Below are 1031425 nucleotides of genomic sequence, written 5' to 3'. Positions count from 1 at the left end.
CATGCCTATAATCCAGCACTTTGGGAGGCCAAGGCAGGCAGATCACTTGAGGCCAGGAGTTTGAGACCAGCCTGGCCAACATGGCGAAACCCCGTCTCTACTAAAAATACAAAAAAATTAGCCAAGCGTGGTTGTGGGTGCCTGTAATCCCAGCTACTCAGGAGGCTGAGGCAAGAGAATTGCTTGAGTCGGGAGGTGGAGGCTGCAGTGAGCCGAGATTGTGCCACTGCACTCCAGCCTGGGCAACAAGAAACAAGAGCAAAACTCCGTCTTAAAAGAAAAAAAAAACAAAAAGAATAATTAAAACTTCTTTTAGGGCCTGGCACGGTGGCTCATGCCCGTAATCCCAGCACTTTGGGAGGTGAGGCAAGCAGATCACCTGAGGTTGGGGGTTCAAGACCAACCTGACCAAAGATGAAGAAACACCGTCTCTACTAAAAATACAAAATTAGCCGGGTCTGCTCACGCATGCCTATAATCCCAGCTACTCAGGAGGCTGAGGCAGGAGAATCGCTTGAACCCAGGAGGGAGAGGTTGCGGTGAGCTGAGATCGCACCATTTAGATCAGCTTGTTGCTTGGGCATGGGCAGCTTAGGCAATGAGAGCGAAACTCCGTCTCAAAAAAAAAAAAACAACTTCTTTTAAATTATTTCGGTCTCTTTGTTAAATTTATCTGATAGAATTCTGAATTCCTTCTCTGTGTTATCTTAAATTTTGTTGAGTTTCCTCAAAACAGCTATTTTGAATTCTCTGTCTGAAAGGTCACATATCTCTGTTTCTCCAGGATTGGTCCCTGGTGCCTTAAGGTTTGTTTGATGAGGTCATGTTTTCTTGGATGGTCTTGATGCTTATGGATATTTGTCAGTGTTTGGGCATTGAAGGGTTAGGTATTTACTGTAGTGTTTGCAGTCTGGGGTTGTTTGAACCCGTTCTTCTTGGGAAGGCTTTCCAAGTATTTGAAAGGACTTGGGTGTTGTGATCTAAGCCACATCTGCATTAGGGTGCACCCTACGCCCAGTAATGCTGCTCATAGAAATACCACCTTAGTGGTCCTGGATAAGATCTAAAAGAATTCTCTGGATTACTAGGCAGGGGCTCTTGTTCTCTTCCCTTACCTTCCCCCAAACATATGGAGTCTCTCTCTGTGTGTTGAGCCGCCTGGAGCTGGGGTGGAGTGACACAAGCATCTCTGTGGCCACCATCACTGGAAGTGCTCTGGGTCAACCTGAAGCCAGCACAGCCCTGGGGCTTACCCAAGGCCCTCTGTAACCACTACCAAGCTACTGCCTTATGTTCAAGGCCCTAGGGCTCTTCAATCAGCAGGTTGTAAAGCCAGTCAGGCTTCTGTCCTTCCCTTCAGGGCAGCGAGTTCCCCCAGGCCCTGGGTAGATCCAGAGAGGTGTCCTATTGCACTGCTGCTGAGCCGTCACACAGTTCTTCCCACTCTTCCCTCCCCTTTCCATAAGCAGAGGAGCCTCAACCCATAGCCACCACCACAAGCCCACAGGAAGTACTGCCAGGCTACTACTGATGTTCAGGTAAGACCCAAGTGCTTTTTTTTTATTTATTTACTTATTTTTTGAGACAGAGTCTGTCTCTTTTCCTCAGGCTGGAGTGATCTCAGCTCACTGCAACCCCTGCCTCCCGCGTTCAAGCGACTCTCTTGCCTAAGCCTCCGGAGTAGCTGGGATTACAGGCACATGCCACCACACACAGTTAATTTTTGTATTTTCAGTAGAGACAGGGTTTCATGATGTTGCCCAGGCTCGTCTTGAACTTCTGACCTCAAGTGATCCACCCACCTCGGACTCCCAAACTGCTGGTATTACAGGCGTGAGCCACTGCACCTGGGCCCAAGTGCTCTTCAGTCAGCTGTGGTGAATGCTGCCAGGCCTGGCCTGGACTCACCCTTCAGGGCAGTGGGCTTCCCTCTGGCCCAGTGTAGGTTCAGAAATGACATTTAAGAGCCAAGGCTTGGAATTGGGGAACCTAAGAGCCTGCTTGGTGCTCTACCCCACTGTGGCCAAGCTGGTACCTAAGGTGCAAAACAAAGTCCCCTTTACTTTTCCTTCTGCTTTTCTCAAGCAGTAGGAATCTCTCCCTGAGGTCACCACAGCTGGGAATGTGCTGGGTCTCACCTGGAGCCAGTACGTCTCTGAGTCTCACCCTAGGCTCACAGCTTACTACCTGGGTATCGCTGCTGGTTTTTCAGGGCCCAAGGGCTCTTTAATCAGCAGGTGATGAATCCTGCCTGGATTGGATTCTTCCTTTCAAGGCAGCAGGTTCCCTTCTGGCCCAGGGTGTGTCTAGAAATGTGTAGGGACTAGGGCCTGGAATAGAGGCTTTCTGACTCTGACTAGTGCCCTATCCTACTGTGGCTGAGCTGATATCCAAGATGCAAGACAGAGTCCCCTTTAGTTTTCCCTCCTGTCCCCAAGCAGAAGGAAGAGGTTTCTTTTGTAGCTGTGAGCTGTCCTGCCTGTGGTTGTAGAAGGGGTGATGCAAGCACTCCCTTAGCCAGCTGGCTGGTATCTCAGTAGGTTGCATGCCCCCCAAGTCCAATGTCTCTGAGCCCAGTTCAGCACCAGGACTTGCCTAGGAATTGTAATCCTTGTGGCCTTCAAGTTCACTCAGGGCCCCGTCTCTACTTAAATACAAAAATTAGCTGGGCGTGATGGCGCATGCCTGTAATCCCAGCTATTGGGGAGGCTGAGGCAGGAGAATGACTTGAACCCAGGAGGTGGAGGTTGCAGTGAGCTGATTGTGCCACTGCACTCCAGCCTGGGTGACAGAGCAAGACTCTGTCTCAAAAAAAAAAAAAAAAAAGAAATTAACCATCACAAAAATGATTCCATTTTAGACCATTTGAATGCATAGTGAGCTCCGCCAACAGTTCTGAGACTCTGAGAACAGAAAAAGTCCAAGCGGTGAAGGTCTGGGATTGGAAAGGAGCCTAGCCAGGACTTCCAGGACAGTAGAGGCCAAGGGAGAGAACAGTGTGAGGCGAGCCCCTGGCCTGGGTGGGGTGACAGGGATGGGGAGAGCACTTGACAGCCTATTAGGAAAGAGCCCTGGATTCTCGGGGAGACAGAGATTAACCTGTGTAGAATTCCTCCTCAGCACTCTCCCAGGGCAGATCAAGGGCCACACAATTATTTCTGAAGGGTACTGGGTGAGAGAGAGTAAGACAGAGTTCCCACCTTTTAAAGTAACAAATGCTGGGCACAGTGACTCACGCCTGTAATCCCAGCACTTTGGGAGACCGAGGTGGGAGGATTGCTTGAGCCCTGGAGTTCAAGACCAGCCTGGGAAACAAAGTGAGACCACATCACTACAAAAAATTTAAAAACAACAACAACAAAAAAAAAACTACCCAGGTGTGGTGGCAAGCACCTGTAGTCCCAGCTACTCAGTAGGCCGAGGCGGGAGGATCCCTTGAGCCCAGGAGTTTGAGGTTGCAGTGAGCTATGATTGCACCACTGCAGTCCAGCCTGGATGACAAAGTGAGATCCCATCTCAACAACAACATCAAAAGAGCAAAAATTGATCTTAGCTAGGAGAAAGGCAAGAATAAATCCTTATAAATTACTATATGATAGATGCTGGCGGTGATAGGGGATAGGGAGGTGGCCAGGGCAGCAGAGGGCAAGCACTGAAAAGATAGAAGGGACGCTAGTCATATGTGGTTGGGAAGCCCCAGAAAAGTGATTTTTGTTGGGACCCTAAAGGGCTACACACTAAGAATAAAGGTGGAAATAGTCTAAAGCCTAAATTTGAATCATATAATGCCTTGATTGAATTAAAGCGATCCAGGCTTTCTAGCACCCTTAGTCTAGCTGCTTGCCAAATGCAAAAGTAGATTCTGTTTTTTTTTTTTTTTGAGACGGAGTGTCACTCTTGTCGCCCAGACTGGAGTGCAGTGGCGTTATCTCGGCTCACTGCAAGCTCTGCCTCCCAAGTTCAAGAGATTTTCCTGCCTCAGCCTCCCGAGTAGCTGGGATTACAGGCATGTGCCACCACGCCTCGCTAATTTTGTATTTTTAGTAGAGACAGGGTTTCACCATGTTGGTCAGGCTGGCTGGTCTCAAACTCCTGACCTCGGGTGATCCACCTGCCTTGGCCTCCCAAAGTGCTGGGATTACAGGCGTGAGCAACCACCCCCGGCCTTATTATTTTTTTTTATACTAGAAACGGGATCTCACTTTATTGCTTAGGCTGGTCTCAAACTCCTGGGCTCAGGTGATCCTTCTGCCTCAGCCTTCCGAAGTGTTGGGATTACAGGCATGGGCCACTGTGCCCGACCAGGATATGTTTCTTTCTTTTCCCTTTACTGGCCTCTCTTTTATCCCCAGTCCCTCAGACTCATATTCCTGGAGAAAGTTCTCAATGTACTTGGCTTAGTAGAAACAATTGTAAGGAACCTCCAGCTTTCCCACAAATGAGACACAAACTACCGTAGCTGCATGGGCAAATACAGAAGCTAAGTAACCTTGCCTCCCCTGTTCCTTCTGCCTTCTTTTCTGAGTCTTACCCAGGTCACCTTCTCCTTCCTGGCCATGAGATTCCTCTCTCAGACCTGGGACGGGTCCTCCCCTGCTTTTGTGAAAGACCGGAGGGAAGCAGGTGCTGGAGGAGCTTGATGCTTCACAGCTCTGAGTGGATGTTTACCTGCCAATCTAGCAGATGCCTGAGAGGTGATCACAGGGGTACAGAATAGGGGACAGACATCGCCTTGGCCAGTGCCTGGGAGGGGCCTCAATTCCACCCACCAGGGGTTCCTTTCCAGGCCCTGTTGGATACCTCCAATGACATAGTGGCCCTGAGTTTCCACCCACTGGGAGCAGCCCTCCCCTAGGATCTCCACCTTCAGGGCCAAGCATGGACTGGAACACTAAGAAGGAAACAACAGGCCATCTTCCTCTCTTTCTCTCATTAAATCGTGAATAATAATGCATTTACTTATTCTCCCACTTAAAATGTTTAAATCCTTTGAAGAATCTTGCAAGGTAGCTTGGCTAGACAGCAGGCAGGACAGTCCAGTGCCTCTGGTGGAGGAGCCAGGGTCTTCCACTTGCCTGTCTTTTGGTCCAGCAAGAAGGCATTTGGATTGATGGTGTAGTCCTTTGTCTGGACATCGCTGGCAGTGGTGACACCCCCACATACAAACACCTTGCTGTCTCCAATGGAGCATATAGCATGGGACACATCCAAGGGGCAGCTGTTGGGCAAGACAGGCACTGAGGTGGTCGTCTTGCTTGCCTTCACCTTCTGCAGATTGATTTCCACACTCTGCCGGTGGCTGTGCACGCAGAGGATGTTGTCCTGTTGGAAAGAGAGCAGGGGCCGATGGTTGAACTCAATGGGGAAGGTGATACACTGGACCACGTCCCCAGTGCTGGTGTCAAAGCAGTCCACTACCCCGACCCGGGAGATATAACCTTTCACCAAGCACCGTCCAGTGACAATGTACAGATGCCTGTCTCCTTTAGTGATCACGGCGGTGCCATCCATGGGGATGCTCATCTTTCCTGCCAGGCACCAGACTTCCTTCCGCTCATCATAGCGATAGATGTTGGAGACATACCGCCTTGGGGCAATGCTCCCGCCCACTGAGTACACTGTCCCCCCACAGGTCACCATGGTGTGGAAGACAAGCCCGATGGGCAGGTCAGGCAACTTGGTCCAGGAGTTGTCATCCATGTCATACCGCCAGGCTGTCTTCAGCCCTGAAATCTGCTCAGTGGTGCCACCAGAGATGTAGATGTAGCGACCAGCAGAGGTGGCACTAAGTGCTGCTGCCCGATAGGGCATGTCTGAGAGCTTCATCCACAGGTTCTCCTGGATGATATAAGCAAACACTCCATCATTGAACTGGCCGTGGGCCTTCTGGCCACCGAGGATGACCACGGAATCAAGCAGGGCCCCTTTCCGCTGGTAGACCAGCAGGCTGCATGGCCGCTCCTGCTTGCGGTCCATCAGGACACTCTCAATCAGGGTTGTATGGGATGAGGTGTTCTCCATGCCCACCAGCTTGTTGCTGGCAAACACCAGCGTCTTATTGGAGACAGCATTGAGATTGATGTAATTGAAGAACTTCTTGAAATACTTCTCCCGATCCTCCTTCCGGAAGTACACCCAATTGATGAGTGCGCTGAGCGCCTGGTCTTCATTGAGCACGTGAAGGTTTTCATCACGGAGCAGGCGGCCAAAGATAACAGGTGGACAGCGCATGAAGTGCATGGAGCCCTCAGGACTGGCCCAGTAGTGGAAGTTGTCCCGAATGCCAGAGTAAGCTACGTCTGATACCTCTTTGAGCTCAAACAGCTCAGCCAAGAAGAGGTAGCGCAAGCAGTTGGCACGGCAGATGGACTTAATAAGGAAGTCGTTACAGTGAACTCGAAGGCGTGGTGTGTTGAAATACTGAGCCCCACGAAGCAGCTCCTCCACATTTTGCTCGGAGATCACCACCTTGCCGCTATAGAAGTAGTCCAGAAGCTGGTCCACTGTGACCGGGCTCAGGTAACTGGTGTCAATGGTGATGAAAAGCTCATCAGCGGTCTTCATGTCATTGCTGGAGATGAGGCTCCTCACCAGTGGGGAGACAGCAGCCAGCACATTGCGATGTGCAAAGAAGACGTGGTTGTCCACACTCAGGGCCATGTCCCAGTACTCTTTGCGTTTCCTCTGTCTGTTCAGGTTCTGCAGCACGAAGCTATTGTAGTTTTTCTCCGTGAATTCCAATTTCATGGTGCCTCTTGTCGGCTGAAACAGATCAGCAGCAGGTACTGGAGAGCAGACTTTCTCAGGCCTGTGGGATCAGATTGATGGTTGTTTGCAGAGCGGTTGACCAGGGAGAAGAGAGGGTGGAAGAGAGGATGATGTCATAGAGTGGATCAGGTCATCACAATGCAGGCCTCCCTGAGGCCTGTCTCAGAGGCACTGGGCCTTCCTCCCCTCTGATCTCTCCAACCTGCCAAGGCCACATACCCTAGCAGGACCTAAAGCCCTGGGCCCAGAGCTCAGGAGGAACCTCAGGGATGGGCGGCAACTTCCACCTGGGACTTTCAAACCGTAGTTAAAGGCTTCTGGAATATCAGAGCCAGTCTGGGTGGGGCAGTGGGGAGCAGTTTGTGTAGGAGAGATAAGGGGAGGTGGGGAAAGGGAAGAGATTATTAGACCTAGAAGAATCCTCCCATTTTGAGGGAAACTGAGGCCCAGAGAAGAGAAGGCACTTGCCCAAAATCACATAGCCAGTTGGAAGCCGAGCAGGGCCCAGAACCTGGGGAACCTCGCATTCTTCCTACCCTTCTGGAAGCTCCTGACTACCCAGCTTTCCCCAGTCTCTGACTCTCAACTCTCCAAGCACTCTTCCTGCCAAGGCTCCTGGGCATCAGAGAAAAGCTCTGTCCTTTGGCTTCTGACCTTGGTGGCCACAGACATCATTCTCCTTCAAAATGGAGAGGTGGAGGCCACTCCCTGGAGCAGGGATGAAGGAGTTAACCACAAACGGGGGCATGGGAGGGTCTTTAAAGACCGGATGATTTCAGCTCCTTGGCAAACTAGAATGTTCCCCCAACATTTCCAAGTGTCCAGTTGGAAAATGTTGGGGGCTTCAGTGGGTCAGCTTTCTCCATCAAAGGTGGACTTGGGCGAGTTGATCAGACTTTCTAAACCTCAGTTTCCTCCTCTGTGAGATGGAACTAATATTTGATAGTAGTACCCACTTCAAAGATTATTATGAGTTTATTTTTATTTTTATTTTTATTTTTTTGAGACAGAGTCTCGCTCTGTCACCCAGGTTGGAGTGCAGTGGTGCGATCTCAGCTTGAAACAGCCTTTGCAAAATTATGACTGAGACAGTGAAAGAGATCAACTTAACTGACTCCATCTTGCTTCTAACCTCCAAGCTGTCCTTGCTCATTCCTTGGCAAAGGCTGAACTAACTTTGGGAGAAACCTATATGTATAGTTTACGGTTTAAACAAAGACAGCCCTTTCCCAAAGCAGACCTCCTTCTTGCCTGGGGACTAGATTGCCTTTGTAGGACTAACATTAGCCACAAGATTAGAAATTATGGTTTAGGAGTCATGTAGCTGGAGGCTACAAGATTCTAACCCTCCCTAAACTGCTCCTAAGACCAGTGCTTGAGATTTCTCTTTTTTTTTTTTTTTAGACAGTTTCGCTCTTCTTGCCCAGGCCGGAGTGCAATGGTGCGTTCTCGGCTCACCACAACCTCCAACTCCCGGGTTCAAGCGTTTCTCCTGCCTCAGCCTCCTGAGTAGCTGGGATTACAGGCATGCACCACCACACCCGGCTAATTCTGTATTTTTAGTAGAGATGGGGTTTCTCTATGTTGGTCAGGCTGGTCTCAAACTCCCGACCTCAGGTGATCCACCTGCCTCAGCCTTCCAAAGTGCTGGGATTACAGGCGTGAGCCCCCGTGCCCGGCCGGTGCTTGAGATATTTTGCAGAACCTGCACTTGATGGATCAGCTGGCACCACTCAGATCAATAAACTGGCTCATCTGATCTTGTGGCCCCCAGACCCAAGAACTGACTCAGCCCAAGAAGACAGCTCCAACTCCCATGATTTCATCTCTGACCAATCAGCAGCACTCCTGGCTCACTGGCTTCCCCCTACCCACCAAGTTATCTTTAAAAACTCTGCTCCCCCAATGCTCCGGGAGACTGATTTGAGTAATAATAAAACTCCAGGCCGGGCGCGGTGCCTCATGCTTGTAATCCTAGCACTTTGGGATGCCAAGGTGGGCGGATCACCTGAGGTCATGGTTTCGAGACCAGCCTGGCCAACATGGCAAAACCCTGTCTCTACTAAAAATACAAAAATTAGTTGGGAGTGGTGGTGCATGCCTGTAATGCCTGTAATCCCAGCTACTGGGGAGACTGAGGCAGCAGAATCGCTCGAACCCGGGAGGCGGAGGTTGCAGCGTGCCCAGATCGCACCATTGCACTCCAGCCTGGGCGACAGAGTGAGACTCCGTCTCAAAAAAAAAAACCCCAAAAAACAAAAACAAAACCCTCCAGTCTCCCGCACGGCTGGCTCTGTGTGAATTACTCTTTCTCTGTTGCAATTCCCCTGTCTTTTATTACCCAACCCCCCAACCCCCCTCACCCCCCACCCCCAGTAGCTGGGATTACAGGCGCCTGTCAACATGCCCGGCAAAGTTTTGTATTTTTAGTAGAGACGAGGTTTCACCATGTTGGCCAAGCTGGTCTCGAACCCCTGACCTCAGGTGATCCGCCCGCCTCGGCCTCTCAAAGGGTTGGGATTATAGGCGTGAACCACCGTGCCCGGCCTATTATTAGAGTTTAAATGAGAAAAGGACTGGAGAGTAGTGGGCTTGTCATAAAGCTCAATCAATGCTAGCTGCCGTTTTCTTACTCATATTACACCAGTTCGCCCAGCGCCGGCGTTCGTGGCTGCTCCCTTCATAAAAACTTGTGGTCATCGTGGTTCTGGTTTCGCGGTAGCTGAGGAGGCTGTGGCTACCTCGCGTCTCTTCTGGGCCCGCCGCCCGAACCCAGTCCAGCCACGCGGTGGCGCTGGAGGGTCGTCCCCGCCCCCGAGCGCACCGCCTCTGCGCCGGGCACCACCCCAACCCCTCTCCAGGATGGAAAAGAGGCGCGGGGCGTCCCCTTTTTCGCTTTGCCTCCACGCGCCACCGTGCAAAGGCGGCAGCGCCGTGCCGTCCGCCGCGACCCTGGAATTCAAACGGCAGGATCGGGGGCTCTCAGCCTTGCAGGACTCCTTAGATTTCCCCAGACACACACCTGTCCCCACTTTACAGATGGGGACGCTGAGCCCCCAACGGAGGCGCGCCCTCCAGAGGCCAGAAGACTGTCTCCGACTCCCAGTAACAGCTGGGGGGGTTTCCTGACCCCTGCGAGTCCTTTGCGGGGAGAGAGGAGGGTGCCCGCAGACTCGGACAGATTCCTGGCTGGCGTGGGGCTCCCGGAGTCCTGTGGGGCGTCTGTGGAACTGCTGTTCGTGCAAGAAGGGGATAAGCGCCAGCTGGAGCGCCGCGGGCGGGAGGGAGGGGGAGGCAAAAGAGCCCAGTAGCCCCACCCGGACCAGCCTTTGGGAAGAGACCCCAGAGAAGGGCCTGGACTTGCATCTCGCCCAGGCATTCGCGAGAAGGTACAGAAAGGACTTACCTCTCTGATCTCCTCCAATCTGGGCCCAAGCCCCACTCTAGACCCTCGGGCCGTCCTCAGTGCCCCTCCCGGGAAATTTCAGTATCAGCCTCGGGAATCTGAGCCGTTCCAGCTCTTTCCCTCCCTGGCTTAGTCATATTCTCATTCTCATTGTCTCCCTCCCTCGTCCGTTCATTCCAGACTAGTCTTTTCCTTATTTTTAGATTTGGTAACTTGAAAATTATTTGAAAATACGCCCCTTCCCTTTTTTTTTTTTTTTTTTCTGAGATGGAGTCTCACTCTGTCCCCCAGGCTGGAGTGCAGTGGCCCGATCTCGGCTCACTGCAACCTCCGCCTCCCGGGTTCAAGTAATTTCTTGCCTCAGCCTCCCAAGTAGCTGGGATTACAGGCGCGCGCAGCCACGCCCGGCTAACTTTTGTATTTTTAGTAGAGACGGGGTTTCACCGTCTTGGCCAGGCTGGTCTTGAACTCCTGACCTCGTGATCCACCCACCTTGGCCTCCTAATGTATGGGATTACAGGCGTTAGCCACCGCACCTGGCCAAAAATACCCTTTTAAACTGAATTTGTCCACCTTCCCGCCCGAATGCGATAGAGAGACTCGGTCTCTTGGGATATGATACGTGCACAAAGTGAAGAACTTCTGTTTTCCCCATTGGAAGTAGACTTCAATTTCAGCCTCCTCCTCCGGAGACCAGTCTCCCTGGGAGAATAATTAAGCCCTTAATGCCTCTTCAGCCCTTACCTTCTGCAAAGCAGCAGCAGCAACTTGGGTGAATGATGAGGCCTCTTGGTGCTGATGCCAGACACCTTCTGGCTCCCATGGACATGCAGGCTGGCAGATCTCGCCTCCTGGGACATCTTCACCCGGGAGCAGGGGGTGGGTGGGTCAGGCCCTGCTGCTTCACACCTCCTTTGTCCTCTCCCCTGCCCTCCCACCTGCAAGCTTCAGCCTTGGGAGCATTTCAGTGGAGGAGGTGGCCATGCCTGTTTGTTTTTGTTTCAGCTCCCAGAGCACCAAGGCAGGAATGAGCTCTCTCATCAGACACTTCCAGCATTAAGTTGGGTCTGGAGGTGTCATGGGGACCTGAGAGAACTGATAGACCTAACTCCATGTGACAGACCTCGTACAGGTGGATAAATTGAAGCCCAGGGAGAGGAAGAGGCTTGCACCAGAGAGCTGTCTTCTTCCTCTGCCCTCTGGCTACAAAGGAGAGCCGCGGTTTGGTTTGTCCTTGTTCTTTTTGGATTGTGAGGCTTGCCATCTTCAAGAAATCCTTAAAAGTGAGATTAGTGCCCACCTGCTCAGCCAGCTTTGCTGTCTGGCATTTCTTTAGCCCAGGAAAGCTCCCCGGTCCAGCTTTTTCCTCAATCCAGCCAACTGTGGAAACAAACTCCAGCCCATAGAGGCTGGCTGCATGCTGGCTTCCACCACCTGGTTGTGTGTGTGTGTGTGTGTGTGTGTATGGGGGTGGGGGGGGTGACCCGAGGAGCCACCAAGAAGTTCATTGGCTGGCAGCTTGCCAGGTGGGGCCAGAAAAGGATCTCAGCAGGGTCTTTTCACCCACCGTCAGCTTCCTACCAGGCGCCACATTTTCTGTTCATGGTGTCTCCCGTTAGGAAGAGATGGTATGATTCTAATCTTTGGGGACTATCGGCTGGTATATCAGTTTGTTTGGAAGCCCTGAGGAAAATGAGGGGCATATTTTAAAGATATACAGATTTGGGCTGGAGCTAGAAAACTCAGGAACATTCAAGAATATTCTCAGCATCTCCTCCTCTTTTGTACCTCCAATAACTGGCTTCTTCGCTTCTGTGTATTTCCTATTCATAACTTGGCTTGCAAGTAGCTTTGGTTTGCCATGGCCCTAATTCCAATTTATGGCATCCTTATTTTTTTCAGTTCCACTGGTAAATTCTCTCCATAATTCTTAGCTGAAATTCCCAGTCCATGGCCAGCCTGGTGATTGGCTGCCGTTGGATCCAGTGTCCACTCTAGTCCAATCAGCTCTGTGCTGGTGGGTCAGATGGCTTAAAACTTGGCCACTTAAGCAACACAGTCCACGGGGAATGGGTTGCAGGTATTCTGGGGTTAATCGAGAGAGGGATTCAGAGTCACGGATTGTCTCAGCCATGGAGAATGAAGTATGAATCACATTGGAGGAGGTTATTACACAAAGAAAAAGATTTTATTGTCTTCTTAGTCAATATCCCTGGTGAAATTAGAGGCATAGCTTGAGACTGGTGACAGTGCAACACAGACCTTCAGGAGCTGCTTTGAGGACTGGCCTGCCCAGATGCCTGCTGTTAAGCCAGCAGCCCCCTCACTCCGGCCCCTGCCATCTTGACAGATGGAGCTGCCATGGTTTCAGGGACACTCAGCAGGGCATCTGGGTTGGTCCCTCCCACATGGACCTTGTAAAGTTGCTATTCAGGGGAACCTGGTATCGTTTCAGGCAAAACACAGAACCATATTAGCACTTCTAAGCCCCCTGCCCCGGCCGCCTCCCCGGAACATTTGGGCTTGTCGCACATTCCAGGAGGGAGCAGGAGCACAGCTGCAGCCACAGCTGCCAGGAACAGGCCTGGGCTCCCGCCCTGTGTGGGGGGAGGGCAGAGGCTGAGGGCTTCCTCTGGGGGCCCTGAGTAAGCTCACCCTCACCCCACCTCTCTGACTTCATCCATCCAAGGCCGCTTGGCCAAGAGCCCAGGCAGGGTGAGGGGCTGTCTCCCAGACCAGGCCTGGGCTGCCTAGCAGAGGTGGGGGAGGGGGAGCTTCAGGCCTAGCCCAACTCTCCAGAAACCAGGGGTAGCCTGCTGAGCTCTGAAATGCCAGAAGTTTAAGAAAAGAGGGAAGGGGGCAAGAGGTGGTGGTGGTAGTGGTACTTTGCTATTTAAAGGTAGAAGAATGCAAGGAAGTAAAACTTTTTTTCTCCATTTGTTGTTTGGCGACCCCATTGGAGAATTCCAGGAGGCATGCAGGATGACATCATGTTTTACAACTGAGAAATCTCAGTAATTCTGTAAAATGGAGTCCCTGCCTGCTCCATGTTCCTGATGGAAGCTGCTTTGTATTTATGTGCTTAAAGCTGTATTTTATGTCACATTTAAATGAGGGTTTAATAATCTTAATTATCTACCAAAAGTAGATTACGACGCATGAAGATCACATAAAATGAACTTCACTTCTCAGCATCACAAACATTTGGAATACAAAAAGTCCAGGGATGGATATTAGAAGTAAGAAAAGTACAAAAGAGGTTTGCTTAGAAATAACAAAAAATTAAAAAAAAAAAACGGATCCCCCCTCCCCCCAATCCAAATAATCGTGGTCTAGGTAACCATCGGGGTAAATGCTTCCTTTGCTCACTCCTGTAATAAGAATGAGCGCACACAGAACTGTATGTCCAAGTGTGTGTGCCAGAGACGCTCACATGCATCACACACACAAGCACATACACCCACAGGGACAGACGCACAGCCAGGTTGTGGTGGTTCTAGGCACTTCATATCCACGTTCTTAAGTCTGCCACCTTCCCATTACATTTAACAAGTTACTTCTTCGGCGGCAGGACGTTTTCTTCGAAGAAGCCCTCATTGACAACATTCCCCGCTGGGAAGTATCTGGCCACCACAAAGGAGGACCCGTCACTTGCGGACGCCTTCCCCACGCCCATCTTCTTGGTGTTCTTCCATACCATGGCCGTGAAGTGTCCTGTAGGGGAACGGGCAGAGGGAGAGGGACACGGCTGAATTAGCAGAGCCTGAAGAAGGATGTGGCAGGGGATTGTTGAACCCCTGTACCATCTTGCCAGGCTCAGGTCAGCATGGTCTTCACAGACCCCCTGCAGGGGAAGGAGAGAGAAAACACTCTGACTGCCTGACTTCTTTTTTTTTCCCCCAAGATGGAGTCTCGCTCTGTAACCCAGGCTGGAGTGCAGTGGCATGATCTTGGCTCACTGCAACCTCCACCTCCTGGGTTCGAGTGATTCTCCTGCCTCAGCCTCCCAAGTAGCTGGGACTACAGGTGCATGCCACCACGCCCAGCTAATTTTTTTGTATTTTTAGTAGAGATGAGGTTTCACCATGGTCTCGAACTCCTGACCTCAGGCGATCCACCTGCCTCAGTCTCCCAGTGCTGGGATTACAGGTGTGAGCCACTGTGCCTGGCCAGACTGCCTGAATTCTAAAGCAGGTCCTTTCTATCAGCCACACAGACCTTACCCACCTCACCACCTTCCAACAGTCTCCCAGAGATCACGACAAAGCCCAGTGGCCCCAACAATTAGGATGCCACTCTACTGCCTACTGCCTGTGTCTAACCCTGTCCCCAAGCTGTAATCTTGAAGCTCTCCAGTGATCCCCTTTTGTCTTCATCTTACTTGACACCTGAGGAACACTTCCTACTCTTCTCCTTTTCAAGGCACCCCTCCCCCTTTTGGTTTCTAGGATGCCACAGTCTCTTGCCATTCCTCCTGTCTCACTGCCTCCTCTTCCGCCTCCTCGCCCTCACTTATAGATATTGAAGGACCCACACTTCCCAGGGCTCAATCCTGGGCCCTTTTTTTTTTTTCCTCTAAGCTCTCTTTAGGGAATTTCATCTTTCCCTGGCTCCCAAATTTATTTCTCCAGCTCAAATCACTGCTCTGTGTTCCAGACATAACTAATTACTGGACATTTCCACATGGATGACTCACAGGCATCTCAGATTTAACCTTTCCAAACCTCACTCCCAGTTTTTGTCCCCCTAGATTTATTCCTCTCCCAGTCCTCCCATCTCCATCAATGGTACCTCCATGTGCACACTGCCAGGGGGAGTCTGCATCCCTCCTCTTCTTCCTTTTCCCCACAACAACCTAGTATTCAGTCTTGAAGAATCCAACTCTAAAATGCATCTCAGGTCCACCCACTCCCAAACCCTTGGTCCCAATTGCAAACTTTTCTCACATGGACCATTGCAATAGCCTCCTGACTGGTTCTATGGCATCCACCTTGGCCCCTCAAAATCATTTTCTTTTTCTTTTCTTTTTTTTTTGAGACGAGTCTCACCCTGTCACCCAGGCTGGAGTGCAGTGTCATGATCTCAGCTCACTGCAACCTCCACCTCCTTGGTTTAAGTGATCCTCCCACCTCAGCCTCCCAAGTAGCTGGGACTACAGGTGTGTGCCACCATGCCCAGCTATTTTTTTGTATTTTTAGTAGAGACAAGGTTTCACCATGTTGTCCAGGCTGGTGTTGAACTCCTGACCTCAGGTGCTCTGCCCACCTCGGCCTCCCAAACTGCTGAGATTACAGGCGTGAGCCTCATTTTCTACTTAGTATTCAGAGTGACCATTCTGAGATATAAATCATATCTATTTACTTCCCTGCTTAACAATCCTTCACTCGCTCCCCAATGCACTTAGAATGAAAGTGAATCCTTTGGTGCAGTGGCCTCCTCTCCATTCCTTGAACACACCAGAGTATGTCCCACCTCAGAACCCTTGCACATTTTTTTTCTTCTGTTTTCCTTCTTTCTTCTTCTCTTTTTTCTTCTCTCCCTCCTTCCCTTCCTCTTCTCTTTTTCTCTTCTCTTCCCTTCTTTCTGACAGGATCTCTGTCACCTAGGCTGGATGGAGTTCAGTGGCATGATCATAGCTTACTTCAGCTTCCACCTCCAGGGCTCAGGAGACCCTCCCACCTCAGCTTCCTGAGTAGCTGGGACCACAGGCACATGCCGCCACTGCCGAATCATTTTTCAAAAAGTATTTGTAAGGCCGGGCGCCGTGACTCACGCCTGCAATGCCAGCACTTCGAGAGGCCGAGGTGGGCGGATCATCTTAGGTTGGGAGTTGGAGACCAGCCTGACCAACATGGAGAAACCCCATCTCTACTAAAAATACAAAATTAGCCGGGCATGGTGGTGCATGCCTGTAATCCCAGCTAATCGGGAAGGCTGAGGCAGGAGAATTGCCTCGGTTTCCCAAAGTGCTGAGATTACAGGTATGATCCACCATGCCTGGCCAAGACACCCTTCTGATGACCAACAGCTTCTTGTCCCTTGGTCTTAGCCTAAATATCATTTGTTCAAAGAAGTCGTTTGCAAACACCCTTTTATTTATTTATTTATTTTTGAGACGGAGTCTCACCGTTGCCCAGACTGGAGTACAGTAGCGTGATCTCGGCTCACTGCAGCCTCCACCTCCCATGTTCAAGCAATTCTCCTGCCTCAGCCTTCCAAGTAGCTGGGATTACAGGTGCACGCCACTATGCCCGGCTAATTGTTGTATTTTTAGTAGAGATGGGTTTCACCATACTGGTCAGGCTGGTCTTGAACTCCTGACCTCAGGTGATTCACTCGCCTTGGCCCAGCCAAGTATTGGGATTACAGGTGTGAGCCACCATGCCCAGCCTGTAAACACCCTTTTATTTACCGACCATCTCCCTCCCAAGATATTCTTACCACACCATTTTTTCCCCTATGTACCATTCTTCCCATTTGTGTGATGCATTTGCTTGATTACTTGGTTACTGTTTGGCTCCTTCACCAGGCTATGTGTCCATATGGGCAGAGGCCAAGTTTGTTTTAATCACCAAAATGCACCCAGTACCTTGGCATAGCCTGGCACATGAAAAGTGTAAAATAAATGTTTGAAAGAATGAGTGGAACTGATGAATAAAAGTAATATAGAAGATCCATCTTGGACTCCAGTTCTGCCTTCACTAGAAGTGCAGCATTCTATGTTTTGAGCTTTTTGAGACTTCGACACATTACAGCCTCGTTCAAATCCTTCTGCTCTGAGCCAAACATCTCAGTTCCTTTTCAAGCTACTGCTCCACCCTCCAGACACCACTAGGTCTTGCTGAGGCCTCTTAGCATCAGTCTCCCATTTCTCAGGCTTCCTGTCCTTCACTCGCTTGTCCTTTCAAGCTACGAATATAGCTTAGCTTCCAAATCTCCTCCCATTTGGGAGTCAAAGAGTTGATGCTGTAATGCATTCTTTGCTCAACGATCATAAATTCTTTTTTTTTTGAGACAGAGTCTCTCTCTGTTGTCTAGGCTGGAGTGCAGTGGCGCGATCGTAGCTCACTGCAACCTCTGCCTCCTGTGTTCAAGTGATTCTCATGCCTCAGCCTCCTGAGTAGCTGGGACTACAGGTGAGCACCATCACGCCCAGCTAATTTTTGTATCTTTAGTAGAGATGGGGTTTCACCATGTTGGCCAGGCTGGTCTCAAACTCCTGACCTCAAGTGATCTGCCTGCCTCAGCCTCCCAAAGTGTTGGGATTACGGGCGTGAGCCACCATGCCTGGCCTAAATTCTTATTTCTTGGGGAGTAGAGGCAGATGTTCATCCCTTCCATCTTTATGGTTTAGCATTTACAGAGATCAATGAGACATTTATTTTCTGTGTCACAGGATGGCATTCATTTGCTAAAGCAACACTGAAGAGATTGTTCCCTCCTAAATATCTGGCTTATGATTGGGCAAGCTATGTGAGGGCACGTGCCACATCTGTTTTATTGATCACCATATACCTAGTGTTTAGCACTGGGCCTGGCACATAGTAGATGCTCAATAAACATTTGATGAGGAAAGGAAGAAACGGAGGGAGGGAGGAGGAAAGTCATGATCAGAGTATCTAAGATTCCCATAGGGTGGTTAAGAAAGAAAAAAGGGCAACCACTTCACACTCAGCAGGATGGTTACTATGAAAAACAGAAACAAAAATAATAGAACATAACAAGTTTTGGCAAGGAAGTGGAGAAATTGGAACTTCTGTGCACTGCTGATGGGAATGTAAAATGGCACAGCTGCTCTGGAAGACAGTATGGCAGTTCCTCAAAAAATTAAACAGAATTGCAATGACTCAGCAATTCCACTTCTAGGTATATACCCAAAAGTACTGAAAGCAGGGATTCAGATATTTATACGCCCATGCTCCTAGCAGAGAGGTTGAAAGATTGGCCCAAAGTCACATAGCCCGGTCGGGCGCAGTGGCTCACGCCTGTAATCCCAGCACTTTGGGAGGTTGAGGTGGGCGGATCACTTGAGGTCAGGAGTTCAAGACCACCCTGGCCAATGTGATGAAACCCCGTCTCTACTAAAAATAGAAAAATTAGCCAGGTGTGGTGGCACACGCCTGTAATCCTAGCTACTGGGGAGGCTGAGGAAAGAGAATTGCTTGAACCTGGGAGGCAGAGGTTGCAATGAGCCGAGACTGTGCCATTGCACTCCAGCCTGGGTAACAGAGTGAGACTCCATCTCGAAAAAACAAAAAACAAAAAAAAAACCCACAAAGACACACAGCCCAAGTGTCCATCAACAAGTGAAAGGATAAGCAAAATGTGGGAGATATATATGTATATATGTGTATATATATATGTGTGTGTGTGTGTGTGTGTGTGTGTGTGTTTAACAGATATTATTCAGCTTTAAAAAGAAATTCTGAGGCCGGGCGTAGTGGCTCATGCCTGTAATCCTAGCACTTTGGGAAGCTAAGGCGGGTGGATCACCTGGGGTCAGGAGTTTGAGACTAGCCGGGCCAATGTGGTGAAACCCCGTCTCTACTAAAAATATAAAAATTAGCTGGTCATGGTGGTGGGTGCCTGTAACCCCAGCTACTTGGGAGGCTGAGGCAGGAGAGTCGCTTGAACCTGGGAGGCAGAGGTTGCAGTGAGCCAAGACTACACCACTGCACTCCAGCCTGGGCGACAGAATGAGACTCCATCTCAAAAAAATAAAAAATAAAAAAATAAAAATAAAAAAGAGACTGGGTGTGGTGGATCATGCCTGTATTCTCAGCACTTTGAGAGGCCAAGGTGGGCAGATCAAGAGGTCAGGAGTTCGAGACCAGCCTGGCCAACATAGTGAAACCCCATCTCTACTAAAAATACAAAAAAAAAAAAAAAAAATTAGCTGGGCATGATGGCGGGTGCCTATAATCCCAGCTACTCAGGAGGCTGAGGCAGGAGAATCGCTTGAACTCGGGAGGCAGAGGTTACAGTGAGCCAAGATCACGCCATTGCACTCCAGCCCGGGCAACAGTGTGAGACTCCGTCTCAAATAAAATATAATAAAATAAAATAAATTAAAATAAAAAGGAATTCTGACACGTGCTCTAATAAGGGTAAACCTTGAAAACATGATGCTAAGTGAAATAAGCCAGACACAAATGGGCAAATATTGTATGATTCCATTTATATGAGGTAGCTAGAATAGTTAAAACCAAAAGTAGAACAATGGTTGGGGTGGGGTGGAGATGGTTTCAGGATGAAACTGTTCCACCTCAGATCATCAGGCATTAGATTTTCATAAGGAGCATGCAACCTAGATCCCTTGCGTGAGGAATTCATAATAGGGTTCATGCTCCTATGAGAATCTAACGCCACTGCTGATCTGACAGGAGGCGGAGCTCAGGCAGTAATCTTACTCACCCAGGCTCACCTCCTGCTGTGCGGCCCAGTTCTTAACAGGCCATGGGCCCATACAGGTCCACTGCCCAGGAGTTGGGGTCCCCTGGTCTAAGGGGTACTGAGTTTTAATCTGTGAAGATGAAAAGAATTCTAGAGATGGATGGTGGCGATGATTGCATAACAGTGTAAATGTGTTTAATCCCACTGAACTGTATACCTAAAATGGTTAAAATGGTAAATTTTCAGTTATATGTGCTTTACTACAATTTCTTTTTTTTTTTTTTTTTTTTTTTTTTTAGACATGGCTTCACTCTGTTGTCCAGGCTGGAGTGCCGTGGTGCAATCATGGTTCACTGCAACCTCCAACTCCTTGACTCAAGCAATCCTCCCACGTCAGCCTCCTGTAACCAGGACCACAGGCACGTGCCACTACACCCAGCTAGTTTTTTAATTTTTTAATTTTTTAATTTTTTGAGATGGAGTCTTGCTCTGTCACCCAGGCTGGAGTGCAGTGGTGCAATCTTGGCTTACTGAAACCTTCGCCTCCCAGATTCAAGCGATTGTTGTGCCTCAGCCTCCCAAGTAGCTGGGATTACAGGCGTGCGCCACCATGCCTGGCTAATTTTTGTATTTTTAGTAGAGATAAGGTTTCACCATGTTGGCCAGGCTGGTCTCGAACTCCCAACCTCAGGTGATCCGCCCACCTCAGCCTCCCAAAGTGCTGGGATTACAGGTGTGAGCTGCCGTGCCCAGCCTAGTTTTTAATTGTTTTTGTAGAGATGGGGTCTTGCCATGTTGTCCAGGCTGGTCTGGAGCTCCTGGATGAAGGGATCCTCTTGCCTTGGCCTCCCAAAGTACTGGAGTTACAGGAATAAGCCACCACACCCAGCCTATTTTACTAAAAAATTAAAAAAAGAAAGTAGGAGAGAGAGGAAGAGACTGGTGTACACACTCTTCTAGTTCTTTAGGGAAGAGACAAAGTCGGTCCTTCCCATTGCATCCTGTGTATGGTAAGGACTGAAATAAATGTTTGTAGATTAAATTCTATTTTTTCTCCTGTAGTTAAACTCCATTTAAAACTTTTTTTTTTTGAGACAGTCTCACTCTGTTGCCCAGCCTGGAGTGCAGTGGCACGATCTCATGTCACTGCAACCTCCGCCTCCTGGGTTCAAGTGATTCTCCTGCCTCAGCCTCCTGAGTAGCTGGGATTACAGATGCACGCCACCACATCCGGCTAATTTTTGTATTTTTGGTAAAGACAGGATTCACCATATTGGCCAGGGTGGTCTCGAACTCCTGACCTCAAGTGATCCACCCGCCTTGGCCTCCCAAAGTGCTGGGATTACAGGCATGAGCCACCACGCCCAGCCATTTAAAACATTTTAAAACTTAGCTATAATTTATTTCTTTGTCTACATTGACAGAGGACTGAAAGTTACTAAATTGTTTATGAAAATAATCAAATATAAAAACGAATCCATATAGTTGACATGATACAATTGAAGCAAGAATGAAAAGAAAACAAACCCTAAGTACAATTATGCATATTTGCCACTAACTTTAAACTTGTATTAACTGCTGTTTAATAAACTCTGGTTTCCACCCAGAATAGAGGATAAAGACTGTTTGCCTATTTGCCCTTGGTTCTTAATACGTTTGGGTCACAGCTCCAGGCTCTCGGCAGCCTGGTGTCCCTACTTCTACAGGCCGTTTCCAAAGGCTCAAGTCCTTTCTCACACTAGCCTGCTCTCACAGGAGACCACATGCTTGGGCCATCGACCCTCCCACTCTCTGTCTCCCAGAAAAGGAAGAAGCTGCCATTTATCCACTGGTTGCCAAGAAAATAATTAGACACAAAGTGCACATGAGCAGCACGAGTGCCTGTGGCAGCCTTTTCCAAGCTGATGAGGCTGAGCAATCTTTCTTCTCGCGGGGGAGGTTTCTGTCTGCACAGAGGGAATTAAGCTATGGGTATTCAGAGATGAATTAAATGACACAACTTCCTTAGCAACCATCAAATACACACTGGTTTCTAACTCTAGTCCACTAACGAAGGTTCCTTTTTCTTTTTCCTAAAGGGATGACATCCTCTTTCCTGCTGTGAATCAAACTCCCTAGAATATATCTTTGAAAAACACACCAAATATGTCACAGTATATCCTCGCAAGGGAATAATGTGCAGAGGTAAGAAAGAATGAGCGAGCACTATTTGTATGCTGTGGCACAATCTCTGACAAGCATAAAACAGGTCATACGCTCTGACACCAGCGTGCGGAAAAGGGAAAAGAGAACATTTATACACACATGCTGGTGTAAGCACAGGACACCTCCGGAATGATTCACAGGAAATTGGTATCTCTCGTTGTCTCTTGGGCAGGAAAGTGCTAGGGGTCAGGGCTGGAAAGAAAACTTTTCACCTTCGATAGCTCTCAGTGTTCATATCATATAAAAATATTATTCATCAGGAGGCTAAGGTGGGAGAATCGCGTGAACCTGGAAGGTGGAGGTTGCAGTGAGCCGAGATTGTGCCACTGCACTCAGCCGGGGCAACGGAGTGAGACTCGGTCTCAAAGGGGGGGGGAAAAGATATATATATATAATATATAATATATAATATATAATATATAATATGATAAGACATTGTTTCTCTTCACTCAGCACACAGCGGTGACTGACCAGCATCCTTCATCACAAGATGCTGGCCTGGCCTGGGTGGGGCTGGGGGTGGGGATGGATTACAGGGTATTTCTTCCTATTTTGTTTTTGTTTTTGTTTTTTTTGGAGACAGTCTCACTCCTCTGTCACCCAGGCTGGAGTGCAGTGGCGAGATCTTGGCTCACCACAACCTCCGCCTCCAGGGTTCAAGCAGTTCTTGTGTCTTAGCATCCCGAGCAGCTGAGATTACAGGCACGCATCACCACACCCGGCTAATTTTTGTATTTTTAGTAGAGACGGGGTTTCACCATGTTGGCCAGGCTGATCTTGAACTCCTGACCTCAAGTGATCTGCCTGCCTCGGCTTCACAAAGTACAGGGATTACAGGTGTGAGCCACCGCACCTGGCCAAAGGGTATTTCAAAGGCTCTTTCACCTACAACAAGGACTCAGGTCAGGGAATCCATGAACAGAGATGCAGCAAGGAGGAGTTGCAGACAGGGTCTGGGGGAGGCTGAGGCAGGATGGGCATGAAGATCTTTAAGGGTCCTGCAAGCCCCCATTATGACACCACCCAAAATCTCACTCCTGTCTTAGGATCAGGCTCTGGCTGCCCCCAGGCACTGCCTGTTGGTATCTGGAATAGCACAAGGGCTGGCCGCTCTGGGATTTTCCTCTTTAGGGGTGGGGACAGTAGGGCAATGAGTGAAACGAGTAGTCAGTGATCATGGAAAGTTGGGCTCTGACTCTTGTGAGATTCCTGTTTTGGAGTGGGAGTGCTGGAAAAAGCATCAGATCAGGGACGGAAGGCATGAGAAAGGCTGCTTCCCTTTTCTAGGCCTCAGTTTCTTCCTCTTCAAAATGGGTAGAATAAAGCCCTACTTTCTTTTTTTTTTTTTTTTTTTTGAGACAGAGTCTCGCCCTTGTTGCCCAGGCTGGAGTGGGCGATCTCCGCTCACGGCAACCTCTGCCTCCCAGATTCAAGTGATTCTCCTGCTTCAGCCTCCTGAGTAGCTGGGATTACAGACACCTGTCACCACACCTGGCTTTTTTTTTTTTTTTTTTTTTTTTTTTTTGCACTTTCAGTAGAGACAGGATTTCACCATGTTGGCCAGGCCTGTCTTGCTCTTGACCTCAAGTGATTCGCCTGCCTTGGCCTCCCAAAGTTTTGGGATGACAGGCATGAGCTACTGCGCCTGGCCAAACCCTACTTTCAAATGGTATCCTGATGCTTACGTGGCAGTGGAGGCACCTTTTTTTTTTTTTTTTTTTTTTTTTGAGACAGAGTTTTGCTCTTATTGCCCAGGCTGGAGTGCAAAGGCATGATCTCGGCTCACTGCAACCTCCACCTCCCGGGTTCAAGTGATTCTCCTGCCTCAGCCTCCCGAGTAGCTGGGATTACAGGCATGCACCATCATGCCCAGCTAATTTTTGTATTTTTAGTAGAGACGGGGTTTCACCATGTTGGCCGGGCTAATCTTGAACTCCTGACCTCAGGTGATCCACCCACCTCGGCCTCCCAAAGTGCTAGGATTACAGGTGTGAGCCACCGCACCCAGCCCATGGAGGCACTTTCTAATTACCACGTGGTGCGCACACACACACGCAGAGTGCTAGTTAATAACTTGCTCGGACACATGTCCGATTGCTGAAGAATCTTGCTCATGGGAAAAGCAAATCCAGAAGCTATGAAATAAGAAGTCTTCTGGACACCATCTCTATTAAAAGAAGACAAGGTCCTGCCTACACATCCTTAATCAATAGCAGGAGCTTGTTACTGCTCCCTCCCCACACCCTTAGGTATCCTTGCCCCAGAATCACCTATTCACACTCAAAGCCCTGCCAGCCCAGCCTGGAGTCCTGCAGGGGTTAATGGAGAGGAGGAATGCCTCAGCAGATGCTTCTGCCTCTGCCCCAGAGTCCCAGGAACAATGCAATGCAACATGGTTGCAGAAACCCCCACCCAGAAGGGCGGGCAGCAAACCACAGGAAACGGTGACTGGCGCTGAGAACGTGTCACTTCCTGCTTCTGGAGCACCCCTCTAGAGGGTGGAAGGCCGCAAGGCTCTACTTGTGGGTGGAACAGGTGGGGTAGGAGGAACGAGGTGGGCAGAGAGTCCCTTTTTCTGTTTTCCTGGCACCTTCTGGTCAGAGAAACTCCCACCCACTTCTAACACCATCCTGGGCCCCAGACGCCTGAGTCGGTTTTGAGGAAAGACAAGGAGCCTGGTGAGCCCAGCAAAAGGCAGGGGGAGCCCAGGGCACAGGGCGGCTGCCCAGAGGGACCCCGGGGCACAGGGTGGCCACCCGGAGCTTTCGTCAAGGGAAGCCTTTGAGAAGGGAACATGGACCCACAGAAGGTTCCTCCCTGCACTTGAGTCACCGGCTCTCAGGATATCCCTTAGAAGCCACCTTCTCCCTCTCCCCTGGGAAGAGGGGACAGGAATTGACTCAAGTCCACACAGCAAAGGGTGCCAGAGCTAAGACTAGATCCAGGTTCTCTGCACCCCAAGCTCCTGAACTGCAAACTAGTGCAGAAAGGGGAAGGGAGAAAGCCAGGGAGGCCGCAAGGGTGGGGAAGGGTGTGGGGTGTGGAAGGAGGAGTGCCAGCAGCTTGAGCCTTCTCCTGATGGCCCCAGGGAGCCATGGCAGTTGGATCAGGAGAGCACCAGGGGCAGGGACAATTTTAGAAGTATTGAGGCTGCTGGAGAGCAGGATGGATTGCAGAAAACAAGACTAGACACAGGGTGACCAGTTCAGGAATGAAGCTCCATGCAGCTTTGGAAATCCAGTCTCCTATGACACACTCCATGAATGGGAAGAGCTCTGAGCTGGTGGGGCAGGATTCACCAGCTGGTGGCCCTCAGAGGGAGCAGAGCATGTAGCATGGGGAAGCTGGGGATGTAATGCGGAAAGGAGAGCTTTGGTCTGTGGTCAAGGTCAAGCCAGAGAAATATGGAAGAGATTAAACAGGAAGGAAAGGATTGATTTTTTTAGAGGGCTGGTTCCTCCCTGAAGTCAGACACCCAACCTGCATTGCTGCCCAGGGCCAGGCCACTGGTGAGACCCTGCCACTCACCAGTCCCCGAGGTGAAGCCAGGCTGCTGGAAGTTATAGTTCTTGATTTCACTGTACCATCTATCAGCCACCTCCTTTCCTGTGTGGAAATGACATTGTTCTAAAACTCAGCCACAAAATCCACCCACTCCCTATTCCCTGCATTTTCTCCCATCAGCCCCAAGCCACCAATGCGGCAATTAGACATCTGAGAAAGCCCCAGTCAGCTGACACATCCTGGACGCTGCTTTGCAGACTCAGGGACTCCTGCCCATGAGCATGGCCAGGCTGAAGAGTGGGCCTTCTGGGGGGCTGGGAAGAGCACTGGCCTGGGGTCAGGGAATCTGCACCTATCCCCCACAACCCATACACACTGACTTGCTGTGTAATCCTGGGCAAAGCCTTCCCTCTCTGGGCCTCTGTACAATGAAAAGGTTGAATGCAATGTACTGCAAGGGCCTTCTGATGATGCTCCGAGTTTCTAGGAGACTATACTGTCATCTCACCCCATTTGCAGCTCTTGAAACATCCATATTTGGAAAGACAATCAGGCTGGTAAGCCACGGATCTCCACTGTGGGCAGGAGGGACCTCACCTGGGGCATCCACTGTCCCCACACGTGTTGATATGGGCAGGCGTTTCCCTGGGAGCTGCTGCTCTCCGGGCCAGAGCCAGGAGCGGGGACCTCAGAGCAGTCAGTCTCAAATGTGTGCAAGAATCTTGTTAATGGGCAGATTCTGATTCAGTAGGTCTACAGAGGGACCTAGGATTCTGCATTTCTGCTTCCAGATGCTACTGCTGATCCATGTTCCACACATCAGCCTCACCTGGAGAGCATTTAACAAATACTAATGCCTGGGTCCTTCCTCAGACCAACTGTGTCTGTCTCTGGAGGAGAGACTCAGGCATTTTTTGTTTGTTTGTTTGGTTTGTTTTGTTTTCTGAGACGGAGTTTCGCTCTTGTTGCCCAAGCTGCAGTGCAATGGCGCGATCTCAGCTCACGGCAACCTCCACCTCCCAGGTTCAAGCGATTCTCCTGCCTCAGCCTCCCGAGTAGCTGGGATCACAGGCATGTGCCACCACGCCTGGCTAATTTTTCTATTTTTAGTACAGATGGGGTTTCTCCATGTTGGTCATTCTGGTCTCAAACTCCTGACCTCAGGTGATCCACCCACCTCGGCCTCCCAAAGTGCTGGGATTGCAGGCGTGAGCTACTGTGCCCAGCCTGGTATTTTTTTAAAGCTCCACAAAAGATTCCAATGTGCGACCAGAGTAGGGAAGCACTGTCTCAGAGACCACCTACCCAACCCCCTCTCTGTAGAGATGGGAAACTGGGGGCAGAGGAGGGAGGGACCTGCTCAAGGCTCCCGAGGGAGGCTGTGCGAGGCTGGAATGGACCATGTCTCCTGAACCTATGCCCTTCTCCCGGGGCCCATCGAGGGCCACAGCCTGGACTTGGGAAGGAGCCTGCAGGGTGAGGGCAAGGCCTTGGAGGGAGGGGTGGGTAGGGGGTTCCCCAGGAGTTCACACATGCCTCCCAGTGGGGGTGCCAAGGACCACGTTGCACAGGAGCCCTGGCTTAGGCTGTGCTGGGGAAACCAAGAGGACTTGGGGGATCTCCCAGGAATGTGAGGCTGGGGAGGGAGTGAGTCATTCTCCCACTGGTGTTTGGAGAAAGCTTCAGAGATCCAGACAGCTCTCCAATATTCTTCCTAAAAAGCCACATCAGGGCTGTCAGGGCCAGAGGGCCAGGAAGCTCAAGAATGTCTGGGCAGCATGGTGGGATCATTCCAGATCGAGACCTTGCATGGAGACATTGTCTTTTCCATTATTATTTTTTTTTCCAAAATGGAAAAAGCTCTATTGCTTTTCTCCTATTATAAAAGTAATACACCAGCACTACTGGTAGTGTATCACCAGTACGGTAAGAAAGTAAAATTTCTCGGGAAGAAAATAACATTTCTCAGTAGCTGGGGATGCTCTGGTGGACACAGAATCAGGCTGAGATTCTGTACAAAAGCGGTCTGTCTCCCCAACCCCCACTCCTCGGCCTGGGAGCTTCTCCGAAAGTGGGGGCCTGGTCAGTCTGACTCATCTCTGTGTCCCTGGCACCCAGCACAGGCCTGGCACTGAGCCAGCCATCAGAGACCTTGTGGTGAACTGAAGTCAGCCTGGGAGCAGATTCAGAGAGCTCTGGTTTTTCTTTCCTTTCCTGGGCCTGTGGCTACACCACGAGGGTGCTGGGGCCAGGAGGCATTTCAGGAGGACTTGTCCTTCTTCCAGCTCCCGCAGAGAGGAGAGGAGCTGAAAATGCGACCCACCTGTCTGATCATAGGATGCCCATGCAAGGTTCTCCCCACACTGGCCACGGCTGGACTCCGGGCTGTGCTTGAGGATCCTCGTGCTGGCCAGGGCCTCAGAATACCTGCAGAGTTCACAGCGCCTCCTCAGAGCAGGTGCAGTTCAGGGAACCCCCAAAGTATGTGCCCCAAGCTAGTGTGGCTGAGCTTCCTTCCCTGCCCCGGGCTCACAGAGGAGCACCACTCTTGCATGATTTCTGAGCCTCCCAGCAGTCCCATTCCACAGAGGAACAAGTCGAGGCTCAGGGGAACTAAAAGGACCTGCCCAGGTGAGTGAGAGAGTGGTTATTCAAGTGTGGTTATATCTGATCCCAAAACCCGGTCCCCAAAACCATGCAGGGCCCCCCAACGTTTTTTTTTTTTTGAGATGTTGTCTCACTCTGTCACCCAGGCTGGAGTGCAGTGGCGCAATCTTGGTTCACTGCAACCTCCACCTCCCGGGTTCAAGCAATTCTCCTGCCTCAGCCTCTCGAGTAGCTGGGACTACAGGCCCATGCCACCACACATGGCTAATTTTTGTATTTTTAGTGGAGACAAGGTTTCACCATATTGGCCAGGCCAGTCTTGAACTCCTGACCTCAGGTGATCCGCCCGCCTTGGCCTCTGAAAGTGCTGAAATTACAGGTGTGAGCCATCGTGCCTGGCCACAGGGCCCCTTTGTGACTGCAGTAGCAGCACATGAAGGGCCAAGTTACCCGGATGTGCTAGGGGACTCACTGTTGAGCCTCCCGGTTGAGGTTCTTGCAGAGCTTCAGTGGGGGGACGCCGTGCTTCTGCCGGTACTCATTGTGGGCCTTCAGGACCTCATTATGAAACTGTTTGGAAGCTGGAATGATTGCAAAATGGAGAATGGCTCAGTGCAGAGAAAACACTCATCAAAAGTATAATGGCATGCTGAAAGCAACACCCAGCTCAAACCTTAGGCCATGTGGACAGGCTGCTGCTCCCCTCCAACACCTGGCACCCCAGCCAAGTGGCCCTGCTCCACGCCACTGCTCACCCTACCTGGCATCGCGCTCCACATCTCTGCACATCTAAAGCCCGTGGATCATGTGGGGCCTTATGGGCCCTGTTAGGCATTTGGGTCTTTATCCAAGGCAATGGGAAGCCACTGAAAGGGAGCAGGGCAGTGAGCTCCATGTGTTTCTCAAAGACCTTGCTGGCTGCTGAGTGGAGGATGCACAGAAACACAGAGCAGATTTGGGGACCTGGACAGTCAGCAATAGGACTTTGGAAGTAAAATATCTGAAGGAGACCGGGTATCTCAGGCTGGACCTAGGGAGAGCAGAGGGGACTGGAATGGGCCAGAGCTGGGAGTCCAGAAAGAGGCCTCCTGGCTGGGGAGGAGGGCACCTATGCTGGGTGGGTGAAGCCAAGGAGACAGAGAGACAGACAAAGAGACGAGGGAAGGACAGCCCTGGGGAAGCAGAGTGTGAGGGCGAGTTTTAGGTGCTGACTTGACTGAATTAAGAAATACCTCGAGAATTGGTAAAGCATTATTTTGGGGTGTGTCTGTGAGAGTGTTTCCAGAGGAGACTGGTGTGTGAGTCTGAGTGGGGAAGATCTACTCTCAACGTGGGTGGGTGCCATCTAATCAGACAACCTGGGGACCCACACAGAAACCTACTGCAGGGGCAGAGCCACCGCAGAGTCCCCACTAGGACGGTGCCTAATGGAGCTGTAGAAGTGCAGCCGCCCCAAGACCCCAGAACTGTGGAGCTACCGGCATGTAACGCCCGCCTGGGAAGGCTGCAAGCACGAGGCTTCCACCCGAGAGCTGAAGCCGGACAGCCCTAAGCCATGGGGGTGGGGCTGCCTGAGGCCCTGGGGTCCAACTCCCACTCAGCATGCCCAGGAGGCAGGAGAGGGAATCAAAGAGGATTATTCTCCAGCCTTAAGATTGAATGTTTTCCCTACTGGGTTGTGCACTTACTTGGGACTGGTTACTTTCTTTCCTATTTCTCCCTTTTGGAATGAGAGTATCTATCCTATGCCTGTCCCACCAATGTATTTTGGAATAGATAACTTCTTTTGATTTCACAGGCTCACAGCTGGAAGGAATATGTCTCTGGGGGAATTGTGCCTTGACTCTCACCTGTATCTAATTTAGATGAGACTTTGGACTTTGAGTTGGTGCTGGAACAAGTTAAGACTTGGGGCTATTGGGATGGAGTGAATATATTTTGTAAGTGGGGAAGACATGAGTTTTGGGGAGCCAGGGGCAGAATGCTTTGGTTTGAACGTCCCCTCCAAAACTCATGCTAAAATTTAATTGTCAATGTAACCATGCGGAGGAGTGAGATCTTTAAGAGGTGATTAGAGGGCATTATCACAGGACTGGGCTCCTGGTAAAAGTATGAGTTTGGGCTGATCTTCTCCCCGTCTTGAGTGCTTACTTGCCCTTCTGCTCTTCCATGGGATAATGCAGCATGAGGGCCTCGCCAGATGCCAATGCCATGCTCTTGGACTTCCCAGCCTCCAGAACCGTGAGCCAAATAAACTGTTTTTTAATAAATTACCCAGTGTAATTTATAGCAGCAGAAAATGGACTAAGATGCAGAATAGGAGAAGAGTGTAGCAAAGAAAGTGGAGTTGGTGGGAGGGTGAGTGGTATGATCAGCAGGCCCAGGGCTGCAGTGGGGGAAAAGGTGAAGCCCATGCCCAATTAGGTCATGATCTCAGAAAGGGCAAAGTCAAGGAGGCTGTGGTTAGGGAGAGAATAAGTAGGTGAAGCCAAAAGCAAGCAAGATCAATAGTGAACAGAAGCCATACCAATTTGGATCTGAAATGATCCCCATCCATCCATCCATCCAACATCCTCGAACCATCCATCCATCCAACATCTTCCATTCATCTGTCCATCCACCATTCATCCAACATCATCTATACATCCATCCAACATCCTCCATCCATCCATCCAACATCCTCCCTCCATCTACCCACCCATCCACCTAATATCTTCCATACATCTATCCATGCAACATTGTCATCCATCTAACATTACTCATCCATCCAGCATCATTCATCCATACATCTACCATTCATCCAAGGTCCATCCATCTATCCTCCATTTAACTGTTCATCTGCTCTCTGAGTGCTTCCCCTGTGCCATGTCCCATATTGTGTGCTAAGGGTCCAGAGACAAGTCAGCCATGTGTTGCTCTCAAAGAGCTCCCATACGGAAGGGAGGCAGCCTTGTAAACAGACACTAGCCATGTGATAGGTGCCAAGATGCAGGTAAGCACAGGTGCAAAAGGAACTTGGAGATTAACCTAACATGGGATCAGGAAGGAGGCAACTCCCAATATGAGGCCCCAGAAATATCTGAACAGGGGCTAGCCAGCCAGGCTATGATGAAGACACTGAGCACCATACTCAGGAATCTGGGAGTTCCTTTCTCTGGAAATGGGGGTGAGTTGGATGAGTTCTGAGTGAGGGCCACAGAGGGCCCTTATGCTGAATTGGTCCCATCAGGCCACAGGCTTGTCCCTCAAAGACTGGCTGTGGGTAGTGGCAGGAAGGGTGTGAACCATAAAGGAAGTGCCACTCTCTTCCTCTGCCCCAGCTCACCTTCACTGGTGCCTTTCTTCTACTCTGCTGCCTTTCACCCGAGACTGAGGAGATGATGCAACAGGGAGTCCTAGTCCCTTTTCTCATAGCCAGATCTCCCATGTCTCCTGGGCCAAGTCAAATCCCATGGAATTTCTGAGGAGACGTGAGGGAAAGAAGACCCAGGGCTTGCCTTTGCGGGGTTTGGGGGCTGCAGACCCGGGAGCTACAGACCCAGAAGGTGAAGGTAACTGCAGGTCACACCTGCATGGTGGAGCTGTCCGTGGGCCTTCTGAGAAGGAGGAAGTAGACGCTTAGACAAAGAGTACGCGGCGCAAGCTCTAGAACTTGGGCTCAGTGAGGCTGTCCAGTGAGGTCCAGTCAGAGTAATGTGGGCAGGGCAGGGATATGGGGGCTCTGAACCCCAGGATTTGTGAGGTTTTGGTTGACAGGCAGAGGTGGGGAGACATGGAGGTGGAAACTGATCATGGGGACAGGCATTAAGGCAGAGGGCGGAGCTACAACCTGAAGTATCGGGACTTCCTGGCCAACAGACGGACCAAGCCCTTGTCAATAGGAAAAACAAAGATTTCAGGTCTACAGTGGAGAGGAGAAAAGGCAGAGGTGTTGTTTAACATGTATAGAGTTTCAGTTTTGCAACATGAAAAAGTTGTGGAGCTCTGTTGCATAGCAATGTAAATATACTTAACACTACAGAACTGTACACTTAAAAATGGTTAAGATAATACATTTTATGCTATGCATTTTTACCATGATAAACAAAAAGATTTCAGGGTTAGCATGGTAATGTGGTATTTGGGATAAGGAGTCAGAGAGGCTTTTAAAGAATATCTCACAGGGAAATGCCAGGGGCCATAGCAACTCATGGGACCCAGATGGGGGTCTCGTTGACCAGTTTAAGAAGGGTCAGCTGGGTAGCATGGCCTCCAGGAACCCATGGGTTCTTGGGCCACGGGCTGCTTCCCCAGCCTGGTCCCTGTTTTGTGCAAGAGGCAGTGGTGATTTGAGGTGTGTTGAGGCTGGAAGAGGGGTCTGATGAGGAATTGGTACAAGGATGGGGGATGTTCAGCCTGGAGAGGATCAGCCTCTGGAAGACACGGTGGAGGCCTCTGATGAATTCTGGGGCCCCAGAGGGGAAAGCTGGGGCCAGTGGGTAGAAAGGCAGGATGACAGATTTCAGCTCAGCCTAAGAAAGATCTTTCCTAGTCAAAGCTTTCTGGCGACCAAAAGGAGCTACCTCACAAGGTAGTGAGCTCTCTACCACTGAAGGAATTCAGGCAGGTGAGTCCCTCTTGGAGGGACTCAGGCCTGAGAGTCAGAGGACCTTCAAGTCCCTTCCAATCCTGAGATCCCATAAGGTCCTGCTGGGGTAGGAGTGAGAGGAGACAAGATGAACAACTGACCCAAGACGTGCAGGAGTTTCCCAAACAAGCTTCTCTCAGGAGACGCTGATCAGAACGAGTGTGAGTGTGCGGGAAAGGGCCCGTATAGGTGACACCGCAAAGGTGACGGGGGTCCCCATCTGAGTGGCAGGGTTGTCCAGGCCCATCCTAAAGTCCCTTCTAGCTCCCATGTCCCAGACAGGCCACGGTGGGTCTCGTGGGACACCACGGGAGATGCATGAGGCTGAGTGGCACGTGCAGTGGTGACCACAAATGCGTCAGGAAAGGAGGACTCCCTGGAGGAGGTGTTCCTGGCTCAGGAAGCATGAATGGAGGAGGCAACAGCACAGAAAGAGCCAGGATGAAGGGACCACGTGTATCCTGGGGCTCTGAAGAGGAGGGGGAGACAGAGGAGTAGGTGGCTTGCTAAGGGGAAGCCAGTTTAAAGGCAGCCTGAGTGCTGGAGTCAGTTTGCACTGGATCCCATAGTGCTGGAGGCCCTCAAGTCTCCTCGGCAGAGAGGGACATATAAGGCCGCTAAAAACTAGGTCACTGCACTCCCAGAATATGGGAAGTAAAAAGAAACAAAAGTGAAAGTTCCTGTGTCCAAGCAAAGCTCAATGCCCAGAAGCTGCAGCTAGGCACTGTGTCCGCCAACGCCAGGCTCCTGAGCCAGGGTTCTCTGGAAGGGGCCAGGAGGTCTTTCTGGTAATCGGTGGTGGGGGAGTCCTCTCTCCCCACTCCTGGCTGGGAGGCATAAGGGCCCCACAACCACACCTTGGGCAGCCCCAGGAGTCCCCTCCCACCAGGCAGCCAGTCCTAGCCCAGGTGGCTCCTCTGAGAGGGCCTGCCCCAGGGAGGCAAAGTTATCAGTAGCTGCCACACCTAGCAAGAAGCACACCCTACCCCCACCGAGAAAAACCCAAGAATACAGATAAAGAGGAGGAAGAAAAAGTCAAAGAAAAGTCGTCCATCTCCCAGTTAGGCAGGGAGAGCCCTCCCAGCCACCCTACGATGGGGGAAGGGCAGGGATGACGTCCTTATTTTGTAGGAGGGTAAACTGAGGCTGGAAAGTCCACACGGCCTCAGAGTGCCAACCCTGAGGAATGAGGAAGACGCAGGCTCACCCATCCCGGGCCTGCTTTCTCCTGCTCTGGCCATGTGCTGGGCCTACGCATGATCTTATTTCTCGCCATCTTCTGTGGGAGCTGCCATGACCTTACCCATGTTTTTTCTTTTCGAATTAGGAAACTGAGGCTTGAGAAGGGAAGTTACCTGCCCAAATTCCCACAACTAGTCCAGATCCTATGCAAAGCCCTGTCCTAAGCCCCCACCCCTCCTCAGGGTCACAGGCGACAAAGGGAATGATGGAAAGAGGCAGCGGGTGACTGAGGAGGCCTGGGAGGGGGATCAGGCTCAAGGACAGCTGAGGAAAGCAGTAGAAGAAAATAGACAGGGGTGGCAGCTGACTTCAGATCTCTGAAGTGAACAAAGGAGAGGAAGGAAGAGAAGAGAAGAACGAAGGCTTCTCAAGAGCCTCCTCTGTGCCAAGCGCTTTTCCAGCATACCTGGCTGAGGGACCCCAGGGGGATATCAGGGACTGCAGAGTGCAGGTTACCAGGGGGCCAGACTTGGGACTTAAAATAAAGGTCAGAGCTGCTAAAAGCCCTGGGCCTGGCTCCCCAGGGCTGAGGGAAGGGGCTGGGCTGTCTCTGCTGGGGTGGAGGGTATAGGTGTCCTAGGTGGGGCTGCACTGGGTTCTCGAAGTTCCTTCTGGAGGCCAGGCCTCTACCGCTGGAGGCTCTGTAGAGATTCTGAGGAGGACAAAAAAAAAAAAAATTAGCCATGCGTGGTGACCCACGCCTGTGGTCCCAGCTACTCGGGAGACTGAGATGGGAGGATCGCTTGAGCCCAGGAGATCGAGGCTGCAGTGAGCCATGATCGCACCACTGCACTCCAGCCTGCGTGACAGAGCAAGACCTTGACTCAAAAGAAAAAGAAAAAAAAGATTCTGAGGAGGTCTATGCCCCTCCTCTACCATTTAAACTTTTGGCTGAGACAGGCTCTTCCCTCAGCATCTTCCTCCTCTCCTGAGGCCTCCCTGAGCCCAGCCTGACTCACTCTGCCCTCTCCAGGCTCCTCATGAAAGAGCCAGTGACTGTCAGGGCCCAGGGCAGGAATTGTGAACAGGCCCCCTGCCCCCTTGGCAAAAGGCTGGAAAGCAGCCCGGTTCTGCCTTCGGGGCAAAGCTGGTTTTGCTTGTTTATCAGGAAGAAAGAATAAAAAGTTGGCAGTTTAAGGAAAAAAAAAAAAAGAATGAATTTCAGCTGGGTAACTCCTGCTCTTTAAGCCGGATCCGGGAATTTCAACAGCCAAATCCCCGCACTGCCTTTTACTGGCCATGCGATCTTGGACACGTTGCTTCAACACTCTGTGCCTCCTTTCCCCATACATAAAATGAGAACAGCAGTATCTACCTCACAAGGCTGCAGTGAGAGTTAAATGAATTAATCTATGTAAATGCTTTCGAACTGTTCTGGAATATAATGAACAGGTATTAAATGCCAACTGTAATGATTATTATTACCATCGGACAGGGACAGAAACCTTTTGGGCTTTGGCTTTAGAAGAACCTGTTCCTGCTCCTTCCGGGTCAGGTCCCCTCCTGCCCTGCCTTTACATTGACGTTTGATGGCCTTTTTCAGTCCCTCTGAGCTTGGATATTTGCTAAGTGAATGAGTGAGTGAACAAATGAATGAGGTTCTCACTCCAGCACAGCGAAGGCGGGACAGGATTCCTCTCTTCATTACAGATGAGGAAACTGGGGTGTTTGGATGGTGGGGGGCATGCGCATTGTCCAAGACCACACAGAGCCCACATTAGAGCCGGGTGTAAGAATGCCCCTCCCTTTACCCCCTCCCCTGCTCCAAATCTCCCACACTTTCCACTTTACGAATTGCTTCCTCTTTTCCAAATGGCAAGAATGATGTCTATGACGAGTTGCTCAATTGCTTACGGGAACAAGGCACCCCCTTCCCCCAAGCATCAGCCTCCCCTAGGCTGTCCCTCTCCATAGACAGTGGTTGTAATTGAAGGGGAGGCAGCCATTTTCCAGCCCTGCCTGCCTACTGTCACTCAGGCACATCCCTACCCCTCTGGGCCCCAGGTTTCCCATCTGTGTGTGAAGGAAGGATGACATCTGTGGTTTTCATAATATCTTCAAAGCAGGGAAACCCTTCCTTTGAAGGAAACCTTCAATAAAAGCAACAGATGAAAATGAAACTGCTGGGGTTGGCCTGGCCCACACAGCTTCTCCCTGCAGAGGCCTGAGGGTCCCACTCAGTAGAAAACTCCTGGGCTCGTTGGTCCCTAAAGGCCTCTCTGCTCTGATTTCCTCTGGTGCTAGGTGGATGGAGGGACACTAATATTCTTAGAGCTGATGAGAGGGTGTGTGGAAGTCCCCAGTGGCCTAGAGTTCAGGCTGGCAGGGAGCAGGGTGTCAGGGCAAGTGGTCAGTGTGGGAGAGAGGACAGGACACAGTAGGGGAGTCAGAGAGCTGAGTTCAAATTCACTGGCTTGCTTACCTGTCAGTGTGTGAGCTTGGGCAAGGTACTCAACCTCTGTAAATCTATAGAATGAGTTGATAATAACTGCCTGGCAGTGCTGTCACTAATATGGTAACATAGAAAATACTGAGCTCTTTGCCTGGCATGCAGTTGAAGATTAATCATTGGTGTCACCAGTATTAGGGACAGGAGGCTTCCACTGAGCCCAAGGTCATTGCCTTTCTCTTCCCCACCACACTTGCTGCACACCAAGTCCCAGCAGAGAAACCACAGCTGGGAGCAGGATCTGGGAGTCTTCGATCACTAGGCCAAGCGTCTTCTGGAATTTCAACTGTGCCAGCTGTGTGATGATTTTACAATAACGCCTGTTATGCCAAGCAGCTCTGGGGTGTATCTGAGGTTAAAGATGAAAAAGAGACTGGCTCCTGTGCAGTGAGGAGGAAACTGAGGCCCAGAAGGGGCAGGGACAGATTCCTTATGATGGTCTTTACAGAAGCACACAGAGCCCCTGTGAGTGCCACCTGCCCTATAGACACAGACAGCAGCCCTGGGCTGACGGCCTGGAACTTCAAGGTTGAGCTTGAGTTGAAGGACCACTGGGCACGGGGTCACCCAGAAAAGTCATTTTCTTTTAGGGACCCTAGGAGAGCCAGATATTAATACTATTCTGGGGGCTCTCGGTTTTCCGGTTGGGGTGGGGGAGTTAAATTAAATGCACGTGACTATGAGGGAGAAAGGCCTGGGTCAGAATTCTGCAAGGTCCCTGGGTGTGTGTGTGTGTGTTAGGGGTGGAGGTGGCCTCTGACTCAACCAGTTCTAACCTGCTTTCTGCCACTGGCCCCCTCCTCTCCTGAGTGAGAAGTAATCTTCCTCTGAAACCTGCCCAACCCTGCATCTCCAGGCATGGAAGCCATCATCCCATCGTGCAGGCCTCTGACCCTTCCCTCTGCTTCACAATAAGTTGTCACCAAGTCTGCCCAAGGCCACCATCTCACAAATCCATCCCATCCTCCTCTCCAGCCTCCACCCTGCCCTGGATGCCTCTGTCATCTCCTGTTTGTGACTGCGGCAGTCTCCCCTATCCTCCCTCCACCTTCTCTCCATCCATCCGATCTACCCTACACCCTGGCAACGCTCTAGTTACGCTGCTTTCAGATCAGTGCCTTTCCATGGCACCCCAGGTTCCATAAGATGAAGTCTAAATTCCCAAGACCCTCTGGGATTTGACCATCTCCTCCAGGAACCCTCGTCGGCTCCCACGCGGAGCAGTCTCCTCACCTTGAGCTCCCACCACCCTTCACCAGCACCTGTCTTGTGGTTTGGATCATTTTCCACCTCTTACTCGAGCCAGATAGTGCCTGTCTATCCCCTACATAGCTTTATGTATTCCTTTCACAATCCAAGTGGATGCACGCCCCGGCACTGGGTCCACAGCTTGATACAGAGCTGCTAGACAGTGCAAGGGAGGGAAGGAGGAAGGGGCGAACAGACAGAAGAATGGGCACACAGCTGAATATGAGCAGTTCTGGAAAACCGTGCCTTACATAAGATGCCAGAAACAACTGATTAAGGTGTAGCCTAGGCTGGGCGCACCTGTAATCCTAGCACTTTGGGAGGCTGAGGCAGGCAGATCATGAGGTCAGGAGTTCAAGACCAGCCTGACCAACACGGTGAAACCCTGTCTCTACTAAAAATACAAAAGTTAGCTGGGCGTGGTGGCGCACACCTGTAATCCCAGCTACTCAGGAGGCTGAGGCAGGAGAATGACTTGAACCTGGGAGGCGGAGGTTGCAGTGAGCCGAGATCGCACCACTGCACTCCAGCCTGGGCAACAGAAGGAGACCACGTCTCAGAAAGAAAGAAAAAAAAAAAGTAGCCTAAGGGAATTTGTGGATTTTCTCCACAAATTTCTACAGAGAAAGGAGTTGATTTCCCAAGCAGATATCTCGAAAGACTCGCTCTCATCTGCCATACTTTTGCTCCATCACCATCTGTCATCCTGTTAACTAAATGGCAACCCATTATATCACCTTTCCATACTGTGAAGAACCCCAGGGCTCATACGGCCACCCTCATTGTACAGACAGGGAGGAACAGAGGGAAGGAGGCTTGCTCAGTATCACACAGCCAGTGATTGGCTGGGCCAGGGCTGAAAGCCAGACCTGCCTCTACAGCCTAGGAAGGCTGGTTAGGACCAAGGCCAGGGAAAGCCACTTGCGCCCAGCGCTGGCATCTCCTGAGTCCAGATCTTGGAGGACAGATCCTAGAAGGGACCTAGCCTTACTCATCTGAAGTGGACAATCCGGATGAAGCAGGACTTCTGAATCCTGTTCAACAGCTGTTCTCTAAGAGCCTCCTGTGAGGCAGAAGCAATGCTGAGATAAACACGGCCCCTGGCAGCCAGGGGTGAGGACCCGGTGGGAAACAGGTCTATGGCTGAACTCTTGTCCCCGGCCCACTACAGGAAGGGCTGCAGCGAGGAAAACACCAGGTTGGGCGCTCCCTCCCGGGGGGAATCACAGATGGGCTCCAGCCCAGGAGCTGAGCCTAGAGGGATGGGATTTTCAGGCTGAGAGTTGGGGTGGTGAAGGCCCGGCAAGGAAACCTAGGGGAAGGGACCTGTGCACCAGCTTCTGGACAGCTCTAGTGTAGGGCGGAGGTAAGGGCTAGGGACCCACTCCCAGGGGCCCGAAGGCAGGACTGGAGTGTGTCCTTTCACTCTGAGGACAATGGTGAGGAAGGTGTTAGGGAGCGACAGGAGGAGAGCTGCGCTGCAGAAAGTTCATCCCGACAGCCACAGTAGAGAGGATGGGGTGCCCCAGGAGAAAGGGAGCCAGACCGAGCCTAGCACAGGGGGAGCCCGGCACGGCGCGGGCGCTCAGGAGAGAAGGAACAACAAATGGATGAGGGGGATGCTCAGGGCTGTCCTCGGGACAGCCGAGCGGGGCAAACTGCTTCGCAGCGAGAGCTGTTGTCACACTTTGGTGACTTTTCCAACTCTAAGTCTGGCCTCCTGAAACAAAGCAGAAGCCACGCCTTGGCGGGCCGCGGCGCGCAGCCCCTCAGGGTCGGGAAGCCCAACTTGGCGCGATCCCCGGCTCTCCGGCGGGGGCCTCCCTCGGGCTCGCCTTCCCCCCGGGTTCCCCGGAAACCGCGCCGGGGCGCTCCGCCCGCGCGCCCTCCACCCGCACCCCGGGCTCCCGCACTCCCCAGGACCTGGCTTGCGGCGGACGAGGGAGACGGCGAGGTCCGGGAGCGCGGGGTTCCGAACCATTCCGCAGCGGGCGAGCCCGCGGGCTCACCTGACTTGCCCATGGCCGGCTCCGCGCGCTCCTCGCTCCCCGCGGCTGCGCTGCACTGCGCTCGCCCGGCCCAGCGCCGCCCCAGAGCCCAGGACCGGGCTGATGCCGCGGCCCCTCCTCCGGCGCCGCCCGGCCCCCGCCTTATAAGGAGCGACAGCTGAGGGCGGAGGCGCCCGGGGCCACCCCGTGGGCCTCCCGGAGAGCTCACCCCTGGGAAGCAGCTCCGCGACTGCCGAGGGCTCCCCGGATGCGGCCGCGGGGCTCAAGCCTCCCGGACCCCACACCGAGCTGTCCCTTCCCGGGGCGCGTGGGGAAGCCCGCGCCTGCTGGGCCCCGGGTGGCTGCTCTGCGCCGACGCGCGGCGAGGACAGAGGGGCGCGCGGTCGCGGCACGAGGGGCGTTCCGGCCGGCGCCACCAGGGGACGGCCTCTCCCTGCCGCGGCCTGACACGACACACGCAGCCCCGGGGTGTGCCCCCATCTCCGGTGACTCTGGGCTCCGGAGGGCGGCTGGTCCGGGGAGGGGGATGCTCCTCTCCTAGGACACGCCCTCTAATGCCAGTCGGGGTGGAAGCGCCGCCGCCTCTGACCCGTCCACTCGCCCCTCATTGCCTCCCAGACCAAGCCAATTCCCACCCCTGCAGTCTGGCCCCAGACCTGTCTCCCCAACGCCCCACCTTTTCCCCATACTCCAGTCAAACTAGATGTCTTGTCATTCCCCAAACATGTTCTGGGATTTCCCACCTCCCTGCCTTTCCTCAGGCGGTCCCTCCTCCGGGAGTGCTGGCCCTGGAGCCACCATTCCAGTGCTGCCCATCCCTCGGGGTCGGCCGGTCTTTCCAACTGCCAGGTGCCCTGACCCTGGGAGCAGCACACACCAGGTACTGGGGAGATGTGGTCCCACCCATGGCCCCTGCCCCGTGGGAGAAGTGCACTTACTTGACCGCACAGCCCTAGTCACCTGTGCCAGACTTCCCGCAAGCGCTCCTTTCTGGGGAAGGGGCTCAGTACACCCCAAATGAAGGAAGCGAATTTTAAGGCTTTTCAATGAATGGGCACTGAAGTGAGCTGACCCACTGATGATAAGGCTAGAATTTGTAATACCAACGGCTTACGAATGTCCCGCAGGGCGATGGCTGGGCACTGTGCTCTCTATTCCTTTCCCCATGTCAGGCAAATACACCTACTGTATTTTAGTACCGTCATGAGTAATGACATTTCAGTCAATGCCAGACCACATATACTGTGGTAGTCCCAAGAGATTATGATACCATATTTTTACTATGTTTCTATGTTTACATCTGTTTATATATGCAAATTTTTACCATTGTGTTACAGTCACCTAAAGTATTCAGTATGGGTCAAATTGGTGCCCAACCCTGATTCAAAAGGGACTCCTGGGGCTGGGTGCGGTGGCTCACGCCTGTAATCCCAGCACTTCAGGAGGCGGAGGTGGGAGGATTCTTGAGCCCAGGAGTTCAAGACCAGCCTGAGGCAATATAGTGAGACCCCCCCTCCCATCTCTATAAACAAACAAAAGGGACTCCTGGTGCTAGGTGGGGATCTAACCCCCTCTATTCAATTCCCTCTCCCATTTTGTCAACAAATGCCTATTGAAATAATCAAATAAACACAGTAGGAAGAATTCCATGTTGCCCCTAGAATCTCTAGAAGGCTGTATTTCACATAACAAAAACTTTAAGGCCGTGGGTGGAGACAGTGAGGCTCAGCGGGCTGCTCACTGCACGCAGAGGGAAGCCCATCTGGGACCACCATGTTTCACTGACACCTTGAGGTCTGAGGACTGGAGGTGAGAGGGGCTGAGAGTGGATGCATTTCCTAACTTAGAAATTCATAACCTTAGCAGCAGGCACATGAAGGAACAGGGTGCTGAATGGAGGGTGTTAGGGCAGTGCCAAAGTCAACCCCGACCAAGGGCCGTGGGCTAGTTGGAGAGGGAGTCGCTGTCCAGGCATCAGACACAAGAGACAAATGGCCACAAAGGTCAGACACAAAGAAGAGTGATTGACCCAATGTATTGTCTTTGTGTGTGTGTGTGTGTGTGTGTGTGTGTGTGTTTTGAGACAGTCTCGCTCTGTCTCATAGGCTGGGGTGCAGTGGTGCGATCTCGGATCACTGCAACCTCCACCTCCTGGGTTCAAGCAATTCTCCTGCCTCAGCCTCCCAAGTAGCTGGGATTACAGGCATGTGCCGCCATGCCCAGCTAATTTTTTGTATTTTTAGTAGAGACGGGGTTTCACCATATTGGCCAGGCTGGCCTTGAACTCAAGTGATCTACCCACGTTGGCCTCCCAAAGTGTTGGGATTAGAGGCGTGAGCCACCCCGCCCAGCCACCACTACTCCATCTTTTAACTTTTAACCGTTTCTTTATATTTAAAATAGACATCTTATAGTTGACAAGATGCAGTTAGGTCTTTTTTTTAAATCCTGTCTGACAATATCTGCCTTTTAATTTGTATTAATACCATTCATACTTGATAACATTATTTTCTTTTTTCTTTTTGAGATGCAGTCTCCCTCTGTTGCCCAGGCTGGAGTACAGTGTCTTGATCTTGGCTCACTGCAACCTCCACCTCCCAGGTTCAAGCAATTCTGCTGCCTCAGTGCCCTCCCCTTGACCCCAGTAGCTGGGATTACAGGCATGTGCCACCACATCCAGCTAATTTTTGTGTTTTTAGTAGAAACGGGATTTCTCCATGTTGGCCAGGCTGGTCTCAAACTCCCGATCTCAGGTGATCCACCCGCCTCGGCCTCCCAAAATGCTGGGTTTACAGGCGTGAGCCAACACTCCCGGCCCGATAACATTATTTTCAAATTTGTATGGAATAAATACAAAAATTGACCAAATGTTAGGTCTTAAACTAAGCTGTAATAAATTCCTGAAAGTAGAAAAAATTCAGTCACATTTTCTGAGCACAATGTAATAAAACTAAAACTAAATAACAAAAGATTGGCTAAAAATTTTTGAATCATCTAGAAAATAAAAAAAATCCCTCTTACAGCACTGAAAGGCAAAATCAAAACACGTTCAGATATAAATGACAATCTGAATACTCTGCAGGCTGGGCGTGGTGGCTCACACCTGTAATCCTAGCACTTTGGGAAGCCAGGGCAGGTGAATCGCTTGAGAACAGGAGTTTGAGACGAGCCTGGACAATATAGAGGGACCCTGTGTCTCACAAAATTAAAAAAAAAAAATTACAAAAATTAGCCAGGTGTGGTGGCACATGCCTGTGGTCCCAGCTCCTCAGGAGGCTGAGATGGAGAATCATTTGATCCTGGGAGGTCGAGGCTGTAGTGAGCTATGATTGTGCCACTGTACTTTAGCCTGGGCAACAGAGCAAGCCCCTGTCTAAAAAAAAAAACAAAAAACAACAACAACAAAAACTTGGTAATTGTTAAGAGTGTGGAACATGGGTTTGAAGTCCTGTGGCCCAAGTTCAGTTTCTAGCTCTGCTGCCCACAGAGACTGTGGCTCTGGTTTGGGTGCTCGGGTTTCTCCATGTCTGTTTTCTCATCTGTAAAATGAAGATAATAATACTTATCTTAGATAATTTTTTTAGCGATGGTGTCTTGCTATGGTGCCCAGGCTGGAGTACAGTAGCTCACTGCAGCCTTGAATTCCTGGGTCAGATGATTGTCCTGCCTCTGCCTCCCAAGTAGCTGGGACTACAGGTGAGTGCCACTGCACCTGGCTTAGAGGATTTTTTTTTTTTTTTAAGATTGAGATCACACTCAAGGAAACTCACATCTACTTCAGTTTCTTTGGGATAAATTCCTAATCTTTCTGGGCTCCTCTCCACACCTTTGAGTTGCCTCCTCTAGACTCGGGTGCTTGGACAGGTGCATCCATCTGGCCGCGCCTGAGTCACAAGCCTTCACACAAGCACCCAGAAAGAGAACACAGTGCTAGGCGCGGTGGCTCACGCCTGTAATCCCAACACTTTGGGAAGCTGAGGTGGGCAGATCACCTGAGGTAAGGAGTTCGAGACAAACCTGACCAATGTGGTGAAACCCCGTCACTACTAAAAATACAAAAAATTAGCCTGGCATGGTGGCGCGAGACTGTAGTCTCAGCTACTCAGGAGGCTGAGGCACGAGAATCGCTTGAACCCAGGAGGTGGAGGTTGCAGTGAGCCGAGATTGTGCCACCGCACTCCAGCCTGGGCAACAGAGCGAGACTCTGTCTCAAAAAAATTAATAAAATAAATAAACAAAGAGAACCAAGGAAATTTCCCACCCCCTCTCCAAACCCCACAAGCTGCCAGAGTTAGAAAGGGTCTTTTACATTCAAATAGAGACTCTACCACATGCTGAAAAGCCAAAAACCAGCGAATGTCAATCGTATCTCCATTCTTAAAAGGAGAAATTTTGTTTCTGTCCTAAATCTGTTTTCCCAGAACATGCTGCACCCCATGACTCAGCCCCTTCTCAGTGTCTAAGCTCTTACATCATTATGAATTATTCCCCAAACTGGTTTATGAAACAAACTATGCTTTAAGCCCTCCAGTCTTTGGCTCTTGATTGGCAGAGGTTTTCGGAATAAAAAATTCACTGTAATAGCCAGTGGGTGAAAGGCCATGACAACTAGAAAAGTGGGGGAAAGAAAACTGGCAGAAAGTCTCCTTATTTTATCCTGTTATGCTTTCTTTATTATTGTGGTTAGAAAATACATGGGATGCAGCCAAAGATGTACTTAGAGGAAAGTATACAGCATGAGAAATATGAACATCGGTTGTGAGTTAGACCTGGGCTCAAAATATCTTGCTCTGCTTTTCTTTTTCTTTTTTTGAGATGGAGTCTTGCTCTGTTGCCCAGGCTGAACTGCAGTGGTATGATCTCGGCTCACTGCAGCCTCTGCCTCCTGGGTTCAAGAAATTCTCCTGGCTCAGCCTCCTGAGTAGCTGGAATTACAGGCGTGCGCCACCATGCCCGGCTGATTTTTGTATTTTTAGTAGAGACAGAGTTTCACCATGTTGGCCAGGCTGGTCTCAAACTCCTGACCTCATGATCTGCCCTCCTCGGCCTCCCAAAGTGCTGGGATTATAGGCATAAGCCACTGCACCCGGCCTTGTATACCCTTCCTAAGAGGGGAATATTTGACTCTGTGCCCAGAGGGTTGAAACCTGTAAGGAAAGAAGATTCACCATCAAAGGACTGAGAAAAAAAGTACAGACAGTAACTTCTTATAACTTAATACTTCCTTGACTTGAAAATAAAGGGATTTTAATGAAAAACTCCCTCTTATTGGCCAGGCAGGATGGCTCATGCCTGTAATCCCAGTGCCATAGGAGTCCAAGGTGGGAGGATAGCTTGGGGCCAGGAATTCAAGAGCAGCCTGGACAACATGGCAAGACCCTATCTCTACAAAAAATTAAAAATAAATAGCTGGGTGTGGCGCACACACCTGTAGTCCCTGCTACTCAGGAGGCTGAAGTGGGAGGATGGCTTGAGCCCAGGAGCTCAAGGCTGCAGTGAATTCTGATCATGCTACTGTACTCCAGCCTGGGTAATGGAGTGAGACCCTGTCTTTAAAAAAAAAAAAAAAAATTAAGTCTCTCTCTTTTTTTTTTTTTTAATTTGAGATGGAGTCTTGCTTTGTTACCCAGGCTGGAGTGTGATGGCATGATTTTGGTTCACTGCAACCTCCGCCTACCTGGTTCAAGCTATTCTCCTGTCTCAGCCTCCTAGGTAGCTGGGATTACAGGTGCTTGCCACCATCCCAGGCTAATTTTTGTATTTTTCGTAGAGACAGGGTTTCATCATATTAGTCAAGCTGGTCTCAAATTCCTGACCTCAGGTGATCTACCTGTCTCGGCCTCCCAAAGTGCTGGGATTACAAGCATGAACCACTGGGCCCAGCCAAAAAGTCTTTTCTTATTGACATCTTTTTCTTAGAATTCTGAATCTTACATGCATTGACTTATAAAAATAGTCTATTACCTAATTTGGGGTCTGGAGGGAGAAGATTCTCCCCTGATGTCTGATTTAAAAATTTCCCTAAACTGTCCTGAAACATGAGAGTTAATTTTTTTAGTTAATTTTTTTTTTTTTTTTTTTTGAGATGGAGTCTTTCTCTGTCACCCAGGCTGGAGTGCAGTGGCACAGTCTCGACTCACTACAACCTCCGCCTCCCAGGTTCAAGTGATTCTCCTGCCTCAGTCTCTCGAGTAGCTGGGATTACAGACCTTACAGGCATGTGCCACCATGCTTGGCTAGTTTTTGTATATTTAGTAGAGACGGGGTTTCACCATGTTGGCCAGGCTGGTCTCAAACTCCTGACCTCAGGTGATCCACCTGCCTCAGCCTCCCAAAATGCTGGGATTACAGGTGTGAGCCGCTGTGCCCAGCCAGTTAGTAAATCTTAAATATTATTATATTACTTATTTAAAAAGAAAAGTAAAGCACTGAACTAAAGGAGCTAGACAACAAAAAATAAGTGAAAGGAAAGAAACATAAAGAAATAGTGAATGAATGCGGAAGTGTTTCAGGGTAAAATGTATTGATGTTTTCAACTTACTTCGGAATCCATAAAAAATTAAATGGATTCAACTTTGAAACACATAAAAGGTAAGATGGATGGACAGAAGAATACATGGATAAATATAAGCAAATACAGGAAAATGTTTCTATAATAAGATTGCTATAAGATGTTTAAAATTGACTAAAGCAGTTAATGTAGATAAAAACAAAAAATTATATAGTAGAAAACAGATAAAGAGCAAGATTGAAAAATATAACCTAGAGCTGGAAGACATATCAAATAGATATATCACTACAAAATCAAATGAATAAAGAAGTCTAAAAGAAGAGAAAACTCAAATGTACCACATTAGTAATAAAAAGGGGATGTAATCTTTTTTTAGAAGTGTTCAGAAAAAACATATAGACAACTGCTCACTAATAATTTTCCTTAATTGGGCAATTTTCTAAGAAAATACAAATTATTAATATTTAAGAAGAGGAACCAGGCTGGCCAATATGGGGAAACCCCGCCTCTACTAAAAATGCAAAAAATAGCTGGGCATGGTGGCATGCGCCTGCAAGTCCCAGCTACTCGGGAGGCTGAGTCAGAAGAATCGCTTGAACCCAGGAGGCGGAGCTTGCAGTGAGCCGAGATCGCGCCATTGCACCCAGCCTGGACAACAAGAGTAAAGCTCTGTCTCAAAAACACAACACAACAAAACAAAACAAAACACCCGCAAAAACAAAAATACAAAAAATTAGCCGGGCGTGGTAGCAAGCCCCTGTAGTCCCAGCTATTCGGGAGCCTGAGGCAGGAGAATCACTTGAACCCGGAAGGCGGAAGGTTACAGTGAGCCGAGATCACGGCCACTGCACTCCAGCCTGGGCGGCAGAGAGAGAAGACGTCTCAAAAATAAATGAAATAAAATAAAAACTAGCTGGGCATAGTGGCATGTGCTGATAGTCCCAGCTATTTGGAAGGCTGAAGCAGGAGGATTGCTTAAGCCCGGGAGTTGGAGGTTGCAGTAAGCCGTGATTGCACCACTGCACTCCAGTCGGGATGACAGAGTAAGACTGTCTCGGGGAGAAGAAAAAAAAAGAAATATATTCACAATATTAATAAGTCAAAGAAAAATATACTGTAAATGGATGCTGGAATATATTTGATACAATTGAGTATTTATTACTGAGTTTAAAAAAACTCTTACTTTTCCATAGCAGAATAAAAAGAAGTCCCTTGAAACTAACAGTAAAACATGTTACGCTTAAAGCAAACATGTCATGCTTCACAATAAAACAATGGAGACATCCCCATTAAAATCCAAAACACAACAAGGTTTCTTGCAGTCCCCACTGCTATTCAATATTGTTCTGGGAGTTCTAGCCAATACTAGAGCAACAAGAAGAAATAAGAGGTATCTTATCTCTTTGAAAAAGAAAGAGCAAAGTTTTCATTATGGCTTCTCCCTGGAAAAACCTCAGAAAATCCAATAAATATAAAGTAATATGAAATTTAAAATGACAGCCAGGGGGTCCAAAAAATTTTAAAAAATCAATTGCTTTATTACATAGTATCAATAACCAGTTGGACTATGTCATGGGGGAAACATTTACAATAGCAACCACAACAACGAGTTTCAAAATCACCCAATATGGGCTTATTTCACAAACACACGACCAAATCCGTTTTATCATGAGGACTCTCTGCTCTGCTCACACGTGGCCAGACTGGGCCATTGTAGGAAGAACATGAATACTCGCCATGAGGATGCGTGCCTGCTGTGGGGCAGCTTCCTGATGATGAAGAAGGTGAGCTGGATCCAGGCGTCCACCTTCCCCCTACTCCCCTCCTTTTGGGGCCAGAGCCCAGCCCTCCACTTCAGAGCCAGCAAATCCCGGGCAGAAGGAAGTTTCTGCAATAGCCTGCACTAGTGCACTGCAGTTCTGCTCTAGGCTTTTGGTCAGAAGAGTGCCAGCAAGAAGGGGGACAAGAAGGGGCATGGGGCCTGGACTGCTTTCTTGGGTTGCAGAGGGCTGACGAATTCTTAGGGAGCTGGGTGGAGGCACTGGCAAATGTGGGCTTGATAAAGGGCTGTGAGAGGAAGACAGAGAGGAATTGAGGAGGCTGAGCAAGGTCAGGAAGGAGCATTCAGCAGAACATGGTCCAAAGGGTTAAGCCGAGAGCCCTTTCTCCAAAATGAGTGGTGCAACCGACTGAGTGCTCTTCTTGGTGTCACCCTGGCCTGCTGTGCTGGGTATCTTCTTTTTGCTCCACTTCCTTCCTTATTTCCACTCTCTGCCCTGATCTCTGCCCCAGAAGGCTGACCTGTATGACTACCAGCACAGGCTGCCTGGTCCTTGGGTTTTCAACTGGGTTCCCAGTGGGAGCTGTGAGAGGAGACCCAAGGGAGAGAAGCAATGGCTTCTCCGTTAGGCTTAGGGGTTAGAGGTGCTAACAGCTCCACTTTGAGGCCTGGCGTGTTGTACTATGCCTTGTGGTTTCCCTACATCCTGCCCACACCTTTATAAATAGCCCCTTTATTAAACTTTCCTCCAATTAATCCTAATTTGGGTGGACCATTCGTTTTCCTGCTAGGACCCTGACCAACATAAATGGTTAGCCTTCTTCTTCTTCTTTTTTTTTTTTTTTTTTTTGGATGAGACAGGGTCTCACTCAGTTGCCCAGGCGGGAGTGCAGTGGCATGATCTTGGCTCACTGCAGCCTCAACCACCCTGGCTCAAACCATTCTCCCACCTCGGCCTCCCAAGTAGCTAGGACCACAGGGACATGCCACCATGCCTTTGTATTTTTTGTAGAGATGGGGTTTCGCCATGGTGCCTAGGCTTGTCTCGAACCCCTGAGCTCAAGTGATCTGCCTGCCTCAGCCTCCCAAAGTGCTGGGATTACAGGCATGAGCCATCGCGCCCTGCCTAAGTGGTTACACTTCTGTTTGGCAAAGCAACTGGTTGCATTTGCAGTAGAGTTCAGTGGGAGATTGGTCTGGAGAAGACAGAGGAGGTGGTCTTTAGGAAAAGACCCACCCCCTGATTACCTGGTGGGTGTTGGCCAAGATAGGGCTTCCACCTATGAACCTTTAGGCAAGGATGTACCGCCCAGTAGACAACATCCCAAATATGAAACCGTTTCCCTCAATTTCCCCGCACAGGGCAGTGAGGTAACCACCTCCTCCCCATTGCAGACAGAGGAGGTACCTTGCCCTGATTACAGAGAGAGATAGATATGTACAGAGAAGGCTCTAGAAGGATTCTGCACTTATTTGTAGAGGCAGGGAGAGGAAGGTATGGGATTTTTTTTCCTTTATTTATATTTCCAAGTACTTGGGGGAAGGTGCACACGTAACTTTTACAAGGAAAAAACAATACAGTGAACTTCATTTTGGAATAATGGAAAAGTGGGTGGAGCCAGGGGACAGAGTGTTCACCCTGTGAGGCTTCCTTCCCTACCCTCTCCACCATCAGCCTAATGCCCTGAGGCTGGGCTCTAGAATGAAACTCAACCTTAGACTTGGCATTTGCTCTCTGTGTGAGGCGTTTTGCTTTGGGCCGGGAGACAACATGGTGAAAAGCACTCCCTAAACTGCCCTAGAAAGTGAGCTGGCGAACTGTGTCAGTTACTTTTTATGATTCCTGATGCTCCTTGAACCTGTTTGCTCAGACCCACCCAGGCTCACCTGGCCTTGGAACTGTTTCACTCTGCTCACCTTCTGGCATCTACCTTCATGGCAACCTCCTTTATGGCCAGTTCCATTTCTGAGAAGTACAAATCCTGCCTGGCTGCCTTGTGCCAGGGAAAGCCTGGACCTGGCCTCTGGCCGTGGCTTCACCCTGACTCCCTGTGTAACCACAGCTTGGTCCCTGTACTCTTGGTTTCTCTCTGTGTGCACCGTGGAAATCTGCCCTCCAGCCCCAAGATTGCTGGACTGCTGGAAGGACTGGCTCATCCCTGGGAATGACGCCTCTGCCTTCACTTTCTCTCAGCTTGCAAAGTGCACAACTCAAGCCTCTTCTGCAGCTGGGAGGCAGGGAAGGAAAGGCCCCTGCAGCGGGGCCTCCTGTCCCTCTGAGAATTAGAGCACCCTCTGTGGGAGTGTGTGGGCCTGACTCCCATCAGCCCAAGGCTGAAAGAGAAGCATTGAATCAAACGAAGGAAAGTGCAGTTTCTTCAGTGACGATCAGTGTTCCTGGTGGGTTTAAGTTTCCTCCCACAGTGGAGCTGAAAGAGACCCTGGCTGAACTCTAAGGGTGGGGACCAGGCCTAAGGGAACCCTGGCCCCCAGCCTGCTCAGTTATTATTTCCTCAGGAGAGTCCAGGGTGCTCACAGGACAGAGGGAAGCACTGCCTAGTAACAAGATCAGTGGATGGTCTTGAAGGTCTCGTGGCACTGAAGTTTGGGGCACACAATCCTTTGCAGGCTAGAGCTATCCAGGCTGGTCAGTGTAGCTGGAAGGGCAAGGGCAGAGGCTTAGGATGCCACTGTGGCCTGGCATTCAAGCTGGGCACATCGGATCTGCCTTATACTTCCCCACACCACGCCCCTCACAACATGTCAGCCCTGCTGTTCTACCCCTGGAACGGACCTGGACTCTGTCGTTTCTGCACCTTTGCTCAAGCTGTACCTCCTACTTAGAATGCCTTTCTCAAAGCCATCTGGCAAAGTCTCCTGGTTTCTTCCAGGCCTGGTGCAAACCAACCCTCTTTTCGAGGGCTTGCGTCTTCCCCCTTGTTAGATGCTCCCTCCCCCAACTCACACCTCCCATGGCAGGTTGCCTGTACCATTTGATCACCTTCTCCAACCTGTCCTATTAAACGCCTTGCATTTTCTTTGAGATGGGTTCTTGCTATGTTGACCAGGCTGGAAACATCTACTTCTCTAATAAAAAATCTTGTCAGTCCTGGCTATTGTCCTAGCCTGATGAGAAAAGATGTCTATGGTAGACAGTGTTATTCAAAATACTTACTGTCCCTCCCCCAACACACACAAAACACCGTGGGAGGACTGTATGTCCCCACCCTTTGAACTCTGGAGTGGCCATGTGACTTGCTTTGGTTAGTAAAACGTAGAAAGAAATGACAGCATCACTTCCAAGCAGAGAATTCAGGGCCAGCTTGTGGTCCTCTATGTCTCTTTTCTGCCCTTTGTGAGGACGCTGGAATGGGTCTGGAGTGAAGATAGTATCAGGTGTGGCAGCTGACCCACAATGGACATGTGAAGGGAACAAAATAGAAGCCTCTGTTGTAAGCCACTGAAGTTTTGGGGACTTAGCCTAAGCTGATTGGTACCACTTCTCTGGTCCCATCAGCAGCCCTCCATCTCCATATTCCCATGGTCTCCCTGCCCCAGGTGTACCCTGGAACTGGAACATCAGGACCAGCACAGTGGGGAGAACTGCCTAGTATGCAGTCTTGGAAGGCCTGAAGCTCTCTCTGTCCTTAAGGCTGAAAGCTGGGGTCTTTGTATTTGACTCTCTGTCACTGCCTGCCCTCTGGTCTGACCAACTGTGTCCTAGCTGGCCTGTTCTCCCAGGGCCCTTGGCTTGGGATAATAGCACTCCATGACTTCTTTTTTTTTTTTTTGAGACAGGGTCTCACTCTGTCTCAGGTATGAGACAGGTTGGGGTACAGTGGTGTGATCTCAGCTCACTGTAACCTCCACCTCCCAGGTTCAAGCGATTCTCCAGCCTCAGCCTCCCAAGTAGATGGGACCACAGACATGTGCCACCATACCCGGCTAATTTCCATGACTTCTTATCCCCGAGCAAAGGACACAGCTCACCTAAGGGTGATCAGTGGTTTCCTTTTTGAATGTCAACATTGCTTAGAAGCATGCATGATCATATAAAAATTATTTTTATTAAAATAGAAAAGCTTTCCAGTATATTGCATTAAAGACATTTATACAGAAAAAAGGCAATTGCAACAAGCATGCTACATCAGCACTGACATATTCTGAAAGCTTTAAGTGCCCATTTTTCAGCAACATTTTGGTATAATACGCATATCCCTATGTATTTCAGAGGGTACATATAATACTGAAAAAATACTTCATGTAAAATCTAAGTTCATGTGCATACACACAAGAAGTATTACATCAAATAGCTTATTTCAAACTGTGAAACACATTCAAAGTATTCAATTTCTTAGACAACATGCATACATTTTAATACTCAGCTTGACACTTTTAAATATATAAACCACAATTCTTTATACTTCTATATCAAAAAAGAAAGTCAGACAGAACACTTATCTACATTGTGCATATCACAAAAAGCAAATGTGTTTTCACGAATGGAAAGCACTGGGTTAACACACATGATTGTCATTTTACAAATATGGCTATTCACCTTCTTCATAATAAAATAGAAATATAATGTATTATTTACATGAACTACACATTATTTCACTTTTTGGCAATTATATAAGTAGCAGCAATTGGTTTAAAGATTGATGTTTAAAAACTCTACATTTAACTTGGATGAATACCGATGAATATATATCTGGTTAATATAAAAATTGCATAATGCAAGATGCTTTGATGCAATGTCACTTCTCCCTTTCACAAAAGTCACAGACACAAATCCGTGACCAGTGAGCCTGTTGCTTACAACATATAATTATATGAGTGTCATTTAATCAGCTTGCTTTTGCATAACACAGTAGTTGGGGTTCTGAATTAAATTTCTGTAATTTAATGCAAATTTGCCTGATAATTTACATAATTTACATAATTTCAAAGATGTTTTATCTATGTTTCATATTCTTTAATGGCAGTGGCTCTTCACTGGGACCCCTAGCTTCTAGCCAGAGTAGGTAATTATCTGTAAACAAAACAAATGCAACGGGAACCTTAAATACTTCAAAAAGAACTCTGAAATGAAGTTTGTGAACCTGATAGTACAGTGAATTATCTTTCTAAAAAGTGGTCATCTCATTTCCCAGCGATAAATTTGCTTTAGAGTGGGGGACCCTTATGGTGAGGAAATGTAAATCATATGGCAGTGGTCTACCAGGAAGAGACATTCTGTTTTCATTAGTATTTGGAACAACACATTTTAACATTTGTAAAAACAAAACAAAAATCCTACTAATATTGGCGGATTAAAAAAAAAAATACTGTGTGGCGAATAGAGGTGACATGTGCCTTTCCTTGGCCAATATTCAACTACAAACCAGCAGTCCTGAATGTCTTTTTCAAGGCAGGAGAGTGAGGTGGAGGAGCATTCTGCACTTTCCGTGGGCAGTCAGTTATATGTCCAGAGCAAGTGCAAGGCAAGGCCCAAGCTGAGGGGAAGGAGGAGGGAGTGGCAAGAAGGCCTGGCCCTGACACCGGCCGATGGCACACTGCTGGAGACCTGTACCTGGGAAATGATGAGGGCAGAGAGAGGGACATGGGACGCCAAAGTCGGGCTGTCAGAGTTGATAAGGGACTCAATCTTCTCTGCTTCTTTATTGCAGGCTTCAATCTGTGAGGAGAAACAAGGTTCCCTTAATATAAAACCACAGAACGTTTTCAACATCAAGCCAGACAAATTCCACGTATATCCTAAAAGTAGCGTGGCCTCAGAGGGCATTTACTTTCTCTTTGTCCTTCTGTTCTTATCCAAAGTAACATTTTATTATAGTTTTAGTTTATTACATAAATATAGCAGCATTAATGGAAATCAAACCAGAAAAGAAATAATTGGCCATGTGTTGTGGCTCATGCCTGTAATCCTAGCACTCTGGGAGGCCAAGGTGGGAGGGTAGCTTGAGCCCAGGAGTTCGAGACCAGCCTGGGCAATGTAGCAAGATCCCATCTCAAAGAAAAGAAAAGAAGAAAAAAGAAAAGAGAAAGACAAGAAATAATCCACAATGCCACTGCCCTAATCAATCAACTGTTTTCATTTTTCCACACCTGTTACCCACACCTCTTACCCACATTTAGACTTTATCCTTACATGGTTAGTTAGGGTCACACAGAATACAATTTTAATGTCCATTGAAACATGAAAAGGAAAACAACGACGAGATGAACTTCCTAGTGATTCACAGACTGCTTGCCTTCGTTCCCTTCCCTTGAGCCCTCACTGCCTTTGATGTTGAAACTTGGGTCTACGTGAGTGGGGTTCTACATGTCTCCAGACTGACAAAGAAACACTAGAGCCCACATGACCAGCTCTGATGGGATCTTCCTCCACAGTGGGCACACAGCTCTCAGGAGACTGGAGTCTTTTCTGGCTTTATCACTGCATGACCTGCACCAGTTCCTTCCCCGGCTTGGGCATCAGCTGCCTCGTCTGTACAATGGGTGGATTAGAGACAGTGATTTCTCGGACCCCTTCCAGCTGTGCACACTCCCAGTCACAGTATCTTAATCCCTCCCCTGCCCTGGTGCCTCTGCATCCCACTGTCAAATGTGCACCAGGTCTCAGCCACTGGCAAAGTGCTCAGTCCTTTAGAGATTGCCTTGCTTTTCTCCCTCCTGTCCCGCTGAACTTCCCAAATGCCTCCACTCCCTCACCCACGGATCCTTCCTCGGTCCTAGTTTGTGCCCACTCCCTCCTAGGTGCACCAAACTTGAAAGTGACAAGATGGCTTCACAACATGTGCTGAACTCACCTGCAGAGCTTTTGGATAGTGATCGACGGGAATGATCAGGATCACAATTTCTGATTCAATGCTGAAGTATCCAAACACATCACACTGTGGGACAGACACGTGCATGCGGATTTTCTGAAGTATTTCCAGAACTGTTATTGGCTTTTTATTTGTTACCTGGAAAGAGAAAACATGTATTACCTGAAAAAAAGAAGAATTCCTATGACTGCCTAAGCTCCCTTGCTTTGGGCTGCCAGCTGAGGAGGCTCTTTTGACCGCACAGCCCTCAGCGGAAGGCCCAACCGCAGCTTTGCTAGGCCAAATTCTGAATCTCCAGTCCATCACAATGGGGTTTTGCCTGACTGAGAAACTCTGTAGTGAAGATACATACTTTCACCAGAACCACTTTTGCAAAAAGTGACTGTTCTGAGGTAGAGGTCACAGGGTTTTTAAAAATACAGGTGTTTGTAATCAAAATGGGGCTAAATCTCTAGGTTGTGGCAAGTGTTGGGTGCAACATTTCTGGAGCCCTGTGATGGTGCAGAAAAGAGAGAGGGCAGAACTATGCAGGGAACGGGCAGGGCTCCAGAAGATCCCCTCAGGAGGCACGGGGACTGGTGTGAGGGGAGGCGACCTCAAAAGCACCTGGGCACCCACCAGTCTCTGGCTACCTGGCTCTGCCTGCAGCCCCACCTATGCTTACTGTGCCAGCAGGGGCCTTTTCTAAGAAAGGCTCACGCTGACTGTGATGTGCACAGCCAGGGTGTAGGGGGGAGGAACATGGGCTTGGGAGTCAGCCAGCCTGGGTGCAAACCCTCGTCCTACTGATTAAGGGCTATATGGCCCTGGGAAAGTTGCTTTTCTGAAGATTAGTTTCTTTATCTATGAATGAGGACAACACATTCTACTCTCTAGGATTACTGAGAGGCTTAGCAATAAGATTTCAATAGCATCTGAATATAAAGCAATTTACCTTAGCAATAGTATCCAGTTTTTCTTTGTCAAATAAAACTCTTAACATCCCAGCACATAATGGGCAACAAGCACCTGTATAACAGAAACCATTTTATGTGCGTTCAGAATTAGAAACAAAGAGAATTTAAAATCCTTAGTGAAATGTCCAGCCCTTCATTTTGGGCAGGAGAGTTACAGTGTCCTTCCCAAAGACTGTACCTTCATATAAGCTCCTTGACCAACCTGGAGTCCTCTCATCTCTACATTTACCAAAATCCTTTCTCTACCCCTGCTTTTCATCCTTCACCACTCCTTGGAGTGAGAAGGCTGTGGTGCAGATAGCATAGAGACAGCTGGCTTTTCAAGAGACCTGGGGCCTGATCCTGCTCTGCCTCAAAACTCACTGTGTGATTCTGGGCAAATGCTTCTGCCAGGCCTTGTTTCCCTGTCTGCAAAATAAGGGAGTTGGTGTTTCAGGGGTTCCATGAGTGTTTGATTCAAATTTAATTTTTTTTTTTTTTGAGACAGAGTCTCGCTCTGTTGCCCAGGCTAGAGTGCAGTGGCGCGATCTCGGCTCACTGCAAGCTCCGCCTCCCGGGTTCATGCCATTCTCCTGCCTCAGCCTCCAGAGTAGCTGGGACTACAGGTGCCCGCCACCATGCCCGGCTAATTTTTTTGTATTTTTAGTAGAGACAGGGTTTCACCGTGTTAGTCAGGATGGTTTCGATCTCCTGATCTCGTGATCCGCCTGCCTCGGCCTCCCAAAGTGCTGGGATTACAGGCGTGAGCCACCACGCCCGACCGATTCAAATTTAATTTTAAAAATTATTTTAAACTGCTAAAACCCATAACAGAATATGGCATAATCAAATATAATATTATGCCGTATTTTCACACGACAGAGATTTAACCAATCCATTAGCAGCCTCTCTGCCCTGGGCCCCTCCGATTCCCCTTCATTTCGTGTCATCGTACTTGCTGCCATCTGGTTTAGTGCAGATTTGCATGGCAACTTATGTTTGGTCTGTCACCTCCCTCAGAACATGGTCTCCAGAAGGAAAAGGGCTTTGTTTTTCTCACTGCTGTGTCCCCAGTGCTTAGAGGAGCGTCTGGCACATAGTGAAAGCTAAATAAACATTTGATGAATTAACGGATGGAGGAATGAACCTGTTAGATCCAGATTAACCTGTTCTGTGCAGACTTGGAATAAAGTCTCTTCTGCTACTTCTGTTTGACTAAGAGTGTGAGATTGTAAGGTAAGCTGTTTTAAAAAACTGTTATTGCTAAAAACAGTCTGTATGAAACAAAACTTTTCTGATTATATGCAACTAAAACAATTAAATTAGATGTTAAGGCCAATCTAAGACAACAACTATCTTCTATTTCTCTCAATTTCAAAAGTTTGTGTTCATCAAAACTACTTTAATTATTCATTAATTAGTAATTCGTTATTTGTTAACTTTGTAATAAGTAAACATTATGCATTTAATAACCCTAATTTTCATAATTGAATACTGCTTTATCTGTTTATATATTGGTGTCTGGTGTAAGATTTAGCTTGAGAAAAGGCTGCTGTATTGTTTTAAAATAGCAGGACACCAGATGATATCGAAGGCAAGCCCTAGTTTTTTAAGGTCAACCCAAAGTAGTGAGTATGATCAGCATAAGAATCTCTTCAAGACTTTCTGAAAAACGTAAATGAGCTCTCTTCTCAATGACTCACTCTCTGGAGGTGGATAAGCAAATCTTCTCAGTCCTCCCCTGTCCACCCCGATACTGCCAGCCTACCCGGTGGGATGATGGGTTTGCATCCAGCTGCCAAGAGCGAAGGACACTTGACAGAAGCACACTCGGCGACGGAGCTGTGCTCTGAGAGGACTCCGACGGCCTGGCAGTCCCCATAGTAATCGACTGCCACGCGATCCGAGTAGGCAGCACACACACTGCTGTAGGTCTCACCATTGTGCCCACATACGGGCTCGGTTGCTCTGCAAAAGGGCTGAGGGCAAACAAATCACATTTAGCCTGGAAATGTCTATGTTGTACCTTTCCCAACCAAGAGTACACAGCATGCCTCCCTATTTTCAGGAAGGAAAAAAGACACAGGTATAAATTATGAGGACCTCTTAAGTTCCTGAGGTGGGCTAAATGCTGGGGGTGGTGGTGGCGTGGGCAGCAATATGGGTGTCTCCAGATGAGCTGAAAGATTACTTTTCTCAGCCTCTCTGGGATCTGGGTGCTTATTCCATGTGAACTGATAAGAGATAAAAATCTTCTTTCCTGCTACCTCTCTCTGCTCTGCTCAGACTTCTGTTAGTATCCCAGAAGCGCCTCTTTAAGATGACCAGATCAATCTTCATGCAAATGCAGAGGTCTTATCATTTCATGCTGGGTATGGGATAAGGAGAGGGAGGAGTTGGGGGAGCAGTGGGGTAGACAGACTCTGGAGCCAACAGGTAGGTCAGGAATAGATCAGAGAAAAATCACAGCCAGGAGAAGGGAACAAGTAGGGGAAGACAGAATTCAGGGTAGATGGGATCAATGCAAATGGCACAGGGGCTCTGAGAGAAAACAAGCATGTTTCAGGGAGACATCATGATGGAATTTTTCTAACCATGAAGACCAGAGAATGTGAAGCAATCATTTTAAGTGTTAGCTGGTTGTGGGCAGCGGATGCTAGGCCCAAAGCACGGCCCCAGGGAGAGGGGCAAGCATAAAATCAGTGGTGCATGTGAGAAGCCTCAAAAGGAATTGTCCTTGGTTTTTTCTTTTTTTTTAGATGGAGTCTTGCTCTGTCACCCAGGCTGGAGTGCAATGGCATGATCTCGGCTCACTGCAACTTCCGCCTCCCGGGTTCAAGCGATTCTCCTGCCTCAGCCTCCTGAGTAGCTGGGATTACAGGCATGTGCCACCATGCCCAGCTAATTTTTGTATTTTTAGTAGAGATGGGGTTTCACCATGTTGGTCAAGCTGATCTTGAACTCCTGACCTTGTGATCCACCTCTTCTGCCTCCCAAAGTGCTGGGATTACAGGCGTGAGCCACCGCGCCCGGCCCAGTTTTTTTCCTTAAAACATAAATGCAGATTCCATAAACCTACAAAACTGAGAGATAAGCTGATGTAAAAAGACATTAAGTCTTAAAGAAAATTTCAATGACTTTTCAGTACCTTGGGAGGTGGGACTGATGTGGGAAGAGTGGGAAAACTTTTCTTGGTTTTGACTCACATTCTTCCTGCTTTGTTTCTTAGTGAGGGCCCAGAGAACTATGAGAAGTAAGAATGATGTTGACCATGCCAGGGTTGTGAAACTTTTAAGTTCTTTTCCTAGGAGTGGACTGCAAGAAGCCACTCTCTGTTCTTGCTTGTACACCAGATGTGCAAAGGTACACACACTAGCAAGATAGCTTCCAGAGTTAGGAGAAGGAGCCAGTCTTCCTTTTTAGTGGAGGACTGGGTGCTATAGATTTGACAGGATTCACAGAAGACCCTCGGCTGGTCTTACTGTTGATTCATCTGTAAAATATCATAAACCAATTTTATCCGTAGTGTACTTTGTTTTGTCAGCCAAAGCACTGTACCTGGCAGGGACCTTTGTAAGAGAGGCTTTTTCCTCTTTGGTATAAAGTGCAGAGATTGTTGTGCTCCATGTGGTCTGTGTCACAAACAGGATCTTGGACCTGGTCACACGCGAGCTGTCTTGGTACACACTCATACTGGCTACATCCAAATTTATCAAAAGTCGTCAGGCAGACCTGTGGTTTGGGTATGCACCTGAAAAAGACGAATGCAGCACCATGAGCCAATGTAGGGAGGGACTGTGGTGGGGCTAGCAAAGCACTAGATGAGGGATAGGAGGCTGAAGAGAGAGCAAGAGATGAATCAGGACAGTCCTGTCTCCAAAGAGCTTATGTAGAGTGGGAGAGTCAAGCCTGTATATACAGTAGGCTAAAAAGTAGAAAAGATGTGCACAAAGCTTGCGGGGATGAGTCATTCTCGTCTGGGGAGCCTGAAGAAAGCATGGGGAGGAGGCAGTGTTCTAGCTGGAGGCTGGGGGGGCAAAGGGGGCAGCATGGGCTTGCCAGGCTGAGAGAGCAGCCATGAACACAGGTGTGATGCTCAAGGAATGTGGTGCTGGGGAAATGGCAGGTGATCCAGAGGGCAGGAGCCAAGCAGGCACAGACAGACCTATAGCAGAAGGGCCATGATATGAGGCCAAGAGATAGGCTGGAGCCTGAGGCTGGAGGCCCTTGCATTCAGTAACAAATGAAACACTTCCACGGGCTTAACTTTCAGCTTGGCTAATATGAGTCTACCTTAAGAAAAGGCCTCAGCTGGGCACGGTGCCTCACGCCTGTAATGCTAGCACTTTGGAAGGCCGAGGCGGGTGGATCACCTGAGGTCGGGAGTCGAGACCAGCCTGACCAACATGGAGAAACCCCATCTCTACTAAAAATACAAAATTAGCCAGGCATGGTGGCGCATGCCTGTAATCCCAGCTACTCAGGAGGCTGAGGCAGGATAATCGCTTGAACCCAGGAGGCGAAGGTTGCGGTGAGCTGATATCGCGCCATTGCACCCCAGCCTGGGCAACAAGAGCAAAACTCTGTCTAAAAAAAAAAAAAAAAAAAAAGGCCTCACTCTTTGTCCTAAAATAATTCAGGTTTTTGTGCCTACAAGACCGAGGATCTGATACCAGCTGGTTGCAAATGACTGAGAGAATGCCACCATGAAGCTGGTCTTTCCTAGTAAGATGAGGACCTTGCTTCATTCTCAATTCCTGAGCTCCTTCAGAGGGGCTAGGGATGATGATTCTTTTCTTCTTTAGGCTTTTTTCTGCTTTCCTAATTTTTATAAAGGGTTTACATAACTTTCTATAAGAAGATAAGACCCATGAAAATGTTTAGCTTTCACTGGGTATTTTAAGTACTAAGGTATATAAATTTTAGTTTATAAAATAAAAGAGGAAGCATATAGTAGCTAGTGTTATTTTAATTTCAAAGGAAATGATTTATACTCTTTTTAGGGCTAACCTGCACCAAAATCACTACCACCGTCACTATGCATGAAATGGTTTGAAATTACAATGCACTTAGTTATGGTTTTATGGAAATTTAAAATATTTGAAGAGAAATAATGGAAAATAATATTTAGAACTTCATTACTTACTAACATGCCAGGGATGAGAAACAGGAATATCAGGAGAAATTTGGTAACTTTGAGAGAAAAAGCTTGATCAATTTGAGTATATGGAAATAAGAGGATCATAAAAAAAAGGTTGAGAATCTGGGGGCAAATAAAAGTAAACGTGAGCAGGGCAGAGACTTGATCTGTCTTGTTTGTTGTTATGTCCTAATGTTTAGAAAAATGCCTGGAACATCAGTAGATACTTGATGGATGAATACAATTCTTAACAATTATTATTATTATTATTATTATTATTTGAGACAGAGTCTTGCTCTGTCACCCAGGCTGGAGGGCAGTGGCGTGATCTCAGCTTACTGCAACCTCTGCTTCCCGGGTTCAAGAGAGTCTGCTGCCTCAGCCTCCTGAGTAGCTGGAATTACAGGCGTGTGCCACCACGCCCAGCTAATTTTTATATTTTTAGTAGAGATGGGATTTCACCATGTTGGCCAGGCTGGTCTTGAACTTCTGGCCTCAAGTGATTCACCCACCTCTGCCTCCCAAAGTGCTGGGATTACAGGTATGAGCCACCGTGCCCGGCCACAATTAATTATTTTTTGAACACATAATACAAGCCCATGGTGAAACTGAAAAAGTACAACATGGTATACAGTGAAAAATAGGCCTCCCTTCTACTCTTGTGTCCTAGACACCTAGTTCCCTTCCCTAGAGGCACCACTATTACCAATTTCTTTCTTTTAGTGTTTTTTGTTTTGTTTTGTTTTGTTTTTAGATGGAGTCTTGTTCTGTCCCCCAGGCTGGAGTGCAGTGGCACCATCTCGGCTTACTGCAGCCTCTGTCTCCCGGGTTCAAGCAATTCTCCTGCCTCAGCCTCCCGAGTAGCTGGGACTACAGGTGGAAGCCACCATGTCTGGCTAATTTTTGGTAGAGAAAGGGTTTCACCATGTTGCCCAGGCTAGTCTCGAACTCCTGAGCTCAAGCGATCTGCCTGCCTCGGCTTCCCAAGGTGCTGGGAATACACGTGTGAGCTACCACTTTCTTATTTATCCCTACAGATATATTTTATGTAAGGATAAGCATTTATATGTGCTAATCCAAAGGGTATGTGCATTTAAAACTGCAAATTTGGCCAAACTGCCCTCCATAGAGAATGTACCAATCCTCCTCCAGCTCCCTCTTGTATGAAAGCAGCTATTTCCCTATACCATGTTATCAAACTTTAGCTTTGCCAGTCTGATAGATGGAAAGTGGTACACAATTGTAGTTTTAATTTAATTTACATTTCTCTTAACATGAAGAAGGTTAAGCATTGTGGCAGATTGGCTAGATGTTTATCAAATTCACTTCACTTTCTTCCTGGGTATGTATATAAATTATATCTCCCAGTCTCCCTGGAATTCATTATGGCCAACGGACTGAGTTCTAGACAATGGAATGTGCCTGGAAGTAGTGATGAATGTTACTTTTAGATGTGGCCTATTAAAGCTTCTTAAGAGCAATCCCCACTATCTCCCTTCTTTTATCTGCTGTCCAGATGCAGAAGACACAGAAGAGGACTATGAGGCTGTAGGAGAAGACTGGGTCACTATATGGAAGGATCCCACGTCTCTGAATGACCACATGGAAAGCCGCCTGCTGAAGAAACAAATGGGCTCTATGTAATTATCTACTCTGTGAAATTATTGATATTTTGGAATTTGTATACAGTAGCTGGAATTACTTACCCTAACAAATAAAAGTACCTTTTCAAATGTTTAAGAACCATTTGGATTTCTTTTTTTATGTTTATGTCCTTGGTCCATTTTTCTATTAGGTTATTGATCTCTGTCCATTTTGATATTAGGTTGATCTTTCTCAGATGGATTTGCAGGGGCTCTTTATATTACAAGGACATCAGCGCTTTCTCTGTGATATTCCTTCCAGTGTGTCATTTGTCTGTTACCATGCAGAAAATTTTGAGGTTCATGTAGCTGAATTTTTCAATCTTGTATATACTCAAGAAGGCCTTCCCACTTTGACATTTATTTTTATTGTTTTATTATAAAAGCAAGACAACCTCATTCAGAAAGGCTAGCCAATGGATAAAACAAATGAAAAAATATTAAGACAATCCTCAATTCTACCTCCCAACACAACCTGTATTATTCTTTCAGCTTATTTCTTATGCATTGCGTCCTGTCTTCTTTCCATAGAAACTTTCTTGGATTAGTTTCATTGTATAAAATTTGGCAGATGGATGACTAATTCTTTGCCATTTATTTTAACACATGAGAGAGTCTCCCCCTCCCTCCATATTACACCAGGGTTTTCAGGATGGAGAAGCAGCAATTGCTTAGGAAAGCACTGTGGCATTGGAATGTGTATTGTTCAGGTCATTCAGGCAATCCAATAAACACTCTGCTTCCAGAAGGCTGTAACCTAAGGGTCAGCAAGATGCCTGCCGTGGTGGCTGCCCCATACAGAAATCCATCATTAAGGCTGGGGCAACTGTCTTCTGAGCTCAAGTGAGGAAACAGCAGAGAAAGGAGCTCAAAACAAGTAATTTCAAATAGTAGTGAAGTTGCATTTCCAGAGATTTCTCATGTCCAATTTCTAAAACAGTTGCATATAACTAGAAGAAAATTTCCCCTGACTATCAGGTGACAGCTACTAATAAGAATACACCCTTTTCTCTTGTCTCTTCTGCTACCTCTCCTTATGTTACCTTTTCTGTTTCAGTCTTACAGAACTGCTTTAGTGCCCAACAGACACCATGTTATGGAGATAACAATGTTACGGAGATAACATTTCCAGCAGCCATGACTCTTGTTAGTCTGCCTTCACTACCACTTCTTTTTCTCTACTGCAAACCTTGCCTGCAATCTCTTACTCATCTTTCTAGATTCAGCTAGGTATCACAATCTCTAGAGGCTCCCCCAGGGCCTTCCCCAGGCTGCATTAACTGCCCTACTTCTGGGCTCCCAATCGCAGCACCTTATCAAGCAGCTTTACATGGCTCTCTTTCCCTCCAGACTCCAAACTCTTCAGGGCAGCAGCGATTTCTTAATTTACCTTTCTGTTTTCACTGTCTGGTATATGGTAGATGCTTTGTAAGTACTAGTCTTCAGTTGAATAAAATAAGAAGCCATTTGACTTACCTTTGGTTTTTTTGGCAGGGATTAGGATTACATGGATCCTTTGACATGCATGATCCAAACTCAAACTGATGGTCTTGGAGGCCCACACAGCGAGCAATGCAGGCACTGGGGTAAGTGCGCCCATTCTGCCCACATACAGGGACAAACTGATCTGCACAGTTACAGGGCAGACCTGAGGAGAGGAAACAGCCTCAAAAATATGTATGTGTATATTCCCCCTCCCCTTATATTTCCTTGTTAAGGCAAACCATGAGCAATCATGTGAAGGTCTCACGTTAAAATAGAATTGTAAATTAAGTCAGGAAAAACCTTCTCTCCGATCTCTGACAGGGTTTTTTTTTTTTTTTTTTTTTTGAGATGGAGTCTCGCTGTGTCGCCCAGGCTGGAGTGCAGTGGCGCAATCTTGGCTCACTGCAAGCTCTGCCTCCCAGGTTCACGCCATTCTCCTGCCTCAGCCTCCGGAGTAGCTGGGACTACAGGCGCATGCCACCACGCCCAGCTAATTTTTTTTTTTTTTTGTATTCTGACAGGGTTTTTAAAGGCAGCAATGCTCTGAATAGCTCATCTGCAAGATGGCTTTCCTTTGTCCTTTTTATTGCCAACTAGTTGAGGGCCCCCTAGACTTTGATCCCAGGTAGAGACCCCTATTAACAAGGCTATAGGTAGGGAAAGTAAAGACTGTTTCTCCTGATTTGGCATATAAAATCTAGAATTTAGATGTTTGAAGTCTGGTGTGGGGATTTCTTGAATGTTAAAGGCTAATACCAAGCATAAGAAAGAGTGGGCTGGGCACAGTGGCTCACGCCTGTAATCCCAGCACTTTGAGAGGCTGAGGTGGGCGGATCACCTGAGGTCGGGAGTTCGAGACCAGCCTGACCAACATGGAGAAACCCCATCTCTACTAAAAATACAAAATTAGAATGGCATGGTGGCGCATGCCTGTCGTTCCTAGCTACTTGGGAGGCTGAGGCAGGAGAATTGCTTGATCCCAGGAGGCGGAGTTTGTGGTGAGCCGAGATCACGCCATTGCACTCCAGCCTGGGCAACAAAAGCAAAGCTCCTTCTCAGAAAAAACAAAAAGAAAGAGTGAAGGTTGTAGGTTCCTTCCACTCTCATGTCTAAGACAGTAACTTAGAAAATTACTGTAATTTTGAGACTTACAAATTGTTATGAACTTCTTTCTCTGAGTCACATTTGGAGTGGGACACTGGGTCCCAAGAAATGTGGCACAGTTTTGGGTCAGTAAAATTTCCTTAGTCTGCTAGATCAACAGTCATTGACTTAATTTATCCCAGGACACCAGGGGCCACACACTATAGGAAACAGGGGTCTTGCTAGTTGTAAAGCTCAACTTCTAAAAACATTTAGACATTAACAAAAAAATTTTAAAAAGTCTTCCTTGTAAATCCTTTGCTTATTCTTTATCCCCATATCCCTCTATGGTTTCTCTAAGCAGAATGAATAGTCCTTGCTTGAGCAGGGCAAAGGATAATAATAAAGGATGATGATAATAAAGCAGTGAAGGCTGGGGTAGTGTTCGTCCTACCTCTACTTCCTTACCAGTGTGCCATTCACTTCTTATTTCTGATCCCCTTTTTATTTCCAATGGGCTGGAGGTACAAGGTTGGTAAATCCTTACTCTCCTCTCCTCCACTTCTCCTCCACCCGGCCCCCACCCCTCTCCACATGTAATACTAATTCTGGGGAAAGAAGAATCAAGTTGCCACTGCAGCAGTGTGAAATGGGGGCAAGGGCAGCTACCTAGTAACTTTTTACCCACAACCAAAGGTATTTTAGATCTAGGAAAAAGCAGATACCAAGATATACCAGCAGACTGTGCTGTTGCTATTGGCAATAATAGCTTCACGAGAGGAAAGCATCCCATCTCACTAGCCTTTTCACTTATTTATGTTGGTGTAAGAATAATAAGAGCAGCAAAGCATAGGAAAGTCAAGAAAGTAATATTCTGGGATATTATTGTTTGTGGGAGTCTAGATGAAGAAGTAAGCTAAGGTAGGCTGAGGAAGAAGGTGCTGAGAAACAAACTGAGAACATGCATGGACATTTTAGATCATAGCAGTAGGGGTAAATGGGGTATTCTACCAGGTAGAAAAGTTCAATTTAATTAAACCCATTCCAATCACTGGCTCTGTTCTTTTTGACTCATGAAATTCCAGAATATTAGTGCTAAGGGCCCTAAGACACCATTTAGTATAATACCTTCAATTCATAGAGGAAGAAACTGAGATCCAGGGAGGAAAAGCATCTTGCCCTTAGATTCTGTATTGATTTTATTGTGTACATTTGCAGTTAAGACTGGAGAAGCTGCCTTGAAGGGAAAAATGTGTGCAAAGAAATGATGGCCCCTGAGGACAGACTCTGGGCGATCACAGTCACCTGTGAAGGTACGACGGTCATCTTCTGAACTGTGCTCACTGAGGCAAAGGCGGGTAGAGCACACCAAATTGCCAGCAAAACAAGAACAGACATTGCAGTCAATACTAAAGGATGTTCCATGACCTGACAGAAACAGAAAGAAAATGTTGATCTATATCATGCATTGAGAAATAGAGCACGTATTACAATTTTAATAGTTCAACAAGTTTTAAAATGGAAATTCCTTTTTTTTTTTTTGAGAAGGGTCTCATTCTATCGCCCAGGCTGGAGTGCACTGGCGTGATCCCAGCTCACTGCAACCTCCGCTTCCCGGGCTCAGGTGATCCTCCCACCTCAGCTTCCCAAGTAACTGGGACTATAGGTGTACACCACCACATCTGGATATTTTTTGTATTTTTTGTAGAGACAGGGTTTCACCATGTTGTCCAGGCTGGTCTTGAATGCCTAGGCTCATGCCATCTGCCTGCCTCGGCCTACCAAAGTTCTGGGATAACAAGCATGAGCCACTGTGCCCAGCCAGAAATTCTTGAAAGATGACTTCTGAATATACCAACTAGAGTAAAATCTGTGGGATTTATATTTTCATATTTGCCTCCTATCGTATTCCTCCAAGCCCCTGAAGTGCTGGTCTTACCAGGGTGCTCCCTATCCTCTAAGAATGTTTCTGGCTGCCCCTTCTGCTTTGAAAGCTCATCTGTCCAGGGCCAGACCTGATGCCATCTTTGGATCAAAGACTCTTCTGATGCCCTGGCAGGAATGCCCAGCTCCCAGAAGAGCACTTGGTCTGCAACTTTTTTTGGCTCAAATTCTCTTATCTTAACACATAAAGCATGATCTCATCCCCCGTCCCGGTTTCAGCTCCATAAGGCACTAGTATGCTCTTTTGTACAGAATAGGCATTTAGTCAGTGAAATGTTACAGAAGGAATGAATCTGTCCTGATATTTTCTGTGATACAAAGTACCTACCTTCATAGTTTAGTCAAGCAGAATATGGATTGAGAGATAAATACCTGACTTGCTCTAAGGCAGAAATTTGAGAGCTAATTTTAGCCAAGAGCACTCTTCTTTCTAATCAAATCTCACACAGAAGAGTAAACCAAAAAGCATATAAAAGCTGAACTACTATGGTTGAAGGGGTAGGGGATGGGAGTAGAAATGGGGTAGCAGAGTGAGCTTGTGGGGAGGGAACAGATCCTAAAAAGTGGTGTTTTTTCACAATTGTTTGAAATCATATATTGACATGAATAGTTGTTGGGGCTACAAGCAAAAGATGGTTAAGGAAGCAGTGGAGTCTAAGATTTTTAGGGAAGGTGGTCAAAGTACTTTTTAATGTACTTTTTTTCCAAACTCCTAACAGTGTAGTTCCTACACCCACTTGCTTTCCATGATGTCAAAATCTGAGTTTCACTTCTGGTGAAGTGAGGGTGGGGTGGGGTATGCCTGAAGAAAGGGTCGGGGGAAGATTACCTGTGTCCTTGGCCTGTGAAGCGTAAGGGATTTGGAGTCAACTAGACCTGGAGCAGAATCCAGCTTTGGTCATTTACTAGCTGGGTGAACTCTTTAAGCATCAGCTTCCTCATCTATGCAGTAAGGGTAATACAGGTATTATTATTACCTATATCAAAGTGTAACTTGGAGGATTTAATGAGATAATGTAAGGCAAGACTTAGCTTTGTGTTTAGCACATGATTAGAATTCAATAAATATTAATTATTATTAGCCATTAGCCCCTTATTGAGGGGACTTCTAAAGACTTCCTTAGAAGTCCTAGTGCTCTGTATAGTTTGAAAAATACTGCCCTGGAGTATCTGATATGCAGACCTTACTCTGTGGTCAGAATCTATCCAGTATTCTTCCTACAAAGTAAAAATAACTAATCTCATATTAAAAACAAAATCAGAGCTTAAGACTCACTTTTTCTTTTTCCTCCAACAATACAAGACTTCTGGAGGTCTATACAGTGCATTTCCATACAGTTTTCTAAGAGTCCACTTTGTCCACATGAACAGATTTTATAACAACCAACTTCCCCTGCAGATGATGGCACCTGGATTAGTGTCCCTTGACGGACAATGAAATCAGAAGCTTCTCCCAGTTTGCAACCTGTACAAGCAAAAATTAGCTGAGAGAGATGGTACTGTTCTATGACATTGTTTTATAACATTAGATATACACTTGATAAAAGTCTTATAGGTACTAAATCACTATTAAAGATTATGTAATAGAACTTTCACCAAATTAAGGAATTGCTTTGGTTCATTGGCCAAAAACATACCTCTCAAATTAAAATTCCACATTCTGGAGGATGGTGGTGATTACAGATCTGTACCCCAAAGTGACCTATCATTCAGTATAACAGTGCTGTAAGATATGTAACTTTTTATTTGTAGGGGCTAGTAAAAAATATTTTAAAATCACAGATATTTTAAAAAATAGAATAGGGAAACTAACAGTATTTTTTTTTTTTTTTTTTTGAGACGGAGTCTTGCTCTGTTGCCCAGGCTGGAGTGTAGTGGCACGATCTTGGCTCAGTGCAACTTCTGCCTCTCGGGTTCAAGTGATTCTTCTGCCTCAGCCTTCCAAGTAGCTGGGACTACAGGCGTGTGCCACCACACCCAGCTAATTTTTGTACCCGGCTAATTTTTGTATTTTTAGTAGAGATGGGGTTACACCATATTGGCCAGGCTGGTCTCAAACTCCTGACCTCGTGATCCACTTACCTCAGCCTCCCAAAGTGCTGGGATTACAGGCGTGAGCTACCGCGCCTGGCCAGTATTTTTAGAATAATATTGTTCAGAAAAACTTTTAGTGATGGAAAACAAGTATACCTTAAATTCAAGGAAAAACTGAATATTTGGGTGGGCTTATGGAAAACCCATTTTCCATTTTCTATCTTATTATATGATGGGTTTTCTGAGTTTAATGAAACAAGAGGATTCTGAATTGAATTCCTTTTTTTTTTTTTTTTTTTTTGAGACGGAGTCTCGCTCTGTCGCCCAGGCTGGAGTGCAGTGGCACGATCTCGGCTCACTGCAAGCTCCACCTCCCAGGTTCACGCCATTCTCCTGCCTCAGTCTCCTGAGTATCTGGGACTACAGGTGCCCACCACCATGCCCGGCTAATTTTTTTTGTATTATTAGTAGAGATGGAGTTTCACCGCGTTAGTCAGGATGGTCTTGATCTCCTGACCTCGTGATCTGCCTGTCTCAGCCTCCCAAAGTGCTGGGATTACAGGTGTGAGCCACTGCGCCCGGCCCCTGAATTGAATTATATATTTAAATAATATGAAATACAGATGTCACCATTTTAAGTAACTATATCTTATTTTCTTGCCAAAGAAAATACTGACCAACTTATAATGTAAGGGTAAATGGACAGAAAATACTATCTTGAAATTTAAAACAGTCCGACATTTCCAATTTTGACAAGATTATGACTCTATAGCCGATATATTACAGTATTACACATATATTATAGATGATCCTTTGAGACATCATGCTTATTTCATCTTTTGCTTTATTTTACTTTAAAAATATTTTAAGGCCGGGCGCAGTGGCTCACACCTGTAATCCCAGCACTCTGAGAGGCTGAGGTAGGTAGATCACCTGAGGTCAGGAGTTCAAAACCAGCCTGGACAACATGGTGAAACCCTGCTGTCTCTACTAAAAATGCAAAAATTAGCTGGGCATGGTGGTGGGTGCCTGTAATCCCAGCTATTTGGGAGGCTGAGGCAGGAGAATTGCTTGAGCCCAGGAGGTAGAGGTTGCAGTGAGCCAAGATAGTGCCATTACACTCTAGCCTGGGTAACAAGAGTGAAACCCCGTCTCAAAAAAAAAAACGTTTTTTTTTAATCTTTTTTTTTTTTTTTTGAGACGGAGTCTGGCTCTGTCCGGCAGGCTGGAGTGCAGTGGCGCGATCTTGGCTCACTGCAAGCTCCGCCTCCCGGGTTCACGCCATTCTCCTGCCTCAGCCTCCCGAGTAGCTGGGACTACAGGCGCCCACCGTGCCCGGCTAATATTTTGTATTTTCAGTAGAGACAAGGTTTCACCATGTTAGCCAGGATGGTTTCGATCTCCTGACCTCGTGATCCGCCCGCCTTGGCCTCCCAAAGTGCTGCGATTACAGGCGTGAGCCACTGCGCCTGGCCTTTTTTAAAATCTTGATTCTAACATGATAAAGAAACATTCTCAATTGGGAAATAGATAAAAAGAAGCAAAATGTTGCAACAACTATATTCTAAAGGGATTGACAGAAAGATAAAGACTATCATAATTCTATGGGATAAAAATCCTTCACCCTTAAAGTTATATATATTTCAACATAACATTAATCTTTATGGAGATAGCTATACATTCTATTGAATATGCTATTTCTCTATATACTAAAGGAAAGGAAAGAAAAAACATGAACAATGTAGAGTATTTTTTTTCAAACATTACAACATAGAAGAGAAAGTACAAAAAGCTGGTCTGAGCTTCTTTTCTTTCATAGTCTAGAACCCTGCAACTCACGAGAGTCAAGTTTTAGACTGTTATTATTAGTTTACAATTTAAATAACAATGGAGGATTACAAGTGTCTGTCTTTTCCTGCTTACATCAATAATACATGTTTAATGAGAAAATCTCAAAACATTATAGAAAAACATAATATAGAACATGAAGTCCCTCATAATCTCACTCCGAAGATAACCCCTATATTACAGAAGGAGCAGGATTGAAAAAAAGAAAGATAGCTCCTATAAAGAAACACTAGCAGCACCTATCCATCCTCTTCTCACACCCACCTACCTCTTACCTTGAACACAAAAGTATGGAAGACAGGGATCTCCAGATGGACATCCTTTTCGGTTTACTTCACAGAGCTCATTGGCAGGGCAAGGATTTGGGTTACAGGGATGAGTCACTTCTTCTACAATGTTACCTAAAGTACTTGGCCCTGAAAAAACCAAAACAGATTAGTTTAACCAACCTAAAAGAGTAAGAGAAAACTGTAAATTATCTGAATTAATTATGGCTGGAATAAATGAAGAGCTCATGAGTGTAAAGTAAGGCCTGATTCTACCAAGCTATTAAAACACCGAGATTCTTTCATTTGTGAAATGATGAATTTCACATAAACATACATTCATTCTTTTTTTAAATTTATTGGGATCTACAATATTCCAGGCAAGGTTCTAGGTGCTGGAGATACAGTGATGAACAAAATAGACAAGTCTCTAACATAGAGTTTACATCTAGTAGAGAAACAGACAATAAATACACTATGTATGAGCTGGGCACAGTGGCTTACGCCTGTAATCCCAGCACTTTGGGAGGCTGAGGCGGGCGGATCACCGGAGGCCAGGAGTTTGAGACCAGCCTGGCCAACATGGTGAAACCCTGTTTCTACTAAAATATAAAAATTAGCTGGGCATGGTGGCAGGTGCCTGTAATCCTAGCTACTCAGGAGGCTGAGGCAGGAGAATTGCTTGAACCCGGGAGGCAGATGTTGCAGTGGGCCGAGATCACATCACTGCACTCCAGCTTGGGAGACAGAGTGCAACTCTTTCTCAAAAAAAAAAGCCCCCCCTCAAATTTAGCTGGGCGTGGTGGCATGTGCCAGCTACTCGGGAGGCTGAGGCAGGAGAATGGCCTGAACCTGGGAAGCAGAGGCTGCAATGAGCCGAGATTGCACTACTGCACTCCAGCCTGGGCAACAGAGTAAGATTCCATCTCAAAAAAAAAAAAAAAAAAAAAAAAAAAAAAAAAAAAATATATATATATATATATATATATATATATATATACACACACACACACACATGCTATGTATGTATATGTGTATCTATAAATAAATAATTAAGTCAGAAAATTGTAAGTAATAAGTAGTGTCAGGGGATAAAAAATGACAGGTATATTTTGGATAGGGTGGTCAAATAAGATGTCTAAGAAGGATAATTTAGCGTGTTTTATCATAAATGAGAATTTATTATGGTAATATGTATGGACTCCAAACCATGATTATATTTAACTTCGGAAATCATGGCCAAGGAAGAGTCTCACTTGATAGAAACCATGTGTGATATTTAAAGAGATATTTAATTTTCCTCCCATTGATATAGTTTCCTTCTACACAAATATTTGCCTGCTGTAATAGAATCTAGAATTATAAATACAATAAGTGTTGCTTACTTGATTTTAGGCCAGACTCATACTCTAAGACTAACAGAGGTATAAGGGCCCTTGGAGTTCATCTCATTTTGCCTAATTATTTCATAAATAGGGAAGCCGAGGCTCAAAGAAGTGATCTGCTCAAAGACACAAAGGTCTAAATTCCAGTCTAATGCTCTCTTTTTTGCTATATTGGTCACAAAGGTTAAGGGACACAGTTTGTTGGCCTTGAGAAAATATGGCGAATACTACCAGCTACAAATCTACCAGCTACAAATCTACCAGCTACAAATCCAGCACATACTTTTCTCTCCCTGATTACTAAAAGATCTCCAATTTTACTTAGGGCCGCAATGGGCCCAGAGCTTAAAAAATAACCTTTCTCAGTTTTCCTTACAACTAGGGATGGACAGTGTGACTAGGGAGAAGTTGTTTGCTCTGTCCCTTCCTTTTTACCTTCTGGAACTAGATTATGGTGGTTAGAACTCCAATAGCCATGTTGTGATGACAAAGTACATTAAGTAATCTTGATGACTGAAGCTAAATGCTAAGGATGGTGGGGAAAGATAAAAGGAGCCTGGATTCCTGATGATGAAGCCCTAGACTATTTGTTTCTGGGCTTTCTTTACTTCTATTTGTTCTGTTTTTTGTTAATCCTACCTAACACAGGAAAACAAAGGCTGACTTCACTGTCTACCTTTGTAGCCAGATCATGGCACAGATGCCCCCTGGTGGCAGCCTGAACACTTCCCTTAACTACTGGGTGTGTAGGAGTTCTACTTGTCATCCCCTGGTTTCCACCATGTATGGGTCTCACTGCCAAGAAGCTGAGCTCCAGCTCCAGGATCCCTCAATGAGATAGCAACACGCTCTTCTAGCTTTTGGCGGGAGTATTTGGCAGAGAAAAACTGAAGCAGTGAGATAAGTTCCATTTTTACATATTAAGCTAGACTATAATTTTTTTTTTTTTTTTTAGACAGAGTCTTGCTCTGTTGCCCAGCCTGGAGTACATTGGTGTAATCTTGGCTCACTGCAAGCTCTGCCTCCCAGGTTCACGCCATTCTCCTGCCTCGGCCTCCGGAGTAGCTGGGACTACAGGCGCCCGCCACCACGCCTGGCTGATTTTTTTGTATTTTTAGTAGAGACGGGGTCTCACCATGTCAGCCAGGATGGTCTCGATCCCCTGACCTCGTGATCCGCCTGCCTCAGCTTCTCAGAGTGCTGGGATTACAGGCTTGAGTCACCACGCCTGGCCTAGACTATCATTTTTTTATACCCTGTTGGGTGAGTAAGTCCAAGCCAATTCCTGGCTCTCATCCACTGACACTCTGATGACAAAAGGCTGATAGTCTCTGGGGGTAAATTCCACTTTCTAGTCATTATTATGGTAAGAAGACAGCAATGATATGGAGCTGGTTATCTGAGAATGCTGGCCCCCTGAGTCACTGCTTAGAATTCCTGACTGACCACAGTTGGTACCTCCTCAGACTGATAGAATCACTTCTGCTTACATATTTTAAAACAACAATTCTTTCCTGGGCCAAAAAGGCCAAGCAAACAAGAGTCTGTGATTGAGATGGTATCATTGAATCCCATGTTCTCAACAGATAAATGCTCATCCAAAACAAATAGTAAAACAAATAGTTGGAAGAGAGAAGTATTTGAAATCTAAAAACACACATACAAAAAAGTACTTACTGAGGTATGTATCCAAAGGTATACAATTCTTCAGATCATCTGTAGGTGACAGAAGCTCACAAATACTTTCAGCTGTGTGGTCTTCAGGGAATTTGTTCTGGTCTCCACATTTTTTAAGAATCTCCACACAATCTGATCTTGAAAAAAAAATGCACGTAAGTTTAGAGCTTGAGGAACCTCCTCATGTTGTCCAGTCAACATCACTTGTTTCTGAAGCTTTCCAGAAAGTAAGCTTTCATAACTTAACATGTTTCAAAAGAGAACAAGAGTCACAGGAGAGCTCAGGTTGAATAATAAATTGAAAGCACCCCTAACTTTCTGTTGTCTGAGACCAAAGCCCTTACTCAAATTGTACACTTCTTCGTACTGTTACTACCAGCAATGTGGCTTTTCAGTATCTTTGAAAGGAAATTAAATGAAGCTAGTCTGATTTACTCTCTGCAAAAATCATATATCCTCACTTCTAGGACCTTATGCTGGCTTGTTTGCTTGCTTGCCTCTTTTGCCTTCCCTTCCTTATCTAAGTCTCTTTTTAGTTATCAACATTAGCATCTGGCCTATAACAACTAGAAAGTCCACTACTTTAAAATGTTCTTGGTCTTCAATAGGGATTTGACTCCTACAAGTTTTCTGTGCTAAGAGTCTACATATTCCCCTCTTGTTGCCTCTTGCTTGTCACCTAATTGTTATACCTCAGTATTTCCCCATCAGGTTATCCCGAAGCCATGTCAGAGAATAGACTGGACTCTGTTTAAGGTTGAAATTATTAAGGTATCCAGCAGCACTGAGCCACATACCAACAGCTTAGGGGCTGGATATTAACTTGGTTTTGGAAAACTTTTGGAAAAAAAGATATGTGAAGAACAATGGGCAGATTACTATGTGTTAAATGCTTTTGGTTTCACCCACTATAGCAGCTCCTATCTTTACTTGATCCTTGATTTCCTAAGCAAAATAAGCTCCTTAAGAAGAGCAAAGTCGGCTGGGCGCAGTGGCTCAGGCCTGTAATCCCAGCACTTAGGGAGGCCGAGGCGGGTGGATCACCAGGTCAAGAGATTGAGGCCATCCTGGCCAACATGGTAAAACCCCATCTCTACTAAGAATACAAACATTAGCTGGGCGTGTAGTCCCAGCTACTCGGGAGGCTGAGGCAGGAGAATTGCTTGAACCTGGGAGGTGGAGGTTGCAGTGAGCTGAGGTCATGCCACTGCACTCCAGCCTGGCGACAGAGTGAGACTCCATCTCAAAAAAAAAACACAAAACAAAACAAAAAAAGAAGAAGAAGAGCAAAGTCTAACAGAATATAAGACAAGTCCATAAATTAACATATAAAAATAGAATTGTGCATCAGAGGTATTTAATAAATGTTTCATGAACTAAGTTCCATAAGAGAAGTACAAATAAAGGTCTATAGGAATCTGTAGTAAGGATAAATTACTTTCAGCTGGAGAAATCTGGGAAGACTACAGGAATGTCTGGTATTTCAGAGGAGACAAGGACAGCCAGTAGGTGGTGATGAGGGGAGCAGTATTTCAACTAGAGGAGGAAAAAGTGGGAAAGCATTTGACATACGGGGGTGATAGGCAAAGGAAGTGGTAAGAGAGAAAATTCTATGGAGAGGCTCTGGCTAGAGATCACGGAGGGTCTGAACTAAAGCTGGAGAATCGTTAGGATGAAAGAAACTTACTTGCAAATAATACTTCCCCGAGATTTACTATGACAAGGTTTAATCTGCAGTGAACAAGCTATTGCTTTCCACATCTCTGGCTGGCACTTTTTAATATCAAGAACAGGTATATTGATAAATGGCATCTTTATGCTTCCTTTCTCCCACAACTTCATGTCATTCATGGCTCCTTGATCTGACTGTGCATTACAACTCCTGAAAAGTTCTGTTGGCCTAAAGAGAAAAAAGGCCAGAAAGAATCAAGAGGCAATTATTTTCTAGAGAGAAGCAACAAGTAAAATCCTGACATACTAATGCATCAGAAAAATCTGGTTTTCTTAAGAAAGCACATACAACCCATGAAAGGATATCAGCTTCGATTGTATGAAGATTCAGTGTAGACACTAGCATTAAACTCTGATTGCATGTTTTCTTTTTAACAGATTCTTGTGGGGCAGTTTAAAACTTCACAATTCTCCAAACAGGACTATTATCCCCAGACTATCCCATTTCATTTCATAAAATAAATATTATGAGGCCAACTTTTTAAAATGGCAACATAATTTACAAAAGCAAAATGCACCAATTTTATGGGTACAGCTTGGTGTGCTTTGACAAATATGTACATCCATAAGCACATCTAAATCAATTAAGGAACCCATCCAACATTTCAGCCAGTTCCCTTGTGCCACTGTTGAGTTAATGCCTCCCTACTGACTGCAACTCAGAGGCCATAACTATTTATACTTATATCACCATAGATTAATTTCGCCTGTTCTAGGCTGGGTGCAGTGGCTCACACCTGCAATCCTAGCACTTTGGGAGGCCAAGGCAGGAAGATAGCTTGAGCTCAGGAGTTTGAGACCAGTCTGGGCAACATAGCAAGATTTCATCTCTACTAAAAAAAAACAAAAACAAACAAACAAAAAAATTGTGGCACGCCTCTAGTTCCAGCTACTCAGGAGGTGTGGCAGGAGGATTGCTTAAGCCCAGGAGTTCGAGGCCAGCCTGGGCAATAAAGGAATACCCCATGTTGAAAAAAATTTAAGCAAAATTTAAAGTAGTTATCAAGTTATTTAAAATTATAATAAACCCACTACATGTTAATATAAGTATTTTTATGAAAAATAACTATTTTCCAAAGTAAACATTAGCGAGAAGGATAGGACTGTTTTACAGTTTTGCAAATCTCTGTAATGTCTGGCTTAATAGAACTCAGGTGGATTTTCATATCTGCTTCTGCATTCAATCTGTTGTTGTATCACATGTTTTATAGCCACTGGAAAGCTCCACTGTTGTTGTTGTTGTTGTTGTTGTTGTTGTTGTTGTTGTTGTTGTTGAGACAGGTTCTCACTCTGTCACCCAGGCTGGAGTGCAGTGGCATGATCACAGCTCACTGCAGCCTCGACCTTGTGGGCTCAGGTGATCCTCCCACCTCAGCCTCCCAAGTAGCTGGGACTACAGGCACCCACCACCACACCTGGTTAATTTTTGTATTTTCTTTAGAGACAAGGTTTTGCCATGTTGCCCAGGCTGGTCTCAAACTCCTGGGCCCAAGCGATCTGCTCACCTTGGCCTCTCAAAGTGTTGGGATTATAGGTGTGAGCCATCATGCCTGGGCTAGAACATTTTCATCACCCTATAAAGTACCCTTGTGCCCCCTCTAGTCAATCCCTGATTCCAGCAGAGGAAAGGATATTCTGATCTTTATCACCATAGATTACATTTGCCTATTCTTGGATCTCATGTGTCAAGAATGTATTTTGTGTTGGGCTTTTTTTCTCAATGTAAGATTCATCCATTGCTATCCCATTGTTTGGATGCACCACAATGTTATATTCTTTCATTCTCCTGATAGATGTTTTGGTTCCTCTCCCCCATTTTTTGGGCTATTACGAATAAGGGTACTAGACAGGTCTTTATTTGGACATATGTTTTCATGTCTCTTGGGTAAATGCTTCAGGATAAAATTGTTAGGTCATAGATTTAACTTTTGAAGAAACTGAAAAAAAGCTCCAAATCCTCAAACTATCTTCTACTCCCAGTAGTAACATACTACAAGAATTCCACTTGCTTCATATGCTTACCAGTCTTTTAATTTCAGGCATTCTTGTGAGGGTGAGGAGGCACTGAATTGCTATTTTAATTTGTATTTTGCCATGACTGATAATAATGAAGCCTTTAATGAACTAGATGGCTATTTCTTTTAAATTTTTTAAATGGACAAAAATTATATATTTATTGTGTGCAACGTAATATATTTAAACATGACACATGTGGAATGGCTAAATTAAGCTAATTAAAATATGCATTACCTCACATACTTATAATTTTTTTGTGGTAAGAACATTTAACATCTACTCTCTTGGCAACTTTCAAGTATACAACTCACTGTTAACTATAGTTACCACATTGTATAACAGATCTCTTGAACTTACTCCTTTTGTCTAAATAAAATTTTGTGTCCTTTGACCAACATTTTCCCAATCCTCTCCCCTCTCTCCTCCCTCTTCTCTCTCCTCCTCCTGCACCACCTTTTCCAGCCACCCTCTGGTAACCACTATTCTATTCTCTGCTTCCATGAGTTTGATTTTTTTAGATTCCACATATAAGTGAGATTGTGCAGTATTTGTCTTTCTGTGCCTGGCTTATTTTATTTAGTGTCCTCCAGGTTCATTCATATTGTTGCAAACGACAGGATTTCCTTCTTTATAAAGGCTGAATAGGATTCCACAGTGTATATATACCACATATTCTTTATCCATTCATTCATTCATTGATGAATACAGGTTGATTCTACATCTTGGCTATTGTAAATAATGCTGCAGTGAATGTGGGAGTGAAATATCTCTTCAACACGCTGATTTCCTTTCCTTTAGATATGTACCTAGTAGTGGAATTGCTGGATCATATGGTACCTTCTATCTTTAATTTTTTGAGGACCCCCCATACTGTTTCCCATAATGGCTGTACTAACTCACATTTCCATCAACAGTGTACAAGACTTCCCTTTTCTCCACATCCTTGCTAACAATTGTTATCTTCCATCTTTTTGATAATAGCCATTTTAACACGTGAAGGGATAGTTCATTGTGGTTTTAATTTGTATTTCACTGATAATTAGTGATGTTGAACATTTTTTCATATACTTGATTAAATGGCCATTGTGATGTCCTTCTTCGGTAAAGGGTCTTTGAAAGTTTCTTGCACAATTTTTTTCTTTTTTTTTTTTTTTTTGAGATGGAGTCTTGGTCTGTCGCCCAGGCTGGAGTGCAGTGGCGCGATCTCAGCTCACTGCAACTTTCACCTCCTAGGTTCAAGCCATTCTCCTGTCTCAGCCTCCCAAGTAGCTGAGACTACAGGTGCCTGCCACCACGCCCAGCTAATTTTTAAAAATATTTTTAGTAGAGACGGGGTTTCACCATGTTGGCCAGGCTGGCCTTGAACTCTTGACCTCAAGTGATCCACCTGCCTCGGCCTCCCAAAGTGTTGAGATTACAGGTGTGAGCCACCACACCTGGCCTTTTTTGCATAATTTTAAAATTGAGTTGTTTTACTTTTTATCATGATGTTGTAGGAGTTATTTATGTAGTCTGGATACACAAGCTCTTTGACAAATATGTGTGTGTGTGTGTGTGTGTATGCACACACCTGTGCATGATATGTTGAACATTCCCTCTCAAGTCTATGACTTGACCCTTCAAGTTTTAAATGATGTCTTTTGGCAAACAAAAGATTTTACGGTTGAAGTCTAATTCATTTTTTTCTTTTAAAATTGTATATTTTGTGTCCTGTCTACAAAATCTTTGCCCACACAAAGTTTGTGAAGATGTTCTCCTATTAGCTTTAAATTTTTAGTTTTTATGTTTAGTTCTATGATCCATCTGGAAGCAGTTTTTTGTGTAGGGTGTGAAACACAGGTTGAGGTTCATTTTTTCCCCCTCCATAAAGATATTCAATTATTCTAGTATTATTTGTTGAAAAGATGTTTCTATTTATTTTATTTTATTTTATTTTTTCTTTTTTTGAGACAGAGTTTTTGCTGTGTTGCCCAGGCTGGAGTGCAGTGGCACAATCTCAGCTCACTGCAACCTCCACCTCCCGGGTTCAAGCGATTCTCCTGCCTCAGCCTCCTGAGTAGCTGGGATTACAGGTGCCCGACACCATGTCCGGCTAGTTTTTGTATTTTTAGTAGAGACGAGGTTTCACCATGTTGGCCAGGCTGGTCTTGAACTCTTGACGTCAGGTAATCCACCCACCTCGGCCTCCCAAAGTGCTAGGATTACAGGCGTGAGCCACCATGCCCAGCCTTTTAAAATTTTTTTTTTGAGATAGGGTCTCACTCTGTCACCCAGGTTGGAGTGCAATGGCATGATCTTGGCTCACTGCAACCTCCACCTCCCAGGCTCAAGCCATCCTCCCACCTCAGCCTCCTGAGCAGCCGGGACTACAGATGCACACCACTACACCCAGCAAATTTTTTTTTTTTTTTTTTTGAGATGGAGTTTCATTCTTGTTGCCCAGGCTGGAGTGCAATGATGTGATCTCAGCTCGCTGCAACCTCCGCCTCCCAGGTTCAAGAGATTCTCCTGCCTCAGCCTCCCAAGTTTACAGGTGCCCGCCACCATGCCTGGCTAATTTTTTTTTTGTATTTTTAGTAAAGACGGGGTTTCACCATGTTGGCCAGGCTGGTCTCGAACTCCTGACCTCAGGTGATCCACCCACCTCAGCCTCCCAAAGTGCTAGGATTACAGGCGTGAGCCACCGTGCCTGGCCAATATTTTGTATTTTTGATTGATGGTGTTTCACCATGTTGCCCAGGCTGGTCTCAAACTCCTGAGCTCAGGCATTCCAACTGCCTCAGCCTCCCAAACTGCTGGGATTATAGGGGTGAACCACCATGCCTGGCTGAAAAGATGTTTATTTTTGTATTGAATTGCCTTGCTGCTCTTGTTGAAAATCAGTTTCCTATACTTGAATTGAATTTCCTAATCTTTTATTGAGGATTTTGGCATCTCTGAGTGACACAGGACAATAGTTACCTTGTTTTTAATGTCCATGTCGGTTTTGGTATCAAGGTAATGCTAGCCTCATAAGAGGAGTTGGGATATGTTATCTGCTTCCTGAAAAATTCTGTGTAATAATTGCATAATTTTTTCCTTATGTGTTTGGTAAGCATTACCAGTAAAGCCAGAAGTTTTCCTTGTGTGAAGATTTATAATTACAAATTCAATTTCTCTAATAGTTATAAGAATAATCCTAACTTGTACTTCTTCTTGTGTTAGTTTTGGTTTTTAAGGAATGCATCCATTTCATCTAAATTGCAGGATTTACTGGCATAAAGTTGTTCATAGTATTCCATTTATTTTTTGAGAGAGTCTTGCTCTGTTGCCCAGGCTGAAGTGTGGTGGTGCAATCTTGGCTTACTGCAACCTCTGCCTCCCAGGTTCAAGCATTTCCTTTGTGATTTCTTCTTTGTTGCATAAATTATTTAGAAGCGTTTGTTTAATTACCAAATATTTGGGAATATTTCAATATAGTTTATTTTTATTGATTTCCAATTTGATTCTGTTGTGTTCAGAAAATATACTTTTTATGATTTTCATCTTCTGACAGCGGTTGAGACTTGCTTTTTAACCCAGCATATGTTGTTCAAATCCTCTATATCCTCACTGATTTTTTTCCATTTGTTCTATTAGTGAGGGAGAGGTGTTAACATTTCTGAATATGATTGAATATTTCTCTCTCTTTAGGGTTTACTTCTGTTTTTAAGTATTTTGAGTATATGCATCTATCTGACATTAGGTGCATATATATCTAGGTTAATTGTATCTTCATGATAAATTGAACTTTGATCATTATAAGGTGATACTCTTTATCTCCAATAATAGTCTTTGTCTTTCTAACAACCTCTGCCTTTCAATCGATGTTTTTAGTTCATTTACGTTTATGTAATTATTGATACAGTTGGGTTTAAGTCTCTATCATTTTGCTGTGGTTTTCAATTTGTCTCCTTTTTCTTTCTGTCTTCTTTTGGATGGATCAAGTATTATTTTAGTTTTCCATTTTATATTTCCTATTAGCTTCTTAGCTATACCTCTTTGTGTTGTGTTTTAAATTAGTGGTTGCTCTAGGCATAATATATGTCCATTATTTATTATAGTTTTCCTTGAATTAATACTATACAATGTCACAAATAATGTAAGAAACTTATAACGGTATAATTATTTACCTCTCTCTTATCCTTTTTGCTACTGTCATATATCATATATTTTACTTCTATGTATAAATTCCACAATACATTGTTATTATTTTTGCTTTAACCAATTACTTTTGAAAAATAAAATACAAAAGAAAAAAAAGAAAAAGAAAATAAAGAAAAAATATTTTTCATGTTTACCAACATTTACCAATCCCAGTGCTCTATAGGTCTGAGTTTTCATGTGGCATTTTCCTTCAGACTGAAGAATTTCTTGTAGTGAGAGATTGCTGGCAGAAAATTCTGAGGTTGTTTTTTTTTGTAATATCTAGAAATACCTTTATTTTTGAAGAATATTTTCATTGAATATAAGATTTTTTTTTCTCTGAGTACTTTAAGGATACTACTTGGGATACTACTTGATGGTCTTTGGTTCTCCATTGTTTCTGAAAGGAAGTCACTTGTCATTTTTATTGTTATTCCATCATATGTAAAGTGTCTTTTTTTCTCCCTTTGGTTGTTTTAACTATTTCTCTTTGCCTCTGGTTTTCAACAGTTTGACTATAATGTGCTAGGTGTGTCTCTCTTTGTATTTATCTGACTTAGCGTTTACTAAGGTTTCCCAAAAAATGGGTTAATGTATTTGATCACATTTGGAAAAATTTCAGCCAAGGTTTAATCAAATATTTTTCTGCTCCTTTCTTTCCTTTCCTTCTGGGTTACTACCACAGATGTTGTATCACTTATTCTCTGTGCTTTGGTTTAGATAGTTTCTATTGAGCAATCTCCGAGGTCACTGACCTTTTTCTTCTGCTGTGTCTATTTTCCATTCCCTACAATAAATTTATTTTAGATATTGCATTTCTCAGTTTTAGAGTTTCCATGTGGTTTTTTTTAGAGCTTCCATATCTCACCTATATCTATCTTTACCTGTAGATCTTTCAATATATTTATCATAATTAGATTCTTTATCTGCTAATTCCAATAGTTGGGTCACCAATGGGTATGATTGTTTTTTCTCTTAACTATGGGTCATATTTCCTATTTTTCTCATTTCTAGTAATTTTTGATTGTATAATGGACATTATGCATGATACTTTGTGGGATTTAGGATTTTGTTACCTTCTTTGGAGGAATGTTGTTTTCACACCAGCAGGCAGTTAAATTACTGACAAATACCTCCTTCCTCTGGAGGCAGTTTCAGGTTTTGTTAAGGTTTTTCAGCTTTACTCTTAGCTCTTGGATGTCGTATGTACTCCCAAGGTTTGGCCCTTATGGGGTTTACTAGGCCCTTCTAACTTGGCATAATCTGAATTCTAAATCGTCTGCCCAGCAAATGCTAACTGCTATAGTCTATGTTCACCTTCCCCTGGGTTCCTTGTAGTCTCATCCTGCAAAAGTACAATTTAGGAGTCAGCCAAGGACTTAAAAGGAGTCTGTTTATGGATTTTGGGACATTTCTTTTTGTGGTTCCCTCCCTTGTGGGATTTTTTTTTTCCTTCAATATCTAGCTTCTCTGGCAGGACCAAACTCTGATGTCTCACTCCTTAGGCCAAGACTGCTGCTTTCTGCTTGAACTCTACTCCCCATGAAAAGAAACTGAAAGTGCCTATGAGGAAGAAGTGCACAAATGTGGCTTTCGCTCAGTGTGGTTTCTATCTTTCAAGAGACGTTGGCCACTCGTGGTGGCTCACGCCTGTAATCCTAGCACTTTGGGAGGCTGAGGCAGGCAGATCACTTGAGATCAGGGGTTCGAAACCAGCCTGGCCAAGATGGTGAAGCCCCGTCTCTACTAAAAATACAAAAAAAAAAAAAAAAAAAAATTAGCTGGGTGTGGTGGCAGGCGCCTGTAATCCCAGCTACTTGGGAGGCTGAGGCAGGAGAATTAATTGCTTGAATCCAGGAGGCGGAGGTTGCAGTGAGCCGAGATCATGCCACTATACTCCAGCCTGGGTGACAGAGTGAGATTCTGTCTCAAAAATAATAAAAAAAAAAGATGTAGACCCTCCTGCTTTTGATCAGTCTCCAATACCTTCAAAACAATTGTTCTTTTATATTTTGTGCGGAGTTCATAATTGGTATTGGTAGGACTGTTATTCTCATACAAGCTACTCCACAATTACCAGAAGCCAGACCAGAACTATGTGCCAAAGTCTAACTTTCAAACATTTCAGATGTACTCAATCTCTAAATCAGGTCTTTACTGGCTAATACTCTATCACCAGTTTTAAAGATATCTCAATTTTCTCACTCTTAAGTAATACTCTGAGTACTTTAAAAAAAATAAGATGTGTGTTAGCTTGAAGTAAACACCATCTGACAAAAATATCTAGAACTTCCTTCTGGCCCAATTGAATGATTCTCTTCCCTTTTGCCCTCTTTATTTCTGGGTTGTAACTTATAAATCAGCCACCTCTTCTTTAGTAACTCTCTCTCTCTTGCTTCTGTATGGAGTTCTCTCATTTCGTGCTTCCGGTGCCCTCTTCTGTTTTCTTTGGTTTCTTCAACCATTAACTGTTGATATGCTCCAAGGCTCAGTTCTTGCCTCCTTATTTTTCTAATGATACTTGATACCCTGGGAAAACATCTATTTGAATTGCTTTTGTAAAGAAATATTTTTGTATGAAACAGGGGACTCACAGAGAAGAAACCTCAACCAGTCTCAAGGTCCTTTAAAGTAAACTGTTTAAAAGTGGACATTTGGATGACCAAATAGTTCACAATAATTTATTCTACAATGAATTACTTCCACTGGTGGTACAGTAGAAGGGAGAGGGGACTGACGGCAGAAGAGATTCTTTGAATTCCAGAAGCTTGAGGTATCTCTAGATTGGAAGGGACTTTGTAATAGTGTTTCCTTTCCCAGAGGTGGCTTACCAGATGGAATACTGCATTTAAAGATTAAATCATAAAGAAGACTTTCTTTTAACCCAACAGGAATAAAATCAGAATAAAGTGGTATTTCACTTATTTATAATTAATGATAAAATATTTCCATTCCATGTATAATAATTTGTCTTACCTGTTGTTAAAATTAGTACAGTAAGTAAGGTTTCTACAGCCCAACTGGCAAGGTTCCCGGACATCCGCTAAACAGGTCAACATGGACACTTCCACTGGATTATATTCACAAAAGCGATCAAACTCTTGCCAACTCTGTGTATTGCCCCAGCTCATGCTGTAAAGTTTAGTGCAGAGTTCCCTGAAACAAGAGCACAAATGCAGAAGCCGACATGAGCCAACCAAGTAAATATTTGATTTGCATAAAACTAAAACTCTATGAACTATATACTTTGGAACGTATGTGAGAAAAAAAGTAAAAAAACCAAATGACTATTTCCTAGAAACTAGAGCCAGAAAAAGTTGATTGTTTTCCATGGAAAACAGGCTTCTTTTATCACCTACCTTTTCTCTTTTTGTCAAGGTTGCTAGAAATCTCAGTGCCAAATTTAATGTTCAATTACAGTATTTGTGCATCCTTAGTTCCTGGCACAATTATTTCCCCCTATATCTTTCTGATTTCTTTTTTACTTTTACTTAAAGTACATGGTTTTGCCTCTGCAAAGATATATTCCCTTATATTTATGTTCAGTCACAGACGGTAAAACTAGGACATGGTCCTCTGACTTCTTTTAAGAAGCATGATAGACTTAGGGTACATTAGTTTCTCCCTGAAAAACTATACTAAAGCCATTTCTATTCCCTAAGATATTCCAAAGCCTCTATGTACTATTGTAATACACAATCTTCTTATTTTTAGTACTCAATGATTACAAAGCAACTTAAGTATGTGTATATAGCTAAAACATTTATACCATTTCTAAAGTGCTCTCACACATGATATTCATTTTATTTATAAAATACATGTTTACAATAAAATTTTCATATTATTGAAATATACAAAATTATAAGTAAAAATTTTCATTCACCTTATATTTTGACTGTCATATTTACCCCTATGACAAAGATATCTTTACTTTTACATTTGTTCATTCACCCCACCAATGTTTATTGAGTGTCTATTTTGTGTGAGGGCCTGTTGAAAGCACTGGAAATACAATGGTGAATAAAACAGACAAGGTCCCTGCTATCAGTGAGGCTTACACATTATGGGAATAAGGAAGCTGTGATCAAGTTACATCAGGTACCTCGATCTGGAAGCTTTCTTTTTTCTAGTCCTTAACTTTCTTTCTTTTTTGTTTTGTTTTTAGAGACAGAGTCTCACTCTGTCACCCAGTCTGGAGTGCAGTGGCGTGATCTCGGCTGACTGCAGCCTCTGCCTCCTGGGTTCAAGTGATTCTAGTGCCTCAGCCTCCCAAGCAGCTGAGATTATAGGCATCTGCCACCACACCTGGCTAATTTGTGTGTGTGTGTGTGTGTGTGTGTGTGTGTGTGTGTATTTTTAGTAGAGATGGGGTTTTGCCATGTTGACCAGGCTGGTCTGGAACTCTTGACCTCAGGCGATCCATCTGCCTCACCCTGGAATTACAGGCTTGAGTCACTGCATCTGGCTAGTCCTTAACTTTCTATAGGTTGGGTATCCCTCATCTGAAATGCTTGGGACCCAAATTTTGGATTTTTTTTGGATTTTAGAATACTTGTATATACCTAATGAGATATTTTGGGGCTAGGACCCAAGTCTAAACACGACATTCATTTATGTTCATATATACCTTATACACATAGCCTGAAGGTAATCTTATACAGTATTTTAAATAATTTTGTGCATGATACAAAGTTTTGACTGCATTTTGACTGTGACCCATCACATGAGGTCAGGTGTGGAATTTTCCACTTGTGGTGTCATGTCAGCACTCAAAACGTTTCTGATTTTGGAGCATTTTGGATTTCAGATTTTTGGATTAAGGGTGGTCAATCTGTATTTGCCTTGGACAGGTTATTTAACATCTCATAGTTAGTTTATTAAGTGTAAAAGAAAAATTACATAAATTTCTCCAATTATCTCCTAAGGTTTTATGAAGATGAAATCTGATGAAAATGCAAGCCTTCAGCAAACCATAAAACCCTGTATCAAGGTTAGAGAGAAGGAAAAGCCTTCCTTACTGAAGCTCTTTTGGGACAACACGGCCATTCCAACCTCTAGTGACTCTACGTAGGTGTAAACTTTTTTGTGGGCATTCAAAGAAACACTCAGCATCCTTCCCATAAATATATTTATTAACTTCTACAAGCAATCTAATTTCCTTAATTACAAGCCTAATTTAATTTCCCTTTAAGCCTTTTTGTTAATTTTCTTTGGAGATTTTTCACGTCTTTCATTTATTTATTTGGAGACAGAGTCTCGCTCTTTTTCATGTCTTTAATTAATTAATTAATTTATTTTGAGACGGAGTCTTCACTGTGTCACTCAGGCTGGAGTGCAGTGGCGCAATCTCGGCTCACTGCAACCTCTGCCTCCCAGGTCCAAGTGATTCTTCTGCCTCAGCCTCTCAAGTAGCTGGAATTACAGGCATGTGCCACCACGCCCCGCTAAATTTTGTATATTTTTTAGTAGAGACAGGGTTTCACCATATTGGCCAGGCTGGTCTCAAACTCCTGATCTCAGGTGATCCCCTGCCTCAGCCTCCTGAAGTGTTGGGATTACAGGCATGAGCCACCGCGCCCGACCTTCATGTCTTTTAAAAAATTTGCCAAAGTTTGATTGACAATTACCAAAGTCTGATGAGCTATTCTAGGCAAAATTTTTTGCTAAAGGTCCATCCAATTTAGAAACCACAGGAAAGATTGTTTTACGCCTGGTATCTTATATTCATTTCAGGATATCCGAGTAACATGGGGTCCCTTTTTACCCCAAATATCTCTAATAAAGCACATTTCTATTGTACCTGTGTTCTACCATGATCTTAGGTATCTCCATTTGTTTTTGTCTCTAGACTGCAATTCCTACATCCTATATTTGTATTGTTAATTTTTCATCTCTAAGTGTATCACCAAGATGAATGCCAATATGCTACCACCTAACTCTGGTTATAAGTGCTAACCCAGGTTATCCACCAATATAATAAAAAGTTCAAAGTTTCATAATTTAATAAAGAGAATGTCCCTTAGATGTCAGATCAAAACATCTTCTAAACTGTAAGCTTACTTAATGATCTCTATAAGGATAGAATTCATCTATTGCATCATCTTAAATATTTACTACCCTGCCAATGCTAATCCTCCACACCCCAAAACACAGAGCTTTTAGCACTCAATATACAGAACAATGTTTTGTATACGGTACACAATGCTCAATACACATTTGTTGGATGAAATAATATTTTATATTTTCTAAATGCTAAACCTATACCACGTAAGAATATAACACACGTTTGCTAGGCTTAAAATCATTAATTAAAATGCCATTTTCTACTGATTTTGGTAAAGGAAAATGAAATACTAACCTACATGTTGAAGTGTTTGCTTTAGAACAACAATGCAATTTAGCCCCATCGAGGCCTGTAGAGGGAGGAGGGTGTACAGTGACTCCAGGGTGAACAGATTGTGAGCTTTCAAGAAAACATTGCCAAAGAGGATCTTGAGGCAAGGGCTGGGTCTTACAACCCTCGATGAGACCATCAACAATCTCCATTTCCGTTTTCTTGGACATCAGGATTCTCTTGCAGGCATTTTGGCAAGCATGGTCTTCAGCTCTGTCACAGCAATATAAACCTACATTTTCAGAATATAAGTGGCTTAATTAGCTGTTTTTTTTGTTTGTTTTTATTGTACTTTAAGTTCTGGGATACATGTGCAGAATGTGCAGATTTGTTACATAGGTATACACATGCCATGGTGGTTTGCTGAACCCATCAACCTGTCATCTACATTAGGTATTTCTCCTAATGCTATCCCTCCCCTAGCCCCCAACTCCCTGACAGGCCCTGGTGTGTGATGTTCCCCTCCCTGTGTCCATGTGTTCTCATAGTTCAACTCCCACTTATGAGTGAGAACATGCAGTATTTTGTTTTCTGTTCTTGTGTTAGTTTGCTGAGAATGATGGTTTCCAGCTTCATCCATGTCCCTGCAAAGGACATGAACTCATCCTTTTTTATGGCTGCATAGTATTCCATGGTGTAGATGTGCCACATTTTCTTTATTCAGTCTGTCACTGATGGGCATTTGGGTTGGTTCTAAGTCTTTGCTACTGTGAATAGTGCTGCAATAAACATATGTGTGCATGTTTTTTTTTTCTTTTTTTGTCATGCTCTGCTTAGCACAGAACATGGCAGTGTAGTGGAAGCCATTACTACTCTTAGTTATATGTCAGTATTTGCAGAATACAGGCCCTACCAAATTCTCTATTACTTTGCAGTGTAGCAAAAAGGTGAGGAGCTTTAGGTGGACAAGGTATCTATTACCAGAATTCACCACTGTCTCCAATCATGGGATCTTTAGCACCATCCTTACAAAAATGAAAGGCCATCCTACACCTAAGAAGTCCTCACAGGAGAGGTATTTGATATTCCTAGAAAAGGTATTGTAGATGAAACTGGAATTATTTCCTGCTAGAAACAATTACCTAAAAGGGATTATGTTCTTGACATGAGAGAAATGACTAATTTTTATAGCAACAAACACAAACACCATATTGAGAGGTGAAGCCGGCTGGGCCTCTGGGTCAGGTGGGGACTTGGAGAACTTTTCTGGCTAGCTAAAGGTTTGTAAAGGTAGCAATCAGCACTCTGTAAAAATAGACCAATCAGCACTCTGTAAAACGGACCAATCAGCAGATGTGGGCGGGGCCAAATAAGGGAATAAAAGCTGGCCACCCGAGCCAGCAGTGGCAACCTGCTCCAGTCCCTTTCCATGCTGTGGAAGTTTTGTTCTTTCACTCTTCACAATAAATCTTGTTGCTGCTCACTCTTTGGGTCGGCACTACCTTCATGAGCTGTAACACTCACTGCGAAGGTCTGCGGCTTCACTCCTGAAGTCAGCGAGACCACGAACCCACTGGGAGGAACAAACAACTCTGGATGCCACCTTTAAGAGCTGTAACACTCACGCGAAGGTCTGTGGCTTCACTCTTGAAGTCAGCGAGACCAAGAACCCACCGGAAGGAACCAATTCCAGACACAATATTTCATTACATTCCAGGACCACATAAAGCTTTTATATATCTTATGCTAATTAATCTAAGTTGTAACATAAATAGTACAGTAGCGAACTCTGACAAGATATCAGTTTGGCTCTGCCTTTAATTTTCTCAAAGAATCAGAAATAAAAAAACACTTTCAACCATATTACAGAATTCAGAAGGGCTTCTTTGAAGTAGTTTTCTCTGACTTTGGAAGAAATCTGTGCATATCTGTTTGGCGCCTTCTTTTCCAGATTCCTCTGTATTGGCAAAGATGGAGACGGTTGTTCTACCCTTAAAACCTCTTTCTGCTTTTTTATTGAGCTGCCATCTCCTTAGCTCCAGCAGTATCTCGTATAGACTAAATGTCAGAGAGCACAGATCTGCCTTTAAAACAAATGAAGGTTATTGGGGCAATGCTTCATCCTCTGATTTTGACCACACAGCTACACCAAAGGATGTCAAAAGCCATTAGAGTTCTGATTTAGATGGTGGCCAAACAAGGCACACAGTACTGCTACTGAGTTACAAAAAACAAGTCTTTCTTTCTTTTCATCTTTTTTTTTCCCCCCGAGGCAGGGTCTTGCTTTGTTGCCCTGGCTGGAGTGCAGTGAAGTGATGATGGCTCACTGCAACCTTGAACTCTTGGGCTCAAGCGATCCTCCAGCATCAGCCTCCTGAGGAGCTGGGTGTGTCACCACACCCAGCTAATTATTATTATTATTTTTTTGTAGAGCTGGGTTCTCACTTTGTTACCCAGGCTGGTCTCAAACTCTTGGCCTCAAGCAATTCTCCTGCCTCAGCATCACAAAGCGCTGAGATTACAGACATAAGCCACAGAGCCTCTTTCAATATCACAGTGTAAATCAAAACATTGACATCTTATAAATCAGTCTTTGGTCAGTTTGGTCAATCAGTCAGTTTTTATAAATCTGGTCACCTCTAGGTGAAGAAAATGGATTCCAGGATGTACAAAGCGGAGACTCTGAAGAGCCATTTCAGGTGCAGCTTCATCAGGAGGCCCTAATTTTTAAAAGATATCAGGCTCTCTTCTCATTGTTATGACTTTTTAATTACAAAAGTAATAATTGCTCATTGGCAAAAAATTCAAACACTGTGGAAAATATATAAAGTGAAACAATTAGGTATAAACTAAAAATATATCACACTATATTTTTAGTTCTGTGATTTACTTTTTTTTTGCTTAATACATCTTGGACTTCACTATTTTTTAGAGACAGGGTTTTGCTCTGTCACCCAGGCTGGAGTGCAGTGGCACAATAATAATTCACTGCAGCCTTGACCTCCTGGGCTCAAGCCATCTTCCTGTCTCTACCTCTCCAGTAGCTAGGACTACAGCTATGTGCCACCATGCCCAGTTAATTTTTTAATTTTTTGGAGACATAGGGTCTCACTATGTTGTCCAGGCTGGTCTTGAACTTTTGACCTCAGGCAATCCTCCCATCTAGGCCTCCCACAGTGCTAAGGTTACAGGTGTGAGTCACTATGCTGGCCAACTCGGACGGGCCTACCTTCCTTCCTTCCTCCCTCCCTCCCTCCCTTCCTCCCTTCATCCCTTCCTTCCTTCTTCCTTCCTGACGATGTCTGGTCTGTTGCCCAGGCTAGAGTGCTGTGGCACAATCTCGGCTCAATGCAACCTCCACCTCCAAGTTTCAATCAATTCTCCTGCCTCAGCCTCCCGAGTAGCTGGGATTACAGGCATGTGCCACCACACCTGGCTGATTTTTGTATTTTTAGTAGAGACAGGGTTTCAACATGTTGGTCAGGTTGTTCTTGAACTCCTGACCTCAGGTGATCTGCCCACCTCAGCCTCCCAAAGTGCTGGGATTACAGGCGTGAGCCACCGTGCCTGGCCTTTTTGTTTTGTTTTGTTTTTTTAGACAGGCTCTCTCTCTGTCATCCAGACTGGAGTGCAGTGGTAGGATCTTGGCTCACTGCAACCTCAGCCTCCCAGGTTCATGTGATTCTCCAGCCTCAGCCTCCCAAGAAGCTGGGATCACAAGCGTGTGAACCTGGCTAATTTCTGTATTTTTTGTAGAGATGGGGTTTCACCATGTTGCCCAGGCTGGTCTCAAACTCCTGAGCGCAAAACGATCTGCCTGTCTTGGCTTCTCAAAGTGCTGGGATTACAGGCATGAGCGACCACACTCAGCCTTGGACTTCTACGTAAGAAGTCCTTTTTTTTTGTTGGTTGCCAAGTGTTATTATTCTATAGGTATGCCGTAATTTACTTAATCAATTTTAATCAATGCTGTATTGATGGATGTTTGGGTTGTTTGTCATTTTTCTCTATTATACCAGCATTGTAGTGAACATTGTTTATATGCATATATATTTATTTTTGCAAATTTATATAAGTTTTCTTATGAGATAAATTCTGAGAAATGGAACTGCTAGATCAGAAGCTTATGATAATTTGAAATCCTAATGGTCATTACCCAACTTCCCTCTAAAAAATCCATATCAGTGAACTCTCCCACCCTCAGAATTGAGAATTCCTGTTTCCTCATACCCTCTACAGTTTCATCTTTCTTGGCCCCTTTTGGCTGTGACAATATTATTCAATCTGCCAAATCTAAATACCAAAGGAAGTCTGATATTTCTCAAATGACCCAGACTGCAGATATCTACAAGAACGTATCACTTCTTTTTACAAACGATTTTACCAAAGATTGAAATGAGAAGAATATGTCCCTTTTACTTACTATCCGTTGGGTTCCTCATTGGATAAGATTGAGTATAATTGTTCACACAATGTATTAATTGTGGACTAATAGAGGCGCAATAATTTTCCACTGCTTTTATCTGAGATGGACCAGGAGAAGAGTCTGTTCGAAAAATGGCTTGACAGTATTCTCGGCAGTTTGTGTGATGACCTGCATAACTGCAACAAACCGAGCCCACTATGGAGAAAAAAAGAGAAGGCACTGACATGGAAACAGCTTTTTGTTAACATTAAATCATCATCATAATGATGGAACAATATGTCTTTCTAAATTTGAGAAATAAAACCATGCCACAGACGATGAACACTTAAAATCGGCACTTCTGTAGGTATACTCACGGGGACATTCAAGTGCTCACTAGTGTAATAAAGTCATTAATCATCAACTTACAGTCTATAGTCCAGTGGTTCTCCACAGGAACAGTATCACACCCCACAAGGAGTTGGACTACGACTGGCATTTAGTACATGAGGGTTAGGGCTGCTAAACGTCTTGCAATGCATAGGACAGTCTCAGACAACAAACACTGTCTCTCAAAATGCCAAGAGTGCCCATGTTGAAAACCAGTGAAGCAGTGTCTTTCTGTGTTAGATTTGTAGAGGTTTATAAACACAAAGCAAAGCAAAACCAAACCAAACCAAAATAAAACAAAACCCCAAATCCCTCACATTTATAAAACAGGGCCAGTAAAAACTAAGTGATGTAAGGATCATTTAATAAATTTGACATTTATATAACTGTATATCTTGAAACAAAATCCCAAAAGTTCTGTACAGTTTGAACATCTATCTGTAAGAGTTTGCCTAAATTGAGATAGACTTCATCTCACAATTGATATGTCCTGCTTCAACACTGAAAAGAAAACTCATTTGAAATAAATATTACTCTGGATTTATTTATTTAAAAAATCAATGGGCTGTCATTTAAGGTATTTTGGGAGAGCTAGATGAGTAGCTGGGGGTGCAGATGTGGGATCTGTAAAGGAGAAGAACAAGAACCCCTCACAGGAATCTAAGGGAGTCTGTGGGAGGCTGAAGGGAGAGGTAGAGGTATGGGAGGAAGAGGTTAAGAGAAAGCAGGGGGGTCGGGTGCTGTGGCTCACATCTATAATCCCAGTACTTTGGAAGTCCAGGAGTTTGAGACCAGCCTGGGCAAAATGTTGAAACCCCATCTATACCTAAAATACAAAAATTAGCTGGGTGCAGTGGCATGTGCCTGTGGTCCCAACTACTAGGGAGGTTGAGGTAGAAGGATGGTTTGAGCCCAGGAGGCGGAGGTTGCAGTAAGCCAAGATCTCGCCACCACACTCTAGCCTCAGCAACACAGCCAAATCTTGTCTCAAAAAGAAAAAAGGAGAGAGAGAGAGAGAGAGAGAGAGAGAGAGAGAGAAAGCAGGGAGGAAATTCTTGATAATTATTAGGGATAGATATGGAGGAACCAGAATCAGGTTTCTGGTGAATTCCAAAGACCCATGAGCAGGGATTCTGGTGACTTCCAGAAATAATGATAATGATAATAATAAAGTCATAACCAAAGAAACTGAACTAGGACTGAACTGATATAGGACAAGTCTCAGTTTCCCAGACCAGGAAACTATTCCATACCTACTGTACCGCCTCTTTTAAACTTGCAACTACTACCAAACTTATTGTGTTTATTGCCAAAGAGTTCATTTTCTTCACAAAGAACAAATTTTTTTTTTTTTTTTTGAGACACAGTCTCACTCTGTCCCCTGGCTGGAGTGCAGTGGCGCGATCTTGGCTTACTGCAACCTCTGCCTCCTGGGTTCAAGCGATTCTCCTGCCTCAGCCTCTCTAGTAGCTGGGATTACAGGCACGTGCCACCATGCCCAGCTAATTTTTGTATTTTTAGTAGAGATGGGTTTTCACCATATTGGCCAGGCTGGTCTCAAACTCCTGACCTCAAGTGATCCACCTGTCTCTGCCTCGCAAAGTGCTGGGGTTACAGGCATGAGCCACAGCGCCTGGCCAAAGAACAATGATTAATGGCTGCATTTATCACTGTAAACCTCAGTGAGGATACATTGGGGGTGGTGGTGGGGAATGGTGAGGACATATAAGAACAGACACATAGGAACAGGACAAGATGCCTATCTTCTGATTCCTCCATTCAGCTGGCTTTTTCACCAGTGTGGGAGGACATAAGATTACATGCCTGAGACTACCTGGAAAATCTTGAACTAAGCCTCAGTTAGAAAGGATAGAAGATAAATTACAGACAGCAAATGTTTCTTATTATCCTTCAATATACTTTCCTGCTGAGCTAAAGAACTCTTTGTTCCTTACATGTGTTTTCCCATGTCTGTCTGCTCTCACTGTTCCCTTCACCTGTAAGCCCTTCCTCCAATCTCCATTTCCTTCATTCTCCACTGTTCACATCTTACCCATCCTTCATGCCCGGGATCAGCTACCAACTCCATGAAGCCACCTCTAAGTACCCCTGCAGAATATGATCCCTTCTTTCTCTGAACTCCTGGAGCACTTTATCCAGTGACACTATCTCATATCCTACCATATCCCAGCATTCTTTGTGTACAGGTCGTGTCCTCCACAGATGTGTGTCTGCCCCACACTGACCAAGTACTCAATCAACGTCTGTTGAATGAACTGAGACGTAGCACTCGGCAAGTGCTACATTATATAGCATGGGTGTACTTAACTTCTGAAAATGGGCCTATTTATTGGGTTGTGATCATCCTCTAGCACACTGAGCTTTAGTATCTGCATTGTAGATCTACAGTTAAGACATGGGAATTGTTATAATACATGAATGACCTAAATACACCATGGGAAAGAGCCTATCGGAATCCTGCTGTGCACATTGCTTCAGATGGCTAATTATATCTTTGGACTGTTTGTACAACCATTGACAAATATACTTACTTTCATTTCTGCTAATGCAACTGAAAAGAGCATTCTGTAAATTGAAGAAAAACAAATAAACAGAAATTAACAACCAGAGAGAATTTGTAATTTAATTCCACTTTATGGTTACATGGAAATCATGATATTAAAACTATTTAATTCTTCCCTAAATCCAAGACTGAAAACACAGAAGTTATGAAATGATATTCTGGTAAAAAGGGAAACCATCTTCCAACATATATCAGGATCAAGATGACTACTTGGAGCCATAAGCTGACCAGTTATAGCAAACCAAGTTTATGTAAAGCTGTAAGTGTGTGGGAGGGGCTACAATGTATTAATCTTAATTATTCCTTGCAGGATATAAAAACTTTCCAGAAAATAATCTAATAAATGACATCTAGGGAAATATATATTTCATGTAACCACTGCATTTTAGATTTGAAAGGATTTTAGACATTATCTCTACTTGTTCTCAAACATGGCTGTACACTGGAATCATCTGAGTTTCCTAGACCTTACCCTAGACTACAGATTCAGAATCTAGGGGTGAGGCACAGAAATCTAAATTTTAAACAAGACTTGAAATACAGTTTTTTTATAGCCATCCTGGGACCAGAGTTTGGGAATCTATCATTTTACAGATGAAGAAACTGTTTCCTCAGCAGGGTAAAAGAGACCCGCCCCAGGTAATAGAAAAAGTCAAAAGCGAGTTTGAGACTATAATTAGTGTCTCTAGAGTGCTTAGATTATTGTTCAGAAAACACCACCCTGTATTAAAGTCAATGTAAAGAAAATAAAACCCAAAACAAGACAAAAATGAAAAACTTATACAAAGCCATTTGGATATTTAGGGCTTGTCAGCTATGAATAATAATCAATCACAATGGGAGGATAATTACTTCCTAAAAGAAATAATATGGGCATAAATTACAGGCAGAAGGAAATCAAGCACACCCTTATTGTTGAAACGAGACGATTTTGGCTTTTAATTGCAGCCATATTGCAAGCTGGCTAGGTGATGGGGATTTGTTAAAGGATCAGCTATTGGCATTTAAAACCTAGCTTCAAAGATCCCTCTATGTAGCTGTGTGAAGCTGTATTCATTCATTTTCTCTGCTAAATAATATTCCATTGTAGGAATATGCCACACTTGATTTAACAATTTAAAGCAAAATAAAACAGAAAACCCTGGGCCTCATAGATAAGGGTTCCTCAATTCACCCAGTATGAATTCTTTCTGCTAGAGACTCCATCAAGCAATATAACAGGAGTGAAAAAGTAAATATTCTTAGTGTTCATTAACAATGATCTTGTTTATATCTCTCTTCATTCATGTTTCCTTCTTTTAGTGTGACTTTTCAGTTATGCATTATAGATAACTCTCTATTTAAATGGATTCACTGGACTCAGGAACACTTTTAAAATGATCTAAATCAATATTAAAAAGTAGTCAGCTACCAGCTGGGCGAGGTGGCTCACACCTGTAATCCCAGCACTTTGGGAGGCCGAGGTGGGAGGATCACCTGAGGTCGGGAGTTCGAGACCAGCCTGAAAAACATGGAGAAACCCTGTCTCTACTGAAAATACAAAATTAGCCGGGCGTGGTGGTGCATGCCTGTAATCCTAGCTACTCAGGAGGCTGAGGCAAGAGAATCACTTGAACCTGGGAGGCGGAGGTTGCAGTGAGCCGAGATCATGCCACTACACTCCAGCCTGGGAAACAAGAGCGAAACTCTGTCTCAAAATAAATAAATAAATAAACAAATAAACAAACAAACAAATAATAAAATAAAATAAAATAAAGGTAGTCGGCTACCAACTTTCTAGCCCTCTTTGACTGGATGAATGCAATTCTCATTGCTCTTTTCCTTCTAATAAGATCTTTGTTCCCTTTGGTTTGGCTTTTTTTGACCTTGTACCTGAATAAATATGTTTGATAACTTGGTGGCTATCTTGGGTTGCATGGCCTGATTTTCTAGTATTTGATATTTTTCTAGTTATTTTTGAACTTTCCACAGAAGTGGTTTTCAACTAGGGGTGATTTTGCTTCCCATGGTACATTTGGCAGCGCCTGGAGACATTTTTGGTTATCACAACTGAGGGGTGGGGAGTGCTACTGGCATCTGGTGAGTAGAGGCCAGGCACACTGCTAAGCATCCTACACTGCACAGGACAGTCTCCCTCCCGCAAAAGATTATCCAGACCAAAATGCCAGTGGTGCCAAGACTGATAAACTCTGCTCTAGAGACTTATACATTTGTTCAACCTGGATGTTTAAAAAACTGACTTTACAAATAAATGTCACTGTGGTTCAGCCTGTGGATCACTTAGCTTCAGGGAGAGGTACTACTAAAGGAGATAAAACCTGCGAAATGTGAGAAATCATCTAGTCCAACTTCCTTATTTAATAGAAGTCAGAGGCCAAGGCCTAGAAAGGGGAAATACTTATGGACAATAGCTTTTACTCACAACAGGGGCTGGCAAACTATGGCACACAAGCCAAATCTTGCCTGCCACCTGTTTTTGGAAATAAAGTTTTTATTGGAAGACAGACATGCCCATTCAGTTACATACTTTTAAAATTTTAATTATTTTTTTCATTTACCTACTTTTTTAAATTAAAAAATTTTTTTTAAGACACAGGGTTTTGCTATGTTGCCCAGGTTGGCCTCCACTCTGCTGCCTCCCAAGTACCTGCGACTATGGGTGCATGCCGGCTTATTTAGATATTTTATATGGCTACCTCACGCTAAGCACACTTCTATGGCAAAGTTGAATAAACAGAGAGTGAATGATCTCCAAGCCTAAAATATTTGCTGTCTGGCCCCTTACAGAAAAAGTCTCCCAATACCTGAAGAAAAAGGAAAACGGCACAGTTGCTTCCCTTGATGTCACATCCAGAGTTCAGAGATGTTCTTCAAGCATCTCTTATTTCTCTTGATGTTCATTAATAGACCTTTTGTGCCTAAGTTTACCTGAATTTGTTGAACTAATCTTTTCTATTTTCACATGGCAGCATCATGTGAAAATTACCATTAACCACTAACACTTTAGTGTTAATACCATCTTGCCTCTTTACCCATTTTAAGGTTCAAAAGAATGTTCCTTCATTCCAGTATACCAGCATTTGATGAATAAATTCTGTTACACCTATCATGATTTAATAGACTGATCATATCTCCCTCTTTGATGAATGACTCCTAAATTTACTATATGTAACTCTATCTTTTTACCACTTTAATACTGCTGATTAGTCTGAGAGGGCTTAGGACATACACATAATGAGTTATAGGATTAACTTAATAGTTTCTTCATTTCTTACGTCAGCCTGTCTTGAAGTCTTAGCTAGTCAATTTTTAAGTCTTTCAAAAGTCTGCCATCTGACTTTTGAAAGGTAACTTTCTGACTTTTGGAGGTAACTGAGGGTTCGTATTCACTCCTATGGAGCCTCTTTTGACCTGCTTACCAATACCACACCCAATGTGCCCCCATATAACTGCTCCCTCTCCCTCCCCTACTCATGTTAGTCAAGAATAGGTCAAAACTATAGGGGTGCTGAGGTGAGGATCTACCATAACCTCAAAGATGCAAAGAACATGTCAGCATACTGGAGTTGACAGGGTCTCAAGAGAACTTCAAATCCAAAAGCTGTCACTATCTAGTTGGAGAGCCAGATATGTATAAGCAAGCAAAGGGCAGAGCCAGGGCTGGAACCCAGACTGCCCTGCCAGTGCTCTTCCATGACACTGCACTGAGAATAGTCTGGGTTGTTTTTCTCAATGCAGCCAATGCAAGGTTGAATGTTTGTTCACAGAGTAATCTATTTAACCAGTCCCCTATTTTTAAAATCAGCTCCTTAAATTGTAACCAAAAAAGGTCACCATTTTCTTGAGGTTAATATTATTTTCCTTAAAAATATTTTGATCCTAAAAAAATTATTTTTGATCCTAAAATCTTTCCTCTGGTAGCTGCTCTCAATAACTAGTTCCCTGCCCTACTCTCGCGATTAAATTCCTGAATATTTGACAATTAGTACTCCCAAGCTGGTAGATGTCAGCTCCAATATATTACTAGGTGGGGGTGTGTTAGGATGGATTCAGGAAGAGGGAATTCCAGGTAGTACAAGCCCTTTGATCCACTGTTGGGAGCATATGAACTGTGGGCAAACCTGGCACAAAAACAGAGTAAATCAAAGTTGAGGGAACCCTATGTGATCCTTCATGCCACACTGGTTTTCCTTTTGGTGGGGAAGACCCTTTGGGTGCACCTGGGAAGTAGACTCTGCTGGTCCAACCTCTAGCCCAGAAGTTCGCTCTGCAATTTATTTTCTGCCACTTCAGTGACCCTTTTCTATTGATTTTTAAAATAGGAAACTGGTTAAATAGATTAATCTATGAACAAACATTCAACCTTGCTTTGGGTGCATTCAGAAGAGAGAAATCCAAATAGTCCATTGCAATACAGTGAGACCAGACTATTCTCACAACGCAGTGTCATGGAAGAGCACTGGTAGGGCAGTCCGGGTTCTAGCCCTGGCTCTGCCCTTTGCTTGCTACGTATATCTGGCTGTCCAATTTGATTTGGCTTTTGGATTTGAAAAAAATGGTTCATTCCTCCATTTGTCCACTTGTTTCAATCCTTTCTCTGTCCACTGCCCTTTTACTACTGACTACTCCAGCTCTCTCTCATTTTCATCAATGATAAAGATGATGACAACAAAACACTGATCATATGAATCTTGTAAAAAAAAATTACAGGTTTGAATTTTGGATGATTTAGTTACTTTTGGACAAAGACCCAAAAGAGCACATTTTATTAACTGTTATGTTAATGTTTTATATGCCCAGTACTTTCTACTTAACTATGCTATTACTTAAAAGTAAAGGGGCTACTTTGTTTCTAAGGCCTCAATAAATAAAAATCTGTTTCCTTTTCACAGATGGGTTGAAATTTCTTCCAGTTTAAAGTTTCACATTTCATAGAAGAAATCCAGCTTATGAAATGCTAAGTAGGAGAGGTTAAATATAACTGTTCTTTAAAAACATAAATGTTTTTAAACCTCTACAAGGTGTTTTTTCCTTGTGGATACCATGAATGTCAAAAAGTATAGATGACTAGAATATGTAAGGAGTTTAATGTCATGACTTGGAAATATCACTAAACAAGTGATTATTAAATTTCTTCAGCCTTCCAAATAATGTGTCATTTCAACAGATATGCAAATAAAAATGAACACTCAAAACAGAAATGAGCTTTATAGGTCTAGACTGCTCAGAAAAATTTGCTCATTATCACCACAGGGCACCCAACCAGCTGGAAGCAAATTCACTGGCAAGTAACATCTGCAGAGAAACACAAGGTCTAGAAGACAGCCTAGCACAGAGTATGTGCTTGTGGTGAACTGACTACAGTAATGGCCCCAATTTTTCACATTTCCTTATATCTATTTATTGTACAGTAACTCTGGCCTTAGCCATGTGACTTGCCTTGCTTTGGCCTAGTGGACACTAGCAAGCTTGGAGTAAGCAGTTGCCCGAACTACACTTGCATGTTTCCACTTTCTCTCTTGGACTCCTGCCACCACCACGTGAACATGCCTGAGCTAGTCTGCTAAAGGGAGGGGAAAACATGGAGAAGATCTGAGCTGACTTAGCCAAGGGCTTCCTAAAGCAGGCAGCCCCAGGCTGACCTGCCATCTGATTGTAGACAGATGAGTGTGCCCAGCTGGAATCAGCTAAGCCTGGCCAGAGCAGAACTGCCTAGTAAGCCCTTAGATTTGTGAGAAATAATAAATTGTTACTGTTTTAAGCTATGGAGTTTTGGGATGGTTTACTATACAACATTATTGGGATAATAGATAGTACTCAGAATGAAAACATTCTCCACAGTACAGTAGAAAATGAGCACTTTCTCCATGCATTCCAAGAGTGTAAGACATTTACACAGAGTTTCCACGTAAAGCTGATATACTGTGTTACAAAGAACCTTGAATAATTCTGTTCTCCAGAGTGGGAAAAAGTCTATAAAATTTTTCTATCTATAAAAGTACTGACTGTAGCACTTTGTTACAGGCAACAGCTTTCTGCTCATCCTTTAAGTCTTACCTGCTCTGTGAAAGACTTCCCCATTTCCCTAGGCAGGGTTTTTTCCTCCAGGCTCCAATACATTCTAGCAATGTACTTGTCTCACTGTATTGTAATGGACTATTTGGATTTCTCTCTTCCCATGGACTATGAGCTTCTTGCAGACTAAATCCTTTCATTTTTGTACCCTGAGAACAATGCCTGATACATATTAAATATATTGGTTCAGTGTGTATCAGTTCAATGAATGTTAAGTGAATGAATGACAGAGACAAAGATAATTATATGAACTCTGTCCCAGGAACTCAGGGATTAGTTTAAAAAGAGACATGTAAACATAGTTATGCTATAGAGCGACAAATGCTATAATAAAGCATGCAAAGGGCTTGGAAGTAGTGATCAATTTTATGTGTGTGGAGAGAAGATGAATGGGCAGGAAAGGCTTTAAAGTGGTACCATTTAAACCAGGATTTAAGGCAAAGGTTACTCTAGTTCAATAGAGGTAATGATGTTCTGGAACCAGCTTTTTTTGTGGGGGGTGGTTGTGGAGAAAATCTGGATTTGCAGTATTTGCTGATGTTCACGCTGCAAATACCTCCACCCATGGCTGATTTTAAGTTACAAGCTGGCTTGCAAAATCCCTGAATATTTAACAAGCAGTACTCCCTAGCTGGTAGGGAGCTGGTATTGCCAGCTCCAATATACTATACTTTTTGTTCCAAGATTCAGAAGAAGGAATTCCAGGTGGAACAAACAATTTGTACAACTACAACTAACAAATAAAACAACAGGGTCAATCTGGGAAACTATAAGTAGCATGCTGCTTAAATGTAACAGAGAGAAGAACCAGGAGCTAGACTGAGAAAAGCTTGGGATACTGGGCTGAGGAGCATGAGCTGTGTTCTACAGGGAAGCAACTGAAGGGTTTAAGGAAGGTAGTGACATGGATCAAATTTGGTCTTTAAAGAGATTAATCTAGAAGTGGATATAGTAGATAAGAGGAGAAATTAGACACAGGAAAACTAGTTTGGCAGCTATTATAGGTATCCAGAAAAGTGGCAGAAAGACCTAAGCTAAGGCAATACCTGAGGATCTGAAAGGGAGACTGATTTAAGGTACATTTAGAAGGCAACTCTTTAGGCTTGAGAGACAGTAATTTGCAGGAGGTGATGAGAAAGAGGAAAGAGTAGACAATACCTCTCAGGCATTTAAGTTGATGTGCCTGGAAGGATCATATTGGTACAACCAAACAAGAAATGCAAGAAAAATCATAAGTTTTGTTTTGGGATGGATGTGTGTGTGTGTGTGTGTGTGTGTGTGTGTGTGTGTCTGTGTGTGTCTGTGTGTGTCTGTGTGTTGCTGTTTAGGGGTGGAAGGGAGGGAAGGGGAGGCAGAAAAGGTAGAGAAAGTAATAATCAATTTGGTTGATTTAAAATCAATCAATTTTGGTTTGATTGTTTGTTGTTCCAAGGGAACATCAAAAGTACATGTATCCAATAGTGTTCAGGAGCTCAAAAAAAAAAAGGTTAGCAATGAAGATTCTGAAGTTGTCAGCATATAAGAACAATTAAATCTATGGGAGATGAGATTGCTTAAGGGGAAAACCTTGGCCACTTAAGATGAGACCAGGTCGCAATCTAATCTGATTTGATCAAATTCCCTTTTGGAATCATCTCGTTCAGGTGACTTCTGAGAAGAATGAACTGGAAAAGGAAATACACTAGCAGCAAGGAGACTAAATAGGAGTTACTCCCTTCCCCCAACTACAAAACAAATACGACAAACCAAAACAACATACAAAGTTTAATACTATCTTAAGCCAGTACTGCAGGACCTAATAGGTTTCGCTCTTTTTGGAGCTCATCAGCTGCAGGTAACGGCTCAAATCTACTGTGATACAGTATACCGGTACAGCATTTTACCATTTATAAAGCCTCTCATTCATAGTCTTCTATTTACTATATCCTGGCAATTCTTGAAGTTGCCTCAGCATAAACTAAAAGATGCTTTACTTTTAGGTCCTGAGGGCTTTGCTGGGGCAAAGTATCACACGATTCCTTTTGTTAAAATCCCTAAAAGCTGACTGGGCAAGGAACAAAACTGTCCATAGCCTAGGCTGTGATCTGCCACAACTAGATGGTCTCCTCTATTCTTAGAACCACTGCAGTACAGATCCAATCACACTGAAGCTTAGGAGGCTTCTAGCTGTCCAGAGAATCCTGTTGGTCCTGATATCCCTGCTCCTCTTATCTCTAAATTGGGCTAATTTTTCATCCCTTTTCCTTTATGCTTCTGGTAGTAAATCTAGAACCAAAGTTAATTTGAAAGAAAAAGAAACAAAATAAAATTAATAGATACACAGAAATCTTTAAGCAGAACATTTTATTGTGACATTTCCTGAGGAAACAGTATACAGTCTGGGTAGACATACATAAATATACACCAAACACTGGCATCCAGGGGCAGAACAAAGGGTATAGTAAACTACCATTTGTGGTAAAGGAGGGTAGAGGAGGACTATACATATATATATTTACTTTTATATGCAGAAAATATCTCAAATATCTCTAGTAACTTTAGGAACTGGATGGCTGTGGGAAACATAATTCATTGTATACCATTTTGAATTTTGAACAATGTGAAAATCCCAAAATTAAAATTTAACACATACCTGCACCATTCTATACATTTAGCTGTGTACTGATAGGTGGGACTAACAGAAGACAGAATCCTCAACAGTCTTAATTTTAGCATTCTCACAGAACCAGAGCCCCATGGCAGAACAATATTTTAGTTGTATTGGCAACTGTTTAGTTTAAAACTTAACTGCCTTAAGACTAAAAAAAAGTTAGTCCTCACAAAAATACCCCCTACTAACTTTCCTTCATAGTTTCTCACCTTCCTTAATGATATAACATCAAAAAAGTGTATTGAAGAAAGCTAGCAAAGAAAGGAGAGACATGAAAATGACATTTCTGAAAATATAAAGAAAAGCTTAGAGAAGAATCTGTGAAAGAAGGAAGAAACAAGTAAAAAAATATAAAACGTATGATGGCAAATTTGTAGCATTGTACTTCAGTGGCTCACACAGCAAATGTAAAGGCATTTATATTTATGGCCATTATGTTAAGAGAATGGCAGGTAAGGTCTGCCATTAAAAGTATAAAATGGATTTACAAACTTCAAACTAAAATTTATCTCATCACTTTATAGCCATTGCCAGTCTCTGGGAATTCATCAGCCTCATATTACCTTAATGAAGCTTATTGTGACATTCAAGAAAGAAAATTAACCATCAACAACCAAAAAATTTTTTAAATCATAATTTTGGTGGCTAGAAGAAAATGTTCACAGCCAACCTGTGAACGAAGACTATGCAAAAAGAATCTACACTGTATTTCACACCCCCTGGAAAACATGAACTCATTTTTCCTTTAGTTCTAATCAGCCAATGTGCACAAGTATGGCTATTCCTATGGTTTACAGCCAGCATCTGTTCTGACTGTTGGTGCCTATGTAACTACAGCTGCTGAATACTTTGAATATCATCTCTGGTTGTAGCTTCACAACACATTCATGAACCCCATGTGGCCTAACCAATACTTTTAGGTAGGCCAAAGGACAAAGCCTGTGAAAAGGCAGAGAACCTAGAACTGAGCAAGTCCATGATACTTGAACATGCCCATAAAGGAGTTATCAAGCTAATGGTTGATTTGGATAGCTCCTACAGGCCAGGGTCTGGTGACCCCACAATCAAAACAAGTGTGATTCTCAAAAGAAGTACTCTTAAGTAGTGAAGGATATATTATTTCTTAGGTATTCATCAGAATAAGAGAGCTACAGAGTTGGAAGAGAGATCATCAAATCTCCTGTCTGTTGCAAAAATCCCCTTCACATGATGAATCCAGTAAGTCTTTACTTGAACATTTCCAGTGATAGGAAGTTATCTGTTTTTGGAATATCTCATTCCATTTTGATCAATTTCAGATCAGTATCTGGCTCCTTCTTTTCTAGTTCCCTAAAGAAACTCAGCTCTCTACTCTCTATTTTTTTTTTTTCAAAAGAATGGATTATTTTAGATTCTATTAGATTCTAAAAGATTCTATTCTCTTTCAAAACCCAGCTCTCTATTCTTTTTACACTTTCTCTTCTATGGAGCTTTCATTCACTCCAAGGTTCAAGGGTTACTTCAAGGTTGACTGTGGGCATGATAATTCTCCTCATCTTTAGTCTGGATTCCTAATCACCTCTGAGATATGGGTCTTTTAGTGTAAAGACCCTAACACATCATATGCTTCAATTTCTTCAAATTCCTTTCCCAACATAAATGCTACTGTTACTATGTTTTAATTATTTTTTTAAAATCCAGTAATACATTACTATTGTTTTAAAAATCTGTGTCCTAATTTACCCACTTTCTATTTTCACATTCTCTTTTGCATCTCAAATAATTTTCTGTCTGAAGTAGATATTTTAGAACTTCCTTTACAGAGAACTTCTAGAAAGGCTCCACTAATGCAATTTTGTTTTAGCTGTTTAGAACTAGCTTAATTTTGCCTTTCTTGAAATACCTTTTTGCTGGATATAGAATGCTAGATTGATAGTTACTTTCTTTCGGAACCATTTAGGAATCATTCTACTGTCTTCTGGCTTCCTCTGTTGCTACTGGGAAATCAGTCGTTGGTCTTCTTTGAAGGCAATGCCTTTTTTTCTGACTACTTTTAAGATCTTTGGCTATGATGTCTGTCTATAATATGTGGATTTTTTTCCCTTTGATCCTGCTGGGTATTTGTAGGGCTTCTTTAAACACTGCTCCTGCCCATCCTATTTATTTTTCTTCTAGTACTCCAGTTAGAGAGGATTTTCTCACTCTATCCTTCCTGTGTCCTAAACTATTTTTCAGCCCCATGCCCCTCTGTGTTTCTTTTCCATATAATTTCTTTAGTTCTATCTTCCAATTTACTTTCTTTGCTGTACCTAAACTATTATAACACCCATCCATTGTGTTTGTATTTCAATTATACTGTTCTGGAAATTCTCTTTGATTCTTTTTAAAGTATGCTTGCTCTTCTTTTTTTTTTTTTTTTTTTGCAACCTCCACCTCCAGGTTCAAGTGATTCTCCTACTTCAGCCTCCCGAGTAGCTGGGATTTACAGGTGTGCACCACCACACCCAGCTAATTTTTGTATTTTTAGTAGAGACAGGGTTTCATCATGTTAGCCAAGCTGGTCTCAAACTCCTGACGTCAGGTGATCCACCCGCCTCAGCCTCCCGAAGTGCTGGGATTACAGGTGTGAGCCACCGCACCCGGCCTGCTCTTCATATTTGTAAGCCTATTTTATTTCTTAAACATATTAAACATTTTAGTCTGCATCTGATCATTTCTATATCTGAAGTATCTTTAGGTCTGATTCTATTCACCATTGTTCCTGTTGGCTTTTATTTAACAAATCATGTTTTCTGGTGAGTTCTGTGACTTTTTTTTATTATGAACTGCTTATTTTTCCTTAGGACTTTATCCGTGGAAATCCCAAGAGGTCTGAAATACAAGATCAATTCCTCCAGAGAGGATCTGTGTTACCTTTTCTCAAGCATCTGAGGGCCACTACCATTTCAGAACCACTTGAAATAAATTCTCAGCTTGAGGTTTTACAAACACTCACTTGATACAAATTTGGGCTGCAAACTCATGGGAAGACCAGCTTAGGGTTATGAATTTTCAATGGAATAAGACTAATGTTGGAGAGAAGCAGTTTTCCTTGCAGATCCCCCTGGAAAGGGAGATGAGCATATTTCCTGGTCACCCTAATACTAAGTGTATAGTCCCTTTGGAATCCCAAATTTATTGGTGGGAAGGGAAGGGGATTTCACTTAGATTTTCCACCTTCAATCAGAACCCAGGATTTGTCTCCTGACTTCTGAGCCTCGTGAAGCTACAAAGCTATAAAAATTGATTCAGCAAATGCCCTCAAAGCTAATGCCTTCTTTACTGTTCTTACTTCTCTGGATTCCTGCCTTCATTTAGTTTTTGGCTTGAGCATTCCGTATTTTCTTTCCAGCAAATTCATCTAGCATTTTAAGTTATTTTCACCTGGAGGACTGGTCCAGGTAGCAAGCCTGCCCTATTGCCAGAAAGAGAAGTTTTAACTAGTACCTTTAAGTATAGAAGAATAGTAAATGAATGCCAGGAAACTAGGCTTAAAAGATTAGATTATCTCCCTGAATACCATCTATATTCAATCCATCATAACGAATCTTGCTGATGGATTCTGCCTTTGAATCTCTGATTTATTCTTGAATATTTGACTCTATTACTATTATCCTAGTCTGGGATTTATTAGCTAAGCTATTACCTCTTTTTAGCTAAGCTAGAGGGGTTTGTGGGATCTAAAACTTAGCCTGCACAGGATTATGAATTTAAGTTTCTAAAATATTGGTTTTGTTATTTGTTATATATTGGTCTCCTTTTACAGAATCTTCATCATCACCCTCTCATTAATAATGAGTTGAGCCTCAAAATGCTATCTTTTTAGGATTTGGTCCCACTTTACCTATCTGAGCATAGACTTGCAGCCCAAAATAGGTCTGTCTTCTCTTTTCCTCCTGCATAAGCCATGTGCATTTTTGATAACATACCTTTGATCCACAGTCTTAGGTCTTTAGGTCTTTACCCAAATTATACCAATCCTTTCAGGCCTCTCTCATTTGCAACGTTTTTCCTGATAACTCCAAACATTCTTGCTCTGCTTTCTTATTTCCCTGAGCCCTTATGTGTGCAGTATATATTTTAATTAGCCTGACTCAATTAAATATAATTCTTTAGTATTTGGAGTTATGCTAAAAGTTGCTTAATCAGAATTCTAAACTAAGTCTGCTTCCAGTTAATGCTGTTTCTAATATATAAAACTCTAAGTATTCAACAGGTACTTGTTAATTTGCATAAGAAAAAAACCAGACTCTATAAAATCTGATGTAACAATGCTTTATATTAAACTGGTTTATCTTAGGTTGGCTAGAACAAGACAAAATCTTAAATGGCATTAAAATTTTAAAACTTTAAGTAAATTTCTTAGCAAATCCCTTCAAAAGGAACTCTACAACAGCTTACCAAAAAAGAAAAACATTAGCTCCTCCAAATGTAATTACTCATTCTCTGAAACTCAAATCAAACTATACATAAAACTACTCTCCAGGGTAAATGCTACCCTTAAAATTGCAAGCCTATAGAAATGGCTCATACATCTACAAGTTCATCCCAGGGATCATTCCAGTATTAAGGAAAAGATACTAAAAGCCTGGTTCATAAATTATTCTGATGTTGATAAACAACCAGTCCACTTAAAATAGGCTATATTACACCAAATTTACCCAATTCACTTTATAACAAATAGCTTTTATGTCTAGACTAGACTTCAACAATCATGACAGTGACTGTTATGTGAGGTTTATAATGCAGAACCCTTCCTGCATTAAAGTACTCTTATCTCTATTTTCGTTTCTAAATAACATGTAAGAAATCAAATTGAGTCTTATATTGAAGAATTTGTGGGATCAACTTTTAATATAAAAACAAAAGGATCCTTTTGCCATACAGATTTTTGGAAAATGGTTGCTTAATTCTAGGCCAAATTAGGGAAGATAGACTGGGAAAAGTAAACTATTCTTAGTATTTCTATCATAGGACAGTTTGTCTCTCTTACCTTTCCTGTCTTGTCCTTCATCAACACATACTGGCAGACTTCCTAGGGCAATGCAGAAATCCAGACAAGAGAAGGAAGCACACTAAAATAACGGAGGACAGGCTATGGAAGATGGACAGTGTCAGACATCATGTAGGAGAAAAGAAGGAATTATCACAGTTAGCCACTTTGTTCAAGAGAAACTAAAACTGGTTATTTCAAAGATAGAGAGATAAGAAAATAAAGATCTTTTACTTCTCTGTAGCAGGGCTCCTTTCAATAAGAACGGAGGAGAGCTATAATTTGGAAATTTGTCTTCAGAGGAATAGATACAACTTAGCAAACAGTACAAAGGAACAAAAGATAAATAAGACTGTCAAGTTTAAAAATAAGAGATACAGGCTTTGAGAAAAGAAAAAAAATAAAAACTATAACCTAGAAGTAGTTAAGAGAGTTATTCTACCTTCTCCAAGAAAACACAGCAATAGGAATCCCAATGTTTGTATATAAAAATGGTGCATGAGATATATGCACTTAAGTATCCTTAATTACATAGCCTTACACTACAAAAACTGTAATATTGTCACATTTAAGAACAGAGTTCTAGAAAATGAACAAAGTAGCCCCAATGAGGAGGTTTTTTCATATCAGGCACAATCTTCTGCACATATTTGTATGGTGTAAAATACTTCCGCTATACCCCTGCCTTAATATCTACCCCATCTAGATACCAGTGTTAGAAATCCCACTATTGAGATGAGAGTCCTTCAGATTTAATATAGCTTTTGTAACTTAGTATTTTTTCCCCCAAATGCAAGATTCTAGGAAAGTCTGAGCTATTCACACTAGCCCTGTGATTTTCTTTCTTTTATTACTTTTCTTTATGATTAGAGGTAGTTTATAGAAATGAATACCACCTGGATGGGTCAAGAGATAGGAGATGAGACAAAAGAGAACATGAAACACGAGAAAAACTATTTCACAACCTTGGGTACAACTAGTTGCTTTGTTATAAAAATATTATAGGTTAAATCCTTTGTATGTGAGATTTAGGCATTTCTTTAAAATTAATACTTCATTTCAACAAAAATCAACTAAAATCATAACATTTCCGAACACAGTAAATGACATTTTTGTCAATGCAAAATTTTCTGTAAGGTAAAAGGGAAGTTGTATAAAAATAAATTCATTTTAAAAATTTAAGTAATTTTGTTAATTCTGATAACATCTGAATAGGCTATCCACATTTGTTAAATAAAATGCATACCTCATATTCTTTTCTGCAAACTTTGGAAATATCATTCTTTGAAGATGCCTAAAAACCAACAAATTTCTCCATTAATTTATTATACATGCTATTCAGCACAGGGCAAAAAGAACATAAATTAGCATTTGTTAATTACTGATATAGTATCCTTTATTTCATCAAGGAAAACCTTATGTTCAAATATTTTAAATTTCCTAAAATACAACAAACAAATTTCATGCAATTTCTTTAAAACAAACATAATCTGTAGGGCTACTCAATATTCTAGAGCTTTGCTCTAACTTTTATGGCTTTAATTTCACATAACAACACAGTCCTTTTGTTATTTCAGAAACTAGATGTCTTTGAAGGAAATTGTAAATCAGAGGATTTTTTTTTTTTTTTTTTTTTTTTTTTAGCTGAATTCCACTCTGTAGCAAATTTTCTTGTGAAGCTCTGCCAGGGCATTTACATTTTGCTTTTTCTTTAACTCTTCACATTCTAAACTTTCATTCTGAACTTGCTGAGTATATAACGGAGGGGGCAACTAAATAGGGAAGAGGTACTATGCCAGGCATTTAACAAGTTATTTTTGTGTAAGTCTCTTAACAAGTTTATAAAGAAGATACTAACCCCTCTACAGATGAGGAAACTGGTGCTTAGAGAAGTAGCAAGCTATTTGCCATATTTAAGTATATACTTTCTATATAAAAGAAGCCAAAAAAAATCTGCTGAGGGGTGGCTGTTTTTCCACATGAGTCAGTTTCCATTCCAGAGCTGTGAGCTCTGGTTCCTTGCTCCATTCTTCCTGTTCTATCACCTAGGCCAGTGCAATTTAGAACAGGCCAGCTGATGAGGACAGGGAGAACAAGAAGAAGAATGGGCCAGCAACTGTTTTACAACTCACTAAATTCATTATACTTCAAATCCTCTGCAACTCAGCTTCACCTCAATGCCTGGAGGACAGCAGCAGACAGCTAGGTCATGTGCTGCCCAGACTGTTGCTCAGGCTATAGGATAGTCGTCTCTGTGAAAGTGAAGGTGATACCATATCTCATATACTCTTATCTGAGATAAGTCCCTAGAAGAAGAAAATAAGAGAAGGCTTTCCAACTGTGGTTTCAGGTCCATCTAACCACTTCTAGTTTCCCAGTTAAGTCTATTTCTGCCACTTGCAGTAGAGGAACCAAGAGGCTAGTTTTTCCTCTCTGAGAAACCACTACTAAAACATACAAAGTGAGGACAAACTCAGGCACCTAAGCTGAATTGGGGCAGAACTATATCAAATCAAAGATAAGTAATAACTCAGTGTATGAGTCAGATTCATCTTAGGAGCAGAGAAGGGATATAAGAACACACTCAGGGTAAAGCCATGATGAAACAGAGAAAAGGAGATGAAAAAATGAGCCAACTGTGTCAAATGTTCTCATCCAAGCATAGCCTACATTTACCCAGCCATCATCAGCATTGATTCAGCATGATTGCAGGCAAAGTATGGATGACCTAAATTCCTATAATATTCTTTTTTGCATGGCAGAGACAAGGAATGATAAGAAAGAATAAAAGCAGGCTGAGGCCATATGCAGCAGCCATAAATAAAAAAACAGCAAGTCTAAAAGGAAATGGTCTATACAAAAAATGCTAAATTTGCAGTTTTTACGGGTTACCTCTGCAAAGCTAGGAGGTGGGCAAGGCCCAAGACATGTGCACAGCTAAAACCAAACTGCACTCCATGATGTTTGAGAGCCTGACTACCCAGTGTTACCTGCTTGCATGCCTGTCGACACTCCAAGGCAATAGCCAGTTCACAGCAGCCTAAGCCAACCCAGCCATCAGACTTCTTAAACACACCTTAAAAACAAAATGTTTAAATGTTTTGGTCATAAGTAGCAATAAAAAGAGATAGCATGCCAGATGTTTCAAGGCTACTACTAAAAGTCAAAGCAGCTGTCCATAAGAAAACTGGTTCAGACAGCAGGGCCTCAAAATTATTAAGGACCTCCCTTTACCCTTACTTCCACTGCTATCAGTCTCTTTCAAAGTCCCTCACAGCATAATTATCAGGTCTTTTGTTTTTTCTCTTTTCCCTCCCACCCTAAATGCTCTTTAAGTCATTCTCACTCTTGGGTAGGTAACATCTTTACCAGAGGACGTACAAGGGAAGGAAAGCAAGGAAGAGAGCTTTCTTACTGTTAGACTGTTAATCAGAGGCAAAGATTTTAATTTAACATAAGCAGACTAACAAGAAAGGGCACAAGTATTACTGTATTCAAAACAGTAAATACCTAGAATAGCATAAAATTCATGATCCTGTTTAAAAACTGATACTTAGTAAATAGGGGCAATTTTTGTGAGTCAGGTATATCTGGCTTTGATGGGCACATTTAATCATGGGGCAAAATGACCATGTATTATTCTGGTTCAATTGATGTTCAGCAGTGACTCTTCCAACCAAATGATTGTGAAACTGAAAGATGATAAAATTATAAAAAGTGTTCTAATTTTTTTTTTGAGATGGAGTCTTGCTCTGTTGCCCAGGCTGGAGTGCAGTGGCGCGATCTTGGCTCACTGCAACCTCCGCCTCCCAGGTCCAAGCAATTCTCCTGCCTCAGCCTCCTGAGTAGCTGGGACTACAGGCGTCTGCCACCATGCCCGGCTAATTTTTGTATTTTTAGTAGAGATGGGATTTCACCATGTTGACCAGGCTGGTCTTGAACTCCTGACCTCAGGTAATGTGCTTGCCTTGACCTCCCAAACTGCTGGGATTACAGGTGTAAGCGACCACGCCCGGGCTTCCAATTTGCTTTTAAACTCCTTTTGCAATCATAAATGTCAGTGAATGAATCCTAAGGCAAAAGTAGGAGATAGGGCCAGGCTCAGTGGCTCCCACCTGTAATCCCAGCACTTTGGGAGGCCAAAGCGGGCAGATCACTTGAGGTCATGAGATCAAGACCAGTCTGGCCAACATGGTGAACCCCCATCTCTACTAAAAATTCAAAAATTAGCTGGGCATGGTGGCACACACCTGTAGTCCAAACTACTCGGGAGGGTGAGGTGGGAGAACTGCTTGAACCCAGGAGGTGGAGGCTGCAGTGGGCCGAGACTGCACCACTGCACTCCAGCCTGGGCAACAGCAAGACTCTGTCTCAAAAAAACAAAAAACCAAAACAACAACAACAACAAAAGACTGGGTGTGGTGGCTTACACCTGTAATCCCAGCACTTTGTGAGGCCGAGGTGGGTGGATCACTTGAAGTCAGGAGTTCAAGATCAGGCTGACCAACATAGTGAAACCTCGTCTCCACTAAAAATACAAAATTAGCCAGGTGTGGTGGTGCATGCCTGTAATCCCAGCTACTTGGAAGGCTGAGGCAGGAGAATTGCTTGAAACTGGGAAGCAGAGGTTGCAGTGAGCTGAGATTGTGCCATTGCACTCCAGCCTGGGCAAGAAGAGTGAAACTCCATCTCAAAAAAAAAAAAAAAAAAGTAGGAGATGCAAGAAATAATTATGAAAAGAGAAAAGCCTTATGCTTGCAGGAATGCTGCAAATTCCTCCTTATCTCCTTTAAAATTGCCTTATGCTGCTTCTATGTAAAACATAAATTTGAGTATCTATATCTGAAGTAAGTTGGATTATTATTTATATTTGAAAAAAAATGTCAGGGATTCAAGGCAGTAAGTAACATAGTTCCCCAAATGAAACTAGGACTTCACACAACAAATAGAAGCATTCTGCTAAAAAGTAAAACAAGGCAAATAAATGGTTCACAGATAGACAAAGCTCTCAAAATATAATAAACTACCCCAATTATAAAAATTGACCAAAAATACTGCATATTATAAGCTTATCACTATGTGTCTTAAGGGTACAAAGGGTAACAAATTCACATCTAGCCTCATTGCCTAGTATAGTTTCTTCTAAATCTTTGCTGCTTGCTATTCAGGTTCCTCACATGTTGGAAAGAATTTTAAATGGAATCAACATAGGTCATAAACTCTGTGACTTGTTATATCATAATGAAGTATGCTGCTGTTTCCAGGTATCCAGTGGCCTCTTAGAACATACTAAATTATCCAAAAAGCATTTATATTTACTAAGGTCCTACTATGTACAAGGCACTCTGTTAGGTGTTATGTGGGCTATGAAATTATGGAATAAATAAAATATATGATTTATCCTATTTGGGAGATTACAGTTTGTTAGCAACTGTGTGTGTGTGTGTGTGTGTGTGTGTGTGTGTGTGTGTGTGTGTAGAAAATTACAGGATACTAAGGATGCTGGGTACAAGCATAACTAGGAGACAGGCAAGGAGGTGGGCAATTTCAGAAAGGCAACCAGTTTGAAATACAAACTTTAAACAGTGCGATAGCCTCTAGAATTCAGAGATACATAAGGTATACTCTTTTTTTTTTAAGAAATTAGCTCTATCCAGGGCTGGCAAATAGGCTGTAATCCTGGGAGATCATGAGTGTCAGGCTAGAGAGTTTGGGTTTTATTCTGATGGGAGTGAATATCCCCTGATAAATTATTTTTGAAGAGGATAGGAAAGAAAGATATAATGTGTTGAAACATCAGTTATAAGGTTATTATAATATTCTATCCCACGAGTGTAAGAATAAAGACTTGAACTAGAAATAGACAGGACAGGTGTAATTTTGCAAGGGGAGAGTCAATGGAACTAGAAAGAACAAGGAGTAAAATATAACTTGGGGGTTTCCAGTCTAGTATCATTCACAAGAGGTGCAGTTATGAGTTTGATTTTGGATTTGTGCTTCAGATGGCACCTGGATGCAGAGATCCAGGTAGAGATGTCTACAAAGATATCTAGAAGTTACAAACAATGATTTAGATTTGAGAGTCACCTTCTCAGAGCTGATTAGTTAACAGTTCTGGGAAGGAATGAGATTACTAAGGTGAATGTGAAGACAGAAGGGAAGAAGACCACACACAGAAATAACCATAGTCCTTACGGCTCCATCTGCAAAAAAAAAAGGCAAGGCAGAATAGGTTCTGAGGCCAAGGTGGAGTCATAAGGAGGTAGTAATCAATAATATCAAGTGTTTCAAGAAAGTCAAAGAGAGTAGTACTGAGAAAGAGCCCGAAGATCTAGGAACCAAGAGATCCTGGTAATCTTTCAAAGACTAGTTTCAGTAGAATGGCAGAAGTGGAGACAAGAGAACAAAGTTAAGGACTGAGTGAATGAGAATAAATTATGTATTTGAAAATTTGGGCTGGACATGGTGGGTCATGCCTGTAATCTCAGCATTTTGGGAGGCCAAGGCAGGATGATCACTTGAGGCCAGGAGTTCAAGACCAGCCTGGGCAACACAGTAAGACTGTGTCTTAGAAAAAAAAAATTTAGGTGTTGAAGGGAAGGAGAGGATAGAAACTCCAGAGTATAAATTAGGTTCCAGGACAATGACACCAATTTTACATTCACACAGTAAGTTTTTAAAATTAAGTGCTAAATGTTACACTTTTATTGCTTACCTGGCAAAGATGAATTCATACAATTCCAAATTTCAACCTAAAAGTGTACCCAACAAAAGGCTTTTATGTAGATAACCAGTTCCTAAATATGACAATTAATTTCTACAGAAATTATGAACAGCTAATTTGATTATGGCTATGTCTACACAGTCAATGTTCTAGAACTACAGGCACATCAATCAGCTATTCGGGGGGAACAAAGCTGAGATACAGAAATATTCCTTGTTCTTTTCCCATCTGAGAGCATTAACGATGAGTCTAGTTACTCAGGATACTTACTGGAATCACTGTTTCCAAGCCTATAGACAAAACTGAAGACTAAAGGGAATGTGTCAGTCAGAACTATTTAATCATCAACTTATTTTCCCCTTCACATAATATAAGCCACCATATCTAAAGAGGCTCTTGCAAACAAACTCACACTTTCTTGGTCTGGCACATGAGCATCCCAAACACTGAGGACAGCCCAAGTATTAGAGACCTTTAAAAGGTCTTAAAGTTACATGATTCAGATAGGTAAGCAATATATCTACAGTATGTCAGAAAATTGGAAGATAATAAGTCATATATTTTCCCTTATCCCAAATTCAATTTTCCAAAATCAAAATAAACAGATTTAGTTATTATAGTTTTCATAAAATTAGTCAAACTATAATAATAAATAAAATTCTAAGTTCCAGATAATTTTTTTTTTTTTTTTGAGACGGAGTCTTACTCTGCTGCCCAGACTGGAGTGCAGTGATGCTATCTCAGCTCACTGCAACCTCCGCCTCCTGGGTTCAAGCAATTCTCCTGCCTCAGCCTCTGGAGTAGCTGGGACTACAGGCGTGTGCCACCATGTCTGGCTAATTTTTGTATTTTTAGTAGAGACGGGTTTCACTATGCTGGCCAGGCTGGTCTCGAAATCCTGACCTCAGGTAATCCACCCGCCTCAGACTCCCAAAGTGCTGGGATTACAGGCATCAGCCACCACGCCCGACCCCAGATAAAATACTATAATGAAATTTAAAGATAGGAACACATTTATATTTAAGATTGTTTTTAGATTTATATCATAGGATAATAAAAGAAGAAAAACAATATTCTATCTAGCAATTTATATGAAGATTTTTTTTAAGTATTTAAGTTAAACTTAACATTTTATTTTGACCACAAATTCCAATCACATTTAAAAATTTGCTAACTCTGAAAGTAATTCATTGGATAGTTTCATTTAGACAGAAGCTTCTACAGTTAAGTTACAATAAGACTTACCATTGTCTCTGGGCAATAATCTGGGGCTCGCTGCAACAGATGTTTTAGTCGGGATTCACTTTTTGAGGAGAAAATCTATTTGACAAAAAAAAAAAAGTTTTTGTGGCATTTTTCTATAAGAAATAAGAAGAGGTAAAACTTATTATCCTCTAGATTTATCAGTTGTCTAGAATATTTTCCAACTTCCTTTTTATTTTATTTATTTATTTTTAAATTTTTATTTATTTATTTATTTATTTATTAATTATTATTATACTTTAAGTTTTAGGGTACATGTGCACAATGTGCAGGTTAGTTACATATGTATACATGTGCCATGCTGGTGCGCTGCACCCACTAACTCGTCATCTAGCATTAGGTATATCTCCCAGTGCTATCCCTCCCCCCTCCCCCCACCCCACAACAGTCCCCAGAGTGTGATGTTCCCCTTCCTGTGTCCATGTGTTCTCATTGTTCAATTCCCACCTATGAGTGAGAATATGCGGTGTTTGGTTTTTTGTTCTTGCGATAGTTTACTGAGAATGATGATTTCCAATTTCATCCATGTCCCTACAAAGGACATGAACTCATCATTTTTTATGGCTGCATAGTATTCCATGGTGTATATGTGCCACATTTTCTTAATCCAGTCTGTCATTGTTGGACATCTGGGTTGGTTCCAAGTCTTTGCTATTGTGAATAATGCCGCAAAAAACATAGTGTGCATGTATCTTTATAGCAGCATGATTTATAGTCCTTTGGGTATATACCCAGTAATGGGATGGCTGGGTCAAATGGTATTTCTAGTTCTAGATCCCTGAGGAATCGCCACACTGACTTCCACAATGGTTGAACTAGTTTACAGTCCCACCAACAGTGTAAAAGTGTTCCTATTTCTCCACATCCTCTCCAGCACCTGTTGTTTCCTGACTTTTTAATGATTGCCATTCTAACTGGTGTGAAATGGTATCTCATTGTGGTTTTGATTTGCATTTCTCTGATGGCCAGTGATGGTGAGCATTTTTTCATGTGTTTTTTGGCTGCATAAATGTCTTCTTTTGAGAAGTGTCTGTTCATGTTCTTTTATTTTATTTATTTTTTTAAGACAGAGTCCCATTCTATCACCCAGGCTGGGGTGTAGTGGTGTGATCTCAGCTCACTGTAACCTCCACTTCCCAGGCTGAAGCAATTCTCCAGCCTCAGCATCCCAAGTAGCTGGGACCTTGGGCATGAGCCACAAATGCCAGGCTAATTTCTGTATTTTTTTGTAGAGACAGGGTTTCACCATGTTGCCATGGCTGGTCTTGAACTCCTAAGCTCAAAGCGATCCGCCCGCCTCAGCCTCCCAAAGTGCTGGGACCACACGCATGAGCCTCCGTGCCTGGCTCCTTTTATAAGTGGAAAACCTTCAGAATGATCTAAGTTAAGCTGAGGTAACATTTCTTAAAAAGCATTGATTAGTTTCGCAAATAAGCAAGAAAAGTCCAAATACAGCAAGTCTAGACCCTTTTCTATTGACCAAAAAAAGTGGAGAAACCCAGGCTACCAACCTGTTTAGAGGCTGGGGGTTAGAGAGCGAGAGAAGGAAGAAAAAAAAGATAAGTTTATTCTAAACTGTTCTTAATTACTTTTAGTCAACTGGTAACAATGAAAAATAGACTGTCATCAAACCCGTGATACTGGTGAAGATCAAATTCATAAACAGCATTATGGCACATAAATTCTCCATAAAATGCTGTAAGATAGAAACAAAGCTTTTTTTTTTTTTTTTAATTGATGCTGATGAGCTGACAAAGGTTCACTCACCAAGCCAAATGGCTCACTTCCAAATAGGACGTTATGCAATTACAATTTGGTGTTTCAGTAAATAATAAATCATTACACATATCAGACAGACCTTCATGATTACCTGCAAATAGCTGAGACGGTAAAATCCATGAATGCTATGGACAGTGAAAAAGGATTTATCTCCAGTTAGCTTATTTATTAGCCATTTTCCTCCAAAACTACCAACTACAATTAAGAAGTGAAAAGAGATAGAATATCACTATTTTGCAACGCCTAGTGAATTAATGCATTTAGACAATTATCACAATGACTGTTAACATCACAAAAAGAGACATTTTTGGGGGAAGACTTAAACAAAACTAAGTCTCTGGATCTGGCTAAGGTAGCTGTTAGCCATGTGTGGGTATTTAAACTTAAATCAAGTAAAATTAAATAAAATTAAAAATTAAAGTTCCTCAGTCTCTTTAAGCACATTTCAAGTGTTCACCTGGCACATGTGGCTAGTGGCTACCATATAGGTCTAGAATATTTTCATCATTGTAGAAAGTGTCATTGGATAGCTCTGCTCTAAATCTAACTGCCAATTACTAAGAAACACAGAGGAAAAAGGAAAATGTTAAACGACACCAGGGGGATGTGAATAGCAAAGTTTGGACTATGGGAAACTCTATAGGACAAATGATCAAATTAATTCATCAAATAAATTGCAAGGAGAAACCTACAGATCAAAAGATATTTAAAAAACATATAACCAACTGCAATACATATATATCACTTGAATTCTGATCCAAACTAAAAAAACCTTTTAAATAATTAAGAAATCTGAATAACTAGATTTTTGAATATTACATTTTCAAAGAAGTAATAACAGTATTGTGGTTATTTTTTTTTTAAATGACATATCATTTGTAGCTCCAAACTGAAGCTATGGATCAAATAATATGACAATTGAGATTTTGCTGCTACATAAATTTGCCTCAGTATAGTGGGGAAAGTAAAAGGAGATTTAAATGAAACACAACTGGTCATGACTTAATAATATTGAAGCTGAATATGGGGGTTTATTACACTTTTCTCTCTACCTTTGTATATACTTAAAATTTTCTATTATAAAAAGACAAAAGGAAGAGTGAAAGAAAAGAAAAATCGATTGAAAAAGACAATAATGAAAGATAAGAAAGAATGGAAAAGAGAAAGAGGAAGAAAAAACGAAAGATATGACATTGGTAGCAGACTAGGAAAAAGCACAGGGAAGGCTATGCTCTCTCACTCATTTCTTCTTCCTGCAATTCCATCTCCCCTCAACAACAACAAAAACAAACAAAAAAGGCAAAAAACCTACAAGTACTTGAAACAGGTTAGAACAATGGAAAGAATATAGAACTGAGAGTTGGAAATACACTCTGAATACCACTGGGCAAACTACTTGGCCTCATAGGAGGTAGTTATATCCTGGTGGCTAAGGGTATGGACTTCGTAATCAGACACATTTGAGTTTGAGTCCCTGTTCCTCAACTAATTGGCTTGGGACCTTGGTAAGTTATTTAAGTCTTCTATATTTCAATTTCTTTACCTATAATATACAAATAATGACAATACCTTTTTCAAGGGCTGGGTGTAAGAATTAAATGAAATAATGCATGTAAAGGGGTATAGTAAAGGGCATGGCACTTAGGGAAAAGTGTAAAATAAAATTTAGGTCCCAGTTTCTGGTTTCCTGAATAGCTAATAAGCAAAATTAAAAAGTTAGATAATCTATTGGGTCCCTTCTGTCTCTAAAATTATGATCCCATAAAGTAGAATGAATTAAACTGATAAACACATACTTATTAGAAATACATTTAGCTTAAATAAACCAGCAGGTACTATGTAAACTTTCAGATAATAAGGTAGACTTGAATATAAAGTCACTTTTCTTGCTAAACAACTAGTAATCACACTTAAAAAGAAAGATGAATGCTTATTCAGAATACATACTAGAATATATACTATAATTATACAAATCATCTCAGAGCAAAAAATTTAATAACCAAACTTGTATGCCACTCAAGGCAGAAATTATCAGACCATAGGGTTTACAGTCTTGAATTCTGAGAAGTTTTTTACCCATACTTATCTCCTTCCTCTGTTATAACTCATTTTTCCTTTGTCTTTAAACAAGTAAAAACCTTCCATCTTGAAACTAATCTTTACTTCCTGCACTTACTAACTTTTCCAGCTTTTTCCTTTCATTGTACCCATTTCTTCACCAATCAACTCAAAAATATTAACTAATTAGTTTGCATGAGCAGGGACATGAATACAACATAGGCAAATGAGACACAATCCCTATATTCAAGGAATTCATAATATATACAGGTAAGACATATACAAAAACTGAATACATTTTTGTAAGTCCAAAAAATTACATAACTGTAAATATTTTTATTAAAAAATTTTTAATGCCTGCAGTGTGACTTTTAGCTCCCTTGCTCCAGTTGATCTACAAATATTTATTGAGAGTTTTGAGTGTTAGATACTGTTTTAACTGTTCTAGGCACCACGGAATTCATCATAAACAAAGCAAACAAAAATCCCTGCTGCAGGGAGATGTTTTTAAAATCTCCACTAATTGGCTTTTTTTTTTTTTTTTTTTAAACTAAGGGCCTTTTCTCAGATCTCAAACTCCTTGACTTTTCTTTGGCATCTGACACTGCTGACAGTTTCACTGTAAACCATCACACATATTTTGCTGAATATGATAAGCTACCAGCCCTGACTTCTTATCTAAATTCTAATTCCAAAAGTTTTAATTCCAAATCCCTATCTTCACATAGTGGTTTTCACTGATAATTCAACAGCTCACCTTCTCCTCAAACCATATCTTTTCCCTAACCTCCTAGAGTCATCAAGAATGCTGTTTACTCAGTTCAAAATCTAAATGTCATCAAGACTCCATCCTGTCTGCATTCCCTACTGGTTGAAGAAATAATGATTCCTCACTCACAGCATTTCCTTCTCTTTGAAGTGAGCTCTACGAGTTTTAACAGCCCTGGTCTCTCTCCACACCCCTGATACACTTCTCCCATGATCAGGATGGCGACTTAGCCGACCATTGAGTTTAGTAGGGGAAAGTAAACATATGTAACACAGCCCTTACCTCTCCTCCTCTGGGAGTAAGTCTAATTCTGTCACTTAGTGTGTGCCTAGAGATAAAAGTCACATTCGACATCTGTGTAACCAGTAATAGGAGTAATATTTTTGGACCTATCTGCCTTATTTCTCAATTAGTTAAGAACTTGGTTGGGGAAGAATGTTCTTTATTAGGGTGACTATAGTATTCAATTAATTTGCTAAGTTATATAATTTCTAGCATTCCAGATTTTAAGAAATTAGACCTTGCCTGCTGCTGGTGCCTCATTACAAGATACCTCCTAAAAATCATTCACCCTATAGAACATCAGTAGAAAAAGCAAGAAACAAAGTGAAAAGTCAGGTAAGTCATGTTTCCCAAAGTAGCAGAACTACTTTAAAAGCTTCCTTATGATATCATCAAGGGGCCATTTTTGCTTTAAAAAGCTATTCTTCTGGCAGTAAATGTGCAGCAAACTTAATTTGCAATAGTGATTTGACATGTCACTGAATTCTCCGGTAGCCATTTAGATGAGCTGAATCAGTGTCATGTCTTATAATCAGACCGTATCTTGCAAAATCTTTCTACGTCTACATTATTATTGCTTATGAGAAGTTATAGTCCCAGTTAAGTAGTTCTCTCAGTTTTAAAAATAACAAGATCCAGGTTATTACTTGAAGACTCCTCTAAAAGATGATTGAGACTATTGTTTCTCGAGTGCTAAGGCTAGACATACATGACCAAGCCTGAAAGAAAGGTAGGGCTTTATGAATGGGTAGTGCTTCAGTGGAACTTTCATAAACAGGTTCAACCAGAAAAATTCAAACCTACAGACAACTTTTAAGAATAGCACAGTGAATACCTACATGGTCTTCATCAAGATGCACCCATCCTAAACACTTTGCAACATTTGCTTTAATTCTCTGTATATATACACAAACTATTATTACATACTATTATTTTGAAGGACTATGTTAGCATTTGTTATAGACATTATGTTCATTCATTCCTAAATCCTAGTATGTATCTCCTAAGAACAAGGACACCATCACACCCAACCACAATATAATCACCAAATTCAGGATCACAGTATTGGTATAATACTACTATTTAATATCCAGTCTATATTCAAATTTTACCAATTTATCCTGATAATGTCCTTTATAGCAATTTTCTTTCATTCCAGGATCCAATCCAGGATCACAAATTGCATTTTGTTGTCACATCTCTTTAGTTTCCTTTAATCTGTAACAGTTTCTTAGCCTTTCTTTGTTTTTATAACACTGACATTTTTAAAGAGTACAGGCGCTGATGTTTTGAGGAATATTCCTCAAACTGGGTTTGCCCGACTACTTCTTCATAATTCAAATTATGCAATTATAATATTTTCCTTCTCAGTGTATCATGTCAGCAGACAGTCACTTTGCCCCATTATTGGTGATGTGAACCCTGGACAATTAGTTAAGGTACTATCCAACAGACTTCTCCAAAAACAATTATACTTAATAAATAGTTGTATAACTAGTAGCCTCTATAATTTTATTTTTATTTTTTAGAGACAGGGGTCTTGCTATGTTGTCCTGGCTGGTCCTGAACCCCTGGCCTTAAGCAATCCTCCCACCCTGGCCTCCCAAAGTGCTGGGATTACAGGCATGAACCACTGTGTCTGGCTGCCTCTGTAATTATTATGTAATCTTACCTGTTCACATACATCACGGCACATTTGGTTATCCTTTGAATGATTACAACACAATGCACCTAGGGAGAAAAAATAAACATCAAATGTTGTTCCACTGTTAAACAAGATGACTAAGCTAATTCAGATGGTTACACAAACCATTTATTCAGTAGATGATGATTATTATTATTATTAATTTTAACTCAACAAACCTTTACTGAGCACCTATTACAAGTCAAGGACAGTGTTAGGTTTGAGGACATGGTCCCTGTCCTCAAGAAGCTTGCAGTCTAATAGGGGAGACTGTCATGTAATAATAATAGCTACTATTTAGTGTGTGCTTTCTATGTCCCAGAATTTGACTAAGTTTGTTGTATGCATTTTCTTATCTAATCCTTACAATTACCATATGGACTAGAGCTATTTTTAAACCAATAATAAAAAGTCAACTGATAAAAAGATAGTGAATTTTGTTTTGAGCATGTGAATCTGAGGTTCCTATAGAATATCCTGATGGAAATTCCAGTAAACTCAGAAATTCAGGCCTGGAGTGCAGGTAAAGCCAAGCCTAAAGATCCAAATTTGGAACTCATCAGCATAAAGGAGTATATGGAAATGAATGATATTGTCTAGGGAGAGTTTCTAGTGAGAAGAGAACATAGCATCAGATTCTAAAGAAGAGTAACATCTGAGATATGGAAAGAAAGGAAAGAGACTGAGATGGAATAGTCAGAAAGGCAGGTTAACCGTGAGAGTGGCATCACAGGAGGAGTAGTGTCATGCACCACAAGAGTCAAGTTAGACTGAAGAATGAAAAAAGGAAATGGGTTTACTAATTAGCCACTTGGTGAGCTTCACAGGTTCTTTCTGTGGAACTGGTAGAAGTGAATGATATTAAGGAGTAAACCACAGGTGAGTAAGTACAGACATCAAAAATAGAGTCATAAGAAGTCTAGCAACGATGGGAAGGAAACAAAGTAGTAATTATACAAAGATGCAAGGTTCCAAGATTTTTTCTCCCTTTTTCAGAGTGGAAAAGACTTGACCTTCTTTACAGACAGAAAAGAGCAGTAGAGAGCTAATGTTCCTCTGACAGAACAAGTCTCAAGAGGACTCCAAAGGGGATAAAACCAAGTGTTTATGAGAAGGCACTATCCCTGGAAAGAAACAGGGAATACTTCTTCTTCCAAGATATTTATCAACTTAAAAAAATTTTATGAGCAGCTTAAGTACTAGGCACTGATCATTCATTCAAAAAAACATAAGTCTGTTCTCTTGAAACTTAAAGAGCAGATATTAAACTATATATGTATATATACACATACATATATATATATGGAGACAGAGAGAGAGAATACGAATGTGAAATGGTGGTAAATGTTATGGCAATAATAAAACAAGTTAAAGAGTAAGGAGGATGTGTGTGTGGAAGTGAGTGGGTATTTTATAGGGCAGGCTAGGAAGGCTTCACTGAAAAGGTGTCACTCAAGCAGATACCATAAAGTAAGGGAACGAGCCACAATGAATTTTCCAAAAGGCAGAAACAGCAAGTGCAAAGTTTCTGGTGTGTTCAAAGAAGAGCAAAGAGTGTGGCTAGAAAAGAATGACTGAAGGGTAGAGTAGGACATAATGCGATCAGAGAGGGGGACCAGATCATACAGGTCTCTATAGGCCATGGTAAGAACTTTGGCTTTTACTCTGAGAAGGATGGAAAACCACCCACGGGTTTTGAGCAGCATGTCATAATCAGAATAACATTTTAAAAAGACCACTCTGGTTCCTGTGTTAAAAATATAATACACAGGAGTAAGGGAGGAAACACTAATAGGCTATTGAAGTAGTCTTGATAAGAGACTGTAGTGTCTTCAACTAGGGTGGCAGCAGTGGAGATGGTATTAAGTAGTCCGAATCTGGATATATTATGAATATAAAGCTGACAGGATATGCTAATGGATTGGAAGTGAAATATGGAAGAAAAAGAATTAAGAATGACTGTAAGGTTTTTGGTCCAAGAAAGTGGGAAAACAGAAATATCTAGAAATACCATTAACTGAAATGGAAAAGACTAAGGGAGGAGATCTCAGAGAGAGAGAGATGATCAGAAATTCAGTTTTAGATATAATTTTGAGATGCCTATTATATATCTAAAATAATATACTGAGTAGGGAGTTGAATATATGAGTTCGGGAAGACTCCAAACTGGAGATGGGAATTTGGGAGACACACTATGTAGATGATATTTAAAGCCATGATGGCATCTGGGGAAGGACAAGATCTGAGAACTGAGCAATGCATTCCCTCCTTCAGAGACAGGTGAGAACGGTCAATGTATGGGAAGATAATTAAGAGAAAGAATGGTGTCCAAAAAGCCAAATAAAATGTTTCAAGAAGATGTTAACCATGTTAGATACTGCTATCAAGTAATAAGGATTTCAAACTGATCACAGTACTTGGCAATGTGGAAGATATTGATGATGACCTTAAATAAATGTTATCAATGTGAAATAAAGGGCAAAAGCCTGACTGCAGTGAGTTCAAGAGACAATTCAAGAAAATACAGACAATTCTTTTGAGGAAGTCTACTTTTGAGCAGTTGTAGAACACTGTATAATAAATAATTTGACTGGCCTTTCTCCCTGGTTCCTGGGAGGGAGACTCTAAATCACCGGAATTTCCCGAGTAATAGGAGTGTCTTTGTTATGCTAACAAGGTGACCCATGGTCTCACCTATCAAGCTTGCCCAAACGGTGGCCCATGGGCTGCATGTGGCCCAGGCCCAGCTTTGAATGTGGTTCAACACAAGTTGGTAAACTTTCTTAAAACATTACGAGATTTTTTTTTTTTTGCATTAGTGTTAGTGTATTTTACATGTGGCATAAGACAATTCTTCCAGTGTGGCCCAGGGAAGCCAAAAGATTAGACACCCCTGACCTAGATAGTTTCAGGATGGAGGCTGGCAACACCAGAAAGAACAGCCATGTGTTTAAAGAGCTGGGGCTTTTAGCCACATGGTATCAACCTGATCTCCCAACTTCCAGGGATTGAAGGGGGATTGCAGATTGATCTCAACCATATGACCAATAATTCAATCAAGTATGCCTATGTAATGAAACCCCAATCAATACTCTGGACATAGAAGCTCAGTGGAGCTTTCCTGGTTGAACACATTGATGTACTGGGAAGATGATGCACCTGATTCCATAAGAGGACATAGAAGCTCTGCATTCCCTCCTAGATCTCACCCTATGAGGCTCTTTATTTGACTGGTCCTCCTGAATTGTACCCCTTATATTAAAACCATTATTTAAAGTATAGTGCTTCCCAGAGTTCTGTGAGTTGGTCTAGCAAATTATTGAACCTGAGGGGGTCATGGGAACCGTGGATTTATAGCCAGTTGGTCAAAAGTGTGGGTGGCCTGGGGACCCTTGAACTAAAGCTAGTGTCTGGATTAAGGGCAATCTTGTTGGGGACCATGCCCTTTAACTTGCGGGGTAGATGCTGATTCTGGGTGGCAGAACTGAATTACATTATATCCAGTTGGAAGTAAAACAGAATATAGAGAAATGAGGTGGTTCCTGGAAGGGCATGTGGGTTTTAAAAGAGGCACTGTGTTTAGGAATAGGGATACAATAGTGAACAAAAGTTATGCTCTCTAACTTCACCCAGGTTACCACCTGGTAGTAGGACAAAATCTAGACAAGAGTAAAGAATTCAAGGACACCGATAAATTAACAGGGAAATTGACAGCACCTCATTTTCTCAGTGAAATAGTGATTAGATCTGAAAATAGATAGGGCTGAGATAGGGTTGGGGGCTTGAGTTGAAATTATAGAGGCCTGAAACAGCCACTTTGGAAAATAGAGAAAGGAAACAACTATAAATATGTTTCTCAAACCTGTGTTCAAAACAACACTGCTTCATCAACTTAGAGAAAGAAATGTCAAATTAGAGAAAAGGAAAAAGGTTGCCAAGCAGCATTATGGCTCCAGAGGAATTCATAAATTGGCTATAGCGATAATCATCAGAGGCATGTAACTGTTGTAGAGCGCAGAAGACTGAAAAGAGGATAGAGTTGGCATTGTCAGCAGCTGTCTAGAATTGGCAAGTCAAAAGACACAGGAGGGAAAAATACTACATTTCAGGCAGGTAGATCTGGTACAATGGTTTAAAACACCTGTTTTTACATATATATATATATATATATATATATATATATATTCAACCTGTGTGTCTGTGCGTGTGTATGCAACATAATCCTCTCTTCAAATGAAATCTGTACAACTTCAGTATACATATTAGATAAAAGTAGAACTTTTTTTATTGAAAAGTAGGATTGGTATTGAGGAGAAATGAATGAGTAAACAAATGAATAAAAGAAGTCCTCTTCAGATCTTACCAACCAAGTTTCTAAGTTTTAAACTGGAAATCACTTTTCCATAAAACAACGACAGGGTCTAGGATGTTACTGCCATATTACTATAGATCAGTTTCATAAAAGACTTGTGGGGTTAGCTAGCCTTTTTTTTTTTTTTTTTGAGACTGGCTTTCTAATACTATTTCTATGTCAAAACATGTCTTGAAGTTCTAAACATTTGGTTTACAAAATTCTGAAGGACACATAAAAATTTCACTACATTTCAGAAGAAAAAAAAGGTGCCTTGATTGTAGTAAGGCTGTAGTTACTTTCTATGAAGGGCTAACACAAGGGAGGACCGAAGCACTCATAAGGGTTTTTGTTTTTTTTGAGAGTCTTGCGCTGTCACCCAGGCTGGAGTGGAGTGGTGCAGTCTTGGCTCACTACAACCTCCACCTTCAAGTGATTCTTGTGCTTCAGCCTCCCAAGTATTAATAGCTGGGATTACAGGCATGCACCACCATGCCCGGCTAATTGTATTTTTAGTAGAGATGGGGTTTTGCCATATTGTCTAGGCTGGTCTTGAACTCCTGGCCTCAAGTGATCCGCCCACCCTGGCCTCCCAAAGTGCTGGGATTACAGGTATGAGCCACCACACCTGGCCGACGCTTTCTTATAACAACTCCTCTGCAATGCCACACGAAACTACATCCATCTCCTAAGACTCTGCTATGTCCCTACCCTCATTAGACTGGGAGGATAGTCAGGAAAAAAGGCTCTCCTGAGTGACACTGATGTGCTCTTTTGAAGAGCTCTAGAAGTTGGCACTTTCTACTACTAGCCTCTAACACAAAGTTCATGTGAGGGCAGAAAATCCTGCTGGTCGTAAGCAAAGGTAATTCAAGATAACATATGGTCCCAATAAACAGAAAAAGGCTCAGCAAAAAGTAAACAATCAGGCAGACAGGAGTCTGATTTGGACCTAGGGATTTTTGAAAAACAATTTCTTGGAGCAAAGGTCTATTTCAAACAGAAACACAAAATGTGTTATAATTAAAACTCCACTAACAGAGGTCTTACTAAAAATATAACTATAAAAGCCTTTTTTTCCAATTAAATGGTGAAGGTCAAATCTATAGGGGAGTATCCCTCAAAGTTAAATTTTTAAAATAATTCTTTTTTTCATTTAAAAAACCTCAAAAATTTGGAAAACAAGAAGAAAAAGAAAAATTATATTTCCACTGTCCTGCCACAACATCTGTTGACATTTTGGCATATATTCCTTCTAGTCTTTCCAAAAGACTTTTTGATACTTCTGACAAAATGGGATGAAAGAGGGAAGCCTAAAGTCTTCTGGTAATAACTTCTTTCCTCCTCCCAACCAAATGTTCTTCTGTAACAGCATATGTCTTCTCTTGAGGGCATTGCCACTCTCCACGAACAGGACAGGGGACCTCTGCTCCGTCACATTTTCTACACTCTCTTCTTACCCTTAGCCATTATTGTATCTGCACACATTTTTCTTCCTTTGAAATAGCTAAAGCTTATTAGAATCTTTAACGTTGCATATTTTTCAAGAAATAAATGTCTACAAATAGACATCCATTCATATGACTTCGTTATCAATGGGAGAAGAATTCAAATGCAATTAATGTGGCATTTAAGGGTCTTTATCTTTTTCAGAGCAACTAAAAGGGATTAATTGGGTCATTCAACTATTACAATACAACAAAACAAAACAAAACTCTCCCAGGCCTAATGCTTTCTATAAGAGAAGATAATGAATTCTAGACATATTCTGGGTTTATAATTTGATCCTAACATATTCTTCAAGAATAATAGTTTAAAACTCTGCTTATTTTCATAAAATGGAATTGAACAGATAAAGATGGAATGATTCAAAATAAAATTTGACACTGCTATGATGAAAATAAAAAACACAGGTGTTATCTTCATTAAAGACATCAGTATGAGTGTCGTATCTTGCATTCTTATTCCAATAGTCTGTGATTATAAAATAAAAATTAAAAATTGATTACTAAAGGCCACATTTTTTGGGCTTAAGAAGGTATTAGTGTAGCCTGAAAATATGCAAGCAGAATTATCCAATAATTAGAAACATCGAGTTTCAGCTGCTGGTTTTGGCCATGTGTATACTAAAGACAGGCAAGTAAGCAGGAAGCACATGCTCCAGCCACATGCAGAAAAACGCAGCTTCTAAAGCCAACTAGCTTTAAAAAAACAAATACACACCCTAATCCAAAACTAAGAAATATCCATAGAATTATAGGATTTTTGAAGTTAAAAGGGATTTTTGCCACAGATGTCTCACAAAAGCTATAATTCAGTTGGTTAATGAAAAGCAATTCTTGTTTCCTAAAAAAAAAAAAAAAAGATTCCCTCTAATTAATGTCTCCCTAAAGAACAACTAAAACAGTGTGTATGTGTATAAATATATATATACACACACATATACATACATAGATGTGTGTGTGTGCACGTGCATTGAGTGTGTATTACACACTTCAGGAGAAAAAAACTAAATCTGAGTTGATACTGGAAAAAGATCATTCAAATTTAAAAAATTAATTTAAAAATCTGTTTTTTAATGTAAAATCTTATTTTTAATCAAATTTTAATTTTCAAAACAACTTGGAAAATGACAATCACTTAAAAAACATTTAAATGAGAACTGCAACTTTAACTTATAAATACATTCATGAAATTGTCACATTTAACCCTTTAAAAATATACACGTGGGTATATCTGCATAAAGTATACAGTCAGCCAAGGAAGCGCCAAATAGTGAGAGGATTACCCACATACTCACCACCTCAATTCAACACTGCTAACATCTTGTCATACTGCCATATCTATCTGTATGTATGTATGGATAGATACATATTTTGTTTTTTTCCCGAATCATTTGCAAGTTACATACATCCTTCTCCACTGCTTGCCTCATATTGCACTGCTGCAGCAGCCAATTATATTAAGTCAATTGTAGTACCAATATGACTGCCAGATTACTTTTTTTAACAGACCTTTCATGACATCCCTCTTCTAATCAAGGTCCTACAATGGCTTCCTGCTATTCCAATTCTAAAATTTCAAAGTCTTTCTCTAGCCTTCCCTTCCCTAAACTTCTATTACTTTTAGCAAAGAAAATCTACACTTACCTAGAATGCAGTCCTCTGCCTGAAATGCTTGATGCCCACTTCCTGCTGACTCCAAACATATTGCAAGGCTTAACTATCATCTTAATTCTTAGTAAGCCTTTCTTCTCCAACAACTCTAGGCCATGTTGATGTTTTTGTTATTTAAGACCCTACTATTCTAGTGAGAGTAGGAAACTTTAACACTTAACTCTTCTCTAATCATTTCATGTGGGTTCTCTTGGTATCCCCAGATTGATTGTAAGCTTCTTGGTACAATTAGCACAGTGCTCAGCTCAAAAATTAGATTCACTGACTAATAAAGAATAATGGAAGTCCTAGCCAGAGCAAATAGACAAGAGAAAGAAATCAAGGGCATCCAAATTGGTAAAGAGGAAGTCAAACTGTTGCTGTTTGCCGATCATATGATCGTATACCTAGAAAACCCTAAAGACTCATCCAAAAAGCTCCCAGATCTGATAAACGAATTCAATAAAGTTTTAGGATACAAAATCAAGGTATAAAATCAGTAGCACTGCTATACACCAACAGTGACCACTCTAAGAATCAAATCAAGAACTCAACCTCTTTTATAATAGCTGCAAAAAAAAAAAATAAAATAAAATACTTAGGAATATACCTAACCAAGGAGGTGAAAGAATTCTACAAGGAAAACTACAAAACACTGCTGAAGGAAATTACAGACAACAGAAACAAATGGAAACATATCCCATGCTCACGGATGGGTAGAATCAATATTGTCAAAATGACCATACTGCCAAAAGCAATAGACAAATTCAATGCAATTCCCATCAAAATACCATCATCATTCTTCACAGAACTAGAAAAAACAATTCTAGTTCCTAAAATTTGAATTTCAATCCTAAAATTCAAATGGAAGCTTCAAATTATACTATAAGGCTATAGTCACCAAAACAGCATGGTACTTGTATAAAAATAGGCACATAGGAACAGAATAGAGAACCCAGAAATAAAGCAAAATACTTACAGCCAACTGATCTTCGACAAAACAAATGAAAACGTAAAGTGGGGAAAGGGCATCCTACTCAACAAATGGTGCTGGGATAATTGGCAAACTGTATGTAGAAGAATGAAACTGGATTCTCATCTCTCACGTCATACAAAAATCAACTCAAGATTGATCAAGACTTAATTCTAAGACCTGAAACTGTAAAAATTCTAGAAGATAACATCGGAAAAACCCACCTAGACATTGAATTAGGCAAAGACTTTATGACCGAGAACCCTAAAGCAAAAGCAACAAAATCAAAGATAAATACATGGGACTTAATTAAACTAAAAAGCTTCTGCACAGCAAAAGAAATAATCAGCAGAGTAAACAGATAACCCACAGAGTGGGAGAAAATCTTTGCAAACTATGCATCTGACAAAGGACTAATATCCAGAATCTACAAGGAACTCAGACAAATCAGCAAGAGAAAAACAAACAGTCCATTAAAAAGTGGGCTAAGGAGCCGGACTCGGTGGCTCACGCCTGTAATCCCAGCACTTTGGGAGGCCGAGGCGGGTGGATCAGGAGGTCAGGAGATTGAGACCATCCTGGTTAACATGGTGAAACCCCGTCTCTACTAAAAACGCAAAAAAAAAAAAAAAAAAAAAAAATTAGCCAGGCGTGGTGGCAGGCGCCTGTAGTCCCAGCTACTCGGGAGGCTGAGGCAGGAGAATGGCGTGAACCCGGGAGGCGGAGCTTGCAGTGAGCCGAGATCACGAGATGCACTCCAGCCTAGGCAACAGAGCGAGACTCCGTCTCAACAAAAAAAAAAAAAAAAAAAAAAAAAAAAAAGTGGGCTAAGGACATGAATAGACAGTTCTCAAAACAAGATATACAAATGGCCAACAAACATATGAAAAAATGCTCAACATCACTAATTACCAGGGAAATGCAAATCAAAACCACAATGCAATACCACCTTACTCATGCAAGAATAGCCATAATTAGAAAATAAAAAAATAACAGATGTGGGAGTGGATGTGGTGAAAAGGGAACACTTTTACATTGCTGGTAGGAATGTAAATGAGTATAACCACCATGGAAAACAGTAGGGAGATTCCTTAAAGAACTAAAAGTAGATCTACCATTTGATCCAGTAATCCCACTACTAGATATTTATCCAGAGGAAAAGAAGTCATATGAAAAAGACACTTGCACACGCATGCTTATAGCAGCACAATTAGCAACTGCAAAAATATGGAAGCAGCCCAAATGCCCATCAATCAACAAGTGGATAAAGAAAATGTGGTAGATGTGTGTAGCAGCACAATTAGCAATTGCAAAAATATGGAATCAGCCCAAATGCCCATTGGATAAAGAAAATGTGGTATATGTGTACACACACACACACACACACACACACACACACACACACACACTATGGAATACTACTCAGCCATAAAAAGGAATGAAATAATGGCATTTGCAGCAACCTGTATGAAGTTGGAGACCATTATTCTAAGTGAAGTAACCCAGGAATGAAAAACCAAACATTGTATGTTCTCATTTATCAAGTGGCAGCTAAGCTATGAGGACACAAAGGCATAAGAACAATACAACGGACTTTGGGGACTCGGTGGCAGCAGGGGAAGAGTGAGCGGGGGATGAGGGATAAAAGACTGCACATTGGGTACACTGTAGTGATGGGTGCACCAAAATCTCAGAAATCACCACTAAAGAACTTATTCATGTAACCAAATACCACCTGTTCCCCTAAAACCTACTAAAAAAAAAAGTAGTAATATCCTATAGTTATACAATGTCTTTTTAACAGGAAAAAAGTACAAAAAAATTTCTCTCACTATATTAATACTATTTCAGTACCATATTTCATATGGTAACTCACCTATAATTTAGAAAACATCATATGATTTTTAAATCAAAAGATAAATTGGACTAAATCATACTCAGGTAAGAGGCAGGCAGCCAGTTGGTGGTGGGCTCTGCAGCTATAAGGTCAAGAAGAGCTGAGGCTGGGAAGCTGACATTTTATGAGGGTGTGGAAACTATGTGCAAAAAAAAAAAAAAAAAGGAAGCTGATTGAGGGAGAGAGGAAACTGGAAGAGATGCACAGAGAGAAGCCATGTGAGATAAAGACTGTCTCTAAAAGAACACACGGGAAGTCTAATTTCCTGTCAGTCTTGGTTCCTGTCAACTTTCTAGTTCCTGTAGCAGTCCCTGAGGTAGAGATGTGCTGAATTTCCTACCCTTGGCTTTCCATGTGATTTCCTGTTAAATGCTATATAACCAGCCCCCTAATCCTGACTTATTTTGGGTTTTGTTCCTTAGAGTCAAAAGAGCTGTAACCTAGACATTGATCATTATGAAACAACTAAAGCAAATGACTCTTCTGAAGTCCTCTTCAACAGTCAGTATTTTTAGATAATTCCCTTCCCCACTGCAGCAGGGCTCCCATCTCTAAACAAAGGATCTAAAAGTATAGCTCCCAATTATCTCATGGTCAGAACACATCTCTTAATACTCCACTTATAGTCTTGTTCAAGTTACCTATGTGCTTTACAGCATCCATCATACTATGTGCTATATACCTGATGAAACCATATGCTTTTTCCTCAAATATATTCTTCAGATTTAGGATATAAATAGGTATGTACTAATATAACCACATAATATTAGCCATGTAGGTATTATACATTTTGGGGTGAATTTCCTGTCTGAATTTCCCACTAAACTTAAGCCCCTATTTTTGCTTACCACTTTATACCTCTGCCTATCACAGTGTCTGTCAGTATTAATAGTTTAATAAATATTTGCTAAATGGATTACTCACAAGTATGGAATTTGGCTTAATAAGCAATGGCCCTAGTGCAATTATTACTAATATTCATCCTAAACATGTACAAAAATAGAACTTTTTATTCTCTCCTTTCCTTACCTTACAACCCTCCTCCAAAATGCTCTTCCTCCATCTTCCCTACTTCAGTAAATGGCATCAACTTTTATTAAATTGCTCATGATTAAAAAAAAAACCTATGAGTAATCCTTAATTCCTTCTTCCCTCACTTCCCACATCTAATCCATCAGCAACATATTTTAAATATCCCCTCTCCTATCTCCACACCACTCTACTCTTGAGTCAACCCTTATCTCCTGCTTGAACTACTGCAATGGCCTTCTAGTCATCCTGCTTATACTCTTACCCCACTACAATAATTTTTTTCATTCAGCAGCAATACTGATCTAAAATAGAAATAAAATCATACCACTCTTACTTAAAACTCTATTGGTTTCTATCTGTGCACAGAATAAAATCCATAATCCTTATGTGGTTTTTTGCAATGCTCTGCACCATCTAGCCCTAGCATACTCTGTTGGTCACTACATTCCAACCATATAACCTTTTGTTCCTTATGCCTTAAGGCTTCTGCACTTCCTGGACCTCACCCCTGTCTTTCATAAGACTACCCACCACCTTCTCAGCCTTCGGATCTCAGTTCTAAACTTTACCTTCTCAAAGAGGCAGCTCTTATAAACTCTTTTGAAGTTCTTTTACACAAAGAACTACTCACACAATTCTCTGTGTTAGCCATTTGGTTTAGTTCCTTCATGGCATCCTTATCATACCTAGAAATCATTTTGTTACATATTTATCTATTTATTGTCTATCACCTCTCAGAATGTAAGCTCCTTGGAGCAGCAGCTCTGCACCTAGAACAGTGCCTGACGTATAATAAGTACTCATATAGTATTTTTTGGATAAACAAACCTCATAATATCTCTTTTGTTCTTTTAAAAACCACATTTATAATATATAAAAATAACCTCCTTGACCTCTTCCCATTTTCTTCTACAAGTGGCACACAGTGAAAAGTATTATTAATGAAAGATTGCTTAAATTTATGGATGCCAGACAGAAACTTTCAGCTGCATACCAGAATAAACTGTCATATCTGGTCTATCACCAATCCTAGCTCTTTCTACAGTGTGGGCCAAGATACTTCTTTGGTAAGAGAATCTGCTTCTTATTACTTTGCTCCAGATAGGCGTTTGCTTTTTCTAACTTAAAATTCATTACTTTCTTCTTCTGGATTCTAGGTTTACTATTACCTAATTCCTTAAATGTCAACTTACTGAAACCTGGCCCTTAAGGTTATATCCTTCCCTCTTTTGTACTATTACAAAGCAACTTAAATAAAAACGGAGCCATTATCAGGTGCCATGACACACGATGCTGATACTGCAGGATAGGGTCCCTTCTCATCCTCCAAAGAGAAAACCATTGAGCAAGTCATTTCACTTTCACACCTCCATCCCCCAGGAATAGGAATAATCAAGGTAATAAGATTTGCAAAGTTGTATAATAGAGGGGGTCAATAACCTGCAAAGCCTTATACCAGAGCAGACAGAAGTACCCAATCTTGGATGCGGTTAAGAAGGGAAGGAAGACTGAGCAGGAATACAAGCAAAGCCTTCACTGAAATACAATTTTATATTGTGTTCTTAATTCTGTTTAGGATTGAAAAGCATTTTCTATACTTTCTACAATTCACAGTGGAAGCCTTTGTCCATTATATTACTCAATGTCCTTTAGTAAGGAACCAGGCAATACATGCTTCCTAGAATTTAGTATAAGGAACATGTCTCACTTTTAGATCAAACTTGGAATTTTTTTTTTTTATCAAACAATGCAAACTATATGTTGTCATGAACTTTTAGAGCTTAGAAGGGCCTTTAGAAATCAACTAACCCAGCATTTTCTGAAGTGCGCTTTAGGTGTTATGAAGAAAAAAAGAATTTTATGAGCAAACAAGTTTCTTTCTTTAACAACTTTATTGAGCTACAATTTGTATACCATGAAATTAACCCTTTTAATATGTACAATTCAGTTGTTTTTAGTATATTCACAGAGTTGTGTAGCCATCACCACTATCTAATTTTAGAACATTTTCATTACTCCCAAAAGAAACTTCATACTCATTAGCAATCACTGCCATTCCCCCAGCAAAAAAGTTTCTTGTTTTTTTTTTTGTTGTTTGTTTGTTTGTTTTACCACAGGAATCCTTGGACCCTTTATTGTGAATCTAATGTGTTTTGTGAATTTATAAGACAGGGTACCATCTGCAGTATTTCCCGAACATACTTAATAGCTAATATTTCACTGCTTACTACGCTAAATGCTGGACATGTATTACCTCGATTCTCATAATAAAATCTGTGAGGTACCATTTATAATAAATGTGGCTATTTGAGCACAAAAAGATTAAAGCTAAGTAATTTGCTCAATGTTCTTAACCACTCCACTGTACTACCTCCTGCAGAACTGACTGGTTGTGGGAGGAGAATGGACAACTAGTATTTCATAATTTTGTAAGTGTTTCAGTTCAATCTCTTTTAATTTAACAGGGAGAAAAATGGGGCCCAGGAAAGTAATCTGATTTAGCCAAGAATACACAGCATTTTCTCTTTTATTCTTTGGGATAGTTTACAGCTAAATTTGAAACCTAGCTATAGTTAATACCCCTGTTGGAACTGACTTTGATTTTTTTTTGAGACAGGGTCTCACTTCCGAGGGCAGTGGCATATCACTGCAGCCTCAACTTCCCGGGGCTCGAGCAATCCTCGTATCTCAGCCTCGCGGGTAGCTGGAACAACAGGCATACACCACCATGCCCGGCTAATTTTTGTATTTTTAGTAGAAACGGGGTTTCACTATGTTAAGCAGGATGGCCTCGAACTCCTGGGCTCAAGGGATCCGCCCGCCTCCACCTCCCAAAGTGCTGGGATTACAGGGGAGAGCCTACCGCACCCGGCTGACTTTGCTTTTTTTTTTTTTTTTTTTAAGGTGTCTCTGCCTGTCTCCCTGTAAGCAATGCACTTCACCACTTTTGCATGCACACGTCCTAGCCATCTTTCAATGTCTAGTACAGCTAGGGGGAATCACTCCACTTTCCACTCATCCTAGGTCGATGTCCTCTCTCCCTCTGTGCACTCATACATGGCCCTTCATTTCCTCTGGACATTTCTGCCTTGAATTCGAGTTACTTCAATCTCCTGCTGTACCCCATCTCCTACCGAGAGAGCTTTTGGACGGAAGGAGTCGGCGTGCACTCAAAAGGCCAGCAAGCGGGAAGCAATCAATAAGCACTTAACAGTTTCCTATCCATCCTTGGTTTAGTTCTTGTAGAGCAAGAATTTCTCTCCTCAAGCCTGCCAGCCCCCGGGGGACAGGGTTTACTGATTTTTAATGTCTCCTGCCCGAGTCCAGGACCCACCACGCGGGCTGTGGGGACCGTCAGTGCTCACCGCCACCAAGGTCGTTATGAACCAAGTGCGGGTCAAGTAACAAGTAACAATAACTAACTAGGGCCGCGGTAGGGCGGCTGCGTATCCGAAATCCCATCTAAACCTCGCGACGATCCTGGGCGGGGGCATCGCACCCTTTTCTGACAAGCAGCAGAGGCAAGCGAAGGGGTCAGTGCCGAAGAGGGGGCCCGTGTCGGTGGGTGACAGACCAAGGCCTCAAACCCGAGTCACCGCCCAGAAGATCTTGGGGCGGAGAGAGTTCCTCACTCGCCCCGCCTCGGCACCAGCCTCTGGAGCGCTGAGACCTGGGGTCCCGGGGTCGCCGGACGTGGGCAGGGTCTGGGGGTCGCGCGCACCCCCGCCCCCTGCCCCGCGCCATCTTGGAGCGCTGTGGCGGCCGCTCCCGACAGCTTCGAACCGTTGCTCTGGAGGTTACTCACCCGCACTGCCCGGAGCCAGGCCCCCTGCCACCTCCGCGACCCCCGCCACGGCCAGCAGAAGGAGCAGCGCACCTCGCAGAGAGGCCCGGACGGTCGCCATGTCCGGGCCGGGCGGCTCCAGAGCCGCGGGATGCTCGGACCCAGCTTGGCCGCAGCCGCTGCCGCCGCTACCGCCGCCGCTCGCGCGAGGCCCCGCCCCCAGCGCCCGGCCCTTTGGTGACTGGCTGCGGCCCGCTCAAGCCCCGCCCCCTGCCTCACAGTGTTTCCAAAACCTCCCGGGGGCGGGAACGTGCCCCGTACCAGGGCTCTTTGTTATGGCCCAACTGTGTGTCGGCTTCTGCCAGGAGTCCACCAGCCCACGTTCTCCCAGAGTGAAGTCAGAGGATGTCAGAGCTGGGAGAGTCATTAGAAAACCTCTGCCACCTCCTGAGGTTTCGGGCCACTGAGGTGAGAGAGGAGACTGACCTTACTCAAGATCACACTGCAAGTTCACCTGAGAACAAGGGCTTAGTCCAAGGCCGAACCAAAGGGGCTTCTCTCCTTCATGTACCCTCAGTAATACTCGCAATATTCTTTCTGCCGAGACGCTGCCTCGCACCCAAAGAAAGCATGTCACCCGGGATCCTTCGGCCTCCCGCAGACACGGCCCCCTGACAAGGGTTCATCACTAGAGCTCTTTGGCACTATAGCCTCAATGTGTCTTTGTTGTACTTTAAAAATTATTTATTTATTTATTTAGGCAAGAGTCGCTCTGTCGCCCAAGCTGGGGTGCAGTGGCGCGATCTCGGCTCACTGCAACCTCCGCCTCCCGGGCTCAAGCGATCCTCCCACCTCAGCCTCCTGAATAGCTGGGACCACGGGCGCAGGTGACCACGCCTGGCTAATTTTTATATTTTTTTTGCAGAGAAGGGGTTTCACCATATTTCTCAAGCTGGTCTCGAACTCCTCGCCTCAAGCAATCCCCCAGCCTCCTCCTCCCAAAGTACGGGGATTGCAGGCGTGAGCCACTGTGCCTGGCCTTGATGTTACTATTAAGCACCTATTCCTGATAGGAAAAGAGGATAGGAGAACGCTTGTATACCTAGATGTGGAAAGCCTTGAATATCCGGCTGAGAAGTATAGACTTTGTCCAAGAGACAAGTTGGAAGTGGGTCCCACCCCACCCATCAGCCCAGCAGCTACGTGGAGAATGTTTAAGCCACTGGCTAGCAAAGCTAATTCATTGTCTCTTTTTTTCTCTGTGTGTTCCTGAATTAAACCCTTTTTCCTCCTTTTTTGAAAAAGCATGACCACCGTTTTAAATTCTCATGAAGACACCTGGGGCTAAATTACTTAAAACATTTTTAAAATTCCTTAATATTATTAAATATCCAGTCATTATTTACATTTTTCTTATTGTCTCATGATTTCTTTTTACAATTTTTCAAGTTCTAAACAAAATCCATATATTAAAGTTGGTTTTTATGTTTTTGGGCTCTTACATTTATCCTCTCTTTCGAGTTTACAAAAGGAAAACATGAATAAGTTAAAATATCTAAAACATCTCCTCTGATGACTCTGTTGCTTCTGTGTACAAGGTAAACTGAGGCACAATAAAATTTTAAAGTTTACTTCAGCACGCGGTGATTCATGAATTGAGAAGCTGCAAACCAGAAGTGGTTCTGGGGCTCAGCTCTGTCGAAGAAGCAGATTTTTACAGAGTGAATGGGAAAGTAATAAAAAGAAAATATTTGATTGGTTACAGTTATAAAGTTGCCTTATTTGGTCTATCCCACTAAAAAGCCTCTAGTTATACAAGTTTGTGGACTACTTCTGATTGGTTGAGCTTGTTCTGTTTTTCTTTAATATATGCATTTACAAGAAATAGCTCAGATTAACTCAAGTAAGTTTAAGGTCACTTATGAGGACTAAATTGACTATCTGCTCAGGAATTCTGCAGACCTGGTCTTCATTTTAATTTATTTTAACAATTCCCCTCTGAGAGTAATAGTACCACTATTGACACAGTCACTGGGCCAAAGAGTCATGATGCTATCATTATTAACAGTTGCGGCTGGGCGCAGTTGCTCATGCCTGTAATTCCAGCACTTTGGGAGGCCAAGGTGGGAGGATAACTTCAGCCCAGGAGTTTGAGGCCAGCCCAGGCAACGTTGTCAGACCCCCATCTCAATTAAAAGAAAAAAAAAAATAAGTAGTTACATTGGGATGTAGAATCACATGTAGGCTTTGGCAGTTGGGGTAAGTTCTTCAAGTTGTCTAATCCTGATGGCAATCATTTGATGTGTGGCTGCTGGAAAGCATTAAAACTCTTGACAGGGGCTGGGCGCGGTGGCTCATGCCTGTAATCCCAGCACTTTGGAAGGCCAAGGTGGGTGGATCATGAGGTCAGGAGTTCAAGACTAGCCTGGCCAACATGGTGAAACCCTGTATCTACTAAAAATACAAAAATTAGCCAGGTGTGGTGGCGCGTGCCTATAGTCCCAGCTACTCAGGAGGTTGAGGCAGGAGGTTGAGGCAAAGTAGACCTTATTTTTTAGAGCCGTTTTAAGTTGACAGCAAAACTGAGTGGAAAGTACAGAAGGTAGACAGTCCCTGCCCCCACATATGTAAACCTCCCCCCACTGTCAGCATCCTGCACCAGAATGGTACATTTGTTACAATTGATGAGCCTACATTGACACATCATCAACCAAAGTCCATAGTTCACATTAGGATTCACTCTTGGTGTTGTACATTCTGTGGGTTTAGACGAAGGTGTAATAACATGTATCTACTCTTATTTTTTTTATTTTTTAAGATGTAGCTATCAGAAAACTTAAAATTACACGTGTGAGCCCAAAGTGAACCACAAATGTAATTATGTTTTTCCTGAGACAGGGTGTCCTTCTGTTGCCCAGGATGGAGAGCAGTGGCACAGTCCTGGGGCACTGCAGCCTTGAACTCCTGGCCTGCAGTGATCCTCCCACCTCAGCTGCCTGAATAGCTGGAACTACAGGTGCATGCCATCATGCCCAGCTAATTATTTTATTTTATTTTTTGTAGAGATGTGGTCTTGCTATGTTTCCCATTCTGTTCTCAAACTCCTGGACTCAAGCAATGCTCCCGCCTCGGCCTCTCAAGCTGTTGAGACTACAGGCATGAGCCACCATGCCCAGCCCCAATATGCAATTTTAAGCACTGTAAGAGTAGTGTAATTATCTTTCATTCTAAAAAAAGGTTAATGCTTAGAGATGAGTACGATATTTTAAAGAATGTTACTCACCAATGATTTTGTTTTGAGCCAAAAAACCATGGTTCTCAAGGTCTTGCACCTTTCCTCCTCTTCTTCTATCTCTGACTTCAGTTCCTACTGTTTCTGTCGTGTCCAGCCATCACCTCCAGCCAATCTTGCTCAGGGCCTTTCCCTAACTGCTCCATGTAACTCCTGCCTCAGGACCTCTGTGCTTGGAGTTCTTTCTGCTTGGAATTAATTTCTCCCAGATAGTTGTACACTCTCCCTTTTCTTTTTTAGGTCTTAACTCAAACGGCCTTCCTTAATTGCCCTTCTTAAAATTAAAACTCAACCCCACCTCTGAACTTCTTCTCCCCTTTCACACTTTATATTTTCAAAAGCCATGATTACCTTCTACCATATTAATAGGTTCTAATATATAATATTATAAAATATACTACTTACTTTCCCAAAGTGTTGCTTGTTTATTATTTGTTTCCTTACTTCATGAGGGCAGATATTTTTGTCTGAGACTACAGACTATCCTTATTTCTTTTATACATACACACACACACACACACACAAACTTTTTTTTTTTTTTAAATGAGACAGGGTCTTGCTCTGTCACCCAGGCTGGAGTGCAGTGGCATGATCACAGTTCACTGAAGCCTCAACCTCCCAGGTTTAAGTGATCCTCTCGCCTCAGCCTCTTGAGTAGCTGGGACAACAGGTGTGTGCCACCATGCCCAGCTAATTTTTTTGATTTTTTGTAGAGACGAGGTCTCACTATGTTGCCCAGGCTGGTCTCGAACTCCTGGGCTCAAGTGATCTTTCTGTCTCGGCCTTCCAAAGTGCTGGGATTGTAGCTGTGAGCCACCATTCCTGGCCAAATATCCTCATTTCTTAATTGCTTCCTGCAGCAGAGCCTGAATCTGTTTCAGAAAGAGAAACTTTTAAAATTAAGAATATGGCAGATGTTTAAGTAGTTTTAATTAAATAGGAGTATTGTTTTTTAGAACTTTTGCATAGTAAATTTCTAAAGCCAATCTTTAATGGAAATACTTTTTCTGACTTTGTTTAGCCTGAACATATTTGATCATGATTAATTGACCTAGCTTAATAAGGAAGAGGTCCATTTTGAGTTAGTTAACTAAGACTTTATGGCATCTGATTTCATATGTGTACAGTAGGACAATTTTGTGAAATATTAATGTATTTTCTGTTCCCAGTAATTCCTTCATTAGAACTAAAACATGAGGGCAAGGCATTCACATCTTCAGAGATGATCATTAGAGTAGAAAAATAGTCAAAGAGGACAACTCCTAGCTTTTGGTTTTAAAAAACATACACTTAAAATTTCAGGCAGAGACAATGGCTTTAAAGAGAAAAAGCCTTTGAAATATCAGAACGTGGTCTATTTTATAGCTGAGAGCATAAAATATTTGTATGAAGAACAGACATGGAAGAATACTATGATTAGTCAGACACAGTCCCTCCTACCCCCTCAGTCCCCAGCAATTTGATTCACTCTGATGTGGAAGGAGGAGAGCCACTGGAGGAAAAGAAGGCGTCTCTGGTCTCCTTCTTCTGATGCAGTGGGGTGGGACATAGAATCCCCAGAAAGGCTTGAGACTACGAGATAAGAGGGGATCTGATTCTCCTTGCTGTGTGGAGCTCAGGAAATGACAGACCTCATAAAATTCATCTGCACTTAACACGATGTAGGTATAGAGTAGAAATGGCTGCAAATGTGTCCTGTTTCATGCTCCACACAGAAGAGCAGCCAAATGTTTTTTTGCCCCTCAAGAGATGCAAGGTAGGAGACAGCTGAGAGCCTGAAGCGACCTCAAGATTGGAATGAGGAGGCTGTATCTGTTATTTGAATCATCTGTACAAATGGATACCAGATGAGAATGCAGATGTCAACAGGGATTGATGATGATGACTGAGGACCACATGTCCTGTCTTCTTCTCCAGTCCCAGTTGCTGGCTTTGGCTCTATATAGACCTCTCAAAGCTGGGGAGGGGTTTGTGAGAGGCCTTGACTAAACTGAGATCCCACTGAACTTACTGAGATTTAGTTTTAGTCATTCGGCAGGAAGGGGATATGCAGAGTCAACTAACTGTCCATTGAAGATTTGATCACCCCTTCTAGAAGTGGTTGCTTGAAAGCAACTACCAGCCAGAGACATTTTCCAATTGCTAGTGTGTCATGTTCACTGTTAATTTAATAACTGGGAGTAAGGCCTTGGAGAACGAAGGGTCCCTGTGCCTCGGAGCAGAATTGGCATATCTAACATCCACACTGATGCCTACAGTAAGATCTAAGAGGAGGAAGAAAAGCCCTACTCCTAGGCATCCAACACCCACGTTATGAAATTCAGCATTGAGACCTCAGCCTATGATGCTGGTACAATATCCTGCCAGCCTCCAATAAGCCCTCTAAAGACGTAAGCCTGTGAATATAAAATTTCCACCCCCCCATTCTTTACTCTCTTTGGCAGTTTATTTTAGTAATTTTTGAACTTAAAACTATTATTTTTTATTTTTTAACTATAGAATCATTCCTTTCCCAAAAAAATCTTAGAGTTCTGCTATATAAACAAGAAAAAAGTTGTGTTGTATTGCTACACTTATTTTATAAGTTCAAATTTATAGCAATTATGTAGTTCAAAGTCAGTGAATGAGAGTTCAAAGACAGTGAATGAGAATTCAAAGACAGTGAGTAAGATTTTGATAAATATAAAAACTTGAATTCTGGAATTATGGATGACTGTTGCAGTCACACATGTTCCAGCTTCCGATTTATTTAACGCATTTTCTTTTTGTTGCCTGCTATAGAGAAAATCCTGATTCATAGAGATGAGTACCTTGCCAAGGGTCACCGTTTTTGAAATAACTTAACTTGCAATCCCACACAACTCTTTATTTAAATTAAGATGGTATCCTGAAAATGAAGCACTGAGAAATTTCTGTTTAAATATTGGTTCATGAAAACTTATGTCCACATAAAAACTTGCACATGGATATTTATAGCAGCTTTAGTCCTAATTGCCAAAACTTGGAAGCAACCAAGATGTCCTTTAGTAGGTGAATGGAGGAAAAAAAGACAACAACTTTGGTGCATCCAGACTGTGGAATATTATTCAGTGCTAAAAAGAAATGAGCTATTAAGTCATGAAAAGACATGAAGGAACTTTAAATGCATACTACTATGTGAAAGAAGCCAATCTGAAAAGGCTCCATACTTTATGATTACAAATATATGACATTCTGGAAAAGGTAAAACAATAAAGACGGTAAAATGATTAGTGTTTGCCTGGGGTTGGGGGAAGGGAAGGATGAAAGGCAGAGCACAGAGGATTTTTTAGGGCAGTGAAACTAATCTGCATGATACTGCAATGGTAGATACATGTCATTATACACTTGTCAAAACCCATAGAATGTATTCTATGGGTACACCATAGAGTAATGTATACACCAAGAGTAAACCCCAATGCAAATGACGGATTTTGGGTGATGATGTGTTGATGTAGGTTAACCAATTGAGACAAATGTACTACTCTGGTTGATAGTGGGGGAGGTTGTGCATATGTGAGGACAGAGGATGTGTGGGAGCCCACTGTACTTTCCACTCAAGTGTGAACCAGAGTGTGCTAAAAAAGTTTATTAATTTAAAAAATGTTAGATGTTAAAAATCTGAAAAAACTGATTCACTAATATGACAGCTGCTCAAATTTCTTATCACACATTGAAAAGAACCAAAGATGTAGCAACCAAGACTTATGTTTAATCTCGATGCTATTTATAAGGTAGTAGCAACCAAAATTTGTGGTTAATCCTCATACTATTTATAATGCACATTATTTTTGTGTGACATGTTCTCTTGTTATTGTGCAATTGGCTATGATGCCATAAAAAGAACATGCACCAAGCAGATGATTCATAGCCTTGCCCAACACTTAATTGAGAACAGCACATATTTGTACTTCTTTGTATAATTTTACATGAGCTATGTGCATAGGCTTGGATTAAAGAAAGATCATTCCACATCTGAATCTATTCTAGTAATAAACAGAGAAAAGAGAAAAGATAAGTGCAGAGCCACACTTTTTTCGAATCAAGGACATTTAAAGAAGATTGCACAGAGATGGCAGGAAAATAATTATTCCAAGTTCTAATCAAAAGTGAGTCAATTCGACAGGACACATGTTAATGTGGTAGTAGCTTCTAGCATGTCAAAAATTGAAAAACAGAACACATTCGTGTATGTCCACTGTCTTGCATATTAAAAGTTATTTAGAATAGCTATATTTTTAAAGAAACTCAAATTAACTACTTGTGGGATGTGACGGACCTCCACTGGGGAAAAATTAGATTCTTGTTTAATCAGGTTATATTATTCCAGAGTTTTGTATAATGTATGTTTCAACATATCTATTTTAATTCTGATACCTTCTTTCTCTCCCAGAATAATGAATCACACTCTCTTCTACAGCTGGTATAAATATGTCATTGTGTTCTTTTTTAGCTTTTTGTAATCATAACAGCATTTGTTGTTTAATCCAGCTGAAGTTTATGGAAGTATATGGTGTGATTTATGGATCAAAGGCAACCTTCATTCAATTGAATGTTGTTGCTGTTCCACTATTTATTAAAACATGATTCCTTCTTTAAGCTATTAATTTTGGTCTGATGTATATGGATTAAATTCTTACAGTTTGGATTCATTTTTCTGGTATCATGAATATGAATGATTTGCAAAACAAAAATCCAATGGTGTATAGTTCAATAATTGTTACCCCGCATATAAGTTCAAATCTGGTAGGAAGAATCTGACATTGTGATCTTCAAAAGATCCTTGTATTGTTCCATTATTCTTCACTAGCAATTTACAGTGTTCAGCAGAGTCTTTTGGATAATTTAAAACACCAAATAACTGTGTTTATAAGGCCAGATTTCCTATCAGCCCTACTTCAAACATAGTGGAATTTGAATCTTTGGGGACAAAGCCCAGCAATATGTATATTAAATAAGTTTTTTTTGTTTTTGTTTTTGTTTTTGTTTTTGAGACAGAGTCTTGCTCTGTCACCCAGGCTGGAGTGCAGTGGTGTGATCTCTGCTCACTACAACCTCTGCCTCTTGGGTTCAAGCGATTTTTCTGCTTCAGCCTCCTGAGTAGCCGGGATTACAGGCATACACCATCACATTTGGCTAATTTTTTTTTTTTTTTTTTTTTTTTTTTTTAGTAGAAATGAGGTTTCACCATGTTGGGCAGGCTGGTCTCGAACTCCTGACCTTAAGTGATCTGCCCACCTTGGCCTCCCAAAGTGCTAGGATTACAGGTGTGAGTCACCACACCCGGCCATATTAAAGAAGTTCTTTTGTTTGTTACAATTTGAGAGCTTCTACTTTAGGAATAAAGGTCACTTTTATTGTATTTCTTTCCCCAAATCCCTAGCCAATCCCCCTGCTTTCCTTTATACTCTTATACTAGTCTTGATTGGATGCAGTGGCTCACACCTGTAATCCATACTTGGGAAGGTCCATGCGGGAGGATTGCTTGAGGTCAGGAGTTTGAGACCAGCCTGGGCAATATAGCAAGACCCCTAACTCTACCAAATATATATATATATATATATATATATATATGCCTAACTCTACCAAATCTATCTATCTATCTATCTATCTATCTATCTATCTATCTATCTATCATCTATCTATCTATCTATCTATCTATCTATCTATCTATCTATCCCAGGCATGGTGGTGTGTGTGCCTGTGGTCTTAGCTGAGGGAGGCTGAGGCCAGAGGATAGCTTGAGCCTCAGGAGTTCAAGGTTGCAGTGAGCTGTGATGGTACCACTGTACTCCATCCAGGCTGGGCAACGCAACAAGATTCTGTCTCTAAAAAAAAAATAAATGAAAACAAAAAGAAAACAGTCTTATACTTTTATTCTTGACTTGATCTGTCATGTCTGGAATTATGATTATTCTCAATTATTTGATATTTGTAATTATTATGAATACAATAGTATTCCTTGTTTTTTTTTTTGTTCTTAGTTTGTGTTGTTGCTTGTTGAACACAGGAATGTATATGTAGGTATGTGGGAATACAATCGATTTTGGGGAACTTATTTCTATTTTCTAACTTTTCTGAACTCATATTACTGCTAACAGTTTTCTGGTTAATTTTTAGAAATACTGTAATGGGTTTTCTGCAAAAATTGACCCATATTTCTTTCTCTGCTATATTTACGTCTCTTATTTTGCACTTGACCACATTTTTATATCTATTTGCACTTGGCTACATTTTAGAACTATTTGAAATGAGAATTAGGGTGGGGACAGTGTATAAACTAAAGAAAATTACTAGTTCAGTCAGCTAAAAAATTACACATAACAATTCAGATAAGAATGAGAACTGAAGAAAGAAGTTGCTTCTTTTTTAAAAAAATTGACTTTACTGAGGTATAATTTGCACACAATAAAATGTACCCATTCTAGGCCGGGCACGGTGGCTCACGCCTGTAATCCCGCACTTTGGGAGGCCGAGCGGGGAGGATCATGACGTCAGGAGTTGGAGACCATCCTGGCTAACGCGGTAAAACCCCGTCTCTACTAAAAGATACAAAAAATTAGCCGGGCGTGGTGGCGGGCGCCTGTAGTCCCAGCTACTCAGGAGGCTGAGGCAGGAAAATGGAACCAGGAGGCGGAGCTTGCAGTGAGCTGAGATCACGCCACTGCACTCCAGCCTGGGTGACAGAGCTAGACTCCATTTCAAAAAACAAAAAAAGGTACCCATTCTAAGATTCAGTTCCATGAGTCTTAAGAAATGTATGCTCTTGTGTAACTACCATCACAAAATCAAGATATAAAATATTCCCACCACTCCCCAAAGCTTCTTCATGCCCTTGCAATCAACCCCGCACCTCACCAGGCTCCAGGCAACAACTGGTATGATTTTTGTCACCATATATTAGCTATGACTTTTCTAGAATTCCAATCATACACCATGTACTCTTTTGTGTCTGGCCTCTTTCACTTAGTATAATGTTTCTGAGATAATCCTATGTCTTAGCATTTTTTGGGTATTTTGTTCCTTTTTACTGCTGGGTAGTATTTCATTGTATGGATGTACCTCAATTTGTTTATCTTTTGACTTATTGATGAATATTTGGGTTATTTTCAATGTGGGGCTATTATGAATAAAGATTCTATGAGCATTTGTGTACATGTCTTTGTATGGATGTATATTTTTATTTCTTTTATGTAAACACTCATGTCTCAAGATGTATTCGAGTCATCTTAATTTATGTAGATGACCGAGTGAAAATACATAGAGGCCAATGCCTTTGAAAGAAGATTTTTATTATTTACATTTCCCAAGAGGAGAGGTCACACCATTCCATGCTGGGGTCATGTGGGGAAGCACCAAGGTTTTTTCAGGAGGCAGAAGCAAGAGTGAGGGGAGAGCCTAGGCCAGAGACTCTATTACAGTTTCCTTGGGAAAGGCAGGGCAGGGGTGGGTAGACAGCATAGGATTGAAAAATATGTGGGCTCTGGGCTATGAGGGTGGTCTCTGGTTGTCCGATACATGGCCCTGGGTGGTTTAGGGCAGGGAAATATTGGTTGGTATGTGAGTTAGATAAGGAGGTGGTTCAGAGTATAGGCTCTGGATCTCAGAGGAGATGTAAACAACTTTGGTTGTTAGTTTGGCCCTGAAATTAACGGATGTCAAATAGACAAATGCAGAATCTAAGAAAATACAAAACTCAAGACTTGAACTATTGTCACAAGGAAGTGTATGTTTAACTTTATAAGAAACCAGTAGCTGTTTTCCAAAGGATTGTACCATATTACATTCTCATCAGCAATGTATGTGAGTTCTAGTTGCTACATGTCTTCCATAACACTTGGTATTGTCAGTCTTTAAAATTTTAGACATTCCAATGAGTGTAGGGTGAAATCTCATTGTGGTTTTAATTTGATTTTCCATAGTGACTAATGACGTTGAACAATTTTCATGTGCTTCTTGGACATCTATAAATCTTTTGTGAAACTCCTTTGTGAAGCATCTGTTCAAATCTTTCCCACATTTTCGGGGACTGCCTTCTTATTGCATTGTGAGAGTTCTTTACATATTATGGATACAAGTCCTTTATCAGATATATGCATTGCAACTATTGTCTGTCAATCTGTTGCTTACCCATTCATTTTCTTAATGGTATTGTCCGAAGAGCATAAGTTTTAAACTTTGGTGAAGTCCAATTTGGCACTTATTTCCTTTAGGGTTCATGCTTTTTTGCATCTTAAGAAACTTTTGCCTATTCTGAGGTCACAAAGATTTTCTCCTGTGTTTTCTTCTAGACTTTCCGTAGTTCTAGCTTAAGCATTTATGTCTATGATTGATTTCAAATGAAGTTTTGTGAATGGTGTGAAGTAAAGGTCAAGGTTCATTTCTTCCCCCGTATGACTATCCAGTTGCTCCAGAAACATCAACGCCCAACTGGCTTGGGCCTGCTTTGACACTGCTGATACAATGGACCCCTGAAGATGTGGCTAATATTCCCATTTGTTCTAAATCTTTCCATTCAATGGCCTTGACCCATTAAATGGAAAGATTTAGTAATGGGGTCACTTCATCACTCACCATGGTGATCCTGCTGACAACATGATCAGATAATATGTCCAACCACCCCTGTATCCTTCTAATGGGGACAGGAATTCTGGACCCCTTTCATGTGCCATCGGGGCTGAGAGTGTCTTGGAATTGGTGGTCTGTTGCAGGCCCAGTCCTTCTGGGCTTGTAGCATCCATAAGATGTTGGTCATTCTGGAGAAGTAAAGAACCATAAATATTCATGGATTCGCCCTTAACAAATATGGACTTTCTATCAGAGGTTTTATTTTCTCAACATCACCCACAACCTCTAGCTTGGGCACCAGCCCAGGATGGAGAAGGTGTTAAATTCCTCCCTATCCAATCAATAGAATCTTACACTAGTTCTATCTTTTCTGATTATCCTCTTCAATCTGACCAAGCTTCTAGCTAAGAAAGCACTCCATTTCTCCCTAAGGACATTGGAAACCTTAATTATTATATCGTGAATTCTCTTGCCTATACCTTTTAGTAAAGATAAAGGTAAACCCAAACTGCTGATAACCCCCAATTTTGCTCTTAATCTATAAAAGAGAAATTCTGGATTTTTAAAAACTCTCTTTTCTCTCAGAAAGCCTAATTTTTTTGAGATGAGGTCTCACTCTGTTGCCCAGGCTGGAGTGCAGTGGTGCAATCAAGGCTCACTCTGTGCAGCTTTGAACTCCTGGGCTCAAGTGGTCCTGCCCCAGCCTTCCAAGTAGCTGGGACCACAGGTGTGTGCTGTCACACCCAGCTAGTTTTAAATTTTTTTGTAGAGATGGGGTCTCACCATGTTTCCCAGGCTGGTCTGAAACTCTTGGCCTCAGGTGATCCTCCTGCCTTGGCCTCCCAAAATGCTGGGATTACAGGTGTGAGCCACCATGCCTGGCCAGAAAGCCTAATTTTTAAGATTATTGTCTAATTTGACACTCTAAGAGAAAAACAAACGTTTCATTCTAGGGAGTCTTTGTTCATCTCCATGAATTAATGAAACTATTGATTGAATAGGGGGAGCAAATGGGCAACTTGATTTTGGGAATATAAAACCACACTGGTCAAGGGTATCTCTTCTGGCAGCATGAACAATTAGATTCTCTGAGTATTCTCGTCTTGCTGAGTGTGAAACACAACTGAGCATGCTGAATAAAATGTAAAAACATTTTTTTAAAAGGTACTGATGAGCTTTCCAGAAACTAAGGGATACTCAAAGGCCAAAAATTAAGTGAAATCTGCAACCCAGAGACTTAAAAGCATTGACATTTTAGGCTTTTGCTATGAGGGAATTTGCCGGGCTGATGAACACCTCACAGGCTTGCTGATGCCCAAGGGCTTGGCTCACAGTAGGAGACTTGCGCGAGGACGTCTTCCTACCCTGCCTCTTCCTTCAGCCCTCCTGCCCTGGTCCCACATCTTCTAGGGCTTTGCTCCTCAAAGCGTGGCCTGCAGAGTTCAGCAGCATAGACATTACCTGGAAATCTGTTAGAGATGTAGAATGTCAGACCCTACCTCAGACTCACCGAATCCTTATCCACATTCTCAGATAACTCATGAAAACATTCAAGTTTGAGAAGCACCTATCTCAGGAGCTTGCAGAAATTTCAATTGTCAGCTTCAGCAATGTCCACCAGGTGGCAGGTTTGCAGCAGGCACAGGTAGCTAGAGCTGCAACCAGCCACCCAATTCTGTAAGTGGCACTGGAAGTTAGGAACAATTGCTCACGAACTGTGGAGGGAATGAATGGAGGGGCGACCCCAGAGGAGACCCCTAATCAAAGAGTGGCGGGTGGTGGGGTGCGAGCCATGAGTTCCCCCTCTCTGGCAGTCCCCAGTTGTATTGGCTAGTGACAGGGACGGGCTATACGCTCTCATTTTACAGACAAAGAAATCAAGGCCCAGAGAAGGAAGGAGACTTAGCCAAGTGCTCAGCAGCGGGAAATAGTGTTAGGGCTGGACTTGGAAGGCAGGTGTCAGGCTGCCTGGCCTGGGCTGAAAGCACTCTGTGGTCTATGCTGACCTGAGCGGCTGCCTCTCCACTCCCTCCCCTCAGATGCTCTTTGAACAGCTATCTTGTTTTCTCTGGAAGTGCTAGAAGCTGCTGTTATAATAATTCAATTCGGATGGCCAGTGGTATTTCCACATGATATAGTTTGGATACTTTCCTCACCCAAAACTCATATTGAATTGTAATCCCCAGTGCTGGAGCTGGGGCCTGGTGGGAGGTGTTTGGATCACGGGCAGATTCCTCATGGCTTGGTGCTGTCTTTGTGATAGTGAGTTCTCCCAAGATTCAGTTGTTGTAAAGTGTGGCACCTCCTGCCTGCTCTCTCTCTCTTTCTCTCTCTTTATCTTTCTCTCTCTTTCACTCACTCCTGCTTTGGCCATGTGAAGTGCCTGCTCCCACTTCACCTTCTGCCATGAGTAAAAGATCCCTGAGGCCTCCCCAGAAGTTAAGCAGATGCTGGAGCCATGTTTGTATAGTCTGCAGAACCATGAGCCAGTTAAACTTCTTTTCTTTATAAATTACCCAGTCTCAGGTATTTCTTTATAGCAGTACAAGAATGGCCTAATACACCACAATACTCAAGGTCCTGTGGCTAGAATCACTGCCTTGGAAGGTCAACTTTGAAAGGACCTCAAAGCCATGCAGTCTAAAACTAGCTTCTAGCAGGGGAGAGAAACAGCTAAGGTCCACGGAGGGGCTCCGACGGCCAGCCCCCACCCCAACCCCCACTGCCATGTCTTGTCATTAGTTCATTTGGGTTTTTTGTTTGCTTTTTTGTTGCTTTGTTTCTTTGGTTGCAATTATGCCTACTCTCATGTCAGAAAGGATTTGTGGTAACCCAAAAATGTATTCAAGGCCAAAAAATTAAAAATAGATAGGTAAGGAAATGGGGCAATGGGAAATTAAAAGTAGAAATGTGGGGGCACTTTCCCTCTAGGTCCTTTGATAGAAGCTTCCATTACTTGTGACACAACAGGGGACACTCAGTTTACTTGTTCGTCCTAGTCCCATGGTTCATGGCCTGGACCTTGGGAAAGTCCCTTCTTTCCTCTGAGTTATCATTTCCCCATGAGCACAGTGAGGTGCTTAGAGATCATATGTTCTGGCCACCTGGGATTCTGACAGTCTGTCATTCAGTTAGGGGTTTCTGAAATACCAGGTTCTTCACAGCAGCCTTCACACCCTTTTTCCTCAGGCTGTAGATGATGGTGTTCAGCATGGGGGTGACCACTCCATAGGAGAGGGAGATGAGTTTGTCTGCAAAATCCTGCTTGTCTGCCCCCAGTGGGTCCTTCGACTTGGGCTTCCCATGCGTGAAGAGGATGGTCCTGTAGAAGATGACCACAACTGTGAGGTGGGCAGAGCAGGTGGAGAAGGCCTTTTGCCTGATCATGTTGATAGAGATGTCAGCACAGGCCAACTTCAGGACAGCCAGGACCTCACAGGTCAAGTGGTTGATGATGTCCCCATAGAAGGGCAGGTGACTGATGACATTTAGTCTCTTCCCTTCCCTTAGGGCAGATGGGCCAAGAACTCCTCTGCTCTGGTGATATCAGCCAGGAGTCAGTCCCAGGTACCCTGTAACTCCAGTGCCAAGACTTTAAACTTTTACTGACCTTTAAGTAAATTTCACTTCACCAGTGAGCCTCTATGACTGGATAGCAAGGGGCCTCCTGCACGTTTTGGCCAAGTTGAAGTTCAGTTATCTCTGAACTTCCCTCCTCCTCATTCCCCATCAGCTCTCACGAAAGACACTGACTTGCTTCTGAGGCTGGTCCTGAGATTTCCCTTGCTTTTTTCAGGGAACTAAAAATCTCTCTTTCGGATTTCTAGGTGCTCACATGTGATTTATCCTGGGTCATCATAAGCTTGTTGACAATCCAGAGGTTTTGCAGTTGGCTTTATTTTACCCTGTGCTTGAAAACCATACAAACTCTGTAGAAATCCATCTCCTCCGAGCTCTGCTTTGTGATCTGACCCCTTCCCAGGTTGCTACAGGAGCACTTCCAGCAAGGAGCTGTGAGACTGTCCTGTACCTGTGCAAGCACACAGTGTCTGTGCCGTGGCCGTTTGGCTCAAGTCAAGAGATGGCTACTGAGCACACCTTCTGTGCCAGGCCTGATTCTCAGTGCTGGGTACTCAGAGATGAAAATCAAAGTTTCTACTTTAAAGAGCTCAATATTTAGGAGAAGACAGACATGCTAAAAAATCAGTGCAAGGGCTATAACAGCAACAGCAGCTGTAGAAGCAGTGGTAGGAGCTATTATCAATTGAATATAAATTTTGTACTAGGAGGCCAGATGCGGTGACTCCCCTTTGTAATCCCAGCACTTTGGGAGGCTGAGGCAGGCGGATTGCTTGAGCTCAGGAGTTCAAAACCAGCTTGGGCAACACAATGAGACCCCATCTCTACAAAATTTTTTTTTTTAGAAAATAGCTGGGTTTGGGGGCATGCACCAGTAGTCCCAGCTATAATCAAGCAGCTTAGCAGCTAAGCCTCAAAATGCATTTTATAACTCTTTTTCCTTTCCCCTTTCTTCCTCCTCCCACCCCCAGTCTCAAGATATAACTTTGAGACAGACTGCTTATGTGTTACCTTTCATCTTGAAATACAGCCTCAGAATGGGCTGTGAACCTCCACTCCCTTTCTTTTCCCATTCTGTGCTCCCATGCCTTATGCACATTTATTTACCTAGATGCTTGTTAAGCACACACCATGCTCACTTATCTGGTCATATGCTTCCTTTGATGCTTCAGAGGTCAGATCCTGATAGGGACCAGACACCTCCAGAATTCTCTGTCCAACAAAAGGTTACCTCAGGGCTGGAACCCACTCTCAGCTGAAGAGTGAACACAAGGTTGACTGTGATTAATTTATAACCTGGTAGGATCCACAATGGCACCAGCCCCTTCACCAAATGGAACAATAATTCAAGATGAGCCATCGGACTGTCATAGCACCTGGCATCTCCTAGCCCCACTTGCCTTTTCCACATTCCAAAATGCCTTCTTTAAAAACCCTTGCATTCCCAGCCAGGCACGGTGGCTCACGCCTGTAATCCCAGCACTTCGGGAGGCCGAGGCAGGCAGATCACGAGGTCAGGAGATTGAGACCATCCTGGCTAACACAGTGAAACCCCGTTTATACTAAAAATACAAAAAAATTAGGCAGGTGCAGTGGCAGGTGCCTGTATCCCACCTACTTGGGAGACTGAGGCAGGAGAATGGCGTGAACCCAGGAGGTGGAGCTTGTAGTGAGCGAGATCGTGCCACCGCACTCCAGCCTGGGTGACAGAGTGAGACTGTCTCAAAAAAAAAAAAAAAAAAAAAAAAAAAACCACCACCACCACCACCACCACCAAAAACCCCTGCATTCCCTCCACAAATTGAAGACTGGAATTTGCTGTCTACTCTTCCCCTTGCTGGCATGTATAATAAAGGAATATGGCTCTTCCGTATCATAACTCGTTATTATTTTGACTTCATTCCACAAGCAGTGAGCAACTAGATCCTTTTGCCAGTTCCACAGCTACTCGGGAGGCTGAGGTGGGAGGACTGCTTGAGCCCAGGATGTTGAGGATGCAGTGAGGCATGATCATACCACTGCACTCCAGAATGGGTGAGACAGCAAGACCTTGTTTCAAAAAAATTAAAAAAATGAAAAATTATGTACTAGGCACCTTATGTACTGTCATTCTCACAACATCCTCAGAAGGAAAGAGCTATCACATCTGTCCTCAGATGAAGAGAGAAAGTGCAATAAAATCCAAAACATATGTCTAAGGAACGGGGGCAGATGTTCTTATTCCACTGGTAAGCCTTTAAGTTGGATCTGAGGCCCAGCCCTATAACTAGGGCTGTTTTCCTCTTTGCTTTTAAATGTAAAGGTCAGACTAAAAGACTGAATGAATATCCATCTGCCCCTGACGTCTTCCATACACAGGTCAGGTCAGGATCTGTAGGGACTCTGTCTGGGCCCCATGTCTCCAAGGTCAGATTCCTCTCTGACCCAGGGCTGGATGTTTTGATTCCCCTTGAGCAGCTCCTCTTCCGTCCTGGGAAGGAAGCCATATGGTTTATTCCACAAATTGAATCATGGTTCAAACCTTCATTCTCTTGTAAGAAGAAAGATGAGGGATGTTTCTATTTTGGGATCACTTAAGCCTAATTAATTTGATTTGGAAGTATTCATGTTTGGAGTGTTTGCCAGTGTTTTTCTTTCAGTGGTCATGCAAAATAGTCAGAAACAGTCACAGGATGGATGCTCTCTGCTTAATCAGGGTTTCCTAAAACACACCACCGTACAGGCCATTCTTCAATTCTGGCTTTTGTTCCGCTCATAGACAATGGTAGGCCCAAGCTTGGAAGGAGCCTTAGGGACTAATCAGGCCAATTCCTGTGCAAAGCATACCAGCCTTACTACTTCCTTGATCACGGTCCTCCAGGCTCAGCTGGAATACAAATGCCCCTCAACTTACAATGGCGCAACGTCATGATAAACCCATCATAAATGGAAAATATTGTAAGTTGAAAATGCATTTAATACCCTTAACTTGCTGAACATCATAGCTTAGCCTAGCCTACCTTAAATGTGCTCAAAACACTTACAGCAGTCTACAGTTGGGCAAAATCATCTAGCACAAAGTAATTTTATAAGAAAGTGTTGAATATCTCATGTAATTTATTGACTACTATATTGAAGGTGAAAAAAATGGTTGTATGGGTACTTGAAGTACAGTTTCTACTGAATGTGTATCACTTTTTCACCATTGTAAAGTTGAAAACTTGTAAGCCAGCTTTCTTCCAGCACCCTGTGCTAAGAAGAGCCCTATGTACGTAGGATATATTTGTTTAGAATTTATGTATACTTGGGTAATCCTAACCATTAATTTTTCCAGAAGTGAATACCTTGGGGATGAGGAGAGCCATGAAACCTCCATTTTCTTTCTGGGGTCTGGCTTTGTCACCCAGGCTGGAATGCAGTGGCACAATCAGCTTACCACAGCCTTGAACTTCTGGGCTCAAGCGATCCCTCTGCCTCAGTCCCGAGTATCTGGGACTACATGTGTGCACCACTACACCTGGTTAACTTTTAAAAATGTTTTTGTAGAGATGGAGTGGGGGGTCTCACTCTGTTGCCCATGCTGGTCTCAAACTCTTGGCCTGAAGAGAACCTCCTGCCTCACCCTCCCAAAGTGCTGGGATTACAGGCATGAGCACCACGCCCAGCAAGAACTCCATTTTTCTTTTTTCTCTTTTGAGACAGAGTCTCATACTGTCACGTGGGCTGGCGTGCAATGGCATGATCTCTGCTCACTGCAACCTCCGCCTCCTGGGTTCAAGTGATTCTCCTGCCTCAGCCTCCCAAGTAGCTGGGATTACAGGTGCCCGCCGCCACACCCAACTAATTTTTTGTATTTTTAGTAGAGACGGTGTTTCACTATGTTGGCCAGGCGGGTCTCGAACTCCCAACCTCAGGTGATCTGCCCGCCTTGGCCTCCCAAAGTGCGGGGATTACAAGCATGAACCACCGTGCCCGGCCTTTAGAACTCCATTTTTCTACTGACACCTCCCCTGGTTCCTGTCTTGACCCATGCCAATTGCTTCCAATTATATTCAATTGCTCAGATGGTCAGTTGCTCCATTTATATCATCATTGGCTGCCTTTATTCCCTTCTGTCTTCAAACATGCCAGTCATTTCAGACCGATAATGATGCATAAAAGGTGCCGACTCACTTTTGTACAAACAACATTGGCATTATTTCCTTCTGAATATGCCTGGAACTAGAGTTTATGTTATCTGGTATCAGAGTCACAGAAATGCCTCATGTCTTGTGAAATAAGGCTTCTCTATTTTTTGGGCCTAAATTCATATTAAACCTATGCTATTTCTAAGGAGTTGAGAGTGGGTGTATGCCAGGAATCACAATTTTTTCAAATTGCTCATTGAAAGGGACTTCTTTAAAAGTCATCAGGCCATCACAGCCCCCACAGAGGAACAGGCTGCTGTTCTGCTGGCTGCTGTTTTAGAGAGGGTGTCTGGCAACCAAGAGATCCTTCAGGACGGTTGGGGTGGCTCCTGGAAACATCAAACTGCCTTGGCAGAGTGTAGAGGAAGGAGCCAAAAGGTTCAAAGAATTTGGTATGCTCAATGGACTTCCAAATTAGACCTACCAGATGGCTATGTTCCCTAGGAAGGCTAGAGGACACTCTCTTCACTAAGTTAATAAGAAAATGCACTAGTGAGGTGCATTATTGAGAACCTCAGCAGTGTTTATCCTCTGTCAGCTGAGGCTGACTGTAGGAGGTGCTGTTTTGGAAGTGGGGTCCCTAGTGTTAATGGAGATGATAATTTTCCAGAATAGTAGAGGCCTGATGGCAGCACTTAACTATTAGGGGCAAGAAGATTAATTACTGTAATAGACAGCAAGGTCAGAATAGCAACCAGAGGGCCTGACCCACAGGAATGTACGGTAATGAGTATGAAACTGTGATGTTCCTGGGAGCAAGACAGGTAGGCAATTTAGAAGGTTGTAAATGTAGGTAATTAAAAAAAAAATCAAGCATGGATGAGCAGAAGCCTGATAACAGCTTCCCTGTTGAAAAATTATGATCATTCACTCAATTCCAGACCTAAATTAATTCTCAGATCCAAAATACCTCAATTGAAGGAGAGGCTGTTCTTTGAGGAAGAATGCCTCAAGGGCATTCCCTTGCATGTATGTAGTGGTGATTTTCTCTATATTTCCCTCCAGGAACTTGTGACTATTTCCCTGAGTAGCTGTACACTGGGGAAAATGGAATACCCCAATATTTTGAGGGCTGTTGGTTATAGAATCTTAACTGACACCAATACCAAGGAACCCAAAGGAGCATCTACTGTAGGAGTATATGGAAATCAGGTGATAAATGGGGTCTAGGTCCAAGTTTGTTTCCTGATAGGACAAATGGATTTTTATGGAACTAACCACTGGTACTCATTCTCCAGGTTTCCAAATGCATAACTGGCACAGACATACATAATAGCTGGTTCTCACATTTGCAGTAGGGGTGAGTCCTGCCTAGAGTGGGATCTGTGACCTCCACCTCTCTCCGGCCTCTGGAAGGAATCTCTCCTCCTTCCTGTTTTCACGTCTGCCCTTTCTTCTTCCCCTTCTGGACATCTGAATGTGTCTCTTTAATGGGCTTAGGCTTTTTAAAAAGTGATGGGAACTGGTGAATTCCAGCTGTTTTAATTCTCTAGGCCACCCTCTCTATGTCCTCATTACACTCCCACCAATAAAAATGCATTTAGGGCAAAGACCTGAGTCTTATTTCACATGGGGATGAGGAAGAAAAAAAGAGAAAAGAAAAGGAGAAAACAACCTAGTATGTCTTGGCATGGCTAAAGGACCAAAATTTGATAATAACTGACTGCCATGGTCTGAATGGTTCCCCTAAATTCATATGTTGAAACTTAATTATCAATGTGATAGTATTAAAAGGTACAACCCCATGAATGGGATTAGTAACCTTATAAAAAGGCTGGAGGGAACTAGCTAGCCCCTTTTTTGCTTTTTCATCCCTTCTGCCATGTGAGGACATAGTGTTCAAGGTATCATCTTGGAAGCAGAGACTGGACTGTCACCAGACATTGAACATGTTGGTGCCTTGATCTTGGGCTTCCCAGCCTCTAGAACTGTGAGAAATAAATTTGTGCTATTTATACATTACCTAGTCTCAGGTATATTGTTATAGCAGCAAAAATGGATGAAGACACTGACATTTACAAATATAAAGTGGACTGAAAATAGTCACTATAACACATTAAGTTTCACTCCTATCTCAGTCTGTTCCTTGAGTGTAGAAGGAAGTCATGGACTTAGAGCTCTTTGAGATGCAAAGGACACACAGCCAATCTCACTGGCGTCAGAGATGGTCGGGGATGACTGTTATTATTGGCCTGTTATTAGTTGTAGGATTGAGAATTACTTTTGCATTTGCTTCCTCACAGTCTTTTTGGTGTTCCAGAACAATGTGGACATACTCATGGAATATGTGCTGTGTGTAACTGCTATGCATTATGTTGGTTGCATGGACAAAAGTTTGGAAGCTACTGGCACCCAGTCATACAGTACTTAGTTACTGCTTCAGTGGGGTGGCAAGTTTGCCTCTGAATTCTCCTGTGGTGACAATAAATAGATGAATGTTGTGAATGACAAGATTCTTAGTGCCCATGAGGTCAAAACAAAGCAGCTGCTCAGGTCTCACTATTTCTAGTGCTAAGATGTGAGAAGAATTCCTGCCATAGTGCTAATGCTCACCATTATATGTTGGGGCAGATGACATTTTCCAATTTATCCCTACATGAGAAACAGCAAAGGTCTCTGGGGTAACACAAAATCAGAGTAGAGTAAGTAGCAGTTTTACACAGGACAAAACAACATTGTATTAGTCCATTCTTGCAATGATATAAAGAAATACCTGAAACTGGGTAATTTACAAAGAAAAGAGGTTTAATTGGCTCGCTGTTCCACATGCTGTACAGGAAGCATGGCTGGGGAGGCCTCAGGAAACTTACAATCATGGCGGAAGGCAAAGGGGAAGCAATCATGTCCTACATGGCTGGAGTAGGAGGAAGAGGGTGAAACAGGAGGTGCTACACACTTTTAAACATCTAGATCTCATGGGAACTGACTCACTATCATGAGAACAGCAAGGGGGAAATCTGCCCCCATGATCCAATCACCTCTTACCAGGCCCCTCCTCCAACACTGGGGATTACAATTCGACAGGAGATTTGGGCAGGGACACAGAGCCCAACCATATCCTGTATCCTCCAAGATCCCAGTACCACTAAAATTTTTGTTTGTTTGTCTCTTTTGACCACCTCTATAACTCTTATGGATATTCATCAAATTCTGTATCAAAGAATTTAAGATTTAGTCAGTAAAATATAGCTATGATATGACACAGCACGATTCTGTGTAAAGCCAGCAAACTAACCAGCAGCCTCAGAAATTTTATGGTTCTTTCTATTGACAGTCTAAGGTCCTCCCTGGTTACCATTTCCCCAAAAGAACAATGAGGAATTTGGAGGTTATGCATTCTCGCAGTCTGGGGATCTGTGATAGTCACTCTGTTAGGTGTTTTTGAGCCACCAGGTTCCTCATAGCAGCTTTCAAATCTTTGTTCCTCGGGCTGTAGATGATGGGGTTGAGAATGGGGGTCACCACTCCATAGAAAATGGAGATGAGTTTGTCTGCAAGGTCCTGTTTGTCTGCTCCCATTGGGTCCTTAGACTTGGGCTTCCCATACATGAAGAGGATCATCCCATAGAAGACGATCACGACAGTGAGGTGGGCAGAGCAGGTGGAGAAGGCCTTTTTCCTCCCCTCAGCTGAGGGGATTCTCAGGATGGTGGCAATGATGAAGACATATGAGACAAAAATAAACAGGACTGGGAGTGCAAGGAAGATCATGTTGGTCACAACCATGCTGATCACGTTGATGCAGATGTCAGCACAGGCCAACTTTAGAACTGCCAGGATCTCACAGGTGAAGTGATTGATGACATTGTCCCCACAGAAGGGCAGTCACATTGCTAGGGATATCTGTACTACAGAGTTGGTGATACCAGCTGCCCAGGAGCCAACAGCCATGGGCATGTAGGCAGCCTTGCTCATGACCACAGGGTACCTAAGGGGGTTGCACATGTCCAGGTAGTGATCAAAAGCCATCATGCTCAGGAGAACACACTCTGTGGCTCCCATGGCAAAGGAGAGGAACATCTGTACTGCACAGGCTGAGAAGGAGATGGTTTTCCTGGGGGTCAGGAAGCTGTCAAGGATGAGGAGGTTGTATAGCAGATGTCCAGGAAGGAGAGGTTCCCCAGGAAGAAGTACATGGGTGTGTGCAGGCGGGAGTCAAGGATGGTCACCAGGATGAGGACCCCGTTGCCCAGCAGGATCACCAGGTACACCAGCAGGATGAACACAAAGAATGTCTTCTCCAGCTATGGGTGGGCAGAGAGGCCCAGGAGAACGAACCCCAACACAGGGGAGGCCTCATTGGACCTGTTCATGGTGCATCTGCTCTGTCACCTGGAGGAACTCAGAGGTCAACCTCAGCATCCTCTTACTCCAAAAGTACCTGGAAGGCCAGGCACAAATCCTTGCCCTGCTGAGCAACTGGAGAATAGCGCTGATGATTTGTTCATCTCTATGGGGTTCTAGGAACAATGTAGTACAGGTCAATATTTAACTTCTGCTTCTGGTAAGAACAAACAGGCTAATTTGGACTAACTGTCTTGCAGATGACCATTAGACAAACTGGAAAAAATACATAAAACATTGGAGAAGTAATAAGACAATGAGGAACATAGGGTTATGACTCTGGGGAAAAACAAGGACCTAGAGATGTAAGTCTAGCACTTGTGGCTGTGATTCAACTCGAGCATTTGCAGCTTCTGGAGGGAGCCAGGGAGAGGCTGGGAAGCATTACTGACAGCCTCATGGAGATGGGGAGTAAGTTTTGTTGTGAAAGACTCACCTTGAAAGGCCCCTCACTAAATGTTCTCCTTTTGGGATGGACTCTCAAAGGGCAGCACCATAGGAATAAGGGCAAATCAGAAGGAAACAGACATTTACAGATGCTGTAGTTCAGCTTCAAATCTTCCCAAGCCCTGAAATCGAATTGAGGTGATACCAAGTTTTGATGCTCCCAAATGCCTCACAGAAGCCAACATAGATCCACTTTGGAGGAAGATAACATCACCCTAGTCTCTAAATCATTTCCACAAATAATTTTGCAAACACAACATCTGGCACACACTAAAAAAGAATAAGGCACACAAGGAGACAAGAAAACAAATCAAAACTAACAGAAAAAAAGCAACAACAGAAAATAAAGCGTCTCCTGGGGCATGTAGCAGCCAAGAGGACAGCTCTAGTGGCACCTGCCTAGACAGCAAGCCCCGGGCACCCCGACACATCCGGTGCCAAGGTCTCAACATTTGGTTGATCCTTTTGTACATCTGTGGCAGCAAGTAGGCCCCTGTGCCCCATGGCCAAGTTGAATGACAGTTCCAACTGAACCTCCCGTCTTCTCTTCATTCTCCATTGCCTGCGGCAAAGGCATTAACTTGTTCCTGAGACTGTTCACAGAACCCTGGGTCCTGCTCTGTTACTTTTTTATTTAATGGAAAGGTTAAATCTCTCTTGACAAAGATTCTCAGATTTTCCAAACTTTGGCCAGGCATCTGAACCTTCTTCTAGGTACATCTGTGTCCTTGCTTATAAAATTCAGTTTCAGCAAAAAGCCCTGCTAAGTCAGTTCAGCAAGAACCCCCCTCCTCAATATCTGGTCATCTTCAATGTTTGATGAGGTTCCTCATCCTCCACCATCCCCAGGTGATGTCTGATTACCCTGTCCTCTCTTCAGCAAGAATTCTGTTAGGTCCATTTAGCCAGAATCCCCGTTACCCCCGATGCTTCTTCTTAGTAATTTTCTATCTACCTACCTCCAGCCCCCTCCTTGGCTAAAAATTCCCACTTGTGCCTGCTGTATTTGGAGTTGAGCCCAATTTCTCTCCCTCACTGCAAAATCCCATGGCAGTGGTCCCTATACATGTTGAGATAGTCCTGAATAAAGTCTGCTTTGCCGTGCTTTAACAAGTACTGATGAATCATTGTTTCCTCAACACTCCTCAGACTTCGAAGTGCTTCTCAAACTATGATTTGTTCTGGACCAGTAAAAAACTTGTAGGCAACTGAGCACTACAGTTTTATTAGAACTGTATCTAAAATACTTACAAACTTCCCAGATATCTATCTTTCCAAGAGCTCTCAGTAATCCAACCCCCTCCTCTGTTGTTGCAGCGATGCTTCCTGCCTCACGAGCTCCGAGATACTCCTATGTTGGTGGTTAGCACATTATAGCTGTGACCAAGTCAGTGCCATAATAATTCAGGTCAGGTTAACAGATATTTGTTGAGCGTCTACTCTGGGCCAGGCATAATTCTAGGTGCTGGGAACAAAGAGCTCAAAATCTAGTGGGGAAATAGTCATGCAAACAAATGCTTTCATCATCATCATCATCATCAACCATAACAATTACTTGAATGCTAAGGACAACAGGTCTTAGGGTCTATTTAGTAATTGCCCCCTTTCTAATGCAGAAAGCCCCTTACCACATTCCTGATAGTCCTAGAACCTAGATTTGACTATCTGAGTGATGTGAGGTTCTTTATCTCCTGGTAAGGCTCACTTCATTTTGAAGTAGTTACCCTGTGATATTGAGCTGAAATCTGTCTCCTTGCAACTTCTACCTGGCCTTGTCTTCTGGAGCCCCTAAAGGCAGTTAATCTCTCTTACACACAACTGCCTAAATATCTAGAAATAGTATGGTTTCAGCACGAAGATAAATAAGAATAAATCTCCCTTTTTCTCTTAAGGTCTTAAAAAAGTAGATATATCTCTTAGAGGCAAATGTATCAACCAGGAGCTCGCTACAAAGGCTGACACTAAGAATGGTCCCCAAGCTTGAGGATGGCTGAGGTGCCCGAGACACGCTGCTGCTGGGATGTGTGTGTTGGGCAGTGTATCAGTCCCCAGCTGGGTTTCTCACTGTAGGCTGGCCAGCCAACTCTCAAGAACCTGCAGATCATATGAAGAAAATATTCCCTCTATGTCATCATTATCAGATTCAGAAACATGCTTATTATTATTGCCAGACTTTGTATCTAACTATGAAGTGAGAAAGAGCCCAACAGTTTTTATCAAGAAAGGACAACCAATCGTGAGAAGGACTACCAGCTGTATGGTCCCTGGCAAGCCCCCATTTCCTCAGCATGATGGCAGGGTGAGGCCAGATGATCTCAGACATTCTTGCAGGTTGAGGAGGTCTATTTGATTTTGTGAGAATAATATCATACCAATGAAACAGCTTCACATCTGCCCTCCTCAAGCCCCCATTCCATTACAATCAAGTCTGATGATAGAAATGTAACCATGCTGTTGATTAATGGGTGAAAATATATGGTTTGATCGAAGGAATAAGACCTAGTGTTCAATAGGTCAGGAGGGTGACTATAGTTTACAATAAGCTACTATACCTTTCAAGATGGCTAGAAGAGAATAATTCAAATATTTCTAGCATAAAGACAAATGTTTAAAGTCATGGATATCCCAACTACACTGACTTGATCCTTGCAGATTATATGAATGTATTAAATTATCACATGTACCTTAAAACCATGTATATCTATTATGTATCAATAATAGATATTATGTATCTATTATGTATATCTATTATGTATCAATTTATTTAAAAAATAAATATAGCCAATGCTAATGAAAATTGTGGAATTCCTTTCACCAAAACTTGCCCTTACTTTTATAAAAAAACATCATGAGCAAGAATGATCGATTTTCCAAGGTTTGGAAAGAGGCTACATGTCAGAAACAGTGACACTGGGTCTGAACGCCAGGGTGAGGGCTCAGGACATGTGACAGGTGAAGGGTCCTTTCTGCTTCTCCTGCCTCATGTGCTTGGGGCACAATCTCCAAAGGACTGGCCATCACCCTTAGAAGATAATTTAAATTGCAGTTTATTCTTTGGGACCATTGTAGACCCTGAAGTCATTTAAGGTTTGGAAAGTGAGTTGTACTCAGTTTAGAAACTTTCTATCCTTCTGGGATAACATCCCCAAGAACAAATTATGTTGGCAGCACTGGAGGAAGTCAGCTGTCTGCTTCTTCTCCCCCTTCTTCTCTCCCTTCCTCTTTCCCTTCCTTCTTTCCTTGTCCCCTTTCTTTCTTTCTGAACATCATAATCTCATTAACAGGGTCCAACAATCTGTGGGTTAGTGATTCCAGGATTCATTCAAAGCCCAGGTGCTTTCTCCTGTGCTGCAGCCGAGCCCCGTCACCCCCAGTCTGTGCTTACGCAGTGGCTTGGGGCATCTGACTGAAAGACCTTTACTCTCCCTCTAAATGTTCATCTCATTGGATTAAACACCTTGAAGCAACCTGCTGTGTTCTGCCTCAATCCTCACTGGGCACCCAAGTCACTGTCCTTTCAGCTTCCTGTCATCTGTGCACGTGCTCCCAGACCTCTTACGAGTCATGGACAGAATGTGACCCAGGACAGGGATGAGTCTAGAGAATGGGGACATTCCTTTATTCAGCAAACAATTATTGAGCGTATGCTCCATAAAAGGCAGAAATGTGTAGAGTAACCCAGGGTCCATGCCCTCTGGGAGTGCATCCTCTAGCGGCAAAAGGCAGAAATGTGCAGAGTAACCCAGGGTCCCTGCCTTCTGGGAGTGCACCCTCTAGTGGCGAGAAAGAGGCACATGAAAAAAATACAGTTGACCCTCGAACAGCGCGGGGATTAGGGCGCCGATCCCCATTGCAGTTGAAAATCCCCAAAACAACTACTAATAGCCTATTGTTAGACTGAATGCCTAATCGATAACATAAACAGTAGATAAACACATATTTTGTATGTTAAATGTATTATTATACTGTATTCTCATAATAAAGTAAGCTAGAGAAAAGAAAATATTAAGAAAATCATGCTGGGTGCAGTGGCTCATGCCTGTAATCCAGAACTCTAGGAAGCCGAGGTGGGTGGATCGCCTGAGTTCAGGAGTTGGAGACTAGCCTGGACAACAAAGTGAGACCCTGTCTCTACCAAAAATACAAAAATTATCCGGGTGTGGTGGCATGTGCCTGTGTCCCAGCTACTCCAGAGGCTGAGGAGGGAGGATGGCTTGAGCCTGGGAGGCAGAGGTTGCAGTGAAACAAGTTGGTGCCACTGCACTCCAGCCTGGATGACAGAGCTAGACCCTGTCTCTCTCTCTCTCTCTCTCTCTCTCTCTCTCTCTCTCTCACACACACACACACACACACACAAATCACAAGAAAGACAAAACATGTTTACTGTTCGTTAAGTGGAATGGGTCATCATAAAGGTCTTCATCCTCCTTGTCTTCACATTGAATAGGCTGAGGAGGAGAAGGAGAAGGAGGAGGGGTTGGTCTTGCTGTCTGAGGGTGGCAAAGGAGGAAGAGGTGGAGGAGGTAAAAGGGAGGCAGGACAGGCAAGCACATTCGGTGTAACTTTATAGAAATACATGGTAATTTCTGTCTGACTTTTTAGCTTTGGGAATTGATTAGCCTTTGGCTACATGGGACATAATCACTTCCTCTTTCATGACAGACAGTCTACAAGTACACAAGGGTAAAGAATATTTCCCAAAGCATGTTTGGCCATTGGGATGTCCTTTAGCGGTGATGTGGCAGAACTTGGAAGACTCTTCATGCTCCCTAGTGTACACCAGGCAGATGGCAAAGATTGAATTCAGGAGGGAAGTCAATGAACCTGATGCCCTGAAGGAAATGTTTCAGAGTTGGTAGAGTGTTCTAAGATTTCTGAGGCCAAATACAAAAGTAAAGATGTAAAACTTCTTTGTATAAAAGATAAGCAGAACTCCAGCTAATATGTCAATATCTGACATATCTGTCCTAATTGGAACAAGCTTTTTACCAACTCAGGAAGCTTGCAGAGAACAATGATTCCCATCACTGTGGCTCCTAAGTGGAGAGAGAGAACATAAGGATGTTTCTCAAAGCTCCAATATTCTGCAGGGATCATCTAAGACATTAGAATTTACTGTGGACCCAAGGGGTATGATTCTAGAGACCTGTGAGTAGTCACAGAATGAAAAAAGGAAGTGAGGAAGAAGCTAACCATGACAACAAAGTGTTTTCAGTTCAAGAATGAGATACAGAGTAAGTTCAGGAAACCGAGCTCACTAGTCATCATTTTGATTCCTGCTCTTTGCCACTATGATCATAAAGGCTAACTCTACTATGGAAAAATGAGGGACATAGTTGAAAGAACTATTGACAAATAATGTTACCACTGAGTTTCCATCCAGAATGAAAATAATGAATGCAGATGAGTTCTGGAACATGAATTAGACAAACTAAGGGGGATTCAAACATCAAGATTCAAGTTCACGATTCACCAGGAAGCCTATTAGCATTTCATCTCGTAAATGGATACCACCAGATCCTTGAGGCTGAAGAGAAAAAGAGTTACAAAACCACTTATAAGTGCACACACACATTATGCATATGGATATGTGAATAGAGCTATGCACATGGACACACCCAGAGAAAATAAATGACACAAGTTAATTTCCAGAGTTCAGAACAAAACTGGACATCCCAGGGAAGGAAGCTTTTAAAGTTTAGAGGAGAGAGAGTTCTATGGGCAGAAATTGCCATGGGAAATTTCCTGGAGGAGATGATTCTTTGCCAGGTAAGCCAAAGGGATCTCTGACACATTGACAGACACACAGTGTTCACAGCAGGTAGTAGAAGGAGTAATGTGCCCAGTTCAGAGCCGTATCTTCAGTGTAGCTGCACTTATCTACAGTGATTTATTGTCCTTCTGTCTCTGAAGGGCTGATACTCAAAAGAGGAAGTGATTATGTCCCATGTAGCCAAAGGCTAAGCTAACACCCAGGCTATAAGTGCAGGGAGATAAGCAGACTTTGACCCAGGATGAGAAAATACTTGTTGAACACTAATGTCCTCTGGCAATAGGAAAGACTTTTGAGGAAGTAGAGGGCTCCCTTTCACTGAACCATTGTTTTCTAGATATTTTACCTCTTTCTTTCCTTGGCTTCTTCCTCATACTTCATAACCGTCCTCTACATATTAGTTATTTATTGTTGTATAACAAACTTCTTCAAAACTAAGTGGCTTAAAACAACACACATGTTGTCTCACAATTTCTGTGGGTCAAGATCTGATTATAGATTAACTGGATCCTTTGCTTCAGGGTCTTTCACAAGGCTATAACTAAGGTTTTGACTAGGGGTGGGATCTCATCTGAAGGTTCAACTGGGGAAAGGTTTACTTCCAAGCTCACTTAGGTAGTTGGCAAGATTCAGTGCCTTGAGAGTTGTTGGGCTGAGGTCCTGAGTAAGTTGGCCAGAGACCTCTCTCTGTTCCTTGCCACATTTGTCTCTCCAATCTGGAAGTTTGTTTCACTAAAGCCAGCAAGTGAGTGTATTCTTTTGGTTAAATGCAAGTTACTCAAGGGGAGAGGATGACACAAAGCCATGAATACCAGGAGGCAAGAATCACTAAAGCCATCTTAGACGCTGCCTGTCATACTCCAGATTCCACCAACATAGAATGTCTTCCCTGGACTCTGTGCTATCCCTCCTGTTCCATGAAGCTGTTCAAACAAATGCTTTGTTGAGGTTGTGGAAGAAACAAGCAAGCCAAGGGCTGTGCCAAGCTCTGTCCCCAAGATAGTCTTCTCCTTCCTCCCATCCCTTGCTTGTCTCTTCATGTGTAAATTCTCCCCCATTGTTCAAGGACTTGTCAGAGACTGACTCCCCATTAAGGTCTCCCCAGGGCTTTATATAGAAGTTCCCCCAAAATGTCCACAGCCATGCCCCTGAGCACTTGATTTGGAATCACTGTGCCCACAGCTGCTGGTCCCATAGTGCATGGACAGAGGGCATTCCTAAATAACATTTAGCTCTCCAGCTTCTTTTCAAGAATTTTTAGCATTTTGAAGTTTGCAGAAATTCAAAAAGGACATGAAAATGCTTTCTCTAACATCCCTCAATAGTCTAAGTGTGGAAAGTTCCAACAGGAAGAAAGGAAGGAGGAAAAGAAGTCTTTCTGGAGTGCTTTTGGCATAATTGGATCTTGGGGACATTGTCTCAGAAGTATAAAAACTTTCCTGACTGTGTGCAATTCTACTTCCAAACTTTTAATCACTTCAGGGAGCATAATGGTCCCAATCGCAGCACTGATTTCAAATTGCCTTTTTCATGTTCTGGTTATTCATTTGGAAATTTTGCTTAAAACATAAAACCAAGACTGAGTAGGAAGAACTAGCTTTCACTCTTTTCTTCAAATCAGAGGTGGCCATCTCAACCTGAGTCTTTCAAGCTAGTGCTGCTATTTCTTGCCCACACACTGTTCCTACGCCATGGCCACATCTTCTCAGTAGGTTCCTGACAAAGGTAAGTGAGGGCTCTTATAAGAGTAATACTTAACCTTTTTATTAGCACAATAACATTCCTAACTTCTGACTTGATTTTCTAAAGGGATTGGGACTTGAGAAGGGAAGGAATGAAGCAATTTCAGCGCTATCACAAAGATTGAGGCCCATGCAAAACTCTTTCTTCTTAGGTCAGAAAATCTAGATGGCAAGAAGCCTATGAATCTTTTCAGTCTTAGGTCATGGACTTACCTAACTTTATAGACTCCCCCAGAAATAAGATGGTCGTATGGTTTCAGAGCCTCTTCTGTTGACCTTTCACAAACTCAGGCAATTCCAGAAGGAGGTGAAACACCATCACATGAATGAGAGAAACTCAGAAGGCTGCTGGCTTGGTTTAGAATAAAGAATGTTCTGACACTTCAGAGCTCTGTAAATAGGAAGCAGGCTGTTTGGGAATGTAGTGAGCTCTTCATCACTAGAAGAGAACAAGCTGAAAACCCATGCATCAGTGTTCTGCAGAGGAAGATCTAGAATGGGACAGAGGGTGGGACTAGATTTATTTGGGGGGCATAATCACTGTCAGGATCTACATCTGGGTGACATACTTAGGTTCAAGAACTCTTGATTCCTGTGTAGACACTCACCCCGACTGCCTTAGTTACCAAAGAAAACTATAGAGTTCCAGAAATTGTGAGCCACTGTGGGTTTCTGGGGCCAGCCTCCTATTTATCTTCATGAAACATCAGATTCAAATATTAGAGACATATTGAAATTTCCAGAGCATGAAGTTACCTTGGAACCCTCTCCCCTTTCCCTTGCATCTCTCCATGTCCAGTCTCCTCTTTTCCTGAAAGACCCAGCTGGGGCTGGTGTTGCCCATGAGAAAGATCTTGGGCAACAACTGGAGTTTGTTTTATATAAAAATTGTCTAATGAGAAGAAATAGTTATAAGGTGAGGATTCACAATTAATCAAGTCACTAGTATTTGGCACAAAGTTGGGGGAACATGGAGCAAACTTTAAGTCACCTTTCTGATCAAAGTTTAACGAGATAAATTGCCTTGTAGGATATAGCATCCCTAAATGAATGTGTTATGTGTTTTCGTCACTGATCACATGTGTTACATTATCATAGTCATCATTTTAAACCTTGTGCATTCGGTGTCCTGTGGCCCCAAAATAATTTTTTATTTTGTTGTCTCTTTTTTCTTGGAAATAAATATTGTGGACTTTCAAAACTGTTTTCTAATGTCTTAGCCAGACTGGAACCCCAGACCAGATGCACTGGTCCTATGCAAGGCAAAGAATGTTGAGTTTGGACCTCTTAAGTATTTCCTTCAGTTGACAGAGGAGATACACTATGGTAAGTGCCAATCAGACAGCCTCTGTGACCGAGTTTATTCTCCTGGGCCTCTCTGCCCACCCAAAGCTGGAGAAAACGTTCTTTGTGCTCATCCTGCTGATGTACCTGGTGATCCTACTGGGCAATGGGGTCCTCATCCTGATGACTGTGTCCAACTCCCACCTGCACATGCCCATGTACTTCTTCCTGGGGAACCTCTCCTTCCTGGACATCTGCTATACAACATCCTCAGTCCCCCTCATCCTTGACAGCTTCTTGACCCCCAGGAAAACCATCTCCTTCTCAGCCTGTGCAGTGCAGATGTTCCTCTCCTTTGCCATGGGAGCCACAGAGTGTGTTCTCCTGAGCATGATGGCGTTTGATCGCTACGTGGCCATCTGCAACCCCCTTAGGTACCCTGTGGTCATGAGCAAGGCTGCCTACATGCCCATAAGGCTGCCGGCTCCTGGGTAGCTGGAAGCACTGCTTCCATGGTGCAGACATCCCTTGCAATGAGGCTGCCCTTCTGTGGAGACAACATCATCAACCACTTCACCTGTGAGATTCTGGCTGTCCTGAAGTTGGCCTGTGCTGATATCTCTGTCAATGTGATCAGTATGGGAGTGACCAATGTGATCTTCCTGGGGGTCCCGGTTCTGTTCATCTCTTTCTCCTATGTCTTCATCATTGCCACCATCCTGAGGATCCCCTCAGCTGAGGGGAGGAAAAAGGCCTTCTCCACCTGCTCTGCCCACCTCACAGTCGTGGTCATCTTCTATGGGACCATCCTCTTCATGTATGGGAAGCCCAAGTCTAAGGACCCGCTGGGGGCAGACAAGCAAGACCTTGCAGACAAACTCATTTCCCTTTTCTATGGGGTGGTGACCCCCATGCTCAACCCCATCATCTACAGCCTGAGGAACAAGGATGTAAAGGCTGCTGTGAGGGACTTGATATTTCAGAAATGCTTTGCCTAGTGATGTTTGGGGGAACAGATGTCCTCATAGCTCTTTGCCTCTTGGTTGCTTTCACCCACAAATCTCAGAAGAGCATGCTCCCTAAAGAAGATACATGTGAAGAATGACTACCAGAAAATTGAAATACTCATGTAATAGAGCACTTTAGCTGTGATTGGACCCAATTAAAATGTTGAAACCTAGAACCCAGGGGGAGTGTGTCTTGAGGGGATGGAAGCAGAATGCTGCTGGATACACAAGGAATGACTTTTCTGTTTCTCCACTGTTCAAGTCTGAATTCACCTTTGTGAGCAGATGGTTCCTCTGTTTCGGGAAAAACACCCTCGGGTACCTTTCTGTTACAAAAATGTAAAGCCAAGATTCTACTCTTGAAAGGAGGCACTGAAGACACCATGGGACAGAACTTCATGACCCTGCCCACCTCCCTAGCACAGTGCTTCCCAACCTGTGTCTTGCCATGGAGCACGTAGAAAACCATGGGATGTGTAGGCACCCTGGGGTGAGTGGATGAGTCTTTTCATGGCTGAAGGCAATTCACCTGGGGGCTTAGGTCACTACAGGTTCTGCTTAGTAATCCCAGGAGGACTCTGAGCTTGGTACATCTGTACCCTGTGGCACATTAGCTGAAATGTTCTGCCTGAAGCAGAATGTGTCTTCCCTTAGCCCCTGCTGAAAGGACAGTCATGCTCTCTCCTTTGGCTATAGATAATTGGCGAGTTGACCCAAACTGGGCAAACCATATTTTCTGTCCAAGGAATTTGGAATTTGGACGTAGAGACACCTCATAGTTGGCACAAAGCTCTTGAACTCATAGACCACGTAAAGGGGGCACAAATGTGGCCCTGTGTCTAGCAAGGAAGAGAAAGCTGGTCTGCAGAGAGAAAGGATAAAGCAAATGCAGAAAGAAGACCAGACCTACATGAAACAGAAATAAAGCCTGCAATATTTAGGCTAGGTATTGGAGAAGGTTTTTTCTTTTATTTTATGGGAAAATTTAATCTTGTAGAAAGAATAATAGGTATTCATCTTCCAGATCCAAAGATGATCTGCTCATGGCTGGTGTGTGTGTGTGTGTGTGTGTGTGTGTGTGTGTGTGTGTAATTTTTAATTTTTTAAATTTTCCTGGGTACATAGTAGCTATATATATTTATGGAGTATATGGGATATTTAAATACAGGCATGCAACGTGTAATAATCACATCAGGGTAAATGGGGTATCCATCACCTCAAGCATTTATCCTTTGTGTTACAAACAATCCAATTATACTCTTTTAATTATTTTAAAATGTACAATTAAATTATTTTTGACTATAATCATCCTGCTGTGCTATCAAATACTAGTTCTTATTTATTCTATTTTTTGTACCCATAAGCCATCTCCATTTCCCCTCTACCCTCTCATCACTGTTCCCAGCCTCTGATAACCATCATTCTACTCTCCATCTCCATGGGTTCAATTGTTTTAACTTTTAGCTTCCACAAATAAGTGAGAACATGCAAAGTTTGTCTTTCTGTGCTGCTTATGGCCAATCTTGTTCTTCCATAGCCCTGTGGATTATTTCTCCTTCTCCTTAATTATTCTAAAGCAAATCCCAGATGGTAATAACATTCCATCTTGAAATATTTTAGTATTTATATCCAAAAAAGATTAGTACTCTTGGAAAAATATAAAGTACCATTTAACATTTAACATATAAATCACCTAAAACTAATTCCTTGATATAATCAATTATCCAGCATTTATATTTCCAGAAATGTCTTATACATTATTTATTTCAATTTTTAAATTGAACCAGGATCCAAATAACGGCATACATTGTGATTTGTCTCTGATATGGTTTGGCTGTGTCCCCACCCAAATCTCACCTTGAACTGTAGTTCCCATAATCTCCACGTGTTGTGGGATGTCATGGGAGGGACCTGGTGGGAGGTAATTTAATCATGGAGGTGGTTACCCTCATGCTGTTCTGATGATAGTGAATGAGTTCTCATGAGATCTGATGGTTTTTTAAGGGCCTTTTCCCCCTTTTTCTTGGCACTTCTCCTTGTTGCTGCCATGTGAAGAAGAGTATGTTTGCTTCCCCTTCTGCCATGATTGTAAGTTTCCTGAAGCCTCCCCAGCCATGCTGAACTGTGAGTCAATTAAACCTCTTTCCTTTATAAATCACCCAGTCTCAGGTATGTCTTTATTAGCAGTGTGAGAATGGACCAGTACAGTCTCTTTCAATCTACATTTCCCCCTCCCTTTTTCTATCTTTCCCTCTACCTCTGTTCCTGCCGCCACCACCCTGCTTTTAGGCTAGATTTTTTTTTTGGAAGGAATAGTTTCTCAATATGGAAAACTATAAAGTTTACCACAGTCTGATTTTGCTGATTGCAATTCTGTGGTGTCTGTCTTTGTGTTTCCCATACATTGATGCCTAGATCTAGTTACTTAATTTTTTTTTTTTTACTGGAGTTATGAGCTCATGGCTCCTGAGACCTTTTGCATGACGCTAGTATCTTTGATGACTTCCTGCTATCTGATATGTCAAGATATTACAAGCTCAATATTCACTCTTCCTTCCCAGACCTGAAACAACTATTTTGTCTAACGAGCTCTTTTTTCGTTTAATGGGGAATGGTATTTAGAAGTCATAATCTGGGTGCTAGGTTTACTATTGAGTTTCCCATGGTTTCTAAATGTTTCAGTGGAAAGAGCTATGAAAAAATATATATAATTGAATTATATGTATGTATGATATATAAATATATATTTAGATTTAGATCAAATATATAAATCATACATACAGACAGACAATTCAAATTAAGAGCTATGGATTTTTTACCTAATCTCATTGATTTTATACCTGTATCTCCTTCTTCTATGTACTGTCTCCTCATTCCAGAAATGTTTGGAGATGGCTTGAAGTTATACACACATAATGATGTCAGGAGTTAACATTGAGCACACCTTCTGTAAAGAGCAGAATTCAATCAAGTCATCCAGTGGTGTGTGTCTGGGAGTACTGGGGCTGACCATAACAGTTGAGGTGATGATGTGGGCTGTAGGCCCTTTTCTCTCGCTTGTTCCTGAGCTTCCTGCAGGAGATCTGAGTCTGGGAGTGAGGCATTGGGTGGCAGTGGGCTAGGAAAGAGTTGCAAGATAAATTCAAGCCTGGAAAGAAAGATTCCAGACTGGAACCTCAGGGCATCTTGCAGCTTGGGAATGATTTTCCTAAATCTTGATGAGGGCAGTCACAAGCCCCTGCTCACCAGGGCACTTTGGCAAAGAAGGGGACATGATGCAGACAAGAAGGAAGCTGGCAGATCACCTCTAAATGGCGTCCAAATTCCTGAATTCTGCATGCCTGCTCTGTTCAAAATAGATGTTTCCAATATGTAAGAGCCACTTAGAAAAAAGAGGTTTGTTAAATATTTGGAAGGATGGAGTCACAGTCAAAAACTACATATCTGGGGTCCATGGTTGCCAACATTTTAATATCATGCTTCCTTACAATTTAAACTGTATTTGTTTATTGATTTATAATATATACCTATATACTTATAGGTATATATTATATACTTATAGGTATATATTATAATACCTATATACTTATATTATAATAATATATTATATATATAATATATATTATATAAATATATATATATAATATATATAATAGGTATATATTATAATACCTATATATTTATAGGTATTCTACTGTACCAATATGTTATGGACATTTACAATGTTTACAAAAATAGAAGTTCAAAAAGATAGGACAAAGATAAAATTTTTTTTAAAAAAAGAGCAAACATGGGACAAAATCAGAAGAAAATGAGGGTAGGCCACAGATTCATTCATTCATTTATTCAGCATCTATGTATTGAGAGTCAGTTGTGAGTGAAGCCCTATTTTTATACTAAGGAAACATCTGTGAACAATACAGAAAAAAACTTACCTCTGTGAAACTTGTATTCTAACAGGAGAGAAATAAGCAATAAACAATTACAAAAATAAATAGGATGTTAGAAATTTTATGGAATCAAGACTGCATAAAGGATAACTGAACACATGCATCTAATTTCATTCCTCCTAAAACCCATGAAAACTATAGTCTTTCTTTCTTTCCAATAAAATCTACAAGGTTAAGCAGAAGAAGTAAGATATCAACAGCAAGAACATTGTGAAAGTTAGGAAGCAGATGAACTAGTGCTAATTGCCATAGCAGATCTGACAGAGCCAAATCCCAAGCCAGAAACTTGGAAAAGTAAGTGTCTTACTCCATTTTCTGCTGCTTTAACAGAATATTTGAGACTGGGTAATTTATAAATAATAGACATTTATTTGGCTCACAGTTCTGGAGGCTGTGAAGTCCAAGAGCATGACACTGGCATCTAGTGAAGGCCTTCGTGTTGCATCATCCATGGCAGAAGGTGAAAGAGCAAGCAAGTACATGAAACAAGGAGAGAAAGGAGGCCAAACTCCTGCAATAACTCACTCCTGCAATAATGGCATTAACCCCTTCATGAAGGCTGAGCCCTCTTGGCTTAATCACCTCTTAAAGGTCCCATCTCTCAGCACTGTTACCATGGCAGTTAAATTTCACCATGAGTTTTTGAGGGGATATTCAAACCACAGTAATTGATAACAACTAGATTTGTAGCACAGAGAAACTCACTGTACCAAGTACCTCTAGGACCGGGGTGAAGGAAGTACTACTAAAAAAGGAAGACTAGGTGACAAATGTATAAGAAACAGAGTCCCTACACCCCTTCATTCATTCCATGACATTAGTCAACTATCTCTTGCCTACCCCAACAAAACTTTTATTCTCTGGAGGGTAAAATCATGGCTCTCTGGACTGGCAGACAACAGCCACAGTTGAGAGTATGGGTACTTTACTCTTTCATGGAGTAAAAAAACAATTAGCATAAAAGATCAGGAATCAAAATGGCTTCTGATTGCACCAGAATTACCTTCAAATTCAGAGGGAAGATGATTTCCAATAAGTTCCTAGAATTCCACACACTACTGTGTTGATTAACTTTATGTGTCAACTTGACTGGGTCATGGGGTGCCCAGATATTGGGTCAAATATTATTCTGGATATGTCTGTGAGGGAGAACCTGGATGAGATTAATATTTGAATGCATAGATGGAGTAAAGCAGATTATCCTCCCTAATGTACTAAGCCTCATTCAATCAGTGAAAGTCTTGAATAGAACAAAAAGGATGAGTAAGAGGGAACTTCTCCTGCCTTTGAGCTGGGACATTAGTTTTTTCATCAGCTCTCCTGGGCCACCAGCCTGCTGACTGCAAATCTTGGGACTTGTCAGCCTCCATAATCAGATAAGCCAGTTCCTTATAACACGTACACACACACACACACACACACACACACACACACACACTATTAGTACTGTTTCTCTCAAGAACCCTGGCTAATACACCCACCAAATTATCACTCAGGAGGTTAAATAAAAATATGTTCAGACACATAAGATCTCAAAAATGTGTATATAATACACTTTTTCTCAAGAAGTTATTCAAGGCTGAGTGAATGGCTTATGCCTGTAATCCCAGCACTTTGGGAAGCTGAGGTGGGTGGATCATCTGAGGTCAGGAGTTCAGGACCAGCCTGGTGCCCATGGCAAAACCCCACCTCTACTAAAAATACAAAAGTTAGCTGGGTGTGGTGGCATGCGCCTGTAATCCCAGCTGCTCAGAAGGCTGAGGCAGGAGAATCACTTGAACCATGGAGGCGGAGGTTGCAGTGAGCCAAGATTGCGCCATTGCACTCCAGCCTGGGTGACGGAATGAGATTCCATCTCAAAAAAAAAAAAGAAGTTATTCAAGAAAGTGCTCTATCAAAATAAGAGAATAAACCAAGAAATAGAAAGAAACTGACAAAAGAAACAGAAGTTCCAACCCATAAGAGAGGTGTAAGGAGTCCCCAGGACAGTAAAAGGAGATCCTGGCATGACAGTTGTACACCCTGCAGAGAAGACAGCCAGCCCAGAGGGCAGCCCTATGACTCCAGAGACAGGCATGTCAAGGGCTCTTATTCATAGACCCCTGCTGCCTATGGTGATTAACTTGAGGACAGAATGCCCCAGACAGCCTGGCCCACATTCTTTCCTGCACTGGCCTTATCTTGGCCATGCATGTATAAAATGCCCTCTTCTCTCTCCATGTCTTGCTGACTGGGTTAGTAGAGGACACTCATTCCACTCCAGAGAGTATTCTGCTTTGATCTATTCCCAAGAGTGGGAAGAGGGCCATACTCAGAGCTTAGAAGCAGAAAACATAAAACAATCCACTCTCTCTGATGATATTTCTGCCAGATGTCTGGTACCTGGCCACACTGCAGCACTGTCTGACTTACCCGGAAGGGACTATTGAAACTGAGAGCTTAGATTCTCAGGAGAGTCTTCCCCAAAACAGTGACAATATTTTTTTTTCATCAAAAAGCTAGATTTGCCAGTCAGAATGACTATTATTAAAAAGTCAAAAAATAACAGATGTTAGTGAGGGTGAGAAAAAAGGGAAACATTTGTACATTGTTGGTGGGAAGGCAAGTCAGTGCAACCTCAATGGAAAACAGGATTGAGATTTCTCAAAGAACTAAAAATAGAACTACCACTCAATCTACTTTTTTACAGAATTAATTCTTTTTTTTTTTTCTGAGACAGAATTTTGCTTGTATTGCCCAGGCTGGAGTGCAATGGCGCAATCTCTACTCACTGCAACCTCCACCTCCTGGGTTCAAGTGATTCTCCTGTCTTAGCCTCCCGAGTAGCTGGGATTACAGGCATGCGCCACCACGCTTGGCTAATTTTTGTGTTTTTAGTAGAGATGGGGTTTCACCATTACATAATTAATTCTTTTCCTTTATGTAGATACCACTACTGGGTATCTACATAAAGGAAAAGAATTAATTACGTAAAAAAAGATACCCACACTGGTACATTTATTGCAGCATTATTCACAACAGCAAAGATGGAATAAATCTAAGCATCTATAGATAGATGATTGGATAAAGAAAATGTCATCTACGTACACAATGGAGTACTCTTTGGACATAGAAACGAAGGCAACCATGTATTTTGCAGCAACATGGATGGAACTGGCCATGTTGGATGTCCAGTCTCTTAAGTTATGCAGCCCGGAAACAGAAAGTCAAATACCAGTGTGTCCACATGGACATAAAGTGTGGAATAATTGACATTGGATACTAGGAAGTGTGGGATGGTGAGGGGGGCTGAGGGAGGAGAAGTTACTTAATTGGCATAATGTACATTATTTTGGGTGATGGTTGCACTAAAAACCCAGACTTCACCACAACTCAGTATATCTGTGTAACAAAACTTCACTTGTACCCCTTAAATGTATTGTTTTAAAAAGCTAGGTTTGTAATTGTCACTCCATTTTTCAAAATGGAACAATTCATTGTACACCAATACATTGTAGAAGGTAAAACTGTGAAGGAAATAAAGGGAATATATATTAGCTTTCTCTTGTTGCATAATAAACCACCCCAATATCAGCAGCTTAAAACACCTAATTATTAGCTCACAGTTCTGGAAGTGAGAAGGTTGGGTGAGTTAGGCTGGGCTCTGAGAAAAAGTCAAGTTCATTGGTATTGGTGGCAGAATTCAATTCCTTGTGTTTTTTAGACTATGGTCCCAGTTTCCTTGCTGGCTGTCACCAGGGCTCATGCTTAGCTCCTTGTGGCAGCTCTCTGGTTCTTGTTTGCGGCTCCCTCCATCTTATAATCAAGAAACAGCATGTGGAATTCTTCCCACACTTTGAATCTGGCTTCTCCTTCTGCTACTAACCAGAGAAAACTGTTTTTAAAGGGCTCACTTGATTAGTTAGGTCAGACCTCGCTGGATAATCTTCTAATCTTAAAGACAACTGATTTGGAGCTTTAGTTACATTGACAAAATCCCTTCACAGCAGTACCTAGGTTAATGTTTGATCACCACACGAAGGGAATTATGTGATCATATGGGGATCATGAAGATTCTGCCTACCACAAAATGATTTCCATAGAAGTCAAAATAGTGGTCACTTCTGGAAGGGAGGGAATAAGGAAATTTAATTGGATAGGGAAATAAGAGGGGCTTCTAAGGTTCTGGAACATCCTAATTTTAACCTGGGTTGGGGGGGGGGACATGGTAGTATACTTTCTTATTTTTCCTTAAATGGTATACATATGCTTTTTACATTCTTTTGTGTGTGTAATATATCTCACAAAAAGAAAAAAATTCAATGCAAGACAAAATGGCTTATGACTACGAATGTGGCATGTATTTGATTCTAGGATTTTTAGAGCTAGTGTATGTATAAGGCAGGCATGTTCCTTTGTGAAAGAGGTGGTTAGGATTGCCCAAGTGTTTTTGCTAACACTGGGCAGGCTCTTCTTGCACACCAAGAACATCTGTGGAATGAGAGCTCATCATATGTGCCACCTACCATCTCCGGTATTCAAATTAAATGGGAAAGGGAAAACTGGAATGTGATTAAGAAACTATAGTGTATCAGAAAACAGTGGTCCACATTGAAGATGCTTCTGGCTGCTGCTTGGGCAGTCACAGCTCTCAGCTTTGGATCTTAGAAGTGGAGGTTACCAGATCCCAGTGGTAAATCAGCGATGCTCTCACAAATGCACAGATATAGTATACTCATGCACACACACACAGGAAAAGACTGAGCTGTTCGCAACAGGACACCACTTCCGTGATCAACTGTTCTTTTTTAAGTCCACAGCTGCCTTGCCTCTGAAACTCTCTGGTAGAAGCCATGACCAGATTCACTTATGACCCTTTAAAGGTCTGGTCTGGGTAGGGTATGCCTAGCAGAACCTATTTGGTGGGATGCAGACAAGAGATCTTCTGGGTCACTGGCTTTCATACAAACCTGAGATCCTGAACCCTTTGAATTTGTAAATGGCCAAGGGGACTAACCCACAAGGATTCGTCCTGTGTGGTTTCCTATTCCCCCAGATCTATCATGGACTCTGGTGACAGTTCTCATGGACTGGGGGTTCTTGTTAATTTGGGGAGGGCCAGGATGATCCTTCCGCTCTAATACTTTCCAATAGCCCAGCAAAATGGGTAGGAAGAGAGGGAAGGAGAGAAGAAAGTATTTCTGGAGAGACTTCAGAGTAATTGGATCATGGGGACACAATCCCAGATGTATAAGAAGTTTCTTGACTTGGTAACTTGAATTTCCAAACTTTAAATGACTTTGGGGACTAGAATACTCCAAATAGCAGGATGGGATTTAAGTGGCTTTGTATGAGCAATGATTAGTCTTTTGTGGATTTTACCAAAACACAGAACAAAGACAAGAAAACGTCCACCCATTTCAGGCACTAACTCATCTGGCTGCTGCTTTCTGACCAGATTGGCTATTTTTGGCTTCTGGACTACTCCCAGATCCCAGAGAAGTAATTTGAATCAACACATTTGTTGAAAAGGTAAGCGAGCACTTTTAAAAGAATATAGAAACTCTTGTGGGCCCAGCTCCATCCCCGGTAGCATACCTGGTGACTAAGTGGCATGGGGGAATTTTGAAGGAAATAGAAAAGGATGTCTCCATGGTGCAACAGTCCAAGAATGAGAAATTCATGAGATCATTTAGTCCCTGGGATGGAATATCTCTGATAATAATCTATTCCAAAGTAAGCATCCAGGAAATGAAGTTCAGAGAAGAAAAAGGACTTCACGATGCCCATGCATTGATTGGTTGGCAAATGCCAGTCCTGTAAATATGTGCTCCAGAAGAGTCTGGCAAGTGAGTGAGTGAATGAATGGGTGGACAAATAGCCCAGGGTTCTGTAGATCTTGGAAGTGCTAGTAAAGAGGAGGCAGAGAGCATCTGAAATTGCTCACAGGCCGGGTGCCATGGCTCACGCCTGTAATCCCAGCATTTTGGGAGGCCAGGGTGGTAGGATTGCTTGAGCCCAGGAATTTAAGCCCAGCCTGGGCAACAAAGTGAGACCTCGTCTCCAGAAAAAATTAAAAATTAGCCAGGTGTAGTGGCATACGCATGTGGTCCCAGCTACCTGGGAGACTGAGGCAGGAGGATTGCTTGAGCCTGGAGTTTGAGTCTGCAACGAGCTGTATTTGCCCTACTGCACTCCAGCCTAGGTAATGGAGTAAGACTCTGTCTCAAATAATAATAATAATAATTTTTAAAAGTGCTCACAGAGCAGAATGGTCAGGGATTGAGGATGAGGAGTACCAGTTTTTTCTACCAGTCCTAGGTCCCAAGGGGAAAAAACATACAAATGGAATATAACATTTCTTGCCAAAATTGAACCAAATGAATCATCCACACATGTAACTTGAAGTAAATGTGTGATGCCTGTCTTAAATGTGATGAGGAAAATTAAATCTAATCAGGTGACATTTGAAACCTCTCTATGGGGTGGCCAAATACCACCAAGTAGATTTTGATCAAATTTCCTGCATTTTACTTAAAGCAATATCGAGAAACCTTTGAATTGTCAGAGCTGTTCTCCAATTGCTCAGCAAGTCTGGGCTTCCTCACTGGCTGTCTGGGCACTTTAGGCATCAGAGAATCATGGAGCTGGCCCTCTGAGTTTGTACAAGTGACATAGAAACACCATGGTCAGTTCCAATCAGACCTCCCCTGTGCTGGGGTTCCTTCTCCTGGGGCTCTCTGCCCATCCAAAGCTGGAGAAGACATTCTTCGTGCTCATCCTGCTGATGTACCTGGTGATCCTACTGGGCAATGGGGTCCTCATCCTGGTGACCATCCTTGACTCCCGCCTGGACACACCCATGTACTTCTTCCTGGGGAACCTCTCCTTCCTGGACATCTGCTATACAACCTCCTCATCCTTGACAGCTTCCTGACCCCCAGGAAAACCATCTCCTTCTCAGCCTGTGCAGTACAGATGTTCCTCTCCCTTGCCATGGGAGCCACAGAGTGTGTTCTCCTGAGCATGATGGCGTTTGATCGCTACGTGGCCATCTGCAACCCCCTTTGGTACCCTGAAGTCATGAACAAAGCTACTTATGTGCCCATGGCTGCTGGCTCCTGGGTAGCTGGAAGCCTCACTGCCATGGTGCAGACACCCCTTGCATTGAGGCTGCCCTTCTGTGGAGACAACATCATCAATCACTTCACCTGTGAGATTCTGGCTGTCCTGAAGTTGGCCTGTGCTGATATCTCTGTCAATGTGATCAGTATGGGAGTGGCCAATGTGATCTTCCTGGGGGTCCCTGTTCTGTTCATCTCTTTCTCCTATGTCTTCATCATTGCCACCATCCTGAGGATCCCCTCAGCTGAGGGGAGGAAAAAGGCCTTCTCCACCTGCTCTGCCCACCTCACTGTCGTGATCGTCTTCTACGGGACCATCCTCTTCATGTACGGGAAGCCCAAGTCTAAGGACCCACTGGGAGCAGACAAACAGGACCTTGCAGACAAACTCATTTCCCTTTTCTATGGGGTGGTGACCCCCATGCTCAACCCCATCATCTACAGCCTGAGGAACAAGGAAGTGAAGGCTGCTGTGAGGAACCTGGTATTTCAGAAACGCTTCCTGCAGTGATGGTGGAGGGGTCCTGATGGCTCTGTGCTTCCTGACTGCTCCCACCTGAGAGTCCCAGAGGACAAGATGAAAGACCAAGTTGATCAAAGGTTACATGGGTAAATCTCATTACACAGAATCTCATTACATAGAAGGGCTCTGTAGGAACAGGACACATTTAATGCAACTCCACCAAAGTATGTTCTTGTTTGTCTAGCCTCGTAGTTCTCATTCTCCATGATGGATACTGAATGAATTGATGTCAAGGAAAAGTAACTCTTCACATTTTTATTGTTGGATGAATGAAAAGCTCTAGTCTGTAGGTCTTTGATTCAATTGCTCCACGGCTTCTTTCTTTGAACATATTTGGCTGCTGCTTTCTGACCAGATTGGCTATTTTTGGCTTCTGGACTACTCCCAGATCCCAGAGAAGTAATTTGAATCAACACATTTGTTGAAAAGGTAAGCGAGCACTTTTAAAAGAATATAGAAACTCTTGTGGGTCCTTACTTTTATGTTACCTTTCAAGATCTTCCTACTCCATATTACATAATAGTTAGTTTTATTTTTCTCCTCATTGTTTTTTTTCTGGTTGTCATATAAATTCTTAAAACTGTTTGCTGAATTTTTCTGTCTCTGTATCTTCATAAATTAACCTGTAGCTTTGTCTCTCTCTTGTCCTTACTCAGAGTCCTCACCAGAAAATCATTAATGCTCTTGGAGAAGAGAGGGGAGTAAGGAAGGTGTGACAAAACTGATGCAAGGGTCAAGGGCACAATCCTCTTTTCTTTTTCTTTTGGAAGATATTGTTCATTCCTGGGCTCTGTCCTAGATACCAGTGGCCTCTCATGAGCCATCAGAGTAATGCGAAAACTGAGATAAGTCCAGGAGGATCAAATAAATTGTATTAATCACCTGACCTGGTTTAACCAAGCATGCAGCCAAGTGGCAGCCATCACTTGTTTTCCACTAAAGAATCCCTGAGGCCACGTAATAGTCAGAGGAAGACAGAAATAATGCCCATCAGGGGACATCTAAGAATCACCCACATGATTGTGAGGAATTCCAAGTCGGCTCCAAATAGTGATCAGTCTAGAAGTCCAGTTAAAAGGATCAGCAGAATAGAAAATTTCTGACATAAACTTTTAACCCCATAGAAACAAACTAACAATTAAAATAAGATCCTAGCACTTTGGGAGGCCAAGGCGGGTGGATCCACTGAGGTCAGGAGTTCGAGACCAGCCTGGCCAACATGGTGAAACCCCCATCTCTACTAAAAATACAAAAATTAGCCGGGCGTGGTGGTGCGTGCCTGTGCTCTCAGCTACCCGTGAGGCTGAGTCAGGAGAATCGCTGGAACCCAGGAGGTGGAGACTGCAGTGAGCTGAGATCGTGCCACTGCACTCCAGCCTGGGCGGCAGAGTGAGACTCCATCTCAAAAACTTAAAAAATAAACAGCCTTTGCTGAAAATCAGTTAACGTGGGAAGATGGTGAAAATGTTAAAGAAAATTCTCAGTAGTTTTGTCAATGGAATTAAAGAGACTTTTGAATCAATAAAACAAGAGTTGCCTATAAAAAGAGGCTAGGAGAAAAGATATCTGAGAGATAAGAACATTTTCTTGGAAAAAAGTTAACAATTATTGAACAAATACAATTCAATAGACAGCATTTAAGACAAACATTAAAAGGAATTTTTAAATTAAAAATAACTTTTTTTAAACTTTTATTTTAAGTTCAGGGGTACGTGTGCAGGATGTGCAAGTTTGTTACATAGGTTGCTCTCCTAGACTTAAGGGGGAAAGAAAAAGACAAGGAGGTTTAAATTGTTTGAGAAAAGATGAGAGGCATGGAAGACAGACCAGGGGAACCCATTATGAAATTCATAAGGAGAAAATAGAGCAGATGAAAACAAATAATGTTTAAAACCAAAAAAGAAACATTTCCCCAAACAGAAGTTTTAGGTCAAAGATACTTGCACACACATGATTATAGCAGCACAATTCGCAACTGCAAAATTGTGGAACCAACCCAAATGCCCATCAATCAACGAGTGGATACAGAAACTGATATATATACAATGGAATACTACTCAGTCATAAAAAGGAATGAATTAACAACATTCACAGCTGCCTGGATGAGATTGGAGACTATTATTCTAAGTGAAGTAACTCAGGAATGGAAAACCAAACATCGTATGTTCTCACTGATCTGTGGGAGCTAAGCTATGAGGATACAAAGGTATAAGAATTATACAATGAACTTTGGGGACGTGGGCGGATGTGTGGGAGGCGGGTGAGGGATAAAAGACCACAAATAGCATGCAGTGTCTACTGCTCTGGTGATGGATGCACCAAAATCTCACAAATCACCACTAAAGAACTTACTCATGTAACCAAACACCACCTGTACCCCAATAACCTATGGAAAAATTAAAGAAAAAAAAAGAGGTTTTAGGTCTTTTGTTCATAAATGTTTCGCCACCAGGTAAGAGCTGTGGCAAAATAGATACCTTATCTAGATCCAAGGATATGTTTTGATTTCCATATGTAGCAGGATATTTCTAGACTTTTCCACAGAATAAAACAGATTACCTAACAAGGAATAAGGATCTGAATGCCACTGGCCTTCTGCTCTGCAGTCCTATATGTAGAAGTCAGTAGAACAATGTTCACAGAGCTCTGAGGGAAACGGGTTAAGGGTCAGAAGTTCCACACACAGATGACCATTGCACAGGCATGAAGGTTAAAAAGATATTTGCCATTATGTGAAAACAAAGAAAGTACACATCTCCCTAATTTCTTTTTGAACGAGAAATTTGATTTAAGAAATTCTCTCAACAAAGAGTTAAAAATAAATGATTGCAAGACATAGTGTATACAATACAGTGAAAAACAATGAACGGCAAAGACCCATTAAGTCTAATTAATTCTTGATGCTGAATGTGCTGATTCCATTACCCATGGAAAGTTGAAAAAATGGTCAAAAACATGATGCCAAACTTTAAAAGAATGGATAATTTCTGTGTTATCTGTGGTTTTCATAGGATAAAAAAATAGGGAGACCTTGCCAAATCGTTTTATGCATGACAGTTAGCTCCTTGAGGACGGTAATTGCATCTGTCTTATTTATTTTTCTACTCTTCATAGCAATTACAGTGCTTGGTACACACTAAATACTCAATAGGTATTTGCTGAGTATGGAATGAGTATTCTGACACCAAAGTTTAACAAAGACAATGCAAAAAAAAAATGGATATAAATGAAACTATTTTTATTGTCTATTAGCTGATGAAAGCCAATGTGTATTAAACAAATAACACACATTATCCACTGGCATATTCTTAGGAATAGCAACATGGCACAACATTAGAAGAAGTCTTATTTTTAATGCTTTCATAATGGAGAAGTTCAAACCCCTATACGAAAATTAGAAAAAATAGAACCATTAACTTCAGGTATTTTTATCCAGATTCAATAATCACCTCGTGGTATATCTTGTTCAGCCATGCACCTCCTCACTTCTCCCACTTTTGAATTATGTTGAAGCAAATCCCAGATCATCATAGCATTTCATTCTTTTTTTTTTTTGAGATGGAGTCTCACCCTGTTGCCCAGGCTGGAGGGCAATGGCGTGATCTTGGCTCACGGCAACCTCCACCTCCTGGGTTCAAACGATTCTCCTGTCTCAGCATCCCAAGTAGCTGGGATTACAGGCGCACGCCACCACGCCCAGCCGGGTTTCACCATGTTGGCCAGGCTGGTCTCAAACCCCTGACCTCGTGATCCGCCCACCTCTGCCTCCCAAAGTGTTGTGATTACAGGCGTGAGCCACCGTGCCCAGCAGCATTTCATTTTTAAATAATTTAGTGTGTATCTATAATAAATGACAGACACTCTTTTTTTTTTCTTTTTTTTCTTTTTTTTCAAGACAAGGTCTCACTCTGTCGCCCAGGCTGAAGCTCGGTGGCACGATCACAGCTAACTGCAGCCTCAAACTCCTTGGGCTCAGGTGATCCTCCCACCTCCGCCTCCCAAGCAGCTGGGACTACAGGTGTGCACTATCACACCCGGCAAATTTTAAAATTTTTTATAGAGACCAGATTTCGCTGTGGTGCCCAGGCTGGTCTCGAACTCCTGGACTCAAATGATCTGCCCACCTCAGCCTCCCACAGTGCTGGGACTACAGGCATGATCTTTTCAGCATAATTAAATTACCAGTATCACACCTTTTAAAATATTATATGTTAATATCACCAACTCTTCACTCACTATTCACATTTATCCAAATGTCTTTTTTTTTTTGAGATAGAATTTTGCTCTGTTTGCCCAGGCTGGAGTGCAGTGGCGCAATCTCGGCTCACTGCATCCTCTGCCTCCCGGGTTCAAGTGATTCTCCTGCCTCAGCCTCCCAAGTAGCTGGGACTACAGGCAGGCACCGCCACACCAGGCTAATTTTGTATTTTTAGGAGAGATGGGGTTTCACCATGTTGGCCAGGCTGGTCTCGAACTCCTGACCTCAGGTGATCCACCCGCCATGGCCTCCCAAAGTGCTGGGATTACAGGCGAGAGCCTCTGCGCCTGGCCCCAAATGTCTTTTTGTCTTTTTTTTTTTTTTTTTTTTTGAGACGGAGTTTTCGCTCTTGTTGCCCAGGCTGGAGTGCAATGGCACGATCTCGGCTCACCGCAACCTCTGCTTCCCAGGTTCAAGCAATTCTCCTGCCTCGGCCTCCCGAGTAGCTGGGGTTACAGGCATGCGCCACCACACCTAGCTAATTTTTTGTATTTTTAGTAGAGACAGGGTTTCAACATGTTGGTCAGGTTGGTCTCGAACTCCCAACCAGGTGATCCACCCATCTCGGCCTCCCAAAGTGCTGGGATTACAGGCATGAGTCACTGCACCCGGCCCCCAAATGTCTTTTAAATATATTTCTTTCTCAATTTGTTTATCTTAATCAAGATCTTTAAAAGGTCCATTATAATTAGTGGATAAATCTCTTTTAATCTATAGTTTTCCCTTTATCGCCTTTGTTTACTTACTGTGTGTGTCTATGTAAGAAACTGAGTTGTCTGTGTTGGAGAATTTCCCATGGTCTGCATTTTACTGATTGCTTTCCTGTGATATGTGTCTGCTTTTCCTGCATACCAGAGGTTAGATGGAGAAACTTAACAGTTTTTTTTTTGTTTTTTGTTTTGTTTTGTTTTGAGACAGAGTCTCACTCTGTGACCCAGGCTGGAATGCAGTGCCGCAATCTCAGCTCACTGCAACCTCCACCTCCTGGGTTCAAGTGATTCTCCTGCCTCAGGCTCCCGAGTAGCTGGAATTACAGGCGTGCACCACCACACCTGGCTAATTTTTGTATTTTTAGTAGAGATGGGGTTTCACCATGTTGGCCAGGCTGGTCTCGAACTCCTGGTCTCAAATGATCCACCCGCCTTGGCCTCTCAAAGTGCTGGGATTACAAGTGTTAGCCACCACACCAGCCAGATGTTTTCTTTTAGCTGTAGTTAATGACTCAGTATTCCTAAGTCCTTTTCACATGCCCCTAATAGTCTTTGATGGCTTCCTTGCTTTCTGGGATGAGAAAACGATTCAGGTTCAACTTTCCTATTTCCTGTGCCAGCCTGGGAATCAGCTATTTCTCCAAGAGCTCTGGTTCTTTTTATTGGAAAATGATGTTTGGATACCATAATCTGAGTGCTAAAGGTGTTCCTTGCTACTGAATTTGTCATCATATCTAATCCCTTTTTATGGAAAGCGTTAGAAAATACAGTTTTGTTCTTTTTTTTTTTTTTAAGGTAAACTATGACAATTTCACACTGATACTTCCACCTTATATTCAGGTCTATAGTTTCCAAGTAACCTCAATAATTTTACATTTGTAGCTTCTCAATATGTCAAAAATCTTGATACTCAGTGACACTAACATAATTGATCATTTGATTTACTCCGCAAATATACACACAAAATAATTTTGGAATAACAATACTAATACTACCTTCATCAATAGGAATACTAAAAAAAAAAAAGCTTAAGATTCTAGAGAACTTTTCTTCTTATTCTTGTTTTTTATTCTTTGTTTTGTTTGATATTCCTTTTCTCCTTAGGGTAATTCCTGCTAGATATGTACAAATTATTGATTTTTAAAGTTAGTCGGGATAATTCCTCTCTTATAGTTATTTGGTTTATATACTTCATTTGCTTTTGAATTTTGCTTTTTTCCATCTTCTAATTATAAAAATGCATGGCTCTAAACTCAAATCTAGCCAAGTGAGGAGGCTCATGCCAGTAATCCCACCACTTTGGGAGGCTGAGGTGGGAGGATCACTTGAGCCCAGAAGTTCAAAATCAGCCTGGGAAATACAGTGAGACTTTATCTGTATACAAATTTAAAACTTAGAAAAAAAAATTCATCAAGAATGATGGCACATGCCTGTAGTCCCAGCTACTTGGGAGGCTGAGGTGGTAGGATTGCTTGAGTCCAGGAAGTGGAGGTTGCAGTGAGCCAAGATTGTACCACTGCACTCCAGCCTAGGCAACAGAGTAAAATTCTGTTTCCAAAAAAAGAAAAGAAAAGAAATATATAAAAAGAAAAATAATTTTAAAAAAACAAAGTCAAATCTACAAGGGAAGGTATATTTAATGAAATCTAACTTTTATCCTTGTCCCCTTCATCCTGTTACCTTCCTCACTTACAGATAACCACTTCTCAAATTTAGTGGTTTATCTTTCCATTAAAAAATATAATATATGGATATATTCATATTCTCCCACCTAAAAGATAGCACACAATACACACTTTTTCCACACTACCTTCTTCACTCAATGATAGTTCCTAATGATTACTCCATAGTTGTACATAGAGATGCAGAAAAAACATTTGAGTAAGTTTGGGGAATGTAATTACTACAATATATTATTCACCAACTCACTTTCTCTGCCCCAGCCCTTTTTACTTCAGTAGATTTACTCCCAATTTCTAACATTAATAAATTGTGAATATGTCCAGGATTTTATGAGAGGCAATATCAGAATAATTACATTAGAAGTTAAGTTTGGATGCTGAGCCTGGCTCTTCCTCATATAGGCTGCATTCTCCAGGGCAAGACCCTTCCTGCCTGACTCACAGTCTCCACAATTGTACAATGAGCTCAGATTATTCTCAGCTCTTAAATTATCTGATTCTCATACAACATCAATATCCTCTTCAACCATGGGAGAATCACCAAGCAGCAAGGGGTGGGGGGTGGGGCTAAAGGAAATTGAGCCAAGCAATGTCTCCCCGTAAAATTGTAGCACAGACCACACCTTCCTCCTCAACAGTCTGTGGGGCACTCTTATTTGCACCCTGCACACTTTCCAGCAAGCCTGAGGTGTATCTGTGCCAACACTATGGCCACCATGGTGCTTACTTAGGCACAGACAAAACTGGCTTCTGATGGGCTCATTATCCTTGAAAAAGACAAAAGATGTCACTTCTGTCATCCAAAGTAGTCACCCTTAGGGCCTCTGGAGGGAAACCTAGAGTCTTTAGTTGAACTTTTAAGATCTTCCAAAATCTTCATAGACCACTAAATTCTTCTTACATCCTGTCCTCTAATGATATACTACCCCAGCCCTTATTATCTACATCAATGACCAACTGTACATTTTCAAACACCTTGCCTTTGAGCTGTTTTCTTGAGTTTAGAATGCCCTCTCCTTCTCCATTTATTACCAGTGAAAATGCTACTATTTGGAGATCAGCTTAAATATCACTTTTTCTGAGAAGACTTCCTTGACTCTAAGTGAGGGTTAATGACTCCTTCCTTTGCCTGCCTGTAACATGTTGCTTCTAACACAAATGTAGCACTGAACTTACTCAGCCTTATTTGAATTATGGACATACCAATCTCCTCCTCTAAACTATGAGCTCCTTAAAGACAGGCTACATGTCTGGTATACATCTACACAATTGCCCCAATTGCCCGCCACAGAGCTTGGCACACTGTAAGAGCTCAACAAATGCTTATTAAAATGAAAGAAATGTATCTCAGAAATCCCAGTTCTATTGCTATATAAGCAAGAGACATAAGGGTAAATTTCTACCAAAAAACACATACGAGAATGTTTATAACAGCTTTATTAATAATAGCCAGAAACTGGAAATAACACAAAAGTCTATCAACAGTAGAATGAATACTTAAATTATATTATACTTATTTAATGGGATGCTGCACTACAATTAAAAAAAAGCTACTGATTTCTGCAGCAAAACTTGCAGTACATATGAAAACGTGATACATGCAAAAATGTGAATGTATCTCACATGTTATGCTGTATAAAAAGATACACACAAGGGATTGTATACTGTATAATTCCATTCATATAAAGTTTTTAAAAAGCAAAACTAATAGATGTTAACAGAAGTCAGAATAGTGGTCTCCTCTAGGAGAGAGGGAAGAGAGAGGAATGTAATTGAGGAGGGAAATAAGAGGGGTTTCTAAGGTACTGGGACATACTAATTTTTAACCTGGGTAAGGGGTGCATGGTGTGTATTTTCTTATTTTTCCTTGAATGGTATGTATATCCTTTTTTTTTTTTTTTTTTTTTTTTTTTTTTTTTTTGACAGAGTCTTGCTCTCTCACCTGGTTGGAATGCAGTGGTGCGATCTTGGCTCACTGCAACCTCTGCCTCCCAAGTTCAAGCAATTCTCCTGCCTCAGCCTCCTGAGTAGCTAGGATTACAGGCGTGCACCACCACGCCCAGCTAATTTTTGTATTTTTACAAAATACAAACCATCCTGTTGGTCAGGATGGTCTCTATCTCTTGACCTCATGATCCGCCCGCCTTGGCCTCCCAAAGTGCTGGGATTACAGGCGTGAGCCATCATGCCTGGCCTGCATATGCTTTTCATACTCTTTTGTATATATAATATATCTTACAGAAAGAAAAAATCCAATGCAAGGCATAACGGCTTATGACTATGAATGTGGCATGTATTTGATTCTAGGACTTTTAGAGCTGGTGGACAAGGCAGGTGTATTCATTTGTGGAAGAGGTGGTCAGGATTGCCCGAGTCTTATTTCTTGCTGACGCTGGGCAGGCTCCTCTTGCACACCAAGAACATCTGTGGAATGAGAGCTCATCACACCACCCCCAGTATTAGAATTAAATGGGAAAGGGAAAACTGGAATGTGATTAAGAAACTATAGTGTATCAGAAAACAGTGGTCCACATTGAAGATGCTTCTGGCTGCTACCTGGGCAGTCACAGCTCTCAGCTTTGGATCTTAGAAGTGGAGGTTACCAGATCCCAGCGGTAAATCAGCAATGCTCTCACAAATGCACAGATATAGGATACTCATGCACACACACACAGGAAAAGACTCAGCTGTGCACAACAGGATGCCACTTCTGTGATTGACTGCTCTTTTTGAAGTCCACAGCTGCTGTGCCTCTGAAACTCTCTGGTAGGAGCCACAACCAGGTTTATTTATGACCCTTTAAAAGGCTGGCCTGGGTAACAGCTGCCTAATAGAACCTATTTGGTGGGATACAGACAAGAGATCTTCGAGGTTGCTGGCTTTCTTCCAACCCTGGGATCCTGAATTTGGAAATGGTCAAAGGGACATTGACCACACAATGATTTTTCCTGTGTGGTGGGTTTCACAGTCTATCATGAACTCTGGTGAGAGTTCTCATTGACGGGGTTTCATGTTAATTTGGGCAAGGTCAGGATGATCCTTCCTCTCTAATGTTTTCCAACAGCACCGCAGAATTGGTAGGAAGAGAGGGAAGGAGGGAAGAAACTATTTCTGGAGAGACTTCAGAATAATTGGATCATGGGGACATGACCCCAGATGTACAAGAAGTTTCTTAACTTTGTGACTTGTATTTATAAGCTTTAAATCACTTCAGAGACTAGAAAAGACCCCAATACAGAGTGGAATTTAAATTGCTTCATATATGCAATGCGTGGTCCTTTGTGGCTTTTACCCAAACACAGAACAAAGACAAGAAATGTAACTTTCACCCACTTCAGGTGCTAACTCACCTGGCTGCTGCTTTCAGACAAGATTGGATATTTATAGCCCCTTATTAACATATTTTATGATAAAAACAAAGAGGGCAACTTTTTAAAGATTTGTAACTCTTCTTTGCTCACAACTCACTCTTCTTGACTCAGCCCCATCCGTGGCCTCAGATCTAGTGGCACAGGAGAAAGGACAAGAAAAATAAAAGACTTCTCCGTGTTGTAAAAGGAAGTCCAAGAGAGAAATGTATGAGGCCGTTTAGTCCCTGGGATGGAATATTCTGTAAAATAATCTATCCCAAAGTGAGCAGTGTGGAAATTGGGGCTCAGAGAGGAAAAGGGACTTAACAATTTCCATCCATTGAGTGATTGGCGAATGCCAGTTTCCCCAGTGCCTAAGTCTGATATCTTCCTATTAACTCACAATCCTTGAGTGAAGCTGAACCATCATCACATTTATAGGGGCAAATCTTGAGATTTCACTGCCTGTGTCAATATGAGCAAACACTTTTTGGCAGTCAGAACTGTGCAAAGAGAAAAGATGAACCTGGGCAGGCAATGAGATGCCTTCCCAGAAAGAGATCAAACAGATAATGGGGAGGCAAGTGGTGGCAAGCTGGGATGTAGTCAGAGAGTCAGAATAAATGACGGGAGGTGCCTTCCCTGCAGATAAGACATGAGAAATAACTAGAAATAAATGAAAAGACACAAAGACAGATAAGTCCTCCTGGGAAAGAGCCAGCTCCAGGATCAGGTGACCAACCTACTGGACTCACCCTGGATGAGAGGTGAGAAAAAGCACTGCTCCAGGCACACAGAGGGCCACATTCTCCCAAGCTGGGCTTTGCAGTGTTCTCTCAGGTGAGGCTACACACCATTATTACCCAGGCAGACCAACTCCAAACAGACAGGAATGGTACCTGTGGTTCCAGGAGATGAGGGCAGCTTCCCATTCTTGTTTCCTCCCATATAGCCCTTCCTGTCCTTCAAGTCATTCCCTGAAAAGCCTTCCTGATCCCGTTCACCACCCAAGCCACTGCCTATAATCTTTTGGGTCACCCATCTCCCTCCCCAAGCACCTAGGAACCTCCCACACTCTGGCCGGGTTGAAGCCATCTCAGTCCCTTACAAACACTGTTAGGGCTCCACACACTGAGTGCTTCAGAAGAGTTGGCTGGTCATGGACAAATGATTAAATACCACTGAGTTCTGCCTAGATTGTGAGAGAGAACTGAGGAAGAAGAATAGTCCAGTATCTAAAAGTGACTGGAGCCAGGCGCAGTGGCTCATGTCTGTAATCCCAGCACTTTGGAAGACCAAGGCAGGAGGATTGCTTGAGGACAGGAGCTTGAGACCAGCCTGGGCAACATTGTGAGACACCATCTCTACAAAAAATAAAAAATTAACTAGGCACAGTGGCATGTGCCTGTAGTCCCAGATACTCTGGAAGCTGAGGTGGGAGGATCACTTGAGCCCAGGAGGCCAAGGCTGCAGTGAGCTATGGTCTTACCACTCTACTCCATCCTGGGTGACAGAGTGAGACCCTGTCTATAAAAAATAAATAAATGAATAAATAAATAAGAAAAAAAGAAAATCTCAAATCGAATGATAAAAGACAATTGATAGATGCTATTACTTAGAATTATCTGAAAATGATTTTTAAAGGAGTGTAATAAAAATTCCTCAACAAACAATTACAAACATGTTTGGGACAAAAGGAAAAAAGAGAAAGTCTCAGCAAATAAATAGAAGATATAAAGAAAAAAACAAATGGACATTTTAGAATTGAAAAAAATGCAATAACTTATTTTAAAAACTCGATAGATAGGCTCAACAACAGAATAGAGGGAAAGGATTAAAGAATCAGTGAACTTGATTGGAAATTACCCCGATCCCAACAACACTGAAAAAATCCACTGATAAAAAAATGAAAGGAGCCATGAGACCTGTAGGATTACAACAAAAGATCTAATACATGTGTCATCATAATATGGAAAGGAGATGAGAAAGATGGAGCTAAAACGGTATTTGAAAAAAAATGGCTGAAAAATTTTACCAAATTTTTCAAAATACATAAACCTCCCAGTCCAAAAAGCTGAGCAAACTCCAAATTGGATAAACCCAAAAAAATCCATATCAAGATACATCACAGTCAAACTTTTGAAAACTAAAAGACAAAGAAAAAATATTGAAGCAGTGGAAGAGCAAGAACACTTCACCCACAGGGAAAAAACAATTTGAAGAACAACGAATTTCTCACAAGAAACAAAACAGGCCCAAAAGGAGTGGTGCAACATTTTTCACGTACCGAAAATAAAGAACTGTCAAACCATAATTCTATATCTAGTGACGTAAGAATTCAATCCTTCAGGAATGAAAATGTAATGAAGACGTTCTGTGATGAGGGAAAGGTAGGAGAATTTGTAATCAGCAACTCTACCCTAAAATAATGACTAAATAAGTTCTCTAACAGAAAAAAATTATAAAATAAAGTAACCTGAAGCACAAGAAAGAACGAACAATGGAAAGAATAAAATATGAGTAAATATAATAGACTTTCCATCTTCCCTTGAGTTTTCAAACTTAGATTTGATCGTTGAAGCAAAATTATAACACTGCCTAATGTAGTTCTCAATGCATTTAGAGGAATTATTTAACACACTTATCACTGAGGGATAGTAAAGGCATATACAGGGAGGTATGATTTTCACACTTCACTTGAACAGGTGAAATGTGGCTACTACTAGAACACATTAAGTATGCATGTATAACATAATACCTAGATTAACCACTAAAAAAATCTTTACACAGTGGTGCATTCAAATGCACTGTATATAAATCAAAATGGAACTCTAAAGTATATATAAGTGACCCACAGAAAGGCAGGCAGGAAAAGGAAACAGGGTAACAAAAACCAGAAGTGTCTTAATCTGTTCAGTCTGCTATAACAAAATACCATAAACTGAGTAATTCTCACAGATCTGGAGGCTGGGAAGTCCAAGATCAAAGCATTGGCAGATTTAATGTCTGATGAGAGCTCACTTCCTCATACACAGGTACATTTTCATTGTGTCCTCACATGGAGTAAGGCGGAAGGGGTCCCTCTAGGGCCTCGTTTATAAGGGTGCTTGTCCCATTAATGAGAGCATGCCCTTTATGCCCTGATCATCTCCCAAATGTTTCACCTCATTATGCCACCATATTGAGTATTAGTTTTAAACAAATTAATTTGGGGTGACATATATATTTAGTCATTTCAAGAGGGAACAAACAAAAAACAAAAATAAAATAGTAGACTCAAGCACTAAAATATCAATAATTATATTAAATATAAATCATCTAAATATGCCTATTAAGAGACAGATATTGAAAGAGTGGATTAAAAATTGACCCAACTACATAGAGTTTACAAGAAACTTGTTTCAAATATAAAACTACAGGTAAATTGAGAGTAAAAGGATGGAAATCGTATCAATTAAAGCAGAAAAAAAGCACTTTTAAAAAATAACACCTATTAATGACAAAAAGCTTTCAGAAAACTAGAAATAGATGGGAAACTTCTTCAATTTGATAAAGAATATCTACTGAAAAAGCATAGTTAACATCATATTTAGTGATGAAAGACTGTGTTCCCCCAAAGAAAAAAATACTGAGGTATAAATCTAACAAAACATGTATAGAACATGTATGCTGAAAACTAAAAAATGCTGAACTCAAGGCTCTAAATAAATGGAGAGACATACTGTGTTCATGGGTTGGAACACTCACTGTAGCAAAGATATCAACTCTATTCAAATTGATGTGCAAACTTAACACAATTTCTATCAAAATCCCAGCAAGACTTTTTGTATGTATAGATAAAATTATTCTAAAATGTACATAGAAAGGCAAAGGAACTCATACAGCTAAAATAATTTTATACAAGTAAAAATAAAGTGGAAGGAATCACTATTGCTGGCTTTAAGATTTTTTACATAGCTACAATAATCTTGTGAAGGGTACACAAGACCATGTAGTATTGGTAGAGGAACAGACACGTAGATCAATGAAACAGAATAGAGAGTCAGGAAATAACCCCACATAAGTATGTCCAATGATTTTTGACAAAAGTGCAAAAGCTATTCAATGACATAAGAATAGCCTTTGCAATAAACGGTACTGGAGCAATTGAATATCCATAGGAAAAAAACAAAAACAAAAACTTTAACCAAAGTCTCATACATTGTGCAAAAATTAACTCACAAGAAAACCAGATCAAGATGGCTGACTAGGGATGCCAAACACTCATCTCCTGCACAAAGAAGAAGAAAACAACAAATAACTGTACTGTGAGTAGAGCAACTAAAGGAGAACACGGAAATACAGCAAGAAAGTGACAAAAACCCTCTGAGGCATGGATGTGATGGCAGCATAGACAGGGAAGTGAAACATTCAGCTGGGGTCAGCTCAGAGTCAAAAGGGACTTCTCATTGTGGGGAAAAGGTAAGCAGGAGCTCCTCAGCAGTCCCCATTTCAACTGAGGACATCTGCAATCTTAGCTGCTGGCATGCCTCACAAGTCTCACAAGCCTTGAATCCATAATAGGGAGCTGCCTGGAGTCTGCATAACCTCATTGCTCTAAAGAAGGAACACACACCAAGTGCCCCCTTACTCCCAGGACCAAAGCTGCTACAGCATGGTGGCCATTTGGGGAATGAGGTTGCTGTTGGTGTGCATCTTGACCTGGGATCCTATAGCCACTACATGTCTACATTTTTGGAGACCAGCCATCATCCCCTGATACCCATATGGAAAACTGCACCACCACCCCAGCTAGACCCAGCAGTACAGCCTTAACCCCAGCACCTGAGTCTATGCATTGCCCTACACTCCAGGGAGCAGGCAGTTCAGGACAGCATGGAGGCCACCCTCAGGACTGGAGGAACAGACATACACATTCCTTAGAGCCATAAAACAAGCTGCCTGATACCCACCACCACCAATGACTCTGTCCCCTCCAATGGCAGAACTGTCACGCATTGCAAACATATTCCAGGAACCCAGAACTGGTCCAACTGGTACCCACCACTGCCAGTCACCCTGCCCCCTCCAATCGTCTCATATTATATATGCCCCCTAGGGACGAAGAACCTGCCTGTGTGGTGCCCACTGCCACCAGCAACCCCATCTCCTTCAACTGCAAAGTAGCCATGCACCATGTATACCCCCCAGGAACCAAGGACCAGCTCGTCCAGTGCCCACTGCAGCTGGCAACACCATCCTGACAACTGGTGGAGACACTATGCTCAGTGCACACCCCCACCGCAAGAACTTAAGAACCAACCCATCTAGTAGCCCCTGCCTCTAGCAAAGCCACACAACAGCCTCCACAAACACCTTCAGTCTAGGCCACTGAGGCACTCACAGACACCACCACTGACATTGATTAGAGCTAAAGAAATCACATGGAGACTGCATTACTGCACTCACAGAACAAAATTCAAAGCACCCTACCAAACCAACAATACAGGACACATCTACAGGAAAAAGGCTTTCCCTATGGAAGCTACTCCATAAATTTGGAAGGGCTGACTGCTCCATTAGATGCACAAATATCAGTGTAGGAACACAAGAAACATGAAAAACAAGGAAACATGACACCTTCAAAGGAACACAATAATTCTCTAATAACAAAACCAAAGGAAAGGAAATCTATGACGTGTCTGAAAAGGAATTCAAAATAATGATCCTAGGAATCTCAGTGAGATACAAAAGAATATCGATAGATAATTCAATGAAATCAGAAAAACAATTCATGATCACAATGAGAAATTCAACAAAGAGAAAGAGTTCATAAAAAAGAACTAAACAAACCTTGGAGCGGAATAACTCAAAGAATAAAAATACAATTGAGAGCTTCAACAACAGAGAAATAATTTTTCAACTTAAAGACAGATCTTTTGAAAAAATAACCCAGTGGAACCAAAAAAAAAAAAAGAAAAGACAAAATAATTTAAAAGAATGAAGAAAACCTACATGATTTATGGGATACCATTAAGCAAACAAATATTGCTATTATGGGAATTCCAGAAGGAATAGAGATTAGAAAGGCATAAAAAACCTACTTACTGAAATATTAACTGAAAACTTCCCAAGTCTTTGTAAAGATACAGACATCCAGATCCAGGAAGTTCAAAGATCCCCACACAAAGTCAACTCAAAAAGGTCCTTTCCAAGGCACATTATAGTTAAATTGTCAAAAGCCAAAAACAAAGAGAAAAATTTAAAGACAGCAGGAGAAAAGAATCAAGGCATATACAAGGGAATACCTATTAGACTAATAGTGGATTTCTCAGCAAAAACCTTATGGCCAGGGAGAACGATATATTCAAAGTACTGAAAGGAAAAACTGGCAGCCAAGATTACTATACCTAGCAAAGCTATCCTTCAGAAATGAAGGGGAAATAGAGTCTTTTCAAGACAAGCAAAACAAGAAAATGCATGACTAGACCAGCCTTACAAGAAATGCTCAAGGGAGTCTTACATCTGAAGTGAAAGGATAATAACTACCATCATGAAAACATGTGAAAGTATAAAACTCTCTGCTAGAGCAGATAAACAAATGAGAAAAAGAAAAGGATCAAACCTTATCAACTACACAGAATCACCAAACCACAAAGATAAGCAATAAAAGAAGAATAAAGAAACAAAGGATATATAAAACAACCAGAAAACAAATAACAAAATGACAGGAGTAAGTATTCACCTATCAATAATAACCTTGAACGTAAACAAATTAAATTATCCATTTAAAAGATATAGACTGGCTGAATGAATAAAAAGAACAAGACTCAACTATATTCTGCCTACAAGAAACTAATTTTACCTGTAAAGACAAACACAGACAGAAAGTGAAGGGATAGAAAAAGATATTCTACACAAATGGAAACCAAAAATGAGCAGGAATAGCTATATTTATACTAGATAAAATAGACTTTAAATTAAAAATTGTAAAAAGAGACAAAAGGGTCACCCTCCAATGATAAAGGGATTAATTCCACAGGAGGATTATATGACAATTGTAAATATTTATAAACCTAACACTGGAGAACCCAGATATATAAAGCAATCGTTAGATCTAAAGAGGGAGAGAGACCATAATACAATAATGGTTAAGGACTTTACCACCCCATTGTCAGGATTGGGCAGATCATCTAGACAGAAAACCAAAAAAGAAACATTGGATTTAAACTGCGCTATGAACCAAACAAATCTTACAGACATTTGCAGAATATTTCATCCACCAGCTGCGGCATACACATTCTTCACCTCAGTATATGCAACATTCTCCAGGATAGACTGTATGTTAAGCCAAAAAATAAATCTCAACAAATTTTTAAAAGTTGAAATAATATCAAATATATTTTTTGACCACAATGGAATAAAAATATAAATGAATAACAAGAGGAACTTTAGAAATGTAATGAATAGATGGAAATTAGAAAACATGTTTCTGAATGACCAGTGAGTCAGTGAAGAAATTAACAAGGAAATTTAAAATCTTCCTGAAATAAATGAAAATAGAAACACAACATGCCAAAATGGGACATAGCAAAAGCAGTATTATGAGGGAAGTTTACAGCAATAAACATCTACATTAAAAAAGTAAAAAGAATACAAATAAACAACCTATTGGGGTACCTCAAGTAAATAGAAAAGGAAGAACAAACCAAACCCCAAATCAGTAGGAGGAAAGAAATGATAAAGATTAGAGCATAAATAAATGAAAGAGTATTTAAAAAGTATATAAAAGATCAAGGAAACAAAAATTTGGTCTTTTGAAAAGATAAATAAAATTGGCAAACCATCAGATAGACGGAGAAAAAAAAGAAAAGGCCCAAGTAAATAAAATCATAAATAAAAAAAGGAGACATTACAACCGATACAACAAAAATGCAAAGAATCATTAGAAACTATTATAAATAACTACACATCAACATACTGGAAAACCTAGATGAAATGGGTAAATTCCTGGACACATACAACCTACTAAGGTAGAACCAGAAATAAACAGAAAACCTGCACTGACTAATAATGAGTAACAAGATTGAAGTAGTAAAAAAGTCTTCCAACAAAGAAAAGCTCAAGTCCAGTGGCTTTACTGTTGAATTCTACTTCAGATTTAAAGAAGAGTTAACACCAATTCTTCACAAACCATTCCAAAAAATTGAAGGGGAGGAAATTTTTCCAAACTTACTCTATGAGGTCAGCATTACCCTGATACCAGAAGCAGAAAGGGACACAACAAAAAAAGAAATGCAGGCCAATATTCCTGATGAACATAGATGCAAAGTCTTCAACAAAATACCAGCAAATCAAACCTGACAGCACATCAAAAAATGTATACACCATGATCAAGTAGGATTTATGTCAGGGATGCTTGCAAGGATGGTTCAACATACGCAAATTAATAAATGTGATTATCACATCAACAGAATGAAGGAAAAATACCATAGGATCCTCTCAATAGATGCAGAAAAATGATTTGATAAAATTTAACATTCTTTCATGATAAAAATTCTCAACAAAACAGGTATAGAAGAAATGTACCTCAACACAATAAAGGCCACATATGACAAACCCACAGCTAACATCATATTAAGTGAGAAAAAGTTGAATGCTTTTTCTCAAAGAACTGGAACAAGACAAGGATGCCACTTAGAACCAAAAAATGAAATCAGTAAAGTAGCAGGACACAAAAATTAATACACAAAATAAGTAGTGTTTCTATAAACCAATAACAAACTAGCTGAAAAAGAAATCAAGAATGCAATTTTATTTACAATAGTCACGCCAAAAATACCTAGAAATAAATTTAACTGAGGATGTAAAAGACCTCTACAAGGAGAGTTCAATCGGTAGCGGGAGCGGAGAGCTGACCCCAGAGAGCCCTGGGCAGCCCCACCTCCGCCGCCGGCCTAGTTACCATCACACCCCGGGAGAAGCCGCAGCTGCCGCAGCCGGCCCCAGTCACCATCACCGCAACTATGAGCAGCGAGGCCGAGACCCAGCAGCCGCCCGCCGCTCCCCCACGCCGCCCCCGCCCTCAGCGCCGCCGACACCCACCCCAGCACTGCAGGCAGCGGCGCAGGAAGCGGTGGCCCGGGCGGCCTCACATCGGCGGCGCCTGCCGGCGGGGACAAGAAGGTCATCGCAACGAAGGTTTTGGGAACAGTAAAATGGTTCAGTGTAAGGAACGGATATGGTTTCATCAACAGGAATGACACCAAGGAAGATGTATTTGTACACCAGACTGCCAGAAAGAAGAATAACCCCAGGAAGTACCTTCGCAGTGTAGGAGATGGAGAGACTGTGGAGTTTGATGTTGTTGAAGGAGAAAAGGGTGCGGAGGCAGCAAATGTTACAGGGCCTGGTGGTGTTCCAGTTCAAGGCAGTACATATGCAGCAGACCGTAACCATTATAGACGCTATCCACGTCGTAGGGTCCTCCACGCAATTACCAGCAAAATTACCAGAATAGTGAGAGTGGGGAAAAGAACGAGGGATCGGAGAGTGCTCCCGCAGGCCAAGCCCAACAACGCCGGCCCTACCGCAGGCGAAGGTTCCCACCTTACTACATGCGGAGACCCTATGGGCGTCGACCACAGTATTCCAACCCTCCTGTGCAGGGTGAAGTGATGGAGGGTGCTGACAACCAGGGTGCAGGAGAACAAGGTAGACCAGTGAGGCAGAATACGTATCGGGGATATAGACCACGATTCCGCAGGGGCCCTCCACGCCAAAGACAGCCTAGAGAGGACGGCAATGATGAAGATAAAGAAAATCAAGGAGATGAGACCCAAGGTCAGCAGCCACCTCAACGTCGGTACCGCCGCAACTTCAATTGCCGACGCAGACACCCAGAAAACCCTAAACCACAAGATGGCAAAGAGACAAAAGCAGCCGATCCACCAGCTGAGAATTCGTCCACTCCTGAGGCTGAGCGGGGCAGGACTGAGTAAATGCCAGCTTACCATCTCTACCATCATCCGGTTTAGTCATCCAACAGGAAGAAATATGAAATTCCAGCTATAAGAAATGAACAAAAGATTGGAGCTGAAGACCTTAAGTGCTTGCTTTTTGCCCGTTGACCAGATAAATAGAACTATCTGCATTATCTATGCAGCATGGGATTTTTATTATTTTTACCTAAAGACGTCTCTTTTTGGTAATAACAAACGTGTTTTTTAAAAAAGCCTGGTTTTTTTCAATACGCCTTTAAAGGTTTTTAAATTGTTTCATATCTGGTCAAGTTGAGATTTTTAAGAACTTCATTTTTAATTTGTAATAAAAGTTTACAACTTGATTTTTTCAAAAAAGTCAACAAACTGCAAGCACCTGTTAATAAAGGTCTTAAATAATTGTCAAAAAAAAAAAACCTCTACAAGGAAAATTATAAAATCCTTTTACCACACTTACTCAACATTGTACTGAAAGTCCTACCCAGAGCAAGCAGGTAAGAGAAAGAAATAAAGGACATTCAGGTTAGACAGGAGGAAGTAAAATTATTCTTGTTTATAGAAGAAGACATGACCTTATACAGAGAGAAACCCAAAAACTCCACCAGAAAAAAAAGCCACTTAGAACCAAAAAATGAAATCAGTAAAGTAGCAGGATACAAAAATTAATACACAAAAATCAGTTGTGTTTCTATACACCAATAACAAACTAGCTGAAAAAGAAATCAAGAATGCAATTTTACTTACAATAGTCACACCAAAAATACCTAGAAATAAATTTAACTGAAGATGTAAAAGACCTCTACAAGGAAAATTATAAAATTCTGATGAAAGAAATTAAAGTGGATGCAAAATGATACAAAGACATCCCATGTTTATGGATTGGAAGAATTCATACTGTTAAAATGAATGATCATACTGCCAAAAGCAAACTACAGCTTCAATGAAATTCCTATCAAAATATCAATGACATTCTTCACAGAAATTTTTAAAAGTCCTAAAATTCTTGTGGAACTACAAAAGGCCCTGAGTAGCCAAAGTAATCCTGAACAAAAAAACAAAGTTGGAGATATCATACTATGTGACCTCCTACTGCAGCTATTGTAGCCAAAATAGCATGGCACTGGCATAAAAAGAAATATATAGAACAATGAAACTGGCTGGGTGGGGTGGCTCACGCCTATAATCCCAGCACTTTGGGAGGCCGAGGTGGGAGGATCACCTGAGGTCAGGAGTTTGAGACCGGACTGGCCAATATGATAAAAACCTGTCTCTACTAAAAATACAATAATTAGCCAGGTATGGTGGTGGGTGCCTGTAATCCCAGCTTCTCAGGAGGCTAAGGTAGGAGAATCGCTTCAATCCAGGAGGCGGAGGTTGCAGTGAGCCGAGATCGCTCCATTGCACTCCCGGCTGGGTGACACAGTGAGACTCCATCTCATTAAAAAAAAAAGGGGGGGGGGCCAGGTGCGGTGGCTCACGCCTGTAATCCCAGCACCTTGGGAGGCCAAGGTGGGTGGATCACAAGGTCAAGAGATGGAGACCATCCTGGCCAACATGGTGAAACCCCATCTCTACTAAAAATACAAAAATTAGCTGAGCGTGGTGGTACATGCCTGTAGTCACAGCTACTTGGGAGGCTAAGGCAGGAGAATTGCTTGAATCTGGGAGGCGCAGGTTGCAGTGAGTCGAGATTGCACCACTGCACTCCAGCCTGGTGACAGAGCAAGATTCTGTCTAAAAAAAAAAACAAACAAAAAAAAACACAATGAAACAGAATACAGAACTCAGAAATAAATTCACATATTTACAGCCAACTGATTTTTGACAGAGGTGCCAGAAACATTCATTGGGGAAAGGACGGTCTCTTCAAAAAATGATGTTGGTAAAACTGGATACCTATATGCAGAATAATGAAACTAAGATACCCATCTCTTACCGTATACAAAAATAAACTAAAGATGAATTAAAGACCCAAAGCTATAAAACTACTAGAAAAAAACATAGGAAAAACACTTTTGGACACTGGTCTGGGCAAAGATTTTTATGAAGAATGCAGAGGCAACAAAACCAAATGCACAGGCAACAAAACCAAAAATAAACAAAGAGGATTATATCAAACTAAAAATCTTCTGCACAGCAAAGGAACTGATCAACACAGTGAAGAGACAATCTGCAGAATGGGAGAAAATATTTATCTGAGAAGGGATTAATATCCAGAATATACAAATAACTCAGTGGCCAAAACCAACAACAACAAAAATACAGTTGGCCCTTGAACAGCGGTTTGAACTGTACAGGTTCACCTATACATAATCTTTCTTCTACCTCTGCCACCTCTGAGACAGCAAGACCAACCCTCCCTTCTCTACTTCCCCCTCCGCCTACTCAACATGAAGACAATAAGGATGAAAACCTTTATGATGATCCACTTCTACTTAATGAATAACAAATATATTTTCTCTTCCTTATGATTCTCTTAATAGCATTTTCTTTTTCTAACTTAATTTATTGTAAGAATAAAGTATATAATACATATAACATACAAAATAAGTGTTAACTGAATGCTTATGACATTGGTAAAGCTTCCAGTCAAGAGTAGGCGATTAAGTTTTTGAGGAGTCAAAAGTTGTATATGGATTTTCAATTGTGCTGGGGGTTGAAGTCACTAACCCTCACACTGTTCAAAGGTCAACTATAATATGATTTAAAAATTGGCAAATGTTCTGAATAGACATTTCTCAAAAGAAGACATGCAAATGACCAATGGGTATATGAAAAATGCTCAATATCAGTAATCATCAGGGAAATGCAAATCAAAATTGCAGTGAGACATCATCTCACCCCAGTTAAAATGACTATTATCAAAAGAGAAAAATAACAAATGTTAGCAAGGATGCAGAAAAAAAGAGAATGCACACATTGTTGTTGAGAATATAAATTACTATAGCTATTATGGAAAAGAGTATGAAGGTTCCTGAAAAAACTAAAAAGTCTTACCACGTGATTCAGCAATCCCACTACTGGGTATATATCCAAAGGAAAGGAAATCAGCATGTTGAGGAGCTATCTGCACGCCCGTGTTTATTGCAGCACTATTGACAATAGCAAAGATATGGAGTCAACCTAAGTGTCCATCAAGAGATGAATGAACGAAAAAAATGTGGTTTTTATACAAAATAGAATACTATTTGGCCATAAAAAAGAATAAAACCTGTTATTTGCAGCAACGTGGATGAGCCTGGAGGACATGTTAAGTGAAATAAGCCAGGCACAGAAAGATGGATACCACATGTTTTCACTAATATGTGGAAGTGAAGTAAGTTGATCTCATAGAAGTAGAAAATAGAGTGGTGATAACTAGAGGCTGGGAAGTGGGGGTGGTGGAGGAGGGAGAATTTGACTAATGCATGCAAAATTATAGCTAGAGAGAAGGAATAAGTTCTAGTGTTCTTTAGCCCTGTAAGGTAACTGTAGTTAATAATAATTTATGCTATATTTTCAAATAACCAAAAGAGGGTATTTTGAATGTTTCCAACACAAAGAAATGCTAAATGTTCAAGGTGATGGATATGCTAAAAAAAAAAAAACCTTGGTTTTATCATTGTACATTGTATACAGATATTGAAATGTCACCTTGTACCCCAGGTAACAAATAAAAATTAACTCACAATGGATCGCAGATTTAAATTTAAAGGGTAAAACTATAACTCTTCTAGCAAAAAATATAGGAGAGAAACCTTGAAACATACAGCATAGTGGAGAGTTCTTAGGCATAACAACAAAAAGCAAAATTCATGAAAAAAAGATAAATTTGGATGTCACCAAAACAACTTTCAAAATCTGACAGTATAAAACAACAATAACAATAATTCAATTAGAAAATGGGCAAAATACATGAAGAGACATCTTGTCCAAACAGGATATACAGTGGCAAATAGCAATGAAAAGATGTTCAACATCACTAACTTTTATGCAAACGCAAATTAAGACCATAAGGTATCACTTCACACCTATTGAAACAGGTAGAATAAAACATGTTCACAGCACTGAAGTTGGCAAGGATTCAGAGAAACTAGATCTCTCACACGTTATTAGTGGGAGGTGTATATTGACACACCTACTCTGGAAAACAGGCAGTTCCTAAAAAACTAAATATATGCTTACCATATAACTCAGCAATTACACTAAACTAAATAACACTCTGGCATTTATCCCAGGAAATCAACATTTATGTCTGCACAAAAAAAGCTACTATACAATTGTTCACAGTAGCTTTATTTGCAATAACCAAAAATTGGGACAACAAAAATGTCCTAAAATGGGTGAATGAATAAACAAACTTTGGTACATCCATGCCATAGAATACTACTCAGCAATAAACAGAAATTAACTACTGATACATGCAGCAACATGAATAGACCTCACAGCATTACACTGAGTGAGAAAAAGTCAGTATCAAAAGATTACAAACTATATGATTCCATTTCTATAACATTCTCAAATGACCAAATTGTGGGGATAGAAAACAAATTAGTGGCTGCCAGGGGTTACAGATGGGGAAGGGAGGGGAGTAGGGATGACTAGAAAGGGATAGCATGGGGGAGACCTTTGTGGTGATAGAATAGTACCATGTCTTGATTGCGCTAGTGGTCGTATGAATCCACACATGTGATAAAATGAAATAGAACTATACACATACACATTGCACCAATGTCAATTTCCTGGTATGCTATTGCGTATTGAATATTGTGTATTTAGGTAAGGTGTAACAAGCAGGTGAAACTAGCAGAAGGATACAAGAGACATCTTCGTACTATCTTTGCCACTTTCTATGGATCTATAATTATTTCAAAGTTTAGAGGTTTTTAAAACAGGTAACAATAATTCAATGCCTTCTCATAATAAATATTCTTAGCCAACCAGGAACAAAAGGGAACATTCTTTTGAATGTTATCTATGAAAATCTATGGCAAATATCATACTAAATGGTGAAAATAGTGAAAGTATTCTCTGTGAGATGGGAATGAGGTAAGGATGTTTGCTATTGCCACTTTTCATTCGGCATTGAACTGAAGGAACCAGCTTGTGCAGCAAAGCAAGAAAAAGAGACAAGAAGTCTAAAATTTTTGAAGCAAGAAAAACAACCATCATTATTCACAGATGATATTACTTGTGACCTATGAGAAAATCTAAAATAATTTACAGACATATTATAAGAATTGAAAACAGTTTATGAGAATAGATTGTGGGGACAGATTTTTAAAAAATGAAAATAAATTTTAAAAGAAATAGAAAATAAAAATTTTATTTAAAAAAAAAAAAAAAGAAAAGAGAGTTTAGCCAGGTCACTAGACACTAAATTAACAGCAAAAAGAAATCTACTGCATTTCTACATTCCAGCAAGAGAAAATGAAATTTTTTTAAAGATACCAAGAAATATACATTAACTAGGGGTAAACCTGGCAAAGAGCTCCAAGATCTTTAGGCATGGAAGTATAAATTATAAAAAATTTTGAATAATATTAAAATAAAGAGAGAACAGTCTATCAATCACAGGTGGGAAAACTCAATGTTATAAAGATGTTAGTTCTCTTCAATTTGATCTATAGAGTCAATGCTATCCCAATTTTATTTATTTATTTATTTATTTATTTATTTATTTAAAGACAGAGTCTCACTCTGTTGCCCAGGTTGGAGTGCAGTGGCGTGATCTCAGCTCACTGCAGCCTCCACCTCCTGGGTTCAAGCGATTCTCCTGACTCAGCCACCCGAGTAGCTGGGATTACAGGCATACGCCACCATGCCTGGCTAATTTTTGTATTTTTAGTAGAGATGGGGGTTCACCATGTTGGCCAGGCTGGTCTCGAACTCCTGACATCAAGTGATCCACCCACCTTGGCCTCCCAAACTGCTGAGATTACAGGCGTGAGCCACCGCAGTCAGCCCTATCCCAATTTTTAAACCACAGAAAGAAATATTGTAGAATTTAATAAGCTGGTTGTATAGTTTATATAGAAGAACAAAAGGACTAACAACAGCTATGACATATTTGAAGAAGTATTGGGTGGAGATGAAGGGAGGTACCCTACGAGAAATGAACACATACTATAAAGCAATCAATGAGGGCAGTGTAGTGATGACACAGGAATAGACAAGTAAACCAATGGAAACGATTAGAAACGCCACACACAGATCCATTCCTGTTAGGAGACCTGATGCATGGCAGAGATGGTATTGCAGATCGGTGGAGAAAGGATGGGTTGTAAATTCAATTAGGAAAATCGGGAATATGTATGTATACCAGGAGAAATGTACAAAATATTCATAGCAGCATTCACTGGGAAGCAACCCAATTATTCATCAAAGTAGAATGTATACATAAGCTATGCTACATTCATTTAATGGATTTTAACAATGTAAATTAACAAACTTAGCTACGCTCATAAACATAGACGAATCTCACAAACATAATAATATTGAGTGAAGAAACAAGTCAAAAAGAATACCTACGACTGATACCATTTATCCAGAGTTTAGAAAGAGGCAAGCCTAAATGATACTGTTTAAGGATGCATACATAGATGATAAAGTTTAAGAAAAGCAAGGAAATGGTTATAACTAAAATCAGGAGTGTAGTTATCTCTGGAAGGAGGGAAAGAGGACTAGGATCAGAAAGGGATACTGAGGGAGCCTCAAAGGTACTGGCAATGTCTGTCTCTTAAGTTAGGTGGTAATTGCTAATATTCTCTAGATTAAAAATATGTTTTATATACTCTTATATTAATGTGTACATGTGTGCTATATTTCACATTTTAAATTATTACACATACCAAAAATTTTAAGTACCAAGTTTTAGATACTATAATGCCATATAACTTCTCACCTATCAAATTGGCTAAGCCCCAAAGGCCAACATACTATGTTGGCAGAGTGTGGAAAAACAGACATTCTCATTCACTGATGAGAGGAACGTGTGAATTTGACAATCTCTATCAAAATTACAAGTGAGCATAAAACAGATATATTTTCACCACATGTGCTAAATTATGACTATGCAATGGTATTTGTTGTAGCATTGATAGTAATAGCCCAAGGTTGGAAAATCAATGGCCATCAGTGGCTGGGTGCAGTGGCTCAGCCTGTAATACCAGCACTTTGGGAGGCCGAGGTGGGCGGATCACTTGAGGTCAGGGGTTCAAGACCAGCCTGGCCCACATGGTGAAACCCCATCTCTACTAAAAAATAAAAAAAATTAGCCATGTGTGGTGGCACACGCCTGTAATCCCAGCTACTCGGGAGGCTGAGGTGGGAGACTTGCTGGAACCCAGGAGGCGGAGGTTGCAGTGAGCCAAGATTGTGCCACTGCACTCCAGCCTGGGCAATAGAGTGAGACTCCATCTCAAAAAATAAAAATAAAATAAAATTAGCCGGCGTGGTGGTGCACATCAGTAATCCCAGCTACTCGTAGGCTGGGGCATGAGAAACGCTTGAATCCAGAAGGCAGCAGTTGCTGTGAGCCAAGATCTGCACTCCAACCCGAGTGACAGACCAAGACTCCATCTAAAACCAAAAAAAGACCACCGGTAGCCGACTGGCTAATTAAAGGATGGCACACCCATTCTTTAACATACACAATGGAGTGTATGTAGCCATTTAAAAGAATGAGGCAGCAATTTTTTTTTTCAGGAAAACTCTCCAATGTATATTTTTAAATGAGAAAAGGAAGATAGTAAAACAATGTATATTTCTGCTTAGCTTGTCTCAAAAATATTTATTAGTATAGAATATCTCTAGGGAAAAAAATCACACAAGAAATTGCTAATATTGCTTGCCGCAAGAGAGAATGACTGAGTAATTGGAGAGTGAGGCTTAATTTTTAATATATACACTTCTGCATCTTAATTTTGTTCCAAGTCAAGTAATACCTACTAATAATTATGACAGTCGTGGTGATGATGATGATGATGACTACAAGTGATGAAAAAGAGAATCAGGTGTATTGAGACTGAAATCCCAGCTCTGCCACTCACTAGTGATCATTGGTAAATTGCTTAACTTTTTGAAGGCTGTCCCTCAAATGAAAACATCGGGGGATCATACGAATCTCCTGGGCCGACTGAAAGTAGGTGCTCAACACACATGCGTCACATGCATACCGTATATGTACGGTGTTTGTCAGTGTGCCCGGCACATGGTAGCGCTCCATAGATGGAGCTTGTGCTGCTGCTGCTGCTGCTGTTGGAAGACATCTGTCTTGTCAACCATTCTGGATCTCTAGGACTTCAACCTGGGGACAAGGTGCTCTTCCCTGAAGCGAGCACCATCTTTGTTTCTCTGACACCTGAGGGAAAGCTCAGGGGGGAGCCAGCATTTTTGAGGTCTCCTCTCCATGTCCAGTGGCTGGGCCCCTGTCACCACCTCTAATTGGGATGGGGTGTGGTCCCTGGAGCTCCCAGGTATGCATCGACCTGTGCCCTGTGCACATGTGGCACTCCAAACTTTAAATTACTTGTGGGATTAGCAGGGCCCTGGAGTAACTAATGTGTCAGGGGCCCCATAGAGTACACGGTGCGGCTCGAGGATTCCTTCGGCTGCTGGGGAAAACCTACCTTCGGGATTTCTGGGCCTCAGGCCAGGAAGCCAGATCCTCTTCATGAAGAGTCTGGAGCTGGGACAGCAGCATTTAGCCAGCACAGCTGAAAGGAATGAAGTGAGAGAAACACCACCAAAGGCTAAAGTGCCCACACGATTTAAGAGGAAAAAGAAGAAAGAGGGTCTCCCAGGTAAGGCAGGGGCATGTCGGGGGTCTTTCTCTGGCACAGTGTCTAGCCAGGGATCCAGGGAGGAACTGAGAATTGCGTGTGGAATCAGGAGACTCAGAAGCGGCCATCGCGCAAGAAGCAGATGGGGAGAGCTGGGCTGGGGCGGGGGCAGGGATGGGGCGGGGCAGGGATGGGGACATGCCTCTTGCAGGACGTTTGCCTCAGATGCGCTTTCCTCCTCGCCCCGCCTCTGCTTCCAGAAACCTCCCAGCTGCCACTGGTCCTAAGCAGCAGCTGCTGCTGGGGCAGAGAGGAGCTGCTGGGCTCCCAGTGCCCGCCGGGGACCCCATGAACCAAGTCCCCTCCCTGTCCTTGCTGCTCTGTCCCTACGCAAGCCCCGAGGGGGCCTGGCAGGGCTTCCATCCCACTCCACAGGCGAGGAAGGGAGGCTCAGAGGAAAAGCGGACTCCCTCAGGGTCAGGGGGCGAGAGGCAGGTGGGCCTGTACCCAGCCCTGTCTCTAAGCCCACTCTGCGGCTAGCGCTTTCCGTTTCTCTCACCCGCCTCTGAGAAATGCTGAGATTTTTTCTGAATACAAAATAACTCGTATCCATGGTATTCAGAGAAAATTTGGGAAACACTGAAGAGGTACCGAGAGGAATGCTCTGCCCCTATGGATTTTGCTATCTTTTCTTTCCAGTCGCTTTTTTTTTTTTTTTTTTTTTTTTTTGAGATGGAGTCTCTGTCATCCAAGCTGGAGTGCGATGGCGTGATCTCGGCTCACTGCAACCTCCGCCTCCCGGGTTCAAATGATTCTCCCACCTCAGCCCCCGAAGTAGCTGGGATTACAGGCACATGCCACTATGCCCTGCTAACGTTTTTTGTATTTTTAGTAGAGTCGGGGTTTCACCATGTTAACCAGGCTGGTCTTGAAATCCAGACATCAAGCGATCTGCCTGTCTCGGCCTCCCAAAGTGCTGGGATTATAGGCGTGAGCCACTGCGCCCGGCCTCCAGTCACTTTCTATCCACATGATTGCTTACCTAATTGAGATCATAATAGTGTGTGCAAGTTTGACCTTGCCCTTTTAATTTATCATTATGCTATAGTAATATTAGCATGGAGAAAATTACCAATAGGACTATGAGGTCTGTCTAATATTCCATTATGTGAAAAGCATGATTTACTTAGGCACTTATTGGTGGAGAGCTGTATTGTTTTCTATTTTCATTCACAAATACTGCTGTGATAAATACCTTTATTGAGAGATCTTGGCCTCCATGCTCACTGATTCTTTAACACATTTCCTGAAGGGAGAACAGCTGAGGTGAGGGGCAGGCAGGTTTTTTGAATTTTTCCTTTTCCTAGGCAAATTTCCCTCCAGAAAGGCTGCATGAGAGTGTATGGCGCTCTTTTTACAGCACCACGTTGCCTCCTACTTCTCATCTGCCTGCTGGCTCCAGAACAGGTAGAGACAAGACCATGAGCCAAGCCAGGTCCCTGGGACAAACCAAGGCTCCATGCCTGCAGGAAGCGGCCACTGAGCCCAAAGCTTCCCCTCTTCCCCTTGCTCTCCCTAGCTGCCTCCCACCTCCCCGCTTCTCTCCCTCCTCTTATGGGGCTGCAGGTGCCAGACCTCTTTGTTTGCTTTCATTCTGAATCCCTTCCAAAACCTGACATAGCTCTACTAACTGTTGAATGTTTCTTGATGGACAACCAGGAATTCAGATCTCCCCTTCACACAGACACACACACACACACACACACACACACACCCCTCACATTCATCAGTGTGGGCAGCCACCTTCATCAAGGACCGCTCCCTGCTTGCAGAGGTCAGCACTGGAGGGTCCACGACAACCCTCAGAGCTGGGATGCCCTGGGAAGCAATTATTCAGCCTTCTCATGGAGCACATGGGGAAACTGAGGCCTAGGGGGGAGAAGAGACTTACTCCAGCTTGATGGAATATCCATCACCCAGGCAGGGGTAGTTCCACTAGCTCTGATCTCAGAGTGCAGAGTCTTCCCAGCTGTACAGTTCATTTCAATTAAACAAATGTACTCAGCAACTTTTCATAACAGACAGAGGCTTCCACAGAGGCAGCTCTCAAGGAGGCCAAATCCCACGCATCATTCATGCCCACAGGATGTTATTCATGGATAGAAACTTCTGTGTGCATAGATTTATCTTGTGGGAATGCGCAGTGTGGCTTCCCTAACAGAAATCACTTTCCTTGGCCTCTGCAACCACAGCATCTGCTTGAATCTGGTTTGTGGCACTGAATATAATGTTTGCTTTTCTTCATTTTCTGGAGTGGGTGAGAGGTGCACTAGGAGGAACAGGAGATAAGCTGGGGTGGAAGTTCAGGGTGGGGCACTCAGAGGGGGTCAGCTTGCACTGAGCAACCAGGAACACCCTTCTGTGCTGTATGAAGGGATGGGAAGAGGGGAATAGGATTGCACAGGAAATACCTTGAGACCCATGGTTGTGTAATGGGGGAAGCTTCTCCTGGGTTAGACCAATCGTTCTCTTCTGGGTATAATTTTGCACCGTCCCCCCCGCCAACCCCCCCCCCCCCGCCCCAACACACACACCTTTCCCCTGGAAGCATGTGGCAGCGTCTGGAAACATTTTGATTGTTACAACTCAGGGTAGAAGGTGCTATTGGCAACTGATTGGTGGAGGTCAGAGACTCTGCTAAACATCCTACAATGCACAGGACAGCCCTCACACCAAAGGGTTATCCAGCACAAAATGTCAATCGTAAAGAATTTGAGAAACCCTGAGTTCCATTTAGGGTGGGAGGTGCACTGCCTGACAACACATCTGACATAAACCCTCCCCCATGACTGAAGAGAGAGTGTTGGACAGACAGTGAGACTGGCCAGAGAATACACAGAGCTAATTGAGATCATAACAGTGTGTACAAGTTTGACTTTGTCCTTTTAATTTATCATTATGCTATAGCAATATTAGCACAGAGAAAATTATAAATAGGACTATAAGATCTGTCTAATATTGGAGGGACAGAATCTTTTGCAAAGCTGTGCACCAAAAGAGAAAAGCAGCTGTTTCGTGAAAGAACTCAGGACTAGGTCTTGGAATCCAACTCCAGCTCTGCCATTCAACCCCAAGGAGCAAATTTATCTTCTGAGCTCCAGTTACTTCACCTGTAAAACCTGAATGATAATATCTTCTCCATGAGCTGTTTCAAGAAATATGGCACAGCTTATATTCCTTAATATTAGTGAGAATCCCTAATATTCTCACTAATATTAATATTAACCACTCATCTTCCATCATCCACCCACTCTTATACACACTCATAGAGCCACTGTCATTAAGAAGGAGCTATCAAAATATTATCTATGAGTACTTTGAATTTAGAGTCAGGGAAATTGCAAGTAAGAGACTAGATATCCTCTATACAAAGGCATATAAGTCTTCCTATAAGCCAGCTGCTTGCATAGAACTCAAGAATGGAGTCAGAGAGTCAGAAGATAATGCAAGAATAAAATGCAAACATAAAAGGACAAAGAAAAAACATTCTTAGTCATTCACGGTTAGGAATTTCACAGACATCCTAATGAGATGGGATCAGAAGTTAATGCCATATACTCTACTATCGATAACTATAGTTAGAGTGTGGTTATTAATATTGCATTAACTAACTGGTAAGCTACACAGTGTTGTCTCATGGTGTGAGTTCAGTCACTCCAACAAATCCATTTGTTGGCTTCATAAATTTCCCAGCTATAGGACCTCCCCATATATTGCAATAAATCCATATTTCAAATAGGCAGATCTATTCCTGTCAATGCTCAAGCCTGTGTCACTAGACTGAAGAAGTAATGCTCTTTATGGCTGAATATTAACTAGGCTTGTTTCTGTGTGAATATGGTTGAACAATTTTGCGCAATTTCCTCCCCACGTGTAATCAAAGTTTAAAGAAACTTAATCACTTGCTAGGTCCAAGAATTGCATCTTCTTGGGAATTTTCCTCTCTGAGAATCTAAGAAAGCCCAGATCAAATGAAATTGCTGTGGATTTGCATTAAAGAGAAATAATTCATAGCATTTCCTAGCACTTAATCACAATGAAGAGGAAAAGCCCTCCTTGGGCCAGGGATATGCTCTGCTGGGTTCAAGTCTTGTCTCTGTCACCAACTTGCTCAGAAGATTTGGACAGGTCACTTCTCCTCCCCAGGCCTCTATCACCTTTGTGGACACTGAGAGGGTGCAGCAACTTCAGAAAAATCCCTCATGCACAACCGGACATTTGAGGCCCTCACCCACTACCTGTCCAGCTCTGACCTTCTGTCTTCTAAGACACCCCCTACTGTCTCTTTCCGTCATTTTTCTCTTGCACAGATATGTTCTTCTATTATGCAATGGGAACTTGACCACATATTAGATGCCTAGGACTCTTCCCAAAAAGCCTGATGCGCTGCTCAGTACTTTGCTGATGGCAGAGGGGATATCACATGGAAAAAGCCAATGAGACCTCCCCTGTGATGGGGTTCGTTCTCCTGAGGCTCTCTGCCCACCCAGAGCTGGAAAAGACATTCTTCGTGCTCATCCTGCTGATGTACCTCGTGATCCTGCTGGGCAATGGGGTCCTCATCCTGGTGACCATCCTTGACTCCCGCCTGCACACGCCCATGTACTTCTTCCTAGGGAACCTCTCCTTCCTGGACATCTGCTTCACTACCTCCTCAGTCCCACTGGTCCTGGACAGCTTTTTGACTCCCCAGGAAACCATCTCCTTCTCAGCCTGTGCTGTGCAGATGGCACTCTCCTTTGCCATGGCAGGAACAGAGTGCTTGCTCCTGAGCATGATGGCATTTGATCGCTATGTGGCCATCTGCAACCCCCTTAGGTACTCCGTGATCATGAGCAAGGCTGCCTACATGCCCATGGCTGCCAGCTCCTGGGCTATTGGTGGTGCTGCTTCCGTGGTACACACATCCTTGGCAATTCAGCTGCCCTTCTGTGGAGACAATGTCATCAACCACTTCACCTGTGAGATTCTGGCTGTTCTAAAGTTGGCCTGTGCTGACATTTCCATCAATGTGATCAGCATGGAGGTGACGAATGTGATCTTCCTAGGAGTCCCGGTTCTGTTCATCTCTTTCTCCTATGTCTTCATCATCACCACCATCCTGAGGATCCCCTCAGCTGAGGGGAGGAAAAAGGTCTTCTCCACCTGCTCTGCCCACCTCACCGTGGTGATCGTCTTCTACGGGACCTTATTCTTCATGTATGGGAAGCCTAAGTCTAAGGACTCCATGGGAGCAGACAAAGAGGATCTTTCAGACAAACTCATCCCCCTTTTCTATGGGGTGGTGACCCCGATGCTCAACCCCATCATCTATAGCCTGAGGAACAAGGATGTGAAGGCTGCTGTGAGGAGACTGCTGAGACCAAAAGGCTTCACTCAGTGATGGTGGAAGGGTCCTCTGTGATTGTCACCCACATGGAAGTAAGGAATCACAATCACATCAGCTGCCATTCAAAAGCCAAGTCATGTGACCTATAATGGTTTCTCACTCTAAGTCCATTTGCAGGAGATATTAAACTTTTCAGACGATATCTCCTGAGTTTTAGTCCTATGTCTGACAGCTTCAACAGACACCAGACTCAATAAATAATCAACTGTGATGAAGGCATTCTGAACATACGGTAAAACCACACGAGACAGCAGCCATGAAAGCATGACGCATGGCCCTTAGAGTGTCTCAGCTCTAGAGTTAGAACAGGGACGTGAGAATGTTCTCACAGCAACTTACCAGCCCTACTGGATTCACCAGGGAAATCAGAGAAATAAGGAGGGAGTGGAAACTTTTACTGAGGCTTCAGTTTATTACACTCAGTTTGCCTGAATGGCTAAGAAAAGGTAAGTTCTTCACTTAGGGAGCTTTTAGTTGTGAATAATCTATTTTGATGACTGAATATCTTTTTAGCTATGAGAAAATTTAGGCTATTTTTTCCTGATGCACTGCAGATCATTGAACACCACCTAGTAAATTAAATAAAATTCAAGGAGTAATGAGTTCAAATTTGACGTTCTTACAGAATTTCACAACAGCAAAGCTTGTATTCTGATAGATGCCAAATCATGTTCTAGAAAAAAGATGATGGTAGATAGATATAGATAGAAGTAGACAGATGGTGGCTACACATGTTTGAAGACTTTGGGTCTAATTTCTTTTTTTTTTTTTTTTTTGAGACAGAGTCTCGCTGTGTCACCCAGACGAGAGTACAGTGGTGCAGTCTCGGCTCACTGCAACCTCTGCCTCCCAGGTTTAAGCAAGCCTCATCCCTCAGCCTCCTGAGTAGCTGGGACTACAGGCATACACCACCATGCCCGGCTAATTCTTGTATTTTTAGTAAAGACAGGGTTTCACCATTTTGGCCAGGCTGGTCTCAAACTGCTGGCCTCAAGTGATCCGCCCGACTCAGCCTCCCAAAGTGCTGGGATTACAAGCGTGAGCCACAGTGTCCTAGCCTATGGGGCTAAATTTTCATAGGTTTCTTTGTTCCAAGACTTCTCAGAGCCTTTATTATGCAAAGGTCCACTGTGAATGTTCAATAGGGTATAAAGTTGTAGCATTTCCTGAGCCTCCAAAGTTCAGCACAATAAAAATTGGGAAGCTTTTTTTTTTTTTTTTTTTTTTTGAGACAGAGTCTTGCTCTGTCATCCAGGCTGGAGTGCAATAGTAAGACCTCGGCTCACTGCAACCTCCGCCTCCCAGGTTCAAGCGATTCTCCCACCTCAGCCTCCAGAGCAGCTGGGATTACAGGCACCTGGCATCATGCCCAGCTAATTTTTGTATTTTTGTAGAGATGGGTTTCACCATGTTGGCCAGGCTGGTCTTGAACACCTGACCAAGTCCAAGGTGAACTCCTGACCAGGCCAAGGTGATCCGCCCACCTCAGCCTCCCAAAATGCTGGGATTACAGGCCTGAGCCACTGCGCCAGGCCAATGTTTTTTTACCTAAGGGTTTGGGCAGATTCCTTAACCTCTTTTGCCTATCTATTCATAGACACAGAAGACATACAAGAGGTTCAGAAATTGCTGTGGATGAAAAGCAGCAGTTTTATGGCAAGTTATATCAAAGTCTGAGAATATCAAAAGACTTATTTAAAAGGAAACTTTAGAAAGTGAATCTGTTTTTAAGAATAGTTCTTGGAATATTTTTGCTTCAAGTGATATATTTAAGTTTTCTTATATTTGTCAAGAATGAATTGGATCACTCGAGCTCAGGAGTTCAAGACCAGCCCGCGCAACATAGTGAGACCTTATCTCTATTAAAAAAACATTGAATTGCATAAGATAAGGATGTATATGTTGCTAATAAAATTTCACTATATTGTGTTAGTCTAAGGTTCTGATTTCTACTTGCCCTAGAAGAGAAACGATCTTGCTACTGCAGATACACAAGAGTGACATCTAGTGGCCATGCAAGCCAACTTCAGACATTTACAGAGCCATGTCGTGTTTTTAGAGGCAGCTGCACAGGTCTCTTTCTTCACCGCTAACTGCATAGTTCATGGAGTTTCTCTCCAATATCCCTGACCCCACTCATCCAGCATCTGCTTGGATACCTCCAGTGATAGAGAATTAACACTTCCAGGTTCTAGCTGTTTCATTCAGCCCTACTAGCAAATTCTTCCTTGAATTGTGCTAACATATACGTGTCTCCATTAACATCTGTCTCCGATAGCATCTTCCAGTCCTAATTCAGCTTCGTGCCTTTACATGAAATACACCTTATCTCTTCTTTCTTCCGATATATAAAGATTGTTCTCCTGGTTCCTGGGTCTTTTTCCCTCCAGCATAAATAGCCCGCATACTTCCACCTGTGCCAAAATCACCCAGTTTACCCAACTGACAGGTACTAAATTGTGTCCACAGTATCATCTAATTCCAGTGTGATATTTCTGAAAATACCTTGGGAATAATAATGATGGTGCTAAGCTAACTCTGTTTCCCCAGGGCAGTGGAGATCTGTCTGGCAGAGAGAGATACTTGAACAAGCCTGCCTTCTTGTGAGGCTGTCCTCCACTCACTTTCTCTTCCTTGAGGAATGGCAGTCATATCCATTTATATTATAAATTACATTATTATAGTGTAACTGTTGAGTCAGAAATTACATTGCTTCCTCTAGGAACAGTGGCACCTTTCACTCCCACTCTCTTTTGGGTGTCAAGGGGAGGCAAAACTATTATATTATTATACTTAATCATACAGACAAATGTATTATTTTAAAAATCACAGTTCTGGGTTAGTGGGTGCTTTAGGCTTTTACTCTAGTGACCAAATGCCCTACGAAATCTTTAAGTTAAAACTCCAAATATAAAGTATATCTGCTTTGGCTGAAATGGAGGTGGGGGGCAGAATAGATGTGGGGGCCAGGGGAGGGAGTTGGGCTCCATCTGCTCAGCCCACCCTTCATCCCCATCCCCAGGGTCCCCAGTCCACAGACACCACCAAACACTAATCTGATCCAAACCACTGGTGCCAAGAAAAGTAGACATTTTGTAAGGATATTTTGTTCCACTCCCAGAAATAAATGTGAAAATTTGGGGGGGAAATTTATATTCTAAGAAAAAACAGATTACCCAGTTAACCATTAAAAAGATAGACAACTTAAAATACCAATTACCTAAGGAGAAGTTGACAACTTGTCAGTTACCACCTTAAGATGTTCCAGGCCATCTGTTTCCACAGATGAGTGGTAATAAACATTCAAGGAACAAAAGGTTTTTAATACTGTTTAAACAATTTCAGAGAATAAAGTGAGAAAGATATCTTCCAAATTGCTTTAACCAAGCCAGCATAACATTGATGCCATACCATTAAAAACATAACAAGGAAGTACAGGAAATGAAAACACCACCTTTTCCTTTCCTATCTCATCTATTTACCTACGTGTGTATGTATGTAGATGCACGCATACATATAAAATAGAATTCAGCAGCACATAGAAAGAATACTAAACCATAGCCTAATGGACTTATTTTTAAAAAATAAAGCTAGAATAATTTAAGGATATGTCTTGGTATAATTCTCTACGTTTATAGGTTAAATAGATCCTCAAAACTATTGAAAAAGTTGAACATGAATTTCTTAGTTTTAAATTCCTTCTAATAAAATAGGAATGGATGTGTTCTTTAATAAAATTAAATTTATATCTCTAGTGAAAAGTATGTGTCATGCGTAATGGTGCATCAAATCAAATCTGTTACACTTTAACCCTTTTCTGGATATACCAACCATTGAATTAGAGAGTAGAGATAAATAAATAAAAGGTGAAACTAGAAGAAAGGTAAAGAATAATTTTATTATTATTGTTAGCTGATACACTCATAATTTTATACCTGGATAAAACAGTAAAATCAATCAAAAGGCAATTTTGAAAAACAGTAGGAGAATTCAATAACGAAGCTGCATAAAAAATTAATATGCAAAAATCCAGGTTCTAGAGGGGAAAGGGGGAAAACGGAAGGGGGAAAGAGGGGAGGAGAGAGAGGGGAAGAGAAAAAAGAGGAAGAGAGGGTGAGAAGGAGAAAGGGGAGGAGATTTGGGGGAAGAAAAAGGAGGAAAGAGAGAGGGAAAGATGAGGAAAGAGAGAGGGAGAGACAAGGAAAGAGGAGGAGAGGGAGAGACAAGGAAAGAAGAAGAGAAGAAGAGACAAGGAAAGAGGAAGAGAGGGAGAGGGAGAGAGAAGGAGAGAGATAGAGAGAAACCGGTTGTCTTGGACTCTTGAGTCTTCAGCAGCAGTCATCACCGTCCTCCCTACCAGCTAAACAGGGCCTTTTCTCATCTTCTAGCTTGAGGCAAAATCTGCCTTTTTCTCCACAGTGATGTCATAAGAAAAGATCACAGTCGCATAACTTGTCCCCTTTCTAGCAATAAGAACCCGCATATTTCTTTCAGGGGGAAAGATATGGAAGAATTTTTATAGGGACTATGCAGCAAGATTTTGAAATAGAGATTTCAAGTGGTTTATCATAGAAGGTATCTAGAACACAATCCTATAGGGATTTCATGGATCATTATCAATTCTCTGTCTGTCCCTAATCAGATTAAACTGTGTTGTTGAGAGAAGGGGTGTATGGGTTATGCCATAGTATTTAGACAAAAGAAAATAAACAGGTGCAAAGTTATACTATTCCAAGTAATTCAACTGGAATGGGAATAAGTAGAAAAGAAATGAAACAGGAGCTCAAGGTTGGTTGATAACACTGATTGCTCTTGGTATAACTGAGATGGAGTAGAGACTCCTCCTAGGGACTTGCGGGCACCAAAGCATAGAAATAAAGTAAAATCTTGAGTTCCTTTGAAGGAAATTCCGGGGACCTAGCTAGCCTTAAGAAGTGAATGAGCAACTCGATAAGCTAGAAGGTAATAGTAGCTTAAAACAATAGCCAAGGAAGTTAGAGTCAGGAGAACGTTTGGTTCCCTATAGAAACTAGAGATAACATCTTAACATATGTCCCTGAGTTGTTTTCTAGAAACCCAGATTCTTACCAAAGGAATCCCCTGGCACACAGACCTCAGATAAGGGGGAACTGAGGGCTGAACTCTAATGGCTGTCCTTTGTTCTAGATTTCTTCCTGAGAGGCCTGGAAGAGGTCACACCCACGAGCCAGGGCTAACATTCTTTTCTGATGATAACAAATTTTCAGACAAAGCCTCACTTCCTTAACCAAGTCAGAAAATCTTCGAATCGGCAGGATGCAGTGGCTCACGCCTATAATCCCAGCACTTTGGGAGGCCAAGGCTGCAGGCAGAGTCACCTGAGGTCAGGAGTTCAAGACCAGCCTGGCCAACATGGCGAAGCCCTGTCTCTACTAAAAATACAAAAATTAGCTGGCCATGTTGGCGCGCACCTGTAATCCCAGCCACTTGGGAGGCTGAGACAGGAGAATCAATTGAACTCAGGAGGTAGAGGTTGCAGTGAGCAGAGATCATGCCACTGCACTCCAGCCTGGGTGACAGAGGGAGACTCCGTCTCAAAAAGCACAAACAAATTTTCGCAACCTACTCATCTGACAAAGGGCTAATATCCAGAATCTACAATGAACTCAAACAAATTTACAAGAAAAAAAACAAACAACCCCATCAAAAAGTGGGCAAAGGATATGAACAGACACTTCTCAAAAGAAGACATTTATGCAGCCAAAAGACACATGAAAAAATGCTCATCATCACTGGCCATCAGAGAAATGCAAATCAAAACCACAATGAGATACCATCTCACACCAGTTAGAATGGCGATCATTAAAAAGTCAGGAAACAACAGGTGCTGGAGAGGATGTGGAGAAATAGGAACACTTTTACACTGTTGGTGGGACTGTAAACTAGTTCAACCATTGTGGAAGTCAGTGTGGCGATTCCTCAGGGATCTAGAACCAGAAATACCATTTGACGCAGCCATCCCATTACTGGGTATATACCCAAAAGACAATAAATCATGCTGCTATAAAGACACATGCACACGTATGTTTATTGTGGCACTATTCACAATAGCAAAGACTTAAAACCAACCCAAATGTCCAACAATGATAGACTGGATTAAGAAAATGTGGCACATATACATCATGGAATACTATGCAGCCATAAAAAATGATGAGTTCATGTCCTTTGTAGGGACATGGATGAAATTGGAAATCATCATTCTCAGTAAACTATCACAAGGACAAAAAACCAAACACTGCATGTTCTCACTCATAGATGGGAATTGAACAATGAGAACACACGGACACAGGAAGGGGAACATCACACTCTGGGGACTGTTGTGGGGTGGGGGGAGGGGGGAGGGATAGCATTGGGAGATATACCTAATGCTAGATGACAAGTTAATGGGTGCAGTACACCAGCATGGCACATGTATACATATGTAACTAACCTGCACATTGTGCACATGTACCCTAAAACTTAAAGGAGAATAATAATAAAAAATAAAAAAATAAAAATAAAAAAAGAAATTTAATTTTTTTTCTTGAAACTATAATAAAATTAAGATAAAATAGCAAAAAAAAAAAAAAGCACAAACAAAAAAGAAAATCTTCGACTCTTCCTATGACCTGTGGGCCCCTCCTAATCACCACCCCCAACACACATACACGTGCTTTGAGATGTCCTGCCTTTTTAGGTTAAACCTAATAATAATGATTTATGACTTTGCCTGTAACCTCTGCCTCCTCACCTTTATTTTTTATTTTTTTGAGATGTAGTTTCACTCTTGTTGCTCAGGCTGGAGTGCAGTGGCATGATCTTGGCTCACTGCAACCTCCGCCTCCTGGGTTCAAGCGATTCTCCTGCCTCAGCCTCCCTAGTAGCCGGGATTACAGATGCATGCCACCACACCTGGCTAATTTTTGTATTTTTAGTAGAGACAGGGTTTCACCATGTTGGCCAGGCTGGTTTTGAACTCCTGAGCTCAAGTAATCCACCCACCTTGGCCTCCCAAAGTGCTGAGATTACAGGTGTGAGCCACCATGCTCAGCCAGAAAATTTTTTTATTATTACAGTTTGGATGGTGCACATTTGAAAATGATCAATTTCTCTGCTTTCTTAAGCGGAGCTTATTGGTTATAATGTTACATTGTGAGTGAGTCACAGTCATCATTTATGACTATTGTAAGGTAATTGCGCAGGATAAAAGTGGCATCTCCTAAGGGGCATACTCAGGGTCCAAAAGAGGCTACTTGGAATTGGCAACACCGGGGGTCAGGATGGCTAAGACAGAACCCGTCTCAGTTCAGGTGGTGGCTCTAGTGATACCAGCCCAGAACAGGATGGAGGAGAGGCTCCTCAGTGCCATCCTGTTGAAAAACAGAGTCCAAGAGTAAGCTCCCCTTCTCTGGGACAAGATAGTGTTTTGTCCTAAATAATAATAATAATTGCTTTGGAGAGATGTGCTTGCTCACAGATAACTTGCACAGTTATGATTCTTGCTGGTGGAATTAGGATCTATTCCTCCCACTTCAGAGTTGACAGACTTGGGCAGAGGGGAGTCTCCATTAACTTTTGTGCAAAGCCTGAGCTCTGGAGTTTTCCACTGAGAGGCAGAAAGGATAGAGTTCCCAAAGGAAGGGATGTGTGGCTTCTGGGCATGTGACCTGCAGAGGAGTTGTTAGGAGCAGAAAGGGTGTGAGGAGGAGATAGAAAGAGGTCAGGAGAGAGGGAGCCTCCAAAGGTCTCAGCCTGGAGTTTCCTCTCCTTAGCTGCAAAGACCAAGGCTCTCATCCTTCTGCTGCTGTGCTCTGAGACACTCACCTGGCCCTTCAGTAATTTGGCTGGTCTAGGGAGGCTGGGAAGCTAGAGACAGGAAGGTATTTGCTTCCTGATTGCCACAGGCTGAAATGCAGTTCAGCGTCAACCACCTTCTCTCCCCTCCTCCACTCACATTTTTAAAATATCTGTGGCAGTGCCACCCCTGAGCACTAGTGGCCATTGACAGGTGACATTCCAGGCCTATAAGACTGAGTGGCTTGTTCCTGATGGTCCTCAACCTCCCTGCCCTACACACTCACCCCATGACCTAGTAAAGATCACTTCCCAGGTCTGCAAGGGAGGGACTCACCTCCACACCCACACTAGAGTCTATCTGTTTTCCGTTTCTAGTTTCCTCCCTCATTGTCAAGCTGTCAGCAGTAAATTCCAACTTGTTTTTATTAAAAAGGAATGGGGACACTTATGTGGTTATTTTAGCCAAGATGCATATTCTAAATCTAATCATGATGAGACATTGCACAAACCCCAATTTTATAAAACACCTGGCCTGTATTCCTCAAAAACATCAATATTATGAAAGACAAAGTATGGCTGAGGAACTATTCCAGATGAAAGGAATCAAAGAGAAGTGATGAAAACACGGAACGTATGATCCTGGGCTGGATACTATACTGGAAAGTGTTGCTATAACTGTATTGGCTATAACTGTGGCAACCATTGACATTTGAATGTGAACTGTAGATAAGACAATCATATTGTAGCAATGCTGAATTTCCTGAGTTTGATCATTGTAGTGGAATACAGTGAAAGAATATATGTGTTTTTATGGAATACACATGACATACACAACCTACCTTGAAATCATTCAGGAAAACTATGTATACACACACACACACACACACACACACACACACACACACAGAATGATAAAGCAAAGCAAATGTAGTAAAATGTTAACAAGTTGATAGACTGCATATGGGTTTTTTTTAATATGATTATTGCAACTTTTCTTTAAGTTTGAAATTCTTTCAAAGAAAATAAATGTCGAAAAGAAAGTGATGAGGAACTCCAAAAAAAATCATGGAAGGACTATTTAAATATCAGCAATTCAAATAAACATGAAAAAGTTCAACATCACTAACAACCCAAGTGGTGCAAAATGGTACGTTAAAAATCGAATCCCATTAACCTACTACAGAAAAGGATAATATAATATCCATTTTTGGTCATGGATCAGTGACACAGGAGCCCTTGTCCCTGCTAGTAATTGGACACTGTTTTTGAAAAACAATTTCAGACTTTAAAATGCTCTTATAAGGCCAAGTATGGTGGCTCACACCTGTAATCCCAATGCTTTATAAGGAGATCAAGGTGGGAGGATCATTTGAAGCCAGTAGTTGGAGACCAGCCTGGGCAATATAGCAAGATGCCATCTCTTTACAAAAAAAATTTTTTTTAGGGCCAGGTGCAGTGGTTCATGCCTGTAATCCCAGCACTTTGGGAGGCTGAGGCAGGCAGGTCACTGGAGCCCAGGAGTTTGAGACAGTCTGGACAACATGGAGAAACCCTGTCTCTACAAAAAAAAAAAAAAATTAGCCAGATGTGATGGCAAGCACCTTTAGTCCCAGCTATTCAAGGACCTGAAGTGGGAGGATCACTTGAGCTCAGGAGTTTGAGGCTGCAGTGAGCCATGATCATGTCACTGCATTCCAGCCTGGGTGACAGAGCGAGACTCTGTCTCATGAATAAACAAATAAAATATTCTTTTCCTTCTTCTTTTTGAGACAGGGTCTTGCTCTGTTGCCCAGGCTGGAGTCCAGTGGTATGTTAATGGCCCACGGCAGCTTTGACCTCCTGTGCTCAAGCAATCCTCCCACCTCAGCCTTTGGAGTAGCTGTGACTACAGGTGCACACCGCCACGCCTGGCTAATAAAATGCTCTTATACTTAGACCTCATAATGGAATTCTTAAAAATTTATCCTAAAGAAAAAAAAAATCAGAGATAGAGATAGAGATTTTATGGCTGGGTGCGGTGGCCCACGCCTCTAATCCCAGCACTTTGGGAGGTTGAGGCGGGCGGATCACGAGGTCAGGAGATTGAGACCATCCTGGCTAACACGGTGAAACCCCGTCTTTACTAAAAAATACAAAAAAAATAGCTAGGCATGGTGGCAGGCGCCTGTAGTCTCAGTTACTCGGGAGGCTGAGGCAGGAGAATGGCGTGAACCCGGGAGGTGGAGCTTGCTGTGAGCCGAGATCGCATCACTGCACTCCAGCCTGGGCGACAGGGCGAGACTCCGTCTCAAAAAAAAAAAAAAAAAAAGAAAAAGAAAAGAAAAATCTCTATGATGTAATTTACCAAGGAGAAAAACAGCATCATCTAAATGTCCCAAAATAGCATAATGGTTAAGTAGATGATAGTATACTTATACATGAAAAAAGCCAGTTTTTCATACAGACCCTCACCAAGAAGAAAATATAATAAGGAAAAAAATGTTCCTCTATATTAGCAACAAAATGGAGGGAAAATGCCCTAGAATAAAGTTAAGAATCCACGGTATGTACATAAATAAGAACATAATACTCTATTGGAATAACTCAAAGAAATATTTTAATAAATTTAAAGATAAATTTGGATAAGAAATCTCAAGGCTGGGTGTGGTGGCTCATACCTGTAATCCCAGCACTTCGGGAGGCTAAGGTGCACAGATCACTTGAGGCCAGGAGTTTGAGACCAGCCTGGACAAGATGATGAAACCCTGTCTCTACCAAAATTACAAAAATTAGCCAGGTGTGGTGGCACGTGCTCATAATCCCAGCTACTCGGGAGGCTGAGGCAGGAGAATTGCTTGGACCTGGGAGGCGGAAGTTGCAGTGAGCTGAGATCACCATCTGGGCAACAGAGCAAGACTCTGTCTCCAGAAAGACAAAACAAAACAAAACAAAACAAAAGAAAAAGAAAGAAAGCAAGAAAAGAAATCTCAAAAATGTAAACTTTTCAAGCCTTCTAAATTAATAAATTCAATGCAACCTCAATCACTAACAAGCTAATTCCAATTCACATAAACAATTATATATAAATTAATTCATATAGAAAACTTGTCTTGGAAAATGATCAGGAGGGGAAAACTAGTCCCACTAGATATCAACATGTATAAAAGTTACAGTGATAAAAAGTTTGGTACTGGTAAAGAATAAATAGATCAATCGTTGGTACAGAATAAAGTCTAGAACTAGACCCAAGGATATATGGCCATTTAATTTGTGATAAAGTTAATATGCTAATCGTTAATCTATTGTCCCCCCCGCTTCTGAAGTATGCCTCTATACTCAATTTGTGACATGGCTGAAACTCAAAACCCATTTCTACTTTGGCAGGTGACTCCCTGTAGACCGACCCACAGAGGGCGCAAGAGGGAGCGTGGAGGACCAGACGAGGGAAAAGATTCTTTTTTTCTCTCTCTCTTGGGAAAAGAGGGAAGAGCTTCTTGCTCCTTCCGGTTTGCTTCCTGTTCCTGTCCGCTTAGCCCCGCAGTGTTCATTGGGTGGTCCTATATCCTGGTTTCTCAACACTTTCAGAACTAGGCTCATTGTTTAGGATCTCAGTTCCAGAATGCCCTTTCTCAGACACCAAAATGAATTCCAAAGAGACCAAAGATTAAAATATAAAAAATAAAATATTATGGATTCTAGATGACAGGGGTAAGGAGGAATCTGGGAAAATGGCAGTTTGTTCTGTAACATCCATGATGCATCCCGACCCAGCCGCAGCCCAGCTGCTGTTCTCCTAAGCTAGGGAGCTGCTGAGGCTGAAAGGTGTGGGCAGTGCCAGTGGCTCGGGTGGGCACATACCAGACAGGAGTGGAACAGGAATTTTCACCTCTGTGCCAGAGGAGATCCTGGAAACAAGCCTCAAAAAGTCTTGAGGCAAGAAAAAGGAGGAATACTGTGGTATCTGGGAGTCAGTTTGAACAGGCCATGGCTACAGGGGGGCAGGGCTGTGGCTTCCATGTCAGTGTTGCCAAAAGAGCTAGAGGTCTGGGAGGAGTCTCCCTGTCCTCAAGGAGGAGCTGAGTTCTCTCTCCCCCAGCAGGGGATGTCCCAGGTGTTACCAGCCCTTCCAACTTGGGGCCTATTAAAGGATTGATAACTGGCCAGTGGCTCACACCCCTATCCCCATGGGCAGACTATGGTGTCTGCCCCTCTCTCAGGATAGCCGCTCCCTAAAGACCTCTAGCAGCTGGGAACCCAGCAGCCAGACACAAGAGCAAACAGAACCAGAGAAACATGTCTCCTAGTGTAATTGAACTGCTGGAGGAATCAGAACATGCCAAGGGCACTCAAGGAGCTCTAAGTCCAGTATACAAAAAAAAAAAAAAAAAAAAAAAGTCTCTCTGATAAGACAGCAGATTGAACACTTGCATATAGTGAAGTTAGCTAAGAAGAGAAGACACTATGCAATGCAGTTCAAGGGGAATTCGAGGGCAGACGAGGACTTTCTTTGGGGGGTGGGGGTGCAGATAAGAAAGGTTTAAAAGTGTTCAGAGAAGGAAACGCAGGGATTTGAATCCAACTCTAACTCCAAAGCCCACGCCCTTTTCTCTGGCAGCACTTTGCTAGGATCTGGTAGGGCCCAGAGACAAGTGAGAATAGAGCTTGCTCTCCTCGTATTTTAGAACAGAGACAGAGCAAGCAGGTGAAGGTCAGTTATCCCATTCTTCTCCCAGAAGGGCTTTCACTGCCCAACACAGCTCAGGTCCTCCTTTCACAAAACAAACTCTCAGATGGACTCTGGCTGGCAGAGGTATATCTCAGTCCTGTTCTTTAAGTCACTGAGTAAACAGCATTTTGGTAATTCCTACAGCAGCTTCGTAGAAGTACTAAAACTCTTCCCTACCCACACCCCATGTCCCTCAAGTCTGGCTGAAAGAAAACAGGAAAGATTTGAGGCCCTGGGGCCCTTGGCAAAAAGCCTATGTGTGGCAGAGGTTTGTCTGCAGCCTCCCTGACTTTCGCCACACCTACCTCGTAAGGACTTAACTGACTGTCTCAGGGTAAGACCCTGAAAAGAGAATTTGAGGTGTTGACTCTTTCTGACCCCCATCATCCCAATTACATACTTATCCACATAATAACAGCTCAGTGACAACTTCTTGTCATTATGGCTTTGAAAGCTTCTACTACGTCCCAGACAAGGACTCCTTTTTCTCCCCCCAGTACAACAATGTTTTTATCCAATGACATATGCTACAAGAATATTCTGACTTTCTGATTTCAGGCAAAGACACACTCACCAACTTATTACTTGACACAGCAAGTCCCAGTCAGAGAATACCATATGAAACAAATAGGAATTTGCAAGAATCCAAAACATAGGCTGCATCCCCAGCCCACCGCCATGGTCACCTACAAGCTAGTACTGATCAGATGTGGTGAGAGCACGTGGAACCTGGAGAATCACTTCAGCAGCTGGTACAATGCCAATCTAATCCTGGTAGGCCACAAGGAGGCAAAGCGCGGCAGGCAGGCTCTGCGAGATGCTGGCTATGAGTTTGACACCTGCTTCCTCTCAGTGCAGAAGAGAGCGATCGGATCCTCTGGACAGTGCTAGATGCCATTGATCAGATGCGGCTGCCAGTAGTGAGGACTTGGTGCCTCAAGGAGTGGCATTACGGGAGTCTGGCTGGCCTCAATAAAGCAGAAACTTCTGCGAAGCATGGTGAGGCCCAGGTGAAGATCTGGAGGCACTCCTGTGATGTGCCACCACCTCCGATGGAGCCCGACCATCATTTGTAGAGCAACATCAGTAAGGGTTGCAGGTATGCAGACCTCACTGAAGATCAGCTATCCTCCGGTGAGAGTCTGAAGGAAATAGTTCCTCAGATCAAGGAGGGGAAATGGGTACTGACTGCAGCCCATGGCAACAGCCTTCGGGGCATTGTCAAGCATCTGGAGGGTCTCTCTGAAGAGGCTATCATGGAGCTGAACCTGCCGACTGGTATTCCCATCGTCTATGAATTGGACAAGAACTTGAAGCCCATCAAGCCCATGCAGTTCCTGGGGGATGAAGTGACTCTGTGTAAAGCCATGGAAGCTGTGGCTGCCCAGAGCAAGGCTAAGAAGCGAAGGCCAGCAGGCATGCTACTGTCCCCCGGAACACCCTCCCTGGCCATCCCTTCCTCTGCCCCTGCCCCCTGCACATGTCACACTGACCACATCTGTAGGCATCTTATGTTGTAGCTGCAGATGGGGACCAGTGGCTCACATTTTCGTTTTAGCCATTTGTCTCCTGCACCCACTCCCTTCATACAGTCTAGTCAGAATAGCAGTTCTAGGTCACAGGTTCTCAGTCCAAGCTGAGGAAAAGATTCCCTTGTCCAAGAGAGTTGAAAGGTAGTGACTTGGGTTTTTGCCAGTGTTTTCTTTACTAAGGATTTGTGGAGAGGAACCATGCTAAGCCATGACCAATGAGGAGAAGCAAGAGCACCTATCTGGCCCCAGGAGCCAGTTCTCTGCTCTTCTGCAGTCAGGCCACTGCCTGGGGGCTCTAGTCATTCCAGTGGAAGATGAATGTAACCTGCATGATGATGTGACAAACAACATTTCCTCCCCAACCCCAGAAGAGCTGGCTCTAGAAGGTTGGGATCAATCCTGAATTTAGTTTATGTGTTACATTTACTTTTACCGAAAAAAAAAGTATAGTATATGTAAATAATACTAAACAGTAACCTTTCTGGTGTTTCTTGTAGTGATTGAAATAGTCCCACATGTGGTCATCAGAATATAAGCCATTCCTCATACCAAGATGAGATAAGCTCTGAGGGGTAGGAGTGCCTCCTGCTGTGTGTTTTAGAATCCTTCACCTGCCTTGTTTCATGGTGGTGAAATGCCTCTTCGTCCTGTCCAAGTATGTCTTTCACGGATTGATTTCTGAATCATGTTCTAGTTGCTTGGCCCTGCCACAAGGGCCTAGTGTTCATTTAAGCATAACTGTACTAAATCCTTTTTCTGCGCATGCCTGTAATCCCAGCTACTGGGGAGGCCGAGGCAGGAGAATCGTTTGAACCCAGGAGGCGGAGGTTGCAGTGAGCCAAGATTGCGCCATTGCCCTCCAGCTTGGGCAACAGGAGCGAAACTCCATCTTCCAAAAAAATAAAAAATAAAGGAGTGATGTGCAATACAATTTTTTAAAAAAGAATCCCAAACATATTGGCATGCAAGGGGGATGAAGAGATAGGTAGCATCTTCTGTGATATGTCAGTGGGCTGTGCACGTGCACTATTTTTTACATTATTTGAAGCACTCACGTACTTAGTTTTTATTTTGCCCTAAAAGTATTTTTTGTGCTATGATTTTATTTGTGGTGCCCTTTGAGTGCAAGATGATTATGAAGCCTCAAAATGTTGAAAAATTGTTGAAGAAAATAGTACAGAAAGAAGACTGCACCTGCCAAAGAATGACCTCTCCGATCTCTTCTCTACCAGCCCACTCACATCTTTCTTCCTCCCTTGAGAGTAAAATATGCTCCACTATAGTATCTTTCACATATAAATGCCTTCTACCTATGTACTTCTACCTAATAACTTTCTAATTATTGTTTCTTACATAAACTTGCTTTCATTGTTCAGTCAATAGATTTTTCTATGTGTGAATATTGAGGATATCATTGGTCAGAATGAAATGCATCATAGGTTTCCCATTAAAATAAATGGAAATATTTTTCCATCTAATGATTTATTTTCCCCTGAGCAGCAAGGTTTTTCAGGAAAGAATTGACATCTTTAAGCAAAGGATAGGTGTTTTATATGTTTTGTATATGCGATGCTCCCTACAGAGTAAAAGTGAAGTCACATTGCCCCCATGGAGCTCATGGCTACTATTTCAGGAATGAATTGAAGTGCCTGGAAAACTTAAGTCCCTGGGATGACTAGACATGTCCCTATTCCTTGCTGCAGGTAGGAAGACAGCATTCTCAACATGTTGTATTTGTGATCAGAGGGACCAAGATTTGGCCTCTCACCACTAAGAGGAAATGACCTAGAGACCTATGGACTATGCCCCATGAAGTCAAGTTAACATAAGGGAAAAGGTGTGTATCAGCAAGGATTAGGCTTAACTGCAAATAATAGAGTCTCACAGAAGCACTGTTTAAACCAGATGGCAGTTTATTTCTCTGTCCTGTGTAGAGACTGAAGCATAGGCAATCTGGGACTGTGGTAGGAGCTCTATTCCTTCAAGTCCTCAGGGTCTCAAACTCCTTCTAGCTTACTTCTTAATCATCCCTACAGTGTGGTCCGTATTACCTCACAGTCTAAGAAGGCAGCAAGAGCTCCAGCTCCACAGCACATTCCAAGCAGTAGGATAGAAAGAGTGACAAGGAGGAAGGGATGCAAAGGCCATATACCAGCTGTCCTCTAAGAAAGGTTTCTAGAAGCTACCATACTTTAATTCTGCTTGTAACTTATTAGCCTGAACTTATTCATGTGGCCACAGAAGATGCAGTTCACTGCAGAAGATGCTGAAAAATAAAGCCTTAATTCTGGGCGGCCATGTTTCTTAGTCAGCTTGGGCTGACTATAGGCTTAAACAACAGACACTTATTTCTCACCGTTCTGGAGGCCTGGGAAGTCCAAGATCAAAGTGCCAGCTGTTTCCGTTTCTGGTGAGGGCTCTCTTCCTGGCTTGTAGATTTTGAGCTTCTTGCTGCATGCCTTTCCTGGGTGTGCAGGTGTGGGAGGAGAAAGGGAAAGCATGATCTTGATCAGAGAGAAAGAGCGCGATCAGCTCATTCTTTGCCCTTAAGTCTCACTCAGGTTCTGATGAAGTGGACAATATAATTGTAATTGGGATTATGGGTACTATTTCCTTATGCGCATCTGAAATAATAAATTATGCATTTATATGTGGACTTAGATTCTTTGGCTGTTTCCAGACAACAAGAACGTTTCATCTTTTGTGACATACTCCCAAAAGGTATGACAATAAAATCTTCACTTTTATATCTCTGAGAAGATGAGATGTTTTTACAATTGTTATCACAATTCTCTATCCTAGGAAATGGGCTTTCTAAGATCTCACTGTGTGTTGTGCTTTATCCAACATGCAGCCAGATGACCCATGGCCTTAGAGATATGGCAGTATGCTGGTTTCATCCCCTGTTCTGCAAGCTAAGCATCAACAGCTATGACATATATTTGCACATTCGTGTTTCAACTCAGGCCCCAAAGCATCATTGCAGAATTCACACATTATTAATTTCCTAAAGTCTAAACATGTAACAAATTCCAATGAGAGAAATAGTGCAGGTACCCATGGAAAGATACAGGCCGTCATGACGCAGACAGGGATGCACGACCAACACTCAATAGCTAAAGTAGCCAGAATTCTCAGAAAACCTGCATACAACTAAGAACTGCCTTTCCTCATAACTCTGTCAGCCCTTTGAGAGACAAACTGCCTCTTTGCAGCTGATCAGTGCACCCAAGGACAAACAGAGACCATCTGGAGGTTTTTTTTGTTTTGTTTTGTTTTGTTTTTTGAGATGGAGTTTCACTCTTGTTGCCCAGGCCAGAGTGCAACGGCGTGATCTCAGCTCACCGCAACCTCTATCTCCTGGGTTCGAGAGATTCTCCTGCCTCAGCCTCCCTAGCAGCTGCGATTACAGGCGCATGCCACCACACCCAGCTAATTTTGTATTTTTAGTAAAAACAGGGTTTCTCCTTGTTGGTCAGGCTGGTCTGGAACTCCTGACCTCAGGTGATCTACCCGCCTCGGCCTCCCAAAGTGCTGGGATTACAGGCATCAGCCACTGTGCCCGGCCAGGTTTTGTTTTTGTATACTCTGCCTTTACCTTTGTCCAAGGAGACGATCTATGCAATCCTTGTCTTCTCCATACACAAGTAAATCTTCAGCTGTACTCTAAATATCTGAGTTACTGTCCTCCTCATAATGTTGCTATTGTAATAGCATAAAAAACACTTTGGAACAGAATCGATTTCACCACTAGTAAAACACTTGCATTCCTTTACTTCAGCAACCTTCACAAATAGTCTTCAAAGTGCACATTATGGCTCAACTGAATCTTCTGGTAGAAAATCCCGTTATAAGAGACAGCTGGGCCTGAGGCTTCAATTAACCCCATTTCACCAAACTCACTGGGTAAGGGAGCTATAGGAACTACCAAGTGGTGGTTTTTGCTTGGATCACACAACTATCATCTGCATGAACCACTCTCATATTTTTTTTATTGCTGTGACAGTTAACCTGAACGATACAACTCCAGCAAAAACCCTGCAACACTGGGCCAGACAGCCACAGGCCCACATAATACACACGGTGGTACAAATCAACACCATCCATTTCAAAATACTGAGGATTGAGAAGAGGTTGACTCATCCCACAGGTGTTGAATGTCTGTCGTTATGGTCCACCAGCCTTACTAAGGGCTCCTATTCTATCTAGATTTACCATCCAGATTTAGTTTTAAAAGTCCCTAACCCTAAAGTACCTCATTGATCTCTCCCAAATCCTCACCGCTAAGGGAACACAAAGTTCTCACCAAAAGTTTCCAGTGACTTCACCTTCCTGGACTGTAACAGGGATACTTGGGGGGCCAACCTCTGTTTCTCTTGGATGATCGCAGGTTTTAATGTCCAAGTGACAGGCCCTGGAAAGTGCTGGGCCCTCCAAAATTCTTCTGTGGGCTGACCACACCTCGGGATTTGACCTGTGGGGCAGGGAGACACTATGTTGCAACTGTAGGTGCGAGACAACGGCCCTGGGCCTATGTGCATCTGGGCTGGGGGACCCTGGCACATGAGCACTGACAGCAACCTGCTGCTGCTTTTTACCAGAGCAGTTGACACACCTTGCTTGTGTGTTCTGTTTTTAACCATTCTGAACTGAATGAAATTTAAGAATTTTTTAATAGCCACCGTCATCCTTGTTTAAATTAGTTTTAGGAAGTAGCTTTATAGTTTTACAGGATTTTTTTTTTAGACTCAGAGGAAGTCAAGCATCAAAGCATTTTTTTTTTTTAAGACTAACAGGATTTCAGATACATAATGAGAAAGTCACTTTATTTTCTGGCTAAAATTTTCAGACAGTTTAAAGGAAAACTTTTCATTTTGTGGGTTAGTTACATTGGAAACTGAGGCTTGGGAGGTTATCAGGTCTCCAGGGTCTTTTATTTTATTTGTTTGCTTCTACACAGAGATTAGTCATAGGAAGAAACTTAATTATTATTATTTTTTTTTTTTTGAGATGGAGTCTTGCTCTGTCGCCCAGGCTGGAGTGCAGTGGTGCAATCTCGGCTCACTGCAAGCTCCGCCTCCTTGGGTTCATGCCATTCTCCTTCCTCAGCCTCCCGAGTAGCTGGGATTACAGGCATCTGCCACCATACCCAGCTAATTTTTTGTATTTTTAGTAGAGACGGGGTTTCACCGTGTTAGTCAGGATGGTCTCGATCTCCTGGCCTCGTGATCCACCCACCTCGGCCTCCCAAAGTGGAAACTTAATTTTTTAAACAATTTTTCATCTTGCTAAGATGCGTAGTCTTGTTACATTACATCTGGGGCCAAAGTAGACAGTCCAAGGCATGTAGGCTGCACTGCTCCCCAAGAAGACTTGGGTGCCCCATTCTTTCTTCCTGCTCCACCTTACCCTATAGTGTTGTCCTCATGCAAATGATTAAATCCGGCTCACCACTTCCCTTCAAACCGTCCAGCCCAAAGAAAGGGGGACAGAGAAAGAATGGATAGTTTTTCCTAAGGACTTGACTTGGAAGTTGAACGCATTGTTTTTGCAAACATCTCATTACCCAGAAGTTAGTCATATGGCCTTACCCAGATGCAAAGGATTGCAGGAGATATCATATCTGTCTGTGAGGTCATGTGCTCAGCTAAAATGTAGAGGGTTTTATTGGTGAAATGAGGAAGTGAAAAATGGATATTGAAAGATTAGTGGTCTCTGCCACAATGACATTTGTTTCATGGATGATTGGTGGATCATGGCTAGTGGTTAACTTGGTGATTGGGAGTGCTTAGGGGAAGGGGTATGATTAGTTTTGGGGGAATTGATTACTTTGGAGGATGTAATGGTTTCTAGGGGTTTAATTAGGTTTAGGGCTGTGTGTTAGTCCATTTTGCATTGCCATAAAGGAATATCTGAGACTGGGTAATCTATTTTCAAAAAGAGATTTATTTGCCTTGTGGTTCTACAGGCTGTACAAGTTTGGTACCAGCATCTGCTCAGCTTCTGGTGAGGCCTCAGGAAGTTTCCACTCATGGCAGAAGACAAAGGGGGACAGGCGTGTCACCTGGCAGGACAGGGAGTGAGAGAGAGGGGATGGAGGTGTCAGGCTCTTTAAACCAGCTCTCACGTGAACTGACACAGTGAGAACTCACTCATTACCATGGGGATGGCATGAAGCCGTTCATAAGGGATCTGCCCCTATGACCCAAACACCTCCCACTAGGCCCCACCTCCAACATTGGTGATCACATTTCAACCTGGGATTTGGAAAGGACAAAACATCCAAACCATATCAGGCTGATTAGGCTTGAGGAAGGGAAAACTGTTGAGTCTGGATTGAAAGTCATTGTATTAATAGGTAGTGAGGCTGATTACATGATTATATGAGGATTTTAATAATATATATAACTCCTGGATTAATACCAAAATACAACAGAAAGGGTTCAGATATAGTAAGTTTGGTGATTCTGAGATATGACTTTTTGCTTTGCCAAATACTAAAACTTCTATGTAGAAATTAGTTAAGTATAACCAATGAGTTTTGTTTTTTTTTTAATAAAAGTGTCCAATTCTCCTCCTTCTCCTTGTGCACTGTACTGCAGGGCCAATATTCATTCCATTTAAGGCCCATTTGGTCTCCTGGAAAGCTGGCCACAAATAGCTTTCAATAACACCTCTGGGCATACACCAAAGAAGTAAATCTGACTCTAAGTAAAATCTTGTAGCTTGCCAATATTTTCACCAGTTAGGAATTATAGGAATTCAGCCATAGAATTTGAACATAAATTGAAGTCTCCTTTTAGCCATTTTTTGTTTTTAGTAGAGACCAAGATCCCATTCATTGCCAAACGTTTTCATAGGCATGAATGCTTGTGTTTGATCCAGGAATAATAAATGATTGACTGTTACCCAGCAGCAGGGTGGGGTGGGATTCCTGGCACTTTTTTTTTTTTTAAGCAAAGGAAAAACAACTGAGCAGACATTTGCTCTTTCAACAGCGTTTTGTGAAAATGTAAATTAAAGAGACTAGTCTTTTTAAAATTATTTCCATAATCACAAATACGACTGTGGAAAGTCAAGACAATGCTGTTTTAAGTCAATATAAGTTATCTGACCTAGACGTCGCCATTAGGACTGTCAACTAACAAGGCATCTGTAGTTTGCTAACTTTTTTATCTTAATGAATTCTGAATTCAAATGTTTTCTTTTTAAATATAAATATTTGCTTTCGCTAAAGGTAAGTTGAAATTCTTGAGTGTTGACTTGAGTACGTACAGAAAAGATCAGTTTCACTGCCAGTAGCTGGGAAATCCATGGTTGGAATTCAAAAACAGCCAATGTATTATACATCATTACATTTCATTGTACACATTCCTATAATATAGAATAAAATTTAAAATTATTTTTGAATAAAACCTTGATTATAGGAATCACAAGAGAAAAGTTTGCCTCATTTAAGAAGTGCTCTAAACTAATAGCTCTCAAACATTTTGCCCTGCAGGTTAGCAAAAATGAAAAGACTAATCAGACCTAATATTGCTAAGTGTAGAAGAAAATAAGTAGAGTCATGCGTTGTTTAGACTGAGATGCATTCTGAGAAATGCGTCATTAGACGATTTCATCATTGTGGGAACATCACAGACTGGACTTGCACGAACCTAGCCTAATATATACCTAAGCTATATGGCATGGCCTATGGCTGCTAAGCTAGAAACCTGTCCAGTGTGTTACTGTACTGGACACTGTAGGCAATTGTAACACAATGGTAAGTATTTGTGTATCTAAACATAGAAAAGGTACAGTAAAAATATGGAATCATAAACTATGGACCATTGTCATATATGCAGACCACACATCATTGACCAAAACATACATACTGACCAAAATATCATTGTGCAGTGCATGACTATACACTTATACTTGGTGCTAATGTAAACTGGGCCAATTTTTAAAATATAATGCTATAATGTTAGATAGATATATAAGAAAAGTAGACTGAATAAGGAAAACTCAATCATATCCCAAGAAAGAAAACTAAGAGCCTAAAGGCCAAATAGTCCTCGGTTTTACAAGTTGAATCACCATGCATTTAATATTTTTTTAAATTTTTTATTATTTATTTATGTATTTATTTGTTTGTTTGTTTGTTTGTTTTCAGATAGAGTCTCACTCTGTCTCTCAAGCTGGAGTGCAATGGCGCGATCTCAGCTCACTGCAACCTCTGCCACGCAGGTTCAAGTGATTCTCCTGCCTCAGCCTCCCAGGTGGCTGGGATTACAGGCACTCGCCATCACGCCTGGCTAATTTTTTGTATTTTTGTAGAGATGAGGTTTCACCATGTTGGTCAGGCTGGTCTTGAACTCCTGACTTCAGGTGATCTGCCTGCCTCGGCCTCCCAAAGTGCTGGGATTACAGGCATAAGTCACCGTGCCTGGCTACCATGCATTTAATATGAACTTGCCAGATTCAGCAAATAAGAATACAGGTTGCTCAAATTTAATTTCAATTTCAGATAAACAATACTTTTTTTTTTGAGGCGGAATCTCGCTCTGTCACCCAGGCTGGAGTGCGGTGGCACGATCTTGGCTCACTGCAACCTCTGCTTCCCAGGTTCAAGTGATTCTCCTGCCTCAGCCTCCCGAGTACCTGGGACTACAGGCGCCCACCACCATGCCCAGCTAATTTTTGTAATTTTAGTAGAGACGGGGTTTCACCATATTGGCCAGGCTGATCTCAAATTCCTGACCTTGTAATCCACCCACCTCGGCCTCCCAAAGTGCTAGGATTACAAGAGTGAGCCACCGCTCCCGGCCAAACAATACTTTTTTTAGTATAAGCATGTCTATATACTTTGTGTCATAGCTATAGTTTAAAAAGTATTCATTGTTTATCTGAAATTCAGATTTTACTAAGCATCCTGTGTTTTATCTGGCAACTCTAATTTAACATAAAACAATAATGATTACAAGATAGGAAAGTTTTATCTTAGATTGTTGGTAAAATTCCTGCCCCAAATCTCTTCTTTCACATCCTTTACCCAGGGTATGATTTTCCAACTGTTGTCCTAGAAATTCCCTGGCTAATCTTGTTATTTTATCCTTATCCTTAGATCCATCTTACAATGTCCTCCAGTATCTCTTACTCATTTTTTTTCTTTCTTTTTCAGTCATAATTCTTTTCATTTTCAAGTTGCTGTTAATAGTTCCACGTACATTCAAGAGACAATCCTCTTACCCATCTCAAAACTAGGCATTACTCAATTTTCCTGGAGGAGGGTAAGAAGAAGCCAAATCCAGAACAGAGAGTACAAATAATTAACAGGCTTAATCTTTGGAGTGTCTCAACTGCAAAGGAGTAATTGTTTTCCTACCTACTCTTGTTGCTTTTACAGGTGAGCAGACAGGCTGGAACAGACAGGCAAGGAAAAGACTGTTGAAAAGATTGTTCCAAGAACATGAAATTTAACTGCAGTCCGATTTGTACAAATTCCATTTATCTTGGTTTCGAACTACCCCTCTCTACCACTCGGATCTTTGGAAGCTTAAATGGCTAGTTACAATTAAAAAAAAAATACAATCAAATGAAAAAACTCTACAGGAATTTAGACACTGACTTGAGAGTTAATTACACTACAGACTTATTGTGAAATGTTTGGGGGCCTAAGAATGGTATTGTGGTTATGTTTTTAATAAGAGCCTTTATCTTTTAGATACATCCTGAAATATTTGCAAATTAAACAATACTCCTGGAATTAGCTTGATAAGGTAGGGGATGAGTGGATGGAAGTACAGATAAAGCGAGTTTGTTGAAGCTGGAGAACAGGTACCCGGGAGCCCATTATACTATTCTCTGTGTTTTTATGTGTCTTTGAGATTTTAAGAATTTTACTTTAAGAATAATAAGAATTCTTAAAGTAAAAATTATTATATGCATACGATGCAATGTTATTCAGCCTTGAAAGGTAGAAAATTCTGACACATGCTACAACATGGACGAACCTTGAGGACTTTATGCTAAGCGAAATAAGCCAGTCACAAAACAGCAAATACTGTATGATTCCACTTATATGAGGTACCTAGAGTTTTCAAACTCATAGAAACAGAAAGTAGAATGGTGGTTACCAGGGGCTAGGGGGAGGGGGAAGTGGGGAAGTATTACAGTATTTGGTTGGTACAGAGTTTCACTTTGGAAAGATGAAAAAAGCCCTGGAGATAGGTAGTGGTGATGGCTGCACAACAGCGTGAATGGACTTAATGCCACTGAACTATACACTGAAAGATGGTTAAGATGGTAAATGCTGCATTATGTATATTTTACCATGGTAAAAAAAGAAATGAATTTCATTTTATAAATAAAAAGTACTACTTTTATTACGGATAGCACAAATGAAAATGAAAAATAGCAATAAAATCTGAATACAGAGGATTAGAAACTAACTTTTACTCTTGAAGAAAAAGTACATATTCTTTTCAAAAATTAAAAAAAAAAGTCTATCCTCTTAGTCTTCCCCAATGGCAATTTTTTTTTATTATTTTTTATTTTTTATTTTTATACTTTAAGTTTTAGGGTACATGTGCACATTAATGGCAATTTTAAGCTTTCTATTTTTTTTCTTTTTTAAGACGTAGTCTTACTCTGTCACCCAGGCTGGAAGTACTGGCATGATCATGGATCATTACAGCCTCCACCTCCTGGGCTCAAGTGATCCTCCCACCTTAGCCTCCCACATAGCTAGGACTACAGGCGTACACCACCAAACCCAGCTGATTTTTTTTTTTTTTTTTTTTTTTTTTTTTTTGCTAGAGACAAGGTCTTCCTATGTTGCCCAGGCTGGTTTTGAACTCCAGGCCTCAAGCAATCCTCCTGCCTTGGCCTCCCAAAGTGCTGGGATTATAGGCATGAGCCACTGCATCCCATCTTTGTTTCCTTTTAAATGTGTTTTATCTTTGATTTTACATAATAAAAAGAAAATAGAAAAATGAATAAATATTTTCATACAAAATACAGCAAGCACTACCATCAGTAGTGCTTGAACAGTTCAAGTATGACAATTTCTGTAAGCCCACATGTCCCCCTGTCCCTAAGAACCAGATCACAAAATCCCGGGCTGTGATTTCAGCAGGGCACCCTCCGCAGCACATCCCAGCTGGTTTTCTACACTCATCTGGCATCCTAGGGACCACTGCATGTAATTCCAGCCCCTTTGGCCAAATCCCAGGAGCTTTCCCACAGAAAACAAAAACGCACATAAATTGACAAAGCAGCCACCCTTTAGCAATTCTAAGACAATCTAGGCTCAAAGTGCCCTAGGTGGGTTCATAAAGATTAGATATGTCATGTTTGCGTTCACTGTTTTTTCTTTTCTATTGCCTTGAAAAATAACAGGCAATACTCGGTTACTTCTAAAATGTCAAACCCCACGGAAGTAATCTAATTCTTGCACTGTTTCCCATGCACCCACCCACCACATAGATCTCTAACCCAAAGCAAGCACCATGAGCAAAGAACTGAGGATTCTGTGGGTCCTCTGACCTGGGCCTCCCAGGATACCAATCTTCCAGGGAACTCACCCGTATATAGTGACCTGGCCATACTGAGAGCCAACCCCTTCTGCGTTCATATATCTAAGGCAAATTATCTGGTCAATGAGCTACACACAGCAGTAAATGTAGCCGGTAAGACCCTGACTCGATGGGGTTGTAGCCAAGAGGAGAAGGTGACACTGAATAGGTAACTAACTGTCAGTGTGATGAGTCCCATGAAGGAGTGTATAGATCACTTTAGAAGCTTAGCATAGGCTACGTACTCTAGCCTGGGGTGGCAGTGGTCAGGGAAGCCTTCTCCGACAAGAAGCAGAATAAGGGGATCAAAGTTACAGCTCATTGTGGAGAGGAATCTTCCAGTGAAATGGCCTGACTCAGAAGGTGTCTAGACAGAAGACAGAGCACATGTGGGGGATGCTAGGGAGGACATTTCCTGCCCTAGGTGGGTTGGAAGGATGTAGAGGAGCAAAGTCATCAAGAGCACAGGTTCAGGGAACAAACAGCCCTTAGGTCCCTTTCACCTTCGTCACTTACTAGCCACAGAAACAGACAAGTTGCTAGACCTCAACATTATGCACAGTTTTAAACATACACAAAAATAGAATAATTTTACTAACAACCATGTTCTATTCATCACTCAGCCTCAGCAATGACCAACCCATAGCCAACCTTCTTCCATTTATAACCTTATCCAACTTCTCCAACTCCATCATTAATCTGAGGCAAATGGCAGACACTGCATCATTATACCCATAAATATTTTATTATACCCATTAAAAAGGTATCTCTAGAAGATGACTTCTTTTAACATATTGCACAATACTATTATCATGTGTAAAATGTTAGTAGTGTCTTATTATCATCAAATATCTAGTCATTTCTAAATTTGAAAATTATAATTGTCTCATAATGTCCTAATGTTTTTCTCTCTCTCTCTCTTAATGGTATCTTTGTTTGAATTAAGATCTAAATAAGGTCCTCTCATTGCATTTGGTGCTTTGCCTCTTTAAGCCTTAATTTCCTCATCTAACTGAAACCCCTTACCATATCCTTAATTTCAGAAGGGCAAAGCTTTAACCATAACTGGAGAAGAGTGTCTGTCTGAGGATTAGCCAGGTAGTCACTTGCAAGAAATTCAAGGATTCTTTCCTTGGGTTCCAGTTGCCTGTTGCAATGTCCATAGCATCCACCATAGAGGAAGGATTAGGGGTGGGTCCTGTGCCCTATTCAGGTTGCCCCTCATGTTCCTCAAAGGTCTTGGCAACCTTTGTTCTCAACCCTGGCTGCTGCCCAAGCAGTTGCCCCTCTTTCAGTCTACCTGGGATCCTCTTTAGTCTTCTTCCTTCACTACCAAGCTCCAGCCCTAAGCCTCGTGGGCTCTTTAAACTCTCCCTCCGACTCACCTTTTCCTACTGGGGACTTCTCCTTCTCCCTTGCATGTGTCCATGGTGGCCAGTCACTGGGTTCCATCTTGTTTTCTCCTGAATGGAGATGATTTCAAATGGGTGAACACAAAGGAGGAGATGAAAGAAAACAACCTAAGCCTCAAGCACCCAGAGACAGTCAGACTTTTAGCACAGCTCCAGTGATTGCCTCGTAGTACATCACTTAGATTTACGTTATTATGCCCCCAGCATCTCTGTCTCTCTCTGAGCTTTGAGTTGTCTTACAGAAGGCAAACTTTTGTTATCCCAGCTTCGTGTGAATCTCACTCATCCCAAAAGCAGGAGTTGGTGTGCGTCAGGCCTTACGAAAGGGAAATTCTGCCATATAACAATGAATTTAATAACTCCAACTACACAGGTAGATATTGGGTGGAATTCATGAACAAAATGGTGAACAAAATGAGTAAAAGGCATCAATCCTGACACTTGTGAATTTTCACTAAATATAACTATAAAACAAGTATTATTATCAGGTGATCGCTGAGGTCTCTCCCATCTAACTACCAACCCTAAGGCACGAAGGAGTCGGGACTGGGCTCACATGTCGTGGACGCTGGAAGACCCACCTCCTAGGGGACCCTGGACACGATGCCCAAAGGGGCTGTGAACTTTGCTCCCCTTCAGTTTCTTTCCTGGACTAACTGTGCTCTTCAGGAAGCAGGACATCCTGGAACTTTGGGGCGGACACTTCACATTCCAAACTTTGAACTGTGTCTGTGATCAGCCCTTTGGCTGGCATAACCACTGAATCTTTTCACCAGCCCCAAGCGGGAGACAGGGCAGGATGCTTGTCCACATTTTGCAGGTGAGAAATCTTGGGCTTAGAGAAAGCATGGCATTCCCTCTGCTCAAAGTGGGAGGGAAGGCAAACCAGGACCACAGTCCCAAATCCCAGGCCAAATCTAGTTCTATTTTCCTGTTTCTTTTTCATTGCCTTCAATCCAAATGCTGGATTTTTTTCAGAATACTAAATAATACATGCCCATGATAGGAAGATTGGACAAAAATATAAGAAGGAATTCCATCCCCTGTGGTTAATAGCTCTAAACATTTTGAAGTCATTTCCTTCTGTCTGGTCATTTTTTATACATGCATATTTTTATGTAATTGAGATCATATTGTATGTGCACATTTATATCTTATGATTCACTTAATTTCATATCATAACTATACCTACTATGTTACAAAAAACTTGTTGACATCATTTTAATGTGTGAATAATTTTCCATTTTATCAATATGCCATAATTTTTTTTGTTTGTTTTTTCTGAGATGAGTCTTGCTCTGTCGCCCAGGCTGGAGTACAGTGGTGCAATCTCGGCTCACTGAAACCTCTGCTTCCTGGGTTAAAGCAATTCTCCTGCCTCAGCCTCCCGAGTAGCTGAGACTACAGGCGCACTCTGCCATGCCTGGCTAATTTTTTTGTATTTTAGCAGAGATGGGGTTTCACCGTGTTGCCCAGGCTGGTTGCGAACTCCTGAGCTCAGGCAATCCGCCCCCCTCGGCCTCCCAAAGTGCTGGGATTACAGGCGTGAGCCACTGTGCCTGTCCTATGCTATAATTATTGAATCTACTATTTATTGGTGGTTACTTTGTTTCCAATGTTTGTTTTACAAATAATGACGAGATGAACATCTTTGTTGAGAAAATGATCCAGTCTTTGATTATTTCCTTAGGATTGAATTCTAGAAAGAGACTGCTGGCTCAACAGGTATCTGCACCACAAAGCTCTTACCTGTGGATCCTCAAGGAAAGTGCTGTCATGTTGATACAGCTGTCATTCAGAAACAAAGTGACTTCTAAATAAGCTAAGTAAATTCAATAGAAAATCATATTCTTTAACTTTTCAAATTATACTTTCTGTATTTTGAAATGTATTGGTCTAATGTCTGATAGTTTCAGTAGATGTAGAATGTAGTAAATATTCCAGATGAAATGTAGTGAAGATATTAGGAGATCATGCTAAATTTCTAGGTGCCATTAGAATAAGTTAAATGGCTTCTACTGTATCTAAGCTGACCAGGCAGCAGAGATCCACAAGGATGGATCTCATAGCAACTTTGCCAGCCCTAACCCATCCTTCTTAAGTTCAGACTTGAATAACCACCTGCCTATCTGACATCTGAACTTCGATGTGTCATAGACTTTTCCAATTTAATTAATACTAATCCAAAACATTTACTCTTGGTTTCTCAAGTCTCCTCTTCTAACGTATTCCTTCCCAATTCTTCTCATGTAAGTAAATAAAAGCATCGCCACTCACCTGGCTGCTCAGGACAAAACTCTGTGGAGCATTCTACATTCCCCCATCTTCTACATTTAACGCATCAGGTAGTCCTTTAAAATATATCCAAATTGGGCCGGGCACGGTGGCTCACACCTGTAATCCCAGCGCTTTGGGAGGCCGAGGTGGGCGGATCACCTGAGGTTGGGAGTTCGAGACCAGCCTGACCAACATGAAGAAACCCCATCTCTACTAAAAAAATACAAAATTAGCCGAGCGTAGTGGCACACACCTGTAATCCCAGCTACTCGGGAGGCTGAGGCAGGAGAATTGCTTGAATCCAGGAGGCGGAGGTTGCGGTGAGCTGAGATCGTGCCATTGCACTCCAGCCTGGGCAACAAGAGCAAAACTCCATCTCAAATATATATATCTCCAAATTGAACTCATTCAGTTGGTGTACCTGCTTCCCTGCAGGCCAGACTTCACATTTCATGGCATGTCTCTCCCCAGCTCAAAACCCTCCAATAGTGTCCCATCACACTTGAGAATCAAATCCAAACTCCCATATAATCTGCATCCTGTCCACCTCTGGAAATTATCTCCCACCCACTCGTCCCACCTTCCCTTCCCTCCAGCCACACTGATATCACTGCTGATTCTCAAACAGCCAAGCTCCTTTCTGCCACAAGACTTGGAACGTGCTTCCTCCAGTTGGTCACACAGTGGCGATCCTTCACGTTGCCCAAGTCTCTGCATGAGGGTGCCTTCTCATGTCCCTAAGATTGACATCCTCCCATTGCTTCCCAGCTCCCACTGCTTTATTCTTCCCCATAACACTCATTACCCCCTGACAATCTATTTATTTATTTGTTTATTGACTAACGCCCCATTAGAATGTTCATTTCATGGGGGAAGGGGCTCCATCTGCCGTGTTTGTACCTAACACACAGTGCCCAGCAGCACAGAGCACAGTTCAGTGCTTAACACATAATCATGCTCAATAAATATTTTGTGAATAAATGAATGAGGTAGAAAGCCTTCACTATGAAGAATGTACATTACATTCACTTTGGCTTATCACAGAGAAGGACAATGAAAAGGTCATTCTCTGCTACTTGAACTACCATTAAGGGGAAGTAAACTATAAGGGCCTTGTAAAGCATAAGTCTCTAGACAAATGGAAATTATTATCATTACATTAATGTGGTGGCATGCTAGATGCTCTCTGCTCTGTAAAAATGGACAGGACCAGGCCAGGCGTGGTGGCTCACACCTGTAATTCAGCACTTTGGGAGGCCGAGGCAGGAGGATCATGAGGTCAAGAGATCGAGACCATCCTGGCCAACATGGTGAAACCCTGTCTCTACTAAAAATACAAAAATTAGCCAGGCGTGGTGGCGCATACTTGTAGTCCCAGCTACTTTGGGAGGCTGAGGCAGGAGAATCACTTGAACCCTGGAGGTGGAGGTTGCAGTGAGCCAAAATCATGCCACTGCACTCCAGCTTGGCAACAGAGGGAGACTCCATCTCAAACAAAAAAAAAAAAGAAAAAGGACAGGACCCAGTCCCTGCTCACACGGATAAAGACATCAGACAGTTAAGTTGCTCACAGAAGGCTTTTACTAAGAGAAATAGTTTGCTGTAGGTACACTAAATTTCTGAGAATATTGGAGGATTATTTAAAGAGAGCATTTAGAAAGGTCATCATTGCCATTTTGAGAATAGAACTTTGAAAATTAGTTTTGTTTTTAAATGCAAATAGAAAATTCATGTCTATCAAAAAGTAGCTATATGTGTCAAAAATGAATAGTCAATAAAGTTTAAGTTACCATAAGCACGTGGATCACATTACTGGTTTCTCTGATTTGAACCATGAAATTATCTAGTTGCTGTAAATACACAAAAATGGCATCTAGTAGACACTCGAATGAACTACTAATCCTTGGAAGGTCAATTCAGACAACCAGGTGTCATCTCATCCATATTACCAGACTTCTAGATCTTATAGCCAGTGTAAATTTTAATGGAATTATATAGGATTGCCAAGATTTTATGTTGTCTAATTAGGGTGTTAAACAACAATAGCTAATACCACCTACTACTAAAAAAAGACATTATAACACCTCCTGAAATAGAAAGAACATAATCTTGGAATAAAGAGAATGTACTTCAAATTGCAAATATTTAGTTTTATTTTTAAAATGTACTACATTGCCTTTTTTTCTCTCTCTCTCTCTTTTTTTTTTTTTTTTTTTTTTTGAGACAGGGTCTTGCTTTGTTACCCAGGCTGGAGTGCAGTAGCACAATCACAGCTCACTGCAGCCTCGACCTCCTGGGCTCAATTGATTCTCCTCCTCAGCCTTCCAAGTAGCTGGGACCACACACGTGTGCACCATCATGCCTGGCTAATTTTTAAATTATTTGTAGAGACAGGGTCTCCCTGTGTCGCCCGGGCTGGTAACTCCCGGGCTCAAGAGATCCTTCCACCTCAGCCTCCCAAAGTGCTGGGATTACAAGCATGAGCCACCGTGCCTGGCTGAGACCTGGAAAATGTTATAGACAGGTAGGTACCAATACATAGGCTGGTATATGGGAACTGCTGCTCAGTTAATGACTCCTTCTGCATCCTTTGATTAAATATTCCCAGCAGTGGAGAGTTGCTATCAAAAAGCTACCTCCATCCAGTTCTGATGGGTAGGAGGTTTCTCTTTAATTTAGGGTAAAGTTGGCAGCCTCCACCTTTGGGTTCTGGTTTTGGCCTAGAGCCCTCTGTGAGGAAGGCTAAATCTTTTTTACTTAGATGTGTGAAAGCAGCTCTCAAACCCAATCCCAACTCCTGTAAGTTCTTCCTAGACTGAATCCCCAGCTCCTTCAGCCAGTTCCTAAACCATTCACTGGCAGAGCAATAAGGTACGTTCCAGCCTTTGAGTGGTCTGGTTCCTACAAACTAAAGACCACAGGCATAGAGGCCAGGCGCAGTGGCTCCGACCTGTAATCCCAGCACTTCAGGAGGCCAAGGCAGGTGGATCACTTGAGCTCAGGAGTTCCAGAGCAGCCTAGGCAACACGGCAAAATTCCGTCTCTAGAAAAAATACAAAACTTAGCTGGGCGCAGTGCTGCATGCCTGTAGTCCCAGCTACTCAGGAGGCTGAGGCGAGAGGATCATTTGAGCCCAGGAGGCAGAGGTTGCAGTGAGCCGAGATTTCACCACTGCATTCCAGCCTGGGCGACGGGAGTGAAACCCTGTCTCGAAAAGAAAAGAAAAGGTCATAGTCATTTGTGAAAAGACCTTTGAGTATTAAAAATCTGAAAACTTCTTTTACCAACTTAGAGGAGTATAAAAGCTTATTCATCAGCCTTCTTGGCAGATGGGAAGACAGGCATGCATGAAACCACAGCCTCTTCTATTCCAAATGTATCATCCATTATCACTAGATGCAGCTGCCTCCCCCACACTCTCTGAGTCACTGGGTAATGCTACAGTCTTTCATTTTCACCTCCATTACAAACCTTTCAAGGATTCTTGCTAGTAGCTTTTGCTTTCACTAGGAACTTCCCAAAGGCAAAATTACAACAAATTATTTGTAATGATCAAATTGGCTTTTATTTGTGATTCTAGAATCAGGCAACACCTCATTCTACGAAATAGAATGAGTATTCCAGTGAAGTGGGCAGAGAAGTTTGGCTTTATGGATAAAAGAGGGCTGAAGAAAGCAGAAACAGGGAACAAAAAGCAGATTGGTCATTTCAAAGTTGCTTTCCTTATAGGGTTAAAGCAGAGGGCACTTTTTATTGTGCTGATTCAGGGTGACTGGAAGCTCCTGCGTTTTTGGAAAACTGCCTCATTTCAAAGTCCGGTTTGATGACTTGGCAGTTAGCACAGGTGACTCTGCTCTGGTTTGATCTGCTCTGCTAGGGCCAGTGTAGGAGGCTAGTCCAAAACAATGGCCTCCCATAAACTATGTAACAGAATACAATGCACTGGTGTGCTGTTTAATTTGTTTCAGTTATGAGTGATAGAAAACCACATATCAATAGTGGTTTAAATAAGACTGTTTTGCTTTGGTATAAAAGCCTGGAAGAAGGCAGTATAGGACTGATATGGGCTCCCACAGTATCAGGAACCCAGGCCCCTTTTATCTTATTGTTCCCCCAAATGGGGCTTCTACTCCCAAGGCCACTCTGGTCCAATCTGACTTCTGTAGCTCCAGCCATTATATCTACATTCTGGCCAGATAAAGGAGAAAAAACAAAGAAGAGTATTCCGCCTCTATTTAAGGACATTTCCCAGAAGTCACACACCACTTCTACTGGCCATTCCTAGTTCCAAGAGGGACTGTGTTGATGTTATTGTTGTTTTTCTAATAAGGAAAAAGAGGAAAACTGAGGTTAGGAGACAAGTAGACCCCTGTGCACAGGGTCAGACATAAAGTCAAATGATCACCGATGCAGCTCTGGTGCGGCCTCTCTGAAAAATCACCAAACTTAACACCAAATCCTAAGGACTCCATACCTCAAACCCCTTAAAATGAGATCAATGAAAATGAGCGGTGGCCAAAATTGGGACCCAGGAGAATGTATCCAGTAGGATCACGATCAGTCAAGCAAATAGGTTTTACTTGGGTTTCCTGGATTTGTGTTGTGTTTTGTTTTGCTTTGTTTGAGATGGAGTCTCCCTCTGTTGCCCAGGCTGGAGTGCAGTGGCACAATCTCGGCTCACTGCAACCTCCATCTCCCGGGTTCAAGTGATTCTCCTGCCTCAGCCTCCCGAGTAGCTGGGACTACAGGCGCGCACCACCACGCCCAGCTAATTTTTATATTTTTAGTACAGATGGGGTTTCACCATGCTGGCCAGGATGGTCTTGATCTCTTGACCTCATGATCCACCTGCCTCAGCCTCCCAAAGTGCTGGGAATACAGGCACGAGCCACCGTGCCCGGCCAGATTTGTGTTTTTATGCAGGAATTCCTTCCCAGCATTTCTCGGAAATACTGTTTTTCCAAATGCCAATTCCTGAGAAAAAGAAGTTAAGACATCTAGGAACCTGGTAAGAGTGTTTTTGTGTGAGAATTAAAGCTTAGCAATCAACATGTTGAACTAGATGTGACTAGTTCAAAGGAATCCACTGACACCAAATCAAAAGCGAGAGTAGAAAATACTGAGGCACCCATAGGAAAGTTAAGTTCTGAATGGAACTGGGGAGTAGAGGAGAGAAAAGGCCATCATCTAATCAGTCTTCCGACTGCTGTTGCCAGGGTAGAGGTGGTGGTGGGCTAGCGCTGGCTCAAGAAGAGCCAGTTGTATGCTGCTCTTCCCAGCTCTCAGTGACATCCCCTCGGTAGCTGGGCATTGACCATTGTGGGAACATTTATGCCTCCCCTCAGAATTTGGCAAACCCTACATATAAGGGTTTTTTTTTTTTTCTCCAGGAGAGTCAGTTTACCAGCACACACTGGTTATAAGTGTGTGTTTGTGACCTGGTCTGCTTCTAATGGTAAGTCATTTTTGCAAATAAAACAAATATTGGTAAGTTTGTACACATAGGATACTTATACAAGTCCTATGAGCAGTGTCGGAAAAAAATAACAAATTTTGAAAGCAAAATAAGTCTTGAAACTGGCAATTCCAACAAGTGATTCTATGAACCTTGTTAGTGAGTCTGAATGTTAGTTATTTGAACACTTCCCAGTAATGATTGCTGGCATTTCCACGTGTTGAATATTCATTATAGGCTACAGTTCTTTGTAAATACTTTAACAGAAGAGATGCAAAAAGAAGACGTGATTGCTGTTATAGAACACTCCAGAAGGAAATCAGAAATTGCTCTAAAATCTGAATTAGCAAGAGCAATATTGATCTCAATGGCAAAATCAAGACCAGAGTAAGCAGACCAAAAAGTAAAAATAAAAATAAAGCATCATTTAAAAAGGAAATGAGCTTCTATAAAACAACATGTACCCTAATGGCTAACCTGAAGATGTTAGGGGCACACTCAACCAACATCAATGAAAAATGAAAAAACAAAAAAGTTTCCTACATCTAGAATATTTGTCACAAAACAAAGATCAAAACTATCAGATAGAGCAATTAAAGCTTTGTGTTTTAAAAGTTCATTTTAAAAATAACTTTTAAAATTAAATGTTTGTGCTATTATTTTTCCATTTTTAAGTGATTTTTATCTGGCATTTATTTTGCAATAATGTTCCCTCCTTTTTAATGTTTTCTATATCCAGTGCCTATATCAGGTGGAGATAATTTTTATGTTATTGAAATAATCTTGTCACAACATATTGGTTCATAATAATAATAAACCTTAAGGAAAAAGTCTGGAACTTTTAGCATCAATTTGTCACTGACAATTATTAACTGTTTATTATTCTGGTCATTCATTATTATTTAAAAGTATGTGAATATAATGTTATAGAAAATATGAGCCAGGCGCAGTGACTCACACCTGTCATCCCAACACTTTGAAAGGCTGAAGCAGGAAGATAGCTTGAGGCCAGGAGTTCAAAACCAGCCTGGTCACATAGTAAGACTCTGTCTCTAGAAAAGAAGAAAACAAAATAGCCAGGAGCACCCTAATGGCTAACATGAAGATGTTAGGGGCACACTCTATAGGCATGTACCTATAGTCTCAGCTACTCGGGAGGCTGAGGAAGGAGGGTCACTTGAGCTCAGGAGTTCGAGGCTGCAGTGAGCTATGATCGTACCACTGTACTCCAGCCTGGGTGACAGAGTAAGATCCTGTCTCCAAAAAAAAAAAAATTTAATGTATAATTTCAGGAATGCTCATGAATTCCCAGAAATTTCAATTTCTCATTCCTGAATACTGAACAGAAGTATTCGCGGGGAATTTGGAAACATTATTCTGGAGCTTTCAAACCTTTTAAAGCAGCAGACCCCTTTTTATCAAGCAAAATCTACCTGGGAAACAGAAGATATAAAAGAGGCAAAAATGAGGCTCTGGCTGAAGGAGAGGGGATAATATGGTCCTGTGCTGAACTTTGTGACCAATTTGTTGAGTGACTTGGAGTGGGGCCTGTCACTTTTGTGTCTCTAAGTCTTGGTTCCCTCATCCGTAAACTGCGGTTAATACAGCCTGCTTTACTGGGCCCCAAGGCTTGTTATGGGAGACAACTGAGAGATGCCTGGGAAAGAGCTTTGTAAACTTAGGACACCTTGAAGGCCATTATGTGCCAGACAGATGTCAATGTCGCTATTCCGAGGCTCTGCACTGACCTCAGAGGGTTTCCAGCCTGAGGAGAGGGGACGTCCACACACTGGATACAACCCTCGTCATAGGAGCCAGATGAGCAGAGCTGGGACTGGAGCCCTGAACTCCAGTGCCTCCTCCCGGCTGCTCTCCTGGGACCATCTCTCTGCCAGTGTTTGTCTCTTTTATGGGCTGGGGCTACAGGGTGCAAAGAACACCTTGGGTTTAAAGTGCAGCCATTCTGTAAGTAGCCAGGATCAGGCTGTAAAACAGAAAATTTTATCCCTCACATAAAAATTATGGATTACGAAAAGGGGAGTGTGAGTTTTGAGGAAGTTCAAAGTTCACTGAAATGGAGGCCAGAAAGTTATATTTTAGTCTGGAAGTGCCATAAAATGTAGAGGAATATGTCAGTTCCCCTTTCAGAACTTCAGCTCTCACCTCTGTAGAAGCCAGGAGGGCTTGAATGACTCCACTTTTCCACTCAGAAGATCCACAGTGTCTCATTCCCCAGATGAGCTCACACAGAAAAAGAACTCAAGTTGGTCCATCTGTTTCCTGAGTGGCCTTGCTAAGTGGAGCTCTGGTCTCCCTCAACCCAGGGAGTCCTTTTTGCAAATAACAGCTGTTTGTCACAGAACAGGACAGTCAAGTTTGCTTTCTTAACCTGTGTTATCTTAACATTAAAAAAGTTATTATGTGTTAAAATAGGAGGCCATTGATTTGAATTAGTGTCCTTTACTGAGCCTAGCAGACCAAACCAATATGAAGCCATCACGCTTAATGAAACTAATTACTTTAGGAATATATTCTTGCAAATGGTTGAGGTTCAGTGAGTCACACAGCTGAACTTAATGAACTACAGTAGGTCAGCTGAGTTGAATAAGGTAAGACGTTTAGGTAGAACTAATCAACCAATTAAGCTGTAACCAATTAAGTTGTCTCTGTATCTCACTTCTGTTCTCTCTCTATCTACAAATGTTGCCTGATCATGGTGTTGGCCTGAGTTCTCTGAAAGTTCTCTGAACCTGTTTTGGTTCTGGGGGGCTGCCTGATTCCCAAATTGTTTTTTGTTTCTCTTTGTTTTGAATCATTTTAATTGGTCAAGTAAACTGTTGAACTTAGTTAGTCTAAGGATTTTTCCTTTTAACATTGTAATAAAAAGCAACACATGCTTGTTCAAATAAGGTGGAACAGGACAGAAGGATATGAAGTAAAACATAAGCTTCCTTCTTCCTCCAAGCCTGTCCCCCAGAGGCCATCACATCCTTCCTGACATTTTCCTAGGTTCATACAAACACATACGCATATGTGTAATTTAGGAGGTTTTTTTGTTCTTATTTTTGTTTTCTTGAGGAGGAAAAGTGTTTTTTGGTTTGTTTGTTTTTGTTTTTGTTTTATGAGACCATTCTGTAACTTGCTGTTTTTTCTCTATGTATAGAGGGCAGTTTCCAAGTCAGTACATTTTTGTAATGGCTGCCTATTATTCCATTTTTTGTGGCTGTATCATAATCTTTATGTATTTCCCAATTGATGGGTACTTGGATTTTTATAATGTTTTGCTAATAGAAACAATACTGTAAGAACAACCTTGGACGTACATGCTTGCACACTTGCGTGGGTGTTTCTGTAGGGTAAGGATAAGGATGACTGGGTTTGCACATTGCCCAACACCTGGTGCAGGGCCTGACAATTGTCACATTATCACTCTCATCCTACTTACTAGGAAATGTAATTTCTGACTCCCTTCCCTATCTCTAAGTGGTCAGCCCACCCATACTCCAGACCCAACAGCCTTCTTCAGCTGTAAGACCTGACCCCCTCAGAGGCCACCTTTCTCTGTCTCTTGGCGGCCAGGAATAGATTTAACTAGAGGAGCTAATTCAAGGCTAAGTCTTTGTGAGCACTAATGGTTGAGCTAAGAATACTTTGTTGCTATAACAACTTAGCATAAATATAGTGGCTTAAAACAACACAAATGTATTATCTTATAGTTCTGGAGATCAGAGACCAAAATAGGACTCACTAGGCTAAAATCAAAATGTTGGCAGGGCAGGCCGGGCGCGGTGGCTCACGCCTGTAATCCCAGCACTTTGGGAGGCTGAGACGGGCGGATCACAAGGTCAGGAGATCGAGACTATCCTGGCTAACACAGTGAAACCCCATCTCTACTAAAAATACAAAAAACTAGCCGGGCGGGGAGGTTGAGGCAGGAGAATGGCGTGAACCTGGGAGGCGGAGCTTGCAGTGAGCCGAGATCGCACCACTGCACTCCAGCCCGGGCGACAGAGCGAGACTCAGTCTCAAAAAAAAAAAAAAAAAAAGATGTTGGCAGGGCTATGTTCCCATCTGGAGGCAACTGGGGAGAATGCTTTTCCTTGTCTTTTCCTTTCTGGTTTCTAGAGACTCTCACACTCCTTGGCTGGTGGCCTGCTTCTGTCTTCAGGTCTTTCTTACATCACCTGCCCTGACTCCTCTGCCCTCCTCCTCCACAGTGAAGGGACATTTCTTACTGCATTGGGCCTGCCCAGATAATCTGGGATAATCTTATTTAAGGTCTACCGATTAGCAACTGTGATTTCATCTGCAATCTTAATTCCCCTTGGTGAACATAACATTTTCTCAGCTTCTAGGGATTAGGACATGGACATCTTTGAGGGATGATTATTATGCCTACCACAGATAGCGAACTCTGAAGGTGGGAACAGAGACCCACCCAATAGCCCTCTAAGGAGTTAGGTCTGTGTCCAAGAAAGAGCTCTCTGGCGGCCGGGTGGGCAGGGGTGAGGTGAGGCCAGGGAGGCCCATAAGGAGATGACATGGTGAGGTCTGCGCAAGCACAGTGACAGTGGGGATGATGGAGGACATGCATCCACCCCTTGCCTCAGGCCAGGCCCCACACCAGGGCTGTGGCTGTGCCTGTATCTCAGGAGGACAAGGACAGAGGGTCCCTGTATGAGCCACCACAGCCCTGGCTTCCTAAGTGGGGTCCGTAGGCAGCTGACAAGGCCTCAGCCTGGAAGTCGTAGGTGGTTGCCAGGAAGCTCCTCCCCAGCTGTGGACCCTGCTGTCTCCCTCCACTGCTGGGATGGGGAAGAGTTGCTTTGGCAGGCTCCTCAGTCTTGCCTGAACTGGGGAGCTGGGATTAGGAGCCTTACCCTGTCCCAGGAGGTGCAGGCTGGGTGTCGTACAGCCAGGCCTCTCACTCAGGCTAGTGAGCCCCAGGCTGCTCCCTGTACTCTCCTCAGCCCACCCAACCTGCCCAGAAGCTCCAGCAGCCACCCCAACACCCAGACTCCGGTGTTCCTGGAAACTTGGCAAACCCCTACCGCTTGCAACTCCCCAGCCTTGCCTACCTCAGCCATGTGAATTAGGCAGAAGAGAGGTGTGTGTCTGTGTGTATGTGTGTGTGTGTCCTTATCATTGTATCTGTTCTGAGAAATTCATCTGCCCCCATTTTTGTGTCTATGCCTGACTGTGTTTTTGTATCTCTTAGATTGGAGTTGGTTTGTTTTATAATTTTTAAAATAACTTTTGTTCCTTTGTTAGGTTCTTGCTCTTTCTTATTCAAGAGCAAATCATTCATTATGAGAAATTCAGATAAACACAAAGGGAAAACATTTAAAATGCACAAATAGGCAAGGCGCAGTGGCTCACGCCTGTAATCTCAGCACTTTGGGAGGCCGAGGTGGGCAGATCACCTGAGGTCAGGAGTTCAAGACCAGCCTGGCCAACATGGTTAAACCCTGTCTCTACTAAAAATACAAAATTAGCCAAGTGTGGTAGCGCCTGCCTGTAGTCCCAGCTACTTGGGAGGCTGAGGCAGGAGAATCACTTGAACCCAGGAGGCAGAGGATGCAGTGAGCCGAGATCGTGCCACTGCACTCCAGCCTGGGCAAAGAGAGCAAAGTTCTATCTCAAAAAAAAAAAAAAGTAAGTAAATAAAAAATAAAATGCACAAACAGTCCCACCCACCCAGAGACAATGGCCTATCAACACCTCGGCATACAGCTCTCCACATCGTCTTCTATGCGTCTAAGGGTGCAGCTACATTTATAGTCCTCTAATTCCCTTTTAATTTACCAACACATGATAAATGCCCTTTCAGGTTAATGAGTTTAAATTTACCTCATTGTCGTTAACACCTGCCTAGCATTTGATTCTGTGGCTGTGTTGCAATTTGCCAGCCCAGCCCCCTCCTGCTGGTGTCGAGGTGGTTTCTAACTTTTCACTATTACGAATATGCTGGATGGAGGCACAGGGCAGGGGGTGCAGGTCTCTGTCTCCAACTGAGTCTGCCTTTTCAAATGTCATGTCCTCAGGGGAATGGGGACCTGGCAAGGTACAATGATCCTTTTCTACTCCCTGGAACAAGCAGTTTCCTTTAAGGAAGGTACTTTTCCGGAAAACATGTTATTTCAAGGCCTCCTAGATTCCAGAATCCAGCCTGTCCCAGCGAGAAACGCCACCCTGGTTTCAGGTCCAGGAATGCGGAGAAAGAGCAGGGCGAGGGTTGGAGGTGGTGGGGAGGAGGGCAGGCAGAGCGGGGCGGGCCTCTTTCCCTTGACCGTTCCTGACAGCTGGGTTCCCAGGATCTTCACTCTAACACGTCCTCTAGACAAGCCGGGATGGGATTCTTACCTTCTCCGTACAGCCAGGGAAACTGAGGCCCAGCAACTGAGTGGCAGAAGTGGGGCTCGGATTAGCCTTTCCACGTCCCAGTCGGGCTAGACAGAACTGAGCAGGGTTCTCCCTGCTCTTTGCCCCATGTGGAGCTGAGAGAAGCCCCAGGAAGTGAAGGAGAAGCAAGACTCATTGCTCAGAGAGGCACGGCCTGTATCTCTGCAGGTGCAAAGCCTTAGGAAGGCCTTAAGCAGGCTGGGTCAGGACTGATGTCTGTTAACCCTTAATTCCAGCCGTCCACAGAAGTTTACTCTATGAGGGAGGCTTCCTGGACTGTCAATTAAAACTGTACAGGGCAAAGACCTGCTTCTTCTTCAAGTCAAAGATGCAGATGGGGCCGGGAGTGGTGGCTCACACCTGTAATCCCAGCATTTTGGGAGGCCGAGGCCAGTGGATCACTTCAGGCCAGGAGTTTGACACCAGCCTGGCCAACGTGGTGAAACCCCATCTCTGCAAAAACTACAAAAATTAGCCAGGGGTGGTCGTGTGCACCTTTAATCCCAGCTACTCGGGAGGCTGAGGCATGAGAATTGCTTGAACCCAGGAGGCGGACGTTGCAGTGAGATGAGATCGTGCCATTGCATTCCAGCCTGGGCGACAGATCCAGACTCTGCCTCAAAAAAAAAAAAAAAAAAAAAAGGTGCAGATGGGTAGGTGCCAGCAAGGCTTTTGCTCAGGTGAACCTGGAGCAAATCAGATCCCCTGGCTCCCTTCCTCCTGAAGATATGAACTGTGTCCCTGAGAATTGGCTGGATGCAGATATCACTTATGGAGGAAAATGACTACTTAGCACTGTTCTGCAGATTTGGTATTTGCCCAAAGTGGCTCAAAGCATGGGGGCTCGGTTCCCTCATCTGTAAAATGGAGGTGATGGAGTTGCTGTATACACTCATGAGAGGACACAGAGGAAGCACAATGTGCCTGGTGTGTCATAAAAGTCCAGTAAATGGGCTGGGCGCGGTAGCTCACGCCTGTAATCCCAGCACTTTGGGAGGCTGAAGCAGGCGATCACGAGGTCAGGAGATGGAGACCATCCCGGCTAACACGGTGAAACCCCGTCTCTACTAAAAATACAAAAAAATTAGCAGGGCATGGTGGCGGGCTCCTGTGGAGCTGAGGCAGGAGAATGGCATGAACCCCAGGGGCAGAGCTTGTAGTGAGCCAAGATCATGCCACTGCACTCTAGCCTGGACGACAGAGCAAGACTCCGTCTCCAAAAAAAAAAAAGGCAAGTAAATGGAACCAGCAAGAGAAGTAGAATTGAGAATGCTCGGTTTGGAAGCTGGGAGGCCTGAGTGTGGCTCCACCCCAGATTCCAGGGTGACCTTGCACAGCCGCTTCCCTCACTACCACCAGATAAGCACTCCCGGCTTTGCTGCATGTTGGCGCCAGCCTCAGTCTTGTCCCTGCACAGCCACCTCCTGCCCTTGGGGACAATAGGAAGAGGCCACCGTCATAGCAAGAGGCTTCCGCTGCCCTGTTGCTGGGCCCCTCCTGCTTCTTATACAGCAGGCTACACTGCGGAGAATGGCAGGGGTACCTGGGGCCAACACACACTACAGCATACAAAAACACACACACTCACTACACACATACAACTTACACACACACCACAGCATACAAAAACACACACACTCACTACACACATACAGCTTACACACACATCACAGAATACAAAAACACACACTACACACATACAACTTACACACACACCACAGCATACAAAAACACACACACTCACCACACACATACAACTTACACACACACCACAGCAAACAAAAACACACACACTCACTACACACATACAGCTTACACACACACTACAGCATACAAAAACACACACACTCACTACACACATACAGCTTACACACACACTACAGCATACAAAAACACACACTCACTACACACATACAACTTACACACACACCACAGCAAACAAAAACACACACACTCACTACACACATACAACTTACACACACACTACAGCATACAAAAACACACACACTACACACATACAGCTTACACACACACCACAGCATACAAAAACACACACACTACACACATACAGCTTACACACACACCACAGCATACAAAAACACACACACTACACACATACAACTTACACACACACTACAGCATACAAAAACACACACACTACACACATACAGCTTACACACACACCACAGCATACAAAAACACACACACTACACACATACAGCTTACACACACACCACAGCAAACAAAAACACACACACTCACTACACACATACAACTTACACACACACTACAGCATACAAAAACACACACACTACACACATACAGCTTACACACACACCACAGCATAAAAAAATACACACTACACACATACAGCTTACACACACACCACAGCAAACAAAAACACACACACTCACTACACACATACAGCTTACACACACACCACAGCAAACAAAAACACACACACTCACTACACACATACAGCTTACACACACATCACAGCAAACAAAAACACACACACTCACTACACACATACAGCTTACACACACACCACAGCAAACAAAAACACACACACTCACTACACACATACAGCTTACACACACATCACAGAATACAAAAACACACACCACACACACTCACTACACATATACAGCTTACACACACACCACATACTCATCATACCCACATAAAACACACCACACACATACAGCCTTATCTAGGAGTCCACGGGATCCAAATGTCCAGTTGACCCCCACGTTCCCTTGGCCGGGCTGGGTACACAGTCAGTGCCCAGTCAGTGTTTACTGAACGGAGGAGTGAATGAATAAGTGAATGAATGCATGGGTAAGTGAGGCGGCATCTACTCCAGGAGTAGATGGATGGGTGGGTGGATGGATGGGCAGATGGGCAGGTGAACAAATGAAGAGCGTGCCGGGCTTGGCAGACAGCCTGTCTCCTGCAGAGGGAGGCCAGGCTCCCTCCCCATGCCCGCTTCACCAGCACTTTGTTTTCACGGCCCTGTGATTCCAGCCTGCAGACCCTCCCGGACTGACCTAGTGAGTGCTGTGACCACACAGTACAAGAGCAGAGCCCTGGGCCTGGCTCCTGGTGAAGGGTGCCTGAGCTGGAGCAGAGCTGACTCTGGCTGAGGAGAGAGGGAGACTGAGGCCCACTCTTCTCCCTTCCAGATCCTGCACGGCCGTCTCTCCTCTCATAGATCTCCTGTGCCCAGGTTTTTCTTTGTGTCTGGACATATTCACCCACCTCTGACCAGTCTAGGCTCTTCCAAGAACAGGACCCTACAGAGTTTCTGTGGAGATGTGCTGCCCAGGTCCCCTTCAAAGGAAGGACTTCAGCCAAATGCAATGGCTCACACCTGTAATCCCAACATTTTGGGAGGCCAAGGTGGGAGGATCACTTGAGGCCAGGAGAGTTCAAGACCAGGTTTGGAAACATAGTGAAATCCCATCTCTACAAGAAAAGGATTTTTTAATTAGCTAGGCACGGTGGCATGCACCTATAGTCCCAGCCACTCAGGAGGCGGAGGTGGGAGGATTGACTGAGCCCTGGAATTTGAGGCTGCAGTGACCTATGATCACACGACTGCACTCTGGCCCAGGTGGCAGAGTGAGATCCCATCTCCTAAAATAAAATAAAATAAAATAAAATAAAATAAAAATAATAAAATAGGAAGGGCTTCAAGACCTGCCTCAGCTGCAGAGAGCTGCCCTGGCTGAGGTCAGACCCTGGGAGAGGGGAGAGGGACTCAGAGACGGAGCAAAGGTGGGGATATGAAGGACCTGCATCACGGTTTGACTTCTTCCTCTGCCCAATCCTGCTTCTTCCTTCTCCCCTTTGTAGGTGTTGATCCCTGACAAATATCTTGCACCCGAACTTTGTCTCACTGTTCGCTTTTAGAGAACACAGCCCTCAAAAGTTCTCTTCCCTCCGTCTCCAGGGCCTCCCCACATGTGCCGTTCCCTTCTCTGTGCATCTCTGAAGGCCCTGCGTCGAGGGCTGGTGTCAGGAGTGTCCAGGACATGGTCCCAGGAGCTCCTGGACCTGGGCTGAGCCTCGCCCACCATGCTCCTCCCCATCCCTCTCCGTCAGCCTCACTCTCCCCACCACTTCCCCCTCCCCGCGTGCACCTCTCCAGCTCCAAGCCACTCTGAAAGCCCTTCCCATGGCAGCCACATGGCAAGGGCAGCCTGTCTGGACACCCTTAGAGGCCAGAGCCCCCCTAAAGCTCAGTCCTGCCCCCCTCAACAAACAGGTCCTGGGAGAGCCATCTATTCAGGGCTGGATACAGACATAAGAGCCAGGAGGCTCACAATTTTGCACCCTTCAAACCAAACTCCTTAAATATAGCATGGCATTTATTCCATGGCCATGGGAGAATGGGTTTTCTGTTAATAAAAACTGAATATCCCCTTATTTGTGATGAAAACAAGAGCTTTGAATGTAACATAACATTTTAACTTGTCTGGAATTATCTTTCAGTTCCTGATTTTTCTGTCACTCCGAAGTGACACAAGTCATTCACATTCTCTAAGAATAGGAGTGACCTGTTGGAATATAGCAATAAAGTCTCATTAAAAATATGTTTAAAATATCTTATTTCTGGCTTTCCTGTTAATAAAACATATTGTACTTTCTGTGGCTCTTATTTTCTCTTCTGTTTCCTTTTGTGGTTTTTCTAATCAGATTTGGAAAGGCCCATAAAAGGATATACATTTTCAATTCTAAGGTAAATAACTTGTTCTCAGGAAGCAGCTCTTTGGTTTCAGAATTTCAGGGCTGATTTCAGGCAACTGGCAGGGAGCAGGCCTCGAGGTTGGGTTCTGTGCAATGTGCAAAAGTAATCAATTAGGAGCAAGTAAGAAGCGGTTTCTAGAAATGTCCACTTGAGGGTGCTGCGTGCCCAGGTGGCAACAGAACCAGCATCATAGGCACACCGTTTACAATAAATTCCAGTGATATTTCAGTTCCTGGTGTAGATCAGCAGAGCCGGCCCACCGTGCACTCCGGCGCTGTCTGTTCACTCACTCCTCAGAGCTCTCCTAAGCCCCATCCTGTGGGTCAACCCCAGCTGGGCTGTCCCAATAACAAGGATCCCTGAGGCTGGAGGGCACAGAAGGCTGGAATGGGAGGAGACGGGAAGTTCACAGGTTACTGGAGGGGAAGGACAGGGAGAAGGCCCTGGGAGGAGGGGAAGGCCAGGGAAGGCTTGCTGAGGAGCGGGTGAGTCTGACCCATCAGCACAGCAAATCCTGGGGACTCGGGCGTCACATGAAGGTCCAGAAGTCCTGGGCACTTGGCACTGGCTGGGCATGGCGAACAGGCCCCGTGAAGAGAGAAGCTTCCTGGCGAAACGTGGCCACCGTGAAGCTGCGGCCAGGACCCCCCTGAGGATCCTGGGCCCTTGAGTCACAGCTGAAGCAGCAGAGGACGCAGGTGATGGCCACAGTCACCACGAACAGCACCACCACCACCCCAATCACTGCCGTTTCCATGGCCCACTGAGCAACCTTAGGTCCTCTCGGAGCCTTCGCTCCCATCCAGAACAGGAGGCTCTTCGCGATCGCAGGTGCCCCGTGCTCCTCCGGCGGCTCTCCTTCCGTCTCCTAAGAAGATGCTGCTCTGAGTCCCTGGGTCGCTCCTGCTCCAGGCCTTCGGGCGCTGCCACGTGGCCCCACTGCTGAAATCTCAGATGATCTCTGTCTATTTTCTAAGCCTCAGGCCATGCCTCCAAGAGCTGTGGTCAGCTCCATGTCAGCTTCTAGAAGAAGCACTGTCCTGGAAGACGTGAGCACAGATTCCCTGGACACAGAGAAGGTGGAGAGGAGGGGTCAGAAGACGTTGCACAGAGACAGCCTAGCCAGCGCTGGCCCTCCGGTGACGCCTACAGATTTCAAGAGCAAGTTACGCCCAGACCAAAGACAAAATACTCCCCCTACTATGGATGCAGGAGGAGCCCGGCTCCTCCCCAGGAGGGACCTTGGGCCAGTCCTTCAATTGGCCTATCTGCTGCCTCCCCAGCCCCTGGCCCTGTGCTGGGGGCAGGGACATGAGGAGGGAGGAAGGCATGCGCCAGCTCTGGGCAAGGCAGGGGACACTCACGGGTCACCCCAGGTGCCAGGGCCTTTAGTGGGGGCTGGAGGCAGGGGCAGGTTGCATTTGGCGTCCTTTTCTGCATGGCGCTGGGATCATGCAGTTTAGATAGAGTATCAGGTGCTTCCCCGGGAATCCCTGCCCTGTCCATGACCGTGGGGCTCTTTACCCGGAGGTCCCGGAAGAGCCTTCTTAGATGCCGGCCTCACCCACCCTCTTTGCTGCCTGCTTAGCCCGTTGCTCACATTCTTGAACTATTAAGATTTACCCTGGGCTCCCCAAAGGCCAGCCCTGGCTGTACCTGGTGCTGCAGCCTCCTGGCCTGGTGGCCGTCCCAGGGACCACGGCGTTCCTCCCTGGGTGCTGCAGCCTCTGTCCTGGTTGGAACTTGGCTCCGAGATGTCTGAGCAGCTGTGAGCACTTCCTGAATTCTTTCCTCCAATTGTGAGCGAGGGCCCAGGACCCACACTGCAGCCCTCCAACCCCCGCTCAGCAGTTATCCCGTCCCGCCATGCGCACCCCAGGCCTTTTCCACCCTCCTCCCTGCCAGGAGGTCAGGGGAATAAGCTAGGCCCAGGCAACTGAGTTAGTCTGCCAGGTGAGAGCCCTTTCACACCCAGCACCTCCTGAGACCCCCACCACTTCCAGAAAGGAGACTGGGCTATTAGCCCCACTTTGTCCATATTCTGGGAAACAGAGTAGTGAGAACAATAACTCCAGGCATGGGACCTCACCAGACATGATCTCATATAACCTCCCCAGCAACCCTGCATAGCGATATAGCCTCCATTTTATAGAAAAAGATCCTATGGTCATAGAAGTTAAATGACCTGCCCCCCATTCTGAATTAGCCATGTTAACAGGCACGAGCAATGGCCGAGGAGGGACCGCCCTCCCTCCACTCCTAGCTCAGTGCACTTTCCAGTTACCATGGGACCACAGAGCGACCATCTGATTCTGCGGTTTTAATGATCTGGGTGCAAAGTGCCAGAAAGGGCAGAGGGCTGGCCCAAGTTCACATAGCCTGGGTCCTTTTCAGTTTCTCCAAGGCCCAAGGGAACTTTCTTTAGTATCAGCATTAGGAAACTGGCACTTTGCACAGAATGGGAGAGCAACTTTTCAGAGCAAACGATAGCCTGTCATATTCTCAATCTGTCCCTTTTCTGAGATGATGAGACCATCTGGGCCCTGGGCTCCTCCTCCACATGGAGCAGGCTGTGGGCCATGACAGGAAGCCAATTCCTTGGATTGTTTGTATTAACTGGGATGACCAGGAGGAAGGAGACGACGGGCTGATCTGCAGGGCCTGTGGTTTCAGGTTGAGTTACCAACATCACCTCCTTAACTGGGGTGATAGAGGGCACCAGGAGACTATGCCTCAAGCTTTAACATTTGTTCCTTTGATTTCTCATCGCCTATTCTTCCTGTGTACACGCAGCCATAGGCCGCCTGCAGATTGTCTGAGTGGTTCCGCATTTTTGAACTGGAATAAAGGGCAATTGCTCAGCGGGTTCTCTCCTGCCCTGCATAGGCTTCCTTTTCCGTTTCCTGCTTTCGGGGAACCTCCTCCCCATCTTTGATTCATCTGTGAAATCAGCCTGGAGATGCCTGGGAAAGGGGCAGGGCTGCAGGGAGCAGGCTGGCAGGAATCCAGGAGGGGGATGGAGGGGGCTGGGCTAGGCAGGGCATGGGAATGGAGAAGGGGGTGGATTTGAAGGACACTGCAGAGAAAATCGACACTGCACGGCAGCCTAGGGTCAACTTTCCCAACCCAGAAACCTCAGGTGGGAGAAATCAGTGTGAATTTGCCTCCCTCTCTCTCTCACTCCCTCCTCCTGCAGCCCTCACAGAGAATCCACTGGGAAATAGAAAGGAAAGAGGACATTCTATTCCAGTGAGTCACCAGGTCCCTGAGTCTCTGGCCTGCTCTCCAGCCCCTCCCCACTGCCTCTCCTGGCCCCCAGTCCTTGTCTTCCCCCAATTCCCACCTCAGCTCACAGGCACAGGCTGAAGGCCTCAGAGCCAGGCTTCCTTCCTCGCTGTGGATCCCACTAGCTGTTCACAGAGCATATTCCAACGAGCCTCCAGGCTTCGGCACGTGGGCATCTCTGTTATCCACCCCATTGCAGAGAAGAGGAAAGTGAGACCCCAGCATTCTCCCAAGGCCATCCAACACCCTGCACCCCAGCACCACAGCCTCCACTTTAAAGAACTCCACTCGCTGCCTCCCAGCCCTCCCACCACACACAGGCACCAGCTGGGGCAGGATGGCTGAAAACGCAAGGCTTGGAGAAGAAACCCTGATCCAATTACCAAGGAAACTGGATTCAAGGCAGCCTGTGGATGGGGCTTCCTCGAGTTTCAGAGCTCAGTCTGCCCTGGACATGGGCTGAAAAAAGTACAGGGGCAGAGCCCTGGGGAGCCAGGCTCGCAGCGGCTCCAACCTTCCTCTCCCCGAGGACTGTCCCGCGGAAGGCCAGAGCCCTGCTGGTGCACACAGGACCTGCTGTGGGCAGGGTTTTGTGCAAACCCTGAATCCTCCCTCAGAGCTCAGACAGAGCCCACCCAATTCTTCCCACTCCACAACCAGCCCCTAAGAACCAGACAGAAGCCGCCTGCTCCAGCCACACGCTTCCCATCAGAGAGGGAGGTCCCAGGGCAATGAGGACACAGGCCAGGCAGCTCCCTCCCTCCCACTATGCTGCAATCAAGAGCCTCTTCACAAAAGCTTCTTAGTGGTTTTTATTTTCTTGGACTAAGGCACCGATGAATTGACTGTGCAGCCTCACACTGCCTTCTCCAAACCAAAAGGACATTCTCAGGGCCTCTCCCAGTGCCCTGCCCGCCAGAGGCCTGCAGCAGCCTGATGAGGAGGTCAAGACGGGCACTTCACATCCACTTGTGTGCTGGCTCTGCCAAGACACGCTTGTCATTTCTGGGGCTCACTGGGAGTCACTGTCACAAGACGGGCTGTCCAGCCCCGAAAGAGCACCCTTGCTCTCCACTCCCCAAACCCTTCAGCACTGCAGACCCAGTGTTCCTCCATTCTCTGCTGCCATAGTACACTGGGGCATGCCATGCAAATGCAGCTGGAGCAAGCCCCAGTCTATTGTTCCCCTCGTTCACCCCAGAGATGCATCCTTCCACATGGAAACATGGGGTCCACTTGTCCTGGGAACAGATGGGAGGGCAGGGGCAGCTGCTGTCCACAGGCACCGGCGACAGCAGCCTCAGCGAGCGTGGCGGGGATGGTGGCGGTGGGGGTGGTGGTGGTGGTGGAGGTGGTGAGGGGTGTGGCGGGGGTGGTGGTGGTGGTGGAGGCCCACATTCGGCACATGAGATACGTGGCCAGGATGACGGTGATGGTGAAAGATTCCCAGGTGGCCCCGCCGCCGGAAGGGCCAAGGCTGGGCCCGGCGGACTCGGTTTCCCCCTGCAGCTGTACGGTTCCTCTCCACGTCACAGTCCTGCCGTCCGTGGAAAAGGCAGGTGGCCAGCAGCAGCAGCAGCAGCAGGACCGCCACAGCAGCACCTGTGATCCATCCCACGAGGGCTGTGCTCCCCAGGAGGCCCAGCATCTGGGAGCCGGACAGTCCCTCTCTGCCCAGCAGCTCCTCACTCCTTTCTCCCCTTCAGCAGCCTCCGCTCAGCCCTCTCAGTCACTGAACTTTGTTGTCTCTGCTGCGGGCTGGAGAGCAGCCAGGGAATGTGGGCGAAGCCTGTTTGGACTTGCAACTGCTGGCCAAGGGTGAGGCCAGGCCGCTGTTAACTCTGAGGAGGCCTGGCAGGGAGGCCAGGTGGAGACAGAGGAGCTGTCAGGCTGGATCTGGTTGAGGGAGGAGCCCTGAGTCTAGAGGAAAGAAACCCTCCTGCTGCCTGGCTCAGTGACCTTCCCTCTCCGCACTTCAGTCTCCTCTCGTAGAGACTGTGTAGAACAGAGATGAACAACACGGGCTTTGGAGCCACGCCACTCACTTGCTCTGAGATTGTGCACAAGTTACTTAACCTCTCTGTCCTGTTTCCTCTTCTGTAAAATGGCTGATAACGGTTCCTTCCTCAGTAGGGTGTTCCGAGGACTAAAGGAGTTGAGATGCGTAAAGCAGCAACACCAGCTCCCGTCATGTTTGCAACTGATATTACTGCAATGGACTCCATGGCTCAGGAGACACTGACATCTGAGAGTCTGTGATTCCCTGTCCTGCAGCCTGCAGAGCCCTCCGGGGCTGAGTCAGGCTCTGTCAGATGAGCCATCCCGAGCTCAATGAGCTTGAGAAGCTCAGGGAGGCACCACAGGCAGATTTTGCCATCCAGGGAGGTCCTCCATCCGGCCTGTTCTGGGAGGCAGGAGGGTCTGGGTGTCCTCCCAAGCTTGCTGGGAGGCAAGAAGGAGGCCACTGAGCTCAGAGAGGGCAGGCACAGCCCAGCCTCCTGGTTCCCAGTTCAACAGTCTCAACTGGCCATAAATGGCATGCTCCTTGCTCTGTCACACCCTCCCTGCCCAGCAGTGATGAGTGCCATTCCTGCCTAGTGGAGCATTTACAGAGCGGCAGGATCTGAGCAGTACTGACTGTCCCTCCAAGCCCACCCGCCAGGCCCAAATCCCCTCTGTTCCTCCTGGGAGGCACCGTCCCATCCTGCTGACAGACCTCAGCAACAGGTGCTCACTCTCTCTCTGGGCAACCCTTTCTGCTGTGGGCATGCTGGGCTGTTCTCCAAGCTCTTCCTCACATGCAGTGGGGCTCCCCAAAGCCCCAGCTCTGTGTCTGGCTCTGCAGGGTCCCTCCAGGCTGAGTCCCCAGCCCCTCCCTCCAGGCTCATCTCCCTACCGCCTGGAGGAATGTCTGCAGACACCGCAAGGCTGGTTCTCTGAGTTCTGGCAGCACCTCCACCCTGTGATGTTGGGCAAACCCCTTGCCCTGATCCAGCCTGTCTCCTCTGCAGAACTCCCGGAGCAAGAGGTGACCTCCAGGGACCCTTCCCCCTCTGACCTCAGTCTGAGGTGAGTTCTCTTAGGGAGGCCTCAAACCCTTAATGAAAACCCTCACCAGATGAAAAGGCTAAACATTCCCTTCAACCAAACTGGGCTCAGGGGGCAGCAGGTCTAATGAATCCTGGCACTTCTTTGGCCCTTGGGGGAGCTACTTGAACTTTTAATGATGCTGGAGTAAGAACTCCTCCTGCAGACTCCTGGGGCCCTGGGAGCCCGGCTGCCTTCCCTAGGGAAGTTAAGGAGGGAAGTCTGTTGTGAGGAGGAGGAGGAGGAAGGCAAACAGGGGATTTTCGTCCTCAGAACTTCTCCAGGAAGACTCCCACCCCACACCAGCCGCTGGCGGCGGGGCAGGACCTTACAACTATGAACTTGAAGAACTTCAGTCAGCTCAAACGGCCCCTTGGAATCACCCAGACTCAGCCTTCACTGACAGATGGAGAAACTGAAGCCAGAGAAGGGAAACACTTGCCTAAGTTCTCCCAGCCTCGTGCGCTAATCTATACAGCAGGTACTCAACAGAGCACCATCCCTGCAGTGAGGGAGCCGTCCAGAGTGACAGCCTGAGATCAGCAGGGCCTTCCACAGAGACAGCGGGAAGATGAGGTGGAGATGTGAATAAACCTGGAGGGCGCAGGGGTTGGGAGTGCCCCCTCACACATACACATACACACGACATCTGTTTCCTTAGGTGCAGGTTCACTCTCCATCTGGGTAGTAGGATCCCAAAGTGAACATTTGTTTAGATGCTTTGGGCACTCCTGGGGGCAGTGAGGGACAGCCATTGAGAATACAGTCCTCCATGACTTAACCCATTTATGCCTAAGGTTGCAATTTTTTGAATTTTTGCAATCAGACCTTGGCAATGACCTTGATCAGTATGATAAAAATAACTCCCACATGCTTAGTGTTCCAATAATGGAACACTAGGCATAAATGTTAAGAAGTGACACAGCCAGGTGCAGTAGCCTGTAATCACAGCATTTTGGGAGGCTAAGAGGGGTGGATCATTTGAGCCCAGGAGTTCAAAACCAGCCTGGGCAACATGGCGAAACCCTGCCTCTATAAAAAATACAAAAGATTAGCTGAGCATGGTGGCACATGTCTATAATCCCAGCTATTCAGGAGGCTGAGGCAGGAGGGTTGCTTGAGCCTGGGAAGTTGAGACTGCAGTGGACTGAGATCACACCATTGTGCTCCAGCCTGGGCAACACAGCAAGACCCAGTCTCAAAAAAAAAAAAAAAAAAAAAGAAGTGACAGAGACCTTCTTGGAGGCTTGACTGTATACTGTACATGAGGGTTTGCAAGACTGATAACTTTAAGGACACTGTGGCTGTGTTTCCGGATCCCCCGCTTCAGAAAAGCTTGTCATTGTATTTCTTCCTCAGGGTTGGGACTTCCTAGCCAAGGAATGGGAGTTCTAGACCACACAGCTGATGGGTAAGCTTTTTGAAACTCATATTATTTAGCTTCGTGCCCATACTTTCCAGGGTACACAGACTCATGCACATGCTTGTAAATCAACATTGCTCTGTGGGAAAACTTATACACCAATAACTGTGTGTGCACACGCTCATGCAAATATGCACAGGTGAATACAAGTTCCAGACAACTCACAAATATGTGCTTGTAGTAGCTGCAGGTGGTTCTTGGAAGTCCAGCCATAGCAACCACATTGTTTTCACTAATTGGTGGCACCACCTAGTGGTGACACTGTAAATAAATCAGTTTTGTATTCTGACCTGTCAAAAGTTACAGTATCTGATGGTTGTTTACAGATCATAATTTGGACCCGTGCATTTAAATCCTCCCTATTCCAAATTCCTATTGAAACAGACAAAGAGATAAAAATCCTATTCCACTCTAGAAATCAGTAAAAAAAATCACATTACTGGCCCATAAACTTCAAGGAATTTCAACAAGATACAGTGCAAATAGAACCAGGCTGATGAGTATATTGACTAAAGAAGGACATTCCTGGGAAATAATGGAGGATACGCCCCAGGAGAGTCTCCCTAAAGCCCCGTAATAGACAGCCAGGACTAGGAAAAAGGCTGAGATGGGGATAAGCGGGAAAAAAACTGAGCAACCTTGGGAATTGCGAGTGCCTGCTCGCAGAGAAGGTGGCCAAGGCTCAGCTCCTCTTTTGGTTTGCACAGAAAAGCAAGGACATTGGCCAGCAGGTTTCTAACCCAGGTGCTCATGCCAGTTAGAGAAGGGGGGACATTCTTCCAGCCGACCTTGAACTGCCTCAACAAACAGTGAGAAGAAGTTGCGCAGCAGAACAGCAAACTTCTCTCCTCTTCTCAGAAGCTCTTCCTGCCCTAATCATGGTCGATTGGATCTCCCAATCTAGAAAACTAAACTATAAATATTCCATGTTTCTTCTTTTCCCATTGCCTGGAACCAACACGTTTGAAAATGATCTACATATCTTTTAGAATACCCATTTCAAATCTCAATTCCAAACAAATGTAGATCTAGGTCCCTCCATAAAGTGAGCAAATATATGATAATTTCTAGACATACGAAAAAAGATGTAAGTTATTATATCTTTATCATTAGGGTTACTAGAATCTAAGAAACAAAAACAGTAAAATTCTGTAATTTATACTGTAAATAGAATTCCAAAAGTCAACCCATATATGAATATGGAAAATATGCAAAAACAGGAAATTTATTTTCCAATTAAAAACCAAATCTGGAAAGATTGCTTTGAGAACTTTCCCTATAACTCAGAAATAAATAAATAAATAAAGAGGCTAAAAGAGAGAGAAAGAAAAGAAAGATCCAGAAATCAAATATACCTATATAATAGGCATTCCAGAAATAGAGAATAGAGCCCGTGGAGAAACAATCATTAAAGAAATATAAAGAAAATTTCCTGACTTGAAGAATTAACTCTTTAGATCAAAAAGTGACTTAGTACTCAGCAAACTATCTATCTATCTGTCTATCTATCTATCTATCCATCTATCTATTTAGAGACGGGGTCTCATTCTGTCAACCAGGCTACAGTGCAGTGGCACAATCACAGTTGGCTCACTGCAGCCTCGACCTCCTGAGCTCAAGTGATCCTCCAACCTCAGCCTCTCAAGTAGCTGAGACTACAGGCGGATCCCATCATGCCGGCTAATTTTTTAAAAATTTTTTGTGGAGACAGGGTTTTGCCATGTTGTCCAGGCTGGTCTTGAACTCCTGGGTTCAAGCAATCCTCCCAACTTGGCCTCCAAAGTGCTGTGATTATAGGCGTGAGCCACCACGCCCCGCTAAAGAAACTATTTAAAGAGGCCAGATCATCTAGTTATATCCAGGTGAAATTTTAACTTTAAAACAATAAAGAGAAACCAAATGGTACAACCATCATGGAAAACACTTTGAATTTTCATATAAAACTAAACACACTCTACCAGCTGTTTACTGATTCCGACTGTTTACCAGCAATCACACTCCTTGGAATTTACCCAAATTAGCTGAAAACTTGTGTTCACACAAAAATCTGCATGCTTATAGCATGTTTATAGCAACTTTATTCATAATTGACAAAACTTGGAAGCAACTGAAATGCCCTTCAGCAGGTGAATGGATAAATAAACTGTGGTACACCAGACAATGGAACATCATTTAGCACTAAAAAGAAATGAACTCTCAAGCCATGAAAGAACATGGAGGAAACTTAAATGCATATTGCTAAGTGAAAGAAGCCAATCTGAAAAGGCTACATATGTGTGATTCCGACTATTTAACATTCTGGAAAAGGCAAAACTATGGAGATAGTAGAAAGATCAGTGGTTGCCAGGGGCTGGAAGGAGGCAGGAGGTAGAGCACAGGGAATTTTTTAGGGCAGTGAAACTATTCTATAAAACACTATGATGGTGGATACGTGTTATTTCAAAATTTGTCAAAATCCATAGAATGTACAACACCAAGAGTGAACCCTAACGTGAACGATGGCCCTTGGGTGATGATGTGTCAACATAGAGTAGATTACAACAAATGTACCTCTGTGTTGTGGAACGCTGATAATAGCGAAGGGGGGATTCATATGGGAAATCTCTGTAGCCTCCACTCAAATTTCCTGTGAACCTAAAACTGCTCTAAAAAATAAAGTCTACTTTTTTAAAAAACAAAAGGGGTAAATAAAATAATCCTACAAACCACAACAGGAGCTGTTTGAACTGTTTCAAAAAATAAAGAGACCTTTTTTTATTTTTTAAATTCATATAACTTACTTTATAAAACTAGCATAACCCTGATACCAAACCTAACAATCATAGCACAAAAACACTACAAATCTCAGAATTCTTTTTTTTTTTTTTTTGAGATGGAGTCTCGCTGTGTCGCCCAGGTTGGAGTGCAGTGACGCAATCTCGGCTCACTGCAACCTCCACCTCCCGGGTTCAAGCGATTCTCCTGCCTCAGCATCCTGAGTAGCTGGGACTACAGGCGTGTGCCACCACACCTGGCTAACTTTTTGTATTTTTAGTAGAGACGGGGTTTCACTGTGTTAGCCAAGACGGTCTCGATCTCTTGACCTCGTGATCCGCCTGCCTTGGCCTCCCAAAGTGCTGGGATTACAGGCGTGAGCCACCGCGCCCGTCCCAAATATCAGAATTCTAACAAATTAATATTATATCCCAGAACATTGGGAGACGAATACTCCATAAAATAAATTTATTCTAGGAATGTGAGGGTGGTTTCATGTTTTAAAAATATGTTGTAATTAATTACATTAATATGTTAAAAAAGTAAAACCATATAATCATCTCAACAAATGTCAAAAAGTATTTAATAAAATTCACTATGCATTCCTGATAAATACAGGGATACCTCATTTTTATTGTGCTTCACAGATATTGCTTTTTTTTTTTTCTTTTTACATATTGAAGGTTTGGGCTGGGCTCAGTGACTCATGCTTGTAATCCCAGCATTTTGGGAGGCTGAGGCAAGTGGATCACTTGAGGACAGGAGTTTGAGACCAGCCTGTCCAACATGGTGAGGCCAACCCCATCTCTACTAAAAATACAAAAATTAGCCAGGCATGGTGGCTTGCACCTGTAATCCCAGCTACTCAGGAAGCTGAGGCACAAGAATTACTTGAACCCGGGAGGTAGAGGTAGCAGTGAGCTGAGATTGCACCACTGCACTCCAGCCTGGGTGACAAGAGTGAGACTCTGTCTCAAAAATAAACAAAAACAAATTGAAGGTTTGTGGCAACCCACTTTGAGCAAGTCTGTCGACACTATTTTCCAACAGCATGTGCTCACTTCATGTCCCTGTGTCAAACATTTTAGTAATTCTCACAATATTTCAAATGTTTTCATTATTATTACATCTGTTATGGTGACCTGTGATCAGTGATCTTTGATGTTACTACTGTAATTGTTTCGGGGCACCATGAACTGCGCCCATATAATATTATTCAATAAATGTTGTGTGTGTTCTGGCTGCTTCACTGACTAGCCTTTCCTCCATCTCTCTTCCTCTCCTAGGGTTTTCCTATTCCCTAAGACACAACAATATCAAAACAAAGCCAATTAATAATCCTACAATGGCCTCTAAATGCTCAGTGAAAGGAAGAGTCACATCTCTCACTTTAAATCAAAAGCTAGAAATTATTAACCTTAGTGAGGAAGGCATATCGAAGGCCAAGACAGGCTGAAAGCAAAGCCTCTTGCACCAAGCAGTTAGCCAACTTGTGATTGCAAAGGAAAAGTTCCTGAAGGAAATTAAAAGTCCTACTCCAGTGAACACATGAGTGACAAGAAAGCGAAACAGCCTTATTGCTGATATGGAGAAAGTTTGAGTGGTCTGGATAAAAGATCAACCAGCCACAACATTCCCTGAAACCAAAGCCTAATCCAGAGCAATACCCTAACCCTCTTTAATTCTATGGAGGCTGAGAGAGGCGAGGAAGCTGCAGAAGAAAAGTTGGATGCTAGCAGAGGCTTAAGGAAAGAAGCCAAATTCATAACATAAAAGTACAAGGAGAGGCAGCACTTGGACTTTTGTGACGTTGAAGCTACAGCAAGTTATCTAGAAGGTCCACCTAAAATACCTGATGAAGGTGGCTACACTAAATAACTGATTTTTAGTGTAGATGAAGTAGTCTTCTATTGGAAGAAGATGCCATCTAGGACTTTCATAGCTAGAGAGAAGTCAATGTCTGGCTTCAGAGCTTCAAAGGACAGGCTGACTCTCTTGTTAGGGGCTATTGCAGCTGATGACTTTATGTTGAAGCCAATGCTAATTTACCATTCCCAAAATCCTAGGGCCCTTAAGAATTATGCTAAATCTACTCTGTAGATTTATAGATGCCTGTGCTCTATAAAAGAACAAACAAAGCCCAGATGACAGCACATCTGTTTACAGCATGGTTTATGGCATATTTTAAGCCCACTGTTGACACCTCCTACTCAGAAAAGAAGATTCTTTTCCAAATATTACTGCTCATTGACAATGGACCTGGTCATTTAAGAGCTCTGATGGAGATGTATAAGGAGATAAATGTTGTTTCCATGCCTGCTAACACAACTTCCATAATGCAGCTTATGAATCAAGGAGTAATTTCAATTTTCAAGTCATCTTATTTAAGAAATGCATTTTGTAAGGCTATAGCTGCTATACATAGTGATTCCTTTGATGAATCTGGGCAAAGTAATCTTTTGTGAAAGGAAGGCTTGATCAACATGGCAAAATTTATTAACAACTTATTTTAAGAAATTGCCACAGCCACCTCAACCTTCAGCAACCACCACCTTGGTCAGTCAGCAGCCATCCACGTCAAGGCAAAGTCCTCTACCAGCGAAAATATTACAAATCACTGAAAGCTCAGGTGATCATTAGCATTTTTTAGCAATAAGGTATTTGTTTTTTTGAGATGGAGTCTCCCTTTGTTGCCCAGGCTGGAGTGCAATGGCGTGGTCTCGGCTCACTGCAACCTCTGCCTCCCAGGTTCAAACGATTCTCCTGCCTCAGCCTGTGGAGTAGCTGGGACTACAGGTGCGTGCCACCACATCCGGCTAATTTTTTGTTGTTGTTGTATTTTTAGTAGAGATGGGGTTTCACTATGTTGGCCAGGCTGGTCTCAAACTCCTTACCTCATGATCTGCCCACCTCAGCCTCTCAAAGTGCTGGGATTACAGGCATGAGCCACTGCACCCAGCCAATAATGTATTTTTAAATTAAGATATGTACTTTTTAGACATAATGCTAATGCACACATAATAGACTATAGGATAGTGTAAGCATAATTTTTTATGCACTGAGAAACCAAAAAATTGGTATGACTCACTTTATTGCAGTGATTTGGAACTGAACCTGCAGTACCTCCAAGGTACTCCTGTGTTGCAAATGAGTAAAACAAAAAAAGTGTACTATTAGGAGGATACTCTTTTAACATTATTAAAAGGAAAAATATCTCAAACCAGTAGTCAACATCATGATTAATGGTGAAAAAAAATAGGCCTGTAATCCCAGCACTTTGAGATTCCTGTTGAAACCAGGAACAAGCTAGAATGCTTACTTCCACCATTTTTAGTTAGCTTAATACAATAACAATGTATAATAAAAGGTAGAAATATTAGAGATGATGTGACTACATATCTGGAAAACTTGAAAGAATATACTGGAGAACTATTAACACTAATAAGAGTTAATTTAAAAATTCAAATTTTTAAATAAAACTTAATTTAAATTTTTGACCAGGAGCAGTGGCTCATGCCCATAATCCCAGCACTTTGGGAGGCTAAGGCAGGCAGATCATTTGACTCCAGGAGTTCAAGACCACCCTGGCCAACATGGTGAAATCCCATCTCTAAATAATAATAATAATAATAATAATAATAATAATAAATTTAGATTCTAAAATTTAAAAATAAAAATACAAAATCGGTGATTTTCCTACATAACAGTAATTACTAATTCAAAGACAGAATGAAGGCATTATTGAAACTTAAAACAAAAATTATAAAACTTCTAAGAACAAACAAGAATAAACTTAACAAGAGATGTGGAAGACCAATGAACAAAAGAAAAAGCAAGTCTTCACTGACAGCTGTGAAAGAAGACCTGACTAACCGAAGCACCACACCATGTGTCTGAAAGGGAGGAGCCCGCATTATAGTCCAGGCTGCACTTCAGGGGATATGGATCCTGTGAGACTTGCAAACAACCTGCCACAAGCATCTGTTAAATAAATTCTTATATGCTATAGAGGTAATATTTTTGAAAAGTAGTAATATACTTTTTTTGAGATAGGATCTTGCTCTGTTGCCCAGGCTAGAGTGCAGTGGCATGATCAGAGCTCACTGCAGCCTCTACCTCCTCCCAAACAATCCTCCCGCCTCAGCCTCCCAAGTAGCTGGGACTCCAGGTGTGTGCCACCACGTCTGGCTAACTTTTTTATTCTTTGTAGAGACGTGGTCTCGCTATGTTGCCTAGACTGATAACCTGCTCTTTAAAGTTACTTTTCCAAATATGTAAGTTTCTTCCTAGTTGTTCCAGAGCATTTGTCTGGAGAGAGAGTTGAATTATTACAAAAAGAATGCAAGGAGAAGGACTTTAATATGCATGCAGTCTTTGACCTTCAAAATTGGACTTTGCCCTGTAAGTCAAGCCAGTTTCCTAAGAGGATTTTCCAAATTCTTTTTTCTCTCCCTTTCAACACACTGAATCAAGGACCAAACGAGGACCCAGCCCATGCAGATCTCCTATAACGTAGAAAGCTCCTCCATTCCACATGCGACAGCCATGTAGCCGAAGTTTGAAGCTCTAAGGTAGATGGAGGCCATGATATCCAGGCCTGGGAGAAGCCTGGTTCCTTCTGGCCCCAAAGGATGATGGGAAGGAGAGAGAAGAAAGGCATGAAGTGCAAAATGTGTGCAGCAGCTGCTAGGGAGCTTCAAAAACAAATGGGGAAGGCTACAGGAAGACAGGGCTAGAGGTGAATACACTGAGGCACTGATGTTATTTGGATGGGGAGTGTGGTCTGCAAAATCTAGGAATTCATGAAAATGTGACCTCATTTGTACATGCAGGGTGGTTAGTGCTGGCAATGTTTGTGTTACACCTATAAACACGCACAGACAGAAGTCTGAAGAGCTACAAGATGCAATCTTTATAGGGCTTCCTCTGAGCAGTGAGTTTGCAGGTGACTGCTTTTTATTTGGCATTTCTACATTTCTAAAACTTGCAACAATAAACATTTTACTTGTATAATAATGAAAGCAACAAAAGTTACAGCACCTTTAGAAAAATATTCAGAAGCATGCCCACCAAGTAGAACAGGTCTGCAAAGTGATCCACCTATTCACCAACGAAGAGAGCAGCTAGACCCCAGAATCATAAGCTTCATTGGTGTCATTTTAAAGATGCCAGCCAGGCGCGGTGGCTCATGCCTGCAATCCTAGCACTTTCGCAGGCCAAGGGCGGCGGATTGCCTGAGCTCAGGAGTTCGCAACCAGCCTGGGCGACACAATGAAACCCCATCTCTACTAAAATACAAAAAAATTAGCCAGGTGTGGCGGCGTGCGCCTGTAGTCTCAGCTACTCAGGAGGCCAAGGCAGGAGAATCGCTTGAACCCGGGAGGCAGAGGTTGCAGTGAGCCGAGATCGCGCCACTGTGCTCCAGCCTGGGTGACAGAGCGAGACTCTGTCTCAAAAAAAAAAAAAAAAGATGCCAACAGGTGGAAGAGGTCTCCTAGATTCACTGTCCTTGGGGATGTGTGGGAGCTGATTAATCCAAGGGGACTGCTTCTCCTGCCTTCCCTGGGCAGCATGTCCATGGGCTTTGAGACATGTATATGCAGTAAACATAGTGAACTTTCTTGAGCCTAAGTTTGCCCTCATGCACAACGAGGGAAGAACTGGAGACAGATTGAATCTGTGCAGTCTAAGATTTATTGCTCTCTGGATTTTCAAGTCTCTGTAATTTTCTGAAATCATTATCTAAAGATAATTGTGACACTTAGAATTATATTCATTGATATAACTAACATCTGTTGAACTAGACTCTGTGCCTGGTGCTGAGGCTGGGTAGAAAAAAGACAATCCATGCCTTCCAAGAGCTTTTTACCTAGGACAGGAGACAGAAATATAAATTATTACAACACACTGGGTAAATTCTGGGACCTAAATATTCACAAGGAAAGCACAAAAGGAGTCATTCATAAGCAATAATCTCCTTTCCTTTTCCTCCCCAACTATTTTAATAATTGCTAGAATAATTACACTTTACAAATGTATCTTTAGATCTCACAACAAACCTATTGTCCTCACATTACATAGGAGGCTTAGAGAGTTAAAGCTCTCACTGTTGCCCGGCATGGTGGCTCACCCCTGTAATCCCAGCACTTTGGGAGGCCAAGGTGGGTGGATCACCTAAGATCAGGAATTCGAGACCAGCCTGACCAACATGGTGAAACCCCATATCTACTAAAAATACAAAAAAATAGCTGGGTGTGTAATCCCAACTACTCAGGAGGCTGAGGCAGGAGAATCGCTTGAACCTGGGAGCAGAGGTTGCAGTGAGCCGAGATCGTGACACTGCACTCCAGCCTGGAGGATACAGTGAGACTCTGTCCCCCAAAATAACAAATAAATAAATAAAGCACCCATTCTGGGTCACGCAGTAGTAAATGACAGAGCCAGAATCAAGTGCAGACCTGTCTGACCCCAAAGCCTACCTCTAACCCAGAACAATATTGTGCTAGGCTGAGAGATGTAACCGAGTATGATGCTTCACTCAGAAAGCTTGCTCTCTGATGGGAAAGAGAAGTCATGTCTCCGAGAATCCACAGGAGAGGAAAATCAGGACACAGGCATAAGAGGATAATAAAGAGGAAAAGGAGAGAAGCTTTCAAGTTCTTTTGCCCTGAAATTTGAAAAAGCTCCTGATTAAGCTTTTGTAGAACAATGTTCAAAGAGATAATAATTTCCTGAGTGGGTTTTCAACCTGTCCTACACACATATAAAAAGAAACACTTCTAAAAAGTAGACAATAATCAAAAAATGTTATGGAGAGATGGTTGGATAGACAAATTGATATCTGATAACTGTAGCAAGTAGTTAATTATAGAGACTAGTGTTAGGTATATTCAACTGTACAATTATTTCAACCTTTCTGTGTGTTTGAAATATGTTTGAACTTTTCTCTATGTTTCAACGTTTCTATATGTTTGAAATAGAAGAAAACACACAAAAAATGTTGGGAGAAAAAAGTAGGCAATAGCTGTGGGAGAAAGTAAGTGAATAGAGCTTTCTAGTGCTGTGCAATATGGTACCTACTAGCCACTGGGCACTTGAAATGTGGCTAGTCTGAGTTCAGATTTCTGTAAGTATAATATACACTCCAGGTTTCAAAGACTTAGTACACAAAAGAATGTAAAATATGTCATCAGTAACTTTTAAATCTTGTCTACATGTTAAAATAATCGTATTTTTTATATAGTGAGTGAAATAAAATGTTATTGAAATTCATTTCAACTGTTTTGTTTTACTTTTCTAGTGTGGCTACTAGAAAATTTTAAGTTCTGTTGCTTGCGTTGTATTTCTACTGAATAGTGGCACACCTCACACCTAGATGAATCAAACGTAGTCACTGATCTCAGAGAGTAGAAGGTCTAGGTCCTGTGGACAAAACAAGCCTAAAAATCATCAGATGATTTCAGCACACTGTAATCTCAGTGACTTTCTTGCTTGTGCATGTCCACTAGGTGCATTTGGATTAGGCTTGGGGCATAACTACCTTCCTAGAGAATACTTGGAAATATGTGGGGGTATTTGGCGTTATCAGGATGACTGTGTAAGTATTTAGTGTGCAGGATCCAAGCATGACAAATATCCTTCAATGAGTGTGATGGTCCCATCGGAGGAAGACTTGTCCTGCCCAAAACATCAGTAGTGCATCTGCTGAGAAACCCAAAAGTAGAGGAAAAGTAACACTCCCCTTTCTTTCCTCTGGTTGAGGACTCTGAGGTCTGTTCTCCATCCCACATTAGGGCAATATTATTATTTCTTTTTTTTTTTTTTTAGATGGAGTCTCACTCTGTCCTCCAGGCTGGAGTGCAGTGGCGCGATCTTGGCTCACTGCAACCTCTGCCTCCCGGGTTCAAGTGATTTTCGTGCCTCAGCCTCCCAAGTAGCTGGGATTACAGGCACCTGCCACCACACCTGGCTGACTTTTTTTGTATTTTTAGTAGAGATGGGGTTTCACTATGGTTGGCCCGGCTGGTCTCGGTCTCCTGACTCAGGTGAATCACCCACCTTGGCCTCCCAAAGTGCTAGTATTAAAGGCATGAGCCACCCACATGGCCAGCAATATCATTATTTCTATGGAGTCAAGAACAAGGAACTTCTTGGGATACTGAGTCACATAATCCAATTCCATGCCTCCTTAAGGGTAGGAAAAACACCTGGGACAGTCAGGGACACCCAAGGGATTGCCTCCCAGCAGGAAACCTGTCTGATTATGGAGACTGCCAATAGCAAGTTTCAGTTAACCCAGACTAATTGGGCTGCTGGGAGGCTGTCCCCAGAGCTCAGCATGCCAGCCTCCAGCATCAGACCCTAAAGTGCCATGGTGGCAGAGCATTTCTGGGGACAGTACCCAGTGAAAATGAGTCACTTCTCTGGCCTAATCTCAGGAGCTGGAGCTATGGGAGTTGGAGAGTGTGTGGGTGTCCCGTGTAACTCAAATTGAAGGACTTGGAGTTCCCAAACCTCAGCAAATCCCAGAAAGCTTTGGTTGGGGAACAGGTAAGGGTGGGAGGACTCCAAGAGGAGAAGAGGATCACTGTCAGCTTGTGAAAAGATCAGAAATCCATTCCCAGGAGGAGGTTCAGAGGTCCGGGCAAGAGATGATGGGTACCCATGTCACAGCAGTGGCAGAGACAGCAGCAGGTGGAACAGATTTCAAATCCATATCTATTTTTGAGAGGGAATTAAAAAGACTTTCTGAGTCATTTGATGAGGAGAACTGAGGGGAAGCAGGAGCCAAGCATAATTCCTATGTATCTGGATTGGGCAACCGTGTGGTAAAACAGGCAGGAGTAACTTTTTGAGGAACTTGCCAGTGCAGGCGAAGAGAGAGATGAGGCAGCAGCTGAAGGAGAGAATTATGCCAAAGAAGATTTTTACTTTAAAGGTGCAAGAAGATTGAGCTTTATATTCTCAGTAGAGTCACCAGAGGAGAGGGTCAGGACTCACAGAATGAGGTCCCCAGAGAAGAGAGAGGAATTAGAGTCAGGGAGAGGTGGAGTAGGATGTTTTGAGGTTGATGTTTTGTCTCAGTACCCAATGTCATGAGTCTCCCGGTTTCTAGAAGCTTGACATGACCCTCCTTGGGCCTCACTTCTCTCTCTCTTTATACCCATATTAAAAAAATTTTTTTTTCTTGAGACAGGGTCTTGCTGTGTCACCCAGGCTAAGTGCAGGGGCACAATCACAGCTCACTGCAGCCTTGACCTCCCAGGCTCAAGCAATCCTCCCACCTCAGTCCCCCAAATAGCTGGGACTGCAGGTGTGTGCCACCGTGCCTGGATGTGTGTGTGTGTGTGTGTGTGTGTGTGTGTGTGTGTGTGTGTGTGTGTAGATAGGGTTTCACCATGTTGTCCAGGCTGGTCTCGAACTCCTGGGCTCAAGCGATCTGCCTGCCTCAACCTCCCAAAGTGCTGGGATTACAGGCGTGAGCCACTGCACCTGGCCAAAAAAAAAATTTTAAGCCTATGTGCTATGTACTAGAAAAGTCTGAAACACAAGACTAGTTAAAGAAAAGTGGAAAGCAAAAGGATACAAAAGATATATAATGTAGGCTGAGTGCAGTGGCTCGTGCCTGTAATCCTAGCACTTTGGGAATCTGAGACAGGAAGATCACTTGAGGCCAGGAGTTTGAGACCAGCAGTTTGAGACCAGACTGGGCAACATGCCAAGACCCTGTCTCTACAAAAAAAATTTTTTTTAATTAGCCAGGCATAATGGCATATGCCATTCAGAGTCCCAGCTACTCAGGAGGCTGAGGTGGGAAGGTTGCTTGAACCCAGGCGGTCAAGGCTGCAGTGAGCCATCTTCCTGCCACTGTACTCCAGTCTGGATGACAGAGCAAGACTCTGTCTCAAAAGGAAGAAAAAAGAAAAGAAAAGAAAGAAAGAAAAAGAAAAAAGAAATATAAGGCAAATACTAATGAAAAGAAAACTAGTATAATTATATTAATAATAAACCAAGTAAATTTTAAGGCCAAATGAGATAAAGAGAGTCTGTATGTAAATATAAAAGATAATTTCCACCAGGAAGATATACCAATTCTAGTCTCATATGCACCTAAAACATAGTCTCAAAATATGTAAAGCAAACACTTCTAGAACTATCAGGAGAATTTGACAAATTCACAATGAATAAAAAAATTCTAGCACATATCTTTAAGTAATTCAGAGCCAAAAAGTCAGCAGATATTTAGATTTAAACAAATTAATTATAAAGTTTGATAAAATGAACATATACAGGAACATTACTCTCAACAAACAAGACACACGATCGATTTTCAAGCACACAGAATATGTTTATGAAAAATGACCAGAGAGCAAGTCGTAAAGCAAGAATAAAAATGTTTTTTCCTGTTGCTGCTGTAACCAATAACAAAAAGAAAAAACTTTTTAAGGATGGATATCATACAAACCACATTCTCTGACCACAAGGAAATTACATTAGAAATTCAGCTAAAATCAATTTTAAAAATTAAAAGGTTTACACAAAAATATTATTCATTGAGAAATTAAGAAAAATACTTCTGAAATAATTAAAAGAAGTAATAATGGAAATTAGAAATTACTTGGAACCTGACAGAAACAAAATACTATATGTCAAAGCTCATAAAATTAAAATTAAATGAAATGACCATTTATATTAGGAAAAAAGAAAGTCTAGGATTTAATGAGTTTAAAAATTGAAAAAAGACCAACAGAATAAATACAGGAAAATAAAAGAAAGGAAATAATTAAAATAAGGGTAGTTAACAGAACCAAAAATTGATTCTTTGAAAAGCCTAATAGAATTAAGAAAGTTTGGGAAATATTTATTAAGAAACAAAAAGAAACCAGGCACAGTGGCTCACACTGATAATACCAGCATCTTGGGAGATAGAGGTGGGAGAATCACCTGAGCCCAATAGTTCAAGACCAGCCTAGGCAACATAGTGAAACCCCATCTTCACAAAAAATTTAAAAAAAAATTTTTTTTAATTAGCCAGGCATGGTGGCACCTGCCTGCTGTCTCAACTACTAGGGAGGCAGGGGCAGGAGGATCATTTAAGCCCAGGAGTTTGAGTTTGCAGTGAACTGTGATCATGCCACTGCACTACAGCCTGGGTGAGAGAGCAAGACCCTGTCTCAAAAGGAAGAAAATAAATAAAATAAAATAAAAAAGGAAAGGAAAGAAACAAAAACAGTGAAAGCACAAATAAAAATTTTTAAAAAGGATATCACAGATACTTCATATATTTTAAAACAAATGAAAAGATACAGCAAGAGGAAGTAAGGAAATAACAAACATTGGAGTAGAAACTAATGAAATAGAGAATAGAAAAACTAGAGAAAATTAACAAAACCACAAGTTGGATTTTTTTTCTTTTCTTTCTTTTTTTTTTTTTTTTTTTGAGACAGGGTCTCACTCTGTCACCCAGGCTGGAGCACAGTGGCACAATCTCGGTTTACTGTAACCTCCACCTCCCAGGCTCAAGTAATCCTCCCACCTCAGCCTCCTGAGGAGCTGGGACTATAGGCCTACACGACCATGCCCAGCTAATTTTTGTATTATTAGTAGAGACGGGGTTTTGCCATATTGGCCAGGCTGGTCTCAAACTCCTGACCTCAGCCTCCCAAAGTGCTGGGGTTACAGGCGTGAGTCACCGTGCCCCGCCAAGTTGGATATTTTAAAAAGTCAACTAAATTTCAAATCTTTAGCTAGATTAACCAAGAAAAAAAAGAGAAAAGACTCAAATTACTAGAACCAGAAATGAGAGACATCACTACCAATCTTACACATATAAAAAAAAAATTATAAAAAACACTATAACAAATGTGTGCCAAAAAAATAGATAACTTAGATGAAATGGACAACTTTCTAGGAAGGCAGAAATTACCAAAACTGACTCAAGAATAAATTAAAAATCTAAATAGACCTATAAAGAGATTAGATTAGTAATTTTAAAAACTACCCTACAAAGAAAAGCACAGGCCCACATAGCTTCACTGGTGAATTTTACCAAACATTTAAAGCATTAATATGAATGTTTCACAAACTCTGCAAAAAATTAGAAGCAGATACCAAGAACATTTAATGGAAAAAGAATAGTGTTTTCAACAAATGGTGCTTGGACACCTGGATATCCAAATGCAAAGAATAAAGTTGGACACTTACCATACGCCAAATACAAAAATAGATCGAAGATCTAAATGTAATAGCTAAAACTATAAAATTCTGGGAATAAAACATAAGCATACATCTTTATGCTCTTGACTTTGGCAATGGAATCTTAAATATGATAGCAAATACACAAGCAATAAAAGAAAAACTAGATAAATTGGACTTCATTAAAAATAAAGTTTTGGCCGGGCGCTGTGGCTCACGCCTGTAATCCCAGCACTTTCGGAGGCCGAGGCAGGCAGATCACGAGGTCAGGAGGTCGAGACCATCCTGGCTAACACGGTGAAACCCCGTCTCTACTAAAAATACAAAAAATTAGCCGGGCGCGGTGGCGTGGGCCTGTAGTCCCAGCTACTCGGGAGGCTGAGGCAGAGGAATGGCATGAACCCGGGAGGCGGAGCTTGCAGTGAGCCGAGATAGTGCCACTGCACTCCGGCCTGGGCGAAAGAGCGAGACTCTGTCTCAAAAAATAAATAAATAAATAAAAATAAAAATAAAATAAAGTTTTGTGCTCCAAATACACCATTAAGAAGTGAGAAGAGGCCGGGCATGGTGGCTCACGTCTGTAATCCCAGGAAGGGATATTCTGGGAGGCTGAAGGTCAGGAATTCAAGACCAGCCTGGGCAACATGGTGAAATCCCATCTCTACTAAAAATACAAAAATTAGCCAGGCGAGGTGGCATGTGCCTGTAATCCCAGCTACTTGGGAGGCTGAGGCACAAGAATCGCTTGAACCCGGCAGGTGGAGATTGCAGTCAGCCAAGATTGTGCCACTGCACTCCAGCCTGGGCAACAGAGTGAGACTCTGTCTCAAAAAAAAAAAAAAAAAAAAAGTGAGAAGAGAATTCAAAGAATGGAAGAAAATATTTGCAAATAATATATCTGATAAGGGGCTTATATGTAGAATATATAACTCTTACAACTCATTAATAAGAAGACAAACAACCCAACTTAAAAATAGGCAAAGAACTTGAATAGACATTTCTTCAAAGAAGATATAAAAATGACCAATAAGCACATGATAAGATGTTCAACGTCATTAAGCATCTGGTTGCAAATCAAAGCCACAATGAGATACCACTTCACACCCATTAGGATGACTAAAATCAAAAAGTCAGGTAGTAGTAAGTATTCACAAGGATGTGGACAAGTCAGAAACCTCATACTCTCCTGGTGGGAATGTAAAATTGTGCAGCTGCTTTGGAAAACAGCCTGGCAGTTCCTCAAAAGGTTAAACATAGAGTTACCACATGGCCCAACAATTCCACTCCTAGATATACACCAAGAGAAATGAAAAATGAAAATCTATGTTCACACAAAGACTTGTACACAAATATTTATAGCAGCACTATTTGTAATTGCTAAAAGGTGGAGACAACCCAGATATCTATCAACTGATAAATAGATAAATAAAATGTAGTATAGCCGGACAATGAAACATTATTCAGCCATAAAAGGAATGAAGTATTGATACATGCTAGAACATAGATGAACCTTAAAAACAGCATGCTAAGTAGAAAATCAGTTACAAAAAATCATATATTATATGATTACATTTATATGAAACGTGAAGAATAGGCAAATTTGTAGGATCAGAAAGTAGGTTAGTGGTTGCTTAGGGATTGGAGGATGGGGGCACAGGAGGATAGCTACAGGGTACCAGATTTCTTTTTGAGGTGATGAAAATGTTCTAAAATTGCTTGTGGTGATGGCAGTTCGACTCTGTGTATATGCTAAAAGCCTATGAATTACACTCTTTATTTATTTGTTTGTTTGTTTGTTTGTTTTTGAGACAGGGTCTCACTCTGTTGCCCAGGTTGGAGTGCAATGGCGCAGTCTTGGCTCACTGCAACCTCCGCCTGCCCGATTCATGTGATTTTTCCCCCCTCAGCCTCCTGAGCTGGGATTACAGACCACCATGCCTGGCTAATTTTTGTGTTTTTCATAGAGACAGGGTTTCACCATGTTGGCCAGGCTGGTCTCGAACTCCTGATCTCAGGTGATCTGCCCACCTCAGCCTTCCAAAGTGCTGGGATTACAGGTGTGACCCACTGCGACCAGCCCTGAATTGTACACTTAAAATGGCTGAATTGTATGGTATATCTAATAAAGCTGTTCCCAAAAAAAACAAAAAAGAAAATATAACAAATTAACTTGAAAACCTAGATGAAGTAGAAAAAGTCCTAAAAATACGTAATTTGCCTAAACTGATTTGTGATATGATAGAAAACTTATAACCATTTAAAAAATTGTCAGTAGTTAAAATCCTCCCACAAGGTGAAGACTAGTTGCAAATAGGTCCAACTTGCACAAACTATCCCAGTATAGAAAAATATTATAAGCTAGCATAACCTTGAAACCAAAACCTGACCAGACCCTATAGAAAAGGAAAATTATGACACAACATCCTTTATGAATATATATGTAAATCCTGAAAACATATTAACAAATTAAATCCAGGCGTGTATGGAAAACCTTCTAAATCATGACAAAGCCAGATTTCTTCTGGTAATACAAGGGTGATTTACCATTAGAAAATCAATTGACATAATTCATCATATTAAAACAATAAAGAAGAAAGACTATATTATCATCCCAATAGATGTGAAGACTATTGGACAAAATTTAACATTCATTTTTGATTTTAAAACTCTTAGAGAAAAAAAACCAAATGAAGAACAGTAATATATTATGTCTTCATTTGGGTGAAAAATAAAGGGGGAATGTGTGTGTGTGTGTGTGTGTGTGTGTGTGTGTGTGAGATGACCCTCGTTACAGTGTCCAGAGCAGAGAACTAGGTTATGAGGTGACATGAGTGGAAGGGAGAGTTTGTCTACATATCCTTTTCTGCCTTTTGAATATTGTGCCGCAAAAATGAACAGACTATTAAAAATAAATTTTAACTTAACAATTAAATTACATTTGTAAAAAATGCTTAGCAAATTAGGAATAGAAAGAAACTTTCTTAATCCAATAAAGAATATCTAAAATCAAACATCATTCTTAATATTGATATTTGCAGCTGGGCATGCTGGCTCATGCCTGTAATCCCAGCACTTTGGGAGGCTAAGATGGAAGAATCCCTTGAGCCCAGGAGTTCAAGACCAGCCTGAACAACATGATGAGACCCTGTCTCTACCAAAAACATTTTTTTTTTAATTATTGGGGCTTGATAGTGTGTGTCTGTAGTCCCTGCTGCTACTCAGGAAGCTGAGACAGGAGGATCACTTGAGCCCGGGAAATCAAAGCTACAATGAACCATGATCATGCCACTGTACTCCAGCCTGGGTGAAAGAGCAAGACCCTGTGTCAAATAAATAAATAAATAAATAAATAAATAAATAAATAAATAAATAAATAAAAGATACTTGAAAGCATTAAAGATCAAGAGCAAGACAAACCTGTAATCCCAGCACTTTGGGAGGCTGAGGCAGGTGGATCACCTGAGGTCAAGAGTTTGAGACCACCCTGGCCAACATGGTGAAACCCGGCTCTACTAAAAATACAAAAATTAGCCATGTATGATGGCACGTGCCTGCAGTCCCAGCTACTCAGGAGGCTGGGGCAGAAGAATCACTTGAACACGGGAGGCAGAGGTTGCATTGAGCCGAGATCACACCATTGCACTCCAGCCTGGGTGACAGAGACTCCGTCACAAAAAAAAAAAAAAGCAAGACAAAGATGGCTGCTTTTACTACTTCTTTTCAACATTATTCTCAAAGATCTTAGCCAGCACAGAGGCATAATAAAATATGTAAAAAGGAATAAGGATTGAAAAAGAAGAAACAAAACTGTCATTATTTGCAGATGATGTTTGTCTACAAGAATATCCAAAATAAACTATAGATAAATTACTACAATTAATGTGACAGTGGAGCAATATTCCAGGCCTTAAAATCAGTAAACGAAAATAACAAAAATTAATTGCATTCCAATGTAACAACAATAAACACTGAAAATGTTATTTCTAAAACTGATCCCATTTACAATAACATTAAAATATATAAAACAGCAGTTCCAAAAATAACAAATGTGTAGAACCTTTAATGAGAAAATTTTTTTAATTTAATGATATACATTTAAAGAAAATGAAAGTAAATGGAGCAATATACCATGTTTATAGACTGGAAGACTCAATATAATAAAGATATAAGTTATCTCAAAATTGCTTTATAGATTCAAAGAAATTCCAATCAAATTTCTGAAAAGTTTTTTTAGAATTTGTCAAGCTAATTTTAAAATTTGTATGAAATCATCAAAGCGTTCATGTAAAGAGAATACCAAAGTGGGCATACTTGCTTTACCAGATAACAAGAATTATTCTAAAGCTCTTGTAATCAAGACAGTACAGTATTGCTGCAGTGATAGACAAATCTCCCACAATAAAGAACTCAAGAGCCAGGCTCTATTCTTTCCATTCTATCCACCTGAAATTTCTATTATCTGGATTGAAATGATGAATATATCTTTCACATTATCTAATATTTCTTTCCATATATTTGCCCTTTTATATCACATTTGGGAGTATTCTTCAACTTGACCTTCTGGCTTGATAATCTGCTCCTCAAATAAACACATTTGTCATATATACATATATATATATATGTATATATATATGTGTATATATATATAAATGAACACATTTGAGGGGCATATTATCATTAGAGGAACTAATTCACTGAGGTTTTTTGTTTGTTTGTTTTTGTCTTTATTTCAACAATCAACAGAATCTCTAATTGGTTTTTGTTTTCATATAAACTTGTTATTGTTCCATGGATGAAAAATCCTTTCTTGTCCTTCCAATGGTATAAATCACACTTCTTTCAAAGTCTCATTTACTTTATTCATGGTTTTCTTCAATGTTAGTTTCTCTTTGTTGGGTTTGGTTTCTCACTTTTATGATGTTAGTTTTCCTTCAGCGTGTGCTTATTCTTATTGTCAGGCTTATCTTTTTATTTAAGATTCCATATTGGCCTGTCTGTGGATGTGGTTTTCATTGACTATCTCCAGAAATTATAATGGGAGGATATTGTCTGTGCTCCTCATTCCTTCAGAGATTTCTCTGAGTTTCAAGTTCAAGCATTGGCAATGACTGACTCCGCTTAAGGGCCAATATCTCTGATGCTCACTGCTTCAACCTGCCCACTTGCTGCCAGTTAGAGCCCCTAACCAGTCATCGAGATGGTTGCCTCCTTCTTTTCCTTGTAACTGTTGCCTCTGAACTAAGAACGCCTCCAGAACCACTCCCCTTATTGCAGTAATCCCTTCCTTACTTTGTTTGGCTGTGGTTTCTTCCAACAATTCAACCTCATCTGCTTACCATTTTTCAGGAATTCCTGAACATTTCTTGTTGGCTGATAGCACTTTTTCTTGCTTTTCAGTACTGTTAAGAATTTATTTTCTAAAATACCTAGGAATAAATTTAGCCAAGAAGATGAAAGATCTCTGCAAGGAAAACTATTAAACTATTGAAGAAATAAATTGAAGAGGACACACAAAAAATAGAAAAAAAACTCATGCTCGTGGATGGAAAGAATATTGTGAAAATGACCATACTACCAAAGCGACTTACATATTAAATGCAATCCCTGTCAAAATACCAGAGATGCAAGATTTTACTTTCTGGACCAAATTTGGGACATAATTTCTGATTTATAAGTTTACTGATATGAAAAGCCATCCAGATTCGTAAAAGTGAAACTATATTTGAGGGTTTCCCTTCATTGAAAATGACATAAAGGTAATTATAAAGCTTAGAGAAAGGGACAGGTCAGTGAATGGACTGTTGGATTCTGAGAGGGTAGATTCTTTTAACACAGATATGATCTCTTTCCTCAGGGTCTCCTAGCAAAGAGAAACTAACAGAACCCAAGGAGGCAAAACAGATGGTTACATAACTCGGGCACGCAGATTTTATGTCTACCAGATTCCTAGATCTGTGATCCTGCTGCCTGAGCCCTGGAGTCCAGGATTTCACAGCTATTTCAAACCCCATCCCCAAAGGTCACAGAGAAGGGCCTGATGGCCACCAGGGGGAGCCCAGGAGCTGAAGCAGATCAGCTCACCTGAAATCAATCCAGCATCCATGCATGACAAGAATAAAAAACATAAGGAAGAAGAACGGTTTATCCCAGAAATACAAAGATAATTCAACATTAGGAAAAAAAACACATTAATATAAATCACTTTATTAACATATTAAAAGGAGAGGAGCCATATGGTTATGACAAAGTAAAGACCCGAATTGATGGAAAGACAAAAAACAATGTTCTTGGATGAGAAAACTTGATTTTGTAGGGATGTCAATTCCATCCCAAATTAGCCAATAAATTACAAGCAAAATCCCAGGAGAATTTTTGTGAAATGTGACAAGCTGATTGCAAAATTTATCTGGAAAAGAAAATGTGCAAGAATAGCCAAAAAATGATTGAAAAAGGCTGGTAAGAGAGGATTTCGCCTAGCAGATATCAACATAAAGCTACAAATCACTATAAAGCCATAGTAATTAAAACAGTGTGACATGAGGACAGAAAGACAATAAAATTTCTTTAGAACATAACACTAGGTCCAGAAAGAGACTAATAAATTTGTGAGAAATTCGTATATGAGAAAGGTGGCATTTTTTAAATCAATGAGAAAAGAATGACCTCCATAATAAATTTTATTGTGGCAAGTAAATAAGTTTACTTATCCTACCTCACTCACTCAATAAGTAAATTCCAGATAAAATAAAAGTTAAATTGAAAAGTAAAACTTTTAAATCATTAGAAGAAAATACAGAAAGGCGAATGTACTTAAAACCTTGGGGATATTACACAAGAGACAACGAAAAAGAAATTTGCTACCCCAAATAATTAAACTTCTATGTAACAAAAGATATCATACACAAATAAAAAAGGTAACTGACATAAAATGTTTGCCACATATATAATACACAAAGAAATACTATAGAGACTATATAAAGAATTTCTAGAAATCATTATTTTCAAAATTAGAAAAATGAGCATAAAATATGAAGAGATAATCAACAGAAAAAAATTTTAATGGCAAAAAATGACAAATAGAATTATTATTAACATTTTTAGTGATCAGGGAAATGTAAAATAAAACAGCAAGATATCCTTTTTCACCCATTGTAATACAAAATTTAAAAGACTGAGGCCAGGTGAGGTGGCTCAAGCCTGTAATCCCTGAACTTTGGGAGGCTGAAGGGGGAGGATCACTTGAGATCAGGCATTCAAGACCAGCCTAGGCAAATAACAAGACTCCATCTCTAAAAAAAAATTAAAATAATCATCAGGGTGCGCTGGCATGCTCCTGTAGTCCTGCTTACTCGGGAAGCTGAGACATGCGGATCACTCACGCCCAAGAGTTCAAGGTTACAGTGAGCTATGATTGCACCACTGCGCTACAGCCTGGGCAACAAAGCAAAATTCCATCTCTTTAAAAGTTTAATTTAATTTAATTTTAACTTAAAAATAAAAAATAAAAGACTGATAACACCCAGTATCAGTCAGGATATGGAGAAATGGGTACTGTTATATTCTTGGTGGAGATTTAAATTAAGACAACATTTCTGAGGGCAATTTAGGGCATCTTTCAACAATTTAAATAAACATACCTTCAATCCAATAACTTCCTGTCAAAATATCTATCCTAGAGAAGTATCTGTACATGTGCCAAAGAGTCATGTAAAATGATATGATTTGCAGCATTGTTTGCATGGCCAAAGAAAACATGAGATACAACCTAAATGTCTAACAACAGGAAATACTCAAATAAGCTATAATATATTCACACAATAGAATATTACATATAACTTACAAAGAAACAATTATATAAAAATATCTACGGTCGGGCGCGGTGACCCACACCTGTAATCCCAGCACTTTGGGAGGCCGAGGCAGGTGGATCACCTGAGGTCAGGAGTTTGAGACCAGCCTGACCAGCATGGTGAAACCCCGTCTCTACTAAAAATACAAAAATTAGCTCGGTGTGGTGGTGCATGCCTGTGGTTCCAGTTACTTGGGAGGCTGAGGAGAATCGCTTGAACCTGGGAGCCGGAGGTTGCAGTGAGTCGAGATCACGCCACTGCACTCCAGCCTGGGCACCAAGAGTGAAACTCCATTCTCTCTCTCTCAATCTCTCTCTCTCTCTCTCTCTCTATGTATATATATATATGTGTATGTGTGTGTGTGTGTGTGTGTGTATATATATGTATATATGTGTGTATATATATGTATACATATATTATATATGTGCATATACATATGTGTATATATGTATACACATATGTATATATGTGTACATACACATTTACATATATATACACAAGACATGGTATATTGTTAAAAGCAAGCCTCACATATTAAAGAAAGACACAGAAGATTTTTAAAGACCCAAATAAAACTTTTAAAAATAAAAAAATACAATTTTTGAGATTAAAAAAAAATCAAATGGATGAATGCAACATGATATCCTGGATTGGATCCAGGAACAGAAAAAGGATATTTGTGGGAAAACTGGGAAAATTTGAATAAAGCCTGTAGTTTAATTAATAGTGCCAATTATGTTTAGTTAATAGTGCCAATTATGTTTAGTTGTGTCACTGCTAATTTCTGAGTTTTGATGAACATTTCATGGCTATATAAGATGTTCACATTAGGAGAAGTTGGTTGAAAGTTATTCAGGAAATCTACATCCTATCTTTAGAACTCTTCTGCCAATCTAAGATTATTTCAAAATTTAAAACAAATTTCAAATATATTAGATGGAATTAATAGCAGACTAGAACCTACAGCAGAAAATATTAGTAAACTTGATACCATAGCAATATACATTAACCAAAATAAAATACACAAAAATATAAATAAATAAAATATCAGTGAGCTTTGGGACTTCAAGTAGCCTAATATAGGTACAACTAGAATCTCAGGAAAAGAAGCAATGGACAGAAAAAAAATGATCAAAATTTTTCTACACTTAAAAAAACCTACAAAATCATAGATCCAAAAACCTCAACAAAGCCCAAGCAGAAGAACAAGAAGACAGCTACAAAATCATAGATCCAAGAATCTCAACAAAGCCCAAGCAGAAGAACATGAAGACAGCTACACCAAGGCATATTATAATACTATTGCTTTAATCAGCGGTAAAGAGAACATCTTAAAAGCAATCATAGAAAAAGACACGTTATATACAGAGGAACAAACAAGAATGACAGCAGTCATTGTCAGAAACAATGCAAGCCAGAAGACAGTAGCGCAATATCTTCAAAATGGTAAAAGGAAAATTAAACTGTCAGAATTCTATACTAAGCAAAATACCTCTCAATACTGAAGTTAAATAAAAATATTTTCAGACATACAAAATTTGAAAGATTTTATTACCAACAGTCCAGATCTATAAGAATGTTAAAAGAAGTCCTTCAGGTGGAAGAAAAATGTTATCAGAAGAAAATACCTATCTATACCAGGCAATAAAGAGCCCTAGAAATGGTGAATATGTGAATAAATATAAAATATTTTTACTCTAATTTTTAAACCTTTTAAAACATAGCTTGGATGTGGCCAATAGGAAGCTAATAATTTTTTTAAAGGAAGGAATATATGGCATAGTTGACTATTGGAAGCAAAAGTAATAAGGTATTATAGAATTTTAACAGATGTGGAATTACAATATATAACAACAATAGCTCAAAACCCAGATGAGGGGAAGTGAAAGGGCATTGTTGCGACATTTATATACTATAGGTGAGGTGGTATTACATTAATTAAAGGTAGATTAAAAGAGGAACAAATAACAGATGGAACAATAGAAAACAAACAGCCAGATGAAATATTTAAATCCAACTATGTCCCTGGTCATTTTTAATGCAATTGGTCTAAGCATCTAAATTAAAGGGCAGAGATTGTCTGATTAAATTTTTAAAGATCCGGCCGGGCACAGTGGCTCACGCCTGTAATCCCAGCACTTTGGGAGGCCGAGGCAGGCAGATCACGAGGTCAGGAGATTGAGACCATCCTGGCCAACATGGTGAAACCCCGTCTTTACCAAAAATACAAAAATTAGCTGGGCCTGGTGGCACGTGCCTGTAATCCCAGCTACTCAAAGGAGGCTGAGGCGGGAGAATGGTGTGAACCCAGGAGGCAGAGCTTGCAGTGAGCCGAGATCACACCACTGCACTCCAGCCTGGCGACATAGCAAGGCTCCATCTCAAAAAAAAAAAAAAAAAAAATTAAAGCTCCAATTCTATATTAATAGCAGACAAAGTAGATATTAGAGCAAAAACATTAACAGGGATAAAGAGGGTCATTTGAAAATGACAAAGATGTCAGTTCATCAAGATAACATAACAGTCCTAAAAGCTTATATATCTAATGACAGAGCCTCAAAATACATAAAGCAAGACCTGATAGAACTGAAAGGAGGAATAGACAAATCTGTAATTGCAGCCAAAGATTTCAACATCCCTGTCTCAGTAGTTGAAAAATAAGTAGACAGAAAATTAGTAAGAATATAGGAGACTTGGACAATACTTTCATCCAACTTAATTGATATTTATAAAACCCTTCACCCAATAACAGCAGAATACCGTGGAAAAAGACAGCTAAGGAAAATCCTCCTGGGGTCAAAACAAACCTCAAAGACTGGCCTCAAAAATACTCCTGCCCAAATTTAATTGGATCAGACTGTGGCACAATGTATTCCCCATCACATGATCAAAAACAATAAAGCAATCAGATGACAATTTGTGGAGCCTAACACTGGCTGTGATACCAGCAGAAGTAGATACTTTTACAAATAGATCAGGAAAAGCAACAGTCAAATGGCTCTGCTAAAACCACTGTTATCCCAGGGTGTGAATGTGCACATATCCAAGGCTACATACAGCCTCTGAGGAAAGACAGAGGCTTCGTGCTGTGGGATAATAGACTAAATTAAATAGTCTAGCCAAGTCAGGAATAAAGAAGTAAAAAATAACAAAAGCAAGCTACAAAGACGGGTGGAAGATCGGTATCTAGAGTGGCTACCATATATTACCAAAAATATACAGTTTCAACAAAAAATTATGAATCATGCAAAGGAACAAGAAAGTATGCATACATGAAGGGGGAACACAGGCAAGAGAAACTGCCTGCAAAAGGCCTCAAGTCATATTTAGCCAATGAAGATTTCAAGCATCCACTGTAACTATATTCAAAGAATTAAAGGAATTCATGCTTAAAGAATTAAAGGATCTACATATTTGGTGCAATCCCTATCAAAATCCCAATGATGTTTTTGCAGAAATAGAAACATCATCCTAAGATTCATATGGAATCTCAAGGGACCTTGAGTAGTCAAAACAACTTTGAATAATAACAAAGCTGAAGGACTCACACTTCCTGATTTCAAAACTTACTACAAAGCTACAGTAATCAAAACAGTATGGTACTGGCATAAAGACAGACACACAGACCAATGGAACAGAATGAAAAGCCCAGAAATAAACCCTCATATCAAGTGATTTTTGTCAAGAGCAATGAGACTATCTATTTAGGAAGGGACAGTTTTTTTCAATAAATTGTGCTGGGAAAATTAGATGTCCACATGCAAAAGAGACTCTTACGTAGTGCCAAATACCAAAACAAAAATTCAAAATGGACCAAAGACCTACCAAAAACTATCAAACTTTTAGAAGAAATCACAGGGCAAAAGCTTCATGAATTTGAATTTGGCAATAATTTCTTGGATATGACTCCAAAGGCAGAGGCAAAAAAAAGAAAACAATCAACAAATTAGACTTCATGAAAATATTAAAATTTTGTGCATCACAAGACTATGTCAACAGAGTAAGAAGGCAACCCACAGAATGGGAGAAAATATTTATAAATTATGTATCTGATGAGGGATTAACATCCATAATATAGAGAGAACTCCTAAAACCCAAAACAAAAAAACCACAGTGCTATTAATAAAAGGGCAAATAACTTAAAGAGACATTTCTCCAAAAATCTATACAAATGGACAATAGGCACATGAACAAATGTTTACCACTAAATCATTAAGGTAATACAATCAAAACTACAATAAGATAGTCCATCTCACCCATTAGAATGGCTGCTATTTAAAAAAAAAAACAGAAAATAACAAGTGTTGGTGAGACTATGAAGCAATTGGAACCCTTGTGCACTGTTGGTGGAAATATAAAATGGAAAACAGTATGGTAGTTTCTCAAAAAAGTTAAAAATAAAATAACCATATGATTCAGCAATTCTACCTCTGGTGAGGGGTGGGGGAGTAAAGGAAGCTATGATGACAATTTCTCATCAAATAGAGATATTAATGAAGAGAAACTATTTTGAATGGAAATTCCAAAATTAAATATACAATAACCAAAATGAAAAATTCACTTAGAGGTGTTCAACAGTAGATTTGAACTGGCAAAAGAATCATCAGACTTGAAGAAAGATCGATAGAGATTATAGAATCTGAAGAACAGAAAGAAAAAGGGATAAAGAAAAATGAACATAGCCTCAGGGAAATGTGAAACACCCTTAAGTGTACTAACATATGAGTGAGATAGGATTACCAGGAGAGGAGAGAAAGAAATGAACAGAAAAAGTATTAGAAGACATAATGATAGAAAACTTCCCAAATTTGTTGAAAAACATTACACATCCAAGAAGCTCAACAAACTCAAAGAAATCCACCCCAGACATATAATAGTAAAAGTGCTTGAAAGACAAAGAGAAAACATTGACAGCAGTGAGAGACAAATAACTCATCACATACAAGGGAATGATAATAAGATTAGCAGCTGATTTCCTATCGGAAACAGTGGAAGCCAAAAGGCAGCAGGCTGACATATTCAAAATACTGAAAGAAAAGCCTGCCAACCAAAAATATTAAAAACAGAAAAACTGTCTTTCAAAAACCAAGGCAAAATAAAGACATACCTACATAAACAAAAACTAAGAGAATTCATTGCTAGCAGACCCACTTTACAAGAAATACTAAAAGAAATCCTCTAGGCTGAAAGCAAGCAAATACAGACGGAAATTCAAATCCACATGATAGAACAAAGAGCACTGATAAAGGTAATTATATAATTATAAAAGGCAGTTTTAAGTGCATATTTCTTATTTCTTCTCCTATTTTTCAAAGAAATCATATAAAACAATATGTATATAATTATATTCTTGGAAAAAATGTATACTCTAAAAATTACAAAATATTGTTGAAAGAAATTAAAGAAGATCCGACTGGCTCATTGGCGCTGTCATGGCAGGTGTGCTGAAGAAGACCACTGGCCTCATGGGATTGGCTGTATGCAAGAGTCCACACAAGACAAGCAACTAAAATCAGTCTGCTAAAATGTAAGAGGCTAAGAATATTGTACACAAAGATCCTTGATGTTCTTAAGCAAACCCCTTAAAAAGCAGCACATAGAAAGTATACAGAACAGATTGCAGATGAGAAATTGGCTATGGTTAAAGCAGAACCAGATGTTAAAAAATTAGAAGACCAACTTCAAGGTGTTCAAATAAAAGAGGTGATTCTTCAGGCTGAAAATGAACTAAGTCTGGCAAGAAAAATGATACAGTGGAAATGATAGGAGATGTTCATGGAAGAGCCTCCTGCCAATCAATGGAAATGGCCAATGTAATTAATAAATGACTGGTGGGTTGATGGGAAAAATAATATAATTAAATATTCTGTTATATTAAGAGCATGCCCATATTATTGACATTTTATAATCAAGAAAAGTAATATAGAAAATGTTTAAGAGACTTAAAATTAGTGATTATGGTAGTACAGTATTGTGAATCAATTTTTGATTTGTAAAGTATTCACACAAATTATTACAAAGATGATATTTCTTAGAACAGAGAGGTCATGGAAAGACTTGAAAATTAATTTTAAAAAATCCTACAGATCTTCAATGCAGAGGCCATACTCCAAAAGTAAAGTTTCTTTAGTAGTATCTTCAATACATCATTAATTTTTTTATCATTCTGAAGAAGAAAAGGTCCTTAATTATTATTGTCTAAACAAATTTATAGATCACTGTTTAAAGTAAATATAGTAAGAGTGAATATTTTCAAATGTGATAAAATAGCACAAGTGGCTGGTAATAAAATTTGAAATTATAGTTAACCTCCTTGGCTGTGATCTTACGTATGTAAAGTAAAATGTAAATACATAATTAGGCCAGGTGCAGTGGCTCACACCTGTAATCCTAGCACTTTGGGAGGCCGAGGCAGTTGGATCATTTGAGATCAGAAGTTTGAGACCAGCCTAGCCAACATGGTGAAACCCCATCTCTACCAAAAATACACAAAAATTACCTGGGTATGATGGTGTGTGCTTGTGATCCCAGCTACTCGGGAGGCTGAGGTGGGAGGATCACTTGAGCCCAAAAGGCAGAAGTTGCAGTGAGCCCAGGTCACACTACTGCACCCCAGCCTGGGTATCAGAGCGAAACCCCATCTCAAAGAAAAAAAATTAAAATTAAAATAGGCTAAAGAGCCTATTTTTTTCTCCAAAGAAGATATACAAATACCCAATGAGCACTTGAAAATATGTTCAATGTCATTAGCCATTAGAGAAATGCAAATCAAAATCACAATTAGATACCACTTCACTCTTACTATGATGGTTATATATAAATATAAATTTTTTTTTTGAGACAGGGTCTCACTCTGTCACCCAGGCTGGAGTAGGGTGGTATGAACATGGCTCACAGCAGCCCTCAACCTTCTGGGCTCAAGCTATTCTCCTGCCTCAATCTCCCAAGTAGCGGAGACTACAGGCACATGCCACCATGCCCGGCTAATTTTTGTATTTTTTGTAGAGACGAGGTTTCACCATGTTGCCCGGGCTGGTCTCGAACTCCTGGTCTCAAGTGATCTGCCCACCTCGGCCTCCCAAAGTGCTGGGATTACAGGCGTGAGCCACCACACCCAACCAAGATGGCTATAATTTAAAAAGCAGATAATAACAATTGTTGGTGAGGATGTGGAGAAATTGAAACCCTCACATATTGGGGAAATGTAAAATGGGAAAGTAAAATGATACTTTCCATTTTGGAAACTGGCAGTTCCCCAAAAATATACACATAGAGTTTCTATATGACCTAGAAACTCCACTCCTAAGAAAATATCCAAGAAAAATGAAAATATACATCCACACAAAAACTTGTATGCAAATGTTCATAGCAGCACTATTCGTAACAGTCAAAAAGTGGAATCAACCCAAATGTCTATCAACTGATGAATGGGCACATAAAATGTGGTATATCCATACAACTGAATATTAATTAGCAATAAAAAGAAAGTAAGTCCTGATACATGCTACAATATAGATGAACCTTGAAAACATTAAGCTAAGTAAGAGAAACCAGTCACAAAGGGAAACATATTTTATAATTTCATTTATGTAAAATGTCCAGAATAGGCAGCTCAAAAGAGACAAAAAGTAGATTAATGGTTTCCTAAGACTGGAGGAGGTTGAGGGGAAAAGGGGAGTGATGGCTAAAGGGTATGGGCTTCCTTTGGAAGTGATAAACATGTTCTAAAATCAACTGTGGTGATACTCAAAACTATTGCATTGTACACTTTAAATTCACCCGTTGTACACTTTAAACTCACCCATTTAAAGTGTACAATGCAATAGTTTTGTATTTGAATTGTACATTTTAAATGGGTGAATTTAAATGGGCGGCTGCATGGTGTTTGAATTATAGCTCAATAAAGATGCTATTTTTAAAAAGAACTAACCATTGATTCACACAACATGGATGACTCTCAAAATAATCACGCTGAGTGAAAGAAGCCAGATTTTAAAAAGAGTACATTCTGCATAATTCCCTTTATGTAAAATGCTAGAAAATGAAAGTAATCTACAGTTACAGAGAGCAAATCAGTGGCTGCCTGGTTGGGGAAGAAAGGAATGGATTACCAAGGGGCATGAGAAAAATTGTGGGTATATTAGATAAGTTCATTATCTTGATTGTGGTCATGGTTTCATGACTGTATACATTAAAACTAATCAAATTATATGATTTAAATATAGTTGTACATCAACCATCCTTCAATAAAGCTGCAACAAAAAAGCATACTAAAAAGTCACAAGACCTATTTCCATGTATAGATATACATATGCAAATGGCCAGAAAAGTATCTGGATAGATATACACAAAACTAATAACAATAGTTACTTTTGGAAAAGTGGGAGAGTGGGAAGGGTGGGTGAGGCTGGGTATGGAAGAGTGAGGGAAGGGTGAGGCTGGGTATGGGAGAGTGGGAAGGGTGGGTGAGGCTGGGTATGGGAGAGTGGGGGGAGGGTGAGTCTGGGTATGGGAGAGTGGGAAGGGTGGGTGAGGCTGGGTATGGAAGAGTCAGGGGAGGGGGAGGCTGGGTATGGGAGGGTGGGGGAGGACAAGGATGGGTATGGGAGAGTGGGAGGGGTGGGTGAGGCTGGGTACGGAAGAGTGGGGGGACGGTGAGGCTGGGTATGGAAGACTTGGGGGTCCTCTCTGCCTAGGAAGGGTTTGCACTCAGCAGCCTGGGAGCACACCTGTCATCAGTGCTCCCTCACATCTGGCACCACCTGACATGTAGCAGGTCCTCAGTTACTTCTAGGTTCTGGGATGAGTAAGTGAGGGTGGAATAAAAGACGGAAATGGTCTCCTGCAAGGAAGGCACTGAGAGGAACTGTGCTCCACCCAGGCCCAGGATTTGGCATCGTGTCCCATGGGATTAATGACACCGTGCCAGATACCCTGGAACACTAAGGAGAGGTGACTCATGCTCTTTTGCTGGTGAGAGGATTGTGGCAGCACCTGGGGCACTGATATCCATCTAGAATGGTAAAAGAACAAGCATTGTTTGAAACCTAATAGAAGCATACACCTGCTCTGAGCATGGTATAGGGGTCACACTGTTGGGAGGGCTGGATTCTAGCTTCACCTCACCAGAGACCTGTTGTGTGACCTCAGCATCCCCATCTATACAATGGGAGATCCAACAAGTTGGCCTCTGGTCATGTTCCATGCTAATACCCTAGGAGTTCATGAAGTCAAAGCAGCCCTCGCTCTGGCCCACAGAACATAGGGGTTTGGAGCTGGGCCAAAAGCTCCATCAGATTTTAGCTGGGAAACCCACAGGAAGGCAGATTGTGAAGGTCCAATCCACACAGGGTAGCTAATGAAACAGGCCCTGGGCAGGGGACAGGGGAACATGCCCAGCGATAGGCTTCAAGGTCAGCAGCCCTCCAACACACAGCACGGTGTATGCTTTGTTCATGGATACTAGAGTAGGCCTGAAGAGACAGGTCAGACCACTGCAGGCCGAGGACATTCCAGACAGAAGGAATAGCAAATGCGATGGCTCAGAGGCTTCCTTAAAGCCAGGAGAATCTCCACCTGCTCAGAGACCACCTAGCCCACTAGTTCCTCAAAGTGTGGTACCTACATCAGCAGCAGAAGCATCGCCCAGACGCACCGAGTCAGAAACTGGGTTTGGGGCCCAACAATCTGTTTTAACAAACTTTCCAGGTGATTCTGGTGCATGTTAAAGTTTGAGAACTGTTGATCTAGCCTACTGTTTCCCAGACTATGCTCATAGAACACTTATCTGCAGTAGGTTAATGGGTTTTCTGTAAAAGGGGATCCATGATCAAATAAGTTTGGGGTACAGATGTTCTACATTGCTTTGCAGGAGTCATAGATCACATTAGCGTAGTAAACGCTCTGAGAAGTCCTGCAGTAAAGAGCTTTATTTTTTATTAATCCAATGTTGTCTCAAATTGATTTTTCAGATTGCTTACTAATGTTCTCATTAACATTCTCTCAGGGAATGCTGATCTAAATCAATGCTCATTTTTCACATGGATAAACTGAGGCCTAGAGAGGATAAAGGGATTGCCCGACGTCACAGACAGTGAGTGTGGCAGTGCTGGAAAAGATCCTGACAGTCCACCTCGTCCCAGAAAGGGCTCTGTGAGCTTCCCCGCACCCTGTACCCTCTCTCCTTCCATCCCAGCTGTGGACCATCTCTTCAGAACTCTGCAGCATGGAGCCGCTCAACAGAACAGAGGTGTCCGAGTTCTTTCTGAAAGGATTTTCTGGCTACCCAGCCCTGGAGCATCTGCTCTTCCCTCTGTGCTCAGCCATGTACCTGGTGACCCTCCTGGGGAACACAGCCATCATGGCGGTGAGCGTGCTAGATATCCACCTGCACACGCCCGTGTACTTCTTCCTGGGCAACCTCTCTACCCTGGACATCTGCTACACGCCCACCTTTGTGCCTCTGATGCTGGTCCACCTCCTGTCATCCCGGAAGACCATCTCCTTTGCTGTCTGTGCCATCCAGATGTGTCTGAGCCTGTCCACGGGCTCCACGGAGTGCCTGCTACTGGCCATCACGGCCTATGACCGCTACCTGGCCATCTGCCAGCCACTCAGGTACCACGTGCTCATGAGCCACCGGCTCTGCGTGCTGCTGATGGGAGCTGCCTGGGTCCTCTGCCTCCTCAAGTCGGTGACTGAGATGGTCATCTCCATGAGGCTGCCCTTCTGTGGCCACCACGTGGTCAGTCACTTCACCTGCAAGATCCTGGCAGTGCTGAAGCTGGCATGCGGCAACACGTCGGTCAGCGAAGACTTCCTGCTGGCGGGCTCCATCCTGCTGCTGCCTGTACCCCTGGCATTCATCTGCCTGTCCTACTTGCTCATCCTGGCCACCATCCTGAGGGTGCCCTCGGCCGCCAGGTGCTGCAAAGCCTTCTCCACCTGCTTGGCACACCTGGCTGTAGTGCTGCTTTTCTACGGCACCATCATCTTCATGTACTTGAAGCCCAAGAGTAAGGAAGCCCACATCTCTGATGAGGTCTTCACAGTCCTCTATGCCATGGTCACGACCATGCTGAACCCCACCATCTACAGCCTGAGGAACAAGGAGGTGAAGGAGGCCGCCAGGAAGGTGTGGGGCAGGAGTCGGGCCTCCAGGTGAGGGAGGGCGGGGCTCTGTACAGACGCAGGTCTCAGGTTAGTAGCTGAGGCCATCGTATGCCAATGCCAGTGAAGACATGGCAGGGCTGGGGCTACAGGTCTGGTATCTTCATCCCAGCAAGGCAGCACCAAGTCCCGCTGATCCTGCCACAGAACAGCCCCCAAATCACCCTCTGCTCTCAGCATCACCCTGGCCTTCACACCAGCCTCCTGGCTGGTCCCAAGACTTCAGTCCTGTTCCTCCCTCCAATCTCTCCTTCATGGGGCATCTTTTTGAAATGCACATGTGATTGCATCACTCTTCTCACTGAAATCCCTAGGTGGCTCCCCACTGTTCTCAGAACAAAGTGGAAGCTTTTCAGTGGGGCATTTGAGGCCCTCACAAGCTGGCCCTGCCTGACTGGCTCCCCAGCCTTCCTCCCCTCCCACCCCATCTCCCTCCTCACAGCCACACACACCAGCCAGTTGTGGCCCCCACATGCCCTGCACCACCCAGCTCTGTGCTCTCCTTGTTTCTCCCCACGAGGCAGCACCCCCTCCCCTATCCCCAGCACACTTCTCCATATGTAAAAGGACTGACTGCCTGACCCTTCAGGCCCAGCTCAAATGCCACCTCCACCAGGAAGCCACCCCACCTTGCTCCTCTTGCTGTGCCCCTCTGTGTTTTCAGCATTACTCCAAGAGCAGGGAGTGTCAGATTCTACTCTCTCCCAAGGTCCAGCCTTGCCCAACTCTAGGCCCTGCACAAGTTTCTTAAATAGAGATATTAACATGTCAATGTAGGGGTGACAATGGCAGAGCCTAGAGTTCTTCCCAAAACTGAGCAGAGCTGAGACGGAGTCCACAGATGACGAGAATGGCCCAGCTTCCCTGGTAGGTGACAGTAGAGGCAGCAATGAGGCCTGTATTAGTCAGGGTTCTCTTAGAGGGACAGAACTAATAGGATAGAGGAGTTTATTAAGTATTAACTTACACGATCACAAGGTTCCACAATAGGCTGAGGAGCAAGGAGAACCAGTCCGAGTCCCCAGACTGAAGAACTTGGAGTCCATTGTTCAAGGGACGGAAACATCCAGCATGGGAGAAAGATGTAGGCTCGGAGGCTAGGCCCGTCTCTCCTTTTCACGTTTTTCTGCCTGCTTTATATTCACTGGAAACTGATTAGATCATGCCCACCAGATTAGGGTGGATCTGCCTTCCCCAGCCCACTGACTCAAATGTGAATCTCTTTTGGCAACACCCACACAGAACACACCCAGGATTCATACTTTGTATCCCACGATCCAAAGAAGTTGACACTCAGTATTAACCATCACAAGGCCCAAAGTCCAAGATTCCCAGACCTGTCAGGCCCTGGGACACCAATCATCCAGCCCAAAGCCTGAAGCCACCCCATTCCTCCCACCTCACCCCGCCCAGCAGCAACAGCAGCAGCAGCAGCTTCCAGTGCTCCCTTTCTTGGGATCCAGGCCTCACCTGGCTTGAGGAAGCTTGTTTTACCCATCCTCACCTCATGCCCTGGGACCCTGCCATAGTTGCCCCTGCCTGGTGCTCAGCCTCTTCCAGCTTTTCTTTCTGATAACTCAGTGCACAGGCAGTGGACACTGACCTAGATTCACGGAGCATTTCCATTCCCTGCCTTGCCCTGGCCTCCATGGTACCATCTGTACGATGGGAGCACTGGGCTTGCCCTGCAAGCAGCAGTCCACCTTTCCTGCCCCCGGCTACAGGTAAGCACAGCCCCTGCATGAGGCCTGAATTCCCCTCCCAGGGCTTTCTCCCTGCTTCCTCTGCTGGCCAGAACAGAGGCACAGAGAAGCATGGCTAGAGGAGTGAGAGATACCCAAGCCTCTCTGACCACGCCTGAGAGAAGGCTGCCAGTAGCCATGCCAGTGGCCATGCCATTCTGCTGGGCCATGGATACATCACAGAGGTTTGGGTTTTATTCTGTGGGCTCTGGGGGTTTACAATCAGATTGACTTTTAGCAAGGTCACTGATTAGATACCATTCTCTCTCTTGTTTAACACAATGTCCACTGTTAGGTACCATGTGGTGAAGTAGGCAGTGTCATACACTGCTGGTGGAAATGGGGATAATTTAATATGAACTTCCTAGAAAGTAAGTTGGAAATATGAATCAAGGGCCTTCAAAACTTCCAGACCCCTTGACCCAACACCTCTACTTCTAGGAATCCAGTCTAAGTAAATAATAAAGGGCACAAAGATTTGGACATAAGGATATTAATAACAGCATTATTTGTAGTAACAAAAAAACTGTAATAATCTTAATGTTCAACCATAGAAGAATATTTAAACAAATCCCGGTGGAGTCCAATGACAGTATGTGATGCAGCCGTTAAGAATCTGTTTTTTTTTTTTTTTTTTCAAGACAGGGTCTCACTCTGTTACCCAGGCTGGAATGTAGTGGTACAATCTTGGCTCACCGCAGCCTCAACTTCCTGGGCCCAAGCAATTCTCCCACCTCAGCCGTCTGAGGAGCTGGGACTACATGCATGTGCCACCACGTCCAGCTAATTTATTTTTAATAGAGACGAGGTCTCGCTATGTTGCCCAGGCTGGTCTTGAACTCCTGGGCTCAACCGATCCTCCCAACTCGGTCTCCCAAAGTGCTGGGATTACAGGCATGAGCCACCATGCCTGGCCAGGAATCTTATTTTTTGAAGGGTATATGATAATGGGCAATACTCGTAAAGTAACTAGAAAAAAAAAAAGCAGAACACATAACATTGTATTTTAGTATGATCTCAATTTTAACTTTTTAAGTATTTTTCTTACAGATCTATGAATAAGTCAGTATCTAGGAAATACTGGAAAACGATGACCAAATATTAACTAACAGTTGTTTCCTTTGGGTGACAGGGTTACAGATAAGTACTGTTTTTTAAATTATTATTTTCAATATTATCCAATATTTCTATGATGACCATGACTTTGAACTTAAAAAATAATGGTATGTGGAAGACCACCTTGCCCGCAGTAGACGACAGATGAGAAAGGCTTCCTCCTGAGGGCAGGGAAGGGAGGAAGCTGCTGTAGTCACCCAGGCCCTCAGTGAGGCCTGAGCTGGCTGGGCAGTAAAGGAGAGGGTGGCCCCAAGAAATATTGGGGAGATAGATATAGATGCAAAATAACATTTGGGAGCTAGAGATATAATATTTGGGATTACAGTTAACCCCTGAACAACACGGGGGTGAGGGGTGCCAACTCTCCTCACTGTAAAAAAAAAAATCCATGTATAACTGTTGACTGGAAGCCTTATCAATAACATAAAGTCGATTAACACATAATTTGTATGTTATATGTTTTATATACTGTATTCTTACAATAAAGCTAAAGAAAAGAGAATGTTATTAAGAAAGTCATAAGGAAGAGACATAGATTTCCTATCTATTAAACGGATCATCATAAAAGTCTTCATCACTGTCAACATCATGTTGAGTAGGAGGAGGAGGAAGAGGAGGGACTAGTCTTGCTGTCTCAGGGGTGGCGGTTCATCTGCAAGTTTTTTCAAATTGTAGCAAATCTCAAAAAAAAATTCCCAATATATTTTTTGAAAAATACAAGTATAAGTGAACTCATGTAGTTCAAATCCATGTTATTCAAGGGTCAACTGTATATATATGTAAAATAATATTTGGAAGATATTTTGGGATTATAGAGGTGGAGGAGGGAGAGGTGAGGACCGTGGGCAGGTCCTGAGTTTCTGGTTTATTTGGGGTAGACTGAGACACTGCATGGGGAGGATGAGCACAGTAGATGGGGGAAGTGGGGAGATGGTGAGTTTGTCTTCGACCTGCTGAGTTCAGGGTATCCGTGGGGCAGCAAGAGGACAATATGCTATGAGCAGATAGAAAATCAACAGTAGCAACTTTTCCATTTTTTACTTCGACCTATGTTCTTGATAAAAAAATTCCAGAAGACAAATTATAGCATCATAGGAAACTTTGCAACTTCTGCTGCTTTATTGAAGGATGATTTTTAGTCTCTAAGCTGTGTCAAGTTGTTATTCTTTATTGTGAAAGGACAGGAAGGGGAGGGGAGGGAACAGGAATAAAGAAATCTGTAAAAACAGATGCCTGATTAAATCCCTGACCTAATAAAGTCCCTCGCCTGTACTCGGTGTCTCCCACCTTACAAAGCAATTTACTTTAAGCTTTGATGAATCCAGGTCCTTACGGCAATCCTGGAAGGAGACACCCCATTTCACAACCCAGACACCCAGGCCTAGTGAAGCCGGGCTTATGGGCCTGGAGCCTATGGCATCCAAGGCGCAGAACTGCAACGTGACCCAGTATTCAGATTCTCTGTCCACTCTCTCTCCTATGCCCACTTCACCTCAGCAGGGCCCTCCTGGGGCAGGCCGAGGAACCTGGAGTCTCTGAAGCCCAGGTCCCACAGCTGCCAAGCCTGCAACTTTGTGCAGTTGCAGAGTTTGAACTTTAAATTGGGCAGGGACCATGAGGTCCCTGAAAGCAGGGGGCAAGCAGACTGTCTATGTGGCAGGGGAGCAAGAGGCAGGTCCTGGGAGGCAGTGGCAGGGCGAGGTGCGGGGAACCTAGCCCATCCCAGCACCGTGCACTTGCTCATAATGAACTCGGCACTTCCCAAACCACAGCTCCCCTCACCTGGCTCCAGCTCCCTACAGACATTTAGGCCATGGCCAGTAGGTGAGAGGTAAGGAGATTTCATCTGACCCATTGCTTATTCTCAAGAAATCATTTAAAACATTTAAAAGCCAAAATATTTGCTGGGGGACAGGGATAGGGACAGGATGGTAATAATATCATCTACTGCTCACTGACTATTTACCAGTGCCAGGCTCTGTTCTAAGAGCTTCGCATGCTTCCTGTCACTGGATCCTTAAAACAAGCCCACAAGGAAATACTGCCGTCTCCATGGTATAGGTAAGGAAGCTGAGGCTGAGAACATTGTTAACAAGTGGAAGAGCTGGGGCTTGGACCCTAGTCCCGTCTGACTCCAGGGCCATCCTCATCTTCTCTGCCACACAGCCAGGAAGCAGGAATCCCAGATCCAGGCATTTCGGGGAAATTGTAACCGAAGCTTTCTTCTTGTTATGCCCCTATCTTTTCTTTTAAAATAATTTGTGAAGCCTAAAATAAGTATTAAGTGGTTAAAATTAGATTTACCAGACAATGAGACTGATATGTCAGTTAGCTTGCAAAGTAACCCTGGGTCTATCAGACCTCAGGTTGGAAGTTGCTAGAAACATATGAGGAAATGTTTCAGAGATTACAGCATATCGGAGATCGCTTAATTGGCTCCACTTCTCAGAAGGAGAAATCTGACCAAAGTCATACAGCAGAAAAGGAACAAAGGCCCCGATTCAAACCTGGGACGTGCCCTCCCAGTCCAGGGCTCATTCTAGGCATCACTCTGCTTCTCAAGAGGCGTAAAACCGGGGAGTGAAACCAGGCAGCTATTTTCAGAGACACTCCAGGTCCTATCCCTCTGTGACTCTGATCTTCCAGGCCATGACCGAGCGTGACACTGCGTGACACTGGTAGATGGCCACTAGAGTAGCTTTCTGAGAGTCATAAGACGCCATTGCACCCACATGCAGAGGAGCTGCTCAGCAGTAATTCTGGTTCTCCTCCTTCTGGGCAGGTGGTAGGATGCCGCAGGGCCAGTGGGCTGTGTGCAGATATGACAAATGTCTCCTGTGGCTCAGAGCAGCAAGAGCCTCCAGTGTGTCCTTCCCCAGCCATAACAACTGGTGACGTCCCACAGGGTGGAGCCTCCATCTGCCAGGGGCTCTGAGAACCCTGAGCCACCGGGAAAGCCACAGTAGACATGTAGCATGAGAAATAAAACTTCGTCATGCTAGCCACTAAAATGATGAGGTTGTACGTTACTGCAACATAACTTAGCCCATCCCAACCCAGCCACCATGGGAACCAGCTTCTATCTGATGTCCCAGCCTGTGCCCATGTTACAGGCAAAGCTGTAGGCAACCTGGTAACATGGCATTTTCTGGACACAGAGTTATTTCTTTAGGGCCACAAGCCAATGGTTTCGTGTGCTGGTTCTAGTTTCCATGAATGTGTTACGATCAGACTTTTAAGTTGTGAGGAAAACCCACCATGTTACTGATGTAGCTCTTCAGAAAGAGCAGGTGTTACTGCAAACAGGAGACTGGCACTGCCCAAAGCCCTTCTCCTAGCAATCACAATAGCTGTATCATTCTGTTGCGGTGTATGTGTTGGAGGGGGAAGGGGGAATTGATTTTGAGGCAAGACCTTGGGTTCAGCGTTCTTCGTTTGCTTTTTTAGAGAAAGGGCCTCACTCTGTTGCCCAGGCTGGAGTGCAGTGGCACAATCATAGTTCACTGTAACCTCGAACTCCTGGGCTCAAGTACTCCTCCCACCTCAGCCTTCTGAGTAGCTGTGACCACAGGTGCAAACCACCATGCCTAGGATCAGGATTTTTGGCAGAACAACACTGGATGTCAATAAATAGTTCAACTCAAATGGCAATCACTGACACCTCCTGGCTGCGGGTCACTGGAGGGTGACAGTGATGAAGGACACAGCCCTTTCACTGCAATAGCTCATAGTCTAGTCAGAGAGAGATATACAAGAAAAATGAACTATAATGAAGGCAGAATGAACTTAACCTCCACTAATAGCTGTGTGACCATCTTGTTGTCCGGGTGGTCAGTTTTATGAAGCCATCTGAGAGAAGGCTGCACGAGACAGTGGTGTGTGAACTGAGCCTTGAAGGATGAGTAGAAAAGAAAGGCACTCCAGCCTGAAGAAACTGCCCAAGAAGAGGGATGGGACTGGAGCACACAGGCTTTGTCCAAAAGACAGGGAGTGGTCTGATGAGGCTGCAGCAGGTGTGCATGAGGGATGCGGTGGAGGCAAGGCAGGAGGACGGGCCAGAGCCTGCACACACAAAAGCCCTCAAATGCCTCCGCCAGGCCCACTTGGTCTTACTGTTAGAGGTGTGAGTGATAAAGAAAAATGCAGTCAGGTGGTTTCCCACCCTTGGCCTGCTTGAAACCCCCACGCCTGTGTCCAGTGTCAGAATTTGAGATGGACATAGTTCTGTCTGCAGCAACACCCCCATCAGAAACAAAGCTCTTATAGTTCTGCTTTCCAGATTTCAGGTTTTACTTTGTCTTTACATCCCAGACTCAGAGAGAATCTCAGAGATCTAAAGCCTGGAGAGAGGAGGGGGAGGTGTCCAAAGTCACCGAGTGAGTGAATGAATGACTGCAAACTCCATGAGGGCAGGAGCCAGGTCTGTCTCTGCTGTATTCCCAGCACCTGGCCCAGGGCCTAACACATAGTAGGTGCTCAATAACTATTTGTTGAATAAGTGAATGAATGAGGCTTCACACTTGGGGAATTCTTTACTTTTTGCCAAACATCACCAAGAAAATCCCTAACTGTAGATGTTCACATGGATGATAGTTAAAGGTCAGTTACTGACCAAGATTACCCAAGTGCCCCTATATGTTCCTGAAACTGTCCTTTAAGAATCACCCTGATTCAGGGTAGAGGAAGGAAATCCTGCACAGGCTCTGGAGAAAGCTGGTGTCATGGAGGACACTGGAGCCCTTGTCCAGGAGGTGGCTAGTATAGATGGAGCAGGAACCTGTAGATAGAGGAGGCACCTGTAGCTGATGATGGATGCCATCCTCCATCCAGCCTCAGTAACAGGTCATTGCACCCCCCGGGGCAGCACCTTCAGGTGTATGTTTCCTCTGAGCTACATAGCATCCCAGTCTTCAAGGAGGAAGCTGAGTCTGAGAGAGGTCAAGTGTCTTGGTCAGTGTCACACAGCTAGTCTGAACTACAGCCAGGAGGCAAAGCTGGGTTTTGGAGTCGTGCATTCGCTATCTGCTGGGTGCCTGCTATTGGCAGCACTTGCTGCATGAGGTGCTGGTAGGAAGGAGGCAGAGTCCTGCTCTTAAGGTGTAGTAGAGAAGACAGGTGCACCACAGCGCACAATGACACAGAGGGATGGCCAAGGGCAGTGGGAGCACAAGAAGGCAGCAGGTAACAGCAAGGGGAAGGAGAGGGAGGAAAAGAGATGGAGCAGTGCTGGGCTCTGGAGAATGGGCAGAACACCCCCCACTGGGGATGGGCGGGAGGACACGCCTCCATCTCGGACAAAGGTGCGGAGCTGGGAAAAGAGATGGTTTCTTCAGGAAAGGGTGAGCCCTGCAACTCGACAAATCGTGGATACAACGAAACAGGAGGAATAAGAGAAAGAAGAAATCTAGCCCGGAAGGACAGACAGGGCTCCACTGCTGTCACAAAGCACTGTCCTCACAACCAACCCAGGAGCGAAGGGCAGGAGGGGAGAGGTGGATTATATCTTCTGAGTGATAAAAGTTCACACTCAGCTCCTATTTTTCCTTCAGACCAGGGGCCACCTGGCCATAAGACATTTTTCCAGTTCTAACAAGACTACTGTTCTCTGGACACACCTGGGCTTCCTCCTAGGAATACCTGACGCTGGCCTTTCCCGAGGAGAAGTGAGAGCAGCTCTGCATGGCGATGGAGGTCACCTGGGAGAGACCACAGCCTCGCCCACCGCTCCCTTTGCAAAGCTGGTCACAACTGACCGCACCTCCACCAGATTCGTGCCTGGCTTCCCTCCTCGTGTGACATCATTGTCAGTATCATTTCTCCTACAAAGCAATATGGAGGCCAGAAAGTAAGTTGCTTGGCTTTCATGACCACAGTTCAGTCCTGTGACCAGTAACTCTATTGAGACATGTACGTTCTTATGTGTCCTTTTAAACAAAATAATGAATGGTCCATGATTCCTTAAGGAGAGATGACCAGAAATCAAGCTTACACATCCTATGGGGCTGAAATATTTGATCTTCATGGCCCAAGGAACACTAGGTGAGCATCATCCATTACCCACCTGCCTTCCGGAGCTCATCTCACCTGACTCAGGGAGTGGGGCAGCGCCTGTGACAGGTGTGGAATCCTTTTGTCCACTTACTTTCCTTACTGCTATAGCCCCAGCACCTGATACCTAGCACAGAATAGGTACTTAATAAATACTTAGTGGATGAATAAATCTGAAATACTATGGCCATAATTTGGTCACATGAAACCGTAATGTAGAAAAGATGCTTCCTGTTAATGACCAAAAACACTTTGGATTCCAAACGATCATTTTAAACATGAATCTTTCTCTGCTGTCTCCTCTGACCCCATCCTGGGGAGAGCAGAGAGGAGCCTAGGGGACTAGAATGTGCCCCATCCTCCCCTCAGTGACGTCCACAGAACTGCAGCGCTGAGAAGGCCAGATTGCAGATCTGAAGTCCAACTCCCTCATTATACAGATGGTGAAACTAAATTCCAGAGAGGGAGGCTGACCTGCTGCAGCTCAGACATCAGGTCACTGGGCTCCCAGGCCAGTTGGAGCTTTTTCCAAAAAGCTGGGTGGTCCAGATGGAAAAGGAGAGAGAATGAGATGAAGTGGGCAAACCAGACAGCTGTGACGGAATACGTCCTGATGGGGCTACACGAGCACTGTAACCTGGAGGTGGTCCTGTTTGTGTTCTGCCTGGGCATCTACTCCGTGAATGTGTTGGGGAACGCCCTCCTCATAGGGCTGAACGTGCTGCACCCTCGCCTGCACAACCCCATGTACTTCTCAGCAACCTCTCCCTCATGGACATCTGCGGCACCTCCTCCTTTGTGCCTCTCATGCTAGACAATTTCCTGGAAACCCAGAGGACCATTTCCTTCCCTGGCTGTGCCCTGCAGATGTACCTGACCCTGGCGCTGGGATCAACGGAGTGCCTGCTGCTGGCTGTGATGGCATATGACCGTTATGTGGCTATCTGCCAGCCGCTTAGGTACCCAGAGCTCATGAGTGGGCAGACCTGCATGCAGATGGCAGCGCTGAGCTGGGGGACAGGCTTTGCCAACTCACTGCTACAGTCCATCCTTGTCTGGCACCTCCCCTTCTGTGGCCACGTCATCAACTACTTCTATGAGATCTTGGCAGTGCTAAAACTGGCCTGTGGGGACATCTCCCTCAATGCGCTGGCATTAATGGTGGCCACAGCCGTCCTGACACTGGCCCCCCTCTTGCTCATCTGCCTGTCTTACCTTTTCATCCTGTCTGCCATCCTTAGGGTACCCTCTGCTGCAGGCCGGTGCAAAGCCTTCTCCACCTGCTCAGCCCACCGCACAGTGGTGGTGGTTTTTTATGGGACAATCTCCTTCATGTACTTCAAACCCAAGGCCAAGGATCCCAACGTGGATAAGACTGTCGCATTGTTCTACGGGGTTGTGACGCCCTCGCTGAACCCCATCATTTACAGCCTGAGGAATGCAGAGGTGAAAGCTGCCGTCCTAACTCTGCTGAGAGGAGGTTTGCTCTCCAGGAAAGCATCCCACTGCTACTGCTGCCCTCTGCCCCTGTCAGCTGGCATAGGCTAGGTTGTGCTGTGGTCATGACCTCAAACCTTGAGAGGCTTAAAGCCATTAAGGTTTGTTTCTTGCTCCTGATGCAGGTCCACCAGAGGCTGGTGGGGCTTCTGCTCCGCATCATGGTCTTCACCCCTCTGGGACTCAGGATGACAAAACAGCTACCATTGGGAACACTGCTGGTCACCATGACAAAAAGAAAAGGGAAAGTAACAAAGCCTACACTGACTCTTAAAGCTTCTACTCAGAAGTGGCTGTGTTGCCTCCACCTACATTTCAGTGGCCAACACAATGGCAACAGGAAGGCACAGGACCACACCTATTGTTAAGGGGGAAAAGCACACTATCGTGTGTCTGGATGGCAAACGAGAGGGACAGAGAGATTTGTGAATGGCCTAATGACTACCACACCAGCTGACAGTGTCAACCCAAGAGCTATGGGAGGTTTGGCTTTCTTTATCCTGACCATCTATCCTTCACGGGCTGCTGCCAAGTTAATCGTCCCAAGAAAGCTCTGGTTAGCTCACGTGTGGTAGCTTTATACTGAGTCAACCAAACTAGGTTAGAGGGTGTGGGTTAGGGTTGGCCACAGAGAAGTTTGCATGTGATTTGGAAGGCAAAAGTGGGCCAGGTGTGGTGGCTCATACCTGTAATCCCAGCACTTTGGGAGACCGAGGTGGGAGGATCACCTGAGGCCAGGAGTTCGAGACCAGCCCGGGAAATGTGATGAAACCCTGCCTCTACTAAAAACACAAAAAATTAGCCAGGTGTGGTGGTGCACCTGTAATCCCAGCTACTAGGGAGGATCGCTTGAACTTGGGAGGTGGAGGCTGCAGTGAGCTGAGATGGCGCCACTGCACTCCAGCCTGGGCAACAGAGTGAGACTCCGTCTCAAAAAAAAAAAAAAGAAAGAAAGAAAAAAAATGGAACAGCACCAGACACAGTGAGGGCACCCCCATGTTGCTCATCTGCTGGCTCCCCATTAGCACAGCCTGTCCAGTCCCCACCAGGTCACCTCCTTCCACTGTGCTGAGTGCTGGGCCAAGTGCAAGCTCCATGGCAAAGGTGACAGCTTCTCCTGCAGGTCACCAGTCACTGAGATTGAAGGCATAAGAGCCAGGCACAGGTTCCAGTTTGTCCTTCTGGATTCTAGTGTGCCCTTACTGCCCCTCACTTCACACTCAGCCTTCTTTCCTAACTGCTGGCCCAGCTGAGCTGTAACAGCTTCAGGCCCAACACCAAATGCAGAAGTAACAGTTTTGCACAGATTTCTCCAACTGCTCCCATGACTGTAAAGGTCTAATCTTTTTATCACTCATAGTGGTTCTGTTACTTTGGTCAAACCTGGATTGATTCATCACTCTTCTGATCAAGGACTTTTGACAGCTCCCATTACCATTAAGTCCAAATTCTTCAGTTGAATCCTCAAGGCCCTCCAGAATCTGCCCCCACCTGCTTCTTCAGCCTGATTTTCCACTATGCCCTTCACATGGCTGTCCCCTCGCTACATTATCTGTACTGCCGCACCCCCATGTCTTCGCACCCTTGTATGTATTGTGCTGTTCTCTGATAATAGCTGGGACTAGTTTTCAAAGCTAGGTTAGACACCATCTCTCTCATGCATCCTTTCCCATTGCACTTTGAGATCGCTCTCTTTACATCCTACAGCACTTTGTCAGGATCTTCCACTTCACACTTGTCCCATCTAACTTGCATTCATGACACTTCACCACCGTGTGAGCTCCTTCAGGGCAGGATTCAGTCGGGTCTGGCTCATCTCTGTAGCTCCCACAGCATGTTCCCTATGGAAGGTTTGCGGGACTGAATTGTCACTCAGAAGCTTTCAGAACATCACCCTGTGGGGATTGAGCCCTGTGCTGCTGAACATGCCCCAGGCAGCTGCAAGTGCTCAGGGGTCTCAGTCCAGTCGTATGTACAGATACATGCAAGGGTACAGCAATATCTGCCAGCCACAGCCCTGTATTCAAGGCAAGGAAGGGCTGTTTGAATCTTGGGATCTCCCCCACTGAGACAAGTCAGGAGACAACCAAGGATTCCCATTTTGGGAGCCTGGAGACAGGCCTGGTTCAGCGGCTACGTCCAGCACTGTCATATTGCTGGCCCCCTTCCCTCCGGGAATCCCACATGCACCTCAAACTGTCCAAAGTGGAGCTCATCTTCCCCCCACCCAAAGTGGTGTCACCATCTCAGGGAATGGCACCACCATCCCCAAATCAGAATATCACCATCATCCTAGGCTCTCTCATACCTCACCACCCCACACACCCAATCAGTCACCAAGTCCTAAAGAGTTCACTCCTAACAGCTCTTAAATTGGTCCCCTCCTTTCCACCGATATTGCTTTAAGAAGGCTTCACCATTTCTCTTTCAAATGTTCCAATAGCTGTGGTCACTGCACTTTGTCCTCCAAGGTCTCCCAAAGTCCATCCTCTGCCCCAGCCATCAAAACCCCAATCTGATGTTCCTCTCCTGCTTAATCTCTCCAATGGCTCCTCATTTCCCATAGAATAAAGACCCAACCTCCACTTATCTATCTAATCATATCATTGGCTGCTTACCTCCACCACCCCACTCCACACACAAAAGCATGCGCACATGCACTGGCCCAGGCACACTGAACTATTCAGTGCCCGGAGTAAATATCAGTCTTTCCTGCCTCTGCATTCCCCCTTGCTGTTCCCTCTCCATGTCCAAACACGTGGTGACCTTAAGCTAACATATATTGGACCACATCACATACCAGACTAGGCACTATACAAGTGTTCTAAGAGCTTTACTGACTGAAGACCACAGGGAGTGATGAAAATCTCAGGGAAGGGATGCCATGTGGACACTGGTGACCACAAAGAACACTCTCCCATTATCTTAGCATCATGGCAACTCAGCTAATCCTAGTTCAAATGTCCCTCTTCCCAGACGCCCCTCATGACCCCTCCTCACTGGGAGGGATGCACCCCAGCTCCGTCTCCCACTTCAGAGCCTTCTGTACTCTGCTGACTCTGTCCAGAATCCCAGCTATTTGGGTTCAAGCATCCCAGTGACCTGGCTCTATACGTCTTAATGTGGTATTTCTGATGTAGGAACAGTATTTTCTAAAATGGGAACAGACACCTAGCTCACACCTCCTCACTGCTTCTCACTACTCACTTGGCCACACCATTCTCTGCTCAGTGCCCCATGGAAGAGACGTGATTGCAGAAAGCAGATAACAAAGGCATGTTTTCCTGGCTTTTGGGTTTCAAAAGCCTAGGTCCTGAAGGGAACAGAAAAGGCTTAAGGCATAGATAAAAGATTCAGGAGAGGCCAGGCGCGGTGGCTCACAACTGTAATCCCAGCACTTTGGGAGGCCGAGGCGGGTGGATCACCTGAGGCCGGGAGTTTGAGAGCAGCCTGACCAACATGGAGAAACCCCATCTCTACTAAAAATACAAAAATTAGCTGGGCTTGGTGGTGCACACCTCTAATCCCAGCTACTCGGGAGGCTGAGACAGGAGAATCACTTGAACCCGGGAGGCAGAGGTTGCAGTGAGCTGAGATCGCACCATTGCATTCCAGCCTGGGCAACAAGAGCAAAACTCCGTCTCAAAAAAAAAAAGATTCAGGAGAAAACATTAAGTAAGGCTTCCTCACCTCCAATATTAACGAAAGGGGGAAAGAAGAGAGAGGAGGAGAGGATGTAGTGAGAATACTGACACAGAGGGTCCCAAAAGGAAGAGTCCCTGAGCTCCACACCCCAGGCCAAGATAGATTTGCAGTTTTAACAGATGCAGCAACTCATGCCTTGTCTGTCAAAACCCAGAGCAGAAACAGCTTCAAGGTGTGTCTGCATAGCCAAGGCCTTAGACAACTTTACGGGTCTCCACATATGGCCCAGAAGTGGCAGAGAGAACCTTAGGACTGAGAGAGTAATGCAAATGGGAACAAGAAATCTCTCTGCATCCCAGATGAACTGTCTGGACCTCTGACTGGGGACCAGATGGAATGATGGAAATCCCGGGGATGGATGAAGTATGGACACTGGTGATCAGTGAGAATGCTCTCCCAACTTCTTGGCATTATGTAAGACCCTCAGAACTCAGCTATGACCCTCATGGAAAGAGAAGGAATCCCAAATGGACAAATGATCTTTTCTGGCACTCAGGAAAAATGGGGGCTCAAAACAGAAGTTACATTCTTGTGATATTTCTTGCACACCTGAGACGTGTACCTGCTATTCCAATTTCCTGGGACCTCGGCTTCCTTCTGTGTTGGGTGTGGGCATCATAAGGAAAGTCTGTCTCACTGATTTAAATCATCTCAGCATACGTATACATACATAAACACACACACACACACACACACCCCTCAGATACTGCAAATCGGGCTCAATAGGAATTGGGGAATAGGCATTAGAAACTGTTTAGAAATGAATGCAGGGCCCAGATGAGCGGGATCAGACTGTGTACAGGGTGTGACAAAAGCCTCCGGCAGTAGCTCCCATCAGCCCTGCTGATTCCCTGAGGGGCCCTCTTTCCCCACTTCCCCACACCCCTGACCCCAGGGGGAAAAAAGGCATCACAGAACCATTCTGAACCAATCAATCACTGGAGACACACAGACTCCACCTGTATCAAACGAGGATACCAGCCACCCAGACAGCCCCAGTCCCAGCTCCATCCATCCTGCAATCCCTCCTCCACAGCACAGCACAGCCCAGACGCTGCCTCTGGGAAGGAAGCCTGAGGCCAGAGTTGCTGAGCCTCTGGGAAAATCTGGAAATTTGGTTTCCCCAAGATAGACTCCACCTCCTCTGGAAAGATGCTGTGCTCCTGACAGGGCTTTGTCTCCCTGGGAAGGAATCCATGTCTTGGGAAGGCTCTGCATCCCAGGAAAGGCTCCACACCTGCAGGAGGGACTCCTTGGTCCTGAGGGACTCTGTGCCTGCATAGGCTCCAGTCCTTAAGAAGGACTCCATGATGCAGGGGGACTCCAGGCCCTCAGGAAGTTCTCCATGTCCTGGGAAGGGCTCCAGGTCCCTGGAAGAGTTTTGTGTCCTTGAGAAAGACTCCATGTCCTCAAGAAATACAGCCTGTCTCCTTCTAAGAGGGCTCCACACCCCCAGAAAGAACTCTAGGAAGCATTCATATCCCCTCAGGGCCAGGCCCAAAGCCCCTCTCAGCTGGCACAGATGCTGCTGACAGTGGCCCCTCCTGGGCCCACGAGGCCCAGCTCCTCCTGCTCGTTGATGCATAGCTGGTAACCACAGCCCCGGGCCCGGGCTCCAGATGGGACCCCGTGGTCAGTCTTGGCACGAGGGGGCAGCAGGAAGCCCACACTGCCCGCAATGAGCATATGCCAAATGCTGTGAATGTAGAAGTAGTTGTCCCGGGTCTCCACAAAAGCATAAAGCAGGACGGCACTGCCTGCAATAAGGCTGCCAGGGCACAAGTAGAAAAGCCAGCGGCGCCACGTGGGTGGGTAGCAGTGCCGGCGGCGGACGCTGCGTACTGTCTGGGGGAGACAGAGAAGTGGGGCTCAGGAATGCCAAGCCCTGGAACCCAAGCCAGAGCTGGTCACTCTCAGGTTTCCTCTGTATCCTGGTTGTGACCTAAAGACACCTGCCAAGACTGGAGCGGACACTGCCAGCAGCAGGTGATGACGACAGAGCCAAGCCCACCTTAAACTGGGGACCAGATACCTGGGGCCCAGCACCCAAGTCCTGCTGGGACCCTCCCCCCACATCCCTCCCCACCCTTACCCAGGCTGTGGCCAAGATCCCCAGGGCGAAGAGACTGGGTCCAAGCAGGTTCCAGAGTCCATGTCGGTCAAGCTGCAGAGCCATGGACAGCAGCATAGCTCCCAGCAAATACAGCACCTAGAGAAAGAGACTCAAGGGCTGGGCTAGGGCCAGGTGACAGACAGCACTCCAGGGCCTGGGTCAGAATCATGAGAGGCACTTGGAAATGCCCCCAGGGAGAGGTCAGGAGTGGATTTCAAGGAGACTTGGCCATGGTTGTTCCCCAGGGCCCACTCTGGACTGACCTGCTTGACCACGGGCTGTAAACGAGCCATGGCAATGACAGTGACCCACACGGACATTAAGGAGCCCAGGAAATCACAGAACTGCAGCACATCGTAGTCCATGATGCAGAAAACCACGATGCCTGGCTGGTCACAGGCATGATAGAACTGAAGGAAGAAATGACAGGCATTGAGAGAACTTGAGGCAGAGGTCCAGATCTACAAAACCGGAGGGGTGGGCCCAGGGGTGGTGTGCTGCTGTCAGTGCAGCAGAGGTGAAAGGTCACAGATGAGAAGATCTGGGAAATGCCTGACTCCCCAAATCCTGAGAAGAATGTGGTAAGGAGGTCCAGTCTGCTACATAACTAATATGTATCTGGCAGCCCTGACCCTGACCCTGAGCTTCCTAATCTTCCTGCTTCTGGAAGGTGCTGTGGAGAGTGCCCTGCCAGGGGGTTCTGATACCCTCAAGCTGAGGCCAATCCTGTCCCTGTCTCCTCATGCTCACCATGGATCCCACCTATAATCCCCATCCCTGGCCCAAGCTCTAAGCTACCCAGAAACCAAATCTCCCCACTATGTCCCAGTTTCCCCTGCTAGCTCAGACTCTGAACTGGGCTTCACTCTCAGGGCTTCCACCAACTGACCCTCTTCATCCCTTCCCAACAAATGCGGGGAGTGTGTGGCAGGTAAGAAAAAAGGCAGTCCCTAAGGCCATGGAGAGAGGCATGGCACTTCACACCATGGGGAAGAACATGGAGAGGGGACAGTGTCCACCCATCCTACACTCTGGAGAACATAGTGAAGAGTGGACTATTGAGGAGGTTCAAAGGGGATGCAGGGAGCAGAAGTGGAATCGGATCAGACTCAACTGGACATCCTAATTAAGGAACCAAGCAAAGTCTGCCATTAGCTCCCTTGTCTGTAGTTCCAACCCATGTCCAGATTGTCTCTCTGGACAATGCCATGGCTTCCAGCATCCTGTGTTCCCTTATTTGTGAAAAAAGTTTTCTAGGCATAACTCTTTAGTGGCAGAGATGCCACCAAAAAATCTGGAAAACATATTCCAAAGTCAGTCTCTAGAGACAAAAGATGAAAAAGAAATCGCTAATGTTTCCTTTGACCCTACTGAAGATGTCATCCAATCATTTAAACTGCAAAAATTACAACTTCAACAGACAAATTTGGAAAGGAAGAAGCTAGGATCTTAGAAAAAGAAAACAAAATGAAGACGAAAACCTGGGATATAAATTGGCATCAGGAAACTTTGGGTTTGATTCCTTTAAATTTTAAGCTGCAAGACTCAAGCTTGCGTATCTATCTTCTTTCTTTTCCTTCACTTTGGAGGTAAAGAATTTTGCTCCTGCAAAAAGAGACTGCCTAAGGATGAACATGTTTTAAGTGGGTGTTCCAGGCTTTCGAAAGGGCTTGTTATTTTGGGGACATGGTTCCCTCTTAATATACTGTTAAATTGAAAAAGTGAGTTCTCAATGGGAAATTTTCAGACTTTTCATGTAGGTCCATATCAACATTAGAATGAATTTTTTTAGGTTGGGTGCAGTGGCTCACGCCTGTTAATCCCAGCACTTTGGGAGGATGAGGTGGGCAGATCACTTGAGCCCAGGAGTTAAAGACCAGCCTGGGCGACATGGTGAAACCCCCATCTCTACAAAACACACAAAAATTAGCTGGGCACGGTAGCGTGTGCCTATAGTCCCAGCTACTTGGTGGGGAACAGGGAATTGGCGGGGGTGGGGGGCAGAAGGGGCTGAGGTGGGAGGATTGCTTGAGCCCAGGTCAAGACTGCACTGAGCTGTGATCATGCCACTGCACTCTGCCCTGGGTGACAGAACGAGACCCTCAAAAATAAATAAATAAATAAAAATGGTTAAGTAATTAATGTTTGAATACACCTAAGAGACTGGTTTATTTTTCAACTATTTGTATGTGCTGATTCATTGGGAGTTAATTTAGTTCCTAAACAAATCAATATATTGGTCTTTTTCTATTTTAGCTATAGGAAATTGATTATTCTTTGCCTCCAAGACCAGACATAAGTACTATAGGCCACTAAATTACCCAATACTGTTTTATGACTTGGATTTTATTTTAAAGAACTAATTTTACATCCAGCCTTAACCAAGCACTGGCTCCATATGCTTCACTTTCAAGTATATAGAAAGAAATACCCAGAAGTTTCTGGGAGAGAGATTTGTACTATATTTCAGACAAAGGAAGATATATATCAGCAGAAAAAAGGCAAAGCTGAATCACTAAACATTGAAGACACATCTAGGGGAATAATTGAGGGCTGACTTTCTCCTAGGAATTTGCACTAAAAGAAGAATAAAGAAAAATGGAGATATTATCTCTAGAGTGGAGAGGATTTGAAGAAATCATTTCACTAATATTTTACGACTAATTATTTTCCAGGTATACTAAAAGGTCAAAGAGATTGTTTAAGGTTGTGAAAAATCCACAGGGGTAGAGTTAAATTAAAATTGTAGTGTGAGGGAATTAGTCCACTAAAAACCGTGGACTAATTTTTAGATTGGCATTCCTTTTGTCAACAGCAATAAAAAGAAGTAGAAGTGACATAGAAAAATCAGGGAATTTAAGAAAAAAAAATTAGACTACAAACTGACTTCTATTAATATAATTCTAATCTAAGTTGATAACTTTCTCAGCTTTGGCCATTATTTATGAAGCAATGTAGGGAAATTATCCTGCAAGGTTTTTTTTCTGTGGAATTTTACATTTTTGTAACAGTGCATCTAATGCTCCAAAATGGGCTATCCAGGCACTGCAGAATGTGGACTATAAACGCAAACGTAGTTAATCCATGCCCAGATTGGAATATAATGGAACTTGCTGTTACTCCCTTATTTCCTGTTTTCTGCTTTCATTTTCTCTTGGAAACAGTTATGGGATTTTGCCAAGAGACAGTGAGAATGACCTGGGATGGTCTGAGGGATATAAGGCGTAATGAGAAGGTGGGCTTGTAGCCAGGATGCCAGCAATCAGCAAGGACACCTGCACAGCCCCAGAATGCCAGCTCTGTCTGGGTCTTCTGAGATCTAATTACAAGGATTCAAGGAGCACTGTGATGGATACACAGTTTGAACAGTACGGGTTCAAGTTGCACAATTAAAATGTTTGATATCTTTGTCCTGATGGTTTCTTATATTTGGCTTAGTTGTATTTTCAGATCTCTTGATCGGCTCTTATCTTTTAAGAATTTGGTGAGAACTACTAAACTGGGGCCATGCCTTTTTCTACATACTCCAGGACTTAAGAGAAACTGAAGTTGGGTTAAAAGCATATCAATGCATGCTCACTGCCCTGGTGCAAAGGGAGCAATATCATCTGTTACATGTGAGGGATCTGGAGTCAGGCTCACCCAGATTCTAAGGTAGATACTCACCTTCTACCTCAGGCAAAATATTTAACTTTCCCTTATCTACAAAAAAAGGATGACAAGAATAAAAGCATGTATCAACTATAACAGTACTATTGTGAGGATTAAATTAGCAGTGTCTGAAACAGCACATATTCAGTGTATGTCATTTTGTTGTAATCATTATCTGAATTGTTTGCCTATATACAAAAATCAAATGCTAAGTTTGTGGCCTGTTTTTGTTTTTTCAAAACATATTTTACATCTGTAAACTCCTGAATTATAAACCTACTGTCTGCTCCTATGTTCCAGATAAGAATGGATTACTACTCCCAAGTGTAGACTGTCCTGGATTATTTGAAGACAAGGAAGAGGACTGTTATCTCCTGTCCTAGTACTGACAACTGCAATTTGACCAATGGGTCCTTAAATGGACACTGCTGCAGAATGAAATAAGTCTACGAATGGCAAGGAGGGACCACAGAGAACCTGCAGGGAAAACAGAAAACATAGTTTTATGTTCTGGCCCATGTGGAAAAGAACAGGAGTGAGAGCAGGACTTTAGGCAACAACTCAAAGCCAGTAGCTTTTCCTTATTGCCTTATTTAAGAAAATGTGAGATTTTGGCCCGGCGCAGTGGCTCACACCAGTAATCCCAGCACTTTGGGAGGCCAAGGTGGGTGGTTCACGAGGTCAGGAGATCGAGACCAACTTGGCCAACATGGTGAAATCCTGTCTCTACTAAAAATACAAAAATTAGCTAGGTGTGGTGGCATGCGCCTGTAGTCCCAGCTACTCAGGAGGCTGAGGCAGGAGAATCGCTTGAACCTGGGAGGCGGAGGTTGCAGTGAGCTAAGATCGCGCCACTGCACTCCAGCCTGGGCAACACAGCAAGACTCTGTCTCAAAAAAAAAAAAAAAAAGAAAAAAAACAAAGAAAGAAACCGGGAGCTTTTTATGTGGTGCCAGGCACTTGAGGCTCTCCTAGTACTCCTGCTACAGGGAAGGTCTTTTCAGGCTGACAGCCACTGTATCCAGATAAGGAAGAGTCATCTAGCACTGAACACTCTGGAGCCAATCAGGATACTTGTGTCAAGTCCAGAGAGTGAATATGCTCTCCCTACATGCTTCAGGCTCCTGACACACTTAGGTATTCTTACTAATTATGAATCACATTCGATCTGCATGTAGCCGAGAGTGGGCTGGTAGAACAGCTGTTGCTGGAGGATTTGGTGAGCCACAGTAGAAAGGGCATCTGGCAATACGAAAGAGAAACAGTGTCTAACATAAAAATAGAATGAGGCACTGTGGGGGCAGGCCTAAAAAGGGGCCAATCAAGCAAAACTGGGGTATATGCTTCTCACCCAGCTTAAAGGGCCAAGATCTCTCTCTGCAGCATGGTTGCAGACTCTTCTTCCTCATCTCTGGATGAATCTCCAGGAGGACCCAGGCCCCTCAGTTTCAGCACATTTGCCCCTGCTTTCTCCCAGATGAGAACTATGATTTTTCTAATTTAGACATATGTCTGACCTAGTAATGCAGGATGCCAGGAAGGCCTGTCTTGCTTTCTGTGATATCCTTGCTGACAAGGCCTGAGCAGTCTGAAACCATCTAAGAGTTTTTGCAGTGCTCACATGCATGTCACATGGTGCCAAGAGCCTAGAGATGAGTTGAAAAGATTCCCAGATGTGACACTTCAGGGGTAAAAAGTCTACTTGGGGGTTAAGTAACATTAGCAGGCTCACTTCTCTACCTTTCCTTATAGTTTCTGGACGCTTGCTTATAATGAACTTTTCTGATTATGGAGGAGTGAGGAAAACACAGGAAAGAGATTGTGGCAATTCTGCAATGGGAATGGAGGGGTTTTAAACTATATTAATCTTCATCAAAATGCACTCCTTTGAGCTGGGATGTGATATGACACTGCCACTTCCGACAATGCCTCAGGACATAGTTGAGTCTGTAAAGCTTCTCAGGACTCTGAGAGTCAGATTGTCCTATAATCCCCCAATAGAGAGATCCCCTCTATCTTTCCAAAGTTCTCATGAGAAATCAAGGTGGCATGGTGACTGAATGGGAACGCCATTTCAGACCACAGGAACGAACGTGCTAACGATGTGCAGGTCCCCAGTGCGACGGAGAAGGGGAGCTCAGAGTAGCTAGCTAGCTCTCATATCATGGAAGAATGTGGTGAAGATGAAGACACTGTGTGCAGAGGTGTGGGGGAAAGCATAGATTTCCTGCCCCCATACAGAGAACATGGTGACTGTGCAGACACAAATCCATACTTTAGGCCAGTTTCTTGGCCCATGATTTGAGTAAAGGTCCCCTCAGCCCTCAGGGTGGACAGAGTGTGGAACAGCTGGAGGCCCAAACTTACTTTATTAAGTTGCAAACAGTTTTGTTCATTTACTCCAATGTGTCTTACAAAAATGACCATTATCTATGCATGACAGTTTGGGAAGCACTGCTGTCTCTGTCTGTAGAAGACACAGTGAAGGCACAGACATTCCCAAACCCTCGGAGAACGTGGTGGAAATACAGACTGTGACCCACCACCATGCACAAGCACCCAGTGATAAGATGCAGACACCACCGCATACCGTGGAGAAGAACATGGTGAAGGTGTAGACTGCAGCTTCCAGCACATATCGACTCCGAATGGCCAGGACCACAGGTGGCAGAAACATGAGGTTGCTCAGGCAGAGCAGGAGTGTGGACAGCAGCTGGAATCCATAGGTGAGCGCATCTGCACTGTCGGTGCAGCCCCAGCCTCTCCACCCTGCGGGTGGGGAAGGCACAGAATGGAAGAGAACAGACGGCAGCTATGGGCCTACGCCACAGCTTGTGGAGGGTGGTCTCACCCCGGCTCTGCCAAACCCGTCCCCAATTCAGGCTGCGCACTCCCCTACTCCCGCCGCCTGCCCACAGGCCCAGCAGGTCCACCTCCAGTCCACCGCAGCCCGCTCCCTCGCCAGCCTGCTCACCGGCCTTGCACTCGCAGGCTGCGTACAGATAATTGTGTGTGCGCAGCAGCTTGCACTGGCCGTAGGGCCCGCAGTCGTCCACGCATGGGGACAGGAAGGTGCGCATCCGCACCTCGGCCGTCGCGTTGCGGCACCGCACGAACCTGCGCACAAACTCGCAGTCACCTGGGGCCCCGGGCCACCCCCGCCAAGTCCCGGTCCCAGCCCTGGCCCCGCCCCGCACCGCTCACCGAGGCCCCACCCCGCACAGGGAGCGGAGGGCCAGGAACCAGGTCCCCGTCTGCGGGAATGGGATTCGCAGCCTGGCAACCCTGGTGGTGGCACTGACAGAGAGGAGGAAGCCGGCCAGGGACTCTGAAGGGAGAAGGAAGGAGTCAGTGAGAGGGAGGAGGGGTCAGAACCCAAGAACCCTCACCCACCTGCTCCCACTTCCCGGAACCCTAGCCTATCATTCCTCCATTCCATCCCTCCCCACCTTCACCTCTGCCCGCCACCACCACCCCCACACTGCAGCTTCCTCTCCTCCCCCATTCCTCACCTCACCTTTGGAACAGGTCACTGCTGCATCCCCCAGGCTCAAGGGCACCTCGTGAGTCAAGCATCCAAACACCGTCACGTTTTCCTGGCGCACGGAGCTCTGGGGAGGGCAGGTATGGAAGTGAGGCCGCCACATCCTCCATCTCCACCCACCGCCACCCTCAGACTCCCACCCCTGTTAACCCACACCTTCCAAGGACAGCCCATTCCTCCCGGCGCTCTCCACGCCAAAGCTGCTCTCTCACCTCCATTCTCAGAACAGAAAAACTGAAAAACAACAGATCCTCCACAGCAGAAATCTTTCAAGGACTGATGAGACGGCAAGGCCCAATTTTGAATCTGTTCTTTGGGCAGAAGTGTTTCAATTCTGTCCAAGCAAGAGAGAACACCCTCTTTTTCAGTCCTATCTAGCTCATTAAGGAGAAGGAGGGCTGTTGCCAGTTATAGAAACTAATTGTGGACAAAGGCAATTGTAAGGTTTCCCATCATCTTCACCTGGACCCCAAGACAGGTGGAGCATGAAGACACTCACTCCAACTCAGGTGAAATGATCCTAGGTACTGAACAGTGGTAACAGAATGCCCAAGAGATTAAATGTAGCAACCTGGCTGGGATTAAAAGAAACCAGATATCTGCAAGAGTAAATGTAAGGTGTTGTCTACAAGAATAAAGGCAACAGGATGCCATAAGCTCACCTCATTCAAGAAGGATTTGAGGCAGCTTACATAAAATAGAATATAATAAATGCCTGAGGGAAACTTAAAAATCAGGACAGGAAAATAAAGTCTGTCCCTAAGGTAGGCCATATATTTGATACTGCCTTCCAAGCAACCAAAGCAAAGGAAGTATCATGAGTTACCAGATTTGCAACTACATAATATAAAAGCTAATCAGAGTCTCTGGAGAATCACAGCATCCAAAGGGGAAGTTCTGAGATAAATTCTCATCAAAGCGGCACTGTGTGTTGTCATGCATCCTGTCCTCAGCCACAAGAGTGAGTTTCATACAACTTCCTTATATAACTTCCTTCAATGCAAGCCCGGGGCAATATGCCAAAGTATTACTCAGTGAAAGTCTTTCTAGGAGGGAGCCAAAGAAAAAAGTATATGCAGTTCTCTGATCCAAATGTCCAGTTCTTGATCCAAGGGGAGAAAAAAAAATCAAAATATTTGGAGGAAATACCTTTCAGAATAAACAGAACAGGCTGAGGTGCTTAGCACGCGTCATAGAATGCAGATGGATGGAATGTAAACAGATGCTCATTAAAGTGAATGGATGGGAATGCAGAGAGGGAAAGGGTGAGGGGCTGCAGGAGGGCTAGGCTTCTATTCTCAGGGTACTGAGGAAGAAAGAACAAGTATGCGTAAGGCTGTCCTCTAATTCAGGGTCTACGGTTTCAAGGTCGAATCAAGATCTCACTGTCATTGCCCAGAGGCATGGCAATAAGCAAACACAAAATACATACAGTCTTAGCTAGAACAAAGAGAGAATTTGATTATGTAAATAAGAAATATCTTCAGGTTGAATAAATGGCTCTAACAGGACGACTAGAAAGTTCTAAGCCGTGTCCCATAAAAGACCACATGAAGCCACAGACCAGGCCTCAGGTTGGCTGATGGGAAAGCGGTCCCTGCTCTCAGGGCTGGAGGATAGTAGAGTTAAAAGGATCCCTGGCTCAGGGAACAGCTAAGCTGAAGATATTCTCTAATGGGCCAACATAGGGCTCCGCCCTCATCTCAGTCTTAACGCTGACAGTAATGACTAAGAAGTACAAAAAGTTGGCTTTGCAAGTGTGTGAATTACACAAAGTGGAGAAGGCCCGAGTTCCAAACCAGTATTAGGCAATACCTCAAGGAGGGACATAAATTCTTCCATTCAGGTTCAAAAATTCACTGCAAAAATGCAAGATGCGAATTGGCACCAAAATGTATATGCCCCTTGATTACAACTAGATAAACAAAGTAATTAATGTGGAAAAGACATGGGAGGACATAAACCAAAAACAGCTGTGGGCCAGGCACAGTGGCTCACACTTGTAAACCCAACATGTTGGGCGGCCGAGGCAGGCGGATCAGTTGAGTCCAGGAGTTTGAGACCAGCCTGGGCAACATGGTGAAACCCAGTCTCTACTAAAAATACAAAAAATTAGCTGGGTGTGGTGGTGCACTCCTGTAATCCCAGCTACTCTGGAGGCTGAGGCACAAGAATCACTTGAACCTGCGAAGTGGAGGTTGCAGTGAGCCGAGATCACACCCCTACACTCCAGCCTGGGCAACAGAGTGAGACTCCGTCTCAAAAAAAAAGGGTTAAACAGTTGCATTAGGGAGATATTTTCCCCTATTTTCCAAAGTTTTTATGTGATCCTATTACTCTTATAATAAAAAAGTAAATGTATACAACTGGTTTGAAGAAAATACAAAGGAAGTAAAGGGAAAAGACCCAGGGATCTCAGTTCACCACAAGCCCTAGGTGATCCCACAGTGTAATGCAGCTGCTGAAAAAGGCAACTCAATCTCAGGCAGCACAAATGCAAGTCTTGTTACCTGGTACCCCGGTCCGACCACCTCAGATCACTTATTTCAGAGACACAGTGACCACTAGAAGTATGACCAGGTGAGATAGTGAAGGAAGGGGAGAGATCCAAATACCAAGACCCCTAAGACACTGAGGTTCTTCAGCTTTTGGGTGGTTGCAGGTAACATCTGAAGGGCTGTAAAAATAGGACTGGGATGTAATAAATATATCATACTAATGTAAGATATTAATAATAGGGGAAAACGTGAGAGAGTGGGTATATGAGAACTTTGTGCTTTCTGCTCAACCTAAAACTGCTCTAAAAAAAATTAAGTCTGTTGCTTTAAAAAAGAACAGGACAGAGATAGATTTACTGGAAATGGCTTCTGGATATGGCTTTTACCCACTGAATCAAAGATGAGTGGGTAAAAAATTCATGGAGACAGATTTTGATGGGATGTCAGGAATGCCTTTGGCAATCAGCGCTATCCAAACATGAACTGTGTGGCCTCAAGAGGTGGTAAACTCCCCATCAAAGGAGATTTGCAAGAAAAGGTTAACAACTACCGTAGTGAAAGGCCAGTAATGAGCAGGAAGTGAGCCTACAAAACTGGGAAACCCCAGACACTGAGTTGACCTGGTTGACCCGCCCATCTGTAGCAGAGTGAATACTCAGGACATGTTTGTTGACCAGAATTGGGCTGAGCCATGGTCCCTAATTGTCAGGATGGGTGGGAGCAACCTGGACAGGCTTCCTGGAGGAGGTAAACACCCCAACACCCCTGACACCTTCCCCTTCAAGCTCCCTGGCAGAGCAACCTCCCCACTCTCCATAAAGAGTACCGCATTGAGCTGGAGCTCCAGGCTGAGGACGCCTCCACTGTCCAGCACTGGCAACAGCCTCATGGCGAACACGGCTGGGCGCTCAGGGGGAAGGGCCACACTTGGGCCAAAGAAGATGTAGAAGTGGACAGAGAAGGTGTCCAGCTCGTTGCGCAGAGTCGGGCGCACTGGCCAGCAGTGCTCGGGTGGGGACGTGGTCCCAGGCCCCTCCGCAGGGGTTCCAAGGGATGGCGGTTCTGGGGGCAGTGGCTGGTTGCCCAGGGACTGGGGCATGTTCATGGCAGCTCCAGGGACCAGGGCTCGGAGCAGGCCGGGCTGTGGGCACTCTGTGGGGCAGAGGAAACCAGAGCTTGGGCCTGCAGCCTTTACAGTCCTGAACTTACTCATAAACACATCTGAGCTAGACAGGATTTCGCAAAGAGTGGGGAAGGATGAGAACTAGAATGCGATGTCCCTTGGGAGTGTGGGGCATCCAGGTTTATAGGGGTTTCCTAATGGTGACAGCTAATGCAATACCACACTGGAGGGAACTGAGGTCATCTATCCCTCCCTAAAGGCATTGAAGACACTATTGAAACAGATACTAAGTATGAGAGGCTGTCTCACTGACTTGCAAGGGCTTTGGCAAGGACAGTGTCCCAGAGGTCCTGGATGTCCCTGCCTACCCCAGGAAACTGAGAGATTAAATCAAAGAAAGTAATGAGGTCCTTTAGTTGTCTCAAGTCAGATGCAAAAAAAAAATTATCTAAAGGCCTTCCAATAACTTGGAGCTCCAAGTGTGATGGCTTCAGGGAGCATGAAGGAGCTTGGGATGGGGAGGGGAGGTTGTAGGGATATGGCAGAGGGCCACTGAACACAGCCACCCAAGTCACTTCCCAACCACAGATGTCTACACAGACTGGGGCAAATGCAGGGGTTCTGACCTTGCAACCGCACACACAGCTGGAAGCGGATGGTCCTACCAGGGCCCCGGGATGATGTTTCCACACGCACGTAGACCCAGTGCCCCCAGGGGGGCAGTGCCAGCTCCAGCTGGCATCCTGAGGCACCTCCACAGGCCACAGAGCTTGAGTTGTGCAGGGGTGGGGCTTTGGGACGCAGACGCAGTGACAGGGGGCAGGCAGATACCCCACGGCCCCCCACACACACCAGCTGTGCTGAAACCCTGTAAGTGAAGCTGGGCACAAAGACCCTGGGCAGAGGAGAGGTTGGGGGTAAGAAGGCACAAACAGAGGCGAGAGGAACACAGGGCAAGGGAAGCACTAGGAAGGAGGGGGCATAGGGTGGGAAGGAGGCCTGTTCAGGTCTCCCGCTCTGTGCTGGGAGGGAGGGAGGCAGGGATCCCACCCAGGGACCAGGCAGGTAGGTGGAGAAGCCAAGAGAGAACCCTGCAGCCTGTATGAGGCCACAGAAGAGGGAAAGGACCAGGTGTGGGGAGTCTTTGACTTACTTGTACAGGGCTGAGCGATTGTGTGGGGAGAGGGTTTGCTCTGAGGGCCGGCCAGGAACCAGCACAGCGACGTCCAGCAAACGCCGGACAATCAGCTGCGGCTGAAGGAGGTACTGACACTCATCCTGGAGACCCTGGGACAAAAGCAGGGGTGGCAGGAGAGGGAGAGACAGCAGGGGTGTGACTAAACCAAGGCAAACAGAACCTGCTGGGCGGGCTGGGGAGAAACCCCCGCCCCGGCCACCACTCCCAGGCCTCTAACCCAGGTCTCTCTAAATTCCAGGTCCTTCCTGCCTGAGCAGTCATTTCTGGTCATCTCTGTCCCACCTCAGTCTGCAAGGTCTGCTGGGATCCTCAGCACTGGCTGAGGTTTTGGGATTCAAACCCAGGCCCTCCTGACAATCAGGCCTGGCTTGCCCCTTCTCCCAATCTAACCCCTCCCCCTGAGCATTCTGGGCCAGCCCAGCAGCACTGTGATCTCCAACCAGCCCATTCCCTGAGCAGGCTCAGGAACTTAGAACACTGGCTCTTTTAGGCAAAGTGGGGTGGAGTGGAAAGCTCTTTCAAGGCCTCCAATCCAGCCCCCTCACTCTCCCCGCCACCAATCTCAACCTTTAATTTCCTTTAGTCCTCACCCTGCCCCGCTCCCACGTGCTTGTCCAGCCTCTGCTTTCACACTCATTACACCCAGGTAATGAGCGGCCCTACACAGGTAATGAGTGCAGGGCCACTCATTACTTCCCAGGCAACCTCCAGACTATAAGCAGCTTGAGAACAGGAACCCTGTCCTATTTGATGTTTGTTCCTCCAGACACAGGGCCTCACATAGAGTGCATACCTCACAGATGAATGTTTGCTGAATTAATCAATCAGTAAATGGATCATCCCACCTGGGGGAAGCGCTGACCTTGCTAAAGCCAAATCCTGTCATCTTTGATGCCCCTGCCCCAACTCTGCCTTCAAGGGACCCACTGATCCGTCTGGTCCCTCAGCCTCAGACTGTGTTTCTTCTGCTGCTAAAGGAGATCAACCACGTCTCCCCCAGCTTCTCTTCTGGAGAAAATCCCCAGCTCCTTCTCTGTTGACACCCCATGGCTCGCAGAGCCTCATCACTCTCCAGTAAGCTCAGTCCCATTTGTCGCAGTTCCTCTTCTGCAGCACGTGCAGCTATATGAGCCCTACAGACCTCACAGTTAAGGGGAGGTGGGGGCTCCTAATTAGGACATACCTTCAAACTCTGTTCTGGGACAAAAGTTCCAGGCCCTGACATCCCACTGAGTTCCATGGCTCAGAACAAGCCAGCCAAGGCACTGACTTCCAGCAAAGCTCCAAAAGGCTGGAAGGTCTGTGCCTTTTGCATCCCCAGTGTCTAGCACACCACCTGGCACACACTAGGTGCTAAAATAGCTGTTAAAGAATGGGTGTCAAAAAGGGGGTCCCTTCAGAGAGCTCCTGAACCAACCTAGATGCTCAGGTTTGGTGTCAAACCCGAAGAACCAAAAGACTCTCATAAGTCACTGCACTGACCCCACCTCCTATGGCAAGAATCACCACCACAATAATCTTGTAGTGAATGAGTCCCAAGGGTGGGGGCTCATGCTCCAGTGGTGGCCCATTTCCTTGCTAGACAGTCCAGGGAAGGAACACTTTGCTCCACGTTTTGGAGTTTTACTTGCGTTTGATTCAATGAAAGATCAGTGGACATGACCTGTTTGGTTAAGACGTGCTCCTTCCTTCAACTGTGTAACGTGCACAGCCAGTCCCCCCTCTTCATGCAGAGGGAGTGTTTAGTCAGTGGAGACCAGGGAAGATGCAGGGAACCGTCACCCAGTGATGGGACCAGAGAAAGAGCACCGGAAGTCAGGTCCTCAAGAGCTGCCAGGGCAGACACCAGGTGAGAGAGTCCCAGCTGAGCCAAGAGGCCAGAAGAACATCAGCAGTCGGGGAGGCCCAGGGCACAGGCAAGGAAGCTCAAGAAACTAGGAGAGGCAAAAGTGAGATGTGGATGGGCTACAGGCTGAAAGATCCTGGAGTCTAAGGCATGGTAGATAGATTCCTACAATGTCCTCGTATGTATGGGCTGGGTTTCTTCAGAAAGGCCTGAGTGGGCTGGCCAGTGCCAGGCTCTGGGTGGGGCTTGCAGACTGAAGATGCCCAAAGACACTTAGCCTTCTCTGCGGGAATAGCAAGTGCACAGCTGAGCCCATGCCCAGAGGCAGAAAGCACCAATCAGTGTAGAAGCAAACGAGTGCTGGACAGATTTCAGGGGGCAAGGGTGAAAGCAGGAAGACCACTTATGAGGCTACTGTGGTAGCCCTGGAGAAAGCAGAGAAGCTGTGCTAGAAGTGGAAATGAAGAGCTGGAGAAGCCTTCAGGGCATGCCTCAGAAGTAGCGTCAACAAGACTTTTTCTTTACGATTGCTTGTGAGGAATAAGGAGACAAGAAAAATCAAGGATTTGGGGCATTTAATTTGGGGCTTGAGCAATGGGTGGATGACAGTACAATTTCCTGAGGAAGATCACAATGACTAGAGAAAGAAGCATGGACTGGGAGCAGTGAAATGGAAATTAAAGAGTTTTATACTTTTAGCTTCACTTTGATTTGATTTTACTAAATACTGTATGAGACATTTCTTAGACATCCAGTTGGAGATGTCAAGTAAGCAGTGGGATATAGTCTGAGATTCAAAGAAATTAGGACTGGCTGAATACTCGTGGAAGCATTAACATATAGATGGTATTTTAAATTATTGTGCTGGAACACCAAGCAAGAGAATAGAAAAGTGAAAAAGGAATTGTTCGAGGACCAAGCATTGGGCCACTACAACCTGGAGATCAAGCAGAGGAGAGGCCAGGAAAGGAGACAGAGGAGTGGGCAGTGGGAAAACCAGGACAGTTCTGTAAAGTCACAGAGGCCAAGAAGGGAAGGTGTTTCAAAAAGAAAAGAGTAATATAGGGGACTAGTTAACAGCTAGTTACTAGTTAACTCTGGGGCGGGGAATTGGAGACTGGAAGAATGGAAGAGGAAAACTTACTTTCCACTGTATATCTTTTGTACCTTTTGAATGTTGTACCAGGTGCATGGATTGCCTATTCAAAAAATAAATAAACTAATGTAGGAGGAGGAAAAGCAGCTGCACTATTAGCAGATTCTAACCACCTCAGCTGAGATATTGAGTCACGTGTGGTCCTAGTCGGTGGATTCAACAGAATCCTTTCTCCTGTACAGTCGACTTCTTCACTTTCCTCGTAGTTGCTTTCATTATTTTACCTACTTTTTCAAATCTTAGACACAGGAAGAGGAAGGATGAGAACCTGCACTCTAGACATTTGGGAGTACTTTCCCCTCATGAGCCATTTGGGTGCCAAATGGTATCCACAACCCAAAGGCCAGCCCCCCAGAGCAGACTGGCAACTGGGCACCTTAGAATGAACACACGATCCAAAACAGGAAAGGCAAGGAGATGGAGGCCGGGGACAAGACAGAGTGGCTGATAGGAAGAAAGGGACAAGGAAAGGACGTGAAAAGGCATCATGTGCCAGACTCTGCACTGGAGGCTAGGAATACGTAGTAAATAACACAGACACAGGGTCTGGCAGAAGTGTGGGACTAGAGTTCACGAGGGTGGCCCGGACCAGGTAAGTCACTTCTTTTTTACAACCTTTCAGGGCTCCCTATCACGCTCAGGATACAGTTCAAATGTCAAGGCCCTTCGTGATCTGGCCTCTGCTCAACCCTCTACCTTCCTCACCACCCCAACACCAGCCCACACTGAGCCACTTCAGTTCCTTCTAAACTTTGGGCCATGCTACTCCCACCACCTGGAATGCCCTTCCCTGCCTTCTCAACCTCAGACCTCACCGCTTAACAGTTTCCAATACCACCTCCACCACGCTAGCAAGCTGAGTTAGCCATCTCCCCTTTATCCTCCTAAAACATTTCCTATATCCGACATGCATCTTATTTTTCTCTGTGTCCCCAGCACACAACCCAAGGCCTGGCACAAAGCAGGTACTAAAGGACTAAGGCTAAAGGGAGATCTGAGCTCATCCCCAAAGCTGAGAAGGACCCTAGAAACACACTGCCTTCTTATCGCTGGGACTCTTCAGTTCCCACCAAAGGATAACCCTAAACCCACATAAATTCCTGTGTTCAAGCCTTACAGGAAGCATGCCATAGTAGGGGAAGGAAACAAGTTGAGAAGATGGAGGAATGCTCTAGACAATTAACCCACAGGCTGGAATCCTGGAAATTAACCAGGATCTGGAGAGCTGAAGAACCCTTTGAGGACCATATAAGACTACAGAAGTTAATCTAATTCTTAGAAGGACCAGACCCAAGATCCTTGCCCCATCAACCTCTCAAACAGGGCTGATGGAAGCACTACATCTCTCACGGCGTCCAGACCCACTGCCACTCGTGGGCACGGTGGGATGGTCCTCTTCTGTCTAGCCTCACCACACACCTGGGGAAGCTCTGACCAGGGTTCCAGTTTGGTACCAAGTTCCCCAGGCCCCGCTTCCCATGTCTAGATGCAAATGCACATGTCAGACCTAGTTATTTCCTCACTGCCCAGCTCCCCCTTGGTCTGGGCACTTGAATCACCCTTTAGGGTCTGAGCAGCTTTTCTCTGCACTACTATCTCTATTCCCCATTGTCCCAATCTGGTAGCCATAAGCAATCCTGACCACTTCTAACTGGGCCTCAGCTCCCACAATCCCAGCCCAGGCCTAGGCCCTAGGTTCCTGCTCACCTAGAAAGGTTTTTGGATAACTAGAGCCAGGCTTCAGGAGGATTTTCCCTGTCAGTTCTTACAAAGTGGGTCAAGGATCAGAGTTGGGATAAAGAACATCCCTGTTGGGATTTTGCCAAAGACCTACGAAGGCATTCCTTCTAACAGAAGAACCCTCAGTTCTGATGAGAGTCAAGGCCTACCTAGAACCTAGGGCCCTTTCCAAGCTAGCTCCCAACATGCTGTCCTTCAGCAGGCTCACAGGCCTTGATAGGGAGTTCTCTTGCACATCCACATCACTCTCAGGAAAAACGGCCCTGTCACTGAGGCCTAGAGACACTACCTCAGCCCTACTTCCCATCTCTGACAATAGCAGTGCCAGCACCCTTGTCCTTATGTGAGTCTCAGCTCATTCAAAGGCACTATTCACCCCATTTCTGAGTGCTAAGAGTCCTCTTCTTTAAATCCTCACTCTGTTCTTGCTCGTTTCTTCACCCTCACCACAGGCCCCATGCACGTGGCCATCCCACTCTGACAACAGCCAGCTCAGCACACCCCCTGCTTCTCCTCCAGTGAACAGGAATAGGAGACCTGTCTGGCCTAATCCATGAGAGTGGCAGGAAAACATTGCAGCATTTCCTTCCACTCCAAACCAGAGAGACATCTGACCTTTGAACCTGCCCTTCAGTCTTTAACAACCTCTGTGAAATAAGTGCTTGGGGTGGCTGATATTTGGAGAAAAGTGAGGCAAAGGCCAGGATGGACACTAGCTGCCCAAAGCCTCCTTTTAGCAGGAAAGAGCTTCTCTTGTGGTCTTCTGAAAGGTGTAGGAAGCTGTCTGAAATTATGATGCAAGAGGAATACATTCTCCCAGATGGACTAAATACTGGGCCGTGGCCTAAGAGAGTCTTCAGGGCTATTGTCAATCAAGATGTAAAATAAAACCAGTCCTGGGTGTGTGCAGCAGATTGGACCAGCCCATAGCTGGCTTCTGTTCACCTTGATTAACATTTGTGCCTTCCACTAGGAGGCGGCACTACTCCCCTGTGCCAGAGCCTCTGACTCCAGATTCTCAACTTTCCCTTCAGCTTACCTGGACCCAGCATGTCCTCCTGGGGCTGCCAAGTTGCCTCCTCCAGATCATGGCCTCTGACCCACTGGGTGACCTGCTGGCCTTTAGCCATGCCCCGCCCCAGCCACCCTTGTGCTGCTGCCCACCCTGACACAAGGCTGGTGTGCCAGAGAGCCTGTGGGGGGAATTCAGCAGAGATGGAAGGGCAGTTCTGGACCCCCGAGCCTGGGCAACATCAACCCACCTTGACAGAGATGTGGCCGTGGGCCTGGGGAAGGTGGGCAGCCAAGAACCAGTCCCCAGGTAAGGGGCTGCTGACGTTAAAGATGCCTGAGGTGCGGTTGGGCAGTGTCCAGCTGAGGGTCAGTGAGAAAACCCCAGGCACAGCTGTGTCCCCTGGGAAGTGTGTATGCAGGGGATTGATGACAGGGGGTGCCCCGGACCGGAAATACCTGGGGGACCAGAATTAGGAGAGGAGGAAAGCAGACAATGGGGTGGGAGGCAGGAAATGAAAGAAAGAAAGAAAAGAACTGTCACTCTTCACCGATAAAACAAATAGATTCCCTATACTGACACATTCAACAAAGTGGTTCCAGGTCAGGGGCCACAGGTGAGAGATCAGCTCAAGCACTTGCACAGTCATACAGTAGTCCGGAAGTGGTCATGTGACAGAGGTCATGGCCCTCACTCAGTCACACTTCAATCTGGACGCGGGTTGGGGTCAGGGTCGGGAGGTCAGTTAAAGTCACACTTTAGTCTGGAAAGTGGTCAGGGATTGGAAGTGGGGTTGGGAAATTAACTCAGACACTCACACAGTCACACTTTGGTCTGGGCAGTGGTCCCCAAAAGTTCCCCCTTGCTCCTTGAAGATGATGAGGTTCCAAACAGCCAGGAATGTGTCCTCAGGAACATGGAAGTGGAAGAGCTCGGTGCTGGCAAAGGAGCGGAAAGGACTCAGCTTGCGGGGTGAGCAGGTGGAGTAATCAGTCAGGAAAAGGCCTCCTGGGAAGCAGGAGAGAGAGAAAGGAGCAGGGCAGGACAGAGGGCATTTCCATTAAGCAACAGGCATGCCAGTCTTCCTCACCAATAGCATCAACTCCACAAATGCTCTCCTCTGAGCCAGGAACTGGGTTTCAGGCTGCAGATCTGAAACCTAGCCATCATCTGGTTTAATCCTTACGTTAATCTTATTTAAAAAAAAACAAAAACAAAAACAAAAAAACCCTCCTTTTACAGATAAGGAAACTGAGGCTCAAACCTAGACCAAACTGAGGATGCAAACCTAGCTCTCTCTAAATCCAAAACTAAGACCCTTTGACTTCACAGCTGCCTCCTCACTTAGGAGCCATTTTCTCCACTTACCAAACCTAAAAAAAACAGATGTGTGGAAGGTGTGTGTGTGTGTGTGTGTGTGTGTGTGTGTGTGTGTGTATTTTGGCATGGCGTCTTAAGCCACTGAGCAGGCTGAAACTCCACCTGTGGGGCTTGGGAGTCAGCATGGAACTGTGTAACTTCCTTGTTGATTTTCTTCCCCTTTCTGTTCCCCTGTGGTTAGGAGCAGTAAAAACCCTCAGCAGCCTCACAAGCGCTGCCTGTATACTGGCTCAGGGCAGGAGAGGGGAGGGGAAAGTGTGGTACGGCTGCCAGGGGCCTGCTTGGGTGGCAAAAGCAAGGACAGGAGCTGGCAGGCCACCATGAGAGTCCCCAGGAAAGGAGAGTCATCAGGCCTCCCAGGTCAGAATGCACAGCTAGTAGGTGGGGGCCGGGGGAATGTTCCCCCAAAGGGAAGCCCAGTGAGGCAGTGAGTTAGTGACCCAGTGGATTTCAAGCCCCTTGGGAATATTCAGAGCAGGCCGAGTTGGGAGGTGGGGAGGAAGTGGTCATCCCTCATTAAAATGCCAAGATACCTGATCATGATTGTCAGGAGCAGAGCCAAGGTGAGCAGAAGTTGTGTCAGCAGCTAGCCAGGCAAGGGACTAGAATAGCTGTCACAGTGGAGGCAACCAGTAGCAGACAGGGGAAGAGGGTCCCAAATGGCAGGCAAGGTCTCTCAAAGTAAACCTCTAGGGAATCTGACTGCTCTGGAGACTTCGGACCAGCCAGAAAAGAAGCCCAAGATGACACCTCCAGGACAGGTGAGAAGGTGGGGAACTCAGCAGCTTCAGGACAGACCCGGGGCTGGAATAAGGACTACTCTGGAGGGGCATTTTCAGCCAAGCAGGAAATACCCTCAGGGCTAACCTAGTCCAATCATCTCCCTCTCTGGAGATGGGAGAGATTAACTCCAAAAATGAGGTGTTTTTGAAATAACAAAGAAAGGGAAGGGGAGGCTGCTGAAGGACGAACACTGAACCAGAGCAACCCCAGGAGTCACCCCAGAGAGCTGCCCTACATAGGTGGGGGCCATTGGAGGCCACGGTTACACTCAAGGACTAGTCTGTCCAGTTCAGACCACATGATCAGTCTCAACTGTCAGGAAGGAAAACCTGTCACCTTGCAAGCTGAGCACTGCCTAGGAACCCAGAGAGGCTACCAGTGCAGCATTCAGAGAGTGATAGAGATGCAGCCGAGAGGGATAAAGGGAAATGGGACCGACTGATGGAAGAGACGGGTTTCCTAGGAACCCTAGCTGTGCTAAGTAGGAGGCAGAAGGCTAAGAGGTGAACAGCCTGGATACTATTGTTAGAAGAAATCAGAACTCTAGCGCACCTTCTGCTGGGGTTAGGGAAGGGCTGATCCTCCTCAAAGCTGGTACCAGGGATGGGTCATCTGATCAACCATTGCTACCGTTAGGAGAAATGTTGGTCAGTCCCTCGGTGCAGACCCTCAGATGAGGGCTAGTGGTGAAAAGCAGTTTAATGACCTTTGGGAAACATGGACAGACAAGCACAAAGATCCTTGTAATTCAAAGGATCACAGTATGGCCTGGGGAACTGGGGAACTAGCTAAGCCATCCCCACAGTGGCCAGGGGCTACAGAGGTCACAGAATAGGCCAGTGAGATAAAGGAGTGAGCAGCAGCTGGGAATGCTAGGAGGAACTTGGAAGAAGTTCTGAGGGCAGATGCTTGAGAAAGGGTCCACAGCCCCATTCACTCCAAACTTTGGTTTGCGGTTTGAACAGGGCCTACCAGAGCTGTGTCCAGAAGAAGCATGAGTAAGGCCCTTACCGAGTTCAGATGAACTTATTCCAGGTTCCCCAATATTTCTATGATGAAGCTAGGGTAATTCCGACCATCACCCACCCCATACACACATACACATACACACACACACACACACACACACACACACACCCCTACACCTACACACATAGGCTGAGGCTGGCCCTGCTAGTAATAGCACTAGGTAGAATAAAAGCCCATTTTTTTTTGAATAGCAAGGCACGTGTGAGTCCTCAACTAAGCCCAAGGAAAAGATCCAAGGATCAGGAGTGGGACCACTAGACCCAAGAGATAACTTCCATTCCTGAAATGAAACCGAAGCAACCAATAAGCACTGTGCAGCCCTGTGCCATGATGGTCCTATGACACTGCCAGCCTCTCCTCAGACAAAACCCATCACCACCATTAGGTCACAGAGCACCCTGTACTTTGGTCCAAAATTGCCAAGGCATTCATTATTAACAGCACTAAAGGCAGCCCTGCCTCCATTTGGGTGTATTGGTACTCTTTTCCAACTTCATTACAATTCTCCCCAAAGCACCTGAACCTGCTTCTGGGCAACAGTGTTTTTATCCACAACTTTCAGCTGTATATGCTCTGTGGCTGTCGGTCACCCTGCTCCCCTCACCAGCCCAATGCTTGCTCAATGGGCACATGAAGAAGCCATGATGGCAGAGGATGGAAGCTAGGAACTTGGCCCAACAGCATAAACTTCCCCTTACCAAAACTGAAAACCTGACTGGCTACTGCCTCTGCCCAGTGTCCAATTTGCCAGCAGCAGTAATCAACACAGAGTGCCTCCACAGCTCCTTCCTTCAAAGGCACTGGCTGGGGATGGATGGATAACTTATATTCGTTATGGGAGGCATGCAACACTGCCCTCACCCTTGGAACTGCTGAGAAAGGGTCTCCAGCCCCATTCACAGCTTCAGTGATCTGTCCATATGAGGAGGAGGCAGAGCTGAAGAGGAATGTACATGGGCCACAACATGTCCCCTCCCCTTCATACCATAACACAGGCGCTCAGAAGATACACTGGCTCACATGCACCCCACACACATGCACGTGTCTACACTTAACAACACACAAGCATGTACACATGCTGCCAGCCTCCCCACAATCCCTCAGTTACACACATACACATAAGTGACCAGACATCTCTGCAGGGGTTGTGACCTTTCACGTGCATTCGTCTCCTTAAGTTTGTACACTGAACCAGGCCCCCAGAGCTCACTGATACCCATTCTCCACCCCCCAGCTGTTCTGTTGGCTGTTATTTCCAAAGACTCCATCAGGCACATCTCCATCCTATCTAGAGTGACACCCACCAGAGGTGGCTACAGACTTGGGCCATGAAGACTACAGTCACTCCATGATGGAGCCATCTTCATGGCACATCCCCTAGACCAGGACACCCCCTCCTCCTCCCACATTCCAACCATTAAAAAATTGGACCTCTCTCTCTTCTGTCCAAGTCACTTCCCCACCGGAGGGTGGCCCTTGGCTGACGCCTGGCAAATAAGGAACAGTTTGTGGATAAAGCACCCTTGTGGGCAGACCGGGGAGAAGGGAGGTTATGCTTTGAGCCTTTCCCCACTTGGGTCTATTTTTCTATTAAGTATACATTGCAGTGGATAAAAAAAAACACACTAGTATGAAATAGGAATTAGGAAACCTTTTTTCTAGCCCCAGCACACTGCCATTCACAAGCTCTCTGACTTTGGACAAATTGCTCCCTCCCTGAGCCTCAGTTTCCCCATCTGTAAAATAGCCTCCGAGTTTCAGCCCTGCTCTAAAAGTATCAGGAATTATTCCTAGGCAAATCAATCTTCTTTGGAACAAGAATCATTACAAGAAGAAAACTCATTATAATGGCAACTAATCCATATTCATCTATTTGCTACATATTATCTTTAAAACTCTTCTTCATGCCGTTTGAATGCATGCCCAATATCTCAAAGGTTTGGGCTATATATTCCCACACTACACTAGGGGCTTCTGGTGTGGGACTGTCTCTCCCCCATCAAACTTTGTGAGCAGGAGCAAAGCCCACAACATTTCCCTGGAAAAGCAAGAGTCAAAGTGGGGTCAGGACAGACACCAGAAAAAATCTTGGAGTCTCTGTGCTAGAAACTGTAAGCCACCTGCTGAGCCTCAAACCCAATTAATTACCACTCTTTTGACCCTGCCAATCCCTGTTGTGTAAGACCTCTCTACTCTCTATTTCTCCCACTTGCTCCCCAATGATCTAGTTCCCCAGGTCCCACCTCTCCTGAATCTCTCCAGCCCACCCCTCCCTGCCGGAACCCCATTCCTGCCTCAATCTTCCCTGCTTCTGCACTCACCAGCCCCTGGGCCAAGGACAGAGAACAGCAACAGCAGCAATAGGGCTGGCGGCAGCTGAAACCCAGACTTGAGTCTAGGCTGGGAGAGGGGCAGAGTATGAGAGATAGGGGGGACTAGAGGGAGAGACTTGGGTAAACACAGAGATGAGGGCAAAGGCTGAGATAATGGGTTGGGCTGGGCTGGACACTGGGGCTTGAACAAGGGCAGGGAGTGGGATGGAAGGAAGGGCTGTGATGGGGACTGCAGCAAGGGACGGGGTTGAGCCAGGGCCTTAAGCAAACACTGGGAATGGGGCTGGGACAGGGCCTGGGCTGGGATTTGTGACAGGGGGTGGAACGAGGGCCGAGGCCGGGATGGGGGCCAGGCCAGGGGCAGAGACTGGAAGGGGGTCCTGGATGGGGACCCAGGCAGGGGCTGGGGCCGATGTGGGAAGCGGGGCGAGGGCGGGGCTGGGGGCCAAGGCGGGGATTGGGATAGGACGAGGGGCCGGGACAAGGGCTGGGCCATGGCCCGGGGCGGGGGCGGGGCCGGACAGGCCAGCGCGGGGCGCTCGCAGAGCTGGCCCGCGGCTCCGCTCCCCACCCCCGGGGGGTGGCCTCCGGTGTCCTCGCGGGCCCGGGGCGGGGGCCGGGGACCTGGGTAGGAGTTCAGGCCTGGGCGACTCCGGGCTGCGCTGAACCGGCGATAACCAGGCCCCGCGGCGGCGGCCTCGACTTGACGTCGGCGTGACGCCCCGCCCCCCGGCCGGCTCGATTGGTCCCTGTCAGTAAAGCCCGCCCCCGCCCTACTCTATTGGTCCCCAACTTAGTCCTGCTGGGCTTCGAGGACACACAGACTCCGCCCCCGCCTCAGCTACCCGAGACCCTGCCTTTCTCACCCCAAGCACAGAGCCCGAGGTCCCCTCAGATCCTCACAGCCCCCAACGACCGCCCCACAGATGTCTCAAAGGAACCCTATCCTCACAATCCCAGACTCCCCCGGACGTACGCACAGATCTCCGCAGATCCTACCCAAACACTCGCTCACAGAGATCCCGCAACACACACCCCACTTTTCAGAAGTAAACCCTCTGGGCTCGCCCCCTCGAGGCCCAATGCAAGCCCCTCAGGAGACCTTACCCACCGGGGAGGTGACCAGACCGCCGTTGCCACGGAGACTACTAGGCGTTCCGGTTGCCCTGGTGACCGGCGCCTACTCTCCTGGCCCGGGTTCCGGAGGCTTCAGTCAAGACCCTCCCTCATTGGCCCTAGACCCCTTGTCCCTACCCACTTCCCCAGGTCATGCCAGAGCTCCTTTGCGAAGTTCTGCAGATATCCAAGTCCCCTTCCCAGATAGCAGACTTTCAGGCAAGGCATTTCAACACTCAGCACCTGCAGCTGAGGCACATCCACAACCAAGAGCCTTTCCTCCCTGAGGATCAACACCTCCCCCTGCCATCCTAAGTCAAGGTCTTGACCTAAGGACTTGTAACAACCAAGCCAAAGCCCAGAGGGTAGGTGGTTTCTCCAACGGCCCTTGCCCTCTTCCCTCAAAGACATCTGTCTTTCTCCCACCCCTCAGTCCCTTCACATTGTTGTAGTAGTAGTAGTAGTAGTAGTAGTAGTAGTAGTAGTAGTAGTAGTTGTTGTTGTTGTTGTTGTTGTTGTTGTTGTTGTTGTTGTTTGAGACAGAGTCTCGCTCTGTCCCCCAGGCTGGAGTGCAGTGGTGCGATCTGGGCTCACTGCAACCTCCGCCTCCCAGGTTCAAGTGATTTGCTTGCTTCAGCCTCCCCAGTAGCTGGGACTACAGGCGCCTGCCACCATGCCCAGCTAATTTTTGTATTTTTAGTAGAGACTGGGTTTCACCATGTTGGCCAGGCTGGTCTCGAACTCCTGACCTCAAGTGATCCACCCGCCTTGGCCTCCCAAATTCTGGGATTACTGGCATGAGCCACCATGCCTGGCCCACATTCTGTACTTTTCATCCTTACTCTCCTCCTCCACCCAATTTCCTCCTCCCCTTCTCTTTCCCCTTCCTCACCTCCCATCTTCTGGTTCTCCACTCTTAGGCCCCTTTTCTCTCTAGCTGACTCTGGTCATCTTCCTCCCTGTAATCCTACCTCTGCCCCTAATTCCCTTCCCAAACATCCCCTTCAAAAAGGCTCTGATGCATTTAAGGAGTGATATATCTAGCGTCTCTGGAACATGGGGGTAAAGTAGGGAGCACGGAAAGTTAAGGCAGGAATCCTCAGGCTGTGTTGAAAATGATGACAGGCCTTGAATGCCAGGGCCAAGAAATTTGGACTTAATCCTTTAGACTGAGTCATGGAATGTTTTTAAGCCACAAAGTGCCAGTTGTTGGGCTTGCACTTTAGAAAGATCCTGATTGGGTCAGGAAGGAGGACTACATCCTTGCAGGATAAATTAGGTATATCCCCCTCCCCACCGTATCCTAGACTCACCCCAGAACAACATCAATTTATTTGTATTGCCATTGTTGGTTAATCGGTCTCTCTCCTAGACTCAACTCAATCTAGAGCTTAGCACAGCGGGTCAGTAAAAGCATCAGATTAGGCTCATTGTAAAAGTATAAGTTACATAAATCCATGAAAGAATGGGTGAATGGATTAAAATGCTGTGGATGGAAGTAGAGGGGCAAAGTTATTACACAAAGGCTGAAGATGATGAGAACTTGAATAAAATTGGAAGGGAGAGGAGAGAATGCATTTGGGGAATATTTAGAAGATAGGAAATAGAGTTATTGGTGCCTATTTGAAGATGGAGTCTAAGGGAAAAGGAAAAGACTAGGATAATTCCCAAAGTTCAGTTTTGCTGTCTGTGGAAACACTCAGTTAGAAATGACCAGCAGGGGCCAAGCACGGTGGCTCACTCCTGTAATCTCAGCACTTTGGGAGGCCAAGCAGGGCAGATCACCTGAGGTCAGGAGTTCAAGACCAGCCTGACCAACATGGTGAAACCCCGTCTCTACTAAAAATATAAAACTTAGCCGGGCATGGTGGCACACGCCTGTAATTCCAGCTACTTGGGAGGCTGAGGCAGGAGAATCACTTGAACCCGGGAGGCGGAGGTTGCAGTGAACCGAGATTGCGCCACTGCACTCCAGTCTGGGCAACAGAGCGAGACTCCATCACAAAAAGAGAAGAGAAGAGAAGGCCAGCAGGCAGGTGGGTATGAGTGTGAAGTACAGAGGTTGAAAAAGGTCTGAGCTAGAAATGTGAATTTAGGAGTCATTGGTACACAACTGGAAGTAGTTAAAGCTTTGAACATGAATGACATCATTAAGGGAGGAGGATGTGTGTGGTGCCTAGACAAAACCAGGCTGCGTGCAGTGTCTTGCCTTATGTGACAGCATTCCCCTGCACTCTCAGGAGCCAACCCCAACTTTGGCTTGGTATTGCCAGTCTCTAGAACTCCATGGTCTGACCTCCAGGGTTTTAAGATATGCCAAGGACCCTGCTCTTGGACTGCCCAAGTGGTGTTGTTCAGACTCCCTCCTGGGACATGGTTCTCTGCTACCATCTACTGATGGGATTCGAACTACTTCAGTCTTTCAATCTTTAAGTTCCAGCTCCCTAACAAGCCACAGCAGCATGCCATATGAGGTCTGGACACATGGGTGAACCTTTTGGCATCACACTCTAGGACCCAGAGTTCATGTTGTTTCCCTCTTATATCTCAGCTGCACTGATATCCTTATCCAAATTCCATAATGCACTGCGAACCCTGGGCTCTGCCCTGACTTGCCGGCCCTCTATTTCCAACCTAATGAAGCCTGTACCCTGTTCTACCACTAGATGGAAGCACATGAGATCATAGAAGAGCCTCATATCACCATGGATGCAGAGAAGCACCCCCCTTCAAAGGACCCCTCTGCTGAGGACTTACAGGAGAACCATATCTCTGAAAGCTTCTTGAAGCCTTCCACCTCTGAGACCCCGTTAGAGCCCCATACCTCTGAATCCCCTTTGGTGCCATCCCCTTCCCAGATCCCCTTAGAGGCCCATTCCCCTGAAACCCATCAGGAGCCTTCCATCTCTGAGACTCCTTCAGAGACCCCTACCTATGAGGCTTCATTGGATAGTCCCATCTCAGTGGTGCCAGAGAAACACCTTACTCTTCCTCCCCAATCACGAGACTATGTCTGTCTGTCTTCTTCTGATACTCTGAAGGAAGACCTCTCCTCTGAGTCTTCTTCCAATGAGGTCCCATGGACAAGGAGGTCTACCCATCTCTCTGAATCTGAGAGCCTTCCAGAACACTGTCTTTCAGGCCCTTCATCCCAGGTCCAAGTGGACACAACCGAAAAGCAGGAGGAAGAAGCAGGAGAGGTTGAAAAGGGAGTAGATGCCAGTGACAGCACTGCTCACACAGCCCAACCTGGACACCAACTAGGCAAGAAGAAGAAGAAGAAAGGAGTTAGCTGTAATTGTACCTGTCCTCTCCCCTGTCCTGTTCTCACTACTATTCACTGTCCTTGACTTGCCCCAGGAGGAGGAGACTGGGTTACTCTTGGACATGGCCCCTTCTCTTAGTTTTAGGGCCTTCTCACTTCCCCCTGGTTACTCATCCTCTCCCATCCTAGGTAACACAGCCCGCCCAGTGTTCCCTGCTAGGCAGACAGAGCTGGTGGAAGTGGCTAAGGCAATGCATAGAGAGGAGTTTGGTGCTCAAGTGAACAATCTTTTCCAGTGGGAGAAGGATGCAGCCCTGAATGCCATCCAGACAGGTGAGCCCATGTGGCCTTTCAGAGGCCTGTGACAGGCCCATGGGCATCCTCTAATCCAAAAGATCTGGGAACCTGAACATTCAGCAGATAGCTTCCCCTTTTGGAAATGGCTATACCACCTGCCTGGAAAAGGAGCAGGCAAGTGGGCCAAGGAATACAAGGGTGGATGCAGACAAAAAGTGGGGAGATTCATATAAAGCCCAGGTAGAGACAGGTAGCTGAACTAAAATTATTAAACACAGAAGGGTCGGCTGGGCGCGGTGGCTCACGCCTGTAATCCCAGCACTTTGGGAGGCCGAGATGGGCGGATCACGAGGTCAGGAGATCGAGACTGTCCTGGGTAACACGATGAAACCCCGTCTCTACTGAAAATACAAAAAATTAGCCGGGCGTGGTGGCAGGTGCCTGTAGTCCCAGCTACTCGGGAGGCTGAGGCAGGAGAATGGCGTGAACCCGGGAGGTGGAGCTTGCAGTGAGCCGAGATTGCGCCACTGCACTCCAGCCTGGGCAACAGAGCGAGACTCCGTCTCAAAAAAAAAAAAAAACCAAAAAACAAAAAACAAAAAAAAACAGAAGGGTCATGGCCCACCCCAGATATAGGGCCCAGAGAGCCTACAGACCCTAAAGCAGAGATGGCCCAGGACCCTGGACAGTCCCCAGGAGACTTGCTGTTCTGACATGACAAAGACCTTAGTCCCTTTGGTGGAACTCCATTAAAAGGCTGTCACCCCTGCATGCCAGGCCCATGCTGGGTACCCAAAAGCTTTGAGTTCTGTTACCAAAGGGGAGACCTGTGTCCTCTGGCCCTGCTGTTTCCAAGCCTCAGCCTGTGATTAGTACTCTTGACAGTCCTGTTAGTGGCATGCTGCGTACAGATGAACTTGCAAAAACATGCCATCCTATGCATGAGCATGCCTACCTGTGTTATGGAAATTCATGTCTATAGGGATTACCTTCAGTAAGAGGGCCACCCTGACCTGCTATAAGGATTCTGGTCTTTCTAGACTGAATTCAATAGATGTTATGACATTTATTTTGGTCCTTCATACTTCCTTTCCCTTTATGATGGGAATAGAGCTACGATGACAGGCCTAAAACATAAAGACAAGCAGGTAATTCTAAATGCTTATCCCTCCTCCATGAAATTTACTTTCCCCTTTCCCATGCAGGGACCCTCCACCTCCCCACCCTTGCCCTCCCGCCCCACCACCAACTTTGTTTGCTTATGTTAACATATTCGGTTACTCTTATTTTCTTGCAAATTCTGGCTGGCAAGGTGGCTCACATCTGTAATCCCAAAACTTTGGGAGGCTGAGGCAGGAGGATCACTTAATTGCCCAGGAGTTAGACAGTGAGGACAAGACAGTGAGACCCTATCTCTACAAAAATAAAATAAAATAATCCAGACATAGTGGTGCACACCTGTGGCCCCAGCTACTTAGTAGGCTGAGGTGGGCAGATTACTTGAGCCCAGGAGGTCAAGGCTGCAGTGAGCCGTGATTGTGCCAGTGTATTCCAGCCTGGGTGACAGAATGTCTCAAAAAAAAAAATGCAGGATGTGTTCAGTCCTCTTATTCCCCTACTCAGAACCTCCTGTCTACTCCCTACTCCTCAAGCCCACTGTATTTCTTTTTCTTCTTCAAATTGAACTTCTTCATCTTCCTGTTTAAACAGGAAGTTTTATAAAGAAATTCATGTCATTCAACCCCGAACAATTATATTTGAGGTCCCCTCCTAATAGTGGGGATGTTGAGTCCTGGGTAGTCCATAACAGTATATGTGATGTGTACAGAAATATCAAGTGTAACCTTTGTTTTTATTCATTCGACAAACATTTATTGAGCACCAACTATGTGCCAGGCATTGAGCTAGCTATGGAAGTGGTAATGCTGATGGGGGTTCAAAGACAAAATACTTGGCACTCTAATGAGAGATACCAATAAGTACAAGGACAATTATAATTCACTCTAATAATTGCTATAATCAAGGTTATCCTAGACTGCTGCATGAGCAGAAAAAAAAGGGGCATCTTATCTGGAGTGCTTGAGGAATAGTAAGCCTTGGAAGGAATGACTTCTCAGCTGATATCTGTAAGATGAGTAAGAAGAGGTGGCCAAGTAAAGAGTGCTGTAAGATGAGACATGACAGGGCAAGGCACAGCAGGAATCTATAGCAATGCACTATGCCTGATGCATAGAGTGGTGGGGAGAAGAGCCCACTCTGCTCTAGAAGGGCAGAATTGTGCAGGAATTTCTGTGCCAAGTTAAAAGCTAGAATTATATCCTGAGGGCAACTGAGAGTCACTAGAAGGTTTTAAGTAGGACAATAACATGAACGAATTTCTGTTTCTGCAAGATCACTCTGGCAATAGGGTAGACTGGAGAAAGACAAGACTGGAGTTGTGAGGCTAAGAGAGGAGGTATGGAAAGGCAAGTGAATACATTGTGAGGCACTGGTCATAACCAGGAAAGAAGTAGATGGGCTTAGGTGGAGAGAAGTGGACAGGTTCAAGAAATGCTAACAGGCCGAGCGCAGCGGCTACCACCTGTAATCCCAGCACTTTGGGAGGCCAAGGGGTGGATCACCTGAGGCTAGGAGCTCGAGACCAGCCTGGACAACATGGTGAAACCCCGTCTCTATTAAAAATACAAAAAATTAGCCGGGTGTGGTGGCGGACACCTGTAATCCCAGCTACTTGGGAGGCTGAGGCAGGAGAATTGCTTGAACCCAGGAGGTGGAGGTTGCAGTGAGCCGAGGTTGCACCACTGCACTCCAGCCTAGGCAACAGAGCGAGACTCTGTCAAAAAAGAAAGAAAAGAAACAAGAAAAGTAGGGAAAAGAAAAGAAAAGCTAACAAAGTGAAACTGACCATTGGAACAGTGGATGTATAGGATAAGAGAGAGGGAAATGCCTGGAGTGCCACCAGTTTTTGGCATAAGTAAGTGGTAGGATAATGGTGCCATTAACTGAATGCCTAGAAAAGGGTAGATGCTTGGTAGGCATGTGTTGGATGAACAGAGGACAAAGGATGAGAGCCAGGTTTGGAGGGAATAATTGGGCATAAGACATTTGAAGTGCTTATGAAACATGCTGGCCCAAGAGTCTAGTAGACAGCTGGCTATATGGGTCTGAAGCTCAGGAGAGAGGGCTAGGCTGGAGACATTGTTCCTGTAAAGACAGCCATGTGTTTTATGGAGACATACTATGCATAAAGAGATGTCATCATGCAAATGTGATTATGTGATTGTGGAACTGGACTGTGTTAGACAGAATCAAAATGGCATCCCAAATAATGTCTCCTCCCCCGCCAGGCCTTGTCCACCCACAACAGGAAGGGAGTTTGGAATCAGGACAGAGAGTAGAGGGTCCCACTGGAATCCACAGCCACCTTCCAATTGTCCCACTTTAAGAGCACTAACACTTGTAACAGAATCTGAAGTATAGTTGCCAGTCTCCCTGTTCAAACTCCAGTCTTCTTCATCTGAATGCTGGGCACTGATTCCTACACTAGTGCTTGGACTTGACTGCCCCCCGGCCCTCCGAGCAGGCCTTGATCTTTGGGCCTCACCTCCTGCTTTTTTAATGTATCCTGCTACTCCAGACAGAATTCGGAACTCCTCTAGTGGAATCCTGGCTCCCGCCCACCTGCATTGTGACTGCCTATACCTTGCTCTCTCAACAAAGCCTCCCTGGTGTAAGGGGGCACTGGCACTACAGGCAATCAGCATCAAGACAGAAGAAGCAAAGCCAAAAGCCACATCTAGACAGGCTTTAGATCCTGACAGACTATGGGTAAGACAAGAAAACTTAATCTGAGGCACGGAATTGTGAATTGTGGCCCTGACCACAGTCAAAGACCAGATGATGCCACTCTCCTTATTCATGTTATGGAACCTCAGGGTTATGCCTGAATACTGGCTCTCTCTTCCTCTTGAAGGAATGAGCTCAATTGTTTAATCAGGCAATCTACGTTCTCTCAGCAACCATTTTGTGCCAGGCCTTGTGCTAGGATGAGAGATACGGGTGAAAAGACAGCTCCCTTGAAGAACTCATGGACTAATAGGAATACAAGGGAATGATCTATTATAATGCAGTGTACTGCAACAGGAGTAGCACAAGGAGCTATGGATGGCAATAGGAGGGGCCCAGACAGACAGGGGAAGTCAGGGACACCTTTTTGGTGGAGGTGACATTTCAGTTGAGCCTTTAATTGGGACTAAGAATCCTACACCTGGCAGTCCCACTGCATGGGGCCTCATACAGGATTCTTGGCTAGAAGTTGGGGTACTCTCAGTTCTCATGGAGAATGAGAAAATCTGAATTGGAGGTGCCATCTGGTTATCCTCCCTCAGTTGCACAGCACCACCCTCACCTCAAGACTAGTCACGAAGCCAGGGATTCAGACCTCACTGCTGAACACCAGCTCTCGAGGGTTGTGACCTCTTGCTGGTGCCTACTCTCAGGGACACTTCTTAGCCTCACTTTCCTTTCCACGCCTCCTTGCTTAGCCTCAAAATATATAATTTTTGGTCTTCACCACTCATGACTGCTACCTACCCCTTTCTCCTGACCCTTGAAGAACCTTTGGCAGCCCTTCTTAGGTACACAGAGAGCATTGGTACAATAGCACCAGGAACACAGAGGGAGGTATTAAGGTACCAACGTGGAGACGTGAGAGGAAGCCCTCCTCCTACCTTCCAGCACCAGAGCTATCCAACCTCCTTCTCCTCTTCAGGACCTTCAATAAATATGCTCCTTAGGAGCCAATCCCATTGTCTGTACATCTGGCCAATCATCTTCCCTTTCCCTCACCTTAGACACTTCAAGAAAACAAAGCAAAGTTGGGCTTTAGTGGGATGAGGAGAGGAGATGAGAATCCCTGTGGTCACAGAGAACTCAGTGAGATTCATGTTCATCCTCAAACAAAATTTCATCTATAATCTTCCTGCTCAGAAACCACTCTCTTGAGTCATCTCTGGCAGGCTGACAAAGATGGAGTAGATCCTGGGTAGGAAGAGAACTGAAGACACTTCTGGGGTAATGAGAAAACCCTGAGGAAAAAGAAAATCTAAGGGGTAGAGGTGAGGACTTCCAGGTGGAGATAAAGATACCTGGGGGTGGGGAGAGGTAAGTTCCCCCCACCCCCTCACCTCCATCAAGGGATAGGTAAGAACACTTCGGGGGAGCTTAGAATTTTTTTACTTCTCACTTTTAATCCTGCATACCTAGGTCTCTACATTGGCTGGCGCTGCCCCCATTACCTATGGGACTGTTTCCGGATTGGGGATGAGTCCAGATGCTTTTGTGGACACTTGTTGAGAGAGCACCGGATCATCTCAGGTAGGGGAGAACTGACCAGCCCCTCTCGAGTGTGGAGGAATAACTGTACTCTGTCATGTCTTGGGAAGTATGAGAGAGAGCATGTGGCTGGGCACGGTGGCTCACCCCTGTAATCCCAGCACTTTGGGAGGCGGAGGCGGGTGGATCAAAGGTCAGGAGATCGAGACCATCCTGGCTAACACAGTGAAACACCGTCTCTACTAAAAAATAAATAAATAAATACAAAAAATTTAGCCAGGCATGGTGGCACGCACCTGTAGTCCCAGCTACTCAGGAGGCTGAGGCAGGAGAGTCACTTGAAGCCAGGAGGCGGAAGTTGCAGTGAACTGAGATCATGCCACTGCACTCCAGCCTGGGCGACAGAGCAAAACTCCATCTCAAAAAAAAAAAAAGCATGTCTGCGTGCATAGGGGGTGGTGGGGATGGAGGATGGGGTTGGCATGAGAAGGCAAGGTCCTATCAGATTAACCCTACCATCCATCCCCAATCCCACAGACATATCGGTGCCCTGCAAGGTAAGCCAGTGCCGCTGCTTCATGTTCTGCTTTATCCCATCACGCCCAGAGGAGGTGGGTGAGTTCTGGCTCAAGAGACGGGCCACCTTTGACCCCAAGGCCTGGAGGGCCCAATGTCGCTGCAAACACAGCCACGAAGAACATGCAGCCACTGGGCCCCATCCCTGCAGGCATCATGGTAACTTCTAGGGCAAGAGGTGTATTGGGAGCAGGGTAGGTGGGGATAGGATGCAATCTGGGGATAATGATGGAGAGCAGGTATGAGAGCCTTGGGCATGCGGTCACTGAGGAAGAGATGAGAATGTGGTCAGCTCCTGGGGATACCACCATTTCCTAAACTCTTCTTGGCTGCACTTTTGCCCCAGGCTGTTGCTGCGGCTGTTTTGAGTCTAATTTCCTCTGTGCGGCCTGTGACCGGCGCTGGGAGGAACACGAGACTTTCTTTGACACCCAGAAGACCCGGCAACGAGGAGGAAGGCCTCGCGGTGAGGCAGAAACCTGGGACAGGGGGCCATTCCAGGGTCTGTAGTCAGAAGGCCAGGCAGGAAGGCACTCCCATCCTCAACCATCCCTTCCAGGACTAGCGCGCTCCCTCAGCCCACCTCCCCACCACCCACCTACCTGCATCCCACATCTGCACTGGTTTTCACCCCCAGGAGCAGACTATGTACCTTTTGCAGAGATGGCTGTGCTCCGAGAAGCCATCCTCAGCAACTCTGACTTCTAGGCCCTGCAGATACAGGGGCCCTCTGGCCTTCCCAGCTCCCACCCTAGTCCCCCGGGGCTCCCTGGTTCACACGGTCTCCAGCCTGGCCTCCCTTCTGACCCCCATACCTGACCCTTTCACCTCTGCTCTTTCTTCCTCCAGGGACAGACACTGTCAGCAACTGGCACAGGCCTTTGTGAGTCTGGCCCAGATCAGCAATAAAAGAGGAGTCATTGGAACCTGACTTGGCTCTATATGGGGCAGGTAGATCCCAGCCCAGGGAGAGACTGCCTAATAACTTAGAGTTGACACCTATTAGACACAGGAGAAAGCCTGGATCTGGCCATCTGCCTCCATCACACTCACATTCAAGCTGCCTGTTGAAGGAAAGTGGCTTCAAGGAAGTCAAGAAGGGAGGAAGTTTCAAGAAGGATAGAGTGGGAAGTGATGTTAGATGCAGTTGGGGCACCAATAAGATAAAGACTGAAAAGTGTCCATTGGGTTTTGCAATTAGAAGATCTTTGGGAACATCGGAGAGTGCAGTTTCACACTGGTGCAGTGGAGGCAGGAGTCAAACAGCAGTGAGTTTCAAGGAGTCTCTTAAAGAAGCTTGGATGAAAAGTACAAAAGTAAAGTCAGACAATATCCAGAGGGAGTTGTGGAGTCAAGGAAGTACTTTTGTAGGAAGGAAAAGGGGAAGAGGCCAGTAGACTAAAGGACCTTGAAGGACCCAGAAGAGAGAGAAGAGATGCCTGGTGAGACAAGATCCCAGAGATGGAGGAAAGGGATGAGGTCAAAGCAGAGGTGAAGGGATTTTCTCTGGACAGGAGAAACACCACTTCCTATGACCAAGACGAAGGAAGAGGATGGAGCCTTCCTAGAGTTTCAGGGAACAAGAACCTGTGGAAGTTCCCCTCTGATGGCTTCTATATGCCCTGTGAAGTAGGAGATAAGGCCAATGGCTGGGGTCCAGGGGAAGAGGGATAAGAGTAGGGAGCAGGAGACAAGAAGAGAAAGGGGAAGGTTTGGGAAGGCTAATGTAGGGAACTGGAGAAAAACCTCATCAGTGGGTAGTTCAGGATTCGGGCACAGTTGGAAGTGAGAACCTAGTTAGAGAAGCAGAGAATCCAAATATTTAATGGGTTGATGATGTGAGGGTGTCAGGGAGGAAGATCAGGAAAACTAAGCAAAAGAAGGCATGAGGATGTGAAGGGAGCATACAGCACCAATAGGGAAAGAAAGTGATGCCAGGAGGCAAATGACAGATTGAAAAAGGGAGCAGTCAAAGGAAGAGAAGTCTCTAATGAGGTACAGTAGCAGACGTAGGGGCAGGGGTTGGAGTACAAGAGACAGTGTTCAGAGGCTGCAGAGCATAACATCTTTCAGATGAGGGCAAGTGAAGGTGATAAGTGCTTGAAGTAGAGAAAACTGTGGGCCAAGGATCAAAATCAGTGAATGTGGGAAGTCACAAGGGAGTCCATAGGTTCTTATGGGAGTAGGAGATTCCAGCACTAATGGGCTCTGTGAACCCAGGCAAGTCACTGTCCCTCTTTAGGCTGAGTTTCTGGACCTGTAAAACAGGAATAACCTCTGTGTTGCCTACTTTCTATGAGAACCAAAGAAATAACTAATTTCAAAGTGCTTTGTATCCACCTATCCTCCAGACTGGCTTCCTTCCTCTTCCTAGATCCCAGATCCACTTATCTCTCGCCCTTCTCCAGGGCAACTCTAGGGTCTCCCAGTGTCCCAGAGGCACCACAGAGAACTGCAGCCTCTGGGGCCCAGAGAAGAGGCCATTCTACATTTCCTCACAATTAGGGGGGCCATCTGTTCCTCCAAGGGAAGGAATGCAATCTGGACTGCTAGGATCCCTGGGGAAAATCACAGAATCAAATGTCTGCCCTTTAGAGGAGAAAGGATTTTCTAACAATAATATAGCTATACAAAAGAGATTGTTATATCTCTAGAAGCAAAGTTCCCCAACAGTGGTTATATGCCCCATGATAACCATTCACCTAAAACTAATTCAACTAATAGTCAACAATAGAGTTAGGATTACTATGATAAACTCATTGAAGGAAATAATAAGCAGCCAATACAAACTATATTTACGTAGACTGTAAAAATATGAAAAATTGATTACACATGGGTTAGTATCATATGCAATACATATTACATATTATGAAAAAAAGACAGGAAACACCAAATGTTATTCATTCAACAATTACTGACCACCTATATGTATCAGGTCATGTGTTTAAAAAAAAAAAAAAGAAAAAAAGAAAAACCAAAGAAACAGTGGTAACTTGTCCTATGTGATATCAGACTAAAACTTACCTAGCGTCTGAGAATATTAGTATTTTGTGACCCCACGTTTCTTATGTCAAAAATATATATTCCAGCAGTGCAAACCTGACTTATTGGTGCCTCATACCTGTAATCCCAGCACCTTGGGAGGCCGAGGCAGGAGGATCACGAGGTCAGGAGATCGAGACCATCCTGGCTAACACGGTGAAACCCCGTCTCTAATAAAAATACAAAAAATTAGCCGGGCGTGGTGGCGGGTGCCTGTAGTCCCAGCTACTCGGGAGGCTGAGGCAGGAGAATGGCGTGAACTCGGGAGGCGGAGCTTGCAGTGAGCCGAGATCGCGCCACTGCACTCCAGCCTGGGCGACAGAGCGAGACTCCGTCTCAAAAAAAAAAAAAAAGAAAAAAGAAAAAAAGAAAAAAAAAGAAAACACCAGGCACCGAGCTAACTGTATCACACACCTTTTCCGATTAGAAAAGAACAATGAATACATACTCCTTTGCTTATTATAATTCTTGTGCGGCAAATATAGGACACTCTTATCTCCTCCTGCTCAAAAAAAAAAAATGCAAAAACCACAGACTTTTTAATCTATGGAGTGAATGCGTTAACAAGAACATAGAATTAAGGAAGAATTTCCCTTAGATAAGTACATTAAAATCTCCAAAATGCTCAAGGGACTGAAACTGCCCTTGTGGAGAAAATGCTGCGCATCAGCCCCGCCAGTTAAAACAAACAAACAAACACAAAAAAACACACCTCATCCCCGTTCACCTTTAGCCCCACCCCGGGTGGTTCTTGGAGCCAATAAGCGCCGGATGCCCTCAGAGCCCCGCCCTCCTCCTGGCCAAAGCGGTGAGAGGGTCTAAAACAGCCCTTTCTGCAGCAGGTGGCGGAGCCCCGCCCCCTTCTCCCCGCGCACCAATAGGAACCAGACCTGAAGAGGACGAACCAAGAACGAAAAGAACCACCCACTCGGGAGCCGCAACCTAGAAGCCAGAGTTGTGTATCAGATTCAACTAGGAGAAAATCCCACCTCCAGGCTCCATTAATCCTTCCAATGGAGTGGAAGTTTCTCTCACAGAGAAACTAGTAAGGGGATCCAATGGGAAAAGAACGTTCACACGGACTAGAAGACGAAACCAATGGAATGGAAAATTGTCCTCGCGTTGGTAGAAGCAGCCAATGAGATGAAAAGAGCCCGCCTCCAAAGTGGCTGCAGAGGCAATGGGGTGAATCGTGCTCAGAGGCGCGCTCCAATGGGGTAGCAGGGCTCGCCCGGCCGCCACTACCCCGCTTCCCCGCGCCCGGAGTCCCCACCCACGGCCGGCCGCGGAGCCGAGTGCTGACCCGGGTGAGAGGTTCCCGCGGCTCAGGGAAGATGGCGGCAGCCGTGGTGCTGGCTGCTGGGTTGCGCGCGGCGCGCAGAGCCGTGGCGGCCACGGGGGTGCGCGGGGGGCAGGTGAGAAGTGGCGCGGGAGCGAGTAGGGGGTCCTGCGGGCTCCGAAGCCATCCGGGGCCAGGGGGTCCCGAAGGCGCGCAGAGCCGCGCAGAGCTCCTGCCTGTGGCCTCTGCCCCTCCGAGGCACAAGCTCCGGGGCTGTGTGGTGAGGTCGAACTGGTGGCTCCGGAGAACGAGCTGGTGCTGATTCCCGCCCTGCGCAGGCCGGGGCGCCGAGGTCGGGACAGGGTCAGTGCAGCGGCTGCCGCCTTCTTTCCACTGCCTGCAGCCCAGCTGGCCCGATGCCCCCTGCAGGAAATGAGCTTTCTCTTCTTGGAGCCAGTGCTCTGCCCTCCTCAGGCTTCTGGCCTCCTAATGAGCACTAGTGTTAACCTCTCTTCTGCACTTGCCAGAAGCGGCTCGGAGGTCAGAGAATTCATTCCGTCCCGTTCTCCCCCAACGTGATGCAATGACATCAGCCTTCTCTGAATCCCTTACCCGAAGTTCCCTGGGGCTAGGGGAGCAGAGGTCACTTAGCTGAACTCTTACCTCCACTCATTCAAGGGACAAGAGTTAAAATTCACAGAGTCACATGTGACACCCAGATGAGGGGTCAACTAGTGTCAAACAGGGCGATTGCATTAAAACTTAAATAAAACAGGCGACAAGGCTTAAAGATCAGAAAACAAGTAACGGAAATAAGTGGAAATGTACTAACAAGGTGAGAGTGGAAAGAGATTCAAGCCATCGCAAGAGATTATGGAAACCATCCCTTTATTTTATATTAGAAGCTGAGAGAAGGAATTTATCTGAGGTAATTCAGTGGTATGGTAAGGTAGGAACTGAGACCAAAATCCCCAGTCTCTCATTCTAGATCCTTTCCCTAAACAGTGCTATATTTCGTGGACACATGAGCAGGAATCAATTGCACTGCTGAATCCTGATAATAATACCGCCTGTTATCTAACCAGGTCCAGCACCTTCTGGCCCTACCCTTTGCTGCTGGTGCTCTGAAATTCAGGAACTTTCCTCCTGGGTGGGAACGATGAATAGGTTATTAGAAGGACGAAATTAACAACTATCAGAGCCCAGCTTCTGCCAGCTCCCTCCTTTGAATATGGTCGATCCACCTTCAGGTCCGAGGAGCTGCAGGTGTGACTGATGGGAATGAAGTGGCCAAGGCCCAGCAGGCAACTCCTGGGGGAGCAGCCCCAACCATCTTCTCCCGGATCCTGGACAAGAGCCTCCCAGCTGACATTCTCTATGAGGACCAGCAGGTGGGGTGCTCTTAGGACCTATCCCCTTAGGAATGTTGTAGATACCATCCAACCTGTTGAAGTAACGTGGCCTCTGGCCTGTCACTTCCCCCAGTGTCTTGTGTTCCGTGATGTGGCCCCTCAGGCTCCTGTGCACTTCCTGGTCATTCCTAAGAAGCCCATTCCTCGGATTAGCCAGGCTGAAGAAGAAGACCAGCAGGTGGGAAGAACAGGGCCAGGGTTTGGCTGGGAGGAGCCCCTGGACCCAGCTAGAGGTCTTGCTCCCTATGAATGAAGCCACCTATGTCCCTCCGCTCTCTCTATAGCTTCTAGGACACCTACTCCTTGTGGCCAAGCAGACAGCAAAGGCTGAGGGCCTGGGAGATGGATACCGACTTGGTGAGTGACTTTTGGCCCTTGGTCCCTCACCTATGAATTCTCATTCCTACTTCTCAATATGATCTTCATTCTTCGACCTCTGCCATGATCCTGACTCCCTAACCCCAAGCTCAATTTCAGTGATCAACGATGGGAAGCTGGGTGCACAATCTGTGTATCATCTGCACATTCATGTACTTGGGGGCCGGCAGCTCCAGTGGCCTCCAGGTTGAACCTGCCAACTGATTAAAGGACACCAGACTCTGGATGCTTGGATGGAAAGGGAAAAATGGACCCTGTGATGCTAATAAAACTGTTCTCCCTTAATTATGCTCTCCTGTCTTTAATATAAAATTTTATACCACAAAGGGGAAAGAAAACTGATTCAGGGCTATGATGCCCCTTGACTGGTCTGAGTGAAAGACACTGAGGAGGTCCAACCTGTGGTTAAATGTTGCCTGCAGATATGTAAGTCTTCTTGACAAGTGGTCCACCCTAGGTCAAGCTTCTAGAAAAGTAACAGTAGGAATGAGCCTAAATGAGTAGGAAGAAACTGAAAGCCAATCCTGGCCCTTCTTCAGAGGTCAAACCAGGTTCTAAGGGCGCTTAGGAGGAGGGTGGTCAATATGAGGGTCTTTTATTAGAGGAGGAGTAATCACACCCAAACAAAAGCGGCTGCCTTTTCACTATTCTACGTCTCACCATTTTGCTCAAGCTAGTTTGTTTATTTTCATCCTTAACATTTGTTAAAGACCCCACTCACTTTTGAGAATGAACTAAGCAAACTAAGGGGAAGCTACTTGCCTCTCAGCAAACACCAAGTAGGCTGTAATCTAATGCCACAACCCTGTGCCTGTTTCCAACATATCCCCATAAAGCATCATCTTAGAAAACCGCACGCAAAGACTGTTTGGACGTGGAGGGCGAGGTCTTAAGCCAGCGGAACCCTAAAACCCCGTCTGAGGCGGAATGCCGCCGGGACCGGAAAGCGGACCTCCCTAACAGCACTAGGCTGAAGACTTCCGCCCCGCAGAGGACTTGCCTCCACCGCCACCTGCAAGTCCGCCCAGCTGTACTTCTGCGCAGGCTCCAGGAGTTGTTTGCTGTCTCTATGGCAACCCAGTAGCTGGAGTCTGAAGATGGAGACCAACGAGTCTACGGAGGGATCGCGGTCGCGGTCGCGGTGAGAGCCGCAGCTCTGGCTGCAGGCATAAGGGGACGAGGAAGGTCAGCTGACTTCCTCTGCTGCGCTTTTGACAGCCATGTCGTGTTTGCTTTCTTTCAGATCTTTAGACATACAGCCCAGCTCCGAAGGACTGGGGCCCACTTCGGAACCGTTTCCTTCTTCAGATGACAGTCCCAGGTCGGCCCTGGCAGCTGCAACCGCAGCAGCTGCAGCGGCTGCATCAGCTGCTGCAGCTACTGCAGCCTTCACCACTGCCAAAGCAGCTGCATTATCTACAAAGACCCCAGCGCCCTGTTCTGAGTTCATGGAGCCGTCCTCTGACCCCAGCCTTCTTGGGGAGCCCTGTGCGGGACCCGGCTTTACCCACAATATAGCCCATGGGAGTCTTGGCTTTGAGCCCGTCTATGTTTCCTGTATTGCTCAGGACACTTGCACTACAACTGACCATAGTTCTAATCCTGGCCCTGTTCCAGGCTCTAGCTCTGGGCCTGTTCTTGGTTCCAGCTCAGGTGCTGGCCATGGCTCTGGCTCTGGCTCTGGTCCTGGCTGTGGCTCTGTCCCTGGCTCTGGCTCTGGTCCTGGTCCTGGCTCTGGTCCTGGCTCTGGTCCTGGTCATGGCTCTGGCTCTCATCCTGGTCCTGCCTCTGGGCCTGGTCCAGACACTGGCCCTGACTCTGAGCTCAGCCCCTGTATTCCTCCAGGGTTCAGAAACCTGGTGGCAGATCGGGTCCCTAACTATACCTCCTGGAGTCAGCACTGCCCCTGGGAGCCCCAGAAACAACCACCTTGGGAATTTTTGCAAGTCTTAGAACCGGGTGCCCGAGGACTATGGAAACCCCCAGACATTAAAGGGAAGCTTATGGTTTGCTATGAAACTTTGCCGCGGGGCCAGTGCCTCCTCTACAACTGGGAGGAAGAGGTATTAAAGTTTTGGCCTGCTCCCTTTTCTTGAAGGCTGCCCTCAGTTTCTTAGGGGAGGCAGTAGTTTACATGAGGGTGGGTACCAGAAGGGATATTATAGTCATTCAACTTGGGATCCACAGAGAGCCACCAACCACCTGGATCAAGTCCCAAGCATGCAGGATGGCTCTGAGAGTTTTTTCTTCCGACACGGACACCGGGGACTGCTGACTATGCAACTAAAGTCACCCATGCCCTCCAGCACCACCCAGAAAGACTCGTACCAGCCACCAGGAAACGTCTATTGGCCACTTCGAGGTGTGAAATGTGAGAGGGTAGGCCAGAACGAGCCCATTACTCAGAGGGAAGAAGAGGAAGGAATTTCTGGTGGGGCTGTGGATTCTCCAGTGGATATAAGGGCGGAACCCCAAGGTTCTTCTTCCTTTTCTCAAGTTAGTTTCTTCTGGGCCTCCTTCTTAACCAGACCCCACCTTGCCCACCCCCCAACTCTCTCACAGGGAAGCGTGAAGCCATGCTGGAGATGCTCCTGCAGCATCAGATCTGGTAAGGGATTGGGTAAAGGGGAAGAGGGATGGGGAGGAGAAAAATTGGGTGAGAATGGCCTTGACACCCCTCGGGCTACATAGTAAAGAGGTGCAGGCAGAACAGGAACCCACAAGGAAGCTCTTCGAGGTTGAGTCTGTGACACACCATGACTACCGAATGGAGCTGGCACAAGCAGGGACTCCTGCCCCAACAAAGGTGAGAACCCACCCCCCATCCCCCGCCACTTGCACCAGCTGGGCTCTGACAGGCTGTGGCCAAGTACCAAGCCCAGAGGTTGAGAGAGAGGGCTGAAGGCCAGGAGTTACTCAGTACCCTCCCTCACAGCCTCACGACTACCGCCAGGAGCAACCTGAGACCTTCTGGATACAGAGGGCACCACAGCTGCCGGTGTGTGAGGGTGACTAGGTGTTGGGGGCAGAGCGGGGCAGGAAAGGTAGGGCAGAGTTGTTTTGTTCTGGCTTGGGGAGAGTGGGATCCATCCTCATCCTGGCACTCCTCCAGGGTGTCAGTAACATCAGGACATTGGACACACCATTCCGGAAGAACTGCAGCTTCTCAACACCAGTACCCTTGTCTCTGGGGAAACTTTTGCCCTATGAACCTGAGAATTACCCCTACCAATTGGGAGAAATATCTTCCCTTCCCTGTCCCGGAGGAAGGCTGGGTGGTGGAGGGGGGAGAATGACTCCTTTCTGAGGGGTGAGGAGGGAAGTGGGGTATGGAATATGGAATCTATTTCTGTCTGCACTAGAGAGGTCGGGAGGAAGTTAATTCTCACTGTACTTGAAGAGGCTTTACATAAAGGGTTCTCTCTCATCCCAAGACTGCTAATTTAGTGATTCTGTGAGTCACTGTGTGCATACCCCATAACCTTTCCTTGGGATTGCCCCTATCCCACACTATGACATCAGAACTTTTTTTATTATTGTTTTATATTTGACCAAAATATTCTGGTTTAGATACAGATATTTACAGAAAGTAGGGAGGAAGGGGACCAAGCCAGAGAGGGACAGGTATATGTACAGGGCTGAGCTGCAGAGGGCTACAACTTCCATATAAGGTAGGTTTTTTTGTGGCTGTTTTCCATTGCATATGAAAATGTCCATTTCTGGTGTGTGCAGACATGGTGGCCATTGCCCACCCAGGTACCAGCAGCAGAAGACTATCTGACTTGGAAAGAATGGGGGTTTACAGGAGTCCAGGAGGTCCTTTCCGCTCTCCTAAGAGCCAGTATGTTCGCATCTTTCCTTTTCCCTGGAAGTGGGAGAGTGGACATGATTCAGATGCTTCGATGTTAGTCCCTTTGTCTCCCTCTCTTTCCCTATGATTCCCATAATCACTTTCACCCTCCCTTTCCATGCCCCCCTCCCCATGGCCTGCCATCACCTTCATTTCCACATCCCCCCGAAGCTCTAGCTGGAAGCATCCTAGCTCATCTAGGGCATCCTTGGTGGTAGAGGAGACATGGATCTTCAGCGCTGGGGTGGGTGGAATGGGGAGGATGGTGGAATGAGGAATCAAAGAAAAGGCAATCAAATAATTGGTGATACTGTATAGCACCGTGCCCGACCAACCATCCCTGGGAAGCTCCCAATGCATATCTATTAGGACCAAAATATGCCCAACCTCCCAATGCATATCTATTAGAACCAAAATATGCCCGAGGATGCGACACTAAGGAACTGTGGTCTCTCAGATTAAGAAATTGGAGGGATTATGAAAAGAAGAAAAGGGCAAGATAAATTGAGGCCAACAGTGGGGTTGAGGGCTAATGTCTTACCTTGACCATTAGACTCCATTCGAGAAGCAGTGTTCACTGTGTCTCCAAAAAGACAATAACGGGGCATCTTCAGGCCAACAACCCCAGCACAGACTGGCCCTTTGAGAAGAAACAGGTTGGGAGAGTCTGGGAAAGGTGGAGACTAGGGCTGGAGTGAGAGTCAGCCTTACCAGTATGGACCCCTATGCGTAGCCTCAGCTGGTCATGGGGTCGGTGGCGGATGCGAAAGGAAGAAACTGCATCTAGTAATGCTAGGGCCATACGAGCAATTTCTGGTGCATGGCGTTGACCATTTCGGCCTGGGAGGCCAGATACCACCATGTAAGCATCCCCAATCGTCTCCACCTGATTGAGAGGGGGATTAAAAGGTCACCTCTATTTATATCCATGGGGATGGGAAAAAGTAGAGGGAGACAAGCTTGACACCATCATTAATCATCCTGACATGCTGGAGACCAGAATATTGACTAGAAAATAAGTGCCATGGTCCTGAGTCTAGGGGAGAGGAGATGTCTAGGGAATCTTTAAGTCTTCTTTCTCCACCCAGCACCTGGTGAATACTCAGTAAACATTTGCGGAATGAATGAACACCCTGTCTGCAGCAGGACATGGACAAATAGGCTCTGCCATCAGGAAATGGGAAGCAAGAAAACGGTAACTCAAGAGGACAGAGGCTGGTGAGGAGGTAAAGCAGGCCCAGTGAAATGGACCTGACAGCCCAAACTGTCAGAGAGGAGGAAAGCAGGCATTTGATTTTGGTAATTGTGCCAAAGCTATGTAAGAGAATAAATGCCATTGTTTTAAGGAAATACACAGTGAAGTTTTTAGGAAATACACACTAAGTATTTAGGGATAAAGTAGTTATCCCTAAATAGTAGTCTGCCACATGCCAAACAATGTTAGGTACTTTCCATACAACGAATCTATTATTCCCATCTTACAGATAAAACAACTGAGGCTCAGGGAGATTCTGTGACTTACCTAAGGCCACACAGTTAGCAACAAGCCAATATTCAAATCCAGATGATTTTTACTCCCAAGGACAATAAATCCAACTCAATAACTTCAACAAAAAGTTTTACTTTTTAAAATATATTTTCCCTCACCCCACTAAATCAGTCTGGACCCACATCCTATATGATTCTTCCATGTCTGGAGAGGACTGGAGAGAAATGTTGGATAGGCTGTATTTATACTCCAGGAAGATAGGAGCTAAATCTCATGATGGTTCTGATTAGGGAAGTCAAAGGATTCACAAGAAATTCGACTGGAGTGTACAATTATAGTGCTGGAGCTACATCTGTCTACGAAGTACACTCCAGCACCAGGATGCTGAGTACCCTGGAGGGAAAACTGATCATGGGGTGGGTAAGGTGTGTGGGGTTCAGGGAGACTGAGTTTCAAAGCGGGTCTCTATTAAAGGGTCTTCTATTGAACAGCGGCCCCAGCTCTCACCTTGTAGACATCAAAGTTGTCAATTATGGCATCAAAGCAGGTATACAGGTCATTAAGAAGTGTCACTACCTAAAAGGGATAGAAAAGCAGAGGCCCTGAGACTTGTGCCCAATTTTCTAAGAATTCTTAACCCACAAGCCATCAAAAGATGTGGGAACTCTAGAACAAACTCATCTTTCCTATTATCAATGAGGCTTCCCCAGGTCCCTACCCACCCAACCCCACCCGCCACCTCTCACCCATGGCTCTCACCTGCATGGGGGTGCTCTCTGCTGACAATGCTGTGAAGCCAACAATGTCACTGAAGTAGATGGTAACACTGTCAAAGGCCTCAGCCTGTACAGTCTCTCCCCGTTTTAACTGCTCTGCCACTGAACTAGGAAGCAAGGGTGCCGTATGAGCCAAACTCCAAGAGAGCAGGAGTGGAAGAGAGAGGGAAAGTGTATGTGGCTGCAGCAGAGATGAGCTGTAACAAGAAAGCTAGGCTTTTCAGGTGGGAGGGAGGAAAGTGGCTGGGAAGACATTACAGTCTAATGCAAGGTAAGGCACACAAGTGGCGGGGGGGTTTGAGGGGAATCCCTGTGCATGGGAGCTGTCTCAAGTTGGGACTGTTTTACATACACTTGCTGAAGCAAGGGTGTGGTAGAGCAGGGTCTTAAGAAGAAGGGATGGGCAGCCAGTAAGAAGGCAGCATAGCTGATGTGGAGACAGAATGACAGCAAATAATCTATAAGCAGGGGTGCTCCCTGTGGCCAGCAGGGTTCTGAGGGTGGGGAGGCGAGTTCTCAGGTGCCTGATGAGGCAGAGCCCAACAGAGCAGAATCCCAAAAGAAAATACAGGAAGGGGGACAAAGTCTCACTGGGGTAGGATTTGGTAGAGCAGAGCTTCAGCCTTGCGTTTTTCCTCCAGATAGGCCTGTGTGCGTTCCTCCACCAGCTTCTCCAAGTTATTGGCATACTGTTCCATGCGCAGCAGGAGGTTGTCCAATATGCTGGTGCCACCCTCCCTAGAGGGAGGCCAGGATAAGGCACTTGCTCTAAGATTCTGAAGATTCCCAGGACTTCCTATCCAACCCACCCTCTGGTCCCACCTGCCCCACTTCATGCACTAGGACTAATGAGTCTTCTATCCCTGGGAAGCCCCTGCCCCATAATGCCCTCTCACTTGTTAAAGCGCCGAATGAAGCCCTTAATCTGTCCAAAGTCTGGCCGCTCAGCTGGGTCCTGAGCCCAACATCGCTCCATCAGCAAAACTAGCTCTTCATTCAGTTGGGTCCGGTCAATGCTTGGCCGGAAATATGGCCGCTGACCATTTCGTACCTTCTGGACAATCTCTGAGGGTGATCAAAGGTTTGGATGAAGAACAGAGTTCCCCCAGGAAGAAGAGGCTGTGGGTAGTGGATTGACTCTTACCTTTGGGGCTGAGGTCCAGGCCCTCCAAGTAGAAAGGACCACTGCGAAGTGCTATCTCCTGCAGGATGATCCCAAAGCTATAGACGTCAGCCTTCTGCATGCCTGTGGTTGGCAAGGGGTTCCCACTGAGCAGTTCTGGGGCAGTCCACAGCTTCTCTGAAAAGAGGAAACCGGCTGGCCAGGTCCCCCGAAATGGGGCACCCCCAAGCCCACCTGGGCTCATCCCTATATTACTGTCACTCCACCTCCCTCTCCCACCATCCCTAGGTGGAAAGAGGAGCAATATAAAAAGTGGGTTGTGGGGGTGGGCCTCACTGGCATAGAGGGCATGGCTGTCATCAGGTTCAGCAGTTGATCGGAAGCTGGCCAGGCCATAGTCTGTGATTTTGAGCACAAAACGACTATCCACCACACAGTTGGAGGACTTGAGACTCCCATGCGATGAAATAATGCTGTTGTGGAGAAAGGCCATGCCCTGCAGGGTACAGATCAAGTCATGGGATTGGATCATATCTGGCTTAGAATACCCTCTCTCCATGAGATGGGCACTGGCTAGCTGTCTACAGATCTTGGGTCCACAAAAATAATAAGCTGATTTTGGAAGGCATCCTTTGCAGTTTCCACCCAAGGAAGCAGGAAGAACAGAAGAGTCATCTGTTCCTGGTATCATAAGCAGGACACAGGCACCCAGCCACCAGGGACAGGGAAAATGCTTAAAAAGAGGGATAAGTGGAGCTACAAATGACTACCCTGGAGAGGGCAGTCAATCTTCTTGATTAGTGAAGAGAACAGAACTTGGGTGAAGACCAAAATGATATAACACCCATGGTGGCCTCAGATACCTGGCTACTAATTAGGAAGACATGACTTGAGACCCAGGTATCAAGAGTAGCTGGATATACCAAGGAAGACCAGTTGTAAACTTTAATGCATAACCAGGCGTAGGTGGGCAAGTCGGGGTAGAGGAGGAACAAGATCTACTAGAGGGAGGTGGGCAGGTCGGGGTAGAGGAGGAACAAGATCTACTAGAGGGAGGTGGGCAGGTCGGGGTAGAGGAGGAACAAGATCTACTAGAGGGAGGTGGGCAGGTCGGGGTAGAGGAGGAACAAGATCTACTAGAGGGAGGTGGGCAGGTCGGGGTAGAGGAGGAACAAGATCTACTAGAGGGAGGTGGGCAGGTCGGGGTAGAGGAAGAACAAGATCTACTAGAGGGAGGTGGGCAGGTCGGGGTAGAGGAGGAATAAGATCTACTAGAGGGAGGTGGGCAAGTCGGGGTAGAGGAGGAACAAGATCTACTAGAGGGAATGCTGGATCAGAGAGAAAGTGCAGAACATCATAAACCTGGAAAATGGACAAAATCTGCTAAGCCAGTGCAGAAGCCTAAAACTGCTGGCTCTGTGGGTCCAGAGAGGGAAAAACCTTTGCCTCCGAGGAGCTGAAAGACAGTCTTAAAGGCCGGGCTCAGTGGCTCATGCCTGTAATCCCAGCACTTTGGGAGGCCAAGGCTGGCAGATTGCTTGAGCCCAGCAGTTCAAGACCAGCCTCAGCAACATGGCGAAACCCCACCTCTACCAAAAATATAAAAATGAGCCGGGCACTGCAGCACACGCTGTGGTCCCAGCTACTCAGGAGGCTAAGATGGGAGAATCACTTGAGCCCAGGAGGTCGAAGCTGCAGTGAGCAGTGACCTAGCCACTACACTCTAGCCTGGGTGACAGAATAAGACCCTGTCTCAGAAAAAAAAAAAAAAAAGTCTTAATGATGCTCCCCAAAAATGAAACCCTAGGAGCCACCCAAGTCAGTTCAGGTGAGACAGAAAGAGGATACAAGGTTCAATATGCTAACAAAAAACATTTCTGTCTAAATGTTTAGCTCTGGACTTAATTCATAACTCTAATCTCTATGAATTCTTCCTTTTTATTTATTTTGGTATCAACAAAACTTTTGGGAATCTCTGAAGTTGTGAATTTACTTGTGTGGAAACTGTGCAAAGGATGCCTTCAACAATCACAGGATTAGGCTTCTGGCTTTGTTGTAAATCACTTTTCCACCAAATCACTGTTCTCTCAAGAGTCGTGTCTTATGTTTATCATCACACCTCTAGTTGAGCATGACATTGGCTTTACTAATATTTTTATCTCTCATTTGATAGCAAATTTTCACACACAAAAAAATACTTTTTAAATAACTTCATGAGAATTCAGCAGAAAACCAAAGCTAGTTTCAGATACAGTGTGGGGTGATCCACTGGGATGCTCATTGGCTATGAGACTTATTTCAGAAAACCTGTCCAACTCATGCAAGATTCTATTTTATGCTCCACAAATCCATGGGCCTCTGAGTCATTTGAACATAGCTAAAACCTAGTATAACAGAAGAGTACCAAAGGTTTTTAGTACAATCTTCCTTGGTTTCTCTTAGTTCTACTAGTAAATGTTCCTTTTTTAAATTTCAGTTTTCTGAACAAAAGGGCAGACATGCCAAATATTGGTCAGAGAGTAAAATAATGAGAGGAAAAACAGGAGATAAATATGTTCGGAGAGTAAAATAATGAGAGGAAAAACAAGAGATAAATATGTTCAGGCCGGGCGCGGTGGCTCACGCCTGTAATCCCAGCACTTTGGGAGGCCGAGGCGGGCGGATCACGAGGTCAAGAGATCGAGACCATCCCGGCTAAAACGGTGAAACCCCGTCTCTACTAAAAATACAAAAAAATTAGCCGGGCGTAGTGGCGGGCGCCTGTAGTCCCAGCTACTTGGGAGGCTGAGGCAGGAGAATGGCGTGAACCCGGGAGGCGGAGCTTGCAGTGAGCCGAGATCCCGCCACTGCACTCCAGCCTGGGCGACAGAGCGAGACTCCGTCTCAAAAAAAAAAAAATATGTTCAGAGACTCCACTCATTTTATGAGTTCTTAGAGGTAAAAGAGATGATGGAAAGAGACCTGAGATATTTAAGACAGAAAGATAGAAACTCTCTACAGGCACAGGACTCCTTGTGGCAGGTAAAACTCACTGTCCCAGTTATAAGCCCCAGACTCCTTGTTTACCCATTATTACCAGACCATGGGAATAAGGGGAGATGAGAGAACAGGACTTCAGAGGACTAGAAGGAGAAAAACCACAATCAAAGAACAGTGGAAGTGATTTAAAGTGGATGAACTTTTAAGGAGTGGGGAAGACTCACCTTAACAAGGTCATTAATGAGTGAATAACGAAACATCCAGTCCAAGTTGATGCTGTCATTTTCTAGAATATCCTGGTAAGTGACATGGAATAGACTGTCTGTCCTGGTCCCACCAGCTATCACCCAGCATAGAGTCAGTATAACTTTGGGTCTATCCTTCCCACCCCTGCCATAATCTCCTACACCTATCCCTCACCTGTAAACTCCCACGAGGACAGTATTCAGTGACAATGCAAATGTTGGGAGGGTCTATGCAGGCGCCAATGAAGCGAGTGAGATGGTTGAACTGAACATCTCTCATCTGGCAGAAAAAAACAATGGGAAGGATAAGAAAATTGAAAGAGTTAAAAATTAGATACAGAAACTTACCACTACATAAGAGGACCTTTCTCTTAGTTGTATCTACGATTTTAAAATCATTTATAAATCAACCCCTTGCCCATCTAGCCAATTTTACTATTTCATAGTTTTCCCCACTCCTCCATTACATACATGTTAGAGTCCATCCTCTGTTACATACATGTTTGAGTTCAAACAGAACCTGCCGGGTCAGCTCAATGCGCTTCTTATTCACATGTTTGATGGCGACAACATTTCCCTGATGGTGGGAGTGAAAGGGGAAAGGAAAGTGAATATCAGAAGTTCTGGGTACAAGGAAATGCTAGAGAGCAGTGGAAGCACCCAGGAGCTCAGCTGGGCACAGAGAGTCGGGTATGAGGGACAGAGGTTCAGGGGCAGAGGTGGCAGATGGGGATGAGACAGGATGAAATGGTGGGGACCAGAACAAGCAAATGACTGTTCACCTTGAAGTGACCGGTGTTGGCAAAGATCTGGTATTTCCCATGGGCTGTCATGAGCGAGCCGTAACTGGATCCCCGCTGGGGCCAAGGGCAACATGGAGGCGGAAGGATGAAAGGAACATTAGATGATGGTGGTAGTGCAGGGGCTATCATTACAAGCCAATGTGCTGGGAGAGATCCAGGGTAAGAAGGGACAGGAACTCAGAGGGAGGCAGAGGAACAGCTGAGACAAGGGCTCACCAGCGACAGTGTGAGGCGACTGCCTGCACCTTTGTGATAACGCTCTGAGTTGCCAAACTGCAGTTCTTCCCAGCGAATACGCCACAACATGCTAGCCAGCTCCTTCTCCAGCATCAGCTTTCTGTAAGGACTGCACACCTCAGTTGACTGGCAAGCCGAATCCTGCCACCCCCAAGCCAACAGCAGGGTTGCAGGGGCTTCCCTGCAGCTCCTGAAGCTGCAACTGTTACACCTGAGAGACAGGGCTGGAAGATAAGGCTGCATTCTCGGCATATCTGGCACATGCCCTATGCTCACTAACAAACACAGAGACTGGGGGTGAAAGTTCTTTCCTAAAAGAAGACCAATGGAAAATTCACCTTTGATCTTAACCCCACTGAAAAACACTAGTTAGTATATCCAGTCTAGGACCAAAAGTGGAACAAACACCTAGGCTAAGCGACAACTAAAGAGAAAGGCTAGAGAGGAAGACGCTGTTGGATCTAAGAGACAACCAGCAAATTAAGAAACCTACTACCCTATCCCACATTATAGGGACCACCTGGCTTCAGCCAGAGGTTGTGTGGCAATGGGGGCAGGGAGTAGGTCAGCAAGAAACCCAGAACTCACCGGAAAATTAGGAAGCTGGAAACACCAAACATGATGAAGGTGATTCCTGTGCCCAGAGCCACAATTGCCAGGGTTGAAAGTGGAGCTGAAGGGGAAATAGAGACCCTGAGGAAGACTGTGTGCGGACTTGGCAGAATGGAGAACGGGGTGCATAGGTGCATAGACAGACTCCTTGGGAGTAGGAAGAAATGAGGAGGGAGGGATGCAGACGTAAAGGCAGAAGCACAGTTAAGAGTGGAGGGTCAGTGAGGGTGGAGGCCATGAATGGAAAGCAAAGGGAGGAAAGCTGCTCCCAGTCCCTGCACACACCCACTTTTATCACAGGATGGGTCGTCCAAGTCAAAGGCACAGGGGGGATTGTCCGAGGGAGGAGCCCCCTTCACCCAGGGAATAGGCCGTCCCGTCCACCAAATCTGCTTCTCAGCTCCCGAGTAGTGGGCTGCAGGCTGTAAGGAAGCAAAAAGCTGGGCCCACAGGCCTGCTCCCACCAGCCTCCTCCCCAGACCCCAGCTGTTTCGCTGCTTTTCTCCCCAGCCTACCACCCAGCCAGGATGCAGTGCCAGCAGAGAAAACAAATCCCTCATCTAGTAGTTTTGGTTCTGCCCCGACTGAACCCTTGAAAGCTGGATTTTGCAGGGCCACACTCTCTTCCCTGCCTCCTCCTCCATCACCTGAAAGTCCCCAGAATCCAGGTCTCCCATGGCCCAGAGGACAAAGTCAGTCTCTCGGTCATTGTTCTTGTCCATGACAACCAGCCCAGTTACACCTAAGACAGAAAAGAGTGTCCTTTCTTTGAGGTCTACCCTGGGCTCCTCTCCCACTCACTCATGCCTACGGCTCCCTCAGAGTCTACCCTTCCCCGATCTTGAGGTGTGGGCAACTCTGCCATATTCACTAACCCCCACTAAAGCTGTGGTGATCCTGACATCTGTTTCTTCTTCAGCCCACTCTATTCCTGACATCAGCCCTCAGACCCCCATTGACCCCTCTTCATTACCGTGATATCTTCGTCCCTGCATCTTTTCCACAATTCGAAGTCCATCCTCCCGGGTGCCTCCTTCCTGTATTGTCTCATTCAGGACTTCAGCATATAGCAGGATCCCATCATAGAAGCAGCCAGCGATGAGGTTCATCTGGGGGTGGCAACTTCAGCAGTACTCTCCAAATGTCCTGCAAGGCCCCTTCCCCTCTCTCTGGGGTCTCCCTTCTACCTATTCTCTCTTCTGGTTTGCTTTCTTCCCTCTTATTCCTAAAGTGCCATCCCTTCCTAACTACTCCATAGGGCAGAAGGAAAAATCCTGGACAGAAGCGGAGACCCCCCAAAGTTGGGCTTGCTCCACAGCCAAGACTTGATGCTGAGTTTGGGAGAGAAGCCCTTCCCCAAAGCTTGACCTGACTCTCAGGAAGGGAGAGATCTACTTACCAGGGAAGGGCCCAGCTCCACACCAAAGTCTTCCCGGGCTCTTATCAGCAGACGATTCTGGAATTCCTGATACTCAGGATTTGGGGGTTCTCGGTACGTGATCACCAATACAGTCTGTACCAGCAGCATATGGGGAAGAGTGAACAGGATTCAAGATAGGCATTATGGGAAGAGAAGATGCAGGACAGGGAAACTTGGTAAAATATACATGATATAAAATATACACAGGTGAGTCTGAAGGCTTTGAAAGGGCTACTAACCTCTCTCTCTCTGCGTGTGTGTGTGCGTGTGTGTGTGTGTGTGTGTGTGTGTGTTGTGTTGCATACATCTGGGAAGAGGGAGTGGCACTCCTCCTGAAAGGTAGATAGGACTGGTTCTGGGAAGGTGGAAACTGGCAAATAATAGTCAACCCCATCCCCAAAGCCCAGCCCAACATCTTCCAGAGCTCCCTTCCAGCATCCAGGTTCCTGCCAGGCCACCACAGCTCACACGGCTCCTCTGTCCCATGCTTTCTGGGTATCTGCTTATGATCAAGGACAACACCCACTAACAGCTCCTCTCTGAGATGTTAATCACTGTTAATGTCATCAGTAAAATACTAACATTGTCATTTCGGCCACTTGAACACAGTGTCTCCGCCCAGTGAATTAGAGAGATTTCAGGCCCTATGACAACTGAGGGAAATACTTTGAGACAGTGATTCCACCTGTGAAAAGCTGTGTGCTCATCCATTTAATGTGTGGAACACCTACCACAAACAGCACTGTCCTGCTTACTGAGTAATAGATGTGTCACAGGGACAAACACACAGTCACATGCCCACACACATTTCACAGGTAAGCAAATGACACATGTGATCTCAGACATGCACACATCTCACTGGCGCATGAGTCAGCATCTCTGTCTCTCACCAAAGTGCCTGCTTGGCTCCCATTAGTCTCACACATTTCCCCTTCCTGAGCTGCTGGACCTCCCAGTCTCAGGCCCTGCCTCAGGCCACATAGTCACTGAGACCAACTTCTGCTCCAACAGGAAACTGGCATCACAACTTCAAGGAAAGACTTCAGTTCAATATATTTTATGAAACATGACTTTGTGAAATGATAATTTAAAATCCGGTCATTTCTCCCAGTTTTGTTTATTCTTGTCATAGAAAGTACATGTGGACCATAGAGATACGCTGCACTAGACACATCACATATGGCCTATTATGTATCAATTCATTAGAGATAGGAAATAATAAAGTCGATTTCTAATATGCATTCATTATATTATATTAGACTGCAGCTTGCCTCAAGATATCATTATTCTTACTAGAGCATTTAGCTGCCTGATTACACACTTCTAACATTCTCCCAGTCTCAGGTAAAATTTTTTTAAAAAGAGAAGGGAATTGAGGAAAGGGTTGAAATAGTTCATTCAGTAGCACCTGTTCCAAGAATAAAATAAAGAGGTAGAATATTGTTGACAAGCAATGTAAAAAGTCAGGAAAAGGGCGAGAAAAGATCAGGTTCAACACAATTTATATTTCAATAAAGGCTGATGATAGGTTTTTAACACATTTTAAACACTAATTCTCAACACTAAGTTTGGCTAGTTTGTTAGGCTAGCAGTTATCAAACTTTTGGTCTCACAATCGCTTTATACTCTTAAAAATTATTAAGGACCCCAAATAAAGTTTGTTTATGTGGACTATATCTATCAATATTGACCATCTTAGAAATTAAAACTGATAAATTTTGAAAACGCAAGAACACACAAGCACACCTTCCATAGCTGTCCAAGTGATGACATCATCATGCCATGTAACCTCTGGAAAACTTCCCTACACAATCACAAAAGAACAAGCGTGACAAAGCAGATAAGATCTTTGTATTATTTTTAAATAGTTTTGACCCCATGGTCCCCCTAAACTGCTATGCTAGAACTGTTTTTGCTGTGGTTACTAGTTGTAGTTGTAGTACCAAAAAACAAAAATGAAAAACCAAACCAAAAAAAAAAACCCAACCTCAAACAGTTTCTGTGCTTGCTCAGGGGTTTGAGAGAAAGTGAAGGAGGATAATTGTGTCCCATTTCACAGTGGACCCCAGGTGGAAAAAACAAGCAAAGTCCGCCACAAATGGGTGCAGTGGTGGGTGGGTGCCAGGAGCACACCTAGGAAATGTGCACCCTCAGGAGGCACCTGCCTCTATCTGTGGACCCGCCCACTGAGACTTGCCCTGGCCAACTGGAGAGTGGTCAACAGTGGCCTAATGAGACAAGTGATCTCCAAGCCCTTGGTTTAGTGCTTTCTTCCATTCTTGCCGCTGGTGCTCCCTGTGTGTAACCCAATCTCATGCTGGTCATGTAGGTTGTGACCTCTGCCTGGGTTTCTAACCCTGTAGTCCTCCATTGACCAGCCTGGGCTTCTGGATCCTCAGAGCCTGGTCATTGCTTATTTAGTTCCACTCAATCTTTTCTTCCCTATCCTGGTTGATCACCTAGTTTACATTACTTGCCAGCTCTACTCCTGTCTAGGTGAATTCCTCATCCTATCCCCCTCTCCCCAACACACCCCTAATTCAATTCAGCAAATATGTGTTAAACACCTACTACATGCTAGACATATGGAATATGAAGATGAGCATGATCCCTGCCCTGGAGCAGCTAGTGGCTAAATGGGAGAGAAAAATCATATCAACATACTTGATTTCAGAGCTCTCTCCCTAGTAGCCAGTATCGATACGGCATGAGCTAAGGCCTTTCCTTGAGCATGATACCCTCCTGGAAAAGCTGTGGGCATCTGTGTCAAGGCCTCCTTTCCTCTATTGCCACCTTTTCCAGGCTGGCCTGGTCTGGGACCTCAGAGGGCCAGTGTCTCTGGGAGAAAGGCTCTGTGCTCTTTCATCCTTGCTTGGCTGTAGCTAACTGCCCAACTTCCCTCAGACTCTCCCCTGCTTCCCCATTGGAAGGTGGGGGGCGGGGCACCTTATCACCCCTCAGCCCCACCTACCCAAAGCCTTGACCTTCCCATCAGCATATTCCTGGTGCCTAGTTCCCTTCTCTTGTGTTGCAGCAAAGATTCCCTCTTTATTTCTCTGTCTGAATAATGCCCACAGTGAGGGGGAGAACTGAGAGTTAATTGATATAACTGATTATTGGATGACTAGATCCCTCCTCTAGCTACCCTTAATGCTGGGGACTCTTGGCTGGGCAATAATGCTCACAGAAGAAAGTGAGGCTTTTCTTCCACAAATAGAATACAGCCAGCAAGGCGCAGTGGCTCATGCCTGTAATCCCAGCACTTTGAGAGGCCAAGGCAAGAAGATCATTTGAGCCCAGGAGTTCGAGACCAGCCTGGGCAACATGATAAGACCCCATCTCTATAAAAAATAAAAAATTATCTGGGCATGGTGTCATATGCCTGTAGTCCCAGCAACTCGGGAGGCTGAAGTGGGAGGATTGCTTCAGCCTGGGAGGTCAAGACTGCAGTGAGCAGCTGTGATCACACCACTGCTCTCCAACTTGGGCAACAGAGCTGTCTCAAAAAGAAAAAGGATATAACCAGGAAGGTTATGGAGTGCTCCCATCTGAGAGGGTCACAGATCTTCTGCAGTCCACACCAGCTGAAGTACAATCCCCTTGTTCTTCTCTTTTCATAACACTCTATTCCTTTCCTCTTTATGTTTTAGTAACACATCACAATATGTTCCTACATTTGTATTTATTTGCTTACTTATTTATTGCCTGCCCATCCTACCAAATGTAAACTCCAAAAAGGCAGGAACAAAGTCTGTTATGCTCTCCCTTGTATACCAGTACCTAGCACAGTGACTGGACATGATAGGTGCTCAGTAAATACTAATGAAATGAGTCAGCCTTCAAATAAATCAAACACAGACTGAATAATATGGTTAGTTCTATGGTAGATGGAGTTAAGCAAAAGAGTAGGAAATTCAGTCCCACTTAGGGATTCTGGGATCATTTCCTAGAAAGGAAAATAACTGGTATGAGTCTTAAAGAATATGGAAGCATTACCCAGACAAAGGTGAGAAGATTGTTTTAGGAAAACATTATGGCATAAACAAAACCTGCCCTGCCACTGCCCATATTCAAGTGTGACAGTCACAGACTCATTCTCAGGCATGCAAACAGCTATGTCATTCTCAGTCAGACACACACTCGTCAGTCGCAACCAAATATATAATCACAGCCACATAAAACCTTATTGGAGAAGAATGGCCACCCAGGTCCAGCCCTTATACACAGCTACTTCGAACCAAATAATCCCAGAGTTTAAAGGACTTTAAGGTTATCCCATAAGCCACCTCCAATCCTTCTTGGAAAAAAGGAGGGATATGGATAAATACACGGGAAACACTTATATGCACGGTTAGTAAAAAAGTGGCGGGGGAATCGGGAAGATTCATGGGTATGATTTTGAGAGGCAGATATTTGGGATGAGGGAAGGAAGAGCATTCCAGACAAAAGGAAAAAGAACATAAAGGCACAGGGGCAGGAAGGCCCTGGGGTTGGGGGAACTCAGAGGCCTGGTAGGCTGCAGTTCTCAGCATGAGGGTACCAGGAGGTAAGACTGAAAAAGTGGTTTGAGAACAGACTGCAGAAGGTCTTAAATGTCACAATAAGGAGTCAGGATTTTATTCTCTAGAACACAAGTCACTGAAAGTTTTGAGCAGGAGTGAAATGAACAGAGTCATGCCAACATTCCCCACAAATTTTCTGAAATCTGAAATGCGTTTCTTTCCATTCCTGCTATCATCACACTAGTTCAAGCTATATCACCTCACCCCCTTCTAATCTGTTACAGTTGGTCTCACTGCCCCAGGTCTCCCCCTCTTCTAATCCTGAATTCTGTCACTACTGTATAATTATCTCCACACACACACACACACACACAAAAAGTCAAGGACCCCAAATTCAAGTCCTAGTGCCTTAAGACTTAGAGCTCTCCTTAATCTGATTCTACCTTTGCAACTTTATTTCCTGTATCTCCTTTAAGTGAACCCCTCATTCTTGTCGGGTCAGTATCTTCTTGGTCTCTCAAACACGCCCATTCCTATCTTTTTCTCTTTGCTCAGGATGCTTGGATCTCCTCTCCCACTCTGACTATGAATATGACATCTATCATTAAAGTCACAATACGGTCTCACTTCCTGTGTAAAAGCCTTCCCTAAACACAGCCCACACTGACTCTTCCTCCTCTGAGCCACTAAAGTTCTTAGTGTCTGTTCCAGGACACATAATCATATCCTTTCTCAAACTTTGTCTGACTGTACCAGAACGATGCCTCACCTCTCCATAAAGGGTGGAAGCCCACCCAAGGGCTAGGATCAGATCTCTTCCTGAACTTTTCTCCCCCACAATATAGCCTACTACTGGCACTTAGGAAAGTCAGTGTTTTAGGATTTTGGAGGCAGCCAAAGTCAGTCTTGGCAGCAAGCACACTAAGAGTCACAAAAGTAGAGAAGTAAGAAAGGGTGACACTAGACTCAGAATGCCTCTGTTCATTTTACTCCTGTGGCTCACAATTCCTGCCTGGTTCCTAGGGTTTCTTTAGGGTCTTGTGAGAGAGAATTTCCAGCGAAGCACCTCTTCCCCCTCCTCCTTCAGATTTGGCTCAAATGATACCTGAAAGGCCTCTCTGAGGGCCTGGGCCTGTTCCCGGGTGCGATTGTCCTGCCAGGGCCGGCCTGTAGCACGTGTGGGGCCTGCACGGAGACTCTCCCCAAAGACATCCAGGTAAAAGAAGACATAATCCCCATTGGTCAGATTCTCCCTCTGGGCCTGAAGCAGGATCTCATGCAGCATCTCCAGAGGGCCGCAGATATACACAACTGGGAGCAGGTACATGACAGAGGAGCACCCTGAGAAGGTATCCAGGTCCCCCACACAGCCCCCTCTCTGAATCACTGGGATGTCCCTCTTCAGCAAGAAAGAGAGTGCCCTAACCTATCAACCCCAAAGCAGATGCTCCCCAGCCCACCCCTCTTGGAGTCCACCATAAGTACCCTGGGGCCATATGGACCATCTGGCAGAAGTCAGAGCCTGTCCAGACCCCAGAGGAAGGGAGCTGTCACTCTCAAGCCCCTCCCTTTCCCAGAGCCTCCCTTGCTGCTCCCCACCCAACCGGCCTGCTCCCTGACTCTTCCCTGCCCTTCCCTGGGCTCAAAGGCACAGACAGCACAGATTTCTCAGTATGAGCTTTATCTGTCTTTCCCAAATCTGCTGAGCCCTGAGTCCGTTCATGGAGCCCTCATTATTTTTACACCACCAAGGGGTCTTGGCGCCCAGTCTGGGTGGTAGCTCTGATCACAGACAGGGCACATTTCAGAGTGGCTATCAATCACATTCACTACTCTAGGGCACAAACATTGCTCCCGAAACTTAATATCCCCTCATTTTCACATTCCACCTTGATACAAGGCTTCACCCCTCATGCTCTCTTCTTCCTTGTTTGCATCTGCCTAGGGTGTTCACAAGCTCCCATGATGAAGCCTTGGCCCTCTCACAGGTGCTCTGTCCACGTGTGCTTCTTGATCCCAACCACCACATACAGCTGCTCAATGCCTATCTCCATCTACAGTTCCCCAGTGCTGAGCTTTAGGGACACAGCGACCCTCCTCCCATGACCCTAAAATAGCCCAGGCCACACTCACTGCGCCCGTTGGCCCGGATGAAGTGGGTGGCCTGCTCGGGGCCCCCTGGCTCTCGGGCATACACCTGGTGCTGCACACTGAGGTTGCTGCCCTGCAGGGCCTCAAAGACGCCCTCGATGGTGAAGTAGTGAGGCCGGTCATCTGTGCGAGCATCCAGGTACAGCAAGGCAGCACGGGCAGTCCAATTGAAGTGCCCGTGTAGTGTCACCACAAACTCACCCAGCTTGGGAGCAGAGGGGCCAGTGCGAACCAGGGTACGATAATGGTCATTCTTAGCCGAAAAACCAGAGGCCACAGCACCCGCAGTCAGCAGGGGAAGGCGCCAGTGGGAGGCAAAGCGGGCCACAGAGGCAGCAGGGTACACGCAACCGGGACCTAACAGCAGGTCGGGGTCATGGTACAGCTTGAGGTCCACAGCGCTCAGCGGTGCCAGGTACTCAGAGCAGGCGCCTTCCAGTTCGGAGCTGACAAACCGCAGGTCCACGGGCAGTGCCCGGCCCAGAGCCTCCACAGCTAGTGCCACAGCGGGTCCCACCCGTGGCCAGGCCCAGGCATAGCTCAGGTTGTGTTCTGGCAGCACCACCGCCAGCGTCAGGTTCCGCGCCCCGGGAGGACGCACCCCACCTGCCAGGGCTGCCACCAACAGCAGAAGTGATGGCAGCGCCATGGGGATAAAGCAGCAGCCCCACCGCCCCCAGAACTTGGGGCTGCTCTGGCCTACAGGGGAGACGCGAGCACCCCCCAGCCTGGAGCCTGGGGAAGAGGGCCAGGAAGAGGAGGAGTAGGCTAGGTAGGCTGGGATGCAGAAGGTGCTGGGGGCCGGGGAGAGGAGGGGGAGATGGGAGGAAGGCGGGGGGCGGGCAAGGAGTGGGCTACCAGCCTAGGGCAAGGACTGAGGACTGAGAACGGGGTGGCAGGGGGAGGGAGGGACCGAGGGGGCCTGCGGCCAGGATGGGGACAGTGCGAGGTGAAGAAGCCTGATAAATCTAAAGCTGAGAAGGAAAAGGGGATCTGGGACTGGGATGGGGTGGGGGTGGGGGGCGGGTGGTACAAAGAAACGGCCTGGGGGAACCTCACAGCTGAAAGGGCCGGGAGGGCAGGAGGGCGCTGCGCCACATAGGACCAAGGGGGTAAGGTGGGAGGGTGCCCGCGCCGCGGAAGGACTGGGATCATGGGCAGGCGGGGAGCGAAGCGAGGCCTGGGCCGGAGGGCAGGGGAAGGCAGGGGTAAATCTCCCTGTGAAGGATTCTCCCGGAGCTCCTGCTTGGACTAACGGGCCCGGGCGCTGGTCCCATCCGGAGCTACGGCGGCCCCGCCCGTGTCCCCGCTCCTCTCTGCTCCGCTTCTCCTGGGCCCTGGCGGCCGGCGCTGCCCGGCGCTTCCTCCCGCCCCCCGCCTGGGCCCCGCGCGCGCCGCTCGTCCGGGTCAGGTCGCCTCGGCCCGGCCCGTCTCCGCTCGCTGCGCCGGCGGCCGAGTGCGACTCCCCCGGGCAGGCCGCCCGCCCCCGCCCCTCCCCCGCTGCCTCTCCTCCTCCCTCCCGGCCCCACCCTCCGGCGCCGGCTGCCTTCCCCCACCCCCCACCCGGGCGCTCGGGACCGCCAGGTCCCAAACCCACCCCGGTGAGCACTTGGGGGCTCCGCACCAAGGCCTCGCCGGCCAGCAGGGTTCCCGGGCGCTCCCTCACTCTCAGGGCCTACCCTGGTCTCCCCCACGCCCCTGGTCCCCCTGCCGCCCCTCCTTCCATTTCCATCTCACACACGCCAGCGACCCCAGGGTTTGTCCTCTCCCCCTCGCTCAGCCCGTTCTTCTTGGGTCTCCCCTCTGAACTCCCTGAGTCCCTCAGTGGTTCCAGTCTCCAGGAAGCAGTCGAGGATCCCCAGACGTGTGGTATCCTCACCAGCCCCCTCACCTAGCAAACCATAGCGCCCTCCCGACGGCAGTGCGGCTTACTCCACCGCGGACCATGCCCGCTCCCTGGACGGGCCCCTCCAGCAGCCAGGGGCCCCTGCTGTACACTTCCCACCAGTCCTTAGAAAGTCCACGAGGCTCCTTCTTGCTTGGGACTCAACTCTCGGCCCCCCGCTGTCTCCATGCCCCCTGCCCTCCTCGTGTCCTCAGAGGCCCACCGCAGCCCGCCCGGCTTCCTCCGCACCATCTGCTCAGTCAGGGCCTCGATTTTCTTTTGTCTCCTGCACAGCGCAGGCTGGCGCCTGGGGAAAGCCTGTAACGGACCGGCGGGACACTCCCCGCAGTGGAAGCCCATCCACGCTCTCCTGGGGTTCCACCTTGCTCCCAGCTTCCCTTAGGAAGCTCTCCCTAGGGCCCTCATATCTGGAGTGCCAATCTGACCCCAAGAACAGCTTGTGAGGGATGATCTCATGGTGGCTGAGAGGGACTGCTATGGGACCTTGGGGATTTTTCTCCAACTGTCATAAAGGACATGCACATAAGCCCATTCTCTGCCCGCGCTAAGAGCCACGGTTTCTCTCCCCCCTTCAAGCTATTTCTCCAGAAATCACAAGCTAAGAGCGCTCCTGGAGCCCTGGAGTGGGGTGGGAGTGTATAGGGCGAGGACGGGCATGGTTTCCCTGAGATGAAGGCGACACCTAGTGGTTTGGTGGGGGAAATTAAGGACAATGCCACTTTATCCTTAGGCACGATATTTATTGAACACCGGCTGCCTAGCACAAGCTGTACCTGTGAATACAAAGAAAGCCGAATGATACAGCCCTTACCTTTGAGGAACATGCATTTGCAATCCCTGGGGCACAGAGGCCAAGAGCAGGCCGTCCCTAACAATGTTCTTGCCTCAAGCCCAGTAGAGATGGAAGCCTCAGGACAGCTCCTTCTTTAACGCAGAGGGGTTGGTAACTCTAGTTCCAGGCTCCCAATACTGCAGTGAAAAGGAATTTTGTCCTATCTGGCCAAGGCAAAAAAAAAAAAAAGGAACAGTCAAAAGAATGACGAGACAACATGAGAAATACTTTAGACCAAGTCAACCAAATAGAATAGTTGATTTTTAAGCAACTACACATTGTTTTATGAGACAAGCAAATCCAAAATGACAAAATTCCTGAAAGAATTACAGAATGGCAGGGCTAAGAGGATCATATAAATATATTGTTTAGCCCTCTCATTTAAAGATAATTGAAAACCAAATCCCAGAGAGGAAGGTCGCAGTGTCCTTACTTGCTCCTCTCCCCCAATCCCACATGGCTTTTTAGTTGCAAAAGAGAGATTAAAATGCAGGTTTCATGGTCTCCAAGGAGAGGCTCTTTATAGATATTTTGCTGACTCATGGAACTTACTGTAGAAAGCTGTGCTTACAATATAATAGCCACCAAACCCAGGCAAGTCTCTCTGGAACACCTGCAGCCCTCAGTGAGGATCAGCCACCACTGTCACCCAGACTCCTACGCAAGTACAAGTGCATCATATGTCATTATTCTGAACATTAAGGACTATTCTTCATTATGTTAGGGATTAAACATTCAAGCATCTTGCCTTTCCCTTTTCCTCCCAGTTGGCCAGTTAACTAGAAAGTAGGAAGGGGCCAGGCACGGTGGCTCTTGCCTGTAATGCCTATAATCTCTATTAAAAACCAAACAAATCAATCAGATATGGTGGCACGAACCTGTGGTCCCAGCTACTTGGGAGGCTGAGGTGGGGGGATCGCTTGATCCCAGAGGATAGAGGCAGCCTGGGTGACAGCAAGACCCTGTCTCAAAAAAAAAAAAAAAAAAAAAGGAAGTGGAAGGAGCCTGGTGCAGTGGCTCACGCCTGTAATCCCAGCACTTTAGGAGGCCAAGGTAGGAGGATTGTTTGAGGTCAGGAGTTCGAGACTAGGCTGGCCAACAAGGTGAAATCTCGTCTCTACTAAAAACACAAAAATTAGCTGGGCGTGGTGGTGGGCACCTGTAATCCCAGCTACTTGGGAGGCTGGGGCAGGAAAACCGCTTGAATCTGGGAGGCGGACATTGCAGTGAGCAGAGATCGCGCCACTGTGCGACAGAGCAAGACTCCATCTCAAAAGAAAAAAGAAAGAAAGAAAGGAAAAGAAAACATAAGTAAAAACTAAAAATAAAATTTAAAAGACAAAAGGGAAGTGGGAAGGAGTGGGGAGATAAAAGATAAATCCCCTAATGAGGTTTTTTATTAACACACAGTGAAAGGCTTTTGGTGTTTATTTTTTCATGTTTGAGGGAAAGCTGAAAATATTAAATAAATGAGAACTTCGGTTATGTATATATCCCACTATCCAAGCTATCACTGCTGTCATTGATATGGGCAATAATATTTTGGCTGTATTTGGTGACCATGCTGCAATACATAGAAAACCTAGGAAATCTAGATTCTACTGGCCTAAGCAGCAACCAGCTAGGGTCCAACTTTCTCTTTGTAGCACTGTCATGGCCTTCTTCTAATCCACAAACAGATACCAGCTATAATTTCTTCTGGATAGGGTCAATCAACACCCTCTTTCTTTTTCTTTTTTTTTTTTTCTTTTTTTGAGACAGAGTCTCACTCTGTTACTCAGGCTGGAATGTAGTGGCGCAATCTCGGCTCACTGCAACCTCCATCTCCCAGGTTCAAGTGATTCTCCTGCCTCAGCCTTCCAAGTAGCTGGGATTACAGGCGCCCGCCACCATGCCCAGCTAATTTTTGTTTTTAGTAGAGACAGCGTTTCACCATGTTGGCCAGCTGGTCTCGAACTCCTGACCTCAAGTGATCCACTCGCCTCAGATTCCCAAAGTGCTGGGATTACAGGCGTAAGCCACCACGCCCGGCCCCAAACACCTTATTTCTGATCCAGAACTAAACTGCAGAGCATCAAATTGGCCAGCTGCTAGAATCTCCTATGGTTTCCAAGCTGCCCTGTCCCTTCTTCAAAAGAAATCCTAATCCTGGTTACACTCAGGCCAAAGGTGCCTCAAGACCCTAGTTGAGCTCTGCAACCACCATGGGATTCGGGCTCATGCTAATTTTCGTGATAGGCTCTGATGCCCCAAACTGACAGCATTAAACGTTTTATAACAAACCTATTTGTGCAGCTGAATCTGGATCCTCAGGTTTGTTCTACACCAGATCATGCCTCCCAGGCCTACAGAATTCCAGAAAACAAAATATCTTCTCTGCTGACCTGACTAGCAGAAATGGGCTTTGACTCCATGCAATTGTCCCCTGCACACAGACGGACAGGTCCAAGAGAACCTGCCAACAGAGGGCAGAGAACAGCCATAGAAAGGTAGATCAAATAAGGCAGGAAAGATACACTTCACAACACATCTCAATAGAAAAGGAGAAAGTAATGTAGAAAAAGAAATGTAGCAAAGTATATAGAAAGCAAATAGAGACTTTACTCAAATTCTGCATTCTTTATTTTAGCCCCATAAGGGAGAGACAGAATCCTGAAATTAGGTCAAACCTCCAGTTCCCCTCCAACTCCTACTTCCCTCCCAGCCACGCAGCAGTGCACAGTATGGTTGTAGATCTAAGATCCAGTTCATCTTCTCACAGATATTCAACAGCCTCAAAGGGCTGCTGTGGGCCAGGCATGGTGACTCATGCCTGTAATCCCAGCACTTTGGGAGGCCAAGGCAGGCAGATCTCCTGAGGTAAGGAGTTCAAGATCAGCCTGGCCAACATGGCAAAACCCCATCTCTACTAAAAATACAAAAATTACCTGGGCGTGGTGGCAGGCACCTGTAATCCCAGCTACTCAGGAGGCTGAGGTAGGAGAATCGCTTGAATCTGGGAGGTGGAGGTTGCAGTGAGCCGAGACTGCACCTCTGCACTCCAGCCTGGGGGAAAGAGTGAGTCTCCATCTCAAAAAAAAAGGGGGCAGCGGTGGGCGCTGCTGTGATTGTTTAAAGGGTCAAGGGTTTTTACTTTGAATTCATATACATCTTTGTAAGTTCAAAATATTTTCTTTTTTATTTTTTTTAATTTATTATTTAAAAAAAAAAATTTTTTTTTTTGACAGAGTCTTACACTGTCGCCCAGGCTACAGTGCAGTGGCTCATTCTCGGCTCACTGCAAGCTCCGCCTCCCGGGTTAATACCATTCTCTTGCCTCAGCCTCCCGAGTAGCTGGAACTACAGGCGCCCGCCACCACGCCCGGCTAATTTTTTTTTTTGTATTTTTAGTAGAGACGGGGTTTCACCATGTTTGCCAGGATGGTCTTGATCTCCTGACCTCGTGATCTGCCCACCTCGGCCTCCCAAAGTGCTGGGATTACAGGCGTGAGCCACCACGCCCAGCCCAAAATGTTTTCAAATCAGATCTCAGTTTCCAACTTACCTGAATAGATATATGTTTTTTAGACAAACAGGTATCATATTCTAAGGGCCAGAAATATCAGCTTTGTGAAAATACAGTCCAAACAAGTCATTTTCCCATGGAAATTGTTTCATAGATGGCCAAAGATTCCTAAGAGAGAAATTTAAGAATTGTCAGGAGAAGCAACCACATACATTTATTTCCTTGATGATTCAAGCTCCACGTGAACCATATTTCACCTGTCTGCTCCATCTGGGCCTGGACCAGCACCTCTGTGAGTGCCCAGGAAGGCCCCAGTTCTTCTCTGCCCTCTCACACTTGGCCCAAGAATCTTCCTAGGTACATAGATAGTTTCCCTATTTTCCTATTACCACCCTTCATCATTATTACCAACCCCAGTAGTTATTTACCACCCTTTGGGAGCATCCGATAGCATGAAGTCTCAAATATAATATTCCCTGAAATAATCTTACCCACTCAACTTGAAATTCCACTTCTTCACAAAATCTTTCACTGAGGAAAAAGTGGCAAGAGGCAAGTGGCAAGAGGGAAAGGTGTCCCCTTGCCTTTTAAGTCCTGCTAACTCTACAAATATCTGGCATAAAAAGAGGCAAAGGAAACATGGTTATCACTGCTTCTAGAGACTGGAAATGCACTAGTCACTATTTTAATCTTCTGCTCTGCTTAGAATTTTCTACAGAAGCCAAAGACTGGGAAGAAGAGGAGAAATCTGAAACAAAAATGTACAAAACTGTACTGCAATATGTCATGAAGAACCAAGAGAAGCTAAGCAGTGGCGATGTAAGATTGGTGGGCAGACAGACTGAAAGCAAGAAGAACCGTGAAGAGGTTCCTGGAGAAACCCAAGCCTGAAGTGTCTAATCTAGGATGATGGGATAGTAATGGAGAGAGGAACAAATCTGAGGTAATCTGAGGGAAGAAACAACAGAATTTGGTGGCCGACTGGATATACAAGACGAAAAACAGTCAAAGGCAGGGGTTGCAAAGGCAAAGGTGGTCATGGGCCAGGCAGGAAATATGAATGGGAGAAGCAGCTAGGTGGAGACTGGCAAGCCGTGAACCCCGGCGCCATCTAAAGTGGATGCTGACCCTGGGATGGAGCCCAGAGTAGCCAGTTCTTGCTCTGCCTTCTCTCTGGGTCTCTCCAGTCTCACTTCCCTCCAGTCCAGCCTCCACGATGTGTTCAGGTGTCAAAGCGACCTTTTGAAACAAAAACCTAATTATGTCACATCACTGCTTAAAATCTTTAAATGGTCCCCCTTGGAGGCTATGTTTTTCACACTGTTATTTTTAGCAGCAAAACCATTCCTTCAAATGAAAATGTACATGTAAAACAGAAAAAAAAAAAAAAAAAAGCCCAGCTGCTCCAGATGAAACAGTGGGGGTGGGCCCAGAAACCCCTCGCCTTCACCTCATTCTCAAACAGAACCCCTGAGGCACCTTCAGGGAACCTCTGCGCAGCAGCCTTCAAACAGTAGTAGCACAAAAAGGCTTTCCAAGGACTATGTTTGTCCAGATGGCTTTAAGGGAATCCATCTCCAGACCCTGAACTTCCTTATGTACTCAGTCCCAAAACTGTTCTGCCTGAGAATGACCTGTGCTCACAACAGTTGTGCTGACAACAACCCTCCCAGTTTACAACAGAAAGGCATGTCCCTACCCCAAGCCAAATTTTATTATGATGAATTATTTTAGGGTGTAAAAACCTTTGGAGCACCAAGAAAAAGGATATATAAATCAAGTATTGGTCTGGGGAAACTTGTGAAGGTGAATCAAAGTGTCTTAAAGGAATGGGGCTTCCTGTCTTTCCCCACCATATCCATATTCTGTGAAGAGTAAAGCTTGGCATTAGAAATGGGGTGTTTTCAGCTGAGAGGGGTGGTGTGTGCCTGTAGTTTCAGCTACTCGGAAGACTAAGGCAGGAGGATCTGATGAGACTGGGAGTTCAAATTCAGCCTGGGCAACATAGTGAGACCCTGTCTTCTATTTTAAAAATATATAGAGATAGGGCAGGGCACGGTGGCTCACACCTGTAATCCCAGCACTTTGGGAGGCCGAGGCGGGTGGATCACGAGATCAGGAGTTCAAGACCAGCTTGGCCAAGAGACCAGCCTGGCCAATATGGTGAAACCCCATCTCTACTAAAAATACAAAAATTACCCAGGTGTGGTGTCAGGCGCCTGTAATCCCAGCTACTTGAGAGGCTGAGGGAGGAGGAGAATCACTTGAACCCAAGAGGCGGAGGTTGCAGTGAGCCGAAATAGTGCCATTGCACTCCAGCCTGGGCGACAAGAGCAAAACTCTGTCTCTAAATAAATAAATAAACACCCCTATCTCTCATCACTTACGAAAGTCAACTCAAAATGGATTAAAGACTTAAATGTAAGGACTGAAAACCATGAAAGCATTAGAAAAAAATTCAGGAAAAACCCTTCATGACATTGGACTGGGCACAGGCAACCAAAGCAAAAATAGACAAACAGGATTGCATCAAATTAAAAAGCTTCTTCACAGCAAAGGAGACAGTCAACAAAATGAAGAGGCAAGTTACAGAATGGAAGACAATATTTGCAAACTATGCATCTAAGGGGTTAATACCTAGACTATATAAGGAACTCAACAATTCAATAGCAAAAAAAAATCCCAAATAATATGATTTTTAAATGGGCAAAATAGACATTTCTCAAAAGAAGACATACAAATGGCCAACAGGTATATGAAAAAATGCTCAATATCACTAATCATCAGGGAAATGCAAATCAAAACCTCAATGAGATATCATCTCATCCCAGTTGGAATGGCTATTATCAAAAAGACAAAAATTAACAAACGCTCATGAGGATGCGGAGAAAGGAGAACTTTTATACTAGTGGGAACATAAATTAGTATCGCCATAATGAAAAACAGTATAGAGGTTTCTCAAAAAATTAAAAATAGAACTACCATATTATCCAGTAATCCCACTAGTGGGTATTTATGCAAAGGAAATGAAATCAGTATGTTGAAGAAATGTCTGCACTTCCATGTTTATTGCAGCTCTATTCACAGTAGCCAAGATATGGAATCAACCCAAGTGTCCATCAACAGATGAATGATAAAGATAATGTGGTATATTTACACAGTGGAATACTATTCAGCCATAAAAAAGAATGAATTCCTGTCATTTGCAGCAGCATAGATGAGCCTGGAGGACATTATACCACAGGATCTCACTCATATGTGGAATCTAAAAAAAAAAACAAAAACTGATCTCTTAGAAGTACAGAGTAGAATAATTGTTACCAGAGGTTGGGAAGCATAGGCAGGAGGGGTAGATGGGGTGAGGTGGGCCAACAAAGTTACAGATAGACAGGAGGAGTAAGTTCCAGTGTTCCCTTGCACAGTAGGGTGACTTTGGTTAACAATATTATTGTATTTTTCAAAATAGCTAGAAGAGAGGATTTTGAATGTTCTTACCACAAAGAAATGATAAATTTTTGAGATACTAATTGTCTTAATTTGATAATTACACACTATACATGTATCCATCACATTGTATTTCATAAGTATGTATAATTATTGTCAATTAAAAATAAAATAAAAAGAGAAAATTAAACTGAAAAGTTTTACAAGCAGAAAAATACTTCAGCTACGTTGAATAAATGAATAAATGAATAAAAAAATTAAGGGCCAGGCGCAGTGGCTCACGCCTGTAATCCCAGCACTTTGGGAGGCCGAGGTGGGTGGATTACCTGAGGTTGGGAGTTAGAGACCAGCCCGACCAACATGGAGAAATCTCGTCTCTACTAATAATACAAAAATTAGCCAGGAATGGTGGCACATGCCTGTAATCCCAGCTACTTGGGAGGCTGAGACACGAGAATCGCTTGAACCGGGGAGGGGGAGGTTGCAGTGAGCCGAGATCACACCATTGCACTCCAGCCTGGGCAACAAGAGCAAAACTCAGTCTCAAAAAAAAAAAAAAATTAAGTAACTTATTTCATAGTTGGTGTACTTTATTCAATAAAATAGTTAAAAGTCTGTTTTATCTGGCCTGGCGTGGTGGCTCACACCTGTAATTCCAGCACTTTGGGAGGCCAAGGAGGGTGGATCACCTGAGGTCAGGAGTTTGAGACCAGCCTGACCAACATGGAGAAACCCCGTCTCTACTAAAAATGCAAAAATTAGCCAGGCGCGATGGCACGCGCCTGTGATCCCAGCTACTTGGGAGACTGAGCAGGAGAATCATTTGATTCCAGGAGGCGGAGATTGCAGTGAGCCGAGGTCGTGCCACTGCACTCCAGCCTGGGCAACAGAGCGAGACTCCGTCTCAAAAAACAAAAACAAAAACAAAAAACCTTGTAATAATAAAGTTAGATTTCAATTTAAAATTGTGTGAGTGTTTTATTTTAAGGAGCTCATGAACAAAAATATTTGAGCTCTGCAGCTCAAAATAACACTTTGAAAATCAGTGACTAAACAATGACTCTTGATGCTACCAAACCTAAATCTTCCTTCTAATAATTATTTTCTAACGGCACCTTTACTAACTTAAAATAAAATGCATAGATAATACAACCTATCTCTACACATAATTTCAAAACATCAATAAAATTTCCTACCTGTAATATAGAAGAGAAATAATAGCCGGGCATAGTGGCAGGCGCCTGTAATCTCAGCTACTCTGGAGGCTGAGGCACAAGAATCCCTGGAACCCGGGAGGGGGAGGTTGCAGTGAGCCGAGATCACACCACTGCACTCCAGCCTGGGCAACAGAGTGAGACTCTATCTCAAAAAAAAAAAAAAAAAAAAACGAGAGAAATAAAAGACAATAACTTATTTTAAAAACAGGTATTTCAATATGTAAATGGTTGGATATAACTGTGATAGAACACCAAAGGAGGCACTCAGCTAATTGTAATTAGATGCTTCCATCTAATTACAGGGAATGAATAAATTTTGATTTAAGAGATCTGAAGCCACTCCATAAAGAAAGATACTGGATTAAACACCAGTGTTAGGATAAGCAATAACAGAACAGATGTATTTATATATATATTTATATATAACACCCTACACAACTGTTTGGTGGAATATTTGAAGACTGTGCAGAACTCAGGATATCTAAATCATGCCGAATTCAGGACATTTATTTGACACCTAAAAGGTATTGCCAGTGTCAAGGTACAAGGATTAACAACCAAAACAAGGTGAAATTCCTTCTCTCATGGAATACATTCTTAATTATGTGGAACTGTCCTCACATTGCAGAGTCTAACATCTGCGGCCTCCAACTACTACAATGCCAGTAGCACCCACTCTCATCACTATAGCAACCAAGAAAATGCCCCTTCCCCTCCACCCCCTCCTGCCTGCCCCCCCACCCCCTCCCCCCACCCCCACTATCTCCTGCGCACCCACCACGGACCAAAATGCCCCTCCAGGAAAAGTACTACTGCTGTTCAGAGCCACTAGCCTGCAGGATGGAGAACAAGAATCTCAGTCCACCAGGTGGTCCTGGCTCCATCTTCCTCTCCAGCCTCCTCTGCAGCCACATATGCCTTCTAAACATATAGAGCTATCTATAGTCCTCTAAGTGGGTCATGTTATTCTATGCCCATGGGTTTTCTGTCAGCCTGAAATGTTTTCTCTTCCCTTGAGTTCTAATTAGTCTTTTTTGAGGCTTACTCAGGCCACTTTTCAATTTAATTTAATACATTTGTTTTAAAGTAGGTACTTTCTGCCCCATTAGATTGTGTATTCCATGAGAAGGAATTTTATCGTCCTTAATCTTTGTACCTTACATTGGCAGTATATTTTAGAATTCAAATAAATGTTTTCTCAATGGATATATGAGTATGGATGAAGGGATTCACTTTATTTTTATTTATTTGGTCATATTTTGAGACAGAGTCTCACTCTGTTACCCAGGCTGGAGTGCAGTGGCGCCATCTTGGCTCACTGCAACCTCCATCCCCCGAGACTCAATCAATCCTCCCACTTCAGCCTCCCAAATAGCTGGGACCACAGATGCACACCACCACGCCTGGTTGTTTTTTGTTTGTTTGTTTGTTTGTTTTGTATTTTTGGTAGAGATGGAGTTTCACCATGTTGCCCAGGCTGATCTCAAACTGCTGAGCTCAAGTGATCCACCCTCCTCATCCTCCCAAAGTGCTGGGATCACAGGTGTGAGCCACCGTGCCCAGCCAGGGATTCACTTTAAAAGAAAAAGAAATTCCTCTGAGACTGCAGGGAAAGGTGGAACAATGGATTCAGGGATAGATTTCGTGACGGATAAATTTAACTTATCTGTTGAGCATTGAGCTTGGTCAGGTATAAACATAACCTGCCACCCATCAGTCTTCATCTGTGCCATGACAAATGTCTCCTTTGTACCTCTTCACAACATCATGGTCAGAGTCCATAACACTCTGCTCCCTTTTGGTTATTTAAAGACTCAGTCCGATATGGCTTAAAACTCCAGTCTCAGGTCCAATGCAGAACTCATCTTAAGCCATGGCTTAAGGAACCTGCGGTGGAGAGAAGAATATGATCCCTTCTATTGATTCTGCTTCTCCTCTTCTAGTTCTCTGGAAGGTTCTCTAGAAGGGTTTTAGCTCCTTGGTGGTTGAGAACTAGGAGGAGGGCAGGGAGGAAAAGAACAACTCTCTTTTTATTTAACAAGGTAGTTATCACAAACCACTGTTTGCTGACAGACCATGCCAACCTGTTGTTTGGCAGATGTCAAAATGCTATCTTTCTTGCACATGGTGGCTCATGCCTGTAAGCCCAAGGCATTGGAAGGCTGAGGCAGGAGGATCACTTGAGCCCAGGAGTTTGAGACCAGCCTGGGCAACGTAGAGAGACCCTGTCTCTAAGAAAATTTTTTTTTAATTAGCCGAGTGTGGTGGCACATAACCTGCAGTCCCAGATACTCAGAAGGCTGAGGCAGGAGGATCACTTGTGCCCAAGAGATTCAGGCTGCAATAAGCCATGATCACAACACTATACCCCAGCCTAGGCAACAGACCCCATCTTAAAAAAAAAGATGCTGGCTCTCTTATGAGACAGTTATGTGAGTTCTTTAGAAGGTCCTACTGGGCTTCTCCACTGAGTTGTGCCCTAATGCAGAGAATCCTGATCCAAGCCATCTCTTTAACCCTCCTAACTTCTGTTCAGTGGCAGCCTTTTGGATGGGTTACCAGCATGATGGCTCAAGCCCGGCGATCTTCCTCAGTGTCCCTTTGATCACAGAAACTCACATACCCTTGCTAAGCCAAACAGAATGAATGCAGACTATTCCACTACTATCCCCTTACTCTGCCCTTCCTCCTTTCTCTAATTGCCTTTCCTCTTCTCAGACAGGTGCGGAGCTGAACAAATCCACTGTCTAAACAGATAGTTTAACCAAGGAATGAGAAATCAATCTCTCTTTCATGTAGATCTCTTTCATACTCCCTTGCTTACTTTAAGGGGGGAAAGGAGGGAAAAGTACTCCCTGCTAGGCTCATGACAGCCTCCCTTCAGTCATCTTTTATCTTATATAGCCTGGGAATGGAGGTGGGGTGGTAAGGTATGGGTTGGCTGGAAGTTGCAGGGCCACTTCTGCTACCTCTTTGTAAGCCCTGGAGAGGAGCTCTGATCCAATTATTAGCAACTCTCTCTAGAACGTGCAGTATTTAGTCCTCTTTGTCCCAGCTTTGGACCCTAGTCACCAATTCCAGGGCAATAGAAAAAAACCTTACTCAACATCCTCTATAATATATTGAAATGAAGGGAAGGTTATATGAAATAAGGAGCTCAACTGCATTCCTCAATGGGGAAGCAAAGTCATCTTTTGAGTGACAGAAGGAACCAGGAGTTTGAAAGTTCAGGCAGAATAAAGAAGACAGAGATAGACTGGAGATAGAACATCAGATGAAAGCCATGTATACTCTCTTTTCCCCATTAAAATATAAAAAGCACATATACATATTATTCCACAACATTTTACATATCATTTCAGGTGCACGTGGATCTAGGAGCTAAAGGATCCCAGATTAACAAGCCTTGGGCTTAAGAGAAAGCAAACAGGAAGGCGAATGTGCATTATTTGTGCATTCGAGAGGAGGGAGTGGGTATGTAGGCAGGCAAAGCCAATGCACAAAAGGAAGGCTGGACATTTAGGGACTTGCATCCACCCAGAAGCCATCCATGTCAGACACCAGTTTGACATGTCATATTATATTCCAAAGTATTCTGACTGCTTGAACACTTTTGTATATTCAGCTTATTTTTCAGTATAATGTTGTGATACATCCTTCTACAGAGTTAATATGATTAATAATTGAGGGACTTTAGAGAAGGGGCCAGAAATTTAATTATGCTTTAAAACGTAGCTTTTGGACTGGAAACTGTTAACAGCGAATACCTCCCTGAAGGGGAACAAGGTATCTAAAGGGCAAGATGAAAGAGACAGTTTTTTCATTATCTATCATTTTGTATACCTTTTTTTGACACAGAATTTCGCTCTTGTTGCCCAGGCTGTAGAACAATGGCATGATCTTGGCTCACTGCAACCTCTGTCTCCCGGGTTCAAGTGATTCTCCTGCCTCAGCCTCCCGAGTAGCTGGGATTACAGGCATGCGCCACCACGCCCGGCCAATTTTTTTGTATTTTTAGTAGAGACGGGGTTTCTCCATGTTGATCAGGCTGGTCTCAAACTCCCGACCTCAGGTGATCTGCCCACCTCGGCTTCCCAAAGCGCTGGGATTACAGGCATGAGCCACCGCGCCTGGCCCATTTTGTATAGCTTTAATTTTGTAACAGGTGTGCAAGTATGACCTATTCAAAATTTTTAATTAAAAATGAATCTTAATCATAAACAAGAAAGCATAAAAATATGTCATTGATATGGGGTGCTTGATATCTTGAATGTTTTAAAGGATGGCAATGGGACCTCAAAGGGAAAGATGGGATTTCTTTTAATAGATAAACACACATGGTGAATCCCTCATAGCTGTAGCAAGGAGATTAAAAACATCAAAGGGCAGAACGGTAACATCAGAGCTAAGAAGGCTTTTCTGAAAACCAGTCATTTGGAACCAAAAGATAAAGTATTACAAAAAGTATAATCCAAGATCAGTAGGTCTGAAGAAGAAGAGTTAGAACTAGAACATCTTACAAGAAACAAGTACCAGGCTGGGCGCGTTGGCTCACACCTGTAATCCTAGCACTTTGGGAGGCCAAGATGGAAGGATCATTTGAGGCCAAAGTTTGAAACCAGCCTGGTCAACATAGCAAGACCCTATCTCTCTCTCTATATATATAAAAATAAATAAATGAAAGAAACAAGTACAAAAAAAAAAAAAACCACAAAACATGATTTAGGCCTGGCACAGTGGCTCACGCCTGTAATCCCAGCACTTTGGGAGGCTGAGGAGGGTGGATCACGAGGTCAGGAGATCGAGACCATCCTGGCTAACATAGTGAAACCCCATCTCTACTAAAAATACAAAAAATTAGCCAGGCATGGTGGTGGGCACCTGTAGTCCCAGCTACTGGGGAGGCTGAGGCAGGAGAAAGGTGTGAACCTGGGAGGCGGAGCTTGCAGTGAGCCAAGATCATGCCACCGCACTCCAGCCTGGGTGACAGAGCAAGACTCTGTCTCAAAAAAAAAAAAAAAAAAAAGAAAAACACCTGATTTAGATAACTTCATGTATAATGTCATAAAAACAAAGCTAAGATTGGTTGGGGTATATCTGGCCCAAGAATAAATTCAATTATTTTGATTTTCCACAAAGCAAATTTTTTTTTTTTTTTTGAGACAGAGTCTCACTCTGTCACCCAGGCTGGAGTGCAGTAGTGCCAGCTCGGCTCACTGGACGCTCCACCTCCCAGGTTCAAGCGATTCTCCTGCCTCAGCCTCCTGAGTAGCTGGGACTACAGTCGCCCGCCACCACGTCCGGCTAATTTTTTGTATTTTTAGTGGAGACGAGGTTTCACCGTGTTAGCCAGGATGGTCTCGATCTCCTGACCTCATGATCTGCTCACCTTGGCCTCCCAAAGTGCTGGGATTACAGGCGTGAACCACCGCGCCTGGCCCACAAAGCAAATCTTGATCAAACACTAGACAAGATGAACTGTAGGGCTGACTTAGACTCTTCCTTGAGGGCCAAGGATGACACTTTGAAAATAAAGAAATAAAATATTTATTTAGATGAGAATAGGGGGCCAGATGCGGTTGCTCATGCCTGTAATCCCAACAATTTGGGAGGCCGAGGGAGGTAGATCACCTGAGGTTAGGAGTTCAAGACCAGCCTAGCCAACATAATGAAACCCTGTCTCTACTGAAAATACAAAAATTAGCCAGGCATGGTGCAGACGCCCGTAATTCCAGCTACTCGGGAGGCTGAGGGCAGGAGAATTGATTGAACCCAGGAGGTGAAGGTTGCAGTGAACCGAGATCATACCACTGCGCCCCAGCCTGGATGACACAGCAAGACTCCATCTAAAAAAAAAAAAGAAGAAGAAGGAGAAGGAGAATAGGCCAAAAACAACAGGCATGATCTATATGACTGCAAAGGTTCCACATGAGTAGTCGTCATTGTCCTAAACACCTGCTGGGTCACCAAGAGAGAAAAACAGAGGAGTAATTTGATGCCAGCCTCTCCCACCAGTGACAGCTAAGAACACCTCCCACTACTGAGGGTAGCTAAACTGTCTAACAAAAAGGTCAAAGAAGTTTGCCTATCATCTGTGATTCAGAGGAAAACAAGAAAAGAGCATTACTGTTTTTTTCTTTCAAATCTAGGCCTTAAGCTAACCTGTTAGAGGTCAAATAAACAGGCTCCAAAATCCCCAGATTAAGACCTATTTGCAGTAACAATAAATGTAAAAGCACCTTGTATATTGTAAAGCATTATATAAATGTCCATTATTATGGTAATTATTAGGGGTCCGTCATATCCAAAATTGAACTACATCCCACCATCAGCAGTTTGGGACCATATTCTGGAAGAGTAAAGCAAAAATTTTTTTAAAAGAGTTTGCTTGTTTTTACACTGTGTAAAGGTTTTCAAATTTTTCATCTCTTCATTGAAAAGTCTAATAAGAAGAGCTGATCAGTAGTATATGACCAAAAAAGAGAAACTGTTCAACTTAGTTCAATATCCTTAAGAAGTGTACTAACTAGGAAGAGACAAACGCAAGCTTATGTGGAAGCGTGTGTAGTAAATGGTGGCGCTCCTTCCCATTCCCTCCACAGATGGCTTCCTGCTGAGCTCAGTCAGGGAGGCACTGGCAGAAAACTGAACGAGAGAAGCCAGACTATCTCTTCCCCTTCTCTCCCAGCCTTGGCCAGCATCTGGACAGGCACTCTTTGGCCCCAGCTTCCCTAGAACAGGCCCCCAAAGTTCCGGCTTCTAAGTTACCCTGCCCCTTGCACTTCCCCTCCTTCCCACAGCCTAGGGAGAATAGAAGGTTCGGTTGCTAATCTTCCCCTGCATTGCCTCACCTTCCCTTGAAAGGCTTCTCAGCTCTTCCACCATATTCACAGCCAGCTAATTCTCTGGATTAAATGCCCTCTGGTTTAAATGCTTAGAGTGAGTTCTGTTTTCCTGTTTGGACCCTAAATCTGGCAGCTAAACAAAAAAAAATGAATTTACTGCACTGAGGGCAAAGACCCTGGCTCCAAAACTGCCAAGTTCAAGGTTCACTGCTATCAGTGTGGGTCCATCCAGATGGAGTAATATAGAGGAGTGAAGAGACAGAACTGATTTCCCTTTTCTCCCAAAGGAACACAGGAGAGAAAATGAATTTGGAGAAAACAGAGAGAAAAGGGTATTATAAATTTCCTGCTTCCCAATCCTCGAGACAATATGGGGAGGAGGCTGCTGAAAAAGACAAGGATGTGACTGAAGCCCCCCCCACCAAAATTTGGGATGAGTCAAAGAGGGGAATTGACCTGTATAAAAACCAAAAACACTGAAAAGATTATAGTACTCCCCTCCTCCAAAAAAGAAATAAAAATAAAATCAATAAATTCAAATTTCCCCATAGTAACTATTTCCATGTTTTTTTTTGTTTTGTTTTTGAGACAGAGTCTTGCTCTGTCGCCCAGGATGGAATGCAGCGGCACAATCTCGGCTCACTGCAAGCTCCGCCTCCCGGGTTCACGCCACTCTCCTGCCTCAGCCTCCCCAGTAGCTGGGACTACAGGCGCCCGCCAACACGCCCGGCTATTTTGTATTTTTAGTAGAGACGGGGTTTCACCGTGTTAGCCAGGATGGTCTCTATCTCCTGACCTCGTGATCCACCCGCCTCAGCCTCCCAAAGTGCTGGGATTACAGGCGTGAGCCACCGCGCCCGGCCAAGTACTTCCATGTTTTTAAAAACACAGCAACATCCTTTCCTCCAAATCTATTTAGTACCACTGCTTTGCTGGGACCCTAAAGGCACACACTTAGTCTGCCTACCGGGTCATCCAGCAAAAGGCCTGTGCAGCCTGCCCTGACCAGAGCTGAGCACAGTCAGTCTCTCAGGGAGGGAGGCGTTTGCTGCCATGGGGGAGCAAGGTGCTGAGGCTGAGTCTCCTGAGGACCCAGCAGTGGTAGAACTGGGGTATGACCCCTTCAGAGTCCCATGTACATTCAACGAAAACCGGAATAACCCAGATTAACCATTCACTTCATTCAACCAACTTATAATAATTTTTGACTGTTTTAATGAAATTTATCATCAGAGAATAAAGTTTGTGCACCAATACACATTTTTTAAAGTGGCTATAAAACTGAAATAACAATGGATTGTTTTTTCACATATAAAAAGATCTTCAGAAATAATAATACGGGCCAGGTGTGGTGGCTCACACCTGCAACCCCAACACTGGGAGTCCAAGGCAGGAGGATTGCTTGAGCTCAGGAGTTCAAGACCAGCCTGGGCAACATAGCAAGACCCCATCTCTTTTATTTATTTTAAAAATTAAATAAATAAATAATTTTTAAAAAGAAACCTGGGGCTGGGCTCGGTGGCTCACGCCTGTAATCCCAGCATTTTGGGAGGCCAAGGTGGGTGGATTATCTGAGGTCAGGAGTTCGAGACCAGCCTGGCCAACATGATGAAACCCCATCTCTACTAAAAACACAAAAATTAGCCAGGCCTAGTGGCATGCGCCTGTAGTCACAGCTACTTGGGAGGCTGTGGCAGGAGAATCGCTTGAATCCAGGAGGCAGAGGTTGCAGTGAGCCAAGATAGCACCACTGCATTCCAGCCTGGGTGACAAAGCAGCCTCCGTCTCAAAAAAAAAAAGAAAAAGGAAACCTGGAACAGTATAAATCAAAATGTTAAGAGTGACTGTCTCTTTAGGAATAGTATGTGTTAGAATTTATACATATATATTTCTTTTCTTTTCTTTTCTTTCTTTTTACTTAAGACAGGTTCTTACTCTGTCATCCAGGCTGACAGAGTAGTGCGATCTCAGCTCACTGCAGGCTCAACCTCCTGGGCTCAAGCAATCCTCCTGCCTCAGCCTCCTGAGTAGCTGGGATTATAGGCATTCACCACCACACCTGGCTATTTGTTTTTTATTTTTCGTAGAGACAAGGTCTCACTATATTGCCCAGGCTGGTCTTGAACTCCTGGGCTCAAGTGATCCTCCCGACTCAGCCTCCCAAAGTGCTGGGGTAACAGGTGTGAGCCACCATGCCTGGCTGTACTTTTCAATAATTATGTATTACTTTTGCAATAAGAAGCTATATATGGGTTTTTTTAAGGTACCACAAGGATAAAAGAATACCAAAGGACTTTTTGTAAATGTCACTGAAATAGGTCTGTAGTCTCCACTTAACAAATACACCAGTAAAGTTTGAGAGTTTTATGTATAAATTACCAGCATATTTGTTTATGAAGACATATTACTTTAAAACACAACTTTATAGCTCATTTATACAACCCCACCACAGTTAGTATGCAGCTCAAAAAATATTTGTTGAATAGTCTAGTATAAAACTTTTTTTTTTTTTTTTTTTGAGACAGAGTCTCGCTCTGTTGCCCAGGCTGGAGTGCCGTGGTCCGATCTCGGCTCACTGCAAGCTCCGCCTCCCAGGTTCACGCCATTCTCCTGCCTCAGCCTCCTGAGTAGCTGGAACTACAGGCGCCCGCCACCACGCCCGGCTAATTTTTTGTATTTTTAGGAGATGGGGTTTCACCGTGTTAGCCAGGATGGTCTCGATCCCCTGACCTCATGATCCGCCTGCCTCGGCCTCCCAAAGTGCTGGGATTACAGCCGTGAGCCACCGCGCCTGGCCTCTAGTATAAAATTTTTACAAATGATCTGGATGAAGAAGAATACAGTGGAGTTGTTAGTTTGCATATGACAGTAAGTTCCTCCAGTTACACATCAGTCACATTTGATGTTACTGTCATCTACTTAAAACTCTTACCATGGTTTCTATAATAGCTCATACTCATAGTCATCCTTCCATCTCAATATCCAGCTGATGTCTCCCCGTGATGAAGATCCTCTTCTTCCTCTGAGCTCGAAGCTCCCCATCTCCAGGCTCTAGTCCTCAGATTTCTGCATTCTTCTTTCCACACTCATTTCCTTGGTGAGTTAATCCATAACCATGCCGTCACCTGTCACCTTGATGCATATAACTGACAGTAGAAAATGACCTTGTTTCACTGGGTGTGGGCATATGTGTCACTGTTGCTACATATGTAAGGTATCTCAATATTGCACAACAGTAATTAATAGAATTGTGTAGTACAACTCCCCAAGGAAAAGATTGCTTGGAATATTTGAGAAAGAGTTGTTGGCACAAATGGCAACTCCTGCCTCCCCTCCCCCAAAAGCAAACCAAATAAAAATAATACATAAATAGAAAAAAAGTGAGCAAAGCATGTGTCTAAAATTCTCAGGTTTATGGTGTTATACCTTGTTTGGGGAAGGAAGGAAGAAACTATGTAAATGCAATAATTGGCAAACGGAAGATAGAGAAAAAAGGTCTTAGAGTCTACATTTTTAAAACTCACTTACATGAACAAAGTACACATTTTTATCAATCACATCTTTGTTTTTTAATTTTTCTGGCAGTCAGTCCCAGCCAGCTGGATTACAGCCAGATTACTCTTGTGTACTCAGCTTTAAGGCAAACCTAACTGCCTCCCTTCTCTTCCAATCAGATTTCTCCCCTTAAGCTTCTCCTACATAGAAATTACAACCCACCACTTAAACCCAGGGTATGTTAAATTTAGGTCCTGAAATAAGCTAAGAGCTAGCCTCAGACCCAATTCACAGAACATAGAGATTATAGATTTTTGGAATTAGAAGACAGCAATTTTGGGCTAATTTTTCATCAATCTTCACTGAAGGGTAGAACTACTAACCTTAACATCTAGCTAATAAATATGTTTCAGAAAAGCAAAACGGGAGAGAAGGAGATGGTTAAGGAGAACAGAACTTCCAAGGCTCAGAACCACTAACACCTCCAGAAGGGGTAAAGGAAGCATCTAATCATATCTAGGCCAATAAAGCTGGCTGTGCTCCGGGCTGACTGCTTTTTAGGACAGTGTGTAAGGACACTGGTTCCGGGACTTGCCAGCCAAGCAGAGGGGTTACTATAAATATTTGTTACGGAAGTTACTCCTCAGAAAAGGAGTGCTAGCCAAACTAAACCAAGATCAAGAGCCAAGGAGAATCAACTGGGCTAGAGAATCAGAGGGGCAAAGATAGAGGCAAAGACAGAGAAAAAAATTAAGTTCAGCTTCTAGAAATGATAAAAGGGCAACAAAATTAATGGGATGCTTCAGATCCAGAGACTGAAATTCACTCTGATCCTACCAAACCTCACCAGGTTAAAGGTTTACCCTGAAGATATAATACGCCTGTGTGAGTACCTGTTCTTTCCTCTGAACCCCTGCTACTTCCTGGAGTTCAGGTTTTCTTCAGATTTGACAGGCAGAAGGCTGCTCTATTTATTAGGGAGATGCTTAGCGGAGGCTGGGAGCTCCAGGTGTGCTCCTCTGATCCTCTGTAGCCTACTCACTCATTCAATTATTATAAGTAACCTAAGCATCTCCAGGAGTGCAGCCAAACACTCTTAACACTCCCCTACAGCTGACTGTAGTGGTACACCCTCCATGACACCACACTGTCCAGGTTTCTTCCAACCAGCTGGCAGCTCTTTCTCAGTCTCTTACTGACCCTTCCTTCTCTACCTGCCCCTGGGTTGATTGATGATCCTCAGGGATCTATTCTAGATTTCGTTTTCCACTCAACTCTCTCTCTCTCTCTCTCTCTCTCTCTCTCTCTCTCTCTCTCTCTCCATGGTAATACCTATGCCCATTGCTCCAATAACCAATTTCTATGTGCCAAGAATGAATCACCAGTCCATTTCTATCAGCTTTCAAATCATATACCTAATTGCCCACAGGATATCTTCACTTGATGGTCTTGTAAGAACTTTGAACTCAACATCCAAACAAGACACATGATTTTCCTCCAAAATATCTTCCCACCCAGTGTTCTCCTACTCAGCAAAGGACACTATCATCCACATAGGTGCTCAGCCAAAAACCTCAGTTATTCTTGAATTCTCCATCTCCCTCACTACTCTCCACATCTAAGCCTTGCTGGACATACCTCCAAAATATGCCCCAAATCTATCTTCCCTACTACCTCTACCCTATGCAGTTCAAACCACCATCATCCTTCATCTGGACTAATTAACAATCCCTTAACTTGTCTCCCAGCATCTAGTGTTGATCCACTCCAACCCACACTATAAAACATTCAAAATGCAGTACTGGTAAGAATCTTAGGCGGAGAAACTGAAGCAGTCCCTGCCCCCAGGTTTGGCAGTGAAGGAGCTGAAATGAACCAGACATGCAGATTTGAACTACATTAAAATTTTTAAGTTAATTTTTTTAATGCAGTGCTGGCAAAGTCAATCCTCTGCATAAAACTCTTGAATAGCTTCCCATTGTGCTTAGGATGAAATACAAACAACTGATCCTGAATTTCAAGGTGCCCCATGGTCAGGTCCCTGCCTCTCTTCAGCCTCATCTCACGTCACATCCCTCTTCCTCATCCTCTACACTCTAGACACACTGAACTTTTGTTCCTTTAATTTCTCTCATCTTTGCACGTTGTTCCTTCTGCCTGAAACTTTCTTCCGACTTTTCATCTGATTACCTCAAAATCATTATTAGATCACAGCACAAACCTTCCTACTTCCTTTACAAACTATGTTCTCCCAAATATGTGTACTCCAATAAGACTCTGTATTTTCTCAGTAATATTTCTGAAGCTTAATATTGCTCAAACTTCATTGTATTCATGTGTGTTTATTCCCTTATCTCTACAAAATACTGTGTCCTCAGTGCCTAGCACAGTACATGGCATAACAGACTCAATAAAAGAATGAGCGAATGAGAAAAAAAATGAATGACAAAATCAGGGTGGGTTGAGCTCCTCAGGGTGAGGAGAGATAACAGGTGGATGCTGATGGAAACAGCATCAAGGACAACAAGACAAGAACCTGTCCTCCCAAGTCTGACAGGGCCAGGTACAGTAGATGTGTTTCAACCACATGGTTCTTTCTTCCTTGGCAATGGGTGCAGCCAGGGCTGTGACACTGGTGGTGCTGAGGCAGGTACACATGGGCACGCAGTGCCCCTGCAGCTGAGTGCACCTAGCCCCCTGCTCAGCTAGGCCGCTTGCTACCTAACTTATCTCAAATGGGCCCAATCAGTCCCTCCTGGACACAGTAAACAGGCCTGCCTCATTCCACATTCAGTCCTGCCTCAGTTTATCGAAAGTGGTGGGTGAGCTGAGGGCACCCTCTACTCACATGAAGGTCTTGTGCATCTTCACAGTTGCCTACATTGTCCCTCTTAAGCCCCCAAACCAGTTTAACGTAGTCCTATCTGATCATTTAATGTCTTTTTAGGTACTGCTCAGACTCTCCTGAATAAAAACTGCTCAGTCTCTCAGATAGCAACCCCTCTCCTGCTTATCTACCTGAGATGGATCTGGATATATCAGGGGAAGGGGACTTCATAGCAGCAGGAAAAAGTTGCAACCCTTGAGGAAGTGCTCCTCTAGCTTCTTAAGATCTCCAGGCCAATGTTCCTTTGCCCCTGTTTGCTGCTTACTCTGCTGGCAACCATGGTCCAGCTCTGTGCTAGTATAACTCCAGGGTCTCTCTCAGCCTGGAGATAGCCTGAGTGGTACCCTCTGGCAGAATAAATTGCACCATCTTCCCCTGGCACTATTTTTTCTGAGTGTGGTTGTGATACCTATTGCACCCCTCAGATGCATGCAACAGAAACCCTTCATAGTCTCTGTGCCAAGGGCTTCCCTGTTGCACATAGGGAATGCCCCACATCTTGACCTCCAGGGTCAGACATCTCCATAAAGTCTCACTGATGTCTCTTTCAAAATAACCTGTCCACGGCCAGGCACAGTGGCTCACATCTGTAATCCCAGCACTCTGGGAGGCCAAGGTGGGTGGATCGCTTGAGCTCAGGAGTTCAAGACCAGCCTGGGCATCATGGTGAAACCTCATCTCTACAAAAAACACAAAAATTAGCCAAGAGTGGTGGCACATGCTTGTGGTCCCAGCTACTTGGGAGGGTGAGGTGGGAGGATGCAGTGAGCCACTGCATCAGAGCGACAGAGCCAGACCTTGTCTTAAAGAAAAAAAAAAAAAATCTGGCCAGGCACAGTGGCTCATGCCTATAACCCCAGCAATTTGGGAGGCTGAGGCGGGCAGATCACCTGAGATCAGGAGTTGGAGACCAGTCTGGTCAACATAGCGAAACCCTGTCTCTACTAAAAATACAAAAACTTAGCTGGGTGTCATGGTGGGCGCCTGTAATCCCAGCTACTCAGGCTGAGGCACAAGAATCGCTTGAACCTGGGAGGCGGAGGCTGCAATGAGCTGAGATCGTGCCACTGCACTCCAGCCTGGGTGACAGAGTGCAAAACAACAACAACAACAAATGTCCACTTAATGTCTACATTTCTTTTCCTATTATCTAGTTCTAGTCTTACCAGGCTATGTCCAGGCTCAGCAAGAAAGAATGCCATGATGAATTTAATGATGTCTGCTATGGATAGATGATAAAGGAATCAAGCCATGAATAACGTATTTGCTGATGTAATCTTTTTCCTCAAATCCATCAATATAAATTAATCTGCCCTCTTTATTTGTATCTACTGAAATCCTACTCATCATCCAAGACTAGATCATAGAGCTCATCCTGCTCTGATTTAACCCTATTTATTATTTGGCTATTTAATATTGGTATTAGTTTATAAATGTTAATAGTAAATGGAACTTATTTTTGATACTTGAAGTGGCTTGAAGAATGGTGGTATCATTAACACATAGTATGACTCATTTTAAGGAACACATGAATGGCTAATTATAGAAGGTATCTGGTCCTCTGGCTATCAGAAAAGAGATCTAAGAGTTCTCTAAATGTAGTATTAATGAACTCTTTCGGCAAAAAAAAAAAAAAAAAAAAACCAATTTGCTTAAACCAAAGAAAAGAGCATTAAGGCTGGTCATTACACCTCAACAGTAACAGGAACATGAGATCATTTGATATGATTCTGCATGCAGTACTGCTCTATCACATGACACATTGTATTATAGTTGGCCGTATGCAGCCCCAGATTCCCTTTTCTCTGCAGATCAGTGACTCTTTTTGGAAAGAGGTTCATGCTCTATCATACAATAATATTAAGAAGATTACCAACAATCTAAAATGCTTCCTTCAACTGAGGTTTTGAGAAATCACAGAGAGGCAACAACATTTTTCTTGACTTTACTGTATATACAATGGAGGCTCATTATAATAAAAACACAATTTCACCCACTCAAATATAAACTCCAAGGGAGCAAGGACATTGTCTAGTGTTTTCATTACTGTATCTCCAGTGCCTGACTCAGAGTAGGTAATCTATATATATTTTACTACTGAACAGTTACTACTTAATCAATATTAGATGAAGATAATATAATACACAGAACAAAAGTTTAATATTTCTATTCTACAACCTGTCTTTTGAAAGAGGCAGTCATCTTTATTCCAGATTCTTCCTTTCCTACTGTGTCTTTTGTGCAGTGAGAACAAAATTAAGCATGCGATCAAAATGGATCATAGACATAAAAGACCTAAATGTAAAAGCTGAAATCATAAAACTTTTAGATATAGGAGAAAATGTAGGAAAAAAATCTTTGTGACCTGGTGTAAGGGAAGATTTCTTATGCAGGATACAAAAAACACTAGCCATACAAGAAAAAAGCAAAACATTAGACTTCACCAAAATTTAAAACTTCTGCTCCTCAAAAGACACTATAAAGAAAATAAAAAGGCAAGCCACCAATTAGGGGAAAATATTTTTAATTCATATACTCACAAAGGACTTGTATCCAGAATATATAAAGAACTCTTAAAACTCAGTAACAAGAAGCCAAACATTCCAGTTTTTTAAATGGGCAAATACTTTGAATAGATTTCACCAAATATGAGATACTGGTGACAAGAAAGCACATAAAAAGATGCTCAATGTCATTAAACATTAGGAAAATGCAAATTAAAACCACAATGAGGCAGCACTACACACCTACTAGATTTTTTTTTTTTTTTTTTTTTTTTAAGAAACTGACAATACTAAGGCCGGCACGGTGGCTCATGCCTATAATCCCAGCACTTTGGGAGGCCGAGGTGGGCAGATCACAAGGTCAGATCGAGATCATCCTGGCTAACATGGTGAAACCCCGTCTCTACTAAAAATAAAAAAATTAGCCAGGTATGGGGACGGGTACCTGTAGTCCCAGCTACTCAGGAGGCTGAGGCAGGAGAATGGCGTGAACCCAGGAGGTGGAGTTTGCAGTGAGCCGAGATCATGCCACTGCACTCCAGCCTGGGCAACAGAGCGAAACTCTGTCTCATAAAAAAAAAAAAAAAGAAAGAAAGAAGAAACTGACAATACTAAGTGCTGACAAGGATGCAAAGCAACTGGAACTCTCATATAATGCTGGTAAGTGGAAAATGGTACAGACTCTTTGGAAAACAGTATGGCACTTCTCTTTTTTAAAAATTTATCTTATTTTATGAATAAATCAGTAACTTTTTTTTTTTTTTTTGAGACAGGGTCATGCTTTGTTACCCAGGCTGGAGTGCAGAAGCAAGATCATGGCTCACTGCAACCTCCGCCTCCTACACTCAGATGATCCTACCACCTCAGCTTCCCGAGTAGCTGGGACTACAGGCCTGGGCCACCACACCCAACTAATTTTTGTATTTTTTGTAGAGATGGGGTTTCACCATGTTGTCCAAGCTGGTCTCAAACTCCTGGACTCAAGCAGTCTGCCTGCTTTGGCCTCCCAAAGTGCTGGGATTACAGGCATGAGCCACTGCACCAAACTGGCAGTCTTTTATTTATCAAGTAAAACATTCACTTACAACAGGATCTAAGATTTCACTTCTAGGCATTTATCTTAAAAAAATGCAAACATATGTCCACAAAGACTTAAATGTGAGTGTTCATAGCAGCTTCCAAAAAAGTGGAAAACAGCCCAAATATCCATCATCAGATGAATGAATAAACAAACTGCTGTATGTCCATACAATGAATTATTGCTCAGCAATAAAAATGGACTTCTTTTTTTTTTTTTTTTGAGACAGAGTCTTGCTTTGTTGTCAGGCTGGAGTGCAGTGGCGCCATCTTGGCTCATTGCAATCTGTCTCCTGAGTTCAAGAGATCCTCCTGCCTCAGCCTCCTGAGTAGCTGGGACTACTGGTGTGCACCACCACGCCTGGCTAGTTTTTGTATTTTTAGTCAAGACAGGATTTCACCATGTTGGCCAGGCTGGCCTCAAACTCCTGACCTCCCATGATCTGCCCACCTCGGCATCCCAAAGTGCTGGGATTATAGGAGTGAGCCATCGTGCCTGGCCAAACTATTAATATACATAAAAACATGAATAAATATCAAAAACAGTGTGCTGAGTTAAAGAAGCCAAATGCAGAATACATACTCTGTGACTCCATTTACATGAAACTCTACAAAACAAATCTACAGTGATAGAAACCAGATCAGTGTGGATTGCAATGAGTGAGGAGTAAATGCAAAGGGTAATAAGGAAATTTGGGGGCAGTGGTGGGGTGGTGACAGAGATGTTCTACATCTTGACTGGGAAGATGATTACACAGGTATATACATCTGCTAAAACTCACTGAATTGTACATTTTAAATGGGTACATCTTCCTGTATATAAATTATATTTCAATAAAGTTGAAAAAAGTATTTTGAAACAGTTATTTAAAAGTATTTTTTGTTATCAATAGTAGCTGGCCAACAAATCATTATAGAGATTAAGCAGCCCATTAGTAATATAAGGTTATCCTTGCTCCATTAGCCTTCTGAAACATACCGGAAGAATGAGTTCTCTGTCCAGTGGAAATGGAGGTTAATTTGTTATCCAATCCACAGGAGTTAAAGAGTGTGAATATGCACACTTCTCATCATTAGCTTAAGTCGAATTTTTAAAAATCAGACCAAGTGCTAAGAATTGAAATTAACTTTTTCCCAAAAGGATAATGCTTCAAAAGATCTCCATTGTGGGAAAACAAAACACTTCACTTCTTTTTTCTTCTTCTTCTTTTTATTTTATTTTATTTTCAAGACAGGGTCTCACTCTGTCTCCCAGGCTGAGTGTGGTGGCATGATCATGGCTCACTACAGCCTCAACCTCCTAGCCTCAAGCCGTCCTCCCACCTCAGCCTCCTGAGTAAAAAAAGGAAGTCCCTCTTCCTCCCCTCCTCTCTCTCCTTTCTCAATCTCTCTTATCAGAGTTAATGTCTGTCATCAGTCTGATGAGTTTTTTCTTTTCTCTTTTCTTTTTTTTTTTTTTTTTTTGAGATGGAGTCTCACTCTGTTGCCCAAACTGGAGTGCAGTGGCAAGATCTTGACTCACTGCAATCTCCATCTCCCAGGTTCAAGCGATTCTCCTGCCTCAGCCTCCCAAGCAGCTAGGATAACAGGCATACACCACCACACTCGGCTAATTTTTGTATTTTTAGTAGAGACAGGGTTTCGCCATGTTGGCCAGGCTGGTCTCGAACTCCTGACCTCAGGTGATCTGCCTGCCTTGGCCTCTCAAAGTGCTGGGATTACAGGCGTGAGCCATCGCGCCCAGTCTGATGTGTTTTCTTCCAGGCAATTTCTATATATCTCATTCTTGTTTTAAAAAATGCATGCATGTGAGATATAAATAGGATTGTATTATTCATATTATTATGTAACTTGCTTTTTATGGGCTGTGATTTTCTGTTTCTTTTGTATCTTCTTGTCATGCCTGATTAAAACTGTACACATGAAAATCTTGCCAAAGGTGAAGTCTAGGAATAGGGAGGGACTCCGTTAATCTCACTATTATATAGCCCATTAATTACTCATAATAGGATGGATTTAGGCTCTCATTCAGCTGAACAATGAGGATCCTAAAGAATGCTAACACAAGGTTAGCCTGAAAAGTTCTAAGAGATAGGGAGAAGGTTCTTAAACAGGGAAATCTCAGGACGAAAACAATGTTCCAAGAAGAATAAAATGGCAACAGTATATATAATATAGAACAGAATTAGACAGCAAGGAGACTAGTTAAGTGGCTAATACAGAATAGTAAATTAGAAGAAATGAGATTCTGGATTACAGTGGTGGCCAGTAGAATGGAGAGAAGCTTTCATTGAATTCTAACAAGGCAGACTTGTAGAGTGGAAGAAACAAAAGATTTGAACTAGAAGAGCTAGATTTGAATCCCAGCTCTGAAATTTACTAGCTGTGTGACCTCTGGCAAGACACTTCTTCCGTATCTCAGCTTCCCTTTCAATAAAAGGAACACCTTGAAATATCAGAGCCTTTAACTTTTTTTTTTTAACAGCAGAACTGTTTTTTTTTTTCCGTTAAAAAGAAAATCTTCAAGGAAGCCAGTACGTTTAATTTGTAAAACAAATAAAAGCAAGATTGTTCTGGTTGAAGCATAGGTAAAAGGGCTCAGAGCCCCAGCTAGCCTTCATTTCACCCTTCTCAGCCACTTCTGAGGCATCCTTCAGAAATCTCCAGAGGGCTGAGGAACAAAGTTTGAGAAATCTCTAAAGACTTTACTATCAACTCTATTATCAATTACTTGAGGGGGTAAAATTGACAGAGGTGCCTAGAAAAATAATAATGAATTTAATAGTGCCACAGAATCATATGACAGAAAAAGGGCGAATTGACTTTTCCTAAATCTGCCTGCTTCTCCTTGCAGGTTGAACCCAATTTAATGTCTAAAACCTCATCCGACCCTTGTGCAAACGGTCATCTAACCTCTATATGAACAATATGGCCAAAATTTACTGCCTAACAATTCAGTTCATTCCACTTTGGGGTCCTCAAATGAGTCAAAATTTCCTTATCAAGCCAAAATTTGTCCTCCATCACTAAATAAAAGTTCTTAATCTATCTTCTGGAACTAAACCAGTAAATCTAATTGCTCCTTCATCATGACAGTCCTTCAATTGTCTGAGGAGAGCTATCATGTCTGCCTTATTTCCTTGTATTCTCCCTTGCTCTTGCTCTGGCATGACATGAATATACCATGGAGGCAGCCTGCTCCTGTTTTGGATCAAGTTGAATTTTTTTTTTCAACAGAATCTCACACTGATCTCGGCTCACTGCAACCTCTGCCTCAGGTTCAAGTGATTCTCCTGCCTCAGCTGGGATGACAGGCATGTGCCAACATGCCTGGATAATTTTTTGTATTTTTGGTAGAGATGGGGGGTTTTACCATGTTGACCAGGCTGGTCTCAAACTCCTGACCTCAAGTGATCTGCCTGCCTCGGCCTCCCAAAGTGCTGGGATTACAGGTGTGAGCCACCACACCCAGTCAGAGTCAGTATTTTAAAGCATCTAAGTGCAAGTAGGTTTTCATTTATTTGTGGCTTTAAGGAAACTTAATTTAATCAAGCCAGATGATCCTCCTTTAAAAAATGACTAGCTTTGATAACTAAGTGTAAATAGAACCCAAATTCATTATTTGGTTGTTTTTGTTTTTTTGGGGTTTTTTGTTTGTTTGTTTGTTTGTTTGAGACAGGGTCTTGCTCTGTCACCCAAGCTGAAGTGCAGTGGCACAATCATGGCTCACTGCAGCATCGACCTCCCAGGCTCAAGTGATTCTCTCACCTGAGCCTCCCAAGTAGCCGAGACTACGGGAGTGCACCACCACACCTGGCTAATTTCTGTATTCTTTTTTGTAGAGACAGGGTTTTGTCATGTTACCCAGGCAGGTCTTGAACTCCTGGACTCAAGCACTCCATCTGCCTCATGTTCCCAAAGTGCTGGGATTACAGGCATGAGCCATGCACCTGGCCCTAAAAATATTCTTTTCTTACTGAACATTAGCTGCTTCCAGTGTACTAGAAGTAGATTGCCAAACCTTTTGGCCCAAAGCAAATTGTAAAGACATTTAGCTAGGGATGCAAAAACATCTAAGACTCAAGGTCCAGTGAAGCAGGCATAAATAACATAATAAATAAAGAGAAGCATCCTGATTCCAAAACTTGCATCTAACAACCAACTCCCAGGGAAATGTAGTTCTCATGATTACAAATTCAATTATCACCAAAATGACATGAAATATCAATGCTAGAAGGAAAGCTTCATTCATCATTCCTTATCCTACCCACCCCATAAATCTACTACCAGGTCTGTGAAATCAGGATCTGTGGCTTGGGCCTCAGTCTCTGCCAGTCTGGGTAGTTTTGGGGATGGGGAAAAGGAAGTATGGCTGAGTCCCTAAGGAGAAAGCAAGCCAGCATAATCACAGTCCATGATGCTTGTGGGAGCACTGAGCCTGTACAGTTTCCTGTGCTCCAGTTGTCTTGGTAACCTGAGGCCTCCTTATTTGTGTTGGCATCATGGGGCCAAAAGCGGAAGCAAAGCTGGAACACCAGGAAGACTTGCAGGAGAAAAAAATGTAGATAATGCAGCAGTTATGCCACAGGAGGGTCAAGCCTAGGGCAGAATTACCTGGTTGGGGGTGGGAAGGTAGTGTCTTGTAAAAATCAGATCTCTGGGTTCTACCTTCAGCGTTTCTGATTCAGTAGGTCTAGGATAAGCTCAGGAACCTGCAATTTTAAGAAGCTACCACCTACCAAGTAAGTCAAAGACCACACTTTTAAAATTCCAGCTACAAATCAGCAGTTGGGAAGAGAAAGTATAACCATTTAATCAATTTCAAAAAGCTGATATTCTAGTACAGTAATTCTATACACTGGAGTAGAGGGTATATTTTGTCTTCCAGGAACATTTGGCAGGATTTGGAGACATTTTGGTTGTCACATCTGAGATAATATCATTGGCATCTACTGAGCAGATGCTAAGCATCCTACGATGCACAGGACAGCCCCCCACAACAAAGGATTATCCTCCAAAATGTTAACAGTGTCACTGAGAAACTCTATTCATGAGGATATTCTGCTCTCCCAACAATGGCCCCCCACCCCGCCCATCAGCCCCAATCCATTGGAAATCAGTGCTACACAGTTTAGGTCACAATGCAGAGACTTATGCGAGATCCCCTGAAAAACTTTTGAGACCCCAGAAATCTTTTTTAAAATGGTGAATTTCATTAAAGAGATAGAAAAGGAGAAGATTAGAACTGACAATAAAGGAAAGTAAGTATGGGCAACAAGGGTGAACCAAAAAAGGGATCAAAGGAGGCTGAGGCGCTGAGTGACAGCAGCGGGAAATCAATGCTGCCCCTCAGTGGACGCAGCCCATTTGTAAAGAGATGATAAACCCATGAAAAATAACAGGCACAAAAAATGAAAAAAAAAAAAAAGGAAAAATGAATAAAGGAACTGTGTAGAAATAGCTTTAGGATTCATCAAGTGTAGATCTGGATGAAAAAAGGACATTAGAGATTCTTCTACAAAAGGATGCTTAAATAAAAATTCTCCAGCAAAGACGACAGGACTTCTAGAAGGAGATCAATAATTATATCAGAAAGGAAAAAAATTTTAAGTATTTACAACCCTCTACTCCTAATCACCCCCAAGATAGGTGGGTCCAGAAAAATGCACCTTGGTTTTACTGAGGAGAGATCATGAGAGGGAAGGGAAAGTGGAGAAGCAATTTCAGTTTCATAGCAAAGAATTCTTTTTTTTTTTTTTTTTTTTTTTTTTTTTTTTTGGAGACAGGGTCTCCCTCTGTCACCCAGGCTGGAGTGCAGTGCAGTGATGCAATCTCGGCTCACTGGAGCCTCAGCCTCCCAGGTTCCAGTGATTCTCCCATCCCAGCCTCCAGAGTAGCTGGGATTACAGGAACGCGCCACCACACCCAGCTAATTTTTGTATTTTTAGAGACAGGGTTTCACCATGTTGGCCAGGCTGGTCTCAAACTCCTGGTCTCAAGCAATCTGCCTGCCTCGGCCTCCCCAAATGTTGGGATTACAGGTGTGAGCCACTGTGCCCAGTCCATCATCTATTGTCTGTAATAATTTAGAAATCTGGCACCAGGATTATGAAATTCACTATACAGTGTGTGGCATAACACCAAGCTTAAATGGTCACTCAGTGGACTTCACAATAATGGCCACTTTATGCTTCTGGATGCAAAACGTTGGGAGAGTTTGAAGTGGATATGAATTTGAGAATGCGTTTTCTTGTAGGAAAAGTAATGGAAACATAAGCATCTTTTTCTAATCACAGGAAAGGTTAAGGCTTTGGTGAAAGCAAGCATAACTGAGTTTAAAAACAGTCTAGAATAAGAAAAGGGTAATAGAAGAGGAAGGAAGGCAGAAGTGGACCATGCAGAATAAACAATCAAGCCTAGCTTTTTTAAAAACCTGAGGTCTTACTAAAGAGAAAGGAGGAAAAACGGAAGATTTCAACATAAGAGTGTTAAAGGTGGAAAAGAGCCAGAAAGGACTGTGGGCTTAAAAAAAAAAAATCAGTGAAGCAGTAGTGGTGTATGTTGGCAAAGAGAAGTGTAGAGTTGAGAGGAGGGAGAGAATTTATAGTAGAGGAAGTCGGTGTGAAGTTTTCCTCTCAAGATGCCCAGCAGAGCAAAGAAGGAATGAAGGCAAAGGCCACTGGGAATAGAGTAGGGCTGGGGCTAAAACAGCACGGGAGAGTGCAACAGGGCCCAAAGTAAGACATTTTCTTTTCTTTTCTTTTTTTTTTCATTAATTGACCCAGATTTGCTTGTTTGGGACCAAAGGCAATGCAGAGTTTAGGGATCTTTATAATTTATAAAGTAATCACCTTTGGCCCAACATAACACAGATCATAAGGATCATGGCAGAATTCGTCTCTGAGACAAGTACAAAATACCATTTTAGAGTTGATTTTAGAAGAGAAGTCAGACTAATAAATTGCTGTGTTGTAGAAATACTATGGTGAATTAAACAGCTTTAACTTTTTCTATCAGCCACAGGATAAATACAGAAACTGTATAATTACATACACATCCACAGAAGATAGTAGCCTCATATGCTAAAATTGTGAGTTGTTTGTCTGTATACTGTAGTCCAAAGCTCCCATTCCAAGAAATGTTTTATTTGGTTCAAAATATAAAGGGCAGGTTAGAGGGCTACACAGAAAAAAGGCTAAAAATAAAGACAGTAAAATGAGGGAGAGGAAAAGTGGAAGTGCAGCACTACTGATCCAGAAAAACTGAGGCATCAGCCACAAAGAATTCAATCAAGTCAGTGAGGGGCAAATGGCACAAAAGCCAAACAAGAAAAAGGCTGAATACCATATTACCAATCTGAGAGCCTCACTTTTGGTTTTAAGTCAAATATTGAATTAGATTGTGCAACTTTTCTATTTTTATTTTTTTATTTTTAAAAATCCACCAAAATTACTTAAATCATTTGACAGAGTCATACAATTTTAAATGACTATAAAAATGTGCAGATCAGTGCCAAATTTTTTGGCAAAGGCTGAATGGCAGACAGTAATCCAAGACGCAGACAACCTTGCTTTTAAGCCATCCGTTACACAGAGACCAGCAGGCTCCCTTCTACCTGTGAGACCAAATAATCCCAAAATGTAACCAAATAATCATAACTCCCCCTACTCCTAAAACCTACCCTTCACCCTTCACTGTCTACGTCAGCCTCTGGACAGACCTGATGCCTGGGGTTTGGCCATTTCCGCCTTCCCACCCTGTGTTGGTCTCCCTCCTCCCTCCTCAGGTCCCTCAGTTCTCCCAGGCCTAACTTGGCGTGCTTCCTTCCTCTCTCACCCCAATCAATCCGGCTCTCCTTCCCTTTCTGGGTTACGCCACCTGCCCGACTCCCGGTTTCCCCCTCGGGGGCCCCTCCTTGCCCTGGGGTCTGCTCTCGGCCCGCCAAGTTCTCCCAGGGGATCCCTCCCCACCTGCCTCCATACAGTCAGACTGTGTTCAGTGTCCGTTTCGCGCCCGTAGCGACACCACGACAGAAGCCCACTAAGTGACCCTCTGCTCCCAGAAACCCTCCTGGCTCCTCCAGACCCTCCGGGGCTCTGGCCCGCAGCTCCCCTCTCCCTCCGGCGGCGGGGGTCGGCTGTGACTCACCAGAGGGCCAGCGGCCGGGGTTGGGGTGGGGGGGCCGGAATGCTCTCACTTCCTCTCCGCGCACCTGCCCCGAGGCTGGAGCGCCGCCCGGCCGGGCCTCCGGCGGATGTTTTCCTTGTTCCCAAGCGTGTAGTGCGCGCCAGCCGCCCCCTCCGGGACCTGCGCGCCAGCCACCGCGCCCCCAGGACCCAGCGGGCCTGGTCCTCACCACTCACCCCCTCCCCAGCAGGCACGCATGCGGGCTCGACCCACACCTCTGCACCGCCCCCCAACTTCTGGGAGAGGACTCCTGGCTCAGCCCAGCCTCTAGCTTTCCAGAAGCCCCTATATGCCTACCTCATCTTCGTTATAGGCGATGAACCTTCACTTCTGTCCCCGTTTCCGCACACGCACCAATCCCCACTGGCGATCCCTTCCCCTTCGGCATCACCCCCACCTTCATGCGCCCCAGCTCCCCACTCACATCCGCCCCCTATTGGGCTGGCTCTAGCTTGCAAGAGCAGAAGGTGGCCCAGGGCCCAGCCTTCCAGGATGTCCCCTGGACCCCCTCTCTGGGAAAGGCGGCAGAGCTACTGGCCACTGACAAGACCTTTGGGCCCTCGTGCTAGACAGGCCTTCGAATCCACCTGCTCCAGCCCAGAGAGCAGGCCCAGGCCGTGCCTCCCACACCGCAGCCGACCTCAGAGCACCCTGCCTCAACTGTGAGTTTTTTCTTGGCAATCCTCTGAAACGGAAAGGGTATCAGTCCTGACTAGGGCGAACGTGAGGTCCATTCTGCATCTCCATCCACCTTAGCTGTCTCCTTGGAAAAGGACAGCAAGGGAGTTTGAGGTGCACTGACACAGTCATTTCTGAACAGTGAAGAGATGACAGGTAGGGTGGTCCCCCTTGAAAAGTCAGCCAGAAGTAGCTGTATCTGATGCACTAGGTGGCAGGGAGTGAGTCTTGGAGTAAATGGGACTGAAAACGTAGAAAAACCAAATAAATGCCAAAGAGACTATCCCTATGGAGAATACCTAGAACATGGGTCTTTGAAGTGTGGAAAAATGAAAGAAATCCAATTTGACCAGGGCCTTTAGTGCCAAAGAGATGGCTAGCAGGAGAGTGGTGAGAAAGGAGAACTGGAGAGTTCACATGAGCGGAAATAGGAAGAAATGGATCCAAATCCAAGTGAGAAAAAGCAGGAGACTTAAAGTTAGCCTGGCAGGATGATGAGAAAAGGACATCTTGTCCTAGGGTAGAGGCGAGGGTGCAGATCTGGGGGAAGAAGGCTTATTGGGAACAGTTTCTCAAACTAGACATTCAGAAGTCAATACAAGGGCCAAAACCAAAATGTTCCTGGAGGTACCTGTTTTTGAAAGAGGTGGGAAAGGTGACATGGATTAGGGGTCTCCATCCCCCAGGCCACAGGCCAGTACCAGTCTGTGGCCTGTTAGGAAGCGGGAGCACAAAGCAGGAGGTGGGCGGCAGGCGAGTGAGCATTACCGCCTGAGCTCCTCCTCCTGGCAGATCAGCAGAGGCATTAGATTCTCACAGGAGTGCAAACCCCACTGTGAACTCCGCATGCAAGGGATCTAGATTGCACACTCCTTATGAGAATCTAATGCCTGATGATCTGAGATGAAACAGTTTCATCCCAAAATCATCTCCCCGCTGCTATCCCCCTCCATCCACTGGTGGAAAAATTGTTTTCCACAAAACCGGTCCCTGGTACCAAAAAGGTTGGGGACTGCTGACAAGGAGTATGAGTGTGAAAGGTGCAGAGGTCTATGCCAGGAGACAGCCATCCCCAATAGAAGCCCTCAGCTATGCACAAACTGCTTAATGTCATTCAAAGAAAATAATGTCGCCCATTTTGCCTCAGAGCTTTAGCCCCAATCACAGCAACTGCTATTTCCTGACGCTTACGCACCAGAGATGGTGATAAGAGCACTGCACGCATTATCTCAGTAATCCTCATAACAGCCCAATGAGTTGGCATTACTATCCCCAATTTATAGATGAGGAAACAGGCTCAGAGAGGTGAAGTAATCTGACCAGGTTACATAGCTAAGTGGAGTCAGGATCTGAATCCAAGAAGACTGTCTCTACAGCCCATGCTCTCAATAATCCATCCTGGGCTCCTCCAGAACCTGTGGGAAACTCAGAGGATGCCAAATGATAAATTCCTAAAAACCTCACTCCATTATATATGGGAGGAAAGAGAGGACACCTCTGTGAACCTGGAGTGATTCATCCCATCAGGGCACTTAGAGATGCTCCTCTTTGAAAGGGGAAAGAACCATCCCCAGATGTGGGGTGATCCCACATCTGCTGTATGTTTGAAGGTGATAAGCAATGGACAGTTCACCTCTGGAATGCCTGAGGAAAAGAGACCCTCCCCACCATCTCTGAGGGGCAGCCCTATTTCTTGGATACATTAGGGAAACCCTGCCCTAGGATCTGAGGGAAACACAGTCTCCACTCCAGGTGCCTGCTCACTCTCCTGGAGCTTCTGGCCGTCGCACCCTATTGCAGCTCCTGGGTTTGGCTGGGGCACAGGATTAACCATCCCCAGGAAATGCCTCCCTCCGGTCCAGGCAGGGATCCCAGCATACACACCCCTGGTGGTGGCAGTGGGGGAGAAAGGGGGAAGGTGGAATGCTTCCTTCTCTCCAGGTCAGGGAAGAGATCTGGGGACCACCTGGGGGCCCTCGCCCCTCCTGCCTCCTTGCTGGGGAAGTGCCCAGTCCAGTGCCCCCTCCATGGCCACCTCCCTCCCTCTAGCTGTGCCGGGGCATGAATCAGCTCTCACAGCTTGTTAAAGCTAGACCTCTTGTTTTCATGCCCTCACCTCAGGAAACAGAGTTACAACTTTTCCAGCTCTACTCAGCAGGGGGCCAGGGTCCTCACTTTATAAACATCCCCAGCCTGTGAGAGCAGAGGGCAGGGAGATAGTGTGAGACAGGAGCCCAGGGGAGAAAGACAGAAACTAAGACTCAAGGAGCAACGCAAAGCAAAGTCAAGGAGTCAAGACCAGAGTAGCTGAGCAGAGGCCAAGAAGGGTCTGAGAGGGCTGTGCAGCAGCAATGGCCCTAAGGATGCTCTGGGCTGGACAGGCCAAGGGGATCCTAGGAGGCTGGGGGATCATCTGCTTGGTGATGTCTCTACTCCTCCAGCACCCAGGAGTCTACAGCAAGTGCTACTTCCAAGCTCAAGGTAAAGTGGGGTGAAGCGTTAGGAATGGAGGAGCAGCAGAGAGGGCACAGGGAGGATGGGGCCTTACAGATGATCCCGTGTCAAAATACCCAGGCTTCCTCCAGCTGTGAAACAGGAAAGACAAACTAAATACGGGGATAGTGCGTACTTACTGTCTCCACCCCAGACCAGAAGAGCCTCTGCCTCTCATCAGCACTCCTACACCTACTAACATTTCCCGTTCTTCCCTAGCCCCCTGTCACTATGAGGGGAAATATTTTACCCTGGGTGAGTCTTGGCTCCGCAAGGACTGTTTCCATTGCACCTGTCTGCATCCTGTTGGCGTGGGCTGCTGTGACACGTGAGTGACCAAAGATGGCCAGAGAGAATGACTCTGATATGAGTGACTGAGGGATGACCAGGGAGTGACTAGATTGCTGTGATGTAAGAATGAACAGAAGAGCAATACAAGATGGGCCAAACCTGAAGGGACCAACACTAGTGTGAAAGATAAGGCTTCAGGCTATAAATCAGGGGAGGTTGGGGTGGACCTGGAGAGAAAATACTCCTGTTATAAAACAAAAAGGCCCACATATGGTAGGTGACAGCTTAGTTAGGAGGACCAAGGGGCCACTGAAAGGGGCTCTGTGGGGGGAAAACTGTGAGAGAGGGAACATGTGGGCAGGGATAAAGGCAGCCTTTCACTGTGCTGACTCCTTCCCCTATCCTTGGTTCCCCAGGTCCCAGCATCCCATCGACTTCCCGGCTGGGTGTGAGGTACGTCAGGAGGCAGGAACCTGCCAGTTCTCCTTGGTGCAAAAATCTGACCCTCGGCTGCCCTGCAAAGGGGGAGGGCCTGACCCAGAATGGGGCTCAGCCAACACCCCTGTTCCTGGGGCTCCTGCTCCCCACTCCAGCTAAACTCAACTGATCATCCATCTGCTGACTGCTCACTGCTGCTGCCACTTCCAGGGAAACCACTAGCAGCTGCCAATGTATTCTGAACAAATAAATTAATGCTATAGCTGAAAGCCCGACTCTCACTGTCCACGACATTGGACCCCAGGTGGAAAAAGTGGGTCCCATTAGAGTCCAGGTGCTGAGTTCTCAGTATCCGGAAGGAACTAGCACCAGGGTGGGCCAGTTTCAGATGGTTATGGTGCTGGTGCTGGGGCCTGGGGCAGCATATGAGGCCAGGGTGGGGCTAGTAGGCAGCACCTTGATGGGCAGGTCCCAGCTGAAGGTGTCTACAGGTACTTGCTCAGGTCCTGTCCAGGTGGTAGGTTCGGGCTGTTCCACAGGGGGTAGGAGTACCAATCCTGGTTCTCGGGACGTTACAAATTCAAAATGCAATCTCCACTTCAAGGACACTATGGAAGAAAAAGATTAAGGTAGAAGCATCAGAAGCTAGCAGGAGTAAAAGCCAATGACAGGATATAGTTAGTGAATGAGAAGAAAACAATCTGTGTTCAGGAAGACAGGGAAAAGTCACAGGGCAGGGAGCTGTGATTAAGGGTTTTTCTGAAGCAATGGGTACTACCACAGATGTGAGCTGAAGATAGCAGTATTAAGTACCTAATAACCTAAGAGTGAGGCAGTCAAGTCTAGGTAGCATGAAGTAATCAAAAATCAGTGTATCACAGGGTCCTAGTAGGTAGGTGTGGGGAAGGAGTTCTATCAAGCTGTTAGGAGTTTAGGGGTCAGTGCATCTAAGAAACAGGAAGAGGTTGAAGGTCTGAGAAACTGTTCCGGGTCAGAGGCTAGACGTGGGTATGTCTGGGAGTGTGTATAAGGAATCAGGATCCATTACACCCTCCCTTAGCACAGCATTTTACTGTCCCCCTCTCCCTTCTCCAGTAACAGTGAGGGTCTCACCAATGGCTGTACAGAAGCCTGGGGTGGAGCTGAGAGGGATTGGGAGGGAGAAGCTGGTTCTAGTTGTATGTAGGCAGGATTCCTGGTGCCGGGCGTGAGTCACATGTGACACAGAGGGGACACCCCCTGCCCCACGTCGCCGCTGGTACTCAGGCTGTACACGCTCCTCGGTCTGTAAGCTGACTGAAAACTGGGAGCAAGAGACAGGTGTGTGCTAACAGGAAGTGCTGTCTGTAGGTGAGAGGACAGCCCAACCTCAAGCTGTTTTACAAAGGGACCCTGGATGACCCCACTATCCCCTTCTACATGCCACCCCTCTTTATACAGGCCTTCCACCCTAGCCCTTCAACCCCAGCACCCCAGCAGGTAAGAAGCTCTGCTCCCTTCTTACCTGCAAACAAGCTACGGTTCCTTCCCCTAAGTTTAAGGTCCCCACCACGTCCTCGCCAAGTCTGTACACAGATTTGAAGATGCCAAACGTCCCAACTTTCCCTCGGCCATCACTGATATTGTATAGATCTGGGGAGAATAGGACACTATAAGCCTGGAGTCTACATACTGGATAACGTCTAGGACTGGGCACCACAGGCCAAAAGATGGGGCTTTTCTTTAAAATTGGAGGTGTCAGGTATCAGTGGATCCACAGAAGTGTGTGGTGGTTAGGAGACTGTCTCTGAGATGGGAAAACAATGAGGGGAAGGATGGGGTAGGACAATTCTGAAAGAATTCTCACGGAGGCTGCGGCAGGATGTGGCAGCCATTAGGCGTTCCCCAGCCAGCTCAGCTAGCCATGAATCTTTCTTCCCACCTTCATCCTCCTCCAAGAATGGACTGGATGGGGCTACAGCCTCATCCTGGGGAAACCGGACATCCTGAAGGCCTAGAGAAAGAATGAGTGGAGAGGTAATGCTGAGAGGGAACGGAGATGAGAGTAGAGGTTAGGGTTTTAGATTCTAACATGAGATGGCTAAAGGTAAGGGGTGCCAGGGCTGAGGTTTACATCTCTATCTCCAGAACCCTCCCTCCCTTCCCAACTCCCTAGCACTGTCACTGAGACCAGGAAGTTTCCCTGCAGTCCCTCTTGCAAGCCCTCTAAGACAATTTCTGCTTTGGCATCGCCCTTCCCCAGCCCTTCCCTCCAGGAGCCCTTGCTTACCAGTCAGCACAAGAACCCTCAGAGGGACTCTGAGTAAAGTGATAGGGGAGTTGACACGCTGGCAGCCAATGGTCAGTTTGTAGACGTACTTGACTGACTGACCCCGAAAGGAGGGTGGTCCCTCTATGGGCAGCACTTCACTGTAGGAGTCTGGTTGGGAAGTAGTTGTCAGGACAGCCAGAGGCACCAGAGGAGTCCTCCCTCCAGGAGACTTAGAAGGCAATTCAGGGATGGGGACAATCACTCACATGATTTGGACTCTCCAGGATCAAGCCTCAGGTCACAGAATAGAATTTTCGGTGGAGTAGAAAGGATACACTGGCCCCTCTCACCTGAAAAAGGTAAAAATGACTAATTTAATGACCCATTGTCCAGTACTGAACAAGACTAGCACGGCAAGTGGAGATAGTGAAAGGCTGCCAGGCCCTCCGTCCCTGCTGTGAAATGGGAATAGTCTTCTACCCCTAAAGCAATAGTCATGCTCCCCAACATCCCCAGCATGACAGGGACTATAAGAACAAGAACAATTAACAACTTCACCCATGGGTGACAATGCCTCCACACACACCCTCCGCACCCCCCCTCTCCCAGGCAAATGCCCCTCTCTAACCTCGGTGTGGCAGAAAGACAGTCTGGCTGTCGGGCTGGACATCTGGCTGACTAGAGTCAGGAGGAGGCAGTGCTACTCGACTCTCACTGGCATGGAACTGGCAGTGGATTTGGGCACTGGCCCAGGCCAGGGCCTCACTGTGGGAAAAGGAAAAGGAGGCATCAGAGGTAGTTCCTGACCTCACAAATGCTTTCCCAAGCTCCCTATCACACCATCTTAACCAACAAGGTTAGATGGCTGTCCTAGTGATCAGGAAATCCACAATCCCAAAGAGAAACCATTAAATAAAGAGTAGCAGACTGTGCGTAAAAAGGGGAACGGGGGAGGGGAAGGAAAGCGTACAGCTATGTCATCCACATCTTCTGTTAAAGAGCCCTCTCCTACAATGACAGCACAGTGAGCAAGAGGAGGTGGTGTCGCTACAGGACAACCTGAGCTCTGCCTCAGCCCCAGAGATAATCTGGCTTCTTCCCAGAAGGGCCACCACCTTCAGTGCCAGCATCCCCACCTGGATGCAGAAGTGGCCGTGGGCGGAAGGGGGTTGGTGACGGTCACTACACACTCCAGCGCCTCCCCAGCCAAAAATACAGGACCCCGGCTGAGCTCTGCTACCACTTCAATCATGGCAGCTCCGGAATCAGATCTAGAAGGAAACAAGGCGGGGCGGAGGTCAGCACCTTGACAGGGAGGGGCGTTGCGGTGAGCACCTAGGGCTGAGGGCTGAGGACAGGGGTGGTCAGCACCGTGGTGCCCGAGGGAGCTCCTGGATATAGGAGGGGTAGGCGGGTGGGAGGGAGGCGACTGAAGACTCAGTACTGCCCAGGGGGAGGACATCGCTCTGGGCCCTAGACCCCAGCCCCTGTGCGACGGGTTCTTCTCCCTGGGCACCCCCGCGGAGTTCCCAAACTGGCCTCCGCTCCCCCTTTCCTCAAAGTTCCACGTCCCAGCCCAAGATCACCGCCGCTAGTCACCTCGCATAGTCGACACTAGGGATCGGCACCCCTAGGCCTCATCTGCCCGCCCCTCAGGGACCTGGCTAGGTACGCGGCGGCGGCGGCGGCGGCGGCGTCCGCTGGGCGGTAGAGGCGGGACTTCCCTTCGGTCCCCCACCCTCCGCGGAGTCCCTTCCGGCCGGAAGCGCCCGGCAGGCCAGACCGGAAAGGGCTCGGGTCATCCCGGCGCCCAGGGTCACCTTCCCACGGGCTGGCACCTGGGCGCGGGCGCTGCCCCGGAGCCGGCCGGCGGGACCTGGCGCCCAATCCTGGGGGACCCGGTGCCGTGGCCCAGGGGCCGGGCCGAGGTCCCGGGGGCGGTGCCTTGCGGGCCCGTCCCGGGGCGGTGCCTGGTGGGCTGGCCCCGCGGCTCCTCCCCTCTCTGCGGGCCCAGTCGCCCTTTGGCCGGGCGAGCTAATCGTCGGCTCAATGACGACGAGGCCCGACCCTTCCCGTCCAGGACCTACAGAGACAACCGAAGGAGAGCCCAAGGCGGCTTCTTTGCTGTCGCCGCCCCCACTGAAGCAAGAGCTCCCCGGCTCCACTGAAACACCAGCTCATTTAAGCTTTCCCCAACGCCCGGCCCTCCGGGACGATACCTAACAACGACCGGCGCCCGCATCTGGAATAGGCTGGCGAGATACTTAGTATCCGAGGGCTCGGGACTTGGCGCCATCGAGGTCATGGGGACCCAGGATCCAGGGAACATGGGAACCGGCGTCCCAGCCTCGGAGCAGATAAGCTGTGCCAAAGAGGATCCACAAGTTTATTGCCCTGAAGAGACTGGCGGCACCAAGGATGTGCAGGTTACAGACTGTAAGAGTCCCGAAGACAGCCGACCCCCAAAAGAGACGGACTGCTGCAATCCGGAGGACTCTGGGCAGCTGATGGTTTCCTATGAGGGTAAAGCTATGGGCTACCAGGTGCCTCCCTTTGGCTGGCGCATCTGTCTGGCTCATGAGTTTACAGAGAAGAGGAAACCCTTTCAAGCTAACAACGTCTCCCTAAGCAACATGATAAAGCATATAGGCATGGGCTTGAGGTGAGTAGACCCCATTGCCTAGAATGCCTTTGGCTTCACTTTGTTCCAGCTCAAAACTTCTAGCAGAGGTGGGAAAGGGCAAGAAAGCAGTTGGGCTTCTTGTCTGAGTGAAGCGGTCCCTATCCCTGGCATATTTTAGGCCTGTGGTTTTGGACCGTGAGACCAGGTCACATCTCTTTGCAACACCCTTCCCTCCCAGTGTTTTGTCTTTTCAGAAGGAAAGGGTAGGAACATTTGGTCATGCAATCAGCCTTTCCCATTCAGGCTCTTCTCACATACTGGTTTCCAATGACTTCCCTTTGGGATTAGCTATACTTTGTGGCAAGGTAGGAAAGGATAATCTGGCTGCTGTGATACTAACACAATGTTGTTTTATTTGGGGGTGGGGGGGTCTCAACCCCTTATTTCCCACAAGCAGCTGGGGCATTCTCTGTACCTCATTAGACACACTGTTAGAGTCCCAACACTACTGCTTCTTTCTTCAAGCTTTAGCTCCAGGGAGTAGGTAAGAAGAGCCTCCCTGCCCTCACCTCTGAAGTGATGAGAAGGTGCTGTCATTCTGTTCTGGGATAGAGAGCTCTTGATATTAAGTCATTTATCAGAGAGGCACTGCCATAGATGTAGAACCCATCTAGATCCCCACTGAGTTCAAAGACTAGTGATGAGGAGCCAGACCCATTAACAGGAACAGGTGGATGTGAGGACAGAAAGCATCACCCTGAGGTCATCCTGACTCAGTCTACACAATACACACAGAACTGTGGAGGGAGGCATAAAGCTTGGGAAACCCTGCCCTTACAGTTTCTAGAGTAGGAGACCCTTCATTTCCCCAGTCAGTGCTGTGGGGCTGTGATGGGGAGATCAGTTATCTAACCCTAGCCCTGGGGAGTGGGAAGGGCCTGATGCTGCCTGCACATCTGGCTTTGTTGGTGCCTGTGGGTAGCCTGTAGCAGAGAAGAATCATCCCTCCAGGCTGCTTCTGGAATCAATTCAGTCCAAGTTTGACCCCAAAAGTTTTTGCATCAAAATAGGATCTAGTGTACATAGAGAAGTACACTGAGTTGCATGTGGTAGGAACAATGAGATCAAGAAAAGATGGGCATCCTAGCCTCTTAGCCCTTAAATATGAACTGAGTCATAGAGGCCTGAAGCTGTGCTCAACCCCCTGGACCCTGGCTCCCCATTCCAGGATAGAGTGGGGGGTACTGATACAAGGCTTTTGGAATAGGATGAGTTCCTATGAGGAGAAAGCACAGGTGAGACAAGAATTCTAAGTGATAACTCTTGAGTTGAGGTTGAAATTGTGGAGAAGGCCAAATAGGTCAGGAATGGCCAGCTACCATATTAAGGGAGTAAGAGAGCTCCTAAGATGGAGCTGAACTGTGGGCACTCTGACCAGGAGCTCTAGCAAGACAGAATTCTCTGGGTCTTACCTTCGTAAGAACTCAATTTCAATTGTTCTCCCTTCCAGCCAGAGTCCACTCATTCAATAAATATTTATTGAGTGCTTGTTCCATGCCAGATAGTCCTTTGTTCTGTCTGTCCTCATAGATTGCAGTTACTCTCCCTGGTTGCCCTAATCCTCGGCCACACCCTCCCTCTACCAGTCCTTTCTGGTCTCTAGTTTCAAAGTCCGGTTTTCTCTAAGCTGGCAGAGAGGATTCTCTGCCTTCCTGTCATCCCATCCTTTGTCTTCCCTCTTCTTTCCACCCCTAGAATGTGCTGTCCCTTTTTATTTTATTATTATTTTTTTTTTGAGACAGTCTTGCTCTTGTCACCCAGGCTGGAGTACAATGGTGCAATCTCAGCTCAGTGCAACCTCCGTCTCCTGGGTTCAAGCGATTCTCCTGCCTCAGCCTCCTGAGTAGCTGGGATTGCAGGTGCCTGCCACCACAGCTGGCTAATGTTTTTGTATTTTTAGTAGAGACGGGGTTTCACCACATTGGCCAGGCTGGTCTTGAACTCCTGACCTCACGTGATCCGCCCACCTCGGCCTCTCAAAGTGCTGGGATTACAGGTGTGAGCCACCGTGCCTGGCCGCTGTCCCTATTCATTAATCACATTTCTTCTCCTCTGCTCCAGTCTGTTATCTCTCTTGTGCCCCATCATTTGTATGTTCATTCATCTGTAAAATTGGCAAATATGCATTGACTGCAGACCATATGTCCTACCCTGTGCTTGGACCTGAGGGTAATATTCAGCTAGTCTTTGTCATTGTCCCTTTCCCCAAGGAACTTAAAAGTATGTCAGCCTCACATGAGGAACATTGAAATAACAAGGCAATGTCTGATTAGGAATTGAGATAACAGTTTGTATATATGAGTAATAATCATACCTGTACTTTATGGCTTTCTTATCTATTATGTCATTTGATCTTTCAACCATTTCATTAGATAGCTAGAGCAGGTGGTATCCCCATTTTGTAGATGAGGAAACTGGGACTTAGGGGTTACTTACCCAATTATTTGGTTAGAAGTGGTGTGACTGAACAGTAGGCATAATGTGGCAGTAGGCAGGAGAGTGGAAATGGGAAAGAGTCTGGCAGGGCAGGGGCTACTTAGTGAGGACCCATCTGGAATGAGAATTTGTAGGAAATAAGATTAGAAGATAGGCTGGGACAGATGTCAGAGCCTTGAAAACAGAATCGTTTGCCTATTGAAAACAGCCTCAATCATTTGCCTCTTGGATATAGGGCTGTACCAAGCCCAGGAAAATGTTGGGATTTTTTGAAGGCTTTACCAAGAGCAAAATCAGAAAGCTTCACAGTTTAAATGTTGAATTTAAAAAAAAAAAAAAAAAAGGCTTGAGAGGAAATGTCCAGAAATAAATATAAACACTGATTGTCTATGGGTGAGATTATTTTTTTCCCCCTTTCACCTTTCATAATTAGAAAGAAAAATGATCATTTTAAAAAGAAGAAAGGCCAGAAGCGGTAGCTCACGCCTCTAATCCCAGCACTTTGGGAGGCCGAGGCGGGCGGATCACCTGAGGTCAGGAGTTCAAGACCAGCCTGGCTAACATGGTGAAACCCCATCTCTACTAAAAACACAAAAAAATGTGCCAGGCATGGTGGCGGGCACCTGTAATCCCAGCTACTTGGGAGGCTGAGGCAGAAGAATTTCTTGAACTTGGGAGGCGGAGTTTGCAGTGAGCCAAGACCGAGCCACTGCACTCCAGCCTGGACAACAAGGAACGAAACTCTGTCTCAAAAAAAAAATAATAAATAATAAAAATAAAGATAAGAAAGTTATTCCCAGCAGCCTATGCCTGTTTTGGAGGTAGGGGATTGGGGGCGGAGGCTGTAGGCCAGGAAACCATAAATGGTCCTTTCAGCACGTCAGACAGAAGCTCCTGATGTTGGAAATAAAGCAGTGGTGGTGGTGCTAGAGAGGTAAGGAGAGATCAGAAAGCCCCTTCTGAGGAGAACAAAGGAGAGAAACAAAGCCACTCCTTCACTTCAGCTGGGGTGACTGGGAAGATGAAGGGACCTTGAACTGTATAGAAATCAAGAGGAAGAAAGGTTTGAAAGCAGATGTCCTTGGGACATTTAATGGGAGGTCACAGAGAGAGGCAGGTGACTCAGCCTGTGAACAGCTGCCCACCTGCCCCCTTCCACTCACATTGCCTCTTGCTCCTCAGGTACCTGCAGTGGTGGTACCGGAAGACCCATGTGGAAAAGAAGACACCTTTCATCGACATGATCAATTCTGTACCCCTAAGACAGATTTATGGTGAGCCCCACCCCATCTCTGCTCTGCTCAGAGAAGGCCTAGCCTCCAGGTCTACCACAGTTAGGAAGAGACTTCCAGCTTATGCAAATTGCACTGTTCCATCCCCTAGGTTTTCAGAGGAACCAGGCTTTATAGTCTAGAAAGTTAGAAATGGGCTTATTTTCCTCTCCCAATACCCCACTAACCACCCTGATTTCTCTAGGTTGTCCCTTGGGTGGCATCGGGGGAGGCACTATTACCCGTGGCTGGAGAGGCCAGTTCTGTCGTTGGCAGCTTAACCCTGGAATGTATCAGCACCGGACAGTCATCGCTGACCAAGTAAGAGCCAGGAGGTGGAGAGGCCAGGACAATACCTCCCCAGGCCAAGAAGGAAGGACCTCTTGGCTAGTGTAGAAGGTAGCAGTTAGATGTGAATAAGATTCAATCTAATAAGTACTCTCGGGATGCTTCCTGTGTGCCCAGCCCTGAGCTAGGATATACCGTAGGAATAAGACACACACAAGCACACATTCCTTGAAAGAGTAAACAGATCTGGCATTTCTCTAGTAAATGCCTCCTGTCTACCTCACTGCCCCAACCCAACTAGCTGAGGCAGCCCCCAACCACAGAGAATGCAGAGAATTCCCAAATCACTTAACCTGCCTGAAAGAACATTTTGTAGGACTGGAAGGGAAAAGAAAACCCAAAGTCTATAAACTCATGGGAAAAAAAGACACGTAGTACAAGGTTCCTCACCCTGATTGAGGAACCTTCACCAAAGTTCAGCTCCTCTGCTGATCACTCCCCTGGAGGTCTCCTGGCTTAGGGTCTAAAAAGCTCCTTCTCTCCCAGGCTTAGATCTCTAGCCTTCTTCCCTCTTCTGAAGCTTCACTTTTTTCCTTTTGCTCCTGCATCACATCTGGGCCTTAAATTGCCAGAAGTATGTGTCCTGCCTCTCATCATCTCTCTCTAGTTGACCGCCCCTTTAGAGTTGCCTAGGAAGTTCCTCTTTCTTGGCTCCAGCATTCAGCCTCATCTTCAAAGGAAAAATGACTAGCAAATCTTTAGTCCAATTAATGACAATACCCTTCCTGGTTCACGTTTACCAGCCCTGCCCATGTCCCAAGATCCCTCTCTGCCTCATCCCTTAGGTATCCTGAGGGGAATGGCTTCCAGAATTGTGACTCTACAATTAAAGTAATTATTGCATGCTTAACATGTGCTAGACACTGTGCTAGGCTCTTTGTATACTGTTTAATATTAAAAACAATCCTACAAGGGAAGTACCACTATTATGCTCATTTTGCAGATGAGGACACTAAGATCCAGAGAGGTTTAGTAACATGCGCAAGGTCACAAGGTTGGTAAATGGAAAGGTTGGGATTCAGAACCATTTCTTTCTGGGGTGAAGAGCTTGTGGTCTTAACCATTATGTACCATTCCAACAAAATGAAAAATTATTTTATACAGTTGTCCCTCAGTATCCATGGGGGGTTGGGCCCAGGACCTGCTATCCGAGGATGCTCAAGTCTTTGATTTGAAATGGCTTATAGTATTTGCAAATAACCATTGCACATCCTCCTATATACTTTAAATCATCTGTAGATTACTTATAATACCTCATACATTGTTACATAAACCCTTGTTGTGCCGTACAGTAAATAAAGTGTGTACATATTCGGTACAGACACAACTTTTTTTCCACATATTTTAGATTTGGTTGGTTGAATCCACTGATGTGGAACTCACAGATATGGAGAGCCCACTGTATACAATAAAAATATTTGACATAGTTTGAACCAGGGAAAGGGATATTAATCCCTCATAGCTCCTACCCTCCAAGAGCTAAAACTTTTTTTGAGAAAATAAGACTTAGGGGAAATGGAGACTGTGAGACCACATCAGTGCTAAAAGGAGAGGGGTGGATAGTATACTGTGGAAAAAGGGACGGTGCTGCAGATTTCGCTCATTCCCTCCACATACATGCCAACTCTGAAGAAGGGTGCATCAGTGAATTAAAAAATGTCCCTACCCTCAGAAGAATCCATACAGCAGTCAGGGACACAGAATGGTCAGTCAATACATTATAACATAATACACCAAATGCTAGAATAGAAGGGGAGGGGGGCACACATAATGACTCACTGCTGGAAGAAGTAGAGGAGGAAGAGATGGCTTTTGACCTAGGCTTTGAAGGATGAGAGGTTTCACCAGATAGCGAACAAGCATGAGCACAGGCATGGAGGAGAGAATGTAGTGTGCTCAAGGAACAGTGAGTGTTTTTATATGAACAGACTATAGGTGCTTGAACAGGTGATGAGTCTGATGGGCAGGGAGAGGCCAGCTCAAGAAGGGCCTTGAAAGCCAGGCAAGAGTTGAGACTTTAGCCTGAGGGCCATGGGGAGTCACTGAAACATCCTAACCAAGGACTGACATATCTTGATTTGCCTGTGAGAAAGATCACTCTGCTACCCAGATGAAAAGGGCCACAGAAAAAGCAGGAGATTGGGCTTAAGTGAGGTGCTAACACCACCGTAGTGGAGAAGGGAGAGAAAGCTTGGGAGATAGATGGATGGGGAGGTAGCAGGACTTGGTGATTCACTGAGCCTGGGGGATGACTTGAAGCTGATGGTGCAGTGGTAACAGTTGCAGGCTCTGAAAGGGGAGGAGCTGATTTGAGGAGAGGGAAGACTTAGTCTGTGGTCCCTGTGGTTTACCCCGTTCCAGCCTATCTGCCCTCTTAAGTTCACAGTGTGCCTGCGTCGGGAAGGGCAGACTGTGTACCAGCAAGTCCTGTCCCTGGAGCGCCCAAGTGTCCTCCGCAGCTGGAACTGGGGCCTGTGTGGGTACTTTGCTTTCTACCATGCCCTCTATCCCCGAGCCTGGACTGTCTATCAGCTTCCTGGCCAGAATGTCACCCTCACCTGCCGTCAGATCACACCCATCTTGCCCCATGACTACCAGGTGAGGCCCCCACATCTGTATCTTCCATTGCCCTCCCTTCCCCAGGACCTGCCTCTGCTAGAAACTGCATGGCCTGCGAGGCGCGGTAGCTCACGCCTGTAATCCCAACACTTTGGGAGGCCAAGGCAGGCGGATCATGAGATCAGGAGATCGAGACCATCCTGGCTAACACGTGAAACCCCATATCTACTAAAAATACAAAAAAAAAAATTAGCTGGGCGTTGTGGCAGGCACCTGTAGTCCCAGCTACTCGGGAGGCTGAGGCAGGATAATGGTGTGAACCCGGGAGGCGGAGCTTGCAGTGAGCCGAGATTGCGCCACCGCACCCCCCAAAAAAAAAAAAAAAGAAACTGCATGGCCTGTGAAAGGGAGGTTGGAGCCATGAACATCACACTGGCTTCCCAGAACCACCGCCCAACTGGTTCTGGTCTTCTATATTCCCTGCTAGGCAGCTTGCCTGGGAATATGGGGAGATGCAAGTGGACAAAAGAAGAGTACACTGGGGAGTATTTGAGTCAGGTCCTCTGTGTGCCCAGGACTGATCCTAGCAGAGTGGGGTCAGGAGGCGCTCTACTGGGACCGTCTGAGTCTAATCTTCTGCCCCCAGGACAGCAGCCTGCCTGTAGGAGTCTTTGTGTGGGATGTGGAAAATGAAGGGGACGAAGCTCTAGATGTGTCCATCATGTTCTCCATGCGGAATGGACTGGGTGGTGGAGACGATGCCCCAGGGGGTTTGTGGAATGAGCCCTTCTGTCTGGAGCGTAGCGGGGAAACTGTCCGGGGGCTGCTCCTGCATCATCCAACCCTTCCAAACCCCTACACGATGGCTGTGGCTGCACGAGTCACGGTAAGGAAAGAGCCTGCCCTATACCTTAGCCCCTGAACCCCACCTCCACCCCAGCATGGTCTCTTCATCCACCCTCATCATACTCCTGTAAGCCCCTGGGCCTGGGAGGTTAAGAGTAAGTAAGAGGAGCTGGGGAGCTAGCCGGGACCCAGTGTACTCGTGGAGCCTGCCCTCACAGTCCCTGACCCCTTCACAGGCAGCTACCACGGTAACCCACATCACAGCCTTTGACCCTGACAGCACGGGGCAGCAGGTGTGGCAGGATCTACTTCAGGATGGACAGCTGGACTCTCCCACTGGTGATGGGGGGTCTGACTGGGAGATGGTGGGAAGAGAGGTTGTCCCTGTCTTGGGACCAGGGGTGGGAGGCCTGGTAATAAGTAGGCCTTGTTTCCATGTTAGGGATCCCTATCCCTGGGGCTGAAGGGGCTCCTGTCCTGAATTCTCTTGTGTTTCTCTCAGGCCAAAGCACCCCTACGCAGAAAGGAGTAGGCATTGCTGGAGCTGTGTGTGTTTCCAGCAAGTTGCGACCTCGAGGCCAGTGCCGCCTGGAGTTTTCACTGGCTTGGGACATGCCCAGGATCATGTTTGGAGCTAAAGGCCAAGTCCACTACAGGTGAGGGGACCAAGAAAGTGTAAGGATCCAGAGTGCTGGGGCTCTGACCTGGGGCTTGTGTTCATCCTTCCCCTTCCCACCCCAGGCGGTATACAAGGTTCTTTGGCCAGGATGGAGATGCAGCACCTGCCCTCAGCCACTATGCACTGTGCCGATACGCAGAGTGGGAAGAGAGGATCTCAGCTTGGCAGAGCCCGGTATTGGATGACAGGTGCCAGTGGGGCCCATTTCTTGCCTTTCTCCTGGGCACTCACTCCAAATGGGACTCCTCGATTTACTCTCCACCCACCAAAGTCAGTAGACTTGCACTGGGATTCATTTGATGATCCCACTCTGCTGAACCCCCAAATCCTTTCCATCTTGGGAGGTACATGTTCCTTAAACCATTTCCTCCTCCTCGCTTCCCAGATCACTGCCTGCCTGGTACAAATCTGCGCTGTTCAATGAACTATACTTCCTGGCTGATGGAGGCACAGTGTGGCTGGAAGTTCTTGAGGACTCCCTACCAGAGGAGCTGGGCAGAAACATGTGTCACCTCCGCCCCACCCTACGGGACTACGGTCGATTTGGCTACCTTGAGGGTACAGGATGCTGGTGGGCTGGGATATGGCAGGCCATCCCCAAGTCAGGATGATGGATTTGCCTACCCCAGGGTATTGGTTAGGATGAGGGGGTGTTGGGTGTGGACTAGTAACAATGCCCCACCTCTAAATCTAGAGGACAAGCTACAGAGGGGTTTGAAGGGGAAGCAGGAATTCTGGCAACAGTGTGTCTCATTCATTCCTCCAGGCCAGGAGTACCGCATGTACAACACATATGATGTCCACTTTTATGCTTCCTTTGCCCTCATCATGCTCTGGCCCAAACTTGAGCTCAGCCTACAGTATGACATGGGTGAGGATCCCTTTTGTGCCGCTTCTGCCCTCTTGGCTCCCCATACCCCCGAACTTCTGTGGTCCCTCAGATTGTCTCTTCTTTCCCTTCCCTTCATACGTATCTGCATGCTGCTTACTGGTTCCCCACTGCAGTCACACACATAGCTGTGTGCCCCTCCTCAGGCATGCCCATTCCCTGCCTCCCTTCTGTGTCTCTCCCCCAGCTCTGGCCACTCTCAGGGAGGACCTGACACGGCGACGGTACCTGATGAGTGGGGTGATGGCACCTGTGAAAAGGAGGAACGTCATCCCCCATGATATTGGGGACCCAGGTAAAAGTCCACCCCAAGGTCAGCTTCCCTCCCTCAACTTTTGCACCCTCTACCCTATCCACCAATGCAAGTGACCCAAGTCCCCTCCTCTCCCACAGATGATGAACCATGGCTCCGCGTCAATGCATATTTAATCCATGATACTGCTGATTGGAAGGACCTGAACCTGAAGTTTGTGCTGCAGGTTTATCGGGACTATTACCTCACGGGTGATCAAAACTTCCTGAAGGACATGTGGCCTGTGTGTCTAGTAAGGGATGCACATGCAGTGGCCAGTGTGCCAGGGGTATGGTTGGTGTCTGGGAAGAGCCTAGCTGGTTGTTGCCTTTCCTCGGTACCTAGGTCTTCAACATCTTGGTCCCTCTCTAGGCTGTGATGGAATCTGAAATGAAGTTTGACAAGGACCATGATGGACTCATTGAAAATGGAGGCTATGCAGACCAGACCTATGATGGATGGGTGACCACAGGCCCCAGGTTAGCGGGTAGGGGTTTCCAGGAGGCCTGAGGTGAGAAACTGGGCAACAAGGGATTGTAGGGCTCAAGAAAGAATGACTCATTGTCTATTACACGGCATGGGAGCAGCTGGAGCTGCCAGTCTGACCCCCAAACCCATGTCCCTGATCAGTGCTTACTGTGGAGGGCTGTGGCTGGCAGCTGTGGCTGTGATGGTCCAGATGGCTGCTCTGTGTGGGGCACAGGACATCCAGGATAAGTTTTCTTCTATCCTCAGCCGGGGCCAAGAAGCCTATGAGAGACTGCTGTGGAATGGTGAGTTCGGGGAGCCTAAGTAGTCTTAAGGCAGCTGAGAGGACACCAGGAGCCTTATTTTTCTCTTCCTCGACTCCAGGCCGCTATTACAACTATGACAGCAGCTCTCGGCCTCAGTCTCGTAGTGTTATGTCTGACCAGTGTGCTGGACAGTGGTTCCTGAAGGCCTGTGGCCTAGGAGAAGGAGACACTGAGGTGAGAGAGGAGGAGGAGCAGCCAGAGAGAAAAATGGGTTTTCCCTGGAGGTGGGAAGTAAGTATATGAGACCATGTTCCTGCCCTTGCCCCTCCAGGTGTTTCCTACCCAACATGTGGTCCGTGCTCTCCAAACTATCTTTGAGCTGAACGTCCAGGCCTTTGCAGGAGGGGCCATGGGGGCTGTGAATGGGATGCAGCCCCATGGTGTCCCTGATAAATCCAGTGTGCAGTCTGATGAAGTCTGGGTGGGTGTGGTCTACGGGCTGGCAGCTACCATGATCCAAGAGGTAATGCACTCCTTTTCCCATCTCTCCACCATCTGTATCCTGGCCCAGAAAACTTCCTCAACCACCAAATTTCTTCAAGGCATAACCCAATGCCATCTTGTCCGTCTATAAAGCCTCCCATTTTTCCCTGGTATGCATTCCAGCTCCTGCCTTCAGGCTTCTGTCTGTGGGTCATAGTTATCTCCTCCACTTGCTGGGAGCTCCTTGAAGGCAAAGACTCTACTGCCTCCATCTATCCAGTGGAAGTGGCTCTTCAGAGGGTGCCAAGTTAGTATGTATGACTGTCATCTCTCCCAACAGGGCCTGACTTGGGAGGGCTTCCAGACAGCTGAAGGCTGCTACCGTACCGTGTGGGAGCGCCTGGGTCTGGCCTTCCAGACCCCAGAGGCATACTGCCAGCAGCGAGTGTTCCGCTCACTGGCCTACATGCGGCCACTGAGCATATGGGCCATGCAGCTAGCCCTGCAACAGCAGCAGCACAAAAAGGCCTCCTGGCCAAAAGTCAAACAGGGCACAGGACTAAGGACAGGGCCTATGTTTGGACCAAAGGAAGCCATGGCAAACCTGAGCCCAGAGTGAGCCGTCTGAACTGTGGGAGGGAAGTGCTAACAGCCCAGCCTCCAGCCTGGCCTTTCCTCCTTCCCCTCTGAACCTCCTGCAACCCTGAGCCATCAGGACAATCATACCCCTTCCCTTCTCTCCACCCAATTGTGCCAGTAAATGGGGGTTGAGGGTGACCTAGGCAGCATTAGAATCACTTATTTATTTCTTTCCTCACCTGTTCCCTGACTGCGTGAAATGTTCAGGGAGGTCAGTTGATTTCCCCAGGTACATTCATGGTGTGACAGACACATGGGTACAAATAAAAGACCCAGAAAGCCATTAAGTGTGGTGTGTTTGAGCCCTCAGTCGTCCTGACAGGGCACAGGAGCTGCGGCCAGCCCTTGCCCACCGCTTTTTATTTGGACACAGATGGGGAGCCCCCCAGGCTCCTGCTGAGACCCCCCACATATCCTCATATCTAGCCTGAGTATCTGTCCTGCAAAATGACAGAGGGGCTACCAGTAGGAAGCCATCCTCCCTTCCTTGTGAGATTTGCCTGCAGGGGGAGGATGGGACCTCGGCAGAGAGGCTCTGAGAAGAGGTCAGGGAATGGCCACTCCAGGGGAGGCTCTGCACTGGGAGCCTGAGGCATGTAATGCAGCAGGCAGGAAGTGTTGCCAGGGGCCTGGAGTACACAGTCTGAGCCGTCCAACCACTGGTGTGTGCTGTCTTTCGGCACTTCTGACTGCAGGGCAGGCAGCTCCAGCTGGTAAGGGTCCTCACTGGGGAGGGCACGAAGCTGGCGGGACAACACTGAGGAGACAAAGAATCTTCAGAGGCCAACCCAGACCTCTCCCCTTGCCCTGTCTGAGAGCTATCCTTAAGCCTCTTACCTCCATGCTCAGCTGGCAGGCTCCCCCTTGTGTCAGAGGAGTACATAGCAGGTACAAGGAGGAGGCAGAAGGAGACTAGTAGGACCTAGAGCACAGGAAAAAGGAGATGAAGAAGGGCTCTGGATTGCCCTGTCCCCACCAACTGAGAAAAGGATTTCTCCCCTCATCACCATCCTCACCAAGATGCAGGTGCTGCTGCTGCTGGTTTTGTTTGATATCTCAATCACCATGGCCTGGAGTTTCCTCAGTTGATCTAGAAGGGACCTAGAGGAAGAGAGGGGCCAATAGTGAGCATCCCCTGGCCTAGCATCCTGAGACACAGTGAAACTCCTGTTCAGGCCACCTCCTCCATCTCTGCACTGGATCCTCTCTCTTACTTTTCATTCTATTTTTGCAAACGACTTCTTCCTCTCTGGACAAAATGCCTGAAGTTCCTCATTAAAACAACAACAACAACAAAAAGCAAAAACAAAACAAAACAAAAAAACTCTGCCAGGACTTAACCTCCTTTGCGAATATCATCAGTCGTTCCCCACTGTCTGATCAGCTATGCACATAATCCTCACCAGGCATTTTCTATGTTCTCTACCTTCTGTCCCAGCTCATGTGTGTTAAGAGTTCCAGCCCAAGATGACTATGCTGGACTAGTCCTCTTGCCTAGGATGCTTTCTCTCTGCCTAGAATGCTTTCCCAACCCAACCCCAGAATCCTAACTACTATGAAAGCCCATGACGTCTTTCTTACCCCCTTTCTTTTTCTTGGTACTTAACTTATTCTTAGTTACTTGTAAATGTATTCCTCACTACTGGGAGCTTCTTGGAATCAGAGACCTAGTGAAGGCAGCTGCCCAGTTAGAAATCAAGTGTAGGGCAGGGGAAAGAGTGAGAAAGCATTAAATGAGGGGCATAGGAAGGGAATGGTTTGGAGGGATACTTACAAATTCTGTTCCTCCAGAAGCTGTACTTTGTTCTGAAGCTCCATATTCTGGGCTGTGTATTTCAAGACCCTGGGGGAAATAACAAAGATACGGGGATATGGCCTGTATCCTCCCTTCAAAAACCTAATACTTACAACAGAGTCCCTCTCCCTTTCATACCTGCTCTCTAAACCCCCAACATACACCTTCTTTTTCCTGCGGCTCTCTTGAGCAGATCTTTTATTTCGAATCTTCCTCCGCACACGTTTCAGAATTTGTTCCTCTGTCTGAAAGGAAACAGGGAAAGGGATATCATTAGAGGAACTCTAGAAAAAGGAGTTGAAACGCAACTGAGATCAATCTCTTTCCAATACAGAAATCCCTTCTACAGCTTCCCTGACCAACAGGCATTCAGATTCTTTCTGAATGCCTCCACGGACCAGGTGTTAACCCTAACAAGCCAGACCATTTTAAACTATTAAAAAAAAAACTGGTCGGGCAGTATTCAGGCGACGTGGCTCATGCCTGTAATCCCAACACTTTGGGGAGCTAAGACAGGAGGACCGGTTGAGCCCAGGAGTTTGAGACCAGCCTGAGCAACATAGTGAGACCTTGTCTCTACTAAAAATAAAAAATTAGCCGGGTGTGGTGGCACATGCCTGTGGTCCCTGCTACTCAGGAGACTGAGGAAGGAGGATCACTTGAGCCTGAGAGGTTGAAGCTGTAGTGAGCCATGATCTCGCCACTATTCTCCAACCTGGGCAATAAAGCAAGAACCTGTCTTCAAACAAGCAAATAAAAACTTCCTTATCCTGAACCAACAGCTGCCTCCTTATAATTTCTATCCGTTGGACTTACCTAGTATCTCTGGGGCCAAATAGAATAAACCCTGTTTAGCTATTTTAAGGCACTTAACATTTCCTCAGAGCTTAAAGAAAAAAAAAAAGACAAAATTTTTAACTCATCTTCTCAGGATAGACTGCATCCTCTTAGTATCTGTCAAAGATGTGCTCTAGCCAGTATCAAGGAAAGCAAGAGAGTGACTTGTAGAGACAATAACTCTATTGCTACAGTTTCCAAATCCCATGAACTTTCTTAGTAGCCACATCACACTGCTGACTCATCTTGTACTTTGAAGAAATTAAAATTCTTCACTTTGGGAGGCCAAGGTGGGTAGATCACTTGAGCCCAGGAGTTCGAGACCAGCCTGGCAACAAGGCAAAACCCCATTTCTACTAAAAATACCAAAAAAAAAATTGCCGGGCAGGGTAGTGTGCACCTGTAGTCTCAGCTACTCGGGAGGCTGAGGTGGGAGAATCACCTAAGCCCAGAAAGTCAAGGCTGCAGTGAGCCATGATCACATCAGTGCACTCCAGCCTGGGCAACAGAGCAAGACCTTGTCAAAAAATATATATATATTCCTGTAACCTTTCTATTAATGAGCACTGATTTCATCATAGTACCCCAGTACTCTGCTTGTGAAGTTGCCACTCATTGCTTAAAACTGAAAACTAAGGATTTTACATTTATTCATGTACTGCTTAGTCCAACCCTGTTGAACTCTCTAAACAGTTCTACCATTCAGCAAGAGGTGGATTACTATGAAGCCAACGAAGTGTCAAGGCCCTTCACTTACACAGTCCTTTCCAAGGCCCAATACTAATGTTGCACTGATAATTTTGAGTTATTTTTTTAACAGAACACCAAAATTTGTATAAGCCCAACAAAAACGAGGATCTGCCCTTGCATCTGGCATATTGTGTACCTGCCTCAACTTCCTATTAGCAATAAATCTACTAAGTTTCTCACCTCAATCCTTTTTTAAAGTTATTGATATAAAGTTAACAGAATTTGCCTACTTGGGACTTTTAATCCCTTTTCAGCCTTTGTTCAACCAATGAGAGTCTTACCTTAGTGAGAGGAAGTGTCTCAGGCAGAATAAGCCCCTCCTTCTCCAATAGACTCTTCTCCTCATCTGTCAGTACTAGCCTAGCAATCTCCTAGGGTAACAAGAAAGTGGACGGCAGTTGCATGGGGATGTCAGAGAGGAATGGGGAATCCTGCCCCCACCTGGGGAATGTGAGAGTAATCTCCTGAAAATCAAGTCAAGTACCTGCTCTGCCAGCTCCTCCATATGCTGTGGAGTCATCTGGGTCCCCTCTTTTCTACAGCTCTCACTCTCTGCAAAAGGGAAAGTATGAATAGCCAGGCCCATGAACCCTGTCCTCCCCGCAAACTTATTTCAGACTCACCTAGATCCATAGAGACAGTTTCCCGTGGGAGGGAGTAGGTGTGGTCATGGTGGACAAGGCAGGGGTTGGAGGAGCTGAGAATGTTCAACGACGCTGGGGGACTCAGCAGGGAGCACAGCAAATCATCTACTTCCCAGTCGCTCGGTACCTGCGCAGGGTTCCAATGAACAGGCCTTGACCTTATCACCATCACCTGACTTCATGGACATCCCACGCTTTCCCCAGTCAGAACCCCAACCTACCTCAGAAAGCGGCAGCGCCCAGTCCAGTGGGGCCCTCACGGCCTCATCGGGTGCCGTCCCCAAATCTCCACTTTCCTCTAGCAGGAAGGCCAGCAGGTCTTGGTCACCAGCATCCAATTCCAGCTCCATTTGGGACAACTACGGAAAGGGTGGGCCACCGGGCCCCAACGTCCGAAGCCCAGACACGAGCCCCAGGCCAGCTGTAGGCCTCGGGCACCTATCCACTGTCCCTCTACGGCCGGGATTCCCCGCCGGCGGCTTTCCATAGCCCTCTCCGGACCCGCCTCCCAGGCTCAATTCTCCTCAGCCTCCAACGCAGCGAAAGTGACGCACCCCACCCCGTGGCACTGTGGGACTTGGAGTTCCCTCCAACTGAGAAGAGGCTTGGGTGCAGCGCCACGTCCCAGGGGCTATGCAAATGTAGGGGACGGCCCTGCTGCCGCCTCGCACCCCGAGGGCGGGGGTTCCGGGGCTCCGGCTCCGCCTTCTACCCCAAGCTAGAAAAAGGAAGAGTTCTAGCCTGAAAGGGAACTCGGGCGTCGTCCTGGCGTCCTCTCCGGATTGCGCCGCACCCTCGCTTCCTGCCAGGGAGGGGCTGCCGGGCTTTGGCGGCTCCCGAGCATCGAGAACGGGGCCAGAGCAGCTTCCTGCCTGCCCCCCGCGACCATAGAGCGCGGGCCCAGGGCGCCGCCCGCGGGTGGGGGACGTTCCCAGGACGGAAGTGGCCGAGAGAGTGTCGAAGGGAGGGCGAGGCCGGAGCCCGAGGGCGACCCGAGAAGCGGCGGGGCGGCGGGCCGGCGGGCGGGGCGCAGAGCCAGGCAGCGCAGGTAGGCCAGACCGGGCCGGGCGGGGGCCTTAGGGTGGGGCCGCGGGGCCTGGCCCCGGGGCGGGCGGGCCCTGCCTCTCTTGCGTGTCCGGTTCGGGTCCTATTAGTTGGAGAGGTCAGCGTCCAGCGCATCTCGGCTTGAGCTCGGCGTGAAGTAGGCCGTCTTGGGGAAGACAGGCCTTTCCTGGGAGCAGTCCTATGTCTGGGATAGGCTTTGGGGAGCGTGAGGAGTCGGGTGGCAGCGGGGCGCAGGGCGGGGACGGGCTTTGGTGTTAGCTGATAGCGGGCATGTGGGTAGGAAAGCTTTGGGTGAGTTGGGGATTAGGTGGGGTCCGTTTAGGAATCAAGGGTCGCTATAGGAGTTAAAAGCTGGGGTTAAAACTTAAGAGTTAGTGTGAGTCAGGTCCGTTTTAGATAGGTAAGGTTTAGATTACGGTCATTATCTTGTTTGCTGGGATGGCCATCATACGTCATAATTTGAGTTCAGGGTCAGGTTAAGGGTCAACAAACAACAGGAATCAGGTTAGAGCTTGTTTGAGGGATTAAAGAATGTTGGCATGGTCGGTGTTAAGGATAAACAGTGAAAGCGTGAGTTAGGAATCAAATTATAAATGAACTTTAGGCTTAGGGGTCAACATTTAGGGTTAACATCAGGGGATTTGGTGCTAAAGGCAAAACTTAGATCAGTTTCAGGGATCAGGGATTGGATATGAGTCTGTGCTAGGAAAGGGATGAATGTCCAAGCCGGTACTGGGAATCAGGAAACAAATTAGAGGTGGGGTTAATGTTAGGAATTTGGGGCAGCTTTAGGGGTTGTGGTTTGAGGCTAGCATAGTTGACCTTGAGCAGATAAAATTTAAGAGGTTGGCAGTAGGTAAATGCCCTTCTTTTGTAGGGAAATCCTTTATTCCTATGTAGTTACAGGGGCTTCTTTTTACCCAGAGAGATAAACTAATTTCAGGCTAGCGTTCTGGCTTTAGCTAGAATTGCAGGCATCTGGGATTCCAGCTTCTTTATTCCATTCTCTAAGCCCAAGGCCCTTGCTGTGGCCACCACAGTTAGGGGACAGAGATTCTGGACTGTGTTGTTTACAGACAACATAGGTGGGAAATAGGGACCCAGGATGTACAAGGCCTAGTCACAAGTTGGGGACTGCCTAGGGAAGAAGGAGCTGATGACTATGGGGGAAGCTAACCAAGGAATCACTGTTGCCATGGGAGAAGGGAATAACTGAATCCCCTGAAAGTTTAGCCCTGCTTCTCCCACTTCACTTGTTCTCTTGGTATTAAGCCCTCCTCTCCAACTCTCATCCCTGACTCTGCATTTCACACCCATCCTGCCTATCCCCTTACAAAATACTTCCCTTGCCTTTAACTCTCCCATGCTCATCTTATCATCCGTTCCCATCCTTAGTTCTACCTCCCTCACCAACCTTTAATCCGCACATCCTACCTGAATTTACCCTCATCAAAACCTGAGCTTTCCCATCATTTTAAATTACTCTCCTACCATTTTCACCCAGTCATGTACCTACATTCCACCTGGTCATCTGCTGAATACCCTACTCCCATCCCCTGCTGTGTGTCACCCCCTGGATCTAAGCCTCTTTTAATTTCTTGGACCATTTGTAGATCCCCTTCCCCCACTCCCCAACAGAAAAGAGGAAACGAGACCCAAAGAGGAAACTGGGTCTTGCTGATCCCACGCCCAGCCAGGCCACTGACCACACCCCCACTTCACTCCCAGCCTGACCCTGCCACTGACCACAGCACTATCCTCTACTCAGCCTGACCCAGCCACTGGCTGTACCCCATCCCCCATCCCAGCTCCAGCTTTACTTAGACATTGCCAATGTCCCTTCACTTTCCCACCCCCACCCCAGTCTGATTTAGTGACTGACCACAGGCCCAGCTCTTCTCAACCTCCTATAGCCTGACCTGGCCTCTGACCTCACCCCATCATTCCCTGACTTAGCCACCATCCATGTAATCATTCCCCTTCCCCCAACCTGATGCAGTGACTGGTCATATATGTATCTTATGTATATGTATTTTTCCAAACACCATCATCACCAGCATTCTTTTTCTACACCCTGTCTTCTCATCCTTTTTCTACACCCTGTCTTCCCCATTCCCAGCCTGATGCAGTCACTAACCCAACCCCATCTGCCCCTAGTGGCTACTAATCATATACTCATACCCTTTTTCCCCACAGCCTAACCACATCCCGTAACCACAGCCTCATCCTCACATTCTCTGCCCAACCTGATCCTTTCCCCTCTTCCCAATTCGTCGCCTAAACTCAAGCTGCCCCAGCCGCTAAAGTGGCTGCTGATGATAGGAAGCTGTGGGACTCTAACCTGTCTACCTTAGTAGTTATTAGGTCCTGTCATTTCTACCTCCCCAAACTTGTTCTGAGTGACATCTTCCTCAATGCCATTCCAACTCCGGCTTCATTACCTTTAATTTGTACTAATACAGTGTCCTTCTAACTAATCTCCAAGGTAACTGCCAGAGTTATTTTTCTAAAATCCAGTTCCGGTTATGTCTCTTCTCTGCTCAAAGACTCCCTTGGCTTCCTTTTGTCCTCCAATAAGTAAAATTCCTCATACCCCTCTCCAGTCTTCCTCTGCCTTTCCATCCTAACCCTGACTTCCCCACCACTGCTCCCTTGCAGGTACCCCTGTGCTTCAACAGCCTGCCTGCTCACTTCCCTGAATGCTCCTCCACGATTTACTGCTTCTCCATCTTTGCTTATGCTATTTCTCTGCCTGGAGTGAAAACTACCCCTGACACATCTCCAGCTGGCTGGCGTAGTGGAGAAAGCTTGGGCTTTGCAGTCAGAAACCTGGGTTCGGATCCTGGCTTCACAACTTATTATTTGGAGAAGTATTTGAACAAGTATTTAACATCTTTGAGTCTGTTTTCTGATCTGTAAAAATGGAAATAATGACACCTACTGTAAGGATTAAATGAAATTATGTATACAATGCAAGTGACATAGTCAATAAATGGCAGATCACTATTGTTTTTTATTATCTCTATTTTTTAAAATTCTAGCTTCAAATGATACTTATCATGGAGACTTTTTGGTTCCCCTTCCCTGACCTAAAGGGATCTCTCTGAGCACACACCTTTTGGCTCTTACCACATCCTGCCCTCCGTTGTGATTCTGTACTTGGCTTATTCACTCATCTCGTGGACTGGGAGCCCTTTGAACTCAAAGGCTAGGTCTTACTGATCTTGGTCCCCAGCCACTGAAAGTTTGGCCCAGGGTCTTCCCCACAGCTGGCCCTCAAGGAATGCTTGCTGGGTGAATGGAGAATGTCTACATAATGGGAGGAGAGACACTGGGTGCCGGGTGTGCTTGTTATGGAGGTTATCTGTGCAAAAGCTGTGTGCATAGGATGGGCTCCCTAGGAGAAGATAATGCAGTCGTGATGGGATCTGTGTGGGGGCTGTGTGATTGAGATAATGTGTGTATAGAGAGAGTAAGGTAGCTTTGTGGGAAAGAGCTCTGCCTAGGCTGGGGTGCATCTGGGGAGAATGAGTGTGCATTTGAGTATGGAGGGGCTGTACCGGGGGAAGTTCTGTGCAGCCCTTCAGCTAGCTGCCCAGTCCAGCTCTAAATGAGTCTCCAGCAGCCTGAGGCCGGATATGTCAGTCTCACCCACAGCCCTCCCCCACTGCCAGCGGTTGCGGACTCAGAGGCCAAATTTGGTAACAGACTGAGTGTTACTCCCCCATCCCTCTTATATTCTGACTGTCTTAAGCTCTTTCCTTTTGTTCCTGTCTGTAACTCCCTATCTTTCTGCAATTCCCCTTGTGGGTATCTGCTCTGACTATATTCTCCAAGTACCCCAACTTTCTTAGCTCCAATACTCTTACATTCCATTCCTTGCTGGGATTTGACCTCCTGTCCTCCATTCCCCCCCTCCAATTGCCCAACTTCTTTGGAATGCATCGCAGGAATGTATTGAGGGAGGAGGAGTTCCCTGGGAGGGGGACACGGCAGTGGGGAGTTGCTGTTCCATCAAACACAATGGAAAAGGGAGCAAAGTTCTCAGGCCAAAGGAGGAATGAGCTAGCTTCTACTCATACTTGTAGCAGCCTTGTTCTTTGCCACCACCACCCACAATTCACTGATCAGTTCTTCGCGTCCACACACCCTCTTGTAGCTGTGTGAATATCCACTCTGGACCAGCTGGGGAGTAAGGGTAGGCATGACTCAGCTCCCTTATCGGGGTCTCACCAGAGGCTTCCGTGCTTGAGGAGGAAGGGGGTGTCTAAGTGTCCAGAGGAAATGGGGGGAGACATGCAGTTTCAGCTTAGTGTGAAGGGTCCTTTCAGTCCTGCTTCTTGGCTCCACAGACTCCTCCAGCTTCTCGGATCCACCAGCCCAGCCCTCATTCTTTCATGGTCAGCAACCCCATAGCCAGGTCTGTCCAGCTGGGACACAAGCGGATAGTAATAAGGTTGGGCAAAGTGCCCCAGGAGTGGGGAGGGGGCAGAGAGCTGGAACTGGGGAGACTGGGAGGGTCCTCTCTTATTGGGGAGTAAAGACAGAGAGCTGTGGTTCTTCTCTTTTGAGACTCTGGACTGCTTGTAAGGTCAGAAATGGTCTATCTGCCACTTGGTACCAGACCGCTGATCTAGACCATTTTCATACCTGCCTCCTGTCTCTTGTTTCTACTTAGATTTTCAATTCTCCTCATCCCATCTCTCCTAACTTCTTTACCCTCTACCCCTTCTTAACTTCCCTGGCTTTCAAATGCCTTCTGTATCCTAACACCCCCATCTCTGCTTTCCAGCCTTCCCCTCTCACCCTGCTTTTCCCCATTTGAGGCTTGTAGTTTGCCAGGAGGGGAATGGGCAGCTTGTATTTGCCCATTCTCTTAGTTAAGAGGCACCCAATCCCTGTACCAAGCAGGGGCACATCAGCAGCAGCCGGGCAGACTTGTCCTCTTGCAGCCTGTGCGCCACCTGCTGCCTCCAGTGCCTCCTCTAGCCTGCTGAGAGGGGGTGCCAGGAGGGTGGAAGAAGGTGGGGTAGGACTAGTATTCTGAGCTGCACTGAAAATACAGTCAGGGGAAGTGGGTGAGACAGAGCAGAATTCGAGACAGACTTGCTGAAGAGGAGAAAGCATGGGAGGAGTTGCAGGACTGAGTATTAACTTGATGACTTGGAACAAGCAAGGACTGAGTTACAGGGACTGGGTCCTTTCTCTGGCCTGTCTTGAAAATGTTTCCTGGCCTCCCAGAGTCTATTTCCCCTTCTCCAAAACACAAGAGTTGACCAGATAACTTCTGAGATAGATCCCTTTGAGTTAGAGAATCACATTTCTAGCTTGACTGCCTGGGAAGCCCAGTACAGGGCTAGGCTCCTTCAGAAGGCCCCCGCATCTCAGGTTAGAAAAAAGCTGGGGCAAGAGCGGACCCCTGAATGGCTTGAGCAACCAGTATTTGGTCTCCCTGCCAGGCTAGCTAGAGTTTGTTTGCAGGCTTCAAGAGCCTTAGGGAATTATAACATCTTCATTTTGCAGAGAAGGCAGCTAAAGCCATGAGAAGGAAGGTCACGTGGTGAGAAGAGAGCTCTGAAAATCCCGGACAGGGAAGAGCCAGCAGGACACAGCAGGAGACAAAGAGAGAAAAATACTGAACCAGGCAAAAATGAAAAGAAGGCAGGAGTAGGGCTGAGAAAGGTGATCAGGGACAAGGGGCAAGAGAGATACTTGGATGAAAGTAGGGAGGTACAAATTCCAGTGGTGGGGCAGGGCAGTGTCCTCAGGTAGCACTGCATTTCAGACCTGCTATTGTACCTTGCAGACCAGCTTCTCCTTTCCCTCAGATGTCTTAAATTGTTAGGACTTGGCCGGGCGTGGTGGCTCACGCCTGTAATCCCAGCACTTGGGGAGGCCAAGGTGGATCACGAGGTCAGGAGATCGAGACCATCCTGGCTAACATGGTGAAACCCCGTCTCTACTAAAAATACAAAAAATTAGCCAGGCATGGCAGCGGGCGCCTGTAGTCCCAGCTACTGGGGAGGCTGAGACAGGAGAATGGCGTGAATCCAGGAGGCGGAGCTTGCAGCGAGCTGAGATCGCACCACTGTACTCTAGCCTGGGCAACAGAACGAAACTCTGTCTCAAAAAAAAAAATTGTCAGGACTCATTCTTTTGATGTAAATAATTTTTCACTCTTTAAAATTATTAAATACAATGAAAACAACCTTATTACCATCTACTTTGGTGAGTCCCTTTCAAAAACACTCTTCCCTTGGACTCCACCATCTGGGGGGCCTCTTCTCCCACCAGAAGAGTGTATTCTAATGCCCTGATGCCATGGGTCAGGTATAGCCAGGCTGGAGAAAAGAAGCTGCCACCATGGTTGCACTTTCACTGAAGATCAGCATTGGGAATGTGGTGAAGACGATGCAGTTTGAGCCGTCTACCATGGTGTACGACGCCTGCCGCATCATTCGTGAGCGGATCCCAGAGGCCCCAGCTGGTCCTCGTGAGTCTGACTCCCCCGGTGGCTGGAGTGGGAGTCTTCAGTCCCTTCTTGTTCCCAGGCTCTCGGCCTTGAGAGTTGACCCCTTTGTCCCCTAAGACTACTCACCCCTCAGGTCTGTGTTCCATGGTTCCCTCGTTCTTTAGGCCCAAGGTCATGGGAGAAATAGTCAGGGGCAACATGGTACAAGCTGTTCAGCCACATTGGGGTCTTCATAAGCCTAAAGTGATCCATCCTCTCTTTTAGCCAGCGACTTTGGGCTCTTTCTGTCAGATGATGACCCCAAAAAGGGTATATGGCTGGAGGCTGGGAAAGCTTTGGACTACTACATGCTCCGAAATGGGGTAAGTATCCTTTCATCAAGGACCACCACATCCCCTTCCATCAGCTTCTCCCTGTTCCACCTCCTGTTTTCAGCACCCACATCTGTTGTCTCTTAGCCCTCCCCATGCTTTCTTCCTATTAACAGACAGTCATAATTCCCTGCTTTTGAACGAACCACCATAGTCTTCCTTTCAGTGCTCCACTCTCTCCCCTCGGGCTGTGTAAAGAGGAAATAATACCCCTAGCTCAGAGTAGGCCCCTGTCTCTTCTTCCTGCCCTAACAGGACACTATGGAGTACAGGAAGAAACAGAGACCCCTGAAGATCCGTATGCTGGATGGAACTGTGAAGACGATCATGGTGGATGACTCTAAGACTGTCACTGACATGCTCATGACCATCTGTGCCCGCATTGGTAAGGGGCCCTAGTACAGTTGAAAGCCTGGGCCAGAAAGCCTCAACTCTCTCAAAAGGCATGGATGCAGTACCTGGGAAGCTAACAAGCCATCTCCTTCCTCAGGCATCACCAATCATGATGAATATTCATTGGTTCGAGAGCTGATGGAAGAGAAAAAGGAGGAAATAACAGGGACCTTAAGAAAGGACAAGACATTGCTGCGAGATGAAAAGAAGATGGAGAAACTAAAGCAGAAATTGCACACAGATGATGAGTGTAAGCAGAACTAGAAAAAAGAGGGCTTTTGAAATGGGAAGGGTGGGAAGGGGCTTCAGCATCTGCTTCTGCCAGGCACTGTTTTACACCCTGGGGATACATCAGTGAGAAAACAAAGTCCTACACTCATGGGACTTACATTTAAGTGAGGGGAGGTAGGAAATGCAGAAATAAACAGAGACCAGACAGCACAGGGGCCATGGGGGTTTGGCACTGAGGGGACTGTCTGTATCCCAGTGAACTGGCTGGACCATGGTCGGACACTGAGGGAGCAGGGTGTAGAGGAGCACGAGACGCTGCTGCTGCGGAGGAAGTTCTTTTACTCAGACCAGAATGTGGATTCCCGGGACCCTGTACAGCTGAACCTCCTGTATGTGCAGGTATGCAGAGGACTTGGCTGGGGTGGGGCAGGAATAGGGAGGGCTCGGAAGCACAGTGTGCGTGTCCTTGCACCCACACACAACATTCGCCTCCTTGCCCTGTGCTCTCCAGGCACGAGATGACATCCTGAATGGCTCCCACCCTGTCTCCTTTGACAAGGCCTGTGAGTTTGCTGGCTTCCAATGCCAGATCCAGTTTGGGCCCCACAATGAGCAGAAGCACAAGGCTGGCTTCCTTGAGTGAGTGACCCACATCCTATACCCTGTCAGGGCCCAGGACTCCCTGCCATTGTGACCCCAGTGGGCCTGTCTCCATTCCAAGCCTGCCCCCCACTATTTCTTCTTCCGAGGTACCAGGGTTTGACCAACATAGCTACCCTTTTAGTTGCCATCATCCATTGTCTCTTCTCTGCCTCTGGAATATGAATGTAGTTCAGTATCTCTGCCCCTACCCCCATCTCTGAAGCAAGCATGTCACTCTTTTTTGAGATTATCTGAAGAATTTTGCTGCAGTAGCCAGAGGGAAACCGGGTAAAATTTTCCCTATAGGGAACATGGGTTAAAAGTCTCACAAGCCTCATCTGCTGGTGTTTCTTGGAATGCAGAGTTTGGCGTGGCTTTCTCAGCTTCCTAAGTGCATGTTCATCCTTCTAGAAAGCTCTTTCTCCTCTTGGTTCCCTGAAATGGTGCTCTAGACCCACTTTCCCTCAGGGACTGAGCCTCTAACTTAATTTTCCTCAGTCCCTTTCCCTACAGGGAGAGACACAGGTCACATTAAGAATTCATACTGGCCAGGCTCGGTGGCTCACACCTGTAATCCCAGCACTTTGGGAGGCCAGGGCGGGCAGATCACCTGAGGTCGGGAGTTCGAGACCAGCCTGACCAACGTGGAGAAACCATGTATCTCTACTAAAAATACAAAATTAGCCAGGCGTGGTGGCACATGCCTGTAATCCCAGCTACTCGGGAGGCTGAGGCAGGAGAATCACTTGAACCTGGGAGGTGGAGGTTTTGGTGAGCTGAGATCGTGCCATTGCACTCCAGCCTGGGCAACAAGAGTGAAACTCCATCTCAAAAAAAAAAAAGAAGAGTTTACACGAAGTCACCTCTATTTCAGAAGATAATCTAGACTCTATTCCCTCAGAGTCTTTTTTCTCCCCAAAGATAACACTGTCCTAGGTATTTCCTCATACCCCCAGGCCCACAGTTCATGGCCCACATGTCCCCTGATGCTGTCTACCACATGCTGACCCTCCCTTTTCTGGTGTAGCCTGAAGGACTTCCTGCCCAAGGAGTATGTGAAGCAGAAGGGAGAGCGTAAGATCTTCCAGGTGAATGTGGGTAGGGGAAAGTATTTGGGATGACCGCGGAGCTTTGCTGCTTAATCTTACTGACTAAATGGCCCCCTGCCTCCTCCCCGTCTCCCCTAACTTGGCTTTCACCCACCGGGCTGTTATCCCACCTCACCTCTGCCAAGAAAGCAGACAGCTTGGGCTTTTAGTCTCAGCTCCATCCCTGCTTTTGCTGTGCAATTCAGTTCAATATTCTTGTAATCTTTTATTTACCTCTGATTTGGGATAACAGTACTTGCCCCGTGTAGGACTGATAGGATCAAATGAGGTAGCATAATCTGAAATTACTGTGAAAGAGTATAGTCTTTGTCCACTATAAGGTGTTACCCCCACTCTGAATACTCAGCCCAGAAGGCCTTCTCTTTGCCCTTCTACTTCCAAACTCTCTGTTCATATCTCCAGAATGTCTGCAAGTTCCTTGACTGTATCCCTTGACTCATCGCTTCTGCATAGCCCTTATCAGCCTCCATCCCGTTACCCTCTCGTTCTCATATCTTGTACTCCTCAACCTTTCCAGTGTCCCCATAATTCTCTCTCGTTAGAGTTAGCATCCAACCTTAATTCCTTAGCTGTGATATGAAACTCTTTGCTAAATTCTTCCCCATTTTATGCACAGGCACACAAGAATTGTGGGCAGATGAGTGAGATTGAGGCCAAGGTCCGCTACGTGAAGCTAGCCCGTTCTCTCAAGACTTACGGTGTCTCCTTCTTCCTGGTGAAGGTAGGTTATGGGCCCTTTTCACTGCCCTCCTTGTTTCCCACTCTTGCCCTTTTCTGTCTCTGAAAGTCTCTGGCCTTGCCCTCAGTCACATCTCCCACCATTCCCTAAGATTCCCATTCTCTTCCTTGCTCTGACCTCATGAAAACCTGCCTGTCATCAGCCCTACACCACCACTTCCCTCCCTACCCTGCATTTTCCCTTGTCCGTTAGCCCTCCCGGCCACCTCAACATCCCCTATGGCTGCAAGCTGATCTGATCATTCACCTCTCATTTGACCTCTGACCTGTAACACCAACACCAACCTCTGCCTCATAGGAAAAAATGAAAGGGAAGAACAAGCTAGTGCCCAGGCTTCTGGGCATCACCAAGGAGTGTGTGATGCGAGTGGATGAGAAGACCAAGGAAGTGATCCAGGAGTGGAACCTCACCAACATCAAACGCTGGGCTGCGTCTCCCAAAAGCTTCACCCTGGTAAGTCTGGGGACTATAACAAGAAAGTGCTTTGGGAGTTTCATTAAAGGGGCAGCTGCAGAGGTCTCTTCCCTCTCTTGGGGTAAGTATACTGAGTATTACTCCAGAAAAAAAGGAGGTTAGAGTAGATGGAGAATCTTCCTCTGGGAGAGTGTGAGGCTTAAATGAAACGGATGATGGACTTATTCTTTAAAATCAGCAGAACAAAAATCTCATCAGCAAGCTGAGATCACAGGAATTCTTGTAGGTGTGGTGAAAGGAAAAATGTGATAACCTCCCTGTTTCAGCAGCAGCTATATACAGTGAATTTTTGACTTTATATTATAGGGTTATGAATTGAAAACTGATATCAACTTGATAAAGTACCCTAATGACACAAATACAAATTATAGGAAATGCTGTTTTTTCCCTTTTGGATACTACAGCCAACCTTAAAGTGTGGCCATTTTATGCCAAATATTATATCCTCTCAATTTTATCATCAGAGTAAAAATAAGAGACTTCCTAAATGATATGTATTTGAAACTGTGTAGTGTAGAGGCCACTCCTCAGAAGTAAAAAATTTCCCTCCAAGGAGAAAATAAAGAGGAGGTTCAAGAAAGGTGGGCATCTTCCAAGAGGGCCGTTGCCACGGGAAGGCATCTCATCAGCTCAACCTTGGGCCTCCCATCCTAGCCATTTCCATCCTGGATAGATTTGAGCTTTCCCTCTGAGTCCCCCACTTGTCACCCTAGGATTTTGGAGATTACCAAGATGGCTATTACTCAGTACAGACAACTGAAGGGGAGCAGATTGCACAGCTCATTGCCGGCTACATCGATATCATCCTGAAGAAGGTGAGCACTGCCTGCCCTAGCCTTCTCCTTATCGCCTCTTGCCCTCTCCACAAGCCAGTCCTTTAGAAATGGGCACTCAGATTGCTTGAACCTGGGAGGCGGAGGTTGCAATGAGCCGAGATCTTGCCTCTGCACTCCAGCCTGGGTGACAGAGCCCTTTCTTGTCAAAAAAAAAAAAAAAAGAAAAAGAAATGGACACTCAGCTTCTGGAAAATGGCTGGTTATGGAAAGAAGAGGCTGCCTTTTCTCCACTTCCCTCTTCTTTAACTATCCCAACTCTTGTTCCTTTTTCCTTCCTACAGAAAAAAAGCAAGGATCACTTTGGGCTGGAAGGAGATGAGGAGTCTACTATGCTGGAGGACTCAGTGTCCCCCAAAAAGTACGAAGGGAGTTGGGCTGATCCCATTTCCCAGGGGTAGAGAAGGCAAGGCCTGACTCTAAGGACTCTTGGGAGGTGGGGAGTCCTTAGAATGGTTCTTTAACTAGTTGCAGGCTGTAGTGAGACCTCACACACCTGCAAAGGTAGTGTAACCGGGTGGGACGGGTAGAGATGAGGAGTCCTCTGTGAGCTCAATAGTTCACCCCTCTACAGGTCAACAGTCCTGCAGCAGCAATACAACCGGGTGGGGAAAGTGGAGCATGGCTCTGTGGCCCTGCCTGCCATCATGCGCTCTGGAGCCTCTGGTCCTGAGAATTTCCAGGTGGGCAGCATGCCCCCTGCCCAGCAGCAGATTACCAGCGGCCAGATGCACCGAGGACACATGCCTCCTCTGGTAAGTGTCCCACTTCCACCACGGTGCCAGGGCCCTTCTCTCACCCTCAGCTGGGCCGAGCCAGGAGTTAGGCAGTCTTTTCCCAGGTCCCTATTTGTATTCTCTCCCTAGACCCTGGTTCTCTTTTACCTTCTCTTTTCTCCAAACATCCATTCCAGTCCCTGTTTCTCCCCACTTGTCTTTAGACTTCAGCCCAGCAGGCACTCACTGGAACCATTAACTCCAGCATGCAGGCCGTGCAGGCTGCCCAGGCCACCCTGGATGACTTTGACACTCTGCCGCCTCTTGGCCAGGATGCTGTAAGTATGGGATGGAGGAGAGGCCGGTGGTACTGAAGCTGAGACTCCAAGGGATAGGGATGAGGTGAACCAAACCAGGGCAGATCCTGAAGGCTTTTCCTCTCTCTTTCAGGCCTCTAAGGCCTGGCGTAAAAACAAGATGGATGAATCAAAGCATGAGATCCACTCTCAGGTAGATGCCATCACAGCTGGTACTGCGTCTGTGGTGAACCTGACAGCAGGTAGGCCGGATGCTAGCTTCCGGGTGTGTGATGGGGAGAGGGGGTGCAAGTGTGCACAGGCATGCATGTGACTGGCTTCATGTGTGACTGTGCCTTGACTCACTGTGGAAGGGACTGTGTGTGTGCGTCTTTCTGTGGACATGTGTGTGACTAACTGGGTGTGACTTTGCTCCCTCCCCAGCCCTTCGTCTGGCCTGCCCTGTCTCTCATGTTCCTCTTTCTCCTTTTCCCCTTAGGGGACCCTGCTGAGACAGACTATACCGCAGTGGGCTGTGCAGTCACCACAATCTCCTCCAACCTGACGGAGATGTCCCGTGGGGTGAAGCTGCTGGCTGCCTTGCTGGAGGACGAAGGCGGCAGTGGTCGGCCCCTGTTGCAGGCAGCAAAGGGCCTTGCGGGAGCAGTGTCAGAACTGCTGCGCAGTGCCCAACCAGCCAGTGCTGAGGTCAGGGGCCACAGGTTTGGGTTAGGGTGGAGACAGGGTTCAAGCCCAAGGAGAAGGGGCAGTCCAAGCCACAGGATGGAAGCCTGGGTCCCGTGGGCCTGTGATATGCACAGGCATGTGGGCAGGGATTGGGCAGCTTCTGACTGGTGTTCACTCTCCACAGCCCCGTCAGAACCTGCTGCAAGCAGCTGGGAACGTGGGCCAGGCCAGTGGGGAGCTGTTGCAACAAATTGGGGAAAGTGATACTGACCCCCACTTCCAGGTTGGTGACTTACCCAACCCCCCAGAACCCCAGAATCTAGGAAGTAACTTCTGCTCGTGAATCCAGTTCCTAGTCCTGGCTTCTGTGAATTGACCCCTAAAAACCAATCTGAACCTCTATTTCCAGGGGATGATACTAGTAACTTCTGATCTCTCTTTTAGGGGTTAGAATTCAGAACCCCTGAATCCAAACTTAACCTGCTAGTTTACTCTTGGCCCTCATTTATTCTTTAGCCCCTTGTCATCTTTTCTCTCTCTTCCCCGTACATAGCCCTTGCCCCAATTTGAGGACCCCCCACAATGCTATAGACCATGCCACCCTGAGAATAGTGTTCCTCTAGCTCTCCCCCTTCCCGCTCCATGCCAATTTCCTCAGCTGACTTTTCACCCTGGATTTCCCATGCAGATATGTGCATCCAGAGGGGCTGGGGTTCGATCTCCCCCCGATTCCCCTACGGTAACAGCCTCTGGCCTGGGCCTTCCCAGCTTTGTCCTCTCTGAGCCGCATACACTCGTTTCTGTACTTCTTCCTCAGCCTCCTGGGGGACCAGAACTTGGTGGGAGATGAGGAGGCCTGGCGAAGCCAGGCTTTGGGAAATGGGATCAGGTAGGGTAGTACAGGGACTTGCTCCCAAGACTCCAGGATGACCACTTCCAATCCAAGATCAAGAAGTGGAGTAAAGAAGCTGGGGGTGGAGGGATCCCAGGAGATACCTCCTACCTCCTCTCCCCACCCCATTGTAACAGCGCCACCACATTGTCTCCCCGTCATCATCGAGTGTATCCGCCTCATGTGTGTCTCCATTTGGTGTAGGCTGTATTTTCTCTTGGTGTGGGTTTGTTCCTCGGTGGGGGTTCTGTCCTGCTGGGTGCTCAGGGCAGTAGCTCGGGGTAGGTTCTGGTTGCTTCTGCGTACACTCTCCTTTGATTGGATCAGTGGGAATAATGAAGCAGCTTACGCCTCTGAGAAGTGTCTGTGAATCCCAAGCCCAATCTCAGGTCATGCTAACTGCTGTTTTCTCACAGGATGCGCTAATGCAGCTCGCCAAAGCTGTGGCAAGTGCTGCAGCTGCCCTGGTCCTCAAGGCCAAGAGTGTGGCCCAGCGGACAGAGGACTCGGGACTTCAGACCCAAGTTATTGCTGCAGCAACACAGTGTGCCCTATCCACTTCCCAACTAGTGGCCTGTACTAAGGTGAGCCCCAAAGGTTGCTCTAGTCCGTGCTGAGGGGTAATACTACCACACACACGTGAGCCTTTCATTTTATTTCTTTGGCTCTGGAGGCCTCCTCACCCATCCCAGTTACTGCTATGAGCAGCATACTCTACCTCCTTTCCCTTGCCTACGTCTCTGACATTCACTTTACCTACAGGTGGTGGCACCTACAATCAGCTCACCTGTCTGCCAAGAGCAACTGGTGGAGGCTGGACGACTGGTAGCCAAAGCCGTGGAGGGCTGTGTGTCTGCCTCCCAGGCAGCTACAGAGGATGGGCAACTGTTGCGAGGGGTAGGAGCAGCAGCCACAGCTGTCACCCAGGCCCTAAATGAGCTGCTGCAGCATGTGAAAGCCCATGCCACAGGGGCTGGGCCTGCTGGCCGTTATGACCAGGCTACTGACACCATCCTAACCGTCACTGAGAACATCTTTAGCTCCATGGGTGATGCTGGTAAGACACGCACCCCCAGGAAAACAAAAAACCCTACCAGGGTTCCCTAAGCCCACTGGACATCATCCCCTTGCGGACCTAACCACTTCACCCCAAGGAACTCAGCACAGTGTGGGCTTGCCAGCCACACAACCATAGGCTCATCATTAAAGCTCTCTGAACCCTCTGCTTCCCCTTCTGTAAAAGGAATATTAAGTCCTCTACCTTCCCTGGAGCATTTAAAGAATATACCAAAGTACGCACAAAAATATATAGAAAGTGACATGAAAGTGGTATAGCCTTCCCTACTATACCCCTGACCCCAAAAGTTTTCAGAGAGTGTCTCATCTTCTCAAGGCTACTGGCTGAAAATACCCATTGGAGACTGTCCTTCTCCCGTAAGAACCCACTGGAGAATCTTTTTCTCCAAGATCCTAAACCCAGAAAAAAAATAGCCCCAAAGAAATGATGCAAGAGCTTTTGCCAGTCTCTTTTTCTGTCCCTAAAGCCCCCATCTACCTTGTCTACACCACTTTTCCCCACCTTTGTCCCCACCCCTGACACCTCAGTGTCTCTGGCTTCCTCGCCTGACTGTGCCCTATGCTCTCAGGGGAGATGGTGCGACAGGCCCGCATCCTGGCCCAAGCCACATCTGACCTGGTCAATGCCATCAAGGCTGATGCTGAGGGGGAAAGTGATCTGGAGAACTCCCGCAAGCTCTTAAGTGCTGCCAAGATCCTAGCTGATGCCACAGCCAAGATGGTAGAGGCTGCCAAGGTACAAAGCCTTCTGTGCACACTCCCAGACTGGACCCTAGAGGGAAGTAGAGCAGTCCAGATGGTCACCCTCATCTGATGAGGGAGACCCAGGAAAAGCAGAAAACACAAGAGGACAAATATAGGAGCACTCAGGAAATGAATGAGCCCCAAGGCTGTGGGTGAGCCATGACCCAGGCTTTTTTTTTTTTTTTTTTTTTAAAGATGTGGTCTCACTGTGTTGCCCAGGCTGGTCTCAAACTCTTGGACTCAAGTGATCCTCCCACCTTGGCCTCCCGAAGTGTTAGGATTGCAGGCATGAGCCACCACACCTGGCCTAAAATTATTTTTTAATTGACATAATTTTACATATTCATGAGGTACATAGTGACATTTCAATACATGTATAGTAATCAGATCAGAGTAATTAACATATCCATCATTTATCCAAATATTTATCATTTCTTTGTGTTGGGAACATTCAGTATCCTCCCCCTAGCTATTTGGAACTATATAATAGTCTTAACTTTAGTCATCCTACAGTGGTGTAGAACGCTAGAACTTACTCCTATCTAGCTATAATTTTGTGTCCTTTAATAAATCTCTCCCATTCCTCTGTAGTAGGCAACCAGATCCTTTTTCTTTAAGTCCAAGGTCTTAAGTCCAAGGCCTATTTTTACCTTCTTTGCTGCTACCCTGCCTGGGATTCCTTTCCTTCCTGGTCTCCCCTGTGAATACACATAGGCATTCAGTCTCTGGGGCCTCTGCTGCCAGCAGGACACTGAGACACCAGCATGCAGAGAACCATCAGAAAGAAGCCCAGATGATTCCTAGGCCCCCTGGACTCTGGGGCTTTTCAGTTGGCAGGAGTAAGCAGGTCCCCTGCTTTGGTATTCCTGAGATGCCTGCTCTAAACTGAGTCCTCCTTTGTCCAGGAAGCCCTACTCACCTCACTCGTGTGGTATTCCCCAAGGAGGGGAAGACAAAACAATTCCACCTTAAGAAAGGATTTCAGCATCCAGTGGGAATCCTAGCCCCCTGAGGTTTCCCATTGACCTTCATGAGTCAGCTCCTCTCAAAGGTGATTGCCTTTTGGTGGGGCTAGTTAGAGATGACTTCAGGAAAATACATGAATTTTAAACTGAGTCTAGAGGAGTGAGAGAGGAGCTTCTTTAGGATCCACAGGAGAGCTGGGTGATGACTGTCTTTCCACCTCTCCCTCAGGGAGCAGCTGCCCACCCTGACAGTGAGGAGCAGCAGCAGCGGCTGCGGGAGGCAGCTGAGGGGCTGCGCATGGCCACCAATGCAGCTGCGCAGAATGCCATCAAGAAAAAGCTGGTGCAGCGCCTGGAGGTGAGGCTGGGAGTTTCACCAGGAGCAAGAGAGAGTGTGGGTGCTGTGGGAGGAATGAACTGAAAGGGAGGTGCGGAGAGTAAGTTAATACGTCCTTGAGGCATAACCTGGGCAAGGTAGGCCAGGGACTGGGCTGGGCATGGGAATCCATGGGCTTGGTCTGACTACTCTTGTCTTCACAGCATGCAGCCAAGCAGGCTGCAGCCTCAGCCACACAGACCATCGCTGCAGCTCAGCACGCAGCCTCTACCCCCAAGGCCTCTGCCGGCCCCCAGCCCCTGCTGGTGCAGAGCTGCAAGGTAAGACTCTAGGAAGGATGTGGGAGTGGAAGAGGGAGACTTGTGGGTCTCTTATGACATTTTCACCTACAGGCAGTGGCAGAGCAGATTCCACTGCTGGTGCAGGGCGTCCGAGGAAGCCAAGCCCAGCCTGACAGCCCCAGCGCTCAGCTTGCCCTCATTGCTGCCAGCCAGAGCTTCCTGCAGGCAAGGCACCCCCTCTGCACTTCTCTGACCTGACCTTCCCACCTTTCTAAGCTTCCATCTCCCACAGTTTGAATCTCTGCCAAGAGCCTCTTTCCCAATACCAAGCCCCAGTGTTCCCTACATCCTGACCATCATCAGTCCTTGTACCCAAGCCCAGAGGGAGGATGGCACACTTCATCCACCTGCCTATTCCCCAACAGCCAGGTGGGAAGATGGTGGCAGCTGCAAAGGCCTCAGTGCCAACGATTCAGGACCAGGCTTCAGCCATGCAGCTGAGTCAGTGTGCCAAGAACCTGGGCACCGCGCTGGCTGAACTCCGGACGGCTGCCCAGAAGGTATGGAAGCTGGTTCTGGCTTTGGAAGATGAGGCTGGAGTCCTGTGATGAGAGGAAATCTGTGCAGAATAACCCAATACGCAGATAATTGTGTAATCAGAGGCATTGGTGAGACACAGCAGGACCTTCTACACCCAAAACCCCTTTCTTATCATAGGCTCAGGAAGCATGTGGACCTTTGGAGATGGATTCTGCACTGAGTGTGGTACAGAATCTAGAGAAAGATCTACAGGAAGTGAAGGCAGCAGCTCGAGATGGCAAGCTTAAACCCTTACCTGGGGAGACAGTAAGTATGTTTAAGACCTCATTCTTACTCAAATCCTAAAGTCTTCCTTCACCTCCGTGCCCCAGAGCTGCTCAAAACCTTTCCTTCCTTCCTTTTTCTTTTTTCTCTTTCTCTCTTTTATTTTTCTTTTCTTTCTTCTTCCTTCCTTTTTTCTTTCTCTTTCTCTCTCCTTCCTTCTTTCTTCCTTCCTTTCTTTTCTTCCTTTCCTCTCCTCTTTCTTTTCTTTTCTCTTTTCTTTTCTTTTCCGTTCTTTTATTTCTTTTTCTTTCTTGATGGAGTCTCGCTCTGTCACCTAAACTGTAGTGCAGTTGTGCAATCTCAGCTCACTGCAACCTCTGCCTCCTGGGTTCAAGCCATTCTCCTGCCTCAGCCTCCTGAGTAGCTGGGATTACAGGCATGCACCACCACGCCTGGCTAATTTTTGTATTTTTAGTAGAGATGGGGTTTCGCCATGTTGCCCAGGCTGGTCTTGAACTCCTGACCTCAGGTGATCCACCTGCCTCAGCCTCCCAACGTGCTAGGATTATAGGTGGGAGCCATCGCACCCAGCCCAAAACATTTATTTAAATTGCCACCTGTCCCCAAGTACCTTCTCAGGTTCCTTCTCCTCACCTTCTCCTTTCTCAAGCCCAATTCTTCCCCCTTCATCCTTAGATGGAGAAGTGTACCCAGGACCTGGGCAACAGCACCAAAGCCGTGAGCTCAGCCATCGCCCAGCTACTGGGAGAGGTTGCCCAGGGCAATGAGAATTATGCAGGTATGTGGGCAGAGAGCCAGGCATGGGGCATATTGTGAGGGAGGTAGGAAAATGGGAGCTGGATGAGGGATGGGACTGACAGACGAAACCACTGGAATCAGGGCCTGGCAATGAAAGCACCTTCCCTTCCCTCTTTCTCCTCATCTCCCAAGGTATTGCAGCTCGGGATGTGGCAGGTGGGCTGCGGTCACTGGCCCAGGCCGCTAGGGGAGTCGCTGCACTGACGTCAGATCCTGCAGTGCAGGCCATTGTACTTGATACGGCCAGTGATGTGCTGGACAAGGCCAGCAGCCTCATTGAGGAGGCGAAAAAGGCAGCTGGCCATCCAGGGGACCCTGAGAGCCAGCAGCGGCTTGCCCAGGTCAGATACTGGGAAAGGGCCACTCCCTCTCCCCCAGGTTCCTTCATAAGGCCCACCCTGATTGAGGCCAAAGCTTCTGAGCCTCGTCCACACTCACAGAGTGATGTCTTCTTGGGTCTGCTCTTGACAGCCCCTCTGTGGATTCCACCCTTATGTTCTCTTAGTCTTTTTTTTTTTTTTTTTTTTGAGACAGAGTTTTGCTCTTACTGCCCAGGCTGGAGTGCAATGGCGCAATTTCGGCTCAGTGCAGTCTCCGCCTCCTGGGTTCAAGTGATTCTCCTGCCTCAGACTCCCTAGTAGCTGGGACTACAGGCATGCGCCACCACACCCAGCTAATTTTTGAATTTTGTTTTAGTAGAGACAGGGCTTCACCATGTTGGCCAGGATGGTCTCGATCTCTTGACCTCGTGATCTGCCCCCCTCGGCCTCCCATAGTGCTGGGATTACAGGCGTGAGCCACTGTGCCCGGCCCTCTTGGTCTTGTAGAAGTGTCTCAGTTGGATTCAGTCATGGGCTGAGCTAAACACCAAGTTTGGGGAAGTTTAATTACTGTCACTTGAAACCCTAACCTCAGCCTGTTCACCTACAACGCCCCCTTTCTTTTTTCACTTTCAGAGGCAGTAGAGCTAGTCATCTCCCATGTCGCGTGAATGGAGGCGATCTCTCAAATTCTTTTCACTTGGGCAACCCTGTCTCCTTTCTCACCCCAGGTGGCTAAAGCAGTGACCCAGGCTCTGAACCGCTGTGTCAGCTGCCTACCTGGCCAGCGCGATGTGGATAATGCCCTGAGGGCAGTTGGAGATGCCAGCAAGCGACTCCTGAGTGACTCGGTAGGAGGACGGTAGGGGGTGGGGGAACGTAGGAGTCAAAGAATGCCAGGCCTCTCCTTCCTCCCTCTCGGTTGTCCTTTGACCCTGACTTCCCAGATCTGTCCCCTTTCATTACTCCCAGGCTATGTGCCCACCTTTTCAGCCCTCCTTTACCAGACTTCTCCCTGCATCATTCCCCACTCTTCTGTCTGACTTCCCCTCTCACCTTGCAGCTTCCTCCTAGCACTGGGACATTTCAAGAAGCTCAGAGCCGGTTGAATGAAGCTGCTGCTGGGCTGAATCAGGCAGCCACAGAACTGGTGCAGGCCTCTCGGGGAACCCCTCAGGACCTGGCTCGAGCCTCAGGCCGATTTGGACAGGACTTCAGCACCTTCCTGGAAGCTGGTGTGGAGATGGCAGGCCAGGCTCCGGTATGAAGAGGCAGAGGGTCTGGTTGAATGGTTCCCACTAAGGGTTAGATAGGAGGCAGTTGAGTGACCAGTCCTGACTTGCTCCTGGCTCCCTTCCCTCCCCAGTCTCTAGCACTACTTGAGTGTCTGGGAAAGAAGATCCCTTTTAGAGACAGATAAGAAAGGACAGGACAATGCATTGACCTTGTCACCTTCAACAGAGCCAGGAGGACCGAGCCCAAGTTGTGTCCAACTTGAAGGGCATCTCCATGTCTTCAAGCAAACTTCTTCTGGCTGCCAAGGCCCTGTCCACGGACCCTGCTGCCCCTAACCTCAAGAGTCAGCTGGCTGCAGCTGCCAGGTAAGTAGTTGCTGAGAAGCCCAGCCCTGGACTGTGTGAGAGAGACTGGGGAGCAGGCAGTTCATGAGAGCTTCTTGGCTTAGGAATGGTTATAGGCAAAAGATAAATACTTACATAGGACCCAGGAATGATGACCTATTCACCTTTTCACTCAACTTTCTGTCACTCCCAGGGCAGTAACTGACAGCATCAATCAGCTCATCACTATGTGCACCCAGCAGGCACCCGGCCAGAAGGAGTGTGATAACGCCCTGCGGGAATTGGAGGTAGACACATGGCAGGCTGATGGCATTGAGGTTGAGGGAAGTGTTCTGGTTTTGGGCCTGAGGGAGGTGTCTTGGATCTCACTTTGCCCTCCCCCTACACAGACGGTCCGGGAACTCCTGGAGAACCCAGTCCAGCCCATCAATGACATGTCCTACTTTGGTTGCCTGGACAGTGTAATGGAGAACTCAAAGGTCAGCACAGCCAGGAACTCGGAGGAGAGAGGGCAGTAGGATGGAGCTAACCAGATGCTGCCCTGGGGTTCTGAGGACATGCTCTGACTCCCCTGATGTCCTCTGTTCCTCAGGTGCTGGGCGAGGCCATGACTGGCATCTCCCAAAATGCCAAGAACGGAAACCTGCCAGAGTTTGGAGATGCCATTTCCACAGCCTCAAAGGCACTTTGTGGCTTCACCGAGGCAGCTGCACAGGTTATTTTCCTGAGATGGGTTCTTTGAATGGCCCCTACTTTCTTTACCCCATTTTCTCTCAGCCTGACATACCTGTAGATAAATCAAGAAGTTTATGTTTGCAAAGCCAACTCTATGGAATCTGGGTTGTCCTCCTCCTGAAGTGGAGACACTTGTCAGCAATTACTGAACACCAGCAGTTCTGATTTCTGTAATTCCTGAACCCTGGTACTTTGGTTAGGATTACACTGCCCAACCGTGAGGCCTTTTCCAGCTGGCTTTCTCAAAATATACTAATTAGCTTATACAAACTATTTTTTCATGTTATTACTACTTTCTTTTTTTTTTTTTTTTTTTTTGAGACAGCGTTTCGCTCTGTCGCCCAGGCTGAAGTGCAATGGCGTGATCTAGGCTCACTGCAAGCTCCGCCTCCCGGGTTCACGCTAGTCTCCTGCCTCAGCCTTCCAAGTAGCTGGGACTACAGGCGCTCACCACCACACCCGGCTAATTTTTTGTATTTTTTTTTTTTTTTTTAGTAAAGACAGGGTTTCACCATGTTAGCCAGGATGGTCTCGATATCCTGACTCGTGATCCACCTGCCTCGGCCTCCCAAAGTGCTGGAATTACAGGCGTGAGCCACCGCGCCTGGCCTGTAATCACTACTTTCTTTTTTTTTTTTTTTTTTTTTTTTTTTTGAGACCGAGTTTCGCTCTGTCGCCCAGGCTGGAGTGCAGTGGCGCGATCTAGACTCACTGCAAGCTCCGCCTCCCGGGTTCACGCCATTCTCCTGCCTCAGCCTCCCGTGTAGCTGGGACTACAGGCGCGCGCCACCATGCCCGGCTAATTTTTGTATTTTTAGTAGAGACGGGGTTTCACCGTGTTAGCCAGGATGGTCTCGATCTCCTGACCTCGTGATCCGCCCGTCTCGACCTCCCAAAGTGCTGGGATTACAGGCGTGAGCCACCGCGCCCGGCCAATCACTACTTTCTTAAAATAGTACTAGTGACAAAATTTCCAGTTACTTGAGTTATCACTTAACTTTGCCTTTTCCCACATTATCAAGTATAAAACTACCTATTAGCTGTAAAGTATTTTGCTTTAGTATATGAATCCTTAAAACAAACTGGCATCATAAGAGTTCACTTCAGACTATTTTCCCTGAAAGCCTACCATCCTAGCCCTCCATCTCCACCACCTCCCTGTGCCCTGTCAGAATAGGCGCCTTGCTCTAGATGGCTTGTTTGATTTTGTTTTTTTGTTTTTTTGGTTTTTTGTTTGTTTGTTTTTTGAGACGGAGTCTCGCTCTGTCGCCAGGCTGGAGTGCAGAGGCATAATCTCGGCTCACTGCAACCTCCGCCTCCCGGGTTCAAGTGATTCTCCTACCTCAGCCTCCCGAGTAGCTGGGACTACAGGCGCCTGCCACCACACCCGTCTGATTTTTGTATTTTTAGTAGAGACAGGGTTTCACTAAACCTCTTTGTTGTTTGTTTGGTTTTTTTCCCCCCACCTTCTGAAAATGCATAGAGGAAAAAGCAAAGCTACTGTGTATTGATTGAAGTATGAATCAAACATTAGGATGTTCTTTCCATCATAAAAATGGCTTTTTAACCCCTCCCTTCCTTTCCAAATATCTGACGCATGGAGGTGCTATAAATGTGAATTAGCCTAATAACCTTCATCAGTTTTGAACTGTCTTTAAAAGAGGCTTTGCTTGTGTGCACAAAGGTGTGTATTTATATATGGCTCTCAAACGTTTTACTGCTACTTACAGTAAGCCATACTTTTCACTCTAAGACCCAACATACACAAACATATCTAAATAGAGATTGGATAAAAACCCTTGCTATGTAGTTTTCCTTTTTATTAACTTTTTTAATCTTCTGAAATGCTTGAATATACTTAATGAAAACAGGAGAGTATTTTTTTTCTTCTTTATAGTGTAACCATTGTTTGCTAATGTATCTCCACTCATGGAGAACTCTGGAAAATAAGCCCTATTCTCTAAACTTACCTCTGCTCTCTTTTGTCCCTACTATCACTATTCATTTCCCACCTGCAATCTTTATTCCTCACCCCCACCCCCTTTTCTCTTCCCAGGCTGCATATCTGGTTGGTGTCTCTGACCCCAATAGCCAAGCTGGACAGCAAGGGCTAGTGGAGCCCACACAGTTTGCCCGTGCAAACCAGGCAATTCAGATGGCCTGCCAGAGTTTGGGAGAGCCTGGCTGTACCCAGGCCCAGGTAACTCAAGGGAACAGGGACCACAGGCGAGTCTGGGAAAGGGCAGACCGACCCCGTGGAGTAGAGGGAGGTGAGGCATGTGGGAAAGAGGGCAGGGACCCATCTCTGACCTTGCACACACAGCTTCTTTTTGGGTAACTGTCTTTTTCTGCCATGGGTCTCATCATTTATCAGTTACTGCTAAATTCACAACTTCTCTGTAGATGTTCGAGCTTACTCTCCCACATGCCCTCTTATGGTTTCTCCATTAGTATGTCTTTCCTCTCCCATGCCCAGTTCATCTTTGGGTATCTCTGTCTCCTAGATCTTGACTTTTCAGGTGACTCTGTTATTCCTGTTTTGACTCCTCAGGGTATTGCTCTCCATCCCCTGACCCTAAAATGGCTCCTCCTTGGGTATGTACACCTCCTTCCTGCCCTCATCGTGGCTCTTCCATGTGTCTCCTCAGGTGCTCTCTGCAGCCACCATTGTGGCTAAACACACCTCTGCACTGTGTAACAGCTGTCGCCTGGCTTCTGCCCGTACCACCAATCCTACTGCCAAGCGCCAGTTTGTACAGTCAGCCAAGGAGGTGGCCAACAGCACAGCTAATCTTGTCAAGACCATCAAGGTTCCCATTGCTTGAATTCCCAGCCTCTCCCTGACCTGTCCTATCTTCTCCCCCGAGTCCCCCAGTTATTCTCTGAAGCCTTCTACCAAATCCCCTCTGCCTGAGCCCAAGCTCTTTCTATTCAGACTGACCACCTAGCCTCTCCCCAAATCCTGTAAGTCCCAGGAAGGAGACCTGGACTTCACTTCCTATACCCCCTATGACTGCATCCCAAGTCCTGAGAGCCTCTCTGTCACTTCTAGGCGCTAGATGGGGCCTTCACAGAGGAGAACCGTGCCCAGTGCCGAGCAGCAACAGCCCCTCTGCTGGAGGCTGTGGACAATCTGAGTGCCTTTGCGTCCAACCCTGAGTTCTCCAGCATTCCTGCCCAGATCAGCCCTGAGGTGAGGCGATGTGAAGGGGGAACTGATGGGCCAGCTTATCACCTCATCTTCCAGGGACTCCTGAGACTTACCTTCCTGCCTCCCCTCTCCCCAGGGTCGGGCTGCCATGGAGCCCATTGTGATCTCTGCCAAGACAATGTTAGAGAGTGCCGGGGGACTCATCCAGACAGCCCGGGCCCTCGCAGTCAATCCCCGGGACCCCCCGAGCTGGTCGGTGCTGGCCGGCCACTCCCGTACTGTCTCAGACTCCATCAAGAAGCTAATTACAAGCATGAGGTATTGAGGGATGGGGAACCAGTGTGGCTGGGGGGCATACATTGTGGCAGAATGGAGGATGGGCACTTGAGTGCAATGAGATGGGATGGTGTTGGGAGGATACAGGGGAAGGATAGGCTGGCCTTGCAGTAGGGGATGTTCTTGGTGTTGGAGCCCATGATGTGTCTGCAGGGACAAGGCTCCAGGGCAGCTGGAGTGTGAAACGGCCATTGCAGCTCTGAACAGTTGTCTACGGGACCTAGACCAGGCTTCCCTCGCTGCAGTCAGCCAGCAGCTTGCTCCCCGTGAGGGAATCTCTCAAGAGGTGAGAGGGAGAGGGTTATATGGAAAGATGTGTCTAGGAAGAGAAATATCAGACTCAAAGAAGCTGGGGGATCAAGGAGTGGCTTCTTAGGGACATCAAAGGCTGGGATGTGCGAAGGAGGGTTAGGGTATTTGGTATGGACAGAAGAGCAGTTCTTTGTAGCCAGAGGGTCCTATTGCAGGTCACCATCAGGGCTAATGTCCACTTCCTCCCCAGGCCTTGCACACTCAGATGCTCACTGCAGTCCAAGAGATCTCCCATCTCATTGAGCCGCTGGCCAATGCTGCCCGGGCTGAAGCCTCCCAGCTGGGACACAAGGTACCTATGGAGACTCATGGGAAGTCCCAGGGAGTAGGGTGAGAGAGAGGGGACCTGACCCCTAGTCCAACCCCTTGCCTCAGGTGTCCCAGATGGCGCAGTACTTTGAGCCGCTCACCCTGGCTGCAGTGGGTGCTGCCTCCAAGACCCTGAGCCACCCGCAGCAGATGGCACTCCTGGACCAGACTAAAACATTGGCAGAGTCTGCCCTGCAGTTGCTATACACTGCCAAGGAGGCTGGTGGTAACCCAAAGGTATTGAGGGTTGGGAGGGAGGAGCTGTTACTAGCAGGAGGCTGGAGAAACAGGAACAACAGAGCTCCTCTCCTCTCCCCACAGCAAGCAGCTCACACCCAGGAAGCCCTGGAGGAGGCTGTGCAGATGATGACCGAGGCCGTAGAGGACCTGACAACAACCCTCAACGAGGCAGCCAGTGCTGCTGGGGTCGTGGGTGGCATGGTGGACTCCATCACCCAGGCCATCAACCAGGTTAGAGTCTTGGGGTGCCTTTGGACACTGAGGCTACCCTGGGCCAGAGCCTCCAAGCACAGTGGCAGAGACCCTAACAGTCTTTCCCTTTCCCTATCCTCCCCCCTCAGCTAGATGAAGGACCAATGGGTGAACCAGAAGGTTCCTTCGTGGATTACCAAACAACTATGGTGCGGACAGCCAAGGCCATTGCAGTGACCGTTCAGGAGATGGTGAGTTTGGGCGAGTCCCAGAGGACTGCCCTCGGAGAGCTGACTTTGGATATAACTTCACTCGTTCCATTATCACCAGGTTACCAAGTCAAACACCAGCCCAGAGGAGCTGGGCCCTCTTGCTAACCAGCTGACCAGTGACTATGGCCGTCTGGCCTCGGAGGCCAAGCCTGCAGCGGTGGCTGCTGAAAATGAAGAGGTAAACGTGGAGGCAACTCTGCCCTGCCCCCTGCCCCTTGTTCCTGATGTGTCAGTGTCTAGGGCTGTCCCACCCCCACCCTCTCTGGTCTTTCATAGAAAGGGGAACAGCCTCAGGGCCACTCTGCTGAAGACTAGTGAGGCTCTGGGTAGGGACAGAGGATCAAAGCCTTCAGTCACAGGTACAAAGGAAACAGCTCAGAATCTGGAGCCTTCCCGGGCCTGCCTTTCTGGCTTCTGCCGACCCTCATCTGGGCCTACAGCTGCTTCTCTGTTGTGCTGCCAGTCCATGTTCTTGTTCTTTCTTGTTGCAAACTCATGAAGCTCTTCCTTACCTAAGCCTCTAGCTTTCCAAGAAAGCAAGTAATTGGATCTTAGCAGGACACATGTAATGCCCATCCTTAAAACCCTCCATAACCCCATACAGGCCACATGGTAATCCACGGCCCTCTGATTCCCACATTCAAGCATAAAGTGCTCCTCCCCTTCTCCCCACTGTGCTTAACACAATCCTCACCACTTAGTGCCTGCGTGCTACTATTTTCTGTGTGTAGGAGGTGACCTTCTGCCTAAAGGATATGCAACCGGAAACGTCCTTGTGCTGGGAACCTTCTCTCTCTGCTTCTTTAGTCTACAATGCATGTTTTTTTCTATGTCCTTAGTGACTTTTCCAAGCACAGTGAAGGTACCCTGAGTGCCCCTTGTAAAATCCATCTGTCTTTCCCTTGGCTCACAGATAGGTTCCCATATCAAACACCGGGTACAGGAGCTGGGCCATGGCTGTGCCGCTCTGGTCACCAAGGCAGGCGCCCTGCAGTGCAGCCCCAGTGATGCCTACACCAAGAAGGAGCTCATAGAGTGTGCCCGGAGAGTCTCTGAGAAGGTGACGGTGCTCATCCCTGCAGATGGTGGGACTGCCTCCAAACTCTGTAGCCTTTGCCATCCTCCTCCAGCCCTCTCAGCCCTCTCCTGTTGTCACTTCTCCCAGGCATGGGCAACCTTTCCATTTCACATGGCACCTTCCACAGTCACCATGTGACATTCCCTACCCAGGTCTCCCACGTCCTGGCTGCGCTCCAGGCTGGGAATCGTGGCACCCAGGCCTGCATCACAGCAGCCAGCGCTGTGTCTGGTATCATTGCTGACCTCGACACCACCATCATGTTCGCCACTGCTGGCACGCTCAATCGTGAGGGTACTGAAACTTTCGCTGACCACCGGTAAGACAGGAACTGGGCCTAAGGGAGGCAGACAGGTCGGGGCACGGGGCTGGAAGAGGCAGGATAGCATTCGCTGGAATGGGGAAGACCTGGACCAGGCACCTTGGACGGGCTGGAGCGGGTAGGGGAGATCTGACTAAGCTGGGCCCTCCCTCAGGGAGGGCATCCTGAAGACTGCGAAGGTGCTGGTGGAGGACACCAAGGTCCTGGTGCAAAACGCAGCTGGGAGCCAGGAGAAGTTGGCGCAGGCTGCCCAGTCCTCCGTGGCGACCATCACCCGCCTCGCTGATGTGGTCAAGCTGGGTGCAGCCAGCCTGGGAGCTGAGGACCCTGAGACCCAGGTAGTGACCTGATGCCCCTAATTCCGGCTGGAATCACTTCCTGTCCCGCTTCTTCCTCCCATAGACCAGAGCCAACGCTTTCCCACACAGGTGGTACTAATCAACGCAGTGAAAGATGTAGCCAAAGCCCTGGGAGACCTCATCAGTGCAACGAAGGCTGCAGCTGGCAAAGTTGGAGATGACCCTGCTGTGTGGCAGCTAAAGAACTCTGCCAAGGTTGGAGAGAATGAGAGCAACATCAGGAGGGGCACTGGATTAACATACTTCCTCCTGTTCCTTAAAATCATTCCTCTTCACTCCTCTGATACCTCCAGGTGATGGTGACCAATGTGACATCATTGCTTAAGACAGTAAAAGCCGTGGAAGATGAGGCCACCAAAGGCACTCGGGCCCTGGAGGCAACCACAGAACACATACGGCAGGAGCTGGCGGTGAGTGAGAGTCTGGGGCATCAGTGACTAGGGTCAGAGAGAGGGATCCTGAAAGCCTGTGAACCTGTGCCACACATATACTCACAGCTGGAGTCACACACAGTCTTCTCTCTCATCTATCGCCAGACTTTTTTTTTGAGAAGGGTCTTGCTCTGTAGCCATCCTCCTCCAGCCTTCTCAGCCCTCTCCTCTTGTCATTTCTCCCAGGTGTGGGTGACCTTTCCATTTCACATGGCATCTTCCTCAGTCACCATGTGACTTCCCCTACCCCAGCTCTCCCACACCCTCCTTCTGGAGTGCAGTGGCGTGATCTCAGCTCACTACAACCTCCACCTCCCAGGTTCAAGTGCTTCTCATGCCTCAGCCTCCTGAGTCACTGGGAATACAGGTGCATACCATGCTGGCTAGTTTTTGTATTTTTAGTAGAGATGGGGTTTCACCATGTTGACCAGGCTGGTCTCGAACTCCTGGCCTCAAGTGATCCACCCGCCTTGGCCTCCCAAAGTGCTGGGATTACACTCATGAGCCACTGTGCCAGTGAGCTACATTCATGTCTGTCCCCTACCCACTTGTTTATTCCTTAGCATGTGACAACTGTATTTTTTCACCACCCTCCCACTTTCTCCAGTCACTAGTGGCCTCTTCTTAGTTGCTACATTCAGTGGCCACTTCTTGGCCTTCATCCTCTTTGAATATTTCGAAAGCATCTGACTGTGTTAACAAGCCTCTCTTTGAAATTCTTTCTTCTGCTGGGCATGGTGGCTCACGCCAGCACTTTGGGAGGCCAGCGGGTGTAATCCCAGCACTTTGGGAGGCTGAGGCGGGTGGATCACAAGGTCGGGAGTTCGAGACCAGCCTGGCCAATATGGTGAAACCCCGTCTCTACTAAAAATACAAAAATTAGCTGGGCGTGGTGGCACGCGCCTGTAGTCCCAGCTGCTTGGGAGGCTAAGGCAGGAGAATCGCTGGAACCCGGGAGGCAGAGGTTGCAGTGAGCCAAGATGGCGCCACTGCACTCCAGCCTGGGCAACAGAGTGAGACTCCATCTCAAAAAAAAACAAAAAAGAAAAAAAATGAAATTCTTTCTTCCCTTGGCCTAGATACTGGCTTTTCTCTTGTTTCTCGAACGTCATTGAATCACCTTTAACTTAGTAAATGTGGAGGCCTTCCCAGGGTTGTACAAATAGTCTTCCTTCTCTCTTCTCTTCTTTGGCAAGTTTAACCACTTTCATTATTATTCTGTAAGAAGCAGACATCCAGTTCTGAGTTGAGTTATTTTCAACTGCCTGTTTGACATCACCACCTAGATGCAGTGCCTCCGAACCATGACATGGTCCTCCTAATGGTGGGAACACCCTTGCAGTCATGAAGATTCCACCTCAGTCATCTTTGACTTCACCATCTTAGCCACCATATCCAGGCTGTTGCCACGTCCTTTCATTCCTCCTCCCTGGTTCCCTGTCCGCACTCTGGTTCACACTTCCATACTCTCCCGCAATTTGGCTGTGGCACCAGTTTTCTCCCTGGTCTCCCTGCTTCTGGTCCCTGCCACTCTCCTCTCTCCCTACTCATCTTTCTAATTTCTAAATGCATCTTTCTAAGGTTCTGTTTTCACTTTTACTTGAAGATGTCCAAGTTGGAACTCTTGACTTTCTGCCTCCCATACCTGGTCCTTTCCTGGTCTTCCCCCATCTCAGTAAATGGCACCTCTTAGTAACTCAGTTCCTAAAGCCAGAAACCTAGCTTCAATATATTAGACTTCTCTCTTTCTCTCATTCCCCACATCTAAGTTTTGCTAGTGCCCCTTCCAAATACAGCTCATTTTTTCTTTTTATCTCCTACCACTACCACACTGTCCAAACCATCATCAGTCCTTAACTGGATTTATGCAGTAGTCTCTATCCAGTCACCATGCTTCAACACTTGCCCCCTCCAATCCTCCTTTGTACACAGTAGCTAAAATTATGTTTTTAAAATATAAATTAGAGTCTGGACATGCTGGCTGATGCCTGTAAAATCCCAGCGCTTTGGAAGACTGAGATGGGAGGATCACTTGAGTGAGTTCAAGACTAGTCTGGACAACATAGCAAGATCCTGTCTCTACAAAAAATTTAAAGATTAGCTGGGCAAGGTGGCCCATGCCTGTCCCAGTTACTCATGAGTCTGAAGGCAGGAGGATCCCTTGAGCCCAGGGGTTCAAGTCTGCAGTGAACTATGATCACTCCAGTGCACTCCAGCCTGGGTGACAGAGCAAGAAATATATATATATTAGATTATGTCACTTCACTACTTAAAACCCATTAGTGATGGCTCTGCTTGCTTCTCCAGTCTCATCCTACTCTCTTCCTTTCTGTGCCCCATCCCCCTGCACCATCAGTTCTGAGAACATGCCAAGCTCTTATCTGCTGCAGGCTCTTCCACTCAGTTCTCTCCAGCTTTTTGAACACTGTGCTCCTTCCAGTTCATCAGGCTTCAGCCTCAATGTCACCTCCTCAGAGAGCCCTTCCCTGACCACCTATTTGAAGTAGTTCTCATCACAGCACTGTCTCTATTCTCTCATAATCCAAATCACAGTCCTCAGTTTTGCTGCTTGTTTATTTATTTATTACCTGTGTCCAAAACCAGAATGTAAGCTCCATGAGAACAGGGAGCATCCCTAGCCCCTTGCATAGAATCTGCCACCTAGCTGATCTTTAATAAATGTTTGCAGATTGAACCCGTACATCAAAATATTTTATGACTTTCACATATTATGTAAAAGTCCAAGTTCCTCGGTGTGATATTCAAGTCCCCAATAACCTTTTCTTCACCATTCCTATATTCCAGAACATTCCTTGATACTTTCCGATGTGACATCTTGGTTGTTCATGTCCTACCATTTACCTAAAATGCCCTCCTATCATCTGTATATCTTTTATGGCCTAGCTCTGCCTCTCACCCCTTCAAGGCTTCTCTCTATTTTGGGAATGAAAACCCAGCCAAAAGCCACTTTTGTAATTACTTTTGTGATTTCAAACAAACAAACAAACTCCCCAGTTGCTTCAGTCAGAAACAATAACCAACTGCCTTGTTACATTCACTGTGATGTGTGAATGTCTGCACCAAATCACATGCACACAGAGTTCTACGCTGTCTCATAGTCTCAGCCACTGTAAAATCTTTCTTCTTCTTCTGCCCCCACAGGTTTTCTGTTCCCCAGAGCCACCTGCCAAGACCTCTACCCCAGAAGACTTCATCCGAATGACCAAGGGTATCACCATGGCAACCGCCAAGGCCGTTGCTGCTGGCAATTCCTGTCGCCAGGAAGATGTCATTGCCACAGCCAATCTGAGCCGCCGTGCTATTGCAGATATGCTTCGGGCTTGCAAGGTAGAAATCCTTGAGGCATTTCCGTGAGGCAGCTTTGGGCCAGAACATAGTGGGAGAGAAACTGTAGGGATCTGCGGGGCCTAAAGCTAACATATTACTCTGGGGACAGGAAGCAGCTTACCACCCAGAAGTGGCCCCTGATGTGCGGCTTCGAGCCCTGCACTATGGCCGGGAGTGTGCCAATGGCTACCTGGAACTGCTGGACCATGTACTGCTGGTAAGGGAGGGCGTTGCTTGTTCCTCATACCAGCCTCCCTGAATACACAGCCCTCTTCCTGCAGGCCTCGCACCCTGCTGTCTGTTTTGCTCAGATCTCCTCCCTACCCCACCCTCTACTTCCCAAATCTGTTCTCCTTTCCAAGTCTCCCTTTCTCCCAGGCCCCATCCTTCTTATCATCTTTGGTTCTCCCAGTCACCTCTTCCTCTTCCTCTTTTTCTTTTCTCCTCCCTTCCCACCTGACCACCCCCTTCTCTACTTTCGTCGTCTCCTCTTTCATCTCATCATTCTCCTTGCTCCTTGTCAGCCGGTGAGTGACACAGCCCCACTGTCTCTATCACGTGTGAGGTGTGATGCATGATGTGTACTTGGATAGGCAGCGTGGAGTTTGAGGGCTATGGTGTGGAGTGCTCTAGGGATAGGGGTGAGGGGGCCATGGTCTGCCCTATTTCATAGATCAGGGTAGACCCTAAGATGTGATGCTCTTTGTCCCCTGCCCGCTTCTTGCCCAGACCCTGCAGAAGCCAAGCCCAGAACTGAAGCAGCAGTTGACAGGACATTCAAAGCGTGTGGCTGGTTCCGTCACTGAGCTCATCCAGGCTGCTGAAGCCATGAAGGGTGAGGGGTGACCAGGGACAGGGACGGATGGAAAACCCTTATCATGGTGTGATCTCTGCTTCCTGGCTGGACAGCTCTGTGCTAGCCTCTGACCATAGTCCCCACAGATGCCAGGGCCTGATGATACTAACCATGCTCCCTGGTGCTTTTGACCTCCCCACTCTGCCTTAGCCTCTTTCCTCTTCCTTCATCCCACCAGGAACAGAATGGGTAGACCCAGAGGACCCCACAGTCATTGCTGAGAATGAGCTCCTGGGAGCTGCAGCCGCCATTGAGGCTGCAGCCAAAAAGCTAGAGCAGCTGAAGCCCCGGGCCAAACCCAAGGTCAGTCCTGCTCCCTTCCTCTTCCACCCTCACCATGGCAGTGTCCCCACCTTCATCTCTGACTTTACATCTCTTTCTGCAACCTTCGCTTATTGCAGGAGGCAGATGAGTCCTTGAACTTTGAGGAGCAGATACTAGAAGCTGCCAAGTCCATTGCAGCAGCCACCAGTGCACTGGTAAAGGCTGCGTCGGCTGCCCAGAGAGAACTAGTGGCCCAAGGGAAGGTGAGTGCTTAAATACCCAGAAGAATGGGGACAGGTTGGCACTTTGATGTCCACATCCACATCCATAGCCAGCGAGTCTTTGAAGTGAGGAAAATGCAGGTCTAAGTAGGCTCTTCTCCTTCCTACAGGTGGGTGCCATTCCAGCCAATGCACTGGACGATGGGCAGTGGTCCCAGGGCCTCATTTCTGCTGTAAGTGTGCAATACCACTAGGTCTCTCTCAGTTTGAGAGACTTGAGAAGGCTGGAGTGGGGATGGACCAGGGCAAGGGGCATATTTTTAAGCAAACTCTCCCTGCTTTAGGCCCGGATGGTGGCTGCGGCCACCAACAATCTGTGTGAGGCAGCCAATGCAGCTGTACAAGGCCATGCCAGCCAGGAGAAGCTCATCTCATCAGCCAAGCAGGTAGCTGCCTCCACAGCCCAGCTCCTTGTGGCCTGCAAGGTCAAGGCTGACCAGGACTCGGAGGCAATGAAACGACTTCAGGTGAGAACCCTGACCCATCCCATTGTCCCTTGGGCTATACTGCTTCAAACTGTCACTCCCGAGATGTATGTTTCTATGAGAGAATTGAGGTACTGTCTCAACTGGGACCGTACCTGAGTTCTCAACCTAGGCCACTTTCTCTCTGCCCAGGCTGCTGGCAACGCAGTGAAGCGAGCCTCAGATAATCTGGTGAAAGCAGCACAGAAGGCTGCAGCCTTTGAAGAGCAGGAGAATGAGACAGTGGTGGTGAAAGAGAAGATGGTTGGCGGCATTGCCCAGGTGAGCTTCACCCCAGATGCTGAGGGACGCTGTCAGGAGGGCAGTCATGTTGCCTGCGCTGGTCCCAACTACCCTATGCCCCTGCTGTGCATCCTCACTGAACTAAGTCCCCGATCTCCACCCTCAGATCATCGCAGCACAGGAAGAAATGCTTCGGAAGGAACGAGAGCTGGAAGAGGCGCGGAAGAAACTGGCCCAGATCCGGCAGCAGCAGTACAAGTTTCTGCCTTCAGAGCTTCGAGATGAGCACTAAAGAAGCCTCTTCTATTTAATGCAGACCCGGCCCAGAGACTGTGCGTGCCACTACCAAAGCCTTCTGGGCTGTCGGGGCCCAACCTGCCCAACCCCAGCACTCCCCAAAGTGCCTGCCAAACCCCAGGGCCTGGCCCCGCCCAGTCCCGCAGTACATCCCCTGTCCCCTCCCCAACCCCAAGTGCCTTCATGCCCTAGGGCCCCCCAAGTGCCTGCCCCTCCCCAGAGTATTAACGCTCCAAGAGTATTATTAACGCTGCTGTACCTCGATCTGAATCTGCCGGGGCCCCAGCCCACTCCACCCTGCCAGCAGCTTCCGGCCAGTCCCCACAGCCTCATCAGCTCTCTTCACCGTTTTTTGATACTATCTTCCCCCACCCCCAGCTACCCATAGGGGCTGCAGAGTTATAAGCCCCAAACAGGTCATGCTCCAATAAAAATGATTCTACCTACAACCTCTGCCTGGCTTCAAGGGAGATACAAGTTTTCTCCCAGGGCAGTAGGAGAGACAGTGGGGTTGAATTCTGTCACCCAGCTTGATCCAGCTTGAAATGGGAGAGGGGAAGACTGGCAGTCTGCACCTGAGGTCCCTTCCTCCTTGCACCCGGACCCTAAAGTTATCCAATGGGGAAGTTGTGCCTGAGAAGTCATACTCCTGTTATCCTCACCTCCCTGGCCAGCACCTAAGCCTCACAAAGTGTCGTTCTGCTGCTGCTGGGACAGCAGCTACCACAGTTCCTTGTGGCTACCAGGACATTCTGTTCTTCATAGCTACTCAGGGTATGTCAACAAATCCAGTCCTTGACCAAATTCAAATTTTCAAAAGAAGCTTTGCTAAAAATAATATGCCTGTAAGTGTCTGAGCCTAAGAGAACTATGGCCACAAAACTGATTGAAGCCATTAGCAAGCAGAAAAATCCCAACTTGAGGCTGCCTCGGGTAGGCACCGCTCTTGATTGGGTTGGGACACTCCTGCCTAGGGTAGCGCTAAAAGTGAAGAGCTTGACCCAGGTGTGAGAATTTATTGTTAGAGGGGGCAGAGCTCCCCTAGTGGCCAGGAAGGTGCTAGCAGCCCTGTTCCAGCCACCCTGCTTATCTGGTGGGTCAGTGGAAAGAGGCAGTCAGAGAGGTGGATGCTGTGTGCTTCCACGTCCCCATCCAGCCACTCTGTCCATAATGCATGGACTCTCTGACAGTCGTCTTAGGTTGGCAACTATTTTCATGCGTGATTCTTTAGTCAGCCCTACCGCCCAGTACATTATTTCCTCAAGTAGAACACAAACGCCACCCATCTGCTACTAACACCTTCTACTCCCACCACATTAGGGAAAGCTTGAAGTAGATGGAATGTAGCTGGTAACGGTGGTTCGAGCCTCTAATCCCAGCTACTTAAAAGGCTGAGGCAGGAGGACTGCTTGAGACCAGGAGTTCAAGGCTGCAGTGAGCTATGATGGTGCCACTGTGCACCAGCCTGGGTGACGGAGTGAGAGCCCTTCTCTAAGAAAGTAGATGGAACTCTAGGACAGCCCATTAGGGATGGTGCCAACCTCCTACCATCACTCCTATCACCTGTGATTCATTCATTCAATATTTACTAAGCCATGCTTGTGCTAAGCACTGGAAAATTGAGATGTATTATCACTTCTCTGACGCAGAGGACTGGCAACTCCAGTACATACTGTGGGGGCTCCCTAATCCCAGATTCAATGTCATAGTATCAGTTGAGGACCTTGGAGATCAAATCCCTTCTATAACCTCCCCGACAAGTGGCAGTCTAGACTTTGAACTCCAGCTAGGAGCCCAGGACAGCTGCTTACTCCTGTTACCATTTCCTTGTCATGTCCTCAGGAACTGGGACCAATCACATACTTCTCACTAGTGATACCTTGGGAGCCATCTGGGGAGAGGCTTTAAAACCTATTAAACCAGCAGCTCTTCAAATGTGGTCCTCAGACCCCTAGGGTTCCCTAAGACCTTTTCAGGGGTCCATAGGTCAAAATTATTTTCATAAAAATACCAAGACATTATTTTCCTTAGCTGGGGATGGTGGTGCACACCTGTAATTCCCAGCTACTTGGGAGGCTGAGGCACCAGAATTGCTTGAACCTGTGATGCGGAGGTTGCAGTGAGCCAAGATCACGCCACTGCACTCCAGCCTGGGCAACAGAGCAAGACTCAAAAAAAATGTCCTTGATGAAGTAAAAAAAAAAAATTTTTTTTTTTTTTTGAGACGGAGTCTCGGTCTGTAGCCCAGGCTGGAGTGTAGTGGCGTGATCTCGGCTCACTGCAACCTCCACCTCCTGTGTCCCGGTTCAAGCAATTCTCCTGCCTCAGCCTCCCGAGAAGCTGGGATTACAGGCACATGCCATCATGCCCAGCTAATTTTTGTATTTTTAGTAGAGACAGGGTTTCACCATGTTGGCCAGACTGGTCTTGAACTCCTGACCTCATGATCTGCCTGCCTCAGGCTCCCAAAGTGCTGGGATTACAGGCGTGAGCCACCACGCCCAGCCTAAATGTATTAATTTAATTAAACCTTAATCCTTAAGGAAAAGGCTTTTCAACATTCTGTCTGATAAAGTGGGAAGTATGCATAAGACATTTTGCATACCAAAGTATGATGGTTTTCTGGAGGAAATAACTTAGGCCATTCTTTGAGTTGTGAGCTGAACTAGCTGCTCTTTTATGGAATGCCACGTTTACTCAAAAGAATGGCCGACAAACTGTGGTTATCAGATTTAGGTAGCTGGCAGAACTTTTCTAAAAAGGAACAAAGTGAGTCTGTCACTTCAGGGAAAAATCTGACAGTGTTTGTTGCCAATGATATAATTCAAGCTTTCAAGTGAAAAATCGAATTTTGGAACACTTGTATTTGCTACATGAGCTTCACAGCTTCCCAAAATTTAAAACTTAAAGACTTTACTGTTCTCCAGTATAATACTATGAAGAAAAACAAAGACTTTACTGTTGAAACCTATTGTGATTTTTTTAAAATTTATTTATTTATTTATTTATTTATTTTTGAGACAGAGTCTCGCTCTGTTCCCCAGGCTGGAATGCAGTGGTGCAATCTCAGCTCACTGCAACTTCCACCTCCCAGGTTCAAGCAATTCTCCTGCCTCAGCCTCCTGAGTAGCTGGGACTACAGGCGCCCGCCACCACACCCAGCTAACTTTTTGTATTTTTAGTAGAGACAGGGTTTTGCCATGTTGCCCAGGCTGGTCTCGAACTCCTGAGCTCAGGCAATCCACCCACCTCGGCCTCCCAAAGTGCTGGGATTACAGGTATGAGCCACCGCACCTGGCCTGAAACCTATTGTGATTTTTAAAATAATGTATAATGAAACATTAATATTTGGAAGATTTGCATAGCTCAGTGAATCAATTATTTTCCATATGACGAATGCACGGTGTTACAAAATTATGCATGGGTAAAAGATCCAATCAGGTGCAGTTCAGAAAAACGGATTTTTTTTTTTTTTTTGAGACAGAGTCTTGCTCTGTCACCCAAGCTGGAGTGCAGTGGTGCAATCTCGGCTAACTGCAACCTTCGCCTCGCAGGTTCAAGTGATTCCCCTGCCTCAGCCTCCCGAGTGGCTGGGATTACAGGCGTGTGCCACCACCACACCTGACTAATTTTTGTAGTTTTAGTAGAGACGGGAGGGTTTCACCATGTTGGCCAGGCTGGTCTCGAACTCCTGACCTCAGGTGATCCACCCACCTTGGCGTCACAAAGTGCTGGGATTACAGGCGTGAGCCACCACACTTGGCCAAAACAACGGATTTTAGTTTAACAGTACAAAAAGGTCACTGATATGGTTTCACATTCTACATTGCAACTGCCCCTTAAGAAACTGCCAATTATCGGCCAGGCACAGTGGCTCAGGCCTGTAATTCCAGCACTTTGGGAGGCTGAGGCAGGAGGGTAGCTTGAGCCTAGGAGTTTGAGACCAACCTAGGCAACATAGTGGCACACCATCTCTATTTAAAAAAAAAAAAAAAAGGGCCGGGTATGATGGTGCACATGTGTAGTCCCAGCTACTGGAGGAGACTGAGGCGGAGAGAGCACTTGAGCCCAGAAGGTCAAGGCTGCAGTGAGCCAAGCCGTGATTGTGTCTCTGCACTACAGCCTGGGTGACAGAGCCAGACCTTGTCTCAAAAAAACATAAATATGCCAGGCCCGGCATGGTGGCTCACGCCTGTAATCCCAGCACTTTGGGAGGCCAAGGCAGGCAGATTATCTGAGTTCAGGAGTTCAAGACCAGCCTAGCTAACACAGTGAAACCCCGTCTCTACTAAAAATATAAAAAGTTATCTGGGCATGGTGGCGGGCGCCTATAGTTCCAGCTACTTGGGAGGCTGAGGCAGGAGAATGGCGTGAACCTGGGAGGCGGAGGTTGCAGTGAGCCGAGATTGTGCCACTGCACTCCAGCCTGGGCAACAGAGCGAGACTCCGTCTCAAAAAAACAAAACAAACAAACAAAAAATACAACAGTTAGCTGGGTGTGATGGCTTATGCCTGTAGTCCCAGCTACTCGGGAGGCTGAGGCGGGAGAATCACTTGAACCTGGGAGGCGGAGGTTGCAGTTAGCTGAGATCGCCCCACTGCACTCCAGCCTGGGTGACAGCGCGAGACTCTGTCTCAAAAAAATAAACAAATAATAATAATAATAAATAGGCCAGGCGTGGTGGTTCACGCCTGTAAGCCCAGCACTTTGGGAGGCCAAGGCAGGCGGATCACTTGAGGTCAGGAGTTCGAGACCAGCCTGGCCAACATGGTGAAACCCTGTCTCTACTGAAAATACAAAAATTAGTCAGGCATGGTGGTGCATGCCTGTAGTCCCAGCTACTCAGGAGGCTGAGACAGGAGAATTGCTTGAACCTGGGAAGCGGAGGTTGCAGTGAGCCAAGATCGCACCACCGCACTCCAGCCTGGGCAACAGAGCAAGACTGTTTCAAAATAAATAAATAAAATAATAAATAAATCTTTCCAACTGCATATCTGTTGTGAGACAGGATTTTCTTCATATGTCTCAGTAACCAACATATAGCAACAGATCAAATATGGAAGGAGATATTGATAATACAGCTGTCCCCTTGGAAGCCAGAGAGTAAAGAGATTCGTAAAAATGTAAAATAATTTCCATACTCTCATTAATTCGGGGAATGGGAATATAGTTATCTTTCATTTAGAACATTATGTTAACATGATTAATGTGTAATGAGTTTATTTTTGTTATTTTTAACGAATTGATACATATTTAAAATTTTTCTCAAGTTTCATTTTAATATGGCAACTATTGGTAGATATAACCCACTTCAACAAAAAAGCTGTTTGGGGGTCTTCAATACTTTTTAAGAGTGTAATGGGTTCTAAGACCAAAAGACCCACACCGTATTAGTATATTTGATAAGTACCCAGAAACTGGTACATAAAAAACTCATCTGGCAAATGTTCATGAAGTGCCAACTCTATGCCTGGTGCTGTGATAGGCCTTGGGGATTCAGAATTGAGAACAGTCGTTTCTGTTGAGGACTCACAGACCGGCGGAGGCGCCAAACCGGTATAAGAACAGTTATACCATGGGACTAGGATGAGGGTGAGAGCCCGCACCAAGAACACGCACCTATTAGGTGAGGCGGTGGGAAGAGAAGTGGCCAGGGAAGGCTTCCCAGAAAAGCTGACACTTACTGAGTCTTAAAGGCCACCAGGAATCAGCCAAGGGGATGGGCATTTTAGGGAGAGAGAACAGAATGCATAAACTGTGGAAGCTTTAAGAAAAGTATGGCTATTTCCAGCTCCTGCACGTAGCTCATTATGAATGCAGCATGAGGTACAAGTATGAATACTGGGGGTGAGGTTGGGCATGGAAGGAGATGAGGCCAGAGAGGCAGGCAACAGCCAAAACAACGGGCCTTCTATACCATATTAAGAAATGTGGATTTTTTTTTTCTCCTCAAAACAGGCAGGGTGCCCGCACGCCTGTAATCCCAGCTACTCAGGAGGCTGAGTCGGGAGGATCACTTAAGCCCATAAGTTCAAGACCAGCCTGGGCAATCTAGCAAGCTCCCGTCTCAAAAAAGGTGGGGGGACAGGGATTAGGGAGGGGTTTTGGAGAATTTTAGATAATATTCGCATTAACTTTTAAAAAGATATTTGACAACAATGTCATGGGACAGTCAAATGAATGAATGAGTTGAGGAACTAGAAGTAAGACTACAAAACAGACTGAAGAAAACATAAGGCGCGGCCAGAGGCCAGCCCAGACCGACCCGAGGAGGAACCTCCTTGGTAGAAGGCAGCCTCTCCAGGATTAGGTGGTTGTGAGACGCGAAGGGCAGGGGATACCCAGTGGTCTAGCATAGGCTACTGGTGGATGAGGCGTCTTCCACGGAGTTAGAGGAACACTGCGAGGTCAGGCCAGGGTTGCTCTCCGTGTGGCTAGCAGGCAGCTAAACAGATCTGAATGCATTTCCACGCCACCTCCCCACCGCCCCGGCCAGCGGCCTCGGGTTCCCACGGTCCCCAGCCCACTGCAAAATCCAGGCCTCCCGCCCCTCTATGACTGGAGGGTGGGGGCGAGGCTAGCAGCTCCCTCCCGGCTTCCTCCGCTTGTTCTCTCCTCCCCTTCCCCCTCCTCCCGGCGGCTCTCCACTTCCTTTCCCCCCACCCCACCCCAGGGAAAAACGAAAACAAACACCCTCGCGCCTCGCGCCTCCGACTCCCAGACCCCACGACCCGGCTCCGGCGCTGGTTTGGCGGCCTGGGTGGGAGAAGGCACCTCGCCCCGGACCCCCTATGCCCCGCAGCTCAGTGACTCTTCCCCTCGCCCTCCGCCTTCCCCGCCGCAGCCCGGCTCCGCCTCCCAATGGGGAAACATCCCAAAAAAGGGCAGAAAAGAAATTTCAGCATAAAGTTGGCCCACTGGGAAAGAGAGGAGCGTCCGCGGGGAGCGGGGGAGAAGAGGGAAGGCGCGCGGAGGGGAGTGGGGCCAGGCGGAGCCAGGGGCGGGGAGCGGAGGGGCTCGGGACGCGTCCGGGTGGGAGCGGGGGCGGGGAACGCGCGGTGACCAGCCTGGCCGCAGCCGCGTGGAAAATATGCGGGGCACGTGGGGGGCGGGGCGGGGAGCTGGGTCCTGAGCCGCCGGGTGCTCGCAGGAAGGGCCTGGCTCCAGGGGCAGGGGCTGGGAGGGGAGGCGAGGGGATGAGAGGTCAGGCCGGTCCTGGGGGCAGCAAGCCCGGCCACACTCCCCACCGCGACCGGGGCTCTGGGCTCGCTTCCTGCTTCAGTTTCCCCAAGCTCCCGATGAGACTCCGCTACTACCACCACGTCGATAACGCAAACCTAGAGGGACTCAGGGTAAACTGAGGCACTCAAACTGCCGAGGAGCTCCGCCTCCCGAGAGACATTTAATCCGGGGGGATTTGCAGGAAACTTCTAAATTAAGGGTAGCGGCTGCTGCAGCTGAGGGGGGGCACGCCGGTCCCTGCGCCCGGGCAGCTGCCGTGAGCTCACGCCCCGAAATAGCCCCAGGGGCCCCAGCCGCAGCTGCCACTGGGTCCGGCTGTCACTCAGAGGAAGCACGGAGCCCCCAGCCCAAGGGTCCCCTCCCCTTCGCATCGCCGGGGTTTTTCCAGCCGACCGTCGGCCACTTTTTCCTCCGACGGCTGGCAGGGAAGAGGGGGATGGGGGCGGGACCCCAAGGGAGGCGGTCCCCAGTGGGTGGGCGAAGGGGGCGGCCGCACCCCCCGGCCGGGCCGTGCTTCTGCCCCTACAAGGTTTGGGCCGAGGTGGGGGAGGGTCCTGGTTGCCGGCCCCGCCCGGTCCCTCCCCGCCTTTTAGGCGCCCGCGTGGCCGGGACGTCCCAGTCCCGCTCCGTCCTCCTCGCCTGCCACCGGTGCACCCAGTCCGCTCACCCAGCCCAGTCCGTCCGGTCCTCACCGCCTGCCGGCCGGCCCACCCCCCACCGCAGCCATGGACGCCATCAAGAAGAAGATGCAGATGCTGAAGCTGGACAAGGAGAACGCCATCGACCGCGCCGAGCAGGCCGAAGCCGACAAGAAGCAAGCTGAGGACCGCTGCAAGCAGGTTAGGGCCGGGCCCAGTGCAGCCTGCTCTCCCCGCGCCTAGGGCAAGGGTGGGCCGCTGCCATGGGTCCCCCAGCCCCGGGCCTGCCCGCCAAGGCTCTCTCTCACCCAGGGTGGGGGCTGGGCCTTCGCAGTACCCTCAGGGCCTTCGCCAGAGCCGCTTCTCTCCCCTACAATAGCCTGGGGAAGCCCCAGGCCCCTGGTTTCCACTCTGCCTTTGCAGAGCGCGGTTGGTCCTGCTCCTTGGGGCCTGAAGTTTTCTCTGTACCCTCAACGGGTCCCACCAGTACCCTTGACTGTACTGTCCCTTTTATGTTATTCCGCTTCCATCCCAGTAGCCTCCAAATCTTAGTAGCGCCCCTACACACACCGCGTCTCCATTCTGGGCCTGGGCCCCCTCCCAGCCTGGCTGACCAAGTCCCCTCTGTCCCAGCTGGAGGAGGAGCAGCAGGCCCTCCAGAAGAAGCTGAAGGGGACAGAGGATGAGGTGGAAAAGTATTCTGAATCCGTGAAGGAGGCCCAGGAGAAACTGGAGCAGGCCGAGAAGAAGGCCACTGATGTGAGTGTGGACTTGGGGGACAATGGGAGGAGTTAGGGCTCTGGGAAGGGGCCCCCCGGGTATGGGAATAAGAGGATTGGGGCACCTTATCCCCTTATGTCCCCAGCGCCAGGAGAGAAATGGTTTCATCTCAGTAACCAGGGCTAGGGTAAACTTACACAAGTAATCCAAGACAGTGGATAAATCAAAACCACCTACCACTTCCCCCAGAGGACTTAGCCCTGTAATTCTGTTTGGTTCCAGCTTTTAGAATGTACAGTGATCAAGCAATGAGTCATTGTGGGGGTGGAAGGTATAAGAATTTACCATCTACCTCAATTAATCCTCCAGCTGAAATTGGAGAGGAGACTGCAGCCGTTTGGGGATGGGGGGATGTGGATGTGAGGTACTAGCCTGCAGGAGGAGGGAGAGGGATCCAGAGATGAGACCCCACTTGAGTTACAACCCTAAGGGGCCATTAGAAATTCCCTGGCCTTGACCTCTGGCTTCAGCAGCCCTGCTGTGCCCTGGGGCCCCAGCTCAGGTTCTAATGGCTCCTCATTTACCCTCATTAAGCTGTCAGCCTGGAGACCATGCCAGGCCACAGGGCAGAGGGACAGGGCCACAAATGCCAAAGCAGCTACCTTGGCAGGTCATTTACCCTGAGATTTCTCTGCCCACCCCACAACCCCAACCAGACTTCACTTCCTGCCATTCCCAACCCCCAGCTTAAGGTAGGAGAATGGCCATATGGCTTTGGTGTGGTGGTAGTTTCCCCATTCTCTGCCTCAGTTTCCCCATCTTCCTTCCACCCAGGATTGTTTTAAGATGAACCTATGGTTAGATTAGCATAAAGCATGGTCTGAACATCAGAGATGACATAGCTGTTTGTGTCGACTGCTCATGTTCCCAGCCCCCCAGGGGTTGGGCTTCTGTGACCTCCAGCCTCCAGTTTTGGTTCTCCACCAGTCCTGGCACTTGGGAGGGAGCTGACCTGCAGCTGCTAGCACAGACAACCCTGGGCATCTGACACTCTATAAATAACCAAGGCCCAGTGCAGCTGGAGGCAAGATTGGAAACCCAAGTTGCTGGTGGGGGCTGGAGGGGCAGGGGGGACAGGGACAGAGCTGGGGAGGCAGAGCCGCAGCACCAGGAGCAGATAGGAAAGACTGCCCAAGCTTCCTGGTGACCTTGAACACAGCACTCAACTTACATGGTGCCTCAGTTTCTCCCTCTCTCTTGCTTCCCATTTTTCTAATGGGGACAGTAGTGCCTGTCCTGTGGTTAGAGAGCCGCCCCCGTAACTGGGAAGAGCTTGAGAGGCAGGAAATGGCACATATCAGTCCCATGATGAGGACCCCAGGACTTCCCAAACTTTCCAGAGTCTTTTGTCACCCCACCATCATGCAGAGTTTTTCTTTTACAGTCTCACCTCTCTCTAGGGTAGTACTCCAATGTCCCCCACAGTGATTCTTCCCAACCCCCAATGCTGTCCCCAGAATGCTTCCACACTGTCATCCGGCCCTGTGCCCATGATGGGCTCTTGTCACTCTAGGTGGCCAAGCTCCAGGTGCCTTCAGCACCTGGAAGACAAGCTACCATCTACTCTCTATATATGGTGCTGTTTCTCCTGCCCTACAGTCCGACCAAGGACCTGCTTCCTATGCTGTGTCCAAGTGCTGCCCCCAGCCCCTCCCCCCACCTCCTTTCCCTACACAGGTCCTCTCTCCTTTCCACTCTGAAATCTCAGGGTCTCTGTGTCCTTGTTTTTGACAGAGAAAGGGGATAACCTAATATTTATGGAATGTGGACCCTGTGCAGGCAATGTACTCAGTGCTTTCTGCATGTTATTTTACAATTTCCCAAACTTGGCTTATCATCAGAATCACTCGGGGGCTTTAAAAAAAAAAGAGAAGATTCCCAAGCCCCCGCCCTACACATCCCAATTCAGTGGATCTAGCATGGAGTAAGAGAACCTGTTTAGTTTTATGAGTCTCACCGAAGGTCCTGTTGATTAACTGAGTATTAAAAGCAGTGGATTATCTCAGAACAGCCTTAAGAAGGAGGAACTGTTATTGTTAACTCCAACTTGTGAAGGAGGAAACTGAAGCTTAGAGAGGCTAAATAAGTTGCCCACAGTTACACAGGTGTTGAGTGGCTGAGCCGTGGCTCAAAGACAATCTGACTCAGAGCCGATGCTCTTAACACGTGGCTGCCCTGCTCCTCTCATTTTCCTTTACTGGCGCTCGCCTTGCTCTGCCCTTTTTCTCAGTGTTTGACCAGTTTTTATGGATTTTTTCCAAAACCTCCATGGTTTTGCCTCCTACTGCAAGCCCAGGGGCTGAGTAGACATCCCTCACACTGCCCCTGCATTGCCCCCAGCTCTCTGCTGGCCTTGGCAGGGAGCCCCTTGCTACAGCCATGGGTATTCCTTATAGGCCTGCCTCTTGGGCTTCTTGCTGGGAGTCTGCCTTACAGCTGATGACAGATGACATCACTGAACTTGATACTTTTTTTTTTTTTTTTTTTTGAGATGGGATCTTGCTATGTTTCCCAGGCAGGGCTCCTGGGGTCAAGCTGAACTCCCGCCTTAGCCTTCGGAGTAGCTGGGATGACAGGCATGCACCACCATGCCCAGTATCACTGAGCTTGATTCTGTGACGGGCTATTCTTAGCAGCAGTGATGTCTGGTTGGCCTGATTCTCCTCCCATCCCCTTACCTGGGCCAGGCTTTGCTGTGTAGGAATCAGAGCTGCATCAGACCTGGCCCCAGCACTTGAAGTGCTCCCACAGGGAACAGGAGGACTTGTGTGCAGGTGACCTTTGGGAGACTAACTGTGCACAGTGCAGGAGAGGCCCTGCAGCAGGGGAGCGGAGCTTGTCAAGCAAGGAATGCATGTATTTTTTTGTTTTTTTGAGATGGAGTTTCGTTCTTTTTACCCAGGCTGGAGTGCAGTGGCACGACCTCAGCTCACTGCAACCTCCGCCTCCTGGGTTCAAGTGATTCTTGTGCCTCAGCCTCCCAAGTAGCTGGGATTACAGGCATGCGCCACCATGCCTGGCTAATTTTTTATTTTTAATAGAGACAGAGTTTCACCATGTTGGCCAGGCTGCTCTCAAACTCCTCACCTCAGGTGATCCACCCGCCTCGGCCTCCCAGAGTGCGGGGATTACAGGCGTGAGCCACCATGCCCGGCCTGAATGCACATTTTTTACTGGAGCACAGTCTGGGCAGAAGATGATTGGTTGGGGAAAAATCACATAGAATGTCTAGAAACCAGGAAGCCTCAGTTCTTTCTGAGAAGAATCTCGCCATCCTCTGGAGCCTCTCTGATCCTTATCCAAGGCTAACAAGGCCTTTTTGACCCCTGACCTCTGACCCACAGGCTGAGGCAGATGTGGCCTCCCTGAACCGCCGCATTCAGCTGGTTGAGGAGGAGCTGGACCGGGCCCAGGAGCGCCTGGCTACAGCCCTGCAGAAGCTGGAGGAGGCCGAGAAGGCGGCTGATGAGAGCGAGAGGTGGTCAGGGGCCTCGGGGAGGATGGTCCGGGAGGGAGAAGGGAGCCTGTCTCTGCTGGTCCTGACCCTACGCTCACCCTCTCCCTGCCTTTCAGAGGAATGAAGGTCATCGAAAACCGGGCCATGAAGGATGAGGAGAAGATGGAACTGCAGGAGATGCAGCTGAAGGAGGCCAAGCACATCGCTGAGGATTCAGACCGCAAATATGAAGAGGTGACAGCCTTGCCCCTCTGCCTGCTCGCTGCCCAGCCTGCAACATGCCCAGTCCTTCTCCACTGATCTACCCTCTCTTTCTCACTCCCCACAGGTGGCCAGGAAGCTGGTGATCCTGGAAGGAGAGCTGGAGCGCTCGGAGGAGAGGGCTGAGGTGGCCGAGAGGTAAAGATACCCGGGGGTGACAAGTGAGCCCATTGGCCCTGGGGCCTTCCACACAGTGGGAAGGTAGCATCCTAGGCTTGGGGCTGTAGGGACAGGCCCTGTTCTCTGACCCCTGCCCGCTGCCCCCAGCCGAGCCAGACAGCTGGAGGAGGAACTTCGAACCATGGACCAGGCCCTCAAGTCCCTGATGGCCTCAGAGGAGGAGGTAGTGACCCCTCTGAACCTTTCTGGGCAATGGCGCCTTCTCTCAGCTCACCTTCCCTCCGTCTCAGCACCGCAGGCTGCTCTTTCTCAGCTGCTGGGGATCAGGAAGGGCCTGGGGCTTCTGAGCCCTGCCTGCTGTCACTCTCACAACTTTGCTCTTCTCTTCTCTCCTCCACCCGTCCCCTGCTGTGCCATCTCCACTGTCTGGCTTCGCTGTGCCCTCACACCCTGCCCCCCCCGCCACACACCCCCTGCAGTAAATGTGGGGACCTAGAGGAGGAGCTGAAAATTGTTACCAACAACTTGAAATCCCTGGAGGCCCAGGCGGACAAGGTAGAGGGGAGCAGAGGGGCAGTGAGGATGGGGTCCCACAGGGGAGGGAGGTGAGGGGCCCAAGGCAGGGAGGGGCTGGGTGTTCAACGGAGGCAAGATGACCAGGAGCCTACGGGGTACAATGGAGAAATGAAGGATCTGTGGTAGCGCTGTACTGATGGCGTGTGTGTGTCCCCAAAAGTATTCCACCAAAGAAGATAAATATGAAGAGGAGATCAAACTGTTGGAGGAGAAGCTGAAGGAGGTGAGAGTCCTCTTCCAGTTCCCAGTCTCCCCTCAAGCCACCCTAATCCTTGCCAGAGACGGCCTGTGGCAGGACACTTGAGGGTTGGGATGGACAAGAAGCTTGACTTAGGCAGTAGTCTGTGGGAGGGCCTAATTCTTTGCCATTTCTCCCATCCTGCCTTTACCCCCAGGCTGAGACCCGAGCAGAGTTTGCCGAGAGGTCTGTGGCAAAGTTGGAGAAAACCATCGATGACCTAGAAGGTAAAAGAAGCCTTTATAAGTAGGTCCACACCTGCCGTGATTATCAGTCTGTCCTGTACCTTCTCATCCCATTTTATTTGCCACCAATAAACTAGGGTTGGGCCACCTAGGACCCTACCAACTCCCCAACTCTGTGGGCCATGTCTACAATTCAAGTAATTGTAGCTGCCCACGGCGCAACAACTCCAGTGCTTCTCAAACTTCAGCATGCATGAGAATCACTGGGAGAGTTTTAAAAACAGATTCCTTGACTCTGCCCCAAAGAGATTGCTGACTTTGGGCTGGAGGATTTACATTTCTAGCTAGTTCTCTGGTACTGCCAATGCTGCTGGTCCTCATGCCACACTCTGAGTGGCACCCTTATAGACAATTCCGTCCCCGAGTGTAACGCAGTAGAGTTCTAGTGCAGAGACTGGCTTATTAACTAGAGAGCTGTTGGACTGAACATCTAGGTCTGCATGACAGCACTAATAGAAAACACTATTTTAAGCTAGATTTGACAAAAGCAAACATCCAGATATTTGTGAGTCTGTGGCTATTTCTATTGTTAATGATGATGTGGCTAAAGTTGCCTTTCCTTTTTATTCTGTGATAACCCTTTCACTTTCCCACTTCTCTCGCTTCCAGCCTTCTCAGGCAAGCTCCAATTTTACCTCCAGCTTTAGGAGGTTTGCCCTTTCTGGCTCCAGCACCCTCCCTCTCCCCTCTAAGCAAGCACTCCTGCTTGTCGAGAGCATTGTACACACAGCTCCCTGGAGAGGCAGGAGCTGCCATGGGTAGAGCCAATTTGGGGTACAGAGAAGGACAGAAAAGAGATGGGGTAGAGATGGGGAGAAGGAGTTCCTGACAGCTGTCCAGCCTGTTCCCTGGCCTCCCTCTCTCACTCTGTCTTTGTGTACCTCTGATTCTGTTTTTCTTTCCATTGCTCTCTCTCCTTCCTTTCCTCTTTCCCTCCACTCCCTTTCCCACACTCCCACCTGGTCCCCTCCCTGGACCCCCCCCAGATGAAGTCTATGCCCAGAAGATGAAGTACAAGGCCATTAGCGAGGAACTGGACAACGCACTCAATGACATCACCTCCCTCTGAGCCCCACGCCAGCGTGGCCACCTCAGCTCTCTTCTCTCCTCTCCTTTCCATTCTCTCTATGGGGAGGGGAGCAGGCAGGAGGAGCAGAAATTGCCAACATTGCACAGCCAGGCTGGGAGCAGCCTAGGGAGAGCCCCCATCATGCCCACCACCCACTCTGGCACTGGCTTCATCCTTTACCTATCCCCTTCCACCCTCCTTTGCTGCTTAATAAATTCTGAACTTGGTCTCCATGCTGTTTTCCTGCCCTCCAGAGAGCACCTCTATCGCCACCACGGAGCACTGGTTCACTCCTGACACCCTGGCACTTACTGACACCCCCAGCCCCTGCACTGAGCCCACCCACAAAACACCATGGCCCACGCTGAAACCCCTCTGCACAGGCACTCCCTGGCTGTCGCTCTCTGATTCACCACTGCATGTGGGCACGTGTGGCCCCATCAAACCATGACCGCCTCTGGTGCCAATCCCTGACCTCAGAGCACTTAGCTGGGGTTCCAGGATCAAACAGAGTGACTGGAAAGGAAGTAGGGTGGTGAGGTGCAGGACAGGGGCAAGAAGGTTGCAAAAGGTCTGGAATGGAGCTTGGAAAAATGTTGGATATCAGCAACATGGGGCTTTCACTGCAGCAGCAGGTCTGTTTTCTACCTCAAGTCTGTCTGTCTGGCCCTTCCTTTCCTGGCGCAGTCTTTGTCTTACCTTCTGTCTCCAACTTCCTTAAACCTTCTAAAGAAGAGGATAAAGTAGTTTATGACTCAGCCCTCCCCACCCCACCTCTATGACCCCAAGGCCTTGAGTGAGGCATCCACGTCCGTCCTGTTCCCCTCATCCTAGTCAGTCCATCTGTTTGTCCCTGCCAAGGGGCCCTGAGGTCCGTGAATGCATGTGTCTTCCTTGACCCACTCCATGTCTATATGTCACCTTCCCCTGGCCCTGCCTCCCCACGTCTCCCCCTTGTGTCTCCCTTCTCCCTCACCTGCTGCTTCCCCTCACAGAGACCTTGGCCAGTGCCAAGGAGGAGAACGTCGAGATTCACCAGACCTTGGACCAGACCCTGCTGGAACTCAACAACCTGTGAGGGCCAGCCCCACCCCCAGCCAGGCTATGGTTGCCACCCCAACCCAATAAAACTGATGTTACTAGCCTCTCAAGGCCCTTTAATCCTTTCTTTGGTGTTGGCAATGGAGTTTGAGGGACCCCTGAATGAGCAGGGCCTGGGTCCTTGCTCTGCATTGGGACTTCCTTTTCAGGGGAAACTGGGATGGAGGGCCTGGGCTCATTGAGGAGGGGCTGTGAACAGGCTCTGTGAAGCAGGGAGTCTGACAGGACTGGGGGACATCGTGGGCCTTGTGCCCTACAGGCAGAGGAGCTGCCATCCATAGCACCGCCCTGTTCCAGCAGCCAGCTGGGCCAGACAGCACGTCCTGAAGCAAAAACTGCAAGAAGTGACACATTTTCCTTGAGCAGGGTGAAAACCCAAAAGCCTGAGTGTGATGTTAAGCCTAGGGCTGCTGTCTGCCCTACCCCTCAACACATACACTGCACACACACACAAACACACACACACACACAGCCATCCCAACAGTATCAGTCATTTCTGTCCTCTTCCTGATAGCATCTGTGGTAGGCAGAATAATTCCCCTTCTCCAAAGATGTCCATGTTCTAATCCTGTGCATTGTTCTTATCTTACATGGGAAGAAACTTGGTGATTAAGATTTTGAGATGGGATGATTATCCTTGGTTATCTAGTTAGGCCCAGTGTAATCCCAAGGGTTCTTGAGGAGACAAGGAGGTCAAATGTGGAGGTAGGAGTTGTGACAATGGGAGCAAGAGATTGGAGTGATGTGTGGAAGGAGGAACAAGCCCTACTGACATCTGACTGCTGACCTCCGAACTGTAATAGAATAAATGCATTACCACTAAATTCGTGCTAATAACAGTAATAGGAAATTCAAATACCATCCTTCTGATTTGGGGAACAAAGGTGACTAACACATATTTTATTATAAATATTTATTTTAAAAAATTTCTTGGCAGTTAAAAGGAAGTGGCATAATGAGCAGGACAGGACAGTTACCGGCTCCCCCTCAGATGCCTCTGGCTGGCTTCTCACATTCTCCAAGATCCAGCCTCTAGGCTCCAGTCTCGGCTACCTCTGCTGGGCGGTAGCTCACACCCCCTTTGGTTCCCCTTCTGTGTGTACACAACAGGAAAGGCTAATCAGAAAACTGGCCCAGGAGCAGCTCATTTGCATGCGCTTTGCATGAAGTGACTCCACAAGGGTGGGGGAAGCTTGTGCCTGAAGAAAGGGTCAGTGTAATACCTGTGCTGCCTTCTCATCTGCACAAGGAACGCGACGCTGGTGACAGCAAAAAGGAGGCCAAAAACCAGGGCTAGGATGTCACCTGCGATGGAGAGCAGAGAGGGCTGCTTTGGGAAGGAAGAGGGGTCTGCAGAGTTCCTCAACACCTGCCTCAGTGCACTCCACCACCCCTGCCCCGAGTTCTCAGGCAGCCCCTAGTGCCTCAGTCTCCAGAAGAGGCCAGCCAAGGGATGAGGGTGGATACACGAGAAGGGGTAAGATAAGCACCGTTTTTGCTTCCTAAAAGCCAAGTAAAAGGGCCGTTTGGGGCCAGGCACAGTGGCTCATGCCTACAGTCCCAGTGCTTTGAGAAGCTAAGGTGAAAGGATTGCCTGAGCCTAGGAGTTCGAGGCTGCAGTGAGCTATGATCGTGCCACAACACCCCAGCCTGGGCAACAGAGTGAGACCCTATCTTTAAAAAAAGGGGGGGGATTGTTTTGCGAGAGGGATGCTGGGAGATTTCTCAAGCTTCATTCTAATCAATTAGCCTCTGGGGACAATGGGGGAATCCCCACCATGATCTGCCTCTCTAATATTGGGGTTGGGGTCTGTTCTGCAGAAAAGGAGAGGGAGCAGAGGCGGTCCTGAGCAGCCCTGGGGCTGAATGGTGCTGAGGAGTCTCCTGGCATCAGGACCAAGAGGAGGGGCAGACTCACCAGCAGCCAGGCAGGAATTCAGCTGGACTGGAGAGAAAAAGGAGATGTGAGAGGCGGGCTGTGACCACCAATGACAGACACTGGCACACACATGGGAGGATAAGGGACTACTGGCTGGGGGGAAACCAGACAAAGCTGTACCTGGCTCAGCAGCCCGAGGACTGCTGTCCACTCCAGCAGGGAAGGAGGCCTCAATCACTCGCCCATTCAAAGGCTGCGTCGCTCGGAAGTTCAGCTGTAGCCGAGAGTCACCAGGTCCCCACAGGGTGTCAGAGAGGGTGTGGAGCTAGGGAGGTCAGTGGACAGTGTGGGTGGGTTCATGGCATGACAGGAAACAAGGGTCCCAGGCCAGCTCACAACCAGCACCTCAGGGCTCCACCCTCCAGCTCCTGTATTCCCCATCCAGCCTCTTGATTTCTTTTATAAATAAATAAATGTATCCTAAAGATGGTAGGCAGTGGTGGGATCATAGCTCACTGCAGTCTCAAACTCCTGGAATCAAGCGATCTTCCCACCTCAGCCTCCTTGAGTAGCTGGGACTAGGCGCATACCACCATGCCCGGCTATTTTTGGTTTTGTTGGGGTTTTTTTGGTAGAGATGGGGTCACACTATGTTGCCCCGCCTTGTCTTGAACTCCTGGGCTCAAACCATTCTCCCACCTCAGCCTCCCAACGTGGTGGGATTATAGGCGTAAGCCACAGAGCCCAGCCTTGATTTCTTTCTTCTCCTGTTTCTCATCTCATCTTACATCCTCTTTCCCCCGCACCCACTGTGTCCACACACACCCCAGGCCCACCTGCTTAGCACTCAGCATCACTGTCTGGTTAAACACAGTCCAGATGACACCCTGGGCACAGGGCGGTGTAGTCAGAGACCCCTCATATTGGAAGTAGCGGCTGAAGTCAGAGGGCAGGAGTGCAGATATGTCCAGTCCTGGGACCTGAGTCTCTGAGCCTGTGAAGAGGATCTATGTTGGGGTCTCATCTACATTGCACCCCCTTAAAGCTTCAGGGTATAGGGATACAGTTTCACCTCCCAGAAGCCAAGGTAACTCAACTCTGAGACCACTTCTTCGCTAAGTGCAGGCCCTTCCCATAAGACGTAACTCAAAAAAAAGTACAGGGCTTTGGAGCAACTGGAAGAGGCCTGAGGAAGCAAGAGAGGAAGAAAGAAAGGAAGGAGAGAAGGGAAGGTGGGAGGGAAGGGAGGAAGGAAGAGAAGGAAAGAAGAAAGACCGTCTGAGTCTACACTCTTAACTCTGTGTACCATCATAAAGTGCTGGGCCACAAGTTTAAGCCCAGAGCAAATTAAAAAGAAAAAATGAATCCCAGCACTTTGGGAGGCCGAGGCTGGTGGATCACAAGGTCAGGAGTTTGAGAGCAGCCTGGCCAATATGGTGAAACCCTGTCTCTACTAAAGATGTAAAAAAAAAAAAAAAGAAAAGAAAAGAAAAAATGATCTGAATAACTTGTAAATAAATATGAATATTGATAACTATACAAAACAGACACAAGAAATGCAAAGGCAGAGTTCTACCTAGTCTAGCAGAAACCTAAAAGGTCTAGTAGAGTAAGTGAGATTTAAAATGACCCAAGAGTGACTAAGAAGAGAACGATTTCCAACAAAAGTATTTACAAAGTTAAAATATTTGATGCTTATTAAAGATAAACAGTTCTCAGAAAAAGTTTAGCTCTCCAGACTTGACCTTGACAATTCCAAACACCATTTTTTGGTCTTGTTTTTTTTGTCTCATTTTGGTTTTTGCTTGGTTTTCTTTTTTTTTTTTTTTTTTGAGACAAGAGTCTCGCTCTGTTGCCCAGGCTGGAGTGCAGTGGCACGATCTCGGCTCACTGCAACTTCTGCCTCCCGGGTTCATGCCATTCTCCTGCCTCAGCCTCCCGAGTAGCTGGGATTACAGGCACCCGCCACCACGCCTGGCTATTTTTTCGTATTTTTAGTAGAGATGGGGTTTCACCATGTTGGCCAGGATGGTCTTGATCTCTTGACCTCGTGATCCACCTGCCTTGGCCTCCCAAAGTGCTGGGATTACAGGCGTGAGCCACCGTGCCCGGCGGTTTTTGCTTGGTTTTCAATCTGTAGGCAGCCGTTTGCGGGTAACTGTGTCTGTCAGCTTCATGGTTATTATCAAGATGAGCGCTGGCTCATGCTTCAATCCCTCCTGCACTGGAGGGAGCCCATCTCCAGCCTCAGACCTGAAGCTCCAAAGGGTGATTCTTTATGAACTAGGCCACAGAGATTAGTGGCCAGACCAACAAACTGACCTTCCTCAGCGATTTCTTCCAAGCGAGACAGCAACTGCTCATAGGCACTGTTTTCTTCCGGGCCCTCCTGGGGGATGACATTGTAAGACAGATGAGTGCATGTATCCAGGGCCATGGCTGAAGGCCGGAACATGAAGGGGGGTTCCCATAGACCTCTCCCATTCCTCAGCTCTGAGAATGCTGAGGGAACATAAAATTGTAATGGTTGTTGCTTTTTGTTGTTGCTGTTGTTTTTTTTTTTAGAGACAGTGTCTCCCTCTTAAAATCCTATGTATTATTTCAAACTCTATGTACTCTTGCTGTGCGAACCAACAAGCTTGGTGGACTGGTTTTCAATGACAAGCTGGAGAGAGAGGGAGAGAGCCCACTTTACTTAGGATACTAGGCTCTCAGTGACCCGTGCCCTTCTGACGTTTGCAGTCTCACTCACTGCTGCCTCCGTACATACTCCCCACAGGAAACCATATATACACCTTTGTGTTGGTGTCACCTCTGCATTCACCTTCATGATTCTGTGTTTGGCTTTTCAGGTGAGGTCCTGACATGCCACTTCTTTTATTTATTATTCTTTTTTCTTATTTTGCTTATGAACCTAATGTTAAGAACATTATGAACCTAAGAGTATGAACATATTGACATGCTATGATGGAGGCATTTCTCTGAACTTTGTGCTGTGTGGCTGGCATTAAAGAATCAGTGAGTGTGGCTGGGCACGGTGGCTCACACTTGTAATCAGCACTTTGGTAGGCTGAGTCAGGCGGATCACTTGAGGCCAGGAGTTTGAGACCAGCCTGACCAACATGGTGAAACCCTGTCTACTAAAAATACAAAAAAAAATTAGCTGGGCATGGTGGCACACACCTGTAACCCCAGCTACTCAGGAAGCTGAGGCAGGAGAATCCCTTGAACCCGGGAGGCGGAAGTTGCAGTGACCCAAGATCACACCACTGCACTCCAGCCTGGGCGACAGAGAGACTGTCAAAAAAATAAATAAATAAATAAAAGTGAGTGAGTGAACCTAGCAGGCATCTCACCATCCCTTCCCTTTACTGGCCTCCTCTAATCATGGTGTATGTAGCCATTCCCTAAATAGGCCATATTCTGAGTCTTTGCACATTCTGTTTCCTCTGCAATGAACACCTCCTTTTCTTTTCTACCAGTGAAGGCTTTAAGTGTCACCTCCTCTGTGACCACCATCTTTACTATGTCCTTCCTATGTGTCTGTCATGTCAGCCTCCCCCACTGGCTGTGGGCTCCTTAGAGGCAAGGACCTACAGCTTCAGAATCCTTGTTGGGGGCTGGTGCCTGGTTCACAGTGGGTGTTAAATGAACAAACAGTGCGTGAATGAGTTTGTCAGCCAGGGGCCTGAGTGAGCTTGCTGGGATGGGGTCTCTGGCTCCACGATAGAGTCCGGGAGGAGCATGGGATGGGAAAGCGGGGAGTAGGGGGTGTCCAGGATCTGGTACCTCCAGAAAGGCGGCCAACACGGCCAGGCCTCCCGGGCGCCCCAAGGCCTCGTCAACTCTGGCAAAGGCGGTGCTGAGGTGAACCACGTGGATCTGAAAAGGACACGAGGGTAGGAGAGGGCCACGTCTCTGGCCCCGCTCCGCCCCGCTCCTTTGCCCCTTCTCGGCCAGCTCCGCGCTCACCTCGGCAGGGAAACGGTGGCCTTCCACAGTGTGCTCCGAGCCCGGACGACCTGCAGCCCCCCAGTGCAGATGCAGCTGCAGAGCCCGGTACTCCCGCCCGGGACCCAGAGCCATCTCTAGCCCAGGAGGCAGGGTCAGTTGCACTGCGTAGGGAGAGGCAAGTGAGCCGGCCCCGCCCGGTAGGGCCAGCCCAACCCCCGGGCAGGCACTGCCGCGACGGTTCCCTTCCCTGCGCCCCGCCCCATCCCCAAGTCTCGGCGGGGAGACCCCCTCACCACTGTGGCCATTGTTGCGCAGGCGCAGTTCTGGGAGCGGCGGGAGCTGGAAGCCCAGGAGTTCCAGGGGGCGCAGGGCCGGGCAGAAGGCGGCGAGCTGGGGGCGGATATCCACCGGGGACTGGAAGCGGCCCGCGCAGGCTGGGGACACCCGGGGCCAGGGCGGGTCGCCTGGGGTGGGAGAGTATAGTGAGGAAGTCTGACGCCTAGGTCAGGAACTTAGGGAACCCGGGTAGAAAAGGTGAGGGGGTGGGACGGTGGGCGGCGGGTGGGACGCCCGGGACCAGTGTTCAGGGACGGCTGTAGGGGAGATCCACAGAGCTGGGTTCCCAGATTGGGTCTGTGCAGCGGGTGGGTGTCTCACCTCCATAGCGCCAATGACTCTGGTCATCCCCTGTATAAATGAAAAGGATGAACCGCTCAAGCTTAGAGCCCCAATCCCTTCCTGGCGACCAAAACGATGTCACAAACGCAGATGCCTTACAGGAGCATTACGGGTAACAAATGCCTTAAGCGGGCCAGGTGCAAAGCACAGGAGACCGCACCCAAACTCAACACCGCAGCTGGGTGGGCCAAACAGCAATCCTACCAGCTTGCAATCATTGTCTTAGGGTCTGTAAAAGTGAGTGGCTGCTTCAGGCCAGGCGCTGTGGCTCACGCCTATAATCCCAGCACTTTGGGAGGCCAGGGTGGTTGGATCACCTGAGATCAGGAGTTCGAGACCAGCCTGACCAACATGGCGAAACCCCGTCTCTACTAAAAATACAAAAATTAGCCGGGCGTGGTGGCGCATGCCTGTAATCGCAGCTACTTGGCTAGAGGCTGAGGCAGGAGAATCACTTGAACCCGGGAGGTGGAGGTTGCAGTGAGCCGAGATCGCGCCATTGCACTCCAGCCTGGGCAACAAAAGTGAAAGTTTGTCTCAAAAAAAAAAAAAAAAAAAGTGAGTGGGCACTTCAGTCCTGAGTCCCAAATGAGTGAGTACACCATCTTTCCTTTCTCCCTTCTTTCTTCTCCCCACTCATCCCTCTGCCTTGTATGGTCTCCAACCCCTTTCCCCAAATTCCTGGCTTGGGAGTCAAGAAGCCACGTTTCTCTACCTGCTGTGTCCCTTCTTCCTAGGTCTCAATTTCCTCATTGTAGCCTAAGATGAGATGACTTCTACCAGCTCTTCTTGCTTGTCTCTGGTACCCACTTCACCTCCCAAGCTTTCCTTTTCTCTTCCCCTCAAACTCTCTGACTCTCCTTCTCCACCTATTTTTTTCCTCTGTCTGCACATTTTTTCTCTCATCTGCAGTTCTCATCCCTTTCTCTTCTCCAGCCTCCCCCTTCTCTCCCATCTCATCCAGCTCACCTCTCTCCTTTTGCACCCTTTTTATTTTCTCTCCACATCTGTCCCTTTCTACCTCCGAGAGTGGGGATGGGGATATTGGTATGGGACCTCTGGAAGGGCTTCTGTGGGGAGTACAGTCTCCCCTCCTTCCCTGAGTGAACAGAGCCTAGGCTGGGGTATGGGAGGGGAGTCATGAACCTCCTGGAACCTGGATTTGGAGATTGATGACCACTTACCTTCTTTGTCCCTGTGGGCATTATTCTGGGGTTCTTGAGGATCTCCAGGAGCCTCAACAGTAGGTAGATCCTCTAACTTCAGGGAGCCCTCTTCTTCTGATTTAGGCTTAACTTCAGGTAGATCCTCCTCTCCAGGTAGATCCTCCTCTCCAGGTAGATCCTCCTCTCCGGGTGGATCCTCCTCTCTGGGTGAATCCTCTTCACTGGGCAGATCCTCCTCGCCCAGTGGGTCATCTTCCCCAGAAGAGCCTCCTCCCAAGGGGGAATCCTCCTGCATCCGGGGCAACCTCTGGGGATGGACAGGCACCAGAAGCAGCAGTGACAGCAGCAGTTGCACAGTGAGGCCTGGAGCAGGGGCCGGGATCAACAGAGGGAGCCAGGGGCTGGGGCACAGGGGAGCCATGCGGCTGACTGTGGGGTGTCCCAGCACACGGTGTGTACGGGCTGTACGTGCATTGGAAACGAGAGCTGGGTGGGGGAGGAGCAAGCCTGGAGGGGAGCAGGCTGACTCACAGAGCGCCCTTTTGCAGAGATGGAGCCAAAGTCTCACAGGTTTGTCTGGCCCTGTGCCCTCTCCCCCATACCAAAGCTAGGATGGGGGTGGAGTGAGGGGCAGGTGTGTGCACAGGCAGAAGGTTATCGGGGCCATGGACTCAGCTTGGAACCCAAGGCACCACCTGGCACTATGCAGGCTCTCCCTGGCACCACCCAGCTGCTTGCCAGCCAGCCTCAGCTAACCCTGGCCTGCTTCCCAGCTCCAGGCACAGAAGGGGAAAGGCAGGGGAGCTGGGGCCCCCATGTCCTCTGGCTGAGAGGGAAAGCAGCTCATGTATACATCCCTGACTCCACCAGGAAGCAGGTAAAGAGGTAGGGCAGGCTGCTAGGGGAGCCCGAGGGTGAGTTAAGTAATGGGTATGTGGGAGACAAACTTGAGCTTGAATGAAAAGCAAGTGTATGTGTCAGAGGGGCTCTGATAGGTTTAACCTATATTTATTTTTCAACACATTACTCTCCTGCTCAAAAGCCTTCATTGGCTCCCCACTGCCTGCCACGATATGCACATTGTGTACTTCTGACTTCCAACTTCCTTCAAAACCTTGCCCAAGAGACCTTTCCATCTTGTCTCCTACTACTCTCCCTCATACTCTAGCCAAATTAAACTATTATTTTTTTCTCCAAACCTTTTACCACCTTTGTTAATCTAGTTCTTGCTCCCTGAAATGCTATTTACTATTGCATTCAACAAATATTTATTTAGTACTACCATAGGTCCAGCACTGGGCTATGGACTAGGGACATGGAAATGAATAAGACACGGTCCCTCATTTTGGGAGGCTGAGGTGGGTGGATTGCTTGAGTCCAGGAGTTCGAGACCAGCCCGGGCAACATGGCCAAACCCTGTCTCTACTAGAAATACAAAAAAATTAGCCAGGTGTAATGGCATGTGCCTGTAGTCCCAGCTACTCAGGAGGCTGAAATGGGATGATGGTTTGAGCCGAGGCGGTTGAGGCTGCAGTGAGCTGAGACTGTACCATTGCACTCTGGCCTGGGTGACAGAGCAAGACCCTGTCTCAAAAAAGAAAAACAAAAACAAAAACAAAAAACGCTACCTGCCCTGAGCAGCTCACAATCTAGTGAGTGAGGGCAAACCCTGTCAATATCATCATATTGAGGGAAGAGAGATGAATTCTGCTTTAGAAGATAATATAGAAGTAGGCAAATTTGATCATGTCCTTGAAGAAATACCAGTTCCATTGGTAAAAACAATAGGGAGAATGATATTCTGGGCAAAGGGAAGGCATAAAATATTATGAGCAGGAGAGTGACAGAATCCAGTTCTCATACTAGGTCACGTTGAGGGCTTGAGGGCTAGTATGGAGCACAGATTGCAGGGGAAGACTGGGTGCAAGGAGATGGGGCAGAAGAGTGTGAGGACACCAAGAATGGGCTTAGGCCTCCCAGTTTTTTTCTTTTCTTTTCTTTTTCTTTTCTTTTCTTTCTTTTTTTTTTTTTTTGAGACAGAGTCGCACTCTGCTACCCAGGCTGGAGTGAAGTGGCGCGATCTCGGCCCACTGCAATCTCCACCTCCCAGGTTCAAGCGATTCTCTTGCCTCAGCCTCCTGGGTAGCTGGGACTACAGGCACCTGCCACCACGCCCAGCTAATTTTTGTATTTTTGGTAGAGATTGGGGTTTTGCCATGTTGGCCAGGCTTGTCTTGAACTCCTGACCTCAGGTGATCTGCCCGCCTTGGCCTCCCAAAGTGCTGGGATTACAGGCTGGTTTTTTTTTCTAATTAATTATTTTTAAAATTTATTTTAGAGATGGGATCTCACTGTGTTGCCCAGGCTGGAGGGCGGTGGCTATTTACAGGTGCGACCCTGTTACTGATCAGCATTGAGTTTTGACCTGCTCCAATTTCCACCTGGGTCAGTTCAACCATCCTTAGGCAACCAGGTTGATGCAGAACTTAGTGCAGACACCTGACTGGTATACTACACTACAGCCCAGAAATCCTGGGATCAAGTGATCCTCCTGCCTCAGCCTCCCAAGTAGCTGGGACTACAGGCACACGCCATCACACCTGGCTAGTCTGCCCTTTTAACAATTTATTAAGCCTCCGCCAGTCCTTCAGGTGCTGTTCTAGGCCCTACAGATGCAGCATTGAATAGAGAATAGCTCTACTGTTTTGTAGCTCACATTCTAGTAAGGCTCCATTGGCTTAAACAAACTAAAAGAGAATAAGGCCATTTCAGGTCCATATCTAGGGCTAATATTCAGTAGGCACCCACCAATATGGTTGTGTAGGTTAATTAAATACATTAAGATATTTCTAATCCTGTTGGCATATAGCCATGGCCCCTAGCTCCAGGGTACCCCTGCTACCCTAGCTCTTCCTTAGGGACCCTCCAGACCTCCTGATCCCTTATCTAAAGAGGTATTCCCTGGCATAACAGAGTCCCCAGGAGCCCACTTGAGTGCCTCAGCCACCTTCAACTCTGATAGGTCAGTGCTTGTGCACTTGCTGCTGTGTCACAAATAGTTTTACTGGCCAGGTGCAGTGGCTCATGCCTCTAATACCAGCACTTTGGGAGGCCGAGGTGTGCAGATCACCTGAGGTCAGGAGTTCGAGACCAGCCTGGCCAACATGGTGAAACCCCGTCTCTACTAAAAATACAAAAATTAGCTGGGCATGGTGGCAGGCACCTGTAATCTCAGCTACTCAGGAGGCTGAGGCAGGAGAATCACTTGAACCTGGGAGGCAGAGGTTGCAGTGAGCCGAGATCGCGCCACTGCACTCCAGCCTGATCGACAGAGTGAGACTCTGTCTCAAAAACAAACAAACAGACAAAAATCGTCGCTAACATAGTGAAACCCCGTCTCTACTGAAAAAAAAAAAAAAAAAAAATTAGCCGGGCGTGGTGGCGGCCGCCTGTAGTCCCAGCTACTCAGGAGGCTGAGGCAGGAGAATGGCGTGAACCCAGGAGGCAAAGCTTGTAGTAAGCCAAGATCGCGCCACTGCACTCCAGCCTGGGCGACAAAGCGAGACTGTTTCAAAAAAAAAAAAAAATTTTACTGTCCTCCCTGTCTAATCTCTTCTGTTCTTTGAAACTCAGATGAAAGGCCACCTCCTTCAGGAAACTCCTTAACCAACCCTCTACCACTAGTCTGGAAAAGATCCCTGGCATCTTTGAGCCAACCCAGTTCTTTGCCTGCCCTCAATAATAACTTTGTCCACCGTCTAACTCATATAAGGGTGATAACTCATTTTATCTGCTCTAACGGCCTTCAGCTCCATAAGGGCAGGGTCCGTACTTGATTGAGTCAGTCTTTTATTCAACAGCCATTATTGAGCATTTTCTTTTTGCAGATTACCTTGCCAGATGCTTGAGAAATACCAAATTGACTAAGATATATTCTCTGCCCTCAAGGAGCTCATTGTCAATGACCTGTGCATGTCCACAACTATCCCATAAACATGACATAACTTTTTACATTATTATTATTTTTGAGACAAGGTCTTACTCTGTCACCCAGACTGGAGTACAGTGGCGTCATAGCTCACTGCAGGCTTGATCTCCTAGGCTCAAGTGATCCCCCTGCCTCAGCCTCCTGAGTAGCTAGGACCACAGGCACAAGCCACCACCCCTGGCTAATTTTTTTATTTGTTTTGTAGAGATGGGGTTTCGCTATATTGCCCAGGTTGGTCTTGAACTCTTGACCTCAAGTGATCCTCTGACCTCAAGTGATCCTCCAACCTCAGCCTCCAAAAGAGTTGGGATTATAGGCGTGAGCCACCATGCCTGGCCCAACACCACATTTTTGTGGCACTCCAAATCATCTGTGTTGTCGGATGACTGTCATATTGTACAACAAAATATATATGACTGAATAACAGCTGTCCTCCAAATGGTCAACCTCAGATGTAGTCAGCCTAAGATTCTAGGGTGCCATTTCTGGAGCCAAATTCAGAGCTCTCCATGGCAGTGTGGTCCAGGGTACACTCTGGATGGCCAGCTGATTGTCTTGGTCAGCTCTGTCATTAGCTTGGAACTTGCTTGGCCCCTGACATATGGAAGTACATGGTAATATCTGAATTGGATGGGCCTATACAAGACAGAATGTGGTAACGACTAATCCAGCTCTCTGTTACAGCTCACTCATTTTTCAAATGCGATTCCCTATGGCTCTGTTTCTCTGTCTCTCTCGTCTCTGGTCTGAGTGGAGAATGTGGACTCTGACCCTGGATCATGCTGGGAGTCTGCCAAACCCTCAAACAGGTTTGAGTTATTGTTTCCTGAGTCTCCCCGGGTTGGGACAGAGTATACTCAGGACTGACTGACCAGGGCACCCCACACCTGGATCAGGACCTCTCTGTGGTTATTATAGGCCAAGTGTTTGCTCATGAGGGTTTGTGTTTTCAAACACTGAGGGGTCATGTTACTAAAACATGTCTCTGCCTATCCCAGCATGGCAGAGGAGGAAACTATTCACTGGTGGGGTAGAAGGGAAAATGCTCCCTCTCCCAAGCCATAGCTTGGGGGCAAAGACTGATCAAATTCCTTGTAGAACCTTGAGGCTGACTTGTAGTTCTGGCTACCTCCCCATCTATATTCATTTCCAAGGGCTGCTGTAACAAATTACCACCAAGTGGGTAGCTTAAAACAACAGAAATGGATTTTTTCACAGTTCTGGAGGCCAGAGTCTGAAATCAAGGTTTTGACAGGACTGGACTCTCTCTGAAGGCTCTGGGGAAGAATCCTTCCTTGCCTCTTCTAGCTTCTGGCGGCTCCAGGCATTCCTTGACTTGTAGCTGCATTACTCCAACTTCACATGGCCTTCTCTTGCCCCTGTGTCTCCACTGGGTGTCTCTCACTGAGACACTTGTCATTGGATTTAGGGCCTACCAACATAATCCAGAATGATCTCATCTCAAGATCCTTAACTAATTATGTCTGCAAAGACCCTTTTTCCCAACAAGGTCACATATACAGGTCTTGGGGATTAGGACATGGACATGTCTTTATATGGGGCCACCATTTAGTCCACCATCAGTGCAGGGGAACTGACGTGGACGCACAGGATGAGAAGGGATGAGTTCGTATTGAAGACTCTCATGCTTTTGCCCTTATCCTGCTACTTATCTTTGCAAGGCCGTGTCATCCACTCCCATGGCTCCTATAAATTGATGACACCCAAGTATTCCCAGGCTGGACTCTCTCCCCATGCCAGACCCATAACCATCTGCCTAATAGACAAGACCCAAGACATCTCCACTTGGATGTCCCACAAGTATTTCAAGTTTAACAGGCCCCAGGTTGAATTTGTCTTCCCCGCAAATCTCCTTTTCATCCTCCTTCAGTGAATAGCACCACCCTCCACCTAGAAGCCAGAAACCTGGTACCATCTCTACTTTCATCTTTTCCTTCACCCTAGCATTCAATAACCATGCCCTATGGATTCTACCTTCTAAATTTTTCATCTACATTTTTCATCTTGGCTCATACTTTCGTCACCTCTTACCTGGATGACTGCAACTGCCTCCTGATGGGTCTTGCTGAGTCCAGCCAACCAGAGTGATGTTTCTAAAATGGCACATCTGATGATCTCACTCCCTGTTTAAGGCCTTTCAATGGTTTCCCATTGCCCTTAGGATAAGGTTCACAGTACCTGACGTGGCCTTCAGAGGGCCGCCATTGCCCTGGTTTCCATGGTGGGCTTGTGACCTAGGGAGGTCCAATCAGTGAAGCTCTCTGTCTGAAGTATTTGATGGCTAAGGGAACCAACTCTGCGGACAACACATAAAGAAGCACACAGCCATTGTAACTGTGGGCAGCCATCTTGTACCCACAATGGAAGCCAGCCTTAAGATGAAGGTAAAACCATGGAAGGCACAGTGGAGTGGTGGAAAGAGGTCCTTGGTAACATGATTGAGCTGCTGGATTAGGCCAACACTAGGGCCCACCTGCTTCTGGACTTTTCAGTTGCATGAGCCAATAAATTATCTTAATGTTTAGCCACTTTGAATTTATTATTACTTATATCACAATTTTACTGATATAAATTCCTTCTAAGTTTGGCCTCTGTCTACCTCTCCAGTCTCCTTTGTCATCACTCTCTCCCTTGCAGTCTATGCTCTCATCTTACAGAACTTCTAGCAGTTCCTTAAATTCATCGTATGCTTGCATATGTGTGTGTCCAAGCCTTTGTCCATGCTGTTTGACTCTTTTTTCCACTTCCCTTGCTGCCAGCGCCCAGCTCTGCCTAGCCAGGTTTTATTCATCCTTCAGGTCATCAGTTCACATATCACTTCTTTGAGAAGAAGCCTTCCCTGACTCCTACACTAGGATCAGTCCCTTCACTGCATGCTTGTGTAGAAGACTACATGTCTCTTGTAATGTTTCCTCATTTTATGGTGACTCCTTACTGTATCTGCCATGCTGGAGTGTAAGCTCCCTGTGGGCAGGGGTCATATGTCTCTTGCCCACCATTTCATCTTCATGCCTAGCACAGGACCTGGCACATGATTGGCATTTAATTTTTTTTTTTTTTTGAGACAGAGTTCCGCTCTTATTGCCCAGGCTGGAGTGCGATGGCATGATCTCGGCTCACTGCAACCTCTGCCTCCTGGGTTCAAGCGATTCTCCTGCCTCAGCCTCCCAAGTAGCTGGGATTACAGGCACGTGCCACCATGCCCGGCTAATTTTGTATTTTTAGTAGAGACGGGGTTTCACCACATTGGTCAGGCTGGTCTCTGACAACACATAAAGAAGCACACAGCCATTGTAACTGTAACTCCCGACCTCAGGTGATCCGCCTGCCTCAGCCTCCCAAAGTGCTGGGATTACAGGCGTGAGCCACCATGCCCAGCCTAATTTTGTTGAATGACTGATGATTGTTGTTCAAAGCATCCCTAGTGCTTCTCCAGCATCCATCGGATTGAAAGCAAAATTTGAGGATAATTAAAGAATAAAGGGGTTATTGACTATCCTCTGAACCTCCTCCTGTTGGCCCCTCCTATCTTTGGCTGTGGGAGCGGAGTTTAGCAGCTGTTCCAGGTAGAGTATGGTGTGCCTGACTTGCTCTGTGGGAGACTCGGTCCCCAGGGAATTAGTTGTCACCAACTGTTTTCAGTGTGTCTTCTCGGCTTTGCCCTCTTCCTCTTCTAGAGTTGAATGATTCCCCAACCGATGCTCACAGGAGGCTCTATTCCCCACCCCTCTTCCACCCACCCAAAGCACTAACACACACTGGCAGCATTCACAAACACACCCATCACCAACTGCACCCCAGGTGTTGTGGTCTACTCTCATCACCTGGGCTCACAGTGACACCAATTACCATGGGATTATCTGTCCTCTTCCATGTTTGAGCTCTTAGTGTGTGGACTGTCCCACATTCACTTGAGACAGTGTAACCAGTCCTTTACCTATCTGGTATCACCACCAGTTTCCTTGGGACATAAGCCCAAGGTACAGTCTGATCCAAACTCTCCCCTTCCTTCATCCAAGCCCTTCAAGTTATTCCTCCCTGGTCTAAGCCCAGCATTATTCCTTTCTTAGAATTCTTAGAATGTCAGAGCTGGTGGGGAGGTGGTAGAGACCTCAGAACCCTGACAATCCTCTGGTTCTTGGCTTGCGGCCCAGATTCCTAGGAGTCCAAAACAGTAGGGAGGGAGCCTAAAGTTTCTGACATTTTGTTTTTTTTAATAACTTTTTTTTTCTAACTACAAAGTAATGCATGCTTAATGTAGAAAACTTGGGAAAGGCAGAAGTATAAGAGAATTTTTAAAATCACCCTGTTTGTCCCATTCATCCCTTTAGCTTCAGTGATCCAGTGCCTGGCACAGATACAGATTAGGTACTTAATACACATTTGTTAAACACATTATCTTCAATTCCATTACCCGGAGATAAAAACCACAGTTAACTTTTTATTTTTATTTTTTATTTATTTATTTTTTTTTTGGAGAGATGGAGTCTCGAACTCCTGGGCTCAGGTGATCCTCCTGCCTCTGCCTCCCAAAGTGCTGGAATTACAGGTGTGAGCTCCCGTGCCTGGCAACAGAGTTAACTTTTGATTGTTTTGCCTTCCAACATTTTATATATGTTTTATACAAAGGGGATTATATTATACACCTTTGTAGCCTGCTTTTTTTCCTCTCAGCAATATACTTACTATGTGCGTTTTCCCATATCGATAGCTTCTTTACAACACCATTTTTAATACTTTCATATCATTCCTTCAAATGGCTATACCTTTTCCTAGCCAATTCTGGGAACAACTGACCCCCTGGCATTTGGCATGGGCCCAGGACAGAATGTGTACTGTAATGACCGCCCCCCGTCCCAATTCTCCAGATAGGACATTAAGTTCCTGCCAGCATCTGCAGCCCGTCTCCTGACTCAAAGTTCAGGCTGCTGCTCCAACATAGTGCCACTCAGAGGAGGGCTCCACACCTGCCCCCAACCTTGCCCTGCCCTGCCCTGCCTTGGCCGGCGCCGCGCACCTAAAGCGCCGCTCTGGCGGTGGGGCTGGACAGAAGAGACCCTGCGCGGTCCGGCCGCTCGCCGCGCATGCTCCTTCCTGCGCGCTGCCCTCCCCGGCCCCGCCTCCGCGGCTCCCGCCCGCGAGCGGTTGGGATTTGAATCTGCCGCGGACTGCAGCCGGAAGTGTCGATCCCTCAGCCAGGGCATGGAGCTCTCCTGCCCCGGTTCGCGGTGCCCGGTGCAAGAGCAGCGTGCCCGCTGGGAGCGGAAACGCGCCTGCACCGCCCGGGAGCTGCTAGAGACCGAGCGGCGCTACCAAGAACAGCTGGGGCTGGTGGCCACGGTGGGGGACCTGGCACACGCTCCCATTATAGGACAGGGACCCCAGGGTGTGGGAGGGTCTCTGCGAGGTCGGTAACCCGGAGCATGTAGGGAGCCTGGGCAGACTTCTGCGGTTTCTGGGGGCGCTTGGCGTTAGCCTTCTCTTCCTCTAGGCTAAGAACCAATGTTCTCTCCTTCCGCAGTACTTTTTGGGGATCCTGAAAGCCAAGGGGACCCTGCGACCACCTGAGCGCCAGGCCCTGTTTGGCTCCTGGGAGCTCATCTACGGCGCCAGCCAGTGAGTGGAAGGGGCACAGGGAGAGGAAAGGAGGGAGAGTCCTGGCCTGTGGCCGTGCACAGAGCTTGGAGTCAGACTTAGGTTCTATTTGGAGTCCGCCAGTTAGCTCACCTGTGGCCTTGGCCCAGGGCCTTAGCATGCCCTTGTTCTCCATCTGTACAATGGGGTAATAGCACTACTATTAGTGCTATTCTCATGAAAACTAAATGAGGTGGTGCTTGAGTGGTTCTAGAGCTGCCCTTTTGCTGTCCTTGCCCACACAGGGAGCTGCTTCCCTACCTGGAAGGAGGATGCTGGGGCCAAGGGCTGGAGGGCTTCTGCCGCCACTTGGAGCTCTATAACCAATTTGCTGCCAACTCAGAGAGGTCCCAGACCACCCTGCAGGTAACCTGGAGATGACCTCAAATCTTGCCCCTTACCTTTCCCCTTCATCTGGAGACCCAAACTTCATACATTTCCTGCATTTATAGAGCCCTCTGGGTGCTCAGCTCTGTGGTAAGTTCCTTGTAGAGAAACGAGAGTTTCTCTCAGGAGCACAGCTTACTGAAGGCTGGGAATGTGGATACAGATGAATGCAATATAAGGAGTGGCTTCTCTCCCTGCTTCCAATCCTTTCTCCCTCACTCCAGGAGCAGCTAAAGAAAAATAAAGGTTTCCGGAGGTTTGTACGGCTTCAGGAAGGCCGCCCTGAGTTTGGGGGCCTTCAGCTCCAGGACCTGCTCCCTCTGCCTCTGCAACGGCTCCAGCAGTGAGTGAACTCTTGATTCCAGCCGCCTCTCTCTTTTAGTTTGTATGACTGCTGCCCTCAGCTTTGTGGGATGCCTTGGGGTCGATCCCAAACTCTTGCCTCGACCCTGAGCCAAATTGCTTCTAAAAACCTTTTGCAAGAGTAAATGTGAACCCATTGGAGTACCCAGGGTCTGCAGCCTGAGGCCCTCAGCTGGAACTGTGGAACTTTAAATTGAAGTGAGGGGGCCTGTACTAGGGCCTGAGGCACGGTTTCTGGAAAAGTTTCAGATGCGGGGCTGGCCTGGGTTAGAATTTCTGTCTCTGGGTTAAGCCTGAGTTAAGGGCTATAGTCAGGCTGTCTGTAGCATCCTCCTTGGGTTGATAAACTTTCATCTTCCAATCTGGCCTCCTGAAGTATGGCTAGTCTGCCAGTGACTCTTCAGTGTGGGATGGAAGAGGGCTGTGTGGTGTGAGCCTGGTTCTGAGTCCTACATGAAAGAAGGGGATACAGTAGCCAGAAGCAGATCTTTCCTGGCCTTCAATTGAAGTATGGGTAGAGGGTGATCTGCACATCAGGCAGGGGGAATTCTGCCTGGCTCTGCTTCCCCTCAGACTTCCCACTGTTGAATTCCAGGTATGAGAATCTCGTCGTAGCTTTGGCTGAAAACACAGGTCCCAACAGCCCTGACCATCAACAGCTCACACGTAGGTTCTTGCTCCTCGGCAACGCAGGCTGGAGGCTTCCTCTCCTGTATTCCTTTCTGATTCTGACCTCCAACAATGTCTGGTATGACCCTATCTTCCACTGACATGTATACAGTGTCCCTACTGCTCTGCCTTTTCTTCAAGAAGTCAGACCCTGACCCTGGTCCCTTCCAGAATAACCTCTTTCACAACCATGGCACCCAAAGTCAAAGTTGTATGGGGAGTAAGGTGGGAGATGTTATTCCAGGGGCTGCCCGACTGATAAGTGAGACTGCCCAGAGAGTCCATACTATTGGTCAGAAACAGAAGAATGACCAGCACCTTCGGCGTGTCCAGGCTCTGCTCAGTGGACGCCAGGCAAAGGGGCTGACCTCAGGTAGCTTGCCTACTTCCCCTTCAATCCTCAACTGCCCCATCTTTTATTTTTATCTAACTCCAAATGCCGACCAGCTGCTCTTTTCTTACTCACCCTTCTTCCTGTACTGACCCAGCACATAACCCCTATTTTCTCAGCCTCCCTTTCCTCTTATTCCCATGTATCTTGAAGCTGCACCAGAATAACAGCGCTCCCATCCCCCAGGGCGCTGGTTCCTACGCCAGGGCTGGCTGTTAGTGGTGCCTCCCCATGGGGAGCCTCGGCCCCGCATGTTCTTCCTCTTCACTGATGTGCTCCTCATGGCCAAGCCTCGGCCTCCACTGCACCTGCTGCGGAGTGGCACCTTTGCCTGCAAGGCCCTCTACCCCATGGCCCAGTGTCATCTCAGCAGGGTCTTTGGCCACTCAGGAGGCCCTTGTGGTGGGTTGCTCAGTGTAAGTAATAGGTGGGAACCCTAGACCCAAAATATGTCTCAGATGCTTATGGGCTGGTTTATCTCCCTGGTCTGGGTCCCTTTTCATAGGAACAGAGCCATCTACATTGAGAGAGGATAGCTGGGGCTCGGGCTTCATACCTAGTCATTGTCTCATCCCTGAATTAGCTCCATGGAAACAGCAAGGGCTTCAGCTTTAGCCTGGACCTTTCTGAGCCATGCGCTAAGAGGTGGTCTCTCTCTAGCTGTCCTTCCCTCATGAGAAGCTACTGCTTATGTCCACAGACCAGGAGGAGCTGTCACGCTGGTACCACAGTCTGACTTGGGCTATCAGGTAAGTTGTGTCTTCCCCCAGGAAGGGTGCTGTGATGAGGCCCACAAGCAGGAAATATGCAGTTCCTGTCTCATGCCCTACATTGGTCTGGCACACCCCAGCCACCAACCCCCAGATGATTTTGTCTGAATAAAGCACTCATACCAGTGCCTGAACTGACTGTCTTCTCTCCACAGCAGCCAGAAAAACTAGAGGAATCTTATAGATTCCAGAACTCAGGATACCTCAGGGATAGGTCACAGCCAAGAGTACAAAGGAATCTTCAGTACTGAACAAAACAGAACCCTTCATGATTTGACAAAGGTCACTTTCTGTTTGCCTGGACCAAGCTACTCCAGATCATCTGACCAACTCTTAAAAATCACGGCCAGGCACAGTGGCTCATGCCTGTAATCCCAGCACTTTGGGAAGCAGAGGTGGCAGGATCATTCCAGCCCAGGAGTTCAAGACCAGCCTGGGCAACACAGTGAGTGAGACCCTGTCTCTATTTAAGAAAAAATAATTAAGAAATTTTATTAAAAAAGAAGAATCAGGAAACCAAGTCCAACCCAACTAAACCTCAAATGAACCAGCCCCTAACACAGATGAGGGGATTTGGGACTGATAAGCTCTGTGCTGTGTCCATGGCCCGTCATTTATCAAGGCTGCAGCTTTGTAAATGTGGCTATTTTTATGTTGTGTATAGTTTCTATCATTTATTTTTCCACTGGATTTGAGTAAAGTTTTTTTTCTTTTTTTTGGGAAAGACCCTTCTGTCTCAGTTTTGCTATGAGAAAAGGGATTTTTGGGCCCTGAACGCGGGCATGCTGGTGGCCTCAGGAATACGAGGAAAAGAGCTGGAGCTCCCTCTATCTTCTCTGCTGTCACACTGGAAGGCAGCCTCTTTTTGTCCTAATAAGGACAGCTCTTCAAGAAGGCCCAGTTGTCCTTAGGCACCTAGTATGGGTGTGTACAACCAACTAGGATCGAAAAAACACACAGGAGCACTCCATCATGAAAACAGACTTTGTTTTAGTCGACCTTCAGCTGTCGTCCCTCCTTCCCAGCCAAGGCTGTGACTGGGGCCCTTTGCCACAGCCTGGCTGCACCTTCTCCGTAGTCCCCGCCCCACCTCCCAGGAAGTAGCTAGGTTCCATGTCTCTGTGCTCCAGTTTGTGGGCTCCTCCCAGGCCTGACTGTCACCAATCTCCTCCTCGTCCTCCTTTAAACAGAAGTCCTCAGGAAGAGGTCTGCTGGCCTCTGTGTGGGGAGAGATCAGGAATGTTCCAGTTTCAGAGACTTTGTCTCCACCTCCAGCAGACTCGCCTCCCGAGCCTTCACCTGGTTCTGAAGCCTCCATATCCTTGTCCGGCTTGCTATCTTGCAGCAGCTCGTGGATGGTCCATAGCTTCATGTTCAGAAGCTCCTGCTGGGCTCCAGCCAGAGTAGTCACACTGAAGAAATGTCCACTCAGTGGCTCCCAACCTATGTCCCCATTCCTCCCTCCTGCCACAAATTCCCCAAAAATTCACAGAATCATTGCTCTCCTCACCGCTCAAAAAGGGGGTCCAGCTGGGCCATCAGGTTGTTCAGGTGCTGCTCTGTCTGGGCCAGCTGTTGTGTCAACTGGGCCAGCTGTTGCTCTGGGGATAAGGGAAAAAAGGGGGCAGAAGTGGTTATGTATCTTCTGCTGTCCCCTAAACTCCCCCGACCCAGCACAGACTTCTGCTAAACCCACCTGACTGCAGTGGCTGCTGCTTGCTTGCCTCCTCGTGGAGAACCGCAGTTTCATCTTTCCCCTGTTGTGGAAGAAGGAAAGGGCAGTACTGAAGCAACAAGGTTCTGCTCCATCACCTCAGTCTCCAGAGCCAGCCAAGAGAGAGTGCAATTTGAGATGGAGACAGTGATTGGGTTTTTACCTCAGAGAATCACAATCCTAGTCTATCTAGCTCCTCACCCAGCATATGAAGCGACGTCCTATGTCCCACACATGGTCAGTTTGCTGAAACACCTCCAGGAATGAGCAACTCCCTCCGGTTTGAAAAAAGCTCTGGTGGCTGAGTGCTGTGGCTCACACCTGTAATCCCAGCACTTCGGGAAGCCAAGGTGGGTGGATCACCTGAGGTCAGGAGTTTGAGACCAGCCTGGCCAACACGGTGAAACCCTGTCTCTATTAAAAATACAAAAATTAGCCGGGCGTGGTGGCAGGTGCCTGTAATCCCAGTTACTTGAGAGGCTGAGGCAGGAGAATCGCTTGAACCTGGGAGCCAGAGGTTGCAGTGAGCCGAGATTGCGCCGCTGCACTCCAGCCTGGGTGACAGAGCGAGACTCCATCTCGAAAAAAACAAAAACTTTGGTTGTTAGACAGTTCATGCACAAAGCCAAAATTTGTCCTTTATGTATCTTCTTTCCATAGTGCTTACTGGAGCCTTCCAAAATAATGTCTCCTCAAGGTGACAGCCCCTCAGGAATTTGAAGGCAATGGTCACACCCTCACCCACTTTCCTGAGTTTTTTCTGGTTTATTAACGTCAGTCTTTACAGTCAGTGCTCATTGACGGTGGTTTTCTCTGGTTGTTTCCTGAACACGTAGTGCTCTTAAAGCAATGCCCTGAGGAGAATACAATTCTCCAGGGGCATTCTGATTGGCAGGTGAAGCACAGTGCCATGTTCCCAGCACTGATTTGGGAAGTGGCTTGTCACATCCCACAGTGAACTCAGTCAACTGGAATGCCTAACTCTCTTTCATAAGACCTCCTGCTACATTATGTTTCTCCCAGACTGTACTCAGGTCCAAGAACAGAATTTACTAGTCTATCCTTCTCAAAGTTCATCATTAAATTCAGTCATTCATCCTAGCCTGTCACATCTACCTGGGGTCATTATTAGCTATCTCTTCTAGTTTCATATATCTAAACTGGTTCCATCGGTTCTATTTTATAATGCAAGTACGTAATAGGGTCACGGCTAAAGACACAGCCCTGGAAGGTACTGTTTTTCAAAATGTACTGTCAACTTACATTTCAGGGCCTCCTCCCAAGGAGAACATGAGACCACTTCATATCTGGAACTCTAGAAACACTGGCTGCAGCAATCAACCTCCTGTGCCAAGGCTGGCCCCACTCTTGTAGCATGGACACTGCTAGCTGGGTTCAAATCCCAGCTCCAGCAGTTGCCAGCGCTGGGTGACCTCGAGCAAGTGACTACTCCTCACTGGATTGTAGGAGAACTAAATGTGATAGTCATTATTTACAGTTCACCACACGCTCTTCACATCCGTTACCTCCCTGGATCCTCAAAATAACCTCATAATATTGGAAGGCCAACGGACTACTGTCTTTATTTTACAGACAGGGAAGCTGTGTCTTGTTCTTGGTACCCTGGCACCCCCATGGGAGATTCGGGCTCAGGGGATCCCCACGCCCGGCGGTCCCGCACCTGCAGGGGCACCCCTACCCCCGGCCGCCCCGTACCTGCAAACACTTGTACAGCACAAAAGCCGCGACGGCCGCGGTGTACAGCGCCCCCAGAGGCAGCGACCCGGCCCGGGTCCGCTCGCGTTGATCCTTGAGCGGTGGTCGCCGCCGGGGTTCCGTGGCTCCAGAGCCGGGGTGGGCTGCGTTCCCTGCGGAGGGAGGATACAGGCGAGTCAGCCGAGCTGGGGCCTGGGACCCGTGCGCAGTCCCAGCCCTCCTCCAGCAGCCCTAGCTGGTACCTGGGTGTGCCCGGAGGTCGGGATTGGCGCGGTCTCCTAGGACCCCGGACAGCGCAGACACAAGCAGCAGCCCCACCACACCCAAGAGCGAAACTGCGCCCGCCATTGCCGGCCCACGGGTGGAGGGATCGGGCGGGCGGTGCCGAAGCGGTCCGGCATTGGCCGGCCGCCCCAACGCGCACGCGCACGCGAGCAGGCCGGCCGGCTCCGGGGAGGCCACGCCCACTCCCCGTAGGGCGGGGCCAGACCATATTTGCATAAGATAGTGTCATTCTAGCTTTCCTGTATTTGTTCATTTCGTGTCTATTAGCTATTCTGCTAGCCACAATGCCTCTGAAAGCCTATAGTCTTAGAAAGTTATGCCCGAAAACGGTTTTTTTAATCTCACGCCACCAACTTTCTCACCCTAATCATAAAACACAATTTCTTTAGGGCTATAAAATACTACTCTGTGAAGCTGAGGACGTGGTTCGTGCTGAAGGCCTGTATCCTAGGCTACACACTGAGGACTCTGTTCCTCCCCTTTCCGCCTAGGGGAAAGTCCCCGGACCTCGGGCAGAGAGTGCCACGTGCATACGCACGTAGACATTCCCCGCTTCCCACTCCAAAGTCCGCCAAGAAGCGTATCCCGCTGAGCGGCGTGGCGCGGGGGCGTCATCCGTCAGCTCCCTCTAGTTACGCAGGCAGTGCGTGTCCGCGCACCAACCACACGGGGCTCATTCTCAGCGCGGCTGTTTTTTGTTCCCGAGACCACGGCTCACTGCAGCCTCGACCTCCCCGGGCTCACGCGATGCCTCACCTCAGGCTCCCAAGTAGTTGGGACCGCAGGCGCACGCCATCATGCCTGGCTAATTTTTGTATTTTTTGTAGAGACGGATTTTCACCTGTTGCCCAGGCTGGTCTCGAACGCCTGGTGTCAAGCGATCAGTCCACCTCGCCCTCCCAAAGTGCTGGGATTACAGGCGTGACACCGCGCCCGGTCAACGCGGCTGCTTTTCATGCGCGGGCAGCTTTACGCTGTTCTTGGCCTTGCTATGAAGTCCTTGTGCTCATTACTCCAAATATGGAGCATTCCTGAAACAGCCTCCTCTTCTACCTCCCTCTCCCTTTGGCAAACGCCATAGTAGCCACCATTCACTGTGTAGCTGGTACACAACATATGGACTCTGCTTGGGCTAGAATCCTGCCTCCTGTACTCAAGAGCGGTGACCTTGTGAAACTTAGTTCTCTCTCCGTGCCTTCCTTTCCACTCTGAGGAATGAAGATAAGCACTTACTTCAAGAGCTATGATGATTAAATGGGATCACTCAAGTTAGAACCGTGCCTACTTATTAGTGATTTTTTTTTTTTTGGAACGGCGGGTCGCTCTCTTGCCCAGGCTGGTCTTAAACTCCTGGGATCCTCCCGCTTCAGCCTCCCGGGTAGTTGACATTACAGGCACGTGCCACCCCGACGGACTCTAGTGATTTTTTAACTTGAGCAGCTACTACTGTAAGCCAGACAGTTGAAATTACACTGACTCTCCCTGACATGCCGCTGCATTCCCTTTCTGCATACTGGGTTCTACACGACCTTCAGTTCTCAGCTCAAGTGTGTTCCCATCATTCGGAACCCTTAATTCAACTTCTAATTTATTCTTTAGTGCCGCTATTTCACTTTCTTCAATACCACTAGACAAGCAGTCCCCAACCTTTTTGGCATCAGGGACCGGTTTCGTGGAAGACAATTTTTCCATGGACGAAGCGGGGTGGAGGGATGGTTTCCGGATGAAACTGTTCCACTTCAGATCGTCAAGCATTAGATTCTCACGAGGAGCGTGCAACCTAGATCCCTCCCATGCACAGTTCACAATATGGTTCGCGCTCCTATGAGAATCTAATGCCGTGCTCATCTGACAGGAGGCGGAGCTCAGGCGGTAATGATTGCTGGCCCCACTGCCCACATCCTGCTATGTGGCCCGGAGCCTAACAGGCCACAGGCTGGTGCTGGCCTGTGGCCGGGTGTTGGAGACCCTTGAGCTAGGCTGGTCCTAAATTCCACAAGGGCAGGAGCCACCTCTCTTTTTTCTTTACCATTTTACTCCCAGAGCCTAGCACAGCACGTGGCGCCTGGCGATAGCAGGCACTCAATGAATCGTTGTTGAATGAAATTAATGAATGGTTAAAATGACCCAAAAGGGTAATATAGTTAAGCTCTTTCAAAGAATGAGGCAACTGCAATTCAGCAAGGTTAAGTATGCTACTAATCAGGTAAGAGGCAGGGTGGTGATTTCACCAGTTTTTTGCCTGTCTCTATACCTTCTGTCGAACAGCCTTTCCCCATCCTTGTCTTCCATGACTTCACCAGGCAGGCAGGTATTCCTTCTGTTCCACAGAGCCTTCCATGGTCTCTTAATTGGGATACACTGGGTCATCTGTCTAGTTAGATCAAGAGCTCCCTGACATGAAACCATTTCCATTCATCACATTTTTATCTCCAGAGCCTGGCATACAAACAGGCAATCAGTACATCATGTGTGTTAAATAAATGAATGAAGCCAAGATCGGTGGCTTATGCCTCTAATCCCAGCACTTTGGGAGGCCGAGGCAGGAGGATCACCTGAGGTCAAGAGTTTGAGACCAGCCTGGCCAACATGGCTAAATCTCGTCTCTATTAAAAATAGAAAAATTAGCCGGGTGTGGTGGCGGGCGCCTGCAGTCCCAGCTATTTGGGAGGCTGAGACAGGAGAATCACGGGAACCTGGGAGGTGGAGGTTGCAGTAAGCCGAAATCGTGCCACTGCACTCCAGCCTGGGCAAACGAGTGAGACACCGCCTCAGAAAAACAAAACAAAAACAAAAATTAACCAGGTGTGGTGGCCAGCACCTGTAATCCCAGCTATTCAGGAGGCCGAGGCATAAGAATAGCTTCAACCTGGGAGGCGGAGGTTGCAGTGAACAGAGATCGCGCCACTGCACTCCAGCCTCAGTGTCAGAGCAAGACTCCATCTCTAAATAAATAAATAAATAAATAAATAAATAAATAAATAAATGAAATATGGGTGTGTCTTCTTGTTTTTCCTGAAAGGAGGAGGAAGGGCAGGACAGGGAGAAACCCTCACCAAGGGGAGTTATCATAGTGTAGTTCAAGGGTCCCCAACACTATTGGTCCATGGCCTGTTAGGAACTGGGCCGCACAGCAGGAGGTGAGCAGCGGAGGAGCAAGGGTGAGCGGCGGAGTAGCGAGGGAAGCTTCATCTGTATATACAGCCACTCTCCATCCTGGCATTACCGCCTGAGCTCTGTCTCCTGTCAGATCAGTGCAGTGTTAGATTCTCATAGGGCCACGAACCCTATTGTGAATTGTGCATGCACGTGATGTTGTGGGCTCCTTATGAAAATCTAGGCCAGGTGCAGTGGCTGATGCCTGTAATCCCAGCACTTTGGGAAGCCAAGGTGGGTGGATCTCTTGAGGCCAGGAGTTCAAGACCAGCCTGGACAATATGGTTAAAAAAAAAAAAAAGTCTCTAATAAAAATACAAAAATTAGCTGCGCATGGTGGCGCATGCCTGTAATCCTAGCTACTTGGGAGGCTGAGGCATAAGAATTGCTTGAACCCAGGAGGCGAGGTTGCAGTGAGCCAAGATTGCACCACTGCACTCCAGCCTGGGTGACAGAGCGAGACCCTGTCAAAAAAACAAAACAGAACAAAAAAACCACAATACCTGATGATCTGAGGTGGAACAGTTTTATCCCAAAACCATCCCCTCCTCCCATACTCCTGTGCATGGAAAAATTGTCTCCCACAAAACCTGTCCCTGGTGCCAAAACGGCTGGGGACCAGTGGTCTAGCTGATGACCCAGTGACAGCCTGGGTACGCAAAGCAGGGTAATAGAAATCTTGAATCTAAGCCAGTTGGCACAGTCGGTGTAAATAAGGGGTTCAGGCCAGATATAATAATGATAAGTGGTCCCCAACTGATTATTGCCTTTAGAGAACTCAGGGCACTATTGCCAGATCTTTTTTTGAAGGAATCAACAAATTAGAATTTTAAAAATTTGAAATCTCCCAATTTTTAACTGTTGACAAGGAATCAGTGGCATACTTAGCATATTTGACACCAAGTGGTCTTTGTGTGTGTGTGTGTGTGTGTGTGTGTGTGTGTGTGTGTGTGAGAGAGAGAGAGAGAGACAGGGTCTCCCTCTGCTGCCCAGTCAGGAGTGCAGTGGTGAGACCATGGCTCACTGCAGCCCCAAATTTCTTGGATCAGCCTCCTGAGTACCTGGGACTGCAGGTGCACACCACCATGCCCAGCTAATTTGTGTGTTTTTTTGTTGTTGTTTTTTGTTTGTTTGTTTGTTTGTTTTTTGTAGAGACCAGGGTATTGCCCAGGCTGGTCTTGAACTTCTGGCCTCAAGGAATCTGCCTGCCTCAGCCTCCCAAAGTACTGGGATTACAAGTGTGAGCCACCTTGCCTGTTCCGGATCATTTAAAAAACATTTTTCTTTCTTTTCTGTCTTTTTTTTTTTTTTTTTTTGAGACAAGCTCTCACTCTGTTGCCCAGGCTGGAGTGGTGCAGTGGCACAATCATGGCTTACTGCTGCCTCTATCTCCCAGGCTCAAGCAATCTTCCCACTTCAGCCTCTTAAGTAGCTGTGACTACAGGCACACATGCCCCCATGCCTCGCTAATTTTTTAATTTTTTGCAGAGATGGGAATCTCACTATGTTGGTTAGGCTGGTCTCAAACTCTTGGGCCCAAGCTATCCTCCCACCTCAGCCTCTCAAAGTGCTGTGATTACAGGTGTGAGCCATCACACCTGGCCCAAATTTTTCTTTCTTTCTTTTTTTTTTTTTTTTTGAGATGGAGTCTTGCTCTGTCGCCCAGGCTGCAGTGCAGTGGAGTGATCTTGGCTCACTGCAGCCTCCACCTCCTGGGTTTAAGCAATTCTTGTGCCTCAGCCTCCAGAGTAGCTGGGATTACAGGTACCTGCCACCATGCCCGGCTAATTTTTGTATTTTTAGTAGAGACGAGGTTTCACCATGTTGACCAGGCTGCTCTCAAACTCCTGACCTCAGGTGATCCACCCACCTCAGCATCCCAAAGTGCTGGGATTACAGGCGTGAGCCACCATGCCCAGACCCAAATTTTTCTTGTTTTCTTTCTTTTTTTGGGGGTGGGGGGCAGGGTCTCACTCTGTTGCCCAGGCTGGAGTGCAGAGGCTTGATCTTGGCTCACTGAAACCTCTACCTCCTAGGCTCAAGCAATCCTCCCACCTCAGCCTCTCGAGTAGCTGGGACCACAGGCGTGCACCATCACACCTGGCTAATTTTTTGTATTTTTGGTAAAGACGGGGTTTTGCCATGTTGCCCAAGCTGTTCTTGAACTCCTGGGCTCAAGCGATCCTCTTGCCTCACCCTCCCAACGTGCTGGAATTGCAGGCATGAGCCACCATGCCTGGAACAAAGTTTTATTTTTCAAGTGGATCATTTAAAAAAATGCTTTATGGCCAGGCACGCCACTTCTCTCCAGCCTGGGCAAGTGAGCCGAGATTGTGCCACTGCGGTCTGGTCTGAGCGACAGAGGGAGACTCCATCTCAGATAAATAAATAAATAAAATTAAAACAAATTTAAACATTCTTTATATGACAAAATTATTCTCAATGGCAATTATAAAATGAATAATAAGGGCCAAGAAATAAACTCAGTGAATATTTTCTTTCCTTGAACTTTGTAAATATAATCATGTCAGCATAAAAACAGCCATGCATTGCTTAACAACAGGGATATGTTCTGAGAAATGAGTCACTAGGCAATTTTGTCATTGTGCAAACATCATAGAGTGTATTTTCACAAACCTAGATGGTGTAGCCTATTACCCATCTAGGCTACATGGTATAGCCTGGTGCTCCTAGGCCCCAATGCTTACAGCATGTTACCATACTGAATACTGTAGGCAGTTGTAAGACAATGGTATTTGTGCATCTACTGTAGAGACAGGGTCTCTCCGTCTGTCGCCCAGGCTGGAGTGCAGTGGCATAATCATAGCTCCCTGCAGCCTCCAACTCCTGGGCTCAAGTGATCCTCCCACCTCAGTCTCCCAAGTAGCTAGGACTACACGCTTGTGTCATCAGGCCTGTCTACTGTTTTTGTTTGTTTTTTGGTAGAGATGGAGGGTCTCACTATATTGCTCAGACTGGTTTTGAACTCCTGGCCTCAAGCAATCCTCCTGCTGCCTTGGCCTCCAAAGTGCTGGTATTACAGGAATGAGCCACTGCACCTGGTCCACTACAGCAATTTAAAAGTTAGATCTGGGCTGGGCGCAGTGGCTCATGCCTGTAATTCCAGCACTTTGGGAGACCGAGGTGGGCAGGTTGCTTGAGGTCAGGAGTTGAGACCAGCCTGGCAACACAGGGAGACCTATCTCTACAAAAAATGAACTAGATTAGCTGGGTGTGGTGGCACATGCCTGTAGTCCTAGCTGCTTAGGTGGCTGAGATGGGAGGATCACTTGAGCCCGGGAGATCGTCAAGGCTGCAGTGAGCTGAGATTGTGTTACTGCACTCCAACCTGGGAGACAAAGTAAGACCCTGTCTCAAAAAAAATATAAAACTTAGATCCATAAAATATTTTTCAGGGAGGATAATTTTATCACTGATTTTTTTTTTCAGAATTTCTGGAACATGGTGATAATAAGAGGACTGATTTTTATTTTTTAAATTCTCTACAGACAATGCACCCCCTTATTGCCTGCAACTCAAGGGGCAGGACTTCTGCCATCCCTATTGTTGGCATGCCACTGCACTGATTTTAAACTTTTAAAAAATGTTGTATGGGCTAGACAAAACACATCTCTGACTTCTGGTCTCAGGTTTATATTTGCAACTTAAAATCCCTCTTCCTACATCAATAGCCTTGCACGTGATGGAGTTAGCTCTAGGTATGGCAGGTACTACACCCGCTGAAGTGAACATGTGCAAGATAGGGCTCAGTTTCCCAGGACAGTCCTACAGCAAAGAGTTTTAAAATGCAATTAATTATTGAGAGTGACAGTTCTTACAGACAGTTTGGATGAAGTGGGTTGAAAGGGGAGGTTTGGGGGTGTCCCCCAAATTATAATGCCCCCAATGAAACAATAACAAGCATCATCTAAACACATATCCTCTCAGATCAGCCTTAGGGTGTGATGGGATCAGAGGTACCAGGAGGCTCCCCCGACCCTTCCACTTTATACCATACTCATTGAGGAATACATCTTTCTTCTGGGACCAGAGTCAGGGAGGAAGGTGGGCATCCTGGAGCAGAAGGGGTGTTCCTGTCCTTGTTAGTCCTGCTTCACACCACTTCTGCCCCCACCCCCCGCCCTCAGAGTCCTCAGGGACTCAACTGCCCGTGGCACATTACCCACAGGCCTGCTTCTCTTCTCAAGGGGGGCAAAGGGCCTGGGCAGCGAGGGTGGGGGAAGCTCAGGAGCTGCAGGAGTGGCGCAGGTGCAGGCACAGGGCGGGGTCTTTGTTCTTTTTTTCATCCCTCCCCTCCCCCTTCCTCCCCGGAAACCAGAGACTTTGCCACCACCAGTATTGGGGATGCTGAGCTGCGGGGTACGGGCCTGAGGAGGGATGGGAGTAAGAAGTGCTGTGGAAACCGTCAGGCCATGAACCAGGCTGACCCTCGGCTCAGAGCAGTGTGCTTGTGGACTCTCACATCTGCAGCCATGAGCAGAGGCGACAACTGCACGGATCTACTCGCACTGGGTGAGCTGGGCAGGGCAGGGGCTGGTGGGGGAGGGGTCATGTGGCCCCAGGTCCCACCTGCTGGGCCCTGGGGGTGGGGCGGGGCTGTTACACCCCCCTTCCTTTCACATCCACAGGAATCCCCTCCATAACCCAGGCCTGGGGACTGTGGGTCCTCTTAGGGGCTGTGACGCTGCTATTTCTCATCTCGCTGGCTGCACACTTGTCCCAGTGGACCAGGGGCCGGAGCAGGAGCCATCCGGGGCAGGGACGGTGGGTGAAGGACAACAGGGATGGGTTGACTGAGAGTTCTCTCTTACCGAGAAGTCCCCACTCATCCCCTAAACTCTGCGTTGCAGCTCTGGAGAGTCTGTGGAAGAGGTCCCGCTGTATGGGAACCTGCATTATCTACAGACAGGTAGGGAGCTGGCAGAGAGGAGGGGCACAGAGGCCAGGTCCTGGGTGGCTGGGATGGGGGCGTGCAGGAGGAAGGACAAGTTGCTGACCAGATTCCTGTTCCCCGTCCCAGGACGGCTGTCTCAAGACCCAGAGCCAGACCAGCAGGATCCAACTCTTGGAGGCCCTGCCAGGGTGAGTCAACTGTGGCTGGAGAAAAGGGGGAGGGAAGGAAGTGGGGGGCTTTTCGGGCTTTTCCGAGGGTCCAGTGAACTTCTAACAGCCTTGCATCTCCAGGCTGCAGAGGAGGTGATGTGCTATACCAGCCTGCAGCTGCGGCCTCCTCAGGGTCGGATCCCCGGTCCTGGAACCCCCGTCAAGTACTCGGAGGTGGTGCTGGACTCTGAGCCAAAGTCCCAGGCCTCGGGCCCCGAGCCGGAGCTCTATGCCTCAGTATGTGCCCAGACCCGCAGGGCCCGGGCCTCCTTCCCGGATCAGGCCTATGCCAACAGCCAGCCTGCAGCCAGCTGAGATGGAGGGCCTGGCACAGCGGGGCGTGCACTGCCCCAGCCCCCCGTAGCAGGGGCATGACTGTTTCCCAACCAGCACCCAAAGACGGGCGCCATTGCCAAGTCACAGGATGTGATCTACCCCGGACTTCCTATCTGAGCTTCAAGGGAGACATCTCAGGGCAAAGCTTTCGTGATGGAGGAGGCAAAGACAGTAGCCCCCTCCTTATTTCTTTTTTCTATCTGTTCCTCTTAGCCCCCAAACTCCCAGGTTCTCACTTCCTTCTTCTGGAGTTTAACCAGATCCTCCCCACCCCCGCTCCCTCATAGTCTACCCCCACGCCTCAGTGTCTCCTCAGGCACAGGAAGTGGGCGGTGGGGGAGGGGTAAGGGCCTGACAGTGGGTGGGTGGGTATATTCCTCAGGAGTCCACAGACTGGAGTGGACCTGGAACTTAGAGACGGGAGGGACCCGAGCCTGGCTTTTGACCTAAGAACCCTAGCAGGAGAATACAGTCTCCATCCTGCTGTCTCTGTCCTGTCCCCAAGTTTTCAAATAAAACTTTCCAAAAAGTGTTTAGATTTTTACCTAGAAGGCTGAAGACTTGCAAAGGGCCCTGCAGATGGGGGTGTGAGCTTTGCTGTCTGCACGGAGCTCTTTCTGGGGGTGCCTAGCTGGGGATGAGGGGCCAAGAGGGGCTGCGGCATCAACAGTGCAGAGGTGGGCACCGGGGTGGAGGGCCAGAGCCCAGCTCCTCAGCTGCTGTTGCTGCTGCTAGAACACCCCTGGGATCTGCACTCAGAGCCACTGCATTCCCCCTGGGGCTGCAAGCTCACAGTCCTGAGCTACTCTCCCCTTGACCTCTATAACTGCCATCACCTCCACAACCTGCCAGCCTGGTTCCTTCATCAAGTCCTCCAATCTGACCTCCGTCTGTCCGCTATGAGTCCCACCTATACCCCTGTTTTGACATCAGTAGCCTTATCTGCACTTAGTCATCGTATACCCCTAGAGGCCTTCTCCTTACCCCATCACTATGGCAGCGGTCCATCTCCACTCACTCTCTCCCACTCTGGCCTCCCAAAGTGCTGGGATTACAGGCATGAGCCACCGTGCCTGGCCTTCACTCTCTCAGTTGTCACCTGCAGTCTTGGCAACAGTTTTGCTTGTCACCACTTTCATTTTAATCCCCATCTAATTTGTCCTGCCTGTCCACCCATCACCTGCTGATTCTTAACCCCAGCCTCCTACCCCATATAGCATGCTACATCAGCCAGTTGGCACAGAGATTAGGACTCTGGGCTCAGGAGCCGGACTGCCTGCATTCAAATTCCATGTCTACCACTTACCAGCTGTGTGTTCTTGGGCAACTGTGCCTCGGTTTCTGAATCTGTAAGATTGAGAGGATATTAACGGTGTTTACTTCAAAAAAAGGTGGTTGTGAGGCTGAATGAGTTACCATTTGTAAAGCACTTAGACAATAAATGCTCAATAATGCTAGGCATTATTAAAATAAGAGAAATACAGGATCCTCTATGGGAGCTCATAGGTGAAGTGACTTCTAGGTAGAGACATGACACATAGTAGGAATCTGCCAGGAGAAGCGAAGGACAGAAAATGCTCCAAGGCAAAGGGAACCACAGGCAAAGGAGAGGCTTATTCAGAGGACCTGGCAGAAGTGCATTAGGCACAGCGGAGGGTAGAGTGAGATGGGGGCAATGGTAAGATGAGGCTGGAGGGGCAGACAGAGCCAGATCACACTGCGCCCATAAGTCATGCCAAGGAGCTTGGGCTTTATCCTGCAGGGGAGGTGAAAGGGAGTCACTGAAAGTTTTAAGCGAGGGATGAACACAGTGAGTTAAAGGCTCTAACTCCACTGGCTGCTGTGCTGATCTAGTGGTCAGCAGTCTGGAGTCAGGCGGCGCCTTTCAAAGGCTATTGCAAGATTTGAGTGAGAGGGGATGGCGGCAGTAGCGGTAGGGATGCAGAGGAGGGATGGATTACAAAGAGATGTTTAGGGTTTTTTTTTTTTTTAAAGGCCCCACCTATCACATCTTCCAGATTTCTGGTTAGAGCCTGTAACACCCCCCAACCCAAATCCTCATCATCATAATACAGCATAGCTCCAAGTTGGTTTCAGCTCATCACCTTCCTCACCTGGCAATCTCTCTCTCTCTCTCTCTCTCTCTCTCTCTCTCTCTCACAAACACACACACACCCTCCACCCCTTAAGCCCATCTGTGATCCATCTGTCTAGCAAAAGCTCCAACCTGTCAAACCTCTTCTAGGATATTTCAAGGTCTAGACCATCTCCCCAGGGCCTCTGTAGAGGCGGGCCGCGCTTGACAGATCTTTCTGAGGCTTGAGGGGCTGAAGAAAGGAGAAGCTGAGGCTTTCACTTCCAAGCTTCTCTTCTTCCCACTTGGAGTGCCACAGGAAGCCACAGAGGAGGAACCCGTGCGCCTGATTCCTGCCTGGTGGTCCCAATTTGAAAGGGACCACCCTTCCCTTAAGCCCACCCCCCTACAGACCCCACAAATGCCCCTGGGTCCCTGGACCTCTGAGGACCCCACCCTGGGCCTCCCCAGGAGAGGCCCAGGTCGCGGTTAAGGGCAGGTAGCTGGGGATGCGGAGGAGGGAGGGAGGGAGGCTTCGGGGGCGGACACCGGATGCGGGGAACCACCGGCAGCGGGATGTGGGGTTCTGAGGGCTGCGGTGCTTCTGAAGATGGCTCAGCGTCGCGCCAGGTGGACGTGAGAGCTTTACCCTGGAGGAGGCGGGGGTTGGAGTCCCGCCTACCCACTGGGACAAGCCAAGGGGTCAAACGCCCCCAACCCAGCCCGCAGATCTCCTCGAAGCACCCGGTTCTCCTGGCCCGCCCAGACCCACGGCGCTCGCCGCCTTCGCCCGCTTAGGACTGAGTCCGCAGCGCCGCCGCCTGGCGAGGGGCGGAGTTGCCACCACTTCTGCGCAGGCGGGATGCAGCCTGGCCCGCGGCATCCCGGGAGTTGTAGTCTCGACGCTTCGGGGCCACCCCAGGGTCTGGTCCCTGACGACGCGCAGTGAGGGCCCCGCCGCTACCCCAGCAGTCGCCTCCCAAGTTCGCGGAACGCAGCTGACCGGCTCCCTCTGGACTGGGTGACATGACTGCTCCCAAGCAGTCGTTTGTAAACTGAGTTTCTGTAAAACAATTTTATTTTTCATATGTGACTGTAGCGGGGTATGATTTGAACTTTGTTTTCCGTCCCCCAGCCCGGATTCTCTGTCTTCTCCTGTACAGCCGTTCCGTTTTCTTACCTCGTCTCCGTCACCGAGGCCCTCAGCCCTGAACACAAGGACTGGGCAGTTTCCCTATTGATTCCTGAACCTGGAACTTAAGACATCTTCCGAGGGGCCCCCCCTTGCCACACCCTCTAGCTGATCGACTCACAAATACCTGTGATTTCTCTCCCCGTCTCCACCTCCAGGTACTTCCCTAGTGGACTCCTTTCCCTCACCGGCGTAGCATTCCAGCCAGAAGGAGTGCCCGTCCTAGCGCCCCGTTCCCAGGGACAGACCCTCAGGGGGAGCTCCTAGGGCCCCAGCTGTCCCTCCTCTTTCTTAAAGCCTAGCTAGGAGGATAGGGACACATTGAAAACGGAAGAGGGAGGGTCTCCGGGACAGTCAAAGGTTCAACAGCAGGAAGTTCTTTTTTTTTTTCTTTTTTTTTGAGGCGAAGTCTTGCTCCTGTCGCCCAGGCTGGAGTGCAATGGCACGATCTCGGCTCACTGCAACCTCCGCCTCCCAGGTTCAAGAGATTCTCCTGCCTCAGCCTCCTGAGTAGCTGGGAATACAGACGCCCGCCAACACTCCCGGCTAATTATTTTTGTATTTTTAGTAGAGAGAGGGTTTCGCCATGTTGGGCAGGCTGGTGAACTCCTGACTTCAGGTGATCCGCCCACCTAGACCTCCCAAAGTGCTGGGATTACAGGCTTGAGCCACCGAGCCTGGCCAGGTTCTTAAGAAATTACTTATAGGTGGGGAGGGTCTTTGGAAGCCATCCGGCCAGGGCACCTCCATCTTTGGCCCTGCTCTGTAGTCTCTCAAAGATGGGTTTAAACTTCCAGCTTGGTTTTCTTACAAGGAGGGAAACAGAGCTGGGTTGTGGAGAGAAACCAAGTGTTTTTTAATTCTTAATTTTTATGGGTACATAGTAGGTGTATGTATTTATAGAGTACATGAGATATTTTGATATACGCATACAATGCATAATACAGACCAAGTTTTTTTTTGTTTGTTTTTGTTTTTTGAGACGGAGTCTTGTTCTGTTGCCCAAGCTGGAGTGCAGTGGTGCAACCTCGGCTCACTGCAACCTCTACCTCTTGGGTTCAAGCGATTCTCCTGCCTCAGCCTCCCTAGTAGCTGGGACTACAGGTGTGCACCACCATGCCCTGCTAATTTTTGTATTTTTAATAGAGACGGGGTTTCACCGTGTTGGCCAGGCCGGTCTCCAACTCCTGACCTCAAGTGATCCACCCGCTGGGATTACAGGCGTGAGCCACAGCGCCTGGCCCAGACCGAGTCTTAATGACTTCATTTGAAACCTTGAATCTAGACATGCCCAGAGCTATATTTGCCTTCTGAACTTTTTGGCTATGTAAGCTAATGAATTCCTTTTTTTTTTTTTTTTTGAGACGGAGTTTCGCTCTTGTTGCCCAGGCTGAAGTGCAGTGGCGAGATCTCGGCTCACTGCAACCTCCGCCTCCTGGGTTCAAGCGATTCTTCTGCCTCAACCTCCCGAGTAGCTGGGAATACAGGCATGCTCCACCACCCCCGGCTTATTTTGTGTTTTTAGTAAACGGGGTTTCTCCATGTTGGTCAGACTGGTCTGGAACTCCCAACCTCAGGTGATCTGTCCACCTTGGCCTCCCAAAGTGCTGGGATTACAGGCGTGAGCCACCGCGCCCGGCCTTTTTTTTTTTTTTTTTTGGCTTCAGTCAAAGTTATGTTTTCTATCTCTCGCAGTCACGAGTTCTGACTAATTCTGTGGGGGAAAGACCAACAGACAGGAGCCAGCTGAAGATGCTGAACCTCTGATGTCTTCACTTATTGCCCAATTCCTCCTTGAGCCACCCTCCTCTGACTTAAATGTACTGTCATGCCATTTGGCCCTAAGATATTTCTACTTAACGTGTGAGTTAATCAGATCCCTTGTCTAGCTTATAAATTTCTAGAATCATATAGCCAAAAGGAGGCTGACAGATCTGGCCCAAAGTTACACCCACTGCAGGAACTGCCCTATGATTTCTTCTTGAACACTTCCAGAAGCTGAACCTCTCCTTGGTAAGGACCTCACTACCTTTCCAAGGACTCTCTTCCAATCTTTCTGATTGATAGAACTTTTAAAATTTGGAACCAAAGTTGGCTTCCTTGTTACTTGTCTCACTGGTTCTGTCGATACTGGTCTGACAGCCCTGGAGGAATTGGGAGCCAGTCCTTACAAATAACCTAGGTCTTTTTTTTTTTTTTTTTTTTTTTTTGAGACAGAGTTTCACTCTTGTTGCCCAGGCTGGAATACAGCGGTGTGATCTTGGCTCACTTCAACCTCCACCCCACCCCTGGTTTCAAGCGATTCTCCTGCCTCAGCCTCCAGAGTAGTTGGGACTACAGGCACTCGCCACCATGCCTGGCTAATTTTTTGTATTTTTAGTAGAGATGGGGTTTCACCATGTTGGCCAGGATGGTCTCAAACTCCTGACCTCATGATCCACCCACCTTGGCCTCCCAAAGTGTTGGGATTACAGGCATGAGCCACCATGCCTGGCCTTTCTTTCTTTTTTTTTTTTTTCCTTTTCAGGAGAAGCGTTCTAAAGTGCCTTCTACAGTTTGTTTGTTTGTTTGTTTTGAGACGGAGTTTTTCTCTGTCACCCAGGCTGGAGTACAATGGTGCGATCTTGGCCCCACTGCAACCTCCACCTCCAGATTTAAGCAATTCTCCTGCCCCAGCCTCCCAACCTCTGGAGTAGCTGGGATTATTGGGGCGTGCCAATACGCCCGGCTAATTTTTGTATTTTTAGTAGAGATGAGGTTTCACTATGTTGGCCAGGCTGGTTTTGAATGCCTGACCTCAGGTGATCTGCCTGCCTCCGCCTCCAAAAGTGTTGGGATTACAGGCGTGAGTTACCCAGCCCGGCCCCTTCTATAGTTCTTTTACAGACTTTATTTGCAGCTTACTCATCACTCCCTTTCGGCTTGATCCTTAACGTGTGGCACTAAGAAGTCAATCTAGTACTGGGAACACATAGTTGGGGGCCATCTCTTTGACTCGGCGCGCTTAGTCTACCAGGCCTTTGTTTGTAAGGAATCAAGTCTTTAAGTGAAGCGTTGTTTATTGTAAGGACACATGGGGCAATCAGGAGGCCTAAATGGAATGGGAATCCCAGAGCAGTGGCTATGGTGTGAGTAGACCTCTGCAGACTGTTATTGGATCTCAGATCTCTGCAGTGCTGGGGACTGTCACGCGCGTCTGTGATGGTCCAGGGGGCTTCCAAGGCGATTGGGCAGTGTCGGTCTTCAGCTGCTAAGCCGAGCAGATGTGGGAAGGAGTCAGCCAAGGAACGTTGGGTTTGAGCTCCAGGAGCTTTAGGAATGGTGGCGATGTGAGTCGGACAGTCCAACCTCCAGTGGGGGCCCACACAGACAGGGCACGGCCTAGGAGGAATCCCGAGCTGTGGGCATTCTCAGGCCCAGTGGCCAGGCTTTTGGCATTTGAAGCCAGGTCCACGAGGAGGTTTTGAAGGAGCCCCTGGGAACTGTGGCTTGGATGTTCTGAAGTTTTTGTGTGCTGGAGACGTGGTTGTGGGTTGTCTTACAGCAGAGGCGAGTAGCTGTAACTCAGAGATGCCTTGTCACTTGGCTGCCTCTTCTCTATTATTGTACACCTTGAAGGCAAGGTTAATTAAGTCCTGTTGTGGGGTTTGAGGGCCGGAATCCAATTGTTGGAGTTTTTTCCTAATATCAGGAGCAGATTGGGTGATAAAATGCATATTAAGAATAAGGCGGCAACCCAAAAGCAACTAAGAGGGTTCCTTGGCATAACAGGCTTCTGCCGAATATGGATTCCCAGGTACAGCGAAATAGCCAGGCCATTATATACACTAATTAAGGAAACTCAGAAAGCCAATACCCATTTAGTAAGATGGACACCTGAAGCAGAAGCGGCTTTCCAGGCCCTAAAGAAGGCCCTAACCCAAGCCCCAGTGTTAAGCTTGCCAATGGGGCAAGACTTTTCTTTATATGTCACAGAAGAAACAGGAATAGCTCTAGGAGTCCTTACACAGGTCCGAGGGATGAGCTTGCAACACGTGGCATACCTGAGTAAGGAAATTGATGGAGTGGTAAAGGGTTGGCCCCATTGTTTACGGATAGTGGCAGCAGTAGCAGTCTTAGTATCTGAAGCAGTTAAAATAATACAGGTGATCTTACTGTGTGGCCATCTCATGATGTAAACAGCATACTCACTGCTAAAGGAGACTTGTGGCTGTCAGACAACCATTTACTTAAATATCAAGCTGTATTACTTGAAGGGCCAGTGCTGCGACTGTGCACTTGTGCAACTCTTAACCCAGCCACATTTCTTCCAGACAATGAAGAAAAGATAGAACATAACTGTCAACAAGTAATTGCTCAAACCAGTGCCGCTAGAGGGGACCTTTTAGAGGTTCCCGTGACTGATCCCGACCTCAACTTGTATACTGATGGAAGTTCCTTTGTAGAAAAAGGGCTTTGAAAAGCAGGGTATGCAGTGGTTAGTGATAATGGAATACTTGAAAGTAATCCCCTCACTCCAGGAACTAGTGCTCAGCTGGCAGAACTAATAGCCCTCACTCGGGAACTAGAATTAGGAGAAGGGAAAAGGGTAAATATATATACAGACTCTAAGTATGCTCACCTAGTCCTCCATGCCCATGCAGCAGTATGGAGAGAAAGGGAATTCCTAACTTCCAAGGAAACACCTATCAAACATCTGGAAGCCATTAGGAGATTACTATTGGCTGTACAGAAACCTAAAGAGGTGACAGTCTTACACTGCCGGGGTCACCACAAAGGAAAGGAAAGGGAAATAGAAGGGAACCGCCAAGCAGATATTGAAGCCAAAAGAGCCACAAGGCAGGACCCTCCATTAGAAATGCTTATAGAAGGACCCCTAGTATGAGGTAATCCCCTCCAGGAAACCAAGCCCCAGTACTCAGAAGAAGAAATAGAATGAGGAACCTCAAGAAGACATAGTTTCCTCTCCTCAAGATGGCTAGCCACCGAAGAAGGAAAAATACTTATGCCTGCAGCTAACCAATGGAAATTACTTTAAACCCTTCACCAAATCTTTCACTTAGGCATTGATAGCACCCATCAGATGGCCAAATTATTATTTACTGGACCAGGTCTTTCAAAACTATCAAGCAGATAGTCAGGGCCTGTAAAGTGTGCCAAAGAAGTAATTCCCTGCACTGCAGGCCATACATTTCAATCCCTGTATCTTTAACCTCCTTGTTAAGTTTGTCTCTTCCAGAATTGAAACTGTAAAACTACAAATGGTTCTTCAAATGGAGCCCCAGATGCAGTCCATGACTAAGATCCACCACAGACCCCTGGACCAGCCTGCTAGCCCATGCTCCGATGTTAATGACATCGAAGGCACCCCCCCCGAGGAAATCTCAACTGTGCAACCCCTACTATGCCCCAATTCAGCAGGAAGCAGTTACAGCGGTCATCAGCCAACCTCCCCAACAGCACTTGGGTTTTCCTGTTGAGAGGGGGCACTGAGAGACAAGACTAGCTGGATTTCCTAGGCCGACTAAGAATCCCTAAGCGTAGCTGGGAAGGTGACTGCATCCACCTTTAAACATGGGGCTTGCCACTTAGCTCACACCCAACCAATCAGAGAGCTCACTAAAATGCTAATTAGGCAAAAACAGGAGGTAAAGAAATAGCCAATCACCTTTTGCCTGAGAGCACAGCAGGAGGGACAAGGATCGGGATATAAACCCGGGCATTCAAGCCGGCAATGGCAACCCCCTTTGGGTCCCCTCCCTTTGTATGGGAGCTCTGTTTTCACTCTATTAAATCTTGCAACTGCACTCTTCTGGTCCATGTTTGTTACGGCTCGAGCTGAGCTTTCGCTCCCCGTCCACCACTGCTGTTTGCCACTGTCGCAGACCTGCCGCTGACTCCCATCCTGCTGCTGACTCCCATCCCTCCAGATCCGGCAGGGTGTCTGCTGTGCTCCTGACCCAGTGAGACTCCCATTGCCACTCCCGATCGTGCTAAAGGCTTCCCATTGTTCTTGCACGGCTAAGTGCCTGGGTTCGTCCTAATCGAGCTGAACACTAGTCACTGGGTTCCACAGTTCTCTTCCGTGACCCACGGCTTCTAATAGAGCTATAACACTCATCGCATGGCCCAAGATTCCATTCCTTGGAATCCGTGAGGCCAAGAACCCCAAGTCAGAGAACACAAGGCTTGCCACCATCTTGGAAGCGGCTCACCACCATCTTGGGAGCTCTGTGAGCAAAGACCCACGGTAACACTAACAGGGTCATGGGAATCACCAAATTTATAGCTAGTTGTTCAGAAGTGTGGGTGACCTGGGGACCCCCAAAGTACAGCTGGAATCTGAAGAGAAGATTTGTGAAGGATTAAGCCCTTAACTTATGGAGTCTGCACTAACTGTAGATGGTCAGTGCCAGAAATGGCTTTTAGTACACCAATTTTGGTTGAAACAGAAAAATGTCACAGAATGAAAACCATTTTAGTAAATAGCAATAATTCAGTCATTTTTGGTGGAAATTCTTTGATGTGATCTAAACCAAAATGAGATCAGCTTTGCTTCAAAAAGATTTTGCCAAATAAGAGAAACTGCTGAATATTTAACGTTTAAAATATCAATTTCTATGTATTTTTTCCTTTTTCATGGTGTTCAGGAATTAATTTTGTTAGCAGTCAAGATTGCTTAATCCTCAGAGTTACATTTCCATTTTGCAAAGTAACAACTGGTTGGTTTTTACTCTTAGTTTCCCTTTCCCCAGCCAGCATGTAAACAACCTGCCATATTGTTGCAAAAAGGCAAATAGGGTTAAAATTGGAGACAAGACTTCCATCATTTTTGCCAAGCAGAGAGGGAAGAACTCAGTAATCACATAATTCTGCTCAAACTAAGTGTATCTGAGAACTATTCAAATGTTCACAGGAGGACAGATGACCTCTTTTTTCTCCATTTCTCTTTGGATGTTACACTTTGTCATTTGTCATCAAAATTGGCCTTTTCCTTTATCTCTTTGTGGTAAAGCTTGATGGCATCTGAATTTACACTGTCTCCTTGACAGTTGTGCTGCTTCTGCTTCTTTCTGGCAGTTTCTACTTTTCCTTTCATTTTATTATCCTGCTTTTTATTTCAATTTTGTTTTTATAGTCTCTGTGTACTGTCTTGACCTTTAGATGGTCTTACCTTCAACATGGCAAGGATGTCACACTACCACGTACAAATAACAATGTGCTTTCTTAGCTCATTTCCCTAGCATGACTTTTTTTGAGATGTCAAAAGCAAGTTTTTGAGAAACCAATTGCATTTTTATTTTGCCCTAAGGGTGCTTAACCCAATGTCTCTTCTTTTATTATTATTTTATTACCCAAGGGAAAAAAAATTTACTTAGTTTATTTTTTTAAAGCCAGTACTTTGCTCATCAATTAATGTTTGTTGAATTTATTCCTACTGGATGAGTAGTTGTATTCTTTTGAAATAATGTGTCAAATCTTTGTGCCCAAAGATTAAAAAAATAAAAGTAAAATACATCTAAAAAAAAAAAAAAAGAATAAGGCGGCCTTCCGGCCCCTCTGGGTCTAGGGCGGTAAAGCGTCTAAGGGTTGCTGCCAAGCGGGCCAGGAACTGGGCTGGGTTTTCGCCTTTACCTTGGGTAGTTTCCTTTAGCTTGTCAGAATTAACAGCTTTGTGTGCTGCCTTTTTAAGCCCTTCAACTAGGCAGGAAATCATGTAATCTCGCCTAGCTATACCTGGGGAATCTGCCTGATAGTTCCTTTGGGGGTCCTCTCGGGGAACTGCTCTGATGCCTTCCTGGAGGCCTGGCTCATGAAGCCAGCGGTTGTCAGCGTGAGACTGGGCTAGAGAAAAAACTCTTTCCTGTTCATCTGGGGAGAGGGTGGAAGTCAGGATGACATTTAAGTCACTGCAGGTTAACTTGCAGGACAGAGTTAGATATCGGAATTCCTGTATATATTTAGCGGGGTCTGATGAGAAAGAGCCCAAACACTGGCTGATTTGGGAAAAGTCTGATACAGAAAAAGGCGCATGTACCCAGACTATGCCTTCAGCTCCAGCCACTTCTCTAAGAGGAAATTGTTGGGCAGGTGGGGGAGAGCTAGTCGCAGAACAAAACTGTAAGCCAGACTGGGTGTGAGGAGGGGAGGTGATAGAAGGGTTATAGGGTGGGGGAGCGGAGGCTGAAGAGGAGCTGGAGCCTGATTCAGCCTGGTGGGGAGCGACCTGAGGAGGAGCAGTCTGGGGAGGAGGGGAGAGGTCAGATGGGTCGGTAGAAAAGGAAGATTCAAAAGACCCAGCAACACTTGGGGTTGGGACTGAAGGGACAGGTGGGAGGGAAAGAAGGAGGATTTGGGACAAGTCGCATTGGGAACAGAGACTAGGGAGAGAATGAAGTGTGAAAGACGCCCGGATGTACGGCACCTCCGACCATTTGCCCATTTTTCGACAAAAATTATCTAGGTCTTGTAGGATAGACAAATTGACAGTGCCGTTCTCTGGCCACTTGGAACTATTTTCGAGTTTGTATTGGGGCCAAGTGGTATTGCAGAAGAAAATAAGGCATTTAGGTTTTAGGTCAGGTGTGAGTTGAAGGGGTTTTCAAGAACACAGGCTAAGGGAAAAGATGGGGGAATCGAGGGTGGAAGGTTGCCCATAGTGAAGGAGGTAAGTTTAAAGAGAAAGGTAGAGACACGGAGCAGGGGGTGATGAGCAGCCCTGGGCTGCAATGTGGGTGAGCAGCCAAAGCAGGCGTCCCCACAATTGACTTGCCACCAAGGGAATGTGGGTGAATGACCAAGGCAGGCATCCCCGTGGTGATCAGACACCAATGAAATGTGGGTGAATAATCAGGCAGGCATCCCCGCAGTGATTAGACACCAAGGGAAGGCTGTCTTCCTGAGTCCATGACCAGCGCCGGAGTTTTGGGTCCACAGATAAAATGTGTCTCCTTTGTCTCTACTAGAGAGGAAAAAGAACTGGAATTGGAAGGACAGGGAGATTGAAGGGTAGCAAGAGAGGGAGATTGAAGGGTAGCAAGAGAGGCTGGAGAAGAGAGTGAAAAGACCGCTTACCCAATTTGAAATTGGTGAGATGTTCCTTGGGCTGGTTGGTCTGAGGACCCGAGGTTGTAGGTGGATCTCCTCACAGAGTTAGGGCGAGGACAGGGGACCCGCCTCCCGAAGGAGTCCTCCTGTCCCGGGTCTTCAGCACCAAATGCCATGCACGTCTGTGTGAAGAGACCACCAAACAGGCTTTGTGTGAGCAATAAGGCTGTTTATTTCACCTGGGTGCAGGCGGGCTGAGTCCGAATAGAGAGTCAGCAAAGGGTGATGGGATTATCATTAGTTTTTATAGTTTTGGGATAGGCGATAGAGTTAGGAGCAATTTTTTGCGGGCAGGGGGTAGATCTTCTTACAAAGTACGTTCTCAAGCGTGGGGAGAATATTACAAAGTACCTTCTTAAGGGTGGGGAGGGTGTATCGTACAAAGTACATTCACAAGGGTGGGGGAATATCACAAAGTACTTATCGCAAGGGTGGGGAGGGTGTATTGTCACAAAGTCAATTGATCAGTTAGGGTGGGGCAGAAACAAATCACAATGGTGGAATGTTATCAGTTAAGGCAGGAACTGGCTATTTTAACTTCTTTTGTGGATCTTCAGTTGCTTCAGGCCATCTGGATGTATCCGTGCAGGTCACAGGGGATATAATGGCTTTTCTTGGGCTCAGAGGCCTGACAGGGACCTCAGTGACAGGACTATGTGGGACTTCAGGATCCTGCTCCTCTAGTTCCAAGACTCAGATACTCTCTTCATTTCTGACCTCGTGATCCACCCGCCTAGGCCTCCCAAAGTACTGGGATTACAGGCGTGAGGCACTGCGCCCGGCCAGAAAGTTCTTAAGAAATTACTTATAGGTGAAGAGGGTCTTTGGAAGCGATGTGGCCAGGGTCTCTCCATCTTTGGCCCTGCTCTGCAGTCTCTCAAAGATGGGTTTAAACTTCCAGCTTGGTTTTGTTACAAGGAGGGAACAGATTTAAGTGATTCTCATTTCTTCATTTCTACTTCTTTTATTTATATTCCATTTCTTCCCACTTTGCTAACTTGCTTCCCTATCCTTTACTGTATATTCTCTACTTAGTTGTTCTGGTTCCTTATAACAGCTTCATATTTCCTCTTCGGTCTTGTGACCTCAGTTAAATGTTTAATTATAGAAATAATGTGCACGTGGTTAAAAAAAAAGTCAAATAGAACCAAAGGCTACACAACAGTGGTTCTCAACCAGGGGTGACTTTGCCCCCACCCCCTGCAGGAAACATTTAGGGCATGTCTGGAAACATTTTTGGTTTTCACAACTGGGGAGGGGGTGGTAGTGGAAAGAGGTCAAGGATGCTGTTAAACAACCTACAAAACTCAGGTCAGCTACTCACAATAAGGAATTTCTCACCCAAAATTTATAGTGCTGAGGGTGAGAAATCCTAGCATAGGGGAAAAAATAAAAGTAAAAACCTCTCTCCCCCAATTCCAATTCCTACTCCCAGTCATAGTTCCCAGAGGTAACTACTTTCAACACTTCCTGGCTTTAAGTGTTTTGGTGACTTTTTATTTGTTAATAGTGATACTTAGACCTCTTAGAGCAAGAGAATTCTAGGAAACTCTAGTGAGGTTCTCCATTCCACACCCCCTCTGACAACTCCAGCTATAGGTGACAAACTTTAAGTGGGCTCCTCTGGGCTCCAAGCAGAGAGAATTCCTTATAGACAAGTTCTGGAAAACAGCCTCAGAGCCAAAAGCAAGGACTTTCAGGAAGAAAGCAAGTCTCAGAGACAGCCTGCTTCCCAAGGACAATCATGACTCTTCTGGGTCTTAACTACCAGCAAAACTAATGGTGGATTTAATTTCTCAGCCCTTGAGGCTGGGAGAATGCAGAAAAACCAGAGGGCAGAGGAACCTGCTGGCAGAGACAGCTGAATCCCTGACAGAAAAAATGAGAGCCTGGAAGAGATATGTGTGAAGCTCAAACACAAAAGATTTCCTTGAACTAGAAAATGTGATCTCAGAACTAAAAATTTCCATTGATAAATCAAAGGAGAGGACAGTCATTGCTGAAACCCCAAAATAGGTCTAGAAAATTAAATAGAAAAAAAGTCTCAAAATCTAGCACAAAAATATAGAATTGCAAATATGTGGTAGAAGGTAGAAGCCTGGAACAGATAGAGTAGACTTAACCTGCAAATGCTGTGGGTTCCAGGAGAAAAAGGAACAAGAGAGGAGAGATCATAATTAAATAATAGATGAAATTTCTCTAAGCTGAAGAAAGAATGATTCCAGCTCCAATTGAAACGAAAAGACACACACTCAGCTACATATAGGCAAAAATTCCAAAACTCTAAGAATATAGGAAATCTTACATACTTTAAGGCAGAAAGCAAGTTATTTTTTCTCATCTGCAACCCTGAAAGTTAAAAGACCCCCAGATGGAATGTGGGCTAATGAAAGAAAAGGCCTGCAACCTATACCCAGCCAAGGAAGAAAAAAAGATTTGCAAAAATCACTGAGTACCTCATCTGAGAAATACTTTTGAGAAGAGACTCTAATAAACAACAAATGAATCCTAACACAGACTTCAAGACAGGGGAAGAGAAGAAGCAAGAAACCAGTGGGGAGCAACGAACCATGTCTGTTTATGAGGTGTAACATATATGCTAAATAAGGACTCTTGAAACAGATGGAACACACTATAAGGGAAATTCTAATAAGGACTAAATTATCTCATTAAAACTGTGGAGTCAGGCGGTGGGGATAAGGGGAAGGTAAAAGTGTTCCAGAAGTCTAAGGCAGGGAGAGGTGGGGAGGAAAAATGGGAGAAAGGAAGGGAAGTGAAAGTAATCTAAAGGTCACATTTTGGCCAGCCGCGGTGGCTCACGCCTGTAATCCCAGCACTTTCGGAGGCCGAGGTGGGCGGATCACCTGAGGTCAGGAGTTCAAAACCAGCCTGGCCAACATGGCGAAACCCTGTCTCTACTAAAAATACAAAAATTAGCTGGGCCTGGTGGCGGGCTCCTGTAATCCCAGCTACTTGGGAGGCTGAGGCAGGAGAATCGCTTGAACCCAGGAGGTGGAAGTTGCAGTGAGCCAAGATCGTGCCACTGTACTCCAGCCTGGGGAACAAGAGTGAGACTCTGTCTCAAAAATAAAAAAGATTACATTTTATTGGGATGGGGAGGAAATAGAAGGTAATTAAAGTATTCTGGAAATAGTAGCTGTTGTTTTCATACACTAGAAAAGTCATGTGTATCTATCTGAGAGCAGGGACAGGGATGGTAACTATTAATAGAATGACAAACTCCAAATTAATGAGGAGAAAAATTGAATGAGTAGTAATTTATTTAATCTAGCAAAGATTAAAAAAAAGAAGAGTTAACAACAATATAAAAAAACTTTAAAACAAGTAAGATGGAAATAAGAAAATCAAATACATCACTCATTACAGTAAATAAAAGCGGACTGAAATCTACCATTAAAAGACTGTCAGATTTTGTTATAAATCAAATTTAGGCACACATTACTTAAGAGAAACACACTTAAAGTGATAAAGTTTTAAAATAAAGACATGGAAAGAGATACCAGGCAAATATTAAATATTATTTTAAAAACCAGAGGCTATATACAGACAATCCCCGACTTAACAATGGTTTAACTTAGGATTCTTTGACTTTACGATGGGTTTATCAGGGTATTAAATGCATTTTCGACTAACATTACTTTCTACTTATGATGGGTTTTTCGGAACGTAGTCCCATCCTAAGTCAAGGAACATCTGTACTGATATCAAACAAGAGAAATTTAAGTTACGGGCTGGGGGAGGTGGGAGAAGACTTCCTGCAAAGGGATAGGAGGATTTTGGGAGAGATAGGAAGGTTTTGTATCTTAATTGTGGTGGTAATTACACAACTGAATACACTTGTCAAAACTCATAGGATTGTACACTTAAAATGGATCAATTTGTTGTATATAAATTACAATGCAATAAAACTGGTTTTTAAAAAAAGAATGAAAATACTATGTTCACAAAATAAAAATGTGAAATGAGAAAACAGCGTAACATGAGAAACTCTCTCAATTACCCTGTATCATATATTATACTGTCAAAAAGATAGCAAGCTTTAAACAACACACGCACAGGAAAAATAAAGGGAGCACTTATTTCAAGAAATTATGAAAAGAATAAGAAAAGAAATCAAATCAGAAAATAATAACTAAAGCTAACACTAATGAAATGAAAAAAAAAAAACAAAAAACAAAAATACTAAGAAGGCCCAGGCACAGTGGCTCATGCCTGTAATCCCAGCGCTTTGGGAAGCCAAGGCGGGAGAATCACTTGAGCTTAGGAGTTCGAAACCAGCCTGGGCAACATGGTGAAACCCCATCTCTGAAGAAAAAAAAAAAAAAGTACAAAAATTAGCCAGGCATGGTGGTGTACGCCTGTAGTCCCAGCTACTTGGGAGGCTGAGATGGGAGGTTAGATTGAGCCCAGGAGGTGGAGGTTGCAGTGAGCTGAGATTGCACCACTGCACTCCAGCCAGGGCAACAGAGCCACACCCTGTCTCAAAAAGAAAAAAAAAAAAAAACTAAAAAGGATAAATAAATCCAAAAAATTGTCTTTTAAAAGAGCTAATAAGGCTGGGCACAGTGGCTCGTGCCTGAAATCCCAGCACTTTGGTAGGCTGAGGCAGGCAGATCACCTGAGGTCAGGAGTTTGAGACCAGCCTGGCCAACACGGTGAAAACCTGTCTCTCCTAAAAAATACAAAAATTAGCAGGGTGCAGTGGCAGACACCTGTAACCCCAGCTACTTGGGAGGCTGAGGAAGGAGAATCGTTTGAACCCAGGAGGTAGAGGTTGCAGTGAGCCGAGATGGTGCCACTGCACTCCAGCCTGGGCGACAGAGTAAGGCTCCCTCTCGAAAAAAAAAAAAAAGCTAATAAAATAAACCTCTTGCAAGCCAAATTAAAGGGGGAAAAAGAGAGAAAGATTAAATAGACAAGATTAGTTATGAGAAAGAAAACATTCTTACAAATAGAGGAGAAGGCCGGGCACAGTGGCTCAAGCCTGTAATCCCAGCACTTTGGGAGGCCGAGGCGGGCGCATCACGAGGTCAGGAGGTCAAGACCATCCTGGCTAACACGGTGAAACCCCGTCTCTACTAAAAATACAAAAAATTAGGCGTGGTGGTGGGCACCTGTAATCCCAGCTACTCGGGAGGCTGAGGCAGAATGGCGTGAACCCGGAAGACGGAGCTTGCAGTGAGCCGAGATCGCGCCACTGCACTCCAGCCTGGGTGACAGAGCGATACTCCGTCTCAAAAAAAAAAAAAGAGGAGAAAATTGAAGAATTATAAAACAGTACAACTGAAAATCAACCAATTTGAAAATTTAGAGGAAATGGATATCTTTCAAGAAATATATAAATTACCAAAATTGACCCAGGAGAAAGAGGAAAGCTTGAAGAGCCCAACTTATTTTAGAAAAGACTGCAATAGGAAGGTGATGAGAGACTCCTTTTGGGAAATACTGCATTCACATGGCACCAGATATGAGTTTTTTCTAACCTTAAATAATAATTTCTATGCCATTTATTTATTTTTATTTATTTATTTATTTATTTTGAGTGGAGTCTGGCTCTGTAGCCCAAGCTGGAGTGCAGTGGCTCGGCGATCTCGGCTCACTGCAAGCTCCGTCTCCCGGGTTCACGCCATTCTCCTGCCTCAGCCTCCCGAGTAGCTGGGATTACAGGTGCCCACCACCACGCCTAATTTTTTGTATTTTTAGTAGAGACGGGGTTTCACCGTGTTAGCCAGGATGGATCTCGATCTGCTGACGTCGTGATCCGCCCGCCTCGGCCTCCCAAAGTGTTGGGATTACAGGCGTGAGCCACCGCGCCCAGCCGTTCTATGCCGTTTAAACTGGTCAAGAGTATAGAAAACGAAGAAAGGCTCCAAGATTTAATTGTAAAGCTAGTACATCTTGATACTATTCCCAAAAAAACTCTAAGTAAAAAAGAAAAAGAGGAAAACTGCTTAAATATAATAAAGACTAGTTACTAAAACCTAAAAGCAAATATGGTTCTCAATGGTGAAACACTGAAACCACTTCAATTAAAATAAAAATTTAGACAGAAATGCCTGCTATTATCCTTATTATTTGACATATCTTGGAAGTTTTACCAAATTCAGTAAAACAAGACAATGAATTGTTACGCTCATCTGAAAAGAAATTATAATATTATCTTTTTTGCTGCTGACATGATTGTACCAGAAAAACCAAAAGACTAGTAAAAATAAAAAGCCATAGTAAAAAGCAATATAATTTGGAGGGCTGACTGGATACAAGATAAATATAATGAAAATAAATTGTTTTTACTCTAGCAATAAGCATATTGAATTGAAAATGGAAGCAGTTTCAATTTAGAGTTACAAAGTTATAAAATTCTTAGGATAATATATAGATAATGAAGCTACTCAGAAAAAAAAATTCTTAGGATAATAATGATAGCCACCATAATGCCATGAACTATTCTTAGCACTTTGTATCAACTCAATCAAGCCTCACAACATCCTCTTGAAACAGATTACTATTATTATTATTTTGTATTTTTTGTAGAGACGGGCGTTTTGCCATGTTGCGCAGGTTTATCTCGAACTCCTGGGCTTAAGCGATCCACCTGCCTCAGCTTCTCAAAGTGCTGGGATTACAGGTGTGAGCCACTGCGTCCAGCCACTATTATTGTTCTTATTTTACAGAAGAGAACACTGAGGAACACACAGATTAAGTGATTTAGCCCCAGATTACTATTAATAGCTGGTAAAATCTCAGAGCTGGGATTTGAACCCTGGCAGTTTGGCAGATACTTCCCTTGTAACCACTATGATATGGTACATACATTTACTCATATTTAATCAAGAAACACATAAGTATTCATATGAATAAAGTTATACAGTAAAATATTATTAAACACTATAAAACAAGATGGGAATAAACAGAAAATTAACCATATCCTTTTGGGAAGAGAAAATATCATAAAAAGTGTCAGTTCTCCAAAAATTAAAGTGTATAATTCCAATTAGTAAAACAAAGAACAAGCAAAGAAAAAACTATTTTTTAAAAATACAAAGATTTTGATAGGGAAAATAGTGAGAAAAAATAGAGAAATTCACTTTAGCAGCCGGGTGCGGTGGCTCATGCCTGTAATCCCAGCACTTTGGGAGGCTGAGGCGGGGGGATCACCTGAGGTCAGGAGTTCAAAACCAGGCTGGCCAACATGGCGAAACCCCTTCTCTACAAAAATACAAAAATTAGCCGGGCGTGATGGCACATGCCTGTAATTCCAGCTACTCGGGAGGCTGAGGCAGGAGAATAGCTTGAACCCGGGAGGTGGAGGTTGCAGTGAGCTGAGACGCGCGGCTGCACTCCAGCCTGGGCGGCGACAGGGCAAGACTCCCATCTCCAAAAAAAAAAAAAAAAGAAAAGAAATTCACTTTACCAAATATGATAACATAAGGCCACTTAATCAAATGAATAAAGCAAAGGGGAAAAATTAGTCAGTGGAATAAAACAGAGAATCCCAAACAAGGTGATTGTATATACAAAAACATGACAATTCAAGTCATTGGAGAAAGTGGGCTGACATAATCAGTGGAACTGAACATCTAGCTCTCCTTACTGAGTGCTACCATGTGCTGGGACTGTGCACTAGCAGGGCTTGCATACCCATGTAGCAGCAGAGCATGGTGGGTAAAAGCACACCTTCTGTGGCAGGACATTCGCGTCATCAAAGGTGGAGGCGGGCAGAGACTGACTTGGGTTCCAGTCTATGTTCACGGGTTCTGGCTTATCCTTGCTCTGTCCCACTTTTGCCCATCTTCCCTTCCTGGCTGCCTGGCCTGCAGAATCCGAGCTCCAGCAGCAGAAGCAAAGACAACACCTTTCAGAGACTGTTGAGCTTGCTCCCACAAATGCATAATTGAGCAATTCTCTGTACCAAATAAGAGCAATTCTGTGTACTAAATCTCTTAATTGAAAAAATATGTATGTGTGTGTATGTATATATAAACATACATACATATGCTTATGCTAGTGGTTTTACTTCTCTGATGGGCCTTGACTGACATACTAAATGAAGGATATACAAGTGTTCATGATATTCTTTCAACTTTCCTTTAAGCTTAAAATGTTTCAAAATAAAATTCTGGGGGGATAGAAAAATATACACAAAGGATTCTAACCTCAGTTGAAGAGCTAATCCAAATGGTTAAGAAACATGAAAATACGCTCAAATTCACTACAAATCAGGGACATGCAGCTTAAAGTAAAAATGAGATGCCTGCCGGGCGCAGTGGCTCATGTCTGTAATTCCAGTACTTTGGGAGGCCCAGGCAGGAAGATTGCTTGAGCCCAGGAGTTTGAGACCAACCTGGGCAACTAGAGAGACCCCCATCTCTTAAAAAAAAAAAATTTAATTAGCCAGGCATTGTGGTGCATGCCTTTAGTCCCAGCTACTTGGGAGGCTGAACTGGGAGGATCACTTGAGCCCAGCAGGTTGAGGCTGCAGCGAGCAGTGATCATGCCACTGCACTCCAGCCTGGGCAACAGAGCAAGATCCTGTCTCAAAAAAACAAAAAACAAAAAAAGATACCACTTACATGCATGGCGAAAAACTGGAGCTTAAAACCAGTGGGGAACTCTGAGAGCCAGTGTAGAACATGCGCCCACACAGTTACTCTCCCACTCCCAGGGTGAGGTGGCTGGTGTATTCATATACCAGTTCCCACCAGTCTTTGTTTGAGAGCTGCTTTACAGGGGGAGGCATGGATTCTCCAGCACTCCTGGCCCTCTGCTCTGCTCACCTACCAGAGAAAAGCTTCAGGCAAGGAGCTGCAGGCCTGCCCTTAGCCTCTGGGCTTATGTGCAGCCAGCGGTGAGGCCTGAGGAGAAATGGCTGAGGCACTGACAGTATCTGCCGAGCAGCGAGCATCACTCAGATCCACTTATGTCTTGTGTTAAATTCATGCTGTCACTGTTTCTTACTACAGGTGCCTGCCACCATGCCCAGCTAAATTTTTTTGTATTTTTAGTAGAGATGGGGTTTCACCATGTTAGCCAGGATGGTCTCGAGCTCCTGACCTTGTAATCCACCGGCCTCAGCCTCTCAAAGTACTGGGATTACAGGCGTGAGCCACCACGCCCCGCCCAGGTCATAGTTTATTTAAAAAGGAGGAGGAAGAAGAGGAATAAGCTGGCCCTGGTAACACGTGCCTGTAGTCCCAGATACTTCGGAGGCCAAGGCAGGAGGATTGCTGGAGCCCAGGAGTTCAAGTCCAGCCTGGGCAACATAACAAGACCCCTGTCTCTTTTTTAAAAAGAAGAAGCCAGGCAGAGTGAGTCATGCCTGTAATTTCAGTACTTTGGGAGGCTGAGGCAGGAGGATTGCTTAAGGCCAGGTGTTCAAGGCCAGCCTGGTCGACATAGCGAAACCTTGTCTCTACAACAACAACAAAATTAGTCTGGTGTGATGGTGAGTGCCTGTAGTCCTAGTTACTTGGGAGGCTAAGGTGGGAGGGTCACTTGAACCCAGGAGTTTGAGGCTACAGTGATCTATGGTCGAACCACTGTACTCCAGCCTGGGTGACAGAGTGAGACGCTGACTCTGATTAAAAAAGAAAAAAAAAAGAGGTACAAAAACTTATCATAGGAGCATCAGTGGGACAAGCTAAAATCCCCAGTGCTGTGGTTGGTTCTGAGACTGCAACTGACATTCTTCATTTTCCTCCCCTTCTGTCCACACTAGACTCCCCTCACTCTCAAGCAGTACTTCTTGCTGGACTGAATTACTTGCCCAGTGGGTGAGCCAGACCTTCATTTCTGAGCCTTCTGATAACTGGGTTCTTTCCAGGCTGTGGTGGTTAAAGTTGCCCAATATATCACTGAGCATGGAACACCAAGGGGCACCCATGAATCCCCTAACATGCAGATACAGGCATACTTCAGAGATATTGTGGGTTCAGGTTTGAGATCACTGCAACGATCACAGGATTTTTTTTTTGTTTCCCAATGCATATAAAAGTTATGTTTAGCCGGGCGCAGTGGCTCTCGCCTGTAATCCTAGCACTTTGGGAGGCCGAGGTGGGTGAATTGCTTGAGCTCAGGAGTTTGAGACCAGCCTGGGGAACACGGTGAAACCCTGTCTCTACTAAAAATACAAAAAAAAATTTAGCCTGTCCTGGTGGTGCATGCCTGTAATCCCAGCTACTTGGAAGGGTGAGACAGGAGAATCGCTTGAACCCGGGAGGTGGAGGTTGCAGTGAGCTGAGATTGCACTCCAGCCTGGGCAACAGAGTGAGACTCCATCTCAAAAAAAAAAAAAGGCCGGGCGTGGTGGCTCACGCCTGTAATCCGATCACTTTGGGAGGCCGAGGTGGGCAGATCACGAAGTCAGGAGATTGAGACCATCCTGGCTAACACAGTGAAATCCCCTCTCTACTAAAAATACAAAAAGATTAGCCAGGCATGGTGGCGGGCACCTGTAGTCCCAGCTACTCGGGAGTAGCTGAACTCCCAGGAGGCGGAGCTTGCAGTGAGCTGACATTGTGCCACTGCACTCCAGCCTGGGAGACAGTGCGAGACTCCATCTCAAAAAAAAAAAAGTAATGTTTATACTATACTGTAGTCTATTAAGTGTGCAGTAGCATTATACCTTAAAAAACAATGTAATACCTTAATTAAAAAATACCTTATTGTTAAAAAATGTTAATGATCATCTGAGCCTTCAGTGAATCATAATCTTTTTGCCAGTGGAGGGTCTTGCCTTGATGTTGGTAGCTGCTGACTGATCAGGATGGTAGTTGCTGAAGGCTGGAGTGGCTCTGGCAATTTCCTAAAATAAGACAACATAAAGTTTGCCACATTGATTCTTTTCACGAAAGATTTCTCTGTAGCATGCAATGTTTGGTAGCATTTTATGCACAGCAGAACTTTCAAAATTGGAGTCAATCCTCGCAAACCCTGACACTGCTCTATCAACTAAGTTTATAGAATATTCTAAATCCTTTGTTGTCATTTCAACATAATCTTCACCAGTAGATTCCATCTTAAGAAACCACTTTCTTTGCTCATTCATAATAATCAATTCCTCATCTGTTCAAGTTTGATCATGAGATTGCACCAATTCAGTCACATCTTCAGACTCCATTTCTAACTGTAGTTCTCTTGCAGTTTCCATCAGAGCTGCAGTTACTTCCTCCATTGAAGTCTTGAACTCCTCCAAGTCATCCATGAGGGTTGAAATCAAGTTCTTCCAAACTCCTGTTAATGTTGATATTTTGACCCCCTCCCATGAGTCGTGAATGTTTTTAATTGTATCTAGAATGGCGAATCCTCTTCAGAAGGTTCTCAGTTTACTTTGCCCAGATCCATGAGAGGAATCCCTATGGCAGCTGTAGCCTTACAAAATGTGTTTCTTAAATAAGGTCAAAATTACTTCTTGACCCACGGGCTACAGAATGGAAGTTAGGCGTGAAAACAACGTTAATCTCCATCAGAGATCTTGGGTGACTAGGCACATTGCCAATGAGCAGTAATATCTTGAAAGGAATTTTCTTTCTGAGAAGTAGTAGGTGTCAATGGTGGGCTTAAAATATTCACTAAACTGTGCTGTGGACAAATGTGCTGTCATCCAGGCTTTGTTCTTCCATGTATAGAGCACGGGAAGGATAGATTTACCATAATTCTTAAGGGCCCTAGGATTCTGAGAATGGTAAATGAGCACTGGCTTCACCTTAAAGCCACGAGCTGCATTAGCCTCTAACAAGAGAGTCAACCTGTCCTTTGAAGATTTGAAGCCAGGCACTGACTTTTCTTCTCCAGCTATGAAAGTCCTAGATGGCCTCTTCTCCAATAAAAGGCTGTTTAGTTTGCATTGAAAATCTGTTGTTTAGTGTAGCCACCTTCATCAATGATCTTAGTTAGATCTTCTGGATAACTTGCTGCAGCTTCTACATCAGCACTTGCTGCTTCACCTTGCACTTTTATGTTATAGAGCTGGCTTCTTTCCTTAAACCTCAGGAACCAACCTCTGCTGGCTTCAGATTTTTCTTCTGCAGCCTCCTCAATTCTCTCAGCCTCCAGAGAATTGAAGAGAGTTAGGGTCTTGCTCTGGATTAGGCTTTGGCTTAAGAGAATGTTGTAGCTGGTTTGATCTTCTATCCAGACCACTCAAACGCTCTCCATATCAGCAATAAGACTGTTTTGCTTTCTTATCATTTCTGTGTTCACTGGAGTAGCTCTTTTAATTTCCTTCAAGAACTTTTCCTTTGCATTTGCAACTTGGCTAACTGGCATAAGAGGCCTAGCTTTTGGCCTATCTTGGCTTTGGACATGCCTTCCTCACTAACCTTAATCCTTTCTGGCTTTTGATGTAAAGTGAGAGATGTGCAACTCTTCCTTTCACTTGTACACTTAGAGACCATTGTAGGGTTATTAACTGTCCTAATTTTAAGATTGTTGTGTCTCAGGGAATAGAGAGACCCAAGGAGAGGGAGCAAGACAGGGAATAGCCAGTCAGTGGAGCAGTCAGAACACACACAACTTTTATTAAGTTCAATGTCTTATAGGTATGGTTCATGGTGCTCCAAAACAATGACAATATTAACATCAAAAATCACTGATCACAGATCTCCATAACAGATACAATAATAATGAAAAAAGTTTGAAATATTTTAAGAATTACCAAAATGTGATGACACAGAGACACGAAGTGAGCACGTGCTGTTGGAAAATGGCACCAGTAGACTTGCTTGCCACAGGGTTGCCATAAACCTTCAACCTGTAAAAAACTCAGTATCTGTGAAGCGTAATAAGTGAAGTGCAATAAAATGAGGTGTGCCTGGACATTCCTACAGTATGTAGCAGCAGCCCTAACCCCTCATGATAATCAGGCAATCAGGTTCAGTCACCTCTGCCAGGGTAATCGCTCCCCACTAAGTATGTGAGCTAGGAGTAGCCAGGCACGATCGCTAGGTATGGAGAATTCTGTGGGTCAAGGTAGATGCTCTCTATACATCCTTTCATCTTTAACTCCCACTGCCAACTCAGTGGTCATCTCCATATTTTCCCACTTAAATTCCTGAAAATTGGCATTTGATAAACTCATCCTGATGTCCAGGTCGCTGGCTTGTCCATGGACTGGCCAGCCTTAGGCAGAGGCCCACTTGCTCATTTTATATTTTTATTAAATTAAATTTATTATTATTATTATTATTATTATTATTATTATTATTATTATTATTATTTTTGAGACAGAGTCTCCCTTTGTCGCCCAGGCTGGAGTGCAGTGGTGTGATCTTGGCTCACTGCAACCTCCGCCTCCCAGGTTCAAGTGATTCTCCTGCCTCAGCCTCCCGAGTAGCTGGGATTACAGGCATGTGCCACCACGCCCAGCTAATTTTTGTATTTTTAGTAGAGATGGGGTTTCATCGTGTTGGTCAGGCTGGTCGTGATCCACCGACTTCAGCCTCCCAAAGTGCTGGGATTACAGGCGTGAGCCACTGGGCCTGGCCTTTATAAATTTGTCTTTTTAACCCATTTTTTTCTGAGACGGAGTCTTGCTCTGTCACCCAGGCTGGAGTGCAGTGGTGGAATCTCGGCTCACTGCAAGCTCCGCCTCCTGGGTTCAAGCTATTCTCTTGCCTCAGCCTCCTGAGTAGCTGGGATTACGCATGTACCACTATGCCCAGCTAATTTTGTATTTTTAGTAGAGACGGGGTTTCGCCATGTTGGCCAGGCTGGTCTTGAACTCCTGACCTCAGGTGATCCGCCTGCCTCGGCCTCCCAAAGAGCTGGGATTATAGGTGTGAGCCACTGCGCCAGGCCTCGCTTGCTAATTTTAATCAGCTGAGGTCAAAGGGGTTGGAGGTCACAAGACACAATTTCTGGGGACTAGGGCTGCCTCATCAGCAGGGGTTTGCCTGCTTAAAAAGGGCTATAGGTAGTATTTAAGTATGGGATAAAAAACACAAAGTAAAAAACAAAACAAAAAAAAAGGGCTATAGGTGTGGCTGGCACAATGTTAGATGTATTTGGTAAGGGGGCTACAGTTCTATGTGGCAGCCTTTTGTCACAAGCTTCTTTCCAGTCACTGGGTCAGTTTATAAGGCGCTTACAGCCTGCTGAGTCCAGTTTCCCAATTTGTAAAATAAGCAGGCTGGGCTCTCTAAGATCCCTTCAAGTGTAAAATAATAACTGCCTTTCTCCTCAAACTTTGTTACATAAACAATTGTTAACCCAGGACTCCCTCCATCCTATGCTTATGCAATTTATTTTTTGAATTCCAAATTTCATTTTTCAATAAATGCTTGCTGTATTATCTTTTTTTTATTTTAATTTTGATTCATTTATTTTTTGAGGGAGGGTTTCACTGCTGCCCAGGCCAGAGTGCAGTGGCACAAACATGGCTGACAGCAGCCTCGCCCTCCTGGGCTCAAACAATCCTCCCCACTCAGCCTCCCAAGAAGCTGAGACCATAAGCATGTGCCATCACACCTGCCTAATTTTTAAATTTTTTGTAGAGATGGAGTCTCGCTGTGTTGGCCAGTCTGGTCTCGAATTCCTAGGCCCAAGTGATCCTCCCACCTCAGCTTCCCAAAGTCTTGGGATTATAGGCATGAGCCATTGTGCCTGACTTTGCTGTTATTATTATTATTATTATTATTATTTTTTTTGAGACAGAGTCTCGCTCTGTCACCCAGGCTGGAGTGCAGTGGCACCACCTTGGCTCACTGCAACCTCTGCCTCCCGGGTTTAAGCGATTCTTTTGCTTCAGCCTCCTGGGTAGCTGGGACTACAGGTGTGCGCCGCCATGCCCGGCTAATTTTTGTATTATTAGTAGAGACGGGGTTTCACCATATTGGCCAGGCTGGTCTCGAAATTCTGACCTTGTGATCTGTGCACCTTGGCTTCCCAAGGGATAACAGGCGTGAGCCATCGTGCCTGGCCTGCTGTTATTATTTTTATGACATTTCATTCTGTGGTTTGGAGCCATCATTTTGCCTTGTTGCAAGGCTTGAATCTTGAGTTGGCCTTTTGATGTATTTGCTTTTCAGCTCTGTGCCATTAAGCACAGAGAACGTGCTTTCTGTGTCACCATTTGAGGCAGGACCAAGGAGAGGCCTGGGGCAAGTCACCGAAGACCTATCTGTACTCTTTGGCTTCAGTGATCAAAGAAATCCAAGTCTCCCTCATGGTGCAATCAGGTGGCCCATTTTTCTCCCTCCTGACTCTGAAGCCTTTGTGACAGATTTTAAAGAGGCGTTTGTAAAGTCCACACCTAGTGTGTCTCCAGCAATCATACTCTTGATTGAGGTCAGACTATCTTGTATTTTACAGATGGAAAACTGTCACTTGCCCAAAGTCACATACTGTGGCAAGGCTGGTCTCTTTAACCAGAGTCTCCCTATTCTTTCTATTACATCATGCTTCCTCCACAGTTCACGAAACTCTTGCTGCTCTAATAAATTACACACTTGGTGGCTTAAACAATACAAATTTATTGTCTTACAGTTGTGGAGATCAGGTCGACACAGGTCTCACTGGGCTAAAGTCAAGGTGTCTGCAGGGCTGGTTCCTTTCTGGATGCTGAAGGGGAAAATCTGCTTCCTTGCCTTTTCCAGCTCTCAGAGGCTTCTTGCATTCCTTGGCTCAAGGTCCTCTTCCTGCACCTTCAAAATCAGGACCTATGGGTTGAGTGTTTCTCCTGTGGCGTCTCTCTGGCCCTCCTTCCCTCACCGAATCTCTTTCTTCCCATGATGGGAAAGGTTCTCCCTTTCAAGGACTCATGTGATCAGAGTGTGCCTACCAAGATAAAACAGGATAATCTCTCTATCTAAAGGACCTTGATTAACATAGCCACATCTACATTTTGTCAGGTAAAGTGACATAGTCACAGGTTCTGGGGATTCGGGTGTGAACATTTTTGGGAGGCCATTATTCTGGCTACCACACCCTGTCAGTAAACTAGGGCTTCCCGGAGGCCAGTGGGTTAAAGTAATGAAGACAGATATAGCCTGACTTTCAGAGTCTTAGGAGATGCTCCCGATGTCCTGACATAGACTGTATCAATGACACAAAGTTGATCAGGTGAGCCCCCTTCCACATGGCAAATTCTATCTGATGCCCTCATGGTTGGGCCCCCTCCTCTTGTCAACCGTAAACACCCATTCCCTGTAATGAGTAGTGGGGAGGCCAGGAGAGGGCAAAACATGGGTGTTAGTGTCTGCCCTCCAGGCTCTCAGATGATGATAGTATGGTTCTGGAAAAGCTGAAATGTACAGCACTGACCCCTCACCTCTTAAAAGTTCCCTGATATTTGGGCAGTAGAGGTACAGCTTGGAGTTACAGGTATCTTTTCTGATGTCCAGCCTCTAAATGTAATGTGAATGTCAAAACTGTAAAGACCCCAAGTGACACACGTGGGGAAGGGGAAGGATCCTACTCTCTTACCCTGTTCACAAAGGAAGGCTACAAGCTGGTCTAAGACAGAAGCGAATGCGGCCTGTGATGAAAAGATATGTAACCATCACCAAAAGAGCTAAAGAGGAGAAAAATATAGAACAAGCCTGGTTAAGACATTCAAGATATTGCGGTGTGCAGTTCCATCTGGGGATCCCCTTCTTTTTTTTATTTTTTTTTATTTTTGGAGACAGAGTCTCACTCTGTGGCCCAGGATGGGCACAATCTCGGCTCACTGCAACCTCTGCCTCCCGGGTTCAAGCAATTCTCAGCCTCCCTAGTAGCTGGAATTACAGGCACATGCCACCATTCTCAGCTAATTTTGTATTTTTAATACAGATGGGATTTCACCATGTTTGCCAGGCTAGTCTCAAATTCCTGACCTCAGGTGATCCGCCCACCTCAGCCTCCCAAAGTGCTGGGATTACAGGTGTGAGCCACCATGCCGGCCAGGAGATCCCCTTCTTAAGCCTCTCTACAGGTCAAGTTAGGCAGCAAGCCCATGTATTCCATTTTTTTTTTTTTTTTTGGAGATGGAGCTTTGCTCTTGTTGCCTAGGCTGGAGTGCAATGGTGTGATCTTGGCTCACTGCAACCTCCACCTCCTGGGTTCAAGCGATTCTCCTGCCTCAGCCTCCTGAGTAGCTGGGACTACAGGTTCGAGCCACCACACCAGGCTAATTTTTTTGTATTTTGTAGTAGAGACGGGGTTTCACTATGTTGGCCACAGACACCTTTTTGAGTGCAGACTAGAAGCTTGGTTTTGGCATTTTACCTGGCATCTACATCATGTTCACCTGTGTATTGGATCTGAAAACTGGGACATTCTACAGTTTGTGGAACTCCTGCAAATGTTCCTGCAATTGATTTACTCACACACTGCCCACACCCACCCCCTGTACACCACAGGTTCAAGTATTTGACTCTTCCCACCCCACCCACCCCTGCCACCAGCTGCTCTATACCCTCCCACTCACTCTCAGGGCCCCTGAGGTCCCCAGGGAGTCACCACCACATACCACTCTCTGTATCTGGGGGAAGGTCTAGGTTGTTGGAAACTTTAATCAAGCAAGGACAGTTAACAGCTGCAGAGGCACCTTAGGAAACAGTGAGCTTCAAAAAGGAAATACTTGTAGGATCTCTTGTGATGACCTTTGACGACTTTTCTGAAAATGACCCGTCATTCTCTGCCATGGAAAATAACAGTGATCACAGGCAGCCTTCAGCCCACAGAAGGCTTCCTCCTCCAGGCAGGCTCTGACATAGCCGCTCACCTCACAGATGCCCTAACAGACTGCAAAGTCCTGGGAACATGCATATCCATGCACACACATGCACACGTGCCTCTCTACAAGTACATTTTTGAGGTCACAGCTTTGCCTCAGTGGCCACTTCCTCTAGGGCTGGCTGGGCGGAGCTATTGGCAGAGCTCTAGGGTCCCTGGCAGTGTCCTGCCACACACCACCAATCATCCGAGCTGTTGGCATGTGGTGAGGACCTTTTCCCCCTTCCTTTTTCCTCCCCACAGCTGCAGGAGGGGGATTCTGCGGGGCGGATGTCACTTTGCTAGGGGCGGGTTCTTCCCACCCCCACACTACATCTTGTTCTAGCTCCTTCCTATCCCGGATGTAGGCCATTTTGGGGTTCCTAGTAGGGGTCACATCCCGGTAAAAGAACATTAGGGAGCACCTTTGGGCACCCCTGCTCAGCAGCCCCCTTTCCCCCAACTGGTTCCCTCTCTCCTCCATCAGCCAGGCCCCCACCACCTATGAGGGCCTCGCGGTCCCTGGGTCCTCCGCCACAAATGCCCCCTTTTTCCTTGGGGCTGGGTGGGAAGGGACAGCTTTGGGACTTTTTAAAGAAAGAACTTTGCTAGGAAAGTAAGAGACGAACCAAAACCAAACCAAGAAAATGTCAAGACCTCCGCTGGTCCGGAATCTGCGCTCGGCCTCTGGCTCTGTTCTGCTCCTCTGCCTTGACTTCACCTAGGAAGCTGCAGCCTTCTTAAGCCCTCTGCAACTCCCTTGCTCACCTGCTCCCTGGCTCCCCATGAGGGTGCATGGGGGGCAGTGCTGCCACTTGCCTTTCCAGAGGTGCTGCAGCCATGGCTCTTCCTTACCTTCACCTCTGGCCCAGGCCTGTTCCTGAACCCCCAGTTACTGGAACCCCCAGGATGATGAGAAGCGAGGGATGCAAACCAGGAACCCCCAGTCTCATGGGGAGAACGGAGCCTCACCCTGGAGCTGGGGAGATCGTCTGGGTCAGTGCAGCTCCAGCTACACATCATAAGCCCCAGTGGACAAGGCAGCCAGGAGGAGGGTGGGGCAGATCAGGGCAGATAACCAGAAGGACCGAGTTTGGGGCCCAGCATGGCCCATATGGGTTTAAGATGCATGGAGAGGAAGCACAGGGAGGACATGGGGACAGGCCCATCCCCTACCCCTGTGTTCTGGACCTCAGCGTCCCCTCCGTGGCCCCTCTGGCCCTGGCCCAGGGATGCCTTCTGCTTCATTGAGCCCATCTGTTTGAGACTTGCTAACACCTTCCTCTTTTGTGACTGGAAGTCACAGGGCCAATTGCTAAGCCGTGCAGTCACAGAGGGAACACAGAGCCTAGTTGTAAACGGACAGAGACGAGAGGGGCAAGGGAGGACAGTGGATGACAGGGAAGACGAGTGGGGGCAGAGCTGCTCAGGACCATGGCTGAGGCCATCACCTATGCAGATCTGAGGTTTGTGAAGGCTCCCCTGAAGAAGAGCATCTCCAGCCGGTTAGGACAGGGTAAGGGGGATGAGGCCTCCCCTTGATCCTGCATCCCCACTTCCCGCCCCACAGATCCCATTCCCAAATCCCACCTTGGTCCCTTTTCTCTTCTCTCTAGACCCAGGGGCTGATGATGATGGGGAAATCACCTACGAGAATGTTCAAGTGCCCGCAGTCCTAGGGGTGCCCTCAAGCTTGGCTTCTTCTGTACTAGGGGACAAAGCAGGTCTGGAGAGCCTGGGGGATGTGTGTTTGTTGGGGGGCTGTGTCTTGAGCTGGGGAGTCCACAATGTTTTTGTTGTTGTTCTTGAGACAGGGTCTTGTTCTGTCACTCAGGCTGGAGTGCAGTGGTGTGATCATGGCTCACTGCAGCCTCGACCTCCTGGGCTCAAGTGATCCTCCTGCCCTGGCCTCCCAAAGTGTTGGGATTGCAGGCGTGCGCCCCCATGCCATGGCCCTCAGTATTCTTGAGAGCACAATACCCTGGGGAAAGGAGGAGGGCGGTTCTTAGGAAACAGAAGAATAGGAACAGGATAAATGGGAGCCAGGGGAGGAAGAAAGATTCCTCCCGCAAGGTGGAGACCCCTTTCGGGGAGATAAGGGCTGCGGAGGGATAGGGCAGCCCTGTGGGGGATGAGTTCTAATGGGAAACGGGGAGCCATGGGAGGGAAAAGAGGTGATGGGAGATGGATGAGAGCAAAGGGGGAGAGGGTTTGGAGCCGACAGATAAGGGGCCTCTGAGGAAACGATAAAGGGAGAACTAGGAGAGATGAGGGGGTCCCGGGAAAAGATACAGTGAGACCCAGGAGGAAGCCGAGAGAGTCCCGGGCAGAGGAGGAACTCAGGAGAGTGACACTGTGTCCCAGAGCAGCTCTAGCAGGCAACGTAGGGCAGACTGGAGTTTCCCAGTGGCGAGGGCGAAGCGGGTGCGCAGGAGGAGAAGGGGCAACACTCGGGGCTTCCGGTCTCACACTGGATGCTCCCCTCGACAGCGGTCAAGTCGGAGCAGCCAACTGCGTCCTGGAGAGCCGTGACGTCACCAGCTGTCGGGCGGATTCTCCCCTGTGAGTGTGCCTGTGCGGGGCAGCCGCGGGGCCAAGTGCTCGCGCCTGTCCCGGCTGCGGATGGCGCTGGGCCCCGCGGGGTGCAGCTCCTTCCGGGATAAACCCGGGCGCAGTCCTTCCGACGCCCGGGCTGCCGTGCCACATTCACCTTCATCCGGTGCGCCTGAATCCGACGTGCACCGCCCCCCTGCGGATGGTCCCAATTCACCTACCTGCCCCCCTTCCCCTCTCTCCGTCTGATATTTCCTTCCCCTTCTCCCAGGTAACGCCCCCGAGTCCCCACCAGCACTGATTCTGGAACACCCTCTCCCCTACCTGCGAAACACCCCGCTACCCGACAGAAACCACCATGCTTGCCCCCTCAGCTCTGCACCGCCCTCCTCTTAGGGATGCCTTCCCCAGGGGTCTCCCCCACGGACCTGTCCCTTCCTCTCTACATTCTTTACGGGGGCTGACTGCCCTCATCCATCCCACTGTCCCCCTAAGGCCGCACAACCTGCCTGCGATACCTCCTGCTCGGCCTGCTCCTCACCTGCCTGCTGTTAGGAGTGACCGCCATCTGCCTGGGAGTGCGCTGTGAGTAAGGCTGTCCCTACTTCCCACTTACACCGAACGACTTTCGTCCCGACTCTCGCCCCAAAGCTGATCTTCCTCAGCAGGGATCATAGTCACTACCACCACCTCCTTAGCTTTGGGTTTGGTTTCCAGCCAGGGCTGTTGTCTTCCTGAATTGTCCTCACCTAATCCAGTACCTCCTTACGCTTTAGTCAGTCAAATCTTGTATTTCAGCCTGTGATGCAAAAAGTTGCAAGAAGCAGAAAAAGGGCTGATGCTGCAGTCTCAGGGCACTAGGGCAGGGCTGGAGAAGACATCCACCAAATCTCTGTGGCCAAACAGATCTGCAGGTGTCTCAGCAGCTCCAGCAGACGAACAGGGTTCTGGAAGTCACTAACAGCAGCCTGAGGCAGCAGCTCCGCCTCAAGATAACGCAGCTGGGACAGAGTGCAGAGGATCTGCAGGGGTCCAGGAGAGAGCTGGCGCAGAGTCAGGAAGCACTACAGGTGGAACAGAGGGCTCATCAGGCGGCCGAAGGGCAGCTACAGGCCTGCCAGGCAGACAGACAGAAGACGAAGGAGACCTTGCAAAGTGAGGAGCAACAGAGGAGGGCCTTGGAGCAGAAGCTGAGCAACATGGAGAACAGACTGAAGCCCTTCTTCACATGCGGCTCAGCAGGTATCCGCTCTGGGGAGAGGAGAGAAGGGAGGGATGGATTGGAGCAAGGAGATAGTAGTGGCAGGAGTCTATCACCCAGGGGCCTGTGAGGTGTTCAGGAAAGGGGCAGTGAACCAGAGTGGTGGCTGACATGAGCTGTTCAGCCTTGGCCAACAGAGAGAAGGACCAAGCTGCATACTAGATTTAGGGGGACCCACCCAGCTCCAAGGCTCATCCTGTAGGGGAGAGGAGGATGGCAGCCAGCAGTCCAAATCACACTGTCCAAGGTTTCTTCCGGTTGATATCAGTGACAAGGATCTGGGAACGCCCCCAAATTTGGATGTGAACTTGGCGGTTTGCACATCTTTCTAAAGACAGGGACCTCATTTTTAATTAATTTTCGTTATAGCTGAGATCTCCCCAAAGGGTAAGACTTACTGGCTGACATGGAGTGCAACCTGGTGGTGGGGCAAGGCAGTGAGGCGCTCAGCACTCACAGTGAGGTGGAGCTGGGAGTTGTGGTGTAGGGAACTAGGATGGGGTGTCCATTCATTTTGAAAGCAGGACCCCAGCCAGTAAGTGGAGATGGGGAAAGGGACACATAAAAGAGGCAAGGCTGTATCAAAACAGGCTGAGGGTCTAGGCAAGGTGCCACGCCTAAGGGGACTGGGGTGTTTTTGGGCTATGATCAGGTTTAGGCTCTGTCTAGCTTGGGGGTCATCTGGGTGATCTCCCCAGGCATAAGACAGCAAGATTATGTGCAGACACCCCTTGCCCTCATTTCCTTAACCTTACCCTCTGTGACCATCAGTTCCATGCCAGGGCTGCTCTTAGCAGCATGTTAGACCTCTACCTCCCAAATTGCTCTTCCGGCGAAAGGATGGTTTCAGACTTCCACTCTGATCACAGCTGCCCACCACTCCTGCAGGTTTTCCCCACACTTTTTTGATCTCATCAAGGCCTCCAATCTGCTGACTCCCCTTTTTCTCCCTTCCCATCAGTCCAGGCCTCCAATCAACTGATTCCCCTTTTTCTCTCTTCCCATCAGCTTCTCCTGTCCACACTTCTCTCCCTACCTAACATGGGTTTGGAGCCCATCACTTCAACTACTCACTTATTTTTTTAAATAGAGACAAGGTCTCACTATGTTTCCCTGGCCGGTATCGAACTCCTGGACTCAAGCGATCCTCCTGCCTCAGCCTCCCAAAGTGCTGAGATTACAGTCGTGAGCCACCGCACCTGGCTCACTCACTTCTTTGTTCCATTATCCTTCTAGTGTACCTGATGGGCAAAATTTGAACTCTGGATGAACCCAACTGCCCATGGTCAGCATCAAGGTGTGACAAATTGTGGAATCATTCTGCTCAGTGCCACTGAGACTCTAGTCTCTCAGCACTGCCTGGCAACCTTTGCAATGGTCAGCTTGCTCTCCATAGTAACTCCTTCTCCCTCACTTTCAGCAGATGTCCTCATCTTCCACTCTTTCAGAGAGGAATTCCCTTCACTTTCCATCACCAAGTCTATATATCCATATGGATTTTTGCCCATCCTCATCTTTTGCAAGGATATCTGCAACAGCTTTCTAAATGTTTTTCCTACTCACTCCTCTCCCTGCAGTCCATTCTTCATATTGGAGCCAGGGTAATCTTTTACAAACAAAAATCTGATCGTGTCACCCAATCTACAGCATTCCAGTTAATTGATTACATAAACAGTTATGGAATACATAACATATAATATGTTCTAGCACTGTGCCCAGGCACTTGGGATATAGCTAGTGAACAAAATTCCTCTATGTAAAACCCTACACTGACTTTCTCTTCCTCATAATATAAAAATAAAAATCCTTAACATGGCTTCCATCACTCCTGCCTACCTTTCAGTGTGCCACTTATCTCCTCACCCTCTTCCATTTGGCCATACAGATTTCTTTTTTTTTTTTTTTGAGGCGGAGTCTCGCTCTGTGAGACTGAAGTGCACTCCCAGGCTGGAGTGCAGTGGTGTGATCTGGGCTCACTGCAACCTCTGCCTCCTGGATTCAAGCTATCCTTTTGCCTCAGCCTCCCGAGTAACTGGGATTATAGGCATGCGCCATGGTGCCTGGGTATTTTTTGGTATTTTTAGTAGAGGTGGGGTTTCACCATGTTGACCAGGCTGGTCTTAAACTCCTGACTTCAGGTGATCCACCCCGCCTCGGCCTCCCAAAGTGCTGGGATTACAGAAGTGAGCCATTGTGCCCAGCAGGGATTTCTTTTTATTCCTTTAAGTTGCCATAGGACAGTAGCTCAAGGGAGTAGCAGGGTGGGGACATGAGCATATGTAGAGAGAAGAGAGGGAGCTAGTGGAGAGGGAATGATTTTTGAGTGATGAAGGTAGGACTGATGGAACAAAGCAATGGAGAGAGGTGGCCTGGGATCAGAAGTGCACATTGGGATGTAGGATGTTGAAGAAAGAGGGATATTTATTTCTTATGGATAGTCAGGAAAAGAAGAACAGAGAAGAGAAATTTTGAGGTGGAGAGGAGGGAAAAGGAGAGAGCTCAGTTTCTGCAAAACAGTACACAACATTTTCTGCTTGTAGGAAATTGGAGAGGGACGGAGGGGGCCAGTGCTGGAGGAGTGGAGGATGTGCAGTGAGGGGTGCTTTAGGGAGTGGAGGAGATGGGCCCAAGAGATGTTAGGTAAAGTGTCAGGGTGGACTGCAATTGTTCAGAAATTGGGGTAATAAAATCAGCCCTATTAAGACAGACCTCCCAGATTGCTAAGAAGTAATGTTGTTGAATGTTAAAGTCTTTTTACTAAGTAAGGACAGGTATGGTGTTTCCAGGGGATGCAAAAGAAAGATTGCAAAGATCATAGAAGTCCATGAAGGTGCTGAGATTAGCTCTGGGGGAATATTGTTAGCAAAAGATTGCTGAGTAGTCACTTTCATCCCAACTGTTGCTGCTATCACACTCTTTCTGCTTTTTAGACACCTGCTGTCCGTCGGGATGGATAATGCATCAGAAAAGCTGCTTTTACATCTCACTTACTTCAAAAAATTGGCAGGAGAGCCAAAAACAATGTGAAACTCTGTCTTCCAAGCTGGCCACATTCAGTGAAATTTATCCACAATCAGTAAGCATATCCTTACTCACAGACTGCAGTGGGTACTATTAGGTAAAGGGACATATGTCATCAAGTCAGGAATGGCAGTGCACACATGGCTGGGGTGGCCATTCCTTTTCCATGGAAGAAACTGAGAATCATAATACTCTTGACCTCTGAGCTTGGAAACAACCTCTGCATCTTCTCAGCACAGTGGTCCAGGCAGCCCCTAGTAACTGATTAGAGTTGGCATGAGAATGGAAACTTAACCATATCTACATTTTTTTTTTTTTGAGACAGAGTCTCACTCTGTCACCCAGGCTGGAGTGCACTTGCATAATCTCAGCTCACTGCAACCTCCGCCTCCTGGGTTCATGCAATTCTCCCGTCTCAGCCTCCTGAGTAGCTGGGACTACAGTCACATGCCACCACGCCCAGCTAATTTTTGTATTTTTAATAGAGTCGGGGTTTCACCATATTGGTCAGGCTGGTCTCTAACTCCTGGCCTCAGGTGATCCACCTGCTTCAGTCTCCCAAAGTGCTGGGATTATAGGTGTGAACCACTGCGCCCGGCCTCTACTTTAATGTGTATCTCATCTCAGCTTGCTGGTCAGCTCCCTGGGCTGCTTGACAGGTTCCTGGACTCTTGTGGCCTCTCAGGCAGAGAGGTCCCACACCTGGTGGGCTGGATTGTAGGGATTAGTTCCTTGGGGCCAGAACAGCACACAGAATGACTCCCCTCCAAAGGCTGGCAGAGATTCTTACTCAGCTGGAAGGCAAATTTAGCAGTGAGCCTGCATCTGCAGGGTGGCACTTGATGGATTCAGGGACAAGTTACCAAAGAGCTGTCATATATACAGCCCCCTTGCCAAAGCTGAGGCCTCCCTAGGGTGTGCATTTTCTTCCATATTTCTCATCACTCTCCATGTATCTCTGGTCTCTCTGAATCTCCCCTCAGCACTCTTACTACTTCTTAAATTCACTGTTGCCAAATGGTGGTTCAGGGAATTCATATTGGACTGGCCTCAGCTCTAACAAGGATTGGAAGTTGACTGATGATACACAACGCACTAGGTAAGTTTGTTAGGACTTCTGGGTATTTTCAACTCCATAATCCCCTCCATAAAGACATGGTAATCAGATTTCCTTCCCACCTGGTCCCCTCAGGACTCTCCCATAAATCAACACTGTAATTGCCTATTTGTCTGTTTCCTCTATTTGATTAATAACTTCTTAGGGCAATCTTATTCTCCATTCTATTTCCACCTAGAAGTCCCTGGCACATACTTTTTTGTTTCAGTAACTACTAGGTTGGGACCTACGCTATCTTTTAGGGGGAGACATTAAGGATTTAGTTAAGGCTCCACAGCTGATGACAGCAGCGTTTCTCCATCCTTCGAGAAGGCCACCCAAACTGAGGTTGTACTTTCTCAGTAGCGGCCACTTGGGGCACTAGAGCTGCCTCAGTGAAGTACGCAAGGGAGCAGCGGGGGTACCATCGAAGCTCCACTTCACTGTGATCAAGACAGCAGTGGGGTACCATTGAGGATCAACCCTAGGGACCCTGAAACAGGGTGGCAACCTCCTTATGTTCCTCAATTGGCCTTCCCATCTTTTTTTTTTTTTTGAGATGGAGTCTCGCTCTGTCGCCCAGACTGGAGTGCAGTGGTGCAATCTCAGCTCACTGCAAGCTCCGCCTCAGGGGTTCACACCATTCTCCTGCCTCAGCCTCCCCAGCAGCTGGGACTACAGGCGCACACCGCCATGCCCGGCTAATTTTTTGTATTTTTAGTAGAGACGGGGTTTCACCGTGTTAGTCAGGATGGTCTCGATGTCCTGACCTTGTGATCCACCCGCCTTGGCCTCCCAAAGTGCTGGGATTGCAGGCATGAGCCACCGTGCCCAGCCTGGCCTTCCCATCTTTAAGATCTCGAGTTATTTTTCCCTCTGCTGGTTCTAAAGTCTGTTTTAGTTGAACTCCAGACATCTGTCCTGAACCATGCCCAGATGTGGCCTTAGGCAGGCAGGGTGAGTTAGGATTTAGGTTTTATACAGGGGAAGGGGAGAGAAGGGAGGGTGGGATATGTCCAGAGCATATCCCAGCTCTACCTTACTACTTTTTAGGACTTATGCTCAAAGCTCAAAATGTAACAAGGTACATAAAACTTGGTCATGGTGGACACTGGAGTCAGAGTCATGTAGAAGTTCTCTTCCCTACATCTGTGAGATGACAGCTTTCAGGTTTCCAGATTAGGACAGTCCTTTGCACTGAGTTGGTAAGAGTGAGGGATGGGGCTGAGGCATGGGGAGTCCAGGGGCAGAGGGACTCAGAGCAGGGACTCAGAGCAGGGGCCCAGGGGCCCGAGAGAAAACTTGTACCTGGGATGAAAGTTCCTCCACAGCCTCCAGTTGCTTGGTCTGCTTGTTAGGGTGGGGTGGGCAGGGAGGGACAGGTAAGGCCTACAACTTATGGGAGGCTGGTGGTGTGGCTGTCGAGAGCTGAGGAGGAGATGGGGTGAGTGGGATGAGGGTTCAGTTAAGTCAACCATGGAGCTCACTGATACTTTACTTTTCCAGACACTCATGCCAACAAGAACCTGTGCCCCTCCTTCCTAACCTGAGGCCTGGGGTTCCTCAGACCATCTCCTTCATTCTGGGCAGTGCCCAGCCACCGGCTGACCCACACCTGACACTTCCAGCCAGTCTGCTGCCTGCTCCCTCTTCCTGAAACTGGACTGTTCCTGGGAAAAGGGTGAAGCCACCTCTAGAAGGGACTTTGGCCTCCCCCCAAGAACTTCCCATGGTAGAATGGGGTGGGGGAGGAGGGCGCACGGGCTGAGCGGATAGGGGCGGCCCGGAGCCAGCCAGGCAGTTTTATTGAAATCTTTTTAAATAATTGCACGTGTTAGTCTCATGTGTCAGCAATGCTGTGTCTGGTTCAGTGATCCCCACGGGAACGCGAGCCGGGGGGTCGACTGGAAGTGCTCTGTCCCTTGAGTCCATGCTGGGGCTCCCCTACACGGGGAGAAGAGCCGGTCAGCCCATCTGGAACTGGCACTGTCCAGCAAGTGTGCTCTGTTCTTACAGGGTGTCCTGAAGGCCAAAGTTGGAGGCCTGAGACCACGGGCTCCACTGCTAAGAGCGTGCCCCAGGCAGCTGCAGGCTGGGTGTGGGTGGCTTGGCGTGGTGCCCTCGGTGGCAGAGGAGACTGCCCGCCTCACAGTTCAGGTTGCGGTAGCGGGCAACAGCTGGTGTGGGGCGGGGGCACATGGACAGGAAGCCAAAGCTGAAGGGGCCGAGGCAGCAGCCAGGACAGGGCAGCCCCTCATCGGGCTCCCGGGGAGCTGAAGGGGGTGGCGAGGGTTCTGTCCGCTCCAGGGCTGCCGCCCGGGGCAGGCTATGCTGGGCCCGGTTCCAGGGCTCCCCAGCCCAGCCTTGTGGGGAGTTCACCACCACAGCTGGGGGATTGTTATTGAGGACGGGTCCTGATCTAGGGGACCAGGGTTGGGAGGCCGAGGAACAGGTGCTGATGAAGTTGTCTGTGGCCACAGCCAGAGGCAGCTGGGGCGCTGGCCCTGGAGGTTCCGGCTCAGGGCTGCTGCCCTCGCACTCCATCTTCTCTTCAGCCGAGGGGCCCACAGCGGGAGGGCCAGGACCTGGCAGTGCTGTCTCCATACGGCGGGGGAGCTCGGGGGATGAGGGTAGTGAGCGGCAGCGGCGGGCAGGTGTCCCAGGCTGGACCAGGGTCTCCGGAGTGGTCACCAAGGGCAGCTGAGTGGATGGGAATGGTGATGGTGGCACAAGAGGCAGGACTGGCTTGCTGGGTGTGTCTAAGAGCTTGATCTTGCCACCCCTGAGGTCTTCCCGTAGTGAGAAGGGGTTGACTCGAGTCAGATTGTCCCCCCAGTTGGGGGGTGATTCTGGTGATGGGGGCAGGAAGAGGTCTGACCGGCTTCGGGAAAGCCGGGGATCTGGCCTGGGAAGCGTGGCAGAGGGACCCCCTCTTGCAACAGAGCCTGTAGATAGAGAAGTCTGGAATCACTGTCCTCAGCATTTGATCACAGCTCCTTGAGGGCCTCACTATTCTCCAGGAGGCTGGTGGGACTAGAGCTTGAAAAAGGGAGTCCCACCTGGTGCTTTGGAAAGGGGTGATGTCATCTCCAGGCCCCTTTTACTTCTTTCCCCTCCTCTCCCTCAAGCTTTAGCATTAGGAAACTGTCTTCTTGGAGATGTCCTCCCACCCTACCCCAGCCCGACCCCCAGCCTTTTCAACTAATAAATATACTTAGCCTCCCCCATGTCACCTCTGAATTCTAGGGAGGACAAAGGCCAAAGGACTCAAGCTGGATCAAGGTCAGGCTCCCTTACCCTGATTGTGTGTCAGGGCGGTCCTGGTGAGTGGGGCTGGCTCAGGCAGCTGCTCCAGGATCCATTCCAGGTGCTGGGTAATTTCGGTGAAGGGGGCACGGGTGCTGGGTTCCAGCTGATGGGTAGAGACAGGAACGGCTTCACTCAGTGCTCCGAAAGAGGGTCTCTGAGTTTCCTCCCATCACCTGGGTCCCACAGGGCAGCCATGGCAGCTTACGGATGGGGGCAGGGTGGGGCAGGAAGGAGTGTGAGGCTCTTACGTTGCAGCAGTGGATGGCCAGGAGCAAGAAAGGCAGTGGGCAGTCATCCCCCACCAGAGTTCGGAAAGCAGGCACATCCAGGCCAAAGTCCTGTGGGGACAGAAGGAGGGACCTCCAAGTCAGCTTTTCTTGGGTTCTCCTTCTGCTCCCCAGTCAGAACCTCAACCTCTAGGGAATCCTCCTTGGTTATGAGCCAGCTAGTCTGGAATTCTTTCTTTGCAAACCTAGAAACATTCACCTCAGTGCGTGGTAGGTAGTCAGGGTCTGCAGGTACTCGGGCGATGAGCTCACAGAGGACAATCCCGAAGGCAAAGACATCAGCCTGGGGGTCAGAGATAATAGTGTCGGGGAAGAATTAACAGTTTTCATTTCAGAATTTTGACAGAATATAGCAGAATTTGGTTGAGGGTGGGGGATCTTGACAGTTTTCATGTGTTAGAAGGGTGCCTGTGAGGGGCAAAGGGATCTTGGGGACTCCTGAAGATCTGGTAGGGTTGTTTTGGGGATGGATGGGGCTTTATGAGAATACCTCAAGGGTCTCGGAAGGCCTTGGGGATCTGAAGGGTTGATGTCTCACCTTCTCATCATACAGCTCACCCCGTAACACCTCTGGAGCCATCCAGTATGGGGAGCCCACCACGGCCAATGGCTCCTTCCTTGCCCCCTCCCTGCAGGGGCAGGGGCAGAGTGGTCAGAAGCATCCTATTCAGGCATCCCCCCCAGGCAAAAGGGGATGAGGTGAACTCCCTCCGTTCCCCAAGGGAAACATCCCTGGGGCTCTGGGGACATCAGATAGGGGCACTCTGGGAGATTTGGGGGGAACAGGGACATTCATCTCACCTATACACAGGAATCTTTTCGGCCAGCCCGAAGTCACCCACGACAGCGGTGAAGCCTCGATCTTCCCGTCGGACTAGACAGTTCTGACACACACACACATAGTATCCCCACGCACTCATCACCTTCTGCTGTCTGGCCTCCCAATGTATAACCCAAAGCCCTGTCACTCCAGCATAACTCCAACCCTCTCTGCTCTCCCAGTTTTTCAAGGCACTTCAATATTGCAACATCATCCAACACTCCAAACACAGGGTGCTACTCAGTCCCTCCGAGCACTCCCCTCACCCTGGTCCCCCAATATTCTCCAATGCCTTGCCACTCCAACATCCTAATATATCTGTTATCCATATTCCAACATCCACAGGCCAGTTACAACCTAATAGCCTCAAACCCTCTTTCATGTCTCCACCCACCCTGCTAGCCTACCTTGGATGTGAGGTCGCGGTGAAATACACCTTTGGAGTGCAGGTACCGCAGGCCTCGGGCAATGTCCAGGGCCAGGTGGAGCCTGACCGGCCAGGACAGGGGTTCAGGGGAGCTGAGCAGCTGTTCCAATGTCCCCCCATTCATATACTGGTGCATAGGAGGAGAATGGGAATAGATGTCAGACTTCAGTCTGTATTCTAGGTCCCCCACTTACACGCTAGGGGACACTCCCGAGGATCACAGAGGTCATAGGGGTAAGACTGTGCTGTAGGACCCCCCCCATCCATGTTCTAGGATTGCCCCGTTCAACTCAATAGCCATTAGCCATGTGCAACAATTTAAATAATTTAAAAAATTTTTTAATCAAGTTGACCCACAAAAAATAATCTAAACAATGAAAATAATTTAAATTTAACCACATGTGGCTAGTGGCTACTGTATTGGACAGCACAGATAGAGAACATTTCCGTCACTGAAGAAAATTCTATTGGACAGCACTGTTCTAGGGGATACAGAGAATAAGACCAGTTGAGGCCTTTTATATGTGGTTTGCCTAAAGGAAAGTTCAGGAAAGCCTCCCCTGAGAGGAGATCCTGTTGCCTCTCACTAGTCCTCCGTAGATCCACCAGGCCTGTTGACTCCCTTTATCCTTGGGGGTGAAGGGGGGTGGGGATCCCTCCTTCCTGGCCTATCCTCACCTCTGTAAGAGCGTGCAGCTGTCCCTGGTGCACACAGACTCCCATGAACCTGCAAGAGGATGGGGAAGATAGAAGGATAGGCTATTAAAGGCCTCAGCTCCTCCTCAGTTCCACTTTTCCCGCGGGATCTTTCCCTTTCTCTCCCGCCCAGCAAGCTGCCCAGAGACTGGGGCCGCTCACCTTAGGATGTTGGGGTGCCTGAGCCGGTTCATCAGCTGCACTTCCCGTAGTGTGTTGCCCCGGTTACTGGGGAGCTTGTTCATCTTCAGCACCATGACTTGCCCTGACTGTCGGTGCCGAACCTGGGGGCAGGAGCAGCCGGCGAGGGCCGGGCAGGTCGGGCGGGTCGCCGGAGTCTGGACCCTCTTCCCCGCACTCCCGGCCCCCTAGTTTCAGCCTCTGGTTGAAGGCTCGGTCCCGCCCCTCTGCCCTCTCGGCCGGTCCTACCTTGTAGACCTCAGAGAAGAAGCCGGCCCCGATCTTCTCCGCGCAGTGAAAATCGTCCACACGCGCCAGGCTAGACACGGCGCTGCGGAGAGCCCGGTAGGAGGAGGGGCGGCCCCGGCCCGGGCCTCCGCCCGTGCCCCCCGGCCCCGGGGGCCCCTCCCCCGGCACCTCTCCAGGCCCGGGCCCAGGGCCCCGCAGTGGGGGCCGTTCCCCGGCCATGGCCGGGCCCCCAGCCCGGGCCTGCCTCACATGGCAGGGTCCCCAGGGCCCGGGCAGGCCGCGCTTGCCATGGGCGCGGGCCCAGCCCGATCCCGGGCGCCCGGACTCCGGCTCCCGCCCTGAGAATGGAAGATCCGCCGAAGATCCTGGACCCGCCCCCGCCGCGCCGGCTGGCTGGGCCCGGGTGGACGCCGCGCCGCTCCGCTCCGCGCAGGGCCTGGGCTTGGGCCTGGACCGGGCGGTGGCGGTGACGGTGGCGGCAGCGCTCCGGGGCGCCGGCGGGCTGGCTTGCCGCGGGCGGAGGCGGGCGGGCGGGCGGGCGGCGGCTGCTCCGCTTAGCCGCCGGGGATCAGGCTCCGCGGCCTGCCGGGGGCGGGGCTGGGCCGGGCCTCCGCTTAACTCCTTCCAGCCCGGCCTCCCGGCAGCGGCCACGCCCCCTCAGGTGCGCACCCCCGCCTCCCCGCTTTCCGGCCGCGATGCCCTGGGCCGCCCGGGTCAAATAAGCTCCGGCCTGAGCTTGAATAACGGGAGGGAATTAAGGGCTGATGGTGCGCATGCGAAGCTTAGCTGCCCAGGGAGTCCCCTCTCCTCCCTGGGTTACTGTCCGTTGAGGGTCGGGCTCAGAAACCTGCCGGATTCCTGGGCTCCAGGGACCAACGGGGCAGAAAGGTAGGCCCCTCAGGCCCAGCCGCAATCAGAGGTAGCCTAGCAACCTGTCCACCTTCCTGGCCTGCGCCCCGGCCCAGCCTGCCCATTTCCCAGGTCTCTTCGACTCCGACACCTTGAACCTCTGGCCTCCCTAACACCTTCTACCTTCACGGGAGGTTGTGATACCCCGGGGCTATAGGAAGCCTTTGGCCGGCCCATACCCAGCTTAGCCCCGACTCCTCCTCACTTCATCCTGCCGCCTCCCAATAAAGAAGAGAGTCCAGGTCCTCCGCCCTGTGACCACCCAGCCGGGACCTCCCTCTTACTACTTTGCCCAAAAGACTCTAAGAGAGAAGCCTCCACCTGCAGGGAAGCCCGTCCTTCCGCAAGATCCCACCCCCCTCAAAGAACGCTGTCCCTCGGAGACCCCTCCCTTCCTCAGTGAGACACCTCCCTTTCGGGGGCACTTTTCCCCAGTGTGGCACTGCCACCGTCAGTGTGTCAGAACCCCTCAGTGCTGCACCCCCTTGCTCTGTGTTCCTCCCACGCAGTGAGACCCCACCTCCGAGGAAATCCACTAGTCATTGTGACCCCTCCTCTCAAGGTGACTCCTCCCCTCAGTGTGACCCAGCCCTCCTCAGTGTGAGGGTTCCGCCCTCCACGTAGGAACACGGTCTGCCCCCTAAGGCCGGAGGAGGGGCTGCAACTGGCCTCTTTAAGTCGGCGCGGTGCCTGGGTGCGCACGCAGTCTCAGGACTCCGTGCACTCGCCGTACCAGACGCTTCCGGTTCTGCCGCTGGTTCCTCCTCCGGCCTCGGCGAAATAGCCAATCATCGCTAGGGTTGGGTGGTGACACGCGATCCCGGCGGTCCACTCCGGGGCAAACGGTTTAAAAGGGCGTCGTTGAGCCGCCTGCCACCTAGCGGCGGAACGGTGGGCGGAGGGAGAGAAAGCTGCCGTCTCGAGTGCGGAGGCAGGCTGAGAGCTCCTCGAGGAAGCGAGGCTGAGTCCTGCAGGAATTCTCAAGTACTGTATTGATATTTCTGTAGTAAGCTTAAAAGAGAATTAATACAAGCACAGTCCGTATCGCGTGGGGTTACCGTCTTCCAATGGAGTCTGGTTACACGTTTATGAGACTTGGAGCCAAGAAATACTACTCGCTTGTCGAGGGCTACTGAGAAAAGAATAAAGACGGTCATAAATGATACATGATGCCTTAGAGTCAAGAGAAGGCCAGATGCTGTCTTGGTGCGCTGTACAAGGGAAGGTATTGCACAAGTTTGGAGCGAGAGGAATGGGAGACATTCGCAATCCTTCCACAGCCGGTGGAGGCAGGCCAACCTCACAGAATTGCACGGGGCACGTGCATCCTGTTCTTTTTTCTGGAGGCGTTTGGTCTTCAGCACACGCTCATTCATCACATTAATGTTAACATCTACAACTAATTTGTGAATTTGCTTTTTATTGTATGACATCTGTAAACACTAGGAATTTATGCCTCATTTTGTTTAATATCATAGATCTTTTAACCGACACTGGGTTCTGGCCCTTTATCACGTTTGAGAATTACTGTAGTAGTTGGTGATGGTAATGCCAAGCCAAAGAGCCAGGTGCCTATTTTTTGTAAGATGATTGCGGTGGTTGTATGGAGGCCGGGAGACTGATTAGGAAGGAGGCTGTGACTGTGGTTCAATCAGGAAAGGATGAGACCAGCCTGGCCAACGTAGTGAAACCCCGTCTCTACTAAAAATACAAAAAAATTAGCCTGATGTGGCGAGCGCCTGTAATTCCAGCTACTCTGGAATCTGAGGCAGGTGAATCGCTTGAACCCGGGAGGCGGAGGTTGCAGTGAGCCAAGATCGCGCCATTACACTCCTGTCTAGGCGACAAGAGCGGGACTCTGTCTCAAAAAAACCTTTTGTTGTTGTTTGTATGGTGGAAAATGTCTTAACACACACACACAGAATAGAAAAATGAATGTTTATTTACCTTGGATTAGTAAGACCATTTTGTTGGAAACCCATAGTGCAAAATTGGCTTTCCTTTGCCTCAGTTGTACTGTTGCCATATTTGACCTGGCCCAGGTGAAAGTACCTACTTTCATTTACCCTTCTATGTCAGTGATTCTCCAATGAGCAATTCATGGCCAATCTTGTTTCATCTATACCCGTGCCCTCTTCCCCACTCCATATTTGTGTATATTTCTGACATATCATTTCATCCTGTAAATGTTTCAGTACGTTATCTCTAAATGATAAGGATTCTTCTTTAAAACCAAATCACAGTATTGTCACACCAAAAAAAAACAATAGTTCCTTCATGTCATCAAGCATCCAGTTGTTTACATTTCCCTCACTGTCTTACGTTTGATTTTTAAAAATTGTTTATTTGAATCAAAATCTAAATTAGGTCTGTACTTTGCAGGTGATATGTCTGTCTGTCTGTCTCTCTTTTTGTGAGACAGGGTCTGGCTCTATCACCCAGGATGGAGTGCAGTGGGTTGATCTCGGCTCACAGCAACCTCCACCCCCGAGGCTCAAGCAATCCTGCCTCAGCCTTCTGAGTGGCTGGGACTACTGAGGTGTGGGTACCACCACACCTGTCTAATTTTTGTATTTTTGTAGAGATGGGGTTTGCCACGTTGCCCAGGCTGGTCTCAACTCCTGGGCTCAAGCATTCCATTCGCCTTGGCCTCCCAAAGTGCTGGGATTATAGGTGTGAGCCACCACACCCAGCCATATGTTTCTTAAGTCTTTGCAGATCTATGCTTATTCTCCATCTTTTTTCTTACTATTTTTTAAAACTGGTTCATTTGTCCTGTAGAGTTTCTTAGAGTCTTGATTTCTGTGGTAATTTAGCATGTTCCTCCATCCTCTGTATTTGATATAAATTGGTAACTTAATCAAATTTAGATTTCTTTTGGCAAAACTAATTTGTAGATGGTTTTAGCACTTCTATCAGGAGGTATACAGGAGGTATACAGTGGTGGTCTTTTTGTGATTTTAATAACTGATATTTGTTTCTCAACCGTGGCACTATTGACATTTTGGGCTGGAAAATTCTTTATTGTAGGGGCTGTCCTGTGTATTGTAGGATGCTTAGCAGCATCTCTGGCCTCTACCTAATGGATGCCAGTAGCACCTCCTCCTGACTGTAACAATAAAAAAATGTGTCTAGACATTGCCATTTGTCCTCTGGGGGACAAAATTGACCCTGAATAAGAACCACTGGTCTAGGTTCATTAATAGAGGAGTTAAAGCTGGGCATGGTGGCACGCGACTATAGTCCCAACTACATGGGAAGTTGAGCCGAGAGGGTTGCTTGAGCCCAGGAGTTCGAGTCCAGCCTGGGCATCATAGCAAGACCCTGTCTCAAAATAAATAAAAAGTTAGAAAATAATATTATCATTCCTTCTTTGAATGAATTCCTATAGAAGTATTAGGTAGAATAATTCTATAAGGAGAAACTTTTCCACATTAACTATTTGTTACACAGAGATACATTTCCTAGGAAAGGCAGAATAAATACTTGATTGTTTCTCACTTATTTTACCAGCTTTCAAAGTAATGAGTTGGTTCCCCAGCATCTTCCAAAGTTGACCGATGAGGTTTTTTTTAAAGTACCATTATGAACTCATAATTTAACACATATGTGATATACTCAATTATTGCTAGTTATCTTTTTTTTCTTTTTGAGACGGGTCTCACTCTTTTTCAGGCTGGAGTGCAGTGGCACAAAGCTCACTGCAACCTTGACCTCCCGGGCTCAAGTGATTCTCTCATCTCAGCCTCCCAAGTAACTGGGACTACAAGCACGTGCCATCACACCTGGCTAATTTTTAATTTTTTTGTAGAGACAGGGTCTCACCATGTTTTGCCCAGGCTGGTCTCAAACTCCTGGCCTCAAGTGATCCTCCTGCCTTGGCCTCCCAAAGTGCTGGGATTACAGACATGAGCCACTGCACCCAGCCCAGTTATTGATTGATTGATTGATTGAGATGGAGTCTTGCTCTGTCACCCAGGCTAGAGTGCAGTGGTGTGATCTCGGCTCACTGCAAACTCCGCTTCCCAGGTTCAAGCGATTCCCCTGTCTCAGCCTCCTGAGTAGCTGGGATTACAGACACCTGTCACCACGCCCGGCTGATTTTTGTATTTTTAGTAGAGACAGAGTTTCACCATGTTGGCCAGGCTGGTCTCAAACTCCTGACCTCAGGTGATCCTCCTGCCTTGGCCTCCCAAAGTGCTGGGATTACAGGCGTGAGCCACTGCGCCCAGTTATCATTTTTGGTGCTTGTCCTATTGTTACGGGATCTTTGGGGCGTCCTTTTTCTGGCCAGAAACCTCTGTGGCTGGTGGTGCTTTTGCCCCAGTTTTGCTCAGGCCCTCTGGGCTTGTTTCGCCTACCCAGCCTGGCAGCCTGTGCTTGGCTCACGCTACCAGCCTGGGTCCCATGCCTGCCAAGGGTGAGACAGGCGTGGAACAGTTAGGGGTATGTGAGTGAGCATTGGGTCCAGCCACTGTGCACAGTCAGACATTCCGGGTGCTGCAGTGGGGCGGGCAGTTCCAGGTGCCAGCATGGCACCATTTCCCTGCAAGCCTGCGGCCGGACCAGGCACATGGCAAGCAGCTTCCACAGCTGGCACTGGGGGACACATTGGTGCCTGGAAGCTTGGAGATGCCAGGAACAGCAGGTCCTCAAAGAGGAAGTCACAGCCCTGGCTTGGGGAGCTCCCAGGGCTAGGCTCCCCGAAGGGCTGCAGTTCTTCTTTCCTTGCCTTCACCCACAACGTGGCAAGCAAGGGTCATGTCTCACCCCCGTTTGTTACAGCTCTTTTAGCCTCACCATTTGGTGGGTCCTGAGTTCTTGTCCTGCGACAGGAAGAATGAGGTACGCAGACAAGTGAAGAGTGAGCAAGACAAAGAGTAGCTTTATTGAGCAATAGAACAGCTCAAAAGAAACCTGCAGGGGGCAGCTCCTTTCCCTAGCAGGGGTGTCCTGAGGCATGTTCAGCTCCTAGCAGAGAGGGTAGCTCCTCTCTGCTAGGCAAGTCGTCCTGACAAGTGTTCAGCTATCAGCAGGGAGGGTAGCGTCTCTCTGCAGCTGGTTGTCCTGTCATCTGTGCAGCTCTCAGCAGAGGGGAGGCCCTAGAGTGGGTGGCTTCTCTCTGCAGGTATGTCATCCTGTAGTCTCTGCAGCTCTCAGCAGAGAGGAGGCCCCAAAGTTGGTTGCTCCTCTCTGCAGCTGGTTGTCCCAACATCTGCGGCTCTCACAGAGAGGAGGCCTTGGTGTGGGTAGCTCCTCTCTGCAGCTGATTGTCCTGACGTCTGCTCAGAGCCTGGGCTTTTATGGGCCTTAGAGGGGAGGAAGTGCATGCCAGTTGGTCCTGGGCAGCCATGGGTGGGCCTGGAAGTGTCACCACAAGTTCCCACTCCCATAGTGTGATGGGCAGCCCGGTCCCCAGCCTTCAGGCCCTCCCTGGCCTGAAAGTGGGGCCTTACCAGGGACCTGCCCCATCCGCTCAGAAGCCTGTCTGCCTCCTGCTGCCATTCATGGTGCCCAGGCTGTAGGTGCCAAGAGGCGCCTGCAGGCCAGTGCTGAGCTGCCTTCAGACCCCACTTGGCTTCCCTCCTATGCTCATTGGCACCCAAAATCTGTAGGGGACCAAAGCAGCAGGGGACTGGTGTGTCAGCACTGCTCCGAGTATGTGCACACTCGGCCAGGCTGTGACAGTGCCCAGGCTCTGCTCGGACTTTGTTCTGAGATTGGAGTGGGCACCAACAGCAGGAAGAAGCCAGGCAGTTGGAGCAGGAATTTCTGAGCCTGTGAGGCCTTCTGGGGCCCCAAGAGGGCAGGGATTCCTGAGTCTGCAGCCACTCTTTGAGTGGCTGCACCTACACCTGGCAGGGGCGGGGCTCCTGCCTGCTCTGCTGAGCAGGAGGCCTGAGTCTGCAGCTGTGGTTTGGGTGGCTGCAGCTGCGCCTGGAAAGGTAGGGCTCCTGTCTGCTCCCGGTCCTGAAAGCACAGGGATGCCTGGGTCCACAGCCGTGGCTTGGGCGGCTGCAGCAGCACCCAGGGAGCTCCCACCCCAACTTGGAAGGGACAAGGATCCCGCTTGTCCCCAGCTCCTGTTGGCTCCATGGAATGTGCAGCCCTGGCCATGCCTCCCTGCTGCAGCTGGCATGATGGCAGCAGCCACTGCAGACAGCCTGCTGCTGCCATCACTATTTTGTTCCCACTGGCCAAAACTGTCCTATTTTGGCCAGTGGGAACTTATTCAAGTTAGTTCCTGAGTCCTTCTGACATAAATTTCCAGTTTTCTTGCTATCCAATATGATAAAATGTTCTGGACTCATTTTGTGCATATCTAGACCAGAGCTGGTATCAGCTACTTTTTTTCCCCAGTGATTCATGGTCTTTTTTAGTGGGAAATGGTGTTTGGATACCACAACCTGGGTATTAGAGGAATATAAAGTTATTGACCTTAAAAGCAGTTAAATGAATGTGGTTGATTACTCATTATTCTCAAAATAGTATCCCCATGTTGGGCATGGGGGCTCATGCCTGTAATCCCAGCACTTTGGGAGGCTGAGGCAGGAGGATCACTTGAGCCCAGGAGTTTGAGACAAAGCTGAGCAATGAAGTGAGGCCCCCTGTCTACAAAACATCAAAAAATTAGCCAGGAGTGGTGGTGCATGCCTGTGGTCCCAGCTACATGGGAGGCTGGGGTAGGAGGAATCCTTGAGCCCAAGAGGTTGAAGCTGCAGTAAGCCATAATGCTGCCACTGCACTCCAGCCCAGGCGACAGAGCAAGACCCTGTCTCAAACCCTCAAAAACAGTCACCCTAATCTCTTTATTATGAAAAAATTCAAACATGCAGAAAAGTTGAAGGAATGCATAATGAACACCTGTACATCATTCATGTAAATCCAACAATTGTTAACATTTTGTCCTATTAGTTCTCTCTAATATAGAATAGGTATAACATATAATAGTAATAATACAATATAATTTTTTTTTTTTTTGAGACAGAGTCTTGCTCCGTTGCCCAGGCTGGAATGCAGTGGCATGATCTTGGCTTACCACAACCTCTGCCTCCTGGGTTCAAGTGATTCTCCTGCCTCAGCCTCCTGAGTAGCTGGGACTACAGGCGCTTGCCACCATGCCCGACTAGTTTTTGTATATTTACTAGAGATGGAGTTTCACTATGTTGGCCAGGCTGGTCTCAAACTCCTGACCTCGTGATCTGCCCGTCTCAGCCTCCCAAAGTGTTGGGATTACAGGTGTGAGTCACCGCACCCGGCCTATAATATAAATCTTATTGTAGCATTTGAAAATATGTCGAGGCCAGGTGCGGTGGCCCATGCCTGTAATCCCAGTTACTCCGGAGGCTGAGGCAGGGAATTGCTTGAGCCCGGGAGGCAGAGGTTGCAGTGAGCCGAGATTGTGCCACTGCACTCCAGCCTGGGCAATAGAGCAAGACTCCGTCTCAAAAAAAAAAAAAAAAAGTATGTTGAAGGTGTCATCCTCATTTCAAAATCATTAGCAGTGTCTCCTAAGGTCATTTTCTATGAAAACATAATACCGTATCTTGAATCACTTTCTTCATTTGGTTTCTTGATTCTCCTCATATTTCACTGGCTCCTTCTCCCAGGTCTCTTTTGCTGGTTCTTCTTCAGCTTCCTGACCTCTAAACAGTGGAATACACAGGGCTCTGTCATTGGATCTCTTCTCTTCTCCCTCTACATACACATTGTGGGTCATTTCATTAACTCTAAGGCCTTAAATGCTATCTACTTGCTGATGACTTCCGTTTTCTCTCCCTTGCCCAAACCTTTCCTCTGAACTCTAGATTCCTATGTTCAGTTGCTTACTCATCATTTTCTTTTTTTCTTTTCTTTTTTTTTGAGATGGAGTCTTGCTGTGTTGCCCAGGCTGGAGTACAGTGATGTGACCTCGGCTTGCTGCAACCTCCACCTCCTGGGTTCAAGTGATTTTCCTGCCTCAGCCTCCTGAGTAGCTGGGATTACAGGGGCTTGCCACCATGCCTGGCTAATTTTTTTTTTTAATTGTTAGTAGAGACGGGCTTTCACCATGTTGGCCAGGCTGGTTTTGAACTCCTGACCTCAAGTGATCTGCCTGCCTCAGCTTCCCAAGGTGCTAGGATTACAGGCATTAGCCACTGCTCCTGGCCATCATTTTCACTTGGATATATCTAATTGGCTTTTCAAAATCAATGGGTACAAAAAATAATTTTCTTTTTTTACATTTTCGGAGATGGTCTTACTTTGTTGTCCAGGCTGGAGTGCAGTGGTACAATCACAGCTCACTGCAGCCATGCCCTCTTGGGCTCAAGCAATTCTCCCACCTTAACCTCCCAATAGGTGGGACTACATGCATGTGCCATCATGCCTGGCTAATTTTTAAATTTTTGGTAGAGACAGGGTCTCCCTATATTGCCCAGGTAGGTTCTAAACTCCTGGGCTCAAGCCACCCTCCTGCCTTGGCCTCCCAAAGTGCTGGGATTATAAGCATGAGCCATTGCACCTAGCCCAAAACAGAACTCTCGATTCCTGCCCCTCTTCTCCACCTTTTTCTCTCTCTTCCCTATCTCAATAAATCCAATGCAGCGGCCAGGCATGGTGCCTCATGCCTGTAACTCCAGCACTTTGGGAGGCCGATGTGGGAGGATCACCTGAGGTCAGGAGTTCGAGACTAGCCTGGCCACAGTGGCAAAACCCCGTCTTTATTAAAAATACAAAAAATTAGCCGGGTGTGGTGGTGGGCACCTGTAATCCCAGCTACTCAGGAGGTTGAAGCAGGAGAATCGCTTGAACCTGGGAGGCAGAGGTTGCAGTGAGCCGAGATTGCGCCATTGCACTCCAGCCTGGGTAATAAGAGTGAAACTCTGCCTCAAAAAAACAAAACAATAAATAAATAAATCCAATGTATTAGATGCTCAGGCAAGAAAATTCAGAATTATCCTTGACTCTTTTCTTTCTACCCCATAGCCAGCCCATCAGCAAAGCATATAGCTGTACCTTTGGAATCTATGCATAACCTGACTACTTCTGACATTTCCACTACCTCTGACCCAATCTAAGCCATCAGGTCTTTTGCCTGGATTGTTGCAGTAGCCTCCTTTTTGGTCTTCCTGTTTATGCCTTTGCCCCCATTCAGCCTATTCTCTATACAGCAGTCAGAATACTCTTTTAAACATGTAAGTCAGATCATTTTACCTCTGCTCAAAACCCTCTGCCATCACAGAATCAAACGTAACATCTTTCCTGTAATTTTATTTCTTTCATTCTCATTTTTATACCTTTAATTTCCATTTCCTTGCCTAAGATCTTCAATACAATTTTGAGTGAATGTGACAATAGATACTCTTATCTTGTTATATTTTGAGACAGGGTCTTGCTCTGTCACCCAGGCTGGAGTACATTGGCATGATCTCAGCTCACTGCAACCTCCACTTCCCAGGCTCAAGTAATCCTTCCACATTAGCCTTTCAAGTAGCTGGGACTACAGGTGTGTACCACAGGCCTGGCTATTTTTTTTTTTTTTTTTTTTTTTGCCAGAGAGAGGGTTTTACTGTTTTGCTCAGGCTAGTCTTGAACTCTTGGGCTCAAGTGATCCACCTGCCTTAGCCTCCCAAAGTGCTGGGATTACAGGCATGAGCCACTGTGCCCAGCCAAATAATGTTTTTAATGGTTTACTATTAAGTATGATGTTTACTGTTTCTTGGTCACTACCTATGCCAATTAACTGTTACCACAAGAATGCCACATAACTAACCATATCAAAACTCAGTTGGCTGGGCGCAACGGCTCATGCCTGTAATCCCAGCACTTTGGGAGGCCAAGGCCAGTGGATCACTTGAGTTCAGGAGTTCAAGACCAGCCTGGCCAACATGGTGAAACCCTCTCTCTAATACAAACAACAACAACAACAAAAAAAAAAAACCCCAAAAATTAGCTGGGTGTGGTGGTGCATACCTGTAATCCCAGCTGCTCGGGAGGCAGAATGCTCAGGAGAATCACCTGAATCTGGGAGGTAGAGGTTGCAGTGGGCCGAGATCATGCCACTGCATTCCAGCCTGGGTGACAGAATGAGACTCCATTTCAAAAACAAAACAAAACAAACTCAGTAACATGAAACAACAATCATTTATTCTTATAAATCTGCGGATTGACTGGAGTTGGCATTCTAAATGAGAATTGGCTAGAGAGGTTTTGCTCTGCTCCACCTGTCTGTCATACTCCTCCTGGCACCAGCAGGATAGCCGGGAATGATCTTACGGTGATAGAAGAAGGGAAAGAAGATAAGCACAGTTGTGCAACTGCTTTTCATGTTTTTGGGTCACATCATGCCTGCCACCATTGCAATGATCAAAGGAAGTCATGTGGCCAAGCCCGAAATACACTCTTTCTATAAAGGTTGGAAGGGAGAAAATATTTCTAAACTATGGTACATTACATTTTCTCAATTTACATCTTTTTATGTTGCCTATATTTCTAAACTATGGTATATCACATTTTCTCAATTTACATCTTTTTATGTTGCCTATCTCTTAACAGGTTACTGTAGTTATTATTTTGGATAGATTTGTCTTTTAGTCTTCCCACTTAGAGGTATGAATGGATCATACATCACAATTATGAATTATGATATTAACTTTTTTTTTTTTTTTAGACAGAATCTTACTCTGTTGCCCAGGCTGGAGTGCAGTGGCGCAATCTTGGCTCACTGCAACCTCCCCTCCTGGGTTCAAGCGATTCTCCTGCTTCAGCCTCCCAAGTAGCTGGGATTACAGGTGCATGCCACCACGCCCAGCTAAGTTTTGTATTTTTAGTAGAGGCAGGGTTTCACCGTGTTGGCCAGGCTTGTCTCGAACTTCTGGACTCAAGTGATCCACCCACCTCGGCCTCTCAAAGTGCTGGGATTACAGGCGTGAGCCACCCTGCCTGGCCACAATATTAAACTATTCTGAATGTATCTATGTACTTACTTTTACCAGTGGGTTTTTTGCCTTCAAATGTTTTCTTTTTTCATGTTAGTATCCTTTTCTTTTAGATTGAAGAATTCTCTTTAGCATTTCTTGTAAGATGGAACTAATAGTGATGAATTCTCTCAGCTTTTATCTCTCATATCTGAAGGAAAGTTTTGCTGGGCATAGTATTCTTGGTTGACAGTTTTTTTTGTTTTTTTTTTTTTTCCTTCAGCACTCTGAATGTGTTATCCCACTCCCTCCTGGCTTGTGTGGTTTCCTCTATGCACCTGGGTATATCTTTCTCTAGGTTTGGCAAGTTTTGTGTTATCATTTCTTTGAATAAGGTTTGTACCCCTTGTTCTTTTTAAACTCCCTTTTGAACACCAATGACTCTGAGATTTGCACTTTTGAGGTTATTCCTTATATTTTGTAGGTGTTCATTGTTCCTTTTCATGCTTTTTTCTTTTTTCTGTTCTGTGTATTTTCAAATAGCATGTCTTCAAGCTCAATTATTTTTTTCCTCTGCTTATCCATTCTGCTGTGGAGAACCTCTAATGCATCTTTCAGTTCAGCAGATATATTGGTCAGTTCCAGGATTTCTGTTTAATTTTTTTTTTTGAGACAGTTTTGCTCTTTTTGCCTAGATTGGAGTGCAGTGGTGTGATCTTGGCTCACTGCAACCTCCACCTCCCAGGTTCAAGTAATTCTTTTGCCTCAGCCTCCCAAATAGCTGGGATTACAGGCATCTGCCACCATGCCCGGCTAATTTTTTTGTATTTAGTAGACATGGGGTTTCACCATGTTGGTCAGGGTGGTCTCCAATTCTTGACCTCAGGTGATCCACCCGCCTTGGCCTCCCAAAGTGCTGGGATTACAGGTGTGAGCTACTGCACCCAGCCTCTGTTTAATATATTAAAAAGTATTTTTTGTTGTTGTTTTTTTCAAATCTTTATTTTATGTACAAAGAACTATCATGGTCTTTCATTGAGCAGATGCCTTGGATAATCCTTTGAAGGAAGATAATTTAGTCCAACTTAATGAAACCGATATCCTTCGTGTACTGACGGAAACACTGGCGGCACATATTGAGGCCCTATTTCCAGATCAGACCGTGCCGGTTTGAACAGACGCGACAAGAGGGAGAACCCTGGCCGAATTTTCGCAGGTGGCTCCAGTACAACTGCTGGTGACCCATCTTGCTCTCAGGAGTGCAACGAGGTAAAAGGTTAAAAAGTCTTTCTAAGTTTCTCTGATACATTTCTGAATTGTTCTTCTGTGTTATCTCAGAGTTCACTGAGTTTCCTTAAAACTGCTATTTTTAATTCTTGATCTAAGAGTTCAACATTGCTGTCTCCTTAGGGTTGGTCACTGGCTCCTTTCTTTGTTTGGGGAGCTAGGGTTTCCCTGTTGGCTGTTGTTTTTTTTGTGGATGTACATCTATGGCTTTGCATTAATAGATTGTTATTTATTCTAGTCTTCACTGGCTGACTTGTTTAGGTCTTTCTAGGGTATGTTTGCTTAGAGGTTCTTTGCAGTTGCCCAGTGAGTCCCCTTATTCCTAGATCACCATCTCCTTTTTGGTAATAGATGGTGCCTTAAGCCCAGGTTTGCCTTGGCTCTTGCAAACATTCAGAGCACTGCCCGTCTCAAATGGGGTTGTAGGGGGAGGTCCCAAAGGGAATGTGGGGAGGCTGGCTAGGCGTTTGTGACCGGAAAACCTGTGGAGTATTTCTCTTAACAGTGTGGAGCTATTGAGAAGTCACTTTAATTTGGCATCTCCTTTGGCTGAGATGAAGAACAGAGTTACATGGGCTAGGGTTGCTAGTCCTGTCTCCTCTCTTTGTTTCTAGCTGTTCTTGGGGATTTTTTCTTCTACAGGCACTTGTGATGCCTCCTGTGGGTTGAAGCAGGAATGGTTTTCCTGCAAGGGAATGCAAGATGATGGGAAAGCTGGTTGTCTACCTCAGTCTCACATTTTCTGGTGTAGAAACTGTGAACCCAGGAGCAATTTTCCATGTGTGGTGCCTGGAAAACTGAGTGAGGGTTGTCACAGATAGAGAAGTCTGTTTCTCTATCTGCTCAAAGTTTTTCCACTTCTGTGTCCCTGGGGATTGTCTCAGCCTCATATTTGAGTTCTGGGATATTGCTGATGATAATTTTGGTCCTGGATATTTGTTTTTGGTTTTCTGTGGGAGGGAGTGAAGCCAGATTACTTCTACTCTGCTATTTTGGTGGCATCAGTCTTCTACATTAATTAATTTTCTGTTAAACCAACATTGCATTTATAGGATAAATATATTGTTATATATATTTAATAACTTTCTTAGTGGTTGCTGTAGGGATTACAATAATAATCACTGGGTGGGGTAGCTTATGCCTATAATCCCAGCACTTTGGGAGGCTCAGGTGGGAGGACTGCTTGAGCCCTGGAGTTCAAGACTGACCTGGGCAGTGAGAGTGGGACCCCCAACTCTATAAAACTTAAAAAAAATTAGCCAGGTGTGGTTGCATGCACCTGTAGTCCCAGCTCCTCAGGAGTTTGAGGTCGGAGGATTGCTGGAGCCCAGGAATTTTAGGCTGCAGTGAGTTATGATCCTGCCACTGCACTCCAGTTTAGGTAACAAAGCGAGACCCTGTCTCTAAAAACAAAAAAAGAATATATAAATAAAAATTAAAAGCAATCAGTCAGACAGTTGAATTACAAAGTTTTTTTTTTTTTTTTTTTTTTTTTTTTTTTTTTTTTTGTCGAAATGGGGTTGTTCTATGTTTCCCAGGCTGGTCTTGAACTCCTGGGCTCAAATGGTCCACCTGCCTCAGCCTCCCAAAATGCTGGAATTACAGGCATGAGCCACTGCACCTGGCCAAAGATAAGATGTTGAAAGTAGCAAAAGAATAATGACTTATGATGTACAGGGGAACAACAATATGATTAATGGCTGACTTCTTAGGCCAGAAGGCATGTATGTTTAACTTTTTGAATGAATACCAAACTCCTTTTTTGTTCACTTAGTTTCAATTTCTGTTGTTTATTTTTATTTTTTTTATTTCAGTAGGTTTTTGGGGAACAGGTGGTTTTTTTTTTTTGTTAGGTGGATAAGTTCTTTAGTGGTGATTTCTGAGATTTTGGTGCACTCATCACCTGAGCAGTGTACACTGTATCCAATGTGTAGTCTTTTATCCCTTGACACCCCGTACCCTTTCCCTTGAGTCCCCAAAGTCCAAGGTATCATTCTTATGCCTTTGCGTCCTCGTTGTTTAGCTCCCACATGTAAGTGAGAACATACGATGTTTGGTTTTTCATTCCCGAGTTACTTCACTTAAAATAATAGTCTTCATTTCCATCCGGGTTGCTGTGAATGGCATTATTTCATTTCTTTTAATGGCTGAGTAGCATTCCATGGTGTATATATATATGTATATATATATATATACACACACACATACATATGTAGACACATGTGTATGTATATATATACACATACATATATAGACATGTATGTATACACATATATACATACACATATACATATATATACACGTATATATAGGGGTGTGTGTATATATATATATATACACACACACACACACACACATTTTCTTTACTGGTTGATTGATGGGCATTCAGGCTGGTTCCATATTTTTGCAATTGCAAATTGTGCTGCTAAAAATGCCTGTGCAAGTATCTTTTTCGTATAATGACTTATTTTCCTCTGAGTAGATACCTAGTAATGGGATTGCTGGATTAAATGGTAGTTCTACTTTTAGTTCTATAAGGAATCTCCACACTGTTTTCCACACTAGTACAACTAGTGGTTGTACTAGTTTACATTCCCACCAACAGTGTAAAAGTGTTCTCATTTCACTGCATCCACGCCGACGTCTAATTATTATTATTATTATTATTATTATTATTATTATTATTATTTTGAGATGGAGTTTTGCTCTTGTCACCCAGGCTGGAGTGCAATGGCATGATCTTGGCTCACTGCACCCTCCGCCACCTGGGTCCAAGTGATATCTCCTGCCTTAGGCTCCTGAGTAGCTGGGATTACAGGTGCCCACCACCACGTCCAGCTAATTTTTGTATTTTTAGTAGAGACGGGGTTTCACCATGTTGGCCAGGCTGGTCTCAAACTTCGGACCTCAGGTGATCCACTCACCTCGGCCTCCCAAAGTGCTGGGATTACAGGTGTGAGCCACCACACCCAGCCCACATCTGTTATTTTTTGATTTTTTAATTATGGCCATTCTCGCAGGAGTGAGGTGGTATTGCACTGTGGTTTCAATTTACATTTCCCTGATACTTAATGGTGTTGAGCATTTTTCCCTATGCTTGTTTGCCATTTGTATGTCTTCTTTTGAGAACTGTCTATTCATGTTCTTAGCCCACTTTTTGATGGGATTGTTTTTCACTTTTCTTTTCTTTTTTTTTTTTTTTTTTTTGAGACGAAGTCTTGCTCTGTCACCCAGGCTGGAGTGCAGCAGCACAATCGGCTCACTGCAATCTCTGCCTCCTCAGTTCAAGCCATTCTCCTGCCTCAGCCTCCCCAGTAGCTGGGATTACAGGTGCGCACACCACTAGGCCCAGATAATTTTTGTGTTTTAGTAGAGACGGGGTTTCACCATGTTGGCCACGCTGGTCTCAAAGTCCTGACCTTGTGATCTGCCCGCCTTGGCCTCCCAAAGTGCTGGGATTATAGGTGTGAGCCACCGTGCCCGACCCTGGGATTGTTTTTTGTTTTTTTTTTTTTCTTGATGATTTGTTTGGGTTCTTTGTAGATTCTGGATATTAGTCCTGTGTCAGATGTATAGATTGTGAAAAATTTTTCCCACTCTGTGGGTTGTCTGTTAACTCTGCTGATTATTTCTTTTGCTGTGCGGAAGCTTTTTAGTTTAATTAAGTCCTATCTATTTATCTTTATTTTTGTTACATTTGCTTTTGGGTTCTTGGCCATGAAGTCTTTGCCTAAGCTAATGTCTAGAAGGGTTTTTCTGATGTTATCTTCTAGAATCTTTATGGTTTCAGGTCTTAGATTTGTCTTTTATCCATCTTAAGTTTTTTGTATAATGCGATTTTTGTATAACGTGAGAGATGAGAATCTGGTTTTATTCTTCTACAGTTGGCTTGCCAACTATCTCGGCATCATTTGTTGAATAGGGTGTCCTTTCCCCACTTGATATTTTTTGTTTGCTTTGTCAAAGATCAGTTGGCTGTATTTGGCTTTATTTCTGGGTTCTCTATTCAGTTCCATTGGTCTGTGTGCCTATTTTTTTTTGAGACGGAGTTTTTGCTCTTGTTGCCCAGACTGGATTGCAGTGGCACAATCTTGGCTCACTGCGACCTCCGCCTCCCAGGTTCAAGTGATTCTCCTGCCTCAGCCACCCAAGTAGCTGGGATTAAAGGCACCTGCCACCACACCTGGCTAATTTTTTGTATTTTTAGTGGAGAGGGGGCTTCTCTATGTTGGCCAGACTGGTCTTGAACTCCTGACCTCAGGTGATCCACCCGCCTTGGCCTCCCAAAGTGCTGGGATTAGAAGCATGAGCTACTACGCCTGGCCATATGTGCCTATTTTTATACCAGTATCATACTGTTTTGGTGACTATGGCCTTATAGTATATTTTGAAGTCAGGTAATGTGATATCTCCAGATTTTTTTTTTTTTTTTTTTTTTTGCTTAATCTTGCTTTGGCTATGCAGGCTCTTTTTTGGTTCTGTATGAATTTTAGGATTTTTTTTTTCTAGCTCTGTGAAGAATGATGGTGGTGTTTTGATGGGAATTGCATTGAATTTGTAGATTGCATTTAGCAGTATGGTCATTTTCACAATATTGATTCTACCCATCCATGAGCATGGGATGTGTTTCCATGTTTTTGTGTTATCTATGATTTCTTTCAGCAGTGTTTTGTAGTTTTCCTTGTAGAGGTCTTTCACCTTCTTTGTTAGGTATATTTATAAATATTTTATTTTTTTTGCAGCTATTGTGAAAGGGGTTGAGTTTTTTATTTTATTCTCAGCTTGGTCACTGTTGGTGTATAGCAGAGCTACTCATTTGTGTACATCAATTTTGTATCCTGAAACTTCACTGAATTCAAATTTTGTATGAATCTTTAGGGTTTTCTAGGTATACGATCATATCATCAGTAACAGAGACACTTTGACTTCCTCTTTACTAATTTGGATGCCTTTTCTTTCTTTCTCTTTTCTGATTGCTCTGGCTAGCACTTCCAGAACTATGTTGAATAGAAGTTGTGAAAGTGGGCATCCTTGTCTTGTTCTAGTTCTAAGGTGGAACGCTTTCAACTTTTCCCCATTCAGTGTAATGTTGGTTGTGGGTTTGTTGTAGATGGCTTTTATTACCTTAAGGTATGTCCCTTCTGTGCCAGTTTTGCCGAGGGTTTTAATCATAAAGGGATGCTGGATTTTGTCAAATGCTTTTTCTGTGTCTATTGAGATGACCATGTTTTATAAATTTGGGAACTCCAGTGTTAGGTGCATATATATTTAGAATTGTGATATTTTCCTGTTGGACTAGTTCTTTTATCATTATATAATGTTCCTCTTTGTCTTTTTAAATGGCTGTTGCTTTAAAGTTTGTTTTGTCTGATATAAGAATAGCTATTCCTGCTTGCTTTTGGTGTCCATTTGCATGGCATATCTTTTTCCACCCCTTTACCTTAAGTTTATGTGAATCCTGTGTACTAGGTGAGTCTCCTGAAGACAGCAGAAATTTGGTTGGTTAATTCTTATGCATTCTGCCATTCCGTATCTTTTAAGTGGAGCATTTAGGCCATTTACATTCAATGTTAGTATTGAGATATGAGGTACTAGTCTATTCGTCATGCCATTTTGCCTGAATACCTTTTTTTATTGTATTATTGTCATATAGGTCCTGTGAGATTTATGCTTTAAGGAGATTCTATTTTGGTGTATTTTAAGGATTTGTTTCAAGATTTAGAGACCCTTTTAGCAGTTCTTGTAGTGCTAGCTTGGTAGTGGCGAATTCTCTCAGCATTTGTTTGTCTGGAAGAGACTATCTTTCCTTCATTTATGAAGCTTAGTTTTGCTGGATACAGAATTCTTGGCTGATAATTGTTTTGTTTAAGGAGACTGAAAATAAGACCCCAATCCCTTCTAGATTGTAGGGGTTTCTGCTGAGAAATCTGCTGTTAATCTGATAGGTTTTCCTTTATAGTTTACCTGATGCTATTGCCTCACAGCTCTTAAGATTCTTTCCTTTGTCTTGACTTTAGATAACCTGATGACTATGTGCCTAGGTGATAGTCTTCATGCGATGAATTTCCCAGGTATTCCTTGAGCTTATTGTATTTGGATGTCTAGATCTCTAGCAAGGCCAGGGAAGTTTTCCTCAATTATTCCCTCCAATATGTTTTCCAAACTTGTAGTTTTTTGTTTTGTGTTATTTTGTTTTTGAGACGGAGGTTTGCTCTTGTTGCCCAGGCTGGAGTTCAGTGGTGTGATCTTGGCCCACTGCAACCTCTGCATCCCAGGTTCAAGCAGTTCTCCTGCCTCAGCCTCCCGAGTAGCTGGGATTACAGGCATGCACCACCACACCCAGCTAATTTTGTATTTTTAGTAGAGATGGGGTTTTACCATGTTGGTCAGGCTTGTCTGGAACTCCTGACCTCAGGTGATCCACTCGCCTTGGCCTCCCAAAGTGCTGAGATTACAGGTGTGAGCCACCACGCCTGGTCTCTAGAGGGTATTTAAACCCCAGAAAATTCTGTAACTGATGCTCTTGAGCCACTTGCTTGAGCCCACTCCTACCCTATGGGGTGTGCTTTTACTTAAAATAAGTTTCTGCTTTTACTGCCTTGCTTTGTGTGTTTTGTCTGATTATTTGTTCAAAACGCCAAGAACCTGGACAACTACCCTCAACCAGTAACACTATTGCTCATTTATTTCTGGTGTTCTTGGGTCTTACGGGGTTATAGACTGTGTGACTCCTGGAGGGGAAAGGGTGGCCAACATACAGTCACCTCTGTTTCATGTTTTTGATATACAAGGGAAAGCTATTCTTAAAAGAACAGGTGACTCCCCAGGGAGTCAGGAGTGGTTACAGGGCATGACTTCTTCCCACTCATGGCCACAAACAAAAACAAGCCCAGTTGGAGCACAAACAGGGTCCCTACGGGGTGCGATGCCTACCCTTTGCTGCCAAGTTGTGTCTATAGAGATATTTTTCCCTGTTCTAATTGGGGTGGTTGAACAATCTTTGTTTTCCAAAAGGGGAGGAGGTACTCCCACCTTCCCAGACTAAATAGTTGTTTTTCTCCCATGTGTTCCTTTTTTTTTTTCTCCTGTATGTTCTGATCCAGGGGAAGGAACCATAGATGGTCTCATTGCTTACAAGTTCTATCCCATTTACTTTGCTGTGGCATTGGGAACTTGGCAACTAAGGCTGGATCAGAGCATTGCAGGAAACTTGGCTTTTGTGTCATTAACACAACACTGGGTGCCAAAGATAGAATCATTAGTGCACTAGAAGTATAGATACCCAACTTTCCAGGTCCACATAATAGCAGTGAGGGGGTTCAGGTGGAACCCATTAAGTGGGGGAGAGTTCCATCTAACAAGTAATAGTCTGGGGAGAGGCAGTGAGATTTTTCCGGGTAGGCCTTATGGACTTGCTTTTTAATCAGCTGTAACTCTGCCTCAGCCTCCTTTGTTAATTGTTGAGGGCTAGTGAGACTAAGATCTCCTCTAAGGATAGAAAATAGATTACTCATGGCATAGGTAGGAATGCCTAGAGCAGGTTGTGTCCAATTAATGGTCTTTAGTCATTTTTGAAAGTCATTTAATGTTTTCAATTGATCTCTACGTATGGTTACTTTCTGTGGCACAATTGTAGTGTCATTTACTAAGGTCCCCAAGTAGGAGTAAGGAGTAGTAGTCTGAAATTTGTCAGGGGCTATAATTAAACTGGCAGGAAAAATCAAGTTTTGCAAGTGATCATAACATTGGAGTAATATTTCTCGAGTGGGGGCAGCACAAATTATATCTTCTATACAATGAGTAATGTAACACTGTGGAAATTTTTTACGAGTCGGTTCAATTGCTTGTCTTACATAAGTCTGGCAAATTGTTGGACTGTTCAACATGCCTTGAGGCAACACTTTCTAATGAAAATGCTTAGCAGGCTGCAGGTTGTTTACTGCAAGAATTGTAAATGCAAACCATTCAGTCTTGCTTAGCTAAGGGGATAGTAAAGAAACAGTCTTTTAAATCTATGACTATTAAAGACCAGTTTTTTGGAATCATAGCAGGAGAAGGCAGTCCTGGCTGTAATGTCCCCATAGGTTGTATAATTGAATTAATGGCCCTTAAGTCAGTTAACATTCTCCATTTACCTGATTTTTTCTTAATTATGAAAACTGGAGAATTCCAAGGGGAAAATGTTGGAGCTATGTGTTCTTTTTCTAATTGTTCAGTAACTAAGTCCTCTAAAGCCTCCAGTTTCTCTTTACTCAGTGGCCATTGTTCTATCCAAATTGGCTTATTCATTAACCATTTTAAAGGTATAGGTTCTGGAGGCTTAAAAATGGCCGCCATCAAAAATAATAATCTTAAACCTTGGTGGGAAATTTGTCTTTCCGCTTGAAGCGGTTCCTTCGAACTTTGCAAATTTTTTCCTAGTCCCGTACCAGGAACATACCCCATTTTATGCATCATATGTTGACTTTGAGGGCTGTATAATTGTTCTGGAATTAGAACTTGTGCTCCCCATTGTTGTAATAAATTTATAGGTACAGAAGTTATAATTGGTTGAATAGTCCAGGTTGTCCATTGGGCCCTTCACAATGCAAAATATAACTACTTTAATATACTTCAGGGGCTTTACCAACTCCAACTATGTTAAATTGAGCGGGTTGAATTGGCCACGTGGACGGCCAGTGCTGTAGATAAATGATTGAAACGTCCACTCCTGTATCTACCAAACCTTTAAATTTCTTTCCCTGAATAGTTATTTCACAGGTAGGATGTTTATCAGTAATTTGATTCACCCAATAAACTGCTTTGCCTTGTTTATTTGTGCTTCCAAATCCTCCTGTTCATTTAATTTCACTTTTCCCCATTTCTACATATGGCACAATCAGGAGTTGTGTTATATGCTGTCCTGGCTCTGCTTTCCAGGGAACAGAAGTAGATATAACAACGTGAATTTCCCCATTGTAATGTGAATCAGTGACTCCTGTTTGTACTTGCACTCCTTTTAAATTTAAACTAGACCTGTCTAGAAGTAATCCTATTGTCCCAGCTGGCAAGGGTCCACAGACCCCTGTTGGAACTTTTTTGCAGAGGTTCCCCAGGCAGAAGGCTCCACAGCTTTTGTGCAGCATAAATCTACTGCGGCACTACCGGCTGTGGCAGGGGACAGACATTGTATAGGGGTGAGGGAATGGCCTGAGCCGGAAATGCCCCGGTTTGGAACGGGCCTGGGACGGGCCCTGAACGGGCCCCTCATGGCATTTCCCGAAATTGGGTTTCCATCCTTATCAAATTTAGAATGATGCTGATTGGCCCAATGTTTTCCTTTTTTACACTTCAGGCATATACCTGGTTCATACTGATAGCCTGTTTAAACTCTTTAAGTAATTTAAAGAGAAAAGCCTCAAATATAGCTATAATATTTCTCTGTTGATCTGGGGGGTATATCCTAACAGGGAACTGCCAAGCCTCTATATCACCCTCTCCTTTTCTTTCTTTTTTTTTTTTTTTGAAACGGGTCTCACTCTGTCACACAGGCTGGAGTGCAGTGGCACGATCTCTGCTCACTGCAAGCTCTGCCTCCCAGGTTCATGCCGTTCTCCTGCCTCAGCCTCCCCAGTAGCTGGGACTACAGGAGCCCGCCACCATGCCCGGCTAATTTTTTTTGTATTTTTAGTAGAGACGGGGTTTCACTGTGTTAGCCAGGATGGTCTCGATCTCCTGACCTCGTGATCCGCCCACCTCAGCCTCCCAAAGTGCTGGGATTACAGGTGTGAGCCACCAGTTCCGGCCTATATCACCCTCTCTTCTAGCTTGCTGGATTCCTGCCTGAATAGAACTGACAGCAGTCACTCGAAGAGCTGCTCGAACAGTCACTGGGGCAACTACTTTTCGCCCAGTGTCCTCCGTAAAAGAAAGATCTGGAGGGTCAGGCTGCTCTTTTTCTTCAAAATAAGGAGGGAGTGCAGAAAGGTAGGGATGAACTCTTCCTCCTTTGCCTCTTTAGCTTTAGCTGGCAAACAAACCTGCTCTGTTACCTTTTCTGTTACTTTGTTATACTCTCCTTCCTCCTCATCATCAGTGTGAAAAGGTTCCAAGGTGGGACGAACCAGAGCCCACACTTGTCCCATTGTTACCCTGATGCTTCTGAGCTCCCCTTCTTACTCACTACAGGGATTGCTTAAGAGTACTTGGGTGTCCTCCAGCTTAGTTCCACATTCTCCAACCATTGCTCCGGCAACCCTTCGATCTGGGTTCGAGCCCCACTTGCTGAGACCAGCTCCGTCGTGGAGACCCTAACCCAGCCGTGCTGGAGGAATTAAAGACACACACACAGAAATATGTAGTGTGGAGTGGGAAATCAGGGGACTCAACAGCCTGCAGAGCTGAGAGCCCCAAACAGAGTTTGACCCACATATTTATTGACAGCAAGCCAGTGATAAGCATTATTTCTATAGATTATAGATTAACTAAAAGTATTCCTTACAGGAAACAAAGGGATGGGCCGAAACAAAGGAATGGGCTCTGGCTAGTTATCTGCAGCAGCAACATGTCCTTAAGGCACGGATCGCTCATGCTATTGCTTGTGGTTTAGGAACACCTTTAAGCAGTTTTCTGCCCTGTGTGGGCTAGGTGTTCCTTGCCTTCATTCCAGTAAATCCACAACCTTCAGTGTGGGTATCATGGCCATCACGAACATGTCACAGTGCTGCAGAGATTTTGTTTATGGCCAGTTTTGGGGTCAGTTTATGGCCAGATTTGGGGACCAGTTCCCAACACATGGCTGTAATCCCAGCTACTCAGGTGGCTGAGGCACAAGAATCACTTGAACCTGGGAAGAAGAGTTACAGTGAGCCAAGATTGCACCACTGCACTTTAGCCTGGGCAACAGAGTGAGACTCTGCCAAAACAAAACAAAACAAAACAAAGAGTACCTGAGACTGGGTAATTGTAAAGAAGAGAGTTCAATTGACTCACAGTTCCACGTGGTTGGGGAAGCCTTAGGAAACTTACAATCATGGCAGAAGGCAAAGGGGAAGTAAGGCACATCTTACATGGCAGGAGAGAGAGAGAGCGAGGGAGGAAGTGCTACACACTTTTAAATCATCAGATTTCATGAGAACTCACTATCGTGAGAACAGCCTGGGGGAAATCCGCCCCTAAGATTCAACCGTGTTTCTCCCCCAACATTGGAAATTATAATTCAATATGAGATTTGGGTGGAGATACAGAGCCAAACCATAGTATTCCGCCCTGGCCCCTCCCAAATCTCATGTCCTTCTCACATTTTGAAACACAATCATGCCTTCTCAATAGTCCCCCAGAGTCCTAACTCATTCCAGCATTAACCCAAAAGTTCAAGTCCAAAGTCTCATCTGAGACAAGGCAAGTCTGTTCTGCCTATGATCCTGTAAAATAAACAAGGTAGTTCCAAGATACAGTGGGGGTATAGGCATTGGGTAAATGCTCTTATTCCAAATGGTAGAAATTGGCCAAAACAGCCGAGTACAGTGGCTTACGCCTATAATCCTAGCACTTTTGGAGGCCAAGGTGGGTAGATCACTTGAGTCAGGAGTTTGAGACCAGCCTGGCCAACATGGTAAAACCATGTTTCTACTAAAAATATGAAAATTAGCCAGGAGTGGTGGCACACACCTGTATTCCTAGCTACTGGGGAGGCTCAGGCAGGAAGATCGCTTGAACCTGGGGGATAGAGGTGGCAGTGACCCGAGATGATGCCATTGGACTCCAGCCTGGGTGACAGAGTGAGACTTCATCTCAAAAAAAAACCAAAAATAACAACAACAACAACAAAAACACAAAGGGGCTACAGGCCCCATGCAAGTCCAAAACCCAGCAGAGCAATCATTAAATCTTAAAGCCCCCATATAATTTCCTTTGACTCCATGTCTCACATCCAGGGCATACTGATGCAAAAGGTGGGCTCCCAAGGCCTTCGACAGCTCCACCCCTGTGACTCTGCATGGTATGGCCCCTTGGGGGGCTTTCATGGGCTGGGATTGAGTGCCTGTGGCTTTTCCAGGCACATGGTGCAAGCTGTCAGTGGATCTACCATTCTGGAGTCTGGGGGACAGTGGCCCTCTTCTCACAGCTCCGCTAGGCAGTGCCCCAGTGGGGACTCTTGTGGGGGGGGGTGCTCCAACTTCACATTTCCTCTCCACATTGCCCTAGTAGTGATTCTCCATGAGTGCCCTCCACTGCAGCAGAATTCTGCCTGGACATCCAAGCATTTCCATACATCCTCTGAAAACTAGGTGGTGGCTTTCAAACTCTTGCCTTCTGTGCACCCACAGGTGCAACACCACATGGAAGCCACCAAGGCTTGGGGCTTGCACCCTCTGAGGCCACAGCCTGAGCTGTACCTTGGCCCCTTTGAGCCATGGCTGGAACTGAAGTGGCAGGGTACCATGTCCTGAGGCCGCACTGAGCAGTGGGGCCCTAGGCCCAGCCCATGAAACCATTTTTCTCTCTAGGCCTCTGGGCCTGTGATGAGAGAGGCTGCTGTGAACATCTCAGAAATGTCCTGGAGGCATTTTCCCCATTGTCTTAGTGATTAACATTTGGCTCTTCTCTACTTATGCAAATTTCTGCAGCCAGCAGCTTGAATTTCTCCCAAGAAAATGGGTTTTTCTTTTCTACCACATAATCAGGCTGCAAATTTTCTAAACTTTTATGCTCTGCTTCTCTTTTAAACATAAGTTCCAATTTCAGACCATCTCTTTGTGAACACATATGACTGTACACTGTTAGGAGCAGCCAGGTCACATCTTGAACACTTTCTTTCTTAGAAATTTCTTCCACCAGATATCCTAAATCATCTCTCTCAAGTTCAGAGTTCCACAGATTCCTTAGAGCAGAGGCACAATGCCACCTGTCTCTTTGCTAAAGCATAGCAAGAGTGACCTTTGCTCCAGTTCCCAATAAATTCCTCATCTCCATCTGATCATCTCCATCTGAGATTACCATCTCAGATTTCACCGTCCATATCACTATCAGCATTTTGGTCAAAACCATTCAACAAATCTCTAGGAAGTTCCAAACTTTTCCCACACCTCCCTGTCTTCTTCTGAGCCCTCTAAACTGTTCCAAACTCTGCCCATTACCCAGTTCTAAAGTCACTTCCACATTTTCAGGTATCTTTACCCTACTCTTGGTACCAATTTTCTGTGGTCTGTTTTCACAATGCTATAAAGAAACTACCTGAGACTGGGTAATTTATAAAGAAAAGAGATTTAATTGACTCACAGTTCCACATGGCTAGGGAGCCCTCAGTAAACTTACAATCATGGTGGAAGGCAAAGGGGAAGCAAGACACATCTTACAATGGTGGTATGAGAGTGAGTTAGCAAAGTGGGGAAGTGCTACACACTTTTAAACCACCAGATCTTGTGAGAACTGAGTCACTATGATGAGAACAGCATGGGGGAAATCCGCCTTCATGATTCAGTCACCTCCCATCAGGTCCCTCCCCCAATACTGGAAATTACAATTCAACCTGAGATTTGGGTGGGGACACAGAGTCAAACCATATCAGAAGGGTAGTGGGGAATTGCTGGGGGAGGGTGGGGATGGTGAATGGGTACAAAAATAGAATGAATTAGGCCCATTATTTGATAGCACAATGGGGTGACTATAGTCAATAATTTAATTGTATATTTTAAAATAAAGAGTGTAATTGGATTGTTTGTAGCTCAAAGGATGCTCGAGGGGATGGGGACCCCATTCTCCATGTTGTGCTTATTTCACATTGCATGCCTGTATCAAAACATCTCCTGTACCCCAGAAATATATACACCTACTATGTACCCACAAAAGTTAAAAAGAAATTCTGAAATGCCCATCAGACATTGGCATTCAATGGATGAGAACCATTCCACCATTTTAGGATTTTAAACCTCACATTAAGCTCACTATTTAAGCATGTATTCCATTCATATATACTTAACCTTTTTACTTTTAACAATTGTATCTAGCCCACCTCCCAGAACCAAGATACCATGCAAAGCTAGTCACCATTTAAAGCCATTTTAACCATTTTAAAGCCTATGAACATCAGTGATTTACCTATGTAAAAATTCTTAAATTTTAGAAGACACAACATCCTCTTCAAACTAATAAGCTTAGACTAGTCTTATTTATGAGTGCTTGTTTGTTTATAAGCCAATTTGATAGCATGCTAGACACAATGCTCATCACCATACCTGTATATACACCTAAACAAGCACATTAAATAAAACGACTTATATAAGACAGCTGGATTCAAGTTAGTTTCACAATTGGAACCCATCTACCTAGCCAAATGTTGTTTGCCCAGATAGGTTTGGAAGACAGGAAGAGGCAGGGAAGGGGATCCTATAGCATCAAATAAGGAAGGGAAGGTGCAACCTGCATTGCTCAAGGGGAGATTCTGGAGTCCCTGAGCTGCTGGAGAGCTCACCCAGCAGCCAAGACACCAAAGAGAAATGTTTGGGCAGCCACTTATCTGCCACTGTGGGAAGCTGTCAGTTAGGCCAAGGGGCTGAGAACTTTAGTAACCTTACTTGAGCAAGCAACTTGTTGGGGCTAGTGGAAGGTTAGCTCTACTATTGATAGGGAGCCTTTTCCTCTCTCACCGGGGATGGTTAGGATGCTGTGATTGCCAGTGGCCTTTTTGCTTATAGTAGGCACACTGATCGTGGCCCAGGGACCAGTGAGTCGAGGGATCTTTTCTGGGCATCCCAGATGCCGATCTCGCAACGCTTTCTTGGGATGGGTAATTCTGAGATGGCAGGGGGCTTAAAGTAACTGTTAACAATTGCACTTTTTGGCTCTTTCTTTTTTTCTTTTTTTTTTTTAACCTCTTTTGCTTCATCCCTATTGTCGTAAACTTTAAAGGCCGAATTTGAGTTGGCTCATAGGGATTTGAGGTCCCATTGCTGCTTTCTGTAGCTTCCTGCTAATGTCAGGGGCAGATAGAGTAATAAAATGTAACGCAGGAGAGCTTGCCCTTCTGGGGAGTCTGAATCTGCATTAGTATATTTCCTGAGTGCGTCAACAAAATGACCCTGAAGCAGAGTGGGATTTTTATCTTTTCGCTGAGTTATTTTTCTAACCTTGTCATCTTTAGCTGGCTTAACCACATACTTTTTTCTCCACTTTTTTTCCCCATGGCACAACAAGCAGATGACAATACTTGCAAGTCATGACAAATTAAATCAAAGAATGTGGTCAACTTAAACTCCTCTGAAAACTGGCCAAAGTTCTCCTTGTATAAAGCCAAATTAGACATAAAAAATGGCACATGCACTCCAGGTGTCCCCCCCATTTCCATGGGCTACCTCCCACAATGGACACAGTTTGACTTTAGGGGCAGTCCCACTCCTGGTGGTACTGGTTGGGCATACTTTCTTGGGCAGTTGGGGGTATAGGCTGAGGCTAATTGGAAAAGGGGGAGAGGTGCCTGATGACCTTGGGGTGGAGTCCTTTGTTAGAGAACTGGTGGGACCCGCCTCACAATTGGGAGACTGAGGAGATTCCAGGGAGGGCATAGACCTTCTAGGGGGAGCAGCTAGGAGGAGATCCCTTAGATGTGGCTTTCTGGTGCCTTAACTAATGTGAGCCAGTAAAGGGTCATAATAGCCCTTTACTGTACATAAGGGACCTCTTCCGATTTTCCTTCTTTTTTACAGAAAAAGTCCAACTGTAAAATATCATAGCATATAAAACCATGTTTAGGCCATATCTGTTGGTTTTATAGTTTGTATTGAACCCAAACGGTTTTGCAATAGAAAATGAATTTTTCTTTAAGCTGAATTAGCCTGAAGGGCGTCCTAATGGTGAGTTATCTGGAATACTCATCATTGTCCCCATGATTAACAAGGATTTTTATGCGCACAAATTTTTCTAAGCAAGAGGGAAAGTAACTAGGCCCTTGTTATTTTTCCCTTTTAGATTCCCACTCCCTGTAGAGAAGGTTTAAGTATAGGTAAGAAGGCATTACAAAAGTGGATTACAAGCCACAAAAGGGCAGTAGAATGTTGAGCTTAAATTCCACAGAGTGAGGGTTGTTCAGAGAAGGCGGCTAAACACATGGAGACTGTGGAAGAGAGGAAGGGAAGGGGATAAGCAGCGTTGCCTGAGGAGAGACCGCAGAGGCCCTGACTTGCCAGAGACCCTTCCCAGTAGTGGAGACACCAAAAAAAAAAAAATAATAATAATAATGTTCAGGTGGCCACTCGTCTACCGCTGTTGAGTGGTTGTCCATCAGGCCAGGGGCCTGGGAACTCCTGGTCCGTTTGATGTAGAGGGGCTTGAGCAAAGCAGTTCTAAGACAGAATACGGTAAGGGGCTTGCAACTGGCTGTCAGGAAAACAATAACTTCTAACTTCAGGGCAGAAAAAGTTGATACCAATATTCCCGTAGTGGGTGGGGCTATAACCTATAATCCTAGAGGGAATGTCAATCCTGAAAACCCCAGAGCATCTGGGAGTGGCCTATCATACCAATGCTGGAAACCCAGAGTGCCTGTTTCAGCCAATGAGGGTCCCCTCACCAAATGCCAAAAACCTGGGGGCACCAAGGGAGTGGCCAACAGTGAACCCAAGACCAAGTTGGGGTCATAGAACAATGTGACTCTGGTGTCCCAGAGTTGACGCAACAGAGCACAACTAAACATCCAGCCTTAAACAATTGCTCAAACACAGTTAACAGAAAGTCAAAAGGAAACATAACGCTTCAAATGAAACGTAAATTTTTGGACTCGAAATAAAAATAAAATGATTGGTGGAACAATAATATGGAGTCAGAGAAGAAAGCACAGGGGGGAGAGGTCACAAGGATGTGCCTCAGGGCACTCATACTGTGGGGGACTTTTAACCACTTAGCCGAAGGCTTTTTATTCCCCAGCTCACTAGATGTTATGGAGTAGGGGAAGAAGGGACACTTACCCATCCATAGGAGCCAAATGGCACCAGCCAGTCTTTCATGTGGGACCCTGGTGAAGGTCCCTCCAGGACCCCCCAGCTTGGGTGGGCTCAGCTGTCACACAGGGGGCAAGCATAGGGACTGGTAACCCACTGGCCTGCCATGGTCAGAGCTCACATGAGGCAGTGACATTATGGCCATTAGTGTGTCTGCTTGGCCCTGCCGCCTGCCAGGGAAAATGATGGCTCTGAAAAGAGCCTTTGGTTAGTGTTAGCAGCTCTTTATTGTTACAGCCTCAGTGTTATAGCTCTTGCAGCCTTGATCACAGACCGCTTTGCGGTCTCTCGCTGTCTCTGCTTGGTCTTGTCAGTCTCTCACTGTCTTCCCAGTTGCTGTCTCTCATAGTCGTCACCTCTCCACTGACCGCTGATTGCCACCGTCTCTGCTGTCCCACCATCTCACCTGTCTGCTGACTGCCACTGTCTCCACTGACTTGCTGCCTCTTGCTCATTATCTTTTTCCTTTCATTGATCACCAGATGATGGGAGGGCAGGTGAGCCCCCAAATTGGGGCTTAGCCTTGGGAGGTTCTTAGCTTTGCCCAGGAAAGAAAATCCAAGGATGAGCCAGTGGTGTTAGACAGCAACTTTTATTGAAGCAGCAGTGTATACTTAAAAAATTTGGTAACAGAGTACATCTTTCTTTTCCCATTATGCTCTTCCAAGATCCTAATAAACCTGCAGAGGTACTGGTCCTTGTGGAGCAGGGCTGTCCTATAGGCTGTATGCTCAGAGCAGCAGCTCAGAGGCAGTGCTGCATTCAGATTTATACCCACTTTTAACTACATGCAAATTAAGGGGTGGACTATGCAGTAATTTCTGTATGTAAAGGGTGGTAACTTCCAGTTCATTGGGTCATTGCTGTGGAAAGGGGTGGTAACTTCTGGGTGTTGTCATGGCAATGGTAAACTGACATAGCACACTGGTGGCCATGTCATATGGAAAACCACTTCTGCCCCATCCCTGTTTTAGCTAGTCCTCAATTTGGTCCGCTGCTGAGCCCTGCCTCTGGAGTCCAGTCCCACCTCCTACCTCATTATCTTGATAGTATTTCAGACTACTCAGGTAGAGTGAATTCCATCTGCAAATCACGCATGAGCCAGCTTGTAGTTATGAAGTTTTAGGGGAAATATGTCCCCCTTTTTCACTTGGTACCAAGTTTTGAGATAGGCAATTTTCTTTGTAGTCCCCTGAGGAAGGATTTGGGGGGCAGATGGATTTCTAGGGGCAAGGTGGGGTGCGGTGACTCATGTGTATAATCCCAGCACTTTGGGAGGCCAAGACAGGCGGGTCACTTGAGGTCAGGAGTTTGAGACCAGCCTGGCCAACATGGTGAAAGTTAGTCTCTACTAAAGTAAATACAAAAATTAGCTGGGTGTAGTGGCGGCGCCTGTAATCCCAGCTACTGAGGTGGCTGAAGCATGAGAATTGCTTGAACCCAGGAGGCGGAGGTTGCAGTGAGCCGAGATTGCACCACTGCCCTCCAGCCTGGGTGACCGAATGAGACTCCATCTCAAAGAAAAAGAAAAAAAAGACTAAAGGGACATAACTTGATGCATGCCAGTTTTATGCAGGAAAAATTTTCTGTTAGACTCTCCATCTTGGGTGGTCACTGAGTTTTATCTCCTTTTCTCAGTACTTCATGAACCTGTGAAAATGAACCTCCAAGTTTGTGTGGCTTGGCCAATGCCATTAAGCCAAAAGTGCCTTCTATCCTTTGCCTAGTTTTTGGCCTCTGATGATTTCCCTTTTTAAAAAATCACTTTATTGACATACAGAAAGTTGTACAGCAGGTTCTCAAATGATGTTTCACTCACTGTTGTTACTTTATAACATTGATATGAAAAAATATTTTATTTTTATCATTTTTTAAACTTTTTATTTTTATAGAGACCGGGTCTCTGTCACCCAGACTGCAGTGTGGCGGTGTGATCATAGCTCACTTACAGCCTCAAACTCCTGGGCTCAAACGGTCCTCCCACCTCAGCCTCCTGAGTAGCTGGGACTACAGGTGTGTACCACCTTGCCTGGCTAATTAGTCCAGATAATTAATTTTAATTAAATTAATTTTTTAAATTTTATTTTTTATTTTTGTAGAGAGGGGGGTCTCCCCGTCTTGCCTAGGCTGGTCTTGAACCCCTGGGCTCAAGTGATCCTTCCACCTCAGCCTCGTAAAGTATGGGGATTACAGGCGTGAGCCGTTGCACCTGGCCAGGGGAAAAAAAGGTTGATTCAGGCCAGGACCACTGTCTATATGGAGTTTGCATGCTCTCCTCATGTACGGTAAACTCTCGTACCCATCATTTCACATCATTTCTCTGAAAGTTGCAATTTCCAAGAACCTATTGACAATACTGAGGACTTACAATACATATTTAGTGTATACAGCTTGAACTTGGAGGTAAGTATAGAACCATGAAACCAGCGCTATAGTCAATGCCGTAAACATATCCATCATCTCCAAAAGTTTCCTCCTGCCCAATTTATTTAGTGATAAGAACACTTAATATAAGATCTACCATCTTATGGTTTATTAGTATCTTAGAAGAGCATAATGGAAAAAAAATCTACCCTGTTAGCAAATTTTTAAATATACATTTTTCAGTATAATTTAAAAAAAATTTTATAATAATACAATATTATTAACTATAGGCTCTAAGCACAATGTTGTGCAGTAGATGTCTAGGACCTACTCCTCTTGTATAACCAAAACTTTGCACCCTTTGATGAATACCTCCCCCTTTCTGTCTCTCCATAGCTTCTGGTAATGGCCATTCTGCTCTGCTTCTATGAGTTCGACCTTTTTTTTTTTTTTTTCCTTTGAGACAGTGTCTCACTCTGTCACCCAGGCTGGAGTGCAGTGGCATGGTCTCGGCTCACTGCAACTTCCACCTCCCAGGTTCATGCAATTCTCCTGCCTCAGCCTCCCCAGTAGCTGAGATTACAGACATGTGCCACCACCCCTAGCTAATTTTTGCATTTTTAGTAGAGATAGAGTTTCACCATGTTGGCCAGGCTGGTCTTGAACTCCTGACCTCAAATGTTCCGCCTGCCTTGGCCTCCCACACTGCTGGGATTACAGGCATGAGCCACCACACCTGTCCTTACGTTTTATTGTTTTTGTTTTGTGTTATTTTTGAGGGGAAGGTATGTTCTTGAAGACTCCTTTCTTTGTGAGAGCTGCAACACCTCACATGACCTATGTAATATATAGTTGATTGCTGCAGATAATCTTCTGAACTATCTGCCATAATGCTGGAAGTGGAAGTCCTCCAGTGTGTCATCTAACTGGTAATGCTGCCTAATAAAGCTATTGATATTTGAATATATTTTTCAGGTAATAAGCATCTTACAGTACTCTTATTAGTTCTCATTGTTCTTCAGTTGCTTCTCAGGATTTTGTAGTTAGGCCGATGATGATTCTTTTCTTTCTTTCTAATATTTATGGTTCTTATTAATTATTTTTGTTTTATGCATTGTCTATAGTAACTTTGAATAGTAAAGGTGATAATGAGCATTCTTGTCTTGGTTCTGACTTTTATAAAGTGAAGGACTATGAATCCGACATGCTGGCATTCATCTTATGCCCATGGCAAACAAACATAGTTAATCCTTCTTAGTACCTTTTCCTGCTAAGCTATGGCCCTGTTTCAGAAGCTCCCCAGTAACATTCCCATAAGTGACTATAGCTGATTTGATTTGGTACAACAGATAAGATTTATTTCCCAGTCCTCTCTCTGATGTTTCTTCTGGATATAGTTTGATATTGGCTATTCATTTCAAATATTCTTTATCATGTTTATATTCCTGGTTTACTAAAAGTCCTTTTTAAGGAGAATCACAAGTAGATATTTAGTTTTATAAAATACCTTTCCAATATCTGCCAGGGTGATCAAATGGCTTTTATATCCTTTGGTTTATCATATGTTAATTGCACTAAGAAATTTTCTAGTTTAATCACTGTGGTAGTTCTGGAATAAATCCTACTAGTCTCTTTTTTTTTTTTTTTTTTTGAGGGTCTCTCTCTGTTTCCCAGACTGGAATGCAGTAGCACAATCATGGCTCACTGCAGCTTTGACCTCCTGGGCTCAAGCAATCCTCCCACCTCAGCCTCCTGAGTAGCTGGGACTGCAGGAATGTACCACCACATCTGGCTAATTTTTTATTTTTAGTAGAGACAAGGTCTCACTGTGTTGCCCAGGCTGATCTCAAATTCCTGGGCTCAAGTGATCCTCCTGCCTTGGCCTCCCAAAATGCTGGGATTACGGGCATGAGCTACCACACTTGGCTCTACTAGTCTTAATGTATATTATTCTTTTACAATATTACTAGACTTGTGTAGTTCATACTATGTGCCAGACACTTGTGCTTGATGCTGAGGATATAATCATGAACAAGATAGACAGACATGGTTTCTGCCCTTACTGAGCTGTCAGTCAATTCAGGGGTGATAAAGAGCAGAACATTTGCCACCACTCCCCTCATCTGAAGCTTTGGCAGAAATCACTCAAAACATGCTGTCTTGCAGAGTCTTGGAAGATCTCAGAAAGGGGACTGGGATCCTTTATTGGCATCTGCTATGAATTGGAGGAAAGATGACAGTGATAGTAAGCATCCTGCTTTTTTGCTGTTGCTAGTTTGATGTTTTATTTGGTGGCATTTTTTATCTGTAGAACTTGTGTGAGGTTTGTTAGGTATTGAATTTGTTGTCTTGAATTAAGTTTTTGCTAATTTTGTAAATCAAGTGGCGTGTGGGTCTTTTGGTAGGGGCATCTACTTGACCACTTTTTCCATTCTTTCTTTTTCTTTTTGAGACAGGGTTTCCGTCACCCAGGCTGGAGTGCAGTGATGCAATCATGGCTCACTGCAGCCTCAGCTTCCTGGGCCGAGGTGATTTTCTCACCTCAGCATCCTGAGTAGCTAGGACTACACGCCACCATGCCTGGCTGATTTTTTAAAAATTTTTTGTAGAGATGAAGTCTTACTATGTTGCCCAGGCTGGTCTAGAACTCCTGGGCTCAAGCAATCCTGAACCTTGGCCTCCGAAAATGCTGGGATTACAGATGTGAGTCACTGCACCTGGCCCAATTCTTTCTATTGTTATTTTATTCAGATGTTCCATCATTTTGAGTTGATTTTGATTTATATTTTCCAAGACAATATTCATTCTTATTGACATTTTCTAGTTTATTTATATAGAGTTTCACTAGTATTCTTTTGTAGTTAAAACACAAATTCCTGGCTGGGCGCGGTGGCTCATGCCTGTAATCCCAGCACTTTGGGAGGCCGAAGCAGGTGGATCACGAAGTCAAGAGATCAAGACCATCCTGGCCAACATAGTGAAACCCTGTCTCTACTAAAAATACAAAAATTAGCTGGGCGTGGTGGCGCATACCTGTAATTCTAGCTACTTGGGAGGCTGAGGCAGGAGAATTGCTTGAACCCCGGAGGCGGAGGTTGCAGTGAGCCGAGATTGCGCCACTGCACTCCAGCCTGGCGACAGAGCGAGACTCCATCTCAAAAACAAAAACAAAACAAAAAAACCCCCCACAAATTCCTATGTGCCTGTTTTTAGCCACTTCCTCAATCTGTTAGGGGTGTTGTATAGTCTTTCTCTTGGCTAACTTTGCCAGCAGTTTGCTTGTTTTGTTGTTGTTTTAAACAACTCTTATAACAGTTCAATTGTTTTTCTGTTTTCTGATTTATTGGTTTCTATCAGTTTCATTCTCCTATATTTGTTAGCTTTATGACGTTCTTCTTTTTCTAGCCTTTTGAATTGACTGCTTAGTTATTAGCTAGTTAATTTAGTTAGCTGGCTAGTTGCTTTTAGACTCATTTGCCTGGCTAGTCTGTCTGCAGCCTGTCCTGCTGAAGCCATCATGGTCTGCACACATGCCCTCCTCCCTCCCCAGCTGCCTGGTTGAGGTGGTGGCCTCTGCATCTGCAGTGAGGCCAGGCCGAGAGAGATGAGTGAGGTCAGGATGGTGATGCTCACCTGTGTCTGTTTCTCTTTCCTTCTGGGACGCATGGGAGACTATACTTCTGAGTTGCAAAATGTGAACAACTGGTAAGTCAGGTAAAAGTGACATTTGTCTTGCAACTTTTCTATAGGTTTGATATCGAAACTCTGGGTAATTCTGCAGCACACTCTGCTTAAGCAATCACTGTTGTAGAGATGATGGGGGATGTGGGGTGTAGAAATTTCCTGATGAACACATGCATACCAGAGTTATCAGGGAGTAGAAACTAATAGTGACAAGTCCATTTGGAAAAGGGAGCGAGAGAGACAGATAGAGACAGACGGAGTTGAGCAGATGTGCAGAGAGAAGCACCTGGCCCCAGGGTGAGAGTGAAAATAGCTGCCTCAGCTCCTGTTCACTTTCACGTTCTCAATTCCCGTTTCACGAGGCCTAGCTATATGGCAGTCTGTACAGTATACAGTTCCTTCCTTGGATACTCAGGAAATCTATCCATTCTTAAGATATCCTCTCTTCCTTCCACTCTTGGCTTTCTTCTTTTACTTGGACCAGCCAAGGTAGGCAATTGTTTCTTAGAGCAGCTCCCACTAGAACATTTGTTAGTAATGATATTGATAGTTTATTTATTATTGTGCTTTATTGTACCGTTTAAGTTAATCCTTACACTATTAGCATTTTCATTTTATAGAGGAGGGAAAAAGAGATACAGAGAGGTTTGCTAACTTGCCCAAGGTTGTACAGCTCATAAGTGATGGAGCCAGGATCAAGCCTATATATATATATATATTTTTTTTTTTTTTTTTTTTAATTTTTTGAGACAGAATCTCTCTCTGTCGCCCAGGCTGGAGTGCAGTGGTGCGATCTCAGCTCACTACAAGCTCCACCTCCCTGGTTCACGCCATTCTCCTGCCTCAGCCTCCCCAGTAACTGGGACTACAGGCGCCTGCCACCACGCCCAGCTAATTTTTTATATTTTTAGTAGAGACGGAGTTTCACCGTGTTAGCCAGGACGGTCTTGATCTGACCTTGTGATCCACCTGCCTCGGCTTCCCAAAGTGCTGGGATTACAGGTGTGAGCCACCACACCCAGCAGGATCAAGTCTATATTCTTAATCATGAGGCCAGTATGTGTTTGAGGCTAAAAGTTGCCTCTGAATTCATCTTTGATTGAATTCTCATTTATTTATAAATAATTGTGTATAACTGGAATTTTTTCTTTGCCCCAAGGGTTAAGGTGTTTTTGTTTTTTTTTTAATTTTAATTTTTATTTCTTTAAGAGACAGGGTCTCACTGTGTTGCCTGGGCTGGAGTGCAGTGGCTATTCACAGATGTGATCATAGCGCCGCCCTACAGCTTCAAATTTCTGGGCTCAAGCCATCCTCCCGCCTCAGCTTCCCAAGCAGCTGGGATTACAGGAATGCACCACCACGCCCAGCTCAAGGGAGTATTTTTAAATGTCTAAGTGTTAGGTTGGTTGTTTGTTTAGCCTATTTTAAAATTTTAAAATTGTGTTTGTGTGAGGAAATGTGGTTTATTGTGCTTCTTGGAATTTTTGAGATTTTTCTTCATGGCCTATTATAAGATCAGTTGTTTTTGTTTAGATCTTCATTGTGGTATTTATTTTATTCTGCCTTTCTCTGTACCTCTGTCTCTTCTTTAAAGTGGTTCGATCACTGAGGTCAGGCATTGTCTGTATTGATCTATAAGGCAACTGCCTAGTAGAAATATTTAATAAGTAGGCTGAATAAATGAATATTGATCCTTGTGGATTTGAGGAGTGTTATATACATAAAAAATCCAGGCCAGGTGCGGTGGCTCACGCCTGTAATTCCAGCACTTTGGGAGGCTGAGGAGGGTGGATCGCTTTAACCCAGGAGTTCAAGACCAGCTTGGACATGGTGAAACCCTATCTCTATAAAAAAAAAAAAATACAAAAATTAGCCGGGTGTGGTGGCATGCACCTGTAGTCCCAGCTACTCTGGAGGCTGAGGTGGGAGGATCACTTGAGCCCAGGAAGCGAAGGTTGTAGTGAGCTGAGATTATGCCACTGCACTCCAGCTTAGGTGACAGAGTGAGACCCTATCTCAAAAAAAGAAAAAAACCAAAAAGGTAGAAAAAGGTAGAATAGAGACCAGGCCATTTCCTTTCCTTCGATCCCTCCAAATACCATGATTCCTTGTCATTTCTACTTGGATTCCCTCCACCACACCTCTTTGGACCTCAAAAGCATAGATTTCAATTGTCATAATCTTTGGTTTGGCACATTCTCATCATTAGTTCATACTTTGTTATAATGTATGCATTATAAGCATTTTTTTTTTTTTGATACAGAGTCATGCTCTGTCACCCAGGCTGGAGTGCAGTGGCATGATCTCGGCTCACTGCAACCTCTGCCTCCTGGTTCAAGTGATTCTTCTGCCTCAGCCTCCCAAGTAGCTGGGATTACAGGTGTGTGCCACCACACCTGGCTAATTTTTGTATGTTTAGTAGAGATGGGGTTTTGCCATATTGGCCAGGCTGGTCTCGAATTCCTGACCTCAAGTAATCTGCCCACCTTGGCCTCCCCAGGTGTTGGGATTACAGGCATGAGACACTGCACCTGGCCCATTATAAGCATTTTTGAAAACATCATCCCAAACAAAAACTGAAACTTTGACAATAACATACATCTAACTATGTGGTTCCCCCTTTCCCACCCCTTTTGTTTCTCACCATCTGAGGTGAGCATTTGAAACCCATTTTTATCATTCCCTTGCTTTCCTTTTTATGCAGTTTTATGCATCTGCATGTATTTTTCAAACTAAAAAAGGTTTTGTGTTGCATGTAATCTTTTGGAGTTTATTCAATTCTTGTTTCAATTTTGGTGGACTGTTGATTTCAGGAATTTTTTCAAAGGTCCTGTGATTTTCTTTTATTCATCCTTGCAGAGGGGATTTATGCTTGCCTAGGGTTGACATACAATCAAATGATTGATTTGGGATCTGTATGAAATTTTATAGCAGTTCCTGGTCAGAATCAAAGGCAGAACAGAAGGCTATAGGCTGCCATTGTGGGGACCCAGCAGGCTGTGTGGACTGAGTGGGGCGCTGTCTCCAGTTAAACATTTTCTCTCCACTGCCACATCCAACACTGGCCACTGGGTGTGGCAGCTCCCATCAGAGCAAGTTGTGGTCATGTTTCTGTGATGTCTGTCCCTGGAAGGAGGCACAGAGGCAGCAAGCATTCCTGTGGTGCCTCAGCTGGCCCCGTCACTCCTTTCTCAGATTAGAACACCCTTCAGGGATCTAGAAATATTCTTTATTCAGATGGAAACAATCATAGTAACAGGCCATTCTACCAATTGGATAGAGCTGTTTCTTCATAAGCCATAAACCTAAGACTAATCCTAATCTGTTTCCTAACTTGTGTTTTAACGCATACCCGGATTCTAACTGCCATGGTCTTTTCTGCAGAATGTGTTCTAGTCCCTACATCCTAATTTATACCCCAACTTCCATTCAAACCTTTCCCTTTTTCAATTTCATGAACCTTTCCCCTGAACCTCTAACATCTGTGACTGCTCCCAGCTCCTTTCCTTCCTCCCATTCCTGCCAAATGCTAGCCGTGAATTGCTGTTTAGTTAGCACTTACCGTAAGCTAGACGCTGGGGTCATTGCTCATTGTGTATCATCTCAGCTAGCTGATATCCTACTCTATGAGATGGTAACATTAGTTTTTCCATTTTACAGATGAGAAAACTGAGGCTCAATGAGATGAATTTGGACAAAGTCTATATCTCTGGTGAAGCTAGGATTTGATCTAGTGGTGTTTTTTTGTTTTGTTTTGTTTTTGAGACGGAGTCTCACTCTGTTGCCCAAGCTGGAGTGCAATGTGCGATCTCAGCTCACTGCAAGCTCCACCTCCTGGGTTCATGTGATTCTCCTGCCTCAACCTCCTGAGTAGCTGGGACTACAGGTGCCCACCACCACGCTTGGCTAATTTTTGTATTTTTAGTAGAGACAGGATTTCACTATGTTGGCCAGGCTGGTCTCGAACTCATGACCTTGTGATCCTCCTGCCTCGGCCTCCCAAAGTGCTGGGATTAAGGGTGTGAGCCACCGTGCCTGGCTGTTTTGTTTTTTAAAGTTATGATGCCTTTGGCTGTAAGTGAAAGAAAACTTAAAGTGGCCTTAATAATGAAATTTACTATTTGACATAAAAAGGCTGATTAATTCCATGGCTCTACATTACCCTCAGGACCCTGGCCTTTCTCCTCTACCATCCATCCTTGATGTGTCCAGGACTTGTCTTCAGGTTAGCTTTCCACAAGGCTTCCACATGCCTGCCAGCATTCCAGCCTCACATCCCCCAAAAGTCTAGGGGCAGGAATGGACATCGTTTCGTCTTGCGCATCTCTGTCTCTCTCACTTGCTCTAATTTGATGTGAATCTTTTCTTTAAGAGCAAAGAAACTTTTCCCAGGACCCTCCCCTGCCCCAGCAGATTTCCCCTCATATTATCCAGAATGCTGGAAGCCCGTGCCTAAGCGGTCATGGGGAAGGAGCATGGGACCACGCTTAGACTAATCCAGCTCATTCCTCCAGGCTGGCTCTCCAAGCCTCCCTGATGCAGTTTCTGGCTCCTCGGAAGAAAGGAGATGGGGGTCAGGAATAGGTATAAGCTGTGATAGTGTCTGTCACAGAATCCCAAGTCTGGTTGTTAAGCTTGACACACTGCTGCTATTCTGGGCTTGCCCCTCGGCTCCCATCCTCACTCTAACATATTTCCTCAGCTGTGAGGTAAGTCCCCACAACTCTAAATGACACATTCTAAGGCTGTCCTTGGCAGAACAGTGAGGAACATGAAATGTGTGCCTTGGAGCCCAGTGCTCTTATGTAATTCCCCTGGGATGTCAGTGCCGTCCTTGGTCAGCGCAGGCATGGTCACTGGAGGTGGGGAGAAGAGCAGAGCTCTGCCTCAGAAACGTGGGCCCTGAGCCCTCAGCCTGGCCCTGACCCAGCCCCAGAACTTTTTGTTTTGTTTTGTTTTTTGAGGTGGGGTCTGGCTGTGTTGCCCAGTTTGGACTGAAACTCCCGGACCCAAGTGATCCTCCCACCTCAGCCTCCTCAGTACGTTGATGTGAGCGTGGCTGCACCCGGCCCAGAGTTGGGTTTTAAACATGTTTCCCCGTCCTCTGAGATCTCATCTTCCTGGTCTGTGCTTTTTCTTCTCTTAGAATCCGAATTTTTTATTTTATTTTATTTTTTTAACAAATTCTAACTTGCTCCCTAGTGTTACCGCCCACACCTACAACAACTTTATCCTGTTTCCTTCCCTCAACCCCCACAGCTTTTCTGGCTCCCATGGAGTGCACACTCGGCCACTGTGGCCGGAGCCTGGCAGAGCCTGGCTCATTTGTTGAATGGATGACTCTGATTATAGCAGGTATTCAGTAAGCCACTCTTGTTAAATTATTGAAAATAAACGATGTTACTCCCTAGAGGTGTCTAGGTTCCTTTTTTTCCCCCATCACCTGTCCTCTTTCACCTCCCCTCTGGGCCCTGGCTTCCCTCAAAGATCCTTTCTCCAGGTCCCCCATCTCCTTTGATGAAGACTCATGAGGAACACAGTGTCCACCTCTCAGGCAGGCGCTCAGGAAGGAAGTCGCTGAGACAGAGCTCAGTGGCCCGAATGGTTTCTGCTCCCTCACCTCCCACGTCCCACCTCCCACGTCCCACCTCAGGGCTTCCTTCGGTTCGGGCCCTGCCCCACGAGCAGGACCACCTTTGTCCTGGACAGACAGACCTGCTAGCCTCTGCTCTACAGTTCTGCCGGCCTTCGCCCTGGCTGTCCTCACACGAGTGCCCCCTCCCTTCTCTCCTCCCTTAGCCCCGCCTCCTTCCTCTAGCCCCACAGCCCTGGACACGGTACACACAGACCAGAGCCTTGGCTCAAAGGCAAACAAAAGGAAATGCCCGGCTCCCCATGGCTGTGGCCAGCACCTTCATACCAGGGCTCAACCCTCAGAACCCTCATTATATCCCAGGGTAAGACTCCCACTTAGCGCTCCCCGCTTGCTGCTGGGAGTAGGGGTATAGGGTGGAGGAATTAAGCTGCTTAGAGCATGGGGCCAAGCGGACAGGTTGGTTTGGGAGGCTGAGGTCTCTATGGTGGTGGATGGAAAAGGAGAAGCAAGGGACTAGTGAGACACCGGGTCTGCCCCAAAGCTTTGTGTTGTTCTCTCCATGGGAACAGGGTAACAGCAGAGGAAGGATCGAAAGCCCAGGCAGAGAACTTAGAAATGCCTGCTCCAAATATATACACTGCTGAGTCCAGAAAGATCAGGGCTTCAGAGGTCTCCGCTTCTGCCTCTGGGGATGGCGGGGCAGGGCGATTCTGGTGAGTGGGAGAGTCTGTGCTGCAGGTACACTGGACACTGCCCACTACTTCGGTTCAGCGTGGGCCAGACCTATGGGCAGGTGACTGGTCAGCTACTTCGAGGCCCTCCTGGCCTAGCCTGGCCCCCTGTCCACCGCACACTTCTGCCTCCCATTCGGCCTCCAAGATCTCCTGAGGTTCCCAGGGAGAGTCTACCTGTCAGGCGTGGGCAAGAAAGGCTCAGCTCCAGCATGATCCCTGGGTACACAGGTTTGTACGCAGGTATGCACAGGTGCCCCTCCCAGGAGCATGTGTTCCAAACACTAACGAGTCTTCCTTGTCCCTGCCTGCCCAGGTTTTGTACCCCGGGCACAGTTCATCTTTGCCAAGAACTGCAGCCAGGTCTGGGCCGAGGCTCTGAGTGACTTTACTCACTTGCATGAAAAGCAAGGGAGTGAAGAGCTACCAAAGGAGGCCAAGGGAAGAAAGGACACAGAGAAGGACCAGGTGCCAGAGCCGGAGGGGCAGCTGGAGGAGCCGACACTGGAGGTGGTGGAACAAGTGAGACCAAGAAGCTGGTGGGGAGTGCAGAGGTGTGGGAGTGGGGGTCTTACTGTGTGTCCGGGCAGTGGGGGCAGCATGAGTAGTGTGGCTGTGGGTTCAGGGGATGTGCACTTGATTGTCAGCTCCACCTCCTTGGGAGATTGTGTGACAGCACAGGGGCTTCTCTCACAGGCTTCTCCCTACTCCATGGATGACAGGGACCCTCGGAAGTTCTTCATGTCAGGTGAGAGCTGGGGGGTCAGGATCAGAGGCGTGGGGAGGCCCCAGGATGCCTTGGCTCAGTGTCCCCATCCTCAGGCTTCACTGGCTATGTGCCCTGCGCCCGCTTCCTCTTCGGCTCCAGCTTTCCTGTGCTCACCAACCAGGCACTGCAGGAATTTGGGCAGAAGCACTCACCAGGCAGTGCCCAGGACCCCAAACATCTCCCCCCACTTCCCAGAACATACCCTCAGAACCTGGGTCTTTTACCTAACTATGGGGGCTACGTGCCAGGTGAGAAGAGCCCCCGGGGAGGCTTTGGGGACTGGAATGTTTGTTTGTATGGGTATGGGGTGGGTTGGGTGGTTTGTGGGGGTTGAAACTAATAGATATGGGAGGGCTCAGATCATGTGGTTCAGCTTTATTATCAGGCAGAAAAGGAAACCGAGGTAGCTACCCACAGTGGGGAATTAGGGCCAGATTTTAGAGGGCTGTTTGGAGGTCTAGCCAACTGGCTGAGAATTAAATGGCTTTGCCATGCCACTTGCTACATGTGACAGACTCTCTTGGCCACACAGGGTATAAGTTCCAGTTTGGCCACACATTTGGCCATCTCACCCATGATGCTCTGGGCCTCAGCACCTTCCAGAAGCAGCTCTTGGCTTAGGCCACTGGACATCAAGTTCCCTTCCCTTTTCATCCTATCCCAGCCATCCTTTTGGAAGGGAGAGAGGTGGGTGGGAGGGTGGGAGGGTGGGGGAACACAAAGAGAAAATGGTTTGGAGGCTGAGCACCTTTTTTATTAATAGGTATAATAAATAAATAAATAAATACATAAACAGACGCCTGGGCTCCTCCTCCCTCTTCTGATGACCAGGCACTGGCCACAGCCTATTTACAGCTGGGGGGCTTAGGGATCTGGCCCCAATACTGTTACCCATCCTCATCTCCACCTGGCCTAGGGAACCCTGTAGATGGCTTTCTGGGCCACCCGCCTCCAGGGGGACTTGCTTGTCTTCACCCATGGAAGGGTTGGCCCAGACGGGCCAGGGGAATCCTGGCAGCCCAGTGCTGTGTCCCATCCCTCTCCTGGGTGGAGGTCTGGACAAGGTCACTGGGACAGTTAAGGGGGCGTAATTAATACTGAGCACAGGGAGCAGGTGCCAGCACAGGGATACGTGGCCCCAGCTCTCAGTCTACTCTGCAGCCAAGCCAATGGCTTGGGAAGGGCTCTCGGGCTCTGAGTCTGGGGGTTATGAGGGTCCCTGAGGCCACCAGCATGCACAGGGCCTCAGTTTTGGCTGCTTCCAGGGGTTGGACTTGGAGTTGGGGTCAATGTCACGTAGGCCAGGGGCACCAGGCCAGAGTCGGGGCCACGGCTGCAGCGCAGCCAGTCTCCTCCAGCTCGCCCCAGCACTCGTAGGATGTCTCCTTTGTGGAAGCTCAGCTGTCCAGGGCCGGTGGCCAGGTGGTGGCACAGTGCCTGCACCTCACTGGGGAAACAGCACATGGAGGTCAGAGAAACCCCCTCAAAAGCCCCCCGCCCCCCTCAGCCCTTCCGTTTCCCCAGGCTTACCACGGAGGACTGGAGGGCAGGGCTGGGGAGTGTGGCTCCTGCAGGCTCTCCTTGGGCTCTGGCTCCCGGCGGGAACCCACTGTCTGCGCCACTAGTTGGAACATGGACTTGTCCAGGCTCAGCCAGTCCGAGGGGAGCCTAGGGACAGCAGCTGGACTCAGGCTCTGCCCAGGATGGGCTCTGCCCGTGCCCTGGCTTACAGCAGGCTCCCTACTCCCTCCATCCCTACCATGGGCAGGCTCTCACCTATTTGTGGGCCGGGCCTCCCGCTGGGCTTTTCGGGAGCCAAAGAGGTGTCCCCACTTGATGCCTCCAGGTGAAGGCTCTGAGGCCCCTTCCTCATTTTCTGCTGGCGAGGCAGCGGGCCCTTCCCTCTCCCGACTGCGCCTCAGCTCGGCCAGCACAGAGTCAGGGGGGCTCCCCATCCAGAAGGGCCAGCCCCTTTCCCGGCCCAGGGCCTCCTCAGAGGCAGGGCAGGCCTCAGCCCCCTCCACTACTCCCTCTCGGGGTGGTGGAGCCTGGGGAGGTCCCCCACCTCCTGCCCCTTTCTTTTTCTCGCTGCTGCTGTTGCTGCTACCACGAGGGAACCTGGAACCCTCAATGGAGCCATCGATGTAGACCTGGGAGCTCTGCATGAGCTGGTACCACCAGCCGGCCTGCCCACCTCGGGCCCACCTGGCACGCCCTGAGCCCCCGGCTGCCTCTGCCACCTCTTCTGTCTCCTCTTCTTCCTCTTCCTCTTCTCCACCTTCTGAGGCACCCACACCCTTCACCCGCTCCCCTTGGGCTGCCCTGTCCACGTCTCCAGGGCCCTCCTGGCCCCGGGCCCGGGCCAGCTGCAGCGTGGAGTGGGCAGACAGCAGCAGGTCCTGGGACACCCGCAGCAGTTCCTTGTGCTGCCGCTGCTGCTGCCCACTTTGCAGCAGCCGGTGCTGGAACAGCAAGTCGAGGCTGAAGGGCAGCAGGGCCAGGGGCTGTAGCAGCAGCAGCAGCTCTTCAAAGAGGCCGGGACACACGGTATGAGCTGCACTCAGGAAGCCCCAGGGCTGGTAGTGGGTCTGGATGATGTCTAGGGGAAAAGAGAGAGGGACTGATCCACACAGAGAACCAGAGCCTGGCCCAAGTGGGACTTTGAAAGACAGTCTGGGCAGAGCTGCTGCAGACAGCGGTGCAGGCTGTGCACTAGTCAACTTGCATGTACTAAGTATAAACGCTGCTGCCCACAGCTGTGCAGTGCCTAAACTCTCCAACCCCAGGCGGTGGCCCTGAGTTTAGAGGAGTGAGATGCAGGGATTCCTGGCCACCCTAACTCCCAGATTGCTAGAGTATCCTGCTGGCTCCAAGGTTTTTTGTTTTGTTTTTTGAGACTGAGTCTCACTCTGTTGCCCAAGCTGGAGTGCAGTGGCATGATCTCGGCTCACTGCAACCTCTGCCTCTCAGGTTCAAGCAATTCTCGTGCCTCAGCCTCCCGAGTAGCTGGGACTACAGGCATGCGCCACCACAGCCGGCTAATTTTTGAATTTTTAGTAGAGACGGGGTTTCACCATGTTGCCCAGGCTAGTCTCAAACTCTTGACCTCAGGTGACCCACGTGCCTCGGCCTCCCAAAGTGCTGGGATTACAGGCATGAGCCACCATGCCTGGCCCAAGGTTTTAACTCAAGCAGAGGCTGGGGAAGGCCTTGGGTGGAAGCCTGAGGCTCTGAGGATGAACGCTTGTGTGGTCCCCCTCCCCACCTCCAGCAATGAAAAGACAGCTCTTCCTTCCTCTTTTGTGCCTCTGAATTCTGACCCATTGAGTTTGACCTGCAGGGTTCTAGGCATTACCTTCGTGGTTATAGAGGTGATTAAACCAGAACTCCAGGGACCGGATGCTGTAGGGAGACAGGTGAAGAGAGTTGAGTCTTGTGTGAATACAGCCAGATAAGGAGACAGATCCAGGGGGTCAGGCACAGGAAGAATAGGTGAACACGCCCTTCCATGGCACGATTCATTTCACCTAATTCCAGAAAGTCAGTGGGGATGTGTGGAGGGAGATGGACATGTGATTTACAAGCCAATTGTTTCCTCCTGGAGTGGAGTCAGCCTGCAGTAGACCTAAGAAATCAAGGCAGCTACTGTGTGAAAGTACAGGCAGCTCAGGGCCAAAGGGAATGGCCTGGGCCCATACCTGAGAAAGCATGTTACTAGGATGTGGGTCCCAAGGTGGACTTAGGGTCAAGCAGGATTTGGAAGTAGTGCTGGAATGGAGAGGATCAGGGTTTACAAGGTCCAGAGAAATTAAGAAACCCAACTAATTTCCAAATAAGCCAGATTACAGATTTGTAAAAGCAGACCACGTTGGTGACCAGTGACAGAGTCATGGGCACAGTGGGGAGGCAGTGACCTACTGAGAGGCCATAGCGGGCTGAGGGGACCCTCCAGATCCACCCTTTCTGTCTGTCCAGGGCGTTGTTTCCTTGGTGCAGGCAGAGCCCGGGGGTGGGGGGCAGGGCAAGTTGTTTAGGGGATCTTGCTGCTCTGTGCACTCACTTGAGCAGGCCGAGGATGAAGGCGTTGAAGCGCATGGTATGACTGGTGAGCTCTGGGAATTGGCTGACTTTGTTGTAGAGGCCATGCAGGACCTTGGTGGATGGGCCTGGGAGGAAGCCAGGGTTGCAGGTCACATGACCAATTTCTGGAGCCCTAAATTCAGCCCTGGGTCCCCGTCTTGGCACCCAGCACCTACCTAGCTGTGTGGAAGCCTCAACCACACTCCATGGCATGTTCTTACGCTGCCCGATGATGACGTCCAGTACAAAGGCCTTGAGCCCATCCTCCAGCACGGCGCGGACGGCAGGGCACAAGTACTTCAGAACCAGGTGGCCCACATTGGGGCTCACAGAACTGTTTCCCAGCTTTGCCTGTAGGTGTGGTAGGGAAGTGCAGGAAACCCCCTCAGGCCTGACTGTGGTCCTCTCGTAGCAGGCCCTCATGGTTCCCCTCTTGCCGTCCCCATTCCTAAGTACCCAACCCTGGGCTCTAAATGCAAGACAGCAAGGGAAGGTGGTAGCGCGGGACAGGTGAGGGCTTGCAGGCAGAGCTCAGCTCTCCACATTTCCTTGCCTACCTTCACCCCGGGATCCCGGCTTGTGCCAAAATGAGCCACAATGAGGTCCACAGCGATGTTAACAGCTTTTACCAGCCCTGCAGGGAAGAATGTGATGTGACAGGTCCCTGAGCAAGTCCTTAACCAACTCAGCTGGGGCTGAAACCTCAGGTTTCCTCAGGGAAAGGGCTCCCACACTTACTCCGTCTCCACATCTGCACATGGGTCTTATCAAAACATTCAGGCCTGGCCCTTTTCTGGTTCTGCCCAGTTCTTAAGCTCTTCCTGTCTTTACTTCCCAGCCTGGAGCTACCTCAGTGATGCCACTGTCAAGCCTCTCAATGTCCTTACCTCTCAGCCCTTATTCCAATCCTGGGTCAGGCCAACTATCGGTTTTCTCCACTCTGAGAAACCGGGCCACTGACCTGAAGAAAACCCAAGTCCCTCACCCCAGTGCCAGTGCCAGACAAGGGCGGTTCTTTGACACATGGCTTGTCAGCACTCTCTGCCATACCCTCAAGTTGCCATGTGAAATCGACACCCCTCCTCTCAAGCCCTTGGTTCTGCTTCAGAGAACAGAGTTCCCTAGTTATAAACTCCTTTAACTTCCCTCTACCTCCAAAATCCATAACAATCTCATATGTACACCCCTCACTCCCCTGCCCACTTGCATCCCCTTCGCGTCCTGGAGGAAGGTGGCCGTTTCCCTTCTTGCCCGGGTTCTTTCTCCCTGAGCTCTGATTCTCCCCTTCTGCCTTTGCAAGGAACTTCAGCTCTCTCTTCACAGGCTCATCTTCAGCCCACAATTATGCTCAGTTCTCTCCATCTCCCTAAAAATGTTCTTAGTTCAGTGGTCACTTATTTGCTAAATAGTGTGGGTCTTGTCAATCTTCATCTTACTAGATGTCACCAACACTCTTACCCAAGCTGCTGGGCCCTCTAGTACCTTCACCCGCCCCCTCCAAGAGCACTGAGGCATTTTTTGATGACATGGAAGCCTCCTCATGAGACTTTGCTCACTGCAGGAAGGGACCGGAGCGTGACTCTGAAAGCCTCTGATGAATGACCCTTGCTCACTCACATGCACTCATGATACACAGCACACAGCTTCCTCCTCTGGCCCCAGAGCCTGTGTGCTCCAACACCTTCCCAGCACCTGGAGATTTGTTTGTGGTTTTCTTTTGAAAAGGAGTTTTCAGTTTTGTTGCCCAGGCTGGAGTGCAATGGTGTGATCTTGGCTCACTGCAACCTCCACCTCCTGGGTTCAAGTAATTCTCCTGCCTCAGCCTCCCGAGTAGCTGGGATTACACGCGCCCACCACAACACCCAGCTAATTTTTTTTTGTGTTTTTAGTAGAGATGGGGTTTCACCATGTTGGCCAGGCTGGCCTCGAACTCCTGACCTCATGATCCACCTGCCTTGGCCTCCCAAAGTGCTGGGATTACAGGCGTGAGCCACTGGGCCCAGCCAGCACTTAGAGGTTTCAGACTGGCTAGGTAGTAGGGCAAGTGTGAGGAGGTAGTGACAGCAGAGTCCCTGGCCTGAGCTGGGGGTTGTATGCACCTTTTTTCTGAAGCAGGTCAATGGAAATGGCCTCTGAGCTGCCATCTGGGGACAGACAAAACTCAGCTGGAGGCTTCTCCGTCAAGGAAAAGGGGTCCTGGAAGTCAGGGCAGGTCAGTGGTAACGGCTTCACTGCTTGGCCTGGAAAGAAGAGAAAAATCAATCCTGAGCAACTCTCAGTGCAGGAGTTCCAGGCCAGTTCAGTGCCTCGTACCGTCTGAGACACGTTCCTTTGGGACTGACCCCTTCTCTAGCCCTTTCCAGCCATGGCAGAGCCTGCCCCGGGTGTACTGGGGACCCTGCTCACACACCATTCAGCCGGCAGTTCAGATGGCTGGCAGCACTGAGGGAGCCAGGGAACTCAAAGATAGGGTTTCTTCGGGCCAGCCGAGCTTCTTGTGATCTTCGGTCTAGGCTCCCTGACAAACCAGGTGGCCCTAGTGGGTTCTTCCTCCTGTATTCCCGCCACTTGAGGGCTTGAGGGGATAGGTGGTTGGCTGGAAGCAGAACAGATTAGCAGAAAGACAAGAGTTGGCAGGAGACAGCGAGACAGAGTTTCACATCCACCCAGTGGGCCCATATGAAACACTAGATTATCTGTGGATATTATCTACAGATGCTGAGGGAGGGATGCAGACATCCTAACCTCTGGCCCCAGGTGAGAGTGTAAGCAACCACTCAAAGGGGAGGTGGTGGAAGTGCTTGCGTGAGGTGGCGGGTTGGGTAGGGAGATGCTGGAGCTCGTACCATTACTGGGCCTGGTGGCCATGCTGCCCTCACCACCTCCCCGGGCCAGGCTCTCTGCTCGGCTGAGGCCAGATCGCCAGGAGCCCAGAGGCGGCAAGCTTCCTGTTCCATGGAGCCGGTACTCAGTCAAGGTCAGTATCTTCTGATCCTCCTTCTGCGGCTGCTGGGAGGTGGCAGGCCGGACAGCAGAAGGACAGGAGTGGCTCCATGGGGGCAGGCTTTCTGTGGCTGTGGGCTGCTCTGGGGGAGGGGAGCACGAAGTGGAGGCAGAAGAGTCAGTGCTGGGCCCAAAGGGGCCAACACTCCGGATGGGGGAGTAGCTGCCCAGGGGCGATGGCCGAGAGGTCTCTGGCTCAGACCCAGCTTTCCTGGCACCTCTGCCAGTGGCTCGGGGAGTGGATGCCTGCGGTTCCCCTGAGGGAGCTGGGACTGAGACTTGAGCAGCAGGGGCAGCCAGTGGGGCAGGCTGCTGTGTACGGCTGCAGCCTGAGAGGCTGTAGAGCTGGGAAAGGCTGTGGAGGGCCCGGGCCTTGGCCAGCTGCTTGGGGAAGTGGTGCTGGAACACGAAGGGCTGGATGGGCAGTGTGGTTGGCCTCTGTTCCTTGCTGTAGCGAAGGACTGGTCGGCTCTCGGTGCCACCCCCTGTAGCAAAGGGATGGAGAAGAAATCAGTAGACAGACACTGAAACCCATATGAGAGAAAACCCAGAAGCAGAGATGGGAGAGGGGAGAGGGGCAGGGACCTGGCTGGCAGGAATTGAATGGGGTAGAAGTTCGTGGAATGGGACACTGCTCCCCTCTTTTGTAAAACGCTTCCTATTGCTTTTATGGTGCTGGACTGTCTTGTACCTCTCTGCTGTTCAGTCCCTCTTCATTTTCTTGACTCCAAAGGTGAGTGTATCTTAAGGCTCAACTCTTGCATCTCACCTTACACTTTATTTCTTGAGAAGTTTTGAGTTCAGACTTCTACGGGATGACTCCCAAACCCACAGCTTTAGCCTGGACCTTCCTCTTCATCTCCAGATCATTCTGCTTTATAGTTCTGCTTTCACTTAAAATGTGCTATAACCGCTTATCCATCACCTTTCTCCTTTTTTCCGATGACTTCCATTTCTATCAATGGCAGAACCATTTTCTTTGTTTCTAAGTCTTGGAGTCACAGTCACACACATTTTCAGTGATGAAAATGTTTCAGATGTTACTGACTTCAAGCTTTTGCTCATTATCCCATCTCCAATCATGCCAGCACATTTCATTCCTGAGCATATCGAACCATAGTAAGATATTTCTTTACTTGCAGCCTACCTGTTATCTGTATCTACCCCCACTCCCACTCTTTTCACGATCCTGGCATTGGAACCTCAGAGTCCACATTTGCTCCCCCTGAACGGAGGTATGTTCCCCAAGGCTGGGCCTCTCCTGTTCTTTCAGGCAGTCTTCAGGTCAATGTCCTTCAAAACGTGGTGCTCAGAACTAAACACAAAACTCCAGGACACTGGAGTGGGACAGTGGATGGACTGCACTTCCAACAAAACACTGTAGATCTCCGAATAAACGTAAGATGGCGCTATAAGCACGCACCCGGCCTAAAGCCCTGGTGAAAGCTCACCAGCAGTGGGGCTCAGTAGCTCTGCGAGGCGGGAATTAGTTCTCTTACTTGACATATTAGGAAATGTGAAATGTAGACAGATTAAAGCACTTGCTCAAGGTCAAACAACTAGGAAGTGGCAGAGCTAGAATTCTGCCTAACCCAGAGTCTGATTTCAGAGCCACTGTTCTTTTTACCACATTGTACTACATGTGAAATTGTATCAGGCCAGGTTTTCCTATCCCTCATCTTATTTACATCAAAGAGTCAGAGGGGATGGGGACCACAATCCCATTAGGGAGGTGCTTCTGAATCACTCCCAGGGGACACTTTCAAGCTCCACCCTCCTGCTATACCCAGTCACTGCTTACACAGACTCTGCATTCTCCCTGGCCCACTGTGCTCCAGCCACACTTCCCCGTCCTTAAACACACCAGATGCATGAACATCTCCGGGCCTTTTGCACCTGCTTTTCTTTCTGTCTGAATCTTCTCACCATTCAGGCATCAGCTCAAATATCACCCCCTCAATAAGACCTTCTCTGACTACGTCAGCCCCTCTGGCAAGTTGCTCTCTATCCCATTACCCTGTTTCATTTTCTTTTCAGCATTGTTGAACTTTCCAGCAATTAAAAGTTGTCCTTTTAATGTGTTTATTGTCCATTACTGCTCCTAAGAGCTCCAGAAAAGTGGGGATTTTATATTGTTCACTGCTGGATCCATAATGCCTGGAACAGAGGCTGGCACACAGTATGGAGTGAAAAACCATCTGTTAAATGAGGGAATCTCCACGGTCACTCTTGATTCAAGCCAGTCTCACTACAACCAGAAGCTTCTTACATACACCAACTAGCTTCTGAGATACAAATTTTATCTCCCAGAATAAAGTCTAATCTTCTCAGTGAGCTAGTTGCCCACACCTGCTACGAGCTAGGCTGCTCTCCCTTCAGACTTCCACACCTGCCCCCACTGACCCTACTCTTCCCAGTCCATCCCTGTCATGAAGCCCACTGCTTTTCCCATCAGGAATGTGTCCTTCCTTTCCGCCTATTTAAGTATCAGTTTTCAAGGCTGAGCTGACTCTGGCTATCGGATTAGGTCATCCCAACCACAGCATTATTATACCCCCTATACAAAGTATGTCTGAATTAGACTGCTTATTCCTACCCTTTTAAAACTCCTCTCTGCTAAGTTCCCAGGATACAGACTGAGGCAGAGGAATAAGATCAGGTAAGAAGGGGGCCCCTGTGGGGAATGGGTCTTAGTTCTACCCTCAGGGAATACACAGAATAAGTTTTCTCACTTTTCTATGTGACATTCATTAAGAAAACCAGAGACAGAGACCGTATTCACCCGAGTCAGTTTTTCTCTAGGTTAAATAGCCCCAGTCCCCCAGTTCCTCAGTTCCTTCTTAAGATGTGGTACCCAGAACTCAATGGAATACCACTGAGCACTCACTGGTTCGGAGGAGTGAGAGACTATCCACTCTTTCTTTCTGGAGTCTATGAATGAATCCAGTCATCTTAACTTTTTGGAAGCTCTACCAACTGCTGACTCAATCTGAGTTTGCAATCAAATATCCCAAATCAACTCAAGTGCAGGTTACATATCAAACTTCACATTGGTCTCTGCTTTATTAGTTTTGTTCTTTCAAGATTCAGTAAGATCCCTTTAAATCTTGATTCTGCTGCTCAGTATCTCAAAGAGCCGTCTCAGCTGCCTTTTTTATTTTTATTTTTTAATTTACTTTTTTCTGAGACAGAGTCTCACTTTGTCACCCATGCTGGAGTGCAGTGGCGTGATCTCAGCTTACTGCAACTTCCGCCTTCCAGGTTCAAGCGATTATTGTGCCTCAGCCTCCCGGGTAGATGGGACTACAGGCGTGCGCCACCATGCCTAGCTAATTTTTGTATTTTTAGTAGAGATGGGGTTTCTCCATGTTGGCCAGGCTGGTCTCGAACTCCTGGCCTCAAATGATTTCCCCACCTCAGCCTCCCAAAGTGCTGGGATTACAGGCATGAGCCACCACACCTGGCCTACTTTAATTTTTTTTAGAGACAGGATCTCACTTTTTGCCCAGGCTGGGATGCAGTGGTGCAATCATAGCTCACTGTGCCTCAAACTCCTGGGCTCAGGCGATCCTCCTGCCTCAGCCTCCCGAGTAGCTAGGACTACAGGCATGTGCCATCACTCCCAGCTGTTTTTAAATTTTTTTTTCTGTAGACACAGGGTCTCACTATATTGCCCAGGCTGGTCTCAAACCCCTGGCTTCAAGTGATCCTCCTGCCTCAGCCTCCCAAAGTGCTGGGATTATAGGTGTGAGCCACCATGCCCAGCCGACCTTCTCAGCTTCCTATACTGTCATTCCTAGATTGGATCAACCTGTCCCTTCTTTTGTCATTCAAAGCTTGATGAATTGTCATTCATTTTTGATTTAGAAAAAAGCTGTACAGAATCAAGAGAAGACTGGAGACTTATGGAACAGAGCAGCATGTTGATATGTCTTAATCTGATAGAGAAAACACATCTCTGACCAGGATATTTCTTGCCCTCAGAATGCCAGTCATAGTATCCCACGAGATGCACCCAGCAGACAGACACTGCAGTCTAAGGGAGTGGGTTCAAAGGACCCAGTCAATCCTTGCTGTTTCTGATCCTGCCCCTTCCCTAGAGATCTCCCTCCCATGCCCACCCCAAGGACAGCTCTTCAGTGTATGTTAGGAACATGAAGTCTTCTGATGGACTGTGATCTCCCTGACAGCACAGATATTATTTATGGTTTTAAAACATTTTCTTTTGTGAAGCCAACAGACCCAACCTAAGGCTACAGCACAGCTGTGAGCCTCTGCTATCCCTGCTTTACCTCCCTTTCCTTCTAAACCCTCTGAGATCTGGCTTCCACTCTCACTACTCCTGAATGTTGCCTTCAGGATTCTTCATTATCTTAGGTGATTTCTCTTTAGAACTCTTTTGGTTCAAACTTTTTTTAAACTTTCTCCTCCTTTGGTTCCTGTGACTTCACTCTCTCCTGGTTTTTCTTTTTTTTTGAGACGGACTCTCACTTTGTCACCCAGACTGGAGTGCAGTGGCATAATCTTGGCTCACTGCAACCTCTGCCTCCCAGGTTCAAGCGATTCTCCTGCCTCAGCCTCCCATGTAGCTGGAACTACAGGCACCCGCCACCACACCTAATTTTTGTATTTTTAGTAGAGATGGGGTTTCACCATGTTGGTCAGGCTGGTGAACTCCTGACCTCAGGTGACCCGCGCACCTCGGCCTCCCGAAGTGCTAGGATTACAGGCATGAGCCACCATGCCCGGCCTCTCCTGGTTTTTCTTCTATTGTCCTAATTCTTCTGTCTCTTTTGAGGGTGCTGCTCATCCCTTAAGTCACAGTATCCCCTTCTTCCCTTTATAACTCAACACATTCTCCCTGGATCCTCTCTCAGCCACACACATAGCTTCAGCTACCACTTTTGTTTTTTATTTTTGAGACAGAGTCTCACTCTGTTTCCCAAGCTGGAGTGCAGTGGCATGATCTAGGCTCACTGCAACCTCTGTCTCCTGGGTTCAAGCGATTCTCCTGCCTCGGCCTTCCATGTCGCTGGGATTACAGGCGTGCACCACCACACCCGGCTAATTTTTGTATTTTTAGTAGAGATGGGGTTTCACCATGTTGGCCAGGCTGGTCTTGAACTCCCGAACTCAGGTGATCTGCCTGCCTCAGTCTCCTAAAGTGCTGGGACTATAGGTATGAGTCACCACGCCCAGCAAGTGCCAGCTACCACTTTTATTCCAATGACTTTCCAATCTACACAGTGCTTTCTCCTGACTTCAGGAAGACACCCCTTCCAGTCCATCTTCTACCCAAACAACCAGTGATCCAATTACTTTTTTTTTTTTTTTGAGGTGGAGTTTCGCTCTTGTTGCCCAGGCTGGAGTGCAGTGGCGTGATCTCGGCTCACTGCAATCTCCATCCCAGATTCAAGTGATTCTCCTGCCTCAGCCTCCAGAGTAGCTGGGATTACAGGCATGCGCCACCATGCCTAGCTAATTTTTGTATTATTAGTAGAGATGGGGTTTTACCATGTTGGCCAGGCTGGTCTTGAAAACCTGACCTGAGGTGATCCGCCCGCCTTGGCCTCCCAAAGTGCTGGGATTACAGGTGTAAGCCACTGTGCCCAGCCCAATTACTTTTTTTTTAAACAAGGCCTGAAGGAACAACCAACCAGTGATCTTTCTAAATGCAAATCAAAACATATAATTAAGCAGACAGAAAAACCAAACCAAACAAAAACAAACAAATGCCAAAAGCCATTTCTCTAAAATTTTTCAGTGGTTCCACCTGTGTTCCACTATGGCTTCACCAAATTATATGCAGTTCCTAGAAAGGGTCAAGCTATTCTGTGCCTTTGTGGTTTTGTACAGACAATCCTGTGAGCCTAGAACATTCTTCTTACAAGTCGTCACAAAGCCCAATCCTAATCATCTTTCTAGATTGGGCTTAAATGTAACTGCATTAGCAGTTCCTCCCTGACGTTTCAGTCTGATTTACATACCCCTTTCACTGGCCAGTACGGAACACTGCCATCTCTGCATTTTAATGATCAACTACGTTTTCTGTTTCTGTCCTTAGCTGGAATCCTTGAAAACAGAGTCATCCCTCTCATCTCTCTGTCACTAGCACCACCTTAACACACTGGTATAAAATATTTATTTAAAATGTAACAAAATAAATAGGGAAAGAGCTGGCCTAGGGAGGCCACTGCACTCCAGCCTGGGCGAAAGAGCAAGACTCCGTCTCAAAAAGAAAAAAAAAAAAACTTCACTGACGCCCAGTGTGTGTGTGTTGTTGTTGTTAGACATATCCCTTGGTTGCCCCTTAGGCACTGCAAACTCCTAAAGGTCTGAACCTGAACTTTTCTTCCAGGAAATCTCCTGTGATTACAGCCCCTATCCATGGCCTCATCTTTCCCATCATCCAGGTTCAGAATCAGTCTTCTGAATCCTTCATTTCCCAATATGTCAGCCTCTAAGTCCTGCTGATTTTATCTCCTCAGTGTATTTATTTATTTTTTTTTTTTGAGACAGAATCTCACTCTGTCTGCCCAGGCTGGAGTGCAGTGGTATGATCTCAGCTCAGTGCAACCTCCACCTCCTGGGTTCAAGCAATTCTCCTGCCTCAGCCCCCTGAGTAGCTGGGATTACAGGTGGGTGCTACCACTCCTGGCTAGTTTATTTTTTATTTTAGTAGAGCTGGGGTTTCATTATGTTGGCCAGGCTGGTCTCAAACTCCTGACCTCAAGTGATTCGCCTGGCTTGGCCTCCCAAAGGGCTGGGATCACAGGTGTGAGTCACTGCACCCAGTCTGCTCAGTGTATTTTTGAGTCCTCTGTCTTTCTCCAGTGAGCCTATTCCACTGTAGCTGTGGGTCCTGCCCTGGCCTAGAAGGATAACAGATCTAGGATGTGGAACCTCTAGTGGTATGGATGGGGTGGTCTGGCAGGGACCTGTCAGGGAGGTGGCCATGCATATCCTGCTGGTGAATAGCCACATATTTGCTAACCCTTAGGCTCCTTACCGTCAGCTCTAGCTCTTGCATCCCTCTGGGTATGGCTGTTGGCTGGGCTCCCTGGGAGAGCAGGCCCTGGATCCATCAGCTGAGCCAGGGGGCCTTGCCCAGTAGCTCTGAGGCCAGCAGGAGGCATCTCACTGGAGTGGGGTCCCTGACAGACCTGGGTGGACCAGGGTGGACTTGGGTCTGGGCCAAGTAGGTCCATGCCTGGCCCCAAAGGCATGGGTGGCAGGCTATGGCTACAGCAAGTGCCCTCATCCAGTGGGGCCCCCCGATCTTGCTGGGCTTCTTGGATGGGTGAGAACTCCTGGGAGGAGTCCCCAACACTCACACGAAGTGGGGGCGAGCCAGAGCCTCCAGTTTTCTTCCGGCCCTTGGCCAGCTCGGCAAAGGAGGTGACCCTCCTGGGTGGGGAGCCAGGCCCGGCCATGGCTGCAGGGCCCTCACTCAAGCGCACTGGGCAACTCAACATACGTTCCAGCGAGCCCAGGCGGACAGGAGGGCTGCGCTGCAGGCTGCGATCATAGCTGCGGGAGCGCTGACGTCCAGTGCTGAGGTTGGGGGGTGAAGTATTCGTGTATACTTGTCCCTCAAGCACAGTGGGGCCCACAGCAGCTGCTGCTTGGGTGGAGGAACTCACTGCTTCTTGTTCCTCTGGCTGGACTTCTGGCTTCTGGAATAGGTAATACTCAGAGGGCTGGCTGGGGCCTGGGTCTGGGCCAGGGCCTGGTGGGGGACTTATCTTGGTGTGTTCCTCAGAGCAGCTAGTGATGGAAGAGCCAGCAGGGCTTGGGGATGATTGGGAAGATAGGTCACAGGTGACAAGTTTATAGTAATTTTGTGTGGCCACAACAAGACGGGCCTGGCTTTGGAAGCAGGCTGTGAGGTCAGCCACTGCTGGGCACGGCTCACAGTGTGGGCGGTAGGAGTTGCAGTTGGCATCAAGCTCAGGAGAAGAGGCATGAGGGCAACCATAGCCCCCTTCCCTTCCTCCACTTTCAGGGTGATGGGACTCATAAGACATCTTAGACTCAAATGGGGAGGGCTGCAGATCCAGATAGAAGGCGCCAGGGTCTGAGTGGCTGCAGAAGGAAGAGTCGCTGCAGGACTGTGGGGCAGAGTTGAGATTGGCACGGGGGGTGCCATGCATCTTGTTGTAGAGGGTGCTGAAGGTGACCAGCACACCATCTGAACTGTTGCAGGAGGAGTCGCTCACATAGCCCATGGACTGGTCAGCTGCCTCGGACTGACTGGATGTGCTACTGCAGCGGCAGTGCTGGTCCCCTGAGCCGGAGCATCCAGGGTTCCTTGGGGATTCATCTGAACTGAGCTTCCATTCCTGGTCAAAGGAAAAGCCAGAGGTATCGCTGGCTCCACCCCCACTGCCACTCCCACCAGGTCCCCCACACTCATCCAGCTCCATAGTCTCTGCTTCCAGCTCTGGCCGGCAGCAGTGGCTGGTGCCGCACTGCTGAGTATCCAAGGTCATCACTGGCTCCTGTTCCTGCCCTTCCACCACTCCAGCCCGACTGCGTGTTGTCCCCCATGGCCTGCCCACTCTGGGGCCAGATGGTGGCAGCTGGAAAGAGGATAGATGAAAGTTGGGCTGGCCAGTGCCATGCAGGTGGAAGGACTGCTGGGTGGCACTGTCACCAATGCTGTCATCATACAGGTCACCAAGTCCTGGCTCACCCACACCCTCCTGCAGCAAGAAGGGGTTGTGTCGTTTGGGGGCTCCAGGGCCTCTTCCATCCCGACTCCTACTCTTGGTGCTGTCTATAGACCGTGCAGTTCCTCCTGGAGTAGAGTGCAGGCTGCTGAATAGCAGGGAGTCAGCTTGTCCTAGGTCTTGATCGGGCTGGGTGATGCCCAGCTCAGGTGGGCAGAAGGGATTAGGTCTTGTGCTCCCACCACCTCCACCTGCCCCTCCACAGCACTGCCTGTCTGGGACTTGGCAGTGCACCAGGGGGATGTGATGAACGATGAGGGTCTCTCCAGTCAGCTTTGGGGGACTATCCATTCTGGAAAGTTCGAATAAGGGCTTCAACAGCACCAGACACTGTCCCTGGAGCCCAGTGGGGCAGAACACATTTCATCAGGAGAGCTTGGCACCTGGAGAGAGAGGGAAAGAAAGGGAACCTAATGTCACCTCCCTGGAAGTCAGGGGCATGCCCTTCCCTACATCATTTTCAGATGGAGAAGAGCCCAGGAAGAGAAAAGGCTTGAGTCAAGATGGAGCTTGACCACACAGCCCAATAGGCAGGTGGGGACGTAACCATGCTTTCTGCATTGCACAGGTGCAGCACCTGAGGTCCCCCTTAATTTTAAGGTCACTATGCATCAAATTATGACAAAAGGCCAAGTCCTTCTAATGCCACATATGAAGGTTTGGGCAGTACTTTCCCTTTCTCTTTCAAGGACCCTCTCCTTGGCAGTAAACAATGACCAGTCCTTAGCACAAAAAAACTATGAATAATGACACAATTAAGAAAAAACCATCTAGGATGTTTAAGGCTTAGACACAGCTATAGCACACAAGTTTACAGCCAAGAGGGAAAATCATGAATAATATGAACTCATAGCAATAAGCTATAATTTTGCAAGAAGCATTTTAAAATATACGGTATCATCTGACCAAGTGACTGTTATCTCTGATCCCCTTTCTCGTCCTACAAGCCCCAGAATATTTGTCCCTTTCTGATGACCGTGGGCTAAGTATCCTTACTATCCTCACTACTATACTAGAACTTCTTGAATGCAGACACTGAGTTGGGCATTAGGGTGACTGCAAGTATGACTGATGTCAACCTCTTCCTCCTCAATGGGGGTGGGGGGACCTAGTTTTATGTCTTTTGTATCATTCTAACACATCACACAAGATAAACGTGAAAGGCATAATACATTCTTAACATGCGTCTAGCTCAGGATACAGACATCCTGAAGTGCCCAAATGCTGCCCAGTTTTAGCTTAGAACCTTCACTACTGGGATCCACTAGAAAGTCTTCTCTTCCCAGTTTTACCTCTTATAGGCTAAAGCAAAGTTCTCTCTTGTTCAAGGTCTCCTGGTGCCAAGGACACAGAACCCATCCTGAGCTTCTCTGGTCTCTTGGCTGCACCGTGGCAGTGTGGCCTGCTCAAGTTCTAGTCTCCTGTGTTTCCACGTTCAGGTCGCAACAGTCTTCATTCCCTTCGACTCCTCACATGTAATGTTCCAAAATTCATTCATTTCCTTTCTCTTTTTATTCCTATCATTTCCTTTTCACTCACCCTGAGTCTAAATCCCTCATTGCCTTTCTCTTATTCATCATTTAACTGAATCCTTGACACAATCAATTTCTTAAAATTTAACTCATGTAGACCATAGGGTCATAGCTCGTCATGTGGAATGTGGTAAAGTCTGAGGCAAGTCACATATGCTCAAGGACATGAACAAACAATGCATAAAAAATATGGCTAATAAGTATACGTATAAGGGACAAGGTATTAAAATATAATTGTGTTAAATTTAAGCAGCAATTATTTACAATCTTGCTTCCTCCTCCCCTTTCTGAGAGGAAGGCAGGCTCCTCTGTTGAACTTCCAAGCCTTTGTGTGTTTAATGGGCTAATGGGTAGAGATGTAGAAGGGCAGATATTAAGAGAGTCTGAGCTACAAGATTAAGGGTTACAGAAGAAAACATAGGAGTAAATCTTTGTTATCTTGGATTAGGTGATGGTTTCTTAGATATGACACCAAAGGCACAAGTGACAAAAGAAAAAACATAAATTGGACTCCATAAGAACCAAAAACTTTTGTGCTTCAAAGGATACCACCAAGAAAGTGAAAAGACAATCCATAAAATGGGAGAAAATATTTGCAAATCATATACCTGATAAAAGACTTCTAATCAGAATATATAAAGAACTCTTACAACTCAACAATAAAAAGACATACGAGGCTGGGCACAGTGGCTCACGCCCGTAATCCTAACACTTTGGGAGGCCGAGGTGGGAGAATCATGAGGTCAGGAGACAGAGACCATCCTGGCCGACATGGTGAAATCCCATCTCTACTAAAAATATAAAAATTAGCTGGGCGTGGTAGTGCATGCCTGTAATCCCAGCTACTTGGGAGGCTGAGGCAGGAGAATCGCTTGAACTAGAGAGTCAGAGGTTGCAGTGAGCTGAGATCATGCCACAGCACTCCAGCCTGGTGACAGAGTGAGACTCTGTCTCAAAAAAAAAAAAAAAAAAAGACATATGATCCAGTTTAAGACAGGGCAAACAGTATGAATAGGCATTTCTCTGAAGAAGACATACAAGTGTCTAACCAGCACATGAAAAGATGTTCAACATCATTAGTCATTAGAGTAATAAAAATCACAATGAGATACTACTTCACTCCAGCTGGGAGGGATAAAATAAGAAATACAGACAATAACAACTAGCAAATGTTGATGATGATATGAAGAAACTGGAACCCTGAAACATTGCCGGGAGTATTGTAAAATGGTGCAGCTACTTTGGAAAAGTCTGACAGTTTATCAAAATGTTAAACATAGTGTCATCACATGACCCAGCAACTGCACTCCTGGGTATATACCCAAGAAAAATGAAAACATATGTTCACACTAAAGCTTGTACACAAATGTTCATAACAGCATTATTCACAGTAGCCAAAAAATTGGGCACAATCGAAGCCAGTCACAAAGGGCTTTTGTGATGTTGTATGATTCCATTTATATGAAATGTCCAGAATAGGCAAATCCATAGAAATAGAATGTCCTGAAATCAGGCCAGGCGTGGTGGCTCATGCCTGTAATCCCAGCACTTTGGGAGGCTGAGGCGGGCGGATCATTTGAGGTCAAGAGTTCAAGACCAGCCTGGCCAACATGGTGAAGCCCTGTCTCTACTAAAAATACAAAAATTAGCCAGGTGTTTGTCACCATTTTTGTAAATAAACATGTCTGTATGCATAGAAGAAAATCTGTAACATGCAACAAACTGTTACCAGTGCCTATCACTGTTGAATGATTTGGATTATTTTTAATTTTATTCTTTTTGCTTCAGCTGTATTTTCTAATTTGTATGTAATAAATACCCATTTTATGCATAATTTAAGCAATTTTTTTCTTTTTTTTGAGACAGGTTCTCACTCTATCACCGAGGCTGGAGTGCAGTGGTGCGATCATGGCTCACTGCAGCCTCAGCCTCTTGGACTCAAGTGATCCACCTCAGCCTCCTGAGTAGCTAGGACCACAGGTGTGTGCCACCACGCCTGGCTAATTTCTGTATTTTTTGTAGAGACATGGTTTCTCCATGTTGCCAAGGCTGGTCTTGAACTCTTGGGCTCAAGTTATCCACCTGCCTTGGCCTTCCAAAGTGCTAGGATTACAGATGTGAGCCACCATGCCGGGCCTAAACAATTTTTTTTCTTTGAGGGGGTTTCTCCTTTCATACATAACTACGTTTCCCCTGGAGTCCTGGCCATAATCCCGAGTCTGGACTAAAAGGAGCATAGAGAACTTTCTTACATAGATAGCAGTAATTTTAGGGGTACCTATGGGTTGCAGCCATCACTGACCTTCAATGAGTACCTTTTCTTCCTTTTTAAAGCATTTTCAAGAGGCATTCACAAGTATCACATAAAAGAATGTATGATTCTGCCACAAAACCATTACCAGGACATACATGCATTAATATGGAAAAACTGATGTACAGATACAGAATGCAGAAAGCTGACTCTCTAAATCAGAGATGAAGAACACATGAGCGTGGGAGATGACGGAGCCCTTGGCTGGAGGGCACTGACAATTGTATTGTAATGTGATGTTGACATATCTATCTCCCAGACTGGAGCACAGTTCTGAGGTTGGAGACTGCAATACAGTGAACTCTGTGCTTGGAACACAGTAGGTGCCTGGTTATTTGTTGACTACTTTTCCCATTAAAATAACCTGAGTTGTTAGTCTTTTTATGATTGAATTATAGGAGTTTTAACATTTATTCTGGATACAAGTCCTCTGTCAGATATATGCCTCATGAATATTTTCTCTCAGCCTGTGGCTTGTCCCTGTTTTCTTAACTGTGTTTTTTGATAAATAGTTTTTAATTTATTAAATTTAAATTGATCAATTGATCAACTGATCATAGAGTTTGTTTCTCTATGGTTAAATCTTTCTGTATCCTAAGAAATCTTTACCTGTCCTAAGACCATAAAGAAATGTACCTATGTTTTCTTCTAAAAGCTGTATAGTTGTAGCTTTTACATTTAGGTTGTATTGAATCCTACTTTAACTGTCAAGCTCTTTCACTGATTGATTTCATTTTATTTTATGCTTTTGTATCTCAGAGAAGATCTTATTCCTTTCTGATCTCCACACAACCAAGAGAAAGGCCGAGCAATGGCTCCTCCATAGACGATTCCAATTCAGCCATCTAAGGGGAAGTTCTCCAGGCATCTCATGAGATTTTGTACTCATGCTTTGCCCACCCCATTCACATTTACTTACAAGGCACTTTTTATGTATGCATATCTTACTGATCCTTACATCAACTTCCAAAGGAGGCAGAGCCATCTTCATTTTTAAAAATAAGGAATTATTTTTATATTTATAAAATTTTAAAAAATGTTATATGATATAAAAATAATTTAAAAAAATTTTATATATATAAAAATTTTAAAATAATTATACACCCAGAAAAATGAAATGACTTGCCCAAGACCACTCAGTGAATAAATAACAGAATTAAGATGAGACTCAGGAATCCTAACTTTTGATCTTTTTTCTTGGTCAGTTAAGAATATAATGAGAGTAGACCTAGCATGGGGGCTCACACCTGTAATCCCAGCACTTTGGGAGGCTGAGGCAGGTGGATCATGAGGTCAAGAGATTGAGAACATCCTGGCCAACATGGTGAAACCCTGTCTTTACTGAAAATACAAAAATTAGCTGGGTGTGGTGGCACGCTCCTGTAATCCCAGCTACTTGGGAGGCTGAGGCAGGAGAATTACTTGAACCCAGGAGGCGGAGGTTGCAGTGAGCCGAGATCGTGCCACTGCACTCCAGCCTGGGCGACAAAGCGAGAGTCTGTCTTAAAAAAAAAAAATGAGAGTAAACTGTACATATGACACCACAGAGAACATTTACTGAGAGCGTATCTCAGGCTCCTTTCCTGGGAGTGACTTTTTCTACATCAAGACAAGTGGCCCATCCCCTCTAATGAAGGTGAAGAGAAAACAGTGAGCTGGAAGAGCTCATTTCAGACTTTTTCTGCCCTGACTAAATGGAGAGACATGGAAGATGAGGATGGGGGAGAAACAGAGGATCCAGAATAAGAAGAAAGTAGAAGACAGCTCTTTCAGAAGATGAGCCCTCTAGCTATGCCTACCAGGTAGAGTGGAATGGTGGGCTCAGCCAGTATAAAGTTATGAGGTCATGCTCTCCAAAATCAGGAAAAGCTTTCTATGAGAGCCCTTTTCCTGGCCCTTGTCCCAAATGGGTGTCTCTTGTCCTATTATAATACTATAAGTGATCATTTATTAAACACTTATGTGCCATTAATTTATATATATCATCTCTAAATGTACTGTAACATTTTTAAGTAGGCATAATCCTTCCCATTGTAAAGATGAGAAAACCAAAGCTTAGAGTGTGTAAGTAGTTTGTCCACATTTACACATCTGAGATGGGATTCAATCCCAGGTCTGCCCAATTTGTAATTATTTCCACTACAACGGCCTTCCAAAGAAAATGATTGGGGCCACACCCTCTTCCTAAAGTCCTTGCAATTACTCTGCTCCCAGAGCATCTGCTTCCTACCTGTCCTGGGTAGACCCACATTTCAGCCTCCATTTACACAGGTTATGTCTACCGGCCTCTCTATTCTATGAACCTACAGTCCCTTTCATACTGTCCCCAGGCTATGATAACACTTGCCAATCCCACCTCCTGCCCCAGTTCCCAGCCCTCATCTCCCTGCCCCATTCATGGTCTCAAGGCTCATTATTCCCTGCTCTTGTGGTTCACATTCCTAGACACTTCCTGGGAACAAATACACTCCCATAACTATCCAGCATATTCCTTAACCATATAGTTGCACAACATGGCACTACTGTCTCCTATTATCCTATGTTTTTGAACCCTCTACCAAGGTGGTTATTAGAAATGGGAATTTTTTTACAATTATTTTTTACAGACAGAGTCTAGCTTTGTTGCTTAGGCTACAGTGCAGTGATGCGATCATAGCTCACTGCACCTTGAACTCCTGGGCTCAAGTGATCCTCCCACCCAGCCTCCTTAGTAGCTGGGACTACAGGTGCACACCACAATGCCTGGCTAATTTTTAAATTTTTTGTAGAGACAGGGTTTCACCATGTTGCCCAGGCTGGTCTCAACTCCTAGGCTCAAGTGATCCTCCCATCCCAGCCTCTCAAAGTGCTGGGATTACAGGTGTGGAAATGGGAATTTAGGGAACTCTTTCTACCTGCTCAGCAATGGAGCAACTCTGGGCGGGAAAACCCCAGAAAGAAGGTTTCCTCTAGCTTTGGTCATCAGTGTCTTTCTGCCAGTCATAGAACCCCTTCCCTCTTTTTTGGCCTTCTGAATAAAGATGGGGAACACAATGGTCTTCAATTGCTCTTCTCTAGCAATCTGACCTTGACTTGAGATCCTGATAAGGTGCCTCTGTAGGACTGATAACGCTTTTCCTGACTGGTCCTCTCCTGGGTAGGATCAAAGGGAGGAGGGCAGGAGGGTAGATTTGGGAGTGTTAGCTTATGCTTAGGTCTCTTCTTGAAGGCTTACTGTAACAGATCAGGTGCCCTAGGCATTACAATGACTGTCCCTGCCCCTGCCAGACACTGTGGGGCACCCTGGTCAATGTTTTCTTACTCCACCCTTACCTGGAGCCTGGTGGCTCCCATAGCACCAGAAGATATGGTATGTGTGTCTATGTGCATGTATAGCTATGTGCATGCATGCATGCATGTATGTATGTATGTGTGTGTGTGGAGAGAAAGGTTTCCCAGCCCTCCTCTTGAAAGCTGCGAGGATCCTTGCATGTTCTCCATCATAAACTTACAGTAGCTGTAGGGGTGTCTCCTCCTATTAAGCCTTTGTTTCTAGATCTGACTCCCCCATCCCTGACCCATACTAGAAGCTTCATTAGAAATGCCCAAAAAGGAAGGATGAGATCTGCTTCTTGACAAAATAGCATAAATGGCATTAGCCCAAGCCTTGGCTTTTCCCCATCTCTGCACCATAGCCCAAATGTATGCAATGAGCTTGTCTAATGCTTGTGCTTCCGCATGTTCCCCCCTTTATCCCCCCCCGCACCGCCCCCCTCTCCCTTTTGGAAAGACAAAGCCAACCCTCAGAAGCCAGGGCCCAAATGTGCTGATCGGTATCCTAGCATCTCTGCCCTGCCCCTCCCCCAGCTCCCTGAGCCATACCTCTGTCAGGAGCCTTGAGCTGGACCCCTGATGCGTCTGTCCCTTTTGCACTCCGACCAAGCTCTACCGCGACAGTTCCAGCTGAGACACTGTTCCACGGGATCACACAGGGGAACTGGGCCGATTTCCTAAGATCTGATTTCTGCTAATACAATGGCATCGTTGCTAATGCAGGGAGGCTGCGCAATCCCAGCCCCAGTCTCCGTGCTGCTGCCGCGGCTGCTGGTGCTGCGGTGACGTTGCTGCTAAGGGAAGGGGGAAGGGAAAGGAGCAGGCAGGCCCACAGCACAGCCACTCAGCCTCCCTCCCTTCCAGCCCCTGTGGGCCCTTTAGCCTAGGGAAGGGGGAGGGTAGAGAAAGGAGCCAGCCACAGAGGGCAGTCAGTGCTGGAAGATGGAGCACTCTTAAGACAGCAAAGGAAAAATGGGGAGAGTTGTGTCTAGCTCCTCTTTTGTCCTTAGGCATCTCAGGGAAGATGTCTGGGCAGAGCCTTGGAGCTTCCTTCCTTCCTTCCTTCTTTAGGCTCCTCCTTTCATATCTTAACCAGAAACCTCTCCCTCCTCTTTTTGCCCATTGTGAATGACTCTGTTTTCCAGCTTTTTCCTCTAACCAGGATTCCAGACTAGCCTCAGGGTGGGGCAGTCAGCCTGGGAGGGGATTCCTGAAGCCCAGAAGGGAGGCTGCAGGGACCAGTCACCATTCTGCCAGCAGTAACTCGAACTCAGTCCTGGTGGATGGCCCACGAGTCTTAGCACTGGCCTTCCTAGAGAGACGGGGCGGTAGACAGGCTTCTGTACACTGGGTGGTGGTAAGTCTTAAGGACCATGGAGGCTGCAGGCCCTCTTCCTAACACGGTATTCAATTCAGTTCCCTGGGTCTTCAGAGGTCTACTCGCTGTGGCTGAAGTAGAACTGGCCCCTCTCACATACATCAGTTCTCGGTCAGTGCTCAGCTGGGTCCAGCTGGGTTTGTGTGAAGGCAGAATCCCTCTAGCCAGGCTGAGAGGCCAGGAAGCTTATCTCCCCAGGGAAAGGAAGGCAGGGAACAGGGAGTGGTCTCTCCTAGGCCACAGAAAAATCTCAGTTCTGCCTGGAGACCTACAGAGTCCTCTGCTCCTTCCCTGCTCCAGCCTCCTCAGGTTCTGGGCCAATTCTGTGGGAATAAGGAAAAAAGGGAGAAACTGCAGCTAGAGCCAGTTGTACAGGAAGTAGCGGTGAGGTCTCCGTCCACTTTGTGCCACTGCTCCCTGCTGCTACGCTTGAACACAGAGATAGTCTTAAGCAGGGCTTGGTCCCCAAACACTAGCCCTGCCTAGGGTTCCTCCCAAGGTGACTACTATCTGGACTCCACAGCCTGCCCTTGGATTTCAGGTCCTTAGAAAGAAGCCTTTGGAGAAACCACTGGCCAAGACCATAACAGCTATCCCTCAGGATCCAGAAGAGATGTAACTTTTCTTTTCCTTTCTTGTTTCTCCTATTCCCTGTGACACCCATGTGTCCACTGACACCATGCTGAGCTGAGTCAATTGTAGAGAGAAGAACAAAAACACACAAAGACACAAAGACCCATCTCCAGCCTTGACTTGTTTGAGCAGCCATGGCCCCTTGATCCTATAAAGCAAGAAACAGTGAGGAAAGGAAGGAAGGAGGGAGGCTGCTGTTCATAGCCAACCATTAGCGGTCATCTCAAGGAGGCTGAAAGGTGAGGAAATGGTGTCACTATGCTTTCCTCTCGCCTAGCTGATACCACAAAGCGGGGTTGGATAAGCATCTGTAGGTTAGGGCAGAGTGAATCTTCATGACCAAGCGTTTGGAGTTCGAGCCTCTTACCATGAGAGCTCTGGGCCCAGGGTCTTTGACTCTGAAATTTCTGCGAGGCTAAGTCATGCATTGTGCTGGACAGCCAGTGCTTCCAGTTGCCTATGGAAGGTGGCAGCTCTCAGACCTCTAGTGCTTGGCTTAATTCACTACATCACAGACAACCTTGCCACTTACTTCCTAACCACTACTGCCAAAGATCTAGGGTTTTGAGGAAAGATCAAATTATTTTCCAGCCAGAAACAAAACACAAATACTGTTACATTATAAACCTCGGCCACCTAACTAGTCTCCCCACTTGCAATTTACTTTTTAGTACTACCAGATTCATCTCCCTAAAGCACCACCTTTCTTCAACATGCCACTCCTCCTGCCCCTTTTAATGGTTTCTCATTACCCAGAGAATCAAGTTGAGCCTCCTCATTTTGGCTTTAGAGGTCATCCATCTCGGCTGTCTATTCTTTTTTTTTTTTTTTTTTTTTTGAGTTTCACTCTTGTCATCCAGGCTGGAGTGCAGTGGCGCGATCTTGGCTCACTGCAACCTCTGTCTCCCAGGATCAAGTGATTCTCCTGTCTCAGCCTCCCGAGTAGCTGGGATTACAGGCACCTGCCACCATGCCCCGGCTAAGTTTTTTACTTTTAGAAGAGACGGGGTTTTGCCATGTTGGCCAGGCTTGTTTTGAACTCCTGACCTCAGGTGATCCACCCGCCTCAGCCTCCCAAAGTGCTGGGATTACAGGTGTGAGCCACCGTGCCCAGCCTTGGCTGTCTACTCTACTCCACTCAACCTTGCCTTCCCATCATGCAGTCCTTGAAACATGTTTCAGAAACTCATTTCCACTCTGTTGTATTTGTTCATTCAGACTCTCCTTCCTGTTACACTTGGCCCTGTTCAAAATTATCCAAACCTACCAGACCCAGAGCAACTCCTCCATCAAGTCTTCTCTGATTACCCCAGAGCCAGAAATAATCTGTTCTCCGAACCAGTGGTTGCAGGTTGTTGATTTTACAGACAAGAAAACAACTTCCACAAAAAACGGGGATCAATATTGGATTGCCAACTTCTTATATTGTCAAGTAGGATCATTACAAAAAACTTTACTTTGATGATCATCATTTTATAAGAAAAAGCATACTGTACTTTCTCATTGCATTGCATATTGATGGCAAACTTCATCAGCAATAGCATCGGTCCCTGAGAAGTTTTGATTAAGTAAATCATGTCACTTAACATGGTTATTGTTCTTTTTTGCATATCTGCCTTAACATCTCTTCTAGACTGCAAAGTCGGAGTTATAGTCATCTGTACATCTCCATTATCCAGTATATAAGAATATCATTTTAATTTTGTATTTCCCATAAAACCTAGCATACTGCTTGGCATATAGAAGGTGTCTTATGCTTGGCATATGGAAGTCTTGTTGAACAAGAATAATCTAAAAAGAGATGCTTGGCCGGGCACGGTGGCTCATGCCTGTAATCCCAGCACTTTGAGAGGCCGAGGCGGGCAGATCACGAGGTCAGGAGATTGAGACCATCCTGGCTAACACAGTGAAACTCCGTCTCTACTAAAAATACAAAAAAAATTAGCCGGGCGTGGTGGTGGACGCCTGGAGTCCCAGCTACTCAGCAAGCTGAGGCAGGAGAATGGCGTGAACCCAGGAGGCAGAGCTTGCAGTGAGCCAAGATGGCGCCACTGCACTCCAGCCTGGGCTACAGAGCAAGAGACTCCGTCTCAAAAAAAAAAAAAAAAAAAAGAGAAGCTCCTTGTGTGTAAATCAGAATAAGTGGTGGGTAGACTTGACTCAATAGGCTTGAAAGAGAAGACTGTTTTCCATGTGAAAAAAAAAAAAATCTATCAAAAAGAAGCTTAGGCGGCCGGGAGCGGTGGCTAATGCCTGTAATCCTAGCACTTTGGGGGGCCGAAGCGGGCAGATCACCTGAGGTCAGGAGTTCAAGACCAGCCTGGCCAACATGGTGAAACCTTGTCTCTACTAAAAATACAAAAATTAGCGGGGTGTGGTGGTGGGCACCTGTAACCCCAGCTATTCGGGAGGCTGAGGCAGGAGAATCACTTGAACTCAGGAGGTGGAGGTTTCAGTGAGCCGAGATTGCACCATTGCACTCCAGACTGAGCAACAGGAGTGACACTCCATATCTAAAAAAAAGAAGCTTAGGCAACAAAGAAGTAATTCTTCATAACCTAGGGTTAGGCAACACATTCTTAGACATGATATCAAAAATACAAGTGACAAAAGAAAAAAACAGAAAAACTTTGACTTCCTGCTGGCAAAATGAAAAAATAAAAAAAAAAACATAAACTGACTTCATAAAAATTTAAAACTTTTGTTCTTCAAAGGACACAATCAAGATAGTCAAAAGAAAACCCACAGAATGTGAGAAAATTTGCAGATCATATATCTGATAAGGGATTTCTATCCAGAATATATTTAAAAACACTTACAACTCAGTAATAAAAAGACAATCCAATTTTTAAATGGGCAAAGGGGGCCAGGCATGGTGGCTCACACCTGTAATCCCAGAGCTTTGGGAGGCCAAGGCAGGCAGATCACTTCAGGTCAGGAGTTCGAGACCAGCCTGGCCAACATGGCAAAACCTGTCTCTACCAAAAAAATACAAAAATTAGCTGGGTGTGATGGTGCACACCTGTAATCCCAGCTACTCGGGAGGCTAAGGCACAAGAGGTGCTTGAACCTGGGAGGCAGAGGTTGCAGTGAGCTGAGATCGCACCCCTGCACTCCAGCCTGGGTGACAGAGTGAGAACCTGTCTCAAAAAAATAAATAAGTAAATAAATAAAAACGAGCAAAGGATTGTGTGTGTGTGTGTGTGTGTGTGTGTGTGTGTGTGTGTATTATTTGTAGAGATGGGGGTCTCACTCTGTTGCCCAGGCTGGTCCAAAACTCCTGAGCTCAAGTGATCCTCCTGCTTCGGCTTCCCAAAGTGCTGGGATTACAGGCATGAGCCACCATGCCTGGCTGGGCAAAGGATTTGAATAAACATTTCCCCAAAGAAGACACACAAATGGTCAACAAGTACTTATATAAACAAATGCTTAACATCATTAATCATTAGGCAGTACAAATCAAAACTAAAGTGAGATACTACTTGACCCCACTAGAATGGCTAAAATAAAAAAAGGCAGGCAATCACACATGTTGACAATGATGTGTAGAAATTGGAACCCTCACACATTGCTGAGGGCACTGTAAAATGGTGCAACCACTTTGGAAAAGAGTTCTGGCAGTTTCTCAAAAAGTTAAAGAGTTACTATTTGACCCCAGCAATTCTGCTTCTAGGTATATACCTACGAGAAACAAAAAACATCCACACAGAAGCTTGTATATGAGTATTCCTAGTAGCATTATTCATGATAGTCAAAAACTAGGAGCAACCAAAATGTTCATCAACAGAAGAAGGGATAAATAAAAGGTGGTACACACAATGAATTATTATTGAGCAATAAAAGGGAATGAAGTCCTGATAAATGCTCCAACATGGATGAACCTTGAAAACATGCTAGGTGAAAGAAGAAACACAGAAGGTCACATATTGTTTCATTCCATTTACATGATATGTCCAGACAAGGCAAATCTATAGAGACAAAAAGTAGATCAGTGGCTGCCAGAGGCTGGAGAGGCAGAGAGATGGGGAGTGCCTGCTAATGGGTGTGGGGTTTCTTTTGGGAATGATGAAATGTTCCAAAATTAGACTACAGTCATAGTTGCACAACTGTGAATATACTAAAACAATTGAATTGTATACTTTAAATGGCAAAATGTATGGTATGTCAATTATATTTCAATAAAGCTGTTAAAAACAGTGGCAGTTGCTGTAGGAGCTTGAGTGGTGTTGCTCAGCTCCACAGAGACTGAAGTCTTTGAGAACCCCATAACTGGGGGTATGGGTGAGAGGTGGAATATCAGGGTACCAGAAAGCAGAGGCTATCACTGCATGTCAATCCAAGGACGTCAGATAGTCCTCTCTTTCTTTTTTCAACACCAAATTCTTCTTTTTTTTTTTTTTGAGACAGAGTCTCGCTCTGTCACCCAGGCTGGAGTGCAGTGGCACGATCTCGGCTCACTGCAACCTCCGCCTCCTGGGTTCAAGCGATTCTCGTGCCTCAGCCTCTCGAGTAGCTGGGATTACAGGCATGCGCCACTATGCTTGGCTAATTTTTGTATTTTTTAGTAGAGATGGGGTTTCGCCATGTTGCCCAGGCTGGTCTCGAACTCCTGAGCTTAAGTGATCTGCTCGCCTAGGCCTCCCAAAGTGCTAGGATTACAGGCGTGAGCCACCACACCCAGCCTCGACACCAAAATTCCTTAACAAATGGACTCTTAAAATTCTCTCTCCACTCTCTCCTTCATTGTTTCTTAACCACCAGAAATCTTTTTTCTAATAACATTTGAAGTGTGTGAAGCAGTTATCATTTTTAACTTATAATATTGGAATCATCCAACACTATCAGCAGTCATCCTTTCCTATTCAACTCCTCTTTTCCCTTTGGCTTTTTTTTTTGAGACATTTAAGACAGTTTCGCTCTGTCACCCAGGCTGGAATGCAGTGGCTGATCTTGGCTCACTGTAACCTCCACCTCCCAGGTTAAAGTGATTCTCGTTCCTCAGCCTCCCAAGTAGCTGGGATTACAGGTGCATGCCACCACACCCAGCTATATTTTTGTGGTTTTGGTAGAGATGGGGTTTCACCATGTTGGCCAGGCTGGTCTTGAACTCCTGAGCTCAAGTGATCTGCCCACCTCGGCCTTGCAAAGTGCTGAGATTATAGGCATGTGCCATCAAACCCAACCCCTTTTGTCTTCTATAAACCAATCCTCCTAGTTCTACTTCTTAGATAATTCTTTCTTCGTTGTTTAATAAAACAATACCTGGCCCATATTTAAATGCAAATTTACAGCAAGGTTCAGATCTGAAGACTTTTCAATCTGAACAGTCTTTAGTACTTCCCATTACCTTTGCCGTTGATTTCCAAATCTTACATTCTTCCTGAACTTCCAGAATCAAATCTCCAATAGCCTATCAGATACTTATTATTACCTCAAATTCAACATATCGAAAACCAAATCGATTTTTAAAATTTCAAATTAGGTCTCTTTGGACTGCCTGTAACACAAACTTGAAAATAAGAGTCATCTGGACTCTCTTTACATTCAGACAACTACCAAGTCATGCTGAGTCTTCCTTCCAATGTTTCGGGCATTGACTTAATTTCTTTTTGTTTTGTTTTTAGACAGAGTCTTGCTCTGTTGCCCAGGCTGGAGTGCAGTGGCATGATCTCTGCTCACTGCAAGCTCTGCCTCCCGGGTTCACACCATTCTCCTGCCTCAGTCTCCCGAGTAGCTGGGACTACAGGCGCCCGCCACCACGCCTGGCTAATTTTTTTGTATTTTTAGTAGAGGAGGGGTTTCACTGTGTTAGCCAGGATGATCTCAGTCTCCTAACCTCGTGATCCGCCTGCCTTGGCCTCCCAAAGTGCTGGGATTACAGGCGTGAACCACCACGCCCAGCCCAACAATTTCCTGTTTTTACTATGTTTCCGCTACTATGCTAAACACTTACTTACATTATCTCATTTAATCCATATAACCACTCTCTAAGCTAAATGTTATTATCCTTACTTCATGAATGAGAAATCTGAGGCTCAGGGATATTAAATAATCTTCCCAATGTAACTCAGTCAGTAAATGTCTAAGCTGGGACTCAGATAAAGACCTGTCTGATTCCAGAGTCAGTATTCTTAACCACTTCCTCTATTGCCTCTCCAGTTCCTATCCCTACTCTATCCTCCAAATTCAGGCCTGTATTACCTCTCCTCTGAATTATATAGTCTTCTAACTAGTTTTCTTACCTTCGTTGTCTCTTGGTTCCCAGCTATCACATATACAGGCACAAGGGTAATCTCCTCAACTTCCTTCAGCAAGTCACTCTACTACTAAAACATCTTCAGTGGCTCCCTGCTGCCTACAGGATAAATCCAAATTCTTTTTTTTTTGAGAGAGAGTCTTGCTCTGTCGCCCAGGCTGGACTGCAGTGGTGCGATCTCAGCTCACTGCAAGCTCCGCTTCCCAGGTTCATGCCATTCTCCTGCCTCAGCCTCCCGAGTAGCTGGGACTACAGGTACCCGACACCAAGCCCGGCTAATTTTTTTGTATTTTTTAGTGGAGACGGGGTTTCACCATGTTAGCCAGGATGGTCTCCATCTCCTGACCTCGTGATCCACCCGCCTCGGCCTCCAAAAGTGCTGGGATTACAGGCATGAGCTACTGCTCCCAGCCCCAAATTCTTTAATGTGGCGTTCAAAGTTCCTTTCTACCAGCCAGGCGCAGTGGCTCACACCTGTAATCCCAGCACTTTGGGAGGCTGAGGCAGGCAGATCACTTGAGGTCAGGATTTCGAGACCAGCCTGGCCAACGTGGTGAAACCCTGTCTCTACAAAAATACAAAAATTAGCCAGGTGTGGTGGTGTGTGTGTGTAATCCCAGCTGCTTGGGAGGCTGAGGCAGGATAATCACATGAACCCAGGAGGCAGAGGTTGCAGTGAGCAGAGATCGCACCACTGTACTCCAGCCTGGGCGACAGAGTGAGACCCAGTCTCATAAAAAACAGAAACAAAAAACAACCAAAAAACCCCCAAAATTCCTTTCTACCTATCCAACCCCATTCCCGTCACATGCCGAATATACTCTGAGTTTTGGCTTTACTCACTGGGAAGATATCTGGATTGTTTTCCCCATTCCCTCCCACCCTTCATTTTAAGGATGTGGCTCAAATTCTACCATATCTGGAAGCTTTTCTTTATCATGGAAATCCTTCTCCTATACTTCAATACCAATTATACGTACAACTCATTTGGTATCAAGACTTGGCCATTTTATTATCTCTTGATGACGGTACATTTCTAGATGGTGGAGCTGTGTCTTATACATTGATAGGTAATTCTGAGCACAGGGCCTTGGCACATAGTGGAGGACCAATGATGTTTGATAAAGCTACTGAATGGCTGGCCAGGTAGGGTGGCTCACACCTGTAATCCCAGCATTTTGGGAGGCTGAGGTGGACGGATTGCTTGAGCTTATGAGTTGATACCAGCCTCGGCAACATGGTGAAACCCCGTCTCTACAAAAAATACAAAAATTAGCTGGGTGTGCTGGTGTGCACCTGTAGTCCTAGCTACTTGGGAGACTGAGGTGGGAGGAAGGCTTGAGGCCGGGAAGCAGAGGTTGCGGTGAGTGGAGATTGTGCCACTGCCCTCAAGCCTGGACAACAGAACAAGGCCCAGTCTCAAAAACAAACAAAAACAAAGCTACTGAATGGATGGCAAGCACAGCAGGCTAAATGGAGCCCAGCTGGCTTTGAGAAGGTCAGTCTCTTCTGAGAACAGCATATTTGATGAAGAAGAAGAAGGTAAGGAAGAAGAAAAACTGAAAGCTGAGCCTTAGTAAAGTGCTTAATAAATAAATCTTTAATGCCAAGATCTTAAACCCTTCATTACACACCATGCTCATTCTGAGGATGGAAACATGACTGAGCAGATATGTCTTCAGTCAGTACATTCCCTCCCATTTATATCCAGTCATGACCCTGGAGCAAAGGCTGTAAAGGTTGCAAAGTGCCAGCCTGACTGTCACATCTAGTGTGTCAATAGGTTTACGTGGCTTGCACAGTAAAAATGCCATCATAAACATTAGCAAAGGCTGCAAAGTGACAGACTGACTGTCACATCTAGTATGTCAATAGGTTTTATGTGCTTTGCATAGTAAAAATGCCACCATAAACATTTTGGGGATTTCTAGAAAAAAATCTAGATTTCCAGCTTGTTTTGCTTGAAAAAAAACCAAAAGAACTGGCTACACTAGGCCCTCATTCCTACATGACTAACAATCAGCTGGAGCTGAGAAGTGGTTCCCTTCATTAGATGAGCACGTGACCTTCAGTTTGCCGTGTTCCCAGCACTCCTCATGGCAGCTTCACTGGTTCATTTTACTTATTTGCATTATTTGTCTGGCTCCTATAAGGCATCTGAGTTTGCCAACTCTTGCCCCAGAATAACAGTTATGCATTTTCTTTATATCTCTACCCTCCTTGATTTGCCTCATATTTCCCCAATGATGTTCAATGCAATATTACTTGCAACAGAGAAAAATTGAGAATATTCTAAATATCCAATGGAAAAATGGCTAGTGAGCTACCCATGTAACGGAATATAATAGAACCATTAATATTGGGTATACAAGGTATATTCAATGGTATCGAAAAAGGCTTTTAAGCTAATTTATTTATTTTTTGTTTTCTTTTTTAAACTTTTTACAATTTTTTTTTAAAAATTTTTTTAAAGATGGGGGTCTCATTATGTTGGTCAGGTCTGTCTTGAATTCCTGGCCTCAAGAGAGCCTCCCACTTTGGTCTCCCCAACTGCTGGGATTAAAGGTGTGAGACACCATGCCCGGCCCTTTTAAGCTAATTTAAAAAGTAAAATATCAGTGCTTTGAGAGACTGAGGAGAGAAGACTGCTTGAGCCTAGAAGTTCAAGACCAGCCTGGGCAATAAAGCGAGACACTGTCAACACAAAAATTTAAAAATTAGTTGGATGTGGTGGCACATGCCTATGGTCCTAGCTACTTGGGAGGCTAAGGTAGGAGGCTGACTTGAACCCAGGACTTTTGGGCTCCAGTGAGCTATGATAGCGTCACTGCACTCCAGCCTGGGTGACAGAGCGAAACTCCATCTCAAAAAAAAAAAAAAGGTATCAAATCGCATAAAGAGAATTCTGCTTCCCACATTATGGTAATCAAGACATTACAGGGCCCCTTTCACTGCAAAATATGAAAAATATGAGATCCTGTATAATATATACTTTTTTTTTTTTAAAGGAATAGGGTCTCACTCTGTCACCCAGGCTGGAGTGCAGTGGCCCAATCATAGCCCGCTGCAACCTTGAGTTGGGCTCAAGCAATTCTCCTGCCTCAGCCCCCACAAGTAGGTGGGACTACAAGCATGTGCCACCATGCCTGGCTAATGTTTAAATTTTTTGTAGAGATGGCATCTTGCTATGTTGCCCAGGCTGATCTTGAACTTCCGGCCTCAAGGAATCCTCCTGCCTCAGCCTTCCAAAGCGCTGGGATTATAGGCATGAGCCACAGTGCCTGGGCAATATATACTTTTAAAAGCATTTCAGGTCTCTCAGTATATAGGAGACATCTCTGTGACTACTCTACCCAATTCCCCAAAAAGGGAAAAATTCATGAGCTATGCAGTAAGCAAGGGGGAGAACCAGGGTTCCTTGTCAGCCAATTCCCAGAGCATCACTGCAGCCAAGATGACCATACTTGAGCCACTGGGAAGGTGAGGGAGCTAAACCTGAGAGTTCTGCATTAAGCAGAAACAGGGAAGCCTGAAGGAAGTTCATCATGATCCATGGTAGGTGGTGTTCCACAGCTTTTGGTAGAAGCAGATATGAATCTTCTCTGGGGGAAAATATTTCCCAATCTAAGTCAACAAAATTCTCAAAATTAAAGATCAAGAAAAATTAGTTTATAATTAATGATCACAAAGATGCCATGAGCAAATAACAGAGAAAACAATAAATAATGTATTTAGATTGCAAGAACTTCAGATACCAAAAATGTCAGTTACAGAATATAAATCAGCTATGTGTGAAATGTTTTAAAATAAAAGATAAATCTCAAAGGTAAGCGAGTGGCAATGAATTATTAGAAATAACCAGGCAGATCTGAAAAAGAACGAAATATGTTCAGAAGTTAGAAACATAATTATTAAAATAAAAACTCAGCCAGGTGCAGTGACTTACACCTGTAATCCCAGCACTTTGGGAGGCTGAGGCAGGAGGATTGCTTGAGGCCAGGAATTTGGTAAGAGCCTGGGCACCATAGCAAGACTCTGTCACTAGATACATACACATGTACATACATATGCAAGCAAGCAAGCAAGCAAGCAGAATGTGGTGGTGCACACCTGTAGTCCCAGCTACTTAGAAGGCTGAAGTTAGAGGACTGCTTGAGCCTGGGAGATTGAGGCTAAAGTGAGCCATGAAAGCACTACTGCACTCCAGCCTGGGTGACACAGTGAGACCTTGTCTCAAAAAAGAAAAAAAAAACAACGAAAGGACAAATTTAACAGCAGAAAAGACAAAGTTGAAGTGAGAAATTAGTGAACTGGAAGATCGATCTGAAGAAATCACATAGAAACAGCACAAAAAAACAAAGGAACAGAAAAGTGAATGAGAAGTTAAGAGATAAGATAGAATGAAAATGTTTAATATACTTATAATCAGAATCTTTGGTAGAGAATCAAGGAGAGGTAATATTTGAAGAGATAATGACAGATAATATTTCAGAAGTTATTAGAAAACAAGAATCCATGGATTCAGGAAGTAAAACTATCTCAGGATAAAGAATATCAGTAACAAGTATCTAAACTGTACATCAGCAAAAATTTTTTGTGTGGCTTTTATTTTGTTTTGAGACAGGGTCTCTCTCTTTTGCCCAGGCTGCAGTGGCACCATCCCAGCTCACTGCAACCTTGAACTCCTGGGCTCAAGTGATCTTCCTGCCTTAGCTTCCTAAAGCTCTGGAATTACAGGCATGAGCCACTGTACCCCACACCAAGTAAAATCTGAATGCAATACATTTAATAGTTAACAAGATGAGGTAATATCTGTTTGAGTGTTGTGTAATCCTAGGCCAGTTATCTTGCCTTTCCCTGCCCCCATTTCCTGTAGAATGGTGATGAAAATACCACCAACATTAAGTGAATTAATACTATCAAGCACTTAAATTGTGCCTGACATACAGTAAATACCCAGTAAGTGTGATACTATTATCAAGTGATAAGATGTTGGTTAATATCCAAAACCCCCACAAAGGAGATTACACAATTCTGACCAAAATAGGACGGTAACCTTGGAGAAACATGAAAAGACTGGATATGGATACCTTTCCCCACTCCTCAATCCCAGCATCTTCCAGAACTCAGTAGTGGTCTGGGCAGCTTTCATAAGCAATAGAGAGATCCAGGGTGCTCAAAATAAAGCAGGCATGAATATAAACATTGGTTACTGAGTCTTCCTGTGCCTGGACCAGGCTACTTTATGGGGAGTTGAAGGCTTAGGGGAAACATATGCCCCCTACTATAGATCTGAACAGTGGTCTATTCAAAACAGTACATGAAAGTGCTCTGTAAACTGACCATTTTATAGAAATATAAAGCACTGTTAAAATGCTAGGAACTCACTCTGCATGGCCACCACCCAAGCAGTTGGGACTACAGGCACGTGCCATCACGCCCAGCTAATTTTTGTATTTCTTTTCTTTTTTTTGGTAGATAGGGTTTCATGTTGCCCAGGCTGGTCTCAAACTCCTGAGCTCAAGCAATTCGCCCACCTAGGCCTCACAAAATGCTGGGGTTACAGGCAGAAGCCACCACACCTGGCCTAAAAAATATGTTTAAAGGTGGCTGAGGCTTGCTGGAGTGCAGTGGTGCGATCTCGGCTCACTGCAACCTCCACCTCCTGGGTTCAAGCAATTCTCCTGCCTCAACCTCCCGAGTAGCTGCGACTGCAGGAGTGTGCCTCCACGCCAGGCTAATTTTTGTATTTTTAGTAGAGACGGGGTTTTGCCGTGTAGGCCAGCTGATCTCGAACTCCTGGCCTCAGGTGATCCGCCTGCCTCGGCCTCCCACAGTGCTGGGATTACAGGCATGAGCCACCGTGCTCGACCAAAAATTCTTTTTAAAGGAAAAAAAAAAATAGGGATGTTGGTTAAAGTTTGTAGAAGAAGTAATTAGACACCCAGTCCCCACCAACAACCCTACACTGTCAGGAGACCACTGGTCTCCTGCTCCTCAGGATTACTGGAGATTTATTTCTGGAGAACTTTGAGTGGAACTGCATTCGACTCTGGAAAACAAGGCATGGAAGAAAGCAGGATGAGAGGCCAATCTGAAAACTGAGGGGTTAGGTGAAAATCTCCAAAGAATTGCTAGACTTCTTCCTTCTATTTCAGGATAATACCAACAGCCAGACTTATTTATCCCACCCTACCCCTGGTAGATTATTTCTCTGCAGAAACTGAACTACCTCAGAGAAAAGAATGTCAAATTCTCTGGGGGTTTCCCCACACAAAAAAAGGCCAGCCTGTTCCACCTGCCCACCAGACAAGTTTGCCAGTTGATATATCTTTCCACTCTCACAGAACCTCCAGTGTTTTTAAATGGCTCATTTTTATATCAGTAGCCAAGGGATTACCAGAGTTTTTTTTTTTTTTTGAGATGGAGTCTCGCTCTGTCCCCCAGGCTGGAGTGCAGTGGTGCGATCTTGGCTTACTGCAAGCTCCACCTCCCGGGTTCACGCCATTCTCCTGCCTCAGCCTCCCGAGTAGCTGGGACTACAGGTGCCCGCCACCACGCCCGGCTAATTTTTTGTATTTTTAGTAGAGACGGGGTTTCACCGTGTTACCCAGGATGGTCTCGATCTCCTGACCTTGTGATCCACCCGTCTCGGCCTCCCAAAGTGCTGGGATTACAGGCGTGAGCCACTGCACCCGGCCTGGGATCACCAGACTTTTGAGGGCAGCCTCCAACAGAAAACAAAGAGTACAACAAAAACATAAAATAGGAGTCTGGGAGAAACACATAATGCAGAACAAAACAAGACAAAACCCAACACATGAGGTCATTTTATCACTTTATTGATGATGCTAATTTTGAACTAGTCCTTCGTTAAGATAGTGTCTGTCAGGTTTCTCCATTGTAAAGTTATCATTTTCTCCTCTAATTAATAAGCAATCTATGGAGAGATTACTTTTAGATTAGATAAATAACCTGTTCCCATCAAACTTTCATCCAATCATTTTAGCATCCATTGATGAGTTTCATCTGAATCAGTTATTTACTATGATGGTTGAAAAATGACAGGTTTGTTTTGTTTTGTGTTTTTGAGGCAGAGTCACACCCTGTTGCCCAGGCTGGAGTGCAGTGGCCCTATCTTGGCTCACTGCAACCTCCGTCTCCCACAGCCTCCTGAGGTGCTGGGATTACAGGCATGTGCCCCATGCCTAGCTAATTTTTTGTATTTTTAGCAGAGACAGGTTTCACCATGTTGGCCAAGCTGGTCTCAAACTCCTGGCCTCAAGTGATCCACCCACCTCAGCCTCCCAAAGTGCTGGGATTACAGGCATGAGCCACTGCGCCTGGCCAAAAAATGACAATTTTCTATTATTCCTTCTACATTGATTAGTTGGCATTCTAACATAATAAAGATTTCCCTTTTCCTTCCTTTCTTAATTTATTGATTTAGGATAAATATGGACCCCTGGATTTTAAAAAGTCAGTGGGTCATAATCCATTACTGATTTTGATGTTCAGACTGCCCCAGATTTGGCACTATTTGGCTTAAATTTTTATTTTTTTTTTTTAATTTTTTGAGATGGAGTCTCCCTCTGTTGCCCAGGCTGGAATGCAGTGGCCCTATCTTGGCTCACTGCAACCTCCACTTCCTGGACTCAAGCCATCCTTCCACCTCAGCCTCCTGAGTAGCTGGGACTACAGGCATGCACCACCATGCCTGGCTAATTTTTGTATTTTTTGTAGAGACAAGGTTTCACCATGTTGCCCAGGCTGGTCTCAAACTCCTGGGCTCAAGGATCCAGCCACCTCAGCCTCCCAAAGTGACAGGATTATAGGCATGAGCCACCACGCCCAGCCACTATTTGGCTTTTTTTTTCATTGTGAAGACCTTTATTGCTGTGTATGAATTTTTAAAAGCTAACTACTTATTTTGGAATAATTTACAGTTATAAAAAGTTGCAAAGATAGTTCAGAGTTCCTGTACCTCTTTTAACCAGTTTCCCTAATGTTACCATCTTACGTAATCAAGGTACATTTGTTAAAACAAAGCAATTAACATTGAGTACATTACAATTAACTGAACTGGCAGACTTTATTTGAATGTGGCTGCTTTTTTCACTTATGTCCTGTTATTTAGCTTTATAAAAAACATTATAATTTTATAAAACATATAAGCTAATTAAAAACAAAGCCACCCTCACAAAAGATATGCAGATGTATAATGCAGGCTGCAGATAAACAGTTTAGATGTTGTTAATAAGTATAGCTTAGCAGAGAAAAGTTTTGCATTTCCCACAATCAAGACAATGAGTAGTTTTGGGAACTGTCCAAGAAGGTAATTTTTAGCAAAAGTAAGCAGTACTAATCAATAGACAGGACTATATGATTTTAGTATACCTCTATGCCTGGTCTTCCCAATAATCACTCTGCTGACCTTTCACCTCAGTACACCAGGGACAGAGGTGGATTGAAATCATACAAATCTTTGGAAATCAACAGAAGGTACTTTTGTTTGTGCTGACTTACTGGGTATCCTCTCCAACAGCGACAACCTCAGTTAAGGTAATTCCTTTTGGCTAAGTTTTCACCTCAGACTGCATGATTGATTCCAGTAGCAAAGGTCAGAAATGCTCAAACCATAACAAATCAAAATAAATTATTACATACTGTACTCTATTCTCTGATCTAGAATTATCCTGAGGCTATCAATTAATATCATCTTGTGAGCCAATTAATCAAGCAAGCAATCAAGCCACAAGCATCTACTGTATTCTTCCTGTGTATAAGGAGCTATGCTGGATGTTCAGGGGTAATAGCCCAATTTGAGGGGCTCATAATTTTGTTAAAATAATTGCCAATATGCCTCTGGAGGCCAGAACAGCAAAAAGAAAGTTTCAGGGTGTAAGGGTTAGAGCAATGCTTTTAATTTTTCAGCCCCAATACATAAAACAGCTACCCTGGTTGAAGCAGAGGAGGCCTAATGCCCCATGCACTCCAATTCCCTCTCCTTACTGTGGGGGGCCCCAGAGGCACCTCCAGGGAACCCTAGGCAAAGGCAGAACTGACCATAGTTTGTTGGGAGTTAGAGATATGGGGAGTGAAATAATTAACTGACAGAAACATCTCTCTTTTTTCATGCCTCCCAAATCAAATGTTTGTAAACAGATGTTGATTAACTTCACCAATAGCAAACCTAACTTCCCAGAACAGAAATAAACTTTGTACACGAATTTGGAAAGTCAGCTACCCTCCACCCTTGCCATGAGATTAGATGGAGGCTCTGAGTTTCCTATAGGACAAGTACTTCTCTGTGAAATGTGTGAGAGAGGCTCAAAGAATTTGGAGATTTCAGAACTGGTGGTAACAGTGATTCCTGTGGGTGTCTAGGACTGAACTGTAAAGAGAGAATAAACAAGTTCTTAGATGCTGAGAGCACCTGGCTATGGCATCAGGAGTCTGATTCCATAAATGGAATAGCAGCCAATGCCCAGGAGGTCATCTGTCTTTCCTCCAAGTAGAGTGTAGCTGCTGCTAGCTGAGGAGGCCACTGTTTCTAACTCGTATCATGTTATTTTGGACTCCAAGTGAGGCCAGACGGCATGCTGGGAGTGTGTTGAAAGGGCCTAGCCTGAAGGGCTGTCCCAGACACACCAGTTGCTGCCTTATTAGGCTTCCTTAATATAGAGTCCTCTTTCGAAGCACAGAACTTGGTTTGCTTTTGGCTTCTCACATATGTTGTAGAAAAGTTCAGCTAAACGTCCACCCCCAAAAGTCAAAGACAAACATTCCAGAAGAGGCTTGGCTCTGAAGTAGAATGGGCTTAGCAGCCTAAAAGGTAAAAGACCCCAGGCGCCCAAGGCTCCAATTCAGTAAATGGAGACTGCAGCATTGGGAAAGTATACCCAGGAAAAGAATAAGCTAGAGCCATTGAACCTCACTGAGCTGAAAGAGTTGCTTTTCTTTATTCCATTAAAATCTGATGATAATAAACCTAGCTTTGCCCCTAGGGTCTCTATGCTCAAAAGGGATTCAATCTAGAAAACAAAAAATTATTTTCTTCTGCTGATCCAGCCAGCAAAAGTATACACCTTTCTCCATTAGGCCAACCATTTGATTCCCTCCTTAGCTCAACTTGTAGCACCTGTTTGGAAGCAGCGGGCTCAATCAGATGACCTCTTAAGGTCCTTTTCAGGTCTAATTATAACCTAAGCCAAATTAAAACCTGGAGCCCAAGGGAAGGTTCCTATGCAGTGTGTTAAAAAAAATGACCTCCTGCATTCCAACATGAATACAAATACACATAAACACACCTATACTCCCAGGTGCCTGGCTTCTAACTGCTAGCTGTAAGTCTCTAGAGACTGGGAATTTGTTGTAAACCCTATTTCTTTTGAGGATGTATTAGGGGGAGAGAGGAAGACTATAGGGAATAAGGAAAGATTTGGTTCCTACCTTGACAGACCGAGTTCTTCAGATGAGGTGATGGAGAGAGCAGCAGTGAGTAAGGCCCACAGGCTAAAGTCTCTCAATGCTAGGTGTAGGTGAGCAGCAAGGGAGCAGGAAGCCACCAAGACCAGAGACAGTGTACGAGGGGTGGATGCTGAAAGCCCCAGCACAGACTGCTTTGCTTGGAGGATGGCCCTCAAGTGTGTATTTGCAGGAGAAAGTTAGCTGGAACAAAAAAGGCCCCTATGCTGCTCTTTGACTGCTCAGTGTGGTCAGTCCTTTGGCTGTGTGGGCAGCCCTCTGGCTATTCCTTTTAGCTCCTGGGCTTCAGGAAGCAAAAATCAAAGTGTACTCTGCTCCCCCACCCCACAGGCAGTGGACTGAAGCACACAGACTAGGAAGCTGCTATCCAATCAGAATGCCCAAAGCTGTAAATAAAAGGCCACATACGCACAGTAAAGTAGGCTATGAGAAGAATCTAGATTGAATTACAGAAGCCAGTTGTGGGGCCAGGGTGGAGGAGGTTGGAAAAAGAGAGGGGTGGGGGAAGCCTAGTTGTCCTTCAAGGAATCTTTTTATTCAAGTACACCCCTCCCTCAGCATGACTGCCAGAACCATCAAAGCCTTGTTCCCCTGGGGAACCAGGTTCCAATCTGGCCATGTTCTCTACAGAGGAGTCATGGTCTGAGACTCCTCAGGCAGAGTCAAAGCCTTTCTCTGGGAGGCATCTCATCTTCCAGGAGGCTTGCCCTGCTAGTCTCTGGAGTCCAGCTCACCATGGACAGTAAGAGCACTGGGACTGGCTCACTCGCAGGTGGCAGCAAAAACCATTTCTGTGTACCAGTAACTATTGCTTTAGTTGTAAGACTAAAGTGAGAGTAACTTATATATTTTTGTTTACTTAAGCCCCCACATTTAAAAAGCAGGTAGCTGAAGCCTGGCCTGGGTCCTGAGTATTCAGCAGCCTAGGTTCTATAATGATTCACAACATGGATTTTGGTGTTAAGACAAGTCTGGGTCCAACTCTGACACATTACTTGCCAGCTGTGGAATTCTGGGTGGTCACTCAACCTCACTAAAACTTCAGCTTCCTCATTTGTAAAACTGTCATATTTTCCCTGAAAAGCTTGAAGTAAAAATAAGTAAGATATTGTACATAAAGTACCCAACACATGGTAGGTGCTTAGTAATAAGTCATTATTATTATTATATCTTTGGCAGATGACCAGTGGAGCTCTTTCCTCTCTCCTGTCCCAATTTCCCAGAAAATCTAAAGTCTTCAGGTCAGGGAAGTGGCAGGCAAAATCTCTTTAAAAGAGCCAAAGGAAATGGAAGGGTCACATTCCTTTTTTTCCTCCCCCACACTAGGACTGAATCAGTCATCCTGTCTGTGGCCATCATACTCTAGGCTGGTAGGCTGGCCCTGGGAGCCTCAAGGCTCTCCAAAACCAAAGATACTAATCCACCGCCAGTGTTACCTGTTGTAGGGCATGCTCCTAGACTGATGGTGCTTCTCCTGGGGCCCCAGATCATATTCCAGTAGGTGAAGGGGAGAGAGTGTGATCCCAAGTTGGCAGGATAGGTTTTGTCCAGGCTGTTGTCTGACCATCACAGCTGCCTGTGAGGCCTATGGGTTAATAATAGCAACTCTGATGCCAATGGATTAAGACAGAACTGTAGGAGGTGTTTATTTTTACGCTCTGGCGTCAGTATCAAGTTCTACTGGTTACTGCCCAAATCTAGGGCAGCTTCCTGCTCCAGGAGTGGCCTCAGGCTTCTCCAGGTTACTAAGTTGGATTCTACGGGAAGCAAGTCTTGTTGAAAACAGTTCAGCATTAAACAGGACAGGGAAGACGAAGGGGAACAAACAGAGCTTTCATATGTCCAGCTGTCTAGTGCCAAACCTCTGGGACCAGATGGACCTCAAGTTGAAAGCTGTTGCTTATAGTACTCTCTTGAGTCAGGTAGGCCCTGTTGTTCTGGACAGGGTACACACATACACACACACAAATTGGCTGCATTGAAATCATCTGAATAAAAACAAAGAAAGACTGCCACTCAACTACCCAGAAGCTCAGCCTTATCAGTCATAAGTCCCAGACTAGGGCACTGAGTGCTGACATTGTAAAGAAAAAGAAAAAGCCTGTTTGGGAGGGTTTTATAGGAATTTGAGACAGAGGATGGGTTAGGCCAGTCCTCAACCGATCTGTATAGTTTTTAGCACGTACATCAAATTCCTTGAAAATCTGCCACCAGAGATTTTTTCCTAGACATGACACACTAGGATAGAAATCTTGTTGGGCCAGGAGCTGTGCCTAGATAATCTCCTGAAAGCTTCTTCATCCCTGCAAGACCTAGAGACTGGGGTCCTAGGGACTTTATACTTTGACTACAGTATCTGGAACTCTGTGGATATCCTGCTAACCTCCCTGAAAGGCAGCTCCTGCCAGAGTGTCTACTTGCCCCATCAGGCAGACAGGAGCATGAGGAGGCTGACAGCTGGAAAGCTGATGTAAATAGATGTAGACTAGCTTACTCTGGAGCCAGGAGCACAGCAGACTGCTGTGGAATGACAAAAATGTACCACACACCAGGTAGGAATGCTGAAGTGCAAACAAAACAGCCGAGCAGCCAAGCACACAGGAACAGTGACTCTGTCATCTTCCTGCAATCCTAGGTCATCATCAGTGACACGACATGTTAATACCTTAAGAAGTCAGGGTGCTGGCAAGAAGACAGGCTGGTGAGGGACTCATTTAATACATTTTTTCCCTGTCATTCAAGGATGATCCACTTGGTCATCAGAACAACAGTGCAGCCTTAGAAACAACCAGATTTGATCACTAGTGATAAAGGAGTTTGATCTTAGCTCCATCTGGAAACTACCCATGCCTAGGATAGTGGCAGGATGCCCAAAGACAGGAACACTGCTTTCATTCTTGGGTTTTCCTCCAACTTGCTGGGTCATCTGGGGCAGAGTACCTGTTCTCTCAAAGCTCCATATTTACCATCTAGTAAAAGGACTAACTGTATCCATCTTCTGGTGTGTGGTAGGAAAAAATATTTGAAAAATAAAAAGAATAAGGGAAATGTAAATGCTGTAGTCTTTAGACTAAAGTATTTCAGAAATATCATGGTCATCCACGCATGCAGGCAGAGCGCCCTGGCCTTCTCCTGTGTCCTCCCTCTTCTAGGGTCACAGTGGCCACATTAGGAAATAGGCCCAGTCTGTGCCCAGAGATGCAGTGCCCTTCTTTCAGGCCTATAATCCCCACCTCTGGTTTGAGGAACAGACGAAATAGGAATATGCTTACCTAGACATAAGGTATTAATTTCCACTAACTTATAATAAGGAATTTAGAAATACATAAGCAAAAGAAACAATTTCACTTACTCCCTTGTCTATCTAGCAGCCACAAAGCTAATTCTCCCCTGTTTGTGGGCCCAGGACACTGATCTGGGGCCTGTATCCCACTGATGTGGCATTCAGCAGCAGGACTCACTGGAACATAGCCTAAAAGGCCTGAGAGAGCAACATTAATGAGGGATGTATTCTACTGCTCAGTCAGAACAAAGGCGATACTGTATTCTAAACCTAACACAAGCCTTCAGTCTTTCTAGCCCAGCGATCCCTGAGTATTGGGTTAGTTTGCCAGGTCTCTGGAACTCCCGAAGAGAACTAGAAATCTATTCTTTGTTGATGGTGACACCTACTTTTTCTGTAAGTCTCTACCCTGGGATTCAAAACAGATGTTCAAACCTCCTGCAGCCTCTGGTGAGACCCACTTCCTTTCAGAGAAGAGGCCTCAAAATCAGGGATCAGCAAACTCTTTCTGTAAATATTTCAGCTTTGTGGGCCATATAGTACTGCCACATCTTTTTAAAATTTTTTTCTTGTAAATTTACAATTTATAATTGTATGTATCTATGGATCACGAAGTGATACTATGATTTATGAATATCATGTGGAATAATTAAATTAAGCTAATTAACATATCCATTGCCTCAAATACTTACCTTCTTTTGGTGAGAATATTTGAAATTTACTTTCTTAGCAATTCCCTTTTAAAAAAACAAACAACAACTCTTTAAAAATGTAAAAGCCATTCTCAGCTTATGAATGAAAACACCCTGGCAGGGACCATAATTTGCTGATTGACTCCTACTCTAGACCTTAAAGGCCTCTCTATGCAAGGTCTGTATCTTAGAATTCTGACCCTGGTGGGCCTGCCTAGAGATCCTCTTTCCACAGGGCTGACACGGTTCTCAGAGGCAACTCCCCTCTGAGGAGTCACTGAGGAATGTGAAGGAAGAATCCTGAGGTTATTTGTATTGGAGCTGACAGACTGGCTAATTTCCCTCACATAAAACACTTCAAAACCATCTATAGAATTTAGCTTATTGCATTATCATTCTGGAGTGTAGAATGAACCATAAACCATCTTTATCTTTCTGTTTCTGCTTAATACTATCCCATACCCCTACAAGGCCTTTTTTTTTCTTTCCCCCAAGTTCCAAATCCACACTTGAATTGGCTCAGGCCTGAACTCACTCCCCATTCTATATGTGGTATGGCTGTGGATAGCAAGGAAACTATCAATAGACAGATGGATTTGGACACAGTAAATATGGATGAGAGGCATGGGGGTAGGGGTGAGCAAAAATTTAGGGCTGACTTTAATCTGGGCACCATCACAAATAGTTACAGGTTCTGTAAACAGGTGGCAAACTGCTATAGAAGCATCCTAAGAATGATATAGAAATGGTTAGGAATCTTTGTAGTTATACCTCCCCACACACCAGAAGCTAGAGGAAACAAATGACTTATTGCTAAAGAGTAATTCTTCTAATATTATTAGCAATTATTTATTATCTACTATGTTACTCACCATGCTAGATGTTTGTCATAAGCGCATTTCTCTTTTTTTTTTTTTTTTTTTTTTTTGAGACAAGAATCTCGCTGTGTCGCTCAGGCTGGAATGTGGTGGCGCAATCTCGGCTCACTACAACCTCTGCCTCCCAGGTTCAAGTGATTCTTGTGCCTCAGCTACCCAAGTAGCTGAGATTAGAGGTGCGCGCCACCATGCCCAGCTAATTTTTGAATTTTTAGTAGAGATGGAGTTTCCCCATGTTGGCCAGGCTGTTCCCAACTTCCTGGCCTCAAGTGATCCTCCCACCTCAGCCTCCCAAAGTGTCGGAATTATAGGTGTGAACCACTGTGTCTGGCCCATAAGTGCATTTCTAATCCTCATGATAACCGTGCAAAGTAGATATTATTATCTCTATTTTACAGTTGAGGAAACTGAGGATCTTGCAGAGATAAACTTTATCTAAGATCACAGACCCAGAAAGTAGAGAAGTTGGGCTTGCAATTTTTGTCTGACTCAATCTAAAGCCCTTGCTCTTTCTACTATAATATACAGCTAATATCCTTGATAGAGAAAAACAATAAGCAAATCCCTTAATTTGGGTCTTGTTTGACTTTGTTTCAAATAGCAGCAATCGATGATGTTAGCTGTGGGCTTGAAAAAAAAAATAGCAGCAATCTGTTGGTCTGCCTTTTTCTATACTCTGAATATTAATGAATGACAAGGTACTAAAAATCACAAGTATGACACTTTTACATGGTAGTGATTCAGGTCAAATGCATACAGCTGTATTCCTACCAAAGCTGGAGACATACATGAGCTAACACTTGTTTACTCTTTACAAGAAAACGGGATTTTTAATGTTAAATCTTTGCCTCGTAGCCAAATAAGTCTCTTTTCAACAGTGGTATATGTGTATCTTTGTGTGAGCTGTTATTTTGTAAACAATTTAGCTGAATTAAATTAGTTCCCCACTTTTCCAGGTCCCAGATTATTAGTTGCCAATCAAATATTTATTCTCCCTTTATCTTTCAAATTAACAGAACCCTGATATTCGGCTAGGTACAATGCTACCCAAGTAAAATTCCACATTTCTCCCTCCCCTGCAAGTAGGGGTGGCCATTTGACCGAGTTATGGTGGAATTGTTGTGTGCAACTTCTGGGTAGTCTCTTTATGATGAACAGGGTGCAACCTTCTTCATCTCTTCCTCCATCCTGCTGCTAGGAAGGTAGCTGTGATGACTAGAACTATAGTAGGTCATCTTGTGCCATAAGGATGGCCTAGAGATAGCCGAGCAAAAAACTGGAAAGGGTGTGGGTCTCTAATGACTGTGGAGCTGCCATACTAGCCCAGGACCATCTATCTCTGTACTTCCGTTGCTGATGAGAGAAAAAAACCTCCATCTTATTTAAGTCACCAGTGTTGGGTTTCTGTTACTCATATCTATTGCTACTTTATACATCCTACCACATTCTCCATCCCTACTGCTACTAAAGAGCAACCTATATTTATCACTTATCTAAGTTCCTACATCAACCTCTAACCTGGTTTCCCTTCCTAGAATCATCTTAATAGACATCAAATGAAGTCTATTTATATCACTTTCATGCTTAAAAACCCTTCGAAGGCTTTCCATAAAATCCAAATTCCCTAAAGGTATATGCTAGCCTTGATAAATCACCTCTTCACTCTCATCTTTTGCCCTGTAGTCATACTATCAACTCGGATCAGCTCGGTACTGATTGGAACACTGCCCCTCCATTTGTCTAACTCCTAATCATCCTTTAGGTTTTTAGCTAAAATATTCCAAATCCAATGGCCCTTCCCAGGCTACTGGTTGTATTTTCTCAAAGCACCTTGCACTTCTCTATATTGTGTTTTATACTTGTTTATTTGGCTTCTAACACTAGACAGCAAGTTTCATGGGGCAGGAACCCTGTCTACCATTATTTGTTGGTGTATACTCAGAACCTAGCAGTGTCTGGGATGCATAGATTAATATTTTCAAATGAATTAATGAAATTTTCAAGAGAGCAGCCAAGCAGTATGTAGCAAAATTTGAAATAAGCATACTCTCTAGTCTATTTCTATAAAAACGTATTTAAAAGAAATAACATTATAAAGACACATAAAGTAATATATATATATATATATATATATATATATATATATGTTTGTTGAAGCACTATTTACAAAAGCAAAAAAATACTATTTAAAACAATTTTTTATAGAGACAGGGTCTTGCTATGTTGCCCACACTGGTCTCAAACTCCTGGGCTCAAGTGATCCTCCTGCCTTGGCCTCTCAAATTGCTGGGATTACAGGCATGAGCCACTGCACCTGGCCAAAATTTAAAAATATTTTTAAAATCCCCTCAGTAATGAATTGGTTAAATAAATCATGATGCAATCCATGCAATGAAGTATTCTACAAAACACAAAAAGATGTGTCAGAATTGTTGTCAAGATGAAACTATGCTCATGATACAGTTTTTTTTTCTTTTAAATAAGCAATTTACAAAGTACAACTCTCAGGTTGGGTGCAGTGGCTCATGCCTGTAATCCTAGCACTTGGAGAGGCTGAGGCAGGTGGATCACTTGAGGTCAGGAGTTCAAGACCAGTCTGGCCAACATGGCGAAACCCCATCTCTACTAAAAATATGAAAATTAGCTTGGCATGGTGGCACGTGTCTGTAATCCCAGCTGCTCGGGAGGCTGAGGCATGAGAATCACTTGAACCCAGGAGGCGGAGGTTGCAGTGAGCCGAGATCGTACCATTGTACTCCAGCCTGGAAAATCTCTTCAGGTATAACTCTTCTTTTACAAGTGAGACTCTGTCTCAAGCAACAACAACAACAACAACAACAACAACAACAACAACAACAAAACAAAGTATAATTCTCAAGTCCAAAATCCATGGTTGAAAACCTAAGAATGGCTGCTCTTTCAGTTCCCTTTGATTTGTGCTTCTGCTTCTTAGCAGTCATCATCATCGTCATCCTAGTAGTAGTAGCAATTAATATTTATAGTCATTAGTGAGTACCTCACTGCCAGACATTATAACTGCATGTGCATCATCTCATTTAATGCTGACAAAACTATACAAGGAGGGAACTGTTAGGGTGATGTGAAATGGTCAATATGCATTTTTTTTAACCTGCAAAAATGCCCATTTCATAAGGTTAAACTTAATGTTATTATTTCCCAGGGGCCCAGAGGTTTTACAAAAATTGTCCATGTTTTTATAATTGGGGAGTGGCTGAGCTGAGTTTCATACCCAGGTGTGTTTGGTACCACAGTAACTGTGCTCTTTTGCTTGATGTATAAAAGAGGGACGGGAGGAGGAAGGAAAAACAAAACAAAACAGAAAACAAAGTATAACTCATGGTATGATCCCATTTTTATTTAAAAAAAATGCATACACATCTTCTTTTTGATCATCTGTATTTTCTGGCAATAAGTGGGATGATGGGACTCTTTTGGGCCATCTGGGATCCTCACAGGCCTGAAAGCCTGGACCTCATGAAACATCAGCACAGGAGACATGAGGGACTACCCACTTACAGCCTCAAAGAGAACAGCTACCTGTACTGGGAGAACAGGTATCTAATGAGTGCCCACTAAATGCCTAATACCTTAATTCAGAGAAGAAATAAAAGCTACAGGCATGCATAGGGCAAATTATAATTCATTGAGAAAGCTAAATGTTGTTTTAAAAGATTCAAATTATATTCAAAGTTCTAAAATGCCTTATATTAGCTTGAGAAAATTATGAAAATAAAAACAAAAAATTAGATGAAAATATTCTTGAAACTTGTGCTTGCCCCTTTCATGAGAAACTTGTAAAAGAAGAGTTATACCTGAAGAGATTTTCCTATTTTTTTTTTCTTTTTTTGAGATGGAAGTCTCGTTCTGTCGCCCAGGCTGGAGTGCAGTGGCGCGATCTTGGCTCACTGCAACCTCCGCCTCCCGGGTTCATGCCATTCTCCTGCCTCATCCTCCCGAGTAGCTGGGACTACAGGCGCCAGCCACCACGCCCAGCTAATCTTTTGTATTTTTTAGTAGAGACGGGGTTTCACCTTGTTAGCCAGGATGGTCTCAATCTCCTGACCTCATGATCCGCCTGCCTCGGCCTCCCAAAGTGCTAAGATTACAGGCGTGAGCCACCGCGCCCGGCCGAGATTTTCCTATATTTTTATCTTGAATTAGCACATTAGTTTACAGGTAGATAACATAAACCTGATATATATCTTTTAGGAGAGTTAAAAATAGAAGAATTACAAAAAGCACTAAGGATTATAAAGCAAGAAAGTATATTATAACCATTTATATACACTTTCTATTTCCTTCTTGATTGCATGCTAAGGACAGAGGCTATCTTCATCTTTGTAGTCACTGAACCTAGCCTAAAGTCTGGCATGGGGTAGATGATTAAAATGTTTACTGAGTTGAACTAAGTTCGAGGAACTGAAATCTTCACCAAATAAACTGGAAACATTTCTTCAGAGCAGAATTTGGCTCATTACAGATGTGGACATATTTACACATACTTAGTTCTAGTCCTCCTTTTTGGGATGTGGGGTACTGAAATGGATCTAGGGAATCCAGTGATGGGCTTCTGGAATATGCAGGGGGAGTATCCTTGCGACAGCTCCTCTCTTCATACCATACTCATACTCAAGTATGAGTTTCCTTCATATCTGGCAATGCGCTCCCTCTACTGCCAGTGGGAGCCACAGCAGGGGACCAAGAACAGCAGGTTCCAGACAGAATGACAGACATCCTGCCCTCCTTTTCTCCCCCTTTAACCTCACAGTCTTCAACTCTGTCCTATTAGCTGCTTCCAATAGGGACTGCTGAGTAGCTAGGAAAGAATGCAGGATATGTTTCAAAAGTCCAGCACTAGCTGAGGGCAGTGCTATAAAGTTACACTAAAAAGGGCAGTCTATAAAGTTACATAAGACCCAGCTCTGCTCGCTGGGAGCTTTTCCAACTCCATCTGAAGAGACTCCTCAAGCTGTTTGGAGTTTCAGGAAAAGTGTTTGGAATTTCCTGCTTGGCCAACCTATACTGGAGCTATCTCTGGGTAGATGTTGGGAGGTTCCAGCAGAAAAAGTAGTAACTCTGTGCTCCCATTGTCGGCTGCTTCCCCACTGGGTTCAGTGGGGACAGCAAATAGCATAGTCCATTTATAGTCAAAATCTCAGAATAAGAACAAGCCCTTTGCCAAAAACACAGCCCATCTGGCATCAAGCCCTAGGGGCCCACCCAAAGGAGGCAGGACCTGGGAAATCTAACAGCCCAACCCAGTAATACACAACAGTGCTCTAGAAGAGTTTCCTTCTCTGCTTTGGGCAAACGTTTGAAGGAATCTGCGGCCCTGAGAACCTTAAATGCCAAAGTCTCACCCAAGGACTAAAGGAATTACTCAATAAATCTTAACTGAGTACCTCCAAAGTGCCAGACACTGTAGTGTGTGAAAGAAAAAAACCTGATGCCTGCCTTCATGGAGTTTATAGTTCACCCAGGGAGACTAAACAAATAAATAACTATGACTGTATACTCGATTAAGTAGGCCTTTGGAATGTGCTGCATTCAAAGGAAAGATAGTTAAATCATGAAAGCCAGCTCCATCCAGGGAGGCCAATTAGCATATTTATTAATCAGGGTCCAGTTTACACTGTATTGGCAATTAAAATTATCTGTTTTCTCTTTAAAAATTTTTATTGTAGAGACGGGGTCTCACTATGTTGGCAAAGCTGGTCTTGAACTCCCGGGCTCAAGCAATCCTCCCACCTCGGCCTCCCAAAGTTCTGGAATTACAGGTGTGAGCCACCATATGCCCAGCCAATTACTTATGCCTGAATTGAAAACTCTTGAAAAGTCACCGGAATCTATCAATAACATACTCTTGGTTAAGCTCCACTTTTATTCCCATTCATTTTGTGGGAATTCAGTACCTATTTTTATATTACATATTTTTATTTAAGGCATAGGAACTCACTTCAATTAACAAACTACTGTCCATTACACTGGAGAAATAGAACCCTGATTTGCTCTTTTCAGCATCAGGCCATTCATTTTTGTTTCTTTCTGGTCAATGTAAAGAGCTAAGAAAAGGTAGGTATAGAACTCTGCTCTTCAGGACTAATTCTGTAGCAGCTGGCAAGTTATTTGATTCCCCTCAGCCTCTGTTTCATTTTAAAATGGGGATAATACCTTCCTACAGGGTGGTGGTAGGAGTTACAGAGAAGATATATAAGACATCTAGGACAGGGACTGGTATTTAGGCAGGGCTCAATAAATGACAACTATAATAAATGTGAATCAGGAATCTCCTCTTTTCTTTAACCTGAATCCCTCCTATTGCCTTTTTGAGACTGTACTACCGTTCAATTTACCAGTTTACAACAGGGAACCATGTCATGGTCATAGCCAGTGTTTTCTTTTCAATAGGAATACTACCTCAAATTCTTTAACTTTTCTTCACGGCTTTGTTCTTTGTCCCCCTGTAAGTTGTAAAGTAAAGCAGCTCTAACCTAGGCAACATCTCGGGAAAATATATAGAAAGGAGGTTAGAGTGAATTTATGTTAACTGTAAATCAAGAATTTCCTGCCCAATGAACACGGGTAGGTACAGGTCTACTTGAATTGCTCACTGTCACCAGAACACAGTAGAAGCAAGTCTTCCATGTAAACTCATGGGCTGACAAGATTCTCCTTAAAAGATCTAATTATTTCCAGACATGTACACCATGTGACCCTCCCTAAGTTCCACAGCTTCTGCTTTAGAAAAGTTTCTCTGGACAAGGTGGTGTGCCTCCGGGGCTCAAGTGATCCTCCTGCCTCAGCATCCTGAGTAGCTGGGACTACAGGTATGCACCATCACACTTGGCTAATTTTTAATTTTTTTTTGAAGAGACGAGGGTCTTGAACTCTTAGCTTCAAGTGATCCGGCCTTAGCCTCCCAAAGTGCTGAGATTATAGGTGAGAGCCACTGTGCCCAGCCTCATTCTGATTCTGATTCCTGATATTTTTCTAACTTTTTTTTTTAAAGACTAATTTAGGAATTTCTCTATATCCTTGGTTTTCCAAATTTTCAAGATGAAGGACCCTGGGATAAGTTATGTTGGTGCTATTTGTTATGCTGGGTGCTGAGTGGACTCTTTCAATTTGTAGACTCATATTCTTCAGTTCTGGGAAATGTACTTGTATTCTTTCTGTCTTTTCCTTTTGTTTTTGTCCCCACTGATGTGAAAGATTAAGAAAAGAGGTTAAATGATGGAATAACATACCTGAGAAGCTGTAGTGGCTCCAGAATTTCGCTATAGGTTGATTTTAGGAGCAGCAAACAGATTAAAAGGGATAGGTGGGAATGGAGTAGCATCAGGGAATTGTCATAAAGTTCCATTTGTATAGCAATGACAGTGTTTGTACTTGGAATATAGGTTTATTTGGGATAGCTTAAAGAGTATACCATTTTGGTATGATATTCTCTGCATATGGATGACGACAATCTCAGAGTGGCTTAAACAACAGAGGAAATTCATTGTCACACATATCAAGAAGACCAGAGGCACAGTGACTGCCAGGTTAGTGAATTCAGAGGTTCAACATGTCATTTAAATCTGCCATCCTTAGGTCAGAGCATGGCTCCAGTAGTCATCTCAAACATTACACTGAGATATGTTCACATTCACAGGCATGTGTGGAGGAAGGTGGATATCTAAACAAACTGTTACGCTTCAAAGGAGGAATAGAGAAGTCATTGCTGAGTAAGCAACCAATTGTGATCAAGTAGGAGGGTATGCAATCCAGAGCGCCAGGGAGGGATTACTTAGCTTTTGTTAGGAGGTGGAATATTTCCTCCAACTAGAGAGGAGAGGATGGCTGTAGACACGTTTGCAGATTGGTGGTAGGAAGTAAGAGAGCTCACATATGATGGCTTCCTTTTTCCTTCTGAGGTATGAGTCAAGACTACCAACAGCATAGGGAAGGAAACAGGGAGGGTGAGAGGTAGAAGAGAGTAATGAAGGGATGAAACATTTGTTGCAAAGAGTAGAGTAGGATACTTGTTAGAGAAATATAGTAAGACTGCTGCCAATATTAACTTCGGTAATGATGAATTTATTTTTAAATTTTTTGGAACATAAACTCAAGATTTTATTGTCTTCATAACAAAACAAAAGATGACACTTAAAACTGGATCACTTGGCCTTTTCACTTATCTCCTCCCAGTTCAAAGTGCTTGCATCTCTTAATAGCCACATTTTCTCAGATCTGAAATTGAGCTCAACACACTCAAGCCTTAGCACAATCTTCTCTGTAGTTTTAGCTTTTTTCTGGAAAATCGGCTTACTCTGCCCACCATAGCCACTGTGCTTCCTGTCATAATGCTGCTTTCCCTAGACACACAGAGAATCCTTGCCCTTCTTGGACTATGTCACTTTGTGGAGTTGGTGCTTGTGATACTTCTTACAGAAAGTCTGGTGGGTTTGGGGAACATTCACCATGTTCGCTGGAGTGCTGTCAGCTGGTAATGATGAATTTAGAGTGATGCTAAATATGCTGGCCTGTACAACTTTCTCCAGCAAAGCTGAGCTATTTGAGTACAGACATGGAGAAGGTAAGGGGTTATATTCATTCAGGGTTGGGGTTTTATCAGGCAAGTATACTTTTAAAAGAATGTAGTATCAGTGAAGTTTTATTGAAGTTAAAGGACTACTAGTGAGGATGCTTCAACAAGTGAATGGAATTCACTAAGCTATAAATCATAAAATCTATGTGGCAACATGGATAAATGCTTAGGAACTAAATTAAAGCAGAATATAAAATAATCTTAATGCTACAATTACATCCATGCAAAATTTATATATGCATGTAAACAGAAAGCATAGGAAAGTGGGATTATAGGTGATTTAAATTTATTTTGTGATTATTCTTATTTTTATTTTTTTCTTGAGATAGGGTCTCCCTCTGTTGCCCAGGCCAGAGTGCAGTGGTATAATCACAGCTCACTGCAGCCTCACCCTCCTAGGCTCAAATGATCCTCCCACCTCGCCTCCCAAGTAGCTGGGACTACAGGTGTGCACCACCACACCCAGATAATTTTTAAATTTTTTTTGTAGAGACGAGGTTTCACTATGTTGCTCAGGCTAGTCTCGAAACCCTAAGCTTAAATGATCCTCCTGCCTTGGGCTCCCAAAGTTCTAGCATTGATTACAGGTGTGAGCCACCATGCCTGGCCCATTTTTATATATTTATTTTGATTTTTAAAATTCCTACTTAGATGCTTTAGATCATGTTCAGCTTGGATCACAGATTTTTTTGTATGAGCTTTATCTAGTCAACCAGTCAGCACTGACCACTCTGTCTTCTGTACTTCTTTAAAACTTGTTCATAGGGCTAAAATCATACTCATCCTGGGTGCCAGGCTATAATCTCTGTGAATGTTACTAAATTAATCAGATCTTTTGTGAAAGCAAAGCAACCTAAGAAATGTAACAGATTTGCTGAGCTAGGCTTAATGTCAGTTCAAACCCTGTAATTCATTCATTCATTCTCTATTCATTCTACCAATATTTACTGAGCTTATACCATTTGTCAGGCGTTGTGTTAGGCACCAGAAATGCATAGTGGAAAATAAAGCCTATCACGAATTGTGGGGAAGGGGGACAGGAAGATCTTAGGCTCAAGCCTGATACTTACAAAGGACTTCAAATTTAGCTCTTCATCCTTACATTCAAAGTTATAAGTATATTTTTAAATTAACAGCTTTATTAACATGTAATTCAGATAGTATAAAATTCACCTTTTTAATGTATACAATTCAGTGGTTTTTAGTGTGTTCACAGTTATGCAACTCTGACCACAATCTAACTTTGAAATATTTTCATCACTCCTAAAAGCAAGCCCGTCCCCATTGATTTTGTATCCCACAATCTTACTGAACTAGTTTATTAGTTATGATAGTTTTTATGGATTCCTTAAGATTTCTATATACAAGACCATATCATCTGCATATAGCAATAGTTATATTTCTTCCTTTCCAATCTGGATACCTTTTATTTTTCTTGCCTAATTGTTATGACTAGAATTTCCAGAACAATATTGAATAGAAGTGTTGAGAATGAACATCCTCCTTTTATTCCTGATCTTAGAGAGAAAGTTTTCAATCTTTCACCTTAAGAATGATGTTAGCTGTGGGTTTTTTGTAGATGCCCTTTGTCAGGTTGAGGAAGTTAGATGCTATTCCTAGTTGAGTGTTTTTATCATAAACTTGTCAAATGTGTTTTCTGCATCCACTGAGATGATTATGTTGTTTCTGTCCTAAGTACAATCATTACAGTATTAAAATTAATTTGTTAAGGCAAATATTTAAAATATACTAAAATTATTATAATAGTGGTTTGGATTTCAATCATTTTCAATATATGAAGAATTTCATATATTAAATGAAAGAGGTCAATTTCTCTCTAGATCTCTGAGAGACCCTGGATTCAAAGACTCTATTCTTGTCCTCATGGAGTTTATGGTTATATAAAATAATTTGTTAATTGTTATAATGGAGCTCCAGACAAGGTCAAATGAAGGCATAGTGGAAATCATACCCAAGTTTGCATGAGGTAATCAAGAAAAGTTTCAGGAGGGTCAAATGACTGAACTGTTAGAGGAGGAGTAGAAATATGTGGTGGGGTCGGGGACTAAGGAAGGGATCTCAGTTAGAGAAAACCATGTGCATACAAAGAGTTCCTCAGAAAGATCTGAGCTCCACAGTCCCAGACTCAAGACATAGACTCCCAGTGCATTTGCTGAAAGGAGTAATGAAATTACAAAAGAAAACTAAAGACTTAACCATATAGATATTATGAAATTCTGTATGTCAAAAATCACAAACAAAATTAAAAGGCAAGCAAATATTTGTTATAACAAAAGGCATATAGGCATATATCTTTAATGTGTAAAGAACTTGTGTGAATAACTAAAGACTAAGATTTAAAAAAAATTGTGGTGAAAACACATAAGATCTAACTTCATAACAACTGTTTAAGTGTACAGCACATATTGTTAACTAACTATAAGCATAGCATTGTACAGCAGATCTCTAGAACTTATTCAGCTTGTATAACTGAAACTTTATACCCATGAAGGAGCAAATCCCCATTCGCCCCCAAACCCCACCCCAGGCCTTGGCCACCACCATTCCTTCTATTTTTGCTTCTATGATTTTAACTATTTTTGATAACTAATACAAGTGGAATCATGCCATATTTGTCCTGTGACTTTCTTATTTCACTTAAAACTAAGATCTTGGCTGGGTATGGTGGCTCATGCCTATAATTCCAGCACTTCAGGAGAATGAGGCAGGTGGATCACTTGAGGTCAGGGATTTAAAACCAGTCTGGCCAACGTGGTGAAACCCTGTCTCTACTAAAAATACAAAATTAGCTGGGCGTGGTGGCGCACACCTGTAATACCAGCTACTTGGGAGGCTGAGGCAGGAGAATCGCTTGAACCTGGGAGGCAGAGATTGCGGTGAGCCGAGATTGTGCCATTGCACTCCAGCCTGGGCAACAAGAGCGAAACTCCGTCTCAAAAAAAAAAAAAGAAAAAAAACCCAAAAAACTAAGATCTTAATAGAAAATTGCCAGGATATGAACAAACATTTCAGAGAAGAGGAAACAAAATATACTTAATGAACATACAAAAAGTTTGAACTTTAAAACAATAAATTACCACCTTTTGGCTACCAATTATCAGACAAAATAATAATAGTTAATTCTGGTGAAGGCAAGTACAACAGGCATTTTCATTCATTGCCAGTGTATGTATATTTTGGTACAATCTTAATAATGAGCTCGGAAAAATATATATCTCAAGTCTTAAAACTATTCAAATCATTTAACTCAGTAACTCCACCTCTAGAATTCTATGCTAAGGAAATTATCAGAGATGTGGACAAAGATTTTTGCATAAAGTTAATAATTAAAAAGTATTAAAATGGCCAGGAGCGGTGGCTCACGCCTGTAAACCTAACACTTTGGCAGGCCGAGGCGGGCAGATCACTTGAGGCCAGGAGTTTGAGACCACCCTGGGCGACATGGTAAAACCCTGTCTCTACTAAAAACACAAAAATTAGCTGGGCATAGTGGCATGCACCTATAATCCCAGCTACTCAGGTGGCTGAGTCAGGAGAATTGCTTGAACCTGGGAGGTGGAGGTTGCAGTGAGCCAACATCATGCCACTACACTCCAGCCTGGATGACAGAGTGAAACTCTGTCTCAAAAAAGAAAAAAAAAATAATAATAGATGTTGTTGCTGTGGATGTGGTGAAAAGGGAACACTTATACACTGCTATTGGGAATGTAAACTGGTACAACCACTATGGAAAACAGTATGGCGATTCCTTAAAGAACTGAAAGTACAACTACCATTTGACCCAGCAATCCCACTACTGGGTATCTACCCAAAGGAAAAGAAGTCACTATATGAAAAAGACACATGTACACACGTTTATAGCAGCACGATTGGCAATTGCAAAAATATGGAACCAACCTACATGCCCATCAACCAAGTGGATAAAGAAAATGTGGTATATATACACCACGCAATACTACTCAGCCATAAAATGGAATAAAATAACGGCTTTTTTAGCAACTTGGATGGAGCTGGAGGCCACTATTCTAAGTGAAGTAACTCGGGAATGGAAAACCAAATATCTTATGTTCTCACTCATAGTAGGAGCTAAACTATGAAGATTCAAAGGCGTAAGAATGATATAATAGACTTTGGGGACTAGAGGAGTAACGGCGGGGGTGGTGGTGAGGGATAAAAGACAATATTTGGGCATAGTGTACACTGCTCAGGTGATGGGTGCACCAAAATCTCAGAAGTCACCACTAAAGAACTTATCTGGCTGGGTGCGGTGGCTCACGCCTGTAATCCCTGCACTTTGGGAAGCTAAGGCGGGTGTATTACCTGAGGACAGGAGTTCGAGACCAGCCTGGCCAACATGATGAAACCCTATCTCTACTAAAAATACAAAACATTAGTTGGCCATGGTGTTGCATGCCTGTAATCCCAGCTACTCAGGAGGCTAAGGCAGGAGAATCGCTTGAACCTGGGAGGCAGAGGTTGCAGTGAAATGAGAGTGCACCACTGCACTTCAGACTGGGCAGCAAGAGCAAAACTCCGTCTCAAAAAAACAAAAACAAAAAACAAAAACAAAAAAACTTATCTAAGTTACCAAAAAAACCACCTGTGTCCCAAAAACTATTGAAAAATTTTTAAAAGTACTATAAAACCACAAATGTCCATTTGGGGTAAGCAAGTTATGGCTCATTCAAACATAGATTTCTTATACAACTGCTAAAATTTTGGCCTCTAAGAACTGTTCAATGATATCTTTTCATTTTATACTTGTCTTTTGTAGATTCTCTACAGTGAGCATATATTTCATCTATATTCAGAAAAAGAATTTTTTTCAGAAAATGTTTTTAAACAAAAAAAATTTTTTAACTTTCAAGGGAAAATGTACACTTTTAATCTTTCTCCATAAAAAGGAACTTCAGTTTAAGGATTTTCGAGGTTAAAGTCTGGACAGCTAAAAGTATTTCCTTAGAACTCTTCTTCACAATCCCTTAATCTTGAGGGAGTGAGAGATTTATAAACCTAATCTCTAGAGGAAGAAAACCCATGGTGATATATCCCACACTCTTAGACAGTGGCACTATTTGACTTTCAATTTTTGGGTCTGGTGCACCAGGGCTTTTTCTTAGGGGGTGGGGTTTGGGGAAAGCCTTTACATTTTGAGAACCACTAAGTAAGAGGCTGAGAACAGAGTTTAGATCTAAGAGTCATGCTACTCAAAGTGTGGTCTGCAGATCAGCAGAATCAGCTTCATGTGTGAACTTATTAAGCACAGATAAATACTTGGGCCCCATGCCAGATGTACTGAATCAGAATTTCAGGGGTGATCCGGGTGATTTTTTTTTCCATCAAGTTTGAGAAGCACATGTGTAGAAGTATTGGACAAAGAGACCAACAGTACTCAAAGGGAAAGAGGTGCAGAGCCCTCAATGTTCAGTGTATATTTTTTAGAAGTATAAACATTATTAAATATTCTAAAAACAACTATTGTTTTCATATTATAAACTAGAAAGCATGGCTAGAAAAAATATCTTGACTCAGGACTAGAGTGGATTAAAAAAACTAGCATAGGTCCTAAACTAAAGGAGGAAAAAAGGATCTATAATTCATTTCTGGTTCCATGAAACTCATTAAATTAATTAAGGCTAAGGATTTCACATAGGAATTTGGAGACTGTATGTATGCAGCACATATTTTGGTTACATGTCTCTCGAACCATGGTTGGCTGCTACTGGTGCATGGTCAGTTGAAGACTATATATATCCCAAACCCAACCATTTATCTTTATCTCTTTCTACCTTGGAGTCATAACTCAGTAGAAGAAATATCTGTATCAGTGACATTTCTTTTGAGATGGAGCCTCACTCTGTCACCCAGGCAGGAGTTCAGTGGCACGATCTTGGCTCACTGCAACCTCTGCCTCCCAGGCTCAAGCAATTCTTGTGCCTCAGCCTCGGGAGCAGCTGGAACTATAGGTGCCCCCCACCATGCCTGGCTAATTTTTTTATTTTTGGTAGAGACAGGGTTTTCCCATGTTGCCAAGGCTGGTTTCAAACTCCTGAGCTCAGGCAATTCACCTTACTTGGCCTCCCAAAGTGCTGGGATTCCAGGTGTGAGCCACTGCACCCGGCCTGTATCAGTGACTTCTGAACTATTCTTTACAGAGCTCCTTCAGGGGACTTTGAAAAGGAAGTGAAGGGGATGTAGATGAAAAGAGGGAAACCTGAACAGGTTAGACTACTTCTCCCAACTCCATGCATTCAACCAAAACAGCCCAACTTTTATCTTTCTGAGTCCCTTTCCTGTAGAATATATTTGAACAAAAGTCTGTTTTAAAAAAAGTTTGAAATTCTTTATTCTCTACTATAGATTCTCACAGGCCAATAAAAAGCCACAGCTGTCTTTTTTTCCTCATAAGATAAATGCTCCTTGTTAGCTATTCATCACCACCACTTGGTTGTTAGAAAGGACTCACAAATGTATAATGAGGCAGGTGATCCTGCTTCCAGCCCTCCTTTCTCCAGCCACTATCATTAAGGATGAATAAACTAATACAGTTGCAGGTTGCTGTGTTGGATATCAGGCAAAGAACATTATATAAACTGAAAGAGACACTATGCTATCTAAGAAGTTAACTATAGCTATAAATATAAAACTAAAGAGAGCAATATTTTAAAGAATAGCTCTTGTATGACCAAATAAGATATGTCCTTCAAAGTGGTCACATTGGTTATGAGGGAATAATTGGCAAGAGGAAAGAATTTTTAAAACTCTAAAAAACAAAGTAGCCACCTTGAGAAATTTAACTCATTCCAGTAGTGCTCCTAGTAAAAGCATTCTTAGAACTCTTTTCAGAAGTACAAAAAACCACCAGCCCATCCACAAAATTGTGAAATAAAATCAATTGTTGTTTTAAGTCACTAAGTTTTGGGGTGTTTTGTTATACAGTAATAGATAAGTAAGTGATATGGTCTGGCTATGTTCCCACCCAAATCTCATCTTGAATTCCCATGTGTTGTGAGAGGGACCTGGTGGGAGGTAATTGAATCATGGGGGCAGGTCTTTCCTGTGCTGTTCTTGTGGTTGCAAATAAGTCTCACAAGATCTGATGGTTTTATAAGGGGGTTTCCCTGCACAAGCTCTCTCTCTCTCTTTGCCTGTCATCTATGTAAGATGTGACTTGCTCCTCCTTGCCTTTAAGTCCTTTAAACCTCTTTCTTTTGTAAATTGCCCAGTCTTGGGTATGTCTTTATCAGCAGCATAAAAACAGACTAATACAGTAAGGCAGAAACGTCTGAATCACTAGGCTTTGGGAGATGTTTAAAAGGAAATCATTAGTCTTATAGAAAAACTCTAGCTATCCGGAACTCTAGAAAAATAAGCTGTTCTGTTTGGCTATAACTTTAAATAAATAGAATACAGCCAACTTTAACAAAGTTTGACTGTATCTTTAAACAGAAATAAACAACTTTCAAAAAACAAGTAAAGAACATTTTGGAAGAGAAACAACTTGAGGATGAACGGGACTAGTAGTAGGTTCCCAACTTTCTCCCCTGCAGTTTTTGCTTTTTACCTTGGGTTCATCTAAATCCTATCTATGCTGCCTTTAGGAGAACTTTGCTCTTTTTCTTTTGCCTGGGCGTGGATAAAAATAAATGTCCATTTTCCCTAAGTACACTAAATACAAGGGTGCATTTTCTTTTTTTAAAAAGAATTATACAGGAAAAGAAAGGAAGCACAAAGTATAAAAACAGATAAATTAAATACAGATTTTTTTGGATCCTAAGATAAACAAGTTAAGTATAGACTTTTGATCCTAAGATAATTAAACTTTAGCCAGAAGTTGGCTGGCCCTATTTTTCTTTCCACCCAGTTATCAGTCTATTGTCCTTGTCTGCAGGAACTCACACAAGAAGCCAAAAATACAACACATACCTCAGAGTTTACCATCTCATTTTCTTGAAGATAAAAGACTTTTATTAAACCAACAATTCCAAGGAACAGAGGGTTTCTTCCTAAAGTATCAAAATTAATTTTTTAAAAACTTTAAGTGTTTTGGCAGAACTTTTTAAAATGTATTATGTAGGCTATAATTTAACTTTTCTTGATGACTCACTACTATTTTGTTTTTTGTTTTTGTTTTTGAGAGTTTCACTCTGTCGCCCAGGCTGGAGCACAGTGACACAATCTCAACTCACTACAGCCTCTGCCTCCTGGGTTCAAGCAATTCCTGTGCCTCAGCCTCCCAAGTAGCTGGGATTACATGTGCATGCCACCACGCTTGGCTAATTTTTGTATTTTTAGTAGAGCTGGGCTTTTACCATGTTGCCCAGGCTGGTCTTGAACTCCTGGCCTCAAGTGATCTGCCTGCCTCAGCCTCCCAAAGTGCTGGGATTACAGGCATAAGCCGCCACGCCTGGCCTCACTACTGTTAACATTAATAATATACCAGGCTAAAATAATGTTGTTTTCAGTGTCTATTAAGGACTTGCATACCAAATCAACAATCCCATAAGGATTGTGTGTTAAGAGAAATGGTTCACTTTTGCCATTTCTTTTTTCTTTTTTTGTTTTTTTTTTTTTGAGATGTAGTCTCACTCTGTCGCCAGGCGATCTCGGCTCACTGCAACCTCTGCCTCCTGGGTTCAAGTGATTCCCCTGCCTTAGCCTCCTGAGTAGCTGGGACTACAGGCACGCACCACCACACCCGGCTAATTTTTTTTTTGAATTTTAGTAGACATGGGGTTTCACCATGTTGGCCAGGATGGTCTTGATCTCCTGACCTCGTGATCCACCCACCTCGGCCTCCTAAAGAGCTGGGATCACAGGCGTGAGCCACCGCGCCTGGCCTCTTTTTCTTTCTTTTTTTGAGACAGAGTCTTGCTCTGTCTCCCAGGCTTGAGTGCAGTGGCATGATCTCAGCTCAGTGGCATGATCTTGGCTCACTGCAACCTCTGCCTCCCGGGGTCAAGCAATTCTCCTGCCTCAGCTACCCAAGTAGCTGGGATTACAGGCAGGCGCCAAGATGCCTGACTAATTTTTGTATTTTTAATAGAGACAGGGTTTCGCCATTTTGGCCGGGCTGGTCTCAAACTCCTGATCTCACGTGATCTGCCTGCCTCAGCCTCCCAAAGTGCTGAGATTACAGGCATGAGCCACCAAACCTGGCATTCTTTTGCCATTTCTATTTAACAGTCCTGGAATTCCTACCTGAGTAATTAGGTAAGAAAAAGAAATAAAAGGCATACAAATTGGGAAAAAAAAAAAACCAAAACTAAAATTATCTCTGTTCCAAGGTTACACGATCTTGTATGGAGAACACCCTAAAGATGCCACAAAAACATTAGAACTAATAATGATTAGTTGCAAATACCCTAAGCATTTTTTAGTGTCAGCAATGATGCAGGGTACAAAATCAACACATAAAAACCAGCTTTTTTATTTAATTAGCTGAGAATATAGGCAAAGTTGTTCTACTGTCCTGTAGTACATGTATAATTTTCCTATGGCAGTTACAACAAAAGATAGGAGAAACAAAGTTCCGTCTAAGTGTGACAGATGTAGATACATATCTTTCACAATGTTCCACAGGGACAGAGAAGTGATAAATCCTGCACCAAAGGAGTGAAAGGAGGAGACTGAATCTGCATGCCCAATGATCTCATGTTTAATAGCCTCTACATCTACTAATGGGCCCACTGCCAATGCAAGAGGGTCAGTTAAGTGGACATGAGTGTGCATATCATTAATAATATCAATGTCTTTAATGTCTGCAGTTAATGTTTTAATCACCCTAGGTCTGGAGATCTTCTTGGGGTATAATGAAGATCTTGTTGTCCTAAGATAGCTTCCCACAGATGTGTTTATTAGGATATACAATCTGCTGCCGACTTCAGGAGAAGTAGCATATAGTATTCGGATATATGGCTGGTAATACATAATTGTGATGTTCTTATACATGGCCAGGGGATACAGAGTTGTTGACCCATGGAACAAATTCTACCCAAATGGGTTTGCAACACCAAAACAAAACAGTTCTCCAGTTTACTAACCCAATTAAGTTCTTTTCATCCACAACAGCTCAACAAATGGGGTCATATCAGTAAGGGGTTGTACAGTAAAGATCTGCAAGAAAAGACTGAATGTTGCTTCTCAGTGATGGCTGCACTATCAATTAATGGGTTCAACATATCCACAATGTACTGCTGTGTCGTATCTCTCTTCCCTCAATGAGAAATCATGACAACTTGGCCAGATGCATCTGAACAGTCTACACCGAACCTGTCATCTAGAAACTTGTACTCACTCTCTAAGGGGAAGGACAGGAGAGGTGCAGATCGTCAAACTTTACATGGGTTGGATGCTCAAGTACTTGCCCATTAAAGATGCTTGACTGTGTAGTCACTATTCGTTTTGTGAGGATTAAATGCCAGATTCAAGTATACATACTCATAGTTTAATCTCAGCTATGCCAGGTGTGCTCAGTATCAGTGGGGAAGATGAGCAATAAAGACAATTTTAACCTTAGCGTCCTCTAGGCAAAAACATAACTGTCTTTTGTACAGCTGTCAAGTGAGTGGCCATGTGTCAGGGCCATTTCCACAATAACACCATGTAGTGCATGGATCTGTTACATATTGTTTTACTATAGTATATCCAGCTTAATCAGGTGCAGGGCGACAGTTGAAGGAGTACTCCTGGAAAATGCCTAAGATATGTAGATCTCTAGGATCTTGCACCTTCTGGTGGTTGCATGAAATTCTTCAGAGGAATCATCAGTGATAGTAAATTTACATGTTACATTCATAACAACTCTTATGGGAAATTTAGGATATTCAAATAGGACAACACCAGGAATTGACGTATCACAGAACTTGGTTTACAACAGTCCGAGCATGGATCCCATGCATCACCTTCAGCAGGAGGGGCAGATGGGCTGGCCAAGTGCAAGCTTGATAGAGCGGGATAAGTGACTGCAGGTGCAAGAGACATAGCATCTCTAAGGTTAGCCAACCCTTGGGGAGCCTTTGTAGAAACAAAAGAAGATTTAATGCACCGAGCTTTGTTTCTACGAAGATGAACCTGTTATTTATGGCTCAACTGGTGATACTGCCTGACTTAATTTTAAGTCGAGTTTCTCTAGAGACTTCTGTTTCCTGTTGATTCTCTGTGATCCTCTCTGAGAGCTTCCTGAGAACCCGCTCGATTGAAGTTTGGCTCTCTCATGCCTCAACCTCTGCAGCCTCGAGGTAGGTCTCCACTTGTTGCATGCTTCTCGTTCGGACTCTGTCTAGATCTAAGCCCTCCTCCTCCACTGCTTACTCAACCACTGACTCGAGAGTTTCTCTGGTTACTAGCTCGCTCATCACTCTCTGATGCTTCTTTTGCTTTGGTGTAATTTTCTTCATCTGTTTTGGAGCAACTTTATCCAATCAGCTGTATGCCTAAACACTAACAATGAACAATCTGAAATGGAAATTAAAACAATTCCATTTACAGTAACATCAAAAAGAATAAAATACTTAGGAATGAACTTAACCACGGAAGTGAAAGACTTGTACACTGAGAAATACAAAACATTGCTGGAAGAAATTAGACATAAATAAATGAAAAAACATCTGGTGATCATGAATTGGAAAACTTGCTATCATTAGAGGTGTCAGTATTACCCAAAGTCAGCTAGAGATTCAATACAATCCCTATCAAAATCCCAACAATGTTTTTTGCATAAATAGTAAAATCCATCCTAAAATTCATATGGAATCTTAAGGGATCCTGAACAACCAAAACAATCTTGAAAAAGAAAACCAAAGTTGGAGGACTTACATTCTTGATTTTCCAAACTTACTACAAAGCTACAGTAATCAAAACAGTGTTTTATCAGCATAAAGATAAACATAAAGACCAATGGAAGAGACTAGAGAGCCCAGAAATAAACCCTCACATATCTGGTCAGATGAGTTTTGACAAGGGTGTGAATACCATTCAGTGGGGAAAGGTCAGTCTTTTCAACAAATGGTGTTGGAAAAACTGGATATCCACAAGCAAATGAAATAAGTTAGACCCTTATCTTACATTACATACAAAAATTAACTCAAAATGGATCAAAGACCTAAAGATAAGAGCTAAAACTATATGTATAATATATATAATATATAAAAAATATATTTTATATATTATATATATCATATATAATATAAATATATACTTTATATATAATAAATTATATTATAATAAAATATATTATATATATTTAATAAAATATATATATATAGTATATATAATGTATAATATATACTATAGTGTATATAATGTATAATATATACTATAGTATATATAATATATACTATATATAATATATACTATAGTATATATTATATATACTATAGTATATATAATATATAAAATATATACTGTAGTATATATAATATATAAAATATATATTATATAATATATATAAATTTTATATATGTATAATATATATTATATATAAATTTTATATAATATGTATAATATATATTATATATAAAAAACAAGAAAACAGAGGGAAAGCTTCATGTCACTTAATTTGGCAATGATTCTTGGGTAAGACAAAATGCACAGGTAACAAAAGAAAAATTAGATAAATTAGATTTCAAATTTAAAAACTTTCGTGCATCAAAGGACACTTTTAACAGAGTGAAAGGCAATCCATGGAATAGGAGAAAATATTTGCAAATCATACATCTGAGATGGATTAATGTCCAAAATGTATTAAAAAACTCTTACAACTCAACGACAAACAACCCAATCCAAGAATGGGCAAAGGACTTGAATAGGCATTTCTCCAAAGATATACAAATGGCCGATAGGTATGAAATACATGAAAAAATGCTCGATATCTTTTCATTAGAGAAATATGAATCAAAATCATGAGATATCACTTCACACTGCTTAGGATGGTTATATTACTATTATTATTTTGAGATGGAGTTTTGCTCTGTCACTCAAGCTGGAGTGCAGGGGCATGAGCTCAGCTCACTGCAACCTCAGCCTCCCCGGTTCAAGCCATTCTCCTGCCTCAGCCTCCTGCCTCAGGGATTATAGGTGTGCGCCACCATGCCTGGCTAATTTTTGTATTTTCAGTAGAGATGGAGTTTTACCATGTTGGCCAGGCTGGTCTTGAACTCCTGACCTTAGGTGATCCGCCCGCCTCGGCCTCCCAAAGTGCTGGGATTACAGGCGTGAGCCACCATGCCCAGCCTAGGATGGTTGTTATTTAAAAAAAAAAAAAGAAAACAAGTGTTGCCAAGGATGTGGAAAAATTGGAGCCCTTATGCATTGCTGATGAGAATGTAAAATGCTATAGCCACTGTGGAAAACAGTGGTTCCTCAAATAAATAAATAAATAAATAAACATAAACATAAAATTACCATACAATCCAGCAACACCACTTCTGGGTATATACCCACAAGAACTAAAAGCAGGGACTCAAACATATCTGTACACTCATGTTCACATCAGCATTTTTCATAATAGCCAAAAGATAGATGCAACCAAAGTATCCATCAAAAGATGAATAAACAGAATATAGTGTATACATACAATGGAATATTATTCAGCCTTTAAAAGGAGTGAAATTCTGGCCAGGTGCAGTGGCTCACACCTGTAATCCCAGCACTTTGGGAGGCTGAGGCTAGTGGATCACTTGAGGTCAGAAGTTCGAGACCAGCCTGGCCAACGTGGTGAAACCCCCTCTCTACTAACAATACAAAAATTAGCCGGGCGTGGTGGCGTGCACCTGTAATTCCAGCTACTCAGGAGGCTGAGGCATGTGAATCACCTGAACTGGGAGGCAAAAGTTGCAGTGAGCCAAGATCGTGCCACTGCACTCTAGCCTGGTTGATGGAGGGAGACTCTGTTTCAAAAAATAAATAAATAAAAATAAAAGGAGGGAAGTTCTGATACAGGCTATAAAGTGGATGAACTTTAGACATTATGCTAACCAACTGCAGCACTATTTACAATAGCAAAGCCACGGAATCAACCTAAATACCCATCAATGACAGACCAGATAAAGAAAATGTGGTATATATACACCATGGAATACTATGCAGCCATAAAAAAGAATGAGATCATGTCTTTTGCAGAAACATAGATGGAGCTGGAGGCTATTATCCTTAGCAAACTAACAGAAACAGAAAACCAAATACTGCATGTTCTCACTTATAAGTGAGAGCTAAATGATGGGAATGTATAAACACAAAGAAACAAACAGCAGACACCAGGGTCTTCTTGAGGGTAGAAGGAGGGAGAGGAGCAGAAAAGATAACTATTGGGTACCAGGTTTAATACCTGGGTGATGAAATAATCTGTACAACAAACCCCTGTGAAATGAGTTTATCTATATAACAAACCCTCATATGTACCCCTGAACCTAAAATAAAAGTTAAAAAAAAACCCAAAAAACAAAAAAAGGCATTATGCTAACCGAAATAAACCAGTCACAAAGAGACAAATAGTGCATGATTCCACTTATATGAGGTACCCCCAGTAGTCAAATTCAAAGATAGAAAGTAGAATGGTGGTTGCCTGGGGCGGAGTAGGGAGAAATGGGGAGTTAGCATCTTACTGGTACAGAGTTTCAGTCTGGGAAGATGAAAAAAAGTTCTGGAGATTGTTATCAGTAATGGTTGTACAATAATGTGAATATATTTAATGCCACTTAAGAATTATTACAATGGTAAATTCTATGTTATATATATATATATTACCACCATAAAGAGTAAATATGGTACAGCACAGGTTCTGCTGAGTTATTTTGTTGTTGTTAGGATTCCCTTCTACCCCATCACCTAGCTCTATCAGAGCAATGTTGACATCTGGCTACTCAAAATGATGCTCTCGTTTCGTATGACGGACTCATTTGACAAAAATTATATTAAATGCCAATGTCTGAATGGGTGTTTTTTTTTTTTCCTGGGTAACTTCAACACTGATCAATCAAGACCATTTCTAGATAGCCTGCCCTTACCCTAACATGAAGTGAACCATCTCTTCAGTCAAGTGACTTTTAGCAGGGTGCATAGTCATTGTGTATGAGTAACAGGAAGAAAAGGGTGAGTTATTATCCTAAATTTGCAGATAAGCCCAGAGAGAAAAATAGAACACATAAGCCCTCCCATGAACTTGCCAGATTTAGCAAGTAAAAATACAGGACTCCCTGTTGTTTATTTGAAATTCAAATTTAACTGGGCACTCTGCGTTTTATCTGGCAACACTGAAGTATTGGAGGTGAGGAGAAAAATAACCCAGGGTGTTCTGGGGTAACTGAGGTCTTAACAGGAAGCCTAGACAGGAAAAAGTAGAAAAGGCCATTAAAAAGATACTGTTAAAAAAAAATTGTATTGCTTAATCCATCCAGATCAGGAGCCCCTCCCCACACTGGGTTTCTATGATCCAAGGCTTTATTTTGAGACAGAGCATTGCTCTGTCACCCAGGCTGGAGTGCAGTGGCATGATCTCAGCTCACTGCAACATCTGCCTCCCAGGTTCAAGGGGTTCTCCTGCCTCAGCCTCCTGAGTTGCTGGGACTTCAGCCTCCTGAGTTGCTGGGACTACATGTGCACACCACCATGCCCGGTAATTTTTGTATTTTTAGTAGAGATGGGGTTTCACCATGTTGGCCAGGCTGATCTTGAACTTCTGACCTCTAGTGATCCGCCCACCTGGGCCTCCCAAAGTGCCGGGATTACAGGCTGAGCCACTGTGCCTGGCCTGATCCAAGACTTTATAAAGACATGTAAGAGGGTGGGAGACAGAAAGCGGAAAAGGATACATCAAAACTAGCAATGGATGAATGAGAACATGTCCAGCCTCCAGTTAAGGCAACTGTGGCTTCAAAAAGGAATCTTAAATACCAGCACAGAAATCAGAGGGATCCTAACCTGGCTCAAAACAGAAGAGAAACAGTGGCTGGCCATACAGCAGGACGGGCATAACTAACAGAATACCAGGTATACTGTTTGGATCTGCTCTTCCTTCCATTAAGCCATCCACCACTGCTTAATATCTAAGGAGCCGGCTAAGAAAATCCAGTCACTACTTTTATTTGCTAATACTTTGAGCCCCAGTTACAATAATGCCACTACTAATTAGGTAACTACTTTCTACCTTATCAACTCCTACAGCTTTCCAGCCATTGTTTCATCCCTCAGCGATACCACCTGCTTCCGCGTGGAACCCAAACCCCCAGGAAACTAAATCTGCTCAGGTCACCCACCTAGGAATAAATAAAAACAGGTTTCAGGCCCTTTGTCCTTTGTAAATTCCGCCTTTTTTTTTTTTTTAAGGCCTGTGTTCTTTATCACGGACACTGTTCACATAGTGGTAATCCTTGCCTGACTCAGATCTACTTGTTCCTGCGTTTCATTCCTCCGCTGCTCAATTACTTGTTCAAAACGCAAAGGACAACTGGTAGTGAAGACCCTCCACCAGCAACACTACCATGTGCCAGGCACCGTGCTGGGGACCGGGGATACAAAGATGAGTAGTGTACCGTCCTTGCCCCCAGGACAGTTCCCCGTGTCCGCAGGGCCGGCCTGGAGGGCCACAGCCAACTGTGGGCAACAGGATCACCGTGCCCTTCGCGGCAAGTGAGTGCAGTAGTAGGGGACGGTTACTGCCAAGCCAAAGGTTTTCTCCAGGTAAAACTGGATGACAGAGAGACAGAGACTGAAGCAACGCCGGCGCCGGGCGGATAATAAAGGGAGGCAGGGGCTAAAAGGGTGGAGGGAGCAGAGGACCCGGCCGGGAACTGGCAGTAGGGAGGCCCCCGCTGCAGTCGCCGGCCTGGGTGCCGGGCGGCCACGCTTCCCCAAAGCCGTCACAGGGACTTGGGGTACCAAGGTGACTACTGGGCGCGAGTCGTTTTGTGGGGGGAGGGTGTCCCCAAGGGGGCAGTTTGAGGAGACGGTTGGGGATGCATCTGGGGTGGCGCCCAAAGGGACGGTGGGTGCTGGGTGTTTGAAGGTCCGGTGGACGCAGAGCTGAAGGGTCAGGAGAAGGCCAAGGGTCAGAAGGGCTGGGGACGAGGTCTGCCCAGGGGGTCGGGGCGGACGCAGAGGGCGGGTGCAGCCGAGGGGGAAGGGCTGAAGGGAAGGGCAGGCGCTGAAGGCACATAGGTGGGAAGACAGGCCCTCCCCTAAGGGAGACCTTGGAACGCGGGGCAGTGGGTCTGTGGGACCCTGCCCGCCTCCGGAGAGGCGTTCCTACCTCGTTTCTCGCCTCAGCCTCGTCCTTCCGCGCCGGCGGCGGCGGCGGCGGCGGCGTGTCTCGCCCTCCAGGGGTCGCGTTGCAGGCTAGAGGCGCCGGCGGCCCCTCCCTCCGGGCGGGTTGGAAAGGCCGGCCCCTGTCGGCGTGGCGCGATGGTCCGATCTGGGTTGCCCTCAGGCCGCCCCTCCGGGCGGCGCGTTGGTTCGGTCCGCCCGGCCTAAGGTGCTCGCCCCCTCCCCGGCTCCCGCAGCGATGGGCGCAGCCGAGTCACGCGCAGAGCTTTCCCGCTAAGGGAGCGGAGAGGCTTCCGCCGTGGCCCAATCTTCTGCGGCCCGCGCCCGCCCCCGCGGGGTGGTGCCTGGCGACGCGCGGCTCCCGGGTGCTGGAACCCAGGGAAACCTTCCGCGGGCCTCCAGGGCCGGTGGGTGTGAGTCCCAGCTTCGCCTGAGGCGGCGGTTCTCAACGCTGGCTTCCCAGTAGAACCTAGTGTGGAAACTAACCAAACAACAGAAGGAGGGCTGACCTCACACTGGACCGACTCAGAACCACTGGGGTGGAGTGGGGTGGGGTGAGGTGGGGTTGGCCTCCAGTGCATAGCCAGGGTTCGGAACCCCTGATGAAACGTAGAACCCATGCGCCCCCTGCCCTTCAGGGCCGGATGTGTGGGGGACATGGAAGATGCCTGTGTGTGACTCCTGCTGTTTACAGCCAGAGGGGGATGGGGCAGGCAGTCCTGCAAATGTTATGGGAAACCCACTGTATTAGTCCGTTCTGACACTGCTATGAAGAAATACTATGAAGGAAAGAGGTCTGACTCACAGTTCCGCATTGTTGGCGAGGCCTCAGGAAGCTTATAATCATGGCAAAAGGCAAAGAAGTAGCCATCCTTTTCGCAGGGTGGCAGGACAGAGTGAGTGCAGGCAAGGGAAATGCCAGACGCTTATAAAATCATCAGATCTTGTGGGACTCACTCACTGTCACGAGAAGGGCGCAGGGGAAACCAGCCCCATCATCCAATTACCTCCACCTGTTCCCGCCCTTGACACAGGGGGATTATGGGAATTACAATTCAAGATGAGATTTTGGGTGGGGACACAGCCAAACTGTTACAGGTAGTTAGGCATGAGCGGGGCAGGAGAGGGTTCTCCCCTGCTACCCACTAGGGATGTTGGGTGATGGTTCTGAGGCAGGAGAATAGGGACTGGAGGCAGGGAACCTAAGACTGGTTCATGCCAACTTCCTGGAACTAAATTGAAAGGAAAACCCTAACTTTCCACACCTAAGTAACAAACCCCCCACCCAACTTTTCTGCCCAGCAGATGGGAAATTGGCTATCTGCAACCAATTAGACTGACTGCAGCCGAGTCTAACTTTGCATAGAAGTATAACTTTGTAACTTCACCCTAGCCTCTGATTGGTTGCTTCTTGCAACCAATCAGATGTTTGCACAGGTGTGCGACCTTTGTAACTTCACTTCAGCCTCTGCTTGGCTGCTTTCTGCAACCAATCAGACTGATTGCAGGCTACGAATTCATTTACATGAGGTGAGCATGAAGTGGCGGGTAACTTCTAGGGGGTATTTGGACCCAAGAAGATTCTGTTTCCTGGCCCTTGAGCCGCTGCTCCGGCTGCTCCCACACTGTGGAGTGTGCTTTCGTTTTCAATACATCCCTGCTTTCCTTCTTTTGTTCCTTCATTCTTTCTTTGCTTTGCTGGGCGTTTTGTCCAATTCTTTGTTCAAAACGCCAAGAACCTGGACAACTTGCAGTCAGACCCTCTACCAGTGACAGTTCCATAATTACCTCATTGCTTCTTTAAAAAGGATAATTCGGCTGGGCCAGGGAGAGGCCATTTCCTGATGGTCCACACATGTTAACATCAAAATGCTAATTGAATGCAGGCCTCAGGGAGAAGCAACTTTCTGGGCATGCGTGTTAAGAGACAAAAATGGTGACGTATGATCTCCTGGGGGCACCCTCCACCGGAAAACGGGAAGGAAAGCACTGCGCATTCGGGAAGCCCACTCTAAGGGAAGAATCATGGGAAAGAGGCCAGCCTGTAAAAGTCCTAGGATCTTGGTTAGGCACTTGACCTTCTCTCTTTAACCTTCACGTGCCCGCTTGGGTTTCTTCCAAGCGCACCTTCCTTTCTTTCCTGTTCTAAGGCCTTTTTAAATAAACTTCCATTCCTACTCTGGAACTTGCCTTGGTCTCTTTTTCTGCTTTCTGCCCCACAGTCGAATTCTTTCTTCTGATGAAGCAAGGACTAAAGTTGCTACAGACCCATAAGGATAGGCTGCAGGTAACTTGGGGTAACTCAGACCTCTTCCACCACTAACAAAACCATATCACCCATTGAGAAGACTCTTAGGCTAGACGCGGTGGCTCACGCCTGTAATCCCAGCACTTTGGGAGGCTGAGGCGGGCGGATCACCTGAGGTCAGGAGTTTGAGACCACTAGCATGGTAAAACCCCGTCTCTACTCAAAATACAAAAATCAGCCGGGTGTGGTGGCGCATGCCTGTAATCCCAGCTACTCGGGAGGCTGAGGAAGGAGAATCACTTGAACCTGGGAGGCGGAGGTTGCAGTGAGCTGAGATTGCGCCATTGCACTCCAGCCTGGGCAACAGAGCAAGACTCTGTCTCAAAAAAAAAAATAGAAGACTCTGTTCTAGGTTCCATACTCACTGAAAGAGTTAGAGACTGGGGTCACAGTCAAGGAAGCAGATAAATGTCAGGATATGTAGCTTGTCTTCAGGCTTCACAGAAGTGGTGTGAGCTGAATTTTGAAGAATGAGTGGGAGGTAAAGAGAGAATTGGCATGTGCAAAAGAACTGAGGGGCAAAATGACCAATGTGATTGAGAAGTGTGGGAGGCAACGGAGACAGCTGAGGAGAGCTGGTCAGGGTTTGGTGATGAAACGCCTATGACTACTAAGGAGTTGGGAGAGATACTGAAGGGCTTTATTGCAGAGGCAGGAATGACAAGATCAAATATGAATGTTAGAAATAAAGTTCTAAGGGCTTAAATAAGGGTGACATGGAGAGAGCTAGCATTGCCAGTGGGGAACCAATGAGGAATTGCATGTTTGCACAGTGTGATCCCCCAGTTAAATAGTCTGGGTTGGGGAATTAAGCCAAACCAGGCCAATTAGAATTACTTCTCTAAGAATTTGGAATTGGGAGACAAAGAGCTACATCTCTGCTCAGACTTAAATTGGACTTAAGGGTAATTTGGGAGCTATGCAGTAGTCATCTTCTACTTGCCCATTTGGCCTGAGCAGCATTGAAAACCAGTTTGCTGAGAAAGAAGATCAATCAGTTGCACACAGAGAAGCAAGTCTAGACACAAAAAGACTGCTCCCTAGGTTCTTGGGACCTTCCAGCAGCTGGTTCCACTTCTTTCTGAGGCCCAGCAGGATTCCTTCCCCAGGATCATGATGCATCCTTCTATCCATTCATAGGAATCTCATTTTTGGCTTCAGCGAGTGTGGGTTACTTCCTGTTGTTTGTGTTAAAGAATAACTTTCAAAAAGGTAAAATAATGAGCCTTATGCAAGTATTTTTATTTTTTATTTTTTGAGACAGGTTCTCTGTTACCCAGGCTGGAGTGCAGTGGTGCGATCATGGCTCACTGCAGCCTCGACTTCCGGGCTTCAGCGATCCTCCCACCTCAGCCTCCAGAGTAGCTGGGACTAAAGATATTTTTTGCATTTTTGGTAGAGACAGGGTTTTGCCATGTTACCCAGGCTGGTCTTGAACTCCTGAGCTCAAGCAATCCACCCGCCTCCACCTCTTAAAGTGCTGGGATTACAGACATGAGCCACTGAGCCTGGCAGAGCCTTATACAAATATACAATGAACATATTTCAAATTTTTTATTTAACTAATGAGGGAACCAGTAAGATACTAAAACCAGTTCAAATGAAGATTTGACTTAGAAATGTCTTTTCTCTAATGGACAAAATTTATTTGCATCACCCAGAACAGGAATCGTTTGCACTGTTATGGGCAGAAAATCTTTTGTATTATTTATTGTCAGTATTCTGAAGTTAACTTCTAACTCCAACGAGTTAGAAAATAGCTTACTTGTAAAATAGGAACCTAGTCAAAGGAAATCAAAGGCTCTCACCGCTAATATAATCAAATAATTCCCAAAGATTCTTAACAGCACCCAACATTCCATTAAAAAGACACCCATTTCAAAGTATTTCTTAAGTTTTCCAGACACTTGCAAATCAAAGAATATACGAAAACACAGAGACATAAGAAAGCATGATGCTGGCCGGGTGCGGTGTCTCACACCTGTAATCCCAGCACTTTGGGAGGCCAAGGCAGGCACATCACCTCAGATCAGGAGTTCAAGATCAGCCTGGCCAACATGGTGAAACCCCGTCTCTACTAAAAATACAAAAATTAGTTGGGCATGCTGGCAGGTGCCTGTAATCCCAGCTACTCAGGAGGTTGAGGCAGGAGAATCGCTTGAACCCGGGAGGTGGAGGTTGCAGTGAGCTCAGATTGCACCATTGCACTCCAGCCTGGGTAACAAGAGCGTAACTCCATCTCAAAAACAAACAAACAAAGAGGCTGGGCACGGTGGGTCATGCCTGTAATCCCAGAACTTTGGGAGGCAAAGGTGGGTGGATCACCTGAGGTCAGGAGTTCGAAACCAGCCTGACCAACATGGTGAAAAGCCCACCTCTACTAAAAATACAAAATTAGCCAGGCATGGTGGCACATGCCTGTAATCCCAGCTACTTGCCTCTCTGAGGCAGGAGAACTGCTTGAACCTGGGAGGTGGAGGTTGCAGTGAGCCGAGATCACACCATTGCACTCCAGCCTGGGCAACAAGAGTGAAACTCTGTCTCAAAAAAAAAAAAAAAAACAAAGAAAGCATGATGCCTTAGGGAAACTCAAGTAGTATGGGCATTAGTTAAGCATGGGCAAAGTGTAGGAGGGAGGCAACAGCAAGATTAGGAAGGGCCTTGTATGTGTGTTTGGGAGTTTGGATTTTATTTTCTTGAGATGGAGTCTTGCTCTGTCACCCCAGGTGGAATGCAGTGGTGTGATCTCGGCTCACTGCAACCTCTGCCTCCTGGGTTCAAGTGATTCTCCTGCCTCAGCCTCCCGAGTAGCTGGGATTACAGGAGCCCGCCACCACGCCCAGTTTCACCATGTTGGCCAGGCTGGTTTTGTACTTCTGACCTCAGGTGATCTACCCGCCTCAGCCTCCCAAAGTGCTGGGATTACAGGCATGAGCCACCATGCCCAGCTAAGTTTGGATTTTATTCTGAAGGCTGTTGGCACTATTATTTCATGCAGGGGAGTGATGTGAACATATCTGAGCTTTAGAAATCTCACTTCAGTAGGAGTGTGGATATTGAATTACAGGAAGGTAATCAATCAACCAGTTAGGAGATTGATAATTATGATGAGAACTGAAAGAGTCTGAATTAGGGCAGTGGCTGAAGGCTTAGATAAGAGGAGATAGATTCAAGGATGATTTAGGGTATAGAAATCTGTAGAATTTAGTGATTAATTGAATGTGTCATGGGGGTGGGTGGGGTAACATACAGCAAATAGTCTTGAATGACTCCCAGGATCCTCCAAATGATGTGTCTTTTCCAAAACGCTTTTCATGAATCTTAGAAGATTTGGTAGATAATTTGGAGCTGGAATCACAGGGATATGTTGGGGCTAGGACAGTGTTCCTTGTTCATTTCTTTGGGGCACCACGAACTGCGCCTATAGAAGATGCCAAACTTAATAAATGCCTGTTCTGACTGCTCCACCAACCCGTCATTCCCATCTTTACCTCTCCTCAGGCCTCCCTATTCCCTGAGACACAACAATATTGAAATCAGGCCAATTAATAACCCTAAATGGCCTCTAAGTGTTCAAGTGAAAGGAAGAGTCACATATCTGTCACTTGAAATAAAAAGCTAGAAACGATTAAGATTATTGAGGAAGGCATGTCGAAAGCCAAGACAGGCTGAAAGCTAGGCCTCTTATACCAGTTAGCCAAGTTGTGAATGCAAAGGAAAAGTTATTGAAGGAAATTAAAAGTGCTATTCCAGTGAACACACAAATAAGAAAGCAAAACAGCCTTATTGCAGATACAGAGAAAGTTTGAGTGGTCTGTATAGAAGCTGAAACCAGCCACAGTATTCCCTTAAGCCAAAACCTAATCCAGAGCAAGGCCCTAACTCTCTTCAATTCTATGAAGGCTGGGGAAGAAGTTACAGAAGAAAAGTTGGATGCCAACAGAGGTGGGTTCATGAGGTTTACAGAAAGAAGTCGTCTCTATAACATAAAAGTACAAGGTGAAGGAACAAGTGCTGATGCAAAATGTACTTAGTGAATGGTCCTTTTTAGTAGCAACCAGTACTTGTCACTTTAAGTTTCGCTTTAGTAGTTAAAGTGATTTAATGAAATAATTTTTAAAAACTTCAACCTTTACAATTAATGCTTTTCCTTATCTTTCAGCTGGGCTGCTGCATGTGGCCAGGTTCAGTGGGCTTTGTAGATGTCTGTTTTTCTACTTACCCCTCCTCCCTCCTTCAGCTTGCTAATTCTTTTTTCTCCGGGGCTTAAGCAGGACAGGAGAGGGAAGAGATGAAGAAAGCCTTTACTTGACTAATACAGTCATAAACTAATTTTAAGGCTTGGCAGATAAGTTAGGCATGGTGGCTCATGCCTGTAATCCCAGCACTTTGGGAGGCTGAGGCGGGTAGATCAGTTGAGACCAGGAGTTTGAGACCAGCCTGGCTAACATGGCAAAAACCCGTCTCTACTAAAGATACAAAAATTAGCCGGGTGTGGTGGTGTGCACCTGTAATCCCAGCTACTCGGGAGGCTGAGGCAGAATTGTTGGAACCTGGGAGGCAGAGGTTGCAGTGAACCGAAATAGCGCTACTGCACTCCAGCCTGGGCGACAGAGTGAGACTCCATCTCAAAAAAAAAAAAAAAAAAAAAAAAAGGCCTGGCAGGTATCTAAAGTTGACTCGTTTTCAAGAGGTCCTTTTATAGGTTCTTCAGAAATTCTCTCCCCATTGGTGGAGATATCTCTTCTATAGTGAGTTACTTCAGTGTGGGTGAATCTGGCTCCTGTGGTTGGTCACTTACAACTCCATTAAAAATTTCTAGACATTAAAAAACTCAACTTTATTGAGATATAGTTTACATAAAATAAAATGTATAAATCTTAAGTATACAGGTCAATGAATTTTGACAAATACATACCCATGTAACCACCTCCAAAATCGAGATAAAGAAAATTTTCCTTATGCCCCTTCTTTCTTTCTTAGTATAAATCCACAGGCATTTGACAGCATATCCCCTGCTTCTTTCTGCTGAAGTCTCCTCAAAATTTCAGATAATTTATCTAACGAGATCAAGAAACGCTAAAGACATGGCCCATATCCGGTCTATGGGTAGCACTCATGCATCCCTTGCTTATAAATGGGAAGTAATTGTCACTAAATTATACCTTTTTAAATGGTTGATTTTATTTTATGTGATGCCTCGATGGGAATATGTTTGTGTAGGGCCCTGGGAAGGTTTATGCTTGCTCTGAGTATAGGAGATAGGGCCCAAAGTAAAATTCTTAGGTTCCATCTTCTTTTCCCTTCCCCATACTGTCTCTTGTCACCCCCTACCTCTACATATGCTTGTCTGGATTAAAACTTGCAAGAGATGGTGGGAGGCAGGCCTGAGGTTGCTTTTTTTTTCTTTTTCTTGAAATGCTGCAACTCTGGCAGATATCTGGGGGCTCTTTCCTTACCCCTCCTTGCCTTTCTGGGAATAGCCTTCTGGACAATTAAGAGGCTTAGTCCCTAGTGAGAATGAAGGAGCAGGTTTATGCTGGTTTCCCAGGGACTCTAATTCTTCCTAAGTTGCATGAGTACGAGGGAGGAAGAGCACTGACTGCCTCCTTTGGAATTTCCCTAGGGCCTCTATCTTTTTCAAAAAAAGGGTGTTTCTCTTGGACATCCTGGGCTTCACTATCTTGCCAGAAGTGATGAGGGCCCCAAAGCCTTGTTTATGGGAGAATGCATAGGCAGAACGTCGAGTGCTTGAGTGTTTCAGTTTGGTCCAGACTGGGGACTGCTGTGGAAGTCTCCTGCACTCTTGAATTCTGTCAAAAACCTATAGCCAGAGCATGGGGGATAGGGTTTTCATCCACAGAGGCAAAAGCAAAAGAAGGTCATGAATTATATCTGCGTAGATTTTCTGTTGCACTTACTTTGTCCATGCTGATAGGCCAGAATAGTGGTTTAAGAAATTGGTGCCCAATCACAGGCAACATACAGAGGACCACACTGAGGATAATGCTCAGCAGCATTTGCGGCTGGTTCAGAGAATTCCTGACCACACCTGTAAACAGTGAGCCAGGAGGGGAAAGGCTGAAACAGAGCCTGGAGGACCGGGGTAGGACCAGGGGTAGGAGTTACCAGCCAGAACGTAGACACCTCTCTAGTCCAAAGAAGGAAGTTACTGACTTGTAGTTAGTTTAGGCTCCTGAGAAATAATATAAATACAAAAGAATTGTAGTTGGGTCCTTTGTGCAGCCAAAGTCACTGTGAATCCATGTGCCTCTCTCTCCCTCTAAAGGCAGGGCAGGGTAGGGCAGGATAGGAGAGCAGGGGTAAGTTATGAGGGAATCCTAGAGCACTGGCTTGCATCCAAAAATGGGAAAGAAAGCTTTGGAGGAGGAAAAAACAAAAAAATAAAAATAAAAAAGGTAAAAAAAAAAAATTAAAAAAAGAAAAAAAAAGATTTGAAGGAGAAAAATAAGTTAGTGGCCTGACAAAAGGTGAGAGACAGCCAGGTGCGGTGGCTCACGCTTGTAATCCCAGCACTTTGGGAGCCCCAGGCCGGCAGATTGCTTGAGGCCGGGAGTTTGAGGCCACCCTGGCCAACATGGCAAAAACACGTCTCTACCAAAAATACAAAAAAATGAGCAGTGCATGGTGGTGCACAACTGTAGTCCCAGCTAGTGGGGAGGCTGAGGCACGAGAATCGCTTAAACCCAGGAGGCAGAGGTTGCAGTGAGCCAAGATTGCACCACTGCACTCCAGCCAAGGCGACAGAGGTAGAGCAACAGAGTCTCAAAAAATTAAAAATAAAAACAAAAAGATGGGAGCCAACTACATCTACATATCTACTCTCTATATTTTGTCTTCAGCAAAGTGGAGATGAGAGAGAGGGAAAAATTATGGGAGACAACAAGGCGATATGCCACAGCATAAAGGACATTGAACTGGAACCAGGAAACCTAGATTTAAGTCCTTTAATTAAAAAAAAACCCTCCGGTGTCTAAAATGGCTCTAAAAATTGTTGCACTGCCTACCTCTTAGGATGCTGATAAATAGCAAATCTCGTAAGACATTTGAAAATACCTTGGAAACTCAAATAAGGTAACTTATTTCCCTAGCTACATTTTGAGCCCTTTTAGGGCAGAGACCATGTCTTATTTATATCTCTAGCCTAGCACATAGTAATGGCTTCTCGGTAAACATTTATTAAATAAATATACCTGGTTCCCCACCCTCCGCCCACTGGGCAGGGCCTTACCTAGGAATTGGAAGACGTCAGGGAATACTAGACACAAGCCATCGCTGTACAGGAGGAATGACACCCAAAAGTAGAAACCCAGGCTACCCCAGATGACAACATGGTTTATCATTGTCCAGTAGGTTGTCCTCAGGGCGATCTGAAAAGTACCCTCTTATGGGACCTGTAACCTGGGACCTGTCAGCTACCTCCCCCCTCCAATTATGTAATGAAGGTTGCTCCCTTCCCACACTCTCACCCTCTATTCCTCCCACTCTTTCAGAGAGGCCCCCACCCAATCCCCTTACCCCCACCACCACTGGCCACACCTGCATTGCGACCACCCAGATCAAGGAGGTCTGCACCACCAGGGAGAAGGACTGGTAGTCGGAGATGTCCTTCCCATCATTTCGTTCTGCATTGTAAAGAGCCCCCATGGGGACAAAGAACAACACGAAGGAACTGTAGATCCCATGCATTAAACACTTCACAAATTCTTTCTTGTTGAAATAGAGGTTGTGCTGGCCTGGCTCATACAGCTCTGGGAAATGGAGGCTCCATGTCTCATTCACATCCTGGAAGCACCCGAGGGTAAGGAGGGAGGCTCAGGGTCTCTCCATAGAAGGTCCCATCTCCATCAGAGTAGAGGCTTCTCCCCTCACCAGGTCTGCTGCCAGGCTGCCTAGGAGCTTCCTTATGGGTTACTGGAGAAGTGGAACCAGAGAACACAGCAGTGACCACAGACCCTTCCTGAAGTCCTACTCTCTAGGCAAGGATCTGGGTAGTGGAAGGAAGCTGGGAGAAGTTCGGGATGCTGGGAAGGACTTGGAGGGAGTTAGAATTGGGGAGTTATGAAAGGGAGCAACTAGGCTTGTGGGTAGCTGGGAGGGAGGACTGGAGCTTGAGATGGGGGAGGCAGCTGGGACATAAGTCCCCAGGTGTAAGAGTTCTTTCAGTTGAGATGGAGTCTTGCTCTATCACCCAGTCTGGAGTGCAGTGGCACCATCTCGGCTTATTGCAACCTCTACTTCTCAGGTTCAAGCAATTCTCTTGTCTCAGCCTCCTGAGTAGCTGGGATTACAGGTGTGTGCCACCACACCTGGCTAATTTTTATATTTTTAGTAGAGATGGGGTTTCGCCATGTTGGCCAAGCTGGTCTCAAACTCCTGACCTCAAATGATCCACCTGCCTCGGCCTCCCAAAGTGCTGGGGTTACAGGTGTGAGCCACCGTACCCGGCCATAGTTGAATATTCTTTATGCCAAAAGTCAATATGGGAGAAAGCAACATCAATGGGGACCAGTTAGTCTTTTAGAGGTATTCATGTTCTGTGAGGTTTCTCCCACTCCCATAGCTACTGGTGAACTGAAGGTGAAAAAATTACTCAAAGTGGATGTCATTGGATCATCTTCATCTCCTAACTCTGAAACTTTGGATACAAAGCTTGGGGCTGGCTTCAGAGATGGATCCCTAGAATTAGGCCACTGAAGCTGGATGGACTGTTGAGTAATACAACCCACCCCTCTTGTTGTTCTGAGGTTAGCAGTTACTTCCTGGAGAATTTCCTTTAGAGCTATTTCCCATGGAGACCAAGAGCCATGATCCCATGATGTCCTATTTCAGCTACTTTATTCCTTTTTGGAGACTCATTTTCTACTCCATGTGCCCAGGACTAGAGGTTGGGGTAGAAGACAAGGGAGAGGTAGGGTCCCAGGACCCTCAATTTCTGACAGGGACAGACGGTATCCCTTAGTCTGGCTCCTTATGATATAAACTATCACACCCATACTCCCATGCCTGGCCTTCAGGACTCCCTCCCAGGCCCTCCTGCTTTGGCTTATCTCATCCTCATTATCGCTGAAGGAGTCTCTCCTTTTTGAAGTCCCATACGTTACCCAGTCCTACCCCAATAACTCTATTTTCTTTTCTTTATTTTTTTCCATTCATATTCTGCTTATGTTATTTAATTTTTCCTTATTTTTCCATATATATTTTAATTACTTTTATATATACTCAATTTACTGTACAGCACAATTTCCATGTTTCTCTCTACAAAGATAAAATTGATACAGGAAAACTTGGCTAAAACTGAGGATTATTCTCTGTTGAGGAGGATTTTTTACTTTATCTCATGATACCTATCTAGGTGATGAGCTCTTTTCCCCGCTCTGGAAATTATTCCCTTTACACTGGATTTTGTAGAGCCCAGCTCTTGCTGTATTCTTCATTCTTAGGGATATTCCTCAAGGGCCCAGGGGCTTCAACGCTGACCAGGGGCTTGCTGCTGGATCTTACCTGATCAAACAGACTCATGCACAGGACAGGGAGGGAAGTGTAGACCAGACTGTAGCATGTGATAAACCAGGTCTCATAAACTGTCTGGAAGAATACCAAGGAGATTTTGTAGGCTCCTCTCTTCTCTACAGTCCCAGCTCCACCTTCCAGGTCCAAGATAGCCACCTTCATCCCTCGACCCCTGCCCCCCCGCCCCACCCCCACACACATTAACCTACAGCAGGAGAAACCTGACTGAGAATGTTGACCCCAGTCTCTACTTGATCCTACTTTATTAGAACCCTAGGTCCTAGGATAGAGTAAGGCCACACCAAGCTTTCAAGGTGGATCTGGACCAATCCCACCATAACCTATACAGCCCCGCACAGAAAGGACACAGAGTGATTGCTAGGGAATGCTAGCTGTACCCCTGCATTCCTAGGCAGGTAAACCTTTGTACTTTTTTTTTTTTTTTTTTTTGAGATGGAGTCTTGCTCTGTCACCCAGGCTGGAGTGCAGTGGTGTGATCTCAGCTCACTGTAACCTCTGCCTCCTGGGTTCAAGCAATTCTCCTGCCTCAGCCTCCAGAGTAGCTGGGACTACAGGCACCCACCACCACACCCAGTTAATTTTTGTATTTTTTGTAGAGACGGGGTTTTGCCATGTTGGACAGGCTGGTCTTGAACTTCTGACCTCAGTTGATCCACCTGCCTCGGCCTCCCAAAGTGTTGGAATTACAGGTGTGAGCCACTTTGCCCAGTCTTTGGACTCTTTACTTGCTTAGTGGCATTCAGTGGCTTCTGTAGCACTGCATACCGCCTAATATTGGCAAGCAGAATAGACCCAATGACCCTTCCCTGGCTGGACGCTCCATCCTGGGACCTAGAGAGGGCTTTTTCTTTATTAGCCACAAGAGGTCAGCAGCAACACATGCATACACATATGCCTCCCACAAAGCCGACTGGCTTTGCTAGGGCTTGGGAGAATACAAATCTGCTACTATTTGCTGACTGGCCTGTTATTCCTGGACTCTATGGCAACAAAAGTAGGACTCCCAAGATAATTGTTTCTGAGGTTGTTTCTCTTGGGAATCCTTGAGATGCTTCTGAAAAACTTCTCATAGGAAAAGGGACTCCTCTTAGAGCATCAAAATCCAGGTGTTGCTTCTCCCCACTAAGGTGGGGGAGGTTTCACATTCAAATGTGGAATGAATTCATCAAAGTAACAATTGTGTGTGTGTTGGGGTCAGGAGTACAGGCTGTCTGAGTGGGGAAGGAGAAGCAAAGGGAAGCTGTATTTCCGAGTATGGCTATAGGTGAACGCCATATCTGGCCTATCTGGCATGACCCAGAGGCTCCTTGAGGCTTAGCCTGTTCCAAAAAGATGACTTTGGATGCTAAGAAAACTCCAAGATCCAGGAATTTGTTCCCACTACATATGTTTGGAAATTCTAAGTCTCAACATCAGTGAAAACAGCTTAAGGGAAAGTTTAACCCAGGTGTGGTGGCCACGCCTGTAATCCTAGCTACTTAGGAGGCTGAGGCATGACAATCACCTGAGCCTAGGAGGCGGAGGCTGCAGTGAGCTGAGATCGTGCCGCCGCACTCCAGCCTGGGGGATGCAGCCAGACTCCGCGGGGAAAAAAAAAAAAGACGAGCTGAGGGGAAAGAATCATATAAGGGGATAGTCAGATATTAAGAAAGAGAGAATACAGGATTGACTGAGGTTCCTGAAGAAGTAGGAAGGGATGGAAACTACAATATATAGATTAGTACTGAAGGAAAAAGTTATACTTCTTTTGAGACTGAAGGAAAGGAGGTAAAGGCGGGTTAAAATATATGTACAGAGGAGGATATTTAGCTGATAGTTTGGATTTTTCTCAGTAAAATAGAAGGCAGTATCATTTGCTACGTACTGGGGAGCCAGGAGAGTGTGGTAGAAGGTCTGAGAATGGTGATTGTTTAGAAAAGCTGATACGGAGAATAAAATATGAAGCCAATTACAAAATGGTGAAAAATTTGCCAAGTGGCACTGGGACAGAGGACAGTGGAGTCTCTGAATTTGTAATGGTTTTATGATCTCCAAAATAGTGCTTAACACTCTCAAATTAGAAACAGAGCAGGGTCGATGGTTTGGTTAATTCAAGGTTGAGATTTGTTCAGTGATTAAAGAGAAGAAAAGGAGAACTAGTAAGGTACTGAGGATGCTTATGATCCCAGGGTACAGACAGGCAAGCTAGGAAAGGAAGTAAAGTCATAAGGAATTGATAGACTGGAGAAAAAAGAAAGCCAAGGGTTTATAAATCTCCATGAGATAAAAAAGCAGGAATACTTTTAAAAATCTCAAGTACGAGCCATGTACTGAGAATATGGAGGAATAAGGTTTGTGATCAAAGATTGTGAAAAGAAAGTTTATAATTCCACATTAGTACAACTCTGGACAATTACATGGTAACATGGAAATGGGTGATACAGATTTTTTTTTTTTTTTGTCCAAGAGATCATCTGAAGGATTCTTTCAGAGACCTGAAAGAGTCTACAGTGATAGGTCGTCCATAAGGATGACAATACCACCCAAAACAATAGCAGTGGTTGGGAGGGGAGGGAGAAGTTTCAAAGCCCTCAATGAATGGGGTGTAGAAGCCAGAAGCTTCCTAGATATCAACAACAAGAAGAGTTACAGATGAGTATAGCCAGAAGTCATAAGCATCACAGGAAGAAAGATTGTGTAGGAGAGAAAAACTAATGGTTAAACATGGCACAGGATAATGAGGGCAACACCTTTGGGCTTATGGTATCCAGAGTTTATGGTATGCAGAGTATGAGAGAGATGGAAGAAAAAGGAATGTTCTCAGGGAAAATCATGTTTCAATTAATGAAGGGATTGAGGCTATAGGTAAGTTTGTTTATAAGAGAACAAAAATTCCAGTGATTTAGTGAAAAATGTGTTACGGTCAATCAGTAGTGGACAGAAGGAGAGGAAAGAAACTCCAGGAGGGATTTACTCCCTAGAAGCTATAATTTTGCCTATATTGCCAAGGTCATTAGCCAAGCCCCTGGAAGATGATTTAAGGCAAATCACTGAATTTCCTTCCCCTTCCCAATCTCTTTGGATGGACAGGGGTAAGGCAACAGTTGAGAACTGGAGTCAGATGTTTGGTACATAAGTCAAGTGGCTCAGTTTGGAATTGGGTCTAGCAAGACAGAGATAAGGTGAGGAATACCCTGAAGGCAGCAGAAGAACCCCTGTGAAGGGACACTTAAAAACAAATCCATAAACAAAAGCTGGGTCCAATACTAGAGAAAACAGTAAAAACCAACTAGAGATAAGAAGAATGAATAGGAAGATATTTTTATAATTTTATAAAGCCTGTTGAATATGTCACAAATCCTTAAGTTACAAAGGAAAATGACTGATAGATTTGATTACATGAATTAAACACTTCTACACAAAATATTATTTAACAAATTAAAAACCAAAAGACAAAATGGGAAAAATAATTATAACATATGCACCAGAAAAAGGAAGAGCTAGTATTTTTACTGTATAAAGAGCATTTTCAAATAAGAAAAAAAGGCCAAAGAATATGAATAGACAGTTCACAAAGTAAGTGTAAATGGGCAATAAAGAGATGATAAGGGGAAGAAAAATAAGCACATAAAAATGATTCAACCTAATTAGTCATCAAAAAAGGTAAATTAAATAATTAGATACCATTTTTCATCAATTAAATTTCAACAGATTAAAAATTGTTAATACCAGTTCTGACAAGCATATGGGGGAAAACAAAATGTCATATATTTTTGGTGGGATTATAAAGTTATGCGAATCTACCTGGAGGGCAATGTGGCACTATTTAATGTATTAAAACGTGGCTACCTTTTGACCAATGAATTTTACTTCTAGGACTTTATTCTAAAGAAATAATTATCAGAAAAGTAGACAAAATGTATGTTCCATAATGATTACCAAAATGTCATTTGTAATCGCAAAGGAAAATGGAATAAAAATAAGAAATTAAATAAATTAAGGTACAGTGATACAACTGAATAGTGGACACCCATTCAAAATGATGATGTAGACCTAGACCTACCGACATGGAAAGATGACGACAATAATAGTGTCAAGTGAACAAAAGGAAACTGGAAATAGCATGCATACTATGATTTTATCTCCCCCATCTTCTAGATCTAGATGTACATATGTGTGTGTGTATACACATATGAAAAGCATAGGATATACTCCCCAACTTTACACTGGCTATCTAAATGGGATGGAATAATTTTAACTTTCTTCACACATTTCTGTATTATTTAATTTTTTTTTTTACAGTGAGCATGGATTATTTTTTAAAGAGAAAAAGCCAATAAAGCTATTTTTGTTTAAAAAGAACAAACGAAGATCTTCAGAATTAAACATAGGTCATTTATATAATGCTTTCTGATATTACAGGACCAGTAAAAGCTTTAATATTTCAGTGGCTAAGGGAGTCTCGATTTGTATTAAGGATGCTTCTCTGAAGCACAGCCTCACTCAGCTCCCACATGCATTTCCCATGGAGCTGTAATCACTCACCTCAGAGACCGTCACCCTCTGTCCATCCTTGTCATAAGTATCACCTGTTGGTAAGTGAACACAGCAGAGACTTGGCAAGGGTTTTAAAGGAGGGTTTGAATTTCTTTAAATTGTTGTTAAAAAAATATACATATATATCACATAAAACTTGCCATTTTAACTATTTTAAATGTAAAATGCAATGACATTAATTATATTCACAATGTTGTGCAACAATCACCACTATATATTTCCAACATTTTTTCAGCACCCCAAACAGAAACTTCCCATTTTTTCCCATCACCAGCCCCTAGTAACCTCTAGTCTATTTTTTGTCTCTATGAATTTGCCTATTCTAGATAGTTCACATAAGTAGAATCATAAAATTTTTGTCTTTTTGTGTTTAGCTTACATCACTTAGCATAATGCTTTCAAGGTTCATCCATGTTGTAGCATGTATCAAATTTCATTACTTTTTATGGATGATTCACATTCCATTGTATGTATATGCTATACCACAGTTTCTTTATCCATTCATCTGTGGATGGACATGTGGGTTATTTCTATCTCTGGACTTATGCGAATAATGTCACAATGAACGTTGGTATACATGTATCCGAGTTCTTGTTTTCAAGTTTTGGGGGTATATACCTAGGAATCAAATTGCTGGGTCATATGGTGATTTAAAGGAGGGGCCTTAAAAGCTTATTTATTCTGATTCCTTCATCCTAGACTTGCAGTCAAGATGCCTGCCCCCCAGTCTCCTCAGGCCACCTAGCTCCCAGTTCCCAGTAAGCTCCTTTCCCTAAGCCAATGGTAAGAAGAGGTTTGCTTGGGCCTCAACTCTTCTCCCCTAAGTGAGAATAAGATGAAGCTAGAAGTTAGTCACTGGATCTGTGATAGACTTCACACCTCAGGAAGCCCTCCAATCATAAGAGTTACCCAGAAGAGATGTGGACACAGTTTTAGAATGTTTGGGATTCTTGACCAGTGGATGACAGACTGAATAGGGGTAGAAGACATGTCTGATGCCAAGCATGGAAACACTCATGGTCCTTTTCAACTTTACCCAGTATATGGTCAGGTCAGAGAATTAAGAGGCTCACCCAAATCAGCTCATCCAAAAATAAGCCTTCAGAGTTTATATAAGTGAAAATTTGTTTGACATGGTTACCAAACAAATAATAGGAAATATAGGAAATAATAGGAAATATTAGAGTGCTCTAGTCTTTTTTTTTTTTTTTTTTAGACAGGAGTTTCACTCTTGTCACCCAGGCTGGAGTGCAGTGGCATGATCTTGGCTCACTGCAACTTCCACCTCCCGGGTTTAAGAAATTCTCCCACCTCAGCCTCCCAAGTAGCTGGGATTACAGGCATGTGCCACCATGCCTGGCTAATATTTTTGTATTTTTTGTTGAGATGGGGTTTCACCATGTTGGCCAGGCTCGTCTCGAGCTTCTGACCTCAGGTGATCCGCCTGCCTCAGACTCCCAAAGTATTGAAATTACAGGCGTGAGCCAACGCACCCGGCCTAGCTTTTTTTAATTAAAAAATTTCAATTACTTATTGATATGAAATTTACTTAGTTAACATATAATTATCCATTTTAATGTGTACAATTTAGAGGCATTTAGTGCATTTACAATGTGCAACTACCACCTCTCTCAAGTTTCTAAACTTTTTCGTCACCCCAGAAAGATTATTCCATGTGTTCTAGTTTTTTAGATGTGATTACCTTCCTCTGTTAGCTAGGACACTGGGTATGACTGTTCACACACATGAGGACTTAACTCTATCACAAAAACAAGCTTATGCTTAAGGCATAAGATAAATAAGGGATTGGGCCTGGGAGACACTGATCAAACTCTGACTACCCTTTGATGGTTTCTCTCAATAATATTTATTGCTGTAAAGGGGAATCAAGAAATTAGCAGCTTCAGTAATACATTGACTGCTCCATTTAATTTATTTTTAATTTTATTATTAATTGACAAATACTAATTGTATATATTTATGGATACAATGTGATGTTTTCATATATGTATACACCATGGAATGATTATATCAAGCTAACTAACATATTTATCACCTTGCATACTTATTTTTTTGTAGTGAGAACATTTAAAACTCTTTTAGTAATTTTGAAATATGCAATACATTATTATTAACTAGGATCAACATGCTGTGCAATGGATCTTGAAGACTTATTCCTCCTGCCTAACTGAAACTTTGTACCCTTTGACCAACATCCATCTGATTTAAAGTGGGAGTGAACTGAGTACATAGACATTGGGGACTCCTTGAGGACAGAGACTAAGTCTTGCACATCTCGGTATTCTCAATGCCCAACACAATAGATTGTACCTATAAGATGCTAAATAAATGCTTTTTGGTTAGAACTGTTTGGGCTGGGTGGTCTTTGCTTAGAGAATAGAGACAGTTGTGAGAATAGGAGATAAATGTGAATTCCAGAGGCTTACAGATTTAGAGCTAGATTAGTCTTGAAAACAATTTGCAAAGTAAAAATTTCCCAGGACTTGGGGAAAGCAGGAAGACATGCATATCATAGAGCTTCCCATTAATAGAACATTTGTTGAAAATCATAATGTTCTGAGTCAGAGTCCCTGTTTTGTCAGAGAACACATATTTGACTTGGCCGAGCTCCTCAGTAAGGGTGGTAGTACGAGCCTGTGCTGGTGTGTTCCTTGGTGCATAAAACATCTTCCGATCCCAGTTGATATATAAACTGTTGCCCAATCTTATTATTTCAACACTAAGGAGAAAGCAGAAAAAGAATGGTTCTGCGTCAGAACAGGACAAGCAAATATATCATCCTGGTTTCTTTCTTAGCAGGGCTAAGCATCTGAAAATCAGAGTGTCTTCCTTGGGATTCTACCCTTCTGAAGGACCCTTCCCACCAGCCAACCCATTGTAATGCTGACTTTGGCCATTATCACCCAAGGCTTTACCACCTGGACCCAGATATACTTGATTAACTTTTTTGAGTCATACCTGGCTTTTATTCTTTTTTTTTTTTTCCATAATGTATCCAGGAAAAGTTACAATTTTGGAATTTCTGCAGTAATGCAAGGTGTGATAGAGTAACAGTTAACTTATAAAAGGCTGTGTTGGCCCAATTGGAGGATTATTGCTCCTGTCACATGGGGAAGACAGAGAACCTTGACACACTCAGAGTTTATTTCAGAAGAAGGAAAGAAGCTATGAAAATCAGGAATAGTTTATGGGCTGACCCTCTGATAAATTTCCAGGCAGAGCCAGCCTGCCTGTGGTGTGTCTCCTCCCACAACAACCTCTTCTCATTTTATATAAGTTTTCCCTATTGCCTCTGTCATACTCCTCTTCTGCTCCAAATAGCGTCCATTATAGATTCTTTATGGCTAACAAGCATGTTCATTTTAAAACAGTGAAGACTTTTAAGGGGTCTCCTTCTTATCATCATTCATACTTAATGTGTGTTAGTCTGCTTTATTATAAGAGTGATTATTAGTAATCCCTGTCTGAGACAGCTGCACTGACAGATGGGGATTTTTTCCTTTGAGGTGAGGAAGGAGGTGCTCAGGTCCTCATCATTGACTCATTACTGATAATCTCTATGCCTGGAGTTGGGACCCCTCCCATCCTTTACCATATCAGCCACCATAGCAATCTCTCTAAACCTTAGCACATAGTAGATACTCAATAAATATTACTAAATAAGGTAATCTAGTTACATAGGGTCCTTTTTTTTTTATTGCCAAAAAGCCCCGGTACAGGGTTTAGAAAGCCTGGAAAGGAGGAAACTAAAATGTGTTTGGGTGTGTGTATGTGTAAGGAAATGCAGAACCCAGAAAAGGATGATCAGAGTAGGGTAAATACTTTTTTCAGCTATTTCAAATTTTCATTCAAGGTGCTTATGAAAAAGAGGAAGGGAAACCCTTCCTCTTCTCTTCCACAACTTTTAGGAGTTGAACTTAGGTCACAATTACACCTATCTACCATCTGTCACACTGTTTGTGTGGGAAAATGGATTCTGAATTCTGATTAATTGACTTACAAGTGAATGTTTGGACCTATCTCATTGGTAAACTATGGGCTGCCTGGCCTATCTTCCTGGGGAAACTACCCATGCTTTAAGCATCACCAAATTTGTGTGTATGTTTTCTAGTTATTTCATGTGTTTTTATGTCTTATTTAGCCACTTACTTTATAAGTTATTTGAGGGCAGGGATAACTGTCTTTTTGTATAAACCACATAGTGTCTTCCTAGCACAGTATTCTGGACATGGAAGGCATTTATGCAACCTCTAGATATATCTCAGAGCATTTTGTACACCACCTACTGTGGAGAGTGAGGGGTTAAAGAGCACAAGTGTATGCTTTTTAAAAGTTCACACTCTGGTTGGGGAATTAAGTAGACAGTATGAAGTCAGCTCCTCCCCCACACCCCAAAGTGATCAAAGAAGCCTACCTGACATAGAGGGAAATGGGCACCATGGTATTGAGAATAATGAAGTAGGACCAGAATATGAGGATGGCAGAGACAGCTGATGAAGAGACATATTTTACCCATGGCAGAAAAATCTGGAAGTGGTAGCATTTCTTGTTCTGCCAAATGCCATGCCCAACTGCTAGGACAAAACACACGATGCCTAAAACCAGGAAAATCGATACATGAAAAAAAAAAGAATTAAATTAACATTTTATCCAACATATGTGCTGCTTCAGTTCTACAGTCTAGAGCCTTATCTCTCAGCAAAGCGTCCCTCTCCTAGGAGGGCAGGGAGGCCCTATAGTTCACAGTCTCTAGGCAGCAGTACATAGGACAGAAAAGAAAGTCCAGCAGAAGCCCTCCTTGGGATTTTCAAGGGAGATAATAGTAATAAAACATAGTAATAACTAACCAAGTGCTAGGTACTATGCTAAGTATTTATACATATTATTTAATATTTACAATAATCCTCTTTTAATAATAGATGAGGAACTTAAGAGTGAGAAAGAATTTTGTCTAAAGTCACTTAGCTACTGAGTAGAAGAAACAGGTTTTGAACCAGTTCCAGAACCCAAGCACGTAATCATTCCATTATTGAAGCTGCTTTAACAGAAGTCTAAAACGTGTGGGGCTTAGCAGTTAGGGGGTGGGTGATAAGGAAACTGATATAAAAGGCTGAAAATATGGTAGTCATGTTAACATGAAAGAATTTGATAAAACTGAAAGGTAGACCATATGCCTACTGAACCTGCAGCTCTAAGAGAAGTGGTTAAAAAGAATCAAAATATCATTGTGTATTGACTGCCTTTGACAGGTATTAAAAGAAAGAGTTGGTTGGGTGCAGTCACTCATGCCTGCCATCCCAGGATTTTGGAAAGACCAGACAGGAGGATTGCTTGGGGCCAGGAATTTGAGACCAGCCTGGGCAACATACTGAGACCTCATCTGTACTAAAAAATTTTTTTTAAAGTTAAACTAGGGAAAGAATTAGCCAATTTGTAGGCAGAAATAAGGAGGTACAGAAATTTGGGGCATCAAAGAACTACGACTTCTAGACACTAAACAGGAAGAGATAAGATTGAGACCTTAAGCAAAAAAGGCCCAATAATTGTTTTCAACTGAATAAAGTGACTCAGCCTTCGGGCAAAGTTCAGGTTAAAGGTGATACCTTCTTACCCATGACTATTATTCCGCATAGCCTCAACTTTCTTGCCAGTAAGTTGAGAGAGAAGGGCATGGAGGGGCAAGGAAGCAAAGAAACAGGATAAACTCAAAAACTACGTCTAGGAAAGAATTTTGGGGGGCAGGGGGTTACTGATACATGAAACTAATTGGAAGCAAACAGATGAGAAGCCTTATGGGTTTTGAAGGAATGGTATTACTAGATAACTATGAGCCTGGTCTAAAAAAGCCTGTGACTGTTTGGAAATCCTTAAAACCACACTGGGCAGGAAGCAGGTTATAAAAACTGCAGTCCCTAAGAAGAGCATACTCCCCAACATCCACTTCAGGGTTGGTCAGCAAGGATAAAGAATGAGGGAAAACTTCTCAGGAGTGGAGCCAGAAATCACTGAGAGCAATGAATAAAGGAGATCCTCTCACATCTCCAGACCAAGAGGAACTTCATTTAGATCTGATGGAGAGGACTGTGCATCAGTGAGAGATCTTGGACTCTGAGTTGGATGCAGAGACTGGGTAGGATTTGGGGGAGATGATGAGGGTGTTCCATATGTGGGAGGAAAAGTGAAATGGTATGATGATCAGAAGGGTAGATTGTGGCAGCGATAATGATATGTATTCATTAAATTCTATTTTCTTTTCCTTCTGAGCACATATCTAGAGCACATTTCCCAAGCTCTCTTGCAGTTATATGGGTCATGTAACTCTGTTCTAGCCAATGCAATGCTGGTGGAAGTGATTATGCTACTTACACGCTTGGCCCTAAAAATCTATTATGTGTGGCCGGGTGCAGCAGCTCACGCCTGTAATCCCAACACTTTGGGAGGCCGAGGTGGGCAGATCATGAGGTCAAGAGATTGAGACCATCCTGGCCAACACGGTGAAACCCCATCTCTACTAAAAATACAAAAATTAGCGGGGTGTGGTGGCACACACCAGTAGTCCCAGCTACTCAGTCCTCAAGGCTGAGGCAGGAGAATCGCTTGAACCCAGGAGGCAGAAGTTGCAGTGATTCAAGATCGCTCCACTGCACTCCAGCCTGGGCAACAGAGCGAGACTCCGTCTCAAAAAAAAAAAAAAAGAAAAGAAAAAAAATCATGTGTGAGTCTTCCTATTCTCTCTTTTTCCCCATCTGCTGGTTGAATGCAGGGAATCCAGTAGAAGATCCTGAAATCCAAGAGGTTGGTGGGGCCATTAGCTAGAAAGAGTGTTCCTGAGTTATTGGTGGAGCAAGCTGCCCCTCCCCACAACAACCTTCATTGTATTGTCACATGTCACTGAGATTTTAAGGCTGTTTTTTTATTTTGGTTATCTTATTTTGACTAATACAACTATACTACTCATAGTTCCAGATTAATCTGATGCCCTCTATTTTTGATTATTTAACATTTAATTATTAACACACATAAAGACATATGCAGAAATCACAGATATATGTTGATGAATTTTCCCAAAGTAATCACACTAATGGAACAAATACCCAGAACAAATAAATTGAATATTCTCAGCACCCATAAACCACCCTATGTCCCCTTTCAGTCACTATCCCCCTAAAATCACACATATTTAAAGTATACAACTATATACTAGACATACACACACACGCATACACACACATATCTGTGAAACCATCACCATACTCAAGTTAGTGAAATATTCATTATTCCTAGGTTTCTCGTGCCCCTTTGAATTCCTCCTCCCCACCTTCCCACTTCTCCCTTCCCCTGGTCCTCAGGCAACCACTAATCTGCTTTCTGACACTTTAGAATATTTGAAATTTTTAGATTTTATACAAATGGAATCATATAGTATGTACTCTTTTTTTCTGGCTTCTTCTACTTAGCATAATGACTTTGGGATTCATCCATGTTTTTGCATCTATCAATTGTTCATTTTTTTAATACTGAGTAGTGTTCTATTGTATTGATATTGCACAATTTGTGTACTAATTTTTCTTTTATTGAACATTTGGGTTGTTTCCAGTTTTTGACTATTGTAAACAAGGCTGTATGGAACATCTGTGTACAAGTCTTTGCATGGACATAAGCTTTCATTTCCTTTGTACATATCTAGGAGTACAATCACTGGATCCTATAAAAAATTTATCTTTAACTTTTTAAGAAACTGCCAAATGTTTTCCAAAGTTATTATGCCATTTTACATTCCTACCAGCACTATATGTCCACCTGCCTCTAGAGACAACATGATGTTATTGAACCACCTCGAAGTCTACCCAACAGTCTTTACATCTACCCAAGAGTCTTCACATCTGTGACCTTGGTCACAAAGTATGGCTGGCTCAAAGCAAACCATCCCCATTGCTAGATAATGGGAGGTTTCATCTTTGTGCTACTGATGGGAAGGTCTTTGAAGACAAGACTAGAAAAGTAGGAGGAACAGGTCTAACTGGGACCATTCCCAGAAACTGATATTTTAAATTATTTTTTATTATGGAAAATTTAAAACACCAATTAAAGTATATAAATAGGACAACAAACCCCCATGCACCCGTGTACCCATCACCCAGCTTCAACAATTGTCAATTCATAGCCAGTCTAATTTCATCCAAACCTCCTCTTCCCCTGCCTTCTCAGAATAAATCTGTCACATTATGCAATTTCATCTGTTTAATATATAGTTCTAAATGGTTAAGATCTTATTTTAAAACACAATCAAAACCAGTATCACTTAAAAATTAGCACTAAACGCTTAATATCATTCAGTATCAAAAACTGGTATTTGAGAGTTGAGTGAGGGGCCGGGGAACAACAAAACAAAGGAGAATTGGGATAAAACACATAAAATCTGCTTTTATTCCTAGCCCAGTCCAGATTCACACTGAGTAGCTCAGCTCTTTGTGATGAGGGTTTCTCTGGGGCCATGCAATCTTTCCTTCTCAATCTTATTCCCACTTCTTATCTTTCTCTTCAATTAATCATGTGAAAACAAAGCTATTCTCATGGTTCAGATAAAGCCTCAGTGAATTATTGATCTGAGTTTGAGTTCTACTGCTCAAACTAAGCCACCAGAAAGGAAGACCACTTCTTATCAGCCCAAGCCCCAGAAAGCAGGGCTACCCTGACAGCCTGAATCCTGAAGGTGTAGGGCACAGTGTTTTCTTTCTTCATTGCTAGAGCTTTTCCTGCCATCATGAGGCCTTCAAAGCCCTTGCAGATGTTCTACATTTCTTTTTATTGTGATAGGGTTTTTTGGTACTTAGTCTTTAAAGCTTCACTTTACTTCCTTTCCATAAGGAGAAAGAAACAATAAATCATCAGTTTGTTTGGTTATTGCTACAGACCCTAGAGATTACTTAATACCAGAGCTAGTCAGACCAAAGAAGCACAGACAGCCTCCCATTTAGCAAAAAGTGGCTTCAATAAAGAGTGAAATAAATAATTTTGTCACTCTTGACAAAACTGACCAAAATCAAGGCCACTGGTCTCATAAAGGTGCTCCCTGGCCTCAGGCAGCCTGTCAAAAGAAAGCACTCCTTGGGCTTTTGGCCCTTCACATCTGTGTTTTACATTGTGCCTTACCCCAGAAGGAGATCCTGGATCTCTGGCACCATTTCAATTTCATGCACTTTGCTCATTTGTCTCACAAATACACTCCTAGTTAACAGATCATGATTTAGAAGGCATTGTCACTGGGAGTTCTGGTCACTGGGGAGAGAGAAGGGATCTAACCCCCAGCTCAGCGGTGGGCTCATCAGGAAGGAGCTTTGCTAAACGTGCTTCCTGTGTCTGCCAGATTTTCTTCTAAGAGGCATTTCCAAAAAATGGGGGAAAATGAAGTGTTTAAATCAGGAAGGATTTCTGGTTCAGTTTACTTCAAGAAATGGAAGTGTTTTACATATGACTAATTGACAATGTCCTGGCACAAATACCACAGAAACAAAACTGCTGAGCTGATAAGAACCTAGCTAATTCAAGAACATTTCTTCATTTAATAATTCAATAGAGATTTACTAAGCACTACTTTGTGCAAGGCACTTCCAAAAATATGAAGATGAATATGGTGTAATTTCTACTGTAGAGGCTCATAATCTGTTGGCTAAGACGTTCATTCATTTTTTTCACTCACTCAACAAATAATAATGAAGCTCCCATTATATGTCAAGGATCGTTCCAGGGACTTAGGGACACAGTGGTGAAAAAAGACAACATCCTTGTGGAGAGAGGTAGACAACAAACAAGAAATGAAAAAAATACCATTTAGTGATAAATGCTGTGAGGAAAATAAAACAGGTTAATAGAATAGAGGGTCTTGATGGGGGTGTTAGAGACCTTTTATCTGAAAAGGTAGCATTAAATGATGAAAAAGAAGCAAGCCATGCAAAGACTTGGGGGCAGACATTGCCAGCAAGGGTAAAGGTCCTAGGGTAGGAACAAGTTTGCTCTCTTACTTGACTTGCAGTTTTCCTGGGTACAGATTTCTAGGTCAAAATATTTTTCACTAAGAACTTTGAAGGTATGACCCTACTGGTTTCTAGGACCCAATGGTGCTTTTGAGAAATCCGATACCAATCTGCTTCCCATTTTTGTTAATATCTTATTTTTATCTCTATAAGAATTTTAAAGGGATTTCTCTTCTCTGTAACTAAACCTTTCTAGTTTGATCCTCTGTTTAAAAACAAATTATTTCTCTAATATTTTCTGTCTCTGTGTCTTTTTGTTTTATGGTCCAGGAGAGATTTTAATCCTTTAATGGGTTTTAAAAAAATATTAGCAATCCCATTTTTGATTTCCCAAATTCTATTTTGTTGTTGTTCTTAGATATTTTTCTTCTTTCCCCCTTTTAAAGCAACCTATTCTTATTTTATATATGTAATTGTTTCTTTTCTCTGAGACTAGTCATAAAAATGTTTTAAAGTTCTTTTCTTTTCTCTTCCCTGAAATATAATTTGTTTATTCTAGGTTCAGGTATTTTTTTTTAAGATGGGATATTGCTAAGTTGCCCAGGGTAGAGTGCAGTGGCTGTTCTCAGGTGCAGTAATGGTGCACTATAGCCTTGAACTCATGGGCTCAAGTGATCCTCTTGCCTTAGCCTCCTAAGTAGCTGGGAACCACACCCAGCTTCCAGGGTCAGTTATTCTATTTGTTCATCCTCATCCACCTTTTTATGCTACTTGTTTCCCTCTAGTCCACTTAAAAATATAAGTAAAATAATAGTTTGATTATTATAGGTTGCTGGAGTAGATTTCATTTCTTTTGGTTAATTTTGTTTTCCTAACAGGCCACTCCCTTGAATGGGAAACCATGAGTTCTCTGTTGGTAGAAAGAATACGTTTTTTAACAAATTTCACCCTAGGATGTACAAGAAACTTGCAGGCAAACTCAAGCCCCCCAAATTTAAAATTAAGTGGGTTTTACTCTAAGTGCTGACACTCAGATTTACAAGCCTTAGTTCTCTGCAGGTAGGTTGTTAAATTTCTTTCAAAAGCAGTTCTTTTGTTTGGGACTGGTTATTAATCCTTTGTCAGATGGACAGTTTGCAGATATTTTCTCCCATTCTGTGGGTTGTCTCTTCACTTTGCTAATTGTTTCTTTTGCTGTGCAGAAGATTTTAAACTTAATGTGATCCCATTTTGTCAATTTTTGCTTTGGTTGCCTGTGTGCTGGGATTATAATGAGCTCAAATAACTCTACAGGAAAAAACCTAATAGTCCAATTTAACAACGGACAAAAGATCTGAATAGATACTTCTCAAAAGAAGACATACAGATGGCAAACAGGTATATGACAAGGTGCTCAACATCACTGATCATCAGAGAAATGCAAATCAAAACTACAATGAAGCCAGGTATGGTGGCTGATTTCTTATTGCTCAACGTCCTTTTCTTTCTAGTTTAAGGACTCTCTTCAGCATTTTTTTGTAGGACAAGTGTGATGTTAATGAAACTGCTCAACTTTTGTTTGTCTGGAAAAATCTTTCTTTTTCCTTCATGTTTGAAAGATATTTTTACTAGATATACTAGTCTAGGTAAAGTTTTTTCCCCTTCAGCATTTTAAATATGTCATGCCACTCTCTCCTGTTAGATATGAGTTCTAAATTTCTTTTCAGAGAATTAATATGTCAGTATATTCAGTTATTTGCCTTCTACTTTTAAACTTAACTTCCTCATAAAGCAACCTTTTTCGATTACCTACTCCACCCTGACTCATTCTGATCACCTGCTCCACCCGAAATCATTCCAATTACCTGCTACCTGCTCTTCTGCCCTGACTCCTGCCAAAGCACTCACCCCATCATTCTCTTTAAATTAGCCAATCGGAATTAGTTTAACCTGTGTGGTCTAACCCTAGCCAATAGGGGAATGACACAGCAGCAGGGACCACGTACACCAGGGATAAGAACCCCTTCCCCTCCCTTGTCCAAGTGTGCATTCACCATTGTTCCATCTGTAAGGGCACACCCTTCTATATAGAAGTAACTTGCCTTGCTGAGAATTAAAAAGAAAATTTTATATTTGAATGCTATTTCTTTTGTGGCACCAAAACTTTATATATAACAATTTGGGGGGCTCGTCCAGGATTACATTCCCCTCCAGGACTGTCTCTGGTTCTCTCTCGTGAGGAGGTGCACCCGGCCCTATTGTGGCGGCCTCAGGGGTGAGAAATCAAGACCCACCCAGTGTGAGGAATAACCTGAGCTCTTAACAACACGAGGGGTCAGGGAGAGGGGGTACTGGCCAGCAACCTAGCTTAAATGATCCTCACATACTGCAGTGATGACTCTGCACAGACCAAGGAAGGAGATGCCATGGGAGCCCGTAAAGTACTTCCTTGGTGGTCAAATTCTGGAGGGCTAAATGTGTGTGTGTGTGAATGATCACCAACAACCCTGCTTGTGGTGTTATTCATGTGGATGGTGACAAGTCCTACTGCTCGACGGAGTGAGTGGGTCCTCTCTGCAGTTCCACAGCTACCTCATATGGCTTAGGGCGGATCCTGCCATAGGATTTATACTGGCATGCCAACACTAAGAAGGGCCTGATTCTACCTTGGGGGAGCAGCCAGAGAGGGCAGCATGAGTAGGAAGTGTGCAAAGGACCTTCAGAGGGGGAAAAGGGGAGAAACAGATCAACCTTCCAGGACAGGCAAGACACCCCTGGTTTGAGGGGTTGAGCCTTCCAGGACAGGCAAGACACCCCCTAGTTTGAGGGGTTGAGCCTTCCAGGGCAAACAAGGCAAGATGCCCCCTGGTTTGAGGGGTTGAGCCTTCCAGGACAGGCAAGACACCCCCTGGCTTGAGGGGTTGAGCCTTCCAGGACGGGCAAGGTGAGACATCCCTGGTGTTGAGGGGTTGAGCCTTCTGCTAATTTCAAGGGTTGAACCTGACACAACCCCCCCGCTGCCCTTTCCTTTCTTCTTGGGGGAAGAGAGAGTAGTTCCACTCCCGTAGGTCCCTACCCTAGGGGAAGAGAGAGAGAGACAGAGAGAGACAGACAGAGAGGAGAGCGAGATAGAGACAGAGAGGAGAGAGGGAAAGAGAGGCAGAGACAGAGAGAGAGGGAAAGACGCGGTGGGGGGGAAGAGAGGCAGAGAGAGACAGAGAGGGGATAGAGGCAGAGAGAGACAGAGAGGGGAAAGAGGCAGAGAGAGAGGGGAAAGAGAGGTGTGTGGGGGGGAAGAGGCAGAGAGAGACAGAGAGGGGAAAGAGGGAGAGAGAGAGGGGAAAGAGAGGTGTGTGGGGGGGGGAAGAGGCAGAGAGAGAGAGGGGAAAGAGAGGCAGAGAGAGAGGGGAAAGAGGCAGAGAGACAAAGAGGGAGTCAAAGAGAGAAAGAGAGAAAGTCAAAGAGAAAGAAAGAGAAAAATAGAAGTAGTAAAGAAAAAAACAGTGTACCCTATTCCTTTAAAAGCCAGGGTAAATTTAAAACCTATAGTTGATAATTGAAGGTCTTCTCTGTGACCCTATAACACTCCAATACCACCTCTTTGTCAGTGTAAACAAGGGTGTAGCCCGAAAGCACTGAGGCCACTGACAATCTGTAGCCTTCCTATCAAAAATCCTTAACCCAGTAACCAGCAGATGGCCCAAATGCACTCAATCTATAGCGGCAACTGCTTTACTAACAGAAGAAAGTAGAAAAATAACTTTTAGAGGAAACCTCATTGTGAGCACACCTCACCAGTTCAGAACTATCCTAAGTCAAAAAGCAAAAAGGTAGCTTACTAAAAAATCTTAAAGTATAGGGCTATTCTGTTAGAAAAAGATGATTTATCATTAACCACTGAAAATTCCCTTAACCCAGCAGGTTTCCTAACTGGGGATTTAAATCTTAATTACCATACAAAGGTCCGACCAGACCTAGGAGGAACCCTCTTCAGGACAGGACGATAGATGGTTCCTCCCGGTTGATTGAGGGGAAAAAAAAAAAAACAAACGACAGTGGGTATTCAGTAATTGATAGGGAAACTCTTGTAGAAGCAGAGTTAGGAAAATTTCCTAATAACTGGTCTGCTCAAACCTGCAAGCTGTTTGCACTCAGCCAAGCCTTGACGTACTCACAGACCAGGAAGGAACCATCTATACCAATTCTAAGTTAATTTAGACTAAACAAGGTCTTATTAACAGCAAAGGATAATTGAAATCCCAAACTTAGAAGGTTTTCGACAAAAGTAAAGTTTGCTAAAAGTTATCAATATAACACGTATTATCCTAACTTCTAATCTTATGGCCTTAGGCAGTCTAGTCCACAGACATGAAGCAAGTTCGCTTTAGAAAAGAATGGTTATCATCTTTAGGAAAATTTAAAAAGGAAAAAGAAAAAAAGAGGTGGGGGGAGAGTTTATGTAAAAAGAATGCTATACGGTAAATTCTTGTCCTAAAATAAATTAACTAATTGTTTTTTAAAAAAAAGGGATGTTTGCAACAAGTCACAAAGTTGAGCCGGGTGCGGTGGCTCACGCCTGTAATCCCAGCACTTTGGGAGGCTGAGGCGGGCGGATCACAAAGTCAGGAGATCGAGACCACCCTGGCTAACACGGTGAAACCCCGTCTCTACTAAAAATACAAAAAATTAGCCGGGCGTGGTGGCGGGCACCTGTAGTCCCAGCTACTTGGGAGGCTGAGGCAGGAGAATGGCGTGAACCCGGGAGGTGGAGCTTGCAGTGAGCAGAGATCGCGCCACTGCACTCCAGCCTGGGCGACGGAGCGAGATTCCATCTCAAAAAAAAAAAAAAAAAAGAAAGAAAGTTGAGGCATGTCGAAGAATTATCTGTGAAAGTTGTGTGAAAAAAAGGTTATAAAAGGAAATTTATGCAAGAAATGTTGTATAATTTAAAAGTAATTAGACCTCCTAAATGTAAAACTATTGAAGAAACAGTTTATGTGCAAGGTGTGTAAGGAAAGTAAAATATACTTTTGGTAACAAGATTATAAGGAGGCATAAGAATGTGAATTTTTACCTACATTAAAAGGTGAAAAATATATATATTTTGTTTTAAAGGTCTAAGCAAGTTTTAAAACGTTAATTGTAAAGGAAATTCTGTATGTAAACATATTAGCTAAAGTTAAAGAGGTAACCAGTTTTTCTGTGAACTAGACATTAAAATAAAAGCACAACAGGTTTTTCTAAAGCACTAACCTGCTCCTTAACAAAAATTATAAAAAAGGTTAAAAAGAGTCTATAAAATCTTACCTTATGGTCAGACATTAAAAACTGGATAAATATGTCTACAAGGTTTTATTAAAATTAAGTTTAACATTAATAACACACTAATATAAAGGTGAAATTTAGCTTATCTGGTATAAAAATCATACAGGAAGCATTGTTAAATATAAAATGGTGTTTGGCATTCTTTGGTCTAAAAACTAATAAAAATAGGTGCTAAAGGAAATTTCTCAGTAAGAAGGCACCAAAGACTATAAAGTCCACTGCTGATGTCCCCACGTTTAAAACAAAAGGTCAATTTCTTAGAAATTATATACTTGGTTTATCTTCCCTCAAAACTAAAAGTCTTTTAGCACAGGTACCACCCCTAGAATTTCCAGTAAACCAGCACCAGCCTGAAGATCACGTTCTCATCAAAAAGTGGAAAGAAGGAAAACTCGAGCCAGCATGGGAAGGACCCTACCTTGTGCTGCTAACCACCGAGACTGCTGTTCATACAGTGAAAAAGGGATGGACTCATCACACACGAGTCAAAGCGCCACTCCCTCCAGAGTCCTGGGCCACAATCCCAGGGGAAAACCCTACCAAACTAAAGCTAAGAAAAATTTAACTCTTTCATCTATTCCATTACTTTTTCTTCTTTCCTCGCTCTATTGCTGACCATCCAGTTATTAACATAACCAAGTCAATTTCACCTCAAACTACTGCATTTAATGCTTGCCTTGTTATACCTTGTGGGGACTTGCCAAGTCAAAGACAGCTCTCTACTTCAGAAAAGTACCTCTGTCCCTCCTGACTCTCCTCAGAATGGGCATTAGTAAATTGGGACCATTTAATCCAGGGAGATTTTGATAAAGACCCCAGTGTCAACCATGAGTCTTGCCCCCCGATGTAGAGCTTTTATGCCGTAGTTGGTCCAACGTTCTGTGGACCACTAAAGAGCAAGGATAGACTGCCCCAACCAGTTTTTATAATTTCCTAAAACGATACATTCATTTTACTAAAGGGACAGCCCCCCTAACTGTCAGCTAAACCAGTGCAACCCTATACAGGCTATTATTTCAAGCCCCCAAAGTTCTCCCCTTTTCTAAGCCGGTTCCCTTGTTTAAGCCAGTTTTATGGTATGGGGGCTGAGGTTTCAGGGACAGACCCTATTGGATTCTTTAAAATGCATTTCCTTGATCCCCTGCCGCCTACATCTGCCTCTAAGCCTTTTTCCAAAACCTCTCACAATGGAACCATTGATCCTCCTCCATCTAGTGACAAGGCCAAGATAGTGATGGTAGAAGTTAAAGACTTAAAACAAACTTTGGCAATTGAGACAGGATACTAAGGATGTAAATGCCTGGTTGAAATGGATCAACTATTCTGTCCGCACGTTAAACAAAAACAATTGTTAGGCTTGTGTGCACGGCAGGCCAGAGGCCCAGACTGTCCCCTTTCCACTAGGGTGGTCCTCCAGTCAACCAGGCATGGGCTGCATGGTAGCTCTTTTCCAAGATTCTACAGCCTGGGGTAACAAGTCATGCCAAGCTCTCACTCTGCTATATCCCGAACTCTGGCACCCTGCGGGTCAGCCCCCAAGGGCCATCCAGTTTCCATCTCCTAACACTAAGTTCCCTTCGTGTCTCTCATGACAGGGAGGAAACTTAGTGTTCCTTGGAGACCTGAAGGGAAGCAGTGAGCTTAAGAATTTTCAAGAGCTTATCAATCAGTCAGCCCTTGTTCATCCCCAAGTGGATGTGTGGTGGACCTTTACTGGACACTCTGCCAAATAACTGGAGTGGCACTTGTGCTTTAGTCCAGTTGGCTATCCCTTTCACCCTGGCATTTCATCAACCAGAAAAATTAGACATTGTAAAGCGAGAGAAGCCCATTATAGGTCTTTCAACTCTCACGTCTATTTAGACACAATTAAAGTCCCACGGGGAATACCAGATCAATTTAAAGCCCAAAATCAAATAGCTGCAGGATTTGAGTCAATATTTTGGTGGGTGACAATTAATAAAATGTAGATTGGATAAACTACATCTATTACAATCAACAGCGATTTATTAACTACATTAGAGATGCTGTTAAAGGAATAGCTGAGCAATTAGGGGCTAATAGCCAGGTGGCTTGGGAAAATAGGATAGCCTTAGACATGATATTAGCAGAAAGAAGAGGAGTTTGCGTCATGATTAAAACTCAGCGTTACACCTTCATCCCAAACACCACCACCCGTAATAAAAGTATAACAAAAGCATTGCAAGGTCTGACTGCTCTATCCAATGAGTTAGCCAGCAACTCAGGGGTAAATGACCCCTTTACAGGATGGCTAAAAAAAAGTTCGGTAGATGGAATGATAGCCTCAAGTCTTACTTCTCTCACAGCTGTAATAGGTGTATTTATTCTTGTCAGGTGCTGTGTCATACCATGCATCCTTAAGTAGATGCAGAGGCTCATAAAAATGGCACTTACTAAAACCTCCCTTAACTATCTTCCACCTTATCCAGAGAAGCTGCTTCTTTTAGAAAATCAAGCAAAACAACTAAGCCAAGACATGTTAAAAAAAAAGTTTGAAAAGAAAGCTGTAAGGAAATACAAGGGAAGGGATTATTAGAAATGAGTTTTAAATTTCTTTTCAAAGAATTAATATGTCCATATGTTCAATTCTTCTACTTTTAAACTTCCTCTTTAAGCAACCTTTTTCGATTATATACTCCACCCTGACTCATTCTGATCACCTGCTCCACCCTACATTCCAATCACCTGCTCCACCCTAACTCATTCCAATTACCTGCTACCTGCTACCTTCTCTGCCGTGACTCCCACCAAAGCACTCACCCCATCATTCTCTTTAGCCAATTGGAATTAGTTTAGCCTGTGCGGTCTAACCCTAGCCAATAGGGGAACAACACAGCAGCAGGGGCCACGTGAGCCAGGGATAAGAACCCCTTCCCCTCCCTTGTCCAAGTGTGCGCTCACCATTGTTCCATCTGTAAGGGCGCACCCTTCTATATAGAAGTAACTTGCCTTGCTGAGAATTAAAAAGAAAATTTTATATTTGAGTGCTATTTCTTTGTGGTACCAAAACTTTATATATAACACTCCTGACCTGTAATGTTTCCACTCAAAAGTCAGCTGCCTGAAGTACTGGAGCTCCATTGTATGTTATCTGTTTCTTTTCTCTTGCTGCTTTTAGAATCCTTTGTTTATCCTTGACCTTTGGGAGTTTGATTATTAAATGCCTGAGGTAGTCTTTTTTGGGTTAAATTTGTTTGGTGTTCTAAACCTTCTTATACTCAGATATTAATACCTTCTTCTACATTTGGGAAGTTCCCTGTTATCCCTTTGAATAAACTTTCTACCCATATCTCTTTCTGTATCTCCTGTTTAAGGCCAATAACTCTCAGATGTGCCTTTTTTTTTTTTTTTTTTTTTTTTTTTGAAACGGAGTCTCGCTCCGTCACCCAGGCTGGAGTGCCGTGGTGCGATCTCAGCTCACCGCAAACTCCACCTCCCGGGTTCACGCCATTCTCCTGCCTCAGCCTCCCAAATAGCTGGTACTACAGGCACCCGCCACCAAGCCCAGCTAATTTTTTGTATTTTTAGTAGAGACGGGGTTTCACCATGTTAGCCAGGATGGGCTCGAGCTCTTGACCTCGTGATCTGCCCACTTCGGCCTCCCAAAGTGCTGGGATTACAAGCGTGAGCCACTGCACCTGGCCAGATTTGCCCTTTTAAGGTTATTTTCTAGACCTTGTATGAATGCTTCATTTTTTTTTCTTTTGTCTTCTCTGGGTATCTTCAAATAGCCTGTCTTCAAGCTCACTAATTCTTTCTTCTGCTTGATCAATTCTGCTATTAAAATACTCTGATGCATTCTTCAATATGTCAATTATATTTTTCAACTCTAGAATTTCTGTTTAATTCTTTTTAACTATTTCAGCCTCTTTGTTAAATTTATGTGATATAATTCTGAATTCCTTCCTGTTATCTTGAATTTCTTTGCGTTTCTTCAAAACAGCTATTTTGAATTATCTGTCTGAAAGGTGACATATCTCAGTTTCTCCATGATTGGTCCCTGGTGCCTTATTTAGTTTGTTTGGTGAGGTCATGTTTTCCTGAATGGTCTTGATGCTTATGGATGTTTGTTGGTGTCTGGGCATTGAAGAGTTAGTTATTAATTGTTTGTATAGTCTTTGCAGCCTGGGCTTCTTTTTACCTATCTTTCTTGGGAAGGCTTTACAGGTATGTGAAAGGACTTGGGTGTTGTGATCTAAGCCATATCTGCATTAGAGGGCACCCAGAGCCCAATAATGCTGCAGTTCTTGCAGACTCATAGAAGTATCACCTTGGTGGTCTTGAATAAATCTGGAAGAATTCTCTGGATTACCAGGCAGAAACTCTTGTTCTCTTTCCTTTCTCCCTAACAGATTTAGTCTATCTCTGTGCCAAGCCACCTAGAGCTGTGTGTGGGGTGACACAAGCAACTCTGAGGCTACCACCACTGGGACTGTGCTGAGTCACACCTGAAGTCAGCACAGCACTGGGTCTCATCCAAGGCCCGCTGTGACCACTACCTGGCAACTGCCTATGTTCACTTCAAGCCCCAGGGTTCCACAATCAGCAGATGGTGAAGCCAGCCAGGCTTATGTCCTTTCCTTTAGTGCAGCAAATTTCCTCAGCCCCTGGGGTGTCCGGAGATGCAGCCTGGGAGCCAGGGACTGAAGTCAAAAACCTTAGAAGTCTACCTGGTACTGTATTCTACTATGGCTGAGCTGACCCTTAAACCATAAGACAAAGTCCTTCCCACTCTTCCCTCCCATTTCCACAGGCAAAGGAGCCAGTGCCCATGGCCACCATCAAAGACCTATAGAGGGTACTGCCAGGCTACCACCAATGTTCACTTAAGGCCCAAGGGCTTAATCAGCTTGTGTTGAATACTGTCAGTCATGGGACTCACCCTTCAGGGAAGTGGGCTCCCATCTGGCTCAAGGCAGGTCCAGAAATGCCATCCAAGAGCCAAGGCTGGAATCAGGGGCACCAAGGACCCACGTGATGTTCTACCCCACTGTGGCTGAGTTGGTACCTAAGCTGTAAGACAAAGTCCTTTTTACCTTTCCCTCTGTTTTTCTCAAACAGAAGTCTCTCACCATAGCCACCACGGCTGGGAATGTGCTGGGTCTCACCTGAAGCCAGCACGTCTAGATGCTGCCACTCTACAGTCTCACCTAAGGCTCACAATGTACTACCTGGGTATCGTTGCTGGTTCTTTAGGGCCCAAGGGCTCTTTAGTCAGCAGGTGATGAACCTGCCAGGACTGGGTCCTTCCTTTGAAGGCAGCAGGTTTCCTTCTGGTCCAGGGTGTATCTAGATATGCTGTCTGGGAGCTAGGGCCTAGAATGGGGGCCTCGTGACTCTGTCCACTGCCCTATGGTACTGTGGCTGACCTGGTCTCCAATTTGCAAGACAAAGGCCTCTTTACTCTTCCATCTCCTCATGCAGAAGAAAGGAGTCACTTTTGTTACTGCAAGCTGTGCTGCCTGGGGTTGTGGGAGGGGTAGCATTAGCACTCCCTTCTCTGCTCTGGCTGGTGTTTCACTAGGTTGTGTGCACCCACCCCGACCCCCTATGTCCACTGGCTCTGAGCTCAGTACAGCACTAGGGCTTGCCTAGGAATGGCAGTCTTTGTGGCCTAGACTGCTTTCAAGCTTGTTTAGGACCCCAGAGCACTTTAGCCCAAGGTGGTGAGGCTTGACGAAACTGAAGTTCTGACTGCTGGGATGGGCGATTCCCTTCTGGCTAGGGTTGGTCTAAATGCTCCCTCTATGGGTGGGTGTCAGCAGAGTTCAGCTTGGTTTTGCTTTCCACTATGACAGAACAGCACTGAGTTCAATGCAGGGTTCCACAATTGCTGTGCTCTCCCTCCCCAAAGCTTACAAGTTCTCTGCACCATGCATGGCCACCAGGAGATGGGGGAATGGTGGCATCAGCAATTCAAGATTGTCTTCAATGCTTCTTTTGGTGATATGATGTTAAAACCAGGTATTGTGATTGTTCGACTCATTTTTGTTTCTTATGAAGGTACTTTTATATGTGGATAGTTGTTAAATTTGGTGTTTTTGTGGGAGTGTGTGTGGGGGGGGTGATTAATAAAGACTTCTATTCAGCCATCTTGTTCCACCTGTGTTTTTGTGTTTCGTTGTTGTTTTTTATAGAGATGGGGTCTCACTGTTTCCCAGGCTGCTCTCAAACTTCCAGGCTTGAACAATCCTCCTGCCTCGGCCTCCCAACCTGCTGGGATTACAGGTGTGTGCCATCACACCCATTTGAAGACATCCTGTTTTGAAGACAAGCCTAGGCTAAATGACCTAGCTTACTGTCTAATGATGTATGTTGCTAATGTTGTCAAAAGCATATTTGCCCATGTTACCTTCCTTAATTCTTGACCATGATTGTCTTCTTCATTAAGAAACTAGGAAATGGAACTTTGATCAACTGCTGAAAACTACTTACTCCATAATAGAAAGAGAAGTATAATGAACGAATACTAGATTCTGAGCTGAATGAACCTTCCTAATTTTCTAAAACCCCTTTTGCTAGATCCAAAGGATTTTGAAAAGGATCTGGGATGTTTCCCATAATAAAGAAAAAAGGCAGTTTATAATTCAGATATTAATGATAAGAGTGTACAAAGAAAAGGTTTTTTTTTGAGTTTTCAGAGTCTAAATAATAGAGTAAAAATAAACATGAAAAGTTATGAGATCAAGTGTAGGCATTACAGGAACTGCTCAGCTATGCAAAGAAGCTGTTTAAGAGAGGAAATTAATCTGTCTATAACTAATAAGAATAAAGGCAGCTTATATCAGACAGCATAGAAATAATTTATTAACTAGTCTTCAATTTAAACATCTATTATCAAAGCTGATTATTATATATTGCAGTGCTTTTCAAATTTCACTTCTTAATAGAACCCCCTTCTATTTTTACAACTGAAATTTCATAAAATAGATAAACATGAAGCTGTTCTTTTTAAAGCAAGAACTTCAAAATGAGGAGGATAGAATAAAATCCACTTGATCTTCCCTATTCCCACTGCACCAGACCTTAAGACTCCTCTAAGAAAAGAGTTTGAAAATCATCAGTTCAAACAAGGTGTTCTATTAGTCTAAGTAAGGTTTTATTAAAGTGGTCATGAGTAAAACTGATTATGAGAAAATAAAAATATGTCTTAATTTCTAAACTGGGTCCTTGATCCATTCTTGTACCACTAATCAAAGCATGATATCTTTTTAAACACTTTGTGACTATTCTTCCTAACAGGCGTAAGCTAGACTCTCTTGTAATTTGTCTGTTCTTTTCTGCCTCAGATCTTAATCTCTGGGATCCTAAGACTGCTTGAGACTTTTTTTTTCTGGTTTTCCTTTTTATTTAATCAAAGACTGGTGAATAAACATAAATACAGCACAATTACTTCAGATCATTCTTCATATCGTATACACACAAACCCATGAACATAATCTGAAAGAAACCTGTAGACAGCAATGAAATGCATACAGCTTTTTCTTCCCTCGCTCAAAAAAAAGTTTAAACACACAAACTTAGAATCTCATCAGCACACACTCTCGTGACAAATGATTCAGACATAAATAGTGGGTGCAAAGAAACTATATGCTAACATATGAATAACCTTTGTTAATGAAAAAACAGAAGCAGCCATAATGATTAAGATACATTCAGTTACCGATAACTAGTTGTGCCCCAAAGGGCATTATCAAAAGAGAAATCGTGCTGCAAAGAAAAGCAATATATATGTACACAATGAGAAAATAAACTGCAAGATTAATGCATGCATATTTAATACTGGAAAAATCACAGTCCACCAAAATTTCTGCACGTTTGTTATAAAAGCCCTCTGCACTCAACTAAAATTAAAATGATCTTATAAGGATAATACTTGTAAAGTTTAAGTCTTCTCAGCCACAGAAATTGCAATGGAAATAAATGTTCAGAGTCATTTTCAAAACAAAATCAAAACAAAAATCTATTCATCCGATGACATGCAAGATACACTGCTCTACTTTCCCAATGACTAGGGAAAAAAAAACCTCAAGTCAATTTTTAGTTTGCAGATGATCAAGAATTTTGTATTCCAGCAGGAGTTCAAATCTTTTGGATCTTCTCGCCAACAACTACTGGATTTTCTTTTCTGATTTTCTCAGCGGCATCAGCTTTGTAATTTTAAGAGCAATTGTGTAGATCTGAGTAACAGTGTACACCACAGTAAACATTTCTACACCGCATTCAAACCTAGTAAGTCCCACTTTCTTCCTGCACATGAAACAGAGATTCTTTTTTTGTTTTGGTTTTTCAAGAGACTTGCTTTGCTCTTCAGATGGCTGCTGTGCCATGTCTGATACTGAAGCCTGCAGATCTTCTGTTTCAGGTACTGCTTGTCCACAGATGTACTGTCCAATTGAGAAGATGCTACAGATTCTGATAAAAGTGACTGATTTGATACAGGGCTTGGCTGCATAGATGAAGATGTAGAGTCTAATGTTGACTGGGCTTCTGGGACACTGCCATCTGTGCATTGAACTGGTAAAGATTCAGAGGTTGCAGGTTGGCTTATTCTACCATTACTACTATTCAGTCTTTGAAGATGTTCTTTATAGCATACTGAACACGTGCCATTTGTACGAGGGTTTCCATAAAATCCGCAGCCAGTGGAACAAAGCATAGGTACTTGGCTGTGATTAGTTTCTTGAGCCATGTTCCTCCATTGCACACCAACAAAACCTCCACAATTTTCTGTTTGCTTCACCTCAGATTAACTTCACTTGAAGCTGTGCTTGAGACTTTCAAACAGCTAAATTCTGAACTGGAAATACCATTTCTCCTGTGAAAGGAAGGGAAGTATGTCTATTTGTAAAGAAACAAAGAAAAAAAAGTATTTAACTTACCCAGAGTACAAGGACATTCATGAGATGGTCTATCTGTGTTCGTTTAAAAGTGGACTTTCCACTATTCTGCATTAATTTGGTATCTGGCCCTAAATAAAACAGGAAGATATCAGATATTAGAATCACTGAATATACTCAGAGGCTTGGAATTGGCTGAACTGTACCTTTATGATAATCTAATCTAACCACTTTCCAATGCTAGAGGATAAAGCCCTAGAGAAAGGCTCACGGTTTTCAATAACTCAAAAAACGGAAAATTTTTTCTAAGGATAGTTCCAATGACTTCTGTAAAGTACATTCATGCAGATCCCTCTCTTTGTAGCACCTCAGACAGTCTCAACTTTCATAGATGCGTTAAATTAGAAGAGGAGTTGCAAGCTTCTCTCTTATCACCATCTGGTTTATTTAGCTTAGAGAAGGAATTTTCTGATAAAGAGATCCCCATCATCTTTTGAGAAAGCTCACTGCTGGCTCAGGCTATACTGAAAGTTTCTAACTCGGAATGGAAGAAACGAAAAGGCAATGGCAGTGATTTCTTCTGAGGTGGAAGCAGGGGAGCTGAGACTCCTCTGGAGCTGAGAGACAGAGATTCCATGTTTCTTCATGACAGGACAGATGGTAGGCAGAAGTAAGGAGCTTTTAATGGCCAATGGGACTAGAGCTGGAAATTACTAATTCGAGCTATGGCTCCAGAGAAAATGTAAGAGGTTTAGAAGAAACTGTAAGCAATAATTTCTCTGGCCTTTCACCATCTGACCATTATTCTAACATGTGTTCTGATAAAGGACAGAAAAAGGAATTTCATCAATGTTTACACATGGGGAGCTGGGACATCTCTGATATGTGGGCAAACAGTGGGAGTGCAGAGCATAAGCTATGACATTCTTTCCTCTTAAGCATTCCTTGAAGGGCTTCAAGATATGAGAAGTTTGGCTCATAGCCTGGAAGCTACAGGGACCATATCTTCTAAGGGTCCTTAGACTGACCTTACCCCAGGCTTCAGGAAGAAGGTAGAAATCATCACAGAACTTGGACATCATGTAGCAGGAACAGCAACTCAATTCCATGCAAACACCTCAAAATGCTTTTAGGTGGCATTAGTTCTCTGCTCAGAGCTTCCCAAAGATACTCACTACCATGTAACCAACCTTGGGAAAACTTAACTACATTTGTGCTGGTTGGCAGCCCCACTGTTATTGCTTTCAGGAAAAAAACCTTTCGCTGAAAAATGAGCTTTTATGAGTGGCAATTGTGTGTGAGTAGCTGCTGAAGTACATACAGTGAAGAAAGTAAGTCTAATTTAAGTCTTTTGAGTTTGGGAATTAGGTAGCCTAGTCATTGCCACTCTAGATCAAGAACCAATGAAGGAAGTTCCACCAGGGCCTCCCTAGACGCTTAAGCTTCTCCCTAGGGATTTGGTCTCATTACTTTTCACAGAAGCAAGGAGTCTAAAAGCCTCATGTCTAGGAGTAGATGCTCTAGAAGGGGAGCTCTGGGAATCTGAGTTGAATAATATTCACTGTGGTAAATCTTTCTTGATATTTCCTACTATGGTTGTTGTCACTGAGAGAATGGGGCAGCACAGAGGCTTCCTCCATTTTCCTGAACCACATCATAACCCAAGAAAATCTCTTACTAAATATAATGAATTGTGGTTCTAAATAACATCTCAAGAGGGGCCACTATTAATGATCCATATGTGACTTTTCTGTGGCATGAACTTTTTACATTATATTTTTCTCTATAATAAGCATTGTGTCCATCCTCTCTTCATGGGAATAGTTCATATGTATACTCTCCCCCTTCACATGGTAATTCTATCATACTTCCTCTGTATGTATACCCTCTCCTGTGTCCAGATCTTGTTAAAGAGACTCATGGATGCCCTGTGGTTTTGGAACACAATGCCTTCCTCTAACAAAGGTAGAACCGATATGTTGGAAGTTCATTGCTTGGAAACAGAAGGCACTTTTTTTCCCTAAGAAACAAGGTTTTTTCCCACAAATCTCCCATCCATCCATCCATCCATCCTTCTACCTGCCTATCTATCTCAAAACCATAGTGTTCTGAAATATATCTGAGTGTCATATCCACATCCTGAAAACTAAGTACCCATAGCTCAGCCATGAATGGAATTTAGCAGGCTGGGGGCCAAGGGAAACGTACCAGTGTAGATCACCAAGCCATAGCACCAATCTGTATTCCTGATGTTGCAGCCTCAGAGTAGCAGCTTGTCATGGTCCAGGAAGTAGTTTTTCCCCTTATAGGTCAGTATTCCTGAGAATTTGTCCAATTTGTTATTGGGAGCCTCACATCTCACTTCTCCTGCAGAAAAATGAAGGTGTAAGAGTTCTGGATCTCTAATCTTAGGCTTTTCCTAAGGATGAAAGGAGACTTAATAGAAAGGAGGAAATAAAATTCTTCTTTCAAAATACATACACATCTTTTTCCTATCCTCTCTCAGTTACTGCCCATTTCTCACCAGCTCCTTCAAGAAAGGCAGACAAAGGTTTCTGGGAACTAAAGAAGAATAATTCTGTATGTGACATGGATCATCCAGAGAGAGAGAAAACCCCACATGATGGTGACATCAGTACTGCCAGATCATAAGAGCTCTGAATCTGAAGAAACTCAAAAACGACTCAAAGCGAACCTAGTATTTTTTTTCAAAATGGAAACAACTTGACATTTTCCTGATTAGTAAAGTAAATATGCCCTTTGTAAATGTTTAAGTAATACTAAAATGGTAAAGAAGGAAGTAAAATTCATTCACTGTCTTGAGAAAAGTGCTATTTACCTTTTGAAGTACATCCTTCTATGTTTTTTCTATGTAAGTACTCATAAACATACCTATATTTCCAAAAACAGGTTTATGTTATATACACTATGCAGTCTTTTGTAAATTGTATTTTTCTTTTAATTACATGTTGTATTTTTTATATTTCAATAAATATCAACTTGCATATTGTTGTAATAAGTTGTATAGAAATCACTATGGATGTACCATACTTTATTTAACCAGTACTCTACTGATGAAAATTTAGGTAGGAAAACCCATTTCCTAACTCACCATTAAAGGTAGACAGAAGCTCCAGGCGATCTTCCATGTCACTGGTAACTGAGATGGCCTGCTTCACTTTCAGGTTGGTTTCACTAGAGTAAAAGACAAGTGACCACTGTACAGGACACAAACAGAACTGTTGTACGGGTGCAGTATCTCCTACTTTTTCATGGGGTTTTAGAAAATAGATGTTACCAGTAGAGACTGGGCTATGAGTCTGAGCTGTAAAAGTCACTCCCACTGCTTCTCTCTCAGTATTGAGGTGAGATGGCTCTTCAAGGAAGCTGAGTGTTAGCTCACTCACTCCCGTCTCTTTCCTCTCACTCTCTGCAACACACTGCCACTACTTAATCAACTCATGAGATCTAGCTGGTCAGGTGCTCTAGAGAGGCTGAAGAAACATCATAAACAACCTGGAGATAGTACCTGCTCCCTTCAAGAATAAGGAGTATGCCTGTAATCCCAGCACTTTGGGAGGCCGAGGTGGGCGGATCACGAGGTCAGGAGATCGAGACCATCCTGGCTAACACAGTGAAACCCTGTCTCTACTAAAAATACAAAAAATTAGCTGGGCGTGGTGGTGGGCGCCTGTAGTCTCAGCTACTAGGGAGGCTGAGGCAGGAGAATGGCATGAACCTGGGAGGCGGAGCTTGCAGTGAGCCGAGACTGCACCACTGTACTCCAGCCTGGGGAACAGAGCTAGACTCCATCTCAAAAAAAAAAAAAAAAAAAAAAAAAAAAAAGAATAAGGAGTATGGCCAGACATGGTTGCTCACGCCTGTGATCCTAGCAGTTTGGAAGGCCAAGGCGGGAGGATCACTTGAGCTCAGGAGTTCAAGGCCAGCCTGGACAACACAGCGAGACCCTGTCTCTATTTTTTTTAATTAAATTTAATTTTTTAAAAAAAGAATAAGGAGCAGATCCTGGTAAAAACTTGCACATACCTCCGAGGAAACATACTCCACACCTCATAAATATTTATGGGGCCCATGACAGGCTCTTAAGTAACTGCTTGCTGGAATGCATAGACAAAAAGAAAAATGGAATCCATGTTTCAAAAAATTGTGTGCATCAAGAAGTACAGTTGTAGGAATGAAGATCAATACAAAACTCTCCAGGATAAGCTTTCTGCAGATGGCTCTATCCTCCTAAGACCTTAGCTTTTGGATGTTAATAAATGTCTACCTTAAATCCTTTATAGAACATGGTATTTTATCAGTGAATAGATATGTTTATATTCACATTTTTTCCCTTGGAAACTTTGAAACTGTACTCTGAAATGTTACAGTTCTGTTATCCTCTTTCCTGCTACTCAGCCTTATAGAATATGGCCAGAGTGTCTCCAATTTAGAGATGGAGAATGTGGGGTTTATTTGCCCTATTCTGTGCCCAGTGAATGCTCAATTGTTCCTGTCAAGAGCTCAGTCTTAGACTTGAGGGTCCCAACGATGTGGTGTCCATCTTCTCTTATCTGGATATTTCTAGGCTCTCTGGCTCACCTATTCAATATTCCATCTGAGAATAAAATTAATTCCCTGCCTAATGCTGTCCCTCAGTGAGAGACCACTCTAAGCTGGCTAAATCATCTTAATGGAGCATCAGGAGGGAACACTTACCCATCCAGGTCTGCTGTCTCTATGTATGTCAGACTATATGGCTCACTGCTAGAGAGTAATAGTATATCTGCCTGTAGTCAGAAAAGTCAAAAAAAGTCAGGAAAGCAGGAAGGTGGGCTGTTAACATTACAGTGTGACAAAAGCAGTCACCTTAGGAACAGATGTTCAACCTAAGCATTTTACAGACACTGATTTACTTTCTTTCACTGCTATCATACACCCTCTCCCAAAGCTACTCACACTTTCCCTGTAACTACAGTGAGAAATAGGCAAGAACAAGCTTCTTACTGCAAGAGCTGTTGATTTCTGATGCAAAATGGGCAACAAAGGTCACCAAAAGGAGTGGTAGCAGAAGTGCTCCAAGAGTCCCTGGTACCCACTCAATCCAAAAAAGAACAAGTCACAGCCAAAAGAGGTACTCACCATGACAGGCTGATTATTTTCTAGTTTTATTATATCTCCCACTTGAACATTCATCCATTTGTCCTCCTTTATCCTGTAAGAAAATGACCCTTGAATATCTGCTCTGAGAATTTCCCCAAGGCTCTGCTTTGACAATCAAGATGATTCCCCACCCTCCAAAAAAGGCTGAAAGGAATAAAGACAAGGCTCAAACTGTTCTGTGATGCATCCTTGCTGCAATCAAGAGTGGGGCCCATTTCTCTTGACTTCAGGCTATAAGGGTTCTAAAGCCCTACAAAAGTACCTGTAGACATATAAGCACATAAATTTTTTTTTTTTTTTTTTTTTTTTTTTAGCCAGGTCTCGTGGCTCATTCCTGTAATCCTAGCACTTTGGGAGGCTGAGTGGGAGGATTGCTTGAGGCCAGCAGTTCGAGACCAGCCTGAGCAATACAGCAAGGCCCTGCCTCAAAAACATTAAAAAAAAAAAGGTTTTTAAAGTAAAATAGTTCCAATGGTAAAGTGTGTAAAAGGAAAAATTAAAGTCTTTTCTATTTCCAGCCTTTAGTTTTGCTCCCCAAAGATAGCTGCTGTTAATAATATTTTTGTATTTATTTCTAGAAAATACCAATCCATGTAATCACATATAATACACATCTAAATCACATTTAAAAGCCACGTACTAGATACATAATTTTCTGCACTTTGCATTTTTCATTTAACAATCCATCTTGGAGAGCACTTATAGAAGATGTAGCTCATTCTTTTTGATAGCTTAAATGTGTTCTGTCATAAGGTCACATCAATTTTATCTACTTACGTTTTGTTTTTTTTGAGACACAGTCTCGCTCTGTCTCCCAGGCTGGAGTACAGTGGCATGATCTCAGCTCACTACAACCTCTGCCTCCTGGGTTCAAGTGATTCTTCTGCCTCAGCCTCCCGAATAGCTGGGACTACAGGCTTGTACCACCACACCCAGCTAATTTTTGTATTTTTAGTAGAGATGAGGTTTCACCATGTTAGCCAGGCTGGTCTCGAACTCCTGACCTCGTGATCCGCCTGCCTCAGCCTCCCAAAGTGCTAGGATTACAGGTGTGAGCCACTGCGCCTGGCCTTTATCTACTTAGGTTAAAATTAGATTATCTTTGATCCTCAAATCCCTACTTTCCATAAAAGGCAGCCTGGCAATATGAGCAGATTCTACAATAATGGTGGTTCTCTGCCCTCCTCTTTTTTTTTTTTTTTTAACCTCAATTTCCCCAAATACACAGGGTCCATAAATCCTTCCTCTCTGAGAAAGGACTAAGAAGAATGTACATATTGCCACAAGCATTTTGGAAACATGAGCTATATCCTTGCAACAGTTATATTATGCCAAGCACCCAAAGAGCGGGAAAAAGTCTACAGTCCACTGTCTGTTTTGTCTCTGAATGCAGGATTGCTATCTGCAGGGCATGACATACATCACCACTTTGCCAGCTACACATAGGCATGGGTATTCCTAGAACACCTTTCCTAAGAAGACAGCTGCTTTGAGGAGGGCCAAATTTTCCAAAAAAGTCCTTTTATATAAATCCACTGTTTCTTTTAAAGAATTTTCTGATAGTACTGTAGAATAGTAGCTATAAGCCTTGGAGACAGACATCTGGGTCTTTGTTTTATTTTGCCTTGACTTGACATTCACTGTTACTCTGGCATTCTATCTTCCACGGTTGTCACCAGTAAAACATAAAGAAGAACAAGTGCTGTCACATTCTAGCTTCTCCTGGAGATATAAAAATTAATAATTTCTTACATAAGGAGCTGCCAAACTATTACCAATTTGTTCCTGGACATTATAACAATCATGTGTCCCAGATTTGGGAGAGGTGAAGACATTCCTTACTGATTTAAAATACTCAATCCTGTAGTCCAAAACAGTAAGCATGTTCTGAAGCTGTTCTTGCCTTGGGTTGGGGAGGGATTGCCAGTCTTAATAATCTAATAATTTGAATTTCAATTTCTCCCACCAGAGGGACAAGAGATAAAGCCTTATGATTTTGAGAGTCAGTGAGTTGAAACTAAGAATTTCTCATAAAGTCAGGACCCTTGAGGGGCAACACCATTAGTGAAAGAGTGGTCTAAAAAAAATCGGCTCACTGGCAAGAAAGTTTGTCTATCTTAGTCTGGAGGGTTGTGGGGGTCAGTGAATGGAGGACTCTTCCCTGAAAATCTGTAACCTCATATTGGATGGGGCTCAAATTTATACTTCTTTCAAATTAGGTATCAGCAGGTAATACCCTTGAGTCAACTCACAGAAACAAACACAAACCCTTATAGAGGGACACAACCTCTCCTCCAGCCACTTAGAATTCCCTTAAAGTTCTACTAATGATGTGTTTGTAAACAAAATTATTGAGAAATGAAAAATGACAAAAATTACAGCTTATAAAATAGACAAACTTTTAAAATAGCAGCTCTGTTTATACCCATGTGTTCTACAAAAAGAAAGCTGTTTTCTGGAACACAGACTGTTTCAACAACCAACCTCACCTCTGCATATTAATCTAATCAGATACTCGGTAGCTTACAAAGTCTAACCAGGGCCTTGCCTGTTAACTCCCACCTTAAAATCCCTCTGTGACAAATTCTTCAATAATCTTATAAAACCCAAGTGCTCAAGCTACTTGGGTGAGTTCATTTGACTAAATCCTTTTGGTCAGCAATTCCTAATATACTCAGTTTTGTCTTTTCTTTTTATTTCTATTTCTCTACTTTCCTTTTTTTTTTTTTTTTTTTTTTTTTGAGACGGAGTCTCTCTCTGTCGCCCAGGCTGGAGTGCAGTGGCGGGATCTCGGCTCACTGCAAGCTCCGCCTCCCGGGTTCACGCCATTCTCCTGCCTCAGCCTCCTAAGTAGCTGGGACTACAGGCGCCCGCCACTACGCCCGGCTAATTTTTTGTATTTTTAGTAGAGATGGGGTTTCACCGTTTTAGCCGGGATGGTCTCGATCTCCTGACCTTGTGATCTGCCCGCCTCGGCCTCCCAAAGTGCTGGGATTACAGGCGTGAGCCACCGCGCCCGGCCTCTACTTTTCTTTTTAACTACAACTGACTTTTTTGGCGGTATCTTATGGGACATTTCAACAGGTCAAAACTCTTGAGGAAACAATCCATCGTGTGTAAGAATCAGCAGACAAAATACACAACAGGATTAGCTGCCCAAGCTCTTGAGATGATAGAATTATATGATAAATACTATAGCTATTGGGTGTTCAGTAAGGCCACCATGATAAAGGCTGGACCTCAATCCTGAACTCCTTCAGGTTTGCACTTTCTTGCAATCATGCTTCTGCCCACACTGGTCACTTTTCCTTTAACACAATCTCTACTTGTTGAATTCTTCCCCTTCCCTTAAGGCCTAGTACAAACACTACACCTCTTCCAGAAAGTCTTCCTTGATTCCTTTAACCAGTTATAATTGCATATTTTTATTAATTCCCATAGTAATTTTTTGTACCTCTTAGGATAGTCTTCATATTTTGCCTTACATAGGAATATGCCTGCCTTCTTCCATTCCTGCAACACTTTAGATAGCTATGACCAAACACTACAGCAGTGGGGCCAACATCAATACTCTGTTTAGATTTTTAACAGAAAAGATGACCTGACCAAAGGCTATAGTAGAATGGACAAAAACCATGTCAGAATCCATTAATGTTCTAAAGACAGATGTTTCCATGCTAACTACCACACTAATAATATCACTTGCATAGTAATATCATGTTATAAAATATTAATTGCTTTAATATATATTATTTCCTTTCTATTTTCACAAGCATCCTCTAAGGTAGAGAATATTATTTCTATCTTATAAAAAAGAAAAATGAGGCCCACATAGATATCTGAGGTGACATGACAAATTCAGGGCATGCTAGATCTAGAAACAAATTATTTCTATGTCTGAGGTTCTTTTCATTGTCCTGAGCTAAACCCAACCCTTTTTCAGGACTGGTCCTACCTAAACCAGCTTCTCTAGAAGAACTTACTTGCCATTCACCAGTAGCAGAACAGGCTGGTTGTTGACTCGATCGTCACTTTGATGCCTTTTCTAAAATCACACAAGAAAATGTTCAGGAAATAGACCTATAACAAACTGCATATAGAAGATTAACATTTTGAAATATTACACAATGTAGTTCCCTTCTTTGTAATTCTCCTTTTCCCCTGTCCCAAGCCCTTCTTTCCTTCAAACTAGGCCAAGAGGTTGATTATCTCTGGGAAGCTGGGAAGAGAGGGCAGGAAAAGAATCCAGGGAGAAGAAAGAGACAAAATTTTAGTTTTAAATATCAAAAGCAAAAAACCTGGAGGAATGAGAATAACATATCAAAAGCTGCAGAGGACACAATCCAAATGATGGGCAGGGCTACAGAATTCTGTCTGCCTGGGTAGGTGCTGGGAAAGCTGAGTATTCTCAAGCAGACTCCTACCCTACCTCCAACCATGGTTGACATACAGAAGCTTCTATAGTGGCTGAGGAAAGAGGCCAATATTTAAAGATCAAATAGAAGGGAAACAAATAGAGGCTATGTCCTGATGCCAGGATTCACATAAATATCTTCCTTCCAGTTGAGATTACTCCCTGAGTAAAGGGTAGGACTGGGAGTGGGGCAGAGAGAATCCTGAATTTGTCAGAATTCAAAATTGTCCAAATATTTATCATAAAGAGACTGAATTCTAAGCCAGAAGTAATTGGGTTACCATGAATTGGTAAATTAATTTTTGGTTCTCACTGGAGAGAGTTAAGATGGGGTATGCATGTGGTTATAAGCTAAACTGAGTTCAGTTATAGAGAAATAAAGTTATATTTTCGTACATCTAAGTTGTGACTGAAAGGTAAACCACAACATGCTAATCCTGGGTTTATAGAGATAAAGTGCTGAGGAAACAAGGTGCTCTCAAACTAGGCTAAAAATCTATTCTGGCAAAATCAGAAAGACCCTCTTAGGGAAACTGCAAGCAGGTCTATAGGACTGGCTTTCCAAATCCTACTAGTAGGCATGGTACTGGGTCCTTACTCTCACCCCTCTATGCTGGGCCTGCTGTAAGAGGCAAAGAGGAAGCCATGCAGCACTCACTGTGAGCCAGTTTCTCTTTCAAAGCCAGGACAGAGGGTTCCTAGCTGTGCACACTTAACAGAATTGAAAGTTGGAAAGGAAAATAGAGTTCGAGAGGAGACAGGAAATGTGGAGAGAAGAAAGAGAAAGAATAGGAGAGATGGAGCAGGGGCAGATAGAGGAAGGCAAAGGGAATATAGAGTAGGAGAAGGAGGAGCAGAGGAAAAAGGATGAGAACAAAGCTAGAAAAAGCTAAGAGAGGAGTAAAGAAAGAGTGGGTTATTAAAGATGGAAGGAGGCTCAGGAGAGGGGCTAAAAGTGGTGGCAGTAGGAAGATAGAGAAAGGCCTTGTTTTGCCCCTTTCTGGCCATACACAGACCACCAATCTTGGGCCTAAAGGTACTGCATATTACTCTGGGATGAATAAGGAAAGAAGAAAGGAAATATCTCTTTCCATTCAGGGTTTCTTGTTAGCACTAGGTAGTTCTGGGAAGTCCTTCATGCCCACAGTCTGACTAGGTGCAGTGAGGAAGTAGAGGCCCAGGAAGCTACTTCACCAGGTCATCGATGGCATCTTTCACAGCTGTTAATGGACAGCACCACCATCAGGGGTGTTATAGTTGTATACCATGTCAAGGAGGAGATCTGGGGAATCAACTAAGAGAGGGAAAGGGAGAGGATCTTGGGTCAGAAAACTGAAAGGATAATACATTCCCCCCCACCACATCCCTCACCCTCAACATCATTTTCACCTCCATTTGTTCATACTAAATCCAACTATCCTAGTTGCTTTCCACTGTTGTATCTTTCATATAACCCCCCAAATATAAGTAAACATTTCCCAAGGGAGGATAAAAGAATAAAAGGCTATAAGTTGCTACCTATCTATCCTGAACCCCACTACCTTTGTGTTGATGGCAAAGACCCATTTCTCCTTTGACAGTGAAAAGTAATGGGTATGGAGAGTGGGTAAAAGTAGATACAGAAAAACTACATGCTCTCCCACACCCTTCAGTACAAGGAGGAGTGAGATGACCTGTCCCTGTCTCCCAATTTGGGCCTACCCTGCCCTGCTTCCTGTTCTTATGCTGGCACTCATATTCTAAACCATTCTAAACCTTCTTTAGCACTCCCATATGTTAATTTTATGTCAAGGAGGCTGGGACAAGAAGGAGGAATAGAGTTGGAGTTGTGGTTGGGGTGAAGAATTCTGTAGCCCCCTATGGTCAAACTGAACTGTGGCAATACAGCCATGATGAGGAGCTCCCCTTCCTTGGGATGTGGTGACCTTGTCCCTTTCCTTGTGTAGAGGCTTGCTATACACTAGCTAATCCTGACCACAGCTATTCTAAGGGACTGGTCTGAGACTCCAGCCATCCACGTTCCTGTTGTCTAAAGAGAGAAGACATTTCCCAATTTAGGGAGGAGAAAAACTGATTACACAGCCTGACCCCAGAGAGGTTTATAAAATACTCTGTGAAAAAGGCCCCCAAAAGCAATACCTGTAAAAATAGCAAAATGAGGAAATATGCATTTGCAAGTCTCTGGAACTGTTCAAATAGGTTCAGGGGCAGGAAATTAAAGACACTATATTTTGAGGTCTTGATGGCATTGTTCTGTGAGTAAACAAACAAATAAACAAGAAATACACAATTAGACAAAAGACAGCTCAAAACTGGGTTGATAAGCAGCTGCGCCTACTTCCCAGTCTACCCCTAGAGAGGCCTAGAAGGTAGAAAGATGGCAAGACTGTTGGGTACTTGGGGGAATGTATCTCTGCCCTGATAGAGTTCTTGCTTATTGATGTTATTGATAGTAATAATGATAATCAAATCAACAGCAATAAAAACTTACATTTATTGAGTACTTACTTCGTGAAAGGCACTGTTCTAGCATTTTATATGTAGCAACTCATTTACTCCTCACAACAATCCTATGAAGGGGGTACTTTTGAGGATGAGGAAATTGAGGTACTGCATCCAGAGCTCTCTAACAAAGCTTTTCTTAGCTGAGCAAACTCAGTTTGGTGTGCCTTTCTGTGTTTTTTGCAATGTTGAAGGACGTCAGATGCTAAAAGCAAAAAACTGTCTTTCAATCCTAGCCCACTGAAGGTTTCTATAGGGGTCACTATCAGCATTGGAGAATCATTTGGCCCTTAATTGTCCTAAGAGGATTTAAAGAGTTTTGGCTTATATCTAAGCTACTATTTTGCTCAGTGAAAATGGGAACTTGTCTACTTCCTCAATTCTGATCTCAAGATGTTCACAGGACCATCTTACTTTCTACCTTGGAGTCTTAAATCATTTGTCCTAAGATGTCAGAGCTCAAATCTAAGAGCTCTAAAAGCAGGAGAATAAGACCAAATAATTCCCTAAGTTCAGGGCTCATCTCCTACCTCTTCCATTTAAAAGGACAGAACAAAAGAATAAAAATAACTAATGGATACTAGGCTTAATACCTGGGTGATTAAATAATCTGTACAAAAAATCCCCATGACACAGGCTTACCTATGTAACAAACCTGCACATCCTGCACATGTGCCCCTGAACTTAAATACAAGTTTGTTTGTTTTGTTTTTTTTAAAAGAAGAACCTACCTATTTCCTTAGGGATGAGAAGCTGGTCAAATAGCTTAGCACTTAGGAGTTTAGAGATCCAAGCCAAAACTAAGATTTCCTTGGTGTTCTCTCCATGATTTTCCAAATAATAATCAATCAGACAGTATAGCATTTCTCAAGGCTTGCTCTTTTCACAGCCTTATGCTGGACTATACTAGTGGAGGCTGAAAAATAATTAGACAGGATCCCTTCTGGAGAAGCTCATGGTCTGTCTTGAACGAAGTTCTAGTAAAATGATCTCTACAGGCCCTTCTCATCATGAGAGTATGTAATTCTAACATGGAAATAGCTTTCTTTGATCATAAGATACTTTGAATTTCTCAGTGTTTAAGTCCAGATGGCTGTGATACTTGGACCCAAAGATCTTCTGAGAGGTGGCCTTACTGATGTAGCTAGCCTTCACTGTTGATTTTCCATTTGATTTTATAGCCATTTAATATATTTCAGGTTTCTACTCACGTAGGTAGCATTCTGCCTCAAGATAGAAGTACAGGTATTTATTTATTAACTTGGCAACTAGAGCGTTTCATTTTGCTCTTAAATGTAAAACCAGAAGCAATATCCTAATAACATCTCCTTAACTATGAAGTTCCTCAGAGTTTAGTCCTTTTGGCAGAGGTGATAAAATTTAAACATGATAAGAGGTGGTTAATTTTGGTTTGGTTATTTTTTTCTTTGGGCAGTGATATGGGACTGAAGGTTAATTGGGAAAATAGAAGAGAATAAAAGGCCAAGGATATAATGAGAATCAGTAGTTAGGAGTTAGGAAGATGACAAGGAGTCACAGTGGAAGAAGTTAGAGAAATAGGAAAATGAGCAATGCTCAGGGCCAGGGAAATGAAATGGTGTTAAATATATCAGAATCAGTCAGATCTGTTCATTCACTCATTCAATATTCAATATATATTTATTGAATGTTGGCTGTGTGCACAACATTGTGATAGAAACTGTATCACAAATATACTGTGTATACAGAGATAAATGAGATACCCTTTTTCCAAGGGCTAATAGTTTTTTGGAGAAACAGAACTAACATTTTCAGAACCATACTTAACTCCTACGACCACCATGCAAGGTGAACATTATTATGCCCATTTTACAGATGAAAGAACTGAAGATCAGAGAAGTTAACAAACTTGCCTAAGACATTAAGGTTAGTAAAGGCTGAGCTATATTCAAACTCAGATCTGTCTGATGCCCAAACCTAGATTTACTGTCCCCACTGCTTGTTACGTAGGTCTAGAAGATAGAGAAGAGAAAAACCTGCTTTCATGGTCATATCTTGGATACTATTATTATCCAGAACTATTTGATATGGTTTGGCTCTGTGTCCCCCACCCAAATACCATGTTGAATTGTAACTCCCAGTGTTGGGGAGGGACCTGGTAGGAGGTGACTGAATCATGGAGGCGGCTTTCCCTCATGCTATTCTTGTGTTCTCACAAGATCTGATGATTTAAAAGTATAGGATCCTCCTCACTCTCTCTCTCTTTCCTGCCACCACGTGAAAAAGGTGCTTGCTTCCCCTTTGCCTTCTGCCAGGATTGTAAGTTTCCTGCGGCGTCCCAGTCATGCTTCCAGTTATGCCTGAGGAACTGTGAGTCAATTAAACCTCTTTTCTTCATAAATTACCCAGTCTCAGGTAGTTATTTATAGCAGTGTGAGATTGGACTAATATACCACTCTCACTCAGAAATCATAAACTAATATCCCACAGAGACCGCAGACATATATTTTTATATAATTATAGCTATGTATATGTATACATAGCTACACATGCATGGAATTATATTATGCTACACATGCATGGAATTATATTATGTATAAAACCATTGCTTGTGATCATAGAAGATTGAAAACAACCCAAATGTCCATTTAAAAGGAACTGGTTAAATAAAATATGTTAAATCTGCAGAGGAAATACTATATATTATAGCTGAAAAAGGAAAAAAAAGAAAAAAACTATTATGAAATTATGATGATGAAAACATCTCCAGGATATACTGTTAAGGTTCAGAATAGTGTAAAAATAGGAAAATAAGACTATATATTTGTATTTGCTTTATTTGCACAAAGAAACACTAATCTGATTAATACACACAAGAAAACTAACAGTGGTTCCCTCAGGGGAGCAGATATGGACAAGGATGGAGTATTGGAGCATGCCTTTTCAATATATATCTTTTCATGAATTACTTAGTTATAGACACATAAATAAGTGAAAAATGAACAATTCAATAGGAAGTGGGCAAAGATCATTAATAGGTATTTTCCAGAAAAAGAAATACAAAAGGCTAATTAACATGTATGTCATTTTCATCTAAGAGCTGGCAAAGATGACAAAGATTGATAATAATGAGTTTGACAGGAATGTGGAGAAACGGGCAGTCTCTAAGTAGAAACATAAATGGATATAATTCTTTTGGGGGGCAATCTGGCCTCTGATAATTTTTAATTTTTAGTGTGTTTTTCTTTTGAAACAGACAATTTACTTTTAGGAAACTTTCATAAGATACAGTCACACAAATGTGCCAAAATATATGTATAGTGGTGTTCATTCAGCACCATTTAGCATAGCAAAACACTGGAGACATTTAAATGTTCATCAATAGAAGACTGACTAAATAAATTCAGGTTTATCAATATAATGGAAAACAATGTCGCTATTAAATAAATGAGGGATATCTGTATGTGTTGTCAGATACATGTCTAAGTGAAAAAAGTAGAACTATGCTTTCATTTGTGCAAGAAAAACTACAGTATTTATTTTCTGGGAGTTATATATAAACCTGAAATCTAAGACATTCTCTCCCTAGCTTATGTCACTAGATTAATTTTGGCTTCTGAGCCTTCATTGCATTGTATAGGAGCTTGAAAGAAAGTGTAATAGAATCTGTGTTATAGGATCCACAACTACAAAGAATTTCACGCTCCCCCAACAAAGAAGAATATTATAGGAGAATACTGACCCCCTTCTGAAACAGCCAGAGGGATGACACTCACCGGATATCCAAAAATACTGTTGAATTCTTTGTTGTTGGCTTGCAGATATCTCTCATGTTCTGAAAAAAGATAGGATAAACGATGAGATGGATGCCCCTGTGTATATCAGACTGGGATGTTGGCTGCTAGTGAAGACTTCACTAGATCCCCACACTTTCTTGCTGAAGATGTCTATTTAAGCATGGGATTTTGTCTCTTTAATCAAAAGAATCAAGAAATATAATAAAAATAAAAATGCTCAAGTATTCAAGCTTTCTGGAGGCAACAGGACAAGTAACTCCTGAGGAGTTCTCCACCATCAATGCTTCTAGTACTTCCTAGATCATGTCTCCACAGACAACAAGATGGTCTGCACCAATTTTACTGACAAACACAGAAACCCAGCCTTCCCTCATAAGTCAATTTTAGCACTTTGTCTTAATATATCTGAGACTCTTTTCTAAGCCAACTTGTCCTAAACTTGCTTAACTAAATTTAAATTAATAAACAATGACTGAGCATCTATTGCACAGAGGCCAGTGTACTGGATGCCGTGGAGGGATAAAACGATGAGTAAGACAGTCTCTGACTTCAAGGACTTTAGTATAGTAGGAGTAAGCCTGATAACTACTTGACAAAATCATCACATCAAAACAGAGGTGTTTGTTACAAACTACTACAAATAGTGAGCCTGTTACCATGTTATGAACAAACAAATTATATATATATATAATCAATAGATCTTTCTCCCCTGAATGAAACATTCCTATAGTCTCTTTGGTTCTTCCTTGGTTCAGCAAGCATTTGCTGGGTTCTTGGCAGGTTCAGGCCCTGTGCTAGGTCCTAGGGTTACGAGATGAGGAAAACATCATCCTGACCATCTTGGTACTATTCCTAGTAGGACAGACAAATATAAAATAAAATTTCAATCTAATGTAAGGGCAGAGCTACAGGTTGGAGGTGCACAGAAGAGGGGATGGAAGTCAAGGAAAGTAGGACATAGATGTATTCCTGGAGGAGATGCCTTAGTTATTTGGATGATATGGATTAAGTGCTTCCCAGTTCTCTTAAGCCTGTGTATTATACCAAGCAATATAGAATTTAGCCTGAAGGCTGACAGTGCTCCTAAGCTTTCTGCCCTTAATGCTTCTAGTAATTCTTAGGTAATGTCTCCATAGAATTTGCCCCCTCAGAGAGTGGGTCGTAGCAACCCCTCTGCCTCTGAGTTGTATTGAATATCTACTTTAAAGCTCTTCTGGCCCTCTAAGGTCCTCCTTGGCCCATGGCTCCCAAGATTAAAAAGAAACTTCTTTCCTTGGCCCTCAAAAATTCTATCCTAGGCTACCGACTCCTACTCTGATCTTGAACTACTTGATTCACTCCTCCAAGAGGAGTCTCTGGCTCCAGGTCCTAGAAACCCAACTCTGCAATTGTTCAAGTTTTTTTTTTTTTTTTGAGCTATGATTCATATAATATAAAATTCACCCCCTGGAAGTGTACAATTGAATGGCTTTTAGTATATTCATGGTTATGCAACCATCGTCATTAATTCCAGAACATATTCATCACCCCCCAAAGACACCTCATACCTGTACTCTCAATTCTGACCTCTCCTCTCAGTCCCTGGTGGACACTAATCTATTCTCTGTGGATTTGTCTATTCTGGACATTTTACATAAACAGAAGCATAAAATATGTGGTCTTTTAAAACTGGTTTCTTTCACTTAGAATAATGTTTCCAAGGTTCATTCACGTTGTAGTACGTATCAGTATTTCATTCCTTTTTACATCTGAACAATATGTCAATGTTTGGATGTACCACATTTTACTTATCTATTCATCCATGATTGGGCATTTGGTTTGTTTCCACCTTTTGGCTACTGTGAAGAATATGGCTATGAACATCCCTGTACAAGTTTTTGTGTAAACATGTTTTCATTCCTCTTGAGTATACACCTAGGAGTAGAATCAATAGGTCAAATGGTAACTTTATGTTTAATTTTTTGAGCAACTGCTAAACAGTTTTCCACAGTATCTGTACTATTCTACATTCCCTCCTCACAATGTATGAGTGTCCCAATTTCTCCACATTGTCTCCAGCACTTGTTATTGCTCATGCTTTTTACTTTAGCAATTTTAAAGGCTGTGAAATAGTATCTCACTGTGGTTTCGATTAGCATTTCCCTAATGACTAATGATGATGTTGAGTATCTTTTCATGTGCTTACTAGTTATTTGCATTTTTTTTTTGAAGAAATGTCTACTCAGATTATTTGACCATTTTAAAAAAATTTCAACTTCTGTTTTACAGACAGGGGTGCATGTGCAGTTTTGTGGCATAGGTATATTGCACCCACAACCCCTCCCCCTCTAGTAGTCCACAGTGTCTACTGTTCCCCTGTTAATGTCTTTGACCATTTTTAAATTGCGTTGTCTCTTTATCACTGAACTGTAAGAGTTCTTTATATATTCTGGATAGAAGGCCCTTATCAAATATATGACTTGCAAATATTTTGTACCATTCTGAGTTGTCTTTTCATTTTCTTGATGGTTGGCTTTGAAGCAACAAAGTTTTTTATTTTGATGAAGTCCTATATGCATTTTCTTTGGTCACTTGTGTTTTTCGTGTCATGGTTTAGAAACCATTGCTAATCCAAGGTCATTAGAATTTACTCCTATTTCTTTTTCTAAGACTTTTATAGCCCAGACGCAGTGGCTCACACCTGTAATCCCAGCACTTTGGGAGGTTGAGGCAGGAGGATTGCTTGAGCCCAGGAGTTCAAGACCAATCTGGGCAACATAGTGAGACCCCATCTCTATAAAAACTAAAATTAGGCATGATGGTGCAGCCTGTGATCCTAGCTATTCAGGAGGCTGAGGTGGGATGATCATTTGAGGCCAGGATTGAGGCTGGCCAATGAGCCATGATTGCACCACCACACTCCAGTCGGGGCAGCAGAGCAAGACTCTGTCTCCAAAAATAAATAAATAAATAAAATTAAAAAGAGTTTTATAGTTTTAGCTCTTACATTTAAGTCTTTGATCTATTTTGCATTAATTCTTGCATATGGTGAAATAGGGGTCCGTTTTTATTTTTATATTTTTGTATTGTGTATATCCAGTTCTACCAGCACCATTTATTGAAGACTATTCGTTTCCCAATGAATAGTTTTAACGTCCTTGTTAAAAATCAACTGACCATATGCATTTTCTGTATCTACTGAGTTAATGCAGTTTTTACCCTTCACTCTGTTAATGTGGTATATCACATTGATTAATTTGCATATGTTAAGTGATCTCTGCATCCTAGAGATAAGACCTACTTGGTCATGACATATGATTCTTTTACTGTGATACTGAATTTATTTGCTAGGATTTTGTTGAGGATTTTTGCATCTATCAGAAGTATTGGCCAATAATTTTCTTTTCTTGTAGTGTCTTTGTCTGGCTTTGGTATCAGAGTAATGCTGGCATGATAAAATGAGTTGAAAGTGTTCTCTCTTTTTCAATTTTAGGAAGAGTTTAAGAAGGACTAGTGTTAATTATTTTTTAAATGTTTGATAGAATTAACCTGTGAAGCCATCTGGTCCTGGGCTTTTCTTTGTTGGTTGGTTTTGTTTTAGTTTTTGTTTTGAGACAGAGTCTCACTCTGTCACCCAGGCTGCAGTGCAGTGGCATGATCTCAGCTCACTGCAAGCTCCCTGGTTCAATAAATTCTCCTGCCTCAGCCTCCCAAGAAGCTGGGATTACAGGCGCCTGTTACCACGCCCGGCTAATTTTTGTATTTTAGTAGAGATGGGGTTTTGCCATGTTGGCCAGGCTGGTCTCAAATTGCTGACCTCAAGTGATCTGCCTGCCTCGACCTCCCAAAGTGCTGGGATTACAGGCATGGGCCACCGCACCCGGCCTGCTGGGAGGTTTTTGATTACTAATTCGATCTCCTTACTTATTAGTCTGTTCAGATTTTTTCTTTGTTAATCAGGCTTGGTAGGTTGCATGTCTCCAGGAATTTATCCATTTCTTCTAGGTTATTCAATTTGTTGGCATATAACTTTATAATAGTCTCTTGTGATCCCTTTTATTTTTGTGGCATCAGTTGTACATTTTCTCTTTCATTTTGGATTTTAGAGTCTTTTAAAAATAAAAGTTTACCTAAGGGTTTGTCAATTGTGTTTATCTTTTCAATAAACCAATTCTTAGTTTCATTATTTTTTCTTGTTTTTCTATTCTCCATTTTATTTATTTTTACTCTAACTCCTTCCTTCTGCTAACTTTGGGCTTAATTTGTTCTTTTCCTAGTTCCTTAAGGTATAAAAGTAGGTTGTTTAATTGAGATCTTTCTTTTTTTTTCCTTAATGTAGGCATTTATTGCAATAAACTTTTCTCTTAGAACAACTTTTGCTGCATCCCATAAGTTTTGTTATGTTTCCACTTGTATAAAGGTATTTTTATTTCACCTTTTGGATTTTTTTTTCATCCATTGGTTGTTATTCTAGTTTCATACCATGTAGTTAGGAAAGATACTTAATATACTTTCAATCTTTTTACATTTGTTAAGACGTGTTTTGTGGCCCAAAATATGATTTATACTGGAGAACAGATCCATGTGCACTTGAAAAGAACAATATATTCTGCTGTTTGGGAATGGAATGTTCTGTATATATCTGTTAGGTCCATTTGTTCATAGTGTTATTCAAGTCCACTGTTTCCTTGATTCTCTTTCTGAATGATTCTACTGTTGAAAGTGGATTATTGAGGTTCTCTACTTTACTGTACTGCTGTCTATTTCTCCCTTCAGTTCTGTTTATCTTTGCCTTATACACTTAAAGTAATTATAGATAGGTAAGTATTTAGCATTGCCATTTTGTTAATTGTTTTCTGAGTGTTTTGTAGTTCGTTTGATCCTCTCTTGCTGTCTTCCTTTGGCCTTATACATTTAAGTGCTCTGTTGTTGGATGCATTTATATTCACTAGTGTTATATCCTATTTATGAATTGGCCCCTTTATCATTAAATAATGACCTTTCTGTCTTTTATGACAGATTTTTCTGACATAAGCATAGCCACCCTTGCCCTCTTTTGGTTACCATTTGCATGGAGTATCTTTTTACATCCCTTCACTTTCAGCCTATGTATGTCCTTAAAGTTAAAGTGACTCTCTTGTGGGTAGCATATTGTTAGATCTTATTTTTTTGTTTTGTTTTGTTTTTTCATTCAACCATTCTAGTCAGTCTTTTGATGGGAGAATTCAATCTATTTACATTTAAAGTAATTTAAGATAGGTATTTACTATTGCCATTTTGTTGTTTTCTGAGTGTTTTGTAGTTCCTTTGTTCCTCTCTTGCTGTCTTCCTTTGTGATCTGATGACTTTTGTAGTGGTGTGCTTTGATTCCTATCTTTCTCTTTTCTGTATCTACTAGAGGCTTTTTCTTTGTGGTTACCATTTGTACAAATTGTGACCAAGATGAAACTGGGATGTTCAGCTAGGTTTACCCAAGGATTTGAGAGTAAACAGATTTAGATTATGTACACTAATTTGGATAGAGTTGACATTTTTGCAATATTAGCCCCCTATCTGGTAACATGCTATATTCCTGTGAGAGAGACAGAGAGATAGCTGTTGGTGTCCTCCTGGGACGCCACTCCTTTGTGCATGATGATCATGTCTATATAGTCAGCTTACCAGCAATACATAAGCAAATGGCTATGAGTCTTCTCTGGACTATGCTTACAACCCAGCTATGCAGCTTGTAGTTTGTTCTACTGTACTAGTACATTTCTTCCTTCTTATATTTTATTCTTGTGATTATTAGGATGAATGGTTACTGGATGATTACTAGTTGAATAAACATGGGAGAAGTTTTATACTTATGTGAGATGGGATTGATATATTTTGTGGAGCTTTATTTTGACTGGTTAGTGGCTTATTTACAACTGTGTGATACAAGGGCTTCTGCTAATCATTGAAGCTTAGCTTCTCTGAAGCAGTGGAATATGCATAGCTCAGATAATTTAGTCACATCTAGGATTTAGAGCTGGTGTATGGCATAGGCCCTTTGTGCAGGGACTTTCTCAAGGGGCACAGATAGCTACCTGATTAAGGCAGGGTACCAGAGAAGTACTGGTGTTTCTACTAGTGTTGAGATTCTCCAGTCCTTGGACAGGCTATGTTCATACTCAATATATTAATGGATTACTGAATAAAATCAGTTTCTCCCATGCCATTTATCCCTTCAGACCAGTAAAACGTTTCTATTTGTTTAAAAATATTATTTTATAACTTTTGATAAAGTTATAATATTTTCTTACTGGATTTCACATTTCTTATTAAATTTAATCCTAAATATCCCTGATTATTTTTTAACCTAACAAGGGTCTAACAGCCTCTGCCAGCAACTTATCTGGGTGAAACAGGCCATTCTCTCACTAGTTCTGAGGGATACCTGGGGTTCAGCCTCTATGCAACAACTGAATACTGAACACATATCTCCCTCTTTGAGTTGAAGAGTAAAGTAAAGCAGTAGATCTCAAGGTTCAGAGCCTGAGTTGCTAAAGACAGATTGAGACTCCGAAGTAGGGGCAGGATTAACCTTCACCTTGTTCTGGCTCTTTAATGACAGACCTGCCATGAAGAAAGAAGAAGGAGAAAGGAAAGTAGGATTTTCACCAGGAGAAGAGGAATTGGGGGCTAGAAAGCCAGATTTCCTAAGAGGTCTACGATGAAGGAAAAGAAGGAATGATGAGAAAAGTGGTTAAAACATCACTTTGCACAACCATCTAAGAGAATAAACTAAATGTTTGAGAGAGAAAAAAGGCAGGCTGTAAGGAAAGAAAGTAACCAGTCTTGTTTGAGATCATAAAGGCAGGAAGAAAGTTTTCAGACTGGATAATAAAGATTAATTCAAGATTCCCTGGGGCATGTAAATACTGTAAGAGAAGACTGGGTGACTAAGTGTTTTCCCCATTACTTGTTAATTCAAAGGTTATTCCTGTTTGGCTGAAACGAGAATGACAAAATGTGAATTATGGGTGAGAGGTTAGAATGACAGAAGGTTGGAAATTAGTTGAGACAAGGAGAGTCTAGGAAATAGTCTAGTTGAAGAAGTCCTAGCTATGGAACTCAAGGGGACAAACACCTACTTCTAGCCACTGGTGACTGTGGAAAATTCATTCTCCATTAGGAACTGAGGGTTGAATCTACAGCCTATTCAAAGACTGGTTTCAAAGGACCTGTCCTAAAAGCTGGCCTGCGCATGGTGAAATAACTGAACTAAAAGGGCCAGACATCTTGGTGAAGTGAGGCAAGCTGGTGTTATAAAATGTGCAGTAGACTTAAAGTTAAAAAATATAGAAAGCTCCCATAGTGGTTAAGAACACAGACAATTGAGTCAGGCTGTCAGGGTTCAAATCTTAGTCTTCCACTTCAGAGCCTGAGTTGGCAAAGACAGATTGAGACTCCAAAGTCAGGGCAGGATTAACCTTCACCTTGTTTTGGTTCTTTGATGACAGACCTGCCACAAAGAAAGAAGGAAAAAGGAAAATAGGATTTTCACCAGGAGGAGAAGAGGAATTGGGGGCTAGAAAGCCAGATTTCTTAGCCTTGGGAAAGTAACTTAACCTGAGATTCATTTTATTTTTCTGTAAGATGGAAATGATAATAATATCTACTCATAAGGTTATTGGGAGGATTAATGAGTTAAGGCACACAAAATATTTGAAAACAATTCCTAATAATTAAAAATGCTCAGGACATTTTAGCTATTCTAGACTGGACTCTGCAACTAAATTGTTAAGTGACCTAGGGCAAGTCACTTTTCATTTCTTGGCTTTAGTTTCTTCATGTGTAAAATGGGGTAGTAAAACCTACTGTATATACTAATAGGGCTAAATGAGATGATAAATGTAAAGTGCCTATCTGATTCCTGACAAATCAAAAGTACACATTTTCAACCTGAGAAAAGGTGAATGAAAAACAAATAAAAAATGAGAACCACACAAAAGTACACATTAGGCTGGGTGCAATAGCTCATGCCTGTAATCCCAACACATTGAGAGGCCAAGGTGGGAGGCTCACTTGAGGCCAGGAGTTCAAGACCAGCCTGGTCAAGGTAGTGAGACCCTGTCTCTACAAAAAAAATTTTTTTAATGTAGCTGGCATGGTGCCACACACCTGTAGTCCTAGCTACATGGGAGGCTAAGGTGGAAGAATTGCTTGAGCCCAGTAGTTGGAGGCTGCAGTGAGCTTGATCATGCCACTGCACTTCAGCCTGAGTGACAGAGGGAGACCCTGCCTCTAACAACAACCAAAAAAAGAGTACACATTAAATGTTATATTCTGTTATTTATCTTATAATATGTCAAGGAGATTCCATATGCATCATTGATATAGTTGTCTGTGCCCAAAATAGATTTTGAACTTTCAGCTACCTTCTGTGGATGCACTAGGCTAATCCAGGTAGTGGAAAAGGAAGGGTACAAAAGCCATAGTCTAGTGAGGAGAATTCTGTCTACCTGGTAAAAAGGTAGTAGAAGTCTCAAAATAGAAGAAGCCTCTGTTTAAGGATATAATGCTTAGAGTTTTGACTCAAATGCCAGGGTGAAAGACTTAGCTCTTACGCAACATATGTAATACCACCTCGGGTTTTAGGGGTTAAAGCTACAGAAGATTGGCGATTATCCTAGCAAGGAAATGGCAGAAACTAAAATGGAAAATGAGCTCTGTAAGATGAAACAAAAGAAAGTAGCACGCTGAAATTTAAGTAACCAGGAAAAGAAGGAGGAGGGCAGAAAAGGAATGAAGGCCAGTTAGTCAGGTGGCAATCAGGCTTAGGAGATTCTGAACAAATATTTCCTTGCTCACAATGGTGAATTGATCACAAATGGGATTTTCCAGCTAATGCAAGAACAATGAGATGATCTTCCGGAGTGCAAGTCTCTTAACTACTAGATTAGTCAAGGCTTACTCTCCATATACTACTATACTCACAGTTCCATTAAGCCCAGGTGCTGGCAGGGCAAATTTAGCAATGACCCCTTGCTGTAGTTCCAGATTAGCAGGCCTAGGTGATTTCAGCCAAGTCATTTAATGGCTGTCATAGAAATCTCCTTTTCCTGTCTCTAAAAATAAGTGAAGACAGCTGCAAGGGGAAGGATAAAGGGCTAATTTCAAGTCAGATTAGTTGGAGACAGTTATGGTTTGGCTGTGACCCCACCCAAAATCTCATCTTAAATTGTAATCCCATAATCCTCACGTGTCAAGGGTGGGACCACGTGGAGGTAATTGGATCACAGGGGTGGTTTCCCCCATGCTGTTCTCATGATAGTGAATGAGTCTCATGAGATCTGATTTTATAAGTCTCTGGCATTTCCCCTGTTTGCACTCATTCTCTCTCCTGCTGCCCTGCCAAGAGGTGACTTCTGCCATGATTGTAAGTTTCCTGAGGCCTCCCCAGTCATGTGGAAACTGTGTGTCAATTAAACCTCTTTTCTTTACAAATTACCCAGTCTTGGGTATTTCCTTATAGCAGCATGAGAACGAACTAATACAGAGTCAGTTCGCATTAAGAATACTGGAATTTCTCACACAGATTCCAAATGATCACAATTTATCCTATGGTAGTCAAATAACAATCTAAAACATTACAGCTATCAGTAGATTTTAGCTAACCATATGGCTTAAAGTCTTGAATACACAAGAAAATTTATTTTTCATCTCTCCAGACTTCATTTCTGAGATATCTGGAGCATAACCACTAGATATTTCCATGTAAGGAATGGTAAAATGACTAGGCATGGTGGCTTACACCTGTAATCCCAGCATTTTGGGAGGCTTAAGGGGGAGGATTGCTTGAGCCCAGGAGTTCAACACCAGCCTGGGCAACAAGCAAGACACCATCTCTTAAAAAAAAATGTATGCTAAGAAGAACAGCTAAATGATGTAGCAGAGAGTCATCACAGAAAAGGCCAGTATCCATGGCCCTGCAGAAAGGGCAGTAACTAATTTGCTTTCTCGCCACCATTTCATCATGTGTTTCTGGTTCAGTCTACCCACAGCTACATCCCATGGTTTATATTTAACTTACTTATCATGCTTACTTACAATACCAGCATTCTCCCACTAAACAAAGAGCTCCTTATAGGTAGAGACCATGAGATCAGCTTTTTTAGATGCCACATATGAGTCAGATCATGCAGTATTTGTCTTTCTGTGTCTGATTTATTCACTTAACATAATGTTCTCCAGATTCATCCATGTTGTTACAAAATGACGGATTTACCTCTTTTTTCATGGCTGGATAGTATGGTGGTTACCAGGGGCTGGGAGGCTGATGAGGGAGGAGTTGGGGAAATGTTGATCAAAGGTTACAAATTTCAGTTAGATAGGAAGAATAAGTTCCAGGGATCTATTGTACAACATGGTGACTATAATAAATAACAATACATTGTATTCTTGAAAAATTCAAAGAGTAGATTTTAAGTGCTCTCACCATAAAAATGACAACTATGTGAGGTAATGTATATGTTAATTAGCTTAATTTAACCATTCTGGAAGGGGTTTTGTGTGTGTGTGTGCATTTCAAAACATGTTGTATGCAATAAATATATATAACTTCATGTTAATTAAAAAAACCATTAAAATATTTCAGTAGCTTTTGAGGTACAAGTGATTTTGGTTACATGGATGCATTATATAGTTGTGAATTCTGAGATTTTGGTGCACCCATCACCCAAGCAATGTACACCGTACCCAATATGTAGTTTTTTATTCCTCACTCCATTTGCACCCTCCCCCTTCTGAGTCTCCAAAGTCCATTTTACCACTTTGTATGCCTTTGTGTACTCATAGCTTAGCTCTCACTTATAAGTGAGAACATAACAGTAGCTAGTCTTCCATTCCTGAGTTACTTCACTTAGAATAATGTCCTCCAGCTCCACCCACGTTGCTGCAAAAGACATTATTTCATTCCTTCTTATGGCTGAGTAGTATTCCATGGTGTATATATATATGAAATTTTCTTTATCCACCCATTGGTTGATGCGCATTTAGGTTGGTTCTGTGTCTTTGCGACTGTGAACTGTGCTTCAATAAATGTGTGCATGTGTCTTTTTCACATAATTACTTCTTTTCTTTTGAGTAGATACCCAGCAGTAGGACTGCTGAATCAAATGGAAGATCTATTTTTAGTTCTTTAAGGAATCTCCATACTGTTTTCCATAGAGATTGTACTAATTTACATTCCCACCAGCAGTGTATAAGCCAAATACTTACAACCACATCCTTCTCTTTTCACCATATCCATACCAATATCTTTTTTGGCTATTCTTGTAGGAGCAGGGTGGTATATCATTGCAGTTTTAATTTGCATTTCCCTGATGATTAGTAATGCTGAGCATTTTTTTCATGTTTGTTGGACATTTGTATATCTTCTTTTGAGAAATGTCTATTCATGTCATTTGCTCACTTTTTGATGGGATTATTAGTTTTTTTCTTGCTGATTTGTTTGAGTTTCTTTTAGATTCTGGATATTAGTCCTTTGATGGATGCAGGGTTTACAAATATTTCCCCCCATTCTGTAGGTTATCTGTTTACTCTGATGATTATTTCTTTTGCTGTGCAGAAGCTTTTTAGTTTAATTAGGTCCCATTTATTTGTTTTGTTGCATTTACTTCTGGGGTTTTAGTCATGAATTCTTTGCCAAGGCCTATGTTCAAGAGAGTTTTTCCAAGGTTATCTTCTAGAATTTTTATGGTTTTAGGTGCTGGATTTAAGTCTTGATCCATCTTGAGTTGACTTTTGTATACAGTGAGAGATTGGGATCTAGTTTCATTCTTCTACATGTGGCTAACCAGTTTTCCCAGCACCATTTATTAAATAGGGTGTCATTTCCACAGTTCATGTTTTTGTATGCTTTGTCAAAGATCCGTTGGTTGTAAGTATTTGGCTTTATTTCTCTGTTCTCTATTCCATTCCATTGGTCTACGTTCCTACTTTTATACTAGTACTATGCTGTTTTCGTAACTATAGCCTTGTAGTATAATTTGAAGTCTGGTAATGTGATGCTTCCAGGTTTGTTCTTTTTACTTATGATTGCTTTGGCTATTCAGGGTCTTTTTTGGTTCCATATAAATTATAGAATTGTTTTTCCTAATTTTGTGAAAAATTATGCTGGCATTTTGATAGGACTTGCATTGAATCTGTAGATTGCTTTGGGCACTGTGGTCATTTTCACAGTATTGATTCTTCTTAATCCATGAGCATGGGATATGTTTCCATTTGTTTGTATCATCTATGATTTCTTTCAGCATTGTTTTATAGTTCTCCTTGTAGAGATCTTTCACCTCCTTAGTTAAATATATTCCTAGGTATTTTATATTTTTTGCAGCTGTTTTAAAAGGGATTGAGTGTTCTTGATGCGATTCTTAGCTTGGTGGTTGTTGGTGTATAGTAGTGCTACTGATTTGTGTACACCGATTTTGTAACTTGAGACTTTTCAAAATTCGTTTATTAAATCTAGGAGTCTTCTGGAGGAGTCTTCAGGGTCTTCTAGGTATATGACCACATCACCAGTGAATGGAGATAGTTTGATGTCCTCTTTCCAACTGAGATGCCTGTTATTTCTTTCTCTTGCCTGATTGCTCTGGCTAGGACTTCCTAATGGACTATGTTGAATAGAAATGGTGAAAGTGGGCATCCTTGTCTTGTTCCAGTTCTCAGGGGGAATACTTTCAACTTTTCCCTTTCAGTATGATGTTGACTATGGGTTTGTTATATGTGGCTTTTATTATTTTGAGGCATGTCCCCTTCTGTACCTAGTTTATTGAGAGTCTTTATCACAAAGAGATGCTGGATTTTATCAAATGCTTTTTCTGCATCTATTGAGATGATCATACTTTTTTTTTTTTTTTTTGAGACGGAGTCTTGCTCTGTTGCCAGTCTGGAGTGCAGTGGCACAATCGTGGCTCACCACAACCTCCGCCTCCCGGGTTCAAGCGATTCTCCTGCCTCAGCCTCCTGAGTAGCTGGGACTACAGGTGCATGCCACCATGCCCGGCTAATTTTTGTATTTTTAGTAGAGATGGGATTTCACTATGTTGGCCAGGCTGGCCTTGAACTCCTGACCTCATGATCCACCCACCTTGGCCTCCCAAAGTGTTATATTACAGGCGTGAGCCACCATGCCCAGCCAATCATATGTTTTTAATTCTGTTTATGTGATGTGTCATGATTATTGACTTCCATAGATGTTAGACCATCCCTGCATCCCTGGGATGAAACCCACTTGATTATAGTAGGTTTGATCAACCCACTTGATCTTTCTGATGTGCTGTTCGATTTGGTTAGCTAGTATTTTGTTGATGATTTTTGCATCTATGTTTATCAGGGATATTGGTCTGTAGTTTTCTTTTTTTTTAATGTTCTTTCCTGGTTTTGGTATCAGGGTGATACTGGCTTCATAGAATGTTTTAGGGAGGATTACTTCTTTCTCAATCTTTTGAAATATTTCAGTAGAAATGGTACCAATTCTTCTCTTAATGCCTGGTAGAATTCACATTAGAATCCATCTGGCCCTGGGCTTTTTTATTGCTAGCAATTTTTAAAAATTACTCATTCAATCTCACTGCTTGTTATTAGTCTGTTCAGGGGACCTATTTCTTCCCAACTTAATCTAGGAGAGTTGTATGTTTCCAGGAATTTATCCATTTCCTCTAGATTTTCTAGTTTGTGTGCATAGAGGTGTTGTTAGTAGTCTCGAATGATCTTTTATGTTTCTGTGGTGTCAACTGTAATATCTCCAGTTTTATTTCTAATTGAATTTATTTGAATTTTCTTTTTTCTTGGTTAATCTAGCTAATAGTCTATCAATTTTATCTTTTCAGAGAACCAGCTTTTTTTCATTTATCTCTTGCATTTTTTTGTTTCAATTTCATTTAGTTCTGCTCTGATTTTTATTATTTCTTTTCTTATGCTAGCTTTGGGTTTAGTTTGTTCTTGTTTCTCTAGTTCCTTGAGGTGTGATATTAGATTGTCAACTTGTGATCTTTCCGACTTTTTGATGCAGGCATTTAGCACTATAAACGTTCCCATTAGCACTTTTTTTTTTGCTGTATCTCAAGAGGTTTTAATAATCTGTGTCACTACTGTCATTCATTTAAAAGAATTTTTAAATTTCCATCTTGATTTCATTGTTAACTCAAAAATAATTCAGGAGCAGATTGTTTAATTTCCATGTATTTGTATAGTTTTGAGGGTTTCTTTTGCAGTTAATTTCTACTTTTATTCCACTGTGGTCTGAGAAAATACTTGATATAATTTTGATGTTTATAAATTTATTAAGACTTGTTTTGTGGCCTATCATATGGTCTATCTTGGAGAATGTTAAATGTATTGATGAGAAGAATGTATATTGTGCATATCTTGGATAGAACGTTCTGTAAATATCTGTTAGGTCCATTTGTTTGAGAGTGTCATTTAAAGTCAATTTTTTTTGTTGTTGTTGACTTTGTCTTGATGATCTCTCTAGCACTGTCAGTGGAATACTGAAGTTCCCCACTATTATTATGTTGCTATCCATCTCATTTAGTAGGTCTAGCGGTAACTGTTTTACGAACCTGGGAGCTCCAGCGTTAGGTGCATATAAATTTAGGATTGTAATACCTTCTCGTTGGATTGAGCCTTATATCATTGTATAATTACCTTGTCTTTTTTTCACTGTTGTTGCTTTAAGGTCTATTTTATTTTAGATAAGAATAGCCACTCCTGCTTGCTTTTGGTTTCCATTTACATGGAGTATCTTTTTCTACCCCTTTACCTTGAGTTTATATAAATCCTTACATGTTAGGTGAATCTCTTGCAGACAGCAGATATTTGGTTTGTGATTTTTTTAATCCATTCTGCCAATCTGTATCATTTAAGTGGAGCATTTAAGCAATTTATATGTGACATTAATATTGAGAGGTGAGGTACTGTTCCATTCATCATGTTGTTATCTAGATACTTTGTATTTTTCATTGTGTTATTGTTTCATAGGTTTTGTTAGTTTTATGCTTTCCAGAGGTCCTATTTTGCTGCCTATCAAGCTTTTGTTTCAAGATTTAGAACTCTTTTTAGAATTTCTTGTAGGGCTGGTATGGTAGTGACAAATTCCCTCATCATTTGTCTGAAAATGACTTTATTTCTCCTTCATTTATGAAACTTAATTTTGCTAGATACAAAATTCTTGGCTGACAGTTACTCTGTTTAAGGAGGCTAAAGATAGGACCCCAATCCCTTCTGGCTTGTAAGGTTTCTGCTGAGAAGTCTTCTGTTAGTCTGATGGGTTTTCCTTTACAGGTTAACTGATGGTTTTGTCTCACTGCTCTTAGAATTCTTTCCTTCACATCGACTTTAGATAGCCTGATGACTATATGCTTGGTAATGTCCTTTTTGCAAGGAATCTCCCAGGATTTCTTTACGCTTCTTGTATTTGGATATCTAAATCTCTAGCAAGGTCAGAGAAGTTTTCCTCATTTATTCCTTCAAATAAGTTTTCCAAACTTTTTGCTTTTTCTTCTCCTTCAGGAACATCAATTATTATTAGGTTTGGCCATTTTACTTAATTCCATATTTTTGGAGACTTTGTTCATTTATTTTTATTCTTTTTTATTTTTTCTGATTGGGTTAATTTGAAAGCCTTGTCTTCAAGCTCTGAAATTCTTTCTTCTGGTTGTTCTAGTCTATTTTTAAATCTTTCCATTGCATTTTGTAATTCCCTAAATGTGTCTTTCATTTATGGAAGTTCTGATTAGCTATTCTTCAAGATCTCTATCTCTTTAGAAAATTTTTCATTCATATCCTGAATTTTTTTTTTTTAATTTCTTTGTGTTGGCTTTCACCTTTCTCTGGTATCTCCTTGTACTCAAGGAAATAATCAAAGCTTAATAATCAACCATTCGAATTCTTTATCTGGTATTTCAAATATTTCATCTTGGCTGGGTGTGGTGGCTCACACCTGTAATCCCAGCACTTTGGGAGGCCAAGGCGGGTGGATCACCTGAGGTCAAGAGTTCGAGACCAGCCTGGCCAACATGGTGAAACCTTGTCTCTACTAAAAATACACACACAAAAATAGCTGGGAGTGGTGGCACACACCTGTAGTCCCAGCTACTTGGGGAGGCTGAGGCAGGAGAATCGCTTGAACCCAGGAGGCGGAGGTTGCAGTGAGCCAAGATCACACCACTGCACTCTAGCTTGGGTGACAGAGGGAGACCCCATCACAAAAGAAAAAAAAAAATTCATCTTTGTTTGGATCCATCACTGGAGAGCTAATGTGATCTTTTGGGGGTGCTACAGAACCCTGTTTTGCCATGTTACCAGAATTATTTTTCTGGTTCCTTCTCTTTTGGGTAGACCATTTCTTCTAGTTATTATAGAATTATTTTGATTGTGTTTTTTAAAAATTTCTTTTTACCCTCTTAAGGATCTGACTTTAATGTTTACTGTAGCCTAATTCGGCTCTTGGTGCTTTCAGGGGTGAAGATTCTACGTAAGTTCCTTGGTTACTGGCAGTCTTTGTATGATGGCCTTCTCAGATGCTAGTTTGTAGTAACAATGTGCACAGTATGTGCGCAAGTTTACTGTCTCACAGGGGGTTGGAACAGCAGAGTTCTCTTGAAGCTTACTTATTTCATTCCCCTGTGGTATACACCTTTTTGTTTACTTATTTTTCCCTAGTATTTTATTTACTGGTTGAACAGTCTGGGCTTCAGGCCAGCAGAGGAGGTATCCCTGTGTAGAAACCAGTTGTGGCTGAAGCAGGTGGGTAAATGCAGTACCCAATGGTGGGCAGAGGTCCCAAGTTTGTCAGAGGTGGCTGGGGGAGCTCTCAGTGAGAAACACTGAGGTTTTATCAGGCAGAAGGGTGGGAGCCACCTCAGCTCCCCTGCCAGGCCAGCAGGACACACTCCTGACTGTGTTCTAGCTATTCAGATCAGACAGGTACCTCTTTTCATCTGCAGGAATGTTGATGTTCCAAGTAAGGAAGAATTGTGACTCTACCTCTTGTGCAAGCCTGAACCTGGAGAGTGCTCCTCCTATGGGGATACAGTCACCTTGAAGTGTTCCAGAAATGCTATGCATAGATGCACTCACACCAAGCTCCCATGGGAGAAGCCCCAGCTGTGTCTGCAATGGTGGATGAGGGGGAAAAGAAGTCCCCCTCTCTGAGATTCTTCACAAGCCGCAGGCTTGGTGCCCGGCTGTTGGAGTAGAGCTGCAGACTTTCCCTGCTAAGTCCAGCACTGCAACTGTGCCCCTGCTGAAAGAAACTTCCACCAGCAGAAAGATCTGGGACTCAGGGCCTGCCATCTAGAGTCCTTTGTCCCATGGGGTATTCCCTTGACGTAGTATACTCCCCTTTCCCCTAGAAGTAGGAGTCCCTGAGAGCCAGACTACTGTGAATTCTGTTGCTCTTCTGGATCTAGCCACCTAGAGGGGCTGCCACACTCCAGGCTGGTACTAGGGAATGTCTGCAAGGGATCCAGTGATATGATGTGTTCTCAAGTTTCCCAGAAGCAGGTACTAGCACTGGCTCTGATGGGGTTTGCAGGGGAGTGACATAGACTCTGTGAGATTCCTTGGTTATAGCTAGCCTTAGTGTGTTGGCTTTCTCAAATGCCAGTGGTAGTAAGTAATGACCTGGTCACACGAACAGACTCAGGACCTCCTGGTCGGCTAGTGTGGTGCAGACAATGGTGATAGCTGAGGTCAGGCACAAGTTTCTTCCTTCCCGGGTGCAGTGTTATTCTACCTGGAGGTGCTGTAATGGACTGTGTTGGCCTCTAGCCACAAGGTGGCACTTGGAAAAGAACACCAGCTGTGGTAGTAGTGGTGGGATTTGTGCTTGCCTTATATCTCCAGGGAAGGTATTCTGGTTTCTCAGGCAATGGATAGGGTCATAAAGCTCCCCAAAGTTTCTGTCCTTTGTGTTAAGCTACCAGGGCGGGTGGAGGGGCAAAGCCAGGTGGAGGCTGGATAAGCCAGGTCTGTGCTCTGGCTCTCCACATGCACGGCAAGCAGCGGCCCCTGTGGAGCTCAAGGGACAGTTCTCTGGCCACTGGGATATTATTCCAAGGAGAAGCATAGCTGTTTCTACTGTACAGAAGAGTTCGCACAAGGAGTAAGAGTAGCAGGTGGCAGTAAGTCCCACCCAGCTCTCATTAACATGACAAGACAGATCTGACACTCCCAGTAATCTACTAGCAGCAGCAAGCTAAGGTCCAGGCCATCTTGCTCAGAACTAAAAATTGCCCAGGCCATAAGCCTTCCCTGCAGAGATACTATGTGAGGTACTGCATATGTTAATTAGCTTGATATAACCATTCTAGAAGGTATGTATATATTTCAAAACATCATATTGTACACAATAAATACGTACAATTTCATGTCAATTTATTTAAAAAAGGTAGAGACCATGTTTTTTCTTTTCTTTAAATCTCTGTAGCCTACCGCTTGGCTCAGCATTAGGCTCTGGATATAATAAAGATTTGTTGAATGAACAAGTACACAAGTGAAAAATGCTTAGAAACATGTTCTGCTCAATTGGGGTCAGATTGCTGTCCAAACTCCTCCAGTAGAGGACAATCGCCTCCTCCTTATGGGAAGATCTATATAATCACAGAACAGCTGGACTCAAAGAGGAGCCTCAGCTAAGGCTAATGGTTTGTTGACACTTCTATGCAAAAGTCAGCAAACCAGAGGATATTCAGCATGGCTGTAGAGGGTGTGTAGAATGCAGTGTTAAGAAGAGCTTTGAGAAGAAGCTCACTAAAGTCTGGAATGTCATGAAAAGTCCAGCTCCTGAGCTACTACTGATCTCCTGCACCTCTAAGTCTGACCATCCCCTAAAGCTTCATTAATTTTTCTGTCTGAGTTAAGCAAAAACAAGTCTAAAATTGTTCAAAGGAGCCTAAAGAAAATCAAAATAATCATAAAAGCTGTCCAATTTATTAACAAGGGTCCATAGAAGGTTGGTTTGGCTGGCACAATTTAGGACATGCTCAAAAACCAAAGGCCCTATTCCCTACTCCCTTTACAGACCTTTGGCTTCTCCCTTTCTGTAGGGCAGAAGCTGACAGGAACATCCAGGCGGATGGAAATTGGGAGTTGTGCTTTCGTACTCTGACCACATTTGGAATCTGGGACCAATGATTTCTCATCAATGCAGTAAAGGTAAAATCAGGCTTGTATGACTGAACTGCTAGACATTACTTTCAGTGCTTCTCCATCATAAAACCTTCCCTGGGATAGCAGACGAGGGTTTGGGAGTTATATGAAAAGCCGTCAGTTAGAAACAAAATGCCTTGGTGATGCTAAAAAAGCAATTTAAATCTAAAGGATTCAAACCTTAACCCCTTCTGTTTAGGGTTGCCAGATTTAGCAAATAAAACATTCAGATACAAGATAAGTATGTCCCAAATATCAGATGGGACACACATACTAAAAAGTTATTTGTTTATGCAGTGGCATGATCTCGGCTCACTGCAACCTCTGCCTCCTGGGTTCAAGCGATTCTCCTGCCTCAGCCTCCCGAGAAGCTGAGATTACAAGCACGCGCCACCATGCCTGGCTAATTTTTGTATTCTTACTAGAGACGGGGTTTCACCATGTTGGCCAGGCTGGTCTTGAACTCCTGATCTCAAGTGATCTGCCCACCTTGTCTTCCCAAAGTGCTGGGATTACAGGTGTGAGCCACCGTACCCGGCCACTGGGAACTTTTGATCTGTCTTTTCTAAACAACTTTATGAGGTAAAATTTATAAACCATACAATTCACCTATTGAAAGTATAAAAATTAGTGGTTTTTAGTATGTTCACAGAGTTGTGCAACCTAAATGTCTACTTTTGTGTTTATTTAATGCTCTTTTGTAGAGTATTCTGTTACTAAGACTCTGATTAACTTTCCTGTCTACATGCCACAATATCTATGCCCTCTTCCTTCCTAGAGTCCTTTTTCTTTTTTTCCTTTTCTGTCCTTTCTTTTTAGTTTCTCCAACTTAGTTATTTTCCATTTGTGATTACACTTTTTTCTTTTTATTAATTTTAAGAATTACCCAAAGTAATATAAAAATACATTTCCACTGTAAAAGATTCAAAAACAAAAATATATACAGAAAAAATTTAAAGTTTCCTTTCCTGTGCCTTCCACTCCTTCTTTTCCTAAGGAAACCACTATAAATAGATTGGTGTATATCCTTTAGGTCCCTTCCATTTCAAGGAATTTATACACAAATATTTATGTATATATACACATCTCTCTATATATATATTTTTAATGAGATCCTACTACATGTATTGCTCTGCAAGTTACCTTTTTCTTTTTACACTATGTATTGGTCATCTTCCCTTGTCAATATGTATAGATTTACTCCAACCTTTTGAATTACTACCTAGTATTATTAAGCTACCTTTTGATAACTGTTGATAATTTTTATTGTTGTCTTGTGGTGGTGGTGGTGGTGATGAAGATGGTATTTACAGAAGTGTGTGGAAGGTAAAGGAAAGGGAAAGGAGAAATATAATAATGGGACAGTCTTGCAAACTCTCTAGGACAGAGAGAACTCTGAAGGCACTATGCTAGGCAGACAATCTAATGGAATCACACAACATAGATGTAAAACAGCAAAGCATGTCAAGGCAGGGTGTACATAAGATGTTAAATGAATTGTAGAGACCCAAGATAATTAAAATTGTATGTCCACACAAAAACTTTTACACATGTTTACCGCAACATTACTCATAATACCCAAAAAAATGGAAACAATTCAAATGTCTATCACCTGATGAAGAGATAAGCAAATTGTGGTATATCCAAACACTGGAATAGTATTCCGCCATAAAAAGGATACATACTACAATAAGGATGGGCCTTGAAAACATAAGTGAAGGAAGCTAGTAACAAAAGGCCACATTTTATATGATTCTATTTATATGTCAAGTCCAGAAAAATCCATTAGTGGTTGCCAGGGTATAGGAGAGCAGAGGAAAGAACTGAGAGTGAATGCTAACGGGTATAGGGTTTCTTTCTGGGATGATGACAATGTTCTACAATTAAGTTATGGTCATGGTTTCAAAACTCTGAATATATTAAAAATCACTGAATTACATGCTTTAAAAGGGTGTATTTTGTGACATGTTAATTGTATCTCAATAAGGCTATTATTTTAAAAAACTGGGCCAGGCATGGTGGCTCACACCTGTAATCCCAGCACTTTGGGAGGCCACTTGAGTGGCCTCCCACTCAAGTGGGTGGATCACTTGAGCCCAGAAGTTTGAGACCAGCCTGGGCAACATAGTGAGATCCCATCTCTATAAAAAAGTACAAAAATTAGCTGGGTGTGGTGGCATGTGCCTTTAGCCCCAGCTAGTTGGGAGGCTGAGGTGGGAGGATCACTTGAGCCCAGGAGGCTCAACCAATGAGCCTCAAGTTGCAATGAGCCAAGGTCACACCACTTCACTCCAGCCTGGGCAACAGAGTGAAACTCTGTCTCAAACAAACAAACACTGTAGAACCCAAGCACTACAGGAATTCAAGAAGGAGAGATAAAGGGGGGCAGGGCAGAATTGTTGGAAAGAGCTTCATGGAGAAGGACTTGCACTAAACTCAAGAGACGAACACAGGTTAATTAGGTAGAGATGCAGGGGACAGTTCTGTAGGCAGGAAAAAGGACTTAATGAAAGGGTTGGCATTGAGACTAGACAAGTTGTATGATAGTACAGTAAGTACGAAAATCTGAAGGAGGCAGAAAACAAGAACTTCAAGTCAGGACTTTAATATTAGGATAATGATATTAAACTTTATCTCAGAGAATCCTACAAAGATTTTGAGTAGGGGAAAATGTGATAAACTGGAAGTTCAGAAACATTAATATGATAGATTTACAGGGGAACGGAGTGCAGACAGAAAGACCACTTAAAAGACGGCTATAATAGTCAACACTTAAAATGATGAAAGGCTGAACTAAGAAGTGGTAGAAAATAGAAAGGAGAGGCCCGGCATGGTGGCTCACGCTTGTAATCCCAGAACTTTGGGAGGCCAAGGCGAGTGGACCATTTGAGGTCAGGAGTTCAAGACCGGCCTGGCCAATATGGCGAAACCCCGTCTCTACTAAAAATACGAAAATTAGCTGGGCATGGTGGTGCATGCCTGTAATCCCAGCTTCTTGGGAGGCTGAGGCATGAGAATCACTTGAACCAGGAGGTGGAGGTTGCTGTGAGCTGAGATCGTGCCACTGCACTCCAGCCTGGGCAACAGAGCAAGACTCTGTCAAAAAAAAAAAAAAAAGAAAGAAAGAAAAAGAAAAGAAAATAGAAAGGAGAGGGTAGACAACCAAGATGTTAGAACTGGCCAGTATTTATGTACTGTAGATTTTCCAACCAGAATAGGCCTGAAGATTCTGAATATTCAAAATAGTGTTACCTGCCAAATGATTGGGTTTAGCACTGTCGTTTTGTAAATTCAGTGGAATAGGCCAAAATCTTGGGTAAACCAGTATTAATTGCTTACTGCTCAAAATAGCAGAAGCAGTAAATCTACCTGCAATAGGTAGTCCTAGCCTACCTGTAGGGATTTACCAGGAAAACTGGTTTCAACTCTTTTTCCTTGGTAAAAGGTTTGGCTTTTGAAATAACACACATTTATAGATGAAGTTCTTAATTATCTTTCTGATTGAAAGTGTCAAGCTCTTATAGATTATTTTGATTATTTTTTACACATTTACCAGTGTTTATCATGTGGCAGATACTGTCCTAAATGCTTTATAAATATTACCTAATTTAATCCTTACAGCAACCTTATGTGGCAGCACTTTTATTATTATCCCCATTTTACAGAGGAGGAACTGTAGCAGAGAAATTAAGAGATTTGCCCAAGATAACGTGGTAAGTGGTGGAGCTAGGATTCAAACCTAGACGGTATGACTCCAGAATTCATGCTCTTGACTACTATACTTCCCATATGGTATTTATTTCACTGCATTTATGGCAGATATTTTATATTTATTGGTGCTATTAAATATGCTGTTAATTAATGTTTCCCCTCGCTAAACCATAATCTCGCTAAGAGCAGAAATTCTGTCTAGTTTTGTTGCCATTGTATTGCCATACCTAGCACAGTGGCTCGCACTTATTTAATAATCAATAAATATTTGTCGAATGAATTGATCAGTCTTTATTGATGATTATTACATTTTTCATTTGCCTGGAACTTACCACACCCTAAAGTATTCTGGCTCTCCATATTTTCTGTTCATAAGAATATGCAGAGCAGTTGATTATCTTCTGGGTCCTTTAGCCCTTTAGCTCTCCTGAGGGTAGCAGAGGACTCCCTGGTTTTCCTTTGGATGGAAGTTTCCTGACTTTCTACTTCTGGAACCAGGGCCAGTGTCCTTGACATGGGCTTCCTCCAGGATGAAATCGGACAACTGCCCAATGACAGCAAGTAAAGAAAGTATACTCGCCTATAATCCCAGCACTTTGGGAGGCCAAGGCGGGTGGATCACGAGGTCAGCTGGAGAACATACTGGCTAACGCAGTGGAACCCCGTCTCTACTAAAAAAAAATACAAAAAATTAGCCAGGTGTGGTGGCGGGCACCTGTAGTCCCAGCTACTTGGGAGGCTGAGGCAGGAGAATGGCGTGAACCTGCGAAGCGGAGCTTGCAGTGAGCCCAGATCGCGCCACTGCACTCCAGCCTGGGCAACGGAGCGAGACTCCGTGTTACTAAAAAAAAAAAAAAAGAAAGAAAGTACACTGTGACCTTCAATCAGTGAACTGATTTCATTCTGCACTTTCTCCATTCCTCAAAAGGAAGCCTAAATCTAAATCTTCCTTTTTCAAAATTTCACATTAGAAATAATTTGTTGTTGTTGTTCTTACATAACAGGCAGTTCCATTCTGAAAGATGGCTGGAGTGTGATTATTCCTGCTCCCTTTAGGATTTTTTTTTTTTTTAAGATAGAGTTTCCCTCTGTCACCCAGGTTGGACTGCAATAGCACAATCTTGGCTCACTGCAACCACCACCTCCCAGGCTCACGCGATTCTTGTCCCTCAACCTCCCAAGTAGCTGGGACTATAGGCATGTGTCACCATGCCTGGCTAATTTATTTATTTATTTATTTATTTATTTATTTATTTATTTATTTTATTTTTAGTAGAGACAGGTTTTGCCATGTTGGCCAAGCTAGTCTTGAACTCCTGGCCTCAAGTGATCTGCCGGCCTTGGACTCTCACAGTGCTGGGATTACAGGTGTGAGCCACCACGCCCGGCCTCCCTTTAGAATCTTGATTCACCAAAGGAAAGCACAGAAATGGTATGGAAATCCTCCCTTACTACAGAGACAGATCCATTTGTTCTGTCCACAAAAAGGCTGCAAAGGAGGACCTTATCTGCCTCAGCAGCCTTTTTTCACACTGATCACCTCTTTTTAGCAGGAGGCAGTTATGAAGAATGGGGAGAGAAGGAAAGGTACACAAGCTTTACTGGTGAATTTCCAAATATAAAAGTTAAGAGAGTACTCAAATTAGGATTTTCAGATGATAAAACAGTGGAGCTTGTACTTCTAAGTACAAAGTATTTACTTTTGAAAAATATATTTCCTTTCCTGATCAGTTGTTTGGTAGGTTAACAATCTGATTGCCAGGTTGATCTGCCATATGTGCATGTATACACACACACACACACACACACACACACACACTTCAGAGGTAATAATAATGACATACTCAGATACATTTTCCTGAGTTTACCTACGTTCATCTTGTCTGTCCTCACTTGGGCTTTTAAATAGAGACATTGCAGAGTAGACCAACTATAATTCCATGGAATTTCTATAAAGGAAATAAAGATTCAGAATATGAGAATTTCTCATGCTGATACTGTGTCATTCAAACACATTCTTAAGAAACTTGGAACTTGATCCCTGAAGTCCAAAATGATCTATCTCTAAGACACATATGGTAGTTTGGAATTCACTTTATTTATCTTCATCATAAAGTTATAGTTTCAAAGCTTGGGAAACAGATTTCATTTCCTGACAACTAAGTTGAAGTTGATGACTACAATTGTCAGAAAAGTCATCTGAAACCTAGAAACAGGTGAAATAAATTATTGGATGATCTTTTAGTACAGTTTTGTGTTTATATCTTTGATTAGTTTTCTATTGACTGGACTATTTTATAACTCGTTAGGGCAGAGGTTAACTTATAGATTTTCATCTAGTAGTGATAAAAATGTTTTATGTCTGGTGGAAAAGATGACTCCAAAATTTATGACTTATTGCACTTTAGGACCTTAATTAGTTTTGTATATCATTCAGAAATCGTATTTTAACATTCCTTTATTAAATTGCCTATAAATATTTAGCTCTTAATTTTTCATTTGAACTGATCTTAATATCTTACTGGTTCCCTCATTAATTAATAAATAAAATATTGGAGACCTATTAATTTCGTATTTATATAAAAGTCAAATTTTTTAATACTTGGAAAAATTATACTTTATCAAACCCCACGATTTGCTATACAGACATATCCTTCTTTGCTTCCTATTTTTCTCTCCATTCTTAACCCAACTCAGAAAAGGCCAATAAAGTATATGTATTTTAATCAATTTCTTTCAGGTCCCCTAAAGTACAGATGAGTCAAGACTAGAAAACTAGAGGTTACCTTGCTTAACTTCCTTATTTTACAGATGAGGAAGTTCAGGCTCACACAGGGAAAAAATCTTTCTCACACAGCTATATAGTGGCAGAGTTAAATCTAGAATACAGATTCTTCCTACTACTTCACCATGCTTTGACGCTGCACTGGGTAATGAGTAGGCACTTAATATGCTGACGACTCATTCTTAAATTTATAAGGGGTTTTTGTCTCTTTTGGTTCAATGCTAGGCCTCATGTCTAGATGAATACCTGGCACATAGTAAGCGCTCAAAAAATATCTGTTGCATTTGAACCTAGTACCAAGCAAGACAAATTCCTTGGAAGTTAATTAGAACTCAGAGGATCATTTATAATAATCCCCTATACACTTAGAGAAAATGTATAGTTTTCAAAGTGCTTTCATATATATGAGCCCATTTGATCCCTCTGAGGTAGACATGGCAGGAGTTATTAGTCCTAGATAACAGATTCAAGTTATTGAGGCTCTGAGAAGTTAAAGGTCATCTCCTGACTAGAATGTAGCAGAACTGGGCCCAATCTTCTGACTCCTACTTCAATACCATCTCCACTATTTGTTGCTTCTTCAACTTTGCCTGTCTGCTTCTGGGCTTGGGAGGATCATTCAGGGAGTTAGTCCGAATATTCACAATGAATACGACAGCGACAACTTACGCTGAAAGATGTGATTTTTCTTTCTTAAAAGTCCATTGTTAAAGGTACTTCTGTTCTAATTCTGATTAGATATAGCCTACAGAAATTAGCGGCTAATTCAAATCTGAAAGCTTGCTGAAGCCATGGGTAGCCAGCCAGAGTTTGATTCTTCCCTCTAGAGTAGGTATCCTATGCCAAAGAGTGGGAGGGAATGATAGCAAACGTGCCACTTCAGATCAAGTATGGGACAAGGATTATGACTTCTTCGAGAATCTGCACAGTGCTGGAAAAGTGGAAAACTCCCTGAGTTAACAAGAATGTGCAATTGCTGGAGCTTTGGGGGTATCTCTTCATGAAATAACTGGAAAAATGTGTGCCCTTTAGGAGTTACATGGGGGATAAAGCTCCCCTTCCTTAGATAATCTCGACAAATATGTCCTCTGTGGGAGTGTCTGGAAAACCAGTATACTCGAATATGGGGAGTTGTCTCAAGAAAGTATAAGGATAGACAGCTACTGGAAATACTGAGAGGGGACAGTCTCTCTTCAAGGAATATTGGGAGGGAGAAGGCGATAACTTCTACTCGGGCACCCACTTTGGGAGCCTCTTGCTCACCGTCGCCGCCCGGCCTCCAACTCCGGCAACTGCCATCTCAACGCACCTTCCTGCGCAGACGCCCTAGAGACCCAGGTTCCGGCGTAGAGCAGAGCCCCGCCCACAAACCACGCCCATCTCCCATGAGCCCGCCTCTGGCCACACCCCTACCCTCAGGTGCCAGACCCACCGTTTCTCCATGGAGAGGGCCCCTAGGGGCCGATCTGGCTTTGAAGTACCCGAACTATGCTGGCCGCTGGGGAAATGGAGATACAACACTCAGATCCTGCCTTTGGGTAGATCACAGGCTGATGAGGGGAAAGAGACAAGTAAATTATAACAATGTAGAGTGCTGTGGGGAGGCGTCCAGATAGCAGAGCCTAGAAAGCAGTGGAAAAGGCTGGCAGATTTTCCAGCAAGGGGAGCAGCATGTGCAGGCACGGAGGGGTAGGAGCACACAGTGCTTGTCGGGGACCTGCCGGGGCAGTACTTTAGAACAGCTGCAGGATAGGGGCAAGGGGGGCGGTGCCGGCTGCGCTATCTTGGAGGGTCTTGGAGTTTCAGCCTGGAGGCTATGGGTGACCACTGAATAGTTTAATAGGAGAAGGACTTTATATTGGAGTGCGTGAAGAGAGCAGGGTAAGAACGGAAGCAGGGGATTATCACAGTAACTCAGGCATGAGGACCTAAAAGCTGCCACGACTCTTGTGGTGGTGGGAACTTGAGGCGACCCAATGGATTCAAGAGGTAATTTTGAGGCAGAAATGTTAAGTGGCTGGCTTGGGAGAGGAGCGGGGAGGAGGAAGTTTTTAAATGAGCAACTGAACTCTAAGGATTTATTTAGCAAGCAGTGGAAACGGAGCTAGTTCCCTGTCTGGTGCCCCATTAGTCCCTGCCCCACAAGTAGTGTTAGTGCAGGTTGAGAGTAGGTGAGCACTCTCTTTCTTGTTTCAGCTTTTCCCATTTCCACGCCATGAGGCCTTTTACCTTATTTCTTCCCCTTTGGGAGTGGGCTTTCTACTGCAGCTCTTCTTCCTCGAATAGAGCCTGAATGAAAGTCCAAGGTACAGTCCTAAGCCTAATCTTCTGTCCTGTCTGTGGCAGCCTCAGTCCTCTGCCAAGACGGGCAGGCACACCTCTCCCCAGTGGGCCCCTGCCTTGTCCTCACAACCCAGGCTGTGATCTGTCCTAGTGATTCTAGACAAAGGGAAGAGAAGCATGGACTAGTTTTCACCAGAATACCTCTCCTGCTACTCTTTTGGACCTTTTGTAGGAAGCTGGTGCCGTAGGTCCCATGACTCTGTTAATTAGATTGGTGGTCTCAGGTCTAGGACAGGATGTTAGCCCAGTGGTGTTTATCCAGAACCACTTTAGGCTTCACCCACTGGCTGTCAGGTATGGGGGTGGAGGAGTGTGAAGCAGCAAAGGACCATTAGGCCAAAATCTACCATTATAAAGGACAGTCATTTCCATGGCTTTCCACACATTAGCAGAATTACCAAACCCCAAAGGCTGCTATAAGATAATTTATTACAGACTAGCCTATAATCTCCTGTAACAATGGCACATATAATAATTAACAACAGCAAAGATGCTTGGTTTCTTGTTTCATGTAATGGCCAGTACATCTGTGGACAATGTCGAGTCCTCAGGAAGTCCAGGAGGCTGCTACAGAGGAAATCCAAGAACCATGTCACATCTCTCAACAAGTCTTGGGAAGTCCATCTGACTCTCTGAAACAGTTTGTCTCTGACCTCCCAGGAAGTGTGGAGGGCCCCTTCCATCCAGCCTGTACAGAGGGATCAGAGTCCAGGCTCCTTCTATAGGGTTGAATATCAGAGGGGAATAGCAAATGACCCCGATGAGAGAGAGAGAGACCAAAGGCTAGATTCTTTCTGCAAGGTGGAGGACGGCTAGAAGGCAGTGGCCACAGATGAGCAGGACTTTTTCTAGACTGGTTTCTACAATTTTTGGCTTTGTTCAGGGCCCACCCAAGAAGAAAATACTCCTGGATCCTTCAACTAGCCCTCAGGTAGACACATGTTAGAACAGCCTGTCACGTCCTGAAGCATCACTCCCCTGCCTAGAGGAGTGAGGCAGGGAGACTCCCAGGCAGGTGGCCCCTAGTGCCTGGGGTCCAAAGAAATATTCTTCTCAGGGCTTTGAAGCACCACGTGAACCTGATTCTACTCATGATACAATCTGGGGAAAGGGATTAGTACAGTTCATTTCTAGAAGTTATCTTGTTCAGTTTCAAAGCCTTGTTCTCACTGGAGCCACAGAAAATCAGTGGATTCTACTCAAGGGACAGTCTAAATTCTATTCTGTGTACTCCTGCCCTGGCCATACTCCAATCCAGACCACCGGGCTCAGCAACAGGCTCAGCTGACTACCCAGCCAGCCAGGCACAAGTTCCACACCTTCTAAACTTGTTCTTCTAATGATTGGTATGTATGTGTCTAACTGGATAAGGTGTGGCATGGAGATGGGTAGAGGTGGGATGAGGAGTGGAGAGGTGTCTACCAAGAATGGCTGACACTCTCAGAAATGTTTGTCCTTCTCTCTTAATGGAAAATCTCTCCATGTGGTAACCCCACATCCCAGCCCCTAGTACCACAGTCCTGTTGGGCCAGGGCTTCATGACCCTTTCTGTGAAAAGCCATATTATCACCACCCCAAATTTTTCCTTAAATATCTTTAACTGAAGGGGTCAGCCTCTTGACTGCAAAGACCCTAAGCCGGTTACACAGCTAACTCCCACTGGCCCTGATTTGTGAAATTGCTGCTGCCTGATTGGCACAGGAGTCGAAGGTGTTCAGCTCCCCTCCTCCGTGGAACGAGACTCTGATTTGAGTTTCACAAATTCTCGGGCCACCTCGTCATTGCTCCTCTGAGATAAAATCCGGAGAATGGTCAGGCCTGTCTCATCCATATGGATCTTCCGGCCCAAGGGGCACCAGCAGGCACAGCTGCCCTTGGCTGTGACATCCCTCAGAGGCATCACAGCCAGCCCTAGCACGCGATCTTCCCGGGCAAAGCAGTAATCCTTCACGCATATCTGCAACTCATAGGACTCGGGCCCCTCCTCATTTCCCAGGAGGCTGTGAGCACAAGATAGAAGTTATGAGGCCAGAGTTGAGTCTTCAGCTGATTTCACCCCAGTCTGCCATCCCCCCGGGCCCTCCTCTCCCCCCACCCCTCAAGTCTTACCCCCATCCCAGAGTCCTGTATGTCCCCCCCGTAACTTACAAGTGGAATGTCTCATTGTACTTGGGGGCCCAGTTGTTGCTTTTGGATTTGGTTGTGAACTTCCTCTTCTTATCACTTTGGTGTGGGCCAACCATAGTCACCTCCACGAAAGGCCGGAACATACCCGCTGTCTGCCACTTGAGGTCATTGGCAGCCACCACTGCCCAAACAAGGGAAACCTGTGAGGGATCCCACCAGGATTTCCCAGTTCTTGAACCCCAGGTGACCTTCCCCTTGGAGGAGGGCTGAGCTGGAGGGCTGGGATGAGCAGCCCCTGCTTTTGAGTGATGAGTGAGGCCACTGGGCAAGGAAAGGGCAGACCTGTAAGTCCATCACTCACCTTTCACTGTGACCTTGTGCTCCCCAGTACCAGGGTGTGTAAACAAGTCCACCTGAATAGAGACTTCTCCCACAGGATCGTCCACACCAGACCCTGAGGGACAAATGGAGAGATGATTCCCCATTGGAGAACTGTAGGAGGTAAACCTGAGGGGTGAGGAGGTCACCACCCTATACCCAAAAGCAAGAAGCAATCACCACAGTAACCATGGGAAGTAAGCAATAGGAGAAGGGAAAGAAATGGGATAAAGAACAAGGCTGTGTCTTGTAACACAAGTTAAGCTGACAGCATCTTAGGCGCAACATTTTCCAAAAGTGCACTAAGACTCTCTCTCAAGGATCCCCAAAACTCTTATCTCCTAGGCTGAAGGACTTTTAACTGAAAGACGTTGGGGTAGGGCAGTGCCATCACCTTGTATCTGTGTCTGGGAATTATGTTGACCTGGTAGTGTCTCTTAATGGAAAAATGTGGGTCCTCTCTAGCCAAAAGCAGCAACCTCCCACCTATGCCCAGGATTCCTAGAGGTCCCTGCTTGGGAGGCTGCTGTGCTCTGAAATACTTCATCCCCCTCAAACCTGGGCCCCTCTATAGAATGAACTCCCCAGTTCCAATCTCTGAAAAGAGCCAATCTACAGGCTCCCCTTAGCAGAGACCCCACCCTATTTTAAGAAAACACCTGGCCAGGTGCAGTGGCTCACACCTGTAATCCCAGGACTTTGGGAGGCTGAGGTGGGGGGATCACGAGGTCAGGAGATTGAGACCATCCTGGCTAACATGGTGAAACCCCGTCTCTACTAAAAATACAAAAAAATTAGCTGGCAGTGGTGGCAGGCGCCTGTAGTCCCAGCTACTAGGGAGGCTGAGGCAGAACAATGGTGTGAACCTGGGAGGCGGAGCTTGCAGTGGGCAGAGATCGCTCCACTGGACTCCAGCCTGGGCGACAGAGCGAGACTCCGTCTCAAAAAAAAAAAAAAAAAGAAAAAAAGAAAACACCACCACAATCTTACACCCCAGAGAAAATCCTTCTTTGTCCTGAGGTGGAGGGGTGGGAGAATGCTGAGAATACGACAGAGATCAACAACAGAACCCCTTCCTGGGCTATATGAAGGCATTACCCATCTCTAAGACTTGAGATAGAGCTCCTAAACCTTGACAGCTTGTTCCCCCACCCCCAGCACGAGTTGCTCATTCTAGCTCCCAGGGGTCAGTGTTAGCCCATGTTAGATCCATATCTGCACGGTGTACAACATACCCTTTTCCGGACGAATGTCCTCATTAGCAGTAAATCTAATACCTTTCCCATCATGCACTGAATGAGGACAGGCAAGTCAGAGGTAGTAGCAGCAGCAGAACAGAGAAAGAAGAATCCGTTAGCAGTCTAAGGAGTTAACAGCCATTCAAAGCAGCTCTACACATATTCTGAGGGAGCACAGAGGTGGGGCAGAGTGGAGAAAGAAGTGAAAGAGCTGCAGTCAGTGTGTGAATGCTCCAAATTAGACTTCATGGGTCAGAGACCAACCAAATCATGGGCAGAAACAGTAGAAAAATACAGAGAGGAGGTATCTGAGACAAGCAGGACAAGAGACAGGCTGTAGGCTTTAATTTCCTAGACCCTTAAATGATAAAGCAACGGGTAGAAAATGCACACGCATACACATGGATTCTTCCCGCAGTTGCCAACCCTGCTCTCATCATATGTGTGCTCATTCCAGGCTCTCCTCATCTTTTATCAAGCTTAAAGCTCAATGCTTCTAAAAAGCCTTTCTGGATTAACTCAGATCTTCCTTGATGGTGTATGCCTGAACATGTACCCAGCTCTGTAAAAGTTCTACCTGTCCACTTAAGTGAGACTCACAGCTCTTCTTTTGCTCTCTATTCTTCCCTCCCTGGATTGGAAATGAGAACAGATGGGGAATAGAGCAGTACTTTCGGTCCCTTCCATTTTCTTACTTTCCATCACCAGTCTACCTGCTTAGAGCCCTCTCCCCTCTAGGTCAGCCCTGTGCCCCAGATTCACACACAGCTCAGTAATGCCTAAGCGCCAACTTCCCCCACCAGGTTCACTCCCCCAGGCAGCCTGCTCAGGTTTCCTTGGAACAAGCAGTAACAAATGTGCCTGAGGTGCCTCCTGGGAGGGCTCTGCTCCAGCGTCAGAATTTCAACCTGAGCTACATCTATGCAGATGTGTTTTGTTTTGGACAGGCCATGCTGGAGGTAGGGAGGGGTTCTGAGGACTGAAAGTCACTGGGAGAAAACCGGCTTCCTGGGTCCCCTGTGCATAAACAGCACCCCTGAGACTGGAGCCTCAGCTGTGCACAGGGCCCCAGGATCCACACCCTCCCTTCAGCAGCTGCCATGGTTTGCCTCTCTTCCTTGTCTCCCTATCCATGCTGCAGAGTCTGGAAAGTCTTTTGCCTTCTCTCCCCAGAACAACTCCCAGCAAAGCTCCACACACTATGAGCCTTCACATTTCTCATGGCTTCCATTCATTCTCAAGGCTTCCTCACAGATTTTTCATTCTTGCCGCTTACCAGTCAGGGTATATTCCTTGAGTTTAATAAACATGCATGGGCCAGGCAATGTCTGGGAAAAGAAATCTTAGACATATTTCCCAGGCCTCTGTGATTCTCCTGCCTGGTAATGGGTATGGGGTGGAGGTAAGTACTGAGGTCCCATCAAGCAATAGAGATCTGAATTTGAAGGGCTCTCTGAAGAAGTAACTGGATCTGCTCCCAAGGGCATGAAGATACAGACTCCCTAGGGGAAGATGTGTATCAGAGAGGAGAGGTGGATACCCAAAGCCCTCAGGGCCTTACCTTGGGTGGTCTGCGAGCGCACAAAGGTCTTGATGAGAGTGTCAGTAGTCTGTGTGTACAGAGACAGGGCATAGCGTAGAGACTGCAGATCTGGGCTCTTCTCCAGGAAGGTTTTCTTCAGCCCATTGCCTCCTGCATGGAAGTATTGCTGCAAGATAAAAGAGCACCCGTGACTGCTTCATCCCCTTACAGAAAGCAGCTCCCCAACATTGTCCTCAGAGAAGCAAGAAGAGGACTGTGAGAATAGGCTGTTCAGGAACACCCACAGAACCAGAGCATAGGCTCTTGGATGAGTATTATTTGGGTATTTGGCAGGATTAGTAGGGGATGGCCACATTCCTGGAGGTACGGCAGTGTTTGAAGGATGGGTCTTTCTGGACAGGCACAGAAATGGAATAGAAACACTTCAGGCACGGAGAAGAACCAAAAGTGCTCTTTTACCCATCTGAACCTTAGAGAACTTGAGACCTATGACATACCTCTCCCAGGTGCCTTGAAGCACAGTTCATATGTTCCTGCCTTATATCACCTTACCAATGATAAGCATCTTGAATTTAGGAACCATATCTGATTCTGTATCCTTGGCAGTACATAGTAACTCTCTTCTGGATGTGGAGTGTTAAGAATTGGAGGGACACCTGGTCTGGGAGAGTGGAATGCCAGGGCCAAGTGAGTGTGGTGGTTAAGACTGTCTGAAAAAGGGGGGGCCTCCACCTTGATGGTGTCCAGGGCGAGGTCAAGGACTGCACACTGCTTTGGAGTGAGATTCCGTGTTTCCTCTCGTACCATGTGATCCTGTTCAGAGAAATCAGCAGCATCAGGACAGCTCACAGCAGTCATGAAAGTCTTGCACCCACCTGCCAGCCCCCAGTGCATATTCATCTCCTCCTTTTCCTCTTCAGTCTCCAAAGCTCCAATTTCCTTCCCCGCAGCCACCCTCTCTCCATGACTTCAGAAGGACCACACCTGCCAGGAGGACCCCACACCCAGAGTACCTTGAGTTTGGAAAGATGGCTCAGCTCCTTGGCAGCAGTGAAGATCAGCTGGGTGCCCTGGGCAGAGAGGGAATCAGTCAAAAGCAGAGGACCCCAACTCCATCAGGAAGCAGGGAGTGAGGGGAAGGGAGACAGCAGGAGGAAGTGGAAGGAGGTGTCCTTACCGTCTGGTCAGTGAGTGGGGGCAGAACAATCATCCTCTCCATTGTGTTCATCACCACGCGCCAGAGCTCCTTCAGTACACGCTTCAGAACCGTCTTCTCACACACAGTGGCAAAGAGGGTGAGGCTGCAAGTCCAGGCAACAGGTGAGACCAGGGTGAGAGTTTGAGAACCCCTCTCCCCAAGGGGCTCCCTTGCCCGATAGCATCTGCTTTGCTCATCCCCACAGGATAGTCCTGAATGCTGTACTCACTTGCCATCCAGGAAGTCCATGAGAGGCCGGAGTACGCTATCTGCATCCTGAGCCGCTGAGGCCCTGGCGTCTGGAGATGCATTCCCTGTGCCCCGAACCTGGCCCAGGATGTCGGCCATTTGTCGAACACACTCATCAATCCGTACCTGGAAACTACACATGTGCCCGCAGTGTAGCCTTTCCCTCCCCAAACACACACTGTCCCTGGAGCGGCACCAGCTATTTGGTCCCATTCCCATATGCTCATGGTGCATTTCCAGCAGGGACAGTCAGCAGGAGTACAGGGAAGATCCACACACCTGCAGCTATATGGAGAGGTGTGGGGCAAGGGCTCTGGGATTGGCTAGGGACCACATCTGGCTCTGAGGGCCTTGTATTGTGGGGTCACTGACCTGTTTCCAAACACCATGCTGAGCTCATCCAGAACCGTATTCAGTTTCACCTGCAGCTCCTTCAGACTGTCTGCAGCTTCAAGGTCCAGCTGTATTCACAGGAGGTAAGCCTGGCTAGGCTGCTTTTCTTACCCTCTTCTACCCTGCCACACCCCTACTACTTCCTTGCAGGGCTTACCCCAGTGCCTATTCCTCCCTCGCAGGGCCTTACCCGAATGCCTACCTCAGATTAAGCCAGCCCAGACCCCAAGCTAAATTCCTGGCCTACACCTAGTTAAGAGAGGGTGGAGTTCTATGGCCAAGGAGCTCAGGAATAAAGGGAAAATACAGTGACTCCCAAACCCTAAGACCTACCTCCTTGCCTCCCATGGCCTCAAACATTTTCTCCAGCTGGACCCTCAGTTGCTGCACGTTGTTCATCAGGATGCAGGGCTTTGGGGACAGATGTAGCTGTTGAGTCTTGGCTCCTTTCAGCATAGGACCCATTAGCCTAGGTTCCCTCCCTCTCTCACAAAAGCCACAGGGACTTCACATATGACATAGGTTTCTCCCTCAGCACTAAGAGCTGGGGCCAGTTCAGATAATTCTCCTTGACTAAAAGCAAATGTTTTCATTTTTAAGCTGGGTGGTAGGTACTCAAGTATTAATGTATTATCCTTTATAACTTTCTGAATATCTAAAGTTTTTATATATATATTAAAAAAAAGACTAAGCAAAGGTCTAGCTTAGCAGAGGATAATGTACCAAATGAGACTCACAGGAACTCTGTCAAGTTCTCGTAATTTTGTGGCATGGATCTGAAGCAAAGCCATGGTGGGAATCAGGCATCAGGAGTGTCACCCCAACCCTCAATTCTGAGGACAGCTTCAAAAGCAAGGATTCAAATGTCTTCCACTCTCTTTCTGTAAGAGTCCCAGGGCCTGAACCTACCAGTTTCTCCTTTGTGCAATAGGCTGGGAAGTCCTTTGACAAGATGTCTGCATACTGCATCAGCACCTTCCCGATGGTCTGAGAAGAGGAGAAAGGAAAGAAAAGGAAAGGGAACTCTTAGCTCTTCTATGGGGATCTTGCCTGAGGTGGCACTTCTCATCACAGAACAATAACAACAGGGAGGTAAAGGGGGAATCCCACAGTACAGGAGAAAGCTCTCTCTCAACCACAGAACAGCACTAAGACAGAACCATCTGTCTGCCCCAGAAACCAGCAAAGGAGAATGGGGGTCACACGAGCTTTACCAGGAGGCCACAGTGGAGAGGTGCTGAGCTCAGGCCTGTGATGAGACTGTGAGTGTGGTGGTGGTAAGGGGGAGGGAGTAGGAAGAGTTATGGTCACCTTAGCAAACCTCCTCATGTAGTGGGCAAGGATGCTGGGGTCTGGGCATTCCAGCTTCCGGATGATCTCAAAGCTCTGATTGAGTTGTGTGAAGACATCCACCACAGAGCAGGAAAAGAGTGCATGCTCTGATGTCTGCTGGAACTAAGGAAGACCACACACAGGGTCACCATCCACAGCTGCTATCTTTTCCCAAGCTTGTAGAGTTTGAAAAGGCTCTGACCAGCAAGAGTGGCTAATGGCCCTCAACAGCCCTCCTGTGAACTCCACAGGGCAGGCATAGCCATCCTGGCCAAAGCCCAGGAACTTCTGCCAATAGCTAATTGCTGGGAGACCTGGCCTGAACCCGGTGCAGCCAAAGCCCCTGACTTACTCCATCCTTCTTATCTCGTTCCAGGGCCCCACGCAGGAATTCCAGGGATACATCCTCATTCTCATCCAGCCATTGTAGCACGAACTGCTCAAACCACCTGCAGCCACAGCAGGAGAACAGGGGCTTAGAACTAGCGGTGGGAATACGCCACTTCCTGACAGCTCCACCAGACTGGGGTCCTCGGGATGGCAGGGCACAGTTTAACACTTTTCTTTGTCTACGGTGGTACCTGAACAGGCAGTCCCCGAGACTGGCTTGCTGAAATGAATTGGGGATACTAGCCCTGCCCACCCAGAGGGCTCCCTTCCCTCTGTAGTGCCCACATGATGACTCACGCTGGGTACTCAGGCACCTGCCCCTGGAGGACAGGCAGATCCCGCACGTATTCATTGTGGAGCCACTTCACCTTGAAGTGCAGGTTCATGTAGTCAGCACTTTTACACAGGTGGTCTTTCTCATGCTCTAGTGGTAGGGAGAAAGGTTGGGTCAGGTCCCAGCAGTAGAGGCCATGGTTCCTGAGCCTTCCCAAGGCAGCAGATCTGGTCAGGCAGCTCCATCAGATGTCTTAGGACAAGGGTGACTCCCAACCTCCTTCTCACAGCCATCTCTCCCCAACAGTGTTCTGCTCAGCAACTCTCCACAAGCTTGGCCCAAATCTTCCTCTAGAAAGACTAAGCCAGACTCCCAGATAAAGCCTGCAGTCTTTTTGCTCTAGCGTTTGGAAGTGGTCTTTTTGTTCTAGCATCTGGCCTCTGGTGTAGAAGAGGAGAAAGGGCCATGGGTGCTGATGCTGATTAGTAGGGAGACTGCCCATGACTGTAGAGGACAATGGTTTTCCAGGGCCTTTCTGATCACAGTAGCTGAGTCATCCTTCAGACAGGCTTAAAGGCAGAGATGAGCAGGTGTACATGGCATGAATGGGTCAGTGACAACTACAGAGACAGGGAAAATCAAACTGGGCCCAAGTTGACAGAGCAGTTGGGCAGCCATGGTGTAATGGAATCTTGAGGCAAACTGAAGGGCTCCAGGGCAGAGCTGAGACATTGAAAAAATGAATTCTCAGGGAAGTATGCAAATATGAATAGTCAGTTTGGAAACTATGGAAACACAGCCAGATGAAAGGACATATCATGCTGCAGAAAATGGGGCACTTACTACGAATTTGAAAAGTCATCTTGCTGAATCTCCAGAGCCTTCTGGAAAATCTAAGACAAAGATAACTCACAATTTGCTCAGAGTCTGGAGCACTGGCCACACCCATAGGTTCTCTTCATCTACCCGCTTCATAGTTGAAGCACTAATTTGAATAATAAAAATCAATTGTATGCTGACACATCAACATAATGGTAAAAGCAAGCAAATGTGGGAGAGGACTAAGCAGCAGAGAAGAGAAGGCCACTGTCCTTGGGGACTTTGTTGCTCAACTTTGAGTTGCCATGGGTGATGCTCCTCCAAGTCAAGGCGGAACATCCAGGCTGGGGCAGCTGGCCCTTGTGAACTAGTGTAGCAGACACTGAAGGAGGAAATGGAAGCCCGGGATTCTGCCTCAAAGGGCTTCAAGTCCCAGGAATTTCATTCCCTGGCACTGCAGGCAGCACTGTCTCAACCTAAAGTTGCATTTGCAGTCTCTTCTATGAAGCAGTGAGCAGGAGAAGAGGGAAAAGGTGTAAGACTAGAGGCAAAAGGACAACTAAATGTTCTTACCACCCAGAAAGAGGACTTTTCGTATATGAATGACAGTGGTTGCTTGTGACAGAGCAGACACCAATGAGCAACAAAGAGAGTGAAAAAATCAGGGACATCAGAGAGACCCTCAGGGACATCAAAAGAGAGCCCCTCTCCTCCACCCCCATCCCCTGCTGTTCTGGAACCAGTCTAAGAACCTAGAAACATCAGGAGGGCCCTCCTCCTTCCTTTTCAAGCAGGACTGCCCATCACTCCATAACTCCCTAACTCTTTCTTTTAGGGACCTTCAAGTTACTGTTTCTACATATAATTTTCACTTTCTCTGTCAATTTATTATCTGCACTCTGGCCCCTATCCCTAATTTCTGTATTAACTTCTCTGGTATAAAAACTAACTGACAAGTTCTGAAACACCGGTCACACTTTAAACTATTCTAACAAGTCCCATGGAGTCATGCTCCAGTAAAGTTGTTTGAGGTGGGGTAATCTGTCAGAAAGGCCAATCCATAACCTCCTGCCCCTGACTTCCACCTAACTCCCTCCTTTCCTCCTGGAGAGCTCTTCCAACCTCATGATTTCAACTACCCAGTTTGCTGGTATCTCCCCCTAATCTCTCTTTGGTTCTGGTAACGTCTATATAAACTTCTTATTTTTTTTGAGATGGAGTCTCGCTCTGTCACCCAGGGTGGAGTGCAGTGGTGCTATCTCTGCTCACTGCAACCTCTGCCTCCTGGGTTCAAGCAATTCTCCTGCCTCAGGCTCCTGAGTAGCTGGGATTACAGACATGTGCCAGCACACCTGGCTAATGTTTGTATTTTTAGTAGAGTTGGGGTTTCACCATGTTGGCCAGGCTGGTCATGAACTCCTGAACTCAGGTGATCCACCCGCCTCAGGCCCATAAAGTGCTGGGATTACAGGCGTGAGCCCCCATGCCTGGCCTATATAAGCTTCGGATGGAACATTTCATCATGCCTAGATTTAACTTGCCCCTGTCTCTCACTATCTTAAAATCTCCAGCTGAAGTGGAACAGAGTACACCAACTAATCTTACCCTCTTGTTCAATGCTGAGCATCATCCTCAAATCTTCTTTCTACCTCTTTATTCATACCCAGTTAAATCGCCAGCCCCTGATTTCACCTCCAAATGTCTCTGGAATCTATCCATTCCTTCTAGCCACGCTATTACCTGCCTAGGTCTCATTACCCCCATCTGTAACCTGGATTACTATAATAGCCTCCAGACTGGTCATTCTGCCTCCCAATCCACTCTCCACACTGTAGACAGAGCGACTGGCCTTTCTACATAATAATCTGATCATGTCAATCCCTTGCTTGACATATGTCAGTGGCTCCCAGCTACCTCAAGATAGAGTCCAAAAGTCAGCTGGATGCATTGGCTCACACCTGTAATCCCAGCACTTTGGGAGGCTGAGGGGGGTGGATCACTTGAGGCTAGGGTTCAAGACCAGACTGGCCAACATGGTGAAACCCCGTCTCTACTAAAAATACAAAAATTAGCTGGGTGTGGTGGCACACGCTTGTAATCCCAGCTACTCGGGTGGCTGAGGCATGAGAATCGCTTGAATCCAGGAGGCGGAGGTTGCAGTGAGCCAAAATCAGCCCACTGCACTCCAGCCTGGGTGACACAGAGAGACTCAAAAAAAAAAAAAAAAAAAAAGAGAGAGAGTCCAAAAGCCTATGCATGGCTTACAACCTCCTTCACGATCTGACTCCGTCACACCTCTCCATCTTCAGGTCTTACTTATCTCTTCCCCTACCCTCTGAAGTGCTAGTCACACTGAACTGCTGCTTCCAGTTCTCCAAGCATGCCAGCTCTCTCTAGACCCCAGGTCTTGGACATGCTGTAGCCTCTGCTTGAAATGTTCTGTGTCTCCCTTTCTTGTCACTACCACCCTCCTGGCTAAATCTTATTACCCTTCAGGTTTCGGCTTGTACATCACCTCCTCCAGGAAGCCTTCCCAGGTCCTCAGAATCTGGGTTACATGGTTCTCCTGTGTGCTCTCAGCACCCTATACTTACTCCTCTTGTGGCATTATAACTTTGTGTTGTAACTACCAATTTATACGACTGTTTTCTAGACTGCTCTGTGAGTTTCTTAAGGGATGGTGCTATGCCTTGTTCATCTCATTGGGTTCCAATAACCAGCACAGAGCCAGGCACAGAGAAAATATTCAATAAACATTTGGTGAATGGAGTGGGGATTTACTGCAAAGTGGCAAGAAGGAACTTTTGTTTCATATTTTAATTGGGAGAGTTGTTACACAGTTGGGCTTATTTGTCAAAACTCATTAAATTGTATTCTTAAAGTGGTCTTATTGTATTGTCTATAAATGATACCTTAATAATGTTGACTTACAAAATATTTGGTGACGGACAGCATTTTCTTTTCTTTTCTTTTTTTTAATGTTTCACCCTTTTCTTTATTTTATTTTATTTTTTATTATACTTTAAGTTTTAGGGTACATGTGCACAATGTGCAGGTTAGTTACATATGTATACATGTGCCATGCTGGTGCACTGCACCCACTAACTTGTCATCTAGCATTAGGTATATCTCCCAATGCTATCCCTCCCCCCTCCCCCTACCCCACCACAGTCCCCAGAGTGTGATGTTCCCCTTCCTGTGTCCATGTGTTCTCATTGCTCAATTCCCACCTATGAGTGAGAATATGCGGTGTTTGGTTTAGTCAGAGTCAATGCCACTCTCCTATCATCCAGGCCCCCAAAACTCCTCCCCTTCTCTTGCCCTCCATATTCTGACAATCACGAAGTCCTGTTCTGGCTTCCTTCCAATGTCTATCAAAGCCCATTCTCCTCTCTCCACTTCCCTTCTCTAATCCCAGCACCCTCTATCCCTAAATTATTACAACAGCTCTTCATTATCTGCGTTCTCTGATTCTAGTCTCTCCCTATTCTAGCTGCCCTCATCTCCCACTGAGGTAGATCTTATTAAAATACTGCTGGCTTCACATTGCATCTCTGCTCAAGAGCCTGCAATGGTTTCTTATTGTTCTTAAGAACTAAGATTTAGTCAGTGCTGAGTAAGTGCCAGGCAGTATGCTAAATACATCTCAGTACTTCATCAGTTCAAAGAAACAGATGCTATCATCACTCCCATTTTACAGATGAGAAAATGGGAGCTCATAAAAATTAAGTAGTTTGGACCAAATTCACAGTGCTACATAGGCGGTGAAATTGAGGTATGAAATCAGGCCAACATTAATTCTTTCTCTTAAAGTAGAAGTTTTCAATCCTTTTGTGTTTGTTTTAAACATTAGCAGAACTCCCCTTTCAAAAGAAATCTCAGCTAGAATTCCATGTAAGATTGATAAATGCAGGGCTGGCTGAGCTGTCATCATGCAAGAGGCCTGGAGCCTAGCCTCTGGGTTTCCCCTTCAACTTAGCTCCTAAGATACTTCTGTTTGAAAACCTCTGCCCCACCTCACACTACTTCTCTTGTGGAGTTGATTCACTTTTCACAGGTGTTTTCTCTTTTCCCCCAAACCCACTGGAGCCAGAGTTCTTCAAGAACTGAGACTGTACTCCCCATCAGGCTCACTAAGTGGCATCTGGAGGGAGAGACCAATGACCTCCTCCCTGGCCTGACAGCAGGCAGCCCTGCTCTGGGCTTGTGTTACAGAATGTATGCGTGTAGTCTGTGGCTGGCTCAAATGTAACACAGATCTTCAAGGTTTCTTTCAATCTCAAGACTCACTGATTCTAAACCTCACACATTCAAGCATCTGAGGGTGGCTCATCTGCCCTGCCATCCCACCCAAATAACAGATCCAGACTCTGCTTTGTCCTTGCCCAGATGGCTCCTCCTCCTCCTAGATGGGCTTTCACAGACTGAGTAGAGAGACTACCACACATAAAATGGCAGGAAACGCTGCTAAATAGGTGAGTACAGATGGGTACAGATAGGAAGGTCTAATACAGGTATGGAATGATATCTTTGTGGACCAAGGTAGGAAATGAATAAAAGAACAAGCTGAATGAGTAAGATGAATAATAATTTGCCTGTGGCCCTGCTCTATAGGAGAAGTGAGGGAAGAAGTATCTTCCTGGCATTGTCATACTAATCCAGAGCAGCTTGCAAGAAAAGCCAGGCCAGAGAGTCCCCAACATAAGAAAACAATTACATCTATCTGTGTATTTAAGGTTCTCTGATTCTTTAAAACTGAAGTTTCCCAAGACCATTCTCCAGGAAGTGGGCCACCTAAGAACACCCACCATGGGAGAATTTCATCTCTGGGCTGGGAAGGTCTTGAACAGGCAGTTGCTCCAAAGCTGGAAGGAGGAAGCTACATCCACACAGCCATTTTCATATGTCCTTTGGCTGCAACTTTGCCCACCCAAGGTCTCCCGGGGCCTACATCCCACTAGGCCTAGAATTCCTTTAGTTTCTCACTATACCACTCACCCAGAACTTGTAGTTGTCTAGAAGAGGAAAGGGACAGTGAACGAGGAGCTTGGGCTAGGAGCCTGGCAGCCCACTGATTTGAACAGATCCTTACCCTCCAATGCATATTTCATGTCTTGGGCAAACAAATGCCACATCACTTCTGCGCTGACTTTTCCCACATTCAACTCCTGAGGAAACCTGGATGACAGAAGAAACCACAGTCAGAGAATAAGGCAAGAGCCATTTGATTTGATTCATTTCAAGGCTAAAGTGCCTAGTTCTTGGAAGTCATATTGGAGAGAGGAGATGCTTAGGGAACAGGGCTAGGTCCAATCTGGAGAAAAGGGGCCCAGGGGCCAGGGGCCAGTGGCAGGACAAGTGAGGGCAGAAGGGATCCCCATAGGCAAGATGGGCCTGGGGGCAGAAGATGCCCAGAAGGCAGGGAATTGAGAGGTAGAGACTCTCCAGGCAGAGGCTGGAAAGCAGGCGCAGGCTAAATAAGCTGGAGGAGAAAGGGCAAGTGGGGGTGGGCTATAAGAAGGCCCACTTCATTCACAGTGGACAGACACATACACACATGGTCTCTGGATCCCCTGGGGCTCCTATGGCAGTCCCAGTCCCAGAAGTCTCTCACTCCAGGGAAGCTGGCTCAATCTGGCCAGGGACCCCCATTATGTTTCCACACCTGTCTCCAGAAACAGTTACCCAGACAGATACAAGGGACAGAGGGACAGATGGATGGACAGGAAGAAGAGGTGGCACTGCAAACATACAGAGACAGGAAAGAAAGAGGTTGTTAGACAGATGGACAGACCAACCACCAACAGACAGGGCCAAAGAGGGTGATACTCACTGGTTCAGAACAGGTGTGTAGGAATTCTTATCTTCCTCTATGATTGACACGATGAGTGTGATGAGCTTGGGCCAGAAATCCAGGTTCCGAATGCTGGGCCCTTGTTCCTCTGGAGGTAGCTCCTGCTTCTTGATCCAGAGGACACAGTGAGAGAGAGGGAGAAAGAGTCAGAGTAGAATGTAGAGGGTGTCTCCAACGATCCTCTTTCTCTTCCCCTTCCTATACCTCTTCCTCTAGAATCAAGGACCTTTCCTCTCCTAGAGCCTGTCTTCCACAAGACTATCCCTGTTCTGTAAGAGTGACTATTGTGAGATCCCTGAACACAGGGAGCCTATCGCTGAGAAGTTCTCTCTGATAAACTTGGTCAGTCCAAGAGACATAAGGATGCCCATCCTCCTTCCTTCTCTCAGTTGCTATGGGCAGAGTAACTCGCTGGCTAAAGGAAACAGCCCCTCCAGCCTTACTAAATAGGTCTACTTCTATGCGGCCCCTACAGGCAGGCAGCCCTCCTCTTCTGGTGGTATTCCTCTACTGACAGCACACCACGACCACACACATACACATCTCAGCTCTGAGAAGCTCTTTCAACTTCTGCAGGAGCTACTGAACAGATCTGGTGCGCATTTCAGCCTTTCAGTGGAGTAGGACTTCCCTTGATCCCCTGAAGTTATTAGGGGGAAGAACTGCATCTAGGAAGCTATCTGCCTAACTAGATAAGATAGGGCCTTACTTGGGAAGAGGCAAGGGAATACAATGGTGACTTTCAGGTAAAGAGAAATCACTCTATATTCACAGCCCAGAAAAGTGAAGTAGGAGTCACCACAGGGAGGGTGGAACACACATTATCTCCCACTAAGTCAAAGGTGAAGGTGGAGCTGCCCAGAAGGACAGGAACAGGGCCTTTATGTGGGATGTCATATGTCACTGGAAAGCTTCCACAGTCCTTAATAAGCCTGCATTATCAAGAAGTTCCTAGAAACCAGGACAGAATCTTTAATATAACTTAAATACATCTCTTCCTTTTATTTTTCTGTCACTGTCCTGGCTCAGGCTCTTATCATTCAAGGATTTCTGAACTGGTCTTTGATCTTCAATCCAATCCCTCCTCCTTGCAGCTATCGTGATCTTTCTACAAAGAAAATCTCAATGTGTTACTCCTCTGCTTAAAGCCCTTCAACGGCGTTCAATACAGTTTAAATTCCTTAGTTTACACCTTCCAGAATATGACTCTCAACCTCATACCTTACAACTCTTTTTGTTCCAGCTATTACCACACCACCACCACTTATTTACTGCTTATTATGTGCCGCACACTCTGCTAAGACCTTTACACACATTATCCTATCTAATCCTCACAACAACTCCATTTAGTAGAAATTATTATCACCTTCATTTACAGATGAGGAGAGTGAAGGGCAGCAAGGTTACATGACTTGTCCAAAGTCATGCAGTTTTAAAGAGCAGAACTAAGATTTGATCCCAGATAGCTGAATCCCACAGCTGGATGCCGTAAGTACCCTAAATTGCTATACTTCTTTATCTTATTTTTATTTTGTCTTTTTTTTTGAGACGGAGTCTCACTCTGTCGCCCAGGCTGGAGTGCAGCAGCACGATCTCAGCTCACTGCAACCTCTGCCTCCTGGGTTCAAGCAATTCTCCTGCCTCAACTTCCCAAGTAGCTGGGATTCCAAGCACCCACCATCATGCCTGCCTAATTTTTGTATTTTTAGTAGAGACAGGGTTTCACCATATTGGCCAGGCTAGTTTCAAACTCCTGACCTCAAGTGATCCACCCGCCCCGGCTTCCCAAAGTGTTAGGATTACAGGCTTGAGCCATTGCGCCCGGCCTGCTTATATTTCTTTAAATTAACAAGCTCATACATAATTCTGTGCCTCCAAGCATTCTATTCTCTCTGTGGTATGCCCCTTCCCTCCAGCCCCTTTCTTTAGTTAATTCCTACTCCTTCCTCAAAATTCAGATTGAACTTTGCCTCTTCTGAGAGATTTTCCTGACATCCTTGGTCTGGGCTCCCACAGCACCCTCTGTGAACCTTTGGTGTAGATGTATCAGAAAACTACAACTACAATAAAACATAGTAACAACAAAATAACAACAACAAAAAAACAATAAATGTAGTAATTTGCCCTGACCTCCACTAAACCATGAGATCCCCAAAGGCTGAAATGTCTCTTACTCAACTTTATGTCTCTAATGCTCTGTTAAGTAAATGAATGGACGAATAAACCAATGACTGAAGGTCAACAGATGGAAATTTTAAAAGACATCAAGAGTTTATGCCAGTGTAAATATGGAATAAGGAAAAAATGAAATTGAGAGAAAGTAAAAAGCAGATACTAAAATACAAAGGCTAAAGAGTATCCCTGAATAGTTTATGAGAACAGTGTCTTTCCTCAACCAGAGACTTCATAGACAGATGACAGAGGAGCCTAGAATGTATCAAGTAAAACAAAGGCCTCAGGAAAACCTCCCATGGATTTCAGAATCAACAGGAGGCTTTAGAAACCTTAAAAGGAAGAAGCCTTAAATACATGGCTGGCACAGAAAGTACACTTGGGAATGAGAAGAGGCAGTAGGAACAAGATCTTAGTCTTTATGAGGGTGTTCCTAGGAAGCTTTACAAATTGGATGTAGTTACTTAAAGATAAATGTCCAAGACATTTAGGTTGTCCTGCCATCATTGGTTGTCCAAATCCCACTGCCTTTTAAGGTCTATCTCAAATGTTCCTTGTTTTATGTAGCTTTTCCTGGTATCTGATCAAGAGTGCGAAAAGACTCTTCCTCCTTGGAATTCCTTTAATCTTATCCCTTTTTCAAGGCCCTTCAAACAGACTCTTTTGATTAGAGTTATATATATGTTTATGAGACTGCAAACTTACTGAAGGAGCACTGTGCTCTCCTCAGACCTGGCCTAGAACAAACATTCAATATTTGTTGGACTGAAGGGAATCCACTCTGCAAATGTATGGTCAGCAAGAAACTCCTAAGATTGGAACTGTAATTGAGTAATTGGAGCTAGAAGTAAGTTCTGGCTTTCAAATAAGTTGGGAGCATGGATCGGGGACACTATTAGAAGGATCTGGGAAAATGTACTAAGTCACCAGGTACTGACTTAGGGTGCCAGGCTAAAACAGGTGAAGTAGCTCAGCCTCACAGAAGGATAGGGTCAGTCTTGATAGCCAGTGGATGAATACAACCCAGAAGAACCACACATTTCAGAGAGAAGTAATTAGAGGGAAAAGTAAAGCTTCCAGGAGCCAGCAGCTCAGAGACCACTTCAGATCTCAGAGGAAGGAAGCCCAGAACTTACAAGAGTCTGCAAGAGTCAGAATAAAGTTAAACTTGAGGGAGAAAAAAAGACTCTGGGATGGACTGAGAATTCCCCTACTCAACCCCTGAACTGTGCATGAATTTAGGTTTACTTTCTTCAACATCATTATTGTTGCCATTTCTGTTCAATTCAGGTATGTCTCATCTTGCCCAGGGGTCTCTTTCCATCCACATATCTCACATGGTCCACATGGTTCATACTCCACAACTCACTCACCCTTGAGAACATCAAGTACTTTGTCCTGAGTGCTTTTCCACCACCATCATGAAGGAAAACTGAGGCTCCAAAGAGCCACTGACAGCTGGCCCCACCTGATCCTGAACCTCTTACCAGCTGGTACTGGCGGCTGTATAAGTCGTGGCAGTTGTTGAAGATATATTCATATGTGGAGTTCAAACAGGCCTTCACACAATCCTTTACCACCTGGCTGGCTCTTGGAGGGCTTTGCAGTTCTTGTACCTGCCAATTAAAAGAAGAAATATGGGCCCAAGGACCTGCTCACCTGGGTGGGATATTCTCCTAGCACTACCCCAAACCTACTCTAGATTCTTTCATCCCTGTCTGGGTCCCTAGACTTTTCCCTGTGATGAAATTGCCAGGATAGTTGACAGGGAAAACTTCCACCCCATCCTCATGGATCCATAGTCTATGTGCTCTCTCAGAAGTAACCCAGGGAACAGGTACACAGAAATGTAAGCTTAGAGGTGATGAATCCTGTAGCCTCAGACTCTGCCCAATGATTCTCATTCTTCACGTTCCTGTAGCCAGGTCTCCAGCCCAGCACCACCCAAGCCCCAGTCCATTTCTTACCTTCATTCTGAAGAAAGTAATGCTGGTCAGCAAATCCACTGTGGATTTTAAGTCCTGAAGCCGTTCAGGACTCCCAGCAGGGAAATTATTCTGTTGCAAATCAAGCAAATGTAAGAAAGGAACAGAGGACTATGAAAACCTTCCCTGCCAAAAGTGATGATATCAAAAGCTTCCCTAATTGTTACCTACTGGGTTTTTCTCTAGTTGAGCTGGCCAAAAACACTGTAAAGTTACAGGTCTCCTTCTCTTTTTTCTATTGATGCAAACAGGCTCTTGCCAAAAGCAGGGGTTAATACTCCCCACCCTAGAAAGTGACACATCCTCCTCCAGCCCTACTTCCCATGCAATGTATAAGCACTTGTACAAAGGAACACACAGGCACACACAAACTTACACACATGCTTTTTTCTTGGATGAAGATTCTTACACACCAACAGTGAGTTCTTCGAAAATTACAATCTAACTGTATATCCTGGAATATAAGTGGAGCCACACTACAGACCAAACTGAGGTCCAGGACCTGTACTTTTTGTACAATAGAACCCAGCTCTTCTACTGTTCTGCAGCCAGCAGATGGCAGATCTCTGAGCAGAACTGCTTTTGGAGTGAGTTCCTTAGGAATTTCCAGCCATCCTTACTTCATTCACTTTGGCACGAGTCTTAGGAGGGAGCTGCTATGAAGAGCTGAAGGGAGATGCTGAGCCTGTCTTCACATTAATGGTCAGTTTTTAAACCTTCAAATGGCTACTTATATGCCAAATATAAGATATACAGTCAGCTGTCCATTATTTGTGCAAATGGAGGGCACTTGAGTGCAGACAATTAAAACCTCATTTCTTTTTGACTTTAAGGTTGTTTTTATACTTACTTTTTAATGTGCATATATTGCCTGTTCTGAAAATTCACACACTTTAAAGCAAGTAATGAAGCCATTTCTAAGATCTAACATAGGAGGAACTAAGAAACTGCCCATTTCCTTATCCTGTCCCGTCCCAGTAACCATCCTCCTACTATACCTATTTCCTCCCTTTATACTAGGAATGGACATGCTCTCTGATACAGATTACTTGCAAAAGCCAAGCTACTCTCTGTCCCCTAGCCAGATTCTCACACCTCCGCTGGAAAACGAGGAGAGTATGGAAAAATGCAAAAAAGAAATGTAATTAGGTATCTAATTTTTTAAAAGGATACTCCTGGAAGAGATTATCCTCAGGAAACTCCCTAATGAGAATGTCACCAGAGAGTTTAGTAGAGTGTTAAGAATGAGGTTGGAAAGACAACTGTCTATAAAAACTAACCATACCTGCTGCTATTTATACACCACATGGTCCCTGGAGTTAAAAGAACCACAGGTGTCAGTAGCATTGGCCATTTGGGTGGATGTGATGACACAGACCAGTTTTCCCTGGCCTCAATCTTTATAGCCAAGATTGGCCTACAGTCTCTCTGGGACCGTGCTTGATATCTATTATCCTGCCCACAGCCGTGTCTTCACTCACCCTGTATGTAGAGAGGTCGATCCTCAGTGAGTTGTGTAGCTGGTCCAGCAGTTTTACAAATCTCTCTTTCTGAGGGTGAGAAACAAATAAAGGGGAAGAAAAAGAGAACCTGTGTCTGAGTCCCCTAAACTATAACAGAAACAGAACCACCCCTGGATGAGTAGAAAGAGTCGGGAGGCATTGGGTTGGAGACACATCCCTGCCCATGGGAAGAACAACAAACAGTGTAACGGAAAAAATGAGATAGAAAGTCCCTGTTCTATCTCTTTGCAGCTCTGTCCCAATCTGGGAAATCTCACACTGACAAGGAAAAAGCCAAGTCCCTGGGGGGAGAAATGGCTCCTTCTATATGAGAGTCAATAGGGCATGACCAGTGCATCTCTATACCTTTGGGACTGTAACTTATCTTAGTTAGATAAGAAGAAACTCCAAACACATTCTCTCTTGAGTCTGAGGTCTCCTGACTTATCTCGGGGTAGTGCATAACAGTTATACAGCCACAGCCTAGCAGTGATGATAGGAGGGAGAATCTGATGCATATGAAAGATAACAGGACAGGCAGGAAGGGGTCTCTCTTTAAACCACATTCCACACACATTTCCCATAGTGTATACTTTTTAAATGTTAAAATATCTAACATATACTATTTTAATAGCTGATTTTCATAGAAAAAGTATAATTAAACGTGGAATCATATGCCTGCAGGATGTTGGCATCCCACTCCTAGAACTCATATATTGATTATATGAGTAGATGTTGATTAAGTCAATACATAATGAGATGAGGCAAAATGGAACAAATATTTGACTGGCTTAATAAGTTACACATCTACAGAAAGGCTCTATCAACAACAAAAAATTCATTAGTACAAAAAAGTCAGATTTCATAGACTCAGTGAATTGGGGTGATATCAGTAACTTTATGCCCAAAATGGTAATTTTTGTGTTGGGTCAGAATTATTTTATCTAGTTTATACTGAATTAATGTCAGGTGACATTCTGAGTAATGACTCAACTTCTCAGGTACCTTAACCCAGGAAGGGCACACCCTGGATAGGGAAAACAGTCTGGACACTAGAAAAGGAACAGGTTCAAGTGCACACTGGCATCATTGCTTAGACATCAGTCTCATATCAACTCAAGTAATATGAATCCATCACAGACAGACTGAACAAGATTTTTAAAAATCCATTTGTGGACCTGCAAGACTGAAGAATATGGAAGACTATCGTAATTCAACCAAGTTGTTGGCCCAGAGGGGTTCTGGCCAAGCCCAGGTGGTACCACCCCCAACCACCTTCTCTTCTTTATCTGTGTGTGAGGAGAGGCTATTAGTATAGTCCGCATACCCATAAGGAAACAGGAAACAAGATTCATCTATCAAAATGGTAGCTATCTGAATTTTAAGCACATCAAGTAACTCTATAGGACCAGCCAAGAAAAATCAAACTTGGCTGGGCACGGTGGCTCAAGCCTGTAATCCCAGCCCTTTGGGAGGCCGAGGTGAGTGGATCACCTGAGGTCAGGAGTTCCAGACCAGCCTGGCCAACATGGCAAAACCCCCATCTCTACTAAAAGCACAAAAATTATCCGGGCGTGGTGGCGGGTGCCTGTAATCCCAGCTACTCAGGAGGCTGAGAAAGGAGAATCGCTTGAACCCAGGAGGTAGAAGTTGCAGTGAGCCGAGACCACGCCACTGTACTCCAGCCTGGGCAACAGAGCGAGACTCTGTCTCAAAAAAAAAAAAAAAAAATCAAACTTTATTAATTGGTAACAAATGCAGACATATGTGTTTACATGATACTTACCCCAAAGTTGGAGGCTGCAAAGCGATCAGATGCAGAGACATTGGTAGAGGCAGTTGTGTGGGCATAGTAGGCGTTGATGTTGGCCAGTAAGGTGCTCATCACTGCTGGCACACCAGGACACATGTACTTGGATGATAAACATGCAAAGTGCCTGAAAAACACAGCACCCGCAGCCTCAAAGACTCTTCAGGGCTTGCAGCAAAAGCCAAGCAGGAACTCTAAAAGTTTATGGGATAAATGAAGCACAGCCAGGGCAATTGCTGCCCTCTCTTGCCTAGGGCTACTTTCTGCACACAGCTCTAGGGGCAGCCTCACTGACAGAAAGGCTACCCTGCTTCTCATAGCAATCTGGAATTCCCATTCAAGGAGTCCTGGTCAACTCCATACACAGCTGCTTTCCCTGCAGTTTAGTGTTCTCTTTGAACCCCCAGGCCAGTCTAGGCCAGACCGGTTGTCACAAACACATGTACACGAGCACACATACCCTGTCTGCTCAGGCCTGTGATGTCTAGGCAGGTTGTCCTTGCATACTCTCACATGCCTCTTTCCCTGCAGAGTTCCCTCAACTCTGAGGCAGACAGAAATACCTTTTCTGTGAGTTACAACATTCTTTTTCTACATATACCCTTCTTGTCTTGGGGCATAGACCCATCTCACCCAGCTCAGAGAGGAAAGTAAAGGAATCACTGCATGCTACCTCACTAAGGACCTGCCCACCATGTCAGTGTGCCTTAATTAGCCACCCCAGTGATTAGTAGCCACTTCCCGGTGCCGCAGCAGAGACTCACGTCATGGCCTGATATATGGACTCAATGCCATAACGCATGGCAAATTCATCCACAATTTCTTGGGCTGTCTCATCAAAGTACACCTTCCAGGCATCGTCTCCTCGAGCTTCAGGGATGCGGACTCCTCCACTGCCCTGAATGTCTGTGAGGTAATGGAAAAGATTCTGCAGGAGACAGAGCAGAGAAAGGGAATGGGTTAAACACATATGAAAGACAAAAACAAACTTGGTGGTAAAGCCCAGAAGAATGTGCACAAGGTCCCACAGAAATTCTGTCCTTCCAGTCATTGCTCAGTTCCTCCTGTGGCCCCAGTAGGCTGTTCTCACATTAGTGGAAGAGAATGCAGTCTGAGTTCAGTCACTCGGACTCTCCAGGGTAACAGAGTGAATCAAGGATAAAATTTAAAATGGGCCTCGGATTCCAACCACCTAGCAATCCTACTTATGGCCAAAGGCCTCTCCCAGCACTGCTTTCTGATCCCCCACCTACCAAGGGCTGGCTCACCTCATGGAGACATGTATACTGCACGTGGTATGGGGCTACTTTCTCCTCCCCCTTGATCTCCACACTGATTTGTAGTCGGATAGCCCCTGAGACGGCTGATTTGTCTGTCCTCTTCTCTAGGAAGGAAAGAAGACTGGAGATTGACACCAATGCAACTAGACAGCATAGATAGTTCCATTCTGGCTTAACCCAAGGAAGAGAAGGGGCCAACCCAAGGAAAAGAAGGGGCCAACCCAAGGACTCACCAAATAGGGTGAATCACTCCAGTGACCACATATTCCACAAGTACCCTTGAACTAGCTGGGTAGGAGAACAGGAGTGTGGAGGGGGGACAAAAGCACTAGTATGAAGATTAAAGGGCCTTCTGAAACCTAGAGAACATTCAGCCAGAGTGACTCACAGCCACTGCCACTCCTCTGTCCCCCATCCCTCCCCACAGTCAGTTCTTTGCAGGTGAGACAGGCTCTGTATAGAGGTATGCTTTGGGGACAGATGGTGGTTTTGGTAGAAGGACTATTCCCAGGTCCCCTTCATGCTTTCCCTTCCAAGCAACTTTCTCGGGTCCAGTTTCCTCACCCAAGTTGTACCAGACGTCCATCTCGCCACTTAGGGTCCGAACCTCAATGATGGTTTGGCCAAGGAAATCATCAGACTCTCGCTTTAGGCGTTGCTTTACTCTTGACTTGATGTCATCATCCTCATCCCATACACGCACCTTAATGCGGTCAGAGGAGTTGTGGCACTCACTGTGAGAGAATTAGGCAGGCTCTGTTAGGGGCAGACCCAGTAGCGCCAAATCCTGTTACTTCCTATTCCCTCCCAAAAGCTCCGACAGCTGCACTTGAGGCCCTGAAAGAGGAGAAGTCAGAGGACAGCAGTACAAAAGTTCCAAGAAAGTTGGGCTATCCTAGCAAATGACTCTTCATTCCTCGGCCTGGGTGGCTCTATCTACCACTGTACAGTTCTTATTGTCCTAGAACAAAGGGCAAGGGGTGGAGGGAAGAGTAATTCAGGTCAATTCTGACTTCCTATACAGCTAGCTGTATCAGCAACACCAAGAGGAAAATAGCTAGACATGCCACGGAGCTCCAGGAAGCAACTGCTAGCTCCATCCTCAGAGCCCAGGACATGAAGTCAGTAAAGGTGCTAGACATGTTCATGGTAGGCCCATAGGGTTATAACTGTTTGGCTTTCTATCTAACTCTCTCATCTGCCTAACTATGTGCTTGGTGAACTTCTATATTAGCCTATCATATCCCATTGAATTGTCATCTCGTCTATCGGGTTTGCTTTGGAGAAAGGAGTTTTCCCAGGTCTTGTCTCAAGCTCTCCTCTCCAACAGTTGCTTTCTGGGATCTGTTGTTTCACCCAAAAGTTGTAACTGGCAAAATGTGCTCTTACTTTCCCTATGTTCTTATGTTATCTTTCCACATTCCATTAAAATATTACAGTATAACCACTGCTCTGTGAGAAGATAATAGACAAATCAACAAGGAGCTTCTTGAAGCCAGGGATTGTTCTATTCATTTTTGGATACACTGTATTATGTATAGTGTCTTGTACAGAATATGAGCTTAATAAACTGTTTACTAAAAGTGGGCAAAAATGACCAAGAGCTAGTTCATTTTAAATTAGTCATAAGAAGAATTCAAGCAGGAACTATTCAGATTCTCAAACAGGTGTTTCTCCTGGTAGCTATTAATATTATCTCTGGATTAGAGATGAATTTTACTATATCCTAATCCCTTTTTTTTTTCTTTTCTTTTTTTAGACGGAGTCTCACTCTGTCACCAGGCTGGAGTACAGTGGCATGATCTTGGTGCACTGCAACGTCTGCCTCCCAGGTTCAGGGGATTCTCTTCCCTCAGCCTCCCGAGTAAGCTGGGACTACAGGCACCTGCCACCATGCCTGGCTTATTTTTGTATTCTTAATAGAGATGGGGTTTTGCCATGTTGGCCAGTCTGGTCTGGAACTCCTGACCTCAGGTGATCTGCCTGCCTCAGCCTCCCAAAGTGCTGGGATTACAGGTGTGAGCCACCACGCTGGCCTTAATCCCTTTCTGAATCTTCTGAGGAGCCAACAGAAGGAGGCCTCTACATAGCCAGCCTGCTTGGCTGATTCAAATCCAAAATCCTGACCCTAGGCCTTATTAGGGAGCGACAAAGCATGTGGATTCTCAGACATTAGTTTGCCATTTTTCAATAACCATCCTTTACTGTCATAAGAAATAGTTTGTAAGAAAGTGAGATAATAAAAAAATGAGTGAGTGTAGAAGCTGAGGCAGGAAGAAACACTATCTTTATGGGAAACAGCATCTTCTTCAGAACCCAGATTTCCACTTTTAAGCCAGAATTACCCAGTTTTAGGACAAGGACACTCCCTCCCCACTCCTTATAAGAGCCTTCCTTATGAGAGCCTAACCCTACTGTACCTTCCTAGGCAAGGGTAGGAGGTACAATAAGGCAGTCAGTCCCTGGTTCTGTCACTGAGCAGTAAAGTAGTAAAATCTTTCTACTGCTAGAAAAAGCAGGATGGGGTGCCCTAGGGCCCCTTTAATAGCCCTGGTGAAGACAGGGCATGGGCACAGTAATCCTGACACAACAGCTCATGAGAAGAAAACCAGAGAAAGAATGGCTGATGTCTGAACGAAGCATGCGAGAAATGAGTTTTCTCCCCTGCCTTTGCCCAATCTTCAAGCTCAAGCCCAGAATGGCAGGATGTGATCCTGCTCCCCCAATACACACAGTCCCAGGTAAGACAAAGCTCTCTGTGACTTACAAATGGAACTTCTCCTCCCAAACAGGATTCAAGTTTCCAAAAATGGTCTTGGTACGCTTCTTAGTTTTGCTGACTTGCACAGTCACGTAAGGGTCACTGGATCCTGTTTTGTCCTTGGCTTGTAGGCCCTGGGCACACACCACTGCAACCCAAGCATGTATAGGAGGCTTCAGAGTCGTTCAGAAGCCCCCCACAACACTACTCATATGCTTTCCATCTTAGAGCAGTCTATGCTCCTTGCACAGATACCGTAATCCCATTCCTCCATATTTATTCTTTGTCCTGGGCCACCAGCCTTTCCCTTAAAGCCCAAGCATCCCATCTCCCTACCCAAGCCCTAACTGACCACTTATCTCTATATTGATCTTTACACCCTCTGATATATACATGCTTCAGCCCCACCCAGTTAGCAAACCACTGGTTAGCTACTCCCTGGTCCCCTGCCCTTCCCCTTCCCCCTCCCCCCACCTCTTATAATATCAAACTGTTAGCCAAGTCTACAGCGTTAGGTTGTTAGCAAATCCTTGTATTATGGTTCATGTTGTTTGCAGATAGCAATCTTGCCTCTCCGGCACCAGGGTCTAGGTAAGGAGAAGTGATTAATAAAGAGGCCTTTCCTTCCCAGTGATTTCCTTTTTCTTTCTCCCTAATCCCTTGCTCCCTCACGCTCAGGATGTTTCTTCCCCAGTCTCCTCCCCATAGCCCAGGCCTTCCTGTCCCCTCAAACTGTGGCCTGCTCACCAGTAATGGTGATCTTGGCTGACCATTTGGAGGTGCCATCCAGTACACTCTGCTTCACTGTTTTCATCTGCTGCACATGGGCAGCTTTGTTCACTGTGAAGACGTCCCGGATAACTTCAAAGATCTCTGGCTTATTTCGCTCTCGGATCTTCATGCGGTCCTTCATGGCCATGATAATGTTCTGGGTCCGGTCCTCAGCTCCATGTTTACAGCTCTTTTCTGCAGCCCCTGAAGGTGGCCAGGAACACAACAGGTCACCTACCAGACCAAGGGTTGAGCTGAGGAATGGGGCCTGGGAGAGGCTGCAGAGCAGTGGAGAAACTATGCAGCCAGCCTGGTTGCTAGTTCTCAGCAATTAAGCAAGGGCCCTCTGGCACCTGCACTTGCCACCCCTTCATGATGGATTTTGGCCAAGTCATTACTAGCATTTGTCTTCAGGCAGTCTTTTCAGAGCCCATCTCTTCCGCTGACTCTGTCCTACCTGTCTCTTCACGTCTAACCTAGCCTTGCCATTGGCACCAATTTGAGGCTCTTCAAAGGACATTTTCCATGAATAATTGCTCAAGGCCTCTCCCTGGTCCCCTTTTATATGTCATAGCTGTCCTTGGGATAATGAAGTACTTGTGGGTCTAGAGGTGACCTTCCCTTCTCCTAGCACAATCTTTAAAGCTTTCAGTGCTACAGCTTGGCTTGTGGGTAATACCTGGGAGGTCTGGAGGGCAGGAAAATAGTTTCCCACTTCCTTCACCCCTGCTTTTCCTGGGGTCCAGCCACAGTGAGTGCAAGGCCAGCAGGAGGGGAGCAAGGAGATATGAACTTTGAGCGCTACCATTTCCTCTAACAAGAACTTGTTGCTTTTCCTGCTCCTATTGTCCCCACTCCATCATGGCAGGACAAGTCATATATTTAGCCAAGGCCCTGGGGGTCTGGTATACTCTCCTCTTGGACCTCTACCAGATTCATTTGACATTTCTATTTCTGGCACTATTGTCTAAAAACAAGTAATGAATGCTGCCTTCCCTGAGTCCTAGATTCTAGGCTTTAGGAGGTTCCTCTGTGGGGCCTGGAACCCCACAAAACTCTATTTCTTTCCTCTCATTAGCCTCAGATCCTGATGCTTTTGTCATTTGGACAATAAGGCCGCTGTGCTGTATACACTACAAAGCTCAGTCTCTGGGATCAACTGAATCCTATAAGATTCTAGCTACACTACCACAGAAAGCTCAAAGAATTTTTCCTAAAGGTGCTTAAGAAGGTAGTGTAAGACCTGTTATTTGGAAAGGCAATGCCCCTTGATTCAGAATCCTACCTTCTCTGAAATGGATAGGGTTTCAGAATCAGGTGGACTGGGGGAATGATTGGTTCAGCCATCCCAGCTCTTTGCTGCAGACTATTTTGGAAAGCCCCTGCTGCCCCACTCCCCGCCCCTCATCCCGCAGGGCACTCACGCTGCAGGCAGTCAGCATTGAGCAGATCCTGGCACTTCTCATGGCACTTGACTCCACATTCGCTGCAGCGCATGCCCTGCCGGGCAATGCCCCAGAGCAGGCCTTCACACTCATAGCAGTAGGTTGGGGTAGTGGCCGTCCAGACCTCAAAGTTATGAGGAGTGGTGCACGAAATGGGGTAGATTAAGGCCTGCAGGGTTTTCTTATACACGTGGGATTTCTGAAAGACACATACCCCATCCCATGATTTTTGTTTTTTGTTTGTTTTGAGACAGAGTCTTGCTCTGTTGCCCAGGCTGGAGTGCAGTGGTATGATCTCGGCTCATTGCAACCTCCACCTCCCAGGTTCAAGCAATTCTCCTGCCTTGGCCCCCAAGTAGCTGGGATTACATGCACATGCTACCATGCCCAGCTAATTTTTGTATTTTTAGTAGAGACAGGGTTTCACCATGTTGGTCAGGCTTGTCTCGAACTCCTGACCTCAAGTGATCCACCTGCCTTGGCCTCCCAAAGTGCTGGGATTACAGGCATAAGCCAACATGCCTGGTCCCCATGACTTTTGGGTTCTGCAGGGAGATACCAGAACTGAGACCCTGTGGGACAATCAGGACCTTGATTTCGTGTCTCCTCTGGCAATGAAGAAGATGCTCTATCCTGGCCCAGCCCAGAGCCCAGCATAGCAGAATGAGGCCCACAATATAGTGTGCTTCTGGTTGTCCAACACAGGTTGGACCTGATGCTGGATCCGAGCCTTGTTCCAGCATTCACGCTTTCTAAGAAAACAGAAGGTACTAGGTCCATCATAAAACCTTGAGTTCAGTGGTCACACCCTTCAACATGAGACTTGGGCTTACTCTCTGATCTAGACTTGCTTAGAGTCTTTCCCAGTGTGGAAAACTAACACCTGATGCTATCTATCTTTTTCATCAGCAATGTGTGTCCAGCACTCTTGAATTCCCAGAATTCCCAATTATTAATAGCATGGCTACAGAGATGATCACCAGTCCTGAGGCCAGTGGACTTACGAAAGCACTTGGGACACTTACCAGCTCTTCGTCCTTAAGAGAAGTGCGTGTAGCCATTGCAGAAGTGATTCCTGCCTTCCGAGACTGGACCAGTGACTGTCAGGGAAGATCTGCTGTTAGCCCTGACCACTGCCAAGGGCTGGCAAAGTCTGGGGGAGGGAGCTTCAGTGACCAAAGCCACTTGACTATAGCTTACTACAGTACTTTCTATTTTTATTGTCACTCACAGCAACCGCCCTAACAGGTGACAAGTGTCCCAGGTTAAGATGCAAAACCCAAGGCCCTCAGGGGGCTGCTCTAACTATGTTAGAACAGCACTTTCTTCAGGGTATCTATCATCCAAAGAGTTTCTTTTTCTTTCACTCTTCTTAGTGTCCTACCCCACAGAAACTCCTTGTTTATGGGAAGGCAAAGGAAAATGAAAAGCTTAGAACTATAGTAGGAAACAGGTAATTAAGAATAATAGAGACACACAACTCTGTCAGAGTCACATTCAAGAGCCATTATGGAGAAAAATGATTCCATGCTAACCTCTATACCTTGGCACCTCCCCAAGCCCACATAATCCCTGGATGGCTGCAGAGGCCAGCAGGCCTACAAGTAGGGCACTTGGCAAGTGAAAAGGGCATTGAAGCCTCAGTCAAATCAAGCAGGACAGAGAGTTAAGTCTGAGAGCTGGGGCTGCCTTGCTAGCCACACTCTTGCATAGGGGGCCCCATGTATCTGCCAAGCCCAGAGAGTTAAGTCTGAGAGCTGGGGCTGCCTTGCTAGCCACACTCTTGCACAGGGGCCCCATGTATCTGCCAAGCCCAGAGAGTTAAGTCTGAGAGCTGGGGCTGCCTTGCTAGCCACACTCTTGCACAGGGCCCGATGTATATGCCAAGCCCAGAGAGTTAAGTCTGAGAGCTGGGGCTGCCTTGCTAGCCACACTCTTGCACAGGGCCCATGTATCTGCCAAGCACAGAGAGTTAAGTCTGAGAGCTGGGGCTGCCTTGCTAGCCACACTCTTGCACAGGGGCCCCATGTATCTGCCAAGCCCAGAGAGTTAAGTCTGAGAGCTGGGGCTGCCTTGCTAGCCACACTCTTGCACAGGGGCCCCATGTATCTGCCAAGCCCAGAGAGTTAAGTCTGAGAGCTGGGGCTGCCTTGCTAGCCACACTCTTGCACAGGGCCCCATGTATCTGCCAAGCCCAGAGAGTTAAGTCTGAGAGCTGGGGCTGCCTTGCTAGCCACACTCTTGCACAGGGCCCCATGTATCTGCCAAGCCCAGAGAGTTAAGTCTGAGAGCTGGGGCTGCCTTGCTAGCCACACTCTTGCACAGGGGCCCCATGTATCTGCCAAGCCCAGAGAGTTAAGTCTGAGAGCTGGGGCTGCCTTGCTAGCCACACTCTTGCACAGGGGCCCCATGTATCTGCCAAGCCCAGAGAGTTAAGTCTGAGAGCTGGGGCTGCCTTGCTAGCCACACTCTTGCACAGGGGCCCCATGTATCTGCCAAGCCCAGAGAGTTAAGTCTGAGAGCTGGGGCTGCCTTGCTAGCCACACTCTTGCACAGGGCCCCATGTATCTGCCAAGCCCAGAGAGTTAAGTCTGAGAGCTGGGGCTGCCTTGCTAGCCACACTCTTGCACAGGGGCCCCATGTATCTGCCAAGCCCAGAGAGTTAAGTCTGAGAGCTGGGGCTGCCTTGCTAGCCACACTCTTGCACAGGGCCCCATGTATCTGCCAAGCCCAGAGAGTTAAGTCTGAGAGCTGGGGCTGCCTTGCTAGCCACACTCTTGCACAGGGCCCCATGTATCTGCCAAGCACAGAGAGTTAAGTCTGAGAGCTGGGGCTGCCTTGCTAGCCACACTCTTGCACAGGGGCCCATGTATCTGCCAAGCCCAGAGAGTTAAGTCTGAGAGCTGGGGCTGCCTTGCTAGCCACACTCTTGCACAGGGCCCCATGTATCTGCCAAGCACAGAGAGTTAAGTCTGAGAGCTGGGGCTGCCTTGCTAGCCACACTCTTGCACAGGGCCCCATGTATCTGCCAAGCCCAGAGAGTTAAGTCTGAGAGCTGGGGCTGCCTTGCTAGCCACACTCTTGCACAGGGGCCCCATGTATCTGCCAAGCCCAGAGAGTTAAGTCTGAGAGCTGGGGCTGCCTTGCTAGCCACACTCTTGCACAGGGCCCCATGTATCTGCCAAGCACAGAGAGTTAAGTCTGAGAGCTGGGGCTGCCTTGCTAGCCACACTCTTGCACAGGGCCCATGTATCTGCCAAGCCCAGAGAGTTAAGTCTGAGAGCTGGGGCTGCCTTGCTAGCCACACTCTTGCACAGGGGCCCCATGTATCTGCCAAGCCCAGAGAGTTAAGTCTGAGAGCTGGGGCTGCCTTGCTAGCCACACTCTTGCACAGGGCCCCATGTATCTGCCAAGCACAGAGAGTTAAGTCTGAGAGCTGGGGCTGCCTTGCTAGCCACACTCTTGCACAGGGGCCCATGTATCTGCCAAGCCCAGAGAGTTAAGTCTGAGAGCTGGGGCTGCCTTGCTAGCCACACTCTTGCACAGGGGCCCCATGTATCTGCCAAGCCCAGAGAGTTAAGTCTGAGAGCTGGGGCTGCCTTGCTAGCCACACTCTTGCACAGGGGCCCCATGTATCTGCCAAGCCCAGAGAGTTAAGTCTGAGAGCTGGGGCTGCCTTGCTAGCCACACTCTTGCACAGGGGCCCCATGTATCTGCCAAGCCCAGAGAGTTAAGTCTGAGAGCTGGGGCTGCCTTGCTAGCCACACTCTTGCACAGGGCCCATGTATCTGCCAAGCCCAAGCTTTAGGGGCAGCCCCTGGAGAGGCACATGGTTTCCTAAAGGCAGAGGACGCTGAGAAGGCAGAAGTCATAATATCAGCCTAAGCAGGAGGAACAGCTGGGAAGGGCCCAAGTGATTTGGGATGAGGATTTTGTTTGTTTGTTTGTTTGTTTGGAGACAGAGTCTTGCACTGTCGCCCAGGCAGGAGTGCAGTGGTGCGATCTCAGCTCATTGCAACTTCCGCCTCCCGGGTTCAAGCGATTCTCCTGCCTCAGCCTCCCAAGTAGCTGAGATTACAGGTACTCGCCACCACGGCTGGCTAATTTTTTTGTATTTTTAGTAGAAACAGTGTTTCACTATGTTGGTCAGGCTAGTCTCGAACTCCTGACCTTGTGATCCGCCCGCCTCAGCCTCCCAAAGTGCTGGGATTACAGGCATGAGCCACTGCAACCAGCCAGGGATGCAGACTTTTAAAGAGGATGAGAAAGGGCTCTGGAGACACTCACCATAGCCTGCGTAGAGGACAGCAGAGAAAAGAACAACATGATGTTAAAGGCTCGAAAGGGCATGAAAACTTTCAGAGGCAACTGAGAGGTTCTTCCCTATAGTCCAAAGCAGGGAGCATTTCCCAATCCACTCTGCTTCTGTCCACTAAAAACTGTCTTCAACCCAGACCACTGGCCAGGACCCAAAGCCTAGAGCACCTACTCTAAGGAGTATTATGCCATAAAGCCAAAGATAGGGCAAAAGACAGAGAGGGATAGCAAGAAATAAACTAGATACTTGCTCATGGGCAAACAGTGAGAAAGGATGAGGAAAAAAAGTAGGAAGAAGAGGAAGAAAAAAAAGAGGAGATGAGAGACATTAAGGAAAGGAAAATGGTATTGAAGAAGACATGGCATCAGAATTTATCTTCAACCAGCTAGATGAAGAGCTAGTGGAAGAAGAGGTACATTAGAAAGGAGGAGTCGGGCATGGTGGCTCACGCCTGTAATCCCAGCACTTTGGGAAGCTGAGGCAGGAGGATCACTTGAGCCCGGGAGTTTGAGACCAGCCTGGGTAACAGGGACTCCGTCTCTATAAAAAAAAAAAAAAAGAAAGAAAGAAAGAGAGAGAAAGGAGAAGATGAACAAATGGTAAGAAATAATGGAAGGGAAGAAAAATGATGAAGAGAAAATGGCAGATGATACTTTCATTCGGTCAACTAAGGAGGGAGAAACTAGTGGAGCAGGAAATGGGGAAGAGGGAAGAGGGGTGGTTAGGAAAAACAATAGATAGAATAGAGAGAAAAAAGAAAACAGAAACAGAAAATGGTAATAAGGGAAAAGGGTTCACATTTAACTGAATCCTTACACCCGATTTCTAGCTTTAGAGCTCTGAGAGAACCTGGACCTCACTTCACCCCCAACTACCCACAAGGCTACAGAAAATTCCTTGGGTTGTTTGTGCCTCAGAAGGTATGACCCAGAATGGGGCTTCTGGTCATCCTGGGAGGATGGGATGGAGGCCCTGGGATCAGCTTTAACTCTTAAGCCTGTTTCAATTCAATTCCACAAATTTTTATCATTGCCTCTCAGTGCCTGACACTAGGTTACAGAGATAGTCTCAAAAGCCTATGTCTTGAGAAGAGACTTTTGCTTGACTTCCAAGAAGGCATCAAGCTCCAGTCATGCTCATCCCATACCAAGCTCAATGATCAAGAGGTCAAGGGCTGGAGGCAATTTCCATTACAGGTCATCAAAGAAGGCTGTAGAGATACCTATAAGAGCTAGATGCCTATAGGAAGACACAAAATCCTAACTTTGAGAGCCCAAGTCACAAATATTCCAGGTAGGAGCTTGAGCTAATAAATTCAGGACTCTGACTAGGGAGTGAGGTAGAACACAGTCCCTGTGAAGCCACTGCTAAGTCTCCGAAGGCTTTAAATGATTGATCATCAGATCAATTTGAGTCATTAAATGGACGACTTCCAATCCTGACAGCTTGCCAAGGCCCAATGGGGGATACCCCAAGGCTACTGCCTATGCCTGCACAAGAGTCTTCACTCACCAGATCACTGACAAGTGGCAGTGGCTTCTTTCTGCGTAAATCTGGCATGCTGTCAATGCCATAGAGCCCTCCGGCTGGCCTGAGGAGAGAAGAAAATATGTCAGGACCGTCAGTCTTGCTTTGAGTTAGCTGGTGGGTTCAGTGTTCCATTCACCTTGCTCTCCCTCTCCCCAGAGGAAGATGAACTGACCTCTACCATGTGCTTTTAGGACGGGAAGGAAAGACAGAAAGTCAGGGAAATAAAGTCATGGAAGAGTGAGCAATAGAATCTGTTCTCACAGGACCCCTCAGTGTCTCTTACAGTTTCAGCTGAGAACTGAGGCTCTTTTATCCCAGTGATAGTTCAAGGCATTTCTATTTATTTGAAGGCACTTTTATGCTCCATAAGGCAAGGTAGGAATTGGCACTCAAGAGGGCTTCTCCCCACATTCAGGGCAAAGACACTGCTCCCCAAAGATAAGTCTTGCCAAGGCTGTGCTAGAACAGAACCCACAGGGTGGCTCTACGGCAAGAGTCTAGGTGAGTAAGACTATACCAGACAATGGCACATAGAAGGAGACCGTCTCCATCCAAGAGTAAAAGAGTCACCAGTTCTGTCTACCTAGGCCTCCTGAAGAAAAGCCTTCTCCATGGAGAAAGGAGCCCTCATAATCAAGTGTAATAGGGGAGGTGGTATGAGAGACTTCCAAAAGACCACCTAAGGGAAGAAAAAACAAAACAAAACACCATTTAGGAAGGAAACAGCAAAGGGACTGTATGAGTGTGGCCTAGCCCTATGGACACATCAACAGAGCCTGGAGAAAAATTACAGCTACAGCAGCTGGACATTTCTAAAACTTTTACACCTTTTCTATACTGATTAATTTTATTGTTCTTTTATAACAATATGCAATAAAAACAGAAAATGTACCCAAAAGAAACTACACTGAAATAACCTGGATTTTAACTCCAGTTCTTCTATTAATGTACTATGTCTTCTCCCAAAATTCCTTCTTCACTTTGGGCCTTGGTGACGCTTCTATAAAATGAGATGGATAAGCAACAAAAAACTCTCTGGCCTTAATGCAAAGAACTCATGTACTTGGTTTTAATGAGAGCAAAGACGTTGGGAAAGTTGGGTAGCTGGGCTGTATACCACGGCTGGTCTAAAGACAGAAATATCCCAACAGAAAAAGTAGGTACTTGTAGCTATCTAGGCAAAGAATGGAACCACAAATTGGGTCAAGTCCAGGAGTTGAAACAGGCCACTCAATATGCTGATTTCTAATAAAACAGCTCCCTGAACATAGGCAGTAGGCTTTGTTTTTAATGAGACTACCAGACTGAGGGAAGTTCTATACTTAGGACAGCTTCTAAGGACGAAGGTGAAAGAAAAGGAAGAAAGACAATAGGGAATCATTTAGAAAACTACTACATAGCTACATTCAGAAGTAGTCTGGATATGTCCCATTGACATGTGTGTATTTTACAATTATTAGAAGAAAAAAACTAAAGATCACTGAAGAAGCAACTGATGCCACAACTTTGTAGCTAATTCTAGAAACTACAATATGTATCTCTTAAGGCAAGAAGTTTTTTTTTTAAACATAAATGATCTTTCAATAAAAGAAGAAGGGGGTAGCTCATTCAATGATTCACCCTTGATTAAAAGAAGACAAACTAAAAAAAAAAAAAACAGATACTGACAAAGCTGCAGGGAAAAGAGAACACTTATACACTGTTGGCAGGAGTGTAAATTAGTTCAACCGTTGTGGAAAGCAGTGTGGTGATTCCTCAAAGAACTAAAAACAGAACAACCATTCGACTCAACAATCCCATTATTGGGTATATACCCAAAGGAATATACAGTGTTCTACCATAAAGACAGATGGATGAGTATGTTCGCTGCAGCATTATTCACAATAGCAAAGACATGGAATCAAGCTAAATGCCCATCAGTGGCACACTGGATAAAGAAAATGTGATACATATACACCGCAGAATACTATGTGGCCATAAAAAAGAACGAGATCATGTCCTTTGCAGGAACATGGCTGGAGCTGGAGGCCACTATTCTTAGCAAACTAATGCAGGAACAGAAAACCAAACACTGCATGTTCTCTCTTATAAGTGGGAGCTAAATGATGAGAACACATGGACACAAAGAGGGTAACAACAGACACGGGCCTACTTGAGGGTGAAGGGTAGGAGGAGGGAGAGGAGCAGAAAAAATAACTATTGTTATAGTACTTGGGTGATGAAATAATCTGTACAACAAATCCCTGTGACACGAGTTTAACTATATAACAAACCTGCACATGTACCCCTGAACCTAAAACAAAAGTTAAAAAAAATTTTTTTTTAAAGATGACAAATTGCAAGGGAAAGGAGCATGTAAAAATATAGTAGATCATCTACCTGATCTTTCTTCTTCCCTGGCCACAAGAGGAAGCAACTACTGAGACTTCTGATGTCAGAAGCCTTTGTAGGAAAAAGGGAAAAGGAAGGTCTAGATAACTAATTGGTGGTATTTGTGGGAAGGAGTGGGGAATGAGAAGGTACTTGAACTCTCTTCTCTCTTTAAGAACAGTCAGTTACAGGCTACACTGAGCAGCTTAAAATGACTCTGGTACAATCACACAGGTCTGAAACTCCCAAACAAGAAGCACGGACAGAACATACAGAGCTCAGAAAGGGGTGTTACTTATATCCTGACTACAGTGGAATGGAATAAGTAGATGACTCACAACAGCTGGAGCAGGATCAAGCCTAGGAGTAACTTAATCAGCCACACCATCAACAATGGAATGGATAGAATGAATAAGATCTAGTATTGATAGCACAGCAGGGTGACTACAGTCAACAACAATTTATTGCACATTTTAAAATAACGAAAAGAGTGTAAGTGGATTGTAACAAAAAGAAAGGATAACTGCTTGAAGTGATGGATACCCCATTTACCCTGATGTGAGTATTACACACTGTATGCCTGTATCAAAATATCTAATGTAACCCATAAATAGACACACCTAGTATGTACCTACAAAAATTAAAAACAAATGAAATGGAAAGAAAATGTTTCCAAATGCAGATATTTTTCTAATTTCCTCTTTGTTCTACTTAAAGAGTATTTCACCACTATGAAAAGATGGACCAGAAATTATAGAGGCAAGGATGAGAAGGCCCCAAAGCTCCCTCCCCTGCACCAGGGTAACCATTCTGCAAAGTTCCCTCTTCTGCCTCCAAGGAATCCATCAGCAGAGTTCTCTCCTCTGCCTCAGAGAACCAACCAACCTATAGTGGAACCTTTTCCTTCCCCAGGATGCAGCTTATGAAGCTGGTTCCCCTGCTTCCCAGGGGAAAAGCTAAAAGCATCAAGAGATACTGAATAAAATCCACAGAAACCTTGCAGTGAATTACTTACCCTTCCGGGAGCCACTGAGGCAGAGAGGGGTCACCATCATCTGGAATCTTTAAAAAGAGATAGGAAACAAGTTAGATCCTGGGAAAGATGGGAGATTGCCTGTAATCTGAGCAGCGAGCAGTAGAGTACAAGCCCAGAGCAGTGTAAGTCACATTCACCATGTGGTGACAGCCTGTCTGACATCTAAACCAATGTCCTGATCAGTCAGGGCAACAAGCAGGCTGCTGAAATGAGTGGTACCTGTCTCCTTGGTGAATAGGAGATAGGGCAAAGCTCACTGAGTTTGCAGGGCTGAAGTCTACTGGAATGGCAGAACTCATATCACTCTTATATGAGCCATTAGTGTAGACAGCAGTAAACCAAGCACAGGAGAAGGGCCTACTTAGGCTTCCAGGCCTCACTAAAGCAAAAGGACACCTTCATATAGAGTCCAGTCTTCTTCCAGCTATATTCCTAAACTCCCTTAATGTCCCAGAGTCAGACCTGGTCTCTCTGGATTCCTATCTCATTTTGTGGTTGGATTTAGTTTGGGTGCCTTGAACCTCTGACTCACTGACACTAAGTATATTCTCTCTATTTAATAAATTCTACATAACAAGAGAACCCAGGGTAGATTAGACACTTGGATTATCATTCTAGTGAATTCTATAGGCCCTAGAATGAGAAGTCGAAACTTGAGACACCAAATAATTCAAGGAAGGGAACAGTTCAAAAATCACCTTTTAAAGGTTTCTGTACCAAAAGAAAACAAAATAAACAAAAGCAAATCCTTCAAGCAGCATGCAGAAAGGTCCAAAGCTGCCAGAGTGCTCCAGAGGTCCAATAGCACATGCTTTTTTCAGGCTAACAGGTCTGGGGCTTCCTGCCCCTCCTTGTTTTCTTCCACTCCCAACAACTTCCCTGCCTCCTAACTATCCTGGAGCAAATGAGCTCCAGAAGGGAGGCAGAATTAAGGTGCTTAGCTTTGAACAGTGAGTGATGTTTTGGAGAGCTAAAGTGGGGAGAAGTTATGGATAACAATGAGGCAATACAGAGGAGAATAGGGACAGATAGGACAGAGCTAATGGTGATGGAAAAGTGAGGGAGAATTACCTGGGTCAGCAATAGGCTCACATGAATTTTGGATTTAAGACTCCTCTTAGGTTGTCTATGTTTTAATCAAGCCTATCTCCCTACGGACCAGAGCCCCCATTCCACCCCATCTGCCTCCTATCCTTTCTATAGGTAGGATGATATTGGTAATGGGAGGGCCAGGTCCAAAAGGCAGCCAGAAGTGGCTGAAGCAAAAGACAATGGGGATAGTATAGAAGAAACAACAGTAGGTGGGAAGAAACAACAGTAGGTGGGAAATAACAGAAAAGCTGCAAGTCTTCTAAGGTTGCTTATGGAAGGGGTAAGGGTTGAGTGTTGGGGAGCCAATCCCTAAATCCCCAGATCTTACCAACCAGAACTTATTTTCCCTCTGGAAATAGCCACCGTACTCAGCAGGTTCTTATTTCCTATCCAGAGTGAGATATTTGCCAGAAACCACTGGGCTTAAGGAAACAAAGTCACAAAAAGTCTGAGAACCTGGCTCAGATCATGCACATTTCCTGTGCTCAGAAGGGATAACAACATGTCTGCAAAAGCCTGCACACATAGTACACACAACTTGTGTCTGAAGGAAACACATGGTGAGCATGGATCCTAGGCTTATGGCTTCAGAACATAAGCTTCAGAGTATTCAGTGATCTGCAGAAACTCATCTGAGGAGGATTCACAGTGTTTACTATGGCCCAAATCACAGGCAAAGCAAACCCTCATGGTCTTCAAGAGCCAGTGCTTGCAAGCACAGGGCATTAGTATACTATGCATTCACATGGTTTGGGGAAACCACGTAACAGGGCTACAGAAGCCTGTGCTCAACAGAGAGGTCAGGAAGCCTGTTCAGAGCACAAGTACCTTCACACTTAGGGCCTCAGGCAAGAGGCAGGAAATGCCTGCAGCAAAGCCTGCTCTCAAATACAAAGTACACATGCGTGCTGGGCTCAGCCAAGGTTTTACAGCATATGCCAGAGTTTGCAGCAACAGGTAGAAAATGGACACACACTGAGCTGAGTAGGAGAAAAGGAGGGTAATCAGTGTCTGGGGGAGTCAAACTGAGTATAAGCACACACATGCTACATTGAATGCACACCCATGCTGGTGCACACACATTCTCGCAGTGTGCTCCAGGGATATCTGCAGGAGCACACACAAGCAAGGAGCATGCACACAAACTGCTTTTCAGAAAAATAGACTGCATGAGCCAAAGCTCAGAGGCACAGATCATGCACGCACATGTGCATGTACACACACACACACACATACACACACACATACAGTGCTTGGGAAGGAGGGGAGGGAAATAGACAAAAAAGGACGACCCAAAGGGTCATAGGCACAACCTGAAGGGCTCCTCGCTTTTCTTCTGCAAGGAGAGAAAGAGCAGAAAAAAGGGCAGAAAGGTTAGTAGAGTCAGTCCTATAAGTAGGGAACCCAAAGAAAATGCCAGCTAAACTCCAAGGGACATGGAAGAGAGGGAGAGGTCCTCGGGACAACTAGGCAGTTCATAGAGCCCAGCTGACTGGCTTCCAGAATCCTTCCTGCCTGTATTTGCTGGCCCAGGATTTTTAGTTTGGAACATCCCTGGAGATGTTCCAAACTAAATCAAGGGACAAAATCTACCCAGGGGTTCCAGTCATCCTTTTCCCATTTCCAAAGTGGCCTGCATCAAGGGTCAGGGCTGCCAAGGTTGCAAGACCAGATTTGTTACCAATGACCACTCCAACAGACTATCTAAGCTGGCTGAGCACAGAGTGATTTCCTTCCTCAGAAGCCACGTGAGCTTATTCTAGATCTGGTATAAGTCCTCAAACTCCAAAGGCCCTGGTGACTGAGCCTTTTCCATTTTGCAATGCAGGCTTGGCCATGCATTCACTCAATGAGCTCTGGCCCGTTTCTCGGACCTGAAATTAAGTTGGACCAGGGTAGGGCCTGGAGTTAAGTCCAGGACCAGGATGCTGAATGGCTACAGGCCTGGGGGCATCGACTGGCTGCTTTCCTAATAGAAATCACAGTGATCTAGATGATAAAACCATGACTGCAATCCCAAATCTGATTATTTATCAAACCCAGGACAATACTCTAAAGGAAACTGACACTTCCAGAAGGGCCCGATCAAGCCATAACAGGATAAAAATAAAGCCCAGAGATTACTCCTTTCCTATTCATCAGAGACTACATTGCCTTCTAGGCCATACATGGATAGGCCCACAGGCTTCCTTCTGTAAGGAAAGTCCACCCACCTTGGTCCATTAGTGCCCCTCCATTTTCTTTTCTCTTTTAAAGGCCCATTGATGTCACATCACAAGTAGAGGGGAGAATTCAAGAATCGAATTCACAGGTTCCCAATTTTTCAAGCTATTTCTGCTTACTTAATGGGTCACCTGTCCTGGACTAGGTGACAAGGAATCCTCCAAAACAGTGCAGCTCCAGGAAGGTGGGAAAGATGAGAAAGACACTCCCTGGAATGGGGACATATCTCTTCCATATCTACATCTCAACCCCCCCAGGATAATGTGTTCCTTTTGAGTAAGAAAATTAGGCAAACAATCCTTTAACTGACCCCATGACTCAAACTGGAAATGTACCTCTCCCCCTTCACTATCTTAAATATATTCTACAACCATGTCAAAGTTGATTGTGTCCTTCTGTTCTCCACAGGTTTCCCCATAATGCCTAAAGATTAAAATCAAATCAATCCATTGACAGAGCCGTCACGGCTCTCCATGATCTGGCCCAAATCCCCAAATTCCTCTCCTCTGCCCTCTTTCTTGACCCCATATACATTCCTACAATCTAATTGTCTTGTTTCACAAAGACGTCACATACTCAAAACCCCAAATTTTTATTTACTCATTCTGTTCCATTAGCCTGAAATAGCATCTCACACCTCCTTTCCATAGAGGAAAATCCAACTCTTCCTCCAAGGCATAGTTCTGGGAAGCCTTCTCTGATGCCCACCCAAGCAAGAGTTAATAAGGCCATCCTAGTGCACCTAAGTTACATTCATCCTTCTCATTGGTATTTAACACATAATGCCTTGACAAGTCCCACCATTGTACAGATGAGAACCAGAGCAAATAGATGCAGATTTTTTTTTTTTTTTTTTTTGAGACGGAGTCTCGCTCTATTGCCCAGGCTAGAGTGCAGTGGTGCGATCTCGGCTCACTGCAAGCTCCACCTCCTGGGTTCACACCATTCTCCTGCCTCAGCCTCCCAAGTAGCTGGGACTACAGGCGCCCACCACCATGCCCAGCTAATTTTTTGTATTTACAGGGTTTCACTGTGTTAGCCAGGATGGTCTTGATCTCCTGACCTTGTGATCCGCCCACCTCGGCCTCCCAAAGTGCTGGGATTACAGGCGTGAGCCACCACGCCCCGCCCTAGATGCAGATTTTTAACTTCAACTGGGCCCTCTGTGTCACTTGATAAGTCTCTTCTTCCATTAGTCAGCTCCCTCTTCCACTTCTCAAAGGAGTTATACCTAACCTTCAGATACCTACTTTATCACAACACATTAACCACTGCTTAGTGTGTATCACCTAGATATCGCATGCTTAGTTCAAATTCAACATATCCAAACACTAAACTTCTATCTTCCATCTCTAAACGTCTCCTCCTGTCCCCAGCCAGACAATGGATCTCTCCCTCTCTGCACTCTGTCCCTATCCAATCACTCAGCCCTGTACTTTTTACCTCCTAAATATCTCTGGCATCCACTGCTGCCTTTCCATTTCACACTGCCACTATCATCTCTTAACTGGACTATAACAGGAGACTCCAAGCTGATCTCTCTGCCACTAGACTTGCTCCTCTCCAATCCATACTCCACATTTCCCATTTCGAAATTCTGATCGCATTTTTTTCTTTGCTTAATTGCATCAATTCTCCCCGTTGCTTACTGTAGCACATAAAGTGCTTCAAGATTTGTACTTCCCCTACCGTTCTAGCTTACTTTCCTTCCGCTCCTCACGTGTCCTGTATTCAAGTCTTACTGAACATTCTCCATCACATCTGAGACTTTTCACACCTCCCTCCCACACCCAGCCTACTGGGTGGACTCAGGCATATTCCCTAAGACTTAGTTCAAATACTAATGACTCTGTGAAATTTCTGTCTGCTTTCCTTCCCAAGGTAGGATTAAGTGCCTCTCCACTAGCTGCCCTGGTCTCCACCATTCTATGTCCACACTTCTAAGACAGTATGTTGTTAATACTGTTTTGTAGTATCATATATTGTAGTTGTCTGTATAAACATCTTCCTTTATAATATTTCTCACTTTATACTACTTCTTCAGAAAAAAGGATTATATATTATTTCACCTTTGTAGCCTGAGGGCTTAGCACATCGCCTATCATTTCTATGTAGTAAAAGAAAACTATAACTTTCAGGACTTAGAAAACAACAGCTATTCTAAGAAGTGTCTCTTGCCCAACCAGAGAAGGTATAAGTCTCTTAACCAGTAGTCTGTACCATTTTCCAGACCCTGAGGAACTGCTATACTGGCTATTCAGTTTGTCCTACCCGTTGGACAAACATTAAAAAACAACTTTTTTTCTTAAGAATCAAACTTTCTGTGCTTCCCAACTCCCTAAAATGCCTTAGGATTTTTCCACTTAGATTTAGTTTGCAGGTTAAGTTATAAATGTCTACAAAACAACTGCTTTGCAGGAAAATCCCTGACCCCCTAAGAATGATCTCTCTCACTGTTCCAGACAGTCCATTTTATAAGGAAGTGACATACCTCCTCATCAGCACTCCCCTCAGTATACCCAATAATACAATCTTAACTCCATTATTGAGAGTCAAAAGACTTGAGACGTTCAACTTATTTGAGCCTACATTTCCTTAACTATAAAAAGATAGGTATATGAACAACTACCTCCCAGGGTTATTGCAAGGATTCATTTCTTAAGAACCTATTATACTAAGGGCTGGTCATGGTGGCTCATGCCTATAATCCCAACACTTTGGGAGACTAAGGCAGGAGGAAGGATAGCTTGAGGTCAGGAGCTCAAGACCAGCCTGGGTAACAAAGTGAGACCCCCATCTCTACAAAACATGAAAAAAATAGCTGGGTGTGGTGGCATATGCCTGTAGTGGTGGCATGTGCCTGCACGTGCAGTGCAGCTACTTGAGACTGGGGTGGGAGGATCCATTGAGACCAGGAGATCAAGGCTGCAGTGAGCTCTGATCACTCCACTGCACTCCAGCCTGGGTGACAGACTGAGACTCTGTCTTTCAAAAAAAATTTTTAACTAAAAAAATTTTAAAAGAACCTAATGTGCACACTAGGCACTGTTCTCAATCAGTGCTGGTGATGTGGCAGTGAATGACACAAACTCCCTGATCCTGAAAAGCTTTTATTTTAGTAAGAGGAGCAGATAATAAACAATGATGAAGATGATGACAGTAGCTGATACTAATCAAACACTTATTTTGTATCTGGCATTTTATTTGGGTAAGCTCATTTATTTCTCACAACTCCACACTGGGTAAATACCATTATTACCTCCACTTCTTTGATAATTAAATTGAAGATCAGAGAGGTTAAGCAAGATGCCAGCAAGTGGCAAAGCCAAAATTCCTAACAGACATTCTTGTTCCAGGGTCTGCTTTCCATAAGAAATAACAATATACTATGTCACATGTGATAGGAACTTGGCTGAAAAATTCAGATAAGGGAAAAAGATAATGCCCCCTGATGATGGAGGTAGAGTTGTTATTAAAAATCCAAAAAATGGTTGTTAGGGCGGCCTCACTGATAGGTGATATCAAAGCAGACTTGAAAGAAATGAGTAAAGAAGCCATTTGGAGTTCTGGGAAAAAGTATTTTCGGAAGAACATATAGCAAATGCAAAGCCTGAGGTGAGAGCATAATTGGTGTGGAGAAACAGCAAATTTGCAATAAAGTACCAGTTCAAATAGGGCTCTACAGGCCTTTATAAGAATGCTGGTGTCCATTCTGAGTGAGACAGGAAATCATTGAGCAGAGAGGTGATATAACCTGACTCATGCTCTATGGGGATTACTCTGATTGTTGTGAGGAGAACAGACTGTAGAGGGACAAGGTTCTAGAAGCAGGGAGAGCAGTGAGACCACTGCAGTAATCTAGATGAGAGAAAATGGTGGCTTAAACAAGGATGACAGTGGTGGAGGTAGAGATAATGGCAAGATTCAAGATATTTTTTAAAAGTGGAGGAAGTGGAATTTACTAACGGACTGAATACAGGTTGTGAGAGAGAAGGGAGAGTCAAGAATGACTCTATGGATTGGGCCTGAATAGCTGCAAGAATAAAGATGCCACTCATGGGTAAGAAAGACAATAGGAAAGGCAGGTTTGGCAGGGGCTTCAGAAGAAGGATCAGGAGTTTGGCTTTGGATATGTCAAATGAGATGCCTATTTACATCCATAAGGAGGTGTTACGTGGATTTGGAGTCTGGTGTTCATGGAAGATGTTTGGGTTGGAGATATAAACCTGGGAATGCTTATGAAACTCGGGATTGAAAGATTATCATCTAGGAAGTGAGCATAGGAAGTCAAGATTGAATCCCAGGATGCTACAAGGTTGGGGAGAGGAAGAGCAAAGATAACTAAGAAGGAATGGCCAGTAATGTTGGGGGAGAGGAGGAAACCAAGACAGAGAGGTGTTCTGGAAGCCAAATGAAGAAAGTGTTTCAAAAAGAAGGAATTGAGCACAAGAACAGACTGAATATCAATAGAATAGAATTGAGTCCAGACATAAACTCTTACATTTATGGTCATTGATTTTTGACAAGAGTGGTAAGACTATTCAATGAAAAAAGAATAATCTTTTCAACAAATCATTCTGGGACAACTAGATACCCATATGCACAAGAATAAAGCTGGACTCCTACCTCATACTATGCACAAAAATTAACTCAAAACTGGCTGGGCGTGGTGGCTCAAGCCTCTAATCCCAGCACTTTGGGAAGCCAAGGTGGGAAGATCACTTCAGGTCAGGAGTTCGAGACCAGCCTGGCCAACATGGTGAAACCTCCTCTCTACTAAAAATACAAAAAATTAACCAGGCTTCGTGGTGGATGCCTGTAATCCCAGCTAGTCTACTCAGAAGGCTGAGGCAGAAGAATTGCTCGAACTCAGGAGGCGGAGGTTGCTGTGAGCCGAAATCACGCCACTGCACTCCAGCCTGGGCAACAGAGCAAAACTCCGTCTCAAAAAAAAAAAAAAAAAAAAATCATAGACCTAAATATAGGAGTAAAAACTATAAAACTCATAAAAAAAATAGGAGCAAATCTTTCTGACTTCAGATTAACCAATGATTTCTCAGCTATGACACCAAAAGCACAATCAAAACAAGAAAAAAATGGATAAATTGCACTTCACCAAAATTTAAAACTTTTGTGCTCTACTTCATACCCATTACAATGGCTATTACTTAAAAAAAACAAAACAGAAAATAACAAGTGTTGAAGAAAATGTAGAGAAATTGGAAGGAACCCTTGTGCCCTGATGGTGGGAACGTAAAACGGTGCAGCCACCATGGAAAATGGTATGGTGATTCTTCAAAAAATTAGAATTACCATAAAATTTGATCAATCCACTTTGGGGTACATAGCCAAAAGACTGAAAGCAGGGACTCAAAAAATATTTGTATACCACTGTTTATAGCAGCATTGTTCACAATAGCCAAAAGGTGGAAGCAATGTGTGTCCTGATGAGTGAACAGATAAATAAAATGTGATACATGTGTACAATGGAATACGATGCAGCCTTAAAAATTCCAGAGTGAAATTTCAGAGTGAAATTCTGACACATTACAACATAGATGAACCTTGAGGACATTACGCTAAGTGGAATAAGCCAGTCATAAAAGGACAAATGTTATTTGATTCCACTTACATGAGGTACTTAGATCAATCAAATTCATAGAGACAGAAAGTAGAGTAGTGGTTGCCAGGGACTGGGGTGAGATGGGATGAGGAGTTACTATTTAATAGGTATAGAGTTTCAGTTTTGCAAGATGAGAAGCATTCTGGAGATGAACGGTGGTTGCAGAACAATACGAATGTACTTGATGTTATGGAACTATATATTTTTAAATGGTTAAAATGTTCCACATAATATTCAGAAAAAACATGGTTTAAATAACACATTTTATGTTATGTATATTTTACCACAAAAAATTGTTTTTTGATTTTTAGTAAAGACAAGGTCTCACTATGTTGGCCAGGCTGGTCTCAAATTTCTGAGCTCAAGTGATCCTCTCGCCTCGGTCTCCCAAAGTGCTGGGATTACAGACATGAGCCAACAGACCTGGCCAATAGAATTTAAAAAAAAAAAAAAAAACAATAAAAAAATGTATGCTTCAAAGGACACTGTCAAGAAAGTGAAAAGACAACCCACAGAATGAGAGAAAATATTTACAAATAATATATCTGATAAGGGACTTATATCCAGAATATATAAAGAATTCTTACAGCTCAAAAACAAAACGAAAAAAAACCTCAATTTAAAAGTGGTCCAAGGCTTAAATAGACATTACTCCAAAGAAGATAGAAAAATGGCTGATGAGCACATGAAAAGATGCTCAACATCATTAGTCACTAGAGAAACACAAATCAAAACCACAATGAGACACCACTTCATATCCACTAGGATGGCTATAATAAAAAAGATAATAACAAGTGTTGCCAAGGATGTAGAGAAATTAGAACCTTCATATGTTACGGGTGGGAATGTAAATACTGCAATGACTTTGGAAAACAGTCTGGCAGTTCCTCAAATGGTAAACAGAATTACCATATGACCCAGCAATTTTACTTCTAGGTAAATACCCAAGAGAATTGAAAATATAGTTCCATAGAAAAACTTGTATACAAATGTTCATAGCAGCATTATTCATAATAAGCAAGAAGTGGTAATAATAACTCAAATGTCCGCCAACTGATGGATTTAAAAAATGTCCATCAATAAATATTGTTCAGCCAGAAAAAGAAATGAAGTACTGATACATGCTACAGCATCCTTAAAAACATCATGCCAGACACAAAAGGGCACATATTTTATAAACCCATTTATATGAAATGTACATAATAGGCAAATTCATAGAAACAGGAAGTAAATTAATGGTTGCCAGAGGCTGGGGGCAAAGAGAAGTGGGGAGTGACTGCCAATGGGTAAGAGGTTTCTTATGGGGTGATGGAAATGTTCTGAAATTAGATGGTGATGATGTCTGCATAACTATGAATAAACTAAAAACCATTCGATTCAATACTTTTTAAGGGACTTTAAGGTGAATTTTATGGCACATGAATTATAACTCAATAAAGCTGTTATAATAAAAAGAGGAAAGTGATCATCAACTGTGTCAAATTGCTGACTGATAAAAAGAAGACTGAAAATGAACCATTAGTTTGGCAATATGGTGGACATCTAATGGCCCTGATCAAAGCTATTTTGGTGGAGTGACAGGAATAAAAGAATTGAATTTTATACAATGCACATGAGAGTACTTAAAACAGTACCTGGCACATACCAAGAAAAAAAAGATGAAAACTAACTCAAATTAATCATAAGCTACAACTAGTAAGCTTAGGGCCTAAAAGATCCCAAGCAGAACAGTAAAGAAAGCAGAGTTTTCAAAAGCTTCGTTATGCTGGTAGTCTCTGTGATACTGAATCAGTTTACTAGGTTAGGGGACTGCTCCAGTGAAGTCTATGTTGGTGAGAGTCTGGCCTGTGTGCTTGTCCTGCTCTATGCAAGGGAGTGCTGGAGCACCCTGTCCATGATTCTGTCTGCAGCCCTCAGGCCAGACTGAGTACTGAGTCTTGGATAGGACCCAGAACTGTGACTTGCTTTCTTATTGGTGCTTTAGAAAACCTCCTTCTATTCATCAAGACTGCTGCTACTACCACCTGCCTACCATGGCACCACAAGTTTCTGCATTGCCTAGAAGGATGCAGCCCAGAAAGGAAACTCTGCAAGCTGAAGAGTTAGACACAAGTGTCCTCATCATTGGTGCTCATGCTAACATCAGCTCCCACCAATATTTAAAGAGCTTGTAAGAAGTATTGCTTTGATATTTGTTGTTTCTATTGTTGCTGTGCTGAAATAATTTCTCATTGCCTGGGAAGAAGAAAAAGAGGCTGCAAAGTTATGAAGACAGAGAAATCCCTCACAGCTGAGAAATTACTGCCTCAGAAAGCTTCCTGGAAGAGGTGATATATGTTGAAGAATAGGTAAATTCTGCTAGGTTGAAATGGCAAACATAGCATTTTATGTTAGAAGGAAGCATGTATATATGAATGTATTAAGAATAGAAAGTGCAAGGCAAATTTGTATGACAGCAAAGCTTCCTTTTGAAAGACTTATGGTGGGACAATGGGAGATAAGCCTGGAAATATAAACTAGAGACCAATTGCAGTGACCTTGAATGCAAAGTGAAGGAATTTAGACTCTTTTTGATAAGTTCTAAGAAGGAGCTCTAGGGAAATTTGAAAAGAGAATGACGTAATTTTCATTTTTTAAATGTAACTTTATGGCTTAGTATTATATTCATATGATTCAAATTCTAAAAATTAAAAGAAGGCACACAGAGAAAAATCTCCCTCCCATTCCATTTGTTCACCTAATACATTTCCCCATGGGCAACAATGTATCCGTTTCTTACATATCTTTCATTAGATAATCTATACATATACAAGCAGACATTATAAGTGTGTGTATTGTATTCTTTCCCTCTTTTTATACAAATGAAAGCATCTTATACATACTGCTCTGCACTTTGCTTTTTTTTGTATGTCAATATATCTTAGATAACTTTCCATTTCAGTAAAGAGCTACCACATTCTTTTTATAGCTACACAGTACTATATCCCATTGTTTGGACGTGCCAATAATTTATTTAACCAGTAATTCCTGATGAATTTTTAGGTTATTTTTAATCTTTGCTATTAAAAGCTATGCTTCAAAAATAGCCTTGTCCATATGTCACTTCCACATGTGAAAATGTGTCTGCAGGATACATTCCTGTAAGTGGTGTTGAGGACTTAAAGGGTATATATATATTTGTAATTTTGATAAATTTTGCCAATTACCTTCCTTAGAGATTATGCCAATTTATACTCCCATCCCACCAGCAACGTACAAGTGCATATTCCCTCACACCTTTGCCAACACAATATGCTTCACAATTTAGATGTTGCCTTAGGAAGATTAATCAGGTTATATGCATAAGAGGACAACCCCATTTAAATTTAAAACTGGATGAATATAGCATATGCTCTTTGGATAAATTTAATTTTGATTGGGAAGAGTAATTTTAAAGCTACATATCTCCAAACTGCCTAGAAAAATGTTCTCTTACTTCCTGTAGTCAAAAAACATTCCATTTGCCAGCTTGCAGGTGAGCAGCTTTTAGGGGGAGATGGAAGAAAGGGAATAAGACCTGTGGAGGGCAACGTTGGGCTCTAGGGCTAGGTCAGCACTATAAGCAGCTCCTGGATGCCCCAAATCAGAAATAAGGTTCTGTGTCAGCAAGTCAGGTACTAGGAAGAGACAGGTACCTGGGGTAGGGGAAATTCCCACAGGGGCCTATGAGAGAAGCCCCATCAGCTACTGGGGAAATGGCAATCTTATCTCAGCAACAAATCCACAGAGAAGAATTTTTAAATGCAACACAGGATTCTTTCTCAGCCCTTCTAGTGCCTGTGAGCAAATATGTGTCATCCCCAACTCCTGCCTCTCACTCCCACCCCTTCTTTACATCTGATATCCTAAAAGCTCTGCAGCTGCAAACTACTTCTGCTCCAGATGCTCCTCCCTCTTTTGAACAGGTATAGCACCACAACAAGAGACTGGAAGATAAGGACGGCTTCCTCTTGCTTGAGAACCCTCTTTAACTCCAATTCAAGCTTCCTCTTGCTTGAGAACCATCTTTCACTCCAATTCCCACAGGATTAGCTTAAGCTCTCTACTTGAGTAATTTAGCCTGATTCAAGCTATGGACGTCAACCAACACCTTATTAAACTGGCCACCACACCAGGTCTCATGCTGGCCAGATGGAGGTCATACTTTAGCCAGCTGGGACCCTGTTAAATAGTGACTCAGAATACCTGAGTGTATGTCTTCTACTGAGAGACGGTTTGCCTTCTGTACTAGCTCATGCAGAAGTTTTTTCTGCCTTAGTCTTTTCTCTCTTAGAACATTCTTAAAATTGTTGATGCACTTGTTGAGGTAAACGGTCTCTGTACACACTTGCTCTAGGCTCAGTCTGCCCTGCTTGGGAGATCCAGGCCTGGAACAAGTCTCACTTCCCAGACATGGAGCCAGAGCAACACTTGGCAAGGAGTTATTAGAAGCAAGAGAGAAGGTGCTTGGATCCTGAGGGGTTTGCTCTCCCTGTGTGGAGACGCCAACTCCACCAGAGACCACACTGAGCAAGCTTTCACTCCCCTGACTCCCAGGGCTCTCCAGTGAGCAATCCTGGGCACCCCCTGAACTCACTGTCCCAAGAAGTCGATCACTGTTCTCTGACTGGGAACCACTCTCATTGCTTTCCAGGTCCTCAGGACTGATGGACCCACTGTTCTCCAGCTTCTGAAACACACCCTGCAGAGCAGAACGAAAGTGGTGAATTGCTCGGCCCAGTTTACTTGTATAAAACTTGATTTCCACATCCTCATCCTCCTGAGAGCCACCCAGAACACAAGAGGACTTGTCAAAGACATCCTTGAGGACGTGAGCAGCACATTCCTCCTCTTCATTCAGGTCAATATGAACCATGTCACTGAAAGTCTCAGGCCCTATGATAATTTCCTCCATCATGCTGTCACAGCTCAGAGCTGCAAGCCTTCTGGACTTGTCTGCCAAAAGGTCCTCTAGTTCCTTTGAGCTCAGAATATCGAGCCCAGCTTCGCAGCCCAGGAGCTTGTCCTCTGCGTTTATTCTCTCTGTCTTCAGTAACCCAGACAATGACAGGCAGCTGCTGGCCTCACTTTTATCGTGGCAGTCATTTTCTGGTTTTCCTACTTTACATGCTTCATGTTTTTGGCTGTACTGTTTGAAAAACTGGGACTTCCCAGAAGCCTCCTCTTTTGAGATTAATACTAGGGCAGGTTCCTCAAACTGATGGGGGGTAGACAGAGAAGCCTTTTTCTCTGACAGTTCATCACAGCTGCCACTGATAACTTGAGATGTTCTTGATGCTCCTTTTATTTCATCCCCTAGCTTGGGCACATCACTTTCCTTTGATAAATTGTTCTTGAGTAGAAAGCAAGGGCCTTGCTGCTCAGGGGCCTGGTGCTCTCTCTGTTGATCCTGAGCCTTCATCTGATATGTTCCTGTTATGGGTCCCCTGTCCCCTGTTTCCATCTGAAGAACTGGTTCATCCTGGTTTAAAGAAGTCTGACTATAATCCTGATGTTGTTGTTGAAAAAATGATATAGACTCCTTCTGGGGATTCTTATTACCCTGTGGGCAGCTTGGTTCTTCTCTGGTGGCAATTCGGACTCCCACATTCTGCAAGAGGATGGATTTCTGCAAGATGAAGTCTCTATGCTCTAGATGGGCAAGCTTCACAACAGTGGGCCTAGGGGAAGGGGATGTGCCTGCCCTGTAAGCCTTTTTAATGTACCTGTTGCACTGCATGCCATTAACACAAAGGTGCTTGGCTAGAAAGCTTTCCACCAGTTCCATAGTATTTTCTCCATCTTGTTCAGGAAGTCCGTACAAATACAGAATGGCTTCCTCACTGGGTCTGTCCACGTGGGGTTCCTGGGCCTTTTCACCCTCACACACCTTGGCCAGGGAACAGGTGCTCACCTGTAAGCCTTCTATTTCACTCAGTACTGAGTCTACACAGCTAGAGACTTCATCCACGGAACCCTGGACTTGGCTCAAGTGCTGCTGCAGCTCAGCAATCTCAGTCTGAAGACGGCTGATGCCTTGCAGCTCTCTGATGATGTATTCTACTACATCCCCCAAAGGTTCCCGCTGTTCACGGCTACAGCCTTGGCCATGGCCTCTGGACAAAAGGGTCTTGGTTTGGTTCCTCTCTGAGGGCTCCTGACAGCTTGTGGTAATGCTGACAGATGAGGGATCCTGAGAACCAGACCCTGAAACATAGGCAGTGGAGCCCAGAGGAAGCTGGCTGTTGTTCTGCTGCCCAAAGCTGCAAAGCTGGGCCAGGTCCCCATCTCTATCTCCACCAATGGCTAAGGCTGCTGACCCACAGCAAGGGGGCAGGGAGTTGTCCTCTGGTAAGGATCCAGCAGGGCCAGAGGATTTGCTCTTGGTGCCACACATGGTCTCTGCCTTAGCCTTATCTGGGGAAAGCCTGGAGGAGGGTCCCAAGGTAACCATGATTTCTTCCTCTGACTCTTGCAACAATCGCTTCATTTTCTCCCTCAGGGTTTGAGGGGTTCTCTGCTTCTTCCTCTTATTTCTGGTCAGGATGCTTAATAGAGATTACCTTGGAAGGCAACAGCCTGTCCTGCTCTTTTCAGTTTGTTTCTAGCAATTATTGCTGGCTGATGCTTTGGGCTTAGCCCACAGTGCTGCCTGGAATGGCCCCATGTGTGGCCTCCAAACCTCGCACATGCCCCTGGATCCTGGCTTGATTTATCCTGTAGCTAGTGAAAAAGGAAAATAGTGCACTCAGGTCAGAAAGTAGCAGGATGATTTTAGTTTGAATCAAGTTGTCAAGCAGGAATAAAAACATTATCTCCTAAGATTATAGGAATCAACCCTGACCTGCCTCCCAACCCCAGTCTTAAAGGCTATGGGCAGTCAGTTGTTTCTCATTAGCTTCCCCTTAGAGTATCAATGTAAAATTAAAATAAAGTCCTTGTGTTCTGGGCAAGTACCCAAAGTCAACGATATTGAGACAAGCTGCTGGGAGGTAGATGAAGTAAGGTCAATGAGTAAGTCCTTATTTGAACTTTCACAAAATTCAGTACTAGGAGTCTGGCTCAGAAATAAACAAACAAATGCTTAACCACCAAGGCTCAAATCACATACACAGTGAAAGACAAGACATGGAATGTTTCTTTCTTTCTTTCTTTTCCAGTTTGTTGTTCTGGTGAAGACTCCACTTACTCAAAAGTTTACCCCTGCCTGTGCTTATAGCACAAAGTATTTTCCCTTTGTTGAGTGATGGCAACCGTTCACTTGGAGAAAGGACAATGGTTTACGTATTTTAAACTTAGCAGGAAAAATATTTCTTTACCTAATTCTAGAATAAAGTGGCACAGTACGCACACACTGTCCAGACGTAGGTGGCATTTAGCATGAGAGAGGCAGGTAGAGAGGCAGGTAGCCAAAGAGACAGGTATCATGAACTCACAACTGGGGATGAAGGAGGTTTAGGCTTAGCTTGGTGCTCCTGAGCTCCACTTAATACTCTCTAAGGGCTTGCTGCAGCTAGTCAATATCTGGGTTTGGCTTTCCTGGCCCACAGAGGATCTTTCAGAGCACCACAATAAGTGATTGTCCAGCACACTGTCCACTGCTCAAGTATTAATAACAAAGGGTTGCTCTAATCCTCTGCCTGGCCCAGAGAGAATATCACATGGGACATGTGGGGGAGGGTTACCTCACAGAGGGCTCCAGGGTGCTTTACTCTTCTCCAATAAGGTAAAGACAGACTTGCCACCAGTCTAGTCCCTACACCCTAAGCTATTGGTGACTGCATTACAGAGGCAGAGACGATGATTACCTCATGTGGAGTGAGAATACATTCCCTTTTTACTGAGAATGTGGAGAGTGTACGGAAGCAGTAGAGTGGAAAGTACAAGGAGGAAAGCAGAGATCTAGGAGGCACATGGGACAACTAATATTCCAGTCCTGCTAGGTCTCCTGGGAGGGGTAAGATGGATTGGTGGGAGACATGCTACTCTTCATGTTCTTTGACCAGGGATGCTTTCCCCATTTTCTAGATTTGATGGAGATTTCTAAATCTTCTAAACTCTGCCTCCTTTTATTTTCCCAGTACTCAAGTTAATCCTAAAAGTGGGAAAATGCCTTAAAGAACACAGGCAGACTGCTCTCATGGCAACCCATTTTCAGGAAAGGCCACCACCTACATCTAGTCTGTGGGCCTGGAATTTAAAAGCATTGTGCTTCCCCAGACTAGGAGGAACCAGAAGGACGAGTCAGAGGACTTGGGATAAAGATGAAGCTGATTCTTTTTACTAGAAATAACTAGGCCAAGAACCAAGAGACAGAAACTGCATGTATTCCCATTTCACATCTCTCCTTTTCTTTCCAGCTTATCTAACAACTCTAATTCATTGAGGAATTCTTCATCTAAGAACCCTATCCATCCTGTGAGGCATTACTGCTTCACCTCAAGGTCTCATGGGGCCAGGAACAGCCATGCCCCTAATCTGGCCAACTCAGTCTAGCCTGCGAGGATGCACTACCTGCACAACCAGAATTTCTGGGTCTTGGGCTTGGTGCCCAGCTGCCTAGGTAGACCACGCTCCAAAGTCTAGAGGATGCCAAATTCTTCCTTCTCTCTTCCCACAAGGACAAAATCTGAATTTCCAAAGATACTCCTTTTTTTTTTTTTTTTTTTCCTCCCCAACCATGTAGGGATTGGGTATCCCTGATTTGCTCTTGGTATTAGCCATGAACAATGTTCCTGGCTTTACAAGGGCTGCAGCTGGCAAGTGGCCTTTCAAATTTGTCTTTAAAAAAGAAGTACTGCGGCTGGGCGTGGTGGCTCTCGCCTGTAATCCCAGCACTTTGGGAGGCCGAGGCAGGCAGATCACAAGGTCAGGAGTTTGAGACCAGCCTGGCCAATATGGTGAAACCCCCTCTCTATTAAAAATATAAAAATTAGCTGGGAGTGATGGCAGGTGCCTGTAATCCCAGCTACTCGGGAGGCTGAGGCAAGAGAATCACTTGAACCCAGGAGGCAGAGGTTGCGGTGAGCCAAGATCGCACCACTGCACTCCAGCCTGGGCAATAGAGCAAGACTGTCTCAAAAAAAAAAATTAGAATTGCTTAGTAAGCTTAGTAAACTAAGATGGAAGCTCTGTGTACAACTACATGAAGCCATGAGCAAGTGCTACTGGACTGGCATCAAGAGACTTAAGTTTGGGTCTTGTTCCACCAGTGACCTTGGATTAAACACTTGACCTCTATGTGAATTAGTTTCCTCATCTGTAAAGTGGGGGAGATAATTACAGGAATGTTATTATATAAAGCTAAAATGAGAGAACTGTACTTACTAAACTGTAAAGCACTGTCCTGTTGTTATTGCTACTGATGTGGCAAGTCCCTGAGTCAACAAAGTAGGGAAACCCATATCTAAAGCAAGCATCCAACCACCTAACTGGCACAATTTGAGTGAGCCATGACTTCTACTTCTGCCCCAGACTCCTGCCTTTCCCACTCCCTTCTAATGGTCTGCAGCAGTGCCTGGAATCCTACGAGGAGACTGTCACCCTTAAAGTTAGTCCTGCTTTCTCCTAGAAGTTTTCTTTTTAAGGTAAGGAGAAGGAGGAGTAAATCATTCAGTTCCCAACACCTCATTCAAGTGTCAGGAGGCCGGCCGTCTCTCAGACAGCCTGAACGCTGAGGAAGAGATAAATGGCTATAGAAGCCAAGCTTTATTTTTCCAATGCTGGTGAGGCCCAGAATTCATTGCCAGGTCTTCTAAGGCCAGCCTCACTTTGGTCCAGATAAGGCAGTTTGTCGGGAACACTAATGAAGCTGACTCCCCTGCTACTGCTACTGATTCAGTGTAGACCAGGCTAACCTGGGGCCTATCTGCTTCTGCCCCTCAGATCAATACTGCAGACATAAGTTTTTGTTTTGTTTTGTTTTGTTTTTGTTTTTGTTTTAGTAGAGATGGGGTTTCTCCATGTTGGTCAGGCTGGTCTCAAACTCCCGACCTCAGGTGATCCGCCCATCTCGCCTCCCAAAGTGCTAGGATTACAGGTGTGAGCCACCGTGCCCAGCCCTCCAGACATACTTGGCCTCATTTCCCGGACACCTTACAAGGTATTCCCTTCCAAACTACAGTGCTTACGACACTGGCTGGCCAGCCACACAGGGGGCAAATGGCATAGCCACTGGGTTCAGAGTCCTTTCCTGTGGCCTCCTGAAGACTGAAGGCAGAGCTGCCTGGTTCCCCATGTTACTGACAAATAGGAAATTTTCAACTAGAGCTGCCATAGCAGCTTCTCCCAGCCTCAAACAAAGATGCTTCCTTCCATATTAAACAAACAAAAGCCTCCACACCTTCTTATGAGTTGGTAGCCACTGCCCTGGGATGAACTTTGAACTCAAGAATCTCTTCTGGTGATATAGGAAGGGCACCAAACTCACTTAGTAATCCAGTCTTTGGGCTTTGAAGCAGGGGATGGAGCTCGATGTGATGCTCAGAGGACCAACCAGTCACTGTGCTGAGCTCAGTAGAATATCAGAAGCCAGAATGGGCTGAAAGGGCAACCCTCAGGGACAGGAGGCCCAATTCACCTCCTTCCCAGCCTCTCTTTGCTACTACTGTCCACAGAAGTGAAATGACAGGGAGCAAACTGTAAGAAGGACCATTTGATCTCCAAGTCAGTTGAACTGCATGAGTACTTACTGTGTGTGCCAGGGAGATAAGATGCAGTACCTGCTCTCTAATACATTAAGATTTGGAGAGAAAGATATATATAGATGATCACAATATAAAGTGATACATATTATAATAAAAGTTATAATAAAAAGTAAGCATTTAGCTGGGCTCACGCCTGTAATCACAACACTTTGGGAGGCCAAAGCAGGAAGATCCTTTGAGCCCAGGAGTTAGAGACCAGTATGGGCAAGGTAGGGAGATCACGTCTCTACAAAAAATAAAAAATTAGCTGGATGTGGTGGCATGTGCCTGTGGTCCCAGCTGCTTGGGAGGCTGAAGTGGGAGGATCGCTTGAGCACAGGAGGTTGAGGCTGTACTCCAGCTTGGGTGACAGAACAAGACCCTGTCTTTAAAAAAAAAAAAAATGAAAAAGAAAGTAAGCATTTAATTCAGGGGTTGGGAATGGAAAGGAGGTGAGAGGCCCAGCAAAACGAGGCATACAAGGCCACAGAAAAGTAATGTTTGAGCTGGGATGGGGTAAGTAGGCTCTGGAGTCCACCTAGCCTTGGAGTTTCCTTTAAGATACCCAATGTTATCTGTCTGCCCTACTTTGTTGGCCTATTGACTCTGGACAACTCTCCAAATTTCATACACACACATTCCGACAAAAACCATACCTTTCTGTGCTCTTTTCCTCAGGACTGCCTAAGGCTGGGAAAAATAAGGCAGCCCCTTTCAAGGACTATCTGCATTTGAAAAGGGAGCACATCAAAACAAAATGAATTAATCAAAAAGATTAAAGCTTTAATGATGGAAAGCTAACAATTACTGCAGGGAGTAGATCCCTTAAACCACATTGCATCACCACCAGCCTACCAACGAAAAAGAGAAAGGAAAACACCTCAGTTTTTTGAAATGGCTGATTCTTTTATCCTTCTCTCTGACTTATCAAATAAATGTGATTAGGAATGTAACTATTCCTTGTAAAAACTGCTTCTAACCCAAATCTGGCTTAGAGGAAACAACCAGGGGACCTCTGGGAAAAGGCCAGGACTCGATGTACATATATCAAGCAGCTTCCCAGTTTGTGTGAAACAATCCCAGCAAGCAGAAATCCAAGAGCTCTGAGCCCCCAACAGAGGACAGAGCATTTCTGGGCCATATATCAATTATGTTGTATGGCTAATATGGGCTAAGAGGAATGGATTTCTAGGGCCACAGCAGGTATGGGGATTCTCAGGATGTTAATCATCAAAATGATCAGGGCACAAGATATGGCAAGTGAGATTAGCCAAAGGGAATGAGAAATGCCCTAGATCAAAGGCTTAGCAAGGTCCCAGTATTGCAGTTCCTAGGACTTGCCATCCATCCTCATCAGCATTAAGAGCAGCCCCATTTATAGGCCAGAAGCTAGACATATACAAGGGAAAGAAAACTTCAAGCCTCTATATCCAAGAAGGGAGACAATCTCAGGTAACATACAGTTAAAAGACAGTGGCATGAGGGCGGACCTAGCCTTCAGAGGGAGGGCATATCAATACCTCATAATGGAGACTGAATGCCAGGCATGAGAGCAGGCTATTCTGTGCCCTGCCCAGGGCTCCCTTTCAGCAGTAGCAAGGTTTTTTATACCAAGGAGTATAACAAAGCATACAACAAATACAATCACACCCAGAATCTAACCCATGACAAAGACTCTTCTTTGACGAAACATAAGTCAGGCTCCTCTGAGTCCTCTTTCTGAGTAGGCCCTTGACATTGGCTCATTTAGTCCAGTTTTAACAAGAATCCAGCCAGGTCATTTTAGTGAAAATTCCCACCCTTGATTTCTGATCAAATTCCTCATCTTTCACCCTTAGTATCTGTCTATGCTTGGTATCTGACCAAATTTCTTATCCCCTACCCCTGATATCTTACCACCTTGGCCTGCCTTCAGCAAAAATCCTGTCAAGTAAGTTTAGCCAAAATCCCCTTTGATACTTCATCTTAGTAATTTCCGTCCACTGATACCCCACCCTGCTCCTTGGCTAAATTCCCACTTTTCCTTATATTTGGAGTTGAGCTCAATTGTTCACCCTCACTACAAAACCCCAGTATTGTCGTCCCCCCACATAAAGTCTGTCTTATCATCTTTAACAAGTGTCAAAATAATTTTTTGTTTAACACTCACATACCCTCTTTTTCCTTACTACCTCCTGCTCTTGTGAGTACACTGAAAAAGATACGAGTGCAGGAGAATCTACTCACTGAACACCCCACCACAAAAAAACCCATCTCTATCCTCTTCCTCTAGAATTTCCTTCATAGAACTCATTCCCATCTGATAGCTTGTTCATTATCTGTCTCCCTCCCTGACCTCTGTATCCCAAAACATGAGCAGGGACTTTGTTTTGTTCATAACTGTATCTTCAGCACCTAAAACAGTGCCTGTGCTAAAAACAAACAAACAAACAAACAAAAACCCAAAACAAACCAACCCTGTCATTGAATAAAAGAAACCAGAACATAGTTGGACAAACCCTTTAGAGGGTGTCTAGGCCTGGAATCTCACACTACATTGTGATCTAGGTTATGGAGTAGTCTTACCATCATAGTGCTTTTCTATACTTTGAATTTGAAAGTCTTTAGGCAGGGCAGGTGCTCTAGCTTCTCAAAAGCCCTACTACCCTTGACCTAGAATGAGACCCTTGTTGTCATTAATCTGTTTTGCTGTGGCAGACTACTAGATGGGAGGCTCCTATTCAAAGATCCGCAGCGGGTGTGAACTCCATTACATTGGAAGCTGTGTCTTATTTGTTTCTGAATTTCCAGTGCCTAGAACAGGGCATTACTATGCCTGACACACAGTGAGAATTCATTGTCATGGAAAGCATAAATGAATTGATGGCAGAGCCGAATTAGAATCCAGGTCTCCTAATTTTCTCATCCATTTCTGTTTCCATGACAACATGCTGCATTCAAGTTCTAGGTTTCCTTCTAGATTGATGGCTTACAGTCCTCTTTCATTGTAAAACTAAGGTGGAAATCTTTCCCCAGTTGTACTTAAAATTATCTGGGAACTCACTCAGGACAAAAAAAGAAAAAAGAAAAACAAAAAAAGAGTGTGGGGGCATGGCAGCACCGGTCTCTGCCAGACCATCAATTAGCTGGTATCTCTCCAGTGTATGAGACTGGCAGGGAGAGATCCTGCTGTGGTTCCTGTTACCCCAGGGATGCTGTGACAGGGCTCCCATCCCCTACCCCGAGTTGGAAAAGCTGCCCTGATCCTTGTGCTAGTGATGGGTGAGTTTAGAGCAGCACTGACTAACAGAAATATAATGTGAACCACATGTGTCATTTTAAAATTTCTAATCGCCACATAAAAAAGAAACAGGTAGAATTAATTTTAATATATTTTATCTAACCCAATAGCCAAAGTATTATTTCAACATATAATCAATATAAAAAATTATTAATCATATACTTGCATTTGTTTCCTATACTAAGTTCTTGAAATCTAGTATGTATCTTATGTTTAGAATGCATCTCAAATTAGACTAGCCACATTTTAAGTACTCAGCAGTCACATGTGGCCAGTAGCTACCACATTGGACAGCATGGGTCTAGAATTCTGGGGTGGGAAATACTCTGGAGAGCCTTCCAAACCTGGCAGTAGAAGCTCACTGCAAAGGGCACACTGTCATCCCAGAGGCAGTCGAATGTTACGTTCTTTCACTCATCTTTTCACCTGCTCACTTTGATCCTGGCTGGAAGCAGCCCATTTCCATTTTGTGTGAGGTTCAATCCTCCTCAAGGTACAAAAAACAAAGTATCAAGGCCCCAGCCTACAGAAGATGAGAGCTTTTCTCCCTCTCCACCTGACCCTTTCACGGTACCCCGCTTCTTTCCAATACTCTGCAGAAAACCACAGGATAAACCTGGTTACCTCAATAGATGCTTCCCCTTCACATGGAAAACTTAGAAACCTCTCACAGACAAGAACATAATTTCAATAAAACTGGACCAAGAGTACGCTATCCTATCCAACTCATACTAGAGGGACACACAGTAGTAAGAGATTATATTTGTTTAGAATTTTCAGTTTATATGATTCCTATTTTATCATCACAACAACCCTGTGAGGCAGGAGGTTTGTTGTTACTGTTCTGATTATACTGATTTCATAGATGAGAAAAATGAAGCTCAGAGAGGCTAAATGACTTGACCAAGGTCACTGAGTATAGCTAGGATTTAAAAGTGAGTCTTCAATCTGCAAAGTTAGTGCTCTTTCTTCATACATGCAAGACACAAGTGGACAGACTGTCTATTGCGCATGTGTGCATATATTCAAGACTGAGAAAACTCAAGATGACTTTTCTGTTTATATGGCATATACACACATGAAAGGGATGAATTAATACATTAGGATGGTGGTTTTTTCTCTTTCTCTCTGTCTCTCTCTCTCTTTCTCTCTCTCTCACATATACACATACAGGAAGGGTGGAAATGATACAGAATATATTCAAGAACAGAAAGGTTACTTGAGTACATGCATACACATAGGAGATGAAGGGATGGATTATATATGTATGTGCAAGTAGGGAGAGACGAATTTTGCATATTCATATATGCAAGCTGGATGAATGAGTTGTCTATACATATGCACATGCAGGAGAGGAATGGACAGGTCATTTATTCATAAACACATATGGACACATGAAAAAGGAGAAACAGATTATTTGTATATGAATATGCACACATCCAGAGGGTGGCTGGGTTATCTATATACATACAGGAAAGTACCACAGAGGAATGGATGGTCAGATTATCAGCACACAAATACATGCATGTGAAGATTCTACCCCAGTGCGGCATATGCTACTTTTCACTCATTATAATGACCCCCCTCACCAGCAAGTTGACTCAAGCAATTACGTAATTAATGTAGCTGCTCCATATTCCACCCACAAATGCTTTCCTTTTGCCCTGCTTGTTGTTCAGTCAGTCATACACACTCGGTACCACTTACCTTGCTGCTGCAACCAAAATAAGGGTTAAGGAAATTAAAAAAAAAAATTAAAACCATGAATTCTCAAGTTTTAGAAGGCAAATGCTGTCTTTAAGAGGAAATCCATCCAGGAGCACTCCTTGGTTTGACAGAGAAGCCACAGGACGAACTTTCTGAGCCAAAGCACCACTGCTTGCCCAACCGACAAACAGACCCAAGGAGCTAATATTCTCAGTTGCACCCAGCTGGCTGGCTCCACGGCACAAAGTTGATGACAGAAACAATGCCCTGCAAAAAAACCCCTCAGTGAAGGGCTTGGCAGGAGTCTCACTGGCTGCAAACGTAGAAATCTAACCTGGTCCACACCTCTCTGGCAAGGGGGATTCTGAGATCAGCCTGCTGAAGGCAACAGCAGCCAAACTTCAACTGGATGTGGAATTCTAACTCAATCGATTCTGGGCTTTGAGACTGAGGCAGAAAGCAGGGCAGCTCCTGCTCCTGCTGCTGCTCCTCCTCCTCTCCAGCTGCTTCCTGCCTGCAACCTCCCATAGGGCACCAGCCCTCCTCACACGTTCCTGGCGCACACACCCCCTTCCCAGCACACTCACGCACACACAACCCTTGCCAGCAAGCTCACTCACACACCCTTGGTAAGTGTCTCTCCCTTTTGCTAAATATAGATCTTACTCTCTCCCCTCCTCCATTTCCTTCCCTCGTTCTTCTCCTCCCTGCTTTCTTTTCCCCTATCCACCTCTCTCACATCTGGGCTATAGGATATAAACAGACACAGATGGAGACCTATACTTTCAGGAGCTCCTAGTCTCAGAGGGAAGCCGGAACACAGCATGCCAGCCGTGGAACTGCTGGAGCACAATACAAAGGGAGTCTTCCCTTCTACTGAGACAAGCTCTAAGTTGGTTGGTTGGTTGGTTTCGTGTATATATAATCTGTTGTCAGCATTTGGCAAAGCTGAAGGATAGGTACAGTGATCAAGTGCAGTTAAAATCAAACAGTGCCATGTTCTTGGAGTAGACATCTATTCCAGTTCTTACTGAACAACCACCACAAGAGAATCAACTGGAAAATAAGAGCTCCCTCAGGCTATGCCAAAGCAACAACCCGAGAGAAGGAGGGGAAGTTAGGTGAGCTGAGATGAACTCTGTATTGCAGAAGTCTAGACCAAAGATGGTTTCAGAATCCAGAATTAGGAACGAAGTAACCTAAAGTGATATCACCATGACCAAAAAGCTGCCTAAGGTTCAGGGCCCCTTTTATGACCCCAAATTTCATAACCCTTCTTTGCCAATGGATGCCCTATCTCCCTGGAGACTCACTAGCCAGGTGGCTCTCATGTGACCCTAATTCCTAATAATTCAACAATTCTAGTTAGGACTCACTGGGAAATTGAATGTCCTTATCTTCAAAGAACACTCAAGTTGTTCACTGCAACATAATGTCCGAGCACAAGCCAGGACCCCTTGAAGCTCTGTAGCATAAAATGCCAAATACATGAAATGTGATATCCCCTTTCCACTCTGCAACCATAGGACATGAAAAACATCGCATAATGAACCTAGATAACCTCAGAATCCTTCTCAATATAGAGCTCGATCAGCCAGTAACAATCCAGTGAAGTCATTCCTCTTCTGACTCCCCTGAGCTTGATCTTAAGAGAAAAGGCCCTCTTCCTCCTTAGGCCAACAGTACGTGGGCAAGTTTGATTTACCCAGCATGCCCAAACCAGGCTCTCAAACCTTGTGACTTCTGCTGCCCTGCAACATTCCTCATGGCAATCCACAACAGAGTATGGCCTCTTTAGCCCACAAACCAGGTAGTCAGTCTATGGGGACCATCCTAGGATCTGCCATTGCAGAACAGGCAGCCCTTTATGGTAGATAAAACAAGCATTTAAATTAAGAATGATTTGTTTGGCTTATCCAAGATCCTGAGAAGAAAGGGTTGATTTCAGAGCCAACATGTGCCTCCCTACTGCCTTCTTCCAATAACATTGCTTCCCCCTCAACCAAGGAAGAAAATTTAGATTCCAAGAGATGCTAAACAACCCATTTCTTAGCCATCCACCTCATTACACAGCCAACACTAACAGCAGAGCACATACCTCCTAACCTAGTTGGGAGCTGGCTAGATGACAGAAGAGATAAGGCCTGACAGCACAACTATAACCGCATCTAAACACAGAGGAAAAAAATAACTTGAAAACTGTCAAGTTTCTGTGGAAGTCACAGCCAATTTACTGTGGAGTTTCCCATCCTTCAGCCAGGAGAAGGAGGTAAAAGGTTTAAAACAAGAAATATAGGGAAGATTGATTAAATTAGAATTCCCTCCCCCAAATCTGCAGCCACTCATAAAGAGCCCAGAACAGTGGCTGTCACTATCAGGTTTGGTCAGGCTTCCTAGGCTAAGGAGAAGCTCAAACTTTCAAGAGTGGGAAAGATTCCCCAGAGGTAGGACCCTGCTAAAAGAACCTACTTCTTCCTGCCTAATTGACAAAGTGGCCCTAAGGCCTGGCTAAGGCCTCCAGATGGCATTTCTGAGGCTAATGGAACCCACCCTGTCTTGTCACCCAAACACATCCAGCCCATTTTTCTAAGCAGCTTGGGCTTTCCAGAAAAACAAAGGCTCAGGCAGTAGAAGACGTGGTTAGCACATGAGGCACAACAAATCTGCCATCTCCAGTTACAATCTTCAAACTTCACAGGAGAGCTCATGCAGCTTTGACCACAAATTACCTTTGTATCTATCCACCTTCCCATGTTCCAGCAAAAGCAAGAAACAGAGTAAGTGGGGAAGTGGCAAACAGTCAGTGGAAGCTCTTGTAAAAGAGCATGGCCCCTTCTGCCACTGTTCTACAGGGCCCACAGAGTGCCAGACACCACATGGCCAAAGGACATCAGGACTCCTCAGTGGACTAGCTCTTTGGGACAAGCAGGCAATTTGTTTTGTGAGCCACATGGGCAACAATGCAGCCCCCTCATCACAGTGGATCTGGCCCTGGGGAAGCCTGAGTAGGCCGAAAGGATGGGGTGCTTTTTAGAGGTAAGAAATAGCACAGCACCCACCTCAGTTGGGAAGCTTCCTCAAAGTAGGCTGCTCAGGAGCTAGCTGGGCAGAACTGGAAAAACAGATTGGGTTAAGAAGGAAAAGGCATTTATCCAGAAGCTGTGAAATGCTCTGAACAGACATTCTCAAGGTCTGGTTCCCAATTTAAATCCTTGCAGGGATCTTCGCCTAGAGACAGATGAGTCAAGATGGAAACTCAACATGATACACTGACACTCACGCAGAGTTGTGGGAAGGTTCAGACCTGCAGGAGTTCTAAAGGGGAGCCGAATGGGTGGGTTAGTCAGAAAACCACCTGGCATACAAAATTCATCTTCAGCTAAAGCAACTGAGTGGTGTCACAGAAATACTGGAGGAGGGCCTCACCAATCACAATTCTCCCTACTCATACAAACCAGTCTAAGTCTCCCTGACGTCAGATACAACTGGTCTAGAAGCAAAGAATATGCCTGCTCCAAACCTGGCCTGCCTTTTCAGGTGTCAATGCCAGAGACAGGCTGGGTCAGGACCAGCAGGTGCTTACCTTATTGTCCAATATCAACACAGACGCAGAGTACAAAGGATGGGTGCGGCCAATATCTATATCATGCAAGAGTCAGCTTGTGACTGTTTTCCTTCTCTACTGCTGAGGAAAGCCAGAAGCAACATGAAAAAGCTGACATATAGTCACACAGCTGGGATTTATTTCATGAGGAAGATGATTTTTCTGGTGGCTAAGAAAAGTCATTTTTCCCGCTGTAGAATGATGCCCTCCCTACACCATGGAGAAAGCATATGCAGCAGAGAATGACGGGCAGCAGGAGGTAATCCTGCTCCTTCCCTGAGGAGCATGCCATCCTAGGGGAGTGACAAGCCTGGCAGAGATGTGCTGACTTTACTGATGCACTAAGACATAGCTGCTTTGTTACCTAAACAGACCCGACAAGCTGCAAGGCAGGCCCTAAGAGTCATAAATTGCTGACAAGTCTTAGTCCTACAATCAGGTCAAGGACCATCCCTGATTAGCAGAAACTTGAACATAAGGAGCTGATAAACTTCTTGGAACTGGCCAGCTAACCAGTTAGGTTTTCAGCCTGTACCTCCAAAGGCTGTGGCCCCCTATCTATTTCAGGACCAAATAATTAACAATTCATGATCATAAGAAACCTATATGTCTACTGCCCTCTCACATAAACCCGATCAAAAGTCACAGCTCCCAGATTTAGGACTAATGCCGGTCCTAAAGTAGTATTTGTTTATATATATATCCCAGCCCAAGCCACAGAGTGCATTGGCCCTGCCTCAATCTCTATACCCAAAGGAAACAAAGAGGCCATATACCGAGGATCCTCTAAAAGGAATCCAAAATTTGACATCCCAGGGAGAAATGAACCTCTTGTACTAAGTGGAGACTAACTGGGTTAATATTGATCAAATATCCCCTCAGTTCTTTATGGCTTGTTCTAAGATACATCTAAGAATAAGATATAGGGCAAACCCAAATCTGGAGAATTCTCCTGGCTTAGGCCCCTGTTTCTATAGTCTTGTGGAAATATGTCCCTAACCAGCAGATGAGTTTCAAGTGTCTTCACATTCAATGAAGGGATCCCAAAGAGGTGGGTTTTTCCCTACAGGATTCTCCAAATATTCAAAAGTATCTGATATGAGGTACTGAATTACAGGAAGGTAGCTAATGTACAAAGGGGAAAAGAAGACTTAATGAAGGCGTATCCTTCACTGGGGATCTCTGACAGTAAGAGGGAAGCATGGTGGAAAGAAAGGGAAGCACTCAACTAGGTAAGTCTGAAGAGAGAACTACGTGTTTAGAGGACTAGGCTGCCAGCTCACCCATATCAACCCATGCAGAGATGACTTCTCTGCTCAGATACTGGATCATTGGAATCCATATATTCTAATTCTTTACCCAGTGAGAGAAGCCCCTGCAAAGCCCTTTGTGCCTCTGCCATAATCTATTTTACCTTCTTATCTATCAGTGTCTCCTCTGCAATCTTTAGTCCAGGCTTATTTCTCACTTCAACTACTGCAAAATATTCATTCTCCCTAGACTCCATTCCTCCAGAACCACCTCCCACTCACTCCTCTTTACCCTTGATCCGTGATGCACAATTTGCTAGGGGGATATTTCTAAGATGTACATAAGTTTTTGTCACTCATTTTCTTAAAATCCGTCAGTGACTGTGAAAAAAAAAAAAGTCCTAGTTCTTTACATGTTATCAAAGTTCTTTCTTGACCTGCCCATGTCTAGAGGAATTTGGCTTCCCAACACCCTAACTTTAGTCAAAGCAAACCCCTTGCACTCACTTAATGTGCCATCTCATCCTTTCTGTTTCCAGATGGCCCTATGTAGAGTGCCATCAGAGAGTAAACATCAGGATGGTGAGAAGGTAGGAACCTTTTCAAGTGCTTTGTCAGAAGATAAGACTTGTAAATAAACATGAAAAACTACTTTGGTACCTGTAATGGGTTGAATTGCCTGAACGTCTGTGTCACTCCAAAATTCATATGTTAAAATCCTAACCCTCAAGGTGATGACATTAGGAGGTGAGCCTTTGGGGAGGTGAACAGATCATGAAGGCAGAGCCCTAATGAATGGGATTAGTGCCTTTATAAAAGAGGCCCACAGGAGTTCTTTTGCCCCTTCCACCAGCTACTTGGGAAGCTGAGGTGGGAAGATAACCTAAGATATCCTAAGCCCAGGGCGTCAAGGCAGCAGTGAGCCATGATCACACCACTGCACTTCAACCTGGGTGACAGAGCGAGACTCTTTCTCGAAAAAATAAAATAAATAAAAAACAAAAAATAAATGAACACCTATTAAGTAACAACATCTTGTTAACAGGCGTAATGAAAAGATACAATCCTTGCCCTTAAGAAGTTCATAACCTAACGGGGGAAATGTTAAAGCAAGAGGCATTGTTATACCCATGTTATATATTCTGAGGGAGAGGAGTGTTAGATTTTATGTTTGACGGGGTAGTAAGAAAGGATATATAGAAGAGGAAGTGGAGGAGAAAAAAAAGATGGTAAGTACGGTTTGAACACATTGTATGAAGTGGCTATGAACATTCAGGTGACAATATCCACAGGAAGCTGGATAAAAAAGTCTGGAACTCATGAAAGAGGACTGAGGTAGAGATAGTAATTTGGGATTTATCAGTTACAGGTTAGGACATGGATGAGATTAACTAGAAAAGAAAATGAGGTAGAAAACAAAGCCTGGGAATTATCAAGTTTTAAGGGGCAAGCAGAGAAAGAGAAATGCTATGAAGAAATCAAAGATGGGGCCAGGCGCAGTGACTCAGGCCTGTAATCCCACCACTTATGGAGGCTGAAGTAGAAGGACTGAGGCCAGGAGTTCAAGACCAGCCTGGGCAACATAGGGGGACCCCCATCTCTACAAGAAAAATTTAAAAATTAGCCAGGTCTGGTGGCACATCCTTGTAGTCCTAGCTATTCTAATCCCAGCTACTTGGAGGCTGAAGCAGGAGGTCTGCCTGAGCCCAGGAGTTCGAGGTTACAGTGAGCCGTGATTGTGCCACTGCACTCCAGCTTGAGTGACAGACCAAGACCCCTTTAAAAAAAAAAAAAAAGGCCAAGAAGGAAGAATATTTTAGAGAGAAATCAGTCAACAGTTTTATCTCATCTGTCGTTAACAAATGCTCCAGGAGGTTGGTTTTCATCTAAAATGATCTTCCTAACTTGTCTTCTTTGGCTGTTTAAGTCTGAGTGTTCTCAGGTGAGGACTGAATAAACACATTTCCTTAGCATGCTTGAAGGTGACAACCAGCAAAGAGAAGAAGCAGCTTAAAGAATGGGCTACAACTTACCTCTTTCCCTTTGGCTTCAGGAAGTTTACTGAAGTCTTACAATATGACTGTACTTCAGGGCATAGTGGTAAATAGCAGCTGCATTGTCCACAGGAAGAATGCAACATGCCACTTGCAAGAGGCCATGGATCTCCCCCATGGCATATGCTTGCAAACACAGGAAGCAAGTTATCCCTTGATTTCCATCTTTAGAAGCTCATGTTATTTTATTTCTTGGCCATTTCCTGATACTTAACTGCTAACTTAGTATTCTCTGGGAATTCCTCTGAGAAGACTTCTCTGATCACCCTAATCCAAAGGGCTTGTTCCTTAAAGTCCTGTGGCAACTATTTTCAGTTAAAAGACTTAATTATTTCTTTTGCAATCAGTTACTTAGGGCCGTGTAATACCACTTAATTTTTTTAATTTTTTATTTGTTTTGAGACGGAGTCTCACTCTTGTCACCCAGCTGGAATGCAGTGGCGCGATCTCGGCTCACTGCAACCTCCACCTCCCGGGTTCAAGTGATTCTCCTCTCTCAGCCTCCTGAGTAGCTGGGATTACAGGTGCCCGCCACCAAGCCCGGATAATTTTTGTACTTTTAGTAGAGATGGGGGTTTCGCCATGTTGGCCAGGCTGGTCTGGAACTCCTGACCTCAGGTGATCCACTCGCCTCAGCCTCCCAAAGTGCTGGGATTACAGGCGTGAGCCACCGCGCCCGGCCACCTAATATTTTTAAGTGTTCATTCCATAAATCTTTGCTGAGTTTTTACTAAGTATCAGGAGGAATTGATGCTAAGAATTGGTGATCAGTTCTTGACCTCAAGAGCAATCTAGCAAAGGATTTAAAGCCTGTAAGTATGCAAGGAAAATACACGTAGAAAGCCAAAATAATAAGAAAATAAGTGGCCAGGAATGGGGTCTTCCCTGAACTGTTTTTCTACCTACATGCACTAGGGATATTAGGCAGAGAAGATACTCCAGGTGAATGTCTACTCTTAATTCCTAAGACTTGAGACTCAAACATCTGCATGGCCTTTTACCTTGATAAGCCAAGCTGGGCCAAAAGACGTCTTTAGCAGAAGAGGTTTTTAACCATTTCAAAAGGCAGGTCAAACAGTCTGCAACTTAAACTTTAGCCCCTGGGCCCATATTTTTTAATAGACATCTGAATTTCTCCAAGTGTAAGGGGAGGTACAAAAATGAATATCAGGGCTAGGTGCAGTGGCTCACGCCTGCAATCCCAGCACTTTGGGAGGCCAGAGCGGGCAGATCACCTGAGGTCAGGAGTTCAAGACCAGCCTGGCCAACATGGTAAAACCCTGTCTCTACTAAAAATATAAAAGTTAGCCAGTTATGGTGGTGGGCACCTGTAATCCCAGCTACTTGGGAGGCTGAGGCAGGAGAATCACTTGAACCAGGGAGGAGGAGGTTGCAGTAAGCCAAGATCACACCACTGCACTCCAGCCTGGGTGACAAGAGCAAGACTCCGTCTCAAAAAACAAAAAAAAAAACAAACAAAAAAATGAATATGAAAAGCCCAAAGCAGTTTTCTCAACCTGACTTTTCATTCCCAAGTTTGTTCCAAATGACAGAGCTCCTGCCTCCAGCATATTAGCCCAATTACAGTGCTTATTCTTCTTTGGGCCTGAAGTCAGACGGCAGCCTTCAGCAACTCCTAAAGGTTGGAGTGAGTGACTAATATGTATCATAAGGGACACAGATAAAATGTACAAGAATTTGAGAGAGGGAAATATTTCCAGCATTAGAAACACTGGTTTGGATGTGAGTCAGAGAAGGCTCTGTGAAGAGCATGATATCTGAGATTGATCCAAAGAATGGATAATATTTGGATATGTGGAAACTAAAAGGAAAGGATATTTAAGGCAGAGGATAGAGGATGGGTAAAGAGATGAAAGGGAGAAGGAGGAAGGCGTTGGAAAGAAAAGGATATTAACATTTACTGAATGCTAACAACACACCATGCCCTGCTCTACATGTATGATATTATTAAACCCTTATTCATCCACTGAGGCAACTATGATATTCAGAGATGAAAAAATTATGTTTCCAAAGGGCTGGGTAACTTGCCTAAGCCTAAGGTTACACAGGCCGTAAGTGGTGGAGAACTCAGGCTCTGTTGAGACTATAATTTAATTACCAATGTAAAGAAAAATTAATTTTTTTGAGGATAAACTTTCATTCACTTCTCTATTCACTCACTCACTCACTCATCTGCAAAGAGTTTAGTGGGTGCCAGGCATCAGGGATATAAAGTCAGACATTTTCTCTACTCTGTATTTTAATGCTATTTTTCATTTAGCTTTTATTTAAACTTTTTATTGAATGATAATATACATTATAATTATAACATAAACAAGTCAAAAGTGTACTTTTACATCCATGTAAACAGAATCTAGATCAAGAAAACAATATAACCAGAACTCCAGAAGCCTCCTGTGCTCATATCTAATCACTACAAATTCCATCCCCCAAAGGTAATCACTATCCTGATGTCTGACACCACAGGTTACTTTTTCCTGTTTTTGAACTTAATACAAAAAGAATCATACAAAATATATTATTTTAAGAAATATATAATCTTGAGGGCAAATGCTCACATAATTCCAGGACAATGTGATTAACATCAAAGTTGATTATATATGAAATGCTATAGAAAGATAAAAGATGAGACTCTAACTTGGCCTGGGCACTTTGGGAAAGGCTTCAAAGAATGTGACATCCAAGTTGAGCCCTTGGTATAAATGGTAGCCATGACTCGAGCTCTATTTCAGAAAGATAAATCTGGCAGTAATACATAAAATGGCTTCTAAGAAAATAAAAGCAAGGAAACCATTAGAAGACTAATACTATAGTCTAAGCAAATAAAGAGAACCCGAACACAAAGGGAAACAGAGAAGAGACAGAGACTGGTAAAAGAAACCACAAAGAAAAGAAGAGCAAGAGCTGGCAAATGATCTAAGTGGGAGGCAAGAGAGAAGGAAGAATAAAAAGTGACACCGTGATTTTGAGTGGGTGACTAGTAGAATGATGGTAACTTTAATATAAATAGAGAACAAAGGAAAAGGAATAGGCTCAAGAGGGAAGTTTTAAACATTGGGAAATTATAGTGAAAATAACTAGTAGATAACTAGACAGGAAGAATAGAGCCTAAGGAAAAAGGGAAGGTTTAGATTTGGGAACATCTGCTTACAAAGGCTAGTTGGGAGGCTGGGTGCAGTGGCTCAAGCCTGTAACCCTGGCACTTTGGGAGGCCGAGGCGGGTGGATTATTGGTGAATCCCCATCTGTACTAAAAATACAAAACAAATTAGCCAGACGTGGTGGCTCATGCCTGTAGTCCCAGCTACTTGGGAGGCTAAGGCAGGAGAATTGCTTGATCCTGGTAGGTGGAGGTTGCAGTGAGCTGAGATCGCACCATTGCACTCCAGCCTGGGCAAGAGCAAGACTCCGTTCAAAAAAAAAAAAGGCTAGTTGGAAGCCTACTGGTTACCTATCACAGTAGGTAGGACCAAGCACATTACCTTCCATAGAGTAGTTGCTTAATTAAAGATTCTTGATTAGAGGCTGAAGAGATGCAGTTTTGAGATTAAAAGTGATGCTTGAGGGAAGACTGTAGAAAGAAATGAGGCAGGAGCTAAGGAAGGAAGAGAATTGGGAGAATCTAAGAATAATAGAAGAAAATAGGAAACGAAAAAAGGGAGTTTTAAAAACACTATGGAATGCTGCACAGAAAGTAAGAATGAGGAAAAAGTGACTGAGAGAAAAAAGTATTTAAATACTTAACTGTTAATTATTTCTACCTCCCCTCTGGCCTATAAGCTCTTGGAGAATAGGAAAATGTCTTACAAATAGTCCCAACAGTACCCAGCAGTACCCACTTATTAGGGGCTTGATTTAAAACTGAAAAAGTGCTGGGCACAGTGGCACATGCCTGTAATACCAGCACTTTAGGAGGCCAAGGCAGGCAGATCGCTTGAGGCCAGGAGTTCAAGACCAGCCTGGCCAAGATGGCGAAACCCCATCTCTATTAAAAATACAAATTTAGCCGGGTGTGGTGATGCACTCCTGTAATCCCAGCTACATGGGAGGCTAAGGCACAAGAATCGCTTGAATCTGGAGGCAGAGGTTGCAGTCAGCCGAGATCACGCCACTACACTGCAGCCTGGGTGACAGAGCGAGACCTTGTCTCAAAAAACAAAAGAAAACGAAAAAACAAAACAAAACAAAAAACCCTGAATAATTACTTAAGTTGCTTCATTTTGGATAACTTTGGCAAAAGGATGTTTTTTCACAGAGGAACAGCCAGCAATGAATATTCTCATTGGTTGGATGGTCAAATAAGCAGCAGGAATCAGAGAAGGTGGTGGTAAAGAGTGAGAAAGGATGCTTTGCTTATTACTTGGAAGCAAGTAATTTTGTAGAGGAATCTGACTTATTCCATAAGAGTTAACTATGTACCTCCCTTTATTGATACTATGCCCAGAAAATACCTACCATTTGGAGCTAAGGCCCGCAGCCAGTATCTGATACCCTTTTCTCTAACTCTGGACAGGTTGATGACATTATGGCATCCCTTGGAAATGTTCTATGTGCTCCTTGGAAACCAGAGCCAAATCCACCCTTCCAAATGATCCACTGCCCCAAATCTCAGTCCAGGTGTGACATCCTATAATTCACCAGGCTCAGTCACAGCCCAGAACTAGAAGGTTTATAGAAGATCCACCATTGATGAACATCCAGATCCAGGCCATAAATGTGTCCAGAATATTTCAGAGGTAAAACAAACAAAAAACATCCGTATTGCTACTGACAAGTGCATGAAAGCTGCTCTTTGAAAATGTTCCCACATTGCACAGGTCAGCCTTTGGCTTCCGTTGACTTCTTCCTCTTCTTTGGTGGTCCCAGAGAAGCACTAACATACCAAATAGCCTCATTGGAGTCATCCATAGATAAGTTACCCTAGCAACCCTGTTACCACAGGGGAGACCTGGTGGCCTAGATCCCTATAACAGCCTGAAATCCTATGGCATTGGCTCATTGCCACATCAGCCAAAAAAACAGCAGTGTCAATGGATCCTCACTTAGCAGCAAAGGTTCCAGCCATGGTCAGCAATGACCTTTGATGGGTCATTCAGTTGCCTCAGGTCTAGGCTAGAAAGGTCATGACAGATCCCTAAAAGCCAACAGTTCTGGAAAGTACTAGGAGGCTGGCTAGAGACTTTTAAGCAAATGCTTGTAGAGCTTTGTACTCAAAAATGCATTTTTCTGTGATCTCACCAAAATCCTGTGAGAGAGAACAAGTCGCTATCCCTAATTTTATAACTGAGAAGAACAACAAATATGAATTTGTTAGTTATTTCAGATTTTAAGGGTGAGCTAATACAAAAACCCAGTTCTCGGCATTTCTATCCAGCCCTAAATTTTGTTAGTAACAATTTAACAGTAAACGGATACAAAAGACACAATATTGTGAATGGGCTCTTGGGCTCTGTGTCTACCAGTCTGGAAACCCTATTTCTCTCCAAGTGGACCTCAGGAAACAAATATTGACAGGCGAGAAATACTGAGGCTTGTGCCACCCTCTTCCCTCTTCTGCCATGGGAGGTATATTAGTTTTCTAGGGCTGCCAAAACAAAGTAGAACAGTCTGGGTGGCTTAACCAACTAAAATTTATTTTTGACCAGGCGTGGTGTAATCCCAGCACTTTGGGAGGCCAAGGGGGGCAGATTGTTTGAGCTTGGGAGTTCGAGACCAGCCTGGGCAACATAGAGAAACCCCATCTCCACAAAAAATATAAAAAATTAGCTGGGCATAGTGGCATGTACCTGTGGTCCCAGCTACTAGGGAGGCTGGGATGGGAGGACCACTTGAGCCTAGGAGGTGGAGGCTGTAGTGAGCCAAGATCGCACCACTGCACTCCAGCCTGGGCAACAGAGTGAGACCCTATCTCAAAAAAAAAAAAAATCTCACAATGCTGGATATTAGAAATCCAAGATCAAGATGCCAAGAAGGTTGATTTCTCCCAAGGCCTCTTTCCTTGGCTTGTCAATGGCCATCTTCTCTGCCTTCAAATGGTCTTTCCTCTCTGTGTCTGTGTCCTCATTTCTTCTTCTTCCAAGGACATTAGTCATAATGGAGTAAAGCCCACCCATATGACTTCAGTTTATATTAATTACCCACTTAACGACCCTATCTCCAAATAATGTCACATTCTAAGATACCTGGGGTTAGGTATCCAACCCCTGGGGAAGGTTAAGACTTCAACATTATGAACTTTGGGGTGGGAATGGGAACAAACTCAGCCCATGAGAGGAGGAAAAGGTGAAATCAGGAACTCAGTGGTATCAGATATTTAAAAGGCAAGGGAAGAAAGGGGACAATTCGGGGCTGGGCGAGGTGGCTCACGCATGTAATCCCAGCACTTTGGGAGGCCGAGGTGGGCGGATCACAAGGTCAGGAGATCGAGACCATCTTAGCTAACACAGTGAAACCCCATCTCTACTAAAAATACAAAAAAAAAATTAGCCAGGCATGGTGGCAGGCGCCTGTAGTCCCAGCTACTCGGGAGGCTGAGGCAGGAGAATGGCGTGAACCCAGGAGGCGGAGCTTGCAGTGAGCAGAGATCACACTACTGCACTCCAGCCTGGGCGACAGAGCCAGACTCTGTCAAAAAGAAAGGAAAGGGAAAGGGAAGGAAAAGAAAGGAAAAGAAAAGAAGGAAAGGAAGGAACAGAAGGAAGGGAAGAAAGGGAAGGAAGGGAGGAAGAAAGGGAAGGGAAGGAAGGGAGGGAGGAAGGAAGGAAGGAAGGAAGGAAGGAAGGAAGGAAGGAAGGAAGGAAGGAAGGAAGGAAGGAAGGGGACAATTCAGAACCAGAAGCCAGGCACTCTGGTTTTTTCCTTTCCTTTGTAGGGAAACTTTGGAATACAGTGGAAGGATCATCTCAGTTGGTGGCTTTGGAGAATGAGAACTAGACCAGTCTCAGCTTTCATCCCTACTCTGGGCTGCTGCTTAGCAGATATGGAGAACAGAAGCAGGAGAACCACATGAATCCTTCTGGCAGCTCTGCTCTTTTCAGTGTCAATAGAGGTGGGAGAGGTGGAGGGACTTTGCTCATGTTTAAAAGAAAATTTAGGCTGGGCATGGTGGCTCACGCCTGTAATCCCAGCACTTTGGTAGGTCAAGGTGGGAGGATCACCTGAGGTCAGGAATTCGAGACCAGCCTGGCCAACACGGTCAAACCCCATCTCTACTAAAAATACAAAAAAAATTAGCTGGGCATGTTGGCACATGCCTGTAGTCCCAGCTACTCGGGAGGCTGAGGCAGGAGAATTGCTTGAACCTGGGAGGCAGAGGTTGCAGTGAGCTGAGATCGAGCCACTGCACTACAGCCTGGGCAACAGAGTGAGACTCAGTCTCGAAAAAGAAAAGAAGAAAAAGTAAAAGAAAAAGAAAAGAAAATTTGAAGCTTTATTCCTAAAGAAATCACTGTTGTCATCTACTTAGCTTCATCTTTTGAATTCCTTTCTACTGACAACTTTAGTTTTTACCTAAATGGTTGAATTCCAAGGACGGAGCTAGATGCGTATATTAGAGAAACAGAAAAGGAGGGACTGAGACCATCAGGATGCTACATGAGCTGGCAGCTCCAGAACATGCTTTCATGGCTGCAATGCTCCAGAACATGCTTTCATTGACGGTAATGGTTAATATTAGGTGTCAACCTGACTGGAGGGATGCCTAGATAGATGGCTGGGGAAGTATTGTTTCTGGGTGTTGTGAGGGTGTTGCCACAGAAGATAGAAATTTGAGTTGGTGGACTGGGAGAGGAAGACCCACCCTCAATGTGGGTGGGCACAATCTAATTGGCTGCCAGTGTAGCTAGAACAAAGCAGGTGGAAGAAGGTGGAATAAATTTGCTTGCTGAGTTTTCTGGCTCTCTTTTTTCTTCCCATGTGGACATTTGCTTCCTCTTCTCCGGCCCTTGAACAGGTTATTTGGGACTTGCACCAAGAGGCTTCCTGGGGTCCCTTAGGTCTTCAGCTGCAGACTGAAGGCTGTACTGTCAGCTTCCCTGGTTTTGAGGCTTTTGGACTTGGACTGAGCCTCTACTGGCTCCTCTCTTTCTCCAGCTTGCAGACAGCCTATCATGCATGGGACTTCACCTTGTAATCATGTAAGCCAATTCTCCTTAATAAAGTCCCTTTTATATATACATATATCCTATTGGTTCTCTCCCACTGGAGAACCCTAATAATACACTGACCAACTAGGCAAGCTACTTCCACACCCTAGAAAAAACAGCTCCTCCTTATTGCTTCAGAGGCTTGGCTGCTGTGGCCAATTTCCCCAGAGATAGGCAAGAGAAAGAGAAGAAAGGTTGCAAGTTAGGGCATAATTAAGGCAAAACATGGCAAATTCAAAAGAGGTTTGAAAAAATTAAAAAGGAACAGGAGTAGGAGAAAATATTTGCAAATCATATGTTTGATAAGGGACTTCTATCCAAAATATGTGAAGAACTCTTACAACTCAACAACAAAAAGACAAATAACCCAATTTAAAAATGAGCGGAGGATTTGAATAGATATTACGGTAGTCCCTCCTTAGCCACTGTTTTGCTTTCTGTGGTTTCAGTTACCTGCTGTACAATACAATAAAATATTTTGAGAGATCATATTTACATATCTTTAATTACAGTATATGGTTATAATTGTTTTATTTTATTATGTTGTTAATCTCTTACTGTGCCTAATTTATAAATTAAACATTGGCTGGGCACAGTGGTTCACACCTGCAATCCCAGTGCCTCGGGAGACCAAGGCATAAGGATCACTTGAGCCCAGAAGTTGAAGACCAGCCTGGGCAACACAGCTCTTGTCTCTACAAAAAACTAAAAAATAGAAACTTAGCCAGGTGTGGTGGTGCATGCCTATAGTCCAAGCTACTCAGGAAGCTGAGGTAGAAGGACTGCTTGAGCCCAGGATTCAAGGCTGCAGTGAACCACTGCATTCCAGCCTGCAGGACAGAGTGAGATCCTGTCTCTAAAATTAACAAATTAAACCTTATCATATGTATGTATAGGAAAAAACATAGTATATGTGAAGTTTGGTACTATCCATGGTTTCAGGTACCCATTTGGGGTCTGGGAATGTATCCCCTATGTTTAAGAGGAGACTACTAAACTCCAAAGAAGATATAAAAATGGCCAATAAGCACATGAAAAGATACTCAACATCATTAGTTACTAAGGAAATGCAAATCAAAATCACAAGTTAGCACTTCACACCCACTAGGATGGCTATAATAAAAAAAGACAGACAATAAGTGTTGGCAAAGATGGGGGGAAAATGAAACCCTCATACACTGCTGATGGGAAGGTAAAATAGCACAACCACTTTAAAAAACAGTCTGGCGGTTTCTCAAAATGTTAAACAACGTTACCATATGACCTAGCGGTTCCATTCCTAAGTGCATACCCAAAAAAGCTGAAAACTTATGTTCACACAAGAACTTGTACATGAATGTTCACAGCTGCATTATTCATAATAGCCAAAAGTAACGATCCATGCTACAACATGGATGAACCTTAAGAACATTAAGCTAAATAAAAGAATCCAGACACAGTAGGCCACATATGATAGGAATCCATTGGTATGAAATGTCCAGACAAATCTACAGAAAGTAAATTCATGGTTGCTACAGGCTGGTGGAAAAGGGAATAGGGAGTAATCCCTAATGGGTATGGGATTTCCTTTTGAGGTGATGAAAATGTTCTGGAATTAGGTAGTGGTGATGGTTGTGTGATCTAGTGACTATATTAAATACCACTTAATTGTATACTTTAAGATGGCTTTATGTTATATTAATTATATCTGAATTTAAAAATATTTGTTACTAAAAACAAAGGAACAAGAATTTGTTGTCAAGCCACTGAGGGGAAATGGTATGAAAGTAGGGCTGAATGAGAAGGCTGCAAGAGTACAACGGCAGTGTATCCTTGTCTCTATGTCACTTAGAATAGTAAAAGGAAGTGGAGGCAAGCTGTGTAAGCAGAGGGAAGAGCCATGGGTAGCTGGTAAAAGATAAAATTTGGAAATAAAAAAAATTTTTTTTCTCAACCAAAAGTGAGAATAGGCGAGAATGGGTATGGACCTCTCCTTTTCTAGAGATTTTTAGGCAAGAAAACCCCCCTCATTCCTCTTCACAACTCAACTGCCCAGAATGCAAAAGGACAAGCTTCCTTACTCTACATCCTGTTCATTCATCCTGCCAACAGATATTTATGGAGTACTTTTTATGTGCATAAGATAGTTACCTCATCCTTCTCTCCCTCTGAGGATAAGTGAAACTCCAGCTCCTCATTCTTCTACATCTTAAAAAGAATGTCTTCGCTTTCTCTTATCTCTCAGGAGCCCAATCACATCTAGTGGGTTCAGGGTTGATTTGGGAAGCATGGGAACAAAATGCAGGACGTAAAACAGGTTTTAGAGAGGTGATGTCTTTTGATTGGGACAAGCTGAATTTGAGATGCTGATGGGACAAGTGAGTGTCCAAGAAGTAGTTAGAAATATGGGTTTAGGGTCTGGGCTGGATAAGAGAGCAACCCACATATAGGTGATAGGTGACATAATAAATGATATTTCAAAAGAAAAATGTATAGATTTATATGAAAAGAGCATTGAGGAAAGAACTCTGGAAAGAACAACATTTAAGAAATGAGCAAACAGAGAAATCAGAAAAGAGACTGAAGACAGATCAAAGAGGAGAGTTGGAGATGGTTTCTTAGATGTCAAAACAGGAGGGACTGTGCAGAAGTGTCAAATACTGCAAAGAGGTCCAATAAGATAAACACTGAAAAGCAACCACTAAGTTATCAGTTAGGAGCTCACTGATGACCTTCACAAATACAGTTTTAATGAAATGACAATGGGATCTCTGACGCAGACTTTTCTCAAGTATATTCCTTGGAAAACTAGTCCCACAGAATGTGTCTCTAAAAGAGTGTTTCATGGTCAAATAAGTCTGCAATAAAGCTGTGCATATTATATTCCCTTCTTAAAGAATCACAATAAGCCTAAGTATACTGAAGTTTCTGAGAAGTCCTAAGATATAAGGCAATCTATTGGCTTTGTGCTCTGTTGAATTCTGTGTTTCCCAAATTTCTTTGACATAGAACCGTGTATAATATGATACCTATTAATGACTCTAGAAACTGGAGTCCTGTGGAACATGCTTTGGAAAGTAGGGTTCTAAGATTAGTGTTAAAAAGACAAGCTCTGAAGTTAAATAGATCTAGATTTGAATCCTGGTCCTAAATCTTACTAGCTGGGTGATCCTGAACAAGTTTCTATCTTTCTAAACACTCAGTTGCTTAATCAATAAAGTGGGCCTAATAACATAAGCCTAATTCACAGAATTATTATTATGAATTCATTAGGTAATGCATGTAAAGATATAGTGCCTACACATAGTAGTATTCAATAAATGTGGTTACTATAATGATATTATTATTATGGCAAGAGTTGAGATTAAAAAGGAAAACTGTGATGCAGGTACTAAAATTTTCAATGAATAAATGGGGAATTATGGGAAAGTTGTAATCTAATTGCAACAAGGAAGGTGGCTGTAGAAACAGGTTAGGCAAGGATCTAGTAATGGCTTGGAAGTGGCAGAGGAAGCCAGAGAAAACCAAACCTCACTTCTGACCCAGTAATGCATGGGGCATATAAAAGGCATAGTCTCTACCAAAGAGGGCTTCAAGGAACAGCCAGGTCCAGTCAAGGTCAGAAGGTAGAGAATATGTTGGTTCTGGTCTCAGATATCAGGTAAAGGCACTGCAGTTTCTCAGAAGGCGAAAACAGTCTGTTGAGAACAAGGGTTGTCTCACAGCATTCAGAGGAGCAGCTAGGGCCAGGGAAGGTCACTCTGGTTTGTGAAGCAATAGTAAGGCCTGTTCTTGGGTAGGGCTTACCATGAAGTTTGAAGAGGGGTCTCAAAAGCTGTGGCTAAGATAAGTCTTGAAGTATTCAGGCTTATGTACAGGATTTGCATTGCAACTACATTAGAAACAACCTAAAGATCCATCAATGGGGGCAGAGTATATAAATTATAACACATCTACAGAAAGAAATACTATATAACTATTTACAAAGCAGTAGCCCTATTTATACTAACAGAAAAACTATGCAGCTGTTAATAGAGTATGAACTCTATTTATACTAATAAGGAAAAAAATCTCCGAGATAGAGCAATAAATGAAAAAAGCAAGGTGTAGGACAATGTGTGTAATACACACATACAAGTTTTGGGGCACACACATGCTCATAAATGGATGGATTAACTCTGGACTGATCCATGAGACACAAATAATAAGATGGGGGAAAAGGAGATGAGGGGGCCTGGGAATCTGAAGTAGGAAAACTGTGCATTATATATTTATAAATATATATCTATATATAATATCCTTTTCAATTTTATATTTTACATTTATTACTTATTCAAAACATTCTTCAGTTTTTTTTAGAAATGTTAGAATGGCAATGGTTAGGGAGAGGGATGAAAAGTTGTGAGAAAAAGGAGGGATCGGAAATTGGTAGTCTCCATGAGGGCAAAGAGTTGAGAAGTTAAGATAGGCAGACATGATCAGAAAAAATTCCAGAGTTTAAGATTATGGAAAGAGTATTTCCCTGGTGCAAAGTCTGAATGGTGCAGTTCTCAAAAGCCCTCTCCTTAAGCCTCATTATTTTTCCCCTAGGGACCCATTTTTGAGGCTTCAATTATAGAACAAGAAGGAAGTCACTTTTCTTGGGAGGGAGTAACAAGTGAGAACGGAACTTTGCAGAAGAGTTTCGATTCGTTCTCTGTCTTAATGATCGCCCCTAAGAAAATGCTGATCTACCTCTCAGGCTGGCAGCTGTAATCCTACCTCTCCTGAGACTGCTCCATTTAAACCCAGGCCTTCTCATCTATTTGCTGTTCTGTCTCTGCTTACCAAGGCTCTCCTTCCTCAGCTTTCTTCAACAACCCAAGAGCTCCTGTCAAGCCTTCTTCCTGGCCTATCTCCATGCCTTCTCCTGAACTGTCCCTTCCACCTGGAACACCCACCCACCCGCTGCCACCGCAATCTCCGTTTCTAGAGCTAAAGTCTCACCTCCTCCCCCAGATTTTTCTGCAGCTAAGCCAAATAAGGTACAGATTCATATCCACTCCCACCCACACTACCAACATTACTGCCTCATCAGCAATAGCAATGTCATCAAACACTTATTAAGTACATATGGCCATGTACTCAGCCAGCCCAGAAGACACAGAGATGACTCTATATAACCTCTTCCCTCAAGTGACTGACAATCTTATAGGAATAGCATAAGTGTAACTAGGTTTCTATGATTCTCAAAGTCTCTTTGATGTAATATTAGCTGAAGAAGTATAAGTGACCTATAAACTTATGAGATATATTCAAATCACAGATAATCAAAGAAATGCAAATTAAACAATGGTATACCATTCTTCTGTCAAATTGGCAAAAATTTTCTAAAATAAGAATACTTAATGTTGGTACAGCACACTCAAATACTGAAAGTACAAACCGGAAAAGCTTTTCTGAAAATAAATTAAGAAGTTTGACAGAAGTCTTAAAATATATATATACCCCTGAAGCCGAGTGTGATGGCTCATACCAGTAATCATGGCATTGCAGGAGGCCCAGACAGGACGATCACCTGAGGCTAAGAGTTCAAGACCAGCCTAGGCAATGTAGTGAGACCTGGTCTCTATTTTAAAAAATAAAATTAAAAATAAAAAATAAAATTTAAATTTAAAAACTTATACCCTTCAACTCAGTAATTTAATCTATTTTAAGTTAAAGAAATAATCAGAAATGAAAACAGATGTATGCACAATGATGCTCATCACAGCGTTATTCATAATAGTAACAAGAGGAGCCAGGTATGAGGGCTCATGCCTGTAATCCCAGCATTTTGGGAGGTTGAGACAGGAAAATTGCTTGAGCCCAGGAGTTCAAGATCAGGCTGGGCAACATAGGAAGACTCCATCTCTACAAGAAATAAATCAGCCGGGCATGGTGGCACACGCCTGTAGTCCCAGCTACTTGGGAGGCTGAGGTGGGAGGATCACTTGAGCCTGGAAGGTCAAGGCTGCAGTGAGCTGTGCTTGTACCACTGCACTCCAGCCCAGGCAAGACGCTGTCTCAAAAGAAAAGAAGAAAAAAGAAAAGAAAGAAACAAGAGGAATATTATAAAATACCTATATAAGAGAATATTAATCTATTAAGTCATTAAATCATGTTTTCAAAAATATTTAATAACCCAGAATAAAGTTCACAAAAACAAAGTGAGAAAAAAAATGTTTAAATCCACACATATTATGATCTAAATTCAGTAAATTTATGTTCATGTATATAAAGCTTATATAAGAAAATATAGCTAATGTTAATAGTTAATATTCTGCTATTATTGACTTTAAGTGCTGGGCCTTGGGAATAATTAAAAATAGTATTAATTAGAAGATAAAGAAGCACATGGAGACTTCTGTGGAAATAATGCGGGGCATCTCTGGCTGGTTAAGCATCCACAAAAGGTTAGCTAAACACACTTTGCCAGATTCCATACTGGGCTCTTGAATATCAGCCTTAAAAAGCTTAGCCTGACATTAAAGGATCTTACAAGAAGTACACAGAAAAGTAAGACATAGCAGTAAACAAGTAACTCCATTACATCATCATGCAGTAGAAAAAAATATGCAAAGAGTCTAGAAACTTTACCCCAAAACTGACAGCTGACTGGGTTTTAAAAGATGTGAATGAAAAGTTAGCTAAGTGAATTAAGAGAAAGAGCATTCTAAGCATGGGAAACAGCAAATATAAAGTCTCTGAGAATTTTTGAAATATAAATAATTCTATATGTTGGAAGCATTTCACCTAAACAGGATAGCAAAAAGAGCCTAGCAGATAAGTGAAAATCCAAAAGTTTGATACATTACTGATGGGTTAGGAAAGAGAAAACCACTCTTAAGACATTACTAGTGGGAGTATAAATTGGTACACTCCCTATGGGAAGCATATACTTTTGGGGGTAGGCATTAAAGCCATTGACAAATATCCTTCTCTATCTCTTTAAAAGTATGTCATACTGCTCCACTTTAATTAAAACAGAGCTAGCATTCAACCCAGCAATCCCATTACTGGGTATATAATGAAAAGAAAACAAATTGTTCTACCAAAAAAACACATACCCTCATATATTCATCGCAGCATTATTCACAATAGCAGAGACATCAAATCAACCTAGGTACCCATCAACAGTGGACTGGATAAAGAAAATGTGGTACATATGCATCATGGAATACTATGCAGCCATAAAAAACAGTGAAATGTCCTTTGCAACAACATGGATGCAGTTGGAGGCCATAATTTTAAGCAAATTAATGCAGGAACAGAAAACCATATATTGCATATTCTCATTTATAAATGGGAGCTAGGGGCCAGGCCTATAATCATGCCTGTAATCCCAGCACTTTGGGAGTCTGAGACAAGAGGATTGCTTGAGGCCAGGAGTTCAAGACCAGCCTAGGAAACATAATGAGACCCTATCTCTACACAAGAATTTTTTAATTTGCTGGGCATAAGTGGCACATGCCTGTGGTCCCAGCTACTTGGGAGGCTGAGGTGAAGGGTTGCTTGAGCCCAGGAGTTAAGGTTGCAGTGAGCTGTGATCATGCCCGTGCACTCCAGCCTGGGTGACAGAGTGAGACCCCATCTCAAAAAAATAAAATTAAAAAAAAAAGTTTTAAAAAATGAGTGGCATCTAAACATTGGGTACTCATAAATATGGGAACAATAGACACTGTAGACTACTAGAGGGAGGAAGGAGGAAGATGGCAGGGATTGAAAAACTACCTGAGTACTATGTTCACTACATGGGTGACAGGATCTATACCCCAAATCTCAGCATCATGCAAAATACCTATGTAACAAACCTGCACAGGTATCCCCTGTATCTAATTTTTTTTTTTTTTTTTTTTTTTTTTTTTTTTTTGAGATAGGGTCTCACTCTGTCACCTAGGTTGGAGTGCAGTGGCATGAGCTTGGCCCACTGCAACCTCTGCTTCCCGGGTTCAGGCAATTCTCCTGCCTCAGCCTCCCAAGTAGCTGGGATTACAGGTATGCACCACCACACCCGGCTAATTTTTGTATTTTTGGTAAGGATGAGGGTTTCACCATGTTGGCCAGGCTGGTCTCAAACTCCTGCTGGGATTACAGGCATAAGCCACTGCACTCAGCCCTCTGTATCTAAAATATTAATAGAAGTTGAAATTATTTTTAAAAAGTTAAGTTTGGTTTCATGATTTCCTTTAGCTAGGAAAATATGAGCAAAAGCAACATATGTATTAATAACTTCTGGGTAGAAGTTTTAAGAGCCAAAGTACAACTTGCTATATTTTCTTTCACTTGTTATCTTTCCCTTCCTTTTACCATTGTGACTGGCAGTGTTCCAGGTGTTGGTTGCTCCATCAGCCTGGATTGCAGAGAGAAGACAACTTTAAAGCAAAACTCCTTGATGTGGAATACGAGCAAGAAACAAGCCCTTGTTATTTTAAGCCATAGACAAATGGATGGCAATTTGGCAATATTTATCAAAATTATAAATGCATATCCCCTTGGTATACCTGCACACATGCAAAATGACATATGTACAAGGTTATTCATTTGTAACATGGTTAACAGCAAATGACTGGAAACAACCAAATGAACATCAACAAAGGACTAAATACTTGCAGAACAAATATTTCATTCAATGGAATATTACGCAGCTATAAAAAAGAATGAAAAATTTTCTTAGAGCTGATATGGAAGGATCTCCAAATACAAAATCAAGAAATGCTTGGTATGTATAATATACCATCTTTTGTATAAAAACGGGTAAAGAAGCATTAGTATATTCATATTTGCTTGTACTTGTAGACAGATATTCTAGAACGATAAATAGGAAACTAACAAGATTATCTTGAGTGGAGGGTGAAGGAGTGATTGGGGTGGCGGGGCGGCAGCGGGGCAAAAAAATCCTTGGTGTTGTGCTTAACTTCTTTCTCTCACATAACTTCAACCAATATGTTACTAAATCTCATCTTAAGTACAAATGGTACATTTCTGCTTCAATCTTAAACTGTTATCAGAACCCTCTTTAAACTCTGGCTTCTTGTTCTCCTCTTGGACATTTCTAATCAGTTGCCAGTTACTTTACCTGTGTTAAGAATATCTTTACTATTGTTCTCTTATTCAATTAAGTTCTTAGTTACTCTTAGGTAAACCATGCCTCTGTCTGTATGATTCCAAGCTTTGGCAACTGTTTTCAGCTAGTCTTTTTGAGAGACTGAATTATTATACTTCTGAAAAAGAAAAGGCCATAACTTAAACTGTGTCTTCTCCAATATATTCTTATTTTTCTAATTCAGAGCTTTCCTTTTACATGGATAAGGCTAATTACTTTGCTTTGCTTTATAGGAAGAATTACAAGACCCTTACTTTTAAAAAACTTAGAAATAAAAAATCAGTAAGTATTATGACATTCATTCCATAAATGTTCATTTTAAATGCTTGTTTAGGCCAGGCGTGGTGGCTCATGCCTGTAATCCCAGCATTTTGGGAGGCTGAGCCAGGTGGATCACTTGAGGTCAGGAGTTTGAGACCAGCCTGGCCAACATGGTAAAACCCCATCTCTACTAAAAATTAAAAAAAAAAAAAAAAAAAATTAGCCAGGCATGGTGGCCCACGCCTGTAGTCCCAGCTACTAGGGAGGCTGAGACATGAGAACTGCTTGAACCTGGGAGGCGGAGATTACAATCAGCCGAGATCATACCACTGCATTCCAGCCTGGGCAACAGAGTGAGGCTCTGTCTTAAAAAAAAAAAAAAAAAAAAAAGCTTCTTTAGCCAGATGCAGTGGCTCACGCCTATAATCCCAGCACTTTAGGAGGCTGAGATAGGAGGATCGCTTGAGCTCAGAAGTTCAGAAGTTCAAGACCAGCCTGGGCAACACAGTGAAATTCCATCTCTACAAAGCATTAAAAAAAATCAGCTGGGTGTGGTAGTGCGTACCTATAGTCCTAGCTACAAGGGAGGCTGAGGTGGGAGGATCACTTGAGCCCAGGAGGTTGACGCTGCAGTGAGCTATGATCATGCCACTGCACTCCAGCCTAAGCGACAGAGTAAGACCCTGTCTCAATAAATAAATAAACAAACATTTGTTTGCCTCACGTCAGTCTATATCAACAGACTCCCAGTGTTTGCAGTTAGGCAGCCCTATCCATGGAAAATTTTTTTAGCATGAACCTCTCAACATATGTACGCTTATTCATTTAAAAATTATATAGATGTATAACTGCATTAATATATATTATAAAAATTAAAATGTGAAAAGCATAACAAATTTAAAAGTTTTTTAATGTTTATTAACAAAAATTTTTTTGCTGTAACTAAAAATATTCACAGTGATACTTTTTTTTAAAACAATGTGATATAATGTGCCTAATTGTTTCCTAAATCTTATTTTAATATTTTGTTATAGAATGACTTTAAGGTCTGATTGTACATTCAATTACTTCAATACATGGTTTTCATAGCTGTCACAGCCGAAAAAGATAATGATATATCAAATCTAATGAAAGAAGAGCAATTGGTTCCAACATACTAATTATTCAGAGATTTTGTTAAACTTTGGCTAGTAATTTTTCCTCTTCTCTGATGTCAGTCAGCCGTTCTTGCAAAATTGTGAGAAATATTTTCATATTTTTAACAAGTAAGTTCAAAACTCATTGAAAATCTTCATTAGAAATATTTTTAATATGTTAATAGTCTCTTTCCAAGATTTTAGAGCATGCAATTATGAGTTTTTATCAGTAACATTGTTTCTGATAAAAGAACACACACACGCACATCTATATACAAATAATAGCATTTTCAAATATCTGTATTCACAATACCTTTTCCAAGCAGCTATCTTTTCAATAATTACTAAAACATTATCTTCTCCCTGAAGGGTCAAATTAAGAGTGCTCATATGAAGCCAGAACGATTTGAGCACCAAAATAAATGACAATAATGGATTATAACTCATGTAATAAATTAGAAATGTAAGAGTCATAATGCAATATTGACATAAATAAATTAATGAGAGAAAAGGGAAATCTCTTCCTAAAAATAGAGTGCCAACTAATTAATTAATATAGAAAGAATAATAGAAACAGAAAGTTACCAATTGGCAACCATCATTAGTGGTGGTAGATTCAGATAGGAGACGGCTACTTAGCTGGTAGGTAGAGATTTGATAAGGAACAAAATACCAGCATATCCTCAGAGTACTGCACCACAAGGCACTTAACAATTACAGAGGGAAGAAATGGTACCTTGACAGTGGAGAAACCTGGCCAATGCAAACTTAACCAAGTCATCAAGGCTGACATTATAAATGGTAGGACATGTTGACATCAGGTACTTTCTGACGCAATGCTCTGAAAAGAGCACAGCATCATTTTTTTTGTGTAATTCCTGCCATGAAAGGATGGCCTCAGTCCGGACATGAGGAAACACTGAATGGACCCAAACTGAAGAACATGCTACAAAATGAAAAGCCTATACCATTTAAAACTGCTAAGGATGGGAAACACCGAACGAAGCTAAAGAGATATCACGACTAAATGCAACATGTCATTCTGGATTGGATTCTGGATTAGAAAGGAAAAAGAGACATTGTTGGGATGGTTGGCAAAATATGGATAGGGTCTTGATAATAGTGTTGTTATTGTTGTTTGGCAGATTTGAATGGTTATATCATGGTTATACAGAACTGTAGCCTTGTTTATAGGGAAATACAAAGGAAGATTTAGGAATGACAGAATATCATGTCTCCAATTTTCTCTCAAATGATTCAGAAAAAGATTGATCATAATGGAGGGAAGGCAATGAAGTAAATGTGAAATGTGAATAGTTGGAGCATCTGGGTGAGGAGACATAGTAGTTCTTTACTGTTTTTGCAACTTTTCCTTAAGTTTGAAATTGCTTCAAAATAAATTAATTTTTAAAGTATATGTGCACATATGTGAGCATGATTGTGCTTTTAATATCTGCCAGATATTATACTACTGACAGCCAATTGTCATTAAACATGTAACTTCAATAAATCATTATATCAAAAAGATACCTGCACCCATATGTTTATTGCAGCACTATTCACAGTAGCAAAAATATTATGGGCTGAGTATAGTGGCTCACACCTGTACTCTCAGCACTTTGGAAGGCCAAAGTGGGAGGATCACTTCAGGCCAGGAGTTCAAGACCAGCCTGGGCAATACAGCAAGACCCTGCATCTACAAAAAAAAAAAAAAAAAATTTTTTTTAAATTAGCCAGGCATGGTGGTGCATGCCTGTAGACCCTGCTACTAAAGAGGCACAGGTAGGAGGATTGCTTGAGCCTAGGAGTTCAAAGCTGCAATGATCACACCACTGCACTCCAGCTGGGCAAAGGAGCAAGACCTGAACTCAAAAAAAAAAAAAAAAAAAAAAAAAAAAGATACGGAATCAACCTAAGTGTCCATCAACAGATGTTTGGCTTTTAAAAATGTGGTGTATATATATATATATACACACCATGGGATACTGCATGGTCTCACTTATAAGTGGGAGCTAAATAATGTGTACGCATGGATTTAGAGTGTGGAATAATAGACACTGGAGACTTAGAAGGGTGGAAGCGGGTAAGGAAAGAGAAATAACTTAATGGGTATAATGTACACTATTCAGATGATGGCTACACCCAAAGCCCAGACTTCACCACTATGCAACATATCCATGTATCAAAACTGCACGGGTACCTCCTAAATTTATATGGAAAAAAAAGTACCTTCTGCCTAAAGACTGCCTACCTCCTAACACACAGATAAAGACACTTCAAACTTGTAACACTGAAAATGAAAAATATTTATCTTTGTTTTTACATTTTTTTGACGTTGTTTCAGATCTTAGTGTGCTGATACTTTGGGACTTAAACTGGCAAATTCCATAGATATTTTTGTACCCTGTTTTGGCCCTACAGATGAGCCAGTATGGACCGGCTAGGTAAGGGAGACAACTATCCTCAGGGGCTTGAAATCATTTCTTGCCCTAAACTCGCCCTAAACTCAAACGGCTTCAAAGAGACAATGAACAGTACTTGAAAATAAGCATCTAACTTTACAGTCAGGCTCTCAGCCCACTAGGTCTATTTGATTTCCATTAATCAGCACAGAAGAAAGCCACTGGCCACTTCCCATCCCTTAAAGCTCTGGCTTAATTGTCATGCATTCCCAGAAGCACACTGTAAGAAGATGACTAATCACTGATTGCTTCTCCAGCACCATATGTCTCCCAATTTCAAAGGAAAAATTGTCCCAACCAGTACTAGAACAGATTTCCTACCTCCTGCAGCTGGAGTCGAACCTTGGTAACTGCTCGGATCCAATGTGCTCTGGCTTGGGTAAATGGTGAAGATGCATTCTCCTCAGGAAAACTTGTAACAGAGAAAAAGTACATTTCTTAAAAATAGCCAAGGCCACAAGGTGACACTGCTCAAGGCAAGACTGCCAAATGTCTAAAATAAAATGGTTTGTACTCATGCCTACACTTATTTAGTGATTCAGGCTACTAAAACAGCATAGTACTTGAATATCCAATGTGAAAACAATTCCTCTCTAAAACGATAACTCCTTTTAGCTTCTCATCTGTTCCCTCTTTTATTTATTTATTTATTTATTTATTTATTTATTTATTTATTTATTTATTTTGAGACAGGGTCTCACCCTGTTGCCTCGGCTGAAGTGCTGTGGCATGATCACGGCTCACTGCAGCCTTAATCTCCTGGGCTCAGGCAATCCTCCCACCTCAGCCTTCCAAATAGCTGGGACTACAGGTGCGTGCCACCACACCCAGCTAATTTCTGTACTTTTTGTAGAGACGATGTTTCGCCATGTTGCCCAGGCTTGTCTTGAACTCCTGAGCACAAGCAATCTGCTCACCTCGGCCTCCCAAAGTGCTGGGATTACAGGCGTGAGCCACTGCGCCTCATCTGTTCCTTCTTTTCCTTCTTTTTCATTTACCCAATGAGCAGCATAGTACTGAATACTCAATGTGAAAATAATTCATCTCTAAAATGACAATTCCTTTTAGCTTTTCATCTGTTCCCTCTTTTCCTACTCGTTTTTGTCATTTACCCAATGTGGTAGCTCCCTGGAACAGTCTGGGATCAGGACTCTAGAGGCAATGGCGAGAGCCCTGAGTCAATACGTAGTATAGAAACCATGCAGAGAGGGGTGGAATAAGCCTTTCAACCCCTCTCACTGCACTTCTTAAAACGATCAGTTCCCTTGGGGCTTTTGCATAGCATCCTTAGGGCAGAATTTTGTTCCTGCAAACCCTTCCTGCTCCACTAAGTATTTTAGAAGGCTTACCCATTCCTTTTTACATGAAAAGTGCCAAGAAAGAAAAGAAAAAAAACACACAGCCCTTTTACTGCCATGATCTGGTTCCTTGAGCTGCTTCTAGAACAACCTCAGTAAAATGAACAATACACATAACAAAATACCTTTGAGACAGAAACACTACCCTGCATTAGAACAACTCATTATCCACATTATTAACTAGAATAGTGGTTAATTCTTGGCAACAATGTTTCTCCTTTCTCTCTTTGAGGTCTACAGCCAATTCAGCAGACAAGTGTCCACCATCTAGACATGTTAAAATATATGGTCGTTTCTGATGCCAACTAAATGTGTCAACTGTTGTAAAACATTTGTGGGCACTTCTGGCCAAGGTAGAACTGGGTTTCACTCTCACAGCTAGGACCTGAGAGGACACAACCAGTAGAGAAGGACAAGGACTTGTGCTGGGCACTTCTGCTTCTCCACCAGGAACTCTGCCCTGATAACAGTGACTGCCAAGTCTAAGGTCTATGGAGAGCCAGAGTCAGTTTTTCAGTGAGTCATCAACCCAATAAGAAGCCTGGTCCACAGCTCACCTCCTGGATGTCCCATCTATTAGATGAGCTACCAGAGATGACCAAAAACCAAAAAAGGGAAGAAGAGAGAAAATAAGTTAATATCTTCAGAAAGGTTTGCGACTCATCTATTAATCCAGTGGTAAAGTAGAAGCACCAGTCACTCCCTAATTTTTACCATGTAATCTGCATTCAGTGCTCTGGTGTTTCAGTGAGAGGCTTTATTATTAGATCTTGAAATTTGAAACTCTAAGTCACACCCATCCCTTATCACTCTACCCCAGTGGGCAACTGTCCCCGCCAGGGGAAATCTGTCAGGAGACAGTTTTAATTGTCACAACTGAGGGTTGCAAGGATTGCTACTGGCATCTAGTGTGTAGAGGCCAGTGATGCTATTAAACATCCTATAATATACACAACAAAGAATAATCTGGCCCAAAATGTCACGAGTGCCGAGACTGAGAACTCTGGCTCTGCTCCAACCTATCAGCTAGTCTAACCGATTTAGCTCAGTAATAACATTCAGACTCTGTACTCAGCTTCATTATGAGATGTTAAAGAGGATACATTTTAAATTTTTCTTCCTATGGATACCAATTGGCAGACACATTGCTAGGCCCTGAGGAGGCTGAGGGGTGGGTTAAATCTGACTTCTAGATCAATTCTTTCTTAACTCTGTCCTGGGTTTCTCAGCCAGGGAAAAACAAAACAAAATGTTCACCAAAAAAGTTACAACAGAAATCACTGTTATTTTCCAATGGGATTTTCCCTAAGTTCCTCCTAATTGCCTGGTATTTTCAGGCTGATTTCTGATCCTCTAGCCCATACCAGCAGAATAGGTACCAGGTCACTGTTCTGAGTACTTCAACACACATACACATATACCTGTACATAAGTACATGCACACACACTGACCCTGACCAACCCCTTTGAACAAGTTTGGGCCAGAGGTCAAAGTAGCATTCTTAATAGGTTAGGAAGTCAGCCAAAGTACCTACCACAGCCCCAGTGGATGAAATAACCTGGCTCAAGTCAGTTCCTGACTCAGAGGCTGCCATATACAAGGTCAACTAGTAAGCTATGAACTGCAGACTCAAGAAGCCCTGGTACACTGCAGCTCACTAACTACAAAGAACCCAAGTGCTGGCTGGGTGCAGTGGCACACCGCTGTAATCCCAGCACTTTGGGAGTCTGAGGCAGGTGGATTGCTTGAGCTCAGGAGTTCAAGACCAGCCTGGGCAACATGGTGAAACCTTGTCTCTATAAACATACAATTAGCCAGGTGTGGTGGTGCACACCTAGTAGTCCCAGCTACTCAGGAAGCTGAGGTGGGAGAATTGCTTGAGACCAGGCTGTTGAGGCTGCAGTGAGCCAAGATCGTGCCAGCCTGGACAACAGAGTGAGACCCTATCTCAAAAGCAAACAAACAAAAACCCAAATATTCTTCAGAGATCTCCAAAATGTCTTGGAAAGTGCACCATAAATCAAAGGAAGCAATACAGAGTTGAGCCTGGAGGTGTTAACTACCACCATACCCAGCTGCAGGGAAACAAATGACAATCACTTATTTTCAGCAATACCACAGGGCAGGTACTGAGGAAGCCATGTGAGCTCCTCAAGGCAGCTGTTGCCTACCTCTCCTGGGGACCTAGGAAGTGGTCTTTTTGCAGCACCAGATCTGGGGGAGGGTGGGTTGTGGCATCTTCTTTCATCTCCTTGGGTTCACATGCTGCCTCCTTCTCTGCTTGACCTGTCACCTCCAAGGGTTTCTCTTGTTCTCCAAAACCTGCTTGGCCATCTCTGGACAGGCTGTGAGAGCTGTGGCAAGAATGAATCGAGTCCGTCTCCCGATGGTCGTCATCTTGTTCGTGATACTGGTCTAGTTCACTTAGCTGAGAGCTTCCTTGACTCACATTACAGGAGGAGCCATACCTACTGCTGCTGGTGGGGCTGTGAGAATGACAGAAAGACAGATAAGTAAATAAATGCAATCAGGGACCAGGACAAAAGAAAGGAGACATCCAGGAAATAATGACTACATTAGTAGCAAGAATCAAATAGGAGGTTCCTGGGAAGAGAGGACCAAACTTCATAATCTAGAAGAATTAGTCTCTATTCAGCGAAAACACAACAGGAAAACAACACAACATGCTGGGTTCTCCAACGACACTTAACCTCAGTTCTGCACTTGACTTTGAAGTATATTTTATCTTAATAGGCTATTTGTGAGTAGGATTAAAAATTATTAAAATGGCCTGTTACTTATTCCTAAAATTCTTTATTCAGTCTTCTAAAGAAGCTTGTCCAGTGGCTGTGATTAATCTTTCTTTAATTTCCACACAGTAAAATGGAATGAATGAACTCCACTCTTTTTCTATTACTTATTACATTGAGGTCATCATTTCTTCCTCTACAATTGTAAATGTGTACGCCTGTACCTTAGGATGAGCAAAGGAGAGCAGACATGTTCTTTCAGTTATCATCTCAGTTTCCTCATCTGCAAGATGAGTTAATAGAACCCATTGGAAGATAGAGGCCAGGACCAAGAGAATACACAAACGAATGGTCTCATCAACATAAATGCTACAATGATATCCCTGGCAGCATAGGAAGCGTCCCAAAGATGAACATCTGTAACTGAGCTTCTTTCAGGGCAAGGCTCAGTTTTGGAAAGAGTGGACAAAGTCCAACTCCAGGATCTGGGTCAGAGCCGTATTCATGCATCTCTATATCTGAAGACCAGCAAGCCAATCTTTTCTCAATCACCTGTATTCCCATATCCAGAAAGTCATGAGAGAAAGCAGTTATAGCAGAGAATGTGACAGTGGCAAGAAGGGCAGAGTGGTGGAAAGAAGAGCAGTATCTAGAAGTTACTTCCTTGAGTTTTATGGCCCTGTCATCTAAGGGCTTCAGTTCTTTTGAAGAATTTTCTTACCACAGAGTCAAGCCTTTAACTAAAGGGCTTGTGTTTACCCTTGGTCAAAGAAGAGAAATCACTGTTATTTTCCAATGGGATTTTCCCTAAAGTTCCTCCTAATTACCTGGTATTTTCAGGCTGATTTCTGATCCTCTAGCCCATGCCAGCAGAATAGGTACCAGGTCACTGTTCTGAGTAGTTCAACACACAAACACATATACTTGTACATAAGTATACACACACACACACACACACACACACACACACACACACACACTGACCCTGACCAACCCCTTTGAACAAGTTTGGGCCAGAGGTCAAGGTAGCATTCTTAATCTGTACTGTATGGTACTGCTTCTTAGGGGAAATAACAGTACCCTCTGCAGATAGATCCTGTACACTGCTCGAGACTGAAGAACTACAGCAAAGGACAGCTCTGAGTTCCTGTGAGATTTTACTCAAAGCATTTATCAGACATCAGCCTTGAGGGTAGTAAAAGGCAGAGATGATACCATGGAAGAAACTATGCAAATCTGTATGGAATAGGATATGGGAATACAGACTATCCCAAGGCATCCTTTGCACTTTGTATTTTGCTTAATACACTCATTGCCACTGGAGAAAGCATCTTAGAAGACTTGAAAAAACAAAGCAAAATAGATCTATCCCCATCTCCTACAAGATATAAGTGCCTAAGGCCCAAGGAAGCATCCTAGCCTATCATGTAGTTGTAGTTAATATATACCACCAACTACTTACTACCTCTTCCTGCCCTCCTTTCTCCATTTCACATTATACAAGGCAGAGCAAACCAGAGTGAGTAAATATCGGGGGCCCAGCTTTTGCTTTAAGCAGGAAGCTCCTTGTTCCAGTAAATGAATTACATTTGGCAGAGAGAGAAGGGGAGGATGAAAATACCCACACACTGAGTTCTTGTTATTTAACCCCTAATTAACATGAAGCTCGGGTACTAGGAAAGACACAAGAAGGATAAAAAGCAAGCTATGATTAATCTACCACTAAGTCACTTGCATCATAAATGGTCAATTCCTTAAAGCCATTTATGATGCTTGAGTTAAGAACAGGCCTTTTGTTGGTCATGGGCTCCTTGATGTCATTCAGAGTGACTGGCTGCTGTACATTCAAATCAGAGTCAGTACTGGCAGGTACTGCCTCCTCTTCTTGTTTTTCTAGCTGGTGAAATATCTCAGAGACAGTGGAGGGTTCTTCCTCATGTTTCCCTGAAGGACAGGCGGGGCTAGACAGGTTGGCTTTGGTATCCCAGTGTTCTCCAGATGCTGAGATTTCCTGCTGGTTTCCCCCTTCTCCAGACCCTGAAAGCCCCTGAGCACAGACCTCTGGACTGGCCACCAGCTGCTCAGAGGTCCCAGAGGGCTGAGTGTAGACTTTACCTGGCTGAGCACTGGCCCCAGATATTTGAGAAGACTTCAAAGCTTTGTTAGCCTCACTGGAGTTAAGGTCCTGATCACTGCTAGTAACTAAAACTGGAGGGGAGGATTCTGTAGGCATTTGTTCAGGGACCCCTTTGTTCTCTTTTGGCCATGGAAATGAAAGATCTACCTTTCCAAATCCTAGTTTTGAATCACTTGCTAATACACTCCCTTTCCCCTCACTACTTCCCTCAAATAGAGTTGACAACTTCTTAAAACTGGACATTAAACCAGTCTCTGCTGCTCTATTGCCAGAGGGGAGAGGTGAGGAAAAGAAAGAGCTCAGTGGTTTCCCATGGTTAGTAGCAGAGGATGGCAAACGAAGCTTTGGCCAAGTGGTCACATTTGGGATCTCAAAACGTGGTCTTGACTGCTCTGTTTCCTGGGGTACTACAGGTGGATCTTTCTGGGCATGAATTATCTCACAACTTTCTCTGGCAGCAAGCACAGGGTCCTCCAGCAGAGGATGAGAAAAGTGCCCTTCGGTTTCCAGAGTGGTGCTCTGGCTCACACTTGCATCATTGAACAGCATAGTATCAGTTTCTAGTGAACTGGCTGGATGCAGCTCCAGTAAGTCTTGGTTTGTGGAGGCAGTTTGAATAGCTGGCTCTGGCTCAAGAGGAAGAGGTGGCTGAATGGGAGGAGGAAGCTCTTCGGCAATGCAGGTAGGATCTGGATGCAACTGTGCTGGCAGCGCAAAGTTCTCTGCTTCTAACGATGCCTCCGTGTCTGTAGCTTGCAATATCCCCATGTCTCCTTCATCACTCAGAGACAATACTCCTTGCCCAGTATCATCACCCGAGAAAGAAGATGTATTAATTGTTTCAGAACGTTGAGGTTCCAGAATATTTTCAGGAGTATTATTGTCTTCCATTTTGGTTGTTAGTTTAGGATCATCTGTCAAGATATCTGATTCTGGCTTTGCACTAACCACAGTCATTCTACAGTCACTGAGAGTAGATTCTGAACTTAGTGCTGTAAAGGCAGCTTCTCTCCTTTCTGGAGGTACTGATCCTACAGCATCTCTGGAACAACCATTTTGAAGCCATGAAGTAGCTGGGAGAGATGATTCTTGTTTGTATGGCTCTGGCTTGGGACTTTTGAAAATTCCAAATAATTCACCTTTGAGGGGCTGAGATGATACATCAGAAGCAAGAGAGAAAAAGGAGTTTTTCTTTGGAGATTTAGGAGAGGAGAAAAGTCCAGAGAGTGTTTTGGGAGGTTCAATTAAGCTCCCAGAGAAAGATTTCACTTTGGTCACAAACCCTGAAAGCATGTCTACTGAAGAGCCTAATGCAAATTTGTCTTCCTCTTTATCTGCATCTTGGTTCTGAAGGTTCCCTGCACACCCTGGCTCTGGAGAGGAAGAGGCTGGCTCTAGGATCTGTGGTAAGACCTCATCGGGGGCCTTTTCTAATGGCAAGTTCACTGGGTCAGTAGTAAATTTCTCATTTTGGTGGCAGTTAGTACAAGTGTCTAAATCATTGAATTTTTCAATTAACTGTTTAGCATGTGAAAAAGAGTTGGACAGTGAGTCACTGGGGAAGGCTTTGTGGTTGAAAGCCTCTTCTTCATGGGGAGCTATCCCAAGGTTCTCTGGGCCAGTGAGGAATGTTTCAGCCTGTGCCTGAAATTCTGGTGAAGGAGGAATAATGTCTTTTTGCAATTCATTCATCTGGAAATCCACTGATGTCCCTGGTACAATATTGGAACTCAGTTTTTCCTGACAGTCCTTGTCTACACTGAGCTCATCTGCAAGGGAGGTAACCTCAATGGTGTTGTTAATGGAAATACAAGGTGCCATTTGCTGTTCATGAACTACTTCTTGGGCTATGCTATCTCTATGACCACTGGAACTTTCTCTGGTCATTGTGCTACCACTCTCTACAAAAACATTTGTCTTCTTACAGGGCTGGGAGGTCACTGGAACAACAGTTGAAATGCTTTGTTTTTCCCCAGAGGTCTCCTTTTTTTGATCCAAAAAGGACAAGCTGAAGAAACTAAAAGTAGAACTACTATGAGAGGCATCCTTCTTAATGCTTGAGCTAGCAGTGGAAAAAAATGAAGGAAGTGTGAATAGCCCTTCTGCCTGAGATTTGGCTCTTGGTAGAGTAGCAGAGGCTCTGTTCTCAGATTTTTCAGATCCAGTGAGAAAAGAAAATATACTCTTTTTGGTTGATAACTCTGGTTGAGATGAAGATGTTGCAGCCATAGAGAAACTCCAGTCTTTGTCAGAAAAATGATCTTGTTCATTTGAATTTCTCTTGCTCAGGGTATCAAAGGATATTTCATTACTTTTTGAAACTTCTGTCACTGTAGTCACACCACTAGTTTCTACTGAAGACTCCCTGGAAGACTCTTTGAGACTACTTGTTGAAAAAGATGAATTAGGTGACTGCTGGATTAGATGGTCTCTGAATGGTACCTCTTTTTCAGTCAAATCATTACCCTGGATCCCTCTAGTTGATTCCTCTAACCTACTGTCATCGATAGTAGTCTGTTTGTTCAGTCTTCTAACTCTAGCCTTCCCTTTAGAGGAAATTGGTGCAGCAGGAAAGTTCCCAGCACCCTGGCTAGCTAGCTCCATAGGAGTAGGACTTGACCTGACCTCATCCTTAATAGTCATTGAAGAAACAGACGTATTTTCAGTTGTCTGTATAGGAGATACATTGGCTTTAAAGAAATCCCCAAGGGTACCCCAAAAATTTGAAACACCAGAAGATTCTTTCTTTTCTTGAGGTGGTATCTTGACATTTGTATCACCAATCTTTTCTAAGTTTGGTGATCCTTCTTTATTCACCTGAGTCTTAAAAAGATTCAAAAATCCAGATGACTGTTTTTCATTTGCTGTCATACTAACTGACGATTCTTCTTGACTGAAGAGTTTCAATGAACTTTTAAATAATGTTTTATCAGACTCTTTGGATGACTGGCCCTGGGGAAGCTCATAATTCTCACGCTCATCCCCACTATGCTGAGGTGCAGGAGAAACTGAAATAGAGTCTGTTGTAATGATTTCATCATCTTTTACACCTGATTTAGCCTGAGGAGTTGTTTGGCTTACCTGGAAACCAGATTTTAACAAACTTTGCTTTTTCACATGGTTGTTTTTATTTAAAGAGAATTCTTGCCTTATATTTTTGATCAATTCTGGATGCTGAACATTGGATACTATCTGTCTTTCTGAATCCTTAAGAAGACTTTTTTCCACATTTGGGGAGTTACCCTCTAATTGCTTACTCATGATTAATGACTGAAAGCCATCATTTGTGAGCTCTGCTAAATCTGACTGCTGATTCACTTTCTGCATGGCCAAAGCCTCTAAGGATTCACTCTTATCAAACTTCAAAGTACTACCAACTGAGGCACCCAAAACAGAAAATACTGAAGCCACTTTGTTCACTAATGATGTCTCTTCTGCTTGTTGTGAGCCTTTAGTCATATTTTCAGGATGAACCAAAGTGGTAACTTCTTCAACAGAAGACTGAAGCCAATGGAAACTGGAAAGGTGAACTGATGAATCTTCAGCTAGAGGCTGGTTTTTATCTCTCTCTATAATTTGATCTCTGCTTGAGACATGATTACTAATAGTTTGGGGCTGATTTCTGAGATCTAATGTACATTCAGCGTCTTCAGAACCACACGGCCTTTCTTTGAAAGATCTAAAGTCTCCTTTAAACTTTTGACGATTATAGCCTGAAAAATCTAGTGGCTGATCGCTTTGGTCACAACTTGACTCTTTAAGTACTTGTGAAAAGGTTTCTAAATTTAGATACAATGGTTCCTCACTTCTTGGCAAAGCTAAAGATAAATCAAGAGGGTCATCAATTGGTTCCTCTTCAACATACCAAAATATTTCATCTTCCTTATCAAGTACTTTAAAACTACAGGCAGAAATAATGCTGTCATCCAACGTAATACTTGATAGACCATTTGTCTGTAAATCACAATCCAAATACTCTTGATAAGAATCAGGTATAAATAAATATGCATACTGCCCAGTAGAATCAGTGAGAAGAGAATAGATATATTGACCATCATGAAACATATAATATCCATAATCCCCATCCTCTGATGGCCACCACACTCCATGTTCAAGACATGACAACCATTCCTGGTACTCATAACCAAAACTTGAAAAAACAAAGTTTTCATCCATTCTTAATGATTCTTGATCAACTACGGGGCATGTAGTCTTTTCATGATCTGATGAAGAACTTAAGTCAATGGGTAATTCTTCTAGTGAATTATTAGCCTCATTAATTGGAAGAGGACCAGAGTTTCCATATAATGAGTTAGCTGCCCACACATCACCTCTTAATAAGTAATCTTCATTAAATGCTAACTGATTGAATGATTCATATGGTAAGTCACACCAAATGACACTGTTTGGATTTGTTCTCCACTCCAAGATGTTTGCATTTTGATCTTTTTGGCAAAAATTTATCACTGAGTTTTCTGAGTCAAGCCACAAGCAAGCATCGGCTGATAGAAATCTATTTTGATTTAACATATAATAAACTGGCTGAAGTTTTCTGGAATTTTTAGACAAATCTTTTATGTCAGAGTCCCATTCAAAACAGAAAGGACTGTTCATCTCTTCAAAAGCCTGATAGTTGTTTGATTTATTGAGAATGTTGGTATTTAGTACAGGTGAATTTAACTTGTTTGAATTTTCATGTAGTTTTGCCTCAAGAACATGGTTTGGCATTTGCCTCTTAGCCATAGATTTCTCCAAAAAACCTAGCTGAGCACTTGGAGCACAGTGAAGTACAATGTTCTCAGAGGAGGGGTGATGCTTTTCACTTTGCTGGTTTTTCTCTGTAGGGGAACAATAATGATTATCATCCCCAGCATCAGATAATGGTATGTTTTCTTTAGGTAATAAGGAGGCTTCTATGAAGCTAGAAGTTTCATGTTTTTCAACATGGTTCTTCGGGTTCTCAGAAGTCACACATGAAGTAGCAGGGACCTCATCCAAGGATAAATGGTTATCTCCATTCAAACTCTTCATGTTGCCTAAAGACATGAACTTTGCTTCCTCTGGTTTATGATCAATCATACCGCTATTTGATAGCAGGTTAAATATTCCAGAGATTAAACCTGGGGTATTATTCTTGTGATGGGAGTCATCATTTTTCAAATTTAATTCTTGACTAGACAAATTTTCAGCAGAAGAAAACCTATTAAACAGGCCAGAAAGGAAGCTTCCTTGGGTATTTTTCTTGGAAGTCTTATCTATAACCTCATCTTCATTAATTTCATTAACCAAAGTGGATTTGGAAGTGGTAGAAATACACTCTAATGAAGAGTCTGATGCTACTGAAGATGCTGCTTGTATAAGATTCTTATCTTCTCCTAAAGGATCTGAAGTTATATGTTCTTTGGGCACAACTCCAGGGATGGCTAAGCCATCCCTTTCAAAATTCTGTCCTGCTGTGTGGTCACTTGGATTTAATTCCTCTATATTCCCAAATTTCCCCAGATCATTATTAATATTTGTAACTGAATCAGACTTTATTATATTAAATTTGGCATCTTCAGGACTATTTATTTGGTCATTCTGATTAAATTCCTCTGTACTGTCAAATTTCCCTAGATTATCCTGAGTATTTGGAGCTGAACCAGATTTTATTGAACTAAGTTTGGCATCTTCAGGACAATTTACTTGGTCATTCTTATTAAATTCCTTTATACTGTCAAACTTCTCTAGATCATCATGAATATTTGGAACTGAACTAGATTTTATTGAATTAAGTTTGGCATCTTCAGGACAATTTATCTGGTCATTCTTTTTAAATTCCTCTGTACTGTCAAATTTTCCTAGATCACTATGAATATTTGGAACAGAACTAGATTTTATTGAACTATGTTTGGTATCTTCATGGCAATTTTTTTTGCTCTCCTCATCAGTGGTTACTGCTGAGCCACGTAAACTCTGGTCATTAACAGTAACCTTGCTGTCAGTGAAAGAAAATTTAAACAAAGGAAAAATGCTTCCTTTCTCTTTTAACTCCTGTTGCTTTTCAGAATGACCAAGACTTCTAAAAAATGGAAGATTTAGTTTTCCACTAAAGGAAAAGGAATGACCATCTTTCTTAGAGCCCCTTTCTAAACCATCTTCCTCCACCTGGCGAATTTTCACAGGTTCTGACAAACTTTCCTTTGAACAAGTCTCAGGGGAAGTGAGCAAAAACTGGCTAAATGATTTTCTGAGTGGCTCAAGGAAATCATCATTACCTGTAACTTTGTCCTCCTCTAATGGCTTTGAAAATACCTCTTTATTTGCAGTTCTACTGCCAGCTATACAAGGATGTCCTGGAGTATCTTTGGCACATATTTTTTGTTGATCTGGTAAAAGAGACAGATCTATACAGAGTTTTTCTTCCAATAGACTCTCATCATTTTTACTTGCAGAACTAACTAAGTTTGAAGGTTCACTGGTTACTTGGGAGGACAACAAATTCTCACTTGTGGGCATCTGGAACCAGCCCGTAGTTTCTTCATCACTCCCATTTAAAGCAATGATGCTACTACTGTAATTGTCAAGAGTGCCTTCCCTTTTATTTAACTCCAAACCACACTCAACAAAGCTTTCTTTTCTTGGTGGCTTACTCTGGTCATCATCTTTTTTTGTTTCCTCCTTTTCTGAAAAGATCTTCAATGGATTTAACCTGCTGAAAACCGACTTTATAACTGAACTCTGACTCTGTGGAGCCAAGTCCTTTGCAATACTTTCTGTTGTATTCTGAAAGTATAAACTCCCAGTTTTATTACCCATGTGCTCATTTTCAGAGGTTTTTCTATGTCTGTCTATATTCACATTATCATCTTTTTGAGAGGATAATGGAGATTGCATGGAAAGATCCTTCCCCAATACTGCCATGGCTCTGGGTTTAGATCCCAAATTAATTGCCTCTATTTGATTAAGAGTTTCTGTTTTTTCTGGAACTAAGGAAACCAACTTTTCCACAGAGTTTGTTAGATGCTTTGTGCCTGAACCCACTTTTTCTGTGAGTGAACTAAACAAAGAACCAACAGCACATTGTACTCCAGTCAACTCAGGGAAAGAGATGGCCGTGTCCTTGTCATTCTTGACAATAGTTAAAGGTGGTATTTGATCCCCAGGCGTTCTCTGTTCTGCATCAAGAGTACTATTTTGTTTATGTGATTTTTTAGTTTTTGAAAGTGAACCAAATCTATTAATCTCCTCTTCCTTCTCTGCTAAATATTCTGACACCGTTTCTACCAAACACTGAAGCTCATCCATTGTATCAATACGGTCCTCCTTGGGCTCCTCAATAGAGGAAGGGGTTATCTCTTCTATAGAGCACTCAGACAGATCTCCAAGTGTTTTTGCATCACAATTCATCCTTTGTAATGGCAATGCTGAATTTGCTACATAATATTCCTCAGGAAAATCTCCAATATGGTGGACATTGGATGAATGCCATGTTGGTGACTGTAAATTTTCCTGCTTATCAGAAATGGGGGAACCCAGAAGTTCATCAGAAGTACTACTAGTAGAATCTTCAAGAATATCTAATGAGGTAAAATTAGTGACATGCTGGTTTGAGCCAGATGACTTTTCACAGTGCCTTAAACAACTGGACAGATCATAATCATGACTTTCCAACTTAATGCGCTGCATGCCACTCTTAACCACAAATCCATTTTTGTAGGGGTACAAAACTGGGTACCCCATATTTTGTTTCTTTTCAGTATGGCAAAGGGTACAATTTTCAGTATTAGAATATGTACTTTTGTAGTTAGTCTTAGTTTCAGATCTCTCACCATATTGCCTTCTTTCACTGTCTTCAAAATGATTGTATAAGGATTTCTTTTTTCTTCTTCTATCTAGTGTATCATATTTCTGAGCATACCTGGAGAAAACAGAAGTTTCAACCTTAAACTCAGTAGAGAATTCTGTTTGTTGGCTCTGAGGTGGTATCTTTTTCCTGTTCTTATACTTTGGTTGTTTTTGTTGGCTGTAGTATTTATCAGCTTTTGAAAGGGTTCTAATTTCTTTTATCTCTGCTTCCTTCAAGTTTATGTTATTATTTTCTAGAAACTCTTGTGATATTTTCCCCTCTATCTCCTTATGTATATCTTCTTGCTCTTCATAGTCAACATCAGAGAAAGCTGAAATAATCCTAATTTTTTCATCTTTAGCCTGTGAGCCTTGTCTGATGTGAAGGGATAAAATTGGAGGAACAATAAAGCAAAGAAAAAGGAAGAGACAGGGAAAAGGAAGAAAGAAGTTATAAGATTTAATACATGTTCAATGAGAAGACTAGAACAATAAAATTGCCAATGTGATAAAAAGCATTCAGACTAAAAAAATATGAAAAGGAAATCCACATGTTCTTAAATATTATATCAATGTAGTCAAATAGTTTATTCCATATGAGAAAAAGAACAGCTATAATATCAATTTTTAAATGCTTCAACTTGCAATCATTTTTCATTGGTGAGCTTTTTAGAATTCTTTTATTTTTCTAAGAAACAAATGAAAAAAATGAAACATGTTGTACCAATATCTAGAATGTATTTGCAATATTAAAGTATACCAGCAAAATATATCAAGGGATTTCAAGAAAACGAAATTTGCTGATAAATTTTTAGTCTAAAAAGAAGCCAAGCTGTTAACTTTCTGAAAGTTATATTTGAGGATGTGTAGCCAAGAATATAGTCAAACATATTTCTTTTAATAAGAAAAAAATACATATAAAACCATTTTTTACTATCAGCAGAAGTCAAACTTTGTTATACTACAAAAAAATAACAAATTATTTAAGGCCTTATAATTTTTTTTTGAGACGGAGTTTTGCTCTTGTTGCCCAGGCTGGAGTGCAATGGCACATTCTCAGCTCATTGCAATGTCCGCCTCCTGGGTTCAAGCAATTCTCCTGCCTCAGCCTCCCGAGTAGCTGGGTCTACAGGCACCCACGACTAGGCCCAGCTAATTTTTGTATTTTTAGTAGAGGTGGGTTTTCACCATGTTGGCCAGGCTGGTCTTGAACTCCTGACCTCAGGTGATCCACCCGCCCTCAGCCTCCCAAACTACTGGAATTACAGGCATGAGCCACCATGCCCAGCCTAAGGCATTATAATTTGTTGTTTGTGAAATCTAAAGGCTATATGCATTGAGGATCACAGTGAAAAGAAAATCTTTCCCTATACTGATTATAGCAGCAGAAGCTACATGCCCACCTTAAAACAATGAATACTGAAGATAGCCTGAACTTTCTTTCACTTAGATTAAAGACTGCCTTCTTCTGTGTACCAAGGTAGGGATGGAGAAAGAACCTAAAGGCTAGGAGCTTATGAGTTCAGTGTGTTCTTTATAGATATAACATCCAAAAGCATTCATTTAGGAAACAGAAGCAAGATCAAAGCAGACACTTAGTCACTAAAAATCTTCCAGAAGGCCAGGTGCAGTGGCTCTCACCTGTAATCCAAGCACTTTCGGAGGCCAAGGCAGGAGGATCACTTGAACCCAGGAATTCAAGACCGGCCTGAGCAACAACGCAAGACCCTGTGTCTAAACTCACCATGTAGCAGTTTGGTGAGGTGGGCAAGAAAAGGACATCATCCTATGGTCTGGTGAATTTTGTATTGATTGACTGAGACAGAGTCTTGCTCTGTCATCCAGGCTGGAGTGCAGTGGTGCAATCTTGGCATACTATAGCTTCGACCTCCCAGACTCAAGCAATCTCTCCCAACTCAGCCTCCCAAGTAGCTAGGACCATAGGCATGCGCCACCACATCCAGCTAATTTTGTTTATTTTTTGTAGAGATGAGGTTTCACTATATTTCTCAGGCTGGTCTCAAGCTCTTGGACTCCAGTGATCCTCCCGCCTTGGCCTCCCAAAGTGCTGGGATTATAGGCATCAGTCACTGCACCTAGCCAGTCTAGTGAATTTTAGAAACTAAAAGGATAAGCTAAATTGGAATGATTTCTTGAAAACTAACCTCCAATCAATAAAATAATTGATTCAGGCACGGATCAATGGATGCTAATATCATTGAGTAAAAGACTATTGGGGAAACAGAGTATTGATACAGTCTCAGGTATCACTCCAGATATTATTAATTACAAAGGAGAAGAGGAAACTTTACACTGGAGAAATACGGCATATACCAAATTTTTTAACCATGAGATCAAACTAAACATCACCAATAATAAGACAAAGTAGGGGCCGGGCGCGGTGGCTCACGCCTGTAATCCCAGCACTTTGGGAGGCCGAGGTGGGTGAATCACGAGGTCAGGAGATCGAGACCATCCTGGCTAACACAGTGAAACCCCGTCTCTACTAAAAATACAAAAAATTAGCCGGGCACGGTGGCGGGTGCCTGTAATCCCAGCTACTCGGGAGGCTGAGGCAGGAGAATGGCGTGAACCCGGGAGGCGGAGCTTGCCGTGAGCCGAGATAGCGCCACTGCAGTCCGGCCTGGGCGAAAGAGCGAGACTCCGTCTCAAAAAAAAAAAAAAAAAAAAGACAAAGTATGTGCTTCCTGAATGCATGTGAAGGAAACATCCAGCATTTTTGCCAAAAACGTTTAACCTGATTCTAAACATGAAGAAATAATCAGACAAAACCAAACGAAGAGGCATTCTCAAAACAACTGGCCTGCACTCTTCAAAAAAAAAATGTGTCTTAGGCCAGGCACGGTGGCTCACGCCTGTAATTCCATTTGGGAAGCAGAGGAAGGCGTATCGTTTGAGGCCAGGAGATGGAGACCAGCTTGACCAACATGATGAAACCCCGTCTCTACCAAAAATACAAAAATTAGCCGGGCATGGTGGCGTGCACCTGTAGTCTCAGCTACTCCGGAGGCTGAGGCACGAGAATCACTTGAACCGGGGATGCTGAGGTTGTAGTGAGCCGAGATCACGCCACTGCACTCCAGCCTGGGAGACAGAGTGAGACTCTGTCTCAAAAAAAAAAAAAAAAGCTTCTTAAAAGACCAAAAAACCAAGGTAATGAAATTTTTGCTAAATTAAAGGAAGCTAAGGAAACATGAAAACCAAATGCAATGCATCACGGTTCTGGATTGGATCCTGGACCAGAAAGGAACAAATATACATACAGAACATTATGGAGATAACTGGAGAAATTTAAATATGGTCTAAACATTAGGTAATAACATTGCATCATTAAACTTCTTGAGTGTGATCATGATATTGAGGTTATATAAGATAAAGTTCTTTTTCTTAGGAGTAACATGCTGAAATACTTTCTGATGAAGTAACACAATATCTGCAACTTATTTTTAAGTGGTTCAGAGAAAATGTATGTGTATATGAATACATATTAGGGAGAATGAGATAAAGTAAATGTGGTAAAATGTTAACACAACTGGTAAATCTAGGCAACATGAATATGGGTTTTCATTGAATTATGTCTCCAAATTTTCTTTAAGTCTGAAATTTTTTTTAATCTTAGGGCAGGGGAGAGCACATATGTATGTACTTGCTTTTATACTCATAAATATATGACAACAGTCTATGGAAGGATACATAAGAAACAACAGTAGGAAGGGAATTATGAAACAGGAAGAAGATGGGGTGGAGGAAGGTAAGTGTGGGTGGGAAACTCTTTATGCTGTATTGACATTTTTTAACCACATAATTGTTTTATATATTTAAGAAATAAAATAAATTAAAACAAAGTTCCAGTAAAAATACTGAATCTGCTATAAGAAATCATACTGGTTTTCTTCTAAAGTTCCCAGGGAAATATTTAGGCAAGAAGGACTATCCAATCTGTGATTTTTTCTGTTTTTAATCTTGGCAAAGGGTATAACAAACTCACTGAGTCAGGAAGTGGGGCAGATACACCCCAAGTGGGATCGCCCTGATCAGTTGAGAATCACTGATCATGAAGAGAAGTATTCCTTATGGCAATATATAAACATAAAATTCCTTATGGCAATGTATAAACATGTGGAAGAAAAAAAAGACTAATAATCTACACAAAATGACTGTAGTTTGGCCGGTGATACTGCTACACTTACGCTACCTCTTCAGGTTAAAGCATCCAAATTCTTCTTGCCAATTGCATCATGAGACCTGGATATTAGGAAGAGAAAGTACTTTGTGCTCAATACCCACCTGATAGCCCGCCGCTCTGGATAATCAAGGTCATAACTTTGCATAGAGTCATTACAAGAGTCCCGGGAACTGCCTTGAAGTAGCAGCTGCTGTGGCGATCGCACCGGCACAGGGAACTGGTGCACAGAAGCGTTGGGCTGGGAAGCTGTATGGTAAGGAGGTGGGAAGCTGTTGCTGGTCTCACTGCGATAGTCACTATCTCGGTCATCGACGGCACTATCAGGGTCTTCAAAAGCTATGGAATAAGCACATTCAATCAAAGCACCCCAGCTTTATTTAGTTCTTCAGAATTATTTCTGCTTCTAACTTAGTAGTAACAAGTCTGGACCTTGAGAACAAAAGCAAGCTGAGCTTCACATGAGCCCAGTGACGACCTCAGAGCCATGAGCAGAACTGTCTCAATTAATACCCACAAGTTTCTCTTCCTTATCATATGAGATATATACTTAGTTTAATTTTAGTGCTTATTCTTAGAGGAGCTCTAGGTTGCATTTTCCCACTGTAGAATTCTTTGGAATTCTGCTTCTCCAACTATCATAACCATAATTAAAAACTGCTTTTAAATGTCACAAATACAGTCTGGTCCCCTGTTATTAAAGAAAGGGGAAAGGAGCAGAGGTTTAAAAAAGTTAGCTTTTTCATATCTTGGGGAAAAAAACCCCAAAACTTTTATTTAACGTTGTCTTGGTGTTTTCAGACTTTTAAACATATGGATTGAACCAAATAAGCAGGTCTAACATCAGAAGCTGGTCCTGGAAATCAGGAAGGTCAAAGCCAAGGCCTGGAAATCAAGTCAAAGGCTCTAGATGCAGCTGAGAACAGCAGCACTCTTACTGTGCTGCTGCAGTGTTAGCTTTTCCTAACAATTCCTGTCAAGCACCTACACCCTAGGCTCAGAATTCCCATCCAGAGGATGGGCTGAGAGAAGAAAAAACTTATGCACTGCCAATGGGATCTTGCTGACAATGCAGCCAAGTTTATCCAACAGCAGTGACTACAATTTCGTAGAATTATTTGTCCTTCAGACCAGCACCTGACTGGCTACAGTTTTTTTGTTAAAGTTAACTAAAAAGACCACACTTACAAATCATCGCTGTGCTTGGAAAGGGAGCTCAACCTAAGAGTGCTTTGAAGCCTGTTTTACAGAGAGGAAGTCGTATCTGACACCATACCCTTATGTGTATGATTAACAGGGTTCCACGTGTCCTTTCTTGACAAGTTCCTATTTGGCTTACAATGAGGAAAAGGAATGTTCACCATCCCAAAATGGAGATACTTTTAGCACAAAATGAACTCATGTTAGTAATTTTAAAAGATTATCTTGGGGCCAGGCGCGGTGGCTCCCACCTGTAATCCCAGCACTTTGGGAGTCCAAGGCAGGTGGATCACCTGAGGTCAGGAGTTCAAGACCAGCCTGGCCAACATGGTGGAACCCCATCTCTATAAAAATACAAAAATTAGCCGGGCATGATGGCAGATGCCTGTAATCCTAGCTACTAGGGAGGCTTAGGCGGAAGAATCGCTTGAACCCAGAGGGTGGAAGTTGCAGTGAGCTAAGATCATGCCATTGCATTCCAGCCTGGGCGACAGAGCAAGGCTCCGTCTCAAAAAAAAAAAAAGATAATCTTGTAGCAATGTGGGCAGTGGAAACCTCCTGAAGACCGTAAGATTAGGCTTTTACAATTGCTCAGGCAGGAGATAAGGACCTGCATCTATACAGCGGAAACAGAAAAGAGTTAATGAACTAGAAAAAGAAAATTCCAGACAGAATTGTAAAACATGGGGCCATATTGAAGATAATAGGGAAATGACCCCCCTTGGCTTCATTAGACAAGTTGGTAGATAAGAATTCCACTAAAAGAGAGCACAAACATGTGGGTTTTATAGGTAAGGAAGAAAATCTGAGCATTGGACTCTCAATAACATTTGTGGGTACAGATGGGAGACAGGGGTAAGATGATCTTATGAGCTTTTCCTATTTGAGTTTATGGTTACATGTGAACATAAAAAAGGAGAGGAGAGGGATTAGAACTCCGGGAGGAAAAATATCAACATGAGAAAGAAGCTAATGTTCAAATGGTCAGGAACAAGTATTAGTTAATACTTGACATTTGGAGCAAGTAGTCCACTGACCAGGGCAGGAGTAGCAAAGCTTGAAAACAAAAGCAAACAAGAGGGATGCAAAGCATTCTGCTTACAAAGCATTCTGATGATATATTAAGAAAAAGAGACTTTGGAAGCACTGTTTTTAGCCCTTGATGCATCTGTTGTTCTGAAGACAAGAAAAATAGGACCCAGAGACAAAACCATATGCCACTCAGACTTAATTCTTTCTGAACCCACAGAAAGAGCAAGTCTGTAGAAGTCAGTGCTGGACTATTCATGCATACAGATGAAGGGGCAGAGGCAACAAAGGAGACAAAACCAGAGGTCTACTAAACTCTGGCAGGAAAAGTATTAGCACATAACCCAGAGAAACAAGATTCAGTCTCCAAGGAGGCAACTGCGACAGACAATCCTATCACTTTTGAGGCCAGAGAGGGCAGCTCAGCCAGAGTTAGAAGCCCACAACCCAAATCCACAGGTTTTACTTTCTCCCTGCATGTGACCTATTACTCCTAAATAATAGTCTGCTTTTTGTTTATTTTGCTAGGCTAAACAGAGATACTCTACAACTTTACTAAAGGCTAACAACATTTCTACACTAAAGAAATAAAGGGCAAATATTAAGAAACAAAGCATCCATGGAAAGAAGAGGTTGGGAGTAGAAGAGAATATGAAAAGCAGGAGAGGGCAAGAGAGAGAATATACTAAGGAATAAAGTGAGACAAAGGAGAGAAACAGAAAAAAGTAGTGAGAGGCAATCACCTCCAGTTTTCCTAAAAAGTAAACCTCCTGGCACCAAGCCTGATTAGAAACTAAAAAGGGAAATTCAGGAAAATATGTAACACTTCAATTTGAATTAAATAACTGTGTTTTTAATGTGTCACTGACGATCTCTTACTGCCTCCATAATCTATCCCACAGCACCATGTCGGCTAGACGAGAAAAGCCCTGGCTTTGCAGAGAGAAACTGAGTGCAGGTTTGGTTGGCTCAGCCTAAGAAGGAACTAGAGAGCCAGTTTGAGGGTAACAGTTGAAAAGCCCCTGGTAAAGTCTATTTGAAAGATGGAAAATTAAAAGGCTGGGAACACCTACTCACTCAAATATTCACTGACTGCCTACATATCCAAAGCTAAACAACACAGAAGACTCAGAATATAGAGTCAGTCTAATAGGAGACAGAATATATAGACACAAATATTGAATTGCTATGCAAGGCAGTTAGTACAAACCAAGTGCTATGAATTAAAAGTAAAATCACTTCCTGATAGGGTAACTAAGGAAGCTTTAAGGAGGAGATGGCTTTGAAGAATTGGTTCATTTTTAATAGGTGAAGATTGGAGGCAGAAGGGAAATATCTTCTAGAATTTGGATAAAAGCAGTGGCATGATGAAAGGCCCAGTGGTAGGAAAGGCTATATATTTTTGAGAAACCATTTTGTAGTTCATTTGATAGGTAAATAAAAAGACATAGAGGAAATTATGGAAAATTAAAAACCTGCAAAAGTAGGCTGGGAAGGTCATCTAACCTGGGGCAAACAAAGATGGGCCTCCAAGCACACAGCAGGCACTCAAACAAAATCCAGTGAAATACAGAAAAATGAGGCCCTCTAGTATGTGGTATTCCTGGATTGAGTCTTGGATTGGTCTTTAAATCCACAGCACACCTATTAATAGAACTTCAGCAACCAAAGAAAGGAAAGAAAATTCATTCACATTTTTTTCATGGCTTAGTTGCTTTTTCTACTTGAAAACCTTAACTTACCTGAGCTCTGTTAACCCATTTATGCCTGAGGTTGCAATTTATGCTTGAGGTCACCTACTGCTTGGCGATGACCTTGAGCAGTAGGATATAAATAACTCCCACATGCTTAGAGTTCCAATAATGGAACACTAGGCATAAATGGGTCAAGCTGCTTTTGAGTACTTTCCTAATAGCAGAAGTACTCAGGATTCAAATCACAGAAAGCACAGACTTCATGAGAAATTCCAGTGACAGGACAAACTTTGGCCCGTCTTAGTACCTACTGGATACCTAATCACTGAGACTCAACCAGATCCTGTAAGATGGGTAACACAACCAGTAATGTCAGCCTAGGGCTACATGTTTTGCCACAAAGAACTGGCTGCCCACTCTCTAAGCTCTAGAACAAAGGTGGCCTTAGCTGGGCTGCTTCAGGGAAAGCCAAGCCATATCCTCAGCCTCTTGTTTCCTTAACAAAAGCAGGTTTTTGGCTGAAATGGCATTCACAATTTGCTAGACCAATAAACCCAAGACAGCAGTCTGTTCTGCATATCCTCCTAGTCAAGAAAATCAGCCAAATCAGAATGCACACCAATCACCTTGACTCTAGTTCATCCTAGAATGAACCTTCTCCTTCTGGTCACTGCACTCCTTAGCCAAAGGGACCAAAGGAGAAGGCCACACTAGGGGGCTGATGCTACTACTTGCCTCTGGGGAATAAAAATTAGGAGATCTTGTCAGGATTATGACTGGGACTTTGGTTTGAAATTTGTAACACACATAAACACACACAAAGTCGTCAAGAAACCAGCCTGAAAGGATATAACATTCCACCACAGGTCATTGTCTCCCGATATTTAAGTAGGAGAGGAGAGGGAAATGGAAGTCTATGCATGAATATCCAGCTTCACAGTTCAGAGGGAGTATGTACTTTGTGGGTAAGATCAAGAAAATGATAAGGAATTTCAATTCTTACGTACTCTGTTGTTCTCCCCAGCCCAAATAGGTCCAGTGACCTAAGAAAACCACAAAGAAGCAGCAGATAATTTTTGAAAATACTTTTTTGAAGGAATTCAAAAGTCATTTCCCCATCTCAGCAATTATTATGTGCCTTACCTTACTTAAGCCTACCTCACTTGTATTCTACTAACTTTACATAACATAGAGTTTCTGCCTTCTACCAAATGTGAGACAAATCTACAAAGTATTCTTGTTCTCTGCCTTTCACTATAGAGAGAGACTAACAACAACCCAAAAAACCCACAGAACAACAACAACAAAAAATTACTTCTTCCATATTGTTTTAAGCCCCCTTCTGGTCTAGGTCTCTCTCAGAACACCATCATTTAGGAGCTCATGTCTTTCCTTTGTCAAAATAAGAAAAATTAGATCTCTGTCTCTAAGAAACCCTTCCTTATCTCTGTGTTCACCAAACCTGAGCCCATCACAATAAATCTATGAGAAGCTAAGCCCTGATACCATGGGTAAGGGAGTAATTCCCTTGTCTGGGAGCGAAGATAGTCAATTTTGCTGTTCTCTACTGAAAGTTAAAAGGTCAAAGAATGGCAATGTTTATCTCTTAAGAAATTAATCTTCTAATTAAGCTCCCAGACTCCCTTACCCATGGTATCAGGGCTTAGCTTCTCATAGATTTATTGTGATAGGCTCAGGTTTGGTGAACGCAGAGACAAGGAAGGGTTTCTTAGAGACAGAGATCTAATTTTTCTTATTTTGACAAAGGAAAGACATATGAGCTCCTAAATGATGGTGTTCTGAGAGAGACCTAGATCAGAAAGGGGCTTAAAACAATATGTAATAAACCACTCTAGCCTATTGGGTCCTTAAAGAGAGCCACTTCTTCTGAATTACCTATAAATTTTTAATAAAATCCACTAAAACACAGAAGCTTTGAAGGACAGGAGAAAATTGAAAATATTTTTTATTCATTTTTCAAAATCAAAAATCCACTATTAATTAAGTCCTATCCCACACCCAAATTGAATTTCAAGAAACTAATTGTGATAAAGAAATCATTAAAAATAGGCCTTTAATCTCAAGAAACAAGAAGTAAATAGCTTCATAATTAAGAATATGGGTTTTTTATTTTTTGAGACAGAGTCTCACTCTGTCACCCAGGTTGGAGTGCGGTGACACGATCTCGGCTCACTGCAACCTCTGTCCCCAGGTTCAAGTGATTCTCATGCCTCAGGCTCCCAAGAAGCTGGGATTACAGGCGCCTACCAACACGCCTGGCTAATTTTTGTATTTTCAGTAGAGACAGGGTTTCACCATGTTGGCCAGGCTGGCCTCGAACTCCTAACCTCCAGTGATCCACCCGCCTCAGCCTCCCAAAGTGCTGGGATTACAGGAGTGAGCCACCATGCTCAGCCAAGAATATGGGTTTTAAAGTCAACATTCAGTTCTTCTGGCTCTGCGATTTACTAGCTATATGATCTTGAGAAAGTTATTACAGATATTTCCTCATCTGTAATATGAGAATAACAATAACACAAGTGTCACTGGGTTACTGTAAAGATCATACAGGAAAAAATATGTAAAATGCTAGGCACAGTCCCTGGAAGATGGTGAGCAACTAGCATTTGTTGTTATTTTGTCACGTTACCAGGTTTTTGCTTGCCTTACAGAGTCCTAATAAATAAGAAGCAGAAAAAAAGACACAACTCCTAGAATTGCACCCTCTGACAGTCCCAAGGTCTGCTAAGGAATCTTCAATGTGGGGTCCACAAGGCCCACAAACTGGTTCTGAGTGTGTGACTCCCTTGAAAGTCTACAGTAAGACTCGAAATTCTAGGAACATCATATGATGCCAACCCAGGCTGTTTTCAGTACTTGAGCTAATCCTCAATCCTGGGCATACGGGACTACTAATCAATCACAGACTTTAATTTAGTGATACCCTGACAGCCAATTTTCTTCCTAGGCACTTACTTTATTCCGACCACCTATGTCTCTTCTTCTCACCTCTCAGAAAGGATATGTTGGCTTAGTGTGCCATTTTAAAATTGTAATAATTTATTTCACTTTCTAACCATGGGGGGAGGGGAGGCAAAAAAAAAAAACCCTCCTGTAGAACAGTTGCCATAGCAACTGCTAGAGGGTAATTACTTCATTTCTTTTAAAAAGAAAATGGAAAAAAAAAATCACATAGAACCTCAGAATATGTCTATCAACTTAGATTGCTCCAGGCAAGTGACAATGCTGTTTCTCACCACAATTGTGAGCCCAAAGAAGCCTTTCTGGGCAGGACACTGCCCCTCATCTTTGAGCACCCCACAGCAGTTTCTTATACATAAAAGTTCTCAGTAAATATCTACTGTACTAATAAATTGAATGAATAATCTGATCCCATCTACTGGGCCCATCTCTAACGCATGAAAAAACAAGTCATGTTCTCTGACAAGCCAGCTCCATATTCTCACCACTTTAGCTCAGAACCGTCATAAGATAAATTACACCGGTTTAAATAAGCAAGTTTCCTTCCCTATCCCAAAAATGCATTAAAACACATAACTAGCCAGCAGAACAATTACTGAGGATAGTTAGGTTTTGCTAGGCATTAGTACTGAGAAAAGGAAGGGGAAAATGTCCCAGGAAAAGGAAATTATGCATGCAAAGGCATGTTCAGTGAGCTGAAAATAGTTCCAGAATATCTAGAGTGAGAGGCTACAGAGTTATGAAAGAACCTAATGACTATGGGTCTTAGGTAATGTTTAGAAATCAAGTAATATTAAGGATTTGGAATTACCTGGAGGGCAACACAGAGCTATCAGAGCTTTTAAGAGGGGAAAGACAGGATCAGATTTGGCATTTTAGAAAGAGAACAGTGGAACAGTGTGGCCAATGGTGGTTGGTTGGGTAGAAAGGACTGGTGATTCATAGGGAGGAGGTGTCAGGGAGGCTCGTAAGGAGAATGGTGCACTCATCTGTTGATAGCCTGGACTAGGGAAGTGGCAGAGTGGGTAGAGAGAAGGGGATAGATTCATAAGATATTCTGGAGGGAAAATCAATAGCATTTAATGAGTAAATAAAATGTGGAAAGGAGGATTAAATAATATTGCTTAGGTTTTTAGCTTGAGCTACTGGATGAATGTGACATCATTCACCGAGAAAAAAATACAACATGGGGGCAGGCTGAAGAAGATGATTAATTCAGGGTTAGGTATATTGACTCTGAGATATCTATGGAACATCTCAAATGAACATGGCCAGTAGACAGCCAGATATACGGGTGTGGAGCTCAGGAAAGAGATGTGGAACAGACTTGGAAGTTTTCAGACTATATGTTCCAATAAGGGCAGGGATTTTTCTGCTTTGTTCTTTTGCTGTATCCTCAGCACCTGATAATGCATGGCACAATGTAAAAGTTCAACCAATATTTACAAATGAGTATAAATAAAAATGCAAGTAAATAAAAACACTAAGGCAGAGTGCAGGCCAAGAAAAAAAGACTATATGAAGTGGGGGAACCCTAAGGAACAATCACATTTAAAAAGCAGACAGAAATTTTAAAAAGAAGAAGAAAAAGAGGAAGAGAAGGAGGAGGAGGAAGAGGAACAATTGACAATCCAAAGCGTCAGTGAGGCTGTGGAGCAACTGGAACTCTTGTACATTGTTAGCGAGAATGCACAGTGAAGTCGGGCATGGTGGCTCTTGCCTGTAATCCCAGCACTTTGGGAGGTTGAGGTGGGCAGATCACCTGAGGTCAGGAGTTCGAGACTAGCCTGGCCAACATGGTGAAACCTGTCTCTACTAAAAATACAAAAATTAGCCAGGCATGGCGATGGGCACCTGTAATCCCAGCTACTCGGGAGACTGAGGCAGGAGAATCACTTGAACCCAGGAGCTGGTTGTTGCAGTGAGCCGTGATCATGCCAATGCACTCCAGCCTAGGCAACAGATTAAGACTCCAACTCAAAAAAAAAAAAGAAAGAAAGAAAGAAAGAAAAAGAAATGAAACTAACTCTAAAGGAAAGATAATTTATGATAACTTATAACAAGTTCAAAAACAGGCAAAACCAAAAAGTTAGCTGGGCATGGTGGTGCAGGCTTGTGGTCCCAGCTACATGGGAGGCTGAGGCAGGACAACTCACAGAATTCAACGAAACATTTTACTTATGTTTACCCGTCTACGGTAGAGGATATTACAAAGGACATAGTTGAACAGCCACATGAAGAAATACACAGAACAAGGTCTGGAAGAGTCCTGGGCACAGGAGCTTCTGCCCTGTGGATTTGCGATGCACCACCCTCCCAGCACACGGATGTGTTTGCCAACACAGAGGCTCCAAAAATCCACAGTTTTGGGATTTTTATGGAGGCTTTATCATATAGACACAATCTATTATAAGTAGTATTAGTGGTATTATTTTTTTGTAGAAACAGGGCCTCACTATGTTGTCCAGGCTGGTCTCAAGCTTCTGGAGTCATCCTACTGCTTCAGCCTCCCAAAGTGCTGGGATTACAGACAGGAGCCACTGTGCCTGACCTGGCATGATCAATTATTAACTCAATCTCCAGTTCCTCTCCCTTTCCTGAAGGAAAGGGAATGGGGCTAAAATTTCCAGGCTTCTTGGGAGGCCAAGGTGGGTGGATCATTTGAGGTCAGGAGTTCGAGACCAGCCTGGCCAACATAGTGAAACCTCTTCTCTACTAAAAATACAAAAATTAGCCAAGCATGGTGGCAGGCACCTGTAATCCCAGCTACTTGGGAGGCTAAGGCAGGAGAATCACTTGAACTTGGGAGGTGGAGGTTGCAGTGAGCCAAGATCACAGCCACTGCACTCCAGCCTGGGTGACAGAGTGAAACTCCATCTCAAAAAAAAAAAAAAAAAAAAAAAGTTCCAAGCTTCCAAACATGGCTTGGTCTGTCTGATAACTGGTTCCTATGTGGAAGCCCATCAAGAGTCCCTCATTAGAACAACAGACATTCCTAGTATCCATAAAATTCTAAGAGATTAGGAGCTCTGTGTCAGGAACCAGGGACAAAGACCAAAATATATGTTTCTTATTATAAAATCACAGTATCACAGCCCCCAGTGGTAATGGCATTGTATTTACAGTGTTAAAAATTCTCTAGAAATACGGGAGTATAGCAAGTACACCTCATGTCCAAAACCACCAAACTCCCAATACTTTGAAATCAGAAACCACAGGACCATTCTTAAAATTCCTCTTTATTTCCCATGTCCAATCAGTCAACAAACTTAGTAGTTAATTCTGCTGAAATCTCCTTCCTTTTGTGCTTTCCTTGAAGATTTAACTATCCTTATCAAGAAACTTATTACCTTATGAATTATTAGAGATTACAGAATTATTCTGAATTATTACAGATATTTGACTGGACTTTTTAAAAATTTGTTTTTAGAAACCAGGTCTTGCCCTGTCACCCATGCTGGAGTGCAGTGACAATCATGGCTCATTGCTGCCTCAACCAATCCTCCTACCCTAGCCTCCTGAGAAGCTGGGACTACAGGCACGTGCCATCACACTCGACTAATTTTTGTTTTCTGTAGAGATGGGGTCTCACCATGTTGCCCAGGCTGGTCTCAAACTCCCAAGCTCAAGCAATCCACCTGCCTCAGGCTCCCAAAGTGCTGGGATTACAGGAGTGAACCATGTGCCTGGCCATCTTTTAATTTTAATAATTACTTGAGGCTCTTGTTTAGAATGTAAATTTTAAACTCTACTCACAGAGATTCTAATTCAAAGGGCTTTTCAACAAGAAACTTGGTGACTCTCATGCCAATGATTCTTGAATTACATTGCGAAAAACACAGCTATAGAATTTCCTATATGAAAAAGCCACAGTCTCCCAGACAGAAGAATAATACTCCTGTGCTAATGGAGGAAGAAGGCAGCCAGACCCACTATCCTACTGAGCCTGAAGAAAAGTTCAATGTCATCATACAGTGAAAAAATTCTAGCAGTTCTAAGACGAAAGTACATCCTCTTTCCTAGAAGGTAAACCTCTGCACTTATCCCCATCCCCTAGGCTGGCTGACTAGGCTACAGCAACACACTCACAGGCTGCTTCTTCTGCACATTTTATCTTGTTTCTAGTGGAAAATGTAAGAAATCAGAAATAGTCACATTAAAAAGTAAGGTCTACAATTATCAAACAAAACACCCCCAGGCAACTGTTACACCACCCATTAGTAGTCCAGTACTGGCTAATGTTTCCATGACATTAAAATGATGGAATACTTAAGCCCCAGACTCCATGTGAACAGCCATCTGTCTAGGCAATGACAGGAACTCACCTATCAACTACTAAATTGTAGTAATTACCAGGTATCTCATAAGGACCATAAACTCAAACACTAGAAATTATTCTCTTCCCTTTTTCTAGACAGTTGATTCGGTAAGTACTGTAGAACTTCTCTTTCTACGGAAGACAGTAGTAAAGAACCTATAATTAAGGAAAACACTTCAAATCTAACATAGGAGAATAACAAAAAACTATTCACCAACGTTACTTGTGATATAGATAGAAAAATCCAAAATGAAATACAAGCAAATCAAGCCTAGCATTATAGTAAAAGAATAATTCACCATAACCAAGTAGGTTATATTTTAGAAAGGCAAAGATGATTTATTAATAGAAACTGATTAATGCATTCATTATATTAATAAGTCAAAGAAAAATATCCATGAATTGGTTAAGTACTATTAATGCATTTTGAAATGTTCAACATCCACTAATATTTTTAAATATGCAAGCTCTACTGAAGTATAAGATAGAGAAAAATATACAAATCATAACCGTACTGCTCAACGTTTTTGTTTTTTTGGTTTTTTTGAAACAGAATCTTGCTCTGTCAACCAGGCTGGAGTGCAGTGACATGATCTCAGCTCACTGTAACCTCTGCCTCCCGGGTTCAGGCAATTCTCCTGCCTCAGCCTCCCAAGTAGCTGGACTACAGGCTACAGTCGCATGCCACCACGCCTGGCTAATTTTTGTATTTTTAGTAGAGATGGGATTTCACCATGTTGGCCAGGCTTGTCTCAAACTCCTGACCTCAAGTGATCCCCCGGCCTCAGCCTCCCAAAGTTCTGGGATTACAGGCGTGAAACACCACGCCCGGCCTGTACTGCTCAATGAATACTGTGAACACACTCAGGTAACCAGCACACAGATCAAGAAACAGCATTCCCAGGACCCAGCAAAACTCTTCCTACTCCTTTTCAGTAGCTACCAGCTTTTGAACTAGCTGTTCACGCTGCCTATCACACTCTTTCCCCAGAGAGCCACGTTAATTCCCTCACCTATTTCAACTCTATTGAAATGTCACCTTCTCATGTGGCCAATACTCAGAATTTTATTTAAAATTGCAACTCAACTCCAATTCTAGCATTACCAACTGCCTTTCACTCTTTTATTGGTTCACTCTCTAACATCCTATATTATTTCCTTATTATGTTAATTGTCTATTTCTTCCCACCCAGGATCTTTGTTTTGCTCTCTGATATATCCTAAACACCTAGAACAAAACCTGGAATGTAAGTGTCAAAAAAATGTTTGTAGAAGAAAGTAACAAAAGGAAAAGAGGAGAGGGGGTGAAGAGGTGGGTGGGGGGCACGGTGTTGTTGAGTGGGCCAGTGAGGCTAAATGTGAAAATAAGTACCAGCAGCAGAAATATAAATAGGTAAAATATTTTTATACAATTTGATAGTGTCTAACAAAATTATAAATGTATATATTCTTTAACCCAATGATTCCACTTATAGAAATGCATTTATTCAACTAATATTTATTGGGCAAAGGTACTATGGATACACAGATAAGCATATTAATAAATCAAAGGAAAATACCTATGAACAATGGGTATACTCATGAAATGTATGGCCTAAAGAAGGGAACAAATATTAATCAAATAATCATACAAACTGAGAAAGTGCCATAGAGGAAAAATACATACTGTGTAATAGAGGATGGGAGATTCATTTGAACATGTTTACAAAAAAAAGTGTATAAAGTTGCTCACTATAGTATTGTGTTTTAGCAGCAAAAACTGGGGAACAATCCAAATGTCTACAAATTGGGGAAAAAATTTTAAATTATAGTATACTCAAACTATGGAATATGCCTGGCATCAATATCATCAATCTTCAATGTGCAACTACAATTTACAGGAAATACAAAGGACAGAAGAGTGTGTTAAGCTAAACTTATAGGAATGTTTTGAGCAAAATCGGGAATGTAAAAAACTCTGTAAGTCAAACAAAACCATATAGTCAAATGGCCTGATTTCTTCAATAAACAAATTGTAAGGAAAAAAAAGCAAGAGACGGAGGGGGAACCCATAGAATAAAAAATAATTGTAAGACATGATCAGGCATGGTGGCTCACACCTGTAATCCCATCACTTTGGGAGACTGAGGCAGGCAGATCACCTGAGGTCAGGAGTTCGAGACCAGCCTGGCCAACATGGTGAAATCCCATCTCTACTAAAAATACAAAAAAAATTATCCGGGTGTGGTGGCATGTGCCTGTAGTCCTAGCTACTCAGGAGGCTAAAGCAGGAGAATCTCTTGATCCCAGGAGGCAGAGGTTGCAGTGAGCCGAGATCACAGCCACTGCACTCCAGCCTGGGTGACAGAGTGAGACTATCCCAAAAACAAAACAAAACAAAACAAACAAAAAAAATTGTAAGACATATCAAAAAGAGAAAACAAGAAAACAAGCAAAAACAAACTCTAGTGTTTAAAGATACATACTTGGGTGACAACATATAAAGAACAAGAAGAGAGTAATTATTATAAAAGTTGGGATAGTAGGTACTTTTAGGGAAGAGGGGGTTGTGATTGGGAAGAGGCATATGGAGGCTTTCTGGGGTGGTTGGCAAAGGTCTATCTTTTACCTACCTTATACTAATACATTTAAACATTTGTTTTATAAAGTTGTCTATATATCTGTGTTATATTCTACCATTAAAAAGATTTTTAATGCAGCAAACTGCTCACATCACTATAATCACTGCTATCTAATTGTTTCATTCCTCTGCATAAAGTCATCAAAGGTTCCCCCTTGCCTTCAAGATAAAATATAAACAGCTTGCTATGGCATTCAAGCCCTTTGTGATATGAGTTCTCTGTGTCTCTCTGGCCTCATCTGACCCTTCCCCACTCTTCTTATTCCCTCCACCGAAGCCATCAAGAATTTTCAACTTGCAGTACCCCAAGGTACCTTAAGTCATGCTTTTTCATCTTAGTGTCCTTGTACTATGAACTCTTTTCTCCTTCTTCACTTAACTGTCTGCTACTCATCCTTTAAGACTCAATTTATGCCAAGGATCTGGGGAGAGGTAGAAATGAATAGGTAAACTACAGAAGATTTTTAGGGCAGCGTAACTATTCTATACTATAAGGGTGGATATGTGTCATCACACATTTGTCAAAATCCATAGAATGTACAATACAAAGAGAGAACCATAACGTAAACTACAGACTTTGTTTGAGATATCATTTCCTCTGGGAAGCAGTTCCTAACCATCCCAAATTTGTATTACATTCTCTTTCTCTGTATTCCTTGAATATCAAGTACTTACGTTCCCATTCACTTATCAAATGGTACTACTTATGTTTCTTCCTCTCTGGACTTGAGCTCCCTGAGGTCAGGGACTTTCATTCCTCTCTCTCTCTTTTTTTTTTTTTTGAGACAGTCTCTCACTCCCAGGCTCGAGTGCAGTGGTGTGATCTCAGCTCACTGCAACATCTGCCCCTAGCGTTCAAGCAATTCTCCTACCTCTGCCTCTCGAGTAGCTGCGATTACAGGAAAGTGCCACCATGCCCAGCTAATTTTTTTTTTTTTTTTTTGAGATAGAGTCTTGCTCTGTCACCAGGCTGGAGTGCAGTGGCGTGATCTCGGCTCACTGCAACCTCCGTCTCCCAGGTTCAAGCAATTCCCCTGCCTCAGCCTCCTGAGTAGCTGGGACTACAGGCGCATGCCACCACGCCCAGCTAATTTTTTGTATTTTTTAGTAGAGACAGGGTTTCACCATGTTGGTCAGGATGGTCTCGATCTCCTGACCTCGTGATCCACCCGCCTCAGCCTCCCAATGAAACCTATAACAAGAAGCCATCAGATGACCACGCTTTTATGGTAATAACTGACCTTTATGCATATACAACACACACTGTACTCAGCATAGACACCTAAGTGTTGCTAGCAAATGAAACTTTGATACATTAATCTGACATTTTTAACATGGTTAATTGTGTATAATTGTAACTGAACATAAATTATAATAAGTTGATGTAATGACTGCAATTAACCACCTCAAATTTCTTTTTAGAGGAAGCCAGGATAGAAATAAATAAATGAGTCAGAAGACTACAATTAACATTATTTTTATCAGCCAAACCATATTGTAATAGTTTCTCTCTTTTCTTTTTAGTTTGCCAGCACCTATAATTAGCATCAATATCAGCTGCTTCCACTGATACCACATATCTAGTGTAAAACTCATCACCCACCCTTACTGACAGTCCTAGACCCATTGCACTGCCTTACCACTAAAATAATACTCCCTGTGCACTCACTCTAAGGAGTCCATAACTAGTATATTTTCGTGTCTCTCAGAGTCTTAGTCCTAGACTGGAGGTACCAGAAGCTATACCCTGTCTGATCCTTTACTTCCCACTCCCCAATGGGATAAGGTAATAGGAAAAAGAATGTTCCAGCCAGTAAGAGATACCTTGACCAGGACATGGGGAGTGGGGTGAGATGGAGTATGTTACCTTTTGAACCCTTTCTTCCTACTTTTCATTTATCCTACTAGGAATAATCTCTCCTTTCAAACTTTACATTGCAAATAACTTCTTCAAAAGTCATCTCGAAACTCATCTTTTCTAGAATGCCTTCCTGAACAAACTTTATACCATTCTCAACCATTTGCTTCTTCTTCTGTCACCTCAGCACTTTCCTCTCTACTTCCACAATATTATTATTGAAAATGAAATCAAAGGATTACCCAAAATTAACATGTAAGCAGAAAGACAGAAGTTAAACCAGAGGAAGAACTTTGACCAGGACACTAAACAAAAGGCCCAGTTATCAAGACCTCTTTTTGGGGAATCAGAAAATCAGACGGCCCAGATGGTAGAGGAGAAAAAGACAGGATAAGCAGGCAAGCAGAAAGGAGACTCAGTGAATCATGGCACAGGAACTGTTTGCCTATGGCTATCCTCAGTGTGCCATCTCTGCAATATAATTTTGTAGGAAGGGTGACTATTCCTAAAAGCTAAGGAAAGATGAAGCACTCTCATACTTTGTAAGTGGGAATATAAATAGTACAGCCTCCATAGTGGGCAATTCTGTAACATATTTCAAAATTCAAATGCATTGTTAAATGTACAATGCTTTGGCCCAGCAATCGCACTTTTAGCTATTCATCCAACAGATATATTCACACATGTATAAAATTATGTATATAAAATATCAATTTCAGTATTGTAACTGCAAATACTGGAAGCAACTTAAATGTACATTAATAGCCATTCTAATCCTAGTATATACCCAAAAGAACTGAAAACAGCTATTCAAATACTTGTACACTGTTGTTCATAGCAGCACTATTCACAATAGCCAAAAGTGGTTTAAAAAAAAACATATTTCATCAACTATGAATGGATAAACAAAATATGGTATATCTGTACAATGAATTAGTATTCAGCCATAAGATGGGATAAAGGACTGATACATGCCACAATGGTGAATGCACCTCAAAAACATTATGCTGCTAAATAAACCAGTCACAAAAGGCCTAATACTATATGATTCCATTTATGTGAAATATCGAGAATGGGTAAATCCATAGAGACAGAAAGTAGATCAGTGGTTGCCAGCGGTGAGGGGTGGAGAGAATGGAGAGTGACCGTTTAATGGGTATGAGGTCTCCTTTGAGGGGGATAAAAATGTTTTGGAACTAGACAGGTAATGGTTCTACAATTTATGAATGTACTAAATGTCACTAAATTATATATTTAAAATGGTTTATTTTATGCTACATGAGTTTCACCTCAATTTTTAAAATGTCCATTATTATGAACCTGTTCCCTACATGTAGTCATACATATTATATGATAAAAAGCAAGACACTAAACACAGTTCATAGCATACTACCATTCATGGGGGTGGGGGAATATATATTTATATGTTTGTGAATGCATAAACTCTTTCTAGAGAAATCCACAGTAAATGGCAGTAGTGGTTACCTCTGGGTAGAAACTGTATGGCTAAAGGACAGGGTACAGAAAAAAAGCTGTTTTTCATAGCATACATTTTTACATCGAATTTTGTACCTTATGCACATGTTTCCTTTCAAAAAATAAAATAAAATGGGGAAAATATCCTACTTATAAGATAAACAAGAATCAGCTACCTATGGAACTCCAGAATGATTAGGATGCTTTAATGCAAGAGCCAATATAGAAGGCTCAGACAAAAAAAAAAAGTGGCAAAAAGGTAGAAGAAGGTGGCAAAAGAAGTATATGACCTGGGGACCTATGCCTTCTGGGATTTTAAAAATGAGAAGGAGAAATAGAGGACATTGAAGAAGTGGATGAATCTGCAGAGTGGAGGCCAGCTGGTCATGCAATCCTATTTTCCTGCAGGGCATGTGGTCCTGGGTAAATAAGTAAAAAGTAATCATAAGGCTCTTCTGCTTCCAGTGTTCACAGAAACAGGTCTTCCATCACAGCAACAAAATTTTAGCCACCAAAATCTTAAGCGGCTCAAAACTTTCAATTCTACGACACATTTAAACAGAGAGAAGGTGATAGATGATAATGAGGACTCTACGTATCTGGAGTAAAAGAAAGAAAAGGCTCCCAAAGAAATGAATCTGCCAAACTGGGCGAGCCCTGTACATCTTGGCTTTTTGAAGGCCAACAACAACAAGAGGATTCATTTCCTCTGGCAGATTAGCAAGTACAACTATGACATCACTGTACTCTAAGCCAGTGTGTCCTGCATCTTTGTAATCCTCTCCTCATTCTTTTCATTTATACTACTGTGAACAATCTCTCATTTCAATGAACACATCTCGATTAGTTCTTTCAAAAGTAATTTCTAAACATATGTTTCTGGAAAGCCTTCTTGAACAAACTTTATGCCATTCTTAACCATTTATTTATTCCTTTGCCACCTCGGGACTTTCCTTCTTTCCATGGTATTACTGTGTACCCATTGAGGGTACTTTCCATGGTATTACTGTGTACCCATTGAGGGTACTTTCCATGGTATTACTGTGTACACAATGTGAATATGTAATTATAAATTACATATTCAAGTTGCTGTCTTTGTATATTTACCTCTTCGGACTTGAGTCTAGGTTGTGATTCAGATCTTTTGATTGTTTTTGCATTCTCCCATTAATTCTTTCCTAGCCTCTGCAAATATACTCCCTGGTTTACATAGCTACTCACTAAGAACAAGAACCCCCCGAGAAAATATAAAAGCCTTTGCAAAGGAGAAAATGAAAAGCTCTATAATGGATAAGCTCCTTTGTACTTCAGGGCTCTGGATTTCTTTTCTGTAATGCTGAAGTCTCAAAGCTTCACAGGAAAAATTAGGAAAAGTATGACAGTTCTCTGTCTGGCATCTGCTTCAATGTCATTTCTACTAGGGATACCCCTGAGCATTCTAATGCTTATAAATTACCTTACAATATAGCCAACAAAGCTTTAGCTATTGCCAAACTCATGTCTCAATCGCCTGAATATGAGTCTAGTAGTCACAATTACAGAAGCTTTCTAGCAATCTACAAGCTCTGGAGAAAGTAAATTTCCAACCCAAAGAAAAAGGATGCCATCTTCCAGAAAATACTGCAAATTACACTCTTATTCAATGATCATTGTTTTTTTTCCTCTAAAGGTTAAATTGTCTTTCCCTAAAACCTGGATGGGATGAGGTCCCTCAGGGGCAAACAACCAAGCGTCACTCCCTGAGTACCTAACATATCAGACAGCAAAACTAAGAAACCAAAGACTATGTCCCTACACTTGCAATTCACCAGTCCCATATGAAGGAAAACACTGTCACTCAGGGAGCATGATAAATCTAAGAAAAACTTCTGAGTACATTACTAAACTATACTAAAGGATAATGATGAGTGGTAGGCTAATGGGTATTAGTTTCATTATTATGCTCTAAAACTTTTGTATTTTACATTTATTCTTTTGTAATTCAGACAAAAAGAACAATTTGGCCTTTGTGGGAGGGAAAACAATTATCATTGAAAGACACCGCATAATTAAATTTTTGACTCATTTTTTAAAAATAAAAATTAAAATGTTGGGGGAATATACACGAAACTGTGAAGACTAGTTATCCCGGAGTGGAATAGAGGGGGAAATTGAAGAGTACTTTCACTTTCTATATTACACATTTCTGAATCATTTGAAGACTTTTATAGTACCCATGTTACGTATTTCTATTTTTTACAAAGTTTAAAATAAGAAAGGGACTCAGTATGTTGGAAGAGGAAAAAAATAACTCTTCACAACACCACAAAAAGTGACCACAACGAATTCAAAATTAGTGAGGAAACTAACATATTCTATGGACATAAACTGCAGAAGTTCTTGACCCAGGAATAAATGTGTGAAAGTCATTCTAGGAGGGTGAGTGCAGACAGAGGAAACATTTCTATTGTACTCAAGGCCAGGATTTTGGGAAACAGATCTTTGCTATGGAAAGCAACAGGGAAAATAAAATAAACCATCTATTCCCTATGCCTTTTTTTTTTTTTTTTTTTGAGACAGGCTCTCACTCTGTCACCCAGGCTGGAGTGCAGTGGCATAATCTTGGCTCATTGCAGTCTCAACTTCCTGGGCTGAAGTGATCCTCCCGCTTCAGCCTCCCATGTAGCTGGGACTACAGGCACACACCACCACACCAGGCTAATTTTTGTATTTTTTGTAGAGATCGGGTTTCATCATGTTGCTCAGGCTGGTCTCGAACTCCTGAGCTCAAACAACCTGCCCACTTCAGCCTCCCAAAGTGCTGGGATTACAGGCACAAGCCATTGCACCTAGCCCCTGTGGCTTTTAAATAAATCCTTAGAACAGAGTGAGAACCCAAAAAAGACACTGATCAAGAAGTATTCAAATCTCAACTATAAGTTAGCTGTGGACATTTTATTGTAGTATTTGGTACTCTAAAACCAATTCAGGCCGGGCACAGTGGCTCACTGTAATCCCAGCATTTTGGGAGGCTGAGGCAGGCAGATCATTTGATGTCAGGAGTTCAAGACCAGCCTAGTCAACATTGTGAAACGCTGTCTCTATTAAAACTACAAAAATTAGCCAGGTGTGGTTGCAGGCGCCTGTAATCCCAGCTACTCAGGAGGTTGAGGAAGGGGAATCACTTAAACCCAGGAGGCGGAGGTCACAGTGAGCCGAGATCACACCACTACGCTCCAACCTGGGCAACAAAGCGAGACTCCATCTCAGAATAAATGAATGAGTAAATAAAACCAATTCAAAGGATGGAAAGAATAATCAAAAGATCTCTCTAATGTATATACCTGTATATTCGAACAGCAGTAAAACCTCTTGAATGATTCACAAGAAAATGCTAACGATGATTACCTCTGGGGAGAAGACCCAAGTGGCTGGGGAATAGGAACAGGAGGGAGACTTTTTACTATACTCCCTTTAATATTTTAAAACTCCTATACAAAGTATATTACCTATTCAATAAATGAATTAATTTTAATTAAAACAAAGGGCAGTAGCCACGTAAGAAAAGCACATATTTCTGAATGGCAAATTATATCCCATGAGATTTTTGCCACCACAGGGTGGTGGTATAGCGGAAAGAACACAGACATTTGAGTCAAGCTGACCAAAGTTTTAACTCTAGTTTACCCATTTCCTAGAAACAAGTGATGCAGAAAAAGATAACTGGTTGGGAGACTTGGGAGAAAAAAAGACTCTGAGCTGCTCTTCACAATACCATGCAAAGTGGCCATCAAGAATTCATAACTTTATCCAGCCAAGGTAAAGAAAAGAAAAAAAAAGAATTCAAAACTAACAAGAAAACCAATACATTCTACAACTTTAAATCACAAATGACTTTGAGAGTGCAGAATTTTAACCTAGAGGACACTGAACAAAAAGCTCCAAACCCATGATATCTATTGAAGTATGATTTCACAGTATGACAAAAAATGATTGGGAAAGTTATGGAGCTGGACATCTCTTTTATGGGGGAGCACTGCAATTTGGATGCAGCCAAAGGCCAGCTGGTGTAGGGACTAAATAGCCCACTCACAGGGCCCTGAATTTAAGTGAACAGCATACATATTATATTATGGCTTCAAGAAGTGGATACATTTATAATTAAACCCAAGGTAGCAATGTCCCAGAGGAACCTGGGCATCAGGAGAGAGTTCAATAATCTCTCAGGTCTCCCAGGATTATCTTTGGCATTTGTCCCCCAAATTTCATTGTGGGGCATTCTTTATGAAGGCTGTCAGAAGTCCTAGCAGGCCATCCTAATGTCTTCAAAGGGCCTGCCACAGAATAAGAACATGTCATTATAAGGGGATACAGAGGACAGATTTTCTGAGTTCTGTCCCTTCAAAATTCAATTATGGTGAGAGATTCTGGTTCTCTTTAAGGCATTATTAGGAACATGGATTAATCTACTATATGCTCTTGAATCTGTAAGACATGCAAATTCTTGACTGGGTGTGGTGGCTCACACCTGTAATCACAGCAGTTTGGGAGGCTAAGGCAGAGGATAGCTTGAGGCCAGGAGTTTGAGACCAGCCTGGGCAACATAGTGAGACCCCCATTTCTACAAAAAAAGAAAAGAAAAGAATGCTAGTACTAGTTGAGAGTGCGAGGCCACAAAGCTCTCTAAGAGATATATCTCCTGATAGGCAGGGGTTATCAGTATGGTGGCTACTGTCATACGGAAAATAAGTAATACAGATCCAGATTTCTAACCAGGCTTCTTTTTTACTTGGAGCTGTGCGAGGTAGTTAGGTCTGATGGTCAGGAAGCACTAGATCCTCTCAAGATGGTGTTCTCTGGCATGAAATGGTGGAGTGATAGTCCCATACTCTACATGATCAAGCTTTGACACAGTAATTGCCACTTGGGTCAGCTCCCTCTGGCTGTGGTGGGTCCAGAATAAAAGAAAGGTATCCTGGACCAAAAACGAGTGGACAACATTTCCTGTTCTACTTAAAGTCTATAAGACCCAACTACGAAAGCAAGTCCTAGCCTCCATTGAGAGGCGGCCAACACAGCCCACAGGCCTAAAGCTAGTCTTGTTTCTGGTAGGTGTGAAAATGAGACTAAGAGAAGCACTGGCAGTACCTGCCTAGCGTTTTTTTTGTGGTTGATTTTAGTTGGGGATTATACCATCATCACTTGTAGAGCAGGCAGGAACCTAATCGTCCAAGTGGGGAATACCTAGTTACATATACAGAATGACCCATTTCTCTGCCTCCCCTAACAGGTAGAATATTAGAAATAAGACAGGTAATAGAGTGGCAGTGAACAGTTTTAGATGGAGACCAAGAATAATAAGAGGCTATAAGAGGAGTATTTGAATATGGTGCACACTAGGAATATGAATATCAGGTCTAATGGCTGAAAACTAGTGGAAAGCATTGAAAACCTACTGCTTGCCATCTAAGAATCAACAAATATCAACGCAATGGACACTAGGACCAGGACATTTGACAGTAAGAGTTGAAAATGAGGAAAGGTAAGTAATTTTATTAAACATGCCTCTTTTGGATATGCTGGTAAAAGAAATTCTTCTGAAGTTTGTGGTGGTCAAATAATTTGTCACAACCCAGCAACTAAGCAGTATATTACTGACAATGCTTCTGAATGTTTGGTCACTTGTTATTCATGATATGACTCACATCCAACTGTTCTGAACTGATTCATTCTTCAAGAAAATTTTTAAACAATATGTTGGGTTATGCCGTTTTACTAATTTAAAAGAATGATTCGTACTCAGGACATTTTGGTTTATGATTTGTATAGATCACTAATTATAGGCAATACTGTAAGAAAACCAGTGAAACAAACCCTTAATAGATAACCAGAAAAATCTCTTTGAAACTCCAAGGTGGGCTATATCTCAAGCAAAAGTTCAAGCTATCTTTTAGATCATAATACATATAGAAATAACATAGACCCCAGAAGCTTTTTGTTTCAGACACGGTAAGTAGTTAAGGGAGGCTTTAGGGATATCATTAATAAAAGGTACACTGCAACTCTAAAAGCTACGTGGAATTTTCAGTGAAGGAATCACTGGTATTGTTGAACTAAACTATGTCAATCTCAACAATAAATTATCATTCAACTAAGTCTCAAATTCAAACTAAAAAAGTGAATCTACAATAACTTGCTTCTGTATTGTCAGGCTTGGGTTATTTTAAAATATTTATCCCTTTTAAAATTATTATAAAACAAATGCATGTTCTTTGGAGGAAATCTGGAAAGTACAATAAAGTATAAAGAAAAAATAAAACAGGCCGGGCGTGGTGGCTCACGCCTGTAATCCCAACACTTTGGGAGGCCGAGGTGGGTAGATCACTTGAGGTCAGGAGTTCGAGGCCAGCCTGGCCAACATGGTGAAACCCTGTCTCTACTAAAAATACAAAAATTAGCCACGTGTGGTGGTAGGTGCCTGTAATCCCAGCTACTCGAGAGGCTGAGGCAGGAGAATTGCTTGAACCTAGGAGGCAAAGGTTGCAGTGACCCAAGATTCTGCCACTGCACTCCAGCCTGGACGACAGAGTGAGACTCCATCTCAAAAAAAAAAAACAAAAACAAAAAAAAACAAAAAAAACAAAATGAAACAACCAAAAAAAAAAACAAAAAAATTATATTTCCTTGTGGTTTTTCTACGTACATATGTATATAATTTATTTCTTAGATAACTGAGATCATCTTAATCAGGTTAGGATCCTATTTTTTAGAACTTATACACATAAATATTTCCTCTATCTTAAAAATTTATGTAAAAGTATACAATTCCATCATATGGAAATACCATAATTATCCATTCTTCCTTTCTTTGTAATTTTTCACTATTATAAATAAAACCTATACATAAATCTTCCTTTGAACCTCTAGTTATTTTCCTTGAATACTTCCTAGAAGTAAAATCACTGAGTTAGAAAGGTTGTACTAATTTACACACCCTAGCAGTTTCACCACGTTGGCCAGGATGGTTTTGATGTAAGTAGTCATCTCACCAAACCTTCGTCACATGCTAAATCACTTTTGATTCAATTCTCAATTGTAGCCAGTGATACTGTCATTAATACAGTGGGTGGGCAAGGCAGACATGTATAAAAATTGAAAAGAGCAGAAAGTTGTTGAATTTAGTAGTAGTCAGACTGGTATGGCAACATGGTGTGTTGCTACATTCTTTGACAAGATATAGGTAGAAATATTATCCTTATTGAAGAGTGAAGTGTAAATACCTTAGAAACTTTAGGTATGTTTGGAAAAGGAACAGACCAGTTTATCCCTCTAGCTCAACTTCTGACCATTTAGCCTTGTGGCTAAATGTTTATATTATACTGATACCATTTGTTGCAAGATTTGTATCAAATATGCAAATCAGATTGCACAGCCTCAGAACAGCTCTATAAATTGAGGAGCAATAAGACCTGCAAAAGTAAACATGATGTACTGAGGCTCAAGCATGCAAAAAGCCACATGCGTCTCCTGGCATCTGCTACCAACTCCCAGCTGAGGCCACATCTGAAGAACATATCCTAAAAGAAAGTATATCCACTTTCTAATGTGAATATATAAAATCTAATCTGCTAAAAGGAAGGAAAGTAATGGGAACATGTGGTGGTAGTAAGAATGATTTTAACAAAGATGCAGAGGCAATTTAATGGGGGGAGAAATGTCCTTTTTTTTTTTTTTTTTTTTGAAATGGAGTCTCACTCTGTCATCCAGGCTGGAGTGCAGTGGCGCAATCTCGGCTCACTAAAACCTCCACCTCCCAGGTTCAAGCCATTCTCCTGTCTCAGCCTCCTGAGTAGCTGAGACTACAGGTGTACACCACCACACCCAGCTAACTTTTGTATTTTTAGTAGAGATGGGGTTTCACCATGTTGGCCAGGATGGTCTCGATCTCCTGACCTCGTGATCCACCTGCCTCGGCCTCCCAGAGTGCTGGGATTACAGGCATGAGCCACCGTGCCTGGCCGAAAATGCCTTTTTAACAAATGGTCTTAGGACAACTGGAAATCCACATGCAAAAAGACGATCTTCACTCAAATCACACCACATACAAATGCAATGTGTGAACCTTGATTAACTTCTACAATGGTGCAAAAAGGACAAGAAAGTTTGGGGGAAAACTGGGGATATTTGAATATAGGATAGATACTGATGACATTATAAAATTTTGTTAAATTTTTGGTGTGCTGGTGGTTTTGTAATCTTATGTGAGTTTATATTCTAAGGTTAAAAAAAAACTTTCAAGAATCTTAAAGACTGTTGTCTTATTGTTGATAATAGCACTGGGTATATTAATCCTAAAATTTGTTTGTGTACATTACAGGACACAGCAAATGAATAAATAATTTGATGTTCTTGGGAACAGAGGTTCTCACTGGAAGATATACATGTATATGTGTGTGTATATACACATGTGTGTATATATGTGTATATATATGTGCATAATACACAAACACATACATACACACACACACACACACACACATATATATACATAGAGAGAGAGAGAATATATGAAAGGAGACCAGGAAAACCTTGTGATGAGGGTGTTAATTGGTGATACCAGTATGAAGAACATAGTGTGTTCCCTAGTTCCATCCAAAGAGCCAAGAAGCAAGAGCCCTCCTGTAGCAACGAGCAAAACTAGTGCCAAGATCTTGATTTTTAAATACCATTCCCCACTAAAAATAACCAGCCTCATTGGAGAAATGACTTATTCTAGGACTGAGAAGGCAAAGTACAAGATGAGCTTGGAATATTTTGTACTAAGGAAGGAAGGAAGTGGTCAAAGAATGATAGGGCCATGTCAAAAGGACACAGGATCTAGTTAAAAGGAACACCCATAGGCCAAATTCAGGACAATTTGAGCATCAAAGAAAATGGCAGAACAGGATTACAAAACACTGGGTTCAAAAAAAAAAATCATGTGTCCATAGTGATACTCATTTTAAAAGAGGGGTGGGGGTATGCGAAGAAGGAAAGCTCTTCTTTACAAAAGACTGACAACTGTTCAGTATAATAACAGTGTGACACAATAAGAAATAAATATTTGGTCTCTGCCTGCAGTTCTTGGCACAGAGCTTCTAAAACCCTTTTAACTCCTTGAGTGATAGGGATAAGACTGTCTTTTGTTATTCATAGTAAGCCCCTTTCAATCATACCTGAGTTAATGCTAATGTGATAACTCCTGGAGGATGGAGGCTAGTTGCCAAAAGAACCAACTTTGTGATTAGAGGGTTAGAACTTTCAGTCCCACCCCACAAACTCCAGGGAGAAAAGAGGGGCTGAAGGTTGAGCCAATTAATCATCAATGATCAATGATTTAACCAATCATACTTACATAATGATGTGTCCGTGAAAACCCCAGCCAAAGGGGTTTAGAGAGTTTCCACACTGGTGAACAAAAATGCACCCACAGGGAGAGTAGTGCACCCAAAACTCCACAGGGACAGAAGTTCCTGTGCTCAGACCCTTCTGGACTTCCTCCAATGTATCATTTCATCTGGCTATTTGTTTGTATCCTTTAAAATATCCTTTTAATCAATCGGTAATACCAAATTAACTGTTTTCCTGGGTTCTGTGAGCCATCCTAGCAAATTATTGAACCTGAGGAGGGGCTTGTGGGAACTCCAGTTTATAGCCAGTTGGTCAGAAGTTCAGGCAGTAACCTGGGATTTATGATTGGTCTCTAAAGTGGGAGGCAGTCTTGTGGGACTGAGCCCTTAACCTGTAGGGTCTGCACTAACTCCACATCTCTAGTGTCAGAATTAAGTCATGAGACACTCAGTTGATGTTAGCAGAGAATTGCTTGGTATGGAAAACATACTTGGTGTCAGAATTGTGCAAGTATAGAGAAACCATTTTTTCCTTTTAAAAAAGAATGACAGAATTAGAAAATCATCATTTTGCAACCACAGTGTAATAATAAATTTAGGCAATGATCATAATACATCCTAAAACTAATGCATGGAAGTTTATTTAAATAAAAGCAGTATACACACAGTCTCAAAGTATCACTGCCACTACACACTTAGTTACAAAGGAGAAAAATATCTTTGCAACAAAGAGATCTGGAAAACATCATCTGAACTAATAATTAACATCAGCATCACAAATAAAGGGACAAATTGACATCAGCTGTGCAGTAACCTGAATCTAATTACGAGGAAATAATCAGACAAATCCAGATTTTAGGAAATTTTTTCCGAGACAGAGTCTCGCTCTGTCGCCCAGGCTGGAGTACAGTGGTGCAATCTTGGCTCACCGCAACCTCCGTCTCACGGGTTCAAGCAATTCTTCTGCCTCAGCCTCCCGAGTAGCTAGGATTACAGGTGCCCGCCACCACACCTGGCTAATTTTTTGTATTTTTAGTATAGATGGGGTTTCACTGTGTTAGCCAGGATGGTCTCGATCTCTTGACCTCATGATCTGCCTGCCTCAGCCTCCCAAAGTGCTGGGATTACAGGCGTGAGCCACTGTGCCCAACCAGGAAATTTTGTTAAGACAATTTAACTAGATCCTTGTCAGCTGTCTTGTAGAATGTCTATGTCAATGTGGGACCCAGCAACCTTTGGGAGAGCAATTGTTGGTGAAGAGAGGTCACTCCTTCCCCTCTCCACCTCCTGGGGAGGGGAAAAACGAATGTTTTTCTGCTCTGAATCCAAGTGAGGAGGAGCTTCATAATTCACAAAGGTTAGGGATGCCTACAAGAATGGGAGTGGAGCCAGACAGGTTGGATGTCTGCTTGGACAGGAGACTTGCTGATGTGAACTGTGTACTTTTCTAAGCAGCCAAAAAGAACAGAGGAGGCAGAGCTGGGAGACAGAGAAGAGAATGGAACTGCTTGCCTATATCCTTTGTTTCTCAGGGCAAGAATAATTGAGTTCCCATGGGTCATGTGAATTCTGTGGAATGTGGGTGAGTCCCAGTTATCTTGATATTTCCCCATTCAAGAAGCCTCTAAGTAACAGGATACCAGCAGCAACAAGCTAAGTACATCTTTTGGTAGTAGTCAATAGCAGGACAAAAGAAGTTGAACCAGAGCAATCACTCACATAAGACCCCAGGGAGTCCCCAAAAGTAACCTTTGGAGACTCACACCTGCACCCCATTGAGAAAGCCAGCACTCACCTACACCTCAGAGGGCAGGAACAACCAAGCAATATCAGCCAGAGAGGCAACAACCACCAACAAAGAGATCAATATGTCTCCTAGGAAAACTAATGTTATCACTCTTAGAAGACATATTCATCCTTCAGTCTCAACCTAAGTCTTGCCCCTGTCCCATGAAGACTGCTCTGAATACTGACACAGCATGTGAATAAGATACTGCAGTGTTTCTGCACATGTAACCCAGAACTTAAAGCATAATAATTTTTAAAAAGACACTGCAGTGAAGTGACTGCCCATGGCATGGATGTGTCTTTGTGAACTGGCATTCATCAAGATAGTCCAGGTCTCCTCCAGTCCTTAGTCACTCGGACACAGAGAACACTTCTGAGAGAGACATTTCTTATTCCTGCCCAAGTGGTTCCAATAGGACCAGAGGCTCACTTTCCCACTTCTAGAAAGCCCAAGACTCATTTTGGAGCAAGTGCAACTTGGAGCATAGGAATCTCTTTGTGATGGTCCATCTGCCTAAGACACAACACCTAGCCATCCCCTCTTTGACTCCTGCTGCTTCACCAGTGCCCTAACACAGAAAGCAGACACAAGGTCCCAATGTATCTCCCCTGGTCACTTTCTTTCTTTCTCTCCTCATTCTCTTGCATTTCTCTCCTCTCATTCAAGTCAAAAGAAGCTCTTCTTAGAAATTGGGAGATTCAGGTGAAACTCTGCTCCCTCTCATAATATTTGTCCAGAACACTTTGCATACTCTCCTAAAATCTTAGGCTTTGGGAAGTTAAAACCACAAAGATCACTTCTTCTGCTCTCTGCCTTACCTTTCTTTCAAGAAATGGGCACAAGTCAGCCTAAATGCTAGAAATGGTAATAAAATGGGGGATAAAAAACAGATGGACATAATAAATCACAATAATTACCCTACAACATTTTAAAATAAATATATCAGTTACCAAATGAGACAAAAACTTCACAGGATAAAAGTGAATGCAGAATGTTGTTACTGAATGCTAAAAGAGAAAGGCTTGACCTGAGACAAAGGGGAAAAGCAGATAGTTTGCCTCAATACTTTTAAAGAATCCCATCACCTTTAAGAGTATATCCAAATAACTGGGGCTAGAGTAACTCCTTTTATTTTTTTACTTTTTAAACTTATTTATTTTTAAATAGAGACAGGGTCTCGCTATGTTGCCCAGGCTGGTTTCAAACTGCTGGCCTCAAGTGATTCTCCTGCCTTGGCCTCCCAAAGTGCTGGGATTACAGGCATGAGCCACCACTTCCAGCCACAGTAACTCTTGTATCAAAGGGAGAGTTTCTTTAGAGCAGTAGCCCAGTGATTTCTGAAAATACTTTGGAAACATCTTATAAATGGCCGCAGAGGATTGATCCTAACACACTGGGTAGTGGAGGGGCCATCCACATGAAGGAATCTGAGGACTAGGAAGTAATAGAGTCATATGATGTGCTACAGCTGGAAAAGTCCTAGAGATCATCTAGAACACCACCTCCATTTATTACTTCAAGAAACTGAAGTTAACAGTGGGATGACTTCCAAAGTCACAGAGAGAGAGCAGCAAACCCAGGTTAAGAACAAGGACTCAACTGGGCTTGGTGGCTCAACGCCTATAATCCCAGCACTTTTGGAGACCAAGCCAGGCAGATCACTTGAGGTCAGGAGTTCAAGACCAGCCTGGCCAACAAAAATACAAAAATTAGCCGGGTGTGATGACACATGACTGTGGTCCCAGCTACTCGGAGGCTGAGGCAGGAGAATCACTTGAACCAGGGAGACGGAGGTTGCCGTGAGCCAAGATCGTGTCACTGCACTCCAGTCTGGGTGACAGAGTGAGAGAGACTCCATCGCAAAAAAAGGAAAAAGAATGAACAAGAACTCAATTACTTTTCTTAATAATAACTTTGTTTTTAATTGTAGAGATGGGGGTCTCACTATGTTGCTTGGACTAGTCTTGAACTTCAGCCTTAAGCCATCCTCCCGCTGCAGCCTCCCAAAATGCTGAAATTACAAGCATGAGCCACTGTGCCTGGCCAATAATAACTTTTAACTATTAAAAAAAATTTAAGGCCACAATCCCATATCCTAGAGACAAATTTGGTTAATATTTTGATCATTCTTTTCCTAGTAATTTTTCTTATAATTGTATAGATGCATTTACATAGTGTATACATCTGCTCAGGCTGCCATAACAAAATACCATAGGCTGGGGAGCTTAAACAACAACAATTTATTTTCTCACAGTCTGAGGCTGGAAAGCCCAAGGTCAATGTTCCCATAAGGTTTGGTTTCTGGTGAACAGTCTCTTCCTGGCTTGCAGATGGTCACCTTTTTGCTGTGTCCTCACATGGTGGAGAGAGCAAGCTCTGGTGTCTCTTCTTCTTAAATGGGCCCCAGCCCTGTCAGATTAGGGCTCCATCCTTATGACCTCATTTAACTTTTATCACTTCCTCACAGGTCCTATGTCCAAATACAGTCAAACTGGGGACTAGGGCTTCAACATATGAATTTGGAGGGGACACAATCAAGTTCATACAATTCTGCCCCAGCCCCCCATAATTCATGTCTTTATCCACACAAGATACATTCATTCCATCCCAACAGCCCCAAGTCTTAACTCATTCAATTTCCACTTCAAAGTCTAAAGTCCCAAGTCTTATCTAATTATCATCTAAATAAGACGAGTGATCTTGAGTAAAGAGTCATCCTAAAGCGAAATGCATTTCCAGCTATAAACCTGCGAAACCAGACAAGTTATGTGCTTCCAAAATACAATCGTAGGGCAGACATAGGCTAGACATTCCCATTCCAAAAGAGAGAAACAGGGAAGAAAGGAAGGGGTGACAGGTCCTAAGCAAGTCCAAAGCCTACCAAGGTGAATTCCATTAGATCTAAGACTCAAGAATAATTCTCTTTGGCTTGATATATCTGCCTCCTTGGCTTTTCAGGAGCTGCCTCACTGTGATAAGCCTGCCCTCTTACATAATGAAGTAAATGACCTTGCCCCCAGGTCTGTGGTGAGGGGGGCAGCCCTGATGACCTCTGTCACCTTTGAGGGTAATTCTTTCCTTTCCCTGGAAAATAGCACAGATTCACAGTCAAATAGCTCTATGGTCCAGTCTTCTAGAACCTAAGAAGTCCAACAGTCTTTCTTCATTCATTTCTGTCCTCTTGCATTTTACTACAAGCAGTAAGGGAAAGCCACATCACATCTTCAAAACATTGCTTAGAAATTTCTTCTGCTAAATATGCAATTTAATTGCTCTCAGGTTCTACCTTCTACAAAACACTAGAACACAATTCAGCCAAGTTCTTTGCCACCTTATAACAAGGATCATCCTTCTTCCAGTTATTTCCTTATTATTATTATTAACTGCTTCTATCTGAGATCTCACAAAAATTGCCTTTAATATCTACACTCATACCAACATTCTGATCATGATTAATTACACATTCTCTAAGATGGAAGTTTTCTCTGTAGCTCTCCTCTTTTCTTTCTAAGCCCTCACCAGAATCACCTTTCATGTCCATATTTCTAACAATAACCCCTTCATGGAAATCTCAGTTTTTTCTAGCATGCACCTCAAAACTCTTCCAGCCTCTACCCATCACCCAGTTCCAAAGCTACTTGCAAATTTTTTGGTATTTGTTTCAGCAACAATCCACCTCTTAGTACCAAAATCTGCAGTAGTCTTCTTGGATTGCCTTAACGAAATCACTTAGACTGGGTGTCTTAAGTAACAGAAATTTATTTCTCACAGTTCTGGAGGCTAGAAAGTCCAAGATCAAGGGGCTGGCTAGCTGATTCAATTCCTGGTGAGGGCTTTCTTCCTGGCTTACAGATGGCTACCTTCTTACTGTGTCCTCACTTGGTAGGGATGGAGCTCTGCTATCTCTTCTTCTTATGAGGGCACCAGCCCTATCAGATTATGACCTCACTTAACCTTTATCACCTCCTCACAGGCCCTGTCTCCAAATATAATAATATTGAGTGTTGAGGCTTCAATATATAAATGGGGGGTAGACACAATTAAGTTCTCAGCAATAAGTCTTAAATTGCTTATGTATATATATACATAAACACACACACACACTGAGGGTTTTAAGTTGACCCTTAAATAACATAAGCTTGAACTGCATGAGTCCTCTTATGGATCTTTTTCAATGAGACAGATAGAAAATGCAGGATGTGAAACCTGCATATACAGAGGGCCAAGTTTTCATATAGGTGGGTTCCTCAGGGCCAAGTGAGGAATTTGAGTATGCACGGATTTTGGTACGTGCAGGGGTCCTGGAAGCAATCCCCCAAGTATACTGAGGGATAACTGTAATACTTTTTTTTTTTTTTACCAAGTTCCATGAAAATGTTCCTATTATTCAAAGCATGATTTTTAATAAATGCATAATATTCTATCTTAAGGACTATTATTTTTTACTGCTGTTTAACTATTAAGTCATTTTCAAATTTTGCTACTTAAATAATTCTGCAGTGAACATCTTTGCACATATATCTTTGTCTGCTGTGATGACTGAGGATAAATTTCCAGAAATTCAGCTGCTGAGTCAAAGCCTATTCCTATTCAAAGACTTGGTACATATTGCTAAACTGCTTCCCAGAAACCTGTAAGAAGGTATACCCCCATATGAATAGAGATTATAATTAGAATAAACTATTTTTGTAAATAAAAAAAGATCAATATCATAAATGACCAAAAAGGCAAAGTTTTGTTTTTGTATTGGTTTGGTTTGGTTTTTTTTGAGACAGGGTCTCACTCTGTTACCCAGGCTGGGGTGCAGTGGCATGATCACGGCTCACTGCAGCCTCAATCTCCCCAGGCTCAGGTGATCCTCCTGGCTCAGTCTCCCAAGTAGCTGGGACTACAGGTATGCACCACTATGCCTGACTAATTTTTGTATTTTTTTATAGAGATGATGTTTTGCCATGTTGCCCGGATTGGTCTAGAACTCCTGGGCTCAAGTGATCCACCCGTCTCCACCTTGCAGAGTCCTGGGATTACAGGTGTGAGCCACAGTGCGTGGCCAGATTTTTTTTTATTATATTAAAGAAGACTAGGCCAAGTGCGGTGGTTCATGTCTGTAATCCCAGCACTTTTGGAGGCTGAGGTGGGCGGATCACTGGAGGTCAGGAGTTCAAGAACAGCCTGGCCAACATAGTGAAACCCTGTCTCTACTAAAAATACAAAAAAATTAGCTGGGAGTGGTAGCATGGCCTGTAGTTCTAGCTACTCAGGAGGCTGAGGCAGGAGAATTGGTTGAACCCAGGAGGCAAAGCTTACAGCCAGCCAAGATCATGCCACTGCACTCCAGCCTGGATGATGGAGCAAGACTCCTTCTCAAGAAAGGAAAGAAAGAAAAAAGAGAAAAGTGAAAAGAGAAAAGGAAAAGAAAGGAAAAGGAAAAGGAAAGGAAAGGAAGGGAAAGGAAAGAAGGAAGGAGAGAGAAAGAAAAGAACAAAGAAAAGAAAAGGAATGAAGGAAAGAAGGTAGGTTAAAGAGACAGGACAATAAATGAAATGTATGGTTATTGATTAGATCATGGCGGGGGAAGGCTATGAAAGTATATCAAAGAGATATCTGCACTCCTATGTTTGTTGCAGCAATGTTCGCAATAGGCAAGATTTGAAAGCAGCCTAAGCTTCCATCAACAGATGAATGGAAAAGGAAAATGTAGTACATAAACACAATGTAGTACTATTTATCCATAAAAAAAAAGAATGAGATCCTGTCATTTGCAACAATATGGATGAAACTGGAGGACATTATGTTGTGTGAAATAAGCCAGGCACAGAAAGACAAACTTCACATGTTCTCACTCGTTTGTGGGAGCTAAAAATTAAAACAATTGAATTCATGGAGACAGAGAATAGAAGGATGATTAACAGAGGCTGGGAAGGGGAGTTAGGGGTAAGAGGAGATTAGGGACGGTTAATGCGTACAAAAATAGTTATCTAGAATGAGTAAGATCTAGTATTTGCTAGCACAATAGGGTGACTATGGTCAACAATAATTTATTACACATTTTTAAATAACTAAAAGAGTATAACTGGAATATTTGTAACACAAAGAAATGATAAATGCTTGAGGTGATGGATACCCCATTTACCTTGATGTGATTATTACATATTGTATGCCCGTATCAAAATACTCATGTATTCCATAAATACCTACTATGTACCCATAAAAATTAAAAAATAAATAAAATTTTTTAAAATATAAAAAAAGCTTTCAAAATATTTTTGGGGACAATTAGGGAGTTCTTAATATAGACTGTATTATAGACAATATTACTGTATCAGTCTTAAATTTCTTGATTGTGATCATGGTATTTCAGTTATGTTGACTTTCCTAGCTCTTAGCAGAAACACGCTGATGTGTTATAGCATGTGCAGCTTATATTCAAATGATTCAGAAAATACTTGTATTTTTGTGTATGTATGTATGGAGACAGAGATAAAGAAACATGAGAGAAAAATAAGAGGGGGATGAGGGAAAGAGCAAATCTGGCAAAATGCTTGTCACTGAACCTAGTAAAGGGTAATGAGCACTCTTGGTACTGTTCTTTCAACTTTTCTATAGGTTTAACATTTCTCAAAATAAAAATATACGAGGGAGCAGGCAAAAGACAAGAATGGCTTATTCACAGAAAAATAAAATAGCCTGTAAACATATGAAAAATGTATGGGAATAAAGTTGCTTGATTATTTAAGGTTTTTTATTTCCTCCTGCCCTCTTGGCATTTGCGCTTTAATCGCTTCAATTATATTTCATCAATGAGACCAGGAAGGAGTAGGAAGTAAAATCTCAATCTTTACATTTTGCTTCTCATTAGCAGTCGTGGAAAAAGGTTTAAAAGATTAAATCAATCACAATGAACTCATTACAATGAGTTTTGAAAAGGACCTGTAAACCTGAAAACCTGGTTTTGGATTCAGATTCTTCTGACCTCCTATGACCTTAAATGTTCGGTCCTAAACAGCAAAAAACAAAAGTTAGTAATAAATCATATGAAAAATAGGTTTTCTTTAAATAAAGAAAAAAAAGTTCACCTCTACCATTGGCCTTTACTTTTATCAGGAAAGTGGGCCTATAGAATGTACCAAATTGAAGGCAACCAACAGATTCACAAACCATGGACAAAGGTTTTCCTTTTCAGAAACAATATGAAGGAATCAATATAACACAGTGGTTCACACAGAGGTAGGAGCTACTAAGTCAGATTTTCTGTGTTTGAATATTTACTTCACCAGTTACTAGCTATGTGATTTGTGGCGAATTACTCAATCTATTTATGCTTCAGTTTCCTGCTCTCAAAAATGGGAACAACAGTAAAATCTGTCTTAGGGTTGTTGTGAAGTTTAAATAAATTAGAATACTTAAAGTCTCAGAATGGCATCTGGCATACTGTAAGACCTCAATAGTGTTAGCTGCTATGGTTTGTTTGTTTGTTTGTTTGTTTGTTTTGAAACAGGGTCTTGCTCTGTTGCCCAGGCTGCAGTGCAGTGGCACAATCATAGCTCACTACAGCCTCGATTTCCCAGGCTCAAGCCATCCTCCCACCTCAGCCTCCCAAGTATCTGGGACTACAGGCACATGCCATCACACTTGGTTTTTTTTTTTTTTTTTTTTTTTTTTGTAGAAATGAGGTATCTGTTTGTTGCCCAAACTGGTCTCAGACTCCTGGGCTCAAGAAATCCTCCTGCCTCAGCCTTCCAAAGTGCTGGGAACCATGCCCAGCCTACAGTTCTTATTATTACTAATATTACAACAACAAATGCTACAATCATTACCATCATCTTCAACTTGTAGTTGATGGAGTTTGGCATGAGATTCAGAAAAAACAGAGCAACACAAAAGTATCAAAATCCCCCCCCCCCGCATCCCCCTACACACACACACACACACACATATCACAGGTTGAAAAAGCGAAATAGATCAGACTCTAAGTCAGTCCTTTAGTGTCTCAAGCTGTTTTGAGGGAAACTGGGGAGAGGGTAACAATATACCAAAAACGTATGGCTCATTTCAATAATTAATCTGTGTGATCTTGACAAATCAATCTCAGGAGAAATAAGTCAATCATTTATCAAATTTTATTGAGGTATACTATGCATAGGTGTTGAGCCAAATGCAAAGAATATAAAATGGAACAATGTCTATGTCTTTTAAAACTTTGTGTTCATGTCAAAGAAATATATATATGTCATATGATGGATGTGCACACAGTAAAATGGAAGCACACAGGAGAGACCTAAGTTAGACTTGGGAGAAGGAGAAAACAGCACAAAGATTACCCAGAAGTGATGATATTTAAACTGAGCCTTAAAGAATAATAACAGGTAAACAGGGATAGAGGGGGTTAAATCATTCCTCCAGGGGTAGAAGCTAACAAATGTAGAAAAAAAGATGAGCCCTACTCCCCCCATACAAAACCGAAAAACGTCTCCCTAAAGCTAATAGATAGACAGCCATCAGAGAAAGGCGCCTGAACAGATGTGCTTCAGGAATATCTTCTGCTTACACACATGACATCTCCACCCTCCCCAGCTCAGAATAACCCATGTTCAGAGAAGCGACAGAAAGCTACAATTAAAAGAGATTCATAGACAAGTTTCTCACTTACAACACTGGGCGGCAGCAGTGGGCAATGGCTTCCTCTGGCTTTCTTCTTGACTAGAATACTAGAAGCAGAAAGGAGAAAATAAATAAATAAATACAATCAGAAGCCCAAGTAAAGACAGGGAAAAAAATCACAACTACCTATAAAAAGGTTTAGTGTTTGGAAACAAAATTTTTATTGAACAGAAACAGAACATCCTGCTCCTATTTTCTCTGTGTGATGTTGACATATAGGCCAGACTATTGGTTATGGCCCTGGCCAAGTGAGACAGGCTAAATAAAGCAGGATAATGAAGAACTGTCCTGACCAAGGGCACCTGGGCACCCACCTAGCTCTGCCAGGCAGCTGGAGAAGGTTTGGCCTTAGAATCCTTAGAATATTTCACAGCCCTCTGAGTTTTCCTGGGGCTAATGTATAGAAGATTTCCCCATTCAGGTGATGCAAGTGAAAACCTGTCTGGGGCTGTTTTCTCATTTTTAAGTAATAGTGCTTCTTTGCTCATAAGGTCACATGGGAAATAAGTGGAACTGCTTACCTAAGCATGTGGTGCAATATCTGGTATTTATAAGAGTTCCTCTCCCACTAGCACTGTAACCTCCGCCATCCCACCCACCACAACCACCACAAAAACAAGTACACGGTACTGAAGACATAAGACAATGTTCCATAAAAGGAAAAGAATTATGTCCAAATCTTGAGGATGGGCCCGATTTAGAAGGCAAAACAGAAAGAGAAAGGCACAAACAAATTAACAGGGGTACACAGAGTCTGGAAGACAGTGAGAATAGTCTGGTTCAGGGTCCATTGGATAATTAGAAAAATGTAACTCAGCCAGGCAACTTGCAAACATGAGATTTGGAGTTCTCATCCTGACGTGGTCACTTATTCATAAGCTATGAGATCTGAGGCAAGTCAATGCTTCTCTAAAACTGCCAATGAATGAGTTACTTATTAACTCAACAAATATTGATTGAGTATCCACTACGTGCAAGGCCTTGTTCTAGGCACTGGCAAAACAGAATTTGTAAATCATGGTAAGAATTCGAACTTTTCTAGTGTACTTAGAAGCCCTTTAGGGTTTTAAGCATGAGAGAATTATGATTTGATTATACTTTTAAAAGATCAATCTGGCTGCTGTATGAGATGAACTGTAGGGAACATGAGGGTAAATAATTATTGCAATAATCCAGACAAAAGTTGATGGTGTTGTACGTAACACTCTTATGAGTATCAGTGGTGAAGAGCATTTCAAATGGTTGGGATCCAAAATACAAAACACTTTTTGTATATAAAATATACTTTATAAGCAATAGAATATGGTACAAATGTCAGAGGTAGATACTGTTATTACTAATTTCCATGGAGAATAAGAAAAGTCAAGTACAATGTAAACAATATGATAGCACTAGCAAAATTGCCAATCACAAAAATGTTCAAAACATCTTTTTTTTTTTTTTTTTTTTTTTTTTTTTTGATACAGATTCTCACTCTTTCTCCCAGGCTGGAGTGCAGTGGAGCTATTTCGGCTCACTGCAACCTTCGCCTCCTGGGTTCAAACAATTCTTGTGCTTCAGCCTCCCGAGTAGCTGGGATTACAGGCGTGAGCCACCAAACATGGCTAATATTTATATTTTTTATAAATATTTATATAAATATTTTTATAAATATTTATATAAATATTTTATAAATATTTATATAAATATTTTTATAAATATTTATATAAATATTTTTATAAATATTTATATTTTTTATAAATATAAAAAATGGGGGTTTCACCACGTTGGCCAGGCTGGTTTTGAACTCCTGACCTCAGGTGATCCACCCGCCTCAGCCTCCCAAAGTGCTGGGATTACAGGTGTGAGCCACTGCACCCAGCCAGGTTCAAAACATCTTGAAGGTCAAAGATCCACTCCAAAGTAACAAAAGGACTTGGTTATAAATAATAGCCACTACAAATAATTATGATTTTTGTAGACAGTACATAGACATAACCATGAGGAATCCCAAAATTTTAAGTATTAAGAAGAATGCAGACCTAAGAGATCAGAGTAGATATTTTCAGAAGCTATATTTAATGAATCTCTCCCAGGCCCAAAACAGAAAGCTTAAGTCCAACTAGAGTATAATTAATAATGTTAAGACAGCTAAGAAAAAAGCTACAAAATCTGTCTACAAAAAACAGACAGGGATAGTAGAAGAAAGGAAAATTACAGGCCAATTTCATTTATGAATATAGAGACAAAAATCCTAATTAATAGATTACTAGGCCAAATCTATCATATTAAATAAGTGTGTGTAATATTCATATGTGAATATGTATGTATATGTGTGCACACATATGTGTGTTAGCATATAAATGTACATATAGCCTGTCCAGGTGGGTATTAAATGCTAGGCCAGTTCAATATCTGAAAATCTACTCATATAATTCACCATATTAAACAGATCAAAAGAGAAAAACTATGTGATCAAACAGATGCAGAAAAAGATGTGATAAAACCCCATACTTTTTCATGACAAAAATGCTTAAAAAATAAGAAAGAAAATAGAATTTCCTTAATCTGATAAAGAGTATCTACCAAAATCCATGGCAAACAGCATACTTTAAAACTTATAAAGCAGTCCCCTTACAGTCAGAAGACAGACAAGGCTCTCCACTCTTACAATGTTAAAAATTATACTAGATGTCTTAGGCATTGAATGTTTTAAATAAAAGGTCATGAGAAACAAGAAAAGTCTGAGAAAATACTACAACCAAGAGAAGCCTAAGGAGACATGACAACTAAGTGTAATGCAATATCCTGGATGAGATCCTGAAATAACAAAAAAGACTCAAGGTAAAAACTGAGGAAATCTGAATAAACTATGGAATTTTAGCTTTATTTTTTAGTTAATAAAATAAATAAAAAATACTCTTTAGTTAATAATAATGTACCAATATTAGTTCATTAACTGTAACAAATGTATCACACTAACAAAACTGCCTTTGCAAAAATCATAACTAAGGAAAGTATGACAGTGAAAGAAATCAGACCTAACCAGTTCCATCTTGCTTCTAACCATTAAGCTGTCCTTGTTCATTCCTGGGCATAGGCTGAACTAACTTCGGGAAGGAATTCAGTTCATGGTTTTGACTCTGAAACAAAATTGATAATAGCTATTTTCCAAAAAGACCCCCTTCTTGCCCGGGGACCAGTCTGCCTTTGCAGGACTAACAAATTAGCTACAAGATTAGAAATCACTTTAGGGGTCATGCAGCCTCTGGCTCCAAGAGTCTGAACCTCCCCAAATTGCTTCTGGGAATAACATCACTATTATAAAACCTAAGATCCGTGCTTGAGATATTTTGCAGACCCTGCACTAGATCAATCAGCTGACACCACCCATCTGGCCCAACCAGTTCTGCCATCCCACCCAGGAACAGAAGATAGCAAGAAAAACTCACTTCTACCTGCTATGATTCCATCTCCGACCTAACCAATCAGCATTCCCCACTTCCCAAACCCCTACCTGTCAAATTATCTTTAAAAACTCTGATGCCCGAATGCTCCAGGAGACTGATTTGAGTAATAATAAAACTGCAGTCTCCTGCACAGCTGGCTCTGAGTGAATTACTCTTTCTCCTCTGCAGTTCCCCTGTCTTCATAAATCAGCTCTGAATAGGCAGCACACAAGGTGAACCCGTTGGGCAGTTACACTAATGTAAGATGTTAATAATAAGGGAAACTATAAGATGGGGTGGGGGAGGGGATAAATATCTGCTCAATATTTCTATAAATCTAAAACGTCTAAAAAATGAAGTCTGTTAATAAAAATATATGCGTAAACAGGCCCAGCACAATGGCTCACGCCTGTAATCCCAGCACTTTGGGAGTCCAAGGCAGGCGGATCACTGGAGTGCCACTGCACTCCAGCCTGGGTGAAAGAGTAAGAATCTGTCTAAGAAAAAATATATATAATATATATATAATATATATATTATATTATACATAATATATATTATATTATATATAATATATATTATATTATATATACATATATTAATATATAATATAATATAATATATACATATATTAATATATAATATAATATATTATATTATATACATATATTAATATATATTATATTATATATGTATATTATATATTATATACGTATATTATATATAATATATATAAATAATGTATAAACAATTCAACACTTAGAAAAAGCGTAAGGACTAGGAGAATAAAAACTGTAATTTAAAGATGCAAAACCTAGTCGCACAGAAAATCTAAGGGAATCTTTAAAGTATCAGAACTATTAATAATAAGAGTTGATGAGTAAGATCAATACTTTAAAAAGATGAGCAGCAAAGCATTTACTTATAATAGTAATGTGATAACCAACTAGAAAATGTAATTTTTAGAATGTACCATTTGCAACAATTAGGGAAAAAAATCTAACAAAAGTAGTATAATACCTACATGGAGAAAAAATATACACCCCTCTGCTATAGTCTGAATGTTTGTATCCCACCACCCCTGCCCCCACCAAAAATTCACCTGTGTGATGGTACTAGGAGGTAGGGCCTTTGGGAGATGATTAGGTCATAAGGGTGGAGACTTCATGAATGGCATAAGCACCCTTACAAAAGAGGCTCCAGAGAGCATGCTTCCATCACATGAGAACACAGCAGGGTGCTGTCTATGAACCAGGAAATGGGCCCTCACCAGACAATGAATGTGCCAGTGCCTTGATTTTAGACTTCCCATCCTCCAGAACTATAAGAAATAAGTCTCTGTTGTTTATAAGCTATCCAGTTTGCATTGTTATAGCAATCCAAATAGACTAAGAAATCCCCTATAGCACTTCTCACCTTCTAATACTCAACTATATTTATTATATTTCTTGCTTACTGTCTGATTCTGCCTATGTGATCCATGAGGGTAGGGATCTTCAACCACTGATGTATATTAAACACAGAATAGTGCATGGTACCTGATGCGTAATAACTGATTTGGTGAATAAATGAATAAATCTCACCAATAAACAGGAAAATACAAATTAAAACAATTTCTATACTTGTTAGATTAACAAAAATTTAAAATCTGATAACATCAAGTATCAGTAAGGAAACAGTGAAACAGGAAAAGGGTAAATGTAAATTGGCACAATCACTTCAGAAAGCAATTTAGTAATATCTACTAAGGTTGAACAGAGCATATCCTACAACCAAGCAACTATCCTTCCAGATATACACCCAGAGACTCTGTCAAATACAAGCATAGAGAAACAGGTCCAGAAATGTTCACTGCAGCACGCATTTATAATAGTGAAAACCTAATTGCCCATGAGTAGGAAAAGTAATACAGTGTGGTACAATCCAACTCTGTAAAGTGGTAGGTGCCCAAATCAGTCTTGATTAGCACTTCTAGGCCCACGAGGTGTATGGGAAACGTTACACACTGTAGAATAAAAAAGTTAGACTCTATATTGTATTTTTAAAATGATTTTGCAGCAAGTATGATGAAATCTTAATAATTAGTGAATCTTAGGGGTAGGTATACACATGGGTTTCCTTTTATTATTCCTGTATTTGTATGTATACTTAAATTTTTTTCATGATAAAAATAGAAAAAGAGAAGAGAAAAAAGCCAACTTGAAGAAACTCCCATTAACCAAAGATGAGATCATTTTAGTATCAAAAAGAATGTCCAGCCTGGGCAACATAGCAAGACCCCACCTCCACAAAAAAATTAAAAACTAGCTAGGTGCGGTGATGTGTGCCTGTAGTCTCTGCTACTTGGGAAGCTGAACTGGGAGGATCACTTGAACCTAGATATTCCAGGATGTAGTGAGCTATGATTGTGCCATTGCACTCCAGCCTGGACAACAGAGCAAGACCCTGTCTCCAAAAAAGAATGATTGCAATGGGCTGAAATACATTATCAAATATACCCAAATTTATAAATACATAGTAATATTCCATTTAAAAAAGAAAATAACTTACTGGTCACCTTGAGAAGTTGCTGAGGCAACAGTTCATTATTCTAAAAATATAAAAGAGAATGTTTTTCTTATACAGACTATATTTCTGTGAACTGAATAGCTGGTAACAGAAAAAAAATTTTTTTTTTCTTTTGAGACAGAGTCTCGCTCTGTTGCCCAGGCTGGAGGGCAGTGGTGCAATCTCAGCTCACTGCAAGCTCCGCCTCCTGGGTTCACGCCAATCTCCTGCCTCAGCCTCCCAAGTAGCTGGGACTACAGGCACCTGCCAACACGCCCGGCTAATTTTTTGTATTTTTAGTAGAGACGGGGTTTCACTGTGTTAGCCAGGATGGTCTCGATCTCCTGACCTCGTGATCCGCCCGTCTCGGCCTCCCAAAGTGCTGGGATTGAGAAAATTTTTTTTATAGACAAATCATAGCTAATAAATGCTGAAGGGATAATATAATTAGACTATCAGACCAGCCACAGTGGCTTCCGCCTGAAATCCCAGCACTTTGGGAGGCCGAGGTGGGCAGATCACTTGAGGCCAGGAGTTTGAGACCAGCCTGGGCAACAAGGTGAAACCCTGTCACTATAAAAAAAATACAAAAATTAGCCAGGCATGGTAGTGCACGCCTGTAATCTCAGCTACTCAGGAGGCTGAGGAACTCAGGAGGCGGAGACTGCAGCACCACTGCACGCCAGCCTGGGTGACAAAGTAAGACTGTCTCAAATAAAAATAAATAAATAAAAGAAAGAAAGAAAATCATTTTTCAGACTCTAATAAAATAGTCATTATTATTTGCAGCTAAAACCATTAGATGAAAGGCTGATGGGAAAACATCATAATGAATGAAATGGGCTGACAATACTTGAATCCACTGTTGAATTTTAACATCACCTCTATCACAAAAATGAACTATAACCTAATCTTCAAACTAATAGATGCACTTTTCAGTTTAAAGGAAATAAGAGAGATAAAGGAACATGGTAAATAAAACCTGGGGACACAATCAGCAAAATCCAGAATGTGCAGAAGTCTACAAAACAGATGAGGGAAAGTGAATGATTTTACAGCTAAGATGATTCAAGGAGCTGAGCTTGGTGTCCCATGCTTGTAAACTCAGCACTTTGGGAGGCCAAGGCGGGCAGATCGCTTGAGCCCAGAAGTTTGCGACCAGCCTGGGCAAATGGTGAAACACCATCTCTACAAAAAATACAAAAATAAAATAAAGTAAAATGATTTAAGAGACATGACAGCCAAATGGGCACATCTTATCTGGCTCTTGAAATGAAAAAATCAACTATGAAAACACATCTTCTAGATAATAAAGAAAATTGAAAAGACTAGGTATTGGATGACACTAAGAAATTATTAAGTTCAGTGTGATAATGGCATTGTGGTTTTTTTTTAAAAAAAAGTATTATCTGTTAGAGATCTATATTGATATATTTATGGGTGAGACAAGATAATACCTAGGATTGTTTTTTGTTTTTGATAGGGAATCTCGCTCTGTCACTCAGCCTGGAGTGCAGTGATGTGATCTCGGCTCACTGTAGCCTCTGCCTCCTAGGTTCAAGTGATTCTCCTGCCTCAGCCTCCCAAGTAGGTGGGAATACAGGTTCCCACCACCACGCCAAGCTAATTTTTGTATTTTTAGTAGAGACGGGTTTTCACCATGTTGGTCAGGCTGGTCTTGAAATCCTGACCTCAAGTGGTCTGACCACCTCGGCCCCCCCAGAGTGCTGGGATTACTGGCATGAGCCAACACACCCGGCTGGATTGGTTTTAAAATACTCCAGCAAAAAATGGAAGAGTAGGCCGGGCGCGGTGACTCACGCCTGTAATCCCAGCACTTTGGGAGGCCGAGGCGGGCGGATCACGAGGTCAGAGGATCGAGACCGTCCTGGCTAACACGGTGAAACCCTGTCTCTACTAAAAGATACAAAAAAATTAGCCGGGTGCGGTGGCGGGTGCCAGTAGTCCCAGCTACTCCGGAGGCTGAGGCAGGAGAATGGCATGAACCCGGGAGGTGGAGCTTGCAGTGAGCAGAGATCGCGCCACTGCACTCCAGCCTGGGCAACAGAGTGAGATTCCTTCTCAAAAAAAAAAAAAAAAAAAAAAAGGAAGAGTAACTCTACATTTTTTCATGCTTCAAAATTTCCATAATAAAAAAGTTTTTAAATGGAATAGCAACCAAAATGAGAGACCACTTCATACATGCTAAGAATCGAAGAATGGATATAATAAAAAAGATAATAACAAGTGTTGACAAGAATATGAAGAAATTGAAACCCTTATACACTGCTGGTAGGAGTATAAAATGTCATAGCCACTTTGGAAAATAGGCTGGCAGTCTATCAGTTAAATGCAGAGTTACCATGTGATCTAGCAATTCCACTCCCAAGTCATACGCAAGAGAAGTGAAAACATATGTCCACACAACATTTTGTATATAAACATTCGAAGCAGCATTATCCATAACAGCTAACAAGCAGAGAAACAACCCAACTGTCCATCAACTAATGAATGAATTTAAAATGTACTACATCCATACAATGGAATGTTATTTGGCAATAAAAAGGAATTTATTTACATGGTAAAACAAGAATGAAACCTTGAAAACATTATGCTAAGTGAAAGAAAACAAAGGACCACATGTTATATAATTTCATTTATATGAAATGCACAGAATAGGTCCATAGAGACAGAAGGTTGATTAGTGGTTGTATAGGGCTGAGGAGGATAGGGAAGAATGGAGACTGATGACTAAGGGCACAGGGTTTCTTTACGGGGCAATGAAAATATTCAAAATTGTGGTGATATCCATGGGCACAACTATGAAGCTAGTAAAAGCCACTGAATTGTAAGCTTTAAATGAGTGAACTGTATGGTATATATAAATTATATTTCAACAAAGCTGCTAAAAAGATAAACAGCACAGTGGAAGAAAGACGAAAGATAAAAACTTAGTGAATGCCATACCCTAGAATAAAAACAGAAGGCAAAAATCTGATTTGGAGTTGTGGTGATATCCATAGGGCACAACTATGAAGATACTGAAAGCCACCGAATTGTAAGCTTTAGATGAGTGAACTGTACAGTATATAAAAATTATATTTCAATAAAACTGCTAAAAAGATAAACAGCACAGTGGAAGAGAGGATGAAAGATGAAAATGTAGTGAGTGCCATACCCTAGAATAAAAACAGAAAGCAACAAAGATACTCCTCGAGAAGAGCAACTCCAAGACACATAATTGTCAGATTCACCAAAGTTGAAATGAAGGAAATAATGTTAAGGGCAGCCAGAGAGAAAGGTCGGGTTACCCACAAAGGGAAGCCCATCAGACTAACAGTGGATCTCTCGGCAGAAACTCTGCAAGCCAGAAGAGAGTGGGGGCCAATATTCAACATTCTTAAAGAAAAGAATTTTCAACCAGAATTTCATATCCAGCCAAACTAAGCTTCATAAGTGAAGGAGAAATAAAATACTTTACAGACAAGCAAATGCTGAGAGATTTTGTCACCACCAGGCATGCCCTACAAGAGCTCCTGAAGGAAGCACTAAACATGGAAAGGAACAACCGGTACCAGCCACTGCAAAAACATGCTAAATTGTAAGGACCATCGATGCTAGGAAGAAACTGCATCAACTAACGAGCAAACTAACCAGCTAACATCATAATGACAGGATCAAATTCACAAGTAACAATATTAACCTTAAATGTAAATGGGCTAAATGCTCCAATTAAAAGACACAGACTGGCAAATTGGATAAAGAGTCAAGACTCATCAATGTGCTGTACTCAGGAAGCCCGTCGCATGTGCAGAGACACACATAGACTCAAAATAAAGGGATGGAGGAAGATCTACCAAGCAAAAGGAAAACAAAAAAAGGCAGGGGTTGCAATCCTAGTCTCTGATAAAACAGACTTTAAACCAACAAAGATCAAAAGAGACAAAGAAGGCCATTACATAATGGGAAAGGGATCAATTCAACAAGAAGAGCTAACTATCTTAAATATACATGCACCCAATACAGGAGCACCCAGATTCATAAAGCAAGTCCTTAGAGACCTACAAAGAGACTTAGACTCCTACACAATAATAATGGGAGACTTTAACACCCACTGTCAACAATAGACAGCTCAACGAGACAGAAAGTTAACAAGGATATCCAGGAATTGAACTCAGCTCTGCACCAAGCAGATCTAATAGACATCTACAGAACTCTCCACCCCAAATCAACAGAATATACATTCTCCTCAGCACCACACCGCACTTACTCTAAAATTGACCACATAGTTGGAAGTAAAGCATTCCTCAGCAAATGTAAAAGAACAGAAATTATAACAAACTGTCTCTCAGACCACAGTGCAATCAAACTAGAACTCAGGAGTAATAAACTCATTCAAAACCGCTCAACTACATGGAAACTCAACAACCTGCTCCTGAATGACTACTGGGTACATAATGAAATGAAGGCAGAAATAAAGATGTTCTTTGAAACCAACGAGAACAAAGACACAACGAACCAGAATCTCTGGGACACATTCAAAGCAATGTGTAGAGGGAAATTTATAGCACTAAATGGCCACAAGAGAAAGCAGGAAAGATCTAAAATTCACACCCTAACATCACAATTAAAAGGACTAGAGAAGCAAGAGCAAACACATTCAAAAGCTAGCAGAAGGCAAGAAATAACTAAGAACAGAGCAGAACTGAAGGACATAGAGACACAAAAAACCCTTCAAAAAAATCAATGAATCCAGGAGCTGGTTTTTTGAAAAAATCAACAAAATTGATAGACTGCTAGCAAGACTAATAAAGAAGAAAAGAGAGAAGAATCAAATAGACACAGTAAAAAATGATAAAGGAGATATCACCACTGATCCCACAGAAATACAAACTACCATCAGAGAATACTATAAACACCTCTACGCAAATAAACTAGAAAATCTAGAAGAAAAGGATAAATTCCTCGACACATACACCATTCCAAGAATGAACCAGGAAGAAGTTGAATCTCTGAATAGACCAATAACAGGCTTTGAAATTGAGGCAATAATTAATAGCTTACCAACCAAAAAAAGTCCAGGACCAGACAGATTCACAGCCGAATTCTACCAGAGGTACAAGGAGGAGCTGGTACCATTCCTTCTGAAACTATTCCAATCAATAGAAAAAGAGGGAATCCTCCCTAACTCATTTTATGAGGCCAGCATCATCCTGATACCAAAGCCTGGCAGAGACACAACAAAAAGAGAGAATTTTAGACCAATATCCCTGATGAACATTGACGCAAAAATCCTTAATAAAATACTGACAAACTGAATCCAGCAGCACATCAAAAAGCTTATCCACCATGATTAAGTGGGCTTCATCCCTGGGATGCAAGACTGGTTCAACATACACAAATCAATAAATCTAATTCAGCATATAAACAGAACCAAAGACAAAAACCACATGATTATCTCAATAGATGCAGAAAAGGTCTTTGACAAAATTGAACAGCCCTTCATGCTAAAAACTCTCAATAAATTAGGTACTGATGGGACGTATCTCAAAATAATAAGAGCTATCTATGACAAACCCACAGCCAATATCATACTGAATGGGCAAAAACTGGAAGCATTCCCTTTGAAAACTGGCACAAGACAGGGATGCCCTCTCTCACCACTCCTATTCAACATAGCGTTGGAAGTTCTGGCCAGGGCAATCAGGCAGGACAAAGAAATAAAGGGTATTCAATTAGAAAAAGAGGAAATCAAATTGTCCCTGTTTGCAGATGACATGATTGTATATCTAGAAAACCCCACTGTCTCAGCCCAAAATCTCCTTAAGCTGATAAGCAACTTCAGCAAAGTCTCAGGATACAAAATCAATGTGCAAAAATCACAAGCATTCCTGTACACCAATAACAGACAAACAGAGAGCCAAATCATGAGTGAACTCCCATTCACAGTTGCTTCAAAGAGAATAAAATACCTAGGAATCCAACTTACAAGGGATGTGAAGGACCTCTTCAAGGAGAACTACAAACCACTGCTCAACAAAATAAAAAAGGATATAAACAAATGGAAGAACATTCCATGCTCATGAATAGGAAGAATCAATATCATGAAAATGGCCATACTGCCCAAGGTAATTTATAGATTCAATGCCATCCCCCCATCAAGCTACCAATGACTTTCTTCACAGAATTGGAAAAAACTACTTTAAAGTTCATATGGAACCAAAAAAGAGCCCACATTGCCAAGTCAATCCTAAGCCAAAAGAACAAAGCTGGAGGCATCATGCTACCTGACTTCAAACTATATTACAAGGCTACGGTAATTAAAACAGCATGGTACTGGTACCAAAACAGAGATATAGATCAATGGAACAAAACAGAGCCCTCAGAAGTAATACCACACATCTACAACCATCTGATCTTTGACAAACCTGACAAACACAAGAAATGGGAAAAGGATTCCCTATTCAACAAATGGTGCTGGGAAAACTGGCTAGCCATATGTAGAAAGCTGAAACTGGATCCCTTCCTTACACCTTATACAAAAATTAATTCAAGATGGATTAAAGACTTAAATGTTAGACCTAAAATCATAAAAACCCTAGAAGAAAACCTAGGCGATACCATTCAGGACATAGGCATGGGCAAGGACTTCATGACTAAAACACCAAAAGCAATAGCAACAAAAGCCAAAATTGACAAATGGGATCTAATTAAACTAAAGAGCTTCTGCACAGCAAAAGAAACTACCATCAGAGTCAACAGGCAACCTACAGAATGGGAGAAAATTTTTGCAATCTACTCCTCTGACAAAGGGCTAATATCCAGAATCTACAATGAACTCAAACAAATTTACAAGAAAAAAAAAACAACCCCATCAACAAGTGGGCAAAGGACATGAACAGGCACTTCTCAAAAGAAGACATTTATGCAGCCAACAGACACATGAAAAAATGCTCATCATCACTGGCCATCAGAGAAATGCAAATCAAAACCACAATGACATACCATCTCACACCAGTTAGAATGGCGATCATTAAAAAGTCAGGAAACAACAGGTGCTGGAGAGGATGTGGAGAAATAGGAACACTTTTACACTGTTGGTGGGACTGGAAACTGGTTCAACCATTGTGGAATACAGTGTGGCGATTCCTCAGGGATCTAGAACTAGAAATACCATCTGACTCAGCCATCCCATTACTGGGTATAGACCCAAAGGATTATAAATCATGCTGCTATAAAGACACATGCATGCGTATGTTTATTGCGGCACTATTCACAATAGCAAAGACCTGGAACCAACCCAAATGTCCAACAATGATAGACTGGATTAAGAAAATGTGGCACATATACACCATGGAATACTATACAGCCATAAAAAATGATGAGTTCATGTCCTTTGTAGGGACATGGATGAAGCTGGAAACCATCATTCTCAGCAAACTATCACCAAGGACAAAAAACCAAACATCGCATGTTCTCACTCACAGGTGGGAATTGAACAATGAGAACACTTGGACACAGGAAGGGGAACATCACACACTGGGGCCTGTTGTGGGGTGGGGGGAGGGGGGGAGGGATAGCATTAGGAGATATACCTAATGTAAATGACGAGTTAATGGGTGCAGCACACCAACATGGCACATGTATACATATGTAACAAACCTGCACATTGTGCACATGTACCCTAAAACTTAAAGTATAAAAATAATAAAATTAAAAAAAAAAAACAGAAAGCAAAAATCTGATATGCAGTTGGGAACCACAGACCAAGAACCATTATTATTAGAACTTATAAAATTCCACAATTTTTGTATAAGTTATATTTGGTTTTTAAATTGTTTTAATCCCTTCTTCTGATTCTGTATAATGACACAGAGCAAAGCCTATAAAACGAAAAGTACAACATGCTTCTTTACTAGGAAAACAAAGATGATGGCAGTCTGAAAGGCTGAATACCACTCCACAGCCAGGCTTGGGAAGAACGAAAACACAAAGTAAAGTACATGCAAAGATAGCACAAATGCTCAGAGTTACTAAGTGGAGAAAGAGGACTGGAGCTTTCAACAATGAAGAAAAGTTAGGATGTTGGTGTGGACATGAGAAGAGTTATACAGCTTAATAACAGAAAGCCTACCAAGAATAAAGGAGGTAACGGAAAACCCTGAAAAGAGTAGATGTTGCTTGTCCCAAATGCCATTTCTTCATCTTTCATTTAACTCACTGTGGGTTGAACTATGTCCTAAAAGATATGTTAGACTTCTAACCCTAAGTATCTGTGAATATGACCTTATTTGGAAACAAGGTCTCTGCAGATATAATCAAATTAATTCAATGACTGTTGTTCTTACAAGAAAAATGGAAATTTAGACACAGACACACAGAGACAGGAGAATGCATTGTGAAGACACAGACAGACACACAGGGAGGCACATTACAACAGAGGCAGAGATTAGAATGATACATCTACAAGCTAAGGAACAGCAAGGACTGCCAGCAACCATCAGAGGCAGAAGAGTACAGGATGCTTCCTCCTTCAGAGCCTCTAGACGGAGCTGAACTGATCCTGCTGACAGCCTAATTTCAGACTTCCAGTCTACAGAACTGTGTGAAAACAAATTTTGGTTGCTGTAAGCCACCTAGTTTGTGGTACTTTGTGATGGCAGCTGTAGGAAACAAATACAGTCATCAAACCACTGCATTTTGGCTTTCTGTACTAGTCTATGGATGTATACTCGTCATCAATCACCAAATCCAATAGCTCTATTTCATAATTCACTTGATTTAACATGTGATACTGTCAAGAATTTCTGCCTTGAATCTCTTTTTTTCTTTGTTCCATTAATCTTTCCTGGTTATCTTATTCTCTCTCTTTAAGGTTGCCCTTTCTCAGTCTCCTTTGTTTCTCAGAATTCTATGTCTAAGGTTTCCCAAGATTTTGTTCCTGTTCTTTAATACTGTCTCCATACGCTCTACCTGAGCAAGTTTTTCCATTCCTATGACTTCAATTGTTACTAATATATTAATGAAGCTCTATGCCTACAGCTCCCTACCCATTCAAACCTCAACTTCAAATTATCTCATGAAATTGTTTATCAACAATTTCTGCTGAAATATCCTCTGGCACTCAAAGTATATCTTATAATCAGACCCATTTTTTAGTAGCCCACATGTCCAAAATAAACAAATTTATCATCTTTTCCCTCCATCAGCAATAACAAAAACATTCTCCAATCCTGATGCCCCAGGTTGAGCTGAATGCATTCTCTTATACACACCAGCCTCATCTCTGGAGGTAAGTTAGGACCAGCAAGAACAAACAATGCAATAGTCTAAACATCCTCAAAAACAGGACACAAATAAGAATAATATCCAAAAAACTGAGAGACAGTAGAAGCAAAAGAAATGCCTCCAACTCACAGGTGTAACAAAAGAGGACAGATTCCCTGGTACAAGCTCCCTCTCTAAGAGTCTACAGCCAGACTAGTACCACAGTATGGGAGAGTGGGAAGAACAGAATAAATTGGAGATGGAACCTTCTAGTGACATTTCAGGCAATCTTCTAGCTGCCTTTTTTCTTCAATGCAATTTAAGTGATTTCATTCTCAGGACAACATGCTCTTGGGCCCCTCCCTGGGCAACCTATAAAGAGCATTGGAGATTTTCCCCCATCTCTCTATACTGCAAATAAGGCTGCTCCTACCTCATTGTCAGCTCCCAAGGCATTGATTTGCTCCCATTTGTAGGTCCAATATCTGGCTTCCTCCTCTGGGATATCTACCATAAAAAAAAGAAGAAAAAGAAAAGAAATCACATCAGCAGGTAATAAATCATCAGCAGATAACACTTTACTCTGTCTAATGACTGAAGTCAGAAGGTGGTAGTGATGCACAAGTTTTAACTGATGGTTTGGTTCTTGTCATGAACATTATCTTTACTCTTCACAAAAACCAATACAATGTACTGTTATTCCCATTGTTATTTTGTAGATGAAGAAGCTGAAGCTCAGAGAGCTAAAATAATCTGGTCAGGGTCACAGTTTATAAAGAGATGAGCCATGATTCAAACCATGGTTTGTATGATTCCAAAAACTACATTCTTTCTATGTAACCATACTACCTTCCCCTCAGCAAGACCAAAACCATCCAAAGGATTAGCTTAAAAGAAAAGTTATATGCTGAGATATTGAGATGCTCAAAATTCAAAGGTTTTCTCCCAAAAAAATTAAAAGTAGAATTACCATGTGACATAGTTCTCCCACTTTGGATTATATATACGAAAGAGGTGAAAGCAGGATCTCAAAGAGATATGTGCACACCCAAGTTCCTAGTAGCATTATTCACAATAGCCAAGAGTTGAAGCAACCCAAGTGTCCACTAATGGATGAAAGGATTAACAAAATGAGAGATTTACATACAACGGAGCATTATTCAGCCTTAAAAGGAAGAAAATCCTGCCACATGCCATAACATGGATAAACTTTGAGGACATTACACTAAATGAAATGAGTCCATCACAAAAAAGACAAATACTGTATGATTTCACTTCTCTAAGGTAACTAAAGTAGTCAAATTCACAGAAAAGAAAGAATGGTCGTTGCCAGTGGCTGTGGGGAGGGGGAAATGAGAAGTTGTTTGATGGAGACAGAGTTTTAGTTTTGCAAGGTGAAAAAGTTCTGGATATCTGTTGCACAACAATGTGAATGTACTTAACACTAGTGAACTGTACACTTAAAAATGGTTAAGATGCTAAATTTTCAGTTATGTCTCTTACCACAATTAAAAATTTTTTAAAAGAAGCTATTAAAAAATACTCACAGGTTTTATGCCTGGAAAATATTAGATGCTCAAATATTTGTTAAGTGAGTCTCTAAGTGAAAATATTTGAATTCTTAAAAAATAATGGTATAATGGTATATCCTCATTCCTAAACATTTTACATTGACTATAACAACTTCTCCCCAAAACTCACCTTTTAAAAACATCAAGTATGACCATCTAACCAGCACTGAAGAGAAACACTCAGGCAATATATGGATCATATCAACTTCAGAGACATTTCAACAGATACACTTTCTAGTAGCCACATGAATAAAGCAAATATAGCCCTTTCCTTTCTCCTTGGTTCCACCTGTCCAAAACTTCAGCTCCTTCCCTTCAACTAGCTCTTTAACAACTGGTAGCAATATTTCAAAGTCTTATTTAAAAACACTTACACACACCTTCAAATAGTCTACAACGTAATTTGTATAGTGCTTTCTCATCCATATGGTACACCCATAAAATGGTATACTATGCACCTGTTACAAAGAAGGAGAGTGGGAAGTGCAAGGTGGCAGAGGAGCTGCTGCTGCTGCAGGTCTATATGCTCTGATGTGGGATGATTCACCAAGATATACTAAGTGCAAAACAGCAAGGCACAGGGAATGTGTTAGAATATGCTACTATTTGCGTTTTAAAAAGAAGATGGTGGTGTGTGTGTGTGTGTGTGTGTGTGTGTGTGTGTGTGTGCTTATATTCAGAAACTGACTCTGGAAAGATACACAAGAAAGTATTAATAGTGGTAGCCTATAGGAAGAAAATGGATTTCTGAAGGGACTTTTCACTGGATAACTTTTTAAACCATTATTAATTTATTCCTGCCTCATTCCACAAAAATAGTTTTAAGAAGAAAAAAATACAGAGAGATACAAGCATGTTTATTGCAGTGCTATTTATAACAGTACAAACTTCAAACAATCAAAATACCCAACAGGAAGTGGTTAAATGTATTATACAAATAGTTAAAATTAAAAGCCCAGGCTCTAGAGTCAGACCATGGCCAAAATACTTAAATACTCTCTGCCATAGTTTGCTTATCTCTAAAGTGGGGAATAATAGTTGGGCCTGCCTCAAAGGACTGAAATGAGGATTACTGAGCTAACATATGTAAATACTTAGTGACATGCCCACCAACACACAATAATTCACCATAAATGTTACTTTGTTATTACTGATTTTTTTTTTTTTTTTGAGACAGAGTCTTGCTCTATCACCTAGGCTGGAGAGCAGTGGTGGAATCTCAGCTCACTGCAACCTCCATGCCTCCTGGGTTCAAGTGATTCTCCTGCCTCAGCCTCCTAAGTAGCTGAGATTACAGGCGCACGACACCTTGCCCAGCTAATTTTTTGTATTTTTAGTAGAAATGGGGTTTCACCATGTTGGTCAGGCTGGTCTTGAACTCCTGACCTCATGATCCACCCACCTCAGCCTCCCAAAATGCTGGGATTACAGGTGTGAGCCACCATGCCAGGCCCTGATTTTTAAATAAAATCAACTACTAAAAGTAGAAGAATAATGTCTATTTTATATAACATTTGTAACTATGTAATTAGTGAGTGAAATCAGTCAAAAAGTAATACAACATTAAAAAAACAACGATTTAAAGTCTCTGGAAATGGTTCTAAGTGCATACAGCAAAAGAAAAAACATTTATTCAAGAATATCTACTAAAATTTGGTGAAAATGGTCAATATCTGTGGTATTTGAACCAAGACCCACTCCCTCCAATTGATTTTCCCTTCACTTGCAGCTTGGTCTACAGTCCCACAAGAAAGACTTCCTTTCTATTTTTCTGAAATAATAGTTGTTCTGAGTTTAGTTCTTTCTGAGCTAGCTGGAAAATCATGTCATTTTTGCTTAAATCACCATAGGATACAAGATACAAATACACTGAGATCATAAAATGACAGCAATAACAATAGAATATGCAAATATCAATAATATGAACAGTAAAAAATTAAAATAAAACTAATAGAAATCAACTAAACTAAAACAAGATACTGTTGCGGGAAGTCAGGGACCCTGAACAGAGGGACAGGCTGAAGCCATGGCAGAAGAACATAAATTGTGAAGATTTCATGGACATTTATTAGTTCCCCAAATTAATACTTTTATAATTTCTTAAGCCTGTCTTTACTGCAATCTCTGAACATAAATTGTGAAGATTTCATGGACACTTATCACTTCCCCAATCAATACTCGAGATTTCCTATGCCTGTCTTTACTTTAATCTCTTAATCCCGTCATCTTTGTAAGCTGAGGTTGAATGTGGCCTCAGGACCCTGTGAGGATTGTGTTAACTGCACAAATTGTTTAAATAATATGAAATCTGGGCACCTTGAAAAAAGAACAGGATAACAGCGATGTTCAGGGAAAAAGAGAGATAACCTTGAAGTCTGGCTGCCTGTGGGCCGGGCGGAACAGAGCCATATTTCTCTTCTTTCAAAAGCAAACAGGAGAAATATTGCTGAATTCTTTTTCTCAGCAAGGAACATCCCTGAGAAAGAGAATGTGTCCCTAAGGGGAGGCCTCTGAAATGGCTGCTTTGGGGACGTCTGTCTTTTACGGTTGTAGATAAGGGATGAAATAAGCCCTGGTCTCCTGTAGTGCTCCCAGGCTTATTAGGACAAGGAAATTCCTGCCTAATAAATTTTGGTCAGACCAGTTGTCTGCTCTCAAAGCCTGTCTCCTGATAAAATGTTATCAATGACAATGCATGCCCGAAACTTCATTAGCAATTTTAATTTCGCCCCAGTCCTGTGATCTCGCTCTGCCTCCATTTACCTTGTGATATTTTATTACCTTGTGAAGCATGTGATCTCTGTGACCCACACCCTATTCGTACACTCCCTCCTCTTTTGAGAATCACCAATAAAAACTTGCTGGTTTTGTGGCTTGGGGGGCATCACAGAACCTGCCGACATGTGACGTCTCCCCTGGACACCCAGCTTTAAAATTTCCCTCTTTTGTACTCTTTCCCTTTATTTCTTAGACCGGCCAACACTTAGGAAAAATGGAAAAGGACCCACGTGAAATATCGGGGGCTGAATTTCCCCTGATAAGATATCATACAAAATAATCAAATAAAGATTAACCATTGGGAAACACAAAAGACTGCCAAGGATGTGCAGAAACAGGCACTCCCCAGATATAATTTATAAGAGTATAAATTGGTATAACCTTTTGGACAAGGAACTTAGTAGATTCCATAAAAAGTAATGATGTACTTATACTTTGATCCAGCAATTCTACTTTAAGAAATTTATTCTAGACTCAAAATGGGCAAAGATATACAGAGTTATTAGTTTGCGGTATATAACATCAAAAAAAAAAAAAAATGAAAAAACCCACCTGTCAATCAATAAAGGATTACTTAAATAAATTATGGTAGGCCAGGCATGGTGGCTCACGCTTGTAATTCCAGCACTTTAGGAAGCAGAGGTGGGCGGATCGTTTGAGGTCAGGAGTTCAAGACCAGCCTGACCAACATGGTGAAACCCTGTCTCTACTAAAAATTACAAAAAATTAGCCAGGTGTGGTAGCACAAGCCTGTAATCTCAGTGACTCAGGAGGCTGAGACATGAGAATTACTTGAACCCAGGAGGCAGAGGTTGCAGTGAGCCAAGATCATGCCACTGCCCTAAAGCCTGGGCAGAGCAAGACTCCATCTCAAAAAAAGGAAAAAAAAAAAAAAGATAAATTATGGTAGAGGCATCTGTTCAGATGAATAAGACAGATCTTAAAGTATAACATGGAGCGATGTTCAGGATAAATGTCTAAGCAGTTTGTAAAACACTATATATCAGCAAATAAATATTACATAGGGTATGATCCAAATTTTGCCAAAATAAGTTTTTGGAAAATAAATATCATGTGTCTAAACCAAAATACAAGAATGTTAACAGTGGTTTCACACTGGAGAATGCAGAGAAGATTAAAGGAACTGGGAAAATAAACTTTTAACTTTATCCATGTACATTTCCTTACTATTTGAATTTTTATCATGAGCATGTATTGTGATTTAATTTACATTTTAAATTATTATTCTATTTATCAGTGCTATTTAATACTTAAATTAACAAATCAGAAGGTATATATAGTCACTTCAAGACAATAAATGTTTATTTTCAAAATAATAAATCTAACAAGCAAATATTTCATAAGTCATTATAATAAATAGTCACAGAAAATTAAATGAGTTGAAGAGAATGCTTTTTAGTGTAGATTCTTTAATGAGCACTATTCTATATTCTACTTTGCACCATTCCCTGGGTGAAGTGTTATGAGAAAGAGAGTGAATGAAGACAAAATATCCTCAAAGGAGATGGCTGAGGTGACAAAATATACATTAATGAAACAACTAGCAAACAATTCCAAACAATATGGTAAAAATTATTAAATAGTTTTAAAATTTTACTCACCAAAAGGCAACTCAAATCTTGTATCAAGCAAAATTTTATGAGGAGTTGGGTTTCTAGTTCCACAGATCTCATCGTCTTTCATTAACGTCTCTGCCTCTAATGTGGACCATTCCCCAGGCCCTTCCTAGGAAACAAAGATCTAAGATTAAAGTTTAATCTTTCTTGGCTCCCTCTTAGTTCAAGAGTCAGGTTTTTTTCTCTGAAGTTCCTTGTTTGAGCTTCTGAGGGCCATTCACATCCTGATAAGGCAAACACACCACTATCACCACCTGCCTCCACTGCATGTGGCTTCTGTTTTCCCTCTTTGGTGGGGAGAGCAGCTTTCACTGTGCTCAGCTCTGCAGGTCTAACGAGGACAGAATGTCTGGAGTACCATACTCTAAAACTAAGTACCTCTGTGGATCAATATTTAACCTGCACAGTTCTTAATGACTGTGTCACTGTTTCTAGTCAGTAAAAAGCTACTAACATTGCTGGCTAAATAGGATTGAACTGGGGCAGCAATGAAAATGAACTGCCCATCTGCCTGGGGAGTAGAGACTTAGCTAGAACTAAAAGAAATACAGAAAATACAGGCAATTTCAACTTCCCCACTCCCAGAGAAAACTCATGGTCCATGTTAACACCAAACAGGAATATAACAGATTTTGTCCAGGTCCAAAGTGGGGAAATGATGCTGAGTTATGGTCTAGTCTAGGAAAGTGAGGCAAGAGTTCAATCCTAGAAATAACGTATAGAGACAGTGTGAATACAAATTGCCAAGCCTGGTAGTTCCTTAAACTCTGTCAGGCTTACATGCAGAAGAAGGGCACTGAAAACTAGTTCCTTGGAGATTGGTAACTCAAAGAAACAAAGCAGAGAATAGCCAGCCAGCTGGCTAAGGAAGTTTAATGGGACTCCTCCCAGGGCAGTGACTTAGAAGAGAACACAGAAACCACAAGTACCCTAAGTAAACACACACACCGACACACACATACCTCAGAAGGGGCTATCTACCTGATAAGGCTGAAGAGGTGCTCTGGAGCCTGTGAGTTGTCACAGGACACAGGGTAGGCCAGACATAAATAAAATCATCTGAACCTTCAGGTGAAGTTAGGAACAGGCAGGTTGCATGCCCTCTAATTAGAAAGGGGGAAGAATAATCCAAGATGCATGGATGAATATTAGCTAAAGTGGAGCTAGCATGGGGAGAAGCATGGGCTGGGAACCATACTTCCAAACAGAAAATGCAATGACTGACCTCATCCGACTGACGAATAGTCTTCAGCGCAATCCACACAGTCCCCACCATGGTGTCCCAGATCAGTCCTTTGTTCCATACCTCCACACTTAGACCCAGGTCCAGGCGACTAATCTCACTAAGGGAAAGAGGAAAGCCCTTTGAGGAAAGCTAGACAATATGAAAGAAACAACTACATCTCCTGTTTTGCTAAACTTTGAATGCTTTCTCACCAGGATCCTGTCTTCAGGAAAAATCAAAATTTCCCAGAATGCCACGACCATTTTTAGGCTCCAAGAAACCTATAATAGGTATCCATAGAAAACTGCCTTTGTTACAGTTAAATAAGTTCCAGAGACCTGCTGCTATACCACATAGTGCCTCCAGTTAGCAATAAGGTATTGTGCACCTCAAAATTTAAGAGGGTAGATTTCATATTAAATGCTCTTAACACACACATACAACAAAAAAAAGGAGACACAAGTAAACTTTTAGAGGTGATAAATATATTTACTACCTTGATTATGGTGATGGTAACACAAGTATATAAATGTCTAAATTGTATACATTAATTATGTACAGTTTCTTATATCCCAATTAAACCTCAGTGGGGAGGGGGGGCGGGAAAAGAAAGAAAAATGCCTTTGTCTATCCATTCTTTCCGCTTTGGAGATACAATCATAATTAGACTAATGCAGTTTCACACAATATGAGGCCAAGTAATAAGGACATTATTGCCAGGCCTGCCTGCCAATTTCCACCCATAGGCAACAGTTTTATATGTTTTATTGTTAACTAACACTGCTTCAACTTAAACTACACATCGTATACAGGAAACTTTTAGGAAAGGTAAGTCTACTTTACAAGATTTATCAGGCTGGGCATGGTGGCTCAAGCCTGTAATCCCAGCACTTTGGGAGGTGCACAGATCACCTGAGGTCAGGAGTTTGAGACCAGCTTGGCCAACGTTGCAAAACCCTGTCTCTACTAAAAATACAAAAATTAGCTGGGCATGGTGGTGCACACCTGTAATCCCAGCTACTTGGGAGGCTGAGGCACAAGAATCACTTGAACCCAGGAGGCAGAGCCAAGATCACGCCACTGCACTCCAGCCTGAGTGACAGAGCCAGACTCCATCCCCACCAAAAAAGCCGGGGCGGGGCGGGGGGGATTTATGAAAGGGAGTCCAGGTAGAAGTAGGGTCCCTGAGAACATATAAGTTTGATAGGAACATGTGGTCACAGGCAAGTGAGGGGCTCTAGAGTGTGCTAGTTCACACCACTCAGTCCCTGGAGACTCATTAATCATTATTAAGCTAGGCACTGTCACTTATAAGCAAAATTATTACCATGGGATAATGATAAATACAATGATTTTCCTATAATAATAACCAGGGGAAAAAATTCGAAAAGAAATCATTCCATAAAGAGCCAGATAAGCACTATTTAAAAGCAGTATCATACATGGTTGAATATCTGCTTGGAAGGACTAACTCAAACATAATCCCAGTATTAAACTAGAATACGCAAATAGTACCTGTGTTAATGCTAAAAACGTTCTCCAGAAAGCTCTTATTGAAACACAAGGTTACTTGAGGGGTAATCCAAGAAAGATGAGAAAAGACCAATTCCAGCAGAGAAAGCAGAAAGGCATTCTCAGGAAAACAACAGCTATTTATCACAAGTAGAAGCTTCAAGTCTGTACTTTAGAGAAAGCTTGGGTTCCCTGTTGTGCTATAAAATAAATGTTCTCAGATTCACAAGTTTGAGATATAGAATGACAGCCACAGAATTCATGTCAGGTGTTGAAAATGAATAAAGCAAAGAAAATTTGTCCCTTTTATATAAATATAATACAGCATAGAATGTACTGAGTTAATTTATTCATTTAATTAGCATTTCCTGAGCACTTACAAGACATATGACTTAGTGCTTTGGAGTAGAAACATAATATAGGACTCAGTTTTTGTGTCCAAAAACTTCTAAGCTATCTGGAGAGCTGTTCAGAGCCACAAAGTAGATGAATAAGCCTAGCCACTAAGTTACAGTGTTCACAGTGGAGAAACTAAGCTTTTTGTCACATAATTTAATTCAGCCTAATTAACCAATTAGTCTTGGAAAAGATATGTGACATCCTCAAATCCATTGGACTTATCCATCATTTGAATATGGAATCGAAAAATTGCTTGGGCCAGGTGCAATGGCTCATGCCTGTAATCTCAGTATGTTGGGAGGCTGAGGTGGGAAGATCACTGGAGCCCAGGAGTTTGAGACCAGCCTGGACAACATGGCAAAACCTAGTGTCTCCCAGAAAAATTTTTTTTAATTAGCTAGACATGGTGGCATGCATCTGTAGTCCCAGTTACTCAGGAGGCTGAGGCAGGAAAATCATTTGAGCCCAGGAGATCAAGGCTGCAGTGAGCCAAGATGCTGCCACTGCACTCCAGCCTGGGCAACAGAGTGAGACCCTGTCCCACAAAATAAAGAAAAAAAGAAATTTGCTTGGGGATACATATATAATATTCCCAAATCAACTCCCAAATAGCATCTCAAGCCAACAGACAGAAGAAATAGCCAGAGGTCTTCAACAGCTTGACTTGAACAGATAAAGAAGAAAATCTGCTCTTCAGAGAACTCTCTAGGGAGAAGGCCCAAACAATGAGTATATATTCTATAAGAAGCTTCTCATCTCACCTACATTTGCTCAGCAGGTCCAGCTAAGAGAGGTCTGAGAGCTCTGTTTATGCTTCATACCCAGGACCCTAGGGAAGTTTCTTTTCTGTTAATTCAATCAACAATATACATAAACACGTGTATAGCAGACTCTGGGCTACACAAATGCACACAAATAGTGAAGATGCCCACCTTACCCTTAAGAAATGAACAATCTAATCCTAAAAACAAGATATGAAAATATTAAAAACAAATAATATAAGAAATACCAAAACGAATATTAGATACTGCCACATAATACATCATGGAGAAGGAAAAAGGAGAACGGGAGATAGGAAACCAGCACTGGAGATTCCGGTGACAAAAGGACAGGGTAGTAGACTAAGTTCTGCAAGGAGTGAACCAAAAAAAATAAGTAAATAACTAAAATAGGACAGGATAGGAGGAATAAGGAGTAGGAAGAGCAGAAAAGTAGAGAAAGTAGCTAATAAAACCCACGTGTAAAAGAAGAGGGCAAAATTCACACAGCATCTCAACGTGGGAGAGACAGGAAGAAAATTCACACATATCACAGCAGGGTCAAAAGGGGAAGTGCTATGGGAAATTGGAAAATAAACACATAAGAATAATGCTGGCTATGCTGATGAGAGGCTGCAGAAGATCACTGTGCCTCATATGATGGGAAGAGTTATAACTGGAAATTATGGTTATAGCCAACTGGAAGTGCTAGGTTTATAAACCATAGCCAGGACTATGGCTAACATACTGGTATGGAAAGAGACTTGCATAAACCATTTGTAGCTGACTCTGTACACTGCATGTGTAAAGAAGGAAACAGGTGCTCTCGGTCTCATATCACTGTCACTGAGAGAGGGAATAAATGAGGCTTATATAATCTTGAGAGAGAAGCAACCAGTGAGAAAGAAACATGACACCATTGGCCTCCTTCTCTTTGAAGCCCAGTTCTCCCTCAGCTTCCAAGACACCATTATCTCCTGGCTCTCCTACCTCTCTGTTCAATCCTTTTTAGTTCCCTCTGTCCCCTCATTAAATGCTGCCACTCTCCAGCTTCTACTCCAGTCCCTTTTCTCACCATACACATTCTCTCCCTAAGCTTTCTCATCTTCACCTATGGCTTCAACTGACCAAAATATTTCTCCAAAGCAGACTTCTTCCCTGAGTGCCAGCTTTAGGTTTCTAACTATCTTCTGTACCTCTCATCCTTCCTATCTGTCCTATAAGAATCTCAAATATAAGATTGTCCATAACTGATATTAATCCCTATCCTACTGAATGGCATACCACCCAACCCATCTTCCAAGAAAATGTTTTGGTTCTACTTCCTGAATACCTTCTATTCATCCTTTTCTACGTCTTCTGCTATTGTCCTAGCCCAAAACCTTATAATCTTTGCCTTTAACTATCACAATAATGGTCCTATAGGAAGCAATATAAGCTGGGTGCAGTGGCTAACACCTGTAATCCCACAGCTTTGGGAGGCCAAGGCGGGAAGATTGCTTGAGCCCAGGAGTTTGAGATCAGCCTGGGCAACATAGTGAAACCCCATCTTTACAAAAAATAAAAACATTAGCCAAGGTGTGATGGTACATGCTTGTAGTTTCCATTACTCAGGAGGCTAAGGCAAGAAGATCGCTCAAGCCCAGGAGTTAGAGGCTGCAGTAAACTATGATCATACCACCACACTCTAGGATGGGTGAGAGAGTGAGATCCTGCCTCAAAAAAAAAAAAAAAAAAAAAGCAGCAATATACCAAGAGCCCAGAGGATTGGAAATGTCTCCCCTTAAAAATAATAACCATCCCTATGTCCCTCTGAGCTGCACTATAAAACATGCAAATCGATTTCAGTTCAGTTTCAAATTTCACAGCAAATTTCAGTACGTTTTCTCATTCAGCCCCTTCATGCCCACCTCCAACTCCCAGAAAAAACAAGCATAATCTTCTGAGAAAGGAAGACCTTTACAGATAAGGAAACTAGTGCCCTATGAAGCTAAATGATTTGCCCAGTCCTTCAATATATTCTATACTTTTCTCCCCTTTTGTAGAACAGGAACAAAAAAATCCTGAAACTAAAGGGACAAAAGAAAGAAATAACAAGTTTTTAAAGCCAAAGTTTAATTAAAATCATAATATACTAAACTTTGTCATACACGAGAAATTCTACTAATATTTATTCATTTTAATTAATTGAATATAGGACATTTTACTCCATAAAGCAAAAGGATTATAAGCACAGAAATCTTCAGCCTCTAAAACAGATGACTGAGGTACACATGAAGATACAGTCTCTCACATGCATGGCCACATTCCTTCAAAGAGCCTTCTCAGAATCAAAGAAAGATGAAGTTATGTTTAATGTCATGCTAAGTCTGTTGTACTGTATTCTAATTCTGACCACTGAGAAAATCTGCCTATGTAGTTTTTCACCAACACAAATCAATTGGGAGTTTACCTGCATTATCATTCATCTCTAAGAACAAATTACGAATCCATGAGAAAACAAAACTGCAGTTGTGCTTCATGTACCATGAACCTCACTTATTTCTATAACTCCACAGTTTTCAAAACAGTATTTAACAGTGCCAGTACATTTTATAAATCTCAAAAATACACAAAATCTTCTAATTGTTTCATCCAATGCAATTCCCTTAAAAAGATTATAAAATATGTAGGCACACTGCTGCTGCAAAATACTTACAACATGAAATCCTGTTCCCAGGAAGGCTGATCACCACGAACTGCTACAGTTGTGCTCTTCACATTCTGTACTTTCAGGGTCACATATGTGTTAAATTTATCTTTGAAAAAATACAAAATGGAGACATAATACTTAGTGCTCAGATTGTTACCCATCTCACAAAGCCCTTGGAATTAAGCAATATAGAAATTAAAGTATTACATGTGCAGGAAAAAATTAAGCTATATTGTACAACATAGCCTCATTCAAGACATAGCAGAGTTGCCGAAATTATAAAACTACGTGCTATCTTCAAGAGCATAATCTAAAATACTATTTTTTTAATTTTAAGAAATTTTATATATGACCCAACAGATATGCATACACACACACTCAAACTGAAACAGATTCATGAATGCCAAGATATGATACATTGATATTTCCTGTTCTAATTTATTTAATCTATTACAATGTTAATCCTAACCTACTATGTTAATTATATAGCCCACTTGCCATCTGGGGGGAAAAATCCAAATCTAATTGACCTACTAGGAAAGATAAGGTACGTAAATTTAATAAAATGTAGAAAGAGATACATACCAGAAGGAAAAAAGAAAAAGTGATAAAGAACTGCAGAGCTGAGCTGTTAACAGGGACAAAAATTAAGGAAAAATCTTCACAAAGAAAATAGATTTCAAGCTCGATCTACTCAGTTTGGCCTAAAGCACAAGTTACATAAAAAGAAATCTTTTTTTTTTTTTTTTTTTTTTGAGACAGAGTCTTGCTGTGTCACCCAGACCAGGGTGCAGTGGCATGATCTTGGCTCACTGCAACCTCTACCTACCAGGTTCAAGCAATTCTCATGCCTCAGCTACCCAAGTAGCTGGGATTATAGGTGTGCGCCACCATGCCCAGCTAACTTTTGTATTTTTAGTAGAGATGGGGTTTCACCACGTTGGCCAGGCGGTCTCAAATGCCTGACCTCAAGTGATCTACCCATCTTGGCCTCCAAAAGTGCTGGGATTACAAGCATGAGCCACCAGGCCCAGCCAAAAAAAGAAATATTATCACAGAGTTGAGAAAAGGAAATTCTCTAACCTGAGAGTTGAGTACTAAACAAGTTGATTACTAAACAAAGGTGGTGGCCTGAAACTTCAAACTCAGGTGTCTCACCTAATTCTTATTACAGCACATTTGGCACTCACCTCACTACATCCACATCAGCCATGATTAGGGGCACTGAATTGAGGGTTTGCTTTTCTATGTAAGAAATTAATCCTAATGTTATACAATGAAAAAATAGCAAACTATCACTTTGACTCATCAAATTGGCAAACATTGCTTAACATGATTACCTAATGTTACAGAAGATATGAGAAAATGGAACCCGTCATACACTTTCAGCTGAAGGTAAGTCTTTCTTTTAAATATCATTTAAAATGGTGTGGTTTTATACTTATCAACATGGAAAATTTATAATTATATTAAAGATATATGAGGATAAAAGCCCATACAAGGGGAATCTCCATCCATATCCAGTAGTAGTAGTAGTGCAGTAGGCCACTGAGCTATGTTTTATATTACATTATTTTGTACTCCACCCCAACATCCAATCACACATAGCTGACCAGACCAAGAGTAAATAACCCAAGAGCAGCCAATCCATGAGCTGGCCAAAAGCTGAAACAAACCTGATTCCCTCTCAAAAGATTTTAAATAGGGTAAAAAGATAAATATTGACAATTGGTGGTTGGTGCTGAAGCTAAAAGGAAGGGGTATAAATTCCACTGAGGCAGCTATTATGGGTACAAGATGGGTAAGCATAGAAAACCAGCTGGGAGAGAAACAACAGAGCAGATTCTCAGAAAAAAAGAGCCAGCAGAGACAAAAAGATAATAACCTTTAAAACAAGAAACTGCTCAGAAACTGCTTTCATTACTGTTGCACCCAAGGTCCAGTTTTTCAGGTTTTCCTGGGTTCTCAAGCGTATTCATATATTTCCAGTAACCCTCCAGCTCCCCTCCCTCCTTCCCCAGCAGTAACCAGAGGAAGTCTTCCTAATGTGACAATCAAAATTGAGGAAATGCACATTAAAATAAGGAAATACCATTTTTAATCTTCAGATGGACAGAGATTTTAAAGTTTCATATCAAATGTTGATAAGGATTTGGGAAAATAAATGTTCATAAACTTTTGGTCTCGGTATATATAGTAAAAACTTGCAAGAGAACAATTTGGCAGGAGTTACCAAATTTTTAAAAATATATATACACTTTTGACCCAGCAATTCTACTTCTGAATCTAGTACATAGACACATTTGCAAAAGCAAGCAATGAGAAGTGCACAAGAACATTTATTATTTGTAATAGCAAAAACTTGGGAACCTAAATATTAATCAAGTATTAATCAATCAGGGACCTATTAATCAGGGTACAAATCTACAACAAAATTCTGTACAGCACCTTAAAAGAACGAACCAGACACACACATACACACACACACACACACACACACACACACACACACACACACACACTTTCATGATGTGTTGCTGGGGGAAAAGCAGGTTGCATAAGATATGTTTCACATGGTCTATTTGAATATTTTAAATTTTAAGAAATTTTATATATGACCCAATAGATACATATACACACACTCTCAAGCTGAAACAGGTTCATGAACTGCAAGACATGATACACTGATATTTCAATATTTATCCACTACACACTGGGGCCTGTCGTGGGGTGGGGGACGGGGGGAGGGATAGCATTAGGAGAAATACCTAATGTAAATGACGAGTTAATGGGTGCAGCAAACCAACATGGCACATGTATACCTATGTAACAAACCTGCACGTTGTGCACATGTACCCTAGAACTTAAAGTAAAAAAAAAAAAATTGTTTCCACTAATTGTCAATATTTATCCTTTTACACTATTTCAGACTTTTTTCTGAGAAAAAGTCGGAAAAGGTATATCAAAACCTCTAAATATATAGTTATTATTGAGAAGTAGAATTGGGTTAGCCAAGAGGTAAGAAAACTAATTTTTCACTAGATTAATGATTTCATGAATTAATTTAGTGAAGTAATGAATCAAATTACTGAATTTGATCAATGAATTAATAATTTTTTTAAATTGCTTTGAAATAACAGCAAATACAAGAGGAAAAGACATAATAGAAAGCTGGCCTTACCTGGTGAACCCTGGAATTTGGCCCTTTTAACTGCAAGAGAAAAAAGAGGATACCATGAAGAATGTTTCCAAGTTCATTTTACTTAAGCAACATTTATTAGGCACTACATACCAATGTTAGAACTAGGTTTAGATTGTTAAATCTAAACCTGGAGAAAAAAAGCTGAGACTTCTGATCAAAACTTGAAAGGCAAAGAGTCAGACGAGACCTTAAAAGTCAATCTGATCTCATATCCAATGCAAAAATCTCTGTTCCAGGCTCCTGACAACAAGGTGGAGAGATCTAAGTTACTCCTGTGGCAGGCAGCCAGTTTCATGTGAGATATCTTCTGAAAGTTTAAGTTACAAATGTTCCTTATTTAAAACCTAGCATAGAAATCCCCTCTATTCTGTTCACACCAAAAGAAGAGCATAACAGGCCAGATCTAGATAATAACCTTTAAAACAAGAATGAGAAATAACTTCTTTCTGAAAATAAGCAGATAGTAAGAGGAGCTCCTGTCAATGTAATCACAAAGCGCTGTTTCCAAAGGCAGTAGAGAACTACACAGGAAAGAATCCCACACTGGAGTGCACATGCCAACTCCTGGGAAAGGTCAAAGACCATACATGCAGGAAAACTGCTAAATCTCAGAAAGCACCAAGTAGCTATCAAAGAAGATTAGAGCTACGTGCCACAGGAGAAAAAAAAAGGTGAAGAAAACCCTAAAACACAAAACCTGGAAAGGATGCTTAAGAGTATACGTCTGCCATTCTCCTTATCCTGCATTACTACTGAAAGCTTCACCTTAACTAACATCCAAGTCCTGCTTAATACTTCTAAGAGATGGGTCATTCTGTACCTTTCACACGTCCTCTCCATTTTCAGACAGGATTTTACTAAAATCTATTCTTTTTATTGAAACAAAGTCTGTCTCTCACTGGAGACTACCTTTTGTAGTCCCATTTCAGTTCAAATCCTCTTCCCAACTGGTGTTCTTTTTCACAAATGTGTAGAAAGTACATACACATCTCTCTGAATAGCCTGGCTAAAGCTACCTTAAAAAGATTAAGCTCTGCAATTACTAATTGGTCAATAAGCATAAATTTGCCATTATGCTAGTCAACGATATAGTGATAATAATGGTTCTGTAATGTGACACTCTATTGAGTGCCACTTGATTGCATGTGAAGGATGCAAAGTATTGTTCCTGGCTGTGTCTGTAAGGGTGTTGCCAAAGGAGATTAATGTTTCAGTCAGTGGACTGGGAGAGACAGACCCACCCTCAACCTGGGTGGGTACCATTTAATCAGCTGACAGCACAACTAGGATAAAAGCAGGCAGAGGAACGCGGAAGGAGAAGACAGACCTGAGTCCTCTGGCCTCCATCTTTCTCCCATGCTGGATGATTCCTGCCCTTGAACATCCAAGTTCTTCAGCTTTTGGACTCTTGGTCTTACACCTGTGCTTTGCCAGGGGCTCTCGGGCCTTTGACCACAGACTGAAGGCTGCACTGTCGGCTTCCCTACTTCTGAGGTTTTGGGACTCGGACTGGCTTCCCAGCTCCGCAGTTTGCAGATGGCCTAGTGTGGGACTTCACCTTGTGATGATATGAGTCAATTCTCCTAATAAACTCTCATATATAGATATGTGTGTGTGTGCATATATGTATATGTGCACTCACACACACACATACACACACACACACACACCCTATCAGTTCTGTCCCTTTAGAGAACCTTGACTAATACAGGTTCTTTCTGGGGGCAGGGGGAACCTTGCAATCTACCAAGGCAGTGGAATTTCAAGCTTGAGCATACATTAGAATCACCTGAGGGCTGTTAAAGCACAGAATGCTGGGCCACATCACCTTAGTTTCTAGACTCAGTGCAGTGCAGCAGGGCCTGTGAAACTGTATTTCTAACAAGTTCCCATGTGATGTTACTGGCATTTACTGGCTAAAGAACAGGGATGCTGGTAAACATTCTACAGTATGCAGGACAGTTCTCCAGAGCAAAACCTAGCCTATCCTACCACCAGTGCCACCCATCACTGCATGCCTCCTGGAGGTCTAGGGACTAGCTTATCAAGCCTGCTCCCACCACTAAAAGCCACACATGCTGCTGAGTGGTGCAAGGACTGGCGCACCACTGCTGCCACCACTGTCAACTCCTCACACGTCACCGCGGGGATCCAAGGACCCACCCACTTGGTCAGCCACTGGCACTGCCAGCACCCAAGCATACCACCTGGAGGCCCAAGGGAGCCCAAAGACTGGCATTCCTAGAATGCCACTGCTACTACTGATTCCAGAGGACCAGCCCATCTGGCATATCAGTCCCCAGCAAAGTCTTGTCACAGCCTCCGCCAACAATTATAGCCTACACCACTGAGAAGCCAAGAAACTAGTCCGAGTAAAGGTGAAGAAATCATACGGAGACTACACTACTGCACCCACCCAGAATCAAAGCCAAAACACCTTTCCCCAGCAACAATATAGATACATCTACAGAAAAAAAGTCTTTCCCTAAAAAAGCCACTCCATAACATTAAAAGAAGGAATTGTTATAACACATACACAAATATCAATATAAGAAGAAAAGAAACATTCAGCCGGGCATGGTGGCTCACACCTGTAATCCCAGCACTTTGGGAGGCCAAAGTGGGTGGATCACTTAAGGAATTCGAGACCAGCTTGGCCAACATGGGAAACCCCATCTCTACTAAAAATACAAAAATTAGCTGGGTGTAGTGGCACATGCCTGTCATCCTAGCTACTCGGGGGGCTGGGGTGGGAGACTCGCTTGAGCCTGGGAGGCAGAGGTTGAAGTGAGCTGAGATAGCACCACCACACTCCAGCGGGGGTGACAGAGTGAGACCCTGTCTCAAAATAACAACAACAACAAACAAGAACACAATAAATATGGGTTCTTGTGTTTTTCCAGTTCTTAGAGGAAAGGCTTTCAACTTTTCCCCATTCAGTAGGATGTAAGCTATGGGTTTGTCACATACGACCTCTACTGTGTTGAGGTATGTTCCTTTAATGTGTAATTTTTTGAGAGTTTTTTTTTTTATGATGAAGGGATGTTGAATTTTATCAAACGCCTTTTCTATGTCTATTGAGATGATCTTAACAGTTTTTGTTCTTCATTCTGTTGATGTGATGTATCGCATTTATTGATTTGCATATGTGGAACCATCATTGCATCCCTGGGATAAATCCCCCTTGATCATGGTATATTATCTTTTTGATATATTACTTGATTTGGTTTGCTAGTATTTTGTTGACGATTTTTGCATCTGTGTTTATCAGGAGTATTTGCCTGTAGTTTTATTTTTTTGTTCTGCCATTGTCTGGCTTAGTAGACAATGCCCCACTTTCACAACTCTCATTCAACTTAGTACTGGGAGTCCTAGCCAGAGCAATCAGGCAAGAGAAAGAAATCCAAGGCAACCACACTGGAAAAGAGGAAGCCAAATTGTCCCTCTTTGCACATGACATGATCTTATATATAGAAAAACCTAAAGACTCCACTGTTTGTTTTTAACTCTAGATCTGATCAATATATTCAGTAAAGTTGCATAATACAAAATCAACTACAAAAATCAGTAATAATAAACTAGCTGAAAAAGAAATTTAAAAAGTAATCACATTTACAATTACTACAAAAAATATTCAATACCTGGGAATAAATTTAACCAAGGGTGAAAGACCTCTACAACAAAAATGACAAAACACTGATGAGAGAAATTGAAGAGAACACAAACAAATGGAAAAACGTACTATGCAAATAGGCTCTAAGAATATTGTTAAAATGACTGTATTATCCAAAGCAATCTAGAGATTAAATGCAATCCCTATCAAAATACCAATGCTATTCATCAGAGAAATAGAAACAACAATCCTAAAATTCATATAAACCACAAAAGACCCTGGATAGTCAAAGCAATGCTGAGCAAAATGGACAAAGCTGAAGGTATCATGCTATCTGACTTCAAAATACACCATAAAGCTATAGTAACCAAAGCAGGTTACTACTGGTATAAAAACTGAGACACAAGCCAATGGAATAGAATAGAGAACCCAGAAATAAATCCATGTATTTACAGCCAATTGATTTTTCAACAAACGTACCAGAAAAACACAGAGGAAAGTATAATATCTTCAATAAATGGTGTTGGGAAAACTGAATATCCATATTACAGAAGAATGAAACTGGGCACCTATCACAAAAATCAACTCAAAATGAATTCAAGAGTTAAATATAAGACCCAAAACTTTAAAACTACTAGAAGAAAACACTTCAGGACATTAGTCTAGTCAAAGATTTTATGGCTAAGACTTCAAATGCATAGAAATAAATAAAAATAGACAAATGGGACCCTATAAAACTAAAAAGCCTTTGCACCGCAAAAGTAACAATCAATAAAGAGACAAACTACAGAATGGGAGACAATATTTGCAAACTATTCATCCAACAAGGGACTAATATCCAGAATATATAAGGAACTCAAATCAAGAGCAAAAAAAAAAATCCCATTAAAAAGTGGACAAAGGATCTGAATAGACATTTCTCAAAAGAATGGCCAACATGTATATGAAAAAAATGCTCAAGAGTACTAATCATCAGGAAAATTAAAATCAAAACCACAGTGAGCTATCATCTCACCCCAGTTAGAATGGCTATCACCAAAACCACAAAATATAACAGATGCTGGCCTGGATGGAGAGAAAAGAGAACTCATATACACTGTGGACAGGAACGTGAATTAGTACAGCCCTTATGGAAAACAGTATGGGGGTTTCCCAAAAAACCAAAAACAGAACTACCACATGATCCAGCAATCCCATTACTGGGTATTTATCCAAAGGAAAGGATGTCAGTATGTCAAAGGGATATTAGCATCCCCATGTTTACTGCAGCACTATTCATGATAGCCAAGGTATAGAATCAACCTAAGTGTCAATCAACAAATAAATGAAGAAAATGTGGTATATATATACAATGGAATACTATTCAGCCATAAAAAGAATGAAACCCTGTCATTTGCAGCAACATGGATGGAACTGGATAGCATCATGTTAAGTGAAATAAGCTAGGCACAGAAAGATAAATTTTGCATGTTCTCACTCATGTGAGAGCTAAAATAAAGGAGATCTCCTGGAGGCAGAGAGTAGAATGATGGCTACCAGATGCTGGGAAGGGGGAGAAGGGTGGTGAAGAGAGGCTGGTTAATGCATACATACAGTTATATTGAAGGAATACGTTGTAGTGTGTGATCACAGACTGGGGTGATTATAGTTATCAATAATTTGCATATTTCAAAATAGCTAGAAGAAAAGATTTGAAATGTTCCCAACACAAAGAAGTGATAAATATTTTAGGTGATGGATATCCTAAATACCCTGGGTTGATCATTACACATTGTATGCATGTACAGAAATATCACATGTACCTCATAAATACGTACAGTTATTATGTATCCAAAAAATGGCCTTCCCATCTGGCCCCCAAAAGATGGTATACAAGCATGAACCATCTTATCTTTCTCTGAATATTTATATCTTGCTTGACTCCCATGCGCACATGTGCATGTAATAATAAAATTTATATGTATTTCTTCCTGTTTAAAAAATGCTATGTACAACAGCATCCCCCCAAAATATTAAATTCTTAGAATAGATTTAACAAAAGAAATGTAAGGCCTGTAAGTTAAAAACTATAAACACTGAGGAGAGAAATCAAAGAAGTAACTAAATGAAGAGATATACCATGGTCAATGTTTGGAAGACTCACTATTGTTAAAATGACAATTTTCCCCATATTAATCTACATATTCAAGACAAACCCAATCAAAATTCTAGCAGGCATTTTTTTTTAGATACTGACAAGCTGGTTTTAAAATTTATATGAAAACGCAAAGGATCAGAAGAGCCAAAAAACATTTTGGGGGAAAAAGGGTGTTGGAGTAATTATACTACCTGATCTCAAGTTATATTATAAAGATACAGGAATCAAGACAGTGTGGTATTGGCATAAAAAGACATAATGATCAATGGAAAAAATTAGAAAGTTCAGAAACAGACCCACACACATATGGGTCAACTGATTTTCAACAAAATTGCCAAGGCAATTCAATTGAGGGAAAAGATAATCTTTTTAACAATGGTACTGAAAAATTCGATATTCATATGCAAGTGCATATACATATTTGCTTATTTTATCCTTACTGTACACAATATGCAAAACTTGAAATGAGTCAGGAATAGAACTAAATGTGAGAGATAAAACTATGAAATATCTGGAAGAAAACATAGGAGAAAATCTTAGTGACCCTGGGTTAGATTTCTTAAATTGTATGCAAAATGCATGAAGTTTAAAAGAAAAAAAATGTACAAACAAGTGCTATGATTTGAATGTGCTATGATCTGAATACCCCATGACAATCAAACCAAAAATGGACAAATAGGATCACATCAAGTTAAATATCTTCAGCACAGCAAAGAAAACAATCAACAAAGTGAAGAGACAACCGACAGAATGAGAAAAAGTAATTTGCAAACTATTCTTCTGACAAGTGATTAATAACCAGAATATATAAGGAGCTCAGACAAGTCAATAGGAAAAAGTCTAATAATCCAATTTAAAAACAGGCAAAAGACCTGAATAGATATTTGTCAAAACAAGACGGACAGGCCGGGCATGGTGGCTCACGCATGTAATCCCAGCACTATGAGAGGCCAAGGAAGGTGGATTGCTTGAGCTCAGGAATTCCAGACCAGCCTGGGCAACATGGTGAAAACTCGTCTTTACCAAAAATACACAAAATCAGCTGGGTATAGTGGCATGCACCTGTGGTCCCAGCTACTCAGGAAGCTGAGGTGGGAGGATCACTTAAGATCGGGAGGCAGAGTTCGCAGTGAGCTGAATTTGCTCCACCGCACTCCAGCCTGGGTGACAGAGTGAGATAACGTCTCAAAATAAATAAATAAATAAAAATTTAAAAGACAGACACACAAATGGCAAACAAGTACATGAAAAGGTGTTAAACATCAATGATCATCAGCAAAATGCAAATCAAAACTACTATGAGGTATCATCTCACCCCAGTTAAAATGGCTTTTATCCAAAAGACAAGCAATAAGAAATGCTGGCAAAGATGTGGAGAAAGGGAACCCTTGTACACTGTTGGCAGGAATATAATTATTAGAGTCACTATAGAGAACAGTTTGGAGGTTTCTCAAAAGACTAAAAATAGAGCTACGATATGATCCTGCAATCCCAATGCTAGGTATATACCCCAAAAAAGGAAATCAGTAAATCTGCACTCCCACATTTATTGAAGCACCATTTCACAATAGCCAAGATTTGGAAGCAACTTAAGTGTTCATCATAACAAAAATGTGCTACATATACACAATGGAGTACTATTCAGCCACAAAAAAGAATGACATCCTGTCACTTGCAACAACATGGATGGAACTGGAGGTCATTGTGTTATGTGAACTATACCAGGCACAGAAAGACAAACTTCACATGCTCTCGCTTATTTGTGGGAGCTAAAAATTAAAACAATTGAACTCATGGAAACAGTAGAACTACCAATAACAGAAGCTACTAGAAAGAGTAGTTGGGGGGGAAGTGGGGATGATTAATGGGTATAAAAATATAGTTAGAATAAATAAGATCTAGTATGTGATAGCACAACAGGGGGACTACAGTCAATAATAATTTATTGTACATTTTAAAATAACTAAGAGTATATAATTAGATTGTTAAACAAATAAAGGATAAATGGTTGAGGTGATAGATACCCCATTTACCCTAATGTGATTAAGCACTGTATGCCTTTAACAAAATATCTCATGTACCCTATAAGTATATACATGTATTATATACCCCAAAATTAAAAATTAAAGAATACAAAATAAGGGGAACAAATAAAAATATATATTCATATTTGCTTATACCTGCATAAACAAACTCTGCTAAAGACAAAACTAGTAATGATGAGTTATTCATACAAAAAGACAAAATTAAGCCCTTACCTCATGCTAACACAATTATGAATTATAAATGGATTAAACATCTAAATGTGACACTAAAGCTTTAAAACGTTCAGAAAAAAATAAGAGAATGAATATCTGCATGATAGACAAATAGACATATGCACACATTTTAGAATAATAATAACCCTAAAAGGAAGGAATGCACACCAACTTTGAGAGTGACTACAGCTTGGGAAAGAGAGATTGAGACAGTAAAGAAAATTTCAACTTTATCCACTGTACACCATTTTTTTAATCTTGACTAATGTAACAAATCATTAACATTTGTTAAATTAAGGTGGCAACTACATGGGTATGCAATATATTATTCTCTGTTCTTTTTTAGAAGTTTGAAAATTTAAAGAAAACAATGTCTTTACTTTTTTTTTTTTTTTTTTGGACACAGGGTCTTGCTCTGTCACCCAGGCTGGAGTGCAGTGGTATAATCATGGCTCACTGCAGCCTTGACCTCCAGGGTTCAAGCAATCCTCCTGCCTTAGCCTCCCAAGTAGCTAGGACCACAGGTGTGTGCCACCACACCTGGCTAATTTACTACTACTTAATATTCAAATACCCACTGTTGGAAAACAGTTTCTATCTATACCTCGCTGTTTAATACACTGGTTTTCTATAAATTTAGCAAGGTACTGAAACTGGTGTGCTATCTGCCAGCCATGAGTCAAGTGGCTTCTCCTAATAGTGAAAGCAGGGAACAACCAGGGCAAAGACTCTGCACTCAAAGGACCAAAGAAGGGACCCCCAGCTGGTACCACCAGCCACTCCACTGCCAATGAGGTTTCTCCCCAATGTTGAGTGTATGGAAATCTAACGCCATCGGCCTACACACACTAAATATATTTGTTCTATAGAATTTTTTAAATTTAACCATGAAGAAAACTCTAAACTCTCCTCCAGATTTTGATTCTCACCCAGTTCCTTAACGCTATGAAAAATAAACACGAACACTGGCCGGGCACAGTGGCTCACGCCTGTAATCCCAGCACTTTGGGAGGCCGAGGCAGGCAGATCACCCGAGGTTGGGAGTTCAAGGCCAGCCTGACCAACATGGAGAAACCCCATCTCTACTAAAAATACAAAATTAGCCAGGCGTGGTGGTGCATGCCTGTAATCCCAGCTACTCAGGAGGCTGAGGCAGGAGAATCACTTGAACCCGGGAAGCAGAGGCTGCAGTGAGCCAAGATTGCACCATTGCACTCCAGCCTGGGCAACAAGAGCGAAACTCCATCTCAAAAAGAAAAAAGAGAAAAGAAAAAGAAAAACACGAACATTAACTCTGCACATTTCTAAATTAACCACTTAACCAGACGCGGTGGCTCACGGCTATAATCCCAATACTTTTCAAGGTCAAGGTGGGAGAACTCCTTCAGGCCAGGAGCCTGAGATGAGCCTGGGAAACACGGTGAGGCTCTGTCTCTACAAAAAATTAATTAATTAATTAAAAATAATAATAATAAATAAAAATGGAGCCTGGGAGGCAGAGGTTGCCGTGAGCCTTGATCATGCCACTGCACTCTAGTCTGGGTGACAGAGCCAGACCCTGTCTCAAAATTAATAAATAAATATATTGAGCTGTATGAATCAGATCAGCTTGGACACCCACACATCCTTTTTCATCAGTGACCTTCTAACAGATCTAGACTCACACCAAATAAGAGTCTTGAAGAGTAAAATTAATAATCATAATAATATAATAATAGTAGCTGCATGTCAACTACAATCCTATGTTGCTTCTTGCCATCCCATGAAGTATATTTTTCACTGATAAGTTTTCCAGTGTGTGGACATGTTATTGTTTTTGTTACTCTTTTCCCTTGGCTCTTAGGATTAGAAATCATCAGTTTCAGAGAAAACCTGGTGAGAGAAAGAGCCTATCTCACAATATATAATAGAAAGTAAAAATGCCAGGTACTCATTGCCTAGACTCCCTTACAGGTTATAATTTTTTCTCTTTCCACGCCTAAAATCTTTTTTTTTTGAGGGTTTTGCTGTGTCATCCAGGCTGAAGTGCAGTGGTGCAAACACAGCTCACTGCAGCCTCCACCTCCAGGGCTCAGGCTCCTGAGTAGCTAAGACTAGGTACCTGCCACCACGCCTGGCTAATTTTTTTATTTTTTATAGAGACAAGGTCTCATTATATTGCTCAGGCTGGTCTCAAACTTTCAAGCTCAAGTGGTCCTCCCTCCTCAGCCTCTGAAAGTGCTGGGATTATAGGTGTAAGCCACCGCACCCAGCCTTAATTATTTTCTGATCTTATTGCATAGAATAGGACTGCCTGTAAACTATTGAATGTAAGAAATGATAGTAGGCGCCGGGCACAGTGGCTCACGCCTGTAATCCCAGCACTTTGGGAGGCCGAGGCGGGCGGATCACGAGGTCAGGAGATCGAGACCATCCTGGCTAACACAGTGAAACCCCGTCTCTACTAAAAATACAAAAAAATTAGCCGGACGTGGTGGCACGCCCCTGTAGTCCCAGCTACTCGGGAGGCTGAGGCAGGACAATGGCGTGAACCCAGGAGGCGGAGCTTGCAGTGAGCTGAGATCACGCCACTGCACTCCAGCCTGGGTGACAGAGACTCTGTCTCAAAAAAAAAAAAAACAAAAAAAACAAACAAACAAGAAATGATAGTAGGCATCCTTGTATTGTTCCTGACTTTAAAGAAAATACTTTTAATAAATCAATTTTGAGTATGATGTTTGCTATAGGTTTCTTTAAAGCTTATTTTGAAATAATCAGAGGGAGTTGCAAAAATAGTAGAGAGGTCCTATGTACCCTTCACCTAGTTCCCAACAATAGTTAAATCTTACATAACTATAGTACAATATCAAAAAGAAAAAACCTGATGTGTGTGCGTAGTTCTGTGCTATTTATCACATATGTAGACCCATGTTACTATTGCCACAATCAAGATATAAAACTATTCCATCAACACGAAGATCTCCCTCTTGCTACCACTTTATAGTCATATCTACACCCTCCCTCATCATCCCAAACCATTGGAACCATTAATCTGCTCTCCATCTCCATCATTTTGTCATTTGCAGAATGTTATACCCAGAGAATCACACAGAATATGACCTTATGAGATTGTTTTTTTTCCACTCAGCATAATGCCAAGTTGTTGAATGTATCACTCACATAGTTGGATTATGTTTTTATATCCAATATGCCAACTGTCTTTAAATTTGTGTGTTTAGACTATTTACATTTAACGTAATTATTAAAATGTTAGGGCTTAAGTCTGACATTTTATTTTCTATTTTCCGTTTTCTTTTTCCTGCCTTCCTGTGGATTAAATATTTTTCAAATTTCTACACCTTTTATCTATCATTAACAGGGGTTAACAGGAGTTAGCGAAGGGGAGGAGCCATGGTCTTTCCATGGCATGTGGCTAGAGTAGCGTGGTTATTGTCCAAAAGTTTCTGTCTTGCTATGTTTCCTCTTTCACCATCTTTTAAAGAGAAAAGGCTGTTTTTGGCTTTCTTGGGGTGTATGTTCCCATTGCCATTTCTGACTAAGTTGCCAGTTGATCCAACACTTACGTTATATGAGGCAAATAAACAATCAAGCAAGTCCAGGGAACTCACTGCTATGTCATTCCATGGGTCGTGAAACCCCTAGCTGGTCTGTCGTCTTCTCTTTACCTTTCAAATTCTTCCTATGTTTGTTTTACATACAGTGTCCAGGGTTTTGAGCTATACTTAGCAGGAGCAATACAGAACAATCCATCCTGGTCCAGAAAAGAAAGGTCCCTTTTGAATTTACCATGAATTTTTATCATGAATGCTTACTGAATTTTATCAAATGCTTTTTCTGCATCTGTTGAGATGATCCAAGGATGTTTCCTCTTTAGTCTGTTAATGCTACAGATTTTAGATGATTAACAGATACAATACATTAACATATTTTCAGATGATAAACCACTCTTTTATTCCTAAAATCAACTTAACTTGATAATGCTGTATTATTGGTTTATATGAAGCTAAATACATTTTAACAATGTCTTTAGGACTTTTGGTCCTTTATTTAGGCTTGAAAATGGCCTTAGTATTTATTTACAAAAATGTTATTGTCTGGTGATAGTAATATTAAATTACTATCATCATAAAGTAAGTTAGGGAAAGTTCCCTCTATTACGATTAAAACTCCGGCTCAGAGACACCAGGAATCAGAAGATACTAACAGGCAAATGCTGGCTTTAGCACCTGCTCATGTTTTCTTATTGTTTCTGGCCTTCCAATAATTCAACTATGTAGGAAAAAAATTGCTCATTTTGTCCCTGTCAATAGCATATTCAGGTGTACTAGAATGAGAATAGTTTCCTCAGAAAACTAGTTTATCACATTCCAGAAAATAAAAACCCTATCCTTGAAATTTATTACATCTGAATTTTAACTAAACCACATCTCTAAATTCTTCCCAGAAAAAAAACACAACCTTAGACTACTTTAACTACAATCTCTACTTTCTGCTTTACATCCTATTGTTGTCAGGAACTTTATTTCCATCTTGTTTGTAAAACTGTAACATATTAGACATAATTAAAATTATAGTAGTTTTATAAAGTATATTTATTTATTTTTGGTTTGTTTTTGAGACAGTCTCACTCTGTCACCCAGGCTGGAGTACAGTGGTGAGATCATGGCTGACTGCCGCCTTGACCTCCTGGGCTCAAATAATCCTCCCACCTCAGACTCCCCAGTAGCTGGGATTACAGGCGTGTGCCACCACACCTAGCTAATTTTTTAAATTTTTTGTAGAAACAGGGTCTATGTTGCCCAGGCTGGTCTCAAACTCTTGACCTCAAGTGATCCTCCCACCCCAGCCTTCCAAAGTGTTGGGATGATAGGCATGAGCCACCACTAAAGTATATTTATTTACATTTACTCATGTTTAACAACTGTTCTACTCAATAGTCTTTCTTGTATCTCAATCCTTCCTTCTCATTTCAATTTCCCTCTTCCAGAAGCAACTGTGAGAGACTGTTCAATTTTTCACTTATTCAACAAATACTTACTAAATGCCTACTATGTGCCAAGGATTGTTCAAGTTAGTAGAGATACAGCAGTGGAGAAAGAAAAATCCCTTTCATCACTGAGCTTACATTCTCACATTTTTGTCTGAAATGTCTATTTTACTTTCAATTTTGAATAATTTAGCTAGTAAAAAAATTCTAGATAGTAATTTCTCTCAGGATCTCTATTGTTACTATTACGGTCTTAATCTGTCATTCCTTTGTAGATAATCTGTCTTTTCTTCCAATTAACTTCATGAAGTCCAGCCATTTCTCATTAAATATTGCCTCTCCTCTCCTCTCCTTTTTCCCCCCTAGAGAACTTCTATTAACTATGTTGGACTTTCTCATTTTATCTGCAATGTCACTCAGCCTCTCTCTTTCTCCCTCTGTTACATAATGGGTAATTTCTTTCTAGTATACATTCAAAAATTCAATAATACTCTTCACTTGTTTAACTTTTCCCTTGAGTTTTTCTTTTTGGTTCTTTTTCAAATATACCTAGTTTCTTTTGTTTTGTTCTTGTTGTTGTTGTTGATTGTTTGTTTGTTTTTGAGACAGAGTCTTGTTCTGTTGCCTAGGCTGGAATACAGTGGTGCGATCTCCACTCACTGCAACCTCTGCCTCCAGGGTTCAAGTGATTCTCCTGCCTCAGCCTACTCAGTAGCTGGGATTACAGGCATGCACCACTACACCCAGCTATTTTTGTATTTTTAGTAGAAAAGGGGTTTTATTGTGTTAGTCAGGATGGTCACCAACTCCTGACCTCAGGTGATCCACTCATCTCCACCTCCCAAAGTGCTGGGATTATATGCGTGAGCCACCATGCCCAGCCTGGTCTTTTTTCTAAATATAGTATCCCTTTCTTTTTCGATTCCTTTTTAAATGTCTATAATCATTTCATACTCATTTTGATTTATACTCAGTCTGCTATCACCAGTTAATGAAGGTCTGATTATGTTCTACGTCATGTATCATGACACTCTGGTTGGCTATTTTTTTTGTAGGTTTTATAATTTTGCATTATGAACTCATGTAAAGTGTAGCTGTATCCACAGAAATTTGTGTAACCTGATGTGAGAGTGTGGCCCAAAGTTGTTTTCTAGCTTTGGACTGTCTTTTTGGGGTAGCTTACTGGCTTAGGGATTGCTGAACCATGTAAATTAAACAAATTTGAATCTCAGACTTTCATGAGCACAAGCCTCTGGTTATGAATACTCAAGTCAGACACTTTTTCCCCCATCCACCCAGAACTCAGACTAAGATGAATAAACTTGCTTTTCATCTTCCTGTGAATATTTTCTAGGCCAGGCTTTAACTGAGCATATGACCCTTTGAGAATCCTAGCTTTATGGAAGCAAGGATCTTATTTCCAGCTACCTGACTCATCACCTTGTCTCTTGTCACCAGGAAGCCATTATAACCTATGCCTTTATGGTAAGAATGCCTTTGCTGCCTTATGTATTAGGTCAGGCTGCCTTAATAAGACACCATAGATTGAATGGCTTAAACAACAATAATTTATTTCTCACAGTTCTGGAGGCTGTAAAGTCCAAGATCAAGATGCCAGCCGATTTTGTTCCTCAGTAAGGGCTCATACTTCCTGGCTTGCAGATGGCTGCGCTCTCACTGTGTCCTGATACCAGATGCAGGGGAGACCGGGAAAGGAGTACAAACTGCCTGGTGCTGTTCTTATAAGGGTACTAACCCCATCATGAAGGCCCTACCCTCATGACCTTATCTAAACCAAATGACCTCCAAAAGGCCTCATCTACAAATACCATCACATTGGGAGCTGGGGTTTCAACATAGGGATTTGGTGGAGGGCATCACAATTCAGTCCACCTTATGAAGAGAAGTGAATTTATACATACCACTTAGGGCACTGCCCTGGAACACAGTTAGCACTCAATATATTGTGTGTTATTTCCATTTAACTTAACCTATACAGCCACCAGAAAAGGTGGGTACTATTGTTTCCCCATTTTGCAGGTGAGAAACCTGGAATTCAAAGAGGCCTTGCCCAAGGTCCCACAGCTCAAGGTCTGGAACTAAAATCTAGGTGTATGTAATGGCATAAATTAGCTGGGCTATTTATTAGGGGGTGGGAGGCTATTCCACTAGGAGTAACACGTCATTAACAACTGCTCCTCCACCAACTCTCATGTTCTTAAAGCATTAGTTCTACTTTCTACTCTGGTTTTTAAATTGTTTTCCATTTTAGCCCAAGGGAGAGCCGCCTTACTTTCTTGGGAGCTAAATTATATCCTTAATGGGATATTTGTTATATTTGGTCAGTATTTCTAAGCTTTTGCAGTACAAGGGTTTGAGGTCATGTAGTTTATAATATTCTGCCTTTCATGCTTTCATATCTCATGTGGCTTTATTCTTAAATATTTTATTTTTTTGAGACAGAGTCTCACTCTGTCACCCAGGATGGAGTGCAGTGGCACAATCTCAGCTCACTGCAATCTCCACCTCCTGGGTTGAAGCGATTCTTGTGCCTTAGCCTCCTGAGTGGCTGGGACTACAGGCACACGCCACTGTGCTTGGCTAATTTTTGTATTTTTAGTGGAGACAGGTTTTCGCCATGTTGGCCAGGCTGGTCTCCAACTCCTAGCCTCAAGCGATCCACTAATCTCGGCCTCCCAAAGTCCTGGGATTACAGGCATGAGCCAGTGCGCCTGGCCTATTCTTAGATATTTTATACCTCTGTGCTACTGTGGATGGGATATTTTTTCTCTTACTTTTTGTGACAACTTATTACTAATGCATAGAAAAGTTATTCTTATAGATTGCTCTGATTACCTTAGGGTCTAACTTCATGCAAAAGTGAAGCAGTCTTCCAAGTAAGCTCAGGTTTCTTAGTACATGTTAGCTCAGATATTTTTATCCAAAGTATACAGATAAGTTTGCAACTCAGAATAGCTACACTCAAAGCTCTTAATTTATTTCCATTATAGAAAGTACATTACCGGGTGGGTGCAGTGGCTGATGCCTGTAATCCCCACACTTTCAGAGGCCGAGGCAGAAGGATCACTTGAGCCCAGGAGTTCAAGGCCAGCCTGGGCAACATAGTGCAGCCTCAACCTCCCAGGCTCAAGCCATCCTCCCGCCTCAGCCTCCGGGGTAGCTAGGACTACAGACATGCACTACCACACCCAGCCAAAATTTAATAAAATAAACTTTTTATTACAATCTTTAATAATACTGCTCTACAATGAGTTTTATGATAAGCCGTAATGATGAGGGACAGAGAAACAGACATTCTCATACACTGTAGGTAAATGTGTAATTTGGAACAGTCTTTAGGGAGGGCAATTTGGCAGAATCTATCAAAGTCTTAAAAAGCACAGACCTGTGCTCTCCCAGTACTACTACTCATATTGCTATACTTGCACATTTGCAAAAATAAAGATACTCATTGTAATCTATTTGGCAATAGTAAAATGTTAGAATCAGCCTAAATGTTCAATAGAAGATGAGTAGATAAGTTAAAATACACCTATATAATGAAATACTATGCAATAAAAATAAGGCAGATTTACGGGTACCCACATGGAATAATTTCCAAAATACATGAATGTAAAAACACAAATCATCTAGACTTAAGACCTGACACACACACACACGATAAAAAGTATGCATAGGATGCTACCACTTACATTTTCAAAAGTGAAGACAGGCACACATATGCTTATAAGATAAAAAATCTAGAAGAACACACAAAGAACCTTGTTTTAGTACATGCCTCTCTCCAAGGACAACTGAGAGGAAGACATGAGAAGATTTACTTTTCACCGTATATTCTTTATTCTTACTTAAAATTATCATGTGAATATATTATGTGTTTAAAACATAAATAGGATGCTGACTTAAAATATTTCAGCTTAAAATGACTTTTATATTTGCCACACAAAACTGCCAAAAACAATTTTAAAACTTCTCCCAAGCACAGTATTGCACTCCTGTAGTCCCAGCTACTTGGAAGGCTGAGGCAGGAGGATTCATTGAGCCCAGGAGTTAGTACAGCCTAAGCAACATAGAGAGACCCCCATCTCTTTAAAACAAACAAAAATACAAAACACTTCTATGGGGCATTGCAAGATTTCTGCAACAATGACCACTAACAAGAGTCCATCAAAGATAAGTTTATAGGCCAGATGCAGTGGCTCACACCTGTAATCCCAGCACTTTGGGAGGACGGTGTGGGCAGATCACTTGAGGTCAGGAGTTCAAGACCAGCCTGGCCAACATGGTGAAACCCCATCTCTACTAAAAATACAAAAATTAGCCGGGCATGGTGGCACATGCCTGTAGTCCCAGCTACTCGGGAGGCTGAGGAATGAGACTCGCTTGAACCCAGGAGGCGGAGGCTGCAGTGAGCTAAGATCGTGCCACTGCACTCCAGCCTGGGTGACTAAGTGAGACTCTGTCTCAAAAAAAAAAAATAAGTTTATTAAACAGGGAATGGTTTACAATAATTTCAAATGTCAGCCCCGCAAGTAGGAATAAGTCAAACAGTGTAGCAGTGCCAGTAAATAAAACTTTCTGTGATGATGAAGGAATTCTGTGTCTGCACTGTCAACTGTAGTACCCATCAGCTTTATGTGGCTAATGAGTATGTGAAATGTGGTTAGTGTAACTGAGAAAATGAATTTTTAAATTCATTTAATTTTAACAAATTTACATTTAAATACCCACATGTAGCTAGTGAAAACTATACTGGACAGGAAGCTATATACAAATTGAGTGGAGGAAATGGTAAGCAGGTGTGCATGGATAGAAATCAATCGCTCAAAATATGGAATAAGGTCAATTTAAAACATTTATTAGGAATTATTTGTTCTTGAAATGCATAAGGTAACTTAAATGCTTTCTAGAAGGAAAAAAAAATTTTTTTTTTAGTAACTGGGTATTATTTTGTTGTCCAGGCTGGTCTTGAACTCCTGGGCTCAAGCGATCCACCCACCTTGGCCTCCCAAAGTGGTGAGATTACAAGCATGAGCCAACATGACTGGCTGAGAAAACTGTTCTTATTGCCGTGTGCTTAAAAGAAGGGTAAGGCACCTAAGGAAAGTATTAGTCCACTAGAAGGGAAACATAACACTAAAAATAAGGTTTTCTTACTGTTATCTCAAATGTCAGTCTGGGAATAATTAAATAAGTAACAAAATTTGTCATGTAAAATGGAAATAGAATGAAGAATGATGTAGGGAAAAGAAGGGGGTAGAAAAGGGAATGAAAAACAGCAGCAATGTATAGAACTATATCATTGCCAAGTTTTCTCAAGATTCCTCATTTGGCTGGGCGTGTGGCCCATGCCTAAAATCCCAGCACTTTGGGAGGCCGAGGTGGGCGGATCACTTGAGGTCAGGAGTTTGAGACCAGCCGGGCCAACATGTTGAAACCCCATCTCTACTAAAAATGCAAAAATTAGCTGGGTGTGGTGGTGCGCACTTGTAACTCCAGCTGCTTAGGAGGCTGAGGCAGGAGAATTGCTTGAATCTGGGAGGTGGAGGTTGCAGTGAGCCAAAGTCATGCCACTGCACTTCAGCCTGGGTGACAGAGCAAGACTCTATTTTAAAAATAATAATAATAACTAAAGTGGAAGGGAGGCTGGGCGTGGTAGCTCATGCCTCTAATCCCAGCACTTTGGGAGACTGAGGCAGGCAGATCACTTGAGGTCAGGAGATCAAGACTAGCCTGGCCAACATGGTAAAACCCCATCTCTACTAAAAATACAAAAATTAGCCGGTGCGGTGGTATATGCCTGTAATCCCAGCTACTCAGGAGGCTGAAGCAGGAGAATCGCTTGAACTCGTGAGGCGGAGACTGCAGTGAGCCGTGATTGTGCCACTGTACTCCACCCTGGGTGACACAGCAAGACCCTGTCTCAAATAAGCAAACAAACAAACAAACAAAGTGGAAAGGAAAGCATAATGTGAGGGAGACATATTGTTAAGTGAGAAAATTATAGATAATTTTAATCATTTTGTGAAACAGGACACTTTTATTAATTGCAAGGTGGATAAACAGTGAAAAACAGATTTTGTAAGAGAATTCCAAGTAGTAAAGTCAGTAAGGATCATAAATTGGAAAGTCAATGAAAAGCAACAAAAATATTCCTTGAAACTATCAGAGTGATATGGTTTCGATTTGTGTCCCCACCCAAATCTCATGTTGAATTGCAATCCCCAGTGTTGGAGGTGGGGCCTGGTGGGAGGTGACTGGATCATGGGGGTGGAGTTCTCATGAAAGCTTTAGCCTTTAGCACCATCCTCTTTGTGCTGTTCTGGTGATGGCAAGTGAATGAGGAGTTATGAAATCTGGTTGTTTTAAAAGTGTGTAGCACCTCCCCACTCTTGCTCTTGCTTCTGCCATGTAAGATGTCTCTGCCTCCCTTTCGCCTTCCACCATGATTGTAGGTTTCCTGGGGCTTCCCCAGAAGCAGAAGTGCCACCATGCTTCCTGTACAGCCTGCAGAACTGTGAGCCAATTAAACCTCTTCTTTATAAATTACCCAGTCTCAGGTATTTCTTTATAGCAGTACGAGAACAGACTAATACAGAGTAATAGTCTAAAGAGTATGAAAGGGCAGATCTATTTCAGATTGTGCCCCCTCCCTAATTGCATTTTATTATATGAATTCCAAGGAGTCACTGAATGTTCCAAGAAGGGTATTATTTCATCTCAAAATTAGATGGGTGCCTTATTAAAAGGGAAAGCAAATCTGAAAGCAATTGGTCTAGAGTTCTGCTTTGAACAGGGTCTACAGAATAAGGAACAAACAGCAGGGATGGCAGGTAGACTTGCAGAGGTATCGTTCCAGAAAGGGGAGTTTACAAGTTGGCAAAGTAACACGCTCTTTTATCCACAGACTTAAAAATGACAGTTATCTACTGGCTGATAGAGATATCCAAGATGTATTTTAAGTAAAAATACATAATACATTTTGTAAAAGCAAACCAAAAACCTCACATGACATACAAAAATTAACTTAAAAATGTATCAAAGATCTGACTATAATAGCTGAAAGTATACAAACTCTTGCAATGGTTTCTTAGCTATAATGCCCAAAGCACAAGCAACCAAAGAAAAAATATGTAGATAAATTAGTCTTCATCAAAATTAAAACTTTTGCACTTTAAAGGATACTATTAAGAAAGCGAAAAGCACAGAATGGGAGACAATGTTTGCAAGTAATATATCTAATAAGAGTTTTGTATCTAGCATATACATAAAGAACACATACAATTCAATAAAAAGACAAATAATCCAATTTTTAAATGGGCAAAGGATCTGAATAAATATTTCCCCAAAGAAGATATACAAATGGCCAATGAGGCCAGGCATAGTGGCTTACACCTGTAAGCCCAGCACTTTGGGTGGCCTAGGTGGGAGGATCACTTGGGCCCAGGAGTTCGTGACTAGCCTGGGTAACACAGGGAGATCCCCATCTCTACTAAATAAATAAATAAATAAATAAATAAATAAATAAAAATTAATTTCTTCTCTGCAGAGTTCATAGAAAAAAATATTTTTTTTTAATTAGCCAAGCGTGGTGGTGGTGCACACCTGTAGTCCCAGCTACTCAGGAGACTGGAGTGGGAGTACTGCTTGAGCCCAGAAGTTCAAGGTTGCAGTGAGCTATGATCCAACCACTGCATTCCAGCCTGAGTTACAGAATAAGACTCCATGTCAAAAAATAAATAAAAATAAATAAATGGTCAATAAATACATGAAAATATGCATAACAACCACTAGTCATTAGGGAAATGTAAATCAAAACCACAGTAAGATATCATTTCACACCCATTAGGATGACTTAAAAGACAGATAATAGTAACTTTGAGCTTGAATGTGGAAAAGGTGGAACCATCATATACTGCTGGTGGGAATCCACAATGATACAGCCACTTTGAAAAATAGTGCACACAGAAATATGCCACACAGGAACATGTACACAAGTGTATCTAGCAGCATTATACATAACATCCAAACAGCAGAAACAACCCAAATGTCCATGAACTAATGAATGGGTAAACAAACTGTGGTAATATCCATACACTAGAGTTTTTGTGTGTGTGTTTTTTTTTTTTTTTTTTGAGATGGAGTCTCACTCTGTCACCAGGCTGGAGTGCAGTGGCGCGATCTCAGCTCACTGCAAACTCCGCCTCCTCAGTTCAAGTGATTCCCCTGCTTCAGCCTCCCGAGTAGCTGGGACTACAGGTGTGCGACACCACACCCAGCTAATTATTGCACTTTTAGTAGAGATGGGATTTCACCATGTTGGCCAGGATGGTCTCGATCTCTTGACCTCGTGATCCACCTGCCTTGGTCTCCCAAAGTGCTGGGATTACAGGTGTGAGCCACTGTGCCACACCCGGCCTACACTATGGTATTATTCAATCATTAAAAAGAATGACATGCTGATACAAACCACCATATGGATGAACCCTAAAAAATTATGCTAAGTTAAAAAAGCCAGTCACAAGGACCATAAATTATATGATACCTTTTAGATGACATAACCAGAACTGCAAAATCCATAGAGACAGAAGACAGATTAGTGGTTACCAGGGGATAGAGGGAAAGGGAGTGATTATTTAATGTGTATGGGTATTTTTCTTGGGATGATGAAAAAATTTTGGAAGTAGAGAGACACAATAATTGCATGACACTGTGAACATACTAAAAGCCACTGAATTGCACACTTTCAAATAGTTAATTGTATGTTATGTGACTATCACCTCAATTTTTAATTTTTTTTAATTTTTATTTTTGAGACAGGGTCTCCCTCTGCTGCTCACTCCAGCCTGGACAACAGAGGGAGTGGCACAATCTCAGCTCACTACAACCTCTGCCTCCCAGGCTTAGTGATCCTCCTACCTCCCAGCCTCCAAGTAGCTGGGACTAGAGGCATGTGCCACTATGCCCAGCTAATTTTTGCATTTTTTTTAGAGATGGGGTTACATCATGTTGCCCAACCTGGTCTCAAACTCCTGGGCTCAAGCAATCCATCCACCTCAGCCTCCCAAAGTACTGAGATTACAAGCATGAGCCACTGTGCCCAGCCTCACCTCAAGTTTTAAAAAATCCACACAAAATTTTATACACAAATGTTCATACCAGCATTACTCATTACAGTCCAAAAGTGGAAACAATGCAATGTCCATCAACTGATGAATGAATAAACAAATTATAGTATACCCATATAATGGAATATTATTCAGGCATAAAAAGGAACAATGTACTGATACACACTACAACTTGGATGAACCTAAAAAAATGATGTTAAGTGAAAGAAAGCAGCTACAAAAGACTACATATTATATTATTCCATTCACATAAAATGTCCAGAATGAGTAATTCTACAAAGACAGAAAGTAGATTCGTGGTTTCCCAGTTGGAGGAACCTCCCTAGTGGGAGGTTGGAGAAAATGGAAATGATTGCTAATGGCTAAGAGGTTTCTTTCTTACAGTGATAATAATATTCTAAAATTTATTGTGGTGACAGTTACACAACTCTGTGAATACATTAAAAACCACTGGATTTATACTTTAAAGGGATGAATTGCATGGTATGCAAACTACACCTCAATAAAGCTATTTTTTTTAAAGTAAACCAAAAGGGCATGTATATATGTGTGTGTGTTTGTGTGTGTGTATTAGTCTGTTCTTGTATTGCCATAAATACCTGAAACGTGGTGATTTATTTAAAAAAGAGGTTTAATTGGCTCACAGTTCCACAGGCTATACAGGAAGCACGGCTGGGGAAGCCTCAGGAAGCTTACAATCAAGGTATAAGGTGAAGGGAGATATAGCACTTCACATGGCCAGAGCAGGAGGAAAAGAGTGAGGGGTGAGGTGCTATACACTTTTAAATAACCAGATCTCATGAGAACTATAACAAGAATAGCACCAAGGGATGGTGTTAACCCATTCATGAGAACTCCACCCCATTATCCATCACCTCCCATTAAGCCCCACCTCCAACACTGGGGATTACAATTCAACATGAGATTTGTGGGAGGCACAGAGGCAAACCATATCATTCTGCCCCTGGCCTCTCCAAATCTCATGTCCTTCTCACACTACAAAATATAATCATGCCTTCCCAACAGTCCTCCAAAGTCTTAACACATTCCAGCATTAACTCAAAGGTCCAAAATCCAAAGTGACATCTGAGACAAGGCAAGCCCCTTCCAGCTATGAGACTGTAAAATCAAACACATTAGCTACTTTGAAGATATAATGGGGGTACAGGCATTGGGTAAATACTCCACTTTGAAAGGAGAAATTGGGCAAAAGAAAGGGGTCATAGGCCCCACGCAAGTCCCAAACCCAGTAGGCAGTCATTAAATCGTAAAGCTCCAAAATAATCTCCTTTGACTCCATGTCTCACATCCAGGGCACACTGATGCAAGGAGTGGGCTCCCAAGGCCTTGGAAAGTTCCAAATCTTTCCAGGATTCAGCCTTCAGAGTTGCTCTCACAGGCTGGCGTTGAGTGCCTGTGGCTTTTCCAGGCACAGTGTGCAAGTTGCCAATGGATCTACCATTCTAGGTTCTCAAAGACAGTGGCCCTCTTCTCACAGCTCCACTAGGCAGTGCCCCAGTGTGGACTCTGTGGGGGGGCTCCCACCCCACATTTCCCCTCTGCACTGCACTAGTAGAGGTTCTCCATGAGGGCTCAAACCCTGCACTAGGCTTCAGCCTGGACATCCAGGCTTTTCCATACATCCTCTGAAATCTAGATGGAGGCTCCCAAGCCTCAACTCCTGCACTCTGTGCATCCACAGGCTTAACACCAAGTGTAAACCACCAAGGCTTACAGTTTACACTCTCTGAAGCAGCAGCCCAAGCTATACCTGGGCCCTTCTGAGCCCAGCTGGTGCTAGAGATGCCAGGATGCACAGAGCAGTGCTCCAGGATGCATGGAGCTGTGCAGTGCAGCAAGGCCCTGGGCCTAGCCAAGAAAATCATTCTTCCTTCCTAGGCCTCTGGGCCTGTGATGGGAGAGGCTGCCACAAAGTTCTCTGAAACGCCTTCAAGGTCTTTTCCTCGTTGTCTTGAAAAATTAGCACTTGGCTGCTCTTTACTTAGGCAGATTTCTGCAGCCTGATTGAATTCCTCCACTGAAAATGGGGTTTTTCTTTTCTACCACATGGCTAGGCTACAAATTTCCCAAACTTTCATGCTCTGCTTCCCTTTTAAATAAGTTCCAGTTTCAGGTCATTTCCTTGCTCATGCATATGAATGCAGGCTGTTAGAAGCAGCCAGGCCACATCTTGAATACTCTGCTGGTTGGAAATTTCTTCCACCACATACCCTAAATCATCACTTTCAAGTTCAAATTTCCACAGATCCTGTTGAAATGAAGGAAAAAATGTTAAGGGAGCCAGAGAGAAAGGTCGGGTTACCCTCAAAGGGAAGCCCATCAGACTAACAGCAGATCTCTTGGCAGAAACTCTACAAGCCAGAAGAGAGTGGGGGGCCAATATTCAACATTCGTAAAGAAAAGAATTTTCAACCCAGAATTTCATATCCAGCCAAACTAAGCTTCATAAGTGAAGGAGAAATAAAATCCTTTACAGACAAACAAATGCTGAGAGATTTTGTCACCACCAGGCCTGCCTTATAAGAGCTCCTGAAGGAAGCACTAAACATGGAAAGGAACAACCAGTACCAGCCACTGCAAAAACATGCCAAATTGTAAAGACCATCGATGCTAGGAAGAAACTGCATCAACTAACAAGCAAAACAACCAGCTAACATCATAATGACAGGACCAAATTCACACATAACAATATTAACCTTAAATGTAAATGGGCTAAATATTCCAATTAAAAGACACAGACTGGCAAATTGGATAAGAGTCAAGACCCGGCCGGGCATGGTGGCTCACACCTGTAATCCCAGCACTTTGGGAGGCCAAGGTGGGTGGATCACGAGGTCAGGAGATCGAGACCATCCTGGCTAACATGGTGAAAACCCGTCTCTACTAAAAATACAAAAAATTAGCCGGGCACGTTGGCAGGCGCCTGTTGTCCCAGCTACTCAGGAGGCTGAGGCAGGAGAATGGCGTGAACCTGGGAGGCAGAGCTTGCAGTGAGCTGAGATCACGCCACTGCACTCCACCCTGGGTGACAGAGCGAGACTCTGTCTCAAAAAAAAAAAAAAAAAGTCAAGACCCATCAGTGTGCTGTATTCAGGAGACCCATCTGACAGGCAGAGACACATATAGGCTCAAAATAAAGGGATGGAGGAAGATCTACCAAGCAAATGGAAAACAAAAAAAAGCAAAGGTTGCAATCCTAGTCTCTGACAAAACAGACTTTAAACCAACAAAGATCAAAAGAGACAAAGAAGGCCATTACATAATGGTAAAGGGATCAATTCAACAAGAAGAGCTAACTATCCTAAATATATATGCATCCAATACAGGAGCACCCAGATTCATAAAGCAAGTCCTTAGAGACCTACAAAGAGACTTAGACTCCTACACAATAATAAGGGGAGACTTTAACACCCCACTGTCAACGTTAGACAGCTCAATGAGACAGAAAGTTAACAAGGATATCCAGGAATTGAACTCACCAAGAATTGAACTCTGCACCAAGCGGACCTAATAGACGTCTACAGAATTCTCCACCTCAAATCAACAGAACATACATTATTTTCAGCACCACATCATACTTATTCCAAAAGTGACCACATGTTTGGAAGTAAAGCACTCCTCAGCAAATGTAAAAGAACAGAAATTATAACAAACTGTCTCTCAGACTACAGTGCAATCAAACTAGAACTCAGGATTAAGAAACTCACTCAAAACCGCTCAACTACATGGAAACTCAACAACCTGCTCCTGAATGACTACTGGATGCATAACAAAATGAAGGCAAAAATAAAAATGTTCTTTGAAACCAATGGAACAAAGACACAACATACCAGAATCTCTGGTACACATTTAAAGCAATGTGTAGACGGAAATTTATAGCACTAAATGCCCACAAGAGAAAGCAGGAAAGATCTAAAATTCACACCCTAACGTCACAATGAAAAGAACTAGAGAAGCAAGAGCAAACACATTCAAAAGCTAGCAGAAGGCAAGAAATAACTAAGATCAGAGCAGAACTGAAGGAGATAGAGACACAAAAAACCCTTCAAAAAAAAATCAATGAATCCAGGAGCTGGTTTTTTGAAAAGATCAACAAAATTGATAGACCGCTAGCAAGACTAATAAAGAAGAAAAGAGAGAAGAATCAAATAGACGCAGTAAAAAATGATAAAGGGGATATCACCACCGATCCCACAGAAATACAAACTACCATCAGAGAATAATATAAACACCTCTATGCAAATAAACTAGAAAATCTAGAGGAAAAGGATAAATTCCTCGACACATACACTCTCCCAAGACTAAACCAGGAAGAAGTTGAATCCCTGAATAGACCAATAACAGGCTCTGAAATTGAGGCACTAATTAATAGCCTACCAACCAAAAAAAGTCCAGGACCAGATGGATTCACAGCTGAATTCTACCAGAGGTACAAAGAGAAGCTGGTACCATTCCTTCTGAAACTATTCCAATCAATAGAAAAAGAGGGAATCCTCCCTAACTCATTTTATGAGGCCAGCATCATCCTGATACCAAAGCCTGGCAGAGACACAACAAAAACAGAGAATTTTAGACCAATATCCTGATGAACATCAATGCAAAAATCCTCAATAAAATACTGGCAAACCGAATCCAGCAGCACATCTAAAAGCTTATCCACCATGATCAAGTGGGCTTCATCCCTGGGATGCAAGACTGGTTCAACATACACAAATCAATAAACGTAATCCATCATACAAACAGAACCAAAGACAAAAACCACATGATTATCTCAATAGATGCAGAAAAGGCCTTCGACAAAATTCAACAGCCCGTCATGCTAAAAACTCTCAATAAATTAGGTACTGATGGGACATATCTCAAAATAATAAGAGCTATCTATGACAAACCCACAGCCAATATCATACTGAATGGGCAAAAACTGGAAGCCTTCCCTTTGAAAACTGGCACAAGACAGGGATGCCCTCTCTCACCACTCCTATTCAACATAGTGTTGGAAGTTCTGGCCAGGGCAATCAGGCAAGAGAAAGAAATAAAGGGTATTCAATTAGGAAAAGAGGATGTCAAATTGTCCCTGTTTGCAAATGACATGATTGTATATCTAGAAAACCCCATCATCTCAGCCCAAAATCTCCTTAAGCTGATAAGCAACTTCAGGAAAGTCTCAGGATACAAAATCAATGTGCAAAAATCACAAGCATTCCTATACACCAATAACAGACAAACAGTAAGCCAAATCATGAGAGAACTCCCATTCACAATTGCTTCAAAGAGAATAAAATACCTAGGAATCCAACTTACAAGGGATGTGAAGGACCTCTTCAAGGAGAACTACAAACCACTGCTCAACAAAATAAAAGAGGACACAAACAATGGAAGAACATTCCATGCTCATGGATAGGAAGAATGAATATTGTGAAAATGGCCATACTGCCCAAGGTAATTTATAGATTCAATGCCATCCCCATCAAGCTACCAATGACTTTCTTCACAGAATTGGAAAAAACTACTTTAAAGTTCATATGGAACCAAAAAAGAGCCTGCATTGCCAAGACAATCCTAAGCCAAAAGAACAAAGCTGGAGGCATCATGCTACCTGACTTCAAACTATACTACAAGGCTACAATAACCAAAACAGCATGGTACTGGTATCAAAACAGAGATATAGACCAATGGAACAGAACCCTCAGAAATAATACCACACATCTACAACCATCTGATCTTTGACAAACCTGACAAAAACAAGAAATGGGAAAAGGATTCCCTATTTAATAAATGGTGCTGGGAAAACTGGCTAGCCATATGTAGAAAGCTGAAACTGGATCCCTTCCTTACACCTTATACAAAAATTAATTCGAGATGGATGAAAGACTTACATGTTAGACCTAAAATCATAAAAACCCTAGAAGAAAACCTAGGCAATACCATTCAGGACATAGGCATGGGCAAGGACTTCATGACTAAAACACCAAAAGCAATGGCAACAAAAGCCAAAATTGACAAATGGGATCTAATTAAACTAAAGAGCTTCTGCACAGCAAAAGAAACTACCATCAGAGTGAACAGGCAACCTACAGAATGGGAGAAAATTTTTGCAATCTACTCATCTGACAAAGGGCTAATATCCAGAATCTACAAAGAACCTAAACAAATTTACAAGAAAAAATCAAACAACCCCATCAAAAAATGGGCAAAGGATATGAACAGACACTTCTCAAAAGACATTTATGCAGCCAACAGACACATGAAAAAATGCTCATCATCACTGGCCATCAGAGAAATGCAAATCAAAACCACAATGACATACCATCTCACACCAGTTAGAATGGCAATCATTAAAAAGTCAGGAAACAACAGGTGCTGGAGAGGATATGGAGAAATAGGAATGCTTTTACACTGTTGGTGGGACTGTAAACTAGTTCAACCATTGTGGAAGACAGTGTGGCGATTCCTCAAGGATCTAGAACTAGAAATACCATTTGACTCAGTCATCCCATTACTCGGCATATACCCAAAGGATTATAAATCATGCTGCTATAAAGACACAGGCACACGTATGTTTATTGCAGCACTATTCACAATAGCAAAGACTTGCAACCAACCTAAATGTCCATCAGTGATAGATCGGATTAAGAAAATGTGGCACATATACACCGTGGAATACTATGAAGCCATAAAAAAGGATGAGTTCATGTCCTTTGTAGGGACATGAATGAAGCTGGAAACCACCATTCTGAGCAAACTATCCCGAGGACAGAAAACCAAACACCGCATGTTCTCACTCATAGGTGGGAATGGACACAGGGTGGGGAACATCACACACTGGGGCCTGTCGTGCAGTAGGGGGAGCGGGGAGGGATAGCATTAGGAGTTATACGTAATGTAAATGATGAGTTAACGGGCGCAGCACACCAACATGGCACATGTATACATATGTAACAAACCTGCACGTTGTGCACATGTACCCTAGAACTTAAAGTATAATAATAATAATAAAAACAGTCCCTAGGTCCCCAGGGCAGAGACATAATGCCTCCAACCTCTTTGCTAACACATAACAAAACTGACTTTGCTCCAGTTCCCAGTAAGTTCCTCATCTCCATCTGAAAACTCCTCAGCCTGGCCTTCACTGTCCATATCACTATCAACATTTTGGTCACAACAATTTAACAAGTCTCTAAGACAGTCCAATTTTTCCCTCATCCTTCTATCTTCTTCTGAGCCCTCCACACTCGTCCAACCTCTGCCCATTACCCAGTTCCCAAGTCACTTTCACATTTTCAGGTATCTTTATAGCAATGCTTCACTCCTTGATACCAATTTTCTGTATTAGTCTGTTCTCGTACTGCTATAAAGAAATACCTGAGACTACATACTGTATAAAGAAAAGAGATTTAATATTTAATTAGCCCACAGTTCTGTAGGCTGTACAGGAAGCATCACAGCATCTGCTTCAGGAAACGTATGATCATGGCAGAAGGCCAAGGAGAAGCAGGCGCATATTACATGGCCAGAGCAAAAGGAACAGAGAGAGGGAGAAGATACCACACACCTTAAAAAAATCACATCTCAAGAGAACTTACTCACTCACAGGAGAAAAGCACCAAGCAGATGGTGCTGACCTATTCATGAGAACTCCGCTCCCATGATCCATCACCTACCACCAGGCTCCACCTCCAAAACTGGGGATTACAATTCGACGTGAGATTTGGTAGAGACATAGATCCAAATCCTATCAATATGCTTGAACACATGTTATGAATAGGAAGATAAGTATGGAAAGATATACACCAAGTGGGGTGTTAACATTATTACCTTAACTGATAAGATTTAAACAGATGTGTAGATATGTTTTTTAAAGTTTTTAAATCCTTATATATCTCCTAATGGTTCGCATATTGTATTAGTCTGTTCTCACATTGCTATAAAGAACTATCTGAGACTGGGTAATTTATTTAAAAAAGAGGTTTCATTGGTTCACAGTTCCACAGGCTGTACAGGAAGCATGGCAAGGGATGCCTCAGGAAACTTAGGATCATGGCGGAAGGCAAAGGGGAAGCAGGCACATCTTACCCGGTTGGAGCAGGAGGGAGAGAAGGTGGGAGAGGTACTACAAATTTAAACAACAAGATCTCATGAGAACGAACTCACTGTCACAAGAACAGCAAGGGGGAAGTCCGCCCCCATGGCCCATCACCTCCCACCAGGCCCCTCCTCCAACGTTAGGGATTACAATACAATTCGACATGAGATTTGAGTGGGGACACAAATCCAAACCGTATCACATATTAAAATAAGCAGGTGTTCTGAAAACATATCACATATTAAAACAAACAGGGGTTTTGAAAAATGGCTGGGTGTAGTGGCTCTGGCCTGTAATCCCAACACTTTGGGAGGCTGAGGCAGGCAGATCACTTGAGGCCAGGAGTTCAAGACCAGCCTGGCCAACATGGTGAAACCCCATCTCTCCTAAAAATACAAAAACTAGCCGGGTGTGGGGGCACACACCTGTAGTCCCAGCTACTCAGGAGACTGAGGTGGGAGGATTGCTTGAACCTGGAAGGCGGAGGCTGTAGTAAGCCAAGATCACACCACTGCCCCCCAGCCTCGGTGAGAGAGCGAGACTCTGTCTCAAAAAAAAGAAAAAAGGAAAACATTAAATATTTAAATAAGAAAGCACTATATTGCTCAATCAATATCAACTACTTCCTCAAGACTGTTAAAAAATACCAGATTGAATAAACTTGATATTCATCTAATTATGAAGCTAATTTAAAATAAATATTTAGGCCAGGTTCAGTAGGTCAAGCCTGTCATCCCAACGTTTTGGGAGATTGAAGCAGGAGGAATGCTTGAGCACAGGAGCTCAAGACCAGCCTGGGCAACATAGGGAGATCCTGTCTCTACAAAAAAATTAAAAATTAGCTGGGCATGGTGGCACATGCCTGCAGTCTCAGCTTCTCTGGAGGCTGAGGTGGGAGGATTGCTTGAGCCTAGGAGGTCAAGGATGCAGTCAGCCATGATCGTACTACTGCACTCCAGCCTGAGCAACAGAGCAAGACCATGCCTCAAAAAAAGAAAATAAATAAATAAATAGATTTTTAAAAAGTAGTATTTTCAGAGTCAAAGCTGGGAGGTACTTCAGCACACAATTCCTGCCTCATCCATATTACTACTACAATATGTAAAAACAGAAAAGATGTGTGGAAAAGAAATATTCATTACAAAACACTGAGGTTCTTATAAAACTCCAGCCAATATGAAAACCCTGGAAGTCCGGGATAAAGAGAAAATGCCTGGGCAGAGCATCCTCCCCAAGATCTTTACAAGTAAAGGCAGAAATAGGAGAATATATAAGAACTGTACCTAACCCTCAAAAAAACATGTAACTTCCGCTCCTGAGTCTCTCTGACCTTGATATAGAACCAAAGCCACAAGGGATTATGGGAAATAATCCTATTCACACTGACTCTGCAGCCAGTGACCTGGTTCCTCAGGCACAGGGAATGGCTAACTTGCCTTGTTCTAGCCAGTTCTATGCATGGAACAATTTCCAAACATTGTGGCACTAGTTCCCTTGTTTGTAACCCATCTATTTCAGAATCTAGAAGTAAAAAGGTGTATCACCTCCCAAATACAATAACCACCATTTCTTATTTAAAACTTAACATTTTAAAAGATAGACATGAAAAACAAAAATACAATAACCACCATTTCTTATTTAAAACTTAACATTTTAAAAGATAGACATGAAAAACAAAAATACAATAACCACCATTTCTTATTTAAAACTTAACATTTTAAATGATAGAAATGAAAAAACAAAAGATAGGAATAGTATATAATCCCACTGCCCTGTATATATATGTATGCATGTATATGTGTATGTGTATTAGCATGGTTACAATAATTAATTTGCATATTCAGCTATATTTTTACATTTGTCAAATATTTGGACATAAAGATGGACCGTGACATCTCTCAGCCAACTGACCACAGTTGACTCAGCTGTTCTGACTGGCTAGCAAGATGTTTGTGAAGGAGGGGGAGGAAAAAAAACAACTCTAACAAAGCTGAATATTCTGTCTGTGCAGACAGATCTAGCTTTTTAAAACAGAATCCTCAGGACTAACTTTAAAAAGTATTTTTCAGGGCCAGTATGGCCCTCTGAGAATTATGAAAAAGGGTATTTGAGACCTTATGAACACCCTTTTCTTGGAAGGAAAAGGCTAAAATCAGAAATAAGGTAAAAAAGGCTAAAATCAGGGACAAGATTTAACAAAACAGCTATGAGGATGTAAACAAAAAAGTATCTGAGACAGATCTCAATCAATTTAGAGGTTACTTTTGCCAAGGTTAAGGACCCATGGCTTGTGACACAGCCTCAGGAGGTCCTGAGAACATGTGCCCAAGGTTTTTGGGTTACAGACTGGTTTTATACATTTTAAGGCAAAGACAAAAGTTGATACATGTTAAGTATACATTGGTTTGGCGTGGAAAGGGGGCACACTGATACAGGAGTTAAGAAGAACTCACTTAGGCAGATAATAAGGGTACAGAAGTCCTTGGTAAGGTTTTCCTTTTAATAAGAAGCAGCCCCAAATCATTTTCTAACAAAGAGCAGCCTGTAAAATCAAGCTGCAGACATACATGCTGGCAGGTGTGCCAATCATGTTCAAAATAGTGGCTCCATCTTCCCTTCTCTGTCAGCCATGTGTATAGTAAGGAGCAGACAAGATGGCATCAGCCAAGGGGAAAGTTCCATTTGCATTAAAAAGATTAGGGTGGGGTGGCCAGCCTTCCCTGAGTACTATGTAAAGCTCACACCTGATTGAACCAATTTGTGAGCCCTATGTAAATCAGACACTGCCTCCTTAAGACTATAAAATCCGGCACATCCGCCGCCAGTCCACCTTTTGCTCTCAGAATTCCCCTCTCACACTAGAGAGAGAGCTGTTTTCCTTTCTTTTTGTTTCTCTTTCTCTTGCCTATTAAACCTCCATTCCTAAACTCCTCGTATGTGTCCGTGTCCTAAATTTTTCTGGCACGAGATGACAGACGCTGGGTATTTACCCCAGACAACATAGCCAATCATGTCAGGGTGCTCACTCAGGATACCAAGGTACAACGCTCATCAAAACGGTGAGTAGAGGAGTGGAATCCAACTCTGTCCTTTCATTTTGGGGCTGTTGGCCTCCACTTTAGAACTAAATCAAATCAATAATGGGCATCTGTCAGCCAGTTAAAAACACGGTTAGCGTGGCTGCCATTCTTAAAGACTCAGATGTGAGATTTACTGGGAAGAAAATGGAGAATCCCCCAGCACCCATGGGTTGCTGGGCATGTTGGCCATGTTTGAACCAGCTTCCTTTCATGGAGGACTTAGCCATTGTGCGGGGCTGTAAGAGGTTCTAGAGCAACTGAGGATTTCTGGCTGGGGCTACCTTCAGGTGTTATCCAAAGGCTTCTGGACTGATCCCAGTCTCTGACCACCTGATGGGGTGTTGGCAACAGGATCTCCAACTTTTCTATCATAATTTCCTCCTTTCCTGTCTGCGACTGTCATATCTCCTATTCTCTCTGTGTATGCTATGTGAGCGAAGTTTTACAGTTCAGTTATTTTGTTTGGCAAGATCAGGAAACGTTGTAGGGGATATAGCTCAAGGGAAGGCGTCTTTGAGATTTTCTAGAAACAGAAGGCTCCCCCCGACAGTGAGCATCACTCTCTGCCCTTGGTCTGAAGAGTATATAGCATTTGCAGGTCTCTCCCTGCCCTTGGTCTGGAGAGCAAACGGAACTTCCAGGTCACTCTGCCCTTGGTCTGGAGAGCACGTGGCATTTCCAGGTCTCTCTCTGACCTAGGACTGGAGAGCACATGGCGTGTCAAGGTCACTCTGCCCTTGGTCTGGAAAGCACATGGCATTTCAAGGTCAACAGCACCATCTAGTGAAACAGGGATCCTCTTCATGAGGCACATTGTCAGTCCTTTACCAAAAACAGCCTAGCTTCCCAATTCTCTTCCCTTTTTGAGCCTCTCTACTACAAACCAGGCTTCATGCTGCTTCTGTAAATGGGAAAATTCTGGCTTCAACAACTAGGAATAAAACATCCTCCAAAACCAAATTTTATTCTTGATACTGCTCCATCAACAGGAAAACAGCCATTTAGTCCCTACAATCTTTTTTTTTTTTTTTTTTTTTTGAGACGGAGTCTTGCTCTGTCACCCAGGCTGGAGTGCAATTGTGCAGTCTCGGCTCAATGCAACCTCCACCTCCTGGGTTCAAGAGATTCTCCTGCCTCAGCCTCCTGAGTAGCTGGGATTACAGGCACAGGTGGATTACATGCCACCATGCCCAGCTAATTTTTGTATTTTTAGTAGAGACGGGGTTTCACCATGTTGGTCAGGCTGGTCTCGAACTCCTGACCTCATGATCCACCTGTCTCGGCCTACCAAAGTGCTGGGATTACAGGCATGAGCCACCACACTCAGCCCCTATGATCTTTTAAGGCACCTATTCTGCCTCCAATCAGAATGGTACTTAATTAGTAAGGGGATTTTAAGTTCAGAAGTTAACCAGAACCATTCTCTAAGGGTAAACACTTTAGCATGGACTGTAATAGCAGGATATAGAGCTCAAACCAGCACACTTCCTCCATTAAGGAGGGAAGTGCAACAATTGCCCAAATGCAACTGTCGCATAGTCTCTCCCAAGATCCATTTTTCAGGGAGCCAGGCAGGTCACACAAGTCTAGGAAGTCAAAGGAAATCACAGGCAGAGGACTTGAGTTGCATGAATCAGTGTGACTAATCCCAATCACTTAGTTCCTCTGGTTCCATGGCTGGGGGTCACACCTGCAACCATGGGTGGCACATTAAACAAGGTGCCAGGACCCAGAAACCGCAGAGGGAAAACAGCAGGAGGGACGTCCCCACTGTTTTCCTCTCCACCCTGGGTCACACCAAAAGGAAGGTGAAAAAAGAGATGCCTTTTTGTCACTTCTCTCTCTAGATGGGTAACAGATCATCTTCAGCTTGCACCCCTCTGGAGTACATTCTGAAGCACAAGGACTCCTTTGACTCTAATAATTTAAAGAAAAATCAACTCATTTTCTTTTGCACAAGGGCATGGCCTTACTAGACCTTTGCAGGTGTTACAAAATCAACCCAGCTCTTTTAGTAGTCATATCAGGCAGGCCAATAGCAAATGATTCACCAAAGTTAGAGAAGTAACTTCCAGGGGAACAATCTAAGGATCCCCCTTATTCAGGGGCCCCTCAAGTTCCCTTCTCATTACAGTACCTTAGGCAAATAAAGGGAGACTTAGGCCAATTCTCCAATGACCCTGATAGGTATATAGAAGCTTTCTGAAATTTAACTCAGGTGTTTAACCTCTCATGAAGGGATGTTATGCTGCTTCTAAGCCAAACCCCAAACTACAGCTGAAAAACAGGCAGTTCTGCAGAAGGCAGAGAATTTTGGAAATGTACAATATGTCTCCTATAATAAGCAAAAAGGGAAAAGAGAAAATAGAGAAGATCAAGAAATAGAGGAAACATCATTGTCGATAGGAAGGGAAGCAATACCTCTTAACAACTCTAACTGGAACCCCCAGACTTTTCTATGGTATTTTTCCTTCTTTTACAGCTTAAAATGGCTCCTATATGCTTTTATAATGTTCTTTCAACCTGGGAAAAGTTAATTTTCCAAACCTTAAAAATGCTTGGCTTAGAGTTGAGCTGGGGAAAAGGAACTAGAAGCCTGACATGTGGGCAAAAGGGTAAAATTTTCTTACCAGTCAGGCTTTTGGCTTCTCTCTCCCTATCCAAACTGGCAAAAGGGATAAGGATTATTGTTTATATTTGTGGTTAAGTTTTAATTAATGAAAAGGGATTTGTGAGGTTGGTCTTAAACTGTAGCCAATCTGGTGTGCTTCGTGTATCTTTCTGTATGGTCCTGTGGAAAGAAAGGGTACCTTAGGTTAAGATGCAGACCCAGGACCCTATAAGCCTGCTGTTCAAGCCAGTCCAACAAAATGGTCAGTAACAAACTTGGCTACAGGCCTCCATCTTGTTTCATGTACTTGGAAACATGACGTGTAACCACGTGGCAATACTTTGTTTTAGTCTCTGCCATTTTACAACGGTGGGTGTCTTGTGCTAAGTTAGTTCCCGGGGAAGGGCCAAAAATCAGATAAGCCAGTTTATCAATCTAGGCAGAGCCAGCTGATCCATCAAGGGCAGAGTTTACAAAATATCTTAAATACTGATCTTGGGCAGTTAAGGGAGGATAAAATCTTGTAGCCTCCAGCTGCGTGACTCCTAAGCCATGGTTTCTCATTTTGTGGCTAGTTTCTTGGTCTGGTCCCCAGGCAAGAGGGAAGTATATCTTAGGAAGGGGCTGTTACCACCTTTGTTTTAGACTATACACTGTAAACCAGACACCTCCCAAAGTTGGTTCAGCCTATGCCCAGTGATGAGCAAGGACAGCTTAGGGGCTAAAAACAAAATGGAGTTGGTTGGGTCTGATCTCTTTCACTGTCTCAGTCACAATTTTGCAATGAGAGTTTCAAAAGTTACTTATCACCCCTTTGAAAATACCTGATACCTGGCAGGGCACGGTGGCTCACGCTTGTAATCCCTGCACTTTGGGAGGCAGAGATCACCTGAGGTCAGGAGTTTGAGACCAGCCTGACCAACATGGTGAAACCCCATCTGTACTAAAACTACAAAAATTAGCTGGGTGTGGTGGCTGGCACCTGTAATCCCAGGTATTTGGGAGGCTGAGGCAGGAGAATCATTGGAACCCGGGAGATGGGAGTTGCGGTGAGCTGAGATGGCGCCACTGCACTCCAGCCTGGGCGACAGAGCGAGACTCTGTCTCAAAAAAAAAGAAAAAAGAAAATACCTTGTACACTGGAGGTTAAGTCATAAACTAATTAAGGCTTGTTGGTCTCACCTGTGAGGTTACTTTTTGTGACATTCAAAAGCTGAAAATCTTAACTGCTTGGTGTGGCTAAAGTTTAGTAACAAGGGATTTAAAAGGATTTTCTGAAAGAGTGCTCAGCTTAATTAAAAGTGGATATCCCAGTTATAGATATACTTAAAAGGCTATTATGTTTTTCTCTTCTTGGATCATGTTTTTCTGGAAAAAGTCTTTTTTCTTTTTAGTCGACTGAATTATTTTTCTCCATTTTTTGTCTTGCCACTCTTAATGCACATATGACAGGCCCTAAGATAACTTCCGGTAGCCGGGGACTCCTTGGGAAAAACAGAGGAGGCACTACAGACCCTGTTTTGGGGGAGGGGGGGAAGAAAAAAAAACTGTTTTCCTCATGAAACCCCAGGAATTAAAAGCAGATCATTCCCTCTCAAAATCAAAGGCTCAGTTCTGTTTTGCATTGTGTTATCTGATAGTTTTGAGTTTTGGGGATATCAAATTACTTCACATTATGAGAGAGCTTTGGTGTGTAATAACTAGGTAGGAGATATACTTTAAGGAATGGCTAATAGTAGTTATGGAGGGATACTTAACTCTGCACATTTGAGTCAGAGAAGCATGCTCTTGGCCACCTATAAGATATGGAAACATCCCCACCCCCTATTGAGAGATAAGACTCCCATGAGGGATGGGCCGATTACAAAATAAGCCAATTGGCTTTGGGTTGCCTTGAAATGAAATGCACAGTAGAAGCACTGCACTCTCTTCTTCCACAGTATCTCCCACCTTTGGGGGATCCAAGATCCAGTATAAAATGGCGCCGTTAATTTTGCGGATCTTTCTTTGCCTTCAGCTGTGCCTGCTTCTTAGGCCCTAAAAGGCATGCTATCCTGGCCCTGTTCCTCCAAGGGCTCCATCCTGAAACGAGTAATCCAATTAAGAAACTGGCAGGTCGGGCATGGTGGCTCACGTCTGTAATCTCAGCACTTTGGGAGGCCGAGGTGGGCGGATCACCTGAGGTTGGGAGCTCAAGACCATCCTGACCAACATGGAAAAACCCCATCTCTACTAAAAATATAAAAAATTATCCGGGTGTGGTGGTGCATGCTTGTAATCCCAGCTACTCAGGAGGCTGAGGCAGGAGAATCGCTTGAACCTGGGAGGCGGAGGTTGCGGTGAGCCGGGATCACGCCTTTGCACTCCAGCCTGGACAACAAGAGTGAAACTCTGTCTCAAAAAACAGAAAAAAAGAAACTGGCAAATGAAAAATGTTACAAGTGCTGAATCTTCTATTTGTGTTGCTATATGTGTGTTGTGTGTAATGTCTATAAAAAGAGCTCTAATTGGGTTAAAGAAAAATAAGCACTTAAATATTTTTTAGTTCACATGACTGTAATCTTTAAGAAATAAAAATAGTCTGAAGAATTGGTAAAATGCAAGTGTCGTCAAAATGCAAATAGGTGGTCTAAATCATACAGCTTAGATACTAGGTTTGCTAAATGTTCCAAATTGCCTGCTTTACAGATAGGTAAGGCCTGGGACACGTGAAAGTTAGATGCTGAAGAGGGTCAGACCTTATCTGCACTTCTGTCTGGGTCCTAGGCTCCACACCTGGTACATAATTAAAAACACTTACTAAACAGGTTTTTCACCAAAAGTAAAAGTTGCTAAGAGTTAACAGTGCCACATGTATTTGAGGTCACTAAACAGTTTTACATGCAAGGCGTATAAAAACAGTAAAATGCGTTTTTTAGTAAAAGATTATAAGAATGCATGGAAATGTAAATTTTGCCCAGGTATGAGGGATTATCTTAAATTTGATAAGATAAAGCTAGAGGTTTAAGCAAGTTACAGAAAGATTGTAAAAATTAATCTTGCAAACAATGTGTAAACATTAAATCCAAAAGGGCATTATACGGTCTTCTCATAAATTGAGTATTGAAATAAAAGTATAGCAAGGTTGTCTAAAGATGCTAATCTGCCCTTTAGTAAAAAGGGTTATAAAAGGTTTGTAAAGATTGCACCTCATGGTCAAATTGGTTAAAATTAGATGGAATCATCTATAAGGTTTCATTTCAACAAACTGGGGCTAACATTAATTAACTAATGCAAGGGTAAATTTTGACTTTGAATAGGATTTTCATGTAATAGTAAAGGTTAATAGAAGGTTTTTGCCTTTTGAGTCATTTTGGCAAAATAAGCAATTTATGGCGATCTGAAATTCTATTTCATAACATCAAGTATTTTAAACCTCTGACATTTAACAGGTGTCCCAAAATCAAACTTCAAGTTTCAAAATTGTCTTTCCTGATGCCTGGCTTTCTGGATGGTTCAGAGGCCCCTGAAAAATCCAGAGAAGAGGTACACAGTATTATTTGGCATGTTTTGTCACATAAGATTGCCAAAATGATGTCCGATATTCTTTAAGTTATATTTTGGTGAATACTAATATATGTTCCAAAATTGCATGTGACTTCTAAAATTCTAATGTCTAAGTATATGCTATCAATTATAATTAAGGTTAAAGTTATTGTAAATCACAGAGATAACTAAACTTATTTGTCAGTCTTGCTTTTAACTATAACTACCTTGGAAATTTTGTCATTCGCAGACAATTGTTGTCTTGCTTTGTTCTTTCTCAAAAGATGGTTTATAATCAAGCTACAGGACTTTAACAGGTGTTCTCAAATGTGAGTTTTTTTAATAGCTTTAAAGATTGTAACACGGAATAAAGAAAAAAAGTACAGGACTATGAAGAACTAAAATGCTCATGTATATCAAGCAAAATAAGAGTTAACTAAATGGACTGCACTCACAAAGCTAAAGCAAACTTTCTGACTTTTGCTTGGAATATTGCTGATCCTTGTTTTGTTTTTCAGAGTCAATGAAACTTATTTTGAACTACTTATGGCCTTTAATAATTGAGTAAGTTATACTCTTGTGAACAAAATTTGGAGTATGTTTGTTTCTCTCTGCCTAGTTCCTCTAGAATTTGGAAACTATTTAAGGAGTCAATCTAGACTTGCAGAGCCAATAAAAGCCCCATGAGAAGAACTGGCCTCATACCCTTACCTACACAGTCCCCGTCCAGGGTTTCTGACCTGTAGTCAGTAAAGAATGCCACTTTCTAACAGATCCAGGAGCTCCAAGTTTATCTTGGGACCTTAAGAGGAGGGGATCACCCAACTCACAGGTATTTGAGGATATAAACCCATGGCTGGGTTCAGCTCTAAGAGGTTTTATCTAAAATTCCTTGTGGATCAGAGTTCCATCAAAGCCAATTCAAAAGGCCTATGTAGAAATCATTCTTTCTGCACCTTATGCAAATAATCAGGCCAAGTATAAGACTAAAGTTTATTATACAAACAACACAATCCTATCATAATTTGTTTTTACCTAAAATAAAGACTGGAGAGAGAAAAATTATGCTCCAAAGCTTATCATCCATTTGTCACTAAATTCTAGTCTCAATGATTGTTTTTAAGTTTTTTTGACTACATTTTAGACTAATCCCGCTTATTCCTGTGAATCAAGTGGTGATCTCCTGAAGCCTGGAAGAAACAGAAAGGAATGGGCAATGTAAAAAGCTGGATCAATATGCTAGTTCTGGGCAATTATCCTGCAACATCTGCCAGGTAATGAAAGTGAATAGGGTGCCCATAACCCAGATGTTTCTGTTTGGGAAAATAAAACCAAGAAACTTCATAGATCCCCAAAGGGAGATTCTATATCTTGGCAAGTAAAATTTTACATGGAAATTATCTACTGTACCACACTTGCAGGAATTGCTATACTCACTTTACTATTTGCAGTAAGACCTATAGATGGTAGCACCTTCTAACCGGAATATCGGACAGAGAATTTCCATTGCTGTAGTATTTTGCTTAATTATTATCCTAATAGCAGAGATAATGGTTCCCAACGAAAAGGAAGCATGATAGTTTTACTATCACTGAGTCTGCAAGAACTTCTTATTGGGTTTGGTAATATGTCACACCCTGGCTATACAAAGAAGGTTATAAAGGGAAGAAATTTTTATATAAGGAAGCATCTCGTGGCCGGGCGCGGTGTTCCTTTCTCTGCCAGCCACATGTACAGTAAGGAGCAGACAAGATGGCACCAGACAAGGGGAAAGTTCATTTGCATAATAAGATTAGGGTGAGGTGGCCAGCCTTCCCCATGTGCTATGTAAACATCATACTTGATTGAACCAATCTGTGAGCCCTATGTAAATCAGACACCGCCTTCTCAAGACTGACTATAAAATCTGACACATCTGCCACCAGTCAGCTTTTTCCTCTTGGAAGTCCCCTCTCTCTCACTAGAGAGAGAACTGTTTTCCTTTCTCTTTGTTTCTCTTTCTTTTGCCTATTAAATTCTGCTCCTAAACTCCTCATGTGTATCTGTGTCCTAAATTTTCCTGGTGCAAGATGACAAACCCCAGGTATTTACCGCAGACAACACAGATTCTTCAACATCTCAAAGTGGGACAGCGGGTGGGAGGACCTTCCAGGTCATAAGTGGATTGAAAGATTTCCTGGTTGCCAAATGGTTGGAAGTTAAGCCCTGCCTGAAGAGTTGAATTCAGCATAAAGAAAATGCTTGAGTTTAGATAAGGGAGCCGTGAAAGCCAAGATTTTCATCATGTAGATGAAACCTCCAGGTAGCAGGCTTCAGAGAGAATAGGTGGTGAATGTCTCTTATCAGACCTTAAGAGATGTCAGATCTAGTAGGGTCTACACCTAGTAGGGTGCTATGAAGAGTCATGTTTTGTCAGTCTTAACATCTCTGTTTTAATGTTAATGCTGGTCAGTTGTGTCTAAACTCCAAAGGGAACACTGTATGATGAGGCATATCAGATGCCCCTTCTCCTTATGCCCTGAAGTAGTTTTTCAGGTTTCTTTGGGTTTCCCTTGGCCAAGGGGGGAGGTCCATTCAGCCAGCTGGAGGGCTTAGAGTTTTATTTTACTGTGTTGTTTTTTTTTTTTCTTTTTTCTTTTTTTGAGGTAGAGTCTCGCTCTGTCGCCCAGGCTGGACTGCAGTGGCATGATCTCGGCTCACTGCAGTCTCTACATCTAGAGCTCAAGAAATCCTCCCTCCTCAGCCTCCCAAGTATCTGGGAATACAGACATGTGCCACCATTTTTTTTTTTTTTGTATTTTAATAGAGATGGGGTTTCATCATGTTAGGCCAGACTGGTCTCGAACTCCTGGCCTCAAGTGATCCGCCCACCTCGGCCTCCCAAAGTGCTGGGATTACAGGCATGAGCCAGCATGCCCAGCCTAGAATTTTATTTTCGGATTATAGAGAGTTCTTTTAACAGCTGCAAACTAGCGGGATTTGAGAAAAGCTGTAGCAAGAGCCCAGAGTGAAGCTCGGGGTTGGAAGAACATTCTTGCTAAATAAATCAGGGGGATTCTCTTTGGATGCAATGAGGTGCAGCACCCAGAGAACAACTTGGCAGAATTTGAGAACTGTCCTGCAAGACATAGGACATAGTAGTTGGTTGTACTAGTGGCAGACCATTTTCTAGTGTACCAAAGGAAGCTACACAGAGCTGACATATACTCTAGGAGGAAGCAGGACTATTCTAGTGCAAGGCAACAATGTGGCCACACCAGATCTTAACTTGACATAGCATCTTAGCCAACTACAAATAATATCCTCCACAAAGAGAAGTTTCTCTAAAAGGGTGATTTGTAGCCAGGACTTCCTCCTCACTGTCCTGAGGCACTTAACTGGCAATCTGAGCCCTTTTTGTTAAAATCCAAGAGGAGCCTTCTTGCTATAACAAAAGTACCTTAGGAAAAGTAAATAAATAAAATCTAAGAGGAGGCTTCTAATAGGAAACAGAAAGTGAGATCATCTAAGAATACTCAATATGTTTGAGGTGGGAGGAAGGGAACCCCCATACGAATGAATATCTCATTATTCTTGGGAGGAAAAAATATTTTATTGTTTTGAAGACCAAGAAAAAAGATTATAAAACAATGTAAGAACATAGGACTCAAAGGTAAAGAAACATTTTTAAAATTTTGTGCTCTCTCCCTCTCCCCTTTCTTTCTTTCTTTTCTTTCTTTCTTTCTCCTCTCTCTCTCTCTCTCTCCCCCCCCCCCCCCGCTTCTTTCTCTTTCTTTCTCCTTCCTTCCTTCCTTCCTTCCTTTCTTTCTTTCTTTCTTTCGTCTCCCTCTCTCCCCTTTCTTTCTTTCTTTCTTTCTTCAGTCTCCCTCTGTTGTCGAGGCTGGACTGTACTGCGGTGGTCTTGGCTCCCTGTAGCCTCCCTGCCCCGGGCTCCCGTGGTTCTCCTGCCTCAGCCTGCCGAGTGCCTGGGATTGCAGGCGTGCGCTGCCACGCCTGACTGGTTTTTGTATGTTTGGAGGAGACGGGGTTTCGCCCTGTTGACCGGGCTGGTCTCCCACTCCTGACCTCGAGTGATCTGCCCGCCTCGGCCTCCCGGGGTGCTGGGATTGCAGACGGAGTCTCGCTCACTCAATGCTCAGTGTTGCCCAGGCTGGAGTGCAGTGGCTTGATCTCGGCTCGCCACAACCTCCACCTTCCAGCCGCCTGCCTTGGCCTCCCAAAGTGCTAAGATTACAGCCTCTGCCCGGCCACCACCCCGTCTGGGAAGTGGGCAGCGTCTCTGCCTGGCCGCCCATCGTCTGGGATGTGGGGAGGCCCTCTGCCCAGCCGCCCCGTCTGGGAAGTGAGGAGCGCCTCTGCCCGGCCGCCCTGTCTGGGAAGTGAGGGGCGCCTCTGCCTGGCCGCCACCCTGTCTGCGAAGTGAGGAGTGTCTCTGCCTGGCTGCCCATCGTCTGGGATGTGAGGAGTGCCTCTGCTCGGCCGCCCATCGTCTGGGATGTGAGGAGCGCCTCTGCCTGACCGCCACGTCCGGGAAGTGAGGAGCGCCTCTGCCTGGCTGCCCCGTCTGGGAGGTGAGGAGCGCCTCTGCCCCGCCGCCCCGTCTGGGTGGTGAGGAGCACCTATGCCCTGCCGCCACCCCGTCTTGGAGGCGAGGAGCGTCTCTGCCCGGCCACCACCCCGTCTGGGAGGCAAGGAGCGCCTCTGCCCGGCCGCCCCGTCTGGGAGGCGAGGAGCGCCTCTGCCCGGCCGCCCATCGTCTGGGATGTGAGGAGCGCCTCTGCCTGGCCGCCCATCGTCTGGGATGTGAGGAGCGCCTCTGCCCGGCTGCCCCGTCTGGGAAGTGAGGAGCGCCTCTGCCCAGCTGCCCCGTCTGGGAAGTGAGGAGCGCCTCTGCCCGGCCGCCCATCGTCTGGGATGTGAGGAGTGCCTCTGCCCGGCCGCCCCGTCTGGGAGGTGAGGAGCGCCTCTGCCCAGCCGCCCTGCCTGGGAGGTGAGGGGCGCCTCTGCCTGGCCGCCCTTCATCTGGGAGGTTGGGGGAGCCTCTGCCCGGCCGCCCCGTCTGGGAGGTGAGGAGCGCCTCTGCCCGGCCGCCCTGCCTGGGAGGTGAGGGGCTCCTCTGCCCGGCCGCCCTTCATCTGGGAGGTTGGGGGAGCCTCTGCCCGGCCGCCCCGTCTGGGAGGTGAGGAGCGCCTCTGCCCGGCCGCCCCGCCTGGGAGGTGAGGGGCGCCTCTGCCCGGCTGCCCCGCCTGGGAGGTGAGGGGCGCCTCTGCCCGGCCACCCCGCCTGGGAGGTGAGGGGCTCCTCTGCCCGGCCGCCCTTCGTCTGGGAGGTGGGGAGCGCCTCTGCCCGACCGCCCATCGTCTGGGAGGTGAGGAGCACCTCTGCCCGGCCGCCCCATCTGGGAGGTGGGGAGCGCCTCTGCCCGGCCACCCCGTCTGGGAGGTGAGGAGCACCTCTGCCAGGCCGCCCCGTCTGGGAGGTGAGGAGCGCCTCTGCCCGGCCGCCCCATCTGGGAAGTGAGGAGCGCCTCTGCCAGGCCGCCCCATCTGGGAAGTGTACCCAACAGCTCTGAAGAGACAGCGACCATCAAGAACGGGCCATGATGACGATGGCGGTTTTGTCGAAAAGAAAAGGGGGAAATGTGGGGAAAAGAAAGAGAGATCAGATTGTTACTGTGTCTGTGTAGAAAGAAGTAGACATAGGAGACTCCATTTTGTTCTGTACTAAGAAAAATTATTCTGCCTTGGGATGCTGTTAATCTATAACCTTACCCCCAACCCAGTGCTCTCTGAAACATGTGCTGTGTCAACTCAGAGTTAAATGGATTAAGGGCGGTGCAAGATGTGCTTTGTTAAACAGATGCTTGAAGGCAGCATGCTCGTTAAGAGTCATCACCACTCCCTAATCTCAAGTACCCAGGGACACAAACACTACAGAAGGCCACAGGGACCTCTGCCTAGGAAAACCAGAGACCTTTGTTCACGTGTTTATCTGCTGACCTTCTCTCCACTATTACCCTATGACCCTGCCACATCCCCCTCTCTGAGAAACACCCAAGAATGATCAATAAATACTAAAAAAAATAAAAATAAAAATAAATAAAAATAAAATAAAATAAAATTTTGTGTTAAAAAAATAAATTTTAATCAGCATTGGTTTCACAGTTTCTAAATTTTAAAAAGGGGGGGTCACAGAAGCAAAAGATGAAAAGCAGAAGACTGAGGAAGACTGCTGAGAGGCAGATAAAAATCAAAAGGAAGCTCAATGAGAAAGAATATTAAGTTAAACATGAGAAAAAGTATAAAAATGCACTAGAAGCAGCAATAGAGGAGTCAACTTTCAAGAAAACTGATGGTTTTATAATTTTTAAAGGTGAGAAGTAGGAAGATATAAAGAGCTCTAACACACAGATATTGGAGTTACTGAAGATGATATAGGAACAAATGTAAAAGAAGTAGTATTCAAAAATAAAGTCCAGTAGGGCTGGTAATCCTATAATCACTCCACAGCTTCTTCCTGCCCACTGCACAAACAAAACCAGTTCACCAAGACCATGGCACTGCAGTAAAGAGTTTAACTGATGCAGGTCCAGCCATCCACACAGGAGATGGAGTTATTACTCAAATCAATCTCTCCAAAGACTCAGAATTTAGGGTTTTTCAAGGATAGTTTGGTGGGCAGATCTATCTTAATTTTTATTTTTTATGTATTTATTTATTTGTTTTTTTGAGACAGAGTCTCTGTCACCCACGCTGAAGTGCAGTGGCTGATCTGGCCTCACTGCAACCTCCACCTCCTGGGTTCAAGCAATTCTACTGCCTCAGCCTCCCGAGTAGCTGGAACTACAGGCCCGCACCACCATGCCAGGCTAATTTTTATATTTTTAGTAAAGACAGGGTTTCACCATGTTGGCCAGGCTGGTCTCAAACTCCTGACCTCGAGTGGTCCACCCACTCCGGCCTCCCAAAGTGCCGGTATTACAGGCATGAGCCACCGCACCTGGCCAGATCGATCTTCATTGATATAAAAAGTTGTCCAGGCCAGGAATGGTGGCTCATGCCTATAATTAGTACCGTATAGGTACTAATATTATCTCCATTTTATAGGTGAGAAACATGAGAAATAGATTAAATAAATTTCAGGTCATATCTCAGTTACTATATGTCAATAAAACACAGCTTCTAGATCACTGAGACACAGCAATACCAAAAGACATTCAGTGAATTTTTTTTAGAAAACAGAATCCAACAACTTGCTCTAAGAGACTTGCTTAAAATCATGAAACATAGAAAAACAAAGATAAAGGATTTTAAAATTAGTTACATCTGTGAAATAAGAAAAATAAGGGTCCCTATCAAGGCACTAGAGAAAATTTTTTGAATGAAAATAAAAGAGAAAAACTCAGGACACTAATATGGAAAGAAATGCCATTGTTTTGTTTTTGTTTTTTTGTTTGTTTTTTGAAACAGCGTCTCATTCTGTTGCCCAGGCTGGAGTGCAGAGGTGTGATCAAGCCTCAGTGTAGCCTTCACTTCCCAGGCTCAAGTGATCCTCCCATCTCAGTCAGCCTCCTGAGTACCTGGGACTACAGGTACCTGCTGAAACAGATCCAGCATTTTTTTTTTTTTTTTAAAGACAGGGTCTCACTGTGTTTACTAGGCTGGTCTGGAACTCCTGGGTTCAAGCAATCCCACCTTGGCTTCCCAGAGTGCTGGGATTACAGGCGTAAACCACTCTGCCTGGCCAAAACTCTGTATCTTTTTCCCCTAACGCTGGTCACCCACTTAATTGATTTCAGAACTAATGAACAAAAGCAAAAACAAAAACAAACACTGCTACAATTTTAAAAAACACTGTTGTAGAGTATGTAATTTACAATTTACAGATTAAAACTCAGAAAGGCTAAGTACCCCAAGTCTGACTTAATTAAACAATGCAGTATAAAATTGAAACAGATTCAAAAGCCCATAATTTTTGAAGTCCACAGCCCTCTCCCTGCAGTACTGATACCAAATTCACACCGACTGAAATAGCTAATGCTCCAATTTATGCTCACATGAAGCAAGTAAAAAAAAAAGAATAAATTGTATTAAAATCTGATGGTATGGATAGAATAATAAGCAAAACTAAACTTGCAAAGCAGCCATATATCTTTAGTTTCATTCATTCACAAACATTTCTCAAAAGTCTTAGATATCACTGCTAGGCTTCCACTTTACTTCATAGCGACTTATCACAACTTAAAAAGAATACAGATGAAATATATATAAATATGCTACCCTGTCCTTGAAAAAAAAATTAATTTCTCCAAAAATCAATAAAATTTACTCTCTATAAGGTCTCTCTCAAACCAAAAGACAAACAAGTACTTACGTCAAACCTCAACTAACAAAACCAATGACTAATTATAAAGTAAACACAGTTAAGGTTATAATTGAGCATGTACAAGTGTTCAAGTGTATCTTTCTAAATGTTTTCTAAATAAATAAACCTCAGTTGGAATAGAGTTTACATTAATACACAATCAGATTTCTATGGTTACTGTTTATCAGAAATAACCCAAGTTTGATTATACACACACAGGACAAGGTCATTCTAGCCATCCATCTACCTAATTCCTACATTAGGCAACTGACTCTTACAGTCTAAAGTGAACTGTAAAGAAAAATTAGGATGTTACCCAATTAACTGAACTTAATGCTTTAACTTTACCTAAAACTAAAACCACTAAAGTATCATCTCTCTCTATTTTTTTGTCTTTTTTGAAACAGAGTCTTACTCTGTCACCCAGGCTGGGCTAGGGCACAGTGGTGTGATCATGGCTCACTGCAGCCTCAATCTCCCAGGCTCAAGTGATCCTCCCACCTCAGCCTTCCAAAAAGCTGGGACTGCAGGCATGCACCACCACACCCAGCTAATTTTTATATTTTTTGTAGAGATAGGGTTTTGTCACGTTGCCCAGGCTGGTCTCAAAATCCTGTGCTCAAGCTATGCACATGCCTCAGCCTTCCAAAGTGCTGGGATTACAGGAGCGAGCCACTGCACCTGGCCAGAAGATGATTCTTAGTGAAGTTAAGAAACTTACTTATAGATACAGTTTTAGTCACTACCTAGCGAGATTCAAGAGTTCTCTAGAATCCCAAATTTTCCATTATACCACACTCCCTCCCAAGAAAAAAAGGGATTTTATTAAACTCCTTTTATTTTTTATGAAAATATTAAACTAGAGCCATAATGAACTCTCCAGTCTATGAAACACCTGCTATAATGCTGTCCACGAATATATCCTAAGCAAACAGAAACCACAGCTATAGTGAGACTCTGATTCACAGCCAACAATGCATAACAGCCATCTTTCCCTAAATACTTTTATTAAAAATAGATTTTATTCATGTTCCAAAGCACTACCCTGTATAATTAATTTGGTATTGTATTGTATAGTTAAGAGTAAAGCAAAAAAAGTAAATTCAGCTTTTCAGTATGGAAAAGGACAAACTTCAGTAGGCCAGTGCCCTCATTTGTAAAATGAGGATAACAAGGTTATTACAAGAATTAAATGATTAACCCTTACCTACTTATTGGCAAAGAGTAAAGACTCATTAAATGTTAGCTTCAGTATTTCATTGATTCTAAGATGGTGAGACATTGTCTTTTTTTTTTTTTTTTTTTTTTTTGAGGCTGTCTCACTCTGTCACCCAGTCTGGAGTGCAGTGGTGCGATCTCAGCTCACTGCAACCTCCGCCTCCCAAGGTCAAGCAATTCTTCTGCCTCAGCCTCCAGAGTAGTTGGGAATCCAGGCGTGCACCACACCCAGTTAATTTTAGTATTTTTAGCAGAGACGGGGTTTCACCATGTTGGCCACGCTGGTCTCAAACTCCTAACCTCAAGTGATCCACCCGCCTCGGCCTCCCAAAGTGCTGGGATTACATGTGTGAGCCACTGGCCTATTTTCTCATATGTAACCACTCTGAAATTGAAATGAATCTTACAATCAATGACATGTCATAGAGCAATCAATTGTATGTGTGTGTGTATGTGTTTTTTTGTTTGTTCTTTTTTTTTTTGAAACAGGGTCTCACTCTGTCCTCCAGACTGGAGTGCAGTGGCGGATCTCAGCTCACTGCAACCTCCGCCTCCTGGGTTTAAGCAATCCTCCCACCTCAGCCTCCCAAGTATTAGGGACTACAGGCATGTGCCACCATGCCTAATTTTTGTAGAGATGGGGTTTTGCCATGTTGCCCAGACTAGTCTTGAACCCCTGGACTCAAGTGATCTACCCGTCTTGGCCTCCCAATAATGCTGAGATTACAGGCATGAGCCACTGTGCCCAGCAATAGTATTTTTCAAATAATACATAAAATAATGATGCCTCTTACAATCTATGGCATCTTATAGTGGATGAAATGGAGTATATTATAATGATGATGCTGAGTATATGTTTACCCTGTCACCGTGCCTCCACACAACAGATCCACAAAGAACAGACCAAATCTACTCTAACCCTGATCTCCTGAGTAACATTTCCAACCTTAACACGTGGACTGCCAACTCTTCAAATTCAACATATCCAACACCCAAATCATCTCCCCAGAAGTTGTTATTCTTTCTTTCTATGCTTCGTATCCCAATTAATGAGTGACACCATAATGGAAAACTTGACTTTTTCTACAATTCTTCCCTGTCCCTCAGTTGGAATTTCTACAATCCATTATATTTTTTCTGTTTTAGAAATTATCCATTTGTGTCTTGCATCATGCTTAGCTGTACACATGGCTGTCACCCTTTCTTTGCCCTCAATTTCTTGAGGGCAAGGCCCACTTCTTCCTCATTTTTATATACCCAGGGTGACAAGTTCAATGCCTCACCCATAGTTAAGTGCTCAATAAATGTTTATGGAACTGATCATATCCTGTTTGTTTATAAGTTTCAAAACAGTTAAGTCTCTACAAACAAGATATAAAAAGGACTGAGAGTAAAAGTTACTATACAATAGAATTTCAAACACATGATCTTAAGAGTGTAATTCTCATCAACTTTATGAAGGTACATGGGGCAGATGTTAACACTTCCATTTTAAAATTGTGGCTTGGTAGTCAAGAGGCTTGCCAAAAGCTTTCACTGGTAGAAAAAGGATTCAAACAAATCAAAGTAGAAACCCAGTGCTTTCAGTTTATAAACTTCTATACTTCTGCCCCTTCCTCGGTCTTATTCCCGCTAACTTTCCACCTTATGTTGCCTACAAGGCCCTATAGTTTTGTTTTTTGTTTCTCTGAGATGGAGTTTCGCTCTTTCACCCAGGCTGGAGTGAGATGGCGCACTCTTGGCTCACTGAAATCTCCGCCCCTGGGTTGAAGAGATTCTCCTGTCTCAGCAGGATCCTGAGTAGCTGGGATTATAGGCACCGGCCACCACGCCCGACTAATTTTTTTTTAATTTTTTTTAAATAGAGATGGGGTTTCGTCATGTTGGCCAGGCTGCGCTGTGGCTCATGCCTGTAATCCTAGCACTTTGGGAGGCCGAGGCGGGTGGATCACCTGAGGTCAGGAGCCCCAGCTTCATCTTAATCCATATTTTCCCTTTCTCTTGGAATATTGGCTATACTTGCCTTCTCTCAGATCCTTCTCCCACTGCAAGGCCTTTGCACATACTATTTCCTCTGCCTAGAATATTCTTCTCCTTCTCTCGATAGTGTCCTCTTCTTCTAGATCTCAGTTCAGTCTTCACTTCATTAGGGAGGACTTCTCTGATCTGTGTAGGTAACTTTCCTTAACACATGTTCTTATAATAACATGTACTCTCGTTTATAGCACAAATCAGTTGTATTTTTTCCTACTCGTAATTTTATATTAATTTGTATGATTCTTCCTTGTTTAATGTCTAACTCCTCCGTAGTCCTACTAGTCTATATAAACTTCCAAGAAGGAAAGGGGTTTTTTCCTCACCATTCCTCCCCAAGTGCCTAGCACAACAGTTGTGGGGTTTTTTTGTTTTTGTTTGTTGGTTTGTTTGTTTGAGACAAACTCTTGCTCTGTCTCCCAGGCTGGAGTGCAGTGGTGCGATTTCAGCTCACTGCAATCTCTGCCTCCTGGGTTCAAGCGATTCTCATGCCTCAGAGTCCCGAGTAGCTGGGATTACAGGCGCCTGCCACCACGCCCAGCTAATTTTTTTATTTTTAGTAGAGACGGGGTTTTGTCATGTTGGCCAGGCTGGTCTCAAACTCCTGATCTCAAGTGATCTACCCGCCTCAGCCTCCCAAAATGCTGGGATTATAGACATGAGCCACCACACCCGGCCCAATAGTTGTTGAAAGAATAAATGAATGAACCCTTTGCACTCTCCTCAAGCTCTCTAAATCATCCCCACCACCTCACTATCAGCTGATAATTTTGCATCCTACTTTACAAAAGAAATCAGTTATCATCTCTCCCTTCCCCATCTCATCTTGACTTTCCCCTTCTTACAGATTCCTTCCCTTCAAGCTACAAAATACTCAAATTTCTTCTTAAGACTACTCTTTTTTTTTTTTTTTTTTTTGAGACAGAGTCTTACTTTGTCAACCAGGCTGGAGTGCAATGGTGTGATCTCAGCTCACCGCAACCTCTGCTTTCTGGGTTCAAGCATTTCTCCTGCCTTGGCCTCCCAAATAAGTGGGATTATAGGCATGCAGCACAATGTCTGGCTAATTTTTTTTTTTTATATATTTTTAGTAGAGACGGGGTTTCACCATGTTGGCCAGACTGGTCTCGAACTCCTGACCTCAAGTGATCCACCCACCTTGGCCTCCCAAAGTGCTGGGATTACAGGCGTGAGCCACCACGCCTGGCCTTTAAGACTACTCTTAACCCTACTCTTCACTGCAGAACTTCTGAATGTGTAGCCTACACTTGCTCATTCCACTTCTTTACTGCCCAAATACTCATCAGCTACTATAATACACTGCCTGCCCTCACATTACCCAAATGAAACTGTCCTTGTTTTCAAATCCAATGATCTCTTCATTTTTTCCTAAACCTCAACAAGTCTCCTTCACCTCTATCATCTGATCATTCCTTCTTGAAACTCGCTGTACTCTAGGCTACAGACCCTAACACAACACTCTCCATTTTCCTACAGTTCTGACCACATCTATCAACTCCTCTTCTGCCCATTCCTATACACTGGAGTTCCTTGGCGGCAGCATCAGCCCCTTTTTCTCCTTTCTGACCCTCCATAAGTATTTTAATTCAAGCTAATGTCTTTATTACCAAATACCTGCAACTTCCATATATTTATCTCTAACAGATTTCTCTACTAAGCTACAAACCTACATTTGGGTTACCATTTTCAAGGATCATCTGCAATGAGACTGATACATTCAATTCAATATATCTCACATGTAACTTATCTCACAGATCCCACAAACTCAACGGAACCCAACTTTCCTCCCTCTCTTTGTATTTTCTTCCTCAACTGAGAAGTCTAGGCTGGACACAGGGGCTCACGCCTGTAATCCCAGCACTTTGGGAGGCTGAAGCAGACAGATCACTTGAGTCCCAGGAGTTCGAGACAAGCCTCAGCCACATGGCAAAACCTTGTCTCTACACAAATGGCAGGGCACGGTGGCTCATGCCTGTAATCCCAGCACTTTGGGAGGCTGAGGCGTGTGGATCACCTAAGGTCAGGAGTTCAAGACGTGGCCGGGCGCGGTGGCTCATGCCTGTAATCCCAGCACTTTGGGAGGCTGAGGCAGGCAGATCACGAGGTCAGGAGATTGAGACTATCCTGGCTAACACGGTGGAACCAGGAGATTGAGACTATCCTGGCTAACACAGTGGAACCCCGTCTCTACTAAAAGTACAAAAAAAATTAGCCAGGCGTGGTGGCGGGCGCCTGTAGTCCCAGCTACTCGGGAGGCTGAGGCAGAAGAATGGCGTGAACCCGGGACGCAGAGCTTGCAGTGAGCCAAGATCGTGCCACTGCACTCCAGCCTGGGCAACAGAGTGAGACTCTGTCTCAAAAAAAAAAAAAGGAGTTCAAGACTAGCCTGGCCAGCACGGCAAAACCCCATCTCTACTAAAAATACAAGAAATTAGCCAAGCATGGTGGCGCACACCTGTAGTCCCAGTTACTTGGGAGTCTGAGGCAAGAGAATCGCTTGAACCCAGGAGGCAGAGGTTGCAGTGAGCCGAGATCGCACTCTGCACTACAGCCTGGAGGACAGAGGGAGACCCTGCCCCCCGACAAAAAAAAAAAAAATTAGCTGGGTGTGGTGGCACACACCTGTAGTTCCAGCTACTCAGGAGGCTAAGGTAGGAGAATCACCTGAGCCCTGGAAGTTGAGGCTGCAGTGAGCTGGGATCAAATCACTGCACTCCAGCCTGGGAAACAGAGTGAGACTATCTCAAAAAAGGTGAGATTCTGTCTCAAAAAAAGAGAGAGAGAGAGAGGTCTAGGAAGACTTTCAGCTCCCTGTCTTAGATGAATAGATATCATAAAGCTGGATGAAGAATATTAATACTGTTTTTATATTAAAATAAGTACTCATTCTATGCCTGGGACAGTACTAATCACTTTCACAACAATTATGTCAGCAATACTTTGCTATAGGTATTTTCACCATCACTGGTACTACTACCCTAACAAATATATGAATTTTAAAGATGTGGAAATTAAGGTTTAATGAGATGAGGTAACATATGGAAAGGCAGACAACTCACAGCGTTGGAGCTGATATATTCACCAAGCCATGTCTGTCTAAAACCAAAGCTTTTAACATCTACCTTATATCACAGTGGTTAAAGCATAGCAAGAGTATAAGCTGTAAAAATGGGCTAAAGAATACAATCAGATAGATTCTGGCCAGGCACAGTGGCTCACGCCTGTAATCCTAACACTTTGGGAGGCTGAGGCGGGCGGATTACATGAGCTCAAGAGTTTGAGACCAGCCTGGGCAACACGGTGAAACCCCATCTCTACCAAAAATAAAAAAATTAGCCGGGCATGGTGGTGAGGGCCTGTAATCCCAACTACTCGCGAGGCTGAGGCACAAGAATCGCTTGAACCAGGGAGGTGGAGGTTTCAGTGAGCCGAGATAGCACCACCGCACTCCAGCCTGAGCTACAAAGTGAGACTCTGTCCCCAAAAAAAAAAAAAAAGATAGATTATGAAGATTAAGATTACAAAAGGAGAGCACCATTCCAAAGAGTGACATGCTCTCTGGTGTAATTGTGGGAATGGAGGGCTGAAGTGAGGTAGACATACAGGTTTATATCTATCATTTACCCCCCTTTCCTTGGCAAGCAGATTTCCTCTATCCTTTTGCAGACAAAGTCTCTAAAATTTGCTTCATAACTAATTTGGCTCATGTAAGTAATCTAGCCTTTCGAATCATCTTTGCCCCAACTCTAATTATATAAAAGCAATTATCTTCCCACTGTCCAACTGCCAGCCCCTTATTGGTTGCTAGGCAGATCTCCCTCCCTGCCCTCTAACCTCTTCTCAACATCATTTACAATGAAACGCTATAGAAATCAATAAAGCAAACAGTTGCAAGAGAAAATTGACAGCCCAACACAATCCACAGGCCTGTCTTCTACAGCTCTAAAGAAGCACTTACTATAGCAAAAGAGAGAACCAAGCAGCAGCAGGAAAACAACACTCTTCTTTTTGGAAACCTATATTTCCTAATGACTAAGAATTGCTTCTCCCTACTTACAGGATAAAAATAGACCTTACACCTTAGCACAAACTTCCTCCTGTCACATTTTTACCACATATTTTATCACCAAAGGATTCATCAGCACAAAAAAAAAAGATTTCATGATTCTTTTTCCTTTGATTCTATTGGCCTTTCTCACACACCCAGTGGATAATTATTTCTGGACATCACACTTGAGAAAGTACATTTCATTTTTACTAAAGATAACAAAAGAATTTTTTAATGTACTTTATAAAGGTGAACACAACATTTTAACCATATGCTTACATTTTTATTCCATTTCCCAGTAATCAAAGAAAAGACTGCAACAAAACAGGAAATGCAAAGCTGGTTATCTAACCTTCCTCATCCAGAGCAGTTACACCTAATATAGTATATGAAAGGAAACAGGAGAGGGAGGATTAAGAAAGGTTGATTAAAGAGTACAAAAATACAGTTGGATAAATGGAATAAGATCTAGTATTCGATAGTTCAGTAAGATGATTACAGTTAATGAAAATCTATTGTAGATTTCCAAATAGCCAGAAGAGAATTCCAGTGTTCCCAGTATGAAAGATGTTTGAGGTGACAGATATCCTAATTGCCCTGAATTGATCATTAACACATTATATGAATTTATCTAAATATGACACATATCCCCAAAACACATACATCTATGACATATCAATTTAAAAAAAAAAAACAAAGGGGCCAGGCATGGTAGCTCACACCTGTAATCTCAGCACTTTGGGAGGCGGAGGCAGGAGGAGGCCTTGAGCCCAGGAGTTTGAGACCTGAGACCTGCCTGGACAGCATAGTGAGACCCCATCTCTACAAAAAAAAATTAATAAATAAAATTTTAAATGAAGGAAATAGGGCTTATTTTTGAAGAGCCATAGAAAAATAAATTTCACAGCTTTTCTGTGGCAGTTCAAATTTCATCAAGAAATTTTAATTTATGTTTAATCTAAATCACTCCTGCTATAATTCAAGTGCCTCCAATTTCTCCCCACATAATCTAATCTACACTGTCATGAGATTAAGAAATACATTAAATAAATAAACAACAGTATATGCATCTAACAAGATACTACATAGCAACGAAAATCAATGAACTAACTGCCACACACATCAAGTGGAAGAATCTGACAAACATGTTAATCAAAATAAACTAGCCTGGGGTAGGGAACAGTGGCTCATGCATGTCACCTCAGAACTTTGGGAGTCCCAGAGAGAAGGACTGCTTGAAGCCAGGAGTTCGACACCAGCCTGGGCAACATAGGGAGACCCATCTCTACAAAAAAATTTTCAAAAATTAGCCAGGTGTGGTGGCACATGCTTGTAGTCCCAACTACTTAGGAGACGGAGACGGGAGGATCTCTTGAGCCCAGGAGTTTGAGGCTACAGTGAGCTATGATCACATCACTGCACTCCAGTCTGGGCAACAGAGTGAGACTTCTTTCTTTAAAAAACTATACTTGAGACCAGGCATGGTGGCTCACACCTGTAATCCCAACACTTTGGGAGGCCAAGGCGGGTGGGTCACCTGAGGTCAGGAGTTTGAGACCAGCCTGGCCAACATGGTGAAACCCTGTCTCTACTGAAAATACAAAAATTAGCTGGGCGTGGTGGCGGGCACCTGTAGTCCCACCTACTTGGGAGGCTGAGGCAGGAGAATCTCTTGAACCTGGGAGATGGAGGTTACAGTGGGCCAAGATTGAGCCACTGCATTCCAGCCGGGGTAAAAGAATGAGACTCCATCTCAAAAAAAAAGGAGCCAGGCACAGTGGTTCATGCCTGTAATCCCAGCACTTTGGGAGGCTGAGGCGGGCAGACCACTTGACTCCACAGGTTGAAGATTAGCCTGGGTAAAGTGACAAAACCCTGTCTCTACAAAAAATACAAAAATTAGCCATGTATGGTTGCACAAGCATACAGTCCCAGCTACTCAGGAGGCTGAGGTGGAAGAATCACCTGAGCTTGGCAAGATTGAGGCTGCAGTGAGCCCTGATTAGCACCATGGCACTCTAGCCTAAGCAACAGAATAAGAACCTGTCTCAAAAAAAAAGAGAAGGTATATATAAAATACCCCCAAACTCAAAGACTCTTGCTTTAAATGCACAGTGGCTCATGACTATAATCCCAGCATTTTAGGAGGCTGAGGCAGAAGGATTGCTTGAGCCCAAGAGTTCAAGACCAGCCTGGGCAACATAGCAAGACCCCATCTCTAAAAAAAATTTTTTTTTAATTAGCCAAGCATGGTAGTTCACACCTGTAGTCCCAGGTACTCAGAAGGCTGAAATGAGCATATCACTTGATCCCAGGAGGTCGAGGCTGCAGAGAGCCATGTTCGCACCATTGCACTCCAGCCTGGGCAACAGAGCAAGATCCAGTCTCAAAAAACTAATCATAAAATAAGGCTGGGCGTGGTGGCTCACATCTGTAATCCCAACACTTTGGGAGGCCGCAGTGGGCAGATCACTTGAGGTCAGGAGTTAGAGACCAGCCTGGCCAACATGGTGAAACCCCATCTCTACTAAAAATACAAAAATTAGCTAGGCGTGGTGGTGGACACCTGTAGTCCCAGCTACTCAGGAGACTGAGTCAGGAGAATCGCTTGAACCTGGGAGGCAGAGGTTGCAGTAAGCTGAGATTGCACCACTGCACTCCAACCTGGGCAACAGAACGAGACTCCATCTCAAAAACAAAACAAAAAAAAAACAGTAATAATAACAATGTGAAAATAAATGTTAAAACAAGACAGTGCAGTTATTTCCCTACTCAAGGAAGAACTTAATTTATTCTGCTTATTCCAAATCAGACCTAATAATCCTAATGGATTATTTGAGTTTATATAAGAACACTGTATAACAGACATTTTAAAACCTATCTAGATTCCGTGGCCTCTTATCTACAATACAGATTTGTGTCATAAACATGCACAGAGAAAGTATCCAACAAATATTTACTAATGATACACAGCCCAAACTTTAAACAAACTCAAAGTCTGAAATACACAGCACAGGTAAATAGGATAAAAATTAAGCTTATTGGCCTAAAGAGCCCAACTTTCAGAAACCCCATTTTTAGAAACTAAATTACAGAATACGCTACTTATAAGGAACAGAACAGTTTATAACAATAGCATAGCAGAGCAAATTGGTCCTTTCCCCCATCACTGCCTGGCTCACACAAAGCACAATCAACTTCCTGAGGCCCTAAGTGAAAGGAACACAGCCACAGCTCTGCTCTAAGGGCAGGGACTACTAGAACCACGATCGATGGAAGCCCAGCAAAAAGGAGTTAGCTGAGGCAGATGACAATAACATTCAGCAGGGGGTGGCAGGATGGGGGAAGGAGATGAGAAGTATCTGACCAACCTATACCTATGTCTGAAAACTCTAATATCATTACCATTCCTACTTTCCACAATGGCTGTAAACCGAAATATATTTTTGGACTTTCCCTAGAGTAGAATCAATGCACAATCAACGTGTCTAGTTAGATGGATGATTAATGATAAGCCATGAACTTTTTGAGATGGCTCTGTTACCCAGGCTAGAATGCAGTGGCATGAACATGGCTCACTACACCCTCAATCTCTTGGACTCAAGCCATCCTCCTGCCTCGCCTCCCAAGTAGCTGAGACTACCGGCATGCGTCAACACGCACAGCTAATTTTTAAATATTTTTTTAGTAGGAATGGGGTCTTGCTATGTTGCCCAGGCTGGTCTCAAACTCCTGGATGCAAGTGATTCTCTTGCCTCAGCCTCCCAAAGTACTGGGATTACAGGCATGAGCCACCTCACCTGTCCAGTAACGAGTTTTTTAAAGGGCAAATCATAATATAAATCAACTTGGTCCTGTTACCATTCACCAGTGACATTGTTTTGTTCTGTTTTAAAAATGCAGTCGGGCACAGTGGCTCACACCTGTTAATCCCAACACTTTAGGAGACTGAGACAGGCAGATTGCTTGAGCCCAGGAGTTCAAGACCACCCTGGGAAACATAGCAAAACCCTGTCTCTACAAGAAAGCCTGTAGTTCCAGCTACTCAGGAGTCTAAGGTGAGAGCATCACCTGAGCCCAGGGAGGTCAAGACTGCAGTGAGCCGTGATCATGCCACTGCACCCCAGCCTGGGCAACAGAGTGAGACCCTGTATCAAAAAAAAAAAAAAAAGCAAGTAATACATGTTCATATGGAAAATAAAATACAAATAAGAAAGAAAAGTACATGGAAATCACAGGTCAAACTTACTTACAAGAGCAGAGTCTTTGGTCTTTTCAACAGGCATAGAAAAATATTACCTGCTGCTGAAGGATCTGCCTCTAATTGAGGATGTTGATCTGAGACACCGAGGCATTTGGTCCAACTGAGTATAATTATATGCCAAAGAAAACAGCAATGAGAAAATTACACATAAAGTCCAGGTGGAAAGCTAATTGGAGATCTCCAAACATATAACAAAAACCATCTATGGAGTGGGAGGAGGGTAAGGACTGAAAACTACCTATTTGGGTATTATGCTGATTACCTGGGTGACAAAATTATCTGTATATGAAACCCCTGCAATATGGCAATATGCAATTTACCCATGTAACAAACCTGCATATGTACCCCTTGAACTTAAAAGTTGGAAAGAAAAAAATTAATAATAAAAAAACTGGTCAGGTGCAGTGGCTCACACCTGTAATCCTAGCATTTTGGGAGGCCAAGGTGGGCAGATCACTTGAGTCCAGAAGTTCAAGACCAGCCTGGGCAAAATAGGGCAATTCCATCCTACAAAAAGTAGAAAAATTAGTCAGGCATGGTGGCATGCACTTGTAGTCCCAGCTACTCAGGAGACTGAGATGGGAGGACAGATTGAGCCCAGGAGTTTGAGGATGCAGTGAGCCACGATCGTACTACTGCACTCCAGCCTGGGTGACAATGCAAGACCCTGTCTCAAAAATAAAAACAAATGTTTAAAAACCATCTACAGGCTGGACGTGGTGGCTCACGCCTGTAATCCCAGCACTCTGGGGGGCCGAGGAGGGCAGATCACAAGGTCAGGAGTTCAACACCAGCCTGGCCAACATAGTGAAACCCCCTTCTCTACTAAAAATACAAAAAAAAAAAAAAAAAAAAATTAGCCAGGCATGGTGGCAGGCACCTGTAATCCCAGCTACTCAAGAGGCTGAGGCAGGATAATTGCTTGAACCCAGGAGGCAGAGGTTGCAGTGAGCAGAGAGGGCGCCACTGCACTCCAGCCTGAGCAACAGTGTGAGACTCCATCTCAAAAAAAAAAAAAAAAAAACCTACAAAGATGTTCATTGTAGCACTGTTTGTAATAGTGAAAAGAAAAATATCCTGAATATCATCAATATAAAACTGTTTAAATTATGTATGCTTATATAACAGAATACTCTGCAGCCATTCAAAAGAATGGTATAGACCAGGGTGTCCAACCTTTTGGCTACCCTGGGCCACAGTGGAAGAAGAATTATCTCGGGCCATGCATAAAATACATTAACACTGGCCAGGCGCTCATGCCTGTAATCTCAGCACTTTGCAAGGCCAAGGCAGGCGGATCATGAAGTAAGGTGATCGAGACCATCCTGGCTAACAAGGTGAAACCCTGTCTCTACTAAAAATACAAAAAATTAGCCAGGCGTGGTGATGGGCGCCTGTAATCCCAGCTACTTGGGAGGCTGACAGGAGAATCGCTTGAACCCAGGAGGCAGGGGTTGCAGTGAGCTGAGATCGCGCCACTGCACTCCAGCCTGGGCGACACAGCGAGACTGTCTCAAAAAATAAAAATAAAATAAAAAAAATACACTAACACTAATGATAGCTGACAAATCTCATAATGTTTTAAGAAAGTTTACAAATTTGTGTTGGGCCACATTCAAAGCCGTCTTGGGCCACATGCAGCTCACATGCCACAGGCTGGACAAGCTTGGTTTAGACTCAGATGACCTGACAGGAAAATAGATCATTGAGGTTAAAAAACAAAAAAAGCTGAAGAATGCTATGTACATTCAACTGCAGAACCTATATACTCATCTGCAATGAAAATTTCCAGAAGGATAGGTAAGAGACAGTAAACAGTAGTTACCTCTGGGAAGTAAGAATACCGAATGGGGACAAGAGAACTTTTCCTTCTACTTTACACTCTAAACTGTTTCAACTTCTTATCTGTATATTTATCACCTTATAATAAAAACAAAATGAAAACAATGAATTAAAAAGTTAACAATAGTTGGGTGTGGTGGTGTGTTCCTTGTAGTCCCAGCTACTCGTGATGCTGAGAAAAGACAGTCACTTGAGCCCAGGAGTTCAAATCCAGCCTAGGCAACATAGTGAGATCCCATCTTTAAAAAAAAAATTAAATTTAAAAAAAAAGTTAGCAATGGTATTGGCAGGTGGTAGGCCCATGGAAATTTTTTTCTTTTTTTGTACTTTTCTGCATTTTTTAAATTTTCTATAATTAGCAATGTATTACCATACACATATTTTTTTTGAGACAGGGTCTCACTTCGTCACCCAAGCTGGAGTACAGTGGCATGATCTTGGCTCACTGCAACCTTGCCTCCTGGGTTCAAGCAATTCTCATGCCTCAGCCTCCCAAGTAGCTAGGATTACAGGTGAGCACCACCACACCTGGCTAATTTTTGTATTTTTAGTAGAGATGGGGTTTCACCACGTTGGCCAGGCTGGTCTCAAACTCATGTCCTCAAGTGATCCACCTGTCTCAGCCTTCCAAAGTGCTGGGATTACAGGCAAGAGCCACCACGACTGGCCTGCATTTATTACTTTTGGGGGAAAAAAATCCATAGTTAAATTATCTAACTATGTTATAAACACTGGGAATAACTATGTTATAAACACTGGGAATTACAGAGAAATATTATGGAAAGGTCTGATTCTAAAAATGCTTATAATTGCTTGGAGAAACTTGGTCGTGAATACCAAGACAATAAAAGTCAAACAAAATCCTTAATTTAGTTTACTGCAGTTGTTCATGTGGCACTGGTCCCTATGGAAGCCCAAAAAAAGTATCCGTATTATAAGTAAAGCTGTGCCAAAACATGTTAAAGACTTATATTTCTTTATACTTATGGAAATATTTAAAGAAAGACTAAGTGAATTCTATAAAAGAGTGGTTTCTTAAAAATTCAAGTCTAGGCCGGGCGCAGTGGCTCACGCCTGTAATCCCAGCACTTTGGGAGGCCGAGGTGGGCAGATCACGAGGTCAGGAGTTTGAGACCAGCCTGGCCAACATGGTGAAACCCCGTCTCTACTAAAAATACAAAAAATTAGCCAGGCATGGTGGCAGGCGCCTGTAATCCCAGCTACCCCAGAGGCTAAGGCAGGAGAATCGCTTGAACCTGGGAGGCAGAAGTTGCAGTGAGCTGAGATCATGCCACTGCACTCCAGCCTGGGCAACAGAGACTCCATCTCAAAAAATTAAAAAAAAAAAAAAAAAAAAATTCAAGTCAATCACCCGCTGAATGGTCAATATCCCCTTTAGAATCCTTACCACTCATTCAATTTCTGTTTAGTGTCAAAAAATCTACATAGCCCATTCCATTTGTTCTGAACAACCCAACTGTTCTTCTTTATGTTAAGCTAAAATCTAATTTCCTGTCATTTTCAACCACTGATCCACACTTGTCCCAGTTCTGTCCTCTGGAATGACAACAAAAAAGGTGACATAACTTCTACAAGACAGTTTTTTAAACAGTCTTCATGTACTATCGTGATCCTCTTCCTCTTAAATCTTCTACAACTAAATTTCCCATATTCTTCAAATGGTTCGGTTCCTACATGTTTCATTATTCTAATCACTCCCCTCTTAAGATAACCTAGCTTCTCAATATGCTTCTTAGAAGGAAATACCACAGCTGAACACAAAATTCCAGATCTGATCTGACCAGTGCAATTACTTCCTTTGTCTGGGTCACCATAAGCACCACAATACAAGACCAGTTGCAGGCAGCATATGATTCATTTCCAAACTAGTGGCACTGTTCAGACCACAAGTGCTCCGAGGATTTAAAGGAAAAAGAGATCACTGTGGACTGGGGACCTGAAGAAGTTTTCAACAACAAAAAAAGTAGACTGTTAGCTGGGAAAGTAAGAATACATTTTAGATAGGCAGAAAATATGGAACGAGTATTTCAGGGGGCACAAGTGCAGAACAGAGCAGAGGCAGGAATAAACAAAGTTAGTGCTAGAGCAAAGTCTGCATAAGGATAGGCAAGAATAGAAGGCCACAAGTCTGGAGTCAGAGTATTGAGAGCCTTAAACCTGCAGGCAATAAGGCATGATTAAAGGGCAAGACAAAATAACTGACTTCTTGAATGAAATGTTTAGGAATGATTAATTCAATACCAGTTTGCCAATTTCTACATCAAGTTAACTACTTTTTGAACTCTGCATAGGAAGTTTCTAATTGATTCTACTCCAAGATGAATTGAAATTGAGTTGTAATAAATATCACTATATAGACTGCTTTCAGAATACAACATTCCTACTGCCAAAATACAACGCAAGGAATGTCATTTTAGAAAGATGTATTTTGTGCTGGGTGCAGTGGATTATGCCTCTAATCCCAGCACTTTGGAAGGCCAAGGCAGATGGATCACTTGAGGTCAGAAGTTCAAGACCAGCCTAGCCAACACAGTGAAACTCTGTCTCTACAAAAAATACAAAAATTAGCCGGGCCTGGTGGTTCACTCCTGTAATTCCAGCTGCTCGGGAGGCTGAGGCATGAGAATCACTTGAACCCAGGAGGTGGAGGTTGCAGTGAGCCAAGATCGCAGCACTGCACTCCAGCCTGGGTGACAGAATGAGACTCTGTCTCAAAAAAAGAAAAAGAAATAAAAATAAAGATGTATTTCAATTCATTTCTGTAAGTTTTCCCAAAATGAATACTTTGCCATTCAATATGAATATCTGCATATAAGGTACCTGTTTGTTTCAGTATTTAAAATCTTCTAGATCTCTATTCAAAAAGACAATGGCCTGCTGATCTCGTTTCTCCAGATTCAAAAAAGAAGAAACTTCACTAAAGTAACATTAAAAAGGAAAGAAGTTAGCTAAATAGCAGAATTTCTAGACAATGAAACCTGCCTGCTATTAAAACAAATGAAAACACCAGTAGTTATATAAATTCAGTTAAATAGGAATTTCTGATTCACGAGTGCTCCTGCCTAAAGAGTCTTTCATAAGGACCAGCTCTGTAATACAGTGTGGCCGTAGAGAATTAAACTGTCCAAGAGACACAGCAAAGTCCAACCTCTCCCAAATCCTGCTACTCAGCAGCAGGGATCTAAAGGAATAAATAGATTCCCAGCTGCTGAGAGAAAATGTCTTACTAAAAGCAAAGCAAAATTCTCATTAATGAAAAATCAACCATGAAAGAAGAAAAACTGTATATCTCATAATCCCGGGAAATGGCCAAATCCATTTTGGTTAATGCAGATTCAACAAAATAGTGGAAGAGAACAGAGCAAAGCAGTTTCATCTGCCAGTAGCTGGGGGAAACATCGTTATTGGAGAAATCACAAACAACAACAATGCTTCTAATCTGTAGAGCCAAAAGAAATATGAACTCTCCAGTAAAAGATATCAGGTAAAGGCTCTAGTTGATAAATGCTCTCTCATTCATAATCAAGACACATCAGATATGATAGGCTGTAACCTGAATTTCCCGAGATCAAATTCAATGGCTAATCCAAACCCTGTGTTTTCCTGATCAGATAATCTCTCTGAAGTCACAGTACTTGCATTCATTCAAAACCAGCATTAAGCTTCTACTACGTCAGACACCAGGAATACAAAAACTAATAAGAAACAGTCTCTACCCACATAGAACTTAGTTCGCGTACCATGCCTCATCTTAAACCCCAAAGCTCTTGCTTTAAGATATCTTCTTAGATGGGTCAAGTGTCCTCAGGGGAAAAGCAATAATGGCCCTTCACCTTGAGTTACTGTGAGGCAAGCTAAAATAAAAATAAAAATAAATCATACCTCTTATCCTCAAAAGCAGTCACCACATCCTCCCAAGTGGAACAGAAGAATAATCTTAGCCTATACTACCGGTTAGTGTTCAGGGAAGTGGCAGGGGACAAGACAAGCAATAGAAGGGATGTGACAGCTGTACCACTAACGCATTCAAAGTGTGATAAAAAGAACCTGCTACTAAGCATACTGTAGCGTTACGGTGCGAGGAGGAGGAAAAGAATGAGAGGCTGCCCACCATTCACAGGCACCAACCATCCGCGGTCTTCTAACTCGTCCACTCTCACTAGAGAACCCCAGTCACTGTTTAATAGGATCTGAGCCTGCAGTCCAACAACATTGTCACATGGCTACCAGAATGGAGAGCTAATCGTCCCTTGCAGGAGCTTGGGGGAAAACAAGAAAGTGGAAAGAACTCAAGTGATTGTTAAGTGATTGCCAAAATAATAGACCCCCAAAGCACGGACGGGATGTAAAGTTTGGGTGAGACGGTCACCGGACGTCCACTGGAAGGGTGCGGGGACCTCTACGCCGACACCCCGCCTCCCCGCCTCAGTCCGCGCACTCACCGCGCACGCAGAGCAGTGACATGGCCGAGGATCGGGCAAGCCTCTGCCGCGCCCCAGCCGCGCCGGACCGCTCCCTCTTTCCTCTCAGCAGGTGCCGCGACTGCTCTCGTTACCGGCCCCACGGGTCTGGCAGCTCCTCATGGTCCCGGTCGCAGGTAGCGTCCCGCCGCTGCCTCGGACCCGCCCCAAATCTCACCGTCTGAGCGAACTCCGGGTAGCGGTGAGTACCGGCCGGCAGGCTGGGGACTGGGCGCGGCACAGCGACGCCATCGCTGGGAGGTAGGAGCTGCCGGGACTCCCTCCCGTCATTCCACCCGGGATCCGCGCGAGCGCCTGGGCGGAGCCAACCCGTGGTGCCCCGCCCCCCAGCCAATTAACTCACGCCCAGTCCACCGACCCCGCCCCCCCCCGCGAGCACGTAGGAGGCGGGGTCCCCTTCCTCCTTTCTTTCTTGCGATCCTGAAGGAAGCTCCGCCCACTAATCAGGCTTACTGCAGGGAGCAAGGGGTTGACCCTCAGTTGTGTGACGCGAGAATGGAAGCCCTCTGTTCCTCCTGCATGAGCGGGGCTTCCACCCAAGAACAGATTCTTTTCATTGAAGGATTTCCACTGGACTTTCTTAGAGTCTAGCGGTCATAGCTGACAGCCTGTAATTTTAAGTTAACGAAGTCGCACCGCACAGCAAAGTTAAGTTTTGTTTAGCAACTAGGGCAAAAGACAAAACTGAGTGGGCATAAAGTATGTCTGGAGACCTCAGTTCTTATCTAGACCGTTTTTTATGCTCATCATTGTATCTCCAATGTCTGGAATAGTGCCTAGTGTATGGTAATCAGTCCGTAAATATTTACTGAATGAAGGATGGTAACCACGGAGGGATTGTGAGTGGAGATACCTCTGATCTTTGACAAATCTCCTATCCATGCTTGGTACCAACATGAGCTAACTCCATGGCTCAAACCAACAGGACAATTTGCTAAGGTCTAGGAGCACCCCCTCCAGAGAATCCCTGATCTCCCAAAATTTGGTCGAGATCTAAAGTTCATTTTGTTGTACAACTCCCTCTATTATTATTATTATTATTATTATTATTATTATTATTTTGGAGTTTTACTTGCTTCCAACAAGGAAGGCAAGTTTTCCTGCTTCCATGACGAGGGAAGGCAGGTAACTCTTTTATGGAGTTTGAGCTCACTTCCAACAGGGAAGATGAGGGGTTTTTTTCCTACTTCTGGGATGGTAGACAGCCGTTTTCAGCCTGAGACGCACCCCTAGGTAAGTAGCTGAATAGGGATTTTTGTCTTGGCTAAAGTTAACAACCAGCTGGTCTTAATTTCTGCTTACCATTAGAGTGCTCAGTGATCATATTGTTGGGTTTTTTTTTATTTTGTTTGTCTTTTTCCCATTGACCAACTCTACTTCACTTGGTCAAATCCAAGTGAGAATTCCAAATTATGGGTAACAAGGCCTATCTAATTTGAGTAAAATTCCTCACAGCTGCAAAAGAAAAAACAAACAGAAAACAAAAAACCATGTATTTGGTTTCTGTGTTTGCTTCCTGGTCTTAAAAATTAAACTGTTCTTAGGCCGGGCGCGGTGGCTCACACCTGTAATCCTAGCACTTTGGGAGGCCGAGGCGGGCGGATCACGAGGTCAGGAGTTCAAGGCCAGCCTGGCCAACATAGTGAAACCCTGTCTCTACTGAAAATACAAAAAAAATTAGCCGGGCATGGTGGCGGGTGCCTGTAATCCCAGCTACTCGGGAGGCTGAGGCAGGAGAATTGCTTGAACCAGGAGGCGCAGGTTGCAGTGAGTGGAGATCGAGCCATTGCACTCCAGCCTGAGCTACAGTGTGAGACTCTGTCTCAAATTAAAAAAAAAAAAAAAAAAAATTCAATTGTTCTTTTGTTTACTTTTCTTCCACCCTATACCTCCTTCACCCTTTGCCATCTGCATTACCAAAAAATCGAGAGAAGGCTTCTAATGACTTGAACCTCTTTAAAGAATTTAGGCCGGGCGCCATGGTTCACGCCTGTAATCCCAGCACTTTGGGAGGCCGAGGTGGGCGGATCACGAGGTCAGGAGTTCGAGACTCAGCCTCGCCAACATGATGAAACCCTGTCTCGACTAAAGATACAAAAAAAGTTAGCCAGGCATGGTGGCACGTGCCTGTAATCCCAGCTACTCAGGAGGCAGAGGCAGGAGAATCACTTGAACCTGGGAGGCGGAGGTTGCAGTGAGCTGAGATCGTGCCATTGCACTCCAGCCTGGGTGACAGGGCAAGACTCTATCTCAAAAAAAAAAAAAGAATTTAGAACAAAGGTGCCACTCACCCCCTTTTGGGGTGTTCTCTTGGCTTTGTGGGATTTCAAGAGTCATGGGCAGATTCTTCTTAGGTCTAAAGCTCTGTTTTCCTGTATTGCATGACCTGACCTTTTTGGCTTTGGGTGCCAGAGATGACCTTGCACTGTGAGAGGATTTGACCTTGGTGTGTATATTGTTGGAAAAGAGCTACAAAGTTACGGGTGGCTGAGCACAGTTTATAGGAAGTGGTTTTGGCTGTTTCCTTTTTTTTTTTTTTTTTTTTTTTTAATTTTCTCTCCTAGGAAGTCGTTGTTTAAGAATCCTAATTCTAGGCCAGGTGCGGTGGTTCACACCTGTAATCCCAGCACTTTGGGAGGCTGAGGCGGGCGGACCACTTGACCCCACAAGTTCAAGATTAGCCGGGCCTGGTGGTGTGCACCTGTAATCCCAGCTATTCGAAGGCTGAGGTAGGGCAATTGCTTGAACCAGGGAGGTGGAAGTTGCACTGTGCCGAGATCGTGCCACTGCACTCAGCCTGGGCGACAGAGCGAGACTCCATCTCAAAAAAAAAAAAAAATCCTAATTCTAGTTTGGAGATCCGTTCTGAAGGATCCTTTATATTGCTTTTTCTCCCAACATTAATCTCAATTCCGTTTGTCTGTGTGCATTTGCATGAGGAACTGAACTGTTGCTTTCATAGGTATATCAGAGACTGAGTTTTCTCAGCTCCAAAAAGAAAGGGCATTTGCCCCTCCCAACTGAAAGGTGCCCCTGAGTGACTGGGGACCTTGTGGGAGTGTCTGAAAGGTTGACCCCGAACGATGTGCAGTGGTCCTGCAGGGAAATCCCCAACAAAAATTAATTTAGGCCAGGTGCGGTCACACACACATAATCCTAGCATTTCAGGAGGCCGAGGCAGGCAGATCACTTGAGGTCATGAGTTCAAGACCAAGCCTGACAAACATAGCAAAACCGCATCTCTACTAATAATACAAAAATTAGCCAGGTGTAGTGGTGCGTGCCTGTAACCCCAGTTGCTTAGGAGACTGAGACGTAAGAATTGCCCGAACCCAGAAAGTGGAGGTTGCAGTGAACCAAGATTATGCCACTGCACTCCAGCCGGGGCAACAGAGTAAGACCTTGTCTCAAAAAAATATATATATATATATTTAATTTAAAAACTGGCTCATCCAGGAAACACATTGAAGGGCTGATCACCCAGTGTTGTGAGCCCTCTCAGAAGTCATAAACCTCTGGAGAGAGAAACTGAGACATGTAAGAGGGTGGAAACCATTCAGTGGTGGCACATTGTGGAGTCCTGCCCACAAGCAGCACGTGATGATCCACCACACAGAAACTCTAAGCCACAGCTCAGTTTCTCCTTTTAAGAAAAAAAGAAGTGGAAAACAAATAATCTAAGAATGAGAAGAAAACAAGGAGAATGACCCTCTTTTGAGCACTCTGTAGGTTTTATGGCACCTCTACTGCCAAAGTTTATGTAAAATGGAAAAAATATGGTCTTTGTGCACATTTACATTAAGAAAAAAGAGCCCTAAGGTCGACCTACTAATTATAGAGTTCCTAAGACCTCTTTTCTCTATTCTTTTCTGCCTGCTCTAAATCTGCCATTATTTTCTGTTAAGATAAAAACCACAGTTTAGATCCAACAAGTTCTTTTTGCAAACCGGTAAATTTGAATTTATCTCATAGCTAAAAGTTCTGAAGTAAAAGCTATAGGATGTGTGTGTGTGTGTATTTAAAAGGCTTTTATAATTTCTATAATTTTATGTTTAATTGGCCATTAAATCTGTTTCAATTTCCGTCTAGCACACCAGACTTTTTCTCTCCACACTTTATAATGTAAATTTTGCTGTTTGGAGTTCACCTGAGTTGTTTTCTTTAATATGCAAATTTAAGGCTATTTAGCTGACAACTGCCTAGGGTTGTGAAACAGGTTATCAAGAATCTGAAAGTAGCGGGGAGGGAGGAGGGGAAAAAAAGAATCTGAAAGCCTAAGGAAAAAAAACGTTTTTTATGAATCTATAAGAGGTACCTCTAGGCCAGGTGCAGTGGTTCACGCCTGTAATCCCAACACTCTGGGAGGCCGAGGTGGGCAGATCACCTAAGGTCAAGAGTTCGAGACCAGCCTGGACAACATGGTGAAACCTGTCTCTACTAAAAATACAAAAATAGCCAGGCGTGGTGGCACATGCCTGTAGTCCCAGCTACTCGGGAGGCCGAAGCAGAAGTATCACTTGAACCCAGCGGGTAGAAGTTGCAGTGAGCTGAGATCATGCCATTGCACTCCAGCCTGGGTGACAAGAGAAAAACTCTGTCTCAAAAAAAAAAAAAAAAAGATGTACCTCTATCAGCATGCCTAATGTGTCTATGTATTTATGTGTTGTGTACACAATGTTTCACTACTGAAAATATATAAAAGAGCTCTAATTAATTGGCGTAAGAAAATAAAAGTGCTTAAATCAAACACTTATTCAGGAAAAAATAAAATAGTCAAATGCTTTTTCAAGTTTACATAACTTAAGTAAAATCTTTACTAATGTTGATGAAAAAAATCAAACTCTGTAAAATATTTGAAGAGATTTATTCTAAGCCAAATATGAGTAACCATGGCCCATGACACAGCCCTCAGGAGGTCTTGAGAACATGAGCCCCAGGTAGTTGGGGTGCAGCTTGGTTTTATAAATTTTTGGGAGGCATGAGACATCAATCAAATACATTTAAGAAATACATTGGTTTGGTCCAGAAAGACGGAACAACTCAAAGGGGGGCTTCCAGACTATAGGTAAATTTAAACATTTTCTGGTTGAAAATTGGTTGAGTTTGTCTAAAGACCAGGGATCATAGAAAGGAAATATTTAGGTTAAGAAAAAACACTGTGGAGACCAAGGTTCTTTTGAAGTCTTATAGTGGCTGCCCTTAGAGAAAATAGATGACAAATATTTCCAATTCAGATCTTCAAAGGGTGCTAGACTTTTAGTTAATCTCTTTAGGATTGAGAGGGCCTGAAAGAAAAAGATTTAGCTATGTTAATAGAGATTCTTTATATATGCACATTTTACCCCACAAAGGACAGCTTTGCAGGCCATTTCAATAGATGGCAAAGAAACATGATTTAAGGTAAAATATTTTGTTTTGCTTCCTTGTCTCATAATGTTATGCCACAGTCAGGTTGGAAAGTAAGTCACAATATATAGGGTTAAGTAAAAACCATCTAATAATTTATTATTTGTAGCGCATGACTCCCCAGACCCCTTACACAGGAATTTGAGCAAGATATAAAATCAGAATTTAGTCCTCACTGAGCTAGGTTTAAAATTATTGTTACATTAATGTTAGAAATGTCTTAGGAATTGCCAGCATACATTTTTGTTTGTGTCAGGCCTCTGAGCCCAAGCCTGCACCTATACATCCAGAAGACCTGAGGAAGCTGAAGAACCACGAAAGAAGTGAAAATGGCCAGTTCCTGCCTTAACTGATGACATTAACTTGTGAAATTCCTTCTCCTGGACAATGAGTCTCAAAAGCTCCCCCACTGAGCACCTTGTGACCCCCACCCCTGCCCGCAAGAGGACAACCCCCTTTGACTGTAATTTTCCACTACCTACCCAAATCCTATAAAATTGCCCCAACCCTAACTCCCTTTGCTAACTCTCTTTTCCGACTCACCCCGCCTGCACCCAGGTGATTAAAAAGCTTTATTGCTCACACAAAGCCTGTTTGGTGGTCTCTTCACACGGACGCACTTGACATTTGGTGCCGAAGACCCAGGACAGGGAGACTCCTTCGGAAGACAGGTCCCCTGTCCTCACCATCACTCCATGAGGAGATCCACCTAAGACCTCGGGTCCTCAGACCAGCTCAAGGAATACCTTACCAACTTCAAATCGGGTAAGCGGTCTTTTCACTCTCTTCTCTAGCCTCTCTTGCTACCCTTCAATCTCCCTGTCCTTCCAATTCCAGTTCATTTTCCTCTCTAGTAGAGACAAAGGAGACACATTTTATCTGTGGACCCAAAACACCAGCGCTGGTCACGGACTTGAGAAAACAGACTTCCCTTGGTGTTTGATCATTGTGGGGATGCCTGCCCTGATCATTCACCCACATTCCATTGGTGTCTGATCACCGTGGGGACGCCTGCCTTGGTCATTCACCTACATTCCCTTAGTGGCAAGTCAATTGCAGGGATGCCTGCTTTGGCTGCTCATCCACATTGTAGTCCAGGGCTGCTCACCACCCCCCTACTTCTCCGTGTCTCTACCTTTCTATGGGCAACATTCCGCCCTCCATTCCCCCTTCTCCCTTAGCCTGTGTTCTCAAGAACTTAAAACCTCTTCAATTCGCACCTGACCTAAAAACCTAAATGCCTTATTTTCTTCTGCAATACCACTTTGCCCCAATACAAACTCAACAATGGTTCTAAATGGCCAGAAAACAGCACTTTCGATTTCTCCATCCTACAAGATCTAGATAGTTTTTGTTGTAAAATTAGGCAAATGGTCTGAGGTGCCTGACATCCAGGCATTCTTTTACACATCGGTCCCTCCCTAGTCTCTGCTCCCAGTGCGACTCATCCCAAATCTTTCTTTCTCTCCTGTCTGTTCCTTCAGTCTCCACCCCAAGCTAAGTCCTTTAAATCCTCTTCTACGGACCCATCTGACCTCTCCCCTCCTCTCCCCTCCTCCCAGGTGGCTCCTCGCCAGGCTGAGCCAGGTCCCAATTCTTCTTCAGCCTCTGTTCCCTGACCCTATAATCCTTCTATCACCTCCCCTTCTGACGCCCAGTCCAGCTCACAGTTTTGTTCCGCGACTAGCCCTCCCCGACCTGCCCAACAATTTCCTCTTAGAGGGGTGGCTGGAGCTGAAGTCATAGTCAAGGTTAATGCTCCTTTTTCTTAGCTGACCTCTCCCAAATCAGTTAGCATTTAGGCTGTTTTTCATCAGATATAAAAACCCAGCCCAGTTCATGGCCCGTTTGGCAAAATCCCTTAGACGCTTTATTGCCCTAGACCCAGAGGGTCCAGAAGGCCGTCTTATTCTCAATATGCATTTTATTACCCCATCCACTCCCGACATTAGAAAAAGCTCCAAAAATTATATTCCGGCCCTCAAACCCCACAACAGAACTTAATTAACCTTGCCTTCAAGGTGTACAATGATAGAAAAGAGTTGCAATTACTTGCCTCCACTGTGAGAGAAACCCCAGCCACATCTCCAGCACACAAGAACTTCAAAATGCCTAAACTGCAGAGGCCAGGCCTTACTATAGGACCTCTTCCCTCAGGATCTTGCTTCAAGTGTCGGAAATCTGGCCACGGGGCCAAGGAATGCCCACAGCCCGGGATTCCTCCTAAGCCGTGTCCCATCTGTATGAGACCCCATTGGAAATCGGACTGTCCAACTTGCCCGGCAGCCACTCCCACAGCCCCTGGAACTCTGGCCCAAGGCTTTCTGACTGACTCCTTCCTAGATCTTCTTAGCCTAGCGGCTGAAGACTGAAACTGCCCAATTGCCTCATAAGCCTCCTGGACCATCACAGACACTTTGGGTAACTCTTACAGTGGAGGGTAACTCTGTCCACTTCTTAATCAATACAGAGGCTACCCACTCCACATTACCTTCTTTTCAAGGGGCTGTTTCCCTTGCCTCCATAACTGTTGCAGGTATTGACGGCCAGGCTTCTAAACCTCTTAAAACTCCCCAACTCTGGTGCCAACTTGGACAATATTCTTTCATGCACTCTTTAGTTATCCCCACCTGCCCAGCTCCCTTATTAGGTTGAGACGTTTTAACTAAATTATCTGCTTCCCTGACTATTCCTAGGCTACAGCCATACCTCATTGCTGCCCTTTTCCCCAGTTCAAAGCCTCTTTTGCTTTCACTTGGACTGACCCTGACACCCATCAGACTCAGCAACTTACCTGGGCTGTACTGTGCAAGGCTTCATTGACAGCCCCCATTACTTCAGTCAAGCCATTTCTCATGATATGCTTTCTTTCCATCCATCTGCTTCTCACCTTATTGAACATTATGACAACCTTCTACGTTATAGCCCCTCCTACACATCTTCCAAACAGGACACTCTCTTGCTCTTCCAACATCTGTTCACGAAAGGACATCGCACATTCCCCTCCAAAGCCCAAATTTCTTCCTCATTCCTTACCTGTCTTGACATAATTCTTCATAAAAACACATGTGTTCTCCCTGCTGATCGTGTCCAGCTAATCTCCCAAACTCCAACCCCTTCTACAAAGCAACAACTCCTTTCCTTCCTAGGCATGGTTAGGTACTTTCGCCTTTGGATACCTAGTTTTACCATCTTGACTAAACCATTATATAAACTCACAAAAGAAAACCTAGCTGACCCCATAGATCCTAAATCCTTTCCCCACTACTCTTTCCATTCCTTAAAAACAGCCCTAGAAGCTACTCCCACACTAGCTCTCCCTAACTCATCCCAACACTTTTTCATTACACACAGCCGAAGTGCAGGGCTGTGTAGTTGGAATTCTTTTTTTTTTTTTTTTTTTTTTTGAGACAGAGTCTCAGTGTCTCACAGGGTGGTGTGCAATGGCACAATCTTGGCTCACTGCAAGCTCCACCCCCTGGGTTTATGCCATTCTCCTGCCTCAGCCTCCCAAGTAGCTGGGACTACAGGCGCCCGCCACCACACCCAGCTAATTTTTTTTTTTTTTTTTGTATTTTTAGTGGAGACAGGGTTTCACCATGTTCACCAGGATGGTCTCGATCTCCTGACTTCGTGATCCACCTGCCTCGGCCTTCCAAAGTACTGGGATTACATGCGTGAGCCACCACACCTGGCCACGGTTGGAATTCTTACACAAGGACCGGCACCGCGCCCTGTAGCTCCTCTATCACTCCCAACTATTCTTCTTCTGAAAACCTGCTCTACCAGATTTCATAATTTTTATTTTACTCTGTGGAAAGTTCATTCTTCCTGCCTCACAAGCCCAGTCTATTCTCTCTTCCCTTCATGACCATTTCCATGTAGGATATAAGCTTCTGGCTCACCTCCTACAGCCCCTCATTTCCTTCCCATCATGGAAATCCATCCTTAAAACCATCACTTCTCAATGCTCTGCCTGCCATGCCACCAGCCCCTAAGATTTTCTCAGGCCTCCTCCTTTTCCTACACATCAGGCTCGTGGATTTACTCCAACACAAGATTGGCAGGTTGACTTTACTCATATGCCCTGTGTTCGTTGGACAGCCAGCCTGATCTCTCCTCTTCCTCCTAGAAGTTGCAAGTACTCTCCCCTACTTCCTTTAAACACACTTGCATTTCTGAAGAACAGTAATAACCCTTATGAGCCTAATACATCCCTTCATTCTATTAGGTCTATTCATCCTTACCCTACTTTTTGCAACAGGGCTTTAGGCAGTCACCCCCACTACTTGGACTGTACCCCAAAAACTTGTCATCCCTACTATCTTCTATCTAGTCATACTCCTATTCACCATTCTCAACTACTCATAAATGCCCTGCTCTTGTTTACACTGCTGGTTTACACTGTTTCTCCAAGCCATCACAGCTGATATCTCCTGGTGCTATCCCCAAACCACCACTCTTGACTCCCTCTTGGAGTTGTTAGATGATCTTTGCTGGCAGGGCACCCTCCAATACTTTCACCCTGATGAAGTTCTATTCTTTACTTTTATACTCACTCTTATTCTCATTCCCATTCTTATGCCACCCTTTACCTCTCCCCAGCTATCTCCACCACACTATCAATCTCACTGTCTCTCTCCTAGCCATTTCTAATCCTTCTTTAACAAACAATTGCTGGCTTTGCATTTCTCTTTCCTCTAAAACCACTGAGGCCTCGACTTACTCACTGCTGAAAAAGGGGGACTTTTCATATTTCTAAATGAAGAATGTTGTTTTTACCTAAATCAATCTGGCCTAGTACCTGACAACATAAAAAAAAAAAAAAACCCTCAAGGATAGAGCCCAAAACTCACCAACCAAGCAAATAATCACGCTGAACCCCCTTGGGCACTCTCTAATTGGATGTCCTGGGTCCTCCCAATTGTTAGTCCTTTAATACCTGTTTTTCTCCTTCTCTTATTTGGACCTTGTGTCTTCCGTTTAATTTCTCAATTCATACCAAACCACATCCAGGCCATCACCAATCATTCTATACGACAAATGCTGATTCTAACAACCCCATGATATCACCCCTTACCCCAAAATCTTTCTTCAGTTTAATTTCTCCTACTCTAGGTTCCTACACCGCCCATAATCCCACTCAAAGCAGCCCTGAGAAACATCGCCCATTTTCCCTCCATACCACTCCCAAAAATTTTCACCACCCTAACACTTCACCACTGTTTTGTTTTGTTTTACTTATTAATATAAAAAGACAGGATTGTCAGGCCTCTGAGCCCAAGCCTGCACCTGTACATCCAGATGGACTGAGGAAACTGCAGAACCACAAAAGAAGTGAAAATGGCCAGTTCCTGACTTAACTGATGACATTACCTTGTGAAATTCCTTCTCCTGGACAATGAGTCTCAGAAGTTCCCCACTGAGCACCTTGTGACCCCCACCCCTGCCCGCAAGAGAACAACCCCCTTTGAGTGTAATTTTCCACTACCTACCCAACTCCTATAAAACTGCCCCACCCCTAACTCCCTTTGCTGTCTCTTTTTCTGACTCAGCCCACCTGCACCCAGGTGATTAAACAGTTTTTTTGCTCACACAAAGCCTGTCTGGTGATCTCTTCACACTGACACACTTGACAGTTTGCATTTATTAATCAAGGAATTTCAGACTTATCCCTGCCAAATACTGTAAGGTGTCAAAATTTGGCATAGGGTTTACAAAACTATAAACCTAGCCCAAAATGGAATAATCTTTGCTTCTGTGGCAAGGCACGGTGGCTCACACCTGCAATCACAGCACTTGGGGAGGCTGAGGTAGGTGGATCACCTGAGGTCAGGAGTTTGAGACTGGCCTGGCCAGTATAGCAAAACTCCATCTCTACTCAAAATACAAAAATTAGCCAGGCTTGGTAGCAGGTGCCTGTAATCCCAGCTACTTGGGAAGCTGAGGTAGGAGAATCTCTTGAACCCAGGAGGCAGATATTGCAGTCAGTTGAGATTGAGACTGAGCAGTGCTCGTAGAGCTGGAGCCCTGGCTCTGCAGCTGTGGTTTGGGCAGCTGCAGCAGACCAGGGAGCTCCCATCCCAACTCAGAAGGTCAGGACTTCCACCGGCTCCATGGAGTGTGTAGCCCCAGCCGTGCTTCCCTGCTGCAGCCAGCATGATGGCAGCAGCCACTGCCATCATTCCCCCCTCTGAAGAGGTATATCTAACTGCTGTTAGTATAGGGATGATGGCCACTGTTAACTGCTTCATGCTGAGAAGGGAAGTTGTTTTGGGAAAATGACAGTTTTCTCTCTCAGAGGCCTATCTAAGGGTCCCCAGTACAAAGGAGCCAATGTCCGAGTCTCCATTTTTATGACCATTTGGAGTTTGACGACCCATCCCTTGTTTCTTCTGAGCTGCAGTCTGAGGTCACTGGTTGGTTCACCCTACAATTGTTAAAAGCTACAAATAGCTCAAAAGAAAAACTTCCTTGATTATGAAAAACAGAACATAAGAATCAGCAGTGTTCCAAGCAAAAAGCAAAAGTCAAAAAAGATTAGTCTTCCATTAGTACAGTTCACCCAGTCAACTCCCGATCACAATCTCCAAAGTTACCAGAAACCTGCACTCAAGGGTTATAATCCACCCTTTAAAGAGGATCACACAAAACAATTGTCTATGACTGTCAAAATATCCTGGGTAATTACAGTCAAAAAACACAATTGACAAAAAAAAATTGGTCATCTCTGTGATTTATAATAATCTAACACAATAACCCTAATTATGATTGATAACACAAACTGAGACATCAGAACTCTAGAAATCCCATACAATAATGGAACATGCATTAACATTTTTCACTAAAATATAACCTGAAGATCAACCACCACCTTATTTCAACAATCCTATGTAACTAAACATGTCAAATAATCCTGTTTACCTCTCCTCTGGATGCTCCAGGAGCCCTCTGTTGCATCCAAAAGTCAGGGGTTAGGAGAGACAATTTTGAAGCTATAAAGGCTTAAAACACTTAATAGAAGTTTGGGTTGCCATAAGTCATCCATTTAAATGACTCAATTATTTTTTTAAAGCAAAAATCTTCACTCATCAAGTGTGAAGATGTAGTTTTCCAAACAATCTGTCCCTTGTCCTTCCCCTATTTTTTCGATAGTTTATTCATGAGGCAAACAGAAATCTTTTTCAAGAGAGAGAAAGCCAAATTTCAAATTTCACCCTTGCAATACTCTACTTTTTTTTTTTTTTTTTTTTTGAGATGGGGTCTCGCTCCATCACCAGGCTAGAGTGCAATGGCCTGATCTCGGCTCACTGCAACCTCCACCTCCCAGGTTCAAGCAATTCTCCTACCTCAGCCTCCCTAGTAGCTGGGACTACAGGCACTTGCCACCATGCCCAGCTAATTTTTGTATTTTTAGTAGAGAGGGGTTTCACCATGTTGTCCAGGATGGTCTCAATCTCTTGACCTCCCGATCCACCTGCCTTGGCCTCCCAAAGTGCTGGAATTACAGCCATGAGCCACTGTGCCTGGCCTACAAATTTTTGTTAAAGAGCATGTCAGTGAGTCTTCACTGTTCTGCGTCCTCTGCTCCTAGAGGCCCATCCTCTGTGGCCCTGTGACCTGCAGGTATTGGGAGATCCACAGCTGAGACGCTAGGACCCCCTGGAAGCCTAGAAATGGGAGTGTTGACATTTAGGGATGTGGCCATAGAATTCTCTCTGGAGGAGTGGCATTGTCTGGACACTGCACAGCAGAATTTATATAGGAATGTGATGTTAGAGAACTACAGAAACCTGGTCTTCCTGGGTATTGCTGCCTCTAAGCCAGACCTGATCACCTGTCTGGAGCAAGGAAAAGAACCTTGGAATGTGAAGAGACATGAGATGGTAGCTGAACCCCCAGTTGTATGTTCTTATTTTGCCCAAGACCTTTGGCCAAACCAGGGCATAAAAAATTGTTTCCAAAAAGTGATACTGAGAAGATATAAAAAATGTGGACATGAAAATTTACAGTTAGGAAAATACCGTAAAAGCATGGATGAGTGTAAGGTGCATGAAGAATGTTGCAATGGATTTAACCAGTGTTCGAGAACTACCCAGAGCAAAATATTACAATGTGACAAATATGTGAAAGTCTTTCATAAATTTTCAAATTCAAACAGATATAAGATAAGACATACTGGAAAGAAACCTTTCAAATGTAAAGAATGCGAAAAGTCATTTTTCATGCTTTCACACTCAGCTCAACATAAAAGAATTCATAGTGGAGAGAAACCCTACAAATGTAAAGAATGTGGGAAAGCCTATAATGAGGCCTCAAACCTTTCTACACATAAAAGAATTCATACTGGAAAGAAACCCTACAAATGCGAAGATTGTGGAAAAGCCTTTAACTGGCTTTCACATCTTACTACACAAAAAATAATTCATACCGGAAAGAAACCCTACAAATGTGAGGACTGTGGCAAAGCTTTTAACCAATCTGCAAACCTTACTACACATAAGAGAATTCATACTGGAGAGAAACCCTACAAATGTGAAGAATGTGGCAAAGCTTTTAGCCAGTCCTCAACCCTCACTACACATAAGATAATTCATGCTGGAGAGAAACCCTACAAATGTGAAGAATGTGGCAAATCTTTTAACCAATCCTCAGTACTACACATAAGATAATTCATACTGGAGAGAAATTCTACAAATGTGAAGAACGTGGCAAAGCCTTTAGCCAGTTCTCACACCTTACTACACGTAAGAGAATTCATTCTGGAGAGAAACCCTACAAATGTGAAGAATGTGGCAAAGCTTTTAAACAATCCTCAACCCTTACTACACATAAGAGAATTCATTCTGGAGAGAAATTCTACAAATGTGAAGTATGTAGCAAAGCCTTTAGCCGGTTCTCACACCTTACTACACATAAGAGAATTCATACTGGAGAGAAGCCCTACAAATGTGAAGAATGTGGCAAAGCTTTTAACCTATCCTCACACCTTACTACACATAAGATAATTCATACTGGAGAGAAACCCTACAAATGTGAAGAATGTGGCAAAGCTTTTAACCAGTCCTCAACTCTTTCTAAACACAAGGTTATTCATACTGGAGAGAAACCCTACAAATGTGGAGAATGTGGCAAAGCCTTTAACCAGTCCTCACACCTTACTACACATAAGATAATTCATACTGGTGAGAAACCCTACAAGTGCGAAGAATGTGGCAAAGCCTTTAACAACTCCTCTATTCTTAACAGACATAAGATGATTCATACGGGAGAGAAACTCTACAAACTTGAAAGTTGTAACAATGCTTGTGACAACATCTCAAACATTTCCAAACATAAAAGAAATTGTGCTGGTGAGAAAACATAGAAATATGAATAATGTGACAAAGCCTTTAAATGGTTATCACACTTGCTTGTAGGTAAGGTAATTCATACTGGAGAAAACTTCTACAAGTGTGAACAGTGTGGCAAGACTTAAACAATGCTCACACCTTATTGCACAGGAAACCCTTTATACTTGAGAACAAATGTACAAATATAAAGAAAGTAAAAAAGTGATTAATATCTGCGCACATCTTATTCAACATCAGAGAGTTTATACTTAATAGCATTAAAAGTGCAATTACTGTCAAAAGACTCTTGAGAAAATGTAAGCCTTTAAAGTGCTGAAGAGGATTTATTTTGAAGACAAACATTACAAATATAAAGACAGTTTTAGTAACTTTACTTGTAACACAGATCTTGTTGTATTCACTTTGTACTAGAGGCAAACCCTGAAGCAATTACTCAAACTTTGTTCAACATCAGAGAATTTATATCGAAGAAAAACCCTGTAAATGTAATAAATTTAGAAAAAAACATTTATTCAAAAACTACAGGTTAGAAAACTCCAGAGAGTTCATAGTAAAATATATTTTTGCATATGCAGTAAATAGGAAAAAAAATTTAATCCAAAATTAAGTCTATGTAAATATCAGAGAATTTACATTAGAAATATATAAGGCACTGACACTTCAGATTTTACACTAAATCAGAGTTCTGAGTTTAGAAAATAATCCAAAACTAAAGTTGGTAGAAAAATTATTTGTATATAGCTTTAAAAGGGTAGAAGATTTTTTGGAGAGTTATAATTACATTACAAGTATACTTTTTTTGGAAAGCTTACAGATTTTTAAAAAAGTAATGTAATTAACTCTCAAATTACTTCATGTAAATAATGTTGTAATTAACTCAAATTACTTCATGCTAAATAAATTAATTAATTTCATTTTTTTTTTCTTTTAAGACAGAACCCCACTCTGTCGCCCAGGCTGGAGTGCAGTGGTGCTTTCTCGGCTCACTGCAACCTCCGTCTCCAGTGTTCAAGTGATTCTCCTGCCTCAGCCTCCTGAGTAGCTGGGATTACAGGCACACACCACCACACCCAGCTAAGTTTTATATTTTTAGTAGAGCTGGGGTTTTGCCATGTTGGCCAGGCGGGTCTCAAACTCGTGACCTCAGGTGATCCACCCAGCTTGGCCTCCCAAAATGCTGGGATTATAGGTGTTAGCCACTGGGCCCAGCCCATGCTGTTTCTCTATTCCTATTATATTCATCTGTGAAAGCGTATGACCAATTGTTGCTGCATCAAAGATATGAGAGGTTTTTTTTTTAGGTGAGTATTTATGACCTCTTCTATGAAAGAGTAATGACATTAAAATGTAAGATGCATGATGAAAATCTTAAGAGGTTCTTTGTGGTTCACTTACAGTATTGAGTGATGCATGAGGTAGGTATTCAGAGTAATATTCTGCATTATATTGAGACAAATATTTTTAGTTTTAGTTAAAATTAAAATAAGATATTATTTTACTAATTGTACTTTTATGAAACAAAATGCAATACATGTTAAAAATTTTATATTATGTGTGAAAATTTCTTAATTCAACATTTTTAACATGTTAAATATTGTGCATTCAATCAAGTCACATTATTCCACTTAATTTAACCTAGTCCACCTTACTTAAGGGTGTAGGTAAAAGATGGTAACAGTACACTATTTGGTAAAATAATGGACTAACGTCTCTAGTAATCTTTTTTGCCAGTGGCTTTAAACTGCAAATAAGTTAAGGAATATTGTTTCTGTAGGTAAAATTTTTATTTTTTTCCCATTTAAATTTACTTTTGTTAATGTTTTTTTGAGGGCACATAATATTTATGTTATATATGGCATATTCTGATAGAGAGGCATACAATATATAATTTATACTAATAATCACATTAGGATAAATGATGTATCCATCACCTCTAGAATTTATTTTTTGTATAATGAACAATTCAGTTCTACAGTTTTAGATAATTTCAAATGTATAATTAAATTGTTATTGACTACAGGTTTATTTTTATAATAATAAAAATTATATTCAAGTATAAACAAAATTTACACATTTTTGAGTCCTGAATAAATACTTTTAAAAATAAATAAATAAATAAATAATAAAGAGCATGTCAGTGCTTCAAGAAAACCATGTGCTTTTATTCCAGTGTTCAATTTATGGAGAAACCAAATAATACCCCTTTGAATTTAGTCAATGTGTTCACATACAAGATTCCTTTTACAAGATTAATTTTTATAAACCTTCTATAACTTGTTTGAACTTTTAGCTTTATCTTATCTAACTTAAACAATTCTTTAACCCTTTAAACTAGGCAAAAATTTACGTTCGCATGCCTTCTTATATTTTTTTACTAAAGACACATGTTACTTTGCTTATGCCTTGCATGAAAATCTATTTTCAGTAGTCTCCATTACATATTATAATGGTAGACAAATATAAAATCTAGAAAAAATGTATGCTGACAATTTTGAAGGACTTCTCTAATTTATGAGCTCTCTTTTACTTATATGCTTATAAGTGTACATACAAATAAACACACCTAGACCTGTATTTACACACACAAACTAAGATCCAATAGCTTAGTTTGGATCCATGGAACCCTAGCCATGAGATAGCAATACAAGCTCACAAGTTTTACTTTGTTTGCCCTCGTAGATAA

The 1031425-nt window shown here is 44.2% G+C and overlaps 27 protein-coding genes, 5 long non-coding RNA genes, 4 other non-coding genes and 14 pseudogenes across 160 annotated transcripts, besides 96 other annotated features; 25 read left to right on the top strand and 25 right to left on the bottom strand.

The window, feature by feature from the left end:
* Window positions 1-4915: 4915 nt before the first annotated feature.
* Window positions 4916-6862, bottom strand: CCIN (calicin). The gene has a single exon (NM_005893.3). It carries the CDS (start codon window positions 6745-6747, stop codon window positions 4981-4983), a length of 1767 nt encoding a protein of 588 aa, NP_005884.2. The 5' UTR covers window positions 6748-6862; the 3' UTR covers window positions 4916-4980.
* Window positions 9256-9756: an enhancer, noted in NCBI's record as "H3K4me1 hESC enhancer chr9:36166491-36166991 (GRCh37/hg19 assembly coordinates)". NCBI's record gives its function as "activates a minimal SCP1, AML or CMV promoter by ChIP-STARR-seq in primed H9 embryonic stem cells {active_cell/tissue: H9 hESC(primed)}" and the evidence as "EXISTENCE:reporter gene assay evidence [ECO:0000049][PMID:30033119]".
* Window positions 9447-9656: a silencer, noted in NCBI's record as "silent region_19890". NCBI's record gives its function as "represses an Ori minimal core promoter by ATAC-STARR-seq in GM12878 lymphoblastoid cells {active_cell/tissue: GM12878}" and the evidence as "EXISTENCE:reporter gene assay evidence [ECO:0000049][PMID:35858748]".
* Window positions 9847-9956: an enhancer, noted in NCBI's record as "active region_28347". NCBI's record gives its function as "activates an Ori minimal core promoter by ATAC-STARR-seq in GM12878 lymphoblastoid cells {active_cell/tissue: GM12878}" and the evidence as "EXISTENCE:reporter gene assay evidence [ECO:0000049][PMID:35858748]".
* GLIPR2 (GLI pathogenesis related 2) lies at window positions 12337-39714 on the bottom strand. 13 transcript variants are annotated; one of them, NR_104637.2, is made up of 7 exons: window positions 39459-39517; window positions 34159-34404; window positions 31209-31343; window positions 28356-28464; window positions 27600-27703; window positions 25301-25378; window positions 12344-13888 (listed from the first exon to the last, which is right to left on the bottom strand). NR_104637.2 is itself a non-coding variant. In NM_001287013.2 (5 exons), exons 1-5 carry the CDS (start codon window positions 39428-39430, stop codon window positions 13728-13730), a joined length of 510 nt encoding a protein of 169 aa, NP_001273942.1. In that variant the 5' UTR covers window positions 39431-39517; the 3' UTR covers window positions 12344-13727. The 13 variants fall into 13 exon arrangements, 8 of the variants coding, with proteins under 8 accessions (XP_024303184.1, NP_001273942.1, NP_001273940.1 ...); NR_104639.2 differs by lacking the exons at window positions 31209-31343; window positions 34159-34404 and adding an exon at window positions 15647-15781; NR_104638.1 differs by lacking the exons at window positions 31209-31343; window positions 34159-34404; window positions 39459-39517 and adding an exon at window positions 39667-39714 and having other exon boundaries at window positions 12337-13888.
* Window positions 13338-13918: an enhancer, noted in NCBI's record as "H3K27ac-H3K4me1 hESC enhancer chr9:36162329-36162909 (GRCh37/hg19 assembly coordinates)". NCBI's record gives its function as "activates a minimal SCP1, AML or CMV promoter by ChIP-STARR-seq in naive H9 embryonic stem cells {active_cell/tissue: H9 hESC(naive)}" and the evidence as "EXISTENCE:reporter gene assay evidence [ECO:0000049][PMID:30033119]".
* Window positions 13919-14499: an enhancer, noted in NCBI's record as "H3K27ac-H3K4me1 hESC enhancer chr9:36161748-36162328 (GRCh37/hg19 assembly coordinates)". NCBI's record gives its function as "activates a minimal SCP1, AML or CMV promoter by ChIP-STARR-seq in naive H9 embryonic stem cells {active_cell/tissue: H9 hESC(naive)}" and the evidence as "EXISTENCE:reporter gene assay evidence [ECO:0000049][PMID:30033119]".
* Window positions 27275-27354: an enhancer, noted in NCBI's record as "active region_28346". NCBI's record gives its function as "activates an Ori minimal core promoter by ATAC-STARR-seq in GM12878 lymphoblastoid cells {active_cell/tissue: GM12878}" and the evidence as "EXISTENCE:reporter gene assay evidence [ECO:0000049][PMID:35858748]".
* Window positions 27695-27744: an enhancer, noted in NCBI's record as "active region_28345". NCBI's record gives its function as "activates an Ori minimal core promoter by ATAC-STARR-seq in GM12878 lymphoblastoid cells {active_cell/tissue: GM12878}" and the evidence as "EXISTENCE:reporter gene assay evidence [ECO:0000049][PMID:35858748]".
* Window positions 39216-39265: a silencer, noted in NCBI's record as "silent region_19889". NCBI's record gives its function as "represses an Ori minimal core promoter by ATAC-STARR-seq in GM12878 lymphoblastoid cells {active_cell/tissue: GM12878}" and the evidence as "EXISTENCE:reporter gene assay evidence [ECO:0000049][PMID:35858748]".
* Window positions 39296-39865: a silencer, noted in NCBI's record as "silent region_19888". NCBI's record gives its function as "represses an Ori minimal core promoter by ATAC-STARR-seq in GM12878 lymphoblastoid cells {active_cell/tissue: GM12878}" and the evidence as "EXISTENCE:reporter gene assay evidence [ECO:0000049][PMID:35858748]".
* On the bottom strand, window positions 51795-139337 carry RECK (reversion inducing cysteine rich protein with kazal motifs). 6 transcript variants are annotated; one of them, NM_001316345.2, is made up of 23 exons: window positions 139152-139337; window positions 123927-123985; window positions 119237-119270; window positions 117349-117423; window positions 116095-116131; window positions 112370-112455; window positions 110626-110673; window positions 109380-109481; window positions 95612-95645; window positions 92688-92885; window positions 88289-88556; window positions 84907-85086; window positions 75707-75919; window positions 74020-74156; window positions 70967-71107; window positions 68086-68274; window positions 66171-66293; window positions 63774-63945; window positions 59073-59265; window positions 57283-57493; window positions 55514-55587; window positions 54562-54717; window positions 51795-53426 (listed from the first exon to the last, which is right to left on the bottom strand). In NM_001316345.2, the coding sequence occupies exons 8-23, from the start codon at window positions 109398-109400 to the stop codon at window positions 53205-53207; spliced, it is 2532 nt and encodes an 843-aa protein (NP_001303274.1). In that variant the 5' UTR covers window positions 109401-109481; window positions 110626-110673; window positions 112370-112455; window positions 116095-116131; window positions 117349-117423; window positions 119237-119270; window positions 123927-123985; window positions 139152-139337; the 3' UTR covers window positions 51795-53204. The 6 variants fall into 6 exon arrangements, with proteins under 6 accessions (NP_001303274.1, XP_016870696.1, NP_066934.1 ...); XM_017015207.2 differs by lacking the exon at window positions 109380-109481; NM_021111.3 differs by lacking the exons at window positions 109380-109481; window positions 119237-119270.
* Window positions 73451-73951: an enhancer, noted in NCBI's record as "H3K4me1 hESC enhancer chr9:36102296-36102796 (GRCh37/hg19 assembly coordinates)". NCBI's record gives its function as "activates a minimal SCP1, AML or CMV promoter by ChIP-STARR-seq in primed H9 embryonic stem cells {active_cell/tissue: H9 hESC(primed)}" and the evidence as "EXISTENCE:reporter gene assay evidence [ECO:0000049][PMID:30033119]".
* Window positions 83204-83423: an enhancer, noted in NCBI's record as "active region_28344". NCBI's record gives its function as "activates an Ori minimal core promoter by ATAC-STARR-seq in GM12878 lymphoblastoid cells {active_cell/tissue: GM12878}" and the evidence as "EXISTENCE:reporter gene assay evidence [ECO:0000049][PMID:35858748]".
* Window positions 111570-111619: a silencer, noted in NCBI's record as "silent region_19887". NCBI's record gives its function as "represses an Ori minimal core promoter by ATAC-STARR-seq in GM12878 lymphoblastoid cells {active_cell/tissue: GM12878}" and the evidence as "EXISTENCE:reporter gene assay evidence [ECO:0000049][PMID:35858748]".
* Window positions 139058-139207: a silencer, noted in NCBI's record as "silent region_19886". NCBI's record gives its function as "represses an Ori minimal core promoter by ATAC-STARR-seq in GM12878 lymphoblastoid cells {active_cell/tissue: GM12878}" and the evidence as "EXISTENCE:reporter gene assay evidence [ECO:0000049][PMID:35858748]".
* Window positions 139218-139417: a silencer, noted in NCBI's record as "silent region_19885". NCBI's record gives its function as "represses an Ori minimal core promoter by ATAC-STARR-seq in GM12878 lymphoblastoid cells {active_cell/tissue: GM12878}" and the evidence as "EXISTENCE:reporter gene assay evidence [ECO:0000049][PMID:35858748]".
* Window positions 154134-154538, bottom strand: OR2AM1P (olfactory receptor family 2 subfamily AM member 1 pseudogene; annotated as a pseudogene).
* Window positions 162119-163065, bottom strand: OR2S1P (olfactory receptor family 2 subfamily S member 1 pseudogene; annotated as a pseudogene).
* On the top strand, window positions 172383-173338 carry OR13C7 (olfactory receptor family 13 subfamily C member 7 (gene/pseudogene); annotated as a pseudogene).
* Window positions 183965-184911, top strand: OR13C6P (olfactory receptor family 13 subfamily C member 6 pseudogene; annotated as a pseudogene).
* Window positions 203793-205310, top strand: YBX1P10 (Y-box binding protein 1 pseudogene 10; annotated as a pseudogene).
* Window positions 218096-219142, top strand: OR2S2 (olfactory receptor family 2 subfamily S member 2). Its single transcript, NM_019897.2, has one exon. It carries the CDS (start codon window positions 218152-218154, stop codon window positions 219109-219111), a length of 960 nt encoding a protein of 319 aa, NP_063950.2. The 5' UTR covers window positions 218096-218151; the 3' UTR covers window positions 219112-219142.
* Window positions 223788-224987: an enhancer, noted in NCBI's record as "CDK7 strongly-dependent group 2 enhancer chr9:35951260-35952459 (GRCh37/hg19 assembly coordinates)". NCBI's record gives its function as "activates an origin of replication core promoter dependent on BRD2, BRD4, P300/CBP, MED14 and CDK7 cofactors, with strong dependence on CDK7, by STARR-seq in HCT116 cells {active_cell/tissue: HCT116}" and the evidence as "EXISTENCE:reporter gene assay evidence [ECO:0000049][PMID:35650434]".
* PGAM1P2 (phosphoglycerate mutase 1 pseudogene 2) lies at window positions 232294-233240 on the top strand (annotated as a pseudogene).
* Window positions 251780-252979: an enhancer, noted in NCBI's record as "P300/CBP strongly-dependent group 1 enhancer chr9:35923268-35924467 (GRCh37/hg19 assembly coordinates)". NCBI's record gives its function as "activates an origin of replication core promoter dependent on BRD2, BRD4, P300/CBP, MED14 and CDK7 cofactors, with strong dependence on P300/CBP, by STARR-seq in HCT116 cells {active_cell/tissue: HCT116}" and the evidence as "EXISTENCE:reporter gene assay evidence [ECO:0000049][PMID:35650434]".
* Window positions 258581-258722: a silencer, noted in NCBI's record as "fragment chr9:35917525-35917666 (GRCh37/hg19 assembly coordinates)". NCBI's record gives its function as "represses an EF-1alpha promoter that drives an FKBP-Casp9 reporter gene in an ReSE screen in phorbol 12-myristate 13-acetate-treated (for megakaryocytic differentiation) K562 erythroleukemia cells {active_cell/tissue: K562(+PMA)}" and the evidence as "EXISTENCE:reporter gene assay evidence [ECO:0000049][PMID:32094911]".
* Window positions 264564-266760, bottom strand: SPAAR (small regulatory polypeptide of amino acid response). Its single transcript, NM_001348107.3, has 2 exons — window positions 266686-266760; window positions 264564-266093 (listed from the first exon to the last, which is right to left on the bottom strand). The coding sequence occupies exon 2, from the start codon at window positions 265784-265786 to the stop codon at window positions 265559-265561; it is 228 nt and encodes a 75-aa protein (NP_001335036.2). The 5' UTR covers window positions 265787-266093; window positions 266686-266760; the 3' UTR covers window positions 264564-265558.
* Window positions 265125-265204: a silencer, noted in NCBI's record as "silent region_19884". NCBI's record gives its function as "represses an Ori minimal core promoter by ATAC-STARR-seq in GM12878 lymphoblastoid cells {active_cell/tissue: GM12878}" and the evidence as "EXISTENCE:reporter gene assay evidence [ECO:0000049][PMID:35858748]".
* Window positions 265208-266088: an enhancer, noted in NCBI's record as "H3K4me1 hESC enhancer chr9:35910159-35911039 (GRCh37/hg19 assembly coordinates)". NCBI's record gives its function as "activates a minimal SCP1, AML or CMV promoter by ChIP-STARR-seq in naive H9 embryonic stem cells {active_cell/tissue: H9 hESC(naive)}" and the evidence as "EXISTENCE:reporter gene assay evidence [ECO:0000049][PMID:30033119]".
* Window positions 266761-269113: 2353 nt separating the features above from the next.
* On the bottom strand, window positions 269114-270048 carry HRCT1 (histidine rich carboxyl terminus 1). Its single transcript, NM_001039792.2, has one exon. It carries the CDS (start codon window positions 269960-269962, stop codon window positions 269615-269617), a length of 348 nt encoding a protein of 115 aa, NP_001034881.1. The 5' UTR covers window positions 269963-270048; the 3' UTR covers window positions 269114-269614.
* Window positions 270501-271382: an enhancer, noted in NCBI's record as "H3K27ac-H3K4me1 hESC enhancer chr9:35904865-35905746 (GRCh37/hg19 assembly coordinates)". NCBI's record gives its function as "activates a minimal SCP1, AML or CMV promoter by ChIP-STARR-seq in naive H9 embryonic stem cells {active_cell/tissue: H9 hESC(naive)}" and the evidence as "EXISTENCE:reporter gene assay evidence [ECO:0000049][PMID:30033119]".
* LOC124902149 (uncharacterized) lies at window positions 270580-276980 on the top strand. 2 transcript variants are annotated; one of them, XR_007061472.1, is made up of 4 exons: window positions 271081-271383; window positions 271675-271882; window positions 272761-272812; window positions 276865-276980. It is a non-coding gene; the product is annotated as an uncharacterized LOC124902149 (long non-coding RNA). The 2 variants fall into 2 exon arrangements; XR_007061471.1 differs by having other exon boundaries at window positions 270580-271882.
* Window positions 280361-280860: an enhancer, noted in NCBI's record as "H3K4me1 hESC enhancer chr9:35895387-35895886 (GRCh37/hg19 assembly coordinates)". NCBI's record gives its function as "activates a minimal SCP1, AML or CMV promoter by ChIP-STARR-seq in naive H9 embryonic stem cells {active_cell/tissue: H9 hESC(naive)}" and the evidence as "EXISTENCE:reporter gene assay evidence [ECO:0000049][PMID:30033119]".
* NDUFA5P4 (NADH:ubiquinone oxidoreductase subunit A5 pseudogene 4) lies at window positions 301042-301983 on the top strand (annotated as a pseudogene).
* OR13J1 (olfactory receptor family 13 subfamily J member 1) lies at window positions 305849-306787 on the top strand. The gene has a single exon (NM_001004487.1). It carries the CDS (start codon window positions 305849-305851, stop codon window positions 306785-306787), a length of 939 nt encoding a protein of 312 aa, NP_001004487.1.
* Window positions 310735-311234: an enhancer, noted in NCBI's record as "H3K4me1 hESC enhancer chr9:35865013-35865512 (GRCh37/hg19 assembly coordinates)". NCBI's record gives its function as "activates a minimal SCP1, AML or CMV promoter by ChIP-STARR-seq in naive H9 embryonic stem cells {active_cell/tissue: H9 hESC(naive)}" and the evidence as "EXISTENCE:reporter gene assay evidence [ECO:0000049][PMID:30033119]".
* On the bottom strand, window positions 310735-347022 carry TMEM8B (transmembrane protein 8B). 25 transcript variants are annotated; one of them, XM_011517902.3, is made up of 14 exons: window positions 346295-347022; window positions 341600-341789; window positions 341032-341239; window positions 334983-335116; window positions 334456-334724; window positions 333533-333858; window positions 330365-330442; window positions 330182-330275; window positions 329869-329992; window positions 329639-329781; window positions 329255-329433; window positions 323277-323423; window positions 322993-323109; window positions 310735-322745 (listed from the first exon to the last, which is right to left on the bottom strand). In XM_011517902.3, the coding sequence occupies exons 1-14, from the start codon at window positions 346800-346802 to the stop codon at window positions 322410-322412; spliced, it is 2853 nt and encodes a 950-aa protein (XP_011516204.2). In that variant the 5' UTR covers window positions 346803-347022; the 3' UTR covers window positions 310735-322409. The 25 variants fall into 25 exon arrangements, with proteins under 25 accessions (XP_011516204.2, NP_001036054.1, NP_001036055.2 ...); NM_001042589.3 differs by lacking the exon at window positions 330365-330442 and having other exon boundaries at window positions 346295-346373; window positions 346931-347022; XM_011517901.3 differs by having other exon boundaries at window positions 320010-322741.
* Window positions 316270-317225, top strand: OR13E1P (olfactory receptor family 13 subfamily E member 1 pseudogene; annotated as a pseudogene).
* Window positions 327656-327775: an enhancer, noted in NCBI's record as "active region_28343". NCBI's record gives its function as "activates an Ori minimal core promoter by ATAC-STARR-seq in GM12878 lymphoblastoid cells {active_cell/tissue: GM12878}" and the evidence as "EXISTENCE:reporter gene assay evidence [ECO:0000049][PMID:35858748]".
* Window positions 327806-327875: an enhancer, noted in NCBI's record as "active region_28342". NCBI's record gives its function as "activates an Ori minimal core promoter by ATAC-STARR-seq in GM12878 lymphoblastoid cells {active_cell/tissue: GM12878}" and the evidence as "EXISTENCE:reporter gene assay evidence [ECO:0000049][PMID:35858748]".
* Window positions 328066-328205: an enhancer, noted in NCBI's record as "active region_28341". NCBI's record gives its function as "activates an Ori minimal core promoter by ATAC-STARR-seq in GM12878 lymphoblastoid cells {active_cell/tissue: GM12878}" and the evidence as "EXISTENCE:reporter gene assay evidence [ECO:0000049][PMID:35858748]".
* Window positions 328999-329874: an enhancer, noted in NCBI's record as "H3K4me1 hESC enhancer chr9:35846373-35847248 (GRCh37/hg19 assembly coordinates)". NCBI's record gives its function as "activates a minimal SCP1, AML or CMV promoter by ChIP-STARR-seq in naive H9 embryonic stem cells {active_cell/tissue: H9 hESC(naive)}" and the evidence as "EXISTENCE:reporter gene assay evidence [ECO:0000049][PMID:30033119]".
* Window positions 331344-331638: a silencer, noted in NCBI's record as "tiled region #825; HepG2 Repressive non-DNase unmatched - State 24:Quies, and K562 Repressive non-DNase unmatched - State 22:ReprW". NCBI's record gives its function as "represses a minimal TATA promoter and a strong SV40 promoter by Sharpr-MPRA in HepG2 and K562 cells {active_cell/tissue: HepG2 | K562}" and the evidence as "EXISTENCE:reporter gene assay evidence [ECO:0000049][PMID:27701403]".
* Window positions 335924-336113: an enhancer, noted in NCBI's record as "active region_28340". NCBI's record gives its function as "activates an Ori minimal core promoter by ATAC-STARR-seq in GM12878 lymphoblastoid cells {active_cell/tissue: GM12878}" and the evidence as "EXISTENCE:reporter gene assay evidence [ECO:0000049][PMID:35858748]".
* Window positions 339659-340572: an enhancer, noted in NCBI's record as "H3K27ac-H3K4me1 hESC enhancer chr9:35835675-35836588 (GRCh37/hg19 assembly coordinates)". NCBI's record gives its function as "activates a minimal SCP1, AML or CMV promoter by ChIP-STARR-seq in naive H9 embryonic stem cells {active_cell/tissue: H9 hESC(naive)}" and the evidence as "EXISTENCE:reporter gene assay evidence [ECO:0000049][PMID:30033119]".
* Window positions 345930-346430: an enhancer, noted in NCBI's record as "H3K4me1 hESC enhancer chr9:35829817-35830317 (GRCh37/hg19 assembly coordinates)". NCBI's record gives its function as "activates a minimal SCP1, AML or CMV promoter by ChIP-STARR-seq in primed H9 embryonic stem cells {active_cell/tissue: H9 hESC(primed)}" and the evidence as "EXISTENCE:reporter gene assay evidence [ECO:0000049][PMID:30033119]".
* Window positions 346716-347165: a silencer, noted in NCBI's record as "silent region_19883". NCBI's record gives its function as "represses an Ori minimal core promoter by ATAC-STARR-seq in GM12878 lymphoblastoid cells {active_cell/tissue: GM12878}" and the evidence as "EXISTENCE:reporter gene assay evidence [ECO:0000049][PMID:35858748]".
* FAM221B (family with sequence similarity 221 member B) lies at window positions 347518-359859 on the top strand. 7 transcript variants are annotated; one of them, NR_052026.2, is made up of 8 exons: window positions 347518-347787; window positions 350089-350686; window positions 350877-351020; window positions 354622-354812; window positions 356250-356360; window positions 356856-357053; window positions 357241-357360; window positions 357744-359859. NR_052026.2 is itself a non-coding variant. In NM_001012446.4 (7 exons), exons 2-7 carry the CDS (start codon window positions 350089-350091, stop codon window positions 357779-357781), a joined length of 1209 nt encoding a protein of 402 aa, NP_001012448.2. In that variant the 5' UTR covers window positions 347518-347787; the 3' UTR covers window positions 357782-359859. The 7 variants fall into 7 exon arrangements, 6 of the variants coding, with proteins under 6 accessions (NP_001012448.2, XP_006716831.1, XP_047279327.1 ...); NM_001012446.4 differs by lacking the exon at window positions 354622-354812; XM_006716768.4 differs by lacking the exon at window positions 354622-354812 and adding an exon at window positions 349313-349458 and having other exon boundaries at window positions 357241-357820.
* Window positions 349794-350153: an enhancer, noted in NCBI's record as "active region_28339". NCBI's record gives its function as "activates an Ori minimal core promoter by ATAC-STARR-seq in GM12878 lymphoblastoid cells {active_cell/tissue: GM12878}" and the evidence as "EXISTENCE:reporter gene assay evidence [ECO:0000049][PMID:35858748]".
* Window positions 360566-360745: a silencer, noted in NCBI's record as "silent region_19882". NCBI's record gives its function as "represses an Ori minimal core promoter by ATAC-STARR-seq in GM12878 lymphoblastoid cells {active_cell/tissue: GM12878}" and the evidence as "EXISTENCE:reporter gene assay evidence [ECO:0000049][PMID:35858748]".
* HINT2 (histidine triad nucleotide binding protein 2) lies at window positions 360771-363290 on the top strand. 4 transcript variants are annotated; one of them, XM_024447702.2, is made up of 5 exons: window positions 360771-361121; window positions 362466-362606; window positions 362701-362805; window positions 362912-362984; window positions 363105-363290. In XM_024447702.2, the coding sequence occupies exons 1-5, from the start codon at window positions 361035-361037 to the stop codon at window positions 363194-363196; spliced, it is 498 nt and encodes a 165-aa protein (XP_024303470.1). In that variant the 5' UTR covers window positions 360771-361034; the 3' UTR covers window positions 363197-363290. The 4 variants fall into 4 exon arrangements, with proteins under 4 accessions (XP_024303470.1, XP_024303471.1, NP_115982.1 ...); XM_024447703.1 differs by having other exon boundaries at window positions 363094-363290; NM_032593.3 differs by lacking the exon at window positions 360771-361121 and adding an exon at window positions 361208-361351.
* Window positions 360836-361015: an enhancer, noted in NCBI's record as "active region_28338". NCBI's record gives its function as "activates an Ori minimal core promoter by ATAC-STARR-seq in GM12878 lymphoblastoid cells {active_cell/tissue: GM12878}" and the evidence as "EXISTENCE:reporter gene assay evidence [ECO:0000049][PMID:35858748]".
* Window positions 361076-361395: a silencer, noted in NCBI's record as "silent region_19881". NCBI's record gives its function as "represses an Ori minimal core promoter by ATAC-STARR-seq in GM12878 lymphoblastoid cells {active_cell/tissue: GM12878}" and the evidence as "EXISTENCE:reporter gene assay evidence [ECO:0000049][PMID:35858748]".
* Window positions 363914-364470: an enhancer, noted in NCBI's record as "H3K4me1 hESC enhancer chr9:35811777-35812333 (GRCh37/hg19 assembly coordinates)". NCBI's record gives its function as "activates a minimal SCP1, AML or CMV promoter by ChIP-STARR-seq in naive H9 embryonic stem cells {active_cell/tissue: H9 hESC(naive)}" and the evidence as "EXISTENCE:reporter gene assay evidence [ECO:0000049][PMID:30033119]".
* Window positions 363988-368465, top strand: SPAG8 (sperm associated antigen 8). Of its 9 annotated transcripts, NM_172312.2 has the most exons (8): window positions 363988-364146; window positions 364249-365068; window positions 365193-365367; window positions 365568-365613; window positions 365697-365811; window positions 365941-366003; window positions 366738-366846; window positions 367944-368465. In NM_172312.2, the coding sequence occupies exons 1-8, from the start codon at window positions 364103-364105 to the stop codon at window positions 368075-368077; spliced, it is 1506 nt and encodes a 501-aa protein (NP_758516.1). In that variant the 5' UTR covers window positions 363988-364102; the 3' UTR covers window positions 368078-368465. The 9 variants fall into 9 exon arrangements, 8 of the variants coding, with proteins under 8 accessions (NP_758516.1, NP_001034681.1, XP_024303278.1 ...); NM_001039592.2 differs by lacking the exons at window positions 366738-366846; window positions 367944-368465 and adding an exon at window positions 366118-366455; XM_024447510.2 differs by lacking the exons at window positions 366738-366846; window positions 367944-368465 and adding an exon at window positions 366118-366455 and having other exon boundaries at window positions 365193-365376.
* Window positions 364170-364219: an enhancer, noted in NCBI's record as "active region_28337". NCBI's record gives its function as "activates an Ori minimal core promoter by ATAC-STARR-seq in GM12878 lymphoblastoid cells {active_cell/tissue: GM12878}" and the evidence as "EXISTENCE:reporter gene assay evidence [ECO:0000049][PMID:35858748]".
* NPR2 (natriuretic peptide receptor 2) lies at window positions 366519-384659 on the bottom strand. 4 transcript variants are annotated; one of them, NM_001378923.1, is made up of 22 exons: window positions 383175-384659; window positions 382147-382352; window positions 376519-376632; window positions 376093-376228; window positions 375767-375861; window positions 375409-375541; window positions 375096-375180; window positions 374487-374616; window positions 374250-374324; window positions 373967-374044; window positions 373643-373747; window positions 373447-373518; window positions 370580-370739; window positions 370265-370420; window positions 370017-370185; window positions 369712-369858; window positions 369104-369227; window positions 368852-368920; window positions 367567-367741; window positions 367397-367495; window positions 367003-367094; window positions 366519-366870 (listed from the first exon to the last, which is right to left on the bottom strand). In NM_001378923.1, exons 1-22 carry the CDS (start codon window positions 383839-383841, stop codon window positions 366805-366807), a joined length of 3153 nt encoding a protein of 1050 aa, NP_001365852.1. In that variant the 5' UTR covers window positions 383842-384659; the 3' UTR covers window positions 366519-366804. The 4 variants fall into 4 exon arrangements, with proteins under 4 accessions (NP_001365852.1, NP_003986.2, XP_047279387.1 ...); NM_003995.4 differs by having other exon boundaries at window positions 374487-374607; XM_047423431.1 differs by lacking the exons at window positions 375767-375861; window positions 376093-376228; window positions 376519-376632; window positions 382147-382352; window positions 383175-384659 and having other exon boundaries at window positions 375405-375497.
* Window positions 377249-377308: a silencer, noted in NCBI's record as "silent region_19880". NCBI's record gives its function as "represses an Ori minimal core promoter by ATAC-STARR-seq in GM12878 lymphoblastoid cells {active_cell/tissue: GM12878}" and the evidence as "EXISTENCE:reporter gene assay evidence [ECO:0000049][PMID:35858748]".
* RGP1 (RGP1 partner of RAB6A GEF complex) lies at window positions 385822-426963 on the bottom strand. Of its 3 annotated transcripts, none has more exons than XR_007061382.1 (12): window positions 426842-426963; window positions 426379-426513; window positions 425871-426007; window positions 425509-425592; window positions 425261-425410; window positions 424838-424984; window positions 424496-424623; window positions 424105-424294; window positions 419053-423599; window positions 403874-404087; window positions 389475-389603; window positions 385822-386892 (listed from the first exon to the last, which is right to left on the bottom strand). XR_007061382.1 is itself a non-coding variant. In NM_001080496.3 (9 exons), the coding sequence occupies exons 2-9, from the start codon at window positions 426492-426494 to the stop codon at window positions 423376-423378; spliced, it is 1176 nt and encodes a 391-aa protein (NP_001073965.2). In that variant the 5' UTR covers window positions 426495-426513; window positions 426842-426963; the 3' UTR covers window positions 417665-423375. The 3 variants fall into 3 exon arrangements, 1 of the variants encoding a protein (NP_001073965.2); XR_007061383.1 differs by having other exon boundaries at window positions 385822-386094; NM_001080496.3 differs by lacking the exons at window positions 385822-386892; window positions 389475-389603; window positions 403874-404087 and having other exon boundaries at window positions 417665-423599.
* Window positions 418934-419253: a silencer, noted in NCBI's record as "silent region_19879". NCBI's record gives its function as "represses an Ori minimal core promoter by ATAC-STARR-seq in GM12878 lymphoblastoid cells {active_cell/tissue: GM12878}" and the evidence as "EXISTENCE:reporter gene assay evidence [ECO:0000049][PMID:35858748]".
* On the top strand, window positions 421974-423260 carry MSMP (microseminoprotein, prostate associated). Its single transcript, NM_001044264.3, has 3 exons — window positions 421974-422250; window positions 422482-422590; window positions 422970-423260. The coding sequence occupies exons 1-3, from the start codon at window positions 422121-422123 to the stop codon at window positions 423148-423150; spliced, it is 420 nt and encodes a 139-aa protein (NP_001037729.1). The 5' UTR covers window positions 421974-422120; the 3' UTR covers window positions 423151-423260.
* Window positions 422161-423360: an enhancer, noted in NCBI's record as "MED14-independent group 3 enhancer chr9:35752887-35754086 (GRCh37/hg19 assembly coordinates)". NCBI's record gives its function as "activates an origin of replication core promoter dependent on BRD2, BRD4, P300/CBP and CDK7 cofactors, and independent of MED14, by STARR-seq in HCT116 cells {active_cell/tissue: HCT116}" and the evidence as "EXISTENCE:reporter gene assay evidence [ECO:0000049][PMID:35650434]".
* Window positions 426674-426723: a silencer, noted in NCBI's record as "silent region_19878". NCBI's record gives its function as "represses an Ori minimal core promoter by ATAC-STARR-seq in GM12878 lymphoblastoid cells {active_cell/tissue: GM12878}" and the evidence as "EXISTENCE:reporter gene assay evidence [ECO:0000049][PMID:35858748]".
* Window positions 426754-426803: a silencer, noted in NCBI's record as "silent region_19877". NCBI's record gives its function as "represses an Ori minimal core promoter by ATAC-STARR-seq in GM12878 lymphoblastoid cells {active_cell/tissue: GM12878}" and the evidence as "EXISTENCE:reporter gene assay evidence [ECO:0000049][PMID:35858748]".
* Window positions 426924-427323: a silencer, noted in NCBI's record as "silent region_19876". NCBI's record gives its function as "represses an Ori minimal core promoter by ATAC-STARR-seq in GM12878 lymphoblastoid cells {active_cell/tissue: GM12878}" and the evidence as "EXISTENCE:reporter gene assay evidence [ECO:0000049][PMID:35858748]".
* Window positions 427022-439384, top strand: GBA2 (glucosylceramidase beta 2). Of its 14 annotated transcripts, none has more exons than XM_017014937.3 (17): window positions 427022-427904; window positions 431544-431635; window positions 431838-431953; window positions 434360-434578; window positions 435186-435425; window positions 435622-435724; window positions 435888-436041; window positions 436127-436252; window positions 436450-436622; window positions 436831-436935; window positions 437141-437248; window positions 437347-437432; window positions 437618-437724; window positions 437876-438018; window positions 438098-438213; window positions 438311-438502; window positions 438803-439384. In XM_017014937.3, the coding sequence occupies exons 1-17, from the start codon at window positions 427546-427548 to the stop codon at window positions 439079-439081; spliced, it is 2718 nt and encodes a 905-aa protein (XP_016870426.1). In that variant the 5' UTR covers window positions 427022-427545; the 3' UTR covers window positions 439082-439384. The 14 variants fall into 14 exon arrangements, with proteins under 14 accessions (XP_016870426.1, XP_016870428.1, NP_065995.1 ...); XM_017014939.3 differs by having other exon boundaries at window positions 438646-439384; NM_020944.3 differs by having other exon boundaries at window positions 437347-437498.
* On the bottom strand, window positions 439251-443584 carry CREB3 (cAMP responsive element binding protein 3). Its single transcript, NM_006368.5, has 9 exons — window positions 443349-443584; window positions 443107-443254; window positions 442968-443035; window positions 442765-442854; window positions 441035-441141; window positions 440876-440944; window positions 440118-440202; window positions 439939-440023; window positions 439251-439858 (listed from the first exon to the last, which is right to left on the bottom strand). Exons 1-9 carry the CDS (start codon window positions 443475-443477, stop codon window positions 439524-439526), a joined length of 1116 nt encoding a protein of 371 aa, NP_006359.3. The 5' UTR covers window positions 443478-443584; the 3' UTR covers window positions 439251-439523.
* Window positions 443255-443328, bottom strand: MIR6853 (microRNA 6853). Its single transcript, NR_106912.1, has one exon. It is a non-coding gene; the product is annotated as a microRNA 6853 (primary transcript).
* Window positions 443459-443548: an enhancer, noted in NCBI's record as "active region_28336". NCBI's record gives its function as "activates an Ori minimal core promoter by ATAC-STARR-seq in GM12878 lymphoblastoid cells {active_cell/tissue: GM12878}" and the evidence as "EXISTENCE:reporter gene assay evidence [ECO:0000049][PMID:35858748]".
* Window positions 443599-443648: an enhancer, noted in NCBI's record as "active region_28335". NCBI's record gives its function as "activates an Ori minimal core promoter by ATAC-STARR-seq in GM12878 lymphoblastoid cells {active_cell/tissue: GM12878}" and the evidence as "EXISTENCE:reporter gene assay evidence [ECO:0000049][PMID:35858748]".
* Window positions 443779-443938: a silencer, noted in NCBI's record as "silent region_19875". NCBI's record gives its function as "represses an Ori minimal core promoter by ATAC-STARR-seq in GM12878 lymphoblastoid cells {active_cell/tissue: GM12878}" and the evidence as "EXISTENCE:reporter gene assay evidence [ECO:0000049][PMID:35858748]".
* Window positions 443979-444268: a silencer, noted in NCBI's record as "silent region_19874". NCBI's record gives its function as "represses an Ori minimal core promoter by ATAC-STARR-seq in GM12878 lymphoblastoid cells {active_cell/tissue: GM12878}" and the evidence as "EXISTENCE:reporter gene assay evidence [ECO:0000049][PMID:35858748]".
* On the top strand, window positions 444055-479302 carry TLN1 (talin 1). The gene is made up of 57 exons (NM_006289.4): window positions 444055-444175; window positions 450523-450685; window positions 450929-451026; window positions 451291-451420; window positions 451526-451678; window positions 451916-452058; window positions 452171-452298; window positions 453329-453389; window positions 454027-454131; window positions 454447-454602; window positions 455337-455438; window positions 455741-455817; window positions 456031-456211; window positions 456397-456510; window positions 456623-456731; window positions 456968-457176; window positions 457340-457438; window positions 458464-458631; window positions 458810-459104; window positions 459694-459860; window positions 461063-461191; window positions 461374-461490; window positions 461563-461676; window positions 461877-462011; window positions 462169-462297; window positions 462952-463054; window positions 463207-463415; window positions 464126-464245; window positions 464458-464655; window positions 464856-464995; window positions 465168-465261; window positions 465364-465453; window positions 465567-465689; window positions 467766-467909; window positions 468358-468519; window positions 468762-468902; window positions 468997-469178; window positions 469350-469482; window positions 469699-469800; window positions 469884-470054; window positions 470139-470288; window positions 470399-470500; window positions 470580-470699; window positions 471435-471581; window positions 471752-471918; window positions 472076-472259; window positions 472350-472475; window positions 472574-472690; window positions 475874-476059; window positions 476169-476276; window positions 476789-476894; window positions 477094-477218; window positions 477317-477442; window positions 477571-477633; window positions 477745-477927; window positions 478078-478206; window positions 478334-479302. The coding sequence occupies exons 2-57, from the start codon at window positions 450556-450558 to the stop codon at window positions 478457-478459; spliced, it is 7626 nt and encodes a 2541-aa protein (NP_006280.3). The 5' UTR covers window positions 444055-444175; window positions 450523-450555; the 3' UTR covers window positions 478460-479302.
* Window positions 444449-444498: an enhancer, noted in NCBI's record as "active region_28334". NCBI's record gives its function as "activates an Ori minimal core promoter by ATAC-STARR-seq in GM12878 lymphoblastoid cells {active_cell/tissue: GM12878}" and the evidence as "EXISTENCE:reporter gene assay evidence [ECO:0000049][PMID:35858748]".
* Window positions 445888-445947: an enhancer, noted in NCBI's record as "active region_28333". NCBI's record gives its function as "activates an Ori minimal core promoter by ATAC-STARR-seq in GM12878 lymphoblastoid cells {active_cell/tissue: GM12878}" and the evidence as "EXISTENCE:reporter gene assay evidence [ECO:0000049][PMID:35858748]".
* Window positions 448343-449056: an enhancer, noted in NCBI's record as "H3K27ac-H3K4me1 hESC enhancer chr9:35727191-35727904 (GRCh37/hg19 assembly coordinates)". NCBI's record gives its function as "activates a minimal SCP1, AML or CMV promoter by ChIP-STARR-seq in naive H9 embryonic stem cells {active_cell/tissue: H9 hESC(naive)}" and the evidence as "EXISTENCE:reporter gene assay evidence [ECO:0000049][PMID:30033119]".
* Window positions 449044-449338: a silencer, noted in NCBI's record as "tiled region #8490; K562 Repressive non-DNase unmatched - State 2:TssF". NCBI's record gives its function as "represses a minimal TATA promoter and a strong SV40 promoter by Sharpr-MPRA in K562 cells {active_cell/tissue: K562}" and the evidence as "EXISTENCE:reporter gene assay evidence [ECO:0000049][PMID:27701403]".
* Window positions 449044-449769: a biological region, named in NCBI's record as "H3K27ac-H3K4me1 hESC enhancer GRCh37_chr9:35726478-35727190".
* Window positions 449057-449769: an enhancer, noted in NCBI's record as "H3K27ac-H3K4me1 hESC enhancer chr9:35726478-35727190 (GRCh37/hg19 assembly coordinates)". NCBI's record gives its function as "activates a minimal SCP1, AML or CMV promoter by ChIP-STARR-seq in naive H9 embryonic stem cells {active_cell/tissue: H9 hESC(naive)}" and the evidence as "EXISTENCE:reporter gene assay evidence [ECO:0000049][PMID:30033119]".
* Window positions 460639-461543: an enhancer, noted in NCBI's record as "H3K27ac-H3K4me1 hESC enhancer chr9:35714704-35715608 (GRCh37/hg19 assembly coordinates)". NCBI's record gives its function as "activates a minimal SCP1, AML or CMV promoter by ChIP-STARR-seq in naive H9 embryonic stem cells {active_cell/tissue: H9 hESC(naive)}" and the evidence as "EXISTENCE:reporter gene assay evidence [ECO:0000049][PMID:30033119]".
* Window positions 464129-464178: an enhancer, noted in NCBI's record as "active region_28332". NCBI's record gives its function as "activates an Ori minimal core promoter by ATAC-STARR-seq in GM12878 lymphoblastoid cells {active_cell/tissue: GM12878}" and the evidence as "EXISTENCE:reporter gene assay evidence [ECO:0000049][PMID:35858748]".
* Window positions 464270-465469: an enhancer, noted in NCBI's record as "BRD4-independent group 4 enhancer chr9:35710778-35711977 (GRCh37/hg19 assembly coordinates)". NCBI's record gives its function as "activates an origin of replication core promoter dependent on BRD2, P300/CBP, MED14 and CDK7 cofactors, and independent of BRD4, by STARR-seq in HCT116 cells {active_cell/tissue: HCT116}" and the evidence as "EXISTENCE:reporter gene assay evidence [ECO:0000049][PMID:35650434]".
* MIR6852 (microRNA 6852) lies at window positions 465509-465574 on the top strand. Its single transcript, NR_106911.1, has one exon. It is a non-coding gene; the product is annotated as a microRNA 6852 (primary transcript).
* Window positions 484908-484987: a silencer, noted in NCBI's record as "silent region_19873". NCBI's record gives its function as "represses an Ori minimal core promoter by ATAC-STARR-seq in GM12878 lymphoblastoid cells {active_cell/tissue: GM12878}" and the evidence as "EXISTENCE:reporter gene assay evidence [ECO:0000049][PMID:35858748]".
* On the top strand, window positions 486194-494257 carry TPM2 (tropomyosin 2). 6 transcript variants are annotated; one of them, NM_213674.1, is made up of 9 exons: window positions 486194-486546; window positions 486979-487104; window positions 490470-490603; window positions 490699-490816; window positions 490911-490981; window positions 491111-491186; window positions 491700-491762; window positions 491935-492004; window positions 494087-494257. In NM_213674.1, the coding sequence occupies exons 1-9, from the start codon at window positions 486433-486435 to the stop codon at window positions 494167-494169; spliced, it is 855 nt and encodes a 284-aa protein (NP_998839.1). In that variant the 5' UTR covers window positions 486194-486432; the 3' UTR covers window positions 494170-494257. The 6 variants fall into 6 exon arrangements, with proteins under 6 accessions (NP_998839.1, XP_047279783.1, XP_016870577.1 ...); NM_001301226.2 differs by lacking the exon at window positions 491111-491186 and adding an exon at window positions 491443-491518 and having other exon boundaries at window positions 486325-486546; window positions 494087-494242; NM_003289.4 differs by lacking the exons at window positions 491111-491186; window positions 494087-494257 and adding exons at window positions 491443-491518; window positions 493009-493318 and having other exon boundaries at window positions 486325-486546.
* Window positions 487883-488360: an enhancer, noted in NCBI's record as "ENSG00000198467_9:35677887-35678364 (NCBI36/hg18 genome assembly) insert fragment". NCBI's record gives its function as "drives selective reporter gene expression in differentiated C2C12 myotubes {active_cell/tissue: C2C12}" and the evidence as "EXISTENCE:reporter gene assay evidence [ECO:0000049][PMID:22144875]".
* CA9 (carbonic anhydrase 9) lies at window positions 495091-502322 on the bottom strand. Of its 3 annotated transcripts, NM_001216.3 has the most exons (11): window positions 501888-502322; window positions 500683-500712; window positions 500319-500489; window positions 500044-500186; window positions 499861-499953; window positions 498394-498460; window positions 496908-497065; window positions 496252-496396; window positions 496111-496137; window positions 495416-495497; window positions 495091-495285 (listed from the first exon to the last, which is right to left on the bottom strand). In NM_001216.3, exons 1-11 carry the CDS (start codon window positions 502288-502290, stop codon window positions 495225-495227), a joined length of 1380 nt encoding a protein of 459 aa, NP_001207.2. In that variant the 5' UTR covers window positions 502291-502322; the 3' UTR covers window positions 495091-495224. The 3 variants fall into 3 exon arrangements, with proteins under 3 accessions (NP_001207.2, XP_047279805.1, XP_047279806.1); XM_047423849.1 differs by lacking the exons at window positions 495091-495285; window positions 495416-495497; window positions 496111-496137; window positions 496252-496396; window positions 498394-498460 and having other exon boundaries at window positions 496914-497065; XM_047423850.1 differs by lacking the exons at window positions 495091-495285; window positions 495416-495497; window positions 496111-496137; window positions 496252-496396; window positions 496908-497065 and having other exon boundaries at window positions 498394-498573.
* RN7SL22P (RNA, 7SL, cytoplasmic 22, pseudogene) lies at window positions 504206-504474 on the bottom strand (annotated as a pseudogene).
* Window positions 510887-511036: a silencer, noted in NCBI's record as "silent region_19872". NCBI's record gives its function as "represses an Ori minimal core promoter by ATAC-STARR-seq in GM12878 lymphoblastoid cells {active_cell/tissue: GM12878}" and the evidence as "EXISTENCE:reporter gene assay evidence [ECO:0000049][PMID:35858748]".
* Window positions 511055-516907, top strand: ARHGEF39 (Rho guanine nucleotide exchange factor 39). The gene is made up of 9 exons (NM_032818.3): window positions 511055-511218; window positions 511400-511494; window positions 511758-511878; window positions 512124-512242; window positions 512858-512928; window positions 513176-513304; window positions 513509-513738; window positions 513983-514071; window positions 514248-516907. Exons 1-9 carry the CDS (start codon window positions 511081-511083, stop codon window positions 514261-514263), a joined length of 1008 nt encoding a protein of 335 aa, NP_116207.2. The 5' UTR covers window positions 511055-511080; the 3' UTR covers window positions 514264-516907.
* Window positions 511187-511266: an enhancer, noted in NCBI's record as "active region_28331". NCBI's record gives its function as "activates an Ori minimal core promoter by ATAC-STARR-seq in GM12878 lymphoblastoid cells {active_cell/tissue: GM12878}" and the evidence as "EXISTENCE:reporter gene assay evidence [ECO:0000049][PMID:35858748]".
* Window positions 514204-514498: a silencer, noted in NCBI's record as "tiled region #3743; K562 Repressive non-DNase unmatched - State 17:Gen3'". NCBI's record gives its function as "represses a minimal TATA promoter and a strong SV40 promoter by Sharpr-MPRA in K562 cells {active_cell/tissue: K562}" and the evidence as "EXISTENCE:reporter gene assay evidence [ECO:0000049][PMID:27701403]".
* CCDC107 (coiled-coil domain containing 107) lies at window positions 514739-517958 on the bottom strand. Of its 5 annotated transcripts, none has more exons than NM_001195200.2 (6): window positions 517765-517958; window positions 517523-517674; window positions 515789-515849; window positions 515603-515693; window positions 515392-515504; window positions 514739-515310 (listed from the first exon to the last, which is right to left on the bottom strand). In NM_001195200.2, exons 1-6 carry the CDS (start codon window positions 517868-517870, stop codon window positions 515063-515065), a joined length of 771 nt encoding a protein of 256 aa, NP_001182129.1. In that variant the 5' UTR covers window positions 517871-517958; the 3' UTR covers window positions 514739-515062. The 5 variants fall into 5 exon arrangements, with proteins under 5 accessions (NP_001182129.1, NP_001182130.1, NP_777583.2 ...); NM_001195201.2 differs by having other exon boundaries at window positions 515392-515484; NM_174923.3 differs by having other exon boundaries at window positions 514739-515504.
* Window positions 517836-518095: a silencer, noted in NCBI's record as "silent region_19871". NCBI's record gives its function as "represses an Ori minimal core promoter by ATAC-STARR-seq in GM12878 lymphoblastoid cells {active_cell/tissue: GM12878}" and the evidence as "EXISTENCE:reporter gene assay evidence [ECO:0000049][PMID:35858748]".
* Window positions 518178-518685: an enhancer, noted in NCBI's record as "H3K27ac-H3K4me1 hESC enhancer chr9:35657562-35658069 (GRCh37/hg19 assembly coordinates)". NCBI's record gives its function as "activates a minimal SCP1, AML or CMV promoter by ChIP-STARR-seq in naive and primed H9 embryonic stem cells {active_cell/tissue: H9 hESC(naive and primed)}" and the evidence as "EXISTENCE:reporter gene assay evidence [ECO:0000049][PMID:30033119]".
* On the top strand, window positions 518231-518500 carry RMRP (RNA component of mitochondrial RNA processing endoribonuclease). Its single transcript, NR_003051.4, has one exon.
* Window positions 518686-519194: an enhancer, noted in NCBI's record as "H3K27ac-H3K4me1 hESC enhancer chr9:35657053-35657561 (GRCh37/hg19 assembly coordinates)". NCBI's record gives its function as "activates a minimal SCP1, AML or CMV promoter by ChIP-STARR-seq in naive H9 embryonic stem cells {active_cell/tissue: H9 hESC(naive)}" and the evidence as "EXISTENCE:reporter gene assay evidence [ECO:0000049][PMID:30033119]".
* On the top strand, window positions 525319-526955 carry SIT1 (signaling threshold regulating transmembrane adaptor 1). Its single transcript, NM_014450.3, has 5 exons — window positions 525319-525496; window positions 525613-525748; window positions 525835-525893; window positions 526005-526066; window positions 526169-526955. The coding sequence occupies exons 1-5, from the start codon at window positions 525397-525399 to the stop codon at window positions 526400-526402; spliced, it is 591 nt and encodes a 196-aa protein (NP_055265.1). The 5' UTR covers window positions 525319-525396; the 3' UTR covers window positions 526403-526955.
* Window positions 525539-525608: a silencer, noted in NCBI's record as "silent region_19870". NCBI's record gives its function as "represses an Ori minimal core promoter by ATAC-STARR-seq in GM12878 lymphoblastoid cells {active_cell/tissue: GM12878}" and the evidence as "EXISTENCE:reporter gene assay evidence [ECO:0000049][PMID:35858748]".
* Window positions 526519-526568: an enhancer, noted in NCBI's record as "active region_28330". NCBI's record gives its function as "activates an Ori minimal core promoter by ATAC-STARR-seq in GM12878 lymphoblastoid cells {active_cell/tissue: GM12878}" and the evidence as "EXISTENCE:reporter gene assay evidence [ECO:0000049][PMID:35858748]".
* A 1818-nt stretch (window positions 526956-528773) lies between the features above and the next one.
* On the bottom strand, window positions 528774-529980 carry LOC101926948 (uncharacterized). The gene is made up of 2 exons (NR_135130.1): window positions 529817-529980; window positions 528774-529560 (listed from the first exon to the last, which is right to left on the bottom strand). It is a non-coding gene; the product is annotated as an uncharacterized LOC101926948 (long non-coding RNA).
* On the top strand, window positions 529393-566268 carry CD72 (CD72 molecule). Of its 6 annotated transcripts, none has more exons than XM_047424154.1 (9): window positions 529393-529847; window positions 557385-557508; window positions 558129-558236; window positions 559003-559074; window positions 559561-559650; window positions 559972-560307; window positions 563257-563402; window positions 564331-564446; window positions 565950-566268. In XM_047424154.1, exons 2-9 carry the CDS (start codon window positions 557439-557441, stop codon window positions 566098-566100), a joined length of 1089 nt encoding a protein of 362 aa, XP_047280110.1. In that variant the 5' UTR covers window positions 529393-529847; window positions 557385-557438; the 3' UTR covers window positions 566101-566268. The 6 variants fall into 6 exon arrangements, with proteins under 6 accessions (XP_047280110.1, XP_047280112.1, XP_047280111.1 ...); XM_047424156.1 differs by lacking the exon at window positions 565950-566268 and adding an exon at window positions 565497-565643; XM_047424155.1 differs by lacking the exon at window positions 529393-529847 and adding an exon at window positions 556705-556738.
* Window positions 529429-529808: an enhancer, noted in NCBI's record as "active region_28329". NCBI's record gives its function as "activates an Ori minimal core promoter by ATAC-STARR-seq in GM12878 lymphoblastoid cells {active_cell/tissue: GM12878}" and the evidence as "EXISTENCE:reporter gene assay evidence [ECO:0000049][PMID:35858748]".
* Window positions 548233-548282: an enhancer, noted in NCBI's record as "active region_28328". NCBI's record gives its function as "activates an Ori minimal core promoter by ATAC-STARR-seq in GM12878 lymphoblastoid cells {active_cell/tissue: GM12878}" and the evidence as "EXISTENCE:reporter gene assay evidence [ECO:0000049][PMID:35858748]".
* On the bottom strand, window positions 554269-555329 carry LOC124902148 (uncharacterized). Its single transcript, XR_007061470.1, has 2 exons — window positions 555241-555329; window positions 554269-554592 (listed from the first exon to the last, which is right to left on the bottom strand). It is a non-coding gene; the product is annotated as an uncharacterized LOC124902148 (long non-coding RNA).
* Window positions 558833-558982: an enhancer, noted in NCBI's record as "active region_28327". NCBI's record gives its function as "activates an Ori minimal core promoter by ATAC-STARR-seq in GM12878 lymphoblastoid cells {active_cell/tissue: GM12878}" and the evidence as "EXISTENCE:reporter gene assay evidence [ECO:0000049][PMID:35858748]".
* Window positions 559422-560273: an enhancer, noted in NCBI's record as "H3K4me1 hESC enhancer chr9:35615974-35616825 (GRCh37/hg19 assembly coordinates)". NCBI's record gives its function as "activates a minimal SCP1, AML or CMV promoter by ChIP-STARR-seq in primed H9 embryonic stem cells {active_cell/tissue: H9 hESC(primed)}" and the evidence as "EXISTENCE:reporter gene assay evidence [ECO:0000049][PMID:30033119]".
* TESK1 (testis associated actin remodelling kinase 1) lies at window positions 566217-570988 on the bottom strand. Of its 2 annotated transcripts, NM_006285.3 has the most exons (10): window positions 570412-570988; window positions 570145-570266; window positions 569965-570013; window positions 569267-569413; window positions 568841-568923; window positions 568578-568668; window positions 568239-568322; window positions 568001-568090; window positions 567741-567855; window positions 566217-567388 (listed from the first exon to the last, which is right to left on the bottom strand). In NM_006285.3, the coding sequence occupies exons 1-10, from the start codon at window positions 570628-570630 to the stop codon at window positions 566508-566510; spliced, it is 1881 nt and encodes a 626-aa protein (NP_006276.2). In that variant the 5' UTR covers window positions 570631-570988; the 3' UTR covers window positions 566217-566507. The 2 variants fall into 2 exon arrangements, with proteins under 2 accessions (NP_006276.2, NP_001305159.1); NM_001318230.2 differs by lacking the exon at window positions 568841-568923.
* MIR4667 (microRNA 4667) lies at window positions 568091-568156 on the bottom strand. The gene has a single exon (NR_039813.2). It is a non-coding gene; the product is annotated as a microRNA 4667 (primary transcript).
* Window positions 570123-570382: a silencer, noted in NCBI's record as "silent region_19869". NCBI's record gives its function as "represses an Ori minimal core promoter by ATAC-STARR-seq in GM12878 lymphoblastoid cells {active_cell/tissue: GM12878}" and the evidence as "EXISTENCE:reporter gene assay evidence [ECO:0000049][PMID:35858748]".
* Window positions 570123-570562: a biological region, named in NCBI's record as "Sharpr-MPRA regulatory region 203".
* Window positions 570164-570458: a silencer, noted in NCBI's record as "tiled region #203; HepG2 Repressive non-DNase unmatched - State 2:TssF, and K562 Repressive non-DNase unmatched - State 2:TssF". NCBI's record gives its function as "represses a minimal TATA promoter and a strong SV40 promoter by Sharpr-MPRA in HepG2 and K562 cells {active_cell/tissue: HepG2 | K562}" and the evidence as "EXISTENCE:reporter gene assay evidence [ECO:0000049][PMID:27701403]".
* Window positions 570393-570562: a silencer, noted in NCBI's record as "silent region_19868". NCBI's record gives its function as "represses an Ori minimal core promoter by ATAC-STARR-seq in GM12878 lymphoblastoid cells {active_cell/tissue: GM12878}" and the evidence as "EXISTENCE:reporter gene assay evidence [ECO:0000049][PMID:35858748]".
* Window positions 570583-570882: a silencer, noted in NCBI's record as "silent region_19867". NCBI's record gives its function as "represses an Ori minimal core promoter by ATAC-STARR-seq in GM12878 lymphoblastoid cells {active_cell/tissue: GM12878}" and the evidence as "EXISTENCE:reporter gene assay evidence [ECO:0000049][PMID:35858748]".
* Window positions 570913-571162: a silencer, noted in NCBI's record as "silent region_19866". NCBI's record gives its function as "represses an Ori minimal core promoter by ATAC-STARR-seq in GM12878 lymphoblastoid cells {active_cell/tissue: GM12878}" and the evidence as "EXISTENCE:reporter gene assay evidence [ECO:0000049][PMID:35858748]".
* Window positions 571643-571752: an enhancer, noted in NCBI's record as "active region_28326". NCBI's record gives its function as "activates an Ori minimal core promoter by ATAC-STARR-seq in GM12878 lymphoblastoid cells {active_cell/tissue: GM12878}" and the evidence as "EXISTENCE:reporter gene assay evidence [ECO:0000049][PMID:35858748]".
* Window positions 576255-576374: a silencer, noted in NCBI's record as "silent region_19865". NCBI's record gives its function as "represses an Ori minimal core promoter by ATAC-STARR-seq in GM12878 lymphoblastoid cells {active_cell/tissue: GM12878}" and the evidence as "EXISTENCE:reporter gene assay evidence [ECO:0000049][PMID:35858748]".
* Window positions 576564-577204: an enhancer, noted in NCBI's record as "H3K27ac-H3K4me1 hESC enhancer chr9:35599043-35599683 (GRCh37/hg19 assembly coordinates)". NCBI's record gives its function as "activates a minimal SCP1, AML or CMV promoter by ChIP-STARR-seq in naive H9 embryonic stem cells {active_cell/tissue: H9 hESC(naive)}" and the evidence as "EXISTENCE:reporter gene assay evidence [ECO:0000049][PMID:30033119]".
* Window positions 576564-577238: a biological region, named in NCBI's record as "Sharpr-MPRA regulatory region 2201".
* Window positions 576944-577238: a silencer, noted in NCBI's record as "tiled region #2201; K562 Repressive non-DNase unmatched - State 24:Quies". NCBI's record gives its function as "represses a minimal TATA promoter and a strong SV40 promoter by Sharpr-MPRA in K562 cells {active_cell/tissue: K562}" and the evidence as "EXISTENCE:reporter gene assay evidence [ECO:0000049][PMID:27701403]".
* RPS29P17 (ribosomal protein S29 pseudogene 17) lies at window positions 583206-583495 on the bottom strand (annotated as a pseudogene).
* Window positions 606618-606777: an enhancer, noted in NCBI's record as "active region_28325". NCBI's record gives its function as "activates an Ori minimal core promoter by ATAC-STARR-seq in GM12878 lymphoblastoid cells {active_cell/tissue: GM12878}" and the evidence as "EXISTENCE:reporter gene assay evidence [ECO:0000049][PMID:35858748]".
* Window positions 612372-614419, top strand: CIMIP2B (ciliary microtubule inner protein 2B). Of its 5 annotated transcripts, none has more exons than NM_001099951.4 (6): window positions 612372-612483; window positions 612861-613084; window positions 613170-613375; window positions 613550-613601; window positions 613744-613870; window positions 614155-614419. In NM_001099951.4, exons 1-5 carry the CDS (start codon window positions 612422-612424, stop codon window positions 613848-613850), a joined length of 651 nt encoding a protein of 216 aa, NP_001093421.1. In that variant the 5' UTR covers window positions 612372-612421; the 3' UTR covers window positions 613851-613870; window positions 614155-614419. The 5 variants fall into 5 exon arrangements, with proteins under 5 accessions (NP_001093421.1, NP_001274168.1, NP_001157782.1 ...); NM_001287239.2 differs by having other exon boundaries at window positions 613722-613870; NM_001164310.3 differs by having other exon boundaries at window positions 613676-613870.
* RUSC2 (RUN and SH3 domain containing 2) lies at window positions 614355-686139 on the bottom strand. 6 transcript variants are annotated; one of them, XM_047424207.1, is made up of 13 exons: window positions 686078-686139; window positions 637142-638293; window positions 627715-629820; window positions 620549-621190; window positions 620113-620298; window positions 619802-619942; window positions 618260-618336; window positions 617879-618053; window positions 617683-617788; window positions 616978-617024; window positions 615399-616221; window positions 615153-615290; window positions 614355-615069 (listed from the first exon to the last, which is right to left on the bottom strand). In XM_047424207.1, exons 3-13 carry the CDS (start codon window positions 629726-629728, stop codon window positions 614868-614870), a joined length of 4551 nt encoding a protein of 1516 aa, XP_047280163.1. In that variant the 5' UTR covers window positions 629729-629820; window positions 637142-638293; window positions 686078-686139; the 3' UTR covers window positions 614355-614867. The 6 variants fall into 6 exon arrangements, 5 of the variants coding, with proteins under 5 accessions (XP_047280163.1, NP_055621.2, XP_047280164.1 ...); NR_052015.4 differs by lacking the exon at window positions 637142-638293 and having other exon boundaries at window positions 628040-629820; NM_014806.5 differs by lacking the exon at window positions 637142-638293.
* Window positions 615015-615207: a silencer, noted in NCBI's record as "fragment chr9:35561040-35561232 (GRCh37/hg19 assembly coordinates)". NCBI's record gives its function as "represses an EF-1alpha promoter that drives an FKBP-Casp9 reporter gene in an ReSE screen in HepG2 liver carcinoma cells {active_cell/tissue: HepG2}" and the evidence as "EXISTENCE:reporter gene assay evidence [ECO:0000049][PMID:32094911]".
* Window positions 668319-668716, bottom strand: RPL36AP33 (ribosomal protein L36a pseudogene 33; annotated as a pseudogene).
* LOC105376026 (uncharacterized) lies at window positions 684623-685131 on the top strand. Its single transcript, XR_929580.4, has 2 exons — window positions 684623-684819; window positions 684994-685131. It is a non-coding gene; the product is annotated as an uncharacterized LOC105376026 (long non-coding RNA).
* Window positions 686171-686470: a silencer, noted in NCBI's record as "silent region_19864". NCBI's record gives its function as "represses an Ori minimal core promoter by ATAC-STARR-seq in GM12878 lymphoblastoid cells {active_cell/tissue: GM12878}" and the evidence as "EXISTENCE:reporter gene assay evidence [ECO:0000049][PMID:35858748]".
* ATP8B5P (ATPase phospholipid transporting 8B5, pseudogene) lies at window positions 693221-769495 on the bottom strand (annotated as a pseudogene). 3 transcript variants are annotated; one of them, NR_003581.2, is made up of 18 exons: window positions 769423-769495; window positions 767247-767323; window positions 742485-742543; window positions 738367-738480; window positions 737422-737521; window positions 735797-735858; window positions 731793-731865; window positions 731370-731440; window positions 729763-729845; window positions 728859-729017; window positions 726693-726781; window positions 706926-707106; window positions 705146-705230; window positions 702479-702522; window positions 697925-698008; window positions 695960-696334; window positions 694321-694451; window positions 693221-694223 (listed from the first exon to the last, which is right to left on the bottom strand). The product of NR_003581.2 is annotated as an ATPase phospholipid transporting 8B5, pseudogene, transcript variant 1 (transcript). The 3 variants fall into 3 exon arrangements; NR_003582.1 differs by lacking the exons at window positions 693221-694223; window positions 694321-694451; window positions 695960-696334; ... (2 more) ...; window positions 705146-705230; window positions 706926-707106 and having other exon boundaries at window positions 725135-726781; window positions 767243-767323; NR_110320.1 differs by lacking the exons at window positions 693221-694223; window positions 694321-694451; window positions 695960-696334; ... (2 more) ...; window positions 705146-705230; window positions 706926-707106 and having other exon boundaries at window positions 725135-726781.
* Window positions 694087-694321: a silencer, noted in NCBI's record as "fragment chr9:35481926-35482160 (GRCh37/hg19 assembly coordinates)". NCBI's record gives its function as "represses an EF-1alpha promoter that drives an FKBP-Casp9 reporter gene in an ReSE screen in phorbol 12-myristate 13-acetate-treated (for megakaryocytic differentiation) K562 erythroleukemia cells {active_cell/tissue: K562(+PMA)}" and the evidence as "EXISTENCE:reporter gene assay evidence [ECO:0000049][PMID:32094911]".
* Window positions 725142-726610, bottom strand: ZFAND6P1 (zinc finger AN1-type containing 6 pseudogene 1; annotated as a pseudogene).
* Window positions 769411-769956: an enhancer, noted in NCBI's record as "NANOG-H3K27ac hESC enhancer chr9:35406291-35406836 (GRCh37/hg19 assembly coordinates)". NCBI's record gives its function as "activates a minimal SCP1, AML or CMV promoter by ChIP-STARR-seq in naive H9 embryonic stem cells {active_cell/tissue: H9 hESC(naive)}" and the evidence as "EXISTENCE:reporter gene assay evidence [ECO:0000049][PMID:30033119]".
* Window positions 769957-770502: an enhancer, noted in NCBI's record as "H3K27ac hESC enhancer chr9:35405745-35406290 (GRCh37/hg19 assembly coordinates)". NCBI's record gives its function as "activates a minimal SCP1, AML or CMV promoter by ChIP-STARR-seq in naive H9 embryonic stem cells {active_cell/tissue: H9 hESC(naive)}" and the evidence as "EXISTENCE:reporter gene assay evidence [ECO:0000049][PMID:30033119]".
* UNC13B (unc-13 homolog B) lies at window positions 770915-1014241 on the bottom strand. 18 transcript variants are annotated; one of them, NR_170667.1, is made up of 42 exons: window positions 1013945-1014241; window positions 948206-948235; window positions 945031-945130; window positions 939664-939781; window positions 938424-938547; window positions 932886-932959; window positions 917200-917257; window positions 880320-880554; window positions 865469-865783; window positions 862261-862351; window positions 811683-811705; window positions 809257-809303; window positions 805854-805932; window positions 804311-804316; window positions 801049-801123; window positions 800003-800222; window positions 798555-798782; window positions 797814-797955; window positions 795611-795780; window positions 795035-795150; window positions 794531-794694; window positions 793743-793893; window positions 791936-792004; window positions 790437-790526; window positions 789957-790085; window positions 786277-786404; window positions 785536-785621; window positions 779648-779774; window positions 779313-779409; window positions 778940-779083; window positions 778538-778615; window positions 777962-778039; window positions 777608-777696; window positions 777216-777368; window positions 776966-777089; window positions 776802-776858; window positions 776521-776601; window positions 775807-775954; window positions 774243-774299; window positions 772991-773083; window positions 772651-772810; window positions 770915-772502 (listed from the first exon to the last, which is right to left on the bottom strand). NR_170667.1 is itself a non-coding variant. In NM_001387551.1 (40 exons), exons 1-40 carry the CDS (start codon window positions 1013964-1013966, stop codon window positions 772217-772219), a joined length of 4812 nt encoding a protein of 1603 aa, NP_001374480.1. In that variant the 5' UTR covers window positions 1013967-1014241; the 3' UTR covers window positions 770915-772216. The 18 variants fall into 18 exon arrangements, 17 of the variants coding, with proteins under 17 accessions (NP_001374480.1, NP_001358118.1, NP_001317582.1 ...); NM_001387551.1 differs by lacking the exons at window positions 774243-774299; window positions 804311-804316; window positions 811683-811705 and adding an exon at window positions 885146-885181; NM_001371189.2 differs by lacking the exons at window positions 774243-774299; window positions 804311-804316; window positions 811683-811705 and adding an exon at window positions 867838-876084.
* Window positions 771827-773026: an enhancer, noted in NCBI's record as "BRD4-independent group 4 enhancer chr9:35403221-35404420 (GRCh37/hg19 assembly coordinates)". NCBI's record gives its function as "activates an origin of replication core promoter dependent on BRD2, P300/CBP, MED14 and CDK7 cofactors, and independent of BRD4, by STARR-seq in HCT116 cells {active_cell/tissue: HCT116}" and the evidence as "EXISTENCE:reporter gene assay evidence [ECO:0000049][PMID:35650434]".
* Window positions 777669-778868: an enhancer, noted in NCBI's record as "CDK7 strongly-dependent group 2 enhancer chr9:35397379-35398578 (GRCh37/hg19 assembly coordinates)". NCBI's record gives its function as "activates an origin of replication core promoter dependent on BRD2, BRD4, P300/CBP, MED14 and CDK7 cofactors, with strong dependence on CDK7, by STARR-seq in HCT116 cells {active_cell/tissue: HCT116}" and the evidence as "EXISTENCE:reporter gene assay evidence [ECO:0000049][PMID:35650434]".
* Window positions 802427-802979: an enhancer, noted in NCBI's record as "OCT4-H3K4me1 hESC enhancer chr9:35373268-35373820 (GRCh37/hg19 assembly coordinates)". NCBI's record gives its function as "activates a minimal SCP1, AML or CMV promoter by ChIP-STARR-seq in naive H9 embryonic stem cells {active_cell/tissue: H9 hESC(naive)}" and the evidence as "EXISTENCE:reporter gene assay evidence [ECO:0000049][PMID:30033119]".
* Window positions 840724-841018: a silencer, noted in NCBI's record as "tiled region #14419; HepG2 Repressive non-DNase unmatched - State 23:Low". NCBI's record gives its function as "represses a minimal TATA promoter and a strong SV40 promoter by Sharpr-MPRA in HepG2 cells {active_cell/tissue: HepG2}" and the evidence as "EXISTENCE:reporter gene assay evidence [ECO:0000049][PMID:27701403]".
* Window positions 847733-848932: an enhancer, noted in NCBI's record as "BRD4-independent group 4 enhancer chr9:35327315-35328514 (GRCh37/hg19 assembly coordinates)". NCBI's record gives its function as "activates an origin of replication core promoter dependent on BRD2, P300/CBP, MED14 and CDK7 cofactors, and independent of BRD4, by STARR-seq in HCT116 cells {active_cell/tissue: HCT116}" and the evidence as "EXISTENCE:reporter gene assay evidence [ECO:0000049][PMID:35650434]".
* Window positions 885031-885231: a silencer, noted in NCBI's record as "peak7230 fragment used in MPRA reporter construct". NCBI's record gives its function as "represses an SCP1 promoter by STARR-seq MPRAs in K562 erythroleukemia cells {active_cell/tissue: K562}" and the evidence as "EXISTENCE:reporter gene assay evidence [ECO:0000049][PMID:32103011]".
* Window positions 982144-982438: an enhancer, noted in NCBI's record as "tiled region #3537; K562 Activating DNase unmatched - State 12:CtcfO, and HepG2 Activating DNase matched - State 12:CtcfO". NCBI's record gives its function as "activates a minimal TATA promoter and a strong SV40 promoter by Sharpr-MPRA in K562 cells, with weaker activity in HepG2 cells {active_cell/tissue: K562 | HepG2}" and the evidence as "EXISTENCE:reporter gene assay evidence [ECO:0000049][PMID:27701403]".
* Window positions 1014246-1014375: a silencer, noted in NCBI's record as "silent region_19863". NCBI's record gives its function as "represses an Ori minimal core promoter by ATAC-STARR-seq in GM12878 lymphoblastoid cells {active_cell/tissue: GM12878}" and the evidence as "EXISTENCE:reporter gene assay evidence [ECO:0000049][PMID:35858748]".
* Window positions 1017882-1018435: an enhancer, noted in NCBI's record as "OCT4-NANOG hESC enhancer chr9:35157812-35158365 (GRCh37/hg19 assembly coordinates)". NCBI's record gives its function as "activates a minimal SCP1, AML or CMV promoter by ChIP-STARR-seq in primed H9 embryonic stem cells {active_cell/tissue: H9 hESC(primed)}" and the evidence as "EXISTENCE:reporter gene assay evidence [ECO:0000049][PMID:30033119]".
* On the top strand, window positions 1019816-1024989 carry LOC124902147 (uncharacterized). Of its 2 annotated transcripts, none has more exons than XR_007061469.1 (2): window positions 1019816-1020154; window positions 1024651-1024989. It is a non-coding gene; the product is annotated as an uncharacterized LOC124902147 (long non-coding RNA). The 2 variants fall into 2 exon arrangements; XR_007061468.1 differs by having other exon boundaries at window positions 1024647-1024989.
* Window positions 1026952-1030818, top strand: LOC730110 (zinc finger protein 492 pseudogene; annotated as a pseudogene).

Source organism: Homo sapiens, chromosome 9, assembly GCF_000001405.40.
Source record: "Homo sapiens chromosome 9, GRCh38.p14 Primary Assembly".
NCBI lineage: Eukaryota > Metazoa > Chordata > Mammalia > Primates > Hominidae > Homo > Homo sapiens.
Note: the sequence above shows the minus strand (reverse complement) of the source record. Positions and strands in the feature narration are given on the sequence as shown.

What these genes read in the sequence shown, in the direction of transcription:
- CCIN (NM_005893.3), bottom strand. Translation starts at nt 6,747, where the DNA reads ATGAAATTGGAATTCACGGAGAAAAACTACAATAGCTTCGTGCTGCAG.
- GLIPR2 (NM_001287013.2), bottom strand. Translation starts at nt 39,430, where the DNA reads ATGGTTCGGAACCCCGCGCTCCCGGACCTCGCCGTCTCCCTCGTCCGC. An exon ending in CCTCGTCCGCCGCAAGCCAG is followed by an intron (nt 28,465 to 39,372) that starts GTCCTGGGGAGT and finishes CAATCATTCCAG; the next exon opens with CTTCCAAACAGTTTCATAAT. An exon ending in TGGCTTCACCTCGGGGACTG is followed by an intron (nt 13,889 to 25,300) that starts GTGAGTGGCAGG and finishes GTTCCCCTACAG; the next exon opens with GACACTTCACGGCCATGGTA.
- RECK (NM_021111.3), bottom strand. Translation starts at nt 139,251, where the DNA reads ATGGCGACCGTCCGGGCCTCTCTGCGAGGTGCGCTGCTCCTTCTGCTG. An exon ending in AATGAGGAACCCAACGGATA is followed by an intron (nt 88,557 to 92,687) that starts GTAAGTAAAAGG and finishes CTGAAAATGTAG; the next exon opens with GTTTATATTGCTGTGACAGA. An exon ending in TGTTGGAGGAAAAAGAAAAA is followed by an intron (nt 66,294 to 68,085) that starts GTGAGTCTTAAG and finishes TGTTTCTGTCAG; the next exon opens with GTCATGGAACATCCTTTAGT.
- OR2S2 (NM_019897.2), top strand. Translation starts at nt 218,152, where the DNA reads ATGGAAAAAGCCAATGAGACCTCCCCTGTGATGGGGTTCGTTCTCCTG.
- SPAAR (NM_001348107.3), bottom strand. Translation starts at nt 265,786, where the DNA reads ATGGAAACGGCAGTGATTGGGGTGGTGGTGGTGCTGTTCGTGGTGACT.
- HRCT1 (NM_001039792.2), bottom strand. Translation starts at nt 269,962, where the DNA reads ATGCTGGGCCTCCTGGGGAGCACAGCCCTCGTGGGATGGATCACAGGT.
- OR13J1 (NM_001004487.1), top strand. Translation starts at nt 305,849, where the DNA reads ATGGAGCCGCTCAACAGAACAGAGGTGTCCGAGTTCTTTCTGAAAGGA.
- TMEM8B (XM_011517901.3), bottom strand. Translation starts at nt 346,802, where the DNA reads ATGGCCCAGCCCTTGTCCCGGCCCCTCGTCCTATCCCAATCCCCGCCT. An exon ending in TCACCATGTTCTTCTCCACG is followed by an intron (nt 323,424 to 329,254) that starts GTATGCGGTGGT and finishes TTCTTCCTTCAG; the next exon opens with TTCTATCATGCCTGTGACCA. An exon ending in GGATCTTGGCCACAGCCTGG is followed by an intron (nt 322,742 to 322,992) that starts GTAAGGGTGGGG and finishes TCCCCCAGACAG; the next exon opens with TACGCAGCGTCCGCCGCCGG.
- FAM221B (XM_047423370.1), top strand. Translation starts at nt 350,089, where the DNA reads ATGGAAGCACATGAGATCATAGAAGAGCCTCATATCACCATGGATGCA. An exon ending in CCTGAATGCCATCCAGACAG is followed by an intron (nt 351,021 to 356,249) that starts GTGAGCCCATGT and finishes CTGCATACCTAG; the next exon opens with GTCTCTACATTGGCTGGCGC. An exon ending in AGAGCACCGGATCATCTCAG is followed by an intron (nt 356,361 to 356,855) that starts GTAGGGGAGAAC and finishes CCAATCCCACAG; the next exon opens with ACATATCGGTGCCCTGCAAG.
- HINT2 (XM_024447702.2), top strand. Translation starts at nt 361,035, where the DNA reads ATGGAATGGAAAATTGTCCTCGCGTTGGTAGAAGCAGCCAATGAGATG. An exon ending in GTGGCTGCAGAGGCAATGGG is followed by an intron (nt 361,122 to 362,465) that starts GTGAATCGTGCT and finishes ATCCACCTTCAG; the next exon opens with GTCCGAGGAGCTGCAGGTGT. An exon ending in TTCTCTATGAGGACCAGCAG is followed by an intron (nt 362,607 to 362,700) that starts GTGGGGTGCTCT and finishes CACTTCCCCCAG; the next exon opens with TGTCTTGTGTTCCGTGATGT.
- SPAG8 (NM_172312.2), top strand. Translation starts at nt 364,103, where the DNA reads ATGGAGACCAACGAGTCTACGGAGGGATCGCGGTCGCGGTCGCG. An exon ending in TCTACAACTGGGAGGAAGAG is followed by an intron (nt 365,069 to 365,192) that starts GTATTAAAGTTT and finishes TGGGATCCACAG; the next exon opens with AGAGCCACCAACCACCTGGA. An exon ending in AGAGGGCACCACAGCTGCCG is followed by an intron (nt 366,004 to 366,737) that starts GTGTGTGAGGGT and finishes TGGTGTGTGCAG; the next exon opens with ACATGGTGGCCATTGCCCAC.
- NPR2 (NM_001378923.1), bottom strand. Translation starts at nt 383,841, where the DNA reads ATGGCGCTGCCATCACTTCTGCTGTTGGTGGCAGCCCTGGCAGGTGGG. An exon ending in TTCATTCGGCGCTTTAACAA is followed by an intron (nt 369,859 to 370,016) that starts GTGAGAGGGCAT and finishes GCCTCCCTCTAG; the next exon opens with GGAGGGTGGCACCAGCATAT. An exon ending in CTCTACCAAATCCTACCCCA is followed by an intron (nt 369,228 to 369,711) that starts GTGAGACTTTGT and finishes CTTGCTTCCTAG; the next exon opens with TTCAGTGGCAGAGCAGTTAA.
- MSMP (NM_001044264.3), top strand. Translation starts at nt 422,121, where the DNA reads ATGGCCCTAAGGATGCTCTGGGCTGGACAGGCCAAGGGGATCCTAGGA. An exon ending in GTGCTACTTCCAAGCTCAAG is followed by an intron (nt 422,251 to 422,481) that starts GTAAAGTGGGGT and finishes GTTCTTCCCTAG; the next exon opens with CCCCCTGTCACTATGAGGGG. An exon ending in GGCGTGGGCTGCTGTGACAC is followed by an intron (nt 422,591 to 422,969) that starts GTGAGTGACCAA and finishes TTGGTTCCCCAG; the next exon opens with GTCCCAGCATCCCATCGACT.
- RGP1 (NM_001080496.3), bottom strand. Translation starts at nt 426,494, where the DNA reads ATGATTGAAGTGGTAGCAGAGCTCAGCCGGGGTCCTGTATTTTTGGCT. An exon ending in ACGGCCACTTCTGCATCCAG is followed by an intron (nt 426,008 to 426,378) that starts GTGGGGATGCTG and finishes CTTTTCCCACAG; the next exon opens with TGAGGCCCTGGCCTGGGCCA. An exon ending in TCCTGGAGAGTCCAAATCAT is followed by an intron (nt 425,411 to 425,508) that starts GTGAGTGATTGT and finishes CTTCCCAACCAG; the next exon opens with ACTCCTACAGTGAAGTGCTG.
- GBA2 (XM_006716809.5), top strand. Translation starts at nt 427,546, where the DNA reads ATGGGGACCCAGGATCCAGGGAACATGGGAACCGGCGTCCCAGCCTCG. An exon ending in GGACAGTCATCGCTGACCAA is followed by an intron (nt 431,954 to 434,341) that starts GTAAGAGCCAGG and finishes ACCCCGTTCCAG; the next exon opens with CCTATCTGCCCTCTTAAGTT. An exon ending in AGCCCGGTATTGGATGACAG is followed by an intron (nt 436,253 to 436,449) that starts GTGCCAGTGGGG and finishes CTCGCTTCCCAG; the next exon opens with ATCACTGCCTGCCTGGTACA.
- CREB3 (NM_006368.5), bottom strand. Translation starts at nt 443,477, where the DNA reads ATGGAGCTGGAATTGGATGCTGGTGACCAAGACCTGCTGGCCTTCCTG. An exon ending in GGGCGCTGCCGCTTTCTGAG is followed by an intron (nt 443,255 to 443,348) that starts GTAGGTTGGGGT and finishes AACCCTGCGCAG; the next exon opens with GTACCGAGCGACTGGGAAGT. An exon ending in GCAGCAGCACCTGCATCTTG is followed by an intron (nt 440,024 to 440,117) that starts GTGAGGATGGTG and finishes CCTGTGCTCTAG; the next exon opens with GTCCTACTAGTCTCCTTCTG.
- TLN1 (NM_006289.4), top strand. Translation starts at nt 450,556, where the DNA reads ATGGTTGCACTTTCACTGAAGATCAGCATTGGGAATGTGGTGAAGACG. An exon ending in AGAGGCCCCAGCTGGTCCTC is followed by an intron (nt 450,686 to 450,928) that starts GTGAGTCTGACT and finishes CCTCTCTTTTAG; the next exon opens with CCAGCGACTTTGGGCTCTTT. An exon ending in CTGCCCAGATCAGCCCTGAG is followed by an intron (nt 468,903 to 468,996) that starts GTGAGGCGATGT and finishes CCCTCTCCCCAG; the next exon opens with GGTCGGGCTGCCATGGAGCC.
- TPM2 (XM_017015088.3), top strand. Translation starts at nt 486,433, where the DNA reads ATGGACGCCATCAAGAAGAAGATGCAGATGCTGAAGCTGGACAAGGAG. An exon ending in CCGAGAAGAAGGCCACTGAT is followed by an intron (nt 487,105 to 490,469) that starts GTGAGTGTGGAC and finishes TCTGACCCACAG; the next exon opens with GCTGAGGCAGATGTGGCCTC. An exon ending in AGGGCTGAGGTGGCCGAGAG is followed by an intron (nt 490,982 to 491,110) that starts GTAAAGATACCC and finishes CGCTGCCCCCAG; the next exon opens with CCGAGCCAGACAGCTGGAGG.
- CA9 (NM_001216.3), bottom strand. Translation starts at nt 502,290, where the DNA reads ATGGCTCCCCTGTGCCCCAGCCCCTGGCTCCCTCTGTTGATCCCGGCC. An exon ending in GGAAGAAATCGCTGAGGAAG is followed by an intron (nt 497,066 to 498,393) that starts GTCAGTTTGTTG and finishes TCCTCTTCACAG; the next exon opens with GCTCAGAGACTCAGGTCCCA. An exon ending in TGATGCTGAGTGCTAAGCAG is followed by an intron (nt 496,397 to 496,907) that starts GTGGGCCTGGGG and finishes TGACCTCCCTAG; the next exon opens with CTCCACACCCTCTCTGACAC.
- ARHGEF39 (NM_032818.3), top strand. Translation starts at nt 511,081, where the DNA reads ATGGAGCTCTCCTGCCCCGGTTCGCGGTGCCCGGTGCAAGAGCAGCGT. An exon ending in GGTCCCAGACCACCCTGCAG is followed by an intron (nt 511,879 to 512,123) that starts GTAACCTGGAGA and finishes CCCTCACTCCAG; the next exon opens with GAGCAGCTAAAGAAAAATAA. An exon ending in GGCAAAGGGGCTGACCTCAG is followed by an intron (nt 513,305 to 513,508) that starts GTAGCTTGCCTA and finishes CCCATCCCCCAG; the next exon opens with GGCGCTGGTTCCTACGCCAG.
- CCDC107 (NM_174923.3), bottom strand. Translation starts at nt 517,870, where the DNA reads ATGGCGGGCGCAGTTTCGCTCTTGGGTGTGGTGGGGCTGCTGCTTGTG. An exon ending in CGACCTCCGGGCACACCCAG is followed by an intron (nt 517,675 to 517,764) that starts GTACCAGCTAGG and finishes CTCCCTCCGCAG; the next exon opens with GGAACGCAGCCCACCCCGGC. An exon ending in GCAGCAGCCACTGCAGTCAG is followed by an intron (nt 515,694 to 515,788) that starts GTGGGTTTAGCA and finishes CCTTATCCCCAG; the next exon opens with AGCAACAGCTGGCCCAGTTG.
- SIT1 (NM_014450.3), top strand. Translation starts at nt 525,397, where the DNA reads ATGAACCAGGCTGACCCTCGGCTCAGAGCAGTGTGCTTGTGGACTCTC. An exon ending in CACGGATCTACTCGCACTGG is followed by an intron (nt 525,497 to 525,612) that starts GTGAGCTGGGCA and finishes TCACATCCACAG; the next exon opens with GAATCCCCTCCATAACCCAG. An exon ending in CCTGCATTATCTACAGACAG is followed by an intron (nt 525,894 to 526,004) that starts GTAGGGAGCTGG and finishes TCCCCGTCCCAG; the next exon opens with GACGGCTGTCTCAAGACCCA.
- CD72 (XM_006716893.3), top strand. Translation starts at nt 557,947, where the DNA reads ATGGCTGAGGCCATCACCTATGCAGATCTGAGGTTTGTGAAGGCTCCC. An exon ending in CTCCAGCCGGTTAGGACAGG is followed by an intron (nt 558,029 to 558,128) that starts GTAAGGGGGATG and finishes TCTTCTCTCTAG; the next exon opens with ACCCAGGGGCTGATGATGAT. An exon ending in CTTCACATGCGGCTCAGCAG is followed by an intron (nt 560,308 to 563,256) that starts GTATCCGCTCTG and finishes TCTGCTTTTTAG; the next exon opens with ACACCTGCTGTCCGTCGGGA.
- TESK1 (NM_006285.3), bottom strand. Translation starts at nt 570,630, where the DNA reads ATGGCCGGGGAACGGCCCCCACTGCGGGGCCCTGGGCCCGGGCCTGGA. An exon ending in AGCTGCACGCTCTTACAGAG is followed by an intron (nt 569,414 to 569,964) that starts GTGAGGATAGGC and finishes CCTATGCACCAG; the next exon opens with TATATGAATGGGGGGACATT. An exon ending in TGGCCATCCACTGCTGCAAC is followed by an intron (nt 567,856 to 568,000) that starts GTAAGAGCCTCA and finishes TCTACCCATCAG; the next exon opens with CTGGAACCCAGCACCCGTGC.
- CIMIP2B (NM_001287239.2), top strand. Translation starts at nt 612,422, where the DNA reads ATGGCTGTGGCCAGCACCTTCATACCAGGGCTCAACCCTCAGAACCCT. An exon ending in CACTGGAGGTGGTGGAACAA is followed by an intron (nt 613,376 to 613,549) that starts GTGAGACCAAGA and finishes CTTCTCTCACAG; the next exon opens with GCTTCTCCCTACTCCATGGA. An exon ending in CTATGGGGGCTACGTGCCAG is followed by an intron (nt 613,871 to 614,154) that starts GTGAGAAGAGCC and finishes TTGGCCACACAG; the next exon opens with GGTATAAGTTCCAGTTTGGC.
- RUSC2 (XM_047424207.1), bottom strand. Translation starts at nt 629,728, where the DNA reads ATGGATAGTCCCCCAAAGCTGACTGGAGAGACCCTCATCGTTCATCAC. An exon ending in GGCCACCAGGCCCAGTAATG is followed by an intron (nt 620,299 to 620,548) that starts GTACGAGCTCCA and finishes TTCTGCTTCCAG; the next exon opens with CCAACCACCTATCCCCTCAA. An exon ending in TCACCTCTATAACCACGAAG is followed by an intron (nt 616,222 to 616,977) that starts GTAATGCCTAGA and finishes CTTTTCCCCTAG; the next exon opens with ACATCATCCAGACCCACTAC.
- UNC13B (NM_001371189.2), bottom strand. Translation starts at nt 1,013,966, where the DNA reads ATGTCACTGCTCTGCGTGCGCG. An exon ending in TCGACCTCTCTACATACAGG is followed by an intron (nt 790,527 to 791,935) that starts GTGAGTGAAGAC and finishes GATTTGCAACAG; the next exon opens with AATAATTTCCCTGCTGGGAG. An exon ending in GCACAAGGTCACAGTGAAAG is followed by an intron (nt 772,811 to 772,990) that starts GTGAGTGATGGA and finishes TTGTTTGGGCAG; the next exon opens with TGGTGGCTGCCAATGACCTC.